Source organism: Pongo abelii, chromosome 12 (assembly GCF_028885655.2).
Source record: "Pongo abelii isolate AG06213 chromosome 12, NHGRI_mPonAbe1-v2.0_pri, whole genome shotgun sequence".
NCBI lineage: Eukaryota > Metazoa > Chordata > Mammalia > Primates > Hominidae > Pongo > Pongo abelii.
In genome coordinates this window covers 68,321,240-69,395,897 of record NC_071997.2, presented here as the reverse complement: position 1 = coordinate 69,395,897, position 1,074,658 = coordinate 68,321,240, and the positions used below count along the sequence as shown (strand labels likewise).

Here is a 1,074,658-nt window from a genome sequence, read left to right as displayed (position 1 = left end):
TTAATTTGTAAGGAGTAAAGATATCTTTTTATACCTAGAGGTATTTTTTTTTTTTTTCTTATTTGGCTTTCTGCCTTTTAGTTTTCAGTTTGCCTAAAAATAATAAATGTTATTTCTAGTTTTCAATTTTTTTAATTATAACTGGATTGCAAAATTATTAAAGTAATAAACCAGAAATAAAAATATATAAGGTTAGATTGGAAAGATTGATTTCACCAATTGCATATGCAGATAATATTCTATATTTGCATTATATTAAATTCTGTGATCTAATTTTAAGTGTTGAATGAATAAGCCCATTAAAACTAAAAAATTAATTTCTTCTATGCAAATTTTGTATAAATATGTTGTAAGGTGGCATTTGAGGTTCAGATAGCTTAATTGAGTTTGAAGGGGGAAAGGTCATTTAATTGGCCTATTGAAATGTTAACAGAAACAGATATGCCATGGAATAGACTTTAATGGCAGCAGTGTTGCACTAATGTCTGTATTCACTTGCAAAATTGTTAATTAGTGCACTGTGGTAGTTCATTTGTTTTTGTATTGATGTGATTAGTCCAATGAAGAAATCAATTTTATAGGAGAAATTGCATGACTTGCTAGCACCCTAAAATGCATGTTTATTTTTGATTCCCAAGAGAATACTTTATACTATAAAACTCAAGTACATTTGCAGTTGGAGACCTCTGCTTCTCTTCTGGATAGTGGAATGTCTGATCATTTTTCTGTTTTACTTTTTTGATAAAGTTCAGATGTCCTGTATGAACATTTGAATGTCTGAATCTATATGAAACTTTTCTTAGCTGAACATTTCTAGAAACTAATGCCATGTTTCTAGGATAAACATGCTGAGAAGAAAAAGGAAGGGATGGGGTATGGGTGGGATTGCTGATTTCACCCTCTTTAGGTTAAGGTGTAAATAACATTCTGGGTGAGGTATTTTTCTCAGCATAAGTGCTCATTGCTTTAACTAGGGAAAACTGCTAAGAAACAGTATTCCAAATAATTTTAAGATATCCTTATAAGCCTTATGTGATTCATTTACTGTAGATGGAGACTTTATTATGAAGTTCTATTACTGTTAGTCTTATGCAATCTATGTATTCATAGTACAATTTGTACTGCTGTACAGTAGTCCCTCCTTATCCTTGGGAGATCCCCAGTGGATGCCTGAAACCACAGACTGTACTGTGGTTTCTATACATACAATGTATATGTGGTTCCTATATATACTATGTTTTTTCCTATACATACATACCTATGATAAAGTTTAATTTATAAATTAGGCACAGTAAGAGATTAATAGCAATAACTAATAATAAAATAGAACAATTATAACAATATACTGTAATAAAAGTCATGTAAATGTAATCTCTCCACTCTATGTTCCCCTCCCCCCAAAATTTTGTACTATACTCACCTATTTTTGGACCTCAGTAAGTGATAAGGGGGAACTACTGTATTCAATTTTTTTTTTGTATTATTATACTTTAAGTTTTAGGGTACATGTGCACAGTGTGCAGGTTAGTTACATATGTATACATGTGCCACGCTGGTGTGCTGCACCCACTAACTTGTCATTTAGCATTAGGTATATCTCCTAAAGCTATCCTTCCCCCCTCCCCCCACCCCACAACAGTCCCCAGAGTGTGATGTTCCCCTTCCTGTGTCCATGTGTTCTCACTGTTCAATTCCCACCTATGAGTGAGAATATGCGGTGTTTGGTTTTTTGTTCTTGCGATAGTTTACTGAGAATGATGGTTTCCAATTGCATCCATGTCCCTACAAAGGACGTGAACTCATCATTTTTTATGGCTGCATAGTATTCCATGGTGTATATGTGCCACATTTTCTTAATCCAGTCTATCATTGTTGGACATTTGGGTTGGTTCCAAGTCTCTGCTATTGTGAATAGTGCCGCAATAAACATACGTGTGCATGTGTCTTTATAGCAGCATGATTTGTAGTCATTTGGGTATATACCCAGTAATGGGATGGCTGGGTCAAATGGTATTTCTAGTTCTAGATCCCTGAGGAATCGCCACACTGACTTCCACAAGGGTTGAACTAGTTTACAGTCCCACCAACAGTGTAAAAGTGTTCCTATTTCTCCACATCCTCTCCAGCACCTGTTGTTTCCTGACTTTTTAATGATTGCCATTCTAACTGGTGTGAGATAGTATCTCATTGTGGTTTTGATTTGCATTTCTGTGATGGCCAGTGATGGTGAGCATTTTTTCATGTGTTTTTTGGCTGCATAAATGTCTTCTTTTGAGAAGTGTCTGTTCATGTCCTTCGCCCACTTTTTGATGGGGTTGTTTGTTTTTTTCTTGTAAATTTGTTTGAGTTCATTGTAGATTCTGGATATACTGTATTCAATTTTTAAAGCCACTGTGGAGCAAGGAAGGCTAAGAATCAACTTTTGAATACAAATTCCTAATATTAGCTTCTAATATTATGGTACATTGTTTTGTGTATAATACTACCATGTAATTATAAATGTTTGCAAATATGACAAGTCTTAGAGATCATCTAGTATAGACCTTTTAGTTTACTGATAAAAACACTGAATCCAGAGTTAGAGGTTGGCTCAAAGCTATAATTAGAGCAGGTATTTTCTGACTCACATTCCAGCCTGTTTCCCTTCTCTTAAGCCATACTCTTACATAGTTTGTTTAAAAAGAAATAAAGAAAGAAAAATTAATACCTAAATGTTTCAAGGAAAAACCATCTAGATTTTTAAAACCTATTAAAAAAATTATACTGGATTATTTTCCATAGTGTGTTCACAGCTAACTGAATCCCTAATTTGAGTCTCCTAAGTAAACTAAAAAAATCGTAGTCTACCTTACTCATGTGAAGTAAACCTTTTGTAATTTAGACTCTAAATGTTATAGAATGTAAATATTATCTGTGTAATAAAAAAATATTGTAAAACATTTATTTAGGAAAATATAACACATTTTAATGTAGCAATTTGACACTGACTTTGTGAAAATAGAGTACGTTCCCTAGGTTCCAGTGGTTTTAGGGTTTTTAAAAATAGATGTCCATATATTGTTAAAATATTGTTAGAAATAATTACATTAGTCTTGTACCATGAACATTATACGTTCATTCCAATATGTCTTAAAATCCTTAGTAGGATTATTAACCTGTGTCTTGATTCTTTTCACTTATTTCTTCAAACTACTTAAGTACACAACCCCAATTTAGCTTGCTAAGGTAACCAAATTCTAGAACATTTCTTTGTACCAGTATGCAAATGTATTTACATAGGAATAAATCTAGGTTTCCTTAAAGAGGGCAACAGAATTGAAAACTGAGGCCAACAAATAAATGAAAGTTTCTCTAAATCCATTGGATAATAGAGGCAGTGTTTAGGCTAACCATAGTGTTGAACTAAACAGAGGGATTACTCCTGGGTTTTGCATCAGTTGTTTTCTGCCGGGTGGCCTCACTTGTCAAAAAAAAAAAAAAAAGTTTAACAGGCAAACATTCACAGGGGCACATTGAGAAAAGAAGTTTGTTTAATTCCATCAAAGCTTAAAAAAATCAATCATTAATTTATTCTAACTACGATTGTTGGTCATTTGTGAAAAACATCTGGCCTTTAAGTCATAGGAAACTAAACACCAGTATAATGTGAACACTTGTGAAGAAGCTTCAAGTTTGGTTTAGCATAAAAAAGCAATGTTAGTGTGTGTGTAGCTTTATCTAACCATACAACAGAATTTGTTTACTTATAATACTTTAACTCCACTTAATTTTTTTGGACTTTGACAGTATTATAAATCCAAGTGTAATGTGCTTTAAAAATTAGAAAATTGTTAATTTGCAGCTTTAAGAAGTTCAGCCTTTTTACATCTTTTTGTGGTTGTTTAACAGAATAACATTACAGCAATCTTGGTATTACAAGTCAAAAATGGTTTCTAATGAAGTCTAAATTCAAGATAGAAAATATATTTTAAACATGGTTTCAGGAGGGACATTCCCTATTTTGCACATGTCTAAGTAATTCTTAAAATATTTGTTTTAAAGCTGGACTTAAACACTCCTGACTGCTCTCTCATTTGATATAGCTAGTCAAAATGATTTTATTCAAGAAATTTTGGCAGGAGAATTCAGTGAAGGAGATAAATAATTTTGCAGCTATACTCATATTGCAAAGTATAGAACTAATTCAATCATTATGACTGTAGTAACATCTGTTCTTTAGCTTTAAAGTGAGCAGTAGAACAGCTCAATGTTGGGATACATTTAAATATTAAGCTTTGTTAGTCAAGTTTCAAGTTCTAACAAAATATAAGTAGCCACAGAATGATACCTAGTAGGTCTCTAGTTTTGTTGTTACTGTTGTTGTTTTTTTAATGAATTTTTAAATCATAGAAAAGGCTAACCAAAGCTGTAGGGGGTGAAAATTAGAACCTAAATTAGAAATAAAAGTTGCATCATTTTAATTTCATGCTCTAATATAATATGAACAGTTAATATTGTAAAACCTGCCTTGATGATGACATACTAGTCTAGTGGTTTCCTGTCATACAAAGGAAATAAAACATGATACAACCAAATGCTACTGTGTCATATAGAAATGATCCATTCTCTTACTGTTAAACTACCTTCACCAGATTATTCATATACTATATCTCACTCACTGCTCTTTAGCTTCCCCTAGGCCTTCAATAATTATAAATTAAGAAAGACTGTAGATACTTGTCATAAATTAGGTTTGATTCTTAGCAAAATATATAATAGCTAATACTAAAAAAGCACTTTTTCTGCAGTGATAAAAAATACTAATCTTCAGTTTAGACTTTTATTTCATTTATGCCACAAATATGTTATTGTAACAAAAGCTAACCATGTTTCTAAAATGTACACTAAGTAAATCTCAAAATGTATGTGCCATATGTAGAAGTCTCGTAAAATTTTGGCCCTCATTTCAGAGGCACTAATGTCCAAAGTACTGTTAGGATACTAGAGATGAGAGGAAAATCACTTAAAACAGCTTGTGAAATATAATGTTTGAAATGGTTCTTTGAGAATGTGCAGATTATGGCTTGCATAGGGACTCCTTCCAGCTCTCTGGGAAAATGAGCTGTTGACATTCTTTTGGGTCATCATTCAAGATACGAGGGCAACCACAAGGATTTAGCAGATAAATTCATCCCCAAAGACCTTTATCCATTTCACTGCAACTTGGAAACATTCATGTTGAATAGTAGCATTAATGTAGCCTATTTAGCTCTTCAAAGTGAGTCTTATGTTTAAAAAAAAGAGGAAAAAAGAAAAGAAAATGAAGAAGATGATGAAGAAAATCAAACGAGTAGGGTAATAACTTATTTAAGTCTTCTAAGAGGTATTTATTTACATGATTCTAAAGCACAGACCATTTCTTTTCTCTACACAGTTTCAAAAATAGAATTGGGTCTTACATAGTGAGCAATAAGCCTTTAAATTGTAACTAAGTGAATCAGTACTGTGTTACTTGTTAGTTGTTTATAACAAAGAGCAGAAAGTAAATTAATGTTTTAATGTTATATTCTGAAATGTCTGGCAGCATTTATAAACAATTGAAAATAATCTAATTTAGGTTCTGACTCTCTTTGGACTTTATGATTCAGGCAAAAGGAAAAGTCAGAGCTGTGATGAACATATTAAAGGTATGCATTAAGATTCACACACATATCCTTTCCTATAAAAAGTGAAAAAAACTTTTTGACTCAAACTGGAATGATACTATGTAGGGCTGAATGTGCAGGAAAGTTTCCCACAATGCATTGTGCAAACCTAGGGCTAACAAATACCCTGCTGCTTTGAAACCCCCCCAAAAGACAAAGGCACAATGAAATAGAAAGCTTACCACCGGTAGCTTTCAAAACGACAAACTAGGCAAACTATACATCTCCACCACTCCAATTTTGTCAGAATGCTAATGAGCTTGCTCTGATCTTTACTCGGCTTCCCGTGTTTTCTACATCTTCAAGGACCACATGGCGCTAGCAAAATAAAGACAACTAAATGAGAATTTCGAATGCTTTTTGTGTTAGGACCTGGTGCTTTTCAGTGGACGCACTCGTTGAATATTCTCAACTTAAAAGAGTACAACAGGGGGTTGGGTATGAACTTTTTAACAGGAGGAAATTTGAACAAAAGTAAATTAGTGAGATGAGGAAAATATGAGAAAAATTTCTGATTAATTTCCACTCCATAATATCAATGACACCTTCAGCCCCACTCATACTCTTCTAACAAGAGATGCTGATAAAAGATGAATGATTCTGTGTTGTTCACAGTGAATGTTTAGTGGTTTTTTAATAGCAGCATTCTACATAAAAGGCACCAGGAAGTACTCCGCATTAGCAGTTGAGATCACTAGTTAATAGGATGATGTCTTTTAGCTTTTGTCACAAGATTATTAGAAAGGATGGGTTTCTGTTCTCATCATTGCATAGTTTGGAGTGCCTGTTGAGTACAAGTGCTAAAATACAGGTTTCTCAGTATTGTTTCACATGTAAAGCAAAAAGCCTTTTAATGCAACACCTTTTTCCTTTTTACCAGGTGATTTTGTTATTGATCTCTAATCTGCCCCTTTAGCTGTATTAAATGCTTGAAGTGTTCTGCTTTTCCATGTAGCCTTGATGCTAGCTATGTGTGTCTATAAATTCATTAACATTAAAACAGGATCTATATAGACTATTAGAGTCTATGAGTTAGAAAATGGCATATTACATACTTTTTATAGTTTAGGGCATAAATAACAACATAAATTTAAGATTATCTGCATAAATGTTATAAAAATATATTCTTTGATAATATGTTATGAGATTTTAATTATGTATTTATACAGAACATATTTTTCACAATCTCTCTTTTCTTTAGCAATCACTGTACACTTAGTAGGAGAATAAGAGTAGTCAACTCCATTTCTCACCATATCCATCCATACCTAGAAAGAAGAAAAAACCAAAACTGGGTACATTTTTATATATAAAGATATTTGAACGCGGCTGGGCACAGCGGCTCACGCCTGTAATCCCAGTACTTTGGGAGGCCGAAGCAGGTGGATCACCAGAGGTCAGGAGTTCAAGACCAGCCTGACCAACATGAAGAAACCCTGTCTCTACTAAAGATACAAAAATTAGCCGAGTGTGGTGGCGCATGCCTGTAATCCCAGCTACTCAGGAGGTTGAGGCAGGAGAATCGCTTGAGCCCAGGAGGTGGAGGTTACAGTGAGCCGAGATCGCGCCATTGCACTCCAACCGGGGCAACAAGAGTGAAACTCTGTCTCGAAAAAAAAAAGATATTTGAGCTTAGAGTTAAATTAATTCTGTACAACTAATAAATAACCAGGAAAGGAAGGAAAAGATGTTTGATATAATAACACTTTTCAAATTTTATATGAGGAAAAATTTTGCCAGTGTTTCTCACATTTAACACATATATTTGATGTTTCTATATACTGTTCTTTAAATGTTCTCTTATCCTGAAAAATTATATTTTTGTACGTTGTACTTGGTTCACATGACTTAAATATTGCCTCTTAAGATATTGTAATTTATACACCCTTCTAGCAAAATGGAGGTTAAAAATCCTATATTAATAGGAGTAACTTGGACAACCATAGTTTTTAAAGTCAGGAAAAAGTAGAGACTATCTTCTAAATATAATAACAGTTTTAAAAAATATGCTAGTTCTTTACTTTTTATTATTTAGTGTGCTATTTCTATGTTCCTCGTAAGTATGGATTGTATGAGAATTAGGATTCGTGTAATAACATGTCTCCATTTTGTAAAGTTCCTGGGTTTTTGTGGTTTTGTGTTTGTTTGTTTGTTTGTTTAGAGACAGGGTCTTGCTATGTTGCCCAGGCTGGACTGGACCTCCTGGGTTCAATTATCTTGCCTCAGCCTACCAAGTAGCTGGGACTACAGGCAAGTGCCACCCTGCTTGGCTAGAGATTCTGTTTTAATAGACATTAATATGTCTATTTTCATGCAGATTATAATGAGAAAAGAGACCATGTCATTAAAAATATATACATTAAAGTAAGTGAGATATCTCTTTTGGCATTTTAATTACAGAACTGAAAAAAATTTAAAAAGTGAAGATTTGTCATTAAAAATTGTTTTCTAATATGATATACCATGATAAAATAAAAATAAAGTTTTCTAGGTTATTAAAGTTGAATACCCAGTTGACATCTACTCATATAAAATATCAGATGGACAGACAAGGCTTTAATATTTCCTCTGCAAAGGAACTTTTCATAAATAGAAACAAATTAAATGAGGGAATTTGATGTTATAAAGCAAATAAAATGATTACTAAGGTTCTGAAGTAGTATAGAGTTACCCTATTCTTCTCTACTAAAATTTATAGAGTATTGAATCTGTAATAATAAAGAAACCAGAAAAAATGATACTTTATATCTGAAAATTTTCTACAAAGTGAATTTTTAACACAATTTTCAGAGGCAATAAGCCACATCTGTTGATAGACTCTAAGAGTTGATAGTATTGTTCCTTTCTGGAAGCAAAATGCTGACATGATTTTGATAAATGTGGTGTTATAGGTCTGTTTTGTATATATGTGTTTTCAACTGTGTCAAGATTTTAGTTACTTTATGTTACCTAACTCCAAGAATGCAAAATAATACAGCATCATTTTCTAATTACAAGAAGTGATAAAACTTCATGCAATTATTTGGGGTTTTGGGGTTTTTTTTTTTTTCTGTTTTGAGGGGTTGGGGGAATGGAGTCTCGTTCTTGTCGCCCAGGCTGGAGTGCAATGGCGTCATCTCAGCTCCCAGCAACCTCCGCCTCCCAGGTTCAAGTGGTTCTCCCACCTCAGCCCCCCGAGTACCTGGGATTACAGGTACCCACCACCACGCCCAACTAATTTTTGTATTTTTAGTAGAGATGGGGTTCCACCATGTTGGCCAGGCTGGTCTCGAACTCCTGAGCTCAGGTGATCCACCCGCCTCAGCCTCCCAAAGTGCTGGGATTACAGGCATGAGCCATCACGCCCAGCCTGAAATTATGTTTTAATTCAATATGCAGAAGGTAAAAAAGCATATAAGAACATGTCAAACAATTGATTCTGCCACATCTTGATGGAATCACAGCCACGCAGAAGAATAGTGCTCCAAGGCCCAGCTCTCCAAGATCTTCATGTGAACCATTGCTCCTATGCTCCTGTCCATTAGGACCCAGGGCCCATAGGTCTTTACTTTTGTTAGCATAACTACAGGAGAGGCTGTTCTTCAATATTTAATCCATATCATACCTTCATCTGAAAACATGGACTTATCCCTTGCAGCAGTGAGGTGGGACCCTGGCTGGGGGAATGATACCTGCTTACTAACTCATCTTCACAGCTGGGACCCTCAGTTTCTACACTAATAGAATGAGGACAGTATGGCTTTAGAAATAAAAATTGGGGTAAAGAACCCAACTTTAATTCCCATAAAGGATGAAATTTGTTTCCATTCTTTCATGTCCTGTGATAGAGATGGGGTTTCACCATGTTGGCCAGGCTGATCTTGAACTCCTGACCTTCAGTGACCTGCCCATCTCGGCCTCCCAAAGTGCTGGGATTACAGGCATGAGCCACCGTCCCCGGCCCAGCCAATATACTTGGATCCCTCATTATGCCTGAGGTTTTGATCCTTGATATGCTTATACTGAATGTAGAAACTTAACCCTGGTTAGTGAACCTAATTAGTTTACATATAGTCACACTAAGTCAAAGTTGATGTAGTATGACAGCTAAGAGAATTGTGAGAATTAAATTAGATACTTTATATCAAGCATTTGCAACCAAACACTTGGAGTATAACATTTGCAACCAAGTACTTGGTATTTGCAACCAAGCATTTGGAGCTCCATAAATGTTAGCTATTATTATTTATATGATCTTTTTAATACTTAAATTTCTCAAGGTCTCTTTTGAAATAAAAGATGAAAAACACCAATATGCTAGGAATTTTACCTATCATCATCAAGCACTAAAAAAAGGTATAATGAATTAATATTGTTCTCTTCTCACATTTCTACATTTTATTTATTATTCTGTATTACATATGTAGTATAGAGGCATTTGATTATTGGGAATAATCAATAATGAACAGACATATAGTTTAAAGAAAATAGTAAATTTTGTTTTAAAAGGAGAGTTTAGGGGGCTGAGTGTGGTGGCACCCACCTGTAATCCCAGCACTTTGGGAGGCTTAGGCAGGAGGATTGCTTGAAGCCAAGAGTTGAAGACAAGCCTGGGCAACAAAGCAAGACCTTATCTCTACAAAAACTAAAAAATTTAGCTGGTTGTGGTGGCACATGATTGTAGTTCCCAGCCACTCAAGAGGCTGAGGCAGGAGAATTGCTTGAGTCCAAGAGTTTGCAGCTACAGTGAGCTATGATTGTACTCCAGCCTGAGCAACAGAATGAGACCTGGTCTCTAAAACTGAAATAAAATAAATAAAAGGAGAGTTTATATCAAAGGTGCTTATAGTACTTTTGTTCTTTACTTTTTATACTTTCAATTTTAAAAACTGGTAATTTAATTCTTGTCTTTCTATAGTTTTTTTCTGTAGTTACAAAGGAAAATTAAAATATCATACTTTCAAGTCTTCTTTATTCTCACAATTTGTTCAGCTAATTCAAGCTTCTGTTGCTATCTGTATTTCATTATTTAGACCATTTATGAACGAAAATATAAATTATATATAGAAGCACTAGCACTTAATTGTTGAATCATTCTGGTTCATGCGATAGGTTCTGGATCATAGGATTTCTAGAAAGGAACCTTGCTGATTCAGAAATGCAGAGGGCTTCCTAAGGTTCTCGTTTCTAACATTTATTTCTTCTCTCCTTGGCACTCACTGGATGCCCCAACTTTTTACTATATACAGTATTAAGTTGACTTTCTCATCTGCTGACTCATGTTTATTCATTTATCCAGAAAAACAAATGTATACAATTTCTACCCGTGATATTTAGAAAGTATTTTCCACTACTAGAAATTTTGAATTGGAAATGTAAAGTATAATTTTTGAACCTAAAGAATTAACACATCACCATAATTTTCAATTTGGAACATGTCTGTTGCCTGAAGTGAGGAACATCCTTATTCTAGATTGCAATAAAATTTTTTAACATTTAAAAAAGTAGAAATTCCAGGAAAATGTGTTTTTTCTCAACAACTATCTATGAAACAAAATTTAGGCATTTGAACTGACTTGGCAGCAACGTGTTTTTCTTCTGAATGTGAAATTAAATTTGTGTAATGTCATGCCAATGCTAAAATAACATGTTATACATGGAATATCACCCTTTCTTTTTTTAAGAAAAATTAATCTCAGTGACTTCTTTGTGAAAGGGCCAAGACAGTGATTCTCAAACTTTTATATCCATTAAAAAAATGCTTGAGAAATTTGTTAAAAACATAGATTCCCACGCCCTACTTAGAAGATTTTGATTCACTGGACCTGGTATGGAGCCAGTCTTCTAGGCAGTTCTAATACAGGTGATCCACAGACCACATTTGAGAAACACAGAGTGAAGATGTGCTAAACTCATAGTGTTACAAGCACTAAGAGAAGTAGCACAGCATAGAGATTTAAGAGCACAGACTTTAAAATCAGTAAGATCCCAACTAGAATCTGGGTGTTCTTAGACAAGTTAGTTAATCTCTCTGAGCCTCTGTTTGATCAGATGTTTTAAAAAAGAAAAAGGCAGCAGTGGCTCACGTCTGTAATCCCAGCACTGGGAGGCCGAGGCGGGCAGATTACGAGGTTAGGAGTTTGAGACCAGCCTGGCCAATATGGTGAAACCCCATCTCTACTAAAAATACAAAAATTAGCTGGGTGTGGTGGCACACACCTGTAGTCCCACTTACTCGGGAGGCTGAGGCAGAAGAATCACTTGAACCCAGAAGGTGGAGGTTGCAATGAGCCAAGATCACGCCATCGTACTCCAGCCTGGGCAACAGAGTGAGACTCCATCTCAAAAAAAGAAAAAGAAAGAAAGGGAAGGGAAGAGGAGGTGAGGGGAGAGGAGGGGAGGAGAAGGGAAAGGGGGAGGGAAAGGAAGGGAGAGGAAAGGTAAGGCGGGGAGGGAGGGAAGGAAGGAAGGAAGGAAGGAAGGAAAAAATAAATAAATGCTGGGCTGGGCGCGGTGGCTCATGCCTGTAGTTCTAGCATTTTGGGAGGCCGAAGCAGGCGGATTGCCTGAGGTCAGGAGTTGGAGACCGGCCTGGCCAACATGGTGAAACCCTGTCTCTACTAAAAGTACAAAAATTAAGGCCGGGCGAGGTGGCTCATGCCTATAATTCTAGCACTTTGGGAGGCCAAGGCAAGCAGATCACGAAGTCAGGAGTTTGAGACCAGCGTGGTCAACATGGTGAAGCCCCGTCTGTACTAAAAATACAAAAAATTAGCCAGACGTGTTGGCAGGTGCCTGTAATCCCAGCTACTTGAGAGGCTGAGTCAGGAGAATCACTTGAACCTGGGTGGTGGAGGTTGCAGTGAGCCGAGATCATGCCACTGCACGCCAGCCTGTGCAACAGAGTGAGATTTTGTCTCAAAAAAAAAAGAAAACATTAGCTGGGTGTGGTGGCAGGCGCCTGTAATCCCAGCTACTTGGGAGGCTGAGTCAGGAGAATCTCTTGAACCCAGGAGGTGGAGGTTGCAATGAGCTGAGATTGTACCACTGCACTCAAGCCTGCACAACAGAATGAGACTCCATCTCAAAAAAAAAAAAAAAAGAAAAGAAAAAGGCTGATAATACCTACTTCAGAAAGTTATGAGTACTTAGCACAGAACTTGGCAGAGGGTGAGCACTCAATACAATAGTAGCTACTGCTATCAGTCAGAGTAGTTTAATTATTTATTATTGTTTCTGCCTTTTTTCTTTCTTTCTTTTTTTTTTTGTTTTTTGAGATGGAGTCTTCCTCAATCGCCTAGGCTGGAGTGCAGTGGCGCGAACTCGGCTCACTGCAACATCTGCCTCCCAGGTTCAAGCCATTCTCCTGCCTCAGCCTCCTGAGTAGCTGGGATTACAGACACGTGCCACCACGCCCAGCTAATTTTTGTTATTTTTAGTAGAGACAGGTTTCACCATGTTGGCCAGGATGGTCTTGAACTCCTGATCTCAGGTGATCCACCTGCCTTGGCCTCCCAAAGTGCTGGGATTACAGGTGTGAGCCACCGTGCCTGGCCTCATTTTTTTTTTTTTTTTTTGAGACAAGGTCTCTCTCTGTTGCCCAAGCTGTTCTCAAACTCCTGGACTCATGATCCTCCCACCTCAGCCTTCCAAGTAGCTGGGATCACAGGCATGCACCACCACACCCAGCTGTTTCTACATTTACTTTAAATTTTCGTTAGCTTCTAATATACACATCTCGTTCTATCATAACTCTCCTCTTCTCTGCAACTCACACACACTTATACTCTCTCCGTCTCTCCCTCTGTCTCTCCCCCAGTCCCCCAGAAAAGCCAAAAGTACTGGTTTAGGAATTTGACATAAGGCTAGAGAATTATTTTTGTTGTTATTGTGTTGTTTTTCAACCCTTAGGTTATATGTAAAAAGTAACTTTGATGAATGTTTTGTGAATGCCATAATTTTCACAGATAAATTAATAACTAGGAGGAAGCCTTAGGAATTGTGCTAGTCCCCTTATCTGAATTCCTACACTTATTATATGAGTGTTAGGCACTTACAGAAGCAAACTGAACTTAGACATTGTATTTTGAGAAATTTATTTTAAGACATCAGGTAAGAGTCAACTTTTACAAATGCATTTATCCTCCTCTGTTTCATCCTGACTTCATCCCCTAAGAAGATTAACCAACATTTCATAATTTGTTTTGACAATGACATCAGAGATGGATAAGTATGTATGCGTTGGCCCCTCAGTCCTGAACCAAAATCAAGGTAGTTTATGGAAGGATGCAAGCTCTGTTCCGACACCTTTCTCCCAGTTTCCCCAAATAGAAACTTTTTTTTTTTGACGGAGTCTCACACTGTCACCCGGGCTAGAGTGTAGTGGCTCGATCTCGGCTCACTACAACCTCTGCCTCCCAGGTTCAAGCAATTATCCTGCCTCAGCCTCCCGAGTAGCTGGGATTACAGGCACCTGCCACCACACCCAGCTAATTTTTTGTATTTTTAGTAGAGACGGGGTTTCACTATATTGGCCAGGCTGGTCTCAAACTCCTGACCTCGTTATCTGCCCACCTCGGCCTCCCAAAGTGCTGGTATTACAGGAGTGAGCCACCGCGCCCGGCATTCGAAACATTTTTACTTAAAAATACGGATGCTAATGTATAGAAACAACTGGATGCATTACTGACCCTTGTTAGGTCCTTCATCTTGGAGACAGAGCTGTCCAATTGAATAGTCGTGAACCTTACTTTCGTTGTTGTGCAGGCTTACAAAGTTGTGCTTTCAAATCACTGGCCATTCTATTGTGGAGACATTGCCAGTTCCTCCTCTCCTCCTTCCTCCTTCCTCTTTCCTCCTTCCTCCTCCTCCTTCTTCTTCTTCTTCTTTTTGACAGAATCTCACTCTGTTGCACAGGCTGGAGTGCAATAGCGCGATCTCCGCTCACTGCAACCTCCGCCTCCCAGGTTCAAGTGATTCTCTTGCCTCAGCCTTCCGAGTAGCTGGGACTACAGACATGCACCACCACGCTCAGGTTATTTTTGTATTTTTAGTAGAGATAGGGTTTCACCATGTTGGCCAGGCTGATCTCGAACACCTGACCTCAGGTGATCCGCCTGCCTCCGCCTCCCAAAGTGCTGGGATCACAGACATTAGCCACCGCACCTGGCCAACATTGCCAGTTCTTCTAGTGGATAGTAGATTATTAAGTCTTTCTTTTAGTTACTCATTATGTTTTTAACACTTTTCATAGGCCTGTAGGTGGTTTGCATAAGGAAACTGAACATATATAGTCATTGTATCTGTTCCCTATCCCCACTTGTCACTTCTGAGTTGAAATGTGAAAAGTATTCATGCACTCAAAGGAGCTATCTCATCAGAAAAAGTTTACAGTGTAAGTTAAAGAAAACCTGTTGAGTTGATACCTATTTTTTAAAAAACATTAGAGGCCGGGCACAGTGGCTCACGCCTGTAATCCTAGCATTTTGGGAGGCTGAGGCAGGCAGATCACCTAAGGTCAGGAATTTGAGACCAGCCTGGCCAATATGTCAGAACCCCATCTCTACTAAATATTCAATAATTAGCTGGATGTGGTGGTGTGCACCTGTAATCCTAGCCACAGAGGAGGCTGAGGCAAGAGAATCACTGGAACCCTAGGCAGTGAAGGTTGCAGTGAGCTGAGATGACACCACTGCACTGCATCCTGGACAACATAGCAAGACTCTATCAAATAATAATAGTAATAAATTAGATATTTTTAGATAATATTACTAATTAATGTTTGTAATGTTTGCTTAATAGTTTGGTTTTCTTTAAAGGTTTTTTGTTTTGTTTTAATGGAATTTGGAGGAATTTTTTAGAGAAACAGATTAATCAAAATAGTGTGATTATTTTTACAGCTATGTAGCTTTACAGGATAAGATTTGATACAAATATATGTATATAAACAGTTATTTTCCTAAGGAAAGACAGTGGACTTTACCTGTAAAAATGAAAATATGTAAGTTAGTTTTATCCTCTGTGTTTAAACTCGTGACATTGATACATGAATTCACAGTATACAGAGTTGGAAACATCTGGCTTGTCAGTGTCCCTTGTACTTACTGACTCGTTGTAGACTGCTCTTCTACTCTTTACCCACCCCAAAGCCAACCAATCCCATGCCCCCAGTGCCAGTTCACTCTGAATTAATAGCACCACTTGGTGGCCAAAACTAGGAATTGTGTCAGGCACTAACATTTCTTCCCTACTAGCATGTTGTCCTCCACATTAGACACTTCTGAACTGGAACCTGACAGATCTCTTCATGGCTATATCTGTTGTGCTTTTGAAGGATCTAGCTCCATAAGGAAAGTTAAAGATGTAAGTCAAGGAAAACATTTAGACTGATATAATTGTTTATTTTAAAAATGAGTTTATTACAAATTTTAGTGCTTTAAAAAATTAGAGATAGTTTTATATTTCAGGTATAAAAATTTTCTAGAGAAGTGAATTATTAAAAGTCATAAATATTTTATTTTCTAATGAGAATAAAATTAGAGGGAGCCACGGCCAGGTCTGGTGGTTCATACCTGTAATCCAAGCACTTTGGGAGGCCAAAGTGGGAGGATCAGCCAGGTGTGGTGGCTCACGCCTGTAATCCCAACACTTTGGGAGGCCAAGGTGGGCGGATCACCTGAGGTCAGGAGTTCGAGACCAGCCTGGCCAACATGGTGAAACCCCGTCTCTACTAAAAACACAAAAATTAGCCAGGCGTGGTGGCAGGTGCCTGTAATCCCAGCTACTTGGGAGGCTGAGGCACGAGAATCACTTGAACTCGGGAGGTGGAGATTGCAGTGAGCCAAGACTGCACCATTGCACTGCTGCCTGGATGACAAGAGCGAGACTCCATCACAAAAAGAACAAAAAACAAAACAAAACAAAAAAAGATGGGAAGATCACTTGAGCCTAGGTGTTCAAGACCAGCTGGGCAACATAGCAATACCCTGTCTCTACAAATAACTTAGATATGAGCTGAGCATGGTGGCATGTGCTTGTGGTCCCAGCTACTCGGGAGTCTGAGGCAGGAGGATTGCCTGAACCCAGGAGGTCAAGGCTATAGTGAGCTGTGATGATGCCACTGTATTCCTGCCTTGGCAACACAGCAAGACCCTGTCTCAAAAAAAAAAAAAAAAAAATTCGATGGAGTCAAAATTTAACACTTTTAAGACCATTTGTTTTTACTCAAATGCTTATTTTAAATCAAAGTTATACTGAACATTGCTATTCAAAAGTAGAATAGTGGTTGGGCATGCTGGTTCACACCTGTAATCCCAATGCTTTGGAAGGCTGAGGTAGGAGGATTGCTTGAGCCCAGCCTGGGCAACAGAGTGAAACCCCATGTCTACAAAAAATTTAAAAATTAGCCAGGCATGGTGGTGTGCATCTGTAGTCTCAGCTACTCAGGAGGCTGAGGCAGGAGGATTGCTTGACCCCAGGAGTTCAAGGTTACAGTGAGCTATGATCGCTCTCCTGAATTCTAGCCTGGGCAACAGAGCGAGATCCACTCTGGGGGAAAAAAAAAAGTAGAATACCATTCTAGAAAAAAGTACTAAACATTCATAAAGCCAACAAAGTTTGGTTTTAGATAATGAAATTTCATTAAAAGATTAGTTTTCATCATTTGTAGATGATAAAAATGTTTTCTTTAAAATCATCCTACAAAATTATTAGCGTAGATTAGGTAGATATTTTGCTAAGCTCTGAAATATGTAATTTGATTTGATGGCAACAAGTATGGGAAATGAAAATGAAGTACTGTGTCAACAGGTGTGTTGTGAGGACTAAACAGATTTTAGACAGGGTTTTGATCTGTCACCCAGGCTGGATTGCTTTGATGCAGTCATAGCTCACTGCAGCCTCCATCTGTTGGGCTCAGGCAATCCTTCCGCCTCAGACTCTGAGTAGCTGGTACTACAGGTACACACCACCACACCCAGCTAACTTTTTTTGATTTTTAGTAGAGACAAAGCCTTGCTATTTTCAGGCTGGTCTTGAACTCCTGAGCTTAAATGATCCTGTCACTTCAGCCACCCAAAGTGCTAGGATTATAGGCGTGAGGCTCTGGCCCTTTTTAAATGGGCTGTAGCTTTGGAGAGAAGGGAAAGGACATTACAACACAAGGACATAAAGCTAACTGCTTGAGATTGACCCATAAGATTTATGCCAGAATCTGAGATGAACTATTGGGGTACCATGATATTCTTCACTCTACAGGGTATTTTAAAATTTATGTCATGATAAAAGGGACAACTGAACATATCCTGGGGATTAAGTTGAGGAGAAATATGAAAATAACTTAATTCTTGGGAATTTTAGAGATTCTGGGAGTCACACATTAGATTTTCTCTAGACTTCTAACTGAACAAAATGGCAATTAGCACAAGGATCTTTGGAATACACTTAACAGAACATGCGTAACCTTGGAAAGGGGAATGTCTAATGGAGCGTTTGCAATTGAGTAGCTGCTTTAAGAAAAGAAAAATGGGTAATGGGTAGTTGATGGGTTTGGGTGCATTGAGGGGATTTTAAAAGGCAGAATGATGTTAGGATGCATTTTGGTTGATTGGTTCAGTAAAATGAATGCATAAAGACATTAGAAATATGCTCAATGAAACTAACAACTTCAGACTTGCACTGAGTTGCCCAACATATTTACTTCTGTGGATAGTCCTTTCTAATGCTTGCATAGGCAGTCAGAAAAACTCTGACACTCTGCTGGGAGGAATCACCATGCCTTGCTCTATCAATAATTTTAGGAGTCAAGAGAGGATACTGAAGTTTGAGTAATGAATTTGGCTCTCTACTGTGTGTGTGTGTGTGTGTGTGTGTGTGTGTGTGTGTGTGTGTGTAGAGAGAGAGCGAGAGAAAGAAACAATAATAGCAATATCGTATTACTTACATAGCATTTATTTACCATGAGCCTGGCACTATTCTAAGTGCTTTACATATTGAATTCATTTAATCTTCACAAAACTCTATGAAGTAGTACCATTGTTTCCTTTTTACAGATGAGGAAACTGAGTCTTAGGGAGAATAAATAACTTACACAAGTTCATATAGCTCTTAAAGAGCATAGCTGGACTTGAATGTATCCTGATAATCCAGTGCTAGGCAGAGTATTCTTGCTTGGCCATTTTCATTGAATGGCCATTTCCATTGCCTCCGTTGGAATCACAGGTAACTTGTAGTTACCCAAGAAGTGAACAGGTCTCGTTTAGGCATCCCATTTCTGTAAGATATCATATACCAACCTATAATTCAAGGATCTTATGGACATATTTGCACAGGAAGAAAGGCTGACTCCTCCTATGAAGAATGGTATGCTGCTCTGACATCATTGCTAAGTCCCAATGGCATACACATGGGAAGACTAAATGAAATCCCCTCTGTTATGGATGAACTAAGTGAACAGCATGAGAGTTTTTTTGTTTATCAGAGTTTTGAAGGTTTTTTTGTGTTCATTTGTTTATCAGAGCCACTCTGAGGGCTTTGTCAAAGTTGGCCTGAATTCTAAATAAAGAGTCTGTTCTGGTAAGACTGATTACCTATGGGTCCTTAAGTGTCAAGTGGGTGGCTAAGAGTGGTGGCTCACAAGACAAACTGGCTGCATTTGAGGCCTGGTTCCACCACTGACTAGCTATATGACTTGAGGTAAATTATATAACCTCATTAAACAGTTGATACTATTATTATCATCATCATCAACATCATTACCATTATTACTCCCAGCCTATAAGAAAGTTATTGGTTGTCAGTGATCTGATGAAGGAAATACATGACAGTCTCTTTGAGACACTGTTGTTCTCAACTTCAGGAAATGGCAATACAGACCCAAGTTCGTTATGAGTGTACTCTAGTGAAGATAATGTGTACCCAAGTGAAGAGAATGGTTCTCCAGAGAACCACTGAGGGGCACTGGATGTGGTATTATAGTGTTGAAATTCACACTAATCACCTGGCCTGGTCTGGAAGAACAGCATTTATTGCATTTGATTTCAAGGTGTTGCGTAATTGTTGAAATCCTGTTCAAGTTAGAAAGCTGCTGGAGAAGGATCTACACTGTCCTGCTTTGCTTAGGCTTCTGTGGTTTGAGAACAAATGTGGGTGCGGGCTGCAAGTTGGGAGGCATAATTCCCATCAGCTCTCCCCTATAGATATTTAGGAATGTGCATATGAGGACATTATGTTAAATGAAATAGGGCTGGCACAGAAAGACTAATATCATATGACCTTACTTATATTTATAATCTAAAAAGATTGAACTCATAGACGTAGAGAGCACAATGGTGGTTACCAGGGGCTAAGATGGTAGGGGAGGTAGGGGTAAGGTCAGGGAAGATGTTGGTGAAAGGATACAAAATTTCAATTCGATAGGAGGAATAAGCTCACCAAATCTATTGTACAACGTGGCGAGTATATGTTTTTGTTTGTTTGTTTGTTTTTCAGTGACAGGATCTCGCTATGTTGTCCATGCTGGCCTTGAACTCTTGGGCTCAAGCGATCCTCCTGTCTTGGCCTCTGAAAGTGCTGGGATTACAGGCGTGAGCCACCACACCTGGCCTTTAACAGTGTATTTTACTTCAAAATTGCCAAGAGAGTTGATTTTAAGTGTTCTTACCACAAAAAAGATAAGTATATGATGTAATCCATATGTTAATTACCATAGTTTAGACATTCCACAATGTTTACCTATTTCAAAACATGGACATGATAAATATATACCCTTTTTGTCAATTAAATAAGTAAATGAGAAGGTACATAGGAAGGATATATCACAGTGTTACCTGGTTATCTGAACCCAAGCATGATCAAAGCAGGTATAGAGTGGAAAAGAAACTTACTGTGCAGGCAGCTAATTGAGGGTTGAACTCATCCCTTATTGGAAACTGGAGGCTCTGGAGACACCCTGGGTATGATATTTTAAGGACTTTTAAAGACTTTTTTTTTTAAGAGTTTTGGTCTTGCTATGTTCCACAGGCTGGCCTTGAACTTCTAGGCTCAAGTAATCCTCCCACCTCAGCCTCCTGAGTACCTGATACTATAGGCATGCTCCACCACCCCCAGCCAATTTGTAGAGACTTTAGGCAACACTGGAGCAGGTTACCTACAAGAGTAGTTGTCCGACTGCATGATACATCTTTCGAGAAACCTTTATTAGGAAGGAACCTATCTGGAACACATTTAAAGCCTATCTGTCTGAATTTGTATTTCTATATTTTAAAAATTACATATATTTAATTTTCCTTACTTTCAGCAGAATCTAATCACAGTCTCACCTGGCATTTAGTAAATAAGCTATTTCATCTACACTGACAATTTCATAAGCTGATTTTAAAGGTGCTGTGCTTTTAACATCCAAATATCTTCCTATAAAAATGATGAAAACTTACTTTGCCACTGAAGCTTTTTGCTTATAAGTATTTGATATTCTGTTGTTGTCATTCTTTTCTTCAAATTATATCAATTTGTACTTCATATTGTAATTCTCATTTTTTAAACTTTATGTTCATAACCAGCAAACTTGTAGATGTGTTCCGTTAGTCCATAATTTTCAATCTTAAAATGTACCTTTTTTATTTTTTGCTATTAAGCAGTATTCCATTATCTACTTTTTTTTTAAGTCTCTAAAACCCACTGTCAATAACTAGACTATCATTATTTGGAGCACAGCCACATTGCTGTGTTACCATAGCTATGGCTATCTTTTTTAGGCCACAGTGACACTGCTGACCCAGTAGGGCATCTGCTTTGTTTTTCCAGCCGCAGAGATGAGTTTGTACTGATTCACCCACATTTTTCACCTATCCTGCATATGACCAATGGAACACTAACTATAGACTTTGTTATGAGAGCCAAGATTAAAAATACTATTTGTGTCCATGAAATTGTTTACAGATTTACCCTTGATCTAGCTATCCCTGGTTATGTCTGTCTCCATACTAGACTATGTGGCCTTTGAGGGCAGGGACCACATCTTGGTTATCTTGTATCTCCAGTTCCTGCCTCAGGGCTATATACACCATCATCACCCCCTTCATTATTATCATCATAGCTTGTAGTCTTGGGTTCTGCACCAAGTACTTTATGTGGATTTTCTCAATTCTTACAACAATCGTGAAGTAAGTAATACCATTATCCATATAGAGATGAAGAAACTGAGGTTTAGAGAGTTTCAATAATTAGTCTGAGATCAAGGGGCTCAATTTTTTTTTAAAAGCTAAACTGAACTAAAGTTATATTGTTTTTTGTTTTTGAGATGAAGTCTTGCTCTGTCGCCCAGGCTGGAGTGCAGTGGCACAGTCTCAGCTCACAACCTTCACCTCCCAGATTCAAGCGATTCTTCTGCCTCAGCCTCCTGAGTAGCTGGGATTACAGGCACACGCCACCATGCCTGGCCAATTTTTTTGTATTTTTAGTAGAGATGGGGTTTCACCATGTTGGTCAGGCTGGTCTCAAACTCCTGACCTCAGGTGATCTGCCCACCTCAGCCTCCCAAAGTGCTGGGATTACAGGCATGAGCCACCATGCCTGGCCAACAGAAGCCATAATGGGTGTGGATGCAGTGTTCATCTTATTTGCATTATATTCAGAATGACTGATCTAACCAACCATGGGACTATAGATACTATATAATGATATATCATGCTTGACTCTACCAGAATTTATAGTTATATCTACAGGAGTTTCTCAGAATTAATGTAAGTAAACATTCATAATATGCTCCTTAATTTATAAGAGGTCTTTATTCTAAAGTTCATTTATGAATCAGTTGCTCTAGCACGTGTATCCAAATAACCTAAATAAAGATGAACCCCATTCTTCCAATGAGAATATCACCCCTGAAATTTTGGCCTACATGAATGTATAAATGTTTATGAATATCTATTTTAATATTTAGCTATATATATATATATACACACACATATTTAAAAATCACATCTTAAAATACATTAACCTAGAAATATTGCTTTTCCTCACTTCCACTTTTTTTTTTCTTTTTTGAAATGGAGTCTCACTCTATCGCCCAGGCTGGAGTGCAGTGGTGCGATCTCAGCTCACTGCAAGCTCTGCCTCCCAGGTTCACGCCATTCTCCTGCCTCCTCAGCCTCCCAAGTAGCTGGGACTACAGGCGCCCACCACCACACCCGGCTAATTTTTTTTTTCATATTTTTAGTAGAGACGGGGTTTCACTGTTAGCCAGGGTGGTCTTGATTTCCTGACCTAATGATCTGCCCGCCTCGGTATCCCAAAGTGCTGGGATTACAGGTGTGAACCACCATGCCCGGCTTTTTTTTTTTTTTTTTTTTTGAGATGGAGTTTCGCTCTGTCGTCCAGGCTGGAGTGCAGTGGTGTGGTCTCGGCTCACTGCAACCTCCGCCTCTTAGGTTCAAGTGATTCTCCTGCCTTGGCCTCCTGAGTAGCTGGGATCACAGGCATGCGCCACCATGCCCAGCTAATTTTTTGTATTTTTAGTAGAGACAGAGTTTCACCATGTTGGCCAGCCTAGTCTCAAACTCCTGACCTCAGGTGATCCGCCCGTCTCGGCCTCCCAAAGTGCTGAGATTACAGGCGTGAGCCACTGCGCCCAGCTTCCACTCCCACTTTTAAAGAAATTATTTTATTCAACTATTCATGTTCATCTTTGATATTAATATATCTGTCACTTCTAGAGCCACTTGAGTCATTCCCATGACATGACTGTGAGAAGGCTGTAGGACAGGGAGTGGGTAGAAGGGAGTCGGCCAGATGCAGCCCAAACGAAAAGGCCTTCAGGAGAGTGGAGAGCTGGCAGGGGGAGGCATCCATCTGTAAGGGAAGCTTACAATTCAAGTTTTCCCCTTACTAGAGGTTGCTTAATTGATTCTCCAAGAAGACTACTGTCTATCCAGTAGAATTATGCCTGTAAAACTGACTGACTGTATTTTATCCTATTTTACAAAATACATTAAATGTACCTTAAAAAATAAATGCAGCTTTGGAGTTCTGAGTGTTTTAACTTTAGTCAAATGCTTATCTGTAGATGGTCAAGATAGTCATGTGTTACCTGAAATGTGAGTCATTTACCTTTAAAGGCTCTTAGCAATAAAAAGTTATGGATGCATCATCATCCATATGTAATTTTAAAAAAATACTAAACTATTGGCCGGGCACAGTGTCTCACACCTGTAATCCCAGCACTTTGGAAGGCCGAGGTGGGCAGATCATTTGAAGCCAGCAGTATGAGACCAGCCTGGCCACCATGGTGAAACCCCATGTCTACTGAAAATACAAAAATCAGCCAGGTGTGGTGGTGCACACCTGTGATCCCAGCAACACGAGAGGCTGAGGCTAGAGAATCGTTTGAACCCTGGAGGTGGAGGTTGTAGTAAGCTGAGATCGTGTCACTGCACTTCAGCCTGGGTGACAGAGCAAGACCCTGTCTCAAAACAAAAAACAAAAACAAAAAAAACCTAAGCTATAAGTAAATATAAATAATTTTATAGTTATAATTTTTTCCGTCATGACTACTTTGATGCTTTTTTATTCCTGCCTTAACTTTGTGTTTAGTTTGTTACCTTTTGAGAAATCCAGTGCTGACCTTCAGTATAAAAAAGGTCAGTTCAAGCATTATGAGATATACCTAATGTAAATGACGAGTTAACGGGTGCAGCACACCAACATGGCACATGTATACATATGTAACAAACCTGTACATTGTGCACATGTACCCTACAACTTAAAGTATAATTTTAAAAAATAAATAAATAAATAAAATGATTTAAAAAAAAAAAAAAGGTCAGTTCAGGCTGGGTGTGGTGCCTCACGCCTGTAATCCCAGCACTTTGGGAGGCCCAGGCGGGTGGATCATGAGGTCAGGAGATCAATACCATCCTGGCTAACATGGTGAAACCCTGTCTCTACTGAAAATACAAAAAATTAGCTGGGCGTGGTGGCAGGCGCCTGTAGTCCCAGCTACTTGGAGGCTGAGGCAGGAGAATTGTTTGAACCCTGGAGGCGGAGGTTGCAGTGAGCCAAGATTGCGCCCCTGCACTCCAGCCTGGGCGACAGAGCAAGACTCTGTCTCAAAAAAAAAAAAAAAAGGTCAGTTCAGACCCCATTAAGGAGTAAGGAGTTGGTACAAGAAGACTGCTGTAAACTTCCAACCTTTCGAAATAGCTTCTTCCTATGTGTAAGTTTATTGAGGAAGAACTTTGGTGAAGTTGTCTGTGCCTCCTCCTGTAGAAAGTCCATGCATAGGGGTCTGTTAGAAGTCGTGTAGAAAGTTGCTACCTCACATCTCTCCCCACATTCTATCTAAGCAGACGGGTAAATAAAAGATATGTGTGAGAGAGTATGGCAGTTTTTCTTTTGCTTCAACCAAAGGAGACAGGATTTTTCCCAAAGTTTGTACTCTTAATATTATAAATATATCAGGCTGAGCAAATGGTTTTAAGACAATTAAACTGCTGAAAACGTCAAGATTATGAGATTCTTCTTTGTTGATGCTGTTTGAGGATATTGTTGGATCGGAAACATTTGTAGTAAAATTTATTTTCATAATATAGCTCTATTTCCTAAGTTTAAATATTTTCTAAAACTGAGGCACTGGAGTCCTGCAATAATGTTGGCTTTGGAGTTAATGTCTACATGACCCTACATAACTGCACCAAATTCATCTCTTTCATCCATTAAATACCAGTTACTTGGATACATTCGTGTATCATGTGTCTTTTTGTCATATGTCTTTCAAAGGTCATCATATTCTTATAATCACCATCAGGACAATTTGTAATGGCAGGTTTTTTTGTTTTTTGTGTTTGGTTTAGCTTTGCTATGTTGTGTCCTTTAAGGGCTATATGTGATTACTACTCAGCCATCACCACTATGGGGCTATGGCAAGATTTCAGCATTCTTTAATGATTTCATGGTAGAAAATCTTGAATTTGTATACTTGTATAACAGCAGCCTACATTTATATGTATTTACTCTTTCCCATTGAATTCGTCTTCTATCCAGCTAAAATTGTTTTGTTCCTTATTTTGCATTTGTATAAGAATTCACTGTCTAAAATATATCTTTATAGATAGATAATTTTATGGTGAAAGATTAATTAGGAAAAGCTAATGAGAAGACAGTTTTTAAAACATTCATAATTTCTGGTTTTTGACATCACTTTTATTCATTTTAAAACTTACGTTGAAAATACTACTTTTGAAAAAATAAATAAAAATTACATACAGATTCTTGGATAAATGAATGAATTGCTAAATAAAAATAATAACTGAAGATTTCTTGGAAGATATGTAATATAAAGTAGTTGATATTATCAGTTAACACTGACTATTGCATGTAGTGCTCTGCATCATATGCTTCTATCAAGTGGTTTTTGTTAACTATGTGATAGGAAGAGTGATAGGAAGAATAATTTGAAGTTATATTTACAAATAGTTACTTTTCCTGCTATTATCATTATCCTTGATTATTTAATAATTTTTACAAATCATACTCCAGCTGCAATAATGGATTAAAAGAAAAAACTGACTTTAAGGATTGTGATATCGAAATAGATGTTACATTGTCTTGGAGGCAAAATAAAAAACAAATTTTTAAGGAAACAAAGTAGGAAAAAATATTACCAGAGATTATATTAAGTAGTCCAGTACTTTAAAATGTTAAGGTTAAAACTAGTTAAGTAGTTTTTATGTTTTTATTGGTAATTTATTTATAATAAACGTGAGGTACTATGTTTTAAAATATAGTGTAACAACTCAGCCATGCTTTCACATTTTAGTAATCGTATACTGTAGTATATTATTTTGTCATTTTTAATTTCAAAATGGCTTTCAATAGTGTATGTCTTGAATTTTTTAAATGGTGAAACTGAAAAAAAATTTTTAGAAAGCATTATTGTTGGTCTAGGTGACAAAAATGTGGTTGTAATTACAAATTAAAGATAATTTTGAAAAAGAGGTAGTTAACCAGGTTAGGTTAAATAAGATTAAACGATTTATGGCCATTTTATAAAATAATGACAGTCTTCATTTTAAGCTACAATGTAAAGTGCTTTATTCTGAGATTAGGTATTGTGGCAGAAGCTAAAACTGCCTTTTTTTCTAGCAGTGCCAGAATACAACCTCTTTTTCTTTTTGCACTAACAAGACTGCTTTACCACCACAGCCCACTCTAAGTAATTAAATCAATCCTTTGTACTTACCGTATTCTCCTCTAGTGACGGTACTAGATCTGATTATATGCTTCATGCATATTCAAAGTACCGCACTGACAGCTCTTTAATGAGCTCTTACTTAATCAGTATGAACAATGTTCATCTTGTTCTTTTTTTCCTCATGCATTAGAGCTACGAACAGTTGGGAAAAATGAAACATCCAGCATTCATTTGAAAAATATATTGTACTTTGAAAAGTGTCTAAGCTGAGGAAGTTGCATTCTGCCCTTTAAAAGTCTGATGGACAAATTGGATTACTAGTATTGGATTAAATAACAAATGGTTAGAGGAGAAATGAGAAAAGCTCACTGTGATCACAGGCTTTAATATTTTTTGTTACTTATAAAGCTAAAGGGGTCTTTAACCAGTTATTAAAGTCAGGATTAATTTGTAATGGTTCAACTTACTGGCTTTTAAAAGCTTTTTAAATTTAAAAAATTTGAGAGCCCTAAAAACAATAGTGTAATGATGTATTAGAAGAAATTTTAATTTTTTTAGTATTAGGTTAAGTATAGATGTCCATTACTGTATACTATCGCAGATAAGGATTTGGTGATACAGAATTGATTTATCTTCAAATATGTTTTTCCAATTAAATACTCTGTGAAGCAATGAGTAATGTGTCCTTAAATATTTCTTATTGTTAGGCTTATTTCCTTCTAAAACATGAGATTCTTTTGTTATTAGTCATTTCCTAACAATTAGAGGAAGGGGATCTCTTATTCTTCACTAGAATTCATAGGCATAAGTTAAACTGAAAATAACACAGTACCACATCAATATTGTTATTCTGAAGGAAGCAGTCTTCCATTGAAGAAAATGATGCTAATTTAAGAGTAGGCTGATTGCTTCTAGTATTGCCTGAAAACCTCAAATTATAGGTTAAGTTAAACGCAAAAGAAAGTTTTAATAAGTCTATATTTTTAGAAATCACATAGGTTATGAACACAAGAATTAAGTCTTTAATCGGAAAGTAAAATATCATAAAATCTACACCTATTAATATTGCACACATGTGGCATTTCACTGATCAAAAAGGCCTTCACCAGGGTACAATTGGCCTTTTTCCAAATTGCAAGCTTTTTCTCAGCTTTTTCTTTTTACTCTTTCTTCTTTTGTTGCTACCCAGGGATTTGTGCCTATCGCAGCCTATATCACATGACCAGTGTCAAGACATCACATGGTCCAAAGTGAATACAAAACCAGCTACCCTAAAAAAGAGATTAAAAATACTGTAAAACAATAAAGACTTTTGTTCAGACTCTAAAAGAATCTATCCTAAGTCGGCTTCGTACCATTAGTTTTAACAGCATTGAATGAAGGCACATATTCTCAACTATTCTCCCTACTTGTAAACAACAGCTATCTATTTTATAGGGATGCTCTGAAATACATGTTTAATCCCTTACACACAGATTAGCTTTTTATATTCTATTTGTATTCTAAAAATTATTTAAATTTGTATTAATGTAGAAATATTTAAATAAATTATGGTATGCTCATAATTTATGCAAGCACTATAAAGAATGAGATAGACAATATGACAAAACAAATCATAGATGAATATGTAACATGAGCTCTTATGTTAAAGAAACATGTATGTGTCTATAGATACAGTATATACCCATGTGTGATAGACATAGCTATCAATGTGGTCTGGAAGGAGATATGTTAAACTATAATCATACTTACCTCTGGAGAAGGGAAGTATGGGGTTGGTGGAAGAGGGCTATCCTTGACATTTTACTTGAAAAGAAAATCAAACTTAGGGAATAATAATCTGAGGGGAATATTTAATTTTTAATAGATATTTAAATTAACCTTATGAATGCCATACAGAAGTTAGACTGAAATATTAAATAACAGCTTAGCAAAACAATAAACCAGTCATGGGAAAAATTCAGGAAATAAACATTGAAGAATTAGAAATTCGACTAGGTATAATTTGAAGGGAGAGAAAGGAAGATAGGAAAATTAATATTTTTCTTCAGTATAATTGTGGCCTACTTCTACATGAACAAATGCCAAATATATACTATATTATAATCCTTAATATGGATTATATTGGCCTTTGTGAGGAAGGGGTAGAGTGGTATTAGATGATGGGATGGATATTAGCGATGGAGAATTTTAAGTATCTCCTGTGTACAATCAGTTATAATCTAAAATGTTCAGTTGTCACTCTGCTCACATGTTTTCTGAACATCATGATGTTCATTAAATTTTTTTTTTCATAGATAGCTGTGGGTATTTTTTTGTAGCCTGGTCATTTACAGTGTATTTAGTAATTTATAAGTAGTCTACCCTATTAGGGATGATGAGTTCCAAAATATCATATATATTATATATCTCTAGTTTACTTTTGGGGAGGAAAATAAGAAAATAGCAAGTTGTTACAAATGGAAGCTTTCACACAATCTCTGGACTTCCCTGATCTTCCTGCTAGTCTTAGGAGTCTTATAATGACTTTTTAATTTTTTTTTTAATCATGACCATATGTCTCTCAGCACTGTGAGTTCCTTATTGAAACATAATAGCAAGTCAGCCTCTAGGGAGAATTTAAAAGGTAGGACATTTTGTTTACTGTACTTAGTGTTAATATGATCTATAGGTATGTTCACAGAGAGTAAAATATGCATGCCAAATAATATTATCTTAAGATTGACTTTTCTTTTTTCAGGACTTAGACTTTAACCTTCTTATAAGCAGTTTAATATATATTATTAGAATAACTAAAATGTTTTCTATGTTTAAAAAATTCTGTGCTAAACTATTATTTGGCTTGTATTAACGTCGTATAGTAAGAGGTAACTCTTCCTGAATTATAGGAAGGAACACAGAAGAAGAAGAAGCTATGATGCAGGAATGGTTTATGTTAGTTAATAAGAAAAATGCCTTAATAAGGAGAATGAATCAGCTCTCTCTTCTGTAAGTACTCATCATTATGCTTGTTTTGCCTACAACACTGATAAATCTTAGGCCTCTTGTTATTGCCTTCTTTGGTATTTAATATTTATTCGGTATTTTCCCTTTCCTTAGCGATTACATGTTTTATAAAAAAATAAAAAATAGTATATGACAGTTTTCATCTTATAAGAATTTTTAAATGGAACAATAGACACTGAAAAAGTGTTTATTATACAGAAAGCCAAGGAATATAAACAATTATTGTATTTAAGAAGTAAATCACTTATACAAGGAAAGGAAGTTTGGTTTATATTGAGAGAGGGGAAGATAAATAAAATTAAAGTTTATTTAACAACAAATTCTAAGTTAAATAAAATAACTCTTAATAAGGACAAAAGTACATTTATAGTCTCAGGTGATGTTACTCTAAATTTTGGGATAAAAGATCAGTTACTAAAACAAAAGTGACCTTTTTGTGATTATAAGAATTACAGTAAAATGGAGTCTAGACAAAATGTAAGCATTCTTAGTTTTTAGCATTTTAGTTCACCGGAGGACTTAAGCATGTTCCTTTCTGCTCACTAGCAGTATTCTTCTAGTATGCCACCTAGTGTGAGAATGAGCAGGCTTACGTGGTTTATTTTAGTGAAAAAGTCTAATTTTATAATTTCTGCCATGCCTGAACTTGATAAAAGAGTTATGAAGAAGCACAAAACTTTACAAATCCTGAATTGTGGTCTCTGTATTAAATTTGCACTGCTGGTACTTTCATGTTTCTTGTATTCTTTTCATATGGAGTTTTGGAAAAAAGAGATTATAAATTATGAAAAATATTTTAGAAAATAGCCTTATACTTGGCATTTATTACAAGAAGCAATGAAGAAAGTGAGTAATTATCCTCAGATTAAAATATACCTATGTAACATTCAGAATTGAAGGAGAAAATAATGGTACTAGTAAATATTCAACTGAGGAAGGTTTTAGGTTTGTGTATCATTCATTTGGAGTGGCTTAAAGTTAAAGAGAAAAGTCAGTTATGAGTCCTAAAATCAATGTAACCTAAAGGTTCTTTTAAGTGTTTAATGATTTAGTAATTAGCATATTGATGAACTTTTGCAACTTGCCCAGGGAAAAAGAACATGATTTAGAACGACGGTATGAGCTGCTGAACCGGGAATTGCGGGCAATGCTAGCCATTGAAGGTAAGAAATGCTGTGGTGGGGTGAGGTATGTGATGTGTCAGTTGTCAAAGAGATTTAAAGAATATAATACACTTCTGGTCTTACTAGATCTGGTGTACTAGGGACCTTCCGGAATTGCAAATAAATGCCGTGGAGGCAGAAAGCAGTATCCATATAAACTTAAGGACCCTAATTCAGATAGATAATCATTATGTTTGCTATTAATAATAGCACAAAATTGTCTTAACTTTTGATTCAGTAAGCTTATATTTCCATAAAATGGAAACTATAAGGAGTTGATTGATTTAATTACATTTTACTTAAGTGCGATTTAAAGTTGTTTCCACTCGGGAGGTTTGGAAAAGATTTATCATTTTGATTTTTTACATCCAGACTCTAAATTTTACTTTAATATTTAATTGATGTCAACATGGAAATATATCCCTGTTCAGTCTACTAGAGTTCTTAAGATTCCAACTTGTATTAAGTGAGTATCTGGGCAAAGATTGGCATAAGAGATAAATGAAACAGTTTCATGCTTTTCATAAAGCTTTTAAATGAATTATATAGTAATCCTATGCATGGTTCATATATCGGTAAACATCAGCTAGCTTATCTGGCATTTACTGTGTATGATTTTTTTTTAATTCTTCGGTGTTTTATAATACTGTTCTTATATCTCAGCTGAAAATGTCTTATAGTTCAAAGATGTCTGCTTAAAAGCTAATCCTTTGGGCTCTGTAAAATGGACCTTTTGTCTAATCAATGCAAACTGATTTTCCTATTCTATATTGACCTCTTAACCCATTGACTGTCCATGGTAATTTTGTTCTTCACCTGATAAGGTACCTGATCCATAATAAGTCAATTCTAATTAGTTCAGAAACTGGAAATTTAAGTACGTAAGGGAAAGCCAAGTGAAGCCTTATATTCTTAAAATATTTAATAAATATTGTCATCAAAGTGCATGCTATTTGTCTAAATACTATCATATATGCTTGTAGACATTTCATTTTTAGTTACTTTTATATTCATAAACTCATTTGATAAATATCACTGGCAACATTTGTATATCCTCGTTTAGAAATCTGATTTACTTTATTTTGAAAGGCTTCAGTTAGCCAATTTCCTTCAAGTGGCTACCCAGATGTATCAAATTATGGCATTGATAATGACTATAAAATTTGTCAAAATTATTTAAGAAGTTCTGTGAAACTTGCCATTGAAATAAAGTGCACAACTATACTAAATGGTATTTTTCCTCTTGATATAGTTTTTGTAGTCATGGTATAGTCTTTAAAAGAGCAAAATAGTCAGTTGAAAAGTAGGCACAGCAAATACTATTTATATTATATATATATGTATGTGTAATATATAATGTTTATGTATAGTATATATAATACATATAACTCATCATACAGTTTATTATTTATAGATTCATTGTACACTATACTCAACACAGAACATTCTTTACATTTTTATCTACGCTTTCACGTATAAAAAGATAAACTATCCCCAAAATACAGCTTGATACAATACAGTTGACTTTAAGATAGATATTGGTTCTAACCCCAAAACCAATGTTATAACCAAATACCTGTCTTAAAAGCAGGGCCATGACACATTAAATAATTCAATTTCATCAGCAGTCCTATCCCTATATACCAGATTTACAGTGTTAAATAATCTAATATTTTATCTTCCTGACCTGTTTGCACATACAGAAAAGCAGTAGAAAGTCATATATTCGAAGAAAAGGGGAAAAATATTTTTCTTTTTAAAACAATTTTACTACAGTTGTTAGTGTTTTGCATTATCATTCTCTTTTGTGTTTTAAATACATTGTCTGTGTATATATGACTGTGCCTTAAATCTCTCAGCCAGTTTCCATTGCTGGTTGAGGGAAAAAGGAGACTTGAGAAAAGGAGCAGCCTGTTGATTACAAATAAAGATACTGTCTTAAGAAACAGGCTGCCCCACTACCCTGGGCAGTACATGGGCTGGGCTGTCCCAGAGAGGTGGTGATCACTGTGAAGATCAGCTCTGTGAAGACAGTGTCCTCTGAGCCAACCCTTAGAGTGGACACACATTCAGATGAATAGCCTTTTTGAGTGTTAACACACCACAGAAAAAAACACATGAATAAGCAACAGTAGTTAGTTTTGTTTTGCTTTCTTTTGTTTTAAAGTTCATTTCTCTTTTCCCATCCCTCCTACTTAGTAGCCATAAGATGGTTTTAGTAATAAATAAACTAAAATCTTTTCAAATAAATCTGCTGCTGAAACCATTCACCAGGAGAACAGCATAGAATATTGATAACCATAGCACATTGAAAGAAATATTAACAGCTTGGTTTGAGAGCAAAAAAAAATAATATTCAATACATCCATTCTTCTGAGAATCCATAATCACTTTGGCCTGTTTTTTACCCTTTTTTTCCTGAGGTGTTTTTCATAGCAGGAGTTTCACTCTACTGAACTAAGTTGTAGGATCCCTCAAGCTAACAAACATCTTTTAGATACTTTTCCTATAGTTTTTTTTGTTCCAGATTATTTAATGCCCCCTCAAGAAAGATAAATTCATTTCTGCACACATTGGGGTGGGCTTTTAGAAAGTGGTATGTTCATTTTCTGCACAAGAAATGGATCTTCTCTAGGATTTTGTACATCTTGATTTATTCTTGGCTTAGAGTTTGAAGTGGGTGCTCTTCTAAAGGGATTTATGCATAGGTTCACTATTTTTGTAGTTATGGTTTATATGATAAGCTTTTTATATTTAAAATCAATATGTAATCCTGTGGAGGAGCTTATCCCCTAAAACCCCATTTGTAAATCTATTTTAGCTTTGTTACACAGTACAGCCACAGTCTTCCATAGATTGATTAGGTACAGCGGTAGAATCCTATCAAATGGCCTGTTCTGATGATGATGCAAACTCTTTCAGGATTGCTAGTTGACTGGAACTAAAGATAAGACTTGACTGCAATCCCCCAATGTGCTCTTTACAAAACTAGTGTTAATTTTCATCAAAGTGCCAGGCTTATTTATAGTGGCAAGGTTGAAGGTTTACTACAAGAACTTTAGGTCCTTTCTGTTAAAGGGTTTATAGGTATTTCTCTTGCCTTTTTTCAAGGTAATTATCAACTTCAGCAAATAAACTGAATCAGAGAGTGAATAATTGGCCCTATATATAAAAAAGAGTTTTTTAAACTAACAAAACAGCTCAGTGCAGATGGACATAAACAGAATCTCTTTATTTCAACACTTTGGCTCAAATGCAGCATCAAAACTTAATCCTATTTGTTACAAGAGGATATGGCTTTTGTAGCAAAAGTACACTGGAATCTTTAAATTAATCAGAACCCACATTGTAGTTTGTCCAAGCCAAAGTCAGTGCAGTTAGGCTTGAACATGCGAATGTGAATCTTGATCAATTTTAAATGTAATATTACATTTTTTAAAAAAGATAAAAATAGTTTACTTAATTTCTCAAATTAGCATTCAAATATATATGTATATGTGTACATATGTATGAGTTTGTGTACATATATATTATATAATTTATTCCCATTATGAGAAAACAAACATGAAGTAAAAGTATAGTTTTGCTAATGTGAAATCTATTCACTGCACATTGCTATTTCCTGTACAGTTGACTAATATTTTGTAGACAGATATTAATGTAGCACTGTAATGACAGATTTAATATTTTAAAAACCTATAAATTTATGCTGGGATATTTTAAATTCTAATGTCATTTAAATTTGACTCTGAAATGATGAAAATTACCTAAATAATCTTAATTTTTAAATGATTTCATTACACTTACAGAAAATGTCATTACTGAGCTAGGGAACAGTTAAGATATTTTAAATTACTTAATACTTCAAAGGTTAAAATTTTCTTTAATGTCCTCTTTTATCCATTTTGTTAAAGTCCTAATTTTTTCAATATTAATGAAATCTTGGTATTTTTAATTACTAATTAAAGCCTTAAAAGCCACTGGTCAAGTTCAGAGAAAGAATAATTAAGAAAATTATATGTGTTGTTAAAATTTATGTTTTCTTGGTTTAATTTTTTTAAATATAATTTTCAATTTAATTCTATTTTTGAAAATTTATTCAATTGTAAAGCTGTTAGCAAAATGTTTTGGAAGTAAATAATTATAAATCAAAGCTTATAATCAGAATGATTTCTTGAGGTTGGAAGTGAAAAAAATTAATATTCATTAAACTAGTAATCTTAATGTAAAATTCAGTCTCAAATCTATTACACATTTAGGTTTTTTCTGAAATAATATTTCTAGAATTATAGTTACCTGAAATTAGACTAGATGACCTTTAAGATCTTTCCAACCTGGAGAGCCTATTAATTTACCTGCTGAATAAGACTGATTTAAGAACAAGAACCAGATTTAAAAATTTTCCAGCATTCCTGTCCTCAGTTGCATTTAAATCCAAAGAATAAAATTGTGATATATATGGCTGCTCTTCAATTTTGCTGTTTATTATTTTTTAAATTATTATATTCAAAGAAACCCTTTCCAAATAGTTTCAGTATTCATCTCTATGCTATAGAATATTTCATTTTTAAAATAAAAGTGTAATAGTGATCAGTTATTTAATGTATTTGTGTGATGTTTTATATCGAATGTGGATAATTAACATATAGCATGTTTCATATAAATATGTATGTGTTAGAGCTTATAATGAAAGAAATAGTGATAAATTGAATAAAACATTCTAGCTTTTTGCTGCTTTTCTAACCTTTATTGCATGATGATGCATCTAATTTTTAATTTGTAAATACAAGATAGAATTCCCTCTAGCACCATTTGCTTTCATAAAGCTGCTGAGCAGTTTGCTGTCTTGAATAAATTTTGCTTTGGAGAGGGGGTCGGGGGGGATTTGAACCAGCACATTCTTGTGTGGTTTGTGAAGATTCACATGGTAACCAGCGGTGTGCATTGTTAGGTTTATCTGAATAAGCACCAGCCATGTGAGTTTTAACATGATTGCCCAGGGCAATGGAGAGAGAAGAGAGAAACCCGAAAGGATTGCACTTCTCTCTGTTTTTTGGAAAGTGCATTTGCTGGGGGAGGGGGCTGCAGGAGTCAGTGGCCATGGTTCCTTTTTTTTTTTTTTTTTTTTTTTTTTTTTTTTTTTTTTTTTTTAAGCTGGTGTCCTGTTTCCCTCTAGGTCCTCATTTGTTCTGCTATCTGCCTCATCATCTACTTCTTCTTTTCATTGTTTACCTTCCTAATGAGGGAGGCGGGGTAGACTGGGGGTTGATTGACAGCTACAAGCCCTTACAGTCTGGCCAGAGAGCAGTTGGCTTTGGTTTCAAAAGTGTTTTAAATGTTCGATTTGGTCCTGTTTTTATTAAATGAAACTGCTGCTCATCTTAAGGAAATCATCAGACCAGCAAAGATTAGGAAATATATTATTGGGGTCTAAAACCTTCCAAAAAAAACGCCCCCCATCCATGGAAAGAGCACTGCCCATCGGGTTTTCCAACCTTTAACATAGGGTTTCAAAAAGAAATATGTAATTTTTCCTTTGCAAAAGTGCTTTGATTTGAAACCACCCAGCAAACGTCTCCAAAAGAAAACTGGCTGTGATGCGATCGAGAGCTGCAGTGTAATATTGCAGAGCAAATTTATTTTTTACTTCAAAGAAAAATGCTAATTAGCCGATTCACTACTTTTAAAGTTATTGTGAAGCATATGGCGCCCAGTGTGAGATACATCCAACTGCTAAAATAGAGCGAAGAGGAAATTAGCGAAGAATGGGCTGTTTGGGGTGAGAGTGGGGGTGGGGGAGGAGGATAGGTTCTCAGGCAGATTCTCTAGCCTTTTCAGAATGATTTTATCGCCCATCACTGTTTCCCGCCTCCTCATTTACCCACTTCCCCCACTACCAACCCCTGGGCCAACCTCTTCTGGGCCTCTAGCTCCCCTCCCCCACTTTGGCTGGATTCAGGTGCGCACCTCAGGCTAGCCACCAGTTCACACCTGGTTCTAAGTAGGCTTCAACCCTGCCGCAGCCATCTCCATTCACAGGACCTGTTTAGGAAGTAGAGTTTTAGCGAGGAAGCCTTCACCACAACAGCCAAACTCCCCAGAAAACACTAGCTAGTGGCTCTATAATGTGGTTTGCTGAGAAGTATAAGGAAACTGGAAAAGGCGGGAAGGGGAGGGCGGGGGGCCGGGTGTTCGGAGGCCCTGCCGGTGGGTAACTAGCCTCCCGTCTTCTGCAGACTGGCAGAAGACCGAGGCCCAGAAGCGACGGGAGCAGCTCCTGCTAGACGAGCTGGTGGCCCTGGTGAACAAGCGCGATGCGCTCGTCAGGGACCTGGACGCGCAGGAGAAGCAGTGAGTGGGCAGTGGGGTCGGGTCGAGGCTGGGCCACCTGCCGAGGGGCCGAGAAGTGTGCGGAAAGTTCAATCCAGAGGTCGCGGGGAGGGCCGGGGCAGCCTCCCGCTGGCCTGGTGCTCCCCATTCCCGCTGGGGATCCAAATACTGGGCGACGGGGGAGTGCTGCTGCTCTGCCCTCCACGAAGAAAAATAATTTTGTTTCCTGTTTGTCCTGTTTGTCTGACATCCAGGGCCGAAGAAGAAGATGAGCATTTGGAGCGAACTCTGGAGCAAAACAAAGGCAAGATGGCCAAGAAAGAGGAGAAATGTGTTCTTCAGTAGCCATCAGATCAGAAAGAATCTCTCCCAACATTTTAGAGTCTTGCTTCCCAAACCAGAAAAAGTCAGACTCATTGTTGATTTAAAACTTCTAACATTTTGTTTGGCTGGATTGTACTACTTTACCTCTACTTTACCACCACCACCCTTTCCCTCCCTCCTTTCCAAATAATATACAGAACTCCAAAATAGCTTCATTTAAGGATTTTTTTGTGAGTTAACAATTTCCTTGAAATCCTGTGAAATAGATTTGCACAGACACCTTGTGAGTGATTGGTATTGGAGGTGTTCAAGAAACTGTTCAAAAAAGAACAAAAACACTTCCCTCGTTATTTTCTCTCATTTTTTGATGGGAGGAAAATTTGAAACATTATTCTTGTTGTTGTTGGTAATAGTATAATGACAGTGGGAGGGGGGTACAAGGGGATAAGAAAAATGTCATGATTTTTTTCCAGTCCTGCCATATGTAACACTTACTCTGTTACCTAAATTTTATAGTTAGATCATACCCCATCTACTAATTAAACTGTGTTCTGTTTACCAGCGGAGTTTTTCTGCAGTGGCTGCGTTTCACTGTAAGGGTAATGGAGTTCCTCTCCTCTGCTTTCCTCAGAGGATGGTCCTTTAACATAGCCAGAAACAAGCCGTGTGGTTTGAAGGTGAGCTGTGAGGATGGGACTCATTGATATGCACCAGTTTACAAAGACAGTCTTATCATCTGAGAATACACCATCTTTTTCTCTGGATAATTATTTCTTACATCATGCTTGATTCCTACATTTTGTTGGGTCTCAACATTGGCTCACGAATGCTGTTAATATTTATTCTGTATTGATAAAAAGTCTGTCTTGCCACTACAAGTAAATCCCCCATTTAATATTTTCTTCTTTAGCATAGCACTGTCATTTTTTGTGAAAATGGTTATGTTTATTTATTACAATACTGAGTCATATATAAATTTTCAATAAAAGCAGAAACTTTCTTACCTTAAACACGGCTGCTACTTTCTTGCAATGAAAGCTTGACATTGGTTTGAATGGAAGTTTGTCTATCCATAAGACTTTTCATGTGGAAAATGGTCCTCTGGAACTTAGGGCAGGATACTGGGCTGCATTTGAAGCTGAATAAGTTTACACCATCCCAGAGGGGGCCCTGCTGACACACGAATGCGAATTGAAAAGTAATTAGTCATATTCTTAAGCAGTATAAACTATCATGTCTTTTGTAAAGGGTCATCTCTGCTAAAGATTTGAGGAAATTTGTGATTCCACACCAATGAAAAAATATTTATATCTTGAATTTTCCACGTCATTACTTTGAATTGTTAGAGTTTTGAAGTCGTATTAGGGAGAGTCGTGTCTTCTGATAACCGGCAAGTCTGTAGGTACTGAAGTGAAAGGAAGAGGGTTATTGTTGGGGGGCGGGGAGAATGTGTGCAGGTATGTGTGTATGAAATGAGGGAAAGAGAACTTTTAACAAGAAGTTCTAGGCTACAGAAAAAAAAAAAAAAGCGATTCTATGGTAGTTTCCTTCATTCCCCCACAGGGGTGTCCAAACAAAGAAAGCTTGTTCAACAAGTCCAGAAACTTAGAGAAAACAGTCCACTAGCATTTATACTTCAGCGTAGATCGTTATGTATGTACACACAAACAAATTTCGTTCCAAGTATGCAGCCACCTCCAATTGCCAGTCTTTCAAAATGATAAAAACTTGCTACGGTAGAATTCCTTCATGATGAGGATTTAAGTTATTGAAAAGTTATTTTAAGTAAATGAAGTCGGTATTTGCCCTCTTTATTCGAGCAGGAGAGCAGAAAGAGAGCTGCTGCTCTCTGGGGAACGCTCTCAGAATCCCGTTCTAACCCCGGGAAAACTCAGCAGACAGAAATCGCCCACCCCAAGCAGCCTGGGGCCTGGGCGGCCAACAGCACCCACCCAGTTTACGCTTGATTCGAGGAACTTTCACTCCCGAGGGGCCTCGCCGAAAAGCAGCTCCTTCGCTCCCGAAGCCGCTCCCAATCGGCCAACTGACAACCCTTCCCTCGCCCCAGATTTGCTAGGATGGTCTAGGACCGCCGGGCGGCCCCTCTACCTGCCCCTTCAGCTTTAGTCCCGAGCCTCTCGGAGTTTCAATTTGGGCTGCTCGGTGGCGCCCGAACGCCCCTCAGCGGCGGTGGAGCGTGGACTCCGGCGCCTGGCCGGGTAAGGCCCGCGGCAAGGGCGCTGCATCCGGACATCGCTGCGTGGTGCCCAGACGCTGGCTCCCGAGAACGGGCACGAGCCCAGCACACCAGAGGACCCGGAACTCGAAAGCCCGCGCTGCGGGAAAAGAGGCTATCGGTCCGAGGGTCGCAGAGGAGCAGGGGCGTTGGCGGCGGGCTTGCCTGGGCACAGTCTGCGGGCCGGAGCAGAACTTCCGCCCCTGGTCAGATCCCTCGGCCTCAGATCCAAAGCCCTCCCCCTGTCCCAAGTGTCCACCAGAGCCTGGCCCGGCCTGGAGGTCACCTGGATGCTGGATCCTTGTCTCCAGACCCAGCTCCCTCGCCCCTTCCCGGCTCGAGGGCCTTGAGCTGGACGGCTTCACCTCCTCAAGTGGTGTCCCCACTTCCCCTTCCCGCACCGCGGCCGATGCTGGAACGGTCATGGCTTCTGGCCCAGCATCTCCCACCTGGACATTTGCCTAGCGACGGCCGCCTCAATCCTCTGCGCTGCTTTCAAGAAACTTTCATCCCAGTCTCTCTCCCTCTCCACTCTCCTCCCTCTCCCCCTCTCCTCTCTCTTTCTTTTCTTAATCCTGGGGTTTTATGGGCTGAGCGTTAAGAAAATTCGCCTGCAATTTGGGATTAGATAAATACTCTAATTAGGAAAAAAAAAAAAAAATCCGTGCTACTTGATACCTCCCAACTTCCCCGAGAATGGTGGCAGCATCTGGAACCGAGAGCGCCGGACTCCCGCGAGGCGTGCCCCGGGGACCGCGCGAGCACATTCCAGCGCGCACTGCCGTCCCACCTCGCTGCGCAGGACCCAGGTCAGGTGCTGAGGCTGCAGGCGAAACAGGGCCTGGTGGAGGGAGGAATGCGTTAAGGTGGAGGAATGGGGCAAGGTCACGCGCCCCGGCACTGGAGGGCCAATCCCGGCACACAGCGGACTGGCCGGGACTAGGGCAGCGCCGGGCTATGGACGTGGACGCCGGCGAAGCGCACTCCGGGACGTCCGCATATTCTTTCCCCCAAAACTGGTGCGCTCCAGCCGGCGCCTTTCCTCGGAACCTAAGGAAGGGGTATATTTCGTTGCTTTCTTTAAACCTCAGCACGATCACAGTGGCTCCGAGCCGCGGGCGGCTGACCGCGGGCCTCGCCGACTGCTCCTGGTAGGGGCCTGCGCGAGCCTAAGGTGTGTCCCCGCCTGGGTTAGCGCTGCGCGCTGCACTGTTTCTTTTCCTCTTAAAGCTTCTTTCTCACTCACTCTCTCCCTCCTTCTCTCTCTCATTTTTTCCCCATTTCTCTCGTTCTTTTATTCAGCTTTCTCTCTTTCTCTCCCTTTTGTGAATGGGCCGCGGTGTCTTTGTTCTGGAGAGAAGCGCCCGTGTCGCTGACTTTTGTGAACCAGAGAAGGATCTTGTAAAACCTCCTTTTCTCCTTCCTACGCCCCCACTCCCACCCCTCCTCCCCTGCCCCTTTGATTAGATGTTCCCTCATCGTCAAAAAAAAAAAAAAATGTAATTTCGTTGGTCTGGCGGCCACTTTCTTTGAACATTAGCTCGCTTTCAGCTCCAACTTCAATTAGAAGGAGTTGATTTTGAGAGATCAACAAAAGAACCGACCAAAGCCTTATTAAAGGTCCTAAGAAGATCTCCCGGGTCCTTTGAGAAGCAGTTAAGGAAACAGTGTGCCCTCCATCATATTCTGTTACCGTATTTTATTCGGACTCCAAAGGAAAGTGTCGCTTGGGGGAGGGGGAAGCACTTTGATGAGCGGCGGCCGCGGCCCCTTTTCACTCAGCGGGCTCCCCCTTCCTTCTCCTCCTCCTCACCCAGCGCCCGGTCCGCTCTCGGCGCCCGACCCCGCAGCCCGGGCAGCGCGAGTGCTCCCCACTGCGATGCGCCTGGAGGCTCCTTGACTCGCCCTCACACTTAATCCTGTGCAAACTTTTTACCCCGCCTGTCGGGGTGGGGGAGTGGGGGAGATTAGAAACAAGGTGTAGATATTCCTCGAAAGGGAATAAAGTGCCTAATTTTCAGGAGGAGGTGCCATTTAAAAGATTCGCCTAGCTTAGAGTTGGAACGAAAACTCTTTTTTGCACTTTTAAAAGTCCACCCAGGTAGACGTGTTTGGGAAGTTTTTTCGGCTGGGAAATGGGCTTCGCCCGTACGAACAATCCGGGGAAATCGCCTCAAGGAGGATCCTTACGCAGCATGTGGAAAAAAGTTGAGGGCAGGGGTCTGTGGCCACATTTTCCATCAAAAAGTCCCTGTTAGAGGCAGTCTAAGAAAGAGAGAGAAAGAGTGAAAAAGAAACTTTCCTATCAAAATGTTTGAATTAAGAAGTAGGGTGTACGTGTGAGGGGAAGAGGACGCTGGGCTCCAACATTTCAGAAGAAGCGCTTAAGACTTGCAAACACCCTTGGTGGGGACCTGGAACCCCGGGAGATGCCGACGAGCAGGTAAGTGGCGGCGTCCTCCCAGTGGGTGCTCTTCCCAGGCGCGAGAGTCCCGAGGCGCCGAGGAGAGGTCTGCACGCCCCGAGCTGCTCCCGCGCTCTGCAAAGTAGCCTGCGCCGGCACGAGCAGCCCGCGGCGTCGGTCTCAGGTGGCGGCGCCGAGGAAGAAAACGCTGGGGCCCGCGGCGCCGGGAGAGGGGCCGAGGCCCGGGCTCCTCCAGCCCGCCGCCCCCGGGTCCTGGCGCCCACACCCGAGAGGCTGAGCCCGGTAGCGCGCGGGAGAGCGAAGGAACCGGTTCTCCAGCACCTCGCCTCCTCCCTGCCACTCCCTCCCGAGCGCCGAGAGCGCGAGAGAAGGGCGGGGGCGCCCAGGGCAGGCCTGGAGACCCACGGCCCCCTCCGCGGCCAGGACTCGGGCTCTCCGCTCGCCTTCCTCGCCTAGCTCTGTGCCGCTTTTGCCAGCCGAGTCCCGGAGTTAGCGCGCGACCGGGGCGGGGCGGGCGGGCGGGGAGGGCGGGGTGTGGGGGGCGGGGGAGGGCGGGGGCGCGCGGAGGTAACCCCCGGCTCGCGCAGCCATTGCCCGGCTCCCTGTCACTCAGCCCGCGCGGGGCCCCCGATTGGCGGCCTAGCCCCGTTACGCACTCGCCTCGCGTTCACATACCCGGGGAGGGCAGTAGAAAGGTGATCAATCTTCATCAGGCTACATTTCCAATCACCTAAACAACCGAGCAAGACAAGCCACTCCGACAAGGTAAATCGCTTGATTTATTTAGTTTGCAAAGTGACTCTGCAGGACTTCCCAGTCCCCACTGCCTCCACGTTGCACCGGGAGTGCCGCGGCAACGCCGAGCCACCTCCCAACTCTGCCCCTCGAATTCCCCCCTTGCGGCCCCTCGGCGCGATCCCGGGCTAGGCAATGTCCTGAGAACGTGTGGGGCTTAGCAAACAAAGTGTCTGTGCAATAAAGTGAAACCCAGAGGGACACGCACAAAGCCACTGAAAAAAAGATAGAGGTGGGAAGAAGGAAGTTGGGAAAAGAAAGAAACACGGGGTCCTAGACCAGCCGCCAGGGTAATTCCAGTGCCGCTCTATTTTGCAGGTTGGCTGCCCGGCGGGTCTCTGTGAGAGATCCAGGTAGATGGTGAACGGCCCCGGCAGCTGAGGGCAGGTAAGGAGAAAGCCGCGGGGCCACCCCGGACTCCGGGAGCGCGTTGGTTACCCTTACCTCCCCCTCCTCAAATGGATCCCGGCTTCCCCGGTCCCCAGCAGGTGGGCGGGGTTGTGGGAGCGGCCTGGCTCCCCTCTTGGTGAGCTGAGGACCCCGGGGCGCTGTCGCGGCCCGCAGCCCCCTCCCCCGCCTCCTCCGAAGTAACCAAGCTGAAGTGCTAAGTTTGGAGAAAGTCTTTGAAAACTCACGCTGCAGCTTCGCAAAGCCGTCGCAGCTTTGAGTCCCATTTTCCTTCGGCCCTAGAGCCCTGGCTGCTTCCCTTCCGGTCCCCTTCCTACAAGCTGGACTCCCTCAGCCCAGGTCTTGGATCCCAGAAGACGGGGGCGGGAACGGGGCTGGGGGGAGCTTCTTTAGCTCTAACTTCTCTCCTTGAACGTCCTAGCCCGAGTCCCTGGCTTGCTTCACAGCGATCCCGCTAAGCGGGGTGTAGTGATGGCCCCCCAGGGCCCCAGGCCCAGTTTCCAGCGCCCCTCCCTGACCCCTGAGAGTGGCACCCCGGGTTCCCGGCAGCGGCGGCGGCGAGGCTTCGACCTCCCAGCTCGGGTCTGCGTGGGCTACGCCGCTGAGGCCTAGTTCTCTGTTCTCGACCGTGTCCTGGGGCCGCGGGTTCAGCTACAAGGATGGCAGCACGCGACTTGCTGCCCTCCGGCTTCACAAATCCCCGAGACCCTTTGAGGTGCTAGGCCAGTCACCCTTCACCCCCTGCTGGGCCCCTGTGGTCCGCAGCCCAGACTGGGCAGAGAGAAGGCCGGGTGCGCGCTGGCAACGAAGGACGCTGGCCGCAGCTGAGGCGCTCCCGACCTCAGGCCGCATCTTGGGGTCGCCCCCCTCTACAGTGGCCCCTTCGACGTCCTCTGGCCCTCTGCGAGGCCTGGGCCCGTTACTGCGGTTGAGGTGCGGTGGGATTTCGCGTCAGCGATCTTTCAGTGGCTGGGCACAGAGAGGTCAGCTGGAGTGGTGATTGTGGGATCTGGGGCAGGGGCGCAGCCCTGGTGACCTTTGAAGGAACTAAGTGTCCTAAGTGGACAAGAGGTTGAGGTGCAGTTAGCCCTCCACATTGGCCCTTTGTAGTCTCTACCTTTTCAAAAACACGTGAAACAAAATGAAACAACCCCTCATGCTCTGGGCGGCCTGCCGTCCGGGCACCAAGTGAACGTTTGCTTGTGCAACATGAAGCTGGCGTCTGCCGGATTCAGAATTTTGCCTGGACTTGGGAGCTTGTACACTTCGCGGTTTTGGCTCTGACCTCCCCAGCCTGGCCCTGCTTTTAACTTCTTACTCCTATGGACTCCCTACCAGTCTTTGGCTCATTCCAACCCTAGAGCCAGACGACCCAGAAAACTTTACTTTTCAAAGCAACTGTGGTTTCTGGGCTAAGGCCTTGTGGATCCCAGTTGACCACCCTGAGCAGTTCTGTAACCTGCTTTCCCTGTCTATCCCGGGGCAAGACTTGGCAGCCAAGTGGCTCCGATTGACGGTTTCCGTGTGTCTCGTGTCTTCATAGGCCAGGCCCCCAGACGCATCAGACCCTGAAGGACTGCGCGGTGGGAGCCCTGCACCGCTCCTGGCCCCGGGCCCCCTGGATCCGTCGGGGCGCCTCCACCCAGCTGTTAGCATGATGTCTTACCTCAAACAACCCCCATACGGCATGAACGGGCTGGGCCTGGCCGGGCCCGCCATGGACCTCCTGCACCCATCCGTGGGCTATCCGGGTGAGCACCAGCCCTCCCGACCCTGCCTCAGCCTCTCAAATGTTGGGGACCCCCAGACTGTTGGGTTTGAGTGCAAGCTTTGTTGCTGAGCAGGCCCAGGGAGCCGGCTGCAATACAGGGCCCACTGTCTGTTTACAATACAGGGCCCACTGCCGGCGCACGGGGCAGAGTCGTGGGCGTGTGAGGTGGCCAGGGCTGAGAAAACGCGCAATGTGCGCCTTCCCGGCCGGGTCACTGGCAACCTTTCTCCTGTTGTGGTCCCACCGCCAGCGCAGAGCTCATTTACCTGCGGATTCGCTATCCAGGGGCGGCTAGTGTTTTTCCTTTTTCCCCAACATGGAATGAGTAATCTGGACACTCGTTCGGCCCTGACAGAAAGAGCCAAACTTTCCTTATGCGAAGCGGCAGGCTGCACTGAAGGAGTATTCTTCCTCCCTAATTAAATTGTCCTCTAAATCGATGTCCTGCACCCATTTTTGCACTGCTGTAGAGGACGACTTGAGCCAAAGCCGGGGTTTCTTTTTTAGCTCCCGCTCCTTTACCTCATTTATTTTCTCCGAAAGTGTTTTTCAGGTCGTGTTTCTGCCTACCTCTTCCCCACTCCCTGTCCCCTAGCCTGTGTGTGTGTGTGTGTGTGTGTGTGTGTGTGTGCGCGCGTGTGTGTGTGTGTGTGTGCAGGGGAGGGGGGGATGTAGAAGAAGGGAGATTGTAGACTCCTCTTACTTTTTTAACCTCTGAGAGGCATAGAGAGGGGCAGCCCTCGAATCTTGGAGACACTGGCTTCTAGTCGCACATCTGCACTTTCTCCCACCTGTGGCCTCTCCGGCTCGGCCGCCCGAGGGAGTTTCTTTTATTCCCAGTTCGGCTTTCTCTTGCGAAGGCCGAGCTCTGGGCCTGCCGGGGGCCTGCCCGAGTCCTCTATCGCTGGTCCACGTGGCCACCAATGACCCGCGGCGCCCCCGCGTGTCCCCGCAGCCACTCCGCGGAAGCAGCGGCGGGAGCGCACCACCTTCACGCGTTCACAGCTGGACGTGCTCGAGGCGCTCTTCGCCAAGACTCGCTACCCTGACATCTTCATGCGGGAGGAGGTGGCGCTCAAGATCAACCTGCCGGAGTCTAGAGTCCAGGTGCGCACTCCCCGGGCTCCAGGGTCTGGGTAGGGGAGCTGAGGCTGCTCGGGGAAGGTCTAGGAAGGCTCTTGAGTAGTTCTTGAGGAGACCATCCTGTGGGGGTGGGCTTACAGACTGGGCAGCCGCTCTCGGACTCCCCCTAGCGCTGGGCCCCAGCCAGGAAAGGGGGCAAAAGTTAAAGGAAATGGCTTAGAGTCCTGGATTCCGCCCTAGCCCTAGGGCGCCTTCGGTATCGGTATCGAAAGTACTTTTTAGAATTGCGGGAGGACTAGGGAAGCTCCCGAATGTAAAGCGCCCTGAGGGCCTGACACTTGCCCCTGCTTCTTCGCCTGCCCCAGGACTTGGCAGTTTCCCGCAGAGGCCTGAATTCTGCCTCTGCCCTTGTCTTCCACCCCGGCAATCCTAGAAATGGAAGAGCGGAGATTGGCCGGAGCCTGGTGCTCTGCCTGGGTCTCATTAGACGCTTCCTCTGCTTACAGAGGATGCTAAGTGCAAAATCCTGCTGCCGGCTTTCTTATTTCTGTTTTTGGGATGAAAGAGTTCCGATGATAACGTTCGGATTCTAACTCAGAACTCTCCTCAAGAGTTTCGCTTCCTTTACTAGAAAACTTGAGAAGGGGGACCAGGAATGCAGTGCCATGTGCTGGGGCTCTCCTAGAAGAGTAACCATTCCATTTGGTTCCCCACCTGGAGCCAAAGGGCCAACGAAATCTCACCCAGGCTTCCTTCCCGAGTCCCTCAAGTACTGCCTCTGCTTAGCCTCTGGCCTTGCTCCTACCCCTACTCAAATACTCGCCCTGCCCAGTTCTGGCCTCCAGGAGCTGCCCAGTGAAACGGCTCTGGCCCTAGACTTGGTGACTGTTCCACACTCTTCGGCTCTGTACCTCTCCACTGTTGCCTGAGCTCTATTAGTAGAAAACTGGGCCTCCAAACACACACGGGGCCTCCAAACATACACGGAAGCAGCCAACAGCAGCAATTTAGAGATGGCAGAACTTCTGGGTGGGCAGACTGAAATATTCCGCCCTAGGGCAGAGTTAAGGTAGGGGTGGGGAGGTGCGCATCCCTGCTCTGGAGCCAGCTGAGGAGGGGCTTTGAGCAGAAGGATGGGGGAGGGTGGAGGAGCTGGGAACCGAGGTAGGGGGCAGGGTCTGGCCAGGCCAGAGACAGGAAGGGGCGGAGGCCTCGGTGGGAAAGGGTTGCGATATTCTGGGCGGGGAGTTGGGTCCACGGGGCGGTGGAGCAACAAGCTCCCCTAGCTCCATTTGACCCACTCTCCCCCATCCGGCCCACTGCAGGTCTGGTTCAAGAACCGCCGCGCCAAATGCCGCCAGCAGCAGCAGAGCGGCAGCGGAACCAAGAGCCGCCCAACCAAGAAGAAGTCCTCTCCAGTGCGGGAGAGCTCGGGCTCCGAAAGCAGTGGCCAATTCACGCCGCCAGCTGTGTCCAGCTCTGCCTCGTCCTCTAGCTCGGCGTCCAGCTCTTCCGCCAACCCAGCGGCTGCAGCGGCTGCGGGACTAGGTGGGAACCCGGTGGCGGCCGCGTCGTCGCTAAGTACACCAGCTGCCTCATCTATCTGGAGCCCGGCCTCCATCTCGCCAGGCTCAGCGCCCGCGTCCGTGTCGGTGCCGGAGCCACTGGCCGCGCCTAGCAACGCCTCGTGTATGCAGCGCTCGGTAGCTGCAGGTGCCGCCACCGCAGCAGCCTCTTACCCCATGTCCTACGGCCAGGGCGGCAGCTACGGCCAAGGCTACCCTACGCCCTCCTCTTCCTACTTTGGCGGCGTGGACTGCAGCTCATACCTAGCGCCCATGCACTCACATCACCACCCGCACCAGCTCAGCCCCATGGCACCCTCCTCCATGGCGGGCCACCATCATCACCACCCACATGCGCACCACCCATTGAGCCAGTCCTCAGGCCACCACCACCACCATCACCACCACCACCACCAAGGCTACGGTGGCTCGGGGCTTGCCTTCAACTCTGCCGACTGCTTGGATTACAAGGAGCCTGGCGCCGCTGCTGCTTCCTCCGCCTGGAAACTCAACTTCAACTCCCCCGACTGTCTGGACTATAAGGACCAAGCCTCATGGCGGTTCCAGGTCTTGTGAGCCCAGGAATGAAAGAGGAGAAGAAACGCAACTACCTGCGCCCTCCGTGGTCCCGATCCTGTTGCTGCTGCTGCACCGCCCGCCTTTGCCTCGTCTTCTCCAAAACTGAATTTTCACCCCCAAAAAAGATGTCCATTGCCTGCACTGCCGCCCCCATTTTTGTGCCACTTGTTTGGGGGGATGTGCAAACCCGCCCTGCCCCTTGGATGGGGGGACCGGTGCTTCGGCTTGGCCTACACATTCTATACAGGAGAGATGTATTATTTCCCCCCTTCAGCCCCTACTAAACTCCTAAGCCTCCCCTTCCAATCTTTCTGGACAGCTATTAAGCACTTGCAGCCTTCGGAGGCTCTGAGCTCTGATCCGCTGTTTGAGCCCAACACTTTAATTTATTCTTTCTGGACACTGGAGTCACTAACTGGCGTGTTTCTGCCCATTGGAGCACCCGCACACTACTCCAAATCAAAACCACTAAGAGTTCCTCCCGCGCAGACTGCCGCCCCTTCAGCTGCCCTCGATTTTGCTCCACGTCTGCCGGCCAGAGCCTCCCGGCGTTTCTTCTGCCCCAGCGGAGTGCGCTGGGGCGCGCCCGGGCTAGGCCCGCCGGAGGAGCGCGCCCCCAGCCTTCCGCGCACAGAGCCGCATCCCACCCCGCCCTGCGCTGGACTGGTTCAAGCTTCCGCCTCGGCGGGAACGCTGTACATAGTCAGGTCCGTTCCAGGGACCACTTAAACTTTTTAGTTGCTGTTGGTTGGTTGAACTGAACATGTCTTAGCACCCAGGAAACAGAACTTTAAGATATATACAGCACATATATATATATACATATATATATACACATATATAAAAAAACAAAAGCAAAAAATATTTTCCCTCTGTCCGTCCCCCTTCTGCTCTTCCTCAATCAATGGCGCTTTTTCTTTTTCAGTTGTTGCAAAGCTGCCCTGCCCTCTTCACATCTTCTCCCTCTGTGTATTTATTGAAGAGAACCGCTTGGTTTCAGGAAGCTGGGCGCGGGATATCCGAAGTGTGGAGGAAACAGACAAGTCAGGGTACAGAGGTGGGGGTTGGGCAGGGGCGCAGGGCTGAACCCCTCACCCGGTCTAAGCACAGGGTCGCAGTTCCAGTTTACAAACCTAAAACAAGAAAACCAAAACCAGGGAACAAAAAAACAAAACAAAACAAAACAAAATCCGTAGAAGTACAGCATTAGGGAAAAACAAACAAACCCAGGCCCCAAACCCAGTTCCAACTCCTCTGTCGGCTTCTCTCTTTCAACACCCTTGTTTTGTCTAGTGAGTTTTTAGTGCACCTTCGTTCTCCGAAATATGCGGAGAGCCCGCGCGCCTGTGTATCAATTTTGGCTTTGGCCGCTTCGTCCAGTAGGTGGGAAAGTAATTTGTAAATTTGATTTGTCTGATGTGAAGATCACAAATTACTTGTTGAAATGTAAGGCAGTCCCCCCCTCCTCTTTATCTACATTAATTCCCGAAAATAAATGCAAATTAATGAACGGCTTGTCAGTGTTGCTCTTCTGATTCCAGCCCCAGGTCCTGGTCTCGGGGGGCTAAAAGCGAGGGAAACTCCGTGTTAATAACCCGCGTGTTAATGACCTGCGTGAAGCTGGAGGCCAAAGGATGAGGCGGGAGGACTTGGCAAGAGAAGTCCCCAGAAACTTTCGCTTAGGGAGTGTCTCCCCCCACCCCCACCACGCCCCTCCGCGTCAGCCTGGCCTCTTCCCCCAGGCGTTTTGACCCCGCATCCCCCCTCGCCATCCAGGACAGAGACAGGTGTCAGGACTCAATTCCCGAAGCAATTCCTTTCTCTTCAGAGGCAGGAGGCTGGCACTGATTTCTTCACCCTAATTGCCTGCACCAGAAAGAAGAGGGGGAGGGGAAGAGGGTCGGGAGGCGGGAAAGGATAGCTCTGTAATGCTCTCAGAGCTGAGCCAAAAAGGAAAAGAAAGCAAAACGACAAAAAACTGATCCGTGTCCTGCATGTTGGCAGCAGACAACCTTCCTTGCTGCTGAGCTGTCCCGGGTGGCTTCACCGCGGCTGGGGAATCCGAGCCATTCCTTCCACGTGCTAAGATGTCCCTGTAAGCCCACAGCTCCTGCCAGAAGTAGCCAAATTACCTTTCTTCGCATTGTAAAGTTCCTTTAAAACATACAAACTCATAACCTGGAAAAGTCGACAAGGACGCGTTTCACTTTGGCAGGGGAAGAAGACGCCTGGCTCGCATCTGGGGGTCAGGAAGGACAGTTCCATCTCCCTCTGAGGGAAGACGGGGGTGGCAGGGTAATCCTCCCCCAGAAAACGCAGAGCCTGGAACTGTCCAGACTCTGGCCTGAAACCTCCTGGGTATAAGGCCATGAATCTGCTCAACTTGCTCACGGGCGGGAAGGAAACAAGGAAACAACGAAAAGTTTCCTGCGAAGTGACTAACATCCCCTATTTTTAAAAAATTCCGTGTGAGACCTGAGAACACACCGTGAAGCGGGGTTCGGAGAACGACCCCTCCCGCGTCACGCGCCCAGCGGGATCGCAGGGCTGCGAGCCCGGCTGTAGGAAAGCTTTCTCGGCCGCGTCCTCCCTCCGGATTCGGTAGGCCAGGCTCGGGCGCACCCTTCCCATACCAACAAACCATCTTTCCCGACTCAGCAGAGGCCCACAGGGGCGCAGCCGCTGTCCCCTCGCCCTTGGCCCAGCGGCGCCGCCCTGGCACGCCAGGCCTGAAGGCAGGGCCGGCCGGCACCACGCAGGGTCTCCCTTAGGCGGCGCCTTGGGTGAAATGCGGGGCCAAGCCTGACCTGCCTGGGTGCCCCGTGGCATCTCTGGTGCGGACCCCGCACGTGCCGGGGAGAACTGGCGGGCGGCCAGGGCGAGGAGGCTTCCAGCTTGCGCCGCACTGGCCTGGGCACCCGGGCTGCAGGGCCTTTTGGGCGCTCCCCTCAGTGACCCTGCCTCTAGCGGCCCTAGGGCCGCTTTGGCTCAGGCAGCGGCTGCCAATGCCGCTCGAGGCCCGCGGCTCCCTGAGGCGAGCTCTGCGGGGCCCAGCAGTCCTCTTGGCTGCTAAATGGAACGAAACCAGGAGACCCGGCTTTGCACTCGTTTGGACAACTGTGTGGCCTTCGGAGCAAGGTACCCAAACCCTTGGGCCTCAGTTTCGTCGCAGTTGTTATTTGAACCCACTCGGCCTGGGACGTGCCAGAGCTTCACACTTTAGGTCGCGGCTGCGGGCGGGAAGGGCAGATGCGACCCCGTGGGCCGGCCCCTCGGGGGCGTCTAGAAGCTTCGGCACCTGCACACTAAGGCCAGAGGGGGCTGGCAGCCAGGCACACCGAGGCCGGGCCGGAGTTCCCGCCCGGGGAACCAAGCTTCGAAAACAGGCACGTGCTTCTCCCAGGGCCTCCCGGCAGTTGCTGAAACCCCACGGCGCTGAGTGGAAACCGGAAGAGGGAAGGCGCCCAGGGCCTGCCGGGCCGCGGCGCCACCTCAGACTGCCGGGACGCTGGAGCGTGGGGGAGTGGGGTGAGTGCGCCGCCGGGCCGGGGGCGGCGGGGGACGGCGGGAGGTGGCCAGGCCCGGCAGGGTGAGGGCGCTGGCGTTGGCCGAGAGTCCCTGGGCAGCGGCGGCGGGAACGCGGAAGGTCCCCCCCACCCCCATCCCCACCCCCACCCCCACCCCGGGCCGGCCACCTGTTGACAGGCAGGTTCTCTGAGAACCGACTTCAGCTCGCCCTTCTGTCCAGGAAGTTTGTTCGGTTTGGGTTTGGGTGTTCGTGACACAATTGGAGCAACTAGAATTGAAGCAACTTCAGGAGATTTAGCAACCCGCGAAAATTTAGCAACGTTCAGACGTCAACAGTTTTCTTTCTTTGAGTGGTCAACGAAAACTTGACGTTTTCTACTCATACCTTGTATTCTCTGCTTATACTGTAGGGGCAAAAAAGTCTACTCTTAGACGAACGTGTGTGAAGTGCTTTAAGGGTAAGGGATGGGTCATATTTATGATTTTAAAGATTGCTTTTAATCTTAAAACTCTCTCAAGGGCACTGCTTCAATTTGCTGAAGTTCTGAACAGATTCGGTGAAGTAACCTCGTTTGTTGAGCCTTTCTGTAATTTTTTATACCAGTTATTGAGGATATATAGAGACAATATTTCTCTAATTCATTACTGGGGTTGTTTTTTTTTTTTTTTGAGAAAAAAATCTTAAAGCTACAGGGTATTAAACGTAAGGGGGAATCTGATTCATAAGAAAAACAGGTAAAAACCTTAAGACGCTGGATGTCAGCAAATTCATTTCTGCTAAATTACAGAGACCAAAAAACGGAGTGGTTTCATTTCTTGTATCAAAAGAAAATTACTAGTTTTTAATGTATTTTGTGCAAAATAGCAATTTCCACAGCTAAATTGTGATTTTTTTTCAATTGTGAAAATATAAATTCACTACTCGCTCTGGCAGAATTAATTAATGTTAATGATGTCATTAGTGCCTGATGACAAGCACTAAGGTTTTCTTTAGAGGTAAAGAAATAAAATCTATCTGATATATAAATGTTGTTATTATACACATTATTGGTAAAGAGAATCTGTATCATTACTATTCAAGACCAAAAAATCACTTGGCTTCTGATGCAGAATTAATTTAAGAACAGCAACAAGATATTTTTATAAAATTCCCTAATTAAAAACAGAATAAGTTCTCAATAAGTTATTCTATATTTTTCACACGTTCTCTCCCTTCCCCCATGCATTTTCATGTTTAAAATGAAAATGAAAAAAACCCTCAATAAATATTTATATTAAACAATACTTGAATTAAAACCCATCACATTTTAAATGAATACTAAATAATAACAATGTCTTGCCTATTTGACAACAAGAAAACATCTTCATTAAGGAAAGAATCTGTTTTAAATAAATGTTTGGGTGTCTGGACTGTACTTTTTTGAAAACCAGAAGCTTTTTTGGCTGTGTTTAATAGATGGTTCCTGAGAAAGCAATTATGCCTCTTAATTATCCTGTTGATATTTACTGATATCTAAAAAAAGAATTGAATTTTTGTGTGTGTGGAGGAGGGGAACATGCCATTTTGATCTCATGATTCTTCAATCATGTTTTAAAACTGAGTTGGATTTTACTTAAAACACATTAGGTGCAGTTCCTCAAAAGTTTTAAAAATCAAAAATATTTGCCAAAAAATCCAGTAATTTAGGTGAAATGGCAGTTACATGATACAGCCAAAATTGACACTGCTTTTAAATATATCTAGTTTTTTTCTTAGGAAACAAATAGAGCAAAGAAGTGTATAGTGTGCTTAAAACTAAAATGCGTATCACTCTAATTTATGAAATTGTACACTTTTGTTTCTAAAACTATTACTTGAAAGATAGGGATACGCTTAAAATATGTTGGAGTTCCTTCTAACCAAATAGGACTTAGGCTCCATTTAATCAATGATGGTCCATCGACATTGAAACATTGGAAATCTATGGTGTTTCTAAAAATTGTGCCTCTTTTACCTCCTTTGAATCCTTTACTTGGTGACTAATATAACTAAAGGGACAAAACTGCATTCCTTTCCAATGGTCGCAAATACTTTTTTACAAAGGTTCATCTTTACTAAACAGATTATGAAAGCTATTTTAGAAAATTTTAGAAATTCTTTTAAAGTGGATTGTAAATTAGGATTTAAGGAACTTGAGTCAAAACATTTTCAGGATTGGAGTATAAATAGATCATAACTAATCTTTACACTCGGGGTAAAAAATAAAATGTAAGAATAAATGATCTCTGATTCAGCTTCTAAAGAGCGTATAAAACATTTGGTGTCTAAAGAATGTATAAACATTTTCAGTACACAAATATTCTCATGTATGTTTAGCGCTCTAAATGCTTGTAAGATACATCATCTATCATAGTTATTTCAATAGGAATCATATTTTATTTTTAAAATTTGTTTTAAAAATTTTTCTGTGAAATATACAAAAGCAATTAAAAAGATTTGTACACTGCAAGGAATAAAATATACATGGAGCAACACGTTTTTAACAAATACTTTGAAAAGTAGATTTGTTGTTGGTTACAATATAAGTGTTTAAATTTGATGTTGCATAAAATATATCTTCATGTTTGGGGGATTTGTTAAATCTTTTAGAGTAGTTACTGCTACTACATAGGGACACTTTTTAAGGGAGAAAAACACTTTAAATCATAAGATAAAAAAATCTATAGGCCTTTGTAAATTCATAGGGTTTTTCTTGGGTGGAAGAGATGTGCTTTATGTCTATTTGTATTTTTTATAAACGAGCACCCAGATAATCTACCTTCTTGTTTCTCAAGCATGAATATTTGACCTCATCCAGAGCTATTGCGTCAAATCTTGATTTCATTGCTGGTGTTTCATTGCTCAAATCCATGTTTCTAGCCCAGACTTCTCTGTTAGACTTTGGATACCATACGTGTACATGAACTAAATAGAGGCTATTGAACTTAAGCCCTTAGGGAAGTTAATGATATGATGTCTGGGACTTGCTTCAAAATAGTCAAAGAAGAGAGAGAGTAGGTCAAAAATAGAAGAAATAAGATTAGCCTTGAGTTGATAATTTTTGAAACTGAGGGAGAGAACTAAGACTTTATTATACTATGCTTCTGTAGATTTAAATTTCTTTCTCTACTGTGAATAAAAGATATTTTATTAGTTCATCAAAAGTAGTCTTTGTAGTAGATTGAAAAAAATTGTGCTTCCCATGCTTTGGTGTTTGTACAATATTATTCACATATATTGTTTTCTTTAATTTGCCCAAGTCTTGTGAAGTTGGCAATGGTAAAGTGAGACTAAGTGGTTTGGTCACTTATTCAAGGTTGCATTATTGGTAGGTAGCAGATCTTGGTACTCAGTCTTCAGATTCCATTCTCATTTGCTCTAAGAGGTACCTAAATTTTTAAGTATATTAACAAACATTAATTTTAAAATACATATCATTTGAGAATCTGATTGCCAGATTAATATTAACAAAACATGCTTCATCTAAATTCAAGTTGTAAAAATTTGAGTTTTGGTCATTGAAAATTATTTCTTGGGATGTTCTTACCTTTCTGTTTCTGGGCATCACTTAAATTTCATTTTAATGAGTTTTCTGAGACATATTAACATTAATTGAGGAGACTAGTGTGATACCAAGTCTCATCTTTCTATTTTCCCCATTAATTCCTTATTAATTTTAATTTCTTACTAATTTTCATTTCTAAGTAATTAAAAAATTTCTTATTGGTGGGTTCGTATTTATGAGTGGTGTTTTCTGTTCTTGACTGAGCCTTCTTTGCTCAGAGTATTGCTACATTATAGGAGTTCTAATCCAGAGAATAAGTTTAAACCGGATATGGAGTTGGGATTAGATTAGTGGCTCTGTATTTGAGGCTTAATTTATGTGTAAGTAAACATTAAGGTTTTTTTTTCCCCTAACTACACTAACTTGGAAACATCTATTTTTGAGTTTTGAAGCTTGTAGCGTGATTTTTAAAATCTCACTAATGGCAAATCCTTGTCTTTTTGGGTAAATTTTATTTTTCAGAGCTAAGTCTGGAAATTAAGAAATGGGTTAACAAGTTGGGTGGCAGAGATCACATCACTATAGGTCTCCTTTATTGAAAAGCAAAGAGCAGAAGTCTTGTTTAAGTTGTACTTTTATTCTTCAGGTTTTTTTAAACCCTTATTTTATGATTCTATTCATCCTAATGACTTCTTCAGTCTTCCCCTTACTTGATGTGAAAAATAAACGTTGTCTATTCATGTTTATTATGTTTAGAGAAAATAAATAGCACCTATTTTCTCCCTGTATTTTCTCAGTTGAGGTATAAGCTTTATCGTGTACTCAGCTCAGCACCTGATAATCCTGCATACCTTTTATTTGAACTGTTTATTAGGAACTGAGATTTTTCTTTATCCTGAGATTGTATTCCAATTAATAAGTCAGCTAAACCTTTTATCCCAAGAGAGATTAGAAATCAACGGGGTTCCTAATGCTAAGAGAAACCTAAGAGGTTGCACTAAGTTTTCCTGTACTCTCAGGCCTTGGCACAGTGCCAGGCACAAGGTAGGACTCAACAGTGTTTATTGAGTGAATTAAAGAGTGAAGCCCAGTCATCAGCCATGAAGCAGATTTATATGTAATTCTTCTCAGATACAGAATTGCCTTTGTTTCTTTGTGATTTTTAAAGTTAGTTTTGAATGCATTTGATAGCATCCTTTCTTAATCTCTTTTGATCATCCTTAGAAATAAGACTTTTTTGGTTCTCACTATCACATCTCTTTCAAAATTTATTTCATTAAAATTTTATGTTATAAAATTATTTAAAAGTTTATAAAATGTATATGTACATTTTATCAAATGGTTATCAACTTAACACCATGTAATCACTACCCCCACTTCAAGGAATAGAATATTATTGGGACCACAGAATTTTTTAGGTTATCCTTTATCCATCATAATCTCTTCTGTCTCCCCAGGGGTAACTGCTCTTCTGTTGTTTGTGTTACTGACACTCCTTTACTTACCATGAGGTTATGTCCCAATAAACCCATAGTAAGTTAAAAATATCGTAAGTTTATTGGCTAGAGTCAAATAAAAAAAGAAGAAAATATTGTAAGTCAAAAACACGTTTAATATATCTACCAAGCATCATAGCTTAGCTTAACCTACCTTAAATGTGCGAAAAGCACTTATATTAACCTACAGTTGGGCAAAATAACCTAACAGAAAGCCTATTTTATAATAAACTGTTGAATATCTCACACAATTTATTGAGAACTGTACTAAAAGTGAAAACCCAAATGAATACACGGGAACTTAACATATGGTTTCTACTGAATGTGTATTGCTTTTGCACCATCATAAAGTTGAAAAATCCTAAACTGAACCATTGTAAGTTGGGAACTGTCTATAATTTTTTCTTGCATTTCTTTTCTATCTTAACCACCTCTGTATATATTCCTAAACAATTATAGATCTATTTAGCCAGTTTTGAATTTTATAAGAATGAAATTATATTGTATTATCTTTGTAACTATTTTCACTTAACATTGTAATGTTTATAATTATGTGTCTGTAGCTTGTTGATTTTTATTGCTGTATGTTGTATAATATTACATAGTGTGACTATATCAAAATTTATCTGTTTTACTGTTGATAGGTGTTTGGGTTGTTTCCAGTTTGGGACAGTTATAATGGTGCCACTCTGAACATTCTTTCATGCATATCCTGATGCATATAAGAATGCAGGTCTCTAGGATATGTTCTAGGAGTAAAGTTTCTGAGCCATAAGACATGTATATATTGACTAAATACTGGCATAATTTTCCAAATTGGTTGTGTTAGTTCATGTTCTCAAATAGTGAATGAGAATTCTAATTACTCCCTATCTTTGCCAGAGTTTAGTATTGTTAGACTTTAAAAATTTTGTCTCTCTGTTGGGTGTGTAGTAATATCTCGTTGTGGTTTTAATTTGTATTTTCTTGATTACTGATGAGATTGAGCCCCTTTTCATATGTTTGTTGTCTATTTTTATTTCTTCTTTTGTAAAGTGCCTATTCTTATATTTGCCTTGGTCTTTTTTTTCTATTAGATTGTCTGCCTTTTCTCTGATTTGTAAGAGCTCCTTGTCTGTTCTGCATATTAGTCCTTTGTCAGTTATATGTGTTGCAGATATTTTCCCCACTTTGTGGATTGCACTTTCACTCTTAGCTGAATTTGTTAAATTTTTTCTTTCTGATTGGTTTTTTATATGTCTTGTTTAGGGAGTCCTTTCTTACCTCATGATCATGAAAATATTTCTCTATATTTTCTTATAAAAGATTTCTTTTAAAAGTTTTGCCTTAAATATTTATCATCTGACTTTTGTGTGAGTGAAGTATTTGGCAATGGTTCCTCCTGTTCCTTCTTGAAACTTCATCTGCTCACATGACTGCAAATATCATCTTTATGTTGCTAATTCCAAAACTCTGTATTTTTTGGTATCGACTACATTCCTTAGCTGAGACCCTTATTTCTAGCTGCCTCCTGGATCTCTCCACTTGAATCCAATCGATAACACAACGAATTTGGAAAATATCTGCTACACTGAGCTCATTTGTTTAATCCTTGCTTTCTGTTTAGATTAAATCATCATGTAAGCCAAAGTACATTGTAGAATCTTTGAGATTTTTCGCCTTTCCTTCCCCATCCACATAGCCATCATGTCCAGGTGATGCTACTTTTGAAATACATCTCAACTCCATTCTTCTTTTCCTTCTCTCCAGTTCTACCACTACTGCTGAGAGTTCCACCTAGTCTAGTACAATAGCTTCCTAATTGGTTTTCCTGCCTTCCTTCTATCCCCCTTCTGTAGTCAGTCATTCACACTGCCACAGAGTTTTCTTTCTAAGACAAATCACACCTCTTTCCTGCTTTTATGGCTTTTCATTGCCTTCATTTTAACAAAAAGTTTAAATCTTTCACGTGGCTTCTACCATTACTCTGCGGGAATCTCATGTTTTAGCCACACCAGCCTACTTATTGTTTCCCAAAGAAGCTGCGTACTTTCATTATGCCTTTTTTCATGTTGTTCCCTCTGCTTGGAGTAGTCTTCCTTCTACCTCTTCCCACTGGGAAAATCCTATTCCTTCCATCACCATTCCCAGACAAAATTAATCACTCCTGCCTCTGGGCTTCCCATAACACTTTCTTCATATCTTTATTGCAGTACTTATCATACTGCTTTATAGTTGTTAGTTTATGTACCTGTCTCTCATGCTATAGATTTTGAGGTCTTTCAAGGCAGAGAATATGTTTTGGTAATATTTTTATTCTTAGTACCTAGCAGTGCCTGATACATAATAGTACTAAAACATACTTGAATTAAATTTAAAAATTCTGCTAATCTTAAAAAAGAAAATAGAAATATATGCATTGACTAAAAGGTCATGAGTAGAGAAAAATGTTGATGAAAGAGTACAATATCAATGTTTCTAAACTGTTTTAGAAAAGATTCATATCCATTACCTATTCTGAAGTTGATTAAAGCTGTTGTGTTTTGCTATACCATAATCTCAGCTTAATTAGTTATCTGGGCTGTTTTATGTGGGTGGGTTCTAGCTAAAAAGATTACAGCGTACTGCTCTGGCTCAATGCTAATGAAGGGGCAAAAATAATCTTAAAAGAACAAATAAAATTGACTGAACTCTCATTGTTAAAAGGATGACTTGTTTCAAACAGACTTAGAATACAAAGTTAGTTAAAAATTAGTTTTAAAAAAGTAAGAAATTTGCAACACTGTTGGAGAAATGTGTGTTTTTGTTTTTCAGAGAACACATTAATGAGCACAGTCTAGCCTATTACAAGTGTTATGATACTGATGAATATATTTGTTTTGACAGTGCTTGCTAACGTCTAGTCTGGAAGGTGCTGAAATTAGGTACTCCTTGGGTTTAATCATAATGGTGATAGGTTAACAGTTTCTACATGTGATAATTTTGCAGACTTCTACAAAATATAAAACCTCTGGTGACTAGAGTCCAAATATTTACTTAAGGCTCACACAGCACATACAAAACAATTGAATTGTGGTTAGACAATTTTTTACTGTTCATCTGGAGGAAGCAGGGTTAGTAGCGTTTGATAACGTTATCTTTCTCTCTTTTCATGTTAGCTTATTTGTCATATGCACAAGAATACTCTGAATATAAAATGTTCTTAATAGAGGAAATTTAAGAGAAAATTGATTTTTCATTAAGATATTATATATTATTTACATTTGGAATTCGGATTGAAGTAGATCGTTATAGAAACTTGAAAAAGTTTGTCTTCTATGTCTGCAGATCAGTATCTTCTGATAATTATATAGATTTTGAAATAAATCAGTCCCTAATCATAAAAGCAACTTTTAGATAAACATGGTCAACTGAATACATGTGTTCGTTTTTACTCTGTCATGAAAACACAGTAAAATGAAAGTCAAGGAATAAAAAAAGGCATAAACTCCATAAGGACAAAGGGAACATGAAAGGAGACATCAACAGAATTCTGGAAGCTGGATTGTTAGTGGGTGAGTGATAACTAACTTAGTAAAGAAAGCTGAATCCCTGACTGTGCAGCTACTTTCTACCTGCCACACCTGGCTAGCCGGGATAGCAAATAATAGCCAATGGCTGTGCAGATATTGGTGGTTCCAAGCAAGTGGTCAGCATGAAATTAGGGGGGACCAGAGCTGTCTTGAGATGATCTCATTGTAACACACATGCCTACATTTTTGAGCCTACAAATAACTGAACATTATAGATGCAGTATGCTATGTAAGCATGTTATGAATTATGTTTGATTATGGGAGTAGGATGATGGTATCTAAGGAAGAACCTCAGTGGCTGTGTTAATTCAGCAAGAGTAACTGTGGAAACATAACATCTGGACCTGCACTGTCCATTATGGTAGCCATTAGCCATATGTGGCTTTTGAGCACTTGAAATGTGGCTAGTCTGAATCGAGATGCAATGTAAGTATACAACTCTTCCTAGTTTTCAAGGACTGAGTATAAAAAAAAGAGAATGTGACATCTCATTAACTTTTATGTTAATTGCTTTTGAAAAAATATCTTGGATATACTGGTTAAATCAAATATATTACTAAAAATAATTTCACTAGTTTCTTTACTTTTCTAATGTATATTTTAGAACATTTTAAATTATGTATGTGGCTCCTGTATTTTTCTTTAATTCACCTCTGAATAGAGATATTGATCCCTAAGACGGCTGGTATGGTTTTCTGGTCTGTCTCTTACAGGGACAGAAAGAACTCTAAATGGGGACCCCATGCATACTCTATAGTACATCTGAGTATCACCGAAAGTGCTACAAATATGTACTTTTGGCAAACTACAAAACTAATAGCATTGTGAGTTGTGAGTCTCTTAACTGAATAAAAGGTAATTGCCTACAGTTATCAATAGACCTCTTGCTGAAATTGTTAATTTTCTTGAATGTTACCCACCTGTCAATGCCTCTGTAGCACAATTCCTCCCTTGAATCTATGTGACTTCTTTTTTGTACCTGATTATTGAATGCCAAAAGAGAAAACCTCACAGCTGAGCAGACAGGATTCCATAGAGGCACTGTTGCCAACCTGGCCTTGGATTCTCAAGCTTTTTAACAATCTTTCCAATGTTTCTGTGTTTTTCTAATCATTTCTCTCTTTTTTTGAGACAGGGTTTCACTCTGCCACCTGGGCTGGAGTGCAGTGGCACAACCATAGCCCACTGTAGCTTTGACCTCGTGGGCTCAAGCAGTCCTCCCACTTAAGCCCCCCAAGTAGCGGGGACTACAGGCTCATGTCACCATGCCTAGCTAATTAAAAAAATTTTTGTAGAAACAAGATCTCACTATGTTGCCCAGGCTGCTCTTGCACTCCTGAGCTCAAGTGATCCTCCTACCTTGGTATCCCAAAGTGCTGGGATTACAGGTGTAAGCCACCTTGCCCAGCCTCTAGTCATCTCTTTAACCTAGTCTTCATGGTGGCCATTAAAACCCCCTCTATTCTTCTTAAACCCTCTATCCTTTTTCTTAGCGGATCACCTTACTTTCTACTTTACTAAGAAAATACTGTAGAAGGCATCAGAGAGGAATTCCCTTGTCTTTCAGCAACCATACCTGCAATCTTATCTCTACTCATGTATTAGTCAGGGTTCTCTAGAGGGACAGAACTAATGGTATATATATATATATATATATATATATATATGTATGTATGTATATGTGTGTGTGTGTGTGTGTATATATGAGTTTATTAAGTATGAACTTACACGATTGCAAGGTCCCACAATAGACCATCTGCAGGCTGAGGAGCAAGGAGAGCCAGTCCGAGTTCCAAAACTGAAGAACTTGGAGTCCGATATTCGAGGGCAGGAAGTATCTGACACAGGAGAAAGATGTAGGCTGGGGGGCTAGGCCAGTCTCTCTTTTCACATTTTTATCCCTGATTATATACTAGCTGCACTGGCAGCTGATCAGATTGTGCCCACCCAGATTAAGGGTGGGTCTACCTTTCCCAGCCCACTGACTCAAATGTTAATCTCATTTTGCAACACCTTCACAGACACTTCCAGGATCAATACTTTGTATCCTTCAATTCAATCAAGTTGACACTCAGTATTAACCATCACAGTTCATAACCATTCCTTTACTTCTGTCAAATGTTAGGCACAGTGATTCTCTTCTGTCTGAAGTTAATCTCTGATTCTGTATTCTTGCTCTTATCCCCTTAAGCTTCCTCAGAGGCTTCTTTTGTCATCTTCAGTTTCTTTCTCCCTCGTTACTGGGTTTATCCCAACAGAACTTAAAGATGCACCGACCTCTGCCATCTTTAAAAATCCTCTCTTGATCCTTTGTCCTCCTATACTTACTACTAGGTCTTCTTCTAACAGCTGAGCTTCTAGAAGAAATTGCCTACTCACTGTTTCTATGTCATCACCTTCTGTTTATATCTTAATTCACTGCAGTAAAGCTTCTCCCCAAGACTGCTTTTGCCAAAGCCAATAATTATATGTCTAAGATCCAAGGGGACAATTCTTAGTCTTAATCATATTTAACTCCTCAATAGCATTTGATACTAGCAGTCATTTTATCTTCTATGAAACACCTTTTCCCCCCAGGTTTTGGGATTCTCTAGTCTTGCAGTTTTTTTTTTCTTCTTAGTCTGCTTTGTGGCTACTTCTTTTCTGCTTATGCATTAAATGTTGTTTTTCCTCAAGACTCCTTCCCCGGGCTGTCTTCTCAGTTTACATACCCTCTGTGGGTAATTCATCTACTCCTATGTTTTCAGTTGCTCTGCATATGTGTTTTCAGCCTTAATCTCTGACCCAATTTCTATCTGCATGATGCACATACAATGGTACCTACGCTACCACATCTGCTCCTTGTACTTTATCCTCTATCTCGGTGAATAACAACTCTATGAACCCCTGACCACAAGAAGGAAACCAGAAGGTTATCTACGTTCCATCCACCTTGGTCCTTCTTCAATTTCCATTGTTAGTTACTCAACAAATTCAGTTCATTTTTATCACTTAACAGGTCTTAATTCTACTTACCTGTCTATATTCCAAATACAAAATGCCTCTATAATCTCTCGCCTAGTCTGTTCCAATAACCTCCTTACTGGTTACGCTTTCCTCAATCCTGATCCTGTACATAAAACCTGTGGTAGTTACTTTCCAAAGATTGCCCCCAATGAATCACATCTTCCAGGATTTATGCCCTTGTGTGGTTCCCTCCCATATTGAATCTGAGCTGACCTTGTCACTCACTCTAAGTAATATGGTAGAAGGGATGCTGTGCCAGTTCCAGGGCCTCCGCCATAGAGCAAAAGTTGAATGCTTGATAGCTTTAACTTTTGCACCTAAAGTGCCTCATAGTAAGTCTCCAGCTCCCCTGCTGGAGGACTAGAAAGTGGAAAGAGTGTGCCTGAAACTAGATGGAAGAAGAGAAGGGCTCAGGCATCCCGGTACCCCAGGTGAATCTAGCCTTCTAGATGTCCCTGACAAGATGCCATATGTGTTAGAGAGCCATCTTTGATGTTCCACATCTGTAAAACCCCCAGATGACTTCAGCCTCAGGCAGCATCATGTGGAGTTATAGAACTGTCTAACTGAGCCTAATCAATCCACAGAATAATGACAAATAACAAAATGGTTGTTGTTTTAAACCACTAAACATTGTGGTGGTTTATTTCACAATAGGTAAAGCCAAAACTAAACCTCTCTCTGTTGTACTTACTACTCCAGTCTCATCTCTGACAGTTTACCCTTTGACACTTTAAGATATACCTTCACTAAGCTGCTTGAAGTTCCCCGAATCCCCTCTGCCTTTTCTTCTAGGCTTTTTGTTCCCACTGTTAGAAACATTTTCTTTTCTTTTTTTCAGACAGGGTCTCGCTTTGTCACCCAGGCTGGAGTACAGTGGTGCAATCATGGCTCACTGTAGCCTTGAACTCCTGGGCTCAGGTGATCTGCCTGCCTTAGCCTCCTAAGTATCTGGGACTACAGGCATGCACCACCATGCCTGGCTAAGTTTTGAATTATTTGTAGAGACAGGGTCTCGCTATGTTGCCCAGAGTGGTTTTGAACTCCTAGCCTCAAGTGATCCTCCTGCCTAGGCCTCTCAAAGTGCTGGGAATACAGGCGCGAGCTCCCACACCTGGCCTAGAAACATTTTCTCATTTAACTTATAACCCTTGCCCTACCAAAATTCCTACTTAGCTTTCAAATTTTTGCTTAGACATCCCTAAAATCCTAGGTGACTAATTTAATTGCATTGCTAATGTACTCTCATAATAGCAAATACACTTGCTGGCAGAATAATGGTTGAGAATATATAGTTGAGCAGTGATCTTTTTGCAAGTTGCTTTTTCTCTCTAAGCCTCCAGTTTCTTCATCAGTAAAATGAGGATAATCATATAAATTAACCCATAAGTTTGTTGGGAGTATGTAAGAACGTTCAAAAACAGTTAACTATCATTAAGCAAAGACATGGAATCAACTTAGGTGGCTATCAGCGGTGGTATGTATATACCATGAAATACTATGCAGCCATAAAAAAGAATGAAATCGGCTGGGCGCGGTGGCTCATGCCTGTAATCCCAGCACTTTGGGAGGCCGAAGAGGGCAGATCATGAAGTCAGGAGATCCAGACCATCCTGGCTAACATGGTGAAACCCCGTCTCTACTAAAAAATACAAAAACTTAGCCAGGTGTGGTGGTGGTCACCTGTAGTCCCAGCTACTTGGGAGGCTGAGGCAGGAGAATGGCATGAACCTGGGAGGCGGAGCTTGCAGTGAGCCGAGACCACGCCACTGCACTCCAGCCTGGACGACAGAGTGAGACTCTGTCTCAAAAACAAAAAAGAATGAAATCATGTCCTGTGCAGCAACATGGGTGCAGCTGGAGGCCATTATTCTAAATGAATTAACACAGGAAGAGGAACCCAAATATTGTGTTCTCACTTACAAGTGGGAGCTAAACACGGCACAGTAGACACAGGACTACTAGAGGTAGGAGGGAGGGAGAAAGGCAAGGGTTGAAAAACTATTAGGTACTATGCTCACTACCTGGGTGGATCATTTGTATCCCAGACCTCAGCATCACTCAATGTACCCATGTAACAAACCTGCTCATATACTGCTTGGATCTAAAATAAAAGTTGAAATTTTAAAAACCCAAAAACTATTAATGATTATTAATGTTGTGAAAACATTATCACAGCCCAGGTGCAGTGGCTCATGCCTGTAATCCCAGCACTTTGGGAGGGCGAGGCAGGAGGATTTCTTGAGGCCAGGAGTTTGGGACCAACCTGGGCAACAACATAGTGAGACTTAGTCTCTACAAAAAATAAACAAAAGTTGCTGGGCATGGTGGTGCCCGCTATAGTCCTAGCTGCTCAGGAGGCTGAGGTGGGAGAATTGCTTGAGTTTAGGAGGTTGAGGCTGCAGTAAGCTGAGATTGTGCCATTGCACTCCAGCCTGGGCAACAGAGCAAGACCCTGTCTCAAAAAGCGACAACAAAAACATTACCATAAATGTCTGTTTATCACTTTAGAGTCTAGCAAAGTGCCTACAACATAATATGTGCTATATGGAATGTCAGTGAGTCCAGATGCAGTGGCTCATGCCTATAATCCCAACACTTTGGGAGGCTGTGCTGGAAGGATTGCTTGAAGCCAGGAGTTCAAGACCAGCCTGGGCAACATAGTGAGACCCCATCTCCACAAAAATATTTTCAAAAATCATCTAAGTGTGGTGTGTCTGCTCGTAGTCCTAGCTATTCAGGAGACTGAAATGGGGGGATTGCTTAAACCCAGAAGTTCAGAGTTGCAGTGAGCTGTGATTATGCCACTGCACTCCAGCCTGGGTGACAGAGCAAAACCTAGTCTCAAAAAAAAAAAAAAAAATTACTAAATGGACGAATGAATTCAGATTATTCACATTTCATCATATCAATCCAAATAAAAGCCTAAGTTCATGCCCTTTTAAATTCTTTTTTTATTTTAGTGAAATATATATAAATACAGATTTGTCATTTTAGCCTTTTCTTTTTTTTTTTTTTTGAGACGAAGTCTCACTCTGCTATCCAGGCTGGAGTGCAGTGGTGCAATCTTGGCTCACTGCAACCTCCGCCCCCTGGGTTCAAGTGATTCTGCGGCCTCAGCCTCCTGAGTAGCTGGGACTACAGGTGCACACCACCATGCCTGGGTAATTTTTGTGTTTTTAGTAGAGACGGGGTTTCACCATGTTGGCCAGGCTGGTCTCAAACTCCTGACCTCAGGTGATCCGCCCACTCTGGCCTCCCCAAGTGCTGGGATTACAGGCGTGAGCCACTGTGCCTGGCCCATTTTAGCCATTTTAAGTGTACAATTTAGTGGTGTTAATTACATTCACAGTATTGTGCCACCATCACCACTGTCTGTTTCCAAATTTTTTTTCATTATTTCAAACAGAACCTCTGTGTCATTAAACAATAAACTGTAATTTTCCCCTTCCTCCAGAGTCTTGAAACCTTTAATATACTTTCCCTTTCTGTGAATTTACCTATTTTAGATTCTCATGTAAGTGAAATCATACAATATTTATCCCTTTGTGTCTGGTTTATTTCACTTAGCATAATGTCTTCAAGATTCATTCATGTGGCATGTGTCAGAATTTTCTTCCTTTTAAGGCTGAATATTCTGTTGTATACATATATACATTTTGTTTATTTATCCTTTGTTGGACACTTGGGTTGTGTTTTCCTTTTAGCTGTTGTGAATAATGCTGGTGTGAACATGGGTGTACAAATGTCTGTTCAAGCCTCTGCTTTGAATTCTTTCGGGTATATACCCAAAAGTGGAATTGCTGGAACATGTGGTAATTCTATTTTTAATTTTTTGAGGGACCATCATATTTTCCATAGCAGCTGTACCATTTTACATTCCCCCCGCCCCGGCAATGCACAGGTGTTCCTATTTCTCCACATCCTTGCTGACACTTGTTTTATTCCTTTTAATAATAGTCATCCTAATGGGTAGGAAGTGGTATCTCATTGTGATTTTGACTTGCATCTTCCTAATGATTAGTAATGGTGAGCATCTTTTCATGTGCCTGTTGGCCATGTGTATATTTTCTTTGGAGAAATGTTTATTTAAGTCCTGTGTCCATTTTAAAAATCAGATTGTTTGTTTTCATGTTGTTGAATTGTAGGAATTCTGTATGTGTTCAGGATATTAAGTCCTTATCAGATACATGATTTGGAAATATTTTCTCCCATTCTGTTGGTTGCTGTTTCACTCTGCTGAGTGTATATTTTGAGGTAGTTCAGTTTATCTATTTGTTTATTTTGTTGGCTGTGCTTTTGGTATCATAGCCAATAAATTATCGCTAAATTCAGTGTCATGATGATTTCTCCCTTTTTTTTTCTAAGAGTTTTGTAATTTTAGGTCTTATATTTAGGTCTTTGATCCATTTTGAGTTAATTTTTGTATGTGGTGTAAAGTAAGAGAACTTCATACTTTTGCATGTGGATATCCAGGTTTTCCAGCACCATTTGTTGAAAAAGACTGTCTTTTACCAATTGGTCTTGGCATCCTTGTCAAAAATCATTTGACAATGTACTCTAAGGTTTATTTCTAGGCTGTCTATTGCATTGGTCTTTATGTATGTCTTTATGCCAGTACTATACTTTTTCCATTATTTGTAGCATTTAAAAAATAAATTTTATTGTATATATTTAAGGCATATTTGTAGCTTTTGAAATCAGAATGTGCAAGTCCTCCAACTTTGTCATTTTTTTTCAAGATTGTTTTTGCTCTTCTGGGACCCTTGGAATTTCATATAAATTTTAGGATGGACTTTTCTATTTCTGCAAAAAATGCTATTGGGTCTTTGAATTGAATCTGTGTATTGCTTTGGGTGGTATTATCTTAGCAGTATTAAGTCTTCCAACTCATGAACATTGGATGTCTTTCCATTTATTTATGTTTTCCTTAATTTCTTTCAGCAAAATTTTGTAGTTTTCAGTGTACAAATCTTGTACTTCCTTTGCTAAATTGATTCCTCAGTATTTTATTTTTTTAAACCAAATTTTAATTATGGTAAAATACATATAACATTAACCACCTTAGCCATTTTTTAAGTGTGCAGTTCAGTTTAAGTATTCACGTTGTTCTACAACCAGTCTCCAGAACTCCTTTCATCTGTCAAAACAAACTCTGTATCTATGAAACAACCACTCTCCATTTTTCCTCCCCTAGCCTGTGGCACACATCCTTCTACTTCCTGTCTCTAGGAATTTGAATCCTCTAATTACCTCCTATAAGTGGCACCATACAATATTTGTCTTTGTGTGACTGGCTTATTTCACTGAACATAATGTCCTCAAGGTTCATCTATATTGTAGCATGTGTCAGAATTTTATTTCTTTTTTTTTTTTTTTTGAGATGGAGTCTCACTCTGTCGCCCAGGCTGGAGTGCAGTGGCGTGATCTCGGCTCACTGCAAGCTCCGCCTCCTGGGTTCATGCCATTCTTCTGCCTCAGCCTCCTAAGTAGCTAGGACTACAGGTACCCGCCACCATGCCCGGCTAATTTTTTTTTTTTTTTTTTTTTTTTGGTATTTTTAGTAGAGACAGGGTTTCACCATGTTAGCCAGGATGGTCTTGATCTCCTGACCTCGTGATCCACCCGCCTTGGCCTCCCAAAGTGCTGGGATTACAGGTGTGAGCCACCGTGCCCAGCTGAATTTTATTCCTTTTTAAAGCTGAATAATATTCTATTGTGTGCGTATATATATATATGATATATATATGAGATAAGCAATATATGTATCACTGGTAGATGACACTTGGGTTGCCTGCACTTTTCAGCTATTCTGAATAATCCTGCTCTGAACATGAGCGTACAAATGTATTAGTTCACTGGGAGCAGCATAACAAAATGCCACAGTCTGGGTGGCTTAAACAACAGCAATTAATTTTCTCACAGTTCTAGAGGCTAGAAGTCTGAGATCAAGGTGTTGTCAGGGTCAGTTTTTCCTGAGGCCTGTCTCCTTGGCTTGCACATGGTCATCTTCTCACTACATGGACACATCTCTGGTCTCTCGTCTTCTTATAAGGTCACCAGTCATATTGGATTAAGTCCCATCCATGTGACCTCATTTAACCTTAATTACCTTTTTAAATGTATTGTCTCCAAATATAGAGACATTTTCTGAGGTGTACTGAGGGTTAGGACTTCAACATGTAAATTTTGAGGAGGACACAATTTAGTGTATAACAACAAATATCTGTTTGAGATTCTGCTTTAATTCTTTTGTGTATGTACCTAGAAGTAGAATTTCTGGTTCATATGGTAATTTAATTTTTAATTTTTTGAGGAACCACTTTACTGTTATCTAGAGCAGCTATACCATTTTACATTCCCACCAACAGTGTACAGAGGTTTCAATTTCTACACATCCTGAGCAACACTTATTGTTTTCTGTTTTTTTAATAATGGTCTTCCTAATGGTTGCATTTTATTCTTTTTGTTATTGTTATAAATGAAATTGTTTTCTTCTTTCTTGTATTGTTTCCTCCTAATCTGTAGAAATACAGCTGATTTTTGTGTGTGTTGATCTTGTATCCTGTAACTTTTCATAATTTGTTTATTAGCTCTGACAGGTTGAAAACTTTTTTTTTTTCTTGTAGAGATGGGGTCTCACTATGTTGCCCAGGCTGATCTTGAACTCTTGGTTTCAAGTGATCCTCTCACCTTGGCCATCCAAAGTATTGGGATTACAGGAATGAACCACCATGCCTGGGTTTTATGTGGATCCTTTAAGGTTTTTTCTACATAGAAGATGATATGGTTAGGCTTTGTGTCTCCACCCAAGTTTCATTTTGAGTTGTAATCCCCACAGTCCCCATGTTTCAAGGGAAAAACCAGGTGAAGGTTAGTGAATCATGGGGACAGTTTCCCCCATGCTGTTCTGGAGACAGCAGGTGAGTTCTGATAAGATCTGATGGTTTTATCGGGGGCTCTTCCCTGTTCGCTAGGCACTCCTTCCTGCCACCTTGTGAAGAAGGTGCCTTTTTTCCCCTTCGCCTTCTGCCATAATTGTAAGTTTCCTGACACTTCCCCAGCCATGCTGAACTGTGAGTCAATTAAACCTCTTTCTTCTATAGATTTCTCAGTCTCAGGCAGTTCTTTGTAGCAGTATGAAAACAGACTAATACAGAAGATCATTTCATCTGCAAACAGGCATAGTTTTACTTCTTCCTTTCCAATTTGAATGCCTGTGATTTTCTTTTTCCTCCCTAATTGCTCTGGCTAGAAATCCGGTACTTTTTGAATAGAAGTGACAAAAGCAGGCACCCCTGACTTGTTCCTGATCTTACAGGAAATCAAGCCTATTTTTTTTCTATAAAGTAAAAATTTCCATCTGTGGAGAAAGTCTTTCATATTTGGGATACACTTCTCATTAGCTTGGTTTGAATGAGGAAACACAAGAGCTTATTAAGCACAAGAGGGAAAAGTACGGGATGGAAAGAGTCCTTTGAAGCTGATTGGTAGGTATCAGAGAACCTCACTAGGCTTGACAAAATGTTGTTTTGTCAAGGGGTCAGGGACATCCGAGACTCACCCCACCACTAGGAGGCAGTCCCTAGCTGTTTCAGGATTAGTTTATGAAAGTATGAGCAGCATTCTATGAGTTACTAGCAACTGTAATGGATGTTCATAGGATATGACAGATATTTTTGTAAATTAGGAATAAACATGAAGTAGAAAATAATTTCCTGTGTGCTTGGCTTCATCGATATGGGGTCCATGTAATTTACCATCCATACTTTAAGAGTGAAAGGGGGTACTATTAATGATCCTTTCTGAAAAGCAGGTGTAAACTGACTGTCCCAGGCAAACTGGAACACAGGATATCCTATTTGTAGAGTTCTTCACATTCTTAGATGGCAACTGTAGTTAGCATTTAATCTGGGGAATGTTTAGTCATGATGGCACGTTAATTTCTGTTAATAATTAACTGCTAAAACAATCTAGAGGTGGATTCATAAGGTTGAGACATTTAATATAAATAGCTTCAGTTCACCCATTGACATAGAAAATAAAGGATAATTTGTGAAGAATGTAGGGATTTCTGTTGCAGTTGCCTCTGCTATTGCATACAACTACATTTATGCTCAAAGCTATACTGCCCTTTAGGCAATTTCTTTGCCTATTAGACTGAGTCAGAGTAATCCTGTGGTAATGCAACTTTCAGTGATGATTGATGATGAATTTATAGCTCATTTTTGCTTACTGTTATTTTCTGAGAGTTTATAATAGTATCTATGAGCCATTTGACTCACCTATATATAACTGGATTTGTTTTCTGTAAGTAGTATGTCTTCCTTTTAGAATAGCCTCCCTTATGGATGTATGTGTTATTTATATACAGGGCTATAATCTTTGATATCAACCTAAAAGTTTAGGAATTTCTGTCATAACATATTGGTAAACAATCATAATTCTGTGGTCCATAACCTTTCTTAAATCTTAAAAGATGATTGATTTAGCATGTTTTTAGTTTCTACAACCCCCCTGGCAAGAGTAAAGCTTTTCATTGTTTTAACATTTGAATGGAAAGTCATATTCGCCTTCTTTGGCTGCTTTGCCGGCCCTTCTTTTGGTTCCCTAACCTGTGGGTGTTTCTCAAGGCCCTGTTTTCTACCTCTTTCCTTCACCATGTTCATTCTCTTCATGAGCTCATTCATTCTGGTGAAAGATTCAGCTATTACTTCTATGTTGACTTTTAAAGCTGTCTGTTCAGACTGATTATCTCAATTTCATCAAATCTAAAGCTTAATTCATTTTTGTGTGTCAGACTCCTTTCCCCAACTACCCAAGGTCATTTATATCTGTCTTTCTCTCCATAAATGTGTCTGTCATATATATTACTATCAGTAATATAATTTAAATTTAAATTTTAAAAATATAATATAAAGAGGTTTAATTGACTCCCAGTAAGTAATTCATCTTTATTACTTTCCCTAGAAGTTTATAGGGGCTTCATTTTGTTCATTGCTTTAAGTTCAGGCTCCTATGCTTTCAAGGTTTCATTATCTAGTTTGGTCATCTCTCTCTCACTGGTCCCTCCTAGGATCTAACCTCACCCTGCCCCTAACCCCTTGGTATTAGGCTGGTCTCCTCTTTGCCATGGTGAACACACCTTGCTGATGCTGTCCATTTAATTCTAGAATGCACAGCTGAAGGAATTATGAACATTTATTTCACAAATGTTTAGAAAGTGACTGACGTGTAATTCTTTGTTTTTCCTATTGCCTGTTTTCTTTGCCACCCTGTAAGTTCCGTGAAGGCAGGCAGACCTATGTTATACCTCTTTGTGTGTGCTCCAGTGTAATCAAATGCTAGGCACATAGAAATGGCTTGCTGATAAGTTGTTTTATTTTAAACATACAGTATCTTCCAATACATACCTTAACCATACCATTTTTGTGGGTCAATTTAATTTAATCAGGTTTTTGGTCAGTCATAAGTTATCCTGATTCAAATCCTCACCTTTAGGGAACCAAAGCTTATAGAACAGTGATTCTCAATCTTAATGGAATGAACAACCCCCTTTTTAAAATTAAATACTTTGTAACAATCACTTCATTATCCTGAAAAATATGTATGGACAATACAACCTATTTATATATCTAATATAAAAATAAAATAGAATGCCTGAAATTACACTAAAAAGCAATAAAGGAAACTGTTTTATAATAAAATATTAGATATTTCTGTATATAAATGCTTAGGCATGACCACACTAGAAGTCCCAATGAAGTAGTCAGGTGTTTGTACACAGAATCACCATGAAATAGACAACTATGTATACAAACTGATTGAGGTAAGTTGTATTGATGTTTAAAATATAATGAGTATAATGAGTAGTGTTTCTTTCAGTAGTGTGATTTTCTGAAATGGTGAATAACTACAAAGTTCCAGACTTTTCATTCCTGAAAAATTCACCACATATCAATACTGTACAAGAATATATTGTGTTTATATGTAACTTGGAGAGTCTAAGCTCACATGATTATAAACACGTTTTTCCCTTATATGACCATACATCAGGAGTTGAAAGTGATGAGACTATTCTTTGTTCTGTGTAGTTACCACTTCCTGCCCACTTGCTTACTGCTCATTAAATATCAGTAGCAACTGATTATTGGATTGTAATAACCAAAAATGCCCCTACCAGATTTCTTTTTCGTATTTTTTTTTTTTTTTTTTTTTTGAGACAGAGTCTTGCTCTGTCACCCAGGCTGGAGTGCAGTGGCGCCATCTCGGCTCACTGCAAGCTCCGCCTCCCGGGTTCACGCCATTCTCCTGCCTCAGCCTCCCGAGTAGCTGGGACTACAGGTGCCTGCCACCACGCCCGGCTAATTTTTTGTATTTTTAGTAGAGACACGGTTTCACCATGTTAGCCAGGATGGTCTCGATCTCCTGACCTCGTGATCCTCCTGCCTCGGCCTCCCAAAGTGCTGGGATTTCAGGCGTGAGCCACCATGCGTGGCCTGTATTTTTTTAATTATTATTATTTTGTTGTTGTTGTTGTTGTTGTTGTTGAGACAGGGTCTCACTCTGTTGCCCAGGCTGGAGTGTAGTGGTGTGATTATGGCTCACTGTAGCTTTGACCTCCCAAGCCCAAGCGATCCTCTGAGTAGCTGGGACTATAGGCGCATGACACCATGCCTGGCTAATTTTTGTATTTTTTGTAGAGACAGGGTTTTGTCATGTTGCCCAGGCTGATCTCAAATTCATGGGCTCAAGTGATCTGTCTGCCTCAGCCTCTCAGAGTGCTGGGATTTCAGGCATGAATCACTATGCCTGGCTCCTCACCAAATTTCTTTTTTGTTTTTTAATTTTTTAAAAATTTTATTTTATAGAGATGGGGTTTCACCATGTTGCCCAGGCTAGTCTCGAACTCCTGGACTCAAGTGATCTGCCCACCTTGGCCTCCCAAAGTGCTGGGATTACAGGCTTGAGCCACTATGCCCAGCCATCACCACCAAATTTTTAAGACAAAAAAATTTTATTTTCTATAGAAAATAAATCCCTTTTCTTAGGGGATGCTGCCCCATTGAGAATAATTTTAAAAACGATTTTGATTTTCAGATGGAATCAGGACTTCCCAAATTGTGTTTTGTGATGAACTAGTTTTTGACATGTTAACAGAATACCCATGGGGGGCAGGGAATAGACTAAGGTTGAATTAAAATAGTTTTCTTTTTCTCCTAATTGCATGATTTTTCATGGCCTTTAATGTGTCAATGAATATTTTTCAATTTACTAGAGGAAGATGCATTATTTCCCCAAACGATTTCATTGTGGAGTCCTTTGGAAATTGCTGAACTCACTTGTTTAAAATATAACCCCTGTAGGCATATTAGATTCTGTGGGTTGCACTTTGAAGATAAAGACAAGAATGTCTGTAATGTGTTTCATTTACAGTAGGATCTAGGCAGCCTTTGGTCACCTAGAGAACTTTGAGTTGCATATGTCTTGCTATAATTTGTAAGCATGTCTATTCTACCAGAATGTTATGGAACAATTCAACCCTGAGCTGTGAAATTTAATAAACCTAGGAAAAGTTATGAAAAAAATTATGGAAAACTAATACACACAATTATATTGTATATCAACCTAAAAGTGGCAGGAAGATGGAGTGGCCAAAATAAGTAAACCCCCGGTTTCCTATGTTGATAATACTGGTAAAATTTTCCTTCTGTTAATAGTTTAAATAATTTTCATAATGGGATTATATGCAAATTAGAGGAGACAGCATTCAATGAAAAATATATGAATGCATTTTTAAAAATGTACTAAAATGGACATATAAATAAATTAGATTCTTTGGAGAAATCTGAAGGAAAATTGAAGATCAGATAGAAATATCAATGAAACACACAAAAGAACACAAAGACTTGGCGATGCGGGCTCTTTTTTGGTTCTATATGAACTTTAAAGTAGTTTTTTCCAATTGTGTGAAGAAAGTCATTGGTAGCTTCATGGGGATGGTATTGAATCTATAAATTACCTTGGGCAGTATGGCCATTTTCACGATATTGATTCTTCCTACCCATGAGCATGGAATGTTCTTCCATTTGTTTGTATCCTCTTTTATTTCATTGAGCAGTTGTTTGTAGTTCTCCTTGAAGAGGTCCTTCACGTCCCTTGTAAGTTGGATTTCTAAGTATTTTATTCTCTTTGAAGCAATTGTGAATGGGAGTTCACTCATGATTTGGCTCTCTGTTTGTCTGTTATTGGTGTATAAGAATGCTTGTGATTTTTGCACATTGATTTTGTATCATCACCAAATCAATCCTAAGCCAAAAGAACAAAGCTGGAGGCATCATGCTACCTGACTTCAAACTATATTACAAGGCTACAGTAACCAAAACAGCATGGTACTGGTACCAAAACAGAGATATAGATCAATGGAACAGAATAGAGCCCTCAGAAATAACGCTGCATATCTACAACTATCTGATCTTTGACAAACCTGACAAAAACAAGCAATGGGGAAAGGATTCCCTATTTAATAAATGGTGCTAGGAAAACTGGCTAGCCATATGTAGAAAGCTGAAACTGGATCCCTTCCTTACACCTTATACAAAAATTAATTCAAGATGGATTAAAGACTTAAGCATTAGACCTAAAACCATAAAAACCACAGAAGAAAACGTAGGCATTACCATTCAGGACATAGGCATGGGCAAGGACTTCATGTCTAAAACACCAAAACCAATGGTAACAAAAACCAAAATTGACAAATGGGATCTAATTAAACTAAAGAGCTTCTGCACAGCAAAAGAAACTACCATCAGAGTGAACAGGCAACCTACAAAATGGGAGAAAATTTTTGCAACCTACTCATCTGACAAAGGGCTAATATCCAGAATCTACAATGAACTCAAACAAATTTACAAGAAAAAAACAACCCCATCAAAAAGTGGGCAAAGGATATGAACAGACACTTCTCAAAAGAAGACATTTATGCAGCCAAAAGACACATGAAAAAATGCTCATCATCTCTGGCCATCAGAGAAATGCAAATCAAAACCACAATGAGATACCATCTCACACCAGTTAGAATGGCAATGATTAAAAAGTCAGGAAACAACAGGTGCTGGAGAGGATGTGGAGAAATAGGAACACTTTTACACTGTTGGTGGGACTGTAAACTAGTTCAACCCTTGTGGAAGTCAGTGTGGCGATTCCTCAGGGATCTAGAACTAGAAATTCCATTTGACCCAGCCATCCCATTACTGGGTATATACCCAAAGGACTATAAATCATGCTGCTATAAAGACACATGCACACGTATGTTTATTGCGTCACTATTCACAATAGCAAAGACTTGGAACCAAGCCAAATGTCCAACAATGATAGACTGGATTAAGAAAATGTGGCACATATACACCATGGAACACTATGCAGCCATAAAAAATGATGAGTTCATGTCCTTTGTAGGGACATGGATGAAACTGGAAATCATCATTCTCAGTAAACTGTCACAAGGACAAAAAACCAAACACTGCATGTTCTCACTCATAGATGGGAATTGAACAATGAGAACACATGGACACAGGAAGGGGAACATCACACTCTGGGGACTGTTGTGGGGTGGCGGGGGGGGATAGCATTAGGAGATATACCTAATGCTAAATGACGAGTTAATGGGTGCAGCACACCAGCATGGCACATGTATACATATGTAACTAACCTGCACATTGTGCACATGTACCCTAAAACTTAAAGTATAATAATAATAATAAAACAAACAAACAAACAGACAAACAAAATAACACAAAGAAAACAAATCAATGAAATATGTGGAAAACACTGCATTTTAAAAATTTTAGATTCAGGGGGTACATGTGCAGGTTTATTTTGTGGATATATTGAGTGATGCTGAGGTTTGGGCTTCTAATGATCCCATTGCCCAAGTATTGAGCATACTACCTGATAGGCAGTTTTTCATCCCTTGTTCATTTCCCTCCCTCCCTCCCCACTTTTGGAGTCCACAATGTCTGTTGTTCCTATCTTTGTGTCTATGTGTACCCAGTGTTTAGCTCCCACTTACAAGTAAGAACATGCCTTATTTGGCTTTTTTTCTGTGTTAGTCCTCTTAACATAATGGCCTCCAGCTGCATCCATGTTGCTGCAAAGGACATGATTTCATTCTTTTTCATGACTGCATAGCATTCCATGGTGTGTATGTACCACATTTTCTTTATCCAATCCACCATTGATAGGCACTTGGGTTGATTCCATGTCTTTGCTATTTTGAATAGTGTTGTGATAAACATGTGAATGCAGGTATCTTTTTGGTAGAACGATCTATTTTCCTTTGGGTATATACCCAGTAATGGAATTGTTGGGTTGAATGGTAATTCTATTTTTAGTTCTTTGAGAAGTCTCCAAACTGTTTTCCACAGGGGCTGAACTATTAATAATTTGCATTCCTGCCACAGGAATTTCTTCTCAACCTCACCAATATCTGGTATTTTTCATTTATTTATTTATTTTGAGACAGAGTCTTGCTCTGTTACCCAGACTGGAGTGCAGTGGCGCAATATCAGTTCACTGCAACCTCTGCCTCCTGGGTTCAAGCGATTCTTTTGCCTAAGCCTCCTGAGTAGCTGGGACTACAGGCATCTGCCACCATACCTGGCTAATTTCTGTATTTTTAGTAGAGACGGGGTTTCACCATATTGGCCAGGCTTGTCTCGAACTCCTGACCTCATGATCCACCCACCTCGGCCTCCCAAAGTGCTAGGATTACAGGCGTGAGCCACCATACCTGGCCTGTTATTTTAAAATTTTTTCATAATAGCCATTCTGACTGGTGGTATCTCATTGTGGTTATGATTTGCATCTCTCTGATGATTAGTGATGTTGAACATTTTTTATGTTTGTTGGCTGCTGTATGTCTTCTTTTGAGAAGTGTCTATATCCTTTGCCCATTTTTTAATGGGATTTTTGTTTTTATCTTATTGATTTAAGTTCCTTATAGACTCTGGATATTAGTCTGTTGTTGGATCCATAGTTTGCAAATATTTTCTCCCATTCTGTAGGTTGTCTGTTTACTCTGTTCATAGTTTCTTTTGCTGTGCAGAAGCTCTTTAGTTTAATTAAGTCCTGTTTGCTTATTTTTTATTTTGTGGCATTTGCTTTGGGGATCTTTGTCATACATTTTTTGCCTAGGCCAGTGTTTAGAAGAGTATTTCTTGGTTGTCTTCTAGGATTTTTTATAGTTTCAGGTCTTACATTTAAGTCTTTAATTCATCTTGAGTTAATGTTTGTACATGGTAAGAAGCAGGAGTCCAATATTTCTTTCTTCTGCATGTGGTTAGTCAGTTTTCCTAGCACTATTTCTTGAAGAAGGTATTTTTTCCTCATTGTTTATTTTTGTCAACTTTGTTGAAGATCAGTTGGTTTAGGTGTGTGACTTTCTTTCAGGGGTCTCTATTCTGTTTCATTGGTCTATGTGTCTATTTTTATACCAGTACTATGCTGTTTAGGTTACTGTAGCCTTGTAGTATTGTTTGAAGTCAGGTAATGTGATACCTTTGGCTTTATTCTTTTTGCTTAAGATTACCTTGGCTATTTGGTCTGTTTTTTGGTTCCATATGAATTTTAGAGTAGTTTTTCTAATTCTAGGAAAAATGTTACTGGTAATTAGATAGGAAAGCATTGAATCTGTATATTAATTTGAGCAGTATGGACATTTAAATGATATTGATTTTTCCAACTCATGAGTATGGAATGCTTTTCTATTTGTTAATGTTGTCTCTGATTTCTTTAGCAGTGCTTTGTAGTCTTCCTTACAGAGTTGCTTCACCTCCTTGGCTAGATGTATTCTAAGGTCCTTTTTTTCCTGTGGCTATTGTAAATGGGATTGTGTTCTTGATTTGGTTCTCAGCTTGAATGTTATTGGAGGAGTTCTTCCTCCTTGAATTTTTGTAATACTGTCAGTAGGGTCGGTACCAGCTCTTCTTTGTATGTCTAGTAGAATTCAGCTGTGAATCCATCTGGTCCAGGGCTTTGTTTGATTGGTATGTTTTTAAAAAAATTACTGATCCAGTTCCATGACTTGTTATTGGTCTGTTCAGAATTTTTGTTTCTTCCTGATTCAATCTTGGAAGGTTGTGTGTTTCCAGGAATGTATCAGTTTCCTCTAGATTTGCTGGTTTGTGTGCATAGAGATGTTAATAGTACACTCTGAGGGTCTTCTGTATTTCTATGAGCTTTGTAGTAATATCTCCTTTGTCATTTCTAACTGTAATTATTTGGATATTCTCTCTTTTTTTCTTTGTTAATCTGGCTAGTGGTCTGTCTAGTTTGTTGTTTCAAATAACCAATTTTTCATTTCATTGATCCTTTGCATGTTTTTTTTGGGTCTCCATTTAGTTCTGCTCTGATTTTAGTTATTTCTTTTCTTCTGCTAACTCTGGGTTTAGTTTGTTTTTGTTTTTTTTCAGTTCCTTTAGGTGTGAGGTTAGGTTGTTAATTTGAGATCTTTCTATCTTTTTGACATAAGGATTCAGTGCTATAAACTTTTCTCTTAACACTGCTTTTGCCACATTACAGAGGTTTTGGTACATTGTGCCTCTATTTTCATTTGTTTCAAAGCATTTTTTCATATCTGCCATAATTTTGTTGTTTACGCACATGTCATTCAGGAGGCAGTTTTTTAGTTTCCATGTATTTGTTGGAAACCATTACTTGTTGCTCAAGTGAAGTCCAGAAATTTATTACAGAAGTTTTCAAAGAAGCTCCACTTGAAGAACAAGGGAGTCTGTTTTCTGGCTGACAAACATTGTGGTTGTATGAATTACATACATTATCATCACACACAGTGTGCAGAATTACTTAATTTCACATTGCCTTGGTGGCAAACAGTCTGTGATGATAATAGCAAAGAACCAGAAAAAATAATGAATGAATATGATAGGCAAAAATAAAGACTGTAGTCTCTCTCTCAATATCTAGAATGCATCAACCTTCATCAGTAATAGAAACAACATAATTAGATCAAAAGCATACCACACACTTATGTCCACCCTACCTCTCCATTGAAAGTACCCAGCTCCTGGTTTTTTGAAAGGATCAACAAAATTGATAGACCACTAGCAAGACTAATAAAGAAAAAAAGAGAAGAATCAAATAGACGCAATAAAAAATGATAAAGGGGATATCACCACCGATCCCACAGAAATACAAACTACCATCAGAGAATACTACAAACACCTCTATTCAAATAAACTAGAAAATCTAGAAGAAATGGATAAATTCCTCGACGCATACACCCTCCCAAGACTAAACCAGGAAGAAGTTGAATCTCTGAATAGACCAATAACAGGATCTGAAATTGTGGCAATAATCAATAGCTTACCAACCAAAAGGAGTCCAGGACCAGATGGATTCACAGCCGAATTCTAGCAGAGGTACAAGGAGGAACTGGTACCATTCCTTCTGAAACTATTCCAATCAATAGAAAAAGAGGGAATCCTTCCTAACTCATTTTATGAGGCCAGCATCATCCTGATACCAAAGCCGGGCAGAGACACAACCAAAAAAGAGAATTTTGGACCAATATCCTTGATGAACATTGATGCAAAAATCCTCAATAAAATACTGGCAAACTGAATCCAGCAGCACATTAAAAAGCTTGTCCACCATGATCAAGTGGGCTTCATCCCTGGGATGCAAGGCTGGTTCAATATACACAAATCAATAAATGTAATCCAGCATATAAACAGAACTAAAGACAAAAACCACATGATTATCTCAATAGATGCAGAAAAGGCCTTTGACAAAATTCAACAACACTTCATGCTAAAAACTCTCAATAAATTAGGTATTGATGGGATGTATCTCAAAATAATAAGAGCTATCTATGACAAACCCACAGCCAATATCATACTGAATGGGCAAAAACTGGAAGCATTCCCTTTGAAAACTGGCACAAGACAGGGATGCCCTCTCTCACCACTCCTATTCAACATAGTGTTGGAAGTTCTGGCCAGGGCAATTAGGCAGGAGAAGGAAATAAAGGGCATTCAGTTAGGAAAAGAGGAAGTCAATTGTCCCTGTTTGCAGATGACATGATTGTATATCTAGAAAACCCCATCGTCTCAGCCCAAAATCTCCTTAAGCTGATAAACAACTTCAGCAAAGTCTCAGGATACAAAATCAATGTACAAAAATCACAAGCATTCTTATACACCAATAACAGACAAACAGAGAGCCAAATCATGAGTGATCTCCCATTCACAATTGCTTCAAAGAGAATAAAATACTTAGGAATCCAACTTACAAGGGACATGAAGGACCTCTTCAAGGAGAACTACAAACAACTGCTCAAGGAAATAAAAGAGGATACAAACAAATGGAAGAACATTCCATGCTCATGGGTAGGAAGAATCAATATCATGAAAATGGCCATACTGCCCAAGGTAATTTATAGATTCAATGCCATCCCCATCAAGCTACCAATGACTTTCTTCACAGAATTGGAAAAAACTACTTTAAAGTTCATATAGAACCAAAAAAGAGCCCGCATCGCCAAGTCAATCCTAAGGTAAAAGAACAAAGCTGGAGGCATCATGCTACCTGACTTCAAACTAAACTACAAGGCTATAGTAACCAAAACAGCATGGTACTGGTACCAAAACAGAGATATAGATCAATGGAACAGAACAGAGCCCTCAGAAATAACGCTGCATATCTACAACTATCTGATCTTTGACAAACCTGACAAAAACAAGCAATGGGGAAAGGATTCCCTATTTAATAAATGGTGCTGGGAAAACTGGCTAGCCATATGTAGAAAACTGAAACTGGATCCCTTCCTTACACCTTATACAAAAATTAATTCAAGATGGATTAAAGACTTAAACATTAGACCTAAAACCATAAAAACCACAGAAGAAAACGTAGGCATTACCATTCAGGACATAGGCATGGGCAAGGACTTCATGTCTAAAACACCAAAAGCAATGGCAACAAAAACCAAAATTGACAAATGGGATCTAATTAAACTAAAGAGCTTCTGCACAGCAAAAGAAACTACCATCAGAGTGAACAGGCAACCTATAAAATGGGAGAAAATATTCACAATCTACTCATCTGACAAAGGGCTAATATCCAGAATCTACAATGAACTCAAATTTACAAGAAAAAAACAAACAACCCCATCAAAAAGTGGGCAAAGGATATGAACAGACACTTCTCAAAAGAAGACATTTATGCAGCCAAAAGACACATGAAAAAATGCTCATCATCACTGGCCATCAGAGAAATGCAAATCAAAACCACAATGAGATACCATCTCACACCAGTTGGAATGGCAATCATTAAAAAGTCAGGGAACAACAGGTGCTGGAGAGGATGTGGAGAAATAGGAACACTTTTACACTGTTGGTGGGACTGTAAACTAGTTCAACCCTTGTGGAAGTCAGTGTGGTGATTCCTCAGGGATCTAGAACTAGAAATACCATTTGACCCAGCCGTCCCATTACTGGGTATATACCCAAAGGACTATAAATCATGCTGCTATAAAGACACATGCACACGTATGTTTATTGTGGCACTATTCACAATAGCAAAGACTTGGAACCAAGCCAAATGTCCAACAATGATAGACTGGATTAAGAAAATGTGGCATATATACACCATGGAATACTATGCAGCCATAAAAAAGGACGAGTTCATGCCCTTTGTAGGGACATGGATGAAACTGGAAATCATCATTCTCAGTAAACTGTCACAAGGACAAAAAACCAAACACTGCATGTTCTCACTCATAGGTGGGAATTGAACAATGAGAACACATGGACACAGGAAGGGGAACATCACACTCTGGGGACTGTTGTGGGGTGGCGGGGGGGGATAGCATTAGGAGATATACCTAATGCTAAATGACGAGTTAATGGGTGCAGCACACCAGCATGGCACATGTATACATATGTAACTAACCTGCACATTGTGCACATGTACCCTAATACTTAAAGTATAATAATAATAATTAAAAAAAAAGAAAGTACCCGGCTCCTTTAGCCAGAACATATACCAGACCTTTGACTGATAAGTTTAACAGCATGTTAACAGTTCCAGAGGGTTGAGAATGGATAAATAATCCACAAATACTTCAAATTATCCTTGTTAACAGTGACTGGTTTCTGTTGTAACTGGACTGAACATGATGAAAAAACATAAAACTTATTTTTTCACATACTGCTGATAAGACCTTAAGTTTGTACAAGGTGACGTCATCATCACACTGTCTCTGAAGGAAAAGGTGGCTGATTTTATGGGAATTTAGGCATGGGGTTGGTTACCATTCTCATATACAGATTTGCTGGAAGAAAATGAGAAGGAAATAGTGACTATGGCAGCTCCATGCCCTGAATCCATCCATAGGATTAGCATTATTAGCATGGTGAGTTTATCTGAGAAATGTAGGGTCATTCCATTCACCAAATTCTCCAAAACATTATTTGCAATGTTTGTCAATAAGAGCAGCTGCTTCAAAAAGCGATTGTACTTTTGAGGCACCTGTGTCCAAGCTAGAACTCATATCTCCTAAAAATTTAAAGGTAGCAAAACTGCCTAAGTGGAGAAAACCTCTTGGCTACTGTGAAACTCTGATCATCAGTGGTAAATGATCCACAGTACCAATAATATGTGAAAAACATTATTGAAATTCACCAAGATCAAATGCAGGTAAAGGAATGTGAGTGTGGACACTTCAGGTTGTTGGTCCCAGGATCCTTCCTGTTGAGTTAAGTAAAATCATAGCTTGTCTCTCCCAGGATAGCAAAATAGGTAATTCTAGCAAATGTTAATGACAGGACCATGTTATTGCTACTCCAGGACTCACAAAAGGGAACATAAAGTTTAAATTATCCTAAATGCAGTTGTTTTGAGGGGAGATGCTCCAGCCAGGAAAGAAATTGTAAGTGTGTTTAATTAAATGGCTCATTACTTCTCTCACCATTTAAGAGTTGAGACATCTTTGTTTTCTTAAGGCAAAACAGCAAAGGATTCCAAAGGGAAGCAAGATGATGGATAGGAAGATGCCCATGTTGTTAGAGGCATCTTCCAAAACCCTGATTCTGTCTGGTTAGGACCACCGCTGGAGACAAAGACCTGGCATGATGTCCCATCTTGCTAAATACCCAGAACCTTCCCTCCCACACCAGGGCAGTAATTTCCTTACATGCCCTTGGGCTAAAAGGGACAAATGGCCAGTCATCATGGACAGTTTATGATTATACAGAGGTACTTGGCAATTTATAGTGAAACGCTGCTTGAAAAAGCAGTCTTTGTCTCTCCCTGAGAGAAATCTTCCACTTAAGAAGAGCCACAAGAATTCTGTTTGCATTTGCTGGTTTACAAAGTGAATGGCAAATTAATGATATTTGATACATATAAAATTGGAAGAAAACATTTCAAATAAAAAGAGAAAAAGAAAATAAATTACTTAAATGTTATCATTTATCACTTTGAAAGGCAAATACATGAAAATTCAGTTTTCATGCAGTCTCCTTTATGTTTTCTCCCAGGTTAATTAATGAAGGTAGAAAAATAAGGAGGAAGAAGAAATAAATGCTAATTACCATAAAAATTCCTGCATCTCTATAAAATCCAAGGGCTCACAACTAAAATGTAGTCAAATGACTTTAGTGTTTTTCTTTCAATATTAATACCTAAGTATTCACTTCCAAATAAAAAGGGAAAAGTTTTCAATTTTTCCCCCTCCTCCTATAGAGAAATTCCAATAAAATAACCTGATATTTGGGTTTTAAACAAATTGTTTTTACATTTTTTGTAGAGATGGGTCTCACTATGTTGCCCAGGCTGGTCTTTAGTTCCTGGCTTCAAGCGATCCTCCTGCCTTGGCCTTCCAAAATGCTGGAATTACAGGCATCAGCCACTGCACCCAGCTGGTTTGGGGTTTTGTTTGGTTTTTTTGTTTGTTTATTTTTTCAAAATTTTAGTGAAAGACGTGTTTATATCAGTCATGTTTATATTATGTCTGGAAAGCCACCTTTCTTGAGAAATTTAATCTCAAAACTGCTTCTTCAAAATGAAAGCATCAAATTAAACGTATACATATATAAGTATGTAGCCCCTTTAATGTGATGCTAATATAGATATCTTATTGAAGTACCTCAACTATTAAACTGAAAACTGTAGATTCTTCTCACTTAAGCTAGTATGACATATTCTTTTTCCTCTTGGGATCCCTACACTCTTGAGCTACTAGGATTGAGTTCTCAAGGATGCAGGGCAATATGGGAAGTACTCTTAGAGATTCAAGGCAATGGATCTAACATATATTAAATGTCCATCTGTTATAGGCACTGAAATAGATTCCTTATATTTAATTTACTTAATCCCTACATGACTTTGTATATTTTTATTCTCCCTTTACAAATAACAATTTAGACCAAGTGAAGTTGTGCAAGATCACTCAACTGTTAAGTACTTGAACTTAGATTTTAATCTTGGTTAATCTGATACCAAACCAGTTATCATGCCATTTTGTATAATCTTCAAAGCAGTGTTAGTGCAAATTTCTATTAGTCAAAAGGATAAATAAATTTTCATAACTTTCAAAAAATGATTATACATCCCCTTCCCAGGTTTTGCTCAGAACCGTTCATTTTGGCATTCTGTTTCAGTCATTGTAAAGCTAATGTTTTTATAGTGGCCTACAAATCCCTACTTAAGCCTTGTCCCACCTCTTTCTGTTGTCTCTGTAACTTCCTCATTTACTACTTTTCTTCTTGATCATTATGCTTCAGCCACTCTGGCATTCTTGCTATTGCTTGAATATGTGAGGCATACCTTTGCCTCAGGCCTATTGCATTGGCTGTCCTCTCTGTCTGGAATGTTCTTCCTTCAGATATCCACAGGTTTCACTTGCTTTTCTCCTTCAAGTTTTTGCTCAAATGTCATCTTCTCAGTGAGGGCCACTCTGGTAACCCTGCTTAAAATTTTCATGTCACCTACTTCAATTCTCTCTTATTTTGCTCCTTCTCTCTCTCTATATATGTATTTTTTAGAGATAGGGTCTCCTGTTGCCCAGGCTGGGGTGTAGTGGCACAATCATAGCTCAGTAACCCCAGAGTGCTGGGGTTACTGGTGTGAGCCACTGCACCTGGCCGAGATTTTTATCTGGTTTATTTAGTGATGCAGCCTCTGTGCTTACAGCAGTACTTGGCACAGAGTGCTTAATGTATATTTGTTGAATGAACGATCGAATGAATGAATAAGCTCTTATTTCTTCAGAGGTTTTCTGACATCTACAGCAATAGACAGAAGAGTGCCTCAGTGTATTATCATCAGACAGTGGCCCTGGTGTATAGTGAATAGATCCTGATTTATGTGAGTGATTATATAGTCAGTTCATTTTAGGTAGAGTGACTTCCTTATGGTGATTCTTGAATTAGGAAACATGAAAGATTTTTCTGTTTTAGCTTGTATATTTTTCTGTTTTAGCTTATGTATTCTTAGATTTTTTTTTTTTAATGGATGAGGGTCTCACTGCGTTACCCGGGCTGGTCTCAAACTCCTAGACTCAAGCGATCCTCCCACCTCAGCCTCCTGAGTAGCGGAACTATAGGCACATGCCACCATACATGGCTGTATTCTTAGATTTTTGGGGTAAATTTTTTCTTTTCATTCTGGAAATTTTAAGACATAAACTAAAGTGGGGCTTTAGCAGTTATCAACACACAGCTAGCCTTATTCCTCCTTGCTTACAGTCACCTCCCGAAGATTGTTTTGAAGCAAAATGCTATGGTGGAGAGAAAACATATCATTTCAGTTGTAAGTTATCTGAAAGGTTTTTGATAGACTTGAATATTGTTGAAACTCTTAATATTGCAGCTCATGATTTGTTCCAAAATATGATTAAATCCCTGCTAAAGCAAGTCACTCCTATTCTAGAATTTTACTGTATTTTTATTTTTCCATCTAAGATCTGAACCAGTTTTCTAATTTACAGTTGATCTAAATGCGACTTTCCCCCTTTTCATTATAAAGTGTTTGTTTGTTTGTTTGTTTTTTAAGAGACAGGCTCTCACTATGTTGCCCAGGCTGGCCTCAAAGTCCTAGGCTCAAGCAGTCTTCCTGCCTCAGCCTCCTGAGTAGCTGTCAGTGTATTTATAAGAAAAAACCAAAAACAAAAACTCCTTCTTAAGGTATCTGCTTTTTATACAAATGGCCTTTTAATAAAATGACTGGATACTTAAAAAGAAAAAGCTATTTGTTTTTAGGGTAGTGGGATTGTGGGTAATATTTAATTTTAAAAAATTGGACTATCTTTACTATTACTATTAAAAGTAAAAAGCGTTTTGTAATTGAGGGTTCTTTACTTATCTGTGTAATATGAGATGACCAAATCAGTGGTGCATTAGAAGGGTCAATTTTGTTGTACAAATGGCTGAAGAAGAGCTGGATATAACACTTTGTTCAGAGCCAATGAGCTGTGATTTTTATCTGAAATGTTACAGCTTATTTTTCAAGCCTAAATTCTCTCTGTGCTATGGGGTTACTTCAGGCAGTCTCAATGTATGACCAAAGGCAGAGTGTTTAATTTGCTGATAATTATTACAGGCCCCTATAATTCATAAGTATATTTTTAGATTGGGGAGGGGAGGAGGAAGCAAACATTTTGTATAACTGTCATAATTTGCACATTATTACAATAAATAATTATTTTACAGTTAATTAAAATGTTCTAAATTAGAGAACTATCTTATATATGAATTTTAATATATTATTAGACTATTAAGTTTAGTCTTCATTATTTTCTTAGCTTACCAGTTGTGAAAGTGTAATAACAAATGGGCTGTTTGCTGTAATTGCTGTTTGCTGTAATTAATTTATAGGTTCCATGTTAAGGAACCTATTCTACTTAGAAACATTTGAAAGTTTTAAGTGCTGACTAGGAAATTTTAAAATGTTATATTATCTGAAAAAGATTTTCTTGACAGACAAATCAGCATCTCTGCCAGTTTTTGCATCATTATTTTTGGCAGGATAATTAGCTGTAATGCCAGAATTCAGATATATGGTAGTTGGAGTTATAGATGATCCAAAAATTCATTCTCAAACTGTGATTTATCTCACAACCATAGGAAGTAGGGTGTAGATTACAAATAACTAGGTGTATACATGGTTTTAAAGCTACCCAAATAAAAATAGGTAGCCTAATAAAAAGATGAGAGCTTTTGAACTATTATAACTTTGATTATTTTAAGTTAACAAAACATTCAAAGCCTTAGCACTCTGTCAAGATTTTGGCAGTACATAATGGTATATATACAGTACAGTAATGCTCAGCATTTCTTGAGGGAAAAGGTATAACTTTGGACAGTTTCTGACATATGTGTCTTTTACCCATGAGGGAGTAGTTGAAGTTACAGCCTAAAGGAGTTAATTGGTAGAATAAGATTTCTGAGGAGGTGGTTGGTAAGGCCAACTTAAATGGTTGTGCATAAGGATGCTGGGCCAAGTGGGTGAGGAGAGACTGAAATTGTGTACTTTGTCTGCTAAACCTGTGCCCTTGTGTAGAGATTGTGTACCTAGAGGAGGAGCCTTTCTCTTAACAAAGTGTAACAGCATGAGCTCTCAGAGGCTGTGTTGGACAGAGATGAGTTCCAGAGGCCAGAAGTGATTGATTCCTATTCCATAATGATAGTAGGAGTGTAGAAAGGAAAATCTAAAGAGTCTCCTTCAAATATTTGTTTAATATTTTATTCAGAGTAAGAAGATATTTACTTTCTAGTAAAAAAATTGCATACCTCTGTATGTTCATAATAAAAGATTTATTAACATGCACAGAACATAGTTTAATATTTTAATTTATATATATTTTTAAAAACTCATTGATATACTACCACTGAAAATTAGGTAGCATTATTTATTCACACTCATTAAGGATTGGGGTAGTGGCCTATACTTGATCTGACTCCTCCCTCCCTTTTTGAAGTCATCTCCTGTAATTTACTTCCTTGTTCATTTCAGCCACAGAGAGGTCCTTGTTTCTGTTTTTGGTACTTGCCATTTTCCTCTGCTTAGAATGTTATGTTCTCTACTATGCTCTATCTTTGCATGGCTGTTTCCTTTTTATCCTTTAGGTCTTTTGTACCTCAATGTGGCTTTTCCTTACTTTTAATCTCTATTGGCAACCTCTTTATCCCTAGTCTTCTCTGTATGTCCCCCTATGTTATTCTAAAAATAGTGTTTATTATGTATCATCTTCATTTATATGTTTGGTATCTGTTCCTCCTAGAATATAAATCCCACAAGAGCAGGGACCTTGTTTGTCTCGTTTACCATTATATCCTTGGTTTCCCAGAACTGTACCTGGTATATAATTGGTGCTCAATAATATTGTTGAATACATTATTAAAGTCGAAAAGTCTTGTTCAAAATATATTTTCAGGTTACTTTTATGGTTTTTGTGTTGGCAACATGCTTCTCACTTTTCTGTATTTTTTTCTTTAATCAGTTTTCTTGTGCTGTTTTCTGAACCAGACAGCTTACTGTGAGGCATATTAAAGATTTCAAATTTAAATTTAAAAAATAAATTACTTGCTCCTGGTAAATAGCACCATGCAATGCATGGTTTAATTTCAAGTTTTCTGGAGATTGTGACTATCAGTTTTAAGTCCCTGTTAACCATCTGGATCAGGATTGGTGGTACAACCTTCAGTAGTACTGTATAGTACAGTCTGCAAAAATATTTGATGAGGATAGGTTGATGTTGGCAAGAGGTATTAAAAATTTTTTTTTTAAATGCTTTCAACTTTGAGGACTTAGGGACCATTACACATTTGCCTGGTTATGAAGCAGTTGCATTAAATGGTTCTTTATTATCAGGTTATTCCAGTGATGTTATAGTGCCTCTTGAAGACTGGTGCTCAGGCTTCTATTTGGTCAGTCAACCCTTTAATCCAGCTCCGAGAAATGGATAGTTATGGGTATATGTCACTTTAAGTGTGATAGCAAGAATTTGAGGAGTTCTTGGCTGATGTCTTTTACTAAAATAGCAGGCAAGGTTGTTTGCTGAGACCAAGTAGAGAAATAGCAGGATGGGAGGTGTCAGGAAAGTAAAGAAGACTGAGAGGGAACTGACTAGGGAGGTGAAGAAGGGTGATTTGGTAGAGCTGAGAACCAAACTGAGATAGGTAACTATGCATTTTCAGTGGTACCAGTCTGTTCATTTGTGTGAACAACTGGAATGGTAAATATCATAAACACTTTTTTTTTTAGTTCTTTAGTAAATGTTTTACAGTTGAAGTAAAAAATAACACTGTCTAATGGGGTTTTCAATGTGTATAGATATATAGATAACTATAACACAAAGGGGAGAGCTAAAGGACCTATATGATGGTAATGTTTCTATAGTCTACTTTAATTGTTAAATTGTGATTCTAAGAAGACTGAGTAGTTTTTATTGTAATCCCTAAAGCTACCACTAAAAAAGATACAAAGATATATAGTAATAGCACAATAGATAAATTTAAATCAAATACTAAATAATATTCAAATTGTCAAAAAGGCAGGAAACGGGAAACAGAAGAAAACAGAGGAGACAAACAGAAAACAATAAAATGGTAGTCCTAAATCCAAACATATCTATATCTATATGCATATAAGTGGTCTAAATATAAGAACTAAAATACAGCAATTGTCAGATTCAATGATAATAATAAAAAGACCCCACAATATCTGTCTATACAAGAAACCCACTTTAAATACAATGATACAGACAGATTAAAACAAAAGGATGGAAAAAGATAAACCTTGCAAATACTAATCAAAAGATACTTGGATGATACCTCACCAAATAGATTTCAGAGCAAGGAAAATTAGTAGGGGCATTACATACTGATAAAGGGGTCTATTTGTCAAGAAGACTCTACCAATTTAAAACAACTGTGTGCCTAACAACAGCGCTTTGAAATACATGGAGCAAAAACTGGTAGAAAGAGAAATGGGAAAATCCACTTGTAGGTGGAGACTTCAAGACTCCTTTCCTAGCCACTCCAAGCACTATCCTAAGTGATAAAGAAAGAAGAGAGAGGCCGGGCGTGGTGGCTCACACCTGTCATCCCAGCACTTTGGGAGGCCGAGGTGGGCAGATCACTTGAAGTCAGGAGTTCGAGACCAGCCTGGCCAACATGGTGAAACCTCGTCTCTACTAAAAATACAAAAATTAGCCAGGTGTGGTGGTACATGCCTGTAGTCCCGGCTACTCGGGAGGCTGAGGCAGGGGAATTGCTTGAATCCGGGAGGCAGAGGTTGCAATGAGCCAAGATCATGCCACTGTACTCCAGCCTGGGTGACAGAGTGAGACTCTGCCTAAAAAAAAAGAGAGAAGATCAACAACAATTAAATAACACCATCAATCATCTAGATGTAATTGAATTTAAAGAACATATCACCCAACAGAGCCAAATATATATTCTTTTCAAATGCTCATGGAACATACCAAGATCAGGGGTCAGCAGATATTTTGTGTAAAGTGCCAGATAGTAAATATTTTAAGCATTATGAGCCATGTGGTCTCTGTCACAGCTACTTAACTCTGTCATTGTAGTGCAAACTCAGCCTTAGATAATTCATAAATAAATGGGTGTGACTATGTTCCAATAAAAGTTTATACATGGACACTGAAATTTGAATTTCAGGTAATTTTCACGTCATGAAATATTCTTCTTTTGATATTTTCAGTCATTTAAAATATAAATATAATCCCTAGTACATGGGCCATACAAAAATTGTCAGCAGCTGGATTTGGTGCAAAGGCCGTAGTTTGCACTCCCCTGACCAAAATAAACAATATTCTGGTTCATAAAACAAACCTTAACACATTTAAAAAAATGGAAATCATACAAAGTCTGTTCTCTGGCAGTACTGGATTTAAACTAGAAAAATATCAAAAAAAGATATCTAGAAAGTCTGAAAATATTTAGAAAGTAAACAACATAGTTCTAAATAACTCATGGGTCAAAGACATCTCATGAGAAATTGACATAGTTTGAATTAAATGAAAATACAACATAACAATTTGTGGGATACAGAATACAGGGACATTTATAGCACTAAAAATAGACAGAAATTTATTATTTTTATTTCTATTTTTATTTTTGAGACAGAGTCTCACTCTGTCTCCCAGGCCAGAGTGCAGTGGCATGATCTCAGCTCACTGCAACCTTTGCCTCCCAGGTTCAAGTGATTCTTGTACCTCAGCCTCCCGAGTAGCTGGGACTACAGGTGCACACCACCACAATGCCTGACTAATTTTTGTATTTTTAGTAGAGACGGGGTTTCACCATGTTGGGCAGGCTGGTCTCGAAACTCCTGACCTCAGGTGATCTGCCCACCTCGACTTCCCAAAATGCTGAGATTACAGTCATGAGCCACTGTGCCTGGCCTAAAAATAGAGGGAAATTTATATCATTAAATGCTTATGTCAGAGGCGTTTAAACCAGAGCAACTCCATCTTGAATAGGAGCTGGGTAAAATGAGGCTGAGACCTACTGGGTTGCATTCCCGAATGGTTAAGGCATTCTAAGTTACAGGATAAGATAGGAGGTTGCCACAATATATAGGTCATAAAGACGTTGCTGATAAAACAGTTTGCAGTAAAGAAGCCAGCAAAACCCTCCAAAACCAAGATGGTGATGAGAGTAACCTCTGGTTGTCCTCGCTGCCACACTCCCACCAGTACCATGACAGTTTACAGATGCCATGGCAACATCAGGAAGTTACCCTATATGGTCTAAAAGGAGAGGCACGAATAGTCCACCCCTTGTTTAGCGTATAATCAAGAAATAACCATAAAAATGGGCAACCAGCAGCCCTCAGGCTGCTTTGTCTATGGAATAGCCATTCTTTTATTCCTTTACTTTCTTAATAAACTTGCTTTCACTTTGCTCTATGGACTCGCCCTGAATTCTTTCTTGCACAAGATCCAAGAACCCTCTCTTGGGGTCTGGATCCAGATAGCTTTCCTGTAACACTTAGAAAAGAACAACTCGGCTGGGCGCGGTGGCTCATGCCTGTAATCCTAGCACTTTGGGAGGCCGAGGTGGGTGGATCATGAGGTCAGGAGTTCGAGACCATCCTGACCAACATGGTGAAACCCCATTTCTACTAAAAATACAAAAATTAGCAGGGCGTGGTGGTGCGCACCTGTAATCCCAGCTACTCGGGAGGCTGAGGCAGAGGAATTGCTTGAGCCCGGGAGGCGGAGGTTGCAGTGAGCCGAGATCGCACCACTGCACTCCAGCCTGGGCAACAGAGTGAGACTCCAGAGCAAGACTCCATCTCCAAAGAAAAAAACGACTCAACTCAATAATCTAAGCTTCTGTCTTTGGATTTTCCATATAGACAGTTTCTTCTTTTCATTATGCTACTGTGTGATTTTCTAGTTGATTTGCTATTTCTTTTATCTTGTTCATTCTTTTTTTTTTTTTTTTTCCTGAGACGGAGTCTTGCTCTGTTGCCCAGGCTGGAGTGCAGTGGCGCGATCTCGGCTCACTGCAAGCTCTGCTTCCTGGGTTCACGTCATTCTCCTGCCTCAGCCTCCTGAGTAGCTGGGACTACAGGCACCCACCACCACGCTCAGCTAATTTTTTGTATTTTTAGCAGAGACAGGGTTTCACCATTCACAGGATAGTCTCAATCTCCTGACCTCGTGATCCGCCCACCTCAGCCTCCCAAAGTGCTGGGATTACAGGTGTGAGCCACTGCGCCCGGCCTTATCTTGTTCATTCTTAAGGTCTGGGTCCTTACCCCAACTTTCTATTTGCTCTACTGCAATATGGATGAATTTTTCTAGACTTCTCTGTGACCAGTTTGTCTTTTCTGAGCTACAGTTTGGTGGTTGGATAATGCCTTATACCTGCTTTCTGTACTTGTAAAGTTGGGAATGTGAGGGGAGTAGGGAGAGTTATTCAGCTGGGGTTTTGCAAGTTTTTCTAAAGGACATGGGTTTTGTTTCCTCTTTCAGGTTTTATTAAGTGTCCTTGACCAGGGTTCATTAAGTGTCCTTGACCAGGGTTCATTCCTCCTAATGAGTGGGTATCCTTTTCCTGTGTGGGATGTGCTCAGGGTTGACATGTTTTCCTCCAATGTGTTATGTAACTCTAGTGCCTTTTCTTCCATTAGGGAAAAAAATCCTACCCCATTTTACTTACTCATTTCCACCTCAATACTTATAGTTTATAACAATTCACATTCCTTTTGTGTTTGGTTTTGGTAAATTCCTATTTAATGTTGGGGATAGTTAGCTCTGCCTATATTTTAAATGATGCATCTGAGAGTACCTCATTTCCTCACTCGAATCTAGCTTTTTTATATAGAGTTTGTCTATTCTAAAAATATTTTCAGCTGGGTGTGGTGGCTCACGCCTGTAATCCCAGCACTTTGGGAAGCCAAGGTGAGTGGATCACTTGAGGTCAGGAGTTTGAGACCAGCCTGTCCAACATGGCGAAACCCTGTCTCTACTAAAACTACAAAAATAAGCTGTGTGTGGTGGTGCATGCTTGTAGTCCCAGCTACTCGGCAGGCTGAGGCAAGAGTATTGCTTGAACCTGGGAGGCAGAGGTTGCAGCAAGCCCAGATTGCACAACTGCCCTCCAGCCTGGGCTACAGAGTGAGACTCTGTCTCAAAAAAAAAATAATAATAATAATAAATAAATAAAAATAAAAAGATAGTTTTGGTTTCTTTTCCATGAGCCACTTACTTATTCATTTCCTCAGTCTGCTTTTTTCCAAATTGGGGCACCAGTGAGAGACCTCATAATTTTTATTTTTGTTACCAAAATAAATAAATTTAACTAATTATAATGTGCAGCAATAAAATATTTTACATATTTATGGGATACATGTATAGACTATAATGATCAAGCCAGGGTATTTGGGGTATCCATCACCTTGGGTATTTATCATTTCTACGTGTTGGGAACATTTCACATCTGCTCTTCTAGCTACTTTGAAATATATAATATATTGTTGCTAACTATAGTCACCCAACTCTGCTATTAAATATTGGAGCTTATTTCTTCTATCTAAATGTATGTTTGTACCTACTAACCAATCTCTCTTTATGCCACTCTCCCACCCACACTCACCCCACTCTCTGGTATCTATCATTCTATTCACTACCTCTGTGGGACCAACATTTTTAGCTCCTACATATGAGTGAGAACACGTGTTATCTGTCTTTGTGTGTTTGGTGTTTGGTTTTGCTAAATTCCTATTTATTGTTAGGTATAGTTAGCACTGCCTGTATTTTAAATGATGTGCCTGAGAGTTTGTGTGGCTGGCTTATTTCCCTTAACATAATGTCCCCAGTTCCATTTATGTTGTTGCAAATGACAGGAATTCATTCTTCGGGCTGACTAGTATTCCATTGTGCATATATACCACCATTTTCTTTATTCATTTGTCTGTTGATAGACACTTAGGTTGGTTCCATATAATGGTGCTATAATAAATATGCCAGTGCAGGTATCCTTTTGATATACAGATTTCTTTCCCTTGGATAAATATCCATTAGTGGGATTGCCAGATCATAGGGTAGTTCTATTTTTAGTTTTCTAAAAAATGTCCATACTGGTTTCCTAGTGGTTTTACTAATTTACATTCCCACCAACTGTGTATAAGAATTCCCTTTTCTCAGCACCCTCACCAGCATCTGTTATTTTTTGTCTTTTTAATAACAGCCATTCTAACTGGGGTAAGATGATCTCTCATTGAAGTTCTCATTTGCATTTCCCTGATAATTAATGATGTTGAACTTTTATCTTCATAAACTTGTTAGCCATTTGTTTGTCTTCTTTTAACAAATGTCTGTTCAGATCCTTTGCCCATTGTTTCAGGGGATTTTTTTTTTTTTCTGTTGTTTGAATTTCTTGTATATTCTGGATGTTAGTTTATTAGGTGAATATTTGCAAATATTTTCTCCCATTCAACGAGTTGCCTCTTCACTCTGTTGATTGTTTCCTTTGCTGTGCAGGAGCTTTTTGGTTTAATATAGTCCCATTTGTCTATTTTTGGTTTTATTGTCTATGCTTTTGAGGTCTTAGGCATAAAATCTGCCTACCAATTGTCCTTAAGTGTTTTCCCTATGTCTTCTTCCAGTAGTTTTATGGCTTGGGGTCTTATATTTAAGTCTTTAATTAATCTTGAGTTGATTTTATATGTAGAGAAGGGTCCAGTTTCATTCCTGTGTGTACAGATATTCAGTTTTCCCAGCACCATTTATTCAAGATTGTGTTCTTTCCCCAATATGTGTTCTTGGTGCCTTCATTGAAAATTAGTTGGCTGTAAACATGTGGATTTATTTCTTGGTTCCCTCTTCTGTTTCATTGGTCTATATGTCTGATTTTATACCAATACCATGCTGTTTTGGTTACTATAGCCTTTTAATATATTTTGAAGTCAGGCAATATGATGCCTCTCACTTTGTTTGCTCAGGATTGCTTTGGCTATTCATGCTCCTTTCTTGTTCCATATGAATTTTAGGATTTTTTTTTAATTCTGTAAAAAAGACATTGGTATTTTGATAGGGATTACATTGAATCTGTAGATTGCTTTGGGCAGTTTAGTCATTTTAATGAGATTAATTCTTCCAGTCCATGAGCATGGGATGTCTTTCCGTTTGTTTGTGTGTGTACTCTTCAATTTATTTCATTAATGTTTTGTTGTTTTCCTGGTATACATATTTCACCTCTTTGGTTAGAAGTATTACTAGATTTTTTTTTGTAACTATTTTAAATGGGATTGCTTTCTTGATTGCTTTCTCAGCTAATTGATTATTGGTATATGGAAACTACTGATTTTTTTGTATGCAGATTTTGCTTACAATTACTGAATTTATTAATCTAATCCAGGAAGTTTTTGGTGGAATCTTTAGGTTTTTCTAAATATAGGATCATATCAGTAAAGGAGGACAATTTGACTTCCTTTTTTCCAATCTGGATGCCTTTTATTTCTTTCTCTTGCCTGGTTGCTATGGCTAGGACTTACAGTATGACATTGAATAGAAGTGGTAAAAGTGGACAGCCTCGTCTTTTTCTAGATCTTGGAGAAAAGGCTTTTAGCTTTTTTCCCATTCAGTATGATGTTAGCAATGTGTTTGTTATATTTGGCCTTTATTATTTTGAGGTATGTTTCTTCTATTCCTAGTTTGTTGAGAGTTTTTACCATGAAGGGATGTTGAATTTTATCAAATGCTTTTTTTCTGCATCTATTAAGATGATCATATGTTTTTTTTCCTTCATTCTCTTGATGTGATATGTCACATTTATTGACATTTGCATATCTTGAACCATCCTTGCATCACTGGTATAAATCCCACTTGGTCGTGGTCTATTGCCTTTTTGCTGGGTTGCTGGATTCAGTTTGTTAGAATGTTGTTGAGGATTTTTATATCTATGTTCAACAGGGATATTGGCCTGTCATTTTCTTTTTTTATTGTGTCATTGTCTCGTTTTAGTATCAGGGTGATGTTGGCCTCTTAGAACGAGTTAGGGAGAGCTTCCTCTTCAGTGTTCTAGGATAGTTTCAGGAAGATAGGTATTAATTCTTCTTTCTACAGTAATAGAATTTGACTGTGAGTGTATCCAGTCCTGGGCTTTTCTTTGGAGACTTTTTATTACTGATTCAATCTTGCTACTCATTACTGGTCTGCTCAGGTTTTTGATTTTTGTTGGTTTTTTTTTGAGATGGAGTCTCACTCTGTCAACCAGGCTGGAGTGCAGTGGTATGATCTCGGCTCACTATAACCTCTGCCTCCCAGGTTCAAGTAATTCTCCTGCCTCAGCCTCCTGAGTTGCTGGGATTACAGGCATGTACCAACATGCATGCTAATTTTTGTATTTTTAGTAGAGATGAGGTTTCACCGTGTTGGTCAGGCTGATCTCAAACCTCTGGCCTCAAGTGATCTGCCCCTGTTGGCCTCCCAAAGTGCTGGGATTACAGGCAGGAGCCACCACACCCAGCCTACTCAGGTTTTCTATTTCTTCTTGATTCAGTCTTGGTAGCATGTATATTTTCAGCAATGTATTCATTTCCTCTAGGTTTTTCAGTTTGTTAGTGTAGAGTTGTATATAATAGTCTGTGATCTTTTGTATTTCTGTGGTATCAGTTGTACTGTTTCATTTTTCTGATTTTGTTTATTTGAGTCTTCTCTCTTTTTTTTTCTTGGTTAGTCTAACTAGCAGTTTAGCAATTTTGTTTATCTTTTTGAAGAATCAACTTTTCATTTTGTTGCTCTTTTGTATTGTTTTCTTAGTCTATATTTTGTTTAGTTCTGCTTTGATCCTTATTCTTTCTTTCTGCCAGTTTGGGGATTGGTTTGTTCTTGGTTTTCTAGTTCCTTGAATTGTATTGTTAGGTTGTTTTTTTGAAATGTTTCTACCTTTTTGATGTAGGTATTGTAATAAAATTCCCTCTTTGCTGTAACCCAGTGGTTGTTCAGGAGCATGTTATTTAATTTTCCACATATTTGCGTAGTTTCCAAAGTTCCTCTTAGTATTGATTTCTACTTTTATTTTATTGTGGTCTGAGAAGGCACTTGATATCATTTAGATTTTTAAAAAATGTTGACTTCTTTTGTGGCCTAACATATCTTAGAGACTATTCCATGTGCTGATAAGAAGAACGTATATTCAGCAGTTGTTTGATAAAATGTTCTGTAAATGTCTTTAGGACCATTTGGCCTAAAGTCCAGTTTAAATTGAATGCTTCTTTATTGATTTTCTGTGTACATGATCTGACTAATGCTGAGAATAGAGTGTTGAAGTTCCTTACTATCATTAGATTGGAGTCTATCTCTTTAGATCTAGTAATATTGCTTTATGAATCTGTGCTGCAGTATTGGGTGCACATATGTCTAGAATTATTACATCCTCTTGTGGGATTGATACCTTTATCATCATATAATGACATTCTATGTCTTTTAAAAATGTTTTTGACTCGAAGTCTGTTTTCTCTGATGTAAATATAGCTACTTCTGCTTGCTTCTGGTTTCTGTGTATATGGAATATTTTTTTCCATTCCTTTGCTTTGAGTCTATATTTGTCTTTACAGGGGAAGTGCATTTCCTGTAGGCAGCATATAGTTGGTTCCTGTTTATCCATTCAGCCAGTCTCTATCTTTTAAGTGGAGAATTTAATCTGTTTACATTCAAGGTTGTTATTGACATGTGCGGTTTTTTATTTGTTCTTGTTAATTGTTTTCTCATGATTTTCTTTATTCTTTGTGTTTTTTTTTCTTTTTCTGTTATTGCTGGTTATTGTGGTTTGATAGTTTTCTATAGTGATACCTTTTGAGTCCTTTCTCTTCTTTATTTGTATTTGGTTTATGAGTGAGTTTTATAGTTTCGCATGTTTTCTTGATGATAAATGTCATCCTTTCATTTCCAGGTTTAGGACTTCCTTGAGCATTTCTTATAGATCTGGTCCAGTGGTGATGAATTCCCTTAGTGTTTGCTTGTCTGGGAAAGACCTTATTTCTTCATTTATGAAGGCTTATTTTGGTGGATATAGTATCTTTGCTTGGCAGTTTCTTTCTTTCAGCTTGTTGAATATGTCATTCCATTCTCCTCTGGGGTATAAGATTTCAGCTGAGAAATCCACTGATGGGGTTTCCTTTATAGGTATATAGATACTTGCCTCTTTCTGTTTTTAGAATCCTGTCTTTGTCTTTGACTTTAGACATTTTGATGATAATGTGCTGTGAAGTAAGCCTTTTTGCATTTTATCTTTTGGGGGAATCTCTGAACTTCCTGGATCTGCATGTCAGTCTCCTGCCAGACTTGGGAAGTTCTTATCAATTATTTTGTCAAATAGGTTTTCTAGGCCTTTCATTCTCTCTTTGCCCTTGGGGACACCAGTCATTCAAATATTTGGTTGCTTTATGTTGTCCCAGATGTCACAAAGGCTTTGCTTATTCCTTTAAATCCTTTTTGTCTTTATTTTTCTCTCATTGGACTATTTCAAAAAACCCATCTTCAAGTTCTGAGATTCTTTCTTCTGCTTGAACTAGTCTATTGTTGAAGCTTTTGAATGTATCTTGTATTTCAATTAATTCTCCATTCCAGAATTTGTTTGATCCTTTTAAAAAATATCTATTTGGTAGATTTCTCATTCATATCCTGGAATGTTTTTCAAATTTCTTTGTATTGTTTTTCAGAATTTTCTTTTATCTCATCGAGCCTCTCTAAATGAGCATTTTGAATTCTTTGTCTAAGGTTTAATGAATTTCTTTTTAATTGGTATCTGTTGCTAGAGAATTATTGTGTTTCTTTGGGGGTGTCATATTTCTTTGCTTTTTTGTGATTCTTATGTTCTTTTATTGATATCTGTACATCTGGTGTAACTGTTGCTTCTTCCACATTTTTGAATTTGCCTTTGTAGTGGAGGACTTTTTCCTGAAGATGTATCTATGACGTTGGTTGGGTAGGGCACTTTGGTGTTGATTCAGGTGCATGTAGTAGTGTAGTTCCTGTATGGATTCTTTGGCTATAAACAGTGTTAGTGGTACCTGTGACTTCTGTGTAGCTTAGGTGCAATTATTAGTGGAGGCTGTGCTGAAGTTTTGCTGGGGACTGGGATACCAGGTAGGCCAGTCTTTGGGCCCCAGGGGTGGCAGTGGTAGGCTGAAGTGATTATCCTTGAGCCCTGGAGTGGTGTATGCTGATTCTAGCGTTAGCGGGTCCAGATGGCTGGTTCCTGGGCCTCCAGGTGGTTTGCTTGGATGCTGGCACTGGCAGTGGTAGGCCAGGCATGTGGGGATGTTCTTGGGCTCCTGGGCAGCAGGTGTGATGTGGGTGATGGTAGTGGCAGTGGTGGGGCAAATCATTGGAACCCAAGTGGTTCAAGCTGCTGTTGGTGGTGGCTGCAATGGGTTGGGAAGACCAATCCTCTGATCCACAGATGGCTTATGTGTTTGGGTGCCAGCTGTGGTGGTATTGACTGGTTGCATCGGCCTGATCTCAGACCTCAGGAGGAGTGCTCAGATGTCAACAGTGATGGGCTGTGTTGGGCAATTTTCAGGCACCTGGACAGCATGCTCAAGTATTAGGGGGACACACTGGTCCAGCAGACTTGTTATCAGGCCCCTGGTAGTGTGTTTAGGCACTAGCTATAATAATAGGGGTGGAGTTGTCTCTAGGCCACTGGAAAAATGCTCAGATAGGGACAGTGGCAACTGTGCTGCAGAAGCCTGCCACTGGGGAAAGTGGGGCCACTCTCAGTGGGAGCAGCAAAGGCAGACAGTTCTGGAGTGTATGATTTTCTTGCACTTCAGTCCTGCAACAGCTTGCAGCAGCAGCAGTCATCGGATTTGTCTTTGGGGCACATGAAAGTGCTCAGCCTCCCCTCTCCCTCCTTGGCCTGGGAGTAGCAGCAGTAGCATCGGCTCCAGGGCAGGACACAGTCCTTTCGGGACTAGGGTCTCAGAATGGTGCTTTGTGGTAGCTACTCAAGGTTTAGGGGCCTGTGGGTCACAGTGTCAGCTCCCTCTCTGCAGCAATGCCTCTGCACAATCTTTAGGCAGCTCCCTATGTGAGTCTCAAGGCCCATGAGTGTCAAGGGGCTCTCCTCTAGCTAGGATTGTAAGAGTTTGTGGCAGGAGTGTGGACCCTTGGGGTCTCTTACTTACCTTTTCTCTGTGTCACAGAGCTTCTCCTGGCTTTCAGTGCATCTTGGCCAAGGAGGCTGCCTCATTTCTGTCTCTTTCCTTGCTTTCAGTGCTTCCTAGAACTTCTTGGTTGAATTTCAGTGTTTTCTCCTAGAGGATCTATTCTAATTGTAAGTATCTATTTGATATTTTGGTTCCTTTCCATGGATGAGGTGTATACTAGTAGGATCTAGTCAGTCATCTTGAATCAACTCTCCTCATGATTTTTCTGAAGCTGCTACTTTTCTTAGAACCTCTTCTTTGGGATAGAGATTATAGCCATCCCACACATTTCCTTAGTTATTATTTTTTGAAGATTCATAGCATACAGTTTATCCTTTACTGTTTGTTTGTTTTTTTTGCCATTTAAAGTACTCTTAAATTGCTTTTGTTAGGCTTTGACAAAGAGAATCTGTGATGTGGTTTTACTCTGCCTTCCAACCAGCTCTCAGAAGACCTATAATTTTTGTACTTAGAAAAATTAATAAAGATATTTCCACTTTAGAAGGTAAAATATAAAGTTTTTAAAAAATAAAATGAGACATATTTGAAAAATTGTTCAAAATATAAGAAGTGCAATGAAAATAACTTGTCAAATTTACAAAGAAAAATAAAACCAATATATTGAGGATTCAGTTTGAAAAATACCACATACAAACATGTTTCCTCAGAATTTATAAAACTTTGTGGAAAACAATGTGGTAATGTATTTCAAAATTCTTAAAAATACTTATTTTCTTTCATACAACATTCCAGTTTGTCCTAAGGAAATAACCAGAAATATGTATATATAAACAACAAAAAGACATTAGTATTAATATAAACCTTAAACTGAAAAGTGATTAAAATGTTGATCAACAGATAAATGTTTAAGTGTAATTACAAAATGCTCATTACAGAAAACAGGATAGTAAACTCTACATATTATGTGACCCTAGTTTTATAAGAAAAATATATTTATAATAAAGGACAATGAAAGAAAGCACACATTTTTAATTTTATTTTCTAATAACATGTATTTTTTTCAAATGTTCCGTCATGGATATATATTCTTAAATTTAGAGGAAAAATAAAAATAATAAGATTAAGAGATATCTGTTCTCTGATGGTTCTAGAGCTGGGAAGGGGTGCGGTTGAAGAAAGGTTGGTTAATGGGTATAAAATAGATGGAAGGAAAAAGTGCTAGGGTTGTATAGCACGGTAGCATGACTATTGTTAACAATAATCCCATTGGACCTTGTGTTTAAGAGCAGGGTCTCTGAAGACATCCTTGTTGAAGACAGTTTTGCCCAAGGGGATATCACAGAGTATTTGTGAGCATGAAATGATTGTATTTATAAATTTGCACAACAGACTTGATCTTTGACCTCTTGGTGATCTTCTTGCCTATGGCACCTGTCACTTTGTAGGGACAGTGGTCAATTCCAGACACCAGAGATATGGTTGTAAGGGTGATCTGAAGTGCCATCATCGATGTTCTACATGATGATGTGTTGGCTTTGAGTCCAGAGTAGCATCAGGCCAGGACCAGCACCACTCTCCCAGGTTTCACAAACTTGCCCATTTCGACAACAACCAAGTAGGCCTACATCAGAAAGGAAGAAAGGGCACTTCTGCTAACTGTATATTTCAAAAAAGTTAGAAGATTTGAGATGTTGCCAAAACAAATTATAAATGTTTGAGGTAATAGATATCCTAATTACCCTGATTTGATCATTGCACATTGTATGCATGTATAAAACTATCATATGTACTCCATACATTTGTATAATTATCAATAAACAAATTTAAGATATCTATTGCATATGAAAGAAATATAAAGAAATGAATGCAAATTTAAGTATTCATAAGAGGATAAAAATATGAGTTTAAAGTGATAAGATAGCAAAAATGGTAAGACAATAATGTATGCTAAGATTAATCAATATAAGCCAATTAAAACCAGAAGGTAAAAGATTGAATAATAAAGTGATACAATGTTTAAATAATATAATAAAATAATCTAATATTAATGAATTTTAAAAATAAAATCACACTAAACTGGAAGAAGTAAATAAGGTAGATACCCAGATTAAATCTTCACATTAACATCCTGTAAGAATGAGAATAAAAAGAGTTTTCTGAGCTGAGGAAGTTTCATAGCTTTAGTGACTGTCTGAAGATTGCTGAGAGATAGAAGACAATATCTATTTAATGGTGCCATTTTCCCCTGGTTTCTCACACTTGAAAAAGCAGCAGCTCTTAGATATTTTAGAAGGAATTTAAGGGGTTTTGGGGTTGTTTCTTTGTTGTCATGTTTTTGGAAGTTCTTAGTTACGGTCTCATCATGACCATCTCAGAATGATAGCATCAGACCCAGAGTCTACGTGACTTCTGGCTCTCCCACGTGTAATTAAGTGTTCATGTTCTAATTCCAAATCCCCAAGAGAGAGTATCTAATTGCTTCAGTCATTTATGTTCTGGGGATAGGGTTGGGAGTGAAGGAACAGGGTCAAATAGTGCAAAGGAGATCTGTTCCTTCCGGGGTTATAAGCAGGACAGATTCTCAAAGAAGAAATTATTGGCATCTCTGATAAATGTCGTGAATAATTTTAATTTTTATATGTAATGTGAATAATCACAGATAAAGCAAAGGATATTTTTTTAAGTCTCAGTGTCTTCCACTGTACTTGTGAATTATGTGAACACAGTAATGGTAGCTTCATAGAGTGGTCACAAAATGAGAACATATTGATGTCTAGATAGAATTATCTTAAGTAAATCTCTGGGTTGAAGATTTCAGCATGTTCTACTTATTTGTGGGATCTAAAAATCATGTCAATTGAACTCACGAACACAGAGAGTAGTAGGATGGTTACCAGATGCTGGGAAGGGTAGCAGGAGGTTAGGGAGGAAGTAGGGATGGTTAAGAGGTACAAAAAAAAAAAAAAAATAGAAAGAATGAATAAGACCTACTATTTGATAGCACAATTGGGTGACTATAGTCAATAATAACTTAAATTTATTTTTTAAATAACCTAAATAATGTAATTTGATTATTTGTAACTCAAAGAATAAATGCTTGAGGGGATACATACCCCATTTGTATGATGTGCTTATTTCACATTGTATGCCTGTATCAAAACATCTCATGTACCCTGTAAATATATATACCTACTCTGTACCCTCAAAAATTTTAAAAAGTTTAAAAAAAATTATAAAATGTTATCAAATGATGATTTTAATTCTACCCCATAAAATTAAATAAGCATTGTATTTCACCTTTTAAAATAAGTCCATTCATGCTATGTAGATATTAAAACTAAATATTTTAGGAAAATTGCTTTTGTTCTATGTACATGTTTAGCATTACTTCCTGTATAATTTTAAAATCTGAAATTCTTCTAGCATACAGAGTAAGTAGATTATGATATATTGAAGGATTAAGCTTCACTGTCTTGTGTCAGATTAATCTGTCATACATAGATTGTCACTTGACCTGATGGAAATATGACTGTAATTCACCAAAAAAATTCAATGGATAAGTAACCATTTCATTATTTTATGTAGAATGAAGAATGTATGCTTCTTGACTGATTGTATAATTCTCCAAATTAAATTTAAATAAACCTCATAATCACGCATTTTTCTCAGAGTTTCATAAGGATTCATGGAAAAGGTATCTCTGATAGCTTATGTGGTGAAATAGTACAATTAAATATAAATACTCTGTGATTCTTCCCACTTTATTAGGGTTAAAGTGTGTTAAAGTTACTGAATGAGGATAATTTTATATTTTTATATAAAAGTTTCTGCATTATTTTAAACTTAAATTTTCTCATGAAACAAGTACAGATAAACTTTTGCATTTAAACAAAATAGTTACTACTATGAGAACATTACTCCATTTGCTTATATGTTTTTGAATGAAATAGGTAAAATTATATGCATATAAATGAATGTTAAAAGGGAGTGTTGAAAATAAAGATAGCAGTGAGGATTATAGTTTGAAACTAATGTATATTTAATAGTTAAAGGAAATTTAAATAAAGTAAAGCAATGTGTTTTTGTCCTAACAGGAGGCTGCATGAAAGAATTTAAATGTATCATATTTAGGTAAATAGTTCAGCTATAGAGCAGAAATATTAACATAAAAAATTAATTAAAAAGTTGAAAATAAATAGGTGGGCACAGTGGCTCACGCCTGTAATCCCAGCACTTTGGGAGGCTGAGGCAGGAGGATAGTTTGAGTTCGGAAGTTTAAGACCAGCCTGGGTAACATAGTGAGACCCTGTCTCTACAAAAAAATTAAAAATTAGCCAGGTGTGGTGGCATGCATCTATAGTCCCAGCTACTCAGGAGGCTAAGGTGGGAGAACTGTGTGAGCCTGGGAGGTGAGGCTGCAGTGAGCTATGGTTGTGCCACTGCACTCCAGCCTGAGTGACAAAGTGAGACTCTGTCTCAAAAAAAAGTTAAAAATATTAATAAACTTTTACATAACACATGAACAATATTATGTAATTTATGTTAGGATCATTGTAAGAGGATAAAGGAATACTGCTTTTTTTGAAAAGCTGAGAATAAAAGTAGAATACTGAACTAGATTGTTAAAATCTGATTTTTGAAATGAATTGTAGTTTAAACGTCATGACTTATTTTTTACAAGACCTAATTTTTTTTTTTTAGACAGAGTCTCGCTCTGTCGCCCAGGCTGGAGTGCGGTGGCATGATCTCGGCTCACTGCAATCTCCACCTCCTGGGTTCAAGCGATCCTCCTGTCTCAGACTCCTGAGTAGTAAACCTCATGACTTATTTTTTATAAGACCTAATTTTTTTTTTTAGACAGAGTCTTGCTCTGTCACCCAGGGTGGAGTGCAGTGGCATGATCTCAGCTCACTGCAACCTCCGCCTCCTAGGTTCAAGCGATCCTTCTGCCTCAGCCTCCCGAGTAGCTGGGACTACAGGCACATGCCATCACACCCAGCTAATTTTTGTATTTTTAGTAGAGACAGGGTTTCACCATATTGGCCAGGCTGGTCTCGAACTCCTGACCTTGTGATCCACCCGCCTTGGCCTCCCAAAGTGCTGGGATTACAGGCATGAGCCACCGCGCCTGGCAAGACCTAATTTTTTTAGAGCAGTTTTAAGTTCACAACAAAGTTGAGAGGAAGGTACAGAGATTTCCCATATATGTACTGTCCCCACAGATGCAATAGCTTCCCCCCATCAACATCCCTCACCAGAATGGTGTATTTGTTACAGATGATGACTCTCCATTGATATATCATCACCCAAAGTCCATAGCTTATATTAGGGTTTACTCTTGATGTTGTACATTCTCTGGGTCTTGACAAATGTATGATGAGCTGTATCTACTCCATTGTATCATATAAAATAGTTTCACTGCACTAAGAATCCTCTGTGCTCCACCTATTCATCCCTCCTTTTCCTGTAACCCCTGGAACCCACTGATCTTTTTTTTGTCTTCAATGTTTTCCAGAATCCCCTTTTCCAGAATGTCATATTGATGGAATCATACATTATGTAGCCATTTCAGATCGACTTCTTTCACTTGGTATTATGCATTTAAGGTTTCTTCATGTCTTTTCATGGCTTGATAGTTAATTTATTTTAGTGTTGAATAATACTCCATTATTTGGATGTACTACAGTTTATGCATTCACCTACTGAAGGGCATCTTGATTGCTTCCAAGTTTTGTTACTTATGAATAAAACTTTGATAAACATCCATGTGCAGATTTTTGTGTGGACATAAATTTTCCACTCTTTTGGTTAAATACCAAGGAGCTCAATTGCTGAATGATATATATGGTAAGAGTATGTCTAGTTTTGTTGAGAAACTACCAAATTTTCTTCCAAACTGCCTGTACCATTTTGTGTTCCCATGTGCAATAAATGATAGTTCTTGTTCCACCTCTTTGCCAGCATTTGGTGCTATCAATGTTCTGGATTTTGGCCATTCTAATAAGTGTGCAGTGGTTATCTTCTTTTTTTAATTTGCATTTCCCTCATGACATATGATGTGGAGCATCTTTTCATATGCTTTTTTTTTGCATCTATATGTCTTCTTTGGTGAGGAGTCTGTTAAGGTCTTTGGTCCTTTTTTTTTTTTTTTTTTTTTTTTTGAGATGGTGTCTCGCTCTGTCTTCCAGGCTGGAGTACAGTGGTGTGATCTTGGCTCACTGCCAGCTCCGCCTCCCGGGTTCACACCATTCACCTGCCTCAGCCTCCTGAGTAGCTGGGACTACAGGTGCCTGCCACCAAGCCCAGCTAATTTTTTGTATTTTTAGTAGAGATGGGGTTTCACCGTATTAGCCAGGATGGTGGTCCATTTTTTAATTGGGTTGTTTTCTTATTTTTGAGTTTTGGGAATTCTTTGTATATTTTGGATAACAGTCCTTTATGAGATAGGTCTTTTGCAAATATTTTCTCCTAGTCTGTGACCGTGTTTCATTCTCTTGGCAGTGTCTTTTGTAGAGCAGAAATGTTTAATTTTAATGAAATTCAGCTAATTGACTCTTTTCTTTTATAAATCATGTCTTCAGTGTCACATCTAAAAAGTCATCACCAAATCTAAGGTCATCTAGATTTTCTCCTGTTATCTTCTAGGAGTTTTATAGTTTTGTGTTCTACATTAAGGCATGTGATACATTTTGAGTTAATTTTTGTGAAGGTCTTCCTCTAAATTCATCTTTTTTTTTTTTATAAGAGAAATCTCGTTCTTGTCCCCCAAGTTTGAGTGCAATGGCTTGATCTCGGCTTACTGCAACCTCCGCCTCCCGGATTCAAATGATTCTCCTGCCTCTGCCTCCCAAGTAGCTGGGATTAAGGTGCCTGCCACCACGCCCAGCTAATTTTTGTATTTTTTTTAGTAGAGATGGGGTTTCACCATCTTGGCCAGGCTGGTCTCAAACTCCTGACCTCAGGTGATCCACCCACCTCGGCCTCCCAAAGTGCTGGGATTACAGGCGTGAGCCACCGCACCCGGCCTAGATTCATCTTTTGCATGTGGGTGTCCATCGTTCCAACATCATTTATTGAAAAGGCTATATATATATATATATATATATATATTTTTTTTTTTTTTTTTTTTTTTTTTTACAATGTATTGCCTTTGCTCCTTTGTCAAAGATTAGGTGACTATATTTAGTGGCTCCGTTTCTGTGCTCTCTATTCTATTCCATTGACCTATTTGTCCTTCACCAGTACCACACTGTCTTGATTATTGTAGTGTTACGGTAAGTCTTTAAGTTGAGTAGTGTCAGTCCTCTAACTAACTTTATGCCCCTTCAATATTGTATTGGCTATTCTGAGTCTTTTGCCTCTGCATATAAACATTAGAATTGGTTTGTTCATGTTGGGATTTTGATAGGGATGGCATTGAATTTATAGATCAAGTTGGAAAAACTGATGTCTTGATAATATTAAGTCTTCCTATCTATGAATATGGAATATCTTCCAATTTATTTATAGTTTTCCTTATATAGATCTTGTAAATATTTTGTTAGATTTATACCTAAGTATTTCAGTTTTTTGGTGCTTATGTAAATGGTATCGTGTTTTTTATTTCAAATTGCACTTGTTCATTGCTGGTATATAGGAAAGCAATTGACCTTTGTATATTAGCTTTGTATCCTGCAATCTTGCTATAATTGCTTATTCCAGTTTTCTTGTGAATTCTTTTGGATTTTCTTCCATGATTTTTTTAAAAAAAGCAAATTGGTAGTTATGTAACTAGGGTTATAGTTGTAGATTATTAAAATATAGAAATATTCTTAGCAAAATCTTGCTACTTCTGAAAGTCAACTTTTTTGGAGTTATTTTAGGAGATAGCAGATCTCAGTGAATTTCAGTCTTCAAAGTCATATTAAGGAAAAACTATATGTTACATATATATTTCTCAAAATTGTGATAAATACACATAACATATAATTTACCATCTTACCCATTTTAAGTGTACAGCTTAGTGGGCTATGTATATTCACACTGCTGTGCAGCCAACCTCCAGAACTTTTTTTATCTTGCAAAACTGGAACTCTCTACCAGTTAAATAACAACTCACAATTTTCCTCTCCCCTCATTCCCTGGCAACTACCATTCTATTTTTTTTTAATGAATTTGACTATTTTGGATACCTCGTATAGGTGGAATCATAAAATATTTGTCTTTTTGTGACTAACTTATTTCATTTAGCATAATATATTCAAGGTTCATGTATGTTGTAGCATGTGTCACAATTTACTTTTTTAGGCTCAATGTTCTATTGTGTGTGTGTGTGTGTGTGTGTGTGTGTGTGTACAGATATACATAAGCACCACATTTTGTTTATGTATCTGTCAGTGGACATTTGGGTTCTTTTTGCCTTTTGGCCATTGTAAATAACAATACTGTTATTAACATGGGTGTACAAATATCTATTTGAGTCACTGCTTTAAATTCTTTTGGGTATATACTGGAAGTAGAATTGTTAGATCATATGATCATTTTATTTTCAATTTTTTGAGGAATGAACATACTGTTTTCTGTAATGGCCGTGCAATTTTAACTTTCTACCAACAGTGTATAAATGTTCCACATCCCTGCTAACACTTGTTATTTTCTTTCTTTCTTTTATAATGTAATAGCCATCCTAAGGTATGTAAAGTAGTATGTGATTGTGGTTTTGATTTTCATTTCCACTAGCGACTACATTAGCAATGTTGAGCATTATTTCATGTGCTCATTGGCCATTTGTATATCTTCTTCGGAGAAATGTCTGTTTCCCATTTAAAAATATTTTGTTATTTTTTGTGTGAGTTGTAGGAGTTCTTTATATAGTCTAGATATTAAGCCCTTATCAGATATGATTTGCAAATGTTTTCTTCCATTTCATAGACTGCTTTTTCAATCTGCTGGTAGTGTCCTTTGATGCACAGAAGTTTTTGATTTGGAGTCCAGTTTATCTATTTTTACTTTTGTTGATAGGCTTTATATCCAAGAAATCATTGCCAAATCAAATGTAAAGAAGCTTTCCTTCTGTTTTCTTCTAATAGTTTTATATTTTTAGGTCTTATGTTTGGGTCTTTGATCAATTTTGAGTTATTTTTGTTATATGGCATAAGGTAAGGGTCCAACTTCATTCTTTTGCATGTGGGTATCCAGTTTTCCCAGCAGCAGCATTTGTTGAAAAGACTGCCCTTTCCCTCCCCATTTGATGGTCTTGGCACCCTCATCAAAAATAATTTGCCCATATACTCTAAGGTTTATTTCTCGGCTCTGTATTTGCTCAGTTGGTCTATATGTCTGTTCGTGTATATATATATATATATTTAAATAATATAATTAATTAATTAGTATTTTCTTTCTGTTTCTTTTTTTCTTTTTTTGATAGAGTCTCGCGCTGTCACCCAGCCTAGAGTGCAGTGGTGCGATCTTGGCTCACTGCAGCCTCCACCTCCTGGGTTCAAGCAGTTCTCCTGCCTCAGCCTCCATGAGTAGTTGGGACTACAGGCGTGCACCACATGCCCAATTAATTTTTGTATTTTTAGTAGAAATGGGGTTTCGCTATGTTGGCCAGGCTGTTCTTGAAAACCTGACCTCAGGTGATCTGCTCACCTCGGCCTCCCAATGTGCTGGAATTACAGGTGTGAGCCACCATGCCTGGCCAATTAGTATGTTTTAAAATAAAGTCTTAGTTGTAAATTTGATAGTCTTTACTAATGTAGAGATGGTGAAACTTCACCTCCATTCTCTTAGGATCCTGACTGGGCCCAATAACTAAACTGATATAAGTTAGATTAACAGGAGAAAAGCATGCACATTTATTTAATATAAGTTTTATGTGGCATGGGAGACTTCATAAAGAAATGAGGAACTGAAGAAGCTGTTAGAGTCAATTACTTAAATACTGAATTGGACAAAGAACAGTAAGTTGGGAAAATGTGATAAGGCAAAGGGGATTAGGCTAGGATAGCTAATTGTGTAGGTAAGTAGCCAGGAAGATAAGCATTGGTGTAACTAGGTTTGTTGGTACAGAATTCCTTTGGCCTCAGCTTTTTGTCCTCCATGGTAAGAATGTTGCATCTTTTATATAGGAATTTCATTTCTTGCCTTAGGAACCAGCATGAATGTCATAGCGATCTTTTTTTCACCTGCTGTTTTTCAAGTGCTCTATTAACTTAAATAGTTAATATGCCAGAATGGTATAATTTTTTTCATTAGTGAGTCCGGAGATTTTCTTTTCTTTTCACAGTATCCATAGAAAAATCTTGCTCCTACCCTATCTGCATCAGTCCCATTTCCCCTGCATCCTATAGGTAACCACGTCATAAGGAAATACACATATATAAATCCTATTGTTTCTCCTTTTCAGTACTTTTTACTGTCCTAATTATAGCACATTTTTACTTTTTAGGTTCTATGATTTGAAGAGTGGTATGGCTATGTATTACAGCTTCTAAGTTGTTACCATATTTTGGAGCAAAATGTATTATTATTTTTACTATTAATTTACATTTAACATGAATCATGATCCTAAAAGCATCAAAATATCTTCATAACATCCTACAAAGAAGAGAGAACAGCACTGCTGTTCTACGCTGTGGCTCTTGCCCGGTCTATAGTTACAAGAAATAGTTCTTTAGTTGTTGTGATGCCCTGGGTAGGCTTCATTCTTAAGTAATATACTTTGTCTATAGTAATTCCCTGCAAATATGTATATGTGAACAGAATATCTTAAAGATACATGGTGAGGTTTGGTTGCCTTTGTTCTCTGAAGTCTTTTTTTTGTTTGGAGACGGAGTCTCACTCTGTCGCCCAGGCTGGAGGCCAGTGGCATGATCTCGGCTCACTGCAACCTCTGCCTTCTGGGTTCAAGTGATTCTCCTGCCTCAGCCTCCCAAGTAGCTGGGAGTACAGGCACGTGCCACCATGCCCAGCTAATTTTTTTTTTTTGTATTTTTAGTAGAGACGGGGTTTCACCATGTTAGCCAGGATGGTCTCGATCTCCTGACCTCGTGATCCATCCACCTTGGCCTCCCAAAAGTGCTGGGATTACAGGCATAAGCCACCACTCCCGGTCTGTTCTCTGAAGTCTTTACGGTTGTTGTTTCTATTATTGTTCCCAGCAAGAACTGGAACTGACCTGATGTCATGATCTATGAATATAATTTTTAATTAAGGAAGAAGTACCAGGAAATCTCTTGTTACTATAGACCTGCTTTGCTGAATACCATTTAGCAGTCTATACTCCAGCCACCAGGCATATTGGTTGTGCAATGATGCCTCCATGATAACTAACAGTGAGGAGTAGAAGTTGGGCTTAGACACTCTGGCTCTTGCATAGGTCGAGGGGTATGTTGTGTTCTTGTAACAAATCCCATGTATACATACATATACATATTGTTCCACAAACATCCCCAAGCAGAAACCAGAGTTAGGTGCAGAATAACCTCAAGAAAATTTTGGTTGCTAGGCCATAGATGAGTCTTTTTGAGGCTGGTATTTTGACACTATGTGCTCCATTGTTTCTCATCTGCTGTGTTGTGCTGCATCAATTGTTTCACCACATTATCACTAAAAACTTGGTCTCCCTAAAAACATTAACTTCTTAGGGCCTCTGTGCCAGTGGGGCCTTTTGGACTTGACTTCAGCTTTTTGGAGGACAGAGTCCCTTTCCCCTTGTAGTGTTGAGTTATTAGTGAATCAACCCTGAAGAGGTAAAGGGTTGGAGCCTCAGCCTCCCAAGAGGCTGTCACTGGAGAATGGTCTCACTGACCTCAGCCCTTCGGCATTTCCACAGCACATTTTCCCCCTAACCCCTCTACTCCTGCCAAATGCCTACCTAACTCTTATAATAGGAAAGCTGGGAACTCCACTCAAAACCATACAAAAAACCAGTTTGTACATTTGGACACCTCCTGAGCACTCACAGTCACTGTGTTTCTCTTTTCCAGCAGCAGACAGTCACTCTCCTGCAGTTTAAGTGATTTATTGATGTCTCAGCCAAACTTGCTATTGTTTCAGGACATTTCAGCCATCAAGGTTTTTAAGGAAGAGCATTCTGTACCAGAGGAGCCATGCTGCTTCCTTGTGTTTGCTAATGTGTCCTTAGCCAGCCTCATTCTTCTTCAGCTTTTCTACTTTGGCAACATAGATCCTCATGGTGTCCATCTTAGACATCCCTTTGTTCACATTCCATGCCTCCTACTTGGCCTTGGCTTTCACATCTGAGGCTGAAGGGGCAGGGATGTTGCAGTCGCTCTGGGTGGGCTGTTTGTAGAAGCTATACACCAGCAGTTTTCTCCTGATCGCACACAGTACCCTTCAGCTGCTTGAGGGCAGTGTGGGCCAGCTCAAACTCCACTTGGCACATTGTGGGAGGGGAGGCCAGGCCCCTCTGTCCTTTCTAGGTGACACCTAGTGCTAGAAGGCTCATCAGGTTTCTTCATCGATAGAGTAGGGATGATGATGATGATGTATCTTCCTCACTGAGTTTCAGGGGACTTTTCACTGAGAATCCCTATGTAGTGTCTGGTACAGGGCTATGTGTGTTGTAGTGCTGATCAAACTCTCAGTAGACAGTGGTATAATTTTAACTCCTTAACAAACATTTCAAGATAGTAAGAAGAAAGTATAATACCAAGTTTTGGTTACACAGCCTTTTAATGAAGCAAAAACTTTTAGACATTAGCATTCCAAACAAAGTTTATTCTAGCAATAAGACACAATGTGACAGCTAATATAAATTACTGTGGAAATTACCTCAGATCTGAGAAATCTGGAAAATAGTTGAAAAAGCTCATGGGTCTATTCCTGAAGGACAACCTGTGAACTGTCAGTGCTAGGACAGATACTACCTAGCTGTTCCTGCCTATACCACTCTTCTTACTTTAGAGCTATGATAGCCCCTTCATAATCCTTTCAGGTTCTAGCAAAGGAGGAATATCAATTTAATTAATATTCTCAGATTTACAACATCTGGGAAATAACAGCATTTATAAATCATGGACATTATCAAAGATCATTCATAATATATTCTTACTATCTAAACTTTGTTTTCTGTACATTTAATTTTTCTAGAGGTATGTGAAGTGGGGAAAATGGGTACTTTAAGAACTATGATTTGTTTGATTTTCACCTACATAACTGGCAAACATTTTCATTATTATTATCATTATATAGAACAACATAGATGTATCAATATCTGTATTTTATCTTTAATATCTCACAGGAAAGGCATTTTGGGTTAATGACTATTTACCCAGAAAATCTGGAGAAAATTTTGCAATCTTGACAAAACCCTATTTTTTTAAATAACAATTTTTTCTCTAAAAATTAGTTAACTTTTGATTATCTGTGTGATAAAGAAGGTTGGGAATAGGAGAATGAAAATTTGCTGGTAACTCAGTTTGGCTTACATGTTATGCATTATTAAAATTTTTTCAGAGCAATAACAAAATGAAAAATCTAATTTGAGTTTCACCTTTTTTTGTCACACCCTCTGGTAGAGGTACAGATAAATGGGAAGTAGAAAGAAAAATTTGAAGTATAAAAAAGTCTTCAGTCTGATTAACTTTGAACTCTAAGATTTAATTATATAAAGTAATTATTGTCTAATATTAGACAATGTTGATTATTATAGATGTCTATAATTTTTTTTTTTTTTTTTTGAGACAGAGTCTTACTTTGTCACCCAGGCTGGAGTGTAATGGCACGACCTCGGGTCACTGCAACCTCCACCCCCACCGGTTCACGCAATTCTCCTGCTTCAGCCTCCCAAGTAGCTGGGACTACAGGTGCATGCCACCACGCCCGGCTAATTTTTTTTTTTTTTTGTATTTTTAGTAGAGATGGGGTTTCACCATGTTGTCTAGGATGGTCTCCATCTCCTGACCTCGTGATTCGCCTGCCTCGGCCTCCCAAAGTGCTGGGATTACAGGCATGAGCCACCGTGCCTGGCCTATAGATGTCTGTAATTGTGAAATATCAGTTATCTGCTAAAGAATGGGTGTCAATAACTGTGAAGGGTATGAGATTTTACCCTACTTACTAGCTAACAAGTTACCACACTATAGTTTCATGGATGCTGTTAGAAGACATGAGACTCCTGAGTCAGAGACAAATGATAGTAACCAGGGTAATGGCATTTCTTTCTTTTCTTCATGGATTCTCTGAGCCCTGCTCCTGTAGAGCAATGTTAAGAGGGCTAGATGACACCTGCACACTCAATGGGCAGTGTAAAGGAGAGGCATTCTGAGCTTAAAGAACTCAAATCTCATACAAAAGTTGATAAGCATGCCTGCCCCTTTCTCCAGAGGGAAACAGTATCTGTGTTCTAAGGGGCAGTCAGGGCAAATTACTCATAGCAGTAATTTGAGAGAACCATGAAGAATTGTCTTCTAACAATGGGTCTGGGCTGAAAAATCTGCATAATAAATACTGTATTTGTAATGTAAATTAATAATGTAAACAAGAGCAGAAGAGGACTTTCTTTCTTTCTTTTCTTTTTTTTCTTTTTTTTGGAGACAGGGTCACTCTCTGTTGCCCAGGTTAGAGTGCAGTGGCGTGATCACAGCTCACTATAGCCTTGAACTCCTGGGCTCAAGCAATTCTTCTGCCTCAGCTTCACAAGCGTGTACCACCATGCCTGGCTAATTTTTAACATTTTTTCTAGAGACAGCATTTCACTATGTTGCACAGGCTAGTCTTGAACTCCTGGGCTCAAGTGATCCTTCAGCCTTGGCCTCCTAAAGCACTGGGACTACAGGCATGAGCACTATGCCTGCCCCCTACTGCCCCTTTTTTAAAGTACCTGGGAGAACAAAGTTTAAATGTTCTATTTTTGTAGCACCTAATTAACATACAATTTAAGACATTTTCAAAATTTTACATTATTGAAAATAAGTAGGTTAAAGACTTTTACTTAGGATCACTTTGCTGTTATGCTGCATGTTTTTGAAATAATAAAACTTTATTTTGAAAACACTCAACTCAAAAGTCTTAACTAATTTATATGATTCATACTGTCTCTTGTTAAAAATCCACATGGGGGATTTTAAGTCTGTATCAGGCCATGAAAAAGTTTAGACATGAAGAAGGCAGTTTTCTTTTTTTCTTAATGTTTACACCAGACCAAAGTGAATCATTTTGAGAGAACCACCATCTCTGATTTCCTGCAAATAAACAAATAAAAATAATGTTTAAGCAGAGTAAAAAGTAATTGACTTAATATTTGTATCTTTATTATTTTTAAGTACTTAAAAATAGTGAAACAAAATAGTTTAAAATGTACTGCACATAGATACATAAGAGAACTGTATACTTACCTGACTTGGTCATCAAAATTTTGATACGATATTCATAAAAACTAGTCAAGAAATAATAAGCATTAAAAGGCAAAGAAAGGACAGGATGTTAATTGAAACTTAGAAGCATCTGAGGGTTCCTCCAATGAAAAATTGCAAACTGTGGGTAATCATTTGGATTCTACAGTGTGATTTTAAAATACTGTGTGTTCTAAAAGGTATTATACAGCATATATTTCCTAATTTTGGTGTTTTAATGAGTATTTGATAATGGCTCTTGAGATAATGGCTTATAAAATAGAAAAGGTTGTGGTTTTATAAGACTTTCATAAAATTTTATGAAGCTGCAAAGAAATATTAACAACAACTTCATCTATTTCCCATTTGTTATTCTTTCTTTTGCACTTTCTGCCCATCCCTGTCAGTTACAGAAAAACAGAAGATCTTATGGGCTTCTGAAGTTGGATGATGTGTGAAGATAAGACTAAAGATGAGTGATAGTGTGTGAAAAATAATACAGTGGGGACAGTTTGTAAAATTTGAAGATAACCTACTTAGGGTTGAAATGCTAAAAGTAAAAGGTAAAGAGAGTAGCGATAACAGCACTTAAACTATCATGTCATAATTGGAGACATTTTACTTAAAGTATAGGTGAAAGTAATTTTAAAAAATAAATTTAAAGTTATTCTGTAAGTTATATCTTAAAAGTTATTTTTACTAAGAGAAGCCTTTCAGAAAGTCTGCATTTACACTATTTTAAGTAGTCACATCTCAAAGGAAACAGATATGCGGCTAAAAAATAAGGGCAACACATGTATGTAGGTATGTGCCTGTAGATCTTGATGTACACAAAATTGAAAAAAAAAAAAAAAAAACAAACCTGGAAAAACAGGTAGCAAGAAGAATGCGTAATTTAATAGTGCCTGAGGCTTGAGTGTGTGCTGGCAAGTTCCAGGCTTTTAGGTAGCTTTCAATTTAAAAAGAAAACTAAACACTGTCATTTTTAAAAGATAAGCTTCAACTCTTGGCTTATAAACTACCACACCAAAGTCTAGTTTCTATACCACGAGAATGGTCATTGAGAAAATGAGTTAGGTTTTGGCCTTGTTCATCAACTGGCAGAGATCCTAGGTAAATTATTTTATTTTCTTAATATCTAGATATACTTGTTGCTAGAAGGCTGATGGCATACCTAAGAACTATCGTGTCATTCAGCCATGTTGTTGATGTTATGTAGTGTCTTCTATCCATGATTTAATCCTCTCTTACCTTAGGAATTACATTTTAAAAAGTAAGAATCATAGAATTAACTTCTCAAGATCTTCCAGGATGTAAAAAAACAAAACAAAAAATATTACTTTGGGGGATTTCCTTTAAAATCCATTGCATTTTAAAAAGACTTCAGGGCATTTCCAAGTTTCCATTGCTATATAACCTTGACTTATACCCTACATACCTTAGAGGGATATTTTGAAGATTTATAAAATAATTTATTTTACATTCAAGTTTTTAAACATTATTTGAAGTAAAACATAATCATTAAATAAAATTTGGAAAACAGAAAACTATGAAAATTTACCCATAGTCCTACCAGTTATACAAAACTAAAGTTAACATGAATTTGCTTCTAGTCTCTTTTTCTCCACATATATGTTTTATTTATTTATTTTAAACACAGCTTGAATTATATTGTATATATAATTCTGTATCTTTTCTTTTTCTTTTTTTGGCCTCATAACACTTCAAAACTTTTTATTGTTCCTACGTAGTCTGTTTTTAATGGCTGAATTTTATTATTCCATTAAATACTATAGCTTTATTTAACCACTCCTTTTTTGGTTAAATTTATATTGTTTCCAATTTCTTCTTTTTCATAAATAACCCTATGATAGATGTTCTTAGGCATGAAGTTTTTTTTTTTTTTTCTGTTTGTAGGATTATTTCCTTGGTATAGAACTGTAGAAATAGAATTTTTAGACCAAAAGCTTATGAAATTTTAAGCTTCTGGATAAACACTGTAGAATTGGTAGTTTTGCTTTGTTTGTTTCCTAGTTTGGGAGGAGGTGATTTTGTTCAATAATAGGAAGTTGTGGTTCCAAGGAAGACTGATCTTCATTTTTTTTTTTTAATGTGTTGAAATTGTGCTCAGCCTTGACTGAATGAAACTACATGTTAATTCTTGTAGTAATTTTACAGCAACAAAAGGGTTTTCCCCAGTCCCTCATTGCTTTCTACATGTGGTTAAGTGCATTTTCTGAGCCACACCCTTTTGCTGTTACCTAATATTGGGTGATATCAGGTCACTTTCCTTTAAATGTACACAGACTTTTGTAAGTAAATTCAGCAGACAAGTTAAGCTTTGCTTTGCTATAAACTGGATTTTGACCTGTGGCTCACTTAATACAGATTTTTAAATTTTAATACAGTAAGTGATCATCTCAGTTTACTATGTTAGGTTTCCTCTGTGTTACTAATAATCTCTCTTGAAGTTTCTGATTTGGTTTAATAATAATTGAATCCCAGAAGTATAATATTTTAGACATGGAAGAAATCTTAAAACTCCCTAATCTGAAATTCTTTTATTTTATAGATCAACAAGTTGAGGCTCATATGGGTTAAGTGTTTTGTCCAAAGTCAGTTAGTGGCAGAGTTGGTATTATAATTTTGTTCTTATTTCTCTGTAAAGGGGTTTTTTTTTTTCCACTATAGTTTTTTAATGTACTAACAATACTTGTTCCACAGGCTGCTTTATGATTAACTTCTCTGATTCCCTATTCCTCTCATTTAAGGCTTTTGCTTATAAGCATGCTAGCTAGTGGCCCACCCTATGTGGCAGGAGACGCTTTTCTGAGTAAGTTGACCAGCTATTCAAGTTTCACTACTGAACATTGTGAAATTGAACTCTGATTCTTTCATATTTGGTATCATATATAGGTTTCTTTTTCATCAACATTGCAGAGTTTGGTACTTGACATTTTTTGTAGAAAATGCAGTCTCAAACTGACTGTAGTCTAGCACTTGCCAAAGGTTGGCTTGAGGCTTCTGGTACATACGAGAGACAAGTTGATAGATAAGCTAACTAACTTTCTAACTTCTGTGTTAAGTAAGCCATCAGAAAGGAATGTACTTAGAACTTGTCATTTCACCTTTCCACAGGAATGCCTTTAGTGAATTATGATTTAATATAAGTATTTTACCTTATAAAGAAGAGTTATAATAAGAAACATCTATGTGACTAGAATGTCTATCCTTTTCAAAACTCTAAGACATGTTTAGTTTGTTTTTCAGTTAAAAATTTAGAGATTGGGTCTTGATAGGTTCTCCATGCTGGCCTAAAACTCCTGGGCTCAAGCAGTTCCCCTACCTCAGCCTCCAAAGGAGCTGGGACTGTAGGGATACACTACCACAACCAACTTGCTTTTCAGTTTTTTTTTTATTTTTATTTTAATAAGACGGTGTTTTGCTCTGTTGCCCAGGCTGGAGTGCAGTGGTGTGATCTCAGCTCACTGCAACCTCCGCTTCCTGGGTTCAAGCAGTTCTCCCTGCCTCAGCCTCCTGAGTAGCTGAGACTACAGGTGCATGTCACCACATCTGGCTAATTTTTTTGTATTTTTAGTAGAGACAGGGTTTTGCCGTGTTGGCCGGGCTGGTCTTGAAGTCTTGACCTCAGGCAATCTCCCCACCTTGGCCTCCCAAACTGCTGGGACTACAGGCGTGAGCCACCTCGCCGGGCTGCTTTTCAGTTTTCTTTTACACAAGCTTTTTTTTTTTTTTTGAGATAAGGTCTCACTCTGTCACCCAGGCTGGAGTATAGTGGTATAATCAAGGCTCAATGCAGCCTTGACCTTCCAGACTCAGGTGATTTTCCCACCCTAGCCTCCCAAGTAGCTGGGACTACAGGCATGCACCACCACACCAGGCTATTTTTGTATTTTTTGTAGAGACAGGGTTTCACCATTTTGGCCAGGCTGGTCTTGAACTCCTGGCCTCAAGTGATCCGCCTGCCTTGACCTCCCAAAATGCTAGGATTACAGGTGTAAGCCAATGCACCTGGCATGCACAAACATTCTTGAGTGTGAATATAGAATGCTGAAAAAGTGTTTCCATCTAGATAAATTTACTATTTGCATGTGTTAAAAAATTAAGTCAATAAAAACAATAATCATAAACCGTCTTTTAGAACAGAATGGTTTTCCATTACCTAATTTGACAGATTAATCATGTAATATTACTAAATTAAACATAACTGTTCTCATTTTGCAGATGAGGAAACAGGTATAGAGGTGTGTAGCAGTGAGGAGGTAGTGGAACAAAATTAGACTGAGACAGTTTGCTTATAATACTGCATTCTTTCTGTTATACCATGATGCTCCTCAAAGTAAACCTATTTCACTTTTTGCCTTTGCCTTCCCAAATTCAGAGCTAAACACAGTTTTAACTTGTATAAAACAGCCCGATATTCAACATCACATAACTGTGCAACTTTTTTTTTTTTTGAGATAGAGTCATGCTCTGTTGCCTAGGCTGGAGAACAGTGGCACAATTATAGCTCACAGCAAAAGTACAGCTCAAACTTCAAGGCTCAGGTGGTCTTGCCTCAGCCTCCCAAGTAGCTGGGACTACAGGTGTGCACCACCGTGCCTGGATAATTTTTTTAAACTTTTATTTTTGTAGAGACAAGGTCTTGCTATGTTGCCTAAGCTAGTCTCAAACTACTGGGTTCTGGTGATCTTTTTGCCTTAGCCTCCCAAATCACTAGGATTACAGGCGTAAGTCACCATGCCCGGCCTGCAACTTTTAATTGACTTTTGCTGTGTATATAATTTATTTTAGATATGATATATAAAGTACTTTAGTGAAATGCCCCAAATCTTTCAGAAAGTAAATAGATCATAAATACTGAGATAAAGTATGTTGACATATTTAACTTTTTTTTTTTTTTTTTTTTTTTTTTTGAGATGGTGTCTCACTCTGTCACTAGGCTGGAGTGCAGTGGCACAATCTTGGCTCACTGCAGTCTCCGCCTCCCAGGTTCAAGCAATTCTCCTGCCTCAGCCTCCCGAGTAGCTGAGACTACAGGCACGCGCCACCATGCCCAGCTAATTTTTAGTAGAAAGGGGGTTTCACCATGTTGGCCAGGATGGTCTTGATCTCCTGACCTCGTTATCTGCCCGCCTCAGCCTCCCAAAGTGCTGGGATTACAGGCGTGAGCCACCGTGCCCAGCCTATGAGTAAGTTCTTTAGTGATGATTTGGGAGATTTTGGTGCACCCATCAAATATGGGTATACACTGAACCATATTAGTACTCTTTTATCCCTCACCCCCTTCCCACTCTTCCCCCCAAGTCCCCAAAGTCCTTTGTATCATTCTTATACCTTTGTGTCCTCATAGCTTAGCTCCTACATATCAGTGAGAACATACGATGTTTGGTTTCCATTCCTGAGTTACTTCGCGTAGATAGTAGTCTCTAATCTCATCCAGGTCACTACAAATGCTATTAATTCACTCCTTTTTATGGCTGCATAGTATTCCACTGTGTATGTATGTATGTATGTATGTATGTGTGTGTATATATACATGTGTATATACACATAGACACGTATATATACACATATATATACACACATATATATATATACACACACACACCAGTTTCTTTATCCACTTGTTGATGATGGGCATTTGGGTTGGTTACATGATTTTGCAATTGTGAATTGCTCCACTATAAAAATGTAAGTACAAGTATCTTTTTTGAGTAATGACTTCTTTTCTTCTGTGTAGACACTCAATAGTGGGGTTGCTGGATCAAATGGTAGTTCTACTTTTAGTTCTTTAAGGAATCTCCACACTGTTTTCCGTAGTGGCTGTATGAGTTTACATTCCCACCAGCAGTGTAGAAGTGTTCCCTGTTCACCACATCCATGCCCGCATCTACTGTTTGATTTTTTTATTATGGCCATTCTTGCAGGAGTAAGGTGGTAGCGCATTGTGGTTTTGATTTGCATTTCCCTGATCATTAGTGATGTTGAGCATTTTTTCATGTTTGTTGGCCATTTGTATATGTTCTTTTGAGAATTGTTCATTCATGTCCTTAGTCCACTTTTTTATGGGATTGTTTTTTTCTTACTGATTTGAGTTTGTTGTAGATTCTCGATATTAGTCCTTTTTTAGATGTATAGATTGTGAAGATTTTCTCCCACTCTGTGGGTTGTCTGTTTATTCTGCTGACTGTTCCTTTTGCTGTGAAAAAGCTCTTTGGTTTAATTAGGTCCCAGCTATTTATCTTTGTTTTTATTGCATTTGCTTTTGGGTTCTTGGTAATGAAATCTTTGCCTAAGCCAATGTCTAGAAGGGTTTTTCCAATGTTATCTTCTAAAATTTTTATAGTTTCACGTCTTAGGTTTAAGTACTTAATCCATCTTGAGTTGATTTTTGTATAAGGTGAGAGATGAGGATCCAGTTTCATTCTCCTACATGTGGCTAGCCAGTTATCTCAGCACCATTTGTTGAAAAGGGTGTCCTTTCCCCACTTTATGTTTTTGTTTGCTTTGTTGAAAATCAGTTGGCTGTAAGTATTTGCATTTATTTCTGGGTTCTCTATTCTGTTCCATTGATCTGTATGCCTATTTTTATACCAGTACCATGCTGTTTTGGTGACTATGGCCTTATATTATAGTTTGAAATCAGGTAGTGTGATTCCTCTATATTTGTTCTTTTTGCTTAGTCTTGCTTTGGCTATGTGGGCTCTTTTTTGGTTCCATGTGAATTTTAGAATTGTTTTTTCTAATTTTGTGAAGAATGATGGTGGTATTTTGATGGGGACTACATTGAATTTGTAGATTCCTTTTGGCAGTATGGTCATTTTCACAATATTGATTCCACCCATTCATGAGCATGGGATGTGTTTCCATTTGTTTGCGTCATCCATGATTTCTTTCAGCAGTGTTTTGTAGTTTTCCTTGTAGAGGTCTTTCAACTCCTTGGTTAGGTATATTCCTAAGTATTTTATTTTATTTTTTTGCAGCTATTATAAAAGGGGTTGAGTTCTTGATCTGATTCTCCACTTGGTTGCTGTTGGTGTATAGAAGAGCTACTGATTTGTGTATATTAATCTTGTATCCAGAAACTTTCCTGAATTCTTTTATCAGTTCTAGGAGCTTTCTGGAGGAGTCCTTAGGGTTTTCAAGGTAAACGATTGTATCATCAGCAAACAGTGACAGTTTGACTTCCTCTTTACTGATTTGGATGCCCTTTATTTCTTTCTCTTGTCTGATTGCTCTGGCTAGGATTTCCAGTACTATGTTGAACAGGAGTGGTGAGAGCGGGCATTCTTGTCTTGTTCCAGTTCCCAGAGGGAATGCTTTCAACTTTTCCCCATTCAGTATCATATTTGCTGTGGGTTTGTCATAGATGGAGTTTATTACATTAAGGTATGTCCTTTGAATGCTGATTTTGCTGAGAGTTTTAATCAGAAAGGGATGCTGGATTTTGTTGAATGCTTTTGCTGCATCTATTGAGATGATCATCTGATTTTTACTTTTTTTTTTTTGAGACAGAGTCTCACTCTGTTGCCCAGGCTGGAGTGCAATGGTGCGATCTTGGCTCCTGCAACCTCCGCCTCCTGGGTTCAAGCGATTCTCCTGTCTCAGCCTCCCGAGTAGTTGGGATTACAGGCATGCGACACCAGACCGGGCTAATTTTTGTATTTTTAGTAGAGACGGGGTTTCACCATGTTGGTCAGGCTGGTCTCGAACTCCTGACCTCGTGATCCGCCCGCCTCAGCCCCCCAAAGTGCTGAGATTACAGGCATGAGCCACCGTGCCCAGCTGATTTTTACTTTTAATTCTGTTTCTGTGGTGTATCACGTTTATTGGCTTGCATATGTTAAACCATCCCTGCATCCCTGGTATGAAACCCACTTGATCATGGTGGATTATCTTTTTGATATGTTGTTGGATCTGGTTAGCTAGAGCTAGTAGTTGTTAAGTTTAGCATCAATGTTCATCAAGGATATCGGTCTATAGTTTTCTTTTTTGGTTATGTCCTTTCCTGGATTTGGTATTAGGGTGATGCTGGCTTCATAAAATGAATTACGGAGGGTTCCTTCTTTCTCTATCTTGTGGAATAGTATCGAAAGGATTGGTACCGATTCTTCTTTGAACGTCTGGTAGAATCCGAATGTCTGCTGTGAATCCATCTGGCCTGGACTCTTTTTTTTTGTTGGTAATTTTAAAAATACCATTTCAATCTCACTGCTTGTTATTGGTCTGTTCAGGGTATCTAATTTTTCCTGATTTAAGCTAGAAGGGCTGTATTTTTTCCAGGAATTTATCCATCTCTTCTAGGTTTTCTAGTTCATGTGCATAAAGGTGTTCATAGTAGACTTGAATGATCTTTTGTATTTCAGTGGTGTCAGTTGTAATATCTCCTGTTTTGTTTCTTATTGAGGTTATTTGGCTTTTCTCTCTTCTTCTCTTGGTTAATCTTGCTAATGGTCTATCAATTTTATTTATCTTGTCAAAGAACCAGCTTTTTGTCTCATTTATCTTTTGTATTTTTTGTTTGTTTCAATTTCATTTAGTTCTGCTCTGATCTTGGCAGTTTTCTTATTTCTGCTGGGTTTGAGTTTGGTTTGTTCTTGTTTCTGTAGTTCCTTGAGGTATGACCTTAGAATGTCAGTTTGTGTCCTTTCAGTCTTTTTGATGTAGGTGCTTAGGGCTATGAACTTTCATCTTAGCACTGCCTTTGCTGTATCCCAGAGGTTTTGATAGGTTGTGTCATTATTGTCATTCAGTTCAAATAATTTTTTAATTTCCATTTTGATTTCATTTTTGACTCAATGCTCATTCAGGAGCACATTATTTAATTTCTATGTATTTGCATGGTTCTGAAGGTTCCTTTTGGAGTTGATTTCCAATTTTATTCCACTGTAATCTGAGAGAGTGCTTGACATAATTTCAATTTTTAAAAATTTATTGAGGATCGTTTTATGGGCTATCATATGCTGTATCTTGGATAAAGTTCCATGCACTGTGTGTTCTGTGGTTGTTGGATGAAATGTTCTGTTTATATCTGTTAAGTCCATTTGTTCTAAGGTATAGTTTAAATCCATTGTTTCTTTGTTGAGTTTCTGTCTTGATGACCTGTCTAGTGCTGTCAGTGGAGTAGTGTAGGTCTTAGGTCTATTCTTAGGTCTATTAGTAATTGTTTCTTAGGTCTATTAGTAATTGTTATATAAATTTGGGAGCTGCAGTGTTAGGGGTGTGTGTGTGTGTACGTGTGTATATATATATACACACACATACATATATATACACATACATATATATACACACACATATATATACACACACATAAATATATATATACACACACACATATATATACACACACACACACACCCATCTGTATATATATTTTGAGACAGAGTTTTGCTGTCATCCAGGCTGGAGTGCAGTGGTGCGATCTTGGCTCACTACAGCTTCTGCCTCCCAAGTTCAAGTGATTCTCCTGCCTCAGCCTCCTGGAGTAGCTGGGACTATAGGCACATGTCACCACAGGTGCCTCTGTTTTTAGGATTGTGATATTTCCTGTTGGACAAGGTTTTTACCATTATATAATGTCCCTCTTGGTCTCTTTTAACTGCTGTTACTTTAAAATTTGTTTTGTCTGATATAAGAATAGCTGCCCCTGCTCGCTTTAGGTGTCCATTTGCATGAAATGCCTTTTTCTGCCCCTTTACTTTAAGTTTATGTGAGTCCTTATGTGTTAGGTGAGTCTTCTGAAGGCAGCAGAGAGTTGGTTGGTGAGTTCTTATCCATTCTGTGGTTCTGTATCTTTTAAGAGGAGCATTTAGGCCATTTACATTCAATGTTAGTATTGACATGTGAGGTACCGTTGCATTCATTGTGATTTTTGTTGCCTGCGTACTTTGGTTTTTTTGTTGTTTTTGCTTTTTCACATGTATTTTTGTTTTATAGGTCCTGTGTGATTTATGCTTTAAAGAGGTTCTGTTTTGATGTGTTTCCAGAGTTTGTTTCAAGATTTACAGCTCCTTCTAGCAGTTCTTATAGTGGTGGCTTGGTAATGGCAAATTCTCTCAGCATTTGTTTGTCTGAAAACGACTGTATCTTTGCTTCATATATGATGCTTACTTTTGCTGGATACTAAATTCTTGGCTGATAATTGTTTTGTTTGAGGAGGCTGAAGATAGGGCACCAATCTCTTCTAGCTTGTAGGGGTTCTGCTGAGAAATCTGCTGTTAATCTGATAGGTTTTCCTTTATAGGTTACTTGGTGCTTCTGTCTTACAGGTTTTAAAGATTCTTTCTTTTGTCTTAACTTTGGATAACCTGATGACTATGTGCCTAGGCGAAGATCTTTTTGCAATGAATTTTCCAGATGTTCTTTGTGCTTCTTGTATTTGGATGTCTAGGTCTCTAGCAAGGCTCGGGAAGTTTTCCTTGATTATTCCCCCAAATATGTTTTCCAAGCTTTTAGAATTCTCTTCTTCCTCAGGAACACTGATTATTCTTAAGTTTGGTTGTTTAACGTAATCCCAGACTTCTTCATGACTTTGTTCATATTTTCTTATTCTTTTTTCTTTGACCTTGTTGGATTGGGTTAGTTCAAAGACCTTGTTTTCGAGCTCTGAATTTCTTTCTTCTACTTGTTCAATTGTATTGGTGAGACTTTCCAGAACATTCACCCTTTTTATTTTATTTTATTTTTTTTTGAGACGGAGTCTCGCCCTGTCACCCAGGCTGGATGGCATGGCTCAATGGCTCAATGCAATCTCCACCTCCTGGGTTCCCATGATTCCCTGGCTAATTTTTGTATTGTTGTCCAGCTAATTTTTGTATTTTTAGTAGAGACGGGGTTTCGCCATGTTGGCCAGACTCGTCTCAAAATCCTGACCTTGTGATCTGCCTGCCTCACCCTCCGAAAGTACTGGGATTAGATGGGTGAGCCACCGTGCCTGGGCAACATTTCACATTTCTAAAAGTGTGTCCAAAGTTTCCTGAATTTTTGGTTGTTTCTCTTTAAGCTATCTATTTCCTTGAATATTTCTCCCTTCACTTGTTGCATCACTTTTTGGATTTCCTCTCGCATTAAAATTGGGCTTCACCTTCCTCTGGTCCATCCCTCTTTAGCTTAATAACTAACCTCCCTAAATTCTTTTTCAGGTAAATCAGGGATTTCTTCTTGATTTGGATCCACTGCTGGTGAACTAGTGTGATTTTTTGAGGGTGTTGAAGAGCCTTGTTTTGTCATATTACCAGGGTTTGTTTTCTGGTTCCTTCTCATTTGGGTAGGCTCTATCAGAGGGAAGGTTTAGGGCTGAAGGCTGCTGTTCAGGTTCTTTTGTCCCACAGGGTGTTCCCTTGATGTAGTACTCTCCCCCTTTTCCTATGGATGTGGCTTCCTGTGAGCCGTACTACAGTGATTGTTGTTTCTCTTCTGGGTCTAGCTACCCAGCAAGTTTATCTGGCTCCAGGCTGGTACTGGGGGTTGTCTGCACAGAGTCCTGTGATATGAAGCATCTATGGGTCTCTCAGTCATGGATGCCTAAGTGCCTGTTCCAGTGGAGATGGCAGGGCTGTGCGATGGACTCCATGAGGGTTCTTGGCTTTGGTGGTTTAATGCTCTATTTTTGGGCTGGTTGGGCTCCTGCCTGGAGGTGCGCTTTCCAGAAAGCATCAGCTGTAGTAATATAGAGAGGGACCGGTGGTGGGCGGGGCCCTGGCACTCCCAAGATTATATGCCATTTGTCTTCTGCTACCAGGGTGGATAGGGAAGTACCATCAGGTGGGGGTGGGGCTAGGCATGTCTGAGCTCAGACTCTCCTTGGGCAGGTCTTGCTGTGGCTGCTGTGGCGGATGGGGGTGAGATCCCCAGGTCACTGGAGTTGGATACCTAGGAGGATTATGGCTGCCTCTGCTGAGAAATGCAGTTTGTCAGGGAAGTAGGGGAAAGCCGGCAGTCACTGGCCTCATCCAGCTCCCATGCAAACTGAAGGGCCTGTCTCACTTCCACCATGCCCCCCAACAACAGTCCTGAGTCTGTTTCCAGGCAGAGGGCATGATGGGCTTGAAAACTTGTCCTGGGCTACCTGCCTCCCAGCTGCAAAAGGAAAGGGCCTGAATTTTAAAATAGTTTTTATCTAGTTCTGTGAACAATCTCAGTGGTAGTTTAATAGAAATAGCATTGAATCTATACATTGCTTTGGGTAGTATGGCCATTTTAACAATATTGATTCTTCCTGTTCATGAGCATGGAATGTTTTTCCATTTGTTTGTGTCATCTCTGATTTCTTTGAGCAGTGTTTTGTAGTTCTCATTGTAGAGATCTTTCACCTCTTGGATTAGCTGCATTCCTAGGTATTTTATTCTTTTTGTAACAATTGTGAATGGGATTGCGTTCCTGATTTGGCTCTTGGCTTGGCTATTGTTGGTGTATAGGAATGCTAGTGATTTTTGTACATTGATTTTGTATCCTGAAACTTTGCTGAAGTTGTTTATCAGCTGAAGGAGCTTCTGGGCTGAGATTATGGGGTTTTCTAGATATAGGACCATGTTGTCTGCAAACAGGGATAGTTTGACTTCCTCTCTTCCTATTTGGATGCCCTTTATTTCTTTCTCTTGCCTGATTGCTCTGGCTATAACTTCCAATACTCTGTTGAATAGGAGTGGTGAGAGAGGGCATCCTTGTCTTGTGTCAGTTTTCTAGGGGAATGTTTCCAGCTTTTGCCCATTCAGTATGATTTTGGCTATGGGTTTGTCATATATGGCTCTTATTATTTTGAGGTATGTTCCTTCAGTACCTAGTTTATCGAGAGCGTTTTTTTTTTGTTTTGTTTTTTGTTTTTTGTTTTTGTTTTTGTTTTTGACAGAGTCTCGCTGTATTGCCCAGGCTGGAGTGCAGTTGTGCAATCTTAGCTCATTGCAATCTCTGCCTCCACCTCCGGAGTAGCTGGGACTACAGGCACACACCACCATGCCCAGCTAATTTTTGTATTTTTAGTAGAGACGGGGTTTCCATGTTGGCCAGGATGGCCTTGATCTCCTGACCTCATGATCTACCCGCCTCGGCCTCCCAAAGTGCTGGGATTACAGGCATAAGCCACTGTTCCTGGCCAAGAGTTTTTAACGTGTTAATGATATGTATGCTAAAGTGGCTAAAGAGGCGAAGTGTATGGATATCTGCAACTTACTTTGAAATGTATCAAAAATAAGATGTTTCAATGCAATAAAAGTTGAAAAAAAAGATGGATTGATAAAGGGAAAGGTTAATGGACAGATATGTGATAATGCAATTATTGTAAGACATTAATGGTCGAATCCAAATAGTGGGCATACGGATGTTTACTGTACATTCTTAGAACTTTTCTGTGTATTTAAAACTTTTCATAATAAAATTTTGGTAAAACTAGTGTTACTGAGAAGGTACCTAAGCCTACATAGGTCTAGTTTGGTTCAGTTAACATTTAGTGACACCTATAGTGCTCAAAGTGATATAATAAGTATTAGGGATGTAAGAATGAAGTAACTCAGACTTTTTGAGGTAGAGAGTGGCAGGAAATAAAACTGGAAAGCACAGGTTAGTTAATGGAGTGTCTTATACACCATGATAAGGAGCTTGGACTTTATCCTATGGGGTTTTAGGGAGGGGAATGATACTTAGGTAGGTTACTTTAGCAGCATTGTGAAGGCTAGATTTCAGGAGGTGGTGGTGGTGGTAGTGGGTATAGACTAAAGACAAAGATAATAATTAGGAAGCAGTACTCCAAATGAAGATGATCGATTAACCTAAATTCCAATGGTTATAGGGCTAGTTTCTAGAAATATTTAGGAGCATTAATCAATTGAATTTGATTGGTTGGATTAATTGTAAGTGGGTTATAAAGAATCAAGAATGACAAAGACCACATATGAAGGAGCAAGTTTGGAGTTTGAGGGGAAAATGATGAGTTTGGTTTAAGACATCTTATGTTTTGGATATTATCTAGTCAAAGACTTCTTTATTCATGCATTTTTGCCTACGTTATTTTATAAACATTCACTATAGAATTCCATGTCTGTTGCTAACAGTAAGATGTTGAGCAAAATGGATACAGATACTGCCTTTTAGAAAGTTACAGCCTAATAGGCTGGGTGCGGTGGCTCATGCCTGTAATCCCAGCACTTTGGGGGGCCAAGGTGGGCAGATCACTTGAGCTCAGTAGTTCGAGACCAACCTGGGTAAAATGGTGAAGCCTCATCTGTACTAAAAATGCAAAAATTAGCTGGGAGTGGTGGCATGTGCCTGTAATCGCAGCTACTTGGGAGGCTGAGGCAGGAGAAGTGCTTGAACCCGGAGGCAGAGGTTGCAGTGAGCCAAGATCGTGCCACTGCACTGCCGTCTGGGTGACAGAGTAAGACTCTGTCACAAAACAAACAAAAAAAAGTTACAGCCTAGTGAAGGAGATAATTAAACCAGAGTTATAATAAAAAGTGATATTTATGGTGATAGGAAAAGTACAAGATGATATGGAACTTCCTAGAAGGAACAGTTATTTTAACTGTTGTAGGTATTATCAGTTTGAAGCCTGGGATGAAGCCTGGACTGGAGATACCAGTTAATGTCTTTCTGCTGCTGATTCCTGAGGGTTGATAAAAATGTCCCACCAACTCAGGAGGCTGAGGTGGGAGGATGGCTTGAGCTTGGGAGGTCAAGGCTGCAGTGAGCTGTGATCACACCACTGCACTCCAGTCTGGGTGACAGAGCGAGACACTGTATCAAGAAAAAAAAAGTTGTTCATTTTTCCTTTTGAGACAGAGTCTCGTTCTGTTGCCCAGGCTGGAGTGCAGTGGCATGACCTTGCCTCACTGCAACCTCTGCCTCCTGGCTTGAAACGATTCTTGTGTCTCAGTCTCCCAAGTAGCTGGGATTACAGGTGTGTACCACCACGCCAGCTAATATTTGTTGGTTTTTTTTTTTTTTTTCAGTAGAGACAGGGTTTCACCATGTTCGCCAGGCTGGTCTTGAATTTCTGGCCTCACGTGATCCACCCACCTCCCAAAGTGCTGGGATTACAGGTGTGAACCACTACTCCTGGCTGAGAAAAAAAAAAAAAAGTATTTCCTTTTCTGTCCACTAAAAAAGTCTAAAAGCCAAGATTAACCCAGAGAAAACAGAAGAAATGGAGAAATAGTAGATTCTAGGTGTAAGACAGGGAATTTACAAGATGAGTCTGGGACATCTCATGCCATAAAAGTTAAGCTGTTGCCAAAGACTAATAGGGTTAAAAGGACACAGGAGCCAACACACACACACACACACACACACACACACACACACACACACACATATCTCAAACCCCAACGGATTAAAGACAAATGTGAAAGGTAAAAACTTTAATAAAAGGAGATTATCTATATGAGATTGGAAATAAGGAAGGACAACTTAAACAAGATATAAAAGCATACCATAAAGGTATAATGGTGCATTCTTGTCTTTAATATAGTCAAAAAAATTTTTCGTCAGCCACAAAGACAGGAAAAAGATAAACAACAACTTGGGAGGAGTTATTTGTAACACTGACAAAGGATTAGTTTCTAAAATATATAAAGACTACCACAAATCAGTGAGAAAAAGGCAAAGAACTCAGTGGAAAAATGAGTAAAACATAGGAATAGGCATTTCAAGGAAGAAGAAACAAGATGACAAGAAACATATGAAAAGATGTTCAACCTCATTATTAATCAGGCAAATACAAATTAAAACCTCAACGAGAAACCACTACACAGCTACTAGGGATGGCAAACATTTAAAAACCTGAGTGTTTAAGTATTAGCAAGATGTGGAGAAATGGAAACTCTTATAATTGTTTAGTGGAAATATAAGTTGGCAAAACTACTCTAGGAAATATTTGGAATTATTTATTAAAATTAAAGATGTGTATTGCCTGTGACCAGAAATTTCACTCCTAAGTATATACCCTAGAAATATATAGTTGCCCTGTTCATAATAGAAAAAGCTAGAATCAACATAAATGTCCATTAACAGAAGAATGAATAAACTGAGTAGTGGATGAATAAATTGTATTCAGTCAGTGAAATACTATAGGCAGTGAAAATGAACATACCTACATGTACATATGTCAGCATGGCTATAATCAAAAATAATATTTAGTGAAAAAAGTAACAAGAAGAATGCACTATGTTTCCACTTATATAAAGTTCAGAAAGAAGCAAAACTAAACAAGTTGTTAAATGAGTTTGAGACCAACAATACAGCAAGACCAAGTCTCTACAAAAAGCCCAAAATTAGCTAGGCATGGTGCCATGCACCTATAATTCTAGCTACTCAGGGGGCTGAGGTGGAATGATTGCTTATGCCTAGGAGTTTGAGGTTACAGTGAGCTGTGTTCATGCAACTGCACTCCAGCCTGGGTGACAGAGTTAGACTCTTTCTCTTAAAAAAAAAAAAGATTTTATTTATGGAACTTGCCTCATATGGGAAAACCATAAAGACAAGCAAAGGAATGGTTAAGACAAAATTTAAGACTGAGAGTAGATGGAAGAAGAAATGTAATTGAGGAGGGGCACCCAGGGGACTTCAAAGGTACTGGTAATGTTAATGATTTTTCTCTCAGTGGTGGGATGAAGGTGATTTTTATTTTGTTTTCTGGCTTTCCATATTTTTGTATGTGTGGCTTTCAGAGAGGTGATGTCATGTAGGGGTTTCTCTAGGGTTGTGGTTCTTAACCAGGGATGACTTTTTACTATCTTCCTCCCACCAGGAGACATTTGGCAATGTCTGGAGAGTTATTTGGTTGTCGTGACTGGGGTGGGGAAACTACTGGCATTCAGTAGACAGAGGCCAGGGATTGCTGCTAAACATCCTACAATGCACAGGACAGCCCAAGAGCAAATAATTATTTGGCCCAAAATGTCAATAGCACTAAGGTTCAGAAACCCTGTTCTAAGAGCCAGACTCTTTGGGTTTGAATTCCAGCTTTGCACTTTACAAGCTGGGAGACTATGGGAAATTACTAATCTCTGTGTCTCAGTATCGTTTATATGAGGCTAATAGTAGTATCCATCTCATAGGTTTGTTTTGAGAATTAACTGAATTAAAACATAAGGTATTGAGTCCAGAACCAGATAAATAATAAGTACTTGATAAATACTAAAAATAATGTTTTATTATTATTTTTGTTGAATATATTCAATTGGTTGAGAAAAAAAGTTGATTAAGAGAAATATGTTTAAAAATAGTTATTATAGCAATAGAAAATTATGCAAAGACACACATATGCACAAACCCTGCTTTAAAATGTAGCATGTGGAAATTTCACAAGAAGACCTTTGCAAACAATGACAGCCTGTTATAATCCGTATCTTATCTGTACTTAATAGCAATTTCTAAACAAGAAACCAGAGCACTGAACATAAAGTGTGTATGAGTTAGTGCTAATCTGAATTTAAGCTATATTAGTAACTGAACTCAAAGTCTTGTGACAGATTACATTACAAAAACCATCCTACACTTTAGTTCACAAACTGATATTTCCCTTATTCTCTATAAAAACCCTTCCAGAAAGATCCTTGGGAAGTCAGTTTCTTGATTGAATTTCATGTACACTTGTTTATCCAAGTGGATGTGTCTGTAAAGTTGTGACAGGATGCTGTTTTTTTTGTTTGTTTGCTTATTTCAAGATAGGGTCTTACTCTGCTGTTGCTCAGGGTGGAGTGTAGTGGTGTGATCTCAGCTCACTACAATCTCCAGCTCCTGGGCTCAAGTGATCTTCCCACCTTAGCCTCCTGAGTAGCTGTGACTACAGGTACACACCACTGTGCCTGGCTACTTTTTGTATTTTTAGTATAGATGGGGTTTTGCCATGTTGCCCAGGCTGGTCTCGAACTCCTGGGCTTGTGCAATCCACCTTAGCTTCGCAAAGTGCTTGGGCGTGAGCCACTGCACCTGGCCAGGATGTTGTTGTTGTTCTTTTTTAAAAACAAGTATTCTAAAAAAATAAGCTATTTAAAATATATACAATTTATGGTAAAGTTTCTTGAAGCTTTCGCGAATTAAACAAATTTTTAGGCATGTATATTCAATTGTAATATGGCGTATTTCCCTCCAAGCAAATAAAGATTATTATTTTTATTTTCAATGCAGGTATGTCCAGAAAGAAGTAGATTGAAGCAATGATATTGATCATTACTATCATTAGTATAGTTCCATATAATTAGCAAAGTCCTATCACATTTGTGTTCACAAAAGAGCTTCATAAAAATCCCGTGGAGTGTGTGGCATTATCTCTATTTTAGGAATGAAGAAGTTGAGGCTTAGAGAGATGAAATGATTCGCCCAAAGTTATAATGCTAGAAATTGTGGGACTATCATTCAGACTCAAGTCTCACAATAAATCTTAGCCTTTCTGTAATTGGTATAACAGGGAATTGCTATTTCCTCTCAAAATGAACTGAGATGCAATGTCAGGGACAGACACGGAGAAGGGTTCAGAACTACCTGTCAGGTGTGATATTTTGTATGCATTATTTATAAAAATTATATGTAAGTAATAAAATATATTGAATAATTTAATCATTATTATACACCTTTTATTTTTAATTTTTTTTCTTTATTTCATTTTTTTTTCTTCTTCTTCTTCTTCTTATTATTATTATACTTTAGGCTCTATGGTACATGTACGCAATGTGCAGGTAAGTTACATATGTATACATGTGCCATGCTGGTGCGCTGCACCCACCAACTCGTCATCTAGCATTGGGTATATCTCCCAATGCTATCCCTCCCCCCTCCCCCCACCCCACAACAGACCCCGAAGTGTGATGTTCCCCTTCCTGTGTCCATGTGTTCTCATTGTTCAATTCCCACCTATGAGTGAGAATATGCAGTGTTTGGTTTTTTGTTCTTGCGATAGTTTACTGAGAATGATGATTTCCAATTTCATCCATGTCCCTACAAAGGACATGAACTCATCATTTTTTATGGCTGCATAGTATTCCATAGTGTATATGTGCCACATTTTCTTAATCCAGTCTATCATTGTTGGACATTTGGCTTGGTTCCAAGTCTTTGCTATTGTGAATAATGCTGCAATAAACATACGTGTGCATGTGTCTTTATAGCAGCATGATTTATAGTCCTTTGGGTATATACCCAGTAATGGGATGGCTGGGTCAAATGGAATTTCTAGTTCTAGATCCCTGAGGAATCGCCACACTGACTTCCACAAGGGTTGAACTAGTTTACAGTCCCACCAACAGTGTAAAAGTGTTCCTATTTCTCCACATCCTCTCCAGCACCTGTTGTTTCCTGACTTTTTAATGATTGCCATTCTAACTGGTGTGAGATGGTATCTCATTGTGGTTTTGATTTGCATTTCTCTGATGGCCAGTGATGGTGAGCATTTTTTCATGTGTTTTTTGGCTGCATAAATGTCTTCTTTTGAGAAGTGTCTGTTCATGTCCTTTGCCCACTTTTTGATGGGGTTGTTTGTTTTTTTCTTGTAAATTTGTTGGAGTTCATTGTAGATTCTGGATATTAGCCCTTTGTCAGATGAGTAGGTTGTGAAAATTTTCTCCCATTTTGTAGGTTGCCTGTTCACTCTGATGGTAGTTTCCTTTGCTGTGCAGAAGCTCTTTAGTTTAATTAGATCCCATTTGTCAATTTTGGCTTTTGTTGCCATTGCTTTTGGTGTTTTAGACATGAAGTCCTTGCCCATGCCTATGTCCTGAATGGTAATGCCTAGGTTTTCTTCTAGGGTTTTTATGGTTTTAGGTCTAACATTTAAGTCTTTAATCCATCTTGAATTGATTTTTGTATAAGGTGTATAAGGTGTAAGGAAGGGATCCAGTTTCAGCTTTCTACCTATGGCTAGCCAGTTTTCCCAGCACCATTTATTAAATAGGGAATCCTTTCCCCATTTCTGGTTTTTCTCAGGTTTGTCAAAGATCAGATAGTTGTAGATATGTGGCATTATTTCTGACGGCTCTGTTCTGTTCCATTGGTCTATATCTCTGTTTTGGTACCAGTACCATGCTGTTTTGGTTACTGTAGCCTTGTAGTATAGTTTGAAGTCAGGTAGTGTGATGCCTCCAGCTTTGTTCTTTTGGCTTAGGATTGACTTGGCGATGCGGGCTCTTTTTTGGTTCCATATGAACTTTAAAGTAGTTTTTTCCAATTCTGTGAAGAAAGTCATTGGTAACTTGATGGGGATGGCATTGAATCTGTAAATTACCTTGGGAAGGATGGCCATTTTCATGATATTGATTCTTCCTACCCATGAGCATGGAATGTTCTTCCATTTGTTTGTATCCTCTTTTATTTCCTTGAGCAGTGGTTTGTAGTTCTCCTTGAAGAGGTCCTTCACATCCCTTGTAAGTTGGATTCCTAGGTATTTTATTCTCTTTGAAGCAATTGTGAATGGGAGTTCACTCATGATTTGGCTCTCTGTTTGTCTGTTATTGATGTATAAGAATGCTTGTGATTTTTGTACATTGATTTTGTATCCTGAGACTTTGCTGAAGTTGCTTATCAGCTTAAGGAGATTTTGGGCTAAGACAATGGGGTTTTCTAGATATACTATCATGTCATCTGCAAACAGGAACAATTTGACTTCCTCTTTTCCTAATTGAATACCCTTGATTTCCTTCTCTTGCCTAATTGCCCTGGCCAGAACTTCCAACACTATGTTGAATAGAAGTGGTGAGAGAGGGCATCCCTGTCTTGTGCCAGTTTTCAAAGGGAATGCTTCCAGTTTTTGCCCATTCAGTATGATATTGGCTGTGGGTTTCTCATAAATAGCTCTTATTATTTTGAGATACGTCCCATCAATACCTAATTTCTTGAGAGTTTTTAGCATGAAGGGTTGTTGAATTTTGTCAAAGGCCTTTTCTGCATCTATTGAGATAATCATGTGGTTTTTGTCTTTGGTTCTGTTTATATGCTGGATTACATTTATTGATTTGCGTATATTGAACCAGCCTTGCATCCCAGGGATGAAGCCCACTTGATCATGGTGGATAAGCTATTTTTAAATTTTTTACTTTGGATAATTTCAAACATATACCAAAGAGAGAAGGACATTTGCAAACTGCTGTTATTGCCCGCTACCCAGCTTCATCAGTTATCAACTCCTGGCTACTCTTTTTTTTTTTTCTGTGACACAGAATCTTGCTCTGTCACCCAGGCTGGAGTGCAGTGGCATGATCTCGGCTCACTGCAATTTCTGCCCCCTGGGTTCAAGTAATTCTCATGCCTCAGCCTCCCAAGCAGCTGGGATTACAGGTGCAGCCGCCACACCTGGCTAATTTTTGTATTTTTAGTAGAGAGGGTTTGCCATGTTGGCCAGGCTGGTCTCAAACTCCTGGCTTCAAGTGATCCGCCTGCCTTGGCCTCCCAAAGTGCTGGGATTACAGGCATGAGCCACCGCGCCCGGCCAACTCCTGGTTACTCTTAATTCACCTATATCCCTTCTACTTTCTCCCTACTGAATCATTTTGAGTCAACTTGAAGATGTGTAATTTCATTTGTACATATTCTGTTATGCACAATTTTATTTTAAAATAGCTTTTAAATAATAATTACAACTTGGGAATACTGAAAAGCTGAATAGTTTGTTAGAAGCTGTTAGTGTAGTTAATGTAGACCAGTTAATCTAGTTAATGTAGTCCAGTTAATGTAGACCAATAGATAGCATTTCTTGAGTTCAAAATAATCACATACATTATGCTTTTCTCTTAGAATTTAAATGTCTAGTAATAAACAGAGAAAGTGTTTTACCTGGACTCTGCCGTCTTCTCTCAGTTCTCCGTCTAAAGTAAAAGATTAAAACATTAATTATCTTAAAAATCTAATAATGGACCTTAAGAATAATTTTTTACAACACTAAAAACAGAAATGCTTAAAATAATAACAAGTTACAATGCTGAAAACTCTAGAGAAATAAAAAACCAAACCTTAACATGGTATGAAAGTACCAATCATTTTCATACATATGTGTATGGCTACCTTGTGTTACAGTATTTACTATGTATAGTATATACTATAGTATATACTAGCAGGATATCACTTGAGAGCTTATTAGAAATGCAGAGCCATAGGCTCCAGCCCAGATCTACTGAATCAGAGTCAACTTTTTAACAAGATCTCCAAATTTATCTATATTTATTTGTATGATCATTGAAATTTCACCTTTGTAATAATCAGGCAATTTGGTATTTTATATCAATGACAAGCAGTCTTATACCAGCTAGAAATGCTCAGAGTTTTCTTATTTTTATTAATTTACTGAAAGTTCTTGCAAGCTATAACATAGTTTTCTGTTACACTTTGAATACTTGGGTGTCTTGAATACCATTACCTTCTGCATTACAGGTATTAGTCATCAAAAATCCAGAACAGATGTCTTTTTCAAGTTCATTCCTTCTGTCAATTATTTGTCCGCAGTATAGGTGTTTTTAATTGGAAAAAGGATTAAAAAAGAAAATTTTAAGGTTAGGTATAAGTTATAGATTTTAAAGTATTAAAATATTTTAAAATTTCTGGGTTAAAAAACGTAATTAAAAAATTTCTTTGGAAACTTTCAACAATATAGTAATCATTTAAATACCATTATATTTAAAAACAGAGAAAGCCACTTTTAATTTTTCCACCATTAAATATTTTACAGGACATTTCAAAGAGCAGTTAAATTAAACTTTAACATACAAATAATGTATTTTACATATGAAGTTGTAAGAGAAACAATCATGGAAACCAAATGTGATGCTCTGAACTCATGGTTATTACAAAATTAAAATGAATGATGAAGTTTTACCAACTTGTAAAAGTAATTCACTTTTGATGTAGAAAACCCCTCACCAAAACATAGAAAAAGAATAATATAAATATCCAGAGTTGTTCTCTGGATATTTAGCTCCACTACTTATTATTATGTATCTTTTAAAAAAATAAAACTGATATAATGTGGTCTTGTGAAATTTCATGTCATCATCTTTCACTTATTATATATTTTTTTGTTTTAAAATTTGTACTGTTTATATGTTAAAACTGACTTTCTTAAGGTATAGAGTTTTGTGAATTTTAACAGATATTTAGATTCTTGTTATTACCATTACAAACAGAATATAGAACAGTTTCATCATGCCAAAAAAAACCTCCCTTATATACTTTATAGTCACACCCCCCTCAACCTATGCACCCTGGCAACCACAGAAATCTTCATAACTATAGTTTTGACTTCACGAATGTTGTATAATTGGAATTATACCATATAAACTTTTGTGACTGACTTCTGTCATTCAGTATAATGCCCTGATATTCATCCAAGTTGTTAAACGTGTATCAATGGTTCACTGCTGTTTATTGCTGAGCAGTATTCCATTACAGATGTGTGTAACAGTTTATTTATTCACCTGTTGAAGGGTATTTTTCTCAGTTTTTGAAAATTATGAATAAAACTGCTACAAGCATTCATGTACAGGTTCTTGTGTGAACCTGTTTTTACTTTTCTAGTGTAAATACTTAATGGGATTGTTGAATCATATGGTGAATGCATGTTTAACTTTATAAGAAACTGCAAAACCATTTCCCAGAAGAGTTGTACCATTTTATATTACATCTCATGCAACAATGAATAAGAGTTCAGTTACTTTGCATCATCCTCACCAGCACCTGGAATTGTCAGTATTTTTAAAAATTATTGACATTCTAATAGGCGTACAGAGGTATCTCATCATGGTTTTAATTTCAATTTCCCAAACAGCTACTGATATTAAATTTATTTGTTTGCTATCCATATATCTCCTTATTGAAATGTCCGTCCAAGTCTTTTGACCACTGTAATTGGGCTATTTGTTTTCTTACTGTTGAGCTTTGAGAGTTCTGTATGTATTTTGGATACAACTCCTTTGCTGGATATGTGACTTGCAAATATTTGCTCCCATCATATAGCTTGTCTTTTCAGGCTCCTAACAGTGCCTTTTGAGGAACAACAGTTGATGAAGTTGCCAATTTTTTAAAAATGGATCATGCTTTTGGTGTCTAGTTGGAGAATTCTTTGTTAATCCCAGGTCACAAATATTTCCTCCTATGCTTTCTTCTAAAAGTTTGATAGTTTTACATTTTATATTTAGATCTATGATTTATTTTTAGTTAATTTTTGAAAGTAATGTGTGAGGTTTAGTTTGAGATTCTTTGTGTGTCTGTGTGTGCATAGATGTGTATTGTGCCAATACCATTTGTTGAAAAACTATCCTTTCTCCATTGAATTACCTTTGTACTTTTGTCAAAAATCAGCTGGGCATATTTATATGGGTCTATTTCTGGGTTATATGTTCTGTTTCATTAATCTGCGTGTCTGTCCTTTTACTAATACCATAATTTCTTGATTAGTTATAGCTTTGGGGATGGCAAACCACAGTCCCTAGGCCAAATCCAGTTCATACATATTTTAGTAAATAAAGCTTTATTGGAACACATTCATTTTATATTATCTATGGCTGCTTCCTTGCTATGATGACAGTTAAGTAGTTGTGACAGACTATGTGACCTGCAAAACCAAAAATCTTTACTAAATGGCCCTTCACAGAAAATGTTTGTCAACCCCTGCTTTAGCAAAAGTCCTAAGATCGTGTATGATTCTTCCAACATTATTTTCCTTTTTCAAAATGTTTTTTGTTATTCTAGCTTCTTTGTCTCTTTGTATAAATTTTAGAATCAGCTTATTGATATCTTTAAAAAATCCTTCTGGGATTTTGATCAGAATTTTATCAAATCTTTAGATTAATCAGAAATCTTTAGATCAGTCAGGAGACAGCTGACATCTTTACTATATTGAGTCTTCAAACCATAAACATGTCTCTCTATTTATTTGTTTATTTATTTATTTGACAGAGTCTCGCTCTGTTGCTCAGGCTGGAGAGCAGTGGTGGGATCTTGGCTCACTGCAACCTCCGCCCCCCGGATTCCAGTGATTCTCCTGCCTCAGCCTCCCGAGTAGCTGGGACTACAGGCACGTGCCACCACACCCGGCTAATTTTTTTTTTAATTTTTAATAGAGATGGGGTTTCACCATGTTGCCCAGGCTGGTCTCGAACTCCTGACCTCAGGTGATCCGCCCGCCTAGGCCTCCCAAAGTGTTGGAATTACAAGCATGAACCACCATGCCCAGCCCATTTATTTTAATCTTCTTAAGTTTTTAGCATACAGATGGAATGTTTTGTTAGACTTATAACACAGTATTTCGTTTATTTTGGAGCTACTGTAATTTAAAAAGCTTTTTTGGTTTTCAATTGTACATTACTAGTATATAGAAATACAACTGGGCCGGGGCGGTGGCTCATGCCTGTAATCCCAGCACTTTGGGAGGCCGAGGCAGGCACATCACCTGAGGTCAGGAGTTCAAAACCAGTCTGGCCAACATGGTAAAACCCCATCTCTACTAAAAATACAAAAAAATTAGCCAGGCGTGGTGGCATGCACCTGTAATCCCAGCTACTAGGGAGGCCGAGGCAGGGGAATTGCTTGAACTAGGGAGGTGGAGGTTGCAGTGAGCCGAGGTTGTGCCATTGCACTCCAGCCTGGGCGACAGAGCAAGACTCTGTCTCAAAAAAAAGAAAAAAAAGAAATACAATTGATTTTTATGTGTTGACCATATATCTTGTGACCTTGCTAAATGCACTTATTAGTTGTAGGAACCATTTTGTCTGCAAAAAGGGATGGTTTCATTTCTTCTTTAGTACAGTGTTCCATGAGAGTGGTAAAAGTGGACATTTTTACCATGTTTCCAATCTTAGGAGGAAAACATCCAGTCTTTCTCTATCAAGTAGGATAATAGCTGTAGTATTCTTTTTTTCCTTCTTGGTAGAAACTCTCTATAGTTTGAGGAAGCCCCCTTCTACTCCTAGTTTTCTGGGCTTTTTTTTTTTTTTTTTAATCATGAGTGGGTATGGAATTTTGTCAGACATGCTTTTTGTACCAGTTGATTTGATCAGTTGATTTTTCTTATTTATATTGTTAAAATTGTGGATTACATTAATTTTTGAATATTGAATAAGCTGTGCATTCCCAAGGTAAATCCCACTTAATGCTGGTATATTATTATTTTTATATATTACTAAATTCTTAATCCTTGTTGAGGATTTTTACTTCTATATGTATGAGAGACAGTAGTCTATAGTTTTTTTGTACTTTTTTTTCCATTTTTTAAAAAATTCCATGGGACTGCTTGATATCTTTCTTTGTACTGTCTTTGGGTGGTAGCCTCAGAAAACGAGCTGGGATGTGTTGAATTATCATCTTATATTTTCTGAAAGAAATGTGCACAATTGCTAGTATATTTTTCTCTCAACGAATTCACCAGTGAAACCATCGGGACCTGGAGATATCTTTTACAGAGTTTTTTGTTTTGTTTTAAACTACAAATTTAATTCCTTTAATAGCCATAGGATTCAGATGATCTCTTTCATTTTCTGCCAGTTTGGTAGTTTGTGGCTTTCAAGGAATTATTCCATTCAAACTATGTTGTTAAACTTATTTGCATACAGTAGTTCATGACATTATTTTTTATCTACTTAATGTCGGTAAAGTTTAAGATAATATACCCTCTTTCGTTCCTGGTATCAATAATCTATGTCTTCTTTTTCTCTTTGTCTGACTAGAGTTTTTTCAATTTTGTTGATCTTTTCAAACAGGCTTTTGACTTCATTAATTTTTCTGTTTTCAACTTCAATGATATATGCTCTTTATTATTTCCTTTCTTCTGCTTCCTTTGAGTTTACTTTGCTTTTCTTCCTTTAGTCTGTTTAGATGGAAGCTTAGATTGATGACTGAGGCATTTCTTCTTTTCTCATATAAGCATTTAATTGAGTAAAATTCTTATTTTAAGCTGTGATTTTTTTTTTTTTCAGTTTATAATCTTTTCTGATTTCCTTAAGACCGTCTCTTTGACCTAGGGATTATTTAGAAGTTTGTTAATTTCTAAGCGTTTGGAGAATTTTCTCTCTTTCTTTCTGTTATTTATTTCTAATCTATTCCCATTATGGTCAGAGGACATACTTTGTGTATTCTTCTAGGTTTGTTTTATGACCCAGGATATGGTCTGTTTTGGTAAATGTTCACGTGCACTGCAAAAGGATGTGTGTTCTACTGTTGTTGGGTGGAATGATTTTCTGTCACTAGTTCTATCAGTTGTTGAGAAAGGACTGATGCAGTCTCCAAATGCAAATGTAGATTTGTCTGTTCCCATTGTGATCTCTATCATTTTTTCTTATATATTATGACATTCTCTTGTCAGATTCAAACACATTTAGAATTGTTATGCTTTCTTGATAAATTGACTCTTTTATCATCTTTTCCTTCTTTCCTGGTGTCCCAAGTTTCCCTCTGGTATCACTTACCTTATGTCTCAAGAACTTCTTTTAGTAATTCTTTAATAACAAATCTACTGGAAACATATTTACTAAGTTTTCCTTCACCAAATTTGAAGTTTTCAGGTATTCTTTGTATATATATTTTTTTCAACATTGCATTCTTTATCCTCTCCTTCTAGAGCTCTAATGTCATCAATGTTAGACCTTTTGGCATTGCCTCACAGTTCCCTCGGTTCATTTTTTTAAAAAATATGTTTTCTTTGTTGTTCATTGGATACTTTCGATTGATCTGTCTTCAAGTTCATTGACTTCCCTTTGTTATCTCTATTCTGCTATTATCAAACCTATCAATGAGTTAAAAAATTTTGTGGGGGCCAGGCGCAGTGGCTCACGCCTGTAATGCCAGCACTCTGGCAGGCTGAGGTGGTTGGATCATTTGAATTCAGGAGTTCGAGACCAGCCTGGGTAACATGGTAAAACCTCATCTCTACAAAAAAAAAGCAAAAATTAGCAGGGTGTGGTGGCACGCACCTGTAGTCCTAGCTCCTTGGGTGGCTGAGGCAGGAGGATCGCTTGAGCCCAGGAGGTTAAGGCTGCAGTGAGCTGTGATTGCACCATTGCAATCTAGCCTGTGAGACAGAATAAGACCCTGTCTCAAAAAAAAACTTTTTTTTTTGGTTAATTTACTTTTGAATTCTTTATTTTATTTCTTCTTTATACCTTCTATTTCTTTTTGATACTTGGGTTTTTTTTGTTTGTTGGTTGGTTTTTTAAAGAGATGAGGTGTCACTAGTTGCCTAGGCTACCCTCCAACTCCTGGGCTCAAGTGATCTTCCTACCTCAGTCTCCCAAGTAGCTGGGACTACAGGTGCATGCCACCATGCCTGGCTTGTTTCAGTAATTTTAATGATTGTTGGTGCTCCTTAAAGTTTGTCAGATAATTCCAACATTTGTCATCTCAGCGTTATTGTCTTTTAATAATCTTTTCTCATGTGAGTTGAGATTTTCCTGCCACTTTATATATCAAGTAATTTTTGGTATCCTGGACATTTTGAATATTTTAAGACTTGATCTTGTTAAAATTCTGTGATGAATGTCATTTTTGTTTTAGCAAGCAATTATCTTATTATGTTTAGGCTTCAAGTTACAGTGTTCCTCTGTGAGCTATGGTATGTCAGTTTACTTTTCAAAGCCTCTTTGCAGGGGTGTTTGTCGTGCTATTTGGTGATATTTGCAGTGCTGTCAGTGTGTGTACCATCCAGTAGCAAATATATAACCTGGGTGATAGTTTATCTATCAGTTTAGATCTCAAAGTCTTTTATATACTGGTTAGAATCAGATCCACACATGCATACCTTGGGGTAAGCCCTGGAGTTTATAAACAATTTAATGGGGTTGTTTTCACAAGCTTTCATGTCTGCAATCTCCTTTGGTGCTTTCTGGATCCAGGAAGCTGCATCTTTAGTTATCTTATGCTTCCATGTACCTCCATGGTTGCACTTGACTAGGCCCAAGTGGTGGTGAACTAAAGGAAAACACACTAGTAAACTTGCCATAGGTTCAGAGGCACCTCAAGTTCTTGTCTTCTTCCTCATTTCTTCTGTATTATTTACTTTTCAGACTCCCCAAACATCTACTCCAATATATTCTACCTAGGATTTTTAGCTGCATTCAATGGGTGAGACAGGAGGAATGTGCTTACTCCATCTTACCTGGAGCCAGAACCTGATAATCATGATTTTTAAGTGAGTATATAGTATCTGTTATTTAGCTATACTGTAATTTAGTCATTAATTCCCCATATATATTTTTAGGTCATTTACTTATACAATAACAATGTGATTAACATTTTTATGTTTATATTACAAAAATGAAATTTAAAGTTATGGCATTTTTGGGCTTTTGTTATATGTTGCTAAAATTAGTTTCTGAAAGATTGATACTGATTTACAAATTTTACCATCACAAAGAATATTGACCACAATTCATTAAAACACATCAAATGATATTTAAAAATCCATATGAACCTCCCCTCCCCTACTACCCAAACAGTGGCCACTACTAGGGGTTGCTGGGTTAATTTGTTATCCTAAAAACTGATAAATCTAGGGAAGTTATCAAGCATTTACTCTGCCTTTCGAGGTAACTGAATAGTTGATAAGGAAACTTTTATTATGTATAGAAGTACTCAAACTTATAAATGCAGAAGGAGTTACAAAATTAGAAAATCATCATTTCACACCCCCTAATAAAATAATCTAGGCAATGTTCATCAGTGATTTCAAACACATCAGGTGAAAGGTTGATGGGGAAGTTTATAATGGAGAATTTCATTAATCAGTCTTTGCTTCACTGAAAAACATTATATACCTCATGTTGTGATGTAATAGGAAGCCCACAGCACCATCTACTATGCATTACTTGGGACACAAAGCAACAGTTTCCCCAAATTTGCTTACAGAACCATAAGTAAGGAAGCAAAATAATAAAAATGTATAAATATAGGGAATTTGCAGATGACATGTGCTCTTCTCCCTTGTTCCAGATATGCAGTGTATCTGTGGGAAGAAGCATACAAAGCTTGATGTACCTTGAACCATAGTTAATAGATATGGTCTGTAAGGAAAGTATTACATGATGGTGTGAAAGTGTGTCAGGGCATACTTAAGGAATTTTCTGGGCCTCTGCCATATCTGCAGAAGGCAGTTCAGTACCCTTGTCTAGCTCTGTTTTCAGTTGTGCAGGAAACAGCAAAGACAAAAGCATCTATTATTTAGTTATAATTTTTGCATGTATATATAAATGGCACCATATTCCTTATGTGCTTTTCACTGTCCATAATTCCCTCTCTGAAAGTCTGAATTTCTTCACCTTTTTGTCACTCTTTCTTGACACAGAAAGGTATGTGAACCTAGATTCAAAGAATATGGCACAGAGATAATAAATAGACCCAAAGAAACAGTGAAAAGGACATTTCTGGCTGTTCTGCAATGGCAATATTTCATGATTTTGAAACACACACTTCAATATTTCATTATTCACTAACAAAGCTGCAGGAGGTCCATATCTGAGAATAACTGCTTTCAGAAAGTAAAACAAAAAAAGCCCCTTAAAGTGGATCAATTTAAAATGGGGTTGAAAATCATAGTAAATGGTGACAATATAATTTGACTAAAAATAAGAGGTAAAAATATATAGATAAGCTTATTTTACTTGTATTAATAAAATATATGTTATAATTTCAACTGTTCATAAATTCATTTTTTTCTTTTTTTTTCGACACGGAGTCTTGCTCTGTTGCTCAGGCTGGAGTGCAGTGGCACGATCTCGATTCACTGCAACCTCTGCTTCCTGTGTTCAAGCGATTCTCCTGCCTCAGCCTCCCGAGTAGCTGGGACTACAGGCATATGCCACCACACCCGGTTAATTTTTGTATTTTTATTTTTAGTAGAGATGGGGTTTCACCATGTTGGCCAGGCTGGTCTTGAACTCCTGACCTCAAGTGATCCGCGTGCCTCAGCATCCCAAAATGCTGGGATTACTGGCGTGAGCTACTGTGCCCAGCCATCTGTGCATAAATTCTTAGATGGAACAAAGTCAGTCAGTTTGATTTGGAGAGTGGGGAATGGTTCTACTTTTTCTGACCAAATTGTCTTACAGTATGATATGGCATATTTAACTTCATATTCGACTTGCACAGCATACAAGTTCAGAAAGAGGGCCATTTTTTTTCAAAAAATATTCAAGGACTTAATCACTTTTCTGAGGGATTCTATTAATACTTTGATAAATTCATTTGCAGTTTTATTATTCTTGTTGAATTTCTCTTTTTAATTGGTCTAAGTTCCTTTTCCTGATTTATCCATAGTTTTACATGAGATCTGAACATTTCTGTAACATCTCTTTCATTGACTTCATGAAATATTGTTTTTGCAAGATTTTTAGTTGTTTTGAAATATGTTTGTATTGCTGTGTTGGGTATTTAAAGAGCTAACAATCAGTGAAAATACTGATAAACTAATATTTCATAGGTGGAGATAAATGCTAGTCTTCACTGGGGAAGGATATTTGAATGGGGAGAGGACTGAGTTTACAAGTAGTTAACTTATTATTACATATTTCATTATAAGGACTATTGTTCTATGTAAACTCATAACTACAGGGTCTCAGATAATGAATATTTGGGTAATTAGGAACCCCTGTAGTTAAAAAATTATATCTTTGAATGCAACTTATGAAGTTTGAATGCTCTGAGCTTTGTGGGATAAAAGTACTATGCAAATAGTAAATGTCATATGAAGTCCACTAATAAAGGTTCAGGATTTCAAAATATGTAATATAGATAAGGCTTTATACATGAAATTATACCTCATTTGACTTAGTTACTAAAAAGAAAATGAAACATTCCAAGTGAAAACACTTCATAAAATACATAAATTTTGGTGCCTTAGATTTTCTAAGGTTTTCATTTGTCTAGTTCTGGTACTGGAGAACTAACGGCAGTTCCATAAAAGAGCTGTGAATCTATAAAGCAGCTCATTTCCTTCCAGCTTTTCTTGAGACATATTAAAGCCACAATAAAATATAACTTCTCCTTCTCAATAAGCTTTAGTGGAACAGAAAAAGAAACTAAGAAAATAGGCCAGATTAAGCTGGAGAGAAAAATGGAAATCTTTTTGTTCTTCAACTCCCATTGTCTTTCTCACATTATCAGTTTTCTTAAAAATAGCTATAGAGTCAGTGAAAACGTGTAAACATCTTTAGATTGCCAAATTGATTATACCCTTTCATTTTTATGTTTTAAAAGAGCTTAAGATTGTTTATCTTCTTTGGAAAGATGTTTAAAATTAGCCACATTTAATCATATACCAAGGCTTAGAAAAGGATGTCTCTAGTGAGTTTCTGGTTTTATAGGCAGCAAACATAAAGCACCTGGTGGGCACAGTATGAACTTACAGTTTTATGTAATATACATTAAAGCTACCTTAAGAGCTCAGCACACTGGAAATGCTTAGTATATTGTACATTTATTTCAGTTTAAGATACAGAAATGGACTTCCTAGACATATGCCATATGTTCTCCTCTCATGCCAAGTTAACAAGAATTAAAAGACTGAGATGAATAAACAAGGTCAACTTAGGCTGAGCCAAATTAGACAACAGAATAATTGTCAGATTTTCTGTTGGCAGGGACAGTTTGTTTTGAGCCAATCTTCATGAATTATAGGCTGTAATTTTTTTTTTCTGGTAAGTCTACTGCCAGGCATTCTGTTGACAATTTCTTTGTTTTGTAAACACTGAAAATTTTCATCCATTATATTGTTTATAGGCACACACCAGGATTCTGAATAGATGAGTATTTTTGGTTTGTTCCAACTTAAAGGAAAACTGCTTAGACATGAATCAAATAAAATCACGCCAAAATTTAACAACTTTTAACAAGATAGTATTTCATTTGGAGTTTCTTAGGTATGAATTCAATACTGGTTCATTATAATAGCAGGAAACCAACCAGTATTGTAGTTAATTTCTAGCTGTAAATATCAAAGTAGATATATTTACTGCAAATACAAGGTTTATTTGTTCTACAATAAATAATTTTAGACCTTGGAAAGGATAATCTAATACAAATGAGAAAATTGAGGCAACCAGAGAAGTGGGCTTATTTGAAATATAAGAACTAGTTTAGGGCTGCCTAATCTAATTATTTTTAATTTAGTCCTAGGATCATTCATTTTGTTTATACACTGTCTGACATGGTTTAGATCTGTGTCCTCACCAAATCAAATTTGACATTAGATATGTCAAACTGTAAGCCCCAGAGTTGGAGGTCGGACCTGGTGGGAGGTGATTGGATCGTGGGAGTGGTTTCTCATGAATGGCTTAGCACTGTCCCCTTGGTGCTGTTCTTGTGACAGCAAGTAAGTTCTCATGAGATCTGGTGGTTTAAAAGTGTGTGGCACCTCCCCCCAAACCCCTCTATTCCTCCTGCTCTGACCATGTGAAGTGCTGCCTCCCCCTTTGCTTTCTGCCATGATTGTAAGTTTCCTGAGGCCTCCCCAGAAACTGAGCAGATGCTAGCATCATGCTTCCTGTACAGCCTGAGGAAGAGTGAGCCAATTAAACCTCTTTTCTTTATAAATTACTCAGTCTCAGGTATTTCTTTATAAGAATGTGAGGGCAGACCAATATAATGTTTAAGGCTTTGTTACACACAAATGTGTATGTATAAAGACATAATTTATAACAACACAAAGGAGCAAGAGAGAGGAATGGAGCAATACAGGAGCAAAGTTTTTATATACTATTGTTGTTAAATTGATATTAAAACAAACTAAGTTGTTATAAATTAAGATTTATAATCATCAGGTGAACCACAGAAGAAAAAGTCTCCAAAGAAATTACAAGAGTATTAAAATACCTACTTAACACAAGAGAAGGCAATAAGTGAGGAATACAGGAATAGCTACAAGGAATGTAGAATATGACAGCAAAATGACTGATGTAAATCCTGACTTATTTAGTAATTACATTAATAATAAATGGATTAAACCCTCCAATTAAAAGGAAGAGATTGGTGGAGTGAATTTAAAAATAATCACTTTCAAATCTTTTGAGATATGTGACACTATGTAAGAGACAAAGTGAGAAACTTCAAAAGAGAATTAAAAAAATATATTGTTTTTCTTATGTAAAGTGAGTGTTCCTCAGTTCCTGTTGTGTTTTCATCAGGACTGGGAGCTGAATTTTGTCAAAGGCATTTTCAACATCTATATAGATAATTGTATGATGTTTATCAACCTTAGATCTATTAATATGGTATATGATATTAATGGATTTGGTAGCACTAAAACAACCTTGTATTTTCAGGGTGGATCCAAGTGTTGGATTTTTTTCACTAATATTTTACTTAATATTTTTTACATGAATGATATTGGCTTGTCATTTTTCTGTGGAAAAGTTTTTCTTTATTTTCAATGCTTTGGAATAATTTATAGAGCATTGGGAATATCTGATCTTTGAAGGTTTGGTAGAATTCTACCTGGTCATCTGGGCCTTTTGCTCTTTTACAGGGTAATTTCTTAATAATCTTGTCTATTTCCTTTATGAAAATTGGTGTGCTTCAGATTTCTAAATTCGATGGTGGACACTTTTGGCAATCTGCATTTATCTAGTGTATTATCTATTGTTTTCTAAGTTTTCAAATTCATTTGCATGGAAATTTGCGAAGTAGTCTCTTATGATTATAAAGAAAAAACCCTCTCTTGTTTAAATGGTTAATTTCTCCCTTCCTCCCTCTGCCATTTCTTAATTTTGTATGTTTGTGTTTTCTCTCTCTTTTTTTGATCAAGTTGGTCTATTTTGTTGTTTCAAAAACATTTGGATTTGATATCTTACTACAGTTTTTTTTTTTTGTTTATTTTGTTTTGTTTTTTGTTTTCTACCTGAGGTGTCAGTAATCTATGGCTTATGGACTGGTTGCCTGTTTTTGTAAATAAAGTTTTTTGTTTGTTTTGTTTTTTGCTTTGTAAATTTCTTTTTTTAATTTTAATTTTAATTTTTTTATTTTGAAACGGAGTCAAGCCCAGTCGTCCAGGCTGGAGTTCAATGATGCAGTCTAGCCTCAGTGCAACCTCCGCCTCTCGGGTCCAAGCAATTCTCCTGCCTCAGCCTCCCGAGTAGCTGGGACTACAGGTGCATGCCACCACACCTGGCTAATTTTTGAATTTTTAGTAGAGACGGGGTTTCACCATGTTGGCCAGGCTGATCTCAAATCCCTGACCTCGTGATTCGCCTGCCTCGGCCTCCCAAAGTGCTGGGATTACAGGCATGAGCCACCACGCCTGGCTAATTTTTTTGTATTTTTAGTAGAGACAGGGTTTCGCCATATTTGCCAAGCTGGTCTCGAACTCCTGGCCTCAAGTGATCCGCCTGCCTCAGCCTCCCTAAATGTTGGGATTACAGGCATTAGCCACCATGCCTGGCTGTACATGAGATATTTTGATATAGGTAAACAGTGTGTAATAAGCACATCAGGGTAAATGAGGTGTCCATCACCTAAAGCATTTATCATTTCCTTGTGTTACAAACATTCCAATTATACTCATTTATTTATTTTTATTAAAATATACAATAAATTACTGTTGACTGTAATTACCCTGTTGTGCTATCAAATACTAGATCTCACTCATTCTATCTGATTGTATTTTTGTACCCATTAACCATCCCCGCCACCATCAATTACCTTTCACAGCCTCTGGTAACCATTGTTATATTCACTATCTCTGAGTTCAGTTGTTTTAATTTTTAGCTTCCCACAAATGAGTGAGAACATGTGAAGTTTGTCATTCTGTGCCTGGATTATTTCACTTAACATAATGTTCTCCAGTTCCATGTAAATAAAGTTTTATTGGACCACAGCCACATCCGTTCATTTATGTATTGTCTATGACTGTTTTTGTGCTACAACAGAGTTAAATAGTTGCAGCAGAGAACATATGGTCCATAAGCCTAAAATACTTACACTGAAGCCATTTAGGAAAAAAGTTTCCCAATCCCTGCTCTGCCTCATTAATTTCTGGTTTTATCTTTATTATTTCTTTCCTTGTGCTTTATTTTGGTGTAGTTTCTTGTTATTTTTTAAAGCTTTTGAGTTAGAATTGTTCCCTTTTTTCATTTTTTTCTGGTAAAAGTGCTTAGTGGTATCAATTTTCCTCTGATTATTACTTAAATACATCCCATATATTCTGATATGTAGTGTTTTATTATAATTACTTCTTAGAAATTTCATGTTGTATTTCTTCTTTCATCCAAAAATTGTTTAATAAAAGGTTTTAAAATTTCCACAAGGAAGGGCATGTTGGTTCTTGTTAAACATTGCTGGTTGTATTACATTGTGATTGGAGAGTGTAATATTTAGTGAAATTTAATGATATATTTTGTCAAGTAACATACCTTTTTTGTAAATAGTCCATGAATTCTTAGGAAGAAAACTTATTTTCTTTTATCAAGGAATAGAATTTGATGAATATTCATAATATCTACATTATTATGTTTAGGTATTATTTCTTGTTACTTTTTGCCTACTTGATCTATTCTGCAATAAGCATAGTGAGTTAGGCTGGGTGTGGTGGCTTATGCCTATAATCCCAGCACTTTGGGAGGCCAAGGCAGGTGGATCACTTGAGCCCAGAAGTTCAAGACTAGCCTGGGCAACATGGCAAAACCCCATCTCTCCAAAAAATACAAAAAATTAGCTGCATGTGGTGACACATGCCTGTTGTCCCAGCCACCCAGGAGGCGGAGGTGGATCACCTGAGCCCAGGAGGTCAAAACCGTGGTGAGCCATGATCATGCCACTGCACTCCAGGCTGGGCAAGAGAGTGAGACCCTGCCAAGAAAAAAAAAAAAAAAAAAAAAGGAATAGTAAGTTAAAATCTCCTATTATTCATATCTCTCTATATCTCCTTGCATCTTTTGTAGATTTTCCTTTATAAAGGTGGCTTCTATATTATTTGTTGTACAAATATTCTTAAGTGTTTTATCTATGTGAAATTTGCATTAATTTTTTTTCTTGTTGGATTTTATGCTTTTGGGCTTGAATTCTGTAATTAGTATGGTTACTGTTGGTTTCTTATTATTTTCATTTGCCTGAATATCTTTCCCCATTCCTTTATTTTTACCCTCTCTGAATCATTTTATTTAGATGTATGTCTTTCTTACAGTACATAGCTGGATCTTGCTTTATGTGCAAATTGAAAATCTTTTCCTTTTAATAGGTGAGGTGAGTCCATTTACATTAATTGATATGACTGATATGCTAGGTTTCAACTCTTTTACTAATATTTTATAATTTTGTAAATTTTGATATATTTGGTATGTTTCTCTCTGAGGTGTGTGTTTCCTTTCTTCTCACTTATTTATCACTTGAGCCCAGGAGTTCTGGGATGCAAAATGCTCATTGGGTACCATGCTAAGTTTGGCATCAACATGGTGACCTCCTGGGAGCTGAGGACCACCAGGTTGCCTAAGGTGGAGTGAACTGGGCCAGGCTGGAAAAGAGTGGGTCAATCAGTATGGGATTGTGCCTGGTGAATAACCATTGCACTCCAGCCTGGGCAACACAGTGAGACTCCATCTCTTAAAAAATAAAAAGTAAATGGTAGTTAGTAAGGCTTATGGTTTTGTTCTAGTGGTTACCTTTGTACTTGTATCTTTTCTAATGCCTTTAGTCTCTTCTTTTCCTAGTTAGCCTTTTATTATGTGGCATATGAGATTTTATTGTCTCTTTTAACTCCCAACTATCGGCTATACAACCAGTGAGCTTATTCTATCTTACTCTTTCACTCTCTGTTCCACTCCCATTTTCTAAAGCTGTATTACTTCTACTTAACATACAGTATTTGTATACGGGTCTTCTACCCCTTTTATCTTCTGCCTACATTTATATTTATTAAAATACAGTCAGTCCTTGTACTGACACTTTGTTACTCATCTCATGGTTAGATGAAACTCTTCCTCTAGTATTCTTCAAGAAGGGTTCATGGGTACAGAATTTCCTATATTGAAAACTGTTTCTTTCAGCGTTCATACTTGAAGAAGATCATGGATGACTATACTACCCTTGGTTCACACTTTCAGTCACTGAGTTTTTGAAAACTGTAGTTCTGCTTTTGCCTTGCCTTACATTTTATTTTTTTGAACAGTTTGATACTCGTTTGAAAAGTTTGATACTTTTTTCCTGAAAGTGCACTTTGGGTGTCTGAGAAAAATTAGAACAATCAGCTCCAAGAAATATCCTAGCTATACTCTTATATTTCAATGATTAATTAAAAAAATGTTTAGGGCCTTCTGGTAAAAAGATAAAATAACTTACATAAGCAAAAGTACATGAATACATTTTGCAACATTTTCTTGGATTTTTAGTTTCAAGTATTCTGTTACATTGTTTTATTTTTTCTTTTTCAAGGAATCCAATTATACAAATGCTGTTGCTTCTTTGTCTTATCTCCCATTCCATTACTTTTTCTTCGACTTTTTTACTTCTCATTTTCTTTTGTTTTCCGCCATTTTCAATGTTTTTAATTAAGTTTTATTATGAGTTTATTCTCATTTGGGTACCCTGTAACTTATTTTTCATTTTTGGATAATATTATGCTTTTTTTTAAAATTTATTTGTTTCAGTGGACTTTTTTTTTTTTTTTTTTTTTTTTTTGAGACTCTATCACTCTGCCACCCAGGCTGGAGTGCAGTGGCATAATCAGGACTCTTTGAAGTCTTAATGTTTAGGGCCCCAAGCGATCTTCCTACCTCAGTCTCCCAAGTAGATGGGACTGCAGGCGTGGACCACCATGCCAGGCTAATTTTTTTTTTTTTTTTTCAGTAGAGATGAGGTCTCGCTATGTTGCCCAGGCTGGTCTTGAGTCCCTGGGCTCAAGGGATCCTCCCACCTTGGCCTCCCAAAGTGTTTGGATTACAGGTGCAAGCCACCACACCTGGCCAATTTTCTTGGTGTCTTCTTCCATCCCTCCCTCCTTCTCTCCTGTCCATTTCTATTTTCCATTTTTTTCTTTTTCTTTCTTTTTTTTTTTTTTTTTGAGATGGAGTCTCACTCTGTCACCCAGGCTGGAGTGCAATGGTGCAATCTCAGCTCACTGCAACCTCCGCCTCCTGGGTTCAAGCAATTCCCCTGCCTCAGCCTCCCAAGGAGCTGGGATTACAGACATGTGCCATCATGCCAGGCTAATTTTTATATTTTTAGTAGAGATGGGGTTTCACCATGTTGGCCAGGCTAGTCTTGAACTCCTGACCTCAGGTGATCCGCCTCAGCCTCCCAAAGTGCTGGTGTTACAGGCGTGAGCCACCGTGCCTGGCCTCATTTTGTCTTTATAATTCAGAGTGGGTTTCAATATACCCAGTTGCTTATTCCAATGTATCTAATTCTGCCTGGTGTGTTGTTGTACAGTTTTCTTTGACATCGTGATTGTTTTGGGGGAGGAGAATTTTCCTTAATTGATGTGTGTAGTTTTCATTTTCTGTTACTTTGACGTAACTTTGTATGAAACTGTTCATCTTTTTCCTGCTTATTTTTGTGGTATTGGCTACGTTTTGTGAGATCCTAGTTCAGTGGGGTCCTCAGTAGAGCAAAGTCTAGGTACTTGTTAGCATATGAATAGACATATAGATCAATGGAGCAGAATGACAAATCCAGAAATAAACACTCAACACCTATAGTCAGCTGATTTTTGATGAAGGTGTAAACGCAATTCAGTGGGGAAAATGAGTTTTTTTTTCCTCAAAAAAAATACCGGGGAAACATGTATTTCTATGTATTAAATAATGACCTTAGACCCTTATTCACATCCTACATAAAAATTAACTCAAAATGGACTTTAAGAGCTGGAACTATAAAACTTCTAGAAGAAAACATGAGAAAATATCCACATTTTCAGATTAGAAAGAAATTTAAGTACAATACATAAAAGACAATCAAAAAAAGAAAAAATTGCTATCCTTGGCTTCACCAAAATTTGGAAATTTTGCACTTCAAAAGACACTACTGGAAAATGAAAAGGCGAACCACAGACTGGGAGAAAATACTTGCACATCAGGTATTTAATAAGGAACTTGTATTCAGAATATATAAAAGTATCTTACAATTCAATAACAAGACAACTCAACTAAAGAGTGGACAACAAATTTGAATAGCTATAACAACAAAGAATGCTAGTGAGCAGATAAGAAATGTTCAACATCATTAGTTGTTAGGGAAATGCAAATTAAAGCTACAATTAGATACCATTCTTCACCCAACAGAATAGTTATAATAAAAAAACATTGACAATATTAAATATTGGTGAGGATACTGAGAAATTGGAACACTTATATATTGCTGGTGGGTATGTAAAATGTTACAGGCACTTTGGAAAACAATGTGGCAGTTTCTTAAAACTAGCGAATTAAATATAAACTTAGAATAAGACCCAGCAATTCAATTCCTAGATATCTGCCCAAGGGAAATGAAAATATATGTCCACTTAGAAACCTAAATGTGAATGTTTACAGCAACATTATTCATAATAGCCCCAAAATGGAAATAACCCAGATACCATCAGCTGGTGAGTGGATAAGCAAAATGTGGCACATCCATGTAATAGAATACTATTCAGCAATTAAGAAGGAATAAACTACACATTACATGAGCCTCAGTAACATAATGCTAAGTGAAAGAAGCCGGATACAAAAGGCAATATATTGTATGACTTCATTTATATGAAATGTCCAGATTATATGATTTCATTTATATAAAATTTCTCTAGAGACAGAAAGCAGAGCAATGTTTGCCTCAGGCTGGGTTAGGAGAGTGGAAATTGGGCATAAGAGAACTATTTGGGGGTGATGGAAATGCTTTAAACCTAAACTGTGGTGATGGTCATACAGCTTTATAAATTTACCAAGTATCATTGACTTGTATACTTACAATGGGTGAATTTTATGGTATATGTAAGTTATATCTCAGTAAAATTGTTTCTAAAGAAGTATCCAGATGTGGTGGCTCACGCCTGTAATCCCAGCACTTTGAAAGGCCGAGGCAAAAGGATCACTTGAGCCCAGGAGTCTGAAACCTGCCTGGGCAACATGGTGAAACCCTGTTTCTACAAAAAAAATACAAAAATTAGCCCAGCATGGTGGCACGTGCCTGTAGTTGCAGTTGCTCGGGAGGCTGAGGTGGGAGAATCACCTGAGCCTGGGAGGTCAAGGCTGCAGTAAGCCATGATCACACCACTGCACTCCAGCTTGGGTGACAGAGTGAGATGCCGCCCCCCACCCCCAAAAAAATAATAATATAGAGGTAGGACTTCTAGGTAGCTGAAGATAACAGCAGTCGCCTATGTTCTAGCTCCCAATACTTCTTTTATAAACAATCTAGAACATCATACAAGGAAAAATGAAACTACATGACAATCATGTCCTTAGCATGACTTGAAGACAGAGAATGTCCAAACTTCAAAATAATTGTAAATAAAATGGAAAAAACACCAAATGCCAATGCATGATCTCTCTAGCTCCTGATATTCTGGTACATCGGAGCATGGACTACAGGGAAGATGCTATAAAGTACCATGCAATCTGAAGAGGCAGTTTTCAAAAAGGATAGCTTCTCAGGGAAAAGGCAGAAAGAGAGGGGCACTTTTGGCATTTGGGTGTGAAGGAAGAAAGAAGCATAAGGAGGAAAATACCAGACAAGAGAAAACCAAAAAATGAGAGGTCATTCAATCCCATCAAGAATTTGTGGGCTGGGTGTGGTGGCTCATGCCTGTAATCCTAGCACTTTGGGAGGCTGAGGCGGGTGGATCACCTGAGGTCAGGAGTTTGAGACCAGCCTGGCCAACATGGTGAAACCCTGTCTCTACTAAAAATAAAAAATAAAAAAAAATTAGCAGGGTACAATGGTGGGCACCTGTAATCCCAGCTATTATGGAGGGTGAAGCAGGAGAGTCACGTGAACCCAGGAGGTGGGGGTTGCAGTGAGCTGAGGTCGTGCCATTGCATTCCAGCCTGGGCAACTAGAGCGAAACTCTGTCTCAGAAAAAAAAAAAAAAAAAAGAATTTGTGGAGAGCTTAATTAGCCCCTCTTTGTTTTTCTCATTTCCAGGCTCTCCCTGTTGAATTTTTGGCTAGTTTGCCATTCTGTCACTTGCCCTAATGAGGCGATCAGAACTGGCATTTCCTATCAAGTTTGTCAATTTTACTGACAATAGTTTGCTACTTTTATTAGACAATGCTGCTAGACAGAGTTTTCCCATCCTCAGCTCAAGTCAGCTGTTGGTTTTCAAAGCCAGTCCTACCATGGTAGAACTAGTTTGGGGATGGATAGGAGGATGGAAGCAGCTTCAGGCAAGAAAATGAGAGACTTCTACTTTATTACTAGAAGTTCAGCAATTTTTCATGAATAAATGCTTCTCAATTTGTTGTTTGCCTTTGTTTGATTTCCAAAGCCCAGAAGTGATGGCTTTTGTCTAGTTTTATATTTGTTTCTTGGGGAGAGGATTTGCTGATATCCAAATAAACTCTTTCATACTTGGAAATCTTCCCCCTCTTTATTTGCTGTTAATGTGTACAGTTTGAGGCATTTTTCTTGAGGGTATTTTAGGTGGGTATGTATAATTGATATATACGTATTTTTTAATGTGGCCTCTTTACAATTACTGAAAATAGGATCCTCAAAAGCAGGGATGTTATGCATAAACCAGGGAACAGATCTGACCCACTGCCTATTTTTATAAAGTTTTATTGTAACACTGCCATTCTCATTCATTTACATATTGTCTGTGGCCACTTTTTTACTGTAACAGCAGGACTGAGTAGTTGCAAAAGTTTCTCTGGCCTGCAAAGCCTAAAATATTTGCTCTCTAGCCCTTTACACAAAAAGCTTGCTGACCCTTGCTTGAGAGACTCATTATCATAATTAATATAATTATCACTTTAAATAACATTATTACTTTTGTTTGTTTTTTAAATTTCATATTTATTCTTTATCTTCTCAATAACCCCATGTAGCAAACTGGACAGATATCAGATATTTAAACTATCATTTATCAGATTTCAAAAACTAATGGTAAACTTGCATTAAATAAATATTATATAAATTATAATTCAAACTACATATTCTAAAAATTAATATTTATTAAAGGTAGTCCAACAATCCTAGAATTTAACAGCAGAATACAAACAATTCAATATGTTATAGTAATTTCATTTTGGCCCAGAATAACATTTATTGTAGCAATATTATTTTTTACATTCACTTCTGCCATTCATTATGCCTGCTCTGAATAACCAAACTACTGCAAAGTCTGAGCCATGAGAAATGCAAATTTTTCTCCTTGACATTTTGAAATATTCTTGTTTTGCTATTAGTTCGCATTCGAACAGGTAATACAAAATACTTTATGGAGCAATTTCCTCAGTTCAACATTTCTTACCTGTTAGAAGAGCCATTCAGTATTCTTTGTTGTAAAATATGTCTGTGGGTTGGGCAAGAGGGAGGGAGGTTATCTGGAAATGAGTCTTCCCCTTGAGGTGCTAAAGACAGGCCAATAAAAGCTTCATTTAGCATATCCCCTCTGTCCAAGGGCCCCAGGAGTTCTGTTAAAAATGATTAATATATGAGTGAAATACTAAGTACAATTTCTGCTAACTCCCTTATAAGTAAGATTACAGAACAACATTCACATATCCCAGTGGAACTTTTTTCTTTATTTTGTCAATTTGAAAATCTTGTTGTCCTAGTTCCCTATGACTTCTGTCATTCTTATACTTACTTCAGCAGTTTGATAACAGAATAGTGAATGTTTTCAAGTATAGATTTTAAAAAATTCATTTATATCTTGCTTATATATAGTGTTTTTAACCAGCATATTATTTATACAATTTTTTTGTTTTTGTTAGCCAATTACTGGAATATTTTATCTTGGAATATTGCAAGAAGTGATTTTACTCTTGCACATATAGCACATAACTTGAAAAGGAAAGGAAAATATCTTTCCCAATATTTGCTTTCAATTAGCATTTTAAACTTTATAGGGAGATACATACTCCCATATGTTAGAGATGTACAGAGGTGTATAGAGAGATATTGGCAACTTTGACAGGGCATTGTTTAAAAATATTGTTTGAAACATAATGAAGCTGTGAAAAATATATTTTTTGTAAGAAACATAAACCTTATTTAAAACCAAAAAAAAAAAAAAAAACTCTTAGGACCACCGTGTATGGCAAAACATAATTTTTACCATCTTAAACATTTTAAAGCATACAGTTCAATAGTGTTAAGTATATTCACATTGTTGTGAAGCAAATCTCCAGAACTTTTTTGTCTTGCAAAACTGAAACTGCACCCATTGTACAATTCCCCATTTGCCCCTCTCCCAGTTTGATAACCAACATTTTATTTTCTGTTTCTATGAATTTGATAACTTTAGATCTTATATAAGTGGTATCATACAGTATTCGTGTTTTTGTCACTGGCTTATTTCACTTAGCATAATGTCCTCAAGGTTTATCCGTGTCGTAGTATGTGACAAGATTTCTTCCTTTTTAAGACTGAATAGTAAGCTGTTGTATATATATACCATGCTTTGTTTTTCCATTCTCTATCTATTGACATTTGGGTTGCTTCCACCTCTTGGCTATTGTGAATAATGCTGCTATGAACATGGATGTGCAGATATCTCCGAGACCCTGCTATCAGTGCTTTTGGACATATACTCAGAAGGGGGATTGCCATATCATACAGTGGATCTATCTTTAAATTTTTGAGGAAACACCATACTGTTTTCATTGTGGTTCACCATTTTACAATCCTACCAACAGTGCACAAGGATTCTAATTTCTCCAAATCCTTGACAAACTTGTTATTTTCTGTTTTTTTAAAACTAGTCATCCTAATGAATGTGACATGCTACCTTATGGTTTTGATTTGCATTTCTCTAATAAGTGATACTGAGCATCTTTTTATATGCTTGTTGGTCATTTGTATACCTTCATTGAAGAAATGTGGATTCAAGTCACTTGTCCTTTTTTTTCTTTGAGACAGAGTCTCACTCTGTTGCCCAGGCTGGAGTGCAGTATCACAATCATGGCTCACTAAAGTCTTGACCTCTCAGGCTCAAGTGATCCTCCCACTTCAGCCCTCTGAGTAGCTGGGACTACAGGTGTGCACCACAATGCATGACTCATTTAAAAAAAACATTATTGTAGAGAGGGGCTTTCACTAGGTTGCCCAGGCTGGTCTTGAACTCCTGGGCTCAAGCAATCTTCCCACTTCCTGTGGTGGCTCATGCCTGTAATCCTGCCTCTCAAAGTGCTGGCATTACAGGCATGAGCCATGGTGCCCAGCCCCCTTGCCCATTTTTAATTAGGTTGTTTTTGTTCTTAAGTTGTAGGAGCTCTGTATGTCGTCTAGATATTAATTCTTTTGTCAGATTTGCAAATATTTTCTCCCATTCCTTAGGCTGTCTGTTCACTTTATTGGTACTTTATTGTGTCCTTTAATGCATAAAAGTTTTTAAGTTGGATTAAGCCCCATTTGTAGTCCCATTTGTCTATTTTGCTTTTGTTGCCTATGCTTTTGGTGTCACATACAAGAAATCGTTGTCATATCCAATATCATGAAGCTTTTCTCTAATGTTTTCTTCTAGCAGTTTTATACTTTTGTTTCTTATGTTTAGGTCTTCAATTCATTTTTTTTGTTTTTTGTTTTTTTTTTCTTTTATTATTATTATTATTATTATACTTCAGGTTTTATGGTACATGTGCGCAATGTGCAGGTAAGTTACATATGTATACATGTGCCATGCTGGTGCGCTGCACCCACCAACTCGTCATCTAGCATTAGGTATATCTCCCAATGCTATCCCTCCCCCCTCCCCCCACCCCACAACAGTCCCCAGAGTGTGATGTTCCCCTTCCTGTGTCCATGTGTTCTCATTGTTCAATTCCCACCTATGAGTGAGAATATGCGGTGTTTCGTTTTTTGTTCTTGCGATAGTTTACTGAGAATGATGATTTCCAATTTCATCCATGTCCCTACAAAGGACATGAACTCATCATTTTTTATGGCTGCATAGTATTCCATGGTGTATATGTGCCACATTTTCTTAATCCAGTCTATCATTGTTGGACATTTGGGTTGGTTCCAAGTCTTTGCTATTGTGAATAATGCCGCAATAAACATACGTGTGCATGTGTCTTTATAGCAGCATGATTTATAGTCCTTTGGGTATATACCCAGTAATGGGATGGCTGGGTCGAATGGAATTTCTAGTTCTAGATCCCTGAGGAATCGCCACACTGACTTCCACAATGGTTGAACTAGTTTACAGTCCCACCAACAGTGTAAAAGTGTTCCTATTTCTCCACATCCTCTCCAGCACCTGTTGTTTCCTGACTTTTTAATGACTGCCATTCTAACTGGTGTGAGATGGTATCTCATTGTGGTTTTGATTTGCATTTCTCTGATGGCCAGTGATGGTGAGCATTTTTTCATGTGTTTTTTGGCTGCATAAATGTCTTCTTTTGAGAAGTGTCTGTTCATGTCCTTCGCCCACTTTTTGATGGGGTTGTTTGTTTTTTTCTTGTAAATTTGTTGGAGTTCATTGTAGATTCTGGATATTAGCCCTTTGTCAGATGAGTAGGTTGCGAAAATTTTCTCCCATTTTGTAGGTTGCCTGTTCACTCTGATGGTGGTTTCTTTTGCTGTGCAGAAGCTCTTGAGTTTAATTAGATCCCATTTGTCAATTTTGGCTTTTGTTGCCATTGCTTTTGGTGTTTTAGACATGAAGTCCTTGCCCATGCCTATGTCCTGAATGGTAATGCCTAGGTTTTCTTCTAGGGTTTTTATGGTTTTAGGTCTAACATTTAAGTCTTTAATCCATCTTGAATTGATTTTTGTATAAGGTGTAAGGAAGGGATCCAGTTTCAGCTTTCTACATATGGCTATCCAGTTTTCCCAGCACCATTTATTAAATAGGGAATCCTTTCCCCATTTCTTGTTTTTGTCAGGTTTGTCAAAGATCAGATACTTGTAGATATGTGGCATTATTTCTGACGGCTCTGTTCTGTTCCATTGATCTATATCTCTGTTTTGGTACCAGTACCATGCTGTTTTGGTTACTGTAGCCTTGTAGTATAGTTTGAAGTCAGGTAGTGTGATGCCTCCAGCTTTGTTCTTTTGGCTTAGGATTGACTTGGCGATGCGGGCTCTTTTTTGGTTCCATATGAACTTTAAAGTAGTTTTTTCCAATTCTGAGAAGAAAGTCATTGGTAGCTTGATGGGGATGGCATTGAATCTGTAAATTACCTTGGGAAGGATGGCCATTTTCATGATATTGATTCTTCCTACCCATGAGCATGGAATGTTCTTCCATTTGTTTGTATCCTCTTTTATTTCCTTGAGCAGTGGTTTGTAGTTCTCCTTGAAGAGGTCTTTCACATCCCTTGTAAGTTGGATTCCTAGGTATTTTATTCTCTTTGAAGCAATTGTGAATGGGAGTTCACTCATGATTTGGCTCTCTGTTTGTCTGTTATTGATGTATAAGAATGCTTGTGATTTTTGCACGTTGATTTTGTATCCTGAGACTTTGCTGAAGTTGCTTATCAGCTTAAGGAGATTTTGGGCTGAGACAATGGGGTTTTCTAGATATACTATCATGTCATCTGCAAACAGGGACAATTTGATTTCCTCTTTTCCTAATTGAATACCCTTGATTTCCTTCTCCTGCCTAATTGCCCTGGCCAGAACTTCCAACACTATGTTGAATAGAAGTGGTGAGAGAGGGCATCCCTGTCTTGTGCCAGTTTTCAAAGGGAATGCTTCCAGTTTTTGCCCATTCAGTATGATATTGGCTGTGGGTTTGTCATAAATAGCTCTTATTATTTTGAGATACGTCCCATCAATTCCTAATTTATTGAGAGTTTTTAGCATGAAGGGTTGTTGAATTTTGTCAAAGGCCTTTTCTGCATCTATTGAGATAATCATGTGGTTTTTGTCTTTGGTTCTGTTTATATGCTGGATTACATTTATTGATTTGCGTATATTGAACCAGCCTTGCATCCCAGGGATGAAGCCCACTTGATCATGGTGGATAAGCTTTTTGATGTGCTGCTGGATTCTGTTTGCCAGTATTTTATTGAGGATTTTTGCATCAATGTTCATCAAGGATATTGGTCTAAAATTCTCTTTTTTTGTTGTGTCTCTGCCAGGCTTTGGTATCAGGATGATGCTGGCCTCATAAAATGAGTTAGGGAGGATTCCCTCTTTTTCTATTGATTGGAATAGTTTCAGAAGGAATGGTACCATCTCCTCCTTGTACCTCTGGTAGAATTCGGCTGTGAATCCATCTGGACCTGGACTTTTTTTGGTTGGTAAGCTATTGATTATTGCCACAATTTCAGCTCCTGTTATTGGTCTATTCAGAGATTCAACTTCTTCCTGGTTTAGTCTTGGGAGGGTGTATGTGTCGAGGAATTTATCCATTTCTTCTAGATTTTCTAGTTTATTTGCATAGAGGTGTTTGTAATATTCTCTGATGGTAGTTTGTATTTCTGTGGGATCGGTGGTGATATCCCCTTTATCATTTTTTATTGCATCTATTTGATTCTTCTCTCTTTTTTTCTTTATTAATCTTGCTAGTGGTCTATCAATTTTGTTGATCCTTTCAAAAAACCAGCTCCTGGATTCATTTATTTTTTGAAGGGTTTTTTGTGTCTCTATTTCCTTCAGTTCTGCTCTGATTTTAGTTATTTCTTGCCTTCTGCTAGCTTTTGAATGTGTTTGCTCTTGCTTTTCTAGTTCTTTTAATTGTGATGTTAGGGTGTCAATTTTGGATCTTTCCTGCTTTCTCTTGTGGGAATTTAGTGCTATAAATTTCCCTCTACACACTGCTTTGAATGCATCCCAGAGATTCTGGTATGTTGTGTCTTGGTTCTCGTTGGTTTCAAAGAACATCTTTATTTCTGCCTTCATTTCGTTATGTACCCAGTAGTCATTCAGGAGCAGGTTGTTCAGTTTCCACGTAGTTGAGCGGTTTTGAGTGAGATTCTTAATCCTGAGTTCTAGCTTGATTGCACTGTGATCTGAGAGACAGTTTGTTACAATTTCTGTTCTTTTACATTTATTGAGGAGAGCTTTACTTCCAAGTATATGGTCAATTTTGGAATAGGTGTGGTATGGTGCTGAAAAAAATGTATAGTCTGTTGATTTGGGGTGGAGAGTTCTGTAGATGTCTATTAGGTCCGCTTGGTGCAGAGCTGAGTTCAATTCCTGGGTATCCTTGTTGACTTTCTGTCTCGTTGATCTGTCTAATGTTGATAGTGGGGTGTTAAAGTCTCCCATTATTAATGTGTGGGAGTCTAAGTCTCTTTGTAGGTCACTCAGGACTTGCTTTATGAATCTGGGTGCTCCTGTATTGGGTGCATATATATTTAGGATAGTTAGCTCTTCTTGTTGAATTAATCCCTTTACCATTATGTAATGGCCTTCTTTGTCTCTTTTGATCTTTGTTGGTTTAAAGTCTGTTTTATCAGAGACTAGGATTGCAACCCCTGCCTTTTTTTGTTTTCCATTTGCTTGGTAGATCTTCCTCCATCCTTTTATTTTGAGCCTATGTGTGTCTCTGCACGTGAGATGGGTTTCCTGAATACAGCACACTGATGGGTCTTGAGTCTTTATCCAGTTTGCCAGTCTGTGTCTTTTAATTGGAGCATTTAGTCCATTTACATTTAAAGTTAATATTGTTATGTGTGAATTTGATCCTGTCATTATGATGTTAGCTGGATATTTTGCTCGTTAGTTGATGCAGTCTCTTCCTAGTCTCGATGTTCTTTACATTTCGGTATGATTTTGCAGTGGCTGGTACCGGTTGTGCCTTTCCATGTTTAGCGCTTCCTTCAGGAGCTCTTTTAGGGCAGGCCTGGTGGTGACAAAATCTCTCAGCATTTGCTTGTCTGTAAAGTATTTTATTTCTCCTTCACTTATGAAGCTTAGTTTGGCAGGATATGAAATTCTGGGTTGAAAATTCTTTTCTTTAAGAATGTTGAATATTGGCCCCCACTCTCTTCTGGCTTGTAGGGTTTCTGCCGAGAGATCCGCTGTTAGTCTGATGGGCTTCCCTTTGATGGTAACCCGACCTTTCTCTCTGGCTGCCCTTAACATTTTTTCCTTCATTTCAACTTTGGTGAATCTGACAATTATGTGTCTTGGAGTTGCTCTTCTCGAGGAGTATCTTTGTGGCGTTCTCTGTATTTCCTGAATCTGAATGTTGGCCTGCCTTGCTAGATTGGGGAAGTTCTCCTGGATAATATCCTGCAGAGTGTTTTCCAACTTGTTTCCATTCTCCCCGTCACTTTCAGGTACACCAATCAGACGTAGATTTGGTCTTTTCACATAGTCCCACATTTCTTGGAGGCTTTGCTCGTTTCTTTTTATTCTTTTTTCTCTAAACTTCCCTTCTCGCTTCATTTCATTCATTTCATCTTCCAGGGCTGATACCCTTTCTTCCATTTGATCGCATCGGCTCCTGAGGCTTCTGCATTCTTTACGTAGTTCTCGAGCCTTGGTTTTCAGCTCCATCAGCTCCTTTAAGCACTTCTCTGTATTGGTTATTCTAGTTATACATTCTTCTAAATTTTTTTCAAAGTTTTCAACTTCTTTGCCTTTGGTTTGAATATCCTCCCGTAGCTCAGAGTAATTTGATCGTCTGAAGCCTTCTTCTCTCAGCTCGTCAAAGTCATTCTCTGTCCAGCTTTGTTCCGTTGCTGGTGAGGAACTGCGTTCCTTTGGAGGAGGAGAGGTACTCTGGTTTTTAGAGTTTCCAGTTTTTCTGCTCTGTTTTTTCCCCATCTTTGTGGTTTTATCTACTTTTGGTCTTTGATGATGGTGATGTACAGATGGGTTTTTGGTGTGGATGTCCTTTCTGTTAGTTTTCCTTCTAACAGACAGAACCCTCAGCTGCAGGTCTGTTGGAGTACCTGGCCGGCCATGTGAGGTGTCAGTCTGCCCCTGCTGGGGGGTGCCTCCCAGTTAGGCTGCTCGGGGGTCAGGGGTCAGGGACCCACTTGAGGAGGCAGTCAGCCCGTTCTCAGATCTCCAGCTGCGTGCTGGGAGAACCACTGCTCTCCTCACAGCTGTCAGACAGGGACATTTAAGTCTGCAAAGGTTACTGCTGTCTTTTTGTTTGTCTGTGTCCTGCCCCCAGAGGTGGAGCCTACAGAGGCAGGCAGGCCTCCTTGAGCTGTGGTGGGCTCCACCCAGTTCAAGCTTCCAGGCTGCTTTGTTTACCTAAGCGAGCCCGGGCAATGGCGGGCGCCCCTCCCCCAGCCTCGCTGCCGACTTGCTGTTTGATCTCAGACTGCTGTGCTAGCAATCAGCGAGACTCCGTGGGCGTAGGACCCTCTGAGCCAGGTGCGGGCTATACTCTCCTGGGGCACTGTTTCCTAAGCCCTTCGGAAAAGCACAGTATTCGGGTGGGAGTGGCCCGATTTTCCAGGTGCCGTCTGTCACCCCTGGAAGGGGAACTCCCTGACCCCTTGCGCTTCCCGAGTGAGGCAATGCCTCGCCCCTGCTTCGGCTGGCGCACGGTGCGCTCACCAACTGACCTGCGCCCACTGTCTGGCACTCCCTAGTGAGATGAACACGGTACCTCAGATGGAAATGCAGAAATCACCCGTCTTCTGCGTCGCTCGCGCTGGGAGCTGTAGACCGGAGCTGTTCCTATTCGGCCATCTTGGCTCCTCCCCCCAGGTCTTCAATTCATTTTGAGTTAATTTGTTTATGGTGTCCAACTCGCTCTTTTGCATGGGGATATCCAGTTTCCCAGCAACGTTTGTTGAAGAGATAGTTCCTTTTGCATTGAATGGTGTTGACATCTGTCAAAAATTGTTTGACCATATGGTTAATGGTTTATATCTGGGCTCTCAATTCTGTTCATTTTTGTTGGTCTATATGTCGGTGTTTATGCCAGTACTAATGTTTAGATTACTGTAGCCTTGTAATATGTTTTAAAACAGAAAGACCTCTTTTTCCCTTTTCAAGATTGTTCTGGCTATTCAGCATCCCTTGTGATTCCATATGAATTTTTAAATGGATTTTTCTATATCTCCACAGATGCCATTGGGATTTTGATAGGGATTGCACTGAATTGGTAGATTACCTTGGGCAATACTGACATTTTAACAACATGAAGTATTCCAATCCATGAATATTGGATGTCTTTCCATTTATTTGTGTCTTTAATACCTATCAGCAGTGTTTTCTAGTTTTAAGTCTTTTACCTCCTTGGTTAGGTTTATTCCAAAGTATTTTATTCTTTTTGATGCTATTGTAAATGAAATTGTTTTCTTACTGTCCTTTGCAGATTGCGCATTTTTAGTGTACAGAAATGCAATGAATTTTTGTATGTTGACTTGCATCTTGCAACTTTGCTGCATTCAATTATTCTAAAGTTTTTAAATGGGATCTTTAGGGCTTGCTGCATAGGAGATTAAGACATCTATAACCAGCGACAATTTTACTTCCTTTCTGATTTTGGTGTCTTTTATTTCACTTGCATAATTGCTTTGACTAGGACATTCCAGTATTATGTTAAATAGAAGGGGTGAAAGCAGGCATCTTTGTCTTGTTCCTGATCCTAGAGGAAGGGCTTTCAGTTTTTCACCATTGAGACTGATGTTAGCTGTGGTCTTTTCATGTATAGCCTTTATTATGTTGGGGTATTAATAGTTTCCTTACATCCTAGTTTGTTGAACATTTTTAGCATGAAAGAACATCCAGTTTTGTCAAATTTTTTTTGTGTGTATCAATTGAGATGATTAGGTAGTTCTCATCTTTCATTCTGTTAATGTGATTAGAATGATTTTCTTATGTTGAACCATCCTTACTTTACATCAGTACATTTTACTTGATCATGGTATATTATCTTTTTACTATGCCTAAGAATTTCGTTGGCTAGTATTTTGTTAATGACTTTTGCTCCAATATCTATCAAGAATGTTGGTCTGTAGTTTTCTTTGTCTTCATCTGGCTTTGTTACTAGGGTAATGCTGGCCTTATATAATGAATTTGGGATTTTCCCTTCTTTTAATTTTTTTGGAAGACTTTGAGGAGAATGGGTGCTAATTCTTTAAATATTTGCTGGAATATTCTAATGAAGGCATGAGGTCTTGGGCTTTTCTTTGTATGGAGTATTGGTTACTGATGCAATCTCTTTAATAGTTGTAAGTCTGTCCAGATTATGTAATTCTTCATTATCCAATCTTGGTTGGTTGTGTGTTTAAAAGATTTTGTCCATTTATGTAAGTTTTCCAGTTTGTTGGCATACGACTGTTTGTAATATTCTCTTACAACCCTCTTTATTTTATGTCGTATTGGCTGTAATATCCCCTTTTTCATTTTTGATTTTAGTTATTTGAGTCTTCTCTCTTTTTTTTTAATTAGTATACCTAATAATTGGTCAGCTTTGTAGGTATTTTGGAAAAACCACCTCTTAAGTTTTGTTGATTTTTTTTCTACTGCTTTTGTATTCTCTATTTCATTGATCTTTGCTCTAAACTTTATTATTTTCTTCTGTTAGCTTTGGGTTTAGTTTGTTTTTCTTTCTTTTCAGTTTCTTAAGGTACAAAATTAGGTTATTAATTTTCAGTCTTTCTTCTTTTTTAATGTAAACATAGCCGTAAACTTCTCTGTTAGTACTGTTTTCACTACATCTCACAAGTTTGGGCACTGATATGGCTTGGATGTTGCCTCCAAATCTCATGTTGAGATGTAATCCCCAGTGTTGGAGGTGGGACCTTGTATTATTAGGCTGTTCTTGCATCACTATAAAGAAATACCATACAACCTGAGCAACATGTCAAAACCCCATTTCTACAAAAAGTACAAAAATTACCTAGGTGTGGTAGATCATGCCTGTAGTTGCAGTTACTCAGGAATTTGAGGCTGGAGAATTGCTTGACCAGGGAAATGGAGGTTGCAGTGAGCTGAGACTGCACCACTGCACTCCAGCCTGGGTGACAGAGTGAGACCCTGTCTCGGGGGAAAAAAAAAAAGAAATATCAGAGACTGGGTAATTTATAAAGAAAAGGGGTTTAATTGACTCATTGTTCTGCAGGCTGTACATGCATGGTGTTGGCATCTGCTCAGCTTCTGGGGAGGACTCAGGGAATTTTTCCTCATGGAGGAAGGTGAAATGGAAAGTGACTGGATTATGGGGGCAGATTTCTCATGAATGGTTTAGCACCATCCGTTTGGTGCTGTCTTTGCAATAGTGAGTTCTCATGAGATCTGGCTGTTTAAAAGTGTGTGGCACCTCCCCCTTCTCTTTCTCCTTCTCCAGCCTTCCCTTGCTCTTCCCATTTCACCTTTTGCCATGAGGAAAAGCTCCCTGAGGCTTCCTCAGAAGCTGAGTAGATGCCAGCACTGTGCTTGTAGAGCCTGCAGAACTGTCAATAAAACTTCTTTTCTTTATAAATTACCCAGTCTGGAGTATTCCTTTATAGCAGTCCAAGAATGGCCTAACACAGGAACATTGTGTTTTCATTTTCATTTGTCTCAAGAAGTTTTCTAATTTTCCTTGTGATTTCTTCTTTGACCTGTTGTTTAAGAGTGCATCGCTTAATTTTCATGTATTTGTAGATTTTCCAGTTTTCCTTCTGTTGTTGATGTCTAGTGTCATTTCACTGTAATCAGAGAAGATATTTTCTGTGATTGCTGTCTTTTAAAATTTGTTAAGATTTGTTTTGTGGCCTTCATGTGGTCTGTTTTGGAGAGTGTTCCATGTGCACTTGAAAAGAATGTGTTTTTTTGCAGTTGATGGGTGAGTGTTCTGTATACGTTCTGTTCTTTATATAGACCTGGAGGTCATTATCTTAAGTGAAATAACTCAGAAAACAGAAAGTCAAATACCATATGTTCTCATTTATAAATAGGAGCTAAATGGAAATAGAGTGTACAATAATAGACACTGGAGCCTCAGAACAGTGGAAGGGTGGTAACTGTGTTGTTGAAGACCTCTATTACTTTTTTTTGGTAAGCATTTAAGGGGTACATGTGCAGTTTTGTTACATGGATATACTGTGTAGTGGTAAAGTCTGGCCATTTAGTGTAACCACCACCTGAATAATGTACATAGTACTCATTAATTTATTTCTCATCCTTTACCCACCTCCTACACTACTGAATCTTCAGTGTCCATTGTTCCATACTTTATGTCCATATGTACACATTATTTAGCTCTCACTTGTGAGAACATGTGGTGTTTGACTTTCTGTTTCTGAGTTATTTCACTTAAGATTATAGCCTCCAGTTCCATCAGTGTTGCTGCAAAAGATGATTTTATTTTATATGGCTGAGTAGTATTCCATTGCACTTATATACTACATTTTCTGTATCTAGTCCTTCACTGATGTAAACGTAGGTGATTCCATCTCTTTGGTATTGTGAATAGTGCAGTGATAAACATATGAGTGTGGGTATCTCTTAGATCTAATTATTTTTCCTTTGGGTAGATAGCCAGTAGTGGGATTGCTGCCTAGAATGGCAGTTCTATTTTCAGTTCTATGAGAAATCTCCATATGGTTTTTCATACAGGTTATACTAATTTACATTCCCACTAACAGTGTGTAAGTGTTCCATTTTCTCTGCATCCTTACCAACATCTGTTATTTTTTGAATTTTTAGTATTAGCCATTATGACTTGTGTGAAATATGTCATTGTGGTTTTAATTTGCATTTCTCTGATCGTTAGTGATGTTAAAAATTTTTTCATATGCAGGTTAGACATTTGTATGTTTTCTTTTGAAAAAATACTCATGTTCTTTGCCCATTCGGTAGTGTAGGAGGTGGGTAAAAGATGAGAAAATATTTATGTTCTTTGATTTGTTTTTGTTGTTGTTGAGTTGTTTGAGTTCCTTGTATGTTAGTCCCTTGTATGCATAGTTTGTAAATGTTTTCTCTCATTCTACACATTGTCTGTTCTTTTATTTCTTTTTGCTTTGCAGAAGCTCTTTAGTTTAATTAAGTCCCATTTGTCTATTTGTGTTTTTGTTGCATTTGCTTTTGAGGCCTTGGTCATAAATTGCTCATCTAGGCCAATGTCCAGAGGAGTCTTCCCTAGGTTTTCTTCTAGTATTTTTATAGTTTCAGGTCTTACATTTAAGCTTTTAATTGATCTTGATTTGGCTTGTAGATAGTGAGAGACAGAAGTCCAGTTTCATTCTTCTGCACAGGTAATCCAATTTTCCCAGTACCACTTATTGTAAAGGATGTCCTTTCCTCAGGGTATGTTTGTGTTGACATTGTCAAAGATCAGTTGTCTGTAGGTATATGGCTTTATTTCTGAGTTCTCTATTCTGTTACATTGATCTGTGTGTCTATTTTTATACAAGTACCATGCTGTTTTGGTTACTGTAACCTCATAGTATAATTTGAAGTCAGGTAATGTGATGCCTCCAGCTTTGTTCTTTTTGCTTACAATTGCTTTGGATATTCAGGCTCTTTTTTCATTCTATATGAATTTTAGGATTGTTTTTTCTAATTCTATGAAAAATTACATTTTAAAAATAGGAATTACATTCAATCTGTACATCTGTATGGTTGTTTTAATGATATTGATTTTTGTGATCCATGAACATGGGAGGTTTTTCTACTGGTGTCATATATGATTTCTATCATCAGTGTTTTGTAGTTTTCCTTGTAAAGATCTTTCACCCTCTTGTTTAAAATATATTCCTAAATATTTTACTTTTTTGTGGCTATTGTAGTTCTTCATTTGGTTCTCAGTTTGTTGTTGATGTATAGAAATGACACTGATTTTTGTACATCAGTTTCATATTCTAAAACTTTACTGAACTTACAAAATCTAGGAGTCTTTGGGATTTTCTAGGTATAAGATCATATCATGAGCAAACAAAGATAAGTTGACTTCATCTTTTCCAAATTTGGATGCCTTTTATTTCTTCTCTTGCCTGATTGCTCTGGCTTGGGCTTCTAGTATGTTGAATAGGAGTGGTGAAAGTGGTCATCATTGTCTTGTTCCAGTTCTTTGGGAGACTGCTTTCAAATTTTCCCTGTTTAGTATAATGTTTTCTGTGGTCTTATCATATATTGCTTTTATTATTTTGCAGTATGTTCCTTCTATGCCTAGTTTGTTGAGGATTTTATCACAAAAGGATCCTTAATTTTATCAAATGCTTTTTCTGTATCGAGATATTTATATAGTTTGTTTTTAATTCTCCTTATGTAATGAATCAAATTTGTTTACTTGAGTATGTTGAACTATACTTGCATCTTTGGAATAAAACCATTTGATTGTGGTGTATTATGTTTTTGATGTGCTGTTGTATTGAGTTTGCTAGTACTTTGCTGCAGATTTTTGCATCTATGTTCATCACAGATTTTGGTCTATAGTTTTCATTTTTTGTTGTGTGCTAGTCCGGCTTTAGTATCAGAATAATACTGGTGCTGTAGAATGAGTCAGGGAGGCTTCCCTTCTCATTGAAGTTTTGGAAGCATTTCAGAGGGCATTGGTACCAGTTCTTTGTAGATTTGGTAGAATTTGGCTGTGAATCCATTTGGCCCTGGACTTTCTTTTTTTTTTTTTTTTCCTTAGGAGACTTTTTTAATACTGATTAAGTGTCACTACTTGTTATTGGTCTGCTTAGGATTTCTATGTGTTCAATCTCTGGTGGTTTTGTTTCCAGGAATTTATATGTCTTCTAGATTTTCTAGTTTGTGAGTGTAGAGATGTTCGTGGTAGTCCTTGATGATCACTTGTATTGCAGTATCAGTTCTAATGTCTCCTTTTAAATTTCTGATTGTTTATTGGATCTTCTGTCTTCTTTTCTTGATTAGTCTAGCTAGCAGTTTGTCAACTTTGTTTATTTTATCAAAGAACCAACTTTCTGTTTCTTTGATCCTTTATAATGTTCTTTTGTTCACAATTTCATTTAGTTCTTCCCTGATTTGTTATTTGTTTTCTGTTAGCTTTGGGTTTTCTTTGTTCTTTTTTTTCTAGTTTCTTTTTATTATTATTATTATTATTATACTTTAGGTTTTATGGTACATGTGCGCAATGTGCAGGTTAGTTACATATGTATACATGTGCCATGCTGGTGCACTGCACCCACTAACTCGTCATCTAGCATTAGGTATATATCCCAATGCTATCCCTCCCTCCTCCCCCCACCCCACAACAGTCCCCAGAGTGTGATGTTCCCCTTCCTGTGTCCATGTGTTCTCATTTTTCAATTCCCACCTATGAGTGAGAATATGCGGTGTTTGGTTTTTTTGTTCTTGCGATAGTTTACTGAGAATGATGATTTCCAGTTTCATCCACGTCCCTACAAAGGACATGAACTCATCATTTTTAATGGCTGCATAGTATTCCATGGTGTATATGTGCCACATTTTCTTAATCCAATCTATCATTGTTGGACACTTGGGTTGGTTCCAAGTCTTTGCTATTGTGAATAATGCCGCAATAAACATACGTGTGCATGTGTCTTTATAGCAGCATGATTTATAGTCCTTTGGGTATATACCCAGTAATGGGATGGCTGGGTCAAATGGTATTTCTAGTTCTAGATCCCTGAGGAATCGCCACACTGACTTCCACGATGGTTGAACTAGTTTACAGTCCCATCAACAGTGTAAAAGTGTTCCTATTTCTCCACATCCTCTCCAGCACCTGTTGTTTCCTGACTTTTTAATGATTGCCATTCTAACTGGTGTGAGATGGTATCTCATTGTGGTTTTGATTTGCATTTCTCTGATGGCCAGTGATGGTGAGCATTTTTTCATGTGTTTTTTGGCTGCATAAATGTCTTCTTTTGAGAAGTGTCTGTTCATGTCCTTTGCCCACTTTTTGATGGGGTTGTTTGTTTTTTTCTTGTAAATTTGTTGGAGTTCATTGTAGATTCTGGATATTAGCCCTTTGTCAGATGAGTAGGTTGCGAAAATTTTCTCCCATTTTGTAGGTGGCCTGTTCACTCTGATGGTAGTTTCTTTTGCTGTGCAGAAGCTCTTTAGTTTAATTAGATCCCATTTGTCAATTCTGGCTTTTGTTGCCATTGCTTTTGGTGTTTTAGACATGAAGTCCTTGCCCATGCCTATGTTCTGAATGGTAATGCCTAGTTTCTTGAGGTGCGATGTTAGGTTGTTAATTTGATTTTTCTATTCTTTGGTTGTAAGCATTTAATGCTATAAACTTCCCTCTTAGCACTGCTTTTGCTGTATCCCAGAGGTTTTGGTATGTTGTTTTCATTTTCATCCATTTCCAAAAATTTTTAAATTTCCATCTTAATTTTGTCATTGACCTAAAGACCATTCAGGAATATGTTATCCAATTTGTGTGTATTTGTATAGTTTCAATCATTCCTCCTGATATTTATTTATAGTTTTATTTTTCTGTGGTCTGAGAAAATACTTGGTATGATTTCAATTTTTAAAAATTTATTGAGATTTGTTTTGTGACCTGATGTATGGTCTGTGTTTGAGAATGCTGCATGCACTGATGAGAAGAATCTATATTCTGCTGTTGTTGGGTAGAATGTTCTGTAAATGTCTGTCAGGTACATTTGGTCTCAAGATCAATTTAAGCCCAGTGTTCCTTGTTGTTTTTCTGTCAATGATCTGTGAACTGCTACAGGTACAGTGTTGAAGTCTCCCACCATTATTATATTGCTGTCTATCTCTTTATGTCCAGTAATATTTGTTTTGTGACTCTGACTGCTCCAGTGTTTGGTGTGTATATATTCAGGATTTTTATATCCTCTTGTAGAATTGATCCCTTTATCATTATATAATGACTGACTTTGTCTTTTTTTTTACTTTTGTTGATTAAAAGTCTGTTTTATCTGATATAAGCATAGATACTCCTGCTCACTTTTAGTTTCTGTTTGTGCGGGAGATCTGTTTCTAGTCCTTTACCTTCAGGCTATAAGAATCTTTACCAATATGGGGAGTTTCTTATAGTTCTTATGAAAATATGGTTCATATTTTAAAAAACCCATCTGCCAATCTATACCTTTTAAATTAAGCATTTTATCTATTTATGTACAATGTTCATAGTTATATGTGAGGTTTGTTTCTATCATAATGTTAATTGTTATCAAATTGCTTTGTACATTATTTGCATCTTTTTTTCCCTCTTTCTGTTTGTCTTTGTTGTTTGGCGGAGTTCTGTCCTGTTGTAATTTGATTTCTTTCTCTTCCTCCTTTGTGTAACTGTTTTTATAAGACCTGTGAGTTTTATAGTTTTGTGTATTTTTTATGATGGCAAACATTGACCATTTTGTTCCATGTTTAGAACTCCTTTGAATATTTTTATAGGGTTCGTCTAGTGGTGATAAATTCTGTCAGTGTTTGGGAAGTACCTTATTTCTCCTTTATTTATGAAACTTATTTTAGCAGAATACAAAATTTGTGGTTTACAATTTTTTTTTCCTTTAAGCACATTGAAAATAGAATCCCAATCTATCTCTTACTGGCTTATAAAGTTCCCACTGAGAAGTCCACTGTTAGTCTGATGGAGTTTCCTTTACAAGTGACTAGATGATTTTCTCTTGCTGATTTTAGGATTTCTTCCTTTATATTAATTTTAGACAATTTAATGACTACACATTGTGGTGAAATCCATCTGGCAGTGTGTTCTCCTAGTATTCATTTGGCCTCTTGTATTTGCATGTCTAAATCTCTTATAAAATTAGGGAAATTTTCATCTATTATTTCCTTAAATGATTTTCAAAACTTTGTTTTTTCTTCCCCCTCAGGAACACCAATGACTCATAAGTTTAGATTCTTTATATAATCCCGTGCTTCTCAAAATGTTCATTCTATTTTATTCTTTTTTCTTTATCTTTGTCTGACTAGATTAATTCAAAGGATTGTCTTCAAAGTTTGAGATTTTGTCTTCTGCTTTATCTAGTCAGTTATTGACCCTTTCAGCTGTATTTTTTAATTCCTTCAGTGAATTTTTCATTTCCAAAAGTTATGTTTGTTCATTTTTACATAAGAAAAAGTTGGTGAAGTTCTCCGTGATAAATTTCTCATTCATATCCAAAATTAATTTTCTGATTTCTTTCTATTGGTTTTCACATTTCTTTGGGATCTGATTGAGCTTCTATAAAATCAATATTTTGAATTCTTTATCTGGCATTTCAGAAATTTCCTTTTGGTCAGCATCCATTGCTAGAGAGTTAGTGTAATCCTTTGAGGGGTGTCATAACCCCCTGACTTTTCATGCTTCCAGTATTAAGCAGATTTTTTCTCATTTGGAGAAGTAGTCACTTCTTATTATTGAATTTACTTGGATTTGGACAGGACTTCCCCCACTCCCCCACCCCCAAATCCTTGAGGATGTGACTGTAATATATGTCGTGCAGGGCTGTTTGGCTTTGCTTCTGGGTGCATTCAGTGGCAAAGACTATGTATGAATTCCTTGGTTGTAAATTACCATCACGTGGTGGCTTTTTCAAATGCTGGTTGTAGTAGTGGTATACCAGGCATGTGAGCAGGCTCATGACCTCTTGTGAAGCCAAGGTTATAGGTCGCAAGGAGCTCATCTCATTCATAAGTGCTATGGGCTTGTGTTACCAGATTTTGTCCTGTATTGTGCAGGTTGACCTCCAGGCCAGTCAGTGGCACTTGTAGGTAAGAGCTGGCTGTGGTGGTAGTAGTAAAGTTCATGCTTGATCTTTGTTTACCAAGAGAAACTCTCCAATGTCCCAGGCAATGGGCTGGATTGTGGAATGCTCAGTGGTTTGGGTTTGATCCTCAGCCTGAGAGAGTATGTGAAGCTGGGCAGAGCTGGACTGGCAACCCTGCACTTGCGCTGCTCCCGCCCCCCGGCCCCCTACCTCCCAAACAGTGAATGCAAACAGAGTTTAGGAAGCAGTCACCAAATGCCTGGAGATATGCCCAGTAAAGGGTAGAAACACTGCTGCTGCACCAAGTTCCTCACATGTGAAGACCAGGGCAGCCAAAGCTCCTAGGCCAGGTGAGCTGGTGTGGGAATTGGCCTCCCTCTCACTCCTCAGAACCAATGGAGTTGAATCCCACCCTGCCATGAGCTGGGGCACTCAGGAAAGTCAATGCAGACTGGCATTAGATCGCAGTGCCATCCCTGTCCACAAATCTTACCACTTGGGGAAAACCATGGCTGTCTAGCAAATCTCCTCCTTCTCTGGTTCCACAAAGGGGGAAAGCCCAATTTCAGAACCCATGGCTTGAATGCACTCCACAATCACCACTCAGTTCTGGATGTGGGGGGCCCTTCCCCACCTCCACTCCCAGCACTCCATTCTCCAGCCCAAGAATCTCTAATGCCCATGGCTACTGTTGCTAGGTTACTGAATCCTGCCCAGTTTGTTGTGAGCCAAGATTGAGAAGGGCATCCTCCTGTTAGATCCCAGGTCTGAGAAAAATACTGGAGCATTTCCCAGTATTTTTCTTTCTCAGTCTCCTGGCCTCTCGCCATGTTAGCCCCAGGGCTTAGAAGGGCCGAGGTAGTTTCCCATGGCCTGGGTGGCATGGTTTCTCAGAGGAAAGGTTTCACAGAGGTACACTCTTTGCTCTTCTACCATATCAGGCTTCACTCACAGTTCTCAGCCAGATGCTGCTACTCAGGGTGCCTTCTCACCTTTTATTTTCCAGGATTTGAATTTCTGTGCTCCTTCTTGAATAAAAGAGCACTATTGACTATGCACTGTTTTTTTGTTTTTTGTTTTTTTTGTTTTTTTTTTTTTGCGCTTCCAAATAGGTGAAGCATGCTAGAAGAGTTTCTGATCTGCCACCTTGGGGGGAAAATAAAAGAAGTCCTTTAGTTCTTTATTGATCTTATCTTATATCTGGTGGTCCTATCCATTATTGAAAGTGGGCTATTGAAATCTCCTACTATTACTGTGTTGATATGTATTTATCCCTTCAATTCTGTCAATGTTTGCTTCACATATTTAAGAGCTCTGATATTTAGTGCATAAATATTTATAATTACTATATCACCCTGGTGAATTGACCCTTTAATCATTATATTGTATCCTTCTTAGTCTCTTGTGACAGTTTTTGACTTAAAGTCTATTTTGCCTCATATTAGTATAGATATCCCTCCTCTCTTTTGGTTATTGTCTGCATTGAGTATCTTTTTTCATCCTTCAAGTTTAGCCTTTATGTGTTGTTAGATCTAAAGTGCTTCTATGCAGCATATCACTGGATCTTATTTTTATTTTTTTTATCCGCTTAGCCAATATATCTTTTGGCTGAGGGGTTTAATTGCCTCACTTTAAAGTAATTACTGATATGGAAGGATTTTCTATTGCCATTTTGTTACCCGTTTCCTGTATATCTCGTGGCTTTTTGGACCCTCATTTTTCTCTTACTGTCTGTCTTTGACTCCCTTCTTTGTCCTTTTGTGTGCATTGTATGGATATTTTGTGGTTACCACTGCAATTGCAGAAAGTATCTTAAAGTTATAACAAATCTATTTTAGGCTAATAAGAACTTAATTTCAATTGCATACACAAATTCTCCTTTACAGCTGCCATTTCCCCCCTTATGTTATTGTCATAAATTACCTGTTATATATATTGTGTACCAATTAACATAGATTTATAATTGTGTGTGTCTGTGATTTACTTGTTTAGACTTGCATATACAAGAATTAAAAGTGGATTTATGCACTAGAATTACAATATAGGATTCTATATTTATTTAAATGTTTATCATTAGTGGAGAACTTTATAATTTCATATTACTATGTTGATGCCTACCATCCTTTGTTTAATTTGAGGGACTCTCCTTAGTATTTATTGTCTAGTAATATTGACTAAACAGCTTTTGTTTATCTGGAAAGGTCTTCATTTCTTCTTCATTTCTGAAGGACAGTTTTGCTGGATACAGTATTCTTAGTTGATTTTTTTTTTCTTTTAGCATTTTAATCATCCCATTTCTTTTTAGCCTTCAAGGTTTCTATTGAGAAATCTGCTGATAATCTAATCTTAGTTGGCTCACTTGTACGTGATGAGTTGTTTCTCTCTGGCTGGTTTCAAGATTCTTCCTTTGACTCATAACAATTTGATTATAATGTGCCTTGGTATGGGTCTCTTCAGGTTTATCATAGTTGGAGTTCATTGAGTTCTTGAGTTTGTAGGTCCATTTCTTTTATCAGCCTTGAGAAGTCTGTAGCCACTGTTTGTTCAAATAAGCTCTTTGTCTCTTTCTCTTTCTTTCCTCCTTTTGAGACTCCCATACTACATATATTATTCTGCTCAGGTTCTGTTAATTTATCTTCATTTTTTTTCTTTTTTCTCCTCAGTCTCAATAATTCCAAATGTGCTAACTTCAAGAACACTGATTCTTCTGCTTGCTTAAGTCTGTCATTGAACCCCTCTAGTGAGTTATTTAGTTCACTTGTATTTTGCAGGTCCACAGTTTATTTTTGTTTTTTTTTTCAAGAGACAGGGTCTTGCTATGTTGCCCAGACTAGTCTTGAACTCCCGAGCTCAAGCAATCCTCCCTCCTCAGCCTCCCAAAGTGCTAGGATTAGAGGCTTGAGCCATCATGCCTGGCTTTATAATTTTTTGAAAATAGTTTCTCTTTGTTGATATTCTTATTTTGTTCATGCATTGTCTTCCTGATTTCTGTGCAGTTCTGTGTTCTCTTGTAGGTCTTGATCATCTTTATGAGAGTTATTATAAATTCTTTTTTAGGAACCTTATAGATCTGCATTTCTTTAAGGCAAATTTCTGGAGCTTAATTTTGTTCCTTTGGTCAGGCCATGGTCCCATTATGCCTTGAGGTCTTTTGTTGGGATTTGAGCATTTGAAGAAACAGCCACCTTTCTCAATCTTTATGAACTACTTTTACTTGGGGGAAAACTGTGACCAGTCAGGCTGGCTAGAGGTTCTGAGACCTCTCAGATTTTTCCTGGGGATGCTTTTTCTTTGGGGTTTATCTGGGTGCTTCTGTCTTCCTTTCCTGTGTCTTCACGGGAGCTGTTTCTGTTGTAGTCTTCTGCCCTTAATCTCTTGCTCCCCCTAGAGCCTGCCTGCAGAACCGCAGAGTCTCTCCTGTCTAACATGCTAAGGCATTAACCTCTGTTTTCAGTGGCCTCTAATCTTGTATCCAAACTATGCAAACTGTCATTCTCATCAGTTCACTGGGCAAAGTAATGCAGCCCACAAACAAGTTAGCATGCTGGATTGAAGTTTCACTCTATTTCTTCTGTTCCAAGGGAGGGGTCAGGCAAGCAAAATGCAATGAACTCTCTTACCCTCTCAGGCACCATCCATTCTCTTGTTTTTGCACTTGCCTGAGTCCTGTAGTCCATTAACTAATTTCTAGATTTATCACAAAGCTATTTTTATGTATATGTTACAGATGATTTGTCTCCACAGAAAAATGAGGGCCTGGAGCTTCCTAATCTGCCATCTTGCTAATGTCACTTATGTATATTATTTCCACAGTGTGTATGTAGATCTACATAGATATATATATTTGAAAACTGCAGCAGGTAAGGACTAAATGCTTTTTCCTTGACAGACAAAACATTATATTTATTGTCACCTTGAGTCCTTTTCCCAATCCTTACTGTTATTGAATTTCTTTTTATATTCCATTAGAAAATACATACAGCATATGGACTGTCTCCTCCCAAAACTTTCTGTAATGCATTCTGCTTGGATATGCTAGTACTATTTTAAGGATGAAAAGTGTAGTAGGTCCTTCTATTAACATACTTATTTTCCAGAATATCACTACGTGGATCAATTGTACTCTTTGCTATTCATTAAGATAAAATGAAAACGTATCTCTACCAGTAAATGGAGTTCTTAGATGGTTGCATTTTCAAATGTGAAAATTAGGTTTGATTGTTCATTCTTAAAAGCAAACATTTATTGAAGGTCTATTCTGTGCAGATATCTTTACTGATTGGGGGATATAAAGATGAAGCTGACATAATCCCATCCTTAATGAGTTTACAGTGTGACAGCAGGGTGGGGAGAGGGGGCAGAAAAAAATAAACAAATAGTGACAACATAGAAGTAGAGAAGAGGCCAGGTGCTATGGCTCATGCCCGTAATCCCAGCAGTTTGGGAGGCTGAGGCGGGCGGATTGCTTGAGCCAAGCAGTTCAAGACCAGCTTGGGCAACATGGCAAAACCCCATCTCTTAAAAAAAAAAAAAAAAAAAGAAATACAAAAACTAGCCAAGCATGGTGGCACACACACATACTCCCAGCTACTTGGGAGGCTGAATGGGAGGAGCACCTGACCTGGGGAGGTTGAGGCTGCAGTGAGCCGTGATCATGCCACTGCACTCCAGCCTGGGTGACAGTGTGAGACCTTGTCTCAAAAAAAAAAAAAAAAAAAATGTAGAGGAGAAAAGTTTTTAGAAGATGCTAAAGGACATATTTTGGGTCCTTTATATTTGTAAATATGTTTAAATTGTGTTTTCCTCAATATAAAATGAAAGTAAGATCCATAGTGGCAGCAATTTAATATGGTTCTAACTTTGAGAAAGGACAACAAGAGTTAGAAAAAAAATTTATATTAACTATTTTAAATCTGATAGTCTTAGATTATAGCTATAATATGTGATTATATTTTTGAAATATAATATTGAGTGTACTCAATTCCAGGAAAGGTTCTAGATGTGACTAGTACTTTGGTACCACTTACTAAACAAAGCTTAATGTCTTAAACTAATAAACTACAAAGAAGCAGAATTTTGGTGGGGGTGGGGTACAGGATGGGATAGGGAGTGATTATAGCCTGAGTGACCTATTACTTTATAATCACCTTTGTGTTCAGTTTGTGGAAAAGTTAAGTGTTTGGTCTGAAAGATCCTGAATTGGGTAAATTTGAATTATTGCTAGGAAGCATGAATTACCTAGAATTTTGCTTTGTCTTCCTAGAACACAGATTTTAGACTGGGAGTCCATGTGCCAAATTCAGTTCAAAGATGTTTGATCTACAGTATTTAACAACTATTTTGAATTATTTACCAACACTTAAAAATTGGGACATTTAGGGCCAGGTGTGGTGGCTCACGCCTGTTAATCCCAGCACTTTGGGAGGCTGAGGCAGGCGTATCACAAGGTCAGGAGATCGAGACCATCCTGGCTAACACGGTGAAACCCTGTCTCTACTAAAAAATACAAAAAATTAGCCAGGCCTGATGGCGGGCCCCTGCCCTGTAGTCCCAGCTACTCGGGAGGCTGAGGCAGGAGAATGGCGTGAACCCGGGAGGCAGAGCTTGCAGTGAGCTGAGATTGTGCCACTGCACTCCAGCCTGGGCCAACAGAGCCAGACTCCATCTCAAAAGAAAAAATTGGGACATTTAGGTGAGCTTTCATTCTGTTTTGTGCAATGGAAGCTACCCTAATTCATAAAAAAATGGAGAGATTTAGCATAAAAATCCAGTGTTCAGGCTTTTTGAAAAGTCAGATTTTGCAATATTTGGCCTCCATTTCCTAAAAGCCATAGTCTCCTTAATCAGAATGGCTACTGCCCACTTCAGTGGGGCAGGCACACTCCACTTCATCCCAGTCCCCATTAAACTCTATTATTTCTATGACATCAAGGCTGAATATCTGTTCTACTTATCAGGCTTATACTTCTAAAGGCATCAAACTATAGATCACATGGGCCAAATGCAGCCCTACATCTGTTTTTTTATGGCCCACAATCTAAGAATGGTTTTTATATTTTCAAATGGTTGAAAAAATACAAGAAAGATATATTTTTAGATGTGAAAATTATATGAAATTCAAATTTCAGTGTCCAAATAAAGTTTTACTGGAGCGTAGCCATGCTTGTTTGTTTACATATTGTCTAAGGCTGCTTTTGTACTATAGTGTTGGAGTTGAGTAGTTGAGATAGAGGCCATATGACTTGAGAAGCCTAAACTATTTACTATCTGGCCCTTAAAAAAATTTGCTGAGCCTTGATGCAGAACAAAAGGAAAAGCTCTCCTTACCCCCCTTTAAATTTTTTCCTTTTCTTGTCTCTTTCACTGTTTTTTTGCTATCCTATCTTAACACGTTCCTTTAGATCCAGGCTAGAATTACCTTATCAAATTCCATTTCACAGCAAGAATGAAAACAGTGAAAAACTCAGGAGACCAGGGTTCTGATCTCTGTGTTTAACTATCTGTGATCTTAGACAAGTCATTTAATCTCTCTGAGCTTCTATTTCCTCATTTGTTCAACAAAAGTGCTAAATTAGATCATCTCTAAAATATTTCTTACTTTCAATTCCATGAAGTAGACAAAAAAGAAAGAAGAGATAAGCTGGGTGAATAAAAATGTAAAGGACAAAGACTAAAGAATGATTGGGAGACTCCTGGTTGCTAGGTAGGTAGGATAGAATAATAATTGCCACCTTTATTCAGTTAGCCCATTTACATATATTATCTCTAATTCTCATAATGACCCTTTAAGGTAGGTATCATTACCCCATTTGCAGATACAGAAACTGAGGGTCAAAGAGGTTAATTGGCTTGCTCTAAATCAATATCTATTAAGTGGCAAAAGAATCAAGGTTCATACCTGAAATGTCTGGCACAAAGCCAGTGCTCTTCCATTTCAACAAACTGCTGAAGTCAAAAGAAGAGAAGTGAGCTAAGAGAACTTATTGCTGTTACACATTTGTCTTCTGAAATAAATGGCACTGTTTCTCTGGTGATCTTATACATTATTCTTTAAACCTATCTATTCTTTTGTTGGCTTTGTGCCTTCAAAGAAGATATCCTTTCCAGTCTAAAATCTCCAAAGGATTTTCAAGGTAAAACACTTTTCAAGATGTTCAATCACATGGAAGAATGAAAATCTTTTATAATATTGTTTGTTAAACTGACAGCTCTACTTAACAGAAACCATTAAAATATTTACAAAGTAGCAGCTGCTCTTGTAAAAAAATACAGCTTTCTGGAGGCATAAAAATAAACAAGTTGATAAGTACAAGATAAGCCATTTGGTGACTTCTTTATGTACATTGCACAATATATGGAAAATTCTGATATTTACACAGCAATTATACTACAAAGCCTTTTAAGTTAAAAGGACACTGACTGAGTAAGAACTGAACTGTTTACAAGAATTTTCCATACTGATCTTGGAAACAATTTAGGGAACCCCCAAACATAATCCTTTAATAAGCTTTATGTTTTAGGTGTTTTTTTTTTTTTTTCCAAAAAAGCTTTATTCTTAGAAGATAGTTACATATGAATGAATCTCTATTGAACTCAGTTGCATTTTATATTCTACTAGAATTACAGCCAAATTTCTTATGTAAATAATTAGAAGTTGTGGGAAATAGATCAAGAGAGCAAACCAATATATGTTAACAAAAATGTTTAAAAGTAACTGAACATTTGCATTTTATGCCTTTATCTGTTCATATGACATTATTTATTTATTTAGAAACAAGGCCTTGCTCTGTTTTCCAGGCTGGAGTGAAGTGGCATGATCATAGCTCACTGCAACCTCTAACTGCTAGGCTTAAGCAATCCTCCCTAGCTCAGCCTCCTGGGTAGTTGGAAGTACGAGCACGAACCACCATGCCTGGCTAATTTTTAAATTACTTTTGTAGATATGGGGTCTAACTATGTTGCCTCGGCTAGTAATTTGATATTTTATATATAAGCTAAGTGATTTTTTTAAAAAAAGTAAACATTAAAAATTTGCATTGTTGGGTAAAATTAATTTTATCAAAATAGAGCAGTCATATGTAACTTTTACAACCCAAGGTTATTCACAAGGAAAAAAATTTATATATATGTGAAGGTGGCTTTTTGCAAAATTTTGAGTTAATGGAAGAATGATACTGGTCATGATCCTGTGATAACATGAGCTTGCTGATTTATTTAATGACTTCTACTTACTGGTAAGACCATTAGATTGAAAAGAAAGAAAACCTTCTGGTAGTGATTTCTAAATCTGTGATATACTAATAGCTTGAGAAAACCACATACTTTCATTTTTAAATATCCCTATAAATTATGGAATTATTACAAACCTTTAAAAATGTTTTGATATTATTTTTTCTACCTTCAAGTTCACTTAGTTCACACTTTGTTGTCCTTCCAAATATAGTATTTTCCATGCTGCTCTTAAAGAAAATAATATTTTTCCATTTTTTAGAACTAGAAAAAGGCAAGAGACTAAGAGGATGATGGAGGAAGTGTTAGGATGTTCAGTAAGTGTCAGCAGCTTATCAAAAGAAAGAAAGAAAAAAAATAATGTTACCTTCACCCAAAAGGCTGATAACAGGCAACTTATCTTTTAGGGTAAATGTTATGAAGTCCCATACTGTTGGTCTTAGTTATTGCAAAGTGTTGATGTGATCTCTATGGAAGTTATGCCTTCCTGTGTAAGAAATACCCGCATATATATTGTTGACAGTTCTTTTCATTAGAAAAATAAGTAAGCAAAACAGGAAAAATATGCAATTAATGATAATGTGTTATATTTCTGTACAAAAGTTTGTCTTTAACATTGAGTTTTCCCTTCTCATCTTAGAAATCTTTGATATGAGTTGATGTGCCTATATGGAAATAAGTAGTCATTCTTTGGAGAGATGTAAAGGTATTGAGATTAAAGTATTTTCTAAAAATTTCATTTTCAATTATCATTACTATGTGTTGGTTGATACATTGAGTTTCAGTGTCTATATATTATCAAAGCATATCACAGGAAAAAGCAGATATTTGAACCAGTTTATTCCAGCATAACTTGATAGGAAAAGAAATTTTCTTAAACAAGATCAGATTTCAGTTTTCATTGCTTGTTGCAAGTAGAAAATATAATCAATATCAGGAATCACAAAATCTGTTTATTGTATTTCAGTAGTAATCAGATGGTTTTCTACAACTCAAATGTACTGGTAGAATACTAGTTATTACTGTTTTATTTTTATATATTTTCTCAAAAATGTATGGTAATTTTATAGTTAAATATAGGGCTAGGAAATATATAAACAACTGACTAGTCTTGATTAAATGACTTTAACAATCTACATTTCAAAAATTTTTTCTTTTAGAGTTAATATTTAACTTATTTTGCACTTATTCTTTAAATTTTTATTGACTCAAAACCAAGATGACATTTTTATAATTGGTAGAGGAGTCAAAGGCCGATGAGCCTTTTCATTCAGTGTTTCATAGATGCACATTTACAAACTGTTCAAATAAACTGTACTGAGTCAGGCAACAATAATTACTGATAATTATGAGAGTTATTCTACACTCTGCCATGAGATCTTAAGCAGGTCACGTAATCTCTCAGATTGTTGGAAGTGGCATTTAGAAGTGGGCATCTTACATATTATTGGTAAATTAATACAGTTTACCCGTGACAACATGGGTGTGAACTGCATGGGTCCACTTATACATGGATTTTTTTTTTTAAATTTTTTTAAGACAGGGTTGCATTCTGGCATCCAGGCTGGAGTGCAGTGATCACAGATCACTGCAGCCTCAAACTCCTGGGCTTAAGTGATCCTCCTGCCTCAGCCTCCCAAAGGATTATAGGCGTGAGCCACCATGCCAGGACAGACATAGATTTTTTCAACAAATATATAAAAAAAAAAGTTTTTGGAGGTTTGTGACAATTTGAAAAAACTCACAGATGAACCACATAGGCTAAAAATATGCAAAAAAATTAAGAAAAAGGTATTTCATGAATTCAAAAAAACATGTAGATATTAGTCTAAGATAAATAAATACAAATCTATTATAAAAAGTTAAAATTTATCAAAATGTGTACACACACTTATAGACCATACATGAAACCATTCAATCAAAAGAAATGTTAACAAATATAAACATTGAATATTAAGTCATAATAGCATAAAATTAACTGTAGTACACATAATGTACTACTGTAATAATTGTATAGCCACCTCCTGTTGCTAATGTGGTGGATTTGAGGTTTTTGAGTATCTGCTTAAAATGCTGCATGATGCTAATCATCTATCCACGAGCAGTTTGTCTCTTAAGTAAATTGTGTATCATAGTAAAAAGTGATCTTTTGTGGTTCTTGTATATTTTTCATTATATTTAGTGCAATACCAGAAACCTTGAATAACACTATCAGTTCCCTATGAAGTGCCACTAGTGATGCTGGAATTTCTGCCAAGAAGTAGAGAAAAGTCCTGACGTTACAAGACAATGTTGAATAATGTTGAATTGCTTGATATGTACAATAGACTGGGGATCTGCAGCTGTAGTTGTTCACCATTTCAAGATAAATGAATCCAGCATAAGGACCATTCTAAAAAAGGAAAAGGAAATTCATGAAGCTGTCACTGAAGCTATGCTAGCAGGTGCTAAAATCTTGCACTTTTTGCAAAATACCCTTTTATCTTGTTTTGAAAACACAGCTTTCATGTGGGTTACAGGATTCCTATGAGAAAGACATATCTATAGACTATAACGATTTGAGAAAATGTGAAGTCATTATATGACAACTTAAAGCAAAAGGAAGATGAAGGATCTAAAGCTGGAGAATTTAATGCCAGCAAAGGATGGTCTGATAATTTTAGACAGGTGTTTGGCTTTAAAAATATCAAGATAACAGGAGAAGCAGCTTCTGCTGACCAAGAAGCAGCAGACAAGTTCTCAGGCACCATTAAGAAAATCATTGAGGAGAAAGGATATCTACCTGAGGTGTTTAATGTAGAGAAAAGTGCTTGATTCTTGGGGGAAAAAAATGCCACAAAGGACATTTATTAGTAAGGAAGACATGAGTGCCTCTGACTATAAGTAGTCAGACCATGAGGAAGAAGACATAGAAGAACCAGTGCCAGAAAACAAATTGACAATCTGGCAGAAGGGTTCTGACTGTTCAAGACTGCTTTTGACTGCTTCTGACACAGACCCTTCTATGAAACAGGCACTGAAACTAAAGCAAACAATGGAAGAAGGATTGGTACAATATAGAAATATTTTTAGAGAAGTGAAAAAGAAATAAACAAATTATGATGTATTTCCATAAAGTTACACCAAGTATGCCTACCTCTCTTGCCTCTCCTTCAACCTCCTTCACGTATCCTGCCTCTGCCACCCCAAGACAGCAATACCCACCCCTCCTCTTCCTCCTTCTCAGCCTACTCAACACAAAGACAACACGGATGAAGACCTTTATGATAATTCACTTCCATTTAATGGTAAATATATTTTCCCTTCCTTATGATTTTTGTAATAAAATTTTCTTTTTTCTAGCTTACTTTATTGTAAGAAGATAGTATATAATATAACATATAAAACATATGTTAATTGATTGTTTATGCTATTGGTAATGCTTCCAATCAACAGTTGGCTACTAGTAGTTGAGTTTTGGTAAAGTCAAAAGTTATACATGGATTTTCTACTTTATGGGGGTGCCCCCAAACCTCCACCTTGTTCAAGGGTTAGTTGTATTTTTAAAAGGGCAATTTGGCAGTATTAATAAAAATAAAAATAAAAATATTCATACTCTTTGGCCTAGAAAGCCTACCTATTGAAGTATATCCTGTAAAAAACATCAATAGAATGAGCATGAAGATATGTATGAGGGTACTTATGTAAGCTTGTGATTAAACATACATTATTTATTATGGAAATTTCAACATATCTGAAACTAGCCATTATTTAGCTCTCACTTATAAGTAAGAACATGCAATATTTGTCTTTCTGTGTTTGACTTGTTTCACTTAATATAATGGCCTCCAGTTCTATCCATGTTGCTGCAAGACCTCCTTTTCTACCACATCTTACCTAGCCAAAGAAAGTTCTCTGGCTCATTTAATTAGATTGGGCCCACCTGGATAATACAGAATAATTTCTCTGTAATCTTAGTTAAATCTGCAAAGTCCCTTTTGCCATGTAACGTAGCATATTCACAGGTTCTAGGGATTAGAATGTGAACATCTCTCGGGGGAGATATTTTGTCTACTACTCATTTTTAGGAAGGGTTCTCCCATTTACAGGTTATACCAGATTTCACCCTTGTTTTCTTCTAGCACTTATATGGTTTCATTTGTTTACATTTAAATCCCTCATCCTTCTGGAATTTATTATGGGGTGAGGAGTGAATCCAATTTTATCATTAAAAAATCTAATACACTTACAGAAATTCCATTTATTAAAAAGCTGAAGTTCATCTTTTCTCCACTGATCTGAACTGCTTTTATCATACACTAAATTTCCATACAGATTTTCTGCTCATTTCCATTGGGATACCAATATACTCTGTAATTTTAATTAAAGAGTTTTTACAGTATGTTTAAATGTCTGTGGGGCTAGGTTCTTTTTACTATTCTTTTGCAGGATATTCCCAGATTTTTTTTTATTGGCTTTCCAAATAAATTTTACAATTAACTTGTGGACGCCAGGGAAAAATAGTCTGATGGCATTTTTATATGCATAATGTTAAATTTGTAAGTTAACTTTGGGAGGGGTGATCCCCTGTGTTGGAGGAAGAGCCTAGTGGGAGGTGATTGGATCATGGAGGCAGATTTCCCCCTTGCTGTTCTAGTAATAGTGAGTGAGTTATCAGGAGATCAGATTGTTTGAAAGTGTGTGGCACCTTCACCTTCACTCTCTTCCTCCTGTTCGCCCTTCACCTTCTGCCATGACTGTAAGTTTCCTGAGGCCTCTTATCTTTGTAAATTACCCAGTCTCAGATAGTTCTTTATAGCAATGTGAGAAAGGACTAATACAGAAAAGTGGTACTGGGAGAGGGGCATTGCTATAAAGATACCTGAAAATGTGGAAGCAACTTTGGAACTGGGTAGTGGGCAGAAGTTGGAACAGTTTGGAGGGCTCAGAAGAAGACAGGAAGATGAGGGAAAGTTTGGAGCTTCTTAGAGACTGGTTAAATTGTTGAAGTCCAGGCTAAGGTGGTCTCAGATGGAGATGAGAAACTTATTGGGAACTGGAGAAAAGTCACTCTTGCTATGCTTTAGCAGACACTGACAGCATTGTGCCCCTGCTCTGGGGATCTGTGGAAATTTCAACTTGAGAGTCATGATTTAGGGTATATGGCAGAAGGATTTCTAAGCAGCAAAGCATTCAAGGTTTGGCCCGGTTGCTTCTAACAATATGTGGTCATATGAGTGAGTAGAGATGATCTGAAACTGGAATTTATATTTAAAGGGAAAGCAGAGTGTAAAAGTTTGGATAATTTGCAGCCTGACCATGTGGTAGAAAAGAAAAATCCACTTTCTGGGGAGGAATTCAAGCTGGCTGCAGAAATTTGCATAAGAGGAGCTGAATGTTAGTAAAGACAATAAGGAAAATGCCTCCAAGGCATTTCAGAGACCTTTGCAGCAGCCCCTCCTATCACAAGCCTGGAGGCCTAGGAGGGAAGAATAGTTTTGTGGGCAAGGCCCAGGGCCCTGCTGCTCTGTGCAGCCTCCAGACAAGGCACCCTTCATTGTGACTGCTTCAACTCCAGCCATGGCTAAAATGAGCAAAGGTATAGCTTGGGCCATTGCTTCAGAGGGTACAAGCCCTAAGCCTTGGTGGCTTCCATGTGGTGTTAAGCCTGCAGGTGCACAGTGTAAGAGTTGAGGCTTGGGAACGTCAGCCTAGATTTCAGAGGATGTATGGAAACGCCTGGATGTCCAGGCAGAAGTCTGCTGCAGGGGCAGGACCCTCATGGAGAAGTTCTACTACAGCAGTGCAGATGGGAACTGTGGGGTTGGAGGCCCCCCCCGCCACCCACAGAGTCCCCAATGTGGCACTGCCTAGTGGAGCTGTGAGAAGTGGGCCACCATCCCCCAGACCCCAGAATGGTAGATACACCAACAACTTGTACTGTGCACCTGGAAAAACCACAGGCACTCAACAGCAGCTCATGAAAGCAGTCATGGGAGCTGAGCCCTGCAGAGCCAAAGGGGCAGAGCTGTCCAAGGCCTTGGGAGCCCACTGCTTACATCAGCATGTGCTCGATGTGAGACATGGAGTCAAGGGAGATTATTTTGGAGCTTTAAGACCTAATGACTGCTCTGGAGGGTTTCAAACTTGCATGGGGCCTGTAGTCCCTTTGTTTTGGCTGATTTATCCCTTTTGGAATGGATGTATTTATCCAATGCCTGTACCCCCATTGTATCTTGGAAGTAACTAGTTTTTGATTTTACAGGTTCATAGGTGGAAGGGACTTGTCTTTTTTAAGATGAGAAAAGGGAAAACTCATGCATTGTTGGTGGGAATGTAATTTAGTACATCCACTATGGAGAACAGGTTGGAGGTTCCTCAAAAAACTAAAAATAGAGCTACCATATGATTCAACAATCCCACTGCTGGGTATCTACTCAAAAGAAGGTACATTAGCCTATCAAAGAGATATCTGCACTCCCATGTTTGTTGCAATGTTGTTCACAGGAGCCAAGACTTGGAAGCAACCTAACTGTCCATTAGCAGATGAATGGATAAAGAAAATGTGGTATATATACACAATGGCATACTATTCAGCCACAAAAAAGAATGAGGTCCTTTTATCTGCAACAACATGGATGGAACTGGATGAAATAAGCCAGGCACAGAAAGACAAACTTATCATGTTCTCACTTATTTATGAGAGCTAAAAATTAGAATGATGGAACTCAGAGAGAGCAGAACCCAGAGGAACCCAGAGGCTGGGAAGGGTAGTGGGGAAGAGTGAGGATGTTTATTAGGTACAACAAAATGGAAAGAATGAATAAGACCTAGTATTTGCTAGCACAACAGGGTATCTATGGTAAAAAATAATTGTACATTTAAGAATAACTAAAGGAGTATAATTGGATTGTATGTAAGATAGACAGTAGAAGGATGGTTACCAGAGCTGAGAAGGGTAATGGGGAGGTGAGGATGAGTTAAGACTTTGGGGGACTGTTAGGAAGGCATGATTGTGTTTTGAAATGTGAGAAGGACATGAGATATGGGAGGGGCCAGGGGCTAAATGATATGGTTTGGGTCTGTGTCGTCACCCAAATCTACCAAATCTAATGTCAAATTGTATTTCCCAATGTTGGAGGAGGAGCCTGGTGGGAGGTAATTGGATCATGGGGGAGGATTTCCCCCTTGCTGTTCTCATAATAGAGAGTGAGTTCTCATGAGATCTGGATGTTTAAAAGTGTGTGGCACCTTCACCTTCACTCTCTTCCTCCTGCTCCAGACATGTAGGACATGCCTGCTTCCTCTTTGCCTTCCACCATGATTGTAAGTTTCCTGAGGCCTCCCCAGCCGTGCTTCCTGTACAGCCTGCAGAACTGTGAGTCAATTAAACCTATTTTCTTTATAAATTACCCAGTCTCAGGAGGTAGTGCCTTTTAGCAATGTGAGAATGGACTAATACAAAAATCATACTTGCAAACTGGAATAAACCCCACTTGGTCACGATATAGTATTTTTAAAATGTGCTTTGGATTCCACATGCTAATACTTTACACTGATACTCATTGAGTGAGAATGATCTGCAGTACAATAGGTTTTAAGGTTTTAGATCAATGTTGTACTTTATAACATCAATTTTGACAATTTCCTCTTTTTTAATGTTCTAGTAAAGTTTAAGAACCATTGGGTAATCTGATTTTTACAGGTCTGGTAGAATTTCGTCACTAAACTTTTTGAGCCAGGACTGTTATTGTGGGGGGAGCACTTTAAGTTTCTTATTCTCTTCTAAGGTAATTTGTCATTTAAGACTTAATGTTAGTCTGGTAAACTGTAATTTTCTTAGAAATTATCCATCCAATGTGACTCTTCAAATTTATTTGCATAGAGTTGTATGAAGTATTCTCTTATAATACTTAAAATTTTCTGTTTGGTAATTATTCATCATTTCTATTTTGTATATTTGTGCCTTTTCCCTTTCTCCAACAGCTGATTATTTTTGTGACTCATTTTTCAAGTGGCCAAATTTGGGATTTGTTAGTTCTGTTGTTTTTCTACTTTCTAGATTTAATTTCTATAAATTCTAGCATTAATTTCTGCTTTTTAAATTCAGTCCTTCCTTCTGCCTTTTTTTTTTTTTTTGAGGACTGCTCTATTTCACAGCTTTTAAGGTTTTCTAATTTTCTTAAAATTTCATTTTTATTGATATAAACATTAAGTACTATATATTTTACCCTAATATCTCAATCATTTTTTATATATATAGGATTTTCTTTAGCTTTATTTTCAAGAAATTCTGCAGTTTAAGAATTATTCAATAGTTATGTTTTTAAGATGCCAAATAGCAGGCCTTTTGATTGTATTTTGTTAATCATTTCTCATTTTATTGCTTTCAGATCAGGGTGTATTTTTCTCTATTGTTTCTGTTCTTTGAAATTGACTTATGATTGAAGTTTCATTTGTTGCCTAAGATATGGCCAACTTTTCCTGAATGTTCCCATCAGCACTTAAAAAAAGGCATATCCTCCATTATCAGAATTCAGAGTTTACTACAGATCTAAAAGATCTACCTCATTATGTTGTTTAGATTTTCTATTTCCTCCTTAATTTTTTGTCCACTTGATTTTTCTTAAATTGAGAGAGGTATGTTAAAGTTTCCTTTTATAGTGCAGTTCTTTCTATCTCTACTTGCAGCCCTGTAACTTCTGCTTAACGAAAGCTGTTGCTGTGTTATTAGGAGATTCCATAAAGCATTACATCTTCATTGTGAATTGTAGTATTTAGCATTATGAAAGCCCTCCTTCTGTCTCTGTTTGATCTGAATTATATACCTTTCTCAGATACCAAGACTGGGTGTCACATTTCATTTGTCTGCATCTTTGTTTATCCTTTATTTTCAACCGTTATAAATCAATCTCTCATTCTTCCTCTTCCTCCTTCCTTCCCTTGTCTGTGTATCTATCTATCTTATATTCAGCCTAGTTTTAGATTTTGCTCTGTTACTAATCTGAACTTTTTATAAGTGAGTTCAGCCCATTTACATTCATTGATAAGATCTTTATATCTGGCCTCAAATTTGTCATATTGTTTCATTGTACACACATATAGAGTGTGTGTTGTCTGCCTTATTTGGGGTGTATGCGTGTGTGTGTATAAACTTTTGATACTTAGTAAAGTTTGTATTTATTCCAATAGTTGCATTCATATCGATAGCTTTATATAATACCCTTGGCACCTGTCTTTTTTATTAATTTTTAAAAACAATTTTTGTGGTTACATAGTAGGTATAGATCTTTACAGAGTATATGAGATGTTCTGAAACAGGCATGCAATGTATAATAATCACATTGTGGAAATGGGGTATCCATCACCTTAGGCATTTATCCTTTCTGTTACAAACAATCCAATTATACTCTTTTAGTCATTTTAAAGTGTACAATTAAATTATTATTGACTAAATTCACCCTATTGTGCTGTCAAATACTATGTCTTATTCATTATTTCTAACTGTCTTTTTTTGGTATGTATTAACCATCTCCACCTCCCCACTAATGCTTCCCAGATCTGGTAACCATCCTTCTACTCTCTATTTTACAAACAATCCAATTATGCTCTTTTAGTTATTTTAAAATGTACAACTATTTTTTACCATAGACACTGTGTTGTGCTAGCAAATACTAGGTCTTATTCATTCTATTTTGTTGTACCCAATAACCATCCTCACTTCCCCACTACCTCCCCCATTACCTTTCCCAGCCTCTGGTAACCATCCTTCTACGCTATCTGAGTTCAATTATTTTAATTTTTAGCTCTTATAAATAAGTGAGAACATGAGAAGTTTGTCTTTCATCCTTGTACTCTCTCTGAGTTCCATCATTTTTAATTTTTAGCTCTTATAAATGAGAACATGAGAAGTATGTCTTTCTGTGCCTGGCTTATTTCATCCAGTTCCATCCGTGTTGTTGCAGATAACAGGATCTCATTCTTTTTTATGGCCGAATAGTATGCCATTGTGCATATATACATTTTCTTTATCCATTCATCTGCTGATGGACACTTAGGTTGCTTCCAAGTCTTGGCTACTGTGAACAACATTGCAACAAACATGGGAGTGCAGATATCTCTTTGATAGACTAATGTACCTTCTTTTGAGTAGATATCCAGCAGTGGGATTGTTGAATCATATGGTAGCTCTATTTTTAGTTTTTTGAGGAAACTCCAACCTGTTCTGCACAGTGGTTGTACTAAATTACATTCCCGCCAACAGTGTATGAATTTTCCCTTTTCTCCACATCCTTACCAGCTTTTCTTATTACCTGTCTTTTGGATAATAGCCATTTTAATTGGGGTGAGATGATATCCCATTGCAGTTTTTGATTTGCATTTCTCTGATGATCAGTGATGTTGAGCACATTTTTATATGCCTGTTTGTCATTTGTATTTATTTATTTTTTTTTTTGAGACGGTGTCGCACTCTGGTCACCCAGGCTGGAGTGCAATGGTGCAGTCTCGGCTCACTGCAACCTCTACCTCCCAGGTTCAAGAGATTCTCTTGCTTCAGCCTCCCGAGTAGCTGGGATTACAGGCACCTGCCACCATGCCTGGCTAATTTTTGTATTTTTAGTTGAGTCAGGGTTTCACCATGTTGGCCAGGCTGGTCTCAAACTCCTGAACTCAGGTGATCTGCCTGCCTCAGCCTCCCAAAGTGTTGGGATGACAGGCATGAGCCACTGTGCCTGGACTGTACTTTTGAGAAATGTCTATTTAAATCTTTAGCTCATTTTAAAATAGGATTATTACATGTTTTTTTCATACAGAGTTGTTTAAATTCCTTATATATTCTGGTTATTAATCCCTTGTGAGATGGGTAGTTTGCGGTATTTTCTCCCATTCTGTGGCTTGTCTCTTCACTTTGTGGATTGTTTCCTCTGCTGGGTAGAAGCTTTTAAACTTGATATGATCCCATTTGTCCATTTTTGCTTTAGTCACCTGTGCTTGTGGGGTATTACTTAAGAAGTTTCTACCCAGACCAATGCCCTGGAGCATTTCCCCAATATTTTCTTGTATTAGTTTGAGGTTGTAGATTTAAGTCTTTAGTCATTTTATTTTGATTTTTGCATATGGCAAGAGATACAGGTTTAGTTTCATTCTTCTACATATGGATATCCAGTTTTCCCAGTACCATTTATTGAAGAGACTATCTTTCCCCCAGTGTATGCTTTTGTCACCTTTGTTGAAAATGAGTTCACTGGAGGTGCATGGATTTGTTTCTGGTTAGCTATTTTGTTCCATTGGTCTGCATGTCTATTTTTATGCCAGTACCATGTTGTTTTGGTTACTATAGCTCTGTAGTATAATTTTAAGTAAGGTAATATGATTCTTTTTGCTTAGGATTGCTTTGGCTACTCTGCGTCTTTTGTGGTTCCATGTAAATTTTAGGATGTTTTTTCTATTTCTGTGAAGAATGTCAGTGGTATTTTGATATGGATTGCATTGAATATGTAGATTGTTTTGGTAGTATGGACATTTTATCAATATTGATTCTTCCAATCCATGAACATGGAATATCTTTCTACTTTTTGGTGTTCTCTTCAATTTCTTTCATCAGTGTTTTATAGTTTTCATTATACAGATCTTTCACTTCTTTGGGTAAGTTAATTCCTAGGTATTTTATTTTATTTGTGGCTATTGTAAATGGGATTACTTTTTAAATTTCTTCTTCACATTGTTCATTGTTGGGATATAGAAATGCTACTGATTTTTGTAGGTTGATTTTGTAACCTGCAGCTTCACTGAATTTATCAGTTCTCACAGTTCTTTTGTGTGGATTCTTTAAATTTTTTTAAGTATAAGCATCTGCAAACAAGGACAGTTTGACTTCTTCCTTTCCAATATGGATGCCCTTTATTTCTTTCTCTTGTCCAATTGCTCTTGCTAAGACCTCCAGTACTATGTTGAGTAACAGTGGTGAAAGCAGGCATCCTTGTTGTGTCCCTATTCTTAGAGGAAAGGCTTTTGGTTTTTTCTCATTCGGTATGTTACCAGCTGTGGGTCTGTCATATATGGCTTTTATTAAGCTGAGGTATATTCCTTCTACACCATTTTTGATGGTTTTTATCCTGAAGTGATGTTGAATTTTATCAAATGCTTTTTTTTAGCATCAAATGAAAATGATCATATGGCTTTTGTCTTTCATTCTGTTGATATGATGTATCACATTCATTGATTTGCATATTTTGAACCATCCTTTCCTCCCAGGAATAAATTTCACTAGGTCATGATGAAAGCACTTTTTAACATATTGTTCAATTTGGTTTGCTAGTATTTTGTTGAGGATTTTTCCATCAATATTCATCAGAGATATTTCACCAGTTGTTTTCTTTTTTTCCTGTCATTTTTAGAGGAGTACTGTCTGTTGGTTCTCTACTATGAGCATTACTAGAATTAGTAGCCAATTTCCCCCTTTATCCTTCTTCTCTCCCAATGTCAGATATGAAGTAATACACTTCTTGTTTCTAGCCAGCATCTGTAAGGCAGTCCTTTATTGATTTTATTTTTTTCCATTTCTTTGAGACACAGTCTCACTCTGTCATGCAGGCTGGAGTGCAGTGGCTCATGGCTCACTGCAGCCTTGACCTCCTGGACTCAAGCAATTTTCCCACATCAGCCTCCTGAGAAGCTGGGAGTACAGGAGTGTGCCACCATGCCTGGCTAATTTTTGTACTTTTTAAAGAGATGGAGTTTTGCCATGTTGCCCAGGCTGGGCTCAATTGATCCTCCTGTCTCAGCATCCCACTTATTGTATTTTTATTTTACTCTTCTTATTCTCCCTATATTTTTATTTGTTTTGGGTTGTGTCATTATCTTGCTTTAACCATCATTTAGTTGTTTTTTTTTTTAAATTTTAAAATTTTTATTTTATTATTATACTTTAAGTTTTAGGGTACATGTGCACAATGTGCAGGTTAGTTACATATGTATACATGTGCCATGCTGGTGTGCTGCACCCATTAACTCGTCATTTAGCATTAGGTATATCTCCTAAAGCTATCCCTCCCCCCTCCCCCTACCCCACAACAGTCCCCAGAGTGTGATGTTCCCCTTCCTGTGTCTGTGTGTTCTCATTGTTCGATTCCCACCTATGAGTGAGAATATGCGGTGTCTGGTTTTTTGTTCTTGCGATAGTTTACTGAGAATGATGATTTCCAATTTCATCCATGTCCCTACAAAGGACATGAACTCATCATTTTTTATGGCTGCATAGTATTCCATGGTGTATATGTGCCACATTTTCTTAATCCAGTCTATCATTGTTGGACATTTGGGTTGGTTCCAAGTCTTTGCTATTGTGAATAGTGCCACAATAAACATACGTGTGCATGTGTCTTTATAGCAGCATGATTTATAGTCCTTTGGGTATATACCCAGTAATGGGATGGCTGGGTCAAATGGTATTTCTAGTTCTAGATCCCTGAGGAATCGCCACACTGACTTCCACAAGGGTTGAACTAGTTTACAGTCCCACCAACAGTGTAAAAGTGTTCCTATTTCTCCACATCCTCTCCAGCACCTGTTGTTTCCTGACTTTTTAATGATTGCCGTTCTAACTGGTGTGAGATGGTATCTCATTGTGGTTTTGATTTGCATTTCTCTGATGGCCAGTGATGGTGAGCACTTTTTCATGTGTTTTTTGGCTGCATAAATGTCTTCTTTTGAGAAGTGTCTGTTCATGTCCTTCGCCCTCTTTTTGATGGGGTTGTTTGTTTTTTTCTTGTAAATTTGTTGGAGTTCATTGTAGATTCTGGATATTAGCCCTTTGTCAGATGAGTAGGTTGTGAAAATTTTCTCCCATTTTGTAGGTGGCCTGTTCACTCTGATGGTAGTTTCTTTTGCTGTGCAGAAGCTCTTTAGTTTAATTAGATCCCATTTGTCAATTTTGGCTTTTGTTGCCATTGCTTTTGGTGTTTTAGACATGAAGTCCTTGCCCATGCCTATGTCCTGAATGGTAATGCCTAGGTTTTCTTCTAGGGAATTTATGGTTTTAGGTCTAACGTTTAAGTCTCCAAGATGGCTGAATAGGAACAACTCCGGTCTACAGCTCCCAGCGTGAGTGATGCAGAAGACAGGTGATTTCTGCATTTCCATCTGAGGTACCGGGTTCATCTCACTAGGGAGTGCCAGACAGTGGGTGCAGGACAGTGGGTGCAGCGCACCGTGCGCGAGCTGAAGCAGGGCAAGGCATTGCTTCACTTGGGAAGCGCAAGGGGTCAGGGAGTTCCCTTTCCTAGTCAAAGAAAGGGGTGACACACGGCACCTGGAAAATCGGGTCACTCCCACCCCAATACTGCGCTTTTCCGACGGGCTTAAAAAACAGCGCACCAGGAGATTATATCCTGCACCTGGCACGGAGGGTCCTATGCCCACGGAGTCTCGCTGATTGCTAGCACAGCAGTCTGAGATCAAACTGCAAGGTGGCAGCGAGGCTGGGGGAGGGGTGCCCGCCATTGCCCAGGCTTGCTTAGGTAAACAAAGCAGCCGGGAATCTCGAACTGGGTGGAGCCCACCACAGCTCAAGGAGGCCTGCCTGCCTCTGTAGGCTCCACCTCTGGGGGCAGGGCACAGACAAACAAAAAGACAGCAGTAATCTCTGCAGACTTAAATGTCCCTGTCTGACAGCTTTGAAGAGAGCAGTGGTTCTCCCAGCATGCAGCTGGAGATCTGAGAATGGGCAGACTGCCTCCTCAAGTGGGTCCCTGACCCCTGACCCCTGAGCAGCCTAACTGGGAGACACCCCCCAGTAGGGGCAGACTGACACCTCACACGGCCGGGTACTCCTCTGAGACAAAACTTCCAGAGGAACCATCAGACAGCAGCATTCGCGGTTCACGAAAATCCGCTGTTCTGCAGCCACCGCTGCTGGTACCCAGGCAAACAGGGTCTGGAGTGGACCTCTAGCAAACTCCAACAGACCTGCAGCTGAGGGTCCTGTCTGTTAGAAGGAAAACTAACAAACAGAAAGGACATCCACACCAAAAACCCATCTGTACATCACCATCATCAAAGACCAAAAGTAGATAAAACCACAAAGATGGGGAAAAAACAGAGCAGAAAAACTGGAAACTCTAAAAAGCAGAGCACCTCTCCTCCTCCAAAGGAACGCAGCTCCTCACCAGCAACGGAACAAAGTTGGACGAAGAATTTTCAACGTAGTTTTACTTTTAATTTACTTACAAGCTAATAGTTTTTCATTTATTGTGGTAAAAAACACATAAGAAAAGTTACTATCTTAATCATTTTTAAGTGAATACTTCAGTAGTGTTGACTATACTCACATTGATGGGCCACAAATTGCTTGAACTTTTTAATCATGCAAAACTGAAACCCATTAAAAACCAATTCTCCTCCTCCCTTTTCTCCAGCTCTTGACAACCACCTCTTTGTTTCTATGAGTTATGACCACTTAAAAACTACTTCATGTGAGTGGAATCATATAGTATTTACCCTTTTGTGACTGGCTTCATCAGTTAGTTAAATGTAGATGTATTTATTATGCTTATCACTAGTCCTTACATACATGTCTCAAGTCATGTTGGCTGTTTGAATCTCATTATCCAATAGATTTCCTGGTAGTGGCTCATGGAAATAATAGTGATATGGTTTGGCTCTGTGTCCTCACCCAAATCTCATGTCAAACTCATGACAGTGAGTTCTCACAAGATTTGGTTGTTTCTGTAGCACCTCCTCTTTCACTGTCTTTCTCCTTCTCCACCTGTGAAGAAGGTGCTTGCTTCCCCTTCACCCTACCATCCTGATTGTAAGTTTCCTGAGGCCTCCCCAGCCATGCCTCCTGTACAGCCTACGGAACTACGAGTCAGTTCAACCTCTTTTCTTAATAAATTACCCAGTCTCTGGTAGTTTTTTATAGCAATGTGAGAATGGACCTAATGCAAATAGGTCGTTTTGGCTCACCTTTTTCTTGAGTATCTTAAATATATTTCTGTATTGTGTTCTGGCATAAAGTGTTGCTAACAAAAAGTGATCTTAATCCATTTTCATTCATTTATAAGAACTTGGTCTTTTAGTCTGAATGCTCAAAGGATTTCATTAGAATATGTCTTGATGTCCACCAACTTGGGCTGATGTTTCCAGGTCATGATGTGCTCTTTCATTACTACTATAAAGTTTTTTTCTATTTCAGGAAATTTTTCTTAAGAGTTTTTCAGGATTCTGCTGTATTGCATTGGTTTTTCTTCTCTAGGAATGCTCATTTTATGTATGTTGGATCTTCTTTGCCTATGATCTTTCTCTAGCACTTTTTCGAGTCCATTTTCATTTATCTTTGATTTTTAAGTGTTTCCTCTTTTAAATTCTCTAGTTATCATAAGCAATTGTGTTTACTTAGTCTTGTGATCCTTCTAAGTTAATGTTCATTTCTAAAATGATTTTTTTATTTTGTTTCTTATTCTTTCATTCTCTAAAAAATCCTCTTTAATCACCTCTGAGTTTGTTATCCTTATTTACATTTTTCTTTCATAACTTATATCACTGTATTTAAGATTATTTTAAAATATTGCGGTCATTTCTTATCTGTGGGCATGTCTTTCTAGAGTGCTTTCATTGTTGATAGGGAAATTATTATTCTTGTTCTGTTGTTTTTCAAATGCTACTTTGTATGGGATGTGATTGCAACCCTTTGTTCTTGTTCATTTTTATGGAAAACTACCTTTTCCATAAAAGGTTCCATACTTTTAAGGGGGTGAGTGTGCCAAGAAAGCTTTCTTATCTGCATAGGTCTGGAGCTTCTGAGTTTGTTGTGTTCATGATATAGACGAAAATATGGTCTTCTATTTTACCCCTTTAATTTCTACATTCTTTTTCCTTTTCCCCCATTGTGCCTGGTATGCTCAATTTGGGTTCTACTCTGAACTGTTTCTCCTAAGTTTGGGGATTTATCTAGAAATTATTTTGATTTGTTAGTCTTAAGCATTTATAGGATCCAGAATCTAGACCATCCCAGCACCTCCATACTTTCTACAGTTTTCTTGTATCCACAAATTGGAATCTACAGAATCATCTCTATTTTCTGCTGCTGTTCTGAGAATGACTTCACAAAATCTTCCAATTAGTAGTTGAAGTTTTCATCTGTCTTGACCATTAGAAGTCCCCCTACCTTCCGTGTGTTTCTCCCATGAAGCTGTTGTTGTTGTTATTTTCCTTTGTGTGAGACTCTGCTTTCATGGTCTGTATTTATACTGAAAATCAAGATCAAGTCAGCTTTTGCCCTTCTGCTCCATAGGAGGTTTATACCCTCCCTGACCTTGCCTTGGAACACCTGCATTATTGTTTCATAGGTATATCTGCACCCTCCCACACTGCTTCCCCCCAGTTTAACTCCCCATTTGGCTCTGGCTCTGGCAAGGGTTGTATCTGGCTGGTGTGACTGGGTGCTTACAGCTGAAAGTAACGGCCCATTAGGGCTCGCTTTCTACTCTCCCCATACTGGGCCAGTAAAAAACAAAAACAGTAAGAGTAGTGATATATTTCACAGGCAGCCCAAAAGGCTGCCTCCATCCCACTCCCTCACAGGGGTGCCTCTAATTATTTTACTTTTTGTGATTGTAGAATTGCATAACACTTTATTCCATAAAATATAATAGAATAAGTGTTCTCCCTTGCACTTATCGTTCACCTTTCATAGCTGTTTCTGCCATACTCATTCCCTCGGCTGAGGTTTCACTGGACAGTAGGTAGGGACAGTAGGAATCTTGGTCATCCATTCATGTGTGTCACTAATTAAATGACCAAGCTTTAGGGTTCCTTAAGAGACCTATAGTTGCTACTGCCACTTACCTGAGCCTCATTGAATTTTTTCATGTTGACATTCAGAGGACTGCACAGAAATCACATTGCTTTAACACCCACTGTGGACCCTCTAGACCTCATGAAGTTTTTAGTGGGTCTTGTAGCTGTTGGTGATTTATCCCTATCCACTTATGTTTTGGGGTTTATAAGAATATGTTGTCACTAAAGTTTGTTGTAGATGCTGTCCATGGATATTGGTGTTCATTATTGTGGTTGCTCTTTCTGTTAAGAGAAGTTCCAGGGGATTAAAATACTTCAGTGACAGCATCTTTTTAGAATTATCTAGCAGCACAGATTTTAGTAAAAACAAGGAATAACCCAAACACCCACTAATTGGGTACTGATTAAATTGTAATATATTCATACAATTGAATAATATAGCTATAAAAAAGAGAAGGGGGTCAGTCTACATATACTGACATATAGCATTCCAAAATATTTTGTTAAATTTTTAAAAAGTCATTTTGCAAAACAGGAAGCATGATTATATTTTGCTAAAAATATGTGAAAGGGGAAATGCTAGAAAATATGCACTATCTTAAGATTCCTTTTCTGGTTGGTGGCATTATACAGATCTCTTATTTTCTAAATGTTTGAGTTTTATGTAATGTGAATGTATTAACTTGTCATTAGAAAGAAGAGTACATTTTGAAAACAATGGCTATGCTATAAAATTAAGATAAAATTAATATACATATAAAATTATAAATGTTATATATTTACAGAATATACATATGTAATTGCAAACCTAATATGGGCTGTTAGGTTTATAACAGTTAACATTGTTTGCCTCTGAAGAGAAGACTGGATGACTACAGAACAAGTTTGGCAGTAGACCCTTTAACTAGAAACCTTTGGAATTCTGAGCCATGTGTGTATTTATTATTCAAAAAATTAAATGTGATTTAAAATTAAAAATTTTCACAGATTAAAACTTCTTTGGTGTAATTAATTTACACAAATTAAAATTTTTTAAATTAAAATTTGTGTAAATTAACTTTGCACAAATTTAAAACTCATTTAAAATAGTTAATGTAGGGGAAAGTTCCAAGATGGCCGAATAGGAACAGCTCCAGTCTACAGTTCCCACCATGAGTGACGCAGAAGACAGGTGATTTCTGCATTTCCAACTGAGGTACTGGGTTCATCTCACTGGGGCTTGTCAGACAGTGGGTGCAGGACAGTGGGTGCAGCCCATGGACTGTGAGCTGAAGAAGGGCAAGGCATCGCCTCACCCAGGGAAGTGCAAGGGGTTAGGGAATTTCCTTTCCTAGTCAAGGGAAGCCATGACAGATGGCACCTGGAAAATTGGATCACTCCCACCCTAATACTGCCCTTTTCCAATGGTCTTAGCAAACAGCACACCAGGAGATTATATCCCACGCCTGGATCAGCGGGTCCCACGCCCATGGAGCATTGCTCACTGCTAGCACAGCAGTCTGAGATCAAACTGCAAGGCGGCAGCGAGGCTGGGGGAGGGGCGCCAGCCATTGCTGAGGCTTGAGTAGGTAAACAAAGCAGCCAGGAAGCTTGAACTGGGTGGAGCCCACTGCAGCTCAAGGAGGCCTGCCTGCTTCGGTAGACTCCACCTCTGGGGGCAGGGCACAGCTGAACAAAAGGCAGCAGAAACTTCTGCAGACTTAAACGTCCCTGTCTGACAGCCTTGAAGAGAGTAGTGGTTCTCCCAGCACGGAGTTTGAGATCTGAGAACAGACAGACTGCCTCCTCAAGTGGGTCGCTGACCCCCAAGTAGCCCAACTGGGAGGCACCTCTGAGTAGGGGCTGACTGACACCTCATACGGCCGGCCGGGTGCTCCTCTGAGACGAAGCTTCCAGAGGAAGGATCAGGCAGCAACATTTGCCATTCTGCAATATTTGTGGTTCTGCAGCCTCCGCTGGTGATACCCAGGCAAACAGCGTCTGGAGTGGACCTCCAGCAAACTCCGACAGACCTGCAGATGAGGGTCCTGACTGTTAGAAGGAAAACTAACAAACAGAAAGGACATCCAACACCAAAACCCCATTTGTACGTCAACATCATCAAAGACCAAAGGTAGATAAACCACAAAGATAGGGAGAAATCAGAGCAGAAAAGCTGAAAATTTTAAAAATCAGAGTGCCTCTTTTCTTCCAAAGGAACGCACCTCGTTGCCAGCAACAGAACAAAGCTGGATGGACAATGACTTTGATGAGTTGAGAGAAGAAGGCTTCAGAAGATCGGTAATAACAAACTTCTCCGAGCTAAAGGAGGAACTTTGACCCCATCGCAAAGAAGCTAAAAAGCTTGAAAAAATAATGGACGAATGGCTAACTAGAATCAACAGTGTAGAGAAGACCTTAGATGACCTGATGGAGCTGAAAACCATGGCACGAGAACTATGTGACACGTGCACAAGCTTCAGTAGCCGATTTGATCAAGTGGAATAAAGGGTATCAATCAGTGAATGAAGATCAAATGAATGAAATGGAGCAAGAAGAGAAGTTCAGAGAAAAAAGAGTAAAAAGAAATGAACAAAGCCTCCAAGAAATAAGGGACTATGTGAAAAGACCAAAGCTACATCTGATTGGTGTATCTGAAAGTGACAGGGAGAATGGAACCAAGTTGGAAAACACTCTTCAGGATATTATCAAAGAGAACTTCTCCAACTAGCAAGGCAGGCCAACATTCAAATTCAGGAAATACAGAGAATGCCACAAAGATACTCCTTGAGAAGAGCAACTCCAGGACACATAATTGTCAAATTCACCAAAGTTGAAATGAAGGAAAAAATGTTAAGGGCAACCAGAGAGAAAGGTCAGGTTACCCACAAAGGGAAGCCCATCAGACTAACAGCAGATCTCTTAGCAGAAACTCTACAAGCCAGAAGAGAGTGGGGGCCAATATTCAACATTCTTAAAGAAAGAATTTTCAACCCAGAATTTCATATCCAGCCAAACTAAGCTTTATAAGTGAAGGAGAAATAAAATACTTTACAGACAAGCAAATGCCAAGAGATTTTGTCACCACCAGGCCTGCCTTACAAGAGCTCCTGAAGGAAGCACTAAACATGGAAAGGAAGAAATGGTACGAGCCACTGCAAAAACATGCCAAATTGTAAAGACCATCGATCCTAGGAAGAAACTGCATCAACTAACGAGCAAAATAACCAGCTAACATCATGATGACAGGAACAAATTCACACATAACAATATTAACCTTACATGTAAATGGGCTAAATGCCCCAATTAAAAGACACAGATTGGCCAATTGGATAAAGAGTCAAGACCCATCAGTGTGCTGTATTCAGGAGACCCATTTCATGTCCAGAGACACACATAGCCTGAAAATAAAGGGATGGAGGAAGATCTACCATGAAAATGAAAAACAAAAAAAAAGCAGGGTTTGCAATCCTAGTCTCTGATAAAACAGACTTTAAACCAACAAAGATCAGAAGAGACAAAGAAGGCAATTACATAATGGTAAAGAGATCAATTCAACAAGAAGAGCTAACTATCCTAAATATATATGCACCCAATACAGGAGCACCCAGATTCATAAAGCAAGCCCTTAGAGACCTAGAAAGAGACTTAGACTCTCACACAATAATAATGGGAGACTTTAACACCCCACTGTCAACATTAGACAGATCCATGAGACTGAAAGTTAACAAGGATATCCAGGAATTGAACTCAATTCTGCACCAAGTGGACCTAATAGACAGCTACAGAACTCTTCACCCCAAAGCAACAGAATATACATTCTTCTCAGCACCACATCACACTTATTCCAAAATTGACCACATAATTAGGAGTAAAACTCTCCTCAGCAAATGTAAAAGAACAGAAATTATAACAAACTGTCTCTCAGACCACAGTGCAATCAAACTAGAACTCAGGATTAAGAAATGCACTCAAAACTGCTCAACTACATGGAAACTGAACAACCTGCTCCTGAATGACTACTGGGTACGTAACGAAATGAAGGCAGAAATAAAGATGTTCTTTGAAACCAATGAGAACAAACACACAACATACCAGAATCTCTGGGACACATTTAAAGGAGTGTGGAGAGGGAAACTTACAGCGCTAAATGCCCACAAGAGAAAGCAGGAAAGATCTAAAATTGACACCCTAACATCACAATTAAAAGAACTAGAGAAGCAAGAACAAACACATTCAAAAGCGAGCACAGGGCAAGAAATAACTAAGAACAGAGCAGAACTGAAGGACATAGAGAAACAAAAAACCCTTCAAAAAATCAATGAATCCAGGAGCTGGTTTTTTGAAAAGATCAACAAAATTGATAGACTGCTAGCAAGACTAATACAGAAGAAAAGACAGAAGAATGAAATAGACACAACAAAAATGATAAAGTGGATATCACCACCGATCCCACAGAGATACAAACTACCCTCAGAGAATACTATAAACACCTCTACACAAACTAGAAAATCTAAAAGAAATGGATAAATTCCTGGACACATACACCCTCCCAAGAATAAACCAGGAAGAAGTTGAATCTCTGAATAGACCAATAACAGGCTCTGAAATTGAGGCAATAATTAATAGCCTACCAACCAAAAAAAGTCCAGGACCAGATGGATTCACAGCCGAATTATACCTGAGGTACAAAGCGCAGCTGGTACCATTCTTCATGAAACTGTTCCAGTCAATAGAAAAAGAGGGAATCCTCCCTAACTAATTTTGTGAGGCCAGCATCATCCTGATACCAAAGCCTGGCAGAGACACAACAAAAAAAGAGAATTTTAGACCAATATCTGTGATGAACATTGATGCAAAAATCCTCAATAAAATACTGGCAAACCGAATCCAGCAGCACATCAAAAAGCTTATCCACCATGATCAAGTGGGCTTCATCCTTGGGATGCAAGGCTGGTTCAATATATGCAAATCAATAAACACAATCCATCAGATAAACAGAACCAAAGACAAAAACCACATGATCATCTCAATAGATGTAGAAAAGGCCTTCGACAAAATTCAACAGCGCTTCATGCTAAAAACTCTCAATAAACTAGGTATTCACAGGATGTATCTCAAAATAATAAGAGCTATTTATGACAAACCCACAGCCAGTATCATACTGAATGGGCAAAAACTGGAAGCATTCCCTTTGAAAACTGGCACAAGACAGAGATGCCCTCTTCACCACTCCTATTCAACATAGTGTTGGAAGTACTGGCCAGGGCAATCAGGCAAAAGAAAGAAATAAAGGGTATTCAATTAGTAAAAGAGGAAGTCAAGTCGTCCCTGTTTGCAGATGACATGATTGTATATTTAGAAAACCCCATCGCCTCAGCCGAATATCTCCTTAAGCTGATATGCAACATCAGCAAAGTCTCAGGATACAAAATCAATGTGCAAAAATCACAAGCATTCCTGTACACCAATAACAGACAAACAGAGAGCCAAATCATGAGTGAGCTCCCATTCACAATTGCTTCAAAGAGAATAAAATACCTAGGAATCCAACTTACAAGGGATGGGAAGGACCACTTCAAGGAGAATTACAAACCACTGCTCAACAAAATAAAAGAGGACACAAACAAATGGAAGAACATTCCATGCTCATGGATAGGAAGAATCAATATCCATGAAAATGGCCATACTGCCCAAGGTAATCTATAGATTCAATGCCATCCCCATCAAGCTACCAATGAATTTCCTCACAGAATTGGAAAAAACTACTTTAAAGTTCACATGGAACTAAAAAAGAGCCCACACTGCCAAGACAATCCTAAGCAAAAAGAACAAAGCTGGAGGCATCATGCTACCTGAGTTCGAACTACACTACAAGGCTACAGTAACCAAAATAGAGATATAGACCAATGGATCAGAACAAAGCCCTCAGAAATAACCCTGACTTCAAACTATACTACAAGGCTACAGTAACCAAAATAGCATGGTGCTGGTACCAAAACAGAGATATAGACCAATGGAACAGAACACAGCCTTCAGAAATAATGCCGCATATCTACAACGATCTGATCTTTGACAAACCTGACAAAAACAAGAAATTGGGAAAGGATTCCCTATTTAATAAATGGTGCTGGGAAAACTGGCTAGCCATATGTAGAAAGCTGAAACTGGATCCGTTCCTTACACCTTATACAAAAATTAATTCAAGATGGATTAAAGACTTAAATGTTAGACCTAAAACCATAAAAACCCTAGAAGAAAACCTAGGCAATACCATTCAGGACATAGGCATGGGCAAGGACTTCATGTCTAAAACACCAAAAGCAATGGCAGCAAAAGCCAAAATTGACAAATGGGATCTAATTAAACTAAAGAGCTTCTGCACAGCAAAAGAAACTACCATCAGAGTGGACAGGCAACCTACAAAATGGGAGAAAATTTTTGCAACTTACTCATCTGACAAAGGGCTAATATCCAGAATCTACAATGAACTCAAACAAATTTACAAGCAAAAAACAAACAACCCCATCAAAGAGTGGGCAAAGGATATGAACAGACACTTCTCAAAAGAAGACATTTATGCAGCCAGCAGAACACATGAAAAAATGCTCATCATGAGTGGCCATCAGAGAAATGCAAATCAAAACCACAATGAGATACCATCTCACACCAGTTAGAATGGCGATCATCAAAAAGTCAGGAAACAACAGGTGCTGGAGAGGATGTGGAGAAATAGGAACACTTTTACACTGTTGGTGGGACTGTAAACTAGTTCAAACCTTGTGGAAGTCAGTGTGGCGATTCCTCAGGGATCTAGAAATAGAAATACCATTTCACCCAGCCATCCCATTACTGGGCATATACCCAAAGGATTATAAAACATGCTGCTATAAAGTCACATGCATATGTATGTTTATTGCGGTGCTATTCACAATAGCAAAGACTTGGAACCAAGCCAAATGTCCAACAACGATAGACTGGATTAAGAAAATGTGGCACATATACACCATGGAATACTATGCAGACATAAAAAAGGATGAGTTCATGTCCTTTGTAGGGACATGGATGAAGCTGGAAACCATCATTCTGAGCAAACTATCACAAGGATAGAAAACCAAACACTGCATGTTCTCACTCATAGGTGGGAACTGAACAATGAGAACACATGGACACAGGAAGGGGAACATCACACACCGGGGCCTGTTGTGGTGTGGGGGGAGGGATGGCATTAGGAGATATACTGAATGTTAAATGAAGAGTTAATGGGTGCAGTACACCAACATGGCACATGTATACATATGTAACAAACCTGCATGTTGTGCACATGTACCCTAAAACTTAAAGTATAATAAAAAAAAATAAAAATACCACACATCTGCAACCATCTGACCTTTGAGAAACCTGACAAAAACAAGAAATGGGGAAAGGATTCCCTATTTAATAAATGGTGCTGGGAAAACTGGCTAGCCATAGGTAGAAAGCTGAAACTGGATCCCTTCCTTACACCTTACATAAAAATTAATTCAAGATGGATTAAAGACTTAAATGTCAGACCTAAAACCATAAAAACCCTACAAGAAAACCTAGGCAATACCATTCAGGACATAGGCATGGGCAAGGACTTTATGTTAAAACACTAAAGCAATGGCAACAAAAGCCAAAGTTGAGGAATGGGATCTAATTAAACTAAAGAGCTTCTGCACAGCAAAAGAAACTACCATCAGAGTGAACAGGCAACCTACAGAATGGGAGAAAATTTTTGCAATCTGCCCATCTGACAAAGGGCTAATATCCAGAATGTACAAAGAACTTAAACAAATTTACAAGAAAAAATCAAACAACCCCATCAAAAAGTGGGCAAAGGATATGAACAGACACTTCTCAAAAGAAGACATTTATGCAGCCAACAGACACATGAAAAAATGCTCATAATCAGTGGCCATCAGAGAAATGCAAATCAAAACCACAATGAGATACCATCTCATATCAGTTAGAATGGCAATCATTAAAATTCAGGAAACAACAGGTGCTGGAGAGGATGTGGAGAAATAGGAACACTTTTACACTGTTGATGGGACTGTAAACTAGTTGAACCATTGTGGAAGACAGTGTGGTGATTCCTCAAGGATGTAGAACTGGAAATACCATTTGACCCATCCATCCCATCACTGGGCATGTGCCCTAAGGGTTATAAATCATGCTGCTATAAAGACACATGCAAATATATGTTTATTGCAACACTATTCACAATAGCAAAGACTTGGAACCAAGCCAAATGTCCAACAACGATAGACTGGATTAAGAAAATGTGGCACATATACACCATGGAATACTATGCAGACATAAAAAAGGATGAGTTCATGTCCTTTGTAGGGACGTGGATGAAGCTGGAAACCATCATTCTGAGCAAACTATCACAAGGATAGAAAACCAAACACCGCATGTTCTCACTCATAGGTGGGAATTGAAGAATGAGAACACTTGGACACAGGGTGGGGAACACCACACACCAGAGCCTGTCGTGGTGTTGAGTGAGGGGGGAGGGATAGCATTAGGAGATACACCTAATGTAAATGAGAGTTAATGGATGCAGCACACCAACATGGCACATGTATACATGTGTAACAAACCTGCACGTTGTGCACATGTACCCTAGAACTTAAAGTTTAATAAATAAATAAATAAAATAGTTAAGGTAGAACATGGCCAAACAATTTTTTCTCTAAAAATTTATTAGCATAGGAAATTTTTTAATGAAGTAAATGGAACAAAAGGTTTTATACTGAAAACTGATGTTTTCTACTCAAGACTACTATAATGTTAATGTGGTCTAAAGACACTGAATTGGGTTCACTTGAAAGAAATATTTTAAATGGCATTACTTCCAATAATTATTCTGGCAATTGGTAGGATTCTTGAACCTATGAAATACTTTAAACAAAATTTAAAAAAATACCTCAGTGACATGTTTTTCCTTTGAAGCATAGGTACAGTCTATAAAACAAGAACCAAAACAATCTGTTAGAACAGAGTTCAACAAACTAAGTTCAGACAAAATCCAGGCTGATGCCTGTTATTCTTTAACCTGTGAGGTAAGAATGGTTTTTACTTTTTAATGGTTGGAAAAACATCAAAAGAATTTTCTGAGATCTGTCAACATTATATAGAATTTATATTTATGTCCATAAATTCAGTTTTATTGAACTCAGCCTTGATTATTCATTTATATATCATCTATGGCTGCTTTTGGACTACAAGGGCAGAGTCAAGTAGTTGTGACAGAAACTGTGTGGCCCACAAAACCTAAAATACTTACTATCTGGCCCTTTACAGAAACAAAAATTTCCTACCTCTGCTTTAAAATATTTCATTAATCTGGAAAAGCTGGGTGTATTAGTATCATGAGTTTTAAATCCTTGACCTTAATATTATTTAGGTTCTAACAGAGTGATCAAAGAAATAATTGGTTTGATCCTCAATTAGGAAAATTTTTCATTTTCATTCATGATTTAGGTACATTCTTGGGACCAACAAATAAAGTATTTGAAATAGCTTTCTTTCTCCTGAACTAAAACCTTACCTCTCAGCTGTCATCTTAGAGTAAAAGGGAAGACTAACATATCATTTTGTGCTGAGCCACATAATTAATGGACCAGTGCACACATTGATGGGTTTAGATGAAAAGCGACTGAAATTTGAACTATTAGCTTTCTCTTTCTTGTTACTTCAAAACTAGTTTAGGCTTTAAACATCAACTTACAGGTGTTTATCTTTTCTTAGTTGTCAGATAAATGGGGTTCCTGAGACATCATTTTGCAGTTTGGTCCACCTCAAAAAGAAAAACCCAAGAATCCCACAATTGAACTCCTTGATAAAGATTAGACTACTTAAGGTTGTCCCTTAAGGTTACCTCTGTGGAGATATCCTTCAAGAAATGAAAAATTTGAAGTATCATTATTGAGTACTAATTTACTGAGCAGTTATACAGAATGCTCTTTACCTTAAAGTTTGAGTACTAATGAGAATTCAATTTGATAATTTATGGTAAATGGATTAAAACCTTTAATACTTATCTAAAAGCTATACATTTGAATTACTACCCTTATTGAAATTTAGACCACAAAAATTATTTTAAGTAAAGTTTTTGGTCAGTGAAGGAGGGGATTATGGGGCATTTTTATTGAATATATCATGCTTTCCTGTACTGTATGAATTTTACAAATGAATATATATTACTTTTATTAGAAATAGGATACTGTTGTATTCAGGAAGGGATATTAGCACTGTTAATAAAAGTCAAACTGTAATATTTGTTTTCATGCCTTATTTCAGTTCAAAACTGTACAGTTGTAAGAAAAGTATGATGGGAACATATATTTGTTTCTGTTTAATATCTTAAATTGGATGTTTCTCATAAATTACAGCATGCTTTAAAATAGATTGTTATTTATTTACTTATTTATTTTTTTATTATTATTATTTTTTGAGATGGAGCCTCGCTCTGTTACCCAGGCTGGAGTTCAGTGGCCCTATCTCAGCTCATTGCAACCTCCGCCTCCCGGGTTCAAGCGATTCTCCTGCATCAGCCTCCTGAGTAGCTGGGACTAAAGGCATGCACCACTATGCCCAGTTAATTTTTGTATTTTTTTAGTAGAGACGGGGTTTCACCACGTTGGTTGGCCAGGATGGTTTTGATCTCTTGACCTCATGATCTGCCCACCTCGGCCTCCCAAAGTGCTGGGATTACAGGCGTGAGCCACTGCAGCTAGTCAAAATACAGATTGTTCTATAGTTCTTTTTAGATACTAAAAAAACTCCAATGAAGTTTTTGTTATTAATTGAAATTTTAATTCAGTGTATAGGGTTAATAGTATGTTTTAAAATATGGCTTAAAACCTGACACAAAACAATAGAATGCTTTTCTTTGTCCTCAACCTGAAATACGTGCTGAACTATAAGGAAGGCTGAGTTAGCTAATTATGATGTTTAAATATACAATTTACATGTATGCATAGTGTCATAAATCTTTGCATTGCTCTTTACTATTAGGGTTTGTTATTTAGTATTTTCCAGCTGGATGCTTTTACGAGCCAAAACATAGGAACATTTTCTGAATTCACCTCTGGGCATTAAGACAAAAGAAGTAGAGGTATTATAACCTGACTTGTTTGAAACATCAGTATGGTACTCTGAATGACAGTTTACAATTTACAAGTAGGGTGTGGCTAAAAAAGTCACTGAAGCAGACATAAGCATAGGTTTTCACTCATACATACTTCTGGCCTGTCAGTCATGCCTCTCAAATGCTTTGTTGCACAGGCATGCCAATAACTAAAACCACATTTTATCAGTTTTGTGCCCAAAGGCTTTTAAAAGGCCATGCAACCATATCAGTGTTTGAAAACCCCAGATTAAAGTTGAAGTCCTCAAGCAGTTACTTTTCTTCCATTTAAAAGAGTAGTCTTGTATTTTCTTAAAGTGATTGATGTAAGAATGATAAAAACTTAATCTTTTAACAAAATTGTTAAAACTGTGGTTATTTATCTTGCTTCCAACATTTTCTATAATTTTTACACATCTAAAAAATTCTAATGTGAATGAATTAAAATATGTATCATTTTCAGTGAATGTATGCATATTAAGATATAGTAAAAACAGGCCGGACACGGTGGCTCATGCCTGTAATCCCAGCACTTTGGGAGGCTGAGGCGGGCAGATCACGAGGTCAGGAGTTCGAGACCAGCCTGGCCAACCAATATGGTGAAACCCCATCTCTACTGAAAATACAAAAATTAGCCGGGGGTGGTGGCAGCACCTGTAGTCCCAGCTACTTGGGAGGCTGAGGCAGAAGAATCGCTTGAACCCAGGAGGCAGAGGTTGCAGTAAGACAAGATCGTGCCGCTGCAATCCAGCCTGGGTGACAGAGTGAGGCTCTGTCTCCCAAAAAAAGAAAAAAAGAAGATATAGTAAAAACAAAACAAACAACAAAAGCCTTTGGCTACACTGACTGCACCTCCTTCTTCTGCTACCTGAAATATGTCATCCTTAAGTTTTAACTTAAAGGCACAGATTTGGGTAGCTGAAGCCAGGGTTTAAGCCAATAAAAGTTGCACATGTATTTTAGCACTTCCTGGTTTTAGAAAACTGATTCCCATTATCATCAATTTCAGAGCTGGCCATGGAGTTTTTGAGAATTTGTTAGCTTCTGGGGTTGGAGAATGGGGTGAGAACTTAATGAGAGAAGTAGGGATCAGCAGAAAAAGAGAAGGGGGGGAAATCTGACTGAACATAAACAACTCTAGGCTGAATATTAGGTGGTTGGTTACATCTGTGACCCTGAATGGCTCTAGGAAATGTTTAGTTAAAATTGATAGTATGGATATGTTCTGGAGGAAAATGGTGTCTCCAACTTGGATTATGTCTTCTGATAACTACTGTTTATTGCTTGGCATATTAGAAGGTTCACTCTGAGTCGTTTTAGTTTTTTTTTTGTCAGAAGTTCTTTCTAGCTGTTGATTGGCAAGGGTTTGTGAAATTACCCAGTAGTGCAGACAAAATGCAGGTATGGAAGTTAAAGTTACTATGCAGTGATGTATAAATGAATGTAGTACATTATTATATGCATATTTTTCTTTTTTCAAATTTAATTTAAAGTTCCAGGATACACGTGCAGGATGTGCAGGTTTGTTACATAGGTAAACATGTGCCATGGTGGTTTGCCTATCAACCCATCACCTAGGTACTAAGCCCTGCATGCATTAGCTATATTTATCCTGATGCTCTCCCTCCCCCTGCCCACCAAAAGGCCCCAGTGTGTGTTGTTCCCCTCCCTGTGTCCATGTGTTCTCATTGTGCAGCTCCCACTTATAAGTGACATGTAGTATTTGGTTTTTTGTTCCTGCATTAGTTTGCTAAGGATAATGGCTTTCAGCTCCATCCCTGTCCCGCAAAGGACATGATCCTATTCTTTTTATAGCTGTATAGTATTCCATGGTGTGTATGTACCACATTTTCTTTATCCAGTCTATCATTGATGGGCATTTGGGTTGATTCCATGTCTTTGCTATTGTGAATAGTATACGCCTATTTTTCAACAATGAGATAAGAGAACCAGGAGTGTTGTCTATATCATATGTAGCTGTAGAACTATTTTTCCAGGATTCATGTAGTATTGGTTTTCTCTTCCCTTCATTTGAATGGTGAATAGAAGAATATGAATTCTTCCAGCTAAAGCAGCTGTTTTGTAATGCTTTTGACAATTGCATATGTAAACTGTGGGATAAGGGAATAGGCTGTGGGGAAGTTAATTGGGGTAGAAAACTTTGATGAATGATATACTAATAGAACAGAGGAGCCAATAGGCCCAATGAAGGTAATAGAGCCATTTCGATAAGCTCATCTACCAATGTCAGGATTAAATGTCATCCTTGAGAGGACATGTTTGTTATAACATCCATAGCAACAGTTTCCTAAAGGTATTTAGAAGACAGTTCAGACATAGCAACTTCTTGGACGTTCTGGGTCTTTGCTGGAGGTACATCTATCACAAAAGTAAAGCTTTGCTGGAGCTTTTTAAAAGATACATAGAACCAGGTGTATTGGTAGATTAACTTCCCCTCCATTTCCTGACCTGCATTCCTTATCTTCAGGGGCTTTACTCTAAAATGTTCTCGATTAGGTCAGGCATTGCTATATGTAGGTGTCCACTTGTTGTTTCCTCCTAATTATCTCAGTTAATTAAAATTGTGTAGAGAATTTATGACCAGAACTCAAGCAAAACCTTGTATTTTTTTGAGAAGGTTCATTAGGTAGGGCAATGACATTAGAAAAATGGGTGATGAAATAACCTGCAAATGCTAGGAACATTTAAATATCTTTGATGAGGGGTGCAGGCTGTCCCATTCTGGGTTGGATCCTTTCCCATAGTTGGAGAGAACATTACTTATAAGAGTCACCACCAGGCTCTCAAAGATACAATTTTAGGGATTGGTCCAGTGGTAGTACTCTTGCAGGCAGTTCACCTTTGCCTGGACAGAGACTCATATGCAGTTGAGGCTGAAGAGAGAAAGCAAAGTTTCATCTATATATATATATATATAGATGTATATATATATATAGATGTATATATATATATATATAGATGTATATATATATATATAGATGTGTATATATATATATAGATGTATATATATATATATAGATGTATATATATATATATATATATATATATATATATATGTTTACTTCTAATATTATGGACCAACATTTGGAATGCACCTATAGCATTTTATGGACTTAAGAACATCACCAGTTACTTTTAGTAACAGACACTTTTAACAGTGTCTGGAAGGCTTCCTTACTTACAATTCTACTGTTTAAGTTTAGCTTCTTTAAAACTTCTACCATCAGACTTGTGGGGATTTAGCACAACAGGATTCCCTCAACTCCCAACTTTTAAAAAACAAGACACTGGCGTGGCCATACATCAGGAATGTGGGAGCAAGGGCCTCTGGCTTAGATATTAAATACACTGTTTATCATGTCAAGCACCTGCAGTTCTGGTGACAATGTAACTCCTTTGTCTCCTCGTCTGAGAAGACCTATAGGAAGCAGTACATTTGGTTAGAATTTTAGGAGTGGATAGAGTGGATAGAGCAGATGGCACATCTAGGTAGGTAGTTTGCAGACTATGCTTAAAGCAGTGCCTGGAGGTGAAGCTTATAATAATTTAAGTCAGCACTACACATAGCTGTATCAGCTGCATTTGTAGCTGTAACATTTACTGTGATTTTATATACAGGTATAAGCAACTAAATAATTGATGTATTTTAGTATAGAATTGTTACATGAATCTATTTTTTAACTTATAAATTATTTTCCATTTATTTCTTCTCTATAAAATTATGACATTTCATTGTCATTAATAATGTGTGTATATATACATGTGTTCATTATGAGTTTGATTTGAGTAAAGTAAAATTGATCTTCTTTGAAATATGTTTTAAAAGGGGGAAAAGGTCGAAGAGGGTTAAGAACACCTGATTGATATAAAACATAAGAAAAAACGGGAAAGTGGTCCTAACAAACCAATTATCTATAACCAGATAAGATAAAATGAGTATAATCTTTTAGTCCTTAATTAAACAAAATATGACTGTATCAGTACTAAATATAAATATGTCTATATGTAGGATGTCTTAAATTTTAAATGAGAAAGCTAGCAATTCCTATTTGACGAAACAACTCACCTGCTATCAAATATGCTTATGAATTCTATTAATACCTGAATGTTGGGTGAGTTTTGACTAAATTGGGCAATACATTTGCAACTATTTGGATAATTTCTGATACACAGATGGCAATCAGCAAAGACCTAGATTCTTCATTAACCTAATGATATTATCAGAGAACGTTTTACCACCCTCACATGTGAGAATCCCGAGATAGCATATTGTTTGGTTGTGAAAATCTGATTGGCACTCACAAACCAGCCATTATAAAGGCAATATTCCTACAGTTACATAAAGGCTTACCTGGAAAAGAGAAACTAAATAGTAATAATCCAGTCTGTGCTTTTCTGTGGAGCTTACAAGAGGCCTTATTCCAGGGCAGTAAGTGGGCAAGGATTGAGCGAATTCTGCGAAACATAAGACTCACTACAATTGTGGCATATGGTGGCAGGGCTATAGCATGGCCAGGTAAATACCTAGCAGCAATATGTTTCAGGAGATTGGCCCACTTCTTCTAAACTGTTTAATCCATAAGGAGTTGCTTTGTGTGTATGCTATTAGGCGGGGTTTTAAAAACTTACATTTTAATCACACAGATATCCAAATAACCTAGCACCATTTATTTAAAAGATTATCCTATCTCTTCTGCACTACAGTGTCACCTTTGTCATAAATCATATGGCCATACTATATATGGGGTGTGTTTCTGGCTTATTTGCTTCCGTTGGTCTGTTTGTCTATTCTTGCATCAATATCACTATTCAATTACTATAGACTTGTAAAAGTTCTTGATTTCTAGCACTGTAAGTCTTCCAGCTTTGTTGTTCTTCAGAATTGCCTTAGCTATTCTTGGTCCTTTGCATTTCCATTTTCATCTTACAATCAGTTGTCAGTTTACACCAAAAATACTGTTATAGGCCTAAAGAGACACCTTACCAAAGAAGATAGATATACATATGGCAAATAAGCATAGGAAAAGATACGCCACATTATATGTCATTAAGGAAATGCAATTTTCAGTAATTAAAATAACAAGCAGATATGACTACACACCTATTAGGATGGCCAAAATCTAGCACACTCATGACATAAAATGCTGGTGGAACAACAAGGATTCTTATTCATCGATGGCGGGAATGCAAAATGGTACAGTCACTTTGGAGGAAAGTTTGGTGCTTCCTTACAAAACTAAACATACTCATACTGTATGACCCAATACTTGCACTCCTTGATATTTACCCAAGGGAATTGAAAACTTATGTCCACACAAAATCCTGCACACAGATATTTATCATAGCTTTATTCATAACTGCCAGAACTCAGAAGTAACCAAGTTGTTCTTCAGTCGATGACTAGATAAACTGTGGTACATTTAGATAACGGAGTATTATTCAACACTAAAAGTAAATGAGATATCAAGCGATGAAAAAAACATGAAGAAACCTTATTAAATGCATATCACCAAGTGAAAGAAGCCAATCTGAAAAGGCTGTATGATTCCAACTATGTGACATTCTAGAAAAGACAAAACTATAGAAACAGTAAAAGCATCAGTGGTTGCCAGGCACTAGGGAGGACAGAGGGATGAACAGCCAGAGCACAGAGGATTCTAAGGACAGTGAAACTAGTCTATATGATATTACATGGTGGATATATGTCATTGTACATTTATTTGTCTAAACCTATAGAATATGCAACACAAAGAGCAAACACTAATGTAAATTATTATTCTGGAGGATAATGATGTATAAATATAGGCTCACCAATTGTAACAGATGTACCATTCTAGAAGGGGATGTTGTTATAGGGGAAGACTGTTATATGTGTGGGAACTGGGGGTATAGGGGAAATCTCTATACCTTTAGCTTAATTTTGCTGTGAACCTACAATGACTAAAAAAAAACCTATTAAAATAATTTTTATAAAGATACTCAGGAATGAAAAAATACTTTTCAGACTTTGGGCTTGTTCTGCAGTACATACATTTCACAAAAGATTTGTATAAGGAATATATGAAGAACTCTTGGAAAGTGTAAGAATAGGGATGATAACTCTATAGAGCAATAGACAGAAGGCAAAAGTCTTGAAAGGGCACCTCACAAAAGATATATCCAAATTCCCAATAAACATATAAAAAGAAACTTTGTGAATCATCAGAAAAATACAAATTAAGTAAAATGGTAGTGGTGGTTGGGGGTTGAGGATACCAAGTGTTGGCAAGGATGGGGATGTAAGAGAATTCCACGTATTGGCAGTGAGAACATAAATTGTTATAGTTACTCTGGAAAAATCCTAAGAGGTATCTACTAAAGCCGAAAAAACACATGCCCTAAGACCCAACAATTCAAGTCCCAGATATTATACCCAAAAGAAATGGATATATACATTCACAAAGGACATGCAGAATAATATTTATAATAGTCTCAAACTGGAGACAACCCAAATGTTTCTTAATGATGAAATGAATAAACAAATTGTGGTATACAGTGGGATAATATACACAACAATATGGGTTCATTTCACAAACATAATAGTAATAAAATTATGTTTTCCTCATCTACCTCTGCCAACACACAGAAAGACGCAAATAGTCATCTCTGTATATTACTACAGTATATATATTTACGAATGCACTTATTTCTGGATAAGGATGTGTAATTCTCTTCCAAAACCAGGTGAAACTGATTTATAGTATTAGAAGGCAGGAACTTTAATCCTTTGCAGTATAAGAAGATGGGACAAAGGAGCCTTTTGGAGTGCTGCTAAAATTTAGTTTCATGGTCTGGATGCCAATTATATGTGTGTGTTTACTTAGTCAAAATTCTTTGAGTTGAACACTTACAATATGTATATTCACTATGATAGAAACAAAATTTGGCTCTTCCAAAGCAAATCTTGTTATCAACTCATCTACCCATACTCCATGTTGAAATTCCATGCTTTGGAACAGGAGTTTGTGATGACAGCTAAATATACTGCAGAGGCTTTAGAAAAATAAAGGTAGATGAGGAAAACATAATTTTATTCCTAGAATGGTTTGGTCAACAAGGAATGTGTAAACTCTAACTAAATAGCTGTGTCTGCTGGAAGGGACTCTAACCCAGAGAAACCTAGGGATTCCTCCCTTACTTCAATTGCCATATATTTTCCTTTTTTTGAGTAAAAGACTTTCCTAAGCATTTGAACTAAATTCTTTGATAGGAAAAAAAAAGACTATATATTCTATACAACCTTAAAATACTATTTATTTAAATCATTTTAAGGTATTGTTTTCAAGATTTCTTGAAATTCCTGACCTGAGTCATCTTTGCGATGTGTCACACCCTGTCACATTAAGTTACCTTACGTCGAATAAACAGAAGAAAGGTTATAAAAACCTAGCATGCATACCACCTGACATGAAAATATTTGCCAGCTATTCCTTCTGCTTAAATGAATGCATCCCAGATATCTAGATTATTAGCTTGGAAAAATTACACACTTTACAAAATAATGAAAGAGTAATCTCTCTACATTACTATAGAACATACATTTATGAATATACTTAATTCTAGATAAGGGTAGAGTTTTACTAGAAATATTATGTTTCTCTTTCACATTTTGTCTTTTCATATGAATGTACATGTACAAACTTGTTTTACTTCTTTCTTGGAAGCAGTCTTATGCACAACATGGTAACTATCTACTGTAAGTGGAATTTAGCCAGAAAATAAAGAAGAAAGAACTAATTGAAAGTTAACAGAAAATTTGGCTAGAAAGTGTTTATGGAACTTAACACACCATTTGTTATGAAAAAGCATTATTATGAACATCTAAGTAACCTAGAATAGCTCCAAACCCTTTTATTTTTAATAAATAAGGCAAAATAAAGTGAGGCTCTCAGAAGGATATTCAGGTAATGTAGAAAAAAAATTTTCCTAAGGAAAAGGAATCATTCTATGCACATAATTAACAGTCCCCATTAATGTAAATTATTTAGCTATGATAAGCAATGTTTTATCCTCTATCTCATATTTTATTATAAATATAGCTTTAACATAACTCACTGAATGAACAACTTCCTTTAGTTGTTCAATTCTAGAGAAATTGTAGAAGTTTCCATTTCATAAATGAAGGAATTGCTTAGATCAAGGTCCAAGGTAAAAACCTCCAGTTCCACATTAGTATTAAAACCTGTCAGTATGATACCATGCAAAGGTGTTATAGAGATTGTATGGTACAAGGCTCAGAGCTACTTTCCTGCACTGTGCTATGTAAGTAGTGTAAGCACTTGCTTGTAGCATTGTTAATATAATATGGTAAACAAGACAAAGAAAACCTTTCTTGCTATCTTTTCTATGCCAAAATTAAAAAAGAACCACACAACTAATCTGTAGCAACATTATGGTGGTAAAAAATATGGGAAATGGCAGTGGACTTAAAAAGCAGAATAGCAAAGTGATTTAGAGTATGAGATTTGTAGTCAAATAGGCGTGGTTTCAAAATCTGCCACTGATAGTCTGAGTCTCTGTGTCCTCATTTGTAAATGGGAAAACTAATATTTAACTCTGTAGTTGTAAATATGAAATATGATAGTAATTACAGAGCTTCACATTATGGCTTGCAAATAGCATGTGCTAATAGTAGTTATTTTTAATGAAGATTGGTTCCTATATTCCCTAACCTTGATAATATTCCATTTTTATTTATTTCAAGTTCAAAAGGTACATTTATTTTACACTGTATTTACAAAGGAACAGAGTATAAAGGTAACAGGGAACAAAGGAAACAAAAATGACAGGCATACATATTTACATACCAAGTATAGCAAAATTTGTTGAGAAGAGTCTTTAAATATTACTACTTGTATCATTTAATAGTCAAAATCAGTTGCTAAGAATAATTTATCATCTCAGGAAGAAGTTTTAGAAGGCTCAACATATATGACTCAAACTATGACTTTCTTAATGAAAAAAGTTTACTTTTATCTTCTGAAAATCTGCAAGTTGCTGGAGGTCATTTACACCAGTTTGCTGCCAATTTTTAAAAGATTCAAAGGCTCTTAAATTAGCAAGTCACAATTGCTTAGGAAAACTATTTGAAGTATACATTCAACTTTCAGTAATATTAACACATGAAAAAAAATCATTACGCCTAACTATAATCAGTAATATGTTGCTGGATCTTCCAAAACAGAGGCAAGGTATTCTTTTTGTTTTATTTTTTCTTTTTCTTTTTTTTTTTTTGATTTTTTTGATTGATTCTATATTCCTTTTTTTAAATTTTATTTTATTATTATTATACTTCAAGTTTTAGGGTACATGTGCACAATGTGCAGGTTTGTTACATATGTATACATGTGCCATGTTAGTGTGCTGCACCCATTAACTCGTCATTTAGCATTAGGTATATCTCCTAATGCTATCCCTCCCCACTACCCCCACCCCACAACAGTCCCCGGTGTATGATGTTCCCCTTCCTGTGTCTATGTGTTCTCATTGTTCAATTCCCACCTATGAGTGAGAACATGTGGTATTTGGTTTTTTGTCCTTGCGGTAGTTTGCTGAGAATGATGGTTTCCAGCTTCATCCATGTCCCTACAAAAGACATGAACTCATCATTTTTTATGGCTGCATAGTATTCCATGGTGTATATGTGCCACATTTTCTTAATCCAGTCGATCATTGTTGGACATTTGGCTTGGTTCCAAGTCTTTGCTATTGTGAATAGTGCCACAGTAAACATACACATGCATGTGTCTTTATAGCAGCATGATTTATAGTCCTTTGGGTATATACCCAGTAATGGGATGGCTGGGTCAAATGGTATTTCTATTTCTAGATCCCTGAGGAATCGCCACACTGACTTCCACAAGGGTTGAACTAGTTTACAGTCCCACCAACAGTGTAAAAGTGTTCCTATTTCTCCACATCCTCTCCAGCACCTGTTGTTTCCTGACTTTTTAATGATGGCCATTCTAACTGGTATGAGATGGTATCTCATTGTGGTTTTGATTTGCATTTCTCTGATGGCCACTCATGATGAGCATTTTTTCATGTTTTTTGGCTACATAAATGTCTTCTTTTGAGAAGTGTCTGTTCATATCCTTTGCCCACTTTTTGATGGGGTTGTTTTTTTCTTTTAAATTTGTTTGAGTTCATTGTAGATTCTGGATATTAGCCCTTTGTCAGATGAGTAGGTTGCAAAAATTTTCTCCCATTTTGTAGGTTGCCTGTCCACTCTGATGGTAGTTTCTTTTGCAGTGCAGAAGCTCTTTAGTTTAATTAGATCCCATTTGTCAATTTTGGCTTTTGTTGCCATTGCTTTTGGTGTTTTAGACATGAAGTCCTCGCCCATGCCTATGTCCTGAATGGTAATGCCTAGGTTTTCTTCTAGGGTTTTTATGGCTTTAGGTCTAACATTTAAGTCTTTAATCCATCTTGAATTAATTTTTGTATAAGGTGTAAGGAAGGGATCCAGTTTCAGCTTTCTACATATGGCTAGCCAGTTTTCCCAGCACCATTTATTAAATAGGGAATCCTTTCCCCATTTCTTGTTTTTGTCAGGTTTGTCAAAGATCAGATCATTGTAGATATGTGGCATTATTTCTGAGGGCTCTGTTCTGTTCCATTGGTCTATATCTCTGTTTTGGTACCAGTACCATGCTGTTTTGGTTACTGTAGCCTTGTAGTATAGTTTGAAGTCAGGTAGCGTGATGCCTAGTTCTCCAGAAAAAGGAAAAAAAAAAAGACAAAAAATAAGCATAACTTTTTTTTTTATTATACTTTAAGTTCTAGGGTACGTGTGCACAATGTGCAGGTTTGTTACATATGTATACATGTGCCATGTTGGTGTGCTGCACCCCTTAACTCGTCATTTGCATTAGGTATATCTCCTAATGCTATCCATCCTCCCTCCTCCGACCCCACGAGAGGCCCTGGTGTGTGATGTTCCCCACCCTGTGTCCAAGTATTCTCACTGTTCAATTCCCACTTATGAGTGAGAACATGCAGTGTTTGGTTTTCTGTCCTTGTGATAGTTTGCTCAGAATGATGGTTTCCAGCTTCATCCATGTCCCTACAAAGGACATGAACTCATCCTTTTTAATGTCTGCATAGTATTCCATGGTGTATATGTGCCACATTTTCTTAATCCAGTCGATCATTGATGGACATTTGGGTTGGTTCCAAGTCTTTGCTATTGTGAATAGTGCCACAGTAAACATATGTGTGTATGTGTCTTTATAGCAGCATGATTTATAATCCTTTGGGTATATACCCAGTAATGGGATGGCTGGGTCAAATGGTATTTCTAGTTCTAGATCCTTGAGGAATTGCCACACTGTCTTCCACAATGGTTGAACTAGTTTACCGTCCCACCAACAGTGTAAAAGTGTTCCTATTTCTCCACATCCTCTCCAGCACCTGTTGTTTCCTGACTTTTTAGTGATCGCCATTCTAACTGGTGTGAGATGGTATCTCATTGTGGTTTTGATTTGCATTTCTCTGATGGCCAGTGATGATGAGCATTTTTTCATGTGTCTGCTGGCTGCATAAATGTCTTCTTTTGAGAAGTGTCTGTTCATATCCTTTGCCCACTTTTTGATGGGGTTGATTTTTTCTTGTGAATTTGTTTAAGTTCTTTGTAGATTCTGGATATTAGCCCTTTGTCAGATGGGCAGATTGCAAAAATTTCCTCCCATTTTGTAGGTTGCCTGTTCACTCTGATGGTAGTTTCTTTTGCTGTGCAGAAGCTCTTTAGTTTAATTAGATTCCATTTCTCAACTTTGGCTTTTGTTGCCGTTGCTTTTGGTGTTTTAATCCTCAATAAAATACTGGCAAACCGAATCCAGCAGCACATCAAAAAGCTTATCCACCATGATCAAGTGGGCTTCATCCCTGGGATGCAAGGCTGGTTCAATACATGCAAATCAATAAACGTAATCCACCATATAAACAGAACCAAAGACAAAAACCACATGATTATCTCAATAGATGCAGAAAAGGCCTTCCACAAAATTCAACAGCGCTTCATGCTAAAAACTCTCAATAAACTAGGTATTCATGGGATATATCTCAAAATAATAAGAGCTATTTATGATAAACAGCCAGTGTCATACCAAATGGGCAAAAACTGGAAGCATTCCCTTTGAAAAGTCGCACAAGACAGGGATGCCGTCTCTCACCACTCCTATTCAATATAGTGTTGGAAGTTCTGGCCAGGGCAATCAGGCAAGAGAAAGAAATAAAGGGTATTCATTTAGGAAAAAAGGAAGTCAAATTGTCCCTGTTTGCAGATGACATGATTGTATATTTAGAAAACCCCATCGTCTCAGCCCAAAATCTCCTTAAACTGATAAACAACTTCAGCAAAGTCTCAGGATACAAAATCAATGTGCAAAAATCACAAGCATTCCTGTACACCAATAACAGACAAGCTGAGAGCCAAATCATGAGTGAACTCTCATTCACAATTGCTTCAAAGAGAATAAAATACCTAGGAATCCAACTTACAAGGGATGTGAAGGATCTCTTCAAGGAGAACTACAAACCACTGCTCAGTGAAATAAAAGAGGACACAAACAAATGGAAGAACATTCCATACTCATGGATAGGAAGAATCAATATCGTGAAAATGGCCATACTGCCCAAGGTAATTTATAGATTCAATGCCATCCCCATCAAGCTACCATTGACTTTCTTCACAGAATTGGAAAAAACTACTTTAAAGTTCATATGGAGACAAAAAAGAGCCCACATTGCCAAGACAATCCTAAGCCAAAGGAACAAAGCTGGAGGCGTCATGTTACCTGACTTCAAACTATACTACAAGGCTACAGTAACCAAAACAGCATGGTACTGGTACCAAAACAGAGATATAGACCAATGGAACAGAATAGAGCCCCCGGAAATAATACCACACATCTACAACCATCTGATCTTTGACAAACCTGGCAAAAACAAGCAATGGGGAAAGCATTCCCTATTTAATAAATGGTGCTGGGAAAACTGGCTAGCCATAGGTAGAAAGCTGAAACTGGATCCCTTCCTTACACCTTATACAAAAATTAATTCAAGATGGATTAAAGACTTAAATGTTAGACCTAAAACCATAAAAACTCTAGAAGAAAACCTGGGAAACACCATTCAGGCCATAGGCATGGCCAAGAACTTCGAGACAAGGTATTCTTAAGAGTCCAGACTTTTCAGACCTCCACACTAGCATAATCCAGCATACAGAGTTTATTTGACTTCATTTAACAGAAGAGAAGATACTTTGAAATGTAGTGAAAGCCAGGCTGGTGTATTTTTGCAATCTTTCTTTCTAAGTTTAGACACAGATTTTGTTGCTGATACCTTGGCCAACAGCTGCTGTGTTTATCAGTTTTGCTTTAGTTCACTGTCCTTACTGTGAAATGTGATGTCCAAACCTTGAAGTTATTGAACTAGAAAATGGGGAAGACTCTCAAGATGTATTTACTTTCTCAAAAGAATCTTGAAACGCAAATTTCTGCATAAGTGCATGAGATATTAAAGACATGTGGTCCTAATATGAATTTTGTCTTTTCCTCTTATGAATGGGTTTGCTGCTAGGTGACCATTCAATCACATTAAGCTTAACCTTTTTCATATCCTTTAGAACATCCAATATGTTTGGAATATATTTCTCTGGCTTTTTTTAATGATAATTATAATTGGTCTTACTAGCACCTGCATGTTCTGTGTTCATTTCAGTAGCTGGATTATCTGAGTTACAAATATTAGATCCTGGTTGTACAGGAGTATTATGGAGGCTGGAGAGAAGAAAATTGAGGAGGAAGTGGTGGTGGAGGAGAAGGAAGCAAGGAGGAAAAGAAAGCATTGAACTTGGCAACTGATCTGACTCCAAGTTGGAAACTCATCTGAGCAGCCCCCAATGTTGGCATCTGTTTCAAACTAATGGGCCTGTCATTCAAGCCAAAGGAGCTAGAATTTGTACTCTTTTTAAGTTCCTGCATTTCCACAATTGCAGCAATCTGACAGCCAAAACAAAAATTAACTTCAAGGACAACTACTTTTTTAAATTGCAGCTTCATTTGCAGGCAGATCTTTTTTCACTGGTTTGTTATGTCTTAGGGTAGGTGACAATGGATCCCAAATTAATTGCAAAATATGGAAAAATTCAATTTTGTTCTTTTCTTTTTTCTGTATACTATTAAAAAATCAGAGCTAGCTGGCTTCTTCATCATTTGCCACACAGAAAATATCAGCAAAAGATGGAACCATAAATCCACAGAGTCTACACAGTTCAAGAGTGGGACCAACTCAAAATTAAGTCCTCTACAAAGTTCTAATGGAAGCATTTTCCCAATAATACAAATGATATTCTACTTGATCCACATTCTTTATTTTCTCAAATTGGTAAAACTTCGTCTAGAGGAATGCCAAAATATTCCAGCATCTCTCTTAAGATATTCAATATGAGAGACATCGAAGAAGCACATACAAAAGCCAATTCAAGGAAACTATCAGTTTTTTGGTATCTTCCTCTGAATCTGAAGCCAAGCCTCCTGGCAACCACCAGCACATCAAGCAGAGGGCATTATGAATCCCTGCCTTAGAATCCTCAATTCAAGAATTCTGGAATGCACTGGTTCTGGTCCAGGAGTGGTCAGATGTTGATCCAGTGACTGCCTGCATGCCTCGACTTGCAGGCCACAGACATTAATGATGCCCTCACTTAGGGGTATGAGGTTGATCTGGTGCCCAGCCCTGGAGCCCTTTGCTAAGCCAAGGTTAACTCTGCAGGAGGTGCAGCCATCTCCTCCTGTGCCCAACCAACCTACCCAGTATTCCATTTGTAGATTCAGCATAGTATTATAAAAATAAAGAACATATGCTTAGGGTGGTAAAAAGGACCTATATGTAACAGTCTCTCAGCATCATAATTTTTACTTATGGGTAAAATAGATATGTTGTGAGGTGGCCATAACCATAAAATGAGATAATGTATGAACAGTGTTCAACACATTCTCCAACATACAGTAAATACTAAATAAGGGTAGCTAAAATCACAGTACCCAGATTCTGGCTCTAGTTCTTATACCAATCAGTATGTTAACTTTCAGCAAGTCACCTAGCCTGAGTTTCATCAAAAAGAATAAATGGGTATAACAACACCTGTTACCATCTATCTTTTAGTGTTGTTGAGATAACAATATTAAATGAAGTGGGCACTGTGGCTTGCACCTGTAATCCCAGCTACTTGGGAAAATGAGGCAGGATGATTGCTTAAGCCCACAAGTTTGAGGCTGCAGTGAGCTATGACCATGCCACTGCACTCCAGCCTGGGTGACAGAGCAAGATTTCATCTCTTAAAAAAATGATGCAAGTAATCCCTTTGAAAGCTGGAATGTCTATAAAATGGATGATATAATAATTTGGATGGCAGTTGAGAGGATAAATAACATAAAAATGTTATTAATCAAGAAAGCCGTGGCTAGCTTTTGTTAATTTTGTAGACAATACACAGGTGATAAACATTAAAGAAGAATCATTTTTCTCTGTGATTAGTTTATTATGGTACTTAGAAAACTTAGTTAATATGAATATTTTGTCTTATTCAGGAATAAGATATTAACACAAGTTTATGTACATTGTAGTATAGAATGTATGACAAGTGTACTGATGGTTTTTGTTGAGAAGAAATGCCCTCTTTGGCTCTATAATTCACTTCTAACAGAAATGATATATTGTTATGTTATCAGATTAATAACTATTTGTAAAGCCCTTCAAAGATGAAAAGCACTCCATAAATGCTTAGCATTTATTACCACTAATATAAACATCATTAAGCTCTTCTTCAAAATGCTGTGAAGACAGAAGAAGATAAATAACTAAAATTAGAGCAGAACTAAAGAAACTGGCACCAAAAATAATATAAAGGATAAATGAAAAGTTGGTTCTTTGAAAGGTTAAACGGGATTAATAGGCCACTAGCTACATTAACAAAGAAAAAAGTAGATCCAAATAAGCACAATCAGAAGTGACAAAGGAGACATTACAACAGATCCCACAGATAGATATACAAAAGATCCTCAGAAACTGATACAAACACCTCAATATACACAAAGTAGAAAATGTAGAGGAAACAGATAAACTCCTGGAAACACACAACCACCCAAGATTGAGCCAGAAAGAAGGTGAAACCCTGAACAGAACAGTAAACAACAAGTTGTGAAAATGAATCAGTAATAAAAAGCTACCAATCAAAAAAAGCCCTGGTCCAGATGGATTCGCAGGTGAATTAAACCAGATGTACAAAGAAGAACTTGTACCAATCCTACTGAAACTATTCTAGAAACTGAGTAGAAGGCAACTCCTTCTTAACTCATTCTATGAAGCCAGAACCACCTTGATACCAAAACCTGGCAAAGACACAATGAAAACAGAAAACCACAGGCCAACATCCCTGATGAACATATATGCAAAAATCCTCAACAAAATTCTAACACATCGAATCCAGCAGCAAATTAAAAAGTCAATTCACCATGATCAAGCAGGCTTTATTTCTGGGATGCAAGGTTGGTTCAACATTTGCAAATCAATAAATGTGATTCACCACAAAAACAGAATTAAAAAAAAACATATGATCATTTCAATAGACATGGAAAAAGCCTTTGATAACATCCAACATCCTTCTTGATAAAAACACTCAACAAACTAGGCATAGAAAGAACAAACCTCACAATAATAAGAGCCATATATGACAAACCCACAGCCAACATCATACTGCATGGGCAAAAGCTGGAAGCATTCCCCTTAGGAACAGGAACAACACAAAGGTGCTCACACTCCCATTCAAAAAAGTACTAGAAGTCCTAGTCAGAGACATCAGGAGAAGAGAAAGAAATGAAAGGCATCCAAATAGGAAAAGGCATCCAAAAAGGAAGTCAAATTATCTCTTTGCTGATAATATGATTCTGTACATAGAAAACCCTAAATACTTCACCAGGAGACTCCTAGATCTGATAAATGACTTCTGTAAAGTTTTGGATACAAAATCAATGTACAAAAATCAGTGCCATTTCTATATCCAAATAACGTTCAGGCTGAGAGCCAAGTCAAGAACATAATCCCACTTACAGTAGCCACACACAAAATAAAATACTTAAGAATACACCTAACCAAGAAAGTGAAAGATCTCCACAAGAACCACAGAACACTGCTGAAAGAAATCATAGATGACACAAACAAACGGAAAAACTTCCATGTGCATGGATTGGAAGAATTAATATCACTAAAATGTCCATACCACTCAAAGCAATCTACAGATTAAATGCTATTCTTATCCAGTTACCAAGGTCATTTTTCACAGAATTAGAAAAAACTATTCCAAAATTCATATGGAATTTAAAAAGAGGCTGAATAGCCATAGCAATCCTAAGCAAAAAGAATAAAGCTGGAGGCATCAGACTATCTGACTTCAAACGACATTACAAGACTGCAGTAACCGAAACAGCATGGTACTGGTACAAAAACAGACATACAGAATAGAGTGGAACAGAATAGAGAATGCTGAAATAAAGCTGTATGCCTACAACCAACTGATCTTCAACAAAGTCAACAAAAATAAGCAATGGGGAAAGGACTCCCTCTTTAATAAATGATGCTGGGAAAATAGGCTAGCCATATGCAGAAGAATGAAGCTGGACCCCTACCTCTCAACATATACAAAAATTAAGTCAAGATGGATAAGACTTGAATGTAAAACCTCAAAATATAAAAATCCTAGAACAAAACCTAAGCAATACTCTTGTGGAAATCGACACAGCCAAAGAATTTATGACTTGATAGACATCCTCAAAAGCAATTGCAACAGTAACAAAAATGGAATATCGGGACCTGCTTAAACTAAAGAGCTTCTGCACAGCAAAAGACACTATCAACAGAATAAATAGATGACCTACAGAATGGGGGCAAATATTTGCGAACTACACCTCCAACAAAGGACTAATATCCAGAATCTATAAGGAACTTAAACAAATCATTAAGAAAAAAAAAATAACCCCATTAAAAAGCGGGCAAAGGACATGAAAAGACACTTCTCAAAAGAAGACATACAAGTGGTCAAACATTAAAAACATGCTCAATATCATTAATCATCAGAGGAATGCAAATCAAAACCACAGTGAGATACCATCTCACACCAATCAGGATGGCTGTTGTTAAAAAATTAAAAAACAACAGATGTTGGCAAGGCTACAGAGAAAAGGGAATGCTTATACACTGTTGGTGGGAATGTAAAAATTAGTTCAGCCCCAGTAGAAAGCAGTTTGGAGATTTCTAAAAAAACTGAGTTGAACTACAATTACATCCAGTAATCCCACTACCGTGTTTATACCCAAAGGAAAATTGTGCTACCAAAGATACCCGGCCTTGTAAGCTTATTGTAGCACTACTCACAAGTGCAAAGATATGGAAACAACCTTAGTGCCCATAATGGTGAACTGGATAATGAAAATGTGGTACATTATACACCATGGAATACTATGTAGTCATAAAAAAGAATGAAATCATGTCCTTTGCAGCAACATGGATGCAACTGGAGGCATTATCATAAGTGAAATAATGCAGAAACGGAAAATGAAATATTCTATGTTCTCTTATAAAGTAGGAGCAGCTAAACCCTGGGTATACACAGATGTAAAGATGGTAACAACACACACTGGTGGCTCCAAAAGGAAAGAGGGAAAGATAGGGGCAAGGGCTGAAAAACTTGTTAGGTACTATATTGACTCTCTGGGTGATAGGGTCAATAGAAGCCGAAACCTCAGCATTAGGCAATATACCCTTGTAACAAACCTGCACATGCATTCCCCTAATCTCAAATGAAAATTAAAAATAAATATTTTCTAAAAAAAAAAAAACAAAATGCAGCTACAGCTTCATGAGTTAATTGTTAAATAAGATGACATGCCCAAAATGGCAGGTGGTATATCATGTGAACCTTTTCATGATTATAGCAATAATACAAATTTCTTTGGTTAGACAGCTATTAATAACTATTAGCACCTCATTCTTCAAAGGTTATTTTCGTCTCAGATAATTACGCCACTGAAAAGTGAAATAATTCATTTTTGATTCTACAATTTAAGCTAGCACAGAAAAAGGCCTAAGCTTCTGGGAAACTCCTGAATTATTGATGTTGTAAAGCTGCAGTTCCAATATGGTAGACACTACTGCATGTGACTACTGAATCTTGAAACACGGCTCATGTGACTGGGGAACTACATTTTAAAATTTTATTTAATTTCAATTAAATTAAAAAATTGATATTCTATCTAGTAATTGTGAAATTTTAAAGAATGTGTACAACAACTTGGGTAACAAACTACTTCAACTGTAAATTTTATGAAATATGAATATAGATCATGTATTTCCAATGAAAATTTAACATCTGATTTGAGATGTACCCTAAGATGTAGCAGATAATTTAAAATTCTGTCTGTGGCTTGCATTATATTTCTATTGGACATCATTGCTACACAGGTTTAAAGACACACAACAAATCATATATGACATGGACCTTACTCCCTTTTTTATCCTTCTAGTTCAAACCTAGGAAGTTGGAAGAGTATATGTGAAAGTAGAAAATTTCAGTTCTTGTATTTGTAGAATAGGGGAGTAATAGGTCTTTTCTTTGATAGGTGAAGACATGGCCTTCAGGAACTATGACCTGGCATTTACTTCAGTTATGCACCACTATTAAATGATTAACAACTAGCTCTCCACAAACCAAACCAGAACCCAAACCAAAAAACAACCAATTTGTAGTTTGCCAATTTCCATGACATAAATATTCCTACCAGGGCCAATTTCGAGCTACCAACATGGTCACTGAACATGCAGTTGTGCAGAGATGCACATAATTGGCACTCATGAGGCCGTAGAATCCAGCCTCATGCAGCACTGGAATACTTTGAGTTGCTGACATCTATATTCTTGAAAGATGTGTGTGTATATATGTGTGTATGTGGGAGCTGAAATACATCAGCTTTAAATTAAATTCTGCCCTATAGCAAAAAAGTATTATAGGATTATTATTTCTATGAAAGTAGGGCATTTTCTTTTCTTTTTTTTTGAGACGGAGTCTCGCTCTGTCACCCAGGCTGGAGTGCAGTGGCGCGATCTCTGCTCACTGCAAGCTCCGCCTCCTGGGTTCAGGGCATTTCATTTTCTTTAAGCCTTTGGAAACTAAGTGACTATAAAAACCCTGATTCTTTCCAAATTCCCCTTGAGAATATAGATTTATGGTTATATGAAGCCATTTTGTAAATTGTAAAATGGTTAAAAAAGGTGAAGACATTTAATTTTGATAAAACAAGATACATGATTGTAACTTAGAAACTTAGTAGGCCAACTACATAACAAACATTTGTGAATAGAGATTTCCTAGGGACATAATAAGGGCATGGGAAGATTACCTTCAGAATTGATATAAATTCTGACATATTGAGAATTTTATACATGTAAAATATCTGTAAGAGGTCCAAATTTAGCTCTAAAGTTCGATAATTTTATGAGTTTTGTTAGCTAATATATGTTAAATCATTCTGTTTATTTAGAAATTCTTGTTTCTATAATAGCTCCTCTGCTTGGGCACTTTAATGTTATGCTTTTTGCTACACTTTTAAATTTAGTATAACGTCTTTTAAAGGCAGTATCTAAGAGGATTTAATTTAAAAGTATCTTTTGAATAAAGCAATTTCCCCTCTAAGGAAATCCTCTAAGAGAATATTCAAGCTTATTATTTTAGTATGGGTTTGTTTGTACTATTAAATGGATATGAATAAATGATTTTTTCACAGAGTTATATGTTGGCTAGAATTTTATAGTGCCTGAGTTTGGATTCTATTTTGTCATGTCAAATCACATGCATAAAATTTTACTGCTGGAAAAGACAGACTCTTCTGTATCTTTATTTTATAACAGAGCAAACTGAGACCCCGAAAAGGGACTGTTTAAGTGTTATTTGGCTAGTCTTTACTAGTTTAGCCAAGACTAGACCTCAGCTTTCCCATCACTCTTAGTATTTTTTGTTTTTTAGAGACAGGGTCTCGCTCTGTTGCCCAGGCTGGAGTGCAGTGGCATGATCACAACTCACTGTAACCTCAAACTCTTGGCCCAAGTGATCCTCCTACCTCAGCCTCCCAAGTAGCTAGGGCTACAGGTGCGTGCCACCACCCCAAGCTAGCTTTAAAATTTTTGGTAGAGTTGTGGTCTTGATATATTGCCCAAGCTGGTCTCAAACTCCTAGCCTCAAGCTATCCTCCCACCTTGGCCTCTTGAGTCTTTGGGATTACAGGCATGAACCACCATGAGTGGCCCATCCTTAGTATTCTTAGTTTGTACCATATAACTGCATAAATCTACTTGTTCATCCACATTTTGGAATTATTGATAGAAGATATTTTTGTTATACTCCACACTAGCTACATTGGACACGTATTCTGTTTATTCTTTAACTACATAGTTTCATTAGTTACCCTTAATGTTATATACCAATCCTTGAGCAAAATTCTTTCATTATTTTCTTATAGAAAATGTGAATATGGGTTATTCTGCCCCAGACTGGCATAATTTCCTAGTCTAATAAGTAAAGCAGAGAAAGAGGTTTGAGACATTCAACTCCTGTCTCAGAAAGAAAAACAGAAGGGCTAAAAGCATAACATTTAACATCTGTACTTTTCTCCACAGGAAAAGACCACTAACTTTTGCTTAGTAACTGTCAATTTATGACTAGGTAAGTTCTGAAGAGTTGACAACGTGTTTTGGAATATAATAATCTAGTATTTCAGAATTCAAAAATATGTTAAATAACATTTAAATTATGGAAAGTTTCCATCTGAAAATAACTAATTTAGAGAAAATCCATACTTATTCAATAACACCAATTCTTAATTACCATATGTCACATTCTGTGATTGACAACATTATGTCACCACAAAGAAAGGAACAAAGGTTTGATAATCATAGCATACTTAATAAGTTTACTGAAAACTGTACATCTTTTAAGATATACAAGTAATACAGTCTTGTACAGACCTCTGCAGTCAAGCAAGCAGTTAGTCTTTGATGTGCTCATAATTATGAAATATTTAGGATGTCTTTAGGGAAAGATGCCTATAGGTAGGAAGGTTTAGATCAAAACTGACATCATTACATAATAAAGGAGGAAGGGTGAAGTGAAGCCAAAAGTAGATTGGCAGGAATATACCTAAGTCAAACAAATAATATAATGCACCCTGTAATGCACAGTATAGGAAGTTAAACAGTTGGCCACAGTTTCAATTGTTTATAGAATTAAAAACTGCTTTTGTAGCTTCAGTTTAGAAGAATTTTGTATTTATAATAAGATATTTAAAGTATAAGAGCAAATCTTTACCTTCATCCATGTATCAACTCTTGGATAGAATTTTTATATATGTTTATAATGGTACCATGATTTTTAATTTTTAAAGTATTTTTAGAGACAGTCTTGCTCTGTAGTCAAGGCTAGAGTATAGTGGCCTGATCATAACTCCCTGTGACCTCAAACTCCTGGGCTCAAATGATGTTCTCACCTCAGCTTCTCAAGTAGCTAGATTACAGGTGTTTGCCACCATACCCAGCTAAATTTTTAATTTTTGTAGACATGAGGTCTCACTGTGCTGTCCAGGCTGGTCTCAAACTTCTGGGCTCAAGCAATCCTCCTGCCTCAGCCTCTGCAAGTGCTGGGATGACATGTGTGAGCCACTGCACCTAGGCTCATGACTTTAATGCCATTTTAGGAAGAAGATAACATAAAAAATCAAGCTTTTGAATGATTTTTAAAATGACATGGTAATGTGGTAATGACATGTCTCTGGTAACAAAAAGGAAGATAAATAATGATTCCAATTTTGTTAAATATATGCATAGAAAAAAGGGAATTAAATACACTAAAATAACTCTTTTTATCAGTTATCTCCAGGTAATAATATGAGTGATCTTTATCTTTTACATTCTTTATATTACATTCTCTAAAGTTACCCATTTAAGCATGAATAAGCTTTTATATCAGAATTTTAAAATACATTTTAAAAGGAGATGGCAACTTATAATGCTACAGCTTTTTTATAGCATAGTATCTGCAAGATCATATATGATAAATGTATTTGGAAATATAATGCATTTGGAAGGATTTCATAATATGCAAATTTGTAGACAGCCACAGTAAGTACAGCTGGGATGTCTTTGAAAAGGATTTCTTTTATATTTTCATTTCTCTGCATATGAGGATTATATAAAAGAAGTTGTTTCTCCATGTTTTTCTTTTTCTAAACAATGTTCTTCAAATAAGAAGTTAACCAGGCATGGTGTTGCACTCCTATAGTCCCAGCTACACAGGAAGCTGAGGCAGGAGGATTGCTTGTGCCCAGAAGTTTGATGCTGCAGTGAGCTATGCTGGCGCCACTGCACTCTAGCCGTGGCAACAGAGCGAGACATTGTCTCTAAAAAATAAATAAATGCTATTCTTCAAATTTCAGTGTAACAGATGAACTGCTAGCTGTCCCCAAATGGCTTTTGCTTTTATAGTAACTGGTGTTTTGCTGGGTGCATAATCACCCCAGACTTTCTTACGGTTAGTGTAGCCTTAGGAACAGGTTCTGTCCAATGGGATATGTACAGAAGTGATATGTAACAACTCCTGGGTTGTAGCCTGAAGAAGATAGGACTATGCCTGCCTCCTTTTTCCTCCTTTTGTAGGCTGGGATGCAAATCTTCAATGATGTAGATGAAGGCTTTATCCTAGAGATGACAAAGTAACACAATAGATAAGGCCTGGTAATCTAATACCAGCATGCCTTACCAGTCCTGGAACACGTCCCAGGATTGTTATACAAGAAGGAAAGAAAATTCTCTTCCTGAAGTTACTGGGTTTCATGGTCTCTTGTTTTACAGTAGCTTAGACTGTTTCACTTCATAACTGTATTGTACTGTAGACAGATGTCAGTCTGACTTCTCAGGCTTATGCTAGAAATGACACAATATAAAAATACAGTCTTATTTAAGGGAAAACTTATTGAATGGCCATCTCTATTTCCTCACACAAATGGCTGGTGTGATAGAGTATCTCATTGTGGTTTTGATTTGCATCTCTCTGATGATTAGTGATGATTAGCGTTTTTTCATGTTTCTTGGGAGCTTGTATGTCTTCTTTTGCATAGTTCATGTCCTTTGCCCACTTTTAATTGGGTTATTTTTTTCTTGTGATTTATTTAATTTTCTCATAGATTCTGGATATTAGGCCTTTGTTGTATGCATTGTTTGTGAACATCTCCCATTTTGTAGATTGCCTGTTTACTTCATTGATAGTTTCTATTGCTGTGCTGAAGCTCTTTCATGAAAGCAGAAAACAAAAAAGAACAGGAGTTGCTATTCTTAGATCATAGAAAACAGACTTTAAACCAGCAAGCATCAAAAAGGACAAAGAAGGGTATCATATAATGATAAAGTGTTCAATTTATCAAGAAGACTTAACTATCCTACATGTATATACACCCAACACTGGAGCTCCCAAATTCATAAAACAAGTACTTCTAGACCTATGAAAAGACTAAGACAGCCATACAATAATAATGGGGGACTTCGGGGGCTTCAACAGCACACTGACAGCATTAGACAGGTCATCAAGGCAGAAAAATAACAAAGAACTTGTAGACTTCAACTCGACACTTGGCCAATTAGACCTAATAAACATCTACAGAATGTTCCATGCAACAACCACAGAATATACATTCTTCTCATCTGCACACAGAACATATTCTAGGATTGACCACATAGGATTGACCACATGCTTGGCCATAAAGCAAGTCTCAATAAATGAAAAAAAAAATTAAAATCATACCAAACAACACTCTTAGACCACAGTGCAATAAAAATAGAAATCAATATCAGAGGTCTCTCAAAACCACACAATTACATGGATATTAAACAACTTACTCTTGAATTACTTTGGGCATTAAGGCAGAAATCAAATAATTTCTTGAAATAATGAAAACAGAGACACAACTTACTGAAATCTCTGGGTGCAGTAAACACAGTATTAAGAGGAAAGTTTATAGTTAAACACCTACATCAAGAAGTTAGAAAAAGTTCAAATTAACAATCTAACATCACACATAGAGGAACAACAACAACAACAAAAAACTAACCCCAAAGACAGCAGAAGAAAAGAAAAAATATCAGAGCAAAACTGAACAAAATTGAGAGGCAAAAATCCATACAAAAGATCAATGAAACCAAAAGTTGGTTCTTTGAAAGGATAAACAAGATTGGTAGACTGCTAGCTTGGCTAGATTAACAACGAAAAAAAAGAGAGATCCAAATAAGCACAATCCGAAATGACAAACATGACATTACAACTGATCCCATAAAAATATAAAAGATCCCTAGAGATTATGATTAACACCTCTATGCACATAAACTGGAAAATCTAGAGGAAATGGATAAATTCCTGTAAACACACAACCTCCCACTACTGAGCCAGGAAGAAATTAAAACCCTAAACAGACCAATAACAAATTCCAAAATCAAATAAGTAATTTTTAATAAGTCCAGCTATTTCTGAGGTACAGCCACATTTCCCCTCTTTGCTGCTAGTATGTATCCCATGATTGCAGTGACGTATTCCCATTTTCACTTATTTTGAGATGGGTATCGGTCAGTTATCCTTATTCACATAACTCACAGGCCAAGTCCTATCTGTAACTTCTATCAGTGTGAAGTTGACTGGAGAGTTTAATCCATTACATTTAAAGCATAGGTTGAGCATCCTCAATCCAAAAATCCAAAATCTGAAATTTTTTTGAGTGCCAATATTGATGGCATAAGTGGAAATTCTACATCTGACCGCCTGTGACAGGTGGCAATAAAAATGCATGCACACACAGTTTATTAAATGTTCCCAAGGAAGAAAGACCTTCCTCTGCCCCCTCAGCTGTCATATCTTTTCCAGACACAGCTAGATGCCCTCACACAAGCACACCCACAAAGGTTAATAAAATGGCACAAGTGCAAGCCAGGTGTGCCAATGTCAGGTTCCCCATGATACCCTGCATAAGGCCAAGACCTATGTGTATTACTCACTGTGTCATTTTGTGTATTCTCTGCTCTTTGTAAAGATATTCATGAAATGTCCAAACAGTCTATATTAAATAATTGTATGGGTAACAGTGATAAGAAAAAGAAGAAGCATTTATATTTATTGCACAGAAAGTAGAGCTTTTTGAGAAAAGGACAGTGGTGTAAGTGTAAAACATCTTAGAGAGCAGAAGGGTGTTGGAATGACCACTATAAATGACTTGTATAAACAGGAGGATAAACTATTGTTTTATGCTAAAAGTGATTAAGTAAATGAAAAATAGAAAAACAATGCATGCCATAAAGCTAAAAATGAAGATTTTGATCATGTGTTGAGTAGATCCATCAGTATTGCAGTGAACACATGCCACTTAATGGTATACTGATCATGAAACAAGCAAAGATCATAATGAACTAAAAATTGAAGGGAACTATGGATATTCAATAAGCTGGTTGCAGAAATTTAAGAAAGATATGGCATTAAATTTTTATTATTACTTTTAATTATGGGCACATAATAGTTCTATATATTTATGGGTACATGTGATGTTCGATATAGGGATAAAATATGTAATAAATCAGGATAACTTGGGTATCCATCACCTTAGCACTTACTATTTTTCGTGTTAGGAACATTACAATTCTGCTCTCTTAGTTGTTTTAAAAATTTGTGGTGATAAAGCATCTGCTGATTATAAAGCAGTGGACAAATTCACTGACGAGTTCACTAAGGTCATCAGAAATAAAAATCTGACACCAGAACAAGTCTATAATATTGATGAAACATCACTGTTTTTGTTACTGCCCCAGGTGAGGACAGCCCCTATATGAATTAAGGATACCAATGACAGAAGAACTCTGCTGAGATATGTTAATACAGCAGGCCAGCATAATTATAAACTTGCTATGATAGGCAAAAGTTTGCATCCTTGCTATTTTCCAGGAGGGAATTTCTCACCAGTCCATTATTATGCTAACAAAAAGGCATGGATCACCAGGGACATCTTTCCTGGTCGGTTTCACAAACATTTTATACCAGTGGCTTGTGCTCATTGCAGGGAAGCTGGCCTGGGTGATGACTGCAAGATTTTGTTATTCCTTGATAACTTCTGCTCATCTTCCAGCTGAAATTCTCATTAAAAAATGTTTATGCCATGTATTTTCCCCCAAGTGTGACTTCATTAATTCAGCCATGTGACCAGGGTGGGTATCCTTAGATCAATAAAGAGTAAATATAAAACACTTTCTTAAAGAGCATCCTATCAGCAGTGAGCAGAGGCATGGGTGCAGAAGGTTTTCAAAAGGATGTTTAGCATGAAGGATGCCACATGTGCTGTTGCCAACACTTTGAACACATGACTAAAGACACAGTTGTGCATGACTGGCACAATCTCTGGCCTGTGACTATGTTAACTGATGATGATAAACAAGGTGGTGACTTTGAAGGATTCTGTATGTCAAATGAGAGAAAAATGTCTGACCTCCTTACATATGCAACAAATATACCTTCAGAGTCCATCAGTAAGCTGGAAGAGATGGATATTGAAGAGGTTTTTAACATCAGTAATGAGCCTCCAGTTGTTCATTCATTGACCAATGGTGAAATAGCCAAAATGGTTCTGAATCAAGGTGATTATGATAATAGTGATGATGAAACTGTTAACACTGCAGAAAAAGTGCCTGGAAGTGACATTGTGAAAATGTGTGATGGGCTTATTGAAAGACTAGAGCAGCATGAACAAGAAATCATGTCAGTTTATAAAACCAAAAAGAAATTTGTAAGACAAAAACCTTTGTTATGAGGCAGATAACTCTAAAGGAAATACTTCAAAATGCCATCGAACAGGATTCCTTCTTATCCCTAGATGACCCACTTCCGGATTCTAACTGCTGCTGATGTTTTTCTCACCCAGAAAAATAAAATGCCCTATGCAGTAATCTTTTACTCAAAACACGGCATTGTAGGTAGAGGCAGAAAGCTTGCCATTGTTTGTTGTTGCTGTTGTGTAACAGCTGATAACAGGTATTCTGATGATGCTACTGTACTACTTAGTTATCCTGAACACATTTTTTTACTGTAGTAATGGTATGTCATATGTTTACTCTTAAGTACTTATGAATGAATGTGTAAGAAAATGACTGCTTATTGGTAGCATATAAATTCAGTCAGGAATGATGGTGATGCCAAACAATCACAGATTGTCCACATGGGTGGCTGAGACAGTGACACCTTTACATTCTAATGGTTCAATGTAGACAGCTTTGTTGCATGCACAAAATTATCAAAAATATTATATAAAATTGCCTTCAGGCTATGTGTGTAAGGTGTTTTGTGTTTAGACCTGGGTACCATCCTCAAGACATCTCAGTATGTACCTGCAAATATTCCAAAATTGAAAAAAAACAAACAAACAACCACCAAACAAACTCCAAATCCAAAACACTTCTGGTCACAAGCATTTCAGACAGTGAACAGTTAACCTGTAATTACTGATAGAGAAGGACTTATGTCTTAGAGCTGTTTTTTTTGTTTGTTTTGTTTTGTTTTTTACATATAGGCTTTTTGTTACTCATTTCCTCCATGCTGCCTTCTTTTGTTTTTAGTTGTGACATGTTTTGATTCCCTTCTCATTTCCTTTTGTACACACTCAATAGTTATTTTCTCTGTGGTTATCATGGGAATTATGTATAACATTCTAAAGTTACAACAATCTAATTTAAATTGATATCAAGTCAACCTCAAGTGTATACAAAAACTCTTATAAAGCATTGTCACTTCCCCTTTGTTATTGATGTCACAAATTACATCTTTATATATTGTGTACCTACTAAAGAGCTTTATAATTATTTTTATGCCTTTGTGTTTTAATTCAGGTTGATAATAATTAGAGTTACAAACTAAAATTATAATAATACTGATTTTTATATTTGACTGCCCAGTCTTCCTGGACATATAATTCTTGGTTAATCTTTATTTTTCTTCTAGCACTTTAATTATACCTTCTGGCCTCCAAAGCTTCTGCTGAGAAGTCAGAATCCCTTATTATTAAGAATCCCTTGTATATGATGAGTTTATTCTCTCTTGCTGCTTGCAGATTCTCTTTCAACAATTTGATTATAAGGCATCCTTTGGGTTGATTCTACTTGAAGTTCATTGAGCATCTTACATTTGTGGATCTATGTATTTCCTCAAATTTGGGAGGGTTTTGGTCATTATTTCTTCAAATCATCTTTCTGATCCTTTCTCTGTTCAATGAGCATCTTGGATTTGTGGATCCATGTATTTCCTAAAATTTGGGAGGGTTTTGGTCATTATTTCTTCACATAATCTTTCTGATCCTTTCTCTCTTCCCCTTCTGGGACTCCCATAACGTATATATTGGTATATTTGATGATGTCCCATAAATCTCATAGGTTTAGTTCACTTTTCTTAATTCTTCTTGGTCCTTAGAATTGATAATTTCAAATATTGTAGCATAAAGTTGGCTGATTTTTTTTCTTCTGCCTACTCAAACCTTGAACTTCTCTAGTAAATTTTTAAATTCAGTTATTGGACTTTTCAGTTGCTTCAGAATTTATTTGGTTCCTTTTTATAATTTTTCTTTTTTGATATTTTCATTTTGTTCTTATGTGTGTTTTTTTTTTAATATTCTTTAGTTCTTTGTATGGTTTCCTTTCACTCTTTGAACATATTTAAGGCAGCTGTTTTAAAGATTTTGCCTAGTTAGTAAGATGTCTGTGCTTTCTCAGGTTTGATTTCTACCAATTAATTTTGCTCCTTTGAATAGGCCATGTTTTCCTGTTTCTTTGTATGCCTTGTGGGGTGTGTGTGTGTGAAACTGGGCATTTGCAAAAGCCATCTCTCCCGGTCTTTGCAGACTAGCTGTGTGCTGGGACAGTCCCACTAATTAGCTAGGTTTGCTTTGAGCATAGGAATTGGCCTGAGGTAAAAGCTTATGGTCTTCTCAGGTCTTTTCTGAAATGTGTGTTGACTGGGCCTGTGTGTGGCTTTCTCAATTCCCCTGTATACATGGCTGCTTTCGAATGCCTTAATTTCTGTGAGAAAATGGCCTGTTGCAAGGCAACAGTGATGTCATCTTGAAGCAAAACTGACATGATGACGGATGTTTGACTCCTACATACCAAGGTGTTCTGCAGCAAGTTTTTTAGACAATGCCTGTAGCATAGATAATCCCTAGTAAAGATGTTTTATCTAGCCTCTACAGTGATCATGGGTTTTGGCAATATAACCCCTCATGAGAATGCTTATTTAATCTCTCCAGTTTTGTCAAAGTCTGAGACATTACCAGCTGCACATGTCTTTACCTCTGATTTTTTATGTAACTGTGGGGTAACAAGGACAAAGAGCTTCCTATTCTGAAATTTTGCTGTATGTCACTCAGAGTGTGGAACTGAAAGAAGGAAGAGGCTGAGGGGAGAGGAATTTTCCAGGTATGGTAGTCTTCCTTTATCCATGGGGTATATGTTCAAAGACCTCCAGTGAATGCTTGAAATAGTAGATATTACCGAATCTGATGGCTGTCAGTTCGAACACCTTTCTGTTTGTGTCTTTCACCTGCAAATTTAATGACTTCCATCATAGCTAAGCACTTATCACACACTGTGGCTGTAAGTTTTGCAGTTTGAGGTGCAACAGCACAACTCACAAATTTCTGTTTCCTTCTTCACAATGTCATGGATAGAGGATTCATATGTAATGTACCATAGATCTTAGCAAGCGCCGCATATGATATATTTCCTTATTAAGTTGAGAACTTTCACCTTTTTACTCACTGAGAGCACCATAAGGTGCATCTCTTTGGTATATCTGAATTACCAGCATCACTACTCTTGTGCTTTGGATACACTATTAAGTAAAATACAGGTTGCTTGAATACAAGCAGTGCTACACCATTATGGTCCATCTTATAACCAAGATGGCTGCTAAGTGACTTATGGGCAGGTGGCATATACAGTGTGGGTACACTGGACAAAGGGATTCACATCCTGGACAAAACAAAATAGGACAGTGTGAGATTTCATCACACTACTCAACAGTGCACGATTTAGAAATTATTAATTATTTATTTCTGGAATTTTCCATATAATATTTTTGGGCTGTGGTTGACTGCAGGTAATTGATACCACAGAAAGGAAATTAGCAGATAAGGGGAGACTACTATAATAACAGTATAAATATCTGAGTTCTTTACCTCAATTGAATGATTATTATTATTTTAATAGCTAGTACCATCATGCTAAGCCTATTAGCAAGGATAAAGATTTACAGCTGTGCAATTAAGCTATAAGTTTCCCCATGTGAATTATAAAAATCTCAAGTTCTATGAATTTATAGCTCTTGCCTGGAACGATGAGAAAGATGGGGGTTGTATGGTCAAAATTGTTGGAAATGTTAAGATAAACAAATAGTTAAGTTTGTGACTTCCAAGAACATTTTATGTACACCAGAAATTTTTAAAGAAATTAGTTTGTCTTAATATATCCTTCAAGTATTTAGCCATATATATTTTATTTTACTGAGTGTTTTATGGCACCATTATATTAAGGAGTTCAATCTGGGAACTATATCCATAGAAAACTGATTAGAATTGCTATAGAGCAGTGGCTCTCAATTTTTTGCAATTTATGGAGCATTTCCACTGTAACCTTATTTCATTGCCTATACAAAAATGATCTCTCCAAAGTTTATAGAACTAAAGGCCTGCACCAAAAAGTTAGAAAGATCTCAGATTAACAATCTAACATCACACCTAGAGGAACTAGAAAAACAAAAATAAACTAACCCCAAAGATAGCAGAAGAAACGAAGTAACTAATATCAGAGCAGAACTAAATGAACTTGAGATCCAAAAATCCATACAAAGAATGAACAAAACCAAAAGTTTATACTTTGAAAGGATAAACAGGTATGATAGACCACTCGTTTGATAACAAAGGAAAGAAGGATGATCTAAATAAGCACAATCAGAAATGACAAAGGTAATATTATTGGTGATCCCACAGATATACAAAAGATCCTTAGAAACTAATACAAACATCTCAATGCACCCGAACTAGAAAATGTAGAGGAAATAGATAAATTCCTGGAAACACACACCTCCCAAGATTGAGCCAGAAAGAAAGTGAAACCCTGAACAGAACAATAAACAAGTTATGAAATTCAATCAATAATAAGCCTACCATTTTTTTTTTTTTTTTTTTTGAGACAGAGTCTCGCTCTGTCGTCAAGGCTGGAGTGCAGTGGCATGATCTTGGCTCACTGCAACCTCCGCCTCCTGGGTTCACGCCATGCTCCTGCCTCAGCCTCCCAGGTAGCTGGGACTACAGTCACTCGCCATCATGCCTGGCTAATTTTTTGTATTTTTAGTAGAGACGGGGTTTCACCGTGTTAGCCAGGATGGTCTCAATCTCCTGACCTCATGATCTGCCTGCCTCGGACTCCCAAAGTGCTGGGATTACAGGCGTGAGCCACTCACTGTGCCTGGCCAGAAAGCCTACCAATTTTAAAAAAGCCCCGGACCAGATGGATTTGCAGCTGAATTATACTAGATGTACAAAGAAGAACTTGTACCAATCCTACTGAAACTCTTCCAAAAATCAGGTAGGAGGGAACTCCTTCATAACTCATTCTATGAAGCCAGAACCACCCTGATACCAAAACCTGGCAAAGACACAATGAAAAAAGAAAACCACAGGCCAATATGCCTGATGAACATATATGCAAAAATCCTCAACAAAATTCTAACACATCGAATCCAGCAGCAAATCAAAAAGTTAATTCACCATGATCAGCAGGCTTTATTCCTGGGATGCAAGGTTGGTTCAACATATGCAGATCAATAAGTGTGATTCATCACATGAACAGAATTAAAAACAAAAACCATATGGTTATCTCAATAGACATGGAAAAAGCCTTTGATAAAATCCAACATCCTTCTTGATAAAAAACCCTCAACAAGCTAGGCATAGAAGGAACAGACCTCAAAGTAAGAGCCATCTATGACAAACCCATAGCCAACATCATACTGAATGGCAAAAGCCGGAAGCATTCCCCTTAAGAACAGGAATAAGACAAAGATGCCCACACTCATCATTCCTGTTCAAAAAAGTACTGGAAGTCCTAGCCAGAGAAATCAGGAGAAGAGAAAGAAATGAAAGGCATCCAAAGAGGAAAAGATTATCTCTCTTTGCTGATGATATGATTCTGTACATAGAAAACCCTAAAGACTTCACCAGAAGACTCCCAGACCTGATAAATGACTTCTGTAATGTTTTGGATACAAAAATCAACGGAAAAATCAGTGCCATTTCTATATACCAATAACGTTCAAGCTGAGAGCCAAGTCAAGAACATAATCCCACTTACAATATCCATACACAAAGAAAATAAAATACATAGGAATACACCTAACCAAGGAAGTGAATGAACTACAAAATACCGCTGAAAGAAATCACAGACGACACAAACACATGGAAAAACTTCCACGTGCATGGATTGGAAGAATCAATATCATTAAAATGTCCATACTGCCCAAAGCAATCTATGGATTCAACTCTGTATCTATCAAACTACCAAGGTCATTTTTCATAGAAATAGAACAAAAACCATTCTAAAATTCATATGGAACCAAAAAAGAGCCCAGATAACCAAAGCAATCTTAAGCATGAAGAACAGAGCTGGAGGGATCACCATTACCCAACTTTAAACTATACTACAAGTCTGCAGTAACCAAAACAACATAGTACTAGTACAAAAACAGACACAGAGACCAATGTAACAAAATAGAGAACACTGAAATAAAGCCACACACCTACAGGCATCTGATCTTCGACAGTCAAGAAAAGTTGGGAAAGGACTCCCTATCCAATAAATGGTTTTGGAATAGCTTGCTGGCCATATCTTTTCACCATATACAAAAATTAACTTAAGATTAATTAAATAATTAAACGTATGACCTCATATCATGTAAGAATCCTAGAAGAAAACCTAGGAAATGTCCTTCTGGACATTGGCCTTGGTAAAAAATTTATGATTAAGTCCTCAAAAATAAATGCAACAATAACAAAAATTGACAAGTGGGGCCCAATTAAACCAAAGAGCTTCTGCACATCAAAAAAACTATCAACAAAGTAAACAGACAGCCTACAGAATGAGAGAAAATATTTGCAAACTATGCTATGCATTTAACAAAGGACTAATAAGCAGAATCTATGAAGAACTTAAAATCAACAAGATAAAAACAAATAAGTCCATTAAAAAGCATGCAAATGACATGAACAATCATTACTCAAAAGCAGACATACAAGCAGTCAACAAACATGAAAAAATGCTCAATGTCACTAATCAAAGAGATGCAGATCAAAACCACAATAAGATACCATCTCACACCAGTCAGAATGGCTTTTGTTAAAAAGTCAGAAAATAACATATGCTGTGAGGTTGTGGAGAAAAGGGAATGCTTATACACTGCTGGTGGGAATGTAAATTAATTCAGCCACTGTGGAAAACAGTCTGGAGATTTCTCAAAAACTGAGAACTATCATTCAACCCGTTGATCCCATTTCTGGGTATATACCCAAAGGAAAATAAATTGTTTTGCCAAAAAGACACATGCACTTGTATGTTCATCACAGCACTACTCACAATAGCAAAGACATGGAATCAACCTAGGAACCCATCAATGATGGACTGAATAAAGAAAATGTAGTATATATACACCATGGAAAACTATACAGCCATAAAAAAGACTGAAATCACATCCTTTGCAGCAACATAGTTGTAGCTGGAAGCCATTATTGTTAAGTGAATTAACTCAGTAATAGAAAACCAAATACCACATATTCTCATATGTAAGTGGGAGTAAAGCATTAGGTACACATGGACATAAAGATGGGAATAATAAACACTGGGGACTAATAGAAGGGCAAGGAGCAAGGGCTGAAAAACTACTTCTTGGGTACTATTGCTTACTACCTGGGTGATGGGGATCATTCATACCCCAAATCTTAGCATCATGCAATATACCCATGTAACAAACCTGCACATATGCCCCCTGAATCTAAAATAAAAGTTGAAATTATTAAAGAAAAAAGCTTCTAAAAAATTCACCAATACAGTAGTTTCTCCTTTAGAGATAATTTGGGAGGACCAAATAAGGTAATGTTTGTTCCAGTACTTAACATAGGACACTATATTAATATAAACTTTAAAAATTAAACTTTTAAAGATAATTATATATTAATATGCAGTCCTAAGAAATAATGGAGAAGTCTCATGTCTCTTTTATCCAGTTTCTTCCAATGATAATATTTTACAAAACCAAAATATTCACATTAATACAGTCAAGATTAATGTAAAATTTTTAAGTTGTAGGAAGTGTTACATATGCCATATATAAATAGCTGGATTATAAAGTACTATTACATGTTCAGATGTATCCTTTCTAGAATGTTTGACATTTAGGCATTAGGTCAAAATAATCTAGATATCAAAACTAGGCAGAGATATTGAAGCAAAACCATGAGTCTGTAAGACTGATCCCTCATGAATGTAAATGCCAACATTGAAAAATAGTAAATGAAATGCAGGAATATGTAAAAAATACATCATCACAATTAAGAAGTATTTATTCTGGAACGTAAGGTTAGTTTGCCATTTGAAAATCAATGCAATTCACTATATTAATAGAACAAAGGAGAAAGATCACGATAATCTTGATAGGCACAGGAAAAGTATTCGATAAAATTCAATACCTATTCATGATAGAAACTCTTAGCAAACTAGTTACTGAAGGGAACTTTATTAATATGAATAAAAGGTTTATTAAAAACCTGGGGAAAACTTTATGCTAACTGGTGAATTATTGAAAGCTTTCCCTAAGAATCAAGAAATAGAAAATAATGCCGGTCACAACTTCTACTTATCTTTATACTAGAGCTTTTAGTCAGTGCAATAATAAGGAAAGAGAAGTAAAAGGCATAAGAACTAGAAAGGAAGGAATTAAAATGTCCTTATTTGCTGATATGGTTTGGATGTTTGTCCCCTCCAACTCTCATATTGAAATGTAATACCCCATGTTGGAGGTAGGGCCTCATGGGAGGTGTTTGGGTCATGAAGGCAGATCCCTCTTACATGGCTTGGTGCCCTCCCCATGGTAAGAAGTGAGTTCTTGCTCTGTTAGTTCACATGAGAGGTAGCTGTTTAAAGGAGTCTGGGTCCTCCTCCTCTCTCTGTTTCTTCCTCTCTTACCATGTGATATGGCATCTCCCCCTTTACCTTCTACCATGATTTGAAGCTTCCTGAGGCCTCACCAGGTGCAGATGCCAGCACCATATTTCTCATGTAGCCTGGAGAACCTTGAACCAAAATAAACCTTTTTTCTTTATAAATTACTCAGTCTCAAGTATTCCTTTATAGCAATGCAAAGAGACTAACACATTTCCAGACGACATGATTTGGATGCAGAAAATTCAAAAGAATTTACTAACTGTTGGCATTAATAAGCGAATTTATCACTTATTGCTGGATATAAGGTCAATATATACAACAGTCAATTGTATATATACCAGAAATAAAACAGAAAATGAAATTTAAAAATAAGATTACCACCTACAGAGGAGAAAAAGAAATACTTAAATCTAAAGGAAGATGTGGAAGACCACTAATATGAAAACTATAAAACATTTTTCATAAGAAATAGAGAAGGCCTAAATAAATGGAGGGATAGATCATATTCATGGATTGGAAAACAATATTATAAAGAAATAAATTCAGCCCAAATGTATCTACAAATTAAGTGAGATTCTAACCAGAATTTCAGCCCCCACTGTTTTTTTTTTTTTTTTTCCTTGAGTCAGGGTATAAGCTGATTTTGAGATTTATATGGAAGGATAGCCAAGTCTATCTTAAAGAACAAAGCTGGGCAATTTGCACTACTAAATAATAACATTGACAGCCAGAGTTGCTTAAAGCAGTGAGATATTTGTGCAAGTATAGACAAACAGAGTAATAAAATAGAACATGGTCCAGAAACAGCCTATATATTATACTGTCACATATACAAAATTACAATACCTTTTCCACTGGACTGGCTAAAATGAAAAAGAGAGACAATATCAAGCATCAGTGAGGATGGCCAAAACTGGAACTCTTACGTACTGCTGGTGAGAAGGGAAATTGTTAACAACTACTTTGGAAAACTGGAAGTAGCTACTAAGGCTGCATATCCTATGTCACAGGAATTCAACTTCTAAGCACAGTCAAACAGATCTGCATACCTATGTCCATTAAAAGACATACACAAGAATGTTCATAGCAACACTATTCACATTAGCCCCAAACTTGAAACAACTCAAATATCCATCTAAAGTAGAATAAATTGAAGTACATTCATGCATTGGAATATTGTTATACAGCAATAAGAGTGGAAGAATTATAACTATATGCAACAATATGAAAGATTCTCAGATTCATAATGTTGAATAAAAGGAGCCAAATACAAAATAATATAGGTATGAATCCATTTAAGTTTGAAAAAAGGCAAAATTAGTCTATAATGTTACAAATCTGGACAGTTGGGCTAAGATTATAGCATCTTGAAGTGGATATAGGAAGGCTTCTGGGGTCCTGGTAACATATGTTACTTGGTCAGGATACTGTTTACAAGGATGTGTTCACTTTGTGAAATTCATTGAGTCACATGCTTATGTTTTATGCACTTTTCTGTATGCATGTTAGACTTCAATAAAAAGTTTAAAAATTACCAAATTGTTCAGATTATCATCATCCAGCTTTTCCTTTGGCACCTCTTGCTTTTAACTATGGTGACAGTATTTATGCCTGATGCTTTTTTACAGACTTTCCCATGTAAATGGAACTACTCTTTTGCTATCTTACATAATTTGGCTCCTTGCTTGCATCAAAGAACCACTTTGAAAGCCAAAAATTTAATAACTTTCAGCTTTGGGATAAGTTTAAGAGAATAATTCAATTAAATTGAGGGAATTTGAGAGAAAATTAGCTTTCCCCAGCATGATGTGGGCTGCAAAAAAGAACTAGGTAGAGACCATGATGAGGAAACAAGAAATTCTTTGTTAATTCCATTCGGAATTATGAGTGAGAATCACCCAGTTTTCTGCAGCAAAACTAGAGTAGAACATTCATGTAATAGGGCAACCTCTTGAAAGTTACTGATGTTATTTAATAGTATCTTTGTCAAAACATAGTAATCTAGGTCAAAGGCTGAGGCCTGAGACAAGGCTGAGAAAAGGGAAGTCACAGGGTATCAGTGAAAATATATTTGCTAGAAATGACGCAGGGCTCAAAGTGGGTACACTAAGCTTTCTGGCTAGGAATTATCTGCTGGCCACAGTAACCTCATCAGAGAATACACAGGAAATGAGATGCATTTTGGTGAATTGGGGAGTTTCTTCATTTTGCTGAAATTTTGTGATAATCTCTTCACATTCTCTTTCACTCTTACTAGTTTTAAATAGCTTTAAAATGCAAACATGGCCCTCATTATATCTGATACCCTGGAAGAAAAGGCAGGGTACAGGACAACTAAGGAAAATTACCAGAAAATTGGCTATGACTTAACTTCCTGCTTTGTTTTCCTAAATGGCTAGAGGGATAGGGGTGGAGGATATTTCCCCATCATATAACATCGTCATTCCTATAAACATGCTATGCTTTCATCATTTAGTTAGAAGTGACTTCTCATAGCAAATATAAATTGTACTTACTTCACAGAGTTGTGGTGAAAATTAGTTATCTGTAACTTAACATTCAATAAATATTAGGTGCTATTATTAGTAGTAGTACACACATTAATATCCCTCCCTAGAAAGTAACAAGATATAGTGATAGGTCAATTACAGTTATTCTTATCCAATACTGCATTAATAGTGAGAGTATTCCTTATCCATTAGAAACGGAGATATGAAAGTGGTCTAATCAATTTGGAACACTTTCAGGATGGGGGAAGGAGAATGGAATTATCTTGCTAGTACCTGTCAGCCCTGGTATTCAGGTTTAGAGCTACCCTGCTGGAATAGCTTTGAGTCCTTCAGTACCACCTTGAAGATTAGATCTATGTGGTGGCATCAGAGAGAAGCTGACAATTGGTGCCTTTGGCTGCAAACAGCATTACAAAAACAAAGCACAAGATCTGTCAATGGAGAGGCTTGTATAAGATTTTTCAAGCACTTACAAAGTGGAAATCTTTTTAAAACTTATTTGTTTCAGAGGAGTTCCACAGAAAAATGAATTCTAGTACAACCCTGAAGGTTCTTTGCCTAATTTAGGAATAATAAATACTCAGGAAGAAAAGGAATTGGATTTCTAAGTATCAATATTGCTCAATTTAGCAGCATTAGATAAACTGAGTTTAAAAAAAGATGTTAGTGTTGATATTACCATACTTTTTATAAACTTTCATTTTTTATGTTATAAAATTTAAATGGACTTTTAAATTCATTCTAAGGCTTCTGATCTGTCTTCTTCAGAATACCATGGTTTAAAATGATTCTAGCAGCTTCTAAACAAAAACAATCACCCATCAAACCCAAAATCTCATATGAAATACTTTGCCTGATATAGGAGAGAATTCTTTTGAGAAATGACACATCTGTGTATAAATAAAGGATTATATAAATTTCTGTATTGGTTAATTTTAGTAACAGCACTATGATAATACTAAGCTCTTTCTCCCAAAATCTTATGAAAAGAATATCCTTTTGACTTTTTGCTAAATGATGACTATAGTTATCACTGATTAGAAATTTTCACATAAACACAATTCCAACTTGTGTATCAACATTGTGCTGTTTGTCAAAGCTTAATTCTTCTTTTTATAAGGCACTGTCTTTACAAACAAAGTAATTCAAATTAACCAACCATGTCCTCCAAACATAAATAGAAATGATACTAACTATTGATTAAAATAAAAAGCACTTTAAAATAGCATTAATTCTTACCAACCCCAGAGGTTATTGATTCTGCATCAATGTCACTAGCTCTTTTTCTTGCCACTTCAGCTAGTGCCAATTCACCTTTATCTAGTGCAAGGTAATGAATATCCTGAGGAAATAAAGCAAAATAAAAGACTGATTCAAAATGAATCTTGCTCAAGTTACAAGGAGGATTTTGAAGGAAACTTATTGTCCAGATTACAAAATAGAAACAGTTTGCAAATATTCTTTTCTGTATTTTAAGTTTCTTAGTTTTCTAGTAGAAGTAAATTTTTCTGAATTGGAGATCACAGCTATAACTAAAGTCAAGTATTTAAATAAATTATTTTAAGCTGTGAGGGAAAATACAAGTTTTTAATAAAGTGACATAGTTTTGTCAGGGAATAAAAATGTTAATTGCTATTTTTCTTTGGTAAGACATTAATATCCAAGGGTGTGTCTTCAAATTTTAATTGTATATTATGCTAAGCACGATATAAGGGATACTAAACAGATTTGTTGCTGCATCTGGCATATATTTGTTATTATTAATATTCCTAGTATTTTGAACTCAAATAATTAGTACCGACTAAGTGCTGGGCACTGTTTTGGAGTATGGCGATCAATTATAATACCATATCTCAAAAAGCTGTATGCTCAGTGGGGAGAGAGACCACTGTAAACCAATAGTTAATTACAAAAAAGTATGATAGATTTTATAGCACATATGTGCAGAGTGCTGTGGAGCCAAAGAGGAGGAACTGATCTCTGATGGTAGTCTTGAAGGGTGAATAAGAGTTACTGTAAGACGGGGAAAATGGAGAAAAGGTGACAGGGAATGAATGACATCTGGTGCAGATATGCAGAGAAGCTTGAGAAAACACAACTCTCTCAGACAATGGCAGATCTTTCGATATGGAAGGAGTGTTGGATGTGTGGGAGAAAGCAGTGAAAAATACTACTGAACAAGTGGAGTCACTAAAAAGGATTTAGATCTCTTTTTGCTACGCAGAATAATTGTTGGAATGAAAATTTTATTGAAATAAAAATGGGAAAAGAATATGAACAACCAGTTTACAGTGAAGAAATAAATATAAATGGCTTATCATTAAAAGATATGTGACCTTATGCAAATAAATGCAAGCTGAAAAATGTAATTTCGAATTGGATAAATCTTTAAAAGTAAATAATAATTACAGGTTGAAAAGTTTTGGGAAAACAGGCATGTAACATTTACTGGGAATATAATTGGTTAAGACTTTATTTATTTATTTTTTGAGACAGAGTCTCACTCTGTTGCCAGGCTGGAGTGCAGTGGCATGATCTCAGCTCACTGAAGCCTCTGCCTCTCCAGTTCAAGTGATTCTCTTGCCTCTGCCTCTTGAGTAGCCGGGATTACAGGCACGCACCACCATGCCTGGCTAACATTTGTATTTTTAGTAGAGACGGGGTTTCACCATGATGATCAGGCTGGTCTCGAACTCCTGACCTTGTGATCTGCCCGCCTCGGCCTCCGAAAGTGCTGGGATTACAGGCGTGAGCCACCGCACCCGGCCGGTTAAGACTTTATAGAGCCAAGGATCAGTAAGCTATGGCCCATGGGCCAAATCTAGCCTGCTTTTGATACAGTCCTCAAGTTAAAAATGGTTTTTACATTTTTAATGGTTGGAAGCACTGTGCTCAATCACTGCTATTGAATGCTGAGTGGCTTTGAAATTAGCTTTCGCTGCAGATTTGAAAAGGTTTCAAGCTAAAGTTACAATGTAAAACAGTGCTTATATGTGAAACATACTGTGATAAAGTCATTTCATTTCAACGAGAACATTGTTTGAATTGCAAGTAATGACAGGCTGCATCACATACTTCCTGCACTGTCGAAAGGTTTTTTTTTTCTGTTTTTTTTTTTTTAATCTCCATTCCTACACAAATTTTCAGCAATATATTTTCTGATTTCAAACTACAGCAGTGTTTTTCAGACCTTGATGCAAGTGCAAAGGAAATTTACATATTCCAAAATCCATTTAACTGTGCAATTGAGGAACTTTAATTGGAAGTGATTTGCAATGTAATGACATGCTAAAAGGCATTCTAGCCTTTTAGCTAATAGAATTCTAAAAATGCCTGCCAGTCTGTTGAATATACTCAATTAAAAGCATATACTCATGGATTGATATCAGTATTTGGCAGTACTTATATATGTGGAAAGACATTTTCAAAGGTGAAATATGTAAAATCTCATTGTAGATAAGCATTAACAGATGAACGTTAGCTAAAGATTTTGATGATAGGAAACACCAGCTTTCAAACCCAATTAAGTGAAATTTTACCTCCTCTGAAAAGGATTCCATTCTTCACATATGTAGAGCTATATCACAAAAATTGTCCTCTTTTAATTTCATCAATAAAGATTTATGGAAATTTCCTGTCTTGTTATATAAGTACCTACATGATAACTTCAGTTTTGCCTCTTGGCTCACAAATCTCTAATATTTGCTATCTGGCCCTTTGTAGAGAAAGTTTGCTGGCCCTGTATTTTAACAATATATCATAAATTAAAATATACTTTTGGTAAATCTTCCTAAGGAAATGATGGGACAGTGTCCAAGATTGGTAATTAAAGCATTGTTTGTAACAGTGAAAAACTGGGGGCAACTAAAATGTACAATCAAAATCATCATGTGGTTTTTAATTTTTAATCCAAGAATAGCATGATACTTTCATAATAGATCCTTATATTCAGAGAAGAATTTGGTAAGTTGAAAATATATACTTTTTTCAACTTTGCTAATATTTAAGATTTTTACATCTATGCTCTTAAGAATAGTCTGTGACTTTGTTTACTTGGACTGCCCTCGACTGGTATCAAGATTACACTGGCCTTATAAAATGAGTTAGGTGGCTTTCCCTGTTTTCTGTTCTTTGATAAACTTTGTATTTATTATTGAAAGCAAAAAATATGCAATACATTTGAGAAGACATTACCAACCATTACTAAAGAACATAAATGAACATCTGATTAAAATACAGACATACACATGCTTATATCTAGGAACACCATACATTTATGAAGATTTCAATTCTGACCCCATATATTCTGTAAAACTCAGTGGAGTTCTAATCAAAATGCCCTCAACTTGATAAATAGGTCAAAACAAATGGTCAAGAATATCTAAAACTTATTCTAGTTAATTTTAAAACTATAGAACACTGATATACAGCCATATAAACCAAAAAAAGAAAAAGAAAAAGAAACAAGAAACATACCCATATATAGATGGTTCTATTTGTGGTACTATTATGAGTACTTTATGTTTAGAAGTAAGTGTGGGCTATAAGATCTGTGGTCAACAAATGAATTCTGGAACATTTTCTGTCTCTTATTTTTGCATTCTTCCTTAATTCTGTGATTTCTCCCCTGTATTTTAAAAAAAGTTGTAGGGAATTGGGGTCGTCGATTTGAAGAGGGCAAATTAAAACATAAAAATAAAAGAGATCATGTTTTACTCTGCCCAGGCTAGATTCAAACTCCTGGGCTCAAGTGAACCTTCTGCTTCAGTCTCCTGAGTAGGTGGGACTACAGGTACTGGCTAAGAGGGCAAACATTAATAGTTCTTAAATTGATATTATATCTCTCCCATGAAAGTCTTAATTTCATAATCTGTTTGGAAACATACTATGCAGTCCATTTATTTGCTGATTCACTTGTGGACCTCCTCATTATTCATATATTTGAATGTGGACTTAAGCAAAATGCATTCAACAGTATACTTCTATAATTCCATGCCCCTGAGGTCTGACAGAGTTAATTAAGCTTTAGGATCTGGTGAAAGACATGTCTAGTATCTATATCACCTCTCCAGTCGCTATCTTCTGACTTCGTTTAATAATTTTTGATAAATTTAGCCTAGGAATTTAGTTTAAATGTTTGATTTACACAATTAAATGCTATGATATGAATGTCCCACCAAAACACATGTTGAAACTTAATTGCCAATGCAATGGTATTGGAAGGTGGGGCCCTTAAGAGAGGATTAGGTCATGAGGGCTCTGCCATCATGAACAGATTAATGCTGTTATCACAGGAGTGGGTTAGTTATCAAAAGAATGGGTTTGTTGTAAAAGTGAATTTGGCCCAATTTCCTTTCTCTGTCTCATGTGTTTACTCTGCCTTCCACCCTTCACCATGGGATCACTCTTACCAGATCCCAGCACCATGCTCTCGGACTTCACAGCCTCTAGAGCTGTTAACTGAATCTGTTAAAATCTAGAGCTGAAAACTGAATCTAGAGCTGAAAACTGAATCTGTTTTCTTTATAAATTACCCAGTTTGTGGTATGCTGTTGTAGCAGCAGAAAATGGATTAAGACAACAAATGTCTGGGAAATGGTCATAGTCTAAATGAAATAAGAAAATAAAACCCACTTGGCTGTATATTTCATTTTTATGTCCTTTACCTGAGTAGGCTAGCACATACAGGAATAATGGACATGGAGTAAAGCTCATTGAGACTAATGCTAAGGTACTGTTAAGTCTAAATATACTGAAGAAATTGCAAACAAGTGGCCACCAGCAGGGTAGCCATACTCATTGTAACATTAGTTCTAATCAACAGATATTAGCTAATCAAAAATCATTCTGCAAATAACTATGCAATGTTTACTAAGTGCCAGATACAGAGATGAATTTTCCATGAAGCTAATGAAGCTTAAGCTTCATTACCTCTTACTTGTAGAAGTCCTTTCTGGTATCTAATTTTGTATCTGAAAATGTAAATCCTTTTTCTTAAAAAAAAATTCCTCAAATTATATCAGCTTCAGGCCCTGTAAAACATGGATGTACCCCTGGCCAGATGCCTAGCTATCATGGTTCTAACAGACTAGTGGACTATGTTACTATATGCTACTTGTTTAGAATCACTTGTCTGGAAGACCCAACTACATGCTGTGTACAAGAGGCTCACTTCACCTCTGAGGACACACAGACTGAAAGTAAATGGATGGGAAAAAGATATTCCGTTCAAATAGAAATGGAAAGACTGGAGATAGCTATACTTCCATCAGACAAGATATACTTTTAGTAAAAAGGCTGGGAGCGGTGCCTCACGCCTGTAATCCCAGCACTTTGGGAGGCTGAGGCGGGTGGATCACAAGGTCAGGAGATCGAGACCATTCTGGCTAACACGGTGAAACTCCACTATGAAAAGAGAAAAAGAAGGTCATCTTATAGTGATAAAGGTTCAGTTCATCAAGAAGTTATAACAATGGTAAATATATTTGCATTAAACATTGCAGCCCATGAATATATGAAGCAAATATTAATATGTTTGAAGGGAGAGAGAGATTGCAATACAATAATAGTAGTAGACTTCATTACCCCCACTTTCAACACTGGATCATCTAAAGAGAAAATCAATGAGGAGACATCAATTTAAACTACAATTTAAAAAATGGACCTAACAGATATTTTACAGCATCAGCATCCAACAGAAACAGAATATAAATTCTTTTCAAGTGTATATTGAACATTCTTCAGAACATATGATATGCTGGGCCACAAAACTAGTCTTAACAAATTTAGGAGGACTGAAATCATATATTTTCTGACCACAATGGCATGAAACTATAAATCAGTAACAGGAACAATCTTGGAAAACTCACAAACATGTATAAATGAAGCATCTTTCTGAACAACCAATTGGCCAAAGATGAAATTTACAAATACCTTGGACAAACAAAAATGAAAACACAATATACCAAAACGTATAAGATGCAGCAAAAGTAGTCCTAAGAGAGTATATGGTAAAAAGTGCCTACTTCAGAAAAGAATATCTCAAATAAACAATCTAACATTACACCTCAAGGAACTAGAAAAAGAAGAATAAGCCCAAACTTGGAAGGAAATAATAAAGAGAAAAAAGAAGCAAAATAGATACTAGAAAAATAATAGAAGAGATCAAGAAAACTAAAAGTTGGTTTTTGAAAAGATAAACAAAACTGACTAACCTTTTGGTAAACTAACAAAGAAAAAAGAGAAGATTCAAATAAAATCAGAAATGAAACAGGAGACATTATAACTGTATACCACAGAAATACAAAGAATCACAACATACTACTACTATGAACAACTCTATACCAACAACTTGGATAACCTAGAAGAAATGAATGAGCTCCAAGAAACATGCAGTCTACTAAGTCAGGAAAGAAAGAAATAGAAAGCCTGAACAGACCAATAATGAGAAAGGAGACTGAATAAATAATCAAAAAGAAAAGCCCAGGATCTGATGGTTTCACTGCTGAATTACACCAAACACTGAAAGAAAAAGTAAAACCAGTCCTTCTCAAGCTCTTCCAACAAACTGAAGAGGACATACTTCCAAACTCACTATGAGGCCAGCATTACCCTGATACCAAAGCCAGACAAAGACATTACAATAAAAGAAAATTACAGCCCAACGTCCCTGATGAACATAGATGCAAAAATCCTCAACAAAATACTATCAAACCAAATTCAGTGGCACATTAAAAAAGATCATTCACCATGATGAAGTGGTATTTATCCCAGAAACGCAAGTATGGTTCAACATATATAAATCAGTAAGTGTGATACACTGTATTAACAAGATGAAGGACAAAAACTGCATGACCATCTCAATAGATGCAGAAAAAGCACCTGACAAAATTCAACATCTGGTCATGATAAAAACTCAAAAAAATATGGAAGGAATATACCTCAACACAATAAAGGCCATATATGATAAGCCCACAGCTAACATCATACTCATTTGTGAAAAGTTGAAAGTTTTTCCTCTAAGATCCGAAATAAGACAAGGATATCTACTCTTACCACTTCTATTCAACACAGCACTGGAAATCCTAGCCAGCGCAATTATACATGGAAAAGAAACAAAAAGTATCCTTATAGGAAAGGAAGGTGTGAAATTCTGTTTGCTGATGACACAATCTTACATACAGAAAAAACAAAAAATTGTTTGAACTGATAAATTTGCAGGTTGCAAAACCAAATTTGGTTGATTTTGCAGCTTATAAAATCAGTAAAGTTGCAGGTTATAAAATCAACAAACAAAAACTTATCCAAAAAAAATTAAGAAAACAATTGCATTTATATTAGCACCAAAAAAGAAAATAAATAGGAGCAAATTTAACCAAACAGATGAAAAACCTATACACTGAAAACTATAGAACATTGATGAAAGAAATTAAAGAAGACACAAATAAATGGAAAGATATCGGCTGGGCACGGTGGCTCACGCCTGTAATCCCAGCACTCTGGGACGCTGAGGCGGGTGGATCACGAGGTCAGGAGTTCAAGACCAGCCTGGCCAAGATGGTGAAACACCATCTCTACTAAAAATACAAAAATTAGCTGGGTGCAGTGGCAGGCGCCTGTAATCCCAGCTACTCAGGAGGCTGAGGCAGGAGAATCATTTGAACTCGGGGGGTGGAGGCTGCAGTGAGTCAAGATCACTCCACTGCACTCTAGCCTGGGCAACAGAGTGAGACTTCATCTCAATAAATAAATAAATAAACAAATAAATAAATAAATAAATAAATAAAATTAAAAAATAAATAAATGGAAAGATATCCCACATTCATGGATTAGTAGAAACAATAGTGTTAAAATGTTCATACTACCCAAAGTAATGTACTAATTCATTGCAATTCCTATCAAAATTCCAATGTCTTTTTTTAGCAAAATAGAAAAAACAGTCCTAAAATTAATATGGAACCAGATAATACCCCAGAGAGCCAACAATCTTGCGCAAAAGGAACAAAGCTGGAGGCAACACAATAACTTCAAAATATATTATAAAGCTATTGAAACAAAAGCAGCATGGTACTGGCATAAAAACAGACACACTGAAGAATGGTACAAGATAGAAGGCCCAGACATAAATCCAAGTATTTATGGTCAGCTGATTTTCAACAAAGCAGCCAAGAACATGCAATGAGGAAAGAACAATTTATTGTCCTTTCCAATTTATTTAATAAATGGTGTTGGGAAAACTGGATATTCATGTGCAGAATAATAAAATTGGACCCTTACATCAAACCACATATAAAAATCAACTCAAAATGGAGAAAAGATAGTATGTTAAGCACAAGACTTGAAACTTGTGGAGGAGGGAGAAGCTCCTCGACATTTGCCTGGGCAATGCTTTCTTGCCTAGGATTCCAAAAGCACAAGCAGCAAAAGCAAAACAGATAAATGAGACTGCAATGAATGAAAAAGATTATGGACAGCAAAAGAAAGAAGTAACAGTGAAGAGATAAACCATGTATTGGGAGAAAATATTTACAAACCATACATCTGATAAGGGGCCAATATCCAAAATATATAAGGAATTCAAACAACTCAATAGTAAGAAAACTCAGTTAAAAGCTGGTAAAAGTATCTGAGCAGACATTTCTCAAAAGATAGATGCCAACAGATATATGAAAAACACTCAACATCTCTAATCACCAAGGAAACACAAATTAAAATCACAATGAGATATCACCTCATGCCTGTTAGAATAGCTACTAATGTCAAAAAAGAAAAAAAGAATAAGTGTTGGTGAGGATATGAGGAGAAGGGAACCTGTGTATACTGCTGCTGGGAATGCAAATTAGTACAGCCATTTTGAAAATAGTATGGAGGTTTCTTAAAAAAACTAAAAATACCACATGATCTGGCAATTGCGCTTCTGGGTATATATCCAAAGGAATTGAAATTGATATGTCAAGCAGACGTTGGTACTCCCATATATTTCAAGATTTTTCACAATAGCCAAGTTATGGAGCAACCTAAGTGTCCATCAATGGTTGAATGGATAAAGGCAATGTGGTATATCAACACAATGAGATATTATATATAGCCTTTAAAAATAAGAAAATTTTTTCATTTGTGACAATATGGATGGAACTAGAGGACATTATGCTAAGTGAAAGAAGCCAGGTACAGAAGACAGATACTGTATGATCTCACTTGTTATATATGGATTTTTAAAAAAATTGATTTCATAGAAACAGGAAGGTAATGACAGAGGCTGGAGGTGATAGTGGTGGGAAAAGAGAAGATGCTGATCAAAACATACAAAGTTTCAGTTAGACCGTAGGAATAAGTTTAGTGATCATTTACACTATATGATGACCAGTGTTAATAGCAATGTATTGTATATTTCAAAATAGATTTTTATTTTTTATCTTTTTATTTTATTTTGTAAAACAGGATCTCACTCTGTCACCCAGGCTGCAGTACAGTGGCACGACCATGGCTCACTGCAACCTCGACCTCCATGGCTCAGGTGATCCTCCCATCTCAGCCTCCCAAGTAGTGGGACTACAGGCACATGCCACCCCACTTGGCTAGTTTTGTTTTGTTTTTGTTTTTACTTTTTTTTGTAGAGACAAATTTGCCATGTTGCCCAGGCTGGTTTCAAACTCCTAGGCTCAAGTGATCCTCTCACCTTAGCCTCCCAAAGTGATGGGATTACAGGCATAAGTCACTGCTCCTGGTCTTCAAAAAAGATTTTTAATGTTATGATCACAAAAAATAAATTGGCAAGGTAACGATATGTTAATTAGCTCAAGGGAATCTTTCTGCAATGTATACATAGATCAAAACATCACATTGTACCCCACAAATATACACACATCACATTGTACCCCATAAATATACACAATTGTTATCTGTCAATTAAAAATATAAAAGAATCATGCATCTTGGAGAGAGGCACAATAAAACACTGAAAGATGTTTAGTATTTTTTTTTTATTTGTTGGCCCCTTTTTGGAGTCACTTTATAAAATTAAAATGTCATATCACAAGTCTAAGTGGACAATATACATAACAGATTTGAAAAGTGTCATATTGACAATTTTTAACTTTTACTTCAACCCAACCAGTGTTACTTAGTTGATAGATGGTTAACTTATAAAAGTGTTACTAACTTGGAATCAAGTTTTCAGAAAGATATTCAGAAGAATGAATACCACTTAGTTTCTGTCATTCTCAATGACAATTTTATAATTTATCATTTGCCAATTTGACTTATATTAGCATCATCATTTAGCACTATTAAATGAAATTGGCTTCCACTCAACAAAAGATGACAAACTGACAGTCTCTGGACATGATCCAGATTTCAAAATGTACACATATTCTGTCTATACATGTAAGATCTAAATAAAAAACTTGCTGTTCCTGGGACTTCATTACCTTTCACAGAAGACTTTTGAATGTGCTACCAGAATGAATATGCAAATTTACAGCAAAAAAAGCATTTAAAGCTAAAAAAATCTTGAATGGAGTTTCATCTTAAATCATACTTTGGATCAGTTATTGACAGATAATTATAAGTACTATAACATATTGATGTTGTTATAACCTTTTCTAATTTGTGAAATGTTCCTAGGATTGATAGGTTTCTATGAGATATGGAAGCACTAACAAAGACATGCAACAGCTTATACATATTTATGATTACTGTGTTCTTGTCCTGTATGATGCTTTGATTAGTTCAAATCCATTGATAATTGAAAAATTTTATTCATATTCTACAGCTTTACAGGTTTAAACCTTGGTCAAAGTTGCCTTCAACACATTCAAATTCATGCTATTTCACCTACACATAAATGTGTAAAATATTGATGCAATCCTCTTTGTGTTTATTTTAAAATAACATTTCCTTTGGACAAATTTGATCAATAAGCAGCTTTAAGAATTGGGGAAAAATAAAGTTTCTAATGGTGTGTTTATATTTTAGAAGCACCATATTTTGTAGCTTTGAGGAGAATGAATGTAACTTTCAAGATAAGGAAGTATGTTAAATAACTTACCTCAGAGTTACGTTAATAGAAATAAAAATTTTAGTAATCAATTGTTAACATTCATATAAAAGTTCCACAGTTTTTCTTATATTAGATCAGAACAATGAATCATCACTTTAAAAGTGAAAATATATGGAAAGAACCGATATTTTATTTTACCAAATTAAGAATTTACTTGGCTTGTCGTATATTCTCATGTTAGAATAAGCTTGTAGGAATTACATGTTTTTGAAGGTTTTGTAGAACTCGTAAATAAAACCAAGTGCTTCCTCTCAGGAGTTCTATTTTTGACTACTGTTTGAATTTTCTCTGTGGGGTTACTGGACTATTTAATTTTTTTTTATTTCTTATGTTGATTTTAGCCATTTATATCTTTCTGGAAATTATTCACGGTGGGGAGGAGGCTTTCAAGATGGCTAACTAGAGGCACCAGTACTCACCACCTCCACAAAGAAGGACCAGAATATCAAGTAGATAATCACATATTGAATACGGCATTTAAGAGAGAACATTAGAATTCAGAGAGAAGTGACAGGGAACCTCTGAGACCCAGAAGGTGAGGGAAGAAAAGTTGCCAGCCAGCCAGGATTGGCACAGAGCCAAGAGAAACTCCCCAGTGCAGGGAAAAGGTTAAAGTGAGAGGTCTATAGCAGTCTACTCTTCCATGATGGACTCCTACAGTCCTAGTTACAGGAGAGCCCCTCAGTCCTTATGGACCCTGAGACTAGTATAGGGACTTCTCGGAGTCCATGCAGTGGCACTGTTCCAGACGGGTAGTTTGCACTGCATCCCACAACCCCCAAGACTCAAGCAGCTGTGCAGGACATCACTTTGAGAGCCCAGTCACAACAAATGATATGCTTCTCTGGGGCACAATAGCCCCTGAATGTCCACATCACTGGAGCCCTGCTGACATTTCCCCCAACATCAGCCCAGAGGGCTGTAGCATTGAGGCACCAGCTAGACTCAGTGGTATGCCCAGGTTTGCAGCACTCTAGCCCACATACTGTCCTGCACCTGGGAAATGGGCAGTGATGTGTACTGGGAAGGCTGCCTCTGGGACAATGGGAGCCAGAACCAAAGTGTGTGCTCACCAGAGCCTGAGAGCCAACTTCCTAGGTCCACTGTCACTGATAGCAGCCCTTCCTTGCTCCCAGCAGCAAAGCCAATGTGCACTTGCACATACCTTTGAGGAGCCCAGAGACCAGCCAACCTGGGCATCATCCTAAGGCCTAAGGACAGGCCCGTCTTACCCACTACTGCATGAGTGCACTGTCCAGGGCCCTGAGGATTGATCCGCTTGTCTGCCACAGCCTGCGGTTGAATGAAACATTAAGGAGCTTCAGGACAGGCTTATCTGGCCACCACTGCTGGTGCCCACATGTACCACTGAAGGGCCTGAGAATAGGTCTCCCCTGGTCACTGGCATCTGAATACACTATCTAGGGTCCTCAGGATTGACTCATCCCATCACCGTCACTGGTGCCTACATGCCCCATTGTGTTGGCGGGGAGGGGGCTTGAAAACAGGCCTGCCCTCCCCACTGCCAGTGACTGCATGTACTATAAAGAAACCTGAAGATAGGTCTACTCTGCCCACTGCCACGGCTTCCACTGCCCAAGCACACCATTTGAGGACGTGGGGAATCAACCCATCCCACCCACCAACACTAGCACCTGCACCTGCCTTTTGAGAGCATGACATCAGGCCCACCCAGCCTGCTGCCACTACTGCTGCCAACATCAACCTACATGTGCCACCTGGGAGACAGGAAACTGGCTTGCCCAGACTGCTACAACCACTGGTGCCAGTATGTATTGCTTAGGAGCCTCTAGATTGTCCCAACACTGCTACCGTCATTGCTAACATCATACATGCTGCCCAAGGACCCACCCACCTACCAACCACTGCCACTGTTGGTCCCTGAACAAGCAACCTGGAGGCCCAAGGGTTAGCCTGCATGGACTTACCACCAGTGCCCGCATATGTCACCTGGGGGTCCAAGAATTGGTGCACATCCAGCCCACCATCACCACCGCTATTGCTGCCTGAAGACCAGCCCTCCTGACATTCACATCCTCAGCAAAGCCTCACTATACCTTTCACTAACAACTGCAGCACTAACACTAGCAACTGAGGAATTAACAGACACCACTAATTCTGATGACAGCCAATGAAATCATATGACAACTACATGAGTATGCCCAACCAGAATCAAAGCCAAATCAACCTACCCAACCAACACTATAGATACATCTTTAGGAAAATGTCTTACCCTACGAAAGCCAATCTATAAAACTGGAAGAAGCAACTGTTCACCAGATGTGCAGATATCAACATAAAGACACAAGAAACATGAAAAGGCAAGGAAACATGACACTGTCAAAAGAACATAATAATTCTCCAGCAACAGATTCCAATGAAAAAGAAATCTGTAAAATGCCTGAAAAAGGATTCAAAATAAAAATATTAAAGAAGGTAAATGAGATACAGATAAAAATTTTAAAACAATCAGAAACACAATTCATGATCCGAATGAGAAATTCAACAGAGATATCATTTAAAAAATTCTGAAACTGAAGAATTCAATGAATGAAATAAAAAACACAACTAAGGGTTTAAACAACAGATTAGATCAAATACAAGAAATAATCTAAGAACTGGAAGACAGTTTTGACACCATAAATCTACCAAATATTTGAATTTTCAGAGTCCCAGAAGGAGACAATATGGGCAAAGGTATAGAAAACCTATTTAACAAAATAATAGCTGAATACTTCCCAAATCTTACAAGAGACATGGACATTCACATACAGGAATCTCAAAAGGTTCCTAAATAGATACAATCCAAAAAGGTTTTCAAGCCACATTATAGTCACTGTCAAGAGTCAAAGAAAGACAGAATTCTAAAAATAGCAAGAGAAAAGTGTCAAGTCATATATAAGGGAATCCCATCAGACTAACACTGGATTTCTCTTTTTACAAGACAGGAGAGAATAGGATGATATATTCAAACTACTGAAAGAAAAAAAACATGTCAGCCAAGAGTACTGTACCCAGAAAAGCTTCTTTTCAAAAATGAAGGAAAAATAAAGAAATAAAATGTTTCCCAGATAAGCAAAAACTGAGGGAATTCATCACCACTAGACTGGTCCTACAAGAAATATTTAAGGAAGTCCTAGATCTGGAAGCAAAAGGATGATATCTACCATCATGAAAACACATAAAGTATAAAACTCACTGGTAGAGCAGACATACAATAAGAGAAAGAGAAAGGAGTCAAATGTTACTACTACAGAAACCCAACAAACTATAATAATAAACAGTAAGAGAGGAAGAAAAAGAATAAAGGATATACAAAACCAATTTAAAACATGTAAAAAAAAAAACCAGAAATAAGTCCTCATCTAACAATAAAACCTTGAATGTAAATGGATTAAATTCTCCATTTAAAAGACACAGAGAGCTTGAATGTATTAAAAAGACATGACCCAGCTATATGCTTCCTATAAGACACTGACTTCACCTGTAAAGGTACAATAAACAAAGTAAAGGGATAGGCCGGGCGCGGTGGCTCATGCCTGTAATCCCAGCACTTTGGGAGGCGGAGGCAGGCGGATCACGAGGTCAGGAGATCGAGACCATCTTGGCTAACATGGTGAAACCCCGTTTCTACTAAAAATACAAAAAATTAACCAGGCGTGGTGGCGGGCGCCTGTAGTCCCAGCTACTTGGGAGGCTGAGGCAGGAGAATGGCATGAACCCGGGAGGCGGAGCTTGCAGTGAGCCGAGATTGCGCCACTGCACTCCAGCCGCCTGGGCGACAAAGTGAGACTCCGTCTCAAAAAAAAAAAAAAAGTAAAGGGATAGAAAAATATGTGCTGCACAAATGGAAACCAACAATGAATAGGAGTAACTATATTTATATCAGGTAAAATAGAATTTAAATAAAAAACTAAAAAGAGACAAGGAAGGTGATTATGTAATGATGAAGGGATCAATTCAGCAAGAGGGTCTAACAACTCTAAATATGTATGCACCCAACGCTGAAACACACACACACACTCACACACACACACACAGAACAAATATTGTTATATATAAATGGAGAGACAGACTTAAATACAATAGTTGGAGACTTCAACACTTTTCATTTTCAGCATTGGACAGATAATCTAGATAGAAAATCAACAAAGAAACATTGGATTTAAACTGCACTGCAGACCAAATGGACCTAACAGACATTTACAGAACATTTTATTCAACAGTTATGAAATATGTACTCTTCTCATCAGCACATGGAATATTCTCCAGGATTGACCATAGGTGTTAGGCCACAAAACAACTCTCAACAAATTTAAAAAAAATCTTATCAAGTATCTTCTCAGACCACAAAGGAAGAAAACTAGAAGTCAATACCAAGAGGAACTATGGAAAATGTACAAATACAGGGAAATTAAACAATATGTTCCTCAATGACCCCTGAATCAAATAAGAAATTAAGAAGGAAATAAAAAAATGGAAACAAATGAAAATGGAAATACAACATACTAAAACCAATGGGATACAGAAGTCAGAAGATTTCAAATAACTACTTAACAATGCACTACTTAACAATGCAAAAAAGAAGTACTTAACAATACAAAAAAGAAGTAGTTTTTTGTACATCAGAAAAGTCAGAAGATTTCAAATAAAGTACTTAACAATGCACCTGAAGGAACTAGAAAAGCAGCAAACAAAACCCAAAACTAGTAGAAAAAGGAAATAATAAAGATCAGAGCAGAACTAAACAAGATAGAGACAAATAACACAAGAAAATTGGTTCACTGAAAAGATGAAAATCTATACATTTCTAGTTAGACTAACAAGAAAAAAGGAGAAAAGCTGAAATAAATAAGATCAGAAAGGGTAAAGGAGACATTACAACTGATATCAAAGAAACAGAAAGGATCATCTGAGACTTTTATGAACAACTACACACCAACAAATTGGAAAACCTACAGGAAATGCATAAGGTCCTGGACATATACAACCTACCAAGATTATACCAGGAAGAAATAGAAAATCTGAAGAGAGCAAGTTTTTTCTTCATTAACAAGATTTAATCAGTAATAAAAACTCTCCCAACAAAGAAAAGCCAACTGTTTTATTATTGAATTCTACCAAACTTAGAAATGAATACCAATTCCTCTCAAACTATTTCAGAAGACTGAAGAGCAAAAATTCTCCTAACTCATTCTATGAGGTCAACATTACCTCAATACCAAAACCAGACAAGGATATGACAAAGAAAAAAAAAAACCTATAGGCCAAAAACCTACGGGCCAATATGCCTGATGAACAAAGTTGCAAAAATCCTCAACAAAATACTAGCAAACTGAATCCAACAAGACATCAATAAGACAATACACCATGATCAAGTGGGATTTATCCCAGGGATGCAAGGATGCTTCCACATATGCAAATTGATAAAAGAACAGAATGAAGGACAAAAACCATTTGATAATCAAATAGATGCAGAACAAACATGATAAAATTCAACATCCATTCCTGATAAAAACTCTCAAGTTAGGCAAAAAAGGAACATACCTCAATATAATAAAGGCCATATATGAAAAACAGACAGCTAGCATCATACTGAATAGGCAAAAGCTGAAAGCATTTCTTCTAAGAACTGAACAAGAAAAGGATGCCCACTTTCACCACTCCTGATCAGTACAGTACTGTAAGTACTAGCTAGAACAATCAAGCAAGAGAAAGAAAGCTGGAAAAAACAAAGTCAGATTTGCAGATGGCATGATCTTATACCTAGAAAGTTATTAGAAATGATAAATGAACTCAGTAAAGTTTCAGTTTACAAAATCAACATATAAATATCAGTAGAGTTTCTATATATCAATAATGAACCAGCGGAAAAATAAATCAAGAAAGAAATCCCATTTGCAATGGCCACAAAAAAATACATAAGAAATGTTTAACCAAGAAGGTGAAAGACCTGTATGAGGAAAATGAAATAACACCAGTAAAAAAAACCAAAGAGGACACAAACAAATGGAAAGACATCCCATGCTCATGGATCAGAAGATTTAATCTCATTAAAATGAATCAGAGAGCACCAGGAAGATGGTGCATAGGAGGCAGGACTAGCTTGCAGCTCCTGCTTGGACAGACAAAACAGTGTACAGAAACTCACATCATGAACTTTTGCTCCAAGAACTACTGCAAGAACATACCAAGAAAGCTGAGAGAATCCATAGACTCTTTGAAGGAACTTGATCACCCTGCAGGCTCTGAGACACTGAAAAACTGTGCGGGTATCCATGGCTGAAAGATCTGAAGACAAATCACATCAAAGGACTCTTTGCAGACATTCCCCACTACCAGCCCAGAGCCCAGTAGCTCCACTGGGTGGCTAAACTCAACAGAGCAAAAACAATCACTGCAGTTCCACTCTCAGGAAACCCCATCCCTAGGAGGAAGGTGGAGAACACCACATCAAGGGAGCACTCCATGGAACAAAAGAATCTGAATAGCAGTCCTTGAGTTCCAGATCGTCCCTCTGATATAGTCCAGCAAATGAGAAGGGACCAGAACAATTCTGGTAATATGATAAAACAAGGTTCTTTAACACCCTCAAAAGAACATACCAGTTCACCAGCAATGGATCCAAACCAAGATTAAATCTCTGAATTGCCAGAAGAAGAATTCAGAAGGTTAATTATTAAGCTAATCAAGGAGGTACCAGAGAAAGGTGAAGTCCAACTTAAAGAAATAAAAAACATGATACAGGGTATGAAAAGAAAAATCTTCATTGAAATAGCTAGCATAAATAAAAAACAATCACAACTTCTGATAATCAAGGACACACTTAGAGAAATGCAAAATGCACTGGAAAGTCTCAGCAATAGACTTGAACAAACAGAAGAAAGAACTTCAGAGCTTGAGCACAAGGCTTTCAAGTTAACCCAATCCATCAAAGACAAATAAAAATAATTTATAGAAGTGAAGAAAGCCTATAAGAAGTTTGGGATTTGTTAAGTGTCCAAACCTAAGAATAATTGGTGTACCCAAGGAAGAAGAGAAATCTAAAAGTCTGGAAAACATATTTGAGGGAATAATCAAGGAAAACTTCCTTAGCCTTTCAAGAGATCTAGACATGCAAATACAAGAAGCTCAAAGAACACCTGGGAAATTTATCACAAAAAGATCATTGTTTAGGCACATAGTCATCAAGTTATCTAAAGTTAAGATGAAGGAAAGAATCTTAAGAGCTGTGAGCAAAGGCATCAGGTAACCTATAAAGGAAAACCTATCAGAGTAACAGCAGATTTCTCAGCAGAAACCCTATAAGCTAAAAGGAATTGGGGTCCTATTTTTAGCCTCCTTAAACAAAGCAATTATCAGCCAAGAATTTTGTATCCAGAGAAACTATGCTTCATAAATGAAGAAAAGATAGTCTTTTCCAGACAGACAAATGCTGAGAGAATTCGCCACTACCATGCCAGCACGACAAGAACCGCCAAAGAGAGCTAAATCTTGAAACAAATCCTCAAAACACACCAAAATCGAACCTCCTTAAAGCATGACTCTCACAGGACCTACATAACAATAACACAATGGGAAAAAAAACAAAACAAAAACACAACCACCACAAGGTATTCAGGCAACAAACACCATGATGAATAGAATAGTACCTCACATCTCAATATTAACGTTGAATGTAAATGGCCTAAATGCTTCACTGAAAAGATACAGAATGGCAGAATGCATAAGAATTCACCAACCAAGTTTCTCTTGTCTTCAGGAAACTCAACTAACACATAAGGACTCCCATAAATTTAAGGTAAAGGGGTGGAAAAAGATATTCCATGCAAATGGACAACAAAAGTGAGCAGGAGTAGCTATTTTTATATCAGACAAAACAAACTTTAAGACAACAGCAGTTTAAAAAGACAAAGAGAGACATTATATAATGATAAAAGGGCTAGTCCAACAGGAAAATATCACAATCTTAAATATATAAGCACCTAACACTGGAGCTCCCAGATTTATAAAACAATTACTACTAGACCTAAGAAATGAGATACATGGCAACACAATAATAGTGGGGGTGTTTAATACTTTACTGACAGTACTAAACAGGTCATCAAGACAGAAAGTCAAGAAAGAAACAATGGACTTAAACTATACTCCAGAGCAAATGAACTTAACAGATATTTATAGAACATTCTACCCAACAACTGCAGAATATACATTCTATTCATCAGCACATGGAACATTCTCCAAGACAGAGCATATGAAGACCATATGACAGGCCACAAAACAAGTCTCACTAAATTTAAGAAAAACCTAAATTGTATCAAGTACTTTCAGACGACAGTGGAATAAAATTGGAAATCAACTCCAAAAGGAATCCTCAAAACCATGCAAATACATGGAAATTAAATAACCTGCTCTTGTATGATCTTTAGGTCAACAATGAAATCAAGATGGAAATTTAAAAATTATTTGAACTGAATGAGAATAGTAACACAACCCATCAAAACCTCTGGGATACAGCAAAAGCGGTGCTAAGAGGAAAGTTCATAGCACTAAATGCCTACATCAAAAAGTCTGAAAGAGCACAAAGAGACAATCTAAAGTCACACCTCATGGAACTGGACAAAAAGGACAATACAAACCCAAAACCAGCAGAAGAAAAGAAATAGCGAAGATCAGAGCAGAACTAAATAAAATTGATTGAAACAACACACAAAAAAATACAAAAGATAAATGAAACAAAAAGCTGGTTCTTTGAAAAAATAAAATTGATAGACATTAGTGAGATTAACCAAGCAAAGGAGAACATCCAGCTGGGTGCAGTGGCTCATGCCTGTAATCCCAGCACTTTGGGAGGCTGAGGCAGGCAGATCATGAGGTCAGGAGATCGAGACCATCCTGGCTAACACAGTGAAACCCTGTCTCTACTAAAAATACAAAAAATTAGCCGGGCATGGTGGCGGGCGCCTGTAGTCCCAGCTACCAGGAGGCTGAGGCAGAAGAATGGTGTGAACCTGGGAGACAGAGCTTGCAGTGAGCCGAGATCATGCCACTGCACTCCAGCCTGGCCGACAGATACTACTACAGATACCATAGAAAAAGATTATTCAAGGCTGCTATGAACACCTTTTTGTGTGTAAACTAGAAAACCTAGAGGAGATGGATAAATTCCTAGAAATATAAAACCCTCCTAGATTAAACCATGGAGATATATAAACTCTGAACAGACCAATAACAAGCAGTGAGATTGAAATAGTAATAAGACTGCCAACAAAAAAAGTCCAGGACCAGATGGATTCACAGCTGAATTCTATCAGACATTCAAAGAAGAATTGGTACCAATCCTACTGACACTATTCCAGAGGATAGGGAAAGAGGGAATCCTCCCTAAATCATTCTATGAAACCAGTATCACCATAATACCAAAACCAGGGAAGGACATAACAAAAAAAGAAAACTACAGACAAATATCTCTGATGAACATAGATGCAACAATCCTCAGTAAAATACTAGCTAATTGAATCCAATAGCCTATCAAAAAGATAATCCACCATGATCAAGTGGGTTTCATATCAGGGAGGCAGGGATGGTTTAATATACCACATAAACACAATTAAAAACAAAAATCACATGATCATCTCAATAAATGCAGAAAAAGGATTAGAAAAAATCTGGCATCCCATTAGGATTAAACTTTCAGCAAAGTCAGCATAGAAGGGACAGACCTTAATATAATAAAAGCCATCTATGACAAAACCACAGCCAACATAATACTGAATGGGGAAAAGTTGAAAGCATTTCCCCTGAGAACTGGAAAAAGACAAGGATGCTCACTTTTACCACTTCTATTCAACATAGTAGAAGTCCTAGTCAGAGCAATCAGACAAGAGAAAGAAATCAAGGGCATCCAAATTGGTAAAGAGGAAGTCAGACTGTTGCTGTTTGCTGATGTTATGGTCATATATCTAGAACACCTTAAAGACTCTCCAAAAAGCTCCTAGAACTGGTAAATGAATTCAGCAAGGTTTCAGGATACAAAATTAATGCACACAAATCAACAGCTGTGCTATATACTAACAGCAACCAAGCTGAGAATGAAATCAAGAACTCAACCCCTTTTACAATAGCTGCAAAAAGAAAAGAAAATACTTAGGAATATATCTAATCAAGGAGGTGAAAGACCTCCACAAGGAAAACCACAAAATACTGCTGAAAGAAATCATAGACAACACAAATAAATGGAAACACATCCCATGCTCATGGATGGGTAGAATCAATATTGTGGAAATGGCCATACTGTCAAAAGCAATCAAAAGCAATCTACAAATACCACCATCATTCTTCACAAAACTAGAAAAAACAATCCTAGAATTCATACAGAACCAAAAAAGAGCCTTGTATTAGTTCGTTTGCATGCTGCTGATAAAGACATACCCAAAGTGGGAACAAAAAGAAGTTTAATTGGACTTACAGTTCCATATGGCTGGGGAGGCCTCAGAATCATGACAGGAGGTGAAAGGCACTTCTTACATGGCCGAGGCAAGAGAAAAAATGAGGAAGAAGCAAAAACGGAAACCCCTGATAAACCCATCAGATCTCGTGAGACTTCTTCACCATCACAAGAATAGCATGAGACAGACCGACCCCTGTGATTCAATTACCTCCCCATGGGTCCTTCCCACAACACGTGGGAATTCTGGGAGATACAATTCAAGTTGAGATTTGGGTGGGGACACAGCTAAACCATATCAAGCCCACAGAGCCAAAGCAAGACTAAGCAAAAAGAACAAATCTGGAAGCATCACATTACCCAACTTCAAACCATACCCTAAGACTACAGTCACCAAAACAGCATGGTACTGGTATAAAAATAGGCACATAGACCAATGGAACAGAATAAATAACCCAGAAATAAAGGCAAATATTTACAGCTAACTGATCTTCAACAAAGCAAACAAATACATAAAGTGAGGAAAGGACACCCGTTTCAATAAATGGTGCTGGGATAATGGCTAGCTACATGTAGAAAATGAAACTGGATTATCATCTCTTACTTTATACAAAAATCAACTCAAGATGGATCAAAGTCTTAAATCTAAGACCTGAAACCATAAAAATTCTAGAAGATAACATCAGAGAAACCCTTCTAGACAGTGGCTTAGGCAAAGACTTCATGACCACAACCCAAAAGCAAATTCAAAAAAACAAAGATAAGTAGATGGGACTTCATTAAACTAAAAAAGTTTTTCTGCACTGGAAAAGAAATAATCAGCAGAGTTAACAGACAGCCCATAGAAAGGGAGAAAATCTTCACAATCTATACATCTAACGAAGGACTAATATCCAGAATCTACAAAGAACTCAAATCAGCAAGAAAAAAACCCAACAATCCCATAAAAAAAGCAGGCTAAGAATATGAATAGACAATTCTCAAAAGAAGATAAACAAATGGCCAACAAGCATATGGGAAAATGCTCAACATCACTAATTATCAGGGTAGCGCAAATCAAAACCACAATGTGATACCACTTTACTTCTGCAAGAATGGCCATAATAAAAGAATTAAAAAAAAAAAATGTTGGCGTGGATGTGGTGAAAAGGGAACACTTTTACACTGTTGGTGGGAATGTAAACTAGTACAACCACTGTGGAAAACAGTGTGGAGATTCCGTGAAGAACTAAAAGTAGAACTACCATTTGATCCAGAAATCCCACTACTGGGATCTACCCAGAGGAAAAGAAGTCATTATACAAAAAAGATACTTGCATCTGCAGGTTTATAGTAGCAAAATTTGCAATTGCAAAAATATGGAACCAGTCCAAATACCAATCAATCAACGAGCGGATAAAGAAAATGTGGTATATATATACTATGGAATACTACTCAGCCATAAAAAGGAATTGAATAATGGCATTTGCAGCAACCTGGATGGAATTGGAGACTATTATTCTAAGTTAAGTAACTCAGGAATGGAAAACTAAACATCGTATGTTCTCACTCACAAGTGGGAGCTAAGCTATGAGGACGCAATATTGTAAGAATGATACAATGGACTTTGGAGACTCAGAGAAAATGGCGGGGGTGGGGTGAATGATAAAAGACTTCAAATTGGGTATACTGGACACTACTTGGGTGATGGGTCCACCAAAATCTCAGAAATCACCACTAAAGAACTTATTCATGTAACCAAACACAACCTGTTTCCCTAAAACCTATTGAAATAAAAAATAAAAATAAAATGAACCATACCAGCCAAAGCAATCTACAGATTCACTGCAATCCTTATCAAAATATCAATGACATTCTTCACAGAAATAGAAAAAATAATCCTAAAAGTATTATAGAATCACAAACAACTCTAAATACCAAAGCAATGTGAGCAAAAAGACTAAAGCTCAAGGCACTCTACTAAAATATAATACAAAGTTATGGTAACTCAAAAAGCATGGAACTGGTATAAAAACAGACACAGGGGCCCAGGCGCAGTGGCTCACGCCTGTAGTCCCAGCACTTTGGGAGGCTGAGGCAGGTGGATCATGAGGTTAGGAGTTCAAGACCAGCCTGGCCAAAATGGTGAAAACCTGTCTCTACTAAAAATACAAAAATTAGCTGGGCATGGTGGTGCGCACCTGTAGTCCCAGCTACTCAGGAGGCTGAGGCAAGAGAATTGCTTGAACCTGGGAGGCAGAGGTTGCAGTGAGCCGAGATCGTGCTGCTGCACTCCAGATTGGGTGACAGAGCGAGACTCTGTCTCATAAATAAATAAACAAACAAACAGACACATAGATCGATGGAACAGAATAGAGAACCCATAAAGAAATCTACATCTTTACAGCCAACTGATGTATAAAACATAGATTTAAATTGGATCTCTCTGAATGTAATTTTTTTCGATGATGTTACTTTACAGCCATATACATTTTTACATAATTATAAAATAAATAAAAATGAAAGGCAGTTCTCAAGAATCAAAAGCAAAATTAACTAAATGAACTTAGTAGTATAGTGGTCCCTCAGTATTAATGAGGGATTTGTCTCATGACTTCCCCCACCCCCAAGAATACGAAAATCTACAGATATTCATGTCCTTTATATAAAATGGCCTGGCATTTCCACATAACCTACACACATATTCCCAAAATACTTTAAATCATCTCTTGATTACTTATAATACTTAGTATAATTCCTACACATTATTTCATTAATGTGGATTCAACATAGCGTTTGGCTTGGGAAAAATTGAAGTTTTGCTTTTTGGAATTTCGTGGAATTTTTTTTCCTGAATGTTTTTGATCCATGGTTGGTGGAATCCATGGATGGGGAACTAACAGATATGGTGGCCTGACTGTATATCAAATTCGTGGCATAACTTTATGAAGAACATGATTTCAAGTCACTTTAAAATATAAATGTTTTTTAATCGCTTGTGGGATGTATTTACAAAGAAAGGAACTGCAAAGAAATCTTAGAATTTTTTTTTAAGAGGTTTTGCTATATTGCCTAGGCTGGCCTCAAAGGCCTGGGCTCAAGCAATCCGCCTGCCTCAACCCCCTTGCGTCACTAGGATTACAGGTGCATGCCACCACTCCCAGCTTTTGGAATGCTTTTATAATTTTACAAGTAGGATTAATATTTGTATAATTATTCAAAAACCATTTTCTATAAACATTGTATATATGTTGATAAAGCGCAGCCTGTGAGCCAAATACAGCCTATGACCAGTTCTTGTAAATAAAGTTTTATTAGAACGTAGCCATACTTATTTGTTTACATATTGCCAATGGCTGTTTCTGAGCTGCAGTGGCAGAGTTGAATAGTTGTGACAGAGACTGTGTGGCCTGCAGAGCCTGAAGTATTTACTATCTGGCCTTTACAAAAAAAGTTTGCCAACCTCTGTTCTACCTCTTTCTCCAATACAATAACACACTCAGGACAAGCAGAGCATCCCAAATCTAAAAATCCAAAATGCTTCAAAATCTGTAACATTTTGAGTACTTTGGACTTAGGGTTGTGACTTTTTGTCTCTAATTCTGTATCACCGGCACTAAGGTTCTAAACAGTGCTAGGGCAGTGCTATATATTATGACCAACGAGGTAGTTGTGTTGTTTCGATTCAGTTTGTTCCTGTATCTTAGGAGTAACTTAGAGAACAATGAGGAATTCTAATGAGGAATGAAGGTGATACCCCAAAGCTGAGAGGATTTATCAGTAAAGGCCAGCGCAACAAAAAATACTAAACAAGGTTATTCAGTCAAAAAAGAAAATAGATATATACTTGGAATGATATAAAGGAATGAAGAGTACCAAAATGGTAAATACATGGGTACATATAAAAACTTTTTTTTTACATTAAAAACTAGGAGCAAAAACAGTTTCAATGTATTATGGCATGTATTATATATAAAAGTGAAATGAATAACAATAGCACAGAAGATAGGAGGAATGAATATATACTGTTGTCCTGTTCTTACACTATCCATGAAGTGGTATATTATTTGAAAGCAGATGGTTATAACTTAAACATGCATACAGTAGTCCCCCCTTACCTGCAGGGGGTCCCCAGTGGATGCCTGAAAGCATGGATAATACTGAATCCTATATATACTGTGCATAATTTTATTTTTCCTTCTTCACAATTTCATGGACAGAAAATGTTCTAACCATATATCTTAGCAACCTCAGCATATGATTTTTTAATCTTTCCTTATTATGTTGAGAACTTACACATTTTCATTTAAATTAAGCACTTTAAAAAGGTTTCTCTTTGGTATATCTGAATTGTCAGAATTACTACTTTTGTGCTTTGGGGCCATAATTTGGTAAAGTAAAGGTAACTTGAACACAAGCACTGTAATAGTTTAACAGTTGATATAATAACTAAGATGGCTACTAAGTGACAAATGGGCAGGTAGCTGTATAAAGTATGAATATGTTAGACAAAGGGATGATTTTTATCCTGGGCAGGATGGAGCAGGACAACACAAGATTTCATCATGCTACTCAAAATGGCACACAATTTAAAATGAATTGTTTATTTTTGGAATTTTCTTTTCCATTTAATATTTTTAGACTGCAGTTGACTGTGGGTAACTGAAACCATGGAAGGTGAAGCTACTGGTAATAAGAGGAGACTACTGTATTTTAAGCCCTAGAACAAGCATTTGCACATGGACAGACACACACAAAAAAATTTAAAAATGAAGTATAGCTAATAAACCAAAATAGAAGGTAAATTGGAATACCAAACAAAACAAAACAAAAACAAATTAATTCAAATGAAGCACTAAAAAAGGTAAAAAGAAGAAAAGGCAAAGAATAGATATGACAAAAAAATGAAATGACAGGTTTAAATCGAAATACATAATTACATTAAATGAAGATGGTCTAAAGAGTCCAAAAATAAGGTTGGGTGCGGTGGCTCATGCCTGTAATCCCAGCACTTTGGGAGGCCGAGGGGGGCGGATCACGAGGTAAGGAGATCAAGACCATCCTGGCTAACATGCTGAAACCCCGGCTCTACTAAAAATGCAAAAACAAAATTAGCCGGGCGTGGTGGCGGGTGGCTGTAGTCCCAGCTACTCAGGAGGCTGAGGCGGGAGAATGCTGTGAACCCGGGAGGTGGAGCTTGCAGTGAGCTGAGATCGTGCCACTGCACTCCAGCCTGGGTGACAGAGTGAGACTTCGTCTTAAAAAAAAAAAAAAGTTCAAAAATAAAACCCCAGAGATTATTGTACTAGATGAAAAAGCAGGAATCAACTACATTTTGTCTATGGGAGACCCACTTTAAAGACAAAGATAGGTAGAAATAATAGAATAAAAAATATATATAATGCAAACACCAATCAAAGCTGAAATGCCTATATTAATAAAGGACCAGTAAACTTCAGAACAATAACTATTATTGGGGGAAAAAGTCATTTCATGAAAAAGAAGGTCAATGGCTTTAAAATAGTTGATGCAAACTCTGAAAGAGCTGAAAGTAGAAGTAGTGAAATCCACATAGTAAATAGTAAAAATAGGTTTTCCTATTTACTAGTTCTAAAGTAAAGAGGATTTAAACACTCCTCTCGAAGTAGTTGAGAGAACAAACAGAAAGTCAGTGGATATAAAGACTTAAACAACACTGTTAACCAAATGACCTAATTATCATTTAAATAGCAACACCCAGCAAGAGCAAAATATACATTCTTTCAGTACACATGGAACATTCAATAATAACACAAGGTCATAAAACAAGTTTCTCTCTCTCTCTCTCATTTTGTTTTTTTTAGGTAGGGTCTTTCTCTGTCACCCAAGCTGAGGGGCAGTGACAATCATCGCTCACTGCAGCCTTGAACTCTTAGGCTCAAGCAATCCTCCCACCTCAGCCAACCAAGTAGCTAGGACTGCAGGCGCACGCCACCACACTCAAATTTTTAAATTTTCTAAATGTAATATATATCTGGATTGTCAGGCCTCTGAGCCCAAGCTAAGCCATCATATCCCCTGTGACTTGCATGTATACATCCAGATGGCCTGAAGCAACTGAAGATCCACAAAAGAAGTGAAAATAGCCTTAACTGATGACATTCCACCATTGTGATTTGTTTCTGCCCCACCCTAACTGATCAATGTACTTTGTAATCTCCCCCACCCTTAAGAAGGTTCTTTGTAATCTTCCCCACACTTAAGAATTCCCCCCACCCTTGAGAACGTACTTTGTGAGATCCACCCCCTGCCCCCAAAACATTGCTCCTAACTCCACCACCTATCCCAAAACCTTTAAGAACTAATGATAATCCTACCACCCTTTGCTGACTCTCTTTTCGGACTCAGCCCGCCTGCACCCAGGTGAAATAAACAGCCCTGTTGCTCAAGAAAGCCTGTTTGGTGATCTCTTCACACAGACACACGTGACATGGATATTTTAAAAATCCAGTCTTACGGTCACTGATTTTCAACAAGTGAATTTAATTCATTTACATTTATTATAATTTATGATGTTTAGACATTCTAGCTAGCTTATTGTATGGTTTCTTACCATACCTTTATTTCCTTTTGATTATTTCCTATTTGCTTTTTAATTTTTTGTCAAGTTTTCTTTGTTGTGTTTTTCCTATTTACTAGTTCTAAAGTTATACGATTTATAGTAGTTGGCTAAGGCTATCATAACAAAATACCACAGAGTGGGTGGCCTAAACAACAGAAATTTATTTTCTCGCAGTTCCAGAACCTGGAAATTCATTGTCAAACTGGCAGGTTTGGTTTCTCCCTGAACCTCTCTCTTTGGCTTGTAGATGGCCACCTTCTTGCTGTGTCCTCACATGGTCTTACCTCTGTGCACACACATTCCTGGTGTCTCTTCTACTTCTTGTAAGGACACCAGTCATATTGGATAAGGGGCCCATCCTCATGGCCTCATTTAACCTTAATTACCTCCTTTAAAGGTTCTGTCTCCAAATATAGTCACATTGAAGGTCAGGGCTTCAACATATGAACTGGGGAAGGGTGGATATAATTCAGTCCATGACACCATCCATTCTTTTTTTTTTTTTTTTTTTTTTTTGGCTGAATATCCTTAAATTTTCAACATACTCATATCAACTTATTTTTCTAAAAATACCTAGGGTTTAATCAGTATCCACTTATTCTGACTTTTCTCCACTCACTCACCCTATTCTTCCTGTTGTAATACCCTAATTATTCATCCCTGCTTGCCCAGGAACACTTTCCCATTCCTAGTATCCCTTTTCTCAGGTCATGAAGAACTTTTTGGTACTCCTTCCAATTTTGGTAGCAATCTTCTCCTCTTGACATTTTGGTTTCTGCTTTGTTTCTTCTATTTCATTCTGTTTTACAGTTTTCAATAGATTCCTCACAAACTCTGGTCCATCAAATTTCTTCTCTTGAATTCCAGTTATAAATTTTTAAAACACACATGCATACACAAGCATCTTCCATCATTTCCAGAGATTTGGCACAGAAGTAGAAGAGATTTATGTGTACACTCAATCTAATATCTTAAAACAGAAGTACATTTCATTTCATAGTTAATTCTTCTGACTGGAGAGTTCCAATTGGGAGAATTTAAACTTGAAAGTCCAAGCTAGGTTTCAGTCAACAGAGGCAAAAACGAGTCTATATTCACAATATTTAAAATTGCAATTATAAGGTATGTAATAAATGGTAAGTCTTGTTTCAGAAGTTAGCAGGTATAAAACTCCTCTATATAAAAACAGTGCCAACAAAGCAATTCTATGTCAACTTGATCACCAAGCAAGTGCCTAGGAGTGGCAGATGTAAGCCATCCTACAAAAATCATGCCAATGAAAGACAAACTACCCAACAGTATCATGCCAAGGGAAGGCACAGATGGCTGGAGAGCAGCAGCTATAGGTCTTTTTATAGCATTATCAGATGGCACAGTTGACATTCCAACTGGACCTGCGCCAATGGCCAAGGTAATTAGGGATGCCAACATGAGAATGTTCAGAAGGCATACTCATCCTCATGCCATCCAACATGAAGCCAGAGATGCAATCCTGGGTGGCTTTTATGCCACAATGAGTAAAGCAAAATGAGTAGCTTTTATGGCACAGTAATAATGAGTTTGGAGAGGTTACCTGAATTTTCAAAAGCAGAATAATGTCCTAAAGACAAAGAATTAAAAGCAGCATTTCTGTGGCCAAATCGACTTCCAAACCACACAGCATCTATTGAGAGAACGCATGTAATAGTAGAGTCTAGATCTGTGATAGTAAGTGAAAATTTATATTTTTTAAGTAATTTCAAAGATACAGAAAAGTTTCAAGTACAGTACAAAGATCACTTTTTTTCTGAACCATTTCAGAGTAAGTTGCCAACATATTCTTGAATACTTCAGCGTTTATTTTCCACAAATTAGGACATTCACTTACATAACCACAATCAAACCAATAAAATCATGAAATTAACACTGATATCATTACTCAAACTTAATCACTGAAGTTTCACCAGTTGTTCAAATAACGTCCTTCCTATCACAAAGATCGATTTCTTGATGCATTTAGTTGTAATGTTTCTTTAGTCTCCTTTAATCTGGAATAGTTCTTTGCTCTTACTTTCTCTTATATGAACTTAGCATTTTTGAAGAGTATAGGCTGGTTATTAGAATGTCTCTCAGTTCAATCGATACTCCCCATGACTAGATTCGGGTTATGCATTTTTTTTCAAGAATACCATGGAAAGGATGTTGTGTTCTTACTGCAATATATGAGGTGACAAATTACTTTTATTTCTTCCATTATTGACGATATAAATATAAATTTTGATTACTTGATTAACAGGGCATCTGCCAGCCTTCTCTACTGCAAAGTTATTCCTTTTCCCTTTGTAAATCATAGATATTTCATGAGAAAATATTTTGAGGCTATGTAAATATCCTGTTTTTCATGAAACTTTTTCTCACCAGTTATAGCATCCATTATGGATTCTTGTCTTAGAAAATTATCACTATGATGTTTGCCAAATTGTCATTTTCTAATTCTATCTTTACTTTTATATTTATTAGTTGGATTTATTTACTTGTATCATTATGAAGTCATGGTGCCTTATTTTATGCTACATGTTATAATCATCCTACACATTTTGATATATTATGTTCTCATTTTAAAATTCAATTCAAAATATTTCCCATTTTCTCTTGTGATTCCTTCTTTAATCCATGATCTTTTTAGAGAAGTATTATTTACTTTGTATTGGGAACTTCATAGATATTTCGATGTAATTGACTTGTAATTTAATTCCTTTCTTGTCATATTTCAATCTTCTAGAATTTATTGAGCTTTATTTTATGAACCAGGATACAGTTTATATTTAGGGAATATGCCATGTAGATTTGAAAAGAATGTGTATTCTGCAGTTGTTGGATATAGGTTCAAAAAATGTCAGATCAAGTTGGTTCACATATTTTATATATTCATGATTTTTTGACATGTTCTATGAATTATTATATTTATCTATTTCTTTTTTGGTTTGTCGGCTTTTGCTTCATGCATTGGAAGCTCAGTTATCTTCTTTAGGATTGTCATGTCTGCCTGATTAAACTTTTGTCATTACAATGTCTCTCTTATCTCTGGTGATACTTTCTTTGTTTTTGAAGTCACTTTGTCTTATATTTACTGTTTGCAGGATATATATTTTTCACATTTTTTCTTTAAATTTATTTGTGTCATAATAATTAAAGTGCTTCCGTTATACACCGAACATAATTAGGTCTTGTTTTTTATCCAGTCTGACAATCTCTGACTTTAAAAAAAAAATTCATGTCTGCTTTTTGAGTATCCATCCAGTTTGAACTTAAGGTCGTTATTTATTAATATATTTGGGGTTAAGTGTAACATCTTATTATTTGTTTTCTGTTTGTCCTCCTTTTCTGTTTTCTTTTGGATTGAATATTTTAAAAGTATTTTAAAATTTCCTCTTTAGACTTTTTAAAGCAACATACCTATTTACATTTTTTAAAAAATCCTCTAGGCACCATAATATGCAATTTTAACTTATCACAGTCTACCTAGAATTAATACTGCACCACTTCAGATAAAAGGCACAAATCTTACAATAATATAATTCCATTTACCCCCCCCTCTGATGTTACTGTTATTCATTTCTTGTAGACATAATTATCACAATGTATTGTTATTACTTTTGCTTTAAATAATTATATACTAAAGAAATTTTAAAATAAGGAGGAAAGACTTAATATTAGTCCACATGCTTATGATTTTTCGGACTCTTCATTCTTTCATGTAGAGACAAGTTTTCATCTGGTATCATTTTTGTCCTATCTGAAAAACTTCCTTCAGCTTTTCTAGTAGTGCTGCTGCTAATTTCAATTTAATTTCACTAATTTAAAAGTATCTTTATTTCACCCTCACTTAAGGATGATTTTCACTGGATATAAGATTTTGAGTTGAGAGTTTTAGTTTTGTTTAGCATGTTGATGATGCTGTTCCATTATCTTTTGGCATCACTGTTTCTGATTTGAAGTCAGTGATAATTCCTATTAGCTGTTGCTCTTTTTTGTTTCCTGGGTATTTTAAAGATATAATTTTTTGTTTCCTGGGTATTTTAAAGATTTATCTCTCATCACTAGTTTTCAGTAATTTGTCTATGCTGTGCCTAGGTATTGATTTCTTATATTTGGAATTCACTGAGATTTTTGGTTCTGTAGGCCAATGTTTTTCACCAAGCTCCAATTACATGTATTTTAGACTATTTGATTTTGTTCCATAAGTCACTGAGACTCTGCTCATTTTTTGAAATATTTTTGTTTTCTTTAGATTGGATACTTTATACTGATCTGTCTTTAAGTTCACTGACCCTTTATTATGTCCAATCTTCTACTGAGTAAATGTTTCATTTCAGGTTTTATATTTCTTACTTCTAGAATTTCTATTTTGCTTTTAAAAAAACATACAGTTTCTATGTTTCTCCTGAGAATCCCTATCTTTTCAATCATTATGTTCATCATTTCCTTGAAAATCCTTGAACATTTCTGATGACTTATTACCCAGAACACATTTAAAAGGAAGGCTAATACAATTTCTTATAGGAAAGACCCAATGGCAACTGCACCAGAGAGTCAATTACAGTTTTGTATGTGCTACACAGACTTATTTTTCACTGTCAAAGAGAAAGAAGAATAAAGCAAATTAATGTCTCCATAGTGATGGTGTTTTTGTGTCTCTGATTTTTGGATTACAAATCTAGGGAAATGAAAAGCAAAGAGGAGGCTGGGCATGGTCGTTCACACCTGTAATTCCAGCACTTTGGGAGGCTAAAGTGGGCAGATCTCTTAGGGCCAGGAGTTTGAGACAAGCCTGGCCAACATGGTGAAACCCAATCTCTACTAAAAATACAAAAATTAGCTGGGCATGGTGGCTTATGCCTGTAATCCCAGGTACTTGGGAGGGAGAGGCAGGAGAATCACTTGAATCCAGGAGGCAGAGGTTGCAGTGAGCTGAGATTGTGCTATTGCACTCCAGCCTGGGCAACAGAGTGAGATTCTGTTACAAAAAAAAAAAAAAAAAAAAAAAGAAAAGAAAAGACAAACCCAAAGAGGAAATGGAAAGATCTTGTTAGCAATTTGAAAGTTGGCTCTTTTAGTCTCCATAATGAATTTATGACAAGGTTTAAAAAGACCACAAAATAACCCTATAATAGAATTATCAGGTTGAGGGTCATGGAGAAGGATATCAACATTATCATCATTTAATGCAGCAGGATTTTCTATCCTAACAGTTTTATTAAAAAAAAAAATCTCACAACAGAACAACAAATTGTCCAATTTGTTGTTTTTAGTAAATATAAGACATGTTTAATGTGAGATTTTATATAAATGCCCAGTGAGGTTGCTTAAGTTTGGATGAGTCAGAATTCTAGTATTTCTCAGAACTGTGAAAACTCTAGCATCTCCATTTAGCTCTTAATCTCACAGCAGTGGCAGCAGTGGCTTTTTGCTATGCCTTGTCTACCTATAGTCTAGCTCTCCATTAAGAACCCAAAGGGGACCACAATAAAGGCTTCTGGGTCTCACCTTTTCACACAGATTCCCCCTTTCTGATATATCAAAAATTTTAGATCCCTTATCATCCCTGGATTCTGAACACTGATCTCTGGGAAGATGACAGAGTAGAAAGCACCAGGAATCTGGAACCTAAATAATAATTGCATTGGCAGAATCTGTCTGATGTAATTGTTCTGGAACTACGGAGTCTATTGAGGCTTGCAGCTTTTAGGGAAAGGCTTGGATGGTAAACTGCAGTTAATTTTCATCAATTTCAGCTCTTAGCACAATATCTGTTACACATCCACCACCTCAGCTGTATGGTGGGCAACTGTGCACACCTTCCAGAGCAGCTGGTGGTCAGCTCTCTGCAATGAGGGTGAGCAAAACATAGGGGTTCTGTGCTCTGGGAATTGATGCTTGATTGCAGAGGTGCAGACAGGGAGGCAGGGCACCTGACCCCTCATTGCACCTCACCCCTCATTGTTGCAAACCCCTCCTCCTTGCCTGAAGTGACTTGTAGGAGATTTAAGGAGCTGTGCTCTCATTACCCCCTTCATTTTTCTTTCCTGCCCTTTTGGGAACCAAACATTAAAGACTAGGACTCTGAAATGCAACTGCATATATGGGGAAAATTAGAAAGTTACCACACATTCCAAGCACAGGAAAAGTATAGTTTTGGACAAGGCCTGAGAAGACCTTAAGATTCACCTTAGTATAATCTTTGGCCCACGGTCAGCCTAAAACAATTGTAAAAACCCTAAAACAATAATAAAAAAACAGCAAACCCTGGGGAAGGATGTGAATCTGATTCTCAGTTACCATGTTATTAGATTCCAATGTCCAGTTTTCAGCAACAAAAAATCACGAGGCATATAATGAAATAGGAAAGTATGGCCTATTTTAAGAGGAAAAAATAAACAGAAACTGTCCTTAAAAAAAAAAAGACCTGATGGCAGACCTACTAGACTGTAAAACAGCTGTCTAAAATATGTTCAAAGACTTAAAGGAAGATGTGGACAAAGTCAAAATTATGAATAAACAAAATGAAAACATCAATAAAAAGAAAACCTAAAAGCAAACCAAAAAGAAATTGTGGAGTTGGAAAATATAATGACAAGATGATTTCAAAGCCAGATTTGAGCAGACAGAAAAAGAATCAGGAACTTTGAAGACAGGACAATAAACATTATCAACCTAAGGAACAGAAAGAAAAAAGACTGAAGAAAAGTGAATAGAGCCTAACGGACCTGAGAAATACCATCAAGCTGATCAACATATGCATCGTGGGAGTTCCAGAAGGAAAAGAGAAACTGCCCGAGACAATCTTAAAAGAAATGATGGCTAAAAACTCCCCAAATTTGATGAAAGATATGAATACAAACATCCAAGAAGCCAATGAACTCCAAGTAAGATGAACTCAAATAAACCCACTGTGAGACACATTATAATTAAATGTTCAAAAGACAAAGACAAAGGGAATGTTGAAAGCAGAAAGAGAGAAGTGATTTTTCACATGGAAGGGCCCCTAAGTAATACTACCAGTAGATTTCGCATCAAAAGCTTTGGAGGTAAGAAAGCACTGGGCTGATAAAAGTGCCAGAAGAGGCCAGGGGTGGTGGCTCATGCCTGTAATCTCCACACTTTGGGAGGCTGAGGCAGGCGGATCACTTGGGGTCAGGAGTTCGGGACCAGTCTGGCCAAAAGGGGGAAACCCCATCTCTACTAAAAATACACACACAAAAAATTCGCTGGGCATCTTGGCAGGTCCCTGTAATCCCAGCTACTTGGGAGGCTGAGGGAGGAGAATCACTTGAACCTGGGAGGTGGAGGTTGCAGTGAGCTGAGATCATGCCACTCCACTCCAGCCTGGGTGACAGAACAAGACTGTCTTGGAAAAAAAAAAAAAAAAAAAAAAGTGCTGAGAGAAAAAAAATGTCAACCAAGAATCCTGTATCTGGCAAAACTGTCCTTCAAAAGTGAAGAAGAAATTGAGAAATTCCCAGATAAACCTAAGCTGAGGGAGTTCATTACCACTAGACCTTGCCTGCAGGACATGTGCAAGGGAGTCCTGTAGGGTGAAATAAAAGGGCACTAGACAGCTACTCAAAGCCATACAAAGAAAAAAAACTCAATAAAATTAACTACCAGGTATATTATAAAAGCTAGCATTATTGTTAAAATGGTTCAAAATTCCACCTTTTGCTCTCTATACAAATTAAGATACTAATACATTTTAAAAATTATTAGTCTAAAAGCTAGCATTATTGTAACTTTGGTTGGTAATACTACATTTTATATTTTATATGAAACAGATACGTTTAAAAGAATTATTAGTTTATGTTATAGAGGAAACAACTTGTAACAAAGTAGTTTTGTGACATTAAAAACCAAAAAGGGTGTGGAGAAAGGCATGAAGGAGCAGAGTTTTTGTGTGTTACTGAAAGTTAAGCAGGTGTAAATCCAAATTATAGCCTTATAAGTTTAGGATATTTAAATGTAATCCCCATGATAACCACAAAGAAAATAGCTATAGAATATACATAAATGAAAGAGAGAAAAAAAAATATTTCACTACAAAAACAATCAACCAAACATGAAAAAGACAGTCATCGAGGAAATGAGGGACAAAAAAAGCTGTATGGTATAAAAAACGACTGGCAAAATAACAGAAGACCCTCTGTATTAGGAATTTTAATGCAAATGGATCAAACTTCCAATCAAAAGACATATTAACAGAATAGATAAAAACTGACTCAACTATACGCTGTAAGAGATTTACTATAGATCCAAAGACGCTAATAGATTAAAAATGAAAAGATGAAAAAAAGATATTCCATGCAAATAGCAACCAAAATAACAGGTATGGTAATACTAATATTCAGAAAAAAATCAGACTTTAAATTTAAAAAGGTTACGAGAGATAAAAAAAGAATATTATATAAGTACAATCAGAAATGATAACAGTGAAATTGCAACTGATAAGAAATATAAAAGATCATCAGAGATTACTATGAACATATATACACACATAAACCAGAAAACCTTGAGGAAATATATTAATTCCCATACATCCTCCCAAGATTAAACCAGGAAGAAATAGAAATCCTGAACAGTCCAATAATGAGTACTGAAATTGAATCAGTAATAAAAAAATCTTCGAACAACAACAACAACAACAACAAAAAAGCCCAGGACCAGATGAACTCATGGACTACTTTTATCAGATATACAAAGGAGAGCTGGTACCAAACTTACTGAAACTATTCCAAAAAAAAAAATCAGGTTGGAAGGATTCCTCCCTAATTCATTCTACAAAACCAGTATCATCCTGATACCAAAATCATGCAAAGACACAACAAATATTCCTAATAATACAGGCCAGTATTCCTAATAAATACAGATGTAAATATCCTCAACAAAATATTAGCAAACCAAATCCAACAGCATATTAAAAAGGTAACTCACGATTAAGTGGGCTTTATTCCAGGGATACAAGGATGGTTCAACATTCACAAATCAATAATTGTGATTCACCACATAAACAGAATTAAAAACAAAAACCATATGATCATCTCAATAGATGCAAAAAAAAAAAAAGCATTTGATAAAATCCAGCATCCCTTCATGATAAAAACCGTCAGCAAACTATGCATTGAGGGAACATACCTCAAAATAATAATGGTCATCTATGACAAGCCCACAGCAAACATCATACTGAATGGAGAAAATTTGCAAGCATTCCCCCTTAAAACAGGAACAAGACAAGGATTTCCACTCTCAGCACTACTATTCAACATAATACTGGAAGTCCTAGCTGCAGCAATCAGGCAAGAGAAAGAAATAAAACATATCCAACTAGGAAAAGAGGAGTCAAACTATCTCTATTCACTGATTAAATGATCTTATACCGAGAAAATCCTAAAGACTCCTCCAACATTTCTAGAGTTGAAAAATGACTTCAGTAAATTTCCAAATACAAAATCAACATACAAAAATCAGTAGCATTTCTATAAACCAATAACATTCAAGCTGAGAGTCAAATCAGAAACTCAATCCCATTTACAACAGCCATAAAAATTAAAATACCTAGTAGTATATTTAACCAAGGATGTGAAAGATCTCTACAAGGAGAACCACAAATGCTGATAAAAGAAATCACAGATGATACCAAAAAAATGGGAAAACATTCCATGCTCATGGATTTTAAAAATCAATATTGTTAAAATGACCATACAGCCCAAAGCAATCTACAGATTCAATGCAATTCCTATCAAAGTACCAATGTCATTTCACAAAATTAAAAAAAAAAAATCCTAAAGTTCTTATCAAATCAAAAAAGAGCCCAAATAGCCAAAGCAATCCTAAGGAAAAAGAACGAAGCTGAAAGCATCACATTATCTGACTGCTGTTGTTCTGGATGCCTACTGACTCCAATAAGGATGGCACCATGTCTGAGAGGCTGAAGAAGAGACCCGGAATCAGCAAACGAGGCATAGCATTTAGTGAGGAACTTACATAAAAGGATGGTCCAGAGGTGGTGAGTTGGACAGGAGAACTGTTACCACTTGTAAAAAGCATGTGGTTTATATAGCATTTTCACTTAGCAACCTCCACTTGGCCAAAATAATCCCCTGTACAGCCTGCATTCCAAGGGGTGGGCTGGGGGTTCAGATGTCCTCCGTAAATATGGAATAGATCTTCAGGTTGGTCACACTCTTGGATTCCTTAGCTTAGGACTCCAGACAGACATTCTTGTAAGACAACAGGATCATTCTCAGGGTATACTTAAGTTATTGCTGTCAGATGCATGTGCCATACACTCCACCCTAACATACTCTTGAATGGCCCTCTCATTCTTATCATGCCATTTCCTCTATCATTCTCCTACAGTCAGGTATGTGGAGGAGCATTTCAACCAGATGCCACAGCAGCAATACAAACTACAACAACAAAAAAGAATAACAAATATAATAACAATCTCACTGGATACAAAGTTCTACCAAGTGCTTGGGAATTGATTTAACCATGTTGTTATAGGGGTGTAAGACAGAGATTCTATAGTATTATTATAATATACACTATAGAATATAATGCACAGGGTAGACCTAAATACTGGTATTTAGGACCTGCATGGCCTAGTTACACTGTGAGAGTAATCAAGGACATATACACAACATTCAGTTTTAACTAATGCACAGGTTCTACCCAGGGCAGCAGTTAAGATGTCCATGCCATTTTGCAAAGTAATGTGTCTGATTTGGGTGGTCTCTACAGTAAGAAGAAGAATAGCATGGTTGGTATCATTAATGGCTGCAGCCATATGTTTAGCCTCAACTTGCAGCTCTATCTATATCTATTGTTGCCACTTGGGGAGAAAAAATGGCCAAAGGGTAAAACCTCCAGAATGCATGCTTCTGGCAGTACCTGACTTTTACACTCTCCCAGTGAATAGGAATGCATGGTATCTAAACGGGACACAATGCATACTGACAAGGATGCCACCAGGTGCATATACCAGTCCAGTTAGAGGGTAAGTAAGGCCAGCTGTGGGTGTCACAGCCCATAACAATCCCCAAGGGGAGGGATAGACACCCCCCCCCCGGCCCCATGTGGAGAGAGTTATACTGCCACCCAGCCACATATCTTTGGTTATTTGAAGGGATCGGTTACATTGCTGTGGGGATAGCCATCTGTGATGGTTAATATTGTCAACTTGATTGGATTGAAGTATGCAAAGTATTGTTTCTGGGTGTTGCCAGAAGAGATTAACATTTGAATCAGTGGACTGGGAGAGGAAAAACCACCTTCAGGAAGACCCACCCACAATGTGGGTGGGCACTATCCCATTGGCTGCCAGTATGGCTAGAAAAGCAAGCAGAAGAAGGTGGAAGAAGCTGACTTGCTGAGTCTTCTTGCCTTTATCTTTCTCCCATGCTGGATGCTTCCTGCTCTCAAGACTCCAAGTTCTTCAGCTTTTGGACTCTTGGACTTACATCAGTGGTTTGCCAGGGGCTCTCGGGCCTTCAGCCACAGCTGTGAGGCCACATTGTTGGCTTCCTTACTTTTGAGGTTTTGGGACTTGGGCCGAGACATTACTGGCTTCCTTGGCAGCCATTACATAGAGGCAAAGGTCCTATGTAGTCTACCTGCCACTGTTGCACTTGGCTCCAGCCCTGGCCTATCTGTTCAGTATTGTGTGGAAAGGGCCTGAGGTGTTTCTGTGCACAGGTAGGACATTGCTGATAGATGAGCACTATATCTTTATATCATAGTGGTAGTCCTCAATTTTCACTATGTCCCAAAAGGTATGTGGTCCCCAATGTCCTGTCTTTTTATGTAGCCAGTAAGCCACATCTTTTGTGGGCACTTCCTTGAGGAGGAGAATGTAGGCTAGGCTTGTCTACCTGTTGATTTCCAGGTGTGGTGTAGATGCAATGTGGGCATCCACATGGTAGACTGTTACATGCATCCTCTGGATGCGTGGAGAACGTCATTCCACACGTCAGCACCTGAAAGGGCGCAGGCTGCTATTGACCAATCCTGTGTTTTCCACTATAGTAGCCACATTGTGAGTCCCTTAAAGACAGCCCAGCTGTCAGTGCATAGGACTACTGGGTCCAGCTTATGAAGGAAGGTCATCCAAGCTGCCTACAGCTCAGCCCATTGGCTACTATGCCCTTCACCTGTATCAAACCAGATACTATCAGTGGATGGCTGAGTGGCCACAACTGTCTAGTTGCAAGGACTGCATCATGATGAGCCATCTGTGAACCAGGCCTGGTTAGGAATTGGACCCTGTCCCTACTGTAAAAAGGAAGGGATTTATGGAGGCTCAGCATCCTCCACTGAAGACTGTCCTTCAGTTGTAACATAAGTGACAGGTCCAAGCATCAAATGGAGCTCTGCAATCAAGGGGCTATTAGTTCATGTGCTCCTCTGTTGCAGGTAGGCTTCACATTTGGCCAGTCTGGGCATTCATAGACTTTGGTTTCTGGAAGGTACCCTTCAGCCAACCTGCTGTGAGGTACGGGGTGCATATTAGCCTCAAGACCCTCTTTGTAATGTCCTCAACTTGTAAGGCATAATATGTAGCACAAAGTTGTTGCTCTGTGACATTACATTTAACTCCAGTCCCCTTCCATAGTGATACAGGAGTTAAGAAGAAATCACTTAGGCAGATAGCAAGGACATGGGAGTCCTTGGAAAGGCTTTTCTGTTTAATAAAAAGCAGCCCCAATCATTTTCTAACAAAGAACAGCCTGCAAGCTGGGAGCTTGCATGGATGAATGCCGGCAGGAACTAAGGACTGGACATTTTTAAGATGGCGGCTCCATCTTCCCTTCTCTGCCAGCCACGTGTGCTGTAAGGAGCAGATAAGATGGCACTGATCAACTGGAAAGCCCTGGGATGACTAGCCTTCCCTGCTTGCTATGTAAACATCATACCTGATGGAACCAATCTATGAGCCCTATATAAATCAGACACCACCTTCTCAAACTGGACTATAAAACTTGGCCAGCAGGCCTTTTCTGCTAGGAGACCTCTTCCTCTACAGAGGAAGCTGTTTCTCTTTCTCTTCTCTTCTACCTATTAAACCTCCATTCCTAAACTCCTCATGTGTGTCTGTGCCCTAAATTTCCTGGTGTGTGACAATGAACCCCAGGGTTTATAACCCAGACAACATAGCCACTTCATAATGGGAACCTTGTCTAGGATACCAAGTACAACATTCATCAAAATAGTGAGTAGAGGGGAGTGAACTCCAACTCTGTCCTTTCATTCTGAGGCTCTCAGCCTCCATTTTAGACCCTTCATGGAGGACTTAGTTGTTGCATGGGACTGAAAGAAGTCCTAGGGCAACTGAAGATTTCTTCTGGCCAGAGCTGCCACCTGGTATTATTCAAAGGCTTCTGGACTGACCCCAGCCTCTGACTGCCCTGATGGGGTGTCAGCAACAGGATCCCCAACTTTCCTATCATAATTTCCTCCTTTCCTGTTTGCAACCATCATATCTCTTATCCTGTGTATGAAATATACGCGGGAAGTTTTACAGTTCAGGGAAGTAATCTTGTTTGGCAAGATCAGAGAATGTCTAGTAACTGGGGATATAGCTCAAGGGAAGATGTCTTTGTGATTTTCTAGGAACAGAGGGTTCCCCCCACCACAGTGACTGTCTCTCTCTTAGCCTTTGGTCTGGAGAGCACATGTCATTTCCAGGTCTCTGCCCTTGGTCTGGAGAGTACATGGCATTTCCATGTCTCTCTGTCCTTGGTCTAGAGAGTACGTGGCATTTCCAGGTCTCTCTCTGCCTGTGGTCTGGAAAGTACATGGCATTTCCAGGTCTCTCTCTGCCCTTGGTCTGTAGAGCACATGGCATTTCCAGGTCTCTATCTGCCCTTGGTCTGAAGAGCACATGGCATGTCAAGGTCACTCTGCCCTTGGTCTAGAGAGCACATGGTGTTTCAAGGTCAACAGTGCCGCCTAGTGGAACAGGGATCCATGAGGCACATTGTCGGTCCTTCACCAAAATACCCTAGCCTCCCAATTATCTTCCCTTTTTGAGCCTCTCTACTAGAAACCAGGCTTTCTGCTGCTTTGGTAAACAGGAAAATTCTGCCTTCAACAATTGCTTTAAAATATCCTCCAAAGCCAAATTTTAGTCTTGATACTGTCCCATCGGCAGGAAAATGGCCATTCAGTCTCTACGTTCTTTTAAGGTACCTATTCTGCCTCCAATCAGAGTGGTACTTAATTAGTAAGGGGATTTTAAGTTCAGAAGTTAGCCTGAACCATTCTCTATGGGTAAACGCTTCAGCACAGGCCATAATAGCAGGATATAAAGTTCAATCTAGCACACCCCCTCCATTAAAGTGGCCTTGTTCAACTATTATGTAGTTTTTCTGGAGATCCATTTTTCAGGGAGCCAGGCAGGTCACACGAATCTAGGAAGTCAAAGGGAAATCACAGGCAGAGAACTAGAGCCACTTGGGTGAGCATGACTAATCCCAATCTCTTAGTCCCTCTGGTTCCATGGCTGGGGGTCACGCCAGCAACCATGAGCAGCATGTTCAACAAGGTGTCAGGACCCAGGAACCGTAGAGGGAACACAGCAAGGGGACGCCCCCACTGTCTTCCTCTCCACCCTGAGTCACACCAAAAGGAAGGAGACAAAGGGATGCCTTTTTTTTTTTTTTTTTCCACTTTTCTTTCTAGATGGGTACTATCTTAAACCTGCACTCCCTTGGAGTGCATTCTGAAGCACTGTGACTTCTTTCACCCTGAGACTTTAAAGAAAAAGCAGCTCATTTTCTTTTGCACAAGGGCATGGCCTTTTTACTAGATCTTTGCAAGTGTTACAAAATCAACCTAGTGCTTTTAGCAATCATATCGGGCAGACCCAAAAAGAATATTTCTCCAAAATTAGAGAAGCAACTTCCAAGGGAACCATCTGATGATCCCCCTCATTTGGGGCCCCTTCAAGTTCCCTTCTCATTACAGGACCTTAGGCAAATAAAGGGAGACTTAGGTCAATTTTCTAACGACTCTGATAGGTATTTAGAAGCTTTCCAAAATTTAACTCATGTATTTGACCTCTCATAGAAGGATGTTATGCTGCTCCTAAGCCAAACCCTAACCACAGCTGAGAAGCAGGCAGCTCTGCAAGCATCAGAGAATATCAAAGATGAGCAGTATGTCTCCTATAGTGGGCCAAAAGAGAAAATAGGAAAGGGGAAGAAATACAGCAAATACCATTCCCAGTAGGATAGGAAATATCTGTTCACAATCCTAATTGAAACTACCAGACTTTTCTATGGTGTTTTTCCTTCTTTCATGGTTTAAAATGGCTTCTCTTTTATAATGTTCTTCCAACTTTGGAAAAATTAATTTTCCAACCGTTAAAATGCTTGGCTTAGAGTTGAGCTAGGAGGAAGGGAACCCAGAAGCCTGACATGCCAACAAAAGGGTAAAAATTTCTTACCAGTTGGGCTTTTGGCTTCTCTCTCCCTGTGCAAATTGGTAAAAGGGATAAATAAGGATAATTAATAATATTCTCTGTAAAGTTTTAATGAAAAAGGATTTGTGAGGTTGGTCTCAAGCTGTAGACAATCTGGTGTGCTTTGTGTGTCTTTCTGTATGGTTCTGTCAGAAGAAAGGGTACCTTAGGTTAAGATGTAGACTCAGGACCCCATAAGACTGCTGTTCAAGCCAGCCCAACAAAATGATCAGTAACAAACTTGGCTACAGGCCTCCATTTTGTTTCATGTCCTTGGGAACATGACCTGTAAACACATAGCAATATTTTGTTTTAGTCTCTGCCATTTTACAATGGTGACTGTCTTCTTGTGCTATGTCAGTTCCTGGGTGAGGGCCACAAAATCAAAAGCCAGTTTTCTGAGTGGGGTCAGGGTATATACCCCAAAGTTGCCACTTCAATAGATGGTACCAGAATCCTAAAGGCACACGTATATGTCTGTGTGTTTCCCACAGGCCCCACCCAAGCCCCTCAGAGTAACTGGCTACCTCCAATTCACAAGGCTATCCCTGCACTAGAACTTCCAAGGCCTGCATTTATTTCACTGTGATTTTAGCTTGTTCAAGGCCACATCCTCCCTTGTGGACCAGTTCCAGTGGCCCTCCTTCTTGACTAAGCCATCTAGGGGCCTAAGGAGTTGTACCAAATGGGGAAATAAAAGGACATCAATACCCTAGAAGGCCTAAGAAGGTTTGCAACTGCTCTGGTGTGGTAGGACGAGGGTTGGCCTTTACCTTATTCTGTAATGGTAGACTGAATAAATTTAGTCTCACCCCACTAGATGACACCCAGGTATTTGACTGATATGCCTGGACCCTGGACTTTGCGTTGACCACCCATTGTCCCTCTGTAGGTCAAGTAAGACAGCAAGGTTGGGGCTGCAGTTTCTAAGCTAGAAAAAGACTCAGAAGTTAGCATGATATCATCAGTATAATGGAAAACACATACCCCTCTGGAGTGGTCCACTGACTGAGGTTGGAGGCCTTTCGGCCACAACAGACAGTGGGGCTAAATAAAAATACCGGGGGCAAGATGGTAAAGATTCATTGTTCTCTTTTCCCAAATGAATGCATATTGGTCTTGACTCTCTGGGGCAATGGGAATGCTAAAGAAGGCCTTGGTAAACAACCCAGCAAGAGAAAAGAACAAACAATCCCATTAAAAGTGGGCAAAAGACATAGACATTTCTCAAAAGAAGACATATAAGCAGTCAATAAACATATGAAAAAATGCTCAACATCACTAATTATCAGAGAAATTAAAATTAAAACCACACTGACATTTCATCTTACATGACTCAGAATGGCTATTAGTAAAAAGTCAAAAAAAAAAAAAAAAAACAGATGTGGGCAGGGATGTGGAGTAAAGGGAGCCCTTGTACACTGTTGGTGGGAATGTCAATTAGTACCACCTCTATAAAAAACAGTATAGATGTTTTACAAATAACTAAAAATAAAACTACCATTCAACCCAGCAATCCCACAACTGGGCATCTACCCAAAGGAAAAGAAATTATATAAAAAAGACACTTGCACTCATATGTTTATTGCAGTATTATTCACAATAGTAAAGTCATGGAATCAACCGAAGTCTTCATCAATGGTTGATTGTATAAAGAAAATGTGACATATGGGTGGCTGGCAAGATGGCTGAATTGGAACAGCTCCAGTCTGCAGCTCCCAGTGAGATCAACACAGAAGGTGGGTGATTTCTGCATTTCCAACTGAGGTACCTGATTCATCAAATTGAGACTCGTTAGATAGTGGGTGCAGCCCACGGAAGGCAAGCTGAAGCAGGGTGGGGCATCACCTCACATGGGAAGCACAAGGGGTCGGGGAACTCAGTCCCCTAGCCAAGGGAAGCTGTGAGAGACTGTGCTGTGAGGGACTGTACCGTGAGGAACAGTGCATTTAGGCCCAGATACTACGCTTTTCCCATGGTTTTTTCAACTTGCAGACCAGGAGATTCCCTCGGGTGCCTACACCACCAGGGCCCTGAGTTTCAAGCACAAAACTTGGCGGCTGTTTGGGAAGACACCGAGCTAGCTGCAGGAGTTTTTTTTCATACCCCAGTGGTGCGTAGAATGCCAGTGAGACAAAACCGTTGGAAAGGGGGCTGAAGTCAGGGAGCCAGGTGGTCTAGCTCAGCAGATCCCACCCCCATGGAGCCCAGCAAGGTAAGATCCACTAGCTTGAAATTCTTGCTGCCAGCACAGCAGTTTGAAGTCCACCTGGGACACTCGAGCCTGGTGGGGAGAGCGACATGCACCATTATTGAGGCTTGAGTAGGCAGTTTTCCCCTCACGTTGTAAACAAAGCTGCCGGGAAGTTCAAAATGGGAAGAGCCCACCACAGATCAGCAAAGCCGCTGTAGCCAGACTGCCTCCCTAGATTCCTCCTCTCTGGGCAGGGCATCTCTGAGAGAAAGGCAGCAGCCCCAGTCAGGGGCTTATAGATAAAACTCCCATCTCCCTGGGACAGAGCACCTGGGGGAAGGGGCGACTTTGGGCACAGCTTCAGCAGACTTAAACCTTCCTGCCTGCTAGCTCTGAAGACAGCAGTGGATCTCCCAGCACAGCACTTGAGCTCTAAGGGACAGACTGCCTCCTCAAGTGTGCCCCTGACCCCCCGTGACTCCTGACTGGGAGACATCTCCCAGCAGGGGTCAATAGACACCTCATACAAGACAGCTCCGGCTGGCATCTGACGGATGCCCTCTGGGACAAAGGAACAGGCAGCGATCTTTGCTGTTCTGCAGCCTCTGCTGGAGATACCCAGGCAAACTCCAGCAGACCTGCAGTACAAGGGCCTGACTACTAGAAGGAAAACTAACAAACAGAAAGAAATAGCATCAACATCAACAAAAAAGACGTCCACACAAAAACCCCATCTGAAGGTCACCAGCATCAAAGACCAAAGGTAGATAAATCCACAAAGATGAGGAAAAACCAGGGAAAAAAGGCTGAAAATTCCAAAAACCAGAAAGCTGCTTCTCCTCCAAAGGATCACAGCTCCTTGCCAGCAAGGGAACAAAACTGGATGGAGAATGAGTGTGATGAATTGACAGTAGGCTTCAGAAGGTGGGTAATAACAAACTCCACCGAGCTCAAGGAGCATGTTCTAACCCAATGCAAGGAAGCTAAGAACCTTGAAAAAAAGTTAGAGGAATTGCTAACTAGAATAACCAGTTTAGAGAAGAACATAAATGACCTGATAGAGATGAAAAACACAGCACAAGAACTTCATAAAGCATACTGAAGGAAATAGAGACACAAACAACCCTTCAAAAATCAATGAATCCAGGACCTATTTGAAAAGATTAACAAAATACATAGACTGCTAGCCAGACTAATAAAGAAAAGAGAGAAGAATCAAACAGACACAAAAAATGATAAAGGGGATACCACCAATGATCCCACAGAAATACAAACTACCATCAGAGAATACTATAAACACCTCTCTGCAAATCAACTAGAAAATCTAGAAGAAATAGATAAATTCCTGGACACATACACCCTCCCAAGACTAAACCAGGAAGAAGTTGAATCCCTGAATAGACCAATAACAAGTTCTGAAATTGAGGCAGTAATTAATAGCCTACCAACCAAAAAAAGCCCAGGACCAGACAGATTCACAGCCAAATTCTACCACAGGTACAAAGAGGAGCTGGTGCCATTCCTTCTGAAACTATTCCAAACAATAGAAAAAGAGGGACTCCTCCCTAACTCATTTTATGAGGCCAGCATCAACCTGATTCCAAAACCTGGCAGAGTCACAACAAAAAAAGAAAATTTCAGCCCAATATCCCTGATGAACATCAATGTAAAAATCCTCAATAAAATACTTGCAAACTGACTCCAGCAGCATATCAAAAAGCTTTGTCCACCATGATCAAGTCAGCTTTATCCCTGGGATGCAACGCTGGTTCCACATATGCAAATAAATAAGCGTAATCCATCACATAAACAGAACCAATGACAAAAACCACATGATTATCACAATAGATGCAGAAAAGGCCTTCCATAAAATTCAACACCACTTCATGCTAAAAACTCTCAATAAACTAGGTAGTGATGGAACATAGCTCAAAATAATAAGACCTATTTATGACAAACCCACAGCCAGTATCATACTGAATGGGCAAAAGATGGAAGCATTCCCTTTGAAAACCAGCACAAGACAGGGATGCCCTCTCTCACCACTCCTATTCAACATAGTAATGGAAGTTCTGGCTAGGGCAATCAAGCAAGAGAAAGAAATAAAGGGCAATCAAATAGGAAGAGAGGAAGTCAAATTGTCTCTGTTTGCAGATGACATGATTGTATATTTAGAAAACTCCATTGTCTCAGCCCAAAATCTCCTTAAGCTGACAAGCAACTTCAGCAAAGTCTCGGGATACAAAATCAATGTGCAAAAATCACAAGCATTCCTATATACCAATAATAGACAGAGAGCCAAATCATGAGTGAACTCCCATTCACAATTGCTACAAAGAGAATAAAATACCTAGGAATACAACTGACAAGGAATGTGAAGGACCTCTTCAAGGAGAACTACAAACTACTGCTCAAGGAAATAAGAGAGGACACAAACAAATGGAAAATATTCCATGCTCATGAATAGGAAGAATCAATATCATGAAAATGGCTATACTGCCCAAAGTAATTTATAGACTCAATGCTATCCCCATCAAGCTACCACTGACTTTCTTCACAGAATTAGAAAAAAACTACTTTAAATTTTATATGGAATCAAAAAAGAGCCCACATTGCCAAGACAATCCTAAGCAAAAAGAACAAAGCTGGAGGCATCATGCTACCTGACTTCAAACTATACTACAAGGCTACAGTAAACAAAACAGCATGGTACTGGTACCAAAACAGATATATAGACAAATGGAACAGAGGCCTCAGAAATAATGCCACACGTCTACAACCATTTGTTCTTTGACAAACCTGACAAAAACAAGCAATGGGGAAAGGATTCCCTTTTTAATAAATGGTGTTGGGAAAATTGGCTAGCCATATGCAGAAAACTGAAACTGAACCCCTTCCTTATACAAAAATTAACTCAAGATGGATTAACGATTTAAATGTAAGACCTAAAACCATAAAAACCCTAGAAGAAAACCTAGGCAATACCATTCAGGACATAGGCATGGGCAAAGACTTCATGACTAAAACACCAAAAGCAATGGCAACAAAAGCCGAAATTGGCAAACGGGATCTAACTACACTAAAGAGCTTCTCCACAGCAAAAGAAACTATCATCAGAGTAAACAGGCAACCTACAGAATGGGAGAAAATTTTTGCAATGTATCCATCTGACAAAGGGCAAATCTACCAAGAACTTAAACAAATGTACAAAGAAATTAAACAAAGAACTTAAACAAATGTACAAGAAAACAAACAAACAACCCCATCAAAAAGTGGGCAAAGCATATGAACAGACACTTCTCAAAAGAAGACATTTATGCGGCCAACAAACATGAAAAAAAAGCTCATCATCACTGGTCATTAGAGAAATGCAAATCAGACCCACAGTGAGATACCATCTCATGCCAGTTAGAATGGTGATCATTAAAAACTCAGGAAACAACAGATGCTGGAGAGGATGTGGAGAAATAGAAACGTTTCAACACTGTTGGTGAGAGCGCAAATTAGTTCAACTATTGTGGGAGACAGCGTGGCAATTCCTCAAGGATGTAGAACTAGAAATAACATGTGATCCAGCAATCCCATTATTGGGTATATACCCAAAGGATTATAAATCATTCTACTATAAAGACATATGCACACATATGTTTATTGTAGCACTATTCACAATAGCAAAGACTTGGAACCAAAACAAATGCCTATCAGTGATAGACTGGTTAAAGAAAATGTGGCACATATACACCATGGAATACTATGCAGCCATAAAAAAGATGAGTTCATGTCCTTTGCAGGGACATGGATGAAGCTGGAAACCATCATTCTCAGCAAGCTAACACAGGAACAGAAAACCAAATAGCACATGTTCTCACTCTTAAGTGGGAGCTGAAGAGTGAGAACACATGGACACAGGGAGGGGAACATCACACACTGAGGCCTGTCAGGGGGTGGGGGGTAGGGGAGAGATAGCATTAGGAGAAATAACTAATGTAGATGACAGGTTGATGGGTGCAGAAGACCAATGGCACATGTATACCTATGTGACAAACCTGCATGTTCTGCACATGTGTCCAAGAACTTAAAGTATAATCAAAGAAAATGTGGTAAATATACATCATGAAATACTGTTCAGCCATAAAAAAGAATGACATCATGTCCTTTGCAGCAACATGGATGGAGTTTGAGAACATTATCCTAGTTGTAGTAACTGAGGTAATCAAACACCACATGTTCTCTCTTATAAATGTGAGCTAAATATTGGGTACACATGGACATAAAGATGGAAATAACAGACACTGGAAACTCCAAAGTTGGTAGAGGAGTAAGGGTTAGAAATTTACCTATTGGATACAATGTTTATTATTTGGATAATGGGTACACCACAAGCCCAATCCTCACCATTACTCAGTGTATCCATGTAACAAACCTGCCCATGTACTTCTGAATGTAAAACTAAAAAAAATTAAAAGATGGCATATACTAATGCACATTTAAATACAGCAAGAAAAATAACAATAATTAACATTTATGTACCTAACACCGTATCGTCAAATATATGAAGCAAAAACTGACAGGAGGGGTACAGTGGTGCATGCCTGTAATCCCAGCTACTTGGGAGGCTGATGTGGCAGGATTGCATAAACCCAAGGGTTCAAGTCCAGTCTGAGCAACATAGTGAGACCCTGTCTCTTAAAATAAACCAAATAGAAATGAAGTGAGAAATAGTCTACAATAGTAGTTGGAGACTTCAATACTGTACTCTTAATAATTGCTAGAAAACCAGACAGAAGGAAACAGAAGACTTAAACAACACAATAAATCAACTAGTTGTACAAATACAAAATATTCTTCCCCAAAACATACACATTATTCTCATGTCTGTATAAGACATTTTCTAGGATAAACTAAGTTTCAATAGATTTAAAACGATAGATATCAAACTATCTTCTCCCATCACAATGGGATGAAGTTACAAATCAATAACAGAATTAAAACTAAAAAACCCCTAATTTCTGGAAATCATGTAAATAACACACTCAGACAACTAATGGATTAAAAAAGAAACCACAAGGGAAATTAGAAAATGCTTACAGACAAATAAAAATGAAAACACAGAGTATGTACTCTGAAACTAGGCTGCCTTGATTCAATTCCAATCTCTCAGGTAGAGACTACTTGTTTTTAAACACCCAAATATCAATAGTTACCTAAATTCCAGCATTGTTAATCTGACAAATGTATAAATAATGTAAAGTGAAATACTACCTAAATATTTGAAAAGTGAGTAATATAAAATATATACCAGAACTGTAGTTCTTAAGTCATTACAATATGCCAGGCACTTCATATATATTATTAATTCATTTGATACTTAAAGCACACTAGGGATTTATGCATTATCATCACCACAGGTAATAAAATGAAAGCAAACAATGTTAGGTAAATTATACAAAATTATGCAGCTAATAACTGAGAGAGCTTGGAGTTGAATCAACAGGTCTTAAATATAAGAAAATTACTATGAGGTTGCTGGACCTGAGGAAATGGGCCTGAAAGAACCAACCTCTTTGTTTACTTCACACTTGTACCTAGGAGCCTTGTCTCGTTTCAGTTTATTTTCTACAATGCAGCCTTAAGTGATCATACTCTAAACAAGGAATCAGCAAACTGTGACCTGCCATCCAAGTCTAACCCAAGCTAAGAATGGTTTTTAGAAAAAAAAAAAAATCACAGGAACAGTTTTATGTGACATCAAATTGCAGTGTCTATATATGAACTTTTATTGGAACACAGCCAAACTTATTTCTGTATGTATTGACTATGCCTGCTTTTGCTCTGTAATGGCAGAGTTAAGTAGATGCAACAGAGCCCGTATGGCTTGTAAAAAGTCTAAAATATTTACAAAACTAAGCCAAGCATGGTGGCACATGCCTGTAGTCTTAGCTCCTTTGGAGGCTAAGATAAGAGGATTGCTTGAGCCCAGGAGTTCAAGGTTATAGTGAGCTATGATCACACCACTGCATTCCAACCTAAGTGAAAAACCAAGACCCTGTCTCAATCAGTCAATCAATCAATAAAGCAAGCAAGCAAGCAAAACTAAACTATTTGCTACCTGGCCCTTTACAGGAAAAGTTTCCTAGCCAAAATACTGATAATATCACTCTTCTATTTAAAATGATTTAGTAACTTCCTATTGCTTTTGAGATAAATTCTAACTCCTTTATATGGAATGTAAGCCCCTTTAGTCTCTCTGCTTTCCAGCCATATCAACTTTCTTATCATGTTGTATGCCTTGTAACTTTTTACCACTGATAATATGCTAATGCAAAAAGGACTATTTTCAGGTTAACTGATACACTTTTGTGTGATCCCATTGTGATTCATATGTTATTATTTTTAGTCTTTTAGCAAGAAATATCTCAAGGATAGAAAATCCTGTATAAGTAGGAATAATCCTGTTTATGCTACAAGCTTTTAATTTCAAAAGAGGTAACATTTTTCAATCTATAGGCTACAGACCTCTGGCTAGATGAAATTTAGATAGTAAGAATGAATCTATTAAAAAAATAAATCCTTTTAGGCAATTTCTACATGGAACCTTAAATGTATATAGTAGAATCATGAGCTTAAATAGAACTTTGAGGCCTTAATGCTCTCAATATTTTGAGCTTCTTTAAAGCAGATCTTGGGCTATAAATAAAGTTATGTATGAAGAGTAACAATGCAGCATTCTGAATAATGACTGTTTGCTTTTGCAAATAAAAAGGACAGTAAAACCACTTCTATACTTCCCTTATTTTAGATTTTCATCTTTTATGTGTAAAAATCCTCATGGGTTAGGATTAGCCTATCAGTAGAAAGGCTATTGGATGAAGGTGATTTGAACTAACATGGATACTTTATATTGTTATTGGCTAAACTGAGACTGAAAGCTGAAACAGATATGATTTGAGAAAAGTTTAGAAGGTGCCTTTCATGATGTTTCTAAATTAATTATTACAACATTAGAAATTACAGAACATAATACCTTGAGAGATAAATTTTACCAGGCACCAAACATTTAAATATTCATCTCTTTAGTTCTTATCTTGGCTAGAAAAAAGATTGAAACTATAGACATAAAAAAAAAGAAATATGGGGAAAATCTACCATTATTGGGGTAAGTGGCAAAGGTGAAAAGGTGGAGATAAGGAAAAAAGTCAATGGGGCTGGAAAATCTAAAAAGTGTAATTAATTTTCTGACACTGTGATCTCTGCATGTATAGATTTTGATGAAAATAATAAAATCTTCCCTCAATGTAATATGCCTGCTCAGACATCACAAAATGTAGATGACGAACAATAGAATGTTCACACTTTTGAAATTAGATTTTTTATGATCAATAATAGTATAATTAATTGAATGACATCCATTTAGAATTTAAATATCAAACTCAATCCAAAGATGATTGATCTAATGTGATGAATCCATAATATCATCTAAAACATCAAAGCTTCATTTAAACTACAAAATGTCTTCACTGTGCAAAAGATTCAGGAAAAGCACCTTCTAGAAGTATTTCTTGCTTTCAAGAGGCTTTTGATCTATTGTTTCTGTGACAACAATGAAATTGCTGTATAACAGAATATCTGAAACATCAAAGCTTAATTTAAACTACAAAATGTCTTAATTGTGCAAAAGATTCAGGCAAAAGCACCTTCTAGAAGTATTTCTTCTTTCAAGAACCTTTTGCTCTGTTGTTTCTGTGGAAACAATGAAATTGCTGTCTAACAGAATATGCTGGGAAACTAGGAAAGGACTTTTCCTTTGTTCATTTGATCTCAATGTGGCACTGTGGTGCAAGATCTTATAAAACAGAAACCTGATACAGAGTGCAAGGATTTGTAAGAAACTGGTCAGTTTTACTGTTCTGTAGCTAATAAATGGGAGGGCCAGAGTATACATGAATTTAACCTCTTGGGTCCACTTTGTACTATGGTTACTTAAAAATGTGAGAACATTCCTACTTTGTTACTCTACACTAAAATCTACGGGACAAACTGAGCACATTCAAGATCTGTGGGACATGTTCTGCCCTATGTCCTGGATTCTATAGCTTTTCTTCAGAGAATGGATTAGAAAGACATTTAAGCTTATTAGATAGATAGGTGTCATCCCCTTGCATCAAGGTACATGAGGAGAAAAGTTCAAAAATTATAAATTCTTAGAAAACATAAAAGATCCATTGGAGCCAGCAAAGAAAATGTCAACAAATCAAAAGATACTAGATGGTTATTGACCAGTTTCACGAAAGCAAACCTGCAAGTCAAGATGGAATAATGCTTTCCCACCCTGTGTCTAAGGCTGCAAAATGACACTAATCCTTTTTATGGTCACAAAAGCTGACAACTTAGCCTTAGAACTGAAGGCACAAAATAATCTCTGAAAATGACTCACCATAAAGAGGTCACGAGCACCAATGTCAACAGCTAGGAGAAATGCCTTTTCAAACCTCTGGTACCTACAAGGCAGAAAAAAATGTTACGTTAGTTGTGAACAAGAATATATAAAAGAAAAGAGCTGTTTATTTAACATATTTCTGTGATACTGTTTTTGTCCTTCTGATTGGAAAAATATTTTCAAACAGAAGGGATTTGGCCTACTAGGATCTTCCATATGTGAGAAGTTATTACATTTAGGAGGGGCTGCAGCACAGAGCCTGGGGAGGCCTTAAGTATAACTTTCAAGAATAAACAACCCCAAGTAGACACTGCTGACTATGATAGCTTAGAAAATATGTTGCCTCTTCTGGTTAGTACCTCCTGTATTTGCCTGAATCCCTCTCAGCTATAGAAATCAAAAGGCAATTGTGTTTATTTTGTGAATGAAGAGTGTCTTGTACTAGGAAGCTTATTGATTCATTATATATTCAGTGGAGGTGGGATATACTAAGGAAGAGGTCAGAGGATTAGCAAATTGTACTATTTGTCCATGCATTCACTGCAGTTTTGCATTTGTCCCCATTCCATTGTAACTATCTGGCAATACTAATTATCCATATATATATATATATATATATTTTTTTTTTTTTTTTTTTTTTTTGAGATGGAGTCTCGTTCCGTCGCCAGGCTGGAGTGCAGTGGCATGATCTCGGCTCACTGCAACCTCCACCTCCCTGATTCAAGTGATTCTCCTGCCTCAGCCTCCCAAGTAGCTGGGAGTAGGCGCGCACCACCATGTCCAGCTAAGTTTTGTATTTTTAGTAGAGATGGGGTTTCACCATATTGGCCGGGATGGTCTCGATCTCTTGACCTCGTGATCCGCCTGCCTCCCAAAGTGCTGGGATTACAGGCGTGAGCCACTGTGCCTGGCCCCATCTTCTTTTTTTTAAATACAGGGTCTCACTCTGTCACCCAGGCTGGAGTGCAGTGGTGCAATCATCGCCTTGACCTCCTGGGCTCAGGTGATCTTCCCACTTCAGCCCCACCAAGTAGCTGGGACTACAGGTGCATGCCACTATGCCCAGCTAATTTTTTGTATTTTTTGTAGAGATGGAGTTTTTGCCATGTTGCCCAGGCTTGTCTCAAATTCCTGGGCTCAAGCAAACCACCCACCTCAGCGTCCCAAAAGTGCTGGGATTATAGGCCTGAGCCATTGTCATCCATCTTCTTAGGATCAAACTTAAAGGTAAATTCTTACCTTGTGTGCCCCTTTGGTCACATCTAATTCTATAAACTGCCCTTCCTTGAAACCCTTTCCTACCTTGGCTTGCCCTGCTTTCCTTAATTTTTTGTTTTCCCTTCCTTAGATGTGTTCTTCTTAGTCTCGTTTGCTACTTCATTTTTCTCTGCCTCCCCAGGAAATCAGTATTCTATGATCCTCTTTTATTTCTACCCACTCTCTCCAATCTCCTCAATAACCTTACCACACCCAGGGCATTGCTTATCAATTATCAGTGGCTTACAAATCTACACCTCTGGGATCCATCTCTTCCCTGATCTCCAAATTATTGTTTCAAGGCACCTCAAAGTTAACATGTCTAACATGTTCACTGAAACATCAATTTGGCAATCATAGAGGGCAAACTGAAATTGGAGAGTGAAATTAAGGGGGATAAGTTAGGATGTGCTCTTCTTTCTAGGTGAGAGGTAATGATAGACAGTAGATGGTAATGATACATGGTAAAATTAAAAAACTGACATTGGCATCTGGCAGCATGGTGAAACAGAAATAGCAAAAGGAGACTCCCAACTAGGTTGTTTATAAAATACTTAGTTAAAGTAAATCATAGGACTATGAAAAGTAAGTAAATACCAAGGGGGCCATATCCTCCATAAAAAAATAACCGATTAAACAAAATCCCTTGATAGAAATCAGAGTAAGGATCACTCAGCAGACAACAAATAAGGGGGAAAAACAGGGCAGAACTACTTACAGGGCCATCATCCTTAGGAGATAAGCCTGAACAAAACTCAAGTTAAAGGTGATAATCTCAGACTGTTGATTAAGCCAAGTACAAGAGCTAAACCCAAGAATTCTGATTAAGCCAGGGGCTAAAAGAGACCCAGGTTAGTAGTGCCTCTAACTTTCACAGAAACAAACAAGTTCATGTCCGGATTAAAGCCTTTCTAATAGAGGCCCTCAATGAATTTTTAACATAAATTAACATAAATTAAAATCAAACAAGTATGAGTTCATAATCAAAAACACAAGAAAACAAGGCACTATAACTAAAAATTAGAAAAATAACAAATTTAGATCTCCATGGATTTCAAATAATTGAATTATTAAAGTAGGCATATAAAATAATTCAATATAAAATATTTAAAGAAATGAGGGAGTCATGAAAATAAGCAGGTAATATGATACAATAAAGAATAATTAGGTTACTATTTTAAAGAATAAAACAGAACTTTTGGAAATAAAAATCTAATTATTGAAGTTAAATAATTTGATTTTTTTGTTTGTTTTGGACTGGGTCTTGCTCTGTTACCCAAGCTGGAGTACAATGGCGTGATTATAGCTCATGCAACCTCAACCTCATAAGTACCTCGAGTGTCTTAGAAGACCTTGAGTCTCCTAAGCAGCTGTGACTACAAGCATGTGCCACGTACTGGGGTAATACTTTTTTTTTTTTTTTGTAGAAATGAGGTCTCATTATGTTGCCCAGGCTGGTTTCGAATCCATGAGCTCGAGTGATCTTCCTGCCTCAGCCTCCCAAAATGCTGGGACTACAGGTGTGAGCCACTGTGCTCAGTCAATTTGACACATTTGAAGAAAGAATTGGTGAAATAAAAGTGCATAAATTATGTATAAATCAGGAATTACACAGAATGTTGCACAGAGGAAAAAGATTAAAAATATAAAGAGAGGCTGAGCAAATTAGAGACAATGAAAAAGTCTAATATGACTACACAGGGAATTAAGTTAATGGCTAAGAATTTCCAGAGATGATAAATGATATGAGACAATCAACACAAAAGAAACAAGGTATATCAGGCAGGAGATATAAAAGGGAAATTTAAAATATCCACATTTGTAATGGAAATGCAGAACTGAACAAAAAAAGAAAATTAGGCTGGGCGCCTATAATCCCAGCACTCTGGGAGGCTGAGATGGGTTTATCACTTGAGGCTAAAAGTTCAAGACCAGTCTGGGCAACATAGTAAAACCCCACCTCTACTAAAAATACAAAAATGAGCCAGATGTGGTGGTGGGTGCCTGTATTCCCAGCTACTCAGGAGGCTGAGGCACAAGAATTGCTTGAACCTGGGAGGCAGATGTTGCAGTGAGCTGAGATTGTGCCACTGCCTTCCAGCCTGGGCAAGAGAGTGAGTCTCTGCCTCAAAATAAATAAATAAAAATAAAAGAAAGAAAACTAAAAGCTTCCAGAAAAGAAATAAAAGGCATCTATTAATAAATAGGAAGAGAGGAAGTCAAACTATCTCCCTTCTCAGATGATATGATTCTATACCTACAAAATCCTATAGTCTCTGCCCAAAGACTCCTAGATCTGATAAACAGCTTTGGCAAAGTTGCAGGATACAAAATTAGTGCAAAATGAATTGCATTTCTATACACCAATAATGTCCAAGCTGAGAGCCAAATCAAGAATGAATTCCATTCACAATAGCCACAAAAAGAATAAAATATGCAGGAATACAGCTAACCAGGGAGGTGAAAGATCTCTACAATGAGAATTACAAAACACTGTGGAAAGAAATTAGAGATGACATAAACAATTGGAAAACCATTTCATGCTCATGGATAATAAGAATCAATACTGTTAAAATGGCCATACTACAGATTCAATGTTATTCCTATCCAACTACTACTGACATTTTTCACAGAACTAGAAAAACCGTATATTTATATGGAACCAGGCCAGGCATGGTGGCTCATACCTGTAATCCCAGCACTACTTAAAAAAACAATACAAAACATTAGCTGGGCGTGGTGGCGGGCACCTGTAATCCCAGTTACTTGGGAAGCTGAGGCAGAAGAATCACTTGAATCTGGGAGGCAGAAGTTGCAGTGAGCTGAGATCGCACCATTGCACTCCAGCCTGGGCAACAAAAGTGAAACTACATCTCAAAAAAAAAAAAAAAAATTTATATGGAACCAAAAAAAGCCTGAACACCCAAAGCAATTCTAAGCAAAAGGAACAAAGTTGGAGGCATCAGGTTATGCACTTCGAACTCCTACAAAGCTACAGTAAACAAAGCAGCATGGTACTGGTACAAAAACAGACACATAAACCAATGGAACAGATTAGAGAACTTAGAAATAAAGCCAAACACCTGCAACCAACCATCTGATCTTTGACAAGATAGACAATAGCAGCAATGGGGAAATGACTTCCTATTTAATAAATGGTGCTGGAATAACTGGATAGTCGTATACAGATGATTGAAACTAGGCCCCTTCCTTTCACTGTATACAAAAATCAACTCAAGATGAATTACAGACTTAAATGTAAAACCCAAAACTATAAAAACCTTAGAAGAAAACCTAGGAAATATCATTATGGACAAAGGCCCTGGCAAAGAGGTCGTGACAGAGACTCCACAAGCAATTGCAACAAAAACAAAAAATTGATGAATGGGAAGACCAATTAAACTAAAGAACTTCTGCATAGCAAAATAAACTATCAAAAAAGTAAACAGAGAACCTACAGAATGGGAGAAAATATTCACAAACTATGCATTTGGCAAAGGTCTAATATCCAGAATCTATAAAGAATTTAAACAAATTAACAGGCAAAAAACTTAAAACCCCATTAAAAATGGGGAAAGAACATGAACAGACACTTCTCAAAATAAGACACTCAGCCACCAAGCATATCGAAAAATCCTCAGCATCACTAATCGTTAGAGAAATGTGAATCAAAACCACAATGAGATACTATCTCATACCAGTCAGAATGGCTATTATTAAAAAGTCAGAAAACAACAGATGCTGGCAAGGGTGCAGAGAAAAAAGAACACTTATACACTGCTAGTGGCAATGTAAATTAGTTCAGCCACTGTGGAAAGCAGTTTGGAGATTTCTCAAAGAACTTAAAACAGAACTACTATTCAACCCAGCAATCCCATTACTGAGTATATACCCAAAGGAATATAAATTGTTCTAACATAAAGATATGCGACGTGTATGTTCATCACAGCACTATTCACAATAGGAAGGACATGGAATCAACCTAGATGCTCATCAGTGGTTGACAGGATAAAGAAAATGTGGTATATATACACCATGGAATACTATGCTGTCATATAAAAGAAAGAGATTGTCCTTTGCAGCAACATGGGTGGAGTTGGTGGCCACTATCCTAAGAGAATTAATACAGGACCAAAAAACCAAATACCACATGTTCTGTCTTATAAGTGGGAACTCAACACTGAGTACACAGGGACACAAAGAAGGTAACAGTAGATACCAAGGCCTACTTGAGGCTGGAGTGTGGGAGGAGGGTGAATTGAAAAAGTACCTATCGAATACTATGCTCATTAGTAGCATAGTTATTCTGGGTGATGAAATAAGCTGTACACCAGACCTCCATGACATGCAATTTACCCTTGTAAGAAACTGGCTGATGTACCCTTGAACCTAAAAGTGCAAGAAAAAAAGAATAACTTATACATAAAGTTTAAAAAAAGAAAAAGCTGCCAGAGAGAAGACATATCTTCTAAAAAGGAACTACAAATAGACTGACCCTAGACTTCTCATTGGCAACAATGGGAGGTAGAAGACAGAAAATATCTTCAAATTATAGAGGAAAAATAAGCATCAAGTCTTTGAGGAGAGACTCCTCCAATTTGTCGATTTTTGCTTTTGTTGCAATTGCTTGTGGAGTCTTTGTCATGATGTCTTTGCCAGAGCCTATGTCCAGAACAATATTTCCTAGGTTTTCTTCTAAGGGTTTTATAGTTGTAGGTTTTACATTTAAGTCTCTAATCCATCTTGAGTTAATTTTTGTATACAGTGAAAGAAGGGGCCTAGTTTCAATCTTCTGTATATACAAAAATTCTAAACTTGAATGTACTTAATAAAATAGGCTCAAAAATGTATAAAGCAAAACATGAATAGAATTAAAACAAATGATCAGACTACCATCACTGTGTGAGACTAAGGGTTATCTCTAAATTTTTGCTAGTCTAAGCAGTGAGAAAATTAGAAAGAAATAGGAGTCTTAAACAACATAATTACAAAGTTATATTTATTGGATACATAAACTTAAATCAGAGAACCACTTCCTGGGTTCACGCCATTCTCCTGCCTCAGCCTCCCAAGTAGCTGGGACTACAGGGGCCCACTACCAAGCCTGGCTAATTTTTTGTATTTTTAGTAGAGATAGGGTTTCACTGTGTTAGCCAGGATGGTCTCCATCTCCTGACCTCGTGATCTGCCCGCTTCAACCTCCCAAAGTGCTGGGATTACAGGCCACTGTGCCTGGCCCAGAGAACCTTAAATCTTAAATCAGAGAATACACATTCTTCTCAAGCACAAATGGAATATCTACAAAATTATATTATGTAGTAAGTAAAAAAGCATGTCTCAATACATTTTAAACATTATAATTAATCCATCAACAATGTAATTAAGTTTGACAAAAAGATAAGCAATATATTCACATGTACTTAGAAATGAAGTCATTAGTCAAAGAAGAAATCATAATAGAAATTTTAAAATACTTAAATAAATGCTAATACTATAAAAAACACTTGAGCAAATGAGGTATTTGAAGGGAAATCTATAGCCTAACGTGCTTATATTGAAAAGAAGGTTAAAAATTGATAAACTAAATATCCAACTTAATAATTTAAAAAAACAATAGCAGAATAATCTCAAGAAGGCAGTGGAATAACATGTTTGAAGTACTGGAAGGAAGAAACACACAAAAAATTTTATATGCAGCAAAGACTCTTTCACAAATGAAGGTGTAATAAAGACATTTGCAGGAAGAAACTAAGAAAATTTATCACAAGTAGAACTACACCATAAGAAAGACTAAAAGAAGCTCTTTAGGCTAAAATAAACGCTAGATGGAAATGCAGATCTTCAAGAAAGAATGAAAAGTAGGAGAAATGGTAAATACCTGGGCAAATATAAAGAACTCCATTACCTTTATTTAATATACACTAGTCTGTTGAAAGCAAAAATTATAACATTTTGTGAGGGTTGTAACATGTAGGTTATGTATATGGCAACAATAGCATAAAGGATGGGGTAAGGTGGGTAAATGAACTGATTCAGTTCATTGCAAGATTTCTACATTTTCCGTGAAGTGGACTGCATGAAGATTTCTACATTTTAATTCTAAGTGGACTATAGAACAGTAAGGATATAAATATAACCCTTACAGCAACCACTAAAAAAACAGTGCAAGTAGGTATGACTGAAAAAGCAAATAAATAAAAAAATCTGGAAAATATTAAAATAAGCCAAAGAAGGAAGGAAAAGTGGAGTGAAGAAACAAAAATTAGTAAAAATTAGTACAAACAGAAAACAAAATGACAGACTGAATTCCAACTACATCCATAATTACATTAAATGTTAATGAACTGAACATTCCAATTAAAAGACAAAGACTGTCATAAAAGAGCAAGAACCAAATGTATGCTGTTTGTAAGAAGTCCACTATAAATATACAAACACAGATAGTTTGAAAGTACATAAATAGAAAAATGTAAATATGAAAAGGCTAGAATGGCAATAATTATCAGATATAATATACGTTAAAAAACAGTATTAAAGGAGGGACATTTCATAATGATAAAAACACCAATTCATCAGGAAGACCCAACAATCATGAGTGTGAGTGTCTTAAATATATGAAACAAAAAAAGGTGACAGAAATAAAGAAGACAATTATATTAACAATTGCTTTTAGCACACCTCAATCAGCAAGTTAAACAAATGGAAAGTTAAACAAATAAAGTAATAGATGATCTCTATATTCATGTAACTGATATTATAGAACAATATCAGTCTGAAGTACTGAAGTGTGTCTCTATTATCAGAGTGTATATATATATATATATATACATTTTGATATGTACTTTGTGTGTGTATAGACATATATATACACTCTGTGTGTGTGTGTGTGTGTGTATCCATCCACATGAGAGCTCCCTATTGATTCTGTTACTTTGCTGATTTATTTCCTCATTTTTGTCATTCTGACCCATCTTAGACTGAAAATGTTATGTGCAAATTAACTAGTGGTTTGCTTTTGTCTGTTTCTCCTTATATCTCCTACAATTTCTGCTTCATGAAGATTCCTATCATTTTATTTGGTACACGGATATAACTTTTTTTTATTATGAAAGGTAGCTCACAGCATTGTAGAATGACTTTCTTTGTTCTGTTTAATAATCTGTGGCATAATTCTGTCTTGTTATACAGTATATAACAATCCCTGCTTAGTTTGTATTTTTTGCCATATGGCAAGTTTGCTTTACTTTTTAAAAAATTGTTTTGATTTCGTATTTGTTTTGTATTTAGGAATGTTTACATTTTTATAAACTCAAGTATGTAGAATTAATGTAATTCTCTTGAGCTCCTTTTTCTTTACTTCTATTGTCTTCTTTTTACACATCACTTTACTGAGGTATTATTGACACACAAAAAGCTGTACATATTTAATGTATACAACTTGATTAATTTGGAGGGAAGTAGACACCACTGAAGCTATTACTGAGAGGTGAAGCTGGCTGGGTTTCTGGGTTGGGTGGGGACTTGGAGAACTTTTCTGTCTAGCTAAAGGATTGTAAATGCACCAATCAGCACTCTGTGTCTAGCTAATCAGGTAGGGGGCTTGGAGAACTTTTCTGTCTAGCTAAAGGGTTGTGAACGCACCAGTCATCACTCTGTCAAAATGGACCAATCAGCTCTCTGTAAAATGGACCAATCAGCACTCTGTAAAATGGACCAATCAGCAGGATGTGGGTGGGCCCAGATAAGGGAATAAAAGCAGGCCACCCGAGCCAGCAGTGGCAACACGCTCGGGTCCCCTTCCACGCTGTGGAAGCTTTGTTCTTTCGCTCTTCACAATAAATCTTGCTGCTGCTCACTCTTTGGGTCCACGCCACCTTTATGAGCTGTAACACTCACTGCGAAGGTCTGCAGCTTCACTCCTGAAGTCCGTGAGACCACAAATCCACCGGGAGGAACAAACAACTGTGGACGTGCCGCCTTTAAGAGCTGTAACACTCACTGCGAAGGTCTGCGGCTTCACTCCTGAAGTCAGCGAGACCATGAACCCACCAGAAGAAAAAAGTCTGGACATGTCCGAACATCAGAAGGAACAAACTCCGGACACACCATCTTTAAGAACTGTAATACTCACCGTGAGAGTCCACAGCTTCATTCTTGAAGTCAGCGAGACCAAGAACCCACCAATTCCAGACACATTTTGGCGACCCAGATGGGACCATCACCTATCACCAAGAGGTTAGACTATTGCCTATCGCTAAGCGGTGAGTACCATCGAACCCCTTTCGCTTGCTATTCTTTCCTATTTTTCCTTAGAATTAGGGGGCTAAATACTGGACATCTGTCGACCAGTTAAAAGCTACTAGTGCGGCTGCCAGACTAAAGATACGGGTGTCAGGCTTTCTGGGAAAGGGCTCTCTAACAATCCCTGACTCTTCAGAGTTTGGAGCGTTGGTTTGCCTGGAACCAGCTTCCGCTTTTCCTGTACTTCTGGCTGAGCCCAGGGTCGACAGAGAGGAAAGCCATTCAGCTCCTGGGTCCCAACAACAAGTTGGTTGAACCTGTGGCCATGAGTGGAACTCTCAAAGTCATGTCGCCCAAGCGAGACTTGCCTATCTATTCTATCTACCCCGACCCTTGCCCCCTGGGTCCTAATGCCTGCCAGACAAACTTCCTCTTGCCTCTCTTCTCCAGGCTAGTCCTGCTTCTAAAAACCACTCCCTGTCTCTGGTGCTTTTCTAGTTTCTCCTATAAGAATGATTTCTAGTATAAATTTGGGATTCTGTTAACTTCTGTAGGCACCCGGGCTCACCAATCAGAAAGACGTAATTTTTGCCCAAAGCCCCATCGTAGGGGGACTATCTGGAATTTTAGGATCCCTCCTCGGACTAGCAGGCCTAACAAAAGCTATTCCTGAAGCTAGAATATGGGGAGCCTCAGAAATTGTATCCTTCCTATTCATGTAAGTGAGGACAAAAGGTGTCACTCTTCCAACCCTGGAGATCCCTTCCCTCCCTCAGGGTATGGCCCTCCACTTCATTTTTGGGGCATAACATCTTTATAGAACATAGGTAAGGTCCCAATACCAACAGGTGAATGCTTAGGACTCTAATGGGTTTTCGAGAATGTGTCGGTAAGGGCCAATAAATCCGATTTTTCTCGGTCTTCTTTGTGGTCTAGGAGGACAGGCAAGGGTGCAGGTTTTCAAGAATGCGTTGGTAAGGGCCACTAAATCCGACCTTTCTCAGTCCCCCTTGTGGTCTGGGAGGAAAACTAGTATTTTTGCTGCTGCGTCAGTGAGCACAACTATTCCGATCAGCAGGGTCCAGGGACTGTTGCGGGTTCGTGGGTGGGGTAGAAACAAAACAAACCAAAACCACAGGCAGTTTTGTCTTTCAGGTGGGAAACACTCAGGCATCAACAGGCTCACCTTTGAAATGCATCCTAAGCCATTGGGACCAATTTGACCCACAAACCCTGAAAAAGAGGCGGCTTATTTTTTTCTGCACTACAGCCTGGCCCCAATATTCTCTCTCTGATGGGGAAAAATGGCCACCTGAGGGAAGTATAAATTACAATACTATCCTGCAGCTTGACCTTTTCTGTAAGAGGGAAGGCAAATGGAGTGAAATACCTTATGTCCAAACTTTCTTTTCATTGAAGAATACACGACTATGCAAAGCTTGCAATTTACATCCCCCAGGAGGACCTTTCAGCTTACCCCCATATCCTAGCCTCCCTATAGCTCCCCCTCCTATTAATGATAAGCCTCCTCTAATCTCCCTCACCCAGAAGGAAATAAGCAAAGAAATCTCCAAAGGACCACAAAACCCCCCGGGCTATCGGTTACATCCCCTTCAAGCTGTAGGGGAAGGGGAATTTGGCCCAACCCAGGTACATGTCCCCTTCTCCCTCTCTGACTTAAAGCAGATCAAGGCACACCTGGGGAAGTTTTCAGATGATCCTGATAGGTACACAGATGTCCTACAGGGTCTAGGGCAAATCTTCTATCTCACTTGGAAACATGTCATGCTATTGTTAGATCAAACCCTGGCCTTTAATGAAAAGAATGCGGCTTTAGCTGCAGCCCAAGAGTTTAGAGATATCTGGAATCTTAGTCAAGTAAATGATAAAATGACAGCCAAAGAAAGGGAAAATTCCCTACTGGTCAGCAAGCTGTCCCCAGTATGGATCCCCACTGGGACCTCAACTCAGATCATAGGGACTGGAGTCACAAACATCTGTTGACCTGTGTTCTAGAAGGACTAAGGAGAATTAGGAAAAAGCCCATGAATTATTCAATGATGTCCACCATAACTCAGGGAAAGGAAGAAAATCTTTCTGCTTTTGTCAAGTGGCTACAGGAGGCCTTAAGAAAATATACTCCCCTGTCACCCAAATCATTCGAGGGTCAATTGATTCTAAAAGATAAGTTTATTACCCAATCAGCTGCAGATATCAGGAGAAAGCTCCAAAAGCAAGCCCCGGGCCCTAAACAAAATCTGGAGGCATTATTAAACCTGGCAACCTTGGTGTTCTATAATAGGGATGAAGAGGAACAGACCCAAAAGGAAAAGCAAGATCAGAGAAATGCTGCAGCCTTAGTCATGGCCCTCAGACAAACAAACCTTGGTGGTTCAGAGAGGACAGAAAATGGAGCAGGCCAATCATCTGGTAGGGCTTGTTATCAGTGTGGTTTACAAGGACACTTTAAAAAAGATTGTCCAACGAGAAACAAGCCACCCCCTCGCCCATGTCCACTATGCTGAGGCAATCACTGGAAGGCACAGTGCCCCAGAGTGCAATGGTTCTCTGGGCCAGAAAAAAGCCCCCAACCAGATGATCCAACAATAGGACTGAGGGTGCCTGGGGAAAGCACCAGCTCATGTCATCACCCTCACTGAGCCTCAGGTATGGTTAACCACTGAGGGCCAGAAAATTGACTTCCTCCTGGACACTGGTGTGGCCTTCTCAGTGTTAATCTTCTGTCCCAGATGACTGTCCTCAAGGTCCGTTACTGTCCGAGAAATCCTGGGACAGCCTGTAACCAGGTATTTGTCCCACCTCCTCAGTTGTAATTGATAGACTTTGCTCTTTTCACATGCCTTTCTTGTTATGCCTGAAAGTCCCATACCTTTATTAGGGAGGGACATATTAGCCAAAGCTGGAGCTATTAGCTACATGAATATGGGGAACAAGTTACCCATTTGTTGCCCCTTACTTGAAGAGGAAATCAACCCTGAAGTCTGGGCATTGGAAGGAACAAACTGAAGCTCCAGCTTTAAGCCTCCCCACAAGACAAAACTTCTCTTTATATGTCAGAGAGAGAGCATGGATAGCTCTTGGAGTCCTTACTCAGACTCGTGGGACAACCCCACAACCAGTGGCATACCTAAGTAAGGAAATTGATGTAGTAGCAAAAGGTTAACCTCACTGTTTACGGGTAGTTGCGGCAGTGGCTGTCTTAGTGTCAGAGGCTATCAAAATAGTACAAGGAAAGGATCTCACTGTCTGGACAACTCATGATGTAAATGGCATAGTAGGTGCCAAAAAAAGTTTATGGCTATCGGACAACCACCTACTTAGATACCAGGCGCTACTCCTTGAGGGACTGGTGCTTCAAATACATATGTGAGTGGCCCTCAACCCTGCCACTTTTCTCCCAGAGGATGGGGAACCAGTCGAGCATGACTGCCAACAAATTATAGTCCAGACTTATGCCGCCCGAGATGATCTCTTGGAGGTCCCCTTGGCTAATCCTGACCTTAACCTATATGTTGATGGAGGTTCATTTGTGGAGAGTGGGATGCAAAGGGCAGGTTATGCCATAGTTAGTAATGTAACTGTACTTGAAAGTAAGCCTCTTCCCCCAGGGACCAGCACCCAGTTAGCAGAACTAGTGGCACTTACCCGAGCCTTAGAACTGGGAAAGGGAAAGACCAGCAGAAAGGAAAGAGAGAAAGAGACAGAGAGGGGTAGGGATAGACAAAGAGGGAGTCAGAAAGAAAGAAAGAGACAAAGTCAAAAAAGGAAAGAGAGAAAAAGACAGAGAGAGAGAGAGGAAGAGACAGAGAGACAGAGAGAGAGAGGAAGAGACAGAGAGACAGAGAGAGAGAGAGAAAGATAGGAAGTCAAAGAGAAGGAGACAGAGAGACAGAAAGTCAGAAAGAGAGAGAGAGGAAGGAACAGAAGAAAGTCAGAGAGAGAAAGGAAGAGACAGACAAAGAGGGAGTCAGAAAGAGAGAGACGAAGATGTCAAAGAGAAAGAGAGATGGAAGTAGTAAAGAAAAAACAGTGTACCCTATTCCTTTAAAAGCCAGGGTAAATTTAAAACCTCTAATTGATAATTGAAGGTCTTCTCTGTAACCCTGTAACAACACTCCAATACCACCTTGTTGTCAGTGTGAACAAGGGCGTAGCCTGAAAGCACTGAGGCCACTGACAACCCATAGCCTTCCTATCAAAAATCCTTAACCTAGCAGGTTTCCTAACAGGGAATCTAAATCTTAATTAATTACCATACAAAGTTCTGACCAAATCTGGGCGGAACTCCCTTCAGGACAGGATGATAGATGGTTCCTCCCAGGCGATTAAGGGAAAAAGACACAATGGGTATTCAGTAAGTGATAAGGAAACTCTTGTAGAAGCAGAGTTAGGAAAATTGCCTAATAATTGATCTGCTCAAACCTGCGAGTTGTTTGCACTCAGCCAAATCCTAAAGTACTTACAGAATCAGGAAGGAGCCATCTATACCAATTCTAATATGGACTGAACAAGGTTTTATTAATAGCAAAGAAAAATTAAAATCCCAAACTTAAAAGGTTTTCAACTAAAGTTTGCTAAAACTTAACAGTGTAACATGCATTATCCTACTACCACACACTCTCAAAGGATTTCTCAGACAGTTTGCAAGAAATAACTACATCTATCCTTACTCTACAATCCCAAATAGACTCTTTGGCAGCAGTGACTCTCCAAAACCCCTGAGGCCTAGACCTCCTCACTGCTGAGAAAGGAGGACTTTGCACCTTCTTAGGGGAAGAATGTTGCTTTTACACTAACCAGTCAGGGATAGTATGAGATATTGCCCGGCGTTTACAGGAAAAGGCTTCTGAAATCAGATGCTTTTCAAACTCTTATACCAACCTCTGGAGTTGGGCAACATGTCTTCTCCCCTTTCTAGGTCCCAAAACACCCATCTTAGTATTATTTGCCTTCAGGCCCTGTATTTTTAACCTCCTTATCAAATTTGTTTCCTCTAGAATCGAGGCCATCAAGCTACAGATGGTCTTACAAATGGAACCCCAAATGAGTTCGACTAACAACTTCTACCGAGGACCCCCGGACCAACCCTCTGGCCCTTCCACTGGCCTAGAGTTCCCCTCTGAAGGACACTACAACTGCAGGGTCCCTTCTTCGCGCCTATCCAGCAGGAAGTAGCTAGAGTGGTCATCGGCCAAATTCTCAACAGCAGTTGGGATGTCCTGTTTAGAGAGGGGATTGAGAGGTGAAGCCAGCTGGGCTTCTGGGTTGGTTGGGGACTTGGAGAACTTCTCTGTCCAGCTAAAGGATTGTAAATGCACCAATCAGCACTCTGTGTCTAGCTAACTGGGTAGGGGACTTGGAGAACTTTTCTGTCTAGCTAAAGGATTGTAAATGCACCAATCAGCATTCTGTGTCTAACTAAAGGTTTGTAAACACACCAATAAGCACTCTGTCAAAACGGACCAGTCAGCTCTCTGTAAAATGGACCAATCAGCTCTCTGTAAAATGGACCAATCAGCAGGATGTGGGTGGGCCCAGATAAGGGAATAAAAGCAGGCCACCCGAGCCAGCAGCGGCAACCTGCTCGGGTCCCCTTCCACGCTGTGGAAGCTTTGTTCTTTCGCTCTTCACAATAAATCTTGCAGCTGCTCACTCTTTGGGTCCACGCCACCTTTATGAGCTGTAACATTCACCACGAAGGTCTGCAGCTTCACTCCTGAAGTCCATGAGACCACAAATCCACTGGGAGGAACAAACAACTGTGGACGTGCCGCCTTTAAGAGCTGTAACACTCACTGCGAAGGTCTGTGGCTTCACTCCTGAAGTCAGCGAGACCAAGAACCCACCAGAAGGAAGAAAGTCCAGACACATCTGAACATCAGAAGGAACAAATTCTGGACACACCATCTTTAAGAACTGTAACACTCACTGCAAGGGTCCTTGGTTTCATTCTTGAAGTCAGTGAGACGAAGAACCCACCAATTCCAGACACATTACCACACTCAATGCCATAAACATATCTATCACTTTCAAAAATTTCCTCTTATTCTGTTTTCTAATTTTTACTTTTTCTTTTTGACACAGGGTCTCACTCTGTCACCCAGGCTGGAGTACAGCAGTCATGGCTCACTGCAGCCTGAAACTCCTGGGCTCAGGTGATTCTCCCACCTCAGCCTCCTGAGTAGGCTGGGGCTACAGGTACATACCACTGTGCCTGGCCAATTTTTTGTATCTTTTGTAGAAATGGGGTTTTCTCATGTTGCCAGGCTGGTCTTGAACTCCTGGGTCAAGCCATCTGCTGGCCTTGGCCTCCCAAAGTGCTACAGGAATGAGCCACCATGCCTGGCCCTCTTAATTTGTTTACTTTCATGATAAGAACACTTAAAATGTACCCTATTAGCAAATTTTTAAGTATATAGTACAGTATTTGTTAATGATAGGTATTACGCTGTACGTTAGATCTCTAGGTCTTACTCATCTTGCATATCTGAAACTTTGTGCTCTTTGACTAACACATGTTGTTCCCTCTCCCACTGGCCGTGGCAATAACTATTCTACTCCATGTTTCTATGAGACTGACTTTAGATTCCTCATATGAGTGGAATAAGTCATATTTGTCCTCTGTTCCTGGCCTATTTTACTCAGCAAAATGTGCTCTGGGTTCATCCATGTTATAGTTTCCTTTATTTTATAAGGCAAAATGATACTCTATTTATGTACATACCACACTTTTTTTTGCAAGTACATTGCTTTTATTGATTATACTGCAATATAAGTGAATGATACAGATGATATTAATAGAATTTTGTAAGTATTTGAATTCTATTTAATTCTGCTACAAATTAGAGATTGACTGATCCTCATAGAACTTCCTAATTTGCCTTGTAAATGAAGTTGGTAGTCTGAATTTTATTATTCTGGTTTTGTATATCAATGTTTCTCAATTTTCCTAATGTAGTGGCTTCTTATTATATGTAAAACTTATATTTCTCTGATGACTAATGATGTTGAACATTGTTCATGTGCTACCTAGACATCCATATTTTTTCTTTGGTAATGTGTCTCTTCAAATCTTCTGTCCATTTTTTATTGAGTTATCTTACTGTTAAGTTGTAAGAATTCTTTATATACGCTGGATACAATACTCTAATCAGATACTGTTTTATCAGACACATATATTGAGAATATTCTCAGTTTGTAGCTTCCATTTTCATTTTCTTAATGGTGTCTTTTGAAGAGCAGAAGCTTCCAATTTTGATGAAGATCTGTCTATTTTATTCTTTATTTTTTCCTTATTTGATTTTGTAGAGACGGGGTCTCACTATGCTGTCCAGACTGATCTGGAACTCCTGGCCTCAGGTGATCCTCCCACCTTAGCTTCCCAAAGCACTGAGATTACAGGTACAACCACACTCGACCTATTTTTTCCATGTTATATCTAAGAAATCTTTACACCAAAATCATTAATGTTTATCTTCTATCCACTTTTCCTGAAGGTCTACAGTTTCACCTCTTATATTTAGGCTTTACCCATTTCAAGTACATTTTGTATTGGTATGAGAACACGATTTTTTATTTTTTTTGGCCCACACAGATATCCGATTGTTTTAGCACCATTTATTGAAAAGATTACTCATCTGATGACTAAGCTCTGATTTCTTTTATCTTGCCCAAATTCCTATATAAGGGGTCTGGGGAGTCATGCCCTACAAACCAAAAATTCTCATCAGATGGGTTTTATTTAACTCTGTATATCATGACTTACTTTCCAATCTGACTCTGGCATAACAAGGAAGAAAATCAAAATGTTTTACCCCAAAATATATTTCCTTGTCATACCTTGAAATTGCCATGCAAAGTCTCTTGTGGGAAAAATTCACATTCTGTAGAGAATCCCCTTTCCCTTTTCCCCTTTGTTTTCCTTCCTTCCTTTTCAGATCCAGGAGATAATCAACTAAGAGCTAGGGACATGTTTAAGTCCACTAAGAAACATTTTACAACCTGTTCTCTCTGAAGTCTGCTATCTGAGAGCTTCCGCTACACAATAAAACTTGGTCACCCCAATCCTTTATCTTAACCTGAACATTTCCTTTCTGTTGATCCCATGTCTTCAGATAAACTCAACCAATTGTCAACTAGAAAATGTTTAAATTTATCTATAGCCCGGAAGCCCCTGCTTTTGAGTTGTCCCGCCTTTCTGAACCAAACCAATATATTTCTTAAATGTATTTGATTAAGTCTCATGCCTCCCTAAAATATATAAAAGCAAGCTGCACTCTGACCACTTTGGGCACATGTCCTCAGGACCTCCCAAGGGCTGTGTCATGGGCCATGTTCACTCATATTTGGCTCAGAATAAATCTCTTAAAATATTTTACAGAGTTTGACTCTTTTCGACAACACATTCAACATAGAATTATCTTGACAAGTTAATAAAAACCCACTTGTAATAAGTTTTGAAATCAGGAAGGGGAAATATACAAACTTTGTTCTTTTTCAAGATTGTTGGGGGCACTTTGTAATTTCATATGAATTCATAGATTGGCTTTCCCTATTTTTGAGAAAACAAAAAACACATCCACTGGAATTCTGGGAGGGGTACCATCAAATTTGTACATTACTTTGTTTACAATTGCCGGCTTAACAATACCAAGTCTTTTATCTGTGAACATGGAGTGTCTTTACTTTTATTTAAGTCTTAATTTCTTTCAGGAATGTATTATAGCTTTCAGTGTTTATTTCTTTCACCTTGTGAACCCCGAATATCTAACTGAGACAGGTCTCAGTTAATTTAGAAAGTTTATTCTGCCAGAGTTGACGATGCGTGCCTGTGACACAGCATCGGGAGGTTCTGATATGTGCCCAAGGTGGTCAGAGAACAGTTTGGTTTCATACATTTTAGGGAGACATGTGACATCAATCAACATATGTGAGATGAACATTGGTTCAGTCCAGAAAGGCAGGACAACTTGAAGCAAAGGTGGGACAACTGGAGATGGGGAGGGGACATTCAGGTCATAAGTAGACAAGAGACAAATGGTTGCATTCTTTTGAGCTTGATTAGCCTCTCCAAAGGAGGCAATCAGATATGCATTTATCTTAGTGAGTAGAGTGAGTAGTAGGACGCTGGTTTGCCCTAAGCAGTTCCCAGCTTGACTTTTCCCTTTAGCTTAGTGAGTTTGGGGCCCCAAGATTTATTTTCCTTTCACAATCTCCTTGGTTATAGTTATTGCTAGTGTGAAATGAAAGTAAATCTTGGGACCCAAACTCACTAAGCCAAAGGGAAAAGTCAAGTTGGAAACTGAGTCACACAAACCTGCCTCCAATTTTATTCCTAAATAGGGCAGATACAAAGATTTTTAAAAGCTATAGACCTCCTTCACAATTTGCCCATGAGGAAATTTCTTGTGGGCCCCAAGATCTTTACCCTAAAACAGTTCTGTTGACTTTTACCCTGACAACGTAAATTGATAGCTTATCTTCACAGGGAAGGGACAAAGGACATGACTCAAAGTCATCCCTCTGCCCACCTGAGACAAATGCATATCTGATTGCTTCCTCTGCTCTATGTTTATCTTATTTAAAAAATGCAGATTTAATGAGCTAGATGCATAAGTGACTATTCTTCTACCCCTTTCACATGTATATGGGTAATCAAGGACTCAAAAGAATGCAACCCCTTGCCTCTTATCTACCCAAGCCCTTTTAAAATTTCTTCCTCTTTCACCAATACCTGCCCTTTTCCCTTTAAATACTGAAGTCCCCAGACGCTCTTTGGAAAAAGCATGGACCACAGTTTTTCCTGTGAATCTGTATTCTTTCCTGGGCATGTCCTTACCTGTGGCAAATAAACCTCTTAAAATGATTGAGACTCTCCTTGCTCATTTGATTTACACTAGGTAATTTATTCTTTTGGATGCTATTGTAAATAGAGTGAAAGATTTTTTTTTTTTTTTTTTTTTTTGAGACAGGGTGTAGGCTCTGTCACCCAGGCTGGAGTGCAGTGGCACGATCTCAGATCAGTCCAGCCTCAGCCTCCCAGGTTGAAGAGATCCTCCCACATCAGCCTCCCAAGTAGCTGTGATTACAAGCATGCACCACACCTGGCCAGGATTTCTTAATTTCCTTCTTAAACTGTTCATTGCTGGTGTAGAAAAATGCTACTATTTTTGTGTGTTGATCTTGTATTCTGCAACCTTGCTGAATTCATTTATTAGGTCTAATTGTCAGAGGCGTGTGAACCCAGCAACTGCATCTTAAATAGGAACTGGGTAAAAATGAGGCTGAAACCTACTGGGCTGCAACCCAGCAAGTTAAGGCATTCTAAGTCACAGGATGAGATAGGAGATTAGCACAAAATACAGGTCATAAAGACCTTGCTGATAAAACAGGTTGCAGTAAAGGAGTCAGACAAAACCTGCCAAAACCAAAATGGCAACGAGAGTGAGTGACCTCTGGTCATCCTCATTGCTACACTCCCACCAGCGCCATGACAGTTTACAAATGCCATGGCAACATCAGGAAGTTACCCTATATGGTCTAAAAAGAGGAGGCATGAATAATCCACCCTTTGTTTAGCATTTCATCAAGAAATAACCATAAAAATGGGCAACCAGCAGCACTCAAGGCTGCTCTATGGAGTAGCCATTCTTTTATTCCTTTACTTTTTTAATAAACTTGCTTTTACTTTGCACTGCAGACTCACCCTGAATTCTTTCTTGCACAAGATCCAAGAACCCTCTCTTGGGGTCTGGATCAGGACCCCTTTCCTGTAACATAATCGTTTTTATGTGGACTCTCTGGAATTTTCAAAATAGAATCATGTCATTTGCAAATATAGTTTTTCTTCTCTTTTTCCAATTTAGGTGCTATTTCTTTCTTTTACCTAATTGCTCTGACTAGCAGTTCTAGAACAATATTGACTAGTAGTGGTGAAAGCGAACATCCTTATTCTGTTCCCAATCTTAGGCGGAAAGCATTCAGCCATTGAATATAAGGTTAGCTGTGGGTTTTCCATAAATGGCCTTTATCAGGTTGAGGAAGTTCACCTCTATTCTTAGTTTTCTGAGTGTTTTTAACATGAATGGGTATTGAATGTGGTCGCTTTTCCTGCATCAATTAAGATTATTGTATGGCTTTCCTCCTTGCTTCCACTCATGATTGATAGATTTTCTTACATTGAAACTCCCTTGTATTCCTGTGATAAATCTACCCATTAGGTTATTGATTTCAGATCTCTCCTCTTTTTTTAATTTAATTTTTAGGTAAAATATACATATAAAGTTACCACCTTTACTATTTTTACATGTACAGTTCAGTGCTAATAAATATATTTATATATATCTTTTCCCCTTTTATCCTCCTCCTTACCCTTCCTGGCCTCTGGTAACCACCAGTCTACTCTCTATCTTCATGAGAGTCACTTTTTTTTTTGAAACAGAGTCTCGTTCTGTCACCAGGTTGGAGTGCAGTGGCATGATCTCAGATCACTGCAACCTCCACCTCCCAGGTTCAAGTGATTCTCCTGCCTCAGCCTCCCGAGTGGCTGAGATTACAGGCCTGTGCCACAACGCCCAGCTAATTTTTGTAGTTTTAGTAGAGATGGGGTTTCACCATGTTGGCCAGGATGGGCTCAATCTCTTAACTTCGTGATCCACCCACCTCAGCCTCCCAAAGTGCTGGGATTACAGGCGTGAGCCACCGTGCACAGCCCATGAGAGTCACTTTTTAAGATTCCATTTATGAGTGAGAACATGCAGTATTTGTCTTTCTGTGCTTGGCTTATTTCATTAACATAATGACCTCTATTTCCATCCATGTCATAGCAAGTGACATGATTTCATTTTTTGATGGCCGAATAATATTCCATTGTGTATATATACCACACTTTCTTTATCCATTCATCCATCAATGGGCACTTAGGTTGCTTCCATATTTTGGCTATTGTGAACAGTTCTGTAATAAACATGGGCGGGCAAAAATCTGTTGGATATAGTGATTTCATTTCTTTTGGATATATATGCAGTAGTATATATTTAAAGCAGTAGTAAAATGGCTGAATTATATAGTAGTTCTGTTTTTAGTTTTTTGAGGAACCTCCATTCTGTTCTTCATAGTGGCTATACTAATTTACATTCTCACCACTGGTGTATAAGAATTCCCCTTTATCCACAATCTCACCAGCATCTGTTATTGTTTGTGTTTTGGATACAAGTCGTTTTAACTGGGATAAGATGATAAGTAATTGTGGTTTTGATTTGCATTTCTCTGATTAGTGATGTTGAACAGTTTTTCCACATATATGTTGGCCATTAGTATGTCTTCTTTTGAAAAATGTCTATTCAGATCTTTTGCCCATTTTAAAAAAATAGGATTTTTTTTTTGCTATTATTTGAGCTCCTTATATATTCTGATTATTAATCTCTTGTCAAATGAATAATTTGCAAATATTTTCTCCCATTCTGTGGACTGGCTCTTCACTTTGTTGATCATCTCTTTTGCTGTGCAGAAACTTTTTTGCTTGAGGTAATCTAATTTGTCTTTTTTTGTTTTGGTTACCTGTGCTTTTGAGGTCTTACACAAAATGTCTTCTCAAAAACCAGTATCCCAGAGCCTTTCCCTAATGATACCTTCTAGTAGTTTCATACTTTCAGGTCTTGGGTTTAAGTATTTAATCCATTTTAATTTAATTTTTGTGTATGGTGAGAGATGGGGTCTACTTTCATTGTTCTTCAAAGAGTAATCCAGTCTTCCCAGCATCATTCATTGAAAAGACTCTCCTAGGGCCAGGCACAATGGCCCACGCCCATAATCCCAGCACTTTGGGAGGCCAAGGCAGGTGGATCACCTGAGGTCAGGAGTTTGAGACCAGCCTGGCCAACATGGTGAAACCCTGTCTCTATTAAAGATACAAAAATTAGCCAAGCATGGTGGTGGGTGCGTGTAATTCCAACTACTCCAGAAGCTGAGGCAGGAGAACTACTTGAACCCAGGAGGTGGAGGTTGCAGTGAGCCGAGATCGCACCATTGCATTCCAGCCTGGGCAACAAGAGCAAAACTCCATCTCAAAAAAAAAAAAAAAAAAAAAAAAAAAAAAATATATATATATATATATACACACACACACACACATACATACATATATACACATATATACACATATATATGTGTATATATGTATATATATGGATAATTAGAAAAGACTGTCCTTTCCCCATTGTATGTACTTGGTGTCTGTATTACAAATGACTTGTCTATAAAAGTGTGAATTTATATCAGGGTTCTCTATTCTGTTCCATTGGTTTATGCATCTGTTTTTATACCAGTGCTATGCTGTTTCAGTTACTATGGCTTTGTAGTAAATTTTGAAGTCAGGTAGTGTAATGCCTTCAGCTTTGTTCTTTTTGTTCAGGATTGCTTTGGCTATTCAGGGTCTTCTGTGGTTCCATATACATTTTATAGTTTTTTTTCTATTTTTGTGAAAAATGTCATTGGTATTTTGATAGGGATAACATTGAAGCTGTAAATTGCTTTGGGTAGTATTGTGATTTTAATTATATTAATTCTTCCAATTTACAAGCATGGAATATCTATTTTGTATGTGTGTCTCTTCAATTTCTTTCATCAGAGTTTTATAGTTCTTCTTGTACAGAACTTTCACTTCTTTGGTTATATTGACTCCTAGGTACTTAATTTTTTTTGTAGCTATTATAAATGGGATTGCTTTCCTGATTTCTTATTTTTTTAATTTTTATTTTTTGAGATGGAGTCTCACTCTGTCGCCCAGGCTAAAGGGCAGTGGTGCAATCTCAGCTCACTTCAACCTCTGCCTCCCGGGTTCAAACAATTCTTGTGCCTCAAGTTCCCGAGTAGCTGGACTATAGGCACATGCCATCACGTCCAGCTAATTTTTGTATTTTTAGTAGAGACGGGGTTTCACTGTGTTGGCCAGGCAGGTCTCAAACTTCTGACCTCAAGTGATCCGCCCACCTCTGACTCCCAAAGTGTTGGGATTACAGGCGTGAGCCACCATGCACAGCCTGATTTATTTTTTAGATTGTTTGCTGTTGGTATATACAAGTGCTGCTGATTTTTGTGTGTTAATTTTATATCCTGCAACTTGACTGAATTTGTTTATCAGTTCTAACAGTTTTTTGGTGGGGTCTTCAGGTTTTTCTACATATAGGATCATGTCATCTGCAAACAGGGCTAATTTAACTTCTCCTTTTCCAGTTTGGATGCGCTTTCTCTTTTTTTCTCTTGCCTAATTGCTCTCACCAGGAGTTTCCACATTATGTTGAATAAAAGTGGTGAAAAGTAGGCATCCTTGTCTTTTCCAATCCTTAGAGGAAAAGTCTTCAATTTTTCCCCATTCAGTATGATTTTAGCTGTGGGTTTGTCATAGATGGCCTTTATTATTTTGAGGTATGTTTCTTCTATACTTATTTTGATGAGGGTTTTCAATCATAAAGGTATATTGAATTTTATCAAATGCTTTTTTTTGCCATCTATTGAAATAATCATATGGTTTTTGTTCTTTATTCTGTTAACGTGATATACCATGTTTAGCCTCAGTCACTGGATTTTTACTTAGTCCTTTTGGGAAGCTCATGGTTCTCTTTGTTAGTGTTTCTTACGGGTATACATCTATGTCTTTGCATTGAAGGATTATTCATTCCAGTTTTCTCTGTCCAGCTTGTTTTGCTTTTTATTGAATATATTTGCTTAGCCTATCTTTACTGGTAGGTCACTGCCTCCTTTTTGGCTCAAGGTGGCTCTTTAAGCCCAGGTTCTCCTCAGCTATAGTAAATGATCAGAGTTCTGCCTGTCCCAAATGGTGCGGTCCTAAAGGGATTATCCCAGCAGTATGTGAAGGCTGGCTAGGAGTTCCTGTCCAAGGGAACTGTGAAACATATCTCCTAAAGTGTGGTGCTGCTGAATAACCACTGGGATTTGGCATCTCCTTTGGCCAAGTTACAGAGCAGAGTTTCCAGGGTGGAGGATAGTAGTCCTGCCTACCTACTCTTTGTCTCTGCCTCTCCTAAGGGATATTTCTTCATTTAAGCAGTCATGATGCTTCTTGTGGATTAACACAAGGGCAGGTCTCCTGCCAGGGACCCCAATATAGTGTGACTGCTGGTTGACCACCTCAATCTCACTTCTTCCAGTATAGAAACTGTGAACTGAAGTGAAGATTTTTCCATTCACTTGTTGCCAGGCAGAATGGGAGCGAGGGGTATGATGGATGTGAAAGTCCAATTCTCCTACCATCTGCTCAGAATGTTTCCACTTCTCTGCGGCCCTGGGATCTGTGTCATCCTCATATTTGAGTTCTGGGTTGTTGCTGGTAGAAATCTCAGCGTTGTATATTTATTTCTGGTTTTCTGTGGGAGGGAGAGTTAAGCCAGTTTGCATTTACACTGCCATTTTAAAACCCCAGAAGTTCCTCCTTTTTAAAAATGTAGGCATTTACCACTATAAATTTCCCTGTGAGCATGAATTTTGCTATACCCCATAAGTTTCATTGTTTTCATTTTTAATTTCTGTCAAATTTGACAATGTGCTTTCTTCTGGGACCTCTTAAAAGTCTTTTGTTTAATTTCAACATATTTCTGAATTTTTCAGTTTTCCTTCATTAATTTCTAGGTTCATTCTACTCTGATAGAAACTGTTTTGTATGATTTGTCTTTTTAAATGTATTCAGACTTGTTTATTTTTTAAAGACAGAGTCTCACTCTGTTGCCCAGACTGGAGTGCAGTGGTGTGATCTCGGCGCACTGCAACCTCTGCCTCCCAGGTTCAAGTGATTCTCCTGCCTCAGCCTCCTGAGTAGCTGGGACTACAGGAGCACACCACCATGCCCGGCTAATTTTTGTATTTTTAGTAGAGACAGGGTTTCGCCATATTGGCCAGGCTGGTCTCGAACTCCTGACCTCAGGTGATCCACCCTCCTCGGCCTCCCAAAGTGCTGGGATTACAGGTGTGAGCCACCACGCCCAGCCCCAGACTTGTTTTGTGACCTAATATAGTATCTATCCTGCAGAATGCCCGTGAGAAAAATGTATATTCTGCTGTTGTGGGTAGTGGGTAGTGTATTCTGTTTATGTATCTATTGGGTGTTGTTAGTTTATAGTTGTTCAAACCCTCAATTTCCTTATTGACTTTCTCTCTAGATGTCCCACATCTAGAGAGGTCATCAACTATCAGTGTACAACTTTCTATTCCCTTCAATTCCGTCAATGTTTGCTTCATATATCTTGGTCTCTGCTGTTTGGTGCACACCTGTTAAATATCTAATATCTTCTTGATGCATTTTCTCTTTCATCAATATATGATGTTTTTCTTTGCCTCATGTAATAATTTTTGTCTTAGCATCTATTTTATTTGTTATTAGTATAGCCAACCCATCTCTCTTGGTTACCACTGCATAGAATATATTTTTTCATCCTTTCACTTTGAACCTATTTGTGTCTTTGGATATAAAGTGAGTCACTTCTAGAACACATATGGTTGGATCACGTTGTTTAATCCAGTGATCCCCAACCTTTTTGACAATTTTTCCATGGATGGGGTGGGGAGGGGGTGATAGTTTTGGAACGAAACCATTCCACCTGAGATCATCAGGAATTAGATTCTCGTAAGGAGCATGCAACCTAGATCCCTCGCATGTGCAGTTCACAATAAGGTTCGTGGTCTTATGAGAATCTAATGCTGCCACTGATCTGACTGGAGACAGAGCTCAGGTGGTAATGCTCGATCTCCCACCATTCACTTCCTGCTCTGTGGCCTGGTTCCTAACAGGCCATGGTAACTGGGGATTGGGGACCCTAACCAGGTCCATGGCCTGGGGATTGGGGAGCCCTGATTTAATCTGTTATTTCAATCTTTGCCTTTTAAGTATCAAATTTAATCTATTTACATTTAAATTGATTACCGATAAGAAAGTACATCTACCATTTGCTATGTCTTCCATAACTCATATGTGTTTTGTTATATAATTCTTCCAATACTGCCTTACTTTGCAAATTTTTTCCAGTGTACTATTTTAATCTTCATTGCCTTTTCTGTATATATTTTTAGTTATTTTCTTAGTGGTTACCCTAAGGATTATAATTAATGTACTAAATTTGTAACAATCTAGTTTCAATTCATACCAACGTGGCTTCAATAACATACAAATACTTTGCTTCTCTATAGCTCTATCTACCCTGTTATTATTGTCATAAATTACATGTATATATATTGTATCCCCATTTACATAGGTTTTAATTATTGTTTCATGTATTAATTTTTAAATCATGAAGAAAACTTAAAATCTAAAAATACAGTAGTATTGTCTTTTAATTTACCTATGTAGTTATCTTTACACATTCTTTATTTCTTTCTATGGCTTTGAGTTACTGTTCAGTGTCTTTTCATTTCAGTCTGAAGAACTCCTTTTAGCATTTCTTATAAGACACGTCTACTAGCAAAAACTCTCTCATCTTTTATCTAGAATGTCTTAATTCTCCCTCATTTTTAAGAGATAATTTTGCTGGATATAAAATTCTTTGTTGTTTGTTTTTTTCTTTGAGACAGAGTCTTACTCTGTTACCCAGGCTGGAGTGCAGTGGTGCCATCTCAGCTCACTGCACCCTCTGCTTCACAGGTTCAATTCTCCTGCCTCAGCCTTCCGAGTAGCTGGGATTACAGGCTTGTGCCACCACATCTGGCTTTTTTTCTTTTTTTGCATTTTTAGTAGAGATGAGGTTTTGCCATGTTGGCCAGGCTGGTCTCAAACTCCTGACCTCAAGTGATCTGCCCACCTCAGCCTCTCAAAGTGCTGGGATTACAGGTGATTTTTTTTTTCTTTAAACAGTTTGCATATGTCTTCTCACTGCCTTCTGGCCTCAATGATTACTAATGAGAAAAGTATCTGTTAATATATTGGGGATCCCTTCTACATGGATTACTAATGAGAAAATTATCTGTTAATATATTGAGGATCCCTTCTACATGACAAAATACTTCTTGCTTTCTGTTTAAGATTCTCTCTTTGTCATTTGGTTTTGATTATAATGTGTTTTGGTATTGATCTTTGAGTTGATTCTGCTTGAATTTTGTTGAGCTTCTTGCATGTACAGATGCATGTCTTCAATCAAATTTGGGATTTTTCTACCATAATTTCTTCTGATAATCTTTCTTCTTTTTCTAGGGCTCCCATAATATATACGCTGCTATGCTGCATATACAGACTCTGTTCATTTTTCTTCATTTTTAAAATTTTTCTTCCTCAGGGTTGATCATTTCAATTGTCCTATTTTCATGTCCTATTTTAATGCTTCTTCTGCCAGGTCAAACTTGATGAATGCTGTCTAGCAAATTTATCATTTTAGTTCTTATATTTTCCAGCTCCAACTTTTCTATTTGGTTCATTTTTATAATTTCCATCTCTTCGTTGATATTCTCTGTTTGGTGAGGCATCATTATCCTGGTTTCCCTTAGTTTACTGTCCATGGTTTCCTTCAGCTTTCTGAGTTTAAAGGAAGACAGTTGATTTTAAGTCTTTGTCTAGTAATTTCAATGTCTGGGCTTCCCCAGGGATACTTTGTATTTTTTTTTCTTTTTTATGTGAATGGGCCATACTTTCCTGCTTTTAAACTTTTGTTGACATTTTAAATATTTTAATGTTATAACTCTAGAAATCAGATTATTTCCCTCTCCATGGTTTGCTATCGTTACTGCTGAGGGCTGCAGTCATCCATTTTATTAGTGACATTCCCAAACTAATCTTGCAAAGCCTGTATTCCTTGTCATTTGTGGTCGGTGAAGTCTCCATTTCATTATCTCTGTCATTAGCCAGTGACCTAACAGAGATGCCTTTAAATCCTGAAGCACAACAACAAATGAACAAAGACAAAAATTTTCCAAGAACTAGGGCACTCCTTCACTGCTTAGCCAGGCTGCCTGACATTCTACCTTACCATTTCTTTCTTACTTGTGCAGACTCTGAAAGTCCTCCAGAGGTGTAAACCCAGGGTGCATCTCATTATTTCTGAGCCTGTGTCCACCTCTGGGCATGGTGTTTTACACAATTCACTAACATATGCAAGTAGCTATTCATGGCTCCTATTCCTCATCCTTTTCTTTCCCAGGTTTCTTTGGTCTGCTGCTGCTTTCCCCATTTGCCATCCCTTGACTGAGACAGCTAGGTATTTTCTCAGACATGTAAGTATTACATGTTTTTACATGCTTTAGACACACACTGCCAGAAATGCTATTCCAGCCTGAGGAAGGTGAAAAAACCGAACCTCTGTATCAGTTCCTCTGGAAACCACCAGACTGGTCAAAATACACAACCACAGTTTTTGAGAACAAGGTTTGTAATGGCCCTCTGGCACCAACTAACCACACCAGAAATGTCCTTATGGCCACTATCACACTGGGAAATGGGGGTGATACACAGATAACCAAAATGCCACCATGCTTTCTAACCAAAATTTAGCAGCTTCTATCTTCATTAAGCACTCACCTGATTGCTCTGTTTCATTAGATTCTTTATAATCTAATTTTCAAAAAATTGATTCTGTCAGTTTTTGCCTACTTAATAGTTGCTTCAGTGGAGGCATTAATTCTTGGAGCTTCTTACTCTGCTGTGTTTAATGATAGCCCTCCCGCTTCTATTTATAAACCCCAATGTGGCATCTACTACCATATACGTCTCCAATTTCCTATTACACAGAAAATAATTTACTACAGCCCCAGTTGCTGCATTCTGAAGTTTATCACTGTATTAGGACTACACTTTCCATAAGCTGCTCCTAGGCAATGGGTGATTATTCAGAAACAGCAATACTAAGGCAGTCTGTTTCTAGGTGACATAAGGCACTTTAGTTTGGCAACTTTGGCTTGAAGACTCCCAGTGCCCTTTCTGTAGAACTGCTCTGCAGTACATGCAGTTGGCAGGGCACAGATGGGCAAGGCTCACTATAAGTCAGTGGAATTTGCTGATTACTACTAAGCTGTATATGTTTTCAGGAAGGCTAGTGAAAGACTGAGTGCTATTTACAGGTAATGACTAAATGTGACAGAGAATCTCTCTGGTAGCTCACAGAGGTTCTTATCTTATTAATTTGAAGGGCAGACATAGTAGACAGGTAGAAGATCTAATTGTTGATCAGAACTCTAGAGATGTTAAGATGCAACATCAAGGCAGGTCTGCTTTACTAAAGTCAGGGCACTGCTTAATAACACCTGGAATCCTGAAATATGAAATGGGTACCTCTGAATAGATGCCCTTGAATATTCTGATACTGCAGAACTCTTGAATCTGAACCAGCACTCCACTGTACTGGAAGAAGCTCAGAGACTTTTCCCCACAATGTAGTACCTACTCCCCTCTCTCAGGAAATGCCTCTACCTTTATCCTGGCTGCCAGGCTGATAACTATGGTTAAATCTCAGCACAATCCAGCTGGGGACATGATGAACCTGATAAGGTAGGAGACTATACAACTAGAGAGTTGCAAGAATTCAACATTATGTGCCAGCAAAAATAGGGGAGCACCCCTCGGATTGGATTAAGAGGATGCTTGAACATGGGAGCTGGAATGGAAAACTGGGTAAGAGTCCATTGATGTGGAGGTACTTTTTCAGGACACAGGATTTAACACCTTATTGAGGAGCCCATGAGATGGAGCTAATTGCTGCTGGAATGGCTCTTAGATGCCTGGAAAAAGTAATGTCCAATACTCAATGAAGTGGAAATAACCCAATTGTTATGGCACAAGAAAAAATGGAAAGCACAGGAGGGGGAGTAAGAATCATTTGAAGCCGAGATGAGATGCAGTGACAGTGGGTTCAGTTTATATTATGAACCTCCCATTTCACCTCCCCTCAGTTACTATGGAATAGCTGAGCGTATGTGGAAGAATAGACCTATTCAGCCAATAGGTGGATAGTGGAGATCTTGAGAATGCACCCCTCAGATTTCTGACTTCATTCAACAAAACAGACCAGCAGCCCTGGCTGCTATGGTCTGAAATCCATTAATGCATCTGCACTGAAGATATAGTTCCCACAGGCTGCTCCCAGCCAATCCCCAGCAGGGATTCTAGGGCAGCTCCCTTTCTGGGAGACATGGAACTGTGCTGTTACTACTGTTCTTTGCCTAGCCTCATGTCATCTCACTTTATGAATGCATAGCTTAGAGTTCAGCCAAAGACTCAAGGTGACTCTTATGTAGATTTATGGAGCTCTTTCTCCACATAGCACCTGCCTCTCCAGTACACAAACCTGCAAATTCAAGCTGCCTCAGCTTCCCTGAACTCCAACTAACGCAAAAAACTGCCATGTTCTGCTTGCATTCCTTCTCTTTGCTCTCTGGTCTAGAAAGTGCCTCTCATCATAAAACCAGAGGATCACAAGGTTGACCTCATTTGTTTTTAATTCTCAGGGATCAGAGTCCTATACTGTCAATCATTTAATATCTAAAGACAAATTTTCAATGCATTTTGTCCAGTTTAATAATTATCTATGGCAAGAGGGTCAGTCTGTTTCCAAATAATTATCATAGCTGACAGCAGGAACTCTCAAATAATTAATTCATTAAATATTACAACCCTAACAACAATAGCCACAGTAACAACAACAGGTAATATTTATTAGGATCTTCTGTGTACTAGTTACTACTTTAAGTACCTTACATATATTAATTCATTTAATCTTGACAACAGCCCTATTAAGTTGGTAGTACTATTATCCCCATTCAACTGATGAGAAAACTCAAGTACAGAGATGTTAAATAACAGTTGCCAGGTGAAACACAAGACACCTAGTTAAATTTGAACTTCAGATGAATAATTTTTGATTATAAATATATCTGATACAATATTTGGGACATATTTATATGAAACAATTATTTATTATCTGAAATTCAAACTTAACTGGGCATTCTGTATTTTTGCTAAATCTGGCAACCCTTAACTTGTCCAAGCTCCCATAGCTACTCAATTGCATAGTAGGACATGGAGCCTGGCAGTCTTGCTCCAAAACTCACACTCTTTACCATAGTGCTGCTCTACTGTCATTGGAAAAGAATTAAGTATTTGCCCCAGGCTTATAGATCCTTCTTTAGATCTGGTTCTTTGGTTTTCAGAATTCAAGATTAGAAATGCCATGTTGTAGTCATGGAAAAAGAATGATCAAGTAGCTCCCATGTTGGGCTGTTTTGGGGTGGGTCATTGGGTGTTGAAGAAATCACTTCTGAGAGGGGGGAATTGCCCTGCCCCCCCGCCCCGCCGACTGGGTATTCGTCTGAGCTTTATTCAGTCCCAGCTATGGCCCTGACTTTTGATTGTGGCCCTCCCTAATGCCAGCCCCCTCTTTGACTTAGATGTTAGGGACCTAAAATTCTGTCATTTTGGACCTTGCAAGTTTTAAAATTAGTATCATTCAAAAGTTATCATCAGCTAGATGTTAGCTATAACTACATTTACTTTTATGGGGTATTTTCAAAATCCCCTAATGCTTGATGTCCTGTGGTAGGACTAAAAAGTTTAGAAAAACTAATGACATTAGTTTTTTCACCTTAAGAAACTCAGTCTAGTAGGCGAGATAGCCACAAACACAATGATAATAGCTATCACTTACAAAGTACTTAATACATGCTAGTCACTTTATTATTTATTATTTATAATCTTGGCATTTAATTAAAGTTTGGTAAGTTCTTCATCTATAAAAATGGAAATAATAGTAATAGCTTAAGTAACTCACCCAAAGTTACCCATCCAATAAATTAGGAAGCTGGGATTCAAACTTAGTTGTGCTTGACTCCAAGCCTTGGACTTTTCAAAAATTACTGCATGCTATCTCCACAACTGACTTAAACTTCAGACTATAAGTGCTATAGCAGAGCTGTCAATGAAGAATTAGGGAAGCATTCATAACTAGTGCATCCTCCTCAATACCTAGTAGAGGGGCTATTCTTAATTATAATTGCTGTTGATTATTGAGATGACATGTACCAATTAATCTTATTGTTGGTGTTATATTTATAAAGACATTATTTCTAAGACTTTTTTCTGACAGCAATGATGAGTAAACTGGTAATAGACTGACTCTATTACCATATAATAATGGTAGAAGTTACCATGTATATTTAATTGTGCTTATATGGGTATTGATGATATAATGTTGCAAAATGACTACAGACATTATAATTACATGAAAAATAATACTAAATTGAAGAATAATTCCATGACAGTAAATCAGTCTAAAATAAATTAAAATAGAAAACTCCAAATTAATGGCAGCAAGTATATTTAAAAAAATAAGAATATGAGTAAAAAGATAAGGCCTGATACAGGAGAGTTTCAATACTACTGTTTAACCAAGGATATGCCTCTGGAGAAAACTGTTAACAAGTGTGAACATATTCTGGCTCTTCAGACATCAGGGATATTCAGAAAAGCTGAGCTGATAAAATAGCAGTATAAATTGTGGACCTGAAAACATGTTGAGATAGTGAGATGTCCACAGAAGTTTTCAGAAATGTTTCTCAGGGCCACTTCATGGAGACTACAACTGAGTTCTCCTGTTGAAGTAGGAGAGGTCTGTGTGCCTGTGTGTTTAGTATAGGGATGAAAATTTGTGATTAATAAATCTGTAAAAAATTTACATGGATTGGTTGTTCATGTTAAATTTTGTCTGTGAAGTATGAATAGAAGTAATGATTTAGCCAAAGTTCCTGTTTTTTTTTCTAGAAATATGAGGTTGTTGGAAGTACCTGTTTCTTTACTAGAAATTTTAACATTGTTTTTGTATATATAGGGCATAAATTTCAAAAATAAAATAATTCAGATCTTAGTTTAAATGTATAGAAGTACAATTTTATTATTCTAAGTCATAAAGTACTAAAAATTTATTTTCTTTTAATTTTATTTTAGTTAATTTAAAATCCATCCAAAATTTCACTCTATTCTAAGCTGTATCAAATTAACCACTACTCATGACTATTTTGTACCTCTAGACTATCTCTTTCTATACAAATTATTTTCAAAGATAAATTATTTCTGATTAAATTATAACATCATACAAAAATTGAAGGTTTATTGGCATTTTCATTAATCAATTAATAATGAATGGTAGTCAGAATCCTCTGGGGAAAAAAAACCCAAGTTGGTTTCTTTCCTTTTCAGCCCCCATATAAAAAAGGTATGTAAATCTACATTAAAATGACACATTTGAAGTTGAAGCTATTTGGCTTAGGAACAGTCTTATTTTCATCCTTTGAAGAGAAAAGTACCTTTAGGAAAAGGGAGGCTTATAAAAACTGATTTACTAGACTACCTCCACCCCCTGGTTTTTTACAGCACTGCTCATCTCTGCTGAATAAAAAAATAGCAGGATTATTTCAATTTAGTTGCAGGCTCTCCCCGATCACATTCAGGAAATAGGCTAGATTCCAGCCCTCCTTTTCCAAAAGACTGAAATGGAAGAATTCATGGGGTATAGGATTTCCTCTCCTTAATACTGTGTGCTTCTCCGTATGTTTACTGCGGCACCATTCACAATAGCAAAGACTTGGAACCAACCCAAATGTCCATCAATGATAGACTGGATTAAGAAAATGTGACACATGTACACCATGGAATACTATGCAGCCATAAAAAAAGGTGAGTTCATGTCCTTTGCAGGGACATGGATGAAGCTGGAAACCATCATTATCAGCAAACTATCACAAGGACAGAAAACCAAACACTACATGTTCTCACTCATAGGTGGGAATTGAACAATGGGAACACTTGGACACAGGGCAGGGAACATCCCACACCGGGGCATGTCGGAGGGTGGGGGGCTGGGGGAGGGATAGCATTAGGAGAAATACCTAATGTAAATGACTAGTTGATGGGTGCAGCAAACCAACATGGCACATGTATACTTATGTATCAAACCTGCACATTGTGCACATGTATCTAGAACTTAAGAGTATAAAAAAAGAAAAGAAAATAGGAAATAGAGAAAATCAATGAAACCAAAAAAAAAAAAAATACTGTGTGCTTCTCTTTTGCATACACCCTCCTCTCTCTAACAGCCATATCTGAGCCAATCCATTGTCAGTCCCTGGAAGTTGTGGGTTTAAGGCTTACACTGTGAGCTACTGTCCATTTGATCTGAGGTCTAAGCCCTTTCTTTGCAGGGCACAGTATAGGGTATGTTGAAAGAGGAAGGACTATAATAGAATGGCTATTAACTCTTCCTTCCCACTCCATTTTGGCTCTAAATTGTACTCTTGCTTAGTGTAGGGATTATGTAAAGCTTTGGATGTCTACTGGCAATTTGCAAGCATTTCTGTGGCACAGCAAGGCAAATTATAAGCTTCTATGATGCTTTGTTTACCTACTAAATGCAAATAGCCAATTTATATACTTTTTAGACCTTTCCTCCCTCCCTTGCTTTCTATCCTGAAATCTAATTAAATAATAAAATATTTTGAAACAATGAAAATTTCTGAATATTTGTCTCTAATTTTATTATTTTAAATATCAACATTTATTTATTATTATTATTATTTTCATTATTATTATTACTGTTATTATTGAGATGGAGTCTCACTCTGTTGCCCAGGCTAGAGTGCAATGGCTCAATCTCAGCTTACTGCAACCTCCACCTCCTGGGTTCAAGTGATTCTTGTGCCTTGGCCTCTCAAGTAGCTGGGATTACAGGTGTGTGCCACCACATCTGGCTAATTTTTGTATTTTTAGTAGAGATGGGGTTTTACCATGTTGGTCAGGCTGGTCTTGAACTCCTGACCTCAAGTGATCCATCCACCTCGGCCTCCCAAAGTGCTGGGATTATAGGCATGAGCCACTGTGCTCGGCTCAACTTTTATTTTAGATAAAGGAGGTACATGTACAGGTTTGCTACATGGGAATATTGTGTGATGCTAAGGTTTGGGGTATGGATCCTGTCACCCATGTAGTGAACCTAATACCTGATAGGTAGTTTTTCTACCAATGACCCTGTCCTTTCCTCTCCCATCTAGTAGTCCGCAGTGTCTATTGTTCCCATATTAATGTCCATGTATGCTCAATGTTTAGCTCTCATTTATAAATGAGAATATGTGGCACTTGGTTTTTGTTCCTGTTAATTCACTTAGGATTATGGCCTTCAGCTGCATCCACATTGCTACAAAGAACATGATTTCTTTATTTACGGATGCATAGTATTTCATGGTATATATGTACCACATTTTCTTTATCGAATTCACCATTGATAGGCACATGAGTGGATTCCATGTCATTGCTGTTGTGAATAGTGCAGTGATGAACATAGAAGTGCATGTGTCTTTTTGGTAGAATGATTTATATTCCTTTGGGTATATACCCAGTAATGGGATTGCTGGGTTAAAGGGTGACTATTTTCAGTTCTTTGAGAAGTCTCCAGACTGCTTTCCACAGTGGTTGGACTAATTTACATTCCCACCAACAATGTATAAGCATAACCTTTTCTCTGCAGCCTCACCAGCATCTGTTGTTTTCTGACTTTTTAATACCAGCCATTCTGATTGGTGTGAGATGGTATCTTACTATAGTTCTGATTTGCATTTCTCTAATGATTAGTGATGTTGAGCATTTTTTCATGTTTCTTGGCTGCTTGTATGTCTTCCTTCTTTTGAGAAGTGTCTGTTTATGTTCTTTGCCCACTTTTTAATGGGGTTGTTTTTTCTTGTTGATTTGTTTAATTTCCTTATAGATTCTGGGTAGTAGACCTCTGTTGGATGCATAATCTGTGACTATCATCTCCCATTCTGTAGATTCTCTGTTTACTCTGTTGATAGTTTCTTTTGCTGTGTAGAAGCTCTTTCATTTAATCAGGATCCACTTGTCTATTTTTGTTTTTTTTAAATTGAAAATGTTTTTAAAAAGTGTTAAGTTTCAATACTTTCCTGTACTTCATATTCTTATCAAAAAGGCAAGAATGATATAATTTCTGCTCCCAACAAATTCATGAGATTACAGTGATAAATTAATGTATGGCAATAAATATGCTTCAGAAATCAATGTGAAACCATTTTCAGTGTTGAGTGCCGATACTTTATAACTTAATAGTATGACAAAATATAAACTGAATGGATATTTAACTGAATCATGGGATGAATGCATTCAGGGAATCATAGTAAGTTGTACTTGAAAAGACAACAGCCAGAAGCCTGAATACAGTTCAATATTCGTAATTCAATCTGGGTTCAAAAGCAAAGAGGAGAAGAACATGGAGCCAGTGTCTCCTACAGTGCAAAGGCAGCTGTTGAGCATATGATCTTGGTACCAGACACCTTCCCTGGCCTCCATTAAGGCTAGGAACATACATAAAGGAATGACACATTCTCTAGCTTGAGGGTGCAAGCTCTATGCCTTGGATGCTGGTATTCATACTTCACATATAGTGTGAATATGACGTGAATTTACTGACTCCTGCTATGTCCTATTGGGGTGTAATAATGGTTATGCTAATAAAAAAACTAGTAAGGTAGTGGCCTTTTCTAATGAAAATTAGTAAAGTCCTTTTTTAAAAAAATGTCATGGTTGTATACTCACATTGGGACTAATCAAGGAAACAACCTGACCCACAGAGAACAAAGAAAAGCACAACAGGACAATGGCCCACCCGGAAGCAACACAGAGCCAGGGAAGCAGTGAATGAATGTGTGACCCCAGGGAACCACGATTCTCCTACAGATCGTTGCAACCCTCGGGTCAAGAGATCTCTTTGTGAACCCACTCCACCGGGGCCTTCAGTCTGACAGACAGAGCTACCTGGAGTCTCTGTAGAACAGTCCCTAAGGCACACGTAGAGACCATGGAGCCTTAGACACTTGGGCTTTCTGGCAAAAGTAGCTGCGGCTCCAGCAAAGTGGGAGGTTAGACATCGGAACATACCCCTAGGAAAGAGGCTGAATCCAAGGGACTGAGCAAAAACAGCCTACAAGTCCCACTTCCACAGCACCTCAAAAGATAAGACCCACTGGCTTGGAATTCCAGCCAGCCCCTAGTAGTAGCATTGCACCTCCCTGAGAAGGAGCTCCTGGTGGGAGGGGCAGGCCACAGTCTTTGCTATTTGGGTGCCTTAGCTGCTCCAGTCAGGCTTTGGAGAGTCCAAGCTGACCAGGGGTGGAAGGGATCCCCAGCACAGCACAGCTGCTCTACCAAAACGTGGCCAGGTTGCTTTCTTAAGCAGTTTCCCAATCCTGTTCCTCCTCACTTGGTGGGACCTCCCAACTAGGGTCTCCATCCACCTCCTACAGGTGTCTTTGGGCTGGCAATAGCCCCGTATGTCCCTGGGATGAAGCTTCCAGAGGGAAAGGCAGGCTGCCATCTTTGTTGTTTTGCAGCCCTCCCTGGTGATACCTCCAGGTACTGGAACATCCGAAGTGACAAGAGACGTGAGCAGACCCCCAGAATACTGCAGCAGCCCTATAGAAAAGTGGCCAGACTGTTATGTGGTTGCCCATTCCCATATCTCCTCACTGGGAAGGTCCTCCAGGTCTGAGCCTCCAGTCATCCCCTGCCAGAGTATTGAGCCAGTAGCAAGTCAGCAACTCCCTGAACAGAGCCTTCAGGGGCAACTGAAAGCCTCTCTGCCACTGCCTCTACAGTGGAACCGCTCTTGCCACCCTCAGACTAACAAAGGGGCAAAGACCCTAAATGCCTTATCCACACCTCTTACAAGCTGCAGTAGACCCAAAAAGAGGCCAGTCCGTCTCCCACCAATCCCACACATCCCCAGCTGCTTGTCACCAGACAAGGAACCCCTGGCTTGGGCCCACAGCACAGACCTTCCATCCTGGGCTGATTGCACTGAGTGATTGCTGACCTGCATCTCTCTGGAGAAGAGCCTCCAGGAGACAAGCAAACAACACTTGGCCATAACCACTATGAGGTCCCTTCCTCTGCTGCCTCCAAGTTGGGGAAGGAACATAAACACTGAGATCTCTCCAGAGCTTAAGCAGGCACCCCAGGAGTGCCAAGTCATGATCTACAGCCAGCACTCAAGGGGGAAAGGAACCCACACATTCAGAGCACTGAAAGGGAAAATGGCTGCAACTGTGAGCAAACATAGGGGAGTCACACTCATTAAGCAAGAGTCTACCAACTGACCAATAAGTCTAAGTGCCACCAGCTGGATCACACCCCAAAGCTTCAACATTAAAAATACATACACACACACACACACACACATATGTGTGTGTATATATATATGTGTGTGTGTATGTATATGTGTGTGTATGTATGTATATACGTATGTATGTACGTGTGTATGTGTGTGTGTGTATATATATGTATATAAAACCTAATAGGTCTGACAGAGCTGAATAACACAATACAAGAATTTCACAATGCAATCACAAAATCACAAATATTAACAGCAGAATAAAACAAGCTTAGGAAAGAATCTCAGAACTTGAAGATCGATTATCTGAAATGACAGTCAGACAAAAATAAAAAGAATAAAAAGGAATGAACAAAACCTTGGAGAAGTATGGGATTATGTAAAGAGGCCAAATATATGAATCACTGACATCCCTGAAAGGGAGGGGGAGAAAGCAAACATGTGGAAAACATATTTCAGGATCTCATGCATGAAAACTTACCCATCCTTGCTAGAGGGGCCAACAGTCAAACTCAGGAAATACAGAGAACTCCTCCAACATTCCACACAAGAAGAACATCCACAAGACACATAATCATCAGATTTTCCAAGGTCAAAATGAAGAAAAAAATGTTAAAGACAGCTAAAGAGAAAGGGCAGGTCATCTTCAAAGCAAACCCCATCAGGCTAAGAGTGGACCTCTCCGCTGAAACCTTATAGGCCAGAAGAGATTGGGCACCTATATTCAACATTCTTAAAGAAAAAAATCTTCAAACAAGAATTTCATATTGAGCCAAGCTAAGCTTCAAAAGTGAATGAGAAATAAGATCCTTTTCAGATACACAAATGTTGAGGTAGTTCATTACCACCAGGCCTGCCTTACAAGAGATCTTGAAAGGAGCATTAAATATAGAAAGAAAAGGCTGCTACCAGCTAATACAAAAACACACTTAAACACACAGGCCAGTGTCACTATCAAGCAACCACACAAACAAGCTAACATAATAACCAGCTAACAGCACAATGACAGGATCAAACCCACATATCAGCCAGGCGTGGTGGCTCATGCCTGTAATCTTAGCTAGCACTTTGGGAGGCTGAGGCAGGTGGATCACTTGAGGTCAGGAATTCAAGGCCACCCTGGCCAACATGGTGAGACACCCCTGCTATCTCTACTGAAATATAAAAATTAGCTGGGCATGGTGGCGGACACCTATAATCCCAGCTACTTGGGAGGCTGAGGCAGGAGAATTGCTTGAACCCAGGATGTGGAGGTAGCAGTGAGCTGAGACTGTGCCACTGCACTCCAGCCTGGGTGACAGAGCAAGACTCTGTCTCAAAACACAAACAAACAAAAAAACCCCACATATATCAATACTAACTTTGAATGTAAACAAGCCAAATGCCCCACTTTTTAAAAGGTACAGTGTGGCAAGCTGGATAAAAAAGCAAGACCCAATGGTATGCTGTCTTCAAGAGACCCAACTCACAGGTAATAACACTCATAGGCTCAAAATAAAGGGATAGAGGAAAATCTACCAAACAAATAGAAAACAGAAAGAAGCAGGGGTTACAATCCTAATTTCAGACAAAACAGATTTCAAACCAACAATGATCAAAAAAGACAAAGAAGGACATTACATAATGGTAAAGGATTCAATTCCACAAGAAGACCTAACTATCCCCGATATATATGACCCTAACACAGGAGCTTCAGATTCATATAGCAAGCTCTTAGAATACCTACAAAGAGAAATAGACTCCCACACAATAATAGCGGGACACTTCAACACTCCACTAACAGTATTAGACAGATCATCAAGGCAGAAAATTAACAAAGATATTCAGGACCTGATCTCAGCATTGAACCAAATGGATGTGATAGACCTTTAAAGAACTCTCCACCCAAAAGCAACAGAATATACCTTCTCCTCATTGCCATGTGGCACATATTCTAAAATCAACCACATAATTGGACATAATCCTCAAAAAATGTAAAAAAACTGAAAGCATACCAAACACACTCTTGGACCACAGCACAATAAAAATAGAAGTCAAAATTATGAATGTCGCTCAAAAGCATGCAATTACATGGAAATTAAAAAATATGCTCCTGAATGACTTTTGGATAAATAATGAAATTAAGGCAGAAATCCAGAAGTTCTTTGAAAATAATAAGAACAAAGATACAGCATATCAGAATCTCTGGGACATAGCTAAGGCAATGTTAAGAAGGAATTTCATAGCAGTAAATGCCCACATTGAAAGTCAACCCTAAGCAAAAAGAACAAAGCTGGAGACATCATGTTATCCAACTTCAAAGTATACTACAGGGCTATAGTAACTAAAACAGCATGGTACTGGTATAAAAACAGACACATAGGCCAATGAAAGAGAAGAGAGAGACCAGAAATAAGGCCACACATCCACAACCATCTAACCTTCAACAAAGGACAAATACAAGCAATGGGGAAGAGAGTATCTATTCAATGAATGGTGCTGGGATATCTGGCTAGCCATATGCAGAAGATTGAAGCTGGAGGTCTTCTTTACATCATACAAAAATCAACTCAAGATGGATTAAAGACTTAAATGTAAAACCTAAAACTATAAAAACCATGGAAGACAACCTAGGCAATACCATTCTAGACATAAGAACAGGCAAAGATTTCATGACAAAGACACCAAAAGCAACTGCAACAAAAGCAAAAATTGACAAGTAGGATCTAATTAAACTTAAGAGCCTCTGTACAGCTAAAGAAACCAACAGAGTAAACAGACAACCTACACAATAGGAGAAAATATTTGCAAACTATGCATATGACAAAGGTCTAATATCCAGCATCTATAAGGAACTTAAATTTACAAGAGAAAAACAACTCCATTAAAAAGTGGGCAAAGGACATGAACAGACACTCCTCAAAAGAAGACATACATGCAGCCAAGAAGCATATGAAAAAAAGCTCAGTATCACTGATTAGAGAAATGGAAATCAAAAGCACAATGAGATACCATCTCACAGTCAGAATGGCTATTATTAAAAAGTCAAGAAACAACAGATGCTGGCAAGGTTGCAGAGAAAAGAGAATGCTTATACACTGTGGGTGGGAGTGTTAATTTAGTCAACCACTGTGGAAAGCAGTTTGGCGATTCCTCCAAGAGCTAAAAGCAGAACTACCATTTGACCCAGCAATCTCATTACTGGGTATATACTCAGAGGAATATAAATCATTCTACCATAAAGACACATGCATGCAAATGTTCATTGCAGCACTATTCATAGCAGCAAAGACATAGAATCAACCTAAATGCCAATCAGTGACAGACTGGATAAAGAAAATGTGGTACATATACACCATGGAATACTATGCAGCCATAAAAAAGAACGAGGTCATGTCTTTTGCAGTGACATGGATGGAGCTAGAGGCTATTATCCTTAGCAAACTAACATAGTAACAGAAAATCAAATACTGCATGTTCTCACTTATAAGTGGGAGCTAAATGACACAAACATATGAACTGGGGTCTACTTGAGGGTGGAGGTGGGAGGAAGGATAGGAGTAGAAAAGCTAATTATTCAGTACTAGGCTTAATACCTGGGTAATGAAATAATCTGTATAACAACCGTCATGACACATGTTTATGTATGTAACAAACCTTCACATGTATCCCTGAACCTAAAAGTTTTTTAAAAAAGAAAAAAAAATCATGGTTGTATTTGCATTCTTATAATATTTCAGTCCTGTTACTATATTCCTGGGTTTTTTTTTAACTAGCACTCACAGCTTTTATTTATAGAACACCTTACAGATTTAAAAATGTTTTCTAGTAATTGTCTTATTGGATACAACACTCCAGAAATACAGGAGATTCAGATGATTTGATTTCCCAGTATATAAATAAGTAGCTTGTCAAAGATCTCTTTCTCTTTGGTAGAGACAGGGTCTTGCTCTATTACCCAAGTTGCAGTGCAGGTGCAGTCACAGCTCACTGCAGCCTCATACTCAAGTGACCCTCCCACCTCAGCCTCATGAGCAGCTGGGACTACAGGTGTGCACCATCACACCTGGCTAATTATTTTATTTTTTGTACAGATGGGGTCTCACTTTGTTGCATCAGCTGGTCTTGAACTAGTTGCCTCAAGCAATCTTCCCACCTTGGCTTCCAAAGTTCTGGGATTACAGGTGTGAGCCACTAGGATGGCCTCCAATGCTCTCTTAACTCTACCACTAACAGTCAGCATAGATGCAATTTAAAGGAAGTCAAATTCTTTACTATCACAGATTACAACTCATTTTTTAAATCCCCAAAATTTCTAAACAGACTACCCAGTCTCACTGCCCATTAGTCCCATAAATACTTTCTAGTCCCTGACAAAAGCCCTTGTTCCTAGGTTATACTTAGACTTGACATATTTCATTTTCTTCCCTGGATCCAATCTCTCCCTTACTTATCCGCTTTCTTATTTCTGTGTATACCTATCTCTTCTCCCCGTCCTTGCACTCTCTCTTTCCTTCCCTCCCTTCCTTCCTCTTTCCACTTTCCCTCATTCCCTTCCCTTCTTTTTCCTTCTCCCTCCCTTGTATGTTCGTATCTCAATACTACTTTGCCAATATTTGAGTCTTACCATAATCCAATCACAACATTCTAGTTCCTACATCTATAATATCATCAAATTTTCTTGCAATATTTCTCTGATGCTTAAGACATGCAACCTTGCATTTCCAAGGAAAAAATCCATAAACTTTTTTAGAAGCATATGTCAAACAATTCAATTAGGAAACAGGCAACGGACATGAAAAGATATTTCACTAGAGAGCATAAAGATAGAGCATAAGTACATGAAAAGCTGTTCAATATCATTAGCCATCAGGAAAATGCAAATGAAAAACCCAATGAGGTATAATTACACATCTATTATAATAGCTAAAATAAAAAATGGAAATGCTAGGAGAAACCAGATCTCTCACACATTGTTGGTGGGAATGCAAAATGACACAGACATTCTGGAAAACAGTATGGCAGTTTCCTATAGAACTAACCATACATGGCCTAGCACCAGACTTAGCAATCACCCTCTTAGGCATTTATTCCAGAGAAATGAAATCACATCCATACAAAAACCTGTACATGAATGTTCATGGAAGTTTTATTTGTAATAGCCCCAAACTGGCCACAACCAAAATACCCCTTGACAAGTGAATTCCATGATTTTTAAAAATTGTACTTTATGGCCAGGCACGGTGGCTCATGCTTGTAATCCCAGCAGTTTGGGAGGCTGAGGTGGGTGGATCACCAGGTAAGGAGTTCAAGACCAGCCTGGCCAACATGGTGAAATCCCATCTCTACTAAAAACAACAAAAATTAGCCGGGTGTGGTGGCACATGCTAGTGGTCCCAGCTACTCGGGAGGCTGAGGCAGAAGAATCGCTTGAACCCAGGAGATGGAGGTGGCAGTGAACCGTGATCGCTTCACTGCACTCCAGCCTGGGCGACAAGGCAAGACTCCATCAAAAAAAAAAAAAAAAAAAAAAATTGTACTTTATAAAATAACATTTCTTAGGAGAGTCAGACTAGCAGCTTTATATATATGTGAAAAAGAAGTATCTATTAAAACATTTCTAAGAATCATTTTTCCTCCAAACAGTACAAACCAAACCAAACCTTAGCTTTGAATTCGATTTTAGGCCAAATAATGGAAGTCTGTGTCTTAACTTCAGTTATGCAGTGGTTATGCAGAGAAACTTAAGCACCAATATTGTACAGTTAGTCTCAACTAGTACATATTTCGCTATCTGACAAAAGCTAATCAAGAAGACTACTTTGACTCCCTTCCACAAACCCTTGTTGGCTTTTATTTTTTTTTCAATTCTCTAGATTCTTTCAATTTTCCCAACATGAAAAAATTCTTAAACTGCTACCATACCTTATGCCAAACATAGGTTTAACAGAGATTTATTCTTAAACTGCTACCATACCTTATGCCAAACATAGGTTTAACAGAGATTTCTCTTAGACATCTATATCCAGTGAGTAATCTCCATTATTGTTTCCTCCCAAGGAAAATCTTTATATTTTACTAACCCCTTACTACTTAGCTGCCATCTCAGTAGTCGGTGTTTAGCTCTGAATAAAGGCACGTGGTGCATTCTCTGCAAATTGCTTTCAGCTAAAAACAGATGTTAATTTAAAAACGTAGATAACATCCCATGGCACCTGTTGTTTGATACTTCTTTTGCTCAAGCCCCAGAGGTCCAAATCCCATCTTTTATTTCAATAATTTTCCGCAGCTTTTCTTCCATTCCAGCTGCAGGTCTTTCACTGTGATGATCATTCAAACTTAACAGAAAAGCCATGTTTTACTGAGCAAAACTATCAGGATGACTACACAGAGTCAATGCAGGCAGCCGTAAGTCATGGCTCTAATTTAAGAATGAAATATGTTCTAATGATAAATGTCAGTTATCTGGATGCAGTGTCTGAATAATTTTAACTATAAGAACAGGAACTTGGGAAATTAACTAAATGTATGTCCGTCTTCCAGCTGCCGATCTTAGTAGAGTGTTTTCATGACAAGACAAGATGGAAGAAAGGAAAAAGACCAGGTCAGAATTCATAGTGACCTTAATCACCTAGTACATGTAGTCAGAAAACATTAAAGTTCTTTAAAAGTAACTGTGAGTCACTGGAAATAAAATGCATAAAATTGATTAAGATGGGGAGGGACTGGATGAGAATATTCAGAAACATTTACAGAGTGGATCAAACAAAGAAATCAAGACTAAACAGTGTAATATTGTGGCCAAAATAGCTACTGAGATAATACATGTATAAATTGGAATATTCTGATACTGATCACTGGCTACTAATCCTAAATTACACCAAGCATGGGGTTACAGCCTCAATAGCTACAAAAAAGTAGACTTTGAGCTCTATTCTTCACTCTTGGCATAGTGCAAGGCATATAGTAAACAAGTATTTATTGAGTTAATGATGTTTGCAAAATCTAAAGAAAAATTTGTAGAAGATTATGAGGAAAGCAAGAATAACGTAGGGAACATGAAAATAAAGCCAGTTAAGTCTAGTGCCATCTAAACTATGCACATGTGTCACCATTTAGGGTAGAAAACTCTCCCTACTTAATGTTATGTTGGTAGCACATGACCTGCTCCAAGCACTAGTCTGATTCTTTCATTTGTTTGTTGTTGTTCTTGCTGTTTTCTTTATTTGGTTTTTGCAAACAGTGCAAGTGAGGGGGTGAAAAGAGAGAGGAGCAGTGAGGGCAAGGCTGACAAAGGTTAAAGCTGTGCTTCTCAGAGCGAGAGGGGTGAGGCATCCAAGCTCCAAGATTCACGGTATCTCAGGGCATGGAAGCTTCACCTAAAAATTTGGGGTTGAGGAGGAAGGTTTTGAGCTTTTCCTTTTTTCCCACTTTTTAAAAATTGATATATCATAGTTTCATCTATTTTGGAGGTACATGTGATATTTTGACACCTGTGTACAATGTGTAAGGATCAAATTGGGGTAATTGGGATATCCATCACCTCATTTATCTTTTCTTTGTGTTGGGAATGTTTCACTTCTCTTCTAGCTATTAATTATTTTGAAATATACAAGTTACTGTTGACTATAATTTCCTTACTGTACTATTGAATAACAGAACTTATTTTTTCCATCTAACTATTTTTTGCAACCCAATTTTTTCCTCTTTAATGAGGTATTGTTATATGCATAGCCTGGTAAAATCAGTAGAATCCCTTTTTTTTTTTTTTGGTCAGGGGTGTGTGTGTGTGTGTGTGTGTGTAGAAAGGAAGTGGGTGAGGGGAGGGGAAGAGAGAGGGAGAAAGAGGGAGAGAGAGAGGCAGATTATCTGGAAATAGAAAGTAAAACAATATTCGGCTCAGAGTGACTAGAAAATTTGTTATTATTATTTGGGTCGTCAGTGGTGTTTATTAATACTGTAGTCACCAAGACTATGAATAGTACCCAGTACTGCCAGGAGAATAAATTATGTTAAAATACTGGTCTTCTTAGCTCTGCTTGTCCCCTGTGGTCTGAGTGAGCCCGATGTAGGAAATCTCTAAGGTGTTCCCATAGATTTGAAAAATGAGCTGGCTGTCTCAGAAATTACTTTACATGAACATGAAAATTTTTGCTTCTATAAATTAAATCAATTTTCTTTTCTTAAGAGATGGGGTCTCACTCTGTCACCCAGGCCGGAGTGCAGTGGTGCAATCATAGCTCACTGCAGCCTCAAACTCCTAGGGTCAAGTGATCCTCCTACTTCAGCCCCCTAAGTAGCTGGAACTACCACACTTTGCTAAAAATCAGTTTTCTTAACAAGTATGATGAAATGTTTTATTTACAAACTAGGTTACTCTTAGGCATACTTTCTGCTTCAGTTTCCCTATAACATGAAAGTCCTGCAGATTATAGTTCAGGTACAATTTTAGTACTATTATTCATTTGTAATTTAAAAACTTAAAAATTTTGAAAATAAGAAAATACAAAGAACAACTTAATTACCACTTGTTCACATCTGGATATATATACTTCCACTTATTTAGATTTTTTTTAATATGGACAAAATAATTATTCTTGTTTTTGTAAAATGTATCTGTGTTCATAAAAAATAATTCAAACAATACAAGAAGCACAAAGATGGAAATATATATCACCTCCACTTTGCAATACCCAGAAATTAACATGGTTCACATTAGATATGCATCACCCTCCATATCTTGTAGATGGAAGGATAGGAAGGGATTCTTCTATGTTAATAGGTTTATGTTATACGTCCTATTGTTAATAAAGAGTATTACGACTGGGCGCAATGGATCACACCTGTAATCCCAGCACTTTGGGAGGCAGAGTTAGGCAGAATGCTTGAGCCAGGAGTTTGAGACCAGCCTGGGCAACATGGTGAAACCCTATCTCTACAAAAAATTTAAAAATTAGCCAAGTGTGGTGGGGTGAGCCTATAGTCCCAGCTACTCGGGAGGCTGAGGTGGGACGATTGATTGAGCCTGAGAGGTTGAGGCTGCAGTGAGTCATCAACAGGCCACTGCACTCCAGAGTGGGCAACAGAGACCCTGTCTCAAAAAAATATATAGAGTATTAAATTTAATTTTACTTAAAAAAGAAAAGCGAAATTTTTTATAGGAATTATTAACCTTCAAATACGTGTTTCCTGACCATATATTATTTTCTAAAAGATCCCTCTAAAGTTAGGAGATTAGGAAGAATATATTTTTTTTAACTACTTAATGACTCTTAAACAGTATTCTGGACTCTTTGTTTTGAAAGTGATAACTCTGATATTTTCTCCATTTCTCTTTCCTCCAAATTCCACTTTTTATCATATAGTTGTATTTTTACATTAACCAAGATAATACCCAATTTTTGCCAGGCACAGTATCCTGTGCCTTAGTCCCAGCTGCTCTGGAGGCAGAGCAAGGAGGATTGCCTGAGGCCAGGAGTTCAAGGCAGACATGCACTATGATCATGCCTGTGAATAGCAACTGCACTCCACCTCCGGCAACACAGCAAGTCCCCGTCTTTAAAAAAAATACTCTATTTCTTTTCTAATCATAATTTCTATGGTTGTTTTGCATTAGTTACTCATAAGTGGATTTCTCACTACCATGATTCTTTGTTTTTTCATTCAGATTCTCCATTTCTGATAAGTCTTCTATTTACATTCATTGTTAAGCAGTTTTTTCACGAAGGACTCACAGATGCTATTATTCTCTGAAGACTTACGTGACTGAGAATATTTGCCTGTTGCCTCTAAACGTGACAAAAATCTCAACCAAGTATAATATTCTTGGGTCACACTTCTAGATTCTTTTTTCTTTTCAGAGACTTTTTATTGAATTATATCTTTGAGTACATCTTCTGTTCCTATTAGTTTAATGCTGAATCATCTGTCTTCTATATCAAATACATATTTCTAATTGCCTTAATCTATCTTTCATGTGCATTCACTGTGATTATCTCAAGTCTGTCTTGATTTTCACAGTTGTTTGTCTTTATTCCATGCCTGTCACCTGTCCTACCTCTTCCCCAACTGACACATAGCTCAATGCTATTATATGTGGACCCAAACCCACCACTGTGATAGCACACCTAGGTTGGTCCATGTCTGTAGTGTTTCGTATGTCAAAATTACCTCTTAATCCATTCTCACAGTAAAACTCTCAACAGAGTGCTAGGACCTATGAAGTCATTTCAATATTTTCAATAACCTCTTACTTATGAAGAAATTAACACAATATTACAAATGGAACTCTTCTTACATCTTCCTTCTCTTTCCTTTCGTATTCAGACTGCATGCTCCAAAAAATTGTCTCTTGCTGTTTAGTTTATAACGAGTTGGCAGACTTTTTATGTAAAGGGCCAAACAGTAGTACACTTTGAGGGATATATGAACCCTATCACAAGTAAACCCTGCCATTATACTGTGAAAGCAGCCATCGGCAATATGCAAACAAATGGGCTTGGCTGTGTTCCAAAGGAACTGTATTTACAAAGATGAGAGGCAGGTTGTAATTTGCTGACTCCTGTTTTATACAATCAACTTTGGCAACTGCAGTCAAAGTAAATGTCCCCGGCCATGTACTGACTTGGAATGGGTGGACTTAAATAGTGTTGTTGTAAGGATTATATTAATAGCCAACTAGCACAAATTTGAACTCAGCACCGCATAGCCCATGTGGAAGAATGAGTCAATGTAGGTAATGTGCTGACCTAGCAAGGTCTCTTCAGCACCAGCATTCTAACCAGTGCTATGCTCTACTAAAGGGATTCAGAAGGCTCTTCTGCTGTATGTAACCCCAAAGAATGGCAGGAATTTACTACAGCTATAACAAAAATCGTAATAATATTCAGTTACCTTTTGCTAAGAACTTTCAAATATTTCATTTGAGCTCAATAACTACCCTAGAAGTATGCATGGTAGGTGTTCTTTCCATGACAACGTTAAGAAAAGTGAGAACTACAAAAAAATTTAAATTCCCATTCTTATAGCAGATTAGGAGTAGACTAGGACCTAAAACCATAATCTTTGATCTCTTAGTACTGGCATTTTTGGGGTAGCCCTTCTTTTTTCCTAATGGTAAGACTAATCAGAACACCAATATTTTTTGAAAGCCCCTCGCTACAGGTTCGCTCAGCTGGAAGTAAGAGAAAATGGCCCTATGCAGACATTAGACAACTGCCACAATGGCTCAATGCGGAACAGCATCCTCAACTGACATCACGTGATCTCATTTGCCTTACCACTCCCAGAACTAAGTTTCATTGTAAAAAATATAAGTTCATTTAGTAGCATGTAGCCAAGCTATGGTTGTAAATATTATTGGATGTCTCAGGTAAACACTGTTGTAAATTTATTTAACCCTAAACTATTTGTGTGGCATTCTTCATGGCTTATTACAGATATTCCTTAATTGTTCACTGAGAACTTGGAAAATTTTGAACCCACTAGATAGGAGAAGGTTAGCTTAGGGAACTGAGACTTGACTTGTCTACTCAAAGGAGCCTGATAAATAGGATCGTAGAATCTCATGTTGGAAAGAACCTTAAAAGTATGAGGAAATCTCACATACCTCCACTAATTCTCCCAAATCCAGGATGATTCTCTTACTAGTTTGATGGTGTGGGGTTCTGTTTAATTGTCAAAAGGAGGCATTTTGTTTCTAAATATATATTGTCAATGAAGGGCAGCATCACCTTCAAGGGAGCAAAAGTTGGTCTTTAAGGAATGAAAAAACTCTTAGCTAATAACAATGATTTCTGTCCCTCCAAAGCCCAACACTACATGAAAAGTCTTATTCCTTAGCATTTAATTGATCTTGTTAGAAAAGTCTTATTCCTTAGCATTTAATTGATCTTGTTAGAAAGAAATTAAAATCACTTAATTTAAAATTAATTTAAATATATTTTTCCTGTTTGAGAGGCAATAATGAAAAAAAGGTTGAGAAATGCTGTTCTAAAGATCATTTAGTCTACCTTTATCTAATTTGTATATCTCTACAACACTGTCATCAATAATAGTTAGCACTCATTGTTCCCTTATTATCTTCCAGACTTTCCCTTAAATTCTTGTTACATGGATTATTATATTAATTCTCACAACATCCCAGTGTGACAGGTACCATGATTATCCTTACTTACAAATTAAGAAACTGAAGCTAAGAAATATTAAGAATGTCCTCATATTCAAACTTTCGTGTTGTTATCCTCTATACCATACTGCCCTCTACACCAGTATGTATCTCCCTTTTTATCAAATATCTCTAGAAGAAAATTCCTTGTATCCTGAAGTGGTTTATTTCATAGTATGAAGGTGAAAGGTGTAGACTTTGAGGTCACATAAAACATACACACATCACACACATGGACTGAAGTTCTAATTCTAGTCTATCACACATTGTGGTTATTGAGCAAGTTATTTAATCTGTGTACTCGTCTATAAAATAGGAATTATATATGGTTACATAGTAGAATGTGAGGTTTAAATGTGATCATGTTTATAAAGCCCTTACCTTTGACTAGCACACATTAAATAGTAGTCATTCAATCCATATATTTATATGAATATATATATTCATTTATATATACGAAATATATGCAATCATCATTTGTAAAAAAAAAAATTAAATTAAAGCAGGTGGTAACAGGGAGTATATGGGAATTCTCTGTTCTTTCTGTTTAATTTTGCTGTGACCTAAAGCTACTCTACAAATAAAGCTTATAATTACTTAAAAACCAATAAAAAAGTAAGAATCTCATACATTAAAACAACAAGATGCCAAATTTCATCTGTTTAACTGTCAGCACTTTAAAATACTGATTATTTAACTGTGGGTATAGTAAGTAAATTTCACAAAAAAATAGTGACAGGAATATATGACAATACATATCAAGATTCCTTAAAATGTATACACACTTCTGACTCAGTAATTCCATTTATAGAAATTTATTTTCAGGAAATAATCAGATAAATGTACAGAGATATGTGTGATGTGTGTATGTTTTATACACACACAAATACAATGTTTATTGCAGCACTGTTTATAGTAGCAAAACACTGGAAATTGTTCATGTCTATATATAGCAGGATAGTTGAATAAATTATGGTAGTCTATCCTTAATAATGTGTGATGTAGAGCTATGTTTATTAACATAAATAGAAGGCCATAATATTTATGTCTTTAAAAAAATCGTGTGTTACTCCTGTAATCAGAAAGCTATTTTTGCTTTAGAAAAAACATAAGTGTTCCAAAGAACTATAGTGGCTGGGCAGTCTATGGATCAGGAAAACTTGAATTAATGGGAGGGCTTTAGTTTTAAACAATTTTTATTTTTAAACCTATGAACCAAAAGACAAATACATATCCTTCCATAGCAATAACCACATGTGATCAAAGTGTTCATTAAAGATTTCACAAAAGTGATGTATTTTTTTCAACTAATTCAACACTGCTGAGGCCCATAAACAATGTGATCTTTGAGGAAAGCTAATATTTGTTACCTCAGATTTAGACAGATGACCCTCAGTTTCCAGGTATTGACAAAACTCAAATACCTTTTTCTATAAAATGTAATGAGATAGAGAATAAGGACCAGAATCTACAGCAAGCTGAATACTTTTTTAGTTAAACATGCATATCTATGGGGAAGGAAAAGGAAAGAGAATTCAAAACAAAAGAAATGAGTTGTACTTATCCTTGTCTCCTCTAGGAGACAGATGCTTGAGAGCACTTACTAGAAGTAGAAAAAGATTACATCACCTGTCCATAGTTTTTTGAGTTCTACTAAGTTTATTTTTATTTTATTTTATTTCTTTTTTTTTTTTGAGACAGTGTCTCACTCTGTCGCCCAGGCTGGAGTGCAGTGGCGCAATATCGGCTCACTGCAGCCTCCACTTCCCAGGTTCAAGTGATTCTCCTGCCTCAACCTCCTGAGTAGCTGGGATTACAGGCGCACGCCACCATGCCTGGCTAATTTTTATATTTTTAGTAGAGACAGGGTTTCACCACGTTGGCCGGGCTGGTCTTGAATTCCCGACTTCAGGTGATCCACTCACCTCAGCCTCTCAAAGTGCTGGGATTATAGGCGTGAGCCACCACGCCTGGCCAATTTTATTTAATTAAAAAAAAAAAAAAAAAAGGACTCAAGCAATCCTTCTGCCTCAGCCTCCCAAGTAGCTGGAACTACAGGCATACACCTGGCAAGTTCTGTTAAGTTTAAATATGTAATAAAAGTGTAAAGGATTATTAAGGTTTTGTCTACATTGTATTAAACACAAAGGAAATACAAATATATTTCACATCCAGTGACACATTCTGAACATTTATTGATGTTCATATTTTATGTGTTATGGTCTTTCCTTGAGCTCTGAGCTCTGCAGATGTTATAAATCTGCCAAATAAATTCTTGATTATATTTTCTCTGCATGTTTCTTTTCAGACTTTGATAGAGTAGAATATCTAACAAAATTTTTCCTAGATTTTATAAAGTATTCATGAATGTAAACAGCCAAAAGTCATCATATCTCTCTTAATAGCTGCAGTTTGCACATACTATGTATGCCCTTCACTACATAGTAAAAAAAAAAAAAAAAAAATCTTTGATTTTGACCATGTTGGTAAAGGCTGTCCTCATCCCACAGCTTTAATACAACTGTAGCTTTGTAATAGAAGTGTCTGTAGCCATCTCCAGTACATACTAATTTCTGCTAGTACTATAATCAAATATCCTTAAAGGCCAGTTACTTAGTACAGTGAATATAGGCACTGTATGTCTCTTAATCCTCGCCAAACTAAAGAGAGCCAAGCTTGCTGACAAGAAGCATGATGAGGTCATCAGCAGGGGACAGTCTGGAGTTTGAGGTTAACAACTGTCTTGATCAGGAGTATGGTGGGTCTGCAGATGCAGTTCACTCTCTTATAAAAGTGGTCTTCTACCCAGGTCCTCACTCACTGAATAAAAGTACCAGAGAACACAGCAAGGAGTTACAAGCAAAAGAAAATGAGAGTAATAAACAATTCCGAACAGATACCTCATCTAGAATTTGGGCAGAAAACACCTTTTGTACATCCCAAATGAAAAAAATAACTAATGTCTAGGGTGAAGAAAAGTCTTAAGATTCATTCGTTCAATGTCACGCCTAATAAGCAGACTATCCCCACTCTTACCTCTATCTGTACAATGAATCCAGTCTATTTCTCTCACACCAGAAAAAAAGAGTTGTTAAGGTTATCACAGCAATGCAAATGGAACAGAGTGGGTATTAGGGTAGCTTCTTACATAATCATGATATTCCCTTTTTAACACTGCAGTTTTTACCCTTTTGATTTTTAGACAAAATATCATTCATAATTTAGAACATGAACAACATACGCAAAATGTAAGGACTTCTTTTACTGCTACTGCTATATTTAGGAGGCAATGCTGTTAAAAGAAACCAGACTGCCAGATGAAAAACAGCATGGATGCTTTGGGCCACACCCCTCACTCACACACACAATTAGCTATGAAAGGGGCTTTAAGGAAGAAAAGCAAGGTATACAAAATTTGTTCATATAATGACCATCGAGTTATTTATATTTATATTCTGTCAATTTTGTTTGGTATCCTAATTTACTGATTAGTATAACAACTTTTCTTCAAATTGCCATTATGGTAAAGGAACCCTCATCCCTTGGCAGGAATCTAAAGAGCCCTTATACCCATGGTATTCCTTCCTAAATGGCCCTAACTGTGCCCACATAAAAACCAGCTCCTTCATCTATAAAATCACATTTTTCTAGGTGCTTCCAGTTAAAAGACTTGAGGTTTTGCTATTGTTCCCTCCTGCTTATTTCTCCTTTTGCCTTTTCATCCTTTCCCTAACCAGGGTCTGTTCAGATGTGTGCAGACCACTCTAGGCTTAAACAACCTTTAAATCCAACTACCATACCAAAGAGTACAAGTCTCTTGGAATGCCATCATAATGAATCAAACTTCTTAGGATTTTTTAAAGATGTTAAAATTTCATGTATTCAATGATTATGACTATGAAAAAAATGCATTTGATAAAAAGGACTGAAAAAAACCAACATAGAAAAGAATTGTGTGACTATAGCAATGGAACCTCACTTGCAAAAAACATCTTGGGACTGTGGTTTACTTTATAGGAGAAACATTAATTACCATTTTCTTTCATGTGTATAGGACTATTTAAATCTTCTATTTCTTTTTTAGTCAGTTTTGGTTTTTATTTACCTAAGAAATTTTCAGTTTTCCCCATTTTTCACGTTTGTTGTCATAAATTGTTCATTGTATTCCCTTTGTTTTCTGTTTGACTAATCTTGTCAAAGAAGAAATGTTTAGCTTTATTAATCCTATTTTATAATTTTGGTTTTTGTTACATTTATTTCCAAACATGTCTTTATTTCCTTCCTTCTTTCTTCAGATTTATTTTACTGATATTTTTTGCAAGTTTTAAAAATTTCGTGGCTCATAAATTTTGAGTCTTTCTTCTTTTCCAAGGAAAACATTTTAAATATATATATTTCCCTTCATAGCCCTGTCTCAGAACTCACTTCTGAATTTCTCACTCAAACTCAACATTTCCAAAACCAAACTCCTGATCTCTTCCCACATACCTGTTCTTTCTGGAGTCTTATCAATCTTGTCAGTTTTTCCAATTGCTCAGGTCAAAACACTTGAAGTCATGCTTGACTTCTCTATTATATTCTTTGTCCAATCTGTTAGAAAATCCTGTTGTCAGAACCTTTAATATGTCCAAAATCCACCACTCTATCTTCATTCCCTTTGCTTCCAATCTGTAACTGGCCACCATTGCTTACTCAATTACTGCAATAGCCTCCCAATGGGTCTCCTTCTCCTTGACCTTCTAAGGACAATTCTCAACACAGGATCTGAGTTATCCATTCACTAGGTAGTTTCAAATCATCTATTGAGTTCCCCTATTATTCAAGAGAATACTCTCAATTCCTTACAACAATCTACAAAGTCCTGTATGACCTGGCCACTTGCTGCCTCTCTGGCCCATTGTCTCATTCCTCTCCTTCTCATTCACTGCTCCAGCCAAACTGCTGGGATTTAACTAATATTTTGCCTTTTTAGTGAGGCCTTCCCTGGCAATCTTTTTTTTTTTTAACAGTATGATTCTTTATTTTGTAAAACAAGCCTCCACTCCCCTAAAAAAAACTTTTTCATAACAATTTGTATTTTCCAGGGCCAAAGCTAAGGCTAGGGTGAGATGAATGAGGGAGAACAAGAGAATTTACCTAAGGATTAAAATTTAAGAAATCTGGCAATCTTATTTAAAACTGCAGTCCACTCACCCATCATCTAATACTTCCTAGCCCTGTCTCTGCATGTTCTCTTTCATGGCATGTATCATTACCTGACATATTATGTATTTTACCCACTTATTTATTGTATTAGGCCATTCTTGCATTGCTATAAAGAAATACCTGACACTGGGAAATTTATAAAGAAAAGAGGTTTAATTGGCTCATGGTTCTGCAGCCTGTACAGGTAGCATGGTGCTAGCAATTGCTTGGCTTCTGGTGAGGTCTCGGGAAGCTTTCACTCATGGCAGAAGGCAAAGGGGGAGCCGGCATCTCACATGGCAAGAACTGGGCAAGAGGAGGGAGAGCCACCAATGTTTAACCAACCAAGTATGGTCATTTGGGTCATGAGGGTGGATGCCTTATGGTTTGGTGCTGTCCTTGTAAACTCACTATCACAGGGAGCATCAAGCCATAAATAATCCACCCCCATGATCCAAATACCTCCTACCAAGCCCCACCTCCAACACTGGGGATTACACTTCAACATGAGGTTTAGGCAGGGGCAAATATACAAACTCTTTTTTTTTTTTTTTTAATCTGTTTTGCCCTTTGCCATATTCCTAGCTAAGTGCTTGGCATGTAGTACTCAGTAATTAATTGTGGAGTAAATAAAAATTACTCCTTGACATTTTCATGAATTTTATGATCTAGAATATGGTCAATTTATATAAATGTTTATTCATGGGAAAAAAGTATAGTCTCCACTTGTTGGACTCTACACATGTCCATTAAGTCAAGATTTTAATTATACAGTATTGTTCAAATCTCCTATTTCCTGACACTTTGTTTGCTTAATCTATCAATTACTAAATGAAAGGAGTTAAAATTATTTAACTACTGACAGTGGACTTTTGTGTACACTGAAGCTATGTTACACACATTTAGAATTGTTATATCTTCGCAGAGAATTGATTTTTCTGTCAATATTGATCTCTAGTAATCTCTACTAATGATTTTGCCTTAAAGGCTATTTGTATTACATTACCAATATAGGCTGGGCACGGTAGCTCACGCCTATAATCCCAGCACTTTGGGAGGCTGAGGCGGGTGAATCACCTGAGGTTGGGAGTTTGAGACCAGCCTGACCAACATGGAGAAACCCCGTCTCTACTAAAAATACAAAATTAGCCGGGCATGGTGGTGCATTCCTGTAATCCTAGCTACCTGGGAGGCTGAGGCAGGAGAATCGCTCGAACCTGGGAGGTGGAGATTGCGGTGAGCCAAGATAACTCCATTGCACTCCAGCCTGGGCAACAAGAGTGAAACGCCATATCAAAACAAACAAACAAACAAACAAACAAAAAACAAAAAAACCCATTACTACTATATTAGCCCTCTTTGGAGTATTTATCTGGTATAAATTTTTTTATATTCTCTGACATTTAAACTTTCTTTGTTTTTTTTGTTTTTTTTTAAATGACATATGGTCTTGCTCTGTCGCCCAATGCAATTGCAGGAACAAGGCTCACTGCAGACTTGAACACCCAGGCTCAGGCGATCCTCCCATCTCAGCCTTCCAAGTAGCTAGGACTACAGGCGTGTGCCACCATGCGCCTGGCTAATTTTTTAAAAAATGTTTTGTAGAGACGGGGTCTCACTGTGTTGCTTGTGCTGGTCTCAAACTCCTGGGCTGAAGCGATTCTCCTCCCTTGGTCTCCCATAAATGCCGGGATTACAGGTGTGAGCCACAGCACCCAGCCACCTTCTCTGTTTTAGATGTCTTAACAAAAAAAAAAACTGAGGAAAAAAAATCTGTTTTACATTAACAATGATTATTGAGTTTTTGATTCATTGCTAGTATCTCATTGTGTGTTTTCTATTTTCCATCTTTTTTCCCATGTTTCTTCCCCTGCATGCTGCACTTTCCCCTAATTCTTGCCATCTTTGGGGTTAATTTTTTTTCTTTATCCAACATTTTCCCTCTCCTTCGTTGAAAATTATATACTCTATTTCTTTCCTTTTAGTGACTACCCTAGAAATTCTGTATTTCACTTACTAAAATCTAGAATTAATAAATATCTTTATCTTCCTCTTGAAAAGTATAAGGACTTTAGAATGCTTTAACTCTCTTCACTCCTCTTCTGATTTATATGTTGTTATTGTCCAAGATTTTATTTTAATTTTTAACCCCCTGAATCAGACATTAGTGTATATGCTTCATATGATCAATTTTTGTTTAGGTTTCCACAAGTTTATGATTTTTTTTTTTTTTTTTTGTCTACCATTCCTTTCTGCATCTCATGACTTCCTTCATTCCAGTTCTCTCAGGAAGGATGCTGTCCCATTCAAGGGTTCTAGATTTATGTATGGATGTCTGATACAACCTCCCATTCTGCATGAGCTCTCAGTTATGTCTCCTATCCTCTGAGTACACAACCTTTGTAAACCAAGCACCTATCTTACTGTGAGCCAGAAGATGCCCTCCAGGAGAATGTTGAGTTTGCTTACTCTTGTGGAATCAAGCATCCTTGTCATTTCAGCCTGTTTCCCTTACTTTACTGCCAGCTCAACCATGCTTTCAATAAATATTTTGAATATATTATCTAGCATTTTTGGATGATCTGACCAGGAGTTTTTCTCTAAAAATCATTCTATCTTGTTGCCTTGCATGTTCTTAGGTTAACTTTTTTAGTATTCATGTTCTTTAAAATGATTTCATACAAATGTTGTATTTACTATATATGCTCCATCAGCGAAAAGTATAACTGAAAAAGCCACGTATACATGGAATTGCTTAAGAACTGTTTTAGTCACAAAATGATTTTTGTTTTGCCTATCATATATATTTTACATAAGCTAAAAGCCATTTCCAAAAGACTGTCCTTTTTTTCTGAATTCTAAGTGTAAATATTGACTCCAATATATTATCCCCAACATCTTATTGTAAAAATTTCCAACATAGAGCAAAGTTAAAAGATTATCTACCACATGTATTCTGACTTTATTGTTTTACAATATTGCTTATCACATATTTACCTATCTATCCCTCTATTTATCCATCAATTCATATTACTTTTTGTTGTTACATTACAAAGGAAAATGCAGACATCAATACATTTCCGCACCAATATTTCATAAACAAAAAATTTTATTTTTAGGCAATGAACCTCAAATTCCCCAAGTTTTGCTTAATATTTTTATAAGCATTTAAAAAGCACAACTCTCTGTGCCACAATCACATAACACTATTTGAGTCAGAAAACAACAGTCTCACAGTTAAGAAGGGGGAAAAGTTAAAAATAAATTATTAACTCTTTATAATACATTATATTTCCATGTTAGTAATAAGCTTCATATGTGGCACATTCATTTGAAATGTTTGCCCTTTCATTTCATCAATATTTAGGGGTTCCTATTATAGTTTCTATTTGTTTATGATGAAAAGCTCTCATTTGCCATCATTTCCCTGTTCAGTACTTGTGGAAGACTATTCAATTTCATGGAGGCAGCTGACTAATTACCTTTTAAACTTAGTTTAGGCAAAGTTGCATTTACCTTCTGTAGGTAAGTGTCTTCCAGTTTAACGATTTTATAAATTAGATTCTATCAACTCTTTAAAATTTTATTATAATAAACACTTTATTAGCTACCATATCAAGACTGTGCTTCTACTGTTTTCCTATCTTTAATGTTAGAAGCATAATTTACATTTCTAGGGAGCATTTCTTTATGAAAATTGATCACTTTGAATGCATACAAAAAGATGAGAAGTGAGTTTTAAAGTTTAGATTTGTTTGGATTTGGAAAAAGGCTTTCAGATAATTTTTTATATTTGTTAAAGTCAAAAAAGACCAAAAAGTGTAAAGCAATGTCTATAGAATTCCTCTCCTCTCAAGACAAAAAGAAAATTATATATAAAACATTTATTTTAATAATCTACATGGTATACTTGTCTATTATCACAAATTCATACTATGACCTTACCCTTCATATGCTGGATGAAATTAAAATCAATGTAATATTTTACTCTTTATCAAAATAATCCAATCCAGATTCAGGCAATCTGAGTTCCATGTGAGTAATTTTAGGCACACCCCTAATCTCTGTGGGGCAACTTTTCCTCATCTTTAATTTAAAATTCCCTATGATAGTCTTTACTGTTTAGGGATATTCCATTGTCTAATATGGTTTCTTTCTTCAGAGTATTAAAATATTGACTAGCCAAAGGACAGGGAGTAACGTAATTCTAGCACTTCACAAATACAAAAAGGTATTTGGCCTGTTTCTCTTCCCCTAAGCATGAGAACTTCTTGGTAGCACATTAAACGAAAGAATGGTTCCAACTTAAGCTATCTAATTTCTTCAAAACTTTTGTTTCTTTTTTCATAATACTGTACAGCCTACTATCAAAAGAAGAACTAATAAAACACTCATTATAATTGAAATAGTAGCAAAGTACGCAAAAGAAGAAACATGAAAAAGCTAGTATGCCCCAAGGGAAAACATCCAGTTCCAGATGTAACCATATAGAAAAGCTAGAGAATAATAATAATGATAACAATAATAGTGACCTTATCAAAGTATGTCCAAAAAATAATTAGAAAACCATTTGAGAAAAACCAATGAACAAAAAATTCACATTAGTAGAACAGCGCATCCTAGAGCCAGCAGGATGGTTACAAATATGATGCTTATGTGAAAACTAAATCACTGCATAAAATCTCAGAGGCCAGAGACAATGAGGACACAAAGAATAGGCTTCCAAAACTTCTGTTTCATTCACTTTCATCTTTTTGGGCTCTTTAGGCAGGAGGAGAATTCATTAATTTTCCCCAGAAACAGAGAAACAAATATTAGCAATAAGAGCAAAGAACAAAGCTCTAAGTCCAAATAAATGTGACATTAACCCCAGCACTTTTACCATATGTTCATTCGTAGAAGACAGCCTCATTTATATGAAGAGTCCTGGAATATGCTAATGTCATTCAGATGAAAAGGCAAGATTCAATTACATATCATAACCCTTGCAATATTTTAATGTTTCTCAGCTTCTAAAATTGCTGTTTTCCAGAGGCTTCACTGCTTGGTAGACTTCAAAATGCCACTTTATATATAAAAATCTAATTATAGAACATGAATATCTACACAACAATACAAATTCTCAAATCTTGACCAATCTGAAGTTTCCCCCTTCTTTTTGGCAGTCAAAAATAGTTACCAAACAGTCTACTCTTAAGTGAATAAAAATTTCCAGTTATTTTATAAGCTAGGATCTAAAAAATATACAATCAATAATAGATAAATGGTTTTAAGGGAAGAGTAAGGAACAGGGAATCAAAATCAGTTCAAAGATCTGACACCACCAATAACTTGTTATTTGATCTAAACAAGCCACTTATCTATGCCTCAGTTTACTCACTTGTCAAATGATACTACTACTTTAACAGGGGTTTCTGAGAAAAAAATAAGAGAATATACACCAAAGCCCTTGAAAGAGTGAAAAGCTCTATAACAGATTATATTATTAGTAAAATTAAAAGTCTAAAATCAACTCCTTGATGTAATCCTCCTTTTTGGTACACAGTTGAAAATTCTGTTACTTTCCATTATATAACATGTCATATATAAAAGAATACTATACATATATGTATACATATATGCAAACATACAGACATACATATGTATATGTATGTGTATATATATACACATAGTTAAAAATAATTTTTTATTTTTAATAATTTAATAATTTATTTAATAATTTAATATACCCTGATATTTACCACTCATCTTAATAGAACATTACTAATACCTTAGAGGCTATTACATGCTTATTTTATCATATTTCTTTTCATTCACTCCAGACTGCTCTAAATTGTGTGCTAATTACTCGCTTGCTTTTACTTATAGTACTGCCACATTTACATATGTATCCCTAAATTATCCATGCATTCATCTTCCTTCTTTCCATCCATTAATCCTGCTTTCTGAACTTCATGTATATATATATACATGCTACTGTATTTTTCTTTCAACTTCTGCAATACTTTTCTTAGAAAAATTTCTTGACATTATTTTTCACATATTTTCTAGGTTAACAAAATTTATTATACCCATTTAAAGCAGAGAAAATGGGGTACGGTGAAGCTGGAAACTTGCCACATTATATGAGCAGACAATGGACAAGTTTTTCTACAGTAATTCTGAAAGAAAAACAAACCAATGACTGTCTCAGAGCTTTACAGAACATTCACATCATTAGCTTCAATTAAAAAGAAAATATTTACTTAGTGCGAGTAGCACAATTCAGTTAATATTTCTACATTGACTTTACATAGCTTTCATATTAAAGAGGAAGGTATATTAAAAAGTACTGATGATATAAAACCCCCAAATAATATTCAAATATTTCCTTAAAATGAAAACCATAACAAATTAAATAAGACCAAAAGAAGATGTATATTTCTTTGAGGAGATGGACTGTTAGGAAACATGTAGCCTTACTATGGAATATTTTAATTAAAGAGGATGTCTCCTGAAATAAGTAATCAGTCTGACACCAATCAATCCAAACATTTCATTCACCTGAGCAAGTGGTGGAAGAATCTCCTTGCATATTTGCTGATTTGGTCTCTATATTCCAATATAGTGGAATCCAGAAGTGGTCTTGCTGGAGCATAGAAGGTTCCAAGGCTTGTCTCAAGCTGTGCTGTGGAATTCAAACATAGCAGCACTAAAACAAGTGAAACTCCTTCAATTACAACAAAATACTCATGTTTGCAGTCAGTCAGGTTTTGCAAACTTAGATGAAACGTGAACTTGTTGCAGGAAAGATGAAATTAAAATATGACAGCTGGTGCAAAAACAAACCTGTGTATAAACTTTCACTTGAGGCAAAGCTGACAATGACTCTGAGCAACAAAAAGCTGTCAAAACTGAAGAAATCCATAATGAACCAACCTCTCACCACAAATGGGTAATTAAAACAGTGACTCATCAAAGTAACACAGTTCGAACTAGTACTTCCAGTAAAATCAACTCACAGTGTGCTAACATTTACTCTCTTTGGCTAAAAGGAGAAAACTGACCTTTCTTCATTGGGAATTGAAATCGATATAGCAGAAATGTTTTTTAAAATAATACAAATAAACAGCCATATTGGAGTAGAAATATATCTCTATTGCAATTTTAAGACAACCGTGAAAGTCCCTATATCTTCCCTAAGTCCTGCCCTAAACAGCAAAAGTCTTGGTTTTATCCAAGTGTGAAAGCTAAGACGTCTGGGAGAGGAAAGAAGGACTGGAGAGGCAGGTTTTGATAAACTAGAGGGCTAAGATTGGGGGAAAGGGCACATTTTGCCTGTTTCAGAATTTTACCAAGACATGCTCATGGGACTAGGTTTTTTCCCAGAAATACCTGGAAGTTAAGTAATTACCATAATGGTGAGAGTAAGAGTATGTATGAGAACACTACAGTTCACAGTAAGACTTCTCTGATTTTTATGCTACTAGCACTGGGTTGAATAAACAATTCCTTATTTAGCAAAACTCTTTAGTTTTAGGCATATTTGGGTTTGAAAGTATTAAATACCTCATCAGAGTAATTACTATGGACTTGGCTAAGCTGTTAGTAATTTCTTTTTTTAATCTCAAATCTAGACAGTAAAGTAAGATGAACTTTAGGGGTATTTTCTTTCAAAGCAGCAGTCAATTTAGATTACAATTGAATACAGCAATGCTATTGTGAAAACAAGCCAGATTCTCTTGCCATTGCTTGTTTTCTTGACAGCATGTTTCGTACATCTGAAATGTTCGAACCTACATGGAATACTCATAACTCCCAGCGCAGTTATAGATTCATTAGATAGCCCAGCTTGATGTTTAAGGCAGAAATGAAGATCTCAAAGATAACTACAATACGGCTACAAATAAAAGAGCTCACTGGGTTCTGCTAATAAAAGGAAAACAAATTACCATGTCAAATTTGTTAGATTCAGATAGAATAAGTCTCAAGAGAGAAAAAAAAATTCTGAATGTTTTAGAAATATGTTTTGCAGTTACTTGGGGGAAAATGCACATACCTACTTAAAATGTACATATTCTAATAACCCAGCATCATGCAAAAATTTTATTTTAATAGCCTAGTATCATACAAGCTTTTTATTTCCCTATCTCTCCAATATGGTTCCTTGAAAATATACTTTATTAAGGCAAGAATCTGATAATGCCCATTTGTGTATTCTCTAATAATCTTTCCTATAACACAGTAATCTTACAAGACAAATTCACTAAGGTGCTAGCAATTTTTCAGTGTGCTGAGGGTCAATATTTTATCTTTTCCATATTTCTTCTTTAACTGTAAATTTATGATCTCTTATATAGATTGTATATAACATAAGCATTCTTTAGGGACCCTGCTCTTTAAAATTTTTTCTTTCATTTTTTTTTTAAGTATACACTCAGTCATTACAGTATATCAATACTAAGAAATAATTAGTTAAGATAATTGCAGGCAGCAATATTATAGTAGTACCTTGTACCCTAAAATTATGGAGTTATACTCTTCTTTTTATTTTTAACTAATACTCATTGAGTACCTAAGTAGTGGGCCATGCACTAGGCATTTTCTCATTGTAAAAATACTGGAATTTCTTGGCCAGGCACAGTATGGGCTCACGCCTGTAATCCCAGCACTTTGGGAGGCTTAGGCAGGCAGATCACTTGAGGCCAACCTGGGCAACATAGTGAAACCCCTCTACTAAAAATAGAAAAATTAGCTGGGCGTGTGGTGCACATCTGTAATCCCAGCTACTCAGGAGGCTAAGGCAGGAGAATCGCTTGAACCTGGGAGGCAGGCATTGCAGTGAGACGAGATCATGCCACTGCATGCCAGCCTGAGCAACAGAGTGAGACTGTCTCTAAATAAAGAAAGAAAAATATTGGAATTTCCCTAGATAAATTTTGACTACCTCCAAAAAGAACATTTAATTAATATTAAATAAATATTTATTGTGGGCCATGTGTGACTTGGGCCAAGACCCATGATACAGACTTCCTGGAAGAGCATGTGCTTACTAATTATTCTTCTCTAAAATTACTAAAATGAAGGTTACCTACAGAATTCTATCCAAACAACTTGTTTATTTTGGCAATGTAATAAAGTGGGATAAGAAAAATCTATAAAAATGCAAAGAAAATAGAAAAGAAAAGCTCTCCAAGTAAAGATCTTTTGACATATTTCCTGTTCCTCCTATCTTGTAAATTACCTAGGGACAGTTTCTCATTCACCATGATTTTCCATCATTAATGTCAATGCTTACCACAAAGATATGAAAGATGCAAATGTTAGAATGTTTAGGTGTATTGTACATTAAGTAAATAACTTATAAGAAAAATAATACAAGATAATTGGCAAATATAAAGATTTATTTCATTATTGTATGTGTCACAGCATTCCCCATTGCCCCACCCCCTGACCTTAGTTTTTCTAACTTCTCTTTTAAAATTAAACATCTTAGATATCTATCGACAAAATTACTTATTGGGCAAAGGTAAGGAAATCCAAGCAGGCAGAAGAGAGAAGAGTGTTACAACTATAAGTCAGAATAAGGAAAACAAGAAGGAGCGGCCTGGGCTACAATCAGATATACAAAAAAAGGAAGTGTTAAGGACTATTGTCTGGACAGAGGACTTCGGTGTGAGAAAAAAATATTGATATCTAATGTGAGGGAGGAATAAAGACCTTTGTTTGGTGCCCTTTGTCTAGCAGACCCCATGGAGTACATGAAATTTTTGATCAAAGTTTGAAATCTGAGCATGTTCCATCTGTGAGCTTAGACTGAATTCTACAATGACTGCACTGTAAGCTCCAACATAAGCATATACAGAAAAGTTGTTCTTTATGTTGACAAATACTATACAGTAAGTACTATATGGGAGCAATTATTTGATATCTGATCCTTTCAGTTTTAATAGAGCACTAACATTTTTATCATTTAATCTCCAATACCATGACTCAAAAACAACCTCAAAAAATAACTCAATAAAATCTATTTCATGTATATACAAAACTCATCTGTGAAAAATATTTCAAGTCTGACCTTCTCTCTCTGGAGTGAGCTTCTGTCTAAGAAGATGGTTTACAATGGCGCTCATGCTGATAAAGCACTGGTGGCCCAGAGTGTCCCAGTTCATGCTGCTCAGGATGTTTATTGCTTCATAGATCTCATCACAGTGAATGTACTGGAAGATGATGTCTATCAGGCCCAGCTGTCCTCGACTGAAGACACCTATCACAAAACATGGAAAACCAGGTGAATCTTTTAAAATAAAAGTAGAATAACAAAAAGAGTTAACTTTTCCATAAAGAAAAAAACCTGTATTGCTTGCATTAAGTGCTAGAAATGTGGGACTGATCTCCTTCTCAACTAATATTTGCTATAAGATACACTGATACAACAAAAACACATCTGTTGATCCTTTTAAAATGAAAGAAAATTCACTTTTACTCTTAGGACAAAGAGCACAAAACAAAGATTGGGGGGTGGCATTCTGTTCTGGTTTTATTGTCTTTTAAATATGGCTGACCTCATTTGAAATTAATAATTTCTGTGTATTAAATGACAATAAGTACTAACAAAAAAACAAGGTTTTTTGCTTGTTTGTTTTATGTAATTTTTTAAATCTTTTCAAAGTGGTAGGTTACAAAATCTTTTTTTCTTCAATGTTTACTGATTAAAGTCTAAAAAACTTCCTCTCAGTACAAATAATCATGAAAGAAAATGAGAAAATGTATGTGAAATTACTTTTAAGCCACAAAGTATTATAAAATATTACTGTAATTCTTTGTATTACTATCATCATCATCATCATTTAACTGGAATAGTTATAGGCTTCAGGATTTTAAAAAATGTATTAGTTCATGAGAAAGATGCTAAAATTCTTCATGCTAACTTCAAATCACATCAAAATGAAAACTTGTGCTATTAACAGGACTCAACTTGATAGGGAATCTGGGGAATTGCCCTGACTATACTAAGCAGTAAAACTTTACTATTCCTTTTGTGTTGGTAAAATCAAAGAATGTGACTGTCCAACAGCCTTCATGAGCCTGCAGTCAAGCATTGGAAGTCCTCATAAATCAGGGTGGTTCCTTGGCAGTAGATATTAATTCATAGGAACTTTGCAGGAAACCAAAAATATCTGAAGTCTGTTGATTCCACCTACACCCTATGTAATACTTCTACTAGTAACAAAAGAAATAACTCATCTATTGAGAAGAAAAGCTAACATATAATCATAATAAAATCATTGAAAGGTGATAAAGAGAAAATCTTAAAAGGCAACCACAGGAAAAAAAAAAACACTGGATGTACAAAAAAGCAAAGATATGAATGATTACAGACTTTGCATCTAAAATTATGTAATCCAGAAAACAATAACAAGACATTTTAAAAGTACTGAGAGGTAAAAAGTAAATTAATCTAGAATTCTATACCTTTATAAAAATGATCCAAAATTCATAAAGAAAGATAACAATCCTTAAATGCACCTAATAACAGAGCTGTGAAATAATAAAGCAAAAACTGACAGAACTAAAAGGAGAAAAAGCCAGATCTAAAATTATAATTGGTGCCCAGGGGCAGTGGCTCATGCCAGTAATCTGAGCACTATGGGAGATCAAGACAGGCAGATCACTTGAGGTCAGGAGTTCGAGACGGCCATGGCAAACATGGCAAAACAGTCTTTACTAAAAATATAAAAATTAGCCAGGCATGATGTCAGGGGCCAGTAATCACAGCTACTCGGGAGGCTGCAGCAGGAGAATCGCTTGCATATGGGAGGTGGAGGTTGCGTTGAACCGAGATCACACCACTGCACTCCAGCCTGGGTGACAGAGTGAGACTCTGTCTCAATCAATCAATCAATCAATAAAATTATAATTGGAGATTTCAGCACTTTTAATAATCAAGAGAATATGTAAGCAAAAAATCAGTAAGTATAGGAAATACTTGAAAAACACTATCAATGAATTTGACCTAATTGACATTTATAAAACGCTGCACCCAACCACAGTAAAATACATTCTTTTTAAGTGTACAGAGAACATAGACCAAGATAGAGCATATTCTGAGTAATATAATAAAGCTAAAAACATTTAAAAGTTTTAAAATCATAAGAGCATTTTCTCTGACCACAACAGAATTAAATATCAATAACAGAAAAATTATCTGGAAAATCCCCAAATATTTAGAAGTTAAGCAACATCCTTCTAAATAACCTATGGGTCAAAGAAAAAAATGTCACAAAATATATTAGAAAATATTTTTAATTGAATTAAAGTAAGACCCAAAGTAAATGGAAGGAAATAATAAAGACAGTAAATAGGAAATAACAAATATAGAAAAATCAATGAATTCAATAGTTTGTTCTTTGAAAAGATCAGTAAAATTGACAAACTTCTGTCTCAGCTGAGAAAAAAAGAGAGATGATACAATTACCAATATAAGAATGATCACTACAGAACTACTGACATTTAAAATCAGTGAATAATTAGTTTTTATATGAATAAATATAACCTAAATGCAATGGATTCCTTGAAAGACCCAAACTATCAAAGGTCACTCAAGAAGGAATAAACAATGAGAACACATGGACACAGGAAGGGGAACATCACACTCTGGGGACTGTTGTGGGGTGGGGGACGGGGGAGGGATAGCACTAGGAGATATACCTAATGCTAAATGACGAGTTAATGGGTGCAGCACACCAGCATGGCACATGTATACATATCTAACTAACCTGCACATTGTGCACATGTACCCTAAAACTTAAAGTATAATAATAATAAAATAAAATAAAATAAAAAGAAGGAATAAACTTGAATGGCTCTGTATTATTTAAATTTGAAGTCATTGTTAAAAAAACCTTTACACATACACACACACATGTGCACCAATGCACACACATAATTAAATACAACCTGCATGTTAAGATGTCTTCACTGGTGAATTATCTCAAACATTAACGGAAGAAATAATAAAGCCAGGAACAGTGGCACACACCTATTGTCCCAGCCTCACAGGAGGCTAAGGCGGGAGGACTGCTTGAGCCCAAGAGTTTTAAGTCCAACCTGGGCAAGACAGCAAGACTGTGTCTCTAAAAAAAATAGTAATACGTAAAAAAAAAAAAAAAAAATTAACAAAAGAAGAAATAATATAAATTCAATACAACTCAAATTATAAGAGAGAATACTTCCCAACTCATTTCATGTGGTTAGAATTACACTGACACCAAAAATGAAGATATTACAAGAAAATAAAAAGAAAACTACAGACTAATATTTCCCATAAACAAACACAAAAACCCTTAACATAATATTAGCAAATCCAGCAATATATTAAAAAGATAATATATCATGAACAAGCAAGATTACTCCCACAAATGCAAGGTTGCTTAAACATCTGAAAGCCAATCAGTATAATTTACCTTATGATGAGAAAAAAGAGAAAAAACCTATAATCATTTCAATTGCTGCAGAAAAAGCACTTGAAAAAAAATTCAACATCCACTCAAGATAATATATCTTAGCCGACTAGGAATGGAAAGGGACTTCCTCAATATAATACCATCATACTTATAGTGAAAGATTGAATGTTTTCCACCGAAGACTGGAAACAAAGCAAGGATGTCCTCTCTTACCATTTCTATTTAATATTTTACCAGATGTCCTAGCTGCAAGAAGTGAAGAGAATAAAATAAAAAGCACACAGTTTAGATAAGATGATGTAACACTTCTAAATCCAGTTGTCATGATCATCTATGTAGAAAATCCTAAGGATTCCAAGTTACTTCAGCTAAGAATGAGTTTAACAGGATTGCAGGATATATGGTCAATATTTTAAAAATTTATTTCTACATAATCCCAATGAACAATAAAAATTGTAATTAAAAATATTTACAATATAATCCAAAAACATGAAATACTTAGGGATAAATATAACAAAGCATGTACAAGACCTTTACACTTAAAATTATAAAACTATGCAGAGAGAAACTAATGAACACCTAAATAATTGGAGAAGGGTACTACTTTTATGGATTAGGAGACTCAATATTGTTAAGAATCATTCCTCCCTAAAATGATCTATAGATCCAACACAATCTCAGTCAAAATCCCATCAGGTGAAACAAGCCAGTTTCAAAACTTATATAGACATGGAAAGGATCTAGAATAGTCAAAATAATAGGAAAAAGAAGAATAAAGTTGAAGGACTAACAGTACCTGATTTCAAGACTTACTGTAAAGCCACTTACTGTAAAGCCACAGGAATCAAGTCAGAATGGTACTTGCTTAAGTACAGACATTTAATTCACTAAAAGACAATACAGTTATTGATAGGTCAAAGTAATTCAATGGGAGAAAGACTACTCTTTCTGACAACTGGTGCTGGAACAATAAATATACATATTAAAAATTAATCTCAACCCATACCTCATACCATATGCAAAAAATTAACTTGAAGTAGACCATAAACCTAAATGTAACAGCTAAACCCACAAAACTTCTATAAGAAAATCCTTGTGACCCTGCGTTAAACAGTTTTCTTAGGACGTGAAAAGCAAAAGCCATAAAACAAAGAACATTATGAACTGAGTTTCATTAAAATTAAAAACTTCTGCTACTTTATACACAATGGTAAAATAATGAAAGGGTAAACTACAGGCTGAAAGAAAATATTCACAATACAAGTATCTTACAAAGGCCTTGTATTCATAAAATATACATAAAAAACCTCTTACAACTCAAGAATAAGTAAAAAATCCAATTAAATTTGGGCAAAAGATTTGAAGACATATTCATCAGACAAGATATACAACAAATAAGCACATGAAAAGATGCTTAATTCCAACAGTCACCAGAGAAATGCAAATTAGTACCATGACACACTTACTAGAATGGCTAAAATTAAAATGACCATTAATTTCAAGTGTTAGAACTTGGAGCAAACTAGAGTTCCCATAAATTGCTGATATGCTAAATGACACAATCATTTTAGAAAACAGTTTCTTCTAAAGTTGAACAAACACTTAGCATATGGCCCAGCCATTTTAAACTTGTAGGTTTTTTTTTTTTAATTTATTTTTATTATACTTTAAGTTTTAGAGTACATGTGCACAACATGCAGGTTTGTTACATATATATACTTGTGCCATGTTGGTGTGCTGCACTCATTAACTCGTCATTTAACATTAGGTATATCTCCTAATGCTATCCATCCCCCCTCCCCCCACCCCACAACAGGCCCTGGTGTGTGATGTTCCCCTTCCTGTGTCCATGTCTTCTCATTGTTCAATTCCCACCTATGAGTGAGAACATGCGGTGTTTGGTTTTTTGTCCTTGCGATAGTTTGCTGAGAATGATGATTTCCAGCTTCATCCATGTCCCTACAAAGGACATGAACTCATCCTTTTTTATGGCTGCATAGTATTCCATGGTGTATATGTGCCACATTTTCTTAATCCAGTCTACCGTTGTTGGACATTTGGCTTGGTTCCAAGTCTCTGCTATTGTGAATAGTGCTACAATAAACATACGTGTGCATGTGTCTTTATAGCAGCATGTATAATCCTTTGGGTGTATACCCAGTAATGGGATGGCTGGGTCAAATGGTATTTCTAGTTCTAGATCCCTGAGGAATCACCACACTGACTTCCACAATGGTTGAACTAGTTTACAGTCCAACCAACAGTGTAAAAGTGTTCCTATTTCTCCACATCCTCTCCAGCACCTGTTGTTTCCTGACTTTTTTTTTTCTTTTATTATTATTATTATTATTATTATTATTATTATACTTTAGGTTTTATGGTACATGTGCGCAATGTGCAGGGAAGTTACATATGTATACATGTGCCATGCTGGTGCGCTGCACCCACCAACTCGTCATCTAGCATTAGGTATATCTCCCAATGCTATCCCTCCCCCCTCCCACTTGTAGGTTTTTGATGAGAGAAATGAAAATATATGTTCATACAAAGACTTGTAGATGAAAGTACATAGCATTTTTAATCTGTTAGCGAAAACCTGGAAACAAACCAAATGTCCATCAATATGTGAAAGGATTAAAAAACTGTGGCACAGAAATACAAAAAAACCCTCAGAGGATATTAGGAACACCTCTGTGCACTCAAGCTAGAAAACCTAGAAGATATGAATAAATTTCTGGGAACGTACACCCTGTCAAGATTGAATCAGGAAGAAACTGAATCCCTGAATAGATCAATAACAAGCTCCAAAACTGAATCACTAATAAAAAGCCTACCATTAGAAAAAGCTTAGGACCAGACAATTCACAGCCAAATTCTACCACATGTATAAAGAAGAGCTGGTACCATTCCTACTGAAACTATTCCAAAAAAATGAGAAGGAAGGACTCCCTAACTCATACTATGAGGCCAGCATCATCCTGATACAAAATCTGGCAGAGACAACAAAAAAAGGAAACTTATGGCCAATATCCTTGATAAACGTAGATGTAAAAATCCTCAATAAATACTAGCAAATGAAATCCAGCAGCACATCAAAATGAAAATCTACCACAAATAAGTAGGTTTTATCCCTAGATGTAAGTAAGGTTAGGTCAACATACACAAATCACTAAATGTGATTCATCACATAAACAGAATGAAAAACAAAAACCACATGATCATCTCAATAGACACAGAAAAGGCTTTCAATAAAATCCAACATCCCTTCATGTTAAAAAAAAAAAAAAAAAACCTCAACAAACTAGGTATTGAAGGAATATACGTCAAAATAATAGAGTAATCTATGACAAATCCACAGCCAACATCATACTGAATGGGTAAAAGCTGGAAAACTGGAACAAGACAACGATGCCCTCTCTCACCATTCCTGTTCAATATAGAACCAGAAGTCCTAGCCAGAGCAATCAGGCAAGAGAAAGAAATAAAATACAACCAAATAGAAGACATGAAGTCAAACTATCTCTGTTTGTAGAAAATATGATTCTATACCTGGAAACCCCATAGTCTCTGCCCAAAAGCTCCTAGATCTGAGAAACAATTTCAGCAAAGTTTCATGATACAAAACTAAAGTATACAAATCAGTAATATTTCCATACACCAATGACATCCAAGCTGAGAGCCAAATAAGCAACACAATCCCATTCACAAAAGCCACAAAAAGAATAAAACACCTGGGAATACAGCTAACAGAGAGGTAAAAGATCTCTACAACAGGAATTACAAAACACTGCACAAAGAAATTAGAGATGACACAAACAAATGGAAAAACATTCAAAGCTCATGGATAGGTAGAATCAATATCATTAAAATGGCTTTACTGCCCAAAGCAATTTACAGATCCAGTGCTATTCCTATCAAACTACCAATGACATTCTTCACAGAATTAGAAAAAAAATAAACTAATTTGAGATCCGTTCCAAGATGGCTGAATAGGAACAGCTCCTGTCTGCATCTCCCAGTGTGACTGACGCAGAAGACGGGTGATTTCTGCATTTCCAACTGAGCCTCAGCTGGTGATACCCAGGCAAACAGGGTCTGGAGTGGACCTCCAGCAAACTCCAACAGCCCTGCAGCTGAGGGATCTGACTGTTAGAAGGAAAACTAACTAATAGAAAGGAATTGAACCAACATCAACAAAAAGGGCATCTACACCAAAACCCCATCTGTAGGTCACCAACATCAAAGACCAAAGGTAGATAAGACCACAAAGATGAGGAGAAACCAGAACAGAAAAGCTGAAAATTCTAAAAACCAGAGAGCCTCTTCTCCTCCAAAGGATTGCAGCTCCTCGCCAGCAATGGAACAAAGCTGGACGGAGAATAACTTTGACGAGTTGACAGAAGTAGGCTTCAGAAGGTTGGTAATAACAAACTTCTCCAAGCTAAAGGAGCATGTTCAAACCCATTGCAAGGAAGCTAAAAACCTTGAAAAAAGTTAGATGAATGGCTAACTAGAATAAACAGTGTAAAGAAGAACATAAATGACCTGATGGAGCTGAAAACCATGGCACGAGAACTTCGTGATGCATGCATAAGCTTCAATAGCTGATTCAATCAAGTGGAAGAAAGGGTATCGGTGATTGAAGATCAAATTAATGAAATTAAATGAGAAGACAAGGTTGGAGAAAAAAAGAGTAAAAAGAAACGAATAAAGACTCCAAGAAATATGGGACTATGTGAAAAAACCAAATCTTTTCGGTTTGATAGGTGTATCTAAAAGTGATGGGGAGAATGGAACCAAGTTGGAAAACACTCTTCAGGATATTAGCAAGGAGAACTTCCTCAACCTAGCAAGACAGGCCAACATTCAAGTTCAAGAAATACAGAACACACCACAAAGATACTCCTCGAGAAGAGCAACCCCAAGACACATAATCGTCAGATTCACCAAGGTTGAAATGAAGAAACAAATGTCAACGGAAGCAGAAAGAGAGGTCAGGTTACCCACAAAGGGAAGCCCATCAGACTACCAGCGGATTTCTCTGCAGAAACATTACAAGCCAGAAGAGGGTGGGGGCCAATATTCAACATTCTTTTTTTTTTTTTTCTTTTTATTATTATTATTATTATTATTATTATTATTATACTTTAGGCTCTATTTTCAACCCAGAATCTCCTATCCAGCCAAACTAAGCTTCATAAGTGAAAAAGAAATAAAATCCTTTACAGATAAACAAATGCTGAGAGATTTTGTCACCACAAGGCCTGCCTTAGAAGAGCTCCTAAAGGAAGCACTAAATATGGAAAGGAACAACTGGTACCAGCCACTGCAAAAACATGCCAAATTATAAAGAACATCCATGCTATGAAGAAACTGCATCCATTAACAGGCAAAATAACCAGCTAACATCATGACAGGATCACATTCACACATAACAATATTAACCTTAAATGTAAATGGGGTAAAAGCCCCAATTAAAAGACACAAACAGACAAACTGGATAAAGAGTCAAGACCCATCAGTGTGCTATATTTAGGAGACCCATCTCACGTGCAGAGACACACATAGGCTCAAAATAAAGGGATGGAGGAAGATCTACCAAGCAAATAGAAAGCAAAAAAAAGCAGGGGTTTCAATCCTAGGGTCTGATAAAATAGACGTTAAACCAACAAAGATCAAAAGAGACAAAGAAGGCCATTACATAATGGTAAAGGGATCAATTGAACAAGAAGAGCTAAGTATCCTAAATATATATGCACCCAATACAGGAGCACCCGGATTCATAAAGCAAGTCCTTAGAGACCTACAAAGAGACTTAGACTCCCACACAATAATAATGGGAGACTTTAACACCCCACTGTCAATATTCAACAGATCAATGAGACAGAAGGTTAACAAGGATATCCAGGACTTGAACTCAGCTCTGCACCAAGCAGACCTAATAGACATCTACAGAATTCTCCACCCCAAATCAAGAGAATATACATTCTTCACAGCACCATATTGCACTTATTCCAAAATTGACCACATAATTGGAAGTAAAGCACTCCTCAGCAAATGTAGAAGAACAGAAATCACAACAAACTGTCTCTCAGACCACAGTGCAATCAAATTAGAACTCAGGATTAAGAAACTCACTCAAAAGTGCACAACTATATGGAAACTGAACAACCTGCTCCTGAATGACTACTGGGTAAATAATGAAATTAAGGCAGAAATAAAGATGTTCTTTGAAACCAACAAGAACAAAGACACAACATACCAAAATCTCTGGGACACATTTAAAGCAGTGTGTAGAGGGAAATTTATAGCACTAAATGCCCTCAAGAGAAAGCAGCAAAGATCTAAAATTGACACCCTAACATCACAATTAAAAGAATAGAGAAGCAAGAGCAAACAAATTCAAAAGCTAGCAGAAGGCAAGAAATAACTAAGATCAGATCAGAACTGAAAGAGATAGAGACACAAAAAAACCTTTCAAAAAAATCAATGAATCCAGGAGCTGGTTTTTCGAAAAGATCAACAAAACTGATAGACTGCTAGCAAGACTAATAAAGAAGAGAGAACAATCAAATAGATGCAGTAAAAAATGATAAAGGGGATATCACCACCTATCCCACAGAAATACCATCAGAGAATACTATAAACACCTCTATGCAAATAAACTAGAAAATCTAGAAGAAATGGATAAATTCCTGGACATATAAACTCTCCCAAGACTAAACCAGGAAGAAGTTGAATCTCTGAATAAACCAATAACAGGCTCTGAAATTGAGGCAATAATGAATAGCCTACCAACCAAAAAACATCCAGGACCAGACGGATTCACAGCCGAATTCTACCAGAGGTACAAAGAGGAGCTGGTACCATTCCTCCTAAAACTATTCCAATCAATAGAAAAAGAGGGAATCCTCCCTAACTCATTTTATGAGGCCAGCATCATCCTGATACCAAAGCCTGGCAGAGACACAACAAAAAAAGAGAATTTTAGACCAACATCCCTGATGAACATCGATGCAAAAATCCTCAATAAAACACTGGCAAACCGAATCAAGCAGCACATCAAAAAGCTTATCCACCACAATCAAGTTGGCTTCATCCCTGGGATGCAAGGCTGATTAAACATATGCAAATCAATAAACATAATCCATCACATAAACAGAACCAATGACAAAAACCACATGATTATCTCAAAAGATGCAGAAAAGGCCTTCAACAAAATTTAACAGCCCTTCATGATAAAAACTCTCAATAAACTAGGTATTGATGGAATATATCCCCAAACAATAAGAGCTATTTATGACAAACCCACAGCCAATATCATACTGAATGGGCAAAAACGGGAAGCATTACCTTTGAAAACCAGCACGAGACAAGGATGCCCTCTCTCACCACTCCTATTCAACATATTGGAAGTTCTGGCTAGGGCAATCAGGCAAGAGAAAGAAATAATGGGTATTCCATTAGGAAAAGAGGAAGTCAAATTGTCCCTGTTTGCAGAGGACATGATTGTACGTTTAGAAAACCCCATCATCTCAGCTCAAAATCTCCTTAAGCTGATAAGCAATGTCAGCAAAGTCTCAGGATACAAAATCAATGTGCAAAAATCACAAGCATTCCTATACACCAATAATAGACAGAGAGCCAAATCAGGAGTGACCTCCCATTCAAAATTGCTACAAAGAGAAGAAAATATCTAGGAATCAAACTTACAAGGGACATGAAGAACCTCTTCAAGGAGAACTACTAACCACTGCTCAAGGAAATAAAAGAGTACACCAACAAATGCAAGAACATTCCATGCTCATGGATAGGAAGAATCAATATCGTGAAAATGGCCACACTGCCTAAGGTAATTTATAGATTCAATGCCATCCCCATCAAGCTACCAATGACTTTCTTCACAGAATTGGAAAAAACTACTTTAAAGTTCATATGGAACCAAAAAAGAGCTTGCATTGCCAAGACAATCCTAAGCAAAAAGAACAAAGCTGGAGGCATCATGCTACCTGACTTCAAACTATACTACAAGGCTGCAGTAACCAAAACAGCATGGTACTGGTACCAAAACAGAGATATAGACCAATGGAACAGAATAGAGCCCCCGGAAATAATACCACACATCTACAACCATCTGATCTTTGACAAACCTGACAAAAACAAGCAATGGGGAAAGGATTCCCTATTTAATAAATGGTGCTGGGAAAACTGGCTAGCCATATGTAGAAAGCTGAAACTGGATCCCTTCCTTACACCTTATACAAACGTTAATTCAAGATGAATTAAAGATTTAAATGTTAGGCCTAAAACCATAAAACCCCTAGAAGAAAACCTAGGCAATACCATTCAGGACATAGGCATGGGCAAGGACTTCATGACTAAAACACCAAAAGCAACGGCAACAAAAGCCAAAATTGACAAATGGGATCTAATTAAACTAAAGAGCTTCTGCACGGCAAAAGAAACTACCATTAGAGTGAACAGGCAACCTACAGAATGGGAGAAAATTTTTGCAATCTACACATCTGACAAAGGGCTAATATCCAGAATCTACAAAGAACTCAAATAAATTTACAAGAAAAAAACAACCCCATCAAAAAGTGGGCAAAGGATATGAACAGACACTTTTCAAAAGCAGACATCTATGCAGCCAATAGACACATGAAAAAATGCTCATCATCACTGGTCATCAGAGAAATGCAAATCAAAACCACAATGAGATACCATCTCACACCAGTTAGAATGGCAATCATTAAAAAGTCAGGAAAACAACAGATGCTGGGGAGGATGTGGAGAAATAGGAACACTTTTACACTGTTGCTGGGACTGTAAACTGGTTCAACCATTGTGTAAGACAGTGTGGCGATTCCTCAAGGATCTAGAACTAGAAATACCATTTGACCCAGCAATCCCATTACTGGGTATATACCCAAAGGATTATAAATCATGCTACTATAAAGACACATGCACACATGTTTATTGCGGCACTATTCACAATAGCAAAGATTTGGAACCAACCCAATGTCCATCAGTGATAGACTGGATTAAGAAAATGTGGCACATATACACCATGGAATACTATGCAGCCATAAAAAAGGATGAGTTCATGTCCTTTGCAAGGACATGGATGAAGCTGGAAACCATCATTCTCAGCAAACTATCACAAAGACAGAAAACCAAACCCCGCATGTTCTCACTCATAGGTGGAAAATGAACAATGAGAACACTTGGACACAGGAAGGGGAACATCCCACACTGGGGCCTGTCAGCGGGTGGGGAGCTGGGGGAGGGATAGCATTAGGAGAAATACCTAATGTAAATGACTAGTTGATCAGTAAACCAACATGTCACATGTATACCTATTTATCAAACCTGCAGGTTGTGCACAGGTACCCTAGAACTTAAAGTATAATAAAAATAAATAAATAAAATAAAAAAGGGAAAAAAAGAAAAACTAATTTAAAATTCATATGGAACCAAAAAAAGAGCCTGAATAGCTAATGCGATCCTAAACAAAAAGAACAAACCTGGAGGCATCACAACATACTCAACTTCAAACTATACCACAATGCTACAGTGACCAAAACAGCATAGTACTGGTACAAAAACAGACACAGAAACCAATGAAACAGAATAGAGAGTCCGGAAATAATGCTACACACCTACGACCATATGATCTTTGACAAAGTCAACAAAAACAAGCAAGGAAAGGACTTCTTATTCAGTATATTGTACTGGGATAACTGGCTAGCCATATACAGAAGACTGAAACTGGACCCCATCTTTACACCATACAGAAAAATCAATTAAAGATGGATTAAAGACTTAAATGTAAAACCTAAAACTATGAAAACCCTGCAAGGTAACCTAGGAAATACCATTTGGGCACAGGCCCTGGCAAAGATTTCATGACAAAGATTTCATGACAAAGGTGCCAAAAACAATTGCAACAAAACCAAACATTGACAAATGAGACTAAAGAGCTTCTGCACAGCAAAAGAAACAATCGACAGAGTAAACAGACAACCTACAGAATGGGAGAAGATATTTGCAAATTATGCATCTGACAAAGGTTTAGTATCCAGAATCTTAAGGAACTTAAACAAATGAACAACCAAAACACAAACAACCCCATTAACAATTGGGAAAGAACATAGACATTTCAAAAGAAGACATACATGCAGCCTACAACCATAGGAAAAAATGCTCAACATCACTAATTATCAGAGAAATGCAAATGATAACCACAATAAGATACCATCTCACACCAGTCAGAATGGCTATTATTAATAAGCTAAAAAAAAAAAAACAGATGCTGGTGAGGGTGCAGAGAAAAGAGGACGCTTATACACTGCTAGTGGGAACATAAATTAGCTCAGACATTGTGGAAAGCGGTTTGGGCATTTTTCAAAGAACTTGAAACAGAATTGCCATTCAACCCAACAATCTCATTACTGGGTATATATATACTCAAAGAAATATAAATTGTTCTACTATAAAGACACATGCACATGTATGTTTGTCACAGCATTATTCACAATAGCAAAGACTTGGAATCAAACCAAATACCCATCAACAGTAGACTGGATAAAGAAAATGTGGTACATATACACCATGGAATACTACATAGCCATAAAAAAGAATGAGATGATATGCTTTGCAGCAAGATGGATGCAGCTGGAGGCCATTATCCTAAACGAAATAACACAGGAATAGAAAACCAAATACCACATTTCTCACTTATATGTGGGAGCTAAATATTGAGTACTTACAGACACTAAGAAGGGAACAATAGACAACAGGGCCTAGTTGAGGGTGAAGGGTGGGAGGATGGTAAGGATCGAAAAACTGCCTATCGAATACTGTACTTATTACCTGGGTGATGAAATAATCTGTACACCAAACTCCCAAGACACGCAATGTACCTATAAAACAAACCTGCACATGTACCTCTGAACCTAAAATAAAAGTTAAAAAAATTGTGGTGTATTTACATAATGACCTACTGCTCAGTAATGTAACAAAAAAAATACAGAAATACATACTAACATCAAAGATTCTCACAGAATAATGCTGAGCAAAACTACCAAGACACAAGAGTACCTATTACATGATCCCATTTCTATGAAATTCTAGAAAAGGCAAATCAAATCTATTTTTTTACCTAAAAAATGTTTTTTATAGATTTAGGGATACAAATGCAGTTGTGTTACATAGATATATTGCATTGCAGCCAAAAAACACATGGAAAAATGCTCACCATCACTGGCCATCAGAGAAATGCAAATCAAAACCACAATGAGATACCATGTCACACCAGTTAGAATGGCGATCATTAAAAAGTCAGGAAACAACAGGTGCTGGAGAGGATGTGGAGAAATAGGAACACTTTTACACTGTTGGTGGGACTGTAAACTAGTTCAACCCTTGTGGAAGTCAGTGTGGCGATTCCTCAGGGATCTAGAACTAGAAATACCATTTGACCCAGCCATCCCATTACTGGGTATATACTCAAAGGACTATAAATCATGCTGCTATAAAGACACATGCACACGTATGTTTATTGCGGCACTATTCACAATAGCAAAGACTTGGAACCAAGCCAAATGTCCAACAATGATAGATTGGATTAAGAAAATGTGGCACATATACACCATGGAATACTATGCAGCCATAAAAAATGATGAGTTCATGTCCTTTGTAGGGGCATGGATGAAATTGGAAATCATCATTCCCAGTAAACTATCGCAAGAACAAAAAACCAAACACTGCATATTCTCACTCATAGGTGGGAATTGAACAATGAGAACACATGCACACAGGAAGGGGAACATCACACTCTGGGGACTGTTGTGGAGTTGGGGGAGCGGGGAGGGATAGCATTGGGAGATATACCTAATGCTAGATGACAAGTTAGTGGGTGCAGCGCACCAGCATGGCACATGTATACATATGTAACTAACCTGCACATTGTGCACATCTACCCTAAAACCTAAAGTATAATAATAATAATAATAATAATAAAGATATATTGCATTGATGAAGTCTGGGCTTTTACTGTACCTATCACCCAAATAGTGAACATTGTACTCAATAGGCAGTATTTCATCCCTGACCCCTCTCCCACCCTCTCACCTTTTGGAGTCTCCAGTGTCTATCACGCCACTCTGTATGTCCATGTGTACCCACTGTTTAGCTCCCACCTATAAATGAGAATGTGCAGTTTTTGACTTCGTTTTACAGCCATTTCACTTAGGATAATGGCCTCTAGCTCCATCTATGTTGCTGCAAAGGACATGAGCAAATATAATCTATAATAATGGAAAGCATATCAATGCTCATCAGCTTCTGGAGAGGTGGGAATTAACTGAAAAGGGCCTTGAGAGAATTTTTTGGGATGATGGAAATGTTCTATATTATGATTGTGGTGGTAATCATGAGGTATATACATTTGTCAAAACTCATTGAACTGTACTTTTTTTTTTTTTTGAGAAGGAGTTTTGCTCTTGCTGCCCAGGCTGGAGTGCAATGGTGCGATTTCGGCTTTGGCTCACTGCATCCTCTGCCTCCCGAGTTCAAACGGTTCTCCTGTCTCAGCCTTCTGAGTAGCTGGGATTACAGGCATGTGCCACCATACCCAGGTAATTTTTTTGTATTTTTAGTAGAGACAGGTTTCACCATGTTGGTCAGGCTGGTCTTGAACTCCTGACCTCAGGTGATCCGCCCACCTCGGCCTCCTAAAGTGCTGGGATTACAGGTATTAGCCACCGCGCCTGGCCTTAACTGTACATTTTAAATGTGTGTATTTTATTTATGTAAATTATACCTCAATAAACTTGATTCTTAAAATTCTTCATCACTCTAGTTTGAAGAAAGTAGAAGGCTGTCTGGAATAAAAGTTCATTTTAAATGATATGAGATCCAATTTTAAGATGACTAGGCATCTAACAAAGTATCTAGCATTTTCAGCAATAAATAACCTAATACCACTTAGGTAAAGTATAATGTTAAAATAACTCTTTGAAAATAACTCTTGAGGAAAATTGCTTTGTACTAAATTTCTAAGAGAAAAATCATACTGTTTGTTTTTTAGAAAGAGAGACAGACAGACATACACACACATACACACGTTGCCTGTGATTTTAAAAATTCTATGAGAGTGAAGATGTTAGTTTTAATTACCTCTTGTTTAACATCATCACTTGAACATTTAACCTTTTCCTAACTTTGCACACTCTATGAGGGCATTGTGGGGACACTTTAGGCAAAGAGAATACTATCATCACCAACATGGAAGGAGTGAGTGTGAAAGCACACACCATGGCTGGGAAGCTACACTAGTGCAACTCGGCTGGGAAGAAAAAGACCAAGTGGCAGGAAAGGGCTTATCAACCACTGAAGTATTTCTTTTTTTTTTTTTTTAACTTTTATTTTAGGTTTGGGGATACATGTGAAGGTTTGTTACGTAGGTAAACTCATATCATGGGGGCCTGTTGAACAGATTATTTAATCACCCAGGTATTAAGTTCAGTACCCAATAGTTACCTTTTCTGCTTCTCTCCCTCCTCCCAAACTCCACCCTCAAGTAGACCCCAGTGTTTGCTGTTCATTTGTTTGTGTTCATGAGTTGTCAGCATTTAGCTCCCACTTATAAGTAAGAACATGTGGTATTTGGTTTTCGTTCCTGCATTTGTTTGCTAAGTATAATAGCCTCCATCTCCATCCATGTTCCCACAAAAGACATGAAGTATTGCAAGCTGGAGAATCCATGACCAAATCTGTACTGTTAGAAGGATCACTAGGATAGCACTCAGGGGATTAACTGGGGAGTAGGATGACAAGACTGGAAGGCAGAAGAATATAGATACAGGGCCTCTGCTTGATCATGGTGAAATAGAGAAGGTCTACATTAAAGCAATGACAGTGACGCTGAATTGAATGAAATGTTTTGACTGTATTTAGAAGGCCAAATCGATAGGATTTGGTCACTAATTGGATGCGGCATTAGGAGTGAGGGAGGATTCTAGAACGACTTTTGACTTGGACGTCCCATCTGAATAATTGTACCATTCACCAAAAAGAAGAATATAAGAGGAAAAGCAGGTCTGGAGAGAAAACAGATGACTTCATGTCTGCACATAATGAGTCTAAGGCACACATGTACATCCAAGAGAAGGTATTCAGCAAGCCAGATGAATATGTGGATGTGGAGTCAGGAATGGTCTGGGCTGGAGTCAGAGATCAGATAACAAAACTGAAAATAAAGTCTAAACCTGCACAAAGTGAGGGCTAAAAATGGAAGCCTGGATGGCCCCAACATTTTCATGAGTAGGCAGAAGAAGAGCATAAAAAAGTGATAGAAAGTTGCATTTGGGATCATAGAAGGCTGTTTGATGAGGGTTCTGTGATAGTGGGAGTGGTCAGCAACCATCAAATGCTGAAAAATCATCAAACAACATAAGAGAAATGTATTTATCAAGTAGGAAGTCACTAGTGACTTTTCCAAGAGCAGTTCTAAGACACCGCAGAAGATACAGCCAGAGCACAGTGTTCTGAGGAGTGAGAAGTGAAGAAGCAGAAAAAAGGCAATGTTCAGTACTATTTCAATGAGTTTGTCTATGAAAGGAAGGTGAATATTAGATCAGCAACAGAGGGGAAACCATTTTAAGGAAGAGTTTTGTTAGTCTGTTTTTATGGTGTAGCTTGGGCCTGTTTATCTGCTGCTGTTCCAAGATAGATGGGGCCGGGGAGGGTGACAAAGTAAAGGTGTCAAAGGGAATGTTATGGGATCCACAGAGAAAACAGTGGTGGCACTAGTCTTGGACAAGAGCAAGGGATCCTTTTTCACTGAACTGAGAGGGAAAGATTCATGTGCATATCGATAAATGGTTGAGTGGGGGCGTCGTAAGAAGCAGATAAAGTTAATGAACTGACAAAAGGTGAGATGCTCTGTTGAGACGAATAGGGAGCTGATAATGTGAGTTTAAGGAGAGCAGTGAAGGTTGGAAAAGGTACTGGTGAGAATGGAAAAGCTTTAATATCTTAATAGTATAATTAGGGCCTCCACTTTTTAAAATTAATCTCAGTCTATATATGAAGAAATATGTTATAATTATTGCCACATAAAGAGATTCTGAATACATATTGCTTTCTATAAAACAACATTTCTTGGCTTCCATGTAATGACACTTCTAATTACCTCCTAAGGAAGACATAATCTTTGAATTCTTCTAATAACAAGAATGATGGACTTTTAATGCCCAACACATTTGTGTGATCATTGTAAGGATTAAGAAATGGAAGCTCTAGCCTTGGAGCAATGTTCCTTCAACATTACACTAACTGACCTAATCTAAGAGTCTAACTCCAAAAATCTTAGCATATTGGCATTAGGCACTGTCACGTTTACATATGAAAGCATTCTATTTTAAACTACGATCCATGATCTATCTTTACAATTTTAAATTGTAAGCTACACCTTTCATGTCAAATTTTCCAAAGGCTTGCATAACAAGCATCTGAAAAAAAAAAAAAAACTCATAAATGCTCCCTAGTGGGAAAACTGCACATGCAACTACCTGTTTATATATGCAGTAACTTGAATTATACATGAAAACTCCACATGGATGCCCAGAATCAGCACTGACAAATTCAAGAAGTATATTAATTTTTTTGGATGTATTTAGTAGCAGATCATAAGAAAAATCTGTTCTTTATACTGGGTTTTCTTTTAAAAATCTGCTAGTTGGAATCTTCTATTTCAAGGAATCTACTCTTCCCAGGAAAAATAATTTGTAATAAATATTAATCTTATACATTAAAAATGAGAAACAAAACTTTAAAAAATCCTTGGAAATTCCACATTTAGATCTTTTAAAGAGCCTATAAGACTGTACAATTTCCCTATTCTATAAAACTTAAGAGTCATATTGAAAGTAAAATTTAAATGATAAATGTCAGTTGCAAAAGTTATCACCTTTTCATTTGAATGCTTGACTTCTATTGGATAATTCTCTTCCAAGAGACCTTCTTGGGAAAAAGAGGTGACAGCCAACTCATTGCCTAATTGATTTAGGAACAGTGCCCAGGGAGACAGTCCAATTAAGTTTACAAGCTGGCAATTAGCAGGAAGCCCTCTAAATCCCTACACTGAGAGCCTGTTTACTTTAGTAAGAAGGCAAATGTGCTAGAGATAGGAAGAGAAAGCTGTGCTTTTTGCAAAGCTGTTGTGAGTAGGCCCACAAGGGAGGGCTGAAGAAAAGCTAGGTGTACATGGGCAGAAAGCCTTCTGTTTGACAGGTAACTGGGTAATTTAGAGGGTGAAAGGAGAGATTGAGAGAGAAAGAGGAAGAAGGGCGGGGGGCGGGAAGAGAGAGAGAGAGAATGTGAGAAAGAGAGAGCATGAGTGCATGCATGTGTGTGTGTTTTAACAGTCATGCAAAACATCAAACATCCACTTTAATTAGTGTTGTGTATGGAGACATACAACTGTTAAACATGTAGTTAGGCAAAGTATAACTGGATTATCTCATAATAAATGAGACTCCAAACATTTTTTTCTTGAACAATATTAACATTATGAATAGATTTAGCTGCATTTTTATTATGTGAAAAGAAAATAGGTCTCACATTGTATGTATTATATCTTTCAGGTAAATCAAATCATGTTCACTAGATTTATTTCATGTATTCAACTTCAGAGACAAGCAGATCCATGAAAAAACAAAGTAAATTGAAAGTTATTTAACAAACACTACAATGTCTTTAAAAACCTAACTTTGTACCACAGAGCCAAATTCCATAAAGGGTTTTAAAATGTATTTACCTTTCTATGTTTTCAAGTAGCCATAATGTACATTAATTAAAATTTATTTTTTACACCTAAGTGAGGTTCTCTCAAGAATGTTAAATTGTAGAAATCTACCTAAAGTATATCATTATATTTTAGGGCACAGCTAGTAATGCAAAGCTACAATAGGCAAGTGAATCATCATAATAAAATTTTATTTTAAAGTCTCTTGGTTGATACATAAAAAATCAACTGGAAATGGATTAAAGACTTAAATATAAAACGCAAAAGTATAGAAATCCTGGAAGACAACTAGGCAATACTATCCTGGACAATAGGCAAAGATTTCATGACAAGGACGCCAAAAGCAATTGCAACAAAAGAAACTATGAAGAGAGTAAACAGACAACCTACAGAATGGGGGAAAATATTTGTAAACTGTGTATCTGACAAAGGTCTAATATCCAGCATCTATAAGGAACTTAAACAAATTTACAAGAGAAAAACAAACCCATTTAAAAGTAGGCAAAGCCAAAGTAATTTACAGATTCAATGCTATTCCCATAAAACTACCATTGACATTCTTCACAGAATTAGAAAAAATTACTTTAAATTTCATATGGAACCAAAAAGGAGCCCATATAGCCAAGACAATCCTAAGCAAAAAGAACACGCTGAAAGCATCACACTACCTGACTTCAAACTATACTAAAGGCTACAGTAACCATAACAGCATGGTACTGGTACCAAAACAGATGTATAGACCAATGGAACAGAAAGAAGGGACACCTCAGAAATAACACCACACATCTACAACTATCTGATCTTCAACAAACCTGACACAAAAACAAGCAATGGGGAGAGGATCCTCTATTTAATAAATGGTGCTGGGAAAACTGGCTAGCCATATGCAGGAAACTGAAACTGAACCCTTCCTTATACCTTACACAAAAATTAACTCAAAATGGATAAAGGACTTACATGTAAAACCCAAAATCATAAAAACCCGAGAAGAAAACTTAGTTAATACCATTCAGGACACAGGCATGAGCAAAGACTTCATGACGAAAAAACCAAAAGCAATTGCAACAAAAGCCAAAATTGACAAATGGGATCTAATTAAATTAAAGAGCCTCTGCACAGCCCAAGAAACTATCATCAGAGTGAACAGGCAACCTACAGAATGGGAGAAAATTTTTGCAATCTACCCATCTGACAAAAGTCTAATATCCAGAATCTACAAGGAACTTAAACAAATTTACAAGAACAAAACAAACAACCCCATCAAAAAGTGGGCAAAGGATACGAACAGACACTTCTCAGAAGAAGACATTTATGCAGCCAACAAACATATGAAAAAAAGCTCATCATCACTGATCATGAGAGAAATGCAAATCAAAACCACAATGAGATACATCTCACATCAGTCAGAATGGTGATTATTTAGAAAGTCAAGAGGCCAGGTGCAGTGGCTCACACTTGTAATCCCAGCAGTTTGGGAAGCTGAGGCAGGCAGATCACTTCAGGTCAGGATTTGAGACCAGCTCAAGACCACTTGAGGCTGGTTTGAGACCAGACTGGGCAACATGGTGAAACCCTGTGTCTACTAAAAATACAAAAATTAGCCAGGCATGGTGGCACATGCCTGTAATCCCAGCTACTCAGGGGGCTGAGGCAGGAGAATTGCTTGAACCCAGGAGGTGGAGGTTGCCATGAGCTGAGATCATGCCACGGCACTCCAGCCTGGGTGACAGAGTGAGACTCTGTCTCAAAAAAAAAAAAAAAAGTCAAGAAAACAATAGATTCTGGTGAGGCTGTGGAGAAATAGGAACACTTTTATACTGCTGGGCATGTAAATTAGTTCGACCATGGTGGAAGACAGTATGGTGATTCCTCAAGGATCTAGAACCAGAAATACCGTGTCACCCAGCAATCCCATTAATGAGTATATACCCAAAGGAATATAAATCATTCTACTATAAAGACACATGCACATGTATGTTTATTACACAACTATTTATGATAGCAAAGACATGGAACCAACCAAATGCCCATCAATAATAGACTGAATAAAGAAAATGTGGTACATATACACCATGGAATACTATGCAGCCATAAAAAAGAATGAGATCATGTCCTTTGCTGGGACATGGATGAAGCTGGAAGCCATCATCCTCAGCAAACTAACACAGGAAAAGAAAACCAAACATCACATTTTCTCATTCATAAGTGAGAGTTGAACAATGAGAATACCTGGACACAGGGAGGGGAACAACACACACAAGGGCCTGTTGGGGGTGGGGGGCAAGGAGAGGGAGAGCATTAGGACAAATACCTCATGCACGCAGGGCTTAAAACCTAGATGACAGGTTGATAGGTGTAGCAAACCACCATGGCACATGTATACCTATGTAACAAACTTGCACGTTCTGCACATGTATCCTGGAACTTAAAGTAAAATAAAAATAAAAATAAAATAAAAGTGGGCAAAGGACATGAACAGACACTTCTCAAAAGAAGACATACATGCAGCCAAGAAGCATATGAAAAAAAGCTCAGTATCACTGATTATTAAAGAAATCCAAACCAAAACCACAATGAGATACCATCACACACCAGTCAGAATGGCTATTTTTTTTTTGAGATGGAGTCTTGCTCTGTCGCCCAGGCTGGAGTGCAGTGGCACGATCTCGGCTCACTGCAAGCTCTGCCTCCCGGGTCCACACAGAATGGCTATTATTAAAAAGTAAAAAAATAATAGATGCTGGCAAGGTTGTGGAAAAAAGGGAATGCTTATGCACTGTGAGGGGGGAGTGTAAATTAGTTCAATCATTGTGGAAAGCAATATAGCAATTCCTCAAAGAGCTAAAAGCAGAACTACTATTTGACTTAGGAATCCCATTATTGGGTATATATCCAGAGGAATATAAATCATTCTGCCATAAAGATACATGCACACAAATGTTTGTTGCAGCACCATTCAGAATAGTAAAGACATGGAATCAACCTAAATGCCCGTCAATCACAGATTGGATAAAGAAAATGTGGTACACTGTGGAATATTATACAGCCATTAAAAAGAACGAGATAATGTCTTTTGCAGGAACTTGGACGGAGCTGAATGCCATTATCCTTAGCAAACCAATGCAGAAACAGAAAACCAAATACTGCATGTTCTCACTTACAAGTGGGAGCTAAATGATAAGAACTTATGAACACAAAGAAGAAAAAAACAGACACTGGGGTCTACTTGAGGGAGGAGGATATGAGGAGGGAGAGAAGCAGAAAAGATAACTATTGGGTACTGGGCTTAATACCTGTGTGATGAAATAATATGTACAACAAACCCCCATGACACATTTACCTATATAACAAACCTGCATGTGTACCCACAAACCTACATAAAAGTTAAAAAAAAATTCTCTTGGTTGAAATGGGCTACATTAATATATAATTTTATAGCTATTAACTTATCAACATCTATAAAAATATCTATCCTTTTGAATATTTTTATCCAAAAGAGAAACTAAAAGTTATACAGGTATCTTCAGCAAACTCTAACTAAATATCTGCTTTCTTTTCTTTTAAAACACTTGCTTCACACAATTCCAGTCTGGGAAGCAACAGACACCAATAATCTAAAATAATTTTTATAGAAAAATTATTCCATTCCTACAACACAGAATTTTTCAATGGACAAAGTAAGTCCTTTTAAAATATTCACATGTCTATTTCTTAAGGAATTATTTAGTAGTGTAGTTTATTTTAGAGCGTATCAAATGTAAAAGTTAGGGCTTTTGAAGCATCATAATTGACAATTAGTGTAATTTCCAAATTATTCAATATCTAGTGCTCCTTTGGCAGTTAGAAAGTCATCCACAAAAGGAAACTATATGGATATTTGAAAGGCAAACATATTTATGGGATGATAAATAGAAAAATATACATTCTAAGAATAGTTTTATTGCCTTAATTATGTCACTATCATAAACACTTTAATTTACTTACTCATCACTTTCCTTGACTTACCTAGTTTAAACAACAGCACACCCAAAGGTCCTCTTTCAAACCTGAGGAAGAGGAGATCATAGATATCACTACCTTCACCCTTCTGAGAAACAACCTGAGGAGCTATCCATTGCATTTGAACAAGACTGCTGGAGGCATCAAATAATTTATTGAATTGCAGAGTCTCCCTGGGTAAGCAGTCTTCAGCCAATAGTTGGATGTTAATAGGGGATAGAGCCGTATCAAAAATTTGCAACTCCCCTTGGTTGCTGCCAACTAGCAGAATGGCACCACTTGGGTGGCAGCTTATTAATGAAGGCAAAAGTTCAGTCTGTGCTAAGAGAGTCACTCTACGGTGAGTGTCATAAAGAATTAGCGAAGAATCTTCACAGCCCAGAATCAGTTTGTCTTCAGTAACATTCCTGCAGCAGCTGATGGCCTTTGACTTTAGTGGTATTCTGGTGACTGACACACACTGGATTTTATTCCGAATGCATTCATAGATGCAGCTGTCAGCCATAGGCTCTTTGTCTACACTTATGGAGTGCTCCACTGTGAACACCTGATAAGGCTGTTTGGTGCCAAAGCGAACATCCAGTGGGTCCCATTCTGTGCGGACAGAACTCAGAACCTGTTAAGAAATATATCAAGTACATTCAGATAAACTTTGGTTTTTCTTCAACTTCACACCTAGGCCTGCATATTTATTCAGAAACCTATTAAAGAACATCAATTACTATCTTAAACATCAGCAACGTATAAGTATATAAAGTACATATAGCACATCTATCTCATATACAGCATGTATATAAATATATATAGTGACACGGTGAGATCCTGTCTTAAAAAAAAAATATATACATATAGCACAGCTGCAAGAATTAAACTATAAGATTTTAACTTTAAGAATTTGTTTTGGAAGGCCTGCAAATCACTTTAAATATGTTCCACAGTACATAAAAACTAAGAAAGTCAGCTTTTAGTAATATAATATGGTTAGCAGAATATCTTAAAAAGTTAAAAAGAATGAATAAGAATTTACCAACACAAAGTTGGACTTTAAATGATTAGTTAATCTCCTTCAACCTACCACCCTTGTCAATTCTGAAATTATTGGTAAATTGCTTATAAGAAATATATTTCTAATTAGTAGGGCTGGGTAGACAAAGGAAAAAGCTTTAGAACCCTGTTAACAATCTTGTGGAAATATTTTACTATCAGAAAGGATATAAAGGAATTCTAAGCAGACAAGTGACCAATAGAAAGAAATAATGTAATGTACTAGTTTTAAAATAAACATTAAAAAATTAAGACCTAGTATATATAGTCGGTCCTCGAACAACATGAGTTTGAACTGTAGGGTCCACTTATAGATGGATGTTTTTCAACCAAATGCAAATAGAAAATACAGTATTCCCAGTATGTGGGAAATCTGTGTAAACAGAGGACTGACTTTTCATATACTTGAGTTCCACAAGGCTAAGTATATGCAGATTTTGGGGGTGTGTGTGTGTGTGTGTGTGTGTGTGTTGGCGGGGGTGGTCCTGGAACCAATCATCCACATATATCGAGGGACAACTGCAATATGATTTGTCAATCCTGGTGGAGTAAAATTTTAAAAGCATCTTTGGTATAGAAAGGAAAGGCTATCTACCAACATGGAACACAACGCAGAAGAACATCAAATAAAACCACAGGCCATTCACTTTATTCATATGTAAATGACAGGAGTCCAAGAACCCGGAGAGTGGTATTAAAGAAGGTCAAACCCAGAAATATTAAAAAACATATATCTACACGTTAAAATTTTATAGAACTATACATCCCCCAGAAAAGGTGCATGTAAAATCTGATGAAATCCATCTAAGGTCTGCACCTGAGTTAACAGTACAGTAACAAGGTCATTTTCCTGTATTTGACAGTGTATTGCAGTAATGTAAGATGTTACTGGGGAAACTGGGGGAAAGTACAGAAAGAGCATTTACTGTACTGTTTAGCAATTTCATGTGAGTCAAACTATTTCAAGATTAAAAGTCATTTTTTAAAAAAGCACATAGAGCTGTGTGGCAGAGTGCTGGATTGGGGAGGGGTGGAGAGTTGATGTGACTTAAAAAAAATCCATCCTACACCTTATCACCAAATTAATCTTCCTAAACTAAATGCTCTTGCCTTTACTCCACTCTTCAAACCATTCAATGGCTACCCACTGACTAATACGTTAAATTTTTATTCCTTTGCCTGGAACATAAACTACCATAGGATCCATATCCAACTCCTTCCCTCCCTCACACTCTTTTTGCTGCAGTCATTTTCTTTTTTGTCCAATAAATATTTGAATATGAGCCATGTGCCAGGCACTGGTTCTGGGGGCTAGGGACATGACAGTGCATAAAATCTTCTCGATCAGGGGCATACACTTGTAAAGGAGAAAAAGTAATATATTTCCCTCCTATCACAAGGTTCATAGCTGACACCCTCTATAACAAAAGACAGATTAATAAGAGAAAAGCTTAATAATTTTATGTAACCAAAGTTTTATGCAACACAGGTGCCTTCAGAAATGAAGACCCAAAGAACCAGGGAAAACTGTCTATTTTATGCTTAGGTTTGATGAAGAATGGATAGTCATGTAGAAGTATGAGTGGACAAAAAGCAGGTATGACCTAATGTACTGAGGGGAACTTAGCAAGTCCTATTTGTTCAGATTTTTCTCTGTGTCTCTGTGTACTCATTCCTTTCCTCCATGTATAGGGCAGACACTTGTCACATGAGGGTCTTATGATCTACTTTTAGGTCAGAGAATTCTTTTCATGGCTTCAGGGGAGAAAGGTGGAAGGATGTCAGAGAAAGAGAATGACAAAGACAAAGGGACCTTTCTGCTTCTATGGTTTTCTCAATTTCCTTCAGCTTTAAACATTCAGTATGCCAAAAATGCTGTATTTGGGGGTCACACTTTCCACACACCATCACACCCTAAGAGCAAAAACAAAGGCAATAATAATAAAAGCATATGGATATCCTAAACACTATGAAGTAAAATAAAGCAAAGTACAGGGAATAGGGAGTGGCTGGAGTGGGGCTCAGGGTGTGATACAGACAGATCAAGACAGACCTCTCTGATAAAGGTGACCTGAAAGAGGCGTGAGCCATGCAGCCATGTGGGAAAGGAGAGCTTCAAGCAGAGGAAACAAACTCTGAGGTGGAATCTCTATTGGCCGGATCAAGGAGACTAATATAGCTAGAGAAGGGGAAGCAAGGAAGAAAGTCATGGGAAATGGGAATTGAGGCACAGGGAGGATATTGTATGATAGCTTGTAGGCCACTAGGGACTTTGACTTTTTCTCTAAATCAGATGAGAAGCTGTAAGTTTTGAACAAAGGAGGGACATGATCTGCTTTGCAAATTCCAGTATTATCTTCTACAGTCTCCCTTCCAGGACTCCTACTCCAAGTTCAAACTAAAACCTGCCCCACATTTTCCCTGCTCTATAACTTCATTCATGTCTTTTGCCTGAAATCCACAATCTTCACCTACACACTCTGTTTGTCCTACCAACCATACTTAACTAACCGTACTTACATATATGCTCCACCAAAAGTATCCTCGTTTCTTGGATTCCTTCTAGCTTCTGGCATCTTTAAAAAAATAATCTGTCTTATATATTTTACACTTTTTTGTACCTGTGTAGCAGCTAGCCAAAAACTGTGCTGGTAGGAAGTTTCTTAAACTATGAATTAAAAGAAAATTGTACCGCTGGTTGAAATATCCTACTTCCAGAAAGCTTAAAGATTTGCAAAGGAAGCCTTAGGGCAGATGATTGAGAGGCCAGGTGATGTCGAGTAGAGCCTGTACTCACAAACGGGCAGCCTAAAAGAGGGGGCCCAAACAGATGGCAGTCTTGGACTTGAACAAGTTACGTTCATGATCCAGAAAAAAGGATCCCAGGCCTCCTTGTTTCCAAAGTTTGTGAGACGCTCTCTAATAGGCTCTGTAGTTTCACCAAGAAAATGGGGTAAAAAGTGGAGGTGGATGGGAGGCAGATCTAGAGTGCACCTCCAGACAGAGCAGTGTGTGGAGGCTCGCACTGTGAATTTTAGCCCAGATACACTGCAAGAACAAACCAGCAGTCCCGAGAAGAGCCACAGACTCTCTGAAGGAAGCAGACTGCTCCTGCAGGACCCAGGAGACACCCCAAATACTGTGAGTACCCCAACTGTGGAAGTGGGAAAGGAAGAGCCTCCTCTCCTGAATACACCCCCAGAATGGAGAAACTGAAGGTCTGTTTGCAGGAGAGGTTTCTGACCTTAACTGGAAGTGAGTCAATTTAGAGAGCAGAGCAAAATACAGGGGTAGTGGAAGCAGCAGAAAGGCCCTGGGAGCTCACTATGTCCCCAAGCAGGCCATTCCTACCTGATACCATAGGGATCCATTGAGGGGGTGGCCAGAGGAAAGACGGGTAAAACTCCACAGGGAGAAGGAAATCTCTAGCTGAACTGTGTAACAATTTGAACGGGAAAACAAGCCTCCTGGACATCCAGGATGCAAACTCCACAGGCAGGGGGAGAAGCAAGCCCTTTTCTTTCACAGCTAGGAGGCAGGTAGCCTAGGGCAAGTTTTCAAGCCTGGCTCGCCCACTGCCTGGAAACAGACTTGGGACTGTTGTGTGGGGCAGTGAGAGTGAGACGGGCCCTTTGGTTTGTGTGGGAGCTGGGTAAGGCCTGTGACTGCCGGCTCTCCCCCACTTCCCTCACAACCTGCATGACTCAGCAGAAGCAACCATAATCCTCCTAGGTACACAAATCCAGTGACATGGGAATCTCACCCCCATCCCCCACAGCAGCCACAGCAACACCCACCCAAGGAGAGTCTGAGCTCAGACACACCTAGTCCTGCTCCCACCTGATGGTCCTTCCCTACCCACCCTGGTAGTGGAAGACAAAGGGCATATAATCTTGGGAGTTCTAGGGCCCTGCTCACGGCAGGTCCCTCTCCATAATACCACAGCTGATGCTCTCTGGAAAGCGCCACCTCCCGGCAGGAGGCCAACAACCACTAAAATAAAGCATTAAACCACCAAAGCTAAGAACCCTCACAAAGTCCACTGCATCCCCCGCCACCTCCACCAGAACAGGCACTGGTATCCACGGGTGAGAGACCCACAGATGGTTCACATCACAGGACTCTGTGCAGACAACCCCCAGTACCAGACCGGAGCCAGGTAGACTTCCTGGGTGGCTAGACCCAGAAGAGAGACAACAATCACTGCAGATTGGCTCACAGGAAGCCACATCCATAGGAAAAGGGGTAGAGTACTACATCAAGAGAATACCCAGAGGGACAAAAGAATCTGAACAACAGCCTTCAACCCTAGACCTTCCCTCTGACAGAGCCTACCCAAATGAGAAGAAAGCAGAAAACCAACTCTGGTAACAGGACACAACAAGGCTCTTTAGTACCCCCAAAAGATCACACTAGTTCACCAGCAATGGATCCAAACCAAGAAGAAATCCCTGATTTACCTGAAAAAGAATTCAGGAAGTTAGTTATTCAGCTAATCAGGGAGGGACCAGAGAAAAGTGAATCCTAATGCAAGGAAATTCGAAAAACGATAGAAGTGAAAGGAGAAATATTCAAGGAAATAGAGAGCTTAAAGAAAAAACAATGAAAAATTCAGGAAACATTGGAAACACTTACAGAAATGCAAAATGCTCTGGAAAGTCTCAGCAATAGCATTAACAAGTAGAAGAAAGAAATTCAGAGCTGGAAGACAAAGTCTTCCAACAAAGGCAAAGAAAAAAGAATAAGAAAATATGAACAAAGCCTCCAAGAAGTCTGGGATCACGTTAAATGACCAAACCTAAGAATAATTGGTGTTCCTGAGGAAGAAGAGTATTTGAAAAGTTTGGAAAACATAATTGGGGGAATAATCAAGGAAAACTTCCCCAGCCTTGCTAGAGACCTAGACATCCAAATACAAGAAGCACAGAAAACATCTGGGAAATTCATCGCAAAAAGATCATTGCCTAGGCACACTGTCATCAGGTTAAGACGAAGGAAAGATTTTAAGAGCTGTGAGAGAGAAGCACCTGGTAACCTAAAAAGGAAAACCTATCAGATTAACAGCAGATTTCTCAGCAGAAACCCTACAAGCTAGAAGGTATTGGGGTCCTATCTTCAGCCTCCTTGAACAAAACAATTATCAGTCAAGAATTTTGTATCCATTGAAACTAAGTATCATATATGAACAAAAGATACAGTATTTTTCAGACAAAGAAATGCTAAGAGAATTTGCCACTACCAAGCAACCACTACAAGAACTGCTAAAAGGAGCTCTAAATCTTGAAACAAATCCTGGAAACACATCAAAACAGAACACCTTTAAAGCATAAATGACACAGGACCTATAAAACAAAAATACAACTTATAAAGCAAACCAATAAACAAAAAACCAAAAGTACACAGGCAACAAATAGCACTGTGGATGCAAGGGTACCTCACATTTCAGTACTAACATTGAATGTAAACGGCCTAAATGCTCCACTTAAAACATACAGAACTACAGAATGGGTAAGAACTCACCTACCAACTACCTGATGCCTTCAGGAGACTCACTTAACACATAAGGACTCACATAAACTTCAAGTAAAGGGATGGAAAAAGGCATTTCATGCAAATGGACACCAAAAGTGAGTAGGGGCAGCTATTCTTATATCAGACAAAATAAACTTTAAAGCAACAGCAGTTAAAAGAGACAAAGAAGGACATTATATAATGGTAAAAGACCTGTCCAACAGGAAAATATCACAGTCCTAAACATGTATGCACCTAACACTGGAGCTCTCAAATTTATAAAACAATTACTAATTGACCTAAGAAATGAGATAGATAGCAACACAATAACAGAGGGGGACTTCAATACTCCACTGACAGCACTAGACAGGTAATCAAGACAGAAAGTGAACAAAGAAAAAATGGATTTAAACTATACCTTGGAACAAATGGACTTAACATACAGAACATTATAACATTGGGAGATATACCTAATGCTAGATGACGAGTTGGTGGGTGCAGTGCACCAGCATGGCACATGTATACATATGTAACTTACTGCACATTGGGCACATGTACCATAAAACCTAAAGTATAATAATAATAATAATAATAATAATTACAATAAAAGAAAAAAAAAAAAAAAGAATGTGCTCCTGGAAAAAAAGCCAAAAAAAAAAAAATAAATAAATAAAATAAAATAAAATGAACATTGAATCCAAAAAAAAAAAAAAAAAAAAACATACAGAACATTTCATCCAACAACCGCAGAATACACATTCTATTCAACAGCACATGGAACCTTCTCCAAGATAAACCACATGATAGTCAATAAAATGAACCTCAATAAATTGAAGAAAATTGAAATATCAAACACTGTCTCAGAACACAGTAGAACAAAACCAAAATCAACTCCAAAAGGAACCTTCAAAACCTTGCAAATACATGGAAATTTAATAACCTGCTCCTGAATAAGCATTGGGTCAAAAACAAAGTCAAGATGGAAATTAAAAAAATTCTTCGAACTGAACGACAATGACACAACCTACAAAAACCTCTGGGATACAGCAAAGGTGGTGCTAAGAGGAAAGTTCATAGCCCTAAACACCTACATCAAAAAGACTGAAAGAGCAGAAACTGACATTCTAAGTTCACCTCAAGGAATTACAGAAACAAGAACAAACCAAACCCAAACCCAGCAGAAGAAAGGAAATAACCAAGATCGGAGCAGAACTAAATGAAATTGAAACAAACAAAAATACAAAAGATAAATGCAACAAAAAGCTGGTGCTTTGAAAAGATCAATAAAAGTGATAGACCATTAGCAAGATTAACCAAGAAAAGAAGACAGAAAATCCAAATAACCTCACTAATAAACGAAAAAGGAGACATTACAACTGACACCACTGAAATACAAAAGATCATTCAAGGCTACTGTGAACACCTTTACACACATAAACTAGAAAATCTAGAAGAGAGGGAAAAATTCCTGGAAAAATACAACCCTTCTAGGTTAAGTCAGGAAGAATTAGATACCCTGAACAGACCAGTAACAAGCAGTGAGATTGAAATGGTAATTTAAAAATTACCAACAAAAAAATGTCCAGGATCAGACGGATTCACAGCAGAATTCTAACGGACATTCAAAGAAGAATTGGTACCAATCCTTTTGATACTACTCCACAAGATAGAGAAAGGAACAACCTTCCCTACTTCATTCTGTGAAGCCAGCATCACCCTGATACCAAAACCAGGAGAGGACATAACCAAAAAAGAAAACTACAGACCAATATCCTTGATGAACATTGATGCTAAACTCCTTAACAAAATACTAGCTAACTGAATCCAACAACATATCAAAAAGGTAATCCACCATGATCAAGTGGGTTTCATACCAGGAATGCAGGGATGGTTTAACATACGCAAGCCAATAAACGTGATACACCACAGAAACAGAATTAAAAGTAAAAATCACATGATCATCTCAATAGATACAGAAAAAGCATTTGACAAAATCCAGCACCCCTTTATGATTAAAACTCTCAGCAAAATTGGCACACAAGGGACATACCTCAATGCAATAAATGCCATCTATGACAGTCCCACAGCCAACATAATACTGAATGGGGAAAAGTTGAAAGTATTCCCTCTGAAAACTGGAACAAGACAAGGATGCCCACTCTCACCACTCCTCTTCAACACAGTACTGGAAGTCCTAGCCAGAGCAGTCAGGCAAGAGAAAGAAATAAAGAGCAACCAAATTGGTAAAGAGGAAGTCAAACTGTCACTGTTTGCTGACAACATGATCGTTTACCTTGAAAACCCTAAGTACTCCTCCAGAAAGCTCCTAGAACTGATAAAAGAATTCAGCAAAGTTTTTGTATACAAGATTAATGTACACAAATCAGTAGTTCTATACAACAGCATCCAAGCAGAGAATCAAATCAAGAACTCAACCCCTTTTATAATAGCTGCAAAAAAAAAATGCTTAGGAATATACCTAACCAAGGAGTAGAAAGGTCTCTACAAGGAAAATTATAAAACACTGCTGAAAGAAATCATAGATGACACAAACAAATGGAAACACATCCCATGCTCATGGATGGGTAGAATCAATGTTGTGAAAATTACCACACTGCCAAAAGCAATCTACAAATTCAATCCAATCCCCATCAAAATACCACCATCATTCTTCATGGAATTAGAAAAACAATTCTAAAATTCATATGGAAACAAAAAAGAGCCCACATAGCCAAAGCAAGATTAAGCAAAAAGAACAAATCTGGAGGCATCACACTACCTGATTTCAAACTATAATATAAGGCCATAGTCACCAAAAGAGCATGGTACTGGTATAAAAATAGGCACACAGGCCAATGGAACAGAATAAAGAATCCAGAAATAAACCCAAATACTTACAGCCAACTGATCTTCGACAAAGCATACAAAAACATACAGTGGGAAAAGGACACCCTATTCAACAAATGATGCTAGGATAATTGGCTAGCCACATGTAGAAGAATGAAACTGGATCCTCATCTCTCACCTTATACAAAAATCAACTCAAGATGGATTAAGGACTTAAACCTAAAACTTGAAACTATAAAAATTCTAGAAGATAACATTGGAAAAACCCCTCTGGACATTGGCTTAGGCAAGGATTTCATGACCAAGAACCCGAAGTCAAATGCAATAAAAACAAAGATAAGACCGGGCATGGTGGCTCACACTTGTAATCCCAGCACTTTGGGAGGCCGAGGCGAGCAGATCATGAGGTCAGGAGATCGAGACCATCCTGGCTAACATGGTGAAATCCCATCTCTACTAAAAATACAAAAAAATTAGCCAGGTGTGGTGGCGGGAGCCTGTAGTCCCAGCTACTCAGGAGGCTGAGGCAGGAGAATGGTGTGAACCTGGGAGGTGGAGCTTGCAGTGAGCCAAGATCCAGCCTGGGCTACAGAGTGAGACTCCGTCTCAAAAAAAAAAAAAAAAAAAAAAGATAAATAGAAGATAAATAGCTGGGACTTAATTAAACTAAAGAACTTTTGCAAAGAACAAAAGGAACAGTCAGCAGAGTAAACAGACAACCCAGTGGGAGAAAATCTTCACAATCTGTACATCTGACAAAGGATTAATATCTAGAATCTACAGTGACCTCAAACAAATCAATAAGAAAAAAAAGAACAATCCCATAAAAAAAAGTGGGCTGAGGACAGGAATGGACAATTCTCAAAAGAAGATACAGAAATGGCCAACATATGAAAAAATGCTCAACATCACTAATGATCAGGGAAATGCAAATCAAAACCAAGTGCAATACCACTTTACTCCTTCAAGAATGGCCATAATCAAAACATAAAAAACCAGTAGATGTTGGCATGGATGCAGTGATCAGAGAACACTTCTATGCTGCTGTTGGGAATGTAAACTAGTACAGCCACTATGGAAAACAGTGTGGAGATTCCTTAAAGAACTAAAAGTAGAACTACCATTTGATCCGGCAATCCCACTACTGGGTATCTACCCCGAGGAAAAGAAGTCATTATATTAAGAAGATACTTGCATAGCACAATTCACAATTGCAAAATCGTGGAACAAACCCAAATGCCCATCAATCAACGAGTGGATAAAGAAACTGTGAGATATATATATACACACACATATACATATACACACACACACATATACACACACACACATATATATATACACACACACACACACACGCACACACATATATATGATGGAATACTACACAGCCATAAAAAGGAATGAATTAACAGTATTTGCAGTGACCTGGATGAGATTGGAGACTATTATTCTAAGTGAAGCAACTCAGGAATGGAAAACCAAAAATCTTATGTTCTCACTGATATGTGGAAGCTAAGTTATAAAGATGCAAAGGCCTAAGAATGATACAAAGGACTGTGAGGACTTGGGGGAAGGAGTGGAAGGGGGCAAGGGATAAAAGACTACAAATATGGTGCAGTGTATACTGCTTGGGTGATGGGTGCACCAAAATCTCCCAAATCATCACTAAAGAACTTACTTATATAATCAAATACTACCTTTACCCTAATAAGTTATGGGAAAATAATAAAAAGGGGAGTAAGACCATGGACTTATGTACGCCCTTTCCCTAGCTGCCAATCCTAGATTACTCTTAAAAGCCAGTCAAGGCCAGAAGATCACTTGCTGTCTTCTCGACTAACTGTCCACGTAATGATAGAAGGCTAACACTCATTTAAGGGTGGAAAATGTCTTGCACAGCATAATTAAAGATACCATAAAAGTTTAAAGATTAAAAAAATACTCTAGTATAATCCCAGTGCTTTGTAACGCCAAGGCGGGAGGATTACTTGAGCCCAAGGGTTTGAGACCCACCTGGGCAACTTAGCAAGACCTCGTTTCTACAAAAAAAATAAAAAATTAGCCAGGCACAGTGGCACGTACCTATAATCCTAGCTACTCAGGAGGCTGAGGTGGGAGGTTCACTTGAGCACAGGTGTTTGAGGCTACAGTGAGCTAGTGTCATGCCACTGCATTCCAGGCTGGGTCACAAAGCAAGACTGTCTATAACTAAACAAAGCAAAATACTTGAATGTGCGTAAGTTTCCATAAAGAGTAACCTCACCAATAATAATAGTAGTAAGCAAGACAATAGGATACTGTGTGACTTTTCATGCATTGTCTTATTTAATATTTTCAATACCCCAAAGTTAGGTATTATAATCTGCATTCTAAAGATAAGGAAAGTGAGGGTCAGAGAGATGGTATAAATTGCACCTGGTCCCACTAATAAGTGATAGAGTTGCAGTTTGAATCCAGGTCTGTCTGACTCTAAAAACCAAGATCTCTGCAAGACATGCTACATGTTGTCAAGCACAGGTAACTAATAAGTTTACATGACTATATCAGCTTTTCCTTTATACAATCAGAGAGAGGAAATTGGGAACCACAGGGCACTGGGAACCTTAAGTGAGGCTGAGGGAGCCCCACAGAAGAAAGAAGAGTGAGAAAAAGGTGAAGGGACTGAAGAGAGGGCAAATGACAGTAGAGCCTGTTAACTTTGGGGTGGAAAAGAAAGAAGCTTGTGCTTTTTGTCCAGTAGCTAATAATATAGGTAACTTTGCTCTGAATGATTGAAAAAGTTTGGAAGGGGAAGTTCTTAATAAGCTGACTTCTCATAAAGATGCTTCATTCTTTTATTGATTGATTTGTACTAAAAATAAAGATAATGCTTTGTAAATGTAAATGAAAAAAAATCCTAAAATGAACCAAATAAAAACTAAATTATCTCCTCAAAACAAAAATTATACAAATACAAAACATTATTGCTAGTTTTGCATCTGTTTATATAGAAGATAAAAAGGAAAACTAAGTTTCTCCTATGCTGTTGCATGAAATCTTTTTTTCTTTTTTTTTTTTTTTCCTTTTGAAACAGTCTCGCTCTGTCGCCCAGGCTGGAGTGCAGTGGTGCAATCTCGATTCACTGCAACCTACGCCTCCCAGGTTCAAGTGATTCTCCTGCCTCAGCCTCCCGAGTAGCTGTGATTACGGGTACCCACCACCACACCCAACTAATTTTTGTATTTTTAATAGAGACAGGGTTTTGCCATGTTGGCCCAGCTGGTCTCGAACGCCTGACCTCAAGTGATCCACCTGCTTCAACCTCCCAAAGTGCTGGGATTATAGGCGCGAGCCACCACACTTGGCTGGAATTTTTTGAAAGTAGTAGTATGTCAAGAACAGACAGGGTCAAGTTGATATGACCCTTATAATGATATGACATTAGCATTAACACTCAAAATGCTTTTTTTTTTTTTTGAGACGGAGTCTCACCCTGTCACCCAGGCTGGAGTGCAATGGCACGATCTCAGCTCATTGCAACCTCCACCTCCCGGGTTCAAACGATTCTCATGCCTCAGCCTCCCGAGTAGCTGGGATTACAGGCCCCCGCCACCATGTCCAGCTAATTTTTGTATTTTTAGTAGAGACGGGTTTTCACCATGTTTGCCAGGCTGGTCTCGAACTCCTGACCTCGTGATTTGCCCACCTTGGCCTCCCAAAGTGCTGGGATTACAGATGTGGGCCACAGCGCCTGGCCCAAAATACTTTTATGTTTAAAGTATTTTAAATACTTGGGTTCAGAATATAATTCCAAGTTGGACCTGACCCTGTATAGTAGCCACAGACAACACTGTACAGTTAAAAAGGCAAATAACAGGGCCTGACCCCTTGTTTTGACAATAGAGAATGCTGGGATCTTGAGCAAGATCATCTCTTAGAACTGCAGTTTTCTTATCTCTAAAATAAGGATTTATTCACTTGTGTTACAAGATTGCTGCACAAATTAAAAATAATGTAACTAAATGCAGGGGACAGGAGCACTGAGTAAATAGCGGCTATTATTGTTGTTTGTAACGAGAAAGCCCTGGATTATTTGGCAAGAATAGCAGAATGAAACAACAAAAAGAATGAAAAACACGGACACTAAATAAAATCCATATTTGGTTATTTAGAACTTATGGCTGATATTTATATAGTGCAAACTGTTTTAAACATAGTAAGGATGTAGCTTGGAAGTTAATATTAAACTCATTTAATTGATTTATGAAATTTAACTCTGTAGTTGGCATATGGTAGTAGCTCAATAAAACACTATTGTTGGAATACACTTCAAATAAAATATACATTTCATATTTAATTTCATAATTTTAAATTTATTTTTATTCATACTTAACAATGTGAGTTTTAAAGATAACCAATATTATTAGAATGAAACATTTCTGTTTCTATGTCTATGAAATAATGAAAATAATGTCTATGAAAATAATAAATTTGTTAATGCTATGATAAATAAATTTGTAACTGCTATGATAAAGGTATCATGTACTATAATAAACAAGAAACAAGAATAAACATATAGAGATAATAAATCTGCACAGGGAAATGTTTATAAATAATTTGATTCACACAGCACAGACCCTTAGTGCAAAAGTTTAAGTTGATCAAGAAGAGTGAAACATCAAATTATATTATATTATGTTAATATTAATATATAATTATATATAATATATATTAAATTATATTAATATTTTTAATTGAAAGAAAAAGTAGATTGGAATTTCAATTAGAATTTTGAAGTAAGACATTTTGTATTTAAAAAGTAGGGAGAAATGGACAATCATCAATAAAAATGGGCTCAGATAAAATATGGCAATCAGTAGAAGAAAATTCATTCAGTTCTTCAAGGAAAATGCTAATGTGATAGACCAAGATGATAAAGTGCAAATACCTGCATTTTAATAGCTTTAAAGTTAGTAGAGTATCCTCTATTGACTAAAGAACTATATAAAGACAAAAATATGTTATTATATTTTCTAGCTATAAGACTTTCTGTTAGCAGATCCTTGCAAATAAGAAGGTGAAAACACCAAATAGAATTATGTAGTTATTGAAAATACCTAGAAAAAAACAGACTTTTAAAAATCCAAACTTGTCCATACTAAGACATCTCTCATCCTGTATTCATGCAGCTGGTTTTTCTCCCAAAATCAGCTTAGGTTGAATTACTAGTCATGAGATGACCAAGTCCAAGGTATGATGCTAAGAAAAAAGAATGAAATATATGGTGTGTAATGAAGGGAGAAATGCTAAATGACAATGCTCTGAAGAAAAGCACAAAAGAGACAGAAGAATCCAAAAAGATAGGATAGTGGTTGGTGACATTAGTGTAATCTATCAAGATTAATTTGAAGTCTACTCCCATCTTCCATGAGGCGTGTTTATTGTTATCAACAAACTTCATGATCAAGAACTCCTTCACTTACTGGGTTCTTGGTCTTTATCCTGTCTTCAGGTACTTCCTAGACTTGGTGAATTCTGAACTCTAATAACTAAAGAGTCTTAAAATACATGTTGGGGATTTCAGGAACTGGTCATTAGAATTCAAAAGGGAATGCCTGTGATAACAAACAGGGTAAAAAGTTCTAACAAACGCATGGTGAAAAGGCAAACAATGAGAAGGGGAAAAACAGTATAGATAATTAAAGGAAGAAGAAAAAACTTTTATGAGGTGAAAAGTCTGATGAAAGTCTAAAAATCTAAAGGAAAATATCTCTGTTTTAATTCTAAGGCAATAGGGTAGGACAAAGAAGAAAAGCACAGAAACACAGGCAGTGTGTTAGCTAAACCACAGGCTATGCAGTATTAAAAATGGCCAGGGAGGGAAGACTGTTACACAAGAAACAGATGGCCAACGTCCAGTGTTTTGTTTTTCTTGTTTTTTTTTTGCTTTTAAAGAAAACTGTGTGGTAAAGAAAGAAACGGTGAGCACTGAAAAATTCAACCTAAGAAAGAGTAGAAAAGATAAAGAGTCCCTAAAAGTCCTGGGATTTCCCAATTTCAAAGATGAACAAGGTAGTAGTTTATCCTTTAGTGTATCTTTTGTTTTTGTTTTTGTTTTTTGAAATGGAGTCTCACTGTGTCACCCAGGCTGGGGTGCAGTGGCGTGATCTTGGCTCACTGCAACCTCCACCTCCCAGGTTCAAGCAATTCTCTGCCTCAGCCTCCCGAGTAGCTGGGATTACAGGCACCCACCACTATGCCCGGCTAATTTTTGTATTTTTAGTAAAGGCAGGGTTTCATCTTCTTGGCCAGGCTGGTCTTGAACTCCTGACCTCGTGATCCACCCGCCTTGGCCTCCCAAAGTGCTGGGATTACAGGTGTGAGCCACTGTGCCCGGCCCCTTAAGTGTATCTTAAAGTGAGTGTTTTAGCCAACTATAAATCAGTCACACATTGTCTTATTTAAGGTTGAAACCTGCTGAAAAATGCATCACTGAAATGATTCATTTTCATTTTTAAAAAGCTACATTTGAAAAATGTACATAGAATTGATCCAAATGCCATCAAAGGTGGAAGAAAAATAATCAGTCAACATGATTGATGCCAATCTCTGGAAGATATTTAAAATCAGGAAAACACAAAAAGCAGAAAAACGATAGTCAGAGATAGGCTTAAGATCCTCATGTTTCATGTTTCAGGTATGGAATATATCTATTATAATCCTTTTAAGGTCACCTGATACATAAATCAAGAAAAAAAATTACTTAAAGAGTCGCCTTTTCTGGAACTGAAAACTTTCACCAGTAAGTGCCAGTAAGTAACCAAGATGTTTCATTTTCCTGTAGGTAAACATTTAATGTTTCAATTATTTTTTGCTATTACATATTTTTTGCTATTACAATCATTTAAAATATATGCAGCAACCAAAAGTTCTTAGCTTATCAGCAGAATTTTTTCTGAAATCTCTATTTCCCTCCTTACTTTGTGGAAATTTTTAGAAACAGGAGATAAAAGGTATACTTTATTTTTACTTTTTTAAAAGGTACACTTTGTTTTTACTTTTTTACCATGATGCATTCAAAACACATAAAATCAGAATAACATGATAAATGTGAAAACCAGTTTCATGAAATACCATCTTTTGCTTCATTTCTTTTAATGAAATAAATATTGGCCAGGTGTGGTAGCTCACGCCTGTAATCCCAACACTTTGGGAGGCCAAGGTGGGCGGATCACCTGAGGTCAGGAGTTCGAGACCAGCCTGACCAACATAGAGATACCTCGTCTTTACTTAAAAAAAAAAAAAAACAGAAAAATCAGCCAGCTATGGTGGCACATGCCTGTAATCCCAGCTATTCGGGAGGCTGAGGCAGCAAAATCGCTTGAACCCAGGAGGCGGAGGTTGTGGTGAGCCAACATGGCACCACTGCACTCCAGCCTGGGCAACAAAAGCAAAACTCCATCTCGAAAAAAAAAAAAAAGAAAGAAAGAAATATCATAGATAAAGTTAAGGCCTGCCAAATCCTATTCCCTTGCCTCTCTCCCCAGATGCAACACTATTATGAATTTGGTATTTAATCCTATGGATACTACTACTTCATAATCAATCAAGAACAATGTGTTATACCATTATCCTGAATGTTTTAAACTTTTATGTAAATGTTATTGTATTTTGTCATACTGTAATTTCTTTTTGCTCAACTTATTCTTTTCAGATTTCACATGATCACATAGCTCTAGTTCAGTCATTTAAACTGCTGTAGAGCATTCCACCCTCTGAATTCACCACAAGATGTTTTCATTTTCCTGTTGGTAGGCATTTAAGTTGTTTCTAATGTATTTTCACTATTACAATGATGCTATGAACACTACTGTACATGCCTCTTTGTGCACATGGGCCAGTTTTTCTTAGTGTAGGATACTCACCTTCAATTATATTACCTATTGCTAAACTGCTCTCCATTAAAGTTTACTGATTTACTCTACAATAATAGTGAATGAGAGTTCCCTATTGCTCTACATCTTTACTTATTCAAATTATCAATTAAAAACAAAATAGTAGCAATTGTTTTCAAATGGATACCTCTCTTATTTGTAATAGTTTTCAATGAAATCTGTCATTTGTATACAGGATAAATATATAAATGTCTTACAAGAATAAAAAGAAAAGTTTAGAAAAACATACATATTTACTAGTAAGTATAAGCATTTTCTTATGCATACTTTTGGGCATGTGAAAGTTACAAATTATGTTTATATTAATAAAAATCCTTCAATCCACAGAACTACTTGTTATAACAGTCAACACAATATATTAAAAACTTTATTTCATTAAAAAAACAGGCAAATAGATCAATGGAACAGAATAGAAAGCCCAGAAATAGACCCACACAAATATAATCAACTGATATTTGACAAAGTAGCAAAGGCAATTCAATGGAGAAAGGATAGTCTTCTCAAGAAATAGTGGTGGAACAGCTGGACATCCACATGCAAAAATGTGAATCTAAACACACGCCTTAAGCTTTCACAAAAAGTTGGTTCCAACTAAAGGTATTCATCATGACCATAAACACGGCATCCCTAATTCTGGAGAGTTGTCACGAGGAGTACCACAGATTTTTAATGTCTCTAAGTCCCCACATAAAACAGACAGTTAAACTAAAGGGCAAAACCCAAAACCTACGGACAACTAGATGAAGATTAAAAGAAAGAGAACATTATATGTAGTGGTAGTAATAGCATGATTATCTTGAAACCATTAAGTGTGTACTGTGGGTTAAAGTAAATGAGAAATTATGGGATATTCCTATTCATCCCGTGTCCCTACAAACTAGGATTTTTGATACAGAAAGAAGGCGATATAAATGTAATACAGAAGAGGTTAAATTAAAAACTCTGTAGTCCTGAATTTGAGTTGTAATTGTTGGCACGGGCTCATTACGAATATGTATATGTATAAAACCTCCAACTCTTTCTACAGAAGAAACCTAGAAACAACGATCAACCCAAAAACAACAGCCTAATATCCCTAACACCCTGACTCAGGTGTAAAATACCATTTTCCATTAAAAAGGAAACCACAGTGTCTTGGAGAAATGACTAATCCCAGGTGTGGGGCAGAAAATATACAAGATAAACAAGGAATATACTATCACACCAGATAGCAGAGAAGCTCCCCAAGACTGCTGAGGCCATACAAAAAGAATAGCCAACCTGAAGAGCCTCCCACTGGCCTAAGATGGGACAATCTGAGCTTCCGAAGGATAACAATTATAATTTAGGACCCCATCAAATCAAGTGTATTAAAATTCATGAATTAATAATGCTATGTTAAAAACAAAAGCTAACAGGGCACCTTCAGAAAGTACTAGAGAATCAATTCATTATCTCAAAAACTGGTAAATAGAAAATAACCAGACATTTGTCCTGTTTACCCTATATAAATACAACCACTGGGAAACATATAGGAGTTGAGTGGAAGTGTCTCTTTATAAATGTATCCCAAGTAATCAATGAAAAATAAATAATATAATTATAATATTACCATTTTGCAACCCTAATGAATTAATGGATCTAGGCATTGAACATTGAATAGCTGCTAACATCAAAAAAGAGAAAGAACTGAGAGAAAATATGAAATTATGTGCCTCCCGACGAAAGACACACTATCTCATATAGTCTTGCCAAAACTGACTACTAACTTGAGGAATTTTCAAATAACAGAGAAACATATTGAACCAAACATGAATATGCAAGCAATAAAATCCAGACTGTGGGACACTACAGTTTCAACAGACAAATTTTACAGAAAAAGAAAGGATGGATGGGGGGCTTGTACATTAAAAGAGATTTAAGATATACATTAATATTAAACTATGGTTTCTGGGGATGCACACTCGGTGATAAAAGCTATATGGGTATACAAGAAAGTGATAAAAAGTCATGATAGTAGTTACTTTGAGGGACAGGGAAGACCTTAAGATCATGACAGAGCACATGGAGGTACTTCTGGGTGCCTGCACAGTTCTATTTCCTCACTTGGGTGGTGGTTTCAGGAGTGTTTCCTTTGTAATAGCTCATTAAACTATGCATTTATTTTGTGTGGTTTTATGTGTGCTTTATTTTATAATAAAGAGGTTTCTTTAAAAATTGCCATCCCTAAAGCAGAACATCTTTGTCACTGGTTGAAAGCTAACACAGTATATGCATTTTTGGGGAAGATAGGTTTTCTTAAGTATTTTGCCTTTACAGTTGGATGCATTTATAATGCCTTCTGAATGCCTATTGTGTCAAATTACATTAATAGTTGGTTACATTATTACTTTCCCATAAGTTACTGCTCCTGAAAAATCCCTGGAAAACTAGTTTTTTCTTCTTATGGGAAAATTGTTTTCATAATGTTATGTTTCCCTGACAACATATTTTAAGGTTTAATAGCTCTGCTTATATATTTTTGGTTAATTTGGTAAACAAATTCAAGGACCTGTTCTGAGTAAGAGATCATGAAATTACCACCATACTCAGAAAGCATTATCAAGTCTACACATCTGAAAAGTTAAAGTACCTGCTTAGATACTAAAGGGCAGAATAAGTTGTCATCACGTGATTGATACTGGTTCACATTACTGATAAAAGTTGGTTCAAGCTAAAGGTGTTTGTTGACGAATTATGTGACAAAGCAAATGAATAAAATACTAGTTCTAGGATGATGGTAATAACTTTCCAAAAAGAAATATTAAAAGTACGTGGAGATTAATGAGGGATAAGATGGCCAACTAGACACAGCCAGGACGTACCTCTACCACCGAGAGAGACCAAAATATTGAGTAAGCCAAGGTACTCGGAACAGATCTTCGGAGAAAAAGCACTGACATTCAACAGAGAGGGATACAGACACGAAGCTGAAGATGGAAGAAACCAGGAACCCTGCATAGGATTGCTGAGCACCAGGACTAGATCCTGGCCCTAAACAGCTCCTAAGGAACGGGTGAGTGAAGTGATGGCAGGGGAACGCTCTCTCGCAGCTTACCTCTGGGCTCCTAGCTACAAGAGATCCCACAACCCCCATACACGTTTGAATTGGCAGGGGTATCTCCCCAGAGAGTAAGCAGGGACAAAGCTTCAGACAGCATGGTGCCCAGGGAGGCGCGCGGTGTGTGTGTGGCGGCGGGAGGGGGGAGGAGGTGTGCGTCAGCCCTTGTAAGTGGGGCAGCTGCAGCAAAATGTAGTCATAGGTTCTCCATTTTTCTCCAGGTAGTTCTATCCCCCAACTGATCACTGAGCCAGGAGAGAAGAGGACTGTCTTTCTCATAGGACTGAGGCATGACTGTTCTTCACACCCTCGTTGTCCACCAGCCCCTTCCAAGGCCCCGCTTGGCCACTCCTGCAAGTATGTACACAGCACAGCCTCCACTGCCCAACCTGAGTGCTTTGCTGGTGGCCTTGGAGCACTTTGACTGCCCCAATATGGCCGGTACCCAAACCAGGGGCCAGAGAGCAAAGCTGCAGGCCAAGTCCCAATCCCCCAGGGTTACAGCACACAGTTCAGGGGAGCCAAGCTGAGATCTGTGGCCAGCATGTAAGCGGGGGAAGAGCTCCCACTTTCAGAACACTCAGAAGAGTGAAACATGGGTATTCGTGGGCTGGTGTGGGCCTGGGGCATGCCTCCCTCCACAGGGTTATCTGGGAAGGGTATAGCCTGTCTGCCAGCCACAGCCCCTATCTAAGAAAGCCTGAGGCCTAGAATACCTAACAAAGGTATTGGGCGCGGTGCGAGTGATCGGAGGAGGATCCCCAAGGCCCAGGAATGGATCTGGCGAGGGGCTTATCCTTCCCCCTACACCACAGAGAGATGCTGCGTATGTGCTGAAATACAAGAGCCACGTGGCTAAGAACTTATCTGCCAGTCATTACTCTTATGCGCCATCTACTGGATTGCAGCCTAAATTACAACACCAAAAATACTCTTCCAGTATACATAGCTTGTGAAACCGAGAGCAAGAATCTAGCCACAAATGAAGATCCTTCTGAAAGCATCCAGAAACAAAGCCTATTGACTAGACTCAACTTGCACCACAGTTAAAAACTCAAGGGAAATAAATTATATAAAAACAAAAAGCCCCATTCAACGACAGCAAATCCAAAAAGACAATACCAGCCCACTCAGATGAGAAAGGATCTGCACAAGAACTTTGGTGATTCAAAAGTCAGAGTGTCTCCCTACCTCCAAACAAGTGCACTAGCTCCCTAGCAACCGTTCTTTATCAGATTGAAGCAACAGAAATGGCAGACATAGAATTCAGAATCTGGGTGGCAATGAAGCTCATCAAGATTCAGCAGAAAGTTGAAACCCAATAGAACCCAGTGAATCCAGTAAAATGATTCAAGAGTACAAAGATGAAATAGCCATTTTAAGAAACAACCAAACTCAACTTCTGAAACTGAAAAATTCACTACAAGAATTTCAAAATACAGTTGGAAGCATTAACAACATAATAGACTAAACTAGGAAAAGAATCTCAGAGCTCAAAGACCAGTTCTTCAAATCAACTCAGTAAGACAAAAAATTTTTTAAAGAATTTTTTAAAATGAGTAAAACCTCTGCAAAATATGGGATTATGTAAAGAAATCAAACCTATGAGTCACTGGCATTTCTGAGAGGGAAGAAGAGAGAGTAAGCAACTTGGAAAACATATTTGAGAATACAGTCCAAGAAAACATTCCCAATCTCCCTAGAGAGACTGATATGCAAATTCAAGAAATACAGAGAACCCATGCAAGATACTATAAAAGACAACCATCCCCAAGGCCCATACTCTTCAGATTGCCCAAAGTCAACATCAAAGAAAAAATCTTAAAGGGAGCTAGACAGAAGGCTCAGGTCACTTACAAAGGGAACTACGTCAGGCTAGCAGCAGACCTCTCAGCAGAAACTTAAAAGGCAAAAGAGGAGGCCGGGCATGGTGGCTCACGCCTGTAATCCCAGCATTCTTGGGAGGCTGAGGCGGGTGGATCATGAGGTCAGGAGTTCGAGACCAGTCTGGCCAATATGGTGAAACCCCATTTCTACTAAAAAATACAAAAATTAGCTGGGCATCGTGGCGCACACCTGTAGTCCCAGCTACTCAGTAATCTGAGGCAGGGGAATCGCTTGAACCCAGTTCAAGCAGAGGTTGCAGTGAGCCGAGATCACATCACTGCACTCCAGCCTAGGTGACAGAGTGAGACTCTGTCTCAAAAAAACAAAACAAATGGCAGAAGAGGTTAGGGGCCTATTTTCAGCATCTTTAAAGAAAAGAAATTCCAACCAAGAATTTCATATCTCACCAAACTAAGCTTCATAAGTGAAGAAGAAATAAAATCCTTTTCAAACAAGTAATGCTAAGGGAATTCATTACCAGTACACCAGACTTACAAGAGGTCCTTAAGGGAGTGCTAAACATGGAAACAAAAGAACAATACCTGCTAACACAAAAACACAAGTAAGCACATAGCCCACAAATACTATAAAGCAACTACACATCAAAAGCAACTAAACATCATCTACAAAACAACCAGCTAGTAACACAATGACAGCATCAAAATCTCACATATCAGTATTAACTTTGAATGTAAATGGTCCCGACATCCCACTTAAAAGGCATGGAGTTGCAAGTTGAATAAAAAGACAAGGTCCAAGTGTCTATTGTCTTTAAGAGAGCCAATTCACATTTAACAACACCCACAAGCTCAAACTAAGGAGAAAGATCTATGAAAGGAGAAAGAAACTATGGAGAAAGATCTATCATGCAAACAGAAATCAAAAAAGAGCAGGGGCCACTATTCTTATATCAGATAAAACAGACTTTAACAATAGTCGAGAAGGACAAAGAAGGGTATTACATAATAATAAAAAAAGGTTCAATTCAACAAGAAGATCTAACTATCCTAAATATATATGCACCCAACACTGGAGCACCCACATTCATAAAACAAATTTTTCTTGACCTATGTGAAAGACTTAGCCACACAATAATAGAGAGAGACTTCAACAACCCACTGATAGCATGTGACAGATCATCAAGGCAGAAAACTAAAAATGAAGTTCTGGACTAAATTGCAACACTTGACCAATTGGACCTGATAGACATATAAGAGAATACTCCACCCAACAACCACAGAACATACATTCTTCTCATCTGCACAAGGGACACACTGAAAAACTGACAACCTCCTTAGCCATAAAGCAAGTATCAATAAATTTTTTTAAAAATCAAAATCATACCAACTATACTCTTGGACTACATTGCAATAAAAATAGAAATCAATACCAAAAGTTCTCCCAAAACCACAAAATTACATGGAAATTAAACAACTTACTACTGAATGACTTTTGAGTAAACAATGAAATTAAGGCAGAAATTTTAAAATTTTTGAAATTAATGAAAACAGAGACACAACATACAAAATCTCTGGGTGAAAGGAGTGTTAAGAGGAAAATTTCCCGCAGTAAATGCCTACATCAAGAAGTTAGAAAGCTCTCAAATTAACAATCTAACATTGCACCTAGAGGAACTAGGAAAAAAATAACAAATGAACCCCAAAGGTAGCAGTAGAAAAGAAACAGCCAAAATCAGAGAACTGAAGAAAATTGAAACACAAAAATCCATACAAAAGATCAATGAGACCAAAAGTTGTTTTCTGAGAGAATAAACGAGATTAATAGAGTGCTAGCTAGATTAATAAAGACAAAAAGAAAGAAGATCCAAATAAGCAGAATCAGAAATGACAAAAATGACATTACAACTGATCCCACAGGAATGCAAAAGATCCTTTGAGACTATTATGAACATCACCATGCATAAAACTTAGAAAATCTGTAGGAAATAGATACATTCCTGGAAACACACAACCCCTCAAGATTGAACCAGAAAGAAAGTGAAAACCTGAACAGACCAATAATGAGTTCCGGAACTGAATCAGTAATAAAAATCCTACCAACCAAAAAAAGCCTTGGACCAGATGGATTCACAGCCAAATTCTACCAGACGTAAAAAGAAGAACTGGTACCAATCCTATTGAAACTATTCCAAAAAAAAAAAAAATCGAGGAGGAGGGACTCCTCCCTAACTCATTCTACGAAGCCAGCATCATCCTGATACCAAAATCTGGCAGAGACACAACAAAAAAAGAAAACTTCAGGCCAATATCCCTGATGAACATAGATGCAAAAATCCTCAACAAAACACTAGAAAACCAAATCCAGCAGCACATCAAAAAGTTAATTCACCACAATCAAGTAGGTTTTATCCCTGGGATGCAAGGTTGGTTCAACATACACAAATTGATAAATGTGATTTATCACATAAACAGAGCTAAAGACAAAACCCACATGATTACCTCAATAGATGCAGAAAAGGCTTTCAATAAAATCCAACATCCTTTCACAACCCCCAACAAACTAGGTATCGAAGGAACGTACCTCAACATAATAAAAGCCATCTATTTCAAACCCACAGCCAACATCATACTGAATGAGCAAAAGTTGGGAGCATTCTCCTTGAAAACTGGAACAAGACAAGGATGCCCACTCTCACCACTCCTGTTCAATATAGTACTGGAAGTCCTTGCCAGGGTAATCACGCAAGATTTTTCTACACCAATAATGTCCAAATCAAGATTGCAATCCCATTCACAATAGCCACAAAAAGAATAAAATGCCTAAGAAGACAGCTAACCAGGGAGGTAAAAGATCTCTGCAATAAGAACTATGAAATACTGTTGAAAGAAATCAGAGACAACACAAATAAATGGAAAAACATTCCATGCTCAGAGATTGGAAGAATCATTCTTGTTAAAATGGCCACAATGCCCAAAGCAACCTAGAGATGGAACAGAATAGAGAACCCAGAAAAAAAGTCACACACCTACAACCATCTTGATCTTCAACAAACTTGACAAAAATAAGCAATGGGGAAAAAACTCCCTATTCAATAAATAGGATAGCTAGCTATTCACGTGCAGAAGAATGAAACTGGAACCCCTCCTATCAGCATAAACAAAAATTAATTCACGATTAAACAAAAATTAATTCACTTAAAAAACTTAAATGTAAGACCTCAAACTATAAATATCCTACAAGGAAACCTAGGAAATACCCTTCTCAATATCAGTCTTAGCAAAGCATTTATGGTAAAGTCCTCAAAAGCAAATACAAGAAAAACACAAATTAAGTGGGTCCTAATTAAACTAAAGAGCTTCTACACAGCAAGAAACACTATAAAGAGAGTAAACAGACAACCTACAGAATGAGAGAAAATATTTGTAAACTGTGCATCCAACAAAGGTCTAATACATAGGATCTATAAGGAACATAAACAAATCAAGGAGCAAAAAACAAATAACCTCCATAAAAAGCGGGCAAAGGACATGAATTTCTCAAAAGAAGACATACAAATCGCCAACAAACATGAAAGAATGCTCATAAACACTAATCATCAGAGAAATGCAAATCAAAACCAAAATGAGATACCATCTCACACCAGTCAGAATGGCTTTTGTTAAAAGTCAAAAAATAACAGAAATTGGTGACGCTGCAGAAAAAAAGGGATACTTACACACCGTTGGTGGGTATGTAAATTAGTCCAGCCACTGTGGAGTGCAGTCTGGAAATTTCTCAAAGAACTAAGAGTTGAACTACCATTTGACCTAGCCATCCTATTACTGGGTATACACTGAAAAGAAAATAAATCATTCTACCAAAAGGACGTGTGCACCTGTAAATTCACTGCAGTGCTATTCACAATAGCGAAAACATAGAATCCACCCAGGTGCCCATTGAATGGTGGACTGGATAAAGAAAATGTGATACACACACACACACACACACACACACACACACACACCATGAAATACTATGCAGCCATAAAAAAGAACAAAAGTATGTCCTTTCTAGCAACAGGGATACAGCTGGAGGCCATTATCCTAAGTGAATTAATGCAGGAACAGAAAGGTAAATACAACAGTTCTCACTTATAAGTGGGAGCTAAACACTGGGTATACACAGACATAAAGAGAGAAACAATATACAGTGGGGACTAATAGTAGAGCAGGGAGAGAGGGAGGAGGACAAGAACTAAAAAACTACCTACTGGGTACTATGCTCACTACCTGGGTGATGGTTTCAATCATACCCCAAACCACAGCAACCTGCAATATACCTTTGTTAACAAGCCTGCACAAGTACCTCCCAATTCTAAAATAAGTTGAAAAATAAAAGAAAAAGAGTATGTGGAAATTCAAATGAAAACAACTACCATGTTATATGTGATAATCTACATATAGACCATTAAAATATATTAATATTTTTAAATGAATTTATTGATAAAAAATTTTTTCTGTACTATTTACTGTATATTTTTCAAAAGAATTTTTTCTTAGACTACATAATTCTCTCTGTTCTGTTCTTCTAATTAAGATACGGACTGTTGGGCTGGGCGCAGTGGCTCACGCCTGTAATCCCAGCACTTTGGGAGGCCGAAGCAGGCAGATCACGAGGTCAAGAGATCGAGACCATCCTGGCCAACATGTTGAAACCCTATCTCTACTAAAAATACAAAAATTAGCTGGGCGTGGTGGTACGTGCCTGTAGTCTCAGCTACTTGGGAGGCTGGGGCAGGATAATCACTTGAACCTGGGAGGCGGAGATTGCAGTGAGCTGAGATTGCGCCACTGCACTCCAGCACTCCAGCCTGGTGAGAGAGCGAGACTACGTCTAAAATATATATATACATATACGTGTATATATATATATATACACGTATATGTATATATGTATATATATGTATATATATGTATATATGTATATATGTATATATATGTATATATATGTATATATGTATATATGTATATATATGTATATATATGTATATATGTATATATGTATATATATGTATATATATATATATATATGGACTGTTGTTTACAGTTCTGTGGTGTGAAATTAGACCAGCAGTTTTCTAATATCCATAAAATAATTTAAAAATGTTTCTCCTCTGAAAGTCACATAATTCAGTCACAGAGAGCTTATTTCTATGTTTCCTTTGTTTTGTTTTGTTTTGAGCTGCTTGGTAAGCCAATTTTCTACTTAGAATCTACTGTTAAAACTCTCATTTGGTTCAGTATGTGGGCTTTATCCTTCTCATGGTCTGTTATGTAAAAAAGATGGCTTAAAAAACATTTTTTTTAAGTTTGCTGTATAGTAGTGGTTCTCAACTTGGATGCCCATGAGAATCGCCTAGGGAACCTGTAAAAGATACTGATACTCCCTCCCCTCCAGAGATTCTGATGTAACTGGTCTGGGTGGGCCTCTTTTAAAAGCTCTGTAGGTGATCTTAATGTGTTGTCAAAGCTAGGAACTACTGCTCTAGGGTCCTGCCATTGTCCAAATAAAAGCTTATCTTTTCTGATAGAACCTAGATGATTAAATGCTTTTTAAAAATTCTATAGCTCAGTAGATCTAATGATTAAATTTCTTCTCTACAAGGCTGCTTTTTTTTTTTTAGTTTGAATTTTAGGATTTAAGAGCATATTGTATCTTTATTCTGATGATTAGTCCAAGAAGTCCCTTGGCTGCTACTGAAAAAAAAAAAATTAAAGGAATATGGCTGAATACTGCTTTAATAGACTGGTACTTCTGGTTCACGATATTCTAAAAAAATTCTATACTTTGTATTTAAAGATTGTGTCTTCACACACACACACAAGAAAAACAATTAATGCCCTAGAAATTTCTTCTACAAGATTACACTTTTTGCATAATGACTTTCACATGAAGCTCTAAAAAAGAAATCTTTACAAATTTTTCCAGTTGCTAGAATAACTAAAAGGGCCAATTCCTAAAACAAAAGCTCTTGACAAAAAAATGAATTACATATCTTAATAAGATCAAAAGGGAGGAAATTATACAATCAGTGGTGAATAAAGAATCACATACAAATTTGCATACAACTTTATGAAAAAATATTCAAATGCATAAAATGAATAATTTTCTAGAAACACCAATTAAGGAAAAAAACAACCCTTTAAAAATGGAATCAGTAATGAAAAAAATCTACCCTTCTTAAAAGACATCACACCCAGGAAGTTTTACAGGTAAGTTTTACCAAACTTTCAAGTATCAATTCCTTCTGGTACTGTTACAGAGAGGAGAAAAGGAAAAAGCTAGCCAAATCGTTCCACAGAGCTAATAATATCAACTCTAGAAAGGTTAGATAAGAAAGGATAATTTTAAAAAGTAAAATTGTGTGCCAAGCTCATATTTAAGCACATTGGGAAGCCTCTTCAATCTTCCCTACTTACCATCTCTCTAAGTAGAATCGATCACCACTTTCTATTGGGTCCCACTATAGCTTACACATACTCTACCCACAGCACCATTAACACTTTAATGCACTTACACATTTTCATATTTGTCTCTTATTGGCAGACACTAAGATCCTTGAAGGCAGGGACAGTTTCTTATTCATATCCCCTGGTATGAAATACAGTGTTTTTCATACCAGGGGATATGCAGTTGCTAAATGACATGGGTATTTCAAGTAGAAATACCATTAATGTGCACATGCAGAGGTAGGAAATAATGAGTCAGCAAGTAAATTCATTTGACTAAGACATGGTTTATGTAAGGAAACAACACTGGAAAGGTAGGCCAAGGGCAATCAGGGTGGGTTTTTTTAGTGCTGAGGCTGAGTTTGGTTTTAGCATCTACAGAAGACTTTTAAGCAGGCAATGTCTAAATCAGATCTGTGCTTCAGGATCCATAGAAGCACTTTTTCGAGCTGTTAAAGAGACCTCGAGGTGACCTATCTGAATTAAATCAATCGTTTTAAAAATAAGAAAACTAAAGTCAGATAGGGTAGGTGATCTACTCAAAGCCACAGAACACAGAATTAGCTAGAAGCAGGCAGAAGCTTAGAGTATTCATCTTATCTTGCATACTAAGTCTGGGAAATACTCCTTAAAGTCTAAAAGATAACTGATTTAGAGGCAAATATAGGAACATACTATTTTACCTACATAAGAAAGTGGGGGAGAGGGAGCTTTTTTTTTTACAGTTATAATACAACAAAAACAGAGAATTTTGTAACCAAAGTACTAGTACAAACTGAAAATACACATAGGTTCACATATATGAATGAATGATCAAACCATTATCATGAATTGATAGAGGATACTGTCCTCACCTCATAATCTATAGCTCTCCTTAAATATCCTTGCCCCAAATGCGGTCTGGCACAACAGGGCCTTACACAATATAGGCATTTAACTAATGTTTGTTAATTGAAGTTTGAAGAGAGTAATTGGTAACAAAAGCTTTCACAGGCATGATATCACGAGTAAACAGTAATAATAGAACTAATAATGATAATAACAAGTCATAATAGTGAACAGTGATTCAGGGCTTACTATACATTGATATTGCTCTAAATGCATGTATTAACTCATTTATCATCATGAACTGTATTTTTCAAATAATGAAACTATAGCACATACAAGTTAGTAACTTGGTCAAGGACAGGAAGCTACATAGTGGCAGAGCTAGCATTTGAACCTGGAAGCCTGGACTCTTAATTACTACACTATTCTAGCCAGCCCTGGAATTGTCTGGGTATCTTCTAGATATGACACTTTTTGAATATTTGTAAAACATAAATTATAGGTAAAAAAAATTCACATTTATTCCAGAATAGAAAATCTAATAATTCTATTTTATTTACACTTTATTAAAATGTACATATTTGTTTTAGATTTACCTCTAGTCTTCCTTGAGCATAACCCAGGAGGAGTAGATTGGCTCTGTCCTTCTCAGAAGAAATGGGGGCCCAAGGCCAAGCATCATCGTTGACCAGTGGCCACCAGCAAACAACTCTATCATGAACACAGTTGATAGCTAGATGTCGCTCTGTTGTCTTGTTTATTGGGCCGGGTATTTCATAATAGAAAATCTAACAATTTAAAAAAAGCATACATGAAACATTTCTTTTAAAAGATGCAAAATCCTCAAGTATTACAAAAATTAAAGCATCTGGAAATGTAGTTACATGCAAGTAAATATGCATGTTAAACATGTGCGTAAGAAGGTGTCAGAATTTACCAAATTCTTCTGACACATATATAAAAAAGACATATGTTCAAAATTCTCCCCATTTTTAGCGAAGGAAGGAAAAGAAGAAATGTGAGTTAGGAAGGAATTGAATGTAGCAATTCCAATCAATACCAAAATGTACAGTCAAGGTTGCTTGACAGCATCGACCTACACATAGGATTTAGGACCAGCTGTATAAAATGACAAGTTCAGTACTGCTGACCAAGAGAGTCTCACTACTGTTTAAGACATAACATGTTAACAATGACTGACAACAAAAAAAGGAAAAACAACTTGAGGCAAATATCTCTTTAAAGAATATATGCGACGTATACACATATATTCTGCATAAAAGGGATAAGCCACAGCATCATGCATAAAAGTTTATGCAGCTTCTGAGAATTATGCTTCTCTTTCTTAGGCAGGATTTGTAGAATTTATTATTCAAACTATGTTATTTTGGAACATGGTTATTTGAAAACATAAGCACGGCACCATCTGTGTGACACATGCCAAGGAAATATAGATTGCACCGTATTTCTGCTTAAGGAATTAATGGAAGGTTGATAGCTTGGAAGAAAAAAAAAACTATCTTGCCATTGCTGGTCAGCAATAATCGAACCACTTTCTGGGGATTAAGCGCATGGCTAAGCCTACTGGACCAGACACTAGCAAAGGGCAGGGGGTCTTCTTATCAGAGAAATGCTTCTGGAGCCAGTCTCACTACATGACAGATTGCTTTCATATTCCTGTCTGCAAGGCAACAAAGGATGGCAGTAATGCGATAATGCCAGAGTGCAATGGGTGTTAAGAACCCGTTGCATTTATGTATTGTATTTAGTAAATAATCAGGCTCATCCAAATTGTGATCTCACCACTCAACCAAGGCCATTAAAACCAAGGTTAATGCTTTAATAATCCTCTGCTATTTTTTTTCAATATGGTCAAAAGGAACCCTTTTCTATTTGCATGGCCATAATATTATTGACCTCTTCATCCTCTGAATGCACATCAAAAGGAACTGAAATCAAAGTAATTACCAGTGTTGTTCTCTCATGGTAAACATTTAACTCCTCACAGTGTCCCTTCACTGTTAAATAAATTGAATTGGATTTTTTTCAGATGTAGACAGGAAAACTTGTTAAGGTCAATAGTTTAAGGATGTTTACTCTGCAATTTTCTTTGCCAAAATTATGTCAATCTGAAAGAATTAAACTATGGTACAACTGTAAAGAAAAGCAAAAGTACAATACTCTATACCACTTCCTTGTTTTAAAATCCAAATGGGCAATGACAGACAACACAGATGTACTTTATGCTATTAAGTGTAATTTCTTATATTTAAGCTCTCAATATCATTGTTTTAAGTCTTCTTATTTGAGAGAAATACCACGATGAAATTGCTAAGTACTTAAAAATACACATACATAATTTCGATGTCTGATTTGCTGCATAAGTATGTTACCTAGGAATTTCTAGATGAGGAAATTGAGTCACAATGAGTGACTGACATTTTCAGTTGTCACATAATGCAAATCACTTATGTTATGAAATGTTAGGAAATTTCATGTTTCCTTTGAGTTTAATATTATCAGTATTCTGTCATGATGACCAAGAGGGAACGTAAAATAAACAAATTTCTTAAAATATCCTTCCAATGGACAAATAGCAGATTTGACTAAGTATTAAAAATATATATTTTAAATATTAAACCAGGAAATGAAATTAATGAGCTTTCTGAAGGGAAACAGATTACTTCTCTAATGTATAGAAATGACATGGAGTGCCAATGTTCCTATTTTCCTAAATCCAAAGGCATATTCAAATAAGCAAGTAAGTAATTCCCTTACTTAAGGTTTAAGGACCCAAACGCTACATCTCTTTCCCTCATCTTTTCATAAGAAAAGATGACATCTTGACAGTTTCTCTCTGTTCTCAGGTAGCTACTACTCTTCAGTTGAGAAGATTTTATCAAGCTATCACACCTAAGATAAAGAAACTAGTCATCCAGAATTTTACATATACTTACTTTAAATGGTTTGAGTTAATGCACACTGGTGCATTTTAAAGACCGATCAATTTTAGTAAATAAACAGTATTTCAAGTAAATCTTAAGTTAGCCATTCTAGAACTAACATCCCTTTAAGAATGCTAATACCATTTTTGTTTTGGCTAACCAAACATAATAAGTAGCACTAATTTCCAGTTTTAAAAAATCTATATTAAGGTTTTATAGAAGTTTCACAAAGCTGGCAAACGAAACTAGATGGTAGTTTATCACCACAATGAAAAACTCATTTATTTTATTCCACATTAAAAATCTTTTTTTAAGAATAAATGTTTCTGCTAAATAAAACTTAATCCTCCCACGCCACCACCACCTCATTCATAAGTAATAATCCCAAAGGGCAAAAGGTTAGGTTAAATACTACTTTGCCAAAAACACACACACATTTCAAGCTACAGAGCTAGCTTCTCAAACTCTTTGCTCTTGCTACAGATGCTCTAGGTACGGCATAAGTGTGCATCTTTTTTAAGGAAGCTGTATATCAGCTCTGTTCCCAGTGAACAGTGAACTGTCTCAAATCCACATCATAGAGGTTGGATCAATCTTGCAAACACAAGTCACTGCTGAAAAGAGGCCTTGAACTGAAACAGCCTGGAAAATGTATTAGATACTCATCCTAGCAGAGAATATGCCTTCCCAGCAGTTAAAATGTAATGTGGCAAACTCAAATTAAACACATCACTTAAAATAAAAATTCTGCCTTAATAGATGTAAAGCCCCTGATACAGGAAGGAAACAAATTACCTGGAATTAGTGAAGGGTAAGATACTAACACATGAAGGAGATTTCTTTTTGCATTTTGTCCAGTTATAGCTGGAGGGGGAGGGTTCTTCCCCCTCCTTGTTTATTACACTTTTCTATTAACCTTTGAAAGTGCCTTCATCTTTCTTTCTTTTCTTGTGAAGTGGAAATTATCCTACCCTAGAAAGCTATCCTACCCTAGAAAGATATTATGGGGTCTTAGGGGAAAATGAGAATGGTATATATACTACCACTAGCATGAAAACCATTTTCAAAAGTGTAACTTGCCTCTATTATCTGTCTTTGACGTCTATAAATACTATATAAATTGCTCCAAACGTGCCATTGTTAGACAACTCCCCATAGTGAGAGTATAAAAGAAAACTTAGGATGGCCACTGTTTACAGTTAATTAAGCTTAATCCTGTAATATTTCCAGTTTTTCTGAAATCCAGAAATGTTGAAGAATAATGAGCAGAATACCAACTAATGTGATACTCTCATATACCTTAATAATTAATAATATGACTATTTAAATCAAAATCTCTACCTTATAATCCAAGGCTGAGAGTTTTTCCAGTCTTTTGTTTACATCAGAAGAATCCATCTTCTTGGTAAACTGAATAAAACATAGTTTGTTTTGTGCCAAAAATGATAAGATGATAAAACTGTCTGTGAGAAGAGCTAAAAAACATAATTAGGTAATACCAAGTTAGAATAAAATAATGAATAGATTTTTCCACTGATATGTTACAAAAAGCTATTTTCAAACATACATATTAATTGCAATCACTAAAGTCTCTTGAATATCATTATAGCATTTTATAAAAATATTAAAGATATTAGGAATAAACAATAATTGTCAATCTAATCATGTGTGATGTTTTTTTCCTGTGACTATTTCAATATACACTGATATTTGGGGGCCACCACCGGATGAGATGTATTTAGAACCAGGGCTATAAAGGTATTTTAAAAAAACTATTTCACACCTGAATGTAGAGATGAAAACATTCCATTTTATTTGTGCTAAGAGTTTAATCCTATGTTTACATGATAGAAACCATCTGAGGATAAAGTGGATTTATTAGGGGATACTGATCAGTGTTCTCTACCAGTCTCTTTATTAAAAATTTTTCATCAATGAATCTTCTTTTAGGGGTATACAAGCTGGATGAAATAAAGCATATTATGATCAATATGTACATTACATAAATTAATATTTAATAATGAAAATTAGCACAATACTTCTACAGCTTTGTCACTAAAGCACACAAGTAGGTAAAAAATATTTGTGGATTATATAAAGGGCTATTAATGTTACATAAAATTATTGATAAAAACATGTTACAGGAATTTGACAAATGTTTTGCATTGTTCCTAGCATAAAGAAATTATTAAATGTTTTATACATTTTCCTTTACTTTCACACCCCTCACCATACAAACAGTGACCAACAGTGGATCTACACAATTACAAGAGAATCTGGAGAACTGCCAAGAAATCACATTGTTACCATGTTCCCATGAGAGTGTATTATTTTGGGTACAAATAAAAGAAATATGTGAAAAAGGATAACTCAGAGACACGAATTGTGCTCAAAGTCTCCTTTTAATTCTCATTGAGGAGCATCAATATAACAAAATCATCACAGCCAGTATTTTATTTGCAGTACCAATGAAGGGGTCAATTATTAGACATATGAAAATGGAACCTCTTCTACAGGTAAGCTTCCTCAGCAGCTTACTCCTGTAAGGAAGGGGAAATGGCATGCTTACAATCCTACCCCCAGCTTATTACTATCGGTAATGTTGCTAATTATGGCCATCCTGCAGAGTTCTTTTCTTCAAAGATGATGTGATTGTGTCTGCTTTATTCAGAGGTAGCTAGTAAGAGAACACAGCAGACGGAAGATTTCTTTATTCTCATCTCTGTCCTTTCCACTAGGACATACTTCCTTTGATTACTAAATTTAAGATACTGACCATTTTCAATCTTTCATGATAATACAATGTTTCTCAACCTTTTTACCTTGAATAAAATAATATAATCTTTAAAAATGCAGGAGTCAGAACAGTATAGTGAAAGGAAAATGGGCTTCACAGCCAGAACCTGTATTCAAATCTTAGCTCAGTCACTTTCTAGCTATATGACTCTGGACATGTTCCTTAGTAGCTCAGCTTCGTTTCCTTATGTGTAAAAATGGAAATAACTATACCTTATACAATTGTTTTCTTGTATTAAATAGGTAGGTTAGGAACCCAGCATATAGAGCGTTTTGGTTCAATAAATGTCAGTATCCTTCCTATTCAATAACTGGCTTAATATCTTTTTCTTATGCGCTTTGTACCAATTACAGACTGATTGAGATGTCACTTAATAGGACCTGATTGTCCAGTATATTAGGCATTGGTCTTTACTATTTAGAAAATATAGCCCAAAATCTCTCCAAGACTTTAATAACAAAGAATCTTCCTATGAGAGCCAAAGCATCAATTGTTTACTGGTGGTTGTGTTGATATATTTGTGTTATTTATTCAAAATTCATTTGGAAATGAAATATATATTTGAAGTACCAGTTATAGAGAAATAATTCTGAAAGAATGAAAACAAAACCCTATTTTGAAAAAATGTTCACTTCTTTTAAGGAAAAAGTAAAAAACAACTCAGAATATAAGCTTAACACTTGACAAGAAGAAAAAAACTTTGATATTAAATATTAGTCGAAACTTGTATTGGTCCCAGGGGGTGTAAGTATGCTATTACAAGCAATTACTTGTTGTGTTTGCAAGTCCCCAGTGGTAATAATTAGTCTACCTGTTGACACACTATTTCTCCTGCCCCACTGTTAATGTAGGCAATTGATTTGCACATGGGGGTAATTACCATCACTGATGGTGTCTGAGATGAGCTTCCCCACCAGGCTTCTGTCAATCACCACTTTCTCCAGCTGTGGCCCAGAAAGGCTTAGAGACACCAGCACACCTGAACCAAAGAGGAGCTAAAACCAGGTAAGGGGGGGAGAGAGGGAGGAAGACATGCTGTGATTTAGAATCTTTAAAAAACCTCTCTCCAAATATACAACTTATACAGATATTTTACACATGCATCTACACTACGAAATTATAAAGAATTTTCTTCACTGAAAAACAATACTGACATTGTGAGTAAAAAGAGAAAGGTGGCTAAAGGATGCAACGCAATAAATGCATTGATTAAAGCTACATGCAGAAACCTAATTTAGGCCATGTTTATTAGAAATCTATTCTTCTAAATACTTAGAAAGCACATATGCAGAAATAACTGCTTTGTTTTGGATTCAGAAAATGTAATGTATTCTATTATTTTGAAAAATTACTATTATAAACTAAAACATTTCTTGAGGTTTGAATAGTCATTGCTACACATTAAATATAGAAGAGATGCCACTATTACAATATAAACAGCTAATGATATGCATTTATTTGGAAGTTAAACACTACTTACTTCTAAAAATAAAGATCTTGTCAGTCTAAAATTTTAAAATACATGTAAATCAAGGCAATTAAGTAAAATGTTAAATTTTTAAAATCATAAACAACACATATCAGAAACAATTTCACAAGGAGAGATAAAGGAATATAGTAGAGCATCCAGGCTTTATCAATATCAGTATTCACAAAACCACTCAACAAAAGATGATTGGATATCACCATTATAATTTTATACTGCTCCTTTCCATTTGTGGCAGCATAATTCATTCATCTCCAAATGTTTAAAACTTCTGAAAGGACTATGCATATGCGTATGCTTGTTATCTATGAGATTATAAAATATCAACATTGGAAGAAATTGTTTCACCTTCAAGGCAACAGACTCAAAGCTGATGAATCATGGAATAACATATGGTATAAGAAGAAAAAAAACCAATTGTCAGTAAACTAATCACAAACATGCTAGCCAAATTCAAAGACAACTTTGATTTTAAACAAAACAGGGGAATCCCCCACCCACCTAGGCATCATGTCCCAACTAGAGAGGATGATTCTGTGTTGAGACATATTTGGACATGTGTGAAAGATAAGCAGCATGAGGGACCAGGGTAATATAAAGACAGACCACCATTCCTCACTGCCTAACAGATTCCAGGCACATGATTCAGAAAAGAAACTGAAGAGTTGCTTTGCATTTACTGTTAGAACTCTTGTCCTAGTCACCAGAAAGCTTACCTTTATTTGACTTAACAGATTATTCCATTTTGCGTTAATACCTCTACAGGGGCAGAGAGTTGGGGGGAGGGTACTTAATCATCTTTATGGGTTTTGGAGACTACTAAGAGAAGGCACATTTGTTTCAAGAAATTTAAAATGCTTCACAAATTAATCTCTACTGAATTACGCCCAGCCCTACCACATACCTTAATGGCAAATGGTGATATTTCCCTTTTGAAGAATCCCCCATAGCAACACAGCAGGTGGTCTTAACTCCCCAAATTCCTTCTCAGACAGGCAATTTTAGGGACATCTTTTATATCTACTTCTCCCCTTCCTCCTTTATTCAAAACATCTCTAAAATCTACCCTTTTCTATTTATTTTTATCTACTAAAGCTTTACACCTATACTCTTAAGCACTTCTTTTCCTAGTTACTCATTGACTACCAGCTCCTTATGGATGTTGGCTTGGCCACATTTATCTTTGTAGTGCCAGGAATACAGTAGGTGCTCAACAAATGTTTGGAGAAAGAATCACAACTAACTCAATGGAACATCAGATAATTTGCAGTTACAAAAAAAAAAAAAACTTGGTCTAATTTTCCATTTTCATATGACATGGATGTTCCTTCTGCAGCATCCCTTCAAGCATCTAGCCCATGCTTGAATATTGCCAGTGATCAGGAGCTCACTACTTCACAGGAAAACTATTCTACCATGGGTCAGTTGTAATCAATTTCAAGATCCTTCATTCATTTTTTTAATTCACCAAAAACTGAATATTCATTATATGCCAAGCACTAAATTAAATTTAAGGGCCCAAAAAGAAATCAAATATAATTCTTAAAGTAGGTTAAATAAAGTAGGTTAACAGAAAGAGGTCGAGATCAAAGCAAATAACTAATAAAGTGCTGTTACCAGTTTACCAGACCTATTATAGAAGTACATACTGGGTAGACTCAGAGCCTGACTGAGAAGGTGGTGACTCTTGAGATTGAGGTTAAGGATACAACTGACTCCCTACAACTTCAACAGTCACCCCAATTATTCTTCAGTAGCACCCACCTCAAATATTCAAGGATAATAACACAGTGGTTAAGAGCACAGACTCTGAAATCAGAATAAAATCAATCTTGGCTACTTGTTACTAGCTGTGTGACACTGACAGTATAATTTAACCTCTCTGTCCCTTCATTTCCTCACCTGAAAATAAACATGATAGTATCTACTTCATAGGATGAGGATTAAACAACTTTTTACAAAAAACATTTAGAATAATGCCTGGCATACAGTGTTTGCAATTATTATTATTATTCAACCATTAATTGTAGTATGCTGTCCATAGTCTCCAAATCACTGCTCCTGCCTCCAGGCATAGATTAGTTATCTAACCGATGTATGCATGCTCTTGCCTCCATGACACTCACCCCTTTGAATCCTATATCAAATAACAAATATCCTCACTATGCTGTTAACCAACTCTGAGCACATTTGTCTTTTTAAAAACCTTGTAACCCAGGTTGGACTCAATGTTAGATGTGTGACACTCAGGTGAGTTATAATTAGTAAAAAATGCAATATTTTGTTGCCTTTCCCATTTGCTATGATTTCACCAGGATATTATCTCCAAAATATTTGCAAGTTCCTTCAGAACTCTGGAATTTAATTTTTCCAAGTGTCTAATTTCTTTTACCTTGTTTTCTGTTCTCACCACTGCTCTCACGAAATAACTCTCATATCCTAACAAAAACTGCTTTTTCTATATATGAGCATTTGTTATAAAATTCTTTTAAAAACCCACTTTTATGAGATGAAGAAGGAAAGTACAGCCTGTGAGAGTAAGTAAATGAGGGAAGTGATGCCGGAAAAGATTCAGAGGGGTGAGTGTCATGGAGCCAAAAGCATGCATACACTGGTTAGATAACTGATCTATGCATGGAGGCAGGAGCAGTGATTTGGAGACTATGGATCCTGCCAAGTGAGGTTGGACATTCCTTCAGAATCCTTCTCAAAGAATAGGTGCAGCCACTTTTTCATAAACTCACTCATTTACCCCAAAATATATATATTTAGTATTATCATATGAGCCAGGCACTGTTCCAAGTGCTGAGAATACAGCAATGAACAAAACAGACAATGCCCTTACCCTCCCTGGCATCATGGAGCCTGCATTCAAGTGTGGACACAGATAATAAAACAAATAGTTTTAATATAATGTACAATAGGAATAAGAACTATAGAGCAAATTTAGGAGGGTGCTACTTTAAGCAAGATGGCTAATAAAGAAATAAGCCTCTCTGAGGAAATAACATTTGAATATAGACTCAAATGAAGTAAAAGAACAAGCCACATAAATATCTGGAGAAAAGGAGTTCGAGGCAGAGAGAAGAGCTAATGCAAAAATTCTGGGTGGGAATGTGCCTAGGCTGATTGAAGAAAGCTAGGCCAGTGGGGCTGGAGGGGGGTGAGTGAAAGGGATATTCATAGAGGATGAAGTCAGAGAGGCAGTCAAGGGCCAGGTTAGGTTAGACCTTGTTGATGAGAAGTCACTGAGTTTTAAGCAGCACAGAACTATAATATAATTTATGTTTTAAAGCGGGGAGTCAGGGCAAGAGTGAAGCAAGGAGACCATCACGAGCCTATTGCAGTGGTTGAGGTGAGAGATGATGGCTTGGGACTAGAATGGTAATGCTGAAGGAAATGATAAGTGGGCAGACTTGAGATATATTTTAAAAAGTATCTACTAGCACTTGCTGAAAAATTGAATGTGGCATATGAGAGAAAGACTCAAAGATTTTTGGCCTGAGCAACAGTTTACTGTGATTGGGAATGCTAGAAGAAAAGCAAATTTAGGTTATGGAGAATCAAGAGTTTGATTTTGAGACATTAAGTTCAAAGTATTTATGGACACACCAGTGGAGAGATCTAGTACATAATCAGAAATGAGTCTGAACTTCATGGGGGACTACAGATGTATATCTGGGAGTCATCAACAATACAAAGGTAGTATTTAAAGCCATGGTACTGGACATGCTCTCCGTTAAAAAATGAGTGGAAAGACAGAAAGAGATCTAAGCTCTGAGCTCTGGGACATTCTGACCCAAAAGATCAGTTTAGCCCTCTTATTGAACCTGAGTTTGGATACTTGAAAGATCAAGTATGTCCACCATTTCATATTTCCAAACGTCCTATGGACTAGAGGCATCCCTGACACGAGATTTTGGAATAAGAAGGTATAAATCAATTAATAAGCTAATTAACGCATTTTTATAAAACAGCCTATGGGGAAGCATAGAGTTGCCAAGTACTGGTGCCAAAGATACTCCTGGATATTGTAATGGAGATAACTAGACTTAGAAAAAGATAGTCAAGGAAAGAATATTCCAGCCCAGACAGGAAAGTGCTATTCTCACCTCTGCCTGTTTCCCCAAAGTGGTTAGTCCTTAAGACCTCCAAAATGGAAAGGGTCTATGTAAGATTTGGTAGGACAAAAAGGAAAAAGAGCACCAAGACAGTGTCCTATTCCATTGCAAGGGGTTGGGGGGAGGATTCTGGTAGCTCAGAAAATAACAAGGTGGTAAAGGGAGGCATCTCTGAAGCAGATCTGAACTGAAAAGACCCACAGGATGAACCAACGAGAAGGCCAGTGGTATCTCCCAACACTGCCCCAATTTGAATGTTGTTTAAATGTTGTGCAGGAGATAACTGAGGCAAATAGAAACCGAAACTCTTCTTTTTCTTTGACACCCCTCCAGACAAAAAGTACCTTCCTTATTATTCCTGCTCTGACCATGTCTCTTTATGTTGCCTTTCTCATTTGCTCCTTTTCATTTTCTTCAAATAAGCTCATACTGGGAAGGTAAGCTTTCTCTTTAAGAAACTCAGAAATGATTTTCACAATCCCCAGATGGCTCTTCAAATTCGCTTCTCTTAACCCTAAAGTCTACAGTACTTAGATTGAGGATTAAATTGGAAGTGAAATGGTACTTTGAGGGGAATGAGAAAATTATATCAGATGACATCATTAATTGAAACAAAACATAAATAACATCTGAGTTTTGTTCATTCAGTAGGTTAAAAAAAAAAAACATGTGAGTGCCTCCTACACGTCAGGAAACAAAAGTGAATATAGTTAAGGATTAAAAAAAAATTAGTTGATTTACTACAGAGAATTGACTTAAGGAGAAAAAACAAAAGAACAAGAAATAAACAAGTATTTTTCTGGATAGAGAAGTGAGGTTCCTCACTGGGGTCTCCCAGTGGGATTTCCCAAAGATTTGTACGGTGTTATTCAATATATGGAATACATGCATACCTAGAAATCTGCCTGCAAAGTCTATTTCAATTTAATAACCTAATTTTCTCACTTATTCTCATTATAAAACAAATGATGCCATATTTCAATCCCTAATGTAACTTTAAAATCCTGCTAACTATATTTGCATAAAAGAAAAGTGATCATTCCTAGAAAGTATTTATAAACATGGTCAAATTTGGTAGGACAAAAAAGAAAAAGAGCACCAAGACTGTGTCCTATTCCACTGCAAGGGGTTGGAGGGAGGCTTCTGGTAGCTCAGAAAATAAAAAAGAGCAGGCAAGGTGGTAAAGGGAGGCATCTCAAAATAAAACAAGGTCCAAAAGTAGATTTTGTATTTGTCAGTAGTTTTAAAGATCTAAAGAGTTAAAAGCAGTGGGAGAAGTAAAGAGAAAGGCAAATCAGATAACACTTTTTTTGTATATTATTTTATAATTTACAGAAGACTTTTATATGCACCATAATGCATGTAAAATGCCAGTATAACTGATACAAAATAAGTATGCAAGTTTTAAAAACAATAGTAATAAGGTTAATCTCATGCTCATACTAATTCCCAATCAGAAAGGTAAAGCAATTAATCAAAGGTCTCATAATTAGTGGGAAAGTGGAGATCAAGACAGGTCTATTAATGACAAATCCTACATACTCCACCACTGTTTAGGAACTAATATCCTTAACTCTCACTTCTTAGTTGACTTCCATGCAATATCCCATCTGATTTTTCTCTCTCCAGCTCTTTTCTTCACTCAAATCAGTCTCCCTCTAAACCAGGGGTCCCCGACGCCCAAGCCACTGACCAATACCCATTTGTGGCCTGTTAGGAACCAGGCCACACAGCAGGAAGTAAGCAGTGAGTGGGCAAGCATTACCGCCTGAGCTCTATCCCCTGTCAGATCAGCTGCAGCATTACATTCTCATAGGAGGTAAACCCTATTGGGAACTGTGCATGTGTTCTCAACTAGGGATGATTTTGGCCACCAGGAGACATGACATCTGGCAACGTCTGGAGACACTGCGGCTGTCACCACCTTTATATATTAGCCATCATCACAGAGCCTCTCTTTAAAAGAGTGCTTGTAAATGAGTTGCTGTGGAAGCAAAGATGTTTTCCATGTCTTCATTAGGCAGATTTGGAAACTTCCCAAATTTTAATCAATCCTTTTCTCACATAAAGAAAGGGTAATGTGATAAGCTATCCTCTCTCATGTATGACAGCCTGGTCAGATATCTCAAATGGAGTGGTGGGCAGTGCACAGTCCAGATCAGCAGTCCACAGGAAACCCACCCTGTGTGTCTCTAACCATGTTCAGGGCTATCACTTTGATGACTAATGCTACTTTTCAAGATTGAAAGTGCCCCATAGCAAGTAATTGAGCTACCTTAGCTTGAAAGAAATATCTTGTTAGAACACCTCCTTGCCTTTGTTCTCATTCTCTGCTCACCAATCAGCCTTCTTGTCTATACTTCAGTCTCTTGAATAACTTATCCGTGAGGTAATGCCCCAAGGAAATGAGCAATGTCTATGATGCCAAATATATCTCACATAGTAAATTAATAAATTGCCATTCCAGTTAATAAATCAGTCACTTCTTCATTTGGCTATTGTTAATGTTGTTAGTACAAGAAAATAAATGGAGATAACATAAAAGATAGATAAGTTTAATTAATCAGAAATTTTTTTCCCAACTGCATGATACCTTGTTGAAGGTGGGGGGAGGCATTTTTAAAAGTTACAGACCTACAGAAGTAGCATCATTCTGTTTTACTAGGAAAAAAACAAGAGTAGTATGGGTATAGATACACATAAAGAAATTGTAGAAACACAAGAAAATATCAGAAAAAATAAAATCAAAGCTGTTGATAGCAGGCATCTCACAGAGATAAAATTGGAACCCAGAGGGCACAAACTTCAACTTCTTGCCTTATAAAATTTTTAAAAATTGATATTAGGGATAATTTTTTAAACCTTTTGTGTGTTATTCAATATTTTTCTATAAAAATTTTCAAAAAAAAGGAAACGCTTAAAATATCTGGCCACAAATATATTTCTTATTTTATGGTTTTAAAGAGATGCTAGAAATGTGTTTCTCAAAAGTCAGAATACTGAAAATGCACTAAGAGTTGTTTCTCACTAAAAGGATCAAATAAGAAACTGAAATGAGTCCCTCGTCTCTGCTATTTAACTTATTAAAAAATTTTAAGACCATTTTGTTCTTATTACATTGCCTTGATTACTCATCTATGTCCAATTTCCATATTTACTAAAAAGATTGCCATTAATAATTGTAAAGTACGGTATATCCAAATTATGGATTACTATGTATCTAGTAAAAATAGGGAGGTAGATATAGATCATTGACAGATGTGTCATATATTGTTATGTAAAGAAAGTTAGAGAAAAATATGTATAGAGTGATTCCATTATTTTTAAATGTGTGTATACACAACATACACAGATGAGTGTTTGAAAAAAGATATAAGCCAAATTGCTGAACACAGTTACTACTGGAGAAGGGAATGAATTTGGGGTAGGTATATAGTTTTTACTATATATCTATTTGTATACTATGCCATTTTATGATTACCAGAAATCATTTTATTATTTTAAATTTAAAAACATTAAAAGAGGGAATAAAGATCTCCACTAAATCTCTTTTCAGTTCATTTGGTATGAGATCGCCCTTTTTCATCTCTTACCTTTAGCTAACAAACTTCAAATTCATCAGTAAATTCTGCTGATACTCTTTGTGCCATTTATCTCAGATCTACCACTTTTAATATACCTCCTTGTCCATTCTCTTTTACTAGGACCACACTCAACGGTTGCCCTTTACAACTTCCAGTTCTCCTCCATAATCCATACTAATGTAGCATAAATGAAAAAAGAATAAATGAAAAAAGACCATTTCTCAAAGCAGAGTCCATGAAATAATAATCTTTGAATAATGTTTCAAGAAAGTAAGCTTGGCAACTTTTCATATAATAGGCCCCTCTCAAAGACTTACAACCATGCTACCTGAGTTAATTTAAATATACATCAACACACACACACACACACACACCCTTAATATGCAATGAGATATGCTTCCTCATTTATCAGCATAGAGTATTATGGTGAGTTTAAGCACAGCAGAAATCTCTTAGGGTGAGTGTTGTTAAATTGTTACCATTATGTTTTGTTTAGTTAGAAATATGAAACCCCAAAATCTTTGAGAATAAAAACGGTCACTGAAAGTAAATGTGGTATATATACTCAATGGAATACTATTCAGCCTTAAAAAAGGGAAATTCTGTCATTTGTGACAACATGGATGAACCTGTGGGACATTATGCTAAGGGAAATAAGCTAGGCACAGAAAGACAAATACTGCATGATCTCACTTACATGTGGAATCTAAAAAAGTAAAACTCACAGCACTAGAGAGTATGATGGTAGTTACCATGCTAGGGGTAGGGGAAATGGGGAGATACCGGTCAAAAGGTACAAAGTTTTTGTTAGACAGGAGAAATACATTTTAGAGATCTATAGTACAACACAGTGGCTAAAGTTAATAATAATGTGCTGTATATTTCAAAATTGCTAAAATATTAGATTTTAAATGTTCTCACCACAAAAAAAAAATGGTATGTGAGATGATCGGTATGTTAACTAGCTTGATTTAATCATTCCACTATGTATGCATACAGCAAAACATCACATTGTACCCCATAAATATATGCAATTATTATTTATCAATTAAAAACTTGAATAAAAGTGAAAAAAAATCTATCACAAAATATTTACAGGGAGTTTTACAACTTCTCCTCCCAAATATTTGATAACCTCTCTCCTGAAACTTTCAGTCAAGTCAGTGAGGTAGTTAGTAATTAGATGGTCACACAATAAATGTCCAGCTGGAACTGCAATAAGTGTCAAGAAGTACATAGTGAAATGCAGTTCAATATGGCTGATTAGAGACATCAGACACCCCCCACTTTCCAGAAAGAAGGACAAAAATTATGAATAGATAATTGCCCCTTGAATAGAAAATCTAGGAGAGAACTAGAGTCTAACAGAGAAGTCATGGGAAACACCTGAGGTACAGAAGGAAAAGAAAGCAAGTGGCCACCTCATCCAAGATTGACTGGGACCCCGAGGGGCTTGGTAATGCCAGGAAAGAGTAAGTCACAGAACTTCAGCGGTCCACATCCCCACTACGGACTGCTGCAATCTGAACCACGAGAGACCTCCTCTACCCACACAAACCCCGACACTAGCATGGTGTGATTTGGAGACCCTGAGAGAGCACTACACCAGATAGAAAACTTGTACTGGGTCATGGACCCTACCCCTGAGACCTAAGTGGCTGCAGCTGGGCACCATTACACAGCTGTCACAGGACTGCATCCTGCCCTGAAAACCACAGCCCCCATATGTCCACATCCTAACAGCTTCCACTGACATCCCAGTGTCCACTCAGAAGGCTACAGCAATACAGCACTGGTTGGTCCCAAAGGTGCTATGGGGTCTCCAGTACTTTAGCCTACAGAGAGTACTAATCCTCGGGGAAAGAATGGTGCAGTGCACCAAAAAGGGAGCCCCTAGGACAAAGGAAAGCAAAGTGCATGCTTTCCAGAGCCTCAGAGCTCCCTATCTAGGGATGTGAAAAGTGACCCTGCCTCGAGCAGTAGCATAAACTCTGCTCCTGGGCTCACACATAGAGACCAGGACTCCTTCTTCCTTTCCACACACCACTGCAGGCATAGTCACTAAGCATAGTCACTAAGACAGGGCTGCCTGTCTGGGGCATAGTCACTAAGACAGGGCTGCCTGTCTGGGCCTATGAGTGGTGACTGAGTCCCCAATAGTGGAATGGCCTCCATGCCTAGGCTTACATGTGAGAGGCAAGGTTCGACCCCCATTGCTGAGCAGCATTGTGGTGCTGCTACCTGTCTGGGGCTGTGGGTGGCAACCCTGCACTGTGGCCACAGCCAACACCAGTATGCACCACCCAGGACCGAAAGAGTCATCCCACCACTGCTACTGGCATCACCCATACCATGCCAGCTACCCAGGGACTCATGAACCCACTCACACACCTGGCCCACCACTGCCACTACTAACATTTAAACAAGCCATCTGAAGGTCCAGTAACTGGCCTGCCTGGTACTGCTAACACTAGTGCCACTGCACACAGCCCCAGGACCCAAGATCAGGCACACTCAGCCCACCACTGCTACCACTGGGGCCTGAAGACTGGCCCAACTGGCACCCCGTCCTCCGCAAAACATCACCATAGCCCCCACAAAAAAGCACACCCTAAACCACTGAGGAAATCACAGATACCACTGATGCTGTTTCCAGATGAAGAAATCATACAGAGACTACACTACTGAACACACTCAGAATCAAAGCCAAAACACCCCATCCAACCAAGACAATCGATATAACTTCAGGAAAAAGTCATCCCCTACAAAAACAAATTCAAAAAACTGGAAGAAACAACTATTACACCAGATGGGCAGCTATCAATGTAAGAGCATGGGAAGTATGAAAAAGCAAGGAAATATAAAACCTCCAAAGAAATATAATAATCCCCCAACATTGGATTCCAATCAAAAAGAATTCAAGAATTTCCAGAAAAAGATTTCAAAAGTATGATACTAAAGAAGCTCAGTAAGATACAAGAGAATCCTGAAAAATAATACTAGGAAATACGAAAAAGAATTCAAGATATGAATGACAAATTTACCAAAGAGAGCTAGCAGATTCAAAAAGAGAGCTAACACATTCAAAAGCTAGCAGAAGGCAAGAAATAACTAAGATCAGAGCAGAACTGAAGGAAATAGAGACACAAAAAACCCTTCAAAAAAATCAATGAATCCAGGAGCTGGTTTTTTGAAAAGATCGACAAAATTGATAGACTGCTAGCAAGACTAATAAAGAAGAAAAGAGAGAAGAATCAAATAGACACAATAAAAAATGACAAAGGGGATATCACCACTGATCCCAAAGAAATACAAACTGCCATCAGAGAATACTATAAATACCTCTATGCAAATAAACTAGAAAATCTAGAAGAAATGGATAAATTCCTCAACACATACACCCTCCCAAGACTAAACCAGGAAGAAGTTGAATCTCTGAATAGACCAATAACAGGCTCTGAAATTGAGGCAATAATTAATAGCTTACCAACCAAAAAAAGTCCAGGACCAGATGGATTCACAGCCGAATTCTACCAGAGGTACAAGGAGGAGCTGGTACCATTCCTTCTGAAACTATTCCAATCAATAGAAAAAGAGGGAATCCTCCCTAACTCATTTTATGAGGCCAGCATCATCCTGATACAAAAGCCTGGCAGAGACACAACAAAAAAAGAGAATTTTAGACCAATATTCTTGATGAACATTGATGCAAAAATCCTCAATAAAATACTGGCAAACCGAATCCAGCAACACATCAAAAAGATTATCCACCATGATCAAGTGGGCTTCATCCCTGGGATACAAGGCTGGTTCAACATATGAAAATCAATAAACATAATCCAGCATATACACAGAACCAAAGACAAAAACCACATGATTATCTCAATAGATGCAGAAAAGGCCTTTGACAAAATTCAACAACCCTTCATGCTAAAAACTCTCAATAAATTAGGTATTGATGGAATGTATCTCAAAATAATAAGAGCTATCTATGACAAACCCACAGCCAATATCATACTGAATGGGCAAAAACTGGAAGCATTCCCTTTGAAATGCAATCAGGCAGGAGAAGGAAATAAAGGGAATTCAATTAGGAAAAGAGGAAGTCAAATTGTCCCTGTTTACAGATGAAATGATTGTATATCTAGAAAACCCCATCATCTCAGCCTAAAATTTCCTTACGCTGATAAGCAACTTCAGAAAAGTCTCAGGATACAAAATCAATGTGCAAAAATCACAAGCATTCTTATACACCCATAACAGACAAAGAGAGAGCCAAATCACGAGTGAACTCCCATTCACAATTACTTCAAAGAGAATAAAATACCTAGGAATCCAACTTACAAGGGATGTGAAGGACCTCTTCAAGGAGAACTACAAATCACTGCTCGATGAAATAAAAGAGGATACAAACAACTGGAAGAACATTCCATGCTCATGGGTAGGAAGAATCAATATCGTGAAAGTGGCCATACTGACCAAGGTAATTCATAGATTCAATGCCATCCCCATCAAGCTACCATTCACTTTCTTCACAGAATCGGAAAAACTACTTTAAAGTTCATATGGAACCAAAAAAGAGCCTGCATTTCCAAGTCAATCCTTCATCAAAAGAACAAAGCTGGAGGCATCACGCTACCTGACTTCAAACTATACTACAAGGCTACAGTAACCAAAACAGCACAGTACTGGTACCAAAACAGAGATATAGACCCATGGAACAGAACAGAGCCCTCAGAAATAATGCCGCATATCTACAGCCAACTGATCTTTGACAAACCTGAGAAAAACAAGAAATGGGGAAAGGATTCCCTATTATAATAAATGGTGCTGGGAAAACTGGCTAGCCATATGTAGAAAGCTGAAACTGGATCCCTTCCTTACACCTTATACAAAAATTAATTCAAGATGGATTAAAGACTTAAATGTTAGACCTAAAATCATAAAAACCCTAGAAGAAAACCTAGGCATTACCATTCAGGACATAGGCATGGGCAAGGACTTCATGTCTAAAACACCAAAAGCAATGGCAACAAAAGCCAAAATTGACAAATGGGATCTAACTAAACTAAAGAGCTTCTGCACAGAAAAAGAAACTACCAGCAGAGTGAACAGGCAACCTACAGAATGGGAGAAAATTTTTGCAATCTACTCATCTGACAAAGGGCTAATATCCAGAATCTACAATGAACTCAAACAAATTTACAATAATAAAACAAACAACCCCATCAAAAAGGGGGCGAAGGATATGAACAGACACCTCTCAAAAGAAGACATTTATGCAGCCAAAAGACACATGAAAAAATGCTCATCATCACTGGCCATCAGAGAAATGCAAATCAAAACCACAATGAGATACCATCTCACACCAGTCAGAATGGCAATCATTAAAAAGTCAGGAAACAACAGGTGCTGGAGAGGAAGTGGAGAAATAGGAACACTTTTACACTGTTGGTGGAACTGTAAACTAGTTCAACCATTGTGGAAGTCAGTGTGGCAATTCCTCAGGAATCTAGAACTAGAAATGCCATTTGACCAAGCAATCCCATTACTGCGTATATACCCAAAGAATTATAAATCATGCTGCTATAAAGACACATGCACACATATGTTTATTGTGGCATTATTCACAATAGCAAAGACTTGGAACCAAGCCAAATGTCCAACAATGATAGACTGGATTAAGAAAATGTGGCAGATATACACCATGGAATACTATGCAGCCATAAAAAATGATGAGTACATGTCCTTTGTGGGGACATGGATGAAGCTGGAAACCATCATTCTCAGAAAACTGTCGCAAGTACAAAAAACCAAACACCGCATGTTCTCACTCATAGGTGGGAATTGAACAATGAGAACACATGGACCCAGGAAGGGGAATATCACACACTGGGGCCTGTTGTGGGGTGGTGGGACGGGGGAGGGATAGCATTAGGAGATATACCTAATGTTAAATGATGAGTTAATGGGTGCAGCACACCAAAACGGCACATGTATACATATGTAACTAACCTGCACATTGTGCACATGTACCCGAAAACTTAAAGTACAATTTAAAAAAAAGAAAAAAAGAATAAAGAAGAATAAAAAAGAATAAGCAGTTCCAAGATAGCCGAATAGGAACAGCTCCAATCTACAGCTCCCAGCGTGAGTGACGCAGAAGATGGGTGATTTCTGCATTTCCAACTGAGGTACCGGGTTCATCTCACTGGGGCTTCTCCGACAGTGGGTGCTGGACAGTGGGTGCAGTGCACCGAGCATGAGCCGAAGCAGGGCGAGGCATCGCCTCACCCAGGAAGCACAAGGGATCAGGGAATTCCCTTTCCTAGTCAAAGAAAGGGGTGACAGACAGCACCTGGAAAATTGGGTCACTCCCACCCTAATACTGTGCTTTTCCAAAGGTCTTAACCAACGGCACACCAGGAGATTATATCCCGCACCTGGTTCAGTGGGTCCCATGCCCACGCAGCCTCGCTCATTGCTAGCACAACAGTCTGAGATCAAACGGCAAGGCGGCAGTGAGGCTGGGGGAGGGGTACCCGCCATTGCTGAGGCTTGAGTAGATAAACAAAGTGGCAGGAAGCTCGAACTGGGTGGAGCCCACCACAGCTCAAGGAGGCCTGCCTGCCTCTGTAGACTCCACCTCTGGGGGCAGGGCATAGCTGAACAAAAGACAGCAGAAACCTCTGCAGACTTAAATGTCCCTGTCTGACAGCTTTGAAGAGTAGTGGTTCTCCCAGCACAGAGTTTGAGATCTGAGAATGAAAAGACTGCCTCCTCAAGTGGGTCCCTGACCCCTGAGTAGCCTATCGGGGAGGCATCCCCCAGTACGGGCAAACTGACACCTCACATGCCCGGGTACCCCTCTGAGATGAAACCTCCAGAGGAACGATCAGACAGCAACATTTGCTGTTCAGCAATATTCGCTGTTCCGCAGCCTCTGCTGCTGATACGCAGGCAAAAAGGGTCTGGAGTGGACCTCCAGCAAACTCCAACAGACCTGCAGCTGAGGGTCCTGACTGTTAGAAGGAAAACTAACAAACAGAAAGGACATCCACACCAAAACCCCATCTGTACGTAACCATCATCAAAGACCTAAGGTAGATAAAACCACAAAGATGGGGAATAAACAGAATAGAAAAACTGAAAATTCTAAAAATCAGAGCGCCTCTCCTTCTCCAAAGGAACACAGCTCCTCACCAGCAACGGAACAAAGCTGGACACAGAATGACTTTGACGAGTTCAGAGAAGAAGGCTTCAGACTATCGAACTTCTCTGAGCTAAAGGAGGAAGTTCGAACCCATCATAAAGAAGTTAAAAACCTTGAAAAAAGATTAGACAAATGGCTAACTAGAATAACCAATGCAGAGAAGTCCTTAAAGGACCTGATGGAGCTGAAAACCATGGCACAAGAACTATGTGACACATGCACAAGCTTCAGTAGCCGATTCGATCAACTGGAAGACAGGGTATCAGTGATTGAAGATCAAATGAATGAAATGGAGAAAAAAGAGAAGTTTAGAGAAAAAAGAATAAAAAGAAATGAACAAAGCATCCAAGAAATATGGGACTATGTGAAAAGACCAAATCTATGTCTGATTGGTGTACCTGAAAGTGACAGGGAGAATGGAACCAAGTTGGAAAAGATTCTGCAGGATATCATCCAGGAGAACTTCCCTAACCTAGCAAGGTAGGCCAACATTCAAATTCAGGAAATACAGAGAATGCCACAAAGATACTCCTCGAGAAGAGCAACTCCAAGACACGTAACTGTCAGATTCACCAAAGTTGAAATGAAGGAAAAAATGTCAAGGGCAGCCAGAGAGAAAGGTCAGGTTACCCACAAAGGGAAGCCCATCAGACTAACAGCTGATCTCTCGGCAGAAACTCTACAAGCCAGAAGAGAGTGGGGGCCAATATTCAACATTCTTAAAGAAAAGAATTTTCAACCCAGAATTTCATATCCAGCCAAACTAAGCTTCATAAGTGAAGGAGAAATAAAATATTTTACAGACAAGCAAATGCTGAGAGATTTTGTCACCACTAGGCCTGCCTTACAAGATCTCCTGTAGGAAGCACTAAACATGGAAAGGAACAACCGGTACCAGCCACTGCAAAAACATGCCAAATAGTAAAGACCATCGATGCTAGGAAGAAACTGCATCAACTAACGAGCAAAATAACCAGCTAATATCATAATGACAGGATCAAATTCACACATAACAATATTAACCTTGAATGTAAATGGGCTAAATGCTCCAATTAAAAGAAACAGACTGGCAAATTGGATAAAGAGTCAAGACCCATCAGTGTGCTGTATTCAGGAGACCCATCTCACGTGCAGAGACATACATAGGCTCAAAATAAAGGGATGGAGGAAGATCTACCAAGCAAACGGAAAACAAAAAAAAAACCGGGTTTGCAATCCTAGTCTCTGATAAAATAGACTTTAAACCAACAAAGATTAAAAGAGTCAAAGAAGGGCATTACATAATGGTAAAGGGATCAATTCAACAAGAAGAGCTAACTATCCTAAATATATATGCACCCAGTACAGGAGCACCCAGATTCATAAAGCAAGTCCTTAGAGACCTATAAAGAGATTTAAACTCCCACACAATAATAATGGGAGACTAAGACACCCCACTGTCAACATTAGACAGATCAACGAGACAGAAAGTTAACAAGGATATCCAGGAATTGAATTCAGCTCTGCACCAAGCATATCTAATAGACATCTACAGAACTCTCCACCCCAGATCAACAGAATATACATTCTTCTCAGGACCACACCACACCTATTCCAAAATTGACCACATAGTTGGAAGTAAAGCACTCCTTAGCAAATGTAAAAGAACAGAAATTATAACAAACTGTCTCTCAGACCACAGTGCAATCAAACTAGAACTCAGGATTAAGAAACTCACTCAAAACTGCTCAACTACATGGAAACTGAACAACCTGCTCCTGAAGGACTACTGGGTACATAACGAAATGAAGGCAAAAATAAAGATGTTCTTTGAAACTAATGAGAACAAAGACACAACATACCAGAATCTCTGGGACACATTTAAAGCAGTGTGTAGAGGGAAATTTATAGCACTAAATGCCCACAAGAGAAAGCAGGAAAGATCTAAAATTGACACCCTAACATCACAATGAAAAGAACTAGAGAAGCAAGAGCAAACACATTCACAAGCTAGCAGAAGGCAAGAAATAACTAAGATCAGAGCAGAACTGAAGGAGATAGAGACTCAAAAAACCCTTCAAAAAATCAATGAATCCAGGAGCTGCTTTTTTGAAAAGATCAACAAAATTGATAGACCGCTAGCAAGACTACTAAAGAAGAAAAGAGAGAAGTATCAAATAGATGCTTTAAAAAATGATAAAGGCGATATCACCACCGATCCCACAGAAATACAAACTACCATCAGAGAATACTACAAACACCTCTACACAAATAAACTATAAAATCTAGAAGAAATGGATAAATTCCTCAACACATACACCCTCCCAAGACTAAACCAGGAAGAAGTTGAATCTCTGAATAGACCAATAACAGGCTCTGAAATTGAGGCAATAATTAATAGCTTACCAACCAAAAAAAGTCCAGGACAAGATGGATTCACAGCCAAATTCTACCAGAGGTACAAGGAGGAGCTGGTACCATTCCTTCTGAAACTATTCCAATCAATAGAAAAAGAGGGAATCCTTCCTAACTCATTTTAGGAGGCCAGCATCATCCTGATACCAAAGCCGGGCAGAGACACAACAAAAAAAGAGAATTTTCGACCAATATCCCTGATGAACATGGATGCAAAAGTCCTCGATAAAATACTGGCAAACCGAATCCAGCAGCACATCAAAAAGCTTATCCACCATGATCAAGTGGGCTTCATCCCTGGGATGCAAGGCTGGTTCAACATATGAAAATCCAGAAACTTAATCCAGCATATAAACTGAACCAAAGACAAAAACCACATGATTATCTCAATAGATGCAGAAAAGGCCTTCAACAAAATTCAACAGCCCTTCATGCTAAAAACTCTCAATAAATTAGGTATTGATGGGGCGTATCTCAAAGTAATAAAAGCTATTTATGACAAACCCACAGGTAATATCATACTGAATGGCCAAAAACTGGAAGCATTCCCTGTGAAAACTGCCACAAGACAGGGATGCCCTCTCTCACCACTCCTATTCAACATAGTTTTGGAAGTTCTGGCCAGAGCAATCAGGCAGGAGAAAGAAATAAAGGATATTCAATTAGGAAAAGAGGAAGTCAAATTGTCCCTGTTTGCAGATGACATGATTGTATATCTAGAAAACCCCATCATCTCAGCCTAAAATTTCCTTACGCCAATAAGCAACTTCAGAAAAGTCTCAGGATACAAAATCAATGTGCAAAAATCACAAGCATTCTTATACACCAATAACAGACAAAGAGACAGCCAAATCATGAGTGAACTCCCATTCGCAATTGCTTCAAAGAGAATAAAATACCTAGGAATCCAACTTACAAGGGACGTGAAGGACCTCTTCAAGAAGAACTACGAACCACTACTCAACGAAATAAAAGAGGACACAAACAAATGGAAAAACGTTCCATGCTCATGGATAGGAAGAATCAATATCGTGAAAATGGCCATACTGCCCAAGGTAATTTATAGATTCAATGCCATCCCCATCAAACTACCATTCACTTTCTTCACAGAATCGGAAAAAACTACTTTAAAGTTCATATGGAGCCAAAAAAGAGCCTGCATTGCCAATTCAATCCTAAGCCAAAAGAACAAAGCTGGAGGCATCACGCTACCTGACTTCAAACTATACTACAAGGCTACAGTAACCAAAACAGCATGGTACTGGTACCAAAACAGAGATATAGACCCATGGAACAGAATACAGCCCTCAGAAATAATACCACACATCTACAACTATCTGATCTTTAACAAACCTGAGAAAAACAAGAAATGGGGAAAGGATTCCCTATTATAATAAATGGTGCTGGGAAAACTGGCTAGCCATATGTAGAAAGCTGAAACTGGATCCCTTCCTTACACCTTATACAAAAATTAATTCAAGATGGATTAAAGACCTAGATGTTAGACCTAACACCATAAAAACCCTAGAAGAAAACCTAGGCAATACCATTCAGGACATAGGCATGGACAAGGACTTCATGTCTAAAACACCAAAAGCAATGGCAACAAAAGCCAAAATTGACAAATGGGATCTAACTAAACTAAAGAGCTTCTGCACAGAAAAAGAAACTACCAGCAGAGTGAACAGGCAACCTACAGAATGGGAGAAAATTTTTGCAATCTATTCATCTGACAAAGGGCTAATATCTAGAATCTACAATGAACTCAAACAAATTTACAAGAAAAAAACAAACAACCCCATCAAAAAGTGGGTGAAGGATATGAACTGACAGTTCTCAAAAGAAGACATTTATGCAGCCAAAAGACACATGAAAAAATGCTCATCATCACTGGCCCATCAGAGAAATGCATATCAAAACCACAATGAGATATCACCTCACACCAGTTAGAATGGCAATCATTAAAAAGTCAGGAAACAACAGGTGCTGGAGAGGATGTGGAGGAATAGGAACACTTTTACACTGTTGGTGGGACTATAAACTAGTTCAACCATTGTGGAAGACAGTGTGGCGACTCCTCAGGGATCTAGAACTAGAAACACCATTTGATCCAGCCATCCCATTACTGGGTATATATACCCAAAGGAATATAAATCATGCTGCTATAAAGACACATGCACACTTATGTTTATCGTGGCACTATTCACAATAGCATAGACGTGGAACCAACCCAAATGTCCAACAATGACAGACTGGATTAAGAAAATGTGGCACATATACACCATGGAATACTATGCAGCCATAAAAAAGGATGGGTTCATGTCCTTTGTAGGGACATGGATGAAGCTGGAAACCATCATTCTCAGCAAACTATTGCAAGGACAAAAAACCAAACACCGCATGTTCTCACTCATAGGTGGCAATTAAACAATGAGAACACTTGGACACAGGGTGAGGAACGGAACATCACACACTGGGGACTGTTGTGGGGTGGGGGGAGGGGGGAGGTATAGCATTAGGAGATATACCTAATGTAAATGATGAGTTAATTGGTGCAGCACACCAACATGGCACATGTATACCTATGTAACAAACCTGCACATTGTGCACTGTACCCTAGAACTTAAAGTATAATAAAAATTATGTATATTTAAAAAAAGAAAGAAAATGTGGCACATATACACCATGGAATACTATGCAGCCATAAAAAAGGAGGAGTTCATGTCCTTTCCAAGGACATGGATGAAGCTGGAAACCATCATTCTCAGAAAACTATCACAAGGATGGAAAACCAAACACCGCATGTTCTCACTCATAAGTGGGAGTTGAACAATGAACACATGGACCCAGGGTGGGCAACATCCCACACTGAGCCCTGTTTGGGGATGGGGGACTGAGGGAGGGATAGCATTGGGAGAAATACCTAATGTAAATGATGGAGTTGATGGGTGCAGCGAACCAACATGGCACTTGTATACCTGTGTAACAAACCTGCATGTTGTGCACATATACCCCAGAACTTAAAGTATAATAATAAAAAAATAAAAAAATAAAAAAAAAGAATGAGCAAAGTCTCTGTGATAAATAGGATACCATAAAGCAACCAAATACAGGAGTTATCAGTATTCCTGAAGGTGTGGAGATAATAAGAAAGTTCAAAAACTTACTTAAAATAATAGATGAAAATTTCCCAAGTCTAGCAAGAGATTTAGACAACCAGACACTGGAGATCCAGTGACCCCAATCAGATTCAATGCAAAAAGGTCTTCTCCACAGCACATTATAGGCAAACTGTCTAAAGTCATTAACAAAGAGAAAATTCTAAAAACAGCAACAGAAAATAATCTAGTCATAAAGGAGCCCCTATCAGACTAACAGCAAACTTCTCAGCAGAAACCTTACAGGCCAGGAGAGAATGAAAAAATATAGTCAAATTGCTGAAAGAAAAATATCACCACTCAAAGATACTATCAAAATTACCCTTCATAAATGAGAAAGAAATACTTTCCCAGACAAGCAAATGCTGAAGCAATTCATCACTACTAGACCTGCCTTACAAGAAAGGCTCAAGGGAGTCCTAAACCTGGAAGTGAAAGAATGATAATTCCCATCATCAAAACACATGAAAATATAAAAATCATTGGTAATACAAATACACAAATGAGAAAGAGGAAAGACTCAAATGGTACCACCACAGAAAAACAGCAATCCACAAAGACAGTCAGTAAGGAAAAAAAACAAAGGAACAAAGACTATACAAAGCAACCTAAAGACAATTAACAATATTACAGGAACAAAACCTCACATATCAGCAATAAACCTGAATGTAAACAGATTAGATTCTCCACTTAAAAAGATATAGACTGTTTGAACAGATTTTTAAAAACCGTGATCCAACAATATTCTGCCCATAAGAAATGTACTTTACTTGTAAAGATATATATATATACATACACACACACACACACACACACACACACACACAGAAAGTAAAGGGATGGAAAAAGATATTCCACGCAAATGGAAAACAAAACACACCAGGAGTAGTTACATTTATATCAGATAGACTTTAATTCAAAAACAGTAAAAAAATAAAAATAAAAACAAAGGTCATTATACAATGATAAAGGGATCAATCGAGCAAGAGGATATAACAATTCTAAATATATATGCAACCAACACTAGTGCACCCAGATTCATAAAGCAAATATTGCCAGATCTAAAGAAAGACACAGACTCCAACACAATAATTGTAGGAGGCCTCAACATTTCACTCTCAGCATTAGCCAGATCATCTAGACAGAAAACCAACAAAGAAATATTGGACTTAAATCAGACTTTAGACCAAACCTAACAGACATTTACAGAACATTTTATCCAAAACCTGCAGAATACACATTCTTCTCATCAGTACATGGAACAGTCTCCAGGATTAGACATGTTAGGCCACAAAAAAAGTCTCAACAAAAGTTTAAAAATGGAAATCATATAACATATCTTCTCAGACAGTGAAATAAAACGAGAAATCACTACCAAGAGAAACTTTAAAGAGCATACAAATACATGGAAATTAAATAACATACTCCTAACAACCATTGGATCAATAAAGAAATTAAGATGGAAATTGAAAAATATATCAAAATAAATGCAAATGGAGGCAAGGCGAGGTGGCTCACGCTGTAATCTCAGCACTTTGGGAGGGCAAGGCAGGGAGATCACTTGAGGTCAGGAATTCAAGACCAGCCTGACCAACATGGTGAAACCTCATCTCTACTAAAAATACAAAAATTAGCCAGGCGTGGTGGTGCATGCTTGTAATCCCAGCTACTTGGGAGGCTGAAGTGGGAGGATCACTTGAACCCGGGAGGCAGTGGTTGCAGTGAGCCAAGATTGCGCCACTGCACTCCAGCCTGGGCAACAGAGTGAGTGAGATTCTGTCTAAAATAAATAATAAATAAATAAATAAATAAATAAATGCAAATGGAAACACAATATACCCAAACCTGTGCTGTGTTTTTTGGGACACAGTGAAAGCAGTGCTAAGAGGGAAATTTATAGCAACAAACACCTACATCAAAAAAAAACAGAAAGATTTCAAATAAACAATCTAATGACAGACCTCAAGGAACAAGAAAAGCAAGAACAAATCAAACCCCAAATTAGCAGAAAGAAGAAAATAATAAAGATCAGAGCAAAACTAAACAAAATAGACTAAAAAAAATTATAAAAGATCAATGAAATGAAAAGTTGGTTCTACAGGCCAGGCACCGTGGCTCCCAAATCCCAGCACTTTGGGAGGCTGAGGCAGGCGAATCACTTGATGCCAGGAGTTTAAGACCAGCCTGGGCAACATGGCAAAACCCTGTCTCTACTAAAAATACAAAAACTTGCCGAGCTTGGTGGCACATGCCTGTAATCCCAGCTACTAGGGAGGCTGAGGCATGAGAATCACTTAAACCTGGGAGGTGGAGGTTGCAGTGAGCCGAGGTTGCTCCACTGCACTCCAGCCTGGGTGACGGAGTAAGACTCTATCTCAAAAAAAAAAAAAGAAAAGTTGGTTCTTCAAAAAGACAAACAAAATGGATAAACTACTTGCTAGAATAACCAAGAACAAAAGAGAAGACCCAAATAAAATCATAAGTGAAAAAGGAAACATTACAACTGATGCCACAGAAATATAAAAGATCATCAGGTACTAATAGGTACAATTATATGCTAACGAACTAAAAAATCGAGAGGAAATGGATAAATTGCTGAATGCATACAACCCACCAAGACTGAATCAGGAAGAAATAGAAAACCTGAGCATACCAATAACAAGACTAAATCAGTATAAAAAGTCTCCCTACAAAGAAAAGCCAAGGACCAGATGGATTCCCTGCAGAATTCTACCACATGTATAAAGAAGAACTAAACCTCTTCAAACTATTGAAGAGGAATGAATCACCCTAACTCATTCTATGAGTCCAGCATTACCATAATACCAAAACCAGACAAGGATACAACAAAAAAGTAAAACTGCAGGCCAATATCCCTAAATAAAAATGGATGCAAAAATCGTCAACAAAATACTAACAAACCAAATCCAACAGCACATCAAATGATAATATATCATGATGAAGAAGAATGTATCCCAGGGGTACAAGGATGGTTCAACACATGCACATCAATAAACATGATACATCACATCAACAGAATGAAAGACAAAAATTATATGATCATCTCAAAAGATGCAGAAAAAGCATGTAATAAAATTCAACACTCCTTCATGATAAAAACTCTCAACAAACTAGGCATAGAAAGATCATCCATCATACCAAATAAGGAAAGGTTGAAAGCTTTTACTCTAAAAACTGGAATACGGTGGCTCACGCCTGTAACCCAGCACTTTGGGAGGCCAAGGTAGGCAGATCATGAGGTCAAGAGATCAAGACCATCTTGGCCAACATGGTGAAACCCCATCTCTACTAAAAATACAAAAATTAGCTAGGTGTGGTGGTGTGCACCTGTAGTCCCAGCTACTTGGGGGGCTGAGGCAGGAGAATCACTTGAACCCAGGAGGCCAAGGTTGCAGTAAGGTGAGATCACACCACCACACTCCAGCCTGGCAACAGTGTGAGACTCCGTCTCAAAAAAAAAAAAAAAACTGGAATAAGACAAGAATGCCCACTTTCACCATTCCTAATTGACATACTACTAGAAGTCCTAGACAGAGCAGTCAGGCAAGAAAAAAAAAATCAAAGGCATTCGAATTGGAAAACAGAATTTCAAACTGTCCCTCTTTGCAGATGACATGATTTTATATCTAGAAAAACCAAAAGACTCCACTAGAAAACTCTTAGAACTGATAAGCAAATTCAGTTGCAGGATATAAAAATCAACATATAAAAATCAGTAGTACACTGATCAGCATACATGTAAAAATCAGTATACAACAATAATGAACTAGCTGAGAAAGAAATCAAGAAGACAATCTCATTTACAGTAACTACAAAAAATAAAATACTTAGGAATAAATTTAACCAATTTAGTGAAAGATCTCTACAAGAAAAACTATAAAACACTGATGAAAGAAATTGAAGAGGACACAAACAAGTGAAAAGAAAATACCATGCTCATGGATTAAAAGAATTAACATAGTTAAAATGACCATAATATCCAAAGCAATCTACAGATTGAATGTAATACCAATGCCACTTTTCACAGACATAGAAAAAATAATCCTAAAATTTGTATGGAACCAAAAAAGAACCCAAACAGCCAAAGCAATCCTGACCAAAAAGAGCAAAGCTGGAGGCATCACACTACCTGACTTCAAAACATATTACAAGGATACAGAAACCAAAACAGCATGATATTCGTATAACAACAGACACATAGATCAATGGAACAGACTACAGACACAGAGATAAATCCACATATTTACAGCCAACTGATCTTCTCCAGAGCCCTCAAGAACATACACTGGGGAAAGAAAATCCTCTTCAATAAATGACAACCATTTATTCTTCTATATGTAGAAGAATGAAACTGGACCCCTATCTCTCACAATATACAGAAGTCAACTCAAGATGGATTAAACCCAAAAGTATAAAACTACTAGAAATAGTAGTAGTTCTAGGGAAAACTCTTCAGGACATTGGTTTAGGCAAAGATTTTATGGCTAAGACCTCAAAAGCACAGGCAACAAAAACAAAAATAGACAAATGAGAGTATATTAAATTTAAATGCTTCTGCACAGCAAAAGAAACAATCAACAGAGTGAAGAAACAACCTCTTGTATGGGAGAAAATGTTTGCAAATTACTCATCCAATAGGAGACTAATACCCAGCATATACAAGGAATTCAGACATCTCAACAGTTAAAAAAAAAAAAAACTCTTTTAAAAAAATGAGCAAAGGACATGAATAGACATTTCTCAAAAGACACACATATAGACAACAGGTATATGACTAACACCACAATGTGATTTCATCTCACCCCAGTTAGAATGGCTATTATTTAAAAGATAAAAAATAACATGCTGGCAAGAAAGCAAAGGGAACTCTTATATACTGTTGGTTGGAATGTAAATTAGTACAACCACTATGGAAAATAGTATGGAGATTTATCAAAAACCAAAAGGAGGCCTGGCATGGTGGCTCACGCCTGTAATCCCAGCACTTTGGGAGGCTGAGGCAGGCAGATCACCGGAGGTCAGGAGTTTGAGAACAGCTTGGCCAACATGGTGAAACCCTGTGCCTACTCAAAATACAAAAAATTAGCCAGAAGTGGTGGCATGTGCCTGTAGTCCCAGCTACTCAGGAGGCTGAGGCAAAAGAATGGCTTGAACTTGGGAGGGGGAGGTTGCAGTGAGGTGAGATTGCACCACTGTACTCCAGCCTAAGCGACAGAGTGAGATTCTGTCTCAAAAAAAGAAGAAAAACAAAACAAAAGGAGATCTACCATACAATCCAGAAATCCTACTACTTGGTATCTATCCAAAGGAAAAGAAATATATTTATATCAAAAGGATATCTGCACTCACATGTTTATCACAGCACTATTCATAACAGCAAAGATATGGAATCAATCTAAGTACCCATCAACTGATCAATGAATAAAGAAAATGTGGTGTATTTAACAAATGGAATATTATTCAGCCATAAAAAAGAATGAAATCATCCATTTTGTAGCAACATGGATGGAACTGGAGGTCAGTATGGTAAATGAAATAAGCCAGGCACAGAAAGACAGGTACTACATGTTCTTACTCATATATGGGAGTTGAAAGCTTGACCTCATGGACATAGAGAATAGAAGTACAGATACCAAAGACTGGGAATTGGGGGTAGGGGGAGAGAGTTCGGTTATGGGTCCAAACATACAGTTAGATAGAAGAAATAAGTTATAATGTTTGATAGCAGACTAGGATGACTATACTTAGCAACAATATTATATATATTTCAAAATAATTAGAAGAGAGAACTTGAAGTAACACCAATATGTAAAAACACTACCCACTCAAGTTAACAGACGTCCCAATTACTCACACTTGATCATTACACATTCTTTGCATGTAAACACTCACATGTACCCCACAAATATGTAAATTATATATCAATAAAAGGGAAAAAAAAACAAAACAAAAAATACATGAAAATAAAGTAAGTCTCTCTTTTTTTTTTTTGAAACGGAGTCTTGCTCGATCTCAGCTCACTGCAACCTCCACCTCCCGGGTTCACGCCATTCTCCTGCCTCAGCCTCCTGAGTTGCTGGGACTACAGGTGCCTGCCACCACGCCCAGCTAATTTTTTGTATTTTTAGTAGAGGCGGGGTTTCACCATGTTAGCCAGGATGGTCTTCATCTCCCGACCTCGTGATTCACCCACCTCAGCCTCCCAAAGTGCTGGGATTACAGGTGTGAGCCACCGCGCCCAGCCACTAAGTCTCTTATAAGCAGACAAAAAGGAAATACATGATGTTCTAAAACCACAAAATAAAGGATCAAGCTTCTCTGGGAAGGCTTCCTTGAGGAAGAGACAACTGATAGTCTGGGATCTAAGGTTAAGAATGTGTTACTTCCATGAAAGGGGAAGCAAAGGGCATTTTAGGCAGAGCTAGGAATGGTTTGTGCAAAGGCCAGGTAGCAAGACATAGTATGTAGAATATAAGAGATTGACAGAAGCCTGGTGATATAGTTTGGATATTTGTCCCCACCCAAATCTCATGTTGAAATGTAATCCCCAGTGTTGGAGGTGGGGCCTGCAGGGAGGTATTTGGGTCACAGAGGCAGATTCCTCATGGTTTGGTGTTATCCTGGCAATAGTGAGAGAGTGTTCACCAAATTTAGTTGTTTACATGTGTAGCACCTCCCATCCCTACTCTCTCTTGCTCTAGCTCCTGCCATGTGAGATGCTGGCTTCCCCCTTTGCCTTCCACCATGATTGAAAGCTCCCTGAGGCTTCACCAGAAGCCAAGCAGATGCCAGCAACATGCTTCTTCTACAGCCTGCATAACCACGAGCCAATTAAACCTCTTTTCTTTATAAACTATCCAGTCTCAAGTATTTCTTTATAGCAATGCAAGAACGGCCTAATACACCTGGTGTAGCTTGGCCAATGAGATTAAAAAAGAGTGTAGTAAGGGATGAAATTTAAAATGCAGGTAGATTGGGACCAGTTTTGTTGATGTTATAATTTTTAAAATTCAAATTATTGATTCATTTTGGAATATATAATACATTCATGTAGCTCCAAAAGAACACAACAGCAGATTATGCCAAGTTGTATCATTGAAAGTCTTCTTCTCATCCCTGTATCCCCTTACCCATGTTTCTCTATCCGTTTTAATCAGTTTTCAGTTTCCCACCTGTCCTTCAAAGTTGTAGAAGGGTTTTAAGCAGAGGAGTAACAAATTTGTTTTTTTAGAAAGTTCAACCATTGTGGAAGACAGTGTGGCGATTCCTCAAGGATCTAGAACTAGAAATACCATTTGATCCAGCCATCCCATTACTGGGTATATATCCAAAGGATGATAAATCATGCTGCTATAAAGACACATGCACACGTATGTTTACTGCGGCACTATTCACAATAGCAAAGAGTTGGAACCAACCCAAATGTCCATCAATGATAGACTGGATTAAGAAAATGTGGCACATATACACCATGGAATACTATGCAGCCATAAAAAAGGATGAGTTCATGTCCTTTGTAGGGACATGGATGAAGCTGGAAACCATCATTCTCAGCAAACTATCACAAGGACAGAAAACCAAACACTGCATGTTCTCACTCATAGGTGGGAACTGAACAATGAGAACACTTGGACACAGGGTGGGGAACATCACACACCGGGGCCTGTCATGGGGTCAGGGGAGGGGGAAGGGATAGCATTAGGAGATATACCTAATGTAAATGATGAGCTAATGGGTGCAGCACACCAACATGGCACATGTAATACATATGTAACAAACCTGCACGTTGTGCACATGTACCCTAGAACTTAACGTATAATAAAAAATAAATAAATAAATAATTAAATAAAAAATCATTCTGACTACTATGTGGAGAGCGACTGGTAGGGGCACACGGAATAGACAGAGTGGTTAGGAAGTTTTGAAGTAGTCTAGAGAGAGAAGAAGTGAGGAGGTTCTGGCTAAAAATATGCAGAAAGGGATGGAGAACCTCTGGCAGAGCTGAGAGAAATTTAGAAACTAAAATCAACAAGAACCAGAGATTAGTTGGATATGGGGGGAAAGAAGGAGTTGGATAAAGAAGAGGATAATTTCGAAGATAAATAGCTGACTTCCAGGTTTCTGGTTTCTGTAAATGGATGGAAGTCAGGGCCATTCCTTGAGATTGGGAATGGTGGAAGAGGACCAAAGAGGTGTCTCTGGGTTTCATTTTAAAGATACTTTCTGAGATATCTTTGAGCTGCTTAAGGGGAGACATTAAGTATCCAGCTGGATTTATAACCTTGGAGCACAGGGGAGAGGTTTGAGCTCTAGGAGGAACCATGAAAGCCGTGGTTATAAATTTGATAATCTAGAAGTTCAGAATGGAGAGCAGATGGTTCAGAATTGGGCCTTGAGGAATTCCAACATTCAAAGACAGGGGAAAGGAACATGGACCTGAAGAAGAAATAGAGAGAACACTGAAAGAGCCAAAAAAAAAAAAATTTCAAGAACAAGGGGTACTCAGTAATGTTAACTGCTACTGTGTATTTAAGATGATAAGATTTTTTTTACATCTACTAGATTTAGTGATATGGTGGTTTCCTACAACCTTAGTGGAAGATTTGGCAGTGTAATAATCAGGAAAAAAGCATGATTAAAGTTGGTGAATGCTGAGTAAGCAAGAAGGAAATGGAGACTCTAAATACAGACAATTTTGTTGAGAAATTTGATTTGGAAGGAGAAGGATACGATATGATGGTACCTGGAGGAGAATGTGGTACTGACCAACAGTTGGGTTCATTTGTTTAAATGGAGAAGAGTTGAGCCTGTTTAAAAGCTCACTGGGGATATCAAGGGCCCCCCAGTACTCAAAACAATTTTGAAAAAGAAGAACAAAGTTGGAGGATTCGCATTTCCTGATTTCAAAATATATTACAAAACTAATCAAAAACAGTGTGGTTCTGGCATAAAAACAGACACATAAACCAGTGGAACAGAAAAGAGATCCCAGGAATAAATCCTCACATAAATGGTCAAATGATCTTCCACAAGGGTGCCAAGACTATTCAATGGGGAGAAAGAACAATCTCTTCAACAAATGATGCTGAGAAAACTGGATATTCATATGCAAAAGAAAGAAGTTGAACCTTACCTTACATAATATACAAAAATTAACTCAAAATGGATTAAAGACAGAAATGTAGAGAGAGAACCCCGGAAAAGCAAAGTATCATGGACCCAATCTATAAAACTTCCAGAAGAAAACAGAGGAAAAGCTTCATGACATTGGGGTGGACTTCATGATTTCTTGCATATGACACCAAAAGCACATACTACAAAAGCAAAAATAGACAAACGGGACATCAAACTTAAAAACCTTTAGGTATCAAAGGACACAATCAACAAAATGAAAAGGCAACCTACAGAATGGGAGAAAATATTTGCAAAACATATGAAAGAGTTAATCCTCAAAATACATTTTAAAACTCCTACAATTCAACAACAAAAAAATCAGATAATCCAACTTAAAAATGGTCAAAGGACATAAATAGACATTTCTACAAAGATGATATATAAATACCCAACAAGCATATGAAAAGATACTCAACATTACTAATCGTTAGATAAATGCAAATCAAAATCACAATGAAATACTACTTCATAGCTTGATAGTAGAATGACTACTACCACAAAAATAAACAACAACAAATCAGAAAAGATCTAGTGTTAGCAAAGATGTGGAGAAATTAGAATTCTCATGCACTCCTGGTGAGATTGTAAAATGGTGCAACCACTATGAAAATCAGTATGGTGTTTCCTCAAAAAATTAAAAATAGAACTAGCATATGATCTAGTGATCTCAATTCTGGGTATACATCCAAAAGAATTGAAAGCGGGGTCTTGAAGAGATATTTGCACACTCATCTTCATAGATGCACTATTCACAAACTCTAAGAGGTGGAAGCAATCCAGATGTCCACTTATGGATGAATGGAGAAAAAAATGTAGATACCCATACATTGGAATATTATTCAGCCTGAAAAAAAGAAGGAAATCTTGTCACATGCTACGACACGGATGAACCTTGAGGACATTATGCTAAGTGAAACCAGTCGGTAACAAAAAGATATATATTGTAGGATTCCACTTAGATGGGGTATCTAAAGTTGTCAAATTCATAGAAACAGAAAGTAGAATGGTGGTTACCAGGGGTTGAGGGGAGGGGGAAAAGGGGGCATTGTTGTTTAATGGGTATAGAGTTTCTGTTTTGCAAAATGAAAAAGTTCTGGACAACTGTTTCACAATAATGTGAATATACTTAACTCACTGAACTGTACACTTAAAGATGGGTGATTTATATGTTTTTATCACAATAAAAAAATTAATTTAAAGTTTTTTACTAAAAAAAAGCTGACTGGGAAGATCAAACTGACAGGTTAAATTTATTTATTTATTGATTTATTTATTTAAAAAGCAGGTACCTGTGCCAGACACTGTGCTAAGTATTTCATATGTGTTAACTTACTGAGTTCTCATAATAAACCTATGACTTAGGTATTTTTATTTTTGTTTGATAGCTAAATAAAAACTGGCACAGATAGATGAAGTAACTTCCCCAAAGTCACACAGCTGGGAAAGCCAAAATTTGACACCAAGAAAAATGGAGCAGTCTGTGCTTTCCGCTACTATGCTGCACATCAGAGAAGTGACAGTCACATTAGGTTTGAGAAAGCCAGATGGAATGGGATCCAAAGTGAGGGCCACAGGTTCCTATTCTTTCTCAGTTCACAGTACCATTTGTGTCTCTCTAATTTTTTACAGTGCCCCTAGGCCAAAAGAAATACCAATAGTTCCATTTATTAAATAGATTAAAACAACTTAATAAGTATGTCCTAATAAGTTAATAGCCATTTGGAAATATAATACACAGAGATTGAAAGAAAAAGATTTTTATTTCATTCCTAAATAACTACAATTACTTACTAACAAGTTGTGTGTACTAACAGAAGACAGGCACCACAAAACTTGTCAAATTTTGAAATCAAATTGGACATCCTCACCCTAATTCCTGTTCTATGCTGATTATTGTGTAGCAGTTGCTTTTTATCACAGCAAGCCCTGAAAACCCAGCTTCAAATAGCTATGACAACCTGAAAAAGAATGTAGCATAAACTAACACTGAAACTCTGAACTATTGGAGCTAATAGTTTGTATCTTTGACAGTAGTCTCTGTGTTTTCCTTGAGACTTTAAAAAATATCCTGCAGCATGCCTGTGAATTCACTGTAGTACCCAGGGTGCCTCTGTGCATAGTTTGGGAACTTTAGGTCTAGGTGGAAGACTTGGCTCAGATAAAACAAGGGACTGTTCTATTATGGGAGAAGGATGAACACAAAAATAGACCAATTTATATGCTTAGTGGGGCCTCACAATTCAACCTAGGATTCCACTAAGACCAATGGGACTACCAAAGGACAGGTACTTCTTCACTGTGGAGAGCCACTGTGAATATTTTATATACAATACTATTTTATGAGTAGTTATAACTGCTTGCTTTTCATTTCACAGTCACTTGTTAAGTAGTTTATCTGCTAAGTTAATATTTTTATTTTTTAAAAAAAACTTTATTAAAAAAACTAAGGAACATATAAATTACAATTTGGCAAAAGTATCTAATGTGTTTTCTCTATTAGTTACATTGGCATATATATATAACATAATATTCTCAAATATCATGAATATAAATTTGCTGTGTTTTCACACTTAACCTTAGATGCTTAGTTTATACATACATTTATATCACATTCTAACTTGTACATTTAATACAAAGTTATAAACTTAAAATACGTCACTTTTTAAGTTTCTACAAAACTGATAAAACCTGATTAAAAAATCAGTACCAGTATTTAAATATAACTTATTAAAGTCTTCTCATTAGCTAACTATGGAAGTACAACTTTACCCTCCCTTTAAAAACTAGATAAATATTTGGTATGTGTTTGTAAAAGACATGTGAAAAACAACAAGAGAGGAGTTAGATTATTCAGATTTTGAACTCATTTAGCTTGACACATATGATTAACTATAACTGAATAAATATGAGAAAAATTAATAGTCCTGAACTGGCTTCCTTTGTAGCAAAATACGTGGAAGCTTCCAAAACATTATTAGTCATGAATGCCAACAGTGGAGCCAAGAAATTAAGAGTTTCTTTAAAGAAATGTTTTAAAATGAAAACAATTAATAAAAGCAAAGAAATAACAATTTATGAAGAGAACAGGAAGAAAATGTTGATTGATGATACAAAGATATATTATTAAAAAGAAGGCCAAGTGTTTCTTTGTGTCACAACCATGTTGCAAAATCGGGTAAATATTCTACTGTATTATTAAGCATAAATAATGTATCAGTCAATTAACATAGGCCATTGAATTTTGGATTGAAGTAGTCAAGATACAATGTAAATTTCCTGTTTTTCTTGGAAAGGAATAAAATTTTTGCCCAAGGCCCAGCGGTGGCTCACACCTGTAATCCCAGCATTTTGGGAGGCCGAGGTGGACAGATCACCTGAGGTCAGGAGTTCGAGACCAGCCTGGCCAGAATGGTGAAACCCCATCTCTACCAAAAATACACAAATAAGCCGGGCATGGTGGCACACACTTATAATCCCAGCTGCTCAGGAGGCTGAGACAGGAGAATCACTTGAACCCGGGAGGCGGAGGTTGCAGTGAGCCGACATTGCACTCCATCCTGGGCAACAGAGGGAGACCCCCTCTCAAAAAAACAAACAAACAAAAGATAATGCCAGGTGTGGTGGCTCAGGCCTGTAATCCCAGCACTCTGGGAGGCCAAGGCAGGTGGATCATGAGGTCAGGAGTTCAAGACCACCCTGGCCAACATGGTGAAACCCCATCTCTACTAAAAATAAAAAATTAGTTAGGTGTGGTGGTGCACGCCTGTAGTTCCAGCTACTCGGGAGCCTGAGGCAGGAGAATTGCTTGAACCCAGGAGGCAGAGGTTGCAGTGAGCGAAGATTATGCCACTGCACTCCAGCCTGGGCGACAGAGCGAGACTCAGTCTCCAAAAAAAAAAAAAATTTGCCCAAGGAAGACTAATTATCAAGGGCATGATATTAAATTCACTAGCTGAACATTTAAGATTCCTAAGGTACAATGTTGTATGTATATACAAACATACACACATCCTTTATTTTAATGTAAATCTTTGTGAGTGTGATGGCTATGGCTGTGTACCACTCAGAACTCCTTCAAGAGGAACTGAGGCTGGCGGTATAGTTGACAGAGAGAAGCCACACTTTCCTGGGTGGCTACCAGCCAACGACTGAGCATCACAGGGTACTAGGGCCAGCCCAATTCTGTCCAACAGGGGATTCCTCTAATGAGTAACATTTGGCCTGGCTGAAACTTTCTCAGCACCATGCTTCAGCCTGCACCTCTTTCTATCCAACCCTCCTTCCTTCTCTCTCCTTTCACATGTTTCAGACTAGCATCATAGTCTAAAAGCTCTCCCCACCTACTCCTGCTCCCTTCTTCATCATCTTTCACATCTCCCCTACAAATCTTTCATATGGCTAGTACTATCTTGCCATCTGCTTCTTAGAAGACCCAAACTGACACTGAGCACGATTGAAAAGGATTTCAATTAAAGGAATTCATGTATAAATTGTTAAAATATCAGAGAATACTTGGAATTAAAATAGCTGTTTACTGTCTTAGCTCCACCCCACAGCCTCTCATCCCACTCTCAAAGATAATCATTTTCAATTCTCTTAGCAGCTTCTTCTGTTGCTACCTCACACTTCTAAGTAACATGATATGTTAGTTAGAAATGCATTCTTGTGTATGTAACACAAACCTGAAAACTCATTAGTTAACCAAATAGGGCTTGTTATTCTCACTTAGGAAGAAATACGAAGTTGAGCAGTTCTGGACTATAAAGCATCTCCATGATGTCATCAGATACCAGGCACCTATGTTCTATTCCCTCCCCCCTTAGCAGGTATGTTTTTCTTTCTGTCTGTCTCTCTCCTTCTTTCTTGCCAACAGCTCCAGCAATTAATGCTCCCCTTTCCCTGCATTGATTTCCCCCTTTCCATTGGATTATTCTCATTAGCATACCAACATCTGTTATTTCTCTCATCTAAAAAAGAAAGAAAAAATTAAAACCTCTTTTGACTCCATTTCTCCGTCAAACTCCTATGCTATTTCTCCATTTCCTTTACAACATTAACCCTTTGTTGTAAGCCCCTAATTTTTCTCCTCCCATTTTCTCTTAAATACAAGAAAAAAAAAAGCCCATTAAAAAGTGGGCAAAGGACATGAACTGATACTTTTCAAAAAAAAAAGATATACATGCAGCCAACAACCATATGAGAAAAAGCTCAATATCACTGAGCATTAGAGAAATGCAAATCAAAACCACAATGAGATATCATCCCACACCAGTCAGAATGTCTATTACTAAAAAGTCAAAACATAACAGATGCTGGTGAGGTTTCAGAGAAAAGGAATGCTTATACACTGTTGGTAGGAGTGTAAATTAGTTCAACCACTGGGAAAGCAGTGTGGAGATTCCTCAAAGTCCTAAAGACAGAAATACCATTTGACCTAGCAATCCCATTACTGGGATATACCCAAAGGAATATAAATAGTTCTATCATAAAGACACATGCATGCATATATTCATTGCAGCACTATTCACAATAGCAAAGACATGGAATCAACCTAGATGCCCATCAGTGGTAGACTGGATAAAGACAATGTGGTACATATATACCATGGAATACTATGCAGCCATAAAAAGGACTAAGACCATGTTCTTTCCAGGAACATGGATGGTGCTGGAAGCCATTATCCTTAGCAAACTAACTCAGGAACATAAAACCAAATACCACATGTTCTCACTTGTAAGTGGGAGCTAAATGATGAGAACACATGAACAAAAAGAGGGCAACAATAGACACTGGGGCCTACCTGAGGATGGAGTGTAGGAGGTGGGAGAGGAGCAAAAGAAATCACTACTGGGTACTCAGCTTAGTACCAGGATGACAAAATAATCTGTACAACAAACCCCCATGATACACGTTTACCTATATAACAAACCTGCACATGTACCCTTGAACTTAAAATAAAAGTTTTTTAAAAAATACTTTCCAATCAGGCTTCTACCATCACCTTCCATTGAAACTGCTTTTATCCAGATCATGAATGACCTGCATGCTCCTCCATGCAGTGGCCAATGGCCAGCATCTTGTTACAGGTATCCTGGCATACTAGTAACACTTAACTTAATTCTTGAAACTTGGTTTCCAGGACACCACACTCCAATCATTGTGCTCTACTTCTCTAGCTACTCCATTCTGTCTCCTTTCTTCATCTTCCCTTTTATCCATCTCTCCAATCTTAAAATGTTAGTAGACTCCAGGGCTCAGCTCTTCAGTCTCCTCTGTTTCTCTGTCTACACCCACTCCTTTGGTGATCTTCACCAGTCTTTTGGCTTTTAATGCCATCTGTGTTGCTGCCACTCAAATTTATACATCTGGCCCAAATCTTTCCCTCAACTACAAATTCCAATAATCAACAATCTATTTGACTTCTCTAATTGGCTATCTAATGGGCATTTCAAACATACCATGTCCAAAACTGAACTTCTGATAAGTCCCTCAAAAATATCTCTTCTCAATCTTCCCCACATCAGTAAATGACAACTCCATTCTTTCAATTCCTCAGAAATTTCCTCTATACCCCACATTTGATTCATCGGCAAATTCTGATGCCTCAACACTCAAAATATACCCAGAATCTGGCCATTTCTCACCACTCCACTGCTATCATCCCGTCAGAGCCACCATCACACCTTACCCTGGACTACGGCAACAGCCTTCTAACTCATCTTTCTCACTCTCTTCAATCTATTCCCATCAATAGCTACAGTTATCCAATTAAAAAGTAAATTGAATCATATTTCTCCACTCAAAACTCTTCAAGAGCTTCTCTTCTCATTTAGAGTAAAAGCCAAGCCCTCTGGATGGCCTAGAAGACATATAACTAGTGTCACATTTCCTTTCTGACCTCAATTCCTACTACTCTTCTTGCTCATTTCACCCCACTCATATCAACTCCCTGCTATTCTTCAAACATGCCAGGTATACTCCCATCTCAGGGCCTTTGTACCTGTTGTTCCCTCTACCTGGAACGCTCTCCCCCAAGTATCTTCCATGGCTTACTCCCTCACTTCCTTCATATCTTAATCTTAATCTGGGGATATTTCATTAAGGCCTTTCCTGGCCACCAAATATGAGGCCCATCCTGCCCTACCATCCCCCATCATGCTTTCTTGCTTGCTTTTATTTTTCTCTAGTAGTTGCACTCTCTTACATACTACATATTTTCCTTATTCATCTTTTCTTGACTCTCTCCTCTTTTAGAACATAAGCTACGTGAGAACAGGGATATTGGTCACTTTTGTCCCTTTTGTTCACTGCTATCCCCAGCACCTAGAATACTATCTGACATATTGTTGGTACTAAATAAATATACATTGAGTGAATGAATGGTCACAAGCTGCCCCCACCCTTTCTGGATCATATCTCAGATTCAGACTTTTAAAAGAAGGTGAAGAGCAGAAGCTGATAAGTTATAACCCAACTCTTGGAAGTCCCACCAGTGACCTCTGCTTAGCAAAGCAAGATGTGCTTCATATGGCCAACTGCAGCTGGAAGGGAAATAGGAAAGCTAAGAATTTTTAATTGGTTATATTGCTACTCTGAACATCAAGGTCAGTTCATAAGGAAAAATGGATGATGGACACGCAATGAGTAGTGTCCTCAATAGATGCTATTTCTTGATTTAGTCATTACTTATTGACTTCCTATTACCATAAATGCAGATTTATCATATCTCTTATTATCTCTTATTAATTATCTTACATTAAATGATCTATCAGTTGCTTTCCATCTCTTCAATATTCTTCCTGGAACCTCCCATTCCCTGCCCCTATTTGGACTAGCTGCTCTCTGAGACTGAGGCACAGTCATTCTAAAACTTTGTTTCACCTCTTTCCTGTACGAAATTCACTGTTTCTTGATTCCTAAGAATCTTGTTTACTCTATGGCTTTAGGGCATCACATCTTTCAATAACTTCCTGAGAAAAGTTCTTGGCAGGTAAATTTTTTTGAGAGCTAGTAAGTCTGAAAGTGTCTGGCTTGAATGACAATTTAGAATTTTAGATACAGAATTATAGGCTAAAAATCACTTTCTTTCCGAATTTTGAAGGCCTCATTGTATTCTAACTCCTCGTGTTACTGTTGAGAAGTCTGATATAATCCTGATTCCCGATCTTTTGTATGTATCTTGCTGTTTTTTCTTTTCTTTTTTTTAAACTCTAGAAGTTTTCTGGATTTTCTTTTTTTCTCTCTTTGATTTCCTAAAATTAACAAAAATGCCTTTTCTAAAATTCACAAAATACGCCTATTAATCTTTTTTTAATCATTGGGTCCTTTCAAACTACAGACATGCCTTCAGTTCTGGGAAATTTTCTTTTATTATTTCTTTGATTCTTCTCTTCTGTTTTCTAGTATTAGTTAGATATTAAATCTTCTGGCCTAATACTCTAATTTTTTTTATCTCCTATCACCTTTGGTTCATTATTATGTCCCTTTGTCATTCTGTTCCACATTATAGGGATATTTCAACTTTATCTTTCAAATTTATTAATTTTTCTATTTATGCTGTCATGTTCTTAACTTACAAGAATTCCTTTCCTTTTTTCCTGATTATTACTTTTTTTTTATTTTTTATTTTTTTGAGATGGAGTCTCACTCTGTCTCCCAGGCTGGAGTACAGTGGTGCGATCTTGGCTCACTGCAACCTTCGCCTCCTGGATTCAAGTGATTCTCCTACCTCAGCCTCCCGAGTAGCTGGGATTACAGGTGCGTGCCACCACACCTGGCTAATTTGTGTATTTTTAGTAGAGACAGAGTTTCGTCACATTGGCCAGGCTGGTCTGGAACTCCTGACCTCTGGTGATCCACCCACCTTGGCCCCCCAAAGTGCTAGGATTACAGGCGTGAGCCGCCGTGCCCGGCCAATTATTCCTTGTTAAAAACAGCATAGCATTCTTGTTTCTAGGATGCAACATCTTCTCTTATTTCTCTGTGGATACACATTTTAATTCTCTGAATTTAGTTCCGTTTACGGCATTGTCCCTGATTCTATTTTCTGAAGCCTTAGACTTATAGATCCGAGATTTACAGATGGAGAATTTCCACAAAAGTATGGTGATCTCTGGCTCTCTGATTATATTTAAAGGTGATTAGAAAGTTAGTTTACATGGTTAGGCTTGTTAACTTGAGCCTCATTTTAAGGAGGTTAGTTGGCACAGCTACCTTTTCAGAGAGAACTGTCAAACATCAGTATGTATACATTTTACTCTGGGAAGAATAATCTATTATTCCAGAGAAGGATCCTCTAAGCAATTAACATAGAGACACAAGCCTTGTTGCTGGAGCAGGGAAAGAGTTGGGAAAAACCTCACTATTCTGGATACAGACTCAATTAATCACCTTATTTTCAGTCTAGCCACCTCATGTTTACTTTTTAATGTGCTTAGTGTTTTCAAGTCCAGAAACCCTGTGGGTTGGTGTCTCCCAAAAATTATTCCATCTCATTTTCTTTTTATACAAACTTTCAACATACCCCCTTATTTTAAGTTCTACCTCCTAAAGCACCTGATCATCCCAATATTTGTGCCTTTCTGGGGTTCTATAGTACTAAACTTTTACTCCCCATTGGTATCTTTTGCTGCAACCACTGATATTTCAGGAAAGCCTGTGGTCTGTAGAGTCAGGTACCACATAGCCATCTGGTTTGCAACTTCCAAAAACTGATATCTCCTATTTTCACAGCCTTTTTATTCTCTTTGTCCTCATGACTTTACATCTTTTTTTTTTCCATTGCTTTACTATAATTTAGTGAAGTTATAAGAGGAAATGAGAATAATAATATAGCTTTAATTACCCACGTTTAATGGGAAGACCTATGTGTGTTCCATATCTCACTGTGATTGAGGATATTTTTATTTGAATATTTTTTCTATAACTATGTTTTGCTGAAAAATAGTATGATATACAGTGACTAAGGGCATGAACTTTGAAGCCACCTTGTTTGAATCTGAATCCTGGTATGACTTACTAGTTGTGTAATTAATCTGTATTCCTGTTTTCTCGTCTATTAAATGGAGACATAATAGCTATCTCATAGGGCTGTGAGGAGTACAATGAGTTAATATTTGCTCTATGAGAAATGAAAATGAGTTAATATTTACAAAATACTTAAAGATTGTCTGGCGCATAGGAAATGCTATATAAATTTTAAATAAAAAATGTATATTCAGGTAATAGAGAACTTAAATAAATACATACAGAGTTGAAGAATATCAAATTACAGGATATCAGAGGTAACTAGAATTGTGTCTTCCAGTGCATTTTTTAATAATTTTACACACATAAATACATATCCATGGCAAATTAGAAAATTTATGTTACATAAATGGAATCACAGTATACATAAAAGGTTCTGCACTAATTGGCAGACATAACATAGTCCTCAATTTTAAACATTTACTTTAATTGGACATTTATGTGAAAGTTTCTCTAGTATACATATCTAACAACAGAATTGCCCTCCAATTGGCAATTGTACACTCTGACCAGTGATTTATGAAAATACTCATTTTCCTATAAACTTACCATTAATATCTGAGGCTGTTAAATATTTGCTTATCTCCTGAGTGGAAAAAATAGTATCTCACTGCTATTTTAATTTGCACATTTTAATGCTTGGTAGGAAAAGCTCTTTAAAACCATCTGTATCTGAGAGGGATGGGGAACTGGGTAGAGGAAGAATAATAGGCAGATTCAACAATATTGGTAATAATCTAATTCATTAGTTCAGTGTTGGGTTCACATGTTTATTTTATGACACATGAAAAAGAATATATGTAATGTATTAATGTAAGTTCAAATATTATGTGTTAAAATAATTAGGCCATATGTACAGTATATGTATATCAACTATGTAATCTTTTAAGCAAATACTTGTAAGTAAATGTCTGCACAGTAAAAGGATAAATATCAAATGGTGAATAGTGGGTAATACTGAGTTGCTGAATTAGATGATTTATGTCCCTTTGGGCTTCTCTGTGTTTTCCAAATTTTCTGCCTTAAGCATGTCTGTTAGTTTTATAATTTTAAAGAAAACCAGTAAATACTTTTTTTTTAAGTGGGAAAATATAAAGTGCTAAGCTGCCACATACTGGCTAAGTTCGGTAGCCCCTACACAGCATTATTTATTTGTTTATCATAATAGTGAAACTAGCCCAACTCTGCAACAAAACAGTTGTAGAGTATGTCAAAAGAGGAAATCAAATACACATCTATGGAGCAATCCTTTTAGACTACCTTTCTAGCCCTTAATTTGTACTTATCAAAAGACAGTTTTTCTTTGACGGTACATTTCCCCTGACTAGGAATGTTGTCCTTTCCCTTTCTACTTGCCTAAAGTATGTCCTTCCTGCAAAGTCCAGCTATGTACAGTCTCCTTTATGAAATCTTAACCAACTACTTTAATCAGCAACAACCTCTGAACTTAAGATACTGTACTTTAGATATTAAACTTTAGATACCGTATCAACAAATATAACATTTAATATCAAATTATCCTTTAATATTTTATACATTAGTTTCATTTCCCAAATATATTTCAAATTTCCATCTAATATTTTCACTAGTCCCTAACATAAAGATGGGTTTCTTGTTGAGCCTCAACAAATGCCTGTTGATAGACAGCTTAATAATAACAACATTGAGACTTGTAAGTAGTTAAATATTAAAACAGGAATCAAAATATAAGTTAAGGCTTTTTCAGGCCCTCTGACTTCTAAACCCTCTGATTTTTAGGGAAATAAACTTCTCCACAGTTCCTCATTACTCTAATTGATCTTTCTGTTTCTTCTGTTGGCTTAATTTTCCTCTCCTGTCCTCCAAATGAGAAGATCCTTGGCTCTAGCTCTTCTCCCAAGATACTCACCTCCTCCTTCTTGAGGGCACCCTTTAGATGGTTTTAATATCACCTCTTAGGTGATTTGGGAGGCTGTCTCCTCTCAAATTTTCAACTCCAACCTTTCACTCCCGTTCCATACTTCCAATAATATCATCATTTGATTATCTCTGGTCACTTCACATGTAACAGAGTCAAAACTAAATTTTTTACCTGTCATTCTAAATTTTTCTGGCTTTCAAAACCCTCTGCACCTTAACCTCACTGTACTTATCATTTGAAATGATTTCAGGGCCTCTGGTTCTCACATGTTACCCTGCATCCCACTGCCAGGCTAATCCTTCTATAAGCCTAATTTTAATATGGTACTCCGCAATATGAAAATGTTTACAGTGTTACAGGACAATGTGTCAGTTCCTTAATATAACATTCAAAGTCCCTGACAAGGAAGTTCCAAGGTGCCTTTCTAGTCCTTTCATTCTTCAACATGAACCATGTATTTCTAAATGGGCTCACCTCCTCACTACTATGTAGATACCCTATTTAAGTCTCAGTTAATATAATTCCCTTTTTCTGGAATACTTTTCCTTTTGGCTTAACCAAATTTTACACAGCTTTTTAGGTCTAAGTAAAGTTATAAATTCTCCACAAATTTTTTCTTATTTTATGCTATGCTTTCTCTAAACTTCTACCATTTTTTTACTCAGTGTCATACAATTTGGCACTCATTAGTGTCCTAGTGATTTCGTGTGTCTATTTTCCTTGACTAGGTTATGCTGTGGACCCAGCCCATGCCTTACATTTCTTTAGTGACTCCCACAGTTCTTCCCACAATGGCTGAAATCAATAAATACTGTGTGATGAGTTTTGTATAAATAATAAACTATTATTAATAGTTATAACTTGAAAACATGGTTTGTCTATTATTATTTTATGAGAAAAGCAAATTGAGTTTCGCACAACTTGACAAAAAGAAAAATCAAGTTCTACAATTAAGGGAGTTGTGAGCAAATGAGTTTCATAAGGTCACAATTTATCTGTGATAGGCTTGGAAAATAATTTGTACTTTTACATAGCCTGTCAAATAATTTACCAGACGCATTTAAAAAGGAAACTATCTTTAGTTGGCCTTTTATGATTGTGCCTGAAAATGCAGAATTGTTACAGATGGAAACCATGGTACAGCTGACTATGTTATATACTTTTATAGTTAAATTTACATGCACAATTCAAATAATTTAATCCAAAATGAACATATATGAAGTTACATCTATACTTAATAATAATACTGTTTTAAACTAATTGCGTAATAAACTACAAACATGAATGTGACTTAAACCATAATACTTTATTAAATTCAAAAATTCCATCAGACTAATGAACAATTTAATAGTATATTCATGTTAAAACTATTATTCTCTAGGAACAGATTTATAATGAGTTAAGAAATTCAAAGCAGGAAATTATTAAACACTTTTAGTGAAATGATTTTAGGAGACCAAAAAAAATAAAAGTGAGAAATATATTAAATAGCTGGTAAAACTAAAACTATATATCTCATACCTTTTAATGTGTCCCAAACTAGGGATAGGCATTGTCTGAAGAAAATCAACATGTTATCCTGAACATATGTATAGGTAAGTCTTGATTTGAAAACCATTCTGGGAGGTAGAAGGAAAATGGTGGATAGGAGGCAGGACTAAACTAAAGCTCCCACTCAGAGAGACAGAGCAGCACGTGGGGACACACATCATGAACTTTTGCTCGAAGAACTACCACAGGAACTTAACAGAAAAGCCAAAGGAATCCACAGACCCTCTGAAGGAAGTAGATTGCTCCTGCAGGCCCTGGGAAACAGCCCCAAAACCGTGAGTGCCCGAAGTGTGAAAGCAGGAAAGGGGGATCATCCACCCCCGAACACACATCCTAAATGGGGAACCTGAAGGGCTAGATCACAGGAGAAGGATCTCACCTTACCTGGAGCTGAGACAATTTTAGAGAGCCAAGTGAAACAAAAGGGTAGAAGCAGTGGGAGGAGAACTATGGGCTCTCAGTTCCCAGGAAAGCCATTTCTGACTTTTGTCTTGCAGAGGTCCTTGGGAAGGGCTCCCTGGGAAAAGACCACAGGGAGAAGGAAACTTCCAACTCAACTTTGTAACAATTTCAACCAAATGTGAATGTGAAGTTTGCTGGACAGAACTCAAGGGAGGGGGTGAACTGGGAGTGCAGACACAGCACAGAAGAGACAAAGAGTGACATTATATAATGATAAAATGACTTGTCCAACAGGAAAATATCACAATCCTAAACATATATGCACCTAACACTGGAGGCCCCAAATTTATAAAACAATTACTATTAGACCTAAGAAATTAGATAGACAGCAACACAGTATTAGCAGGGGATTTCAATACTCCACTGACAGCACTAGACAGGTCATCAAGACCAAGTCAAAAAAGAAACAATGGATTTAAGCTATACCCTAGAAAAAAATGGATTTAACAGATATTTACAAAACATTCCATCCAACAACTGCAGAATATACATTCTATTCATCAGCATATGGAACTTTCTCCAAGACAGACCATAGGATAGGCCACAAAATAAGTCTCAGTAAATTTAAGAAAACTGAAATTATATCAAGTACTCTCTCAGACCACAGTAGAATAAAACTCCAAAAGGAACCCTCAAAACCATGCAAATACATGGAAATTAAATAACCTGCTCCTGAAAGATTGTTGGGTCAACAATGAAATCAAGATGGAAATTTAAAAATTCTTTGAATTGAACCATAATAGTGACATAGCCTATCAAAACCTCTGGGATACAGCAAAGATGGTGCTAAGAGGAAAGTTCATAGCCTTAAATGCATACATCAAAATGTCTGAAAGAGCACAAACAATCTAAGGTCACACTTCAAGGAACTAGAGAAACAAGAACAAACCAAACCCAAGCAGAAGAAAAGAAATAACAAAGATCAGAGCAGAACTACATGAAACTGAAACAAACAAACAACAACAACAAAAACACACACGATAAATGAAACAAAAAGCCAGTTCTTTGAAAAGATAAATAAAATTGATAGACCGTTGGCAAGATTAACCAAGAAAAGAAGAGAGATGATCAAAATAAGTTCAAAATGGGAGATATTACAACCAATACCACAGAAATACAAAAAAAAATCATTCAAGGCTACTATGAACACCTTTATGCCCATAAACTAGAAAACCTAGAAGAGACGGATAAATTCCTGGAAATATACAACCTTCCTAGACTAAACCAGGAAGAAATAGAAACTCTGAACAGACCAGTAACAGGCAGCAAGGCTGAAATGGTAATATAAAAAATTGCCAACAAGAAAAAGTCCAGGACCAGACAAATTCACAGCTGAATTCTATCAGATATTCAAAGAAGAATTGGTACCAATCCTATTGACACTGTTCCACAAGATAAAGAGGAAATCCTCCCTAAATCATTCTATGAAGCCAGTATCACCCTAATACCAAAACCAGGAAAGGACATAACAAAAAAAAGAACACTACAGACCAATATTCCTGATGAATATAGATGCAAAAATCCTTAACAAAATACTAGCTAACTGAATCCAACAACACATCACAAGATAATCCACCATGAGCAAGTGGGTTTCATACCAGGGATGCAAGGATAATTTAACATACTCAATTCAATAAATGTGATACACTGCATAAACAGAATTAAAAACAAAAATCACATGATCATCTCAATAGATGCAGAAAAAGCATTTGACAAAACCCTCAGCAAAATTGGCATAGAAGGGACATACCTTAATGTAACAAAAGCCATCTACGACAAACCCACAGCCAACATAATACTGAATGGGGAAAGGTTGAAAGCACTTCCCCTGAGAAGTGGAACAAGACAAGGATGCTGACCCTCAACACTTCTATTCAACATAGTACTGGAAGTCCCAGCCAGAGCAATCAGACAAGAGCAACAAATCAAGGGCATCCAAATGGGTAAAGAGGAAGTCAAGGTGTCACTGTTTGCTGATGATACAATCGTTTACCTTGAAAACCCTAAAGACTCCTCCAAAAAGCTCCTAGAACGATAAACTAATTCAGTAAAGCTTCAGGATAGAAAATTAATGTATACAAATCAGTAGCCCTGCTATTATCAGTAGCCAAACAGCTACCAAGCTGAGAATAAAATCAAGAACTCAACCCCTTTTACAATAGCTGCAAAAGAAAAAAATACTTAGATATATACCTAACCAAGGAAGTGAGAGATCTCTACAAGGAAAACTACAAAACACTGCTGAAAGAAATAACAGATCACACAAACAAATGGAAATACATCCCATGCTCATGGATGGGTAGAATCAATATTGTAAAAATGGCCATACTGCCAAAAGCAGTCTACAAATTCAATGTAATTCCCATCAAATACCACCATCATTCTTCACAGAACTAGAAAAAACAATCCTAAAATTCATATGGAACCAAAAAAGGGCCCGCATAGCCAAAGCAAGACTAAGCAAAAAGAACAAATCTGGGGGCATCACATTTCCCGACTTCAAACTATAATACAAGGCCATGGTTACCAAAACAGCATAGTGCTGGTATAAAAATAGGCACATAGACCAATGGAACAGAATAGAGAACCCAGAAATAAACCCAAATACTTACAGCCAACTGATCTCTGACAAAGCAAACAAAAACATACAGTGGGGAAAAGACACCCTATTCAACAAATGGTACTGGGATAACTGGCAAGCCACATGTAGAAGAATGAAACTGGATCCTCTTCTCTCACCTTATACAAAAATCAACCTAAGATGGATTAAGGACTTACACCTAAGACCTGAAACTATAAAAATTCTAGAAGATAACATTGGAAAAACCCCTCTAGACATTGGCTTAGGCAAGGATTTCATGACCAAGAAACCAAAAGCAAATGCAATAACAACAAAGATAAATAGCTGGGACGTAATTAAACTAAAGAGCTTCTGCACAGCAAAAGGAACAGTCAGCAGAGTAAAGAGACAACCCACAGAGTGGGAGAAAATCTTCACAATCTATACATCTGACAAAGGACTAATATCCAGAATCTACAATGAACTCAAACAAATCAGTAAGAAAAAAAACAAACAATCCCATAAAAAAAGTGGGTTAAGGACATGAATGGACAATTTTCAAAAGAAGATATACAAATGGCCAGCAAACACATGAAAAAATGCTCAACATTACTAATGATCAGGGAAATGCAAATCAAAACCACAATGCAATATACCACCTTACTCCTGCAAGAATGGCCATAATCAAAAAATAAAAATAATAATAGATTTAGTGGGGATGTGGTGAAAAGGAAACACTTTTACACTGCTGGTGAAAATGTAAACTAGTATAACTACTATGGAAAACAGTGTGGAGATTCCTTAAAGAACTAAAAGTGGAACTACCATCTGATCCAGCAATCCCACTACTAGGTATCTACCGAGATGAAAATAAGTCATTATACGAAAAAGATACTTGCCCATGCATGTTTGCAGCAGCACAATTCACAACTGCAAAAATATGGAACCAGCCCAAATGCCCATCAATCAACAAGTGAATAAAGAAATTGTGGTAAATATATACTATGGAATACTACTCAGCCATAAAAAAGGAATGAAATAATGGCATTCACAGCAATTTAGATGGAATTGCAGACCATTATTCTAAGGGAAGTAACTCAGGAATGGAAAACCAGACACTGTATGTTCTCACTCATAAGTGGGAGTTTGATGTGAGGATGCAAAGGCATAAGAATGATACAATAGACTTTGGGGACTCAGAGAAAAGGGTGGGAGGTGGGTGAGGGATAAAAGACTACAAATAGGATACAGTGAATACTGCTCGGGTGATGGGTGCACCAAAATCTCAGAAATCACCACTAAAGAACTTATTCATGTAACTAAACACCACCTGTTCCCCCAAAAACCTATGGAAATAAAAAACAAAAATAAAATTAAAAAATAAAAACAGGAGAAAAAATAAGTAAACATCCTGAAACATAAAACAAACTACTACCCTCCAAAAAAAAAAAGAAATAAAATCATTCTGAATTTATAGGTGATGGGAATTAGTTTTTAAATGGTACAATGTGCAGATCATTGGATTGACAACATCAACTAAGCTTTGGTAAATGATGAAAACCTATAAATCCTCATTGTTTGACACAGAGAAAGATCCAACCTGAGATTGCATCCTCTGAAATCTTATGTTGCTGTGGTTGACTGGCTCATTTTTAAACAATTGGACTTTTTAAAGCGGTAAGGGATGACAACTAAAATAAATTCGTAAATCCTAAATTTACCACTTCTTGGGAGAAAATGACATACATTAGCAGAGGAGTAGCCAAATTAAAAGACTGAGCATCCAAACGTGTTAGCATGAAGATGTTGATGAACTTTTTCACTCCTTTTCTAAGAGTTATAGAGCATTATGTTGCAGTCAGCTGACATGTTATCTCTGGAACCACCATACTGGATATGTGCACAAAAGGAGGTCCCTTGGGGAGCCTGTTGAGGTGGTTTACTTACTTTATAACTAAGAAAAATTTAACAAAAATTTAACTAAAAGGGCTAAGGGGGTCATTTCCTTAAGCTAATAATGTAGCTTGAACATCAAAATTTTAATTTATTGTGATACCAGAGATCTTTTGAAATAGAACATACATAGATTTTTAGAAGAACGAGCTAACAGTCTTAACTAGAAACTGAAGAAGTGAAGGGATAATGTTAGGAGGTCTCTCAAAGACTTTAAATATGTGAAGACTACCCTAGACCTGTGGGCAGGGTGGAGGTGAAGTTATCTTGTTAAAATATATCACATCAAGAATGTGCTGAGAGTATAAGGTCTATTTTAGAAATATCTTTATAATCATAGAAATGAAGCACAGAATATAACAGAACAACAAAAAAAGATAAGTCCTATTAGAAATGTTAAAAGCAGATTCATTGGTACACCAGCCTAATTAACCAATTAGATTACTGTAAATTACAAAAGTAATTATCATGAAAATTCCCTTTCTGAGTTGAATTAATGTAATAGTGAGGGACAGTCTTCTGCAGACATCCCTTCATCAGACACACACACAAAATTACTATTAAATTAAAATTCATTAAACTCTATCTAAAAAGGATTGTCTTTTGGGATGCTCCACTGCATATTTTAAGATGCCCGACATGTTCCAATTTACCCTGTGTGATGGGTAAGGGTGGAGGCCATGAGACATGCCTCTTATTATAGTTGGCAGGCTGGCCCTCTGGTCAAATAAATCTGAGCCTGTTTTTAACGTGAGTAAAGGCATTACAAACTAAAAGTTTGAGTTGTACTAAGTTTGAAACTTTCTGGAGCGTATTTTGTATTCAAGTTTTAAAGTCTGATTGAAATGTACTATTATGCAAATAAGCTATAATTTTTTTAAATGCCATCCTTTTTAATAGTATCCTAAGGCAAATTTAAGAAGTATTATAATTCTCAAAATGCTAATTTACCCTTGTAAACGATCTCTGAAAAATAAAAATTTATGCCAGTTGAGAAGGTAACTAAATAGTTGCCTCCATGAGTAAAGGTAGACTAGACAAAAAAATGAGGAAAAACTAGAATCCACAAAAATGATAGTATATATTCAAATAGTAGATTAAGATCTGTTTATAATTGCTACAAATTTGATGTTATAGCTTTATGAATAGAACCATGGGCCTAAACTACAAACAGAATGATTACACAAAATAAATCACATTGTAAAAAAGAATTTAAATTAATATAGGAATACTTGATTCCACACATCAGTTACAATTATTATTAGAACTAATGCAACTTCAATTCCACAGATGACTAATAATTATTCTTTTTATCACAAGTATGTTAAATTTTTCTAGGCATATAGTACTTTTCAAGCCTATCAGCAAAGCTAAAGCATTTGTCATTATCTTGTAATCAGTGTACACTAATTATTATGTTCTGAATCTACCCATTCAATACTTAGATCACTTGTCTAGGCCTTAACACTATTGTCCAATAGAACTGTCTGAGATGGAAATGTTCTGTATCTGCACTGTCCAATATGATAACATGTGGCTATTGAACACTTAAATGCGGGTAGTGCAACTGAAGAACTGAATTTATTTTATTTAATTATTCAGCCACATATGACTAGTGGCTACCATAGTAAACAGCACAGCTTACAGGGTTCAAAAAGTAAGACTAAATGTCTTGTTATGATGGGTCTAACTGTATGTAGTCGGCTTGTTGATTTGCATAAGCAATGATATTCACAAATGCTTACAAGAGTAGTATGCCAAAAAGTCTTTTGCCCTGTGGTTCCATCTTCACTCAAAAATATTATTAAATCTATGCCAGCAAACATCTACTACAACATTCAGACAACTTCAAACAAAAAAATACAATATGAAAAGATTTTTATTAGTGTTTGTATGTCAATACAACTATACTGATTAATACTGATTAATGAGCCTGGTGGCCTGTGTCAATCTGTCTAATGTTAGCTCTAGAACAACTAGAATTCAAACTATGAAATAACCACTGCTAAAAAAGTTTTTGTCCATTACCTAACATAACACAAGAATACCAATTACTACATAGTTTTCAGCTCCATTGGTTAAACACTGCAAAGGCTTGTCAAATCATTTTACCTGACAGACATATTTGTTCTTCCATTTGCTCAGCACACACCGACTGTTTTGCATCAGCTCCTGAAGTACAACAGAAAAAGAGAGAGCGTAGTTGGCTGTACACATTGTCATTATCAGTTAAAGTGCCTCTGATTTGCAAGCAAAAAAAGATCAACATGCCACACAAAGATGCAACTGTTTTGGAACTCATCACTGGACAAAAGCAAAGCTATCATCACCATGAGAGTTGATCCTTTATGAAAATTAAAGCTGTTGAAAGATGTTTTAAAAACAGATTTGTTTGTTGCCATTTTTGAAACTTTTTGAAAGATACCTCCAACTCTTTGAGCGAGTCTCGGAGTTTTTCTGGGCGTCTGTTTTTGAGCGTCCAAGGATAATCTCGTGCTGGCAAATAAAACATGTACTACAGTTAGTTAAACAAGATTTAAAAAGGAAATTCTGCTTAGCAGTGTGCCTTACGAAGATTAAAATAAAACACCTCTATAATCGAGAGGAAGTGGGCTTCATTTCCATCATCAAATGACAGCCTTATGAGAGGCTTTGTCATAGGAACAGGATTTTTACCACAAAACAATCTCCCTAATCATAATTTTACGATGACAACCAACAAGGCTTGGAGAATCCCTGGGAAAGTTTGCTAGGGTTGTGAATCTAGTAATTCATGGTAAATGACGTACTCTTTACTAACTTTTTCATGTAAATAATTAAATGTTCAATCCAAAAGAAATTCCAAATTCTACAAGTAACCTACTCAGACCTAAAAAAAAAAAATTATCATGAGTAAATGAATATAATGAGCAAAGAAATAAAATAAAATGAAAAGAAATAAAAAATAAAACTGTACATAAAAATATATGAAGTTAAGCATTAAAGCTCCACACTTTAAAACTATGGAAAAATCTGAGGGAAATCCAAGTTTTAACAAATTAGGCCCTAATAGTGCTCTTTTTAATTTAAAACAGTTATCTTTAAAGTATACACCACAATTGAATAATGATAAGCCTTCGTTTTGCTTTAAATAAATTTAATTGAAAGATAAAATTATTTAGTAGAGTCATCATGTTAGCCTAAAATAAATTAAAAATAGTTCTGTTTAAAATAATTTTAAAATGTTAAACATGTCTATTTTATCAGAAAAATGAATTCATCTTTGTATTCTCCTCATTAATAATTCTAAACAAGAGTTGTATCTGTATTTGTGCTTATATGTGTGTTGTATGTACATATACATATATATAGTATACATAGATACTTAAATTTGAGAGTAGAATTGCTATACATCTTATTTAAGCAAATGAATTTGGGTCTATAAACAATTTTGATGTAGAACGTATATGCAAATTTTTAAATCTGCGTTGCAGCTACAAATACATTATTTTTTAAAATTAAATGTCAGTTCAATCATTTAAAAAACAAGAGAACAAATGGGATTTTCAGCTCTAACTATAATCCAAAAAAATCTTAATGTATGTTTAATTCTATGTCATTAAAACCGTATTACATTGTTGCCGTAATATATACAACATACTTATATACTGGAGATCAGAAAAGACTAGAGTGAATAAAATGCTAATACTGATATTACAAATATTATTTTCTTAAAAATGGGTAAGACATGTCAACAATTTAGGCAAAGTATGTATAATTAAATGTTACTATCAGAATTTAAGCTTGGTATAATTATCCTAAATATACTAACTAATACATAGTTCATTATGAAATTTTATGTTTATATAAACATACATTTTATCAAAATTGAATAGAGATTTCAACGATCTAAATTAGAAAGGCCTGACAAATACAATTGTTACTTATATGTTTATATTCCTAAGTAATAGGAATTTAAGAAATTTGGAGGGAATAATGTTTCCTCTTTGTTCCAGATGAATATTTTATAATACTGAACTTTCCAGTTTTATAATAATTCCAAAAAATATAAAGTAAGCTTACACTCTGCCAGCTTCTGCTTCTCTTCTAAGTTACCATGTTCTGTCGCTGATATTGTGGCAGTAGGGATAGAAAGAAAAAAACAAAAGTAGAATTTATTTTTATTATAATGCCTTGTATTTTAATATGTACACGTATAAGGTATTATTAACATTACGTGCATTACTGAGATTAATAAATTATGCTTAGGTTCTAAAAGGACAGTTGAAAAAAATGCCATAATTTGGATGTTTCCATTTCATAGAGATATTTCCTAAATTTGCAGTGAAAGGGCACAACAGGTGGACCAATATCCTGAGCTTCCAATCTGATCAGATAGGAAAGAGAACTGCAACAGAGCCCAGAACAGAATCTGCTTCAGTCTGTCATCAGAACCATGAAGTCAGCCTATTAACCACTAAGCTAAGCACACAGGATGCTCACACAAGCCCACTTCAACGGAGACCAAAACAGGAAGTAACTCTAGCTAGAAAGACCTTTTGGCCCATCATAAAACTTCTGGGATTAGCAGGATTAATCAGATAAAGAAAATTGATCATTCACTCAGAAATGCCTATTTCAGATATCAGGTGAAGATTCAGGAGGCCAGCATCAGTAGGACCCATGCATTAACAATGCCCTCTACTGGGACACTGATAAATAAACGTGAATAGACTGCCCTGTTATCAGCCTGATCAGCAGTAAAATGAAAATTTTCATGTCTTTCTACAGCATTTTCTCGATACTACTTTATTTTATATAGAACAGATAGATATCAACCTCAGCATTTTTCTAAAGAACTGAAAGGACTTTTCTTAAAATTCTAGAATGTATCTAAAGCTCATAAGAAGACAGCTTTTAATGGTCAGTATTTCATGGTTTAGAATATTTAGTTAATAAAAATTAATTGCACAGAATAGGTACTTTACCTGGTGGATCTTTCTTGTCATAATACTGGTAGATCCCAATGTCTCTATCTATAGAAAGGAGAAATAACATTAAATTATGATTTAAAAGTCCCAGAGAATAAGAAGCCAAGCCATACTATATTAGGGGAAGGATAGGGAGAAAAGCAGAAACAGTCTCCTTATGTTACTAGAAATAAAATGGCTCAAAAGCATCTGGAGATGAGTTCATCTATTCTAGAGATATGCAGAAACTGGAAAGTTTATCAATCTAATGAGAAAAGATTTACACAAAACTAGAATGGCATGAGAAAAAGATTAGTAAAGAACTGAAATCAAGAAAGACCAAGTTTTCTCTTTCACACATCCTCTGATATTCTTCACAGGGTGCTACCAAAAGGAACTGCCACTAAGCAATGCCAAATGAAATCAGTGGATGGAAGAAAATGCCCTGTTGGAGTCTGAGCTGTGGTTTTCTTTTCTCCAATTTAGCTCAAGAGTCTAGTTCTTATCCTACAGCACTTGGGAGAAATCCGCAGAAGAGAAAAGTAAGATTAGAGGAAGGTTTGGATAAATTATTATCCGAAACTTGTTTAGACAGGGAAATCCCCTTCTAAACCTAAATTCGGACACTTTGCTGGGGCTACCTAAGAAGCAAAGCTGGGCTTCCCGGATGTCAAGATTCATTTAACCAAGGAATTATTCCAATTTAAATATAAGAGAACAAAATAATTTTGTCCATTTTCTTCATATCTATGAATAATAAAATATTTCTTTCATTGAAGGAACATTTGTTTTCTTCCATGCAAAATAATTCTCAGTTACTAACATAAGGATAAAGAGTATACAACTGTTTCTAAAGAGGAGGAAGCAGTACAGGCTGCCCCCTAGTGACTGACTGCTCCAGACTTTCTCAAACTGAATGATAAAACTTCAAAAAAAGTATTACTGCTATAATTAACTTTTCAAATATAGTCTTTCAAAATAGTCAATTGCGTGTACTTGTTAAAGCTCTATTTTATTCATCATGCCATTAGTATAGGCATACAATTTTAAAGAATGCAGTTTATGTCTACTGGTTAGACTGAATATATCCAATAAGGATTTATTGCGAAAAATCATGAGTAGGACTTCTTGGATACTGATATTTTATTTGTTGTCCTGGATGGTGATTTTATGGGTGCTTTCACATTCTGATGGTTCACAACATAATCTTATGATCTTTACACTTTTCAGTACATACATTATACTTCAATAAAAAGGCTTTTTTTTAATCTAAGAACCACAGGCACTACGTATGCAGACAATATCTCTATTAAAATATTCCACCTATAATTATACCCATCATTCCATACATCCAAATATATATCACAACTCTAGAATAGAACTATGAAGATCATAAAGAATCCTGAATTATGTGCACAAGTCTGACCTACTGCATCTGGCCCAGAGTGGGACTGTCAAAACACAAGCATAATAAGGTGAGCATCCAGTTAAGAAAACTTGCCCTACAGTGGGTACCAGAGCTGGATGGGGAAGGTGTCCATTCAGAGAGTCAGCCTGACATGGTGTGTTAGAACTCCAGCAGGGTAAGAACACTCACATGAAACAACAGCCTGGTGTGGGGTATTAGAGGCTAAACAAGGTAAGGAGGACATTTACATACGGGGGCAGCCCAACATGGTATATCAAATCCCACATGGGGTGAGAAGGGTATCCATACAGGGGAGGCAGTAGCCACAGAGATAGCGGATTGACTGCAAACAGGGTGAGTGATAAGTCAATAAATAAAAAATAGGGGAGCTCCAGGTTTCCCATTGTCTGAGAAGAAAAATACAAATACGGAAAGGGAGAAAATTAGAATGAACCCTATGGTGGTAGATAGGAATGAGATGTACCAGTGTGAACTCATGGTTTCAATATAGAGAGATAGATACAGAAATAAATGTGGATGTAAATATGTGTGTATACATACACACATACATTCTGCAAGCTCTGTCCACTGAGAGGCCCTGGGAGTAGCAATAGTCCAATAATGAGTGCACCTAAAGCAGAACTTGGCTTCTAGACACCCTTGCCCTCTAAAAGGAACAAAGCTCCTTAGAGAAGTGACTGATTCCTAGGCTAGGGAAAGGAAATTACAACATGAATCTGGAACATTTCTTGTACCAGAAAGAATTAAAGTACTCAGATTTTGACAGGGACATGTCAAAAAGACAGAGAAGCCAGCTTGAAGAGGGTCCCTCTGGCCACATCAGGGACAATTTAAACATCAAAATACATAATGAAATAAAATAAAATAATGATATGACTATAACAACTCCAAAAAGTGGAAAACTTGAGTCCACAGAGATAAAATAAATTGATCATATATAATAATATATTTAAAGCGTGATGAGGAACAGAATATTTACATAACTTCAAGGTACTCCCCTATGAAATACTTACTAATCATAAAGAAGAAAGTAACTTTGCAGTGGAGAAGCCTAGCAGACACTATCTTATCAGGTAATCATGAATATCATCAGGAAAGAGACAAATTGAAATTATGCACCACCTGATAGGATGCATTGAAATGCATAACCTGAATCTAATTGTGAGGAAATTTCAAATATAACCAAATTTACAATCATCCTACACAATAACTGGCCTAATATCTTCAAAAATGTTAAGGTCATGAAAGTTTAAAAAAAAAAAGAAGAAGGATGAAGGATAACCCAGAATGAAGGACACTAAAGAAACATGATAACAATGCAATGTGTTACTGTGAACAAAATCCTTTTCCTAAAAAAGGAACAATGATGGGACAATTGGTGAACTGGTCCATTTAGACTGAAGTACATCATTGTTAATTTCCTGATTTCAATGGCTATACAGTAATGCAGGACAAAATCCTTTTTGTAGGACATATATATGAATGTATTTGGAGGTGATAAAGCATCAGGCTACAACTCTCAAATGGTTCAAGAAAAAAAATTCTCTGACTGACAATTTTTCTATAAGTTTGTGATTATTTCAAACATTTAAAAAATAAACATTAAGCATAATAAGAGCACATTAACAGGGTTACTAATTTAGTCTAGATAGCAGGAAAGGCTTCTCTAAGTGACTTAATAAAGCTGAGCCCTAAAGAAGTAGGAGTCACAAAAGGTTAAATAGAAGAATGTCTCAATAGAGAGAATGGGTAGGCCCTGCAAAAATGCAGTTGGGATTGAAGACTATTCTCATGGGGCTACTGTGCACCACTGTGTGATTCTTCTCTAAAAACCATTCACTGACTCAGAATAGAAGGAACAGGGACAGAAAACTTGAGGACACATGAAGGGGCAGGGAAGGAATTTGCTGGGCACGGACAGAGGACGAGGGGTAAAAGGGGATGAAGATGGAATAGCTCAAACTTCCAACCATGGGGTCCAAGCTGGGTAGGAAGTTAAGTGAAGAAGGCCCAATGAACTAGGAGAATGTCAAGCGATTAAAAGACTGACCATCTCAAAGAAGCATAAAACCTAGATATATGAGAATAAGGGAATAAGATGAAAAATGGGCAATTATGATTAAAGAAGAAAACATTTCAATTAAAGATTTCCACCAGCAGTAAAATAAATCCACTTTGGGATTTCTTTTTTCTATTTTCTGAGATTTCTTTTACACTTTTGAATTTTGAATTTTTTCTGCAACATATTTTTAATTTCCAAGAGACCTGTATAACTTCAAATGTTTTCTGAAGCTTTTGTTTTTGTTTCTTGCTTCATGGATTTAGTATTTTTCCTTAGGTCTCTGTTGTACTTTTTTCCTCCCTTCCTACATTATCTCTGTTTCTTCAGAGATCCATTCACCTATTCATTTTGTTTTCTTTCCTGTTGAAGATATTCCTCAAATATCTAGTGATCCTTAGTTCTCTGTTTGTATTTACAAGTGAGGCACTAAAAAACTGATTGGAAGCCCTGTGTACACAAATAGAGTTTGCCAACTGGTGGGCTTCACTGATAAGCCAAGGACCGGGGTATTTCACCAAAGGACTCCCTCAAACATCTATGTACATAGGTCTTCTTTCTAGGGTCATGCAGTCATTCCAGAGAGGAATATCTCAAGCTCCTTCTTTCTTGGAAAGTGCAAATAGGTATGACATTCTCAGAACCAAGTGGGATTAAGAAGACCTCACCCATCAGTATGTAGGCTTCCTTCCATCTCATGCCTGTTTTCAGTTCAGCAGGTCTTCTTCTACTGCCCCTGGTGTTCCCAACTTTAGAGCATCCTTAATTAAATATTTCCACAGCATGAAAGGTATCTCACAACTTTTTCTGCAAACTTTCATGTCCCTTTACTGGCACTCTCATGACACATACCATCTTCTACAATATCTGGCTCCTCAAATTTCTGTATCTTTCCAGAATTTTGAGTCATAAATTGGCTGTCATTGGAACTCTCCTCTGCAGGCAATTTATATTCAGGTTTTTCAGCTCTGCTAATTCCTCTTTCCCTCCCATCTTCCAAAATTTGTCCAATTTCAGTTGTCCCCTCTGTCGAAAGGGTTTATACCTTCTTTATTTTTATTCCTTTATTGGCATCTTAGAAGAGTTTTAGGAGGAAGAAAACAAATGTTAAATCTACTTTTACTGAAATTTCAATCTTTATACATTTTAAAGCAGATAAACTTGATGAAAATATCACAGTCATCCTTAATTCTGTATTTGATATGAAGAAACAATACTTTGTAAGGTAAATCATTTTCTTAGTAATGATGCTTAAAAGATATAAATAATATTCTCCTAAATACAAGTGTTACTTTGTATAAAGATTTTTATAAAGATATTTCTTATAAAGTATACTGTATCCTATGTTAATAAGCATTGTTAAAACACACATATTATTCTCCCCCCCAAAATTGTGAAAAACAAAAAACATGAAAATAATCGTATATCTTAGCTATGTTTGAAATGTTATTTTAATATCAAATAGAAATGCCTTTACCATTAGCAATCCTGTACATATTTATGAATATAAATGTTATTATGAAGAATCCCAGAAAAAAAACTGAACATGTATCTTTTTTTTTTTACAGTTCAATAAATTTTATTATTTATTTATTATTTTAGAGACAGGGTCTCACTCTGTCACCTGGGCTAGAGCACAGTGACACGATCTTGGCTCACTGCAGCGTCAACCTCCCAGGCTCATGTGTATCTTAAGAGAGAACAAACATTAAGCCAGTAAGATTAATTTTCAAAACTGAAAACCTAACTCAAGCTGCAAATATTAAGTTAGTAAGAGTAATTAAAAGGAATTATTTTCCATTAACCAATTTTTCATTAAGAATAAAGAAAGAATGCAACTCCAGCTGGAGAATTCAGGCTCTAACCTTTGCTAGTACTTATTTATAATGGTGTAACATATTTGAAAAATATTGAAATTAATCCAGAGCTCATTTACCCGCAATGTGTAAGGTATTCTTCAAAGACCACAGGTGCAGTTCAGTCAAGCAGAAAGACATCTGATGGCAGAAGGAATCTCTGTCCTGTTTAAAAAATAATTAAAAAGAGGTGCCAATTAATTATCTTCTATTGCCAATAAAACCAAGATACCTTAGAAATAGTAAAAAGAATCATTCGCCACAACTGTTATTTGAAATATGGTCCATTAGAATAAACATGCTCTAGTGTATCCTTGGTTAACCATCCAGAAATAAACTCTAGAAAGAGGAAAAATACACTTCTTTTCCTGGATTTAGTATGTCATCACATTGAGAAATGTGGTAAGAAGAATATATATAGTATTTGGGTTTTCAATAGCATATGTTTGGTTAAGGCTCTGAGTATATTTAGAATTATTTAGTATTTAAGCATTTTTTTAAGTTTTATTTTAAGGAAAGGAAACATCTGTTGGTAGTTATTAAGTACGAGCACATTTTGTGGTGCATTTTTTGTATATAAAGCAAATATTTACAATATCCTACATACAAACAGGCTAATTAAAGTGGAATTTGCAAGGTAAATGGTATATAGTTACTATTATAAGAAACATAATTACTTAAAAGTAAACTCTGAAACCACATTAGCATTCAACTTAGTATGTTAATCTGCATGTCATGATGGATCCAGATATTTTATTCTATGGGGTTTTTTTTGAAAAAACAAAATGGTAATAATATACATCCTGTCTTCCCCCTAGCAGGGGCTAGGGATGGAAGTAACTATGAATACTTTTTTTCTTTTAATCAAGTACTACCTCATTGATTTAGACTGATTGGGAGAAGGCTAGTCTGCATTAGAAAAAAGGTCAACATTTTACAAAAGTTTGAAAGGAATTTATATAATTTTCAAATGTTTGCTTGGAAGTACATATAGTACTATACTGTATGTTATACTACATATTAGAAATATATACAATAATTTAAACTGTGGACATTTTCTTTATAGAATCATGAAAGAAATGTTCTTTCCAGTAAACTTCCAAATGACAAAGTTTGAAAAATATTTTAAGACATATTTTAATGGAGGAAAAATCCTTCAGCTTCTTTAACATTAGGAGTGACTAAAAATATTTCCCATAATATCCATATGAGTGATAATCCAAAATAATTTCAGACATAGTACAAACTTCCTCGGCCCGCCCTTCATCCTTACATTTATTTGATCTCAATGCACTTACAATCAAGAAACAGATGCATGTTGAACTAATGAGATACAGTATGCTACGGACTGAAATGGCAGAGCGAAAAATGTGGCAGCACACAAGAGGGGCCCAATGCTGCCTGAACAGCTGGGCTATAAGAAAGCTCAGAGAAGTTGTGAAATGTTAGTGGGTCCTCAAAGAAGGATAGGATTTCACCAGATGATGATGATGATGATGATGATGATGATGATGATGATGAAGATGATGACGATGATGATGATGATGATGGAGAAAAAGATGAGGAAGAAAATGATGGTGATAACACTTACTTGTTCCAAACATTTTACATGTATTAACTCTCTTAATCCTCATAGCTACTCTTTGAGGTAATACCATCAGTATTCCTGTAATGAGGAAACTTAGACACAGAGTGGTAACATAGCTAGCAGGTGGTGGAGGCAGGCTTTGGATCTACACAGACTAGCTCGGGAGTCTGTTTGCAACCACAGTACTCTACTGTATTGGGGTAGACAGAGTTGTGGGAGGGAGTATATATAGATGCAAAGATGGCGTGACCCGGCCGGGCGCGGTGGCTCACGCCTGTAATCCCAGTACTTTGGAAGGCCGAGGCGGGCGGATCACAGGGTCAGGAGATCAAGACCATCCTGGCTAACACGGTGAAACCCCGTCTCTACTAAAAATACAAAAAATTAGCCGGGCGTGGTGGCGGGCGCCTGTAGTCACAGCCACTGGGGAGGCTGAGGCAGGAGAATGGCGTGAACGCGGGAGGCGGAGCTTGCAGTGTGCCGAGATCACTGCCACTGCACTCTAGCCTGGGCGACAGAGCGAGACTCCGTCTCAAAAAAAAAAAAAAAGATGGCATGACCCAAGTATGACAGTAGATTAAAGTGCACAGTGGATAGTGATAGAAAGGTGAAGTAGGAAAGGGTAAGGAGGAAACAGGCTACGATAGTAAAGTTTGGGTTGATCTGAATTTACTTTCTTCCGTGCATTAAATGCCTTTAAAGGTAAGAGATAAAATGAGGAACCCCTCAATCCCCAGATCTGCTCTGCTGTGCCTAGATGCTGGCTGCCATTGTATACAGGTATGGAGTTGGAAAGCTAGTGGACTGCATTACTAAGAGAAAAAATGCAGTTCATTATCAGCAAGCAGTAGAGAAAAAGGGATATTAAACTAGTTACTAATTTTTCAGTTCAACTGAGTATTATCTTTCAGAGTTGTCATTTTGGAAGTGACTCTAGTGAGCCTACTATTACTCAAAATGTTTCCAATGCAGTGTTATTTGGAATTGCTTTCAGTTAGTTTTATGAAGCTTATTTTAGAATTGTCATCTTACAGTTGTTTTTTTCTTAACTAAAATACTTACTGTATTAGAATAAGTAAACTGCAGCCTTTTCACTTGGAAATGTGAGGACTGGAATGTTTGTTTTAAAACATCAGTTAATGAATTAAATATTTATTTTGCATCTATTTAGCTTAATGGGTGGATTCTAGAATCTGCCTGTTTTCTTATTCTAATTTCTCAGCTTAGTAGCTAACTTGGACTAATTACCTAACTTCTCTATTTCTAAGAGTCCCCAGCTATAAAATGGGTATAATAAAATACCTCCATCAGGACTGCTTTCAGGATACACTTACTCAATTACCTTAACACTGTAGTTGCTGCTTGCTGTTACTCAGTATATCCATCACTACGCAAATTTGTACGGAAAAAAAATAATAAATATGATCTCTGACCTTATATGGTAATCTCACAGTATGAAATAAATAAGTACTAAGCACAACAGTAGGTTTATGAAGGAAAAACATCCAGATGTGGAGAAGTTACTACACAAGAGAAGGTATTTGAATTAGGACATGCAAATGGGTTAATATTCCATTCCAAGTAAGAAAGCAAAGAGATGGTAAAACAGGTGTATACTTCCTCTGACACTGAGCATCAAAAGTCACCAACTTCTAGACTATACTAGAAAAATAAAAATATTCCTCAATTTAGTTTTTATTCAGATACCAGTAATACTAATTTATGACAATCTGCATAAGACAAGGCTGAAGTTTAGCTGTTTGTTGCTATATAAAAATGTCTTATCATGTAAATTAAATAGATAAAATTTTATAGATGAAACCAAAAAACTGCACCTTTACTTACATATCAAAAGAAGACAACACTTGAAATTCTGTATTTCAGTTTAAGTCAATTTAGTAATAATTTGTCAAAACTTCCTCCTGATAACAGAAATGGAGAGTGTAGTGTAGTTTTCACTATAATCTGCACTGGCTATTTCTAAGAGGCAGAAAAAACACCTTTTACTTGAAAAACTGATAGATCCACTCCCCATATCTTCACTAAGTTTGAAAGTCCTAAATTAATCAAAAATTACAGTGTTTCAAGGAGAATAAGCAAAATGAGATCTGTGAAGAGCTTCAAAGCCAAGAGTCAAGCCATTAATTCTCTACCTTTGAACATGGGAAATCCTCAGCATAGTACAGTATAGAGTCTATGACCTGGACTTGTCTTCCAGCTCAGCACCCAACGATCCATATCTAGGTCCAATGGTCGTGGGAGGACTGAGAAAAATGTACAAGGTATTTCTCAAAATGCTCTGATGTACAAACAACACTGCTCTAGTTTCCCATTAAAAAGCACAGGACAAAAGAAGGAGAGAGACATTCTTCTCCTACTTTAAAAATGACCCATTTGTGACCTCACAGGGAACCTATCATATAAGGATGGGGAAGCGGGCCAGGCGCAGTGGCTCACACCTGTAATCCCAGCACTTTGGGAGGCTGAGGCAGGCGGATTACTTGAGGCCAAGAGTTCGAGACCAGCCTGGCCTACATGGCAAAACCCCATCTCTACTAAAAATACAAAAATTAGCTGGGCATGGTGGCACGCACCTGTAATCCTAGCTACTTGGGAGGCTGAGGCAGGAGAATCTCTGGAACCCGGGAGGCAAAGATTGCAGTGAGTCAAGATCACGCCACTGCACTCCAGCCTAGGCGACAGAGTGAGACTCCATCTCAAAAAAAAAAAAAAGAAACGGAGAAGTGGCTGCAGGAAGTGGTGTGCAGCAGAAAGTAAGCAGGAATGGTGAATGTGGTGGTATACAGACAAAGCAGAATCTGTATCCAGCAAAAGCAGACATGGGTGTTCAAGGAGTGGCCTATATCATCTGAAGAAACAGCAGCAATAATTAGCAAGTAGTGGGTACATCGATGAGAAGAAAATGGCCAATTTCCATTAGTAGATGACTGGACTGGTTTGTGAACAAAATGTCACAACTCTTGTGGATTCCCCAAGATCTGTGTGATTAAGGAGGGGGCTTTGAAAGTGGTCATGCATTAGCGGGGGAACAGGGGGAAGATAGTCAAATGTGGGTTATTCATCCTTCTTTTTTCCTTAATTTCAAATATCTGCCAAGAAAACCAGGTAAAACTAAAGAAAATTAATGGAGTAAATAAAACAAGTTTGTAAAAATCTTTAATAATAACTAGATGGGCAAGGTGGGAGAGGACCAAATAAATATCCTTTTTAGTCTTCAAGCATTATATGTCATGCAGGTTTTTTGAAAGACACAAGTTTTTTAAAGAGCTCTAAACATCTTGAATCTTACTCAAGTGTGCCACCAGTTAAAAAGAATGCTGGTAATTTTCTGGTTTGAAAAATCCGCCTGGAGGAAGTAGTCAAGACTCAGCTTGTATTATTCAAATATTGTATTCATGCATAAATAGTTGTTTTGAAGGAGAGAAGAAAAGAATTTCAGAAGAATGCTGGATTCTGCATTTTCAGAAGGGGGTGTGGGCAGGGATTAAAAACGTAGTGAAATAGTCAGGGGGCATCTACCAAAGTAAGCTGAGCAATGCTGCCCCACTCAGTGCCCTTGTACATTTCTCTGAGCAATAAAACCCAATGCACATGGCATAGAACTGTAATAAAAGTAGCTGTACTGGGAGAAATTAATGAAAGAATGAAAGAATAAAATATATAGCAAGTTGCCCAACTATTAAATATTGAATCGGAAAAAGAATTATCCAAATGAAAATAGTAGAATGAAAAACCCAAACAAAAAATCACCTATAATGTAACTTCATTTATTTTTAAACACCTTTTTAACTTTTACAATTTCCTCTTTAATTACATAAGACATTGATGACAGTCTCAGAAGGCCATTTTGAATCCAAGCTTCCTACATGAGACAATAAACAGCATGATTTAAATTGAGCTTCACATACATTTAGAATGACTGCTCTTTTTTATACAGGGGACAATCTATGATTGCCCAAATTTTGAGGACAGAGATGTGAGAATTCTAGAAATCCCCTTTTCACTCTATACTTACATCCTTAAAAAATTTCAATTTTTAATACCTTCACTCCAATTTGGGTTACATTAGAGTAAATTAATATTTATTTGTCTTAAGAATAATTTTACCATATAGACTAAATTTTGAGAAAGTAACATGCAAAATAGAAATAGTTTCACTACTATACTGTTGATAATCTCCTTTTGAAAAATAAAATATATGTTTTAGAAGTAGAGATTACTTGCCACTGAATAAATCTGCAAAATACCTGTACTCTGCCAGGGTAAAGTATGCTATGCAGTTCCCCGGTTTCTTAAGTCAGCTATTTTGGCAGCCATGGGAAGGACAGGAAGCTTGAGGGCACAGAAAACCCAAATGTGAAACATGATAGCAAAGAAAGAATTAAGAAATAGAAGATATTGCTGTAGTTATAACAAGGATAAATGATAGCATGGCATCCATAAGACATTTAACATGGATGTATATTAGCAGAAGACTGCAAAGAACCTAAGGTAAATAAGGAGACCTCAAGCTTGGACTAACCTATTGTACCCAAAGAATGGAGTACTAGAAACAATGGCTCATTTGTACCTCACAGGGCCTTATGAGATCTAAATACCAATTAAATATCACAATTTGAGCACTTTATGTATATGTTTACTGAGTCACAGATACAAAGTTTTATAGAATGGGCCTCTACTATCAAACACCATATAATCAGGGTAGCAGATAAAATAATCACAAAAACAATACGAAGTGTGTAGTAAATGCTAATTTGGTAACATACACAAAGGGCTGGGGGGGTTCAAAGGGCATTTGAGGATTGTCAGACTTTGCTAGAGGGAAATAGATAAAAAGGAGGGAACAATACCCAAAAGTATAAATTAGAAAGATGCAAGGCTTATTTGACGAATAATAAGCAATCTGGTTTGATGCACAGGTAGAAGAGATAAATCAGGGCCATAATAAGGAAGTCTTTGCCAAGCTCAGGAATTAGGACTTTATATTTGCTAGGTAGCTAATTAGGAATAATGAAGTTTCTGATCTGGGAAGGTATTTTTAAAAAGAATAATTAATAGATCAGAATTATTGTTGGAAGATTAACTGGTGGGTAAAATATTGGAGGAGTGAAGGAAAGTTTGATATGAGTGATCTGTTAGAAAGGTATTAAAGGAACGGATAACACTAATATTCAGTAACAAGGACCTGAATTGTGGTGGTGGCAGCTGGAATATAACGAAAGAAAGGGATGTAAGTGATCTTTTAAAGAAAGAGTCGACAGCATATGGGCACTGATGATTTGTAAGAGGCAGTGTAAGGGAGTAAGAGAGAAGAATCTGGAGTGACCATCAATGGATGGGGATCTGGTTACTGCTCATATAGTGACCCTTGCCTTGACCATGCCTTCACTGAACAGGCATGCCTGCATCATCATGTGCCCAGTAAATGGGTACCAGTGCATTCCATCTGTTCACAATGACTGCCTCAACTACTGAACCCACACACCTCAATGTTCCTAGCGACTAACCTGGCTACGTGGTCTCCTGTTTTACTTCTGCCTTGCCCCTCAGTTTGTAACTCTGGCTCTTCTTCTTAAACTGTGATTCAACTTCTTCATCCTGTCAAAGGACCCATGAATACTATTCTTCTTGGCCACATCGAGTTCCCAGGAACCCCTTACCCAGACTTGTTCCCACCTAGTTGATCCTAGTTTCAAGGGCAGGACTTGGATTGAAACACACATAGAAACAGGTTAGTCTAGAAGAAGAGCAAGTTTTGTTAATAAGTTGAATTTTAGACTCAGTGGGAGATTAAGGTACAAGGAAATGCTCTGGGTAGATATGTCTAGCTGGTAGCTAGAAATACAGGAGAGGCCTGGACTACATAAAAACTACTTTGGAATTTTCTAAATAGAGAGGAAAGCCATTGAGTAAGATCACAGAAGAAAAATAAAGTCAAAGATAGATAGTCTGGTAATTCTCCAATAAAGAGTTAATTTAAAAGACAGACCAAGATAATATAGTGTCAAGAAAGCCTTGAAAGAGAAAATGGTGTGTGTGTGTGTGTGTGTGTGTGTGTAAAGTGATTATACAGTGATCAAACTCGTTGGTTCTGAATTTTAATGCAGAGATGACCTCAATATGATTTAATGAGAAGTAATGTTTTATCAAGTACATAGAGATTAAGTCCGCTAAAGGTGTGGTTCTACTGTTCTGAATGCTGGGCTCTAAGCCAAAAATGCCTTCATTCTAATCCTGCTATGACAAACTTACTCCAAATCATTTAACCTCTGCCTCAATTTCCCCACCTGCAAAATCAGGGATAATGATATCGACCTACATTTGTAAGGGTGTTGTAAGGATTAACTAGTGTGTACAATGCTTTGAAGATTAAAAGTGCTGAACATTATTAGTGAGTATTACATAACTAATTGTCTGTAATACTAAAAATGTTATCCTTTAAGTTTAGGCAAATAGCAGTTATCAAATAAATGTTCTAGCTCCCTTAGTGACATTTAGCTTCTAATGTTAATATTAAATTTATTATTGAATGTGTATCTAGATCTCTTTTACAACTGTCATCTCATGGCATATAAAGTTCTAAATCAGTTCAGAAGCCTAGGACACTTTTTCAACCTAAATATTAAGTGTAAGTATTCAGGACATATTTATTTGAAAATGAGCACCCACTGCAAGTATTCAATAAATACCAAAGGTAACATTTTTAATTATAAAATTTCAGATTTAACAAATAACACCAAGCAACTAAATAGAAGCAAAATGCAAAAGCACAAAGCATTATGTTAAAAATACTAAGTCCCTATTTTTAAAACAAGCTTTAGAACCTAAAAGTGTGCAAAAAATGAAGAGAGAAAGCCAGGTGCAGAGGCTTACATCTATAATCCAAGGACTTTAGGAGGCCGAGGTAGAAGGATTGCTCTAAGTCAGGAGTTCAAGATCAGCCTGGGCAACATAGTAAGACCCCATCTCTACAAAAAATAAATAAAAATTAGGCAGGTGTGGTGGCACCTGCCTGTACTCCTAGATACTCAGGAGGGTGACAGAGGAGGATGGCTCAAGACCAGGAGTTGGAGAGTGCAATGAGCTATGGTCCTACCACTGCACTCCAGCCTAGATGACAGAGCAAGACCAAGTTTCAAAAAAAAAAACAAAAAAAAATTTTAAATGCATTAGGCCTCTGTCTGGTCCTTTGTTTCTTTCTTTCTTTTTTGGAGATGGAGTTTCACTCTTGTCAGCCAGGTGGGAGTGCAGTGGCGCGATCTCAGCTCACTGCAACTTCCACCTCCCGGGTTCAAGCAATTCTCCTGCCTCAGTCTCCCAAGTATCTGGGATTACAGATGTCAGCCACCACATAAGGTTAATTTTGTATTTTTAATAGAGACAGCATTTCACCATGTTGGCCAGGCTGTTCTCAAACTCCTGACCTCAGGTAATCCACCGGCCTCAGCTTCCCAAAGTGCTGGGATTACAGGTATGAGCCACCGTGCCTGACTGGTCTTTTGTTTCTTCTCAGGTTTTAAAATTACAATAGTAACACATACTTATTGTTTTTTTAAAAATGCAAACATATAGAAGTATTTGATGTAAAAATTAATGTGTTCTCCTCCAAGCTGCCCTCCTCACTCTGAAGGAAGCCATTGCACAGTGTAGCATGTGGCCTTCCAGAATTTCTAAATGTACTTACAACACGTGCACACCCATACTGACTTGTTTGTTTTGTGTTTTTATAAAGATAAAATTTTACTATATATACAACTTGCTTTGTTCACTGAACACCACATCATGGATACTCTGTTAGCATACACAGATAGATCTACCTAATTTTTTAATAGCCACAATATGTTCAATTGAACAGTGACCATAATTGACTTATCCATTCTCTTAATAAACAACAATCTGTTTCTAATTTTTACCTTACAAATAATATAACCATGAAAATATACATGCACACTTTACATTTTGATAGGTATTGCCAAATTAGCCTCCAAAATGATTGGTAAATTTACATTTCCACCCATAACATGACTGTACTTTTTCCTATATCCTCAACAGCATGCAGCATTATCCAAGTTTTAAGTTGTTGCCAACATGGTAGGTGAAAATTTATCTTGTAATTTTAAGTTTCATTTTTCCATTCATTAATGAAACCAAACATCTTTTCATGGATTTTTAAAACAATTTGTTCCCTCTATAAATTACCTGTTCCTATATTTTGCTCATCTTTCTATTAAGTTCTTTATTCCTATGTGTGTATGAATAATATTAATCCTTTGTTATGAAGTTTGTGCATGTTTAGTCATTTAAAATTTTTTACACTAACATTATATATAAAGAAAATAAGAGAATGTAGAATCTGATTTAAAAAAAATAAAACTGGGCATAACATAAAAAGCTCTTTAAACTCAATTAAGCTAGTGCTGTGCAAAGTGCCAAAGAGATTTAGACCCCAGCCAGACTGTGGTTCTTCACAGCTGCTAACCACTGGTCAGATGATGCTATTTCAACATGAAGCAAAAGGTGACAGATTTCTAAGATAATCTGTGCACCGTTCTTACTAAAAGAGGTTAGAACAAATTCTATGCCTAGAAAGAAAAGTAGAAATCCCTTCACTTTCATCAAAGAATTGTGGCAAAAATCTTTTAAAATCTTTTGTTTTAGTTAAATTTGGAAAATATTTCTCTAGGGCATTGTTCAAATGGTTTAATTCACTTAGTTAAATAGATCTTGTCAATTTAACATTTTCCGTATTATAAGCAGTTTTGACATTTAGACAATTTATCAATGGCTTCTTCATTGTGGTCTGCTTCCTCTTCTTTCTACTCTTTACATGCAACAAATTAAATTTCACTAATATTTAAAGATCGGTGCTGACCTTTGCAGAGTCATTTTCTAGGTTCCTATTAATACAAACATCTTGTTTGCTAATGCTCATTTTAAATATTTTGCTGCACACAATTTTCCATTATCCCAAAGAGACTTGTATCTAGTTGAAGTGCATTTTTTCCATGACCTCAAAAAATAATTGCAATAGTTTATATCAGGCATTGGGGGGAGGTATGCCTGCATAAGCAAATAATAATAATAATCATCATCACCTCTCACCACCTCCACTCAACACAGATACCTACTTTTCTGATCTTCAAAAATATGAACTTCATTCTTTTTAGGATGTACCTCAACCACAACAATAAAAGGACAAGGAAAACAGAAATGTTAGCAATGTAACAATGATAATTCTAGATTAAAACTCTATAAATATAATTTTATGCTACACTTGAATAAATTGAAAAAACGTACCTTTGAAGAGAAAATAAATTGAATTTCAGGAATAACTCCTAAATAGCTAAAATAAAGGCAAGAGAACACTGAAATGCTCTTATCTAAACCAATGCTTAAATACCAAAATAATTTGTCAATTCAGGGTTATTGTTTTGAAAAGCATAGAAATCAACGACTGCTATGAAGTGAGCTCAAATGTAAAAAAAAAAAAAAAAAGAAATCCTTATCTACAAATAGAAAAGATAGTGGAAAATTTTGGAGTGGCCTGCAGCTATACCACCTCTACCTTGTCAGATTTCACTTGTCAACACTTTGATGACAGATTGCTACCCACTCCTCTGAAAAACAAACTCTAGTAACTGCTGAAAGAAATGGCTTCTTATAAAAAGTGAAATATCTCATGCAACTTGATAGTTGTATACTTTTAAATATTTCTTTTCCAAATGAGACCTGAAAAACTTTTTTCTATGGCTTCTAGAAAAACTTGGAAGCTAAAGAACCCTCCTAACATGGGGAATAGAAAGGTGGATAACATTTTAAAATACTTACTAAATGCACTTTATATTCATTATTTCATTTAATCCTCACAAGAGCCTTCTGAAATTACGTACTAAATTGTGTGTGTGTGTGTGTGTGTGTGTGTGTGTGTGTGTGTTATGTATTTTATTCATGTATTCTTAAAAATATTTTTCTGGGCAGGGAATAGCAGTTTCTCCAAAGAGTCCATGTACCTCCTCTCCCATAAATCAACTCTGAGAGACCCTAAACCCCTTAATTTATAAATATGGAAACTGAAATCTATGAGGGTAAAGTAATTTGCACAAATTCAATCATCTTGTTAGAGGAACAATTAGGACTAAAATTTCTGTCCACAGATTATCTGTGCAGTGCTCTTTCAACTCTCTCTCCCTCTGCCTAAATGCTGTGCTAAATGGAGCCTTTTGACCCCTGAGACAAATGTCAGTTTAGACTTGTATAATTAATCCATGGAAAGGGATATCGATGGAAACTATCTTCTGACCAACTTTTACTTTAATTTACTTTGCTTAGAAAGCTCTCGGAGAAAGTTAACTGAATGACTAAGGAGTGTTTTAAATTAGTATATCAATAATTTATAAGTAAATTGATGTATCTAAATATCGGATTAAATTTCATATTTCTTATGCCCTAAAGAATCTTCCCACTATTGCTTAGCAAACTTCACAGATGATATAAAAGTAAGCTCCAATATGAATTATTAATATTTATGGCTGATTGGTAAACAAATTAAGGTCTTCCTGTTAAGTTATTGTGTTATATCGCAGAAGCTTTATTTCTATTTTGACTACCCTTATTTGGTAGTGGCACCCATTAAGTTCTCAGCCCCTTAGTCTTTATGACAAGTTCTTAACGAAATGTAAACAAGCCCTAAATAGTCACAGTTTATAAGAATTCTGCAGTGAATTATTTAATATTGTAATTGGATCTTCCTTAATACTCTTTCTTCCCTGATTGTTTGCTTCCAACTTTACTAACGGTTTGTCACAGTGTTCTTACTTACATAAAATTTTTAGTATTTTGTTTCAATGGTTGCATAGAGAACCAAAGTAGATAACTTAGGAAAGAACAGCCTTTTCTTATTGAAATGAAAGCCTGTGAATAAACCACCAAGGTCTCCTGAGAAGGGATCAATTTCACCGTACTATATTTAACACAGGCATACATCATCACAGCTTAAAATGTTAATTCCCTAATATAGTAGGAAATTATTACCTGATATTTAAAAATCAGTAGACTAAAATAAGGAAGATTCTAGATTATGATCATGTTTTGCCCTAAAGCCCAAACAAGTTACAGATTAATAAAAAATGTTTCCTATGCTTTATAATTCTATATTAAGACATAGAAGAGTAAATGGAAAAACATATTTGAAAATTTGTGGCAAGTAACTGTTCAATAAATGTGCTTCTCTTTCATGAACATTCAATATCCTTAAAATAATGAGTCTGATCTCAAAAATACCTACGTGAAAAAAGGAGTTTCACTGGATATCATTTTATCTTCTAATTATTTTTAGTATGGTTCAACTTACATTTACAAAGCATCTACTAAGTGCAACCACTGAGCGGCACCATGCTAGGCATTCACAATAGGAAGTTAATAAACCAAAGAACTTGTTCTTGAGGATATCAAAACTTAGTGGGGAGCTTGGGGATGGAGGAGAAAAATAATGAATACAATTACATCAGAGTATGGCAAATAAAATAGAACCATGTCCAGGAATTTAGTACAAAGAAGAGAGTTATAATTTCTAGCATTTAACAAAATCTCTATCGCAATAAAAATAGAAATCATATATTCATTTTCAGAACCTGAAACTTCTTTAAAGAAAATGAATATCAAGCATGTGATCCACACAAATTTACTAATTCTAAAGTCACTGTAATTCACATTTGATAGTTTCTGAAATTTTATGCATCTTATAATCAATGTGTACATTTAATATAGTGTTGCTTTTTTTCATCAAACTTGCACCTAAATGAACAGTACCTTACAACCAATGGTAAATTAGAAGCAAGGAAACATGGTATATGCCAATGCTTGATTTCCTTTGGCAGCAAGACCGGCTCCAAATAACTTGGCAACATATACAAAGTCCTACACAGAGGATCATCCAAAAAAAGATGGGGGATTGAGCACATGTAGTTATTTGCACTCCCTCCCAAATTCTCACAAAAATGATAAAGGAAAAAAAAAAAACCTCACAAGGCAAAAGAATTAGTGGCAAGATAACCACAAAACAGATGTCATCAAAATTTTGGAGGGTAAAAAGCAGGTGGGCAAGAGATAACTGACAATAGATCTGAGAAAGCAGAAAGCAAGTACCAATGGCGGGGTGGATGAAGTCAAAAAGCACACATACTGGAACCCTAGAAAAGCTCAGAAACTGGAAGCACCAAGTACTTCTGAAGAAATGGCTGTGCTTAGAACTGAAAACAAGAGAACTGTTTGAAAGTCTATGGATATAATACTTAGAATTCTAGGTGCTCTTCCCTGCCAACACAGTTGGCCAGTGATCTCTCCCTACCACAGAAGAAAATTGAAAATGGACTCGTGAGAGGTTATATCAGAGCATCTTTAGAAGTAAAACATTGCTGAGAGTGGGAAGACTACGCTGAAAACAAGGAGAAAAGGAACTCCTGGAAATAAAAATATGAGAGCCAAAACAAAAACAAACAAAAGAAGACTTGAAAGATACTTCTGAGGAAGTCTCCCAGAAGAAAAAAAGAAACATACAGAGAAAGACAGAGAGAGAAGGAGTTTGGGTGATCAGTCACAGTTATTCTTAGTCAGACATCAGACTAAGACAAAAAACAGAGACAATGGAAGGAAAGAAATTATGAAGAAATAATGCAAGAAAATTCCCCAGAACTGAAGTACATGATTTTCTCTGTTGAAAGAAATCACTAAGTACCCAATACAATGAATTACAAAAGATACAATCCCTGTGCATATTGTTGTGAAATCTCAAAATACTGGAGATAAATAAAATATACTAAAAGTTTGCAGAGAAGGAAAAAAAATAGGTCACATAAAAAGGATCAGGGCAACAGACTTTCTCAATTGCAACACTGGGAGTTGTTAGAAGACAAAGGAGTTGTGCTTTCAACTTCTGAAAGAAAATTATTTCCTACCTATAATTCTATATCTAGCCAAATTGTCACTCGAGTGTGAGGTTAGAAAAAGACATTCAGAGGACCAAAGTCTCAAAAATTAATAATCATGTATTATTTTTAAGGAAGTTACTGGAGGATGTGTCATACCAAAGGATGAAATAAACCCAAGAAGGCGGATGATATAGAATCCAGGAAGGGAACAAAACTGGACGGAGAATTAGTTTGACGAACTGACAGAAGTAGGCTTCAGAAGGTGGGTACTAACAAACTCCACTGAGCTAAAGAAGCATGTTCTACCACAATGCAAGGAAGCTAAGAACCTTGAAAAAAGGTTAGAGGAATTGCTAACTAGAATAACCAGTTTAGAGAACAACATAAATGACCTGATGGAGCTGAAAAACACAGCACGAGAATTTCATGAAGCATACACATGTATAAATAGCGGAACTGGTCAAGTGGAAGAAAGGATATCAGAGATTGAAGATCAACTTAATGAAATAAAGTGTGAAGACAAGATTAGAGAAAAAAGAATGAAAAGGAACGAACAAAGCTTGCAAGAAATATGCGACTGTGTGGAAAGACCAAGTCTACATTTGATTGGTGTACCTGAAAGTGACGAGGAGAATGGGAGCAAGTTGGAAAACACTCTTCAGGGTATTATCCAGGAGTATTTCCCTAACCTATCAAGACAGGCCAACATTCAAATTCAGGAAATACAGAGAACACCACAAAGATGCTCCTCGAGAAGAGCAACCCCAAGACAAATGATAGTCAGATTCACCAAGGTTGAAATGAGGGAAAAAATGTTAAGGGAAGCCAAACAGAAAGGTCGGGTTACCCACAAAGGAAAGCCCATCAGGCTAACAGCAGATCTCTCTGCAGAAATCCTACAAGCCAGAAGAGATTGGGGGCTAATAATCAACTATCTTAAAGAAAAGAATTTTCAACCCAGAATTTCATATGTAACCAAACTAAGCTTCATAAGTGAAGGAGAAATAAAATCCTTTATAGACAAGCAAATGCTGAGGGATTGTGTCACCACCAGGCCCACCTTACAAGAGCTCCTGAAGGAAGCGCTAAATATGGAAAGGAAAAGCCAGTACCAGCCACTGCAAAAACAAAGCAAAATCTAGAGACCATTGACACTATCAAGAAACTGCATCAACTAATGGGCAAAATAACCAGCTAACATCATAATGACAGGATCAAATTCACACATAACAATATTACCCTTAAATGTAAACTGGTCAAATGCTCCAATTAAAGGGCACAGACTGGCAAACTGAATAGAGACAGGACCCATCGGTGTGGTGTGTTCAGGAGACCCATCTCACATGCAAAGACACACATAGGCTCAAAATAAAGGGATGCAGGAATATTTACCAAGCAAATGGAAAGCAAAAAAAGCAGGGGTTGCAATCCTAGTCTCTGACAAAACACACTTTAAACCAACAAAGATCAAAAAAGACAAAGAAGGGCATTACATAATGGTAAAGGGTTGAATTCAACAAGAAGAGCTAACTATCCTAAATATATATGCACCCAGTACAGGAGCACTCAGATTCATAAAGCAAGTTCTTAGAGACCTACAAAGAGATTTAGACTCCCACACAATCATAGTGGGAGACTTTAACATCCCACTGTCAATATTAGGCACATCAACAAGACAGAAAATTAACAAGGATATACAGGACTTGAACTAACCTCTGGACCAAGCAGACCTAATAGACATCTACGGAACTCTCCACCCCAAGTCAACAGAATACACATTCTTCTCAGCACCACATAGCACTTATTCTAAAATCAACCACATAATTGGAAGTAAAACACTCCTAAGCAAATGCAAAAGAATGGAAATCAAAACAGTTTCTCAGACCACAATGCAATCAAATCAGAACTCAGGATTAAGAAACTCACTCAAAACCACACAACTACATGGAAACTGAACAACCTGCTCCTGAATGTCTACTGGGTAAATAACAAAATTAAGGCAGAAATAAGTAAGTTCTTTGAAACCAGTAAGAACAAAGACACAACGTACCAGAATCTCTGGGACACAGCTAAAGCAGTGTTTAGAGGAAAATTTATAGCACTAAATGCCCACAAGACAAAGCAGGAAAGATCTAAAACTGACACCCTAACATCACAATTAAAATAATTAGAGAAGAGCAAACAAATTCACAAGCTAGCAGAAGGCAAGAAATAACTAAGATCAGAGCAGAACTGAAGGAGATAGAGACACGAAAAGCCTTTCAAAAAAATCAGTGAATCCAGGAGCTGGTTTTTTTGAAAGCATTAACAAAATAGATAGACTGCTAGCCAGAATAATAAAGGAGAAAAGAGAGAAGAATCAAATAGACACAATAAAAAAAGATAAAGGGGAGATCACCACTGATTCCACAGAAATACAAACTACCATCAGAGAATACTATAAACACCTCTACACAAATAAGCTAGAAAATCTAGAAGAAATGGATAAATTCCTAGACACATATACCCTCCCAAGACTAAACCAGGAAGAAGTTGAATCCCTGAATAGACCAAAAACAAGTTCGGAAATTGAGGCAGTAATATATAGCCTACCAACCAAAAAAAGCCAAGGACCAGACTGATTCACAGCCGAATTCTACCAGAGGTACAAAGAGCAGCTGGTACCATTCCTTCTGAAACTATTCCTAACAACAGAAAAAAAAAAAAAAGCAACTCCTCCTTAACTCATTTTATGAGGCCAGCATCATCCTCATACCAAAACCTGGCAGAGACACAGCAAAAAAAGAAAATGTCAGGCCAATATCTCTGATGAACATCAATGCAAAAATCCTTATACAAATACTGGCAAACCGAATCCAGCAGCACATTAAAAAGATTCTCCACCACGATCAAGTCGGCTTCCTCTCTGGGATGCAAGGCTGGTTCAACATACACAAATCAATAAGCATAATTAATCACATAAACAAAACCAATAACAAAAACCACATGATTATCTCAATAGATGCAGAAAAGGCCTTTGATAAAATTCAACATTCCTCCACGCTAAAAACACTTAATAAACTAGGTATTGGTGGAACATATCTCAAAATAACAAGAGCTATTTATGACAAATCCACAGCCAGTATCATACTGAATGGGCAAAAGCTGGATGCATTCCCTTTGGAAACCAGCATAAGACAAGGATGCCCTCTCTCACCACTCCTATTCAACATAGTATTGGAAGTTCTGGCCAGGGCAACCAGGAAAAAGAAAGAAATAAAGGTATTCAAATAGGAAGAGAGGAAATCAAATTATCTCTGTTTGCAGATGACATGATTGTATATTTAGAAAACCCCATCATCTGGCTTGGCGAGGTGGCCCACGCCTGGAATCCCAACACTTTGGGAGGCCAAAGCAGGCAGATCACAAGGTCAGCCATTCAAGACCAGCCTGGCCAACATGGCAAACCCTGTCTCTACTAAAAAATACCAAAAAAAATTCACCAGGCATGGTGGCGGGTGCCTGTAGTCCCAGCTACTTGGGAGGCTGAGGCAGAAGAATGGCATGAACCTGGGAGGCGGAGGTTACAGTGAGCTCAGATCAAGCCACTGCACTCCACCCTGGAGGACAGAACAAGACACCGTCTCAAAAAATAAATAAATAAATAAAACTCCATTGTCTCAGCCCAAAATCTCCTTAAGCTGATAAGCAACTTCAGCAAAGTCTCAGGATACAAAATCAATGTGCAAAAGTCACATGCATTCCTATACAACAGTAATAGACAAACAGCCAAATCATGAGCAAACCCCCATTCACAATTGCTACAAAGATAATAAAATACCTAGGAATCCAACTTACAAGGAATGTGAAGGACCTCTTCAAGGAGAACTATAAATCACTGCTCAAGGAAATCAGAGAGGACACAAACAAATGGAAAAACATTCCATGCTCATGGATAGAAAGAATCAATATCATGAAAATGGCCATACTTCCCAAAGTAATTTATAGATTCAATGGTATTCCCATCAAGCTACCATTGACTTTCTTCACAGAATTAGAAAAAAACTACTTTAAATTTCATATGGAACCAAAAAAGAGCCCGTATAGCCAAGACAATCCTAAGCAAAAAGAACAAAGCTGAAGGCATCACGCTACCTGACTTCAAACTATACTACAAGGCTACAATAACCAAAACAGCATGGTACTGGTACCAAAGAAGATATATAGACCTATGGAACAGAACAGAAGCCTCAGAAATAACACTACACATCTACAACCATCTGGTCTTTGACAAACCTGACAAAAACAAGCAATGGGGAAAGGATTCCCTATTTAATAAATGGTGTTGGGAAAACTGGCTAGCCATATGTAGAAAACTGAAACTGGACCCCTTCCTTACACCTTATACAAAAATTAACTCATGATGGATTAAAGATTTAAATGTAAGACCTAAAACTATGAAAACCCTAGAAGAAAACATAGGCAATACCATTCAGGACATAAGCATGGGCAAGGACTTCATGACTAAAACACTACAAGCAATTGCAACAAAAGTCAAAATTGACAAACGGGATCTAATTAAACTAAAGAGCTTCTGCACAGCAAAAGAAACTATCATCAGAGTGAACAGGCAACCTACAGAATGGGGGAAAATTTTTGCAAACTATCCATCTGACAAAGGGCTAATATCCAGAATCTACAAAGAACTTAAATTTACAAGAAAAAAATAACCCCATCAAAAAGTGGGCAAATGATATAAACAGACACTTTTCAAAAGAAGACATTTATGCAGCCAACAGACATATGAAAAAAAGCTCATCATCACCGGTTATTAAACAAATGCAAATCAAAACCACAATGAGATACTATCTTATGCCAGTTAGGATAGCAATCATTAAAAAGTCAGGAAACAGATACTGGAGAGTATGTGGAGAAACAGGAACGCTTTTACACTGTTGGTGGGAGTGTAAATTAGTTCAGTCACTGTGTCAGACAGTGTGGCGATTCCTCAAGGATCTAGAACTAGAAATACCACGTGATCCAGCAATCCCATTACTGGATATACACCCAAAGGATTATAAATCATTCTACTATAAAGACATATGCAAATGTATGTTTATTGCAGCACTATTCACAATAACAAAGACTTGGAACCAACACAAATGCCCATCAATGTTAGACTGGATAAAGAAAATGTGGCACATATATACCATGGAATATTATGCAGCCATAAAAAACTAATGAGTTTATGTCTTTTGCAGGGGCATAGATGAAACTGGAAACCATCAGTCTCAGCAAACTAACACAGCAAAAGAAAACCAAACACCTCATGTTCTCACTCGTAAGTAGGAGTTGAACAATGAGAACATATGGGCACAGGGAGGGGAATTTCACACACTGGGGCCTGTTGGGAGTTGGGGGGCAAGGGGAGGGATAGCGTTAGGAGAAATACCTAATGTAGATGATGGGTTGATGGGTTCAGCAAACCACCATGACACATGTATACCTATGTAACAAACCGCACATTCTGCACATGTATCCCAGAACTTAAAGTATAATTTTTAAAAATTAAAAAAAAAGAATCCAGGAAATCAGGGATTCAACACAAGAACAAAGAAAAAAGAATTTCCAGAATAATGATTAAAGGAAATCCTACAAGGATATCTGTGTCTCATGAGGAAGACAATAAATTCAGGTTTAAGCAGGAGAGCAAAGAAGTTTCAGAGGGATAGCTTCAAGGAAAAATAAAATTCACAGAGTAATAGAGGCCTGAGGCTTCTGAACTTACTTAAAGAAGACTTACACTTCTGGGGAAGTTGGGACTGAAGAAATAATAGGTCTATTAAAAAAGCATATTTAAAAAGTAAAGGCAATTATTTACTGCAGAGAAAAAACATGTACAAAAAATATAGTATGCTACATGATTATATCGGCTTTGCTTTGAATATTTGCATCGTTAGAAAAATGTAAACATACAATATTGATTAACCAAAAATGGTGGCATAACCATGTTGGAGGGGAGAAACGAAGTATATTGGGGAGATGATGAGTGCTGAAGTAGGGGTTGTTGAGGCTCAGATCACTAGACCCCAGAGTATGGCACTCTGGCGTGCTGAGCACTTCAAATGGGATTTGAAGGCCTCTGAAGCAAGGTATCTCAGATGTTCTACTGCTCTCCTGTCTCCCTCCTCTTTTTCCCCCAAAAGTAATTCACAGAAACCAGCATTCCTCTTCCTCAAGTGTCATAGACACAAGAACTCCTTTCCCTAAAAGCAAGCCGTAAAACCTAGAAGGTTACTCTCTCCTTTCTCTCTTGAAGACCCTCATTCCACAGGGGTCCTGCCCCATACTTCTTTTTTTTTTATTATTATACTTTAAGTTTTAGGATACATGAGCACAATGTGCAGGTTAGTTACATATGTATACATGTGCCATGCTGGTGTGCTGCACCCATTAACTCGCCATTTAGCATTAGGTGTATCTCCTAATGCTATGCCTCCCCCCACCCCCCACCCCACAACAGTCCCCAGAGTGTGATCTTCCCCGTCCTGTATCCATGTGTTCTCATTGTTCAATTCCCATCTATGAGTGAGAACATGCAGTGTTTGGTTTTTTGTCCCTGCGATAGTTTACTGAGAATGATGATTTCCAATTTCATCCATGTCCCTACAAAGGACATGAACTCATCATTTTTTATGGCTGCATAATATTCCATGGTGTATATGTGCCACATTTTCTTAATCCAGTCTATCATTGATGGACATTTGGCTTGGTTCCAAGTCTTTGCTATTGGGAATACTGCCCCAATAAACATACGTGTGCATATGTCTTTATAGCAGCATGATTTATAGTCCTTTGGGTATATACTCAGTAATGGGATGGCTGGGTCAAATGGTATTTCTAGTTCTAGATCCCTGAGGAATCGCCACACTGACTTCCACAGTGGTTGAACTAGTTTACAGTCCCACCAACAGTGTAAAAGTGTTCCTATTTCTCCACATCCTCTCCAGCACCTGTTGTTTCCTGACTTTTTAATGATTGCCATTCTAACTGGTATCAGATGGTATCTCATTGTGGTTTTGCTTTGCATTTCTCTGATGGCCAGTGATGATGAGCATTTTTTCATGTGTCTTTTGGCTGCATAAATGTCTTCTTTTGAGAAGTGTCAGTTCATATCCTTCGCCCACTTTTTGATGGGGTTGTTTTTTTCTTGTAAAATTCTTTGAGTTCATTGTAGATTCTAGATATTAGCCCTTTGTCAGATGAGTAGGTTACGAAAATTTTCTCCCATTTTGAAGGTTGCCTGTTCACTCTGCTGGTAGTTTCTTTTGCTGTGCAGAAGCTCTTTAGTTTAATTAGATCCCATTTGTCAATTTTGGCTTTTGTTGCCATTGCTTTTGGTGTTTTAGACATGAAGTCCTTGCTCATGCCTATGTCCTGAATGGTACTGCCTAGGTTTTCTTCTAGGGTATTTATGGTTTTAGGTCTAACGTTTAAGTATTTAATCCATCTTGAATTAATTTTTGTATAAGGTGTAAGGAAGGGATCCAGTTTCAGCTTTCTACATTTGGCTAGCCAGTTTTCCCACCACCATTTATTAAATAGGGAATCCTTTCCCCATTGCTTGTTTTTCTCAGGTTTGTCAAAGATCAGATAGTTGTAGATATGCAGCGTTATTTCTGAGGGCTCTGTTCTGTTCCATTGATCTATATCTCTGTTTTGGCACCAGTACCATGCTGTTTTGGTTACTGTAGCCTTGTAGTATAGTTTGAAGTCAGGTAGTGTGATGCCTCCAGCTTTGTTCTTTTAATGAAGGATTGACTTGGCAATGCGGGCTCTTTTTTGGTTCCATATGAACTTTAAAGTAGTTTTTTCCGATTCTGTGAAGAAAGTCATTGGTAGCTTGATGGGGATGGCATTGAATCTGTAAATTACCTTGGGAAGGATGGCCATTTTCACGATATTGATTCTTCCTACCCATGAGCATGGAATGTTCTTCCATTTGTTTGTATCCTCTTCTATTTCCTGGAGCAGTGGTTTGTAGTTCTCCTTGAAGAGGTCCTTCACATCCCTTGTAAGTTGGATTCCCAGGTATTTTATTCTCTTTGAAGCAATTGTGAATGGGAGTTCACTCATTATTTGGCTCTTTGTTTGTCTGTTATTAGTGTATAAGAATGCTTGTGATTTTTGTACATTGATTTTGTATCCTCAGACTTTGCTGAAGTTGCTTATCAGCTTAAGGAGATTTTGGGCTGAGACAATGGGGTTTTCTAGATAAACAATCATGTCGTCTGCAAACAGGGACAATTTGACTTCCTCTTTTCCTAATTGAATACCCTTGATTTCCTTCTCCTGCCTTATTGTCCTGGCCAGAACTTTCAACACTATGTTGAATAGGAGTGGTGAGAGAGGGCATCCCTGTCTTGTGCCAGTTTTCAAAGGGAATGCTTCCAGTTTTTGCCCATTCAGTATGATATTGGCTGTGGGTTTGTCATAGATAGCTCTTATTATTTTGAGATACGTCCCATCAATACCTAATTTCTTGAGAGTTTTTAGCATGAAGAGTTGTTGAATTTTGTCAAAGGCCTTTTCTGCATCTATTGAGAAAATCATGTGGTTTTTGTCTTTGGTTCTGTTTATATGCTGGATTACATTTATTGATTTGCATATATTGAACCAGCCTTGCATCCCAGGGATGAAGCCCACTTGATCATGGTGGATAAGCTTTTTGATGTGCTGCTGGATTCTGTTTGCCAGTATTTTATTGAGGATTTTTGCATCAATGTTCATCAAGGATATTGGTCTAAAATTCTCTTTTTTGGTTGTGTCTCTGCCTGGCTTTGGTATCAGGATGATGCTGGCCTCATAAAATGAGTTAGGGAGGATTCCCTCTTTTTCTATTGATTGGAATAGTTTCAGAAGGAATGGTACCAGTTCCTCCTTGTACCTCTGCTAGAATTCGGCTGTGAACCCATCTGGTCCTGGACTTTTTTTGGTTGGTAAGCTATTGATTATTGCCACAATTTCAGCTCCTGTTATTGGTCTATTCAGAGATTCAACTTCTTCCTGGTTTAGTCTTGGGAGGGTGTATGCGTTGAGGAATTTATCCATTTCTTCTAGATTTTATAGTTTATTTGCGTAGAGGTGTTTGTAGTATTCTCTGATGGTAGTTTGTATTTCTGTGGGATCAGTGGTGATATCCCCTTTATCATTTTTTATTGCATCTATTTGATTCTTCTCTCTTTTTTTCTTTATTAATCTTGCTAGTGGTCTATCAATTTTGTTGATCCTTTCAAAAAACCAGCTCCTGGATTCATTTATTTTTTGAAGGGTTTTTTGTGTCTCTATTGCCTTCAGTTCTCCTCTGATTTTAGTTATTTCTTGCCTTCTGCTAGCTTTTGAATGTGTTTGCTCTTCCTTTTCTAGTTCTTTTAATTGTGATGTTAGGGTGTCAATTTTGGATCTTTCCTGCTTTCTCTTGTGGGCATTTAGTGCTATAAATTTCCCTCTACACACTGCTTTGAATGCATCCCAGAGATTCTGGTATGTTGCGTCTTGGTTCTCGTTGGTTTCAAAGAACATCTTTATTTCTGCCTTCATTTCGTTATGTACCCAGTAGTCATTCAGGAGCAGGTTGTTCAGTTTCCATGTAGTTGAGCGGTTTTGAGTGAGATTCTTAATCCTGAGTTCTAGCTTGATTGCACTGTGATCTGAGAGATAGTTTGTTATAATTTCTGTTCTTTTACATTTACTGAGGAGAGCTTTACTTCCAAGTATGTGGTCAATTTTGGAATAGGTGTGGTGTGGTGCTGAAAAAAATGTATATTCTGTTGATTTGGGGTGGAGAGTTCTGTAGATGTCTATTAGGTCCGCTTGGTGCAGAGCTGAGTTCAATTCCTGGGTATCCTTGTTGACTTTCTGTCTCATTGATCTGTCTAATGTTGACAGTGGGGTGTTAAAGTCTCCCATTATTAATGTGTGGGAGTCTAAGTCTCTTTGTAGGTCACTCAGGACTTGCTTTATGAATCTGGGTGCTCCTGTATTGGGTGCATATATATTTAGGATAGTTAGCTCTTCTTGTTGAATTAATCCCTTTACCATTATGTAATGGCCTTCTTTGTCTCTTTTGATCTTTGTTGGTTTAAAGTCTGTTTTATCAGAGACTAGGATTGCAACCCCTGCCTTTTTTTCTTTTCCATTTGCTTGGTAGATCTTCCTCCATCCTTTTATTTTGAGCCTATGTGTGTCTCTGCACGTGAGATGGGTTTCCTGAATACAGCACACTGATGGGTCTTGAGTCTTTATCCAGTTTGCCAGTCTGTGTCTTTTAATTGGAGCATTTAGTCCATTTACATTTATAGTTAATATTGTTATGTGTGAATTTGATCCTGTCATTATGATGTTAGCTGGTTGTTTTGCTCATTAGTTGATGCAGTCTCTTCCTAGTCTCGATGGTCTTTACATTTTGGCATGATTTTGCAGTGGCTGGTACCGGTTGTGCCTTTCCACGTTTAGTGCTTCCTTCAGAAGCTCTTTTAGGGCAGGCCTGGTGGTGACAAAATCTCTCAGCATTTACTTGTCTGTAAAGTATTTTATTTCTCCTTCACTTATGAAGCTTAGTTTGGCTGGATATGAAATTCTGGGTTGAAAATTCTTTTCTTTAAGAATGTTGAATATTGGCCCCCACTCTCTTCTGGCTTGTAGGGTTTCTGCCGAGAGATCTGCCGTTAGTCTGATGGGCTTCCCTTTGAGGGTAATCCGACCTTTCTCTCTGGCTGCCCTTAACATTTTTTCCTTCATTTCAACTTTGGTGAATCTGACAATTATGTGTCTTGGAGTTGCTCTTCTCGAGGAGTATCTTTGTGACATTCTCTGTATTTCCTGAATCTGAATGTTGGCCTGCCTTGCTAGACTGGGGAAGTTCTCCTGGATAATATCCTGCAGAGTGTTTTCCAACTTGGTTCCATTCTCCCCATCACTTTCATGTACACCAATCAGACGTAGATTTGGTCTTTTCACATAGTCCCACATTTCTTGGAGGCTTTGCTCAATTCTTTTTATTCTTTTTTCTCTAAACTTCCCTTCTCGCTTCATTTCATTCATTTCATCTTCCATGGCTGATACCCTTTCTTCCATTTGATCGCATTGGCTCCTGAGGCTTCTGCATTCTTCACATAGTTCTTGAGCCTTGGTTTTCCACTCCATCAGCTCCTTTAAGCACTTCTCTGTATTGGTTATTCTAGTTATACATTCTTCTAAATTTTTTTCAAAGTTTTCAACTTCTTTGCCTTTGGTTTGAATATCCTCCCGTAGCTCGGAGTAGTTTCATCGTCTGAAGGCTTCTTCTCTCAGCTCGTCAAAGTCATTCTCCGTCCAGCTTTGTTCCATTGCTGGTGAGGAACTGCATTCCTTTGGAGGAGGAGAGGCACTCTGCTTTTTAGAGTTTCCAGTTTTTCTGCTGTTTTTTCCCCATCTTTGTGGTTTTATCTACTTTTGGTCTTTGATGATGGTGATGTACAGATGGGTTTTTGGAGTGGATGTCCTTTCTGTTCGTTTTCCTTCTAACAGACAGGACCCTCAGCTGCAGGTCTGTTGGAGTACCCGGCCGGCCGTGTGAGGTGTCAGTCTGCCCCTGCTGTTGGGTGCCTCCCAGTTAGGCTGCTCAGGGCTCAGGGGTCAGGGACCCACTTGAGGAGGCAGTCTGCCCATTCTCAGATCTCCAGCTGCGTGCTGGGAGAACCACTGCTCTCCTCAAAGCTGTCAGACAGGGACATTTAAGTCTGCAGAGGTTACTGCTGTCTTTTTGTTTGTCTGTGCCCTGCCCCCAGAGGTGGAGTCTACAGAGGCAGGCAGGCCTCCTTGAGCTGTGGTGGGCTCCACCCAGTTCAAGCTGCTTTGTTTACCTAAGCGAGCCTGGGCAATGGCGGGCGCCCCTCCCCCAGCCTCACTGCCGCCTTGCTGTTTGATCTCGGACTGCTGTGCTAGCAATCAGCGAGACTCCGTGGGCGTAGGACCCTCTGAGCCAGGTGCGGGCTATAATCTCCTGGTGCACCGTTTCCTAAGCCCGTCGGAAAAGCACAGTATTCGGGTGGGAGTGGCCCGATTTTCCGGGTGCCGTTTGTCACCCCTGGAAAGGGAACTCCCTGACCCCTTGCGCTTCCCGAGTGAGGCAATGCCTCACCCCTGCTTCAGCTGGCACACGGTGCGCTCACCCACTGACCTGTGCCCACTTTCTGGCACTCCCTAGTGAGATGAACACAGTACCTCAGATGGAAATGCAGAAATCACCCGTCTTCTGCGTCGCTCACGTTGGGAGCTGTAGACCGGAGCTGTTCCTATTCGACCACCTTGGCTCCTCCCCCAAGACTTGGGTTTCTTAAGCTTGGAGTTCCTCTCCTATAATGCAACCCAGTGTATGTACATGTGTTATCTGGCCCTTTTCATGTCACTCTAAGGTAATTAAGGTTCAGAGAGCCAGTGCAAAAATGTTGATACCTCAGCTACTCTGTTACTGTGAGTACTAACTGTCCTTCATCTCTGATGCAAGGTCATATTTTCTAACAGGATCCATGCAACTGGCAGGCCAACTTGTTGGTTTGAAAACATGGTAAGTTCCGGTTCCAAGATGACCAAATAGGAATAGCTCCAGTCTACAGCTCCCAGTGTGAGTGACACAGAAGACGGGTGATTCCTGCATTTCCTACTAAGGTACTGCGTTCATCTCACTGGGACTTACTGGACAGTGGGTGTAGCCCACAGAGTGTGAGCCAAAGCAAGGCAGGGCATTGCCTCATCCAGGAAGTGCAAGGGGTTGGGGAATTCCCTTTCCTAGCCAAGCGAAGCAGTGACAGACAGTACATGGGAAACTGAGACACTCCCGCCCTAATGCTGCGCTTTTCCAATGGTCTTGGCAAACCGCACACCAGGAGATTATATCCCGCGCCTGGCTCACCAGGTCCCATGCCCACAGAGCCTTGCTCACTGCTAGCACAGCAGTCCAAAATCGAACTGTGAGGCAGCAACGAGGCTGGGGGAGGGGCATCTGCCATTGCAGAGGCTTGCCTAGGTAAACAAAGCAGCTGGGAAGCTTGAACTGGGTGGAGCACACCGCACCTCAACAAGGCCTGCCTGCCTCTGTAAACTCCACCTCTGGGGGCAGGGAATAGCTGAACAAAAGGCAGCAGAAACTTCTGCAGGCTTAAACATCCCTGTCTGATGATTTGAAGAGAGCAGTGGTTCTCCCAGCGTGGAGTCTGAGATCTGAGAACGGACAGACTGCATCCTCAAATGGGTCCCTGACCCCTGAGTAGCCTAACTGGGAGACATCTCCCAGTAGGGCTGACTGACACCTCATACAGCTGGGTGCCCCTCTAAGATGAAGCTTCCAGAGGAAGGATCAGGCAGCAACATTTACTATTCTGCAAATTCGCTGTTCTGCAGCCTCCACTGGTGCTACCCAGGTAAACAGGGTCTGGAGTGGACCTCCGCCAAACTCCAACAGACCTGCAGCTGAGGGTCCTGACGGTTAGAAGGAAAACTAGCAAACAGAAAAGAATAACATCAACAAAAAGGACATCCACACCAAAACCCCATCTGTAGGTCACCATTATCAAACACCAAAGGTAGATAAAACCACAAAGATGGGGAGAAACCAGAGCAGAAAAGCTGAAAATTCTAAAAATCAGACCACCTCTTCTCCTCCAAAGGATCGCAGCTCCTTGCCAGCAGCAGAACAAAGCTGGACAGAGAATGACTTTGACGAACTGACAGAAGTAGGCTTCAGAAGATCGGTAATAACAAACTTCTCTGAGCTAAAGGAGGATGTTCAAACCCAGCATAAGGAAGCTAAAAACCTGGAAAAAAATTAGACGAACGGCTAACTAGAATAACTAGCGTAGAGAAGACCTTAAATGACCTGACGGGGCTGAAAACCGTGGCACAAGAACTACGTGACGCATGCACAAGCTTCAGTAGCCGATTTGATCAAGTGGAATAAAGGGGATCAGGGACTGACGATCAAATGAATGAAATGAAGCGAGAAGAGAAGTTGAGAGAAAAAAGAGTGAAAGAAACAAACGAAGCCTCCAAGAAATATGGTAATATGTGAAAAGACCAAATCTACGTCTGATTGGTGTACCTGAAAGTGACGGGGAGATGGAACCAAGTTGGAAAACACTCTTCAGGATATCCAGGAGAACTTCCCCAAACTAGTGAGGCAGGCCAACATTCAAATTCAGGAAATACAGAGAATACCACAAAGATACTCCTCGAGAAGAGCAACCCCAAGACGCATAATTGTTAGATTCACCAAGGTTGAAATGAAGGAATATGTTAAGGGCAGCCAGAGAGAAAGGTCAGGTTACCCACAAAGGGAAGCCCATCAGACTAACAGCTGATCTCTCAGCAGAAACTCTACAAGCCAGAAGAGAGTGGGGGCCAATATTCAACATTCTCAAAGAAAAGAATTTTCAACCCAGAATTTCATATCCAGCCAAACTAAGCTTCATAAGTGAAGGAGAAATAAAAGCCTTTACAGACAAGCAAATGTTGAGAGAGTTTGTCACCACCAGGCCTGCCTTACAAGATATCCTGTAGGAAGCACTAAACATGGAAAGGAACAACCGGTACCAGCCACTGCAAAAACATGCCAAATTGTAAAGACCATCGATGCTAGGAAGAAACTGCATCAACTAACGAGCAAAATAACCAGCTAATATCATAATTACAGGATCAAATTCACACATAACAATATTAACCTTAAATGTAAATGGGCGGAGGAGCCAAGATGGCCGAATAGGAACAGCTCCGGTCTACAGCTCCCAGCGCGAGCGATGCAGAAGACGGGTGATTTCTGCATTTCCATCTGAGGTACTGTGTTCATCTCACTAGGGAGTGCCAGACAGTGGGCGCAGGTCAGTGGGTGAGTGCACCGTGCGCCAGCCGAAGCAGGGGCGAGGCATTGCCTCACTCGGGAAGTGCAAGGGGTCAGGGAGTTCCCCTTCTAGGGGTGACAGACGGCACCTGGAAAATCAGGCCACTCCGACCCGAATACTGTGCTTTTCCGACGGGCTTAGGAAACGGTGCCCCAGGAGAGTATAGCCCGCACCTGGCTCAGAGGGTCCTACGCCCACGGAGTCTCGCTGATTGCTAGCACAGCAGTCTGAGATCAAACAGCAAGTCGGCAGCCAGGCTGGGGGAGGGGCGCCCGCCATTGCCCAGGCTCGCTTAGGTAAACAAAGCAGCCTGGAAGCTTGAACTGGGTGGAGCCGACCACAGCTCAAGGAGGCCTGCCTGCCTCTGTAGGCTCCACCTCTGGGGGCAGGACACAGACAAACAAAAAGACAGCAGTAACCTCTGCAGACTTAAATGTCCCTGTCTGACAGCTGTGAGGAGAGCAGTGGTTCTCCCAGCACGCAGCTGGAGATCTGAGAACGGGCTGACTGCCTCCTCAAGTGGGTCCCTGACCCCTGACCCCCGAGCAGCCTAACTGGGAGGCACCCCCCAGCAGGGGCAGACTGACACCTCACACGGCCGGCCAGGTACTCCAACAGACCTGCAGCTGAGGGTTCTGTCTGTTAGAAGGAAAACTAACAGAAAGGACATCCACACCAAAAACCCATCTGTACATCACCATCATCAAAGACCAAAAGTAGATAAAACCACAAAGATGGGGAAAAAACAGAGCAGAAAAACTGGAAACTCTAAAAACCAGAGTACCTCTCCTCCTCCAAAGGAACGCAGTTCCTCACCAGCAACGGAACAAAGCTGGACGGAGAATGACTTTGACGAGCTGAGAGAAGAAGGCTTCAGACGATCAAATTACTCCGAGCTACGGGAGGATATTCAAACCAAAGGCAAAGAAGTTGAAAACTTTGAAAAAAATTTAGAAGAATGTATAACTAGAATAACCAATACAGAGAAGTGCTTAAAGGAGCTGATGGAGCTGAAAACCAAGGCTCGAGAACTACGTGAAGAATGCAGAAGCCTCAGGAGCCGATGCGATCAAATGGAAGAAAGGGTATCAGCCCTGGAAGATGAAATGAATGAAATGAAGCGAGAAGGGAAGTTTAGAGAAAAAAGAATAAAAAGAAACGAGCAAAGCCTCCAAGAAATGTGGGACTATGTGAAAAGACCAAATCTACGTCTGATTGGTGTACCTGAAAGTGACGGGGAGAATGGAACCAAGTTGGAAAACACTCTGCAGGATATTATCCAGGAGAACTTCCCCAATCTAGCAAGGCAGGCCAACATTCAGATTCAGGAAATACAGAGAACGCCACAAAGATACTCCTCGAGAAGAGCAACTCCAAGACACATAATTGTCAGATTCACCAAAGTTGAAATGAAGGAAAAAATGTTAAGGGCAGCCAGAGAGAAAGGTCGGGTTACCATCAAAGGGAAGCCCATCAGACTAACAGCGGATCTCTCGGCAGAAACCCTACAAGCCAGAAGAGAGTGGGGGCCAATATTCAACCTTCTTAAAGAAAAGAATTTTCAACCCAGAATTTCATATCCTGCCAAACTAAGCTTCATAAGTGAAGGAGAAATAAAATACTTTACAGACAAGCAAATGCTGAGAGATTTTGTCACCACCAGGCCTTCCCTAAAAGATCTCCTGAAGGAAGCGCTAAACATGGAAAGGCACAACCGGTACCAGCCACTGCAAAATCATACCGAAATGTAAAGAACATCGAGACTAGGAAGAGACTGCATCAACTAACGAGCAAAATATCCAGCTAACATCATAATGACAGGATCAAATTCACATATAACAATATTAACTTTAAATGTAAATGGACTAAATGCTCCAATTAAAAGACACAGACTGGCAAACTGGATAAAGACTCAAGACCCATCAGTGTGCTGTATTCAGGAAACCCATCTCACGTGCAGAGACACACATAGGCTCAAAATAAAAGGATGGAGGAAGATCTACCAAGCAAATGGAAAAGAAAAAAAGGCAGGGGTTGCAATCCTAGTCTCTGATAAAACAGACTTTAAACCAACAAAGATCAAAAGAGACAAAGAAGGCCATTACATAATGGTAAAGGGATTAATTCAACAAGAAGAGCTAACTATCCTAAATATATATGCACCCAATACAGGAGCACCCAGATTCATAAAGCAAGTCCTGAGTGACCTACAAAGAGACTTAGACTCCCACACATTAATAATGGGAGACTTTAACACCCCACTATCAACATTAGACAGATCAACGAGACAGAAAGTCAACAAGGATACCCAGGAATTGAACTCAGCTCTGCACCAAGCGGACCTAATAGACATCTACAGAACTCTCCACCCCAAATCAACAGAATATACATTTTTTTCAGCACCACACCACACCTATTCCAAAATTGACCATATACTTGGAAGTAAAGCTCTCCTCAATAAATGTAAAAGAACAGAAATTGTAACAAACTGTCTCTCAGATCACAGTGCAATCAAGCTAGAACTCAGGATTAAGAATCTCACTCAAAACCGCTCGACTGCATGGAAACTGAACAACCTGCTCCTGAATGACTACTGGGTACATAACGAAATGAAGACAGAAATAAAGATGTTCTTTGAAACCAACGAGAACCAAGACACAACATACCAGAATCTCTGGGATGCATTCAAAGCAGTGTGTAGAGGGAAATTTATAGCACTAAATGCCCACAAGAGAAAGCAGGAAAGATCCAAAATTGACACCCTAACATCACAATTAAAAGAACTAGAAAAGCAAGAGCAAACACATTCAAAAGCTAGCAGAAGGCAAGAAATAACTAAAATCAGAGCAGAACTGAAGGAAATAGAGACACAAAAAACCCTTCAAAAAATAAATGAATCCAGGAGCTGGTTTTTTGAAAGGATCAACAAAATTGATAGACCGCTAGCAAGATTAATAAAGAAAAAAAGAGAGAAGAATCAAATAGATGCAATAAAAAATGATAAAGGGGATATCACCACCGATCCCACAGAAATACAAACTACCATCAGAGAATATTACAAACACCTCTATGCAAATAAACTAGAAAATCTGGAAGAAATGGATAAATTCCTCAACACATACACCCTCCCAAGACTAAACCAGGAAGAAGTCGAATCTCTGAATAGACCAATAACAGGAGCTGAAATTGTGGCAATAATCAATAGCTTACCAACCAAAAAAAGTCCAGGACCAGATGGGTTCACAGCCGAATTCTACCAGAGGTACAAGGAGGAGCTGGTACCATTCCTTCTGAAACTATTCCAATCAATAGAAAAAGAGGGAATCCTCCCTAACTCATTTTATGAGGCCAGCATCATCCTGATACCAAAGCCTGGCAGAGACACAACAAAAAAAGAGAATTTTAGACCAATATCCTTGATGAACATTGATGCAAAAATCCTCAATAAAATACTGGCAAACAGAATCCAGCAGCACATCAAAAAGCTTATCCACCATGATCAAGTGGGCTTCATCCCTGGGATGCAAGGCTGGTTCAATATACGCAAATCAATAAATGTAATCCAGCATATAAACAGAACGAAAGACAAAAACCACATGATTATCTCAATAGATGCAGAAAAGGCCTTTGACAAAATTCAACAACCCTTCATGCTAAAAACTCTCAATAAATTAGGAATTGATGGGACGTATCTCAAAATAATAAGAGCTATTTATGACAAACCCACAGCCAATATCATACTGAATGGGCAAAAACTGGAAGCATTCCCTTTGAAAACTGGCACAAGACAGGGATGCCCTCTCTCACCACTTCTATTCAACATAGTGTTGGAAGTTCTGGCCAGGGCAATTAGGCAGGAGAAGGAAATCAAGGGTATTCAATTAGGAAAAGAGGAAGTCAAATTGTCCCTGTTTGCAGATGACATGATAGTATATCTAGAAAACCCCATTGTCTCAGCCCAAAATCTCCTTAAGCTGATAAGCAACTTCAGCAAAGTCTCAGGATACAAAATCAATGTGCAAAAATCACAAGCATTCTTATACATCAATAACAGACAAACAGAGAGCCAAATCATGAGTGAACTCCCATTCACAATTGCTTCAAAGAGAATAAAATACCTAGGAATCCAACTTACAAGGGATGTGAAAGACCTCTTCAAGGAGAACTACAAACCACTGCTCAAGGAAATAAAAGAGGATACAAACAAATGGAAGAACATTCCATGCTCATGGGTAGGAAGAATCAATATCATGAAAATGGCCATCCTTCCCAAGGTAATTTACAGATTCAATGCCATCCCCATCAAGCTACCAATGACTTTCTTCACAGAATTGGAAAAAACTACTCTAAAGTTCATATGGAACCAAAAAAGAGCCCGCATCGCCAAGTCAATTCTAAGCCAAAAGAACAAAGCTGGAGGCATCACACTACCTGACTTCAAACTATACTACAAGGCTACAGTAACTAAAACAGCATGGTACTGGTACCAAAACAGAGATATAGATCAATGGAACAGAACAGAGCCGTCAGAAATAATGCCACATATCTACAAGTATCTGATCTTTGACAAACCTGACAAAAACAAGAAATGGGGAAAGGATTCCCTATTTAATAAATGGTGCTGGGAAAACTGGCTAGCCATATGTAGAAAGCTGAAACTGGATCCCTTCCTTACACCTTATACAAAAATCAATTCAAGATGGATTAAAGACTTAAATGTTAGACCTAAAACCATAAAAACCCCAGAAGAAAACCTAGGCATTACCATTCAGGACATAGGCATGGGCAAGGACTTCATGTCTAAAACACCAAAAGCAATGGCAACAAAAGCCAAAATTGACAAATGGGATCCAATTAAACTCAAGAGCTTCTGCACAGCAAAAGAAACTACCATCAGAGTGAACAGGCAACCTACAAAATGGGAGGAAATTTTTGCAACCTACTCATCTGACAAAGGGCTAATATCCAGAATCTACAATGAACTCCAACAAATTTACAAGAAAAAAACAAACAACCCCATCAAAAAGTGGGCGAAGGACATGAACAGACACTTCTCAAAAGAAGACATTTATGCAGCCAAAAGACACATGAAAAAATGCTCACCATCACTGGCCATCAGAGAAATGCAAATCAAAACCACAATAAGATACCATCTCACACCAGTTAGAATGGCAATCATTAAAAAGTCAGGAAACAACAGGTGCTGGAGAGGATGTGGAGAAATAGGAACACTTTTACACTGTTGGTGGGACTGTAAACTAGTTCAACCCTTGTGGAAGTCAGTGTGGCGATTCCTCAGGGATCTAGAACTACAAATTCCATTCAACCCAGCCATCCCATTACTGGGTATATACCCAAAGGACTATAAATCATGCTGCTATAAAGACACATGCACACGTATGTTTATTGCGGCATTATTCACAATAGCAAAGACTTGGAACCAACCCAAATGTCCAACAACGATAGACTGGATTAAGAAAATGTGGCACATATACACCATGGAATACTATGCAGCCATAAAAAAGGATGAGTTCACGTCCTTTGTAGGGACATGGATGAAATTGGAAATCATCATTCTCAGTAAACTATCGCAAGAACAAAAAACCAAACACCGCATATTCTCACTCATAGGTGGGAATTGAACAATGAGAACACATGGACACAGGAAGGGGAACATTACACTCTGGGGACTGTTGTGGGGTGGGGGGAGGGTGGAGGGATAGCATTGGGAGATATACCTAATGCAAGATGACGAGTTGGTGGGTGCAGCGCACCAGCATGGCACATGTATACATATGTAACTTACCTGCACATTGGGCACATGTACCATAAAACCTAAAGTATAATAATAATAATAATAATAATAAAAGAAAAAAAAAAAAAAAAAAGAAACATTAAAAAAAAAAAAAGACAATGGAGAACATAATCATATCCTTGCAGATAATGAAAAACTGACAGAAAGATGCAAAAAAAAAAAAAAAAAAAAAAAAATGTAAATGGGCTAAATGCTCCAATTAAAAGACACAGACTGGCAAATTGGATAAAGTCAAGACCCATCAGTGTGCTGTATTCAGGAGACCCATATCATGTGCAGAGACACACATAGGCTCAAAATAAAGGGATGGAGGAAGATCTACCAAGCAAATGGAAAACAAAAAAAAGGAGGGGTTGCAATCCTAGTCTCTGATAAAACAGACTTTAAACCAACAAAGATCAAAAGAGACAAAGAAGGGCATTACATAATGGTAAAGGGATCAATTCAACAAGAAGAGCTAACTATCCTAAATACATATGCACCCAGTACAGGAGCACCCAGATTCATAAAGCAAGTCCTTAGAGACCTACAAAGAACTTAGACCCCCACACAATAATAATGGGAGACTTGAACACCCCACCGTCAATATTAGACAGATCAATGAGACAGAAAGTTAACAAGGATATCCAGGACCTGAACACAGCTCTGCACCAAGCAAATCTAATAGACATCTACAGAACTCTCCATCCCAGATCAACAGAATATACATTCTTCTCAGCATCACATCACACTTATTCCACAATTGACCACATGGTTGGAAGTAAAGCACTCCTCAGCAAATGTAAAAGAACAGAAATTATAACAAACAGTCTCTCAGACCACAGTGCAATCAAATTAGAACTCAGGATTAAGAAACTCACTCAAAACTGCTCAACTACATGGAGACTAAACAACCTGCTCCTGAATAACTACTGGGTACATAACGAAATGAAGGCAGAAATAAAGATGTTGTTTGAAACCAATGAGAACAAAGACACAACATACCAGAATCTCTGGGACACATTTAAAGCAGTGTGTAGAGGGAAATTTATAGCACTAAATGCCCACAAGAGAAAGCAACAGAGATCTAAAATCAACACCCTAACATCACAATTAAAAGAACTAGAGAAGCAAGAACAAATACATTCACAAGCAAGCAGAAGGCAAGAAATAACTAAGATCAGAGCAGAACTGAAGGAGATAGAGACACAAAAAAACCCTTCAAAAAATCAATGAATACAGGAGCTGGTTTTTTGAAAAGATCAACAAAATAGAGTGCTAGCAAGACTAATAAAGAAGAAAAGACAGGAGAATCAAATAGATGCAAAAAAAATGATAAAAGGATATCACCACCGATCCCACAGAGATACAAACTACCATCATAGAATACTATAAACACCTCTACACAAATAAACTAGAAAATCTAGAAGAAATGGATAAATTCCTGGACACATACACCCTCCCAAGACTAAACCAGGAAGAAGCTGAATCTCTGACTTGTCCAATAACAGGCTCTGAAATTGAAGCAATAATTAACAGCTTACCAACTAAAAAAACTCCAGGACCAGACAGATTCACAGCCGAATTCTACCAGAGGTACAAAGAGGAGCCGGTACCATTCCTTCTGAAACTATTCCAATCAATAGAAAAGGAGGGAATCCTCCCTAACTCATTTTATCAGGCCAGCATCATCCTGATACCAAAGCCTGGCAGAGACACAACAGAAAAAGAGAATTTTAGACCAATATCCCTGATGAACATCAATGCAAAAATCCTCAATAAAATACTGGCAAACCGAACCCAGCAGCACATCAAAAAGATTATCCACGACAATCAAGTCAGCTTCATCCCTGGGATACAAGGCTGGTTCAGCATATACAAATCAATAACCGTAATCCATCATATAAACAGAACCAAAGACAAAAACCACATGATTATCTCAATAGATGCAGAAAAGGCCTTTGACAAAATTCAACAGCACTTCATGCTAAAAACTCTGAATAAACTAGGTATTGATGGGACATATCTCAAAATAATAAAAGCTATTTATGACAAACCCACAGCCAATATCATACTGAATGGGCAAAAACTGGAAGCATTCCCTTTGAAAGCTCACACAAGACAGGGATGCCCTCTCTCACCACTCCTATTCAACATAGTGTTGGAAGTTCTGGCCAGGGCAATAAGGCAGGAGAAGGAAATAAAGGGTATTCAATTAGAAAAAGAGGAAGTCAAATTGTTCCTGTTTGCAAATGACATGATTGTATATTTAGAAAACCCCATTGTCTCAGCTCAAAATCTCCTTAAGCTGATATGCAACTTCAACAAAGTCTCAGGATACAAAATCAATGTGCAAAAATCACAAGCATTCCTATACACCAATAACAGACAAACAGAGAGCCAAATCATGAGTGAACTCCCATTCACAATTGCTTCAAAGAGAATAAAATACCTAGGAATCCAACTTACAAGGGATCTGAAGGACCTCTTCAAGAAGAACTACAAACCACTGCTCAACGAAATAAAAGAGGACACAAACAAATGGAAAAACATTCCATGTTCATGGATAGGAAGAATCAATATTGTGAAAATGGCCATACTGCCCAAAGTAATTTATAGATTCAATGCCATCCCCATCAAGCTACCGATGACTTTCTTCACAAAATTGGAAAAACTACTTTAAAGTTCATATGGAACCAAAAAAGAGCCCGCATTGCCAAGACAACCCTAAGCCAAAAGAACAAAGCTGGAGGCATCACACTACCTGACTTCAAAGAATACTACAGGTCTACAGTAACCAAAACAGCATGGTACTGGTACTAAAACAGAGATATAGACCAATGGAACAGAACAGAGCCCTGAGAAATAATACCACACATCTACAACTATCTGATCTTTGACAAACCTGACAAAAACAAGAAATGGAGAAAGGATTCCCTATCATAATAAATGGTGCTGGGAAAACTGGCTAGCCATATGTAGAAAGCTGAAACTGGATCCCTTCCTTACAACTTATACAACAATTAATTCAAGATGGATTAAAGACTTAAATGTTAGACCTAAAACCATAAAAACCCTAGAAGAAAACCTAGGCAATAACATTCAGGACATAGGCATGGGCAAGGACTTCATGTCTAAAACACCAAAAGCAATGGCAACAAAAGCCAAAATTGACAAATGGAATCTAATTAAACTAAAGAGCTTCTGCACAGCAAAAGAAACTACCATCAGAGTGAACAGGCAACCTACAGAATGGGAGAAAATTTTTGCAGTCTACCCATCTGACAAAGGGCTAATATCTGGAATCTACAAGGAATTTAAACAAATTTACAAGAAAAAGTCAAACAATCCCATCAAAAAGTGGGCGAAGGATATTAACAGACACTTCTCAAAAGAAGACATCTATGCAGCCAACAGAGACATGAAAAAATGCTTATCATCACTGGCCATCAGAGAAATGCAAATCAAAACCACAATGAGATACCATCTCACACCAGTTAGAATGGCGATCATTAAAAAGTCAGGAAACAACAGGTCTTGGAGAGGATGTGGAGTAATAAGAATGCTTTTACACTGTTGGTGGGAATGTAAACTAGTTCAACCATTGTGGAAGACAGTGTGGCGATTCCTCAAGGATCTAGAACTAGAAATACCATTTGACCCAGCCATCCCATTACTGGGCATATACCCAAAGGATTATAAATCATGCTGCTATAAAGACACATGCACACGTATGTTTACTGCGGCACTATTCACAATAGCAAAGACTTGGAACCAAGCCAAATGTCCATCAATGATAGACTGGATTAAGAAAATGTGGCACATATACACCATGGAATACTATGCAGCCATAAAAAAGGATGAGGTTCATGTCCTTTCTAGGGATATGGATGAAGCTGGAAACCATCATTTTGAGCAAACTATGGCAAGGACAGTAAACCTAGTTTAAAAAAATTATTTGTAATATACTTTGAAGTGCATCAGAAGTGCATCAGAACATAAGGATGGATTAATGGATAGATGGAAGATAAATAAATGGAAAGAGAAAAACAAACAATGAAAAAAATGGTATAAATATCAGATTCTTCACGCTTTTTTTTTTTTTTTTTTTTTTTGGATGGAATCTCTGTTACCCAGGCTAGAGTGCAGTGGCGCGATCTTGGCTCACTGCAACCTTCGCCTCCCAAGTTCAAATGATTCTTGTGCCTCAGCCTCCCAAGTAGCTGGGATTACAGGCATGCATCACCACACCCAGCCAATTTTTTTGTATTTTTAAGAGAGACGGGGTTTCACCATGTTGGCCAGGCTGGCCTCAAACTCTGGGCCTCAAGTGATCTGCCCGCCTCAGCCTCCCATAGTACTGGAATTAGGAGCCCGAGCCGTGGATCCCAGCTCACCATTTCTAAAGGTGAATTCACATATTTTGCTTTCAGACTCCTTCCTTGGTTCCAATCCCATTGAATGGAAGCACCAACCACCTAGTTATCTTTAACAAAAATTTGTGCCACCTTTACTACTGTTTCTTCCACAAACCTCCATATCTAGTAAATCAACTCTGTTGCTGTTACTAGTTAAATATTTCACAAATACATCTAGTTTTCTTCATCCCTACTGCTACCATCATAGTTTATGCTGACAATGCCTCTCAAGTAATTACTCAGAAAGTTTGTATCCCTGCCTCTAATTTGACTCTTTCCAATCCATTCTCCACATTGTTGCCAGGGCAATTTTTCCAAAAAGCAATCATGTCACTTCTCTGAAAAGCCTTAATGACTACTCATTGCACCAAGGATGAAATTCTGATGATACACAAGACCATGCATGAAATGATCCTTACTCACAGCTCTGGCTTCACCTCTGAACACTAAAGTCTTAGGGTCCTATGAGTCATACCATGTTCCCTAGACTCTTTGCCTTTTTACATATCATTTCGTCTGAAATGCACTTACCTATCCCTGCTTTCCTCTCTCTTCCAACCCTTCACCTGACTAATGCTTATACACGCTAGGCCTCAGATTACCCAAAACTTTCTCCAGGGAGCTTTCCCCAACATCAGGCCCCACTAGGATTCAGTTAGATGGGTTGTGCTTTCCTCAATCATAACATCATCTTACACACTTAGATTTTAACTACGTATTTACTTCTTTGTCTCCTCCACAAAACTGTAAGCAACTTGAGCCATAACAGGTAACTTACTATTTTATACCCAGGTTCTTAAACATAGTAAATGTTCTATAAATATTTGCTGTCAGATAAATTAATCAATGAATGAATAAACAAATGCCATCTCTGCCAAACAAGAGCATAAGTCCCGCATGGCAAAATCTGAATCTGATAAATTTGCAATCATCATATAATATGCGCTAAAAAACAAGGTTTTGGGGTTTTTTTTATTTCAGGTAGGTCAAAATAAATCTTAAACTTTAAAGAACATTATGTACAATAGACAAGTATACTCATAACGTTGAGAAAGGGATCTCAAGAGTAACACAATTCAAGCCCCTGCCTTTAAACAAATAAAAGATAATCCCTCAGCTGTAATCAAGTATTTATAAATTACTGTCAGCAATATTATTAAAAATAACATGAAAAATTACAAAATTAGATGTACAGAACCCCAAATAAGATATTAAAATAAAAATTGACTTAATATACCTGAATTCATTAATATGCTAGTGTAGAAAAAGAAGAAACTCTGAGAAATGTGAATATCCCACAGAATTAGAATGCTGAAATCTACTTGAGTTTAGAGCTTTCATAATTTTAAAATATTTGAAGCCATCACTTTATAATAAAAAAATTGCCTTTGACAAATTGTTTTGCACATTCTATGGGAGAGAAATTCATACAAGCAAGTTTGCCCAGCTATAAAGATGATTTCCATATCCTAACAATTTTAGCATATACTAACATAAATCTGCTTTAAATATATTGCATCATTCTGTATATTTTCTTTATAGCTTAATATCAACCATCAAAATCACTAGTGTCAACACCTCCTTTAAAAACACTCATTCATGCATCATTCAAGGAAAATATTTTTAAAGCATATATATTTTGACATGTATTTTCAAACTGACAAGAACTCAGCAGTTAAAAAGATTTATATTTTTCAGAGTAATAAAGTAGCAGAAAAGATAAAACTAGTCTGATAGAATTTCATTATATAATAGCTCTGAGAGTCAGTATCCTATCAATAGAAATCAGTCACTTTTATTCTCTTCTGAAAAATTATGTAAGGTGACTTGCAAAATAACTGTGGTTAGTGAAAATATTTTCAAAACAATATAATGCCAGTCATTAAAATTCACAGCTGGTGTCTATTTCTCAGAGTTTTCTCAATTTTCTCCTTTGCAATTCTTGAACCCAAGTCTCCTAGACCTTTAACATACCATTAAAGAATATTGTTTAAATGTTTGTTGCTAAAATATTTAAACATATTCTATCAAAAATAGTATTTGATGAAAAGTGAAACTTTCCCCAATATGCAATTAGATTAGTTTTTAAAACTTTATGTTTTCTACTAAGACAGTTAACCCATAATTTACATTTATGTGAAAAACTGCATTATCTCATCATAATCTGGCTTTTGATAGCTAAAGCCCCTTTTTCATTTAAAGTAAAAATTGTACAGATATTACAAGGTGAAAGCAGACAGAAATTATTTTGCATTGCCAATGCTTCTGTAACATGTAGTTAAACTAAACTGACTTCACTGAATAATATCTGTTCCACGAATGATGGTTAAAAAAAATTCAGCTCATGCCTGTAATCCCAGAACTTTGGGAGGCCAAGGAGGGCAGATCACTTGAGGCCAGGAGTTTGAAACCAGCCTGGCCAACGTGGTGAAACCCTGTCTCTAGTAAAAATACAGAAATTAGCCAGGTGTGGTGGCACATGCCTGTAATCGGTTCGGAGGGTGAGTCACGAGAAGCATTTGAACTTGGGAGGAGGAGGCTGCAGTGAGCTCAGATCACACCACTGCACTCCAGCCTGGGTGACATACCAAGACTCTGTCTCAAAAAAAAAATAAAAAAATAAAACTCAGGTAAAACTGTGATTATGTATCAAATTAAGTTTTTAGTAGTATATTTCTTTCCAGTAAACTATTCTATCATCTATAATCAGAGAATGTGAACCAATAATTCTATTAAGTATTGCCATTTATTTATAGATAGATGGATAAGTAGATAAATAATAATTAGTCATCTCTTGAGTTATTCAGGACATGTTTTGCATTCTTTAGTACTTAATTTAATAATTTTACCATTCTCATTGGAATGTTAAATAAAAGCAGGATATTCCATTAAAAGGTTATGTTCCAAGAGCTATGTAATGAATAGTCTCTTGAGAATTAAATTTTAAAAACAATTACTTTTATTAACTACGTAGAAACTTTTCGGTATCACTACTTAAAGGTGACTTAAAGATGGTATGTATAAGTATATTCAAGACAAAAACAAGTTTTCTACATTAGAAATAGTATTTAATTTACTAATTATTTTTATAAACAATAGACATATTTATTTGGCCTCAATATTCTTCTAAAACATCAAAAATTTCTGTTTTATTACTAGGTTATTTAAACTCATATAAAGTCAAAGTATAAACAATTAGTGCAAACACAATTATTCTAATGAATTAAGAGTTACGGAATTCTGAAAATTCATTACACAAAACGTTCACCTTCAGAGTAGATAATTATGTACACACTGTTCAAACAGAGCAGCTTGTTGGTATAAAGACCTCCTCTCATGGTGGGATAAGGAGAGTAATGAGAGCAACTTGTTGACATAGAAGACCCCCCTTATGGTTGTCTAAGGAATGGACTCAGTGTTCACCAAGAAGCACCTCTAAACCTTAAGACATAAGGAAATACTAATGATGTGCCAGAAAATATGAGACTGTTTTATATTATATGTGTTTATAAACGTGTCTCTGTATGTAACTGTTTATGTTAAATATGAAATGCAAAAAGTAGCAAACTAGAACTGTTATACATTTTCCTAATTAAAACATGATTAAATTCTATATTTCAGTTTTTAATTGGATCCATTTTGATATAGTGGTTTTCTTGTTTGTTTGTTTGTTTGTTTTTGAGAGTCTCACTCTGTTGCCCAGGCTGGAGTGCAGTGGGGCGATCTCAGTTCACTGCAGCCACAACCTCTCGGGCTCAAGTGATCCTCCCTCCTCAGCCTCCCAAGTAGCTGGGACTACAGGTGCACACCACCATACCTGGCTAATTTTTGTGTTTTTCTGTTTTTGTTTTGTAGAGATGGGGTTTTACCATGTTGCCCAGGCTGGTTGTTTTTGTTTGTTTGTTTGTTTGTTTTCTGGTAGACTCTCCCTCTGGGGCCCAGGCTGGAGTGCAGTAGCATGGTCTCGGCTCATTGAAACCTTGCCTCCCAGGTTCAAGTGATTCTCTTCCCTCAGACTCTCGAGTGGCTGGGACTACAGGCATGTGCCATCACATCTGGCTAATTTTACATTTTTAGTAGAGATGGGTTTTTGCCGTGTTGGTCAGGCTAGTCTTGAACTCCTGGCCTCAAGTGATCCACCCACCTTGGCCTCCCAAAGTGCTGGGATTACAGACATGAGCCACCATGCCCAGCCTAATAAGCATTTTAACCCAAATGGGCTTCAGTAGTCCTTTGTTTTTTTCAAAACTGCATGCAAATAAATGGCTTGTTACTATCAAGATTTATAATGCAATACAGTGTATAATAAAATAAGTTACAATTATACATGGTTTTTCATTTCACATTATTCTTAACTGTGTAATGTTGAAAAAGAAGCATATTAGATTACTCTCATAAATACTGGTTTTTCCACCATAACATCCTTCCTTGTTTTTTCAAAACCATTTATCATAAGGAAAAGTAGAATAACAAATATTAAAATATATAGCAAATGTTTCAATTTTGCCCCTGTTTGTTATTAAACCAGCAAATGCTGGGTTTCTGCCCTTATTTCTCCCTTCTCTTATCAATAAATGCATTATTTAATGTTAAAGGTAAGGCAATAAGAGTCATGTAAAAGCCAGTGCCATACCAACTAGTTAATAACATCAAACTAATAAGACCACAGACCAACTTGCTTTTTTGACATCACTTCCAAATCTCTTTGGGCTAAATTTTCAGTCAGCATGTAAGAATTAATCATAGCAATCCCATTACCTTAATGAGTATTCTATGTTTAACTCTCTATGCACCCAACATAAGGCCTTCGCAGTTTATACATAGTTTATCTTTCAAATTTTATTAAAAAATCTAAATTCTTTATAAAGCCTAAACATATTTACATAATGTATATATACACATATATATTTATATATTAATTCATACACACACACACACACACACACACTCTCTATCAGTTCTCTACATAGCTAAGAAGTTGAGTTACAGTCATTAAAAGGATTATCCAAAATAAGTGACCGCATAGCAATATCTTGGACGGGGTTTGAACGAACTATATATTTAACAGAGCGTGTCAAATGTGAGGACTCCCATTCTTGAGACTATATGTATTACCTAAATGAAACTATTTGAAGCCTGAATACTGCATTCAATAATACAGGCCTGGGAAGGAAGCATTTTTTTTTTCTTCCTGAAGTGAATTTGATGCTTCTGAAAGACTGACAGATTTGGACGAGAAAGTATAGCTCTAAACTAAATTAAGTATTCACAGAACAAACACTGCAGCTGCAAGAGCAATTCAAATTTCCTATCACCAATGTTTCAATCCTCTTTTAAAAGAACAATTTCTGAGGTCAGAGGTTACTCCCATTTTCACGGCTATTCAGCCCCTGGGTAATGTAGCTGCCATGGGTGCCATTAAATAGTGGCAATTGCGATAATGGATATATCTGCAAAGCAGCAAGTCACTTTATAAAGGCTCCAACTATTATAAAAATCGTAATTTTACAATTCCACAAATTATTTCTGTAACATTTTGTCTAAAACTGGCTTGCATTACTCAAATACTAAATATGTATTTTTAAAATATTAATTACATGTTTCATTCCAAAAGTTTCAAAGGAGACTTAAAATAAATTTAAAATGAAAATATATATCATCAAATAAACCATGAGCAATGGCCCAGCCACCTGGACTTACAGTAAATCCCAAGCAGTCTCTGACGCATATGTGTGTCCATGAGTCTGTGCACATATACATCTGTTTCACAAACAGAAGGAAAACACCTCTTCCCTTCAAACCTCCTCTGCTAATTACTAGTAAAAAAATCTAATTATTCTTATATATAAGGAAACTTGAACATATTCTGAAATAAATGTGTAATAATTTATTCATAAGCAATGAAACAACATTACCTCAAAATAAAAATATCAAATATTCAAAAGAAAAATACTAAAGGTGGTAGTCTTGAAGAGAAGTAGTAAAACACTATAGGGAAAGAATTTCATAAAACATAAATCTAGATTTCCAAAAATGCTATAATTTTTGTACAGTTGTTTGTTAATGGAAAATAAGTTTTAAAAGAAAATCATTTATATCCTATATTGTTTCACTACATTAGTGAAGTATAAAAATCAGTTTTGTATGACTCTGCATCTGAGAGAGCATTATCTTATTCACAGAAAAATAACATATACGAATACACATATAGTTTGTGTAATTCTGTCAGTTATAATAGCCTACTGAAGTACTTAAATTGATCCTGATTTTCTGTGATGACCATTGAATGCTTTGAAATGGTAAGATAGCCTCATTTTGTGCTTCAAAAATATTGAAAAATATTTAAATACAAATGTAACCAAAACATTATTCACAAATTCAAGGGAAAACACAGATGGCTTCTCTTTTTAATTCCCAAAATGTATTGTATCTCAAATTGGAAAATAAAAGGAAAATAAAACCTCTCCAAATTAAGACTTAAGGCTTTAAATTATTATCCATATAATTTTTTTTACTTTATTTCAACATATAAATAAAACAATAATAATTATTTTTCATTTCAGAAGCTGATTCTTTAATAATTTAATGACTTGAATATACATAGGAATGCAAGGGTTTTTTCAGTGAATAAAAGAAGACACATAGGCCAAAAGGAAAGCTACTTTTCAAGTTTTAACTGATCAACAATTACTTGATGAGATATAATATTACAGATATAAATTACTCAAATCCTAGGGCATTTTAGAATAATTTGAAATAGTAGAAGGTAAGCCTCTTTAATTGTAGTCAGAGAGCAATTTAATATTTAAATTTTACAGAAAACCAAATTGGATCAGTTTTTTGTTGTCGTATTTTCTTTTATATTTTATGTACTTTATTTGTACTCTGGGGAGGGTGGTATGGTTAGCTGAGCTTAAAATGCAATACAAACAGTATACCAATAGCTTGAGACCTCTAGTGTAAATCACAAGATAGGTCCCCATTTAAATCCCAGACCAATTAATAGCAAAGCAAGATTCATTCATTCTATTTTAGTATTTTGATAATTCTTATTTCCAAAGAGTTTCTTGAAACTATAATTTTAATTTCATCCTGACACCTTTTTTCAAAAAATTCATACTTCATTATACGGTCCTTGCACAATTGCACCACCTAGTGTTTACTCAATAATTCCACAAATTTAATAAAGTTTTCTCAGCATTTAAAACAAAACAAAAACCCCTATCATCACCACCATGATACCACCATACTACATCAACCATCTAAACTTTGTTATCTTTAACTTATAAAAGTTTAACTTTGTTTGACTTATAAAAGACTTATCAACTATTAAGTTTGGGATATATTAAAATTTTAGATTTTAATTATAGTCTATTTAAAATATTCTAAGTGTACACTGAAATACATATTTCAAATGTGTTCAAACTGATTCTCTATTATTTCAAAAAGACTCACTTTTAAAAATCTAGAATGTATTTCAATGTCAAAATTAATAGACAAAAATGAGAATGGTAGGTGGCCTACCATTTTCATGGGCAAAAGCAATAATGGTATATATCTCCTCTTCTCTCTACTCCTTTGGCTTCCTGAGGACAACAGAGTAGTAGGCAGAGTAGGCTCTTTTTCCTGTTCTTCACTCAGAATCATATTTTAAAAGCTGTGTATAAGGAAAGGTATGTTACTATTAGTTTCCTCAATAGTTATTAGATTTTTTAAAATTAATGTTCCTGTTACAGTGTTGAGCAATAACTTCTTTAAATGTGCATCTGTGAATGATAAATTACCATATTATATGAAATTTAAAATATTAACCTGACATTTATTTAATAATGTACCTGATTATTACAAATCATTATTGCAGTTCTACATTTTAATCAGGCATAAGTGATAAACTATTCATGTGAATTACTAGAATCAACATTGACTTTACATAGTTAAAACTAAGAATTCATAAAGTAAGCTAGAGGGAGAAAAAGAGGAACTCAGGCAGAACAGAAAGGTACTCTAAGGCCTTTCCAACGACTTTATGATCCATTATCTACACTTGGGAGAGCCAATCCTATTCCTTTTCTAGCAGCAGGGTGCCACGGCCATGGATTACAGAATTCCCTGGCTGGTAAGTATACCAGTTCTCCAACTTGCCAACCTCCAGTGTTGAAAGCCAGGAGAGAGCCAAATACAGTTTGGCTTAGAGTAGTAGTCCTAAGTGTTAAAGTGTGTGAGTAGAATGTGTGTGTGTGTTTGCGCACGTGTGTGTGTGTGTGTGTGTGTGTGTGAGAGAGAGAGAGAGAGAGAGACAGCGAGAGAGAGAGGAGGGAGAGAAAGAGAAAGAAAAAAAGGGACAGATAAATGAAAATGGAGGGCTTCAATCCAAATTGAAAACTAGTCCAGGCTTCCCATTTAAACTGCAAAGGTATGCAATCAAATCTTCTTTGGATAGTGTCTATTACCCTTTGTTCTCCAGCATCAGGCTTCTATAATGATGCATTTTCTTATCCACCCTGTGATAATCTACCCGAACATTTTATGTTTCACCTTCTGTCTAGTCGAGGTATGATTTATATAATTTGTTTCTCTAAAGCAGGGTATAAAAAAACAATCCAAGTGATTTCCTTGGTGCCATGATGTCAAGTAGAGCTCAGATCCACCTAGAAACATTCAAGTGTTCATGGACCATGGTGTATTCTCTAGAGGCTGAAGGTACACAAGAATATGACACCTCCTTGGCAAAAAACAGTGCAATGGTCTACAAAGGGCTCTTCCAGCCCCTCTCGTTTCTTCTGATGGGTTCCTATTACTCATCCTGAGAACTGAGCTTTATAGTGATATGAGGCGCTCAGATTTAAAAAAAAAAAAAAAAAAAAAAGTACTGTGAAATGTGCCTGTGGATTGAAGGCTTTTCCTGACTTACATAAAACTTACCAAAACCTTTCTCTTTGCTAGACTGATGCAGGGTCTTGCTCCCATGATCCTAGAGACCAACTGTAACAATACAATCTCCTAAGATCTGACAGCCATACCTCTCAGGATCCTAAGTCTAACCCAGCACACCAAGGAACTATACCTACAAAAATATTGTGGGATACTATATTCACTGAAGCAGAAAAATGAGAGCCACGCTTGGGAGGGCCTTAGCCTGTAATTAGCTCCTCTGATCAGCAAAATGGAGAAATGGGGTAACACTCATTCCTGTTCCTCCTAAAGAATAAAATGAAGTGAAAATGGTAACATGAGATATTTTATGCATGACGTATGTGGAAATAGATAACTCAGAGCCTTTAATATGAACTCAGAGCAAAACAGTAATGTAGTTTTTAAATTCAAGAGGAAAGAAGACAGAGTCCAGGCCTGCTCAAGGTAGGGGATCTAATAGACAATCCAACTCTAACAACAAGTTTGAATTCTCAACGTAAAAGGGAAAGAAAAGTAAACTCACCCAATCTTTCCTACTCTAGAAAACTCCAACTAAAGTTGCCTTGGCACTGAAAGGAGGCCAGGGGATTCTGTACCTGAGACACCATAGCCTGAAGCAAGCCACTGCATACAGTTACAGTCCAAATTCTCTTGACTGGTGTATTCAAAGCATTTTAAATCTTGATTTAGCCCAAACTGGTGCCAGGCTTGTAAGTGACCTCAAATGCACAGCATAAGCAAACAAAGTTCCTTTTGGAAGAATAATTACATGATCATTCCAGAGCCCAAAGCCTTATTTAATTTTTCAAATTTAAAAAATGACATAATAAAACAAGGTATCATGAAAAAGAACCAGTAAAAGTATTAGAAAGCAGAAGCAAACTCAAAAACTTAATATATTGGAATCAGGCACAGAAAATAAATAACTATATTTATATATAAAGACATAAAAAACAGGGTTGGAAATACTGCAGAAAACAGAAAACTTTTTTTTTAAAAAAAGACAAAAGATTTCAGAGAAAGTAAATAAACTAGAAATGAAAAATATAATACTTGAAATTAGAAACTCAATAGAAAGAATTAATTCCAGATTAGAGAGTTGGAAAACATGAAAGAGTTAGCTAGTTTAAAAGACAGTTTAACAAATAATTCTATTAAAAAGTAGGCAAATGATGAAAAGACATATCTCAAAAAAGACATACAAATGACCAAGAAATATATTAAAAATGCTCAACATCACTAATCATCAACGAAATGTAAATCAAAACCACAGAGACATCATACTATCCCAGTTAGAATGGCTATTATCAAGAAGACCAAAAAAAACAACAGATGCTGACAAGGATGTAGAGAAAAAGGAGAGTAGGCTCAACTATTAAACACTGCTGGTGGGAACATAAATCAATACAGCCATTATGGAAAACAGTATGGAGATTTCTCAAAAACTAAAAATAGAACTACCATATGATCCAGCAATTCCACTACTGCATATATATCCAAAAGAAAGGAAATCAATATATCAAAGAGATATTTGCACTCCCATTTTATTGCAGCCCTATACAAAATTTGTTAAAGTATGGAATAAACCCAAGTGCCCATCGATGGATAAACAGATAAAGAAAATGTGGTATGTATACACACACACACACACACACACAGAGAAATATTATTCAGCCATTATAAAGAATGAAATTCTGTCATTTGCAGCAACATAGATGCAACTGGAGGTCATCATGTTAGTGAAGTAAGCCAAGCAGAGAAAGACAAATATCACATGTTCTCACTCATATGTGGAAGGTAGAAAAAGAAAAAAAAAAAGGTGGCTCTCATGAAGATAGAGAATAGACTTGTGGGTACCAGAGGCTGGGAAGGTGGGGTGGGGGATGATGAAGAGCAGTTTATTAATAGATACAAATGGTGTTTCACAGATCAGTAGAATGACTATACTTAACAGTAATCTATTATACATTTCAAAATAGCTAGAAGAGAATAATTCAAATATTTCTACCATGAAGTTAAATATTTAAGGTGAGAGATATTCTAATTACCCTGATTTGATTATATGAATGTATCAAAATTATCACATATACTCTGAAAATATGTACATCTATTATGCATCAATAAAAAATATTAATTAAAAACTTAAGACATATAACTCAAAACAAAAATAATAAATACTAGAAGCAATCCCAAATTTTTTTAAAAAGCAAACATAAGTATTACATAATACTTATGAGAGACACATCTAAAATATAAGGAAACACAAAGATTGAAAGTAAGAAGGAAAAATGATTTTTCATGAAAATACTAACAAAAAGATACCTGGTACAGTTGTATTAATATCAAGCAAAAAAGGCTTTTAAAATTATTTCTAAAGATAAAGAGTCAGTTTATAATGACAGAGGTTCAACTCACCATGAAAAAACAATTTATAATTAATATGCATCCAATAACATACCTTCAAAAACATATAAAACAAAAACTAACAGAAGTAAATCTACTCTTAGTTTCCTGAATGGCAATCAGAATAGATATGGATTTTAGAACAGCATTAACAAATCTGTCACAATTGGCATGTAGAGAACACCACACTCAAAAGCTACAGAATATGTACTCTTTTAAAACTCAATTTGGACATTAAAAAATCAAATAGACCACATCTTAAGTCTTGACAAATGTTAAGGTACTTTGATCATAAAGAATACATTTTCTTTCCTTTTTTTTTGAGACCGGGGTCTCGCCATGTTGCCCAGGCTGATCTTGAACTCCTGGCCTCAAGCGATCTTCCAGCCTCAGCATCCTGAGTAGCTAGGATTACAGGCATGAGCCATCATGTCCAGCAAAACACATTTTCTAACTAATTCAGTTAGAAGTCAACCAAAAAATTATTGAAATAAATGTCCATATGTTAAGAATCAGGAAACACACTTCTAAACAACCATGGGTGAAAAACATATCGGCAGAAAAAGTTTTAAGTATGTATGTTAAACAGTGATGAAAATATCATTTGTTGGCCGGGCGTGGTGGCTCACACCTGTAATCCCAGCATTTTAGAAGGCAGAGGTGGGTGGATCACCCGAGGTCAGGAGTTCAAGACCATCCTGGCCAACATGGCGAAACCCAGTCTCTACTAAAAATATAAAAATCAGCTGGGCATGGTGGCGGACGCCTGTAATCCCAGCTACTCAGGAGGCTGAGGCAGGGAGAATCACTTGAACCTGGGAGGCGGAGGTTGCAGTGTGCCAGGATCCTGCCATTATACTTCAACCTGGGCAATAGAGCGAGACTCTGTCTCAAAAAAAAAAAAAAAAAGAAAATATCATTTGTGCTAAGCATCCATCTAAAGGAATTAAAAATAAAAAGAGCCTCAAAGGAAATTTGAAGTAATTGGAGGGAAATAATAAAATTAGCAGAATTAGTGAATTCAGAAACAAAAACACCATAGTCAAGAAAGTGTTTTATACTTTAATGGAAACTAGAAAAAAAAAATTACCAAGTCATTAGCATAAAAGATATTTTAAAACTATTCTTAGCAAAGCGCGGTGGCTCACGCCTGTAATCCCAACACTTTGGGAGGCCGAGGCGGGTGGATCCCAAGGTCAGGAGTTCAAGACCAGCCTGGCCAAGATGGTGAAACCCCATCTCTACCGAAAATACAAAAATTAGCCAGGCATAGTGGCAGAAGCCTGTAATCCCAGCTACTCGGGAGGCTGAGGCAGGAGAATCGCTTGAACCAGGGCGGCAGAGGTTGCAGTCAGCTGAGATTAAGCCACTGCAACTCCAGCCTGGATGACAGAGTGAGACTGTGTCTCAAAACAACAACAACAACAACAACAAAACTATTCTCATAAACAGGAATTAGGAAGATGGACATAAGAACACACCCACATCAGTGGCTACTTCCACTCAAGGTTCTGATCTTGTTGGTCCAAATAGTAAGAAAGGGAGATCTGAAATTTAGTTGTTTATGCAGTAAAAATGTGCTCACTCCCTCTCTTTCCTATGCCATCTCCCACTGCTTCCCTCCACTCCAGACCTTTCTGCAGTACTCTCTGAACTTCCTTCCACTCTGTCTTAAACATCTTCAAATGCGTCAACCAATGCTTTCTCTCGCTCTCCTTGTCTTCTGTAAAACTTAGTTCTGCCATTATACTGGCTTCTCCTATGTTCTCATGCATAGATTCTTTATCTCACACATTCCCAACAGCATTAACTATATTTGTCTCCCATCTTAAGAAACACACACACACACACATACACCCCTTCCTCTAATTCCAATGACCACCATTCTCCTTGGTTTAAAAACCAACTCTTGAAAGAGTTTTCTTCATGTATTCACAATCCCTGCACTATGTTTCTATTTTCACCACAAAAGGAAACTGCTTTCGTTAAGATCACCAACGACTTCCTTGTTCCTAAAGCTAATGGACCTTTCTCAGGCCTTATCTCACTTGAGGTTTCTCCTATTATTGGACACTGTTAACATCTCCTTTTTCTAGTAATATGTTCTTCTCTTTGCTCCCAAACTAGTTTACTTCCTATCTTTCTGACCACTCTTCCTTAAGTACCATTTTTCTGCTTCTGTCTAATATTCCTCAAAATTCTGTCCTAAGTCCTCTTCTATCCGCTATCCTTGGGTGATCATATCTGCTTCCACAGCTTCAATTTCCATCTACAAAATTAAATCTCAAGCATATATATATATATACACCCATAGAAAGTCAAGCTGTTTCCCTTTCACCTACCCCCAACTCCTGAAATAAGAATTCCTTATAATGTTACTTACCAAGGACTAAAATTGAACTTCTCTTCACCAGGCAAACCTGTCTATTTTCCTGTGATTCCAGTTTTAGTAAATAATACTATCATTCATTCAATTGCTCAAGGCAGAAACCTACATATAGGTCTTTTCTCCTCCTTCTCCCTTGCTACTCACATCCAATCAACCACTACCCACTAAAGTCTACCTTATAAATATCTCTCAAAATGATCTAAATCTCTTCTCTGAAATATCAGCATTTATTCTAAGATTTCAAAAATTAAGGCCTTCAAATTCATCATTTATGTACAATATAAACTTTCCTAATCCACAAGAAAAAATAGCTTAGCTTTCATTTATAAATAAATACAAAAAAATCCACTAGTAAAAAATATGTAATATAGTTTGGATGTGTGTCCCCTCCAAATATCATGTTGAAATATAATCCCTAGTGTTGGAGATGGGGCCTAGTGGGAGGTGTTTGGGTCATGGGGGCAGATCTCTCATGAATGGCTTGTTGCCCTCCTTCAGACAACGAGTTCTCACTCTAAGTTCAAGTGAGATTGGGTTATTTAAGAGTCTGGAACCTCCCCCTCTCGCCATGATACAACGACAATGACTCCATTGCCTTCCACCATGATTGAAAGCTTCCTGAGGCCTCACCAGGAGCAGATGCCAGCACCATGCTTCCTGTAGAGCCTGCAGAACCATGAACCAAAATAACTCTTTTATTTATAAATTACCAGCCTCAGATATTTCTTTATAGCAACATAAATGGACTAATACAGACTCCTATCATGACAAGGACATGTTGGACACACTGATCTTAGATAATATTAAGGCAAATAAGACTCAAAATATGTTAAAAGCAAAATGCTGGCATAATGCTTTTGTTTTCTAAAACCAAAGACACATATGTGAATTATTTGTTACATAAAAGGCACCCATTTGAAAAGGGTGATTTTTTTATAATGTGCCAGATTTCTCATTGTCCTTTTTTAACCTATCCCCATCACAGTCTTTCCTTCTTAAATCTTCTTATCCTAGTATAAACCTAAACATGAATATTGTTTTGCTTTCATTTTCTTTTTTTTTTTTAAGAGAGAGGGTCTCACTATGTTGCCCAGGCTGGTCTCAACTCCTGGGCTCAAGTGATCTTCCTACCTCAGCTTCCTAAGGTGCTGGGTTTACAGGTGTGAGCCACCACACTTGGCCCTGCTTTCTTTAAAACAATATTTTATATTCTATTTAAAATCCAAGTATTCTATTATAGTACCCAAAAAAGTTGTGAAAAGTTCTTTCACTAGTATCAATATTTTACTCTGTATTTGGGCATTGTTAAACTGAGCAGAATGAAGACTTATAAAAAGTAAATTTTCTCTATTCTTTCTCTTTTATATTGTTTATTTCAGTTATTCCCAGAGATATACATATACCTACTCTAATGCATAAAAATTATTTAATTTTAAAGATTCCAGAAAGCAGTAATAAAATGCCAGTTTTTAAAGATTTATTCTCATATTAAGTAACAAGTGTTTAAAAGATATCTGCATTTTAAAAAGTAATAAAGAAGTAATCCAATTGAAAAAATAGCTAGACACTGTCAGGAAGATTATAAGGTATCAACACAGTATCTCCTCTTTTTTTTATTTCAACTTTTAAATGCAGGGGGTACATGTGTGGGTTTGTTATATGGGTATATTGTGTGATGCTGGGTATCTCTTCTTTTAGGGTTTACAAATTAGTTGAGAAGACAAAGGACACAGATACAAACAGCAGAACAATAATACAGGATATTTAATAGGAAATGTGTGACTAAATGCCAAATAAAAGGCACTAACAAGAAAGCTATAAATTACTTAATACAGAGAAATCACTGTGGACCAACAGTGATTAGAAACAGCTTCTTGGAAGAAATAGAACCTGTGTTTTGTCAGATGAGTAGCAAACTTTTAGAAAATAACAGAGGTAGGAGAATCACACATAATAAAAACCAAAGATTGTTTTCAGCGTAAAATAAATACAAGTGTGTCTAAAGGTGATTTCTACTAAGCAGTAAAGTTAAGAAAAGTTAGATAGGTTACCATTAAACTATAGAAGGCCTTGCATGCCAAACTAAGAATTATGAAATGAAATTTAACCTCTCTGGGCCTGATGGCACTGAAAGAAAAGCATCCAACAGACTCACTGACACTTGGGGAAAGCAACAGTATTTTTTAAGTGTTTAGTTCTCCCCACACCACTGTAAGGGGGAGAGAGGAAGAATTGATATAAAAATAAGCTTGATTTAATTTTAAGAGCTTTTGCCAAGTAATAATAAAATAACAAATGAGTAATGTGAACTCTTCAACTGTTAAATTCCATTTATGAAATATGATACAACACTTTCTTTTATTCTCTTTAAGAACTAATCATTTATTTCAAGGTTGTGGGAAGTAGTTCCCACCCATCCTCCCAATCCTGGTACATGTCAGAGCCAGTTATTTTTGCAGCTTTGAAGTTGCTTCAAAATCTGTCATTTGGTTAGGTCAGGGGATGAATGCCTGAGGTGTTTTGTCCTCCAGGATGCTATTTTTCCTCAATTCATCTCTGTTTGGAAATGATTTATGCATTTTGGGGTGTAGGGTATTTTTTTAAAGATTTAAAATATCAACATGTCTCATGTTGACCTCAACATATTCAAGACATAATTTTCCATTCTTCTATTTTGTGTAAATATTTAAGCTGACCTTTACATCAATCTGATGCTTTAAAAAAAAACTTTTTTCTTGGTAAGTAGAGCATTCAATGTGAATTGGGTCATAGGGATATTCAGTTTTAGAAGAAAAGAGGATTGTTTTTCTAGCTTTGCTGTGAAATAATATCAAGTTAATGGAAGTGTTGCAAAAACGATTTAAAAAAAAAAACTCCTATATACCCTTGACCCAGATTCCCCAATTAACATTTTACCTCATTCAATTTAACATTCTCTTATACACACAAACACACACAAATTTATTTCAAGCCATTTGAAATTAAGTTGCAGACACAATGCTCCATTACCCCTTGATATGTCAGTGTGTATTTCCTAAAACCAAGGACACTCTTTCACATAACCACAGTACAACCATCAAAATTAATAATTTACTATCAACACAATTTTACCATTTAAACCAGAAACCAAATGCCAGTTTCACCCATTGTTCCAATAATGTTTAGATCCAATTCAGGATCATGCTTTGCATTTCACTGTTATGTCTCTTTGGTCCACTTCAGTTCGGAGCACCTCCTGCTGTCTCTTGATTTTGACATTTCTGATGCATAAAGGCTGGTTACTTTATAGAAGTTTCTTCGCTTTGAATTTTTCTTATGTTTCCTTGGAATTAGATGTGGCTTACGTATTTTTGGCAAGAATACTGCAGAACTGATGTCATGCTCTTCTAGGTTCATTATATCAGGAAGCACACAATGTCTATTTGTCCCATTATTGGGGTTGGCAACTTATGTCACTTGGTTAATTGGTGTCTACCATGATTTCTCCCAGTTAACAAATATGTTGTACTTGATCACCTGAGGTCAGGAATTCAAGACCAGCCTGGCCAACATGGCAAAACCCCATCTCTATTAAAAATACAAAAAATTAGCTGGGTGTGATGGCAGGCACCTGTAATCCCGGCTACTTTGGAGGCTGAGGCAGGAGAATCGCTTGAACCCAGGAGGTGGAGGTTGCAGTGAGCCATGATCGCGCCACTGCTCTCCAGCCTGGGTAACAAAGCGAAACTCCGTCTCAAAAAAAAAAGATTAATAAATATTTTGTGGGCAGATATTATGAAATTATGCAAGTATCCTCCTCATCAAAATTTCAACTACTACTGAGATGAACAAAAATGGTGATTGAATCCTGAACCAACAACTGAGGTATCCAGGTTCTCTCACTGGGACTGACTAGGTGGTTGGTGAGACCCATGGAGACTGAGGAAAAGCAGGGTGGTATGACAGCCCACCTGGGAGCTACATGGGGGAAAGGAAGCTCCCACCCTCAGCCAAGAGAGGGGGTGAGAAATTGTGCTACCCTGCCCAAGAAACCACACTTTTTCCACAGATCTGAGCAGCCCACAGATTAGGAGATCCCCTCATGAGCTCATGCCAGCAGGGCCTTAGTCTAAAGCACAGAGCTGTGCAGATTCTCTACAGCCACTTGGCTGGAGACTGCCTAAGACTACCAAGTTCCCAGGGAGAGGGGCGGCAGCCATCATTGCAGCTCTGGTCTGCTATTTTTCCCCTGCCAGTGCCAAGGAGACTGGGCAGTTTGGACACAGGAGGAATTCCTCACAGCGTAGCACAGTGCCTGTGGCAGATTGTGGCCAGACTGCCTCTTTAGGCTGGACCCTGACCCATCCCTCCTCACTAGTTGGGGGGACCTCACTGAGGGAATTTCAGCAACTCTAGCAAGGGGTTTATGGGCAGAACTCTGGTCTCCCTGGGACTGTGCCCCTGCAGGGAGAGGCAGCCGTGATCTCCGTAGCTCAGTGGACTTAGTCTTTCCCCCTGCTGGCTCTAGAGAATCCGGGCAGTCCAAGCCAGTGGGATTCCCCCCAGTACAGCACACCCTCTCTGCCAAGGGGCAGCCAGAGTGCTTTGTTAAGTGCCTCCCGGATCCCGTGCCTCCTGACTGGGTGAGACCCCCCCCAACAGGGGTTGCAGGACACCTAATACAGGAGCATTCCCAGTGGATCAGGTCGCTGCCCCTCTGGGATGGAAATCCCAGAGGATGGAGCAGGCAGCCATCTTTGTTGTTCTGCAGTCTCCACTGGTGACATCTCCAGTGTGAGAGGGACCCAGGCAAACAGAGTCTGGAGTGGACCCCCAGAAAGCTGCAGCAGCCCTACAGAAGAGGCGTATGACTATTAAAAGAAAAACAAACAGAAAGGAACAACAACAACAGCATCAACAAAAAAAGTCCCCAAAAAAACCCCATGCAAAGGTCAGCAGCCTCAAAGATTGAAGCTAGACAAACTCACAAAGATGAGAAAGAATCAATGAAAAAAACGCTGAAAACTAAAAGAGCCAGAGTGCCTCGTCTCCAAATAATCCTCTCCAGCAAGGGCACAGAACTGGGTGGAGGCTGACATGGATGAATTGACAGAAGTAAGCCTCAGAAGGTAAGTAATAACAAACTTCTCTAAGCTAAAGGAGCATGTTCTAATCCACTGCAAAGAAGCTAAGAACCATGAGAAAACATCACAGCAGCTGTTAACCAGAATAACCAGTTTAGAGAGGAACATCAATGACCTGATGGAGCTGAAAAACATAACATGAGAACTTCACAAATCAACTACAAGTATTAACAGTCAAACAGACCAAGTGGAGGAAAGAATTTCAGAGCTTGAAGACTATCTTGCTGAAATAAGAAAGGCAGACAAGATTAGAGATAAAAGAATGAAAAGGAACGAACAAAACCTCTAAGAACTATGGGGTTATGTAAAAAGACCGAACCTGCGATTGATTGGGGTACCTGAAAGAGATAAGGAGAATGGAACCAAGTTGGAAAACATACTTCAGGATATAATCCAGGAGAATGTCCCCAAACTAGCAAAACAGACCAACATTCAAATTTAGCTTTTTTGCATTGGGTTGGAACATGCTCCTTTAGCTCGGTGAAATTTGTTATTACCCACCTTCTGAAGCCTATTTCTGTCAATTCATTCATCTCAGCCTCCGTCCAGTTCTGTGCCCTTGCTGAAGAGGTGTTGAAATCTTTTGGAAGAGAAGAGGCACTCCGGCTTTTTTAGTTTTCAGAACACCAGTAAGATACTCCATGAAAAGATCAACCGCAAGACACATAATCATCAGATTTTCCAAGGTCAAAATGAAGGAAAAACTGTTAAGGACAGCCAGAGAGAAAGGCCAGGTCACCTACAAAGGGAAGCCCATCAGACTAACAGCAGACCTCTCAGCAGAAACCCTACAAGCCAGAAGAGATTGGGGGCCAATAGTCAACATTCTTACAGAAAAGAATTTCCAACCCAGAATTTCATATCCAGCCAAACTAAGCTTCATAAGTGAAGGGGAAATAAAATCCTTTTTGGATAAGCAAATGCTGAGGGAATTCATCACCACCAGGCCTTCCTTACAAGAGCTCCTAAAGGAAGCACTAAATATGGAAAGGAAAGAACGTTATCAACCACTACAAAAACACACTGAAGTACAAAGACCAATGACACTGTGAAGCAACTACAACATGTCTGCAAAATAACTAGCTAGCATCACAATGACAGAATCAAATTCACTCATTTAACCTTAAATGTAAATGGACTAAATGCCCCCAATTAAAAGACACAGAATGACAAGCTAGATAAAGAATCAAGCCCCCATCAGTGTGCTGTATTCAAGCGCCCCATCTCACGTGCAAAGACACACAAAGGTTCAAAATAAAAGGATGAAGGAAAATTTACCAAACAAATGGAAAGCAAAAAAAGCAGGGGTTGCAATTCTAGTTTCTCACAAAGCAGACTTTAAACCAACAAAGATCAAAAAAGACAAAGAAAGGCATTACATAATGGTAAAGGGTTGAATTCAACAAGAAAAGCTAACTATCCTAAACATATATGCACACAATACAGGAGCACCCAGCTTCACAAAATAAGCTCTTAGAGACCTACAAAGAGACTTAGACTTCCACACAATAACAGCTAGAGACTTTAACACCCCACTGTCAATATTAGACAGAAAATTAACGAGGATATTCAGGACTTGAACTCAGCTCTGGATCAAGTAGACTTGACAGACATCTACAGAACACTCCACCCAAAAACAACAGAATACACATTCTTCTCGGTGCCACATGTCACTTATTCTAAAATCTATCACATAATTGAAAGTAAAACACTCCTCAGCAAATGCAAAAGAAGTGAAATTATAAAAACAGTCTCTCAGTCCACAGTGCAATCAAATTAGAACTCAAGATTAAGAAACTCACTCAAAACCATACAACTACATGGAAATTGAACAACCTCCTCCTGAATGACTCCTGGGTAAATAATGAAATTAAGACAGAAATCAAGAAGTTCTTTGAAACCAAAGAGAACAAAGAGAAAACATAACAGAATCTCTGGGGAGCAGCTAAAGCAGTGTCATAAGGGAAATTTATAGTACTAAATGCCCACATCAAAAAGCTAGAAAGATCTCAAATCAATACCATAACATCACAACTAAAAGAGCTAGAGAATCAAAGCAGACAAGAAATAACCAAGTTCAGAGCAGAACTGAAGGAGATAAGAGACATAAAAACCTCTTTAAAAAAAAAATCAATGAATCTAGTAGCTGGTTTTTTGAAAATTAACAAAATAGACGGCTAGCTAAACTAATAAAGAAGAAAAGAGGCCTGGCATGGTGGCTCACGCCTGTAATCCCAGCACTTTGGGAGGCTGAGGCGGGCAGATCGCGAGGTCAGGAGTTTGAGACCAGCCTGGCCAACATGGTGAAACCCCGTCTCTACTAAAAATACAAAAATTAGCCGGGCGTGGTGGTGCGTGCCTGTAATCCCAGCTACTTGGGAGGCTTGAGGCAGAAGAATTGCTTGAACCAGGGAGTCAGAGGTTGCAGTGAGCCGAGACCGCACCACTGCACTCCAGCCTGGCAACAGAGTGAGACTCCATCTCAAAAAAGAAAGAAAAAAGAGAGAATAATCAAATAGAATAAAAAATGATAAAGGGGAGATCACCACTGACCCCACAAAAATACAAACATCGGAGAATACTATAAACACCTCTATGCAAATAAACTAGAAAATCTAGAAGAAATGAATAAATTCCTGGACACATCCACCCTCCCAAGACTGAACCAGGAAGAAGCTGAATCCCTAAACAGACCAATAACAAGTTCTGAAACTGAGGCAGCAATAAATGGCCTACCAACCAAAAAAAGGCCAGGACCAAATGAATTTACAGCTGAATTCTACCACAGGTACAAAGAGGAACTAGTACCATTTATTTTAAAACTATTCCAAACAACTGAAAAGGAGGAACTCCTCCCTAACTCATTTTATGATACCAGCATCATCCTGATACCAAAACCTGGCAGAGATACAACAAAAAAAGAAAATTTCAGGCCAACATCCCTGATGAACATCAATGCAAAAATCCTCAATAAAATACTGGCAAACCGAATCCAGCAGCACATCAAAAAGCTTATCCACCACAATCAAGTCAGCTTCATTCCTGGGATGCAAGGCTGGTTCAATATATGCAAATCAATATTTTATCACCTAAACATAACTAAAGAAAAAAACCACATGATTATCTCAATAGATGCAGAAAAGGCCTTTGATAAAATTCAACATCCCTTCATGTTAAAAACTCTCAATAAACTAGGTATTGATGGAATCTATCTCAAAATAATAGCCATTTATGACAAACCCACAGCCAATATCATACTGAATGGGCAAAAGCTGGAAGCATTCCCTTTGAAAACCAGCACAAGACAAGGATGCCCTCTCTCACCACTCCTATTCAACATAGTATTGGAAGTTCTGGCCAGGGCAATCAGGCAAGAGAAAGAAATAAAGGGTATTCAAATAGGAAGAGAGGAAGTCAAACTGTCTCTGTTTGCAGATGACATGATCCTATATCTAGAAAACCCCTTCACCTCAGCCCAGAAGTGTCTTAGGCTGATAAGTAACTTCTGCAAAGTTTCAAGATACAAAATCAATGTGCAAAAATCACAACCATTCCTATACACCAACAATAGACAAGCAGAGAGCCAAATCATGAGTGAACTCCCATTCACAATTGCTATAAAGGGAGTAAAATATCTAGGAATATTTAACATAATGGTTAACAAGGGAAGTGAAGGACCTCTTCAAGGAGAACCACAATCCACTGCTTAAGGAAATCAGAGAGGACACAAACAAATGGAAAAACATTCCATGCTCATGGATAGGAAGAATCAATATCATGAAAATGATCATACTGCCCAAAGTAATTTATAGATTCAATGTTATTCCCATTAAACTGCCATTGACATTCTTCACAGAATTAGAAAAAACTACTTTAAAATTCATATGGGGCCAGGCGTGGTGGCTCACGCCTGTAGTCACAGCACTTTGGGAGGCCAAGGCAGGTGGATCACCTGAGGTCAGCAGTTCGAGACCAACCTGACCAAACCCTGTCTCTTAAAACTACAAAAAAAATTAGCCAGGCGTAGTGTCGCATGCCTGTAATCCCAGCTCTTTGGGAGGCTGAGGCAGGAGAACCACTTGAAGCTGGGAGGTGGAAGTTGCAGTGAGCCAAGATCACACCATTTCATTCCAGCCTGGGTGACAAGAGCAAAAATCTGTCACAAAAAAATAAAATAAAATAAAATAAAATTCATATGGAACCAAAAAAAAGTGAGTATAGCCAAGACAATCCTAAGCAAAAAGAACAAAGCCAGAGGTATCATGCTACCCGACCTCAAACTATACTACAAGGCTACAGTAACCAACACAGCATTGTACTGGTACAAAAACAGACACACAGACCAATGGAACAGAATAGAGATCTCAGAAATATGACCATACATCTACAACCATCTGATCTTCAACAAACTTGACAAAAATAAGCAATGGGAAAAGGATTCCCTATTTAATAAATGCTGTTGACATGCACACATATGTTTATCGTGGCACTATTCACAATAGCAGACTTGGAACCAACCCAAATGTCCATCAATGACAGACCGGATTAAGAAAATGTGGCACATATACACCATGGAATACTATGCAGCCATACAAAAGGGTGACTTCATGTCCTTTGCAGGGACATGGATGAAGCTGGAAACCATCATTCTCAGCAAACTATCACAAGATCAGAAAACCAAACACTGCATGTTCTCACGCATAAGTGGGAGTTGAATAATGAGAACACATGGACACAGGGAGGGGAACATCACACACTGGGGCCTGTCGGGAGGTAGGGGCCTGGGGGAGGGATAGCAATAGGAGAAATACCTAATGTAAATGATGAGTTGATGGGTGCAGCAAACCAACATGGCACATGTATACATATGTAACAAACCTGCACGTTGTGCACATGTACCCTAGAACTTAAACTATAATAAATAAATAAATAAATAAATAAATAAATAGTGCTGAGAGAACTGGCTAGCCATATGCAGAAAAACTGAAACTGGACCCCTTCCCTACACCTTATGCAAAATTTAACTCAAGATGAATTAAAAACTTAAATGTAAAACCCAAAACTACAGAAACCCTAGAAGAAAATCTAGGCAAAACCATTCAGGACATGGGCATGGACAAAGATTTCACAATGAAAATGTCAAAAGCAGTTGCAGGCCAGGCACGGTGGCTCATGCCTCTAATCCCAGCACTTTGGGAGGCCAAGGTAGGTGGATCACGAGGTCAGGAGATTGAGACCATCCTGGCTAAAATGGTGAAACACTGTCTCTACTAAAAATACAAAAAAACCAGCTAGGCGTGGCGGCACACACCCGTAGTCCCAGCTACTCGGGAGGCTGAGGCAGGAGAATCGCTTGAACCCAGGAGGCGGAGGTTGCAGTGAGCTGAGATCATGCCACTGCACTCCAGCCTGGGCAACAGAGCCAGACTCCATCTCAAATAATAATTAAAAAAAAAAAAGCAGTTGCAACAAAAGCAAAAATTGACAAATGGGATCCAATTAAACTAAAGAGCTTCTGCATAGCAAAAGAAACTATTATCAGAGTGAACAAACAACCCCAGAATGGGAAAATTTTGCAATCTATCCATCTGACAAAGGTCTAATATCTAGAATTTACAAGGAATGTAAATTTACAAGAAAACAACAAACAACCCCACTAAGAAGTGGGCAAAGGACATGAAGAGACACTTCTCAAAAGAAGACATTTATGCAGCCAACAAACATGTGAAAAAAAAGCTAGACATCACTAATCATTGAGAAATGCAAATCAAAACCACAATAAGATACCATCTCATGCCAGCCAGAATGGCAGTTACTAAAAAGTCAAGAAACAACAGATGCTGGTGGGGCTGTGGAGAAACAGGAAAGCTTTTCCACTGTTGGTGGGAATGTATATTGGTTCAACCACTGTGAAAAACAGTGTGATGATTCCTCAAAGATCTAGAACCAGAAATACCACTTGACCTAGCAATCCCATTATTGGGTATATACCCAAAGGAATATAAATCATTCTGTTATAAAGATACATGCAAACGTATTTCCACTGCAGCACTATTCACAATAGCAAAACATGGAATTAGTCCAAATGCCCATCAATGATAGACTGGATAAAGAAAATGTGGCACATATATGCCAGGAATAGCATGCAGCCATAAAAAGGAATGAGATCATGTCCTTTGCAGGGACATGGATGGAGCCGGAAGCCATTATCCTCAGCAAACTAACACAGGAACAGAAAACCAAACACCACATATTCTCACTTATAAGTGGGAGCTGAACAATGAGAACACATGGACACAGGAAGGGGAACAACACACACTGGGTAGAGCCTGTCGGGGGTTGTGGTGGGAGGGAGTGCACCAGGATATATAACTAATGCATGTGGGGCTTAATACCTAGGTGATGGGTTGATAGGTGCAACCATGGCACACATTTGTAACAAAGCTGCACATCCTGCATATGTATCCTGGAACTTAAAACTTTAAAAATAATAAAATTTTTAAAAATAAAAATTTTCCAAAAAAAATTTCACCTACCAGTTATAGAATCCACTGATGATTCTGCCCAAATAAATTATTACTATGAGAATTGCCAAAGATGATTTTCTAATTCCAACATTTTTCTACATAAGTTGGTATTATACTGTAAGGTAGAGCTTTCCAATTGACACTTATTTATAAATTTCATGTATGTACTTGTGAATTTCAACTTACTCAATGAGTTAAATGTATTATTATTTATTCTGACATTCAAAATGTCCCAGATTTGGCCAGTGGAGTTCCTTCAAGCTTGCTCCTGTGTGCTTTTGACATGGTTTTATCATTCTCTCAACATTTCATTGTTTTCTGGCACAGCAAGCTATTTCTCTAAGAGGCCCTGAACCCTTTTGGTGGAAAATGATAGTTAAAAATAGAGATGTGGACACTAGTGTGCTCACTCCTACTAGATTGTCATTGCTTCTAAGTCCTCTCAGAGATCAGAGGTAGGAAATGTATGTAGGTATACACACAAATACACACACACATACATACATACATACAGCTCACTGCTGGTGCAATGATTGAAAGGATTGCATTTCTAATTCTAGTCTTAAGATCATCCAAAGAACAAGGTTTTGATGCATATACGACAGTTTTAACATAACTCCATCAAAAAATTGTAATGTTAATAGAACAGGTGAGACACAGAACAGCAAGCAAGACAATCTCTTCTACTACTAATCCACTAGTCTGAAAAAGTGTCATCCAGAAAATGCCACATATGCAATGTATAACAAGTCCTCTGCTTGTTGAAAAATAGCATCATTTAATGGAATAACAACTGTAGTATGGAAATGAAAAAATACTGAAGCACTGCCAAGTAAAATTTATCATTGATTATAGGTTCTTCAAAAAGAAAAAGCCAATAGACACATAAAGCCACATATTGTATAATTTCATATATATGTAATGTGTAGATGGGGCAAATCCATAGAGACACAGAGTAGATTACTTGCTGGGGTTGGAGGTAGGGAGAAATGGGGAATGACTACTAATGCATATAGGATTGCTTTTTGGGTTGATAAAAATGTTCTCAATTAGATAGTGGTTGCTATGGTTTCAATGTATCCCTTAAGATAGATTCTTGAGAGGCAATTAAGGTTAAATTGAGGTCATAAGGGTAGATCCCTAGTGCAAAAGGACTGTGGCCTTAAAAAAGAGAAAGAAAAAGAGCCCTCTAACACACTCCCTATCTCTCACCATATGATGCCTTCTGCCACACAGCAAGGACTTCATCCCCTTGAAATTGTGCTTGTCAGCCTCCAAAACTCTAAGAAATAAATTTCTTCACTTTATAAATTACCCATTCTCAGGTATTCTGTGATAGCAACAGAAAATGGGCTAAGACAGTGGCGATGGTGGCAAACTTTTGAGTATACTAAAAACCATTAAATTGTATACTTTAAAAGGGTGAATTTTAGGGTATATGAATTATATCTCAATAAAAATGGAGGGCTGGTAATGCAAGACTCCTTAATGGCCCACCAAACATTAACTTTTGGGGATTCTCATGTTGCTAAACTTTGGTGGCTTCTCTGTACATAAAACAAAGTAATTTTGACAGACAACATTGTCACTTAGGTGGAAAGGTGCTTCATTGTAAGGGTCAACTTGTCAAGAATATTTTTGGAAATTTCATTTTCTCATTCCATTAGATGACAGAAGCCAAGTTCAGTCTGGTTCACTTGTAGCATTTATACATTTAGGTATGCTTCGGAATTTCACTGTTAGAATTCTGTAACCTGTGGTTTTGGAATATTCAATTCAGCAAATGTGCAGTGCATGCTTGTGGGACTCTGCTAACATTGCCTCAATTTCAGCCACAGTTTTTCTGCTTGCTGGCATCTCCCAGATCTAGGCTTGTTGTGAACTATGAACCCAGTTTCCTTGAAGTTTTCATCCAGTTGTTAATTCAATGTCTGTGGGGAGCCTCCTTCTTACGACAGGAAGTGAGTTTTCTTCTTTCTGTCGTCGTGAGTTTGAGTTCAGCTAACCAGATAGCACAATTAACTTTTTTTCAATGTTTGCTCATCTTCAATCAACTGAAATGAAAAATCAAAGTTAAAATTTTGTTATTCAAAATTAACAAAGATAAATGACTATAAAACAAATGTAAATAAAGTTTCAAATGATGTTCTTTCTAAACCTATATATAGTACTTATACTTGTGATGTTATTAAAGCTTAAAACTGCACTTTTTTTTTTTTTTTTTTTGAGACAGAGTCTTGCTCTGTCGCCCAGGTTGGAGTGCAGTGGCACGATCTTGGCTCACTGCAACCTCCACCTCCCAGGTTCAAGCAATTCTCCTGCCTCAGCCTCCCGAGTAGCCAGTATTACAGGCACGTGCCACCATACCTGGCTAATTTTTTGTATTTTTAGTAGAGATGGGGTTTCGCCGTATTAGCCAGGATAGTCTTGATCTCCTGACCTCGTGATCCGCCGCCTTGGCCTCCCAAGGTGCTGGGATTACAGGCGTGAGTCATGACACCTGGCCAAAACTGCACTTTTTAAAAAGACCAGACTACTGTCCAGAATGACGAAAGCAAAACGAGATTTATCCTAAAGCACGAAGGTCATGAAAAGGCTGAACACAGAATGATTATCAAATCCCAGATTATTAGACTTAAAATTTTCAACCTTCAAAGCTTGCAGGATATTGTTTTAAGACCAAAAAAAGAATGCGTTATTTTTTATAAAACTTATGAATTTGTTAAGAATACATAGACTGAAAATTCAATTCACTTCAATAAGAGTTTGAATAAATGTATGGATGACTGTTGGTCAGAACCAATAGAGAATAAGCTGGAGATATACACCTTGAAAATACACAAGTATGTATTTTAAATAACCTTAGAAAATTAAAGAAATATTTAAACTCTATAGGATATGAATTATAGTATAATAAAACATCAAGGAATCACTGAGAAAAATAAGGTGTCAGTGGTTTAGCATTGTGCTTTCATTCAATTCACTTCTGAATCATTGTATCTTACCAACACCTTGCTAAATGTAAATTCTCAAGGAATTAATAAATAAATTACTATATTGATAGATAATCTTAAAAAGCAAGCAGGAAATCAGTATATATAACCTGGAATCCCACATTAGTTAAGCCTCTATTTTTGAAAAAATACTGAATTATATTACAGGTTATATAACTAAAGAGAAAAGTTGTAAACCTGAGGCTGAATAAAAAAACCACAAACACAATTTAAAACTTTGCAAAGGAGATTGATTAGTCAAAACTCTTATCCTTGACATCTCCCCCTCTCTCACCATCTGCAGGTACATATATAGCCATCGCCCAGTCCTGTCTATTCTATATCCTAAATATTTCTGAATGTCTAGTTTTATATCCACTGCCACCATCATCTTCTACCTCAACAATCTATTACAGTCTCCTAACTCATCTATATTCAGTACTTTCTCTACGCTACAGGCAGATCCTTTAAGACATAAAATGGAACCTTCTCCTCTCCAACCTCAAATTCTTCGAGAATTCCCATCCATTTCCCTTTACATGGTTTGCAGGACCTTGAATGTACCACTCTGATCTGTTTTTATATGTCTGTGAAAAGAAAATATCTTGGTCCCCCAAAATCACCAAAGAAAACTCAAGCTGGAAACTGCTTAGGGCAAACCTGCCTCTCATTCTATTCGAAGTCACTCCTCTGCTCACTGAGATAGATGGATATCTGATTTGCGTCCTTTGGAAAGGCTAATTAGAAACTCAAAGAATGTAACCATTTGTGTCTCACCTATCTGTGACCTGGAAGCTCTCCCCGCTTCTAGTCTTCCTGCCTTTGCTTCAAGTTGTCCTGCCTTTCCAGACTGAGCCAATGTACTTCTTTCTTGTATTGATTGATGTCTCATGTTTCCCTAAATGTGTAAAACCAAGCTGTGCTGTGACCACTTTGGGCACATGTTGTCAGGACTTCCTGAAGCTGTGTCACAGGCGCATCCTCAACCTTGGCAAAATAAACTTTCTAAATTAACTGAGACCTGTCTCAGATTTTCTGGGTTCACACTTCTGACACCAAATGTGTGGAGGTTTTCCACACCAAGCAATTCTCCAATTCTCTGGACACCAACTGGATGTCTTACAATTCAGTTCAATCCTGACAATATCCAGAATTAGCAACAGACTCTACAGATTTAAGAGCTCAGTCCCACAAGACTGTCCTCACTTCAGATATTGGTTGCAAGTCCCATGTTGTTGCTGATACTTACGACTGACTAGCTATATACTCAAGGGTTCCCACGACCCCCTCCTCAGGTTCTGTAATTTGCTAGAATGGCTCATAGAACTCAGAAAGGAACCTTACTTACTGTTACCAGTTTATCATAAAGAATACAACTTAGCAACAGCCAAATGCAAGAGATGCATAGGGCAAATGGCAGCAGGGGTCGGGTGGAGTTGGGGTCGGGGGTGGTGTGGTTGTGGGGAGAATGGTTAAGACAGGGCTTCCATGCCTTCTACTGGCTTGCCACCCTCCCAGCACTGCAATGTGTTCACCAACCCAGAAGCTCTGAACTCTGTTATTTAGTGGCGTCAAAGGTTTCATTAATAGGCGTGATTAATTAAATCTCTGGACATTGCTGACTGAACTCAACCTCTAGCCCCTCTCCCCTCCCCTAGAGGTCAGGGAGTGGGGCTGAAAATTCAAACCCTATACTTCCCTTGGTCTTTCTGGCTACCAGCCCCCATTCCGAAACTATCTAGGGACCCCCAGCCACCAGTCATCTTAGCATACAAGACATTCTTATCAACTGCAGAGATTGCAAGGGTTTTAGAAGCTGTGTGCTAAAAACCAGGAACAAAGACTAAGTATATATTTCATTTCCCATTATATCACACTCTACAACTTAACTTCATGCAGCTCCCACTTTGTTCACTAAGCTCTAGCCTCTCTGGCTTCTCTTGAGCCCCCAGTACGCCAGGCTCTTTCCCACCTGAGGAGCTGGACACATGCGGATCCCTCTGTAAGAAGCACTTTTCCCCCTACTTAGCTACAGTTACAGTTTAAATATCAGTTGCTAAAAGAGCAATATTTCCCCAATCCTTTCCTCTAAAGTAGACATCCCTTGTTTTTTTCCCCTTCATAGCCCATATTCTTTATTTTCATAGCACTAATAACAGTTTGAAATTCGATATTTGTGTATTTTTTTCGGTCTTTATTCTCTGTTAGACTCTGATGTTTCTTAAGGGCAGAAACCATGTCAATTTAGTTGACCATTGTTTGCCCAGTGCCTTTCAAAATGCCAGGCATCCAGGAGATATTAAACTCATTGAATAAATAATTTTTTATATACCTCATTTTGATATAATGTGAATTAAAATCCAATAAGTATGCCTTTGAATTTAGAATAGGGTTGAGGAGTACTGAATTTAAGTGTATAAATGGGTATCCCATAAAAGATAATGACAGCTTTTTCCACTTCCATTATGGGTAGACTAAGAATAATAAGAGCTAACATTTACTGAAAGTTTGCCATGTTTCAGGCACTTACATGTATTAATTCAATGATCCTTACGACAGCCATATGAGGTTGTTTACAGGCGAAGGCACAAGGTCAGAGAGATTAATTAGCTTGCCCTAGACTAAACAAACATGAGAGAGCTGGGAATTTTTAACCCAAGCAATCTAGTTCAACTACTATGCCTTCTAGAATAAAAGGAAACAAGTTTAAGGGTAATATAACTACTTTAGGTTAGAAAGAAGGAAGAAGTCTCTGACTATAAATGCTGAATAAATTCCTAAAAAAAAAAACTATTTCTCTAAAGAGCTCTAAAAATTCCATAACAGCTTCTCATTTGTAATGGGAGATATTTATAAAAGTACACATAGTACTGTTTGAAACGCTTGTTTCCCAGTGCCGTAAAGAAATAGCACTTGAACATAAATTTAATTTACTCAGCAAGGCCATTTTTACTTCCTGCAGAAAGGGTACACTCGCCAGCAGTTTTGCCACGAGAGTACACCAAACAAAGGAGACAGGGTCATTTATAACCTGACGCATCCACCCTACTGCTGTGTCCAGTTTCCATTGGCTGGAATGGTACCTCACATTTTGTATTTGTCCCGACTGGCTAGCAACTTAGAACTTGTTAAAAGAGGTAAAGGCAGAGGAGAACAAAAGAAGGAGGAAGTAACTTGTGGAATGCTAATAAAGGTAAAAACACCTTCAAATAAGGAAGAGAAACAGGCTATGACCTAATGCTTGCTTGGACCAGTATAAGCATGCCAGGGTAAATATTTAGGCTAAATTGTGAGAGCTAACAACATAAAGTACATTGATTTCTTTATCACAGCTAGCAGATATTTAAGAATGTTAGCACAGGTCTTTGAATAAATTTTGTTTCCAAGAGAAGTTACTACTTATTCCTAATTAAATGGGAAGGAAAGTCTTTGAAGAGGAATCTCTACTTTATTTTTTACAGTACCAATGTTAGAAATAGTTAAAAACTGGAAACAACCTAAATGTCATTAAATGGAAAATGGAGAATAAATGAAGTATAAGGTAGAAAACAATATAGATGACTCTCAAAAACAATGTTGAACAAAGAAACAAGCTGCAGAAAAACGCTCATTTCTATAAAATTCAAAAATGATCAAAATGAAACCTACTATTTAGAATATAAATGAAAAGTCTATGAAGAAAACCAAGAGAATAATTAACTAAAAACTTGAGACAATGGTTATCACTAGTGAGGAAAAAGAAGAATGCAATTGGGAAGGGATCTGTAGGTGGTTCAAAAGCACTGTTAATGTTCTATTTCTTAAGCTGGAGAGCAGGTACATGTATTTTTTTTTTCCTTTGGCCTTATATATGTTATGTGTTGTTTCACATATATCTTGCTAAAGCTATACTATGTCACCAATGCAAAAAAGAAAGATCCAGCAGAATGGGAAAGCCCAAGGAAGCAATGTCATGTCAAAAAAAAGATGGGAAGGTCCAAAGATTATAAGCGCTATCCTACCTGATATTGAACACCTGGCTTTCTTCCTTCTATAGCTTTAGTGCTGGGAGCCTGTACTCAATTTCCTCACAAACATTTGCTAACTCACATGGGCAAGGGCTCAGTGGGTCAGAGCTATCACTGACATGCAGAATCAAGTAGCCAGTTAACAGTGTGTTGATAACTATTTCTCCCCAAATTCCCCACCTACATGAAATTTGCTGTATCCTGGTAGACAGGGCTAGCAAGCATATTTTCAGTTTACTTAGAAGCCCTCAGAAAGGACTATCGGACTATATATAGCATTGAAAGTACCTCAATGGGTAGTTTTAAAACACCTTCAGACTCTCTCATATGCTTTGAACCCCGAGTACCTATATATAGTTATAATCACAAAAGACAGCTCAAGAAAAGGGGTTAAGGATGTGGTTGAATGACTGGCTCCCTGCTTCTGTTAGTAGGGCCATTTTCACCACTTATCTCAATACTTATTCACTAAAACTACAGAAATAACTGGGTGCTGAGACTAAGATCACAACTGACATTCACAACTCTCATTTTCAAATTTTGCCTTTTTCAAATTAGCCAAAAAATGGCTAATCCCATTAACTTGATGCAAATATTTATAAATGTAAAAGCACAAAAACACCCGTGCATGTAAACAATGTATTTGTTTTATACACTGCAATAAAATGAAATATTTAACTCGGAAAAAGGGTTCTTTGCTATTTAAAAAAGGTCTGAAAACATATGTATTATCATGTATTCTCAAACTGGACAAAACGCAGAGAATTTTTATGAACTTGATGGATGTTTATGTCCTTCCCCACCAAAGAATAGCCTGATTTTTCTATCCTCCCCTCAACCTTCACCTCATCAACTTTCCCCTTAGCTTTCCTACTCTAGGCTGTCGGCTCTTGTTTTCCAGTCAAACATATTAAAATAGGAGTTGTGAGAGCAAAGGAAGGGCTAAGTGACAAAATAAAGCCAAGGGATGAGGAACTTGGGATAGGTATTACCTGCCCTAGGGATTAACCATAGGGATACATCGAGGTAGATGATCATTATCATGTTTACAGCGGAGAAATTGAAGTGTATATATTATATGTAGGAAAAACAGAATGCCAAGTACACTAGAAATGGGAATTAAATGTTTCTCATATTTCATATTTTTGACAAATACTTTAATTTAGTTTATTCATATATTGTATTTTATTTGCCATATGCTAGTCATGAAGTTTAATTCAGTTTTCATTTTCTGAGGTGGTATAATATAGTAGCTTGGAGCATAAACTCTGAAGTTAGACACACTGTGTTCAAATCCTTGCTCTGCCACTTACACTTTATGAAACTTCAGGTAAATTTTTTTTTTCTTTTTTTTTTTTTGAGGTGGAGTCTCATTCTGTCACCCAGGCTGGAGTGCAGTGGCGCGATCTCGGCTCACTGCAACCTCCGCCTCTCGGTTCAAGAGATTCTCCTGCCTCAGCCTCCTGAATAGCTGAGACTACAGGTGCGTGCCACTAGGCCCAGCTAATTTTTTGTATTTTTTTTTAGTAGAGACAGGGTATCACCGTGTTAGCCAGTATGGTCTCAATCTCCTGACCTCATGATTCGCCTCCCAAAGTGCTGAGATTACAGGCATGAGCCACCGCACCCGGTCTGGGTAAATTATTTAACATTACCATGTGTCACTTTCCTCATGTGTAAAATAAATCAGTGTACTATATTTACATATGCCACAAACCTCACAGAAGAATGTTATAATTTTTAACCTTAGTCTTTTTTTAATTGAGAGAAATAAATATATTTACCCATATACTTACCATTTCTGGAGTTCTCCATTCCTCAGATCCAAGTTTCCATCTGGTATCATTTCCTTTCAACCTGAAGAATTTCCTTTAGAATTTCTTGCAGTGAAGGTCTGCTGGCAACAAAACCTCATTTTTGTTTATTTGGTGATACTCCCTCTTTCCAAGTATAGACTCCCTTTCAGTTTATGCCTGCTATGGTCACTCTCCAGTGCCTTCAGAGAGTTGTGGGTTTTCTGTATTTTGTCCAGAATTTATCATGGTTTTCTGTAAAAGGATTAGTTCAATATGACCTATTCCACCATTACTAGAAGTGGCTCATATTTTAAGATGCCAGAAAAGTTTTAAATATTCAAACATTCTTGGACACGTGACCATCAGGTGAAAGATGAACTACAATGTTTCAACATGATATATTCATAGTTATTCGTATCATACCATAAATTAATTCATGTAGTCTATTGGGTTATAATTCAGCAACCTAATTATTTCAGCACTGTTTCTATTTTTCCCACATATATTTTATATATATTTTACTCTCTCCCATGTAAACTTGATAGTGATCATCTGCCCAGACACATAATCATGTACTTGGTTGTTTCTTCTTCTAGCTTTGTTTAAAAGAACAGAAACCAACTCCAGTAAACTTTAACAGAAAAGAAAATTACCGCAAAGAAATCAGGCAAATCACAGAAGCAGTGGACGTGTAGATAATCAGGCTCCAGAGGAAACCAAAGGAGGCAAGGAATGGCAAAAATCCTATATTGTGTATTCCAGTCCCATATCCCTTAACCCACTGAATACTTTTCCTCACTCCCTACCACCATACTGCTAGACTCACAACTATTCCACAGCTACTTCATCTAATCTAACTAATCTAACACCAATCGTTTCCTTAAGAGTAAGCTCTCTGGGCAGGACTACCTGATTGGCTCAGTCTAACAGCCAGGAGTAGATAGGTAGAAACTACCTTATCATGTGTAGTATTTGCCCCAGATAAAAAGGGTATCCAGCTGTAAGTTATTTCTAATATGTTGTTATTAATTATAAATTGGACAGTAGGCCAGGCATGGTGGCTCAAGCCTATAATCCCAGCACTTTGGGAGGCCAAGGTGGGCGGATCTCCTGAGGTCAGGAGCTTGAGACCAGCCTGGTCAACATGGCAAAACCCCATCTCTACTAAAAATACAAAAATTAGCCAGGCATGGTGGCGGGCGCCTGTAATCCCAGCTACTCAGGAGGCTGAGGCAGGAGAATCGCTTGAACCTGGGAGGTGGAGGTTGCAGTAAGCCAAGATTGCACCACTGTACTCCAGCTGGGCGACAGAGTGAGACTCTGTCTCAAAAAAAAAAAAAAAAAAAAAAAAAAAAAAAGTTGGACAGCATAAATCACTAGCAAGAGAGTAAAGACGGCAAAATCATACAATATGAGAAATTTGTAAAAATAACTTGTCATGCTTGTTTTTTCCTTGGTTCAATGCTTCTAATTATTTTGGAGTTAAAAGTTATGCCCAACTTAAAATCTGATATACAAAGTTCTCATTTTTAAAACACATAAGGCAAGAAATAACTTTAGTTAGAAGAGGATTTCTGCTCTTCAAAAGTATTCATTGGCCAGGCATAGTGGCTCACACCTACAATCCCAGCACTTTTGGAGGCCAAGGCAGGCGGACTGACTGGGGCCAAGAGTCTGAGACCAGCCCGGGCAAAATAGCAAGACCCTGTCTCTTAAAAAAAATAATTTTTTAATTGGCTGGTGGCATGTGCCTGTACTCCCAGCTACTCAAGAGACTGAGGCCAGGATCACTTGAGCCCAGGAAGTAGAGGCTGCAGTGAGCCATGATCATGCCACTGAACTTTAGCCTGAGCAACAGAGCAAGACCTGCCTCAAAAAAAAGGATTCATTGCTGGATTCCTTTATATAACTGGCTCCCTCATTGCAACTTGTTGTGGGAAGTCAGGGACCCCGAATGGAGGGACCAGCTGAAGCCATGGCAGAAGAATGTGGATTGTGAAGATTTCATGGACATTTATTAGTTCCCCAAATTAATACTTTAATAATTTCTTATGCCTGTCTTTACTGCAATCTCTGACCATAAATTGTGAAGATTTCATGGACACTTATCACTTTCCCAGTCAATACCCTTGTGATTTCCTATGCCTGTCTTTACTTTAATCTCTTAATCCCATCACCTTCGTAAGCTGAGGAGGATGTATGTCACCTCAGGACCCTGTGATGATTTCGTTAACTGCACAAATTGTTTGTAGAGCATGTGTGTTTGAACAATATGAAATCTGGGCACCTTGAAAAAAGAACAGGATAACAACAATGTTCAGGGAACAGGAGAGATAACCTTAAACTCTGACCGCCGGTGAGCCAGGCAGAACAGAGCCATATTTCTCTTCTTTAAAAAGCAAAGGGGAAAAATACCGCTGAATTCTTTTCCTCAGCAAGGAACATCCCTGAGAAAGAGAATGCGTCCCTGAGGGTAGGCCTCTAAAATGGCCGCTTCAGGGGGTGGCCGTCTTTTATGGTCGAAGCAGTAGGGATAAAATAAGCCACAGTCTCCTGTAGCACTCCCAGGCTTATTAGGACGAGGAAATTCCCGCCTAATAAATTTTGGTCAGACTGGTTGTCTGCTCTCAAACCCTGTCTCCTGATAAGATGTTATCAATGACAATGCGTGCCCGAAACTTCATTAGCAATTTTAATTTCGCCCTGGTCCTGTGGTCCTCTGATCTCACCCTGCCTCCATTTGCCTTGTAATATTCTATTACCTTGTGAAGCACGTGATGTCTGTGACCCACACCCTATTCGTACACTCCCTCCCCTTTTGAAAATCACTAATAAAAACCTGCTGGCTTTACGGCTCAGGGGGCATCACGGAAGCTGCCGACATGTGATGTCTCCCCCAGACACCCAGCTTTAAAATTTCTCTATTTTGTACTCTGTCCCTTTATTTCTCAGACTGGCCAACACTTAGGGAAGATAGAAAAGAATCTACGTGAAATATCGGGGGTGAATTTTGCCCGATATCTGGCTAAATTTCCCCCAGTAGCAACTGAAATAAGATTAGATTTAGAAAATCCCTATTTTCTTCTACTTTCTGAATCAGGACACAGTTTTTAACCAATCAATTTGTGCTTTTATACCAAGAACATCATTTTATTCATTTATAGATTCATGCATTTTAAGGTGCCTACCCTCACAGAATTTCCATCTTGGGTAGACATGAATAAATTAAAAACATGGGTAGACATGAATCAATTACTCTACTGAAGCTACTAAAATCAAGCTAATATGAAGTACCAGGGGTACCAGTATCGAACAATAAGAAAAAAATGTAAAAGACTGAAACTCAGTGAGCGTTTTGGCTAGCTTGTCCATTTGTCTGTCACTGACTAGGCCATGCTACAACTCTGTAGAGAGAAAAGTTGTAGAAAACTGATAATAATACAAATAATTCCTGTCCATAGAAATGCAAATTATGTCCTGTAAAATGGAACTGATTGTTGCTCAGTGGATATTCATCAGTTTTGCCAGTTTTGCATTCAATATGTGGTACTTCAACTGGCAATAATATCATTATTGAGTTAAATATAATCTTTGACAAATTATCATTTTATATTTTTTTGAGAATCATGATCATATTCACTTTTTAACCTTATCCTTTAAAAATGGTCTGCTTGGTAGAGGGTTAAAATAGAAAGACACCATACATAACTGTCATCAATAATTCTGTAATGCAACCTTGAAAAACATGGCAAAGGAGGGCTGCCTAGGGGACAACTACTATAACAAAACAGACTTGGGATCAATACAATGATTATTTCTCTATATTACATAATAGAAATAGTCTAGAAATGAATTGTTCTCTACTATAGATAGTATGTCTCTCTATATATAATACATATTATATACACATATATAGTATGGGTATATATATAGTATGTACATATATATACACAGTATATATGGTATATATTGTATATATAGTATATAGACACAGTATATATGGTATATATTGTATATATAGTATATAGACACAGTATATATGGTATATATTGCATATATATAGTATATAGACACAGTATATATGGTATATATTGCATATATATAGTATATAGACAGTATATATGGTATATATTGCATATATATAGTATATAGACACAGTATATATGGTATATATTGCATATATATAGTATATAGACACAGTATATATGGTATATATTGCATATATATAGTATATAGACACAGTATATATGGTATATATTGCATATATATAGTATATAGACACAGTATATATGGTATATATTGCATATATATAGTATATAGACACAGTATATATGGTATATATTGCATATATATAGTATATAGACACAGTATATATGGTATATATTGCATATATATAGTATATAGACACAGTATATATGGTATATATTGCATATATATAGTATATAGACACAGTATATATGGTATATATTGCATATATATAGTATATAGACACAGTATATATGGTATATATTGCATATATATAGTATATAGACACAGTATATATGGTATATATTGCATATATATAGTATATAGACACAGTATATATGGTATATATTGCATATATATAGTATATAGACACAGTATATATGGTATATATTGCATATATATAGTATATAGACACAGTATATATGGTATATATTGCATATATATAGTATATAGACACAGTATATATGGTATATATTGCATATATATAGTATATAGACACTATATATGGTATATATTGCATATATATAGTATATAGACACTATATATGGTATATATTGCATATATATAGTATATAGACACAGTATATATGGTATATATTGCATATATATAGTATATAGACACAGTATATATGGTATATATTGCATATATATAGTATATAGACACAGTATATATGGTATATATTGCATATATATAGTATATAGACACAGTATATATGGTATATATTGCATATATATAGTATATAGACACAGTATATATGGTATATATTGCATATATATAGTATATAGACACTATATATGGTATATATTGCATATATATAGTATATAGACACTATATATGGTATATATTGCATATATATAGTATATAGACACAGTATATATGGTATATATTGCATATATATAGTATATAGACACAGTATATATGGTATATATTGCATATATATAGTATATAGACACAGTATATATGGTATATATTGCATATATATAGTATATAGACACAGTATATATGGTATATATTGCATATATATAGTATATAGACACAGTATATATGGTATATATTGCATATATATAGTATATAGACACAGTATATATGGTATATATTGCATATATATAGTATATAGACACAGTATATATGGTATATATTGCATATATATAGTATATATACTGTATAACCTTGAAAAACATGGCAAAGGAGGGCTGCCTAGGGGACAACTACTATAACAAAACAGACTTGGGATCAATACAATGATTATTTCTCTATATTACATAATAGAAATAGTCTAGAAATATATTGTTCTCTACTACAGATAGCATATCTCTCTATATATAATACATATTATATACACATATATAGTACATGTATATATATATAGTATGTACATATATATACACAGTATATATGGTATATATTGTATATATATTGTATATATGTAGTATATATACTGTATAACTAAAGATATCTTATTTACTACAGTATAGATACGGTATACTACTAAAGATATTTACTATACAGTATATATACTGTATACTACTAAATATATCTTATTTACTATACAGTATACTGTATACTACTAAAAATGTCTTATTTACTATACAATATAGAGACACATATAAAGTATACAGCATTCAGTATATACAAACACGTGTGTGTGCGTACGTATATAATAGACAATATAGAAAATAACTGTGCCAATATTTAAATGGGAGATAATTTATATTATTTAGAATAGGAATCCAGTAAATAACATGAACCCTAGACTAACTCTGGCATTTTAACTCTTCATCTAGTTGTAAACTATTTTAATACAATAAGAGCACAATTCATAATTTGGCATCAAGAGTTTATTTCCTTTTTACAGGCATACAGTTAAGTAATTTTATCTTTTCAATTAGACACAGTATAGAGACAGGACAAACCAAAGTGTTTTTCCTACCCTCACACACCACTCAACACATTTCTCATACCAGATGTATGTGCGTTTCTCTGCACACTACAAGCAATTCTCTAGCAGATACCAAATGCGTTGTCCTATAATTTAAGTTAGTTCTGACATTATCTACCTAGAGATAGCATCGGATCTCACAGGTAAGGACTCAGTCCCACAAGACTGTCCCCCACCCCCGACTTCTGATGCCAATCACAAACCCCATGTTGTGACCTGTGCATCTGACCAACTGGCTATATATCAGGGTTCCCACAAACCCCTTTTTGGGTTCAATTAATTTGCTAGCGTGGCTCCCAGAACTCAGAGAAACACTTTACTTATACTTATCCATAATTAAAAAAAAAAAAAAAAAAAAAAAGTTACTACAAAGGATACAGATGAACAGCCAGATGGAAGAAATGCATAAGGCAAGGCATGTGGGAAGGGGCACAGAGTGCCATGTCCTCTTTGGGCATGCCACTCTGCAGGCACCACCAGCTGTTCAACTATCCAGAAGCTCTCTGAACCCTGTCCTTTTGGGGTTTTATGGAGGTTTCTTTATGTAGGCATGATTGATTAGATCAATAGTCATGGGGAGAATCTATCCAACCTTCAGCTTCTAGAGGTTGTGGGGTTCAGCTGAAAGAGCCAACCCTCTAATCACAAAGTTGGCTCCTCTGGCAACCAGCCCCCAAATCCTGAGGCTATCCAGGACCCTCCAGCTACCAGTCATCTCACTAGCATACAAAAAACACTTATCACTTTAGAGATTCCAAGGGTTTGGGTTGTTGTCTGCCAGGAACCAGGGGCAGAGACCAAATATGTATTTCCAATTATATCATAAATGATATATAAATATCCATCATTAATAGGTTTCTCATAGGCAACTTAATAATAAAATCAGATTTTCATAGCCAGAAAAGACCATGTTCTTTTGAAGTCTTCACTATAAGGTAGTTCCACAATGCAGTTTCAAACATTCTGAATGTAATTTCAAATAACAGTAATAAAAATGCTTTTTAAAAATCCCTTTGCAATCAAGAAGTTCTAGTCAATATGGTAATGTAATTCATTTTAGATGCATATTTCAACTTTTTATATTAAATCTGACCTAAAGTGTAATTTCCAAAGTGATATTTCCTGAAGCCAAAACCCAGACTTCATGTCTCTAGGTAATCTTGCCTTATATTAGTAAGTCTATATCCCTTCCCAAAGTAGTTCTGGCTGGCCTGGGCTTGTTGTAAATAATTGGTTCAGTCAGACAGCTTTTTAACTGTCAACACCCTTAACAATTCACACAATGTACATGGAAAGTATTGTACCTTAAATTAAAGATATGTTTCCTCTAAATAAAGTTTATTGTTTGGGAGAGTTTGCTGAACGGAAATGAAGCAGCTATAGGTTCTCTAGAAAAGAAGTAAAAAGGCATCTCATCTCATTTTTCCATTCCTTTATCCCATTTCAAGCATGACCCAGAAATTAAATATTTTATGTAGACAGCAAAAGTAACATATCATTAAAGGATGCAAACCTGCAAAATCTAATAGTCATGTAAGCCTGTGAGATTGCCAAAAACTGTTCTACATTTTTAATATCTGAAAATAATCAAATAATTTTATGTCAAATACAAATTTTCCAAGCTCCCTGGTATATCCCCTCTAAAATTTTAAACAAATATACTTGATATGAAAAATAGCAGTTTATCCAAATATCAAATATTATACTGAATATTTGAACAGCAAACACAAATAGTCCTAATCCCAATCATAGACTATGTTGTGAAATGTTAATGTATTTAAATTTTTTAATTATACATGGAATTAAATACTGCACTTTAAACAATTAGTTATTAATATTTCATTCATATTAAATAATAAGAACACATGAACAAGTGATACCCAACACAGGAAATCTTCAAAGGTAAATTATACATTGTGGGAAGTCTAGTTTTGGCTTCTGGAAAATGTTAACTGCAAACAATCTACACAGATGTTCACAGAAATACTGAATAGCTCTTTTAAGGAAATACTAAATGATGCGGTAATGACAGAAAAGTTAAAAAAATACACTGTGTTATATTTATATCTCTTAATCAGGCCAAATTAATAAGGCAGACTCAATTAACAGTCATGGTTTCATAACAATTTTAGTGAATAATACAAGGTATCAAATTACTGGAAATTCTTGTCCCAGTTTTATACCAATTTTCAGCATTATCATTATTTAAAATTAATTTAAATAAATCTCACCATATTAGTATCCCTAAAATAACTCAAAAAGTAAACCACTTAGCTTATATTACCTACAGGCAGAGTACAGCTCTGAGTAGGACTCTGTCTTTAGGATGAAGAACAGGATGCAAATCCATATTGCCAATTATATCTATAGTAGCAACTTATGAAAACTGCACTTTCCACCAACCCTACCACAAGGGGAGCCACAAGATATTCCATGAAAAGAAATATGTGTTCTAAACATCATGATTCCTCTCCAATTGTGCCCTCACCTGAGTGGACTGGGAATAGGCACCTGACATAGCCTGGAGGTTGGTAAGTAAAACGGGAAACTTAGGAGGGGAAGCTCTGCCAAAACAACAGCAGCGATGAACTCCCAGGCCAATCTACCTCTGTCTCTCTAAGGAACTATGGACACCCAGACAATTAAGAGCAAGAAGAAAAGCACAAAGATTTTAAAAGTTAAGTTAGGTTATTGATAAAACACTAGAATTAAGATCTGTGGACTGCTGAAGCTAGGACAGGTAACACAGAACCCATAACTTTTTGAGATTCTAGAATGGCCTATCGATTCTATTCTCCATGAGATTCACTTATTCTTAATGAGGCTCATATAATGGCCCTATTTGTTCCTATTTAGGAGAGGAGAGAATAGGATTGGAATCTCACAGTTTGGCTTTCCCTGGGTTCCCCTGAGGTCTTCCTAAGTGGCCAAGATTTATCTCTTCTTATTATCATGCATATCCTTACACTATAGCATCCTATGACAAAGCATCTGAGGTGGTCTCTGTTCCTTATGTTCTCCAGAAAATAATTGAAAGGGCATCTTATATCACTTTTCACTAAAAGTGCTAAATAGAAGATCATGTGTGCTCTAAACATAATTCTTCTCCAACTGTGCCCCACACATAAACCTGAGTGGACTAGGAATGGGCACCTCACACAGTCTGGAGGCTGGTAAATAAGTGTTAAATAAAAGATGCTAAATCAAAGATCATCTGTCTTGATGTTTAGCTCATTTCCTCTTATTAAGTCATGCCAAATTAGAAAAAAGTCATCAACTGGTTGGGTGCAGTGGTTCATGCCTGTAATCCCAGCACTTTGGGAGGCCAAGGTGGGTGGATCACTGGAGATCAGGAGTTCGAGACCAGCCTGGCCAACATGGTGAAACCCTATCTCTACTAAAAGTACAAAACATAGCTGGGTATGGTGGCACACACCTGTAATCCCAGCTACTCAGGAGGCTGAGGCAGGAGAATCACTTGAACCCAGGAGAAAGAGGTTGCGGTGAGTCAACATCACTCCACTGCACTCCAGCCTGGGCAACAGAGCTAGACTCCATCTCAAAAAAAAGAAAAAGAAAAAGAAAAAATCATCAACAATCACTTAAAGAAAAACAAAGCCTTTAGTACTGATGCAATCCACTGAATAAAATGAGAAGTCATGAATCCAAACGGAGTAGATAGATTAGACAGGTAGGTAGGCAGGTAGGTAGATACACAGATAGACAGACAGACAGACAGACAAGATAGATAATGCTAGTTTGGATGTCTACACCAAATCTCATGTTGAAATTTGATGCTATTGTAATAGTATTAAAAGGTGGGGACTTTAAGAGGTAATTAGGTCATGAGGGTTCTGTCCTCATAAACTGGTTAATGTTGCTATCAGGAGAATGGGTTAATTATTGTGGGAGCGGGCTCCTGATATGTTCAGCCCCCTTCCTCTCTCTGTCTCTCACACTTGCTTGCCATGTGGTGACTTCTGCCATGAGATGACCCTCACCAGAAGCCAATGCCACACTCTTGGACTTCCAAGCCTCCAGAACTATGAGCCAAATAAACTTCTATTCTTTATAAATCACTCAGTCTGTAGTATTTGTTATATATAGGAGCAGCAAACAAAGGCAGATGAAAAGGAAAAACTCAAACTTACAGTAGCATGCCATTTACTAAGTGGTGAAAAAATGACAGACTTTGAAAATCATTTTACAACCACAGTAATAATTGATTCAGGCAAAAATCATCAATAAGTGCTAAAACTATGAGTAAAAGTTTGGTGAGAAACAGGATATTAATGTAGTCTCAACGTATGTCCCCACCGATTATTAATTACAAGGGGAAGAAATGGTAATTTTATAGTAAAGAAATCTGGTGAATATCTTACCAAATGATTAAAATCAACATCATAAATAATAAGACATACTGATTTAATGCCCTGATACGGCCACAACATCACCTATGTAATCTTCCTCCCAAAAATGCAAGCCTGAATTTAACCACAAAAAAACATCAAACAAACCCAAATTGAGGGACGGTCTCCAAAAAACTAGCCTATACTCTTCAGAAATGTCAATGTCATGAAAGACAAAGAGGGCCGATAAACTGTTCCAGATTACAGGAGATTAAAGAGATACGACATCTAAATTAAATGCAAAATCCTGTATGAGGGGAAAAACATTATGGGACATTACTGAGAAAACTGGCAGCGTGTCAACAGGAGAGTATATTAGATACTCGTACACATCAATGTTAAGTTTCTTAACTGTATAGTGGTTAAGCAAAAGAATGCCCTTGTTCTTGGAATATATTCACTGAAGAATATAGGAATATAAAAGGACACATTGTCTGCAACTTACTCTCGAATGATTCAGAAAAAATCAAGGGGATAGTGTGGTGGGAACATGTGATAAAGCAAATGTGACAACATGTTTAAAAGGTAAATCTAACTGAGGGGGCCTTAGAAGTTCTTTTTACTATTCTTACAACTCTTTAGTAAATTTGAAATTATTTCAAAATAAAAGACTAAAAAAAAATAGCTGAGCTTGTAAGAGAGAGCACTTCTCTTCACCAAAAAGTAGGAACTAAAAACCAACATAGAAGGCATACAAAGCTGTGTTAGAGCTTAGTTCCATAAGACATATTTGTCTTTGTGTGAGAGAATGTACAGCGCAAGGAAGGGGAAACCAGGAGTAGCCCGGCAAACTTGAGTTGAGGAGACAGAACTGAAAAACTGGAGAAGACAAGGTAGTTAGCTCCCTGGAGAGGGAGAATCATACAGAGAGAACTCCAGAGAATTTCAGAGGGTTCCCCTTGAGAATTCAGCTGAGTACTGACAGCACATTTATACGATAAAACCATGAGGCTGGAGAAAGAGCAACTAGAAATGATTACAGATAACAGTGCTTGGCACTCATATCAGGCTGGGAATAGTGCCTGTTCTCACCAGCCCGACAGAAAAACTTTGTGATTCACAGTCATTGGGTAGAGTACGCACAAAAGTCTTGGCTCAGGAGTAGGAAATTATTAGCCCTAGTAGCTGAGTAATACTCAGATCCTGACTAATATTTAATAAATCTTAAAAGCAAGTTTTGAAAGAATTAAATTAATTTCAAATAATTTAATTGCAACACAGAATAAAGCTCAAAGTTATTTATAGAAAGATAAACTCATTCAGGCTGGGCATGGTGGCTCAGGCCTGTAATCCCAGCACTTTGGGAGGCTGAGACGGGTGGATCGTTTGAGTCCTGGAGTTCGAGACCAGCCTTGGAAACATGGCAAAACTCTGTATCTGCAAAAAACTACAAGAAATTAGCCAGGCATGGTGGTGCACACCTGTAGTCCCAGCTATTTGGGAGCTGAGGATGGAGGATTGCTTGAGCCTAGGAGGTTGAGGCTGCACTGGCCACTCGCTCTAGCCTGGGCAATAGAGCAAAACCCTACCTTAAAAAAAAAAAAAGAAATGTAATATTCTCAATCTGACATTTAATAAAAAAAAATTACCAGACTTCTAAAGAAGCATAAAAATATGGCCCATAATAGAAATAAAAATTAATTAAAACCAACCCAGGACTGGCAGACATGTTATAACCCGGAGACTAGAATATTAAAACAATGATTATAACTGTATTCTACATGTTAAACAAATGTAGTAGACATGAAAGATATTTTTTAAAAGACCCAAATCCAACTTCTACACATAAAAACAATATGTGAAATGAAAAATATACTGGATAGAATGAATAGCATATTAGACATTGCAAAATAAAAAACTGGTGTCCTTGAAAACCTAGCAACAGAAACTTTACAAAATGAAACCTAGAAAGAAAAGATAATTTTAAAAATAAACAGAGCACCAATGAGTCATGAGACAACTTCAGTCAGCTCACAATACATATAACTGTCATCCCCAAAACAGTGCAAGAATCGAAGGGCAGACAGAAAAAAAGTATTTCAAGAAACAAGGTCAAAATTTCCCCAAATTCATTGAAAACTATAAACCTATGGATCCAAGAAGCTCCATGAACCCCAAGCACAAGAAACATGAAAAAGACTACACTTGCAAGGCACATCATAATGAAATTACTCAAAACCAGTAATAAACAGAAAAATGTTAAAAGCAGCCAGAGAAAAAGACACTTAAGTACAAATACAGAAAGATAAAGATGATGGCAGATTTTTAATCAGAAACAAGGCAAATAAAAAAAACAGTGGATCAAGATCTTCAAAGTACTGAAAGAAAAAACTATCAATCTAGAACTCTATATCCGGTGAAAATATCTTTCAAACAAATATTTTTCCACACATACAAAAGCTGAGAGAATTTTTCAGTAGCCAATCCTAACTACAAGAAACATTTTTAAAAAGGAACATTAGACAGAAGAAAAATCATACTATATTAGAAATACAGATCTATAAAAAGAAATTAAAGGACTGAAAATAGTAACCATATTGATGAATATTTAAGATATTTTCTCATTATTTAAATCTCTTTTAAAAATAATTGACTAAGCAAAAATAACAATGATGTTGTATGGGGCTCATAACATGTAAAAGTAAAGTGGTCAGAAAGGGAGAAATGGAAGTAAATCATTGGCAGGTTTTTATACATGAAATGGTATAATATCACTTGAAAATACACTATGATAAAAAGGATGAATGCTATAAACCCTACAACAGTCACTAAAATAAAGTTACTATCAATAAGCCAACAAAGGAGATAAAATGGAATTGTAAAAAATTTCAATTCATCAAAAAGAAGGAAGAAAAGAAGAGAGAACAGAGAACAAATGTGACAAATTGAAGACAAATAGCAAGACGTCATTTAAATTTAACCTTGAAATTTTGAAAACCTGGCAGGGCGCGGTGGCTCATGCCTGTAATCCAAGCACTTTGGGAGGCCAGGCGGGCGGATCACAAAGTCAAGAGATCGAGATCATCTGACCAACATGGTGAAAACCCATCTCCACTAAAAATACAAAAATTAGTTGGGTGTGGTGGCGCCTGCCTGTAGTCCCAGCTACTTAGGAGGCTGAGGCAGAAGAATTGCTTGAACCCAGGAAGTGAAGCTTGCAGTGAGCCAAGATCACGCCACTGCACTCCAGCCTGGTGACAGAGCAAGACTCCGTTTCAAAAAAAAAAAAAAGAAAGAAATTTTGAAAAATGGAAATAGTTATTTTAGGGTACAATTGTCATGAGTGACTGTATTCTCTCTCAAATTTGTTGTTCAATAATAAAAGATAAAGTTCTAAGTCACCATGTTTCATATAAAATAGGATACATATGAGTGGTCAGTGCCTGTAGTCCCAGCTACCTGGGAGGCTGAGGCAGGAGGATCATTCAAGCCCAGGTGTTCTAGACCAGCCTCAGCAACCTAGCGAGACCACATCTCAAAGAAGAATAAGAAAAAAAAAAGAGTGGTCAGAGGTATATGTATATCTTAAACTAAAACAAAAAATAAAACCAGGCTATGTGCAGTGGTTCATGCCTATAATACCAGCACTTTGGGTGGCCAAGGCAGGAGGATCACTTGAGCCCAGGAATTCGAGGCTACAGTGATATGATCATACCACTGCACTCCAGCCTGGGAAACAGAGTGAGATGGCCTCAAAATAAATAAATGAATGAATAAATACCCACTTACTAACACAGCTTAAAAAGAAGTAGATTACTAATATTTTGAAGACCCCAGTACCCCATCTCCTACTCTCCTCCCCAAGCAACCACTATCCTGAATTCTGAATTAATCATTCCTCTGCTCTTATTTATGGTTTTACCAGATGTGTATGAAATCCTGAACAACAGTATCTGTTGCAAATTTTTAATTTTTATAAAAATTAAATCATAATGTATATATTATTATATGGTTTGCTTTTTTCAATCAACATTGTATTTTTGATGCTCATCCATGTTGGTGTGTAGCTATATTCATTTTCAATGAATCCAATGAAAATGAATTCATTTTCAATCAATCCAATGGATTTCAATGAATCCATGTTGGTGTGTAGCTATGTTCTATTCATTCTCAATATATTTTTACATTTTCCTATTGATGGCCATATGGGTAATTTCTACAGCTGTGCTCTTAGAAACAGTGCTTATGAACATCTTGTACATCTCTTGATTTAAATGGGTATGTAAAGGAATGGAATTGCTACATTATGTTTCCAAATATAATGATCACTCTGTGTTATTAGCCTTATTTTATTAATAAATGAAGGCTTATAGAGACCAGGAAATTTCTTCAAGGTCACACAGCTAGGTAGTAAAGTTAAGACCAATAAATTCTGCTCCTTTCACTTGAAAAAAACTCAAGGTTAGGTAGCTCATATTTCTGGAAACATGTAATTATCAAACAGAATCCTGATGAATAATGTTTTATCTTGTTTAACTAAAGTTAAACGAGGAGGTCCTAGCAAATTATTCCACTCAATTCTACCACTTGACCACGCAAAGCAACTTGACTACAAATGATCATGATTAAAACTTTTATCCCATTAAAATATCCTGTATTTCACCATTCCTGAAAATTCTAGTCAAATGTTATATAGTTTAAAATGTGTACAAATTGTGTATGTATAAAATTATAAGACATAGTAATAAAGTGGTTCTCATTGAGACTACAGTTTTAAATTAAATTACAAGCACTTTTATTTTTGCCATAACTAAATTTGGAATTATTATGTTTAAGATTCACTGAAGTGAATGTAATAATTATTTTTAAAATACTACATATTCATTTTAGAAATTACTTGAGAATACTTTCAAAAATGACCTGCATGTCACTTAAGCCAACCAAATAATTTCCAAGATACCTAGCATTACACTTAAATTTTAAAAAGGGTAAAAAGCCAAAGTTTTTTTTTCAGCTAAGGTCAACTATTTAGCTCTGCAATCTTTCCTTTAAGAAATATTTGTAATAATTTGGTCTCCGATTTATTTCACAAGTCTTAATCTTGCTTTATAAATAATCGTATTTTCAATCACACTCCATTATCTAACATGGCTGTTACTAATTACATGATCCTATGGTAAAGTACATATTTCTAAAAATGTAGCTACTTAGACCGACAACAATGTAAAGGCATCTTTTTACATTATAGTACTCTCTAAATATTACATTGTTACTTTCAACAAAAAGGAACCAGATTATAACAAAATTGTTATAAAATAGCTTAAAAGTGTAATAGAACTTCATTAAAGAAAACATTAAGATGAATGAGTTTTAACTAGATCTATAACAATTTTATATATGCTAGAGATAAAATTAATATGAGGTTAAATAATTTTCTTTTTTTTGTTGTTTTTTTTGAGACAGGATCTCACTTTGTCGCCCAGGCTGGGGTGCAGTGATGCCAGTGCAACCTCTGCTTCTTGAGCTCAAGCAAACCTCCCACCTCAGCCTCTTGAGGAGCTGGGACTACAGGTGCACAACACCATACTCAGCTAATTTTTTAAAAATTTTTTGTAGAGACAAGGTCTCAGTATATTGTCCAGGCTGGTCTCAAACTCTTGGACTCAAGCAGTCCTCCGGCCTTAGCCTCTCAAAGTGCTGAGATTACAAGTGTGAGCCAGCACGCCTAGTTGAAGTTAAATAATTGTATACTATAAAAAAGCATAAGATCTTGTGAGTTCCAAAGTGCCTTGGGTATCAAGAGCCAACATTCTATTTCAGGGATTTGAAACTTAATGCTCCTTTAATATCTTTGCTGGATGTTGTTAGAATGGTATTTCAAACATTTTCTACAATTTGCATTAAATATTACCTTACTAAATAATGTGAGGCTGGGCAAAAAAAATGTTAAGCATATCTCCAAATATAGCATAACAGTTTAATGCTCTGCTTGTTGCCTTAACAAAAAATGAATGTCTGCAACACATTCACAAACCACCTGGAGATTCAAACTCACAATGAAAGTGCAATGACATATTGTGCTACTTGACATTAGCTATTACCAAAGACGGTTCAAAAGGAAGAGAACACAGACAATCTTATTTGTATAATTGGAAATGTGCTGATATACCCACCTTACCAAACATCTTCTCTTGCAGTGTATTATATTACCTGAGAAAAGTAACTTATAATCAGTGCTAATTTGCTCCTTAACCTGATTTACAAGGGCAACTAGCGATAACCAGAACAAGGCCCATGAACTACCACACAGGTGACTTCAATTCTGTATATCTGGACTGGATGGGAATAGGGGGGCTTACATGTTTGTGGCCTTCTTGGAGTATGGGAATGTCCTGTCCTGCTATAGGACTGCAGTGAGAATTCTGGTTATAAAAAGTCTCCCTTGTAAAATTCACTGTAAATCAAGGACAAAAATCATGAGATTGTTTTGTTATACTTTAAGTTCTAGGGTACATGTGCACAATGTGCAAGTTTGTTACATATGCACGTATACATGCCATGTTGGTGTACTGCACCCATTAACTCGTCATTTACATTAGGTAAAATCATGAGATTTTTAAGGACAACAACATGGAAAAATCTTTCTGTTAGCAGCTAGTAGAAGAATTCATTTAGGAGGATAATGGGAGAAATTTTTCGTAACTGCTCAGAGTAAAAAGTAAAACTCAGAGAACCTAGGTTTGAGAATAATGCACACCTACTAATTCAGGACTAGACACATAAATTTGAGAGTTTTTGACATAAAAGTAGCATTTAAAGTGATGCAACTTATGAATTAGCTCACTGAGGGATTTAGTATAGACAGAGAATACAGGAACCCCAATGTTAAGAGATCACAACTTAAAGAAAATTTAGAAACTCCGCAGAACTGAGAACCAGTAACAAAAGAGGAAAACCAGGAAAGTGTGTTGTCTGAGAGCCAAATGAATAAAGAGACGCAAGGAGAGTCATTCAGGTATGATATTAATAAATGCTAAAAGTAAAGCATTACGTTTCTTTCCAAAAATAGCAAATCCTCCAAACTGAAACAGAGAAAAACTGAAAGATATTACTTGGCATTCATTTATCAGTGACAGAGAAAAAACGGAAGTTCTAACAATGTTATCTAATACAGATGTTTTATTCATTTTCATTACGTATATGCCGTGTATGCTACTCCCGAGCATCATATCTTCCTTTTAACATCCACAAGAAACAAGCTTTCGAAAAGCACAGCAATTCTCTTGGCAGCATTAATTTTAAAGAGAACCTCTTAAGTTGTTTTACCAGCTGAGACTGACTGACTAAACAACCGTGTCTCCCCTTCAGTTGCCAGTCTTTCCTCAGAAATGCCGGTTTGGCATAACTGTAAGACTCAAGATGGTTTAAGGCGCATCCTGTTTCTTCCAAAAGAGAATGGACAAAACTCAACATTCACGGAGGGCTTAGAGCAAATTAGATCCGTATACTGTGACCTCCTGGAAGGGAGAGGCTCACCTCCTACAAAGTAAATGCTCAATAAATATTTTTGATATAACTCTGGAAGAGCTCCATTTGGGGTCGGGTGTGCACCTACTCCAGGGCACCACCCCCTCCAGAATAGTTGGATTCCCACGCCCCTCATACTCCGCTCAGAAAAGGGACCGACGAGCTTGCAGGCATCCGCCCAGTGGATAAAAGCAAAGCGGGACGGCGCACCACCGCATTCCGGACTCTAAGGTTAAAAGAAAACCCCTTGCCCTCGGGCCAGGGCTCACCAGTCTCGGGAGTGGGGAAGAAGCGCGACTCCCGGCCGCTTTGGAGTAGGCGTCCCGGCAAAACTCTCGCCTCATCACCAGACACTACCCCAGGCAGAAGGTTCCTGGACTAGGTCCTTGGACCGGAAAGGGAGCGACACGCTCGCTTGGTCTCCTGGGTCTCCAGGACGACGACGACGCCGCCGCCACAGTTTCCTCAGGTGCCACAAAGCAGCCAGGGTGTGCGTGCGCTCCCGCCTCGTCGCTTAGCAACCTGAGAAGCTGTCCGGTCGTCCCAACTTATCAATTCCCCCGCCCCTCCGAGTGTCAATCGTTTTTTAAAAGATTTTGTTTCCGGGTCGATCCAGCTTTACGCAGCGGAAGGTCTCTTTACCTCCCACGTTTACCCTCACGGGAGGATGCGGTCTCAGTCACGCGCGTGGGGGTGATGTCGCTAAGGGGTCATTCTCCCCTCCCTAGAGTTACACAAGCTATCTCTCCCGCCAATTGCCGGGCGCCATCAGGCAGGTCCTTTCCTCCTGAGCCCAAACCATCCGCTTGTCGTCGTCCTCCAATCACAGGGGCTCATCCTCAGGGACTACTTTGCAATCGGCACAGAGCGCAGTGAGAAGAGCTTGAAAAAAACCTCTGGTATCGGGAAGTGTAGTTCAACACTTGAAGGAAACGCTTTGGAGATTGCGCCAGAACCAGGGCAGCGTAAACTACAGTTCCCAGAGAGCGCCGCGTCGGGAGCGGAGCCTTTTTCGCTAACACCGCTCGCCCTCTTCGAGTCAGTTCCGCGGTAGAGGTGACCTGACTCTCTGAGGCTCATTTTGCAGTTGTTGAAATTGTCCTCGCAGTTTTCAATCATGGTGAGTGTGGGCCCCGGGTTCCTGCCCACCTCTGGCCCTCGCGCCCTTGTGTGGGGTTTCTTGCACTTTAGGGACTTTTGGGAGGCAGCTGTGCAAGGCACTGTCCTTCGCGCCCTTTGGCAAGCTCGGACTCATCTTCTGGGGATTGTCGCAGTGACCCAGTAATGGGAAGGGATTGATTTCCACCTTGCGGGGCATGGGGCGCTCTTAGGAGGACTCTGGAGAAGTAGTTGTCCTGGGAGAGGCGCGATCTTAATCCTGCTGCATGGCGGGAGGACAAAATCCGACGCTGCAGCTATTTTCCAAAGGACGTTACGGTGTTTGGTAAGGACGATAAGGTTTGCGATGGGAGGGAAAGGTTGGGTCCTAACCCCTTTTTCTCTTCATTTGCCCACAGTGTTTATAACTGCTTTTGTCATAGGGCCCTTGAAAGCAAAAAGCTGGAAAGGTAGTATTTACCAGGTGCTCCAGATTACAATCTGCGTTTGCAGGAGACGTGTTTCCGCCATATCTAATTTCTCAAAATGTTATTTGGAACCCGTTCATTGACCTTTTTTGTAATGCCAGGACATATTGAAGTGACAGCATCACTAACCAAATAACTACTGCAGATATTCTTTATTGAACTGTATGTTGTGAATTCCAGAAGCACCTCTCTTAAATGTTAACAGAGTAACCATTTTGTCATGGAAGACCTGGGTAACCTATATCTCCATCGCTTGTCTCTGCTGAAAGAGAGGGGGAGGGGGAGGGTTGGTGAAGGAACTCTGGCGTAGGAATAATCTGCGTACTGCTTGAAGGTGACATTTGTCATCAAACTCAGAGAAATTGCTTCATACTATCAATACAATGGCTTGTATTTATAGTTGCGACTGTTTTTCCTATTTTATCTGCAAAATACTAAAATGGCTGGAGAATGTGGAGAAATGTTTGAATGAATTGGAAATTACCCAGAACCTGAAAAGACGCGTTTTCAAGGCAAGGGCATTACTCTCTCTGCCTGTCTAACGGGGCCAGTGGAGACAGCTACTAATTTCCAGTAGGTGTTAAACCTAGGTTTCCTAAATGTTTTGTCACATAATTAGTCATTTAAATTATGGTTTCAGTAGTTTCTGTCCTAATAACCTTAGCTAGAAAGCAGAGGTACTTATTATCTGAGAACCTTCGACTTTTTGCTTTTAGAACTGAATGGGATCTTTTAAAGGTCATCCTGACGAATCTACCCACTTCAGATCTTAAAATTGAGCTTATCGAGACCCAAAGAGAATGTGATTTGCCCCAAGGGTCTCACACTCTTGCCATTTTTCTATATTGTGTCTTACACTTACCAAGTCTTTCTGAATTTTTATTTTTATAGGGACCACCGCAGTGAGGTCTCGCAGCGGGGGAGAGACAGTGTACTCAACTCCCTGAAAACTTACTTTTACTAGCTGAGATTCTGGATGAAGTTACCAGTTCATACTGCATATACAAACTCAAATATGTTATCAGCATATAGATTACTTGATAGCTTTATTCCTTGCAATTCAAAATACTGGAATTCCAGAATTAAAAGGGAATTTGGAGATTATATTATCTACTCTTATAATGTAGTCTGGTGAGGTCAAGATAATTTTCCCAAGGTCACAGAGAGATTTTGGGCCCCGGATTCTTAGCTAGTTTCCCTAGCAAGGCCCCACCGCTGGAAGGTCACTGGGGTGCCAGATAATACAGAGACAGAACATGAGGAAGAATTTATCTGGCAGTTTGCTGGAACTGACAGCAAACTCACACATGACTCAATTTCCCTGCCCCCTCAGGAGGGTGTGTGAATGGACAGAGTTAGAAAAGAGCCTTCTTTTGTAAGCTCATTCAAAGCGGAGGATTCTTTGCTTGTTGTCTATAGGGAGTGACAGCAAAATAAACTGTATGAAGGAATCTAAATGGTACTGCTTAGGTTTTTGTGTTATAGAAATACATGTAATTTAGAAATATATATAAATTTGAAAGTGAAAAAGGAATATGTGGATCTGTCTGTGGAATAACAGAGACACTTAAATTCAGTCTTTATAGCTGAGAAGTTAGCACAGAGCCTGCATCTGCAGGAAAGTCATTGGTGCCCTGCTAAGAGCAAAGACATTCCTTCTTTGGATCTTGGCAGACTGCCCAGATATCTGAGCAAAGAATAGTAACCTATGTTCACACTATAACATTGTGAAAGTCAGCAGGACTCTCCCACCCTCCTGTTTTTCAACTGCAATGTTGCAGAAGAGCAGAAAGAACCGTACATGGACTTTTCTTTCTCTGTTTCATCTTCAGACATTCAAACACTAACTAAGCCTCATACCACCGTTAATAAGATGGAATTACCTACCTGGGAAAGTAATTTCCCCAAAGACACAGAAGAAAACTGCTGAGGTGGAATTAACTGTTCATTAGGTGGCCACAACCCCTTCACTAAGGACTGTGATACTGTGAACATGTTTTTAAGTAGCTACTAAAATTGACTGCATTATTCTAACCATATAGGTGACCTTATGGGAAGTTAAACTTTATAGATAGTGATCTTCATTCTCTCCAGCCCCCCCTTTTCTTATCCTAGTTTGCTGTTCATTGAAGTAGTATCTGTTCATACTTTATACCCTAACCTTCCTTCATTCAACAAATACTTTTTGATCACTATATGGAAATGCAAATCCATATCAAAGACAGACTGTTCTCAAGGGCGCTTCATGGCCTAGTACAGAGCAACAGAAATGTAAATAGAAAACCACAGGCTATTAAAGTCTTTAGAGGAAAATTCTGTGATAATTATAAATACTCAGTACGTACTGTTCTTAGTGCTTTGTGTGTTAACTCTTTTAATCCTTAAAACTACTCTGTTAGGTAATTGCTATTATCATCTCCATTTTACTATGGGGAAATAATACAGAAAGGTTAAGTAACTTGTCCTAGAGCATGCAGTTAATGAGTTGTGGAGCCAGGACTTGAACCCAGAAAGTCTGGCTCCAGAGTCCATCTCTTTAATTACTACTCTCTACTGCTTCTCTAGCCCCCTGTTTTAGAAAATTGGTGTATCCTTTTGTTTCCTTCACGTGATTCACCAGTAGATTCCCCGGCCTAAAATAGTACCAAGTACATGATAGGAACTTAATGATGTTTTGTTTAATGAATGAATTAAATGAGAAAACAGTTCATCAGTGGATTTATAAGGTAATATCATTAGTACTAATGACAATTTTGTTAACTATAGTTGGAACTATTGTGGTCACTAAGTTTCCAGTTTTCTCAATACATAATATATATGAATAAAATACCTTTTGTTTTCATAGTATATATGAATAAGTTTTTGTTTGAGACAGGATCTCACTCTGTCACCAAGGCTGAAGTGCACTGACACAGTAATGGCTCACTGTAGCCTTAACTTCCAAGGCTCAAGTGATTCTCCTACCTCAGCCTCCTGAGTGGCTGGAACTACAGTGTCTGCCACCACACCCAGCTAAATTGTTTTTTTAAGAGACAGGGTTTCACTGTGTTGCCCAGGCTGGTCTCGAACTCCTGGGCTCAAGTGATCCACCCGCCTCGGCCCCCTGCGCAATGTGCTGGGATCGTAGGTGTGAGCCACTGCACTCAGCCTGAAATAGCTTAAATAAATAAAATATCTTTAAAAATTTTTAAAGCACATTACATATGTTTTCAAACAGTTCTTATACATTTCCATCTTTTTGGTAGTTTTACAGGACCGAGCTATTCCTTCAAGCAAATATCGGAGTTCCAGCTACGGGACAGGCGTTGTTCTAGGCAATTGAGATACAGCAGTAAATAAAATAGACAAAGTCCCTGTCCTTAAGGATCTCGTATTCTAAAGCGAAATGGAGTAATAATCTCTTCCTGTATTCCCTTTTCCTCACCTACTCTACTTTAAGGAAAGAAGGGAAAATGACAGAATGAAAAACATTTGTAGGCCATTAAAGATTTTTCTATAAATAGTAATAAATTAAAAAACAAATATTGTGTAGTATATAGTTGGCTATGATCAAATTCATTTCTCTACACCAGTTGACACTTTTTTTTTTTTTTTTTTTTTTTTTTGAGAAGGAGTTTCGCTCTTGTTGTCCAGGCTGGAATGCAATGGCACGATCTCCGCTCACTCAACCTCTGCCTCCCGGGTTCAAGCGATTCACCTGCCTCAGCCTTCCAAATAGCTGGGCAGCGCCTGCCACCACACCCAGCTAATTTTGTATTTTTAGTAGAGACAGGGTTTCTCCATGTTGGTCAGGCTGGTCTCAAACTCCCAACCTCAGGTGATCCGCCTGCCTCGGCCTCCCAAAGTCCTGGGATTACAGGCATGAGCCACCATCCCTGGCCTGACACTTCTTTTTTGAAATTTTTTTTTCTTTGACTTCTGTGAGTCGGTACCAAATTGCTGAGTGCTGCTGACTTTCAGAGCTTAGAGTCAGAAGCTTAAAAGAAGCCTTCAAGGCTATCCATCCTTGTTTCATCTCAGAGACATGACTCTCATCTGGAAGAAGGAACTTTAAATAAAAAGAAACCAAACACTTCTAGGCTTACTCACATCAGTGGACCATTTCTCCATGCAGGTAGGGGTAAAGGTGACAGTGGAAGTACATTTACCCAGCATTATTGGGGAAAGGAATGGTTCACCTTTTCTGTCTAACTAAACCTACTCATTACGTTTCTAAACATTATTGTTTTGTTCTTTTTAATAGAAATATTTCTATTTTTTAAAATTCTGTCAGCTTAGTCTTTTTTTACTCAGAGTCATCACTTTGAATATCAGTTATCTTTGTTTCTGTGTCTGTATTTTGTTCAGGAACTGTTGATATCTCTCTTTGTATGTCTTCCCTCCTTGCTTTTAAAAATAATTTTCCCTTGGAATCAGGTTGTCAGCTCTCTGTCACTATGTGTTGCTGTTGTTTCTCGCGAAATAAAAAATCTTGTTTTTCCTCCTCCAGACAATAAAGTTGAAGCATGATTAATGGTCTTATTTAAATGTTTTGGCTCAATGTAAATGGAAAGTTTTAGCCTCTTTTACTCTTCTTCTTGGTATGAAGATTCTATTGAGCAGATGGGAGTGGGGGCTTTGCATAATAAGGATCTGTGTGGCTCTAGTGGCTGCCAGGGTTTGGATCACCACATACTGAACACATCAACATTGTTGAGCCTATTTTAGTGGTAAAATATCCCAAAAAAGGTAGATAAGATTATGTAAGTAAATCCAGGATAACACTTCTAGCTCCCTACATGGTGAGAGTTAAATAACACCATGTAAATATGCAGCACATTCATTTTCTACTGAGCCAGATGCAAAAGGACTTTAAAATTTTACATTCACTTTTAAAGTATGTGGATTTCTTACTATAGATTAAAATCCTGGATATTTTTAAGGTACAGTAGTACTGAAAGATGTTAATGGGTCTTTTTCATTACAGTCTGAACCAATCAGAGTCCTTGTGACTGGAGCAGCTGGTCAAATTGCATATTCACTGCTGTACAGTATTGGAAATGGATCTGTCTTTGGTAAAGATCAGGTAGGAACAGGTGTCTATAAATCTTAAGTTATTAGAGTAAGAATATGGTTAATAAATTCTGTATTTAGTTGTACACAAATTGTAAAACAGTGAAGGAATGTGTAATCCCAGTAAATGTAATAGGCACATTGCTATAAATGGGAGCTACTAAGGTATTTATATGTGTGCCTCCAGGCACTGAAAACACTTTGCAAATGAGAACTCTTCCATATATTGTACTTAGTTGACTTGGTGCAACCAGCAGGTGTCAGTCAATGGGAGATATCACTAATGACAGTAACTTACAGTCATGTGAGAGAGAGTACTCAGTAAGCACTCCCTTGTTCATAAATGGCCTTCGGAACCAAAAGAGTAAGGAAATCTGCTTCCCAGCTGAAGCAGGCACTCCGACTTCCAGCAAGCCTGATTAATATATACTAAAATCCTTTTCTAAGGTATTCATTTATTCAGTTTCTTGACCCATGGATACTGAATTATTCTTTCATGTCAGATACTGTACTTAGCTTTCCATGAACTGAAATCAAACATACAGCTGTTAACAATAAGAGCAAGCTATGGCATGTCACTCAGTTTAATGTTTTTTTCATGTACTGTTAAAATTGAGTAGTGGTGATTCCTCTCACTGTGTCTGTTAGCAAACCAATGCTGGTTTTATAGCATCCTTCTTTCTGAAAGTGGCATAGTGCTAGATACCTGACTTCCTAAAATAATTATCATGACTAATTAATGGGAATTACATGCATTTACATACCAAATAAAAACTATGTGAAAAGACTTTCTTGTGTCTAAATGAAATAGCCTGCACTAACAGATGCTGTCCTTGCTATTTGGTAGCCTATAATTCTTGTGCTGTTGGATATCACCCCCATGATGGGTGTCCTGGACGGTGTCCTAATGGAACTGCAAGACTGTGCCCTTCCCCTCCTGAAAGGTGGGTTGGGGAGTAGAGAAGGGGTTTTATGATATTTGATTTCTTACAAAATACAGGTTTTAGGTTTTTGTTAAAGGCTCTCAATTAGAAATTATTTCATAAGAGGACTTTTTATTTTGAACTACCACTACTTATTAACTACTTATGTATACCAAGGATAAATAAGGGTAAAAAATGAGAAACAATCAATGTCAGGTAAAGGACTATGCTTTTTTCCCCAATGTGTGTGTGTATATAATTTATTATACCAGTTAAGTGTAATATTGCACAAGGGTTATACACCTGAAATTGTCTACACACACACATTATAGACAACGTAGGAATTGTCTACGTTGTGTTGTTATGGAGTCTGCTTAAATGGTAATAGTAGCATCCTGTCATGGAAAACTTTCTGTTTTGAAGGATGTCCTTCATATCTATACATTGCTCTGGAAGTTGGTTGGTTCCTCTTATATGGTCCCCATCCCATCTACCAATCATCAGGTTGAGACATAGTGTAAATTGTCCTTACCATATGCTCTATAGTTTGAAAAAACCCAGAAGAGCTCAGCTAAGGGCCTTTGCAAATCATTGAACTATAACACAGATATAATAAGGAAGCCTTAAATTTGATTGAAAAGTTTATTAAAATATTCTAAATTTTTTTGAATATTTTTCTTCAGCTGTATCTTCATCATAGTCTTTCTTTTGGTAAGGATTAATTAATGATACTCTCCTAGAAGTTTTGCACAAAGCAAAATAATATATACCTTCCAAGAAAAACTTTCCTTAAAGTTCTTCATCTTTGAATAAACATTTGCTAGAAGGGATACTCTGCCATCTAAGTCTTTTGGTTGCAAAGTTCTGCAGAAGAATACATGACTGCCCACACTATTCTGTTGGTTCCGTTTTCTCACCCACAGCTCTTTCCAAATCAGCTTTGCTGCTTTTTCCCATTTGTATTCCTTTCTCTGCTGAGTTCCCTGTGCTTTTTCTCTAAAGGGCCCAGATTGCAGTTGGTATTCACATCCTCTGCCAGATGTGAATATGACAGGGAAGGGAAAGTTCAGCAAATAAGGACATGTGACTGGGAAAGAGGAAGATAATTTTTTTTTTTCTCGAACTGGTGTTCCTGTCTATGCCCATTTTCAGACTTATGGCAGCCTTGACTATGATGCAACTAGCCAATTTTCCAGTGAAAATGCTGAATGTTGGTCATAGCTTTTTTAATACAATCAACAAAGAAGTGCGATGACTTATGTTCTTTAGTCAAAAAGCAAGTGATGTTTGCTTATTGTACTAGCACTGGAGCATAGTGGTTGAACTCTGGACCAACCTAAGCTGGAATTACAGCTCCATTATCTTTTGATGGTGGCGAGTTAATCTCTTTAAACCTAAGTGTCTCCATCTATAAAATGTTAAGATTAAATTTGATAATAATATAAATCTCTTAGCATTATCCCTGGCACAAAACTCCTCAATAAACATTTATTATTTTTAAATTTGTGATTGGTGTCTTAGACCTTAAAGTAATTGTAATTTAAAGGTTAGGTGAATTAGTTGCTCTTTTGTGTTGTGTGGTAATTAGTGTGAATAACAAGTGTTGCTTCAAAAGTCATCATTATACCTTGCATCATATATGATTATAAAAGATAAAAGCTATGGAGTTTTGACATTTAAGATAATTATTGAAATAGGAAAAGCAAAATAAATCTATTGACATTTCTGATGTTATGATTGTTAAATTAATATATTATCTTTCTTAGGCTCCTGAAATGTATATCAGTGTGATATGTAAACACTTGCAACAAGTGAAAGAATTAATGGGTGGATTCAATATGAAAAAGAAAACTTCAAACTTTTATGTTTAAGTAGCTCTGCATATTTATTGCCATGTCCACAGATGTCATCGCAACAGATAAAGAAGAGATTGCCTTCAAAGACCTGGATGTGGCCATTCTTGTGGGCTCCATGCCAAGAAGGGAAGGCATGGAGAGAAAAGATTTACTGAAAGCAAATGTGAAAATCTTCAAATCCCAGGGTGCAGCCTTAGATAAATACGCCAAGAAGTCAGTTAAGGTGACCAACACTGTATTTTATGGGATTTTTCATCATTAGCATTTGAAACTTACGCTTTTAGCATTTAAGCAAAACCAGAATTATTTGGCCTTTTTTCTAGTTCTGTACACATCAGTAAATACGGCTATAGAGTTTTGCTTGATAAGCTCTCCCTTTCTGGGTTTTTTCTTACAGTGTAGAAATCTATATTCAGAGTGGTTAAAAATATTTTTCCTATTAGTATAACGTGAAAATTTAGTATTAGTTATTAAACCTATAGAGAAGGCACAGGACCTTCTGGTGCATTTTTGCTGCATGGGAATATTTATTTAGACATTTAAATTTGTGTGTGATTGTGAAAGGAGATAGCTAGCTGTAAGGTAAGTTTATTCTCAGGAGTAGAAGATAGTGGTTTCTGAATGCTCAGATTTTCTTAATGCAGAGGAATTTTAATATGCTTGTCTCTTGAAGAATTGAGTCAGTATGACTTATAGTTCTCTCTTTGTGTTCGAACTATTTACTTTAGATTCTAATATGTCTTAATATTACAGTAAGCCTTTCTTATTTTTTATTTTTTTTTCAATTGTTTTGAGATGGAGTCTTGCTCTGTCACCCAGGCTGGAGTGCAGTGGTGCAATCTTGGCTCACTGCAACCTCTGCCTCCCGAGTTCAAGCAATTCTCCTGTCTCAGCCTCGTGAGTAGCTGGGACTACAGTTGTGCGCCACCACACCCAGCTAATTTTTGTATTTTTAGTAGAGACGGGGTTTCACCATGTTGGCCAGGCTGGTCTCGAACTCCTGACCTCAGGTGCTCCACCCGTCTTGGCCTCCCAAAGTGCTGGGATTACAGGTGTGAGCCACCACGCCCAGCCAAACCTTCTTTTATTAGTGAACTATGAATTAACTAGAACTTAATTGTCACCCAGCAAATAGGCTTGCCGGTTAAAGGTTTAACTGATTTCCATATACTTTCCTATCTTTCAAAAAAAGGTGAAAGAAAATTTTATAAGATTTTTTAAGTTGCCCATTATAATGTTCTATCAATAACATTTCATAGATGTCTGCATTTTTTGCTTTCTGTGGACTTCATTTTAAATAGTTAACTTATTTTCTGTCATCACAGAAAATAATATAAATGAGTTGAATAGAAATCCACAGGTGCCAGTAAAAGATTAGAAGGTTGTTCAGACTGCTAAATTGCAGGCTATTTGGAGGTAAAGTACTCCTTGCACAGTAATTCCACCTCTGCAAAGCGTCCTTGTTTGTGAGAAATATTTGCCAGCACTGCACTACTTAGAGATAATGAAGTATCTTGTCTACAGCTTGTCAAAAGAGGTACCAAAAAAAAAAAAAGATATATGGGAGTCAGTTTCTGTAATATGGTTGTAACTTTTCTATAAATCTGATATTATTTCAAAATTTTTTATTACCATTTTATTAAAGATTTTTATAACTTAAAATGCATTTTCCTATGCTATATTGTATTTGGTGTTTCCCAAGCCTCCCCTGTACAAAGCCTACCTGTTAGACATTTTCAGTTAAATTTTAACATAGATTAGTAACTATATAGTCTGTAACTCTTCAGTGCCTTCCATTCCTCCTAGGTTATTGTTGTGGGTAATCCAGCCAATACCAACTGCCTGACTGCCTCCAAGTCGGCTCCATCCATCCCCAAGGAGAACTTCAGTTGCTTGACTCGTTTGGATCACAACCGAGCTAAAGCGCAAGTAAGAAAAATGTCTTTTAAATCTTGTGATTGTTCAACTTTAAAACATTTTTCTCTCACTTTTAAAATAACTGAATCTGAGTTTGTGCTTTTTTCTTGTTTTTGTTTAGTAGGAACCTATTACTTTTATTAAATTAAAAGTAAATTATTATTAATTTGTTAGGGAGTCTTTAAATGTATTCTCTTAAAGGACCAGAGGCTGGACTTCCTACTTGATTTTGTCTTTAACTATATTTCAATTGCTAACTATAATGAAATGCAGTTACTAATGTTCTCTTGTTACAGTGGTTAAAAATTAGTTATACATGATGGTACATAATTTAGTTTAATTTTTTCAGATACATATAATCTCATATAAACAAAGACTTGAGCTTTGTGTGATTGTGTCGTTCTGCTTCTATTTTAGCTGCAGCTAAGCAATCAAATTCAGATTTTAATTTTTAATTTTATATTTAATTTTCAGTTTTATGTCTTTTTAATATTCTATGTGTATCTGTAAAATTTCCTACTTTCACTACTTAGGAGCTAAAGTCTGTTGCTAATTTTCTTTACTCTTAGAGCCATAGATAAGTATGCCAAGGAGCCAGTGACCAGGGAATTAACAATAGCTTTTCAAAAAATTAGAAGCCAGGCAACTGATCTGAGCTAGTTTCCTAGGCTTTTTCAGATCTAACTGGTCCTGGTGCCCGTTCTTGGACAGAACCTCTTTCCTTTGCCTTAATGCTTTTCTGGCCATCCCTTCTTGTCTGTAGGTCATCACTGCTAGATAGGTCTATGAGTTCAGTGCTTTTTCTTCTAGAGAAGATAACTTTAGTTTCAAAAAAAAAAATTTGTTGTTAACCAGAAGATGCTGTGAGGTCTAAGCTGAAGCACTACTGCCCTAACCTGAGAATTAATAATCTTCAGCTCTGGAATACCTAGTGAAAGAGAAAAGAATATACATTTGTTAAGCATCTACTGTAAATTGAATGCTCTACATGTAATTTTCCATTTAATTTTTATAGTAACCATATGGGTATCTCATATTATCCCTGCATTAGGTAAGAAAACAGAGGCCCAGGGAAGTCAGAGAACCTGCTCAGAGTCATACAGCTCATAAATTACGGAGCCACCTTGATTTGTCTGACTCCAAACCCTTATGTATGTTCTTACCTAATGGTATCAACTAACCTTAGTCCACTTACTAGCTCTGTGATTTTGAGAAAGTATATTCAATGTTAAAATGTAATAATTACATCTACCTCAGAGAGTTCTTATGAGGATTAAATAAGATCTATTTTAAGCCCTTAGCATGGTACCTGCACATAGTAAATACAAGAAAGGTTGGTTGCTATTATTAGTTGATTTCTTCTTTCTAAGAAGCATACAGCCTAAACATTCCTAATTTAGAGGGTTGTTGGATAACAACCCTTAAATTTTTAGCTTAAAGTGCAAATATTCCCTGAGAGGCTATAGGCTGTGAGCTGGGTCTGGTGGTAGCTGAGAACGAATAGGAGTTTGTTTGAATGGCAGGCAGTTTGAGTCCTGTGGGACAGTTGTAAAGGAAGAGATATTATACGTGTTAGAGTTGTAAACTCTGGATTGCCAGAAAGTGACTTATTTAGTTCCTACAACAATGACACTAACAACCACTTTTTGTTGTTTCACCTGAGGCTTTGGTGGAGACAGGCATTGGAAAATTCTGCTTCCAAAGGTACTACAAAGAGATACTTTGTCCTAGTGCCTGAAACAGTTCTCACTGCAGGGCTAAAGTCTGAATGAGCAAAGAGGAAAGAAAGTGCTATCTCCTCAGACTTTAACCTTCACTTGGGGACATGTTCTTTGTTACTCCTGGGACCTTGGCTAGGCACTGTTTCAGCATGTCAATCTGGCATAGCGAGAGCTTTTAGGGAGTCATTGAAGAAGCACTTTCTTCCTCTAAAAGAAGTTGTTTATCCAGTGAGAAAAATAACAAACCCAAAGATAAGTTTTTCTTACAGGAATGGTTGCTAGATATTTTTGTCTTGGAATTCAGAGGCCTTAGCTACTTAGGGACTGTTTAACACCTGCAGAACTTCCCTATGTATTTGCAAACCAGTGCTGTATTTATGTCTGCTGATAAGGTAATTTGACGGTGATACCAGATAAGGTAATTTGACAATGATACCAGTTAGCTGGTAAGAAAATTACTAGGGCTGGAGAATTAATCAAAAACTTTTAACAGACCTATGTGACAGACATGAGTGTCTAAGGGAGCAAAGAGCTGTTATCCTGGGTATGTATTAATTTAGATTAATTGTGACATGAATCATATTAAGAAATTATTATCTGCTGGGTGCAAAGTACCTGGCCTTTGCTGTCCAGACAGAACTGGATTAGCTCAAGAGATAGAAGGAGCAAGAGGAGGAGGGCAACAAGAACAAAGGAAGGCATGGGAGCCAAGGAGGACTGAGGGCGGAGAGGCCTAGAGGCATTTTGTCTTCACTGTACTTGGGAGCATTGAAGTGGACGTTCAGGGAAGTTATAGGCTCTAACTTCCTGGAATATATATCTTGAGTTAATTCTTCAAGGTATAAATTTATCTTTTTCTATATACCATACCAGCTAAATTTAAGTATAAATATAAGAGCAGTTTCTTCCCCAGTTCTTTCCGGTCATGGCACACGTAAAAAATGGTACTCATTGAACAGCGTGCCACTCTACGCTACCCCACAGTCTAAGCAGATTAATAGCTGGGTACCCCAGAAACCCAACTGTCAACTAATTTGTGGAGACTAATGCAAATATTGTAGATAATAGTCCTAATACTTACAAGACTTGCAGGGATTAGGTCAGTCAAAAGTGATTTACAATATCACAAACAGAAATTTTTAAGTAAACTTTTAACTATTTTAGGATTTAAGAAAGCAGTCTCAGCTAGTTTAAGAGTGAGAGTGAAAGTAAAGACAGTTTACTTCTTACTTAACTGAATAAATTAGTATGAAGACCAGTCGAGTCATTGCAGACATTTTAGGTAATGGCCTTTTTTTTTCATCTTTATCCTTTTCGGTTGGTTGGTTGGGTTTTTTTTTTTACTTTTTATTTTGAAATAATTTTAGACTCAGAAGTCACAAAAAAATAGTACAGAGAAGTCCCATGTACCCATCACCCATTGATGGTATCTTACATAACTACAAAGTATTATCAAAACCAGGAAGTTGATGAACTACACAATACTATTAACTAGACTTACTGAAGTTTCACCAGTTTTATATTCACTTATTTTTTTCCGTGTCGTTTTGAATGATTCTATGACATTTAATTACAAGTATAGATTCCTATAACTGCCCCCATAGTCAAGGTACAGAATTTCTTCATCACTCACAAAAGAACTCCTTCATACTCTCCCTTATGGTCACACCTCCCTCTGTCCCTGACATCATTTATCTGCACTCCACCTCTATAATTTTGTCATTTTGAGAATTTACAAAAGTGGAATCATGCAGTAAGGAACCTTTTGAGACTGGCTCTTTTTCACTCAGTTTAATGCCTTTAAGATCCATCCAGGTTGTTGGTTGTTTCTTTTTGTTGTTCTTCTACTTACCCCTTTTATGTATTCCATTGCATATGTAAAACATAATACAGTTTATTTAACCATTCTTTTTTTTTTTTTTTTTCTTTTTTTGAGACAGAGTCTCGCCCTGTCGCCTAGGCTGGAGTGCAATGGCACGATCTCGGCTCACTGCAACCTCCGCCGCCCAGGTTCAAGAGATTCTCCTGCCTCAGCCTCCTGAGTAGCTGGGATTACAGGCACACGCCGCCACACCCAGCTAATTTTTGTATTTTTAGTAGAGACGGGGCTTCACCATGTTGGCCATGATGGTCTCGATCTCGACCTCGTGATCCTCCCACCTCGGCCTCCCAAAGTGCAAGGATTATAGGTGTGAGCCACCGCGCCTGGTGTATTTAACCATTCTTGAAGGACATTTGAGTTGTTTCAGTTTGGAGCTGTTATTACCCTTGTTTTAAAATTTTCCTTAAAATATCTAAGTGTATTCCTTTTCTTACATGGTAAATACTCAAATGCTTTATTTATGTGTGCTAAAGCTACAGACTCTGGCACAACTAATTTTCTCTCCCATTCTTTTTGGGACACAGAGGAAGGAAGAATTGCCCACAATGTCACCAAAACAGATCAGCTTCTTAAAATATTTTTCCACATTCCCTTCTGGTTCATCATAAATTCTGTTGTCTAGTTAGAAACAAATTATATATATACCTGATCATAATTTATTTTCTGCACATAAATTTATCAGACAAATAACAAGCAGGCTGATTTTATTTAAATCTACCAAGACATTTCTTTTTTTTCTTTTTTTTTTTTTTTTTTTTTTTTTGGGACAGAGTTTCGCTGTGTCGCCCATGCTGGAGTGCAGTGGTGCAATCTTGGCTCACCGCAACCTCCGCCTCCCAGGTTCAAGCAATTCCCCTGCCTCAGCCTCCCGGGTAGCTGGAATTACAGACATGTGCCACCAAGCCCGGCTAACTTTGTATTTTTAGTAGAGACAGGGTTTCTCCATGTTGGTCAGGCTGGTCTCGAACTGCCAACCTCAGGTGATCTGCCCGCCTTGGCCTCCCGAAGTGCTGGGATTACAGGCATGAGCCACCATGCCCAGCCCAAGACATAACTTTCTAACCTTTTTTGTGGCTACTATACTACATGTGATTGCAAGGCATTGCAGGACCCTAAAGTGCTTTCTGGAGTTATAGCTAGAGATTGTTACATATGTTATAATTTTAGTGTGTATATATGTGTGTACACACACACACACACACATATAAAACCTCTTTCCTTCAGTTTCCTGATATATAAAATGAGAACAGTCATATCTTGGTAATTTGAGTCCTATCCAACTCTAAAATTTCATATTTAGAGTTATTTGAAAATTAATTTCTATATGGTATATAATAAAAATTTTACCTAAATATAAAGTGCCTAAATACCTGATTACTCAGAAGCACTGAGAAGACATCTCCAAGTAAACATTAACAGTGAAACAAAAGATCACATTTACATATTCAAGAAATAGTAAATTGATTAATAAATAATAGTAACTTGATTAATGTTTTATGTTTGATACACCTACTGTACTAATAAGTTAACCACAAACTATGGGATCCTTCATACCCTTAAACATTCCACTCCATAAGGTTTCAAGTCCACAGTTGTTACCACTGTTAAGCTGTTGTAGGAAATTGCCAAGCAATAAATTTACATTTTTTACAAGTCAATATAACTCTTGTAAATTCTCTTGAAATTTCAGAAGCTTTTTATCTTTATTTAAGGGCATTTGTCAAAATAGGTCCCAACTGGAAATAAAAACCATTTGTCTCAGTAATGTATTTGTTTTCAATTTAACTAGATTGCTCTTAAACTTGGTGTGACTGCTAATGATGTAAAGAATGTCATTATCTGGGGAAACCATTCCTCGACTCAGTATCCAGATGTCAACCATGCCAAGGTGAAATTGCAAGGAAAGGAAGTTGGTGTTTATGAAGCTCTGAAAGATGACAGCTGGCTCAAGGGAGAATTTGTCACGGTAAGAAAAATCTGTGAGCCTTCTTAACACTGAGCATAAAGAACTCTTGAGAGACTCTTAGGACAGAAAACCTTCAAGGAGGGCAGGTCTTTCACAGTTGCTCTGATGACTGCATACTTTCGGGATCATAGTAAGCCAGTCATGATCCAGTGTGATCTGATGTGATCTGTAGCACAGCAGTTGAGATTTATACCAAGATCCATGTCTTTGTCTGACCTATGATAAACTTTGTATGGAGATATATAGTTTCCTTTTTCCAGAAGGATTGGTAAGGCTGACATCGGGTTGTTGCATGATTTTGGAGGGGACACATTAAGCTCTGGTCATAGCTTTTCACCCCAAGGTCGACTTGGATATAATGAAAACTTTGCTATCATGACCAAGTAATACTGCTGCCTTCGCCTGCCCCCTTCCCAGACTGTGCAGCAGCGTGGTGCTGCTGTCATCAAGGCTCGAAAACTATCCAGTGCCATGTCTGCTGCAAAAGCCATCTGTGACCACGTCAGGGACATCTGGTTTGGAACCCCAGAGGTAAGAATTTAGTGATTTGCACAGGTCACTCTATTTTGTTTTTGTTGCCTGATGATATAATATAAAAAGAATATAGCCTTAGCAGTCAGTCAGGTTAGGTTCATTTCTCAGCTCAGCTGCCTATTAACTAAGTAAACTTCGGAGTTTGTTAGCCTTGACCTTTCTGAGCTGTTTTGTCATCTTTTACATGACATTACTATTATACACAGGGTTGTGAGGGGTAAAGGAGATTGCATATGGAAAACACCTAGCACAATGCCTGATACCTAGTAGGGGTGAAATTTTTTCTTCTAGGCCACAGCTTCCTCATCTGTAAAATGAGGATTAGGTTTCCCTGGCCTGCTTCACATATGATATGGAAGCATGGAATGAAATAATATCCATGAAGGTTATCTTGTCGCCAGTACCTGGTGCTGATGATAGTTCCTTACACAGTAATGATGTTATGAACATAGTAAGAAAGGGTCACCTGGTTTAATTTTATTAGTTCATGTGTCAGTTGTGTAAGCTAATCATCATGAGTATGTGAAACATTGTTATTTTCAGGGAGAGTTTGTGTCCATGGGTGTTATCTCTGATGGCAACTCCTATGGTGTTCCTGATGATCTGCTCTACTCATTCCCTGTTGTAATCAAGGTAAGGTATTTTGGAGCTATTTCCCTTCTTTGAGGAAGTAGTTATATGTTTCTCTTAAGAATGGTATTATTGGCCAGGCACAGAGGCTCACGCCTATAATCCCAACACTTTGGAAGGCCAAGGTGGCAAGATTGCTTGAGCCCAGGAGTTCAAGACCAGCCGGGGCAACATAGTGAGACCCCCATCTCTGCAAAAATAAAATCATTAGCCGGGCATGGTGGCACACACCTGTGGTCCCAGGTTCTTGAGGGCCTGAGGTAGGAGGATCACTTGAGCTTAGGAGATCAAGCCTGCAGTGAACCGTGACAGTACCCCTCCACCAGGCAACAGAACAGGACCCTGTCCCCCAAAAAAAGAAAACAGAATGGTATAACTTAATCTAGAAAATTGTTCCTTTACTAAAATAGACATTTTTCTCAGCTTTAAAACTATATGTATTTCAGCTTCAGGTCATTAAAAGTTTTTATGATTGAAATTAATCTGGAAAGGAAGATTCAGCTCTTCCCACTAGACACTATGTTATTATGCCTCTAGTATTAGAGACCTACAAATAGTATATTTCTAAATGAAGCAATGGTTTTCAGTGTTGTTGCTCTGTATTATAACTGTGCTAAAGTCAGTCATTTTTGAAGATTTTTTTTTTAGATTCAAGGGGTTTAAAATTCAAGTGTTGAGTTTTTATTAGAATTCTCTATTAATTAAAATCTGGATTTTGATTTACTTTAGAATCAGACTTTAAAACAGATATACCTCTAAATATAAGTTCAAACAAGGTTGTTGCTTACTGAAAGATCAGTTCCAGTTTAAATCTCTTATTTGCATTATTTTCAAACAGAATAAGACCTGGAAGTTTGTTGAAGGTCTCCCTATTAATGATTTCTCACGTGAGAAGATGGATCTTACTGCAAACGAACTGACAGAAGAAAAAGAAACTGCTTTTGAATTTCTTTCCTCTGCCTGACTAGACAATGATGTTACTAAATGCTTCAAAGCTGAAGAATCTAAATGTCGTCTTTGACTCAAGTACCAAATAATAATAATGCTATACTTAAATTACTTGTGAAAAACAACACATTTTAAAGATTGCGTGCTTCTTGGTACAGATTTGTGAATGACAGTTTATTGTCATGCTGTTAGTGTGCATTCTAAATAAATATATATTCAAATGAAAGTGACTCAGACTCTGTTTCTAGCTAATATTTAGTGTCTATTCAGGAAATAAACTTGCGGCCAGTCGCAGTGGCTGACACCTGTAATTCCAGCACTTTGGGAAGCTTGAGACTGGTGGATCACCTGAAGTCTGGAGTTTGAGACCAGCCTGGGCAAATAGTGACACCCCGTCTCTACTAAAAATACAAAAATTAGCCAGGCATGGTGGCACAGGCCTGTAATCCCAGCTACTTGGAAGGATGAGGTAGGAGAATAGGTTGTCCCGGGGGTGGAAGTTGCAGTGAGCCGAGATTGCGCCACTGCACTCCAGCCTGGGCTACCAGGGAAACTCCGTCTCAAAAAACGAAAAGAGGGCCGGGCGCGGTGACTCCCGCCTGTAATCCCAGCACTTTGGGAGGCAGAGGTGGGCGGATCACTAGGTCAGGAGATCAAGACCATCCTGGCTGACGCGGTGAAACCCCGTCTCTACTAAAAATGCAAAAAATTAGCCAGGCGTGGTGGCGGGCACCTGTAGTTCCAGCTACTCGGGAGGCTGAGGCAGGAGAATGGCGTGAACCCAGGAGGCGGAGCTTGCTGTGAGCAGATGGCGCCACTGCACTCCATCCTGGGCACAGAGCAAGACTCCGTCTCAAAAAAAAAAAAAAGAAAAGAAAACAAACTCGGATGTTTCCCAGGTTGCCTAAATAATTTTGAGATAGATATATATATACATTTTTTTAACCAGGGGAAGGCAGTAAGGCTAGAAAGATAAAGCATAAATCTCGTATTTAAATAGAATATAGAAACCCACCTTGTGATAATGAGTCTATTTCAGCATTTATTTGTAAACATTACCTATGTTGAACAAATACCATATTTTAAAAATCTCAAGGGTTCACGCTTTGTAGATAATTTGATTTTAAGGCTAGCTACTAATATTAAATAAGTTGCAGATAATATTGTTAACAGTGTTATGCCATTGGATGAAATTAGAACATTTTCATTATATTAAAAAAAAAATGGTAATAGGTTTTCACTGGAGGTATTACTTTTTAGCAGATAAGGAATCATTTATATTTCAAAACCACTAATGCCACAGAAGTTTATGCTAGTGTTAGGATTAACACTAGCATAGTGTTATTATGTTAGGAGTAAGTAATAATCTAAGCTTATTACTAGAAAAATAGTGGAGTTTTTTTAATAGTCTTGTTTTTTCCCCAAACCTGTGATGACAGAAGGCATTTTCTATCTTTTCATCCTCATGCTTAACACACTGTCCACATGTAATAGATGACAGAAGGCATTCTCTATCTTTTCATCCTCATGCTTAACACACTGTCCACATGTAATAGGCAATATTGTATTAATAAATATCTCCAGGCCTAACATAGTACTCTTCATGGATGCTCAAATATTTGTTGGTTGGACTTATTTAAAATTACTACTTTGGGAGGCCAGGGCAGGAGGATTACTTGAAGCCAGGAGTTCAAGGCTAGCCTGGGCAACAAAACAAGACCCCATCTCTACAAAAAATTTTAAAAATTAGCTGAGTGCAGTGGTGGACTCCTGTAATCCCAGCTACTCAGGAAAGTAAGGCAAGAGGATCACCTAGGCACAGAAATTCAAGGCTGCAGTGAGCTAGGATCACGCCACTGCACTCCAGTCTAGGCAACAGAGCGAGACCGTCTCCTTTTTAAAAAATTAAAAATTACCTAGATCATTATATGATGTAGAAAAGAAAAAGCAAGTGAGTAAAACTACCTTTAGGACTACTATTAATCGGAAGCATAAAAACAAAATTTCATATAGAATGAACAAAATTTTGTATAAAGTAAGTATGAATTGTACCAGTTGTTATTTTCTTTCAGTTCCAAACACTCCCTTCTATATTCTCGTGACATTAGGACTGGAATTTGGCAAGCCACATTTCTTTACCAGCTGCTCCTTGTTAAAAATGTACTAATAGCCCAGGCACGGTGGCTCATGCTTGTAATCCCAGTACTTTGGGAGGCTGAGGCGGGCAGATCATTTGAGGTCAGGAGTTCAAGACTAGCCTGGCCAACATGGTGAAACCCTGTCACTACTAAAAATACAAAAATGAGTCGGGCATGGTGGCGCATGCCTGTAATCCCAGCTACTCAGGCGGCTGAGGCAGGAGAATCACTTGAACCTGGGAGGTTGCAGTGAGCCGAGATCGTGCCACTGTACTCCAGCCTGGGTAACAGCAAGACTCCATTTCAAAAAAAAAAAAAAAAAATATATATATATATATATATATATATATACACACACACACACACTAATAAAGGATACTAGAGGGGGACTGGATGGCAGATGAGAAAGAAAACGTGCTCTTACTCCTTCCTGTTGGTTTCCTCTATCATTACAGTCTATCCACTTTATATAAGCCAGAAAAGAAAAAAACAAATGAATCAAACATATCTTTAGAAGAGCAATTAGTTGGAAGCATGAAAACTAATTTCATGTAGAATTAAAAAGAAAATCTTGGCTGGGTGCAGTGACTCATGCGTGTAATCCCAACACTTTGGGAAGCTAAGGTGGGAGGATCACAGACCAGCCTGAGCAATGTAGTGAGACCCCATCTCTACTAAAAATAAAAAATTAGCCAGGCATGGTAGTGCACACCTGTAGTCCCAACTACTCGGGAGGCCGAGGTGGGAGGGTCGCTTGAGCCCGGGAGGTCAAAGTTGCCATGAGCCATGATCATGCCACTGCACTTTAGTCTGGGTGACAGAGCAAGATTGTCTTTTAAAAAAAAGAAAGAAAATGTTATATGAAGAAAGTATGTATATATGAAAGTTATTGGAGAGATCTAGATTACTTGTAGAAACAAGTAATTTTTCACCAACTGTGCCTTTGAAGCACGGATTTCGGTTTGAATATTCACATTGTGAAACTGATTATCTCTTTATGCCATTTTTTAAATGCTCTTCACTTCCATCACCTTTACCAAGAGAAGAAAGCATTTTGTTGCTCCTTCTCTTAATGGAGTCCAGGCCCAGGAAATTGTGTCTTTAAGCAGCATGATAATATGTGAAAAGCCTATGCCTTTCCTAAGCATTTTTACTAGTACTTGAGGAAATGATACATGGGTGCATTACAGGGCAAAAGACATTACATTTTAAGCCAATAAAGTTAGATTAAGAAGCTTTCCAAAAGAGGTACAATCTGTATAAACCTAAACCTTAAGGGAATATTGACCTCTGCAGATCATGACCCTGGTAATGTTTCCTGAACAAGTGGATGGCCAGTGCAGCTTTATTTAATTCTAATAAAGCATAAAGAAGGAGTGGGGGAAAAACCCTATAATTCCACTGCTAGTTAAATAATAATTTAAATAAAAGTTATATATACATTAGAAAATAAATGAAATGGTGTTAAATGAAAACCAAGTTTGTGTTTATCCTTACAGGAAAAAAAATACACATACTTATTTTGAGAATTAAAAAAAAAAAAAGGAATACATAGTGAAAAGAAGTGTTCTTTGCTCACCTGACTCCCACCTATTTAAGCCTCATTTTTGTCCCATGGCCTATAGCTCAGAAATATTCAATGCATAACCAAAGTATGTATGTAAATATATGTGTGTGCATGTAACCATCCCCTTTTGTACATAAATTATAACACACTGTTCTGCACTCTGTGTTTTTCCTTTAGTAATACATCTTAAAGCTATATAGATACCTAGCATCAGGCACAGTGGCTCATGCCTGTAATCCCAGCACTTTGGGGGGCCCAGGAAGGCAGATTACTTTGAGCTCAGGAGTTCAAGACCAACCTGGGCAACATGGCAAGACCCTGTCTTACAAAAGCAAAATAAAACAATTAGCCCAGTTTGGTGGCTCACACCTGTGGTTCCAGCTACTTGGGAGGCTGAGGTGGGAGGATTGCTTGAGCCCCAGAAGCAGAGGTTGCAAAGAACTGAGATCATGCCACAGCACTCCAGCTTAGGTGACAGTGCAAGACCCTGTCTCAAAAAAAACATAAAAGCTATATAGATACCTGCAGAGCCACCCCATTCATTTTTAAAGTTATGTAGTACTCCATTTAATGGATACACCGAACTTTATTTAGCCAGTCTCCTATTGATGGACTTTTAGATTCTTTTCAATCTTTTACTACTATAAAGTTGCTGGACTATTTTTGTAAGTTGGTTATTTCATACATGTGCAAGTGTATCTGCAGGATAAATTCCTAAAACAGCAGATTTTTTTTTTAAACACTGTTGAATCTAGTTTGTTATAAAAGCAGCAGCCTTCTGGATTTGATATTATATGTACATTTAATACCATTTTAACTGTCCTTTCTAACCCCCCACTTTTTTTTTTTAATAATACCTTGATTAAACCAGCCACAATATTTCTCAAGAAATGTTGACCAGGGGAAAAATCTATTAGAAAGTACCTTTTTGGTATGTAAGCTTAAGAATTTGACTACGAAAAACAAAAAGCAACAAAAATAAGTTCCTAGTTGTCCTTGTGAAATTGGTATGAGAACTCATCATCTTTATGATCTTTATGGCTTTAAAGAAACCTCAAAACAAGAAACATATCTGTTTTGATTTCTGAATATTGGTGGGTTCTTAGACAAACTAAAATGGTTACTGACTCAGTAGAAATATATATGCTTTCATTCCAGTAGTGTCACCTAATTGGTATCATCCAGCACAATATAGTGACAGTTCAATACACATTGTTGAATAAATGGGTTCTTGTCAGTTTGCCCTCTAACTCTGCTGGGAATAGACTTGTATTCTAAATCACACTCATAGCCTGACCTGAGTAGCACAATTGAGTAAAGCACTTTTAAGCAGAATAGACATCTTTAAAACCATCCAGTTTTCTCATGTCCTTACCACCATCGCCCTGGTCCAAGCCATCATTATTTCTTCATAAAAGACTTCTGCAATAACAATGGAAATGGGAGCTCAGTTTGGAGTCTATGCCTCCCCTCTCTCCCTAGTCCAATCCAGACTTGCACCAGAGTTACTGATTAACAACGACATTTTACTTCACGTTTTTTGGAGAATAGACCAACTCATGGGCTTGGAAGTCAGACAAGCTTGGATTCCAGCTCTGACTCTTTTTAGGTGTCCTTAAACAACCTTTCTACGTTTTGACTCCCTCAGATACAAAATGGGGATATTAATAGTATATCCTTTAAAATGTTTTTGTGAGGATTATTTAAATGGAAAGCACATGGTAAGGGCTCAATTTACTTATTGGGTTTGTAGGGGATCAAAATACGCCACCCCAAAATATGCCACTTTAGCATAAGAAGTATTTTGAGCTAAAGTCATTTCAGATTCAACAGATACAGAAGCAGCCTTCCCAGCGCCTCCCTTGTCTGACTAAAAGCAGAAACTTCTGAAAATGAGGACTGCCATAAATCCTCTCTCCTAGGGAAGTTTCATGACCATGAAGAAGACAGAAAGTTGGTACTGACATGGACATATGAAAACAAACCTTATTCCTTTAGTTTCCCCCATACACTTACCTTTCCACAGTTTACCACCCTTGAAAGCTGAAAACCTTTTCCTTTGTCTCGTCACATCTAAGTGGGCTGGTTTTTTGTGAAGATGCTATATAAACTCAAATTCTAACCATCGTTTTTAGTTACTCATCACTGAGTTTCTCCCACATGTATGTGTACTACATGTGTTAGTAAATTCTGTTTTTCTTTTGTTAATCTGTCTTTTGTCAGTCAGATTTCCAGGGCCCAAATGGAGGCTAGGACCTAGGCAGGTAGGGGAAAAATGTTATTTTTTTCTCCCCATAGGTTTTTTCCTTTTCTTTTCCTTTCTTTCTTTCTTTCTCTTTTTTTTTTTTTTTTTTTTTTTTACTTCTTAGCATCACTTCAAAGTCTATTATAATGTGGCCTAAAGTGACACCTTCCAGCCCCCTCTTTGACTATTATTCCCTGTACCTTACATACCTTCCATGCTGGCCATGTTAAAGTACTTGGACAGTTAGTCACGTGCATGGCTCCATGCCTTTGTTTGGCTGTTCTCTTTGCTTAGAATGCTCTTCTCTGCTTCTCTAGACTGCCTTACACATAGGTAGTCAACATGTGCATATTGATTAAGGGGGGGAAAATCCCAAGAACCTTGGTCCCACTGTCTTAAGACTAGTCCTCCGGTAGTAGACCCTAAAATGAGGTTTTTGAGGATTCAAGTGCATGTGATTTACTAAGGCAGTACTCCCAGCAGAAATCTCTAAGGAAGAAGAGCAGGAGCAGGGAAAAGGAGGAAGCCAAGCAATGGTGCATCTAGCCAAGGATGGCTCTAGCCTGATGAAATCAGGGAACTTCTGTTCTTAGGCAAGGAGCCTGGGGCTTTTATTTCATACTCCCAAACCTCCCAATCATGGGATGGGGGTGGAGAATGTACTTCCCAGCCATTGCCTGCTCTCTATGCTGCCAGCAAAGCAGGCTGTAGCAGTACAGGCACAGTCCTCCAAAAAGAACCCCAGATGCTATAGCTGTTAGAAGCAAAGGAAAGTCCAAGGGAACGGGAGCATGGGTGCTAAAAGGGATCTGGGCAGAAGCACCAATATTATTCACCATTTCAACTGTTGGAGTGCAGAGAACAATACCCCAAAGTATGATGCTTTGTCATGCTGAACACTTCTGAATTAAAGGAACTTGGAAAGGCTAAGAACCGAGGAGTTTCTAGCCTTCTTATTTCTACCCCAAACTCCAAGCACAGGGAGAGGTTGTCTCTGGAATGTCCCTTGTCTGACTGAGGAAAACTTCTTTCAAAAGAAATGCAATTGTCTTAAGACCCCTCCCTAGGAATCTCATCAAATAACTAGGCAAGATTAACCACTGGAGAAAAGACTAAACATCATCACCATGGTCGGACAGATTTTTATTCATTTTTCTGAGAGCAGCTCCAAGAGATTACCTGGGAGACTTTATTTACATAATATAAGAACCTCCGTTCACAGGGAAGTTCTGCCCCTCACTATCCCACCACCTCCCCTAGTGCTCAGAATGAAGTTTTGAGCAGACCAATGCTTGTTCTTTGGGCTCATTCAATTATCCTGAAAATAATTTACTACCCCTCAAAATTGCCTACATCCCCCATTCCCTTTCCCCTATGAAGAAGATTTTTAAACCTCAACCATCTGACCCTTCTTTGAGTTTCATATTTTGTATGGCTTCTGTACACACTTGCATGTTAATAAATTTGTATGCCTCTTTCTCCTGTTAATCTCTCTACTGTCAGTTCATTTCAGCAAACCTTCAGAAGGCAAATGGCAAACTTTTCCTCCACTCCTATGTCTACCCACTTAGTGTTACTCCTAATGAAGGCTAGATGAACTCTATCATTTTATACTTAAAGGGAGATGGCACTGTTAGGGCTCAGAACACAACAGCCCAAAGTATGATGTCTTTGGTATGCTGAGTACTTTGAAATGAAAGAGACTGGAAGAACCACAGAAGCAAAGTCTCTCTCTGACCTTCTCTCATCCTCTTGTCTCCCATCCCTTTTCCTCCCCGAAAGCAGGCCTATAAACTAGTATTCCTCTTCCCCAAGGTGAGTCATAGCAACTAAAACTCCTGTTCCCCAAAACAAGTCAGAAAACCTAGAAAGACTTCTTTCTCCCTTTTCACTTGAAGAACCTCATTCCATAGGGATTCTGCCCCATACCTTGGAGGATGAAATGCTTCCCAGAAAGGCATTTCAAGAATCTGAACAGACAGGCCTTGCTGGGTTTCTCCCCTCAGTTGATTACCATTAGATCATACCCTGTATCCAATCACATTTCTACACAACTGTCTATTCTTCATTGAACCTAAGCATAAAAACGGACAATTTTCCCTAGGTTTTGGGATTTTCGTTCTGAAGCCTCCTGTATCACATAAAACTTTGATAAAATAAGTTTGTTATGCTTTTCTCCTGTTAACCTGTTTTTGTTATAGTGAGAGAGGAGGTAGAAAGAAACTAGCTAGGCAGACAGTTAGGGCAAAGAGTTCTCGGCAGAACTTCCCTTCTAACAAAAAGCAGCCCAAGAAATCACTTCCCTTTTAACAAAGAGCAGCCTGGAAGATCAGGCTGCAAACATACATAAGGAAGCAGCTATGACACAGAGGTGGAGCTTCCTGGGTAATTGGCAAGTTTCACATGCATACAGTGGGTCCCAGTAAACACAATGGGCCTTAGTGAGCACATTCCTTTCCTTTTTTCGACATATTCATGGGGAGATGCCTGCAGCCGCACCAACAGAAAGGAGTACCTGGGGCCAGGCATGTCCACCATGTGGGCCCTACCTCCCCTTTTTTAGCATATGCACAGTAGGAAAGAAATAAGCAATGCGAAGAAGCTCAGGCCAAGGAGCCGTCTGCATAATAAAAGGTAGGAGTGGGGGCCGCCAGAGATGCGTGCTCTATGCAGATGGCACAGCTGGTTCTAACCTGTTTTTCACGCTCTAGGTAAATAAGATACCCCCTCCCCACTAATTTATAAAAACCCTTGCATTTCCCTGCAGAATGGCAACCCTTTTGGGGACCCCACTCTGCAGCAGAGAGCCGTTTCTTTTCCCTATTAAACTTCTACTCTAACCTCACCCTTGGTGTGTTTGTGTCCTTGATTTCCTTGGCCACGAGACCAAGAACTTCAGGTGCCACCCCAGGCAATCTCAAGAGGGGTGTCAGCCACAACCCTTAGGATTACACCTGGGTTCTGCACATGATTTATGTGTGCATGATTTTCTTCTCATGCTTCTTCTCTTACTTTGTGGCCCTGAGAATAAGCTTTCTCATTTCACCATAGAGCTAAATTCATAGCACTACTTATTCTGGCTGGAAGTTACCTTGGTAATAATAATATTCTCAGGCTTGAGCTGGGGCATTTCCAGAATAAAGTTGCTCAGAGTTAATGCTCTCCTGTTCATTTATTTTTTCAACAGAGAGATTAGTCTGTGCATGGCATTGTGCTAATTCCAGGTACATTGATGAATTCTATCTTTATGGAACATACTATAAATAACACACATATATTACAATAAATTCTTTGCAGAAAATAGTGCAATGTTAAGAAACTTACAGAGGTGAGAATCTACTTAGATAGGGATGGTTCTCTAAATCTTTCTGAGGCATTGATATTTAAGGCCAAGATCTGAAGAATAAGAAGGGAGAGGGGGAGTTCCTTCCTTACCTCACAAAGGGAATTATAAATGGAAAAGCCTTGAGCCTGGAAAAAACTCCTCCTGTTTTAGGAAAGAAAAAGTCTATTTAGGCCTAAAACAAACTGGGGGGAATTAAGGGAGGGAGGGTAAAGGGACTGAAAATGGAATTGGAGAGGTAAGTAGGAGCCAGTCCATGCTAGACCGTCACCTTAGCCTAATAGGCTAGATTTCTTTTTAACATGCAAAAGTAAGTCTAATGTGCACATTTGAGTCTTTTATATATCCTTTACTCTATAGCATAAAATAAGAAATATAAAACAAAAATAGAAATAATTTTAAGATTCTAGTGGTTTTAGTATCGCCAATAATGTTGATTAGTGGACAACTTTGCTTATGTGGAAAGAGACCATATTACTCTCCTCCCTTCCTCCTATATTAGAATGCAAATAAGTAGCATTATTTAAACACAGCAACCCACGTGGAGAAGAAAAAAATCATTATTTTAAAAAGTATATGCAAATAAGGGTATTAGTGATAATATGAAAAGGACTAAATAAAATTACAATCCATAGAAGGATTTTAAAGCTGGAAGAAACTTTGAGATTATCCAGCAAAATGCTTTTTTTTTAATTGAAGTAATGACAAGGATATTTAAGGTTTAAGAATTTTTTGTTTGTAAAAACAAAATGCCTTTCTCTAACATCCCCAAAAGTAAAAATAAAGCTGGAGTAAGTGGAAAAACAAATTTAGAAATGGATGCAAACCAGGAGCTTTTGCCTTGTCTCTGATCTGGCAGCAGGTCTTCTGGGGCAGAACTGAGCACTTGTAATTAGCACCTCACCACAGGAAAAATTTGTAATAACTCTCAAGAAAGCCATTCAAGACACAGAATAAATTCTACATTGGCCATGCTCTTGCAACCATAAGAGATAATTAACCATGTTTTAATGTATTTGTTGGAGAGATAATGTAGACCAGCTGCCTTTCAATTCAGCTATGAAATTGAAAATAAGGATTTTCAAAATTATCTTGAACTTAGAGATGTGTTGAAAGTAAGATTAAAATGATTACATTGTACTTTCAAATGAAATTATAACCTCATCTCTTCCTTATTTCATACGTGTTTGGGAGGAAAAAATGCTTTCTTATACCCTTCTAGGTTCTGTGGCTGGTCTAAGAATTAAACTGACATAGATTAATAGGAGAAAAATAATTACATATGTACACATAGGAGTCCCACAGAAATATGAAACTAAGCAGCCAGGTGATTGAGACTTTCATATTGTCCGGAGTTACAGAAAGGAATAGGGGTTTGGGGCTGCTCAGGGGTGGTGGAGGCAAATTGTGGGAAGGCTAGAGGAGGAAATGTATAGTGAATAAAAGTTGCCTTCCTTGTTATACAGATAAGAGTCTCTCAGGTGATAAAAGTTGTCTTCAGGGATGGCCGTCTTCCTGGAACAGATACTTTTACTAATGAAAATTTCCTTTATAAATGTAAATTTCCTTTATAAAAGGGGAAATTTATACTTTATTTTAGGCAGTTGAGATAAAGAGTTGGTCCTCAATTTCTTTTAGCTCAAAATAATCAGCATGCCAAAGCAACATATTTTAGAGTGGCATGTTCTAAACCCCTTCATATGCATATATGTACACATTTGTTTTCAACCCAGATCAGGAAAATACAAACAATTATCTTGAAATAACACTGCTTTTAGGCAAGACAACATGAAAATAAAAAAGAAAATAGTTTTTAAAAATTCTTTATCTGTACTGTTTGTTTTCTCTTATTTTTTTTCCATTGATAAAAAAATGCATTTTGCATTTCAATTACTAAATCCTTGAGGATTAAGACAGATTTAAATGAAAGAGAGGCTTATGTAAATATACCACCTTTGAGTCAGAAATGAGAACAATTTTCTTTTCTGCTCAAATATCAATGCCCTGTTGAGAAGAAGATTCCCCAAAATGCTCAAGCAAGTGCTTAGAATGAAAACTCAGCCAGCACCGAGTGGAATGAAGAACTGGGAAAGCTTTGTCTGGAAGGTTTTATTTCCTGGGGGGAAACTGCATCTTTGAACTTAATAGCTTAAGGGGAAGTACAATTAGCAACTAAGGTAGAAATGGACTTCATTGCTTTCCTTCAATACACAGAGTACATTTGAGTCTGATCACCAATTTATTATTAAGAATTTAATTGCCCAGGTGTTAAGCATTTTCTTTTTCTTTCCTGAATTCATTTACTGCAATTGTGAAATGATCAGTGATTATCCCCTATGTTCCTCCCTTGGATACTGATACCACCACACTGGAACAATTTCTTAATTCAACACTCTTGGGCTCTAGTTGACAATTCTGCATGCCCTTGGTTCACTTTTTGAAGCATGGGTACTGTGGCCCTTTTAAAATGTGTTACTTCTGATAGAAGGATAGAAGTGGGATAGTAACTTTTTTTTTTTTTTTTTTTTTGAGATGGAGTTTCGCTTTTGTTGCCCAGGCTGGAGTGCAATGGTGCAATCTCGGCTCACCGCAACCTCTGCCTCCCAGGTTCAAGCAATTCTCCTGCCTCAGCTCCTGAGCAGCTGGGATTACAGGCATGCACCTCCTCGCCTAGCTAATTTTGTATTTTTAGTAGAGACAGGTTTTCTCCATGTTGGTCAGGCTGGTCTCAAACTGCCGACCTCAAGTGATCCACCCGCCTCACCCTCCCAAAGTGCTGGGATTACAGGCATGAGCCACTGCACCCAGCCTGGATAATCATTTTTTGTTTTAAATGGGTTGTAAATTGTATGGTGTGAAGAGGATCTATTTCATCCTGATCCATGTTAAAATGTAAAATTAAACAGAACCACTATCAGGTCTCCCAGGAGGACTTTATTCTGTCATCTTCTTTGTTTCTTGACCACCACTCCCTTCCTCCAATCCATGTTAGTTGGCTGGCCATTTAGGGAGCACGAAAAAATAGTGAAGGGCAGAGAAGAGTTTTAAACTGATATCAGTATGTTGGGTCATGGGTAACAGATCATCAGAGAAAATTATCCAGCTTCCTTTTAAAAGATTTTAACAGAAGGAATTTCAAGACTTGGAATACCCAACCTTCTTTACCTTCATATATCCACATCCCTCCTACCCTTGATGACTTGATTCAATTGTCATCTACTCTATAAAGCTCAATCTAAAATGAGCCTTCCTCTTCAAAGCGTTCATAGATTTTTGGTACAGCTAACTCATGTGGCCACTGGTCATGCACTTCCTTGCAGCATTGCCTCCCTTTGAACTTAACTGCTGTCATTATTTACTCTTCCTCGGTCTATGTCCTATTTTACTAGATTGTAAGCACCTGAAAAACAGGATCTACATCTTCTATTCTTTAACAGTGCCTGGCACTATGCTTTGTATCTAGGGAGATCTTTCAATAATTATTATTGATTTCAAATATTAGCACCATGCAACTGGTTCACATAAAAACACAAGGATTAGGAAGTGGCTGGCAAGATGGCCAAATAGGAACAGCTCTGGTCTGCAGCTCCCAGCCAGATCAATGCAGAAGGTGGGTGATTTTTGCATTCCCAACTGAGGTACCCAGCTCATCTCATTGGGACTGGTTAGACAGTGAGTGCGGCCCATGGAGGGCGAGCCAAAGCAGAGTGGGGCATTACTTCACCTGGGAAGCGCAAGAGTTCAGGGAACTCCCTCCCCAAGCCAAGGGAAGCCGTGAGGGACTGTGCCATGAAAAATGGTGCATTCCAGCCCAGATACTACACTTTTCCCATAGGCTTTGCAACCCGTAGACCAGGAGACTCCCTCAGGTGCCTACACCACCAGGGCCCTAGGTTTCAAACACAAAACTGGGTGGCCATTTGGGCAGACACCAAGCTAGCTGCAGGAGTTTTTTTTCCCTACCCCAGTGGCACCTGGAACACCAGCGTGACAGAAGCATTCACTCCCCTGGAAAGGGGGCTAAAGCCAGGGAGCCAACTGGTCTAGCTCAGCGGATCCCACCCCAACAGAACCCAGCAAGCTAAGACTCATTGGCTTGAAATTCTCACTGCCAGCACAGCAGTCTGAAGTCTACCTGGGATGCTCAAGCTTGGTAGGGGGAGGGGCATCTGCTATTACTGAGACTTGAGTAGACAGTTTTCCCTTCACAGTGTAAACAAAGCCTTTCGGAAGTTCGAACTGAGTAGAGCCCACTGCAGCTTGGCAAAGCCACTGTAACCAGACTGCCTCTCTAGATTCCTCCCCTCTGGGCAGGACATCCCTGAAAGAAAGGCAGCAGCCCCAGTCAGGGGCTTACAGATAAAACTATCTTCCTGGGACAGAGCACCTGGGGGAAGGGGTGGGTGTGGGCACAGCTTCAGCAGATTTAAACGTTCCTGTCTGCCAGCTCTGAAGAGAGCAGCAGATCTCCCAGCACAGCGCTTGAGCTCTGCTAAGGGACAGACTGTCTCCTCAAGTGAGTGCCTGAACCCCCTGCCTCCTGACTGGGAGACATCTCCCAGCAGGGGTCAACAGACACCTCATAAAGGAGAGCTCCGGCTGGCATCTGGCAGGTGCCCCTCTGGGACAAAGCTTCCAGAGGTAGGAACAGGCAGCAATCTTTGCTGTTGTGCAGCCACTGATGGTGATACTCAGGCAAACAGACTCTGCAGTGGACCTCCAGCAAACTCCAGCAGACCTGAGCAGAGGGGCTGACTGTTAGAAGGAAAACTAACAAACAGAAAACAATAGCATCAACATCAACAAAAAGGGCACCCACACCAAAACCCCATCCGAAGGTCATCAACATCAAAGACCAAAGGTAGATAAATCCACAAAGATGAGGAAAAACCAGCACAGAAAGGCTGAAAATTCCAGAAACCAGAACACCTTTTTTCTTCCAAAGGATCACAACTCCTCACCAGCAAGGGAATGAAACTGGATGGAAAATGAGTTTGACAAATTAACTGATGTAGACTTCAGAAGGTGGGTAATAACAAACTCCTCTGAGCTGAAGGAGCACATTCTAACCCAATGCAAGAAAGCTAAGAACCTTGAAAAAAGGTTAGAGGAATTGCTAACTAGAATAACCAGTTTAGAGAAGAACATAAATGACATGATAGAGCTGAAAAACAGCACAAGAACTTCGTGAAGTATACACAAGTATCAATAGCCGAATTGATCAGGCAGAAGAAAGGATATCACAGATTGAAAATCAACTTAATGAAATAAAATGTGAAGACAAGATTAGAGAAAAAAGAATGAAAAGTAATGAACAAAGCCTCCAATAAATACGGGACTATGTAAAATGACTAAACTTAGTTTGATTGGTGTACCTGAAAGTGATGGAAAGGATGGAACCAAGTTGGAAAACACTCTTCAGGATATCATCCAGGAGAACTTCCCCAACCTAGCAAGGCAGGCCAACATTCAAATTCAGGAAATACAGAGAACACCACTAAGATACTCCTCAAGAGGAGCAACCCCAAGACACATAATCATCAGATTCACCAAGGTTGAAATGAAGGAAAAAATGTTAAGGGCAGCCAGAAAGAAAGGTCGGGTTACCTAAAAGGGAAGCCCATCAGACTACCAGTGGATCTGCTTGCAGAAACTCTACAAGCCAGAAGAGGGTGGGGGCCAATATTCAACATTCTCAAAGAAAAGAATTTTCAGCCCAGAATCTCATATCCAGTCAAACTAAGATTCATAAGTGAAAAAGAAATAACATCTTTTACAGACAAGCAAATGCTGACAGATTTTTTTCACCACCAGGCCTGCCTTACAAGAGCTCCTGAAGGAAGCACTAAATATGGAAAGGAAAAGCTGGTACCTGCCACTGCAAAAACATACCAAATTGTAAAGACCTTCAATACTATGAAGAAACTGCATCAATGGGCAAAATAACCAGCTAGCACCATGACAGGATCAAATTCACACATAACAATATTAAACTTAAATGTAAATGGGCTAAATGCCCCAATTAAAAGACAGAGACTGACAAATTGGATAAAGAGTCAAGACCTGTCAGTGTGCTGTATTCAGGAGACCCATCTCGTGTGCAAAGACACATACAGGCTCAAAATAAAGGGATGGAGGAATATTTACCAAGCAAATGGAAAGCAGAAAAAAAAAAAAAAAAAGCAGGGATTGCATTCCTAGTCTCTGTAAAACAGACTTTAAACCAACAAAGATCAAAAAAGACAAAGAAGAACATTACATTATTGTAAAGGGATCAATGCAACAAGAAGAGCTAACTATCCTAAATATACATGAACCCAATACAGGAGCACCCAGATTCATAAAGCAAGTTCTTAGAGACCTACAAAGAGACTTAGACTCCCACATAATAATAGTGGGAGTCTTTAACACCCCACTGTCAATATTAGACAGATCAACAAGACAGAAAATTAACAAGGATATTCAGGACTTGAACTCAGCTCTGGACCAAGTGGACCTAATAGGCATGTTCAGAACTCTCCACCCAAAATCAACAGAATATACATTCTTTTCAGCACCACATTGCACTTATTCTAAAATTGACCACATATTTGGAAGTGAAACACTCCTCAGCAAATGCAAAAGAACGGAAATCATAACAAACAGTTGCTCAAACCATAGTGCAATCAAATTAGAACTCAGGATTAAGAAACTCACTCAAAACTGCACAACTACGTGGACACTAAACAACCTGCTCCTGAATGACTACTGGGTACATAACGAAATTAAGGCAGAAATAAATAAGTTCTCTGAAGCCAATGAGAACAAAGACACAACGTACCAGAATCTCTGGGGCACTGCTAAAGTAGTGTTTAGAGGGAAATTTATAGCACTAAATGCCCACAGGAGAAAGCGGGAAAGATCTAAAATTGACACCCTAACATCACAATTGAAAGAACTAGAGAAACAAATGCAAACAAATTCAAAAGCTAGCAGAAGACAAGAAATAACTAAGATTAGAGCAGAACTGAAGATTAGAACAGAAAAACCCTTCAAGGAATCAATAAATCCAGGAGCTGGTTTTTTGAAAAATTAACAAAGTAGATAGACCTCTAGCCAGACTAATATAGAAGAAAAGAGAGAAGAATCAAATAGACACAATAAAAAAAGATAAAGGGGAGATCCCCACTGATCCCACAGAAATACAAACTACCATCAGAGAATACTATAGACATCTCTATGCAAATAAACTAGAAAATCTAGAAGAAATGGATACATTCCTGCACATATACACCCTCCCAAGACTAAACCAGGAAGAAGTCGAACCCTGAATAGACCAATAACAAATTCTGAAATTGAGGCAGGAATTAATAGCTTACCAACCAAACAAAGCCCAGAACCAGATGGATTCACAGCCGAATTCTACCAGATATACAAACAGTAGCTGGTACCATTCCTTCTGAAACTATTCCAAACAATAGAAAAAGAGGGACCCTTCCCTAACTCATTTTATGAGGCCAGCAACATCCTGATACCAAAACCTGGCAGAGACAACAAAAAAAGAAAATTTCATGCCAATATCCCTGATGAACATTGATGTGAAAATCCTCAAAACAATACTGGCAAACCAAATCCAGCAGCACATCAAAAAGCTTATCCACCACTATCAAGTGAGCTTCATCCCTGGGACACAAGGCTGGTTCAACATATGCAAATCAATAAATGTAATCCATCACATAAACAGAACCAATGACAAAAACCACACGAATATCTCAACAGATGCAGAAAAGGCCTTTGATAAAATGCAACACCCCTTCATGCTCAATAATCTAGGTATTGATTGAATGTATCTCAAAATAATAAGAGCTATTTATGACAAACCCACAGCCAATATCATACTGAATGGGCAAAAGCTGGAAGCATTCCCTTTGAAAACAGGCACAAGACAAGGATGCTGTCTCTTACCACTCCTATTCAGCATATTGGAAGTTCTGGCGAGGGCAATTAGGCAAGAGAAAGAAAGGGTATTCAAATAGGAAGAGAGGAAGTCAAATTGTCTCTGTTTGAAGATAACATCATTGTATATTTAGAAAACCCCATCGTCTGAGCCCAAAATCTCCTTAAGCTGATAAGCAACTTCAGCAAAGTATCAGGATACAAAATCAATGTGCAAAAATCGCAAGCATTCTTATACACCGATAATAGACAGAGAGCCAAATCATGAGTGAACTCCCATTCACAATTACTACAAAGAGAATAAAATGTCTAGGAATACAACTTACAAGGATGTGAAGAGGGATGTGAAGGACCTCTTCAAGGAGAACTACAAACCACACTCAAGGCAATAAAAGAACACAAACAAATGGAAAAACATTCCATGCTCATGGATAGGAAGAATCAATATCGTGAAAATGGCCATACTGCCTAAAGTAATTTATAGATTCAATGCTATCCCCATCAAGCTACCATTGACTTTCTTCACATAATTAGAAAAAACTACTTTAAATTTCATATGGAACCAAAAAAGAGCCCATATAGCCAAGACAATCCTACGCAAAAATAACAAAGCTGGAGGCACCATGCTACCAGACTTCAAACTATGCTACAAGGCTACAGTAACCAAAACAGCATGGTACTGATACCAAAACAGATATACAGACCTATGGAACAGAACAGAGGCCTTAGAAATAAGGCCATACATCTACAACCATCTGATCTTTGACAAACCTGACAAAAACAAGCAAAGGGGAAAGGATTCCCTATTTAATAAATGGTGTTGAGAAAACTGGGTAGTCATATGCAGAAAACTGAAACTGGACCCCTTCCTTACACCTTATACAAAAATTAACTCAAGATGGATTAAAGACTTAAATGTAAGACCTAAAACCATAAAAACCCTGGAAGAAAACCTAGTCAATATCATTCAGGACATAGGCATGGGCAAAGACTTCATGACCGAAATACCAAAAGCAACGGCAACAAAAGCTAAAATTGACAAATTGGATCTAATTAAACCTAAGAGCTTCTGCACAGCAAAAGAAATTATCATTAGAGTGAACAGGCAACCTACACAATGGGAGAAAATATTTGCAATCTATCTATCTGACAGAGGTATAATATTCAGAATATACAAAGAACTTAAACAAATTTACAAGAAAAAATAACCCCATTAAAAAAGGATATGAACAGACACTTCTCAAAAGAAGACATTTATGCGGCCAATAAACATATTTAAAAAAGCTCATCATCACTGGTCATTAGAGAAATGCAAATCAAAATCACAATGAGATACCATCTCATGCCAGTTAGAATGGCAATCATTAAAAAGTCAGGAAACAACAGGTGCTGGAGAGGATGTGGAGAAACAGGAACGATTTTACACAGTTGGTGGGAATGTAAATTAGTTCAACCATTGTGGCAGACATTGTTGCCATTCCTCAAGGATCTAGAACCAGAAATACAATACATCACACACTGGGGTCTGCCATGGGGTGCAAAGTTAGGGGAGGGATAGCATTAGGAAAAATATCTAATGTAGATGACAGGTTGATGGGTGCAGCAAACCACCATGGCACATGTCATGCTGTGTAACAAACCTGCACGTTCTGCACATGTATCCCAGAACTTAAAGCATAATTAAAGAAAAAAAAAAGCCCAAGAGAATAAAATATATAAATACAACAACAAAAAAAAAATCCAAGGATTAGTTAAATGACACATTTGGTGACTACTTCCATTAATAAGTAATTTTTCTGCTTTGACCTTAGTTATTTTGTTTTCTAAAACATTAATCTCAAATGCTATAAATTTTATTCTCAGTTTTCCAATAACAGGATTGCTAGAACACAACATTTAGTTGAAAAGACAAAGCTCCTGTACTGTCAACCTCCCCCAGGATTGTCATGATCTGGAGTTATAATATTCAAGGAGTGTTCAACTGACGATTTTTACACCCTAGTCAGTGACTAGATTAGAGAGACACGGAGATTAGAGAGACATAGAGAAACTTCTTTTCGTTCTTTAAAAATACTGAAAATCATATCTGTAATGATAGGGACAGGAGGCAGAGAAATTCTAGGCAGAAAAGGGCGGGGTCCCTTGCGAAGCTCCACTTTCAAGCCTGGAACCACAGCCCAAAGTGAGAATATGCATTCCCGTTTTACCACTCCAACGTTGCCTTTTCCAACCACCCATGGCCCGACCTGCCCCCCATCTTGTACCCATAAAAACCCTAGGCTCCACTAGTAGAGAGCAGAGAAGGGGAAAAGAGAAGGAGTAGTTGAACATTGGAGAGAAGCAGCTTAACTTCAACGGGACGGCTTGACAATGGGACTTCGGAGCAGAGTCCCTCCAGAGACTGCCAGACTTGAAGGGAAGAATACCGTCCCGCTCCATTCCCTTTCCAGCTGAGCACCACTTCCATCGGCAATAAAATCCTCTGTATTCACCACCCTTCAATTCGTTCGTGGGACCTGATTTTTCCTGGACGCCGAACAAGAGCTTGGGTGCCATGTCTGCAGATGCTAAAGGCTGTCACACTGACCCTCTGCCCTCCTGGTGGAGAGCAACTGCCTGATGCAAAAACGCAGAGGGCCCACTGAGCTGTTTAACACTTGACCCGTCCTCGGACGGCAAAACTAATAGAGCGCACTGTAACGCACACCCTCTGGGGCTTTAGGGGTCATGGGTATCCCCAGACTAGATCCTGCCGCGAGGACTCCTGGCACCCGCCCACCTGCGTGCTCCCCGTCCTGCTAGGGGTTGAGAGCTGTGGGCTGAGAAAGCGAAGGCAACCTTGTCGCCGAGGCCCGCAAAGGGGTCAGGGAAAATCTCCTGTTGCAGTAATGTTGTATATAGTCTATATACCAGCTTTCTGCTCTACAAAATAGGATAATGGTAACTACTATTTTTCTATTTTATAACGATAAAAAAATTTTTCTCAATAGAAAAAAATGCTATCTTCCACTTTCAAAACAAAACGAATATCATAAAGATAATTACATTCACTCAGTGAGAGAGGATAATAGATATCATCTTTTTTGTATAATGTCAAATATAATATAAAATATTTTGCTAATGAACATACCTTCTGACAATTCTATTTATGACTTTATAAACAGAAACCACAACAGAGCTATCTTAAAATAATCTATTTAAAAAGCATAAGTTTCAACTGAGGAAAAACTAAGACAGAGTGATCTTAAAATAGAGAGGTTTCAGTTTCAGATACAAAACAGAAAATTTTGCAAGCTTCTGTTCTATGAGGAAATTCACAGCTGTGAGTTTAGATACCATCTGGTTTAGGAGGCCTCAGTTTTTCCATACAAAGGACCAGCTCCCAATTTGACATCTTGGTATGTGGCCTAAGGGAGTTGGTAACAATGTCCTTTACAGCAGCTGCTCAACTTTTTAATAGACAATCACAGGGGTCTGAGAGAAGGGCACATCCTATGGCAACTGGCTTAGCAACCAATTGACCTAATGCCTGCAAGTTGCCTCCTAAGAACCCAGATCCAGGACCACAATACAGAAAATCAACTTGGAGCTGGAATGGGCTTCACAGTTACCTAGTCTAATGGTCCCACACTTGGACTCAACAATGAGTTTCCAAAACAAAACAACAATAACCCAACAAAACAAAATTTCACAGGGCTTTAGCTTCTAGAAAGGTAAAGTAGACATTCTTTCATCTATTCTTTCCTCTAAGTATAACTAAAGGAGTAACATGGTGGTGAGTTCTCTGGGCTTTATTTTTACCTTGTATAGATCCCAGAAGCCAGCAAACTGGAAACACCAACAGGCACAGACAAACAAAGAAAAAAGCCCATCATAAGCCTGCTCTCTCTAGCCAAAGGAGCAGGAAAGGGGGCAGCTTTGCAAGAGAAAAAACTTCTAGGCAATAATTGCTCTATACCACAGAAAAGAACTGTAACCCCACCCTACCTACACCAGCAAATGCCAAATGGGGAGCCCAAAGTTCCCCTCAGGCCGTGCTGTAAAAAGGCATCCTAACCCCACCACTAGGGAAGTATCAGAGAAGGCCAAGTAGAATTCTATGACTTTCATCCCACTGGGAAATTTGAGAAATTTTACGGTATCAGTGGAGACTACATGGGAAGTCTGGACTTCCACCGTACTTGGTATTAATGAGGCACTCCTCTCCCACCTACATGCTATGTGGTGTCAGAGGAGAGCCAGTGGACAGTAAGGACTTATACCAGCAAAGAAGGCCACCTCCCTCCTGATGGCAGTGGAGGCCATGCGGGAAGCAATGATGATACATTCCTACCCCTTTCAGTCAGAAAGTATCAGTGAAGGCTTAGTAGAGAGTTGGAACTCCCACTCCCACCCGGCAGTAACAAGGAGCCCTCAACCCCACTTGGGTATCAGTGGAGGTTGAGTGAGGGACCTAAATGTCTACCCTCAGCTGGCAATAAAGAGGTGGTACCCCCACCCTTCCTGCCATAGCACTGTCGGAGAAAGCCATGTAAAACAAAACATGTAACTAAGATCTGGAGTTTCATAATGTAATACTCAAAATGTCCAGATTTCCATTGAAAATTACTTGTCACACCATGAACTAAAAAATTTCAAACTGAATGAAAATAGACAATGCATAGATGCCAATACTGAGATGACAGAAATGTTATGATTTAAATCTGACAAGGATTTAAAGGCAGCTATTATAAATGCTTCAATGAGAAATTATGAACATGCTTGGAACAAACGAAAAATCAGAAAATCTAAGCATAAGTGATGTGCAATATCTACAGCAACCATGAAAAAATTATAACAAAAAGATACACTCAAAAAACTGTATCTAAATAAATAGAATTCACAAACATATTCAAGTAACCCACAAGAATTAAGGAAAAATAAAATGGAAACAAAACCCAGAGGAAACACATAGCAAAAATGAAGTGGCAAATTTAAACTCTAATATATCAATAATTACTTTAAATGAAAATGGTCTAAAGGCATCAGTTAAAAGACAGATTGACAGAAGGGATTTAAAAAGATGACCTAACTACATACAGTCTACAAGAAACTTACTTCAAATATAATGATAGAGACAGGGTTGAAAGTAAAAGAATGAAAAAAGATATCATGCAAACATTAATCAAAAAGAAAGCAAGTGTGTCTATATTAATATCGGATAAACAGAAAAAAACTCCCAGGGACAGAGAAGGCCTGTAACATAATGATAAAACGATCATTCCACCAAGAAGACATAGCAATCCTACATATGTATGCACCAAACAACAGAGATGCAAAATATGTGAAGCAAAAACTGATAGGATTAATGAGATAGACAAAGACACAATTATAGTTGGAGATATTATCACCTCTCTCTCAACAATGGATAGATCAATGAGACAGAAAGATCTGTAAGCTATAGAAGAACTCAACAACATCAAACAACAGAATTCTACCCCCCAAACAGCAGAGTATGCATTCTTTTCAAGTTTTCCTGAATATGTACCAGGATAAACCTTACTCTAGGCAATAAAGCAAACCTCAACAAATTTAAAATAACTGAAATAATACAGAGTATGTTCTCTGATCACAGTGAAGTCAAATTAGAAATCAACAATGGAAAGACAATAGGAAAATCACTAAATACTTGGAAAGTAAACAAGTAATGAAAATATAATATATCAAAATTTGTGGGCTGGGCACAGTGGCTCACAGCTATAATCTCAGCACTTTGGGAGGCCTAGGTGGATGGAACACCTGAGGTAAGGAGTTCGACACCAGCCTGGCCAACATGGTGAAACCCCCTCTCTACTAAAAATACAAAAAATTAGCTGGGTGTGGCAGTGCACACCTGTAATCCCAGCTACTAAGGAGGCTGAAGCAGGAGAATCACTTGAATCCGAGAGGCAGAGGTTGCAGTGAGCGAGATCACGCCACTGCACTCCAGTCTAGGCAACAGAGTGAGACTCCATCTCAAAATAAATTAAAAAAAAATTGTGAAACACAGCTGAAGCAGTGCTGAGAAAATAATTTATATCACTAAATGCATACATTAGAAAAGAAGAGTTTCAAATTAATGATCCAAGTTTCCACCGAAGGAAGCTAGAAAAAGAAGAGAGAAAAAAGCAAGCAGAAGGGAAAAATAAACATAAAAGTGGAACCAATAAAATTGAAAATAGAAAAACAATAGGGAGAGGAGTGATGTCAGCAAGATGGAGGAGTAAGAGATAACAGCCTCCCTCCTCTAACAAAAAATAATAATTAAACAGCTATCCAAGGATAAAAATAGCCATGAGAGGGCTCAAATGTCCGTTTAAAAACTACAGCAATACAGTGGAGCAAAAAAAGATAACAACCATACAGAAAAGATTGCTAAGGAGATTAGCTAATTAGAGACATCTGGAGATGGCTGGGAGTAAAGGCAAGGCATGGGGGCTATCTTTATCAGCCATGCTGCAGGTGCCATTGTAACCCCAAGTGGCCTGCTCAATGGAGGACTCCAGCAACCTTTGCTGCTCAGGACCTCAATAGCCCTGATGACAGCCACAGACTCCATGCAGCTTTCACTGTGGAGAACCCTGTAGTGTTCATTGGTGCCAACCCCAGCATCCTGCTCTGCAGAGGACACTGGCATCTTTCATTATTGAGATAATGAACAGTCATTGCTGCCACAGACTCCCCAGAGAGAGAGATATTGCTGAGCACCCCCACAAAAGGATAGGCTGTTATGTATGTTGAAGACCCCTGCAATCGTTACTGATGATGATCTCAGCTGACAGAGCTGCACAGATATTACACCACTGTTCCTTCTATAGAGCTGAAACCATCACCCCATTCTTCCAGTGCCCTTGCACCAGCCCAGCACCACCTTGTTGAAGATCTTTCCCCACAAAAACCAATTTGTAAAATCTGGAAGAAAGGCTTGCTCCATAAAATACACAGACATCAACATGGGAACAACAACAACAAAAAAAAAAATAGAGGAAACATACACAGACATCAACATGAGAACAAAAAAGAGGAAACACAATACCACCAGAGGAACACAATAATTTTACAATAACCAATGCCAAAGAAATAAAGACCTACAAACTGCCAAACAAAGAATACGAAATAATTATTTAAAGGAAGTTCAGTAAGCTCTACCAGAACACAGATAGACAACTCAATGCAATTAGGAAAACAACATATGAGCAAAACGAGAAGTTCAACAGACAGATAGAAATTATAAAAAAAAACCAGAAATACTGGAGCTGAAGAATGCAATGAATAAAATGCAAAATGAAATAGAGAGCATTGACAGCAGACTTGAACAAGTGGAGGGGAAAAACTATAAACTCAAAGACAGGTCATTTGAAATTATCCAGTTAGAGAGGGAAATAAAAAAGGAAATTTTTAAAAGTGAAGAAAATATATTTGAATTATAGGACACCAAAAAGCAGCCCAATGTATACATTACGGGAGTTGCAGAAGAAGAGAGAGAGCAAAGCATGCAGAAAGCTTATTGAAAGAAATAATGTCTGAAAACTTCCCAAATCTGGGGATATGTATGAATATATAGGAATATGAAGCTCATAGATGCCCATACAGATTCAATCCAAAGAGGACTTCACCAAAACACATTACAATAAAACTGTCAAAAATCAAAGACAGAGAAAATTTGGAAAGTAGCATGAGAAAATAAACTCATCTCATACAAGGGAGTCTTCAAAAGGCTACCAGCAGACTTCTCAGCAGAAACCTTATAGGCCAGGAGAGAGTAAGATATATTCAAAGTCCTGAAAGAAAAAAATCTGCCAATCAAAAATATTTTACTCAGCAAAGCTGTCCTTCAGCAATGAATGAGAGAGAAAGACATTCCCAGACAAATAAAAGCTGAGGGAGTTCATTACCACTAGACCTTCCATATAAGAAATACTGAAGGGAGTTATTCAAGCTAAAATGAAAAGACACTAATAGAAACATGAAAACATAAGAAAGTATGAAACTCACTGGTAAAGGTAAATATATAGTCAAATTCAGAATGTGCTAATTATTGTAATAGTATAAAGGTTTAAAGACAAAAGCATTAAAAATAACTAAAGCTACAATAATTTGTTCATTGATACCTAATATAAAAAGAAAAAATGTAAATTATGACATGAAAAATATAAAATGGAGGTGAGTAAAAAAGTAGAGTTTTTGTATGCAGTTGAATTTCAGTTATATCAACTTAAAATAGATTGTTATAATTATAAAATATTTTATGGAAGCCTCATGGTAACAAGAAAGTACAAACCTATAGTAGACACACAAAAGATAAACAGAAAAAAATCAAAGCATACCACTATGAAAAAACCATCAAACCACAAAGGAAGACAAGAAAGAAGGAAGAAAGGAACAAAGGAACTAAAAACAGCCAGAAAACAATTAACAGGATGGTAGTAGTAAGTCCTTACCTATAAACAATTATTTTTTATTTAAATGGATTAAATTCGGCCAGGTGCAGTGGCTGATGCTTGAAATCCCAGCACTTTGGGAGGCCAAGGCAGGTGGATCACTTGTGTTCAGGAGTTCCAGACCAGCCTGGCCAACATGGTAAAACCCTGTCTCTACTAAAAATACAAAAATTAGCCAGATGTGGTGGTGCATGCCTGTAATCCCAGCTACTCGGGAGGGTGAGGAAGGAGAATCACTTGAACCTGGGAGGTGGAGGTTGCAGTGAGCCGAGATCACACCACTGCACTCCAGCAACAAAGCGAGATTCCATCTCGAAAAAAGGGGCAGTTAAATCCCCCAGTCAACAAACAAACATAGAGTGCCCAAGTAGACAAAAACAAAAACAAAAAAGATACAACTATATGCTACCTACAAGAGACTCACTTCAACTTTAAGAAAACACATAGGCTGAAAGTGAAGGAATTGAAAAAGATAGTCCATGCAAATGGAAACTGAAAGAGAGCAGGGATAGCTATACTTATATCAAACAAAATAAGCTATAAGTCAAAATAATGATAAAGGAGTCAATTCATCAACAGGCTATAACAATTGTAAATATGCACCCAGTATTGGAACACACAAATATGTTAAGCCAATATTAAAGGCCTAAAGGGAGAAATCTATAGCAACACAATAATAGTAGAAACTTTAACATCTCATTTTCAAAATGGACAGTCATCCAAGCAGAAAATCCATAAGGAAATGTTGTACTTGAACTACAATTTAGATCAAATGTACCTAACAGACATATCCAGAACATTCCATCCAATGGCAGCAGAATATACATTCATCTCAAGCACATATGGAACATTCTCCAGGATAGATCATATGTTAGGCTACAAAACAAGTCTTAACAAATTTAAGAAGCTGGAAAATTTACAAATATGTTAAAATTAAACAACACACTCTAAAACAATCAATGGATAAAAGAAGAAATCAAAAGGGAAATTTAAAAATATCTTGAGGCAAGTAAAAATGAAAACACAACATACCAAAACTTATGGAATGTAACAAAGTAAATAACCTAATGTTATACCTTAAGGAACTAAAAAAAGATAAACTAAGTGCAAAGTTATCAGAAGAAAGAAAATAAGATCAGAGCAGAAATAAGTGAAATAGAGAGTAGAAAAGCAATAGAAAAGATCAGTGATACTAAGAGCTGGTTTCTTGAGAAGATAAAGAAAACTGACAAACATTTAGCTAAATTAAGTAAGAAAAACAGAGAAGACTTGAATAAAGAAAATCATAAACAGAGGACATTACAACTGCTACTCCATAAATACAAAGGATCATAGGCAACTACTATAAATAATTATACATCAGTAAATTGGATAACCTAGAAGAAATGTATAAATTCCTAGAAACATACAACCTACCAAGACTGGAACATGAAGAAATAGAAAATCTGAATAGACTTATAAACAATAAGAACATTGAATCAGTAATCAAAAATCTCCCAAAAAAGAAAAGACCAGGAACAATGGCTTTACTGGCAAATTCTACCAAATGTTGAAAGAAGAATAAATGCCAATCTTTCTCAAATGCTTCCAGAAAATTGAAGAGGAGAGAACACTTCCAACCTCATTTTATGAAGCCAGCATTACCTTGATACCTAAACCAGATGAGGATACTGTAAAAAAGAAAATTAGAGGTCAATATCCCTGATGAACACAGATGAAAAAATTCTCAACAAAATACTAGCAAATTGAATTCAATAGCACATTAAAAGAATCAAACACCATAATCAAGTGAGATGCAAGGATGGTTCAATAGACACAAATCAATAAAGATGATACACCAGATTAACAGAATAAAGGATAAAAATTATATGATCATCTCAATAGATGCAGAAAAAGCATTTTTAAAAATCAACATGTTTCATGATAAAAACTCTTAACAAATTAAGCACATAAGTAATGTATTTCAACTTAATAAAGGCCATATATGACAAGCTCCCAGCTAATATTTAAATGGTGAAAAGCTGAAACGTTTTCCTCTAAGAAGTAGAACAAGACAGACAAGGATGTCCTCTCTTGCCTCTTCTATTTAACATAGTACTGGAAGTCCTAGCCAGAGCAATTAGGGAAGAAAAAGAGATCAAAGGTATCTACATTGGAAAGGAAGAAGTGAAATTGCTGTTTGCAGATGATATGGTCTTGTACATAGAAAATCCTAAAGACTTCACCAAAAGTTGGTTAGAAGTAATCAACAAATTAAATATAATATCAGGATAGAAAATCAACATATTAATATCAGTTGTATCAGTTTCTACATTTCAACAAGGAACTACCCAAAAAACAAATCAAGAAAACAATCCCATTTACAATAGCATCAAAAAAATTAACGTATTTGGGAATAAATTTAACTATGGAGGTAAAAGGTCTGTACACTGAAAACTACAAAACGTTGACGATGACATTGAAGACGTAAACAAATGGAAAGATATCCCATATTCATGGATTGGAAGAATATTGTTAAAATGTCCATACTATCCAAAGTGATCAATAGATTCAATACGATCTTTGTCAAAATTTTATCATCATTTTTCATAGAAATAGTAAAAACAATACTAAAATTTGGATGGAACCACAAAGGACCCAAAACACCCAAAGCAATCATGAGAAAAAACAAACCTGGTGGCATCACACTTCCTTTATTTTTTTGACACAGATTCTCACTCTGTCACCCAGACTGGAGTGCAATGTGCAATGGTGCAATCATGGCTCACTGCAAGCTCAATCTCTGTGCTCAAGAAATCCTCCTATGTCAGCCTCCCACGTGTCTGGGACTACAGGTACATACCAAATGCCCGGCTAATCTTTTTTCACTTTTTGTAGAGACAGGGTCTCAATATGTTGTCCAGGCTGGCATCAGACTTCTTAATTTCAAACTACATTACAAATAGTAATAAAATGGTACGATACTGGCCTAAAAACAGACACACCAAGCAATTGAACAGAATACAGAGCCCAGAAATAAACCCACACATGTACAGTCGACCAGTCTTTGGCAAGGGCTTCAAGAATACACAATGAAGAAAGATGATATCTTCAAAAAACAGTGTTGGGAAACTGGATATGCACATGCAAGCAAATGAAACTGTATCCCCACTTTACATCACTTCCAAAAATTAACTCAAATTGGATTTAACATTTAAGTGTAAGACTCGAAATTGTAAAACTCCTAGAAGAAAAAGAGAAAAGCTCCTTGACATTAGTCTTGGCAGTGATATTTTGGCTATGACACGAAAGGCACAGGCAATTTAAAAGCAAAAACAAACAAGAGTGGCGGCTGGGCGCAGTAGCTCATGCCTGTAATCCCAGCACTTTGGGAGGCCAAAGAGGGGGGATCATGAGGTCAGGAGTTCAAGACCAGCCTGGCCAAGATGGTGAAACCCCACCTCTACTAAAAATGCAAAAAATTAGCTGGGCATGATGGCATGTGCCTTTAGTCCCAGGCTACTCAGAAGGCTGAGGCAAAGAATTGCTTAAACCTGGGAGATGGAGGTTGCAGTGAGCCAAGATCACGTCACTGCACTCCAGCCTAGGTGACAGAGAAAGACTCTGTCTCAAAAAAAAAAAGAAAAAACAAAAAAACCAAAACAAAGAAACAAACAAAAAAAACAGTGGCTACATCAGAAAAAAAAAAAAAAAAAAGCTTTTGCACAGCAAACTAAACAATCAACAAAATGGAAAGACAACCTACAGAATGGGAGAAAATATATCTGATATAAGGGGCTAACAACTAAAATGTATAAGGAACTCATACAGCTCAATAGCAAAACAAACAAACAGACAAACAAAAAAACAATAAAAACCCAAATAATCTGGTTTCAAAATGGACGAAAGACCTGAATGAATATTTTTCCAAGAAGATACACAAATGGCCAGCAGATACAGGAAAGGGTACTAAACATCACTAACCATCAGGGAAATGCAAATCAAAACCACAATGAGAGATAAACTCACATCTGTTAGGATGTCTCTAATAAAAAATATCAAAAGATACCAAATGTTGGCAAAAATGCGGATAAATGAAAACTGTCTTAAACTTTTGGTGGGAATGTAAATTGGTATAGCTACTATAGAAAACAGTATGGAGGTTCCTTACAAAACTAAAAATAAAACTTCTATATAATCCAGCAATCCCAAGTCTGGGTATATCTCTGAAGTCACGGAAATCAGTATCTTAAAGAGATGTCTACACTCCCATGTTCATTGGATGGATGAACATTGGATTGGATTTTATCAATGGATAAAAAATGTGTTATATATGTACAATAGAATATTATTGAGCCATAAAATGAAGGAAATACTGCCATTGTGATCTCATAGAAACAGAGTAGAATGGTGGTTGCCGTGGACTGGGGCTGTGGGAAATGAAGAGATGGTGGGCAAAGGATGCAAGCCTTCAGTAATAAGATGAATACAATTTGAGGTTCTAATGTACAGTGTGAGAATTACACTTAAAAATATTGTTCTGTATACTTGAAATTTGCTATGAGAGTACATCTTCTCTCTCTCTCACATACACACACACACACACACACCACACACACACACACACACACCCAAGGTATCTATGTGAGGTGATGATTATGTTAATTAACTTGATTGTGGTAATCATTTCACAATCTATACATATATCAAATCATCATCTTGTACACTTTAAATATATACAATTTTATCAATTATACCTCAATAAAGCTTTTAAAAAATGAAAAAATGGGCTGGGTGCAGTGACTCTCTGTAGTAATCCTGACACTTTGGAAGGCAGAGGCAGGAGGATTGCTTGAGGCCTGAATTATGAGACCAGTCTGGGCAATATAGTGAGACTCTGTCTCTACAAAATTTAAAAAATTGACTAGGTATGGTTGTACATGCCTGTAGTCCTAGCTACTCAGGAGGCTGAGGTGGGAGGATCACTTGAGCCCAGGAGTTTGAGGTTGCAGTGAGTCGTGATTACACCACTGCACTCCAACCTGGGTGACAGAGAGAGCCTCTGTCTCGAAAAAAAGAAAAAAAAAAGGAAACATTAGTAATGTTGACAAACCTCTAGGGTGGCTGAAAAGAAAAAACAGAGAGAAGACACAAATTACTAATATCAAGAAGAAAACAGGGATATCATTATAGAACCTGCATACGCTCAAAGAATAATAAAGGAATATTAAGAACAATTCTATGTTCAGAAATTTGGCAGCTTAGGTGAAATGAATCAATTTCTTAAAAAACACAATTCATCCAATATGAAATAGAGAATTTGAAACATTGTATAGCTACTAAGTAAACTGAATTCATAATTCAAAATCCTGTGTTGCCCAGGTTGGAGTGCAGTGGAGTGAACCTAGGAGGCGGAGGTTACAGTGAGCCAAGTTGCACCACTGCACTCCAGCCTGGGTGACAGAGTGAGACTCCATCTCAAAAAAAAGAGATCCTCCTGCTTCAGCCTTTCAAGTAGCTAAGATTACAAACATGCGCCATCATGCTTGGCTAATTTAAAATATAATTTTGTAGAGACAGGGTCTACTATGTTGCCCAGTCTGATCTATCAAACTCCTGGCCTCAAGCAACTCTGCTGCCTCAGCCTCCCAAAGTGCTGGGATTACAGGTGTGCGCAACCTAACCTGGCCTAGAAGTTTATTTCTTATAGTTCTAGAGGTTGAGGAGTCTAAGATCAAGGTGAGAGGGGCACACTGAGAGTCAAACTGGCTTTTATAACAGACCCATTCTTATGTTAACTAATCCACTACCATGGTAACCCATTAATCCATGGCAAGTCCTCACTTCTTAATACTGTTACATTGGGGATTAAATTTCAACATGAGTTTCACAGGACAAAAACATTTAAATCATAGCAGAAGATATGCAGGTATCAAGAACATATAAAGGTATTTAACATCATTAGCCATTAGAGATACAAATTTAAACCATGATGAGTTATTACTACAAACGTAACAAAATGGCTTAAATAAAAAATAGTGACAAAACCAGATGCTGTCAAAATTGTGGAGAAACTAGATCACTCACACATTGCTGGTAGGAAAGTAAAATGGTACAGTCATTATGGAAAACATTATGGAAACAATACTGCAGTTTATTGAAAAATTAAACATGCAACCTCCATATCACCCTGAAGTTGCATTCTTGGGCGCTTATTCCAGAGAGATCAAGATTTAATGTTGTTTTTGTTTGTTTGTTTGTTTGTTTGTTTGTTTCTGAGACAGAGTCTCGCTGTCTCCCAGGCTGGAGTGCAGTGGCGCGATCTCTGCTCACTGCAAGCTCCGACTCCCGAGTTCACGCCATTCTCCTGCCTCAGCCTCCCGAGTAGCTGGGACTACAGGCGCCCGCCACGATGCCCAGCTAATTTTTTGTATTTTTAGTAGAGACGGGGTTTCACCGTGTTAGCCAGGATGGTCTTGATCTCCTGACCTTGTGATCCTCCTGCTTCGGCCTCCCAAAGTGCTGGGATTACAGGTGTGAGCCACCATGCCTGGCCAGATTTAATGTTAATTTACAAACCTGCACATGAAAAATTAGCTGCATGTAGCAGTGTTCTCCTGTAGTCCCAGCTATTCAGGTGGCAGTGGCAGGAGGATTGCTTAAGCCTGGCAGGTTGAGGCAGCAGTGAGCTGTGATCACATCACTGCACTCCACGCTGGGCAAAAGAGTGAGACTCTCTGAAAAACACAAAACAAAACCAAAAACCCTGCAAATGAGTGTTTATATAGTTTTATTGATAATGGTCCAAAACTTGAACAAACTTAGATGTCCTTCACCAGGTGAATAATTGGTTAAACATATTGTGGCATATCCATGCCATGGAATACTACTTGACAATAAAAAGAAATAAAATATTTTGTTTGTATTTTTGTGGGTACATAGTAAGTGTATATATTTATCAGGAATATGAGATGTTTTGATACAGGAATGCAATGTGTAATAATCACATCATGGAGAGTAGGGTATCCATCCCCTCAAGCATTCATTCTTTGTGTTACAAAAAATCCAATTATACTTTTTTAGTTATTTTTAAATGTACAATTAAATTATTATCGACTATAGTCACCCTGCTGTGCAATCAAATGCTAGGTCTTATTCATGCTTTCGAACTATTTTTTGTACCCGTTAACCATCCCCATCTTCCTCCTAACACCCTACTAACCTTCCCAGCCCCTAGTAACCATCTTTCTACTCTATCTCCATGAATTCAGTTGATTTTATTTTTAGATCCCACAAATAAATGAGAACATGGGATGGTTGTCTTTCTGTGCCTGCCTTTTTTCACTTAACATAATGACCTTTGGTTCCATCCATGTTGTTCCAAATGACAGGATTTCATTCTTGTACTCCATTGTGTATATGTACCACATTTTATTTATCCGTTCATCTGTTGAGGGACACTCGGGTTGCTTCCAAATCTTGGCTATTGTGAACAGTGCTACAACAAACATGAGAGTGCAGATATCTCTTCAATATGCTGATTTCCTTTCTTTTGAGTATATACCCAGCTCTATATTTAGATGTTTGAGGAACCTCCAAACTGTTCTCCATAGTAGTTGTACTAATTTCATTTTCATCAACAGTGTATGAGGGTTCCCTTTTCTCCACATCCTTGCCAGCATTTCTTATTGCCTGTCTTTTGGATATAAACCATTTTAACTGGGGTGAGATGATATCTCACTGTAGTTTTGTTTTGCATTTTGCTGATGATCAATGATATTGGGCACTTTTTCATATGCCTGTTTGTTGTTTGCATGTCTTCTTTTGAGAAATGTCTCTGCACATCTTTTGCCCATTTTTTGGATTGGATTATTAGATTTTTCCCTATAGAGTTGTTTGAGCTCCTTACTTATTCTGGTTATTAATCCCTTGTCAGATGGGCAGCTTGCAAATATTTTCTCCCATTCTGGTAGTTGTCTCTTCACTTTATTTATTGTTTCCATTTCTGTGCAAAGTCTTTTTAACTTGATGTGATCCCATTTGTCCATTTTTGCTTTGGTTGCCTGTGCTTGTGGGGTATTACTCAATAATACACCAATGTCCTGGAGACTTTCCCCAATATTTTTTTAGTAGTTTCATAGTTTGAGATCTTAGATTTAAGTCTTTAATCCATTTTTATTTTATTTTTGTTTATGGTGAGAGACAGGGGTCTAGTTTCTTTCTTCTGCATATGGATATTCATTTTTCCCAGCACCATTTATTGAAGAGACTTTTTCCCAGTATATGTTCTTGGCACCTTGTTGAAAATGAGTTCATTTTAGGTATGGGGATTTGTTTCTGGACTCTATTCTGTTCCACTGGTTTATATGTCTGTTTTTATGCGAGTCCCATGCTGTTTTGTTTACTATAGCGCTGTAGTTTAATTTTTTTTCTTACCCTATCTTGATGTAGTATAATTTGAAGTTGGGTAATGTAATTCCTCCAGTTTTGTTATTTTTGCTTGGGATAGATTTGATTAGTCTGGGTTTTTGTGGTTTATATACATTTTAGAATTGTTGTTTCTATTTTTGTGAAGAATGCCATTAGTATTTTGATAGGGATTGCATTGAATTCGTAGATTGCTTTGGGTAGTATGGACATTTAACAATACTGATTCTTCCAATCCATGAACATGAAATATCTTTTCTTTCTTTTTTTTTTTTTTTTTTGGTGTCATCACTATTTTAGAATTTTCCTTATAGAGATCTTTCACTTCTTTGGATAATTCCTAGGTATTTTATTTTATTTGTGGCTATTGTAAATGGGATTACTATTTTGATTTCTTTTTCAGATTGCTTGCTGTTAACATACAGTAATGCTACTGATTTTTGTATGTTGATTTTTGTATCCTTCAACTTTACTGACTTTATTTATCTTCTAATAGTTTTTTTGTGTGTATGCCTCTGTGTGTGTGGACTCTTTAGGTTTTTCCAAATATAGGATCATATCATCTTCAAACAATGATAATATTACTTCTTCCTTTCCAATTTGGAGACCCTTTATTTCCTTCACTTCTCTGATTGCTGTAGCTAAGACTTCCAGTAATATGTTTAATAACAATGACAAAAGTGGGCATCCTTGTTGTGTTCCAGATCTTAGAGAAAAGGCTTTCAGTTTTTCCCCATTCAGTATGATACTAGCTGTGGGTCTGTTATATATGGCTTTTATTATGTTGAGGTTATGTTCCTTCTATACTCAGTTTTTTGAGGTTTTTCTTTTATCATGAAGGGTTGTTGAAGTTTATCAAATGCTTTTTTTGGCATTTGTGGAAATGATCATATGGTTTTAGTATTTCATTCTGTTAGTATGATGTATCATATTCATAGACTTGTGTATGTTCAACAATCCTTGCATTCCTGGGATAAATCCAACTTGGTCATGATGAATGATCTTTTCCTCATGCTATATTATCTTTAATTAAGTACAAAAAGCTTTCTAACATGTCTCTAGAGACCATTTCACCCACTTCTCTGTTTGGCTGCCAGTCTCTCGTCTCTCTCTTCAGCAATGGTGAGGCAGACACCCTTTCCTCAGGGAGGAGAAGTTCATGGTTTGTTGCTCTTGCCAATAACAAAAATGTTGGAAAGGTGGGTGACAAATCTGTTGCCATTGGCATCTTTCACATGAACCACGTCAAAAGATCCCAGGTGTCTCTCTCTGGTTATTCTTCCCAGGTTAGCACCCCCCAGTCACCATACACAGGTTACCAATGTTGAACTTGATAAAATCAGTAATCTTGCCAGTCTCCAAACCAATCTGAATCTGTTATTCACCTTGATGAGGGGATCATGGTAATGGATGGTGTGAACATCATGAATCACCAGATGAGGAATTCCTTTTGTACCCACAAAGATTTTTCTCACTTTGCACAACTTGTACTTAGCCTCCTCAGATGTAATATGATGAACAGCAGAGTGACCCTTGGTGTCATAGATCAGACAGAAATTCTCTCCAGTCTTGTCAATGCTGATGACATCCATGAATCCAAGCAGGGTAGGATACATCAGTTTGGACCTTGCCATTGATCTTAATAAACCACTGCATGCAAATCTTCTTTACTTCATCTCCTGTCAAGGCATACTTAAGTCTGTTCCTTAGGAAAATGATGACAGGGAGGTACTTTCTCAACTTGTGGGAACCAGTGAATGGACGAGGAGTAAACACACGAATCAATTTATCCAGCGTCCAATGCTTTGGAGCTGGTACTCGCTTCAGATGCTTCTTGGGACCACAAGCCATGGTTGTGCTAGGCACAGAAAGAGTGATGAATGATCTTTTAATCTGGTTTGTTAGTATTTTTTGTTGAGAATTTTTGCATCAATGTTCATCAGGGATATTGGCCTATAGTTTTATTTTTTGATGTATCTTTGTCTGGTTTTGGTATCAGGGTAATACTGGCCTCACAGAATGAGTTTGCAAGTATTCCCTTCTCCTCTATTTTTTTTTTTTTTTTTTTGAGACAGAGTCTTGCTCTGTCACCCAGGCTGGAATGCAGTGGTGCAATCTCAGCTCATTGCAACCTCCGCCTCCTGGGTTCAAGCAATTCTCTGCCTTAGGCTCCCGAGTAGCTGGGATTACAGGCACCTGCCACCATGCCTGGCTAATTTTTGTATTTTTAGTAGAGACAGGGTTTCACCATGTTGGCCAGGCTGGTCTTGAACTCCTGACCTCATGATCCACCCACCTCGGCCTCCCAAAGTGCTGGGATTACAGGTGTGAGCCACCGTGCCCAGCCTCCCTTCTCCTCTATTTTTTAGGATAGTTTTAGGAGGATTGGTATTCGTTTTTCATGAAATGTTTGGTAGAATTCAGCATTGGAGCCATTGGGTCCTGGGCTTTTCTTTACTGTGAGACTTTTTATTATGACTTCAGTCTTGTTATCTGTTATTGGTCTGTTTGGGTTTTGGATTTTTTCATGGTTCAATCTTGGCATGTGGTATGCATCTAGAAATTTGTCCATTTCTTCTAGATTTTCCAATTTATTGGCATATAGTTGCTCATATAACTACTAATGATTTTTTGAGTTTCTGCAGTATCAGCTGTAATGTGTCCTTTTTCATCTCTGTTTTGATTATTTGGATCTCCTCTCTTTTTTACTTAGTTGGCTAAAGGTTTATCAATTTTGTTTATCTTTTCAAGAAACCCAACTTTTCCTTCCATTAATCATTTGTGTTGTTTTCTTCGTTTCAATTTCACTTATTTCTGCCCTGATCTTTATTTTTTCTTTTCTTCTACCAATTTTGAGCTTGCTTTGCTCTTGCTTTTCTAGTTATTTAAGATGCATTGTTAGGTTGTCTACTTGAAGTTTTTTTTCTTTTTGATGTAATAACTTACAGCTATAAATTTCCCTCTTAGTAATGCTTTTGCTGTATCACAAAGGTTCTGGTATGTTGTGTTGCCCTTATAACTTGTCTCAAGAAATGCTTTATTTTCTTCCTAATTTCTTCATTCACACGCTCATCACTCAGGAGCATATTATTTAATTTCCATATATTTGCATAGTTTCCAAAATTCCTCTTGTTATTAGTTTTTAGTTGTATTCCATTGTGATCAGAGAAGATGCTGGATAGTATTTCATTTTTTTTTTTGCATGTTTTAAGGCTTTTTTTATGATCTAACATATGGTTTACCCTTGAGAATGATCCAAGTGCTGAGAAAAAGAATGTGTATTCTGCAGCCATCGGATGAAATGTTCTGAAAATATCTATTCGGTCCATTTGGTTTATAGTGCAGATTAAGTCTGGTGTAACTTATTTATTTTTCTGTCTGGAAGATCTGTCCAATGTTGAAAGTGGAGAGTTGAAGTCTCCAGCTATTATTATATTGGAGTCTATCTCTCTCTTTAGCTCTAATAATATTTGCTTTATATATCTGGGTGCTCCAGTGTTGGGCACATATATATTTACAGTTGTTATATTCTCTTCCTGAATTAACTCCTTTATCATTATTTAGTGACCTTTGTCTCTTCTTATAGTTTTTGTCTTAAAATCTATTTTGTCTGATATAAGTATAGCTACTCCTGCTCTTTTTTGGTTTCCATTAGCATGGACTATCATTTTCCATCCCTTTACATTCAGTCTATGTGTGTCTTTATAGGTGAAGTGTGTTTCTTGTAGGCAAGAGATCACTGGTTCTTGTTTTTCACCCATTCAGCCACTCTATGTCTTTTGATTGGAGAGTTTAGTTCATTTACATTCATTGTTATTACTGATAAGAACTTACTCCTACCATTTTGTTATTTGTTTTCCAGTTGTTTAGTGGTTTTCTCTTCCTTCTTTCTTCCCTTCCTGTCTTCCTTTTAGTGAAGGTAATTTTCTCTAATGATCTAGTTTCTTGCTTTTTATATTTTGTGTATTCATTGTATGGTTTTTGGTTGGAGGTTACCATGAAGTTTGCAAATACTATCTTATAACTTATTATTTTAAGCTAATAACAACTCTGCATAAACAAACAAGCAAAAAGAAAACTAATAAAATTTCTATGCCTTAACTTCACCCTTCCTTCCATGCTTTTCAACTTTCTGTTGTGTCCATTTGTATCTTACTGTACTCTCTATGTCTTGAAAAGTTGTCATAGTTATGATTTTTTATTGATTTATCATTTAATGTTTTTACTTAAGAGTAGTTTACGCACCATAGTTACATTATTATAATATTCTGTGTTTTTCTGTGTACTTACTATTACCAGCAAGTTTGTACCTTGAGGTGATTACATACTGCTTGTTCACATTTTTTTTTCTTTCTGATTTAAGTCCTTCCATTAGCATTTCTTATACGACAGGTCTGGTGTTAATGAAATCCCTCAGCTTTTGTTTGCTTGGTAAAGTTTTTAATTTCTCCTTCATGTTTGAAGGATGTTTTCACCAGATATACTATTCTAAAGTAAAACTTTGTTTTTCCTTCAGCATTTTAAATATATCATTTCTCTCTCTCCTGCCTGTAAAGTTTCCACTGAAAAGTCTGCTTCCAGACATATTGGAGCTCCATTGCATCTTATTTGTTTCTTTTCTTTTGCTGCTTTTAGGATCCTTTCTTTATTCTTGATCTTTGAGAGTTTGATTATTAAATGTCTTGAGGTAGTCTTCTTTGGGTTAAATCTGCTTGGTGTTCTATAATCTTCTTGTACTTGGATATTGATATCTTTCTCTAGGCTTGGGAACTTCTCTTATTATACCTTTGAATAAACTTTGTACTCCTATCTCTTCCTCTATACCCTCTTTAAGGCCATTAATTCTTAGATTTGCCTTTTTGAGACTATTTTCTATATCCTGTAGGTGTGCTTCATTGTTTTTTCTTCTTTTTTCCTTTTGTCTCCTCTGATCATGCATTTTTTTTGTTGTTGTTGTGTTTTTGAGATGGAGTCTCACCCTGTCTCCCAGGCTGGAGTGCAATGGTGCAGTCTTGGCTCACTGCAACCTCTGCCTTCTGGGTTCAGACGATTCTCCGGCCTCAGCCTCCTGAGTAGCTGGGATTACAGGTGCCCGCCACCACGCCCAGCTAATTTTTGTATTTTTAGTAGAGATGGGGTTCATCATTTGGCCAGGTTGGTCTTGAACTCCTGACCTCATGATCCACCTGCTTCGGCTTCCCAAAGTGCTGGGATTACAGGCGTGAGCCACCACACCCGGCCTGTGCATTTTCAAATAGACTGTCTTGATGTATACAGCAACCTGGATGAATTTCCTGAGAATTATGCTGAGTGAAAAAAAAAAGCCAATCCCCAAAGGTTATATACTGTGTGATTGCATTTATATAACATTCGTAAAGTGATGAAATTATAGACATGGAGTACAAGCTAGTGGTTTCCAGAGTGGGTGAGAGTGAAAGGAAAGTGACTGCCTATAAAAGGACAACTTCAGGTGATGGAAACCTTTTTTTATTTTGTCTGTGTAAATGTCAATATCCTGGTTTTGATATTGTACTATATTTTTGCAAGACGTAACCACTGGGTAAAACTGGGTAAAGGATACAAGACCCTCTCTGTATTATTATTATTTTTTTTACAACTGCATGTGAATTTATAATTATCTCAAAATAAAAAGTTTAATTAAAAAAAATCTTGGTTCTTGAGCCCCATCTGAAACCTGACCAATCAGGAACTCCAGAAATGGGGCTCAAGAATCTATATCTCTAACAACTTCCTTAGCTCTGCATACTACCATTTGAGAATGAATGATGTAACCCAACTTCTTACTGATGCATGAATTCCTTCCAAAAACCTCCCCCTACAGGTGCCCCGGATATCTCCTTGAATATTTTTAGGAAAATGGACATTCTTCTGGTTAAGACAGCCCGTCTGCCTATAGGAGAGTATCATAGAACATTCTTTGGTTTTTGAGCCAAAATCTGCCTCTCTGTATGATCTAGGGCCTCCTTGTGGGCCAATCTGTCAGGCATGTGACAATTCTTTAGTCTTATCCCCCTAAGTTTTTCTCATGGTTTCAAACTCCTCACTATCTAGCCACTCTAACTCCAATTTATCTGAGGCTGAGGGGTGTCCCAGGGATGTGGGACTTTCATGTGCTAAAATTGAGAAAATACTGGCCAAATCTGGACTCGTTGGTCACTCTAAAATTCATCAGTATTCTTTTTTTGAAGTATTATTTATACACAATAAAATTAATCCTTTTAAAGTGTATGTCATTCAATGAGTTGGGAAATGTATAGTTGTGTAATTATTACCACCACAATCAAGGTATTTACATCATCCCAAAATATGGTGCCCCTAGTCAGTCAATTCCATCCTCTGACAACCTGCAACCCCTGATATGATTTGGGTACCTATAGTTTTGTCTTTTTCAGAATGTCATATAAATGGAAACCAAAAAATGTATAGACTTTTGTGTCTGGCTTTTTTCATTAGTATAATTCTTTTGAGATTCATCCATTTTGTTGCATGAATAAGTAGTTAATCTCTTTCTATTGCTGAATTTTGGCAACATTCTTAAATGCCCATAACTGAATTCAAGACCTTAGAAATGGTCCACTCTGGTGAACATAGCAGAAAGAATGACTACCTTCTTCCTTAAGTGAAACACTGCCAATTGCAATCAAAGATCAACTTAGTGTTCTCAGTAGTTAGATTGCAAAATTACCTCGTTTAGGCTCCAGTTAACTAAAAATCCCATATCATTTTCACATGGATTGCTGTTCAGCAATTGCTAGGACTCATATGATGTTTTGGGCCCAAGTACAATACTTAACACAACTTTTTTTTTTTCTTTGATAGCATTTAAAAATTGAGATATATACTTCATATATATATTCACCATTTTGTATGTACACTTTAGTATATTGACTATGGTGAGCAACTATCATCACTACCTACTTCTAGAACATTCCCATCACCCCAAAAAGAAACCCCATACCTATTAGCAGCTAGTCCCTATTCTCCCCTTCCCCATCCCTTGGTAACTACTAAACTACTTTCTGTATCTATTTGTCTATTCTGGACATTTCATTTAAATGGAATCATACAATATGTGGCCTTTTGTGTCTGGTTTCTTTCACTTAGCATGTTTCCAAGGTTCATTTATGTGGTAACATGTAACAACTGAACTTCTTTTATGACTGAATAATATTTCATTGCATGTATATGCCACATTTTGTTTATCCATTCATTAATTGATAGTCACTTAGATTTTTTCCCCACCTTTTTGTTATTGTGAATAGTGATGCTATAAACACATTTGTGTACAAGATTTTGTGGGAATATGTTTTCAAACACCTTGGGTATATACAGCTATGGTAAAATTATTAGGTCATACGATAACTCTGTTTAATTTTCTAAGGAACTGAATAACTGTTTTCCATAGAAATACCTAATATTTTTCCTTCTTAAGTTTCATCATTCATCAAATATCATTCCCCTGCTCAGCCAGCCTATTAACTTGTTTTGCTTTTTTAAAGGAAAAAATTACTTTGGTACTCTGACTCTTTTTCCCAGAAAGGGGGGCTTGGGGGAAGGGGTCTGGAGTAGAGCAGAAATGATCAATGGCTACAGGACTTGGAGCAAAAGGGAAACAGATATAGGATCCAAGGGAAAGGTTTGTTCAGAAACCAAAGAGACAGACCAGATAAAGCAACAGATACAGTATTTGGCCAGAGAGGCTTAAACCAAGTCTGACAGACAACCTCTGGGGTCAGGAATGAGAAACAAAGGCAATAAGAGGAGAAGACCAGTTGATGTGTTACAGAGAGATCCCCTGAGACAGTGGTGTGTACAGCCAAGAATCCAGCAGAGGCTGTGCCTTCTTCTCTGGGTCTGGAATGAGATAATGGAATAACCAGCTTGGATGTTATGTCCAAGACCTTTGCTCAAGATGGAATGACATGAAGTTTCCCAAGATTTGTTCAGTACAGTAGTTTTCAAACTGTAGCTTGAGTCAGTCACCCGGAGGACTTATTAAAACACAGATTGCTGGACCCCACTCCCTGAGTTTATGACTCAAACTCAGGACACCGTTGGGGCCTGAGAATTGGTATTTCTAGCAAGTTCCCCAATGATGCTTATGCTGCTGGTCCAGGGACCACACATATTTTGAGAACTTCTGCCTTAGTGAATGACTTTATCTCACTGAAAAACATTTTGAAGGGAGGTGGTCCCCACTATCATTCCTTCAGGACTTGCCCCGCCCAGTGACTTTAGTACTGGAGTTTGCCATGGCTTCTTTACTTGTCTTATATGATCCATATGTTCACCCTACTTAGGTTTCCTTTAGGGAGATAACTGGGATAAAGAAGAAAAAATATGTTCTTAGTATGACTCAGGAAGCTGTGAGTAAAAATTGGAGGAAGATAAGTGAAGTGAAAAGGATCCTGAATTGATGCTTTTACTTCTTATAGTGATCCTTGGGCAATCTGAGGTTTCCTGGAGGTCCTTCTTGGTAACCATAGGTAGTTTTCTTAGCAACTGACCAGCTGGCGTGGACTTCACGGTGTTGGAAGGTGAAAGAATAGAACAGGAGCCATCATTCACATGCAATGAGAGATGCAATGCATTGGGGTTGGCAAAGTCTGTGGTGGAAAGACATGATTACAATTGTAGTATTGTTAGTAGGAGGTAAAACAACATAAGTACTTTTAAAATACTTTGCCAGATGCCTTGCCAAGAAGGCTGAAAGATGGAGTGTGGGGAACTGGCAGTAGCCCAGTGGACTTGGATGTACAGGGCTTTGGAAATTTGTCTCCCTCGAATACAAGGAGACAAACTTGAGACCATTATCAATAAAGACATTTATAAATAAAGACAACACCCTTGGAGATGATAGAACAACAATATGGTTCCTAGGTTGCTTTCTGACCATGTAGAGCAGAGCCACCCTGTCAGCCTGGACTGCTCATCCCCTGGAATGTTTAGAGAGGAAAATTCTATTTTTTAAAAGCCACTATACTTTTGAATTTCTTAATTATAGCAGTTTAGTCTGTCCTTTAACAAGTATGGGTATATTATAAATACATACCATAAAAATTTGGGGATAGAAGACATGAAATTATCAAAATAAAGGTAGTGTACAGTTAAGTGCTAAGTCAGAGGAAGGGGAAATCACTCTGGTCTAGAGATGTCAGAAAAGGCTTCCGTTTCAATTAGGGTTTTCCAGAGAAACAAACTCTATTTTATATGTGTGTACAACACACACACACACACACACACACACACACACAGTCAGAGACTTATTTTAAGAAATAAGAAATTGGCTCATACAATGTGCAATGTGGGGGCTAGCAAGTCTGAAATCCATTGGGTAGGCAGGCAGGCAGGCTGGAAACTCAGGAGGAGTTAATGTTGCAGGTTTGAGATGGAATTTCTTCTTGGGTAAACCTCAGTTTTTGCTCTTAAGGCCTTCAACTGATTTGATGAGGTCTACCGGCCTTACTGAGGGTAATCATTACTTGAAGTCAGCTAATCGTAGATGTTCACCACATCTACAAAATAACTTCACAGCAACATCTACGTTAATGCTTGATCTGATAACTCAGTACTATAACCTAACTCAGTTGACATATAAAATTACCCATCACAACTTTTCATAAAAAGTGGTATTTGAATTTAACCTTGAAGAATGAATAAAATTTCAATAAGCACATGACTTATATCAGGCTGATTTTTGCATGCTTCTTATCTGGCCATGTGTTCCTGGAGCTATAATAACTTTCCTCAAGGATATAAACAGCCTAATTTAAGCCGTGGCTCCATATGGAGAAAAAGATTAATTTAAACCCACAGTCTGGTTCAATCAGTGAGTTAAATGCTGCAATTCTGAAGGGCCATTTCTTCAGATAATGCAATATTGAATGATGCAAGTGGCCCTGATGGTTCCACACATGGACACTGGCATGATGCATTTGCAGGAGGCTTCTGTGAAGCTCTGGCAAGAACAGAACATTAGCCCAGTATAAGTTCCCTGGCCACCCACACAGACGCAGACACAATGTCCAGTTAACTTTGGAGGCTTGCATATGGCTTCCAGCAACTTGGATGGCACAACCTCTGGGTGAAGGTGGGTCACAACACTTATGCAATTCACAAACTTTTGTAAAATTCAAGTACTTGAACTTATTACTGAGAAACAGGAAAGCCCTCAGCTGAAGCAGATCTCAACGCAAGCAAAGGTGTGTTTTTATTTGAGAAGAGAAGGAAAGAATTCACTTGCTTGAAATCAGGACTGTCACTGGGTCTACAAGTAGGCAACTGTGTGGAAGGATCCCACCAGATGGCTTCTTCGCCTGCCACAAAGTCTCTACCATCTGCTGCAATTTATCAGCACTGGAGCTTCATTTTCTTCTGCTAAGGCTTGATCACCTCTAAAATGTTTTAGGCTTTCTGAGGAAAGATTTGATAGAAATGCAGGAACCTGAAGATAAAAGGATTCAGAAATGAAATGCAGTTGGCTCTGAAGATAAAATTTGCCAAATTTACAAGTTAAACTGCTCTTAGCACCTGGTTGGAAAACTTAAGTCCAACTCAGTGTGGGCCATTGATCTTTATCCTATTTGTTCTCAGCAAAAATGTAGAGCATATGGATGGATACAATCCCAGATAAGGGAGTTTACAGTAAGACTGTGGCCCTTACGGGGTAACTACTAGAAGTCTGCACTCTTCCCCAACTGCCAGTAAAAAACCTAGATAACTAGACAAAAAAGAAACAACCATTCTCAGATATTGGATAATAGGCAGTGCAGTACTATGATGTTCAAGAGAAAGCAATAAAATAAGATGAATCCTTCAATTGCTCTGGCTTTCTTCCTGGAAGCAATTTCCTGGCAGCAGCTCAGGAAGAGGGAACCCAAATAGAGCCTGGTGGTCTTGCTGAGTGGAGACACAGATCATAAATAGTGGACAGAAGGGAGATTTACAGTGAAAAAGAATCCAGAAATCTATATAGAGGTCTTTCAGACTTTGACTATCAATTTGTGCATGCAAAGAAGGAAACTTTATGAGGTAGAACAAAGAGCTGGGAAAGAGTAATTATTGGGACACTGTAAGCCAAATAACTCTCAAGGCTTGTGCAGGATTGGGACTAAATCAGGTTCCCACCAACTAGAGTGAAGAGACTTTGCTGAATACATGGAGAATTCAGTAGACACCCCAGATAGGTCAAATTTACTTTAATAGGGAAACTAAACTAGACCCAGAGTAAGGCTACTCCAGATAAACTCCCTGACAAAAAACCTTAAAAGCAAGTCTGGAAAAGATTAAGCTAATCTGAAAATAACTTTCTGCTAGAGTAAAGATAATCTTTAAAGGAATACAAAAATATCCAGCACTCAGCAATGTAAAATTTAAGTCCAATATCCAGTAAAAATTACCAGAGGCCACACACATTGGCTCATGCCTGTAATCCCAGCACTTTGGGAAGCTGAGGTAGGTGGATCACTTGAAGTCAGCAGTTCGTGACCAGCCTGGCCAACATGGCGAAACCCCATCTCTACTAAAAATACAAAAATTAGCCAGGTGTAATGGCAGTGCCTATAATCCCAGTTACTCGGGAGGCTGAGGCACGAGAATCACTTGAAGCCAGGAGACAAAGGTTGCAGTGAGCTGAGATCGTGCCACTGCACTCCAGCCTGTGCAACAGAGCAAGACTCCATCTCAAAAAAAAAAAAAAAATTACTAGACATGCAAAGACACAAGAAAGTGTGGCTCATAACCCAGAGAAAAATCAGTTGATAGAAACAGACCCAGAAATGACAGATGATGAAATTAGTTAGACAAGAACTTTAAAAGACTTATCAGAAATAAGCTCAAGGATTTAAAAGAATATATGAGCACAATAAAGAGATAAATGGAAGACACAAACCTTGGGGTAAAAAAGAAAATAAATTTTTAGAGATGAAAAATAAAATATCTGAAGTAAAAATTTTACTGGACAGAATTAAATAGCAGATTAGATATTGCAAAAGAATAAACCATGAAGCTAAAGAGAAGACAATAAAAATAATCTAAAACGAGGCACAGAGAGAAAAAGATTGTAACATTATGATACAAGAAGTGGCAGAATAAAGGTTCTTGGGGCTAAAATAGTTAAAATTATTTCTGTCCACTTAAAAAATGACTGTAGGTCTAGATGGGCAAGGCATTTGTCACTAATTGGAAGATGAAAATGTGGACAATCAGGCTGAGATGTCCACTGATCAGAGGATGGATTTTTTTCATGTTGCTGAATATTTGGATGCCTTCTTCCTTCCTCACTCTCTTGTCTTCTCCTTTCAAAGGAAAAGCTTGATGTGAAAGGACAAACTTTCCACAATAAGGAACATGTTCTTTAGCCACATATGCACAGTTGTCCCTCAGTGTCTGTGGGAGATTGGTTCCAGGACCCCCCAGGGATAGCAGAATCCATGGATGGTTGAGGCCCTTATATAAAATGGTGTAATACTTACATATAACTTATGCACATTCCCCTATATACTTTAAATCATCTCTGGATTACCGATAATACCTAGTACAAGGTAAATGTCATGCAAATAATTGTTATACTGTATTGGTCTTAAATTTTGTATATTTTTATTTTTTTTAAATTTTCAAATATTTTGAATCCATGGTTGGTTGAATCTGTGAATGTGGAACCACAGATACGGGGGACTGACTGTACTGGGATTAAGCTTTGCCTTTGCCCTCAGCTCCTCATGCCTGAGCCCACTCATCTCCCACAGAATATTCAACCCCATTCTAGTAACCAGACCAAGCCAGAGATGAGAGACTAGAGAATCACTCATAGACTTTCACCATCTCAGCTCAGAAATGGCTCATGTCGTTTGTACTCATGCTTCATTGGCCAAAACCATGCATGTGGGTCTGCCCAATTGCAAAGGGGCCAGGAAATGTTAAGAAGCAAATGGGAGACACAAAGAAAGTGTGGCTCATAACCCAGAGAAAGTGTGATTCATAACTCACATTTTCACACATTGTGGCTCATCACCAAATGAGAACTTGGTGAGCATTGCTCTCTCTTCGTATTACCCCCTTCCCTTTCTCCAGCCATCTGGTTTACTTTTCCAGTGGAAAGCCCATTACCAGTGTCTTCTGCCACAGAAATCCTAGTATTACAAACATATATATATACATGCTACATATGTGTATATATATACACACATATATATATTTAAATAACACCTTGCTATACACTCTTCTATAATTTTTTTGCTTAATCTTATGTCTTAGAGAGCTTTCCATCTCAGTACATGATAATTTTCTTATTTTTCATTTTTTAAGAGGGGTTAATTTACATATTTTAATACATTCACATGATTCAAAAGAGAAACTACTTCTGTCCTCTATCTGTTCACACACCTCACTCTTAGGTGAGCACTGTTATTAGCTTTTGTGCATCCTTCCAGAGGTTCTTGATGCACATAGAAGCAAAATCTATATATGTCCTTGTTTACTACCTTTTTACACAAAAGGTGTCATACTATATATGCTGTTCTAAACCTTTTTTAAAGTTTAACAATATATCTTGAAGATATTTCCCCATTAATACATGGAGAACTTTCTCATTCTTTCTTTACAATTGTACAGTATTCCATTGTATGTATGCACCATATCATTTATTTTCCCAGTTTCTTATGAACTGCAATGTGTAACCTTGTATATACATCAATTCACATGGTACAAATGACTCTGTAGGATGTATTCTCAGAAACAGGATTTCCTGCCCTTTAATATAAACTAATCTGATGAAGGACGGGGGATTATTATGCTGGTTCTGCTGAAAAGAACCTCTTTGCAAGCCCTGTGGGGAATTGGCTGACATCACAGCTCCTATTTCTCTGAACTTAGAATGCGGGTACTTGGTACCTTTTGTTCTCAACTGTGAGTTCCAGTTGCCAGTTCTGGGAAAACAGGAAGATCCCAAGTAGCACTTTTGACCATTGTGTATCAGTATCTTAAGATCTTGCTGCAACAACCTGTCTACTTCCCCAATTCCAGTGAAGAGTGAGGCCATACCCTGCTTGCCTCCCTGCCTCAGACCTAGAGCCCTACAGTGGGTCAGGCTTGGTTGGCCCCAGATGCAGACTGGGTTGGTGGCTTGGAAGTCACAGAGATTCACGATTCTTGAGATTCACGGAGAATGGCTGGCATTAGCATCAGGAAGTGCCAAGGCCAAATACCTGGGCTACAAGAGGGCTGAGCGGGCCATGGAACCTGACTGGAAGCCAGAAATGGGCCAAAGCCAAGGAGACGCACAAACATTGGGATATATTTCAAGAGCTAAGAGCAGCTAGTGAGAAATTACTCAGGAGCCATGTATAGAATGGAGACTGAGAAGACAAAGTCAAGATTAAAAGCCTACTTGAGCAACTAAAACAACATCAAAAACAATGTCCTGAGTACCTACTATGTGCCAAGCACTATTCAAGGTGCTGAAGACAGAGCAATAAATGAAACAGACTGTGACTGTCCTCATGAACTTACATTCAATGTAGGGACAGACAATAAAATAATAAACAAAGGCTATCAAGGTAGTAAAGTTCAATGAAGGAAAGTGAAGCAGAGTAAGGGGGCTGAGGAATGAAGGGTGTCTGCTTTTTAAGACAAGAGTAGTCAGGAGAGCCTTTTACAAGAAGATGGCATTTGGTGAAATGAACAAAGAAATAACCATGAGACTATCTAGGGAAGGGAATTCCAAGTAAGTGCCAAAGACCTGAGGTTGAAGCATGCTTCACAAAGTAAAGGAAAAGCTGGAAGGCCTGGATGGCTGGAGTGGAGTTAGTGACAGAGTGCTAAGAGCTGAAGCTGGGGAGGGTGGTAAGGGCCAGGTTGTGTGAGACTTTCAAGCCATGGTAAGGGCTAATTTATTATAAATATGGCTGTGAATTATTGGGGAGGGTTTTGCGTACAGATGAGACGGGTTCTGGGTGATTTTTTTTTTTTTTTTTTTTTTTTTTTTTGCGACGGAGTCTTGCTCTGTCGCCCAGGCTGGACTGCAGCGGCCCGATCTCGACTCACTGCAAGCTCCACCTCCTGGGTTCATGCCATTCTCCTGCCTCAGCCTCCTGAGTAGCTGGGACTACAGGCGCCCGCCACCACGCCCGGCTGATTTTTTTGTATTTTTTAGTAGAGACGGGGTTTCACCGTGTTAGCCCGGATGGTCTCGATCTTCTGACCTCGTGATCTGCCCGCCTCAGCCTCCCAAAGTGCTGGGATTACATGCATGAGCCACCGCGGCGCCCGGCCTCTGAGTGATATTTTTAAAAAGTCACTCTGGTTGTTCTGTGGAGAAGAGACTGGGGAAGAGGAATATTTAAAGGCAACTGCAATCATCTAGGCAAGAAATGATGACAGACTAGAATGTAGGTGGTGCAGGTGGTGGTAAGCAGGCAGATTTGAGATATACTGGCATTTCCCACTTACTGTCATTAATTTGTTCCTGAAAACATTCTGTGCAAAAACACTGAGTGTATTTCCCATTGTTTGTAAATAGAAAAAAGTTATAAAAGTATTGTGAAGGTAGCTACTCTCAGAACCCACAGGCCCATCCTTACAGTAGAGTTCCTCAGTCTGGTTCCCAGTCCAGCTGGCCTCTGCTTGGCAGGGACCTGTCCACCCCTCACCACCTACAACACCTAGGCATCTCTAGGTTTGTGGAGCACAAACCTTGCTTTATAGCTGCTTAATTAAAAAGGTTCCATCAAAGTTGCCTTCCTAACTGGTTTTCCCTCAAGACAAATTCTAGTTTCCTTCTAGAAGATAAAGGACAATCTATAATTTTTTAATGGCATTTTTTTTAGCTTCAAAAAACTGAAGGTCCACCCTTTATGAACATCCCATTGCTCTCTGTGGGTCTGGGTAGTGTTCTACAACTCCATTGCCCTAATCTTGCTTCACATTATACCTTTGATTCTGATTCTTGGTTTTAAGAAAAGTCCCAATGTGTGTTTTATATGGCTTGAATAGAGTGGCTTCATATATACCCTGAAACAGTGCAAGGAGAGTACACAAGGTCCAGATAATCTCTGCCCTGGATAATCTCTGTCTAATGTCAAAATGCATCCCTGGAAAAAGACAGAGTAAAATAGTTTCAGCAAGTCCTTATGGGGACGTGTCAGCTGTTTTTCAGCCAGGTACTTTTCCTCTCCATTTCTGTGATGGGGTAATCAGACCTACGTACCAACTATGCAGAAAGGTCAGTAGTTAGTAAAAATAGCTGTATAGGACAAACAGCAGAGAATACCAAAGAAGAAACCACTCAAAAAATCACTGAGTATGGTATTTCAATCAAACAGGACCCCAAAATTTATGTTTATTCTTATTTATCAGAAAATCAAAACATTATGAAAAATTTAGGAAAACATGTAACTTAGTAATTCCCAAGGTCAGGAGCTACCCTGGCCTTTAATGCTCAAATAACAATAGTTTGCACCCCCATCCTGTGTAATGGCAGGAAGTCCTGTGATTTATTGGGTTGCTGGATCCAAGTGTTTCTGGGAATCCCTGAGAAATGCTGACATGTTCCACAAGTATGAGCCACTTTTTGTTGATCATCTCAGCTGGCCGACAGGCTCTGGTCCACTGCTTTTGTTTCCTCAGTTCTCCTCTCACTAACTTGACCTTGAATCCTAACTTAGAAATTGATCTAGGACTTTTGTCGTCTTGATTTAAAACAAAAACAAAACAAAAAAGTAAACAAATCAACTCCAAAATATCTGAGCTATAGTTGTCATCAAATTGCTGGAGATAAAAGGCTATATTCACCTTTGGAAACCAGAACTCTTGTTTTGTAAATAATACTTTAGTGGATCTTTGGCTGTGAAAAAGTAAATCTAACAAGAGATAGGGGTAAATATAGTGTACAGCATATTATTTAAAAGCTAAATTGTGGCCAGAAATGAGCTAAAAGAGTTTAGTGAGCTCTTCTGTCAAAATAAGACTAGGTCTAACCACGTTTAACTGGAAGTTTCGGGATGTCAGAAAGAATTTATAATAATGGTCGAGAGAAAAACATTAAAACTAGATATTGTGAGCTGCACAGTGGTCCCCTAAATGACACATCCTAATCCCTGAAACTTGTGATGTTACCTTATTTGGAAAAGAGGACTTTATAGATGTGATATTAAGTTAAGCATCTTAAAATGAGAAGCTTATCCTGGATTATCCAGGTGGGCAATTGCGTGTATCCTTATAAAAGAGAGGGATATTATATCAAAAAAGCACAGGAGACAGACACACAAACAAGAGGAGGAGGCAGTGCGACCATGAAGGCAGAGGTTAGAGTATTGCAGCCACAAACCAGAAAAGGCCTATACCCACTAGAAGCTGGAAGAAGCAAGCTATGGATTCTCCTCTAGAGCCTTGGGAGGGAGGACACCTTGATTTTGGACTTCTGGCCTCTATATTGTGAGAGAATGCATTTCTGTTGTTTTAAGTCACCTACTGTGTGGCAATTTGTTAGAGTAGCCCTAGAGGAACTAATAGAGTAGATACAACTATATGTGAGCCCATGAGCTTCCACAGAGTATCCTCTAATGTCCACCTCCATCCTTAGCCCCTGGTCTGTGGCAAGGTTGTAGGACCAGCTTGCTTTCTCATGGTCTAGGATCCCAACTTCTCTTTTACTCTGAAGAACAGAGAAAACTTTTCATTTTAATAATCCAATCATTTTAATAATCTTTGCAAAGATACAACTCTGGCCACAATTTGGCTTTTAAATAATATGCTGTATATTATATTTACCCTTATCTCTTTTTAGATTATTTTTTCGCAGCCAAAGATCCACTAAAGTATTTTTCACAAAACCAAGAGTTCTGGTTCCCAAAGGTAAATATAGCCTTTTATCTTTGGCAATATAATGATAAGCTGTAACTTAGATATTTTGGAGTTGATTTGTTTACTTTTTTCTTTTTTAAAAAAAATTCATTATTAATTAATTTACCAGGACTACAAGTCCTAGATCAATTTCTAAGTTGGGACTCAAGGTCAAAGTCCCTGGGATGCCCCTACCTCCACACTGGTAAATCTAAGCTCCACCCTTAAAATTCACAAATCAAAGAGAAAGAAAAAATTCCTTTCCCAGTTTCAAGGCAAAGAATTCCAGGGAAGAACTCTGATAAGCCTTGCTTGAATTGCAATTGGTAGTTGTAGCAAAATTACAGGGAGTAGGAGAAGAGTAGTTTTACTAAGAACATGGATGTAAGAAAGGGATGGGCTATAGGCAGATGAAAACAAGTGTCCATTCCAACAGGCTTCCTGCCTCCCAGTCCAGTTTCTCTCCTCTGCTCTATATTGTTATTCTGTTACCTCAAAACTAAAGCTCCATGTCACAAACCTATGCATGTACCTCCCTGTATCTAAAATAAAAGTTGAAATATAAAAAAACTACAGCTCCTTGAATAGTCCCAAAATGAAATATCAAATTCTAAACTATCTTTGATTTCTGTGTTTAAGTAACATGTTTGTATTATCAGATAATGAAAATTTCAGGGACACAGAAGTATGGTTAATTTTGAATAACATTTTAGTAACACAGTATTATTTTCAAAAAGATTTAGTAGTGGAGTTTAGTGAGAACTCTTCATGTAAGAGTTAAAGTATAAACTATTATTGCAAATATTTTTTCCATATCACTAAACATGACCATTTAATGATATTATTTCATAAAGTTTAACTACATTTAGTGGAGATCTAAACCTAAATTTAAATTAGGAAATCCTGTTATAATCTCTCATTCCATTCTTTACTTTTGTTTCATATCACTTACTTAACATCATCTGTAGTTCATTTGTGTGAATGTATGAGTTACCTATTGCTATGCAACAAATCTCCCCAAAACTTAGTGGCTTAAAACAACACACAATTATTATCTCACAGTTTCTATGGGTTCTGTGAGTACAGCTTAGCTGGGTCTTTTGCTTTAGGATCTCTCACAAGGCTGCAATGAAAGTGTCATCTGGGAACATCTCATTTAAAGACTCAACTACGGAGGATTTACTTCTAAGCCTACTCAAATAGTTGTTGGTAGTATTCACTTCCTCTCAGACTACAGAATTGAGGCCTCAATTCCTTATAAGCTGTTGGGTTCTTGCCATATGCTGTTTCCTTAGTGAGTATTCAGTTAATGTCTGTCCTCCATATCCTACTCATTAGACTGTAAACTTTTTGAAGGCTAGGACCACATCTATTTTTCATGACAATGTTCTTATCACCTAGTACAATGCATGGCAAAAAGTGGGACTTAATACACGCTTGTCAAAATAATGATAGAATGAACATACTTGCTGTAATTATTGATGCTTGAACAAAACAAAAGGATATTTAAGTATCATTCATGACATGTATTGCTTGAATCATCTTAAATACACACACAATTTCTGTTACAATGTTCGGTTGTCAATCTATGGAGATAAATAGCTATACACTGACATTGTGTTTTGAAGTTATCTATGAAACAAACAAAATAGTAGGTGACATAATAGATGCTAAATACAATACAGGGTAATTGAATATTGCAGACAGTGGGTGCTGTGGAGAGAGCCATCACAAAGGCTATCTTAATGATTCCTGTTCCTTGATTGATGAACAGGACCTTGATGAATTGAAGTCAGTAAGGGGAGCTTCCAGGTGGCAAAAATCACTGGGACAAAGATGTGAAGGCAAAGATATATATGTTGTGCATAGGGATCCATAATAGAACAGCTGGCAAGAGAGAAATTGCCTTTAGGGAGAACTTAGAGACAAGGTAAGAGGGGAAGCATAAAGTCTTAAAATGATGAAATTGGAATGGATCATGGTGGTCACATAATCTAATCTTTTCATGTTAAATACAGGGAAAATGAGGCACAAAGAGGTCAAATGACTTGCCCTATGTGCCACAACAAGCCAGTACAGAGTAGAAATTATTAGAGTATAAACAGCACGTACTTTGGTGGTAAATAGCTGGATTTGAAACATAGCTCTGCCACCTATCAGATTGACCTTAGGCAACAGCTACCTCTCTGAACTTTGGTTTCCTCATCTGTAAATGATGATAATAGTTTATACCACTTGCAGGTTTTTTTGAGGATTCAATTAGATAGTGCTATGTTTACCACATGGTCTGTTTGTGTATATATGTATATGTATGTATGCATACACATACATAAATTCATATTTATGACAGAAAACATGAGATTTCTGGATCAGAGACATACCATTCATTATTCACACAGTATCTTAGCACTGGTTCCCCAAGCCCTGCAGAGCAACATGGGAAGAGCTTACCATGTTAAGCCCATGATAAGAGCCAGGGTTGCAGCACAGAAGAGGAACAACAAAGTCATGAGACTTGGCGCTTTATACGGGCTGCTGATGTATCTGCCCATCATCTCTTCCAGATAGAGAGAGAGAGAGAGAGAGAGAGAGAGAGAGAGCTTATCTTTGCTCTGGAATTTAAGCAAATGTCTCCTGGAGAGAGGGGTAGGTGGCTCCAGGAAAGATAAGCCTCTAAATCTCTCCAGAACAGTACTATATCTCTAATTTCCTAGGTGTGTTTGCCATTCAATCATTCTTTAACCAAGTTTGCCAGTGTTCTTTGTTCAGAAAGCCCAAACAGGGCAGAAATGTGAAAATATTCATGGAGAATTGCATCCCAACAGTAGGTAGTCAGTAAAGGTTATCTTCTTTCATGAGTCTGAAAACAGTGCTCTTTACTTTTAAACCTTTTCCCACAGATGCCCATGCCACTGTTGTTGAGAGACCAAAAGCTCACCAGCCACGAGGTACCTCAAGGTGAACAGCCCCGGCCATATTATGTCGTACCTGCTTCCATTTGGTCATTTCCTGCCTTACAACTCAACAATCTGTTGGCTGCTTTTTTGGGCTTCTTTCACACATACAATTTCTGTAGATTAGAGATTCTGGAGAGTATCTTGTGTTTGGAGGGCTAACCATTTTAACTACTAATTGGTAGCTTCCCTGTACCCTGCCCCTTGCCCTCTGCTACTGTTGGCAGCTACAATGCAGGATGACTATTATTTTGGGAAATTTTATTATAAGGGAACTGGAGAACAAAGAGGCCAACTTCTTCAATATCTCTGGTTCACACTTGAAGCACATACTTGGAACTTTATAAAACCAGTTGCATAATGTACTCCTTCTCTATCTTAGGACTAGATACAGATAACTGGAAGGAAACATCAGAGAGGAGAGCAATCATGAATGCTGGTGTGGGTTGGCTCCCAGCCTGGCTCAGTCTGAGTAGAGAGAGAGGAAGCAGAGATGGAAACTCCTGTAAAGTGGCAATTGCAGATTATAGATGAGATATGATCATTTGAACCCTGGCAATAGAAATGGAGAAAGGACACAGGAGGATTTAAGATTTTGTAGGTGTGATTTATAAAAGTTGGTGACTGAATACAGTTTGAGAAAGAGGGCAGAGTTCATGGTGAATTCAGTTTCTAAGCTGTGTTGTGTGACAAACATTTGGATGGAGGTTATAGATTAATTGGATGTTGTAATGTTGCGCTTTCATATTTAGATAAAAATATTCGATCATGCTATCATGGAACAACTAGAATGGGAATTTTTAAATTTGATAATTGATGTTCACATCATGCATTTGTGGATTTTTTTTTCATGTTTTTAATAGAAACAGATGTCACAGTTTGAGAAGTCAAGAGGGCATTTTCCCTCATATATCAACAACCACCCCACCTTTAACCCAAGCAGTACTGAAGGGCATTTGAGCATCTAGCAATTTCATTAAATTGAGAAAATACAGTTTAGGGAAGTTTGAGATAATTAAATCATTACATTTGGTTATGCACATGTTTGTCTCAAGGTCATTTTTAGAACATGCAGATAGAGAGGCTCAGATGGAATTCCAAGTGGGAAGTAGAAACTGACAATCTCAGTTTAGGCATCATCAGTACGTAAGTGGTCATTAAAACCAAAGTTGTGACCATCAGAGTTCTTGGTTTCAAACAATAGAAACCAATCCTGGTTAGTTTAAGTAGGAAAATAATTTACTAGTGAAAATGTGTGGCTGGAAGAATGTCCAGGAAGATAGAGAACCAAGATTAGAGACTATATGACAAGAAACAATTCTCAAATCACATTGCAGGACTGGGCTCTGTCTCTGCAGCTGGTACCATCGACACTGCCAATATGTGGGATTGGGCACTACCATCAGCTCTGCTGCAACTGCCCCTGGATACTGGAGGTGCTGCTTCCATCCTTGGCAAAAGAGCTCCATGAGGGACTCCTTTCTGCACTGGCTCCCAATTCAGTCTATCGTGGGTACAACTGAAATGCTTGCATCATAGCTGCAAGTGAGGCTGGAAACATGACTAGCAATCTATCGTCTATTACAGGAGGCAGAAGCTGTTAATGTAGGGGAGGGGGTGAAATGGGCAGTGTAGCCAAAAGATATAACAAATGTCCACTACCAGAATAGAAGCTAAGATTATGAGAGAGAAAATGTGAAAATAAGAAGAGAAGATAATAATTATAGCAAGTTTGTTGAGCACTTATATGTTCAGCACTTTATATACATATATAATAATTTACTTCTTAGAATAACCCTTTCAAGTAGGAATTATTGGTTTGCATGTAGGGAAACTGTATCAACAGAGTGATCAAACACATTGCCCCAGGTCACCCAACAAGGAGATCTGACTCTAGGACTTATGCTCTTACCACTATACTACACTGCCTCTGCATGGAGAGGATGAAGATGGCATTCTAGCAAACATACATTTAGGGAGCAGATAGAGAAAATGAGATGGACTGAGAAGAAATAAATGATTGCAGAGCTGGACAGAATCCCTTAGGAGAGTGCTCTCTCTATCAGAAGCCTAGGATAAGAGAGTTTGCAGGAATTATGGTTCTATTAGTTCACTAGGGCTGCTGTAACAAACTATCACAAACTGGGTGGCTTAAACAACAGAAATGCATTGTCTTATGGTTCTCAAGGTTAGAAGTCCAAGATCAAGGTGTTAGTAGTGTTGGTTTCTTCTGAGGGCTGTGAGGGAAGAATCTGTTCCAGGCTTCTTTCCTATTATCTGGTGGTTTGCTGGCAATCTGATGTTCCTTTGCCTGTAAATGCATCGTCCCAATCTCTGCCTTCACATGGTATCTTCCTTGTATCTCTTCACACAATCTTCACTCTGTGTATGTCTGTCTCAAAATTTCCCCTTTTTATAAGGACACCAGTCATATTGAATTGGGGGTCCACCCTATTCCAGTATGACCTCATCATAACTAATTACATCTATTATACAATGATCCTGCTTCCAAATAAGATCACACACTGAGATACTAGGAGTCAGGACTTTAACATGTGAATTTTGGGGGATCCAATTCAACCCATAGCAGTGGTCAACTACACAAATGTGACAGAAAGGTCAAGAAGGATATTGGCTGCAAATAAACTATTGAATTTGACAACTAGGAGGTGGCTGGAGATTTGGCAAGAACAATTTCAGTAGCATGGTGCTGGTACACATATATTATAGAAGGTGACATGGAAGAAGGGCTTAGGGGAGGACATGAGGGAATAAGCATAGACAATTCTCTATAGAAGTTTGATGTATCAAGAAAGGTAGACTTTCCATACACAGGAAGGCAGATCCCTGCATAGCCTTTACCAAGATACTTGATACTATAAACAGAAATTTTATGGTTTGGTGGTGTCACTTCCTATGTGTGAATCCAAATCTTTAGGAATTGTGGTTTAAGTCAACAACTGATTTTGGGCAGACATCTGCACAACATGTGGTGGTGTTGCCATAGTGATTGTTACTCTGAGGAATTCAGGGTAGGATATTTTACCTTGAAACTTCTGTGTTCCAAAATGAAGACATAATTTTAGATACTAACGACCTTTACATATATCCCTCCTGAATGTTAATGTTATTTAAATGAGTAATAGAACACTTCAGACCTTTTTTCATTCCTTGAAAATGAAATGCTTTTCATTTCCTGAAAATGAAATATGTCCTCTGCCTGGTGATACTCTTCTGAAATGCAAGAGCTCAAATAGAGCAAATTCAAATAGTTTTTGAGCTCTACTGCTAGCAGGAAGGAGTTAGGATTTAGAAGCCTGATTTCAGTGCCTGCTGTGTGTTTTCATTTCTCTTTGCTAGGGTCAGTTGCTGTATTTCAGAAACAGAGAAGCTCTGAAAGCAGAGATGTGTGACTGAGAACACGGAATTGGTTCTCCATGTATGTTTAAAACTCCAGTTTGAAAGAAACGCTTTATTCCTTTTCAAACTTCCGTACTGTTTTGGTGAATTCATTTCACACATGATCCTGCAGAACTGAATTTTGTGCTGCTGCCTTCAGGCTGGAAACAGTTTAGTCCTGTGTGCTAATGACTGATTCTCCCAGGGTGTGACCACCTGGCTGCCAGGATCTTTTGAAGTTCCTGCTACGGCCAAGCTTTCTCAGTGCTGGGCATTTTTCACTTCCTTCTCTTTCTACCCTACCATTTTCATCTGCTTAACATGGGGAGTGGAAATGCTGAACGTGTCGGAACCTTACCACGAATCCTACCCCATGTCAATATGTCCACACCACACTCTCAATTCCACAGACATTCATTGCTGGAGAATCAAGGAAATCAGCATTGGAACCTTGTCAAATTTCCCACCAATATAGCCCAACAGACCCACAAAAAGAGCAGCTTAGGTAATCACAATGCAGATGCTTTTTGTTAAATATTTTTGGGGAAGTTTATTTCATTTGATGAGATACTTGGCTAAATGGAACCATCTCCTGGAAACACCCATAAACATTTTTTAAAGTGGTGGTCCTCTATCTTGATTGTAGTGATGATTTCAGGGGTGCATACATACATTAAAACTTAAATTGTGTGCATTAAACAAGTGCAGTTTATGTCAAGTGTATGCCAAGAAAACTGTTATGAAAATGTGTGGGCCCCTGAACAAACTTGTCTGTTATTTTTGTATGTGGTCTCTCACTGACATGGTTGTATTTCAGAATTTGGCAAATGATGTTCACACACCCATTTATTCACCATTGGGTGAGGCTGGCATAGGCTTGTCCTCTAGGGCAGAACAGGGCTGGCAGAGATCCTGGGGATAGGTATGAACTTCACACCACATGCAAAGTCATTGCAAAAACCTAAACAAGCAATCCAGTGACTTCTGGATGGAACTCTGAAATGATATTTTGCTAGCATTTTAACAGTAATAGCTAATTGCTTGTGGATTTGTTTGTTTTGTTGTTGCCAGTTTTCGTTTGTTCAGTTTTTTTGGCCACTTTTCAAGGTGGAGTTATATTATGCACATTCAAAAGCAGTTCAGAACATTTCTGGAGTTTTTCTCCCTGTTATCATGTTTTCTTCTTCTCTTTCCTTCTTCTTCTAGAGCTACATTAAACTCTAGAAAGCCTCTGTGGGTCTCTTTTGCAGGGTAGGTTGGAGAGTGCAGAGGAACAGGGAATATATAGGGATAGGGTCCCATGATAACCCAGGAAGAAGAACTGCTGGCTTTAGCTAATACTTGCTACACCCTCTGGATTCTGGCTAGGGAAACCTGAGTAGTCTTCATGTTATCCAGGTTTCCTTCCTTTAATATTCAAATAAAGTAACTCAAGCCCCATGCTCCAGTCCCTTCTCATATGTTTCTTAGGGCTGCCAGGGAATGTTCACACACTCTGGATGCCTTCCTACTCCCCACTTTTCTCTATCTGATTAGTGCTTCTCCAGGATGCTGGGCCCTTTCTCCAGTTCTCTTTGTTCTAAAACTTGAATTCCCTAAGGCAATGAGTGCTAATCCAAGTCTAATACTAAATTGTGATGATTAACAAAAGCCTTTTAAAGGGTTTTGGTGGATGGAATGGCAACAGATAGATGGCCACTATACGGCAGAACAGGACACAAAGTGAGATGTCAAATATCTCTGTTCCTAGAGCCCACTGGCTACCTTCCTTTGTAGGAGTCCCTGGCTGTCCCTGGCCATCTCTCCCTGGCTGGGGTCATCTCTAACTCTCTCCTGCATCTCCTCTCCCACCACTCCCCAAGTCTCAAAACTGCAGCTTCAGTGTTCCCAGAAAAATGGAGAAGACAACAAAAAAGATTCTCTCCATAAACCAATTGTTTTACAATAACCAGCAGGAAAGTTTTAGCTCACATTGTTCTACACCTGTTTTTTCTGGATTAGATTTTAGCATAACTAAAGAACCATTAAGAGTATTCCTAACCCAACCCCAAAAGAACTGTCTACCCCAAAAGAAAATCCAGATCTGTACTTTTAGTAAAACAGGGTACTGACCGAAACTGTGAAATTATACTTTTTATTTATAATGTAAATATATATTCATGGGGAGGACACAAGACCAAGGTCTGTGCTTCCCTCCCCTGCTGGCAGTCCCACAAATGGGGTGAGAATAGGATGGTAGAAGATTTATCACTCACCCCACTCCCTGCTCCCGCTTTCCAAGGTAAACTGAAGACTTCAATTCTTTCCTCTTCTGTTTCTACACATCTTTCTCCCTCTGTCCCCTCCTCCTTTCTGTACACTCCTGTTTCTCTTCTAGGTTTATATCTTTTCTTATTTTGTGACAGATTCTAATAGGCAAGAATTAGATCTAAATCTGATTTTGGCATATCACCCATATATTAGTGCTTGGTGTAATTTTAGGGACACTAAATTGCTTTCTAGAATAACCCTCCTTTCCCAGGAGAGAAAGCACAGGCTTTGGGAACTACTGCCAGCATGCTTTTGGCTAGACCCTGGTCAACAGCACCAAGTTACGCAAAACACTAACACTTACTTAGCATTGCTAGGTAAACTTCTGCTGAATGCTTAGGTCAGTAACACATCTGTTCTTTTCTGGTGTGAAGTAGAGAGTGACGTCCCAAGATTCATACTCAGGCAAACGTTAGGGAGAAAGATTCGTCATTAGCTTCTCTGAACTCTACCCATTTTCTTTAGAAATCCAGAAGGTAAAACTATGAAATCTGGCAGGATATAAATAGCAGCTAAAGTCTGCAGAGTACAAAGTAGTAAAATGTCTAAGCACAACATGGATATGTGCTTAAATGCAATCTAAGCAACCTGATTCTTCTACAATGTCTAATTTTTTATTTTATTTTATTTTATTTTATTTTTTTGAGACAAAGTCTCACTCTATCACCCAGGCTGGAGTGCAGTGGTGCAATTTTGGCTCACTGCAACCTCCACCTCCCAGGTTCAAGCGATTCTTGTGCCTCAGCCTTCTGAGTAGATGGGATTACAGGTACGCGCCACCATGCCCAGCTAATTTTTATATTTTTAGTAGAGATGGGGTTTTGCCATGATGGCCAGGCTGGTCTTGAACTCCTGACCTCAGGTGATCCACCAATCTCAGCCTCCCAAAGTGCTGGGATTACAAGTGTGAGCCACCATGCCCAGCCTAATTTTTAATTTAAAGGGTATATTCTCTTGTTAGATACATTTAAAAAGCTCTTCTCTTGTTACATGCATTTGCTCAAAACCCCAGTGTTGTGTTTATGCATGCTTGCTTGGCCAGGGCTGCTGCACTGTATAACTCCAGGAAGCACCATCCATGTCATGGTCTGTGAATAGCAACCCCAGGATTTGTCCAGTGCACAGCTTGCAGGACAGTACATGGAGCTCCTGGTTTGAATCCTGGTCTGCTGCTTACCAGCTGTGTGAACTCAGGGAAGTTTTTTATTTTCTATAAGGCTCACATTCTTCAATTGTAGAAAGAGGATGATAATGGTATCTACCCCTTAGGATTGCTGTGAGGATTAAATGAGGTAGTTAAGAAAATGCTAATAATCGTTAGGTATTATTGATAAAAATAACAAATAAGCTTACCATTTCTCTGATATCTCAGCCACAGAGAGCACAATCTGTAATGTTGATAAAATGGAACATTTGCATAGAGCAGGAGAGCTTTTCAAAGGCTCTAACATGATATAATTTTATGAATCTTGACTTCCAGAGAGCTCTTTCAAGGTGCCAGGCTTTTATATTACCAGGTCTTCCCTCAGTTCTGCTGCAGTCGTGGCATTGCTACATAGCCAGTGCTGTCTGGTATACTTTGGCTCTGGCTACACAGCCCCTTTTCCTCTGTTCTCCCATCCCAGTGACTGCCCACCATGGAGAATTTATATGAATCTTGAACAGAGTTAGAACCTAAGGAAAGTGTGATCCTGGGATCTAGTAGCTACAAGTACCAGGACCAAGTACATTGGGAAAGGTGGCTTCTAGATTTTTTAATTTCTTGCCCTTGAATGCCAGGTCTGGGACCATGAGGGAAAATTACAGAGAGAACAAAATAGCAATGCAGCAGGAAGATTACAGGAATGTGAGTGCCCAAGGGTGAGTGTGTATAGAGGTAAAGTGGATATGGTATAAAAAACAGGGAAGAAGAGAGAAAATGAGATGGAGGAAAGCAGTGATGAGAACCAACAGTTACTGGAGACCATGTTCCCATCTGCCCTTTGCCAACTTGCCTCAATGTCTGGGACCTGGTCAGAAATGGCATCTGAGGTTATTAATCACACTCACCTTTGGACCAAGTTAACATCATAAATAACAAGGGTAGCAATCTCTTATTACCTTGGGGCAGTGGGAGCACATCTAAGGCACAAGTATGAAATGAAAGAGAGGAAAAAAGAAGTAGGAAAAAATTAGAGAAAAGGAGAGGGAAAAGGGAAGGCTAAATAAAAAGTTCAGCTTTTGGAGAACCAGTAACAGGCACAGTTGCCACTGCTACCATAAAGTATTCTGCAGAGAAGGGAATGAAAGAGGGGAATCCCACTGCACAGTTCGAACCGTTAATTCTGTCCCTACTCAGGCTCAGCTTTGAGATTTTTAGAGAGGCTAGAGTAATTCCTAGACTGCCCAGGAGGGTAGCTGGGATCCTCTTTCTTTTGCTGGCACGATTCTGTCCTATCTCTGACTGCCATGAGGTGTGCCTACTAGACCTCCAACTACATAGAGTGTAATTGATTAAGGGTCCGGCTCCTGACTCTGAAATCCATCATCACGTTTGTTCCCAGGCCATGCTTCCCACAGGCTGCTCCTAGCCAATGACAAAGTGCAGCAGGGATACTAACAGTCCCATTTCTCAGAGGCACGGGAGTCTTCTGACGGCTACTTTGGCTTAGGGACTCCCAAACAGCCTAACTGAAGTTTTCTTAAACTCCAGCAGTGTAGGATGCTTCTACCCAACCTACCTTCTCTCTCTCCTTCACCCAGCGTCAGACTTGCTTTATTAGCTGATGCTCACCCAGCCCTGTCTGGCTCCCTCTTCGTTTTCTTTCACGAGTGGTCCCCCTAATATAATCTTTGCCTTTTTTTTGACACGGAGTCTCACTCTGTCACCCAGGCTGGAGTGCAGTGGTGCAATCTCGGCTCACTGCAACCTCCACCTCCCAAGTTCAAGCAATTCTCGTGCTTCAGCCTCCCTAGTAGCTGGGATTACAGGTGCACGCCACCACACCCCGCCAATCTTTGCATATTTAATCCCAAATTGGTACCTGCTTTTCAGACTAATATAATATCCAAGAACTAGCAGAAACATAAAATCCCAGCTCTCAATACTCGTTATATACAATGCAAGGCCTAAATCAGTGCTTGCTCAATTATACTAACAGACCCTTACCATGCTCTGAGTGTGATGTAAACACTTCAGTGACCTGGCTAGTCACTCCCATGCTCAAATAAACCCAGTTTTCTGGCTTTGTCAGTGGGCACTCTCTCAGTCCGTCTCTGTGGGGAGGTGGGATATCTATTTTTCCATGTAAAAGGCTTGATTTTACTCCTCAAATTCCATTAGAAAGAAGTCAACTGTGGCATTAACATGTATGATCTCTACATTATAGGGGGTCTAACCTAAGCAAGTCCTGCCCCCTAGGACTTTTTGGAGGCCTTGACATTGAACTGCCCCATCAGAGAGAGGAAGCCTATTTGGAATGACACATGGGGAGTCTTGTTTATCCAACCAGTCCTGCAGATTCTAAAATTTATCATTAGATCTATCAGAAAGCTGAATACTTGTACAGCTCATCTTGGATCAAAAAGAAAGAACTAAGTTTACTCTAAGGCTATATCCTCAGTTTGTTTTGTTTTTCTGAGAAGCATTACTTTAATGAGCTTATAATTACTACAGAAATCAGAGGATGTGAACACAATAAACATATTTGGGGAAATTGTCATAGAAATATTTGCATAGAAAACATGCAAACTATAGTATTTTCTCCTGTTTAAAGAAAATTTCCAACAACATAAACGTCTAAACAAGAAGACATTTTATTTTCTTGAGAGACCAAGATTTTCTACTTTTTAAAATTGTGGTAAAATATGCATATCCTAAAATTTACCATTTTAACTACTTTATTTTTTATTTTATTTCATTTTTATTTTATTTTTTTGAGATAGGGTCTCACTCTGTTGTCCAGGCTGGAGGGCAGTAGCATGATCCTGGCTCACTGAAGCCTTCTGGATTCAAGCCATCCTCCTACCTCAGCCTCCTGAGTAGCTGGAACCATAGGCATGTGCTGCCATGCCAGGCTAATTTAAAACTTTTTTTTGTAGGTACAGGGTGGGGGTGTCTCCCTATGTTGCCCAGGTTGGTCTCTAACTCCTGGGCTCAAGTGATCCTTCTGCCTCAACCTCCCGAAGTGCTGGGATTACAGGCGTGAGCCATTGCTCTTGGCCCATTTTAATTATTTTAAACTATGCATTTCTTTACAAGCATTAAATATAATATAAATATGTGTTAATTAGCATAATACCTTAAGTGCATACGATACCTAAGTGCTTGATAAATGTACAGGTATGCAGATGTGTGTGGGTGGGGGTAAAGTACAGAGGAGATACCAAACCACTTAGACAATAGTATCAAATTGACTCCTCTAAACAGAGGCCAAGGTGGGATTAGATACACAGGAGATTTATTGGAGAAAATGCCTGTGAAGGATAAAGTGGTAGGCAGCTGAAGTAGGAATTGTTTTCAGACCACAATATCAGCTTGACACATGTGAAAGGAGATAGAGAAGGAAAGAAGATTGGGTAGGAAGAGTCTCAAATACTGCAGTTCTGAGCAAGTTTTGGCCAGGCTGATGGGAGTCCCTGAGCCAGAGTTGCCCATTAAAGGAATCCCCATCAGGCAGGAATGCCTGATTTGAGTATCTCCACTGTGCCACCAGTCATTGATGGGAGAGGCTGGAGGCTATTGGTCAGCTACACTCTCCACAAGAGGTTCTTCTAACAGGACACCTGAAAAGCACATCTCCATGCCCCCGCCCCATAATAGCCTATCAAAAAACCCATTACTCATTTACTGCATTTGCTGTGAGGATAAGAAACATTTCCATCATATATCTGTATAGTCTATAAAAAGTCTTATTTGAGAAAGTCTTCCTGAGTGTCTCAACCAACTTGGTCCCTATAAAAACTTCTTCCCCAAATACAGGCAAAATTTTATAAGGACTTGGCACTCTGCATCCCCATCTGAGGCAATCTTACCAAATGTTTTTCTAATTGTCCTCAGGAACCCGTTCCATTTTTCCAGTTCCAGTTGCTGTGGAATTTGCCTTTCTACCTAGTTCCTGCTGGATGTGAAGCTGGGTACGCTTTATTGGTTCCCAGGTCTGACTTTTCCCTAGAATACTGCCATTGCTTCTGTGTTTGTCTCATGTCCCCAAAGCCTCAGGCAGTCCTGCCCTGTTCTTGATCCCAACTCTGGTTTTGAGGAGCCAAATCCACATCGGAGTCCCAAGGCCACATTGGTCTGGGAAAACAAATATTTTCTCCTCATGGATAAAAAGAACAATGCGATTGATTTTACGTATTTGCTTTTTCCTTCGGCTGCAACTTTAACAGGTTAAAACATTTTTTTTTTATTTAAAAAATTCCCAAGATTACTGTATAGAACTATGTAGAGTAATCAAAGCTTGCCATGGGTTTTTGGAAAATTTAACAAAGTGGTTCAAAGTTTATCAGGTAGAACGAAAAAGGAGCAAGAGTCAAAACATTCCTGAAAAAGAAAAGCTACAGAGGGGTAAAGCTAGAGGACATTATGCTAGGTGAAATAAGCTAGTCACAGCAGGATAAATACTGCATGATTCCACTTATATTAGGTATCTAAAATAGACTCATAAGAAGCAGGGAGTAGAATGATAATTTTGTTTGGGGGCAGAGAGAAATGGGGAGTTGCTGTTCAATATATATAAAGTTTCAGTTATGCAGGATGAATAAGTTCTAGAGATCTGCTGTGTAATATTGAGCCTATAGTTAACAATACTGTATTCTATGTACCCTTAGGAACTTGTTAAGGGGTAGATCTCATGTTAAGTGTTCTTGACACTAAAAAAAAAAAAAAAAAAAAAGTATTCAATGGTTTAAAATTTATATAACATGTGTGTTATAAATCAATTCAAATTTTGACTCTCATTTTCTTTGATGATGGAAAATACCCAATCTTGCCTCATATTTAGGTTTAAAATGTAGTTCCTTGTAAGTAAATATCTGGTCCACCCTAAGATTTGAGAATACCCACCTTCTTGACAGGTATGTATGTGTGTGTGATCTAAGTTACCCTGTGGACATAGCAGATGTCCTGGCATGGGGCAGCAGCCTCTTGTTCTCATGCCAGCCTATGTCTACATGACAGTATAACTGGTTCTCACCTGCCCTGGTCTTGGGGTTCCTTTTGAACCCCACCCCAAACTTCCTTTGTCCTCTGGTTCTCTCATCACTTTTTTTAACCTCCACTGGGAGCTCAGGAATTTTCAGTGCCTTCTGGAACTACCCAGGATTGTGAGACTCTGCCAAGCCCCTCTTAGGCCCATCTGCCTACACGCCTCCTTCAGTGGGACTCTTCTACCACCCAGGCAGTGAGTTTCTCAGAATCTTGGCTGAACTCACTTAACTCTAGGCTTCCCTATGAGTTCTGCAGTCTCCTTGGCTGGGATTCCCTCAAAGCTCTCTGGGTGTTTCTATCATACTCTCTCCATCTGGGCTTTATTTAACTCCAGGTGGGTGGCATGTTTATAATGGAGCAGGTAAGGGAATGGTTCTAAAGTGAAAAACCTATGCTTTATTTGGTTCCCTCCAAAATATCCTCTAACTGCTGTTCAAGCTCTCTCATTTCCTTTCTTTGCGGGGTAGGGGGGTGGCAAGGGCAGAAAAATCTCCATTATATGTTGTCATGCACTCCTTTCAACTCCAGTTTTATATAAATTATGCTTAGTCCTCCAAATTTGGCATTTTCTATTTAAATCTAGTGTGGAATGGTAAGAAAATTGTTTTCTCTTTTAACAAATACTAAGTTTTTCAAATAAAAATGTTTTCAGCCTATTGTTTCAATCTGTTTAATAATTTATTTAGGAGTTCATTTGCCATTTTTTGTCTTAAGAGATAGCCATCTTCCCCTTCAAGACCAAATATATGAAATAATATCATTTATTTAAGTGTAATGTAGTGATGTGATGAATAGAAACTATAATTTAATATCAAAGCATTGCCCAATACAACACGGACAAATTTATGGTTTAGTTATACCTAATATTAAAACCTTATGATCAGATACTCTATGACCAATTCTTCCTCATAGTTTATGATTACTTTCCCTTTGGTCTATACATTTTCTCTAGGACTAATCTTTTTTACTTTTACTTAGATATTATTCGATAGAGTTCTACCTTTGGCAATAGCTGGCTAGGTTATTTTGCAGTAATCCTGGCATTGATAAGAATCATATAAAATGGACAAAATATAAAATAAACATCTGTTCAAAGACATCAGAAAGCCACTGAGAGAGTGAGAATTTACAGGGCCAAGAATCCAAAAGAAGAAGGAGGCTTACAGAGGGGAGCTGGGCATTTGGTCTCCATTTCTTTCAAGGCAATTGCTAATTCTGAAAGTGAAAGGTATCTAAGTGCACGAGAAGTTGAGCAGAACTTTTGGCAAGATTCTTGAGCTAGGAAAAGCCCACAAAGGAGGAATGACCCTGGAAAACACCTCAGCCTTTTGTTTGGGACTTTTAAAGGCTATGCTCTAAGAGTAACAATGAACCAGAAACAGACCAGCCCTTATAGCAGTGGTTCTCAATCATGGATAAACATGAGAATTACCTACAAAGATTAAAAAATTTATCAATGCCCCATAGTTCAAAAAATCTCTACAAAATTATGCTGAGTGAAAAGAACCAAAAACAAAAAAAAGGATACATATTACAGACTCCTTTTGTCTAACAATCATGGAACAATTACAGGAATGGAGAACAGATCGGTGGTTGCTGGGGTTAGAAAAGAAAGAGAGAGGTTGGGTATGGCTATAAAGGAATAACACAGGGAGTAGTGGTATAGTTGAGTATCTCATTTGTGGTGGTTTTTAGGGAGGCTACAGATGTGAAAAAATTGCATAGAACTACACATACACACACACACACATATGTACACAAGTCTATGTATAACTGGTAAAATCTGAATAGGCTCTATGGATTGTGCCAATGTTAGTTTTTTGGTTTTGACATTGTACTATAGTTGTGTGAAATGTTTGCATTCAGTGGGGTAAGCTTTAGGGAAGGGCTATGTGAGCTTTTCAGTGCATTTTTTGCAATCTCCTGTGAATCCACAATTATTTCAAAAAAATGTTTTTAAAAACTACTCCCCTGCAAAAAATCAATGCCTCACTCCAGATCAGTTGATTCAGATCTCTGAAGTAGAGTCCAGGCACATGCATATTTTTGAAACTTCCTGTGTAGGTCTAATGTGCATCCAGTATTGAGAATCACTGACTTACAGGGAATGAAGCCACTTTTAATAATTTCAATACTTGGATAGATTAAGGTTATCACTAGGCCCATTCCCTCCAGAGCAAAAGTAAATCCTCTATGAAAGAAGATAACATCATTCAGGATCACAAATTATCTCTATGGTTTTTCATACTCAGTATACATCAAGACAAGACTTCATCCAAAACTAAGAATAAAAACAGATAATAGAGACAGATCCACAGAAGATCCAGATATTGAAGTTATCAGCCAAAGATTTAAAAATAACCATAGTTAAAATAGCTATACAAACAGAAAAGCCACAAAGAAAAAAATTCAAAGCAGAAAAAAGTACAAAGAAAACCATGCCTATGCACGTGACGATAAAAGTACTAAAAATCAAAGACAAAAAAGTCTTAAAAGCAGCCACAGAATAAAAACTATGAAGGAACAGCCATAAGATTAAACTTATAGCTGAATTCCTAACAGAAATAGGAAAGTCAGAATAAATGCAGTGATATCTTCAAAATGCTAAAAGAAAATTACTACCGACCTAGAATTCTATGCCTAATGAAGATATCCCTCAAAAATGAAGTAAAATAAGAGCATTTTCAGACTACTATAAATTGACAGAATTTGTCACTAAAGGAAATATGAAAGAGTGTTCTCTAGCAGAAGAAAAACAATCCCAGATGAAACTTGGGAAAAGCAATGGATAGGGTAAATACGTGCGTAAATCTACATGAATATTTCCTGTATATATTTTATTAAATATATTTTGGTAGATGCTTCAAAATATTTGTTTATGTAACAACACTTCAAAAAAGTATTCTTATATAAGATATATCATCTTCATAATCTTTCTATGACAGGAAAGTCTGTGTATCATTTAGGAATGTGGGTTGCAAGTATTTGAAAACTAAATAAAGCTTGAAAATAGGGGTTCATTTTTCCAATATAACAAGAAATTAATGCAAATGCCAAATCTATGGTATTTGCAGTTGCTGAATGTAATCAAGGACTCAGCCTTTTTCTTTCTGCTCCACTGTTCTTAGTTTGTTGGCTTTCAGTATTATGGTCAACAGATGGCTATACATCCAGGCATCACAGTCTCATCCTAGGCAGGAAGAAAAGGGAAGAGCAAAAGGCTGCATCAGCTAATTTGTTCTCCATTTAGGGGGGAAACAATACTTTCCCAAAAACCACGTATCAAACTGCTGCTCACATCCTCTTGGTCAGACTGTTTCACAGGGCACCTCCAGTTGCAAAAGAGGTTGGAGAATTGATTAAGAATTGATTGATTTATCTTTCCAGCCTCTAATGTACAGGAAGGCAAAAGGGAATGGGGCAGGGAATTAATTTGAAGTAAGCCAGCCTACAGTACCTGCAGGGGGGATAAGGTCAACTAGCTCACTAAACATTGACTCTACCCTCCTTTTAGTGCACCTTTTTGTACTGCAGAGTCTAGGGAGCTAAAAATTACTTTTCCCAACTAGGTTCCTGTGTGATTTAGCTTTTGCTAATCAGATGCACTTGTGCAAGAGTTGGGACCTGGAAGTGATAAGATGAAAGCGATTCTGCTATTTCTTTTGATTCTTTCTTCTGGCAGGCACAGTCAGGCAAAGAAGCACTGGCTTTTTCTGTGCCAGCATTTCAGTGGCAAGTCGCTAGCTTCATGGGTAGGGATGTGCCTGATGTAGAGCATGCACATCTAAGAGAGTCAGCATAGTTCTAGAGCTAGCAGTAGTGGCGGTGGTGACAGGAGCTACCTGATCCCTGGTACATGCTTCTGAAGCCAACAGTTCCAATGATGGTGGCAGAAATGACATCTCTGGTGACTATTTCTGCAGGGTCATTCTGGGAGTTATTTTTGAAGACCTAGCCTGGAGCTTGCCCCCACCTAAAATGTAAATTTCTAATCCCATGCATTAAATACCTTTGCTTAAAATAGCTAGTTTATGTTTCTGCAGTTGACTCTGGCCTATATAATCTCCCTCAATTCATCTCTTTAGGTTCCCAATACCCCTACTCAATCTTTTAATCAAACATATACTTGGTTTAGAGGGAGTCATTCCTTCTCTCAGGTTAAACTCAGTTCTTGCAATCAGCTTGAGTGATTTTTATTCCGGTCAAGTTCCTATATGGGCTCCCCATGGAGTCATGGGATTAATCTGCCTTCTACATTCTCAGTGTACAGTGTGTGGAGAAGTAGAATGACTACACTATGAACATGACACATGGAGCTGTCAGTGGTCATGGCACATGCAGAATCCTGTTGGGCAGGAGTGGTGAGTACTCTATGCTGACAGTGGAGTCACTTCCTTGGTTGAGCCATCTGTCTGTCGGTCCTGGTTCTACCCTATGGGAGAATCTTCTCACTATCCCCCATAGCCACATCTTATTAATATTTGGTCAGTGGAGAGCATTCCATTCCTATACAGATTTTATAAACCATCTCCTTTTGAGGTGGATTTAGGAGCCTGAGGGCTGAGCAGTTAGTCACTGGCTGACAGCAAGCTAGGCCAGCATTTCTTTGCAGCTTCCACGATCTCTTTAGTAGGTTTCTAGTTAGTCGGATTCTTGTCGATCCCAGATATGAGTAACCATAGTTACTCACAGCTTAGGGACATAGTCTCTGTCCCTAAGTGGCTTCATGGCCACTGCATGGAGCACTTTGAATCAATAGCCCTCTATGGAAAGATATCACCTTTAATCAATTTTTTCCCTAGGGACTGGCCTCTCTTTCTTCTCACTGATAGAGAGCTTTTAAGGGAAAATGCTTGAGAAAGGCCTAAAGCCCCCACTACAAGGTTCTAAACTGTAACATTTGCAGGCTATTTAGAGTGTAGGCAGCAGGCAGAGACCACTTCTCTCAGCAAAACTATGTTTTCATTCATCTTTTCTACACTGGCTACTTCTAGGCCAAGTTCATCCCTTGCTAGGGTCTGAATATCCCCATCAAAACTCATAGTGAGAGAGGGTGCAGAAAGACGGTCAAATAGAAGCCTTCACTGATCATCTCCCCCAGAGGAACACCAAACTGAACAACTACCTATACAAAAAAGGATCTTCGTAAGAACCAAAAATCAGGTGAGCAATCACAGTACCTGGTTTTAATTCTAAATAGCTGAAAGTTAACTTTACATAGCTGAAAGAGGCACTGAAGAGGGTAGGAAAGATAGTCTTGAATAGCTGATGCCACCCCCTCCCCCATTCAGCAGCAGCTGCACAGCATGGAGAATCTGTGTGCTTAGAGGAGAGACAGCACAGCAATTGTGAGACCCTGCATTGAACTCAGTGCTGCCCTGTCACAGTGGAAAGCAAAACCAGGCTGAGGTCAGCCAACACTCATCCACAGAGGGAGCATTTGGACCAGCCCTTGCCGGAAGGGAATCACCCATCCCAGTGGTCAGAATTTGAGTTTCCACAAGCCTTGTCACTCCAGGCTGAATGAAGTCTCTGGGGTCCTAAATAAACATGAAAGGCTATCTAGGCCACAAGGACTGCAATTCCTAGTGCTGTTCTGGGCTTGGAGCCAGTGGGACTTGGGGGACATGTGACCCAGTGAGACACCAGCTGGGGTGGCTAAAAAAGTGCTTGCACCACCTCTCCCCAAACCCAGGCAGCAAAGCTCACAGCAACAAAAGCAACTCCTTCTTCCTTCTACTTGAGAAGAGGAGATGGAACAGTAAAGAGGACTTTGTCTTGAATCTTGGATATCAGCTCAGCCACAGTATAGCACACTGGGCAGAGTTGTGAGGCACCCATTCCAGGCCCTAGCTCCTGGACAACATATCTAGACACACACTGGGCCAGAAGGGAACCTGCTGCCTTGAAAGGAAGGACCCAGTCCTGGAAGGATTCATCACCTGCTGACCAAAGAAACCTTGGGCCCTGAAACCAGCAATGATACCCTGGTAGTACAGCACGGGCGTTGGGTGAGACTGAGATATGCCGGCTTCAGGTGAGACCCAGCACATTCCCAGCTGCATTAGCTATGGTGAGAGACTCCTTCTGCTTGAGAAAAGCAGAAGGAAAACTGAGGAGAACTTTGTCTTGCACTTTAGCTACCAGCTCAGCCACAGGGACGTACAGCACCAACAGGGCTCTTAGAGTTCCCAGTTCCAGGACTTGTCTCTTGGATGGCATTTCTGAATCTGCTGTGGAGCAGAGAGGAGCCCACTGCTCCAAAGGGTGAGTCACAGGCCTGGCAGCATTCACCACAAGCTGACTGAAGAGTCCTTGAGCCTTAAGGAAATACTGGTGGTAGTCTGGTAGTACTCCCCATGGGCCTATGGTGGTGGTGGTCATTGAGTGGGGCTCCTCTTCCTTTGGAAAGAGGTAGGAAGAGTGGGAAGGACTGCATCTTGTGGTTTGAGTACCAGCTCAGCTGCAAACAATGGAACACTGACAGACTTCTAAGGTTTTTGTCTCTAGTCCCTGACACCTCTATGGTACCTATGGATTTCCCTGGGGCAACTCACCACCTTGAAGGGGAGGACACAGGCCTGGCTGGTTTTGTCATCTGCTGATTGTAGAGCCCCAAGGCCTTGAGTGAATATAGGCTGTAGTGAGGCTACAGAGGGCCTTGGACAAGATTAAATACTGTGCTGGCTTCTAGTCTGACCAAGCACAGTCTCAGCAGTGGTGGCCACAGTGGTGCTTGTATCACTGCACCATCAGCTCCAGGTGGCTTACCACAGAGAGAGACCCTCCCTTTGTTTGAGAGAAAGTAAGGGAAGAGAACAAGAGTCGCTGCCTGGTTATCCAGAGAATTCTTCCAGATCTTACCCAAGACCACAAAGCTGATATTTCCACAAGTCTGCATGAACCACAGTGTTACTGGGTTTGGGGTGCCCCCAATGCAGATACAACATAGATCACAACATTCAAGTCCTTTTGAATACATGGAAAGCCTTCCCAAGAAGGACAGGTACAAACAAGCCCAGACTGCGAAGACAAAAACAAATACCTAACTCATCAAACATACACTGACAGACAACCACAAGCATCAAGATCATCCAGGAAAACATGACCTCACCAAATGAACTAAATAAGGTACCAGGGACCAATCATGGAGAAACAGGGATATGTGACTTTTCAGACAGAGAATTCAAAATAGCTATTTTGGGGAAACTCAAAGAAATTCAAGATAACATAGAGAAGGAATTCAGAATTCTATCAGGTAAATTTCACAAAGAGATTGAAATAATTAAAAAGAATCAAACAAAATTTGGAGCTAAAAAATGCAATAGGCACACTGAAGAATGCATCAGAATCTTTTAATAGCAGAATTGTTGAGGAAGAAGAAAGAATTAGTGAGCTTGAAGATGGGTTATTTGAAAACACACAATCAGAGAAGACAAAAGAAAAAAGAATAAAAAACTATGAAGCATGCCTACAGGATCTAGTAAATAGTCTCAAAAGGGAAAATCTAAGAGTTATTGGCCTTAAAGAGGAGGCAGAGAAAGAGATACGGGTAGAAAGTTTATTCAAAGGGATAATAACAGAGAACTTTCTAAACCTAGAGAAAGATATAAATATCCAAGTACAAGAAGCTTATAGAACACCAAGCAGATTTAAGAACCTCAAGGCACCCAAAGATCAAAGATAAAGAAGGGATCCCAAAAGCAGCAAGAGAAAAGAAACAAAAAACATACAGAATATTACAACACTGTAATTGTGTTGGGTAAATTATTCATATTATGAGTAGAAAGACTAAAAGATGAACCAATCAAAAACAATAACTATAACAACTTTTTAAGACATAGATGCTGCACTAAGATATAAATAGAAACAACAAAAGTTAAAAAGCAGAGAAATTAAGTTATAGTTTTTATTAGTTTTCTCTTTGCTTGTTTTTTTAATGCAATCAGTGTTAAATTGTCATCAGTTTAAAATAATGTGTTATAAGATAGTATTTGCAAGCCTCATGGTAACCTCAAAAAAAATACAACTGATACTCAAGAAATAAAAAGCAAGATAGTAAATAATACCACCACAGAAAATCACCTTCACTAAAAGGAAGACCGGAAGGAGGGAAAAAACGATGAGAAGACCACAAAACAACCAGAAAACAAATAACAAAATGTCAGAAGCAAGTCCTTACTTATCAGTAGTAACATTGAATGTAAATGGACTATACTCTTCAATAAAAAGACATAGGGTGGCTGAATGGATAAAAAAAGCAAAACCCACTAATCTATTACCTACAAGAAACACATTTCATCTATAAAGATGCACATAGACTGAAAATAAAGGGATAAAAAAAGATATTTCATGCCAATGGAAACCAAAAGAGAGCAGGAAGAGCTATATCAGACAAAATGTCATATTTAAAATATCATATTATGATATTTATCATATTTATCATAATATCATATTTATATCAGACAAAATAGATTTCAAGACAAAAGCTATAAAAAGAGACAAAGAGCTAGGCGCAGTGGCTCACACCTGTAATCCCAGCACTTTGGGAGGCCAAGGCGGGTGGATCACGAGGTCAAGAGTCGGAGATCAGCCTGGCCAATATGGTGAAAACCTGTCTCTACTAAAAATACAAAAATTAGCTGGGCATGGTGGCATGCACCTGTAGTCCCAGCTACTCAGGATGCTAAGGCAGGAAAATAGCTTGAACCCGGGAGGTGGAGGTTGCAGTGAGCCAAGATTGTGCCACTGCACTCCAGCCTGGGCAACAGAGTGAGACTCCATCTCAAAAAAAAAAAAAAAAAGAACAGGCAAAGAAGGTCATTATATAATGATAAAGGGGTTAACTCAGCAAGAGGATACAACAATTGTAAATATATATGCACCCAACACTGCAGCATCCAGATATATAAAGCAAACATTACTAGAGTTAAAGAGAGAGATTACTAGAGTTACTAGAGTTACTAGTTAAAGCAAACATTACTAGAGTTAAAGAGAGAGATTAACCCTAATACAATGATAGCTGGAGACTTCAACACACCACTTTCAGCATTGGACAGATCTTCCAGACAGAAAATTAACAAAGAAATATTGAATTTAATCTACACTATAGACCAAATAAACCTAGTAGATACTTACAGAACATTTCATCCAACAGCTGCAGAGTATGTATTCTTCTCCCCAGCACGTGGACCATTTTCAAGGATAGGCCATATGTTAGGTCACAAAACAAGTCTTAAAATATTCAAAAAATTGAAATAGTAACAAGCGCCCTTTTTGCTGTAGGACCAAGTGGTTGCTGCTGAAATGGGCAAGTTCATGAAACCTGGGAAGGTGGTAGTTGTCCTGGCTGGACGCTACTCTGGATGCATCATGAAGAACATTGATGATGGCACCTCAGATCGCCCCTACAGCCATTCTCTGGTGGCTGGAATTGACTGCTACCCCTGCAAAGTGATAGCTGCCATGGGCAAGAAGAAGATCACCAAGAGGTCAAAGATCAAGTCTTTTGTGAAAGTTTATAACACAATCACCTAATGCCCACAAGGTACTCTGTGGATATCCCCTTGAACAAAACTGTCATCAGTAAGGATGTCTTCAGAGATCCTGCTCTTAAACGCAAGGCCCGACAAGAGGCCAAGGTCAAGTTTGAAGAGAAATACAAGACAGGCAAGAACAAGTGGTTCTTCCAGAAGCTGTGGTTTTAGATGCTTTGTTTTGGTCATTAAAATTTTTTAAAAAAGAAAAAGAAATAGTAACAAGCATTTTCTCTGATCACAATGGAATAAAACTAAAATTCAATAATAATAGGAATTTTGGAAACTACACAATCACATGGAAATTAAACAATGTGCTCCTGAATAAACAGTGAGTCAATGAAAAAATTAAGAAGGAAATTTTAAAAGTGTCTTAAAACAAGTGAAAATGGAAATGCAAAATACCAAAACAAATGGGGTACAACAAAAGCAGTACTAGGAGGGAAGTTTATAGCTATAAGTGATTACACCAAAAACAAAGAAAAACTTCAAATAACGATGCATCATAAAGAACTAGAAAAGAAAGAGCAAACCGAACTCAAAATTGTAGAAGAAATAATACAGATCAAGGCCATAGAAATAAATGAAATGAACAAAACAATACAAATGATTAATGGAAGGAAAAGCTGTTTTTTACAAAACATAAACAAAATTGACAAACCCTTAGGCGGACTAAGAAAAAAAGAGAGAAGACCAAAATAAATAAATACAGAGATGAAAAAGGAGACATTAGAACTGATAGAGCAGAAATTCAAAGGATTATTAGTGGCTACTATGAGCAACTTTTGTCAATAGATTAGGAAATATAAGAGAAAGGGACAAATTCCTAGACATGTACAACCTACCAAGATTGAACCATGAAGAAATCCAAACCTGAACAGACCAATAACAAGTAACAAGATTGAAGCTGTAGTAAAAAAGTCTCCCAGCAAAGAAAAGCCCAGGACCCAATGGCTTCACGGCTGAATTCTACGAAACATTTAAAGAAGAACTAATACCAATCCTGTTCAAACTGTTCCATAAAATAGAGGTGGAGGGAATACTTCCAAATGCATTCTATGAGGCCAGTATAATCTCGATACCAAAACCAGAAAAGACACAACAGAAAAAGAAAACTACAGGCCAATATCTCTGATGACTATTGATGCAAAAATCCTCAAGAAAATACTAGCAAGCCAAATTCAACAACACATTAAAAAGATCATTCATCATGACCAAGTGAGATTTATCCCAGGGATACAAGAATGGTTCGATTTGTGCAAATAAATAAATGTGATACATATTACATCAAGAGAATGAAGGACAAAAAACATATGATCATTTAAATTGATGCTGAAAAAGCATTTGATACAATTCAACATAACTTCATGATAAAAACCCTCAAAAAACTGGGTACAGAAGAAACATATGTCAACACAATAAAAGCCATATGTGACAGAACCATAGCTAGTAACATACTGAATGGGGTAAAACTGAAAATCTTTTCTCTAAGATCTGGAACAGTACAAAAATGCCCACTTTCATCACTGTTATTGAACATATTGCTGGAAGTCCTCACTAGAGCAATCAGACAAGAGAAAGAAAGGGCATCCAACATGGAAAGGAAGAAGTCGAGTTATCCTTGTTTGCAGATATGATCTTATATTTGGAAAAACTTAAAAACCCCACCAGAAAACTATTAGAACTGATAAACGAATTCAGTAAAGTTGCATACAAAATCAATACACAAAATCAGTGGCATTTCAATATGTCAATAGCAAATAATCTGAAAAAGAAATCAAGAGAGTAATCCTATTTATAATAGCTGCAAATAAAATACATACAAATTTGCTTAACCAACAAAGGGAAAGATCTCTGCAATAAACACTATAAAACACTGATTCTAGATATTGAAGAGAACATTAAAAAATGGAAAGATATCTCATGTTCATGGGTTGCAAGAATCAGTATTGTTAAAATGTCCTACTACCCAAAGCAATCTGCAGATTCAATGCAATCCATCAAAATACCAATGACGTCCTTCAGAGAAATAGAAAAAAAATCCTAAAATTAAGTGGAACCACAAAAGACCCAGAATAGCCAAATCTATCCTGAGCAAAAAGAAGAAAACTGAAGGAATTACATTATACTACAGTACTATAGTAACCAAAACAGAATGGTACTGGCATAAAAACAAACACACAGACTAAAGGCACAGCATACAGAACCCAGAAATAAATTCATACATCTTCAGTAAACTCATTTTTGACAAAGTTGCCAAGAACATACAGTCTCTTGAGGAAGGGACAGTCTTTTCAATGAATAGTGCTGAAAAAACTGTATATCCATATTCAGAAGAATGAAACTAGACCCCTATCTCTTGCTATATACAAAATCCAAATCAAAATGGATTAAAGACTTAAATCAGGAGTGTCCAATCTTTTGGCTTTCCTGGGCCACATCAGAAGAAGAATTGTCTTGGACCACACATAAAATACACTAACACTAATGATAGCTGATGAGCTAAAAAAAAATCGCACAAATACTCATAATTTTTAAACAAAGTTTACAAATTTCTGTTGGGCCACATTGAAAGCCATCTTGGGCTGCATGCAACCCAAGGGCCATGGGTTGGACAAGCTTGACTTAAATATAAGACCTCAAATTACATAACTACTAAAAGAAAACATTGAGGAAACTCTTCAAGACATTGGAGTGGGCAAAGATTTCTTGAATAATATCCCACAAGCACAGGCAACCACAGCAAAAATGGACAAATGGGATCACATCAAGTTAAAAAGCTTTCTGCCCAGCAATGGAAACAATCAACAAAATGAAGAGACAACTAGCAGAACGGGAGAAAATATTTGCAAGCTGCCCATCTGACAAGGGATTAATAACCAGAATATGTAAGGAGTTCAAACAACTCAATAGGAAAAAATCTAATAATCCCATCAAAGAAAATGGGCAAAAGATGTGCATAGACATTTCTCAAAAGAAGACATACAAACAAACAACAAACAGGTATATGAAAAGGTGCTCAATATCGTTCATCATCAGCAAAATGCAAATCAAAACTACAGTGAGATATCATCTCACCCCAGTTAAAATGGTTTATATCCAAAAGACAGGCAATAAGAAATGCTGATGAGAATGTGGAGAAAAAAGAACCCCCGTGCATTGTTGGTGAGAATGTAAATTAGTACAATCATTATGGAGAACAGTTTGGAGGTTCCTCAAAAAAACAAAAAATAAAGCTACTCTATGATCCAGCAATCCCACTACTCGGTATATACCTAAATGAAAGGAAATCATGATATTGAAGATGTATCTGCACTCCCATGTTTATTGCAGCACTGCTCACAGTAGCCGAGATTTTGGAAGCATCCCAAGTGTCCATCAACGGATGAATGGATAAAGAAAATGTGGTACTTACATATAGTGGAGTACTATTCAGCTATAAAAAGGATGAGATCCTGTCATTTGCAACAACATGGATGGAACTGGAGGTCATTATAGCTAAGAGAAATAAGCCAGGCAAAGAAACACAAACGTCACATGTTCTTATTTATTTGTGGGAGCTAAAAGTTAAAACAATTGGCCTGGTGCGGTGGCTCAAGCCTGTAATTCCAGCACTTTGAGAGTTCGAGGCGGGCAGATCACGAGGTCAGGAGATCGAGACCAGCCTGGCTAACACGGTGAAACCCCGTCTCTACTAAAAATACAAAAAAATTAGCCGGGTGTGATGGCGGGCGCCTGTAGTCCCAGCTACTCAGGAGGCTGAGGCAGGAGAATGGTGTGACCCCGGGAGGCGGAGCTCGCAGTGAGCCGAGATTGCTCCACTGCAGTCCAGCCTGAGCAACAGAGCGAGACTCCATCTTAAAAAAAAAAAAAGTTAAAACGATTGAACTCATGGAGATAGAGAGTAGAAGGACAGTTACCAGAGGCTGGGAAGGGTTATTGCGGGGTTGGGGAGAGTGGGGATGATTAATGGGTGCAAAAAATAGTTAGAAAGAATGAATAAGAACTAGTATTTGCTAGCACTACAGGGTGACTATAGTAAAGAAATCAATTTAATTGTACATTTAAAAATAACTAAAAGAGTGTAATTGGATTGTTTTGTAACACAAAGGATAAATGCTTGAGGTGATGGATACCCCCATTACCCTGATAGGATTATTATGCATTGCATGCCTGTATCAAAATATCTCACATACCCCATAAATATATATACCTACTATGTACTCACAAAGATTAAAAATTAAAAAAAAAATTCATGTTGAAATTCGATTGCCAATATAATGATGTTGGAGGTGGGGCGTTTAAAAGGTGATTAGGTCATGAGGGTTCTGTCCTCATGAATGGATTAATGCCATTATTGTGGGAGTGGATTAGCTATCTCAGGAGTTGGGCCCTCCTTTTTCTGTCTCATGAGCTCTTACCCTCTCTCTCTTGCCCTCTTTGACTATATGATGCCTTCTGCCATGGGATGAAGGCCATGTTCTTGAACTTCCCAGCCTCCAGAACTGTAAGCCAAATACACTTCTGTTCTTTATAAATTATCCAGTGTGTGGTATTCTGTTTTAACAACAGAAAATGTGCTAAGACATCCCTCTTGCAGGACTTTGTGGAAAGTGGCAAAGCATTATTACTAGGGTCTGTGTTGGGATGGGGAGGGGGAATATAATTTTAATGGATCAATTTGTGTTTTAAAAAAATGATCCAGGGTATTGTCAGCAACTAGTTTATTCTTCTCTGTAAATTTTTCTTCAAAGAGCAGAAGAATTCACAAATTTAGATAATCTGGTCAAACCCTCTAACTTCAGAAAAGAAACTAGGCATCAGAATCTTTGATGCTGTTTTCTCCACTGAAAAGCTTTTCAGTGGAGTAAAGGGGGCCTCAAAATATTCTGAGATTTGTAGGAGGGTGAAGTAAATACCTAAGGTAATTGTGATGGATAGTTCTTGAATTATCTGCTTTTGACTATCTTCTATCAGGCTGTGGTGAACCCAAGTAACTGAAACTCCTGATGCAACTAATACAGATGTATTCAGGAAGGATACTTCTAAGGGGTTGAGGGGAAAAATGCCTGTTGGGGGTTAACCTTATTCAGTGGAGAAAACAGCATCATTGATTCTGATGCCTAGTTTCTTACTTTTAAAGTAGGCCTGATCCAACATTTTCTCATCATCCTCTCTTATTTCTTCAGATATAAGATTTCTGAAATAGAAATAAATTTTATTCTTATTTATACACAGTGAATAATTCAGCTGCTCAGTATCATATGAAATAAAGACCTCCAGAAACTTCCAGGGGCTATTCAATCTTCCTTGCCAAGGGGTCAACTTGACGTTATTAGCACAGTGTACTGCACAGAAGCAATAATAAAAGCCATAAAACATCATTGCAAAGTGACTAGCACAGACTTCAAAGAGGAGCTAAGACAGATGTGAGCAATATCCTATAATGTATGTACTTACCTTTGCATTCAGATGGTGGTGGATACCCCTGAATGAGTGTTTAAAGATGTCAAGAATGAGGGCATGAGGAGAAACCAGACAGCTCCAGTTAAGTGGACCCATGCACAAAGGACAGTCATGAGGTGAATCATCTGTCTCTTCCAGTCTGTTCTACCCTGTTCAAAGCACTTCTAATAGTTTATTTTAAATTAACCTGTAAAACAATTTCCCGTGAAGTAGATTGGAGAGAAATTATTGTAAAACCTTATTTAAAACTGTTAAATTCAGCTGGAAAGGCTAATTATCATTATCATACTTTTATAAATGAGGAAACTGAGACACAATGAAGTGAAGTGATTTATGTAAAGCTAGATATTCAATCCCTATTTAATTCCTGATTCTGCGCTTTTTTCACACCATCCCAGTAAGTCCCACTTAGGAACATCCTGGCCTTCTGTAGTTCAGCAGTAACATCAAAAACTTCAAGCAGGCCAGGAGCCGTGACCCATGCCTGTAATCCCAGCACTTTGGGAGGCTGAAATGGGCAGATTGCTTGAGCCCAGGAGTTTGAGACCAGCTTGGGCAACATGGCAAGATCTACTCTCTACAAAAAATACAAAAACTAGGCAGGTGTGGTGGGGGCATGCTTATAGGAGGCTGAGGTGGGAGGATCATTTGAGCCCAGGAGGCAGAGCCTGCAGTGAACTATGATCGTGCCACTTCACTCCAGCCTGGGTGACAGAGTGAGACCCTGTCTCAAGAAAACAAAACAAAACAAACAAACAAAAACCCACAAAAAACTTCAAGCAGATTGCTCCGAGGTAATAATTATGAATATGTGTAAAGTTTACCTGTAATGATTTCATTGCGTAGTTGTTAAAAGCAAAAGATTGGAATTAATATAAATATCTACCAAAGGTGGCACACTAAATTACATAGGGGAATGCCATGGTAATAGGAAAAAAACCACATAATTCAAGAAAAGTTGGGTAGGGTAATGTAATACAAATGTATATCAGTGGGGAGAAATGAATGTACATGCATAACCTTAAAACATATATTTATCTAGGTCTGTTATAAGCAACAATAACATCAATGATAGCATTTTTGCTCTCAACTAAATCTCACGTGGGCACCCTTAGCATCCAGCTTTTAGTCTCTAATACTACTATCCATTAATATGAACCAGGAAATTTGGGGGATGGTTGACTCCATAGTTTGAGGGCAGGAAAAAATTATGTTGGATCTGAAACATCAGGATGTTTGGAAAGGATACAAGGATAGAAGTGCTTAGAGGACAGAAGGCACTATATAAGGGGGCCTCCCCTGAACAGGTTATGAACATTTGTGTATCAGAAAAGAAGTAGTAGGCTGGGCGCAGTGGCTCATGCCTATAATCCCAACATTTTGGGAGGCTGAGGCGGGCAGATCACTTGAGGTCAGGAGTTGGAGACCAGCCTGGCCAACATGTTGAAACCCCACTTCCACTAAAAACACAAAAATTAGCGGGGCGTGGTGGCTGGCACCTGTAATCCTAGCTACTCGGGAGACTGAGGTGAAAGAATCGCTTGAACCTGGGGGGCGGTGGTTGCAGTGAGCCAAGATTGCGCCACTGCATTCCAGCCTGGGCAACAAGAGGGAAACTCCATCTCAAAAAAAGAAGTAGTAATATCCATAATAACGGGTTACTGAAACCAGCTGAGACTGTAAAAGGCTGTGAGTTCATACTGATGCTGAAGGAGGAATGCTAATTATAAGTGATAAAAATGTAATTGCCATACAAAAGGAGAATAAAAAAGTTTTGGTTTACTTTATTAACTTTAATAAGTAGAAAGGTATGATCTATACAAGATTTAAAAAAATTATATACTACAAAGTGTGTGTGTGTGTATTTTTCTATTCTATTAGCAGGAAGAAGTTTACAAATATTTACTGAATGAATGAAATAATTATCCAAAATATAGGACCTACTCATTGTCTATAAATGATTATTTTCTCCATTATACTATTACAAGTTACTCTCAATAGTTATTCCTGGAAGGACATTTTCTTCAAGTTTTGTTTGAGCCACAGATTTCTAGCTCTACTCTACTGGGAGTGCCTGATTTTGTTAGAGCCTTACATTACACAGAGAAAAACTTTAATATAAGTATATAAAACACATCATTGACCAGCAGATGGCTCTACAGAGCAAGAACAAAAAAAATCACGACATAATTTAAAACTGATGTATGTGTAAATCATTATTACAGGAAATCTTTTTTACATTCTCTCTGTGTGTGTATGTGTGTGTATGAGAGAAACTGGAATGGTAAAAATGAAAACATTTAACTTGTTAAATTAACTTAGGCAAGCTAAATGTTTTGGTAAAATTTTAGAAGAAAATAGTTTTCAAGAAGTTCATCATGAAGTTACTACTGTCAACTTCTACATCAAAATTTACCCATAATATATGCAAAAGTAGTTCAACACAGATATCAAGAGCAAATTGTCTGGAATTAATTGCTGTTTCTAAGTGTCATCTTCTAAACAGTATAAACCAAGGTCAAGAATATTCAGCAATCATTATTTATTCAGATCTAAAAGTAATGAGATGTTTAGAAAAGTGACTGTACTAAAATCTCTTTCAGATAGACCCTAAATGATTTTTGAAATTTAAGAAGTACAAATTAAGTAATATAGAATATAAGCTTCATTCTGAAAAATATATCTAGGAATAAATATATACATAATGGCTTATATCTCAAACAGATATACTCATTTCCCTTGACATTCTTATGTGTTATTTTATAATCACAGTTCCAGGGATAATAAAATATAACATTGTTGTTTCTAGATTTTAATTGAAATGCATTCTGTCTCATTCATTCATTCAACTAACATTTATTGAGCACTGGCTATGTGCTAAGCGAGCTGTTTTAGGCACTTAAAATGTATAAATTCATTTAATTCTCAACTTTATTAGGTAGATACCATTATTATCCCCATTCTACAGATAAAAAACTGAGGCACGGAGATTAAATAACTAGTTCAAAGTCAGAGAGGTGACAAGTGGCAAATGTAAACTCTGGTGGTTTAGCTCCAATTCCAGTGGTCTTCCATGCATTCACTCATCAGAAAATATTAATTGGAGAATACAATGCTCTCCTAGATGTCATACAAAAATATATGCACAAGGGGACTATAAACTAGGGAATAAACTTTACATTGGTAGGATGTTTTATAGTTTACAAAAGTATGTTCGTATACCCATGAATATTAAGTAACTCTTCAAGAAAACAGTGCAGAAGATGGTATAAGCTGGTATGTATAATAAAATACCATATTAGTGGTACAGATAGTAATTTAATAATATAACCAAGCAAAAGAAAAGATGGCTATAGACTAGAGTAGATATAGATATTAGATAGATAGATAGATAGATAGATAGATAGATAGAATTTAATGGAGGTGGTGGGAGTTGAATGGAGCTAGGCCTGAACAGTGGGGAGGATTTGAGGGAACAGGGAGGAAGTAGGAAAGGTACTATTCTGACAGCCCCAGGAGTACAGAGATTAGAAACCAATAAGACCTGATCAGAACAGACCCCCAAGGCGGGTTGTGGAAAATAAGGTTGGACAAGTAGGAGGGAGCAGATTTTGGAGACCTTTGAATGTTAGGAATGCTAGAGACTACAAGGGCAAGTAATTGATAAGTTGTTGCTAACCACCCAGCACATTCCTGGGAGTTCATTTAGCTGCTAAATTCATTATTGCATTTGCTGTAGAATATTAGAGTTGAAAATACTATTAGAGTTGTTAAGGATTCTGCAATTGTATACATCATTTATTGATTAATGGACCATTCACTAATGCTTATGGAGTGTTCTGAAAAATCCAGAGCTACTTGATTTATGTATTTCTGCTAATACTATTTCATGAAAATTAGTGTTGTTTTTCTACCTTATTTATGCTTTCATACTAATTTGTCTTTGCATATTTTTAAATTCTTCTCTGCACATATTAAATCTTTATCATTCTTCCCTCCTCTTCTCTACTGTATTTTCACAGCAAAACTTATGAACAGAGGGTTTGAGGTTAAATATGTCTATTTTATGGTATAGAAAAAGAGTTGTCTCCATGACAGGATAATCAGTAGATTTAATCAGTTGTGTCTAAGATAATAAAGGAAAAATATTGTCTGAAGTCATTTAGAGTAGATCAATGATTGGTGAAGTGATTCAATCAAAAATATACTTTTTAGTTGAAAATATTGCAGGAAACCACTAACTTGAAAAGACTAGGATGGTTAGCCTTTAGATGGTTAGGATTTCAAAGATGGGTTGTTGAGAGGCACTTTATAATCTTTCTTTGATGTTGATGCAACTTCCCTCTTTTCCCCTTCTTTCTCTCTTCAAGTATTGTAGGACATGTATTTATTGTTTAAATGAAAAAAAAATAAAAATAATTATTGAGTATTTTACTCTGAATAAAGTGGATGACACTCTTGGTGACAAAGTCACAATTTAGGAGCCTTTTCAAGCAGGAAATAATTTTATTACCATCAATATATACTGAAAATGTATCAAAGCACAAAATCTTGGGAACTCAATTCCATGTACTGATAGAGCCTAGTTGTACCAACTAATTTGTACCAGAATTTCTTCATCTTTAAGAGTAGGAAGCATAAAAAAGGAAATGAAATGGAATTCTGACTTTGGTTCATATTTGTTTAAGAAACAATTGAAATGTAGCAGGTATGTATAAGTTAACATTGTTGGAGAGGAAAACGTGGCCTTTTTGAGATCAACAACAAATAGATTTTTCACATTTAGCCTATGAAACCTAAAGATAAGAAAAGGCAGGAAAAACACTGATTAGACTGAGAAGGGTTCAACTTCTGTCTGGTCAAAGGTTGCAGGCCAAGTTCTGAAACAGTGAAATAGGGAGGAAATAGTTCAGTCAAAAATAAGAAACAAAAACACAGACAAATACAGGAACAATATTTTCAGAAACATTGACCAACAGAGTTGTGAATTCAAACTTACTAAATGAAAGTGTGAAGTATTTGGCATTATCTTATTTCTCTTACTTATCTTATTTCCCTTATTTTCATTGATATGAATGTGGGAATGAGAAACCAAGGAACAACAGAAGAGAAATATGAAATGAATGAGGAATGGATAAAACAAAAAATTAAAACATTTATTTTCTCATTTCTTTGTCTCCTATGCTTTATTTACAGATTTTAGTATTCCCTTCCAAGACTATATATCCTTCATATATATAATTCAATAGATAACCTTTTTTTACTTTGTTATATTGATGAAGAGACTTACTTAGAAGATTTAAGATTAGAGTTGCTAATAAAATCCTGCCATGCAGGACAACTAGTTAAATTTGAATTTCAGATAAGCAATGAATACTTTTTTTTAGCATAAATATGTCCCATATATTGCATGGGACATAGTTAAACTAAAAATTATTCATTGTTTACCTGAAATTCAAATTTAACTGTCTGTCTTGTATTTTTATTTGCTAAATCTGGTAGCCCTACTAGGAAAGAACCACTAGTCTTAAGAGAGGTGGATCTCCTTGGGCTCTTTATTTTAATGCATTTACTCTGGTTTATCAATATCTCCTACTTAAATTTTTTTAATTGAAAAAAGTATACTTATCATGAGTGTATAGTTCATTGAACTTTCACAAATTGAACACACCCATGTAACCAGCACCCAGGTCAAAACCCAAAATGTTATCCACCCCCTAGAAGCCTCCCTTGTACCGTCTTCCAGCAACATGGTTTCCCAGAGCTTGACCTTTCCACTAAGGGTAATCATTATTCTGACTTCTAAAAATATAGACTAGTTTTGCTTATTTCACAACTATTTTTATCTAGTGTCAGTGGCTTCATCCTTGTATTCTAAAAGAATATCCACTCACTTGGTAGAAACAAAGACCCCCTGGCACCAGGTTAAATGACCATTTGATTTGGAGATGGTTGAGGTTGGCGGACAGCTCTCCCATCTCCATGTATTAAGAGAATTCTCTAGGGAGTGGTATTTATCTAGAACCCCACAGTGGATAGCAGGTGGGTAGAACCTTCCAGTGGACCTAAGAGATAATAAAGGCAGAAATCTAGAAGTTGTGGGTCTTCCAGAATGTGGTCAGGTTATGAATTTCGGCTAGGAGGGGCTGAGAACCAAGCAGGTGGTTTGGTTGATGACACCTGAGAGACTGTAAGAACTAGGCATTTGACACACTCCCGCATGCACATCTTCATGGAAGTGATCTGATCAGTTGCTAATCCCCCAGCAAGGTTTCTTCTTGGCAGTGTTTGTCTGCAATGGCACAGCTTTGTCGTATAAAGTTGTTCCATGAAGCCATGAAATTTTTCTATCATTCCCTCAGTTTGTAGACAGATAACTGCGCCCATTCTACAAGAATGCATCATAACCATTACTATAACTAAGGACAGAAACCAGAAGGGGTCTAGAAACCAGAAGGGGTCCCTTCCCCTTCTCTCCAGTAGTATTGAGGGGGAGGGCCACAGGAATAGAGCTCCAAGAGAAGGCAGAGCAGGACCTTCATCTCCACCAGCCTGGAAAAGGAGGCTCCAGGGACCCACTACAGTTCACTGAGTACCCACCAATGCTTCCTTGGAGCAGAGCCCACATGGCTGAGACATCCATGGCAGCAATTGGGTAATTGGGTAAAGAGCCAGAGTATATGACATGGGTGGTTAAGAATCCTTTTCTGACCAGAATCTTAGGTTAGGAATCCAGGTGATTTAGTTTGGCAAGGACCACCAAATATTTGACTGGCTGATGCCAGAAAGTCTAAATGGTTTCTCAGTAGCAGCCTTCCAGGCAAAAGTGAGATATCAAAATATTTGCCTCTCCACCAAGCTCAAAACAAAGAAGGTAAAACATAGTTCTTCCATCTCCCATCACTGCATTCCTCCCTTACCTGGTACATAGTCTGTCCTGTTACAGAAGAGGGTATTTGTTGCAGTATTATTCATAATACCAAAAAAGCAGAACACTCTATTCAAGAATGGGACTTTGACTAAATAAATTATGCCACAACCCAACAATGTAATCCTATTCAGTCTTAAAATGATGTTGTAGAAGAAAATGTAGTAGTAGTTATAGTAGCTGTAGTAGTAGTAGTAGTTATAGTAGTTGTAGTAGTGTGGGCCCCATAAAGCCCACACTACCTGCCAGCATTGTTCTAAGTACTTGGCAAATGTTGATTCACTTAAATATTCACAACACTTTGTGAAGTAGGAACCATTATTATCCCCATTCTACAGATGAGGAATTTGCAGAAATTATTTCAGTTAAAGGACATGCCCAAGGGTCACACAGTAAATGATGAGCCAAGATTCAAATTCAGATAGGCTACATCCAGAGTCCACTCTATGAACTGTTGCATAATGACAAATGAAATGTTAATCATTTATAATTACAGGAGAAAAGCAGGCTAAAAACCAGTTTGAAAAGTGTGATTCCAATTCCGTATCAAACACTAAAAAATCATATGATCATACACACAAAGAAAAATTGTTGTGTTGCCTGCCATGGTGTTAATAGTATTACCTCTGAGAAGTTGCATTTAAGTGATTCTTATTTCCTTTTTAATAATTTTCTATAATGTCTATATTTTCTATAATAAACCTTTATGATTTCTTCTTTTGAAACAGAGTCTCACTCTGTCACCCAGGCTGGAGTGCAGTGGCGTGATCTTGGCTCACAGCAGCCTAGACTTCCTGGGCTGAGGTGATTCTCCCACCTCAGCCTCTGGAGTAGCTGGGACTACAGGGGTGTATCACCATGCCAGGCTAATTTTTGTATTTTTTGTAGAGATGGGGTTTTGCCATGTTGCCCAGGCTGGTCTTGAACTCCTGAGTTCAAAAGTGATCCTCCTGCCTTGGCCTCCCAAAGTGCTGGGACTACAGGTATGAGTCACCATGCCCAGCCTATGACTTTTTTTCTAAGATAGAGTCTCACTCTGTCGCCGGTCGCCCAGGCTGGAATGCAGTGGCGTGATCTCGGCTCACTGCAACCTCCACTTCCCAGGTTCAAGTGATTCTCGTGCCTCAGCCTCCTGAGTAGCTGGGATTATGGATGTGCAGCACCATGCCTGGCTAATTTTTGTATTTTTATTAGAGACGGGGTTTCACCATGTTGGCCAGGCTGGTCTCAAACTCCTGACCTCAGGTGATCTGCCACCTTGGCCTCCCAAAGTGCTCGCCTTTTTTAATGAGCAAAAAATTCTAAGACAAAATGATTTCTTGTGGTGAAATCAGCTCAACAATTGTGACCTTTATGCAAGGTCTTCTGGTATGAAGACGTGGAGAGAAGTCACATCCTATGGAAAGCTTTCAAAGGACATCCCCAGATCACATCATGCCAACCGATTTGCCTCAGAGGGAAATGAACTTCAAACTCATTAATGCGTAAACTCAGTGCCTGGGAAGCAAGCTATGTTGAGCACCAAGCAGATGTTAGAATGTTGAAGCTGGCAGGGACCTGGAGCCTCTAGAATCTAATCCCTCTGTTGGCAGAGACTGAGGCTGGAGGGGATGCCTACGGAAAGTCAAGTCATGTAACAGGGAGGCCCTTACAGAAAATGGCATTTGCCCTAGGAAGCAGAACTAAGCAGGAAATTCACAAGTCATTTAAAATTTAGTCACAGAATTTCCTGGCTAGCAAGAGAACACCTGAGATGACTTTTATCTTCTCGCGGCCACAGAAGTTTACTCAGAAAAAGAGGGAGCGGGGAATAGAGCTTTATGAATGTATTGCAGTAAAGATTTATGCTTGGGAGAGTTCAAAATTAGCTGTGATGGAGAAGAATCCTGTTGCAGACAATGACATGGACATGTAGCCCTCTTTTCCCAGACTACACCCTCTGACAGGATGCGGTTATGCTCAGTATCTCCCTGGAAAATGACCCACAGTTCCTGGACTTCCAGCCCAGGCTGGATTTCCTGAGGGAAGCTATTACTTAGTCAGGCCCCACCCTTCCAAGACATCACAGTGACTCATCTGAGCAAACTGGAGAGGGCTGGCAATCTCCAAGCAACACGGTTTCCCAAAGCTTGACCTTTCCAACAGCTACTCCCACAAACAGGGCCAATTAGTGAGTCCTGCTGATGAAGAAATACTCTCAGCAGCTCGCCTTCCCAGCTGGTTAGCAGCCACTGTCTTTCACCCATCCATGGTTGTAGGTCTCTCTCTGGCTCACTGATAATGTACTACCTCTAGAGGGCAGTTTAAAGCAGGATTCTCACTGAGTTCTGTAATGGCAGTACTTCACAGATTGTAATGAAATTATTCAAAATGTCCTCGTGAAAGAAACCCATGTTCTTTCATATAATGTCACAATTTTAGCTGTCCACTCAAGCAATTTGCAGGACCGAATCTGGATGCAGGTATTTAACTAAAAAGAACTATGTGATAACAGATGCTAGACTTACAAAGAAGGAACTGAGAGGATTCAGAGGGACGGTTGTTCCCACTAAGGTGGTGGATAAAGCAGTCTTTGAGGCGCTGGCCTTTGAGCTGGGCCTTGTTAAAGATGAGCTGATTTTTACAGGGAGATATGTTAAGGGAGGCAGAGGAAGAGGGATACCCAGACAGAGGGAGATGTCTAAACAAAAGTTTGGAGCTATAAAAGAATGAGTCATGGCATAACAAAGTGAGAAGTCTTGTTTTCTAGCATAGAGGTATCCTGTAGCCAGGGCAAACTGGGAAAAGAAATATTGAATCTAAGACACCATGATTGCCATCGATTGTAACATGCACTCTGATTTCAGAGATGTTTCAAAGGTCTTTTAAAAAAAATGTGTCTTAGAATTGACAAAACACAATTAACTGGGATAGTATTATATAAGGTCTCAAAAACCAGCTAAGAGGGTAGATGGTGAGAAATGAGGAGCTCCTGAAGGCTTTTTGAGCAGGGCTGTGAGGTTATGTTTTATGAAGATTGCTCACTGCTGTGGGTAAGGCCAAGGTAGAATATGCTGTGGGCTGGGCATGGTGGCTCACGCTTGTAATCCTAGCACGGTGAGAGGCTGAGGCAGATGGATGGGTTGAGCCCAGGAGTTTGAGACCAGCCTGGGCAACCTGACCAAACCTCATACAAAAAATGCAAGGCATGGTGGTGCATACCTGTAGTCCCAGCTACTTGAGAGGCTGAAGTGGGAGGATCACCTGAGCCTGGGGAGGTCAAGGCTGCAGTGAGCCATGATCACGCCACTGTACTACAGCCTGGGCGACAGAGTGAGACCCTGTCTCAAAAAAGAAAAAGAAAAAAATGCTGTGCTAGAGCTACTTAATTAGTACAGGCTCCAGGGAACTAGAGAAGTGGTAGTGGGAATGGAAAGGGTCGGACACAAGACTTTTCCAAGGAAAAATCAAGTGAGTCAACTGCACAGACATGGAGAGTGAGAGAGGGGTCAAAAATGAATTACAGATGGATAACGAAGACAAATGTGGTATGCCTGTCATTGTAATTTATGTTTCCTACTCATTATGCTTTCGTGTTGAACATTTTTTCCTTTACTGATTTTTTTCTAAATGGTAAAATTTTGTTATTCTTTTTCTCTCACATACAGTGTTTAAAAGTTTTGATACCCAGCATGGTACTCACATAAAAACAGACACACAGACCAATGGAACAGAATAGAGAACGCTGACATAAATCCACGTATTTACAGCCAACTCATTTCAACACAGACACCAAGCACATACAACGGGGAAAGAACAGTCTCTTCAATAAAAGGTGCTGAAAAAACTGGATAACCATAGGCAGAAGATTGAAACTAGACCCCTATCTCTCACTATATGCAAAAATCAAATAAAATGGATTAATGACTTAAATTTAAGACTTGAAACTATGAAACTACTAGAAGAAAACATTGGGGAAATACTCCAGGACATTGGTCTTGGCAAAGAATTTTTGGTGTAAGACCTCAAAATCACAGGCAACCAAAACAAAAGACAAATGAGATTACATCAACCTTCTGCACAGCAAAGGAGGCAACAAGGTAGAGACAATCCACAGAATAGAAGAAAATATTTGCAAACTACTCATCTGACAAAGGATTAATAACCAGGATATATAAGGAGCTCAGACAACTCAATAGCAAAACAACAAATAATCCAATTTAAAAATGGGCAAAAAATCTGAATAGACATTTCGCAAAAGAAGACATATAAATGACCAATAAGAATATGAAAAAAAATGCTCAACATTGCTAGTCATGAGAGAAATGCAAATCAAAATCACAACGAGATATCTCACCCCAGTTAAACGGGCTTTTGTCAAAAAGACAGGCAATAACAGATGCTGACAAGGATGTGAAGAAAGGAGAACTTTCATACACCATTGGTGGGAATGTAAATTAGTACAACCACTATGGAAAACTGTATAGAAGTTCCTCAAAAAACTAAAAATAGAGCTACCATATGTTCAGTAATTTTTCTACTTATATATAGCCAAAAGAAATGAAATCAACATATCAAAGAGACTTCTGCACTTCCAAGTTTATTGCAGCACTATTCATAATAGCCAAAATATGGAACCAACCTAAGTGCCCATTAATGGATGAATGGATAAAGAAAATGTGCTATGTATACACAACAGGACATTATTCAGCCATAAGAAAGAATGAAATCCTGTCACATGCAGCAACATGGATGGAACTGGAGGTCATTATATTAAGTGAAACAAGCCAAGCACAGAAAGACAAATATCACATGTTCTCACTCATATGTGGGAGCTTAAAAAGTGACTATCATGAAATAGAGAATAGATTGCTGGTTACCATAGGCACCAGAAAGTGTGGGGTGAGGGGATGAAGAGAGCTTGACTAATGGGTACAAATATACAGTTCGAAAGAAGAAATAAAACCTAGTGTTCAATAGATAAATAGGATGATCATAGTTTACAATATCTATTGTATATTTCAAAATCATTAGATGAGAATAATTCAATTGTTTCTAGCATGAAGAAAAGACGATTTTTTTTTTGAGATGGAGTTTTGCTCTTGTTGCCCAGGCTGCAGTGCAATGGCACAATCTCTGCTCCCTGCAACCTCCGCCTCCTAGGTTCAAGCGATTCTCCTGCCTCAGCCTCCCAAGTAGCTGGGATTATAGGTGCATGCCACCACAGCCGGCTAATTTTTGTATTTTTGGTAGAGATGGGGTTTCACCACGTTGGCCAGGCTGGTCTTGAACTCCTGACCTCAGGTGATCCGGCTGCCTCAGCCTCCCAAAGTGCTGGGATTACAGGCGTGAGCCACCACGCCCAGCCAAAGACAAATATTTAAGGTGATGGATCTTCTAATTATGCTGATTTGATCTTTACAAATTATATATACCCTGAAAATATGTACACCTAGTATATATCAATAAAAAGTAGAATTTAAAACAGTTTTAATTCCCATCTTTACAGTGCTAATGGTTGCCCTGACATATTTAAGCCTACATTTTTACATCAACACCAAAAATTAATAGCTACCCATTCTTTTTTTTTTTTTTTTTTTGGTGTAGGGGGCGGAGTCTCGCTCTGTCTCCCAGGCAGGAGTGAATTGGCGCGATTTCGGCTCACTGCAAGCTTCGCCTCCCGGGTTCACGCCATTCTCCTGCCTCAGCCTTCCAAGTAGCTGGGACTACAGGTGCCCGCCGGACTGGGACTACAGGCGCCCGCTGGACTGGGACTACAGGCGCCCACCACCATGTCCGGCTAATTTTTTTTTTTTTACTTTATTTTATTTTATTTTATTATTATTAAACTTTAAGTTTTAGGGTACATGTGCACAACGTGCAGGTTAGTTACATATGTATACATGTGCCATGTTGGTGTGCTGCACCCATTAACTCGTCATTTAGCATTAGGTATATCTCCTAATGCTATCCCTCCCCCCTCCCCCCACCCCACAACAGGCCCCAGTGTGTGATGTTCCCTTTCCTGTGTCCATGTGTTCTCGTTGTTCAATTCCCACCTGTAAGTGAGAACATGTGGTGTTTGGTTTTTTGTCCTTGCAATAGTTTGCTGAGAATGATGGTTTCAAGCTTCATCCATGTCCCTACAAAGGACATGAACTCTTCCTTTTTTATGGCTGCATAGTATTCCATGCTGTATATGTGCCACATTTTCTTAACCCAGTCTATCATTGTTGGACATTTGGGTTGGTTCCAAGTCTTTGCTATTGTGAATAGTGCTGCAATAAACATACGTGTGCATGTGTCTTTATAGCAGCATGATTTATAATCCTTTGTGTATATACCCAGTAATGGGATGGCTGGGTCAAATGGTATTTCTAATTCTAGATCCCTGAGGAATCGCCACACTGACTTCCACAATGGTTGAACTAGTTTACAGTCCCACCAACAGTGTAAAAGTGTTCCTATTTCTCCACTTCCTCTCCAGTACCTGTTGTTTCTTGACTTTTTAGTGATTGCCATTCTAACTGGTGTGAGATGGTATCTCACTGTGGTTTTGATTTGCATTTCTCTGATGGCCAGTGATGATGAGCATTTTTTCATGTGTTTTTTGGCTGCGTAAATGTCTTCTTTTGAGAAGTGTCTGTTAATATCCTTCGCCCACTTTTTGATGGGGTTGTTTGTTTTTTTCTTGTAAATTTGTTTGAGTTCAGTGTGGATTCTGGATATTAGCCCTTTGTCAGATAAGTAGGTTGCAAAAATTTTCTCCTATTCTGTAGGTTGCCTGTCCACTCTGATGGTAGTTTCTTTTGCTGTGCAGAAGCTCTTTAGTTTAGTTAGATCCCATTTGTCAATTTTGGCTTTTGTTGCCATTGCTTTTGGTGTTTTAGACATGAAGTCCTTGTCTATGCCTGTGTCCTGAATGGTATTGCCTAGGTTTTCTTCTAGGGTTTTTATGGTTTTAGGTCTAACATGTAAGTCTTTAATCCATCTTGAGTTAATTTTTGTATAAGGTGTAAGTTTCAGCTTTCTACATATGGCTAGCCAGTTTTCCCAGCACCATTTATTAAATAGGGAATCCTTCCCCCATTTCTTGTTTTTGTCAGGTTTATCAAAGATCAGATAGTTGTAGATATGCGGCGTTATTTCTGAGGGCTCTGTTCTGTTCCATTGATCTATATCTCTGTTTTGGTACCAGTACCATGCTGTTTTGGTTACTGTAGCCTTGTAGTATAGTTTGAAGTCAGGTAGCGTGATGCCTCCAGCTTTGTTCTTTTGGCTTAGGATTGACTTGGCGATGTGGGCTCTTTTTTGGTTCCATATGAACTTTAAAGTAGTTTTTTCCAATTCTGTGAAGAAAGTCATTGGTAGCTTGACGGGGATGACATTGAATCTATAAATTACCTTGAGCAGTATGGCCATTTTCACGATATTGATTCTTCCTATCCATGAGTATGGAATGTTCTTCCATTTGTTTATATCCTCTTTTATTTCATTGAGCAGTGGTTTGTAGTTCTCCTTGAAGAGGTCCTTCAGATCCCTTGTAAGTTGGGTTCCTAGGTATTTTATTCTCTTTGAAGCAATTGTGAATGGGAGTTCACTCATGATTTGGCTCTCTGTTTGTCTGTTATTGGTGTATAAGAATGCTTGTGATTTTTGCACATTGATTTTGTATCCTGAGACTTTGCTGAAGTTGCTTATCAGCTTAAGGAGATTTTGGGCTGAGATAATGGGGTTTTCTAGATATACAATCATGTCATCTGCAAACAGGGACAATTTGACTTCCTCTTTTCCTAATTGAATGTCCTTTATTTCCTTCTTCTGCCTGATTGCTCTCGCCAGAACTTCCAACACTATGTTGAATAGGAGTGGTGAGAGAGGGCATCCCTGTCTTGTGCCAATTTTCAAAGGGAATGCTTCCAGTTTTTGCCCATTCAGTATGATATTGGCTGTGGGTTTGTCATAGATAGCTCTTATTATTTTGAGATACATTCCATCAATACCTAATTTATTGAGAGTTTTTAGCATGAAGGGTTGTTGAATTTTGTCAAAGGCCTTTTCTGCATCTATTGAGATAATCATGTGGTTTTTGTCTTTGGTTCTGTGTATATGCTGGATTATGTTTATTGATTTTCATATGTTGAACCAGCCTTGTATCCCAGGGATGAAGCCCACTTGATCATGGTGGATAAGCTTTTTGATGTGTTGCTGGATTCGGTTTGCCAGTATTTTATTGAGGATTTTTGCATCAATGTTCATCAAGAATATTGGTCTAAAATTCTCTTTTTTTGTTGTGTCTCTGCCAGGCTTTTGTATCAGGATGATGCTGGCCTCATAAAATGAGTTAGGGAGGATTCCCTCTTTTTCTATTGATTGGAATAGTTTCAGAAGGAATGGTACCAGCTCCTCCTTGTACCTCTGGTAGAATTCGGCTGTGAATCCATCTGGTCCTGGACTTTTTTTGGTTGGTAAGCTATTAATTATTGCCTCAATTTCAGAGCCTGTTATTGGTCTATTCAGAGATTCAACTTCTTCCTGGTTTAGTCTTGGGAGGGTGTATGTGTTGAGGAATTTATCCATTTCTTCTAGATTTTCTAGTTTATTTGCATAGAGGTATTTATAGTATTCTCTGATGGCAGTTTGTATTTCTTTGGGATCAGTGGTGATATCCCCTTTGTCATTTTTTATTGTGTCTATTTGATTCTTCTCTCTTTTCTTCTTTATTAGTCTTGCTAGCAGTCTATCAATTTTGTCGATCTTTTCAAAAAACCAGCTCCTGGATTCATTGATTTTTTTGAAGGGTTTTTTGTGTCTCTATTTCCTTCAGTTCTGCTCTGATCTTAGTTATTTCTTGCCTTCTGCTAGCTTTTGAATGTGTTTGCTCTTGCTTCTCTAGTTCTTTTAATTGTGATGGTAGGGTATCAATTTTAGATCTTTCCTGCTTTCTCTTGTGGGCAGTTAGTGCTACAAATTTCCCTCTACACACTGCTTTGAATGTGTCCCAGAGATTCTGGTATGTTGTGTCTTGGTTCTCGTTGGTTTCAAAGAACATCTTTATTTCTGCCTTCATTTTGTTATGTACCCAGTAGTCATTCAGGAGCAGGTTGTTCAGTTTCCATGTAGTTGAGCAGTTTTGAGTGAGTTTCTTAATCCTGAGTTCTAGTTTGATTGCACTGTGGTCTGAGAGACAGTTTGTTATAATTTCTGTTGTTTTACATTTGCTGAGGAGTGCTTTACTTCCAACTATGTGGTCAATTTTGGAATAGGTGTGGTGTGGTGCTGAAAAGAATGTATATTCTGTTGATTTGGGGTGGAGCGTTCTGTAGATGTCTATTAGGTCCGCTTGGTGCAGAGCTGAGTTTAATTCCTGGATATCCTTGTTAACTTTCTGTCTTGTTGATCTGTCTAATGTTGACAGTGGGGTGTTAAAGTCTCCCATTATTATTGTGTGGGAGTCTAAGTCTCTTTGTAGGTCTCTAAGGACTTGCTTTATGAATCTGGGTGCTCCTGTATTGGGTGCATATATATTTAGGATAGTTAGTTCTTCTTGTTGAATTGATCCCTTATCATTATGTAATGGCCTTCTTTGTCTCTTTTGATCTTTGTTGGTTTAAAGTCTGTTTTATCAGAGACTAGGATTGCAACCCCTGCATTTTTTGTTTTCCATTTGTTTGGTGGATCTTCTTCCACCCCTTTATTTTGAGCCTATGTGTGTCTCTGCACATGAGATGGGTTTCCTGAATACAGCACACTGATGGGTCTTGACTCTTTATCCAATTTGCCAGTCTGTGCCTTTTAATTGGAGCATTTAGCCCGTTTACATTTAAGGCTAGTATTGTTATGTGTGAATTTGATCCTGTCATTATGATGTTAGCTGGTTATTTTGCTCGTTAGTTGATGCAGTTTCTTCCTAGCCTTGATGGTCTTTACAATTTGGCATGTTTTTGCAGTGGCTGGTATCGGTTGTTCCTTTCCATGTTTAGTGCTTCCTTCAGGAGCTCTTTTAGGGCAGGCCTGGTGGTGACAAAATCTCTCAGCATTTGCTTGTCTGTAAAGTATTTTACTTCTCCTTCACTTATGAAGCTTAGTTTGGCTGGATATGAAATTCTGGGTTGAAAATTCTTTTCTTTAAGAATGTTGAATATTGGCCCCCACTCTCTTCTGGCTTGTAGAGTTTCTGCCGAGAGATCAGCTGTTAGTCTGATGGGCTTCCCTTTGTGGGTAACCTGACCTTTCTCTGGCTGCTCTTAACATTTTTTCCTTCATTTCAACTTTGGTGAATCTGACAATTATGTGTCTTGGAGTTGCTCTTCTCAAGGAGTATCTTTGTGGATTTCTCTGTATTTCCTGAATTTGAATGTTGGCCTGCCTTGCTAGATTGGGGAAGTTCTCCTGGATAATATCCTGCAGAGTGTTTTCCAACTTGGTTCCATTCTCCCCGTCACTTTCAGGTACACCAATCAGGCGTAGATTTGGCCTTTTCACATAGTCCCATATTTCTTGGAGGCTTTGTTCATTTCTTTTTATTCTTTTTTCTGTAAACTTCTCTTCTCACTTCATTTCATTCATTTTGGCTTCCATCACTGAAACCCTTTCTTCCAGTTGATCGCATTGGTTACTGAGGCTTGTGCATTCGTCACGTAGATCTCGTGCCATGGCTTTCAGCTCCATCAGGTCCTTTAAGGACTTCTCTGCATTGGTTATTCTAGTTATCCATTCATCTAATTTTTTTTCAAAGTTTTTAACTTCTTTGCCATTGGTTCAAACTTCCTCCTTTAGCTTGGAGTAGTTTGATCTTCTGAAGCCTTCTTCTCTCAACTCGTCAAAGCCATTCTGCGTCCAGCTTTGTTCCGTTGCTGGTGAGGAGCTGCGTTCCTTTGGAGGAGGAGAGGCGCTCTGATTTTTAGAGTTTCCACTTTTTCTGCTCTGTTTTTTCCCCATCTTTGTGGTTTTATCTACCTTTGGTCTTTGATGATGGTGATATACAGATGGGTTTTTGGTGTGGATATCCTTTCTGTTTGTTAGTTTTCCTTCTAACAGTCAGGACCCTCAGCTGCAGGTCTGTTGGAGTTTGCTGGAGGTCCACTCCAGACCCTGTCTGCCTGGGTATCAGCAGCGGTGGCTGCAGTACAGTGGATATTGGTGAACCGCAAATGCTGGTGCCTGATCGTTCCTCTGGAAGTTTTGTCTCAGAGGAGTACCCAGCCGTATGAGGTGTCAGTCCACCCCTACTGGGGGGTGTCTCCCAGTTAGGCTACTCAGGGATCAGGGACCCACTTGAGGAGGCAGTCTGCCCGTTCTCAGATCTCAAGCTGTGTGCTGGGAGAACTCTCTTCAAAGCTGTCAGACAGGGACATTTAAGTCTTCAGAGGTTATTGCTGTCTTTTGTTTGTCTGTGCCCTGCCCTCAGAGGTGGAGCCTACAGAGGCAGGCAGGCAGGCCTCCTTGAGCTGTGGTGGGCTCCACCCATTTTGAGCTTCCTGGCTGCTTTGTTTACCTACTCAAGCCTGGGCAATGGCGGGCCCCCCTCCCCCAGCCTCACTGCCGCCTTGCAGTTTGATCTCAGACTGCTGTGCTAGCAATGAGCGAGGCTCCGTGGGCATAGGACCCTCCAAGCCAGGTGCGGGATATAATCTCCTGGTGTGCCGTTTGTTAAGCCCGTTGGGAAAGCACAGTATTAGGGTGGGAGTGACCCGATTTTCCAGGTGCCATCTGTCACCCCTTTCTTTGACTAGGAAAGGGAATTCCCTGACCCCTTGTGCTTCCCGGGTGAGGCAATGCCTCGCCCTGCTTCGGCTCACGCACGGTGCACTGCACCCACTGTGCTGCACCCAGTATCCGGCACTCCCCAGTGAGATGAACCCGGTACCTCAGTTGGAAATGCAGAAATCACCCATCTTCTGCGTCTCTCACGCTGGGAGCTCTAGACTGGAGCTGTTCCTATTTGGCCATCTTGGCTCCACCCTCCCGGCTAATTTTTTGTATTTTTAGTAGAGACAGGGTTTCATCGTGTTAGCTAGAATGGTCTGGATCTCCTGACCTCGTGATCCGCCCGCCTCAGCCTCCCAAAGTGCTGGGATTGTAGGCGTGAGCCACCGCGCCCGGCCAATAGCTACCATTCTTAAACAGAATGGGAAATTTGGCCGGGCACTCACGCCTGTAATCCCAGTACTTTGGGAGGCTGAGGGGGGTGGATCATTTGTGGTCAGGAGTTCAAGACCAGCCTGGCCAACACGGTGAAACCCTGTCTCTACCAAAAAAAAAAAAAAAAATGAGCCGGGCATGGTGATGTATGCCTGTAATCCCAGATACTAGGTAGGCTGAGGCCAGAGAATCACTCGAACCCTGGAGGCGGAGGTTGCAGTGAGCCAAGATCATGCCCCTGCACGCTAGCCTGGGTAACAGACCGAAACTCCGTCTCAAAAAGAAAGAATGGAAAATTTAGCTGCTTTTTCCCTCCTCCATTCTTACCCTCAGTCCCATCCCCTTCAGTCTTTGGTGCTATTATCATATTTGAGATTTTATTTGGGGGCTAGATTCATGCACATTTCATATCTAGTCATGGGTGGTATTGGATTATGCTATGCAAAATATTCCCAATAAATAGAATCAATTTCAAGCTACCAGAAGTACATTAAACTTATGGAAACTTCTACCCCAAGGCCTGCTATGAATTTAAGTCTCTGGTCTATGTGGTGCTAATTCCTAATAATTCCTAACTGCCTCTAAATTGTTTCAATTCTTAACATTTCTATATTTTCTTATTTCCTTAAATTTTATTTTAACTTTTATTGTCCTGAAAGTTCTCATGATTTAATTAGCGTATTTTCCATTCTTACCTTGGGATGTATGCTTCTAGAATAATGTATGCAGTTTTTGTTGCTGAACCTTAAGGCAATTATTGAAGATATTCAGGAGCAGAGAGTTACAATAAAATGTTTGACGAAGGGCTACTGCTGAGTAGGGAACAACAAAAATGATTAGAGCTTTTGGGTTTGTGAAAGCAATGATTCAGAAGGCACATGGTTAAAGCTTTTAAAATCAAGAAGCAAAAATGAGGTGAATCTAATTGTAGTATCCTTACGCTAACACTAGAAGATTTCTTGCAACTTTTAAGAAATAAATTGAGAAAAAAAAGCTTGAGTTTCACAATAGGAAATTTCATTAGGTAACTTCTTTTGCCCCTCCGGATCTACTTTTTGTCCTTTTCTACCCTGCTCTGGTCCTAGGAGGCTGATCTACACTGACCACATCAACAAGCACCTTTGCCTTCTGGCTTAGTGATGGGCTTGGTGAGTGGGGTGGGGATGAGCAGCACTGTGGCAGGAGAGTGGAAAATGGAGGAAAGTGAGATCGGGGTATTTATTCCCCAGCTTCCTCCCCACCAGGGTGCCCAAGGTTGGCTGAGTTTGTCTACTGAAAGCTAGCACTTGTGTCACACAGTTCTCTCCATATGCTTTGTGAGTTCTGGTAAACATATCTTCTCCTTTCCATTTCAGAATTTTGAGCAGTAATAGCCCCTCATTGTTGCAAATTCCAGATACTATATGCTATTGCTGATTTCTGCAAACCTTGCTCGGGCCTTGTAGATAGTGCCTTTACTACTCTCAATTGCCCACATGGAGTATGCCCTCTCTTTCCAGACCCATGCCGAACCCTGACTGATGTACTAATTAATGGACCAAGAGATCTCTGTAACTAAGAAATAATAAGCGTAGAAAATACAAATGTTTAAAAAGTGACCATGGATAAGACACTAGCCCTGACTTTGGGAAAGAGGTGAATATTAGACCATTTTGTGATTGTATTGTTGGGGCCAACGAGCACCTGTTGGGCTGAATGGTTGGGTGGAAGTAGGCTTTTTCTTTTGAGAGAATGAATGTTCCCACTATCAGTCATCCTTGGAAGTGGATAATCCCCATGTGGGAAATAAACTAAAACTATGGACTGTAGAAGGAGGGACCTCCACCTGTCTCTGAATTAGGGATCTATTTGGTCCTGGACTTTGAGGTATGAAAAGGCAGGCTCATGCTGGAGTAAGCTGTGCCCAGGGAAGCTGCAACATCAAGCTTCTATTTTTGTCAGAGTGGCAACAGGGACAACAGCAGTTCAGAGAAGGAAACAACCAGCATATTTTGATAAGAAACTCCAGGTAAAGAACCCCTAGGCCCAAAAGGTATTACATCTTCATCCTAGCCCCAACAAAAAGCAGGAATCATTATCAGGATGTTTTCTTTGGACCAAAGGAAAAAGTTTATTTTTCCTTAGGCTAAAGTCAGGATAACAGTGGGCTTCAGTGGGTAGATATGAGAACATGATAGCAGAGCTCTCCTGAAGGTCAAAACAATGAGTTGAAAAAATGAGAGAGAAAGCATGGGAGAGCTCTGTTTTAGAGCAAATATAAGGTAGCACCAGTAAAGTTTCACATATAGTTGAAACCACTTTGAGAGAGGTGAATTTCCAGCAAGTGGGTTCGCAGGAGAGAATACTGTAATATTTTTGGTATGAAATGGAAGGATACTTTCCATTGTAGTCATAGACTGGGAATCTGGGAATAAATGGGTTACAGAAATAGCTTCTAGGCCAAGCACAGTGGCTCATACCTATAATCCCAGAACTTTGAGAGGCCGAGGTTGGAGGATCGCTTCAGCCCAGGAGTTCAAGATCAGCCTGGACAACATAGTGAGACCCCATCTACCTAAAAAACAAAACGAAACAAAATTAGTTGGGTCTGGTGGTGTGCAACTGTCCTAGCTTCTTGGGAGGCTAAAGTGGGAAGATCCATTGAGTTCAGAAGGTCTGGGCTGCAGTGAGCTGTGATGGTGCCATTATGTTCCAGCCTAGGTGACAGAGCAAGACACAAGTTTTTAAAACGAACCAACAAACAAACAAAACAGAAATAGCTTCTAATGGGTTAGGTAAACCCTATGTGTGGTAAATTGATAGTACTTTCCTGATGGCAGCTGAAACACATTCCTGACCTTTTGGATTGATACTGGAGAAACTGGGCCCTCCCACAAACTCCCTTGCTACTGCTGCTGGGATCAGAATGCAGGATTTAGTGAGTATGGCAACATTTAAGGATTTTTTTTTTATTGAGGTTGTGCAATTCATTCTTCCTATATTAGAGAGAAGAATAGTTCTTGGGGCTTTCACAAGGTTGATGTGATGCTCTGATTTCTATTTTGGTGTAATGGGACTTTGAATCTCATTAGGGGCCAGACCAAGTCTCATTAGTCATATGAGCTTTGCACGTTTACCAAAAATTTGTTCTCTGCTCTGGTGAGAAAAGGAAGGGCCTGGTGTGCCAGCTGAAAGGATATCACCTGACAACTTCCACAATATAATGTGGAGCTTGGGCTCAGCTCATGTGGGCATTGAACCCAGGTATCATCCAAAAATATTGCCGTGAGTTACCAATTTGCATCAGATGCATTTTCCAATATTTTTTGAAAATATCAAAAGTAGCAATATATTCAGTGTTTTGTAATAGCTCAAGGAGATAAATTACTGAAAGAGGAATATCAACTCCCATACCAAGAATAATTTCTCCTGTCCTTGGAAAATGTTAATCAAACTTTAGAGATCTAACTAGCCTAATATCTTAAAGTGATAACCTGGGATAAGGAGAGATTGAGACTTAAGATTTTAATATGAATTATTCTATTAACTACGTCTTCCTGAATATGTTTGAAGCCTGCAGCGTCCGGCTTTCTCCTGTCTGCCACGACCAATTATATATAAGTGGGTTCAAAAATTCCACTTCAAGGATATTTTGTTTCTCCACAGGCATAATCATTACTCTCAGGAATTTGTGAGCCCTCCTCAAGGAGAAGTCTTTTTCTGTGTGAAGACAGTGAGACCCCCTGTAGTGTGTTCTCATTAATCTGTTTCTAAGTAATCTGATCGAGGGTTCATCTGCCTAGACCCAAGTTGCCCTGCCTCCCTGTCCTCTTTTGACCTTTCTACTTAAACCTGATGTCATCTTCTCCAAGAGCATGTGACTCAGGCAGCATAATGTCAGGGATCAGGGCTGAACTATTATAGACACAGTGGATTAGCAGCCAAGGAGTGGTTCCTCTGACTTGGGCTAGCCAGGGTTCTCTGAGGATTCATTCTCTGGCAACGCTGCCACTCAGACTGTAACAGCTTTGTAATTTTGAGGAGTAATTCTGAATTACAACATGGCAGGATCCACAATGGATGAGCTCATCTTCTGGGTGCACTATGTGGGCATATTATCTCAATTATACTGACTTGAACAAAACCTCCAAGAAAGAGTGAGGTCTTTGTTTCTAATGTTTCCATTTTGATCCTGTTACAGTTTCAATTCCATCACACATCTCCATTCCATACACACCCCTTTGGGTCCTCTTATTCTTCAGAAAATCCTCCTCAGGTTCTGAGGGCCGTACCTCCCTTACCAAGACAAGTTCATTTTATGACCAGCACAGCTTTATCAAGCATAGAGGGATAGGAATCGTGAATTGTCTCCTACAGCCTTTCATTGGCACTGTAGGATGAGTATCATTCAGGGCTCCACTACATCTTCAATAGCAATGTCATATAAAAGGCAATGTCTATGGGAACATTCTGAAAACTGAACATAAGGCATGAATTTTTTAAAGTCCAGCCTATTTCTACAATAGGCAAATTAGATTAATCTTCAACCAATTTACCCATAACAGAGTAGCAGTTTCTGGAAAATAGGTAGATGTCTTTCTACATCATAATTAAACGGTAATTAATTTGCTAACATTAGTCAAACACTCAAAGGGTAGATACTTATGCTGACAAGAAGAAAGGGGCACAAACCTGACTTCTGCCAACTAGAATGTTTTTCAGGTTTTCCTTAGAATATACCTCATCAGAATTGGCTTCTTCATTTAAACCAATTCTCATCATTAGGTTTGAGGTTAATTATAGTAGGAACATAGCCAAAGGGCAATTGATTTGTGCTGATTGAAGTATCTCAGAGAAACAACATGGCAAAAACTTAACTGGGCTCTGCGGCTAATTTGAGATTCCTTCCCTTGATATTTATAGAGATTGTGGTTATTGTCATTGTTGTTGTTCCAAGTATATTTTGGTTCTGTCTATTCAGGAGCAGAGGACAGTCGGCTAAAATATCTTCGCTGCCAACAACTATGTATCTTTTTTATTCTTATTTTTTTTTGAGACGGAGTTTCACTCTTGTTGCCCAGGCTGGAGTGCAGTGGTGCCATCTTGGCTCACTGCAACCTCTGCTTCCCAGGTTCAAGTGATTCTCCTGCCTGAGCCTCCTGAGTAGCTGGGATTATAGGTACCCGCCACCATGCCCAGCTAATTTTTAAAAATATTTTTAGTAGGGATAGGGTTTCACCATCTTGGCCAGCTGGCCAGGCTGGTCTCGAACTCCTGACCTCAGGTGATCCACCCACCTTGTCCTCCCAAAATGCTGGGATTACAGGCTTAAGCCACCACACCTGGCCTTCCTTTTATTCTTCAGAAAATCCTCCTCAGGTTCTATACCTCCCTTATAAGACAAGTTCATTTCATTAATGCTGTGGATTTTCTCTTTCAAAAATATAGAAAAATAGTTTGGCAGTTCCTAAAAAGGTAAAACATAAAATTACCATACAACGCAGCAATTCCAGTCATAAGAACTGAAAACAGGTATTCAAATAAATACCAGCACTTTGGGAGGCCGAGGCGGGAGGATCACAAGGTCAGGAGGTCAAGACCATCCTGAGTAACACAGTAAAACCCTGCCTCTACTAAAAATACAAAAAATTAGCTGGGCTTGGTGGCACGTGCCTGTAGTCCCGCTACTCGGGAGGCTGAGGCAGGAGAATCCCTTGAACCCGGGAGGCGGAGGTTGCAGTGAGCCAAGATTGTACCACTGCACTCCAGCCTGGGTGAGAGAGTGAGACTCCGTCTCAAAACAAACAAACAAACAAACAACAAATAAGCAATAGTACACAAATGTTCATAGCAGCACAATTCACAATAGTCAAAGGTGGCAACAACCCAGGTGTCCATCCATAGATGAATGAATAAACCAATTGTGGTATATGTATACAATAGAATATTATTCAGTCATAAAAAAAGAATGCTGTGACATGGATGAACCTTGAAAACATTAGGCTAAGTGGAAAGAGGCCAGACACAAAGGTCACATATGGGATGATTCCATTTATATGAAATATCCCGAATGGGTGAATTCATAGAGATAGAAAGCAGATAGATGGTTTCTAGGGACTTGTGGTAAGTGGGTATGGATTTTCTTCGTGGGGTGATAAAATATTTTGGAATTTGATATAGATGGTAGTTGCAAAATATTGTGAATATACTAAATGCCTCTGAGTTTTTCACCTTAAAATGGTTTTTTTAATGTTATGCAAATTTTGCCTCAACAAAATAATTTGAAAATAAATGCAAAACAGCACTTTGTTCAATTCTCTGCATTAAGCATGATGCAACTCAGAATACCCTTCAGCCTTAGGCAAGAGGACTATAAGCCATAGGTAGAGAAACAACTGTTTGTACCAATTCCTGACAATGAGAAGCTACTTTAGCTACCTGTAACATGCCAGCTTCATAAAGAGAAGCCTAACAGTTCACCAAAAAGAGAAACAATACCCAGTCGTCATATTTGTTGACAGCCATTTGAAAATAGAAGAGCCATTCATTTCTCTGACAGCTACAGAGCTTGAGATTAAATTTTTTCATGCTTCACAAAAAATGTACTTTCAATAGAAAAATGATATACTTGTTTCTATGAAAAGAGTCTTGCAATTGGTGATCTGTAGAAGAAAAATAGCCTATTTCTGCTCATACATTCCATTGCATTTAAATTTTTAATACAAAGATATATTCAAGAATTCTCTACTTCTCAGCGTCAGGAGGTGTCAGGATTGCCATTTGTCATAAAATCAGAGAGGCAAGAACAATACTTAAGGTTGTGGGACCTAGACCCAGTGAGGGCTAGGGAAATAAAGGAAGAAAAGAAAGACATGGTATAGGAATTTAGTATTTGAGGGATGTCACACGAGGTGAAGGTTGGTGATCTTCTGTTCTTCCTTCCCAGAGGAAAGAGGAAATGTGCTTAACTGCAGAGGGGTTTCTATTTGGCATTAATGTGTTCTTGCTGCAAGAATTAAAAGACATCAAAATAAGACACTAAAGGAGAGTATAATGTTACTTCAGGAGACATTTTTAAGACTCAGGTTAGTAAGCGTTTCTCTGGGAAGCTGGTGGACTTGATGAGCTCTGAAGGGACAGTCCACTTCTCTGACTCTGGGAAAGCTGTAACAGATCAGGACAGAAAGGACAACTTTCTTTCTAATAACTTAATAGACCTCTCTGCCTGCATCTAACATAATTAATTGCTTCATGATTACTTTCTTATTGTGCTAACCTTAGTGAGGACAAGGATCAAAGTCACTATTGCAGTAAGCTCCTCCCTACCCCAGCTAAGTTTTGCATTCTCTGGTTTAGTTCTTAACTTTTTTCTCACAAATCTATTTGATCATCTTTGTGGCATTTTTGTCATTATTTTAAACCTCTTTATTGTCCTCAGAAGTAATCTCTATGATGGGGGAGCCCAACTTTTGAAAGGAAGTGTAAGTGCTATTTAAATAAATATGCAAAAATAATAGAATGCATGAGTTGTCCACCCATTTTGTTTCTAGTTGCTATTGTTTTATATAGGGTCACATAAAAACCCTTGTTTGGAAGAGGTTGGAGTGTGCAGTGTGGGGCCGACGGGAGGACAGGGAGAAAGGAGGAGATGGTATTGATGCACTGCCCCATGAGGACTTTATTGGAAAATAAAAACTGGCCCTGGAGCCAGGAAATCCTCAAATTAAATATTAAAGACTCGTCTGACCAGAACTCTTGTGCTACATTTATATTTTACTAATTAAAGGCCAAAGGATTGAGTGAGGCAAAGAAACAACAAATGTTTACTTACTACTACACAGCCAATCAGTAGCAGAACCGACGTTAGGAGTACTTTATTACGAATTCAGCGCTACATGTACTGAACTAGGCTGCCCACATTTGGAAGCTCAGTTAATATAAAATAAATATATTGTGAAGTGTCTCCTTTCAACCTTGTCCACTTCATCGGTATGACCTCTGGAGAGGCAGTGGTGGTTCCCATTCCTGAGGCAGCTCTCTTCCCTCCTTCCGTCTCCACTATATTCTGGAGTTCACCTGCCATGGCATTACTCACTGTTGCCACCTGGCTCTTGGAAATGAAGAATGCATCTTTTTGTATTCTTGCTGTCCAGCATGCCAGTGCTTCCTCCATGAATTTGAAAGACATATTGGCTGACCTGATGCATAAGAAGCAGGCCAGAATTAAGACCTTCAGGCAGCAACATGGCAAGATGGTGGCAGGCCAAATACTGTGAACATGAAAAATGATGGCACGAGAGGCACCAAGGACTGGTACATGAAATGTCAGTTCTTGATCCTGATGATAGTGTCTGTTTTTTTAAGATCATGGTATCCCTGAATGCCAGAGGCTGCTGCCCAAAACTAAAGGTGGAAAAGAATTAAGGGTGGCAAAGATGTGTCAGATGAGCATTTAAGAGAAAACATCTCGAACAAACTCAGGACAGGTTGTCCCAGGCTCTGGCCATGCAGTCTTCTAAGGAAGACTGATTCATGGTATACCTGTCAGTGAGAGTTTGCTCTGAAACACCTGCCTAGTGACCCCATGTTAAGCTGACTGCTCAACTGTACAAGATTCTGTCCAATATCCTCTTAGAGCCAAGAATCCTTGGCCCAGTGTTGATGCTCACAGTGGGGTGTTGCTCCAGTACTAGGGTATGATGGAGATGAATTACTACATAGTCCTATTTGGGGTGTCACAAGCAGTGGGTATACTGGCACAGCACATCTGAAGGCGAGCCCGAGGCCTCCCTCTAGAGAGGTCCAAGTCCATGAGCACAGATGGTCTGATGAAGTTTGTGAATTCTAAGGGTAAAACTGAAGACTGTGGGGGAAACTGACTACCAGAAAGTAAGAAAGCTTAAAAAGAAAGTGTACTTTTTTTTATTTTAGGAGGCCTTTGAAAACTTAAGATTAAATTGTATCTGAGGCACTGAAAATACATTTGAGGTAAAAATATATATTAAAACATTAAACAATGAATAGTGATCCCATATATATGATCTATATATGATATGATATATATGATATATATATGTCACATTTTCTTTCTCCAATTATCCATTGATGGACACTACTTAGGTTGATTCCATATCTTCTTGTAAATATTGCTGCAATAAACATAAGGGTGCAAATATCTTTTTTATATAATGATTTCTTTTCTTTTGGGTAGATAGCCAGTAGTGAGATTGCTGGATCAAGGGGTAGTTCTATCTTTAGTTATTTGAGAAATCTCCATACTATTTTCCATAGGGGTTTTACTAATTTATGTTCTTAACAACAATGTATAAGTGTTCCATTTTCTCCACATCCTTGCCAACATCTGTTGTTTTTTAACGTTTTCTTAATAGCCATTCTGACTCATGTAAGATGGTATCTCATGGTGGTGTTAATTTGCATTTCTCTGATGATTAGTGATGTAGAGCATTTTTTCATGTTTGTTGGCTACTTGCATGTGTTCTTTTGAGAAATGTCTCTTCATGTCGTTTGCCCACTTTTTAATGGGGTTGTTTTTTTCCTTGTTGAGTTGTTTGAGTTCCTTGTAGATTCTATATATTAGCCATTTGTTGAATGCATTCTTTGCAAATATTTTCTCCCATTCTGTGGGTTGTCTGTTTACTTTATGGATCATTTCTTGTGCTTTGTAGAAGTCTGTAAACTTTCTAAAAGATGCTTCAAAAAATATACTTCAAAAAAATACAGAAAGGTTGAAAAACAAAAGATTAAAAAACTCAACTATGCTAGGTAAATACAAACCAAAAGAAGGCTGGCTTATCAGTTACTATTAGACAAAATAATATTTTTTTAAAAAACAATTAATATATAAAAGGAGAAATTCACCAAGGAGATACATTAATCATAATTTTATGGGTACTTGCCAATATAGCCTTGAAATTTACAAACAAAAATGAACAGACTTAAAAGAAGATATGGAAAATTTAGTCAGAGTCTTGACAAGGAAACAGTTTTCAAGCTTAATAGATTTAACTGAAGATAATGTAATGAATGTACTATTTACAGAGGTGTATAGGTTGAAGGAACAAGAAGGACTATGAGGGACCAAAGAACTAGCAAGAGTGGCATGACATTACTCCCTCAGGCATGACAGTACAAGAGGTGTGGGGACAGCATTACCGGAGCCAGAGAGAACTGGAAATATGGAGGAGGGGCTACTTAGAATGAGTTACAGCCATAGAGGATGGCAGCCAGAACCCTGGGTGGTGCAGGGAGGGAATGTGGGACAGGGCAAGTGACAGTAGTGAGAGGTTAAATCCCCTGACCTCTTTTTCTGTATGCTCTCTGATTTGATAGTACCAAGCCCACCAACAAAACCTAGCTGAAAATCAGAGGGCAAAAGAGGTGGGTAGAGAAAGGCCAAGAATGGATCTGATGTACAAATGGAGAATAACTGGCAAAACAATCATAGTGAGAAATTTTAACATCACTTTGTCAGAAACTGATAGACAAAGTGACCAAAAATTAGGCAGATACAGAATATTTGTTCAATACAATTAACAAGTTTGATTTAATAGACGTGTGGTGGGTGGGCTGTGTGGAGAGAGTGAGAGACAACTTGTTCCCAAGAATGTATGTTCCCATACATTCTTTCTGAGCGTATGAAATATTTCAGAGTGTAATGAAATATTTATAAAAGTTTATAAATTATAAGGCTTATAATTTATAAAAGTTTATAAGTTATAAAACTTTATAAAAGTTTACCATATACTAGGCTATAAGAAAATCAAATGCAGAAATTATCCTTAATTAGCCTTAGAAATTAGCCTTTCTGAGCGAAAAAAATGATATGTGGAATGTTACCTATGTTATACTAGTATCTATATAGCAATCATCTATCTCTACTTATATATGCACAGAAAATACCTGGATACCCAAGAAACTATGAATAGTGGTTCCCTCTGGGGTAGATGGGTAATTGACCTTTTTCTTCTTTTTGGTATTCTGGATCTTTTATAACATTTGTATCATTACTAAAGAACAAAAAATCCCAAGAAAACAACAAATAAAGCCCTAGTTTAAAAATTGCTAAATAGGCCTGGCGCGGTGGCTCATGCCTGTAATCCTAGCACTTTGGAAGGCTGAGGCGGGTGGATTGCCTGAGCTCAGAAGTTCGAGACCAGCCTGGGCACATGGCGAAACCCCATCTCTACAAGATATAAAAAAATTTAGTCAGGTATGGCGGTGTGCGCCTGTAGTCCCAGCTACTCGGGAGGCTGAGGCAGAAGAATTGCTTGATCCCGGGAGGCAGAGGTTGTGGTGAGCCGAGATTGCACCACTGCACTCCAGCCTGGGTGACAGAGCAAGACTCTACCTCAAAAAAAAAAAAAAAAAAAAATGACGAAAACAAAAAAGTACTATCCTCAATTAAAAAAAATCAATTCTCAAGGCAGACTCCTTAGCTAGTTTTGTAGCATGATTAAGAGCTGCCATGGCTTACCCAGTGCTCTGCCAAATTTCCACTTACCCTCCCCATTGATTTTTTTTCCTACATAGAAAATAACATTATTAAGTCTAATGTGTCTCTTTCCATTGACCCCTAGGTTGAGGTGATGTCTGAAAAAATAAAAGCTGAACTTCTGAACACAAACAACATTCCTGTGATCTCTGCATATACATACTGTCTTGTTCTTTGGGAATTTCTGCTAGGGATGGCAGTCGCTCACATGGCAGTTAAACAGAAACAATACAGAGGAAAAATAAAATCATCAGAACAAGGAACTAAATATTAACACAGCCCACTGAAATGAATGTCAAGAATGGAGTATCTAAATTACCTTGTACATTTTTAAGCCAAATTCCACCAGTCAGAAACAGCTAGCAGTTCTCTAAGTATGCTGCCATACCTGACAGATATTAACCTGGAGCCTGAAATGTCAATAGCAAAGTAATATCTCATCTGACATTTCAAGTGTTAATAGGGACATTTGAACAGAAAACCCTGAAGCGAACAACAGTTCTTTAACAGGCTTCCTTATACAAGGCAGAAACTACCTTGACACTTTTTGTTTTCACAATTCAAACACTGATTTAGATACACGAGTCAAGGAGAATTGGCATGACTGCATAAATGGAGCTATCATTCAATTGCTTGATTTATTTGTTTGCAAATCTACAAAATGACAGTGAGTGTTCTTGATCTGTCCACTTCAGAGTGGTGTCATAAGGGGAGGTGCTCTGGCTGTTGTATATGCCAGCTAATGGAAATCATTCTTGACAACTTCCCATAACCAACCAGGCAGCAATCTTGTCAACTCTATCTCCTGTATTATCTCTGGAACTTGTCTGTTATGCCCCAAGCCTGATGCCCCAACTGCCACACAGACCACCATCTTTCCCACTTGGACCACTGTAATAGCCTCTTTCTCCCTGTACCCCTCTTACCCCTTCTAATCTCACTCCATAGAGCAGTCAGAGTGTCTTTTTTAAAAAAAATAAATAAATTTTTAAAATCTCATAACCACTAACTTTCTCATTCTCCTGGCTCCAGCCATAATGGCCTTTCCATTTTTTGGCCTTGACACTCTTTTTCCTATTTCTGGGCCTTCCCACAAGCCATTCCCTCTACTTAGAATGCTCCCTTTTTCTCAACTTCATATTTGGCTAATTCCTGCTTACTCTTCAGATTTCAAAGTATATGTCACTTCTTCACAGTCACCATCCAGTGTCTCTCTGCCCTTTTCCCCGGTCAGATTCTGCTATTATAAGCTCTTTTAGAATCTTATAATTTCTTTGTAGAAATTATCATAATGCCATCTAATGAATTCTCCCAGAACAGAATCTCCATGTTGGAGCTCATCAGTGGCTGCCTAACCCCTCACACAATGCTTTGCACATAGTTGGCATTCTACAGATAGTTGTTGAATTATGGACAAATGGATATATATTAATGTCAGTTTGGACAGTACTCAAGTTTACCTTTCCCCCAACAACTTAAACTGCTGATGAGTGACACCTCTGGCCCCACCCAATGCTGGTTTGCAGCACCACTGAGATCTTAGCACACCTCCTAACAAAGCTGAGGCAACATGGATTATAAATCCTTATTAAATGATATTCTCATTTTGAAAATTTGGCAAAGTTAAAAAAAAGGAGAAGAAAAATTTCCCATAACTTCGACATCCAGGACATTGTCCATTTTAAACCTCTGATAAATTTGTGTGGTATTATACAACTCTTGAAAAATCTGTACAGAGGGGCAACTCATCTTGAACTCTGGCTCTGGGCCTGGAAGAACTGCTTTCATACCCATTTCAGATTTGCTACCTAAGTTTCAATTTGAGATTTTTTCATCTTTAACTAACAACCTACACATCTAGCATATGGCTATGTCCTGCCCAATTTGGGCAGTTTCTATGAGAGATAATTTATAAACCAAAACATTCAGAATGCTGAGTAATAAAGGAAAATGCCTGAATGATAAATATTTAGTTTGATGTAGATACATAGTTGTTCATTGCTGTGCTGCAATTCTTACCCATAAATATATCTACCTTTAACAACAGAACAAAAATGGGCTAAAAGTACCACATTTCATCTACGTCCTAAATCTCCATTAAACTAATAGACTTAAAAAATGGTCTTCAGCCTTTTTTTTTTTCATCTTCTAAACTACTGAAGGGCAAAAAATGCAATCTTTGAAAGAATTTCATCAATACTTACACTGTTGATCACATTTTCTGAGGAACCTACTTGCCAGTTCTCCTGCTTCTACAGATTTTGCTAGTCATTGAGCCTGACTTAAATAGTCATATCTTTAAAAAAATCACAATTCCTCTCTGACAGATTTAGCTTCAAAATATCACTAATAAAATCACACCAATGCTTATGGGAGCATCAGAGACAAATATAAAATTTCAGGATATAAAACCTGGGTATCTGCAAAGATTTAAAAGACAAGTATGGGGCATCATAAAGCAAAATTTAAGAGTGGGTCAAACCTTTTAACAGCAGCATGAGGAAACCCAAATGGAAAAGTGGGCAACAAAGTTTAAAACTCTACTAGCAAGCAATTTAGAAAGCTCTGAAACTGTAACTAGTAACACTAGCCTCTCTTGTTTAACTAACTCATTGAGAGGTTTGTCACTGAACTGTTACCCTGAAAAGCCCACCTCTGCCAGCACATGTGGGCATGTGAACAACTCTTGAAAAATCTGTTTGTACAGAGGGGCAGCTCATATTTGCTTCTTGAACTCTGGCTCTGAGCCTGGAAGAACTGCTTTCATATCCATTCTCCTATGGGATTTTAAAAAATGATAACCTGTGACATCTTTTTACTTGGCAAGTAAATGGCTTCTACCTTGAAAGCAGGCAGTTTTTTTTCTTTCCAACTTTTATTTTAGGTTCAGAGGGGACACGTGCAGGTTTGTTACCTGGGGAAATTGTTTGTCACAAGGTTTTGGTGTATAGATTATTTCTTTACTCAGGTAATGAGCACAGTACTTGATAGGTAGTTTTTTGATCTTCAGCCTCCTCCCACCCTTCCACCCTCCAGTAGGTCCCCATGTCTACTGTTCCCTTAGTGTTCATGTGTACTCAATGTAGCTCCCACTTATAAGTGTGAACATGTGGTATTTGGTTTTCTGTTTCTGCATTAATTTGCTTAGGATAATGGCCTACAGTTGCATCCATGTTGCTGCAAAGGACATAGTTTCATTCTTTTTTATGGCTGTATAGTATTCCATGGTGTATATGTACCATATTTTCTTTATCCAGTCCAACATTGATGGGCATTTAGGTTGATTCCATGTCTTTGCTATTGTGAATAGTGCTGCAATGAATATATGCATGCATGTATCTTTACGGTAGAATGATTTATATTCCTTTGGGTATATACCTAGTAGTGAGATTGCTGAGTCAAATGGTAGCTCTGTTTTAGGTTCTTTGAGAAAACTCCAAACTGCTTTCCACAGTGGTTGAACTAATTTACACTCCCACCAACAGTATGTAGGTGTTAACTTTTCTCCACAACCTTGCCAGCATCTGTTATTTTTTTGACTTTTTAATAATAACCATTCTGACTGGTATGAGGTGGTATCTCATTGTGGTTTTGATTTAAATTTCTCTGATGATTGGTGATGTTAAGCATTTTTTTCACATGCTTGTTGGCTGCGTGTATGCCTTCTTTTGAGAAGTGTCCATTCATGTCATTTGCTAATTTTAATGGGTTTTCTTTTTGTTTGTTAATTTTTTAAGTTCCTTATAGATTCTGGATATTAGACCTTTGCTGGATGCATAGTTTGCAAATATTTTCTCCCATTCTGTAAACTGTCTGCTTACTCCATTGATAGTTTCTCTTGCTGTGCAGAAGCTCTTTAGTTTAATTAAGTCCCACTTGTCAATTTTTGTTTTTGTTGCAATTGCTTTTGGAGGCTTCATCATGAAATCTTTGCCAGGGTATATGTCCAGAAAAGTATTAATATTTCCTAGGTTTTCTTCTAGGGTTTTTATACTTTTAGGTTTTACATTTAAGTCTTTAATACATCTTGAGTTTTTTGTATATGGTGAAAGGAAGTGGTCCAGTTTCAATCTTCCACGTATGGCTAGCCAGTTATGCCAGCACCATTTATTGAATAGGGAGTCCTTTTCCCGTTGCTTGTTTTTGTTGAACTTGTTGAAGATTAGACAGTTCTAAGTGTGCGGCTTTATTTCTGGGTTCTCTAACCTGTTCCATTGGTCTATATGACTGTTTTTGTACCAATATCATGCTGTTTGGGTTACTGTAGCCCTGTAGTGTAGTTTGAGGTCAGGTAGTGTGATGCTTCTGGCTTTGTTCTTTTTGCTTAGGATTGCCTTTGGCTACTCTTTTTTCATTCCATATGAATTTTAGAATAGTTATTCCTAGTCCTGTAAAAAGTGTCATCAGTAGTTTGATAGGAACAGCATTGCATCTGTAAACTGCTTTGGGCAGTGTGGCCATTTTAACACTATTGAATCTTCCTATTCATGATAATGGAATGTTCTTCCACTTCTTTGTGTTTTCTCATTTCTTTCAGCAGTGTTTTGTAATTCTCATTGTAGAGATCTTTCATCTCCCTGGTTAGCTATATGTATTCCTAGGCATTTTATTCCTTTTGTGTGGCTATGGTGAATGGGATTGAGTTCTTGATTTGGCTCTCAGCTTGAATGTTATTGATGCATAGAAATACTACTGATTTTTGTATACTTATTTTATGTCCTAAAACAGCTGAAGTTGTTTATCAGATCTAGGAAAGTCTGGGCAGAAACTAAGGCATTTTCTAGGTACAGAAGCATACTGTCTGCAAAGAGATAAGGTTGACTTCTCTTCCTATTTTGATGTCTTTGATTTCTTTCTGTTGCCTGATTGCTCTAGCTAACACTTCCAGTGTACTATGTTGAATAGGAGTGGTAAGAATGGGCATCCTTGTTTTGTTATGGCTCTCAAGGAGGATGCTTTCAGCTTTTGCCCATTCAGTATGATGTGGGCTGTGGGTTTGTCATAGATTATTATTTTGAGGTATGTTCTTTTGATGCCTAGTTTGTTGAGGGGTTTTAACATAAAGGAATGTTGAATTGTATTGAAAGCCTTTTCTGAGTCTACTAAGATAATCATGTAGTTTTTGTTTTTAGCTCTGTTCATGTATTGAATCACATTTAGCAATTTGCATGTGTTGAAACAACCTTGCACCCCAGGAATAAAGCCTACTTGATCGTATTGGATTAGCATTTTGATGTCCTCCTGGATTCAGTTTGCTAGTATTTTGTTGAGGAGTTTTGCATCTATGCTTATCAGGGATATTGGCCTTAATTTTTCTTTATTTGTTATGTCTCTGCCAGGCTTTGGTATTAGCATGATGTTGGCCTCATAGAATGAGTTGGGTAGGAGTCCCTTCTCCTCTATTTTTCTGAATAGTTTCAGTGGTATTTGTACCAACTCTTATTTATACGTCTGGTAGAATTCAGCTGTGAATCTGTCTGATCCATGGCTTTTCCTGGTTGGTAGGCTTTTCATTACTGATTCAATTTCAGAACTCATTGTTGTTCAGAGTTTCAATTTTTTCCTAGTTCAGTCTTGGGAAGTTGTATATTTCCAGGAAATTATGCATTTCTTTTAGGTTTTCTAGTTTGTGTGTGTAGAGGTGCTCATAATAGTGGCACTGTCCCCTTGTCATTGCTGATTGTGTTTTTTGGATCTTCTCTCTTTTTTCCTTTATTAGTCTAGCTAGCAGTCTATCAATCTTATTTTTTGAAAGCAAGCAATTTAAAGAAGCTAAAGCTAAAAGATCTTCCCCCTCAGTACTACAAATTTCAGAAAATAATGATGCAGACATAGTATTGTTTAGCAATAGGTCATAATGAAATACTACCTCCAGGAGAATAGCTGAAGACAAAATTAATGTATCTTGTAACATCTAACTATGCACAGAGATATAAGTAGCATAATAAGGGAATTGAAAGAAAAAAGAAGTTTGAGGAAGATTGTTTAATACAAGCAGTAGCATTATATTTTTGGAAACTAGCAGGAAAAGTTGCTCCTGACCTACTAAGTGTAAGTGAACAAAAACTGGACCCACATCTGAAGCTGTATGGCTCCTATTCAAAGGAGCTTACTTGGCCAAACACCAGGACCTGGACGAGGGTGAGAGAAGTGAGGAGCCTGGGCTCAAACTTTGAGTAGGTGCTCACTTTCAAGGCTGACTTTGCACTTGTATGATCCTGAGAGTGAAGGGGCCTCCTTAAATTCTGACCACTAGGCTGGCTGGCATCTTAATCACCTCACCCTTGTCCTGTGAAAATGCTTTCTGACAAATGTGATACTTTTTAAAAGTAATGCCATATACTAAATTTTATTTACATCTTATGATAACCCTAGGAAGTAAATATATAATTATCCTCATTGTACAGATGAGGAGACTGAGGCTCAAGGTTAAGTGATAACTTGCAGTTATCCCACTGCAAGTTGAATAGCATGACTTGAATGTGGGCTTTGTGACTTTAGCGTTGGCATCCTTCCACTCAGTGCTCCATTCCCATGCCATCACGGACTGCTTCTCTCTGAGTTCCACAGGGATTCCTTCCAGCAGGCATCAAGGAAATTTTCAATATACAATCTCTTGAACATGAACTGAAAATATTTGGGAAGTTAAACTCATTCTTCATCTAATTATTCATCCAATCGCTATTTAGGACCAGCACTAAGAGTTACGTATTTCTAACAAAAAGAATCCTTGATTCATATTTTCTAAGAACATACACTGACACTTTTAATGGCTTTTGACCAAGAGTTAATTATACCCCTCAAAGAGGCCACTCCACGTTATCCACACTCATGATATTCTCTTCAGTATGAAGGTCCAAGTAAATATCAATCATAGTGCCATATGTCACTAAATAAAATTATTCTTGAAAAAAATATTTTCTACATAAAACACTGACTTGGAGATAATATGATTCAGTATTTTTTAACCCAGTGTTGTCACAAAAGGAAATATAGGATTCTGATTATACATTAAAGATTTTATTAAAATTATGTTAATAGATGCTGTATTAAATCTGATCTAAAAATTTTTTAACCTAAAACCATTTTGTAATACACCACAAAAAACGATAAAAAATATATATTTTAATTCCTAAGAGGCGGAGTTGTTCTGTGGAAAGGAGTTTTGGAGTAAAAATAAATAAATAACAGAATAGGCGGTAGTGGGGGTTGCGGATTCAGTTTGTATTTTTCAGGAAACACATAGCCCCAGTTAGGGGAAGTAGCCTGTTGAAGGTCATCCAGTTAATGGCAGGGCCAGGACCCACATCTCCTAATCCCCAATTCAAAGCTCTTCCTCTGAACCCTGCTGCCTCCTGATAGCACATCAGGTGATTTCACTTTCATGCCAAAACAAAACAAAACAAAAAAACCCAGAAATATTGCACAACTCAATTTTCTATTTTCTTATTTAACATGTGGAATAACTTTCATCTATAGTTTAAGGCTACTCTCTCCCCCAGACTAAAGGGATACAGCAGTTTTAACCAAATTTCTGCACACTAGTTATGTTTCCTATGCTACTTTGTGTAGTGAAAAAAAAAATACAGTCAAAAGTAAGGATCACAAAGAGGAATTAGGTTGTTTGTTTTTCCTGTGCCTGACACATGCTCCTGTATTATTTTCTTATAATGCTGAAATTCATCAAATATAGTCCATGCTCATTTTTCTACTTGGTGCTTCACTGGCTGGCATTTATTTACGCATAGTGAGAATGGGAGAAAGAGCCATTCCCCAGGCAGGGGCATAAGTAGCTCAGTGTTTGTTGTAAGGGAGGCAAAGAGTAGTTTCAGATACTAGGAGACAAGTAGGAAAAGAGTAAGTGTGAACATGGACACTTATACACAGGCATGTGTGTAATTCCAAGGGACATTTATATGCATTATCTCATGCAATCCTCACAAGGACCTTAGGAAGTAGGTACTATTGTTATTCTCATTTTTTTTTACATGAGGAATTTGACTTACAAAGTGACTGACCCAAGATCACACAGCTACTATGTGACAGAACCAGGATCTGAACTGAAGTTATCTGACACCAAAAACCCACAGGGAGGAAAATTTTCTCCCTTCGGTTTCTGGAGGTTGATTTGCTACCCTTCGCCATCAAAATAGAAAGGAGTGCAAATGGTCAGGCCTTTATCTGGGACAAGTAATCTCTTAATGACTGAAGTTCTCTAGTAGTACTGTCTTCTTCTTTTGTTTTGAGACGGAGTCTCGCTCTGTCGCCCAGGCTGGGGTGCAACGGCATAATCTCGGCTCACTGCAACCTCCACCTCCCACGTTCAAGTGATTCTCCTGCCTTAGCCTCTCGAGTAGCTGGGATTACAGGTGCCCGCCACCATGCCTGGCTAATTTTTTTATTTTACTGTCTTCTTTATGGCATCCCCAGGAGATATGACATGACCACTGTGGTAAGGCAAAGTTCACTTCAAGAGCAAGAAAAGGTACTGAGAAAAGAAAGAATGGGCACTAATAGGAGAGTATCATTAAAAGAGTGAAAAGATAATGATTTACTAGTAGGAATTACAGCCAAAAAATAAGCAGTGATTAAATGTTGATGTCCTCACTGCTGAGTTCCAATCTTTAGAAAGTTGGCTGGACTCACCTTTTGCTGTTATTTTCAATGATATATGGGAGAAAGGTAAAATAGCCAAGTACATGAAAAAAAAAAAAAATACAAGCACTATCTTAAAAGACAAGAACGAGGCCGGGTATGGTGGCTCACGCCTGTAATCCCAGCACTTTGGGAGGCCAAGGCAGGCGGATCACGAGGTTAGGAGATCGAGACCATCCTGGCAAACATGGTGAAACCCTGTCTCTACTAAAAATACAAAAGTTAGCTGGGTGTGGTGGCACGTGCCTGTAGTCCCAGCCACTTGGGAGGCTGAGGCAGGAGAATCACTTGAACCCGGGAGGCGGAGGTTGCAGTGAGCTGAGATTGCGACACTGCACCCCAGCATGGCAACAGAGTGAGACTCCGTCTCAAAAGAAAAAAAAAAAAAAAAAAGACAAGAATAAGACTGTTTATAAACTGTTGGGGTTTTTTTTGTTTTATTAACTCATAGTAGTGCAGTTTTAAAAATTGAAGTAAAATTCACATAACATTAATTAACCTATTAACCATAATGTACAATTTAGTGGCACTTGGTATATATTCACTATGTTGTGCAACTTATCACCTCTAACTACTCCCAAGAAATTTTCATCACCCCACAAAAGGCAACCCTGTACCCATAATAATGCAGTTTGAAGAAATACTATTAGGAAAGTTGGCAAAATGGAGGAAAGTAAGATACTAAGATCCAGTTTTATGGCAATAAGTGAGAAGTAGCTAACGGATTAACATAAAAGAAATAAATATTTAAAAAATCATATTTAACAAATTTTTGCTGGAACATTATAATGTACAATGTACTGTGCAGAGTGTTGGATACTGTGGTTGGAGGGAGGATAGGGAAGGTGGCAAATATGAATGCAAACTGATTTTAGTCTTCAAAAGAGCTTGTAATCTCAAGATGAATTCAGACATGTCATCAATGGTACAAGGTAAGCAAGAGACAAGGGACTGGATAGAGAAAGGATAAGATACCAAAGGAAGGTGATAAGAAGTATATTTGTTCTGTTTAGATTAAGCAAAGTCTAGTGCTTGAGCCAATGATGATTTTCTCTTTAAGACTATGAAAAGCAGATGCCAGACAAACTGCTAAAATCAAGGCAAATGTTACATGGGCACATGAAGTGAATCCCCACTCCCTAGGAATAAATGAGGAAAGAGGGGAGATAGTTAAGGCTCCATGTGACTATTTGTCTTTATGGTGTTATGGTGTGTAGACACTCTTACAATAAAGTACAGGCCAAATCCAAGACACAGATGGGGGAAAATGAAAAGAGGGTGCTATGCAATTATAGCTTTCAAGGCATCATTTGTGCATTTAAGACATATAAAGAATGAGCAACATGAGCTGTTACGGATGCCAGCAAAATTAAAATGGGACATAAAGACGAATACCATAGCATTGATGCTATAAAGACTAGGCTTATGCCCCAAGATGGAAGAAAATGCAACTGCTGGAGACTAAGCTTCAAATTCCACCCTGGCCAAGATGAAATGGCAAATCATGCTATAAAGAAAGGTGATTTGTAAATATAGAAGAGGGGTATCTTTCCATAAGATAAAATGCAGAAGATCATCAATGGAATGTAAATATTGAGGATCTAAAAATTATAATAAGAAATTATCAAAGTACTCTTAAAGGAGATATATACTTATTAAAGAATAAATAATAAACCTGAGTACTATATAAAAATAACATATAGGAGTCTACAGGAAATAAAGGAATAAGTATAACCAGTTTATAGTAAATACAATATAAAACAGAAATATCTTACAAAATGTTTTATTTATTTAGGAAATGATGGTCCTACAATAAAAATATTCGATACGGGCAGCAAATACCATTGCATGGGATATGACATTATTTTTGGAGTCACTCAACCAAGATTAAGGGAAAGAAAGAAGTGAATTACAGTTTTGAAGAAAAAGCTTATTGATCTTATTCAGGGGAAGGGCGAATGATGAAGAGTAAATCATTGAAACTTGAAAATAAAGACTCAGAAGGCAGAAACATGAAGAACTACAGATATGTAAAAAGTCAGGAGAATTGGACATATATGGACAGTACTGGAGAACTGGGCAAAATGTATTAGAAGAAACAGGAGAGTGAAACAAAAGTGTCAGCAAAGACAGCAAAGAGAAATCCATTACATTTATAAGAAATAAAACTTTTCTGTTTTGATGAACAACTATAAATGGGTATAAAATTTAAGTATGTTTGGAAAGAAAACATTTGAGAACCAAATAAGTTAGTGGGAGTGAAAGTGCTTTAAAAATTACAAGCTAATATACAAATAAATGATTTTATCTCACTGGAGCATAGCAGTGATGGGCTTTCACACGGTCCTGGCAAGAAGGGCAGAAGCATTTAGCTGGTCCTGCTCAGTTACCGTAAAACACAGTGGCCAGCAAGGGCAAGTGTGTTGAAGACTGGGATTGCCAACGACTGTCTTCTCTGTACTTGTCAGTGCTGGCCGGAAGAAAACCTCTGGAAAATCTTCTTCTTGTGCAGAATCTTCAATTTGTATTTTTTAAAAATTGGGATATAATTCACCTACCATAATATTCACCCCTTGAAAGTGTACAATTCAGTGGCTCTTAGTATATTCACAAAATTGTGCAACCATCACCACTATCTCATTCTAAACATTTTCATCACCATAAAAAAAACCTCTGAACCCATAAGTAGCCCCTCATTTCCCTCTCTTCCCAGCCTCTAACAACCAAGAATCTACTTTGTCTCTATGAATGTGCTTATTCTAAAAATATCATATGAATAGAATCATACAATATGTAACCTTTTGTGTTTGGCTTCTTTCACTTAGTGTTTTTAATGTCCATCCATGTTGTAGCAGGTATGAGTACTCAGTGCATTTTATGGCAAAACAATATTCTGTTGTATAGATAAACTACATTTTGTTATCCATTCACCAGTTGATGAACATTTTCAGTTTTTTAAAATTTCCTTTAATTTTTTTCTAGTGTGCAGATATTTGGAAATTATTCTTACATTCAACTAGACAAATTCCAAGTATGTGATATTAGGTTCTTAAGATTAATTTTAAGATAAAGAATTTGTATAAAAATTGGCAAACATCACAAAAGACCCAGAAATAAAGTGGCTTTATGTATGTATGTACATATATAACCACTTTATTTTATATATATATATATATATATATGCATATAATGTCTATATAATGAGATCTTGTGACCACTTATCTACATCTAACTTTCCCTATTTAGGTACACATTTTCCATTGAATGGCTGCTCTTTGCCAAAAAATAAATAAATTAATTAAAAGGCCATGACTTTTCTCAGTGCCCCACATGAAACAATACCTCGAGTAAATCTTCACTTCACTGGATTAAAACTTGTATGTTCCATCTACAGAGTTAGTGTTGATCTTTCTCACAGAGTTGCATCAGCTTTAACAAACATTTGAACATCACAGTATGCAAACAAATGTGAACCTAAACCATTGTTGAAAGCTGACCATGGCAAAATGCATTAAAGAAAGGAGCTGGATATAAATTACTTGCTAAACCTGCAGTTTAAGTTATTGCACCTTTTTATTTTTTTTCTTAATTTTCCTCACTGAAACCAAACATAGGCTGAGAAATTTTAAGTTGCAGAAGGATAGATAGATGGAGATAGATAGATAGATAGATAGATAGATAGATAGACAGACAGACAGATGAAGAAATTTCCCACTTAAAAAATATGCCCTGTGAGTGGTTCTAATTTAGTTGAAGGAGTTTGGGTAAGTTCAGATTTCCATGGTAACTCTGATATCATTTATTCATTAAGCAAACATTTATAGAAGAACTACTTACTATGTGCCAGGTATCTTGAGGGCTACAAATACAGAACAATATTGCTTCTGACCTCATGAAAATGAGTATCTAGTGAGGAAAATAAGATATGAATACAAATATCTATAATATAGAGTGGAAGTGATAGCTCCTATGATAGAGATGCAGATAAATTGTTACAGGAGTTCAGAAAAATTATAGGTCCCTTGCAGTTAAGAGAGACCAAGAAAAGCTGGGCAGGCAGAGAAGGTGATATCAGAACCGTGGCCTTCAACTGTAACGAGAGGTAGAATCTGAACAGGTAGAAACAGGGAGCAAGAACTGGTGGGACAAAGAGACAAAATCAGAGCATTTCTGGGCATGTGAAGGAAGAACAGGAAGCTCAGAAGGCTGTGGGACAAGGAGCAATGGGCCACAGGATGGGAAACAGGGTTGAGTCAGACAGTGCAAGGTCTTGGATGCCATGAGAAAGAGTTCATATTTTATATCGTAGCCAACAGAGAGCTATTAAGATTTTTGAGCAGGGAAGTAATAGGGAAGAGCTGTATGTGGGAAAGATTAACTTGTAATCCAAGTATAAAATCATGTAAAAAGGGTCGGAGGAAGGGGCCCAAAGTGGGAAAACCAGTTAGGAGTCTATTACAATGGTCCAAAAGAGAGAGACACCATCAGACTAGAGGCATGGAAGAAAGAAATATTATGAAATCAGAATCGAATAAATGTTTTATATTCTTGTTGTTAATTGTGTTCCAGAAAGCTAAATTCTATTAAGTTAATATAGAAACAAGCTTTGATTGACTGGTGACAATATCAGGCACCTGTACCCAAAGATACACAGAAGATAACCCTAGCTCTCTGTTAAAAAAGAAACTTAAAATACCAATGGTTTTCGAGAGTCCTTTCCAGTTAAATTTTTCTTTTTGAAATACTTAATCCATCATTAAGATTCTCCGGGGAGAGTTATCATAATCCAGAAGTTAAGGATTGCAGAATTCTAGACACTGAAGTCTAGGCCAGTTTCTCCACCTCCAATTTTACTAACAGTGAAACTGAACACCACAGAGGAAATGACTTGTCCAGGAAAACATTGCCGGTTAGAATGCAAATCTCCTGATCTCTGACCCTCATTTCATTAATGCATATTCTGTTGTGGACATTCTATGATGGCTAGAACTGAGGTATCAAAATAAAGTGACTCTTTTAGTTCACATGGGCTTAAAAAATTGGTTTCAAATAAACAGCAAACAAAAAATATGACTCCATCAGAAAATTGGAAATCTGCAAGGTATTGCTGTCTGGATGAAATACGGATGTACCACATGCCTTACTTATCAGGTATCATAAAACACTGGCTTAAATGCAGTGTAGCAACCACTTAACTCTGTGGAAAACTCTGATTACTTAGGGGAATTCCTTAGGTCTTACAGAGAACTTGTGGTCTCCAAAATATAATACCAAACATTTTTTATTGAGAACACCAAATATGTTTTTAATATAATTCAATTTAGGATTTCAGGAAGTAACTAAAAATCTGCAGCCTATAGGCATTGCAGAAATGAAGGAAAAGGGCATCAATCTCTCAAAATTCTGGCAGGAAAGGAGTGGCTATTTCCAAAGTTATCTTTCTTTTGGAATAAGCTGCTTGCTGGTGCCAAAGAACAGCTCATCAGCAATGTTGTTTGATTTTATAGGGATGATTTGAAAGAGAAAAAAAAATTAGGAATGAATGCAGTGATTTTTTAAACCTCATATCCCAAAACCTATAATAATTTTGCTGCTTTTTATTTTTAAAAAACAAAACCAAATGTTTGAGATTTGATTTTGAGTCCACCATGTTCACTGCAGTCAATCTTATTACAAGATGCAGCATGTAATTTCTTTAAATGCTGCCAAAGACAAAGAAAAAAAAACCATACATTACCTTATAGACTCAAATGACAGCAAAAAAACAAGCTATAAACTACCATTTCTCTACCTCTCCTGGAGGGCTCTCATCCTCCAAAAATGTACAGGGATGTCTCATGTGTGCTCCCAAAACAGGTCTCTCGGCTGCCATGTGGTTCGCAATTCTCCATGCCTGATATAAGCAGCTGCTGCCAATCCTTCAAGCCATGTCCCACTGCCCACCAAAAGCACTACCACCACTGTTGCAGTTGCTGATGTGTGCAAGCAGGCCTCCAAGGCTCAAAGCTCAACTTCAAGGGCATCAAAGATGTTGATGGTCCTGGAGCCAAGGCTGCTGCCGCTGGCACCAATATTCATGCCACAAACAAGCTGCACTCTCCATGTCCTAAGAAGATTAGCAAACACCAACTCCTTTAGTTTCTACTAGGTCTTATATTACAGACACTTTGGGGTTACAGAACTCAGAGACAGATGAGGTAGATGTTCGATAGCTATTTGTTGAAAGAATGAATTAGTCCTCCTTGCTGGGCTAGAAGCAACCTGAGTGGCAGACATCATGTGTACTCAGACATGTTCAACCCCATCTGCCGTCTTAATACAAACTCTGTACTTTGGTTCTTCCTTCCACTGGGATGAGTTCTTTCCTGGAGGCTACTTGAGTTGTCTTATAAGTAGAATTCCAGAAGGCCCATCCCACTAGACACCAGGCATGTCCAGATATGCCTGAATCCTGGGGAAGATAAAACTTAGGCTCAACCTTTACCACATACTATCTTTCTTCATCTTAAAAAAGGAAAATACAGAACTGACATAATTATACAAATAATTCAAGTTTTTGTTTTTCATTTGAATCTCATTAGGAGTTACAAATTGGCAGCCTGTAGGCTGAATCTGGCCAGATGATTTTTTTTAAGCACACATGATTTTAAAAAATTTTGTTTGAGTTAGTATACATCTAGATCAGTGGTTCTCATACTTGAATGTGCATCAGAATCAAGCTTGTTACAACTCGAGGGCTTGTTAAAACTTAGATTGCTGGGCCCCATCCCCAGCATTTCTAATTCCGTGGCTCTGGGTTGGGGGCCAGATAACTTGAATGTCTACCTAGTTCCTAATGCAGCTGGTCTGGAATCATATTCTGAGAACCAGTGCTTAGGTGCTCTGTAGTTTTCCCACACCCCTCACCAGTCCCCATTGCATTTCATCTGACCCGTTTTATTCATTTCTGTTACTAACTGCTTGGCCTGTGAGTCTGGAAAGTCTGTGAGTCTCAATATTTCAGGTGAAATCCCTTTTACAGCATGACTCATGGAGATGATTGTATAATATTATCCACTTTATTTCACTTGTAATACGTGGTTTATCTATGGCCTCACAACAGAATGTTCAGCAAATACTCAGGTTCTTATTTTTTTATCAGGGCTACTATTGACATTTGCTTGTTCCGGGGACCACCCCCACTCCTTCTCCTGTGCACATAGATCTACTTGATATTAGCTCAGTCCAGAAGTGGAAAATGAGAAAGGCCAGAATGCTTATGACAAATGAGAAAGCAATTTCATTTTTGTCTATGTTTGATCATGTCACTTTTAGAATTAAATGGTGATTTTTCAAGCATATCTGTATTTGAAATTTTAATCTATACCTTGGTCAAAGACCAAACATTGCCTGAAAACCAAATGCTGATTATATTCATAGCTATAGGCATAGTAATATGTGAGGATAATTTAAATCTGTCATAAAGGATAAATGTTTATGTTTTTTAAACTTTTTATTGAAGGATTAACATAAACAGAATAGTATATACATCATAAATGTACAGATCATTGAATTTTCACAACTGAACACACTCATGTAACTACCACCCAGAGCAAGAAAGAGATCATTACCAGCTCCCCAAAATCCCCCCGACAACCTTTCAAATATTAACTCCCAAGGTTACTACTATGCTGACTTCTAACATCATAGGATTAGCTTTGCCTATTTTTGTAATTTGTACAAATGAACTTATACAATATGTACTTCATGTGTCTGGCTTTTTTTGATCAACATTATGTTTATTAACATTGTTTTTTAACTTTTATTTTAGGTTTGGGGGTACTTGTGAAGGTTTGTTATATAGGTAAATACGTTTCACAGGGGTTGTTTTACATATTATTTTAACACCCCAGTATTAAGTCCAGTACCCAATAGCTATATTTTTTGCTCCTCTCCTTCCTCCCACCCTCCCACCTCAAGGAGACCCCAGTCAGTGTCTGTTGTTTCCTTCTTTGCATTGATAAGTTCTTATCATTTACCTCCCACTTATAAGTAAGAACATGTGGTATTTGGTTTTCTGTTCCTGCGTTAGTTTGCTGAGGATAACAGCCTCCAGCTCCATCCATGTTTCCACAAAATACATGATCTCATTCTTTTTTATGGCTGCATGGTATTCCACGGTGTATATGTACGACATTTTCTTTATCCAATCCTAATTCTTTATCCGATTAGGTTGATTCCATGTCTTTGCTACTGTGAACAGTGCTACAATGAACATTCGGATGCATGTGTCTTCATGGTAGAATGGTTTATATTTCTCTGGGTATGTACCCAGTAATGGGATTGCTGGGTTGAATGGTAGTTCTGCTTTTAGCTCTTTGAGGAATCACCATACTGCTTTTGTGGATAGCAGCAATCTAACTTTTGTGGAAAGCAGTTGGTGACTCCTCAAAGAGGAATGGTTGAACTAATTTACACTTCTACCAACAGTGTATGTGTTCCCTTTTCTTCACAACCTTGCCAGTATCTGTTATTTTTTTACTTTTATTAATAATAGCCATTCTGACTGGTGTGAAATGGTATCTCACTCTGGTTTTGATTTGCACTTCTCTAATGATCAGTGATATTGAGCTTTTTTTCCATATGCTTGTTGGCCACATGTATATCTTCTTTAGAGAAGTGTCTATTCATGTCCTTTGTCCACTATTTAATGGGGTTTTGTTTTTCTCTTGTAAATTTAACATTGTTAATAAACATTAACATCATTAATGAACATTATGTTCATTAACATTGTTATATATAATCATAATTTGTTCACTGTCATTGCTGTATAGTATTCCATTATGTGATTACACTACAATTTAGTCATTCTACTATTGATGAGCATTTGGATTATTTACATTTTGATAGGGCTAGAAAAAGTGCTGCTACAAACATTCTCATATATGTCTTTTGCTGCACTATATATGTGTACTTCTATTAAGTATATAGCTAGGGGTAGAATTGCTGAGTCAGAGGATATATGTATATTCAGCTGTAGGAGATTCTGCCCAAAAGTTTTCCAAAGTGGTTGTGCCAATTTATACTTCTATCAGGTGTGTATCAAAGTTTCAGTTTCTCCACATTGTTTCCAACACTTTGGATTTTACTTATTACTCTAAAGAGAGATTTGACTAGATTTAAGTTATCAGTGTCTTTATCTAATTTTCATACATCTTAAGTTCACTGCACAACTTCTATCACTTTCAAGCAATCAAGGCACACATCTTTCTTTAATAAATGATTGGGCTTCGCAACCAATTTGTAAATAGATACCTTAGTCAGTGAATTTGCTGTCTAAGTGAATATTCCTCCTGCCATAAATTATCTGTTTGTTTTTAAGCCACAGAGTATATTCTGAATGGGAAGATATGATTATTCTCTGTGTTTGCAGCTGTAATCTAAATGTGTAACCAACATTACTTTGCATTTGGTAACAGGCAGTTGTTATTTGTAGCAACTCTTCCTGCAGGTGATGCTCTTCCTCAAACCACAATTTCCATAATACATTAAGAAGTTTAAGACCTCACTCTAGTCTTACTGTACAAGGTAATTTGTCCATTTGCTGCTCCTAGTTCCTACGGCCCAGAGCCATGCCAAACACATGAGCAGTTAATTGTCTTTTGGTATAAAAACATAGTTCTTTCTCCTGTCCATGAGGAATATATAATTGCTTTACTTCTAGTTCCTTCTGCTCATGCATTCTTGGCACATCTATTTTGTGAAATTCTGTCCTGATGATTTTGGTATTAACCAATTTTGGTATTAATCAAAATTGTGGTATGTGGAAAGCTATTGCTGAGAAATTTTATATTCTTAATGGGATATCCAGGAAGTCAGATGTTTCTGGATAATGTCTGTCCTTAGGGAAGGAAGCTGGAATTTTCTGGATAAAGGTTGACTCTAACAATCAGTAACAAATTTCTGATATTGTGCAATGTCTCTTACTTTGCTGTAAGCTGATCCTTCAAAAATACTGAGACAAAGCACTTAATAAAGACATCTTTTGTGGCACCATTAAGCACTAGCTAGGGAGTCAGTCTCAGGTCCCTCGGACCTTCTTTGATTTATTTTTTTTTTCAGGCTCATTTATCTGCTGTGCACCCTGAGTTAAGGTACCTGCACAGAGCTGGGTTTCTCCTGGGCATCTCTGGTAGCCAGCTGTTAGAAATAAATGTTTTATTTAATTGTTTAATTGAGTGGGAAATGGCTTAAGTAGGGTTGGTCTCTTGTATTTCACTATGCTTAATGTTTACTTTCTTTGCTTGCCTACTTTGAATGATTTCTGGCTTTGATAAATTGCATCTTAAATTTTTTTGGTTTACCTGCATGATTACAATATTTGCATTTTTTTTTCAAATTTAATGGCTTAACAATGTAACGTCATTCCTCATTTGCCACTTTTAATCAGAAACTGGGTAAGTGAAAAACCAGTGTTTTGGATTATTTTATTTAAAAACCCTCTGATTTCTTTAAATAAATCATTTAAAAATTCAAGCAATTTATAAAAGCACAACAAATAAAGCCCCCTCTTACCACTCAGAAAATGACTGTTGCTAACTTTAGGTGAATATTATTCCAGACTTCTCTATGCCTATATACAGATAAAAGATTAGACAAACAAAAAGCAAGATAAATAGAAAATGTTATTAAAATTGGATCATACAACAGCGGGTGGTTAATAAAGAACTATTAAAGTTTACTTCAGTTTAACAAAAGAAAAAGAAAACTGAATGATATGGATTAGCTGAACTCTAGATAAATTTTTTCTCACAAGTCAGGCATATTTTAGAGATCTCAATCATGTGTGCTTGGGCTTGACTCAGTCTGATATCTATCTCTCGGCATAAACCCAGAGGAATTTCTTGACTGTATGTCCAGGAATATTAGTCTCCCCTGTCTCTAATAGTTCATCTTATTACAGTGTATGTGTTTTTGTCAGTAGCCTGTTGTTCTTTCTATAAAAAGATAAAACGGAAAGAAAGAAACAGGAAGAGGAGAAAAGGAAGGAAAGGAGGGAGGAAGGAAGGCAGGGAGAGAGGGAGGAAGGAAGGGAGAAAGGAAGGAAAGTTTCTATTTCAATATCTATATTCTAGCTTATAATTTTAGTGGTCCTCTTAATTAAAGTGCCATGTAACTTGTGGATGATACTCACCCAACATTATAAGGAGACCTAGTGTTTTAAGATAGGTCTGGCCTTCCTACTTCATTACAGAGTAGGTCCCAAGGATTACTTTGGGATGGTCCTCAGAATTTATCATGCCCTGCCTGATCCATATCCTCTCACTAATGAGGTAGATTGCATTAAAAGCCTCGTCTTGTTCAATCTATTTTATGCAGCCTGCCATGCCTACGAGGGTTCTTTTTTCTTATAAATGCTAATGACATTATCTGTAGATTATCAACACAAAACTTGAGAGCGGTGATAACTAACAAAAGACCCATAAGAGATGACATAAAAACATTGGTGGATTGTTTATTGTATGTTCCGCACAATGCCACAGATCATGACCCTCTAGAACGTCTGGGTAATGTGCCAAGCAGCACCAGGGAAACTCTACACCCAGTCCTTGCCTCAGTAACACACAGCCCAATGTTATCAGTTGCATCTTATTACTAGCCTGTAAAGAATTTAAGGGTGCTATAATTGAAAATGAACTGAAAATTTAATAAGAAAGGCCAGCATGACACATGACGCAGGTGAACGGAAAGAAGGGAACTAACATTTCTTGAGCTTCTATTTTATGCCAAAAGGGATGTTTACGTCTTTTTAAACCCCAAACAACCCCGTGGAATTGATATTGTTTGTATTTTCATGTTACAGATGAGTAAACAAGGCTTGGAGGGGTTGATGTTGTAAGTGGTGAGCTGGAATTTGAATCCAGATATGTCCCATTCCAGTGCTCTTTTCCTGAGCTGTTCTTCCTACCTGCAAGTTGTTATTCCAACAAAATTTCAAACTATATTCTAAATGAGCTCTGTGATAAGGTGGTATGTGCAGCCTGCTACGTGGCTTCCCTACCTAATCATTCTTCAGAGCATCAGACCCAACTATTTCAGTAAGGTCATCAATGTTAGAGTCACACTTAACACTAAATGGATTTGGTTACTGCCTGTCCTTGCCACCTGATGCTGCCAGGGAAAATGGAAGAACAGCTGCTGGAAAGACTTGCTAATTCCTTTGAATAGTTTGTGACATTATCTAAACTTTAGATTCCAAAGGGATTTGTTGATTCTACAGTTTTTAAAAAAATACATCAAGATATACCTGGAAATAAGATAATGAGCTTTTTAGAAAATTATTTTGTTGGCATTATGTAGACTTCTCAAATAATTCATATGAAAGTTAATCCCAAGTTATGAATACTTGCATGACAGTCCACAGCATTAAGGGATGGCATTCTATTTGAAAGGCCATGTGCACAGTTGAGCAACTTAATATCAAGTGATCTTATTAGGGAGATTACATTGTAGACCTTGTGATACTAAAAGCTTTTTTTAAAAAATATCATTAGCTGCTTAAAAGTAACAACTGATTGTGATATATTTATTGCAACTTTAATAACATGGAAAATTATGTTTAAAAATTTATTCACTGCTTATCACTCTTTGTGACTTTAAGATCTCTCAACAAAACACTTGAGTAGAAATCACATAACTTAATGTACAAAACAGAAAGCAGTACTAATTAAAGTGTAATAAGCCCCTTAATGGCAAGGACAACTTATACACATCATGTTCTAAAAAGAAATTATTGATTTTTCTAATCTGTCATAATATGTTCCAGATGTATGAAGGGTGGGGGTGTGGAGGGATAGTAGACAGAGGGAGTTATTTCTCATTTTGTTTTATAACTGGAGAAACTGAAATAAAGAAGTGATCTGTTGAAGTCATAGTGTTCTTGGATGCACAGCACACTTTTAGCTGCATTGCACTTTTTCTCAAGCACAATATTCATACTTTATAGCTTCAGTTTAAGGAAATGGTGCCTTCTTCTTTGTTTCCAATATACTCTAACCTAAAAGCTGCAACAGCAATGCAGCCCTCTCCTCTTGCTCACTGACCTTCTTTTATGCTGGCCTTTGGTTCAGAATGGCACATCATTCCTTGTTTTTGTCTTCAGTAAATGAGACAAGATTCTGAGAAGACAGCCACCTTAATGTTGCTGCCATCAAAGGAACTGGATGCCAGTTAATTGATAAGCTTCTTCCATAGTTACACTGTCCATACTTCTCTCAATGTTAAATCAAACAAATTAGTCAGACCAAGGACACAGAACTCAGACTCTCTGGAAAACAGCCTCTCTCATATATTGTAGTAAATCACTAAGTTGCAATTGTTTTAAACATAAATAAATAAAAGAAACAAAGAAAAGAAAAGCAGCTTACATCCTAAAGGGAAATTAATTTACAATCACATTTTTCTAATTATAGTCCTTTCAGTTCTTTTTTCCCCTTTGAGAAGTCTTCTGTATGAGTCTGCCTTTTGGCTCCACAGTCTGCACAACCCAGAGAAAACCCTCTGATTATAGAAACTTCCATGTGGTGAGATTCTAGGTCCCCCTTTCCCCTACCCACCCCACCTCCTGCACAAATAGTTTCACCATCTGTCTATAACACTGCCTGAAATTTCATCGTTAAATATATTCTTTCAGATTAAATATATACCCACTTATTTTAAAAATAATAATCACGTCATTGAACATTCCCATAAGCCTAACACAACTATTTATATTACTCTAAATTTCTCTGATATTTTCAGTGCTTCTGCAGATCTTTTTAATCATATAAACAATATGTGAATTTATGTTTAGTCTGGTTGTTCATTTGATGTTGTTTAATATATCCATATACCAATACAAGTTATATATTTATGTTATTTTCGTAAGTAATGTACTCTACTTTGAGGATTTATAAAGAGTAAGGAATTTGAATTGTTTTAAGTTTTGCCTTTATAAATATTTCTGCCTTAAACATTATTTTACACATTGGTTTGTTCTGCCCTTTAAAAATTATTTTCTTAAATAACCTTAAATTTCCCAAAGCAGAAACCTGAGTCAAAGAATGGCAATGTTTTAATATCTCATTTCATATTTCTAATATGGTTAAAACTATTCCACTGAATGATCGTATCAACTGGCAATGCTGCCAGCAACTATGAGTACCAGTTTCTCTACACTGTTGGTTGATTACTATCATTATTAAATTTAAAAACATATGTATAGTATTTACATGCATAGCTAGAACTCATAGTTGTTGGTTTTATATATTTTTAATTAGACAAGGTAATGATTTTTCAACTGTTATTTTATTATAGCCCTTTCATCTGGAAGGCCTAGAGTTTGGGTATTGATCTTATAGCTCTGCATTATGATTAAAATCATATGCGCATGCATGCACTCTCACACACACACACACACACACACACACACTTGTACTCCATCTTATTTGCTCCTTTTCTCTGGAGAATCTTGACTAATATAGGGGCTATTATCAACAATGTTTCCATGAATGTTCTGTATGACTCCTGATGAGTATGAGGGAGTTACTGGAGTTACTAGGGTAAAAAGTATGCCTCTTTTCTTCTTTATGATGTACTGCCAAACTGTTATTGTGCCCATTTACGTTCCCACCAGCACAGCTGAGTTCCCATTAAGACAGATGCTGATCAACCCATGGTATTGGCCATTTTAAAATTTTTGTTAATCTGATAGATAGGAAATATCTCATTGTATTTGCATTTTCTTAATCACTAATGAAGGTGAGCATGTTTTCATATGTTTATGGACCATTTGAGTTTCTTCTTTTGTGAAATGTGTTGTGGGAAGTCAGGGACCCCAAACAGAGGGACAGGCTGAAGCCATGGCAGAAGAACATAAATTGTGAAGATTTCATGGACATTTATTAGTTCCCCAAATTAATACTTTTATAATTTCTTACACCTGTCTTTACTGCAATCTCTGAACATAAATTGTGAAGATTTCATGGACATTTATCACTTCCCCAATCAATACTCTTGTGATTTCCCATGCCTGTGTTTACTTTAATCTCTTAATCGTGTCATCTTCGTAAGCTGAGGATGTATGTTGCCTCAGGACCCTGAGATGATTGCGTTAACTGAACAAATTGTTTGTAGACCATGTGTGTTTGAACAATATGAAATATGGGCATCTTAAGAACAGGATAACAGCAATTTTCAGGGAACAAGGGAGATAACCTTAAAGTCTGGCTGCCTGTGGGCTGGGCAGGACAGAGCCATATTTCTCTTATTACCAAAAACAGGTAAGAGAAATATTGCTGAATTCTTTCCCCAGTGAGGAATATCAATAATTAACAGCCCTGGGAAAAGAATGCATTCCCAGGGGGGGCTGTAAAATGGCCGCCCTGGGAGTGTCTGCCTTATGCAGATGTAGATAGGGATGAAACACACTCTAGACTCCTGCAGCGCCCAGAGGTTTGTTAGGATTAGGAAATTCCAGCCTGGCTAATTCTAGTCAGACCGTTTCTCTGCTCTTGAACCCTGTTAAGATGTTTATCAATGATAACGCGTGCACAGTGGGACATGGAAGTTCATTAGTGATTCTAGTTTCGCCCTGACCTTGTGATCTCACCCTGACGTTCTGCCTTGTGATCTTTTGTTGCCCTTGAAGCATGTGATCTCTGTGACCCACACCCTATTCATACACTCCCTCCCCTTTGAAAATTGCTAATAAAAACTTGGGTTTTACGGCTCAGGGGGCATCACGAAACCTGCCGACATGTGATGTCTCCCCCGGACACCCAGCTTTAAAATTTCTCTCTTTTGTACTCTTTCCCTTTATTTCTCAGACTGGCCGACACTTATGGAAAATAGAAAAGGATCCACGTTGAAATATCGGGGTTGAATTTTATCATTGAATTTTCCCCAATAAAATGTCTGGTCAAGTGTCTTGTGCATTTATCTACTATTTTGTCATTTTCCCACTGACTTGTAGCAGCTCTTACATACTATAGATGTTAGATCTTAGTAACATATGCTACAAATATTTTCTACTAATTTGTAACTTGTCTTTGCACTATTTATGTTGTCCTTTGATGATCTGAAACATATCTAAAATTCTTAATTTTAATTTAGTTTAAATTTTCAATCTTTCACCTGTTTGTCTTTTTGTACTTTGTTCAAGAAATCCTTCTGTACTCTGTTGCCATGAGGATATTTTCCTATATTATTTTTTAAAGGCTTTGGTTTTGCCTCTTACTTTTAGGTCTTTGATTCTCCCAAAATTTTATCTTTTTATAGTGTGAGGTAGAGACTCAATATAATTTTTTCCCATATGGATATCTTTATCCAGTACCATTTATTGAAAAACTCATCATTTTCCTGTCATCTGCAATACCACTTCCATCATATATCTAGTATCTATATATGTCAGTGTCTATTTCTGGGCTTTAATTCTGTTCCATAGATCTATTTGTCTATCCAGCACTAATACTATACTATCTTAAGAACCACAGCTTTATTAGTGTCCTGAAAGCTGGTAGGACAAACTCATTTGTCCTCTTTAACAGTGTTTTGGCTATTTTTGGTTCCATATACATTTTAGAATATGATGGTCATGTTTGACTTTTTAAACAAAATCTATCAGAGATTTGATTGAGATTGCATTGATTCTGTAGATCAAATTGGGGACAACAGATATCTTTATAACATAGAATCTTCTAGTTCTATTGTTTCTTAAAAGTTTTGTATATTTTGTTAGATTAATACATAGGTATTTTCCATTAAAAATACATGTGGATGGAATGAATATATATATATAGAGGGGGGGGGAATAGAAAGAGAAAAAGAAAAAGAGTGTATGTGTTATTTGCTAACTCTAGCTGCTATATAGAAATGAAATAGAGTTTTATATTGAGTTGGTATCTGACAACTTTTGTTAAATTTACATTCATTTAAAAAATTTATTGGTAGTTCATTTTGAATTTTTTTTACATATTAACAGTATTATTTGAAAGCAATGATAGCATTATCCCTCTTTCAATCCTTATTCTTTTGATATGTTTTCTTGCTTTTCTTCAGTGACTTGTACATACAGTGTAATGTTAAATAGAAATGGGAATCCTTGTTTTGTTCCTAATCTTAGATAAAATTATTTGAATAAGTAACCACAAGATATAATATTTTCCTTAGTTTTATTTTTAAATTAGACTGAGGAAGCTCCTTCTATTCCTAGTTAACTAGATGTTTTTATTATAAATGAATATTAAATTTTATCAAACACCTTTTCTGCATTTATTGAGACGATCATATAAATTTTCTCCTTTAACTTGTTAACATGGTGAACGACATTACTAATTTTTTAGTATAAACCAATCCCAAATTATTAGGATAAACCTAATTTGATATATTATCTCATACCCATTGCTGGGTATGTTTTTGGTAATATTTTATTACTGGCATATACTTTGAAGCTTATCCCTTATTCCTTTAAGCATAGTAAACATTTTAACTTTATAGCTGGTATGTGAAATACATATGGACACATTCCTTGTAGCTCTTGCTTTTGCTGTTTATCACTCATGGTGCTTTTGTTCACTCGTATATTTTGTTGTTTTTTTGTTGTGAGTTGTTCATTTTACTTAGAGTTTCATTTCTTTGAAGTCTTTGAAGCCTGAGATGATGGTGGGATACTATAGATTAATTTGCATTTGTTTCTGACCACCCATATGAAGGCACTACAAGTCTGGGGTGCTCTAATTTAAATTCTTAACTTGCGGTTTTTGGTAACACGCAGTTTCTGTGAATTTGCGCTACAAATCTGTGTGAGGACCATCTTGTGATTCCAAATTTTCAGCAACTATTTTTACCTCCTGTACTCTTTGCTAAAGGTCAAGGATATTTTCTTTTTAGACCTCAGGGACAGGAAAGGGATGGGTTTATTTCCAGGTCATGCTTACACTGACTGTTTAGAACTTTGATATCTCAGCTCTTTTAAAGTAAGGGATGAGCTAATAAATTGCTACAAACAAACATCTTTGTTTCCTGCTCTGTGGGCTCTGTAGATTCAGGATAACCAAGGCTCAAATTTACAGAAGTTAACAAATAGACTCAGAAAGAAAACTGGCTAAAATACTACACTTCTCCAAGATCCCTTCCTCTTTTAGTCCCTGATCTGAGACTTCCTTACTTTCTTGTACAGACAGTCCCCAATTTACAATGGTTTGCTTATAATTTTTTGAATTTATAGTGGTGCAAAGGTGATGTGCATTCAGTAGAAACCATTTGAGTACCCATACAATCATTCTGTTTTTCATATTCGGTACACGAGTTAATAAATTACATAAAATATTCAACACTTTATTATAAAATAGGCTTTGTCTTAGATGATTTTGCCCAACTGTAGGCTAATGTAGGTGTTTTAGCACCCAACTACCTGTTTAAGGTAGGCTAGGCTAAGCCATGATGTTTGGTAGGTTAGGTGTATTAAATGCATTTTTGACTTACAATATTTTCAACTTTCAATGGGTGTATCAGGGAGTAACCCCCATTATAAGAAGCATCTGTAGTTCATTGATGCTTTTAAGATTTCTTGAACACACAATCTAGAATTTTTTGTTGTTTTCTTAAAAAAGGACAAACTAGGTGCCTATTCTTCCACATTATGTGAAATTACTATATTAAATGTTTATATCCCCATCCTATAGTCTTGCTGTTATCTTAATTTTGCTATTATTGTTTATAAATATGCTCTTCCAATGCAAATATCCTTGGGAGGGACAACACATTAACTGTGAACTTACTGGTTTGAAATAGTTTTTGAGATGTATTCCTCTGATAACCGTGACTAGAACTCTGAAACAGTGGGAGAATATATATATTTGTGATAAAAACAGGTAAGAAAAGAGAAGTGATTTTGAAGAATGAGATATTATTGAAGAAAAATAGACTGGAATGGTATGTTACCTCTGGGTAATCAACGATTGGGAGACACAGGGAGGCATCAGAATGGATGAGAGATATACTTAAAACCCCCAAAGATAGGAAGGCACTAAAATAAATTTCTCTTGCCTCACAATTTTGCCTAGGTTTAGTTATATAAGCATAACTAGAATAACTTACAACAGAATTCCTATGAAATTAAAAACTCTAACTCAGAAGGCAAGCCTATCTAAACTCAAGTTTTCTTGAAATATTTTGGTTTATTTCATGCACAACCTTGGTAAAATAAATAGGAAAGCATATACTTAATAAAAAAAAAACCTGAATACAGAGATAGTTTTACTTCAAATTTTTATTCTCCCCACTGCTGCCTGTTTTTGTCTTATTGCAATAGCTAGGACCTTCATTAACACTGTTGAGTACAAGTTGTAAGGGTGGGCCTTCACTCTTTGTTACTGATCTTAGGGAAAAGCATTCAATGTATGATCATTAAGTGTGATGTTAGCTCTAGGTTTTTGTAACTACCTTTTATGAAATTGAGGAAGTTCCCTTCTATTCCTAGTTTGCTAAAAGTGTTTTTATAATTGGGTGATGGATTTTGAAAAATGTTATTTCTGCATCTATGGAAATGATCTTATGGTTTTTTTCTTCATTATTCTGTTAATGTGGTTATAGTGATAAATTTGTGGGTGTTAAACCAATCTTACATTTTTGTGACATACCCTTCTTGGTCACCTTATATTATTACTGATATATATTGCTGCAATCAATGCATTAAGTTTTCAACGATTTTTATGTCTATGTTCATGGAAAATACTGGTAGGCAAATTTTTTTCTGGTAATTTCTTTGTTAGGTTTTAGTATCAGAGTTATGGCGGCCTCACGAACAAGCAGGAAAGTGTTCCCGCCTTCTGTTTTTTATAAGGGTTTGTGTAAGATTAGTGTTATTTCTTCAGTGAATGTTCATCAGTGAAACCATCTGAATCTAGATTTACACTGTGGAGTTTTTTGACAATAAATTTAATTTTAAAAATCGATATAGGCTATTAATATTTTTGTTTAACCTGTATTGCCTTTGGTAAATTGCATTTTTCAAAGAACTTATCCATTTTATTTAAGTTGTCATATTTTTAGTATAAAATTTTAATAATGGCATCTTATTATCCTTTTCATGCCTGTAGAATTTATAGTGATAACCTCTCTTTTATTTCTGATACTGGTGATTTATGTTCTATTCTTTTTTTAAAGACACATTTATTCAGCGTCATGATCAGACTATATTACATTTAGCAATCAACAGCATGGGTGCAAAAAAAAACCTACATTAAAACCGTTTGTTGGAATGCTGTACACTTTCTACAGAACAAAAACTAAAATAACCTGTTACACCTTTAGTCACAAATACAGTCCTCAAGTTTTTTGCCCATACACGAGTATTTATCTAAAACATGTCTTTTTTTAATAGCAGCTAGGCCCTGCCACCACTGTGCTTGGTTGAGTTCACAAATCTGTTGTAATCTGTAGCTTCCGTGTCCCTTCTCTGGCTCTCTTCTCCTGCTAAGCTTTGTTTCCTGGTAGTAACTAAAATCTTCTCCCATTGCTGTAACTACTGCTGCTACTGAAATTGACACAGTCACCTTGGTTTTGTGGTTTGGCAAAGTATTGGCCTCCAACACCACAGGGGCCAGTGCTTCTGCTTCCAAAGTTCTCCCATTCATGGGTCCAAAATTTGAAGACTAATTGTTGTAATTGCCAAAAGCATTGTAGCCTCTACCACCTTCAAAATTGCATACATCACCAAATCCATTATAGCCATCACCGCTGCCACCATATCCACCATGACCACAGCTGCCACCATGACCACTGAAGTTTCCTCCACAATCAAAGTTGTCATTTCCACTGAAACAACCTCCACAACCACCACCAAAGTTTCCAGAACCACTTCATCCTCTTTGGCTTGGTGAAGCACTATCTACCTCTTGTTTTGGCAGGGCTTTCCTAACTTCACAGCTGTGGCCATTCACACGATGGTATTTCTGAATGACAATTTTATCCACGGAGTCATGGTCATCAAAGCTTATAAAGACAAAGCTCCTTTTTTTTTTTTTTTTTTTTTTACCACTGCCTCAATCAGTCATAATTTCAATCACTTCAATTTTTCCATACTGTTCAAAATAATCTCTCAGGTGATGTTCTTCAGTGTCTTCTTTAATGCCAGCAACAAACACCTTTTTCACACATAGGTGGGCACCTGGTCTTTGAGAACCTTCTCTTGAGACAGCCCTCTTTGGTTCCACAGCTCTCCCATCCACCTTGTGTGGCCTTGCATTCATGGCTGCATCCAACTCCTCCACAGTGGCATAGTTGACAAACCCAAAGCCCCTGGAGCACTTGGTGTTGGGATCTCTCATGACCACACAGACTGTGAGCATTCCCCATTGCTCAGAATGGCTCCTCAGACTCTCATCAGTTGTTTCAAAGCTCAGCCTTCCAGTGAAGAGCTGCTCAGGCTCTTTAGGAGACTGATTTAGACATGACGGTGGCGGTGGGAAGAGACTTTAGCAACTCTTCCTTGGTGGCAACCACAGGCAGAAAGAAGTAAGTTAATGAATGTATCCTTAATCCATTTTAGGATTTATCAATTTTGTTGATAACTCAGTTCACTGCAACCTCCGCTTCCCAGGTTCAAGCGACTCTCCTGTCTTGGCCTCCTGAGTAGCTGGGATTACAGGCGCCCACCACCAGCCCAGCTAATTTTTGTGTTTTTTAAGTAGAGATGGGGCTTCACCATGTTGGCCAGGCTGGTCTCGAACTCCTGATCTCAAGTGGTCCACCCACCTCGGCCTCCCAAAGTGCTAGGATTATAAGTATGAGCCCCCGCACCCGGCCAACTTTTGGATTTCTTAATATTCTTTATTGTTTTTCTGTTTTTAAGTCTTTTTCAAAGTTTTGGACTGAATATATATTCTTCCTATCATGCATAAAATATATCAGTATTGTGTTAGTCCATTCTTGCACTGCTGTGAAGAAATACCTGAGACTAGGGGCTGGGTGCAGTGGCTCACGCTTGTAATCCCAGCACTTTAGGAGGCCGAGGCGGGCGGGTCACCGAGGTCAGTAGTTCAAGACTAGCCTGGCCAACATGATGAAACCCCGTCTTTACAAAAATACAAAAATTAGCCATGCATGATGGCAGGTGCCTGTAATCCCAGTTACTCAGGAGGCTGAGGTGGAAGGATCACTTGAACCCAGGAGGTGGAGGTTGCAGTGAGCCAAGATGGCGCCATTGCACTCCAGCCTGGGCGACAGTGCAAGACTCCATCTCGAACGGCAACAACAAAAAACGAAATACCTGAGACTAGGTAATTTATAAAGAAAAGAAGTTCAATTGGCTCATGGTTACACAGGCTGTACAGGAAGCATAGCAGCTTCTAGGGAGGCCTCAGGAAATTTACAATTATGGCAGGAGGCAAAGGGGAAATCAGCACTTCACATGGCCACAGCAGGAGGAAGAGTGAGAGGTGGGAGGTGCTACACACTTTTAAACAAGCATATCTTGCAATATCTCATTCTTGCTATGATAACACCAAGGGGGATGGTGTTAAACCATGAGAAACCACCTCCATGATCCAATCACCTCCCACCAGACCCCACCTTCAACACTAGAAATTACAATTCGTCATGCGATTTGGGTAGGGACACAGATCCAAACCATGTAAGTAATGTAAGTACCTGAGAAGAGGATCTTACCTCTTGTGTTCAGTTTTATGGAAGTAGGTAACCTTAGATAAAATTCCCTGGAACCAGAATCTGAGACAGAGATTTGGGTGGATGTGGTTTATTGAGGGACTCCTTGGGAAAAACCTGTAAGTGAAGGAGAGGAGCATGATAGGGAAGGGAAAAGAGCTGCCAAGCAAGGATCTGGTCTTAGGTAAAGTCTAGTCCTGGCCCAAACCACAGAAGGGAGGGATCTGAAATACAAACAGCACAGCAGAGCTGTCATCCCTGGTGGCAAGGGCTGGAATTTTATGCCATCATGTCACTTGGCCACTGTTGTGGGTCATCTATGGAGGGAGCATAACTTCCCTAGTAAGTTGGCTCCTATCAGTTGATGGCAATTCTCTAGAGAAGTGGGCTAGCTGTAAGCTATTACCAGCCACCACTCATAGGACCTTGGGGATAGAAGCTTTAACCAAGTGAACAGGATCTGGACAGGGCAACATAGTATCAACCACAACTCTGATAGTAAACATAGAGTCCTAGGCAAATAAAATAGAATTTGCAGGTGGGGGAAGTGCTTTGAATATTTAATGTAATGCCTTGTAGCCAATACAATATTTTTGATAGTGTTTGAAGAACTATGCCAATAATAATCCTTGTTCAGGGGAATAATACTGTCACAGATGAATAAGCCTTGATGTAAGGAAGAAATAGAATACAAAGTTGGTATATTTGTTAGGGCTGGCTATGTTGTTATAAATTTTAGACCCCAAACATGTAATGGCTCTAAAGTTTATTTCTCTCTCAACAGTCCAGGTTGATGTGGGGAGCGGAGAAACTAGAGGAAAGGGCCCTCCTTTACACAATCATTCAGGCACCTGAGCTGACAGCAGCTCTGCAATCTTCAAGACATGATTTCCAAGACTCTCACGAGTATTGCCATCCAGCTGACTGGGTGTATTAATTATGTGCTGCTGCATAACAAACTTAGCAGCTTAAAACAACAATTAATATTTATTATTGTTATTTTGGGTCAGAAATTTGGAAGTGGCTTAGCTGAATGGTTCTGGCTCAAGGTCATTCATGAGTTTGCCATCAGATGTGTTTTGTGGGTACAGTCATAAGAAGGCTTGACTAGGGCTGAAGTATCTGCTTCCAATATGGCTTCCTTAGTCCTGGCTATAGGCAGCTGGCTTTGGTTTCCTGACACTCAGGCATCTTTATAAGGGCTGTTGGAATGTCCTCATGACATAGTAGCTAACCTCCCTCAGGAAAGTAGTCTAAGAGAACAAGATGAAAGCCTAAATGTCCTTTATGACCTTGACTTGGAAATCATATTCCATCATTTCTGCACTATCTTGTTCGTTACACAGGTCTGCTATATTCAGTAGAGGAGGGAATTATACAGGGACCATGAGCCAAGAATCACTGAGAGCCATCTTGGAGGTGGGCTATCATCTTAGAGGAGCATGTGTGGGAGGTTTTTAAGGACAAATCCTATTTGCATTCCATTGGAGCACACTTACTCACATGGCTACATCTAATAGCGGGAGACGCAAAGTCATGTCGTATAGTTGGTTAGCCATGTGCCTTTTATTACAGTGGAAGGAGGAGGGAAGTATTTAAATGCACATCTGGCAGCTTCTGCTACAATTGGGAAAATGAAACAGGAAGAAAAAATCTTCAAGACATGAATAACTAAAATAACAACAAAAGTTGACGTTAGTGAGCAAATTTATGTACCCAAACCTATATAATGCTTAAATTTTTTTTCTGATTTCATAAAATTGTTCTTGTCTATAGAATCTCATAGGCAAAAGCTCTTAAATTCTGATAGACTGTTTTTAAAAATCCAACATCTTAGTCATGCATGGCCTTAACAAATGTTTTAAATTTAAGTAACTGACTTTTTAAAAATAGTGCAAAAAATACTAATGTCCATTAGTGAAATCCAAGACACATATACAACAGGGAAAATATAATTTGTCTACACACTCGCTGCCTGGAAAATTAGTAACCAAGGTGCAAAATATTTTATCCCTTCTTTGAGAATCTCCCCTGCAGAAATGTTTCCTATGTACTGACTTAGGTCAGAGACCAGGTAATTCTCATTGCATTTCCTATTAAAACAGTAAAATCTCAGATAGAAGATTAAATGTTGAACCAAAAGATTTTTTAATTAGTTGTGCTTAATGAGGAAGAGATAATCTCAGTTGTAACAAGAACCTCAAGTGAAAAATAGTTTTCTTCCTAATTTGTCCCAAACATCCTGTTTTGGCTTTGAGTCATATTCTGCATCAGTGAACTGGAATTCAGAATGTTATTGATTTTTCCTAAACATTTAACAGCTCAGAACTAGTCTTGCCCACATTTCCACTGAAGATAGTATATATTCATTCTTTTTAAAGTAAGTTTGCTTGACTACATTTGATTGGAATGATAGAAATAGCACATTATAAAAAATTCTGTATCCTCTGAATTGCTGCATCCTGCATTGTTATTATAATAATTTAAGAAAGCAATAGCCTTATTTCAGGGTCCATCAGTTCTTTGTAATGGAGAAATGTGTAAATCAGATGGCAAAATTCTTGTCAATGATTATGATCACTCTGTGACATCTTGATTCATGATAAAGAACCAAATATACATTATATATTTTCTATAGAATTTAATAACATTTACCTCAAAACAAGGAGCAGCTGTGTGGGAGTAGAATGTACACAAGATATCAAGTTGGGAATCTTGACTCTATCATTTATTAGCTTTATCATATCATTTAATATATGGGCAAGCCATATCATTTCTTACATGGGCAAGTCATCTAGTCTATTTGAGTTCCAGTTTCCTCATATAAAAACGAATACTAATAACCTTCTAAGACTGTGTATGGATTAAAAGAGGGAAAAATGTAAAAGAACTTAGCCAACATTTATCTGGCACATAAAGGTTTTGTTTACTGGTCCTTTAATCCTGTTAATCTAAAAATAGAATTTCATACATAGGAAAATTTAGACAGAGAAGTCAAGTAACCTGCTTAAGATCATATAGCCAAGAAATTTTCTAGTGCACTTATCACTACACTGTGCTCATATCAAAGTCTCTTGCAGGGGACATATGAACCAATTAATTGCAAGAGGTATGGGACCTCACTGGTTGGTTATACATGTGTAGTGGGAGTTGGGGGTACTATAATGTGGAGTATTTTAGCACCCCGAGGAAAAGCTTAGTCCAAATTGGTTATATATGAGAAATTTGCTCAGTCCTGAAAGAAGGCATATTTCCCAATGTCCACTTTAGATTCAGTCAAAGAAGAAAATGAAGAAGGACAAAACTTTCAGAAGGCAGATCCAGGGGCTACAGACACCAATAAGCAAAAGGAGCATCTCAAAATCAGAATTAATCAGGTAACATTCCTCAAACACAGGTAGGGGGCCCTCAAAAGTTGTTCCCAACAGGATTTCAGAATTCTATAGACATGTATTTGCTGTGTGTTTTCCATTTTCCCCAAGGAGAATATTACAATTATCCTGTTCCTTTATCAGCCCTTATGTATCAGGTGAGAGAAGGAAGAAAATCTGTCTTTTTTATTTCACAGGTGTAAGGAGGATCTACAGAAGCAGATCATGATTAGAAACTACCATACCTCACCCAGATGTCACAGATTATGACCTTGATGCTATGCTTGCCTAGGACTTTGGGGTTTTCTCCCTAAGGGAATGGTTGGGTATATTTTGCATCTCAGAAATAGAGCAAATCAAACATTTGGTGACCAAAAGGCATGTAGCCATTAGAGCTACTCTAAATATTCTAGTTCTTCTTCCGAGGATATGATGAGACTGTACTTTCCTGCCCCTTGAAGTTAGACATAGACAGGTAATTTACTTTGGCCAATGAAATGTGAGTGGAAATATGTGTCACTTTCAGGCAAAATTCATTTATTCACATGTTTCTCTTCTCTCCTACCATAGCGATCACAGAAACACATGTATAGATGGAACCTCTTTCAGCCCGGTTCCTTGAATCACTAAAATGAACAGAGACCTCCTTGCTAACCTGAGTTCTGCATGTAGAGTGAGCAAGAAATAAATATTTATTGTGATCAAGCCTCTGTGATATGAAAGTTGTTTGTTACTACAGTAAAAGGCAGTAGACTTTTATTAATACAAGCAAATATTTTATTAATTCATTGAAATTATTTCCTTCACAAAGACAAGTAGGATCAATGTCAATCAACCTGAGATAAAGTGTTGTTGTTTTTTTTTTTTATAACCAACCTAATAAATTGTATTTCCCAGTACTAAGTAAAATTGTTGGCCAAAAATTTAATAAAGTCAACCATCTCACCTCAGCAGCCCAGCACCACTGAATTGGAAAGACTTCTCATAAAGAAGTCTAGGGTTGGTTCAGCAGAACAGGTGCTTCGAGGAGGCCACAAGTAACTCCTCTGTGGCAGCAAAGAAGAGTGAAAGACAGGAGAGAAAAACACTGAAATTATGAGGGCCTCAATGAAAGTTCACCAAAAAAAAAAAAAAAAATGACTGCTTAGCTTTTAATTTGTGGGTTTCAGGGTAACCAGGAGAGGTTCTGGAATCTTTTTGTTTTGTTTTGTTTTTGCTTTTTGGGACAGCATCTGGCTCTGTCACTCAGGCTGAAGTGCAGTGGCACAATCTTGGCTTACTGCAGCCTTGACCTCCTGGGCTCAAGTGATCCTCCCACCTCAGCCTCCCAAGTAGCTGGGACTACAGGCACATGCCACCACGGCCGGCTAATTTTTGTATCTTTTTGTAGAGATAGGGTTTCACCATGTTGCCCAGGCTAGTCTCAAACTTCTGGGCTCAAGTGATCTGCCTGCCTTGGCCTCCCAAAGTGCTGGGATTACAGGCATGAGCCACTGCGTACAGCCCAGTTCTGGAATCTTTAAAAAAAGCTCCAGATTCTTTTTTTTATTTTTATTTTTTGAGACAGAGTCTCACTCTGTTGCCCAGGCTGGAGTGCAGTGGCAGTCTCAGCTCACTGCAACCTCGGACTCCTGGGTTCAAGTGATTCTCCTGCCTCAGCCTCCCGAGTAGCTGGGATTACAGGTGCGCACCACCATGCTGGGCTAATTTTCTGTATTTTTTTAGTAGAGACGGGGTTTCACCATGTTGGCCAGGCTGGTCCCAAACTCCTGACCTCAGGTGATCCACCCGCTTCGGCCTCCCAAAGTGCTGGATTACAGTCGTGAGGCACCATGCACGGCCAAAAAAAAAAAGCTCCAGATTCTTAAAGTGGACCCAGGAGTGAATAGAAGGCATGCTGGGAAGGCAGGGGTGGAGTTACCATGAAGCTCATAAAGCATAAGCTTTAGGACCCCTCACTTGCACAGGCCCTTTCTAAGGTCCTGTGAGGGGACCTAGCGATCTTGTATTTGTAGTTTTTTAAAGGACTACCCCCTAAATTATATGAGCTTCAGGTCCATGCAACCTGTATCTGCCACTGTATGGAGGCAGTAAGCTGGCATGGAAAGCCTTGCCACAGCTTCAGGCACTGGGAGTCAGGTAGAGGACACTCCATATTAGGAAATTAATCCTTCCCTGGGAAAGGGGACTTGAGCACAGGACCAGCTACACAATTGCAGGGCTTGGTACAAAACGAAAATATGAGGCTTTTTGTCCAGGAAGCAGGAAACATGTATTGTTACATGTACTAATATATAAATATTTTTCCTTTCTTCCACTTTCTCTCTCTCAACCTGTCATGGTATTTTAAATTTGCCATTTAATGTTATGTTCCTGCAGGCTTGGTGTCAATGGAGATTTCAAGCAGCCAGGGGCCCCTGCCCCAACACGATACACCAACTACTGGGTTTCTCCTCCCACCAACCACTAAACCAATGCTTTGCCCACAGTCAGGGTGAGAAATTTAAGTCAAGCATTTCTCCTTCTCACCGGCCTGCTGCCACAATCCACAATGAACAGAACCTCCAGATATACCAGATACCTGGATGAGGGTTAGGCTAGAGGCTCATTCAGCCAAGTTCTTGCCTAATATACTGTGGCACTATCAGTACAGGATGAAGATGGCACTGCCCATGCCCAACTGGTCCCAACCCTCCCCATGCCTACACCCAGGGGGTGATGGATGATAGCTGTCACTGGGTGGGGGCAGTAAGAGGGAGGCTGGATGAGTCTCTGGGCTTCAGGGAATAGGGGAGTGGGCAGTGAAGAAGCTGTTTGGGAAGGTGGTGGGAGGCAGGGCTGTGAATGAGCCTGGGCTCCAAGCCCCAGGTACGTGCTCCATTGTCTTATCAGACTTCACTTACCAAACACAAATTTGAAGATAAAGTATTAAGAACTTTAAGATGGTGACAACAGAACATTAAACCCCAAGCATAAAGCCCCCTTCTGAGCATAAGGCCTTATGAGACTGCACCCATGAAGGAAGCCTTGCTTGAGAGTTTAATACGACAGCCAGAGTTGATGTTGATATCCATTGTTACATATCAATGTTACAACTCTGTTCCAGGAGGGCTTGATTGCATCTATAACACAGAGTGTTTACACAGGAAAAGGATTTCTTTTTCTCCAATTCTTCCTTTCAACATGAAATCTGTGGAATATCTCCCTTCCTGCCCCTAACAACTTCTAGAACTTCTAGGAAAACTAGATTCCTAACTTTCAGATTCCATAACTACTCATTTTGGCTATTAAAACTCGGTATATTTAAAGACTTTAATCTCATCCTCAACTTAAATCTCATTTCCCCTCCTCCTAGGGTAGAACTGACCTGGGACCCTGATTATTAGAGAATCTGTTTCTGCAACATCTTTCCTTCTTACCTTTTCCAAAGCTGAAGTCTCCAGTATTAGGTAGGAAAAGGGCGAAGGTCTAGGACAAGGATCTCTTCCAACTTGGTGGGTTGTCACTTCTCTCTGACTAACACTGTGGTTCTAAGGATGCCCTCTGTGTGACAGTCCCTAAATTCTGCTTTCCTTGTAGGGTACATGTATGAGTTCTTCAGAGTCAAGGCCTGCCCACCGCAGGAATCTCCAGTGCAGATGATGCCACCCCACCTCATCCATAGCCATCACCCATCCACTCAGTGGTACATCCCATACTCTGTTATTACTGGGTTTACTACCAGGCTCTCCTGCTCCTCCCCTGCCCATTTGGCTTGGGGTGGGAGGTGAAGGCTCCCTCTTCTCCTTCAAGGGAGGATGAACCATGTTATGGCTTGAATGTGTCCCCCTCTCCAAAGTTCAAGTGTTGCAAACTTAATCCCAAATGCAACAATGTTAAGAGGTGGGACCTTTAAGAGGTGATTAGGTAATGAGGGCTCTGCCTTCATAAATGGGTTTAATGCTGTTATCTCAGGGTGGGTTTCTGATAAAAGGATGAATTTGGTTTCCTTCCTCTCTTGCTCTCTCACACTCTCTTGCCCTTCTGCCTCCTGCCATGGGATGACACAGCAAGAAGGTCCTTGCCAGATGCCAGTACTTTGATGTTGGACTTCTTAGCCTTCAGAACTATGAGAAATAAATTTCTTTTCTTTATAAATTATCTAGCCTTTGGCATCCTGTTATAGCAACAAAAAATGGACTAAGGCAAACCACAAGCCTGATATTCTTCCTTTTTCTAGTATCATCCTAATACTATTATATATAATATATATGAGAGTTTATTAAGCATTAACTCACACAATCACAATAGGCCATCTGCAGGCTAAGGAGCAAGGAGAGCCAGTCCAAGTGCCAAAACTGAAGAACTTGGAGTCTCATGTTCGAGGGCTGGAAGCATCCAGCATGGGAGAAAGATGCAGGCTGGGAGGCTAGGGCAGTCTCTCTTTCCACATTTTTCTGCCTGCTTATATTCTAGCTATGCTGGCAGCTGATTAGATTGTGCCCACCCAGCTAAAGGGTGGGTCTGCCTTTCCCAGGCCACTGACTCAAATGTTAATCTCCTTTGGCAACACCCTCACAGACACACCCAGGATCAACACTTTGTATCCTTCAATCCAGTCAAGTTGACATTCAGTATTAACCATCACAGATATGTTGTCCCCATTACTGGTGGCTGCCTTATAACATGGTATTAACACATCTTCTTTTGGGCTGGGGGTCTAGTTACTAATTCCTGGACAATAATACTTACATTTAAAAAAATATGTGCATCAGATAAATAGATATATTAGTAAAAGTCTTAGCGTGGTTCTTCAAGACCATTGCAAGATTGCCATCTTTTTCTGGCCAAGGTTCAGGACAGGATTGAGATACTAAAAGTTGCCTTGAGTGAGGGCCTTATGGCCCAAATCAGTGCAAATGGCCCCAAACCAAACCACTAAGTCCAAGTGGTCGGACAGGAGAAGAGGTTAATATGGGAGTCTGAATCACTGGGGAAAAGAGAGGAGTTGGTGACTGAGGGGACCAACGAGGCTGCAGAGGAGGATGGATGCCTTTTTCTATAAGGGTTTTTCTGTGGCCCTTTGATCATTATGTGAGCAAGCTAAATGAATTAAAATCAGACAATCTGAAAATCTAACATGAAATAACATTTGTACACTGAGGAGGGTAAGAAAAAATGCACTCATTACCCCTTTCAGATTATGCCAATATAACTGGGCATTTTTGGTTTGAGTCAATGCAGGACAATGTATGGTCTTTAGTCCCATTTTCTGTTGTTTATAACAGAATACCTGAAACTGGGTAATTTATAAGAATATATTAATTTCTTACAATTCTGGAGGCTGAGAAATCCCAGGTTGAAAGGCCATATCCAGTGAGGGTCTTCTTGCTAGTGGGAACTCTCTGAAGGGTCGCGAAGGAGGTTATCACCTGGTGAGGAAGCTGAGTATGCTAACATGCTAGCTCAGATCTTTTTCTCTTCTTATAAAGCCACTGGTTCTCCTTTCATGATAACACATTAATCCATGAATAAATTAAACCATTCATGAGGGTAGAACCTTCATGATTCAATCACTTCTTAAGGGCTCCACCCCACCTCTCAATACTGCCACATTGCGGATTAAGTTTCAACATGAATTTTGGAGGGGCTATTCAAACCATAGCAATAAGAACTAAGTAAAACAATGAAGGTGGTATATAATTGTGGAAAGCTTCATCCATTTATAGAAAAAATTTGCTGAGTTTCTCCAGTATACCAGAACTGTTATATATGTTGGGGATATAGCAGCGACCATGACAAACAGAGTCTTGATATCTTGAAGCTCACTTTCATCTTCTGATGCAGCTCTCTCTATATTTGAAACATGATCATCTATATATTTAATGTGATTATCAAGACCATACTTATTTGAGTTGGGGAGTATGACTTATTGTTCTCAGTATTCCTAGCACCTAATACCCTGACTGACACACAGAAAGTACAAAAAGATATTTGTTGATGGTCCGGGCACGGTTGCTCATACCTGTGATCCCAGCACTTTGGGAGGCTGAGGAGGGTGGATCACTTGAGGCCAGGAGTTTGAGACCAGCCTGGCCGATATAGTGAAACCCCATCTCTACTAAAAATACAAAAAATTAGCTGGGCATGGTGGCACACCTGTAATCCCAGCTACTCAGGAGGTTGAGGCAGAGAATCACCTTAACCTGAAAGGCAGAGGTTGCAGTGAGCCGAGATTGTGCCACTGCATTCCAGCCTGGGCAACAGAACAAGACTTTGTCTCAAAAAAAAAAAAAAAAAAATTGTTGATGGAATAAATGAATTCATTTGCAGTAAGAATAACATAACTCATGAAATGCATCCAAAATACACATGTTGTTAATTTAGTATGACTAAAACTTCATGAAACCAAAATTCTTCTCATATATTCTGAAATGTAGCACAAAAAAGTGTTTTGATTAGTGAAATTATGTAGAAAAATATACCTAAAAAGGATATATTCAGAGATTAGTCAGGAGTTATTTTCATTTTCTTCCATTATGGCTATTTATTTGTGCCAAAAAATTGCTGTTAGAAGTTGTTTTTAAAAATAGAATCTTTAAGTGGTAGATTAAATCCAGCTGGCTTCAAACGGTACAGGGTGGTGGTGTTGCAGGGAGGGTCACAGATGGCCAGATCTCTAGGGAATTCTATGACCTCAGTGATGACTGACTAAAATTCCTGGACTTTTCTTGTGAGAGGAATTCTACAACTGATAATTATTGATAATTATCAGCTCTTGTTCCCTGATAATTATTATTATTACTTTTTATTGAGGTAAATTCACATAAGATAAAATTATTTTGAAGTGTGCAATTCAGTGACTTTGAGTACATTCACAATGTTATACAACTATCACTTCTCTCTAGTTTCAAAACATTTTCATCACCCCAAAAGAAAACCTCATACCCATTAAGCAGTCACCCTGAGAATTATTTAATCTCTGGCTCCACATAATAAGCACCAGTCCTATCAGCTCTATAATAGAAAAATAACAGGAAAAGTATTTTCCTCCAGCAAGTATAAAAATTGTAACTTTAATAATAGGGTTTGCAAGACCAGTCAAGGGCTAGCCTGTGATCCTTCGAGTGATGCCCTGGTGACCTCTGATGCTGAACATATGGGCATGGTCTGACCTCCAGAGGGGCAGCAGGTGTATCTCTGCATAGGCCTCTGAGAAAGCTACCTGGGATGATCCTGGAAGACCAAAATGTCAACTGAGTTTTTAAGTGTATTTAAGATTTTTAGACTTAAGTGATTTTTGAAGTGTCAAACACCAGGCAAAGAGTAGATATGGTAAGTGATTTAAAAAGCAGATTAAATATAAATGGATTGGAATGTGAAAAAAGTCACAAACACTACACATTGACAGGCTTTAGGAAATGCCTCTTTACAACCTTGACTTTCTTGATGAGGAATTTGTGCTGGTAAAGGGGCTTTCGTTTATTTAGGGGATGGACCAAGAGGCTTCCTGAGGAGAAAATCTGTTTTAAAGCAAGACCATGAAGGAGGAGTTTGGGCTAGAAACAAAGGCTAAGTCACCAAAGGGGTGTGATCTTTCTGATTCCAGGGTTATATTTTCATTCAGATTACTTTCCTAGCCCAGATTCTCTTTGAGGTCATGTTTGGATGGGGTAGAGTAGGAACGTGGTAAATAAAAAATTGAAAATGGAAAGAGCTACTTATCTAAGAAGGAGTCCTGAACTAGGCTAAGATAGCTTATCCACCAACAAAGATGTGTGGAAAGCACTACGTGCTGGGCATTTGTTAAACATGGAAGATACAATGGTAAACAGGACAGATATACTCCCTGTCTCCAAGAATTTTACAGTCTAAAGGTAGATATTTAAAATAGGACTACATAAATATTGATTACAATAAAGACTACAAAGGAATAGTTCACTAGGCAATGCAGTGTTTAATGGCAGAACTCTAACCCAGTCTGGAAAGACAGGGAAGACTTCCCTGAGGAGACATTTCAGCTGAGATCTGAAGAATAAAGTGTAGGGAAGGCAAGAGGGTGGGGGCAGTAGGCACAGTGTGTGTAAATGTTTTGAGGTGGTGGGAGGAGCTGGAGTTTGAGGCCAGTGGGCTTAAGCATAGGGGCCAGCGAGAAAAGCAAAAGAACAGTTTATGAAGGAGCTGGCTACTTCCCTGCACTTGTGGACTGTTCTGCCAGCAAGCAAACCAGCCACAGGCAGGGCAGAGAGACCTTCACTGTTGTGAGGTTGTGGGGTATGAATTGAACTGGGGTCTTGAGGGGCTTGGTAAATGGATTAGCAGGTGTCTGGTTACCCGTCTAGCTAGATGCACTAGGCTTTTTGTGTGGCCAGATCACATGCCTCTGGCTTCTATGCAACATTGTCCCAAAGACATGGATTCAATCCCTTCCAGAAACTCCAAAATTATCCCAGACTCTGGATCAAGTCTCAGACCAGGAACCACAGCTAAGGCATGTGGTGCTGACAGGGTTGGCCTACTGCCTGGTTAACAATTTTTGGCTCAATTCGGGGGCACATGTGTTTGTTCATCTGCATGGGAAACCCCTCATGACACTGACTCTTCTGTTGTAGGAAGGATGCAGCCACGCTTGTGCTTTACCTAGCAGAAACATTTTACCAGGAATGAGCTGCGTGAAGAGCCATAAATCTCTCAGTCACATCAGGGCCAGGCTTCCTATCAGATATTTGGGCAGAACTATTATGGGTAGGGATAGCACCTCCAACCATCCATAGCTCCAGGGAACCTCAAAAATTGTCCATCTTGTTTAGAGCACCGGCACCTAGCACAGGTGCATTTTAGGAAATCAAGAAATATCATTGTAATGGATGAGTGGAGGCAGAGCACAGAGCAGGCAGTTCTGCTAAAGCAGTTCCCAGCTAACCCAAAAGATTAGCATTCTTTGCTTGCAGAGATGTGAAAAGCCAGCAGCTAAATCAGTGAGTCTCATCCCTCCCTGAACATATACATTACATACGTATACAGTTTTATTTCAGATATGTTTTTAAAGTATATTTATAAAGAAATTAGGCTGGAAGTAAATATGCCCAAATATTACTTATTTATTTTTTTTTAGACAGGATCTTGTGCTGTCACCCAGGCTGGAGTGCAGTGGCACAATCATGGCTTACTGAAGCCTTGAATTCCTGGGTTCAAATGATTCTTCCACCTCAGTCTTCCATTTAGCTGGGACTATAGGCGTGTACTACCATGCCTAGACAATATTAATTTTTTGACAATAGGATTATGTATAGTTATCTTACTCTGTTGGATTTCTGTATGTTACTTAAAAAAAAAACAGCTTTACTGAAGTATAGCTGGCATACAATAAAATGCATATGTTTAAAGTCTCACTATGAAAAATTTTAACACATTAATACACCTGTGAAAACATCACCACAATCAAGATAGTGAATATATGCATCACTCTCAAAAGACTCTTCTTGTCAAAGTATACATAGCCATAAAATTTACCATCTTAACCATTTTAAGTATACAGTTCAGTGTTATCAAATACATTCATAAAGTTATACACCATCACCACCATATAACTCCACAACTCTTTTCATTTTGTAAAACTGAAACTCCATAGCCATTAAACAATAACTCCCATTCCCTTCTATCCCGAGCCTATGGAAACCACTATTCTACTTTCTGTCTATGATTTTGACTACTCTAAGTTCATCTTGTCCTTTTTTAATACCACCTTCTTGCCCCACCCTCACCCCATCCCCAGACAACCACTGATCTGTTTTATATCACTATAGATTAGTTTTTGTTCCTTAGAATTTCATACAAATGGAGTTACAATGTACACTTTCTGTCAAGTCTGGCTTCTTTCATACAACAGAAATACTTTGAGATTCCTCCATGTTGTTGCTTGTATCAATAATTTATTCCGTTTTTTTTACTGAGTAATATTGCATTGTATATATACTTAATTTGCTTATTCATTCATTGTACATGGACATTTGGGTTGTTTCTAGTTTTGAGCTATTACAAATAAAGCTGCTGTGAATATTCATGTATAAGTCTTTGTGTGGGGTAAGTTTTCATTTATCTTAGGCAAATACCTAGGAGTTGAATGGGTCATTTGGTGGATGTATGGCTTAACTTTTTAAAAAGCTGCTGAGCCATTTTCCAAAACAACGATAACATTTTACATTTTCATCAGCATTGTATGAGAGTTCCTGTTGTTCCATAACCTCTCCAAAACTTAGTGTGATCAGTTTCTTTAATTTTAGATATTCTAGTGGGTATAGGTATATCATTGTGGTTTTAATTTGCATTCTGTAATGATCAATGATGATGAACATCTTTTTATGTGCTTATTTGCCATCTGAATATCTTCTTTGACAAAAAGTCTGTTCAAATATCTTATCTATAGGTTTATTTGTGTATGTGTGTTTTTATTGTTGAATTTCAAGAATTCTTTATGTATTCTAGATGGAAGTCCTTTATTTGATATGTGATATGCAAATATTTTATCCCATCTGTGTAGCTTTTCACTCTTTTTGGTGTCTTTCTATGAGCAAAATGTCTCAATTTTGATAAAGCTTAATTTATCAAAATTTTTAAATGGATCATCTCTTTCATATGGTATCTAAGGAAGCTTTGTTTAACCCAAGGTTACCAAGATTTTCTCCTAATTTTTCCTTACAGAAGTTTTATAGTTTTAGTTAAGTTGAGGTTGATGCCTAGGAAAATAACAACAACAACAAAAAGAACAAATTTAAAAACAACAAAAAATAAGTTTTATATTTTAGGTTTTATATTCAGGTCTATAATCAATTTTGAGTTGATTTTATTTATGGTAGAAGGTATGGACCAAAGTTCATTTATTTGCAAATAAATGTCCCATTGTTCTAGTACCTTTTGTTGAAAACAACTATGCTTTTTTCCTGAACTGACTTTGTACTTTTGTTAAAAATCAATGGACCATACACGTGTAGGCCTATTTCTGAAGTCTCTATTTTATACCACTGAACTATTTGACTATTTTTGTGCCACTATCTTTGTCTTTATGTCAGACAGTATAAGTGTGCCATTTTTGTTCCTTTTTTTTTCCAAACTGTTTTGGCTATTCCAGGTCCTCTGCATTTTTATGAGTTTTAGAGTCAATCTGTCAACTTTAAAAAAATCTGCTGAAATTTTGATAGGGGTTGCATTGAATTTATAGATGAATTTGGGGATAATTGATGTCTTAAAAATATCAAGTCTTCAATCACTTGGGTATTGGTTACTCCAAGCCAATTCAATCAGAATCTCTGGGGATGAGACAAGCCATTGTATTTTCTAAGAAATTCCCCAGGTGCTTTTAATGTGCAGCCAGAGTTGTGAACACTGAGCTCTGGCATCTGTCTTGCGGGCGGCTCTGCCTGCTTAATGCTCCCAAAGGAAATGAACTATATTGAATAACACAAGGAATAATTGAAGGAAATAGTGACACTGAGCTTAGAGAAAAACTTTCAAGGAGACATGGACTTGAAAGGCTATCATACAGGAGAGGAATTCGACTCTTGCAAACCCAACAGACAGAAACTTCAGGGAATCAGACATTATCTTAGCCCAAGGAGGTACTTTCAACAGTCAATGATGTCCTCAGAAACAATGGGCTTTCTAGGAGGGGAGATCTCTTTGGTCCTAGAGATTAGTGGGATTCATTCACTAAACATTCACCAGCTCCCTACAATGTACTGATGAGAAAGTTGCAGAGGCTTTTCAGTATCAGAAGCGTTCTTGGAAGAACTACTCTGAGTTTGATAACTACTCTGAGTTTCTGATTCCATAAAATACTTTTTGAAAATTCTTCATGAAATTCTCATGAAATGGCTACTTTGTACTGTTGGGCCACAACTGTAGGCTTTATTATTATTCATAGCTCAAGGTTGTTGGGGAAAAAAATGAATACATTGCCAGTGGGTAACTAACTCTGTGTGAGGGATAAGAACACACAGGGGCATACAGCATTATGTGGGAGATAGAACAGAAATAGTAATAATGCAACTGTCTCACTGAGAAAAAGAAGCTCAGAACCATGAAACTTCTGTGGGTAGGAAATTCCAGTAACATAAAAATACGTGGGGTGAATCTATTGCATTGATCACATGACCAAGATAATGCAAAGTTTATATGGAGTATAGTTTATATGGAGTTAAAGTAGCAGCTAAAATATTTGACAGATTTAGAAATATAATTAGTTTTTTCAAGGGCACATGGAACCTTGACCAAAATGGACCATATTCTGGACCATAGAAGAGATTGGCCCGTGTTTCTTTCTTGTATTGGCCTCGTGAGGTTTTGGTACCAGGTTATGTGGTCTCATTAAACAAGTTGTCTATTAGACCTCTACATACAGAATCTATACGGAATAATTCAACAAGCAAGAACTACTCTGAGTTTGGTAACTACTCTGAGTTTCTGATTCCATGAAATACTTCTTTAAAATTTTTCATGAAACTTTCATGAAATGGCTACATTATACTGTTGGGTCACAACTGTAGGTTTATTATAATTCACATTTCAAGGTTGATGGGGAAAAAATGAATACATAGCTGGTGGGTAACTAATTCTGTGTGAGGGATACAGAATTCTGTTAGTTTTTCTTTAAGTTTCTGTTAGTTTTTCTCTAAGTTCAGAGTCACTATTTCCTTCAATCATTCCTTGTGTTATTCAACATGGCTCATTCCTTTTGAGAGCCTTAAGCAGGTAGAGCCCCCCAAGACAAATGCCATATGTGAGTCTGAACAAATTTCAAATGATTGAAATGATACAAAGCATGTTCTCAAACTACAGTAGAATTAAGCTAGAAATCAGTAATAAAGGATAATTTAAAAATTGCTAAGTCATTGGAAATTACACATACACTTCTAGATAACCTATGGTTCTAAGGAAACTTCAACAAATATTGGAAACTTTTTGAGCTGAAAATAATATTTTAGTCTACCACCATACCACCCTGAACGTGCCCAATCTCATCTGAAAATAATAATATTTTTTTTCAGATTAGGAAAATACAACATATTCAAACTGGAGTGCAACTTAAGTTGTACTCAGAAGGATATTTGTATCCTTAAATGAATATATTCAAAAAGAAGGTGAAAGTCATTTGAAAAAGTCATGAAAAGAGTACCAAATTAAACCTAAAGGAAGTGTTAAAGGGAAGCATATTAAATTATCTGTATTCAACTATTTTTTACCTACAAAAACAGCAATTTCATTTTGTTAAATTTAATAGAAGGAAATAAATAATAAATCACAGAACTTAAGCTATAATGAAACAAACAAACAAAAAAACAAAGTTATAGTGGTGTGAATCAAAACCAAAAGTTGCTTCTTTATGAAGACTAATACAGTGGTTCTCAAAGTGTGGTCTGAGGACTTTTGGATGTCTTTGAGGTCCTTTCAAGGAGTCTACAGGGTCAAAATTATTTTTATAACAATAATAATATGTTCGTTTTCATCCTTATTCCCTCACAAGTATACAACAGAGTTTTCCAGCGGATGCATGACAGGGAATATTGCAACAGATTGACAGCAAAAATAGGTAAAAGACTCCAACTGTCTTCTATTAAGCCTGACATTAAAAGAGATTTAAAATGTAAAACAATGTCACTCTTCCCAATTTCTTGTTTTAAAAAAAATTACTGTTTTCATTAGAGATAAACATTTTATCTCTATTATCTTTATTATGTTAAAAATAACATAAAATATGTTATGCTAAAGTATAATACTTATAAGTAAATTAACAAATAAATATTTTAAAAATTTCACATTTTTAACCCGTAACATAAATATTTATCAAAATATCTTTAGGGTCCTCAATAATTTTTAAAACTGTAGAGAGTCCTGAGAATCGCTGAGCTAATAAAATTGATTTATCAGTGGTGATGATGATCAAGAAAAAAAGAAATAAAGGCATGAATCTCTAACATTGAGAATAAAAAGGAGATATCACTATATAGTCTATGGACATTAAAAAGATAATAAAATATTATAAACACCTTTATGTTAATTGATTTGAAATTTTAATAAATTGATAAATTCCTAACAATATAAAACTTACGCGACACACAAAAAAATAGAAAATACAAATAACTTTATATCTATTTAAACATTTAATCTATAATTTAAAACCTTTCTCTGGTATACACAAAACCTCTAGGCCCAGATAACTTTGCCAGTGAATTCTACCAAACAATTAAAGAATAAATAACACCAATCTTACACAAACTCTTCAAGAGAATAGACTAAAAGTGGAAATTTGCCAACTTGTTTTTTTTTATTTCAACTTTTATTTTAGATTCAGGGAGTACATGTGCAGGTCTGGGTTAATTGTTATATTGCATGATGCTGAGGTTTGGGGTACAATTGATCTTGTTACCCAGGTAGCAAGCATAATTCCTGATAGGTAGTTTTTCCTTGCCCCCTCACTCTCCCTGCCCTCTTTTGGAGGCCCTGATGTCTATTGTGCTTATCTTTGTGTCCGTGTGTACCCAATGTTTAGCTCCCACTTACAAGTGAGAACATGTATTTACTTTTCTTTTCCTGTATTAATTAACTTAGGATAATGGCCTCCAGCTGTATACATGTTGCTGCAAAGGACTTATTTTGGAAATTTTTTTAATGGCTGCATAGTATTCCGTGGTGTATATGTACCACATTTTCTTTATCCAGTCCACCACTGATGGGCACCTGACTTGATTCCATATCTTTGCTATTGTGAATAGTGCTGCGATGAACGTATGAGTGCATGTGTCTTTTTTGTAGAATGACTTATTTTTCTTTGGGTATATACCAAGTAATGAGATTGCTGGGTCGAATGGCAGTTCTATAAGTTCTTTAAGAAATCTCTAAACTACTTTCCACAGTGGCTGAACTAATTTACATTCTCACCAATAGTGTATAAGCATTCCCTTTTCTCTGAAGCATCTGCCTTTTTGACTTTCTAATAATAGCCATTCTGACTGATGTGAGATGGCATCTCATTGTGGTTTTGATTTGCACTTCTCTGATGATTAGTGACGTTGAGCATTTTTTCATGTTTGTTGGTCGCTTGTATGTCTTCTTTTGAGAAGTGTTTGTTTATGTCCTTTGCTCACTCTTTAATGGGGTTATTTGGTTTTTGCTTGCTGAATTATTCCTTATAGATTCTGTATATAAATGTCTAATAGACAACTTGTTTAATGAGACCACATAACCTGGTACCAAAACCTCACAAGGCCAATACAAGAAAGAAACACAGGTCAATCTCTTCTATGACAGATGCAAAAATCCTAAACAAAAGATTAGCAAACTTAATCCAAGGATGCATAATAGAATAATACACTAAAACCAAATTGAGTTTATTCTATGACTGCAATATTGCTTTAATATTTGAATATCAATCAATGTAATTCATGACATTAACAGAATAAAAGATATCAATTATATCAATTCAGTAGATGCAGAAAAGGCATCAACAATAAAAAAGTTCAACAATTACTCATGACATAAAATAAAACAACAGCAACCTCATAACAAATGAGGTATAAAAGTAAACTTCATTAACCTAATAAACAGTAGTTACAAAATACCTACAGTAAATGTCTTATTACTTTGAAAGTTTTCCTCCTGATACTGGGATCAAGTCAAGGATGCCTATTGTCACCACTGTGATTCACTATTTTTCTGAATGGCCTAGCCACTACAATAAGCCAAGAAAAACAAAAGTATTGGAATGAAAGAAAAATGATAAAACTGTTATTACTCACAGATGATATGATCATATATGTACAAAATCCAAAAGAATCTTTAGAGAAACCATTAGCATTGCATTTCTTTATATAATTTCACTCCTATATATATATCCAATAAAATATGTACATATGTATGCCAAAAGACATTTACAGCAGCATTATTTATAACAGCCAGAAAACTGGGAATAATCCAAATGCCCACAACAGTATAATGGAAAAATAAATTGAGATACACTCATATAATGGTATACTATATAGCAACAAAAAGGAACAAACTAATGATAGATGCAAGAATATGGAGAATCTCATAAGCAATATGTTGAATGAAAAAAGCCAGACATAAGGAGTAAATGTTGTATAATAACATTTATATGACACTCAGAAACAGACAAAACTAATTTATGAGATTAGAAGTCAGAAGACCAATTACCATTTAGAAAGCAGGGAAGGATGACTGGGAAGGGCACAAGGGGGGATTTCTGAGGTGCCAGTAGTGCCTTACTTCTTCATCTAAGTAGACATTACATGGATATAACCATTGTATAAAAATTTATTAAGCTGAGTACTTATGAATTTTGTACTTTTCTGTATATATTATACTTCAATAAAATAATTCATAAAGATACTTGTACAAGATACTAAAGAAGAAATCTTTTTTACTTGTACATCAAATGAATGGCTGTTGAATAAGAAGTCTTTGAGAAATACCAGGTTCAATGCAAAAATATTTTTGAGATAAATCAAACTTTGCCAAAAGTGCTATATAATTTAATGAATGTAATTCAGTTCAACATCATTCTGAAAGAGAGAAAAATTTTTAAATCTCATCATGTTGTTTTAGTGTTGGAAACTTTGATAAAAACGTTGAGTATTGGCTGACTCTGAGCACACTGGCTATGGGTTAGCCCTGCTCCACAAGGAGCAGCAAAAAATAAGATTTAAAAAAAAAAAATACGAGCATTGTGAGGAAATAATTGTATGGAGACTTAAAAATATAGTAAGTCACTGTATATTCTAGGGATTATATAAAATATTTTAAAAGTCTGGGGAAAATTGAACCTCAGATTAAAAGACCTCCTACTCTAATAAAAATATGCCATGGCTATATGCAAAGTAAAACAGGTATAATTTTAAGTGAGATCAGTAAAGCCTAGGAAATGGTAGGTCAGAAATTACACAGTGCCAAGCAATTATGGAAATATCTTTCCAGGGCCACAAAATCTAATAACAAAAGTTTATGACAGAAAATATTCAAAATCAGACTGAAAATCAGTGGAATCACGTCAGCATTATGGAGTGAATGTAAAATGAAGGCATAGCTGCAGTTAGAACTTTTTTTGCTTTCATCTTTACTGAAAAATATTTTAGAAAATATCTTATATCTAAACTCCCTAGTATCAATTTTCTCACTTCAGTTCTCTTCTGTTCCTTCTCTACAAAATCTCCCCAGGAAATCTCAACTCTTCCCAAGATTTTGACCCACCACCTATGTGTGTATATTTTTCCTCAAATCTTTATATCCAGCCACCTCTATTTTCTGAGCTCCAGAGATTTATTTTTAATGTTCTACTGCTATTTTCACTTGAATAACTTAAAAACATAACCTTCAAATGTCAAAAGCTAAACTCATGATCATTTATGGCATACCCAGTTCTTCCTCCATTGCTCTAAATTGCAGTGACTTGGCCAACAGTCCTCCTAGTTGGCCAGCCTAGAATAATCTTAGAGTCATTTTCAAGTTCTTCTTCAGCTTCTTCAAATCATTCTTGAATCCCCACCTCTCAGTTTCCACTACAATGGTCTCAGAGCAGGCCCCTCATTTTCATTTTCCTAGACTATTTCAATAGTCTCCCATCTCCCTAACTTCTCTGCCCCTTTCAATATGTTCTTCACACTGCTAACAAACTCATCTTTCTAAAATATAAGTCACATCAATCTCATGCTTTAAGACCTCCAATGGTTCTTGTCCCTAACTATAAGATTTCCTTGATATCCTGGCATAGGTGGAATGACTGTGTTAGGCAACAGTCTTTGCAAAGAGATGCTAATCCCAAATCCAGCTGTCTCCCTTAATATATAAAGTATATATTCAACAAGCAGCATAGAAAAGCAGGGAGCATAATCTTGGGCTCAACCTCACAGACCCCAACCGATATTTTCAAAAACTTGTTTAAGAGAAAATGTGGATTATTGTCTGAAATGAAGATTATTTACCCTTTCTTATAGTCCAGATAGTCTTAAGTACACTCTTGCATCAATTTAGATCAGCAGTGAGCTGGATACCTATTCTTCATTGTATTGGCTCTCTGAAAGAATGGCTTTTATTGAATTGCACCTAATTGTAATGCGGTCAGCCCATACTGAACATTGTTATAATAAACTGTCCTTTGAAACTTACTGTTGCTGTCTACAACACTGCTCCTCCCTCTTTGTGAGGTTCTTTGGAGGAAATTCATATATAGTTTTAGTACTAGTATGTCTCCTAAGCGGTTGGCTTGTTTGTGTCTTATACACAATGAATTGTTGGAAAGGTTGAAGGCAAATTTGTGTCCTGCTCAGAGTCCATGTATACATCATTAAAGTATGCATCTTTAGCTTCATTAGTAGCTTCAGTCCCACTTTGCTTTTATTTCTTCTATTTACTTTCAAATTATGCTATCTTGGATCCTTATAAACTATCTTAGAGTCTTTATGGAACAAGGTGAAATAAAAGGAGATAACTAAATAAATACACAAACATTCAAATAAATTAATACAAAATCCTACTACCTTCTGTTGTTTTATGCAGTATTCCCAACAGTAGCTGATATCAAAATCATCTTTGAAGTTTTATACATACCCAGATACCCAGGCTTATTTCAAGACTTACTGAATGAGGATCTTAAGGGAAGACGCCCAGGCATTAGTATTAAAAAATAAAAACAGGCCAGGTGCAGTGGCTCACACCTGTAATCCCAGCACTTTGGGAGGCTGGGATGGGAGAACTGCTTGAGCCCAAGAGTTTGAGGCTGCAGTGAACTATGATTGCACCACTGCACTCCAGCCTGGGCAACAGAGTGAGACTCTGCCTATAAATACATACATACATACATACATACATACATACATACACAAATTGCTCCACAAATGAAACAACTGATAAACTGAATTTAAAAAAAAAACAGAACTTTTGAAAGAAACTTAAGAAAATGAAAAGATAAGCCACTGACAGGAAGAAAATATTTGCAAATCACATCTCAGATAAAGGAATTGTATCCAGAATACATGAAGAACTATTGAAACTCAATAATAAGAACACACACAACCCAGTATAAAACATGGAAAGATCTGAATTGCCAGTATAAAACATGGAAAGATCTGAAGTTATAAAGATAGGCTGGGTGCAGTGGCTCATGTCTGTAATCCCAGCACTTTGGGAGGCTAAGGTGGGCAGGTTGTTTGAGCCCAGGAGTTTGGGACCAGCCTGGGCAACGTGGTGAAACCCCTTATCTACAAAAAATACAAAAAATTACCTGGGTGTGGTGGTGCATGCCTATAGTCCCAGCTACCAGGAAGGCTGAGATAAGAGGATCACCTGAGCCTGGGAGGTCAAGGCTGCAGTGAGCCATGATTGTGCCAGTACATTCCAGCCTGAGCAACAGAGTGAGGCCCTGTCTCAAAAAAAAAAAAAGATACAAAGATAGAAAACAAGCACATGAAAGATGTTCAACATCATTAGTTGTTAGGGAATGCAAATTAAAACCACAGTGCCATGGAATACTATTTAGCCATAAAAAATGAAATGCTGTCATTTGTGACAACATGGACGAATCTGAAGAACATTATGTTAAGTGAAATAAGCCAGACCCAGATAGACAAATACTACATGATCTCACTCATACATAAAAAAAGTTGATCTCATAGAAGTAGTGCATAGAAGAGAATGGGAAGAGGTTGGTCAATGAGTACAAAGTTACAGTTAGAAAGACTGAATAAGTTCTGGTGTCCTATTGCACAGTAGGATAACTACAGTTAACAATATGGTATTGTATATCTCAAAATAGCTAGAAGTGAGGATTTTGAATGTTCCCACCACAAAGAAATGACAAATGTTTGATGTGATGAATATCCTAAGTACCGTGATTTGACAATTATACAATATATGCATGTATTGAAATATCATATTGTACTCCATAAATATGTATAATTATTATGTGTCCATTAAAACTTTTAAAAAATAATTATGTGTCAATTAAAACTTTTTAAAAACCATAATGCAAATTAAAACCATACCTACTAGAAAGTCTAAAATTCAAAAACTGAAGATGCCAACAATTGGTGAGGATGTGGAACAGCTGGAACTCTCTGCAGCTGATAGGAGCGTAAAATGTCACAGCCATTTTGGAAGACAGTTTGGCAGTTTCTTAAAAAGTTAAACATACCACTACCATATTGAAAGCATACATCCAAAGACCTGTAGTTGAATGTTCACAGCAGCTCTATTTGTAATAGCCCAAAACTGGAAACAACCCAAATGTCTATCTGCAGGTGAATGAATAAACAAATTGTGGTATATCCATAAAATGAAATATCACTTATTAATAAAAGGAATAAACTATTGATACATGCAACAATATGAATGAATCTCAAAATAATTATGCTGAAAGAAGCCAGACAAAAAAGAATATATGGTGTATCAGTCCATTTATATAAAATTCTAATGAATACAAACTGTTCTATAGTGACAAAAGGCAGATCAGTGGTTGCCTGAAGATGAGGGGAGTAAAAAGGGTGAAAGGGAAGAATCACAAAGGGGCATAAGGAAACTTTAAGGGGTGATGGAGATATTTATTATCTTGACTGGGGTGATAACTTTATGGGTATATATGCATATCTAACATCAAATCATACACTTGAAATATGCACAGTTTATTGTATGCAATTATACCTCAATAAAGCTGTCTTTAAAAACTGTATAGATGATTCTGATAAGGAGGTAAGATTGAGAGCCATTGGTCTTTGGGATAAAAACTGAACTCCTAGTATGCAATGCCTTTTACAATATTTCTACCCTATTTCCTTCAATTCCACCTGACCCATTCTGTGCTATGAGCACACAGAGCTGCTTACATGCTCTGATTATGCCTTTTCCTTCATGTCTCTGAGTCTTTAGACATGGTGTTTTCTCTGGCTAGAGGTCATCTCTCCCTTGTCCACTTGTTTTTTTTTTTTTTGAGACAGAGTCTCACTCTGTCTCCCAGGCTGGAGTGCAGTGGCACTGTTTCAGCTCACTGCAACCTCTACCCTCCGACTTCAAGCGATTCTTCTGCCTCAGCCTCCCAAGTAGCTGGAATTACAGGTGCCTGCCACCGCGCCTGGCTAATTTTTTCTATTTTTAGTAGAGACAGGGTTTCACCATCTTGGCCAAGCTGGTCTTGAACCCCTGACCTCATGATCCACCCACCTCAGTCTCCCAAAGTGCTAGGATTACAGGTGTGAGCCCCTGCGCCCAGCCTCCCTTGTCCACTTGTTGAACTTCTTCCCATCCTACAAGAGCCAACTAAAATGTCTCGACCTCTGAGATGGCCTCCTGACTTCCTTCTGAAAGTTCCTGTGTCTTATGTTGCTCCTGTTATGGTTTGCATAAACACTATTTTCAAACTTACAACACACTGATTCTATGTTCTTTTTATATCTCAAACTCTACCACTGGCCAGAGCAGCACTCTTCAGCTTTTAAAAACTCTATGCTCTCTTTTGATAAACATAAATGTCTTAACCCTTAGTCTCACTGTTGGTTCTGAGACTCTCCGCATCCTCTATATAATATTGCCAGTCCGAAATTTTTGTTCAAGCTTTATTTGTTTTCCAAATAAAAAATAACATTTTATCGTTGAATATGCTTTTTTCAAGTTATATGTGTTTCTCCCTCCCTTCTGCTGCCTAGGAGATTTTGGCATACATCCCTCTCTCTCCCAATTGAGAAACACCTCACTAAAGAAGGGGAATGTATCTTTTCCTGCTTTGAATCCCAATGTTGGACACACAGTAAACTCTCAATGAAGGTTTATAAAATCTAATTGAATTGCAACTATATTTTGAGGGGACAGGCTCAATAGGAAAATAACAGTAAATTCACAAGAAGGTTCAAAACTAAGTAACAAAATACTTTTAGATAAATCACTGGGATAAGCAAGCATCCTCTCAAGAATCTGAAAGACCTGGCAGCAACTGTGAAAATGCTGGAACTGTTTTCCAAAATGTGTAACCTATCGTATAAATGACTACTTTATGGTAGGATGTATTGCTATGGCCTCCAAACATAAGACATACTTTCAGCAGAGACTCAGGGAACAACGGATGTTGGAATCTCACTTTCATTCCCACAGTAAAAGGTAGGATGTTAGAGTACTTGGGGTAATTATATTAAGTTAAGAAGAGCCAAAATAAAATTTCAGAGAAATAAGGCATTGCTTGTCCTGGTTTATTGTGATTCCACTTGAGCCTGAGAGGCAACACAGTGCTTCTATGGTTGAGCAAGGCTGTTCAACCCTCTTAGGTGGGGAGGGGTGCCCACACCTCCCTCCTGAGGATTAATCACCATCTATCTCTAGGTGTGTATATCCTTGGGGCAGAGAAGAGGGCTCGATGCTGATTAAGCGCCTTGTGAGGAATAAATAGTAGATGCTTTCCATTCTTGAGTGCAAAGAGAGGAGGCAGTTTCACCAAAGTTTTTCAAATCACTTTCTCAGATGGGCTGAAAATACTGTTTGAAAAAACCCTTAAACCTCACTCAGCCTCAATTTCTAATTCACTGTGTGAGTAAAGGATTTTAAAGCTTAATCTAGTTTTGTGATACATAAGATCTAAATTATACTTTCATTTCTTTTTCCAAAAAGATTCCAAAAACGAGTTCTTAGAGTCAAGATACCATCCTCATCTTTGACATATTTCTTAATAATTTATCAAATAGTTAGGGTTCTTGGTATGCAAAGGTGAATAAACACATAATTCCTGTTCTCATGTTTTTCCTAGTCTTTCCCCTGCCTACCTATAACCCCCTCACGGCTGTTTTGTTAACTCCAAACAATCTAGGGATGTTGTCTTTTATTTTTATTTCTAGCTCTGTGCCCTGCACTCACATTTTCAGCTAAGCACAGCTGTTTATTTCCATCTTGCAGAAGTCACAAATGTATGGTGCCAAAAAGTGATTGGCAGTTGATGATCCTTCGAGTCCTGGGTACAGTACCTGGACCAGAGGAGGCTTGGTTCAACACATTTTAGTTTAATGAATGCATATTGCATGTATCACTATACCCTGAGAGAAACTCCCAGCCACCAAAAGAAGCCAGTGGAAAGGGTTCTCCTGCGGGTCTTCAAGGACTGTGACTGCCAGAATACAATCTGGAAGAAAGAGATAGAAGGATTATTCTACTCTTCACCAGAAAGATACCCTGTTAATGAACCAAGCTGAACATTATTATCCTCAATTATAGAGAAGTAGGTATTTTTCCTGTTACATGTTTTTACTTCTAAGCACGTAACTCCCAAGGACATACTTGGCCTAATCAGAAGTAGGAGCTGAAGCGTAAGAAATGAAAGGCAAAGTCAGGAGGAGAATCACAATGTTTTAATCAGCCCACACGGTCTGATTCAAGACACCTGCTGCTTTGTTTAACAACAGCAGTCTTCTCAGGAAAACACATCTTTCTTTGTTTCCTAGCAATGATGGATAATATATGCACAGCTTGGAGAACAACATTTATTATGGTAACTAACTTCAGGCAGAATGGAAACAGTAAAGAAAATAAATAGGTAGTTAGATTCCAGTGTAATGAAGCCCTTTTAGACTCTTTAAAATAAAATCCAAAATAAAACAAAACAAAAACCAAACATCATGTGGGACCTGAAAACCAGGCCAAGTAGTCATTTTGTATTCCTCCCTCACCAAATAAAACCACTTCAGAAATGGATGGAATCTCAACACAGCTACAATTGAGCCAACAATAGAAAATTGAAGAACCAGGTCTGTTACAGAATTGGTTTGAGAAAGGGTATTGTTCTTTGAGCCATTCAGCTTAATTAGTGCTATTTCCCCCCACTCTGTATTATTACTTCAAATCTGCACCACTGGTGGGCACCATAAGATCTTGCTGTTTATTTCCTATAGTATTTCCATACTCAATCCCAGTCCAAATGCCAGGACTTGGGCTGGCTCTAAAATGCCAGGTAGGTATTTGCTGAGCACAGGCATTCCATGACTGGTATATAGTTGCCATCACACTTGCCTGTCCATATAGCATATGTCACATGTGCCAAATATGTGTACCAGAAATGTTGAATGGGACACATATTTGTGGGGTGAATTGGGAAAAGAAAGAGAAGGAAGGGATAGAGCACCTACTCTCCTGTTCTTTATTTCATTCATTTTTGAGAAGTACTCCAGTAGTAGTTTGTCATTTCATTCATTCATTCAGCATCATTTATTGAGTGCTTATTATAGGCACTGTACAGTCACTATGCTAGATTCTAGGAAAACAGACATAAATAAGACCTATTTTCTGTCCTCAAGAAGTACAGCCTACTTGGGAGGGAGATAGTCATGTTAACAACAGAAACGAAACAATCTGTGGGATATGTGCAACCAACAGAAGCAGGTATAAGACACAAGAGAAGAAAAAGAGAAGGGAGCAATCACTTTGCCTGGGGGAACTAGGGAAGGTTCTTGGAGGCAGCAGCATGTCCCCAAAATGAATTATTACAGCCATAGTTCCAGTAAGTGAAGTTGTCACTTGCTCAGATCTTGTTAAGGAGCCCAGGACCCAGGAGCTCTCCCTCACCCAGCCACAGCTCTCTGGGCCAAAGGTGGGCACCTAATCTGAAGAAGTCAGTCCACAGGCAACCTATGTGTGTGTGTATATAAAAGGAGAACTTAGAGCAATCATATTCCCTCAGGACTGGGAAATGCAGAGAGAATTGTGTAGCCCAGGAAGCCTTTCCTTCCCCTCTTTTCAGTGTTCATCCTTCAAACTGTTTCATCCTTCAAACTGCAGCTAAGTATCACTTTCTTATTAAGAAGTCTGGCTTGCATATACAAAAGAATGAAAGTGGACCTGTATCTCGCACCATATTAAAAAATCAACTCAAGATGGATTAAAGACTTAAATGTAAGACTTGAAACTATAAAAATACTAGAATAAAACCCAAGGAAAACTCTTCTGGACATTTGAATAGGCAAAGAATTCATGACTAAGACTTCAAAAGCACAAGCAACAAAACCAAAAATAGACAAATGGGATTTAATTAAACTAAAAAGCTTCTACACAGCAAAAGAAATAATCAACAGAGTGAGCATACAACCTACAGAATGGGAGAAAAGATTTGCTAACTATGTACCCAACAGGGGACTAATATAAGAATCTAGAAGGAACTCAACAACAACAGCAAAACAACTCAATTAAAAACTGGGCAAAGTGGGCAAAGGCCAAGAATAGATATTTTTCAAGAGAAGAAATCCAAATGGCCAAGCAGCATATGAAAAAATGCTCAACATCACTAATCATTAGAGATATGCAAATTAAAACCACAATGAGATATTGTCTTATACCAGTCAGAATTTTAAATTCTATTATATTATTAAAAAGACAAAAAATAACAAATGTTGGCAAAGGTGGGCCAAAGTTGGCCACCTAATCTGAAGCAGTCAGTGCACAGGCAACGTGTGTGTGTGTGTGTGTGTGTGTGTGTGTGTGTGTAATATATAAAAGGACAAGCTGGAGCCATCACATTCCCTCAGGACTGGAAAATGGAGAGAGAAATGGGTAGTTAGTCCAGAAAGCCCTTCCTTCTCCTTTCCAGTGTTAATTCATCCTTCAGACTGCAGCTAATTGTCACTTCCTTATTAAGAAGGAGCAAAGGAAATGCTTATACACTCTTAGTAGAAATGTAAATTAGTACAACCTCTATGGAAAACAGTATGGGGGTTTCTCAAAGAGCTAAAGATAGAACTACCATGTGATCCAGAAATCCCACTCCTGGGTATCTACTCAAAGAAGAAGAATTACATCAAAAAGATACCTGGCCAGGCACAGTGGCTCATGCATGTAAACTCAGTGCTTTGGGAGGCTAGGCAGGAAAATCACCTGAGGCCAGGAGTTCAGGACCAGCCTGGACAATATGGCAAGACTCTGTCTCTACAAAAAAAAAATTAATTAATTAACTAAAAAGGAAATTTGCCAAGTGTCATGGTACACATTGTAGTCCTAGCTACTTGGGAGGCTAAGGTGGGAAGATTAGTGAGCCCAGGAGTTCAAGGCTGCAGTGAGACATGTTCGCACCACTGCACCACAGTCTGGGCAACAGAGGAAGACTCTGTCTCTAAAAAAAAATTTTTAATAAATAAATAATCTTTTAAAAGATAGCTGTAGTCATATGTTTATTGCAGCTCTGTTCGCAACAGCAAAGAAATGGAATCAACCTAAGTGTTCATCAGCAGATGACTGGATAAAAAAAGTATAGTACATATACACAATGGAATACTATTCAGCCATAAAAAAGAATGAAATAATGTCTTTTGCAGCTATATAGATAGAACTGGAGGCCATTATCTTAAGTGAAATGACTCAGAAAGAGACAAATACCACATGTTCTCACTTGGAAGTCTGAGCTAAATAATGTGTACACCTTGGCATAAAGTGTGGAATGACAGACATTGGTGGCTTGGAAGGGTGGGCAGGTTTGGGTGCTGGATGATGGGAAATTACTTAATGGGTACAATGACCATTATTTAAGTGATGGAGACACTAAAAATCCAGACTTCACCACTATGCAATATATCTATGAAACAAAATTGCACTTGTACCCCTTAAATTTATACAAATCAAAAGAAAAAAAGAAGTTTAGCCTGATTTCCCTGACTTAGCCAAATCCCAGTACCAAATCTCCAGCACCGTTTCACATTTGCAGTGTTGCTTTTGTTTGTGCAACCTTTATTCATTGGATTAGCACCTAATTCCTTTTTACATCATTAACTCCATGAGGGCAATGAGCATGTCTCTTCTCTCTTCACTATATATCTAGCATCTGGCACTGTACTTGAGACATATGGTCAACAAATATTTGTCGTGTGAATGAACAAAAGTGTATCAATGAAGGCAAGCAGGAAAAAGTCAAGGAAGGGTGGGGTACTCTGAGCAGCCAGTATCATCAAGAAGGTCCCAGGAAAGGACCTCTTAACCAGTTAGAAGGGCATTCAAAGGAAGACAGAAAGGGTCCCAAAGACAAATTTTGGCCCAAGACTAAAATAATGTTGCCTTAGGTCAGCTGGCATATGAAATTCCTTTTGAAAATAATGAAACATGCCTGCACTTAATAGCAGAATTTGGGCATAAGAGAATATGGGTCCAAAAAAGCTCTTATTCTTTCTATAATGTTAATAATAGAGATTACAAATGCGAGTCACCAATATGTGAAAGACAACTCTCCAAAGATGATTTTAAAATTCTGAACTTTTGAAAAAATATCTCTAGCTGGTATGTGTGTGTGTGTGTGTGTGTGTGTGAATATGAAACTTCTAGAGGGAAATTCTGACAAAGATCTTGCTGTAATAAAGAAAGACAGTGAAGAAACAAGTCAAAATTTAGGCCCAATTACTCAATACAAATTTAGCAATCTGAGATGTTTTAAGATGATTATATTCTTATAAATTTAAAATCACAACCCATGTATAAAATTGTATTGTAGTACTTGAATTCAAATCTCAGTATTGAAACTATATGAGGAACCAATGTTATGTTTGGGACACAGGCTTTAAAACTGGCAAACCTGGGTATAAATCCTAATGCTTTAAGTTGGTTTCATCTCTGAAAACTTCAGTTTCTTAATATGGACCATGAAAATAATCATGCTACCTCATAAAGTTGTAAAGATTAAATGAAACAATATATACAGAGCTTGGCTACACTTATCCTATGAGAGTTCAATAAATGACAATTACTGTTAAATAAATGAAACTATCTCCTTCAAACAATGAAAAATATTTCTTAAAAGTCTTTCTCCGTTGGTTTTGCTCTTTAATTACACTGAGTTGGTTTTTTCCTTCAACCATAAGAAGAATATTTAAACATATTCTTCATAGTCAAGGCTAGTGAAAATATGTTCCATAGGCACAGAGGAGAGAAAATGTCTTTTTTGTTCCCAGGTTCTCTTCACACCAGAGGAGTTACTCCTCCTTCCTCCCTTCTCCCCCTCTGCTTCCTTGGTACACACCTAGGCTGGCTACTTAGCATGAATTCACACTCACTGCTTTTCCCTTTCTCTGGTGTGGAGAGTTGAACTCATTCATTATTGAAGAAGGGTAGTGTCATTTTTTTTTTAGTCACTACTTTAAAAGGATACTACATTGGCATTTATAAATTAAGAACACATAAATATTATATTATATACATTTACTTTTCTGCTTTAATATTTATAAAGTTCTCATGTAACACTCCAGCAGATAATTTTTTCCCTAGAGGGCCATATTTTACGAAAGGTTTAGGAAATATGATAAACCCTCTCTGTTCTTCTCTTTATTATATTCTATATTTTATTGTTGTTGGTGAGCTGAAAATCAAGCATCTTATAAATGCATGCAGTCTTCAACTTAACTGAAGCAAAACAACCACTACAATTTTCTTAGATTCATTTTCTGTCCTCACATTGGAGGCTTACAAGTTTTAAATTAGGTCATCTGGAGAAACCTGATTTAACATCTAGTTTTTATATGATTGTGTAGCAAGACGAAGATATTTTTTAAAAGACTATATTAAGACAGTATGATCACAATAACAATTGATACATTTTTACTATGAAAAAGAGAGTACACATTTGGTAGCATAGCTTCACGTATTGCAAACAAGATTAACCACACTGACCCGGCTCAGCTAAACTTTTAAAAAAGAGTTATGTGTTTTCCACAGATAAATTCCTCATTCAAAATATTTATGATTCTCTTTTGTTTTTTCTTCTTTTTTTCTGAGACAGGGTCTGTCTCTGTTGCCTAGGCTGGAGTGCAGTGGCTCAATCACAGCTCACTGTAACCTCTGCCTCCCAGACTCAAGTAATCCTTTTACCTCAGCCTCACCACATCTGGCTAATTTTTAAATTCTTTTGTAGAGACGAGGTCTCACTATATTGCCCAGGCTGGTCTCAAACTCCTGGGCTCAAGCAATCCTCCTGCCTCAGCCTCCCAAAGTGCTGGGATTACAGGTGTGAGCCACCACACTCGGCCTCATTTTGTTTTTTTATGTGATATTCAACTAAGCAGAAAGTGAAACATTTGAATTTTTTTTAAAAAGTCCCATTATGGAATGTCTTTAGGAGAATGGCTCTATGCAGTTTGGAAGACAGCATCTAAGTAACCATTTTAGTCCAAAGCTACAGGAGTCCTGGAAAAATTTTAAGGTCTAGAATTTTTTCACGATACTGCCAGTGCCATATGTGTGTTGAGCACAGCCTCTCACTAAATTCTGATCTATATCCTTACCTCCATGAAAATGGTGACCTTTAAGTGTCAGCCTCTCTGTTTTCAATATGGTGAGAAGCAAGTATGTCACTTGGCCATTTACACGGCTACATCTGAGACACTAAATTGTGTTTCTTCAAGTAATACAGACATACGTAAAGCATGATCAGCAGAAACAGACTGCAAAAAATCCAAATTGCATGCACTGATGTAACAACTTACAAAATGAAAAAGAATGATTCATACTCTCAAGAGATATAAAATTGAACAAATGTGAGCACACAGAAAAAAAATCACAAAATTAATGTTATATGAAAAACAAACACAGGGAATTTTATGTTTTGTTATTTGATGTATTCCAAGTGCCTCGAATATATCTGGCACACAATAGTCAGTCAATAAATATATGTCAAATGAATGAATGATTGAGACAATATGAGTGAGGAAAGCGTACTATTTCTAGAAGATTCTTACATTCCTTGATCATGACAATTCTAACCCTCTCCTATGAGTAAATCTGCCTTGACATTCAAAAAAATTATATAAACTAGGATATCCTTGGATCCTAAGAAAATAAACTCAGAATAGCTAAATTTTAAATGGAGAAAGAAATTATGATATTAGTGATTTTACAGAATAAGGTATTAGGAATTGAAGGGAAGAATCTAGAAGGACAGAGTGCAGGAGATGGGCCCCTGTGGGGAAGTGTGCCTTCAGGATAGAAGAGACAGGCATCCAAGACAAATGTTTCTTCTTTGTAATTTTGCCAGGGCCAACCAGATTCCTACACCACAAGCAAAGTGCGCTTAAGCAAGTAGAGTGGAAAAATAGATGGAGAAGTTTCTCGACTTATACCTACTGGTAAAACTACTCGACAAAAAGATGAAATATGCAGTCTTGGGGAGGGTCTGTCTTATCTTAGACCAAAGTAATTTTGACTTTAAAAAATTTAAGGGCCCCATTAATTAAGGGCACTGAAACTATGAAGAATCAAATGTGACTGATTTTTATTGGCTGTTCCAGAACACATTACATTAAAAAGATATATTTAAAACATACATCACGGAGCAGCATTGTCTAAAATTATAGGTAAGTTTGAGCACTGACCATAATCCACTTTCTGTCAATTAAAATTATAGTAAATATAAATAATTACTAAACTATGGAACCAAAATACTACATTAATTTGATTGATAAAATTGAGTCCAGGCCAGGCACAGTGGCTCATGCCTCTAATCCCAGCACTTTGGGAGGCTGAGGCAGGCAGATCACCTGAGGTCAGTAGTTCAAGACCAGCCTGGCTAACATGGTGAAACCCCACCTCTACTAAAAATACAAAAGGAGCCGGGTGTGGTGGCACACATCTGTAATCCCAGCTACTTGAGGCAGGAGAATGGCTTGAACTGGGAGGCGGAGGTTGCAGTGAGCTGAGATCGTGTGCCACTGCACTCTAGCCTAGGCAACAGAACAAGACTCTGTCTCAAAAAAATAAAATAAAATAAAGAAAATAAAATAAAAAATGAGTCCAATACCATATTATCTCTTTTTATTTTAATCTTGTAAAGAACTCATGATATCTAGCACATCTGTAGCTGTATGTTGCAACATTTTGTAGCTAGAATGACTACACAGCCCTTCAAGACACACGTACAAACAAGTAGTATAATTTTCCAGACCATGATGTTCCAGTACAGTCATGTACCATAAAAAAACAAAATGAGCAATATGTCATTGGTGGGTATGACTCGCAGGGCATTAGCTAATGCAATTTTCCAATAGGGAGTCTACTCAACAGATATAATGATAAACAGAATTTTTCTTAGTAAAATTTACAACTTCATATTTTTATACTTGAGAGAAACATATGGTTCAGTACTTACAGACTTAGCAGTAGTGGGAGGCCTGTGAAAACTGTTTGCAGCTACAACTTGGAGCACATCTTTAGGACTTCTCTCAGAACTCTTTTAAGGACTTTTTCTTTTTCTAATGCTAAATACATACTTAGTTCTATTTTACTTACTTGTGTCATTCATTATAATCAACATGAATATTATCTAAAGGACATTTTTATTTTTACCAAGAGAAACAAACTGCCAAAGTTCCTTGTGCTACTGATTTAAAAAAAGAAATAAATCAAAGAAAAAATCTTGCCTTACTTTTTTTGCACCAATTCTGCAAATGGTTTTCAAAAACTATGATTAGGCGCACATAAATTCTATCTGCCTTGGCTGACCTCATATTTTCAAATCCCTTTTCTTTCTTAACTATCCACTGATATCACCTTGTGCTCCTGGCATTGCCAGACTTCGGTATCACACATATCTATCTATAGAGTATGCCTATAATTCTGAGCATTCAGACCCTAAACCCTAAACATAGATCCTCACTATGCTGCCCAGGTTGGTCTTGAATTCCTGGGCTCAAGCAATCCTCCCACCTCAGCTTCCTGAGTAGCTGGAACTACAGGTAAACACCACTGTGCCTGGCTTAACATTGTCATTCTTACAACTATTTTTATTTCTATAAAAAATTCACATAATTATTGTTATATGAAAAATGGTTAAAGAATATGCAGACAAAAACATAGAAAAACATAACAGAGATGTGCTAGATAAGTTAATAAAAACATTATATCATTTTCCTGGATTTTGTAATTTTTAGTGGTATTTGTCAGTTTTTGAAACTTAAATTTGTCACAATTTTTTTTCTCTTATTCATTTCCATACCAATTTTGGTCTGCAATTAAGTATTTTTTTTTTAGCAAGGGCCCCCAAATTACATAATCTTCAGGCCACACAAAACCTGGGTCTGCCTTTGCCCAGTGCCTGGCTCAGAACCTGGCACATTAGGTGTTTGTTGAAAGGAAAACTCTGTTTCTATCAACCCAAGGGTAGTGACTTCATACTCAGCTTAGTGAAGGTAGAGTCAGCCTGTGCTGAGAGTTCTTTAGCATATCCAGCCTCCAGACTGGACCAGTTTGGGGAGAGTGGTAGTACTACACCTGCCAGCAGAGATCCTAAACTCAGCTAGTGGGAAGCCGAGATAGCAAAGGCAGAGAAAATGAGGCCAAAGACTGTCACATTGTTTTACAGTCAAGAAACAATATTTTCCCTTATGCTTTCATTTTTGAAGGGTACTGAAATTAATGAAAAGAAACTCTTTCTGTCTCCAAAGAGTATGCAAATTAATTTTCACGTGCTTGGAAATTTATTCTTTTGAGTTATGTTTCTCATTTGAAGAATATGGTTACTCACCCTTCCCTTTACACTGTATAATGCGAAACATATGTGAGTAGGATTACATCAAGTCCCAAGATATCAGTGTTTGGAAGTGACTGAAGTCTTCCACATAGAGTTCCAAGTTAAAATACTTTACTTGAATTAGCACGTTAATTATGAATTGTGATATTGTTATTCTATTTATGTTTGTACTATTTCCACCCTAAAATAATGTTTAATCTCAAAATTTCTAGATTGCTTCATCAAGTGCTAGAAGTTTAGGAAACTCCCTTAACTAAAGATAAAGTCAAATCTAGATATGGGGCTGGGTTAACTGCTTCATGATGGAGCTTCTTCTGAGGCACCAGCACCTAGATCTAGAGCCACCCATCAGACCAGGTGGGATCACCCAGAGCCTGATGGGAGAGATGGGGTAGGCAGTCCTCACTCAAGGTGCTGGGGGAAATTATAGTGCATCATGATACCTAAAGAGTATAACAATCGATAAATTCACACAGTTGATGCTATGGATTCTGATACTCAGAGTGGGGTGCCCCAAATGGGAGAAAATATGAAACCAAGAAGAAACCAAACCAATAACAGAGTCAGTACCAGACACAGGGAAGCAAGGCAGAAACTCCGTTAACTAAACTGAAGCACAAGCAGGTGCACAAGTGGATCCTGGAGGATGAGACAGAGACTTGTAATCAGAACTTGAGCAGGTAGCCAGAGTTGGCCTGGCAACATGGGCGACTTGATGCTGAATCCCATAGTATTGGACTACAGCCCCTTAAACCTCTTCTGTTCAAGTTGTATATTAGACAGTAGGATAAGTTCAGCTCATGGTTAGGACCATGAAGCCTTTGCTGAGGGAAGAAGGGAACTGCAGAAACTTGGAGCCAAGCAAGAACTAACTGATGATGAAATAAAGGAAAGTCCTATTTCTGTACAGGACTTTTGAAATAAAACATCAAAAGAGAACATATAAATAAAACCTAATGACATAAGGAAAATAACTTGAATCTTCTATGCTACTTCTAAGAAAGAGAAGACCTCTTAGTAAGAGGAAATATTTTTAGTGGGAGAAGGAAATAATCAGATTTTTAAAACACACATTCTTTAGTTTTCCTTTACATATAATAAGGCAAGAAAGTAACTGTCAATATAGAATGTAATTAAGGACTCTTTTTAAAAAATTCAGGAAGGATTAAGTTAGGATAAAGAAAGCTGCTTTCTCTTTCTAATACTGATTTAGCAACTGTTTGACATGAATTCCTCACCTAGGAAGCTGCTCAGCACATTTTTTCACTTGACTCACTGCCTGACTCACCAGGGAGATAGGCTGTTTCCAATTCTGGACATCACTGGGGTCTATCATTTAGCCCCACGTATAATTGCTCAATTCCTGGGTCTAGGGTAGGGAATACTTTACAGGATTCAATATATTGTAAGTGGAATTTAGAATTTGCCTTGTTGGCATAGACTTGGTATCTGACAAGCTCAGGATGACCACATATTAGTCCCTAACGCTGCCATGTCGGCTAAGTTTCTATGACTGTGCTCCAACCTCAGTTCCTTACTTAGTATTCCAATTCTTTATGGGATGGAGACTTATACCAAGACCTAGTCTTCCTAGCTGGGCATCTGATGCATTGTTAGCTCTGGATCTTATCTCCTAAAAGACTGAATCCTGCTTTTTATACCCATAGCCTCCACCTAGCATTCTTCTTGGAAGGTAAATGATAACCCTAAAGCCATGGAAATGGTGCTTGCTTACCTTAGAGCACTGCTTACTGCTTGAATATTTGTCTAGAATAACACTGAGATTAGCACCATTACACCCTTGGACACTGAATGGAGCTGACTGAATATTGATCCTGAAGGCCATCAGACCAGAGTCTCCAGTCTCTTTCTTCAGCTAGTGTATCAGGGAGGATCTCCATAATGTGTTGCATGGAGGATAAAAGCAAAGATTTGGAACCTAACAGATGTAGGGTTGATCCTAGCTCTGTCACTTAATTTTAGATAAATTACTGAATGTTTCTAGACCTATTATCTCATCTGCAAAAATGAGGATAGTGATTCCTATTCACATAACAACTATGAAATTAAATGAGATAAATACTATAAAGCATTTACTATGGTGCCTGCATGTAAAAGCTGCTTAACAAATCATTGCTATTTAGTTATTAGCAAATGTAAGGGAAAAAACTATATTAATTCATCCAACAAATGTTTAGTTGCCTATTTGCTGCCAATTATTGTATTGAGCTCTGGAGGTACAAAGGCAATGACATGAAAAAGAATCAGTAAATAGACATCTTCAAAACAGTGTGCTGTGAATAGTGCAATGACATGTATATTAGCCCATTTACACACTGTTATAAAGAAGTGCCCAAGACTGGGTAATATATAAAGAAAAGAAATTTAATTGAGTCACAGTTCCACATGGCTGGGGAGGCCTCAGAAAACTTACAATCATGGCAGAAAAGAAAGCAGTCATGTCTTACATGGCAGTAGGCGAGAGAGGGCATGTGAAGGAGGAACTGTCAAACACGTATAAAACCATTAGATCTCATGAGAACTCACTCACTATCATGAGAACAGCATGGGGGAAACTGTCCCCATGATCCAATCACCTCCCACCAGGTCCCTCCCTCGACAAATGGGATTATGGAGATTACAATTTGGGATGAGATTTGGGTGGGGACACAGCCAAACCATATCAACATGTCAGCCCTGAGTGATACAGCTATACATATGAGGGGCATCTAAACCAGGAGAGACAATCCTGGAAGAGTACCCTAAAGAAAAGAGCTGATTAGGAGAAAAGAGGGATAAAAGGTGCTCCTGGCAGAGCATGAAAGAGCTTGACGCATTTGAGAAATTGCAAGTAGTCTATCAACATGGCTGGAATACAGACAGAGGGCAGGGAGGTGAGTCAGAGCAGGAAGTGGAAATTAAGTAGGGATTTCTCATCATGGCCCTTGTGGCTGGGCAAAGGAATGTAGGATCAGACCTGAGGGCTGTGAGTAGCAGGTGATGGGTTTTAAGCAGAGGAACAAAATGATCAGATTTGTGTTTTAGAAAAAAAAAAATCACTCCGAAGCCCTCATGAATAACATCATAGATTCAAATAACACCAGGAAAAAAAAAAAGGCAGAACTACCATGGTAGAAGCCTATAAGTGTTTGACAATTCTTCCTTCCTGTGCTACTCAAGAGGTATGCTCTCCTCTTCTTAATTTTGAAATGTAAATGTCATCACAGAATAATTTCAAAGACAATAGGATAATGAAAATAAAACATTTTTAGTATAAAAAGTCTTTCAGTTTGAGCATCTTGATTTTTTTTTTAGAGACAAGGTCGTATTATACTGTCCAGACCAGAGTACAGTGGTCTGTACTCTGTACAAATTTGCAGGCACATTTGTAGCACACTATTGCCACAAACTCCTGGCCTCAAGTGATCCTCTTGCCTCAGCCTCCTGAGTAGCTGGGACCACAGGCTGAGCTTCTTGATTCTTTTTAAGAACAAAACTATACATTTTCCAAAATGATTGAAATGAGTCTGGGCATGGTGGCTCACACCTGTAATCACAACCCTTTGGGAAGCTGAGGTGGGAGGGCTGCTTGAGGTCAGGAGTTCAAGACCAGTGTGAGCAAAATAGCAAGATCCCATCTCTATTAAAAACAATTTTTTAATTAGCCAGGTGTGGTGACCCATACCTGTAATCCCAGCACTCTGGGAGGCCCAGGTGGGAAGACTGCTTGAGCCCAGGAGTTCAAGATTATAGTGAGCTATGATTGTGCCATTGTACCTAAGCCCGGGTGACAGAGCAAGACTCTGTCTCAAAAAAAAAAAAGGAAAAATAATAAAATAATAAAATGAAATATCAGGATCCCTACATGTGCTCCCAAATGTATGATCTTAATAGCTGTACATGCATCCCCGATAGTCACAGGTCTGACTGAAAATGACTATGAATGGAAATTAATGTGAAATGTTTATTCTTTCAGGGACCAGGGTAAACCTATGTCTACACTGAACTCTCTATAAATATTATTGACAATTTATATTAAGAAATTTAAGTTAAGAAATCTCAATTTTGTAAAATAGTACTTGCATTGTGTGTGTGTGTGTGTGTGTGTGTGTGTGTGTGTGTATCATATTGCCATTTTTAGAATGCTGGCAGGAAATTTAATTTTTAAGAAGTGATTATAAAAGAACTTAAGGAAACTGAATTATAATTAAAGACAACTATTGAATCATATATACAGATAAAATATTAGGTGAAAGATGTTAAATATTGGTTGTTGAAACCTCTATTTTTCATGTGGTCAACCCGGCCATGTCATGCAAAAAAAGGCATATTCCAGCCAAAGCCCTGCTCTGAATTGCTCTCTTTCATGTATGTACTTTGCCATTTCTCCTTTATTCCTTAAGGTTGGCTTCTACTTGTGTAGTAGACACTGAGGTCATCTCTTCAACATCTATTCCACCCCTCCCACATTGTACAGTAGCCATATGTTTTAAGGAATTGACCCCAGCAATGGAGACAGCCTCAGATAAGTCTGATTCAATCAAGAAAATCCTCTTTGCCTGTAACTGGTCTAGGAACCCATGCTTAAACCAAGTAGCACATGGCATGCCCTTAGAAAAAGGCTGACTGACCTAGGAACAGATATGTAACAGTATCTAGGCCAATGAGCACATGGCATTCCCTTAGAAAAAGGCTGACTGACCTAGGAACAGATATGTAACAGTATCTAGGCCAATGAGCTGACTGACCTAGGAACAGATATGTAACAGTATCTAGGCCAATGAGCCATGTAAAAAAGACTGCTAAGGAAAAAGTTTCCTTACTCTTAAAAAGGGACGACATTTTTCCCCTGCTGGCATGAACAAAGCACGTAGCTGTATTTGTTACTATCATCCTATGACCACTAGGAAGCCACCTTAGGATAAGCCTGATATTATCTTGGGTTCTTGATGACCTTGTTGAACTGCATTTCAGCCAAGCCCGAGGCCTATTCTACCTCTAGACTTCCAACTGTGTGCACCACTACATTTCCTTACTGTTTAAGCCACCACTTTGAGTTGGGTTTTCTGTTACTTGCAGCTGAAAGCATTCTAAGTGATGCAATTTCCTACCACTTTTGACTACCATCTTTTCTTCCAATCAGGTGCACCATTTGGCTTTCTTAGCTCTAATCACCAGCACTCTTCTATCTAGTCATTTGTAGTAAACACTGTTTGTTGTCTACCCAATATTTATTCATAGCTTCTCCCACTAGACATTATCATGTAGGACAGGTTATATGAACCTTGTGTAGCCAAGAGAGAAGCTCGCCTGAGGACAAAGTCAATATGCTGAAACTGACAACACAGAAAACTGGAAAAAGCTCTGAGTCATTTAACTGCTGGAATACTCTACTTCCAGCCTTCTTATTATCTGATTAACAGAAATTCTCATTGTTTAAGACAATTTGAGTTAGGGCATTCTGTTGTTTGTATTTGAAAATAACCTAAATGATAAAGAATTTGCTACAAGAATGTGGAATTCTGCAAATAACAGCCCCAAAATTGTGGAGTTGGATGAGTGGAACAACAATGAGGATCCCACGTTTTCACACTGAGAGGATGGTCACTCTTGTTCTGTGGTTAATAACATTTCATTGAACTATCACTTTATACCTGAGCACAGCCTTCTGAGACTCTAGTATTAGGGAAAATAGTAAGAATAAGAATGTTCTCTTCCTTTTTGCGGCCATCACCGAAGCGGGAGCGGCCAAAATGAAGTTTAATCCCTTTGTGAATTCCGACCGGAGCAAGAATCACAAAAGGCATTTCAATGCACCTTCCCACATTTGAAGGAAGATTATGTCTTCTCCTCTTTCCAAAGAGCTGAGACAGAAATACAACGTGCGATCCATGCCCATCCGAAAGGATGATGAAGTTCAGGTTGTACGTGGACACTATAAAGGTCAGCAAATTGGCAAAGTAGTCCAGGTTTACAGGAAGAAATATGTTATCTACATTGAACGGGTGCAGCGGGAAAAGGCTAATGGCACAACTGTCCACGTAGGCATTCACCCCAGCAAGGTGGTTATCACTAGGCTAAAACTGGACAAAGACCGCAAAAAGATCCTTGAACGGAAAGCCAAATCCCACCAAGTAGGAAAGGAAAAGGGCAAATACAAGGAAGAAACAATTGAGAAGATGCAGGAATAAAGTAATCTTATATACAAGCTTTGATTAAAACTTGAAACAAAGAAAAAAAAAAAAAAAAAGAATGTTCAGCCAGGTGCAGTGGTGCACATCTATAATCCCAGCTACTCAAGAGGGTGAGGCAGGAGGATCACATAAGCCAAGGAGTTTGAGACCAACCTGGGCAACATAGTGAGACCCTGTCTCAAAAAAAAAAAGAAAGAAAGAAAGAGAGAGACAGAGAAAGGAAGAAAAAGAAAGAAAGAAAGAAAGAGAAAGAGAGAGAGGAAGAAAAAGAAAGAAAGAAGGAAAGAAAAAGAAAGAAAGAAAGAAAGACAGACACTGGTGTGTACTGGCCATTTCTTACGGCTTTCACTAAAAACCCATAATAAAGAAAGAAAGAAGGTCAAGAATCCTTGGCCTTCCAAAGTGCTGGAATTACAGGCATGAGCCACTGTGCCTGGCTGGGCATTTTTAAAGATAGTATGTGTGGCAGGATAGTATGTGTCGCATGAAACTTTACTAACCATGTATGATACTATTGGCTCTCTACTACACATCCATCCCCCATTATTCCTTATTGAAAGAATCTTACTTTTGTTCAGGTATCCACTCCCTTCTATGTGTCCATGTGCATCAGGAGAGATTGGTCTCTCCAAAGAGGTAAATCCTGACTGGTCTAGACCAATCATGATTCTCCCATTCCCCTTGCAAGTAATTGTTTTAGACATGGTTGTGCTGAGCAATGAGACATAAGAAGTCTGCTAGAAGATTTCTGGTAAAGGTTTCTCTACTTTTTAAAAAAGATACAAGAGAGTTATAGCTTCTCTCTGTGTGCTGTAATTTATCATGTCAGGTTGTGATACATGGACCTGCTGCAGCTATCTGGTGACCATGAGGAGAGCCTTATACTAAGTACAAAGCTGACATGCTAAGAAGAGGAAAACAATGGAAAGAAACAGTGTTCCTCAGACATTTAATCAAGCAGTCTTGGAGCAGGAGGAGGTAGAGCAAGATGGTCAAATAGACGCCTCCACCAATTGTCCTCTCTGTAGGAACAACAGATTGAACGACTATCCACTTAAAAAGGCATCTTCATAAGAACCAAAAATCAGGTGAGCAATCACAGTACCTGGCTTTAACTTCGTATCATTGAAAGGGGCACTGAAGATTGTCAGACAGTCTTGAATTGCTGGTACTACCCTCTCCCCCATCCCCTGGCAGTGGCTGTGTGGCACAGAGAGATAATCTGTGTGCTTGGGAGAAGGAGGCCACAGTGACTGTGAAACATTGCATTGGAACTCAGTGCTGCCCTGTCATGGTGGAAAGCAACATGGGGCAGAAGTCAGCCAGCCCACAGAGGGAGCAGCCCCAGCCAGAGGAAAGCAGCCCTAGCCAGAGGAGAATTAACCAACTGAGTTCTTACCACCACAGGATAAAGTGCTCTGGGATCCTAAATAAACTTGAAAGGCAGTCTAGGCCGCAAGGACTCCAATTCCTAGGCAAGTCCTGGTGTTGTGCTGGGCTTGGAGCCAGTGGACTTGAGGGGCACAAGATCCAGTAAGACACCAACTGGGGTGGCCAAGGAAGCGTTTGCACTGCCCCTCTCCCAACCCCAGGAAGCGCAGCTTGCAGCTCCAGGAAAGATTATTTCCTTCTGCTTGAGAAAGGGAAAGGGAAGATTAAAGAGGACTTTGTCCTGCCACTTGGATACCAGCTCAGCCACAGAAGGAAAGGGCACTAGGCAGAGTCCTGAGGCTCCCTTCCAGGCCCTAGCTCCTGGACATGACTGGGCCAGAAGGGAACATGCTGCCTTGAAGGGAAGAAACCAGACTTGCCAGGATTCATTAGCTGTTAACTAAACAGACCCTGGACTCTGAATAACCAGCAGCAGTACCTAGGTAGTACTTGCCATGGGCCTTGGGTGAGACTCAGAGCTGTGCTGGCTTCAGGTGTAACCCAGAATATTCCCAGCTGCAGTTCCTACGAGGAGGACTCTTTCTGCTTGAGAAAGGGAGGGAAGAGTAAAGAGGACATTGTCTTGCAGCTTATGTATCAGCTCAGCCACTGTAGGACAGAGCACCAAGTGGCTCTTGGGGTTCCTGATTCTAGACCGTGGCCCCTGGACGGCATTTCTGGACATACCCCAGGCCAGAGGGGAGCACACTACGCTGAAGGAAGAGTCCCAGGCCTCGCAGCATTCACCACAAACTGACTGAAGATTTTTAATCCATTCAGGTACTCTCTGTCTTTCGATTGGAGAGTTTAGTCTATTTACGTTCAGTGTTTTGAGACTTGGTCTCAAAAAAATAAAGAAAAAGAAAAAAAAGAAAAGAAAATACATATTCAGAGGAGACTAAAGAAAAAAGAATAAAGCACACCTACAAAATCTAGAAAATAGGCTCAAAAGAACAAATCTAAGAGTTACTGGCCTTAAAAAAGAAATACAGAGAGAGATAGGAATAGAAGGTTTACTCAAAGGAAGAATAACAGAGACTAACCCATACCTAGAGAAGAGCTATTGGGCCTTGACTGAACATTGATGATAGCCAGGGAATATGTGCCACGGGCTTGTAGCAGTGGTGGTCATGAGGAGAGACTCCTCTGGTTGTGGAATGGGAGGGAAGAATGGGAAGGGCTTTGTTTTGTGGCTTGGGTGCCAGCCAGCTCAGCTGTAGTAGAATAGAGCACTAGGTAGATTCCTAAGGTTTCCAACTCTAGGTCCTAGTACCCAGATGTCATCTCTGGACCTGCCTGGGACTGAGGGGAAATTGCCACCCTGAAAAGAAGAACATGAGCCTGGCTGGCTGGCTTCACCATCCGCTGATTGTAGCACCCCATAGCCCTGAGTGAACATAGGTGGTAGCCAGGCAGTGATTACTGCAGGCTTTGGGTGAGACCCAGTGCTGTGTTGGCTTCAGATATGGTGGTGACCACAGGGGTATTTATGTCATCCCTCTCCCAGCTCCTGGCAGCTCAGGAGAGAGAGAGAGAGAAAGAGACTCTGTTTTGAATAAAGCAAGGGAAGAGAACAAGAGTCTCTGCCTGGTAATCCAGATAATTATTCCAGATCTTATCCAAGATGACCAAGGTAGTACCTCTACAAGTCTGCAAGAATCACAGCATTATGGGACTTGGGGTACCCCCTAAAGCAGATACAGCTTAGATTACAACACCCAAATCCTTTCAAATATCTGGAAAGCCTTCCCAAGAAGGATGGGTACAAACAAGCCCAGACTGAAAAAACTACAATGAACACCTAATTTGTCAATACCCAGATACTGACGAATATCCACAAGCATCAAGACCATCCAGGAAAGCATGATCTCACCAAATGAACTAAATAAGGCACCAGGGACCAATCCTGGAGAAACAGAGATATGTAACCTTTAGACAAAGAATTCAAAATAGCTGTTTTGAGGAAACTCAAAGAAATTCGAGATAACACAGAGAAGGAATTCAGAATCCTATCAGATAAGTTTAACAAAGAGATTGAAATAATTAAGAAGAATCAAGCAGAAATTCTGGAGTTGAAAAATGCAACTGACATACTGAAGAATGCATCAGATTCTATTAATAGCAGAATTGATCAAGCAGAAGAAAGAATTAGTGAGCTTCAAGACAGGATATTTGAAAATACATATTCAGGGCTGGGCACAGTGGCTCACGCCTGTAATCCCAGCACTTTGGGAGGCTGAGGCAGGCAGATCACCTGAGGTCAGGAGTTCAAGACCATCCTGGCCAACATGGTGAAACCCTGTCTCTACTAAAAATACAAAAATTAGTCAGGTGTGGTGGTGCACGCCTGTAGTACCAGCTACTCAGGAGGCTGAGGGAGGAGAACTGCTTGAACCCAGGAGGCAGAGGTTGCAGTGAGCTGAGATTGCGCCACTGCATCCAGCCTGGGCAACAGAGTGAGACTTGGTCTCAAAAAAATAAAGAAAAAGAAAAAAAAAAAGAAAAGAGAATACATATTCAGAGGAGACTAAAGAAAAAAGAATAAAGCACACCTACAAAATCTAGAAAATAGGCTCAAAAGAACAAATCTAAGCGTTACTGGACTTAAAGAAGAAATACAGAGAGAGATAGGAATAGAAGGTTTACTCAAAGGAAGAATAACGGAGACTAACCCATACCTAGAGGAAGATATCAATACCAAGTACAAGAGGTTATAGAACACCAAGCACTTCTTTCTTTTAACCCAAAGAAGACTAGCTCAAGGCATTTAATACTCAAACTCCCAAAGGTCAGGGGCAAAGGAAGGATCCTAAAAGCATCAAGAGAAAAGAAACAAATAACATACAATGGAGCTCCAATATGTCTGGCAGAAGACTTTTCAGTGGAAACCTTACAGGCCAGGAGAGAGTGGCATGACATATTTAAAGTGCTGAAGGAAAAAAAAACTTTTACCCTAGAATAATATACCTGGTGAAAATATCCTTCAAACATGAAGAAGAAACAAAGACTTTCCCAGAACAACAAAAGCTGAGGGATTTCATCAACACAAGGGCTGTCCTACAAGAAATGTTAAACTTCAATTAGAAAGAAAACAATGTTAATGAGTAATAAAAAATCATCTGAAGATACAAAACTCACTGGTAATTAAGTACACAGAAAAACGCAGACTATTATAACACTGTAACTGTGGCGTGTAAACTACTCAAGTAGAAAGACTAAACAATGAACCAATCAAAAATTAACTACAACAACTTTTCAAGACATAGTACGATAAAATATAAATAGAAACAACAAAATGTTAAAAAGCAGGGGGAAGAAGTTAAGGCATAGTCTTCATTAGTTTTCTTTTTGCTTGTTTGTTGGTTTGCTTATGCAAACAGTGTTGTTATCAGCTTAAAATAATGAATTATAAGATAGTATTTTCAGGCCTCATGGTAACCTCAAGCCAAAACACACATAATGCATACACAAAAAATAAAAAACAAGAAACTAAATCATATTATGAGAGAAAAACACCTTTACTAATAGGAAGACAGGGAGAAAAGAAAAAAAGTAAGAGAAGACCACAAAACAACCAAAAAATAAATAAAAAATGGCAGGAGTAAGTCTTTACTTATTAATAATAACACTGAACGTAAATAGACTAAACTCTCCAATCAAAAGACAGAGAGTGGCTGAATGGATTAAAAATCAAGACCCAGTGATCTGTTGCCTATAAGAAACACGCTTCACCTAAAATGACACACATAGGCTGAAAATAAAGGAATGGAACAATATATTCCATGCCAATTAAAACAAACAAACAAACAGATCGGGAGTAGCTATACTTATATCAAACAAAATAGATTTCAAGAATTACTTATTTTGAATTTTGGTAGGTTATCAGTGTTCCTACATGTAAGATTTATTCATGATCTGAAATACTTTAAAAGTGAGCAAATGTGTTTTTCTTATCTTTGCTTAATGACCATACCCACTAAGAATGTTTCACACTTTAGAGTCTGCCAATACAACTAATAGTTTTCTGTTCCTGGAATTTTCCCTATTATGTATATCAACTACATTTCTGAAAAGCTATGTTGTTCAAAGTGAACAGTAAAGTCCAAGAAACCTAGCCTATGAGGAAATTAGCAAGGATCACCAATATCTTGTTAGTTGTTGAATTCAGGGGGAAAGATTGAATATAAAGGAGAGTGAACCATAGAAGATAATTGGTATTCTAGAAACAGGCTTTTAGATTTGGAAGTGACCTCAACTATTATCAACTTATAAATGAGATAACTGAAGCTTACTGAGATTCAGTGATTTGCCCAAGATCTCAGAGTTAGTGGCAGTTTTTGGAATATACCAAAGTAGCCTTGACTTCAGTCTTTCCTTAACACTAGCCCTGATGGAGACAACCACTCCATAGTAGCCTCAATGGTTTGTACCAACATCAGAGTCTTTTCTCAACGGATATAATTCTAGGGTGATGTAGTCAAGACATCTGCAAACATTATTGTAAAGGCTTGGATAGTAAATATTTTAGGCCTCATGGGCCACAAAAAGTCTTTGTCTCATATTCTTCTTTTTTAAATTCATAACCCTTCGCAAATATAAAAACCATTTTTAGCTTGAGTTCCTGTTAAGAAATAGGCTGAAGGCCAGATTTATCCCCTAGGCTAGTAGTTTTTCAATACCTGTTATATGTCAGAGAGTGTTGGTCAGTAAAGTTTTCATTAGCCCAGCAAAATGCAAAAAATAAGGGCAATGTAATGAACTAAATTCGTTCAGTATAAAGGACTATCCTCTGTTCTGAAATCATGCCCTTCCTCCATTGTGGGGGATGGAGAAGCATAAAATGTTCTCTTTTGTATGCAATAGTGATGACACAGACAGTAAGATTTTGCTTGTTCTGTTTTTTATGTTCTTCCTTGGTTAAAAAAAGTATTGGTCTATATACCTAATTGGAAATTACATATATATTATTATTCCCTGAAATCTCAACATCTAAGAGTCTTTGTGAATATTCACTGATCCCAAATAAGGCATCTTAGGCTTTTAGAATGTAGCCAAATGGGATTCACAACTGAATGGCAACATACAACTTAATTCTAAAAAAAAAACCCAATGGAAGTCTGGCAATTATTTCAGAACCACTGAGAAACTTTTGAGTTCCTTTTATTGTGTGATAAAATGTTACTTTGTGTAGTGAGTAAGGGAGCTCAGTACAGCTGCATTTCTGGTTCTTGCACAGTGGAAATAGCCTTTCTTCAGACCTGTCTCTCCTATTATGGTGTCACATAAGAAAAGTGATTGTAAATTATTTAAAGACAGAGACCATATTTTTTCCATGTTTCTATATTCCCACAGCATCAAGCATAGTAAGGAGAGTTGTATTTTTTTCTAATTAAATAAATAAACAAAATAAAACAATCAAAAGTTCAGAAGTATGTTGGAAAGATTACTGCCCATAGCAGATATGAATCTGGGGAATATAACTCCAGGGTTAAATATGTGGGTCTCCTAGGCAGAGTAATAATTTGGCATTTTTTAAAGCAATATCTAAAAAATAAATGCTCAACATTTATTTATAGGTAACACTAAGTGCTTCATGGAAAAGAGTGCACCTATTACCACATAGCAAGTTACCCTAAAATTCAGCAATTTAAAATAATAAACAGGCCAGGCATCATGGCTCATGCCTGTAATCCAAGCACTTTGGGAGTGCTGAGGTGGGAGGACTGCTTGAGCCCAAAAGTTCAAGGCCAGCCTGGGCAACAGAGAGAAACCCCATCTCTACAAAAAACTTAAAAATTAGCCAGGCATGGTGGTGTGTGCCTATAGTCCCAGCTACTCCTGAGGTTGAGGTGGGAGGATCACTTGAGTCCGGCAGGTCAAGCATGCGGAGAGCCGGGATTACACCATTATACTCAGCCTGGACTATAGAGTGTGGCCATGTTTCAAAATAAATAAATACATAAAAATAAAACAACAAACATTTATTCTTTAGCAATTTCTGTAGGTCAAGAATTGATGAGCATCTTAGCTGGGTGGTTGGTTCCAGCTCAGGATCTCTCATAACTTTGCAGTCAATCTGTCAGCTGGGGCAGGAATCATATGAAGGCTTGCCTCAGGTTAAAAAATCCATTTCCAAGATGGCTCACTCAAAGAAATCAGTTCCTCACCCATGTGAGCCCCTCCATAGTTCTCCTTTAATGTCTCATGATGTGTCTGGAGTGGGTTTCTGCCAGTGGGTTCGTGGCCTCGCTGACTTCAAGAATGAAGCCGTGGACCTTCATGGTGAGTGTTAGAGTTCTTAAAGATGGTACAGACACAAAAAGTGAGGAGCCACAAGATTTATTATGAAGAGCAAAAGAACAAAGCTCCCACAACACGGAAGGCGGCCCCAGTGGGCTCCTGCTGTTGGCTGGGGTGGCCAGCTTTTATTCCCTTATTTGTCCCCTCCCATGTTCCATTTCTGTCCTATCAGAATGCCCTTTTTTAATCCTCCCTGCGATTGGCTACTTTTAGAATCCTGCTGATTGGTGCATTTTACAGAACACTGATTGGTGCGTTTTACAGAGTGCTGATTGGTGCATTTTATAAAACTCTGGTAAGACAGGAAAGTTCCTGATTGGTGCGTTTTACAATCCTCTTGTAAGACAGGAAAGTTCCCCAAGTTCCCACTCTACCCAGGAAGTCCAGCTGGCCTCACCTCTCAATGACATGGTAGCTAGCTTCCCACAAAGCAAGCGATCCAAGAGGAGCAAGGAGGAAGTCACATTGTCTTTTAGGACTTAGTCTTAGAAGTCACACATTGTCACTTATGCCATATTCTATCTGTAAGTAGCAAGTCATGCAGTCCATAAAGTCAAGCAAGGGAAAGCAAGTCCATAAAGTCAAGAAGAAGGTTAGTAAGCACCACCTCTTCAAGAAAGGTTATCAAAGAATTTGGGGACACATTTTAACCACAACAAATAGCAAAGAACATGCACATTGCATCTCCTCTATTTTTTCTGAATGATTTAGCTTTAACCTCAAACTTGCATATTCTAACATCATCATTAAAGGTAGGCTGGGTATGGTGGCTCACGCCTGTAGTCTCAGCACTTTGGAAGGCCAGCGTGGGCAGATCACTTGCATCCAGGAGTTTGAGACCAGCCTGGGCAACATTATGATACCCTGTCTCTTAAAAAAAAAAAAAAAAAAAAAAAGATTTATTATTCTCAGCATGCCCTATGGGAAGGAGGTCCCACTCACCAGTCTCAAGTAGTTTACCAAAATATTTCTTTTAACCCATAGATACCAAATACCATTTACACTATTTTCTCCATATAACAATATTTCCAGTGATATTTCAGTCTCATGATAAGGTTTACAGATGCCACAAGGTATAGTACTGTCCTAAAGAACTACCTTGCTGGATTTTTTCTAGCTGTGACTGAAAGTAAAAAAATTGTGAAGAATTTTGGACTGAATTTCTTAAAGGAACATTTCCTACAGATGATGATTTTTTTAATTGCATAGAATTCACAACATCTCACCTAAGAATTTTGCTGCATTGTACCTAGTCTGGCAAATGTATTAGGAAATTGTCTATATTATTGTTAGTCTATATAGTATAGCTTTAAAAAAAAGACACATGGAGTTGTATTATGTTTCTTCCACCTAAAAGAGAAACAGCAAGAGTTCTGAAGAATTCCAATTCTTAGATTTCTTTAGGACATTTTAAACCAATTATCGCAAGTAGGCTTGGGACATTACTCTACACATATAGCTTGGGGCATCACTCAAACTCTACCCAACTGAAACACTGCACCTGTTCAAGGAGTGAACCCTTTTTACATTGTAATAACACAAAAAGTTCAAGGTTTTCATTTTGTAGTGAGATCCTTTATAGCATTTCTAGAGACCCTGACATTTCACAGGCCCAAACCTTGAAAGCTATATATGGAGTAACACAGACACCTCAAATGGGTGATCAGAGGAACACATGCCTGCCCACCAGCATTTGTTTCCAATCCATAGGTATTTATCATGAATAATAATTAAGCTGTTATGAAACTGACTCATGAGATTTCAGACATTTTCACTTTGACATTCATACTCTGGCAGAGATACCAACCCTAAAGAGAGACAATGCTGTTAAGTATGACCTGTGTATTTTAAACATACAAGGAAAAATCGATTTTAATACTGAAAAAAAATTTGGTTATTGGATTTATTTCTTGCAATAAATATATGGAATACCCGCTAAAACTGGTATGGTATTTCTTTTTGGCAGAATTTGTATAATGTAAACCAGAAAAGTACCATCTTATCATATTATATGGTTAAATAATATGGAACTAGCATATTCCAAATGTAGAAAATTTTGGCTCTCTACCTAAGTAACTTTGAGTAGTGAGTTACATAATTGGCCAGCATTACCATCTGCTGTAACCCTTACCTCTTTATTTTTCTGGCTTTTTGGGGTACTTTTTAATGGTTGTTAATATAGAAATTATATAAAAATATAGAAAGCTATTAAATATCACATTTATTTATTGTTTCATTATTTTTACAAAACAGACACAAAAATATGTTATTTCCTATTAACTTACCTATTTATTATTACTAAGGAGGCTACAACTAGGGCTGGCTCTCCTCAATTTCACTCACCATGTATGAAATTCAGTGTTCTACTACATGTAAGGCATTTTCAGATATGTTTTGAGAATTTAAGTTACGGAACATGAATACACATAATTTCAGTGTTTAGTTTTAGATATGTACTTAACATTACTGACAATTAAATGCTATGCTTTTATATTTAGTTTCACATTGTTCTTTCAATTATCTATTTCCATATTTCTGCTATTACCAGAAAACTACATGTGATAGACTGAGAAAAATTGGCATTGAATTGAAATAGTTGCCTCTAGGGGGGACTTTTCATTTAAAACTAGGTTTATCCTAGATGATACTTCACTTGGTAATGTGCTTGTGACTATGAAATTTTATCAGGCTGAATTATTCCCTTCGTATCTAGAGCAGGGGTGGCACCACACTTTACCCAGTACATTAAGGGGAAGTGTTTTTCTCAGTTACTATCCTAGGCTTTTTGAAGCATAGAAATGTCCTGCAGAACAAGCCAGATACTCCTTTTTTTTTTTTTTTTTAAGACGGAGTCTCGCTCTGTCGCCAAGGCTGGAGTGCAGTGGCGCCATCTCGGCTTCACTGCAAGCTCCGCCTGCCGGGTTCACGCCATTTTCCTGCCTCAGCCTCCCAAGTAGCTGGGACTACAGGCACCTGCCACTACGCCTGGCTAATTTTTTTTTGTACTTTTTAGTAGAGATGGGGTTTCACCGTGTTAGCCAGGATGGTCTGGATCTCCTGACCTCGTGATCCGCCCGCCTCGGCCTCCCAAAGTGCTGGGATTACAGGTGTAAGCCACCTCGCCCGACCCAAGCCAGACACTTACCCTAACTCTATGTGTCCTTCTCCTTGCTGCAAGGTGGCCAGATCCCACCTTTGCAAGATAATGTTGGTGAACGACTAGAATAACTTAGAAGGACTCAAGATCTCTCTTCCTACAACTCCCTCTCCCTCAGGCCTATCTCCTGATGGTCTAGATTTGTCATATAAAGAGTCCATGTTGGGCTGGGCGCGGTGGCTCACGCCTGTAATCCCAGCACTTTGGGAGGCCGAGGTGAGCAGATCACGAGGTTAAGAGGTCGAGACCAGCCTGGCCAAGACGGTGAAACCCCGTCTCTACTAAAAATATAAAAATTAGCCTGGCTTAGTGGCGGGCGCCTGTAATCCCAGCTACTCGGGATGCTGAGGCAGGAGAATCGCTTGAAACCGGAAGGCAGAGGTTGCAGTGAGCCAAGATGGCGCCACTGTACTCCAGCCTGGGTGAAAGAGCAGAACTCCATTTCAAAAAAAAAAAAAAAGAAAAGAAAAAAGAAAAGAAAAGAAAGAGTCCATGCCAGGGTGTCTCTGGCTGAAGACAGGAGCAAAACAAAAGCTACCCATTTCATGTCAAATTTTTGAAGTTTTATTCTCCCTTACAGAAAGAAAAGCGTCAGGGACAATTTACAATTTAAATCAAGAAGTAGATGTACTTTTGATAAGCATATTGCTTTCTACTGGGTTTTGAACCCATATGCTCAGTGAGTGTACCCACCCACTTAATCTCATTTAAGATCATGGAATTTCAGAACTGGAAGGAATCTAGGAAATTAGAGGTCAAAATGTCACTTTTATTATTGATAAAACTGTTTGTGGAATGAGGGTTAGGGCTGAGGGCTAAATGAGCTAGCTAATGTTTCCTAACATACTCTGCCCTATCCCACTCATACTCTGTCCCCAAATCAGACCCCAGAACAGAAATTGAAACTGACTCAGTTTGGTTCAGAACTGAACGTTTATGTGCATATGATTTTTTTGATAGATTCACTCCACCCAATTATGATCTGTAGATTAATGGCTGTCAGCCACCAACCAGGTGGAATAAGAGGTCAGAGTGCTACTACTCTGGGGAAGTCCCTCCACATGAAAACAGAAGAGTAGGGAAAAGCACATCACCTCCCAACATTAGGAGGGGCAATGCCATAGGAATTCTGATGAATAAAATCCTCCATTTCATTTCAAAATAATTTGAGAGCAGTATAACAGGAATGCACCACAAATTATTAATACAGAACTTAGTATGATTTTGATGTTTGTCCTCTCCAAATCTCATGTCCCCTCCAAATCCCTGGCTGGGTGCAGTGGCTCACACCTGTAATCCCAGCATTTTGAAAGGCTGAGGCAAGCAAATTGCTTGAGTCCAGGTGTTTGAGACCAGCTGGGAAAAATGGCAAAACCCCATCTCTACAAAAATTACAAAAAATAGCCAGGCGTGGTGGTGAGCACCTATAGTCAGTCCCAGGGCAGCCTGAGGTGAGAGAATCACTTGCACCCAGGAGGCGTAGGTTGCAGTGATTCAGGATTGCGCCACTGCACTCCAGCCTGGGTGAAAGAGTGACAGCCTGTCCCAAAAAAAGAGAAAAAGAAAAGGAAAAGAAATGTAATCTATCGGGGAACCTGCCCCGATATTCACGTAGGTTCTTTTCTATTTTTCCTAAGCGTCGGCCAGCTTGAGAAATAAAGGGACAGAGTACAAAAGACAGAAATTTTAAAGCTGGGCATCTGGGGGAGACATCACATGTCGGTAGGTTCCGTGATGCCCCACGAGCCACAAAAACCAGCAAGTTTTTATTAGGGAGTTTCAGAAGAGGAGGGAGTGTGCGAATAGGTGTGGGTCACAGACATCAAGTAGTTTACAAGGTAATAGAATATCACAAGGCAAGTGGAGGCAGGGCGAGACCACAGGACCACAGGACTGAGGCGAAATTAAAATTGCTAATGAAGTTTCGGGCACCATTGTCATTGATAACATCTTATCAGGAGACAGGGTTTTGAGATCAACTGGTCTGACCAAAATTTATTAGGTGGGAATTTCCTCTTCCTAATAAGCCTGGGAGTGCTATGGGAGACTGGAGTCTATCTCACCTCTGCAGTCTCGACCATAAGAGATGACCATGCCCCGGGGGGGGCCAGTTCAGCGACCCACCCCCAGGTGCGCATTCTCTTTCTCAGGGATGTTCCATGCTGAGAAAAAGAATTCAGCGATATTTCTCCCATTTGCTTTTGAAAGAAGAGAAATATGGCTCTGTTCCGCCCGGCTCACCAGCGGTCAGAGTTTAAGGTTATCTCTCTTATTCCCTGAACAATTGCTGTTATCCTGTTCTTTTTTCAAGGTGCCCACATTTCATATTGCTCAAACACACATGCTGTACAATTTGTGCAGTTAATGCAATTATTACAGGGTCCTGAGGCAATATACATCCTCCTCAGCTGACAGGATTAAGAGATTAAAGTAAAAACAGGCATAGGAAATCACAAGGGTATTGATTGGGGAAGTGATAAGTGTCCATGAAATCTGTACAATTTATGTTTAGAGATTGCAGTAAAGACAGGAATAAGAAATTACAAAAGTATTAATTTGGGGAACTAATAAATGTCCATGAAATCTTCACAATCTACGTTCTTCTGCCATGGCTTCAGCCGGTCCCTCCATTTGGGGTCCCTGACTTCCCACAACAGTAATCCCCATTATTGGGGGAGGGGGTCTAGAGGAAGGTGTTGGACCACAAGAGGGGATCCCTCATGAATGGCTTAGCGCCATTCTTGAGATAATGAGTGAGTTCCGGCTCTGAATTCACATGAGATCTGGTTGTTTAAAAGAGTGTGACACCTCCCCTGTCTCTCTCTATTGCTCCCACTCTTGCCACGTGATGTGCCTGCCCCCTCTTTGCCTTACACCATGATTGGAAGCTTCTGGCCCTCACCAGAAGTAGATACTGGCACCATGCTTCTTGTACATCCTGCAGAACCATGAGCCAATCACACGTCTTTTCTTCATAAATTACCCAGCCTCTGGTATTTCTTTATGGCAATGCAAGTGGAATAACATAAAACTCTATTCTTAATACATAAATATAAAAGACTTTTATTAATCCCTCACAAACATATTAGCAAAAAAGTTAATAAATTTAAAACCACTATAAGTATGTTTTCCTCTTTCAAAATCTTATCACAACAATTTGTCTCATTCTCAAATTGTGAATAATTTTAGCAATAAACTTATTTTGAAGGAAGGAATACTAAATATAAGACTGTTCTGTATGAAAGAACTTGAAGATTAAAACTCAGTTTTGCTTGCAATTTAATTCTAATTTATAGTATTTTTAAAACCAAAAATTAAATTTGAGGAAGTGACATTATACTAGGTTGATGAAGTTTACAAATATCTTATGGAAGCCATCTGTCAGAAAACAATCAAACCAACAAAGGCCATAACAGATTCATATGATAAATATTCAATGTAATTCTGAATTATTACAAAGAGTGACTACATAAAATCTGGAGAAATTGAGCTCTTATGTCTGAACATTAAGACCTTTAATTCACTCAGGGCTCATCATTTCAAGAAAATAACTGAGGCCACAAGGCTGTAATTTTATATATTATGGTGTGTAATAGAAATGCTATTTAGGACAGGAATTTACTGAAATTAAACTGGCAGGAGACTGAAAAATTATTTAAGTTGCTCAAATTATGAAACATAGAGAACATTTTATCTGAGTTTCCTTAAAATTAATTCCTTCATGATAAATATTTTTTCCTTAAAGTTTTCTAAAAAGATACAGGCATATAAACAAGTTATAAAAGTGTTATAGATACTAGTATCAGTTCATACAAGGTTCTGTGAGTTTACAAAATAAGAAGACAGGAAAAGCTTCCTAGAGGAAATAATACTTCAGTAGATGTCTAGAGGAGGGAGTGACAGAAAGGGAGACAGATGACAGGCATTGGAGGGAAAAAGAACAGTGGGAGTCAAGTTTCTGAACCAGGAAGCAAGCTATAAAAGAATTCTCTAAAATCTGGGCCTTATAGCACAAGGTGGGGGTAACCAGAAACCAGGCAAGTACCAAATCAGGGAAGGTCTCACATGTCATACTTGGGAATTCAAATTTATTCCATATTTTTTATACCTATTATGTAGCAATAGGGAAGCAAGCATTAAAGGGCTTTTTAAGCAAAGGAGAAACAGGATCAAATTTGGATATAATGTAGGGAAAAGCTTTTCTATTTTAATCCCTATTGCTTTCTAAACAATATGGACTAAATTTGTTGTGCTGAGCCCTGAAGCAATTTGACTGTACATGTTTGTGAGTGGAAGCCTAGAAAAGCTGGACTGATGTGCTTTCCAGAGGGAGAAGGAATTTCCTAGGACAATTGTAGGAAAATGGGAGAGAAGTGAGAAAAACTAGCAAAATTGCCAAAGGCAGAGGGCCCCTATATCTTCTATAAAATACTAACTCATAAACACTTTGAGTGGTTGTTTTTTTGGTTTCTTTGTTGGCAGAAACCAGGCTTCACTTCAAGATCAGTCCCAGAGATAGTACTCATGAAGCGGAACCCAAGGACAGAGAAGACTGTAAAAATGTTGTGACAAACACACTATAAGGTGGCTCCCCATGATCTTTGCCTCTTGGTGTTCACATCTCTGGTGTTCATACCTCTCTGAGTGTGGGCAGGACCTGTAACTTGTTTATAACTAATAAAATATGGCAAAGGTGATGGGATGTCACTCCCATAATTACATTGCTCGGTCTTGCTTACAGACTCACTCTAGAGACTTTCCTCACTGGTCTGATGAAGTAAGCAGCCAAGTTGGAAAAGGCCACATGTAAGTAGCCTCTAGGAACTACAGGTGGTCTCTAGGTGCTAAGGGCATCTTCCAGCCAACAGCCAGAAAGAAGCTGGGGCTCTCAGCCTTACCAACACAAGGAAATCAAGTTTGCCAACAACCTGAGTGAACTTGGAAGCAAATTATTTCCCAGTCAAGTTGCCAAATGAGAACAGAGCCCTGTCCACCCTTTTTTTTTTTTTTTTTTTCAAATTTTATTTTAGAGTCAGGGAGTACATGTGCAGGTATGTTACCTGGGTATATTGCTTGATGCTGAGGTTTGGGGTATGAAAGACTCTGTCACCCGGGTACTGAGCATAGTACCCAATAGGCAGTTTTTCATTCCTTGTACCCCACTCTTCCTCCCCGTTTTGGAGTCCCCAGTGTCTATTGTTTTCATCTTTGTGTTCATGTGTACCCACTGTTTAGCTCCCACTTACAAGTAAGAACATACAGTATTTGGTTTTCTTTTTGTTTTTGAGACAGGGTCTCACTCTGTCACCCTGGCTAGAGTGCAGTGGTATAATCAAGGCTCACTGCAGCCTCAACCTCCCTGGGCTCAGGTGATCCTCCCACCTCAGTCTCCTGAGTAGCTGGAACTACAGGCATATACCACCATGCCCAGCTAATTATATTTTTTTTTGTAGAGACGGGGTTTTGTCATGGTGCGCAAGCTGGTCTCGAACTCCTGGGCTCAAATGATCCTCCTGCCTCGGCATCCCAAAGTGTTGGGATTACAGGCATGAGCCACCATGCCTGGCTGGTATTTGGTTGTCTGTTCCTGTATTAATTTGCTTAGGATAATGGCCTCCAGCTCCATCCATGTTGCTGCAAGGGACATGATTTTGTTCTTTTTTTATGACACCGTTCTATCGTATATATATACCACATTTTCTTTATCCAGCCAGTCACTGCTGGGCACCTAGATTGATTCCATGTCTTTGCTATTATGAATAGTGCTGTGATGAACAGGTAAGGCTGTGTCTTTTTGGTAGAATGATTTGTTTTCTTTTGAATATATACCCACTAACGGCATTGCTGGGTCATATGGTAGTTCTAAGTTATTTGAGAAATCTCCAGACTGCTTTCCACAGTAGCTGAACTAATTTACATTCCCACCAACAGTGTATAAGCATTCCCTTTTCTCCACAGCCTCACCAACATCTGTTGGTTTTTTTCAATTTTTTAATAATAGCCATTCTGCCTGTCCACACTTTGCAGCCTCGTGAGACCTTAAGCAGAAGACCCAGCTAAACTGTGCCTGTGACTCCTGACCCACAGAAACTGTGGAATAATAAATGGGTGTTGTTTTAAACCTCTCTCTAAATTTGTGGTAATTTCTTACATGGCAATAGAAAAATAATACAAATATTTGCTCCTGCTACAGTACCCCATCCCTCAAGTTTACAGATATTCCATAATCTATGTCCCTCATCTAACTTCTGGGTCACGTAAGTTTTAGAAAAAAAATCACTTTATTTTATTTTTTTTAGACAGAGTCTCACTCTGGGTGCCCAAGCTGGAGTGCAGTGGTTCAGTCTAGGCTCAACTGATCCTCCCACATCAGCCTCCTGAGTAGCTGGGACTACAGGCACACAACACCACACTCAGCTAATTAAAAAAAAAAAAATTGTAGATATGAGGTCTCACTACGTTGCCCAGGTTGGTCTTGTACTCCTGGGCTCAAATGATTCTCCCACCTTAGCCTCCCAAAGTGCTGGGATTACAGGCATGAGCCACCATGCCCAGCCAAAAATCACTTGGCAGTTTGAGAGAGAATGGATTCAAAAGGCAGGAAATAATGGCAATAGCCCAGGTGAGAAATGGTGAAGGCCTAAAAATAGCAGTGCCATTTATCAAGTTAGGAAATAAAGGAGAAGCACAGGTTTCAGGAGAAGTATTAACATACCGAGTCTATTTGGGACATGATAATTTGAAGTGTCCATAGGTCCTCCAGGTGAAGATGTCTACTAAGCTTCAGTACTAACTTTGCAAGATGCTAGTTCTGATCTGGAAAAACTCACATTTCCCTGGTCACAACCTGACAATAAGCTGCCCTTTCAGTCCTCATCCTGTGTTCTACACTTCATGGAGCTACTTGGTGCTCCACAAACAGGACATGCCTACGCACAAGTCCATGTCTTTGCTGATGCTGTTCGCTTTGAATGAAATGCAATTCCCCCTCATCAAATTTATAAAAATCCTACTCACCTTTTAAAAATGTCAATATGCTCTGTTAGAATGTGGGCTCCTTTGAGGGCAGGAACTTTGTTTTGTCCACAGATGTCTCAAAAACCTAGAACAGTGTCTGGAATATAACAGGTACTCGATAAATATTTATTGAATGAATGGATAAATGTCTTACATAAAGCCATTCCTTATTCTCTCTCCAGTCACAGAATAAATACTAATGTATTCCATATCATAGATATGTTTGCAGATAAATACTAATATGTTTGCTAATAAATACTAATATGTTTGCTGATAAATACTAATATGTTTCCTAATAAATACTAATGTATTCCATATCATAGATATGTTTGCTGATAAATTCCATATCATAAATGTTTGCTGATAACTAGTAGTACAACTAAGAACTTCTGTTTCTGAACAAATGAGGAAAAGAAAATATAAATTTGATAGGAAAGATAATGAAGGGGTGGATGTATACCTGGAACATTACCTCTGTTTAAGAGTATGGATCACTTAACATATAGTTACCAAACACATAGTATATGCAATATGTGACTGGTTACCCAAAAGTTATTCCCAACCCCTTCTTCCTTGCCTCCCTCTAATTACAGAGATGGAAGTAAACAATTATTTTCTCAGCCTCCTTTATAGCTAGAGATAGTCATGTGACACATTCTGGTCAATGAAATGCAAGGGGAAATCTACTCAATGGATGATTTGAAAAAAAATATGTCTTTCCTGGTTTGAAAAAAAAAAAAGCAGAAAGATCTGTCCAGTCATATCTCCTGCTTCCTACATTTGAAAATTTTGTGCTTGGAGCTTTTGCATTCATCTTGTGACTATGAAGAGAAGGCAAAGGAAATCACAGAGATACCAATCCAGAGCCCTCACATTAAGCCACTAAACCAATGCCAGAAGGCACCTAACTCTTGTTGTTAGACAAACTCCTCTAGTTTAAGATCTATTAGTCTGTTATTCTGTTACTTATAGTTGAAAATATTCCTGAACTAGTAGAAGATATCTTAGAAATCCTGGCTAATAATATTATCTGGTTAATAATGCCACACACGAAATGACTTTAAAATGCCTATTTGATTTTAAATTGTGTTTTTGAAAATAGCACTATGTGTCTTTAAATATATTTATCATAAGTTACATTATCTACATGTGGCTGTGTTGTCATAGTCTTCACTGCCTTTTCTGTTACACCTCATCCTGTGGATAATTGTGTCAAAAATGAAGAAAATATGGTTTCAATAGGATATGTTTGTTAACTCTGATTTCAGAGGTAGAACTATTACAACCAAAAGGGAAATGAAAGGAACAGAATAAACTTCCAAATTTATTTACCTAAAAGTTTCAAAGTAATTCTATTCCAAATAATGAAGCTGTATCTATATTTTCTAAAACAGTTAAATAAGATTTTCGATTTACAGACATTGCAAAAGACTGGAGTGGTAACGACAAAGCACATTACACAACTCTGTGCCCATTAAAAAAAAAACTCCAAACCATTTACAAGACCATGTTTTAAAGCTGTCTAAAAAGTATAATGAGAACTCTACACTTTTCTCTGTTAGATTTGCCAAGTGTCAGCAGGGACTGAGAAGTGTTTTAAATTGCTTTTATATATGAGTAGTGAAGCCACTCACCAGTTCCTAGAATTTTGAACAAAGAGAACAAATATTCAATAAGAAACTACCAGCGTAATAAATAATAATCAGAGACTTTCTAGTGGATTAAAAAAAGGAATCATTCATTAAAACTATTTCTAAAAATTTCATTAGCTGGAATTGTTCTACATTAGTGGAATTACTCTACCACGAAATAAGATACTCTCTTCCTTATTTTTTATTAACAGGTACTATTTAGTCAGGAAACACTTGTAAAGATTAAGAAAGCATTGAGCTGGGCCTAGAGTTGTGAGATACACAGACAAATGAGACCTAGTTCTTGCTCTCTAAGAAGCTTTCATTGCAAAGTGACATTCACACACATACTCTTAAATACAGCCGGAAAGTCTCCAAACCACATACCAGTAGTAGTTGGCCTATCAGAATCTAAGGGTGGGAGGGCAGCCCAGATGAATGGCTTTATTTGGTTGTTTATTAAGGAGCTGCATTTAAATTCCAAAACAGTGGAAGGTCAGTATTAGTCATTCCCATATGAGATAAATGTATCAAATTTAGCCTAGGTGATAGTTGCAAGTACTAATGAAGTATCGTAACAAAACAAAAGACACAATGGAGTCAAATTGTCTTTGTTTTTTGTTGTTGTTGTTGTTTGTTTATTTTTTGCTTTTTTTTTGCTTTAATCAGGTACTCCTGATATTTTAATGAGTTAAAGGCACTGCCTCATGGAACTTGTTCATTTCTTGATATCATCTTGAGAAACAAAAATGAAGATAGTAGAATTCCGTATCTTGCCTCTTGGCATTTTATGTTTTCAGTTGTACAAAATATCTAAGTCAGATGTATACAGGTTGAACAATTCTTACAGAAATTCCTGCCAAAATTAAAAATATTATGGGTAATTATCACTAAAAAGAAAATTAATCACATTTTATATTGATAATTAAAACTGGAATTCAAAAACTGTGAGGCTGAAAACAAATCTACAAAAAGCCTGGTATGGTATGACTCATAGCAGCTCTATTCATAATAACAACAAAAAAGAAATACTTCAGATGTATATTATTAGGTGACTTGACAAACTGTGATATTATAGTAGGTTAAATAGTGACCCCTAAAAGACTCCACCCAGAAACTGTGAATGTGCCTTTATTTGGGAAAAGGATTTTTGCAGATGTAATTAAGGATCTTGAGATGAGATCAATGACACTGTCCATATAAGAGACAGAAGACAAGAAAGACACAGAGACACAGGGAGGAAGGCCATATGAAGACAGAGGCAGAGATTGGAGTTATGCTGCCACAAAACAAGGAACATCTGGAGCCACCAGAAGCTAGAAGAAGCAAGGAAGGATTATCCCCTAGAGTCTTCAGAGGGAGGACAGCCCTGCCAAAATCCTGATTTTGGGCTTCTGGCCTCCAGAGCTATGAGAGAATAACCTTTTGTTGTTTTAAGCCACCACGTTTGTAGTCATTTGTTAAGGCAGCCCTAGGAAACTAATACAGGGATATTCATAAAAATGTTGTATATTCATAAAATGGAATGCTATTCAGTAATAAAAGGAATGAACTACTGACACCCTCAACAACATGGATGATCTCACAAATAAGTTCAGTGAAAGAGGCCATACACTCAGACATGCACTGTGTAATTTTATTTATATGAAGTTCAAGAACAGGCTAAATTATTCTATGAGAATAGAAATCAGAACAGTGGTTAACCTCTGGGGGCAGGGGTAAGGACTGATGGGAAAGAGGCATGAAAGCAATTTCTGGGGCAATGGAAATATTCTATATCTTGATTAGGATGGTGGGGTTACACAGGTGAATAGTTTGTCAAAAACTCATCAGACACCGCACTCAAGAGCTGCTACAATTTTTTTTTTTTTTTTGAGTCAGAGTCTTGCTCTGTCGCCCAGGCTGAAGTGCAATGGTGCAATCTTGGCTCACTGCCACCTCTGCTTCCTAGGTTCAAGCAATTCTTCTGCCTCAGCCTCCTGAGCAGCTGGGATTACAGGCGTCCATCACTAAGCCCAGCTAATTGTTGTCTTTTTAGTAGAGACGGGGTTTCGCCATGTTGGCCAGGCTGGTCTCGAACTCCTGACCTCATGATCCACCCGCCTTGGCCTCCCAAAATGCTGGGATTACAGGAGTGAGCCACCACACCCAGCCGAGCTACTACATTTTATTGAGTGTAAATTAGATCTTAATTTTTAAAAACTAAGGAATAAACCAAAACAACAAACAGCAATGAGGACTGAAATTACACATTAAGGCAGGGGTTGACAAACTACAGTTCACGGGTTAAATCTTGCCTGCCACCAATAAAATTTTATTGGAACACAGCCAGACCCAATCATTTACATATTGTCTATGGCTGCTTTCACTCTACAAAGGCAGAGTTCAATAGCTGTGACAGGGACCAGACAGTCTGCAAAGCTGAAAATATTTATTATCTGTCCCTTTACAAAAGAAAGTTTGCCAACCTCTCTACTAAAGTTACAGTCTGTAAGATGACAGCAAGAGTGAGGGGGAAAAATTATAGTCTGTAACTACATTTATAACTATAGAAGCCACTTCTTGCTCTAACATTCTGTGATTCTCTTATATTTAATGGTATGAATCAGAGATATCTGTTAAGACACTTGAAATGTCTTTACCCTGGGGCACTTAGGTGAGATTTTTAGCTAAATCTTACAATTCTTAGTTATTCCATTTTTTTCTTTCACTTGCCATTTTTAGCAAAATTAATAGTTCACTATTGTACTATCAAAAGTCATCACATTTTATCCATAAATGCATTAACTTATATGGCCTCATCTGTGAGATATGCTAGGCACATAACTGTTCATTACAGAGTAATGAAAGAGAATTGGCAACCAATGGGGCCAGGGCTGACAGAACCAACTAGCAGCCTAAGCAATCCCAAGGCACTATGCAGAGCATAATAAGGGCCTAGCACACTTAGTTGTATTCTTGCAGACATAATTATTAAAAGGGTCTAAGCTGATGGTCTAGGGACTCTGGTGTAGGAGTAACTGAACTTAGAAAGTCAAAGCTATCAGCCAGAAAGTGCTTTCCGTTGCCTTTAGAATAAAAACCACAATCCTTAAAATGGTCACCAATGCCTTGAATAATGTGGTCACTGTCTACCACCAGCCTTTCTTCTTCCTCTCTTTTGACAACAACTTTTAATGGGAGGCACATCATCAGTGTTGACCTTCAGAAAAATTACTCTGCCAGCCATCAGAGAGAGCCTGGAGATGAGAACAGTTAGGGGTCACTGGGATAATTTAATTAATAAGAAAACATATACTGAATGCTTGAATTAGGAGAATGACAGTGGGAACGAAGAAATGAATTCCAGGATAAAGAAAATGTTTATGACCCACTGAATGCATCACTACATAGCAATGAAAATGATCTATGGCTACATACAACACGGATGCATTCACAAACATTATATTGAGCAAAAGAAGCAGGATACAAAAGAATATAAACAGTATGATTCCTTTCATATAAAGTGCAAAACAGGGGAAAAAACCCACCAAACTACGTTGTTTGAGAATCCTTATAGAGGTGATTTAGTAAGAAAAAGTGATTAAACAATGATCACAAGGGTCAAATTAATGGTTACTTCCAGGAGGAAGAGAAAGGCATATAGGAGCTTCTAGGCTGCAATATTCTATTTTGCCCTAAGTGGTGGCGATTATATGGGTGCTGGCTCTGTAACAATAACAAATATAAATATACATAAATACAAATGTCTCTTGATATATATTTACTATAAAGATGTATACACACATATATATAATATACACACATAGATATATGCACTCATATATGTTTTCTCCACATATCACAGTTTAAATCAAGATTTTAAAAAAGATTGTACAGAAACAGCTGAGGTACACTTAATTATGACTTAATTAGGAAACGGAGGGCAAAGCAGCTCTGGGTTCAAATCTTGATTATTTATTAGTAGTATGACCTTGAACAAGTTATTTAACCTCTCTAAGCCTCAATTTTTATCAGGGGAACTAACAGGGCTGTTATTAGGATTAAAATTTTTATCTGTCTTTGATTATTTTTCTGTGACCTTTTCTGATTGATCAGCTGAGGGATCTGCCTCAATTTACTAAAGTTATTACCTGCATTGTAATTTCCTGTGCTTTACTAATGGCTGTGAGTTCCTCAGCACCTTTACAGGTCAGGTGGCTTGGGTTTCCCTAATAGTCATAAACCAGCAGGTGGAGGATATTAAACTTTCTGCTCTGCAAGCCCAGTGGTTCTCAAACATGAGTGTTTATCACAATCTCCTGGAGGACTTGTATTAAAATACAGCTTGCTGGGCTCCACTTTCGGAGTTTTAATTCATAGACATGCAGTAAGACATGAGAATTTGCATTTATTTAACAAGTTCTAGTAAGTTCCCGGGTGATACTGTTGCTTCTGGTCCAGGCACAGTATTTCTAGAAACTCTATTCTAGCCCAATGTCAGAAAAGTTGGTAAACTGGGTCCCCTTCACTTAGAGAGGAAGGAGCTTCTTTGCTCTCAGGCTCTCCAAGTACAAAGGAGACAGTTTTCACAGACAGTTGGAAAGAGAGTGACTCCATCTACCTATGCAGGCCCCCTTTTCCTCTTAGACAGGGGTCAGCCTTCCTGAGCTAGACTTCATATGTCCCTCATTTACCCTCTCCTATGAGAGCTCAGATTTCCTCAGAAGCATGGATTACTTCCAAGGGACTCTGGCGGTTGCTTTTAGTCCCTGAGTTGCTCCAGTAAGGAACTGTGGGAAGAGAGAGATCAGGAACATGTGTTCATTTTCTTCCCAAAAACTTCTGTGAGAATTAAGGGAGATAAAAGCATGATGTCTGGGACATTAAGAGTACTTAATAAATGTTACTGTCATTGTTATGACTTCAACTTTTTTGAAGTGGATGTTTGCAAAGATGGTTGCATCATAACAGAAACAGTACATGAGATGAACAGGTTTGTCAGGAACAGTTTAGTTAGGAACATTTTAATGTTTATAAATGTTATATTTATTTTCATATTTATAAATTTTTGTATCATGGCTCTAAGGTTAAACTTGAGGAATTTTATAAAACAGACTAGATTAGTAATCTGAGAGACAGAGGAGACAACAGAAAGCTTGTGGAGCTTCTTTTGGTAAATAGTGATGCAACCCAGTTTGAGACCTAACTAGCTAGAGGATAACACAAATGCTAGCAGCTGGCTGGCTCATAGAGACTCGTTTTTGAGAGCAGGCAGTAACCACATGTTAAGCTTGTGATGTGCTTTGGCAGAAAGTCTTGACAAACCTATCTCATTCTTTAAACACATGGTTCCAAAGTCGCTAAGCAAAGTTCAGTCTGAACCTTGACTTTGCCTCCCTTAGAAGCGGGGGCTTGTATATTTTGCAATGCCTCATTAAATATTTCAGCATTTTGGTCTCTGCAAAAAAAGTGTGTTCTTTTCAGGCAACAGTTGGTGGTTTTTTGGGGACAATCTTAATATTTGTATCTTAGTTATCCATTCCAATATTATTTCTATGCTTTATATGCTTTCAAATTACTCTGAGGCATTTACCTAGGTTCTAGGAATTACACAAACCTTAAAGTTAAAAAAAACAACAAACAAAAATCCCATATAAATTTAACTTAAATTTATTAATAACTATAGTATATATACTTATTTCTAAAACTTTAGCAACCATTTTGTGGTTTGTTTTTTAAAGCCAAATTATGAGCCTATAGCTTTTGAAAATCTACATAGTCAATATTCTTAGAAGTGAAAATGCAATTATAAATTCATTCCACATGATTCACTTACATTTAATTCAACATGTGACTAGTAGGTACTGGAGACACAGACATGAATAAATGATGATGTCTTTGTCCTTGAGGAGTTCACAGTTCTTCTGACCATGGGTTTGACTATTTGTTTCCATGTCTGTCTCACCCACTAGACTATGATTTGTCTAGACCCTAGAGGAGGTGACTGACTCTGCCAGGGAGTCTGAACTTGGAGGTGTCATTAAGAAGGTGAACTCTGGGTTGGCTCTTGAAGGATACTAAGATTTGGGGTGAGGAGGTAGGGAGAGAAGGGCAGGACAATCTAAATGGAAATAACAGAATAAGTGCAAAAGCACTGACATGGAAAATAATTGTTAAGATTTACAAGTATCACCGCGTGGCTACGGCTCCTGTGTTCCTTTGCGTGTAGTACAAATGAGGAGGGTAGAGTTAGGTGAGACCAGATGGTGAAAGGTTCTTTTTCTCTTCTAAGGAGTTTCGATTTTACCTGTAGGTGGCTGGGAGACGTGGAAGCTTTGTAAGCAGCAGAGTGACAAGATCAGATTTGTGTTTTGACAGCAACTTCAGTGTCAACAGTATAGAGAGTGGACCATGGTGAACTACCTCAGACAAAAAGTCTAGTTAGGATGTGGTCACAACAGGCCGTCTATTGCTGTTTCCAATGTTTGACTCAATATTAGTCTCAAATTCTATTTTAAAATTGTTACATAAAATGAAAACCGTCAGTGAAAATGAGCTAAAACTTAGGCCCTATTCAAAGGCTTAAAGCTCAAAATTGAGGATATCAAAGGATTTCAGAAAAAAATACACACACAAATGCACACTTAAGGTATGAAGTTGAGTAGTAAGGATAGGTTTTCAGCACGTTTTCAGTCACTCAGCTAATTAACATAAGACTAAAATATGAACCACCTCTGTGTGAGGGAAGAGGGATTACGATTGTTGAGATATACTGTGAAACAATTCAATGTTTTATTAAAGAAAGTAGAAAAGAGATGGGGTTTGTGAATCAATCAATCTGAACTTCAAAAGGAAAATATGGGGAATAATATTAATAGTTATTCCCTGTTTTTTAAAATTATTCCCTGTTTTTTAATCTCTTTAAAATTATTATATAAAATGACTGTTTTGTTTTATGTAACAATTTTAAAATAGAATTTGAGACTAATATTGAGTCAAACATTGGAAACAGCACTAGACGGCCTGTTGTGGCCACATCCTAACTAGACTTTTTGTCTGAGGTAGTTCACCATGGTCCACTCTCTGTATTGTTGACACTGAAGTTGTTGTCAAAACACAAAGCACTGGCCAATATGCTACTTATTTATTATGACATAATTAAAAGAAATTAGAGTTTGTAGAATTTTTGTAATAAAATTTAGCTTTGGAGATTTATTTTGAAACTCTCAAAGCATCAGTTTGCACACACTAAATTTGGATTTTACTTTATTATATGAATAACATATAACTCACAGATTTGAAAAAGTCAAACAGTAATTAAAAGTAGCTCTTATTTTTTACACAAATCTCAAAATATGAGTGACAGAGAAAAGTATTCAGTCAGCTGGGCACAGTGGCTCACACCTATAATCCCAGCACTTTGGGGGGCCAAGGTGGGAGGACTGCTTGTGGCCAAGAGTTTGTGACCAGCCTGGGCAACATAGCAAGACCCTGTCTCTAAAAGAAAATTTTTAATTAGCTGGGTGTGGTGGCACATGGCAGTAGTCTTAGCTACTCAGGAGGCTGAGGTGGGAGGATTGCTTGAGACAACTGCATTTCAGCTTAGGCAACAGAGTGAGACCCTGTCTCTAAATATATATATATATATTCATTTATTTGATCAGATCTGCTTCTGTTATCATTAACCTATCTTGGCGTCTGTAAAAACACAAAACGCCCACTGACAAATCTAATTAAATCTTTGAAAAAATGGCACAACAAATAACTCATCGGAAAAACTCTGATACCAAGTTTTTCGTCTTAAACATTGAACCAAATCCCAAATCTCACTTAAAATGTCGTTTTTATTTTTTTCCTCACTTTCATTTTGTAAAATTTCAAACCTACTTTACTGTTTGTAAATTATACCTCAATTTAAAAAATTTCATTTAGGAACAAAAAGTTTCACCCCAAAAAAAAAAAAACAAACTTTGGCCAGGCGCAGTAGCTCACACCTGTAATCCCAGCACTTTGGGAGGCCAAGGTGGGCAGATCATGAGGTCAGGAGTTCAAGACCAGCCTGGTTAATATGATGATACCCCGTCTCTACTAAAAATACGAAAATTAGCCAAGCGTGGTTGCACGCACCTGTAGTCCCAGCTACTCAGGAGGCTGAGGCAGAATTGCTTGAACCTGGGAGGCCGGGGTTGTAGTGAGCCGAGATTGCACCACTGCACTCCAGCCTGGGTGACACAGCAAGACTCCATCTCAAAAACAAAAACAAACAAACAAACAAAACTTTTCCAACCTACATAAAAGAAAGAAGATAGTACAGTGAATACTAGAATCACTAGAGTAACATTTTGTTGTTTGTTTTCTCTCTGTCTCTTTTTCCAGAACCAAATGAAATTAAGTTGCAAACATTATAGACATCATCACACTTTCCCCCTAAATAGACCAGTAACCTTTAAGGGATATTTTGATAACCAAATTTTGTTATACTCAATTGAATCTTTCAAAAGCCACCATGAAACAAAGAAACAGATAAATGTGAACTGTAGAATGGATACGGTGAAATAAAGACTTCATTATATTCGGTCAAAAATGATACTGAAAAAGCACAACAAAATACTGGGAAATGGGCTGGGCATGGTGGCACATGCCTGGTAATCTCAGCACTTTGGGAGGCTAAGGAAGGAGGGTTGCTTGAGCCCAGGGGTTTGTGACCAGCCTAAGCAACATAGGGAGACCCCCGTTGATATTGTTTGGCTCTGTGTCCCCTCTCAAATCTCATCTTGAATTGTAATCCCCATAATTCTCACATGTCAAGGGAGGGAACTGGTGAGAGGTGACTGGATCATAGGGGTAGTTTCCCCCATGCCATTCTCATGATAGTGAGTTTTCATGAGATCTGATGGTTTTATAAGTGTTTGACAGTTCCTCCTTCACATCTTCTCTCTCTCCTGCCACCATGTAAGACATGCCTGCTTCCTCTTCTATCATGATTTTAAGTTTCCGGAGGACTCCCCAGCCATGTGGAACTGTGAATCAATTAAAATTCTTTTCTTTATAAATTACCCAATCTCAGGCAGTTCTTACAGTAGTATAAAAATGCACTAATGCACCTATCTCTACAAAAAAAAAAAATTAGCCGGGCACGGTGGCCCATACCCATGGTCCCAGCTACTTGGGAAGCTGAAGTGGGAGAACTGCTTGTGCCCAGGTGGTCTAGGCTGCTGTAAGCTGTGATCACGCCATTAAACTCCAGCCTGGACAACATAGCGACCATGTTTCAAAAAAAAAAAAAAACAAACAGGAAAAGGAAGGGTTGTTCAATAAAATGCCAGGATAATTAGTCAGCCATTTTTTAAAAGAATCAATCAAATCTTTATCCTATACTGTATGCCAAATTAAAATACATTATAAATTATAGGTTAAAAAATCTTAAATCTTACCATTAAAAGAGAAAATAATAGTTTGGTCATTTGTGTGTCTGTTTTTGTATTTACAGTTTTCTTCAATTGATATAAATGTTTTTGTACAATATAAATGAGAATCAAATAGATGAGAAAAAGAGAGTAAAAGGAAAAATAAGTGAATAATCTTTGGTTAGGTAAAACTTTTAGTCTTAGACACAATGGTGAACTAGCAAAGGAAAATATATATTTTACAATATAACAGTTAATAATTGACATTTTCACATAATAATGTGAAAGCTGAAAGCAAATTGGGCAAATATTTGTGAAAGGTATTATAATACAAAAAGCTCATATAAATCCTTAACAAATCTTTAAGACCTTAATAAATTTGGGCACGAGATAAATTTTTAAAATTACAAAAGAAAGGGTGAATGACTTAGAAACATTTGAAAAAATTTCAGTCTCACTAATAAATGCCGATGAATACAGTTTTTTTCTTTTTTGCCTACTAGGAAAGATTTTGCTTTTTTTTTTGCTTTGCTTAATTTAATACATATCCTCAGAATCAGGAGTCAAGAGTACTGTGAAAAGGCCACTCTGCCTCACTAGTGGGTAATATTTGGCAATATATATTAAAAGGCTCTTATCTTCTGACTCAGCAAAACTCTGAATATTCATTACGGTGACATCTTGCTGAGTGGAAATAATGTTTTATATAGTCTTTTTGTTGTTGCTATTGTTCAAGGATTGGGAGTCCTATTCAAGCTTCATAGGATAATATGAGGTTTAGTGTTAGAACCCATGGGACGTGGGAAGCACCTTGAACCAAAAGAGTTCTAGGGATCAGCTGCTCTCTCTTTCTCTGATGGCATCTCCAATTCTCTCTGCAAGTCTGACCCACTCTCTTTTCTCTGCTAACTACATTCTTCTGCTTGTACATGGTTTCTGATTTTACACATCCAGTGCAGATTAGCAGGGGGTTCTGTTCATCATCACCCAGGAATTGAGGTTGATGGAGACTCCATCTCAAAAGTGAACTTTAATCATGTGACAGGGGAAAGGAAACAGAGAATTGTGCACTGACACTTGCTCTTAAAATGTCTGCCCCATAATGATACCTATTACTGCTGCTCACATTTCACTGGCCAAAGCAAGGCACATGGCTACAACTAACTCCAAAAAAGACAAGGAAGAGCAGTCTTACCAAATATGCAGGAGGAGAATTGGAATATTTGTGAACAGTCCTTATGATTTCCTTATCTACATCTTTGTGTGCTCACTTAAACTTCTTGTAAATGTGGATTAAATGGAAAGTTACAGTCCTGCATTATCTTTTTTTAAAAAAATTAAAACACATCAGCAAATATTTCCTGACACAAAATTATAAAAATGAGCAAAAAGCCAACATACACATGTATCTTGCTCAATTCAATGCCATTAAAAGTTCAGCTGCATTAGTTTGCCAAATTCTCTGTTGAGGAAAATAGTCACTTACGTACCAAAAATAACACATTAACAAGTAAGTATGGTGTCTTACTTCTTATAATAGGATATAGAATACTGTATCCTATTACAGGTATTTTTAGCAGTCCTTGTTAACTTTTAGTTCTTTTTTCTCTAACTTTTATATTTATGATAATTCATTCCACTAACAGACACACTAGTGGTGTAACTTTGAAATAAAATTCTTAAAAAGTCTGCTACTTCTTTCTTAGGCTTCTAAGTTAGTTTAATTGAGAAGTATCCTGAAATTACCATTTGGAAATACTTACCTTACTCTTGCATAACCAAAATAGAGAAATAAATTAAATGATAATGCAGATAAGAGTGGAACTGTCATCCATAACTCCTGATTTTAAATATTTTGCATGTTCACCAAATAGCATCCCTCTTCTACTCTTTAAAAAATAAATGCTATACAGTTAAACTTAAAAAATAAATCTGCACTAACAAATATATCATTTTTCTAACTTTGAAGTTCTAATTTTGAAGTTCTCTGTAAGATTTAATTTGGAAAAATGGTCCAAAGCTAAAATTAATTTTGAGAACTACTTCTGTAGACCATTTTCTTTGTCACAATTCATTTGGTATTTATTTGACTTTTAGGTCTCCCATCTTTTGAAAAATCTTCTAAAAATGCAAATGTAATCTCTTGTGTCTCCAAACTTTCAGACTTCCTTGAATCTTTCTTCCTTGTAAGTCATCCTAGAAAGACTCCCTAGTGAACAAAATGTACAAATTTTAAAAGCAGCTTATACTGCATATTTGTAAAAATTCCTTCAATAAACCCAAAAAATGAGGCAAGAGTTTATTTTCTATTATACAATCCCGTTACCCTTGTTACTTGGCTAACAAAATTAAGCCCTCCTTCTGACCCTATGTCATTGTATTCTTCTCAATCCTTCAGCTTTGTTTTATTAAACAAAATATGCTCAATATTTTTCTTGTTTCTTTTCTCTTTGTTTTTCTTAGAATTCTCAAAAGATGTAATATTACTATGATTCAAATAGTTCAATCAAACCAGTGCACAGGTTTTATGGTCTCCTATACATGTTGATTGCACATTGGCCTTATTAGTCACAGCCATCTTTATAGCCAGCAACATTTTAAGAAATTCACTGATCATGGATTCTATAATAATTTATTTAAGAAAGTGAGCTGAGTCTACCATCTCTAACACGATCATTTCATTTGCATAAGACAGACAATCCAACTTAAAATGGCCTAAACAAATAAAAAAAATTATTGGCTTACATAATTTAAAAGTCCATGGATAGCCTGCAGAGGCGAGTCTCAGTTAAAGGGTTCAAACCTTGTAATCAAAACCTTGTCTCTTCATTCTCCACTATGCTGGCTTCATTTTCAGGCTTCATGGAATTCCTAACAAGAGGGATCTTAACATGTCTAGGTAACGTCACTAAGCAGCAAGGTGAGGAATCTCTAGGTCAACAGCTCTGAAGGGCAGCAGCAGTTTATGGTCTTTTATAGCCACAGAGTTTGTCTTATCTATGGCTAGAAGATGTTGGGTGCAGTTTCACGGGGGTATGCCAAGCAGGTATGATCTAATGGCTAAAATATGCTCATTTGAGCTATATTTAAAGCAACTAGACATGCAAGAATTTGAGTCTGGCACTGGCAGGCTTTGATCTACCGGTCCTAGCCTGTGGCAAAGAAGTAAACATTGGGCTAATACACAGGGGCCATCTTTAACCCATTTATGTAACAATTGAGAAATCTGTCTTTTCTCCCTGGACGTTTTTAAGATCTCTTCTTTATCTTTATTTAGGTGTGGATTTACTTTTTTTTTTTTTTTTCATTCTTCTTGCCACTATGTCTCCTGAATTTCCCTAGAATGCTCCCAACTCAAAGTTTTTGCATGTCCTAGCACTGCAGCTTGAAAGCATTTCTTCCAGATATATTTTTGGCTTGCTTTCCCAACTGGCTCAAACCTCTGCTCCAACTATTTGCTCAGAGAGGACTTCACTGAACCCAACTTCTTCAAACTTTCTATCCCTAACCCTGCTTTTTAAATAGAACTTATACTACTTGATATTATATGAAATATTTGTTCCTCGTTCTCCTTCCCCCAAGAATATATATCTATGTGGGGAGAGACTGTTTTACTCATTGCTATATACTTAGTACCTAGAACAGTGCCTAAGGCTCAAACATTTGTTGACTTAATGAAAAAATAACCTCTCCTCTATGCTTCATTTTCTCCTTTTTAGGCAGATGAGGTTTTCTGTGTAACTACGCAGATGGCCCAAATATTTTCACTGTCAGATGGAACACTACTACATACAATCAACAAGGTTGTATTCAAGATCATCCTTAGCATTGGTTTTCTTTGTGACAATGATACCTAAGATTTTTTATTTCTTTTGCTTTGTCTTCTTCCTATTCAATCCACTGCCTGGATTCTAATGTTTTAAACTCTTGCCCCTGCCCTAGCCTTCCCTCTTGTGAGCCTTAAGTAATCTTTAAAAATTATTAAGTTTAACTTTTTCTATTTTGCTAAGCAATGGTAAGATTAATTATCATTTTTTTACTCAAGAAAATTGCTTAATATTTGCTTTTGTTAGAAAATATGTATATCACTTTGTGTTATAAAAGTTTATAAATTTGTATTTTTATGTATTAAAACAGAAACATTTAAAATTATTATGATAAAATTAATACACGAGTTTAAAAACTCAAACATTACAGATGAGCAGAAAAATAAAACATAAAAATGCAGCCAAACAACTGTCTTACATTCCAATTCTACTTCCTACAGTACTTTCTTGACCAAAACTCAAGTAGGAAATACATTTTACAGGTATGCAGAAAGCTGAAAAACGTTTCACACATTTTATTCATCTTTACTGTCTTTACTAGTGCAATGCAACCTGATATTTCTTTTTTCTTCTTGTCTCCTAATGTAGGTGGCAGACTACTAAATTGATTTCATTCCCACAGCTTGAAAACACTACCCAAAAGGTGCCAACATCAAACTGTTTTTAGCTCTTCTGATAGTTACTCCATAATTTAAAATAATATGCACACACTGCACTGCCACTGTTCGGTTCAACTCCTGGCTTTTTTTAACAAATTGACTCTACATTTTGAGAATGAACAATGAGAATTTAGCTCAGTTCCAGTACTCTCCATTTTTCTTCTCCTAGTCTTCTCTTTGCAATTTTTAAAATTAAATTATATTACATTCTATTTGCTATTTTATTCCTTTAAGGAATGCTTAAACCTATTTCTTGATGTACTTAATTTAGAAAGTGTCTCCTGACTTTTCCATTGTGTAAGATTAAAAAATTTTATCCTTTCACTTCCTTCCATTTCCCAAATACCATGGGTTACACCAGTACTTTTACATTGTTGATATTTGTATTATTTGCTCTGTTAGAATAATCGTCTTGTGCATTTTGTCTTAAATTTTGTCTTTTATTTTGAAAATTAAAGATTTTTTCAGTATTACAATTTTGTACATCTTATTCACTGCAGAATCAAGTGGTATGAATGGACATGTGGGAAGAGAAATGTAAACCATGTTATTAAATCTACACTTATTGAAGGAGAATGTTCTAGGTGTCAATGTCAAATGGATTTTCTTTTCTTATTATGACCACTGATTACTCATAATAATGACACATTTTAGTTCATTTCATCTGTGAGCCATGGCTTATACAATTTTTTTTGCCTTTACTAAAGATTCTATTTCTTCTGTCTTGATGACAAGAGAAGCATCATCAGCCTATCATAAAGATGATTAAGGTTTTTAATAATGATATTTCATAAAGTAAATTTACTTTTTTCTTAAAGCCATTCTCTGAAATCTTCCAGCTTGTTATCCTATTATTATTAATTATCTTGATGGCCGAAATATTTGTGGTCCTGAAATACCTTTTTATTGCACACCTTCAACAGATCTTTACTGGAACCTCATTACTGAGATCTCATTACTGGGATCTCATGTTCTCTCTTCAGTTCTCTTCTTATTTTGCCAGACATTTCCTTAAGCAATTTTTTTCCCCTGAAATGGGTAAAAAGTCAAAAAAAGGTGAGAACATCTTTAATTTATCCTCATCCCTAAATGTTTAGTTTGTCTGTAGAATTCTAGGTTAGAATAATTTTCTCTCGGAACTATAAAGATATTGCTGTTTGAATAATCTAATAATAGTCATCTAATAATCAATGTTGCTAATAAATGACAAAATTCAATCTACTTTAATCTTCCTGTCACTCTACTGCTCTTATAAGAGTAACTGACTTTTCTTTGGCTGACTCTCTTTTCTCTCCACAGTTAACTGAACTCTCATAACTGGCCATATCTGATACTCTCCTCTCTGGGCTCTATAGCACACGTTATCCTGGTTTTCTTAAATAATTGGCTATTCTTCCTTATTCTCTCTCAGTTTTCCTTTTTCTATGTGACCTCTAAATGATGGAGTTTATACCCACTTTTCTATTCTGTGTCTTCTCCCTATATGCTCTCATCCATTCTCATGGTATAAAAAACTATATGCTGACAATTCCTAAATTTATACCAGTAGGCTAGATTTTTTTTCTGAGTTTCAGACTCACATCTTTAAATATCTTCTTGACCTCTGTCTTGTCTGTCTCCTAGGCATTTCAAACTTAAAATGACCAAAATGGATCTCTATCTCTAAATCTGGATCTCCTTCACCCCTTACCACTCAAAAAATGGTCCCATGGTTAACTGTTCCCCTTGACTCTTCCTTTTCATTCCCTCCTCCTAACAACTCCCTCCTCATCTAAGCCATCAGTAATTCCTGTTATTTCCACTTTCAAAATATATCTCTAAACTCTTAAAAATGTAAATCAGGTCATGTCAGTTCTCTGTTTAAAATGATTAGATTGCTTTCCACTGCGTTTAGGATAAATTTAAAACATATACAGCCAGCCCTCCAAACTCATATCTTGCCTCTCCGAACTCATTTCTTGCCTCCTGCCATTCTGCACTTATTCATTTCCTCACTCCAGTCTCCTCTCTCCTAGAATACACAATGCTCTGTTTCAGAGCCTCGATTCTTGCCTTTCTATCTGGCATACTTGCTCCACAGGTCATTATATGGCTGATCTTTTTTCCACTTGAGACATAAAGAATATCTTTGTCAGTATACACACTGCCACCACATCTTTTAATGAGTGATACTATCCTTTTATATTGATGCTAAATGTATTTAACATAATTTAAATCCCCATATTAGTGATATTTGAATTGTATCCTCGTTTTTAAACATTTAAATAATTTTTAAATGTTTAAAATGTTTTTAAACTATTAAAACACTGCATGGAATATTTGTATATATATAGTGAATATCCAAAGCAATATATTTAAATCATGTGTAAAAATATTTTTTAACATCAAAACCAATCTTTTTTCATTTAAAGAATCTTCAGAACTATAGAGGAAAAGCACATCTCTAAGTTTGGGGGCATTGATTTGACAAGGAAAGTGATAAAAGGAGATCTCTTCCTCAGAAGGATTTGGAGAATACAGTTTACAGGTGAAAAATGTGTGAGCTGAAAAACATAGTCCCATCTTGTGGAAAGATGAAGAGCAGTTCTGGGACTAAGCAAAGAGCAAATGAGTGTGGTTTGAGTGATCTGAGTTTTCTTTGATGCTACAATTACGGTATCAATTAACTTTTACTATGTATCAATACACTGCACTGGATATAGCTTATCTGGGTGATTCTTCTACTAGTCTTACCTAGTTCACTCATGTGGCCAGTTTGACTCATTAGGCAGTTTAACGAGAGCTGGATAGCCTAAGATGGGCTACAACGCATCTGACAGCCTGTTTGTCTGTACTGTTTGGTCTAGTGGGGCCTCAACTGGAAAAACTCATCTCTACTTCATGTAGCTTGTCATTTTCCAGCAGGTAATAATGGCCTTCCTTATGCAGCAGTCTCAGGTCAGTATTCCAAGGCATGAGGTTGAAAGCTGAAAAGCTTCTTGAGGCCAAGGCTTGGAAGTCACATAACATTACTTCTGCTGTATTCTATTGGTCAAAGAAAATCACCAGGCCAACACAGACTCCAGGTGTCGGAGGGGGGAAATATTCCACCTCCTAATGGGAGGAGTGACAAAGTCACATTGCAAAAGAGCAAGGGGCACAGGGATGGGAAGAATTGTGGCCATCTCTGCAAACAATCTATTACCGCAGGACTTGCTTAGAAGTGATCACTTTTGTGTTATAAAAGTACATTTATAAGTTGATTATTTGCCATCCAAAACATGTTTCCAATAGAAATAACAGGAAAACTCTAATATACACCTATACAGTACTCTACAGTTTTTAAATTCATTCATAAATATCTCATTCGATAATTCATTGAACAAATTTCTTTTGAGTGCCTATTATGTGTCAAGCACTATGATACACTCTGGGGATACAAGAGAGACATGGTTCTTGCTCTTAAAGAGCTTATAGTCTATGGAGGGGAAATAAATATTTAATAAGTAATCATAGTAAATCAATTAACAATAATAGCTTGAGATTAATCTTATGATATGGCAATACAGGGAATAATCATTAGCTGAACTTACACTCTGTGCTAACAGAGTGAGAAGATCTTCATAATAACTCAGGCCGGGCACAGTGGCTCACGCCTGTAATCCCAGCACTTTGGGAGGCCGAGGCGGGAGGATCACTTGAGGTCAGGAGTTCAGGACCGGCCTGGCCAACATGGTGAAACCTCGTCTCTACTAAAAATATAAAAACTAGCCGGGCGTGGTGGCAGGCGCCTGTAATCCCAGCTACTCAAGAGACTGAGGCAGGAGAATCGCTTAAACCCGGGAGGTGGAGGTTGCAGTGAGCTGAGGCTGTGCCACTGCGCTCCAGCCTGGGTGACAGAGTGAGACTTCATCTCAAAAGACAAACAAACAAACAAAAACCTCTGTATTATATAATAACTCTGTCTCTGTCTGGTGAGACAAGCTATTAGTTGTTATTCTCATCTTTAAGTGAGGAAATTAAGGTTCATAAGGTTATCCAAGTAATTTATCTAAGGTTACTCAGGTTCTAAGTGACAAAATTTGAAATAAAAAAAAGACCTATTTTCCAAACTCTGCTTTTTCCAATGTACTCCTCTGCTTCCCTAGACACCAATATGCGAAAACAGAAAAAACACCAATAAATTAAAACCAACCAACCAACCCTTACATGATGGTACATATTTTGTGGAGATTCTTTTGAAGAGACTTCAGTGCTTACAGTTTCAGAGATTGACCATGTAATATACAGCATACCTAATCTAGAGTATCATCTATAATGCTGAGGAATTTTGCTTACTTCCTAACTCTTTCTAGACCCAGAATCTAGACTGTTATCACTTGGGTTCACTGGGTTGAGAAAAAGCCATTTAAAAAATAATATAAGAAGAGGTTCTTTAACATGACAATCTAAAGACAACAAAAAGGATTTTAGATGAGAATGACTAAATCGAATTTCCACTGTAAGAATGAACTATAGTATGGTCAGTTTACTAAGCAATGAACTTAATCAGGAATATATACACCTTGCTTGGCCTCAAATTCTCTTTAGAAAAAGGAAGAATATAAATTATAAATAAATATATGAACATGTGTAAGTGTATGCCAACATATATACACACACACACACACACACACAAATTTCAAATAATTATCAGTGTGGTTTTATCACTGTTTTATTCCTCCTCACTAGGAAACTGGTAAAACCTTCAGCCTAACATGGCTTAAGCAAAGGTCTATCTGTATTCTTTTTTCTTTCATTATCCTATTACTCCATTTGTGACTTTATCTGGTCTCCATTCCATGCTGGTCTGTGTTAGAAAGGCTTACATATCAAACAGCTGAACGTCTCTCAGTCTGTCTGTGATGCTCCAAATCCAGACAGTAGTCTTCAATAAATTTATTTCTATTACTCAAATAGTCTGTTTTTAATTTGTTGCTGTACAGATCCATGCAAAGCTAGAACTTCAATAAGGTGCTGACCTCTAACATTTTCTTTGTAAACTCTTGTTGTAAGTCACTGATAATTGAGAATGGCCTCTGTCTTTCTCCTAGTACTGCTCTCTGCTCCAAATTCTCATTTTTTTTTAATATGCTGCTCAGCAGTTGTGAGAAAGGTAATATAGACCAGAATTTTCTAATTATATGTTTTGAATGACTTAAAGCTGTGAAGCATATTGATCCTTTCAGGCCTGGGGCACGCAAGTTGGGAGCCCCTGGCCTGGTTGCAGTCCAGCTGCTAGCAGCATTTACCAGAGCTTCCTGGAAGGTGGCCAAGAGGAGCAGCATCTCTAAAGGTAGAGTGGATGATAAAAAACATCTAATAATTCCACAGGCCTCTTATCCAAGGTGAACAGTGGTATGTTCAGTAGCTGGTTCCTGAAGTACATGTCCAGATAATGGAACACCTACCTCCTTGGCTGTGCTCAGCACATTGCAGCCAAGATGGAGCTCCTGGATGGTGCAGCTCTGGTGGCTCTGAAACTCTGATTTCATAGACATCGGATATTTTTCGTTAGCAGCTGAAGTGCCCTTTTTGTGGCATCCAAAGTAGTTTTGGTCTGACTGATCCAACAATGCATGCATGTTTCACAAATTAAAGCTTCATCATTATTTTAAAGTACTTTCTAGAAAAAAGTACTGCTATTCATTATTGGCATTTTGGTACTATCTGGATTTTTTTTTAAGCTGTGTATTCTTACTGAAATTAAAAAAAAAAAAAATTGAAGTGCAATTTAAAATGGCACCAGCAGCCAGGCGTGGTGGCTCAAATTTGTAATCCCAGCACTTTGGGAGGTCGAGGTGGGCGGATCATTTGAGGTCAGGAGTTTGAGACCAGCCTGGCCAACATGGTGAAACCCTGTCTCTACCAAAAAAATACAAAAATTAGCCAGGTGAGGTGACAGGCCCCTGTAATCCCAGCTACTTGGGAGACTGAGGCAGGAGAATTGCTTGAACCTGGGAGGCGGAGGTTGCAGTGAGCCGAGATTACACCACTTCACTCCAGCCTGGGCAACAGAGCGAGACTCCATCTCAAAAAAAAAAAAAAGAAGAAAACAGTATTACTAGAGAACTTCAGTCATTAAGAGATTACTTGTCCTGGATAAAGGCCTGACTATTTGCACTCCTTTCTGTTTTGATGGAGAGGGGTAGCAAATCAACCTCCAGAAACCGAAGGGAGAAAATTTTCCTCCCTGTGGGTTTTTGGAGTCAGATAACTTCAGTTCAGATCCTGGTTCTGTCACATAGTAGCTATGTGATCTAAAAAAAAAAAAAAAAAAAATTAAATAAAAAAAAATAAAATGGCACCAGAACTTAACATTAGTATTCCATATTTTTTCCTGTAATTTTTTCTCTAAATATGACATTCCTCCCCTTTTTCACTCTAGAGAGAAAAAATAGTTACCTTTTATTTGCTAATCATATTATCCATTTAATGACATAGAATTATTCAATTATTTAATCTTCACCCAAAAAGCAGTCCTGAGAATCTTCTCTTCATTTTATTTTTATTTTTTGAGACAAAGTCTTGTTCTGTAGCCCAGGCTAGAGTGCAGTGGCGCGACCTCAGCTCACTGCAAACTCCGCCTCCCATGTTCAAGTGATTTTTGTGCCTTAGCCTCCCAAGTAGCTAGGATTACAGGCGCCTGCCACCAAGCCCAGCTAATTTTTGTATTTTAGTAGAGAAGGGGTTTAATTATGTTGGCCAGGCTGCTCTCAAACTCCTGACCTCAGATGATCCATCAGCCTTGGCCTCCCAAAGTGCTGGGATTACAGGTGTGAGCCATTGCACCCGGCTGAGAATCTTCTCTTTAATATTTAGTTAGGTTGGTGGGTGTGAAATGCTTAAAATACATTCCCTGAGACTAAGTTAGGAAACAGAAGTTCTTTATCCTTTCCTTCCCAGTGGTGGCACTGGCAGGAAATTTAATGAACTAGACCAGAGGCAGAGATGTTTAGAAAACCATCAAAAGTCATTTGATGGAATGCACAACAGGGAATCTTTAATATAGTTGAAAGAGGCAGAAAAAATAGAATTAAACTGAATGCTTTTCTCTTTCACAACTCTTCTCTATGAGGATTTCAAAGTCAATAAGTAACCTGATCTTCTATACATATATCACTACAGTAAATCAAAATAATATTTATTCTATCTACGAGTTTGGTAAAAGATGGTTTCTTATTAGTTTTTTTATCTTTTCAAATTATAATCACATAACAATCTACGCTTGTTAAAAACCCTGAGAGAATACAGGGAGTTTATTTATGTTTATTCCTAGGCCTATTCACTAAAGGGAATGGCTCTATTGCCTCTATAATCAAAGGGTCGGGCACGATTTGGAGATACAGTTTTGCACATGACAGAAATACAACAACCTCATGGGTGTCACCATTTCTCACCAACACTCTCCTCTGGGGAACATGCAGAACAGACTAAACAGAAAACAAAATAGTAAGGACCTGCTTCCTTCAACTTTCAAAGGAGAATCTAGAGGGGAATTATTGATAAACATGAACAAGATAATGTATGTTTTGATTAAACATGTTTGGGAGCCTAATGACTTTTAAAACCACTTAGAAGATTGGTTTATGAACCTTTAATTAACTATCCATAATGTGAACTAACTTCATTTTTTAAAGCATCTCAGTTATTTGAAATAATTGCTACTGCTCTGATGTAAAAGTTATATAACTCTCAAATATAACTTAAAAATCATACTGTGAACAAATGGAAGGATATGTCATAATTTAAATTCACAACTTGTTTCAGCAAACTTCCTGGTTCATTAACAGGGTGTTGGCAACAGGAAAGAATGAAGTCTTTCTCTTCCTCAAGTATTTGGAAACCCATTCATTTTTAGACAACTCATTCATTAGTAGTCCATCTCACAGATATAATTTGATATCTTTTTCCAGTTAAGCCCGTTTGGTTACCTTTTTACTCAAGTGAAATGCCCTATTGTTAGATGTAGTCAGTTACTGGCAACTGCTGACTGAGTAACAGTAGCCCCTTTTTCCTCTCTCATGTGGGTGGCCTAGGATTTAGATGGGTACAGATGGGAGCCAGTATTGAGTATGGGCAACAGTCCAGTGGGTAACTGTTGCCTGGTCTCTTGGCCAAACACTTTGGGCGTGACACAGAAGTGTTTATGTCTAGTACATGTTCGCTCAAACTACACTGCTTTATTTTCTTGAATGTAGAGGATAGGCAAGAAAAAATAAAGGACCACACACACTGATGATCTGTATACTTACTTCATACCTTTAACAATTCCTAAACCACTCCTTATTAGATAATGCTCATGGGTAGTTAGCACAGCTTATTGTAAAGTCATCAGGGCATTTGCTGCTATTATTCTTATAATTTGGCCCATGTTCACCTCCTAGGTGGAAATAACTGAAACTTAAAAAACGTTATCTCTAAATATAAACTTTTTATGTTTTATATGGCTCCCAAAGAGCAGAGAGTAGGGGCGGGCCTGTGGCTTACGCCTGTAATTCCAGCACTTCGGGAGTCTGAGGCGGGAGGATCACCTGAGGTCAAGAGTTCGAGACAAGCCTGGCCAATATGCCGAAACCCTGTCTCTACTAAAAATACAAAAACTAGCCAGGTGGGGACCTGTAATTCTGGCTACTCAGGAGGCTGAGGCAGGAGAATCCAGCTACTCAGGAGGCGGAGGTCGCATTGAGCCGAGATCGCGCCACTGCACTGCAGCCTGGGTGACAGAGTGAAACTCTATCTCAAAGAAAAAAAAGAAGAGTGGAGAGTAGGATACAACATTGTGAGTTAAAATGATTTAGTGGCACTAAACTGGTCATTCAATATATACTTATGGAATGTTCGCTATGTACCAGACACTGTGCCAAGCACTAAATCTAAAAAGGCACCAAAAAAGATGCTTAGAAATAGGACCACAGACATGGTTTCCTTGCTGTTGATAGAGAGCTCCTGCCTAAAGCAAAGGAAAAAGATATGGGGAGGTTGTTATACATCCTAGGATATGGGACTGGGTAAACCAAACTGAGTTTCCTCAAGTTTCTATGGGAAAGTAGAAAGAAGGAAGAAATTATAGGCAGAATTTGTATCATCCGTGGATGGTCGCATATGGAACCAGACAAAAACTGGCTTCCAGGCTTTCTTTTTAATTCACAATCCATTTCACTCCAGCTCCTTAACCCTGTACACACTCTTATAAGCCCCCATCTTCATTCTTTGGATCTCCCCACCCCAAGTTTCTGCAAAGGTAAAATCTATAAATCTACTGATGTTACAGATTTCTAATGATACAGATTATCAACATCATGCACCTCGAAGGGATATTCCAGAGTAGTATCTTATGAAAAAAAGGATTAAAGATACACACAGTTGCCCAGAGAAAGCAATTTTTCAATGACTGAAATATATAAAGGGAAATAGGTAACTGCTTTCTAAGCATGTCTTTGCTCCATGGCTATCAAGAACTCCACCTCTTTCTTTCCTATCTCCACAGGATTTGTCAAGTGAGGTTGTTCTTAGTGGCTCTGAGAGAGTGGGAAGCTCGTTTACAAAGTGTTTGTGGGTTCAAAATTTAAATTTATACCGATGTATAAAGAAATTTCATTTTATAAGGTACTGTTTGGAAATATTTGGAAACTAAGCTTCTAGAGTGCTACTTCTCTAAGAACTAGTGACTGAGTAGTTATAGATGTAACCCCTGGGTAGTTAGTTACTTTTTGGAGAGTTCTTGAGGCAGCAAGTGTACAACCACCTTTGGTACTATATCTCAATATTCAATCACTCATAAATCAAGATGCCATTCTTAGGTATTAACAAATGCTCTTGCTGCAATTAAAACCCATTTCCTTTTTAATCTTCTGTGAAGGCAGAAAATACAGTAACTGATCATCGTTTCCTATAATAAACCTTGTATAATTAAAAACTCGCCAGGCGCGGTGGCTCACGCCTGTAATCCCAGCACTTTGGGAGGCTGAGGCAGGCGAATCACAAGGTCAGGGGTTTGAGACCAGCCTGGCCAACATGGCAAAACCCCGCCTCTACTAAAAATACAAAAATTAGCCAGGTGTGGTGGCTTCAGCCTGCGGTCTCAGCTACTCAAGAGGCTGAGGCAGGAGAATCACTTGAACCTGGGAGGCGGAGGTTGCAGTGAGCCTAGACTGCGCCATTGCACTCCAGCCTGGGTGACAGAGCAAGACTCCGTCTCAAAACAAAAACAAAACCAAAACAAACAACAACAACAAATAAATCTCTTCATTGTCCTTCATCTTTTGCAGGCTAAGTAACCCTCTGTGGCCCAAATCTTTTGGTAGTATTTTATTTTGGTACTAATGTTCATTGGTAAAGACTGCTTTTTCAGTGCTAGAACAATTTTTGTACTGTATACAAAGGATGTAGAGATTTTGTTAAGATCTTCAGTCTCCAAATGCCATTATTAAACTGTAGACATCTGGATTTTAGACACTTCTTTTGTTTCGTCTGGGGAAAATTCGTTTTACGGCCGAGAGGTTTTTGAGTGTAATCTTTTTGGATTTCATGTAAGAAACACAGTACCAATGATTGTCATTCTCTAGTATAACAATTTTTCACTAGCCTTTTCTGTGTTGTTTGTTCTAATAACATTTCCATATAAAGACGTAGAACCAAAAAATCAAAGTTCCTTTGTTTAGACAATGAGTCATTAAAAAAATTCTCACTTTACCTTGGTTGATTAGTGTTGCCCAAAGCCTCAAACTCTTCTGTAATTACTGTACTTGTTTATTGGAGGCACTTAAGAGAAGGCGCTGGCAATTCATCGTTCCTGGTGCGGGCTATTTGAGTCTTAAAGTGGAAATGCAAAGTCTGAAATGCACTCGCTGCCAGGCACACTGAGTCTTAGGTGCAGGTGGGGTTGGCGGTACCAGGTGTGATTTGACAAGCCGTGGGCTGGCCACTGTAACAGTCCCCAGGCTAGTGTCAAGTTCCGTGTAACATCCTCTTTCCTTGAGGACTTCAAGAATCTACCAAAAGAAAAGTATCTCTTGAGGAGTAACTTAAGCCAGTTCCACGTTGAACAGAAAAGTAAACGCCTATCACAGCAGAAATCTCTACAGGATTAGGAACCGGGGCAATGGGGATGGTGGTGGTTCCGGTGAGGGAGCCTTCACTTGTCACTTTCTTCAATGCCTAAATCCTCCTTTTGTTAGCTGGCCCACACAGGCCAACGCCTACTCCCTAACGCATCCTCACCCTCCCCCAACCAGATGTGCTGAGGGGAGCAAGCGTCCCCTGAGAAGCGTCTGGGCTCCCTCGGGACAGCTGCGGTGGGGAGCTCCGGCTCTATCCGCAGGGCTTTCTTTAGTCCCTAGTCAGCGGGAATATTTTTACTGATTGGAAAAATAACTAGTCGTGCTCAGGTGCTCTCCCTTACTGAGATACACTGGCGAGGCTTCCCTGGCCGCAACGCCGCCGTAGGTGGCTGCTCCCACGCGCGGTATCCCCGCGTACTGCTCAGTGCCCAACTCCGACGGGCTCTCAAGTGCCGCAACGCCCCGCCCCTTGCCACCTCCGCACGTCTCATTGGTCAGAGCCTGCGTCCGCCTCGGCTCCTGACTGGCGGCTGCGCCTGTCGGTCCGTGCGGCAGGGACATTTCCGCATTGAAGGGGCTGCTCCGAATGGAGGGGGAGGGGAGGTGTTTAGGGGAAAGTAGGGGCTTTGGGTGTTGGGAGCCGGCTGACGGGTGGACAAGGAGGGGTTAGCAGCTGGGCTGCGACCGTTAGCGAGGGGCTCAAGGTGTGCATGTGTGAGGGAAGAGGGAGAGAGAGAAGGGCGCCTCAGAGGTGACTTTCAGCCTGCGAGCCTTCTTCCCGGGGCGCCATAAACGCCCCCAATTTCCCAGCTGCTAAAGGAAGAAGAAGGTGGGTCTCGCTGGCGGCTTGAGGAGGGGCGGGGTTGGGCTTCCGGCGACCCCCTGGATGAGTGTGTTTCCCGCGCTCGCTGGCCCGATGTGTGGTCTCGGAGGCGGAATTTGGGATTCTGAGGAGCGCAGGGCAGGCGGGGCGAAAATATGTGTGGGAAAGGTCGGTGCCCTCCCTTGGGACTCCCGCGCCGGTGCACGGGTCTACCTCTAGCCGTTGACCCCTTAGTGTCCGCTGCGGGGGAGGGGCAGCGTAGCCTTTGGCCCCGACCGAGAAAAAGCTGCGGCCGGGTTTCACTGCTCGAGGCGGGAAGGCGGGGAGGTGAGGCCCCGACCGGTCGGCCAGCCAGAGCGTGGAATTGGTAGCGCCTCCTAGTCCTAGGATATTTATGGCTGGTGAAAATGGTTGCACTACCCCCGCTTGCCGGCCTCGCCCGCCTCCCCGACCCCTGCTTGGGCGGGAGCCGCTGTTAACCGGGGTTTTCGGGGGAGGCGGCTGGGGGCTGGACGGCGGCGCGGGGAGGGGGCAGCTAGGGGCGCGGCCTGCCATTGCCTCCTGCAGTCCAGCCCTGGAGGGCGTGGGGACTGGGGGGCGGTGAAATAGCCGCTGTAGGTCCGCCTCTTTTATTGAAGAAATTTAAGTTCGTGTGGTTTTACCTTTTCCGGGAGTCTCCAGCTGGCCCTCATATGTGTCCGGAGCTCAGGAGTTCCCAAGCCGACTCAGTCGCACCAAGTTTCCGTCTTTTGGAATTGGGGAAGGAGTTTCTTTCTTTCTTTTCTTTTTCTTGAGCCAGTTTTAATCGCTTTGAATAAATACTCCCTTAAGTAGTTAAATATAGGAGGAGAAAGAATACGTCGGTTGTTAAAGCAGGAGAGGAAGAGAGAGACCTGCTCTATAGCGTGACTCCTCTAGAAAAAAAAAAAGCCGGAGTATTTTACTAAACCCCTAAAATGTCGAGATTTGTACAAGGTAAGAAATGCTGCTGCTTATATCCCGAGTTGCTTCAGGCGAATTTGGGTACTGACAGTGGAGAGGTTGGTGGGTGGTTTGGAAGTGGAAATGTTCATTTGAGATAACATTTGCGAAAGCTTTTCGTTGAATTGTCATCTGAGCTGCCTTGAGCTGCTGGGTTGACGTTCCAGACGCGTATAATTTATGCTCCTGTACCCTGCTGGGTTTAGTTTTGCCTCCCTGAAATCAGGTTAGTAGTACTGTCGCTCTCCTGGATAGTGGCTGTAAGTGATAAAACAGGATTTTTGGCTGCTGATTAATCCTTGTTCTCTTTTCCTGGTCTGTATCAAGGTACCTGTGCGTGCACGCAGACGGGAAGGGCTGGGGAAGCGGGAGGACTGGGAAAGGCCAGGTGGGTTTTGCCGGGACTGTTGGGGAAGCTTTAGTGTTCTCCGTTTCTCCTTCGTTTGTGTGTACGTGGTTTGCGTCTCAGATTCACTTATTGCGAAACTGGGAGTAGCCCGAAGAAGCTGGAGGTCATTTCAGCTGGAGAAATGACTTTGCTGCATTGCTGTGTTTATTTTTTCCGTTTTTGAACTATGAAAAGATGATTAAGGTTTCTTTGAAGTTTGAAAACTGCCCTCTAAATTCCACATGTATATTAAAAAAGGGTTAGGGAATGCCTCAACTGAGATTATCAGTAACGTGTATATTAATGCATGTGTGTACGGTGTACTCACTGAAATTGGTGCTGGCATAAACCTTTGACACCAGTTTGTAGCATGAGATTTGCCTTCTGGTATGCAAGTAAACTCTTTCCTTGTAGACTCCAGTGTGTGAAAGCTTCAGCCATCTTGATGAACACACAGCTAGTAAAGTTCACAAACACTTACTATGCTTCCTGATAAATGTAGGTGTACTTTGGAAAAAAAAAAGTTGTGTCAGTAATGGCCATCATTTGACCCTGGGAATAAAAATGCCCTACTGAGTTCTACATCACTTTATTAACTCTTCTTTAAATTTTGTGTAGTAGATTAGAGTAAGAGAATTCAACTGCCTGTGTTATTATCGAAACAGATCGAACACTATGCTTGCTTTTAGCACTAAGCTCAGAAATGTCACTTGTTATTAGACTTTCAAATTCATGTTATACCTTATATGTGGTAAGAGATGCTTATATTCTGATTGAGTAAATGTCTTATTCAAGAATAGAAAGGCAGAACTGTTAGAAACGTACTGGTTTTGTAATAACAATATTCAGTTACCATAAAGGCGGTATTTTGCAAGAATATGCTAGGTAAAAGTGGACAAGTTACTTCTCTTTAAAAGTTAGAAATATTATTAAACCCAAGGTGTTCCATGTAGAGTTATGCTTTAGGTTGCAGAACTGGCAAGCACTGACTGATTTCACAGCCTTTGCTGTAGTGCCAACTTGTCCTCAGGAGATTCAAAATCAAGTGGTAAGAATTGCTGTGTATGTTTGTCGTTACTTTGTCATCTACTTTTTTTAAAAAAACTTTTTATATTTTGGAATACTTCTGGATTTATAGAAAAGTTGCACATTTGTCAAAACTAAGAAATTAACATAGGTACATTACTGTTAACTAAAAACTTTGTTCAGATTACAGTTTCCATGATTCACTCTAAGATACCAGATTGCGTTTAGTTGCCAGCCACTTTTTTCTTTCCTTTTTTTCTTTTTTCTTTTTCTTTCCTTCTTTTCTTCTTTTTTTTGTCAAGGTCTTACTGTGTTGTCCACGCTGGAGTACAGTGGGTATTCACAGGAGCAATCATAGTGCACTACAGCCTCAAGCCCCTGGGCTCAAGCTGTCCTCCTGCCTTAGCCTCCTAAGTAGATGGGACTTAGGCATATGCCATAGCCTATAGTTGCCATACATCTTTACTTTAAATGGTAGTTTTCCTTTTAAGATGGGCAGTTTTGCACAAGAATATGACACCTCCTCAAAATTTTTTGACATGAATGTGCTCCTGTTTATCATTGTTTAAATTTTGTACACTGTGAGCCCTCTATATGTTTAACTCTGCTGCTGTTGTAAATGGTAAACCTAATTGACAAATGACACAGCTGTCTCCACAAAAGAGCTTTCAAGTGTAAGGGTTGGAAATTTTGGTTTTGATTTTTTTTTTTTTTAAGCAAATCAAATTCTTTGATCTTTGCTGCAGAAAATATTGATATTTCCAATCACTGGCACTTAGTAGTTCATGCTCCTTCACAGGGGAAAGAGTTAACAAATGTTAGGTTTCTGTTTTTTTCATGCGTTTTCTCAAGCTTTATAAGAGTCCTGAGATGTGGATTTTTTAATCCTGCCCTTACAGGTGAGGAAATTTAAGTATCTTGTTCAAAGTTCACAGCTTGTATAAAGCACTGATTGATTGATTGATTTTGAGGCAGGGTCTCACTTTGTTGCCCAGGCTGGAGTGCAGTGGTGCGATCACAGCTCCCTGCAGCCTTGATCTCCTGGGCTTAAGCAATTTTCCCACCTCAGCCCCCTGAGTAGCTGGGACTACAGGTGCACACCACCATGCCTGGCTACTTTTCTCCTTTTTTTAAAGAGACAGGCTTTCCCTTTGTTTCTCAGGCTGGTCTCAAACTCCTGGCCTTAAGCAATCTTCTAGCCTCAGCCTCCCAAAGTACTGGGATTACAGGTGTGAGCTGCTAGTGCCCAGCACTGAAATTCTTACATGAATGTGTCTAAAACCCTAGTCCTTCCCGACATCTTTTGTTGCTTCTAACATTAACAACTGTGGAAATGGCCTGTTTCTCCAGCTAGACTGTCAGTTCCCATTGGGCAAAGATAATATTATATCCTTAGGAGAAATACAGTGTTTTGTTAAGTGGTGGATATTCTAAATAAATTTGTCATGGATGACAAATGAGAAGCCCACAGCTTAGCACTTTCCATCTACTATTTAGTAGGTTATCTTACATTTTTGGTTGTAGTTTTTATAACACCTCTTAGATTATATAAATGTTGAGAAAGATGGAAGGGTACAGACTTAGATTTGAATACTGTTACTAGCAGGTGATCTTAGACACATACCTTTCAAACCTGTTTCTTCTTAGATAAAAATTGGGCAGTAATGCTTATGCCTCAGGGTTATTGAGAAGCTGAAATGAGATGAACTGTGTGGATGTGCTAGGCACATATTAGGTAGCCAGTCAATTTTACTTTTCTTTTCTGAAATGATGGTGGCCTTTCAGATAGCATTGCCACCCGAAATATAACCACATGTCGTCAACAGAACTAAAAGGAAAAAGGCAGGTATGACAGTTCTTTATTTTCCTATTCCAGGTTTCATGTTCAGGCCTAGGTGTTATTATGTTAAAAAAAAAATGTGCAGGGGTGGGGCAAGGTAACGTTTGGACAATGTGAATTAGGTTGTAGTTTTTATAACCTCTCAACTTGAATACAAGTTGGTGACAGTTTTCTTCTGAATACAGTGAACAAAATTTTTTTTGAGCTCTTACTATGTATGATGTACTGTATTAGGATTTCTGGCATATCCCTTATGGTAGGCACTGAAGTTCAGCAGATCTGGGCGTTACACCTAAGTGTTGTGTACACCTGTTTTGAATGTAATAGAATGGTTGCTATACTTGGCTTGTATCTCCTTCTCCAAATCTAGGCATTGTGCCTTACAGGAAAGCTGGATATCTCCATCCTCAAGCACATTGACCATAAACTATTAGGTGGAAATGTTCAATCAGTAAAAATATTGAGGTAGGCAGGAGAGTTCTTAGTATATATTTCTTGGCCAAAAAAAAAAGGTTCACGTTTCTTTGGTCACATCCCCAAGTCTCTGTCCCTCAGGCACTTAAGATTCCTTCTCTTAGGAAGACCTTTCTTTACTGGATCTGCAGCATAATTCCTAGCTATTCTGCTGTTGGGTCACCTTCTGCCTACTTGTGACATTCCGTCTGCTTCTGGTTTTCCTTGCCCCGGGGATTGTTCCAGGGCCCCCAGTTATTCTAAATGGATGTGAGTACCATCTCTTCCCTAGCTGAGTGAGAAAGGGGGCTCCCTGTCATAGTTGAAGGTACCAGGGGCGGGGGTCATCAGCAGCTGTGGGTTTTTGTCAGGTTTGTCAGTGGGTGCCATTTGGAATTTTGCTTTTAAAAAGTTCTGAGAGTTATGGGGTAATCACTCTAAATGTTTTGAAACTTAATAAATAGTGAAGAGACTAATGTTGTCTAGCCAGCTAAGGCCATAATGGATGCTAATGCCCTAATATTAGAGGCATTGTTTTTTTTAAAAAAAAAAAAAATTTTAAATGTGCCATTTTCTGTCTAAATTATGTAAAAATGTCCCTAATGTTCTTAAATTGAGGTACATACTTACATTTCAGGGAAAGCCATTTAAGTACCTCTGTCACTTAAAAAATGCTTGAGGCCTATCAGCTTTCCCATTTGTTAAAATTCTTTTCATAACTTTTTTGGTGACTCCTATTTGGTAGATGGCAGCTAGCCGGGGAAGATTACTGAGCTAATTATAACTGGAGGGGTCTCTGAGGAATACAGAGATGAGAAGCATTCTGGGGCCTGGTTCTTCTCAAATCTTAAAACCAAATTTAGCTTGTTGCTGATTATTTAGATGATGAGGACACTTTTAGCACAGGGATAGTGGCATGGATTTGAGTGAGGACAAGAGCCATGAAAATAATGACTAGGGTATACCCCTTATTTTTTAAAGATCTGATTTAAGATTTATTATATTGTTTGAAGAAAAGGGTTTAGTTAAATTCAGTCACAGTTATAAATGTAAAAAAAAATTATAAAGAAATTTAAAATGAAGAGTTGAGCTGATGAAAAGTGCTGACTGTTTTCCAACATGGACCTTGTAATCTCTGTGGTTAAATTGTCCTTGTTCTTGCTAACTCAGCCTTTCTTCTAATAAGATGGATGATTTTCATTTGTGAAAGTCTACTGAGGGAAAAAAAATTGATAAGGGACATTAGAGAAATTAAAAATATTAACTGGTACACTTTTTGGGAGTGCCATTTTAATATTCTGAATAAATTGAAAAATGACCTTAAAAGGAAATTACTCTAAGGTGTTATTTTAGTCCATAGGTATTTTCTTGTAATACTGTTTCACAGAGACCCTTCCCTTTGTTGGTATGTATTATTTTTCCCTTCATAGATGAATTATAGCAAGTTTAATTAAAATGGGATACTTAGATTGTGTGAGGAACATCAGTTGGCCTAATAATGAAAGTATTTTAAATAAAAGAAAATATACTGTAGTTTCCTAGTTCCCACCAAGCTTTTTGCAGAAGTATAGGCATTTTGAGTTCTCAGAAAGTTAGCCATATTAATTACTGAAAAGTTAACATAAACAGATATTTGAAAGTCAACCTGGATTATCTGTGAAAATGAAGAAGAGTGTGTTAACTTTCTGTAATGCCATTCATCCTGATATCCAGCATTTATACTGTTGGAGAAAATTCCAGCAATATGAATAAATTAGTAGGGCAAGTTCTCTGGCTTGGGATTTAATGGATGAGAAAATATGATTCAGTTACTGCCTTTTTGGTTGGATAGAACTCTCTTTAGAAGACAGAGTTTTTCTAAAGACTGTTGCCATTTTGACATAGCCTACAATTTCTTTTCTAAATATCATATTTTGAACTTGGAGTAATAGTGTTTGAAATTGTGGCCATCTTGGTCTTGGTAATTGAATGGATTGTCCCAGGCACAGTGACTATTAATTGAAACAATACTTCTTAGATATTTATTTATTTATTCATTGAGACGGAGTCTTGCTCTGTTGCCCAGGCTGGAATGCAGTGGCGCAATCTTGGCTCACCACAACCTCTGCCTCCCAGGTTCAACTGATTCTCCTACGTCAGCCTCCTGAGTAGCTGGAATTATAGGCGCATGCCACCATTCCCAGCTAATTTTGTATTTTTGTAGAGACAGGGTTTCATCATGTTGGCCAGGCTGGTCTTGAACTCCTGACCATGTGATCCGCCTGTCTTGGTCTCCCAAAGTGCTGGGATTACAGGTGTGAGCCACTGTGCCCAGCCAATTCTTAGATATTTAAAATTCCACTGCCAGGCATGTATCCTTCTATTAATAACACATTCTTTGAAAGTTGGCTTTATGAAGCTATCAAAGAAAATTAAACTTTGTGTGTTTTTTGATTGGGTGACTTATATGTGAGAAAAGAGATAATACTCTGTTTGAAAGCTGTTTCCCAGTTTTCTTGATTGGTGATGCAGGCATCTCCTTTAGTTTGTTGCACAGTAATTGTCTAAGACTCAAATTCTGCCTCTGCCAACAGTTCCGTTGTTTATTTTTCTCAGTCATTAGCAAATGAAATTGATGGTGCCCCCAATCCATTTTACAATTAAGGATTGTTTTTGAGAAACATGGAGAAATTGGCTATGTTGCCTCGTTAATATACATAAACAATAAAATGTTTAATTTCCCTAAACATTTTTAGATATTTCTGTTAGTTTTTTCTGTGTAAATCAAGAGAATTGTTTCTTTGTGATTTCGCTTGTGTCCTAAGAAAAAAAAAAAGCCATTAATTGTCTTCATGGACCAGAAATTAGTTGTATTATGCTTAGTCTCCTTTTTACTTGCTAGTCAACATATTGTAAAAATACTATTTTAGGGGATCCTTTCTTTGACAGTAGCTCTTCTTGTTCCTTGGCCACAATGAAAATGTGATTGGAGTTTGTATTTTCTTCTATTTGCTGCTCTGGCAGAAGCTGATGTGATATTTCATTTGTATTATACGCCTGCCTAGAATTTTAAAACTTCCAAAGAGCACAGGAAAACAGAACAACATAGTTATATCCACTGTTTTGGGTTCATTTGTGCTAATGGTAAAATGCTTAGCCTTGGTAATAAAATATTTATGGAATGCATAAAAGCATTCTTCGATTTTTTTCATTGCTTAGACAACACAGTGTATAAGGAAGAGTTGAAGAGCATGAGATGCAGTAAGAAAGTATTATTCTAATTGTAGTTTTAACCTCACATAGCAGACATAGTTGAGCTGCCGGTTTTCATTCAGATTTAGTGGCAAACACCTGGAGGTGGTAAACCATGTAAATGCAGTGTAACTGAGAAAGGAGAGACCTTGCCCCAGAAGAAGGAGAAACAGGGCACCAGGCAACAGGGTTTGAGTTCCAGCTTGGCATTGTGTCCTTAGGCAAGTCAGCATCTCTGGGCCCCTGTTTCTTTATCTCCAAAATAAGGAATTGGACTCACTGACCTTAAAGCCCTTCTAAGCATAAAAGTTTCTCTAAATGCACGCATATCAAGTTACAGGGCAGGACTACCGGATCATTTTTTGGCTTTTCATCGTGATTTTATGTTATACCTCTTTCTCTTCTTCTCAACAAAGGAGTGTGAGGCCTTTTGTGATGACTTTCTTCTCATCCATTAAACATAAAACAAAGTGGTATTATTTAACAAATCTCTTCTGAATGTTCTGTTTTCCATAGGTAGTGTTTTCTTTTTCCTTTGAGATTTTAAGAGCTACTCTATTGTATAAGAGTAGGGTTAATTTTAATTGTTAATGAGAAGTCTGGTTTATATATGAATTGTAGCAGTTTTTTTTTTAAGTAAAGCAATGCATGATTAGCAAAAATCTTTTTTAGCGAGCTGCTCTGCATATTTGTTGCTGCAACAGTTCTTGAAAGCCTGATATCCTTTTATTTTTGTTATCAAAAAGCATTTATTAAGCATTCATATGAATGTAAAGCTGAGTCATCTAAAAATATATCTCAGTGTAGTCATAGATGACAGTCTAATAACTTTAGTATGAAAAGATCATATAAAATCATGTAAGATGCAACTTAATTGAATTTACTTTTCTTAATATATCATTGAATGACATGGAATACTTTTTCTATATTTTTCCCTAAATTAAACTAAATATAAACATATAAATTGCCCAATTTTGTTTAATCTCTAAAGTTAGTGAAAACATTACATTGGCATTTATATTGGTTTATAAAATTGAAAAGAAATTTAGTAGTCATTTGTCTAGACTACCTACCTGTGTGAAACTTCTTTGACCATATCCCTGATACTTGACTAATAAATCAGCCTCTGCTTGAGAAGCCTTAGGGACTGGGGCTTCAGATACTTATGACAGTCTATACTTATCTTAACTCTGCCTTTCTGTGACCAGACATCATGGCTCTTGTACACTTTCACTTTGGGCTTATTAGGCACTACCTACACTAGACTAGACTTTGCCTTCTTTATACCCAGAGCATAGCTGGATCATAATAGGCTCTTACTCACTTAATAAATGTTATGTGAGTATCTCCTATATCTCAGGCTCTGTGTTTGGCAGTGGGAATACAGCTGTGAACATTACAGACATATACTTTTGCAGAATTTACAGTCTGTTGGATAAGATAAACATTGAATAAATTTTTAAAAGTATGATATAAAGGAGAGGTACAAGGATCTAGCATATGAGCATGTAATAGGTAACTTAGTTTAGAAAGATTTCTAGGAGGATAATCTCAGGTAATATTTAAACTGAACTCTGACAGATGAATAAGAGCTATTCAAACTACTATTATATGAGAATTTAAGTCCTGATCTACAGTTCAGTTACATACCATTATTGGGCACCTGTACTGTGCAAGGTGCTAAGGTAGGTTTTGGGAAAACAAAGTTGCATGACATAATATAGTTTTTTCCCCCTCAAGAGAGTATGTTCTAGGATTGCAGAGAGACATTTAACTAAAGAATTGGGGTTTTGAGGGGTGTTTGATATAATACAGAGACAGGAGTGATTAAAACTCCCAAATCAGTTGTGGTAGAAAGAAAGGCCTCTTGAAATGTTCAGAAGCCACTGCTTAGAACACTAGGAATACCACCATCAAAATGACAGAAGCTAATCAAGTAAAACAGTTTGAGTCTTTGGGGATTGAGAGATCAGGGCGGTTTCCCAGAGATTGGGATGGTTCTCATTATTCTGGAACTCATACTGGGCCATTCTTATTTTTCTACTTTTTTTTCTCATTTCTGCCTCCCCTTTTCTAAAAGTGTTGAGTGGTATTTGAAGTGCATGGTTTCGAACAATCTTATAGTTAGGATGTTTTTAACTTCATGGAGCAGAAAAATACCAATTCACTTGGCTTTCAAAAATGAGGGTCTTTTTATCACATAAATCCTGAAGTAGGATATGCAGGGTTGGTTAATTCAGTACAAAAGCTTATCAGACCTTCCTTCTGCTGTGCTATCTTTGACATATCTGCCTCATTCTTGGGTCAGCTTCCTTCAAGGGCACTAATCATGGCAGAAGAAACGTGGGGTGATGGGTGGACACATACTCATTATGTGAGTAGAAAAAATACTATCTTTTCTCACGTATGTCTTTTTTTCAGTGAGGAGCACCTTTCTCCAAAGTGCTGTGACAGATTATACCCTTATGGCTCACTAGTCAGAATCCTATTACGTTTTATGCTTAAACCAATCACTAGGAAGGCTTTGGACCAATCTGGGCCTGGTGCCATCTCTGAAACACAGGGCATTGGGGCAGGGAGTTGGTGACAGAATAGCATTGGAGTAGCAAGAAGGATGAAGAATATGGCTGTTACAAATATGTTAAGATAAATGGAGTGTAATCTACCAGAGCTACTCAAAGCCATACTGGCAATGTTTGGTTATTAGATATGCATATCCTTCGCACCCCAAACCTACTGAATCAGAATCTCTCTGGGAGCTTACCCAGGAATCTGTGTTTTAACCAGCCTCCAAGTGATTTGTATGTACATTAAAGTTTTAGAAGAACTATTCTAGATGTCCCAAATGGAGTAGGAAATTGCAGCCTTTAGGCAGTCTGCTTTCACACTTTCATTAGCTTTGGCTACTCCAAAAGATACTTCAGCTTGGTTTTTGAGACATGCCTGGATAAGGAATTTGTATTTATTTCCATAGGCAATGAGAATTTCATCAAACAAGGAAGAGAAGTGATATGATGGGGGTTGCAGCTTAAGGAGATCAATCCATCCTCCTTGGCACCGTTAGAGTGATGGGCAGACTAGTTAGAAAGCTGTTGTCATGACTAGGAGAGTAAAAATGCTAGGGGAACTAAGGTAGCAGTAATGGAAATGGAAAACTGAATGGAATTACGGCAATCATTTAAGAAGTTTTGATTTTGGATTGTCCAATGTGAGGGGAAAAGTGGGAAGAGCCAACCGTGACTGTGAGGTTTAAACCTTAGTTTCTATGAAAATGTTAATGCCATGGGGAACAGGGTGAGCAAAAAGAGTAATTTTGTTTGGATGATCAGTCATGTTTTGGACATGTTGAGTTTGAGGTACCCAGCTGGGTATCCAGGTGTCAAAAGTCTTTAAGGAAGTAAAGAATGTGATCCTGGAGCTCAGGAAAAAAGTTTAGGATGAGAGGCACATGTTCGAGTGATCAGTAAGGAGAGTGGCGAGAGAATTGAGGAGAAAAAATGGTCCGGGGACAGAATTTTAGGAATCTCAGGAGAGGAAAGGAGGAGCTAGTTAGGGAAACTGAGGTGCGGTCAGAGAGGTAAGAAAAGATATAGGATAAACTTGAGTAATGGAACCCCAAAAAGAGCTTTTCTAGGAGGAATATTCACAAATAACTGGGTTTAAAGGACTGTAGTGAGCCCAGAAGAAGCTGGTTAGCTTGAACTGGTTGTAAATCTAGCTGGCATAGTTCATATTTCCTTGAAATAATCAAGATAGCTTTATCTTGATTATATCTTGATTATTTCCAGTTGCCATTAAATTCTTGGAGTTTTATGGTTATTTGGATCACAAGTCATTTCCTGATTTAAGATTAAGTGGGCTCTCCAGTTCTCTGACTTTGAGTATCTCTCATTGTGGGTTTTCCAGGAAGATTGGGACTGATCAGACAGAGGTGGCCTAGGGATGGCTCTTCAACTTCTCTGTTACTCTTGGTGCCTTCCCTGTGGTTTTTCCATGGCCTGTGCATTATGAAACTAGCTTGTGTACTTATTTTCTTTGGGTCAGTGTCAGGGTGTCAGGGAAGGGTATTATGTATCCCTCTTACTTGCTGAAATACATGAAATGAGATCCATGAATTAAGAAACAAAAACATTCACTTGTCAGATTGACTGTAGCCCTCTCTCTTTTTTTGGCTCCAGCTGGATAAAAAAGCCCATGATGTTGAAATTTTAGTTCTTATGAACAGGAAGAATTAGGAAATTGGGAGAAAGGAGGAACTTGTGAAAAAAGTTATTGCCTGTTCTATCTGAAATTGACTTAAAGTGTCTAGTAAGTCCAGTTTTATGTGGTGGGGAATTATCTTGTCTGTTGATTGAACATAAGAAGAGGTTCTGATATAAATACTTTTGGAGGAGAGTATGGTATTTAGGGATTTTGCGTCAAGGTTAAAGAGAGCCAGGCCAGGAAAAAAACATTAGCAAGGTATTTCTGCCTCACTATGGTGGAATGGGACTAAAAAAACATGGCTTTGCTTCTGGCCTCCAACATGGCCTGCTCTGTGACCTTGGATAAGTCATTTAACTATTTTCAACCTGTTTCCTCGTCTGTAAAATGATGAAAGTAGGTTAAATGCTCCCTCCCATCTATAGAAATGTTTGACTAAGGTAATGAAATGTTTGACTCCCAATCCACTCTATGTCTAAAGTCGTGGGGAATCGATTTTATATTGCTAGGAAATAGGGACAAAACACTTCATGAGGTTAGAAATCTTGCGTTATTCGGAGGATTTTAGTTGACCTTCCTTTAGAAACACAACTGTCCTTGTCAGAAGTGTAACCTGAGAATGTTAAATCCAAGAAAGCTTCTAACATCTGTACTACTTTTCTTACAGAAATTTGAGACCTTTCTTAAAAAATTCAGGATGGATGAGGAAGTCACCACTAAGGGAAATAGTTCCCCGCTCTGTGCCTCCTGGTCTGTGCCCAGATGCTTAAGATAGCTACTCTTCTTGTCTAAGCACTCTTCCTTATTCTTTATTCTTGAATATTTTTTATTCGTTACAAGCCCTTCCTGATTCTTTAATCACTAAAAACAGAGCTTTTAGAGGGGTAGAAGAGGTGACCGGCTTGTTGTAATGTTCTTTTCTTTAGGCCGATTATATTTATAAAGAGGGTGGAAGAAAACAAATTATTCTTCATATGCATTGGTGCTCTATCAAACAAAAGAAAGAAACAAAGGTTAGAGACATTTCTTGAGTTTGAACCTGTGTCTGGGATTTTTTCAAGTCTGCCTCTGAAACTTAGACCTGTGTTGACAGAGAGCACATGCAATATTAAATGTGAGTCTTTCAGCCAGCCTTTCTTAGCTTGGGTTGATAGGATAGTGACTTGGGTTCTGTGTGTTTCGACCTTAAATCATGTAAATTAATAAGTTATTGTTCTGCAGAGGGAGCTTCTAAAATGTTTTGTTTTGTTTTCAAATGGTTCTCATTTAGACAAATCTCAAACAGCTACTTTAGTTACTTCTAAACTTTGTAGTTACATTTAGTTTTATCTCATATGTTGGCTTTAATTCTATCTGTATAAATGTCTTCTCCTGTTCAAATATAACTGAAAGAATTTATAGTAGGTGGAGTATATAAGGAGAAAGAGTTTTTAGCCTTATTGAAATGTGATTCTGCTAAATTAACAGGCATTTGTAAAAATAGCTAGTTATCAAACTATTTGAATGGAAACTTTACAAATACATTTTTAAAATAAGATTGAATCAAGTACTAAGGATAGAAGGAGAAGGGTGGACAAATAATCTAGTTGTCCCTATTTTATGAGAAGTAAATAAGATGATTACTTTCTAGATAAAGTGTAAAACAGCCTGTGTTGGTATTTTTCTCCCAAGGTGTTTGGGTCTGGGGTGTTTCTTTTTCTGTTTTTTTTTTCTCTCTTTTTTTTTTTCTCTTTTCTTTTTTCTCTTTTCTTTTTGAGACAGGATCTGCCTCTGTCACCCAGGCTGGAGTGCAGTGGCGCGATCTCGCCTCACTGCAGCCTCTGCCTCCTCGGCTCAAGGTATCCTCCTGCTTCAGCCTTCCAAGTAGCTGGGAATACAGACAAGCGCCACCACACCTGGCTAATTTTTGTATTTTTTGTAGAGATGAGGTTTTGCCATGTTGCCCAGCCTGGTCTCAAACTCCTGGGCTCCAGGGTCTACCCGCCTCGGCCTCCCGCAGTGTTGGGATTATAGGCATGAGCTGCCATTGCCCAGCCTTTTTCTGTAGTTTTCTATTTTTGTTGTTTGTATTTATCTAAGAGGGATTTCTGTCACCTTTAGTGAGATCCATCTGTCACAGAAGTGCCCGGCTATGCCAAAAGCATTAAAAGTCTAGTCTGACACACGTAAGCAGTGCAAAGTCTTGGCTGAAATTGGAAACCAGAAGATGGCAGGCAGCCCTATGCCCTTCTCCTTTTAAAATGAAAACGTTGATACAGGGAAGTAGAGGCAGCTTGGAATTGCCAATACCTCTCAAGGGGTTCTTGTTTAGTGGAGAATATGAAACTGGAGTGAAATGAGTCCTAACTAGTTGACACCACTAAATTACTGCCACAGGATAAAGGGACCTTGGGATTGAGCCCTTTTCGTTTGCTGAATACCAGAAATCAGTTATAGCTTACCAGCTGTTTGAATGGCTTCCTGGAGTTTTCAGTTGGTGGTTTTATATTTTTGTTTTAAGATCTTAGCAAAGCAATGTCTCAAGATGGCGCTTCTCAGTTCCAAGAAGTCATTCGGCAAGAGCTAGAATTATCTGTGAAGAAGGAACTAGAAAAAATACTCACCACAGCATCATCACATGAGTTTGAGGTAAGGAGGTCTCTACAGTGGGGTTTGTTTTTTTTTTTTCCCCCCGCTTCATCTGTCTTCATGCTGAGTTGCTGCCGGTGATGATGATCATCATCACCTCAAATCAGCACAAGATGTACGATAACATCAAAAACAAAAAAATTAGAATTGCTTAACAATTAAGGGCTTTTAACATTTGCTGTTTGTAAATCCATCATCTTTTTTTCATTTAAGCCTAGGAAGTTTTCAAAGTCATTAAAATAATCAGAACCAAATTATACTTTGTTCTGTGTTTTGATGTCATTGGGTGGAGAAATGCATACCTGTGTTCAGTTGTAATTGAGAGAAGTTAGCTTCATATGTCCTGCATGCCTTTTCCAGAGAGTCACTTCTGATAGAACCATGCTACTTTGACAATTGTCATAGAAGTTTTCCAGAACTGGGAGGCATTTACTTTTTTACTTATAAATCAATAGGTTAGTATTTTCATATTTATATTTCAATTTATACGTAATGTTTTGAAGCTAGCTGTGTTTTATTTCTTTTTGTTCTTTTAGTGAAGATTAATTTTCATTGAGAAGTAGAGAAAGATATCAGTAAGTAAGTGTAGTGGGCAGGCGTAGTGGCTCTTACCTGTAATCCCAGCACTTTGGGAGACCAAGGCAGGAGGATTGCTTGAGCTCAGGAGTTTGAGACTGGCCTGGGCAACATGGCGAAACCCTGTCTCTACCAAAAAATACAAAAATTAGCCAGGCATGGTGGTATGTGCCTGTGGTCCCAGCTACTGGGGAGGCTGAGGTGGGAGGGTAGTTTAAGCCTGGGAGGTGAAGGTTGCAGTGAGCAGAGATTGCGCCACTACACTCTAGCCTGGACAACAGAGCAAGACTCTGTCTCAAAAAAAAAAAAAAAAAAAAAAAAAAGTACAGAGCCAGTTGGAATTCCCATTAAACAAATGGTGTTTGTTTGTTTGTTTTTGTTTTTTTTTTTGAGACAGGTCTCACTCTGTCACCCAGGCTGGAGTGCAGTGTTGTAATCTCTGCTCACTGCAGCCTCAACTTCCTGGGTTCAAGTGATCCTCCCACCTCAGCCCCTGAGTAGATGAGACTAAAGGCACACACCACCACATCTGGCTGATTTTTGTATTTTTTTTTATAGACACCGGGTTTTGCCATATTGCTGAGGCTGGTCTCAAACTCCTGAGCTCAAACGATCAGCTGGCCTGAGCCTCCCAAAGTGCTGGGATTACAGGCGTGCACCAACTATGTGCAGCCTGTATTAGCTTTTAGGATGTGAAAAAGTTTTGCTCCCTCCATGTCCTAATGGTATAAGAATTTCATTTAACGATATTTTAAATGTGTGACTTGTATCTGTCTTTATGTTTTTATTAAATATTAAGCATTCTGCTGGTTGTAACAGTGACTTCTATTTTCACAGCACACCAAAAAAGACCTGGATGGATTTCGGAAGCTATTTCATAGATTTTTGCAAGAAAAGGGGCCTTCTGTGGATTGGGGAAAAATCCAGAGACCCCCTGAAGATTCAGTAAGTTTTAGATAAAATGTAGGAAAATGTAGGGTAATCTTGGACATTGGTTTAACTTAGGAGGGTTGGGTAGTGTAGGGGACCTGTAACAATCAAGTGAGACAAGACAGGACTTGCTTTGAATTCTCTGACCCCTCATCCTGAAACTATGAAGACAGCCTTCAGCTCCTTTCCCTTCTTTTAGACCTCTCAGAGTCTTGCTGAGGTCCTCTAACAGTCTGATCTCCCTGTGGCAGTACCCAGTATCCCTGGATATGAAATGACTATTTTGCAAAGTACTGAATATACCATAAGAGCTTCGTTTACTTTGTTTCTTCCTTCTCTCTCCCAAAACATTTGATTTCTCATTGCCCGTAGGGTCATGGATGCTTAGCCAGACCTTAAAGCTCTCTTCTTGTATTTTATTGGAATACAGCTTCACTCATTAATTTATATACTATTTATCATAGCTTAAGCTAATGAATCTGTCTTGTTTTTTCCTAATGAGAAAATCATATATGTAGTTCCTAGTTAGAGGTACGTTTATTTGCATATGTCTTTCAGTTCTTAAAGTTTTAAAAATTATACATAACATTTTCACTATAAAAAATAAGCTAAAAAATAAAAATCTCACAAAATGTTCTCTCTGAGGAGCCTCTTATTTTTGATGTTAAAGCTAAAATTCCTCTTGGCTGTAATGCTTAACAGTTACAATATGCATTTTTTTTTAGGGTCTGCTATTTTGGTCTTTAATTTCCTTGGCCCTAGTGAATGAATTGTGATTTATTTTTCTACTTTTAAGTAGTAGATTTAATAGTATTTTCTTCCAAGAAAGAGTTAGAATTCTTCTGGATAGGTATGTTGTTTAAGAAAATAAGTAGGTATAAATTCAGTCAGATTCTTAAAAATGTTTGGGAACAGCCTAAAATTATAATAAATTTAGGCACTATTTATTCCCCCCCCCCCGAAACACTTAATAACTTTTGCTTAGGAATTACCCTAATTTAAGTAACCTCACTTATATAATTTATGATGGACCTGGGTATAGAAGTATAGTTTCTTTTTTCTTTTTTTTTTTTTTAAGACAGTCTCACTCTGTCACCCAAGCTGGAGTACAATGGCATTATCAAGGCTCATTGCAGCCTCTATTTCCCTGGGCTCGTGTCCTCCCACCTCAACCTCCTGGGTAGCTGGGACCACAGGCGTTTACCAACATGTCTGGCTAATTTTTGTATTTTTTTTGTAGAGATGGGGTTTCACCATGTTGCCCAGGCTGGTCTCAAACGTCTGAGCTCAAGCAGTCTGCCTGCCTTGGCCTCCCAAAATGCTGGGATTACAGACATGAACCACTGTTTCTGACAGTGGTTTTGGTCTTAATTCTTGCTTGCAGACCTGGGAATTTTTTGTTTTCTACTATACAAACTTAACTTTTCAGAGACAGAGCCTACTTGAAGGAAGGCACACAGATTTATTATGTTTAATATATTTTAAGGTTCAAGAATTAGTTTAGTTTTTTTCAGTGGAGAAATCTATCTTTTGTACTTTGAGAGATAATATATAGTAGGGATTCTTGAAGTAGGGGTCAGAAGGTGGAGAAGGAAGGAGAAGAGGAATCATGGGATTTTTTCGGTTCAGTACTACCCTACCCCATTCCCAAGAAAGTTCTGATAAATTCTTTCAGGAGGCTACGCCCATGTAGTGAGCCATAGTTACTGATAGTAATACAGAATTGATATAGGACAAAAGAACAGAAATATAAAATAAATTCTAGAGGTAATGTGATTTTATGCAGTCTTTTTCTGTTTATAAAAGTGTAAGTCTTCATTAAAAGTGTCTTTATTTTGAAGCCTAAGTTTTAAGCTTCTTCAAAAAATGTATTTGCAATCCCATATGCCCTTAATCTTGAAAATTTTGGAATGCAGAGGCAAAAAATAAGTTTGCTCTTTAACTATGTCGTGAGTTTCTTGAGGGCACAAATGTGTTTTATATACGGTATGCGTGTTACCAGCTTTTGCAGATAGTTCTGAGAATACAAATCATGAGCTAATGTTTGTTCACCTTGGTTCTTTTGGATGCCTCCTTCTAGCCTCCTAGTCCCACTCTTCTCTTTCCCATAGGTTTCCTTTCTCAGGTCTTAGAGATTGTATAGGGATCAATTTTCCTTTCAAAATGTAATTTTTAAAAGTGAACGTAGGTCTTTTTTAAAAAAAATGCAAATAATATTTTATATTCCTAAGTAAAAAGAAATTACTGTGGAAGAACAGCCATTTAGAGTAACATTTCTCATGTCAGCCTTATATCAAAGGTGTGACATAAACATTGTCATACCAGTGGATCTATATTTTTGTGTATGGGTTGACAATTAGCAGAGTCAGCCACCTGGTTTGTAAGTAAACTTTTATTGGAACACATCCACACATTCATTTACGTATTGTCTATAACTGCTGTTTTGCAACAATGGCAGAGTTGAATAGTTGAAGTGGAGATAGTATGGCTTGTAACAAAACCTAAAATACTTATTATCTAGCCCATTTACTGACCCCATTTTAGTGTATGTATTTTCAGAACATCTTTAGTAGCTTTCTTTATTTCTTTGGCCCTCAGAAAACTGACCTCTTATGCCTTTGTCATTTCAGATGATCACTTTTAATTTTTATCTTTATTTTTTATTTTCTCTTAGAGATGAGGTCTTGTTCTGTCACTCAGGCTGGAGTGTAGTGGCACAGTCATAGCTCACTACAGCCTCGAACTCCTGGGCTCAAGGGATCCTCCTGCCTCAGCCTCCTGAGTAAACAGGACTACAGGCATTGTGCCACCAGGCCTGGCTAATTTTTTTTTTTTTTTTGTAGAGACATGGTCTCCCTATGTTGTCTAGGCTGGTCTTAAACTCCTGGCCTCAAGTGATCCTCCTGCCTTAACCACTTTTTAGATAAAAATAGGTTTTCATAAATACTAGATTGAAGGACATACTTTATAGATAGGCATTGAAATTTTATATTGTGAGGTTTTACTCATTCTTACCTTTTGTGTTGAATGTTTTGTTTTAGCTCTCAGTGAGTACATAGATGTTTTGTGAGAAGTCTTTTGAGTTCATGTTTTATTGAATTATGGCTAATAAGAACCCAGTTTATAGAGTTATGGATAATGCTCTGCTCCTTCTTTGTAAATGTTAACTAAATGTAATAATAAGATTATCTTGATATTTAACTACATAAGTAAAAAAATTTATATATATATATATATATATATGTTAATGTTTTAAATTAGAGCAAGGAAGGACAAGCCAGCATATGTAGCTTATTTGACCATTTCATTGTTTTCCAGAGAGGTTATGAGAGTGTCTTGGTCTTGGCCAAGCTTACACATTGGGCATGGAGAGGGATAGGGAACAGATCAGAGTTACGAGAAAGTACGGGGCCTGTTCAAGAAGGTATTGGAGCTGACAGGTTCTCTCTCTTGAGCGCTAATTTAAAACCTGTTAGTCACATGGCTGGCACTGACCCCTGGTGATGATGTATTTTCATTTCTATACAAAATATTCTCTAAAGAAGGCTTTTTTACCAGCGCGGGCAACATAGACCTCGCTTCTACAAATTTTTTTTTTTTAGTTAGCTGTGCCTGGTGGCATTTGCCTGTAGTCCCAGCTACTTGGAAGGCTGAGGTAGGAAGATCACTTGAGCCCAGGAGTTTGAGGCTACAGTTAGCTATGATATCGCCACTGCACTCCAGCCTGGGCAACAGAGTGAGAGCCTGTCTCAAAAAAAAAAAATGACTTTTTCATTTCAATATTTAATAGGATCAAAAGAGTGAAGGTATATTTGTGAACGGGGAGGAGTTATGTAGGATCATAGGGTAGAGAATTGGCATGAAGAGAATAGCATGTGGTATTTAGCTCCAATGGATTTTTTGTTTTGTTCCATAAAATTGCTGAGAGTTTTTCTTAGTCTATCAATACAAAAAACATTAAAAGCTATTGTTTGTTTATAAGGAAGTCTGAGGAAGTTACAGTTTATGTGTGCAGAGTACGGATACATAGCATTTTTTTTTCTGAAGGTGAACCGTAGTACACTGTGCATTTAAAGTTTGCACATTAAAAAAAAAAATCTTGAGGCAATCTGGCCAAGCATCTGATATAGTATGCCATATAGGATGATTTGCTTTGAGCATGTGAAAATTTCCCAGCTGCAACTAGCCAATGGTAAAGCCATTAGAGACTTGTTCTGTGTGTATGTGGAGATAACACACACAAATGAGATCCTAAAAAGTATTCCACAAAAAGGAATTAGTGGCATTTAAAGAAATGGCTCTGAGGACATGGCTGAATACCAAAAAGTCTCATCATTTCTTTGACATAAAGTTTTAAAACAGTAATATATAGAAATACTGATACTAAGCAAACATACTAATACTAATTTAGCAAATATTGCCAAAGCTTCAACTTTTGATTTCATGATGAATTGAACAGTTTTTAAATTTCCCTCGGGATTAGCTTCCTTCACATTCCTTTGTGTACAGGACTTTCAGAAATGGGGACCTGATAAAGGAACTGACAACAAGCCCATGATTATTAATTCCATTCTGGTTACATGTCTATAATTTCACTTTAGAAATAGCAATAGCAAATACATGGAACTTTAATGGCAGTTACATATTTGATTTGATAGACTCCAGGTATTATTGTTGGACCAGGATCTCTAACTACTGCCTTTGTGTCCAAAGTAGAGGACAGTCCAGTCCCACAGAATTGAATTCATTAGGAAAATCAGAGTGTGGGTTCAGGTGGTAATACTACCATTTGAACATTGCCAGTCCCTCCAATTCCAATTTCCAACCCACAGAGAGTCTTTTTAGAACTCAGCTAATGTGTCACAGGGCTAATGATAACTAATAAAGGTAAGTTTGGTATTCTACTCCCTAAGTGTATCATATGTTTTATAATGGAATGAAAATGCATATATACATTTTTGGAGAAAGTGACTACCTCTATTGCCCGAGCTGTAGTGCAGCAGTGGCATGATTATACTCACTGTGGCCTCGAACTCCTGGGCTCAAGCAGCCCTCCTGCTGCAGCCTCCTGAGTAGCTGGAACTACAGGCTTGTGTCGCTATGGCCGGCTAACTATAAAAAACTTTTTTTTTTTTTTTGTAGAAAACTGGGTCTTGCTGTGTTGTCCAGGCTGGTCTCAAACTCCTGGCCTCCCTAAAGTGCTGAGAGTACAGGCATGAGCCACCTTGCCAGGCCCCATTATCTTTATTTAATATAAATACTGGGGGAATCTTTATATAAAATGGGATGGGCGGCCCATGTCTGCTTCTTATCTTTTCTTCCCTGACATCTCTTACTTGGGGGATCTCCTACTAATTCATTTTCTTTGTTCTAGATGAGACTTAAACAGCTGACACTTCACTTGTCACATTGTATGCTAAGATGAGACTAGAATGTTTACGCCAGACATCTCAATTTGGGAGGTCTTTGTAGGAATTGCAGTCCCTTCATAGAGTTTTAAAAATGATATGTGAAACCATGTGTAAATGTACATTTTTTAGAGTAGATTACCTGACTTTGATTAGATTTTCAAAGGTGGGGGTTCATGACCTGTAAAGATGATAAGAAGTACTGTCCTAGAATCTCATTCAAGACACATTTATGGGATACCTTCTAGTTGGATGCCGGTGCTAGAAAAATAAGTCTTGGTCTCTTTTCAGAATTTTGGCCCCATGTTTGTGGAGGAAATGGGTCCAGAAACAGCTAACTACAGAACAAACAATTAACAGTCCATAGGGTGCTGTGGAAGCATCTTACTGGCCTGAGGCTCAGGAAAGACTTTCTGGCATTAGGCTAGACTCCTGGGGTAACCTTGAGGCAAGATTTCTCTGAGGATAGAGGGATGATCAAAGAGAAGAAAGCTTTGAGAGTAGTAGGTGTCTAAAAATAATAAACTTAATAGCATGTAGCTGTTCTCTGGTGGTGGAGCATATGGTAGATGGGTCTGCTGCTCCGTATCTGGAGCCAGAAGCAAGCCCCTGAGAGCCAGATGCTGAGTCTCTTTGCCTGCCACTGCAGCCCTTCTTCCAGGCTGAGATCCTCCCTCTTGGTGGGTTGCACTGGGGAGATATCGGAAACTTCAATTTCCATTTGAGGGAGAGGAGATTGGAACAAAATTGTAAAACCTTGCTTCATTACATAACTCAAACAGTTGGTTTCGATTTTTCAACATTATAAAACATGAACCCAATTAGTTAAAAGATGCTTATTGTTTTTGTTTTTCATTGTGATAAACCTCATAAGGTTAATCAGAATTTTAGCTGTTAATAGCTTTGGGGTTTTTCTCCCCCGCTTAGTGCACATTTTTATGAGTTTTGGCAGATGCTCATAGTCATGTAACTGCCACCACAATCAATATACAGAACTTTTCCATCATCTCCAACTGTTTTCTTGTGCCCCTTTGAAATGGACTTCTTTATAGATTTTCCCTTAAACACGCAAGCTAAGCAGATCTTGCCTTTTTCTTCATTTGTACATCCAAAAAAGAGGTCAGCCTTGCCTCCTCTCTGTTTTATGTCATCTTGCCTTTCGTATAACTTGCCCATACCAGCCCTTTAGCCTTTTATAGAACTTTGTTTTTATAACCTCTGGCCTTTTCCCCATTCCCACCTTCATTTCTCTGGAGCTGTTCCAACTATGTGAATTACATAATTAAACTACCAGTTTAGGCTGATGCCTGTAATCCTAGCACTTCGCGAGGCCAAGGCAGGTGGATCAACTAAGGTCAGGAGTTTGAGACCACCCTGGCCAACATGGCGAAACCCCGTCTCTACTAAAAATACAAAAATTAGCTGGGTGTGGTGGCAGGTGCCTATAATCCCAGCTACTTAGGAGGCTGAGGCAGGAGAATCACTTGAACCTGGGGGGCCGGAGGTTGCAGTGAGCCGAGATTGCGTCACTTTACTCCAGCCTGGGTGAAAGAGCGAAACTCTGCCTCAAAAAAAAAACAACTATCATTGTATTTTACACTGCTGTAATCACAGGCTATTCAGTACCTCAGAGTTTAAGGCTAGCATATAGCATAAGCAGGATGATGTAAGAGGCTGCGGTTTTGTTTTTTTTTTTTTTTACGCACTTAGGATTATAAATTATTCTGAAACTTCTTTTGCCCACAGGTAGGCTAACAAGAAGGGAGATACAAGATGATTTTAGTAAAGAGTCCTTTACTAAGGACTTTACTGGAACAGATTGTGACGTAAGGAGGTTGGTATTTGGAACTCCATTTCTGTTAGCATCCCTTTCCAGCTCCCTGAGTCATCTACCTTTGTCCTTTCTAATAATACTAAAGTGGAGTGTTCTTTTAAAACTATCTTCTTAGCTGCTAAGGATATGGGTCAGATGTTCCACAAGGTTGACTAATTTTATGACTTCAGCTGACTTCTACAAAAAAGTGATGAATATACATACCTGTTTGTAGTGTTTGAATTTTTTTAAACCATCTGTGTATCACCTTTACCTTTTACACTTAAAAAATACTCAGAAGTCTTTGAACTTCGTAAAATTTCTGTAAAAATTCTAGATACAGTAAGGTTTAGGGAGCAGTTGGTACCTTCTCTTCATAGGTACCAACTACTTTGTAGGACCATTTGCCATCTGTAACCACAGCATTTTACTTATTTCTTGTTTTTTTCATCTGGGTTTTCTGGCAATTCTTTTATTGTCATCTCTTCTCTAGTTTTCCAGGTTTAAAATGCACAGTTGGGAGCATTATAATTTTACATCTCTTTAGCATTTTGGAAATTGCTACAATTTTTAATGAAAGGGCAGTAGTTACAGGAGTTTGAGAGGCAAATATATCAAGAGGAAGAAATAAATGCTGTAAGTAGGTTAATGCATGAGCATTGAATAAGTGAGAAGCAACTAACAATATGTGTTTTAAAATCAACTTTTAATTTTAGAATAGTTTGATTTACAAAAAAGTTGCAAAGATACACTATTAGAAACATTATAAAGCTATCCAAGCTAATTTGTTATCGTATCTCATTTTTAAAATTCCCACTGAGTCAAAGGAAGGACAAAGTAATAACTAAGAGTACTGATGGAATTTTTCTTTCAAGGTCAAAAGTGAAAATATATAAAAGATAGCTGAGAAGAAACTTGGATGTGCCAGGAGAATACCTATGACTAGACTAAATATGGAAAGAAGTAGAAGTAGGCCATTAAATACAGATTTCTATTTATAGATGGGCTTGTTTAAGACAGGTGTCTTCATTGTACCTAGTCCTAATGCCAACAGCAGATTGGAAAATATTCTCTTATTTCAAAAGAACAAGAAACACCATTTCAAAGGGTTTTTTGGTTTTTAATGAAGCAAAGCTTTAAGCATTTTTCCTTTTTTAAACCTTTGTAAAGAGCTGTGTATGCAAAGCTCTATATTCTGTAGTTAATGATTATTGCCAGTGTTTGGGTACTCACATGTCAGGCTTTGTGCTGAATCCTTTATGTTTGTGATTTCATTTAATATTCATAACAGACCTGGAAGATAGGTACTATTATGTCATTTTACAAAAGAGGAAACTGAAGTTCAGAGTAAGTCACCTAAGAGAAGGGGCCCTGATGAACCAGATAGATAGTCAGGCCCTAAGACCTGGTTCTTTGGTATCCTGTAGTAACAATAAGGAGTACATCCCTATCTTTATCTCTAGTGCACAGAATGCGGCATACTTTATGTGCTTATCAACAACAGTAGTAATAACAATAGCAACAAACATTTATTCAGCACTAATAGGCATTCTTCTCAACTCTTCTACATGTGTTTTCTTACATGATACTCAGATAACTCTAGGAGCTCACTATTATCCTTTTTTCATAATGCAAGACACAGTGGGGGCTGAGAGGGATTGAGTTATCCACACAAGTTTCCTTAGCTAATAAGGCAGAATTTAGGCCCAGGTCTACCTGAGCCCGCATTCCTAATCACTATGATGTATTGTAGAACACCCACCAGTTGCCACCAATTGTTTGAAAGAAACTTGAAAGTCTTTAAAGTATGGCCTTTCCATCAGTTCTCCATCTTTCCTTGAGTAGAGTAGAGCAGGCTCCATTCCTTCCTTTAGAGCCTAAAATACCCTCACTTCTCTTTGAAATTCTTCCCACGATACATTTAACAAATATTTATTGAATAGCTACTGTGGTGTGATAGGCATTGGGCACTGAGATACAAGTGAACAAGACAGTCAGGGGCCTAATACTAATAGAGCTCTATTCTAGTGGGAGAGATAAAACATAAATTCATAAATAAATAAAATAATTATAGAAAACTAATTTCCCATCACTGCTCTTCTGGCCCAGGCTTACCCCCAACAGTCACATCTCCCTGTCTGAAGTCCTTTTTTCTGGTTTATCTGTAGTCACTATGTGAGACTATGTGAGGCTATCGAAGTCTCCTTTATTCATTATGTTTATTCTACAGACCTATCAAATACCCACTATTTTATTTTAATTATTGGGAATGCAAAAATAAAGACAGTCACTCCCCTTAAAGAACTTAAAATTTGGACCATACAATGTTTCCCAAATTTTCCCATAGAAAATGAGTAGGGTAAATGTAAGAGGCCGTTTAGTTGGGAAGGAGGCTGTGGCTGCCTCCAGCCCTGCCCAGCTGCCTAGAGGGCTGAAGGAATCAATAACACAGGCATGCAATAGCAAGCCAGTTCTGAACTTTTGGTTTAGTGGGGAGATGTTTGCACAAAAATATGTTTATTGTGCAACTGGGTAATACCTATGAATGTGGTTCAGGAGATATTTCACTAACAGGCTTCTACCTAGAGAGAATAACTGGTGTTCTCCATTCTCAGAATGCTTGGGTCTACTTTTTTTTTTTTTAAAGAGACAGGATCTCACTCCGTTGCCCAGGCTGAAGTGCAGTGGTGTGACCATAGCTCATTGTCCCTGAGCTTGTGAACTCAACGGATCCTCCTGCCTCAGCCTCTTGAGTAGCGGGGACTACAGGCACGTGTCAGCATGCCCACCTAATTTTCAAATTTTTTGTAAAGACAAGGTCTCGCTATGTTACCCAGGCTGGTAACTCCTGGGCTCAAGCGATTCTCCTACCTAGGTCTCCCAAAGTGCTGGGATTGTAGGTGTGAGTGACCTCACCTGGCCTTGGGTCTACTTTTTATTATGCATATGTTCTCCCACCAAAGTGAGTGGCTTGCTTACGGAAGTCAATTGTACTTGTTCTCAAATGTGTTCATGCTAGTTATCTTGGTTATAATGACATAACATAATTAAATTTTATATAAACTAGTGAAATGGGTTTAAAAAAAGCGCTTTCTATGAAAACTGAGTTGAATGCTTTGGGAAACTTGGATAAAGATGAATAGCAAAAAAAAAAAAATGTTGAATAGGTGTGACAACTAAGAAAGACTGAGAAAATTGCATAAATCTAGAATGATTTTTCTGCATGCAGATTGTTTCACAAATGTCTAAGCTCTTGGTCCACTTGGAAGAAACTGAAACTGAAAATCACAGAATGTATATTATTGATGTGGTTTATATAAGAAAGATGACACACAGCTCTGGGTCAACAGATTCGTGCTATAAATAAGGAAAAGACCTTGGTGAATGAATGTAGACTTATTTGTAAAAAGTTAAAATAGTTAATGTGTCTAAAACTTTTTTATGATTCTATGCTTGCGGTTATTTTTAAAATTAACTGACTACTTGTTCAGATGTTTTAAATAATTAAATAAGTGGGTTTCTGGTATATGTGCTCAGTGTAGCAGGAGAAGGAGCAGCTGGTGAGTTGATGAAGTCCTAATCAAGTTAAAGATAAGAAGTAATGTTAGAACTGAGACTTGAAGTATGAATAAGAGTTTGCCCAAAAAATCAGGGGTAGATACTCCAGGTTTAAGAGAATGTGGTATGCAAAGGCCCACAGGCATGAGAGAACAGAAGGTGCTCTAAGAACTATAATTTTTATAGTACTCCTGGAGAATAAGAATGCAAATAGGTGGGAAATGAGGGTAGGCAAGGTAGTGGCGGCCATGCCGCAAGCTCATTGTCAATTGGGGGATCATTTTGGCTGAAATAAGATTCCGGAAAGCACAGGATGGATGGTCCTGTGCCTTATAGCAGTCTAGGCGGATGTATTTTTTAGGAAGCAAGTAGGGAGTAGCTGTGCTTTAAATTCCTCAATCTGAAACCCCAAATTACATAAGAAATACAGATTTCTCGTGGTTCTTGGTCACTGTTACTGAAATGGCTACTTTGAAATTTCCCTGTTTTTTAATTTTTTTATTTTTAACACCATTTCTCAGGGATAGCTGAGCTTGTAGTTTAATTTCTGTATATTTATGTTGTTTATTGTGTGAATTTTTATAGTTTTAAAATCCCTAATTTTATGATAGAGAGCTATAATATTCTTAACCAAGTGCATAGTCAACAGGTATCTGAGAAATTACTTCAAGCTCTATGTAAATCACTAAAAAATCCTACCATTACAAAGACCACCTACATATACATTTTGAATTCATTCTGACTTCAGTGTATTTAACACTTTTTTTTCCCAATTTGTTAGTAATGTCAGTGAGATAAAAAACAGGCTTAAGAGATTTGTCCTAGCCTCATGACTCCTTAGCCATGTAACATTGGGCAAGTTATTTAACTGCTTTAAGTCTTGGTTTCCTTACTCATAAAAGGTAGAAATAATAAAAGAACCTACTTTATAGGATTTTATTGAGGATTATTGACAATATTCATAAAAGCATTTACTATGTGCCAGGCATTTTGGCAAAGGCTTAACCATAGCAAAGGTTGCTGTCGTTACACATTCAACAAATATTTATGAAGTACCTCCTCTATATCAGGTATTATGTTGGGCACAGTAAAAACAATGGAATTAAGAGTCTAGATTGTGCTTTTTAAAATTCTATGACTTTCATATTTATTCTTTGCCTTTGGTTTTAAATATATTTTTATTTATTTGTTATCAGTGTACTTAATTTGATGTATGTTTCATTTGTGATTCATGAATAATTTAATACTTTGTTTTTATTTTTAGCAAAATATTCTATCAAGTAGAAGAACCATATTTACATTCTTATAATTTTCTTTATCAAATGTGTTGTTAGTCTGCAGTTTTCATTGTATTAAATAAACTCATCTATCCTAACAAATTTTTGTTACTGCAAAGATACACTTTAGCTAATTCTTTAACCTTCAGGATTGCAGGAGGCCTTTACTCTGTCAGGTCAATGAGAATAAACAACATTGTGAACATGCTTAGGTGACTATTTTGTTTAATGAGTTTTACTGAAGGATATCTAGATTCACATACTGAAAGCCCTAGGTTATATGTAGAATTACCTTTAACCAGCAACTCCAACCATGTTTATAGATTTTATGTCTACCAAACTCAAGATAAATGTAAGAGGTAGGCCTTGTTTTAGAGGACTGTTGTAGCTATTAAAATAATTAAGTACCCGTTTTCATATTGTATGGAGGTGGAGATGTTTAAAGAATTGGTGTGTGTTCATTATGTGGTGTTTAGTGGGCCAAGGAGGCTTTGCACAGTGTCCTTGGCATTAAGTTGTCAAAGTTTAGGCGAAATTTTAGGAAGGATGGTTGATGGCCATCATAGGATCTTTGATCATCTATCATTAAGCATGGCAAAACCTTGGAAATGAAATGTCTTTTCTTAATTTTTTGATGTGGAAAATAAGACAGTGGATTCAGTTAATCACTTGAAGGAAATATTGTAGTTAACGGTAGTGTGAGCATATCAGCGTCTTTTACTTCTGGGGATTCTCTTATAGTTGGGTAGGTTGGTTCTGATTTTTTGCTGTTATTAAAACCATGTAATGAATGTAAAACTTTGCATTTCTGAATTTTCTAAGAATAAATGTTCAGAAATGGTGTTTTCTTCAGAGGACATGCACTTTTTAAAGGTTTTGTTTTGTATTTCTGATTGCTTTCCAAAAAGAGTATATCAGGCTGGGTGCAGTGGCTCACACCTGTAATCCCAGCACTTTGGGAAGCTGAGGCAGGCAGATCACCTGAGGTCAGGAGTTTGAGACTAGCCAACATGGTAAAACCCCGTTTCTACTAAAAATACAAAAATTAGTCGGCCGTGGTGGCATGTACCTGTAATCCCAGCTACTTGGGAGACTGAGGCAGGAGAATCACTTGAACCTCGGAGGCAATGAGCTGAGATCACGCCATTGCACTCTAGCCTGGGCGACAACAGTGAAACTCCGTCTCAAAAAAAAAAAAAAGTGTATATCAATTTGCACTCCCATTCATATTAATTTGTTGGTCCAACAGCTGTTTTTTGAGCACCAACTGTATGTATATTAGTAGAGAACCATAATGATAAAACCCTCCATTCATCTAGTTTCTAGTTTACAATCTAGTAAAGAACTGGACAATAAAAAATATGTGACGTGATTTCAAGTAGCGATAAGTGAAATGAAGAAAAAGATAAAGGAACAGAGAATGAAGGGGTAGAGGTAATATTTTAGATAGGCTGGGTAGAGAAGGCCTCTCTAAGTTGACATTTGAGTAGAGACCTATAGTCTGTTTTATTGCCAGTCTCACTGTATTTATTAACGCATTTAATATTATCACTTTAAAACATATTTGCCAGTTGAGATGAAAAATATTTTTAAATTTCTAGATTTTTCTTTGATTTTTATTTATTAGCAGGTTGATCTTTTTTCCATTGGCTGTTGTGTTAACTGCTGTTTGAAACACTTAATAGAGAACTAGTAGCAGATTATATTGAAGGATATTGAGCATGAATGATTGCGTTAGTACTGGTGTATGTAGTTGTTTGGAGGACAGTGTTGGTGCCAGGATTTCTAACTAGCTCTTTGAAAAGACCTGTTTACTTACATGTAAAAATGTTACAAATTTTTGCCTTTGGATTGTGAGGGCTCATCCATCACTGGAAAAATTGCCTTCATGTTTTCCTTTCCATAAGTTAGTAACATTTATTTTAGAGTAATTAAAATTAAAATTTTTTTTTTTTTTTTTTTTTTTTTTGAGACGGAGTCTCGCTCTGTCACCCAGGCTGGAGTGCAGTGGCGCAATCTTGGCTCACTGCGAGCTCCGCTTCCCAGGTTCACACCATTCTCCTGCCTCAGCCTCCTGAGTAGCTAGGACTATAGGTGCTGGCCACCACGCCTGGCTAATTTTTTGTATTTTTAGTAGAGATGGGGTTTCACCATGTTAGCCAGGATGGTCTCGATCTCCTGACCTTGTGATTCACCTGCCTCTGTCTCCCAAAGTGCTGGGATTACAAGTGTGAGCCACCACGCCCGGCCCTAAAATTAATTTTTAAAAACCCCAAAGATATGGGAGTTAATAGCTGGGAAAATAAAAATATGTGCTTGATTTGATAGTTTGCTTTGCTTATAATTTATAAGTGGTAGAAGACAAAAAACTTTCTTAGGAAATTTACTTTTCCGGGCTTGTGATATGTGATTGTTCATTCTATTCATTTATTACAGGGGGATTGCTTTGTAATTCCTGTACTAATTTTATGACTATAAAATTTCCTATGCAAAACAAAGTTTTCTATTTAGGTTTTCTTTCATCAAACTTGTATATAACGTCTGTTGATCCAATATTTTATTTTTTGAATTAAAGTAGTGGGTGGTTGTAATCTGGTTTCTAATCAGTGATCAAACCACTTTTATTTTAAACTAAGGATTTAAAAGTAGGACAAGAAATAATTTTCAGAGAACAGATTTCATTAATTAATAGCTGTTTGTTTTATTCATTTATTCGCTTATTCACAAATGTTTGAGTGCTGCCAACACTGGGGAGCTAACCCGTTAGTTTAAAGGTGATGAATATGGTGGGGAGTATCAGGTGGCAGTTACTGTCCTTATGGAATTTACAGTCTTATAACAGAGCCAGAGAACTTAGCAGGCAGTTTGGAGACTGTAAGAATTGCTGTGATAGGAGGCGGTAGCGCCCGAAGCCAAGAGCTGCACCAGATTCACTACTAGGGCTGAGGGTCACAAATGGCTTCTAAAGGAAGTGATACTTTTGCCATTTGGTTCTTGAACTCCTTGATGGGGGCATACATGTGTGACTGCACATACACACTTACACAAAATATTTTTTAAATTAAATTTTAAATTGTAAAATACACATAACATAAAATTTACTATCTTAATTATTTTAAAATGTATCCTTCAGTGTTGTTAAGTATATTTGTATTATTTGGCAACCAATATTCAGAACTTTTTAATCTTGTAAAACTGAGACTCTGTGGCATTAAAGAACAGTTCCCCATTCCCTTCCACCCCCTCTCCGCTAATCCCCTGGCAAGCACCATTCTGGTTTCTGTATGAATTTGATTACTTTAGATGACTCACTAGTGGACAAAAGCCTTTTTTTGTCCTCCTTGCTCTTACCGCCCAGGCTGGAGTGCAGTGGCGCAATCTTGGCTCACTGTAACCTCTGCCTCCCAGGTTCAAGCAATTTTCCTGCCTCAGCCTCCTGAGTAGCTGAGATTACAGGAATGCACCACCACGTCCGGCTAATTTTTGTACTTTTAGTGGAGACAGGGTTTCGTCATGTTGGCCAGGCTGATCTTGAACTCCTGACCTCAGGTGATCTGCCCGCCTCGGCCTCCCAGTGTGCTGGGATTACAGGCGTGAGCCACTGTGCATGGCCACAAAAACCTTTTTAAATCTCAAGTTTTCTTTCTGTTGTTTTGAAAATTGCCTGATTTCTGTTACCAATTACATATTACTGGTTTTGCTTTCCTGGAGAAATTTGAGAACATACAAAAGCCTAGGGGGTTGTTTATATGGCAGCGTTCTTGCCAGTGGAAGCGTGAAGCCAACATATAGCCTTAGAGAGACCCTCTTTTCTCTGGCCATCCTGAGGCGTCTCAGGCAGTATGGAGCTATTTTAGGAGAAGAAACGTGGTTTGAAAAGGGAGAAATATTATCAAAACTTGGGTTTTTTCCAGAAGACTTTCTTAAACCAGGGCTGGGCAAACGTTTTCTGTAAGGGGCAGATAGTAAATATTTTAGGTTTTATAGGCCATATAATCTGGGGATGATAATTCAGCCATGGTAGCATGAAAATAGCCGTAGACTATATGTAAACTAATGAGTATGGCTATGTTCCAATAAAACTTTGTGAAAACAAGGGCAGCTCTCACAGACCATAGTTTGTTGACCTCTGTCTTAATATCCTCAGGCTACACATGACTGGAGAGAAATTTGGCTGAAGCTCATGTCTGGGAGATGATTCAGCTAGTTCGTGACTTGAAACCTAGAAATTCAATACTATATTTCATCAAATTTGGGCCACTGATTATAAGTTACACCTTTTATGTACCACTAATAAAGAAAAGAAATCAACCAATTAATTGTAAGAACCTATTGGTTATATGGTGGATCCTGCTTTCAGAAATGTTAAAATGTTGGGTACGGGTGAGGGAGTGTGTCTGAATCAGTGAAGTAGTAATAATACCAGCCAACATTTGAGTATTTACTGTGGGGCCAGGCACTTCGCTAAGCACTTTATATGCATTATCTCATTTATCTTCATAACGAATTAATGAAGTAAATGAAAAAGACTTAGAGCAGTTAAATAATTTGCCATAATAAGTGGTGGATTCTAAGAAACCCAGGTAGCCTGGCATTAAAGCCTGTGTTCTCTCTCACTTACTATACTTTACTGTCTCATTCAATTTAAAGGAGGCTTTTTGTCAAATGATATCATTCATGCTGGAATTGATGTAGTTTATTGAATCGGGTCATGGAGGAAACAGCAACTACATAATTTCCCTTTAGCATGTCCTTGCAATTTCAGACATTTCTCACTGCAGCCAGCTATTGCATGTCAGTGCCCTCAAAAAAAAAAAAAAAAAAAAGATTTATGAACCTCTTCTGAAAGTATTTTTTAAATGATAACATATCTAAGCCAAGCAAAACATGCTGGACGAGGTGTTGGTGCTCTGTATGCCAGTACAGTGTCTGTGATGCTAGCCAGCACTTCTGGTCCTGCTGCAGAGGAGGAGAGTGAGCTTCACGTACTACTGTAATTCACCTTCTTCTGCATCCGTGAGCCTTACATCCAGGATGGTGCAATCCTGTATGAATGATGCAGACTTCTGCAAAGATGACCTTATTGACTTTCAAAGATACAGGACACACATGAACCACTCAGCTCTCAGTCTTAGAGAATTCTGGTGTTTTTAGCAGAGGCTGCATACAACTAACAGAACAAAAGTTGTGGGAGCTTGCTTTTGAGCGCATTGGGGTTTTCAGCACTTGTGACCATCAAAAAGAAAAGTAAAAATGGAATGGCAATTAAAGATGGCATGCACGTAATCATCTCAAACCACATCACAGCATCAGCTTCTTATTCAAGCCAAACAGAAGCCTTCTCATTGAAACTTAGTTTGGAGAGAGGTAAAGTTTATTTTTTACTCTATTTGCACATTAATTTTCACTGGGAAATGAATGACTTCTCTTACTAAGATTACTTTTATATTCTGTGAATGACATTTCCAATGTAGTGAAGTAAATTGTAAGCAAACATTCTGTTTTTTTGGGGGTGGTGAACTAGTCTGAAAGAGGCTCCATTTTTTTATCTTCGCAAGTACCTGTTGGCTCATAAAGCCTGTAAATCGCCGGTCTTAGCTGAGATGTGGAAGAGAAAGAAAAAGTAGTTGGTGAAATGAAGTTGTATGAGAGGAAAAAGTGCAAGGCCTTACAAGCAAGAGATGTGGTACGTTAGAGAACCGAATGCTCCATGTTCCTGGAACAGCATGTTAGGGGAGTAGAAGAAAGAGTGGAAGGTAAAAAAGATCAAATCATTAAGGACCTTGCAAACCCTATCTTCCAGTTAGGATTAGATTCAGCTACACAGAATAGAGAAACCCAGAATAACACAGTAGATCTGGAGAGAGGCAATCCAGAGTTAGTAAGACAATTATGTGGTAATCAGAAACTTGGGCTTCTCTGTCTGGCTGCTCTGCCATCCTTAGAGTATCTCCTCATTGTCCAGATGGCCACCAGAATGAACACTATTCATCATGCGTCTAGTCCAAACAGCAGGAAGAAGGAAGATGGTACAGACCCTGCCCTTTCACAGAGACTTCCTGGAAATCTTTTAATTCACTTCTAGTTAATCATATTGACCAGAACTTTGGCACAAATAGCTGCAAGGGAGGCTGGAAATGGAGTCTTTTATTCTGGATGGCAATGTGCCCAGCTGAAAGTCAGGGTTCTAAAGTGAAAGGGGAAAAAAATGATGTTGGGGTAGGCAGCTAATAATCTCTGCCATGCCATGCCAGTGCTTTATTTTATGAATGATGCAGTAAGGAGGGAAACATGCTGAAATTCTTTTTTAAAAGATTGCCACTTGAGAGATGGAGGGTGGGTTGGAAAGAGGTAAAGGATCATAGAGACCACTGCAGTAACACAGGTCATGAGACTGACAGGACTTGGTCATGGATCACATATGAGCAGGCTTCTGTCTTAGTCGAGTATGTTATATTGCCATACAGACAGGAGTAATTGAAGCTGATTGTGTAGAAGAGGAGGTCTACTTAGAATGAGATTTTCAAGGAGCAGGCAGAAAGGAGGAAAACAGAGTATGGTGTTTCATAGGTCAAGGGGAATAGAGCACTTCAGGGTTTAGGGAGTGGTCTGTTGTGTCAGATGTATCTGAGAGTGCAGATAAGAAGTACTGATGTTATTGATAGGATTTAGCAACTTAGCAAAGTGGGAGGTGTTTGGGTCATGGGAACAGATCCCTCATGCATGGCTTGGTGCTGTCCTTGTGGTAATGAATAAGTTCTTGTTCCATTAGTTATAGCGAGAACTGATTGTTTAAAAAAAAAAAAGCCTGGTACCTCTCCCTCCCTTTTTTTCTTGCTTCCCACCACGTGGTCTCTACAAACCAGCTCCCCTCTGCCTTCCACTATGAGTGGAAGATACTGGAGGTGCTCACCAGAAGCAGATGCTGGCACCATGCTTCTTTCTTGTACAGCTTGCAAAACCGTGTACCAAATAAACCTCTTTTCTTTATAAATTGCCCAGCCTCAGGGACTCCTTTATGGCAACACAACCGGACAAAGACATTATTCTAGGTATGACTTTTCTGTTATAAAGTAAATTTGTAGGATCTTTCAAATGATCCAGATTTTGGTTATTACCTTTAGAAATGTGAAATAGACAATACATGAAAGTGACTAGCACAGAATTTGGCACACAAACCCTGTGCAGTAAGGGTTTAGTGAATAAGCCAGTGTTCTTGGAACACTTTCTGTACATATGGAGTGGCATTCCTAATTTGTTAACTGTTTACACAGCTCATTTTCCTTCAGGCAAACTTGCTTTTGTTGAAAAAAAATTCTTTCAGATTGCAATAATCATACCCTTGTGAAGCATACAGGGCAGGTACTGTTAGCTTGCTTTGGGTGTTTGGCAGTGTCTCCAGGAATAGCACAAATATGCTACCAAGAACTGGGTTATCCTATTACTAATGGGAACAGTTTGTCTATGACTGTGTGATGAATTTGGCTTTTCTTCTAACTGGAAACTAAGTTGTGAACAAACTTGGCAAGGTACAGATCATGGTAGATAGTTTTAAAAAGATCTTTTTAAAAATCTCATTCCACTTTCTGCAGAAAAACTAGATTCACATCCTAGAGGGCTGAATGTTGTTTAGAGCATGTTCTTCAGTAGGTTGCCAATTAACTTTCTTTCAGTTATTCCCCAGAGGATGTTAGCTATTTGGCCAATTCTTTTCCACCAGTGAGAAGAGAACATGAGTGGCCTGGCCTCCTCTGGACTTTTTGCCAGGAGTCTCATGCAGTTTGCCCCACCTCACCTGTGGAGTTTTCCCTCCTGTCTGTTTAGTTGCAGTAGAGGTCTTAGACCACTGAATTTTATTCATATTTTCGGAAAGAGAGAAACAGGGTGATTAGAATTGAAAGCACAAAGATCGCACTGGTGACTGACTAAAGTGATTCAGTCAGAGTAACATTGAGGCTGTATCCAGTAGTATGTGATGTTCCTTGTGTTGTCTCTGAACACTAGCCATCTTTGCTTGAGTAAATGTCTTTGTGCATTCTCCTGGGGGAGCTAAGTAGGGAAAGTGGAAGGCAGGCCTAAAACTTGTCTCTGTGACTAGGTGTGTCCAGTGTGACTTTAGCTGTTGCTAGGCAGTTTTCTAACACATATCCCCTTGGCTTGTTGAACTAAACCAAGCTCTGTGGGACTGCTTGGTTAGGTGTCTGGTGGAGGGTGTGGACAGTGTCACCAAGAGAGAGCACCTCTGCTGATAATAGGGTGATTTATGTGATGGAAAGCTGTGCTTACCACCAAATTTAACATGTAATAAGCTTTAGACAGAAAGTGTCCTGGCTTCCTGGAATCAAATGACTAGTACCTTTGTGCACATCCCTGTGTCTTTTGAGGGGTGGTGGTGGTAGGGGCTGGGTATGTCAGGAAACATCAGTGAAAGACCTCCCCTGGAGGCTTCCAACAGTAACGTTATCTTGACCACTTGAAATATTTCTCCCGTCTTCATACCCTGTTACTTCTTTCTTTCCTTTCCACAGTTATTCTGAGAGTCTTCTGTGGTTAACAAATTCCTCAGCAGGACCTACATTTAATTAGCTGCTTTTAACGGTTAGATATAGCAAGACAAGAAGATATTATTGAAAGCACCACATAAAGAACCATGGTTCCTTGACATTTTAAGAGGTGGGGCGACTTTCTGCCCCCTTAACTTAGCATGCAAGGTTATAAATACAACACATCGCAGAGAAATTTGCCACGTACTTGAATGGTAAATAAGTCTCTGTATTGTGAGTTACCAGGGCCTGTTCCCAAAAGTCTTTATTGACTTGGTTTTTGAATTCTTAATGTTGTCCGTGGATCAGCTCATTTTATTTTATACCAAATATTTGAACAGTATTCAGAATTACATTTTAAATTCAAACTCAGTTTCTTAAGATGCCAACCTTGGGGATATTCGAGTTAAAACTAGAAGTATATTTAGTATACCTTTTGGCTGAAGGCCAAATGGCCTAGTGTTAAAATCAATATGAGGCTGAGAATCTATATCACCATCATAGAATAAGTTTTTGGGATAACAAAGAAATTGCAGTTGTTACAGTTCTATTTAGAAATTTAGTAACCAAGCTTTAAAATGTTGATGTTACAGTGTAAGAACAATAGTTCATCAGCATGGTTATCTGGTAGATTGCTTTTGCAGTCACCATAATGCACATCTATAACAGTAAATGGACTTACTTTGGTCAACGGAGGTTGTTGGAGGAGCAAGATATTTTCCAACTATTTTTGCTAGTATTGAATGTGCTGATTATGATGTAGCTGCCATGATGTCAAGTTTTCCTTCCTCTCTAATAGTAACTGAAGTGAAGCTCTGTCCTTCTCAGTATCCTGAGCCTGTAAATTTCATTAATTTATGGCAGTGATGCCATTTCCTTGAAGTTATCTCACAAACTGACGTTTTGTGCATGTTGACAGATAATTTCTGAATACTTTCTCATTTATATTACCTTATTTTGTGTGTGTTTTCAAAAATATTTCAGCATGCACTTGTTCCTTCATACAATCACTTGAGATCTTACATTTTGGATCTGGAAATTTGGTGATGGAGTAATGGCTCTCATGACAAGTGTGTCTCTGAACATCAGTTTTCATTGCATAAACATAAATTTTTACATTTTCTCTAGAACAGAATGAGTGGAAGATCTTCACAGCTTATCTTGTAAGAAGTCTGCATGCTTAGGACACATAAGTTGGTTATTTCTTAGCAGGTTCTGGCGATTGAACTGTTGTTAGTAAGTCCTGCTATGTTGGTTTTGTTACTTCCAAAGCATAATTTTGGGACTATTTTTTTGTGCAAACAGCCTATATAAAATGTAGTAATGCTGTTCCGTCTTGTGTGAACATCTCATATAAGCAGATGTTCTCTGATAGCTTGTCTTTGAAGCAGAATGATGAGAGTGGCCCACCATCTCTTAGCTCATAGCCAGCAGGTGAAAAGTGTGAGTGAAACACTGAATGTTGGTGATTCCTAAATCATTCTCTCACCCTATTTGTCACTGATAATTGCATAACACTTTTATCTTTAATATTTCTTCAATCAGATATGTGTTTAGCATTGTTGAATTGATCATTGTATTTTGCTTTCACACTTAAAAAAGGCTCTGATTATGTCTCCATGACTAAGTACAGGAAAGAAAAGCAGCACATTTAATTTCATTAACTAAAATTTATAATAAAACTTTCCAGTAACATGTTTCTACAAGGAACTTTGTACCTAGGACTCAGAACTTGGGCAAATATTTGTTTTCTTCTACTTAAAAGGGTTGGCAGTCTATTTGTGTAGCCTCTCAGGCTCAGGCAATCCTCCCACTCCAGCCTCCCACTGAGTACCTGGGACTATAGGTGTGCACCACCATGCTCAGGTAGTTAAAAACATTTTTTGTAGAGGTAAGGTCTCACCATATTGCCCAAGCTGTTCTCAAACTCATGGGCTTAAGTGATCCTCCTGCCTCAGACTCCCAAAGTGTTGGGATTACAGATGTGAGCCCTTGCATCCAGCCAGAACTTTCTGTTATTTATGGTGTGTGGATCAAAGCCGATTTAGCATGAATACATATGATTTTGGAGTTGTATTTTCTCCTGGTGAAATTTTAAGGCAGCAAGGTTGACATTTGGTTTTTAATTCATTTTCACTGGAGGTAAAAAAAAGTTCCTGTTAGTACTTTTTCTTGATGACTTATGTCCTAAATCAAATTAAATAGCTCAAAATTAAACATGGTTCCTAAAGCTCACTTTGTTTAATGCTGTGAATGTTAGTATACCAAACATTTCTGTAAAGATTAGAATTAAGGTATAATCTAGAGTTTTCTGCCTCACATTATTATTTAAATTTGTATAAATATTTGTTCCCTCAAAAAGGGAATATTTTCCTAAAGATACCTATCTAATGTACTGAGTTTTATGTTTATTGTCATTCTGTTTTCCAACTTATTGAATTATTTGAAAACATTAATTGTTATATATAAAATTAATAGCTTTCGGAATTATCATAGCATTTTTACTTTTATAATAAGCATTTATACTTTGATAAAATATTGATGTTACATGAAAATTTTCACTCCAAGTTACATCTAGATAATATTTACCTCTATTTGAAATAGAATATTCAAATAACAACAAACCCAATGATATGCCTTGTTTAAATTCCTGATATTGTAATGAGAAGATGGGTCATACTTTATAGTACGATTCAATTTATTGAAAAGTTTTGAGACAAATAAAATGGCGTACAATATTGTTACACACATAGGTGGTAAAACTATAGAATAAAAGTCCAGATGGTGGTTACCCGTAGGGATAGAAGAGGAATGTGAGTAGGGGCAAATGCATGGCAGTGTTCCTTTTTTAAAAATGTTATTCTTTCAACTGTGTATGTATATTTTATAAACTTTTATGTATGCGATGTACCACAATTAAAAATTTTAGGTAAAATTGGAAGACAGGCCTGTCTTACCATGTGGAAAATTGCTTCTATGTACTCTATTTTTTTTTTTAAAGTGTAGTCAAAACATAAATAGGTAAGACTGTTTCTGAACTAACAATTTTACCTAAAATGAATGCATGAACTAGGAGTTTTTGGTGATTTTCAACTGATTTTCACATCCTTGTGAGACCTCTGTAAATATTAGGTTCTTGCTAGGAAGTGAAAAATAACTGATAAATGGAAATTCTTGGCTTTTACAAAATAATTGGAAAATAATTGGCCTGGCCCCATTTGCTGACTCTTCTAAACTAATAATAGACTACTTACAGCCATTGATCACCGTGGTCTTTCTTTCCTTCCTCTCCCCTCTCCCCTCTCCCCTTCCCCCTCCCCCCCCCCTTTCTTTTTGACAGGGTCTCACTCTGTGGAGTACAGTGGCATGATCACAGCTTACTTGAGCCTTGACCACCTGGGCTCAGGTGATCCTCCCACCTCAGTCTCCTGGGTAGCTGGGACTACAGGCATGCACCACCATGCCTGGCTAATTTTTGTATTTTTTGTAGGGACGGGGTTTCACCATGTTGCCCAGACTGGTCTCGTACCCCTAGGCTGCCTTGGCTTCCCAAATTGCTGGGATTAGAGGTGTGAGCCACTGCATCCAGCCTGTTTCTTTTAGTGACTGGTTGCTTTCAGTTGCTGGGCTAGAAAAGATTATAAGCTACCCTGTTATATCAGGGTGACAAAGGTTCTACTGTCATCTACTCTTATTTTTCTAGCAGTGTGGTGTAAATTGGAAGTTTTTCTCTCCTAAGCAATATTACCAGTTTCTTTGAAATGCTGAACAAATGATGGTCATGGCAGTAGAGTCAAATCAAAACATCCTTCAAGGATTGTCAACTCTGCAGGGTGTTTTGTGTGTGTGTTGGGGGGCCAAGTTGTTATCGCCCCTGCGTTGTCCTTACCTGGACCACATGCTGCAGGGGAAGCGATCAGTGTGGTCTGCAGCGATCAGTGTGGTCTGTGTTCTTTCCTGCCTCCCTCCTCTTCCTTGTCATTTCACATCCCAATATTTATGTAGCACCCCCTGGAGTGCCCACAGGCCTGTCCCCTCCTCTTATCTTTTCTGTAACCAGCGCTTATTTTGGTTCATGAATATGAATGGCTTTAGAAAGCTACTTAGCAGCACTTACCAGGAAGATTGACAATCCTACCACATGAGGAAAGAATTGATAATTAGTCATGATTGGAGCAATAACAAGTAGAGAGCCTTGGAGAAGAGTGCTTCATGTTCTTCTGTATTTACACCAAACAAGAAAGTGTATTAATTTGCACTTGGCAGTTAACATAGTATATTGCAGGGTAGAAGAAATAAGAACCACAGACTAGTTTTTTTGTGGAAAGCTGTTAAAAACACGAATTTTGTCATCAGGAGGCTACATATGATATATGTATGTATGTTCATCTGACCAAGCATAAAGAGATTTTTGCCTCCATAGGCTTAGATCACTGGAGTGTGAGCCTGTCGAGTTCTTTCCCAGTCACACCTACCCATTACACACACACACACACACACACCCCCTCACACACACACACACGTTCCTACGGTAGCAGAACAAATAACAGCTAATGTCCACAAAGCACTTATGGGGTAGTTTTATTTTTTTCAGTCCATTAGGTGTTAGCTGTCTACACCATGATGCAACCGAAGAGTCAATTTGAGGACTTATTCCATTAAAGCAAAATAACAGCAAACATGTCACATAAATGGATAGAAAATACATTGTGATCTTTCTGATAGGTTTCCTTCTTACTGTAAGATGTTTAGATTTGCTTGTGCCTCTGCTTTGAAGAAAGGAATCTGGGCCTCTGCTGTAAGTTGTGTCACTGTTCCTTTCCTATAAGGGAGAAGTTATAGATTAAGGCCCTCTGCTCACAGAAATAGATGAGGATGCTAGGGAGGAGATTGAGTTGGGATTTTCTTCAGCCCCACCTCTTGCCCTTTCCCTCCCTTCCAGGGCATTTCTTAGAACAGTGACAACACTTAATTTTCCAGTATTGGCTTTTATATGGTGACACCTGAAAGTTAAATTCTCGAGGAAGGAATTCTGTCCTTGTGCATACCTAGAAGTTTGACAAAAAGTCTATGCTACCTTCCTCTGAAAGGCAGACTTATGACTGAATAGAGGAGAATGGCAAAGAACAAGTGTGTTTTGGTATTTGCCTCCTGTGGTAGAAGGAATAATGTGTAATTTTATATGTAGTTCTCCAGAATTGAAGTAGAGCCACAGTACACCAGAAATATTTAGACTTGATGATTCTAAATAAATGACTTGATCATTTGCTATGTTGATACAAATTGGGAATTGAGTGTTTGAAGATACTCCAAGAGATCTGGATGTTCTTAACCACCCAGACAATATATAGGGCCTACAACTTTTTCCCCGTTCTCGTACTCCATTGTAAATGATCCACTGAACTACTGTGTGCAAGGGAAGTCACCTGTTAAAGTACTTGATTTTGAACCACAAGGGCCTATGACATTAAAGAAAAGTTGATTAAAACTTTCCACAGAGAAACCGAAACTCTTTATGGAAGCGTGGAAATAACCCTGGGATTGATATGTTTTAACGTCCCTTAAAGCTGTTTAAATTACTCCTATAATATTATTTTTCTTTCAGATTCAACCCTATGAAAAGATAAAGGCCAGGGGCTTGCCTGATAATATATCTTCTGTGTTGAACAAACTAGTGGTGGTGAAACTCAATGGTGGTTTGGGAACCAGCATGGGCTGCAAAGGCCCTAAAAGTCTGATTGGTGTGAGGAATGAGAATACCTTTCTGGATCTGACTGTTCAGCAAATTGAAGTGAGTAACATTTAGCCTTTCTCATGAGATACTAAAATAGTTTTTAGTTTTTATCATAAATGTTATATAAAATGTAGCAGATGTGAATTTGAGCTAACCAAAGATCTTGCTATCTTTAGTCTCTTTATTGGTGGAAAAAAAGGTTTAGTGTTCTTAAGGGCAAATCCTTAAGGTTATGTAAAGGCTTTTGATCTTAAATAGTACCTGTGGTTGTTGAAATCTCTGGGTCTGTTGAGATTCTCTTTTGATCTCCCACCTCTCTACCCACTTTCTTTCTGGTGGCAGCCTTCATCAAGGCTGGGATGATCTTGCTTTATTAACCCCTTTTGGGAGGGTGGGGAGGATGTTGTGTATTTGGCTGCAGGCCATGCATGCTAAGAACTGTTCTTGGCTTCTCTCTTACAACAAAGTCATTAATCATATACCATAAGCTTTTCTGGGGCAGTGGCCTTATTTTTTCCATCTCCTTATCCTATTGCCTAGTATGGTGCTGGCAACTATAATCCTAATGCAAGTTGTAGCAGTGGCTAACATGTATTCAGCACTTACTGTCCACCAAGTATTATTCTGAGTTCTTTATATGAATTTACTCATTTGTTCCTCTCAACAACTCTGTGAGGTAAGTACTGTTATCCCCATTTTACCAATGAGGAAACCAAAGCACAAGAGGTTGGTTACTTGCCCAAGGTTCCCAAGCTAGTTAGTAAGTGCAGAATTAAAATTTTAACATAGGGCAGTCTGACTTCTAAGACCCTGTTTTCTTCACACTCTGCTGCCTCTTAGCTGCCTCTTAGCTCTTCTGAGGTTGAAAAGATTTCAGTTGGGGTGTGATTCAAAATTTTTGATCATTAATTTTGAGAGTAGGGAGCCATGTCTTTGTCACATTTGTACTTTCATCCCTACAGAGATGTTAACATAGAGTAAGTGCTTAATCAGCACTTGCCTACCCAGTAAGGCCACAGAGCACTGTGGCTGTACACAAGCTCCAGACTCAAACTGCCTGGAGTGGGGAGGTGGGGGTCCTGCCTCTGCCATTGCCAGACCCACCACCTATCTGGGCCTTAGTTTAGACATCCATAAAATGCAGACAGTAGTTTCTATCTCAGAGGGTAGTGATTTAATTAGCAAGTGCATGGTGAATTGCTTAGCAAAATGTCTGGCTCATGCTGAGCAGTTTTTTGTCAAATTTGTATATTTGGCTACATACAGATGATGTTTTAGATACTTTATGATTTAACCATTAAGAACTAATTTTGCATATTTGAGTAAAAGAAAAGTGAGTCTGGGTAATCTAATTGTCATTTTCCTCCCTAGCATTTGAATAAAACCTACAATACAGATGTTCCTCTTGTTTTAATGAACTCTTTTAACACGGATGAAGATACCAAAAAAATACTACAGAAGTACAATCATTGTCGTGTGAAAATCTATACTTTCAATCAAAGCAGGTACAATGAGTAAAAAATTAACTCTGGGTATGTTACTCCTGGGAAAGGACTTCTTTATCTTGTTTATAACAGAGCAGTTTCAAGATGTACAGGTACCAAATATTGATGTTCACAAGTGTTTGATGCCCATAAAAGCTAAGCATTTGGTGATAATGTGATTGTTATAATCACTCTGGTTCTCTAACTTCCAGTTCTTAAAATTCAGTCTGCTTGAAATTCAGTCTGTTCTTAAAATTCAGTCTGTTATTAAAATTCAGTCTGTTCCATGTCCAGAATATTTGGGGATAGCTTACGCCTTTGCTTTCTGAGAGCATATTTGGTCTCCAGATGGGTCTGTGAAAATCTGTTTATATTCCTACATTATTGATAACCTTTCCCATGGAAAGGAATTTCTTCAACATCTTTTATGGGCTTGGGGTAATTTAATAAATTCTGGAGGAAATCTTTGGAGAATAGTGAGTGAAAAGGAAATTCAGATGATGAATTGTGACTGAAGGCCAGGAAACTGGAGAAATAAGACTTCCATTTAAGGGATGGACATCAGTCCACATGAACTTGTACAGAAGGGGTATTTTGAGGCTGGGTGTGGTGGCTTATACCTGTAATTCCAAAACTTTGGAAAGCCAAGGCAGGAGGATTGCTTGAGCCTAGGAGTTTGAGACCAGCCTGGGCAACATAATGAGACGTCGTCTCTACAAAAAAAAATTTAAAAATTAGCATTGGTGGTGTGCCCTTGTAGCCCCAGCTACTTGGTAGGCTGAGGTGGGAGTATCACTTGAGCCCAGGAGGTCGAGGCTGTTTGTGCTACTGTACTCCAGGCTAGGCAACAGAGCAAGACCCTATCTCAAAAATAAAATAAAAATAAAAATAAAAAAGGACATTTCTAAAGTTGTACCATTAGTTTGGTTGTTTTTAAGATCTATTTCCCATGGTTACTTTTTTTTTTTTTTTTTTTTACTTTGCAGATGTTTTGCCTTTATTTTCTAGTCTTTAGTCTGTTGCGGTGCTAGCTCCTGTTTTCCTCTTGCCCCATCACCAGCTTTACCTTTCTCACTAGTGGTGGGAAGCAGACATCTTGGAATGCTAACCTGGTGCTTATTTTCTGGGAAAGAAAGAGATCCACCCCTGAATATATCCATTTGTAAGAATGGGCAGTATTTCCCAGATAGGTTTTCAGGGAAAAGAACAATCCCACAACTACATAAGTTTGAGAAAATTTACTTGATATATCCCTCCTCTTGGAGAGTCATAAAACATTAATATCTTAAAAATATGATGGGTCCTCCCATCTGTATGACCATAGAGACATGTTTTTGCAGCAGCTATCACCATCTAGAAAACAGATTTTGGACAACACAGATACTGAGAGATTTTCTTAAACGGATTCACCTATAATTAAATTACTTATTAATAGACTCTGAAAAGAAGTGAAATTTTATTTAACTTTAATGCATTATTTTATTTAAAGGCCTGAAATGCTCTACAGGGTCAATATTGAAAAATAACTTTTTTTTTTTTTAAAAGGTACCCAAGGATTAATAAAGAATCTTTACTTCCTGTAGCAAAGGACGTGTCTTACTCAGGGGAAAATACAGAAGCTTGGTACCCTCCAGGTCATGGTGATATTTACGCCAGTTTCTACAACTCTGGTTTGCTTGATACCTTTATAGGAGAAGGCAAAGAGTATATTTTTGTGTCTAACATAGATAATCTGGGTGCCACAGTGGATCTGTATATTCTTAATCATCTAATGAACCCACCCAATGGAAAACGCTGTGAATTTGTCATGGAAGTCACAAATAAAACACGTGCAGATGTAAAGGTAAATACCGAGAGGAAGCAGTTTAGGGCTTCATGTTTTCACATTTCATAAGTTATGAAGTTAAAGTCTTTTTTATTTGAAAGTTTCTATGTTAAACAACACATATAACCACTTGGTATCATAAGAAAGGGTGAGATGATATGTGGAATACTTTCAATTCTGTTTGACATAATAGTATGTATCATAAATCCATAATAAATAGTATCAAAATCATCTCTATTTTTTTGGATAAGCTACATCAGTAATTTTAACTAAAATCGTTACATATTTATGGCAAAAATCTGAAACACGTGAAACCTTTCAGTAGAGTTGTCCAAACCTTTAATACTCTCCTAGTTTGGCATTTAAATGTTATTTCATTGTCCCTTTTATGAAAATTTACTGTTTCTACATAATGTATTTATATATTTTTTATATAATCACTATCTTTGTATTTATAAAAAAATGCACTTGGGACAGATGTGGAGGCACTCAACTATTTTCTGCCTTTCTAGGGTGGGACACTGACTCAATATGAAGGCAAACTGAGACTGGTGGAAATTGCTCAAGTGCCAAAAGCACATGTAGATGAGTTCAAGTCCGTATCAAAGTTCAAAATATTTAATACAAACAACCTATGGATTTCTCTTGCAGCAGTTAAAAGACTGCAGGAGCAAAATGCCATTGACATGGAAATCATTGTGAATGCAAAGGTAAGCCAAGGTTGTGGCCCACTGAGCTTCCTGGTTCCTAAGGTCATAGTAGGCTACACACAGACCCCGTCGCCCACTCCCTCTGTCCCATCTATTCCATTGGTCACTCCCTTTTGCCTTTTCAGACTCTCTAGTTCCTAGCCCTGTCTTCCAGAATCTGCTGTCACCCCTCTAGTGTGCCAAGTTATGGTGCCCTGTATTTGACCCTGGGTTGTGGTAGTGGCAAAAACACTGGGCTTCAAAAGTAGAGAACCTACTTCAGTCTTAGTTGTTGCTCTGACACTCGTAGGTCATTTGGCCATCGGTACTTTGCATGAGTTTTCTGAACCTATGGTTTATCATAAAATGGAAATGATATTACTGAACAGAAGAGTTTTAAGACTGAAAAAAGATTATATGTATAAGAGTTTGGCATATGATAGGTGCTTGATAAATGTCAGTTCTCAAAATTATTTTTCTGGCTAGGCTCAGTGGCTCATACCTGTAATCCCAACACTTTGGGAGGCCGAGGCTGGCAGATCACTTGAGGCCAGGACCAACCTGGCCAACGTAGTGAAACCCCATCTCTACTAAAAATACAAAAAATTAGCTGGGCATGGTGGCACATGTCCATAATTCCAGCTACTCGGGAAGCTGAGGCGTAAGAATTGCTTGAACCCAGGAGGGCAGAGGCTGCAGTGAGCCGAGATCGCACCACTGCACTCCAGCCTGGGTGACAGATCAAGACTCCTTCTCAAAAAAAAAAAAAAAATTTTTTTTTCCATCAATGGATCTCTGAAATCACTTCCCAAATATTAACTAACCTACATGGAACTAAGTTGTAGGTGCCTAAAACCTTTGTTTTCTATTCCCCACCCCTAATTTCTTACAGACTTTGGATGGAGGCCTGAATGTCATTCAATTAGAAACTGCAGTAGGGGCTGCCATCAAAAGTTTTGAGAATTCTCTAGGTATTAATGTGCCAAGGAGCCGTTTTCTGCCTGTCAAAACCACATCAGATCTCTTGCTGGTGATGTCAAACCTCTATAGTCTTAATGCAGGATCTCTGACAATGAGTGAAAAGCGGGAATTTCCTACAGTGCCCTTGGTTAAATTAGGCAGTTCTTTTACAAAGGTACGTAACTATAAAGATAATGTCAGTTCATATTTCTTAAATGTGTAATTATAAAGATATGATATACATGTGAATTGGAGACTAATTACAGTCTCTACCACTGACCTGTCATATTCCTCGGTCTTTGATATCTTTTAAAGGGAATTGACCATAGAAGATAAATATTTTACTTCACATTTGAAACATGATTGCCATATGGGGAGTAGAAAATAATCTTTAAATTTTGGGGCATTTTGTCTTCTGTCGCTTCCAAGACCAGTACTGCTTTCATCAGTGGGAAAAGGTTAATTCTGGCTTAACAAATACTTACTGAGCCCCTATCATATACTGGGCAGTGTTGTAGGTTCTAGGGATTTAGCAGTAAACAAAACAGACTAAATCTTTGTCTTCATGGAATTGACATTCTAGTGGGGAAAGGATGATAAGTAAGTAAATGTATGATATACCAAGTGGTGGAAAATGCTATGGAGAAACAAAGCAAGGATGGAGAATAGGGAATGCCTGGGGAGGTGTGGGGGCGGTGGTGATGGTGTAATTTTACATTGAGTGGCCACAGGCAGCCTCATTGAGTTGCCACAGGCAGCCTCATTGAGTTGCCACAGGCAGCCTCATTGAGTTGATGATTGGGTCTGACAAATGGGTATCTAGTGCAAAAAGTGTTCTAGACAGGTGGAATAGCAAGTACAGTACGTCCTCAGTGTCATCAGTATGTTCTTGGAAACTGCCACAGTAAGCAAAACAATGCATAACACATTTTACCATAGGCTAATTGATATAAACAAGAGTTCAGTTCCTACAGTTTATTTCTGGTCACAAAAATATCACCAGATTTTAAAAACAAAACACTTCTAATATTAAACCCTGAAATAAATGTGAGCTGTACATACATTGATTAATAAAAACAAGATAATTCTTGACTCACTATTCCGGTTCAGGTTCATGGGTGACCAGAGCTTATCCCGGCAGCTCAGGGCACAAGGCAGGAGCCAACCCTGGACAGGCCGCCATCCCATCTCAGGGCACACTCACATATACCCACACTCATACTGGGACCATGCAGACACACCAGTTCACCTAACATGCACATCTTTGGGATGTGGGAAGAAACCAGAATAGTTGGAGAAAACCCACACAGATATGGGGAGAACATGCAAACTCCACACAGACAGTAGCCCTGGCTGGCAATCTTTTTTTTTTTTTTCCCTCATCAGCGTTATAACAAAGTAACATTGAACAAAACAGCACTATCTGTGGACCTGCTGTAAAACTCCACCCTAGCCTGATAAGTGAAATCCAAAAAATTTAATCAATGAAATGTGACACTGTGAGCCTTTGTGGTTGGCCTATGGGGTCCTGCTCTGCTATCCAAGTCTATTTTAGTCTACAGCAGGTGTGGTTTGGTGCCACCTGCTGTGGATGTGTAGAATGCAGATGGGGAATTAGAAAACTATGAATGCATGTGTCCTCTGAGTCAAATGAAGAAAATATTTCAAGAAAGTGGGAATGATCATGTGTCAAATGCTGCTGCTGATTCAAGTAAGATGAGAATTAGATTTATCAGTATGGAGGTTTGGGAGCCTCACAGGCATGGATTTAGAAGAGAATGAAAAAGGAGGAATTGGAGATATGAATACAGAAAACTTAAGAGTTTTGCCTTAAAGAGAAACAGAGAAATGGGGCTATAGGTAGAAAGGAATATAGGATTTGAGTTTTTGTTTTTTTTTAATGGGAGGATGTTTATACATTAATGGGAATTAATGCAGTCAGGAGGGAAAAAAGACTGAAGAGGGAGAATTGCTGAAACAACACTTGATAGGCCGTAAGAAGGGATCTGATGCACAAATGGAGAGGTTGGCTTTAAGTAGGAATAGAAAAAGTCCAATTCCAGTACTAGGAAGTCAGAGTAATGGGCAATGGGGGCAATTGCCCCCATTGGTGGTGGTGGTGGTGGTGGTGGATGGAAACAAGTGGAAGTTTTCTGATTGCTCCCATTTTCCCAGCAAAATAGGAAACGGGGTCACATGGGACAATCTCTAGTGCTTGTAAATCTAAGGAAATAAAAAGACAAAGATGGTGGTAACATAATAATTTGTGCTGTTGCTCTTCCTAAAATGTGCTCTAATTTTTCAGAATCCTACCTATCCACTAAAGTCCAGCTCCAGTCTAGCCTGCTTCAAAGCATGATCTCTTTTTTTCAGTTAAATTCGGATTGTGTGAACTACTCATCTGGCTCTTGGCATGGCATGTTGATTATCTTTAAAAAAAAAAAAAAAACAACAACAAACTTAGATCTGCTCAACTATCTTGTAAATTGCTTGGTATAGAAACAATGTTTGTAGTTCCTGGTCTTTCCTGCACAGCATTTAGCATATAATGAGTGCTTAATAAATAGGTGCTTCCCACAGAGGACCTGATTTTTGCCAAAAAAGGTTTTTACAGCTCAGTTAAACTTTCTTGTTAATATTTTTCCTGTCTTTCTTTGAACCCATTTGAGACAAATTTTTATGTTTCTACTTTTCTGTAAGGTTCAAGATTATCTAAGAAGATTTGAAAGTATACCAGATATGCTTGAATTGGACCACCTCACAGTTTCAGGAGATGTGACATTTGGAAAAAATGTTTCATTAAAGGTATGTTGTTACAATGAAAATTATATTTCTTACAGCTTACAATATAGGTCTCATTTTCTAGTCATAAATTTACATTTACTTTAAGGAACTTGTTAGTCTTAATTACACTAGTAATTAAGTTTGTACTATTTTACTGAAATGAGAATCTTTAAAATAGGATCACTATTAGCATTAGCTTACTAAGGATGATTATTTGAGTAAAAGTAGAAAAAAATGACAATTTGTACTGAATATACTCTATTAAAGGAATGTTATCACTGTAAGAATATTCATTTACATTATTGTAGTACTCAGGTACTCTGAGTGTCATTCCAGCCTCACGTAAGAAATAGGAGGGAAATGGGGGTATAAAAGTATTAAAGCTCACCAAAGATACAATAGCTTTTTCCAAATCATGTAATTTAAAAAAAAAATCTCCTAACTAGATTTCATGTACTCCTCACATTAAAGCTACTTACTTAAATGAAGATCTTGAAAAAACAAATACATATATTGAATTTTATTGCTGAGACTGCCTAAAGACTTAAGACATGAAAAATCTTATCAGTAAACTGTTATAAAAACAACAACAAAAGCCCTATATGTAAATGTAAACCGAGCACCTTTTAATTTCTCTATGAAGGTTGGATAATGCTGGTGGCCTTGCAAGTAGGCCTTCAAAAGGAGGCTGGCCATGCTGTGGCACCGGGTCCACTTCCCACTCTTAGTTCTACCTCTAACAAGGAGACAGAGAATCTAGAACTACTGCCAGGATTGTTACAGAAGGACACATTACAGTTTTCCTTAACTGTTACTTGTTTTTCATGTTTAATGTTTATAAATACAGTTACTGTAAAAAAAAAGTTGTACACAAACTTGATCACTGTAAGATAATCAAATTGCATTTCAGTTGCAAGTACACTCTTTTGTTTTCCCTGTCACTTAGGGAACGGTTATCATCATTGCAAATCATGGTGACAGAATTGATATCCCACCTGGAGCAGTATTAGAGAACAAGATTGTATCTGGAAACCTTCGCATCTTGGACCACTGAAATGAAAAATACTGTGGACACTTTAATAATGGGCTAGTTTCTTACAATGAAATGTTCTCTAGGATTCTAAAATAGGCAGGTACTTTACTATGTTACTGTACCCTGCAGTGTTGATTTTTAAAATAGAGTTTTCTGCAGTATGCTTTTAGTCTAAGAAAAGCACAGATGGAGCAATACTTTCCTTCTTTGAAGAGGATCCCAAAAGTTAGTTCATCTTAAAGTGCAATATTGTTTAATCTTAAAACTGGGGCAACTTTGGAAGAACTTTTAACAGAAGCCTCAATTGATGATCACTTTGAATTGCTTGTGATTTCAAAAATAAAGCAGTGAAGCAATACTTGTGTACACTGGTACTTTATAATGCTAACTATGAAATGGTAAAATAAAATGGTTTATTCTTGTTAGTTACTATATTGGAAGATTTGCTCTTGGAATATTTAAGTACACACTGGCTAGTTACCTAATGAGTCCAGTTTTTGGCATTTCTAAGAATCTTAATCATACCATTATTTCCATAGGAATTAAACTGAAGGTATTTAGTACCTTTCATCTAGTTCTAAAACTGGGATGCCTGCCATGCTTTCCACAAACTCTCCATTTATTGAAACAAAGTGGCATTTATTTTCCCAGCTGACAGGCGTGGGCAAAGGGAAGGCATTTCTTTCACATCTTGTACTCTTCTATAGTGAGGTAGGGGGTATAGCTTCATAAAAAGTTGCCTTTCCCTGAAGCTTCATTTCCTGAAGCTTGTTTATTATCACTGAAAAAATGATCATTAATAATCTTTCCAATCAGGTCTGCTGGTAGTTCAATTTATGCCTTTTCTTTAAATTCATCCATACTTGTTTTGAGTAGGCTGCTTGTTTAACTTAACTTAAAGTTCACTATATACCATTTAAAAAAAAGGTTGCCTTTTAAAGTCTGTTAATTTTTTACAGCTTTATTTTAGACAGATAGATAAAGAACCAAAGACATACCTCTGTAATGATAAAGGAAAGAAAACAAGCTTTCCTTTTAAGAAACCAAAGAGCACAAAATAAGACTGTTTCATTATACATAATCACCACAGGATATTATTAGGCACTCTGACAGGGTTAGGCAAGATTCTTGGTGTGAGGTGAAGCACAGGCACTTTATTTGTAGAGTGCTGCTGATTCTAATTTTGAAGGTAGGTATTATAAAAGTCTTTACTTGTCACCTTATTTCTGGCCCCAACACAGCAGCCTATAGTTTTAAAAGTTCTGTTTCTCCCTGGTCTTTGTTCGTATACACATCAAAAGTAACTTAAAAACAAGGATCCAAGGGGGCCATACTTCAAATGTTATCTAAATGTTAATATGAGAACTCAAAAGTAGGCAGATTATATGAATACATATTCTTACCTCTGCTACAAATAAAAACACCCCAAACCCTTCATACTTTTATAAAAATACAGATATTAAACTGTAGCCTTTTATATACCATTTCTGAAAAGTATTGAGTTGCATAAATAGATGCCAGTATCTTTTTTTTTTTAAGTCTTTCAGGTATTTAGGCAGCTCTGGAAGGCTTTACCCAGTTGACATATGGTGGTAGTAGAAATATTAAATATGCAACACACAAAGCCTGCAACTTGACATTGGTCACTGAAACAAAAATTGAATTCCTAAATCCAAGCAATCAAAAGATGTTTATTTTTTATAGAAAGATCTGTAAAAAAATAATTTTTCAAACAGCTTTACTTTCATAGAGAAAACTTTCTACAGAAGTTGACTAAGATTTTAAGATTTTAAATTGTACCATCATTAAATAAGGTGGGACACCATATGAATTTCATTGCACTGGAAGAAATGCAAAGCATTTTTTAATATAAAGTATACAGAGCATTCTAGTCAACTACAGCTGTGTTACAGCTATGTGTTCTTTTGGATTTGGTCCAAAGAAACCTGAGTCTGTTTCCAGAGAGAATGAAAAATGTTATAGACACCTGATCAGTTACTCCTCACTGTAGGATGCACAAAAATGACATTCCTTGTAGATCCCACTGAATCCAGTTTCCCAACACTGATACTTTCCTTTTCCCTTCCCCCACCCCAGTTCACTTGGGGTTTCAGGTTCAATTCTCAAATCACAGGCATCGAGATTTTCTTCATAACAAACAACACATGGTCAGATGAACTACCCAGTTTTCCAGGATGACATCACCTCTTCTGCTCCCAAATTTCGGCCATATTTAGGTCCAAATCTTTAAGGCCTTTTAAGGCTTGAAGATTTCCAGTGTAAAAAGCTACATCTGCTGTGACCAACCTAAATAATGGAGAGAAAATTATTTTTAAATCTCAAACTTTCTATTCAGATAATTAAAGTAACAGTGCTCACTGAGTCAGAGTCCTATTATCTAAAATTCAGATTTCTTAGTCCCCCAGTGTCCACATACTTTACTTAGCAGGATTCCTGCTATCAATAAGTAGGCCATTTAATGCTGTATTTCAATAAGAAATATTTGGAAAAGGAATAAACTAATGCATGTTAGAGTCAGTTTCATGATAAGTTCAGCCCAGGAAAATCAGATTTATCTTGAAACAGCATGAATTAATATACAGAGAAAATAACAGGTTAAACTAAAATGCTTTTGATTGGTTAGCACTAGAGTATAGGAGTGTTGACTAAAATAGTAAACTCAAGGGAAAAGCAGACCAGGTTTCCTAAGTGTCATCTAAGGCGTTAAATACAGACTAGGATTCATGTATATAAGCGATACTAGATATTTCTTTAAAAACCCAAGAGAAAAATAGGAAAGAACATAAACAAGAAGTCACAGATGAAAACACCTGAATAACCAATAAACTGAAAAAATGGTAAACGTCAGGAAAATGCAAATCAAAACAAGGTACTATTATCCCCCATCAGACTGGCAACAATTAAGAAATCTAACAGCAAATGTTGAAAAGATGTGGGAAACAAATTCTCACAAACTACTCCACTAATGTGGGAGTATTAACTTGATACAGCCACTGTCAATACCTAACAATATGAAAAGTGTATTAGCTCCAATTCACTTATAGGTATATGCCCTGAAGAAATGGTCACACCGTTAGACATGTATAAAGATCTTCAGTATGGCATGGTTATAATGGAAAAAAGTAATGACTTAGCAATTTATCACTAGGGGAAATGTCTAATTTACCTATGGGTGATTCATGGCCAGGAGCGGTGGCTCACACCTGTAATCCCAGCACTTGGGGAGGCTGAGGCAGGAGGATCACCTGAGCTCAGGAGTTTAAGACCAGCCTGGGCAACATAGTGAGACCTCGTCTCTACAAAAAATCAAAAAAATTAGCTAGGTGTGGCGCCACACACCTGTAGTCGCAGTTACTGGGGAGTCTGTGGTGGGAGGATTGCTTGAGCCATGATCACACCACTGCCCTCCAGCCTGTGTGACCATGAGATCCTGTCTCCAAAAAAAAAAAAAAAAAAGGTGGTTTGATGTGATGCAATACTGTACAGCAGTCAAAAACAGACTACTAACATATATCAACATAGATAAATCAGTAAAAATGCCTAGTAGAAAGCAGGCTGCATATATGCAATATACCATATAAGTAAATTTACAAAACAGCACTACATATTTTTCATAAATCTAGGTACAATAAATAAGACTAAAAGAACATAGACTAAATTCACTGGAAATGTTACCTAAAGGCTGGGAGAAAAAGGGAATGGGACTGCAGATGGGGTGTAAAGGTGTACTTCAGCTTCATCTGGAGCGCAATTTTTTGAATACCATTTTAAAAATACAATAAATTTTTTTTTCAAGTGAAAATGACAAATGTTAATGATCAATTCTGGGTAGTAGAAATATAAATAATTTATTATTCTCTGTATGTCTCTATTTTTAAAATATCTTAAAATAGAGGGAAAAAAATCACATTAAAAAGTACAGAGCTGGGCCAGGCGCGGTGGCTCATGCCTGTAATCCCAGCACCTTGGGAGGCCGAGGCAGGCAGATCACCTGAGGTCAGGAGTTTAAGACCAGCTTGGCCAACATGGTAAAACCCTGTCTCTACTAAAAATACAAAAATTACCCAGGCGTGGTGGCACGTGCCTGTAATCCCAGCTACTTGGGAGGCTGAGGCAGGAGAATTGCTTGAACCTGGGAGGTGGAGGTTGCAGTGAGCTGAGATCACGCCACTGCACTCCAGCCTGTGTGACAGAGTGATACTCCATCTCAAAAAAAAAAAAAAATGAAAGTACAGGGCTGGGGAGAGGGAGAAATAGGAAGCAGCTGCCTAATGGGTACGAGATGTTCTTTTGGAGTAGTGAAAATGTTTGGAACTAGATAGAGGTGGTGGTTATGCATCATTGTGAAGACATTAAATGCCGCTGAATTGTTCACTTTAAAATGGTTAATTTTATGTTATGTGAATTTCACCTCAAAAAAAGTCAAAAGCTACATTTTTAGAGCAATTTCAGAAACAAAAACTTCTTTTAAGCAGGTAGTTTAGTCCTTGGCTACAGGGTAGAGGTTAATCTTCAGGCATCTTTCAAAGACATGAATTGACTTACAAAGAATGAGTTTCTGTTAGCATGTGACAGTGAGGATCTCTAAGGTCAGACTGACTTCCAAATAGCTATATTAAGAAAGAAAAGTAACAGCTAACGAGTTAGCTTGGGTGCTTCAGAACTACTGGTCTGCAAAAACCCAACTAACCAACCCAGATTTAGTTATGGGAATAAAAGTAAAAGGGTATGAGCAGGGTAGGCCTTAAAAATATTATTAGCCTTTTTTTGAACAGCCTCTTTAGGGTACACAGTATACATCTCTACCAAGAGTCTCTAAGTTTCTAATATGCTATTTTTTCAGGAGCAGGTCTCTTATGTACGTACCATTTGTATCATCTGACATCAAGTGAGAGATATACACAGCGTCACCCCATGTGATGTTCTTGCTGAAAATATCACTCCATGTTGGTATAACGCTATTAAATTAATGTTGATTTTCTTAGGTGGGGTTCAGGTATTATGGTTGTATAAAAATGTCCTTGTTTTTAGAGACACATGCCAAAGTATTTAAGGGTTAAATTTTATGACTGCAGCCTACTTTTTTGGATGTTTGTCAAAAGGGAGGTATGGGGGTGGGAGGGAGAAGGAGCAAAAGTGGCAGGGAGTATGGCAACATTTTAACGTTGATAAATCTAGGTAAAAGCTATTCAGTGTTCATTATTGTCCTTTAAGTGTTTCACGGCTTTGAAATTTTTGAAAACAAATAATTCTTTAAAAAGAAATAGAAGAATCAGGTAATAAGACTATCATTCTTGCATAAAACTCTTAAATTCAGCCTAACAGATTCAACAGAACGAAGTTTTCACATAGCTCTTTGCAAAATTGATTCACTGTACTTCTTTTTAAATGGCAGGGCCAACTTCTGACCCCAAAATACATTTTTTTCATTTTCCATTTGTTCTTATAAGTTTGAAATTTGAGCCTGAAATTCCTTTAACAGGAAATAAAATTTTATTCCTAAAAACCCTAGCACACTAAAGAATTGATATTAAGATGTAACTAAATGATCAGTGCTTTAAATTTTATAAAATCTCTTCCCCATATCTTTATCTACATAAATCTTCACAAAAATCCTGTTAAGGAAACTTTTATCATCATCCCTATTTTCAAATCTAAAAAACCTAAGCTGATGGGCAGTAAGTGATTTGCCCAAAGTTACAACAGCTAGTAAGTGACAGAACTAGAATTTAACTCAAGTTTTCAGATTCTAAATCCTACCCTATGCTTTCTATGTACTATGCTATTTTAACAGTAATATATATAATTTTTTCAATAGCTTACAATAAAATATATACATATACACACATATATTATTTTTCATAACCCTGTGAAGGAATTAAGACAGATTTCATCCTTGTTATTTCATAAATGTGGCACACAGGTTAAGTGACATTCACATGGTCACACAGTAGGACTTTTGAGTCCTGTTTGGAATGGGGAAAGCTATTGGGTATCTAAGGAAGTGCTACTAATTCACACTGCCTCAAAACAGATACATAAAGTCAGGTAAGCAATTGTCCATGTATAAACCCCTTTTAGATAGTTAGATACAAACAGATATTTCCACAGGGGAAAAAAATACACAAAAGCTTGCTGATTTTACAACGTTGGTCTTCAGTGTGATTACAGCAGAAAAGGATGGCACAAATAATCAAAACTGATCATTAAAACAATTTGATATGGGAGTATATGGTGAAAATGTTAAAAAACATACCCATTTTGAGGTCCTCCATCATTTATCACATTTAAGTGAGATAACTGCTTTTTCAAATGGAGTTTATAACTTGCATTAATTCTTAAAAATAACATCTGAAAAAGAAATAAAACTAAGTTTCTTAAAGTTCTACTGAAATAGAAGATGTAAATATCTGAGTTATCAATATTATTTAGAGAAAGTATTTTTAAAAACCAAAACCTTTGCTTTGACATATACTTTTAAAATCCTCCTCTGAAAGTATTCTATTGCTGATTCACTACATTTTTTCTCCTTAGTTGGACAAAACCTTTTTACCCTCCTTAGCAGTACTCCTTTTTGGAAAAAGTCCCGTAAGTGGGATCAACTGTGACAGGTAAAAATAATAAAAAGTAGTGGGGAATTTTGTAACATAGTAAGTAGGAAGTTGATAGGGGAAAAAATGTCATAATGATAGAGGCAAAGATACCTTCATACTTCTAATCTAGTGAAATCACTTCAAAGTATTTTATTGTTCTTGCATGCAATGACCCAATATTTCTTTGGGAAATACCTAACCTAAAATTATATACAATGAATTTATGAAATGATTTTGTGAAGTAACATTTTCTGTGGGAAAAATATATATAATAATCTATGGAAGTTTTGTGGAATTACTAGTATTCAAGTGGCAATAGTGACATAAAATAACATTTGCCCAGCGTTGACAAGAGTACCCTTTAAATTACGCCACAGATAAAACACATGAAGTACCTGTATGCCCAGCTCCCTGACCTGGGTAAGTCCTGCTCTAGAATTAGAACTCAGATGGCAAATCCAGAAGGTCAGAATGTCAGAGGTGGAGGATCTTACATGTGGAATGGAAAGGATGGCTTGGCTAAGAAGAAATTAGAAGGAAAAAGGAGACGACCCTAGTGGGTACGTCATATTTTACGGCTCCCCTTCAGTCCTCAGTGAGTCCCAAAGGAGTTACATGATATTCATGAGTTTGGTATGATTTATGAAAACCTAGGGAAGTATGAAGAAAATGTTAATAGCTAGTATAGGATGGAAGTTTGAGGTGGCATAGGAAAGGAGACCAGCAGGAGCAACAGTAGGCAAGGGACACTAAGAAAGCCACCCTCTGCTCCCAAATACCATTTCCACACACTCAACCAAGTAAGAGAGACAAACTGAAATAAACAAACTTGTCTGAATAGCAAAAATCTCAGTGAAAGTTAAATTCATTAGTCATAGAGCAACTAGACTTTAATATTATACCATTTATTCTACAATCTAGGCACACTTAGTACAGAGGAAATAAGCTGAGATTTAAAACAAACAAACAAACAAAAAAACTGGTAAAAAAGGGAATACTGAAAACTTCAAAGTTCCAGGAGAGGGCAACAGGGGTGTAGGGGGTAGAGCTGTTACTGAAGAGTGAAGAGAACTCTGTGATACTTTTGTAAGGGAATACAGTAGTGATAGAAGGGTGGATACTTCATAGCTGAGAGGTGCCAAAGACTCCCCCATCCTGCATTTTGCTCTTTTTCCTAGTTTGTCTTTACTACAGATCACTTATGCTGACATAACAATAAAGCAGATTGAGTTAATTATATGTGGTAATCTTATTAACTCTATCACTAATTCTTTCCATATCCAATTTGAATTACAATCACCATAACATATTTTGCTACTCATTGATAAAGGCCAACTCTAATTTTCCAAGGAACAGCATAATAAATGATGTAAGTAGAATCTGGGACTACTGATCATGGACAAATAGAAAACCTACTTTTTAGAATTGTTTATAATATAGTAAAGCTATAGCTCTGGTCTGTCACTGCAAGGAGCACTTAGAAATTAGAAATTTTTATCCATGTTCTACCAGTCAATATAACAATGTAAAAAAATGATAATCATATTGGAACATGAACAGCTTAACTGTGCCAAAAGCATGTAAAAACACCCCAATTCTGCACAGATATTGTATATTATATATACATGAATAGTTTTAGGAATTACTTACTACTCACCTGTGTTTGTTCTTCTGGAAGGAGATCAAATATAGCTTCGTGCATTTTTGTCATTTGCTTACAAATATTCCTGAAACAGGCAGAAGGAACAGGAGCCTTCACCTCATACTGGTAGGAAAAAATAATGAGAATTATGTTCATGTCCTCTGAATTGCATAATGTCTCCACCATTCCCTGAGACGTATATTTACTGTCCCTCCACATATCCAATTCTGGCATAGTACTCAAGCTTACACTTTTCAACTGTGATCTGCACTACTCATACAAATCTTGAGAACTTTTCATTCAACATCTTAATGCACTTTGAAGGAGCTAAAATAGCTCAGTGACTAAGAACAAAGGCTGCTTCCAATCTTAGAACAGACTGCTGGGTTCAGATCCCAGCTCCTCCCATTCTAAGCTAGGTGATGTTGGGCAAGTTACTTAATTTATCTATCTCAAAGGGCTGCTGTGAGGATTAAAAAAGAGGACTCATAAGAACGCAAAACAGTGCTTGATACAAAGTAAGTACTCAAAAAAATGTTAGCTACTAATCTGGCTCAATATACAATATAGCCACTCCAAATAAATAGATTACGGTTTAAACAATTTAAAAATTAGCTGGGGCATGCTGGCAGGCACCTGCAATCCCAGCTACTCAGGAGGCTGAGACAGGAGAATTGCTTGGACCTGGGAGGTGGAGATTGCAGTGAGCTGAGATCGCACCACTGCACTCCAGCCTGGGCGACAAGAGTGAAACTCTGCCTCAAAAGAAAAAAAAAAAAAAAAAAAAAAGAATGGGTCAATATGATCGTATCTGAAATCAACAGAAAAATCTAGCAGAATTAATGTTTTTTATTTTGTAGGTGAGTCAATATAGTAATATTTTACCCTAACACTAAAAGGAGGATTCTTTCAGCAATGTTCTGTGCTAAAAATTTAAACTTAGGTAAATTCATTTTACTATTCTTACATATGAAACAATATGGTAGATGCAAGGCTGGTTCAATATATGCAAATCAATAAATGTAATCCAGCATATAAACAGAACCAAAGACAAAAACCACATGATTATCTCAATAGATGCAGAAAAGGCCTTTGATAAAATTCAACAACCCTTCATGCTAAAAACTCTCAATAAATTAGGAATTGATGGGACGTATCTCAAAATAATAAGAGCTATCTATGACAAACCCACAGCCGATATCATACTGAATGGGCAAAAACTGGAAGCATTCCCTTTGAAAACTGGCACAAGACAGGGATGCCCTCTCTCACCACTCCTATTCAAAATAGTGTTGGAGTTCTGGCCAGGGCAATTAGGCAGGAGAAGGAAATAAAGGGTATTCAGTTAGGAAAAGGGGAAGTCAAACTGTCTCTGTTTGCAGATGACATGATTGTATATCTAGAAAACCCCACTGTCTCAGCCCCAAATCTCCTTAAGCTGATAAGCAACTTCAGCAAAGTCTGAGGATACAAAATCAATGTACAAAAATCACAAGCATTCTTATACACCAATAACAGACAAACAGGGAGCCAAATCATGAGTGAACTCCCCCATTCACAATTGCTTCAAAGAGAATAAAATACCTAGGAATCCAACTTACAAGGGATGTGAAGGACCTCTTCAAGGAGAACTACAAACCACTGCTCAATGAAATAAAAGAGGATACAAACAAATGGAAGAACATTCCATACTCATGGATAGGAAGAATCAATATCGTGAAAATGGCCATACTGCCCAAGGTAATTTATGGATTCAATGCCATCCCCATCAAGCTACCAATGACTTTCTTCACAGAATTGGAAAAAACTATAAATGGGATCTAATTAAACTAAAGAGCTTCTGCACAGCAAAAGAAACTACCATCAGAGTGAACAGGCAACCTACAAAATGGGAGAAAATTTTCGCAACATCACACTCTGGGGACTATTGTGGGGTGGGGGGACAGGGGAGGGATAGCTTTAGGAGATATACCTAATGCTAAATGACGAGTTAATGGGTGCAGCACGCCAGCATGGCACATGTATACATATGTAACTAACCTGCACACTGTGCACATGTACCCTAAAACTTAAAGTATAATAATAATAAAAAAAAAGAAACAATATGGTAGTATGACTTTAAAAACCATCTTTTAGCTTATATTTTAGAATTCACACAGCTGAAGTTATATATCATTTTATTTATAAGACAAATTTGGGCTAAATACTATATCTCCCTTTGGGGAGATAACTGTCTAAAAGCTGGTTGGTGTTCCAAAAAGTGGAGAAGGAACCCTATAGGAACTCAAGTGAAGGACATTTACACAATGATGTCTAATGGCTTCCCAAGCTGCCCACCTGAGGTGTTCAGTCTTCAAAGGGAAAATAAACAGGTGAAAATATTCCAAGTAGAGGACATGCCATATCATCTCAAATCTGTTTTTTGTTTGTTTTTTTTTATTTTTTGAGACAGAGTCTCACTCTGATGCCAGGCTGGAGTGCAGTGGTGCAATCTCAGCTCACTGCAACCTCTGCCTCCCAGGTCCAAGTGATTCTCCTGCCTCAGCCTCCCGAGTAGCTGGGACTACAGGTACTCGCCACCCCGCCCAGGTAATTTTTTGTTTTTAGTAGAGACGGGGTTTCACCATGTTGGCCAGGATGGTCGTGATCTCCTGACCTCGTGATCCACCAGCCTCAGCCTCCCAAAGTGCTGGGATTACAGGCGTGTGCCACCACGTCCAACCTCAAATCCGTTTTATACACTATCTGATTAACACTTCTAAAGTACCATTCTAATCATATGATTAATTCATTTAAAAACTTTTGGGTTCTACTTTTATTTAAAATTTTGAAAGCTGCAACAGAACATTGCTAGTACCTTAACAATACAAAAAACTGAGATAATCTATAAGATCAGACATCAGAGAACAGAGATCAGGGGAACTGACTCCAAAGACTGAAAAGGCCCTCTGAGGAGAGGTGATACACAGGAACTGTCTCACTTTTGGCAGAGCATAAAAAGAAGAGGTAACCACAAGAGAAGCAAGTAAGAAGAAAATAAAATTTTAAAAAATTCCTAAAGGCCAAACGTGGGCTAGGATATATTTAGGATAACTGAAAACCCTAGCCATAAGGAGAGTTTGCACTCATGCACAAGTTTTACTTCATGGCCTCCAGGAGGTACTCAGAAGAAACAGGAGGATCAAAGGGAGAAGATCATATAGATCCACTCCCAGTAGCACAGGTATTCAGGAGGTGATTAGTTGCCACAAGGAAATAGAAACAAATACCATCCATTTCCCCAAACTCTATTCTCATACAAAGTAAAAGGCCTAAGTCACTGAGAAGGGGCACCGAACTCTCACCACTGGGGTCACTGTGTGAAGCCAGGAACAAAACATGCCTGCTCCTGGGCCGGGCATGGTGGCTCATGCCTGTAATTCCAGCACTTTGGGAGACCAAGGAGGGTGGATCACCTGAGGTCAGGAGTTTGAGACCAGCCTGGCCAACATGGTGAAACCCTGTCTCTACTAAAAATACAAAATTAGCTGGGCATGGTGGTGCATGCCTGTAATCCTAGCTACTTGGAAGGCTGAGGCAGCAGAATTGCTTGAACCCGGGAGGCAGAAGTTGCAGTGAGCTGAGATCACACTATTGCACTCCAGCCTGGGAGACAGGAGCAAAACTCCATCTCAAAATAAAACAAAGCGAAAACACATGCCTGCTGCTGAAGAAAAAGACAAAAACACCTGAAGCCCAGGATCTTGCACCAATCAAAGCAGAAGTTGAGAGCAGAAGTATGGGCTCCACATTCAAGGCCAGGTATATAGGCTCTACCTAAGATGGAGACCAGACAAGAAGAACAAATATTTCCCCTATTACCCTTAAGAGCCTAGCAATGAGAGTCTGGAGAAAGACTCCTGCTCTGTAGTGGAGATGTACAGAGATGACTAAAAGATGAGGGTGAAACAAACACTGAGAAAAACCCTCTAACAACACCTCAGGCCCTACATTAAACACAAGGTAGTAGCAGCCTACTACTTGAAGGAGTTGGAAGCCTCTGGCATACTAAGGATAACAGCAGCAACAACAAAACAGAAACCTAGCTTGGTTATTGAATAACTTGATTCAAACCATAACAAAAATAGCCTGACAGAAGAGGCATGTCCATTTCCATGCATAAATACTATTTACCTCACAGTCTCTACTGTTCTTCTACATACAAGGATCAGCATTTAATAAAAAAAAAACCAAAATATACAAAAAAGAAAACAATATCCCACTGTCAAGAAATAAAGCAACCAAGAGAACCAGACTGAGAGAGAATCCAGATGTTGAAACGATTAGAGGGAGATATAAAAATAACTGATTAGGCCAGGCACAGTGGCTCAAGCCTGTAATCCCACCACTTTGGGAGGCTGAAGCAGGTGGATCACCTAAAGTCAGGAGTTCAGACCAGCCTGGCCAACATGGCAAAACCCCATCTCTACTAAAAATACGAAAATTAGCTGGGTGTGGTGGTGCATGCCTATAATCCCAGCTACTCCAGAGGCTGAGACCTGAGAACTGCTTAAACCCAGGAGGTGGAGGTCACAGTGAGCTGAGATCACGCAAGTGTGCTCCAGCCTGGGCGAAAGAGTGAGACTGTCTCAAAAATAACATAACATAACATAACAAACATAACATAACATAACATAACATAAATAAAATAACTGATTAACATGTTAAAGGATCTAATGAAACCGAAATCTCAAAAGAGAAATTGAAACTATAAAAAAGGAAACACACAACAGGTCTAAGAAGAGCAGAAGAAACTCAAGCATGATCAAAAACACACAAAACTTAGATACATCATAGTGAAACTGCTGAAAATCAAAGACAATATTTTGAAGTCAAATAGAGCAAAAAACAAAGAATTACAGCAGACTTCTTGTTGAAAACTATGCGAGCCAGAAGACAACTGAACTGAATTCTACATCTAGCAAAAATATCTTTGAAAAATGAAGAGAAAATACAGGCTTTTTTCAAACAAAAACTGAGATGATTCATTGCTAGCAGATACATACACAAGAAATACGAGTGGAATGTTTTCAGGCAGAAGAGTATGGTATCGGATGGATCCAAGCAAATGAAGAACTCCAAAAATTTACCGTCATTTTTTCATAAAAATGAGGATAAATATAAAAGGCATTGTTTTCCTCATTTTTATCACATTAAAAGATAACTGATAATCTAAAGCAAAAAGAGTGGCAAGGTATCACAGGTTTTATAAAATATGTAGAAGTAAAATGTATGACAATAATAGCACACAGCAGGAGAGAGAGAAAACAGGTATCCTGTCATAAAGTTCTTATACAATCAGGGAAGTAATGTCATCATATTATTTAAAGGTAAACTGAAAGATGTATGTTATAATCCCTAGAGCAGCCACTAGAAACAAACAGAAATATAACTAGTACACCAACTTTAAAGATTAAACAAAATGAAACTATAAAAAACATTTAATCTGAAAAAAGAGGGGAAAATCAGTCAAAGAACAGAAGGAACAAACAGAAGACAACTAGCAAGATGACAGATTTAAATCTAAGTATATAAAAAAATTTAAATGGTTTAATAGGTCAATAAACGACAGCAATTGTCAGACTAAGGGAAAAAAGCAAGATCCAGCTTCATTCTGGGTATAAGAAACTAACTTTAAATAAGGCATAGATATGTTAAAAACACAAGGATAGTAAGAGAAACACTATAAAAACACTATTAAAAAAAAATGGAATGGTTACATTTGTATTAGATAATATGCACTTCAAAAAAAGGAACATAACCAGCCATAAAAAGGATATCACAGGCCGGACGTGGTGGCTCATGCCTGTAATCCTAGCACTTTGGAAGGCCGAGGTGGGCGGATCACTTGAGGTCAGGAGTCGAGACCAGCCTGGCCAACGTGGTGAAACCCCATCTCTACTAAAAATACAAAAATTAGCTGGGCGTGGTGGCAGGCACCTGTAATCCCAGTTACTCGGGAGGCTGAGGCAGGAGAATCACTTGAACCTGCAGAGGTTGCAGTGAGCCAAGATTGCACCACTGCACTCCAGCCCGGGCAACAGAGCAAGACTCGGTCTCCAAAAAAAAAAAAAAAAAAAAAAAGGGATATCACACAATAAATATTAAGAAAACACAGTAATCCTAAATGTGCATGTATCCAGCAATAGAACTTCAAGATACATATAACAAAAACTTGCAAAGATCTGAACACACAAACAGACAAATTTACAATTATAGTAAAAAACTTCAGTGCTCATCTCTCCGTAATTGATATAAGAAGTAGACAGAAAATCAGTAAGGACAGAAAAGACCTAAATAACACTACCAACCAACACCACTTAGTTGATATACACAGGACACTCTACCCAACAACAGCAAAATACACACTGTTTTCATGTGCATGTGGAACATTAGCCAAGATATTCTTCGGCCACATTCTGGGCCACAAAAGAAATCTTAGACATAAAATAACTGGAGTCACATAGTCTGTTTGCTGATCAAAACAGAATTAGACTTCAGTTCAAAACAAAGATTGCTGGAAAATCCTAAAATATTTAGAAATTAAGTAACAGACTTCCAAATAACCCAAGGCCAAAGAAGAATCACAAGAGCAATTAGAAAATATTTTGAAACAAATAAAAATAAAAGCACAAAGTATCAAAATTTGCAGGACACAGCAAAAGCAGTACATAAAGGAAAACACAGATTATCAAATGCTTATATTCAAAAAAGGAAAAGAAAGGTCTCAAATCAAAAATCTGGGCTTCTACCTTGAGAAATTAGAAAACAGCAAATTAAATCCAAAGCAAGTTAAAAGAAAATAGAAAATAACACAGACTGGAGTAGGAAAATAAAAAGCAGAAAAAGAGCAGGAAATATTTACTTTTACTAAAAGTAAAAGATCAAAACATGTGATAAACTTCTAGCCAGAAAGAGGGAGGTGAGGAAGACTTTATAAATTAACATCATTACCAATATCATGAAAGAAACAGCAGATAATACAGATCCTCACTGACATTAAAAGAATAAAAGAATATCATATACAAGTTAATGCTTCCAAGTCAGTAACAGATGAAATAGATAAATCCATTCAAAGAAACAAACTTCCAAAGTGTACTCAAGTAGATTACCCACATAGTCCTATATGTTTTTTTTTTTTTAATGAACTTATTAAAAACATGCCTGTAAAGCAAGAACAAAGACCAAATGGCTTTACTGGTAAATTCTAACCTAAAACTTGGGGAAAAAATAATACCAACTCCCCACAAATTCTTCTTCCAGGAAATATAGGAGGAAGAATACTGTCCAACTCATTTCATGAGTCCAGTATTACTCTGATACCAAAATCAAATAGGCACTTCAAAACAAAACAAATAACGCTATAGACCAATATCCTTCATGATACCCCCCCCACCACACAAAAAAATCCTTAAGTAGGTTTATCCTATGAATGCAAGGTTGGCTCAACCTTAAAAAAATCAATGAAGGTAATTCACCTTGGCAATACTAAAGGCAATCCTAAAATATTTAGAAATTAAGAAATAAATTTCTTCAGACTAAGAAATGCAGACCATATGATCATCTCAACAGATGCACAAAAAGTATTTGACAAAATTCAACATCTGTTCATCATACAAACCTCTCAGCAAACTTGAACAGAAAGAATCTTCCTTAACCTGATAAAGGCCTCTTAAAAAAACCTATAGCTAACATCATACTTAATGGTTAAAGACTGAACATTTTGTCCCAAGACTGGAGAAACCAAGCATACCTGTTTTCACCAATTTTATTCAACGTTGTGCTGAAAGTCCTAGCCAGTGCCATAAAGCAAGGAAAAGAAATAAAAGGTATACAAATTGAAAAAGATGCAAGATTCTATTTGCAGACAACATGACTGTGTATGCAGAAAAATCCCAAAGAATCTACAAAATTGGCATTGTAACTAATATGTGAGTTTAGTTAAGGATGCAGGACATAAAGTTAATGTAGAAAAATCCAAGGTGTTTCAATATATTAGCATTGAATAACTGGAAACGTAAATCTTAAAAAAATACCATGTACAGCAGCATCAAAAATCAAGAAATACTTATAAAATGTGTGCATTACCTGTTTACTGAAAAATATAAAATTTTGATCAAAGAAATTAAAGATGTAAGGAGTAAAGAGACAGGTCCAGTGGTGTGTGGTAAACATTTAATGGTCTCGCTGGGGGAAAAGCACTGGTTTGTAGTATTTGTTAATTTCCATGGTGTAAATATTCACCCACTGGCAAAGTTACCAGTGTGCTGTTACTGAATGTAGTACTGGGAAGAGATACACAACATAGGTTCTGGCTAGTAGGTGCAATCTGGCTCTGGTACAAAACTGGATATACCCTGTTTGTGGATCAGGAAACTCAATAATGTCAATTCCACCCCAAGTGATCTATATATTCAATGCAATTTCAATCAAAATCTGAGCAGCCTTTTTGGTAGTATTTGATAAGCTGATATAAAATTTTATAGGGAAAAGCTAAGGACCTAGAATAGCCAAAACAATTTTGAAAAAGAACAAAATTAGTGAGCTCACATTATCTTATTTCAAGATTTACAATAATGCTGGAGTAGCTAAGACAGTGTGGTACTGGAACAGAATATAATCTCAAAACCAAACAAAAACAGTTGATTTTTAACAAAGGTGCCAATGGAGAAATGATAGTCTTTAACAAAAGGTGCTGGAACTATGAAAAATGAACACTGACTTATACTTTGCATTATATATAAATATCAACTAGAAATGAATCATAGCCTTAAATATAAAACCTAAAACAATAACATTCTAGAAAAAAAATTGGAGAATATCTTTGTAACTTGGGTTATACAAAGATTTCTTGGCCAGATGCAGTGGCTCACGCCTGTAATCCCAGCACTTTGGGAGGCCGAAGTGGGCAGATCACCTGAGGTCGGGAGTTCGAGACCAGCCTGACCAACATGGAAAAACCTCGTCTCTATTAAAAATATAAAATTAGCTGGGCATAGTGGTGCATGCCTGTAATCCCAGTTACTCAGGAGGCTGAGGCAGGAGAATCGCATGAACCCGGGAGGCAGAGGTTGCGGTGAGCTGAGATCGCGCCATTGCACGTCCAGCCTGGGCAACAAGAGCAAAACTCCATCTCAAAAAAAAAAAAAAAAAAGAAAAGAAAAGATTTCTCAGGATAGGACACAAGCAGCATGAACAGAAAATAAATAAATAAACTTAATTTCATCAAAATCAAAAATTGCTCTAAGACACTGTTAATGAAATGAAAAGACAAGCCACAAACTGGGAGAAAATACTTAGAAACCACATACTGATACAGAATTTGTATCTAAGATATATAAGGAACTCTTATAAGACGAACAACCTAATATTTTTAAATGAGCAAGAAATCTGAACAGACACTTTACCAAAGAAAGGATATGAATGGCAAACAAGCACACGAAAAGATGCTTAACGTATCTGTAATTATGTAACTTAAAACCACAATGAGATATCACTCCATACACACCTACAAGAGGACTAACATTAAAAAATAAAGTGATGGTGAAGAGCACCCGGAACTCTTCTACATGGCAAGTAAAAAGGCAAAATGATGCGTTTTAGAAAGTTTTAGAAAAATTTTGCAGTTTCTTATAAAGTTCCCATAAAATTTTATATTTCCATAATCCACAATTGCCAATCTTATTCTAAGGTATTTATATTAAGAAATGTAAACACATACCTACACAAAGACTCTACATGTATGCTTATAACAGCTTTCTTCATAACAGCCAAAAACTGGAGAAAACTCAAATGTCTATCAATTGGTGAATGAATAAACAAATAGCAGTGAATCCATACAATGAATACTACTCTATGATAAAACGGAACAAACCACTGACACATGCTGTAACATCCATGAACTCCAAAAACATTATGTTAAATGAAGTGTGGCACAGTAGACTACATTCCGTATAATTCCACTTACAGGATATTCTGGAAAAGGCAAAACTACATGGACAAACATCAGATCAGTAGCTTTCAGAGGCTGAGTATGGAGAGTGAACTGACTACACAAGTGCCCAGGAGAATGTTTACCAATGATGTTCTATAACTTGCAGTTCTACTATCTGTATTTGTTAATTAAACCATACACTTAGAAAAGGTGAATTTTACTGACTGTAAATTATACCTCAATAAACCTGATATAAATTGCTTAGTTTTCTACTGGTAGTCACAGCTCTCTACTATCTTTCCACCATATCTCCCACTCGTGTGCCCACTCTGATGCATTAGCCAAATGGAACTATTACCTTTATTATTAGTAACAACAACAGCAAAAGCATTAGCAGTCAATATTTACTAGAACTTGCTATAGTCAGATACATGATAAAAGGAAAGCAATCCACACATATTATCTCATTAATACAACCTTATGAAGTAGGCTCCACTATTATCCTCATTTAGAGGCAGAAACTGAGGCTTAAGGAGATTAATAATTTGCCCAAGGTCCTTCAATAGCTAGTATGTGACAGACATGGGATTTGAATTTAGGTTTACCTGACTCCAAAACCCTGACAATGAATTGCCTTAAGATTTCTACCAACATGTTTGCTTATGCTGCTATCTCAGAGATCTCTTCTCCTCAACTTCATTTGCTCTCATCTTATCCTTAAAAGCAAAATTTATATGCATGCCTCATTCATAAAGCTTTCCCAGATCTCCTTCACCAGCTGACACCATCTCTTCCAAAGCCTTAAAAGCTCCAGCACTAAATTAGCTCCTTATTTATAACACTTTACATATATCCTACATCCTGTCATAGTTATTGATGTACCTCCCCGACAAATATTTTGCTATTGGAGGACAAGATCAAAGGCTTATTCACCCTTGTGTATCCCTGATACTGAACATAACAGTTTATATTAATACGTAACTTACAGAATGAATGAATAAATGAATGAATGTGGTTGGAACATTAGTCTAGCTGTTAGTATAATTAGATATTGTTTCATCCTACCCAGGCAATGGTACCCTTACTTATTAGCTGCCCTTTTTTTTTTTGAGACGGAGTCTCACTCTGTCACCTAGGCTGGAGTGCAGTGGCACGATCTTGGCTCACTGCAACCTCCACCTCGCAGGTTCAAGCAATTCTCTGCCATAGCCTCCGGGTAGCTGGGATTACAAACACCCACTACCATGCCCGGCTAATTTTTGTATTTTTAGTAGAGATGGGGTTTAACCATCTTGGCCAGGCTGGTCTTGAACTCCTGACCTCATAATCCACCCACCTCGGCCTCCCAAAGTGCTGGGATTACAGGCGTAAGTGACCACGCCCGGCCGCTTTTTTTTTTTTTTTTTTTTGAGACAGAGTTTCACTCTTGCTGCCTAGGCTGGAGTGCAATGGTGCCATCTCGGCTCACTGCAACCTCTGCTTCCTGGGTTCAAGCAACTCTCCTGCCTCAGCCTCCTGAGTAGCTGGGATTACAGGTGCCCACCACCACGCCTGGCTAATTTTTTTGCATTTTTGGTAGAGACAGGGTTTCACCATATTGGCCAAGCTGGTCTCGAACTCCTGACCTCAGGTGATCCACCTGCCTCAGCCTCCAAAAAGTGCTGGGATTACAGGATTGAGCCACCGTGCCTGGCCACTTATTAGCTTCTTAGAATCAACCCATATGTTATTGTGTCATCCTTTCCTAAAATTATATTTTCAGATAAGAACATGAAAGGTTAAAAACTGAAAGGCAAACCCAAACCAAACACTGTCTGCTATTTTGATATTAATTAAAAACAGGGTCAAACTCCTGAGCAACACATGAAAGCAAACAGAACAGGGAGTGGCAAAGAGAGACTTGTTAACACAGGAAGAATGTAATATGCCAGAGTAATAGGAAAAGTCATCAATGGAGAAGATACTAGAGAGAACATTATGTTATAAAAGCCTGACCATAGTCTTCAACAGGTCAATGATATATATTTTTTTAAATGAGGAGGGGGTTGTTCCAGTTTATAAGACTTAAGAGACGTAATAACCAAATGCAATCTGTGAACCGTGTAGAAGCCTTTGTCCAAACAAATTATTATGAAAAGACATTTTTGGGACAATTAATAAGTTTCAAATAGGAGAATAAATATTAGATGATTTTGAGGAATTATCAGTTTTGTTAGGTGTGATAATAGTGTGGTTATGTAAAAATGTTCCTAGTTTTTAAAAATGCATACTTAGGTATTTAGGGATAAAATACCATAATGCCTCAAATTTATTATAAAATATTTTAGCAAAAAAGGCAAATTGTTAATAACAAACATAGGTGATGCATACATGAGAAGTTCATTAAACAATTCTCTTTTTTCTTTACAGAAAAAAAAGTAAGTTGTCATAGGAAAAAGTCTATAGTCACTGTGACAATTCTTATTCAAAAACTCTGTGGATGACCAAAGTGACAGACTAAAGTCAGAGTTTTAAGAGTACTAGCACATCTTTGGTTTTTCTTCATTGTATTCCACAGCCTATTAATAGTTCCACTATTTTTGTTTGTTTGTTTGTTTTAGAGACAGGGTCTTGCTCTGTCACCTAGACTGGAGTGCAGTGGGGTGATCACAGCTCACTGCAGGCTGGAACTCCTGGACTCAAGCATAGTTCCACTATTCCCAGCCTAGTTCCACTATTTAACATATATTCTATTCTCCACTGTTAGCTGCTTACAGTCTTCTACCTTGTTAGATGTTAAGTTTCTTGAGAGCAGATACAATATGTTACCGACTTTTGGTACACAGAAGAATGCTGTGTATCAAAAAGGAAACTGGTAGAACAGAATTGCTTTTGAATGTAGCTTGTACTTGGCACCCGTGAAGAAAATAAAGCATCTCTAAACAGTAATCTTTCTCCCTTCACAACTAGAAACTAATTTAAATAGGCATAACATAGCATAGGTATGTTTGTACATAAATACAAATTCCTTAAGCTTCTTAAAAGTGAAGCATAAAACACCTGTATTACCAACTACACCAGAGGGGTAGTGTAGTCTGGGGATTCCTGGAAGTCAGAGACCCTTTCCAGGAATCTGGGAAGTAAAAGCTGCTTTCATAATAATATTATTAATAAGATGTTATTTATCTATTTTACTCTCATTCTCTCATGACTGAACAGTGGGGATTTTTAGATGACTTGTGATATCATTATTCTGAAGGCTAATAGAATATGTGTTTGAGTAGTCTTGTGTGAGTGAACGGACACCACTTTATCTTGCCCTTTTGATTCTTATGTACCTGCTGTTCCTGCCATTTTGGAATCTGAAGGATGCAAGTAGGATAAAAAGCAAATCAAAGTTCTTTGCTATTAAGGTTACTCCAAATATGATCTTGGACAGACAGTATACACTGAGTAAACTTTCAGACTTTCAAGTTGCGAAATTTTGGCTTTCCCCCTAAGACGTGAATTGAAAAACTTAGGGAAAGGAAAGAGTGAAAGACAGATCAAGAGTGATTGGGGCTGACTAAAATGACATTTTTCTGAAGATACTCTCCCAGTATAATTGCGAATTCTTTGGGGAACACTGCTTCATTTAATGACATATTGGGAATGAAAAACAAACAAGAAATGAATGTTGAAACAAATTAACATAAAAATACTTCTGCATAGGGTTTCTACCATCCTTAGACTCATCTCTCCTACTCCTGCCAGCCCCTTAGAATAGCAACTGTTTTGGAAATCTGAAAATTTTGTTGAGTTGTTTTCTAAACCCTGAATAATTTGTTAGATAACTGCAGGTTAGACCACTATGGGTGGTCTTGGCCACAGCACATGGTCACATTTTCCTGAAAAAAAATTTTAAATTCTACTAATTGGTAAATATCCTATGAAAGTTTAGATTATCTTTTCACAGCTTAATTTATAAAGTACTCCTTATAAAATAGAACATCATAATGCCTTTGAACAAAGTCTAATAATTTCTATAAATCATTACCTTAGATAACAGCTTGTCAAATAAGCTATCCATTATCGCTACAAGCTTAGCTGATATTTCAGCTATGTGATCATGGTAGTCCTGCAATGAGAAATGATAATTGTATTTTTAAGTCCCTGCGACACATTTAAAAAATACTTAACAATTAAGGATCTAAACTTATGAAACTCCAATAGAAAATATATGAAAAAGTACCTTAGTGATATGATCAAAATGCCTAAGCATGCTATATTGCTTAGGTGGTAGTCGAGCTTCAAAATGAGCCCGGATCACAGGAATGTAGTGCACAATTAACTGCAAACATCGTGAAGAAAGAGCTGAAGATCCAGGGAGTAGATATATAATGGAGAAATTAAAAAAAAAAAAAAAAGGTATTAGTTGATTTTAATTACAAATCAAATCAAATAAAAAACATCACTTATAAAGATCCAGTTTATTTCATAAATGAAGAGCACTATGGCAGAAGGCAACATATTTCATTTTGTCTAATAATTTGATACTGAATAATGTAATGAACATGCTGCTTTCACAAAGGACTCAAGTTGTGAGTATTATCAGTATCACAATAACAAGACAACTGATTCTCTTCTGACATTCAGATACCTTTCACCCCGAAATACTTTCTACACATTATATCTTAATATTTTCTAGAGTGGTGTAACTTCCAAGTAACTTATACTTGGAGGGGAAATGCATCGTAATCTTTTCCCCATGGTTAGTTTCTTCAGTGATAAGTATACATAAAAGAGTAAGTAGCATTTATTTTTAGAGTAATGCCACTTTGGTTACAGCCAAGAAAACATGAGGTATAAAAAAACATGATGAGTACAGTGACATCACTGTTAACACTTCAGCAAGTGAATTAAATGCAAGAATCCATACCCAAATTTTTTGTAGTTATCGTTTTTAGTCCAACAACTTGCAGTGCACCAGCTCCGAGAACTAACTGACAACTTCTTGAATTGAAGTACTAACAAAAGAAGGAGAAAAAAAACCCAAAATTTATTAAAAACTATTCTTTACATCCTGGCAACGTGCTGTTATAAAAATACATTCCCCTTTCCTCTCATCCAATGGCCAAATGAATTATCTAGTAGAAGCAATTAGTATCTACTTAATGAAAAAGAAATGAGAAGGGGAGATTCTAAATGATAATATTTACTGATAAGAAAAAAGTTGAAAAATTCTAAAAATCAGTTCGCAGAAATTAATCTTTAATTTGCATGTACAAAACAAATTCGGTTTCAGTCATTCTTGTTGGGAAGTCCTATTTTCAAAAGTTATAAAAATCTTTCTTGGCTAAAACATGACAACTCAAGTCAGAACATAATTAATAGATTAGAGGTTTGAAAAAAATAATAAAGCCTTTCCTCTGTACTGGTAGTTTAAAATATCTCAATATGAAATGGCTGAATAAAATCATCACGTTTTCATTTTATATCAATGGCTCTGAAAGAATGATGCAAGAAAAATCTCTAACCTTAGTGAGATGAATTTTGTAAAGTTCAGTGAATTCCTTCCATGCACATTTGAAGCCAGTCCAGGTTTTTTGACCTAAGTGGCCTCAGTCATGGTTCAGCACCTAACGAACAAATCATCTCCTGTCTCCAATGTCATTAACAACTCTATGGGTGAATGAGGATCACTAACTGTGGAGTAAGAAGGAAGCAGGCAGCCTGTTTCCAATAACATGTTGTGATTCAACCACAATCAAATGTTATAAAACTAATGTCTTAAAGTTAATTTGACCTTGAAATGTCTTTGAGTTAAGATTAGTCACACCCTAATGTATTAATTCCTCGAACAATTTTTCCATAATGGAGTGAAGTCATACACACCTTCAATAAATCTGACAGACGAGTAAGCATGTCAGTAGTAACAGATGGGATGTTATCCACACACTGGCAATATTCAAGGATAATTCTTATTAACAGCAATACGGTTCTACAAGAAAAGAAAAATGGCCGAATAGGAAATCAAAACAAGAAAAATCAAAAGGATTTGGCATATAAAAATCAAATTACTTAATGGCACAAAGGATCTCTGAGAATATAATGATCTTGGTAACTATGTTAAAGTATGTGTTTTACCTACTAGTACAGCGGTTCTTGACTAACAGAAGACAAGAGAGGTGTCTAGAATGCAAAATTTAAAGAGGCCCTTACTCTGTGCAATTGCAGGATCAGCTTGCACAACACTGAGAATGAGTGGCTCCTTAAATTCTGTACAACAGGCATAATACTCTCTGTATGAAATTCTTATTAAGTAAGGGAGTCACTTCAGTAAGACAGGTATTGCATTCATTAGCCAATTCAGAAACACTGACAAAAAGCCTATCCAGTGTTTCTGATTACCAGCATAGTAGGTCCTCCATCATAACTAATGAATTGATGAAGAAAACCTAGTCCAGATTTTCTTAGTGAGATGGCAAAAAAAAAAAAAAAAAATCTATAATGGCTTCTAAGGAAAACATGTCTCCTAAGAATTTTATTGGTAGGTCACAAAAGGTTCTCTGGCCGGGCGCGGTGGCTCACACCTGTAATCCCAGCACTTTGGGAGGCCAAGGCAGGCGGATCACTGGAGGTCAGGAGTTCGAGACCAGCCTGACAATGGAGAAACCCTGTCTCTATTAAAAATTCAAAATCAGCTGGGCGCGGTGCTGCACATCTGTAATCCCAGCTACTGGGGAGGCTGAGGCAGGAGAATCGTTTGAACCTGGGAGCTGGAGGTTGTGGTGAGCTGAGATCATGCCATGGCACTCCAGCCTGGGCAACAAGAGCGAAGCTCCAACTCAAAAAAAAAAAAAAAAAAAGTTTTCCAAAGATGATAAAGTTAAAGTTATCACCTCCATAGTAGGACAAATCACACGTTGAAAAGACACACTACTGGGAGGTTAAAGAAGATTGAAATTAAGTAGAAAGCCATTCATCATAGGATATCTAAGTTCAATGAGATGCTCAGAAATAAGATCTACGTAAAATAAGGATTTATAAGAGCCTGAAGGATATCAGGAACTAATGATTCAAGAAAGATGGTGTCTAGCCTTTATAACAGCTTGTCAGACCATATATGCATACTGGTCTCTATGCTTATTTCTCCTAGAGTCTGCCTAAATGAGCATGAGTCCATTGCTTATCTTTTGTAATTGTCTCTCAGAAGTTGTAATAGTTCTCCTTTAGCCAGGGAATTTAGTTTTTTGGCAACAGACTCTTTGCCTAAAGAGCCAAAAGCAAGATGGCCAGAGGGGACCATATCTATCAAGCAAGTGAAGAGTGACCAGATAACCAGTAGTTAACGAGGGAAATCATAACTAGATTGAAGGGATGGGATTACAGGGAGACTGAAGAAAGCTTTCCCCTACCAGAAACAGGGAAGGACTCCAGAAGAGAAAACAATGGAGGCTTTAGTTTAGAATGTGTGGACTTCAGGTATTTGAATACAGATACAGAAAAAGGATTAATTCTATACATACTTTTTGAGTGCTTATTATGGTGCCAAGAAAAATAAAAACGGTAAGACCTGATCTCTACCTTTGAGGAATTCAGAGTCAAATTAGAAGACATATACATAAATAAATAATTCTATTATACTATGGTAAGTGCCATGATTGAGGGACATAGAATTACATTCTTCCCGGAGGGGGTGGCCATTTCAAAAAACACTTGACAAGAAGAAAAGTGAAAAAGAATGCTGGGCTAGATACTGGCAGTTAGACCTAGATTCTAATTCTGACTCCATTTAGGTCACTTGAACCACTTAATCTTCTAAGCTTCCATTCTCATAGTGGAGAAAGGAAATAATAATCCCCAATATCTTTATTTTACAATGTAGTTGTAAAGATCAAATGAGATCACATATATATGAAAACACTTAAGCTGTGAAATACTGTTAAAGAATATGAAGATATATTTTAATTACCAATTTAATAAAAGACATAGTACTAGACAAAAAAAGATGGAATTTGTATGCTTCTCAGTTAACTTGAATTTGAGATACTTTTATTGGTAAAAGATATAGTGAATCAAATGATGCCAATGAGAATAACTACCAACAACTATCAACTTATTAGGTGCTAGACCTGTGCTAAATGCTTTACACGAATTACTTAATTTTCACAATAATTCTGTGTATAGTTCTATTTTCCACATTGTGTGGGCTCCAGAGTTCACAATTTAAACTACTATGCTATAATACACTCTAAGAAAGCAACGGAAGAAAAGATAGAAAGAGCCTGGGATAGTAATAATATCATGGATCCACTACAATTACTCTTGGGTTGTCTAGATTTCTTGTTATATGAGAAAAATCAAGCTTTTTGTGTTAAGCCAGTGTAGTCCTTAACAATGTATGCTACAGAGGAGAGAAGATAAAGAAATCCATAAAGTTTCCTTTAAGTTCTTTGCAGGATTTAAAATAGTTAATCCAAATTTAACATTGTTAAAATTGTTAATCCAAAATTTCCAATTCACTTCAAGGGAGAACTAGAAGACTTGTGTTTTAAATAGTTGACTCAACTACTAAAGAAAAATGTGTCACTCACCCAACAACTGCATACTGTTGTCCCTCGACAATAAGAACTTCAGCTGGTTTCCTTTCTTCTGTGGCTACAGAGTAAAGCAAATAAACAAGAGAGACAAGAGTACCAGATGAAACAAAATAGAGAAAAAGCTGAAGAAGATAATTCCTGTTTAAGGCCTAAAACTCTCATTTCTGAAAATAAACATCTACTTCCTGGGAAACTATATGGCACACAGTAAATAAAGTACACTGGAAGTTGGAGAGATTTGGATTTGAGTACCAGTACTACCAATTACTGGATACATGACTTTGGGGCAATTATTTAACCTCTTTGAGTATCACTATCTGTATCTATTAAATGTGGACAACAATATCTTTCAGGGTTGCTGTTAATGGTAGAAATAATTATCACAAATTGCCTATCCCTTAGGGCTGGCACAAGGTAAATGATCAGCAAATAGTTTTTAAAAAAGTTATTAGTTTTGGAAAGGCAGAACTAGCATTTAAATTGGTTGTCTTCACTATTATCATTATAGAATACAAGTTAATTTCTAAATTTGATGGAAAGATTATATATTTAATACTTCAACCCAGAAGTTACTTTATTTTCAGCATGTGATATTTCTTTAAACAAAATTCAGCATATTGAGGTGAAAAGAACAGTGGACTGGATTTTATCCTGGATACGCCAAATTGATTAGATTACCATGGGCAACTCATTATGCTTCCCTAAGCTTCAAATCCCTTTGGGATTTGTAAATATATTTGACTATTTGAGAGCTATATATATTCCAATCACAATTTACAATGTATGTCAGACGTATATTTTTTGAGGTTAAGGACTGTGTCTTCATTACTTCTCTATATTACAGAGAAGTGGCATAGCATCGTAGAAAAGACAAATGGCCCTAAAGTCAGTCTGCCTGGATTAGAATCCCAGCTCTACCACTTCCTAGCTATGTAACCTTAGACAAGGGCTTAACCTCTTTGTGCCTTAGTTTCTAAAGCTGTAAAATAGTAATACTAATAATGTCTAGCTCATGGACCTGTAAATGAGATAACACATGTAAAATACTTAGAACAAAACAGTGTAAGTAAACACTCAATTAATATTAGCTGCTATCCATTAACCTTCATTTCCCCAATGCCTAGCTGAGTGGATAGTAATCCAATTAATATATCATGGATAAATGGGTAATAATCCAGGATCCTTAACTTGAAAAGAACTAGTAAAATGTTAATGGACTTCTAATAGCATACACCTATGCTATCCAGAGAGGGAAAAAAAGACTGAGACGAAGCAAGGTATGTAAGAGAAACCTCCTACCATCAATATCCTCCAAAGAAGTGAAAATAAATAGTTCACGTTTCAAACAAAATACATGATTAATTCAATTATTCCACATTTATGATTTTAATTCAGAAATCATTCTGTTTGCTTAACAGTGGAATCAAAAGACCATGAGCTGTTCAGGGACAGAAAACATATCCTAGTCATCTAGCACAGCACCTCACATAGAGGGAAGTCAATTAAATATAGCTTGAAAGACTAGATGAGTAATAAGTCTTATAATTTTAAACTAGTGATTTAGAGTGGTCAGAGTGTTTTATTTTTCCATCAGCTCTTGCTACTTGAATGCTTTAGTTGTGCCAATATCATACAATCAATTAGAAAACTCTACCACCCAATGCTATTACCTATTAAAAACTGTCATATGACAAAAATTTACTTAATTCCTTCAATTCTTCTCTCTGCCCTATATCAACTCATCTATTTTATACTTGTCCTTAACCCTCTTCCCGTTGTCACAGGGGCAGAAGTAGTAGCCTTTCTCTTCAACTCTGGATTCGATTCCATGCACCTTGCCCCGTAAATCACCCTCTCTCTCTAACTTCTTTAGCTACTATTTCATCACTCACTTTTCCTGCACAGCCAAATCTGTTGAAAAAGTAGGCTATACTTCTCTACCCTTCCTCCCTTTTCCAGTTACTAAGCACTGAACTGCAATTTGACTATCACTCCACTGAATTACTGAGATTGCAAATGATCTATGTATCAAATTAATGGTTAGTGTTTGTGTTTTACTCAAGTCTTTCTCTGGTAGTCTAGTTGCATTTTGTGCGAATGTGAAGTATACAATTTAAAAATATTTCTGTGTAGAAATTTAAAACTTTGATTAAATGCATAAAATTTGAAATAGTGCAACTACTTTCTCTATTAGAAATACTCAAGAATTTCGTAATTGTAAATCTTATAGGATTATTATAAATAAATTTACATTATTATCACATGATGACTCCACCTGAACTAGGGTACAAAAATATTTCCCAGCCATCTCTTCCACATGAAAACTCTCTCATCACTCTACTTCTATGTTCTAGATTTCTCCCTGCCTCTCTGGTTCTTCCTTTTTTGTCTCCTTCATGGTTTTCTTTCTTTACATTTGGGTTTTTGCTATCATGTAACTATATTACTTGTGATTGCTTATGTATTTTTTGGTTTTGTTCATTAGACTTAGCCTCTTTAAAGCAGAGTTACAGCTGTTATCTCTGTCTCAATTCTGTCTCAATATAGGACACAAAGTAGAAGCTAACTAGTGCTTACTCAACACATGTATGTAAACAATATGGTATAGTAGCTAAGAACATAGCTATGAAATTATATAAAGCTGGTTTCAAATCTCAACTCATCATTTGTATAAAAATTCCTTAACCCTTCTGAGCCTCAAGCCTCCTCACTGTTACACAAAGAAACAATAGTACCTGTATCACAGATCGTTGTGAGAATGAACTGGAGTAATGCATGTAAAGAACATGGTCCAGTGTCTGACATATGGTTATAACACACAATAAATATTTGAAATAATTATTATAAATTACCATAGTTTTCCTGTCAAGTATTTTACTAAGCTGGAAATATTGGTTCTAGCTTTGAAATAGGCATTGTCAACTAAAGAAATATTAAGCATTAATACAAAATAAATAAACAATATAAAATTGAAAGAGAATGTGTGAATGAATACACATACCTCCTGATTTTTTTTCAGGTAAAGCAATCTTCCCATCTGATAGAGAATCAACAAGATCCTGAAATTCTGCAGGAACATCTGCTTGCTTCCAGCGCTCATTGTCTAAGAGGAGGCTAGTCCACAGTAAAGAGAAAAGAAGGTAAACTTTAACATCTCAATACCATCTTCCTTGGTTTAAAAGAAAAGGAAGAAGAGCTGAGTGAGAACATAAGACTTAAAAAGTGCTGAACACTTTAATAAGCAGGACCAATACTTAGAAAATAGTTCCCTTTTTATATCTCGGCCTAAACAAAAAGAATGATTAAACAATTTACTTAACTTTGAGTGGGAACAAAAGTCAACTTACTGAGGATCTTCCTGATAAGTACTTTAATAGAAGTAAACATTTTAACTCCACTTTGAAAAGCCAAGAAATGTGATTTTAATTCCACAATCTGCCTTTAATTAAAAAAACCTTTATCAGGCATTTTCACTGGCCAATTAAGTTTCTTCTTTTAAATATAACTGTGTTTCACAAAGAAAAATGAAAAAATCAAACAACAGAATGGACATGGTGATGATACCTGAGCTTGGTTTTTCTCTCTTCATGAAACCTATTTACAAACTTAATAGCTTGGCTCTGAAGTGCTCCAAGTAATGACGTGCTTTTTCTTCCACAGATCTGTTCGGTGTCTAAAATGAATGTTTCCATTAATCTAGAAAGTGTTATGAATTCCATGGAATTTAGCTTCTCAAGAAAACCATCCTAAATTTTAATACAAAAATCATGAGAGTTAGTGTAACACCAAATTGAGTTATGAAACCAAGTTAGTTTAACAATTATTATAATATATATATTTTTTATTTTAATAATATTTCCCAATACTTCAGACCCAGAAAGTGAGCATGAAATGCTTAAGAGGTCCAAATTTGATTCTGATCCCTTTATAACTAATATAGTAGTTCAAATGAATTTAGGTCATACTATAAAATTTTCACAATGTTGGAGTTTTATTATAAACTTGTTTAACTACATATTTTAGGTATACATATATACACGTACTATATATGTAAAACAACATTAATTTCAAATTAGTTATTAACATATATTTCAAAATAAGTCATTTAATCATTTATCTGAAAATAATGCTTTAATAATTCCTATTCATTTTATTTAGATTACTTCATATCTCAGCATCTCCCTAGTAGACCACATCAGTGGTAACACTGACTTTATTAAATGTTAAAAATATAATATGCATTATGGGGAACACAGGAAGCAAAGACATAATTTCAGATCTTCAAAATTATTATGTATAAAATATATAAAGCTTTATGAAAATAACTACCTTTGCTCTTGACATGAGAAATTTGACAGCTCGATCATGGCATATATCTGAGGCACTACATAATAATTCCTGGATATTATTTGCCAGCTTTCCTAGCTCTGAGTCAGTTAATTTCATGTCTTCACTGACCCTGAAAATGACAAAATAAGATTTAGTCAGGGAAAGCTGTAAACACAGTATTCTCCATAGGTGACCTATCAATAGGAAGGATGAAAAAGCTGTAAAATTCACATTTGAAGAAAAATTCTATGATGTACCAAATATCTTATAGTTTTTATAGTGAAACATTACTTAAACATGCTCAGATAATACAACTATTATCTATATTATTATTTGTTTCGAGACAGGGTCTTGCTCTGTCACCCAGGCTGGAGTGCAGTGGCACATTCACAGCTCACTGAAACCTCAAACTCCTAGCCTCAAGCAAACCCCCTACCTCAGCCTCCCAAGTAGCTAGGACTACAGGTGTGCACCACCACACCCGGCTAATCTTTTTTGAAAATTTTTTGTAGAGACACAGTCTTGCTACAATGCCCAGGGTGGTCTCAAATATCCCTGGCCTCAAGCAATCCTCCCACCTTGGCCTCCCAAAGTGCTAGGATTTACAAGTGTGAGCCACTGTGCCCATCCACAAATGTGTTTTATCATAACCTTAAATAAGAATTTTCATTCTCCACTGTAGTATTTTCAACACTTGGTTCAGACTCCGATTGGAAAGTCTGCAGAAACTATAGCAAAATTAAATTTTTAGATTAGGTACAAGGTAGTAGCTATGTCAGGGGACAGTTGTGCATAGGCACCTAGGATGATACAGTGGAAGCAAGAAGAGGGAAGGAATGTTATTTCATGACAAACAGGCTCTCTTTTTACTTATAATTATGAATGAGTATAAATATTCAGTTCCACTGAACTAATATTTACTAAGCATTTACCACGCTTAAGTGCTAGGCACTAGAGGGAATATAATAGGTTGCTGCTTTCAAGGAACCTAAACTCAAAGAGGAGTATTTATAAGACATAATGTACTTTTTTTCAATTTTAAGAGGAAATGTAAAACTTTCTGTTTTTAAACATTTTCCCCCAGGGGCATATATAAAGACCAATGATTCCATGCCATCAGTTCAGTTTAGTTTTACCATGAGCCAAGTGAAGTACCTTAACCTCATTTTTCTCTTTTTCAGTTGAATTAAAATACTTTTCAAAGATACTACAAAGAGGCTCTCGTGTATATTACTTTGAGGCAAACTACCATTCTAATTGGTTATGGTATTAAAGAAGGTTATTACCTGCTATCCTACAAAATCATAATATCACCAAATGTGTTTACTAATGCTTCAAAATAACAGAGGAATTAATATTCTTAAAGTACTCTCAGAAACATTATCTTGTTTCATTCTCACACTCTGAGGTAGGTAGATAAATAACCACCTATGGAGGAGAACACTGAATCTTAGAAAGTTAAAGTGACCTATTCAAGGTTAGAATATTAAGAGAGTAGAACTAGAACCTAGAATTAGTCTACTTCTAATCAAGTAAGCTTCCTCTGCTCCGACATTTCTATATAAACAGTCTAGTAGTATCTCAAAACAGAATACCTGCAAAATTCTTGCTTAAATTTCAAAGTCAACTTTACTACTGAAGTAAATTTTTAATTCCTGAAACATTACTTAAAATTTCCCCCATGTAACAGAATGATTAAGGAATTTGAAACTCTTGGCAATATGCTACCAATTCACAAAAATATAAACAGAAAATAGCAAATAAAAACAACTCAAGTCCTTAAAAAAAAAAAAAAAAGAGTGAAATAATCCAAAAAGCCCCAAGTTAGTTTTTTAAAATAATTTCATTCATTGTAATTCTGCTTTTAAAAACATTTTTTAGGGCCGGGGCGTGGTGGCTCACGCCTGTAATCCCAGCACTTTGGAAGGCCGAGGTGGGCAGATCATGAGGTCAGGAGGCCGAGCCCATCCTGGCTAACACATGGTGAAACCCCGTCTCTACTAAAAATACAAAAAAATTAGCCGGGTGTGGTGGCGGGCGCCTGTAGTCCCAGCTACTTAGGAGGCTGAGGCAGGAGAATGGCGTGAACCTGGTAGGCAGAGCTTGCAGTGAGCCGAGATCACACCACTGCACTCCAGCCTGGGCGAAGGAGCGAGGAATAAAAAAGAAAAAAAAAGTATTTTTTAACTTCAGTTAGATCTCTACCTTTCACATCAATAGGAAAAAAGCAAACGAACTCAAACATAATCCAGCAATTCTACTTCTGGGTATATATCCAAAATAACTGAAAGTAAGATCTCTAGGATTTATATGTACACTCAAGTTCATAACAGCACTATTCAAAATAGCCAAGACGTGGAAGCAACCCAAGTGTCCACTAATGGATGAACAGATAAACAAAATGTGATATATACATATACATCTTGTATGTATATATCACATACATGTGAATGGAATATTATTCAGCCTTAAAAAGGAAGAAAATTTTGATATATGCTTCAAACATGGATGAAACTTGAGGACATTATGCTCTGTAACTCTAACATTTTCCATTGTTTTTCTTTTCCTATTTCCTGCCTAGAAAAGTATTTCCTATTTTGTGCCATATTTGCATTGCAATAAACTTACAAAATTGCAGGTTATTTTGAAGTAAGAAAATAGGGAAAATCTACCACTAACAAAGTTAAAACGTCAGACATATTTTTGCATGTTCTATATCAGTGATTCAATTATATACCGCAAAAACACTTGCTACAGGAATAGTCAGAGCCATTGTATGAAAGAACTAGTTAGACTCACACATGTAAGTATACTCAATTCATTGCCCCTTTGGGTTGGGTAGTTCCCAGACATTTATGTGCCTACTGAACACAGAAAGAACCATCTACAGAACCTATGCTTCATGCTGTAGGAGGATGTGATTGGGGAAAGCCAGAGAAGGTTCAACGTATAAAGTGAGCCACAATGGAGGTAGGAGGGGAAGGATAAAAACTGTGAGAATGCATCCAGTTTAAAAGGATCTCAAATGGTGTGGCAGAAAGCTAACTATCTTTCAGTATCTGTTCTCTCTTTTGCCACAATGACAGCTCTAGCTGGGCAAATAGTCCACAAGCTAAAGACATTTCTCAAGCTTCCCTTATAGCTAGACATAGTCATGTAATTATCCTGGCCACTAGGATGTGAGTGGAAGTAATAAGTGCGAATTCTGGATTGTGTTGTTTTTAAAAAGAAAGACTAAAATACAAACAAATCTATGTGAAGGTAACAGAGAACTAACAAATCTAAAATGTATATGGATTTGTAAAAGACCAAGAAGAGTTGAGGCAATCCTAAAGAAAAAGTAGGACAAATTAATCTCCCAGATATTAATATGGATTAAAAAGCTACAGTTGTTGGGCATGGTGGTTCATGCCTAGCACTCTGGGAGGTTGAGACAGGAGGATCACTTGAGGCCAGGAGTGACCAGCCCGGGCAACATAGTAAGACCCCATCTCTACAAACTAATTGTTTAAGAAAACAAAAGCTATAGTAACTACAGTAACTATGACAATTTTCCTTAATGGTACTGGTGTAAAGACAGAAAAATGAACGAAATAGAGTCCAGAAACAGATACACCTATCTGAATATTTGATTTACGGCAAGAGTGACATTATAGAGCAGTAGGAAAGACAACCTTTTCAATAAATGGTGCAAGGTCAAAAACATATCCATATGGGAAAAAAATCTTAACCCTCATACTAAACATAAAAATCAATTCTAGATGGACTGTAGGTCTTAATGTGAAAAAGACAGTAACAAAGTTTCTAGACAGTAACCAGAAAATATCTTCAAGTCTTTAAGGTAGGGAAAGATTTCTTAAACAGGACACAAAGAAGCATAAATCATAAAGGAAAGTAATGAATCATAGAATTATATTAAGAACTTTTGTTCACCAAAAAACCCAATAAGAGTGAAAAGTCAATACAGAAAGTGGGAGAAGATATCTGCAATATGGACAACTGGCAAAAGGCTTGTGCTGACATAATATAAATAACCTTCACAGATCAAGACAAACCAACAGAAAAATGGGTAAAGGCCTTGAATAGGCACTTCATAGAAGAGGATATCCCAGAAGCCAATGAATGTATGAAAAGGTGCTCTCCTACCAATCGTCAGGGAAATAAAATTACTACACTTGCGACATACCCAACAGAATGGCTAACATGTAAAAGACTGACAATATTAAGAGTGAAGGAAGATGTGCAGTGACACAAACTGTTCCACACTTCTGAGGGGAGCGTAAATAAGTACAACCACTTTGAGACATTGTTTGGCATTAGCTAAATTGACCATTCACATACTTTGTTTCCAGATATATATTCAACAGGAATGCTTGTAACATGTGCATCAAAGGTATCTAGAAGAATGTTCGTGACAATCCAAAATGAAAATAACCCAAATCTTATCAAAAGTAAAATACATACATACATTGTGGTGTATCATAAAATGGATTATTTGTACACAAAAAATAAAATCACTGCTACATGCAACAACCTGGATAGATATCACAACTGTAATGCTGAACGAAAGAAATCAGAGACAGAAGAGCAAATATATTATTCCATTAACATACAGTTTAAAAACTGGAAAAACCAATTGTTTTAATGGATTCCTATGGGAAGGAGTAGTGTAGTATTACAGCGGCAAGAGGGGCTTCTGAAGAGCTGATAAAGTTATAGTTCTTGAGGTGGGTGACAACTACACCAACACATTCACTTTGTGCTAGTTAACTGAGCTGAGCACTTTATAACTGCTACATTTTCCCATATGTGCCTTATGTTCCAAATGGGTCATAAAAGGGCTGAGAGGAAGATGAATACAAATGATACTTGAAGCTGGAAGGTGGGCTTAGTTCTACCCAAATTACATGGCTGTTGTTAAAATGTTTAACAAGCAAAACAAAGTAAGCAAGGTATCAGCCCTTTGTCCTCTCCTTCCTGCTGCTACGGATGAAAATGAAATGCTAAAAGCTAGAACAGCCACCTTAGACACATATGGAAACTACACATGAGAATGGTAGAACTGTCTTCGCAGCTGACCATCTCCTACCTCTGAAATGTTACATGAGAGAAACAAAATTTTACATTGTTTAAGCTACAGAGTTTTTACATCTCTTTTTATAGCAGTTTCAGACTGCACCCTAACTAGTAAACGTGAAAATAATAGCCTGAACACGGAAGAAACTTTATTAATATATAGCTCAGAGTTTGGTTTGTTTGTACTCAAGAGCAGTGTTATAGTTGACTTTATGCTGTAACTGTGACCTTTATAAGCTCCAGGACCATAAGTTGATTTACATAAAGTACTGAGTTGACTGGTCGCTCCCAAGATGGCTGAATAGCAACAGTTCTGGTCTACAGCTCCCAGCGAGATCGACACAGAAGACGGGCGATTTCTGCATTTCCAACTGAGGTACCTGGTTCATCTCACTGGGACTGGTTGGACAGTGGGTGCAGCCCACCGAGGGTGCGCTGAAGCAGGGCGGGGCATCACCTCACCCGGGAAGCACAAGGGGTTGGGGGATTTCCCTTTCCTAGCCAAGGGAAGTTGTGAGTGACTGTACCTGGAGAAGTAGTACACTCCTGCCCAAATACTGTGCTTTTCCTATGGTCTTTGCAACAGGCAGACCAGGAGATCCCCTCCCATGCCTGGCTCGGCAGGTCCCACACCCACGGAGCCTTGCTCACTGGTAGCACAGGAGTCTGAGATCCACCTGGGATGTGAGAGCTTGGTGGGGGGAGAGGCGTCTGCCATTGCTGAGGCTTAAGTAAGCATTATATGCTCAGAGTGTAAACAAAGCAGCAGGGAAGCTCAAACTGGGCAGAGCACACCGCAGCTCAGCAACGTCTACTGCCTCTCTGGATTCCACCTCTCTAGGGAGGGCATAGCTGAACAAAAGGCAGCAGACAGCTTCTCCAGACTTAAACGTCCCTGCCTGAGAGATCTGAAGAGAGCTGTGGTTCTCCCAGCACAGCGTTCGAGCTCTGATAACGGACAGACTGCCTCCTCAAGTGGATCCCTGACCCCCATGTAGCCAGACTGGGAGACACCTCCCAGTAGGGGCCGACAGACACCTCATACAGGCGGGTGCCCCTCTGTGATAAAGCTTGCAAAGGAAGGATCAGGCAGCAATATTTGCTGATCTGCAACCTCTGCTGGTGATACCCAGACAAACAGCGTCTGGAGTGGACCTCTAGCAAACTCCAACAGACCTGCAGTTGACGGATGTGACTGCTGGAAGGAAAATTAACAAACAAAGGAATAGCATCAACATCAACAAAAAGGACATCCACACCAAAATCCCATCGACAGGTCACCAACATCAAACACCAAAGGTAGGTAAAACCAAAAAGATGGGGAGAAACCAGAGTAGAAATGCTGAAGACTCCAAAAGCCAGAATACCTCTTCTCCTCCAAAGGAACACAAATCCTCGCCAGCAAGGGAACAAAACTGGACAGAGAATGAGTTTGATGAGCTGACAGAAGTAGGCTTCAGAAGGTTGGTAATAACAAACTTCTCTGAGCTAAAGGAGCATGTTCTAGCCCATTGCGAAGAAGCTAAAAACCTTGAAAAAAGATTAGATGAATGGCTAACTAGAATAACCAGTCTAGAAAAAGCTTAAATGACCTGATGGAGCTGAAAACCACAGTACAAGAACTTTGTGAAGCATATACAAAAGCTTCAATAGCCGATTCAATCAAGTGGAAGAAAGGGTATCAGTGACTGAAGACCAAATTAGTGAAATAAAGCAAGAAGACAAGATTAGAGAAAAAAGAGTGAAAAGAAATGAACAAAGCCTCCAAGAAATATGGGACTATGTGAAAAGACCAAATCTACGTTTGATTGGTGTACCTGAAAGTGATGGGAAGAGTGGAACCAAGTTAGAAAACACTCTTCAGGATATTATCCAGGAGAACATCCCCAACCTAGCAAGGCAGGCCAACATTCACATTCAGGAAATACAGAGAACACCACAAAGATACTTCTTGAGAAGAGCAACCCCAAGACACATAATTGTCGGATTCACCAAGGTTGAAATGAAGGAAAAAATGTTAAGGGCAGCCAGAGAGAAAGGTCAGGTTACCCACAAAGGGAAGCCCATCAGACTAACAGTGGATGTCACTGCAGACAGTGGATGTCTCTGCCAGAAGAGAGTGGGAGCCAAGATTCAACATTCTTAAAGAATCTTCAACCCAGAATTTCATATCCAGCCAAACTAAGCTTCATAAGTAAAGGAGAAATGAAAGCCTTTACAGACAAGCAAATGCTGAGAGATTTTGTCACCACTAGGCCTGCCTTACAAGAGCTCCTGAAGGAAGCACTAAACATGGAAAGGAACAACTGGTACCAGCCACTGCAAAAACATGCCAAATTGTAAAGACCATCGATGCTAGGAAGAAACTGCATCAATTAGCGGGTGAAATAATCAGCTAGCATCATAATGACAGGATCAAATTCACACATAACAATATTAACCTTAAATGTAAATGGGCTAAATGCACCAATTAAAAGACACAGACTGGCAAACTGGATAAAGAGTCAAGACCCATTGGTGTGCTACATTCAGGAGACCCATCTCACATGCAAAGACACACATAGGCTCAAAATAAACGGATGGAGGAAGATCTACTAAGCAAATGGAAAGCAAAAAAAAAAAAAAAAAAAAAAAAGGAGGGGTTGCAACCTTGGTCTCTGATAAAACAGACTTTAAACCAACAAAGATCAAAAGAGACAAAGAAGACCATTATATAATGGTAAAGGGATCAATTCAACAAGAAGAACTAACTATCCTAAATATATATACACCCAATATAGGAACACCCAGATTCATAAAGCAAGTCCTTAGAGACCTACAAAGAGACTTACACTCCCACACAATAATAATGGGAGACGTTAATACCCCACTGTCAATATTAGATCAACACGACAGAAAATTAACAAGGATATCCAGGACTTGAACTCAGCTCTGGACCAAACGGACCTAATAGACATCTGCAGAACTCTCCACCCCAAATCAACAGAATATACATTCTTCTCAGCACTACATCACACTTACTCTAAAATTGACCACATAACTGGAAGTAAAGCACTCCTCAGCAAATGTAAAAGAACAGAAATCACAACAAACTGTCTCTCAGACCACACTGCAATCAAATTAGAACTCAGGATTAAGAATCTCAATCAAAACCACTCAACTACATGGAAACGGAACAACCTGCTCCTGAATGACTACTGGGTAAATAACGAAATGGAGGCAGAAACAAAGATGTTCTTTGAAACCAATAAGAACAAAGACACAACGTACCAGAATCTCTGGGACACATTTAAAGCAGTGTGTAGAGGGAAATGTATAGCACTAAATGCCCGCAAGAGAAAGCAGGAAAGATCTAAAATCAACACCCTAACATCACCATTAAAAGAACTAGAGAAGCAAGAGCAAACATATTCAAAAGCTAGCAGAAGGCAAGAAATAACAAAGATCAGAGCAGAACTGAAGGAAATAGAGACATAAAAAAACCTTCAAAAAAAAAATCAATGAATACAGGAGCTGGTTTTTTAAAAAGATCAACAAAATTGATCTAGCAAGACTAATAAAGGAGAGAGAAGAATCAAATAGACACAATAAAAAATGATAAAGGGGATATCACCACCGATCCCACAGAAATACAAACTACCATCAGAGAATACTATAAACACCTCTATGTAAATAAACTAGAAAATCTAGAAGAAATGGATAAATTCCTCGACACATGCACCCTCCCAAGACTAAACCAGGAAGAAGTTGAATCTCTGAATACACCAGTAACAGGTTCTGAAATTGAGGCAATAATTAATAGCCTACCAACCAAAAAAAGTTCAGGACCAGACAGATTCACAGCTGAATTCTACCACAGGTATGAGGAAGAGCTAGTACCATTCCTTCTGAAACCATTCCAATCAATAGAAAAAGAGGGAATCCACCCTAACTCATTTTATAAGGCCACCATCATCCTGATACCAAAGCCTGGAAGAGACACAACAACAAAAAAAAGAATTTTTAGGCCAATATCCCTGATAAACATCGATGAGAAAATCCTCAATAAAATACCAGCAAACCAAATCCAGCAGCATATCAAAAAGCTTATCCACTACGATCAAGTCAGCTTCATCCCTGGGATGCAAGGCTGGTTCGACATTCATAAATCAATAAATGTAATCCATCACATAAGCAGAACCAATGACAAAAACCACATGATTATCTCAATAGATGCAGAAAAGGCCTTTGACAAAATTCAACAGACTTTCATGATAAAAACTCTCAATAAACTAGGTATTGATGGAACTTATCTCAAAATAATAAGAGCTATTTATGACAAACCCACAGCCAATATCATACTGAATGGGTAAAAACTGGAAGCATTCCCTTTGAAAACCGGCACAAGACAGGGATGCCCTTTCTCACCACTCCTATTCAATATAGCATTGGAAGTTCTGGCCAGGGCAATCAGGCAAGAGAAAAAAATAAAGGGTATTCAATTTGGAAAAGAGGAAGTCAAATTGTCTCTGTTTGTAGATGACATGATTGTATATTTAGAAAACCCCATCACCTCAGCCCAAAATCTCCTTAAGCTGATAAGCAACATCAGCAAAGTCTCAGGATACAAAATCAATGTGAGAAAATCACAAGCATTCCTATACACCAATAACAGACAAACAGCCAAATCATGAGCGAACTCCCATTCACAATTGCTACAAAGAGAATAAAATACCTAGGAATCAAACTTACAAGGGATGTGAAGGACCTCTTCAAGGAGAACTACAAACCACTGCTCAAGGAAATAAGAGAGGACACAAACAAATGGAAAAACATTCCATGCTCATGGATAAGAAGAATCAATATTGTGAAAAATGGCCTTACTGCCCAAAGTAATTTATAGATTCAATGCCATCCCCATCAAGCTACCACTGACTTTCTTCACAGAAATGAAAAAAACTACTAATGGAACCAAAAAAGAGCCCGCATAGCCAAGACAATCCTGGGCAAGAAGAACAAAGCTGGAAGCATCATGCTACCTGACTTCAAACTATACTACAAGGCTACAATAATCAAAACAACATGATACTGGTACCAAAACAGATATATAGACCAATGGAACAGAACAGAGGCCTCAGAAATAATACCACACTTCTACAACCATCTGATCTTTGACAAACCTGACACATACAAGCAATGGGGAAAAGATTCCCTATTTGATAAATGGTGTTGGGAAAACTGGCTAGCCATATGCAGAAAACTGAAACTGGACCCCTTCCTTACACCATACACAAAAATCAACTCAAGATGGATCAAAGACTTAAATGTAAGACCTAGGACCATAAAACTCCTAGATGAAAACCTGGGCAATACCATTCAGGACATAGGCATGGGCAAAGACTTCATGTCCAAAACACCAAAAGCAATGGCAACAAAAGCCAAAATTGACAAATGGGATCTAATTAAACTGAAGAGCTTCTGCACAGCAAAAGAAACTATCATCAGAGTGAACAGGCAACCTACAGAATGGGAGAAAATTTTTGCAATCTACCCATCTGACAAAGGGCTAATATCCAGAATCTACAAAGAACTTAAACAAATTTATAAGAAAAAAGCAAACAACCCCATCAAAAAGTGGGCAAAGGATATGAACAGACACTTCTCAAAAGAAGACATTTATGTGGCCAACAGACATATGAAAAAATGCTCATCATCACTGGTCATTAGAGAAATGCATATCAAAACCACAGTGAGATACCATCTCATCATACTATAATGAATGGTGATCATTACAAAATCAGGAAACAACAGATGCTGGAGAGGATACGGAGCAATAGGAATGCTTTTACACTGTTGGTGGTAGTGTTCAACCATTGTGGAAGACAGTGTGGCGATTCCTCAAGGATCTAGAACTAGAAATACCATTTGACCCAGCCATCCCATTACTGGGCATATACCCAAAGGATTATAAATGATTCTACGATGAAGACACATGCACACGTATGTTTATTGTGGCACTATTCACAATAGCAAAGACTTGGAACCAACCCAAAGGTCCATCGATGATAGACTGGATTAAGACAATGTGGCACATATGCACCATGGAATACTATGCAGCCATAAAAAAGGATGAGTTCATGTCCTTTGCAGGGACATGGATGAAGCTGGAAACCATCATTCTCAGCAAACTATCACAAGATCAGAAAACCAAACACTGCATGTTCTCACTCATAAGTGGGAGCTGAACAATGAGAACACATGGACACAGGGAGGGGAACATCACACGCCGGGGCCTGTGAGGGGTGGAGGGCTAGGGGAGGGATAACATTAGGAGAAATACCTAATGTAGGTGACGGGTTGATGGGTGCAGCAAACCACCATGGCACATGTATACCTATGTAACAAAACTGCACTTTCTGCACATGTAACCCAGAACTTAAAGCATAATAAAAAAAAAAACAGAAAAAGAATAATAAAGTACCGAGTTGATTTATATAAAGATAATAAAAATATTGTTATTCTTAACAATAACTAAATCCAAACTATATTCTTGGACCAGAAATATTTTATTGGTTCTATTTTTTTGATAACAGAGATTACTGGGTCAATTGGTAAACTTTGTTTAAATGGGATCTGTGGATCAGATGGTAATATTAATAATTTATTGTATCAATGTTTCCTTGTATTTAGTCAGTATACTAAGGTTATATAGGAGTGTTCTTGTGTTTAGGAAATACACAGCAGGTATCCAGGGATAATAGTCATCATGTCTGTAACCTACTGTCAAAGGATTCAGAAAAAATATTAACATAAGAGATAAAGACAAAAGGAGACAGAAAGAGAAAGAGAAAAAGAGAGGGAGGGAGGCAGAGTGCAATGTGGTAAAGTATTAACACCTGGGGAATCTGGATGAAGGTTATATGAGAGTTTTTTATTCTATTCTGGTAACTTTTCTGTAAATTTGAAATTATTTCAAAATAAGAAGTTTTTAAAATAAGGTTTAAGAGAAGATGTGATCCATTTGGAAATTCATGTCTTTGAAAAACCAAAAGTTATAAATCAAACAGATCTTCACAACATATAAATCACAAAGGTGACAAAGAAGAAAGAAAAATGACCAAAGCAAAAACTGACCTGGGTTCCAGTATATGTTCTGCCACTAGTCACTGTAAGTAAGTCATCTAAGCTCTCTGGGCATCAATTACCTTATCACTGAAATGGGGGCATTTAATAAAATGGTCTTTAAAGTTCTTTTGCAATCTTAAAACTCTATAATTTTCAATTACTTCCAATGCTCACCTCCTTACTTCTCATACATTTTTATAGAGATACATTTCATAAAATTAATATATTTTTGTTAAATTCTAAAATTTACATGGTTTTTCAATAAACTGAATAATCAGTCTTACTGAATCCATTAATAAGATGACTCAAAATCTTGTCAATTTGGCAGTAGCCACTATACTCACATAATATCGACACCTCCTGGAATAGCAGATGATGATGTGTGCTCTTTGCTGGATGAAGAATCAGTAGTACATTCTGGCTCGGATACAGAATCACTGCTGCAGGGCTCACTATTTGGAGATGCATTTCTTTGAGAGGTAGTGTCAACTGCTATAGGTGTTAGCTCACCCTCACCGAATGCATCACTTATAAACATGCCTTCATGGATTAAATAAGCCACCTCTGTGTCCAGTGAATTATCTTTTGCAGCATTCTTCTGTTGTGAAATCTCTTCCAATTCTCTAGTCCTTTGGTTTTTGTCAAGAACTGAGAGAACAACACTGTGAATGATATTTAATGTTGCCTACAAGAAAATAGGACACACTTTTAAGGGACGTAAAATATCTCTTACCTGAAGTTCCCAAAAGAGAATTCTGTGCATCTAATTTTGGACATCTATAATCATAAATGAGTTAAAAGTCATGTATATCAGAATTTCTACCGATCTTTTATTACATAGGAAAAGTGACGTGAAAAAGAACTGGCCAGGAGAAATGGCTTCACTAAAGCTTAGAAATAAATTTCCTATATTTTAACTAATTTTTAAAATGGAAATCTCCCTAAAATATGTTGCATACTTCTCTGACCTCTTAAAAAGGTTACACTAAACATAACTTGCCCATCAGAGAATCATATACATTGATATGCCTGTCTAAAAGAAAAGGAATCTGTGTTACTTACCATGCCTAGCCCCTACCTCTCTTTCTCCTTTTCTCATATCTTCTCTCACTTATTCACTACTCTCCAGACATTCTAGTTCTCTTTCTACTCTTCCCTCATTCCAGGATTGTTCCCACCTCAGTGCCTCTGCTGTTTCCTCTATCCGGAATGCTTTCACCTTGATCTTTGCACATATTTCCTTCTCATCACTGAGGTTCTGGCACCAGTGGTCACTTCCTCAAAGAGGCCTTCCCTGACTCTCCACCCAGCAACTCTATCCCATTATCCAGTTTTTGTAAAAAAACAAAAACAAAAACCAAAAAAAAAACATTTATCATTTTGTACAATTATCTTTGTTTATTCTAGGTCTCCTTCTATTAGAATGTCAGCTCCATTCCATGACACTATAATCCTAATGCCTAGAATAGTGTCTGGCAAATAGGAGGTGCTCAATAAATACTGAAAGCTAGGCAAATGAAGAGTAAATTTATGTAAACTAATGTCTTTATGGACAATTAAGAAATAAAGGACTGCTTGCCTATTTTAACATTCACAGTTGCAGTCTTACAATTTGTTTCTCCCTTTCTCAAAATGCTTGGTTAGTTTTTTTTGGAATCTACATGGTTCTAGGGAAGCAGACTCTAACTTCGCGTCTCCAAAATCAACAAAAGAATCTAAGCTAGTCCAATTAGTACATGGAACCACCACAATCTGAACTTAATTATTAGTAAGGTACATAGAAGAGGGAATTGCAAAGAAATAAAGCCAAGGCTTGATGACATCAACAACCTCTTTATGAAGGACCTAAAGGCTGACCTACCTCTGTGTATTTTTTTAGTTATATGAGCTAATAAATCCTCTTAACTGTTTGAGACACTCTGAGTTGTGTTTCCTGTTATTTGGAACTGAAAGCATTTTAAATGAGTCAATAGCCCATACAGTATACCGAAGATAGAGCCTTCAAGAGCTTTAGGACCAAAGTGTCTACTATGGATACTGCATTTTTTTTTTCTTTCTTCATTGCTCACTAACTTCTTCTGTATTGTCACAAACTTGCTGCTCCACTACTGCTGCTTTAATCCTCACTGCTGTCCAATCTTTGATATACTTAGTTCCCTCATCTTGTTTTGCGTCTTTTTCCTTACCTCTTCTGTCTTGCTAATTCTTTCTTAACTTTTTAAAATAAAAAGACATGTTAGACCTATCCAACATCTATTCTACATCACTTTTCCCATGGTACAACAGCCATATAATTTGGGTAGAAATAAGCCCACTTTCCACCTTCAAGTATCAGTTCTAAATAGCCCACTCAGTGTACTCCCAACCTCCTTGCCTAATGTTTAGCTTAGAGATGAGAAGAAAATCCAGATTTAAACTAATAATCAGTGCACAGCATTTTCCTGATCACAGTGACTGGACATGTGACCTAAACTGGTTCAATCAATTAAAGCCAAGGACTTACTCCAGGTGAAAAATTCTAAATTTGGCTTAATCAATAAAGAAATTTCATTTGGTGACTGAAGAAGAAAAACTCTAAGTAAAAAATAGAAAACTTCTAGGTGGTATAGAATTGTGGCAAATGTGGCAGACCTAGAACTGATGAAGCCAAGAGGAAAGAGAAAGGCAAAGCTGAATTGGAAACAGAGAAACCAAGCTGGAGAACCAAGACAAAACCATGCATGAAGCCCTTCCTAGTCTTGGACTTTTTTTAATTCCCAGAGCCAATACATTCCTTGTATTGTTTAAACTAGTTTGATTTGAATACTTCATTCTTTTTAATAACATCTTCACTTATACAGTTATTAAAATTTTCCACATAAAGTATATCAGGTATTCTCCTAGGGATTCTTCTTTGCTGTTTTCACCATATCTACACTTTTAAAGATTTGCTGATTATTTTTTCCAAGTCCAAAGCCATTCTTAACAATGCCAGAAGACTGGTATCCAAAAAATAAGATTTTAAAATACATAATAGTTTCAACAGTAGATACATGGTTTACTTTCTGAACTATTACACAGTCTATAGACAAGTTCATGTTTCAAAAACACCAGGACAGCTAAGCCAAATATAATTTTCCAATCTTGAGAATGGAGTTAATGAAATATCTGGTAACCATATTGATAACCATAATGACAACTGATATTGTCATTCTGAACTGATAGACTAGGATTATTTATCTATACAACAAAATGAAATTTAAAAGCTAAGAATTCCTTGAAAAGAAGGTAAGCTGCATTTAAAGGCTGTTATCTTTCTTACCTATAAAAATTAGCCTAATCTATAGGGTGTAAACAATAAACAAGAATTTAATAAAAAGTCAAAATACAACAGTAAAGAATGAAGTATGGAAGTCTTATAATCCTGATTTCAAAACTTACAAGACTATGGTAATCATAACAGTGTGGTATTGGCATAAAGAGTGACATATAGAACACAGAGAGCCCACAAATGAACTCTCACATATATAGTAAAATGTTTTTTGACAAGGGTGGCAAGACCATTCAATGCAGAAAGGTCAGTCTTTTCAACAAATGATACTGGGAAAACTGAATATCCACATGCTAAAGAATGAAAGTAGACCTCTATCTTATACCACCTATAAAAACTAACTAAAATCAATTAAAGGCCTAAATATAAGCTCTAAAAATATAAAATTTTTAGAAGAAAATACAGGGAAAAAGCTTCATGACACTGGATTTGGCATTGATTTCTTGGATATGAAATGGAAAACACAGGCGACAACAAAAAGACAAATTGGACTACATCAAAATAGAAAAACTTCTATGCATCAAAAGACATCATTAACAGAGTAAAAAGGCAACCTACGGAATGGGAGAAAATATTTGCAAATCACGTATAAGATAAAAGGTTAATATCTAGAATATGTAAAGAACTTCTACAACTCAACAACAAAAAAACCAAACCACCCCATTAATTAATAGGCAAACAAAATATTTTTCCAAAAAAGATATAAAAATGCCCAATAAGCACATAAAAAAGATGCTCAACATCAGTCATCATTAGAAAAATGTAAATTAAACCTACAGGGAAATACCACCTCATACCCATTAGGATGGCTAGTCTCACAAAATCCAGAAAATAACAAGTTTTGGCAAGGATGCAGAAAAACTGAAACCCTGCACTATTGGTGGAAATGTAAAATGGTACAGCTGCTATGGAGAACAGTGTGAAGGTTCCTCAGAAAATTACAAATAGAAGACTGTATGATCCAGAAGTTCCAATTCTGGGGTTGACAAAAATAAGAACTAAAAGGGGGCCTCAGAGAGATATTTGCATATGCATGTTCATGGCAGTATTATTCTCAACAGCCAAAAGGTGAAGGCAACACAAATGTCCATTGACAAATGAATGGATAAGCAAAATGTAGTATATACACATATAATGGAATATTATTCATATTACTCAGCCTTAAAAAGGAAGGAAATTCTAACATGCTACAACACAGACGGCACCTTGAGGACATTAAGCTACGTTAAATAAGCCAGTCACAAAAGGTTAAATATTGTATGATTTCACTTATATGAAATACCTAATAATCGGTGCACAGCATGAGTGCTCTATGAGTCAAACTCATAGAGACAGAAAGTAGAATGGTGGCTGCCAGGGGATGGGGGAAAGTGGAAATATGTGTGTGTGTGTGTGTGTGTGTGTGTGTATGTGTGTGTCTAGACAGGATCTTGCTAGGTTTGCCCAGGACTTGTGTGTGTGTGTGCGTGGCTGTGTGTGTGTGCAGACAGGATCTTCCTAGGTTGCCCAGACTGGTCTCAAACTCTGGTCTCAAGTGATTCTCCTGCCTCAGTCTCTCAAGGTGTTGGGATTATAGGCATGAGCTACTATGTCAGGCCTATATTTGGTCTTTGTCCCTATTCCCTGGCATGAAGCTCCCTAAACCCTTGGAATCTCCAGAGTGGTAAAAATGTCTTCATATACTAAAGAGATGACAAATAGCCGAGGGCCCCTACATAGCCACAGGATGAAGGCTGGTCACCTGAAAGACTAAGGCAGGATTAGAGGGTTGGGACTTTCAGCCCCACCTTGGCCAGAGTTATTATTATTATTTTGAGACAAAGTTTCGCTCTTGTCGCCCAAGCTGGAGTGCAGTGGCACAATCTTGGGTCACTGCAACCTCCGCCTCCTGGGTTCAAGCGATTCTCCTGCCTCAGCCTCTGGAATAGCTGGGATTACAGGCATGAGACACCACGCCCAGCTGATTTTTGTATTATTAGTAGAGACGGGGTTTCACCATGTTGGTCCGGCTGGTCTCAAATTCCTGACCTCAGGTGATCCACCCACCTCAGCCTCCCAAAGTGCTGGGATTACAGGCGTGAGCCACCACGCCAGGCCCAGAGTTATTATGTAATAGGCACAGAGTTTCAGCTTTGCAAGATAAAAAGAGTTCTGTGGATGGATGTTTGTTAACGGTAGCACAATAGTGCAAATGAACTTAATGCCACTGAATTGTGCACTTAAAAACAGTTAAGATGATAAGTTTTATGTTTATTTTTACCATGATCAAAAAGAAAGAAAAAATACACACTAAAAAAATACAAATAACAGCAACAGATCCTCAAGTTGTTAACAATTACTCAAATATGAAATTTATAAATCCCAATAGTTTATTATTTATCCATTCAAAATAAAAATACTATTGAAATATGCTGGCTGAAAATGTACCCTTTAATTTCTTTTAAAAAGTATAATACTAAATCCCCGCACTTTTGGAGGCCAAGGTGGGTGGATCACAAGGTCAGGAGATTGAGATCATCCTGGCCAACATGGTGAAGCCCCATCTGTACTAAAAACACAAAAATTAGCTGGACATGGTGGCGTGTGCCTATAATCCCAGCTACTCAGGAGGCTGAGGCAAGATAATCACTTGATCCTGGGAGGCGGAGACTGAAGTGAGCTGAGACTGAGCCACTGCACTCCAGCCTGGCGACAGAGTGAAACTCTATCTCAAAAAAAAACAAAAAAAACAAAAAAAAGCGTAATACTAAAGTGACATATAGGATTGGATATCCTTTGTCTTTGAGAAATAAATGCAACAATGTAGGAAAGTAAATTATTAACCCTGGTAAATCAAACAAGAAATTCAAATAGTCTATTCCTGTAATGTGGTAAATTCTACTAAAAAACAAAACAACTTTTTCTGATTATAAAAGTAATACTTCTCTTTGTAGAAAATGCAGGGAGAATAGAAAAGAATAAAAAATTTAAATGACATCTAATCTGACCAGCTAAAGAAAACCACCAAAAAAACCCAAGGTTTCTCCTTGTTCTAGGAAGATAAAAAGGTTAAAAAAAATTTTTTTTGACATAGCTGAGATCACACTATATAAGTACATCTATATCTTGCCTTTTTTTTTTTTTTTTTTTTTTGAGACGGAGTCTTGCTCCGTCACCAGACTGGAGTATAGTGGCACTATCTTGGCTCACTGCAACCTCCACCTCCCGGGTTCAAGTGATTCTCCTGCCTCAGCCTCCCGAGTAGCTGGGACAAACATGCACCACCACGCCCAGCTAATTTTTGTATTTTTAGTAGAGACAGGGTTTCACCATATTGGCCAGGATGGTCTCGATCTCTTGACCTTGTGATCTGCCCGCCTCGGCCTCCCAAAGTGCTGGAATTACAGGTGTGAGCCATGGTGCCTGGCCCTGTATCTTGCATTTTTAACTGAATATCATAATGTATGTATTTTCTCCTGCCATTAAAAATCCTTGGCTGTATATAATATTCCATGGTAAAGAATGTGTCAAGCATAATTTATTTTACCATTTCTCTATTGTTAGACATCTAGGTTCTTTCCAATTTTTAGTTATTTTTAAATTCTTCAATAAAAATGAACAGCTTGTAATTAACATTATTTTTCAGTGAAGTAATACTTGACAGAATCACAAACTTTTTTCACAGTAAAAAGTACCATATTTCATGTTATCTGCAAAGATGTACGTAAGTACTAGTTTAAGTGGTCCAAATGTGAAAATGAGAAATTACAATAAATCAGTTTTCATATAGCACATACATAAAATAATAACTCTACTTAGTTTAACTGACATAGAGCCATTCCACATAGTGGAATAACTACAGTAAATCCTCACTTAATATGGATGATAGGTTCTGGGAGACTGTAACTTTAAGTGAAACCACGTACAGCAGGTTTTTGAATAACACTGTTTCCTTCAATGTTATTGAAAAAAAACATTGAAGGAAATGTTTCACTATAATGATGAATGAAAAAAATAGCTTTGGTATAAGTTGTTTCACTTAAAGTCACAGTTTCCAAGACCTATCCATAACATTGAAGACTTACTGTACTTTAAAAAATTACTGGCAAAAAGTTGGCCAGTTCTACACTATGCAATGTAAGAGTTCTATATATCTAGACATGCAATAATTGAGGTGTGTGATGATGAGGTCATGGTCAGAATATAACGAGTGAAAACATGGTTTAGTTATTGAACACCTATAGATACAAGTTTGTGTCTGTCACTATCAATAGGTAGGATCAATATTTTAGAAGCAGTCTAAATTAAGCACAGTGAATCCCACTGTATAAAACTTTTGTGAACCTGATTGGAGAGCTTACACATGTGACTTAGCATTGCTCCAATGTGAATAAAGGAAAATTCATGTCATACACAGGTACCAAAGTCCCCTGCACTATTTAACATGGTACTCAGGAGATTCTGGGGATGTTAACTAGTACATAAAACACAATGCTAACAGTTGATAACTCAAAGAATATCTAATTTCACAAATGGTCCCTTTTAACTGTTACACATAGTAATTCCTAATGACTGTATTCTGTTTTTATTTTTTTTCATTTTTTGAGATGGAGTCTTGCTCTGTTGGCCAAGCTGGAGTACAGTGGCACAATCATGCCTCACTGCAGCCTTGACCCGCTGGGGTTAGGTGATCATCCCACCTCGGCCACCCAAGTAGCTGGGACTACAGGTGTGCATCACTATGCTTGGCTAATTTAAGAAATTTTTTTGTAGACATGAGGTCTCATTATGTTGCCCAAGCTGGTCTCAAACTCCTGAGCTCAAGTGATCCTCTTGCCTTGGCCTCCCAAAGTGATAGGATTACAGGTGTAATCCACCGTGCCCAGCCTGTATTCTTCTTAAACCAAAGCTATGACATGTTGGTGATTCAAACCAATATGTATTAGAGTCTGACATCTTCTGTAAAATGATACGTGACCTGTTCTTTTTGTTATACTAAGTGGTTTAAAATTAAGTGGCTTGACTAAAGAGACAAAATAATTAAATGTAACACATGATGCTTGATTGGATTCGTGCCCAAAAAGTGAAATAAAAATGTAAAGAAAGAATATTAGCAGCCAGGCACAGTGGCTCACACCTATAATCTCAGCACTTTGGGAGGCAGAGGTGGGCAGATCACTTAGGTCAGGAGTTCGAGACCAGCCTGGCCAACCAACATGGTGAAACCCCATCTCTACTAAAAATACAAAAACTAGCCAGGCGTGGTGCCACACGCCTATACTCCTAGCTACTCGGGAGGCTGAGGTAGAAGAATCACTTGAACCCGGGAGGCAGAAGTTGCGGTAAGCCAAGATTGCGCCACTGCACTCCAGCCTGGGTAACAGCAAGACTCCACCTCAAAAAAAAAAAAAAAAAAAAAAAAAAGTAAATTAGCAAGGTAATTTGAATATAAACAATGTATTTTAAAACACCATTATATCAACATTGACTTTATAGAAAAATGGATAGTTTGGGGTGATTTTGGGGTGTTTAACAATATTGTACCTCTAGATAACCTAGGAGAACAAAAGTCACCAGAGGAAATATTACTATATAATATTTAATGTCACGTAAGCATAATATTTCTTTTTAAGTTATAAAATTATAACTTATTAAATTCTTAAAATTGTCAAACTCTGAGGTACCTAAATTTTTATTTAAAAACAAGCCTCTTTAGAAAAATTACAAAAACAAAGAAACTGTGTTTTATTCTAGTTTGAGTCTTTATTTACATATTATGTATCTAGAAAGCTGACTTAATTTTAGGGATATTCTGGACAAACTAATTTATAAGCTTACCTTCACTCTCTGTAGGAAAATTGTAAACTTAGAGAAAATATCCTTGAGCAGATCAAACCACTGGGGAAAATTCAACATTCTCATCTGATCTGCAAGCCTAGAAAAAAATAATTCAAACAAAAATAATGATTGTCTCTAGGCCAATATAACATCTACAAACTGGAAGAAATGAGACTAAATACTATCTAGTGATAAAATGCAATTTTATCTAGATACCTAACTAAAATGTTGAAGAGGTAAATTACCAAAGAGTTATGGCTTATTTAAATATTTTTAAGACTGGTAAGTTAATTATATCATATATCAATTTCATATGAACAAGCTTTATGATCACTGAATGAATAAATCATAGAGAAGTAAGTGTGAAGATATACTCTGGAATAAAAATGGAAACATACATCTCTCCCCAAAATTTAATAATCTGCTTTTCTAACTACAACTTTAAAAATACCATATGAGAAGTAATATGGCATGGTAGTTAAGAGCACTGGAACCACAACACAATGCCTTGGTTTAAAATAGCAGCAGCTTATTGGAATTGCTAGCTATGTGGCTCTGGCAAGTGACTTAACCCCTCCACGCTCCAATTTTCTCATCTAACATGAGGAAACTGACAGAACCTACCTTATATGGTTGTTGTAAATATTATATGAGTTAATAAAAAATACTTAGAACAATGCATGACACATTTTTAAAAGTACCATGTAAGCAGCAGCCAATATTATTTTGATAGTCGACACAAATCATTAACTTCAAGGTGAAAAAAAGTAATACAAAATATAATTCATTCCCTAAAGATATTTTATAGTACCAAAATGACTTATTACTCTAAATTTTTAATGAACACAGCTTCAGTTAAGAGTTTATTCTAAAAAGATACTACAACACTTGATATACAGGAAGTTCTCTACTTAGATGGAGAAAATTCCCTAGGGAAGAAGAAAAACTGACTCTCCATGTCCATGGAGCTTCTAATAGTGTCCCAATGACTTATGTTTTCCAACCACTAACAATTCTCTGATTATTATAGTTTGCTTCAACTAATTCTGAAATTGAGTTTTCCCTAGGTAATAGTGTGGAAATTAATACTCCATTCTGTGAGTTTGGCCCAAGAAAGTTTCACAGTTGTACATATTGCTATTCATATCTAAGCCAGCTAAAAACATTTAAATATCCATATGAACAAGAAATTCAGTCATAAAATATTATCACTATTCTTCTTAAAATAATAGAATAGGAATTTTTCTTTTCTTTCTTTCTTTTTTTTTTTTTTGAGACAGGCTCTTACTTCATTGCGCAGGCTGGAATGCAGTGGCACAATCACAGCTCACTGAAGCCTGGACCTCCCAGGCTCAAACCATCCTCCTACCTTAGCCTCCTGAGTAGCTAGGACTATAGGCATGTGCCACCATGCCCAACTTATTTTTTTAATGTTTATTTTTGGTAGAGATAGGGTCTCACTTTATTGCCCAGGGTGGTCTCGAACTCTTGGGCTCAAGCGATTCTCCCACCTCGGCCTCCCAAAGTGCTGGGATTACAGGTGTGAGTCAATGCGCCTGGCAAAGAATAGGAATTTCTAGAGTGAAAACAAAAAAAAAAAATACAAACATGGGCAATTCAAAATCACAAACTCAAACTTCTCAAAGCCAATTAAAAGTTGAATTTTAATTATATAGCTCAAAATTTAAACATAATGCTTGCTATGCCCCTGTAACGAATTATCTTCAATTTCACCTCTCCATATCTATGTTCTGACCCTGTCCATCCTGCTCTCTGCTCTGGGAAGCTAACATGTGGGCCTGGCCAATGAGGAGCCCTTACAAAGACTGGAAGGAGTAAAGGTACCTACTCCTCTAGCTCTCTAGTAAAGGTACCTACTTCTCCTGTCTCTCTCAAGGGTTGCCTCAGGGTGACTGCTTCCCTCTACTCAAGGTCACAGCTTTTTTTCAACTACCTTTCTCCTCAATTCTGTTAAGCACTGTCTTTGTTCCGCACTGTCACTTGTGATTTTCCTACACCCTGCTCACACCTTAGTAAATAATTCCTTAACGAAATCTACTTCAAATTATTCTAATTTACATCTATCATCTTTTCTCTGACTGATAACCACCAACCTATATATTTATACTTACTTCACAACAACATCTGTGTCTATTTCTTCTGTTTGTGAAACTTTATTAATTACACACTGCAAAATTTAAGAAAAAACAATTTGATTAATTGTCTTTCAAATCCTAAGTATTCCACGTTCCATTTGTACATTAAAAAGGCCCTTACTATATGAACAGACACTTTTTAAAAGAGGACATACATGTGGCCAACATAACTGATCATTAGAGAAATGCAAATCAAAACCACAATGAGATACCATCTCACACAAGTAAGAATGGCTATTACTAAAAAGTCAAAAATAACAGGTGCTGGCAAGGTTGTAGAGAAAAGGGAACACTTATACACTGCTGATGGGAGTGTAAATTAGTTCAACCATTGTGGAAGACAGTGTAGCCATTCCTCAAAGACCTAAAGAGAGAAATACCATTCAATCCAGCAATCCCATTACTTGGTTACATACCCAGAGGAATAAAAATTGTTCTGTTATTAAAGACACATGCACACGTATGTTCACTGTAGCACTATTCACAATAGCAAATACATGGAATCAACCTAAATGCCCATCAATGATAGACTGGATAAAGAAAATGTGGTACATGTACACCATGGAATACTATGCAGCCATAAAAAAACAATGAGGTCATGTCCTTTGCAGGAACATGGATGGAGCTGGAGCTCATTATCCATAGCAAACTAACACAGAAACTGAAAACCAAATACTGCATGTTCTCACTTGTAAGGGGGAGCTAAATGATGAGAACACACAGACACATAGAGGGGAACAACACACAGTGGAGACTATTGGAGAGTGGAGGGTGGAGGGTGGAGGGTGGGAGGAGAGAAAGGACCAGAAAAATAACTAATGGGTACTAGGCTTAATACCTGGGTGATGATATAATCTATACCAAAAAAAACCCATGTCACATGTTTACTTACGTAATAAACCTGCACATGAACCCCTGAACTTCAGATAAAAAAAAATTTTAAAGGCTCTTACTGACTACAATAATTATTTTACCAGATTTTTATCTCTTATGTATCTCTCACAGTGTTTGAAAAGCTGATTACAATTAGCCAATTAAATAATTATTTCAGAGTATGTTTGAACTGTAATAATTAAAATCATCTAATATTCAAAGCTGTTCAAAATCCTACACCAGAAAAGCAGAACTATAATACTTAGGAACAAGGTGTAAGCCCCATATTAAAATCCCAAAAGAAATTAGTATTAGAAGTTACATTTCCTTGTGATACATGAAACAGTTTAAAATTAAAAAATAAATAGTTAGATTTGAAGTCTGGGAATTGAAACATATCAGTTTTTAGAAATTGCTCAAAATATATATACAGAAAATTGTACAAATTATGTTTACAGCTCAATATTTTTGTACAAATGGAGTACATCTGTGTAATCAGAACTCAGCTCATGAAACAACCTTGCTAATACCCAGAGCTCCTCCCCTATTCCCTCACCAGTTACTACTTCCTCCCAAAATATACTATTGTCTTGATTTTTAAACCATAGAATAATTTTGCCTGCATTTGAGTTTTGCGTAAGTGGAATCATACAATGTATACTTTTCTGTGTCTGGTTTCTTTGACTCCACATTATGTCTATAATATTCATTTGTTATTCTGTGTAATCTACTCATTCTCATTAATGTATAGTATTCCACTGTACAAATACATCAAAATTCTATTTATCCTTTCTACTGGTGATGGAATTTGGGCTGTTTCCAATTTTTTAAATTACAAATAGTACTGCCAGGAACATTCTCCTGCTGTGTTTTGGTGAACTTATATACATATTTCTGTTGGGTGCATACCTAGGAATAGAAATGCTGGGTCACAACATGTATGCAAATTTGGCATTACTATATATTGCCAACAATTTTTCAAAGTGGTTGTACCAATTTAAAAATACAGTGTTTTAATCAGTGCTTGAAAGAGGGGATGATTATAATTTTTTTGCTTATTTAACTTTTAAACTTACTTAAACTTTAAAAACTGATATATGTACATTCAACCTAATGATAATAATCAATTAAGCCTAATAAATACCTTTAAAATTATATTATCTTTTTCATATATTAAGAAACTGAAGTTCATTGGATAAGATTTATCTGACTAAAAAAAGTCAAAACAAAGATCAGGGAATACTGAAAAACACATGGATTCTAGTTTATAATTCCTTAGAGATTAGGATAAAAAGGAAATGAACATTTGTCTACTGCTGGTGGGAGTATAAATTGGCAAATCTTTTTAAATAGGAATTAAATTCTATACATCAAATAACTTAAAAATACTTTTCACTCTCTAACCAATACTTCTACTTCCAGGAATCAGTCTAAGAACAAACATTCTTAAGTACGAAAAACAAACAAAATAACTTTATACCACAGATGTCTGTCACAGTGCTATTTATTGTATTAAATTAAAAACAACCTAAATGTTCAACACAGAGGAAAAGTTAAGTAGATTTAACATAATGTTAATGGGACTTTACACAATCATAAAAAATGAGGTTTCTGAAAGCTTTTATAATAATATGAGAAACTGCTTATGATTGTAACTGAAATATACGTATAAAATCATATACACATAATGACAACATAAGAAAATCAGTCTACATAAGAAAAAAAGTCTACACATGGAAATATTCCTATAGCAATAATCTTTTGGTTGGTAGGGCTATGTTTTACTTTCATTTTTCTAAATTTTCAGTTTTTAGATAAATGAGCTATATTACTATTATACTATATATATTATTACTAGGATAACATAAAAATAAACTTCACAAAGGCTCCAGACCAAAATATATCAAATAAAAATGCATAATTACCTGTTTAATGATATTCTTTGCTGTAATAATCATTTTTTCACCATAGATTTCTAAAAAATTAAGCTTTCTTTGTTTTAAAAGTCCAAATACAAGAGATACTAGTCTTTCCTGTTAAAATAAAATAAAAGTATGTAACTTGACATTTTAAATATGAAGTAATTTTACTTAGAGGTAGAAATATTCAGCATCAAGAGTTCTGTTTGATCCTCAGATCTCTATCCCGCACAAAGTATTTTCTAGCAGCCTGAAAAACCCCTCCCACAGCAATCTTATCATGAGATTTTTGGAGTCAGTTTTCTAAAACAGATAAACCCTACCCCACCACAGTGAACCAATGAAGCTGGTTTTCGGGCAAAACAATACAAGGGTATTTTTTGTTCTAGTTTCAACAAGTAAAAAATATCCTTCTCACACCCTGATGACCAATAAATACTCCATGGGCCCTGTGGGGTTTTTTTGGTTTTTGCTTGTTTGTTTTGAGACAGGGTTCCACTCTGTTGCCAAGGCTGGAGTGTAGTGAGGTGATTACAGCTCACTGCAGACTTGATCTCCCAGGCTCAAGTGATCCTCCCACCTCAGCCTCCCGAGTAGCTGGGACTAGAGGCATGCACCACCACACCTGGCTAATTTTCAAATTTGTTTTGTAGACTCACTGTGTTGCCCAGGCTGGTCTCAAATTCCTGGGCTCAAACGATCCTCTAGCTTCAGCCTCCTAAAGTGCTTGGATTATAGGCCTGACCCACTGCGCCTCACCCCTGTGCTTTATAATGCATAGTCTGGAAGACTGAAATAATGACCTAGACTCTCACAGTGGGAAGTCAGCCGCTAACATCTACAAAAGTTTCTTTACTTAGGCGGTTATCGGGGTTTCTGGGATTTTTTACTAGTTGTTGTCAGTGATTAACAGAGAAGTTACCAGCTAAGTGAAGCTTGGATATTATGTATTTGTAAAACATGTTCATAATAGGTACTCAGTAAATTTGAATGACGGGTAATTACCATATGATAATGATCACTTTTTCGGGTTTTTTTTTTTTTTTTTGAGACAGGGTCTTGCTATGTCATGATCATGGCTCACTACAGCCTCAAACTCCTGGACTCAAGTGATCCTCTTGCCTTAGCCACCCAAGTAGCTGGGACTACAGGTGTGCATGCACCACTACACCCAGCTAATTTTTTTATTTTTTGTAGAAATGGAGTCTCCCTATGTTGCCAAGGCTGGTCTCAAATTCCTGGGCTCAAGCAATCTTCCCAACTCAGCCTCTCAAACTGCTGGGATTACAGGCATGGAGCCAACGAGCCCAAATGTGATCACTTTTTATAAAACACAAGCTCCAGCACTCGCACACATAAACACAGAATATAAATTAATTCATCCTATATCTGTATTTTTAACTTGGTCTGTAAGCTCATTTTAACTCTAATTTCTAATTAAGCTATACAATTATTTTATTCTCTAATTCCACAGGATAGTGAACAATTATGGTGCTTGCTAAAGTCACATAGGTAGTGAAGGACTTCATAGGTTTGATAGCCCTTGAAATTTAAGATAATTTTGCTTCCTATAATCTGAGAAAAATGTGTTCTAAGCCAAGACTGTTAAGCAATGGCATCATCTTCATTCCACAGTTAAAACACATACCTCTTCTAAAACTTGACAGTCATCTTCCAGGGGTCTATTTAAGTCACTGTGAGAGTAAGTAGAAAATTCTGCAATCATCATTTTATCTATCAGTTTTTCTAATTCACAAAGCTGTGATCCCAAATGCCTAAAAAGAGAAAAATGTTATATTTATATTCACTAAAAACTACAAATTCGCTCCACAATCAAGGGAACTAGTAGGTAAAACTTTTCCAGTTGACAGTACCTGTGCAAAAACGCAATGTTTTCAAAAAACGAAGTCCTTTAACTTACCAAAATAACTGCAAACATTTCATCTTCTAATTCCATTTTTCTCTTTACAGTTGACCCTTGAACAACATGGGGGTTAGAGGCACCAAACACCAGTGCAATCAAAAATCTGTGTATAACTTTTGACTCCCCAAAAATTTAACTAATAGCTTATGTTGACCAGAAGCCTTACCAATAACATAAAGTCAACGAACACATTCTTTTCTATATTATGTGTACCATATACTATATTCTTACAATAAAGCTAGAGAAAATATGGTACTAAGAAAATCCTAAGGAAAAGAAAATACATTTACTATTGATTAACTGGAATCAGATCATCATAAAGGTCATCTTCACATTGAGTAGGCTGAGGAGGAGGAGGGAGAGGAGGGGTTGGTCTTACTATCTTAAGGGTGGCAGAGGAGGTGGAAGTGGAGGCAGAAGAGGCAGGCACACTCAGTATAACTTTACCGAAATGCATTGTAATTTCTGACTTTACTTTTGCATTTCTCTAAAAATGTTTGTTTCTATATGGTACCAATCCTTTTTCCACCATTTGCTTTAGTTTCAGTGCCCATATAAGAGTCCGTGTCATAAAAGAAGTCAAAGGCAGTCTTGAATAATGGGAACTCTGCTGCCAGATTGTCTAATGTCATCTTGTTTTCTGGCACTGCTGCTTCTATCTCTTTTTCCTCATTGTCTGGCATTGGTTTGAGAACACTCATCTCCGTCAAGTCATCTTCTGTTAATTCCTCTGGTGTGGTATCTATTAGCTGTTGAATTTCTCCAAGATTCTTATCTTGAAACCCTTCATTCCTCACCCTTGTCACATCCACAATCTCTTTCATGATTTCCTTGTCTCATAGCATCTGCACACAGTTTTCTCTAACAGGAATTTATTGTTTCGGGCTTTATGGTCTTCACAACTTTTTCTATAACAATGACGGCATCTTCAATGGTGTAATCCTTCCAGACTTTCGTGATGTTCTATCGGGGTTCTCTTCCATAGCACTGATAATCCTTTCCATAGAGTAGTGTGTGTAATGAGCTGTAAAGGTACTTATGACTCTCTGATCTAGAAGCTAGATTACAGATGTTGTGTTTGGGGCAAGGAGATCATTTTAATGCCTCTGGTGCTGAATTCATGGGTTTCTGGGTGGACGGGGCATTGTTCAACACCAAAAGAACTTTAAAAGGCAGTCTCTTATTGGCAAGGTACTTCCTGACTTCAGAGACAAAGCATCAATGGCACCAATCCAGAAAAAGCGTTCTCATCCAGGTCTTTTGTTGTATAAGCAGAAGACTGGCAGCTGTTATTTATCTTTTCCCTTTGAAGCTTGTGGGTTAGCAGCTTTATAGATAAGGGCAGTCCTGATCAGAAACCTGACTTCATTTGCACAAAACAGTAAGAGATAGCCTATCCCCTCCTGTCTTAAATCCTGGTGCTCACTTCTCTTCCTTGCTAATAAATGTTCTTTGTGGCTTTTTTTTTTCCCCCCCCAGAGTAGGGCACTTTTGTCTGCATTAAAACCTTTCAGGTAGATATTCTTTCTCCTCTATTATTTTCTAAATGGCATCCAGGAACTCATTTGCTGCCTCTTTGTCAGCAGAAGCTGCTTCTCCTATTATCATGACATTTTTTTAAGCCAAACCTCTAAAATTATCAAACCATCCTTTGCTGGCATTAAGTTCTCCAGGTTTAGATCCTTCACTTTCCTTTTGCTTTAAATTATCACTTGATATCTTAGCTTTTTCTCAAATAATATTAGAGTCTATAGGTACGCCTTTCTCATAGTAAGCCTGCACCTACATAAAATCTGCATTTTCAATAATGGATAAAAAGGTACTTGCAAAAAGAAAAGGTTTTTGTAAATGCTGTTGTAGCTGGAGTGAGGACTTCACAAATTTCTTTTTTTTTTTTTTTTTCCACAACCACAACTGCAGACCTCAATCTACTATACACATCAAGGAATTAAACTTTTTACTGTAAATGTCATGACTTCTCTCTGCTTCTTGGGAGTACTTCCAGCATCACCAGTGAACTTAGTATGGGTCCCATGGTGTTATTTAAGGTGTATAGTATGTATTAAAAACAATAAAAACCATGCAAAAACTGTAAGAGATCACCTTTTACTGTGATACTCAATTTACTGGAGAGAGGAACTGCTCAAACATAGATGACTAGCATCACTTCAGCTCACCACAGTAGCAACAGGAGGTAGTTATGAAATTATTACAGTGGTACAATATGTACCACAGTTAGTTTTTTGCAGTTATGATTTAATACTGCATGAGTGGGGCCATACACAGTCTCTGTGCAAGTTTTGATAAATTTTAACTTTTTAAATAGTGCTGTTATATTTTATGGTAGTAAATGATAAAATAGACTAGTACCTACACATATTTTATGCATTCATGGCATATATATTTCTAGGCTATGTGGTAAGTTTTTTAAAACTTTCACAAATCTCCAAAAACTTTTCCAATATATTTACTGAAAAAAAATCTGTGTATAAATGGACCCACAAGTCCAAACCCATGTTGTTCAAGGTCAAAGGTGTACCTTTAGCCTCCAAATAAATGTGTTCTAGAAAACCTGGTTACTGGGTATATTTATGATTGTTTTCCACAGACAAAATATTGACATTCTAAGACCTTTCCTTATTAACCATTTACTGAATATCAATGGTGGTAGCTCCCTAGTCGTTCATTTATTCAACAAACATTTGTGCCTACCCTGCGCTAGGCCCTGTTCTGGGTGCAAATAAATATCTGAAGGACTGTATGTACAGACGGACTCAATTCAATCTTTCTTATAATCAGTTTGAGTTACTGTGCAACATCCCTTAGGTCATTAAACTGAAAGTCATTGAAACACAAGACTGAAAAATGTAAGGATGAAGTACTTTCATATACGAAGGGATTTCTGCCATACTTTCAAATAGCTGTGTAAAAGCAATGAGCTAAAGAAGCCTAGATAACCTAGTTGGTCCAAAGAATTTCAAAACTTAAGCGAAAGAGTCCAATGGAAAATATGTTTATATCTCGGGGAAAAAAATGTTTTAAGCTCTATTTTGAGGGGCAGTTTTAAAACATTTAAATTTTATATTACATTAAAATTTAAAAACATTTAAAATATATCTACACTACATCTACTTGAAAAACAAATCCTTAATATTGGCAACTATATTTACTAAGAAAGATGAGATATAACACAATTTTTAAAAAATTAGTTAAAACCATTTGACCTTTTGGGTAGATGCATTATTCTTCTTTTATAAACAACATATGGTAAGTAGGAGTAGTGATAATTATGAAACAAATCTGATAAGTGAAATAACATATAAGTTTGCATCTTACAACATGAAAATTATATTTCTTATAGTTAATAGACTAAAAAGGTTCTCATAAATGGCATCAATATCTTACAGTAGACTAATTTAGAATATTTCCACTAGTACAAACTAAAACATTGTCACAAGAGGAATTTGGCAGTATCTAGCAAAATCACAGAGGAATTTTGACCTAGGAATCTCACTTCTTAGAATCTGTCTCAAAGATGCATGAGCAAAAATACCAAAGAACATACATTAACTGCCCTACTATTGATAACTGTAACAGAATAGAAACAACCCAAATGCTGACCAATGGGGAATGGCTGAATAAATCACAATGCATTTATTTTAAATAGATATTACTCACTTTTAAAAGAACTGATAAATATCTATACATATAGCTATAGAGCAGTTTTTTTTTCATTATTTCCCCTCCAGAAGCCTTTTCTAATCTCACACACACAGAACCCCATGAAATTTTTAATTTTTTTTTTTTTTTTTTTTTTTTTTTTTAGACAGAGTCTCCCTCTGTTGCCTAGGCTGGAGTGTAGTGGCACAATCTCAGCTCACTGCAACCTCCATCTCCCAGGTTCAAGCAATTCTCGTGCCTCAGCCTCCCAAGTAGCTAGGAATACAGGTATGCACCACCACACCCAGCTAATTTTTGTGTTTTTAGTAAAAGACAGGGTTTCACCATATTGGCCAGGCTGGTTTCGAGCTCCTGACCTCAAGTGGTCCACCCACCTTGGCCTCCCAAAGTGCTGGAATTATAGGCATGAGCCACGGTACCCAGCCACCCCTAGGAAACTTTAATGCCACAAATATATTATATATCTGTTTATGTACTATGGCCCTTTGAAGGGTCACAAACCATTGTTATATTCAAGATTTTTTTTCACCTTTCAAGACCCAACGTTTGCCCTCGAGGTAGTATCTTCCATTGAGAATGCATGCTGTAGAGCAGGTACAATATCCAGAGTATATTGTAAGGTAAAAACAGCAAGGTGGAGAACAGTATGTACAGTGCGCTAACGCTTATCTAATATAAGAGACAGACAGATAGATGGATGGACAGATAGATATAAACTAAAACTTTTAAATGAGACTTATGGTAGGGGTTGTGGGGGAGAAAAAATGAGGTCATACTGATACTTCCATTTAAATTCAAGACTATATGGTTTTTACTTCTTCAATCTTACACATGTATCTCCTTTTAATCAGGCTGAAAATTGTGATTACTAATGACACTAACATAATTCCTCATTTGTTTTATCCCATAACATACACAGATTGTCTCAGAACAATATTATTAATACAAACAATATAGGACTTTTTCCTCTTCTTTTCCTTAAGATATATCAAAGTCGCTTAAAAAAGAAAATTATTTCCCAGTTCTGTCCACTACAAAAGCCTAGAAATAATGGCCAATCCAGTAGCAAGAACATGCCTACTACCCACATGGATTTCTAAATACTATTTCCTACTAAAAGAAAGTAGGGCTCCCTAGACAAATGGCAGATTACAGGTCTGGGGTAGGAAATGCATACTATAAACATCCTGTCATAACACAAAGTAAGAAAACTGTCAATAACTACTTGGAAATCATGTCAAAAAGACTCAAGAATGAACTTGAGGAGGTTCCTACAAATGATAATTCAATTTGAACATTGATAAAAATTAAAAAGCAAAGAACTTAAAACACTTTGCATATAAATCCATGTATTTATAATATCTTTAAAAATTCATCAGTTATCTTTGGAGGATGCTAGATTTCCAATTCGTTATTTGAAAACAACTCAGTAAAGGAAAACAATCTAGCATTTATCCTGTCTAATCTTTTAAGAATTGTCCTTCAAAGGGTGACCAAATAATTGTTATAGAGAAACATCAATTCATAGAAATATTCCAGTGAATAAGTAAAGAAAGTGGGATAGAATTAGAGTATCATAATTTGTAGCCCACAATTAATGATAAACCTAGACAACAACTATTAAATGGCTGCTAATCATCAAAAGAGAGACTTTTCATGCTTCTTGACTGAAATACACACCACTGTCTATTAAGTGCTCTTGTCAAAAAGTAAAATTTAAAGCTAATCAAGCTTTTAAAACTAACTATCAATTACAGAGAATATAGGTGAAAAAATAACATGCTAAACATGGAAACACAGTTTACAAAATCCAAACTATGAGAAGCACTATAAGACAAACCCAGTTTCTTCGATTAGTATTTTGAAAGAAAATTAGAATGGATAACTATGGATCAAAAAACACTTGAGACATATCAACCAATTGCAATATATAGATATTATTTGGACGCTGATTACAATAAACACACCGTAAGAAAGAATTTTGAGACAAACAGGAAAATCTGAACATTGACTAGCTATATTTGAAAATATAAATGACATTAGAGTTATATTTTTAAAAAATCCTTATCTTTCAAAGATACCTAATGAAATATTTATGAATGAAACAAAATGTTTGGGGTTTGTTACAAAATAATATAGGATACAGATAAAACAAACTTGGCTTTGCACTGACAACTTAGATAAACAATTTATCTAGCTTCCTATAATTCTTTTCATATAATTTCCTTTATTGTTGTGTATGTTTAAGTTTAAAAAAAAAAGTGACAGTGTAGGATATAAATTTAGACCTAATATTGCTTGGCTCTCAATTATTTTTATAAATATCATTGATTCTTTTTCAATGCAGACTAGAGGTTAGCACTCAGGTATGTGTTACCTCAAGTATAAATAGTCTTCCAACAAATCAACATAAAGAATTATGGTGGGAGGTCCATATGACTGTACCTACTGATATTTGGGCATCAAAATAATAAAACTTTCCGTCGTTTCGGCACAACTTAAATGCAATGTTCTATTTGATCTTAGATATTATTTTAAATAACTTGAGTAGCTTCATTTTTATGCATCCTTAAAGTAATTTTAAAGTTTAATTATATAATACAGACTATATAATTCATTTAATAAAGAACCTCAATACTAACACCAAATAGTACTTATTTTATAATCACAGGTATTTTATATATGCAAGAATTTGTCTACACAAATCCTTAAATGCAACTTTCAGAACTACAATATTTTACAAGTTTCACCTATTCATCCTCAATCTATTCTTTTATATTCTTGGCTACTTTGACAACAGATGCAATAATAATGATGTGTGCATTATTATTAACTTTAACAAAAATATTTAAGATAACTCTGCTAACACCTTGTTTTAAACGTATGTATCCTAATAATCACATACAGTAATTTAGAGTGGTGAATCTACTGAAATGACAACTAAAATATCACTTTCTGAAAAATATATCCAGCTAAGTAAACTGAAACAATCCCAATACTTTCTACTTAGATACGCCTCAATTTGCACATTAATTCAGACCTTCTACTAAGCTGTATGTTCAATACAGTGACCTCTGTGCTGTTCTTATCAGAAAACCTTGTATATCAATAAACTCTGTAGTAATTCTAGTTTCATCAAATAGCAAGAAGTCTGATTTCTTCATCACAAAACATACAATGTGGATGTTTTCTTACTACAATATTTTAAAATCTAAATTATAGGAGATTTAAGGTCAAATAACATGTTAAATACCTTTTGATACATCCAATAACAAAGATCCCTTCAATGGAATCTCAAGGTGGCCACTGATCAATGAAATCATAATAAACTGGAATCTATAATAAACTGAGTGTTTTGCATCTTTTCTTTCGAGACAAAACGAAAAAAGGCTTACAAGTAGAAAACAAGCTAGCTGCACTAATTTTTATGCCAAAATCCATTAATATGGTAGTTCCTGGCTGCTGAGCAAACCTATAGCTCAATTGCCCACAGTTTGTACAATTAAATTAGTATTGATGTTCAGAGTGATCTATTTGAGGCCCTATAAGATCTGCAAACAAATATATTAAAAAGCATAGCTCTCAAGCCCAGTGAGACCCAAGTTGAATCTCTACTGTACCATTACTTAACTTGCTATATGACCTCAGTTTTCCTATCTGTAAAGTGTGGGTAACACTCCCTATCTCATAGTTTTTTGGGGAGTGGGCGATGTCAATATACTTAGCACAGTATCTGGTACAGAATTATCAAGTATTCAATATATGTCCTCTGTTGTAGAATGGCGGTGGTAGTAATCATGGTATGAAGTAGTAGGAATAGAGTGTTAACAACAATGATGAAAACTAAGAGTTTCTACACAAAGCTTTACAATAAGAGCAAATAACAACACTACAGCACTAAGTTTCAAGGTAACTAAAGATTTTCTGTATCAAAACCTGCAAGATATCAACATTCAAATGCATTCTTGGGCTCATAATGAGACTTCTGTACTACATCTGCCTAAGCATTTGAATGCCATTAGCCTCAGCAATACTTTTAGTTAAATTAGTATATAAATGATATATATTGTTTCAATGATTATCATTTTTATTGGTAATAGATAGCAAAATTTCATTTCATATGTAATGGTTAAAAATATTTATATGCCAGCCAGGCACGGCGGCTCACACCTGTAATCCCAGCAATTTGGGAAGTCAAGGTGGGCGGATCACGAGGTCAGGAGATCAAGACCATCCTGGCTAACACGGTGAAACTCCGCTCTACTAAAAATACAAAAAATTAGCCAGGTGTGGTGGCGGGTGCCTGTAGTCCCAGCTAGTCAGGAGGCTGAGGCAGGAGGCGTGAATCCGGGAGGCGGAGCTTGCAGTGAGCCGAGACTGCACCACTGCACTCCAGCCTGGGCAACAGAGCAAGACTCCATCTCGAAAAAAAAAAAAAAATTATGTCCTAATAATTGAAATTGCCCAATTTTGCAACAATTCAGGCAGTAAAATCATTCAAAATTTTTTAAATTTAAAAATTCTACAAATGTACAAAAGAATTATAATAATTATGAGTTATGCAATGAGTCAAAATTACCCTTCAAGTTCTGAAGAGGGGAAATCAAACTTGGAACTTATACAGATACATCACACTCCCAAATCCATTAGTAGAAACCTCTTTGAATAGAGACAGGGAGATGTGTTAGTTGAAAATTTTGTTTTAGAACAAATTTACGTAGGAAGATGCTACCACTTTAATTACAAATCATGAACAGTAGTTATAAACCAGGCTTCTCAATTATGGTGCACATTAGAATCTCCCAGAGAGCTTTCAAAAAAATACAGATGCTCAAGCCTTAACCTCTAGAAAGTCTGACTTAACTGGCTTGGGTGAGGTGTGGCACACTTTTTTAAAAGCTCTTCTGGAGATTTTATTATGCGCCAGGATTAAGAATTATAGTCATATAGACTATAAATGGGAAATTAGGGACAATGATTATAGACAGGAAAAAAAAGAGTGGAATAAAGTGTCAAGATACATTTGGTAATATACTGAATAATTCATAGAGTTCACAAATACATATTAAGATGTGTACAACATAGCTCTTGTCCAAGACATTAGAATTCAAAGCCCGATAGAAAGATTTAAAATAAAAACACAAACCATGACAAAACATGGTAGGAGACTGTAAAATTTCATTAGAGAATATAAACAAGGTGTTCTGGGAGCTCAGAGGTCACCAAAAAAGTTTACATGAAAAATAATTTCAAAGTCAAAAAATACAGAAGGAATGAGAAAAAAGAAGACACACATAAGCATTATTTGCTACTGACTAGAAAAAATGTGATGTTAGGTTAATAGTACACAGAAAAATGGTAGACAAATACAACTATTAAAATTCCTTTTTGAAAACAGAGATTTGCATTCGTGGTAATTTAACTACTGAAAAATTTTGGTATGAAAGTTCCCTTTAAAAGCAATAGACCCAGTCTGGGCAACATAGCAAGAACTTATCTCTACAAAAAAATTTAAAAATTAGCCTGGCATGGTGGCACAGACCTATAGTCTTAAGCTACCCAGGAGGCTGGGGCAGGAGGATCACTTGAGCCTAGGAGTTCAAGGCTATAGTTGAGCTACCATCACACCATTGCACTCCAGCCTGGGTGACAGGGCAAGACTGCATATATATATATTAAATAGAACATTTTTAAAAAGCAATACAAAGAACATTATAGCCAAAAGCAAAACTTGGACTAAGATTCATAAAATGGAAAGACTATTAACAAATAAATTCAAAAGAGTCCTTTGCTTGTCCTACTGAAAGATTTCTTATTTCAAGTAAGATGCTTGCTTAGTATATGGCCCACGAAATGACTGAAATATGGACTCTGATATAAAAAAGACAAAAGCGTGTGAAATTCAAGTAGAATATTTTTTATTTCCTAATGGGAGAGTATAATTATTTTAATAAACTAACGAGAACAGCTTATAACCTAATGCTTATGTTACCATAAGAGACCTCTAATACATATTTTACTGGATAAAAATCAATCTATAAAGCGTCCAAAACTAATTCTTATGCTTCTAAATAAAGTTAATGGCCTTAAAAATATCTGTTAAACTATATAAGAAAGTAACTAATGTTGGTATTTAACAACCTTTAGCAAAAGGAAAGATAAAGTCAAGAAAGTAAATCATCATATAGGATTTGACACAAATTTAAAACAAAACACAAAAAGAATGGGGTTATAATAACAAGTCTTAAACTACTTCACGTATGATTCAGTATTCTTCCTTGACTATAAAAACATTTTCTTTTAGAGTACTTTTGTTTTTGAAAATAAATTGCTATATATTTATTGGAAGTCAGAGACTCAAGTTCTGATACCAAACTTTTAAACAGTTATAAACATATTGGAACTGACAGTTGATAGGAAACTTTACAGAAATGTTTTACATGAAGAAATAACACTCTTTACACATGTGGTTCTGAAAAAAATAGAAAGATATTGAGCAAAATGTAGAAAATCAGAACATCTGAAAGTCTTTTTAAAAATCATAAACATTTTTGGCAGAGCATGGTGGTAATGCCTGTAATCACAGCACTCTGCGGAGCCGAGGAAGGCAGATGGCGTGAGCTTAGGAGTTCGAGACCAGCCTGGGTAACACGGCAAGACTCCATCTCTACTAAAAATAAAAATCAGGCCAGGCACGGTAGCTCACACTTGTAATCCCAGCACTTTGGGAGGCCGAGATGGGCAGATCACCTGAGGTCAGGAGTTCGAGACCAGCCTGGCCAATATGGTGAAACCCTGTCTCTACTAAAAATACAAAAATTAGCTGGGCGCAGTGGCAGGCACCTGTAATCCCAGCTACTCGGGAGCTGAGGCAGGAGAATTGCTTGAACCCGGGAGGCAGAGGTTGCAGTGAACTGAGATCGTGCCACTGAACTCCAGCCTGGGCGACAGAGCTAGACTCCAACTCAAAAAAATAAATAAATAAATAAATAAAAATTAGCTGGGCATGGTGGTGTGTGTTTTTAATCCCATCTACTCAGGAGGCTGAGGTGAGAGAATGGCTTGAGCTGGTGGTGGGTGGGGAGTTAACAGGGTAGCAGGGGACTGGGTGTGGGGGCAGAGGTTGCAGTGAGCTGAGAGCTCACCACTGCACTCTAGCCTGGGCAACAGAGCAAAAACCCTGTCTCGAAATAAATACATACATAAATAATAGACATTTTTAAATGAAGAATATTTTATACTTTGAGTTAAGGTATAAACAAAGTAAGGTTGAAAACAAAGGTAAGCTCTTCCTTGAGCTCATAATAAATACAAGATTATAAAATTTTTATTCTGTAACCCAATAAATCATAAACTACTGAGAATAAATAAATATTCAACCCTCTTCTTAAAATTACTTTTCATGAGTATTGACCATAAACTTATGAGTCAAGGAAAGTAAAAGTAAACTGCATGAACTTTGAGGTAAAAATTAGAACAGTTTGAGAATTTGTGTTTGCCAAGGCAGCATTCAATCTTTGATTCTATTTCTCAGCTCTGTACTATCTATGGGATACTGGCTCCCAATATTCATCAACACTCATGATATTATACAGTAAGTGGTAAGTTAAAAACACAGCTTCTGTCATTATAGAAATCCATTTTTCTAAGGCAATGACAAAACTGACATTTATTGAAAAAATACATACGACATACAAATTCAAAGAAGATAAATCCTTATAATTTCAAAGGTGAAAGAAAAATTAAAAATAATTTAGTTGCCCTGGGTTCCATGCTAGGGAATTCAAAGTAGACTTCAAAAAAACATGAATCACCCAAAATTGATTGCAAAATTTCATGTACAGGTATATTTTTGTGGAAAGATGGTCCAACAGTAGCTTTCAATGGATTCTCAAAGAGGTTTGTGACTCAGAATGCTTTCTATAACCATCCAAGTCTGGATTAGGTTCCACCCCTAAGGTCAGAGCTCCACAGCAATCTTTCCATTCATCACAATATATTACACTATATCATAACTATGCAGTAATTTGTCTGCTTCCTGCCCCATGCCAAATAAATTGTAGAGACTTTTAGAGCACTGAACATCTCTACTTCATTCATGACTATATTCCCAGTACTCATTCTGTCTGGTACTCGACATGTAATAGGTGCTCAACAGCCATACCTTAACTGAATGAATCAATCAATTGTTCATCTAATTAAATTTGGTTTCAGCTTTAAAAATATATCCTGAACATTCCAATTACATGTCTTCAGTCAATAAGATTTATAATTCAATTAAAATAAATGTATTTTGAAGCTAACTTTTCCATAATGGATTAAGTTACAGAGCACATCTTCCATAAAACTTTACAGTCACTTACTAGTACGTGGTTTGGATGGTTTTCCCAGCAGATAGGAACTTCTACAAGGATACTGCAAGCCTGCTTAATGGAACGAAATTTTGATGGCTTGCAATTAGTCTATAAAATAAACACTTTGGAATGATTTCATATAAAATATCTAAAACCTAAGGTATTTTCAAAATAATAACAGGAGAAATTGGGTCTTTTCTATCACCATGTGGATTTCTTTTGCAATTTGATAAACAGACTGCAAATCAGAAATAAATTTTAATAATTATTCAATTTTAAATCTATTAAAGGCTTTCAACACAAACTTAATTTTAAATATGCTGGTATTCTCTCCACCTTGACCTACCATTGTGACACAAAGCTATTTCAACATTTTCAAAATGTTAATGTTGTGACTGGCCTTGCATTTATCTCATCTCCTAGAAATTTTCATTTTGCTTCTCCATCCAAAGGTCTCTGAAAATATTATTCCTTATGGTTTTTGTTTTGCTAATACTATAATATCAGAATAACATTATTAAACAAATGATCAATCTGGAAGAAAAAATATCCATTTAACTTTGAATACATTCACACTTTTAACATTACGTACTAAATCTTACCCTTTAAAAATTTCTATTATTTCTAGTGGCTTACTTAATGGACATACCGGAAACTGTGAATGCCCTGAAGTTCCTGCTGTAGAACCTCTTGTGTTGTTGCTATTAAGTCCAATGCTCCAACAAATTCAGAAGTAGATAATAACACCTGTACTGTAGGCTGAGTCTGGTGTACAGTGGCCATTAACTTCAGCTTATTGTATACTTTAACACAATTATTTCTGGTAAGTGCCAGTCTTAAAATGTGGAGTGATCCTTCACACATTACTTTATCAATCTGTGCAATTTTATCTCGAAGCATTTTTACAGCCTGGGAAGTTTTCTTGAGGTAGTCCTGCAACTCGTGTTGAGAGGTCATTGCATGAAAAAATGCTTCTGAACGTAGAGAGATCTGGTGAGCAATGTTTACTTCCACAATATCCAGATAATGGCTCAGCTTAAAAGGGAGGGAAAAAAAATATGAAGTACTATGAGCATACCTTCCTTGATTATCCAAATACTTTATGACAATGATAAAAGATTTCTACATATACTTTAAATTCCATTGTGTGAATTGTTTGATTGTGAGATCCTTGAAATTGGGCACAACAAAATGGAAGGAAGATAAAGGGTACAGCCCAAAGATATAAATGTATGACAAAAGAGTACAAGGTCATTTACTTTCCTCCTCTGTTCCTGTCATTACCACCTTCCAAACACCAACTGCTTTCTAAAAGAGTACCCCACAGACATCTCAAACTACAATTCCAGTTTCAGATGTTCTAAGATCTGAGAGACAGAGAACGATCTCCTTAGCCCCCAATATCATCACACATCATTTATCTGACTAAATAGATGATTATACCTTCCATTTATTGACCTCCTCCTATGGATTAGGCACAGGTATTTTACACACATCTAATTTTTCTAATTTTAACAATCTTGAAGTATAGGTATTATTATTATCATTTTACAGATGAGGAAACACAGAGAGTCATGTAGTTACTAAGTAGCAAAACTAAAATGTTGGTATATCTCTGACTGAAAAACTGAAGCTGTTTCTATTATACCATTCTGCCTCAAAATGCTGAATAATCCAAGATAGACTGATGGTTCAGTAACAAATTACAGATAAGGTACTATAATTCATTTGGATTTTTTTCAGCTGCTTATTTTACATTTCAAAAGTGATTCTTTTATCAATTTGTAAAATTCAGTTTATTTCCAACGAATTTTCCTCTTAAAAGTTCGACAAACGCCTTAAACAATTAGCTCATATATATTTTACTAGTAGCACTACCAAGATTAATTCTTACAGTAATATATATTTTAAATGCTTTCTAAATTTCAAATATGGACTTCTAAAACTTGTTTTGCCTTTTCTTCCTTTCTAACTGTATATGCCTTTTTTGGCTATATTATCTTTCCATTATTCACCCATTTTTTTGCTTTGAGATTTTTTAACCCACAGCTCAGACTTCGGGCATTATCTCTGAATGTCTTCGGATAATTCATAGTTTCAAAGGGTTAATGAACTTTCAACATTTAGGTCTCATAAGATTAGAAGAGACTATCTGGTCATCAAATCTGTTTCCCTAAGGAAATACAGAGTATCATTCATATCTTCAATAATGCTCCTTCAATAATCTTACAATATCTAAATAGGTTACAAACAAGAAATTTTTCCATAGGTTAAATCTTGAGTTTATGCCCTTTTGCTCTTTCATCTTCAATATGGCTGTTCATTTATTCACTAAAAAAGCAAAATGGGCACAAATGTACTAGGGTAAACTGCAAGGTAACATGGACTCAATTCCCAGGATAGTAAACGGAGAATAGATATCTTTAGGACAGTGCTACCCAGAATGTGATTTATATGCTGCTGCCAATCTGTGGACTGTTTAACAGGGCCATAATAAAATAAAGAATTTTGCTAGAAAGTAAATCAACTACATCATCAAGCACACTGTATTTTTTTCAGACTTTCTTAATGAAGTAAGCAGTGCAGTGATTTGCATTCCAGTGCAAACTCCTTATTTTACTGCAGACCAGCACTTTGCATAGTACAATAGAATACAAATTTCTTTAATTCTAGTTATAGCATCCTTGCTCTTTAAAGCGAACACGATAAACCAGCTGTTGTCCATCATAAAAGGAGTTTGAAAGTGCTCTCTTGGAATCCTGTCTTCTATTCCTATTCTAAGAACAGAGCAGAATGAAAAGGAGTCAGAATGTAAATACAGCAAATCTGATTCTGCAATTTACAAATAAAAAAAAATTTCCATTATTTTAGTCACTTTAAACATTCAGCATAAGAAAAGCATTTGAGTCTCAAAGATTTTTTGAATTTTCAATAATCCATTGATTTACTCTTTTCAAGGCATAACATTTTTATAGTTTATTTCCTATTAAAATGCTATAAAGGAAATAATTTTTAAATTATCTGTATTAAAAGTACCTGTAAAGATTGATGAGACTTTTACTGGCTTTTGCTGTTTTTCTCTTTTTAAGGTATTATTCTCTCAGGGCATATACTTAGAATATGAACGCCTGTGTCATGAGTAAGCCTGTGTCTCTAAACCCATGGTTTTCGTCAGATTTATCAATTTGTTCCTATGCACGGAAAAACCTTTTTATAGGTGAAAATGTTGCCAAGGGAAAAAGCTCATTTTCATTTTCAATTGTGAGAAAAGGAATACTCATGATTTCTTCCCCATATTTCTTCTTCTCTCCTCCCCAAGCTAGTCTTTTCTTCAGTTTCTGAGGAGGACTGAACCTGATTTATTGATGTCTTCCTGAGACAAGCTTTCAGATTGCCAGGGGATATCACTAAAGTAAAACAAAATCACTACTTCTCATTTTAAGAACTACCTTCAGTTTTACACGAGCTCTAAACTGAATGCTAAGAACAGAGATCAAATGTCTTTAGAAGATTCTTGATAAGTAAATTATATTTAAAGGTCTAAATATTAAATGACTTTCAAGGTGTTGACTTCTGGACTACAGAACATTGTAAAATGTAAAGAACTGCTGACTAGTAACATGTAAAAGACTAGGCTTTGCAAAGCTACAAAAACAATAGGAATATTGTATTCTTTAAGATATTTTTGTTTCAAAATAATCATCCCTAGGTGAAAATGAAAAACAGTACCTCGGAAAACATTGGTTTTCTGTGCTTTAAATCATTCTTACAAAATTAGCCAATGTAGGGATGGGCACGGTGGCTCACATCTGTAATCTCAGCACTTTGGGAGGCCAAGGTGGGCGGATCATGTGGTCAGGAGTTCGAGACCAGCCTGGCCAACATGGTGAAACCCCATCTCTACTAAAAATACAAAAAATTAGCCAAGCATGGTGGCACACACCTGTAGTCCCAGCTACTTGGGAGGATGAGGAAGGAGAATTGCTTGAACCCAGGAGGTGGAGGTTGCAGTGAGTGGAGATCGTACCACTGCACTCCAGCCTGGGCAATAGAGCAAGACTCCGTCTCAACAAAATAAAAATAAAAATAAATAAAATTAGCCAATATGTAAATAAAATATCTGGGATAACTGCAAAGCAATTTATTGTGTTAGCTAATATATCCTTTCAATTAAAATTCCATCAACTGCTCTTTCAGGTAAGAAGCACTCAAATAGTAAGTTTTTCTTTGTTAATCTGCACAACTTGTGTTCCACTGAATCAAAATGCTGTTAGTTTATTAGTTAAGACTGGGAGGCTTATAGTTATCAGTAACAGCAAAAACGAATGTAAAAGTACAGCTTACTAAATAACTAAATCTGAACCCATGCAAACAGTACCACTTAACTAGAATAGTTTCCTACATGGAAAAAGTCAAAAAGATATTACCTTTTCTTGAAGCAACTTTGAGGAAGCTGCATCACGATTTCCTTTTCCACCAGCAGTATTAAAATGAGACCATGGTAAAACTGAATTAAAAGTTAAGGAATCATCCAAGGCAAAATCTGGTTTCATAAAAATCTATTAAAAAAATGCATTTCCCTCAATTAGATAAGTATTTTCTTTATACCCATTATCTCTTCTAACATCATGATCATTAAACGAAATTAACGTGGATCTTGAGTATGAATAGCAAAAGCAAGTGATAACGGTCGAGTTATTCACACAAATATCTATAAGAAAAATGTGTAAATTTCTCACCAAGCTTAAAATACTCATAAAAGATACAAAATGTTTTTTGCCTTTACCAATGGAGATGGTCATTCTATTACTACAGGATCATACTCACTAATGCAGTCCTACAGGTACATACCAGAGGCAGATATAATACTTATCCTAAAATTTCCACATTATTTCCCACTGATAGTTTTTTAAAATGCCAAATATCAATTTCTCTAACCTATCTATTTTCTCCTGCTCAAAATTGTTTTAAAATTAGTTTAGATTAAGCATACAATAAATATTAAAACCAAAACAAATTCAATTTTATTAATAGACTACTTTTCCCTTACATATCATGACCAGCTAGGCAATAAGGCCTACCTGTTATATTTTGTAAATACACCTTGAATCTCTGCTTTCCTGTATCTCCACAGCATTCAGTAGTTCAGCTCTTCAATAGCTATTTACTGATATCCTTCCCTAATCTATCCCCTATACTACTATTAGAGATACTCCTCTAAAATGTCAAGTATAACTGTATTAACTTCCCTGTTTAAAATTCTCAATAGATTCCCATGACCCACAGATCAAACTATTTAGAATGGCATCCAAAACCCTTCATTGTTTTTCTGGACCCATTTACCTCTTTGTATCTTGTCACTCCCACTATTTACCCATTACACTCTAGCAATATTCAATTCTCTTCCATACTCTTATTCTTTTTACAATGAGTGTATTAATACATAAAGTATGCATATCTTTATATACATACTTCTGGCCTAGAATGCCTTTTCTTGTACATCTTCCTGAAGAACATGACCCAATCAAAAGGGCAAATGTGTCCTTGTGCATGACATAATGACTACCATCTCTGAACACAAATATATCATGCATACTTAATTATTTACCTCATACTTTATAGAAATTATTAATTTAGTATGCATATCTCCCTCTGGAGACCATATGTTCTTGCAGGGTTAAATTTATAGCTTATTTTTGTATCTCTAGCACCTAGCATAGGGCCTAAAACATGGTTTAATCAATTTATGTATTTAATTATATGCTATATTTTATTTACTGATTTATTTTACCTATATACAAAAATTAGAATGAATACGGTAGAAAAAAAATCTAACTAGAGACATGAGTAAATTTTCTAATCCCTGCTTTGGTATTATAACTGAAAGTATTGATTAATTCAATAAATATTTACTATTTCTGATGCTAGGCACTGAAGGAGAAACAAAGATAATTTATTAAAGAGACCCCAATCTCATGAAGCTTCAATCCAAGGGATGTGATAAAATATGTATATAAAATATTATAAGGAGACCGGGCCCTGTGGTTCATGCTTGTAATCCCAGCACTTTCAGAGGCCAGGTGGGCGGATCACTTGAAGTCAGAAGTTTGAGACCAGCCTAGCCTGGCTATCGTGGCAAAACCCCGTCTGTTCTAAAAATACTAAAATTAGCCAGGCCTGGTAGCAGGCGCCTGTAATCCCAGCTTACTCAGGAGGCTGAGGTAACAGAATTGCTTGAACCTGGGAGGCGGAGGTTGCAGTGAGCCGAGATTGTGCCACTGCACTCCAGCCTGGGCGACAGAGAGAGACTCTGCCTCAAAAAAAAAAAAAAAAAAAAAAAGTCTTATAAGGACAAGAGGGACAAATCCTTAAAGGGGTAGCAGAGGGATGAGGGAAGAGTCCCAGATAAAATGTTACGGGAATCTGGCAAAAGGGCCAATTATCTTCTGTTGGAAAGAACAAGAAAGTACCCATGTAAAGCTGCCATTTTAAGCAAAAGATTACAGAGAATCAGATATGGGAAGATAAGGGAAAAGTCTTCCAGGATCAAGAAACAGCATAAATAAAGCACAGAGCCATCAAAAAAAAGTTTGGCTGAAGTAAAGAATGTGTAAAGATTACATGAAGTGAACATTGAGCCTTAAATGACAACCTTTGAATTTTATTTTGCAGAATCAAATAAATGATATAAATGATATCCTTCTACCTTTTTTGTGTCTTTCATCTTCTCTTTCTTACCCTAAAGAACAACTGTCACAGACCTATTTGAGAATCTGATGAAGGTAATCGACTCTCTTCCCAGAAAAAAATGGATCTATTATACATCGACAAAATTTTTCATACAAAGTATCTCTTAATAATTTGAAGAGGTTGAATGATCAGCAAAATTTTTGTAATGCAAAGATTTTAAAATATTTGTAGGTTTCAGTGATGAGAAAGAGACTGATGATGCAAAAGAGAAAAAACACCATAAATATACATCATTTTTATTTGTTAATTAAAAACATTTTTTCATTAAAAAAAAAAAAAAAAGGCCAGGCATGGTGGCTCACACCTGTAATCCCAGCACATTGGGAGGCCGAGGTGGACGGATCACTTGAAATCAGGAGTTCAAGACCAGCCTGGCCAATACGGTGAAACCCCATCTCTACTAAAAATACAAAACAAAAAAAGTAGCTGGGCATGGTGGCATGCACCTGTAATCCCAGCTACTCAGGATGCTGAGGCAGCAGAATCACTGGAACCCAGGAGACAGAGGTTACAGTGAACTGAGATCGCACCACTGCACTCCAGCCTGCGAGACGGAGCAAGATTCTGGCTAAGTAAGAGAAAGAAAAGAAAAGCAGAAAGAAAAAGACAGAAAGAAAGACAGAAAAGACAGAAAGAAAGACAGAAAGAAGGAAAGAAAAAAAGAAAAGAATGAGAAAGAAAGAAGAAAAGTGATGCAACACAGCCCCACAAGAGACAAAGTAGCCAAAGGGTCAAAAAAAAAAAAAAGCCAAATGAAATCTGCTTGTAAGGCAAAATTAAAGATCAAATATTATAAGGCAATTTTCTCATGTTTAAGCTTTGTTACCTTAGGTACTTGCTCCAGATCTGTCCTGGATTTATCTATTTAAAAAGAAGGGAAAATATTATTTTTAAAACTTGTTTTCATTTTAACTCCATAAAATACATTTTGACAGATTCAGTATTGTACTGGGTCACATCCAAATAACTACTTAAATTTATTCCTTCAACAAATATCTATCAAGCACCTATTACATGCCTAGTAGTAGGCAAAGCGCTGAACAAAACAATGTTTCAGGTAATTGTAATCAATTATATAGCAGCAATAAAACAGCTAAATACATCTCAAATCTTTTTAATCAGACATAAAAGGCTTTATGCTATCTCAGTGGTCCCCAACCCCCAGGCCATAACCTGTTAGGAACCAGGCTGCACAGCAGGAGGTGAGCAGTGGGCACAAGCAAAGCTTCATCTGTATTTACAGACACTCCCCATCGCTCACATTACCGTCTGAGCTCCACCTTCTGTCAGATCAGTGGTGGCACTACGTTCTCATAGGAGCACAAACCCTAATGTGAACTGCACATGTCAGAGATCTAGGTTGTGCCCTCCTTATAAGAATCTAATGCCTGATGATCTGTCACTGTCTCCCATCTCCCCCAGATGGGACCATCTAGTTCCCAGAAAATAAGCTCAGGGCTCCCACTGACTCTACATTATGATGAGTTGTATAATTATTTCATTATATTTTACAATGTAATAACAGTAGAAATAAAGTGCATAATAAAGGTTCATCCCAAAACTATCTCCCCACAAACCCCTTGGTCTATGGAAAAATTGTTTTCCATGAAACCAGTCCCTGGTGCCAAAAAGATTGAAGACTGCTGTGCTATCTTTTTAAGTTTGGTAAGACTGAATATGGCATGCTATGTAATTTTAAAAAATGAATTAAATTTTAAAGTAGGAATACTGTTTTTATTATTTAAAAGATCTATCATCCCATCCAGAATTTCTTATGATCAAAGGTTGCTTTTTTATACTATGTTAATTTTCTTCTCAGACATCTTAAAGCTGAGATACACACTTATTTGCAAATGAACCTACTTTACTTTCATCCTGCCAATCCAAACTCAGATAAGGTACTACTCTCCTCTTCAAAACCAACCTTTCTGCACTTAGACTCCATTTCCTCCTGCCTCTGCTGTGAGCTTGGTTAATCAGTTTACTCTATCTCGGTATCTTCAGCCTCTTCCCTTGTACTAGCTCTCTTATCTCTGTATATAAACATGCTCAGTTCTTTTCCATTAAAAAATATATATATATATACACACACACACATATTATATATATATATATATAGAAAAAGATAAAACCCAGGCCAGGACCAGGTTGAGGGAAGGGCGGGACCTCAGATGCAAAAGCACTCACTCTCAGGGATAGTCAAATGCCTCTCTTACCTGATCTAGTCCTGGCCATGAAAAAATATTCTTCCACTCTGTTCCCTGTAGTCAATAATCTATCTCAAATCTTCTAGTGACATAATACTGGTAGTCTACATTTCTTTCTCTTGTACTCACTCCTTAATATATAGTATTGAGGTTTCTGGAACTGCCATAAATGCTCTAAGATCTCCTGATTGCCAAAACAAAGGAGACTTCTCAGTGTACAAATTGATCTATCCCTGAACTATTCTGACATTATAGACCAACTAACTGTTCTTACTTTCTGAAATCCTCACTAGCTTTAACTTTTAAGGTGCAATTCTCTCTTGGTTGACTTTCCTATCTCTCTGACCACTTTTTGTCTCCTTCACAGGTATCTCATCTTCCGTCTGCCCCTTAAATGCGACAGATTAATTAGTGCTCCATCACCAGTCATTTTCTTCTCACTATTCACATCTTCCCTGGGCAATCTCACCCAACGTCCTTGGATTCAACTACCATGCTATTGTCCAGCATACCTGTCTATGATGATGTCTACCATACTTACATCTTCAGCCTAAATCTTCAACCTGAGCTCCAGGTTGCCAAAAAGGCATGTCCTTCACTGCAAATCTGCAACTAAACTTGCCTCCATCTCCCTCAAAATTCCTCCTCCTATATTGCCTCTCTCACTGAATTGCACTGTCACCCACCCAGTTGTCCAAGCAAGAAACATGGGAATTGTCCTTGAATCATCTTGCTCCATTACCAATAACTGGCCACCAAAACCTGTGTCTCAATCTCTGAGTTACTTCTCAAAGGCCTAATTCCCTCTCCATCTCCACTGTAACTGTTACTGGAATATCATTTCTCATTTGTATTACCGCAGTAGCCTCCAACTGTCTCCTTGTCTCTAGTCTAATCATCATCCCATTATTCACTATCCACAACTATTTTCACATAAATATATAATCATAAATCTGATCATGCTTAGTTAAAAATATTATGTAGCTTTATAGTGTCTTCAGAAAAAGTAAAATTCCTTACCACAGCATATAAGGTTCTTCATGATCTGACTCCTGCCTATGCTTCAGTCTCATCTCTTGCTCCCAGTAGAACCAACATATTAAACTCTTACAGTTCCTTGAATATTCTGTTCTCTCTTTATTCTATGGCTTTGTATAAACTATTCCCTTTTCTTGGAATGCCTTCTTCCACATAAATGTTTCAAACTAACGACTTTAAAACACATGTAATCACTGTCAACTCTAGGAATGCTTCTAAAGCTAAGTTAGGCATGTTATAAAACTTTACCACACTGAACTTACTCTTTAATATACAGTGATACAATTATTGGTTTATTTCTTTAAACTTATTCAGGAGAACATCAGTTCTTTGAGGACCAAAGCTACTTTTTACTTATCTATAGATTTACTTTAGGGTATCACTACGTTACTGTTCTCAAATCCTCCCACCTCACCCTCCCAAGTAGTTGGGACTATACACATGTGCCATCATGTACAGCTTACTCATCTATTTTTAAGCAACAAGGAACATACCAAGCACGAAGATATTCAATCAATATTTGTTGAACTAAAGGATTACACTACTGTCAGATCTACTTTTTCTCTTAGAAGTTCTTAGAAAATACTATAATCATAGGTTATAAAAATTTTTACTAGAAATAAAAATTATAGATATAATAGGCAATAAGGTCCCAAAATAAAGATTTTGTTCACTAATATTTATGCTATGCTTTATTATCTATAAATAACACATATTCATACCATGAGTATGTAAAAGAGTCCTTTCAAAGGTATCTTTAGGAGGACAAATATTCTTGCATCTCTCATGAATCTTCTCTCTCTAATAAAAAGACAAATAACATGATCAATGTATGTGTAAACATGAGTATTCAAAGCATGAAAGTGTTTTGCAACAGAATATCAGAATATGCCAAATTAGTCCTATGACTTTTAATACGAAATCACTAGCCTCCTGAACTTAAATACAAGTAACAAGCATGCTTAATAAACCAAATACCTCTATGAGATCTACGCACATCTATATACCTCCATCCATTCCATCTTATATAATTATAGTAAAATCTCCATATTTAGAATAAAGTGAGAAAGCAAATGGAAAATATTTATGTATCAATTAGGAGAAAAATTTAAATCAAGAAAGAAAATTCAAAAACCTATATATCTAAGATAGAAAGATAGAAATTAGGCCAGGTGCGGTGGCTCACACCTGTAATCTCAGCACTTTCAGAGGCTGAGGCGGACCGATCACCTGAGGTCAAGAGTTCGAGACTAGCCTGGCCAACATGGTGAAACCCCGTCTCTACCAAAAATTAGCCAGGAGTAGTAGTGCACACCTGAAATCCCAGCTATTGGGGAGGCTGAGGCACAAGAATCACTTAAACCCAGGAGGCAGAGGCTGCAGTGAACCGAGATCACGCCATTGCACTCCAGCCTGGGTGGCAGAGTGAGACTCCATCACAAAAAAAAGAAAAAAAAGAAAGAAAGAAAGATAGAAATTAGTTATTGACACACTCTGAGTCAAAAAAAAAAAAAAAATCTCACTCTGATTTAGAATTAGATGACCACTAACAATGTTATTTTCAGAGATATCACCGAAAGGATACCTGAGAAAGTGAAGTGTGGTAACAAGAAAAGCAGGAGGCCAGCAGTGTTCAGAGTTCTGGTAGCAATTCTATCAGTTACTACAGGACTGTTTTCCAAAGTGGCCATACCATTTTTCATTCCCACCAGCAATAAATAAGAGCTCCTGTTGTTCTACATCCTTGTCAACATTTGGTGTTGTCAGTGTTTTAGATTTTTGCTATTCTAATAGGTATGTAGTGGCATCTCATTTTAATTAGGAATTCCCTAATGACATTTGATATTGAGCATCTTTTTATATGCTTATTTGCCATCTGCATTATCTTCTTTGATGAGGTATTTAGATCTTTTGCTCATATTTTTTAAGGTAAAATATATATAACATAAAATTTATCATGTAAAATTATTTGCTATGTTGACCATATTTTCATGTGCTAATTGCACACTTCTATACCTTTTTTTGGGAAAAGGTCTATTCAAAGCCCTTTACTCATTTTTTAATTTGGCTGTTTGTTTTGTTGTTGTTGAGTTTTAACTCCTTTGTTTATTTTTGGTACCAGTCCCTTTTTGTTTTTTGAGACAGGGTCTAGTTCTGTTGCCCAGGCTGAAGTAGCTCACTGTAACTTCAAATTTCAGGGTTCACGCAATCTTCCTGCCTCAGCCTCCAGAGCCGCTAGGACTACAGGTGCACACCACCATGCCTGACTAATTTTTCTAATTTTTTCTTGTAGAGATGGGTTCTCACTATGTTGCCCAAGCTGGTCCTGAACTCTCGGTCTCAAGTGATTCTCCCACCTCCACCTCCCAAAGTGCTGGGATTACAAGGCGTAAGCCACCACACCTGACCATCAATCCTGTATCAGATATGTGTTTTGTAAGTATTTTCTCCCAGTCTTTGGCTTGTTTTTTCATGCTCTTAACAGTGTCTTTCACAGAGTAGAACTTTTTAATTTTAATGAAGTTCAACTTTTCAATTTTTTCTTTCATGGATTGTGCTTTTCTTTCATATCTAAAAAGTCATTACCAAACCCAAGGTTACCTAGATTTTCTCCTATGTTATCATCTAGAAGTTTTATAGTTTTGCATTTTACATTAAGGTCTATCATCAACTTTGAGCTAATTTCCATGAATAGTGCAAGGTGGTATGTGTCTATATTCTTTCTCTTTGGTATGTGGATGTGTAGTTGTTTCAGTACCATTTGTTCAAACAACTATCCTTTCTCTATTGAATTACCTTTGCCCCTTTGTTAAAAATCAGTTGATTGTATTTGTGTGGGTCTATTTCTGGGTTCTCTGTTCCACTGATCCATATATCTGTTCTTTCACCAATATGACATTTTCTTGATTACTGTAGCTTATAGCAAAACTTCAAACTGGGTGGTATCAGTCCTCCAGCTTTGTTCCTGTTTTAATACTGTGTTAGCTATTCTGGGTCTTTTTCTATATAAGCTTTAGAGTCAGTTTTCAATATCCACAAAACCAACTGCTAGGATTTTAATCAGGATTATGTTTGACTCTATTGATCAAGCTGGGAAAAAGAGACACCTTGACAATACTGAGCCTTCCTACCCACATATATGAACTATCTCTCCATTTATTTAGATATTTAATTTCTTTCATCAGTCTTGTGGTTTTCCTCAGATAGATCTTACATATATTTAGATTTATACATAAAGCCTTCATTTTCTTTGATGCTAATGTAAATGGCATGGGTTTTTAATTTCAAATTCCAATTGTTCACTGCTGGTATATAAGAAAGTAATTAACTTTTATATATTAACTTTGTATCTTGCAATCTTACTATAGTCACTTATTAGTTCCAGGAATTTCTTTTTGGATTCTTTGGGATTTTCCACATCGACAATCATTTCATCTGGAAACAGTTTTACTTCTTCCTAATTTTTATATATTTTATTTCCTTTTCTTGTCTTATTACATTAGTTAGGACTTCCAAGACAATGTTAAAAGAAACAGTGAGAGGGGACATCCCTTACCTTGATCCTGTTCTTAGTGGGAAGCATCTAGTTTCCCCCATTAGCTATAGAGTTTTTGTAGATTTTTTTTTTTTCTTTTTTGAGACAGAGTCTCACTCTGTCACCCAATCTATAGTGCAGTGGCGTGATCATGGTTTACTGCAACCTCCACCTCCTGGGTCCAAGTGATTCTCATGCCTCAGCCTCCCAAGTAGCTGAAATCCCCATTGCAAAATTATAACTGAGACAGTGAAAGAGATCTGACCTAACCAACTCCATCTTGCTTCTAACCTCCAAGCTGTTCTGGTCCATTCTTGAGCATAGGGTGAACTAACTTTGGGAGGAACTTAGTTTATAGTTTAAAACAAAGATGATAACAGTCCTTTCCCAAAACAAACCACCTTCTTGCCTGGGGGCTAGACTGCCTTTGTTGGACTAACAAATTAGCCACAAGATTAGAAATTATGGTTTAGGAGTCGGCTCACGCAACTGGAGACTACAAGATTCTGACCCTCCCCCTAAACTGTTCCTAAGATCCACGCTTGAGATATTTTGCAGACCCTGTACTTGACAGATCAGCTGGTACCACCCCGATCAATAAACTGGCTCATTTGATCTTGTTGGCCCCACCCAGGAACTGACTCAGCACATGGAGATGGCTTCTTCCTATGATATCATCGCTGACCTGACCAATCAGCACTGCCAGCTCACTGGATTCCCCTTACCCACCAAGTTGTCCTTAAAAACTCTGATCCTCGAATGCTTGGGGAGACTGATTTGAGTAATAATAAAACTCTAGTCTCCCACACAGCCAGCTCTGCATGAATTACTCATTCTCTATTGCAATTCCCCTGTCTCAATAAATCAGCTGCCTAGGCAGCAGGCAAGGTGAACCCATTGGCAATTACATAGCTGGGATTACAGGCATGCGCCACCATGCCCAGCTAAATTTTGTGTTTTTAGTACAGATGAGTTTCACCATGTTGGCCAAGCTGGTCTCAAGTCCTGGCCTCAAACATCCTGCCAAAGTGCTGGGATTACAGGCGTGAGCTGACACACCCAGTACATTCTTTATCAAGTTAAAGAAATTTCTTCCTATTCCTAGTTTGCTGAGAGTTCTTTTTTAAAAAATAATGAATAGCCAACATGGGCAGACTGCTTGAGCTGAGGAGTTTGAGACCAGCCTGGAAAACAAGGCAAAACCCCGTCACTACAAAATATGCAAAAATTAGCCAGGTGTGGTGTTGTGGTGGTGCTTGCCTGCAGTCCCAGCTACTTGGGGGGTGCTGAGATGGGAGGATCGCTTGAGCTGGGAGGTTGAGGCTGCAGTGAGCTGTGATCCTGCCACCACACTCCAGCCTGGGCAACAGAGCATGACCTTGTCTCAAAAAAAAAAAAAAAAAAACCAAAAAAACACAAGAGGTCTAAAGTTTTCTTTCCTTATAATGCCTTTGTCTGATTTTAGTATTAGCTTCATGATGGCCTCACCAAATGCATTAGTAAGTATGTCCTTAGCTTCTATTTCCTGAAATAGATTATAAATAATTGGTATAATTTCTTACTGAAATGTTTGGTAGAATTCACCAAGGAACCCATCTGGGCCTGGTGATTTCTGTTTTGAGCAGTATGATTGATTCAATTTCTCTAATAAATATAGGCCTATTCAGAATATTTATTTCTTGTTGTGTAAGCTTTGGTAAATTGTGTCTTTCAAAATAAACTGGTCCATTTCACCTAGGGTATCAAATTTCTGGGCATAGAATTGTTCACAATATTCTCTTATTATCCTTTTAATGTCTGCAGGATCAGTAGAAACAGCCCCTCTTTCATTTTTGATACCAGTAGCTTATATCTTCTCTTTTTCTGTTTTTTTTGAGATGGAGTCTTGCTCTGTCGCCCAGGCTGGAGTGCAATGGCGCGATCTCAGCTCACTGCAACCTCCGCCTCCCAGGTTCACGTGATTCTCTTGCCTCAGCCTCCCAAGTAGCTGGGATGACAGGTGCCTACCACCATACCCAGCTAATTTTTGTATTTTTAGTAGAGACGGAGTTTCACCATGTTGGCCAGGCTGGTCTCGAACTCCTGACCTCAGGTGATCTGCCCACCGTGGCCTCCCAAAGTGCGGGGATTACAGGCGTGAGCCACCATGCCCAGCCAGATTATCTATTTTTTCTCGAAAGAGATTTGGTATTTTGTGTCATTCAAGAAATCTGTAAATTCATCTAAGTTGTTGAATTTACTGGCACAAAGTTATTCATAAAATTTCATTATTTGGCTTTTAATCTCTGTAGAATCTGTAGTGATATCACCTTTCTTATTCTTGTTATTGGTGACTTTTATCTTCTCTTTTTTTCCTAATCAGTATTGCCAAAGGCTTATCAAGTTTATCTTCTCAAAGAATCAGCTTTTTGTTTCACTAATTTTCTCTGTTGTTTCTCTGATTTTGACTTTGATGTTTATTCTTTCTTTTTTCTGTTTGTTTGTTTTTTTTGGAGACAAGTCTCGCTGTCACCCAGGCTAGAGTGCAATGATGCAATCTCGGCTCACTGCAACCTCAACCACCCAGTTTCAAGCAATTCTCCCACTTCAGCCTCCTGAGTAGCTGCGATTAGAGGCACCTGCCATCATGCCTGGCTAATTTTTTTGTATTTTTATAGAGACAGGGTTTCACCATGTTGGCCAGGCTGGTCTTGAACTCCTGACCTCAGGTGATCCACCCACCTTGGCCTCCCAAAGTGCTGGGATTACAGGCATGAACCACTGCGCCCAGCCATTTTTCCAGCTTCTTGAGGTGGAAGCTGAGGTCACTGATTTGAAATCATTCTTCTTTCAATAATATATGCATTCAGTGCTACAAATTTCTCCCTAAGTGCTGAGCATCACCCCACAAATCCTGATATGTTGTGTTTTCATTTCCATTCAGTTCAAACTACTTTCTGATTTTTCTTTCTTCTTTGACTCACATTTTATTTAGAAGCATAAAGTTCTGTTTTCCAAATATCTGTGGATTTTCCACGAACCTTTTCATTATTAATTTCTATTTTAATTATACTGTGGTCAGAGAGCATACTGTGTTTGAGGTAAAGTCTTCTAAATGTATTAAAATTTGTTTTCAAACCTAGAATATAGTCTATGTCCATAAATGTTTCATTAATACTTGAAAAAAAAGTATATTCTTCTATGTTATATGGAGAGCTCTTTAAAGTCAGGCCAGGTTGGTTAATGGTTCAAGTCTATTATAATCTTGCTGATATTCTGCTTGTCCTATCATTTATTGAAAGAGTATTGAAATCTCCACAATTATGAATAGCTACTTTGCCATAAAATTCTCAGCTTCTGCTTCACATGTTTTGAAGTATGTTATTTGGGGCAAAAATGTTTAAAACTGTTATGTCTTCTTGATTAGCTGACCCTTTTATCATTATAAAATAACATTCTTTATACATACTAATAGTTTTTGCTCTGAAATCTACTTTGTTATTAATACAGCCATTTCTGCTTTCTTCTGACTACTGTTAAGCATGATGTATATTTTTTCATCCTTTCAAATGCTTTTTTCTTTCTATTCAAGGTATATTTCTTATATACAGCATATACTTGGGTCATCAGATCTCACAATCTCTGCCTTTTAATTGGGATGCTTAAACCATTTAGATTTGGTGTAATTACTGATATGATTAGGCTTAAGATTATCATCTTGAAATTTATTTTATGTCCTATCCATTCTTTTTTTATGCCTTTGTTTGGATTGAGAATTTTTAAAATTCCATTTCTGTCTTCCATTATTAGCTGTAATTGTTTGTTTTGCTATTTTAGTGGTTGCTTTAGGGTTTATTGTTAAACCCCTTGCTAAAAACATAGCTTTGTAAGGGAAGGAATGGATGTCAGTTTTGTTCTCTGCTGTATCCTCATGTTTAGAAGACTACCTGACACATGGAAGGCATTCAATATTTGATCAATACACAAATAGAAAAACCAAATTATAGGTAACAAAGGCATATTAATGTTCATCCACTTAACAATCACTTAGATCTGATCATTGAAAACAGTTTTTGTGTTCTATTTTCAATGATCAGATCTCAGTGATTGTTAATATGGCAATATATACATACAAAGGCAAACAAAATATATAGGTTCTGTATAAAAATATTTGATAGTAATAAAAATGAACCAGATGCTATATAGTATTAATGTTAATACAGCCATATTCAAAAAAGTGCAAAGTAAGTAAAATAAAACCAGCTAAATTCAAACTAGGCTTGCTGATGAGAAAAGTATAAAAAGGAATGGTTATAAAAATACAAATATCCCCTGTACCACTTTAATGATTTTAATTATATTGATAACAGCCACTTACTAATAATCTGAAAATGAATTATAGACCATCTAAAACTCTGCACTATACTCAGTTCTTGCTCTCAGACTGGGTTTAAAGTAATATATTAAGTTATAATTATGTCTGGAGATATTATAACTATCTGCTAGAGCTAGGGTGCTCTATAGAATTGTATGCAGTGAATCAGACACAGAAATAGTAATATTCTGCCAATTTCTCAAACCTCACAAATCATCTGGACTTTATAGGCCTAATAGAATCATTTTCTCCTTGGTAAGCAGGGTAGGTTTCATGTTGAATCTTAGCATTATTTGGAATGTGTAATTCTGAAAAATCACTACTGTAAGAGAAATGTATTAAAATATATTTAAGCAAAGAATTAAATGCAACCCAGGACAGTATAATTTGTATGAACAAAAAGAATACTATAAGTTAATCAAACATTACTGGTCAAAAATCGATAATAAAGCATACTAAAAATATTTCTATTACTTTTGACCTGACTATAACTAGCCAAGATTAGATATTACCTGAGAGATTTCCTGTTGATATACTGTAAAATGTTCCTTGCTGATCTGTGGGAGGTAGAATGAAGGCATGACTTCAGTGTCCACAAAGTCCAATCCCCATGTTTTTGTGAAGAAGTCAGATTCTCTTTTTGCTAATCTAGGATCATTTAATGCTGCTGGGAGATTTACTTTGGAATGATATACAGTCCATCTATGTTGATCTGTAACTAGAGATGGGGCAACATATAAACTATGTGAATCACCTGCAAAAAGTAAACAAGAGAACTCTGTAAATGCTGTAAAATTGGTTCTATGTTTGAAAGTACACACTAGAAAACTAAAAATGCATAGATTCCATCTTACGCAAACCAACTAATCTTCCACAGTAAATGATTTAATAAAAAATCAATCTGATTGAATAATCTTCAGCTGCCAGCATCAATTACTAAGGCTTTGAAAAACATGCATGAGATAAAAGATATGCAAAATTTGAGAACTACAATTGCAGGGTGGAGTGAATAGTAAAGAAAGTCTTTCATGAATTCCTTTCCTTAATGTACAATTACTCTTTTTTTTTCAACATCAGAACTATGCTGCTTTCTATTATATATTTTCTATCCTTTAATACGCCACTGTTTTTTAGAGGTAGGCCTCTTTTCTATTATATCATGGCAGGATCTCCTGGATAAAATATCCTTTGGCTTATAATTAGGTGACATAAATGTTGCTGTGGCATTAACCATACAAGAAGGAAAAATATATACTCTATTCTCATTATTAGTAGTGTATTTGTTCTGTAAAGTTATTGTGAATATTGAATTAGCAAATATTGAGCCACTGCTTGTAGGGAAACTAAAGAGTTCAGTTCCTGTGAGCCTTTGGTCACAATAGTTTCATCAACTGATCAATACATAACCTTGTTTTGTGTGTTTAAAGATGCCTTATTCAGTATACATCGTTGATTCACTAACACTGAACTTGTGGCTAACAGTGCTATAATTTATGCCTGAATGAAGCTTATACAACACATGTATTTTCTCCATAAGGGACATCATAGCCTTCTTGCACTTAGGAACTCCAGACAGCATTTTAGCACTGCGCTTAAGGGCAATTTAAACAGCAAAATCACCAACAAAAAGCTCCAAACATGTGGCACCAAGTAAAAACAGACCACAAAAAGAACATTAGTTTATAGTATGAGAGCTGAAACAAGAAGGCAGAGTTTTGTCTTGTTCAAATTCAGCTGGGAATGCATGTGTCAGGTATCTCAAATCTTTCACTGCTCTGCACGTGACTCAAATTACCACAAATATGCCATAAGTAGTGATTTGGGGATTATGAATAAATATTAAGGAGTCAGGAGAATTTGCAAATACATAATATGCAAATGATGAGGGCTGACTGTACCATGTTTTAACTAAGCAGCTTTCAATCTGTACCTTCATTTTCAACACTTTTTCAGTTTATATAAGTAATGCATGAAATACATGAAAAAAACTACATTTCAATTTCCCAATCATTTCCAAATGATTTTTTTTTTTTTTTGAGATACAGTCTCGTTCTGTCACCCAGGCTGGAGTGCACTGCAACCAACCTCCACCTCCCAGGTTCAAGTGATTCTCCTGCCTCAGCCTCCCAAGCAGCTGGGATTACAGGCACACGCCACCACACCCAGCTAATTTTTTATATTTTTGGTAGAGACGGGGTTTCACCATGTTGGCCAGGCTGGTCTTGAACTCCCTCCTGACCTCAAGTGATCTGCCTACCTTGGCCTCCCAAAGTGCTGGGATTACAGGCGTGAGCCACCACGCCAGGCCCCAAATGATTTTTTTTTTTTTTTTTGAGATGGAGTCTGTCTCTGTCACCCAGGCTGGAGTGCAGTGGCCCGATCTCTACTCACTGCCTGCTCCGCCTCCCGAGTTCACACCATTCTCCTGCCTCAGCCTCCGGAGTAGCTGGGACTACAGGCGCCTGCCACCACGCCCGGCTAATTTTTTGTATTTTTAGTAGAGACAGGGTTTCACCATGTTAGCCAGGATGATCTCGATCTGACCTCGTGAACCACCCACCTTGGCCTCCCAAAGTGCTGGGATTATAGGCATGAGCCACCGTGCCCAGCCCCCCCAAATGATTTTTAACATCATAAAATTTACTCTTCTAACATTGGTATATAAAACCTGACTACTCATTTAAAGATAATAGAAATCAGTAAAAAATCCAACAACAACAAAAAAAAAACATTACCTGTGGGTTCCTTGGGACACACATCTGGCAGTGATGGCACAGGTCGAATGTGTTTTGACGGATCTACCTCTATTTTAAAGAAAACATCACTGCTGCTTCCTTGAGGCACTGGTGAAGAACTGTGGCTTGAAGCCATTGCATAAAATCACCACTCAACTGAAAATGAGTAAGAAATAATAATTAAGACACCGCAAATCAAAATCCATCTCTAAGTATTATATATGTCACAAATTTTCTTTCAAAAGCAGAAGAATTTTTCAAAATACCTCAAAGTAGGCAATTTGAATATTTGCTCTTAATTGGGAAAATTGATCACAATATTTAGTTTACTAAGATAGTTATTTGTCCCCATTTTTAAAAAAGTGAAACATCCTTAATCTTTTATTCAAAGTACAAAAAATACCAAGGTTGTAACCAACATATATTAAAGATTAAAAACATTCTATTCATTCAGCAAGTACATAGTAGTTATGCGTTATAGCAAAACAGATAAGTGCATGGGTTTTGAAGTATCCCTGCTTAGGTCCATCTACGTTTACTCACTAGTGGTGAGGAAATTTACTTAACCTTTATGTATGTGTCTTTCCTCATCAGTGAAATGGAGATGAAACGAGATCTTATCTCATCAACATCCTGTTATGAATTATGAGAATGGACATAAGTAAAGCATTTAAAATAATGTCTGCCTCAGAGTTAGTATTCAGAGGTTACTGTCATTGTAATTATTACTATGATGTGACTGCTACATAGTAATATGATTAAAAAATAAATAGTAATTAAATTCTTTAAAAAGGAAGTGTCATTCTTCAAAGAGCTTGCAATTGTATTAAGTAATTAAAACAAATATATGTAAGCAAAACACAAGTTAACCTATGTCTACATTTTAAAGTAAGTACTGAAAGAATTTGTGGGGCAAGACAACATAATATAGGCTACCGGGACAGGTAAGACTTTATAAATGAAGCAATATTGAAACTGGACACTAAAGAACATGCATTGTTTTATTATTGAAATGTTTAGAGATCACCTAGTCTAAGTTCTCTCAAAACAGAGAAGAATAGAAAGGCCTAGAAAGAATATGAGGTTTAACAAGTCCAAAAAAACAAAACAAAACAAAAAGCCAAGTTAGAAAATCTGGCAAAAAGATAAATAAGAGCAGGAAATGCGGAGCAGAGGCTGGCACAGCGGCTCATGCCTGTAAATCTCAGCACTTTGGGAGGCCAAAGCAGTTGGATTACTTGAGTCCTGGAGTTCAAGGCCAGCCTGAACGACATGATGAAACCTCGTTATCTACAAAAATTACAAAAATTAGCTGGGCGCAGTGGTGCATGCCTGTAGTCCAGTTACTCGGAAGGCTGAGGTGAGAGGATTGCTTGAGCCCAGGAGGCAGAGGTTGCAGTGAGCCAAGATCACGCCACTATATTCCAGCCTGGGCAACAGGGTGAGACCCCGTCTCAAACAAACAATAAATAAAAAATAAGGAGCAAAGATATGAGGCAAGAACCCGTGACAAATAGTTCGTCTGTTCTAACTTCCCTCTAGTTTGCTGGAAAACTAAAAATATGTATCTGTCTCAGTACTTTCAATGCAAAGGAAACATAACCAAATATACCATTCACTGAAACCGTAAGAAACAAGCTGCTTTAAAAATACACAAAGATAAACAACTTCCTCAAGGTGCTTAAACAGAAAGCCCACGATAACATGAACAAAAGATAATGAACACTGAATAATCAATCATAAGACTAAGGAACTGACTATAGTGGAAACTGACCTGACTAAAGTGAAATGTTTACACTGGGAAGAAGTGACAAATTATACACACACACACACACACAGTATAGTTAAATTGTAGTTGGTTCTCTATGCAATACGGAGACATCAGAGGTTTGGTGGCAAAAGTTCTGTGATGAAAATGGTATTTGGGAAAATTAAGAGTCTTTGAAAGGCCTCTTTATCATTTACATCCACACACATTAAGTGTATGGTTGTTTCTGTATAAAAGTTTACACATATTTAAGAGAGAGAAACATACATATTTATCTAAAGGATAATACACATACTTATCTAAAGGGTAAGAAACACTGTACAACACAGAAACACTGTGTACTAAGTGATAAAGACAATTCTACATTTAAGATCGAGCATGTTAACTTTCTCATTAACCAAATAAAACAGCTAAAAACATTTTTGAAATTTTTTCTTTTTAATTTCTGTGAGTACAGTAGGTATTTATTCTTTGTGTTACTATCTAATTATACTTTTAGTTATTTTAAAATGTACAATTAAAATCACTTTTTACTTTAATCACCCTGTTAGGCTAGCAAATACTAGGTCTTATTCATTCTTTCTATTTTTCTGTACCTATTAACCACCACTACTTCTCCTCCAGGCCCCCTTCCCCCACACTTATCCTTCCAGGCCTCTGGTAACCATCACTCTAGTTTCAATTATTTTCATTTTTAGCTCCCACAAATAAGGGAGAACATGTGAAGTTTCTCATTCTATGCCTGGCTTACATAGTGACCTCCACTTCCAACCATCTGTTGCAAATGACAAGATCTCATCCTTTTCTATGGCTGAATAGTTCTCTATTGTGTATATGTACCACATTTTCTTTACTCATTCATCTGTTGAAGGACATTTCAGCTGTTTCCAAATCGAGGCTATTGTGAATAGTGCTGCAATAAATATGGATATCTCTTCAATATACTGATTTCATTTATTATATACTCTTAGGAGTGGGATTGCTGGATCATACAGCTCCATTTTCAGTTTTTCGAGGAACCTCCAAACTGCTCTCCATGGTGATTGTACTAATTTACATTACCACTAACCGTATGAGGGTTCGCTATTCTCCACATCTTCGCAAGCACTTCTTAATGCCTGTCTTTTGGATAAATGCCATTTTAACTGGGGTGAGATAGCTCATTGCACTTCTGATTTGCATTCCTCTGATGATAAATACACCCGTGTGCCATTTGCATGTTTTCTTGAGTAATATCTATTCAGATATTTTGCCCATCTTTTAATCAACATATTGGATTTTTATCTATAAGGTTGTCTGAGCTCCCTATATATTCTTGTTATTAATCCCTTGTCAGATGGGTAGTTTGCAAATATTTTCCTCCCATTCTGTGGGATGTCTCCTCACTTTGTTGTTTCCTTTGCTGTGCAGAAGCTTTGTAACTTGATGTGATTCCATTTGTTCATTTTTGCTTTGGTTGCCTATGCTTGTGGGGTATTTATTCAAGAAATCCTTGCTCACTTCAATGACCTGGACATTTTCCCCCAAGGCTTTCTTTTCGTTGTTTCATAGTTTGACGTCTTAGATTTAAGTCTTGCATCCATTTTGATTTTATTTTTGTATATGGCGAGATAGGGTCCAGTTTCATTGTTCTATCCATGGATATCTAGTTTTCCCAGCACAATTTATTGAAGAGACTGTCCTTTTCCCCAAGATTGTCCTTTGTTAAGAATGAGATCACTGTAGATGAATGGATTTATTTCTGGGTTCTCTACTCAGTTCCACTGTTCTATGTGTCTGGTTATATGCCAATACGTTGTATAATTTGAAATCACAATCATGTGGTTCTTCCAATTTTCTTTTTTTTGCATAGGATAGCTTTGGCTATTCCGAGTCTTTTGTGGTTCTATATAAATTTCAAGATTGTTTTTTCTATTTCTCTGAAGAATGTAATTGGTATTTTGATAGGGAATACAATGAATCTGTAGATTGCTTTGGTTAGTATGGACATTTTAACAATATTGATTCTTCCAATCCATGAACACAGAATATCTTTCCTTTGTGTGTGTGTTTGCCTTCAATTTCTTGCACCAACATTTTACAGCTTTCACTGTAGAGATTTTTCACTTTTTTGGTTAACTCCTAGGTACTTTATTTCCAGCTGTTGTAAATGGGGTTACTTTCTTGATTTCTTTTTCACATTGTTCAGTGTTGGCATATGGAAATGATACTGATTTTTGTATGCTGATTTTATATCCTGCAACTTTACTGAATTTATCGCTTCTAATCATTTTTGATGAATTCTTTAGGTTTATCCAAACATAAGATCATATAACCTACAAACAAGGATAATTTGACTTCTTCCTTTCCAATTTGGATCCTCTTTCTTTCTCCTGTCTGACTGCTCCGGCTAGGACTTCCAGTACTATGTTGAATAACTGTAGTGAAAGTGAGCATCCTTGCTGTGTTTCAGATCTTAGAAGAAGGGTTTTCAGTTTTTCCTCATTCACTGTGATAACAGCTATGGGTCTGTCATATATGGCTTTTACTGTTTTTGAGGAATGTTCCTTCTATACCTAGTTTTGAGGGTTTTTATTATGAAAGGATGTTTAATTTTATGACATGCTTTTTCAGAATCAGGTGATATGTTTTTTCTCCTTCATTCTCTTGATATGATGTATCACCTTTGCACATGTTGAACTATCTGCATTCCTGAAATAAATCCCACTTGGTCATGATGAATAATATTTTTAATTGTTGTTGAATTTGGTTTGCTAGTATTTTTGTTGAAGATTTTTTGCATCAATAGTCACAGATATGTGTTGTGGGAAGTCAGGGACCCCGAACGGAGGGACCAGCTGAAGCCATGGCAGAAGAACATAAATTGTAAAGATTTCATGGACATTTGTTAGTGCTCCAAATTAATACTTTTATAATTTCTTACACCTGTCTTTACTGCAATCTCTGAACATAAATTGTGAACATTTCATGGACATTTATCACTTCCCCAATCAATACTCTTATAATTTCCTATGCCTGTCTTTACTTTAATCTCTTAATCCCATCATCTTCATAAGCTGAGGATGTATGTCACCTCAGGACCCTGTGATGATTGCATTAACTGCACAGTGTTCGTAAAGCATGTGTGTTCGAACAATATGAAATCTAGGCACCTTGAAAAAAGAACAGGATAACAGTGATGTTCAGGGAACAAGGGAGATAACCATTAGGTCTGACTGCCTGGAAGCCAGGCAGCACAGAGCCATATTTCTTTTATTGCCGAAAACAAGTAAGAGAAATATTGCTGAGTTCTTTCCCCAGTAAGGAATATCAATAATTAACAGCCCTGGGAAAAGAATGCATTTGGTGGGGGGGGCCTCTAAAATGGCCGCTCTGGGAGTGTCTGCCTTATGCAGTTGTAGGTAGGGATGAAACACGCCCTAGTCTCCTGCAGCAGTCTCCCCAGGCTTATTAGGATTAGGAAATCCCTGCCTAGTAACCTCATTAGTAATTCTAGTTTCGCCCTGGCCTTGTGACCTTGCCCTGCCCATTTGCCTCGTGATATTTTGTTGCCCCTGAAGCATGTGATCTTTGTGACCCACACCCTATTCATACACTCCCTCCCCTTTGAAAATTGCTAATAAAAACTTGCTGGTTTTACGGCTCAGGGGGCATCACGGAACCTGCTGACATGTGATGTCTCCCCCAGACACCCAGCTTTAAAATTTCTCTCTTTTGTACTCTTTCCCTTTATTTCTCAGACTGGCTGACACTTAGGGAAAATAGAAGAGAACCTATGTTGAAATATAGGGGGCTGGTTCCCCCGTTAGATATGGGCCTGCAGTTTCGTTTTCTGAAGTGTCTTTGTTTGGTATTGGTATCAGGGTAATACTGCCCTCATAGAATGAGTTTTAAAGTATTCCCTCCTCCTATTTTTCAGACTAGTTTGAGTAGGATTCGTATTAGACCCTCATTAAGTGTTTGGTAGAATTCAGCAGTGAAGCCATTCAGGTTCTGGACTTTTTACTGGGAGACTTTTCATCACAACTTTTATCTTATTACTTGTTATTGGTCTTTTCACGCCCTGGATTTCTTCATGGTTCAGTCCTGGAAGATTGTATGTATATAGGAATTTATCCATTTCTTCTAGATTTTGCAATTTATTGGCATACAGTTGCTCACAGTAGCCGCTAATAATCCTTTGAATTTTGTGGTATCAGTTTTAACATCTCCTTTTTTCATCTCTGATCTTTTGGGGTCTTCTCTCTTTTTTCTTAGTCTGGCAAAAGATGTGTCAGTTTTTTTTTTTTTTTTTATCTTTTCAAAAACCCAACATTTTATTGATCTTTTGTCTTGTTTCTTCATTTCAATTTCATTTATCTCTGCTCTGAGCTTTGTTATTTCTTTTTTTCCCACTAATTTTGTGTTTGGCTTGCTCTTGCTTTTCCATTTCTTTAAAATCCATCATTAGGTTTTTATTTAAAGTTTTTCTTCCTTTTTGATGTAGGCACTTATAGCTATAAACTTTCCTCTTTGTATCATTTTTGCTGTATCCTCATAGATTTTGGTATGTCGTGTTTCTGTTATTAATAAATTTTTCAATTTCTTAATTTCTTCACTGACTCACTGGTCATTCAGGAACATATTATGTAATATCCATGTGTTTGTATAGTTTCCAGAATTCCTAATATTGATTTCTGGTTTTATTCCATTGTGGTCAGAGAAGATGCTTGATATTATTTGAATTTTTTCTTTATTTCCAATCTGTTTCTTTGGCTCTAATATTTGCTTTATATATGAGTACTCCAATAGTTAGGTGCATATATATTTACAATTGTTATATCCTATGCTGAATTGACCCCTTTATCATTATATGATGACCTTCATTGTCTCTTCTTATAGTTTTTGTCTTGAAATCTATTTTGTCTGATAACTACTGCGGAATATCTTTTTCCACCCCTTTTTTTGTCTGTTGTGTCTTTATAGGTGAAGCGTGTTTCTTGTGGGCAATAGATCACTGGGTCCTGTTTTTCTATCCATGCAGCCTCTTTATGTCTTGTGATTGGAGAGTTTAGTCAACTTACATTCAATATTATTACTGATAAGTAAGGACTTACTCCTGCCATTTGTTTGTGTTTGTTTTCTGGTTGTTTCATAGTCTTCTCTTCCTTCCTGTCTTCATCTTAGTAAAGGTGATTTTTTTCTGGTGGTATGACTTAATGTCTTGGTTTCTTAATTTTTTGTGTATCTGCTCCATGTTTTTTGATTTGAGGTTACCATGAGGCTTGCAAATACTATCTTATAACCCATTGTTTTATGCAGATAACAATTAACACTGCTTGTATAAACAAATAGGCAAAAAGAAAACTAATAAAACTCTACACTTTGTCTCCCCACTTTATAGCTTTTTATTGTTTCTATTTATATTTTACTATCCTTATGCCTTGAAAAAATTGTAGTTATAATTTTTTATTGGCCCATCTTTTAATTTCTCTGATTAAGGCTAGTTTACACACCAGTTATCATGTTATAATATTCTATGATTTTCTGTGTACTAATATTGCCAGTTAGTTTTACATCTTCAGATGGTATCTTTTTGCTCATTAATCTTTTTCTTTTTTATTAAAGTACATACCCTTTAGCATTTCTTTTTTTTAAGACAGAGTCTCACTCTGTCACCCAGGCTGGAATGCAGTGGCACCATCTTGGCTTACTGCAACCTCCACCTCCCAGGTTCAAGTGATTCTCCTGCCTCAGCCTCCTGAGTAGCTGGGATTACAGGCACGGACTATCATGCCTGGCTAATTTTTATGTTTTTAGTAGAGACAAGGTTTCATCATGTTAGCCAGGCTAGTCTTCAACTCCTGAGCTCAGCTGATCCACCCACCTCAGCCTCCCAAAATGCTAGGATGACTGGTGTGAGCCACTGCACCTGGCCAGCTCTTTAGCATTTCTTGTAGGACAGGTCTGGAGCTGATGAAATCCCTCAGCTTTTGTTTGTCTGGGAAAGTCTTTATTTCTCTTTCATGTTTGAAGGATATTTTCATTGGATATAGCATTCTAGGGTAAAAGGTTTGTTTCCTTCAGCATTTGAAACATGTCATGCCACTCTCTCTTGGCCTGTAAGGTTTCTACTGAAAAGTCTAGTGCCAGCCATATTGAAGCTCCATTGTATGTTGTTTCTTTTCTCTTGCTCCTTTTAGTATCCTTGCTTTATCCTTGACCTTTGGGAATTTTATTATTAAATGTCTCGAGTTAGTCCTCTCTGGGTGAAATTTGCTTAGTGTCCTATAACCTTCTTATACTTGGATATTAATACCTTTCTCTAGGTTTGAAAAGCTGTTATTATCCCTTCGAATAAACTTTTTACCCCTATCTCTTTCTCTACCTCCTCTTTACAGCCAATAACTCTTAGATCTGCCCCTTCAAGGCTACTTTCTAAATCCCGTAGGTGTGCTTATTTTTATTTTTTTCTTTTGTCTTCTCTGATTGTGTATTTTCAAAAAGCCTGTCTTCAATCTCACTAACTCTTTCTTCTGCTTGATCAACTGCCTTTTTTTTTTTTTTTTTGAGATGGAGTCTCGCCCTGTCACCCAGACTAGAGTGCAATGGCACGATCTTGTCTCACTGCAACCTCTGCCTCAAGCAATTCTCCTGCCTCAGCCTCCTAAGTGGCTCAGATTACAGGGATGTGCCACCTTGCCCAGCTAATTTTCTGTATCTTTAGTAGAGGCAGGGTTTCACCATGTTGGCCGGGCTGGTCTCAAACTCCTGACCTCATGATCTACCCTCCTCAGCCTCCCAAAGTGATGGGATTACAGACATAAGCCACCACACCCAGCCGATCAACTGCTTTTAAGCCTTTCTGATGCATTCTTCAGTATGTCAATTGCATTTTTCAACTCCAGAATATCTGTTTAATTATTTTTAATTATTTCAATCTGTTAAATTTATCTGATAGGATTCTGAATTCCTTCTCTGTGTCATCTTGAATTTCTCTGAGTTTTCTCAACCCAGCTGTTTTGATTTCTGTTTGAAAGGTCACATAACTCTGTTTCTCCAGGATTAGTCCCTGGTGCCTTATTTAGTTCATCTGGAGAGGTCATATTTTCCTGGATGATGTAGATGGGTGTAGATGTTCTTCAGTGTCTGGACGTTGAAGTTATTTATTGTAGTCTTCACTGTCTGGGCTTATTTGTACCTGTCCTTCCTGGGAAGGCTTTCCAGATACTCTAATGGACTTGGGTGTTGTGTTTTAAGCTGTATCTGCTTTGGGGGCACCCCAAGCCCAGTAATGCTATGGTTCTTGCAGACTTGTAGAGGTACCACCTTGGTAGTCTTGAATAAAATCTGGAAGAATTCTCTGGATTACCAGGCAGAGATTCTTGTTCTCTTCCCTTACTTTCTCCCAAACAAACGAAGTCTCTTTCTGCTGAGCTGCCTGGGGCCTGCAGCAGGGCAACACAAGCACCCTGTGGTCATCAACACTGGCACTGCACTGGGTCAGACCTGAAGCCAGCACAGCACTGAGTCTCACCCAAGGCCTGCCATAACCACTACCTGGCTAACATCTATGTTTGCTCAAGGACCTAGGGCTCTACCATCAGCAGGTGGCAAAGCCAGCCCAGCTTCTGTCCTTCCCTTCAGGACAGCAAGTTCCCCCAAGTCCTCATGTAAGTCCAGAGGTTATCTCCAGGAGCTAGGGATCAGTCAAAAACCTTAGAAGTCTACCTGGTGTCCTATTATACTGCAGCTGAGCTGGCCCTCAAATCATGAGACATGGTCATTCCCACTTCTCTCTCCCCTTTCCACAGGCAGAGGAGCCTCACCCTGTGGCCACCAACACCAAAGGCCCACAGGGAGTACTGCCAGGCTACTGTCAATGTTCACAAGATACAAGGGCTCTTCCGTCAGCATGTGGTGAAAGCTGCCAGGCCTGGGACTCACCCTTCAGTAAGCTCTCCTGTGGCCCAGGGCAGGTCCAGAAATGCTGTCCAAGAGCCAAGGCCTGGAAACAGGGACCCCAAGAGCCCACTTGGTGTTTGAACCCACTATGGCCAAGCTGATACCTAAGATACAAGACAAAGTCCCCTTTATTTTTCCATCTGCTTTTCTCAAGCAGAGTCTCTCACTATAGCCACTATAGCTGGGAATGTGCTACGTCCCACCTGAAGCCAGCATGTCTCAGAGTCTCAGCCAAGGCCCATGGCATACTACATGGTTATCACTGCTAGTTATTCAGGGCCCAAGGGCCCTTTAGTCAGCACAGGATGGATCCTGCCAGAACTGGGTCCCTCTCTTCAAGGCAACAGGTTCCCTTCTAGCCCAGGTGTGTGTCTAGAAATGTTATCCAAGAGCTAGGGCTTAGAATGGGGGCCTGACCAGTACCCTATCCTGTGGTTGAGCTGGTATCCAAGATGTAAGACAAAAGTCCTCTTTACTCTTCCTTCTCCTCTCCCCAAGCAGAAGGCAGGGGTATCTTTTGGAGCTGCGAGCTGTGCTGCCTGGGCTTGGAGAAGGGGTGGCACAAGCACTCCCTTAGGTGTTCCAACTGATGTCTTAGTAAGTCATGTGCCCCGGAATTCCACTGGTGCCGAGCCCAGTTCAGCACTAGGACTTGCAGTCCTTTTGGCCTACACTGCCTTTTAAGTTTATTTAGGACCCTGGCACACCTCAGCCCACAGTGGCAAGGCTTGCCAGAACTCAAGTTCCAACCACTGTGATGGGCAATTCCCCTCTGGCTAGGGCTGGTCTGAATGCTCCCTCCATGTGCAGGCATCAGCTGAGTTCAGCCTGGTTTTGCTTTTTGCTGTTACAGTGCATTCAATGAGAAGTCTCACAATTGCTGCACTCCTCCTATCCCAAGCATACAAATTTCTCCACACCACACAGTTGCTGCATGGGGGATGGGGGAGAGGTGGTGTCAGCAATCCAAGACTGTCTTTCCTATCCTGTTCAGTGCTTCTTTGGGCAATATGAAGTTAAAACCAGGTTCTGTGAGTGCTCACCTGATTTTTGTTTCTTATGAAAGTGCTTTTTGTGTGTAGTTGTTAAATTTGGTGTTCCTATGGAGGGGGACATCCAGTGGAGCCTTCTAGTCCACCATCTTGCTCTGTACCCCGAGATCTAAAATAAATACATTTTGACATGAAGTGTTAAGCCACAGACATGTGGAAAATGTATTTATGTTAAACATCCATTGCTTAATGTCAGATAAATTAGATATTCATTCTGACAATACTATGCTGATATCTTGATTTATTCTATTTACCATGCTGTTTTTACAGAAAAAAAAATCCTAAGTGCCATTTTAGAAACCTAGAAATATGCAGGGAGATGGCAGAAAAATATTTCTAGATTCTTCTAAGTTATTTCTGTATCTGAGGAGAAAAACACATGGTTTACTCTTTAAAGATTTTGAATTGGAAAACATATGCACATTCTATTTTTTCCTATACCACTCTTAATTCTTATAACAAGAGGGAAGATCTCTAGTAAAAAGGGGTTACATAAAACTAGTAGACTGCCTATAAAGATGAGTCCCAGTTTCCAAACATTTGACTCTTCACTGCCTTCACCATCCACAGCTTAATATTAAGAAGATGTCCCTACAGTAAGAACCAAACTTTGTACTGATCATCACATAATTATAAAAGTACAATCACTGGTAAGAAAACATGGATTTATTCATAAGATATAGATGTACAAACAAATACAACAAATGTACATGGCATCTGAATCACAAAATTTCAGCAAAGAAATAATCTGTCATTGAAAGGCTAAAGAACAAAAACGTTGAGAAACCTTAAGAAGGTTTCAGGATAAGCAATGCATAGTTTGTCTACTCAGAAAAAAAATCAGTTCGAAAAAACAAACAAGCAAACAAAATACACAAAATACAGGAAAATGGAAAGCTCTAAGCACTAAACCCAGGGAACTACTGATTTCTGATAGTTCAAGTTAACTACCATCTAGAAACAAATTTGGCATTTTAACAATTGTAATGAGAATCTACAAATAGCTCTACCTTTTTCACATGGTAATCTCCTTATAATTGTATCAATACTATGTTCGAATATTATCCTCTCTTGAAGCTTTCTTTGGTTTCTCACACTTAGTCACTCTATGTATTTCAATTTTTGCATCAATCATACTGAGGTTTTGGTTTTCATACAGTTCTTCCCTATCAGGCTTTGAATTTCTTGATGTTTCTGTTTTCCTGTGTATTCTATTTGCTTATCACAGTTCTTGTCATACATATAATAAAAATTTTATAGATGAATGAAATGGCCGGTATGTAGAACATATCAGAACAGACAGACATAACAGACAGACAGCTGCCAATAATACTTAAGTAATAACAGAATGGGTCTCGGCTAATAAGGAAAAGAAAAAACAGAATCATCCATTCCAAAAAAAAGGATTTCCAAGGATGAGTAAATAGAGATTTGATTTTCTTTCTTATAGCTCAAAATATCTTTTTACGTTCAGTTAAAAACTTCTTTTGAAAGGCACTAGAAGCATTGCCTCCCCCAACCCCAACCACCAGCCAGAACCCCACCAAGCAATGAACACACCTGGTGCCCAGAATTCTGTTTCTAAATACCACTTCCAACTAAAAGAACCAGGACTCTTTGAAGGAATATGTAACTCCAGACATGGAATACAGAAAGAATAAGTCTACCCTGAGCACTCTTGTGTCAGAAAGCAAGATATGCTCAAAGACCAGTAGGACCTATCAAGAGGACAAAGGACCAAGTTAAAAGGGGGTTCCCACTGGCCACATTTGGAACAACTTGAGCATATTTTTTAAAAGTAATAGAGTATAACATATGGAATAAGTAAAAATTAATGGATACATAGAGATACTTAAGGGAGGAAAAGAGATAAGGAAAGGGGGTGGGGAAAGAAAATCTCTACTGAAGAATGCCAGTAATAAATATAGAAGGAATGACCAAATTAGAAAATCACCAATTTGCAACCCCCAATGTAAAAGCTAATTCAGGCAAAAATCACCAATGTATGCTAAGGCCATTAGGTGAAAAGTTGTTAAAAACATTATATTCTCATGGTGCCTAAGTATTACCTCACAGATTACTTAGCAACACAAAGGGGAAAATGTATCTTTAAAATGGAGACCTGGCTGTCACCACCTTAAATAAGTCATTAAACTTAACATTACTGATAACAGGAGGACAACCTGATGTTATGTAATTCATGAAATGACAAAATAGGAAATAAACATCATTACCTATGAAATATTCTCTTCAAAAATGTTTAATCCAATCCAATCCAATCCAATCTCTAGATCAGGAGTTAAGCTTTATTGTCCTGTGGATTTCTCTTACAGTCTGGTAGTTTATGGATGCCTTCTTAGAATAATGTTTTTAAATGCATAAAACACACAACACTACAATGGACAATTATACTGAAATACAGCTACAATAATGTTTAAATTATAACATAGTAATATTATTTCTTCTTTTTGAGACAGGCTCTCACTCTGTCACCCAGGCTGGAGTGCAGTGACATAATCACAGCTCACTGCAATCTCAACCTCCTGGGTGCAAGCGATCCTCCCACCTCAGCCTCCTGAGTAGCTGGGACCACAGGTGCACGCTACCACACCTGGCTAATTTTTGTATTTTTGTAGAGACGAGGTCTCGCTATGTTGTCCAGGCTGGTCCTGAACTCCCGAGCTCAGGCAGTCCTCCCACATCAGCCTCCCAGAGTGCTGGTATTACAGGCATGAGCTACCATGCCCAGTCTACTATTGCTTCTTAATATGAATCTAGTAACTACCTTAATTTATAGGCAATAAATGAACATAAATTAAATCTTAAGATATCTGCAGCAATTGAATGTGATATGAGAATACCTGAGATTTCTATTGGTGACAAAGCTACAGGTACTGTAAATGTACTGTCCATACTGTATCCATGAACGGTTTCTTGTATTCCTAATTAAAGGAAATGCTAAAGTCCAGTTAGGGCAGAGTTTTTCAACCTTGACACTACTGACATTTTGAATGGGATAATTCTGTTATCAGGGACTCTCTTGTACCCACCCAGCTGTGACAATCAAAAATGTCTCCAGACATTGCCAAATGTCCTAGGGTTGTGGAAGGAGAAGACAAACTCACCCCAGTTGAGAATCACTGAGTTAGAGATAAGTTAAAATAAAGATGTAATTTTTTCCCCATCTGAAGTTTACGGATTCCCTGAATTCTACAGACCCTACAAGAGTCTGTGAACTCAAGGTTCAGCACCCTTGCTCTAGACCTACCTTTGAGTTTACAGTAAATAGAAGGAAGTAGGATAGTAAGGTTTAAACCACCATATATGAGGAAACAATGAGACAAATTAAGAGTATGAGACAGTCTATTAAGAAATTGGCTTGGATACTCAGTCATTTTAAAAAGGTGGGAAACTACTCTAGACTAAAATAAATTATGTAATTATTTACCTGCTTGTTTCCTATCTCTCCTACTATACTGTAAACTTACTTACTTATATTTGTTTCATTCACTTTCCTATACCACACCCAATACAAAGTCTAAGCATTCAATAAACTGCATGACTATTCAATGAATGAATGAGCAAATGAATGAATATCACAGAAAGTGGGTAAGACACATAAGCCACTAACACAATACCTCAAAAGGTTCACATACATTTCAAATAATCTAAAAATATAAATCCAAAATATATTTCCTTGTTTGTATAATATTACTTGACTTTCTGAAATTTGATTCTAGATCTCCACCTTCCTTGTAAAATGATATACTAGTTAAGAGTATTGGCCATACAATGAGTTAGATCACTGTCATTTATTAGTTGTGTGACAACTGTCTTACCTTCCTAAGTCTCAGTTTCCTAATTTGTAAAATGGGACAGCAGCAGTATCTTCCTCATAGGAATGTCATAAGATTTAAACGAAATAACTTATTTGAGTTCATAGCATAATACTTGGTACATAGTAGACATTCAATAAATAATTGCAACAACTATTATTATAAACTTTTTTTTTTTTTTTTTGAGACAGAGTCTCGCTCTGTCACCAGGCTAGAGTGCAGTGGCGCAATCTCGGCTCACTGCAACCTCCGCCTCCCAGGTTCAAGCCATTCTCCTGCCTCAGCCTCCTGAGTAGCTGGGACTACAGGCGCATGCCACCACACCCAGCTGATTTCTGTAATTTTAGTAGAGACAGGGTTTTGCCATATTGGTCAGGCTAGTCTTGAACTCCTGACCTCAGGTGATCCACCCGCCTTGGCCTCCCAAAGTGCTGGGATTACAGGCGTGAGCCACCACACCCGGCAAACATCTTACTTTTTAAATGGTCAGCAAACATTAACATTTCAACTGTGCCATGCAAAATTTTAAAATAAATGCAAACTTTAGGATCCTGAGCCTCCTCTTCCGGTGTCCTTTGCTTGAGCATTCCTAATCCTGGAGAGAGAGGTGGTGGGTAGGAGGAAGTAGAGGGAAAACAGCAATAACAAACTAAACCAATACGGGCAGACATAACTTACTTTCAGAAAAGTCACCAAAGCATAGAAAAATGATCCTCATTGCCATGCCACTAAAGGGGGTAAAAAGAATATTGGAAAGTGATAATGAAGCTAGAAAATATGGTGGCCTAGAACATAAGCAACTTTGATGACAAAATTGTGCCCGTGGGAGAGAAGAGAGACGAGGAGGTGGTAGGGGAGTGACTGGAAATCATGGTTTGGAAGACATCTGAGTATAGGTCAAAGTTAAGTCCATGGAAGTAGAGTAGACGAGATAAAAATTACAATTTCTGAGTTGGACAAGACTTTAAAAGAATATCTGGCTCGACTTTCTACTTCATATATAAATCCTTTCTACAAGGGGTCTTTTTGCCTCTGCTTGAAAACTTCAATAATGAAGAATTAACTACTTTAAAAGCAGAGTACTACTGTAAAACAACCATAATTACTTTGGAGAAAAAAAATTCTTGTAGTGAACAGAATCCTGCTTCCCTGAATTTTCCATTACTGCTTCTAGTTCAATTACATTACAGGAATGAATTAGTAGATAACTACAGATAGTCACAGGAAAGTGATATTACAAATGGAGAAAGTGCCGAAGAAGAGAGCTAACGAAAGCTCTGAGCAAGGGGTAGGGCAAATATGTTTACAGGAAAAGACAAAGGCAATCAGAAATACCATCCTTACACAGGGAAGATGGGTCACGAAGTAAAGTGCAAACAGTAAGTAGCATCAATATGCTGCAAAGAGATCAAGATCTCCTTTAGAAAGGATACTGGATTAAGAACAGTTTCAGGACAGTGGTTAGGGAAGAAGCCATCCCACTGAGGTTAAGAGGTAAGTGATGAAGTAATAAAGGCAACAATATCAACATCTCTTTCGTGGTAAAAGGAAGAAAAAAAAAAAAAGAACAAGAGTTGAGCAAGAATCTTTTAGGCTATCGGAGACCTGAGCATATTTGTAGGCAAACAGCAAGAAGCCAATTGAAGGATGAGATTAAAGAGGAACAAGAGGCCGGGCGCAGTGGCTCATGTCTGTAATTCCAGCACTTTGGGAGGATGAGGTGGGTAGATCACCTGAGGTCAGGAGTTCAAGATCAACCTAGCCAACGTGGTGAAACCCCATCTCTACAAAAAATATGACAAATTAGCCAGGCGTGGTGGTGTGCACCTGTAATCCCAGCTACTCGGAAGGTTGAGGCACAAAAATCGCTTGGACCTGGGAGGCAGAGGTTGCAATGAGCCAAGATCAACGCCACTGAACTCCAGCCTGGGTGACAGAGCGCGACTCCGTCTCAAAAAAAAAAAGGAACAAGTAAGTGGTGGAGAAAGGAGATGGTCAGAGTTACATACACACAGGAATGGGGTGAGAGGGGATGGGAAAAGGAGAGGCAAAGTGAGAAAGAAAGAATATCAAGCCCAGGGACTATAAGGCACCTCAGGTTTATGCCACACCTTGAGAAAGACAGGACTTTGTCAGGCAACAGTGAGAAAATAAGGCTGACCTAGAAAAGTTGCCTCACACCCTACTCCTGTGCCCAATGTGTGAGTAGGAGGAGGAGTGGAAATCAGCTGGGACTGCAGGCTCTGAAGATTCTGTGAAGTGCCAGATCAAGAGCATGTAAAAATATGCTATCAATGAAAGAAGGAAGGATGACAGGGAAGAATGAAATGGAAAGACAAGAAGAATTGCATCATCACTAACACCTGACTATACAGTCAAATACAGTGAACACTATACAGTTCATAATAGCTTACTTTCAGATGTTTTTGTTCATCTTCAAAATAACCTAGTAAGAAAAATATTTCTGAATGAATCAATGAATCAATGATCTCCATTATATGAATGAAGAAACAAGTTCAAGAGTAACTTGATTTCAGACCATTTAGTGAGTTAACTGTGAAGAGGGAATCTGAATTCAGATTTTCTGATTCTAAGTTCCATGCCTCTGTCTCTGCACCAATAAAAAAATTTTAAATTATGTCACTACTCCTTCCCACCCATTTCAGGCACCTGGTACTTTCCTTTTCTGTCTTTGTCTCCTTATCAGATCAATGACTGAACCAATAATTATTTACTCTTATAACTATTACTTATGTCCATCTTCTGTTGAATGATAGAAATAATTAACATCTAATTGTGACAATTTTATAAGACCAGGACTATTCCAAAAGAAAAACGATACTATACATTTTCTTTTCTTTTTTTTTGAGATGGAGTCTCGCTGTGTCGCCCAGGCTGGAGTACAGTGGCAAGATCTCAGTTCACAACAACCTCCGCCTCCCGGGTTCAAGCGATTCTCCTGCCTCAGCCTCCTGAGTAGCTAAGACTACAGGCACCCAGCACCACGCCCGGCTAATCTTTGTATTTTCAGTATAGACGGGGTTTCACCATGTTGCCCAGGCTGGTCTCAAACTCCTGACCTCAGGTGATCCGCCTGCCTCAGCCTCCCAAAGTGCTGGGATTACAGGCGTGAGCCACCATGCCCAGCCTACATTTTCGTCAGTGTAATTTACTGCATTTTTCTTACCAAAGGAATAATTCTGCACCTGTAATGTGGGATAAATACACTACTTTGGCGCATCATTTTAGCACTTTCAAGAAAGTTTGAGCCCAAGAAGTTGAGGCTACAGTGAGCTGTGATGGCGTCACTGCACTCTGACCAAGGCAATGGAGAGAGGCCGTCTCAACAACTTCTGAATTCCATATAATTGACCCTTTTTTTTTTTTTTTGAGACAGTCTCGCTCTGTCACTCAGGCTGCAGTGCAGTGGCGTGATCTCGGCTCACTGCAACCTCCTGCTTCTGGATTCAACTGATTGTCCTGCCTCAGCCTCCCAAGAAAGTGGGACTACAAGTGCCTGTCACCTTGCCTGGCTAATTTTCGTATTTTCAGTAGAGACAAAGTTTCACTATGTTGGCCAGGCTGGTCTCAAACTCCTGACCTCAGGTGATCTGCCCACCTCGGCCTCCCAAAGTGCTGGCATTACAGGCGTGAGCCACCGCGCCTGGCCCCATATAATTGACTTATAAATGAACTTTTTTAAAAAAAGTCTACTTATAATTTGAGAAAACATGGATAAAGTGGAATTTCTTTTTAACACTGGAGCTGGACAGAGCTTTTTTGACATAATTTTGACACAATTTTGGACCTAATTTTTTTAAAAGTCCATAATTGACTGCTGTTTCTTAAAAGTAAACAAAAAAAATCTCAAATTTCATTTCTCCAAATTTACAAGGACTGATAGTATGCAAGAAAAACTTAACCATACTGTAATGTCCTACCAAAGATCAGTTTGACAGAACTCAGGAGTTTATGTTACCGTAGTAAAAACTCTGCCCCCTCCTTTTTCCACCACCTTTTCTTTTTCCTATTTAATCTCATCCTTCAGTTGGTTTCTTGCTGTTTGCCTATAAAATACATCAAATCTCTCATATTCTAAGAAGTACTTTCCACAACATTTTTGAAATGTCAAGAGCCAATTTCTGGCAAATGTAAGTTTTTCATACTACCTATACACAAATAGCAATATACTTCTACACTATTTAAGATTTATCATTTGACAAAATCTAGTTTAATCATAATTTTTAAAAATCCTTAAATTTTTTAAAAATGCATATCACATATTATTGCTCACAAAAATCTCAATATTGAAGGTACAATTTAAACATACTCTCAAGAAATACTAACATTGGGGCTGTCATATAAATAAGTACTTCTATAGTCCTCTTGAGCATTAAAGAAGTATGGAAGAGGCTTAAGGAACCCAGAAAATAACAACAAAGTTGTAGTAATCTAATTTGCTTTTTCTTTACCGCCTCATATGGCATTTATGAGACCCTGTGCTTTGCAGGAAACTCTGAATGCATGCGCTTCCTAAAGTTGCTTATTTACTTTTTATTTAGTGACAAGAAACAATAAGAGATAATATTGACTAGGAGGATAAAAATTATAACAATTTGTAATGTTAAATTTAAATATTTTTAAATGGCTTATAAAACAAATGCTATTTCATGTGACATCTTTATCAGGAAGAAAAATCATAAATATCCTCATAAAATACATAATTTTTAAGTCTAGATATTATTCCAAATAAAAGCAATGTCTTTTTTTCCCCAGCACTCAGAGAATTATAACATTATAGCAGCCATTAAAATTAAGGGGAAGCCGGGTGCAGTGGCTCATGCCTGTAATCCCAGCACTTTGGGAGGCTGAGGCGGGCAGGTCACAAGGACAGGAGATCCAGACCATCATGGCCAACATGGTGAAACCCTGTCTCTACTAAAATACAAAAAGTTAGCCGGGCATGGTGGTGCACGCCTGTAGTCCCAGCTACTCGGGATGCTGAGGTAGAGCAATCGCTTGAACACAGAACGGGGAGGTTGCAGTGAGCCGTGATTACACCATTGCACTCCAGCTTAGCAACAGAGCCAGACTCCGTCTCAAAAGAAAAAAAAAATTGATTAAGGGTCACAGGCCTGGAATATGAATAAACTATACTAAGATAAAATCTGTCTCTAGCATGTAAAAATTCCAACAACAACAAAAAATTGCTTGGATGCTTTCTTACTCCTTTGGGCCACTGATACGACTGTATTACTAGTGAAATTTTTGTCAGTCAAAATGAACCATATTAGACACTGGTATTCTCTTCTTGGTGTCCCAGCCAAAAATATTAGCAAGATAATCTTAAAATCACTCATTCAGAGGTACTGAAGAATAAATATGTCTCAAATATATAAACTATTAGACACTTATTAAGTAACAAAGATGATGCTTTCAAGGAAATTTCATTTTAGGGAAAATAAAGCAAAATAGCTAAGAAACATCTGCAATAAGTCAGTAAATAGTTTACAAATAAAAATATTAAATGTTAGTTTAAGGGAAAAGTAAATACAAGGTTTATGATTACTATAACCTCAAACAAACAATAAATTAGTATTTTAATTAACCACTCCTTGGCATTACCCTTACATCCCTCACCACTGGTTGGGTATCTCAGCCCTGTTCTACTTTACTAACTTCATTACTTAGCCTACATCCCCATTACTTCATCTCCCTTGCATCTCTCCTCTCTCATCCACCTTCAATACAATCTGTCTTTGCTTTTCTCCTGCTTGCAGAACACTGCCAGAAAAAACAGTAAAATATGCTGATTACAAATTTATGAGTTCCAATCTCAGATGAGCCTCTGATGCTGCTCAGCAATTCTTTCACTTATCTTGAAACACTTCTCCATTCCCCACAATATGTGTAACACTTTCATCACTCTCCTCAAGTCCCCTAGCCTACTTCCAACAACCCAAGGCTCAAAAAGTAACTGTTTAAAAAAAAAGTCCCCAGATGTAGTTTTTTCTGTCCATATCCAAATGTACCTAATTTTCATCTATACACAACTCTTAACTTTCTGAGATAGAGTATAGGTGTCTACTCTTTTCCAGAGTTAATCCCCCAACAGCTGTTTTTGATCTTACCTCTTCCTGCTTCATCTGGGACCTTTTTCTATTAGTTATTCCCCAATTCTATCTTTAATCTCTTCATCGGCCCATCAAAAAAAAAAAAGAAAAGTTCAAGCACCAAATGAAGGCCCTTTCCCTCCTTCCTGCCTCCTCCAGCTACTACTTCTCATCTCCCTTTCATCGGCAAACCTCTGTTCTCTTTTTGGTCTACCTCCTTAGCTGTCTTCCATCTTCACCATTTACTTGGCTCCAGAAAAGGTTAGGAATGACCTGATTTCTACATTCAGTGGCCTATATTCAGAATTTATCTAACCTGACCTCAACGCCCTGAAAAAGTCAAAGAAGGTAATAAAAGTCGAAGGAATGCAAAAGAAAAGTCACCATTTGTAATCCTCCAACATAATGACTGATTCAAGCAAGGATCATTAATGGGTACCAAAATCACTGGTTAAAGGGTTGTCAGGGAATAGGATAGTTACATGGCTATTAAGTATCCTCTATACATTATTTATTAAATAGTAGAGAGATCTGTCAGTCCCACCTTTACCAAGTGATCAAACTTGCATTACCAATATAGTGATAGCCTGGCCTCCTGATATAATACAGCAGAAATACACATCATGGTCTCACCAGAAATGTCTGACTAGAATCTAATCACGAGGAACAAGCCAATTCAGAATGTGGGACATGCTCTAGGACATATGGTCTCTACTTCTCAATGGATAAACCTAAAGAAGAGAGGAAGGCGGTAGGACTAGTCCAGATTGGGGAAGACTTAAAGAGACATACCAGCCAAATGCAATGCATTAACCTTGAATGAATCCTGCATTTGAGGGGGGAAAAAGCTATAAAGATTTTTGGGACAAATGGGAAGATTTAAGTATAGAGTATACGTCAAATAATGTTATTAAGTAAATGCTGATATATATATATATATATATATATATATATATAAAAACATATATAATACCAATCAATACCACATTACTTATTCTGAATATTGTCTGCAACTATTCCACCCTCAAATTACCCCATAAAAATCTTACTGAATAGCTGGGCCTTTGACCACCTCTACCCTTATTTTTATACGATTGTGAAAGACAGGAGACCAGTTAACAAAATTGTAAGAAACTGTCCGGGCGCGGTGGCTCACACCTGTAATCCCAACACTTTGGGAGGCCGAGGCAGGTGGATCACAAGGTCAGGAGTTCGAGACCAGTCTGACGAACATGGCGAAACCCTGTCTCCACTTAAAATACAAAAATTTGCCGGGCGTAGTGACACGCACCTGTAATCCCAGCTACTCAGGAGGCTAAGGCAGGAGAATCGCTTGAACCCAGGATGCAAAGGTTGCAGTGAGCCGAGATTGCGCCACTGCACTCCAGCCTGGGCGACAGAGTGAGACTCTGTCTCAAAAAATAATAATAAAATTCTAAGAAATTATATTTTCGCCCATTCATTTCATGCATTTTAATTAATTCAACTCTAAACGCTACAGCATAACTGTGGACTACTGGACATATAGAAAAATCAAAGTGACTTTTTTGCATAGAAAGATGAAAAGTAATTTAAAAAGAAATCTAGAAGGAAATGAGATTTTACAAATGGTGAGCAGGCTTACAACCCCTATTTCTTCAGTTAAATCCTCACATCTGAAGAATAATTACCTTCAGATAATAGAAAAACCCTTCAAATACACAGGAAGGCAGGCATAGTAAATGAAGACAAAAGGATTATTCCCCAAAAGGGAATTAATCCAAATAACGGTAGCATACTCTTAAAAACACTAAAACTTTTTGTATAAGTCACTTCCAAAAATTTTAACTCTGAAATAAAATATATATTTTCAAGTCTTCTCAAATAGCATATTTGAAAACAAGGTAATCTTTTCTTAATAAGTTAATTTCACCATTATAATAATCAGTTATTTTACTGTGCTATAACGGTGATACTCTCAGGTGCTACAGAAGGAAGTCAGTTTGCCCCTATATTAAGGAGTTTCAGATTATAGTGATATACTAGTTATTTTACTAGTTATCAATATTTGTATTTAGTGCTTCTCTCCTCCCTAGAGAGGCTGTCAGCCATCACTATTCTCCGCCTTACTATCTATATTCCTGCCTTTGACAACCTCTATATTCCTTCTTAATTTGATTCTTCTGAAGCAAATAACTCTTCTACAGTATGTTATAGTTGACACTGCATCTTAATACATATTACCTCATTTAATAATTCTTACAATAGCCTTGTAATACATGGATTATCACTACCCCTATTTTATAGATGAGAAAACTGAGGCTCAGAAAGAATAACTTGAGTAACTTATCCATAAGGTATGGATGATAAATAGCAAAAGTGATCTCAACTGTCAATTACCTTCTTTCATCAACAAATTAAGCTTGTTAAAAACATTAAATAATAGTCTAAAGTGGAGCTCATAGGGGAAAAAAAGATTCATTATAAGCTTTGAATTTTTCTGGACATTCACAACATACATACATACATACATACATTAAGTTAAACACTTAGCTTACTTCTTCCTTGGTAGTTGAAGCTGCCAGGAAAAAAAAAAATCACTTCCGGATAAAAAAGATATGACTATATTCTATTTACAATTTCAAAAACATATGCAAAAATAACTAACAATTCAAAACAATAGTAGTCTAAATTTGCAGTAAATTAAGTCTATTTTTAGGGGAAAAAAGGGGTTCTTTTTTCAGATTTGAAGACAACCTAAACATACAAAAGAGTATCTGCCTTATGTCGTAAATAGATTTCCTTTTATTTTTCCCTCAATTCCTCCTCTTGCAAAGAAATAGAGTTAGTTGCTAGAGGATCTAAGGTGTTAATCTAATTCACCAAACATCGCCCACTAAGACTATTCTCCCACCTGGTAGGAATCAAAAACACTAGGTCCTTACCAGAAATCGTGCAACCCCTAGGTTTACAATGGTATCGTTGACATTTTGAACCAGAAAATTTCTTGCAGAAGTGGATGCGGTATGTCCTGTGCATTGTAGGGTATTTAGCAACATCCCTAGCCAATAGCATTTCCTTCAGCTATGACAACCAAAAATGTCTCTAGACACTGCCAGATTTCCCTTGGAGGTCAAAACCGTCCTCGCAGAGCCATTGTTTTAGATGTTAGGGCACTGGATATTTGAAAAAGGTAACCTCCAACTGGCCCTGTTAACTATAATTTTTTAAAATTTGGATTTAAAAAAATAAGATATTAATAGTACAAGATACCTAAATAATACATTTGCTATCCCTCCTTAGCTTAAAGCATTTTCAGAGGATTTTGTAACGTGGGTTTCATCAATGTAGCTACATATAGTCACCCACTTTTCCCCCAAAGTTGGGGGAATGTCCAGTTCTTTCTCAGCTCTGCTAGTAAAATGTCAAATACATACATATATACAAGAATCTAAACAATTCTAACTTTCAAAGTCCCATTTCTTGCTTTACATGGCCATGCTGTGGTTCTTGAGCATCCTAGAGATTCAAGCTTCAAAAATCTCCATGTTTCCTCATCTGGTTGCTGCCAACTAATAGCAAGGTAAGCAGGAAGTAAGCTGATGACCTTTAAGATCTTTTCCAACCCTGATATTCTAATATTCAATGACAAAAATGCCCACTTTTACTTATTGATTCCGAGCTGACCAAACCACCTCTTGAGGTTACTGAAGCCATTCATGCCTTCTTTCTCCAACTTTATGCTGAATACAACCAAAAAGTGTATCAGTTATTTACAACATCACTTTTAATATTGGTGTTCAGTTGCTTATTCCCTAGCTCAAATAAAAAATTTTAACATGTACACTGATTTTAAAGGAAAAGCTTTTCAAGAAGCTATGAGCCAACAGCATTATATGAAAGGCCCACATTAGGCCAATATTGAGACAGAAAGTAGACTAGTGGTTGCCTAAAGCTGGGGGTGGGGTGAAGAGAATGGGGAGTAACTGTTAATGGATAAAGATTTTTTGAGGGAATGATGAAAAAGTTCTAAAATTAGATTATGGTGATGGTTGCACAATTATTTAAACTAAAAACCACTGAATTGTACAATTTTTTTTTTTTTTTTTTTTTTTTTTGAGATGGAGTCTCGTTCTGTCACCCAGGCTGGAGTGCATTGGTGCTATCTTGGCTCACTGCAACCTCCACCTCCCAGGTTCAAGCGATTCTCCAGCCTCGGCCTCCCCAGTAGCTGGGATGACAGGCACTCGCCCCCATGCCTGGCTAATTTTTATATTTTTAGTAGAGACGGGGTTTCACCATGTTGGCTAGGCTGGTCTCCAACTCTGGACCTCAGGTGATCTACCTGCCTAGGCTTCCCAAAGTGGTGGGATTACAGGTGTGAGCCACCGAACCCGGCCAAGTTGTACACCTTAAATGGGCGTATTTTATGCTATGTTAATTTTATGTCAATAAAGCAGTTTTTAAACAGCGAAGAGCAGGAAAAAGGAATTGTAATTAACTTTTGTTGATTTAAAAAAAAAAAAAAACAGTGTGATGGACAGGGGCGGTGGCTCACACCTCTAATCCCAGCACTCTGGGAGGCCGAGGCCGGTGGATCACAAGGTCAGGAGTTCAAGAGCAGCCTGGCTAATATGGTGAAACCCCGTCTCTACTAAAAATACAAAAATCGGCCAGGCGTGGGAGCGCCTGTAGTCCCAGCTACTCAGGAGACTGAGGCAGGAGAATCACTTGAAGCCGGTAGGCGGAGGTTGCGGTGAGCCAAGATAGCGCCACTGCACTCCAGCCTGGGCGACAGAGCAAGACCCTGTCTCAAAAAAAAAAAAAAAGAGTGTGATGAAGAAATTCTGCAAAATCTGCCGTTTCATGGGCTATACAGGAATTGACTTTAATTCTGACACAAAAAATTATCTTATCCAGAAATCAATTTTAACTTTCCAGAAAATATAAACATATGCAAAAGTAATCACCTTTTCCTAGTAAACTTTTAGTATTAAATTCTAATTTCAAAAACACTTCAGAAAGCCAAATGCTGTAGTAATAATACTTCTACAAGAACAAAATATACGAATATCAACAACAAAACAGTCTTTACGATTTGGTTGTGATGCATTCTTTATTTTAAAAACCTATTAAAACATTTTTCATTTATTTAAAAAGTGATCCTCAGACTGCCTCTTAGATTGGTAGTGTAATAATAATTCTTAAATTATCAGAACATAATTTTAAAATAGCCAAATTACAATAAAATCGCAAACATCTACTGTCGTCCCAAACAACTATCAATTACAGCTACTGATAACCTATCATGAGCAATGATGAGCACTACGAACCATCAACATCCATTTCTAGGAAATCCGATCCTGACTACACTACAAATACAGTCAAACAAATCCCATCATTCCCTCTGTTCCATCATTTAACTGCTTAGAAATCATTTAGGCTCTGAAGGTGCTTTTTCCAATTAGAACTCCCCTTCGGATTTATAAAAGTGAATGTACATCAAAATCTGCAGTTTAGGTTATCGCAGTAATATTTCTCGGTATACTACAAGTAATTTATCATGGTATTACTTAAAGGCATTTAGTATTAAGACTGCCCTTGATTTGACAAATCAGAAATACAGCCAATTAAAAATAAAAACAGTCCAAACAATTCTTCGAAAGTAAGAGCCTCAATAAAGACCAAAAAATAAAGCTGGTTAGAAGAAAAAAAAATTTTTTTGCAACGCCGGTCAGTCAAATGCTAAAAATACCATCTTGAACTCAACACATGAACAGACCAAATGGCTAATTATAATTGGCAAGCCAAAGTTCCTAAGTCAACGACGGGAGAGCAGAGACGGCAGGGAGGGCCTGCCCTTTCTGTCTCCGCAGAGATGGAAGGAGGCAGAACTGAAGAAAATTAATTATTGAACAAATTATTTCAAGCCACATTGACAAAATGCAAAATACTGAGTAACTCTTTGGGTTAGCATTCCCCGGAGAGAAAAACAAACAAATGTTTAAACGATTCCAGTAGAATCCAATAGGACTAAGGGCCTGGCTGGAAAAAGAAAAGGAAAGTTTGGGGGCAGCGTCTAAGGGGGTGATGGAAGTTCCAGAGCTGGGATCCCGGAAAAAGAAGAGAGGGGCAAGAGCGGCGTCTGCGGTCGCTGACAGGAGGCAGGGAACTCAGCTGCCAGCCCCGATCCCGGAGGGAGAGTGAAAAGGAAAAAAAAAGTAGGTGGCGGAAAGGAGCATGGAAGCTTCAGCGCCGGTCAGCTGTGACCGAAACTCCGTCCGCTTGGGGCTGGGGAGAAGAGCCGAGGGGGTGGGGTCTCCGTCCCTCTCTCCGCAGTAGGTCGGGGTGAGAGTGGGCCGCGACGCGCGGGGGGCCGCGGGGCACACCTACCTGCGGGTCCCGGGGCAGCCGCCCTGAGCGAGGCCTAGTGCATCGCCGCCGCCTCCAGCCCTCCACGTCGCACCGAGGCTGCTGCTCCACGGCCGCCGCCGCCCGGCGCCCGGCCGGGCCCGAGCCCGGCTTCCCGCCCCCGCCCCGCGCCCGCTGGCCAGTCGGCCCGGGGAGCACAGGGCCGCCCTCTCGAGCCCAGCTCCACTCAGGGGTGAGAGGCGGCAGCGGCGGCTCCCTCACGTCTCTCCCGGGTGTCCTCTCAGCCAGCAGTTTCCCCCGGGTCCGCAGCGCCGCCTCCGCCGCTGCTGCCACCGCCTCTCCCACATCCCCGGCCTCCAGGGGAGCCGCCGCCGCCGCGCCACGACCACTGCCTCTAGCGCTTCTGCTCCCGGCTCCACTGCTTTCCCTCACCCCGCCGGCCCAGCCGGCTCGGCCCGGTCGGGTGCGGGGAGACAGCGCCGGAGGCCGCCGCAGCCCCCAGCCCACAATCCACCGCGCGGCTCCGCCGGGGCGGGAGGGCCGCGGCCCGGGCCGGGGGGAGCGCCCGCCGCCTGGGGAAAGCGGCCTTGGCGCAGGCCGGCGTGCCAGTCGCAGGCGCAGCCAGAGTTCTCTCGGGGCGGGGAATACACCGCGTGGCTCCCCTGCGCCTCCTCTAATAGTCCTACACGCAGACAGAAATCCACGCTGAATTCCACTTTCCCCACCACCCTTCCCCCCAACTCCCAGTTTTCAGGAACACCCAGAAAACCTCCTGCCGCCTTCCCCGGGACTGGGACGCGACCCCTCCAGCGTAGCCCTCGCCACCCCCAAGACCAACCGACTCGAAACATCCCTAAATCACCCGGGACCTATTAAAGCAAATACTTCCACGAGATTCCACCTCTCCCCCACCCCCTCGAAGTAAATGCTTTTCAGCCACTCCCAAGTAAATGCCCTTCCAAAGGTTAAAGGTCACCCCTCCGCAACAACCCAATTATCTCTATTGAGGCCTTTTCCCCGTGCAGTCTTCCCCTCCAAGTCTTCCCCAAGTTCCAGGCCTTCCTCCCAGGCACTGTAATCAGTTATTCCTGTTACTTGACTGAGATATTTGGAGTGTGTATGATGATTAATACCTTCTAATTCTGACTTCAGCCTGGTTTCACAGGACTTGCAACTTTAAACCAATAAAACACAGTCCACAAGAAAGGGAAGGTCTTAGTATATAAATATACACACACACACACACACACACACACACACATATATATTTTAGGAAGAAAAAGGTCTTCAATCATTTGCGTGCTTGCGGCGTACTTTTGGGAAGATTTTATTCAATTTTGAATTTCTTCCCTAAAAATAAATTTCAAGCATTTATAAGACATAGTATGTTTTAACAAATCAAAAGTGAAAATGTAACTCTTATAGTTGGAGGGTTGAAAAAAATGTTGATCCAAGTTTCACTTCTAAGAAGTCACTTTGAAAACTGCAAACATAACTTTTATGAAATAATATTTTCCCCGCCAAGGAGCTAAAGTTGGGGGAAGAGGACAAAAAGTAAGGAAGCATCAAAAATAGTTGAGAGAGAACTCTTACATTATATTTTTCTAAGTTCAATCCTCTACAATTAGGTAAGAAACAAAGTGAGAAAATCATTCCCCAATATGAAATAAATTTAGCTATAAAATAGTGAAGTCCTCTTAAATCCCTGATCGCTTATAAAACCAGATGAGTTTACATAGAAGCAGAGTAGAATGGTGGTTACCAAAGACTGGGGGGTAAAGGGTGATGAGGAAAGGGGAAATGTGGGTCAAAGGGTATAAAGTTTCAGGTAGGAGGAATAAATTTTAGTGATCTATTGCACAGCATGATGACCACAGTTAATAACAATGTATTTAATATTCCAGAATAGCTAAAAGAGTAATTTATTTGTTTTGTTTTGTTGAGACTGTGTCTGGCTCTGTCGCCCAGGCCGGAGTGCAGTGGCATGATCTCGGCTCACTGCAACCTCGGCCTCCCAGGTTGAAGCACTTCTCCTGCCTCAACCTCCTGAGCAGCTGGGACTACAGGCGCACACCACCACGCCCAGCTAATTTTTGTATTTTTAGTAGAGATGGGGTTTCACCATATTTGCCAGGCTGGTCTCCAAACTCCTGACCTCGTGATCCACCTGCCTCAGCCTCCCAAAGTGCTGGGATTACAGGCGTGAGCCACCACGCCCGGCCAAGAGTACATTTTAAATGTTCTCACCATAAAAAATATAAGCTGGGTACAGTGGCCCACACTTGTAGTCTCAGCTGAAGTGGAAGGATGCCTTGAAACTAGCAGTTTGACTCCAGCCTGGACAACATAGCCAGACACCACCTCTTAAAGAAAAAAAAAAAAAGTAGGTGAGGTGAAAGATATGTTAATTAGTTTGGTTTAGTTATTCCACAGTGTGTACATATATCAAAACATCACACTGGATCCTATAAATATATATAATTCTTATTTGTCAATTTAAAAATTTTTTATTAAAAAAGATGTGTTTATACTGTGAAATACTAACAAGAGGATTAACCAAGTTTTGTCTAAGGCCAGAAAGGAAAATAATTTTTCTTTATGTCTAGAATCAGTTCATAGATTATGCTAAGAATTGGATTTAGCAAATTCGTATATTTTGACCCGCCTCAGGAAGTCAACAACAGTTCAAAAACTTCCTTAAGCCTGGCCGATTTGGCCTTTAAAAAAATATTTGTGTTTATACCCCACCTTGTTCCAGAAAAGATTCCAAGTTGGCACTTGGACTAAATGATAACCGTCAGTTGTCTCCCAGACACTAGAACAAGACAGTCTGGTTTGCTTCCTCATTATCCATCTGTTGATAACACACCATAGGAAGAAAATACACATTAAGAGTTGTGCTTAGTTCTTTCAGGGATCCAGCTGAATGTTTACTTTTACTTTTACTTTTCCACAGAACAATTCATAATCTTGAATCTAAACAGGAAAGTAAATGCTGATGATCAGGTTTGCAAAAATTTTTTTAAAGAGTGTAAACTGGGCAAGCAATTTCATTTAAAGCTAGATAAATTTCAAATTAATTAATATGTTCACTTGCTATCACTTGAATCATTTCAGTCAGTATGAGAACTAAAAGCCAAATCACAAATAAGAAGGTATAGATATATTATTAGTGTACATTTCCAGAAAGCGCAGATGATAGAAAATTAAAAAATTAATAAAAAATTAAGAAATTGATAGGAGTTAAGATTCCATCATTGCCTTCAAAAAAAGGAATCAGGAAGAAAATATTTAGCTACCACGTCACTAACACTGTATTTGGCATATTTATTATATCTGTTACCCACCAATCACATGAAAAGTGATAGTCCATCAAAGTTATATATTCTAATTAGAGGGAGAATGGCAAATTTTCTAATGCCATAACACCTATAAAAGGGCTATGTTTATGTTTACTGTGTATTCTGTGCATATTTGTATGGGTGGCAGTAGTGAGGTTAACATATCTACTCAATCACTGAACACTGCCTTTCTTTTTTTTTTTTTGAGATGGAGTCTCGCTCTGTCGCCCAGGCTGGAGTGCAGTGGCACGATCTCAACTCACTGCAAGCTCCACCTCCCAGGTTCATACCATTCTCCTGCCTCAGCCTCCCAATGTAGCTGGGACTACAGGCGCCTGCCTCCATGCCTGGCTAATTTTTTGTATTTTTAGTAGAGACGGGGTTTCACCGTGTTAGCCAGGATTGTCTTGATCTCCTGACCTCATGATCCGCCCGCCTCGGCCTCCCCAAGTGCTGGGATTACAGGCGTGAGCCACCGTGTCCGGCCTGAACATTGCCTTTCTAATGACTTATTTGATAGAAACTATACATTCACATGCAATATAAATACAGAGGGGAAAGGAGGCACTGATAGAATGAACAATTAGAAAAATCATTTTCCAATTTAGTAAGATAGAAGCACTAGCTTCTTTTTTCTGTGATAGCAAACCTTGAATCTATCAAATGGAAACCCATCCACATTCTTAACCTACTCTACAGCTAAATATGTGTAATTATATTGTGTGTTTAGTATAAATAAGCTATCTTTGATAAGCAAGATTTACATGCACTAATGAACTGAAGGTGTCAAGCTAGTAATTGTTTCATTAGGGTTTGGATTTTCTATCCAATAATGTCCTGAATTATTTTATGCATCATATTTGAGCTATTCTTAAATGTTATATATAAAAATATATAATTATATGTGTTTTTATAATTTAAAAAATTTTATGATTTTTGATATAGCTAATATATAGTATATAAAAATATAAATGATAATTTATAACAATATGACTCTAACCTGAAACTGTGTTTTGATATTTCTTCATAGGTAATATAGGACTATCTTAATGTAGGAAAACTTTCCAGTTTACTTTGAGTATGGTATAAGATATTAAAGCTAAATGTAGATATAAGCACCACTAGAAAATTTATAATATTTTATGTGGTGATGATAATGTACTCAATACTTGTTGGGAGTAATATACAAGTTTTCAACATATCATCTTTTTGTCTTCTACATCAGCTGCTTGGTTACTTTGGAAGCAATTATTTAACTCTGTTAAATTTCTCTGTTAACTTTTTTCTTGACCTCGATATTTCAGATTTCCATTTTGATTATTATAATAATAGCAGCTGTAATCTACTAAGAATTTACTGCACCCTAAGCATAGGGAAAAACCAAGATACTATGGTATATTAGTTTTCTATTGGTGTGTACAAATTATTGCCAATTTAGCAATTTAAAGCAACACAAGTTTATTATGTCATGGTTTCTGTGAGTCAGGAGTCTGAGCACAACTTAACTTTGCTTAAGGTCTCACAAGGCTGCAATCAAAGCATCCATCAGCCTGTATTCTCATCTGAAAGCTTGACTGAGGAAGAATCTGCTTCCAGTCTCCTTCAGGTTGTTGGCAGCATTCATTTTCTTGCATTTACAGACTGAGAGCCCTGGCTCCTTGCTGGCTCAAGGCTGCCCTCAGATTTTAGAGGCCACCTGCAGTTCCTCACCCTGTGGGTTTCCCTAACACAGCTGTTTACTTCATCAGCCAGTGAGGAGTGTCTTTAAAGTCTCTAAAGTGAATCTGCTAGCCAAATGGAGTGATATCCTAGCATATTTTCTATAGTCTGTGGTTTATAAGCAGGTCACAAGTTTCACTCACTCGAGGAGAGGGGATTACAAAAAGTGTGAACAATCATGGTTGCCTTTGATGGTAGCAATCATGAAGGGCTACCCTTGAGCCTGTAATAAATACCACAGGCTTTGGAGTTTGTCCAACCTTGGGCTTTAAACTTGGCTGTGACACTTTAGCTATGTGACTTTATTATCAGTCTCTAACTCACAGTTTGTTCATCTGCAAAGAGGGAAAACAAGCTCTTTGCACTTTATTTTTCCCCCATGTAAAATGAGACTAATAATAGAGTTTAAGGATTAAATGAGCATTTTAATGCAGTAACTGGTAACATGAAATACTCAATAAACGCTTGTTAGTTTTCTCCCTTTGTTCCCCCTCTTTCTCTCATCTCTTTTTATTTTGAACCTGGTCTGTTAGAAGTCCCAGTTGGCATTTTTACCCTTTCAACTGCTACATATTTATCCTGGGTCCAGAGTTCATTACATGTGTGTGCACCTGTATCTAGGGCCATTCAAAACCAATTCTAGTATCAACGCCTTAAAAAACAGGATGGATAGTATTGCAAATGTTATTTCCGACTTGAGCTTGGAAAAATAAATAAAATGATAAATGAATAACATTAGAAAGATCATTATTAGACATAGAGGCTTTGAGAGTTTAGAGAACTTTGCTGGGGTTGGCTTGAGTTCTCCCTCTGAATCATGTTCAATAGGTACAAGGTACAAAAGGACGTGTTCTGGCATAATAGTGTTCATGGGGTCTGAGTTTGAATTCCAGCTTTGCCACTTTCTAAGTAACCTTGGAATATTATTTAAGCTCTTTAAAGCTCAGTTCATTGTGGGGTAATGATAGTATTTAGACTTCGTAGATGTGCTGTGAGGATTACGTTTAAAGTGCACAGTCAGCCCTCCATATCTGCGGATTCCACATCTGTAGATTCAACCAACTGTGTATTGAACATATATATTTAAAAACAATAAAAAATACCAATAAAAAATACAGTATAACAACTATTTACATTGCATTTACATTGTATTAGGTATTATAAGTAATCTAGAGATGATTTAAAGTATCTGGAAGGACGTGTGTAGGTTATATGCAGGTACTTTGCCATTTTATATACAAGACTTACTCAAATCCCTGATTTTGGTAACTGCAGAGGAGGGAGTAGTCCTTGAACCAATCATCCTCAGATACTGAGGGACGATTGTACTTAAATAGCATAATTTAATGCTTAGTTCATAGTTGGTACTTTAAAATGTTAACTATCATAATTATTATTATAATCTTCACTATATCATTATTATTAGGAAAGCTGTTTTAATGAAACCCACAAAACAGGAAGGGGCAAGATTTGACTATGAATGAGGTGGTTGAGGTGAGGCATGACAAGCCACAAGATCTCAAAAGTCCTTATAAGCCCATGGGCTGCAAGTAAGATCAGTGGTCAGAAGGTATACAAATTGGCAAGTAAAAGCCAGGTGTGGTGGCTCATGCCTGTAATCCCAGCACTTTGGGAGGCCAAGGTGGGAGGATCACGTGAGCCCAGGAGTTTGAGACCAACCTGGGCCATATAGTGAGACCTCATCTCTTAAAATAATTTTAAAAAGTTATATATATATATATATATATGTATATATATATACATAGAGAGAGAGAGAAAGGGAGAGAAAGAAAGAGAGAGAAAGAGAGAGAACATTGACAGGTCAGAAACTGGACAAATAGGAACTAGGGGCCAAGGTAAAATTATGAATTCTCAACCAAACTGAAAAACGCAACCCAAGACACAGCAGAAGAGCACATGAAACAAATAATTCGTACTTCAAACATGAAGCCTTTTATATACTTCCTGCTGGAGCAGGAGTCAACCACAGAGCATATCTGGTACGTGTCTGTACCATGCCTGGTACAAGGTAAGAGTTCAATAACTATTTTAAATGGAAAACACAGGAGTCATGTTCCTATAGGAAAATAGTGACTACGTTGTTGAGTAGAACAGAGGATATGGGCATATCTTGACAAATATAAGATTACTTTCAAATTGGACCATTTCCCTAGAAAAGTAGTTATATGTACCATTTTGTTAGTCCTGCTATCCTATTTTTGCTTTATGTTGCTTTATACAGTATTTGGTTCTTTATTCTATGGAGAATATGTCTAATGAACTAAATTGTAACTATTTCCAGGGCAGGATTTTCTGTTGTTGTTGCAGCGTACTTTTAAAAAATTTCCCTACAGAATCTGGAACAGTATACTACATAGTAGACTTTCAGTAGATGCTCGTTGAATTAAAATAATTATGAATTACCCGTCCTTAGTAAATGGTATTTGGCATAATGAATATTAATAATGTATAAAACTAGTGGGCAACCTTGAAATCATTCTTGACTTTCATGTACCACATCTAATTTGTCCGCAAATTCTATTATTTCTACCTTTGAAATATATCTAGACTAAAGACTTCTCACCATTCACACTGCATCCAGTCTGATCCAAGCCATCTTGCCCGCGGGGCCCCTGACTGTGGCTGTTGGACTATAATATACTGCTCATTACCGAAGGTACCGTTCGTACAGACGGCAGGGTTAATGCTGCTTCTTGGAGTTGTGCAGTGCAATGATTCTACTTGCCTGGATTGTTGCAAAAGTCTTCTAGGCCATCTCCCCATTTCTGCCTTCTCCCCCCGACCCCATCAGTCTATTCTCAAAACAATAGTCAGCTTGCTCCTGTTGAAACTTAAGTCAGATCAGGTCATTCCTCCAGAAGCTCCCATCTCATTCAGAGAAAAGTTAAAGTTCTTGCAAGGCCCTAGGTGATCTCATCCCACTGTTACCTCTCTGACTTTATCTGCTCCTGCTCCCCCTATTTCTGACAACTGAGCTCCTCACGATTCCTGGGAAACACCAGACATGGCCCTGCCCTAGAGCATTTGCACTTGCATCTCTCTCTGCCTGGAATTTCCCCAGTTGTCCGCATAGCTAACTCCCTTACTTCCTTCAGGTCTCCATTCAAATGTCACCTTCTCAGTGAGGCATTTCTTGACATGCATATTTCTCATTACAACACTATGCTTTAACTGCTTTTCCACTTTCACCTCTTAGCCTTTATTATTATCTAACCCTCCATATGTTTTACTTATGTATTGTTTATCTGTCCCTGACATGAATGCAAGCTCTTTTGAGGGCAAGGATTTTTTTGTGTTTTGCTTACCACTTTACCACCCAACACCTGGAACAGTGCCTGTTCAAAGTAAGAGTTCAATAAATACTTGAAATAATGAATGAATGACTAAAAAAAAACTAGCTGTTATAAGTATACACCACTTTCTTTCATGCACTAAGCAGAATAAATAACCAGTTAGTCTAATATCTTGAAAACAACTTGCCATTGATATGTTATAGGGCTCAAGATTTTTGTAAGCCACTATCAATTTATTATATTTATGATCAAGATGATACTCTTGGCTCATTTCATATTTGGAGTAATTTAAGTAATAATGATTTGAAAAATGTTTTAAATATGCAATTCTATAATGAAGTAGAACTATAAGGATGTAACAGTCAAACGGTTATTAGGAAAAAAGCATTTTTTTTTTTTTGATACAAAGTCTCACTCTGTTGCCCAGGCTGGAGTGCAGTGGCGTGATCTCAGCTCACTGGGACCTCCGCCTTCTGGGTTCAAGCGATTCTCCTGCCTTGGCCTCCTGAGCAGCTGGGACCACAGACACGTACCACCATGCCCAGCTAATTTTTTTGTATTTTTAATGGAGATGGGTTTCTCCATGTTGGCCAGGCTGGTCTCAAACTCCTGACCTCAGGTGATCTGCCCACCTCAGCCTCCCAAAGTGCTGGGATTACAGGCATGAGCCACTGTGCCCAGCCAGGAAAAAAAAATTCTCATTTAAAACTTATCTTGGGAGAGGAGAAATTTTGTTTAAAATTTCTCGAGGAAAATTGTGGGCAATTTAGAAGCCATACGTTGCCAGAAAAACAGAAGCCAGGGTTGGCCTCCCAAAGGATTTTCTCAAGAACCACCTTATACATCAACTGGGTATGTGACAACACCAGCCGTTGCTCAGGAAGAACCCCCTAAGCGGTAGAAATACAAGGGATACAAATTCTTACCCCACTATATAATATTTTTAAATGGAAAAAAATCAAAATCAAGCAGTGAGGAAAATTTTACAAGCCAAATAGAGACAAAACAACCCTGAGCATCATAAAACTAGGAAAATTTAACAACATAATCCAAAGAAAGAGATTAATATAAGAATGGATTGCAATTATGTAATGGATTTTCCTGGACACCAAAATGCATTATAAAGGTCATTTAATTCTCATGCCACTGTCTGGTCATTTAGGCTCCCATTACACCAGGCAGTAAAACATCTGTATTTTTTTACTCTCTTTACTGCTATGAGTTCCTGAGCTCTAATAAAAAGTTCTCAATCAGAATCTGGTTTCAATTTAGAAGTCTTACTTCCAAAAATCTAACTTTATCTTTAGGACAGCATTTTTTTCCCTTCCATGCTTTTATTTAATAGCTTTTAAGCCAATATATAAAATAGAATTAATAAACTCAAAAGAAAGAAAACATCACTGAAATCAGACTTTTAGAACAGCAGATGCCTCTCATTTGACAGAGGAGGGCTGAGACAGATCATGTTTTAGTGGTGGCAGCTGATTTCCAATCAGAAACCGGGTTTAAGGACATTAAGACTAGTGATGTTTGCCTCGCACTATACTGAGGAAATGCTATAACAACAAACAGCTGAAAAAGTAAGAATTATGTTAACTGAAATTACTTATTACTTGAATTAAAAAAAAATGGTATTCTCCTCTCGCTGTCCCCAAAGGAAAAGTTAGAACTCTCACTAAAATATGAAGTTTTTCATTACTTGTAAGAAAAAACCATCTTGTAGGAAAGATTTTGCTTGGTAACAGATGTTTAATAACTTAGGAAATCATCAATATACATTAATTTATTATTTTAAATACTCTTTACCAGTTCTTAAGTCCAAAGATAGATCTCTTGTTTGGTTGCAAGAATCTGGTATTTTAGAAAATGTATAGCCTATTTTCGTGTATTCTTCCTTCATAAATATGCAAAAGCCTATTTCTATTCTTCTAAGTTTGTCCCAACTTTACTTTGCAGATCAGTATGCATAGCAAAAGAAATGGTAAAATGAGCATAAAGGACACATTTACAAAGCATACGTATTTCTGTTTCTATTACAAATTGAAAGTCAGGCTACTGACAGTTTTTCCCCCTGCAGAGCTCTACAACAAGCATATATCAAATCAATGAGCAAACAAAAAGCTTGTATAAATGACTTTGTCTTTATGCTTAAACTGGCTCACTCATGCATGCCAGTGGAGTGCTGCTTTGATTCCAGGTGGTCAGCATATCTCTCTGGTTAATGGCATCCAAGAAGGAAATTGCTGATTCTTTACTCCCTGCCGACCTACCTATATTTTGCTCTAGTATACTGGTGGCTACCTCAGTTACTCACTACTTGCCCCCAGAATGAGGTTAAATTTTGTCAAAATTATGATTCCCCTTAATGGTGGAACCAATATTGTGATTCTCATTCTAAATCTTTTATTGTAATGAAGAGGTAGGAAAAATATTTATACACAAGAACTCCTTAACCCCCAGCACACATCCTCATTCTCAAATGAATATCCAGATATCCATTCACACTCAATGGATATTTATCAAGGGCATTCTGGGTCCTATAAGCTAGCAGTAAGCAAGACTGGTTCCATTCATGCTGTCATAGAACTTACAATCTGGAGTGAGAAGAGAGACATTAAACAATTATAGGAATTGTTCGACAACAGTTAGGATATGTATCATGAGAAGGCAGAAGTTAGGAGAGCTTGTCAAGCTGAGTATAATTTAACATAGATAAATAGAGAATCGTTGCCCAAGAAAGCAACGTTTAAACTGAAAAATAAATAGGAGTTGGTCAGGGAAGAGGAGTACTGGTGGTGAAGAGGAAACAGCCAGCAGAAAGAGGCTCTGAGGCATGAAGAACTAGTAGGCTAGTAGAGGAAACAAAGGACCAATGTGGCTGGCATTAAATGAGACAATTGGGCCAAAGCCAGAGCATACAAGAAGGTGTAGGTCTTGGTGGAGTTTGAGCTTTATTATAAACTATAGTAGGGCTTTGGGCAATGAGATGACATAAGCATGTTTTTAAAAGATCAGTTTCACCCACTATGTGGAAAGTGAATTAGTGGAGATGACCAAGAGAAGGTGTGGCACGTGCAATTAGAAGGTTATCCAAGGGGTCCAGGTGTCAGGTAAAGACTAAGAGCAGTTAGACAGATGTCTTCATTGGCTTGGGTTGCCATAACAAAATACCATAGACTGGTTGGCTTAAACACCAGAAATTTGTTTCTCACAGTTCTAGAGGCTGAACTCAGGGTGCCCGTATGGTCAGGTTTCTGGTGAGGGGTCTCTTCCTGGCTTGTAGACGGCTGCCTTCTACCTACGTCCTCACATGGTAGAGAGAGAGAGAAACATCAGTCTCCTCTTCTTATAAAGACATTAATCCCTTCAAGGGAGTCCCACTATCCTGACCCTTTCTAAACCTAATTACCTTCCAAAGTCTCATCTCCAAATACCATTACATTGAGGGTTAGGGCTTCAACATATGAATTTGGGTGGCAGGACACAAACATTCAGTCCATAACAACAGATTGAAGAGGTATCCTTGGAGACAGAATTGACAGTACTGGGTGATTGGCTGGACAAAGAAGCTAAGAAATCGGTAGGGATTAAAGATGATTCCGGTTGGGTGCGGTGGCTCACACCTCTAATCCCAGCACTTTGGGAGGCCGAGGCTGGCAGATCACGAGGTCAAGAGATTGAGACCATCCTGGCTAACATGGTGAAAAACAATATAAAAAGGGAGAACAAATTTATTGCTTCATGTCATTAAAAAGTCCAAGGTAGGGATGACTTAAGACATGGTGGGATCTGGAAGCTTAAATGATCAAGCAGGAACAAATCTTTCCCCATCTCTCAGCTTTACTGTCATTCATTTAAAAATATTTATTGAAAAGCTACTGAGTCCCATGCTCCATTTTAGGCATTAGAGATGCAGTGGTACAAAAGACAAGCAAGTCCACTATCACTGCTTCTTTTCAGCATTGTACTGGTGGTTCTAGTCAGTGCAACAATTCAAGAAAAAGACATTTTTAACAATATAAGAATTGAGAAGAAGGCTGGGCACTGTGGCTCATGCCTGTAATCCCAGCACTTTGGGAGACTGACGTGGGTGGATCATGAGGTCAAGAGATCAAGATCATCCTAGCCAACATGTTGAAACCCCATCTCTACTAAAAATACAAAAATTAGCTGGGCGTGGTGGCGGGCGCCTGTAGTCCCAGCTACTCGGAAGGCTGAGGCAGGAGAATGGCATGAACCCAGGAGGCAGAGGTTGCAGTGAGGCAAGATTGTGCCACTGCACTCCAGCCTGGGTGACAGAGCGAGATTCTGTCTCAAAAAAAAAAAAAAAAAATTAGTAACGTGTTTGTCCAATGGCAGCATTAAGAGAATAAAAAGGCAAGCCCAGTGGGAGAAGGTATTTGCAACACCTGTAGCTAAAAAGACCTTATATTCAGGATATTTTAAAAGATAAAAATTTTAATATCTCCTACAAATCAAAAAAGAAAAAAAATGGGTAACTCAATAGACGCTTGAATAGGTACTCCACAAAAAAGGACATACAAATGGGCAATAAACATATGAAAGGATATTCAGCCTCATTAGTAATTAGGAAAGTGCAATATGATATATTGTACATTCATGTTTAAAGACTCATAACACCAAGTGTTGCCTAGGATATGCAATAACAGGTACACACTAGGGTAGGAGAGTAAGTTGATACAATAACTTCAGAAGATAATTTGGCAATAATCTTCTAAAGCAGAACATTTGTATACTCCAGGATCCGGCAATTCTATCCTTAGGAATATATTCAATAGAAATGAAGGCATATATGTACCAAAGACATTTACAATAATGTTGAGTGACAGAAGCCAGACACACAAGTATATATTCCATTTATCTATATAACTTAAAAAACTGTCAAACTATGATGTTATTAGTTAGCAGGAGAGAAGTTATAGTGATTGGGAGAAGCATGAGGGGGTAATGTTCTATTTCTTCATCTAGGTGGTAGACAAATGGGTGTATTCATTTTGTAATAATTTTTGACCCAAACATTTGTTTTATACATTTTTTCTGTATGTGAATGATGTGTCAATAAAAAAAAAGATTTAAAAATAAAGCCAAGCTTCCTGCCCCCATGGACTTTACATTCTGCTGTGAGGATCCCTGCTCTCCTCCCCGTTGAATGGCTTCAATCTAAGGCTGCAAGTGGTGGCAAAGTGGAGGAAATATGGCGACCAGCAGCTCCTAGTCTACAACTTCCCACGTTCAAACAAGTGGAAGTCAAGGCATACTTGTCTTAGGAGTTCAGCAAAAGTCCCACATTGCCTCTGACTGGCTCTAATTGGAGCATGCCTTCGTCTCTGATCCAATCACCATGGCCAATGTGAGACTCTAATTGGCCAAGCTTGAATCCCAGCCAACTCATGAAGTCAGAGTCAAATGGAGTCAGCTTCACCAGAACACATATAATAAAAATAGGTAAAGATTCAAACAAAACAAAACTGTGGCCCTGTTTCAAAAGAGGAAATAAATATGGGTTGTAAACCCAACAAATGTCTGTAACAGATCTCCTGCAAATGAGAACCCGGATTTCCTACTTTGTGTTAGGCTAACTTCCCTTTAATTCCTCCATTTTATCACATGTCCCAGGGATTTGGCTCTTCCACTGCTATCATGATTGCAAATGGACTCTTTTCTTCTTCCCTTTGGTCACCTGAGAAATAGGGTACTTTCTCCTACTCCATCTCTATTTTTCTGACTTTGAAATAAGACAAAAACAATCAATCAGACAGATGAACGTGAATAACAGTAACAACAAAAATTTATTTAGAGTTTTAAATGTTTGTTTCTGCTAGAAACTGCATGTTAACGTAAAGGCTAATAAAAATAATCAGACCTTAGAAAGTAAGTTCTATTTCTATCCCTCTTCAAAGGATCCTTTGAGGTGCCTCAGGGAGTACCTCCTCTGGTCAGTTTTCTTTACCACCCCTACCCCTGATCTGAGTTATTGAACACCTCTGCCCCTGTGCTCACTCATACTATATTGTAGTTTTCCGTTTACTTATCTGCCTTAAGTATTGGCTCATGTGTTCCTTGAAGGAAGGGTTTCTACCTTTATCTCTGTATTAACAGTACAAAGCTCAGTGTCTGGGACATATACAGTGAAGGGTCAGTAAATATTTTCAGAATGAGTGAGTGTTTCATATCCCAGTTACACTTAAACCTGATAGCAGCCCTGTGAGATAGAGGTGATCAACCTGAAGCTTTGAGAGGTAAGGTAGGTGACTTGCTCAAGGTCATAAACAGTAAGTAGAATCAGGATTGGAGCTCAAATCTATGTGATAAAAAGTCTGAGCCCTTGACCAGGGCTTTGGTCAAAACTGTTCATTTATTTGGAATAAGGTTCAAAATCTAGCTGGGAGTAGTTTTCCCTGATTGAATCCTACCTGCCTTTCTAACCCTTTTTGTCATTTTTCTCCTTCACGCATCTTTCCTCACAGCCCCTGAACAGACTTGGGCTTTCCTGCCTCTTTGTTTTCACTGGACTCTGTCAACTCTGCCTACTAAAATCTTACACCTTCTTCAAGGATCAGCTCAGACATCATCTCTTTTACAAAATTTTCTTTTATCACTTACCCAGAAGTGACATCATCCTCCTTTGAATTGTCATATTATTTCCTGAACCATAAGCATGGCATGTATGACATACTAGCTCTGCTCAAACTATTAGTCTCCATATTAAACTACTTGATCATGCTATGTCCTCTTTATGGCCCTTAGTATAGTGATTTGCACATAGTAGACTTTTTACAAATTTGCTGAATAAATTAATGGTGGTAGTGGTGAGTTTTCGGTATGCCAACAATTTCCCCCACTGTCTAGGGCTTAGGACTGTGCAAATCATTGTTAGATCTGCCCTGTTTCTTCATACCTTATAGGCTGTGATATGGTTTGGCTGTGTCCCCACCCAAATCTCATCTTGAATTGTAGTTCCCATAATCCCCGCATGTCGTGGGAGGGACCCAGTAGGAGGTAATTGAATCATGGGGGCATTTTCCCCCATGCTATTCTCATGATAGTAAGTTCTCACGAGATCTGATGATTTTATAAGAGACTTCCCCCTTCACTTGGCTGTCATTCTTCTCTTTCCTGCTGCCATGTGAAGAAGGACGTGTTTGCTTCCCCTTTCACCATGATTGTAAGTTTTCTGAGGCCTCCCCAGCCCTGTGGAACTGTGAGTCACTTAAACCTCTTTCCTTTGTAAATTACCCAGTCTCCGGCATTTCTTCATAGCAGCATGAGAACAAACTAATATAGGCTATATTCTCTCTTGATAACCAAAGGGGTTTTATATATTCAGAACTACCAAATATCAACTTGGCAAATTTAAGTATAAATGGGCTTTTGATAGCTGTTAACAATAGGTTTTCACAAGTAGTTGGGAGACATGGCTTTGTGAATAAGTTTTGTTTTGTTTTAATTAAGAAGGAATAGTGACTGGGACAAGAAAAAGAAGGGAATATATTCCAGGTGTTTCTAGGGGTGAGGTAATTTGGCCTGCTAATAGTAAAACCCCAAGTTAATCAGAACCCAATTAACTGGCATTAATCGGCACCTCAATTATACACACATACACACACATACATAAAGCAGACAGAGGAAAAGGGAGAGAGAGAGAGAAGAGACAGAGAGAAGACAGAAGGGGAAAGGATCTGCCCTTAATAGAGACAAATGACAACAACAAATGAAACAGCAGCAAAATAATATCAAAACAGCATCTAGCAGCATAGGTTCTGCTCTCAATAACAGCATCATTTTCAGAAACAAAGCAACTCAAAATCCTGAATCATGTGACAAGATTGAAAGATAAAAGGGCTTAAACAGAAAATTCATTTAACCAGCACATGTCATTTCCCACAAATTATGCTTAAGCCGTGTTGTATATCATATCACTATAGTCTTATAAGATTATAGTTATACATCATCACTATATCATATATCATATCACTATATAGTTATATATCACATCACTATAATCTTATAAGATTATAGTGAGCCACCTAGAAGTTGTGGGTAGGTATGAATATATAATATTCTTAAAAAAACAACTTTGGAAAGTTATTTAAGGCTTGAATTATATTATAGCAATGAAACTAACTAGAAATATAAGGGTATTTTTAAAGAGACTTGAATCTTCAATATGCAGCTGGAGCAGCAGATCCTGGTGTGACTTGTTTTCTGCTAACTTGCAGGCTTCTTCAATGATCAGGTTTCAAGTTTCACTGCGGCAACTGACTCAAAGTGATTATTTAGCCTGCAAAATAGAAAAGAGTATAAAGGGACATGGTTGAAGTACTGAAAATTGCAATTACAGAGGGCACATGAAAATTGATCTGTTCCTCCTTTTTATCTGGTTGAATAATACAGGAACAAGAGAATTTAAAATACATTTTAGTATTAATGAGAATACCAGAGATGTATGATTTTATGTGGCATTTTTAAGAGGATATTCACAATGGCAAAGGAAGCATGGGGAAAAAGAGTGACAGAAGATATATATTTTTTACTGAATAATCACATTTTAACGTTTAGTGACAGAGTCAATAAAATCATGTTTCAGGTGATTAGACGCCAAGAACTTTTCGGCTAACACTGAAGATTCTGCTGGAAGAACACAATGGCTAGTACAATAAATAAGGTTGAGAGCAAATTAACATGGTGGGCAAAGTGGTCCATGTGTCACATAGTGTCCACATAATGATGATGATGATAAGGATAATAGCTAGTGTGTTTACAGTTACTTCCCCATTATTTGTAAGAAAAATTATATGAGTTTCATTTTGTTTTGTTTTCTTTTTCGCTTGAATTGCCTTCCCTGGGCTCCTTCCCAGCTCCCACATGCCCAATTCTGCATATTCAAATTTGACCTCTTCTTCAAATATCCTTTTAAAAATGCAGTGTAGTCCAAACAGCAATCTCTGACCTCACTACTAAGAAAGAGTAATCTTCTACTCTGAATCCCTCCTCCACACCTCTCATGCAGCACTACTCATTTCCTGCCTAGTAATGTGGCTATGTGACATATTATGTGGTTAGTTTCCCTTACTAGATCTTTGCATATGATTCATGATTTATCTCTGTATTCTCTGCATTGTCATAAACTTTTATATAATAAGCAATGAACAAATATTTACAAATAATTATAAATATGTGTTTAATTAATGGAATAGTAGGAATGGAGTTGTATTAATTTCACTTTGTCACATCAGGTTCTCTTTGACCAATGTCTCATCTTTTCCAAGGATAAAGATGCAGTTCTTATGACTTCATGGGCTCAGCATTGCCAGTGTTCAGACAGTGTACAATAGATATGTGCCAGAATCTTTATGTGTGAGTTAATTTTATACATTTTATAAATTTTATAAATTTCATATACATATATATATATATATATATTTTTTTTTTTTTTTTTTTTGAGATGAAGTCTCGCTCTGTTGCCCAGGCTGGAGTGCAGTGGTGTGATCTCGGCTCACCATAGCCCCCGCCTCCCAGGTTCAAGTGATTCTCCTGCCTCAGCCTCCTGAGTAGCTGGGACTACAGGTGCATGCCACCACATCCAGCTAATTTTTGTATTTTTAGTAGAGACGGGGTTTCACTATGTTAGCCAGGCTGGCCTTGAACTCCTGACATCATGATCCACCTGACTCGGCCTCCCAGAGTGCTGAGATTACAGGCGTGAGCCACTGCGCCTGGCCAAATTTCATTATATTTTAATGCCAGGGGTCTTGCTATTTAGAGGAATCATACATAGGATCCTTCTGAAATATTTAGCTTCTAATTTAAGAGTTTTGTAAGTTGTAATTTTAATACACAGTGTTTTTTATATTTGTATTTTTTAAAATTTCTTTTTTTTTTTTTTTTTTTAGATGGAGCCTCGCTCTGTCACCCAGGCTGGAGTGCAGTGGTGTGATCTTGGCCCACTGCAACTTCTGCCACCCAGGTTCAAGCAATTCTCCCTGCCTCAGTGTCCCAAGTAGCTGGGATTACAGGCACCTGCCACCACGCCCAGCTAATTTTTGGATTTTTTAGTAGAGACAGGGTTTTGCTATGTTGGCTAGGCTGGTCTTGAACGCCTGACCTCAGATGATCTGCCCGCCTCGGCCTCCCAAAGTGCTGGGATTACAGGTGTAAGCCACCTCGCCTGGCCCGAAAAATTTCTATACAGTAAAAGTCACTCATTTTAGCACATGACACCATGTGTTTTTACAAATGCATGGAGTCATATAATCAAGAAACAGAAAGTGCCATCACTCAAAAAATTCTCTCATACTGTCCTTTTGTTAGCTTGTCCCTTTTTCCCTGACCCCTGGCAACCACCTATCTGTCCTATGTCCCTATAGTTTTGCTTTTCCAGAATGACATATAAATGGAACGAGGAAGAATACAGCCTTTTGAGTCTGGCTTCTTTCACTTAACATAATGCATTTGAGATTTATTCATATTGTTGTAATATGTATCAATAGTTCATTTATTTTCATTGTTGAGTAGTATTCCATAGTATGGAGATATTCATACTATGGAATATCAAAGGAATATCATACAGTTGAAGGATATTTGGGTTGTTTCCAGGTTCTGGCTATTTTGAATAAATCTACTGTAAATATTCATGTACGGATTTTTATATGAACATATACTTTCATTTTTCTTTGGTAAATATCTAGGAGTAGGATTATTGGCCATGTGGTATGTGTCTAACTTCATGAAAACTGCCAACTGCTTTCCAAAGTGGCTGTACCATCTTGCATTCCCATCAACAACATATGAAAATTGCTCTACACCATTACCAGCACTTGGTAGTATATGTGTTGTTTTAAAAAAGCCATTCTAATGAGTATATAGTAGTATCTCATTGTGGTTTTAATTTGTTTTTCTGTAATTACAAAAGGTGTTGTGCATCTTTTCATGTACTTATTTTGCTATCTGAATCTCTTCTTTGATGAAATATCTGTTGAAATCTTTTGTCCCTTTAAGAAATTGGGTGTTTTTTATGGTTTGATTTTATTTAAATACTTTTAAAAATCAAATAGTTAATTTTGTAGAAAAATTAGAAAATTTAGATAAGAAAAAAAGAGAATTTAAATAACCCATGAATCCACAACTAAGAGATAACTAGTTTAACATTTTGGTATATGTACTTTCAGACTACTTTTTAATGCAGATGTACATGTTACAGACACCTAACCTGAATTACCTTGGCTGCATCAGCCTAAACGTTCTGGCTGAACGGTGGACGGTCAGACTCATTTTTACACCTTGCTCACAAAATGCAAATTAAGATGAGAGAATTTAGTTTCTTCTATGGAGAAACTAAGTTGCTTTACTTTCTCGTACTGACATTTGGTAGTCGGCCAATAAAAAGACTGATGTATCAACCGATCACCATAAGTGAAACCCACCATTTGACCTGTCCTCCTCACTCCAGCAAGGCCTTCCAATATATCTTTTTAGTTTATTTCTGTCATGTAAACACACATACAAAAAGAACAAAAACCCAAGAATCACCAGGTAATTGGGAAAAGCTCACAGTATCAAAGGTAACAAACAAACCAAAAAGGAACTCAGAGGAAACCAAGATGATGCAGGGTACTAAAGAAAATTATTTTTAAAAAGCATTTGGGAATTTACAATACAATCACTGAATTTAAAAGCAGAACAGAAAAGCACGAGAACATTGATGACATCTCCCAGAAAGTCAAACAAGGAAACAAAGAGATGGAACACTGGAGAAAAAAGGTAAGAGACATAATCAATCAGAAATTCTATTATTTAGCCAGTAGGAGGCCCAGAGAGTATCGAACAAAAATGAAGAAGAAAAAAACTTCAGCACTGGGAATAAACACCATCAAAGCTTCCAAGGAGAGGAAAAAGGATCAGATCAAAAGAAAGGAGAAACAATAACCTCATGCTTCTCAACATTGTCACTGAATTCTAGAAAGCAAAGGACTGTTATCTTCAATATTCTGAAGAGAAATTAGTTTTAGCTAAGAATTTTAGATCCAACCACCAATAAAGTATGAGGATAGAATAAAAACATTGTGGCCGGGTGTGGTGGCTCATGCCTGTAATCCCAGGACTTTGGGAGGCTAAGGCAGGTGAATGGCTTGAGCTCAGCAGTTCGAGACCAGCCTGGGCAACATGGCAAAACCGTGTCTTTACAAATACAAAAAAAAATTAGCTAGGCATGGTGGGCCATGAACCTGAAGCCCCGGCTACACTGGAGACTGAGGTGGGAGGATCACCTGAGCCTGGGAGATGGGTGCTGCAATGAGCCATAATCGTGCCACTGCACTCCAGTCTGGGCAACAGCGTAAGACCTTGTCTCAAACAAAGACATTTTCAGAGATTCAAGGACTCAAAATTTTACCTATATGTACCTTTTCTTAGGAAATGTCTATTTCAGGAATACTGGAGAGTAAACTGAGAAAGACAAAGTAGTCCAGGAAATGAGAGAACTAACACAGAGGATAGTGAGGGGAAGTCCTAGAATGACAACCATGCCCCAAGTCTGTGGAGCAGTCAGTCCTGATTAGATGAGGAGTTAGAGGGATATGAGAGGAAGGTCTTGAGAAAAAATGGAACTGCTAGGTTGTTGGATGTTTTTATGTTTGGAGATTTGGAAAAAAATATTGCTAGCCCTTTGATATTTAGAAATATTTACATAGTCATAATTGTGTGAATACTTATTACCAAATTAATCAAAACACTTTTGCCCTAAGAAAAAAAGTTTTTGTTTTTACCAAAAAGTCCTGCCTTATGACATTTAAAGATTATGATAAAGCTATAGTGAGAGGAAGTGGGGAAAGGAAGTGGAGATTGAGTAAGAGAATGAAATCCTCAAATACTTTAACAGGATGTCTGTAGACAATGTCTTAAGTTGAGAAATCAAGAAAAAGCCTGAATGAGCAAATTATTTAAACACAAAGACGTAAGTAGTAGATGAAATGGCTAAAACGTTCTTGCAAGTGGCAGATTGGAGAGCAGTATGGGTAAGAAATGGAGCAGAGGTACACTGCTTTCCCATCTAAATCTTCTAGAATTATTAATTTTAAAAATACCATGTGCAAGCAGGACATGATGGTGCATGCCTGTTTTCCCAGCTGCTGCTGGAGAGGCTGGGGCTAGTTGGGAGGATTTCTTGAGCCCAGGAGTTTGAAGCTAGCCTGGGCAACATAGCCAGACCTTTCTCTAAAAACAATAACAACAAAACAGAACAAAAAACCCCAACGATGTTCATATATTACTTTGATTAAAAAATTATTTTAAACATATCTGCATATACTTTTCAGATAGAGTTGGAATTGCTGGATCAAAAGACCTAACATTTTAAAAAAGTTTTTGCTATCTACTGTAAAATTGTCTTCCAAAAGTTGTAATCACTTACACTCCCACCAGCAGTATATGACAGTACCCATTTCTCTGCATCTTTGCTAATCTAGGTTATTTTTTAAAATCTTTGGCCAGGCGCAGTGGCTCATGCTTGTAATCCCAGCACTTTGGGAGGCTGAGATGGGCAGATCACAAGGTCAGGAGTTTGAGACCACCCTGGCCAATATGGTGAAACCTCATCTCTGCTAAAAGTACAAAATTAGCCAGGTGTTGTGGCGGGCGCCTGTAGTCCCACCTACTCGGGAGGCTGAGGCAGGAGAATCACTTGAACCGGGGAAGAAGAGGTTGCAGTGAGCTGAGATCACGCCACAGTACTCCAGCCTGGGTGACAGAGCAAGACTCTTTGCCAGTTGGCCAGGCAAAAAAAAGTCTCTTACTTACCACTATTTGAAGTGTGTTTTCTTTATGAGTAGGTCCTACTTGTAGCTAAGGCTAAGTGGCATTCTGTTTCCTTCCTTTTGATTTCCTAGATTAATACTTGATGAAATTACAAATCTTCTATATAAACATATGAATTAACAACTAGATTCTGGACCTAGAGAGAATTAAAAAAATTGTCTTCATTGTGCAGTAACAGAAAAACTGAACTATTAAGTGCTTGCCTGAACAAGTGCATATGACTTCCTTATTTCTATGAATGCCTCTAGTAATGTTTGACCCTTTCCTCCATATTCAGTCAGCAAATTAATTAAATTAGACTCTACTTAGGCTTTCATATCTGTTGTTTCCTTTCCATTCTTGCTCTTACCATTCAAATGTTGCTGTTGCTTTCAGGAGTATTTCGATAGATATTTCCAAATTACTCTTCCAAGGGATTTTATATGAACTTATATTTCCACCAATAGTGTAGAAGAATGTGTCTTCAAACTGTCAACAACAGTTGGGAGTGACAAATTTTTTATCGTTATCAATCTAATAGGTGAAAAATGGATGGCACTTCATTGTGATTTTGATTTGTGTTGCTTATGTATGTAGGTAGAATATATTTCTGCCTAAATCTCATTAACTAGCATTAAGGGTCATATGGACAGGCTCAGTGCCATGGGGCTAGCAATGCCAACATTTCACTTTGTAGCCTTTACAATGGAAGGCAGGGAGGAAGGGAGCTGGAATGGATGCTAAAGCCATCAACATTTTTTTCATTTATGACTTTTGGGTTTTATGTCCTTCTCTACACTAAGACTAAAATTGTACCTGTGGGGTTTTTTTTTGTAGCTTTTTATTATAAAAAAATTCTTCCAATACACAAAAGTAGAGAGAGTAGAATAGTGAACTTTCATGTAACTATCACACAGCTTAAAAATTATTAGCAGTCTGTATTTTTGTTTCATCTATCCCATGCCTAATTATTTTTCTGAAGTTTTCTAAGAAAATCTCAAGTATCATACCATTTCATTCATTAATACTTTAATGTTTCTCTAACAGGCAAGGACATTTTATTGATGTGTAATATATACATTAAAATATATGGCTCAGCCAGATGCATGTAATCCTAGCACTTTGGGAGGCCTAGGTGGGAGGATCCCTTGAGTTCCAGGAGTTTGAGGCTACAGTGAGCTATGATTGCACCACTGCACTCCAGCCTGGGTAACAGAGTAAGACCCTGTCTAAAAATGTATCTATATTGCTCAAATAATTTTCACAAAATGAAAACACTCATATAACCACATCCCATATTAAGAAATAGAATATTACCACACTCTAGAAGCCCCCTTTTCATCTTCTTGCAGTCACTACTCAAAGTTAACCACTATCTTGACTTCTATCAGTTTGAATCAGTTTTTCCTATTTTTGAACTTTATATACATAGAATTGCATTACAAACTTTACATATATAAATGGTATCACATTGTTTGGTGTTTGGCTCACTTTACTCAACATTATGTTTGTCAGACTTATCCATGTCATCATGTGTAGCAGTGGTTTGTTCATACATACCATATTTACTATAATCTAGTATGTAGATTATCTACATGCTATGAAGACTCTCTAGAGTATTTCATTGTGTGAATATACCATAGATTTTAACTCTACTGTTAATGGGTATTTGGGTGGTTTTCTATTTTTGGCCATTGAAAACAGTGCTGCAGCCAGGTGCAGTGGCTCATGCCTGTAATCCCAACACTTTGGGGGGCCGAGGTGGGCGGATCACGAGGTCAGTAGTTCACGACCAGCCTGACCAACATGGTGAAACCCCATCTCTACTAATTAGCAGGGTGTGGTGGTGCACACCTGTAATCCCAGCTACTCAGGAGGCTAAGACAGAAGAGTGGCTTGAACCTGGGAGGCAGAGATCAAGCCATTGCACTCCAGCCTGGACATCTCAAAAAAAAAAGAAAAAAGAAAAAGAAAAAAGAAAGAAAATAATGCTGCTATGATCATTCTTAAACAAGTATTTTGCTGCACATATGTCTGCATTTCTGTTGTAGGAGTTGCACCACCAGATCATGGGTATTCCTATATTCAGTGTTAGTAGATTCTTTCAGTTTTCTAAAATGGTTATATGAAGTTACGTTCCCACAAACAGTGTATGTGAGTTAACAGTTGTTAACAATTGTACCACATCATTATTAACACTTGGCATTGTCAGTTGAGAAATAGACTCCGAGGAGATTATCATGTAGAAAATGCATTAGGGGTTGCTCTTGGGATTAACACCTGTGGAAGGGATGGAGCAGAGGCAAAATTGGACAGAGGCAGAAGTTGGGCTGTGGTGCAGTTTCAACTAATGCTTCAGCTGACCCCATAGAGAGCCCCTTTTTTTGTTTGTTTTTTGAGACAGGGTCTCACTCTGTCATCCAGGCTACAGTGTAGTGGTGCAATCAGAGCTCACTGCAGCCTCGACTTCCCAAGAGCCCATGCTTTTAAGACCTTTCACAGCCTGCACTCTGCCACGATGGTACACTGTTCATTTTTATTTATTATTATTATTATTGAAAGGCAGTCTTGCTCTGTCACCCAGGCTGAAGTGCAGTGGCATGATCTCAGCTCACTGCAACCTCTGTCACCTGGATTCTATCAATTCTCCTGCCTCAGCCTCCTAAGTAGTTGAGATTATAAGTACCTGCCACCACGCCTGGCTAATTTTTGTATTCCGATAGAGACGGGGTTTCACCATGTTGGTCAGGCTGGTCTCAAAATCCTGACCTCAAATGATCTGCCCGCCTTGGCCTCCCAAAGTGCTGGGATTACAAACGTGAGTGACCGTGCCCGGCCATGGTACACTGTTTGTATATAACATATTATTACTAGATGCTGATGATGAAAGCTAGCTGAAGTCAACCAGCTGTGTCACTTTGACTTCTGGTTGCTTAGTGCCTCTTTGGTGGTAGATGGTGCTTGCTGGTGGGCATTACCATGTAATCTTCATGCCCACTTTGTGCCTATTCACATATACCCATCCTTCCCCAGACTTTCTTGTTCCTGATCTGCCAAGCTTTCTCTTCCAGGTCCTGAGGAACTTGGTTTTAGAAATCAGATAATCCATTATTTGCTAGGATGGTTTAAATAAAAGAAGCTTTTTTTTGAGATGGACTTTCGCTCTCGTTGCCCAAGCTGGAGTACAATGGTGCGATCTCAGCTCACTGCAACCTCCACCTCCCAGGTTCAAGCGATTCTCCTGCCTCAGCATCCCAAAGTGCTGGGATACAGGCATGAGCCACCGCACCCGGCCTATATTTGACTTTTTAAAAAGCCGAACTATACTTTCAAAAGAACCAGCCAAATTAAAATTATAGAAGGTTTTTTGCTATCTTTAGATTCATGTTTTAATATTCACGGTGAACTATCTTTTCTACTAAAGCCCTGAGACAACTGGCAGTAGCAATTTTTACTGTCTAGAAGGCAGCTTCTCCAACTCAATGTGCATAAGAAGCACCTGGAGCTCTTGTTGAAATGCAGATTAAGATTCATTTGCTCTGGGCTGAAGCCCAGGATTATGCATTTTTGTTAGGCTGGTGCAAAAGTAATTGCGGTTTTGATGGCAAAAACCACAATAACTTTTGCACCAACCTAATAACAAGATTCCAGGTGGTGCTGGCGCAGCTGGTCTGCAAACCACACTTTGAATGGCCAAGTTCTGTGGCCTCTTGTCCTTCCCTGCTAGCTGGAAATTCACCTTATAACAAATTCCAACCCACTTTGGTCCTTTGGGCTAAAACCGATCCAAGCTTTAAGATGTTCAAATTGGGGTGGTTAACTGATCCCATTACATGTTCTGCCCTGCAAGTTAGAATGCGGACTTAAATGAAAAATTAAACTATAGTCAAGTATAGATTGTAAAAACAGTTGAGGCCTGGCACGGTGGCTCATGCCTGTAATCCCAGCACTTTGGGAGGCCAAGGCAGGTGGATCACCTGAGGTCAGGAGTTCGAGAGCATCCTGGCCAACATGGCAAAACCCGTCTCTACTAAAAATACAAAAATTAGCCAGGTGTGGTGGCAGGCGGCTGTAATCCCAGCTACTCGGGAGGCTGAGGCAGGAGAATCGCTTGAAACTGGAAGGCAGAGGTTGCAGTGAGCCGAGATCGCGCCATTGCACTCCAGTCTGGGTGACAAGAGCAAGATTCCATCTCAAAAAAAAAAAAAGGTTATTTGAAACACTACACACACATACACACACACACAAATGTGTAGAAGGATCAGATAATACAAGGCTTCATTTCATTTCTTTGGCCGTTGAGGCAACTTTTAAAAAGCCTTCTCTTACACCAACAAAAATATTCTTGTCCTTTCCTGCTTTCATAGCCTACCCCTTCCTATTTGTGAATACAGGTAGGAGATGTTGGAGTGGCAATCTGGGGCTTTCCCGTGGTTTACACTGAAGAAAATAACTCAGTTTCGTCAAGAGGCTGGCAAATGTTTTGCAGATATTTTACAATTGTATCAACCATAACAATGCCATAGATTCTACAAGGCTAAAAACCAGGCAGCAAGGCATTTGTCTGTCGGCTATTTTTGCTTAGAAGTTATTGGTGTTTGGCCTTATTTTTCTCATATTGTAAACTTTTTGGATATTGGATATTTAGTTATAAATGTCAGGTTGTTTATATTTGAGTTTACTCAACATTGGAATCCCTAAGGAATTCTTGAAGTTTGGTAAATTCCCAGATACAAAGGCACAATTTAGGGAGAAGAGTTGAGAGTGGTGAGCACTCTTTGCAGGAAGATAATGGGAAGCAAAACCCACTCTTAAAAGTTGTGTTGGGGGATAGACCACAGTAGCTGATGGGTGGCGAATGGTCTCAGGGTGGGAGTGGAGAATGGAGAAGGGAAGAAGAGGCTCTAAGGCATAAAATGATGGGCCCTATACTAGCACCTCATTCTTGCTTTTACAGGGGGAGGGAAAGACTTTTCCTCTACCCGCCTAGGTTTAAAATTTGAATCTGTGAAACAAACTGACAATACGCAGATTAACAGGAGAAAAGGTATACAAATTTATTGCATGGATGGGGCATCACAAGAGAAAAAAAATGAATACCCAAAAAAGTGGTGAGATTTGGGAGCTTATACTGTCTTCGTAGGGGAAAGAAGAAGAAGGATATGGACAACTTAGGAGAGGGTAAATAATTTGGGGGAAAGAATGAGCCCTTAGGGAGATGGAATCGTTTGTAGCAAACTATTACATTCTATTACAGATGTAATAGAAGTGGTGTCCACTTCTAGTCTGCTGTCCTGTTGTAATAGTCAATCTTCCCTGGTTGATTAACCTACCAGAGAGGGGAATTAATGACAACTGAGTTCATTGGAGGCTCTGTCTTCAGGCAGGTAAGGGAGAGTTCAGAGAAAGCCTCTCCCTGCATTTGCTGTCTTTCAAGTGTCTTCGGCTTAAAATAATTAGTATACCAAAGTGGCATATTTTGGGGTGGCATGTCCCAAATGCCTTTGCTTTCGTTTTTCTGAGTTTAGGAAATGTTCTTCCTTTTCTTGGGCACATTGTTCCCACCAAAGACAGAACAAACAAACAATTCAAGCTTTTATGCAATGAGATAGACACTGTGCTAGGCCTGCCCCCATTTTTGGCCTCCCGCAAAAATCCCAAGGAGCAATCTGGGTTTTTTTTTTTTTTTTTTAAGATGGAGTTTCGCTCTTGTTGCCCAGGCTGGAGTGCAATGGTGCGACCTCAGCTCACTGCAACCTCCACCTCCTGGGTTCAAGCAATTCTGCCTCAGCCTCCCATATAGCTAGGACTACAGGCATGCGCCACCACACCTGGCTAATTTTTGTATTTTTAGTAGAGACGGGGTTTCTTCATGTTGGCCAGGGTGGTCTCAAACTCCTGACCTCAGGTGATCCGCATGCCTCGGCTTTCCAAAGTGCTGGGATTACAGGCATGGGCCACTGCACCCGGCTGCAACTTGGGATTTTTGCAGGAAATCAGGAACAAGGTTCAGGAATGCTGTCCTGAAAATGATCAGTTTTTATTCTCCTCAAATCCTTTCACCTGCCTAAGTCTTACTAGGGGCGTGGAGAATACATCAAGGTACACAGAACTAGAAGGATGGAGGAAATAATGAGCCTGTCATGGGAGATTTCCTAAAGGTTACTATGAATTAGCTAATTTGTGATACCTTGTTGCTAATTGCTGAAGAGAGGCTGCTCTTGTAGAGTTATGGCTATGCCAGTTCCTTCTGGGCACCATTCATATGGATGAGTTTGCCTCTTGTTCTACGTCAGTGCCTCCTGGTTTGCCCTCCTCTTTACACTCTTGACACGCAGAGGTGAAGGCAAGTGTGGTTGTGCTTTCGTTAATTTTGTGTGGGAGGAAGTGGTTGTTCAGTGACCTTGGAAAAGCCCAGTGCTAATGTTTTACAGCAGGTGGCAGCCTTTCCCTGGGAGAGAAGACAGAGCTAGTCTGATCTAACGCAAAATTGTTTAGGGTTTTATTGCTTTTCCTTGATAGACGTGTCAAGTGATTACCTGATCCTGAAGTTGAAATTGGCTTTATCACAGAGGGAAGAGAAGCAGAGACCCTAAGCCCTGGAAAAGGGAGTGTAAACTCACTTCTGGGGCTCAATCCCACAGCTGCTGCCTCTGAAGAAACTGGTGGCTGCCCTCAGGGAGTCTGGTCAAGTTCAGACACCACGTGGCATCTCTGAGCAAGGGCCCACAGGGAGACACGGATTGGAGCAGGGAGACACAGATTGAAGCAGATCAAGAATTACTCTCCTGTATTTTGTGAAGGAGGGCATTTGAGAGCAGAAGTACCCCCTTTCCATTCCAGATGTGTAAAGCAGCCTTTTTTTTTTTTGAGATGGAGTCTTGCTCTGTCACCCAGGCTGGAATGCAGTGGCGCGATCTTGGCTCACTGCAAGCTCCACCTCCCGGGTTCACGCCATCCTCCTGCCTCAGCCTCCTGAGTAGCTGGGACTACAGGCACCCACCGCCACGCCTGGCTAATTTTTTTTTGTATTTTTAGTAGAGACGGGGTTTCACCGTGTTAGCCAGGATGGTCTTGATTTCCTGACCTCGTGATCTGCCCGCCTTGGCCTCCCAAAGTGCTGGGACTACAGGCTTGAGCCACTGCGCCCGGCAGCAGCCTTTTAAACTAATCTGGCAAATGGTTTTCTTACGGTTATTCAGTTATTTGCATTCAAATTTGCAAAGTGCTTAATAGAAGGAAAGGCAGACTTGGTGGAGAAGCTTGATGCTGGAAATATATCCAATTTGTTTCTGAATTCTTTTTTGTCTTTTTAAATTTTTTGTTTATTTTTATTTTTTTGAGACAAGATCACATTCTGTCACCCAGGCTGGAGTGCAGTGGTGTGATCTTGGCTCATTGCAACTTTTGCCTCCCAGGTTCAAGCGATTCTCGTGCCTCAGCCTCCCGAGTAACTGGGACTACAGGCGCTCACCACCACGCCCATAGGAGTTTTTTGTATTTTTATTAGAGACGGGGTTTCACCATGTTGGTCAGGCTGGTCTTGAACTCCTGACCTCAAGAGATCCACCTGCCTCGGCCTCCCAAAGTGTTGGGATTACAGGTATAAGTCACTGCGCCAGATCTGTTTCTGATTTCTTAATGGTAGGATTGTATGTATCATTTATCAATAAAGTGCTATGTAGAAAACATTATTCAAAACTTAGCGTAAATGAGTAGAGATTGACCGAAGTCCCTATAGGTGAATCTACTTCATGCCTAAAGGAAATAGGGGTGATTAGACAGGGATAGGAGCAGACAGAAATCAAGGGACTAGGTGGGACTATTGAAATTAATTAAAATTGAAACGAAAAATTCAGTTCCTAAGTTGCACTAGCCACATTTCAAGAGCTCAACAGCCACATGTGACTAGCGGCTACTATGTTGGACAGCACGGATAATTGACCATTTTTATAATCACAGAAACTTCTACCAAATAGCAGTGGACTAGAAGAAAAAAACAGGGAGTGTGGCCAAGTGAAAAGGTGAGTAGTTCAGAATAAACCCTCCCTGTAATGCTAATTATTGAAATACTAATTCCCAAGTGTCGCAGGAGTTTCAAATAGAGTATCTCATATAATCCTCATACTGATCCACAACCACAATAACGCTGCTGACATTTGTTGAAACCTTTTTACTACTGCAGGCCAGGCGCTAAAAACTCTTGTAATAACTGTTTGGGCTCAGAAAACAATACCCTAAAACAAAGGCCTCAGAAAGCAATCTCAGAAACAGAAGTTTCTCTTTGACCTTCTCCTGCCCTCTTGTCTCTTAATCCTTTCTCCACTGAGGCCAGCCGCAGAAACTAGAATCCCTCTTCCCCAAGGTGGGTCATAGAAACCAGAACCCTTTTCCCCAAAGCTAGTCGTAAAACCTACAATTTTACTCTAACTTTCCCTCCACCTTTCTGTATAAAAACTGGCCATGAAGAAATTATCTGACCTCCCTTATTTGACCGTAGGACATAAGACCCTGGTTCCAGAGAGGGTCCTGTCCCACACCCAGAAGGAAGGAATGCGTGCTCAGAGAAGCCAAGAAGAATCTAGACGGACAGGTCTTGCTGGGTTTCCCCACTCCAGCCATTAGATCTTACCCTTTTTGTCCGATCATGTTCCTATACAGCTGGCCATACTTTGTTGAACCTAAGCATAAAAATGACAATTTCCCCTGCGTGTTTGGGTCTTCATTCTGAAGGCTCTTGTGTATTCCCATTAAATAAATTTGAATGTCTTTTCTCCAATTAATCTACCTTTTTTGAGTTGGTTTTTCAGCAAACCTTCTGAGGGCCATGGGGAAAGCTCTCTGTTGGCCCCTATATAACTTGCTGGTCTTTGCAAGAACTCAGTCAAGTCGGTACTATTATTGTTCCTATTTAACAAATGAGGAAACTGTAGCAGAGAGGGACTTTAGTAACTTATCCAAGGTTACCTGGCTTGTAAGGAATAACTGGGACTCAAACCCATGTCTTTCTGGGTTGTAATAATTAGAGAGAAAGCAAGCAAGGAAAATGCCTAGCACTCTCTGTATGCGAGTCAAATTTGCTTTTAACCCACTTTCCCCTAAGGCAGGCCCACCTCTTAGATTTTCTGTCACATAATTGTCGTTCTGGCTGAAGAAGAAGGCATTATGCCAATTCTGAGAGAGTAACAATGACCCCCTGTTAGTCAGGATGTGAGCCGCTTCCTTCCCTCTAAAGCAGAGTCTGCTGCTGCACAAGGGAAGTTGGTTTCTCAGAAGCTCACCTTTGTAGACACAAGTCTGTTTGGGTGACATTTTTGAAGTAAAATATTCTTGTTTAAGATGAAAATGAAGACTAGAAGTGTACATGGGAGATGCTCTTTTCTCTAAGTGGTGAGATTAAGAAAAACTGTTTTTCTGTTCATCTGTATTCTGTAACTTTTCTACATGAATATGTCTAAAAATTAAAAAAAAAAAAAAAAAAAAATCAAAGCCAGAGACTGCATGGGAAAAAATTGTGCCTTGGCTTTTGTTAATAGGCTTTTGATAAGATAGTAACTACTTTAGTACTAATAGCCAATAAAAATACATTTGGTTGAGTGCTAAATACTTTAAACAATAGCAGGGGAAGTGTGGAATTTAATTATAAGGTTAAAAAGGACACTAAACAATGTCCAGGTACTCAGTGCTTCTCTGCAGATGGAGACACAGTTGTTTTGTGTTCATGGCCCTGCCTTTTAAATTTTTTTTATTTTTTATTTTTTTGAGATGGAGTCTCGCTCTGTCACCCAGGCTGGCGTGCAATGGTTCCATCTCAGCTCACTGCAACCTCCGCCTCCCGGGTTCAAGCGATTCTCCTGCCTCAGCCTCCTGAGTAGCTGGGATTACAGGCATGTGCCAACACACCCAGCTAATTTTGTATTTTTAGTAGAGACGGGGTTTCTCCATGTTGGTCAGGCTGGTCTTGAACTCCCGACCTCAGGTGATCTGCCCGCCTTGGCCTCCCAAAGTGCTGGGATTATTAGCGTAAGCCACCGTGCCCAGCCATGGCCCTGTCTTATGTCGCACAGTTCAAAGTGAGGCACAGGCTGGTAGATAAAAAACAGGGAAAGTCATGAATCACAATATTACTTTTATCATCAATTAGCAACATCTGAAAACTAATAAACTTGGCATGGGGAGAGAGAGAGGTGATCTTTTCAAGCTACAGTGCATGTTTGTTCTCCCAGGTGAGACTCATTAAATAGAAGCCATGTTACTGAGAATTTGCAAATATAAACAGTATGGAGGCAGAAAAAAAAAAAAGAGGCTGTTAACTGGTCAGTGCTTGCTAAGGTTCTTTTCTCCTACAAAATTCTAAGATTTTGTGATCGTTTTAGTTTAGTGGTATGTCTTTATATACTTTTAAAGTTATGTATTCTTAAGTTTCTATACATTTTAAAGCTAGTTTTCTCTAAATTGATGTGCTGCTAAAGGGTATCTTAGACTTTTAGTTAAATCTGTAGGTGAGTCCACTATAAAATGCTAGCCAAATGAAATGGTAGCCAAAAACATTTTCAAATACCTAAGTATCCAGAGTGAGTACAGTTTATAGGCTCACTCACTTTATGGCGAAATAAAGGAATTTTAAGTACAAAAGATAACTCAGAGGAAGAATCAAGTGATAATACAGCACCAAGGAATCAAGAAGTCATCCCCCACCTTCCTCACTTCCCCATCTCTCAGGGTTCCATTTAAAACCAATTCCTGCTTACCTTGGAGTGTAATTTAAGTGAGGTGGCTATAGTATTAAAGCTAAGGAGAAGGAAAAACATGTGAATTCCCAGCAGTCATCTGTCTAGGCAGACAGTTGGAGACAAGAAAGAGCAAACTGAAAAAGGGCATCAGACTCATGCCACAGGTGGTGCATGCAGCTGCAAGGACTTGGGTCAGACAAGCCCTTGTCAGAAACACAGAGAAATATTCAGCCTTGTTCACTCTCATTCCCTGCAAGAGGACAGACCTGGCAGCCTTAAAAAGGAAGAGTTCTGGAATCAAACCAGGCTCTTTTGTGTTTCCTGTTTGGCTGAAAGCAATTTGAAGTGAACAAAACCCTAAGATCAACTCACTTTAAAAATTGTGTGTATATATACACGTATATGTGTATATATATACGTGTATATACACGTATACGTGTATATATACGTATACGTGTATATATATACACACACACACATATACGTACATATATACATTTTATATTGCCTGATTATGCCAAATAATCTGCCTTTACCAACTACATTGTCTTTGCAGATGACGCGGAGCTACCTGTTTGTTTTTTCTGTGCTTCACTGTTAGATAACTTTCCATTTTGTTTGATGGAAATAACCACGCTAGGGTCACTGATCTGACACTGCAATCTCTTTATTCTTGGTCTTACACTGCACTTCTAGTTTCATAAATGAGGCCGTATTTAGGCTTTGGTTTATGGAATTGAGTTTACAAGGGTATCCTTCACTCTGTTTTATTTCTACCCTCTGGCTTCTCATGGATGTGTGCTTTGCTCAAGTGTCCCCAGAGACCTGGAAGAAGCAGCTAGATGGATGATCCTTGAGTTGCTAGTTGCCCAGATGTTTACATGGATTATCTCAAAAATCAGATGTTGCATCTCATTTATGGGATGAAAAAGCTTCAAGAAAGGAAGATAGGATTTAGATCTTTCCCTTTTTCTTCTTTTGGACTTAAAGTGCAAAGATTTGAGTTAATTGCCCTCCTCAGATCACTGTATGTGATCATCCATGAGAGGCCTTTTCTTGTTTTATTTTACTTCATTGTTTTCCTCCTTGATTGCCAGCATTGGCAGTCACTCTGATGTATTAATAAGTGTTTGGATATGAGTGTACCCTCAGGTTGTTTTTTCTATAATGCTGCTTTATGAATATATGTGTTAAATCTGTAATGTTCAATGGCTTTCATTCTATTTCTTGCTTTTTGATGGAATGCTGTTTTAAGCTCTATTCATGTTCCTTTATGCACAGCTAGTGCATTTCTTCTAACTGCTGCATAAGGTTCCATATTATGTGTCATGATCATGTCATGATCATCTGATCCTCTTAATATATCCGTGGCCCCTAGTGGTGGACTCCCAGACTGCCCCAGACTCTCTTGTACCACAAACAATCCTGTGATAGACATCTTTGTGTGTATTTCTTCATGAACCTGTGTGGAGAGGGATTCCTGGATTGTAAGTTGTCAGTGAGCATGCACGTGCGTGCATGTGCACACACGAACACACACACACACACACACACAATGAGATACTGCCACAGTGCTCTCTAGGATACCTATATCTGTGTACACTCCCGGCAGCAGCACATGAAGGTTTTTGTTTCCCACACCTTTGCCAAGATTGCCAAGATTTCCCAACTTCCTAATTTTTATAAATCTATTGGGTGTAATGTAAGGCGGTATCTCAAATAGTTTTAATTTCCATTCTTCTGTTTACTAGTGACACTGAACTTCTCTTCAATCCTTCTTAGGCATTTGGTTTTCCACTTCTGAGAGTTGGCTATTCATACTTTTTGTCAATGTCTCTTGGGTACTTTATCTGATTTATAGGAGTTCCTTATACAGTCGTCCCCCCTTATCTGAGGTTTTGCTTTCCAAGTTTTGTTACCCACCGTCTTTAGTCCAAAAATATTTAGTGGAAAATTACAGAAATAAACAATTCATAAGCTTTAAATTGCATGCTATTTTGACTAGTGTGATGAAAACTTGTGCCATCTTGCTCCATCCTGCCCAAGGCCCATATCATTCCTTTGTCTAGCATGTATCCACACGCTGCCCACCCCTTAGTCACTTAGTAGCCCTCCCGGTTCTCAGAATAATTTGTGGTATCTCAATGCTTGTGTTCAAGTCACTCTTATTTTATTTAATAATGGCCACAAACTGCAAGAGTAGTAATGCTATTATATTATTATAATTGTTGTATTGTATTATTAGTTATTGTTAATCTCTTACTGTGCTTAATTTATAAATTAAACTTTATCATAGGTATCTATGTAAAAGAAAGAAACATAGTATATATAAGGTTTGGTGCTATCCACAGTTTCAGACATACACTTGGCAAAGTTTGGAATGTATCCCCTGCAGATAAGGAACACTATTGTATATTCTGGGTTTGAATTCCTTGTTGGCGTGAAATATCTTCCAAATGTTTTCTTTCTGTCTATCTTCTGTCTGTGTAAGTTTGTTTATGATGGGCTTCACTCAACAGAAATCCGTAATTTTCGTGCAGTCAAAATTTCATGTCTTATGCTTTTTGGGTCTGATTTACAAAATTCTTTCCCATTCCAAAGTCTCACATATATTCTATATATTCTTCTATTAGGTTTATCATTTTATAGCTGTATACCAAGTCATAAGGTACTCATAAATATATGATTATTGTCGGGTACCCCTAACGTTGTGTAACACAGTACTGGCCATATTGTAGGAACTTAACAAATAAATTTTGTTTCTTTCTCTAGCCCTGTTTCTCTGGTAAGTGGATTGAATGACCCCTCTGCTACAGACTGTTTTGTGGCTGAAGAGGGTAGAGAGCTCTTTCTGCTCTGGGCCTTACTAAGCCAACAGCATGCTATCTCCATGCTATCACCCTAGTCCAAGCCACTGTCATCTCATGCCTGGAATTTTATAGCAACCTCCTAACTGGCTTCCTGGCTTATATATTTTCAGCTTTTTCCCATTCATTTGCAGCGCTGTTACCAGAGTGATAGAGCTTAGATTAGTGCTGGCACATAGTAAGTGCCCAATAAATGTTAGTTATGATGATGATGATGATGATGATGATGATTATTATTATTATTATTGTTATTACGGAGCTTGGCATTTATAAGCACTTAATAAAATAGTTATAAATGAAAAATGTGTTCAGTATCTATATAGAATGCATTGTACTAGTGAAAGGCTAGTACAGACTAGCAACCTATCTTTGGCCATTCATCATCTGTCATGGTCCCAATGTCATCATTCCAAACATATATTCCCACTGTGCGAGATGTAAGCAGCTGGGGATGTAAGTAGCTGGGGATTGAGCTCTACAGGCTATAGAAAATATCCTAGAGGGCTGGACACGGTGGCTCACGCCTGTAATCCTAGCACTTTGGGAGACTGAGGTGGGCAGATCATGAGGTCAAGAGATTGAGACCATCCTGGCCAACATGGTGAAACCCCGTCTCTAATAAAAATACAAAAATTAGCTGGGGGTGGTGGCAAGTGCCTGTAGTCCCAGCTACTCGGGAGGCTGAAGCAGGAGAATCGCTTGAACCCGGGAGGCAGAGGTTGCAGTGAGCCGAGATCATGCCGCTGCACTCCAGCCTGGGCGACAGAGCGAGACTCCATCTCAAAAACAAACATACAAACAAAAAGACAATGTCCTCGAATTTTGAAAACTCAAGCCTTTGATTTTAGCATATTTTCAATTATTATTTGCCTTTTTCCCATAAAACTCAAGTGCACTGTATCAGTCAAGGTCCAGCCAGAAGACAATCACACAATAAGTCCAACAGGGAAAATTTAAAGTCTATTAACTAGAAATGGGATTAACTACTAAGGGGTAAACATAACTCTTAAGAATACAAGAATGGTGGATATAAAGAGCAGCTGCTACTCTCTAGACCAGAGTTTCTCAACTTATAAAAAGAAATTTGCCCCTGTAAGGAGATATTTTTAGATATTTTTTGCCCCTTATCACCACCTGTCCCCACATCCCCATGAAACCTTAATTCTACAGGTACACCATATATCTGTGTGTCTACTGTGGCCCTTTGGAGGAATAACCTAAGATTATTTCACACACACTCCCCACCCCCACAAAAACCAATTTTCACCCCCACTGAGAATGCTTGCCCCAGGGCTACTGCTGAGTACCCAAGGAAGGAACAAATTTGGAAGAGCCCTCTCTTCAAGACTGACTTCACTGGGATGTAGCTATCACCTCCTGGATGGTAAAGAAGTTCACCGAGTTTCTGCAAGTCAGCATCAGGATGCAAGAAACCACCTTCCAGGTTGCCTGTGGGACTCCCTGGGCAGTTGAGCACTTTTGGGATTCCTGCACCCACTGGCTGCCAAGTACCCCAAGAGAAGGAAAATCACATGGGAACAAAGAAGAGAGCAGCACTTTCCTCCTGCAGTGGCCCCCCAGCCCTGTAGACAAAGCTTAACATTCTGCCAGCTGCAAAGGAGGAATGTTTACAGGGCCCAGCTCCAGCATCACAGAGCAGAGCAGTGCAGAGTAGATTTGGAGCTGAGAGGAAAGAAGTTGATGCATCAAAGAAATTCTTTTAAATGAAGTGTTCTAATTAATTTCTGTCTAACCAAAGTTTTATGATGCCAAGGTTTTACCACACTATGGAGGATGCACCTCAAAACACCAAGGAATTTGTAAAAATGCAGGGCATGGCTGGGCACTGTGGCTTATGCCTGTAATCCCAGCACTTTGGGAGGCTGATGCAGGCAGATCACCTGAGGTTGGGAGTTCGAGACCAGCCTGACCAACAGGGAGAAACCCGTCTCTACTAAAAACACAAAATTAGCTGGGCGTGGTGGCGCATGCCTGCAATCCTAGCTACTAAGGAGGCTGAGGAAGGAGAATCGCTTGAACCTGGGAGGCCGAGGCGAGTGGATCACGAGGTCAGGAGATCGAGACCATCCTGGCTAACATGGTGAAACCCCGTCTCTACTAAAAATACAAAAAAATTAGCTGGGCGTGGTGACAGACACCTTTAGTCCCAGCTACTTGGGAGGCTGAGGCAGGAGAATGGCATGAACCCGGGAGGTGCAGCTTGCAGTGAGCTGAGATTGCACCATTGCACTCCAGCCTGGGCAATGGAGCGACACTCCATCTCAAAAAAAAAAAAAATGCAGGGCATATGCTTAGTTAAGCAAATTGTTATTATATGTTGTCATTTATGTGTGAAGTTTATGTCTTTGACCCACTGTCAGTGGGATTTACACTTGGAGTTATTTTCTTGAGAATGAAAATGAATGTCTGATTTATCTATATTTTCCCTCCAAACAATTCAGCCAGAGAATATGCTGACTAGCTAATACCAGTCTTATTTCTTTGACAGTAACATTTCTCAGCATAATTGAATACATATTTTTATTTACCAGTAACTCTGTTTGTGAGGTTGACAAGTACATCAATTCATTGGAACCTGATTATTCTTGGGTGAAAAGATGAAATTGAATTTCTGTATCACAGAACTAAGGTCTAAACCTCAAAGGAGAGGTATAAGTCACTGTAACAAGGAAGGCTGGCTTGGCCAGTGAGACTTCTCCAACTACCAGATACCACACCACATAAGGGTAATGTCTGCTGCCAAGCGACACAGCAAAGATAGCTCATAGACCTTGTTTAAAATTTTGCCTTAGACCTTGTTTGAAATTTGCAACAGTGCTAACTTCTTGCATAAGCCCACAGTGGCATGTCCTATAGATGCCTCAATTTATGCTTCTAGTTTGGATTTTGGTGTGAAGTGGCTTGCTGAGATGGGGGTATGTGAATCAAGCTCTCTTGGATTCAGTTTCATTGCCTGTAAAGTGAGAAAGTTGGAAAACATTATGTTGAATAAGAATTCTGTAATGTAATAAAAAAGCAACTTTAGGCTGGGCACAGCAGTTCACGCCTGTAATTGTAGCACTTTGGGAGGCCAAGGTGGGTGCATCACTTGAGCCTAGGAGTTCGAGACTAGCCTGGGTAACATGGTGAAACCTCGTCTCTACAAAAAAATGCAAAACTTAGCTGGTGTGGTGGCACATGCCTGTAGTCCCATCTACTCAGGAGGCTGAGGTGGGAGGATCACTTGAGCCCAGAGGTTGAGGCTGTGAGCCAAGTGAGCTGAGATCGTGCCACTGTACTCCAGCCTGGGTGACAGAGAAAAACCCTGTCTCAATTAAAAAAAAAAAAAAGCAACTTTATTTTTGTCCCTATTTTCCCTTTGCATATATAAAGTCTATCCATCTATCTATCTAGACATCTATAGATATGTTCTAGTATGAGAATTCTGGCAAGCCCTTAAATTTTCTGGCTTATAATGATCACCATCACTATAGACTATCACTTTCAGCTACAAACACAGTCTTGATGCAGAGATTAGAATGTCCAGTGTAAGATATTAATCAGGCCGGGTGTGGTGGCTGACGCCTGTAATCCCAGCACTTTGGGAGGCCAAGGTGGGTGGATCACAAGGTCAGGAGTTCGAGACCAGCCTGACCAATATGGTGAAACCCCGTCTCTACTAACAATACAAAAATTAGCCAGGTGTGGTGGCAGGCGCCTGTAATCCCAGCTACTCGGGAGGCTGAGGCAGGAGAATCGCTTGAACCCGGGAGGCGGAGGTTGCAGTGAGCCGAGATCACACCACTGCACTCCAGCCTAGGCAACAGAGCAAGGACTCTCATCTCAAAAAAAAAAAAAAAAAAAAAAAAGAAAAAATACACACACACACACACATATATATAAATATACACATTCCAAATCTGGTAAGATATTAATCAACACTCCAAATCTGATTTTAAGGATACATACTCTCTACTCTTCCAGCCCAAGACTGCTTCACTCTGAAAGCTTGCAGTGGGAAAGGGAGAGATGTGGATGGCTCTTCCTCACTGCTTCTTGTGTAGTGAAGGGGGGTGTCATTATGCTCCTCCAGATTCCTCTCCACCCTTTTCTACCTCCCCCTCTGCCCCACCAATGTGAATATGCTCCATCTCCCTTTGGCTTCCAGTTGGTTTTGGCCAATGGGGAGCTCTGGCAGAAAAGGGAGAAGTGCAAGATCAAAGTTTTTATTCCCTTGACTTTTTCCTAGAGAGGTTGACTATAGCTGTATGTGTCCCTTGAGTAAAGGTCACTGCTCCTCTCAAGGTGGTCTCCTCCAAATGACACTACCTTTCCAGGTTCTGATCATCACTCCTTAGGGCCTAAGGGTATAAGGCATTCTGAGGCTTCTAACCCCTGGTTTCTAGACTAGCCTTATGTTTCCATTACACCCCACTAGCTCTCCTGTAAATAGTCCCTTTAAAAATAAACTCTCTCCCACTGCACTCCAGCCTGGGTGACAGGGCGAGACTCTGTCTTGAAAAAAAATAGAAAATAATAATAAACTCTCCTCAAATTATCCTAATTCAAGTGTGTCATCTGTTGCCTGTTGGGACCCTCACTAGAAAAAAATCCATCAAAATTTATATTGCATGGCAACATTTGAACTTTAAAAGATCCATTTTCTTTTTTTTTTTTAGACAGAGTCACACTCTGTCACCGAGGCTGGAGTGCAGTGGCACGATCTCAGCTCACTGCAACCTCAGCCTCCCGAGTAGCCAGGACTACAGGCATGTGCCACCATGCCTGGCTAATATATATATTTTTTGTATTTTTAGTAGAGACAGGGTTTCACCATGTTAGCCAGGCTGGTCTTGAACTCCTGACCTCATGATCCACCCACCTTGGCCTCCCAAAGTGCTGAGATTACAGGCATGAGCCACCGCACCCGGCCAAAAAATCTACTTTCTTAGATTAAGTAACTCACATTGCAAAACTTACAATTTGCTCTACAATATCATTATCCAAAGGCTCAACAACTACTGTACTCTACTGTACTGGGTCCATTCTAGGTTCAGCAAAGTCAGAGTTGGTACATCTAGCCTCCCCTGATGCATCTCTTTCTTAGTCTTTCAGGGCTCATAGGGAGGAACATGGATCTAAGTGGTTTCAGCGTCTTCATGAATTGGTCTACTATATTGCCAGGAATAGACACATTTTAAAAAAGGACTCCAGGATAAAAATATAGAGTTCTAATGGTAGAAATTGTGGACACTATGAACCAGGGATGGAGAAGGATGTTTGATCTTGTTTATTCTGATCAAGATGAGGCTTAATTTTTCTGCACCTTTATTCAAAACATGTAACTCAGAGCAGATTTTTTTTTTTTTTTTTTTTTGAGATAGGGCCTCACTCTGTCACCCAAGCTGGAATGCAGTGATGGGATGATCACAGTTCACTGCAGCCTCAACTTCCTGGGCTCAAGCAATCCTCCCACCTCAGCCTCCCAGAGAGCTGGGACTACAAATGTGTGCCACCACACCTAGCTAATTTTTTGTAGAGATGGGGTTTTGCCATGTTGCCCAGGCCTTGAACTCCTGGGCTTAAGCAATCTTCTTGTCTTGGCCTGCAAAAGTGCTGGGTTACAGATGTGAGCCACCATGCCCAGCACCAAGGGCAGAATTTTAAAGTCCTTGCTTCAGTGTTTGTACAGCTGTTCAGGACTTTCCAGTGTATCAGTTATTCAAAATTTTAAAGCACCTATCAAAGAGAGCTTAGTTTTCAGTCTCGAAAGTCCAAGAAATACTTAAAGATTGTTGGTGGTTATTTTATAGCACACCCAAAAAAATCTTTCACATTGTCTCTCTTTTTACCACTTACCTCTGATCAGGCCTGCCTCCTCAGCCACACTTCAAATGAAAGAAATCAAGTAAACAACTTTTAGCAATCAGAGAACCCTAAAATAGCAGGTGATCTGCAGTAGGTTAAGCACACACCAACATACATGCAAATCAGTCAAATTTTGTACCTGGGAAATAAGGCTAACAATTTATATTTTGACTGACTTGATTATTTGAAAAAACTGCTTTTCTGTGACATAAATATAGATGTTAGTTCTGTCTTGCAGCTAGGTATCTCACAAGAAAGCCACATTAACCTTAATGATTTCCTGACATAGAAATTAATATTCCCTAGCAAAGAAATAAAATGGTATCCACTGGTGCTTGTGGAGTTAAAAAATACTGTCTTCCTCCTTCCCTCCTCTGGTTGACATTAGTTGGTTTCAGTCCACAAATATTTACTGAGTGTTTACAATGTGCCAGGCAACTGTTTAATGCTAGAAACACAGTGCTGAAAAAGACAAAACAAGTCCCTGTTTAAGGCAGTTGCATTCTAAGGGAAGGGGGATATGCAATAAACATGTAAACAAACAAATAAATAATACAATTTCAGGAACTAAGGACTATGAAGAAAATAAAGCGGAGTACTATGGTAGATGGTACCTGGGGTGTGGTGTGGCTGCTCAGTGACATCTGAGTTGAGACCTGAAGGCTGCGAAGGAGGCAGCAGTGTGAGAATCTGGGGAGGAGCTCTGCTAGCAAAGAAACAGTAAGTGCAAAGGACCTGGGATAGAAACGAGCCTTGTGTACTGTGTACTTGAAGGCAACAAGATGGGCAGTGTGGTTAGAGGCAAGTAGTTAGAGGGAAAGCTTGGAAGGAGATAAGGCTGAACAGGAGCCAGGATGAAAGAAGCACAGCCGGATCAGAGTGATAACAAGCTGGCGGAGGAGTTAAAGCAAGGAAGCTGGGAAGTGATGTGATCTCATCTGTATTTAATCTGGCTACTTTGTGGAGAATGGATTATAGGAGGTCAAACACAGAAGTGGGGAGATCTGGGAGGAGCCTATGGCAGAAGTCCGGGTGACAGACACTGGCAGCTTGGCCTAGGGTTTCAGCAACAGGACACTACTGGCTCATACGGTGCCTTTGTGAAAATTAGAAAAAGGCTCCTCTTTCCCATTAGATGCCCTGATTGCAGATGGATTAAACGTGAGGTGTGAAGAAAAGCGAGGAATCCAGAATAACTCAAGTTTTCACCTCAATAATTGGCTGGAGAGTTATGGAATCAGTAGTTCAATTTTGATCATGTTCACTTTCAGGACCGTGCAATTTCCCCATGCAGCGGGTGCACCGCGTTACAATGTGAAAACTCAGTAGCATTTGCCACCCTGACGTTGGTTTCCTTTCAGCTGGCTCTGGGAACCTTATACTGATGTAATGGAGATAACCTTTGTGAGACATTAAATCAGTGTATTTGCCTGCCCAGTAAGTCTTTGTCTCCATGGCTTCCCCCTTGAGTCAATGGCATGCATTGAGTCACAGGGAGAAAAAAAAAAAAACCAGCCAAGATCGGATAAGTCATCCCTTAGCTTAGAATTTCAAAATAGGATTAATTCATAGCAAGACAATAGTTTGAAATCAAGGGCTTTTGAGTGGCAAAAACCAGCCTTTGTTGAAAGAAAAAAATGTATTTGTATACGCTAGTGAGGCAGAACTTGGAAAAGTGCCCCTGAACAGATCACAGATACAGCCGAGAAGAACACAGGATATGATGTCAGAGCCACTTTCTCACGACTGGAAGGGAAGATAAAAGCAGCAGGCAGAGGCCGGGTGCAGCAGCTCACGCCTGTAATCCCAGCACTTGCGGAGGCCAAGGCGGGTGGATCATGAGGTCAGGAGATCAAGACCATCCTGGCTAACATGGTGAAACCCCATCTGTACTAAAAATACAAAAAATTAGCTGGGCGTGGTGGTGGGCACCTGTAATACCAGCTACTCGGGGAGCTAAGGCACGTGAATCACTTGAATCTGGGTGGCAGAGGTTGCAATGAGCTGAGATCACATCACTGCACTCCAGCCTGGGCAACAGAGCGAGACTCTGTCCCAAAAAAAAAAAAAAAAAAGCAGCAGGCAGGAGGTTGGGACATTCAGAGAGTACCAGCACAGGGTTGCCCCAGATGAGTGGAAGGTGCACTAAAGGAGAGGAGGCATGTATCCTGCTTTCTGTTTGGAACCGGGGTAACTACAGAGAAGTAGAAATGCTATGATTAGGCACAACAGGCTTGAGATAGTGATTTCTGTTCTTTGGGGTCATGCATGGTCTTTAGGAGATCCAGTGGTAGAATGACAAAGGCTAATGGGATGAATGGGCTGGAAGAGGCCTGGCCCTTGGGCCAAGAAGGTGTGAGGCTTATGGTCCTTGCCACTGGGAGCCATGGCAGGGGCCGTGGCTGTCAGTAGTGGAAATGGTTCTAGGCCCAAAAGCCAGAGATAATTTCCTCATTAAGGGAGGCTGGGAGAGCCTGGAGGATGGCAGACAGACTTGCTCTGCCAGTTTTTCAAGACCTGAATGACATCTTAAGAAAGAGAAGTGGGAGAGGAGAACCGTTGGATCAGGGAGAAACCTTGAAAGATTGAGTGAGTTTCCAAGGAAAACTGTTTTAAACCTAAAGAGACTGTGTTACCTTTAATTGGCAAGATCAAGTGTTTCCACCTACGTTAGGAATGGGGGCTTTCCAGCAAGAAATCATTATCGACAATGAAGTTACTTTTTTTTGTAAATCTAGTTTTTATTGGGTACATTTAAACCCTGCTACATTAGGAAGGTCTGTATTGCTACCAAATAAAGAGAACTCAGCTTGACATACCCCTGCCTCTAATGGAGAGAGAGGGAGGAAGGAGAGGGAGGGGAAAGATTGAGTCTGTCAACAGTAGTTACCTCCAGGGAAGATAACTGAGGGACAGAGAAGGAAGAAAAACCTGTTTCTCATGGAAAGTTTTCTGTACCTTTTGCATTTTTTCCATATGCATGCATTAACTATTCAAAAATAAATTAAAAGGGGAAAAATAAGTTTCTGAAATGAGAAAAATGCAGTTGCACAGAATGTGATATTCAGTGCTTGGCAATTAACCTTAAATAGTTTTCATCTCACCAGAATCTTTGAGCCACTTCTCCTCAGTGTACCTTGTGGTTATTCCCTTCATTTGTGTAGGTGTTGGGTAAGCTGTCTGTCTTGCCTTTCCAGCGAGCCCATGACCCGTTTGTGCGTGGTACTCCAAACACTGTACCACCGACCCTACAGGTGGCCCACCCCTTTTACAGGGGAAAACAATCCCACTGACCCATTTGGTCTTGCCCTTCATCCTGGATTGAGGTGTGGGAAGGATTAATAAGGGTTTTTTGTTCTCACCCTGGTTATTTCCACCCCATTGGCATCACATAACAATGGGGAAGCAGTGGAAAGAACTTAGGTGCCGGAATCAAATTTGCTGGGGCTTACCTCTGCCAGCTACTAGCTTTAGGTACTTGGGTGGGTCTCAAGTTTCTTCTTCTATACATTGGAGTAATACAAACCTCACTGGGTTATCACAACACAATGCTAGAACTGTTCTGATTACCCCAACCCCCAGTCTAAGAGACCAGACTAATTTTTGTAAAATCTTGCATCCAGCCAAACTCAGCATACCTATTGTCCCTGTATTCCTCAGTTTCTACCCAAGACATAAGCCTCTTCATTCATCTGTTGTATACCTTACTCTCATTTATATCCTTCCCCGTATTTCACTCCCTTGACTCAACCTCCCTCTGCTTCCCTCTTTTAAGTAGTATGTTTTCATTTGCAGGCTACAGGAAACTCAAGTCTAACTGGTTTAAACATTAAGGGCATTTACTGACTCAAGTAACTGAAAATTCAGCAGTGGCAAAGGCCTTGGGTTAGCTGCCAGACAGACATACGAAGGGCCTTGTTTCTTCTGTTTCTCTACTCTCCCACCCTCAACGTGAGCTTCATTCTGGGATTGGCTCCCCTCATGGTTATACAGGCTGGAGGTCAGCAGCAACTGAGCCTGCATGCTTCTGCATTAAGTCCAGAGGAACTGAGGAGTGAGTCTTTAACCATCAAACAAAAATCCTGGCCTTTCATTAATTAGAACAACCTGAACCAATCTTGGTGACTAGGGGAATGCCATGTGCTAATTTGCTTAGCTTTGAACTAAGTTATCCATTTTTGAGCCAATTACAGTGACAAGGGAGTTGAGATTATGATGATTGATTTAGATCAGAGGTTCTCAACTGGGAGCAGCACTGACTCCTTCAGAGTATTTGGAAATGTTGCTCTGACTGGGAGTACCACTGGCTTTTACTGGAAGAGGGATAGGGGGAGGGGAGACACAGGACAGTCGTGTGGAATTTTGGCCTGCCCAAAATGCCAATAGTGCCCCTATGAAGAAACACTGACTTAAACCATCAGGGCACACTTCTGAAACAGGAGGTTGTTTTCCCTTAGGTACATAAGCCATACTGGGGCAGGATGGACACCTGAACAAAAATGACTAGACTACTCAGGCTCCTTCCTAATCTTTATTGACTCCCTTCTATCTTTACTTAGATCCCTGCTCAGCCTATTATGTATTACTTTTAACTAACCTCTTGACAATGTCATTTACTTCCTAGCCCCATTCTGCTGTACCTACCCAGATAAATCCTATAGTGACACTGACTTGAGAAAGACACTTTTGAACCTTTTAAAAATCAAAGCTATAGGCCAGGCATGGTGGATCATGCCTATAATCCCAATACTTTGAGAGGTCGAGGTGGGGCAGATCACCTGAGGTCAGGAGTTCGAGACCAGCCTGGTCAACATGGTGAAAGCCTGTCTCTAATAAAAGTACAAAAATTAGCTGGGTGTCATGCTGGGCGCCTGTAATCCCAGCTACTCAGGAGGCTGAGGCAGGAGAATCGCTTGAACCCGGAAGGCGGAGGTTGCAGTGAGCAGAGATCACACCACTGCACTCCAGCCTGGGTGACAAGAGTGAGACTCCGTCTCAAAAAGAAAAAGCCAGTGTGGTGGCTCATGCCTGCACTTTGGGAGGCCAAGGTAGGTGGATCACAAGGTCAGGAGATCAAGAGCATCCTGGCCAACATGGTGAAACCCCATCTCTACTAAAAATACAAAAATTAGCCAGGTTTTGTGGTATGCGCCTGTAGTCCCAGCTACTGGGGAGGCTGAGGCAGGAGAACTGCTTGAACCCGGGAGGCAGAGCTTGCAGTGTGCCGAGATCATGCCACTGCACTCCAGCCTGGTGACAGAGCGAGACTCTGTCAAAAAAAAAAAAATCAAATCTATATAATTTTTTAAAAATATATATATATATTTTTTGAGATGGAGTCTCGCTCTGTTGCCCAGGCTGGAGTGCAGTGGAGTGATCTCAGCTCACTGCAAGCTCCGCCTCCCAGGTTCACGTCATTCTCCTGCTTCAGCCTCCCGGCTAGCTGGGATGACAAGCGCCCGCCACCACGCCTGGCTAATTTTTTGTATTTTTAGTAGAGACGGGGGTTTCACCGTGTTAGCCAGGATGCTCTTGATCTCCTGAACTTGTGATCCACCTGCCTCGGCCTCCCAAAGTGCTAGGATTACAGCCGTGAGCCACTGCGCCTGGCCTTTTAAAATTTTTTACGCAGAGTCCTTCTCTGTCACCCAGGTTAAAGTGCAGTGGTGAGATCTCAGCTCACCGCAACCTTCGCCTCCTGGGCTCAAGCGGTCCTCTCACCTTGGCCTCCCAAAGTTCTGGGACTACAGATGTGAGCCACCGCACCTGGCCCTTTGTCTGTATTTCATGTACACCTGTGCACATCCATGTGTTTGTATATTGTCTACACGATACCAAATGCACTTACACATAAATGAGCACTCAGAAATTAATAAGCCCAAATAAATGCTTTCCAAAGTTCACATTGACTTGAGTAACTCTTTTGGTAAATAAGGCTAGTTTAATATTGTTGGTTTAATAAAAACAACTGTCTTCTGAGTTATCAACAAAATATATATGTATTTAACTTTAAGATTCTTGCCCAACCATAAAAATGGTGAATAGAAAATTTAACTTGAGATGGATAGATTTGTCCAATTGTAAAATTTTCCAAACATGATTGTTAAAAATAAATAAATAGGCCGGGCACAGTGGCTCATGCCTGTAATCCCAGCACTTTGGGAGGCCGAGGCGGGCAGATCACCTGAGGTCAGAAGTTCCAGACCAGCCTGGCCAACATGGTGAAACCCCGTCTCTACTAAAAATACAAAAATTAGCCAGGTGTGGTGACAGGCGCCTGTAATCCCAGCTACTCGGGAGGCTGAGGCAGGAGAATCGCTTGAACCCAGGAGGCGGAGATTGCAGTGAGCCAAGATTGCACCATTGCACTCCAGCATGGGGGACAAGAGCGAGCCTTCATCGCAAAACAAATAAATAAATAAATAAATAAAATAGATGTAAATGAGGTAGAAATTTATAAATGAACTTTTAATAATTATTATGTTTTATAAAATGTTTACTTAAAAAGGGTTTTCAAATCTTTTTGAGCTATAGCCTTAGAATTTTACTAAACTAAATGATATTCATTGCAGATGATAATCTAAATCATCTGCAAATAAGATATAATGCTAAGACATTAATTACTAATCATGAGTTTAAGCTTACATGCTTTTAACTTCAGAAAACAAAAGGTATTTAGATATACTAAAAATGTTCTGTTCCACATTAAAAAATTGTTCGATTAGAAAAGCCTATGTCTCAGGCCAGGTGGGATGGCTCACGCCTGTAATCCTAGCACTTTGGGAGGCCGATGCGGGTGGATTGCCTGAGCTCAGGAGTTCGAGACCATCCTGGGCAACACAGTGAAACCTCGTCTCTACTAAAATACAAAAAATTAGCCGGGCATGGCAGCATGCACCTGCAGTCCCAGCTACTCATGAGGCTGAGGCAGAATTGCTTGAACCCGGGAGGCGGAGGTTGCAGTGAGCCAAAATTGCGCCACTGTACTCCAGCCTGGGTGACACAGCGAGACTCCATCTCCAAAGATTCATAAATTCAAGTTGATACTTGACTGAGAGTTAAAAATTGCTTACTTTTTAGATTTTCACCATAAATTAAGGTTACAAAGAGTTAAAATTCTAGCATATGGTAACTAAAACTAAAGAAGGAAAACAATTCTACATACAGAATATAGCAGGAAAGTAAGATGTGTTTTTAATAAGGAAGGTTATAAGAAAGACATGAGGCTGGGCACGGTGGCTCATGCCTGTGATCCCAACACTTTGGGAGGCCGAGGCAGGCCGGGCGTGGTGGCGGGCACCTGTGATCCCAGCTACTTGGTAAGCTGAGGCAGGAGAATCACTTGAACCCGGGAGGCAGAGGTTGCAGTGAGCCGAGATCACACCATTGCACTCCAGCCTGGGCATTAATAGCGAGACTTCATCTCAAGAAACAAAAAACAAAAAAACTTCCAGAACTCTAATATAAACCTGACAGTTTCACGAAGATTGCTAACCCAACATTAAGCAGAACAAGACTCAATTTCATGAGACTGAATTGATGGAGTAGTGAAATTATTTTCGTGTCCTTTTGTTTAAAACATTGCTGATTATGTCTGGACACAGTGGCTCACGCCTGTAATCCCAGCACTTTGGGAGGCCAAGGCGGGTTGATCACCTGAGGTCAGGAGTTTGAAACCAGCCTGGTCAACATGGCGAAACTCTGTCTCCACTAAAAATACAAAAATTAACCGGGCATGGTGGTGGGCGCTGAAATCCCAGCTACTTGGGAGGCTAAGGCAAGGAGAATTGCTTGAACCCGGGAGGCAGAGGTTGCAGTGAGCCGAGATCGAGCCACTGCACTCCAGTCTGGGCGACGAGAACAAAACTCCATCTCAAAAAAAAAAAAAAAAAAAATGTCCAGGCAAGGTGGCTCATTCATACCTGTAATTCCAGTACTTTGGGAGGCCGAGGTGGGTGAATCACAAGGCCAGGAGATTGAGACCATCCTGGCTAACATGGTGAAACTCCGTCTCTACTACAAATACAAAAAATTAGACGAGCGTGGTGGCACGCTCCAGTAATCTCAGCTACTTGGAAGGCTGAGGCAGGAGAATCGCTTGAACCCAGGAGGCGGAGGTTGCAGTGAGCCAAGATCACGCCACTGCACTCCAGCCTGGGAGAGAGAGCAAGACTCCATCTCAAAAAAAAAAAAAAAAAAAAAAAAAAAAAAAAATTGCTGATTCTTTTTATGTTTTGTTTTCCAGAGTCAAGATATATTAGCTTTTGAGTTATTTATGGCCAACAGCAATTGGGTAAAGTATACCTTTTTTTTTTTTTTTTTTTTGAGTTGGAGTCTTGCTCTGTCACCCAGGCTGGAGTGCAGTGGCACAATCTTGGCTCACTGCAACCTCTGCCTCCCGGGTTCAAGCGATTCTCCTGCCTTAGCCTCCCGAGTAGCTGGGATTAGCCCACCACAACACCTGGCTTATATTTGGATTTTTAGTAGAAATGAGGTTTCAGCATGTGTTCCAGCTGCTCTCGAACTCCTGACCTCAGGTGGTCCACTGGCCTTGGCCTCCCAAAGTGCTGGGATTATAGGTGTCAGCCGCCATGCCTGGCCAGGTAAAGTATACTTTTGTGAAGAAATTGAGACATTTACCTTTCTCTTTACCTGTTTTCTCTGGAATTCAAAAACTATTCATGAATATCCTTGTTTTCTAGCAATATAGTAATTTGCATAAGTTCAATAAGAATTTGGGTTTTTTTTGTAACAGGACACAGTTGGAGACACTGGTAATTTTACCAAGGCGTTGACTGGAATAATATATTTTAGATATCACCAGTCTTTGAGGGATCGAAATTGACTTTAGAAAGCCAATAGACTTAGAAAAAGACTGACCTGGTACCTTGTCTACACAGTTTTCTTACAAGATTCCTGACCTTGTGGTAAGTAAAGAATGTCACTTTCTGACAGGCCCAGGAACTTCAAGATATTTCGAGACCTTGAGAAGAGAGGAACTCACCTGATTTGTACAGGTATTACAGGCATAGTCTGATGGTGAATTCTTGGCTTGGCTTTGTAGCCTCAAGAGGCTTTTACAAGTCTAATTCTTTATGCAAATATTCCAGCAAAGCCAATTTAAAAGGAGACTATGGCCAATCAGTATTCTTGTTGAACTTTATGTAAATAATCAGGCAAAGTATAGTAAGACTAAAACTTATTTTACAAGTAAATTGGTCTTACTATGATTTATCTTTGATAAAATGGGGGAACTGGAAGAGAAAAATTGTATTTTAATAGTATGCCTACTGTTAGATTTTAGCCCTGACCATTGTTTTTGACTTTTTATTGTTTACCTAAAATTTGGATTGAATTTGGAATTATTTTCTGGCTACAACAAGACTCTTACAAAACACCCTGGATTTAATTTTCTTCTTGATGTTTTTAGTTGGCTCCCTAATGTAATAGTTTCTTTTCGTTATTGTTCTGTCATCTGAATTCTTTTTGATTATAATCCTTCTGCACATTATATTTCTAGTATTCAAATTATTAATGCTATATATCTCTCATTGTTTTATTTCTGAGAAAATTAAAATCATGGTATTCCAAAGACTAAAGATGATTCAACAAGTGATAATAGCTATATAAATCAATGATTTGACTGAGGTCTCTTGCCAGTCTGTGATTCTATCACAATTCAGCTTTTGGGCGCTCTTAAGTTTTCTTCCCTAAGATGTGTCCTCCTTATCTCTGATGTAAGACAGGACTATATGGGAATGAGTCTTCCCAGTGACAAGGAACACTTTGACACTCAGACTTTGATCATCAGTGCTTTCAAGAAGAAAGATTTTTGATCAAAGGGGGAAATAAGAAAGAAAAGAAACTTAATCTGAGGAATGCAAGCCTCCTTTAAATGATCAGGAACAGAGAGGCATTGAAATATGATGACAGTCACATCCCATCTCCCCCCTCCACTGTGCCCTTGAGTTTAGTATCATTTCATAGTTGCCTGCTGTACGGACTCTAGATGGAGTATTTCCAGCAATAGCTATAAATTAATCTAGTAATGCCATATGCTGGACACCATAACTCATACCCTATTGTACAACAATGTATAGCCAATCACATATCAATGTTATTTCTGTAAACCAGTGAGAATTCCTGACCAAAAACTTTTGTAAATTGCCCCCTCTCCTGGTTCATCCTTTTTTCTTTAAGACCTTGAGCTTCTCCTTTTCGTCTGGAGCACTTCCTAGTGTTTCCCAGGCTGCAGTCCTCAACCTTGGGCCAAACAAACTCTCAGCCTATATTAATTTTGCCTCAGTTTCTTTCTTTAGGTTGACAGACTCTTAGTATCTCCCAGGGGCTCCCCTTCTCTTGCCCTTGAAAAATAGGACCTCAGAAATTTAACTGGGCACATGGTCATCCACAATAAAGACTATATTTACCAGCTTCTCTTGTGGCTAGATGTGCCATGGGACTAAGCTATGGTCAATGGATTTAAGTAGAAGTGGCATATGTAACCACCTGATAGATTCATCTTGCTCACTGTCCAGATAGAGCCAATTGTAAGACAGGGGAATTGCAATAGAGAAAGAGTTTAATTCACAGTGCTGGCTGAACAGGAGACCAGAGTTTTATTATTATTCAAATCAGCCTCCCTGAAAATTCCAAGGCTAGAGTTTTTCAAGGATACTTTGGAGGGCCAGGGAATGGGTGCTGCTGATTAGTTGGGGGTGCAATCATAGGGATGTGGAAAATAGTTTGCTTTCAGGTGAGGCCACAAGACTGCTTGATGGGTCTGCGTGGAGCCATTGTGGTCAGAAATGCAAACCTGAAAAGACATCTCAAAAGGCCAATCTTGGGTTCTACAATAGTGATGTTATCTGCAGGAGTAATTGAGGAAGTTGTAAATTTTGTGACCTCTGGAATAATGGCTGGTAATCGTTTACATAGACACCTTAGCAGAATTCATGCTCCTGTTATCCTCCTAACCTGGTGGTCTTTTATTAGCTTTACAAAGACAGTTTAGATTTGGGGAGGGGCTATTATCATTTAAGTTATAAACTAAATGTTTCCTAAAGTTAGGTTGGCCCAAGCCCAGGAATGATTAAGGGTAGTTTGGAGATTAAAGGAAAGATGGGGATTGGTTAGATTAGATCTCTTTTTTTTTTTTTTTTTTTTTTTTGAGACAGAGTCTTGGTGTGTAGCCCAGGCTGGAGTACAGTGGTGTGATCTTGACTCACTGCAAGCTCTGCCTCCCGGGTTCACACCATTCTCCTGCCTCAGCCTCCCGAGTAGCTGGGACTACAGGCACCTGCCACCATGCCCAGCTAATTTTTTTTGTATTTTTAGTAGAGATGGGGTTTCACCGTGTTAGCCAGGATGGTCTCGATCTCCTGACCTCGTGATCTGCCCGCCTCGGCCTCCCAATGTGCTGGGATTATAGGCGTGAGCCACTGCGCCTGACCAATTAGATCTCTTTTACTGTCATTAATTTTCTCACTGTTAAAGTTTTTGCAAAGATGGTTTCATTATCATCTTTATTTCAAAGTTAAACTATAAACTAAATGTCTCCCAAAGTTAGTTTGGCCTGTGCCCAGGAATGAACAAGGGCAGTTTCATGCGCGTCCCTGTGAAGAGACCACCAAACAGGCTTTGTGTGAGCAATAAAGCTTTTAATCACCTGGGTGCAGGTGGGCTGAGTCCGAAAAGAGAGTCAGCGAAGGGAGATAAGGGTGGGGCCATTTTATAGGATTTGGGTAGATAAAGGAAAATTAGTCAAAGGGGGGTTGTTCTCTGGCGGGCAGAGTGGGGGTCACAAGGTGCTCAGTGGGGGAGCTTTTGAGCCAGGATGAGCCAGGAGAAGGAATTTCACAAGACAATGTCATCAGTTGAGGCAGGAACAGGCCATTTTCACTTCTTTTGTGGTGGAATGTCATCAGTTAAGGCAGGAACCAGCCATCTGGATGTGTACGTGCAGGTCACAAGGGATATGATGGCTTAGCTTGGGCTCAGAGGCCTGACATTCCTGTCTTCTTATATTAATAAGAAAAATAAAACGAAATAGTGGTAAAGTGTTGGGACGGTGAAAATTTTGGGGGGTGGTATGGAGAGATAATGGGCGATGTTTCTCAGGGCTGCTTCCAGCGGGATTAGGGGCGGCGTGGGAACCTAGAGTGGGAGAGATTAAGCTGAAGGAAGATTTTGTGGTAAGGGGTGATATTGTGGGGTTGTTAGAGGAAACATTTGTCATGTAGAATTATTGGTGATGGCCTGGATACGGTTTTGTATGAATTGAAAAACTAAATGGTATAAGAGAAGGAGAAAAACAGGTATAAAAGTTCTAAGAATTGGGAGGACCCAGGACATCTGATTAGAGAGTGCCTAAGGAGATTCAGCATAGTCCTGCCAGCAAAGATTATTTATTTACTTCAAGAGTTTAGAGTGGCAGTTTGGGGATAGCACCAGGAGATGTCAGCTGTGATGGCTTGGAGAAACAGTGTAAACCAGCAGTGTAAACAAGAGCAGGGCATGTGTGAGTAGTTGAGAAGGGTGAATAGGAGTGTCAGGCCTCTGAGCCCAAGCCAAGCCATCGCATCCCCTGTGATTTGCACGTATACATCCAGATGGCCTGAAGTAACTGAAGATCCACAAAAGAAGTAAAAACAGCCTTAACTGATGACATTCCACCATTGTGATTTGTTCCTGCCCCACCCTAACTGATCAATGTACTTTGTAATCTCCCCCACCCTTAAGAAGTTTCTTTGTAATTCTCCCCACCCTCGAGAATGTACTTTGTGAGATCCACGCCTGCCCGCAAAACATTGCTCTTAACTTCAGCGCCTATCCCAAAACCTATAAGAACTAATGATAATCCACCACCCTCTGCTGACTCTCTTTTCGGACTCAGCCCGCCTGCACCCAGGTGATTAAAAGCTTTTATTGCTCACACAAAGCCTGTTTGGTGGTCTCTTCACACGGACGCGCATGAAAAGGAGTATGACTAAACAGAAGATAGTAGGGATGACAAGTATTTTTGGGGCACAGTCTAAGTTGGTCTGGTGTCTGGAATGAGACTGGGGCCTAATAAAAAGGAGCGTCTATATAGGAGCTCAAATGGGCTGTACCTTGTAGCATTCTGAGGACAGGTCTGACTTCTGAGAAGGGAAAGTGATAAAAGTATTGTCCAGTCCTTTTTAAGTTGGTGGCTGAGCTTGGTGAGGTGTGTTTTTAAAAGACCTTTAGTCTGTTCTACTTTTCTTGAAGATGGAGGACTGTAAAGGATATAAAGGTTTCAATGAATACTAAGAGCCTGAAAAACTGCTTGGCTGATTTGACTAATAAAGGCTGATCTGTTATCAGACTGTATAGAGGTGGGAAGGCTAAAGTGAGGAATTATGTCTGACAGAAGGGAAGAAATGACTGCGGTGGCCTTCTCAGACCCTGTGGGAAAGGCCTCTACCTATCCAGTGAAAGTGTCTACCTAAACTAAGAGGTATTTTAGTTATCTGACTCGGGGCATGTTGAGTAAAGCTAATTTGCCAGTCTTGGGTGGGGGCAAATCCTCGAGCTTGATGTGTAGGGAAGGGAGGGGGCCTGAATAATCCCTGAGGAGTTATTTCCTTGAGGATAGATTTCCACGATGGAAAGGAAATGAGAGGTTCTAAGAGGCGGGCTAGTGGCTTGTACTATAGCATAGCCTGCCTTTGCTGGTGTGTGGCGATTAGGCTTGGTGGAACTGCCATCAATAAATCAAGCGTGATCAGGGTGAGGAACAGGAAAGAAGGAAATATGGGGAAATGGGGTGGATGTTAGGTGGATCAGAGAGATACAGTCATGGGGGTCAGGTGTGGTATCAGGAATAATGTGGGAGGCTGGATTGAAGTCTGGGCCAGGAACAATGGTAATTGTAGGACTTAAAGAGTGAGTACAGCTGAAGGAGCCGGGGAGCAGAAAGTATATGCGTCAGGTATGAGGAAGAAAATACATTTTGGAAGTTATGAGAAATGTAGACAGTGAGTTGAGCATAGTTTGTGATTTTTAGGGCCTCTAAAAGTATTAAAGCAGTGGCAGCCGCTGCAGGCAGACATGAGGGCTAGGCTAAAACAGTAAGGTCAAGTTGTTTGGACAGAAAGGCTACAGAGTGCAGTCCTGGCTCTTGTGTAAGAATTCTGACCGCACTAACCATGCCTAGGAAGGAAAGGAGTTGTTGTTTTGTAAGGGATTGAGGTTTGGGAGATTAATCGGACACGATCAGCAGGGAGTGCACCTGTGTTTTTGTGAGAATTATGCCGAGATAGGTAACAGATGAGGATGAAATATGGGCTTGACTGAAGTAATGGGGGCTGTCTGTGAAGGCTTGCAGCAGTACGGCCCAGGTAATTTGCTGAGCCTAATGGGTGTCAGGGTCAGTTTAAGTGAAAGCAAAGAGAGGTGGGGATGAAGGGTGCAAAGGAATAGTAAAGAAAGCATGTTTGAGATCTAGAACAGAATAATGGGTTGTAGAGGGAGGTACTGAGGACAGGAGAGTATATGGGTTTGGCACCATGGGGTGGATAGGCAGAACAATTTGGTTGATAAGGCGCAGATCCTGAACTAACCTGTAAGCCTTGTCTGGTTTTAGGACAGGTAAAATGGGGGAATGGTAAAATGGGAGTTTATGGGCTTTAAAAGGCCATGCTGTAACAGGCGAGTGATAACAGGCTTTAATCTTTTTAAAGTGTGCTGTGGGATGGGATATTGGCATTGAGCGAGGTAAGCATGATTAGGTTTTAATGGGATGGTAAGGGGTGCATGATCGGTCGCTAAGGAGGGAGTAGAGATGTCTTATACTTGTGGGTTAAGGTGGGAAGATACAAGGGGAGGATGTGAAGGAGGCTTTGAACTGGGGGAAAAGGCGGCAATGAGGTGTGGCTGTAGCCCAGGAATAGTCAGGGAAGCAGATAATTTAGTTAAAGTGTCTCAGCCTAATAAGGGAATGGGCAGGTGGGGATAACTAAAAAGGAGTGCTTAAAAGAGTATTGTCTAAGTTGGCACAAGAGTTGGGGAGTTTAAAGAGGTTTAGAAGCCTGGCCGTCAATACGCACAACAGTTACGGAAGCAAGGGAAACAGGCCCTTGAAAATAAGGTAATGTGGAGTGAGTAGCCTCCATATTGATTAAGAAGGGGACGGACTTACCCTCCACTGTGAGAGTTACCCAGAGTGTCTGTGATGGTCCTGTAGGCTTCTGAGGCGATGGGGCAGTGTCAATCTTCAGCTGCTAAGCCAAGAAGATCTGGAAAGGAGTCAGTCAGAGAGCCTTGGGCCAGAGTTCCAGGGGCTCTGGAAGTGGCTGCCAGGTGAGTTGAATAGTCCAATTTTCAGTGGGGTCTTGCACAGATGGGACATGGCTTAGGAGGAATCCTGGGCTGTGGGCATTCCTTGGCCCAGTGGCCAGATTTCTGGCACTTGTGGCAAGCTCCTGGGGGAGGAGGTTCTGGAGGAACCCCTGGCAGCTGCGGTTCAGGCATTTGGAGATCTTGTGTGCTGGAGATGTGGCTGGGGTTTGTCTCATAGTGGAGGCAAAGAATTGCAACTCAGAAATATGTTGCTACTTGGCTGCCTCTACTCTATTATTGTATACCTTGAAGGTGAGGTTAATTAAGTCCTGTTGTGGGGTTTGAGGGCCAGAATTTAATTTTTGTAGTTTTATATAATGTCAGGAGCAGATTGGGTAATAAAATGTATATTGAGAATAAGACGGCCTTTTTGACCTTTTAGGGTCTAGGGCTGTAAAGCGTCTCAGGGTTGCTGCCAAATGAGCCATGAACTGGTCTGGGTTTTTCATATTTGATTAAAGAGCCTAAATGCTCACTGATTTGGGAGCGGTCTGTTAAAGAAAAAGGAGCATTAACCTTGACTATGCCTTTAGCTTCAGCCACCTTTTTAAGAGGAAATTGCTGGGCAGGTGGGGGAGGGCAACTTACGGAATGAAACTGTAAACCGGACAGGGTGTGAGGAGGGTAGGTGATGAAAAGATTATAGGGTGGAGGAGTGGAGGCTAAGGAAGAATTGGGACCTAGCTCAGCCTGGTGAGGAGCAGCCTGGGGAGGAGGGGAGAGGTTAGATGGGTCTGTAGAAAAGGAAGATTAGAAAGACTCAGCGACGCTTGGGGTTGGGACTGAGGGGACAGGTGGGAGGGAAAGAAGGAAGATTTGGGATGAGTTGCAGTGGGCACAGAGACTAGGGAGGGACTGATGTGTAAAAGAATGCCTGGACGTCAGGCACCTCAGACCATTTGCCCATTTTGCGACAAGAATTATTTAGATCTTGCAGGATGGAAAAATTGAAAGTGCCATTTTCTGGCTATTTGCAACCACTGTCGAGTTTGTATTGGGGTCAAGCAGCATTGCAGAAGAAAATAAGGCATTTAGGTTTTAGGTCAGGTGTGAGTTGAAGAGGTTTTAAGTTCTTGAGAGCACAGGCTAAGGGAGATGGAGGAATGGAGGGTGGAAGTTTGCCTATAGTGAAGAAGGCAAGCCCAGAGAAAAGAGAGTAGAGACACGGAGGGAAGGGGTTCGGGGGTTCTTACCCACCAGAAAAGTGGGAAAGGGGTCGAGGCACGGAAATAAGGGGTTGAGGCACAGAGATAAGAGGTCAGGGCACAGAAATAAGGGATCAGGGCACAGAGATAAGAGGTTGGGGCATGGAAATAAGGGATGGGGCGCAGACATAAAAGGTCAGGGTGCAGAAATAAGGGATTGGGGATTCTTGCCCCCTAGAAAAGCGGGACTTGCTGCTTAGGGTGAAGGAGAAGGGGTTGAGGGGTTCTTGCCCCTCCCCCAGAAAAGCAGAGAAGAGGTAGAGACACAGAAGGGGTTGGGGTACTTGCCCCTCCCCCAGAAAAGCTGGACTTGCCACTAAGGGTGAAGGACCAAGGCAGGCGTCCCTGCGTGGTCTGACACCTCTGAAACGTGGGTGAATAATCAGAGAGGCATCCCTGCAATGATTAAACACCAAGGGAAGCCTGCCTTCCCAGTCCGTGGCCGGCAGCAGAGTTTTGGGTCCACGGATAAAACGTGTCTCCTTTGTCTCTACCAGAAAATGAAAGGAATTGAAATTAAGAGAAGGGAGAGATTGAAGTGTGGCGCCAAGATTTAAAGGAGAAGGAGGTTGAGGGATAGTGAGGGAGGTTGGGGAAGAGAGTAAAAAGAGGCCGCTTACTGGATTTGAAATTGGTGAGATGTTTCTTGGACTCAGTCTGAGGACCTGAGGTCGTAGGTGGATCCTTCTCATGGAGCAAAGAACAGGAGGACAGGGGATTGATCTCCCAAGGGAGGTCCACCGATTTGAGTCACGGCACCAAATTTCATGCGCGTCCATGTGAAGAGACCACCAAACAGGCTTTGCATGAACAATAAAGCTTTTAATCACCCGGGTGCAGGCAGGCTGAGTCCAAAAAGAGAGTCAGAGAAGGGAGAGAAGGGTGGGGCTGTTTTATAGGATTTGGGTAGATAAAGGAAAATTACAGTCAAAGGGGGGTTGTTCTCTGGCGGGCAGAGTGGGGGTCACAAGGTGCTCAGTAGGGGAGCTTTTGAGCCAGGATGAGCCAGGAGAAGGAATTTCACAAGACAATGTCATCAGTTGAGGCAGGAACAGGCCATTTTCACTTCTTTTGTGGTGGAATGTCATCAGTTAAGGCAGGAACCGGCCATCTGGATGTGTACGTGCAGGTCACAGGGGATGGCTCAGCTTGGGCTTAGAGGCCTGACAGGCAGCTTGGAGGTTAAAGGCAAGAAGGAGTCGGGTTAGGTCAGATCTCTTTCACTGTCATATTTTCTCACTGTTATAATTTTTGCAAAGGCAGTTTCATATATGCCCCTCTTCTGATCCTTCCTCCTGTTGGCTGAATGCAAACAAAATGAATGGAGCTGGAGAAATTGTATTGAACTATGACATAGAAGCCAAACACCAAGGATGGCAAAGCAAGGAGTTACAGATAATCTGGATTCCTGACATCGTAGACCTCCATTCTAGCCTTATTCATCTACCTGGATTTTTATGTAAGAGAGCAATTAACCTCTTTCCTGTTTAAGCAATTCTTACTTGGGCTTTTCTGTCATTTGTAGCCAAACACAACTAATATGATAATATTGGGCCAATCTAACTGTCTCACACCCCAATATGGGGAGTTCTAAATGCTGATGATCAAAATTACATGACTAAGCAGATCAGTTTCGATATCAGGTATGTTCACCAACCTCAACTGGGCCCTCAGTGCTGCATAGCAATCTCTCCAATTCTCTCTGGTAGCCACTTCAGGCATTTATGCTCCTCAAACTTTTCACTCCTCCTTCTCCCACTTCTCAGCAGTTGACCTCTGCTTATTTCAGAGGGAACATATAAGAAACCATTAGATAAGAATTTACCCCTTCAGGCCGGGCGCAATGGCTCACACCTGTAATCTTAGCATTTTGGGAGGCTGAGGCAGGTGGATCACGAGGTCAGGAGATCAAGACCATCCTGGCTAACATGGTGAAACCCCGTCTCTACTAAAAAATACAAAAAATTAGCCGGGTGTGGTGGCAGGTGCCTGTAGTCCCAGCTACTCGGGAGGCTGAGGCAGGAAAATCACTTGAACCCAAGAGGTGGAAGCTTCAGTGAGCCCTCTCCCTCTCCTTTTCTTCCCAACCATAGTCAAACTACTTGACTTTTCTGAGTCCAATTCTTCATCCTTAAGGATCTTCTCAAAACCTCTGAAGTACGGCTTCAGCTTCTGCCACTCCATGAAAATGCTGTCAAGGTTGCCAACTTCCCTTGTAGCTAAATCTACTGGACATTTCTCAGTCCTCAGCTTACTTTGCTCCTCAGTAATGTGACATCGCAAACCATCTCTCCTTAAATGATTCTTGTCTCTTGGCTTGTGTGCCATTGATCTCTTCTGGTTTTCTATCTCTTTTTCTTTCTGACAGCTCTTCCCCTTGGTCTTTGTTATGGGTTTCTTTTCTTTCATCCTACCCCTTAAATGTTAATCTCAGTCTAATCCTAATCACCCCACCCTAATCCTCCTATTATGCAAACGAATTATCTACTTGGCTGGCGCCATGTTGTCTGCTCCTTACTGTACATGTGGTCGGCAAGAAAAACGGAAGATGGAGCTGCCATGTTGAACATGCCAACCCACAGGTAGCCTTTCCCTATTGGCACAGCTGCTGGTATTCACCCGTGCAAGCTTCCAGCTTGCCTTTGTATGTCTGCCGCTTTATTTTACAGGCTGCACCCTGTTAGAAAAGAAAATGATTTGGCGGCTGCTTTTCATTAAAAGGAAAACCTTATCTAGGACTTTCTTACTGTCACTATCTGCCTAAATAATTTCTTTTTAACTCCTATATCAAAACTACCATCCATCTAATTGCCCAAGCCTGTCACAGATACACTTTCATCTAAACAATCATAAAGCCCTGCCAAGTTTACTTTTACATATGTTATATGTTTCAGACCCATTCATCTCTCTCCATTCCTACTGTTACTTCCCTTATTCCAGTTCCCCATCATCTCTCACTTGGGCTATTCTATAACTTTCTCTCTCTCTGCCTCCAGTCTTCCACACCCATTCTCCACAGTACAGCCACAGTGATCTTTCAAACGTGGTAATTTGTTTATTTGAGACAGAGTTTCGCTTTTGCCACCCAGGCTGGAGTGCAGTGATGTGATCTCTGCTCACTGCAACTTCCGCCTCCCAGGTTCAAGTGATTCTCCTATCTCAGACTCCTGAGTAGCTGGCATTACAGGTGTCCGCCACCACACCTGCATAATTTTTGTATTTTTAGTAGAGACACGGTTTCACCATCTTGGCTAGGCTGGTCTTGAACTCCTGACCTTAGGTGATCCACCCGCCTCAGCCTTCCAGTGTGCTGGGATTACGGGTGTGAGCCACTGTGCCTGGCCTGAAGCATTGAGATTTAATCACACCATTCTCTGATTCCTTATGGCCCATAGGATAAAGCTCAACATCTAGACTTGGCTTACAAAAGCCTGTCCATGTGTCTTCTGCCTGTGTCTTTGGCCTCTTTTCTTGCCACTCACCTCCTTTTACTCTCCATTTACCCACATTCAATTCCATTTTCTCAAGTATGCACTACTCTCTATTGGTGCTGAGTCACTGCAAAAACTAAGACATTCCTTCTGCTGGGAATCCTCTTCCCACTGTCCCCACCTGCCACTCTGCCCCCATCTTTAGCTATCTCCCTTTTCCTTCAAGTCCCTGATTCCTATCATTTCCTTCTACAGCATCTTCTCTGATTTCCAGAGTCTGGTTCAGTGCCCCTTCTATGTGCTCCCAAAGGTCTTCTTCCTCTTTTTTGAAATTAATTTTTAATTTTTGTGGGTACATAATAGGTGTATGGATTTATGGGGTACATGAGATACTTTGATACAGGCATGTTAATATGTAATAATTGTATCAGGGTAAATGGAGTATCCATCACCTCAAGCATTTATTCTTTGTGTTACAGACAATCCAATTTTGCTATTTTAGTTATTTTTAAATGTACAATTATTTTTTACTATAGTCACCAGGTTGTGCTAGCAAATACTAGGTCTTATTCATTCTTTCTATTTTTTGTACGCGTTAACCATCCTCACTTCTCCCCCATATCCCCACTACCCTTCCCAGCCTCTGGTAACCATGCTTCTACTATTTCCATGAGTTCAGCTGTTTTAATTTTTAGCTCCCACAAATAAGTGAGAACATGCAAACTTTGTCTTTCTGTGCCTGGCTTATTTCACTTAACATAATGACCTCCAGTTCCATCCATGTTGTTGCAAATGAAAGGAGCTCATTCTTTTTTTATGGCAGATTAGTACTCCATTGTGTATAGGGGACCACATTTTCTTTATCCATTAATCTGTTGGTGGACATGTAGGTTGTTTCCAAATCTTGGATATCGTGAACAGTGCTGCAATAAACATGGGAGTGCAGATGTCCCTTCAATATACTGACTTCCTTTATTTTGGGTATATACCCAGCAGTGGGATTACTGGATCGTCTGGTTGTTCTATTTTTAGTTTTTTGAGGAACTTCCAAATTGTTTTCCAAAGATCTTTCCTTCTGCTATAGCGCTTACACCATATTGTAATTGCTTATTTACCTTCTGCAAGACTGCAGCATTCATTGTAAGGGTAGGGACCATGTCTACTTTATTCATCTTTGTATTTCCAGAGCATCTCAGCTCAATACATTTTTACTGAATAAATGCACCCAAAGTAGGTATTCAGTTTTTAATACATGCTTCACTTTCCTAGTGGATAAACATGTCTGTAGTCAGGCAATTAAGAGATATTCTGTATAACAACCACTCTCATGGTGAGTGAAAAGAAAGAATTCCCCTCTAGACATCTTTAATGATTTTTTTAAAAATCACTAATTTTACCAGAGCATTGTAAATTGTGATACTCAAGCAGAAAAAAAAAGATCAAATTAAAATTAGCTCTTGCTTTCCAATTTAAGTTGTCAACAGGCCTCCGTGTTTGAGGTTTCCCCAGGAGTCCCACAGGACAAGGATGGAGAAAAAGGCTTATCACAACTGTCAGTCCAGACTCTTCCTACTTTACTTCTCCACTCAAGAGTGGAGTTCCTCTCCTATCCAGTGATCTTAAGGTTGCTAGAAAATTAAAAATAGTTCTTCAACACATGAAGGATGAAGGCTCCAGTTCTAATCTGCTCAAATATTCAATGAATATTTAACTGCAGGCTGACTGTATGCAAGACATCTTATTTCTCATAATCTCCTCAGGTCTCCTGTAAGTATTTTATTCTCTTGGACAGACCTCTGTTTAAGAGAGGGAGACCCTTACTCTATTGACAAAGCCCCCCTAGCCTTTAAGAAGCAGAATAACATCTGATAGTTTAACTCCCAATCATACAGGTACCAATCACGCTACTAATTTAAAATACCAAAAAAGAGATTTTGGTAATGGCTAATGGAAAGGTGTCATGGGTCAACATATAATTAAATTCCAATACAAATACCAAAAAAAAAAAAGAATTTTAGTATCTTAAATTATCAGATAATTTTGCTCTGAGCTGTTTTTCTAATCAGATTGATTGTGATGTATTGCATTATTCACACTCTTTTATCCATTCATTCCAGTATATATTAGCCCCAATATATGTTTGCAAGATTGCTGGTCATAGGATAGTTTTTCTTCAGGAGAAAATAATTGGTCAACAAAGGGGATCAAATTTTAGATTTATTAACATAATAACTACCTCAAACCCCACTTCAAAAAGAGCTGATGATCTGGCATTCCATTAAAAACACAGCATTATCTTCTTGGCACCCATATTAGTTTGCTTAGACACAACACCAGAAAACAAAAAGCAAATGTTGGCATTTCAGAAATGCTGTGTTAGCTGGAAATGAACCATGCAAACAGAAGCACATAAAGAACCTTAAGAGTCAATGTGTTTTTTCCAGCCAGGAAAATAGTGTCACTACATAAGATTCCCTTTTGTTTAATTATACCTAGTTCTCTAAATAAAGCGTTTTATCACCTTTCCACATAAAGGGAAACTTTAAAGAAACAAAGTAACAAAACAGATGTTTTTGAAATATTTTCACTCAATGAGATATGAGCTTCTTGTTGCAAACCCTCTCTAGTAGATGCTGGGTCCTGTGGTTACAGATGTACTTACAAATCAGGCCAGGGATATCTGGAAATCCAGGTTAATCAGTAGTCCAAAATGTCAGTCATAATAAACAACAATAATGACAAAGGTCAAATTAATGTAATATTCTCAGAGTAAAAGTGTGTATTTCTCCTTGTTATGTCAATTATTTTGCTCATGTTCCTCCCATTTTGTAGGACATTTCATTGGTCAGCAGGCTTAACTCATCATAATGAAGGAATGAATGAAAAGGTGAAGATCAACTTTCTATTTTAATTCCCATTATGACAAAACATCTTTGCAGATCAAAAAGATGTTTGAACTAGTGTCACAGATCAACACAGAATTACATTCCAATACAAGCTAATAGGAACAAATTCCTTGGAATTTGTTGTTAGAGAATTTGATATGTTGGGTCATTGCTCTGTACTCTGTCCTCCAAACTACATATCCTTTCAAAAGTGTTTCAGCTACAGATAATTTGGATTATCCTTTCCATTAGCCATTGAATGATTAAAAAGCTCCTTAGACTGAGGATAACTTTAAAATACATTTAAGATGCTCCAGCTGGGTACAGTGGCTCACGCCTGTAATCCCAGCACTTTGGGAGGCCGAGGTGGGTGGATCACCTGAGGTCAGGAGTTTGAGACCAGCCTGACCAACATGGAGAAACCCTGTCTCTACTAAAAATACAAAATTAGCCTGGCATGGTGCACATGCCTGTAATCCCAGCTACTTGGGGGGCTGAGACAGGAGAATTGTTTGAACCCGGGAGGCAGAGATTGTGGTGAGCTGAGATTGCACCACTGCACTCCAGCCCGGGCAACCAGAGCAAAACTTCATCTCAAAAAAAAAAAAAGCTCCGATTTTGTTTTATTTCAAAGAGCCCACTGAGCTCCCAAAATAAAGAGGCTGTAAATTTGTTAGTCTGAGACCATCTGCTGTTGCAAGTCTAATTCCATACATAGGGCCACCACCAAAGACCCAAGGAACTAAAATAGGGTAGAAGAAGTATTAATTGATTGATGCCAAAGGGTTGAATTACTTTGTTCCCATAGAATGGCAGGTAATGAGATTCATGACCACAGAGCCAAGGAGTTAAAAATAAAAGTATGTTACAAAATAATAGGAAATGCTGGCTTCAGTACAACTGAATCCTCTCCGAAGGGCAAACTGCTTATCTTGATATTTTCTAACTCCCCTCACTCAGTCCCTAGTTTATTTACAGTGAATAACTGCCCATTGTTACCTACTTTGATAAAGGAACATTTAAGGACTGGTATCTGATGCCAGACTGGATTAAGGCTTGGACCCATGCCTTGTCTGAAGAATTCCTTGTATTTGTGAAATTCCACCCAGACAACATTTTCAATGGTCCTTTTGTATTTAAAGAGGAATTAAAACACTTGGGTAAACAAATATGGCTATATTTGAAGTCAGTAGCAATAATGAAACCATAAAAGCAGCTGCAAAGAAACTCGATTTTTAACTCTCAAATTTTAAAAGTCCTATAGCATATACCAAAGCAGAATAACATTCTTTTAATGCTTCTCTGCAAAAGGTTACATCCCAAGAGTCATATCTTTGACTTTAATTTCATCATAACAAGTATCACTTCACAGTTGTATTACCTTTGCAACAAGATACCAACTTTGCATAGTATACTTGATTCAGGGATTCCTGTTACAGTTGAGTTCTTTGAATAAAATCAATGAAAAATAGAATCAACATTTGCATTCATGCAGTATGACTAATATAGAAATGACACTAAGAAACATGTTAGAATTCACACACTCAAGTGAACACTTTCTTTCAATCTAGTCACCTTGAGAAGCTATACTTATTCCAAAATTTGGAGGATTTCTTTTGTGGGTGTGTTTATGAGAGAGGAGAGGGAGACAGAGAAAAAGAGGGAGATGGGGGTTGGGGAGAGAGACCAATCTCCAAAAAACTGCTTTTTCTCTCTTCCCCAACCCCTGTGCAAAACAACTTGGGAAGACTCACAGTGGG

At 37.9% G+C, this 1,074,658-nt stretch overlaps 7 protein-coding genes, 3 long non-coding RNA genes and 3 pseudogenes across 81 annotated transcripts in view; 8 read left to right on the top strand and 5 right to left on the bottom strand.

The window, feature by feature from the left end:
* Window positions 1-38,683, top strand: part of EHBP1 (EH domain binding protein 1) — a 375,583-nt gene extending 336,900 nt beyond the window's left edge. For 36 of the 45 annotated variants that reach the window (XM_054547478.1, XM_054547468.1, XM_054547488.1 and 33 more), the window contains 4 exons: window positions 29,739-29,838; window positions 30,946-31,019; window positions 37,256-37,370; window positions 37,604-38,683. In XM_054547478.1, coding sequence (XP_054403453.1) covers window positions 29,739-29,838; window positions 30,946-31,019; window positions 37,256-37,370; window positions 37,604-37,694 — 380 coding nt within the window. In that variant the 3' untranslated portion in view covers window positions 37,695-38,683. The remainder of the gene's footprint in view (window positions 1-29,738; window positions 29,839-30,945; window positions 31,020-37,255; window positions 37,371-37,603) is intronic. The other 9 variants (XM_054547505.1, XM_054547483.1, XM_054547492.1 and 6 more) reach the window with 1 other exon arrangement.
* A 4,223-nt stretch (window positions 38,684-42,906) lies between these two features.
* Window positions 42,907-48,560, top strand: OTX1 (orthodenticle homeobox 1). 2 transcript variants are annotated; one of them, XM_002811982.5, is made up of 5 exons: window positions 42,907-43,099; window positions 43,448-43,516; window positions 45,081-45,288; window positions 46,264-46,415; window positions 47,717-48,560. In XM_002811982.5, exons 3-5 carry the CDS (start codon window positions 45,192-45,194, stop codon window positions 48,530-48,532), a joined length of 1,065 nt encoding a protein of 354 aa, XP_002812028.2. In that variant the 5' UTR covers window positions 42,907-43,099; window positions 43,448-43,516; window positions 45,081-45,191; the 3' UTR covers window positions 48,533-48,560. The 2 variants fall into 2 exon arrangements, with proteins under 2 accessions (XP_002812028.2, XP_054403481.1); XM_054547506.2 differs by lacking the exon at window positions 42,907-43,099 and having other exon boundaries at window positions 43,107-43,516.
* Window positions 48,561-117,170: 68,610 nt separating this feature from the next.
* WDPCP (WD repeat containing planar cell polarity effector) lies at window positions 117,171-837,614 on the bottom strand. 21 transcript variants are annotated; one of them, XM_054547456.2, is made up of 24 exons: window positions 837,499-837,614; window positions 836,791-837,088; window positions 831,506-832,354; window positions 826,976-827,105; window positions 820,311-820,429; window positions 810,571-810,667; window positions 710,234-710,328; window positions 496,112-496,196; window positions 490,706-490,753; window positions 489,801-489,845; window positions 488,164-488,234; window positions 487,851-487,910; window positions 437,016-437,130; window positions 434,680-434,813; window positions 430,990-431,181; window positions 400,818-401,427; window positions 376,612-376,800; window positions 373,098-373,221; window positions 310,557-310,620; window positions 256,566-256,668; window positions 161,012-161,174; window positions 140,015-140,079; window positions 139,435-139,466; window positions 117,171-117,504 (listed from the first exon to the last, which is right to left on the bottom strand). In XM_054547456.2, exons 8-24 carry the CDS (start codon window positions 496,170-496,172, stop codon window positions 117,454-117,456), a joined length of 2,127 nt encoding a protein of 708 aa, XP_054403431.1. In that variant the 5' UTR covers window positions 496,173-496,196; window positions 710,234-710,328; window positions 810,571-810,667; window positions 820,311-820,429; window positions 826,976-827,105; window positions 831,506-832,354; window positions 836,791-837,088; window positions 837,499-837,614; the 3' UTR covers window positions 117,171-117,453. The 21 variants fall into 21 exon arrangements, 16 of the variants coding, with proteins under 16 accessions (XP_054403431.1, XP_054403427.1, XP_054403430.1 ...); XM_054547452.2 differs by having other exon boundaries at window positions 836,791-837,614; XM_054547455.2 differs by lacking the exon at window positions 826,976-827,105 and having other exon boundaries at window positions 836,791-837,614.
* Window positions 188,096-201,875, top strand: LOC129057533 (uncharacterized). Its single transcript, XR_008522115.2, has 4 exons — window positions 188,096-188,163; window positions 189,640-190,744; window positions 194,719-194,814; window positions 201,462-201,875. It is a non-coding gene; the product is annotated as an uncharacterized LOC129057533 (long non-coding RNA).
* Window positions 561,804-571,158, bottom strand: LOC134759640 (uncharacterized). The gene is made up of 2 exons (XR_010136177.1): window positions 569,842-571,158; window positions 561,804-563,099 (listed from the first exon to the last, which is right to left on the bottom strand). It is a non-coding gene; the product is annotated as an uncharacterized LOC134759640 (long non-coding RNA).
* Window positions 588,883-607,142, top strand: MDH1 (malate dehydrogenase 1). 2 transcript variants are annotated; one of them, XM_002811977.5, is made up of 9 exons: window positions 588,883-589,021; window positions 594,454-594,552; window positions 595,387-595,483; window positions 597,366-597,541; window positions 599,125-599,247; window positions 604,628-604,804; window positions 605,222-605,335; window positions 605,882-605,971; window positions 606,807-607,142. In XM_002811977.5, exons 1-9 carry the CDS (start codon window positions 589,019-589,021, stop codon window positions 606,930-606,932), a joined length of 1,005 nt encoding a protein of 334 aa, XP_002812023.2. In that variant the 5' UTR covers window positions 588,883-589,018; the 3' UTR covers window positions 606,933-607,142. The 2 variants fall into 2 exon arrangements, with proteins under 2 accessions (XP_002812023.2, XP_024097779.2); XM_024242011.3 differs by lacking the exon at window positions 588,883-589,021 and adding an exon at window positions 589,262-589,345.
* On the bottom strand, window positions 639,357-643,177 carry LOC129057532 (small ribosomal subunit protein eS4-like; annotated as a pseudogene).
* LOC100453401 (large ribosomal subunit protein eL27-like) lies at window positions 683,018-683,428 on the top strand (annotated as a pseudogene).
* Window positions 747,157-749,414, bottom strand: LOC129056634 (heterogeneous nuclear ribonucleoprotein A1-like; annotated as a pseudogene).
* LOC100453032 (large ribosomal subunit protein uL24-like) lies at window positions 791,540-792,724 on the top strand. Its single transcript, XM_054547465.2, has one exon. It carries the CDS (start codon window positions 792,312-792,314, stop codon window positions 792,660-792,662), a length of 351 nt encoding a protein of 116 aa, XP_054403440.1. The 5' UTR covers window positions 791,540-792,311; the 3' UTR covers window positions 792,663-792,724.
* A 113-nt stretch (window positions 837,615-837,727) lies between the features above and the next one.
* On the top strand, window positions 837,728-889,700 carry UGP2 (UDP-glucose pyrophosphorylase 2). 3 transcript variants are annotated; one of them, XM_009237247.4, is made up of 10 exons: window positions 837,728-838,955; window positions 852,603-852,730; window positions 854,144-854,251; window positions 880,441-880,626; window positions 881,941-882,074; window positions 883,599-883,896; window positions 884,391-884,588; window positions 885,460-885,702; window positions 888,228-888,332; window positions 889,258-889,700. In XM_009237247.4, the coding sequence occupies exons 1-10, from the start codon at window positions 838,937-838,939 to the stop codon at window positions 889,363-889,365; spliced, it is 1,527 nt and encodes a 508-aa protein (XP_009235522.1). In that variant the 5' UTR covers window positions 837,728-838,936; the 3' UTR covers window positions 889,366-889,700.
* A 589-nt stretch (window positions 889,701-890,289) lies between these two features.
* VPS54 (VPS54 subunit of GARP complex) lies at window positions 890,290-1,008,520 on the bottom strand. 4 transcript variants are annotated; one of them, XM_024242742.2, is made up of 23 exons: window positions 1,008,382-1,008,520; window positions 981,297-981,452; window positions 979,074-979,315; window positions 971,395-971,473; window positions 968,254-968,288; window positions 965,105-965,236; window positions 961,327-961,712; window positions 948,367-948,493; window positions 946,725-946,832; window positions 943,903-943,958; window positions 941,771-941,867; window positions 932,988-933,328; window positions 920,464-920,593; window positions 919,699-919,880; window positions 919,136-919,248; window positions 916,129-916,192; window positions 913,427-913,532; window positions 912,471-912,558; window positions 911,784-911,905; window positions 911,589-911,669; window positions 897,616-897,723; window positions 895,622-895,716; window positions 890,290-891,651 (listed from the first exon to the last, which is right to left on the bottom strand). In XM_024242742.2, the coding sequence occupies exons 2-23, from the start codon at window positions 981,430-981,432 to the stop codon at window positions 891,546-891,548; spliced, it is 2,934 nt and encodes a 977-aa protein (XP_024098510.1). In that variant the 5' UTR covers window positions 981,433-981,452; window positions 1,008,382-1,008,520; the 3' UTR covers window positions 890,290-891,545. The 4 variants fall into 4 exon arrangements, with proteins under 4 accessions (XP_024098510.1, XP_054403421.1, XP_054403423.1 ...); XM_054547446.2 differs by lacking the exon at window positions 1,008,382-1,008,520 and having other exon boundaries at window positions 979,074-979,279; XM_054547448.2 differs by lacking the exon at window positions 1,008,382-1,008,520 and having other exon boundaries at window positions 979,074-979,118; window positions 981,297-981,450.
* Window positions 1,008,521-1,037,942: 29,422 nt separating this feature from the next.
* Window positions 1,037,943-1,039,325, top strand: LOC129057691 (uncharacterized). Its single transcript, XR_008522404.1, has 2 exons — window positions 1,037,943-1,038,570; window positions 1,039,047-1,039,325. It is a non-coding gene; the product is annotated as an uncharacterized LOC129057691 (long non-coding RNA).
* Window positions 1,039,326-1,074,658: the final 35,333 nt, after the last annotated feature.

Excerpts from the sequence above, each read along its gene's own strand:
- UGP2 (XM_009237247.4), top strand. Across the intron at positions 883,897-884,390 it reads AAACACGTGCAGATGTAAAG|GGTGGGACACTGACTCAATA; the intron begins GTAAATACCGAG and ends CTGCCTTTCTAG. Across the intron at positions 888,333-889,257 it reads GAAAAAATGTTTCATTAAAG|GGAACGGTTATCATCATTGC; the intron begins GTATGTTGTTAC and ends CCTGTCACTTAG.
- OTX1 (XM_002811982.5), top strand. The coding sequence starts at position 45,192 with ATGATGTCTTACCTCAAACAACCCCCATACGGCATGAACGGGCTGGGC. Across the intron at positions 45,289-46,263 it reads CCCATCCGTGGGCTATCCGG|CCACTCCGCGGAAGCAGCGG; the intron begins GTGAGCACCAGC and ends GTGTCCCCGCAG. Across the intron at positions 46,416-47,716 it reads TGCCGGAGTCTAGAGTCCAG|GTCTGGTTCAAGAACCGCCG; the intron begins GTGCGCACTCCC and ends GGCCCACTGCAG.
- VPS54 (XM_024242742.2), bottom strand. The coding sequence starts at position 981,432 with ATGGCTTCAAGCCACAGTTCTTCACCAGTGCCTCAAGGAAGCAGCAGT. Across the intron at positions 968,289-971,394 it reads GACTCTTTTACATACTCATG|ATAAATCCAGGACAGATCTG; the intron begins GTATGAATATGT and ends CTTTTTAAATAG. Across the intron at positions 895,717-897,615 it reads TTCCAGAAGAACAAACACAG|ATGTTATTTTTAAGAATTAA; the intron begins GTGAGTAGTAAG and ends TTTCTTTTTCAG.
- LOC100453032 (XM_054547465.2), top strand. The coding sequence starts at position 792,312 with ATGTCTTCTCCTCTTTCCAAAGAGCTGAGACAGAAATACAACGTGCGA.
- MDH1 (XM_002811977.5), top strand. Across the intron at positions 604,805-605,221 it reads TCAAGGGAGAATTTGTCACG|ACTGTGCAGCAGCGTGGTGC; the intron begins GTAAGAAAAATC and ends CCCCCTTCCCAG. Across the intron at positions 605,336-605,881 it reads TCTGGTTTGGAACCCCAGAG|GGAGAGTTTGTGTCCATGGG; the intron begins GTAAGAATTTAG and ends TGTTATTTTCAG.
- WDPCP (XM_054547449.2), bottom strand. The coding sequence starts at position 543,337 with ATGATTCTGAGTGAAGAACAGGAAAAAGAGCCTACTCTGCCTACTACT. Across the intron at positions 401,428-430,989 it reads ATGCTCAAGGAAGACTAGAG|GTTCTGAGTTCTGTCCGCAC; the intron begins GTAAATCTAAAA and ends ATTTCTTAACAG. Across the intron at positions 139,467-140,014 it reads TAATACCTGTAATGCAGAAG|ACGGAGAACTGAGAGAAGAC; the intron begins GTAATGGTATTC and ends CTTTTACTTTAG.